The sequence below is a fragment of the Mesoplodon bidens genome (genome assembly GCF_964165515.1).
Source record: "Mesoplodon bidens genome assembly, chromosome: 7".
NCBI classification, from domain to species: domain Eukaryota; kingdom Metazoa; phylum Chordata; class Mammalia; order Artiodactyla; family Ziphiidae; genus Mesoplodon; species Mesoplodon bidens.
Genome location: NC_138164.1, coordinates 77,218,620 through 78,177,254, shown reverse-complemented (window position 1 = coordinate 78,177,254; position 958,635 = coordinate 77,218,620). Strand labels below are relative to the sequence as shown.

The 958,635-nt window shown below is 40.7% G+C and overlaps 2 protein-coding genes and 2 pseudogenes across 5 annotated transcripts; 1 reads left to right on the top strand and 3 right to left on the bottom strand.

Moving 5' to 3' along the window:
- Window positions 1-55,525: 55,525 nt before the first annotated feature.
- MTNR1B (melatonin receptor 1B) lies at window positions 55,526-101,346 on the bottom strand (the record flags this gene model as incomplete). Its single annotated transcript, XM_081240704.1, is given in 9 exon segments — window positions 55,526-55,576; window positions 63,659-63,698; window positions 65,820-65,947; window positions 88,581-88,694; window positions 88,698-88,799; window positions 88,803-88,883; window positions 88,887-88,915; window positions 88,918-89,313; window positions 100,881-101,346. Coding segments are annotated over 9 exon segments (1,164 nt in total). The 5' UTR covers window positions 101,104-101,346.
- A 47,473-nt stretch (window positions 101,347-148,819) lies between these two features.
- On the top strand, window positions 148,820-151,553 carry LOC308620228 (elongation factor 1-alpha, oocyte form-like; annotated as a pseudogene). The gene is made up of 7 exons: window positions 148,820-148,963; window positions 149,158-149,318; window positions 149,827-150,097; window positions 150,233-150,374; window positions 150,666-150,929; window positions 151,093-151,306; window positions 151,435-151,553. The product of its transcript is annotated as an elongation factor 1-alpha, oocyte form-like (transcript).
- Window positions 151,554-175,112: 23,559 nt separating this feature from the next.
- On the bottom strand, window positions 175,113-886,993 carry FAT3 (FAT atypical cadherin 3; the record flags this gene model as incomplete). 2 transcript variants are annotated; one of them, XM_081241325.1, is made up of 30 exons in its annotated part: window positions 886,769-886,829; window positions 881,340-881,414; window positions 746,605-749,910; window positions 562,691-563,005; window positions 385,941-386,002; window positions 324,435-324,749; window positions 321,905-322,115; window positions 321,423-321,491; window positions 312,940-313,079; window positions 285,633-285,908; window positions 282,971-283,181; window positions 273,858-277,931; window positions 269,491-269,687; window positions 268,320-268,473; window positions 265,799-266,032; window positions 233,956-234,349; window positions 231,203-231,413; window positions 229,828-229,965; window positions 228,542-228,685; window positions 225,325-225,522; window positions 221,408-222,206; window positions 209,956-210,090; window positions 207,819-207,976; window positions 199,028-199,496; window positions 186,050-186,203; window positions 183,082-183,737; window positions 179,317-179,430; window positions 177,151-177,210; window positions 176,366-176,401; window positions 175,113-175,738 (listed from the first exon to the last, which is right to left on the bottom strand). In XM_081241325.1, the coding sequence occupies exons 3-30, from the start codon at window positions 749,891-749,893 to the stop codon at window positions 175,113-175,115; spliced, it is 13,839 nt and encodes a 4,612-aa protein (XP_081097451.1). In that variant the 5' UTR covers window positions 749,894-749,910; window positions 881,340-881,414; window positions 886,769-886,829. The 2 variants fall into 2 exon arrangements, with proteins under 2 accessions (XP_081097451.1, XP_081097452.1); XM_081241326.1 differs by lacking the exons at window positions 175,113-175,738; window positions 176,366-176,401; window positions 177,151-177,210; ... (22 more) ...; window positions 385,941-386,002; window positions 886,769-886,829 and adding exons at window positions 475,214-475,298; window positions 886,872-886,993.
- Window positions 566,698-567,853, bottom strand: LOC308621134 (cytochrome c-like; annotated as a pseudogene). The gene has a single exon. The product of its transcript is annotated as a cytochrome c-like (transcript).
- Window positions 886,994-958,635: the final 71,642 nt, after the last annotated feature.

Below are 958,635 nucleotides of genomic sequence, written 5' to 3'. Positions count from 1 at the left end.
AGTCCCTTCTGAACACTGCAAGGTGTCAATAAACATTTGATGAATTGAGGAAGAGGTAAAGAATTGGATTGCAGTACTGACAGCTCCTGAGTATAGCAACCAGTCATTTTTCATTAAAAAGGTAAAGTCAACCATTAAACTTGCTGTTTTGAGAATTAATTGCTTGGAATTTCAATAGCATTAAACATGTAATCATTACATGACTTCAAGTAGTTACTGTAAGTTTCATGTTGTTAAGTAAAAAGCATAATTTAATACAGTTAGAATAAATACATCTGGAGATAACAGGTAAACATGAAAGTAACCAAACCTTTACAATGAGTGCAGACCCTACCAAATCACAGATTAACCCTATGTGGTTTGCAAATATTTTCTCCCAGAGTGTAGGTTGCCTTTTCATCCTTTTCACAGGGTATTTTTTAAGGCAAAGATTTTAATTTTGATAAAGCCCAATTTATAAAGTTTTCATTTTATAGCTCATGCTTTTGGTTTCAAGTCTAAGAACTCTTCGCCTAGACCTAGATCCTAAGGATTTTCTCTTACTTTCAAAACGAGTTTTACATTTTTACCTTTTATATTTAAGTCCATCATCCATTTTGAGTGAATTTTTGTTTAAGGTATGACTCTTAGGTCAAGATTCATTTTCCCCTGTCGATGTCCAATTGCTCCAGCACCATGCAATGAAAAGGCTATCGTTCCTCCGTTGAACTGTTTTTGCACCTTTGTTAAAAATCATTTGGGGTTATTTGTGGGTCTATTTCTGGGTTTTTTATTCTGTTCCACTAATCTATGAATTTATTCCTCCCCCAATATCACACTGTCCTGATTATTGTAGCTATAGAATAAATCTTGAGATTTGGTAGACTTTATTCTTCATTTTCAAAATTGTTTTAGCTCTTCTAGTTCATTTGCTTTTCCACATAAATTTTAGGATAATTTTCCCTGTATCCACTAAAAACCTTTTAGTAGGTTTTTTAAATAGCATAGTTATTTGCTTACAACTTTAAAAACAAAATATGTGAGAAGTCATTGTGTAATCATTTTCTGTTCACATCAATTGTGTTCCCTTCTTTCTGGAGGATTCCAGTTTCAGCCTGAGGTCTTCAAGCCTGGTAGTTGTCCATCTATGTGGGAGCACAGAATGGCTCCCATCAGAAAGAGATGGAGGTCCTCATGCTCCCTTCCACCAGCTTCTCACCCCCAAGAATCTGCCTCACTTGGCATCCTGAGTATAGTGCTGTCTAAGCCCTTGGTTTGGCATCTTGCTCCTTACTTCTAACCTGCTGCTTTGTGTCTCTATTAGACTCCGTTAATGGAAGTCCAATGCAGAGAATAAAATAACCTAGGAATTATTTCAGCTATTTCTGATAGTCACTTTGCCAGTGGTAGCTGAGAGTTGCCACCCAAGCACTTCATCTAAAGGTTTTTCACAATAGGGCTCGGCAAGGCTTAGGGGCACTTGACTTCATAAATGGCACTTAGACCATTTATGTAAGAGGTTTGAGCATCCCCAGATTTTGGTATTGGGGTTGGGGGAGACCTGGAACAAATCTCCCATGGATAAGGAGGGACAGCTCTGTATATCATATTTTATCACTTCTTTGTGGAGGACAATGACACTGAACAGTTAAGGGATCAAATTAATTATCATCCTCTGACATTATTCAGCTTTAATGGTAATAACTCTTGGCATTTTTCAAAAGTCAGACAATGAAGTAGTAACTTCTTTCGGTGATTATACGAATGCTGCCAGGTTGTTTTACTCTCCTTAAAAATGTAAGGAGACAAAAAAAAGGAGACAAGCTCAAATTAGAGCAGGTCAGATGTGAAAAAGAAGTCCCCAAAAGTGTGATAAGCATGGAAATGTTTTACTGAAAGATGGAGTGTGTTATCTTGAGATGTCTGCAAAAGGTTTAAAGATTGCAGCTTGGAGCAAGAGGAATCGATTAAATTAATTCAGAAAGTCTTTACAGTCTTTAAAGTCTTTTCATTATTAAGGAAATTCTGAACCAAAATTCAGATCCTTGAAAACACATGTCTAAAACCTCTTTGGTTATAATAAGGCAAGACCAAACAATCCCAAATCTCTCTGAATTTGAGGATTATTCAGACAATTAAGATTTTGGTATGAATTTAGTAAATTAACTTGGATTAATGTTGACAATTAGGATTTTATTGCTGATTAAGACCTCCAAAGAAGAGTTGGCTTTGCAGTGCAAATTGCAATGTTAATTCAATATGGCTGAAATATCTTGGACACACACACTCATATACCATACATAAGTGTGTTGCAGATGAATGTGTGTATACTGCTATGTCATTAAAATTCTTCTAAAGTATTTATATAATTAAATGAAAACTTCTAAAAATATATTTTTTATTTCAGTTACATGTTTAGAGATATAAAAGCAAAACATCTGACACCCAAATGTTGTAAATAAAAAAAAAATTGAAAGCTGTGCTATAAACAACACATAACTGCTGAAATCCCAACACTATGGATTTAACTGAATTCAATTTCATGAACATTGAGGGAACATCTTCTAAGTATTGATCTCTATGTTGAGTACAAGATTTTCATCTCATGATGGTGGACTCAGCACATATTGGGCTGTCCTCGGTCATCAGACTCCTCTGAAATAACAGCGAAGACATACAAAGGGAATAAAGGCATTATAGCAAAGAGAATCGCAGGAGAGTTATCAACAAATGAAGGAGACTTGAACTCCAGGACGTTGCTTCAGATGTGTAAGCTCCCCCATCCATTAAACCAGGGGTCCCCAACCCCCGGGCGGAGGACCTGTTAGGCACTGGGCTGCACAGCAAGAGGTGAGTGGCAGGCAAGTGAGAGAAGCTTCATCTGCCACTCCCCATCGCTCCCCATCACTCGCATTATTGACTGAACCATCTCTCCCCAACCCCGTCCATGGAAAAATTGTCTTCCACGAAACAAGTCTCTAGTGCCAAAAAGGTTGGGGACCGCTGCATCAAACCATTGATGTCTCTGTTGCTGACTCTGGGCTCTTTCTTCGGTCTTGAAGCTGCGCAAGGACAGGCCTGTAGGCCTGCGGGGTGTAGGGGGGAAATGAACAAGGCGGGTGATGTGGTGCTAGTTGGCACTCTTGATCCCTCATTCCTTGCCCCCATCAAGGAAGCCCAGACGGAGCAGAACTTATACCCTCACTCCAGGGCAATGAGACTGTGAATAAATGCTCCCGTTTCACCAGGATGTATCAATGGGGTCAAACTGGGAGCTGAACTTCCACTGTCACCTAGACCGGTACACTACACCTAAACTGCGTGACTGCCTGCAAAAAAGAAGAGAAATAGGGTCCAGTACTGATCTTGGGTGGCCTTGGCCTGCAGCAGCTTGAAGCAAGATTTCACTTCTGCTCCCAGAGATTGAAATCAGGCCAAGGCAATAAGAGTGCTGAATCCTAGCCACTAGACCAGTGACCAGTGACAAGGCCCTGGCCTGTTGGCTTTGTAGAAATGAATTCCCACAAAGAGACAAGTAAAGTGAAAGTAGTGAAACAAGTAAAGTGTTTATTAGGAGGGAAAAGGGTACTTGTGGATAGACACACGGGCGGGCTCAGAGAGAGAGTCGTGCCCTCATGGTAGTTTGAATCACTTCTATGGGACATTTCTTCTGGGTTTCCGTTGGCCCATCATCTTGCTTTGCCTGGTTCTGAGTCCGTATTTGGTTTATCTCAGGGTCCTCCCATGTGTGCGTGCACATTTATTAGCAAAGATGGATACTAGCGAAGAGGTCTACGGGTAGGTTGACATCACTTACTGTGGAGTGGCGTCCCCTCCCTTTTTGACCACCAAGGAGCCTTTCTGCGCATGTGTAGTTGGGAAGGTCTCCTTGACTTCGAGAATGAGGAATATGTGGTCTTTTATCTCTTATGTGGGCAGGGCCAAGCCTCCTCTCTTGCTCCTGCTATCTTAGAGTATCTGTCTACAGGGGACAGACTTCGGCTGTTCAGACTGGGGCCCATCTATTTCCTGCCTCAAAAGGAGTCTGAGAAGCAATTTCCTTAAACTATGGGCATTTGGTTGACTTATTTGATTTAAGATTAATTTATTCTTTTGTCTACAAGTTCAATGCATTTTAATTTTCAAACAGTAGTTTGTTCAGCAAGCACTGTTTATATATCCTTACTAAGTGCCTAAAACCATACTAACTAGTTTTGTCCTCTATCATTCAATACTATAAAAAATGTTATTATTAAATCAAATTGTAATCAGACCTTCCTTAGACTTCAACCATAAGTGGAAGCTAAGGTCAAGGCAAAATCTTTGAACTCAGCTGGTAGGAAAGCTAAGTGGTTAAGGCAGCACTGGAAAATGCTCACTTCTTTGACTTGGATTTCCAAAAGACATTAAGAGCTAAGCAGTATGTTTCTCCTGCAGCTCCCCCCCACAACCCCATACAAATTCACAGACCTCACAGAATTCTTTGTAGAGTTCAGACAAATACATGCTCATTCACTTTTCCATAATTGTACCAAAACAGAATTCCACACCTTGTCATGTTAATTTCCACTACCAGAATCCCACCCCTATCTCCTTCCATACTAGACTGAGTTCTTTCTAGGGCAAGATTTGTGTCTTGTACTTATGTAGGCACCATACGCATGTTCTTAGCACCTAGAGTGCCTAGCGTATAATAGGTTTTTTTTTTGAGTAAAAAGTTTGTTAACAGGTTAAAAGAAAGAAGAAAGAACAAGTTGATAAAAAATGAACAACTAGAGATTTTTCTGAGTTATCAAACATCCTCTATAAAAATTCAAACTTCTCCTGAAGGATTACGGGATCACCAATAAATGACACCTAGCTGATTACTTTCTAATACCCAGCTGAAAACAAAAAGGTATTGGAAGTTCTGATGAAAGAGCCTGGGGAAGGATGGAGATGTTGTTTCTGAGCTTGGGGCAGGAAGGAAAAGACAGTGCCAGGAATTGGGAGAGAGAGCAAGAGATGGGAGAGGTTTGAGAAATAATCTCCTTTCCTTCATAGCTCTGCCCCTTACCTACTTACCTGGGAACTGCTAGGGAACCACTTCTTTTTTTAGAGACCTGTGCACAGCAGTAATAAAAGTTGATTGGGTTGATGAATGCTCACCATCACACATCAACCTCATCATCCCACCTTGGAGGGCCAAGGAGGCCAGTGCAAAAACCAGGGTTCTTGTAGCCTGGGTGAGGAATGGATTCTCCGGACCCTTCTTCTTCCTATGATTTCTGTTTCCTGGGTAAGGGAATGTCATCCACTGGGAAGAGCAGGGATCAGCCCTGCAGGAAAGGGCCTCTATTTTCTGTGAGGAGAACTGAACTAGATTGCCAACTTGCATCTCACAGGCAGCCTTGCTTCTAACATCACTGAAGGCGTGGTGACACCACATGGGAACTCCCTCAAGTTCCCTCTCCTCCTTTCCTAACACCTCTCACAGCAGCACCACCTGCATTTCTTTCTCTTTTGGATGGGCAGGTAGAGTTATAGACATGAAAAATGCTGAATCTCACAAACAAGATGTCCTCTAGTAGGTGGATAAATAGACTGTGGTACATCCAGACAATGGAATATTATTCAGTGCTAGAAAGAAATGATCTCTCAGGCCATGAAAAGACATAGAGGAATTTTAAATGCATATTACTAAGTGAAAGAAACCAATCTGTAAAGGCTACATACTGTCTGATTCCAACTGTATGACATTCTGTAAAAGGCAAAACTATGGAGCAGATATCCTAGTTAATGGTTTTAGCGCTGTAAGAAGTTTTGGTCAGGAAAGAGCTCTTTGCAGGAAAGAGCTCTCTACAGGAGGCCCCTTTTGTCTTGTCACTAAACTTAAACCAGACACCCCCATGCTCTATTAGGAAGTTTTCTAATGGTTACTGCTGAAGGATGTCTTGCAATCATAAGAACCACGAGGGCCGGTCCAGTGGTAACATTGGTTTGGAAAGGGGAGAAGTGTGTGTGGACCTCATTAGGGCCCAGGTGGGTGCCCCAGGCATTTCTAGCTGATAATGTTACTATCCATGGGCTGAGACCAGCACAAAGCAGTCGGGGCACCATGGACACACACTAACAATGTTGGAATGGCCACTTCTCACTACGCACTAGAATACTGGCTAGAACATTCACCTGTCTTGAGTGGCACATAATAGAAAATGCAATCCAAACTGGGATAAACGAGAAAGAAGATTTGTTGGTCGGGGTGCCTGGAAAGTCTGGCAGAAGAGCAGGCATTAGACTTCCTGATCCAGCAGCTTAACAATGTCATTGTCATGGGTGCAGTTTGCTCGCACGTCTTTTGCTCTGCTACCCAGAATGTTAGTTCCATTTACAAGCACATCCCAGTAAGTTGGAAGCCGCCTGACTTCCAAATGAAGACTTGCAGGAGAAAAGGTACATCTTCTGCCCCAGAATTCCAGGCGGAATCCTGATTGGACTAGATTAGATCATGTGCCAAGTCTCAAGAAGATGACCATGGAGCAGACAGTCTCATGGTCACAAGTGCTGTACAGCCCTCATTATCAGGGCTCACTGCAGGCTGGAGGGGAGGCTAGTATCCCCAAGTACAGGGTCTGCAAGGGGCCGAGATGGAAACCTGAGTACTGTAAGCAAGAGAGAAGGGGTGACCAGTGCTGGGTAGACCCCCATAAATGTCCACTAAGTCACCCGAGGACACTGTATGGGAACCATGAGTTTAAGTGCGATCAATCACTGGGAGTGATTGAATGAAACCAGGAGTAGAAATAGAATAATGCTGGCTGTGAATTTTGTGAGTACTTCTTTTTAAAAAAATTTTTAATTGAAATATAGTTGATTGACAATGTTCTGTTAGTTTCAGGGGTACAGCAAAGTGATTCAGTTATATATATATATATAACTGAATATATGCATATATATATATAAATTTTCAGATTCTTTTCCATTATAGGTTATTACAAGATATTGTGTATAGTTCTCTGGGCTATACAGTAGGTCCTTGTCGGTCTTGTTGGTTGTCTACTTTACATATAGTAATGTGTATATTTTAATCCCAAACTTCTAATTTATCCCTCCCCACCCTTTCCCCTTTTGTAACCATAAGTTTGTTTTCTATGTCCGTGAGTCTATTTCTGTTTTGTAAATAAGTTCATTTGTATGAATTTTTTTTTAGATTCCACATATAAGTGACATTATATGTTATTTGTCTTTCTCCATCTGACTTATTTCACTTAATATGAAAAATTTGGGGTACATCCATGTTGCTGCAAATGGCATTATTTCGTTCTTTTTTATGGTGGAGTAGTATTCTATTTTATATATATATACTACATCTTCCTTACCCATTCCTCTGTTGATGGACATTTAGTTTGCTTCCATGTCTTGGCTATTGTAAATAGTGTTGCTATGGGAGTGCATGTATCTTTTTGAATTATAGTTTCTACAATATATACTCAGGAGTGTGATCACTGGATCAGGAAAAAGGTATTCCATGCAAATAGAAGTCAAAAGAAAGCTGGAGTGAGCATTTCTTTCTAGAGTTAAGGGCAGTCACTAAGTGTGAGGACCTGTTTGTTTTCAGTTTGAGAAAGAAATCCTTATTTTGGGGAGTCAGATCAGAAATGGTGCCCAGGCTGAGTATGAGCTCTTCCTTTGGCTGAGTAGTTTTCTCCTGGGCTTTAAGTAACTTGGCCGAGAGTGAGGATGAAAAAATCATTGGGCTTCCTGGAGGTCAGCACAGCCTGTGATGCTCTCTGTGTTGGCTGATTTGCTTTCTCAGCACACAGAGAAAATAACAACTTGAGATTCTGCTTCTTTGTAACAAGGAAGCTCATAAGGAGATCTCAGAAGTCAAAAAAAAGAGCTTAAGCCAAGTGTCTGGCAATACTCTGACCTGGGAAGGGAAGCCCGGACCATGGGGAAAGTGTCACTTACAGAGGCTTGACCTCTATTGCCTGGCACACACCTCTCTGCTTTGGGCCACTTTGTGCCCTGAGAAGGATTTGACATATCATGAATCCTGGGTTTCTTCATTGCTTTTCAACAATATTTAAGGAGGAGCCAGAGAGTAGGGATGATAATGAACATGGTGGAAAGGAGAGGAAAGAATGGCTGACGAGTGTGGGGGCATGTGCACATGTGTGTATGAGATGTGACTGGACAAGCAGAGGTGGATTGGTCCTTAGGGGTTACCTCTAGACATAACCCAGAAAGTTCCCTGACTCTGTGTGTGTCCTCTTAGTTTTCTTCTGTCTGTCTGAAGAATCTGGCCTGTAGGTCTGAGTCGCCTGGGCATTAAATTGCTAGAAGGGTGAGCAGGAAGGGAGCAGATAGAGCAAACCACACAGTACCCACATGGCACCCACATGGACACAGTGCCACTGCACAAAGCCAGGGAGGAGCCAGCCTTTCAGACCCAGCCAGAAAGATGGACCATGCTGCTACCAGCCATGAACTCCCACCAATACAGAGGAGGAGGTTCAGTCAGGACTCAGGTGACAAAGAACAGAAACTCTCTCAAGTTAGTGCAGATAAAGGGGAATTTTCTGGACCCCAGGGTAGCATGTACGACCGTGCCTAGTGGGGTCTGGGAGGTTGCTGGGCAGCTGCCCTCTCCACCTCATTTTTCTTGACCACATAGCCCTTACCTTGGGTTCTTTCCATGCTTCTGCTCTGGTCTCCTCTCAGCAAACAGCTTTCTCTACCTTCCCATAAATTCAACTTGTACGTGGCTTGGTGTACCATGGTGCTGATTGATCCCAGCTTGACAAGAGTTTATAGCTCCAATACTCAGAACCCGTGACCACCCTTCCTGTGCCAGTTGGTTAGTTAGTTAGTTAGTGAGAGCCAGCTGCTTTGTGGTCAGGGTGGAGTCCCTTGGCATAAATGTGGCCACTTAGTATGGGCTGTGGGGATGAGGTGGTCATGCATATTGGGGGCATGTTTATATTAAAAACTAATTTCTTATTTACCAGAAATTCAAATTTAACTGGGTGACCTGTATTTTTATTTGCTAAATCTGGCAACCCTATAGGGGGCACTCTGAGGGAGTCTACCATAAGGGCCAAGGAAGCAATAATCTTTCAAGAGCACCTTTTTGTCTTTCAGTCAAGGGCAAATATCAGCTTTGCTGTTTGTAGCAAGTTTGAATCACGTAATTTTCTGAATGTAAGTTATGAAATGGGAATAATTATCTTATTAAATAAAAATAATTAGATAAGATAATTATTTACATTGTTCTGAAATAAAATATGAAATAGAATAAAAAATAAAGCTAATGTGAGTGGGTGGAAGATTTGACCCTATGTGTTCCAGGGACCAGGCTGAAGAATCACCAGGTAAAGTAAGTTAGGCTCCTAACAAACTGTGGAGACTCAGTAATTTTTGGTTCCACTGCAGCTTTCACCTTTCCCCTGCTTTAATCTACTCTTTTATAATGAACAATTCTCATGACTGTCCCATGAACATCCAGAGTTTCTTCTGGGGGCTTCTAATCAGTAACTTGAGAAATACTAATTAGTTGTAAAATACATTTAATAATGTATCTATGGAATGATGGCAACCATGTTTATTTTTTTAGTAAGTGTAAGAATGACAAAGAAAATGCAAGAATTGTTAAGGTAATGGGACGGTGAGGGGTTTCTTTTCTTTACAATTTCATTTACAGTCGAGGTGCTGAGGTAAGGAATACAACTTTATTTGGAAAGCCGGCAGACCGAGAAGATGGCAGACTAGGGTCCTCCAAAAACCATCTTATTGGGTCTGGATGCCAATTTCTTTTATAGAACAGAGAGGAGGAGGAGGTGAGGAAGTAAAATAAAAAGGCCATTTATCTTGCAAAACATCTCCTTGCATGGCCTGCACGGGGGAGGGGATGTGTTAATTTCTTCTTTTCTTCAGCCATTCACACACAGGTGGGCACGGTCAGATTGTCACCCTGTGAGCTGAACAAAGGCACTTTGGTTTAACATTCAGGCAGAGGGGCAAGGTTCTCTGAGGCAGGCCATAATGTATGATTTTAATAACAAAAGCAATGAAAAGCAAAGGTTAAAGTCAAAGAAACAGATACAACATGGAGTCAAAATTGGCTCTTCCCTGTTACAACTGGATTAAAATGATAAAGGGCCACTCTACCCAGTGGAGGAGTAAATTCTTTCTAGAGGAAGGTTAGCTCTTCTGGAGCTTAAACACGGTTTTGTACACAATGCCTGGCAATAAATAAGCATTATTCGGCATGCCAAAGACAGGACACTATGACTAAAACCATGAGAAAAATAGTTATAGAAGACCCACAGGTGATCCAAAGATTAGAGTTAGCTAACAAGGATTTAAAAAGAAACATGATTAATATATTTTTTAAATAGAGGAGGAAATAGGTAAAATAGATGCAAAGATGTAAACTTTCATTAGAGTTTTGGAATATAAAATAATTAAATTAAAATTCTAGAACTGAAAAAATATTATAAAAGAACTAAATAAAAATTTGAACTTTAAAATACAATAACAAAATTTAATAATTCAGGGGTTGTGATTGACAACGGATTAGACACAGCTGAATAGAAAACTAAAGAACAGGAAGGTAGGTCAGAAGAAATTATACAGAATGAAACATGGGGAAAGAAGAGGATGAAAAATACAAAAAGAGGGTATGAGACATAAAGGAGGTAGTGAGAAGGTGTACTATATGCTTAAATGGATTTCCAGAAGGAAAGGAGAGAAAGAAAAGGACAGACACCATGTGTGAGGTGATAACGGTTGAGAATTTCCCAAACATATGAATGATCTTCAATTCACAGATAAAAGAAAAATTTCTGCAAACCCCAAGTATGATAAGTAAAAACAAATCCACACCTAGACACCTCAAAATAAAACTGGTGAAAATCAAAGACAAAAAGAAAATCAAAAAAGTAGGCAGAAAAGATTACCTTTTCTAAAAGATTAAAAATCAAAGTATAGAATTTTGTAGAAAGAGAATAGCTATCAGTCTAAAATCCGATACCTAGCAAAAAGTTCCTTCAAGAATGAAATTGCAATAAAGACATTTCAGATATACAAAACTGAAAGAATTAATTACTAGCAGGCTCTGAAGGCAAAAAGGATATTATTCCTGAATGAAGTTTACCAATATTGGAATAAATAATGAACAATGGAAGAAGGCAAACATACCAGTAAATTTAAATGAATATTGTTTCTATAAGCTAATAATAATAATAAATTGTGACTTATCCATATGTTAGAAAGAGAGGGACACAGAAAGGGAAAGAAGGAAACAGAAAGAGAACAAAGAAAAAAGTAAGAGAGAGAGACAGAGGTTAGGGGAAATTTAAATATATAACAGCATATACATCAGCAAAAGTGTAAAAATTGAGAGAGGGTGAATAAAGTTAAATTATTTGAAGCTCCTTGCTTTATTGGGGAAGTGGGTAAAAAATTAATATTTGTTTTCAACAATTCTAGAATTAGTATTATAGTTCCTAAGAGACTAGTAGAAGAACATATTACTTCTACATGAGCATAGGAAAACAAAAGGAATCATCAAAAAGAATGCAAAAAAAGACTAAAAAGGAAAGGAAAAGGAACATAGAATAGGCAAGACAAATAGAAAGTACATACAAATGTATGTACAAATATATAACAGATAGATATAAATTCAAATACATCAGTAAGTGCATTTAATGTAAGTAGCTTTATATCATAAAAAGGTAAAATAATTCAGACATTAAAAGCAAACAGGGCTTCCCTGGTGGCGCAGTGGTTGAGAGTCTGCCTGCCGATGCAGGGGACACGGGTTCGTGCCCCGGTCCAGGAAGATCCCACATGCCGCGGAGAGGCTGGGCCCGTGAGCCATGGCCGCTAAGCCTGCGCATCGGGAGCCTGTGCTCCGCAACAGGAGAGGCCACGACAGTGAGAGGCCCGGGTACTGCAAAAAAAAAAAAAAAAAAAAAAGCAAACAAAATCTAAACACAAGCTGCTTATAAGTGACATGCCTTAAATAAATAGATACAGACCGTTGACTGCAAAAGGACAGAAAAAAATGCAACTATACCAATATCAGACAAGATAGGTTTTAAGTCTGAAAGCATTACTAGAGATGAAAGGTGCTTCATAATTACAGAAGGTTCAATTCAACAGGATAATATAGCAATTCTGAGTTTGTACGAATGAAATAACATTGACTTAAGATATATAAAGCAAACACTGACGGAACGACAAGGAGAAATCAACAAATTAACAATTATAATGGGAGATTTAACATCTCTCTGTCAGTAACAGCTAGAATAAAGACACTAACTCATTAAAGCTATAGAAGATTTGAACATGATAAACTTGATTTAATGGACGTATCTAGAACATTGCACATGACAGCCACAAATAGACCTTCTAGTGGGTCATAAAGCAAGATGTGAAACAAACTTCAAAAAGTGGAAATCATACATTATATTTTCTGTCCACAATAAAATTAAGCTAGGAATCAATAATAAAATATAACTATAAAACCCTCTTATGTTCAGAAATGAATAAATATATTTCTAAATTTTTAAGATGTCAAGTGGTAAGTTAGAAATGTAGTATCTTGGACTATAGCTCAAAGCAACACTTAAAGAAAAATATTTGTTCTTAAATGAACATATTTGAAAAGAAGTAAAGCTGAAGATTAATGAGCTCAGGATTCATCTAAAAATTTGAAAAAAAAACCCTGCAAATTAAATCTAAAGAAAGTAGAAAAAAAGAAATAATGACAAGAACAGAAATTAATGAAATAGAACAAAAGTGGACTAAATCAGCAAAGCCAACATGGTTTACAACAACCCAGGGGAAAGGAATTAAAATTTACTGCATGCCTTTTCTGTGCTTTACAGTCTGCTAGGACCCTTAAAAATGCTATTTAATTCCTTTTAATAGCTTTATTGAGATATAATTTACATACAATAAAGTTAATCTATTTATAGCATACAGTTCAGTGGGTTTAGTATATTCACAGGTTGTGCAACCATAATCACAATCTAATTTTAGAATATTTTGGTCCCCACACAAAGAATCCCCACACTCCCAGGCAGTGACTCCCCATTCCTTTCCAGTCTCCCTTCTCCTTTCAAGCCCCTAACAACCACTATTCTACTTTCTCTATATAAGTTTGCTTTTTTCTGACATTTCATATAAATGACCTCTTAAAATATACTGTCTTTCATGACTAGCTTCTTTCACATAGCATAATGTTTTCAAGATTCATTCATGCTGTGGTATGGATTAGTACTTCATTCCCTTTTAGAGGTGAATAATATTCCCTTATATGAATTACCACATTTTGTTTATCCATTCATCAGTTGAATGACACTTGGCTGGTTCCCACTTTTTGGCTATCATAAATAATGTTGATGTGAACATGTATGTACCAGTTTTTTGTGGATGCATGTTGGATTTCTTGAGTTGCAGGAGTTCTTTTTGTATCCTGGATACAAGTTCCTCATTAGATACATGATTTGCAAAATTTGTTCCCATTCTATGGGTTGCCTTCTCACTTTCTTGACAGTACTATTTGCAAAACAAAAGTTTTAAATTTTGATAGAGTCTTAACAGTTTGGTAGTTTTAGCAGTTACATTTAGGTTTATGATCCATTTTTTGTTTATTTTTGTGTATAATTTAATGTTTACAACAGCTCTGTAAGATGAGTACTATTCTATTCATTTTATATGAAAAATAACTGTGACTCAGAGTCTAAAGTAGCTCCCCAAGATGAAACCAGCATGCACTGAAACTGGGACTCAGACTCAAATTTCAAATCAAATCCAGATACAAAGTTCACGATACCAAAAAGCCTGACTGGCATTTCTAGCATATGAAATCTCAGTCATTTTTGAAGTTGGCATTTTATTCAAGGGTATACTCATTTCATAAAATGCTGTTTCATTTAGTGTTCAAATTGAAAAAAAATTAAAGCAGTTTGGCAAACATCTTCTGGGGCTAAAGTTCATTAAAAGGACATGTACTATAAGATGAAAATACATACCAGAAGACCAACTAGGCTCTCCAGAGCATGGTTAATGAGTCTCCTAAACCACACCCCATTACAGTTTATTTCTTAATTAAATGCTACATAAACTATTAAAATGCACCATTTCTACTGTAACAGCACTACTATCAAAGGACAGTAAAGAGGTGTCTTAAACCAGATGCTTCATGGCATCAAATAGCTGATGTTTTATTTGGGTGAAGAAAACTCAGATGATGCATAAATGAAAAATAGTTACCAGGAGAAAGAAGAAAAATAAGTCAGGAAGGAGGGAGCCATCACTTATTTTTGAAGGCAAATGATCTAAACAATGTTTGTTTATGAAACTGTCAGTCTAAAATGAGTCTAATGAGCTGGCCATTTAGGAATATGTTTTGCTGGAAAGCTTCAAAACCTTGTACAAAGTGCAGAGAGAGAAAGAAGAGAGGAAGAGGGAGAGACAGAAAGATACACACAAGTGATGAATGCTTTCTTCTGTATAGAAAATCTGATGACTAAACACTTGCTCCCTGATTTGGAGGTGGCCTAGAACTCAACTCTCTTATGGATCTCCCAAGAGACAAATTAAAGTACTTGAAACTACTTCACTGGAAGAAGAGATTGGTAGCAATGGAAAAAGTGAGCCATGCAGGATGTACTGACATTACTAGTGTATTAGCAAGAACTTTAAGGAGAATTTTGCTTTTGGCTTACTGTCTTAGTCCATTTGGGCTGCTCTAACAAAATACCATAGACTCGGTGTCTTAAACAATAAACATTTACTTCTCACAGTCCTGAAGGCTGTGAAGTCCAAGATCAAGTCACTGGCAGCACTGATTCCTGGTGAGAGCTCTCTTCCTGGTTTGCAGAATGGATATCTTCTTGCTGTATCCCTACATGGCCAAGAGAGAAATTATCTTTCTGCAGTCTCTTTTTAAAAGGGCACTAATCTCATTCATAAGGGCTCCATCCTTTTGACCTATCACCTCCAAAGGCCCCGTCTCCAAATACCATCACACCGGAAATTAGGGCTTCATCATATGAATTTAGAGGAGACACAAACATTCGATCTATAGCACTTACTAATACATGAACCACATACTATAATTAGAAATGTAAGACAAATTACCAAGAAGAATTTAGTGAACTTCATACAAGTACCCTAGAGCATAGGCAGTCAAGAAGTGTGTTGTTGTTGTTTTAGTAACAAACAACCTGATTTTCGAATAAAATCTTCTAATCCCTCTCAGAGCTCCCAGTATGTGAAATAAATAAATACAGAGCCTGTCTTCTCTTGGTGGAGGAAATAGTCCAGAACCCCAAATGGTTCTGTCTCCTCCACTTTCATCTAAGATAGCTTTTGTAAAACATCGGGAAAACTACAGCTGCTCCAGCGCAATAAACTTTCTTTATTTTTTTACAGCATTAAAAATATTTTAAATGAAATGGTGGAAATAATAGATGGCAGGTATTTTGTTTTTAAGGCTTTAAGATTTGTCTTGGCAAAAACAAAGCAAAAAAACTGGCAACTATACATCAGCAACTCAACTTAAAAAAAAAAAAGCAATTAAACTGTTATGCATTGAGTTGTGTCCTAGCAAAAAGATGTTGAAGTCTTAACCTCCAGTACCCCAGAATGTGACTTTATTTGGAATTCAGGCTTTTACATAAGTTTCATTTCAAACTAAATTTCATTTCAAACTAAAATGAAATTATTAAGGTGGGCACTAATCCAATATAACTGTGTCCTTATTAAAAAAAGAAAAAGGGAAATTTGGCCACAGAGGCATACATGTGTAGAAGGAAGACAGTGTAAAGACACAGGAAGAAGACCATCTACAAGGCAGGGAACACTGAAGCTACCAGAAGCTGGGAGAAAGGCACAGAACAGACTCTTCCCTCACAGACCTCAGAAGGAACCAGAATGCTGAAACCTCGATTTCAGACTTCTAACCTCCAGAACTGTGAGACAATAAATGTCTGCTGTTTAAGTAAGTCCCCTAGTTTCTGGCACTTCACTATGGCAGCCTAGGAAGCTAATGCACAAACAAAACTTGAAATCTCAGAGTCTGGGGAACCCTGGATAATCAGACTCAAAAGAAAAATAAGACACTGTCTTTTCCCAGAGAAGGAAGACAATCAACCTCAAGGGAGTCCCTCCCCATGTCCCAGGCATTGGGAAAGGTTTGATTTTACTCATTATCACATCTAAATTCTCGTAGCAGCATTAAGACATTGGTTATTAATCCAGTTCTATGGATGAGGAAATTGAAACTCAGAATAATCTGATCTTGTCCAAGATCATACTACCCATAAGTGGTGAGGCTGAGTCCAAAAACATGATAGGTAATATTACTGGACATTTCCTATGTCTAGGAGCTATTATAAGGGCTTTACATGTATTAACTCATTCAATTTTTGTAACAACCCTGTGAAGCAACAATACAATTATCTTCAAGGGATTTTCCACATAGATATCTTGTAATTCTTTCTTAGATTAATTCCTCTAAAATATAGGTTTGTTGCAGTTATAAATTTTTCAGTTGTTTATTGATAGTAGAAATAAGTGTTATTAATTGTTGTGAGTTATAGAACACCATGGTTAGTATCTAGGCTCTAGATCCACACCATCTGCAGTTTCACCCCTTGCTCTGTGACCTTGGGCAAGGTATTTAATCTCAGCTTTGTGCCTTTGTTACTTTATCTGTATAATGGGGATAATAATAACACATAGAGCTGTGTGAATTAAATGAATTAACATATTTAAATTATAAAACTGGTTTATAATAAGTATTATCTCTCAGCATCATTATTTATTGTTATTATCCCATTTTATCTGTAAAATGTAGTTTTTGCCTGTTTGGCCAGAAAAACAGGTTTTCAGGTCAGGCTGACCTGGGTTTGAAATGCAATTCTGTCATCTACTAGCTGTGTGACTTTCACAAAGGTCTTCTCCAGAAGATGGGGAAAAGACAGTCTCTCTAATAAGTGGTGCTGGGAAAAGTGGACAGCTACATGTAAAAGAATGAATTTAGAACATTTTCTCATATCATATACAAAAATAAACTCAAAATGGATTAAAGACCTTAATGTAAGACTGGAAAACATAAAACTCCTAGAAGAAAACATGGGCAGTACACTCTTTGACATAGCCCTTAGTGATATTTTTCTGGATCTGTCTCCTCAGGCAAGGGAAACAAAAGCAAAAACAGACAAGTGGGACTTAATTAAACTTAACAGGTTTTGCACAGGGAAGGAAACCATGAACAAAATGAAAAAACCTACTGAATAGGAGAAAATATTTGCAAATGATATGTCTGATAAGGAGCTAATATCCAAAATATATAAACAGCTCATACAACTCAATATTTTAAAAATCTGATTAAAAAATGGGTAGAGGAACTGAATATACATTTTTCCAAAGAAGACATACAGATGGACAACAGGCACGTGAAAAGATGCTCAGCATCACTAATCATCAGGGAAATGTAAATCCAAACCACAGTGAGATATCACCTCACACCTGTCAGAATGGCTATTGTCAAAAAGACAACAAATAACAAATGTTGGCAAGGACCGGAGAAAAGGGAACCCTAGTCAGTACTAGTAGGATTGTAAATTGGTGCAGTCTCTGTGGAAAACAGTATGGTGGTTCCTCAAAAAACTAAAAATAGAACTATCATATTATCCAGCAATTCCACTCCTGGGTATATAACCCCCAAAAAACAAAACCTAAAACTAATTCGGAAAGATAATGCACCGAAATGTTCACAGCAGCATAATTTACAATAGCAAAGATATGAAAGCAACCCAAGTGCCCATCAACAGATGAATGGATAAAGAATATGTGGTATGTATATATATATATATATATATATATATATATATATATATAATGCAATATTAGGCATAAAAAAGAATAAAAGTTTGCTATTTGCAACAACATGTATGGAGCTGGAAGGCATCATGTTGAGTGAAATAAGTCAGACAGAGAAAGACAATTACTGTATGTTTTCACTCATATGTGGAGTCTAAAGTATAAAAAGAATGAGTATAGCAAAAGAGAAACAGACACAGAGAACCAGTGGTTACCAGTGGGGAGAGGTGTAGGGGGGTAGGGCAAGATAGGGGAAGGGGATTAGACAAATAAGATACAAGGATATATTGTACAGCACAAGGGATATAGCCAATGTCTTATAATAACTTTATTTTTTTAATTTTAATTTTAATTTTTGGCTGCATTGGATCTTTGTTGCTGCGTGTAGGGGCTACTCTACATTGCAGTGCATGGACTTCTCCTTGCAGTGGCTTCTCTTGTTGTGGAGCACGGGCTCTAGGTAGGGGGGCTTCAGTAGTTTTGGTGCATGGCTTAGTTGCTCCTCGGCATGTGGGATCTTCCCGGACCAGGGATTGAACCCATTTCCCCTGCATGGGCAGGCGGATCCTTAACCACTGTGCCACCAGGGAAGTCCCTATAATAACTCTAAATGGAGTATAATCTATAAAAATTATGAATCACTATGTTGTACACATGAAAGTATTATATTTTAAACAACCATACTTTAAAATAAAAAAGAATTAAAAGAATTGCACTGCTTATTTTCTTAAGATTGCCAGAGCATATCTATTTTGAACCAGTGCAGACAGAAGATAACAAAATGACTATTATCTAAAATACCAGAATTAATTTTTTATGGTGTTAAAGAATAAGTTTAGCTTTAGGTAGGAAATGAAAGAGAGAAAGAGAGAGAGAAATAAAAGAAAGTCCAATAAGTTCATTTTAAGTTCAGTTAAATCTAAAGTACTTCATGATGTATACAACTTATTAAAGACTTCCTACAGTTATTAAAACATGCTTTATAAATCTTCACGTTTAGTCACGTATAGGTAAAAGCAGATTTTCTTAAAACAATTTAACATTGTGAGAGTTTGCAGGGACCAGGAGGAGAGCATTGCAGTGAAGTGTCAGTCTGACAGAAGAGGTGACACAACCAATTTTGTCCTACTCTGGATCAACAGGTGGGTTCTGGATTTCTAGTTTTGATTCAGCTACTTTGTCAGCACTGAGTAAGACCTTTGGAGCATAACATCTCTATAAACTAAATACTTTCAGGAGTATTTTCCTTTTCATTTTTCCTTTAATTAAAGCCAGTGCCCTTCTTAAAGGGACATTCCTTTTTAGATTGTGTATTTTCCTTCCTCAAAGAGAGGACTTATTTTACTGTCTTTTATACTTCATGGACTTGTTATAGAAATTAAATGAGATGAGTGTTTGCAAAGTTCTTAGCATAATGGCTGGCAATGAGAAAACAACAGATCTTATTATAATTCCCTGGAAACCAGACATTAACTTTCTGTGAGAAGGAACATAAAGATGATTCCATACTAGCAGCCAGTACCTTTTGGTTTCTTGGGGAAATGTGTCCTTAACTTCTCTACCTTTCTAACTATGAGCTTTAAAGCTTCTTCTCTTTCTTGAAGCCATTCAGCTATGTCAAAGACCTTAGATATTTTCAAAATTGAATTTTCATATTCTTATTTTCAAAGAGCAAACAGTGAATAGAAAAAAACATAGAAGAAAATCAAAAGATATTTGAAACAGTTTGTGACAGTTTGGTCATTGAAAACAGCAACATTTTTGATTCATTCCTGAGTTGGGAAAAGAAATACCATTTATTGACATTGGTGTACATTTGTTTTCTAGAAAAATCACATAAAAATCTTGGAGCTCAACTCCGTAGGGAGTAATCCAACCATCTCACTTCATCACTTCTGGAGAAGTTTGCAATGCTGTCTCCTGAATGACAAACATGAAAGAACAGATGGCATAAAAAAGAAGTTCCACAGAGTAGTAAGAATAATTCCTATTATTTTGAATCAGTCCTTCAAAAAGAAGTGCGGTCACCTCAAATTACTGTGTAATCTTAACCAAACTATGTATGTATGAAAATCTGTATTTATACTCCATCTATTTCTTCCCCCAATTTTAAAGTATCTTAGAATAAAGAACTTTCAAAAAGAATAAAACTTGAATAGAAAAAAAAAGATAATGACATAGGAAAAAGACTACTGCTGATTATCAGGAAATAGAACAGTTAATGTAATTAGCATAACATTTTTAATAAACTTCCTGGAAGCCTAGGCAAAAAAAGCGGTCTCCTTATCAGAAAAAAGGCACATTGCAAGGCTGTTAAAATTGAAAAATGGAAGAAACATGGAGCCACTTATGGCTCCATAGAAAGCATGGTGCTTTCTATGGGAACTTCTCATCCACTAGAAGGTCAAATAAAGCCTTCTGGATGTTAACTCCCAAGTAATCCCATTCAGTATGGTCAAAGATTGAAATAAAAAAGTATATGTCCTGGCTATTGTAAATAGTGCTGCAATGAACATTGGGTTGCATGTTATCTTTTTGAATTATAGTTTTCTCCGTATATATGCCCAGAAGTGGGATTGCTGGATCATATGGCAGCTCTATTTTTAGTTTTTTAAGGAACCTCCATATTGTTCTCTGTAGTGGCTGTATCAATTTACATTCCCACCAACAGTGCAAGAGGGTTTCCTTTTCTCTACACCCTCTGCAGTATTTATTATTTGTAGATTTTTTGATGATGGCCATTCTGATCAGTGTGAGGTAATATCTTATTGTAGTTTTGATTTGCATTTTTCTACTAATAAGTAGTGATGTTGAGCATATTTTCATGTGCTTTTTAACCATCTGTATGTCTACTTCAGAGAAATGTCCATTTAGATCTTCTACCCATTTTTTGATTGGGTTGTTTGGGGTTTTTTTTATATTGAGTTGCATGAGCTGTTTGTATATTTTGGAGATTAATCCCTTGTTGGTTGCTTCATTTGCAAATATTTTCTCCCATTCTGAGGGTTGTCTTTTAGTTTTGTTTATGGTTTCCTTTGCTGTGCAAAAGCTCTTTGAAACACTGTTTACAATAGCCAGGACATGGAAGGAACCTAAATGCCCATCAACAGAGGAAAGGATAAAGAAGATGTGATCCATATATACAATGGAATATTACTCAGCCCTAAAAAAGAATGAAATAATGCCATTTGCAGCAACATGGATGGACCTAGACAACGTCATACTGAGTGCAGTAAGTCAGACAGAGAAAGACAAATATCACATGATATCGCTTATATGTGGAATCTAAAAAAAGGCTACAAATGCACTTATCTACAAAACAGAAATAGAGTTACAGATGTAGAAAATAAACTTATGGTTACTGGCGGGCTGGGTAAGGGGGTGAGGGATAAATTGGAAGATTGGGATTGACACACACACTACTATATATAAAATAGATAACTAATAAGAACCTACTATATAGCACAGGGAACTCTACTCAATACTCTGTAATGACCTATATGGGAAAAGAATCTAAAAATGAGTGGATATGTGTATATTCACTTTGCTGTACACCTGAAACTAATATAACATTGTAAATCAACTATACCCCAATAAAAATTATTTTTAAAAAAGTGTATGTAGCTGCTCAATGCAATTGCTGACACAACAAATTTGATTCGTTGACTTAGTTGACAGGTGTTTTTGTTTCATTGGCTGAAGTGAATTGACCAATGAATTTGATATGATCAGAACCAGCTGCCATGATTTCGGCTGATACATCTGGTTGCATGTAACAGGAACACTACTTATCCGAATAGTCTTATTCCCTACCATGTAAAGAAAAAGATTTATTTTTTTTTCACATGAAAAGGAATCTGGAGCTGGGCAGAATATGGGTTTGGCAGCTTCATGATGACAACAGGAATCCAGGCTCTTTCCCATTTTCCATTCCACCATCCTTAGTGTGTGGTTCGTTTCCTCCTCTTTTCCTCTCTAGGTATATGTCTATGCTCCAGGCAGGAAGAATTGGGGGAGAACAAAGGATTGAGGATAAAAGGCAAAGATGCACGAACTTTTTAACAAGATTTCCAAGAGTCTCACATTCACATGCATCTCATTAGCCAGAACTTGGTCACATGGCTACTTCTAGAGATAATGGGGCCTGGAGAAGTGAATATTTTTAACTGGACATCTTGACATCCCAAACAAAATCGGGTGTTTATTGATAAAAAGGAAAGAAGAATGGACATTGGGTGCACAATTAACAATAGTTGCCATATGGCTTTGACTTCCTTACCTTTAAAAAAACATAAAGTAAGGCATATAAATTTCCTTATTCTCACATCTTCCCTGAATTTCAGGAGGGGAGTGTGTGTGTGTGTGTGTGTGTGTGTGTGTGTGTGCAGGTGATTTCAGAATCTTTCATATTTTTAAAAATAGACAATTTTTAAGCAGTTTTAGATTTATATAAGAAGTGAGAAGATAGTACAGAGAATTCCTACATACTTCCTTACCCAATTTCCCCTAACGTCTTAACAGTATGACACAGTTGTTGCAATTAATGAAATAATATTGATACCTTTTGATTAATGAAAGTTAATAGTTTATTCATATTTCCTTAATTTTACTTAATGTCTTTTCCTATTCTAATAGTCCACTCAGGACACCAAATTACATTTAGTTGTCATGTCTTCTAGGTTCCTCTTGGCTATGACAGTTGCTCAAAGTTTCCTTGATTTTAATGACTCTGAGAGTTTGGGGGAATATTACCCAGTTTTAGGATGCCCCTCTGCTGGAATTTGTCTGATATTTTTCTCATGATTAGACTAGGGTTATTCACTCTTGGGAGGATTATGGCCAGGGTAAAGTGCCATTTTGATCACATAATATCAAAGGTACATAGCTATCAACATGATTTATCACAGTTGATACTGACCTTGATCACCTGACGGAGGTAGTGTTTGTCAGGTTTTCCACTATGAAGTTACTCTTTTAAAATTTTTCTCCCTAGAGATTACTACAAGAAACTCTATGCCAATAAAATGGACAACCTGGAAGAAATGGACAAATTCTTAGAAATGTACAACCTGCCAAGACTGAATCAGTAAGAAATAGAAAATATGAATAGACCAATCACAAGCACTGAAATTGAAACTGTGATTAAAAATCTTCCAACAAACAAAAGCCCAGGACCAGATGGCTTCACAGGCGAATTCTATCAAACATTTAGAGAAGAGCTAACACCCATCCTTCTCAAACTCTTCCAAAAAATTTCAGAGGAAGGAACACTCCCAAACTCATTCTACGAGGCCACCATCACCTTGATACCAAAACCAGGCAAGGATGTCACAAAGAAAGAACACTACAGGCCAATATCACTGATGAACATAGATGCAAAAATCCTCAACAAAATACTAGCAAACAGAATCCAACAGCACATTAAAAGGATCATACACCATGATCAAGTGGGGTTTATTCCAGGAATGCAAGGATTCTTCAATATACGCAAATCAATCAATGTGATACACCATATTAACAAGTTGAAGGAGAAAAACCATATAATCATCTCAATAGATGCAGAGAAAGCTTTCAGCAAAATTCAACACCCATTTATGATAAAACCCCTGCAGAAAGTAGGCATAGAGGGAACTTTCCTCAACATAATAAAGGCCATATATGACAAACCCACAACCAACATTGTCCTCAATGGTGAAAAACTGAAACCATTTCCACTAAGATCAGGAACAAGACAAGGCTGCCCACTCTCACCACTCTTATTCAACCTAGTTTTGGAAGTTTTAGCCACAGCAATCAGAGAAGAAAAGGAAATAAAAGGAGTCCAAATTGGAAAAGAAGAAGTAAAGCTGTCACTGTTTGCAGATGACATGATACTCTACATAGAGAATCCTAAAGATGCTACCAGAAAACTACTAGAGCTAATCAATGCATTTGGTAAAGTAGCAGGATACAAAATTAATGCACAGAAATCTCTAGCATTCCTGTACACTAATGATGAAAAATCTGAAAATGAAATCAAGAAAACACTCCCATTTACCATTGCAACAAAAAGAATAAAATATCTAGGAATAAACCTACCTAAGGAGACAAAAGACCTGTATGCAGAAAATTATAAGATACTGATGAAAGAAATTAAAGATGAAACAAATAGATGGAGAGATATACCATGCTCCTGGATTGGAAGAATCAATATTGTGAAAATGACTCTACTACCCAAAGCAATCTACAGATTCAATGCAATCCCTATCAAACTACCACTGGCATTTTTCACAGAACTAGAACAAAAAATTTCAAAATTTGTTTGGAAAAACAAAAGATCCCGAATAGCCAAAACAATCTTGAGAATGAAAAACAGAGCTGGAGGACTCAGGCTCCCTGACTTCAGACTATACTACAAAGCTACAGTAATTAAGGCAGTGTGGTACTGGCACAAAAACAGAAAGATAGATCAATGGAACAGGATAGAAAACCCAGAGATAAACCCACACACATATGGTCAACTTATCTTTGATAAAGGAGGCAGGAATGTACAGTGGAGAAAGGACAGCCTCTTCAATAAGTGGTGCTGGGAAAACTGGACAGGGACATGTAAAAGTATGAGATTAGATCATTCCCTAACACCATACACAAAAATAAACTCAAAATGGATTAAAGACCTAAATGTAAGGCCAGAAACTATCAAACTCTTAGAGGAAAACATAGGCAGAACACTCTATGGCATAAATCACAGCAAGATCCTTTTGGACCCACCTCCTAGAGAAATGGAAATAAAAACAAAGATAAACAAATGGAACCTAATGAAATTTCAAAGCTTTTGTACAGCAAAGGAAACCATAAACAAGACCAAAAGACAACCCTCAGAATGGGAGAAAATATTTGCAAATGAAGCAACTGACAAAGGATTAATCTCCAAAATTTATAAACAGCTCATGCAGCTCAATAGCAAAAAAACAAACAACCCAATCCAAAAATGGGCAGAAGACTTAAATAGGCATTTCTCCAAAGAAGATATACAGACTGCCAACAAACACATGAAAGAATGCTCAACATCATTAATCATTAGAGAAATGCAAATCAAAACTACAATGAGATATCATCTCACACCAGTCAGAATGGCCACCATCAAGAAATCTAGAAACAATAAATGCTGGAGAGGGTGTGGAGAAAAGGGAACACTCTTGCACTGCTGGTGGGAATGTGAATTGGTACAGCCACTATGGAGAACAGTATGGAGGTTCCTTAAAAAACTACAAATAGAACTACCATATGACCCAGCAATCCCACTACTAGGCATATACCCTGAGAAAACCATAATTCCAAAAGAGACATGTACCAAAATGTTCATTGCAGCTCTATTCACAATAGCCCGGAGCTGGAAACAACCTAAGTGTCCATCATCGGATGAATGGATAAAGAAGATGTGGCACATATATACAATGGAATATTACTCAGCCATAAAAAGAAACGAAACTGAGCTATTTGTAATGAGGTGGATAGACCTAGAGTCTGTCATACAGAGTGAAGTAAGTCAGAAAGAGAAAGACAAATACCGTATGCTAACACATATATATGGAATTAAAAAAAAATGTCATGAAGAACCTAGGGGTAAAACGGGAATAAAGACACAGACCTACTTGAGAATGGACTTGAGGATATGGGGAGGTGGAAGGGTAAGCTGTGACAAAGTGAAAGAGAGGCATGGACATATATACACTACCAAACGTAAGGTAGATAGATAGTGGGAAGCAGCTGCAGAGCACAGGGAGATCAGCTCGGTGCTTTGTGACCGCCTGGAGGGGTGGGATGGGGAGGGTGGGAGGGAGGGAGATGCATGAGGGAAGGGATGTGGGAACAGATGTATATGTATGACTGATTCACTTTGTTATAAAGCAGAAACTAATAAAAAAATAAAAAAATAAAATAAAATAAAATAAAACAAAAGAAACAAAAACAATAAATCTTTGTTGAATCCAAAAAGAAAATTTTTTTTTCTCCCTTTTCAACTCTGCTCCTCAGAAGGAAGACACATTACATGACCCACACTTAAGAAGTAGGAAGTTATGCTCCCTCTCCCAAGGGTAGAATATCTGCAGACATTATTTGGAATTCTTATGCAAGGGAGACATCTATTATCCCTTATTTATTTATTCAATCATTTATTTATATCAGTATGGACTCATGGATATTTTTCATATACTTTGGGTTTATAATTCAATAATACTTTCTTTATTTATTTTGCTCAAATTGTTCCAGGTTTGGTCATTAGAAATTTTTTTTCAGTTGGTTCCTAGGTCCCGTTGATGTCTCCCCATCAATCTAGGTTTTTTGTTTGGTTTTGAGTACTTTCTTATTTTCTGCTACAAAATGCTATAGGATCACCCTATTTGCTGCCCCAGAGCTACAATCAGCCACTTCTCCAATGATAAGGGCAGGATTTTTAAGATATTATTTTTCCCACTTTACAACTGAGATAATTGTGGCAGATCAGGCAACTTATTTAAGTTTCCAGAGCTTACTGTTAATAGAATTAGTATAAGAATCCTAGGATCTTTCCACTAGACCATAATTTTTATCTGCTCATTAATAAATCTTATTAGGATCTATGTAGAAATTTCTAGTAAGCACGAACTTCCAAAAGTCCTTAGTATAAAAACCCCAGATATATCCCTGAGAATTGTGAAGTCATAAACATTGAAACCTAGTGAATATCATACTCTAAAGGAAGAGAAGACATATTATGGGAATACTGAGAAGACTTTCAGGGAAACCTTGGCTAATCCACAAAAAAGCTGTCATTTTTCACAGCATCAAGATTTCTGTGGGAGTCTCAGTAGCTGTTGGAGCAGTGAAGTGCCCCTGTTGGGAATGTAGTCACTGCCAGGGCTGCAGAGATCCTGTGGCTCAAGTCAGAGGGGCTGGGATAAACCTGCAGGAAGCTGCTGTCTATGTAAATCTCAGGTTCCCCTGCACTTGATTCCTAGTCCTCCAGATAGCTTATGGAAACCCTTGGGAGTAGGTAACACAGAAATGGCTCAAAATAATTTAGGATGTTTTAGGCATAAGTCTAGCCTTTTGAATCAAGTTGGGGATTATTATAGAAACAGTGTGATTGAAGCCCTCAGACAGTTTGGAGGCACAGCACAGTACCTGGAAAAGATATTAAAACTGGCACATGGGTATATAAGCATGAAGTATGCTTCTTCTATGATTAAAACTCATTAATGTTCATATCCTGTCACTTGAGGGAAAAAGCATTTGTTAATCAAAATGGACCAGTGGGATCTATCATCCCAGCCTCGGTTCCCCATTGATTTCTTTCCTTGAAGAAATCCCCTAGTGTGCTGATCCAAAAGTCCCACAAGGAAATCCCATTCTCCCATTTCAGTTTAATTTCCTACTGATAGCTTATCGCTGTATTAAATGTACCTTTTTAAAAAAGTTCATTTCATAGAGATTGTGTTGCCCTCTCCAGTGGTTTTGCTTATTACCTTTATGTTCAGAGACCCCACATGAAACATAGGCTAAACATAGGATAAAAGAAGGACACTACATAATGACCAAGGGATCAATCCAAGAAGAAGATATAAAATTATAAATATATATGCACCCAACATAGGAGCACCTCAATACATAAGGCAACTGCTAACAGCTGTAAAAGAGGAAATCGACAGTAACAAAATAATAGTGAGGGACTTTGACACCTCACTTACACCAATAGACAGATCACCCAAAATGAAAATAAATAAGGAAACAGAAGCTTTAAATGACACAATAGACCAGGTAGATTTAATTGATATTTATAGGACATTCCAAGTGAAAATAGCAGATTACACTTTCTTCTCAAGTGCACATGGGACATTCTCCAGGATAGATCACATCTTGGGTCACAAATCAAGCCTCAGTAAATTTAAGAAAATTGAAATCATATCAAGCATCTTTTCTGACCACAACACTATGAGATTAGAAATGAGTTACAGGGGAAAAAATGTAAAAAACACAAAGACATGGAGGTTAAACACTACGTTACTAAATAACCAAGAGATCACTGAAGAAATCAGAGAGAAATCAAAAAATACCTAGAGACAAATAACAATGAAAACAAGACAATCCAAAACCTATGGGATGCAGCAAAAGCAGTTCTAAGAGGGAAGTTTATAGCTATACAGGCCTACCACAAGAAACAAGAAAAATCTCAAATAAATAATCTAACCTTACACCTAAGGAACTAGAGAAAAGAACAAACAAAACCCAAAGTTAGCAGAAGGAAAGAAATCATAAAGATCAGAGCAGAAACAAAGAAAACAATAGCAAAGATCAATAAAACTAAAAGCTGGTTCTTTGAGAAGATAAACAAAATTGATAAACCATTAGCCAGACTTATCAAGAAAAAGAGGGAGAGGACTCAAATCAATAAAGTTAGAAATGAAAAAGAAGAAGTTACAACTGACACCGCAAAAATACAAAGCACCCTAAGAGACTACTACAAGCAACTCTATGCCAATAAAATGGACAACCTGGAAGAAATGGACAAATTCTTAGAAATGTATAACCTTCTGAACCAGGAAGAAACAGAAAATATGAACAGAGCAATCACAAGTAATGAAATTGAAACTGTGATTAAAAATCTTACAACAAACAAAAGTCCAGGACCAGATGGCTTCACAGGCGAATTCTATCAAACATTTAGAGAAGAGCTAACACCCATCCTTCTCAAACTCCTCCAAAAAATTGCAGAGGAAAGAATACATCCAAACTCATTCTATGAGGCCACCATCACCCTGATACCAAAACCAGACAAAGATACTACAAAAAAAGAAAATTGCAGACCAATATCACTGATGAATATAGATGCAAAAATCCTCAACAGAATACTAGCAAACAGAATCCAACAACACATTAAAAGGATCATACACCATGATCAAGTGGGATTTATCCCAGGGATGCAAGGATTCTTCAATACATGCAAATCAATCAATGTGATACACCATATTAACAAACTGAAGAAGAAAAACCATATGATCATCTCAATAGATGCAAAAAAAGCTTTCAACAAAATTCAACACCATTTATGATAAAAACTCTCCAGAAAGTGGGCATAGAGGGAACCTACCTCAACATAATAAAGGCCATATACGACAAACCCACAGCAAACATCATTCTCAATGGTGAAAAACTGAAAGCATTTCCTTGAAGATCAGGAATAAGACAAGGATGTCCACTCTCACTGCTATTATTCAACATAGTTTTGGAAGTTCTAGCCATGGCAATCAAAGAAGAAAAAGAAATAAAAGGAACACAAATTGGAAAACAAGACATAAAACTGTCACTGTTTGCAGATGACATGATACTATACATAGAGAATCCTAAAGATGCCACCAGAAAACTACTAGAGCTAATCAATGAATTTGGTAAAGGTGGAGGATAACAAATTAATACACAGAAATCTCTTCCATTCCTATGCACTAATGATGAAAATCTGAAAGAGAAATTATGGAAACACTCTCATTTACCGTTGCAACAAAAATAATAAAATACCTAGGAACAAACCTACCTAGGGAAACAAAAGACCTGTATGCAGAAAACTATAAGACACTGATGAAAGAAATTAAAGATGATACCAACAGATGGAGAGATATACCATGTTCTTGGATTGGAAGAATCAATGTTGTGAAAATTAATATATAAGCCAAAGCAATCTACAGATTCAGTGCAATCCTTATCAAACTACCAATGGCATTTTTTATGGAACTAGAACAAAAAATCTTAAAATTTGTATGGAGACACAAAAGACCCTGAATAGCCAAAGCAGTCTTTAGGGAAAAAAACGGAGCTGGAGGAATCAGAATCCCCGACTACTACAAAGCTACAGTAATCGAGACAATAGGGTACTAGCACAAAAACAGAAACATAGATCAATGGAACAAGAGAGAAAGCTCAGAGGTAAACCCACGCACCTATGGTCAACTAATCTATATCAAAGGAGGCAAGGATATACAATGGAGAAAAGACAGTCTCTTCAATAAGTGGTACTGGGAAAACTGGACAGCTACATGTAGAAGAATGAAATTAGAACACTCCTTAACACCATACACAAAAATAAACTCAAAATGTGTTAGAGACCTAAATGTAAGACCGGACACCATAAAACTCTTAGAGGAATACATAGGAAGAACACTCTTTGACATAAATCACAGAAAGATCTTTTCTGATCCACCTCCTAGAGTAGTGGAAATAAAAACAAAAATAACAAATGGGACCTAATGAAACTTAAAAGCTTTTGCACAACAAAGGAAACCATAAACAACACGAAAAGGCAACCCTCAGAATGGGAGAAAATATTTTCAAATGAATCAATGGACAGATGATTAATCTCCAAAATATATAAACAGCTCATGTAGCTCAATATTAAAAAAACAAACAACCCAATCCAAAAATGGGCAGAAGACCTAAATAGACATTTCTCCAAAGAAGACATACAGATGGCCAAGAAGCACATGAAAAGCTGCTCAACATCACTAATTATTAGAGAAATGCAAATCAAAACTACAATGAGGTATCACCTCACACCAGTTAGAATGGGCATCATCAGAAACTCTACAAACAATAAATGCTGGAGAGGGTGTGGAGAAAAGGGAACCCTCTTGCACTGTTGGTGGGAATGTAAATTGATACAGCTACTATGGAGAACAGTATGGAGGTTCCTTAAAAACTAAAAATAGAATTACCATATGATTCAGCAATCCCACTACTGGGCATATACTCAGAGAAAACCAGAATTCAAAAAGACACATGCACCCCAATGTTCATTGCAGCACTATTTACAATAGCCAGGTAATGGAAGCACCCTAAATGCCCATGGACAGACAAATGGATAAAGAAGATGTGGTACATATATACAATGGAATATTACTCAGCCATAAAAAGGAACGAAATTGGGTCATTTGTTGAGACCTAGATGGATCTAGAGACTGTCATGCAGAGTGAAGTAAGTCAGAAAGAGAGAAACAAATATCATATATTAATGCTAGTGGAACCTAGAAAAGTGGTACAGATGACCCGGTTTGCAGGGCAGAAACTGAGACACAGATGTAGAGAAAAAACATATGGACACCAAGGGGGGAAAGCCATGGGGGGGTGGTGTGATGAATTGGGAGATTGGGATTGACATGTATACACTGATGTGTATAAAATTGATGACTAATGAGAACCTTCTGTATTAAAAAAAATATGATCAAATGTATTCTATTGGAAAGAAGCAAAAATAGACCATGTTTACTGTCTAAATTATATAATAATTTAATTATATTTAGCATCTATTGCAGAGGTATTTATTATGCAGATTGAATTTGCTTTATCAATGTCTTTGCTTTGGTAATCAAAATAAAATAATAAAATAAAATAAAATCTGGAAAAAAAATCAGATGATAAAACATCTCAATCATTGCTTGTACGAGAGTCTCTGTTTTATTTCTCTCCATGATTTCATGATAAATAAAAGATTAAATATGTTAACATTCTTGATGAATATCACAATTCCCAGGAGTCACATTCCAAGCTCTGAATATATATGATAAATCACCTGAGTTACATAAAATAAATTTGCTCAGTTCTGCCCTTTGCCTCGGGGGTATTTAGCAATGAACCTTGGTAAGTACTGTCTTGGTCAGGGTCCAGTCAAGACGCAGAAAACACACCAGTTATTTCACAACAGAGATAATTTAGTATAAGGGAATGTTAGCTAGGTATCAATAATTGTTAACTAGGTAACTAAAAAGTCAGAAAGAGAATAAGAAAGTATCACAGTGGTAGCAAATGCAGAAGCAGCTACTACCTTGGACTAGGGGTACTAAGGGAAGAGGTTGAGATTATTAAAATTTAGAAGCTTAAAGATGAGCCCCTGCCAAGGTGTAACTTAGATCTCTGAGGAGGGGGCACTGCTTAGCTGGTTCAGGCATTTCTGGGCTTAGCAGAGGGGCCCCAAGGACCTGAGACCCACATATCTGAGGAGGGGGCACCAGCTGACTGGTCCTGGCGTCTCTCAGATGGTACAATAAGTCTGGCTCTGTGAGTGTTGGAAAAACTGCTGCTTCTGAAAAGGAATGCCAGTGCCAGGGGAAAAAAAGACATGTGGGAGTGGGGATTCTGGAACAGAGCCCAGGCTGGGCAGAATGGTGGTTACAAGTATCTGCTCTGGGGTCAGAAGGACTACTTTTGCATTTCAACTCCATCATCTTCTAGCTCTGTGATCTTGGGCAAGTTAGACTCAGTTTTCCCATACATAAAACGGGGCTAGTATACTTTATGTGCTATTCCTTATCTGAGGATCAAGTGTGATGGTCTATGTAAAGTGCTTGGCAAAGTACCAGTACATAAACTCCAATGCACTACTGCTGCAATTGTTATTAATAAATGCATGAGAGTTGAAATTAATGCTTGTCAATCCAGGGTGACTTTGTTCCCCTAAGGACGTTCAGCAGTGCCTGGAAATATTTTTGATTGTCATGACTTGGGAGCAGTGCTCTGGCATGTAGTGAATAGAGGCCAAAGATGCTGCTTAACATCCTACAATGCACAGGACAACAAAAAATCATCTGGGCTGATATGTCAACAATGCTGAGGTTAAGAAACCCTGGTTTAAATAAAAACAAAAACTGTGTTTGAAGAACTATGAAGGAACAGTACTTCAGAGGGAGGAGAGCTCAGCAGAGACTAGAGTAGTCCGGGAACACTGTGGGTAAGGAAGGCCCAGAAGATGAATGGATTTGGCTCAATGAATGGAGTAAGGAGGGCCACTCCAGGCTGGGCAATAACATGAGCAAAGGTGTGAAGGTAGGACCTTTTCTTCTCTACCTTTATTACCAAGTGGCACATCCAAACTCTCACAAAGGTGGTGTAAATCACTGACTCAGAAACAAAGTGTCAAATATGAGTTCTCCATTCAGGTTGCTTTTCTAACAGAAATCTCACATAACCACTTCATCATATGCAGCAGAAGACGGCCTTGCAGGCTAGATCCCTGACCTAGCTGTCTTGCTGATCAGCATTTCACACAACCAACACCACAGGCAGAAATACCTCAGATGAGAGGAGATGGGAGGAGACTCAGTAAACGCAGCTACCTTTTCAGAGTCCTGCCTTCTAAAATCATTTCACCTCTAGCAACTTGGTGACCCTCCTGAGCAATGGCCTTCGCAGAAAGCTGATCATTCTGGCTAAACTGTGGCTTGACAAATCAGCAGGGCTTTGGACCCCATACTTGACCTCATGCAAATAACCTTACACAATTACTATGAAAAAGACACTGATTTAGTCTCACTTGTTAATTTTTGCTTTTGTTGACTTTGCTTTTTGTGTCAAATCCAAAAATCATTGCTGAGACCTATCTCACTGGGCTTACCCCCTATGTTTTCTTCTAGGAGTTTCACTGTTTCAGGTCTTACATTCAAGTCTTTCATTCATTTTGAGTTGATTTTATCTGTATCCCCATGCTCATTGCAGCATAATTCACAATAACCAAGATATGAAAACAATCTAAGTGTCCATCAATGAATGAATGGATAAAGATGTGGTATGTATATATGTGTGTGTGTGTGTGTGTGTGTGTGTGTGTGTATATATATATATATATATATATATATATATATATATATATAGTATGTATATGTATATACATGCAATGGGAATATGACTCAGCCATGAGAAAGAAGGTAATCCTGCTGTTTGTGACAACATGGATGGAACTTGAGGGCATTATACTAAGTGAAATAAGTCAGATACAGAAAGACAAATACTGTAGGTTATCACTTAAATGTGGAATCTAAAAAAGCCAAACTCAGGGACACAGAGTCTAGAATGGTGGTTACCATAAGCTGGGGGTTGGGGAAAATGGTGAGACATTGGACAAAAAATACAAATTTCCGGCTATAAGATGAATAAGTTCTGGGGATCTAATGTACAGCATGGTGATGATAGTTTATAGTCTTGTATTATATACTTGAAAGTTCCTAAGAGAGTAGATCTTAAATGTTCTCACCACAAAAAAGAAATGGTGATAATGTGATGGGCTGGAGGTGTTAGCTAATCATTTTACATATATAAGTAATATATAATAATTTTGCAATAGACAAGCATATCAATCAACACATTTTACACATTAAACATACACGATGTTATATGTCAGTTATATAAAGCTGGAGGAGGGAAAGACCCTGATTACAGTCAAGGTTGTGCCATAAATGGGTTGCCTGAGAATTGTCAGATTTTAGAAGAATGAAGACAACACTCAAGGAAGAAATGGGGTTGAGGATGCAGCTCTGCTACCGATAAACCACGTGACTCTCCTTGACTAAGTCCATGCACATCTCTTTGCCTTAGATTTCCTCACACTGAGAACAAGGTCACCGGGAAGAGGCTTGCTTGGGTTAATTCAGGGTGTACTTTTCTAAGGCTTTATCTTGCTGTTTTTCAGAATCTAAAATTCCCAGGTCTTCTTTACCAAAGTTAGGAAACACAGTGTAGTATTTAGTTTGTTTGTTTGAACCTGCTTTTCCTGCTGGGGTGGAAACTCCACAAGGACATGAGTTCATGGCTGCATCCTCAGCATTTAGAGTAGTTCCTGCCTCGCTCACTGAATATTTGCTGAATGTTGAAAGATCTCAAGTCTGCCATGATTAGGGATAGAGCTAGAAAAAAACAGGGAGAAGAAGAGAGAGAACAGCAGGTGTTTTCCTAGAAAGAGGGTAGAATAAGGAAAAGCATAATGAGATGTTACTGGAGCTGAGTCTTGTAGTACGTGTAGGAGTTTGCATGGGAAGAAGTGAGGGAGAAGGTTTGCCGAACAGAGTATTAGATATGCAAGGGCTCGGAGAGCATGAAAGATCAAAGTTCTTTTCAAAAACTGTAAGTTTGGGGCTTCCCTGGTGGCTGATGCAGGGGACACGGGTTTGTGCCCTGGTCCAGGAAGATCCCACACACCGTGGAGTGGCTGGGCCGATGAACCATGGCCGCTGAGCCTGTGCTCCGCAACAGGAGAGGCCACAACAGTGAGAGGCCCGTGTACCGCAAAAAAAAAAAACAAAAAAAAAACCCCAAAAAACTGCAAGTTTGCCATAGCTTAGGTCTGGGCATAAGATGCAGCAGAGCAGACATCAGGAGTCAATCTGAGAGGAGTGGCAAATAAGAGAGAGACGTGTGCCTGCTGACTCGTCTTCAAGGATGGGGAGAACCAAAGATCTATGACATGACAGACTGGGATGTGATCAAGCTTTTACTGACAGCAGTGGGGAAAACAATTACGGGGCTGAACAAGAGGCGGGGAGTGTGGTCAGGCATGATGTCTGCCTGTGGCCAAGAGGGAGATGGTAGAGAGCAGGTCAAGATCTCTCTAACCCATCCTATCTTCTGCATTAGGTGAGGTAGGTTAAACTAACCATTCACCAGGGGTTTCTCTGCTTTTCAAGACAATATATAAAGTTCTCATAACCTTTGAGACTCAAACACCTTGTAGATTAATTATTTGGTACATTCTGCTAAACTCAAGTGAAATATTGGTTGTATTTCCATTACAAAATTTTCCTCTCTGTAATGTGTTGACTGCTTTTGAATGCGTCTTAAAACAAGTGGGTTGGGCTTCCCTGGTGGCACAGTGGTTGAGAGTCCGCCTGCCGATGCAGGGGACACGGGTTCGTGCCCTGGTCCGGGAGGATCCCACATGCCAAGGAGCGGCTGGGCCCGTGAGCCATGGCCGCTGAGCCTGCGCGTCCGGAGCCTGTGCTCCGCCATGGGAGAGGCCACGGCAGTGAGAGAGGCCCGCGTACCACAAAACAAACAAACAAACCAAAAAACAGGTGGGTTTCTGTATTTAGGTCATATTATATACATTTCTGTGGAAATTTCAGTAAGACATCCTCTTCATCCTCCTCCTCCTCCTCATCAAATTGTCTGGCAGGTTATTACATAAGTGTATATGTTGTTTCGAACTTCAACTTGATGGTGCAAATTTCTCTACTAAACTCCTCATTTCTGGAAAAATAGTATTTGCAATATAATCATTTCTTATTAGGCATTATCAATATTACTAAAGGGGCTCAAGTAAGAACAATGAAGAAAACTTTCTCTGTTTCTCACTGAGATTGACAATGTCCTTTCAGACAAAGGGATACATGTCGCTTATTAAACTTTTATGTTTTCCTTGTCCTTTTGCAAACACTCTCACATCATTTTTAAGTTCTTTTCTCCCTTTACCATTAAGTTGTTTTTCTCTTTCCATATACACCTGTCTTCATATCAAGAGGGGAAGATGAGCCATTAGAGTCCAGATACCCCTCACATTCTTGGATTTATCTTACAGTTTATGTCAAGGGAGATGTAGAAGGTTGACCTTCTTCTTCTTCCAGGGTTTTCTTTCTGTGTGCATAATTGTAGTGTTTTTATATAGTAGAGATGACAAGACCCCTTTGTATTTAGAACTCATGCTCTTCCCCCAATCACAGGTAAGACACAAAGAGTACCACTGAATGGATAACAATGAGTATCATATCATTAGTAATTAGCTACCTCATTACTCTGTTTTAAATAGCCTGTAATTACTTTCAGCTGCTACTAATGAGCTTCAACTGTGGGGAAAAACACATCCTTAAGTAAACATCTGGAAAACTACATTTGCTCACCTTTTCAAGTCAGTGGAGAGAGTATATTGGCAGGTTTATTGGCAGTAAAAGTCAGGATGATTTCTTTTCTGTGGACAATCATGTTGAACTTTCATCAGATTGATCATCTTCACTCCACATTTTGGCTTTTATTTTTCCATGAGATTTTTCTATTCAGGGATCAATCTCTGTTAAGCATCTGTTTAATTTCATTCCGTTCACTAAAATCTGGAGAAGTTTTAGCTGAAGGAATAATTTTTTTTCCCTGGTGAACATCTTCAGCTCACATGTTCAGAATGATTAGTGTAGACTCTTAACAACCTTGGTAAAGCATATAAAGAATTATGAATAATGTTTACTCCCCCAAAAGCACCCTCCTTCATTCCATTCCTCAGGAATTCACTGAGCATTTACTATACGTGTTTTTGCATCACTGGGCTGCTGAAAAAATTTCACTGGTGTTCCATTGCTTACAGAATAAAATCCAAGCCCCTTAGCCTAGTATTGTGGATGCTGCTAGGGTGATTCCACTCCCCATCTTCCCCCAGTTCCTACCAACACACACACACACACACACACACACATACAAACACACATACATGGCCCTCCAAGCATGAATACTATTCCTACTTTTGGACCTTTGCTTATGCTCTGGCTACTGCCTAGACTCCTCCTCTCATCCCTATAGACACAGATCCTCACAATCCTTCAAGGATATCTATTATAAGGAAGCTGTAGTGTGCTGGTAAACATTTCACAATCAGCTCTCCAGAAAACAAAACAAAACAAAACAAAAAAACCCCACCCAACCTAACAAACAAAAAGCCAAAAGCATTTACTGATTTCCATAGAGTAAATATTTCCACTCTCGCCAATTTCAATCTACCCATGTGATGTCACTGAATGCAGAGTTGGGAAGAGATGAGCAGAAGCACATCTTTATAAAGTATTTCTATCATCAGATACAATAAAATAAAATAATCTGAAACATACAGATAATAATAAAAGAAAGTAAAATAATTAAGAAGTAAGGAGTTGAGTATCACTTTTATTTGTAATATATTGAATTGTAACTTTAACTTAATTTTTAATAATGGCTGTATTTAACAACTGAAAACTTGACACTTGTCTCTTGCAAGCTGGCTAAAGCCAGCTCCAGCACACCCCTGCATGGACCCTACCATACTTCTCAAGCCCACAGATATCCCCCTCTGTACACATGTGCCATCTGTATAACTATTTTCATAATTTATTCAAGCAATTGTTTATTGAATGGCTACATGAATCAGACATTCTAGTTCAGGAATTCAGGCAAAAAGCAGATAAAGAAATAAAAACACAATTTCAGGTGTAATCAGTTCCACCAAGAGGACAGTGACTGGGGGGTGAGAGGTACCATTTATAGGGAAGAGAGAGACTAGTGGATGAGCAGAAGTAGGGAGCTGAGGAGAGGAGTAGGGCTTGGTTTTAGAATATGTTAGGTTTCGGATGACTTTAGACACCCAAGGAGGAGACGCAATTGGACAATTTCTATGTAGATTCTACAGCTCAGAGCGGAACCAAGGCTGAGGTTATAGTTAAGGGTATCATAAGCATAAATGGTATTTAAAGTCACAGGAGGTGATGAAATCATACACAGAGTAAAGATGGAGAAGAAAAAAAAGACAGAACCCTGATACGCCAACATTTGGAAACCAGATGTTATAGGATGAACTTTGTCCCCCTAGAATTCTTATGTTGAAGTCCTAATCCTCAGTACCTCAGAGTGTGACTATATTTCTGTTAGCGCAAGTTCGTGTGCCCGATGCACAGTGAAGCCAAACAAACCAAAGCATCAGGGTTTGGAGCAAAGAAATGTTTGTTGCAGGGCCCTGTGAGGGACGAGGCGGGTGGCTCATGCCCTAAAAAGCCCGAGCTCCCCAAAGGGTTTCGGCAAAGCATTTTTAAAAACCATGTGATGGAGGGAGGTCGCAATGTATGTGATCAGCTCATGCACAATTCTCTGACAGGCTGATGGCGAGGGAACAGTGTGGTGTCACAGGGGTTAACATTATCAGTCCTTAAGCTCTAGAAGGCCTGGACCTATGTGCTCATGGCCAAGTAGTTAACACCTTCTATTTGGTGGGGGGTTTTCACATCTGTAAAAGAACTCAGGAAATGTGCATCAAATACTGTTATCTTGGTATTTCAGAGAGGAGTTAAAGCAGAGGATATGGGGGAAGGCCTGTCCCAGAAAGGCCCCCTAGGGGTCTGCTCGGTTACATTTGGAGACAGGGTCTTTAAAGAGGTAATTAAATTAAAATGAGACCATGTGGGTGGGTCCTAATCCAATGGGCCTGTGTTCTTATAAGAAGAGACTTTAAGACACAGACAAGTAGAGAGGGAAACCACGAGAAGACACAGGGAGAAGATGGCGACCTACAGGTTAAGGAGAGGGGCCTCAGAAGTAACTGATCTTGTTGACACCTTTATCTCAGACTTCTACTCTCCAGACTTGGAGTCTGTTGTTTAAATCACCCAGTTTGTGGTACTTTGTTATGGCAGCCCTAGTAAACTAATACACCAGGCAAAGAAATGAAATATATTTTGCCTTCCATCCACTTTTCAAATAGGTATTTCTTCTTTCCTCAGCTAAACTATAAGCTCCTTGAAGACAGGAACCTTGTATCTGCCCAGTGTCTATCACACAGTAGTGGCTCTTATAATTCTTGCCTGTGTGAGGGTTTAATTGGGTCCAATGGCAGCAGAAGAGTGGCTGGAGCCCTTTATAGAAAGCAGAAAAACTGCTGAGAACATCAAGATCTTTTCCATGCAAAACAGCTCTCAGGCATTCACATCATCCCCTGCCAGTGTGCTTGTGTTATAGGAATACTGGAACGTCTTATATGTGCACTGAATTTCTTTCACACATCATCTTTTCCCCCAGTCACCCACCTGCAAGACAGGCAGAGTGTGTATTTTTACCACCATTCTACAGCAGAGAAAGCCGGCCCAGACAGGGACAGAGACTAGCTTAACACAGGTCTGGGGCAAGGTAAGGGATTTAATTCAGGTTTCCTATATCCCTGCTTGATCAGAGTCCTAAGGAGTTCTTGGTAAAAAGGCTGATCCCTCAAGGGAACTCCAGGATCCAAGAAAGTATCAAATTAAAAGTGTCTTCAAGAGTATAGGACAAAGAATTCCCCAGAGAACAAATAGCACATAAACCAAGGAAGGAAGAAACAATCTTTCTACCAAAGTCAGAAGTAAACAAGTTTGTATTATGCGTTATTCAGAAAAGACATTCCCTATCATGACCCAGAGTGTCATTTCACTTTATTAGGCTGGGAATTGATCATTTTAATAATAGACTCAGGGGTTCCAGAGGCAGGAATACTTCCTGCGTTTGTAAATACAACCTAATTTCCTTTCTTTTAGAAATGACCAAAATGCAGGCTTTGGGTACCAACAAGAAAATTAATATAATTTGCTCATAGTATGTTTATCCAAGGACAAACCTAGAATACATATTCTGACACTCCTTCTAACTCATAGTCTCTCCAGACTCTTCAAAGACTGGAGGCAGACTGATCTGTAGCACAATTATCTACCATAAGTTGCTTTTTCATCTTTGTCTTTGCACAGGGTGTAATCCTTACACAGCTGAAAAGCTTGCAAGTGCATATTTGCCCTGCCAACTAGTCCTCCAAGTGTCAGTGGTCCATTTCACAGGAAAGAACACCTAGCAACATGCAAGCCACAGTTGGAAATTTTCTGCACATAAAACTGGTTGGACCATTTTAGAAAGAACTGACTGGTGCATTTACCTTTTTGCTTAGTGTTGTTTTTATTTTTATTTATTTATTAAAAAGCCACATTAAGTTTAGTTTCATTTACTTGCAGCCAGATGCATCCCAAGAACAAACATAATTTGTAAATGTCTTCAGTCTTCTAGTCTATTATTTACGTCTGTAACATGCTATTTTTTTCCATTTTTTCCATTTTGTATTGTGATAAAATAGATATAACGTAAAATTTACTGTCTTAATCATTTTTAAGTGTACAGTTCGGTGGTATTAAGTACATTCATATTGTTGTGCAGCCATCACCATCCATTTTATACATTGTGTATTTTTATATTTTAAAAATATATTTATATATTTTTATATTTCTAAAAATCATCAAATCAATCTCTTAATCAGAAAGTTACATCTGTGATCCACATAACAATCTATATACATCACAGACACAAGAAGGCAGGAAGAAGAAGCGGTCAGAGGGGAGCTGTTGGAGGGGGAGAAAGTGGACTAGTGAAGGAGTTAGAGTTCCCTGGGAGGCTTAAGAATGTTTTGAGGAGGGAGATAAAAAGAGAATGAGAAGGTCATAAATTGTGTTCAATTAGGAAGAGAATGTAGTTTGAGACAACACAGAGGGAAGATTTCAGGAGAAAGTGGAGGTGTGGCCTGAGAGGAAGTAGAAATAGAACAGAGGTGAAAAGTCATGGAACTGAGGAAGTTAGGCAGCAAGTTGAAAAGATAGAAAAATGCTGTCCTGTCTGCTTTGGGTGAGTCATGGAGATGCCCCCCCTCCCCAACCTTGTAGAGAAGCCCTTCCTAGGGTCCAGACTCAAAGCTCTATCAACTGGCCTGTTGCATCCATTCACTTGTGGTGATTAAAGGGCCAGTTGCATCCATTGACTTGTAGCCTTAAATCAGCAAACAATGCTCAGATTGCTAGTCCCACCAAGTGGTACCTCAGCTGTCCTTTTGGCTGAGCTCTGCTGTGAGTCACCAGGAAGATGCAAGGTCTGGTGGAATCTTGATAAAAATGGCTCAAAGCTGTAAATAATTCATGTTTACATGCAATCAAAACACATGCTGCATCACGTAGTGATTCCTGTAACAGTAGCAAGTACACCTAGTCTGAGGAGTCGGGGATCTTCCTCTGAGGAAATGACACTTAAGCTGATATCTGAAGGAAGAGTAGGTACTGAGTGCACTTGATGATGAAAATTTGTACCCTTTTCACTTTGGGGAAATATGAGAGTTCCAGTTGCTTTATAGTCTCACCAACACTTGGGACTTTCAGGCTTTTTAGTTTTAGTTATTGTGGTGAATGTGTTGTTGTACCTCATCACGTTTAATTTGCATTTCTCAGAAAAGTCATGAGGCTGAGTCTCTTTTCATGTTTATCAGTCATTTGGATATCCTCTTCTTTGAAGAGCTTATGTCTTTGCCCTTTTTTTTATATTGCGTTCTTTGTCTTTTCCTTATTGACTTGTAGGAGTTCTTTCTGTATTCTTGTTGAGACTTTTGTTGGATATTATTATTGCAAATATCTTCTCCAATAAATGGCTTGCCTTTTCACTTTAATGGTATTTTTTTTTTTTTTGAGTTACGTGGGCCTCTCACTGTTGTGGCCTCTCCCGTTGTGGAGCACAGGCTCTGGACACGCAGGCCCAGCGGCCATGGCTCACAGGCCCAGCCGCTCCGCGGCATGTGGGATCTTCCCGGACCGGGGCACGAACCCGTGTCCCCTGCATCGGCAGGCGGACTCTCAACCACTGCGCCACCAGGGAAGCCCTAATGGTATTTTTTTTAAAGAATAGAAGTTCTTAATTTTAATGAAGTTCTGTAAATAAACCTTCTTTTTTTATGCTTAGTACTCTGAAGTATTATTTAAGAAAAATTCTTCTACCCCAAGGTCATGAAGATATTTACTTTCAAATTTTTCATTGTTTTACCTTTAGTATTTAGGACTATGATCCATATGAAATTAATTTTTATGTATAGTGTGAAGCATGGATCAAATTTTTTTTAAAAAAATATATGAATATGCAATTGCTCCAAAAACATTTATTTAAAAGACCATTCTTTCTCCTGAATTGTAGTAGTGCCTTTATTATAAAGTGACTAAGTATAGATTTGTTTTTGAAGTCTCTATTCTATTTCATTGGTCTATTTGTCTACCCTTACAACAATACAAATTGTTTTGATTTTTATAGCTTTAAAATAAGTTTTGAAACCTGGTAGTTCAGTCCTTTATCTTTGTTTTTCTTTAAAGAATTCTTGGCAACTCTACATCCTTGAATTTCCATAAATATTTAAAAATCAACGTTTAAATTTCCAACAAAAAACCTGCTGGGATTTTGATTGAGACTGTATTGATTGAGACTGTATAGATCAATTTGAAGGTAACTTGACATCTTAAAAATATTGAATTATCCAACCCCTTAATACAGTTTATCTCTCCACTATTTAGAAATGTAGATTTCTCTCAGTATTGTTCAATAGTTTTTAGTACAGTGGTATTGCATATCTTTTGTTAGATTTACTTAATTATTTGGTGGTGTTTGACACTATTGTAAATTGCATTTTCATTTTCCAATTGCTCATTGCTAGTACATAGAAAAACAATTCATTTTTATATACTGTCCTATGTTCAATGATCATGCTAAAATCAGTATTTAATTTTAATCATTCATCTAATTAGATATTAATTTTGGATTTTTAATAAACAATTATTCCATCTGTGAATATGAAAGTTTTACTTTCTCCTTTCTGATATTTACACCTTTTATTTATTTTCCTTGCCTTATCCCACTGGCTGGGACTCCCAGGTAAATGCTGAATGGACAAACTTGTCTTTTTCTCATTTTCATTGTTTAGATGCACCTGTACCTCCTGAGACATGGGAATACTTAGGAGAAACAAATGGTTTTTTAAAAAGAGGACAAGAATTGGAAGCTGTAGCAAAGTTAAAGAGGACTTGTGTTGACTTGGGATGACTTCATGAAACTTCAGTGATGACTGGAACAAGGAAGGAGATGAAGCTTCCTAGGCTTATTTTGAAAGGCTGTATCTCTTTTGAAAGAAATGTTGATATTTTTAGGCCTTACATGAGGACAGTTATGAAGTATGACTGTGAGTGTGTTGAGGAATGTTAAAAGACTGTTCAGAAAAAATATGGTCAAAAAGTGGATGAGACTTCTACAGAATGTAAGAGGAAACTTAGAAGAGAACTTTCTAAAAAGTAAAAACTCAAACAACAATGCATCTGTGGAAGGAAAAGGTGACAGTAAGAATTCCCACGGAGAACCATACCATCACTCCATAGATTTTTCTCAGAATGTTTTACACACACACACACACACACAATAGTGACAATGGCTTTTAAATACATATTAAACACAGTAAATACATAACTCAATGAATGAACCAAGTCACAGGGACCTTTTTGAGACAGCACACACATATATATACTATGAAAAACACTTCGGTGACAAGGTACACCTCCAGGGATATCTGATTCCCCCTGCTTGAACTATATATAACTAGTAATGATGAAGGTTTATCTGCAATGAATATCTGTTCTTCCTGTCCTGTAAAATTAGAATAGAGGAGCTTCTGTGGACTAGTCAATAACCCTATCTCTTAATTAAATGTGAGTCTGATAGATCAGCCAAAGCAATTTGTTATCCTTAAGAGACCTTTATTGAGTTGTCACTTAATAATAGTGATCATATATGACCAGGTCTGTTGAAGCACTGCTGGGGAGAGTGATACAAATGTCAATTTCTTCTATTTTTAATTTGTTAAGACTCTTGAAGTATTGAGATTTCATACAGCAGTTAAAACTTTAAGGTTAGTCCTTTTAAAAAAGTAAAACTTTAAGTTAACTTAAAAGATAAAATGAACAAGTGAAATTAATTTTAATAAGTTTCATTTAACCCATTTCCAAAATAGTATCACTTAACATGTAATCAATATGAGATATTTTGCACTCTATCATCTCAATGAAGTCTTCAAAATTCAGTATATTACATTATAGCACATCTCAATTCAGACTAGCCTCATTTCAGCTGCTCAATAGCCACATGTGCCTAATATTGGATACTATAGTTCTAGGCTTGATTGGATATAAATATTTTGGCAAGAATACTTCATAGACAATGTTGTACACTTCATATCAGGAGGCCTAGGATGTCATGGTGTCTCACGATTAGTGATGTAAATTTTATCATTTGATTAAGGGGATGATCATCAGATTCCTTCATTACAAAGGTATACTTTCATTCGTACATCAGTGAGAAATCTGTAGGCTGATACTTTGGCACTATGTAAATATCCTGTTCCCCAATCAAATTTCACCTACAGATTTTAGCAACCAGTGCTGATGTTTGCCTTACCATAACAGAGGCTGGAGTCTACTGATTTTAGTTCCATTGTTCTTTTATATTCATTAACTTTACATTTGTAAAGAAGAGCTTTATCTCATCCTTTCCCCCCTTTTTGAGGATCACTATGGCTTGTGGATTTTTATTTACTTGGTATGTTATGATTAAATCAGTTTTTAAAATATTCAAATTATTGTAAATTTTGGTGCCTTAAAGCTTATTTCTGTGAAGCAACTGGTAAATTTGTCTTTACTTAGACATTTGACTAAATAGTAGTTTTCCAAAAAACTTTATAATCTACTTTAAGGTAAAGTACTGATAACATTTCAGAAGAGGAATATTCCATAGTCTGTAACATGTGGCTATAAAACAAAGTTGTTTTTAAAGGTTCATTTCTTATACTAACAGTGGCAGGGATTATCTGTTAGCCAGAATGTAAAAATATATTCCACCGTACTCTGTCTAAACAATGGGGTTATTTATTTTATAAATAAAACAACTGGTGTGAGGCAATCATAGACTGCTACTGCTAATCTTTCACTCTCCACAGACGTGTATCTCCCGACAGGTGTTCCATCAATCGTGGAGATAAAGAAGATTATGATGTCATTCATAAGCTGACTCATGGTATTTTGTTTATTTTGTGTTACCTTATGGGTGATTTTTCACTCTTTCCCCAAACTCATACCTTCCCCCATACTAATAAACTAAGAAATTTATTTCACATCATTTTAAAAGAAGAAAAGCAGGAATCATAAAAACTCTCTTTCCTTTTATAAAGTAAGCCAGGCTTTTTCTGTATGAGCAACTATCCTCATTCAACATCAGGATCATCTGTAGTTCCCCAGATTCACCAGACAAGCATGTTTGGGAAGCTGTACATCCTTCTATGCCTTCATGTTTCTTCAAGATAAACAGTGGAATTTGTCATACGTTTAAGCGGTGATGGAAACATCCCTCCCTTGGACTGGTGCATCCCTGTGCCAGGTTGCATGGCAAAGTAGTCCAGGTTCGTAATAATACACAAAACATTACTCACTTACTTTTACTCCTATAGCCCTCTTCTGACCTCACGGCTACTTGCTTATGTTACTTCATCTTATTCAGCAGAAGTGCTGGATTTTCTCTGAAGCATCAATTCGCATTGTCCAATATTTCTGCACATGGAATATGAGTTTGGTGCAGGGATGGTCCACTGACCCTCAGGAAAGACATGTCTAAGCATCTCTTCTTTTTGAACACACTCTTAGACCAGAACTGGTATAGAGCACAGCTGCAGACTTTGTCTTCCCCAGTCTATTTAATCAGAGCGGGATGAAATTTTGTCATTAGTATTGTCCAGTAAAAATATAACAAATGCAAGCAAACTATGTGATTTAAAATTTGCTGAGGGGCTTCCCTGGTGGCGCAGTGGTTGAGAGTCCGCCTGCCGATTCAGGGGACACGGGTTCGTGCCCCGGTCCGGGAAGATCCCACATGCCGCGGAGCGGCTTGGCCCGTGAGCCATGGCCACTGATCCTGTGCATCTGGAGCCTGTGCTCTGCAACAGGAGAGGCCACAACAGTGAGAGGCCCGCGTACCGCAAAATAATAATAATAATAATAATAATAATAATAAATAATAAAAAATAAAAAGAAATAAAATTTGCTGAGAGCCATATATTAAAGGTATAATGAATAGGTGAACTTAAGTGCAATGATATAGTTTAATAATACATGCACGAAAAAATCATTTGAAGAGATAATAAATATACAAAAATCATTAATGGGATATTTTACACTTTTCAGAAATGATATCTTTGAAATTTGGTGTGTATTTTATACTTACATCACATCTCACTTTGGACCAGTCACACCTCAAGGGCTCAGTGACACTGTGTGGCTAATGACTGCATTAAACAGCACAGGTCTAACCATATTTTCCTCTGAAAAGGAAGTAAAAGCATATTCTTCATTTGTTCCATCTGATGACAGCTCACCAGATAAAACTTCTTGTTATATTCTGCTAACAACTGGTTAGAAGTCTCAGAACCAGATAGATTACAACATGCTAGCATTTGAGGAATTTGACTGTCTCAACTACACTTTGCAGTACAGATCTGGTTTGGGTGGATTAGAGGGATTTTACCCTTAAGGGTATCAAGGGCAATTTCCGTGATGATAAGAAATAGATTGTAGTTTTGCTGTGTTTGGAGAATGCTCACATAAGTAATTCCAATAGGCTCAGATTCCTTAGCCTGCCGTCAGACACTGCCAAGTCTGCATGGTGCAGAAGCATGCGGCTGGATTGCTGGAGGATTACCCTCCTTTCAGCCTCCCAGAATGAGCATTTCCTTGAGACACTCAGAAGCAGCTCACTGGGTGCAAAGACACCTGCTTTCAGTGGGAGTATTCAAGGAGCAAAAACGTTGAGGAGCCTCCAGTGCATTTAATTTGCCCAGAGGTCTCTGCAGGGACAACTAGGTGGCACTGGGGAGGGCTTCCAGGAGGAAGCACACATGGATGGAGTACATCTTTCTAGCCTATGTAGTTATTTGTAATTTGCCTTAGGCGGGTGATAAAAATTTTGTGATTATATTGGCAGCATGGTTTCCCTTGCCCTGGTCAGAACATATTTAGAATAAGGTTAAGGACCGTGATGGTAGCATGACATGCTTGGTGAGGCATTTATTGACTTTCCCTATTGTCCGTACCAACAAGCTTACAGAGCTACCACCCTGCAGCACTCAGTATTGCAGGAAGTTTCCATAGATCAGATGTGTGGGAGACAGTGCTCTTCCTCACTGTGTAAAGACTGCCAGCACTGGACAATTTTCTGAGAAACTTCTGATAACATCTTATCTCCATTTCCCACTAGTTTTGTCCCCTCTCGTCCCACCCCCCATCCCGACACACCCTCACATGTGTACACAAGTTTTTCCCAGAATTAAAGGGCCTGGCTCCTATCACTGTCTGTCAAAGGATTCAGCAGCCATAAAGGTATGCTTTAAAGTCATTAATAATCACACACATAGGGTCCCCTTGCAGAGTTTCTTTTCCACATTTTCTTTATTCTTCACAGTCCTCCTTACAAATGATGGCCTACTGCTGCTTGACGACACTCGAGGGTTCATTTTCCCTTTTGGCAATAATCAAACCTGGGGTCCTTCAACCCATCAAAATTAACTTTGGCCACTCTACCCAGAATTCAGTGTGGTATCATTATTTTGAACACCATCGTGTTTTAGAGCTATAATACTTGGGGTCTGCAGAAATAAATCCTCAGTGTGATACCCAAGTGGTAATTCACTAGAATGTTCACCTAGATAATTACCTAGAGATGGGTCCCAGTCCTCCTCTGTGATGCTGAAAATCTCAAGGTCACACATGACAAAGACACCTGCTCTGTAATGCATGCTGTAGTAAAGTAGCCTCTGATGATGTCTGCTCTAGTCCACGTGGGGCCTTTGGCATCCTTCCAACAAAACAAAGCCATATCAGCACCTCTGAGTTTTCAAGAGGACATATCCGAAGAAGATGAAAACTGATGGTTGCAAGCTCCCATGCTTCTCACTAAAGTGGTATTGGAGAGATTGGACCATACTTCAAATTTATTCCTCCAGCAGCAATCTTATTAATATGCTGGGGTTTCAAAGTAAACACTCTCTAAAGCAATGTCCTCAATACAGGACCGCTGATAACCTCACCCCAGCTGGGAAAATAATGCTTCCTGCTTATGGCAAAGGGGATGAACATAATCACCAAAAGGACTTTAAAATGCCAAGCTTCAGAAATCTCAGGAACATTATCTGTCACGTCCAGCACTGCATTTACTCCTACAGTACCCTACAGAATACCAAATCACTGCTGTGGCTTTATATGCCTAGAGGGATGGGTTAGCTGATCTCAGCCTGGGTGCAGTAGAGCACAAATATTAGCTTTCCATCCATCCTGAGAACAGAGCAGAAAAACATGCCCATTAGAATGAATACAATTTGGCCCTTTTCCAGATCAAAATGATGGTTTTCAGTATCTCAAAGTGATCATAATTAATCTGTGGGTGTATTTCATCTTACTCTGAAAGTAATATAAACTTATGCTATCAGAATGGCAGAATGGGGTGCTATCTCACCCATCTTTGCTCAGTGGTGTAAGCAGATAGCATTCATTCAAACTCCTCTCCCCCAAAGGAATCCCTGGGTTGCAGAGGCAGGGGTCAACGGTGCAGCTTTTGAAAGCCCATCCTGAAGAAAAACTCTCTAGAGAATGTAGTTGACCAGGGACCTAGAGGATATCACCTCACAGGTTGCTCTAATCACAGCACTGCACTCACTCCTCTGAAGCAGGTGAGGCATCCATAGAAGAAAACAAGCACTAAATTCACTGGACACAGACTCCAATGATCTCTGCTCCCATCGCAGCAGGAAGGCCACGTGGAGATGTTCTACAGTACACTGGAAACCCTAGCACTTGACAACTAACCAGGATGGAATGACCCTCCCATCCAGAGGTGGCCATCGGGGAGTCACCAAGTCAGCACACGTGTATTGACAGTTGAGGCTGCTCAGCCATGCACACAGAATAGAGAGCGTCATGTCCACTGCATACATATTTGAAAAGATAGACTTGTCTGAGTACTATCTTTGCAGAATACCAGCCGTAATCAGAAGCTGTCCATTCTTACAGCAATGTCATCACTCTCTCTATGGATCAAACAACTTCTCTTCGTTCCACTGTAAAAGCTCTTCTCTGTCAACTGGCATCATCTGGCCGACCTCTAATATTTCAGAAATCTCATGGACCTACATATTTTTGATTCGGAAGCATTTTCATAAAATGGGGGCGTTGTCCCATATTCCCCAGGAAGCCCAAGGCTCAGAGTGGTCTCTTCCCACGTGATCGTCTGCTGTAATGCACTCACGCTGTCTTGAATTGTGGGTGATAAACAGTCTCAAAGATCAGCACTGATAAATCTGTTTAAATATTATTAAAATTGGTTCTCAAGTTCCTCCTTTAACTTATTCTGAACATGTGTGCTACATAATTTAATATGAGGTGTGTAGCCTGGGTTCTTATATATATTCTAAGTATTTTGGGGATCCAAAAACACATAGATATTTACCCTTCATAAAAGTCCTCCACTTATGCCATAGCAAAGCCTCACATTCATATTTCTCTGAGGAAATACATCAAAACTCTGACCATTCAGTGTCTTTCTTGAAAACTAATCTGTGTGGTATTGTCTTTCCATTGTGCCATTCTGAAAGCTGAGGAGGAGCGGAGATTGTGATGTGGAACAATTCTCATGATGGACAGCTGTGAGAAAAATCTGTGTGCAATTGCGTTGGTGTTTATTCTTATAAGTTACATGGCATTGGCCACAGATGTGAGTCAACCCAGAAACATCCTCATATTTGTCATTCTGTTATAACAATCAGAGTACAAATGTATAAAAATAAATTGGGGGTATCACTGACCCCCCAGAAACAAGGTGTTCCCATTCACTATGGTCACATATTAGCCACATCTAAATGTTCCTCAAACAATTCCCCACCTCTCTGCTGTGTCATTTTTTGAAAGGAAGACCCCCCAGGCCTTGTGAAACACCCCTACCTGGGGCACCAGCAGCATCTTGCTTTTCTCTGGGAATTGCATCAGAGCAGCAGCAAAAAGGAGTGAGCCTCCAAGGGATTAAAACTCACAAGGTGCTGAACATTATAATGAATCACTTGAGTACAAAGAACAGATTTTAAATTTCTATGTGCCCTTCCCTCTGATTATTTACCACCATCATGTTATCCTCCTCAATCTATCATCAATAAGCTTGCTTTACTCTGCAACAAGGAAGCCCACAGCCTGCTGGACTCACATGAGGCCCAGGGCTGTTCACACTTCTCTTGATTATTGGAGATTATTGTTATTAACCTCGAGGTCCACCTCTGCCAATGAGTCTCTGCAAACTCTTGATGGCTTCTATAAATTATAGTGACTGGTTTCCATTCCCAAAATGGAATTTGTGGTCATAGTCAGTACTATGAAAATTTCACATAGAAATTCTCAGTTTCTTTTAAAAAAATCTTTTCGACCTCCCCATCAGCACTCTTGGCTACTTTGGACCCCCTAACATAGCTACTGCATGTTCTCAGAGTCCCAGTGTTTCAGATGTTTTGTTCTGGGGGGATTGCATAGCACATGTCCCCACTATATCTCAAGAAGGCTGGCCAACCCGTTGGCACTTTGGTGCCACTACAGGTGATATCACAGGCTAAAGAATGATCTATGTGGTTCAGAGATGCTCTCTCTGCCCTAGGACTAAGGACTGTATGGTAGCAAGAAATAAAATAAGCTAGCAGCAGGTTTGCCTTAACTGGACCTCTGGGCTGTTGGACATGTGCTCCTTAAAATGACCCTTTAACACCATCTGCCATATTCTTTTTTTTTTTTTTTTTGTGGTATGCGGGCCTCTCACTGTCGTGGCGTCTCCCATTGCAGAGCACAGGCTCCGGTCGCGCAGGCTCAGCAGCCATGGCTCAGCAGCCCAGCTGCTCCATGGCATGTGGGATGTTCCCGGACCCGGGCACGAACCCGTGTCCCCTGCATCGGCAGACAGACTCTCAACCACTGCGCCACCAGGGAAGCTCCTACCATATTCTTAATAATCTGTGTTTCTAACTTCAATTCTGTTATTGTAAGCAGCTAAGCATTTCCATCAAGATGGATGAGAGCTTGCTATTTTAACCCCACAGTGGTTTATTTGCTTTCAGCCATACTACATAATATTATAATCTACATACATACAAAATATATGTATATATTATATATACATATTTGTAATATTAAAATATTCAATAGCACACACCTGTATCACGACTTCCAACTATTAGTAGGCTTATCACTGGCACGTTTTTGTGCATCCAGGGGAGGGCTAGGGGTGGTATTTGAAACTGTTTTCAAATACCACCATTTTTATTGCAGCTTCTCTCATATTCATATAACAGAAGCCATTACCATTATATAGAAGATGGAATATGTGTCAAAAAAACCCCACACATTTCCTTTAAAAAAAAGTTATATACAACCAATTTTAAACATACTTTCCTACCAGCCCTCAAAAAGGAAATGTTTTCGCTTACCTTGTGCTGTAGGTATAATTGGACACATGGGGTGGAAAGGTATCAATACAACAAACCAGCCTCCCATCATTTCCCACCATAATTTATTCAAATGGGTAAGAACTGCCCCATATTCCCTCCCAAAATGTTTGCTTCAGATTACTGGCAGGTGAGATTCAGGGATCAATCAAAGTGACCTGGTGGGATTAGCAGGTGGGCACGCAGCCTCTAACATGGAGAGAAAAAAGTGGGCTCAGATTACCCCTTTATTTTTGTTCATGAAGGCAAAAATAAAGCACAAATTGAGAGGCACATCTTTCCTTCCAAAAACCAGGTTAGTTACTATGCAGACCGTCTATATTTTTGAGTCTTTTCTAGGTTGTCAGGAAAGGACTCTTACCACAAACTGAGGAATAAGGAGGCATTTGAGCCATTTCAAGTCAACAAAGTGTCCTTTATTCTAATGTCCCCAAATAAGATCACCATCCCCACCCCAGGGATTTGTTTGCTTCAGATATCTTTCTGGAGACTTGAATCCTCTTGGAGTTACATGGTTGGTCCAGAGATAGCCCACTCACAAAGCTTCTTTCTTAAATACTGCAGGGGAGATCAACATTATACCATCTGACTGTTAGGAAAATTTATGATCCTGATGACAAGATCACGCCCTTTTTAAGTGGTTACTGGGACATACTTTTGGAACTACTCCATCCATGTTGGTGCTGGCAAACCTTTATCCATTATTTTTCAAATGAAAGGATGCTATGCTCATATGCAGACAAGATACCTCTACATATCATTGACAAAATGTGTTAATAAGATTACTACTCATTCCTACAAAAAGTTATAAAAATACTACTTAGAGTAGCAGAAATGAGTCTCTTGGGAATTATTTTAACCCCTCCCACAGTAACCTTGGGAGTTGATGGAGTGCCAGGATCTATAGATCCAAGTCCTTTCATTCCAAAGTCATGTCTAAAATGAGTGATATGCATGCCAATGGAATGTTTTGTTTTGTTTTAGGTCTCATTGTCTATTTTTTGGAAAAATTTAATTTTTCAGTGGTATAGGAATAGGGGAGGTGTGTTTTTGTATTGCTAACAATTGCCAGAATCATCAAAGGTCAATGGTGAGAATTTTTGAGTCTGACTTTGTAAGAATTTTATACTTTTAGAAAATATGGTCTATTTTCTATATAGTAATTTGTTTAAAAATACTTTAGTAGTAAAAGTGTGGTATAAATCCCTGTTCAGGTTAACCTTATATTATTCAGAAAGATTTGTTTAACTGACAGTGTCACTCCCCGGGAGAACATTTTCAGAAACCCTAGCCAAAGAGTGAAGTTGATTCCCTCTCTCAGACACACAGCATCGCTGGTTGCTGGTTTACATGTCTTCTGGTGTTTGAAGGCAGCTGTTCTCATTAGTACTCACTAGCTGTGAATGGGAGTTAGAGATCACCACTTCACCTGTTTGCTCACGCCCCGGGAATAAGAGAGGAGTGGCTTCATGTTTCCAAAGGAGAGAGGTACTTTCCAGTATGGTTCATAGGGCAACAAGAAGCATTTTTCAGAATAGGTCACTCTTTCACCATTAAATAGGACTGGAACAGCACAGGTGGGCTGTGCACATGGACTCTGTGCCTAGAGAGAAGAGAAACGTTCAGCTGTTTTGTGGCCCTTTCCATTCACCAAGGGCTATAATTACCTTTAGAATAATGGCAACTCCAGATCTATTCTCTCCAGCCAGGAATTCTCACCTGAGCTCCAGACAGACAGATCCATCCAGCTGTCCACTGGCTCTAGTGTCCCACACATGATCATTATTCTCTCCCCAAAACCTGTCCCTTGTTGCTGTTCCTCTTCTGTATCTATACCACCCAGTGTGTCCTCATATCACCCGCCATCTAGAACCCTGTGTGTGTGTCCATACTTCTGAAAGGTGAACAGCTTAATTCAATAGAATTTTGCTTTTCATTCACGGTGAGGGAGTCTGTCTCCTTTCTGTCCAGCTGAAAGATGCCATTTTCACAGGTGGCTCCCAAGGTCTGTCTGGACAAGGACACCCAGGCTTATGACAAGGGCAGAGAGAGTACATTTGGCCTGCAGCCTGTAGTTTGCTGACTCTTGGTTGAGAATGTCAGCTCCATAGAACCAGGAGCCTTACCTGTCTCATTTATATTTCCCGTGTGCTCAAACATATTTGACCTTCTTGGGGAAGAATCTTCATATTGTGTTTGAACTGAGATCTGCTAGGGGTGCTCTTTAGTTCAAGCAGGATGCAGAAGGAAAAATCTTTACTAGACTCTGATGTTTTCTTGCTGATGAAAGAAAGCACTCAGCATATATAAAATAATGTGTTAATTAAGAGTAGACTTGATTTGTGCATTTAAGGCTTGTGAGCAAAATCAGTTTCCTTTAACAAGTATATTTGACCATCTCAATGAACAAATAAAGTTTCCTAGAATAAATGTTAAACAAGTTTTGTGGTTCTAACAAATGTATGGCTAAAATTTACAGTGCTGTGAAAATAAATGAAATTTTTGTAGTTAAATAACTGAATATCTTGGAGAACCGTCAACTTGCTTTTCAACACCCTGCAATTATTGGTGGGAGAGAGAGAAATTTTAATCAAGAGAGAGATGTGTAACTAAGATTCATTGGATATCAGTAGGCATTGAAAAAGGGAACATAATACAGACAGGGATTACTTGGGCCAACTTTCCTCCTAAAAACAACTGCAAATACTATATTTAAAAAATACCTCCTCTGTCTGACTTATTTCACTTTGTATGATAATCTCTAGGTCCATCCATGTTTCTGTAAATGGCGTTATTTCATTCTTTTTTTTATGACTGAGTAATATTCTATTGTGTATATATACCACATCTTCTTTATCATATAAAATATTATATGATATCACTTATATGTGGAATTTATTGATTTAAAATGATACAAATGAACTTATTTACAAAACAGAAATAGACTCAGACATAGACTACAAATTTATGGTGTTCAAAGGCGAAAGAGGCAGGAATAAATTAGGAGTTTGGGATTAACAGATACACACTGCTATATATAAAATAGATAACCAACAAGGACCTACTGTATAGCACAAGGAACTATATGTAATATCTTTTAATAACCTATAATGGAAAAGAACCTGAAAAAGCTGAATCACTCTGCTGACACCTGAAATTGACACAACATTGTAAATCAACTATACTTCAATTAAAAAAAAAAACCTCCTTAAAAACATTGAAGAGTTGACAAGTATGCTAGTTATCAGCGATGTTTAGCACTATTTCAAGTTCTCTTTCTGAGCCCATAGTAGCTTTGCACTTCCCTACCCTCTTGAAGCTGATGCAGCCTTGTGACTTGCTTTGGACATTAAAATATGAGCAGAGGTAAAAGATTTGTACTCTTCTTGGCAGACCTTCAAGATCAATGTGTGATTCACCATGATACCTTCCTCCCACCATGACAGCCAACAACATTGCAGACGATCATGCCTCTGTCAGCCCGCATGGATCCGTGACAAAGGAAAGTGTGGAACACACCACTGCAAACTTGACACAGAGATGTAATCAAGAATACATCTGTGTTGTTTTAAGTCACTGATATTAGGGGGCTTTGTACTGCAGCATGCATTAGTTTATTCTGACTTATGTATTAAGATTGTAAGAAATTACGAGACTAAATTGTAAGGGAAAATGTGAATCCAGATGGCTTAAGCAGGAATAGAGCACGTAGAAGCTGCTTTTACCTTGGAGTCACTTGCTGATCTCGTAAAATTTGAACTTGGTTTTGATGGTCTTGTGGTGCTGGGGATAGAGATCAAAGTCCAGTGACTGTCAAAGGAGACCCCTATCATTTTATCCTCGAATCCTAAAGGAACTACACATTAGGGTAAGGTTGAGTCAGAAGGAAACTCACTCTCTGCACAAGAGACTTCAAAGAAAGTTACCTTAGCATAAAATACAGCCAGGAAGGGATTTAAAACAAAACCCCAAACTCATCCTTGCAAAATTGAAACCAAAATCTAGCCCTGTAATGGATTTATAGTCTAAATTCTCATCACATCACCTAGTGGCACTAGCCTGGAAATGCCTCCTTAGATGTTTTACAGAAGGAAACACAAATTCTTCCTACAGGAAGGATCTTTTATCCTAGACCTAAAAGAACACCACAAGTAATATTTCCAGGACAGTGATAGGTAGTATACAGTAAGATCAACTTTACTAAGTACACAAGGAAGCAAAGCACTATAAGTGAGAGCCAGCAAAAAACAAGAGTTAACAGACAGAGAATTATGAGGACTTCAGATATTAGAATCATCAGAGGCATTTTTGTTTTTGCTTTTAAAGAGGCTTATTTTGTTTAAATAGAGACAAATGTGAAAATAACTGCAGGGAAGAATGCAATGATGTAGAAGATTACAAAATGAATCAAATAGAACTTCTAAAACTGAAAAATGCAGTTCCCTATTGCAGAATATTAATGACCTACCAGACAGGTTTAAAAGCCAATTAGACAATAGATGAAAAGAGAGAGCTAAAAGAGAGGCCAGCAAAAAAGTCATATGCAGCACAGACAGGTAAAATAATAGAAAACATGGAAGTGAGGTTAAGAGATTGAAGGACAGAGTGAGACGTTCTAATATATGTTTAATCTGAGTGCTAGAAGGAAGAAGGAATGGATGGGGCAGAGGCAATATTTGGTTAGATAATGGTTGAGAGTCTTCCAGAACTGATGGAAAAATACCAATTCACAGATCTGAAATTATGATTCCCAAGTAGGATAAGCATAAAGAAATCCCATCCAATACACCATAGTGAAAGTGCATACAGTTTTGCATGCAAAGAATAAATCTTAAAAGCAGGGTCTTCCCTGGTGGCGCAGTGGTTGAGAGTCCACCTGCCGATGCAGGGCACACGGGTTCGTGCCCCGGTCCGGGAAGATCCCACATGCTGCAGAGCAGCTGGGCCCATGAGCCATGGCTGCTGAGCCTGCGTGTCCGGAGCCTGTGCTCTGCACGGGAGAGGCCACAACAGTGAGAGGCCCGCGTACCGCAAAAAAAAAAAAAAAAAAGCAGCAAGTGAAAAAAAGTAGTTTCCTTTCAAAGGAGCAATTTAATTAGATCACCAGCTGACTGCTGAAGATCTTCTGTGGGAGTGTCAGGAGGCAGGAAAGCGTTATCTTCAATGTGCTGAGAGAATGTAAACTTCCCTTCTCAAACCTATAAAAATAATTTTTAAAATGAGATTAAAATTGACATTTTCTCCAAACAAACCGACACTGAGAGAGTTCACCAAAATCTGATTAGAATGAAATTCTATGGATGTACTTTAAGTACAGGTGGAAGTCTGAGGTACCAGATGGAAGGAAGAACTAAGAAATGGTAGATCTGTGGGTAATTCGAAATGGACGTGGACTGTATAAAACAATATCAATGGTTTGTAGGATTTTAAAAATAGAATGAAACCAATAATCTAGGAATTATTAGAGGTGTAAATGAAGTAAGTGCTCTAATGTCCCTGTGTGATCCAGAAGGAGGGTATAAAATTTGATTAACTCCATAGGTCTGTTAAATATGCATGTTTAATTTCTAGGGTCACCACTAAAAGAAAAGAAGCTTCCAAACTATTGGAATTAAAAGGAAATTACCAAAAAAAAAAAAAGAGCAACCCCCAATTAAAACCAGCAAGAAAGAAGAGACAAGGAATATAGAATAAGCGGGACAAATAGAAAGTACTGAATGTATACTGGTAGACTTAAACCCGAGTAAGTCAGTAATCATATTAAATATAAATGTATTAAATGTCTCAGCTAAACAATTAAAAATTGAGAAACCAGGGGATTGACCTTGCTTAAATGAGGACAGAAAAAGGTTGAAATTAAGGAAATAGAAAGATACACAATGCAAATATTAACCAAAAGAAATATAACTACGTTAATATCAGTTAAAATAGCTTTAGAGCAAAAAGCCTTATTAATGATAAAAAGATCATTTTTAATGATAAAGCATTAATTTACCAGGAAATATAACAATTATAAAATCCTATTCACCAATAATGTCACCTCAAAATGTATAAATCAAAAATTTATAATACAAGGATAAATAAATCCAAAATATGGGAACAGATTGTAACATAATTCTGTTAGTAATTTGTAGAAGCAAAAAAATGATTTCTAGCCATATACAAAATTTTAACAAGTTAACAATCCTGACCTAATAGATGTATACATGCTCTATCTGACAAATGCAGAATACATACTATTTTCAAGACTACATAGAATGTTTTTATAAATTGACCAAAATAGGTCCATAGTGTATGACCAATATATTTCAGAGGTTTGCACTCATTCAGAGCATATTCCCTGACCACAATGAAATAAAGCTAAAAATATAACTAGAACATATCTATATTTTGGAAATCATAAACACTTTACATAACTCATGAGTCAAGGAAGAAATTATAAGAGAACTTAGAAAACATTTTACACTAAAAATTAACAAACTATAGCATATCAAATTTGAGATGCAGCTAAAGAAAGACTCAAAGGAAAATTTATCTTTTCAGTGTGCATAATAGAAAAGAAGGGAAGTTAAAAAATTAAAGAGCTAAACATTCAAACAGCAAAATGAATGCAATGAAATTTTTAAATGAGACAATAAAAATTAAAAAATAAGAAAACAAACATACAACAGAAACGTTCTTTGTAAAATTAAGAAAACTAACAAATTCTTAGCAAGATTCGTAAAGTAAAAGAGAGAATTTTACAAAAGAGAGAAATCTCTCATTTGCAGCAACACAAATGTACCTTGAGGACATTATGCTAAGTGAAATAAGTCAGACAGAGAAAGACAAAAACATATGATTTCATTTATATGTGTAACCTAAAAAAAAAAAAAACTGAACCCTTAGATGCAGAGAACAGATTGGTGATTGTGGGGGCAGGGGGCGGGGCATGGGATAAATGGGAAAGAGGGTTCAAAGGTACAAACTTCCAGTTCTAAAATAAATGTGTCATGGAGATATAATGTACAGCTTGGTGACTATAGTTAATAATATTGTATTACATATTTGAAAGTTGTTAAGAGAGTAGATCTTAAAAGTTCTCATCACAAGGAAAAAAAATTGTAACTGTGTGGTGTGGTGTGGTGATGAATGTTGACTAGAATTATTGTGGTGATAATTTCACAGTCTATATAAATATTGAGTTATTATGTAGTACGCCTAAACTAATATGTCAATTATATTCAATTAAGAAAGAGAGAGAAGGTACAAATAATCAATGAGAGAAATATAAAGAAATACTACTACAGATTTTGCAGATATTAAAATATAGTATTATTATAAACAATTTTAGGGCAAAAACTTTAAAAATTTATATGAAATAGACAAATTTATAGAGAAATGCAATTTATCAAAACTGACAAGGAGAAATAAAAACTTTGAATCAGGTGAAAATCATCTAAAAAATTGAAATCAGGTAGTAAAGAACTTCCCACACAGAATACAAGCCCAGCTTATTCCAAATGCAAATTCTATATATTTTTTAAAGAAAAAGGAGAAAAGGGAGGAAGGGAAGAGAAAGGAAGAAGATGAGAGGAAGGAGAGAGAGAGTATAAATATTGGAAAGGAAGGAACAAACTTATCATTATATGAAGATAATGCATATATTTATTTAAAATCTAAAAGAAATCTACTGAAATTGATAAAAAAATTTATCAGGGTTGCCACATTTAAAAAAGTCAATATATAAGAGTGAGCTATATTTCTACATATTAACAAGAAAATTCTAGAAATGACATTTAAAAAAATATTCCGTTTACAATAGGATCAGCATCGTTAGTTGCAAACAATGGAACTGACTCCAGCAATTGGGTAGCTCATGTTGATGCTAAGCTTCTAGGAACAATGGTTTAAAATCATGCAGCAGAAATGCCCTGAAAAGGAGAGGAATTCAACCACTGCTGCCCCAACTGATGCCTTCTCTGCTCTGGAACTCAACCTTGTGACTGCCCTTCAAAGCTGAATAATTCTGTCAGAGTCCTAACCCGTGAAGGGTTTCCCACAGGGGGCCGCCTTCCTCAAGTTGCTCACTTCTAAACTGAAATCTCATGTGGGTGAACCTGGTTGGTGGAGCATAGGTCACGTAAATCTGTCCCAGGTGCAAAGGACACTGGGGAACAGAACTTTCTGTGTTCACTTACTTAAAAAATATGAAGTATCTTGAAAAAAATCTAATAAAATGTGTTCAAGAACTTACAGAGAAATTTATTGGGCTTCCCTGGTGGTGCAGTGGTTAAGAATCTTCCTGTCAATGCAGAGACATGGGTTCAAGCCCTGGTCCAAGAAGATCCCATATGCCGTGGAGCAGCTAAGCCCGTGCGCCACAACTACTGAGCCTGCACTCTAGGTCCCGTGAGCCACAGCTACTGAGCCCACACACCACAACTACTGAAGCCTGCGCACCTAGAGCCCATGCTCTGCAACAAGAGAAGCCACCATGTTAAGAAGCCTGTCGACACAACTAGAGAAAACCCACATGCAGCAACGAAGACACAACACAGCCAAAAAAATAATAATAATAATAAATAAATAAATAAAAAGAACTTACAGAGAAATTTATAAATGTTACTGAAATAAATTAAAACAGGCCTAGATAAATTGAGTAGCATATTACGATCATAGAATCAAAGACTCAATATTGTTAAAATGTAAATTTTTCCCCAAATTTATGTACAGATTTTTATAATTCCAATCAAAATCCTAACTTTTCTGTGGATTCAACAAGATGGTTCTAAGATTTTTTTATAGAAATTGCAAGAATGGGGTAGACATTTTGGTCTACAAGAAATCAAGTCTCATTTTAAAGTTACAGTAATTAAGAAAATGTGGCTTAGTTCAGGGATAGATAAATAGATCAACGAAACAAAGTAAAGAGCCCTGGAATAAATCTATTAATATATAGGCCGAGACACATGATAGAAGTGGCACTGCAGAATAACGGAGCAAGGTCAGTCTTTATGTAACAGGGAAGAACAAATCTGACTCCATATTAGATTTTTTTTCCTGTACTTTAACCTTTGCATTCTATTGCTTTTGCTACCAGTTAATCACTAAAGTGATGTTGCCTACAGTTTAAAATATACATAATGGCCTATCCCCTGGAACCCTGCCTCCCATGCCTGAGTTGAAGCTAAAATACCTTTGTTTAGCTCACAGGAAACATCCTGACCAGGCCCACCTGTGAATGGCTGCAGGAAAGAAGAAATTAACACATCTCTTCAGGAGTCTGGCTGGAACCAGGAAACATTTGCAACAACTTATCAGCTTTTTTACTTTACTTCCACACTCCCTCTCTTTGCTCTGTAAAAGAAACCAGCATCCAAACCTGAGCAAGATGACTCTGCGACATTAGTCTACCATCTTCTTTGTCTGCTGGATTTCTGAAAAAAGTCGCTATTCCTTGCCCCAATAACTTGTTTCTTGGTTGATTAGGCTGTTGTGTGGTGAGCAGTATGAGCTTGGACTCCGTGAATATGGATATGGATAAAAATGGAATTGCATTCCTACCTTATACCATACACAAAGTCAAGTCCATGTGGAAAGCCAGGTTATAAAGGATAGAGGATGATTCTTTCAAATGGTAAAAGGTTAATAAAAAAAGAAGAAAAAGAGTAGTAACAGAGGAAAAGCTTGATATGTTGGACTACACCAAAATAATTATAAAGAGAATAAAAAGGTAAGGCACAGAGAGGGAAAAGGTATTCATATCACATAAATCCAACAAAATACTAGAATCCAGAATACATAGCAAACTCCTACAAGTCAATAAGATAGAGATTAACCCAGTAGAAAAATAGACAAAATTCTTGAACGTGTACTTCACAAAAGAAGAGATCCAAATGCACAATAAGCATATGAAATAGTGCTCAACTTACCAGTCATCAAGGAAATGCAAATTAAGGAGATAACATTGCTTGTCCTCCTGACTGGCAAAATTTAAAACATCTTGCACTATTGAACGGTGGCCAGGAGAGGGAGTCTTAATAGACACCATCATTCTGAAAAACAATTGGGTGTGTTAGTAAATTTGAAGATGCCACACTCCTAGGAATATTCTCTAGCAAGACATGTGCACCAGGATACATGGCTGTTCATGGCATAAAAGAACACACACTGTATGATTCCTTTATATCAAATTCAAAAACAGGCAAAACTGATGTTATTTAGGTCATAAAGTGATAAAGAAAAGCAAGGAAATGATTATGACTCAATTCAGGGCAGTGATTAACTCTTTGGATGGAGAGGTTTGTGATGGGGAAGGGGTACCAGGGGGCTTCTGGGGTGTTGACAATATTATCTTGCTTGACTATAGTGGTAGATATGTTGGTATTTGCTTTATAATTATCACTAAATCATCCTTACATACTATACTTTATGCACTATTTGCATGTGTTACATTTCACAATGAGAAAAGAAGCAGTGTTTTATTTTTATTATTTGTTTGCTTTTAATTATCCTGTATTGGTTTATAACATTATAAAGTTTCATGCATATGATATGATATTCTGACTTCTGTATACTCTACAGCCTGCTCACCACCAAAAGTTTAATTTCCATCCATCACCATTCTGTTCGTCCCCTTTACCCATTTTGTTCTCCCCCCACTCCCTTCCCCTCTGGTTACCACTACTCTGTTCTCTGTATCTATGTGTTTTTGTTTGGTTTGTTCGTATATATTTTTTTGTTTTTATTTATATTCCAAATATGAGTGAAATTATATGGTATTTTTTTAAAGTAAGACCTTTGTTTTACTTGCCTAATCCCCTGATGGTGCTCCTTTTTTCATATCACAAGAGTGCAGATATTCCCTGACTTTCTCTTTCTCATTTGCTGAGAATCCAACACTTGGATTCTCCAAATACTTCCTTCAACAAAATTATTTTCTCTATGAAATATAGTAACATCGCTTCTTTTAATACTTGCAAAGTCTGATTTAAGTTTAAGCTTATCCTTGAATTCCACGTACAGTAGGTGCTTAAATTTGTCAAATGAATGCATATCCCATCCATACAATCCTTTTCAGTATAAAGAGTCTATCTCTTTTTTTCTCCTAGGAAATATCCCTTGATTTTAATTAAGTTGCACTGGAAGCCTCTGTGGGGACTTGTAAGCTTGTTGAAAGTACTAGAAACCAGAGTTGAATTAATTCCATTTTTTGTAAAGAGGGAGAAAGCGGATTTTGCAAGTCTCTGACAGGTCAGGATGAGGTCAATTCAAAGCAAGATTCTGGGAAGGGTTGATTGTGATCATATAGATTTGATTTTAGCACTCTTAATAAAACAGGATGTGAACATTTTCTTGTAGAACTAAATAGTAGACAAAGCTTTTTTCCTGCTAGTAACCAGCGTGAATGTTTTTTCAATTTCGATAAGAATTATGTAGTGTACTGTCTCAAATTTTACTGTAAGCTCCTAGGAAATAGCTTTAGGCTCTACATGTCAACTATGAAAACCTTTACAGTCTGCACAATTGCATTCTATTTTCTGCCTTTGGTCAGTCTTTCTATTCTGATTTAGAACTCCTTGGTCCTGCTTTATCTTGCTTATTTGTGCTCTATCGTTACAATGTATGTTTTCTGTATAAGACACTTTCAAATCCTTAGTAAAACAAGATAAAGGCAGCAGGAAGAGAGAGGAGGTGAGAAAGGAGGCCAGGGAATGTAAACCTGGTAGAGAAAACCATGACCCTAGGTTCCAGCGTGGTTTCTTTGAGCAACAAGTCATGGTGGACAAATCTAATTTCCTTCTTTAATAATAAAGAATTAGATGGGAGAAATAGATAAGGAAGGTAGGTAGCATAGGTACCTCTGTTTGGGCAAGGCCTTACCGGAAGTGCCATGATACCCTTCTTGTCGGCATGGAGAAATCTATAACAGAAAAACACCAGGGAAATTTAGAACATTTGCCCTTAAGTCAAGAAGGTGACCCAGAGGGAGTTTCTGAGTGGCAAGGCTTGTGCTTGGACCCAGGCCCTGGCCATAGGCTCATTATCTTCACTAGTGACTTGGGTAAAGACCTAAATAGCATCCTCATCAAAGTTGCTAACATAGTAGATCACAATCAGGACCATGCATGGGATGCAGTATATCAAAACCGAACGAGGCATGGAGTAGGAGTGAAAAGATGCTGGTTTCAAATTCTACCTCTGCCCACCTATTAAGGTGTCATCTTGGGCAAGTCATTGATGAGCCTTTCTTTCATAACCTTTAAAATGGGAATGTTAATAATATTTACCTTGAGGCTTGTTATGAAAATTAAAGGCAATATATACAGCACCTGGCATAGAGTAGCTACTCAATAAATGTCGAATATATTTGATTGCATAATTAGGATCAGAAAATATTCGGCAGGCTGGAGGGATGAATCAAATCTAATGAAATAACATGAGATGGTTTTATTTTGTAATTCAGATTTGGTTAAAAACAAACAAACAAGCAAATACATCAAAACAGCTTGCAAAAGTTCAGGAAGAGAAAGCTGTGGGCATAGCTCTCTCTACAAAACTGTGCACTGGACTCTGACCGGGTCGCTTTGTGCAAACCTTTTAGCCAAAGCAGATCTTGTAAAGAAACTGGGAGCTTTTACTCAAAAAGCAAAATCCCCATATGTCAGTTGTGTGATCTGGCACCACTCCGACAACAAAAGCTGGTGGTTATTCTGCCCTAGGAGTCTGCATGGCAACCTTCCAATGATGGAGACCATAGATCCCACCACAGTCATTTACAGCCCCCAGGGCAGCACATGGAAAGCATTTGCGAAATTGCATCTCCCTCACTCTGCTTTTCCTAAATCCATCTCATAACTGCTTCGAGCACATTCCAGGAAAGCTCTGGCCCTCCTTAGAATTCAGAGGTAGAACTTATTCTTGGTGAGGACCAGAGATATATTGGATTAATATTTTATCTAGACAGATTCATGACAGCTTCCAGTTCATAGAGAATAAAAGTAATCTCTTGAACTTCTTTATGCCTGAAGAGACCAGGAGGCTTAAGAGTTTCGCACAAATCCCCTTCACCGGGTCTGAGGAGAAATGTAAAGCTGGCCTTTATTTTTTGACCCCATTTATTCAACAGAATTTGGTGTGTAGCCACCATGTGTCAGGAATCACATTAGAAACATAAAAATTGTCCACCAAAATAATCAATACCAATTTATGATAGAAATAGAAGAGTTTTATTTGAGCCAAACTGAGGAATATAGCCTGGGAGACTCAGATTCAAGAAGCACTTGAACTGTGTTCTGCCAGACTACAAAATGGGGAAGACTTATAAAGGTAAAACCTACAAAATTATCAATACCTAAGTTGCTTGTCAAGAATTATAATTGGAGGGGCAAGAAGTAAGGGTGCTTGTTAAGCAAGGATTGATTGGGGTCTGAAATGTTCACATAGTTACAAGGGGAGACCTTGAGACCATAAGGTTGCAGTTGGCATCTTCTAACAGATACTGTTTTGAGAACGGCTGGTGGCATCTTTGAATCTGATACAGTTCAGAAAGTTCAAGTTCTCAGTGATACAGGAACGTGCCTGAAACCATGTCCACAATGGCCTCTCAACTCTATATTAAATGAACCACAGTTACTCCATTTTTATTTTTTAAATGCATTCTTTTCTTTAATGGGTAAAGCAGATGTATAATGCAGGCTTAATAGGCCATAAACAGGCTGTTCTGGTTGGCCTAAAGTTCAAGTTAAATCATGTGTAAGCCAGAATGACTTCCCCATAACTCAATATGTGAAAATTTTTTTCAGTCAAAAAGAATAACACTGTCTCATGTTGGTCCCTTAACTGGCCATGCCCAATCATGCCAGTGGTCACAGACACCCCGTGGAAAAGCAGTAAGCTCATCCCTCAATTCTGGCTCAACTCCTCCAAGCTCATATACCCTCCACCCACTGTGACAGTCAGTTCTCTGAAATCCCCAACCTGCTTGCTTGTTTAACGCCTCATCTATTCTCATTTGACTTACACACTGGACTCAGACTCTTACCTTGGCTCTGGCCCAAAGTCCACCCCAGGCTGCATCCAGTGACAGCCTCCACATCCCACGCCCTGTGCCACAGGCAAGTCGAGCCCAGGCCTGGGTCGCTGCAGGTTCGCCGGCAGCCTCCCCTGCTCCTTCACCACCCAGGAAGGGAGAAACAGCAAACCTCAGCAGATCTGTCAACTCCCAAGGCCCTCCAGACCTGCCTGCCCATCCTACGGCCAGCACAGCTTGAAGGCTTCCTCACAGACCCTCCTGGGCCCCCAAGTGCAGACCAGGTGGGCTCTCTGTATTCTCCTTGGGAAATAATCCATGCAAATGCACAGATATTTATTTATTTATTTTATTTTAAAAATATTTATATATTTATTTATTTTTGCGGTATGTGGGCCTCTCACTGTTGTGGCCTCTCCTGCTGCGGAGCACAGGCTCCGGACGCGCAGGCTCAGCGGCCATGGCTCACGGGCCCAGCCACTCCGCGGCATGTGGGATCTTCCTGGACCGGGGCACGAACCCGTGTCCCCTGCATCGGCAGGTGGACTCTCAACCACTGAGCCACCAGGGAATCCCGCACAGATAATTAATACTGGTATTCACGGGGCTCCCAGGACCTGTAAGGGATAGCCAACCTGTTGGATCTCTGCTTGCGTTTCGCTGTTGCCTCACAGATGACAAGCCTGCACCTGCTTCAAAGCCAGCCGAGCCTCTGCTCTGGACATCCCACAGCTGAGCTGCACAGCTAACTAATGGTCCACACAGCTGGGTGCCTGGCTTCCAGGTGACTTCTGCCATGAGCAAGTCTCAGCAGCATATGCTCATGCTAGAATCAAGGAGCCTTTCATAGGAACTCAAACTGTGGCTGCATTTCACAGGCAGGAACTCTTCTTTTCTGCCATTAACCTATCTCATCAAAAATGAGAGTGTTATTCCCCAGGCTTGAAGGAGCTGAAGTGTTTCTATTAAGAGAAATTGCACAGTGTAGCCAGAAGAAATCTGGACTAAGCAGAGAAAACTAAAATTTATTAAGCACCTACTACTTTCCAATACTTTAATCTTCATCACAATTCAACTTGCTAAATATTTTTACCTCCACTCTACCGATAAGGAAACTTTGAGACTCAGGAAACTTCGAGACTTTGGAAAACGTGCCCAGTACCATGTGGTTGGTAAGTGGCAAGGTCAGGATTTGCACCTAGGTCTACCTGGAAAGCTTATCCACCTGCTCCACCACCAGCCTCCTTCAAGCCAGGAGCACTGGGGGGCCATCTTGGATGGTGGCTGTCACACACCACATGGACCAGCCTCTTTTAGTCACTTGTCTTTAGTCACAGCCCACTGTCTCCTGTCTCAAAGGGGAATGGCCGACTTCACAGTACTTGTGATAATCAAATGTGAAGGCATTTTAACAACTCTGAAGCCCTGAGGCCTGAACTATATCCTTGAGGTAAGAGCTGTTGACACCAGGGAATCTGCATGTGCCCTCAGTGGCTGGGACCTTAGGCCACAATTTAGAATGGAAAGGCAAGTTCCCCTAGGGTAGGCAAAGTGAGGGACACAGTCAGAAGATTCAGGTGCCCCACTTCACTCGTCCTTGGATGTATCTCTACATGGGGACTGGAAGGCTGTGACTTAAGAGTCCATCTTGTCTCAGCTCCTGGGCTAAAAACCTGGGTGATACCTAGTGCGATCCAGGTATAAGTATGAGTCTTAGGGAAAATGTGGGGTTTCTTCTTTCTGAGTAAGGGGGGAAAGAGGATCCTGTAATCACTGAGAGAGAGGAGTAGCAGCAGGGAAACCTGGTGGTACTAACAAGGCCAATGGGCAAGACCCAGAGGAGCCTCCTGCCTTCATGAGTGGGGATTACAGTCATTCAAGAGAGGCAACGCCGGGATGAGGGCCTTCCAGGAGCAGCTACAGAGAGTGTGAGAGTAGGGGAAACCAAGGAATCCTCATAGGGACTCTCAGAAGGGGACCTTTGCCTCAGGCGTCTGGGGCAAAGGCACAGGATGGATTATAGGGTCACCTTTGTATTGGACTGTCCAAATTAACCACAGAAAAGAAATTCAACTCCTTACGGTTGGTTAGGATACATCTGTATGTTAAGTTGTTGGGGAAATAGTGGATCTTTCCAACCTGACCAAGATTCATATCATCTCTACAATTCATGCCTTCTACATGAAAGAGGTTAAGCTGATTTTTCTTGTGAGGGTACCAGCCAATTTGCATATAAGTGTATGACACCAAAATGAAGCAGTATCTCCATCATTTTAAATCAGTGATAACATTTTCTCCCCCTTCTATTCATGGAAGAAAATTAAAAGATGCAGACAAGTGAAAAGAAGGAAAAAATACCCATTCTCCTGTGACACAGAGATGGCCCCTTGGGGGAATCTCTTGAGGGATTACCCTTCCACATGTATTTTTACACAAATATTTTCTAGAAGTAAGGTCACGCTATCCTTGCTGATTTATGTGCCTTTTATTCACTCAACAATACGTTTTTATAATATCAATAACTATTCATCTTCAACATCATTTTTGATGATGGCATACTATTCTACAGCATTGATATAACTTGATGATTTTTCTACTGGTTGAATATGTAGAGAGTTGACAATTGAAGTTTTAAATTTTGGGTGGCATATTTATTTATTTATTTATTTATTTATTTTTAAACATCTTTATTGGAGTATAATTGCTTTACAATGTTGTGTTAGTTTCTGCTGTATAACAAAGTGAATCAGCTACATGTATACATATATCCCCATATCCCCTCCATCTTGCGTCTCCCTCCCAACCTCCCTATCCCACTGCTCTAGGTGGTCACAAAGCACCGAGCTGATCTCCCTGTGCTATGCAGCTGCTTCCCACTAGATATCTATTTTACATTTGGTAGTGTATATATGTCAATACTACTCTCTCACTTTGTCCCAGCTTCCCCTTCCCCTTCCCTGTGTCCTCAAGTCTATTCTCTATGTCTGCATCTATATTCCTGTCCTACCCCTAGGCTCATCAGAACCATTTTTTTTTTAGATTCTATATATATGTGTTAGTATATGGTATTTGTTTTTCTCTTTCTGACTTACTTCACTCTGTATGACAGACTCTAGGTCCATCCACCTCACTACAAATAGCTCAACTACATTTTTTATGGATGAGTAATATTCCGTTGTATATATGTGCCATATCTTCTTTATCCATTCATCTGTCATTGGGCACTTAGGTTGCTTCCATGTTCTGGCTATTGTAAACAGTGCTGCAGTGAACATTGTGGTACATGACTCTTTTTGAATTCTGGTTTTCTCAGGGTATAGGCCCAGTAGTGGGATTGTTGGGTCATATGGTAGTTCTATTTTTAAATTTTTAAGGAACCTCCATACTGTTCTCCATAGTGGCTGTATCAGTTTACATCCCCACCAACAGTGCAAGAGGGTTCCTTTTTCTCCACACCCTCTCCAGAGTTTATTGTTTGTAGATTTTTTGATGATGGCCAGTCTGACCAGTGTGAGATGATATCTCATTGTAGTTTTGATTTACATTTCTCTAATGATTAGTGACTTTGAGCATTCTTTCATGAGTTTGTTGGCAATCTGTATAACTTCTTTAGAGAAATGTCTATTTAGGTCTTCTGCCCATTTTTGGATTGTGTTGTTTGTTTTATTGATATTGAGCTGGATGAGCTACTTATATATTTTGGAGATTAACCCTTTGTCAGTTGCTTCATTTGCAAATATTTTCTCCCATTCGGAGGGCTGTCTTTTCTTCTCATTTGTGGTTCCCATTGCTGTGCAAAAGTTTTTAAGTTTCATTAGGTCCCATTTGTTTATTTTTGTTTTTATTTCCATTTCTCTAGGAAGTAGGTCAAAAAGGATCTTGCTGTGATTCACAGCATAGGGTGTTCTGCCTGTTTTCCTCTAAGAGTTTTATAGTGTCTGGCCTTACATTTAGGTATTTAATCCATTTTGAGTTTATTTTTGTGTATGGTGTTAGGGAGTGTTCTAATTTCATTCTTTTACATATAACTGTCCAGTTTTCCCAGCACCACTTATTGAAGAGGCTGTCTTTTCTCCACTGTATATTCTTGCCTCCTTTATCAAAGATAAGGTGACCATATGTGCGTGGATTTTTCTCTGGGCTTTCTCTCCTGTTCCATGGATCTATATTTCTGTTTCTGTGCCAGTACCATATTGTCTTGCTTACTGTAGCTTTGTAGTATAGTCTTAAGTCAGGGAGCCTGATTCCTCGAGCTCTGTTTTTCTATCTCAAGATTGTTTTAGCTGTTCGAGGTCTTTTGTGTTTCCATACAAATTGTGAAATTTTTTGTTTTGGTTCTGTGAAAAATGCCATTAGTAGTTTGATAGGGATTGCATTGAATCTGTAGATTGTTTTGGGTAGTAGAGTCATTTTCACAATGTTGATTCTTCCAGTCTAAGAACATGGTATATCTCTCCATCTGTTTGTATCGTCTTTAATTTCTTTCATCAGTGTCATAATTTTCTGCATACAGGTTTTTTGTCTCCTTAGGTAGGTTTATTCCTAGGTATTTTATTCTTTTTGTTGCAGTGGTAAAAGGGAGTGTTTCCTTAATTTCTCTTTCAGATATTTCATCATCAGTGTATAGGAATGCAAGAGATTTCTGTGCATTAATTTTGTATCCTGCTACTTTACCAAATTCATTGATTAGCTCTAGTAGTTTTCTGGTAGCATCTTTAGGATTCTCTATGTATAATATCATGTCATTTGCAAACAGTGACAGTTTTTCTTCTTCTTTTCTGATTTGGATTTCTTTTATTTCTTTTTCTTCTCTGATTGCCATGGCTAAAACTTCCAAAACTATGTTAAATAATAGTGGTGAGAGTGGGCAACCTTGTCTTTTTCCTGATTTTAGAGGAAATGGTTTCAGTTTTTCATCATTGAGAACAATGTTGACTGTGAGTTTGTCATATATGGCCTTTATTATGTTGAGGTAGGTTCCCTCTATGCCCACTTTCTGGAGAGTTTTTATCATAAATGGGTGTTGAATTTTGTTGAAAGCTTTTTCTGCATGTATTGAGATGATCATATGGTTTTTATCCTTCAGTTTGTCAATATGGTGTATCACATTGATTGATTTGTGTATATTGATGAATCCTTGCATTCCTGGAATAAACCACACTTGATCATGGTGTATGATCCTTTTAATGTGCTATTGGATGCTGTTTGCTAGTATTTTGTTGAGGATTTTTGTATCTACATTAATCAGTGATATTAGCCTGTTGTTTTCTTTTTTTATGACATCTTTGTCTGGTTTTGGTATCAGGCTGACAGTGGCTTCGTAGAATGAGCTTGGGAGTGTGCCTCCCTCTGCTATATTTTGGAAGAGTTTGAGAAGGATAGGTGTTAGCTCTTTTCTAAATATTTTATAGAATTCGCCTGTGAAGCCATCTGGTCTGGGCTTTTGTTTGTTGGAAGACTTTTTGTTTTAATATATTTATTCATTTATATATTTATTTTTGGCGGTGTTGGGTCTTTGTTGTTGCACACGGGTTTTCTCTAGTTGTGACGAGTGGGGACTACTTGTTGTGGTGTGCAGTCTTCTCATTGCAGTGGCTTATCTTGTTTTGGAGCACAGGCTCTAGGCACACGGGCTTCAGTACTTGTGGCATGTAGGCTCAGTAGTTGTGGCTCACAGGCTCTAGAGCGTAGGCCCAGTAGTTGTGGCACATGGGCTTAGTTGCTCTGCAGCATGTGGGATCTTTCCAGACCAGGGATCAAAGCTGTGTCCACTGCATTGGCTGGTGGATCCTTAACCACTGTGCGACCAGGGAAGTCCCTGTTGGAAGATTTTAAGTCATAGTTTCAATTTCAGTGCTTGTGATTGGTCTCTTTAAATTTTCTATTTCTTCCTCGTTCAGTCTTGGAAGGTTGTGCTTTTCTACGAATTTGTCCATTTCTTCCAGGCTGTCCATTTTATTGGCATATAGTTGCTCCTAACAATCTCTCATGATCCTTTGTATTTCTGCAGCATCAGTTGTTACTTCTCCTTTTCCATTTCTAATTCTGTTAATTTGAGTTCTTCTCCCTTTTTTTCTTGATGTGCCTGACTAATGGTTCAATTTTGTTTATCTTCTCAAAGAACCAACTTTTAGTTTTATTGATCTTTGCTATTGTTTCCTTCATTTCTTTTTCATTTATTTCTGATCTGATCTTTATGATTTCTTTCCTTCTGCTAACTTGGGGTTTTTTTTGCTCTTTTTTCTCTAATTGCTTTAGGTGTAAGGTTAGATTGTTTATTGGAACTTTTTCTTGTTTCTTTAGTTAGGATTGTTTTGTTATAAACTTCCCTCTTAGAACATCCGTTAGGATGTTCTAAGCATCCCTTAGGTTTTAGGTTGTCGTGTTTTCATTGTCGTGTGTTTCTAGGTATATTTTGATTTCCTCTTTGATTTCTTCATTATTCTCTTAGTTATTTAGTAGTGTATTGTTTAGCCTACATGTGGTTGTATCTTTCAGAGTTTTTTTTCCTTTAATTGATATCTATCTAGTCTCATAGCATTGTGGTTGGAAAAAATACTTGATATGCTTTCAATCTTCTTAAATTTACCAGGGCTTGATTTGTGATCCAAGATATGATCTATCCTGGAAAATGTTCCATGAGCACTTGAGAAGAAAATGTATTCCTTTGTTTTTGGATGGAATGTCCTATAAATATCAATTAAGTCTATCTTGTCTAATGTGTCATTTAAAGCTTGTGTTTCTTTACTTATTTTCATTTTCGATGATCTGTCCATTGGTGAAAGTGGAGTGTTAAAGTCCCCTACTATTATTGTGTTACTGTCAATTTCCCCTTTTATAGCTGTTAGCATTTGCCTTATGTATTGAGGTGCTCCTATGTTGGGTGCATAAATATTTACAATTGTTATATCTTCTTCTTGGATTGATCCATTGATCACTATGTAGTGTCCTTCTTTTCTCCTGTAATAGTCTTTATTTTAAAGTCTATTTTGTCTGATATGAGAATTGCTACTCCAGCTTTCTTTTGATTTCCATTTGCATGGAATATCTTTTTCCATCCCCTCACTTTCAGCCTGTATGTATCCCTAGGTCGGAAGTGTGTCTCTTGTAGACAGCATATATATGGGTCTTATTTTTGTGTCCTTCAGGCAGTCTATGTCTTTTGGTTGGAACATTTACATTTAAGGTAATTATCGGTGTTTATGTTCCTATTACCAGTTTCTTAATTGTTTTGGGTTTGTTTTTGTAGGTCTTTTCCTTTTCTTGTGTTTCCTGCCTAGAGAAGTTCCTTTAGCATTTGTTGTAAAGCTGGTTTGGTGGTGCTGGATTCTCTTAACTTTTGCTTGTCTGTAAAAGTTTTAATTTCTCTGTCGAATCTGAATGAGATCCTTGCTGGGTAGAGTAATCTTGGTTGTAGGTTTTCCCCTTTCATCACTTTAAGTATGTACTGTCACTCCCTTCTGGCTTGCAGGTTTTCTGCTGAAGTTCACCTGTTAACCTTATGGGGATTCCCTTGTATGTTATTTGTTGTTTTCCCCTTGCTGCTTTTAATATTTGTTCTTTGAATTTAATTTTTGATAGTTTGATTAATATGTGTCTTGCCATGTTTCTCCTTGGATTTATCCTGTATGGGACTCCCTGTGCTTCCTGGACTTGATTTACTATTTCCTTTCCCATATTAGGGAATTTTTCAACTATAATCTCTTCAAGTACTTTCTCAGACCCTTTCTTTTTCTCTTCTTCTTCTGGGACCCCTATAATTCGAATGTTTGTGCATTTAATGTTGTCCCAGAGGTGTCTGAGACTGTCCTCAATTCTTTTCATTCTTTTTTCTTTATTGTGTGGTAGTTATTTCCACTATTTTATCTTCCGGGTCACTTATCCATTCTTCTGCCTCAGTCATTCTGCTATTGATTCCTTCTAGAGAGTTTTTAATTTCATTTATTGTGTTGTTCATCATTGTTTGTTTAGTCTTTAGTTCTTCTAGGTCCTTGTTAAAATTTTCTTTTATTTTCTCTATTCTATTTCCAAGATTTTGGATCATCTTCACTATATTACTCTGAATTCTTTTTCAGGAGACTGCCTATTTCCTCTTCATTTGTTTGGTCTGGTGTGTTTTTACCTTGCTCCTTCATCTGCTGCTTATTTCTCTGTCTTCTCATTTTGTTTAACTTACGTTGTTTGGGGTCTCTTTTTCACAGGCTGAAGATTCATAGTTTCCGTTGTTTTTCATGTCTGCCCCTAATGGGTGAGGCTGGTTCAATGACTTGTGTAGGCTTCCTGGTAGAGGGGACTGGTGCCTGTGTTCTGGTAGGTAGGGCTGGATCTTGTCTTTCTGGTGGGCAGAGTCACATCTGGTGGTGTGTTTTGGGCTGTCTGTGAACTTAGTATGATTTTAGGCAGCCTCTCTGCTAATGGGTGAGGCTATGTTCCTGTCTTGCTAGTTTTTTGGCATGGGGTGTCCATTGCTGGAGCTTGCTGGCCATTGGGTGGAGCTGGGTTTTAGTGTTGAGATGGAGGTCTCTGGGAGAGCTCTCGCCAATTGATATTACGTGGTTTTGGGAGGTCTCTGGCGGTCCAATGTCCTGAACTTGGCTCTCCCACCTTAGAGGTTCAGGCCTGACACCAGGCAGGAGCACAAAGACCCTGTCAGCCACAAAGCTCAGAAGAAAAGGAAGAAAAAAAAAAGAAAAATGTTATTAAAATAAAAAAAATAATTAAAAAAAGAAGAGAGCAACCAAACCAATAAACAAATCCATCATTGATAACAAGCACTAAAAACAGCACTAAGATAAACATAAGTATCAGAAACTCTTCTGTCGCACACAGCAAACCCCAACTCTACAGTTGCTCCCAAAATCCACTGCCTCAATTTTGGGATGATTCGTTGTCTATTCAGGTATTCCACAGATGCAGGGTACATCAAGTTGGTTGTGGAAATTTAATCCACTGCTCCTGAGGCTGTACAGAGAAATTTCCCTTTCTCTTCTTTATTCGCACAGCTCCTGCAGTTCAGCTTTGGTTTGGGCCCCGCCTCTGCATGTAGGTTGCCCACAGGCATCTGTTTCCTGCACAGACAGGAGGGGGTTAAAGCAGCACCTGATTAGTGTTCTCTTGCTCCCTAATGCCAGGGAGAGGGAGGGGTACAGTAGTCATAATTGGAACACGGGGCAAGCCTGTGGTGGCAGAGGCCAGCATGATGTTCCAACAGCCTCAGGCATGCCGTGCGTTCTCCCAGGGAAGTTGTCCCTGGATCACAGTACCCTGGCAGTGGCAGGCTGCACAGGCTCCCAGGGGTGTGTGGATAGTGACCTGCGCTTGCACACAGGATTCTTGGTGGCAGTGGCCACAGCGTTAGCATTTCATGCCCGTTTCTGGGGTCCAAGCTGATAGTTGCGGCTCTTGCCAATCTCTGGAGCTTGCTTAGGTGGTGCTCTGCTTTCTGTGGGCATACAGTGAAGGAATCTCCTCTCCTTGCGCACCCCGAAACAATGGTCTCTTGCCTCTTCGGCAGTTCCAGACTTTTTCCCGGACTCCCTCCCAGCTGGCCTTGGTTCACTAGCCCCCTTCAGGCTGTGTTCACGCCGCCAACCCCAGTCCTCTCCCTGGGATCTCACCTCCAAAGCCCGAGCCTCAGCTCCCAGTCCCCACCTGCCCTGGCGGGTGAGCAGACAAGCCTCTCAGGCTGGTGAGTGCTGGTCGGCACTGATCGTCTGTGCAGGAATCTCTCCGCTTTGCCCTCTGCACTCCTGTTGCTGCGCTCTCCTCCATGGCTCCAAAGCTTACCGCCTACACCCCCGTCTCCGCCACTGAAGGGGTTTCCTAGTGTGTGGAAACTTTTCCTATTTCACAGCTCCCTCCCAGAGGTGCAGGTCCTGTCCCTATTCTTTTGTCTCTGTTTTTCTCTTTTTTCTTTTACCCTAGCCAGGTACATGGGGAGTTTTTTGCCTTTTGGGAAATCTGAGGTCTTCTGCCAGCATTCAGTAGGTGTTCTGTAGGAGCTGTTCCACATGTAGATGTATTTTTGATGTATTTGTGGGGAGGAAGGTGATCTCTACATCTTACTCCTCCATTATCTTGAAGGTCCCCCTGAAGCATATTTAAAATAGACTAAAAATATTTTAAAAATTGCACAAAAATATCCAGGTGAAAATTGCATTTTGACTACTATAAAATAGATCAAAATTCTTGTAGTTAAATCTTTGTGCTTATCTTTAATTACATTACTAATATAAATTCTTGGAAGTTAACTACTGTTTCAAGTTGTGTGCACATTTTCTCCCAAATTTTTATTTTTAAAATATTCAAATGTAGAGAAAAAACAAAAGAATAGGACAATAAACATATAACTTTCACCAAATTCATTTCACCACATTTGCTTTATCTCTCCCTATAATTTTATTTTGGAAAGTATTAAATACTACAAACATGATGTTTCACCCTTGTCTACTCCAGTTCACATCTCCTACGGACAAAAGTCACTAACCCTTTAACCACAACACTAGTAGCATGCCCCAACTTTTGACATTGATTCAGAAATGTTACCCAAATTTCCACAATTATCCTCCAAATTCCTGTTAGCTGTCACCCGCATTTCCAGGATTCAATGACAAGTTATGCATTACATTTGGTTGCCATGTTCTTTTTGTCTCCTTTAATTTGGAATAATCCCTTTGCTTTTTATTTTCTTTCACAATGTATTTTTTATCTACTGCTATATAATAAATTACCCCAAACTTAGTGATTTAACTCCAAACACTTGTTAACTCACATTTTCTGTGTGTTAAGAATTTGAGAATGGCTTAAACATGCAGTTCTGGTTTGGGGTTGGTCATGAGACTGCAGTCATAAGTCACTTGAGGATGCAGTCATCTGAAGGCTTGAGGCTGAGGGCTCACTTCCAAGGTGGCTTATTCACATGGTGGACATGATGCTCTGGCTGTTGGCAAGAGGTCTCAGTTCCTCACTACATGGACCTCTCCACAGGACTATTTATGTGTCTTTCACATGACATGGTGATTACCTTCCTCCAGAACAACTAAGAATATACAAGGCAGAAGCCACAATGTCTTTTATGACTTGGCTTTGGAAGCCATACATAGTCAATTCTGCAATACCCTATTATTTACACAAGTCAGCCCTAGTCAGTGTGAGAGGGGACTATACAAGGGCATGGATACCAAAAAGCTAGGATCACTGTGTGTGGGGGGCATCTTAGATGGTGGCTATCACACATGACATTGACATTTTGAAAAGTCCATGCCAACTGTCTTATAGGATACGACACGTTCTAGAGTTGTCTGATTGTTTTCTTCTAACTAGATTCAGATAATGTGTATTTCCCATTGTATTATATTTGGAGATGCATAATGCCGTTTGTTCTCTTACTGGGTCATGTTAAGTTTGGCTACATAGTTGAGATATGCACACTAAGTTTTTGACTCACTATTACCTTCTTGACCATCTCTCTTGGCAAGGCATCAAAATCACACATGCCAATGTCTGGGCTGATTTCTCCACCAAAAAATGGAAAGTTTCCTTGTATTTTGGTTACTGAACCAAACTTTGGTCTTCTTACCCAAGCAGCACAGAAAAGCCAATCTATTGACACTGGGTTGTGGTGAAGGAAAGTAAAGCATTTATTACAAGGTACCAAGCAAGGAGCATGGGCAGCAAATGCTCCAAAGGCCTGAGCTCCCAAATGGCTTTTGGGGAAGGGTTTTTAAAGGCAAGGTGAGGGAGAGGGTTGCAAGGTGCCTGATCAGCTCATGGATATTGATTCTTCTAATTGGTTGGTGGTGAGGTCACTAGATGGCATTTGGGGAATCTTAATTATCAACCTTCTAAACTGGTCTGGGATCTATGTGCTGGTGGGCAACAGTTAAGTCCTTCCACCTGGTGGGGCTTTTTAGTATATGCAACACAACTCAAGGATATGGCTCAGGATTTTACCCATAGCTCATAAGGAGGAACTAAATGTCCTTGACTTTGTTTTATGGCTAAACAATTATTATTTTGTCTTGACTGTTTTCCTTTGTTTCTGCATTTTCTCACTTCTCTGATTAAATTTGTCTTTGGAACTTGGGGGAGGCCTAGGAGGCTAAAGTTTTTCTACAAAGAAGAAGCAGGGGAAAGGGGTGGGGAAGGGAATGTCTGTCCCCAGGAAGTTCCCACAGGGTCGTGCTCGGTTTCATTTTTACACTACTAATCTTTTAGTTAGCAACAACCAGCTCTGTGTGTGTGTGTGTGTGTGTGTGTGTGCTGTGGGGAGTGGGGTGTTTGATGTTGATATCGATGGACATTCTGAACTGAAGAATGCCATTTCAGTAGGGAAGAGGTGAAGGGACACACCAAGGAGTGAACTCTGTTTTATTTTTCTTTGTATTCTGATTACCTTATACAATGTTAGACAAATACGGAAATAGGCACTTAATAAACATGTGTTGAATAAATGCAAAAACAAACAGGAAAGGAAAGAAACCAGGAGAAGTAGAAAGGCACTTTCTAATTTATAAAAATGTAGAAACCAAAATATTACTTTCCACCAAAATAAATGATTAAGTCCCTCGGAAGTGCAGCCCCTCCCATTCCCATCTCAGGGTAGTTTAAGTCTTCCATCCCTCCTGTCCTCAGGCCCTGCCACCATGAGGGCTCTGACTTCTGACAGTCCAAGTCTACAGTCTCCATGCTTCTTTAGAAAGCACACTACATTCTAAACCCACTTTTCCTTTTCTGTACCATGATGATAAACTGCTCGCATTGCATCTTGAGTCTTGCTTGACCACTTAGTCACCCCAGGAAGGAAGTAAAGTATTGAGTAATGATATTTTCTTAATGGTGAGAGCCACGGTAAATGGAATTGCCTGAGCTAATCTGAATGCACTTCTGTGTTCAGAATTACCCTCTCACATTCAATTCCATTTTCAATTCATTTTCTCTGTGCCATATTGATTCATGAGACCTCCCTGTTAGTTGCATAAAACTGTAGTAATGTGTCCCATGGTGAACAAAATAATTAAAATGGAAGGTCTCAGTTTGTAACAACCTTTTCTATTAGAGAAAAAGAATGTGGAAAAGCACCAGGTACCATGGAGTTAAATGCCCCCTCTTCAAGCCTACCTCAGTCAACACCCTATTACCAAGCTAAGCTGAGTCAGTGGAGGATGACCCTCTTAAACATTTTCTTTCTCTGATCCATTCATATAAATGCAAGAACTGAGAAGCCAGAACAGAGCAGAAAGAAGAAATGAAAGGAAGGAAGGAGGGATTTACCAAGACTACTGTGTCCAGGCACCATCACACAAGGTATTAATACCTCACTTGAGAGATGTGGGTGGAAGGGCATTAATAACTTGCTCAAGGCCTCAGGTAGTCAGGAAGTGTCAGGTGGAATTCCAAAGCTAGGTTCTCTCTGCTGCCAAAGCCAGTGCCCTGAATATCACACCATCACACTATTATGCCTTTTTTCACAAATTGGGATAAAAAGCCCTACACCTCCAACTTTTGGGGGCTTATCTCCCATACCTCCACCTGCCCAACACAGTCATACACACCCTGAACTTCAGTCATAGTAGACGATTCTCTAAATACACGATACACTTTAAAGTTATCGAAGGGTGTATATGTACAATGGAAATGAAATGAGGATCTCAAAGAGATATCTGTGTCCCCATGTTCATCACAGCATTATTCACAGTAGTCAAGATATGGAAACAACCTACCTGTCTGTTGACAGGTGAATGGATAAAGAAAATGTGGTGTATGTGCACAATGGAATATTATCTAGCATTTAAAAAGAAGGAAGCCTTGCCATTTGCAACAACAAGGGCGAACCTGGAAAGCATTATGCTAAGTGAAATAAGCCAGGCATAGAAAGACAATACTGCATATCTCACTTATATGTAACTAACCTAAATGTCAAATTCATAGTAGCAGAGAATAGAATAGTGATTACCAGGGCTTGTGGGGAAGAAGGAATGGGGAAATGTTGGTCAAAGGGTATAAAGTTTCAGTTATGCAAGACAACTATGTTCTGGAGATTTAGTGTACAGCAAGGTGACTACAGTAAACAACACTGTAATTTATATTTGAAATTTGCCAAGAGGGTACATCATAAGTGTTCTTGCTACAAAAATAAAAATGGCAACTATGTGAGATGACAGATATGCTATTTAGTTTGATTGTGGTGATTACTTATTACACTATATATACCTATGTCAAAATATCAAATTGTATACCTAATTGTATGCAATTTTATCTGTCAATTACAGTTCATTAAAACTGGGGAAAATTTATCTGACAATGTTTGACAGGTAATATGGTTACATTCAAAAAGTATATCAAGAACATCCTCCTGTCCACTTCTGCACCCCACCTCCCAGTTTCCCTCTTCTGAGTCTACACATTTTGTTTCTTGTTCCTTTTCAGAGACATCTTATGAATACATTGCTGCATATTTCTGTTTATTCTTTATTCTATTTTGTCCACTTTATTTACATAAATAGTGGTCTTCCCTACCTGCTGTTCTGCACCTTGTGCTTTTCCTTTATACTATATCTTGGAGATCATTCTATATCAAATTATAAGGAGACTTGTCATTCTTTTATGGTGCCATACTGTTGCATCGTAGGACAACACTGATGTTTCTTTTCACAGTCCCCTGTGACATACATTAAATTGTTTCCAATCTTTTGCTACTACAAACAATGTTGCAATAATTAACCTAGTATGTTTTGCACACGGATGAGTTTTCTCTAGGACAACTCTCTAGAAGAGGAATTGCTAGATGACACGTCGGTGCCTTTGTAATCATGAGAGATCTGCCAAACTGTCCTCAGTAGGGCTCAGCCAACCTTACACTACAACCAGCAACACACAAGAGGGTTTGTTTCCAGCACTGCTGCCCGCATGGTAGCATATACATTTTTTAATCATTGGCAATCTGATAGGTAAAGAAATCAGACTATACATCTCAGGCATCTGTGCCATTGATTTCGCAGATTCCTCTGCCTCTCACACCCAGCTCCCTCTGACTGGTGGCCTATCTACTCTGAGCAAGCAGAGGACATGTTCCCACAGCACGTTGTCCTTTCTGTTATTACATGCTCTACATTATTTGTTTAGGTGTCTATCTTCCTGACTATTAATTTCTCTAAGACAGGAGCCTTAATCACCTTGGGGTCCTCAGCACCCAACACCAGGCCTAGCCCATATGTACTTGTTTAATGAACACTAAAAATATTTTGGTTGCATATGAGTCGGTGACAAAATTAGCACACTAGATTTTCGTAGTTTGAAGTACTTTCTCCTCTCTGATATATTTGGGTGATGTCCTGCCATACTGGAGCCTCTCTGCATCAGGAGCCTCCCCTGCTTTGCCTCTTAGTACCCATTCTGTGCAGACAACATGGAGATGGTGACTGGGAAAGAACTGTAGAGTCCATCATCAGACCTGACTCCATGCTTCCTGGAAATGGTCTGGTTTTGACTTCTGAATGCATGTGAGCAAACTGGAAAAATACTAAATCCTTTCTGCTGTCATGACTGCCAGGCTTCAAGGGAACTCACCCCATCCAAGACTTAACTAGAAAGGTGTTATAGCTTTAATATTTCAGCCATTGCAAATTTCTCCCAATTTTCCTTGCAAATGTTCATCGCTTAAATAAAAGGATATATTATTGTCTGATAGAACAAGGCAGATTGCTTTTAACTGCAACCATGGAGCTAGTTTGTACAATAAATATGAATTTTAGGTTCATGAGAACCACTCCTGACTACCCTGAAAAGGAAATGAATGTGACTTTATCACCAACTCTGTCCATTTTTCTTATTATGCGATGTGTCTTCCTCCTAGCCTACTTCTAAGCTAGGTTAAATGAAGAGAAATGATGATGTATCACATCTATTTACCTTAATTTCATTGTTTCTCATCATAAGCCATTTATATGAGAATGGACATTAATTAATTCCACCTTCATCTATCATGTAGCTCAACATTTAATCTAGTCTCATGTATCAGATAAAAATATAGTATTCTAAATTCTGGAGTTTTTATCTTGAGTGAAAAAGGAGGTCATAAATCTAAGACAGCACTTGTGTCTCTTCCTTTTGCCTGCCACTCCATCAACTGTAAGTAGCTACTGGCTTCAGGAAAGTTCAGGAGACAGAGCCATCAAGATTGATGGACTTAATGTGGAGGTGTGTGTTACTGTGACCAGACTCTCGGTTCCTAATGACTCTCAAAATATGAAGTCTATTCTGAGGAATATTATCAGAAATTCTAGAAGCCTTCACTTTGAGTCAATACTATTTCTAATATTTCTTTATTATTGTGGATTCCTTTTTTTGAGCCGCAATCCAGACCAAGCACATCCTGACTCTACAGCTTTGGAGAGCCAACCAAGAGGTTAAGGTCTGTAGCACTTTCTCAATTACCTGGAATGGCACCAACGTCTACCTGTGTTCCCTCCCTACAGCCTTCTTACCCAGAGCTCAGAACACTTGACCCTCAAGTGTAGGCTTGGACCTACCCCTCACACTGCTCAGTGGTCATGTTATAAGTGAGTGGATCTCTTATCTCTGTTCTAAAACTGGGCTCTGCCTTTTCCTTTACAGGTCCATGGCTGTGGCCCTGTCATTCTCCCTGACTCAAGTTTATGTGTCCTCTGAAGGTTCTCATTTGCTCTTGTCACCTCCCTCTGCTCCACCCTAAGGGCTGAGACCCTTCCCTTGCACTTGAGGCTTTGGCTAGGCCTCTGATTGCTGCTGCCAAGCACATTCCAGCCTACACTCCTAGCCAGCCACCCGGGGGTAAGCATATCCTGTACATCTCTGGGACCACAGACACTGGCGGTTTGCCTCAACCTGTTACCTCTCACCATTGTCCTTGAATACCTGATTCTAGGTGTTGGATGTACTTCTTCCCAGTCCTATCAATGCAACAACATCTCCCTCACCCCATCGCTCTGTTAGTACATGCAGATCCAAAGAGTTCATCCAGACCCTGCTCTGTCTGTTCTCTTTTGCTGTGGTTAAGCCATCTTTGCCCAGTGATATCATGATAGATGACAAGTCCTAGCCATGTAGTAGACTTAAAAACATTTTTGGGAAATTTCCTGGTGGTCCAGTGGTTAGGACTCTGTGCTTCCACTGCAGCGGGCACTGGTTTGATCCCTGGTCAGGGAACTAAGATCCTGCATGACGTGCAGCATGGCCCTCCCTCAAAAAAATTTTTAAATCTTTAATTGTTATTAAATAAGACATCCTCACATTGAAAAAACCAATAAAGAAGTAAAGTGTAAACTGAGGGTCTCTCTCCTTCAACCACAGTCCATCCTTTTCTCCAAAGGTAAAAATTTGGTAAATATATCTCGAGACTTTTTATTGTGTGAAACACATTATAAGCAGATGAACACACATAAAGAAGATATATTTGGGGGGGGGAATGATACCATACTATACATGATTATCTTCAATTTGTTGTTGTTTTTCATAATGGACAGAATTCCATGTTGGTATGTAAATCTATCCTTGAACACCTACATAATATCCCACAGTTTGTATGTACTATTTTCTAGTTAGCCATAATTCTGTTGATATAGAATCCAATTTTTCAGCACTACAAATAATGAGGTGATATACATTCTCATACCAATGGTACAAATCGTCCCACAAGTTAAATTGTTAGGTACGTACATTTAAAAGAGAAAGAGACAATGGAGCAGCTGATCATGCAGTTGGAGAGAAAGGCAAGGAAAAAATCATGAAGAGCTTGTGAAATTCATAAATGTGAAGACATACAAGAATGATTTTCATAGGAGGATGAAATAACCATTTGTACATTTTGGAAAAATCACTTTGGCTGGATTATGAAAAAGAGATTAGAAGGGAGTGAGATTAGAGCCACAGCAATATTAAAAGATTGTTGCCACATAACATCCAGGCTATTGTGATATGTATATATGTGGAGGGGGGGTTGTTCACACATCATGCAATAGGTTAAATAGCCCTTCAAGCTACATTAATAATGATTCATCATTTTAAAAGGCAAAATAATTAATTCACAAATACATTGCTAGTGTATTGATTTTTATCGGTAATGAGGTAAAGCAGTCAACAAAGTATGTACATAAATAGGAAATTGGGCAATAAAAGTTGCCTATAAATAAACTCCTAGAAAGATTTTTCTGAGTCACCAAAATAAAGGATACTTAATCTCAGGCTACATTTTAAATTCCATCCAACCTAATCTTCTCCCTGGATGAAATTTTGAGAGGGGACATCGATAATTTTGAGGTCTAAAACACGACTTTAGATCCAATCAGTTCTAAACAATGATTCTGGCTATGGTATTGGGATAACTGGTGAGGCAGGCAGTGCCCTTCAAGGGCTCTTGAAAGGGGCTCCAATCAGATTGGGGTAGGGGGTGTTCCCCACTTAAGCAGCAGGGATCTGAAAGCCAATATGCTTAGAAAATAGTTCATCTCCACTTGGCCCTCAGGATACAACCCATTTTCCCTCTGCATTTTCTTACAGACTAAGAAAGAACACGGGCATTTCCTTTTGTGCTAGAAATGTTCACCATTGTCTTTACGCAAATTTTTATTTTATATTCATTTAATATCAATTGATCAGTTAATATTTGGCGAGAATCAAAGAAACACCCCTGAACTGGTTCTAACCTCCAGCTGGAAAATTTTCAGTAATTCATGAGCAGATATCGTCTATCTCAAGATACTAAAATCTCAAGGGAAGAGAATTAGACGGGAAATCTGAGGCTAAATCAAATGGGAGTCATTGGGCAGGTTTGCATCGTCTACCTTTCCTGATAATGGTTCTGCTACTTGTCACAGGATGTGGTTGTTATAGTGACAGCATAGAGGATTGGGGGGAGTAGAGAGGGCAAACTTGGACAGCAGAGTGAAATGTAGCAAGGTAAAAGAGCTGTGGGCATATGTGCTTCTTCTCATTTAACCTTGCTCAAGTCTTAAGACATCCATAGCCTGCTGCCATGATGAGGCTAAGAAGACCTTGGATTGGCTCCTTTATCCTCCCTGTCACTGACATGCAGGCATTCATGCGGGTTGTGTCCCACTGCGCCTGACGCCTTCCACTCACTTTTGATGATGTTTCTGTCATTTCCCCCAGCCATGCTATCTTGCTTCCATCACAACCACTTCAGCAGTACATCAACCCTTGTCTGTTTATGCTTAAGCTTTCATTAGAAACAAGGTGTCTAGATACTGTGTAGTGTGCTGTCACCTGTTTTCCCCCAGCAGCATATCCAACTAAACCTGAGCTCCATTCAGGCAGGATCACCACTACATAAGGCACCCAGCACAGTGCCTGGGACACATTTCAAGGGGGATTTATAATAAAGGGAGGAAGTAGATAAATGTTTCAACACACTAAACCAGAGTTACAAAAGATAGAAAAGAGAAAGACAGCTATAACAACAGGACAGGACTATCCCAGGATACCTAACCTGATGAGCTTTGGTGTGTGGATTTTGTGTGTGTGTGTGTGTGTGTGTGTGTGTAAAGAATACAAAACAGACTAAAAAAGAATCACCAAAGACTTTGAAAAGAACTAGAAGTAGCCAATTTGGTAAAGCCAAATGCAATTCTGAATTTTAATGGAGGTCTAACTTTTATACTTTTTGCCTAAAAGGAAAAAAAATAAGGATTTTACATTCCCTTTGACTTGTTCTCCTTAAACATTTTGGAAATCTTTAAAAGCACTTTTAGAATGAGCTTGTTGTGCCCTGGTCATGTGCAAGGCCCAATGTTGGCATCTTCAATTGAAATATAGGAGGCACTGAAGACAGTGACAAAATAAATATATAAACAGCTCTAATATGAGGCAAAGTAAAGGAGGTAACAGGAAGAATGTGTGTATCCAGGGGGATGGCATTTCAGAGAAGGGAGAGGCCTCAGAGCTTGAGGGAAACATGCATAACCATGTGTGATCATGGTCTCTGAGAAAGATAGGATTCAAGCAGGCAGTGCAGGCAAAACACAGGGAATCCTGTCTAGTGGTGGACCTCAGATGGTTGGGTTTGGCTTGATGCTTGTCAGCTCTGCAGAAGATCACCAGAAGGCCTCTTGGTCAAAGCTAAGTTCATGCAGCCGGCTGCAGGAAGGGAGAACACCACATTGACAGACTTAGTAGTATCTCAGAAGGGGGAGGTCAGGGAGGGCATTTGTAAGGTTTGGGGGGTCTGCGTTTAAGTGGTTTAAGGTGAGTCTTTCACGATGGATAATTAATTCGAGGTAACAAGTTTTGTGACATAATAGTTTAGGAATAGCAAGTCTTGATAAGTAAACGGTTGCCTATTAGGAAGCTTTCTAAGGTGCTCAATATATTAAAAAATAATACTCTAGTTTCAGGAAAAGGTTTGTAAAGCACATGAGTTTTCTCTCACTCTTGCTTACCATCGTTTCTCCTGCATTATATATGAAGTTCTAGGGATGGGACAACTACTTTGCTGAACAAACTTGTGCCAGGCCCTTGACTACCTGCAGTCATCAATTCTCCCCGTGAGCATTGCAGGTGGTTATTATCCTCCACATTTCACAGATTAGGAGCCTGAGGACCCTCTGATGCGGGTCAGAGAATTTAGACAATGAGTAAGTTCTCACTGCTGGTAAGTGGCAGGTCAGTATTGAATTCCAGATCTGTTTGATCGCCAGCCCATGCTGCCTTTCAGAGGCTCAGTGCACAAACCCAAAGTGCAAAGGGTCCCTCGGCATCTCCACCTCCATAGCAGCGTGCCTTCATCCTTCTGATCCTTCCTCAAGGGACAGGCTGCTCCTGGTGACCAGCTAAGTGTCCCCCTTGGAGAGGCCTTCTACCCACACCTCTCCTCTTGCAGCACAGCGATCCTGTTGTTTATTGCTGCTACTGTCACAACCCCTGACACTCTCCACCCACGCTCCACCACCACCTTTGGCTACATTCACGAGCACTTTCTCTGGATGAGGCTTGTCTAAGTGCTCTGCAAACCGTGTTACGTTGGGTTCTCACAGAAAGCCTTGCAGGGGGATGGGGAGTGAGGCATTTGAAGGACTATTTCAATGTAAACCTTTAATGGGTTGAATTCTTCCATTTCTCTTGCAAGCATTTGACTTCAGGTGGACAGAAGCCAGCATGACTGGTTCTGACAGATCCACCGTATCATTTTCTTGCAGTTTTCCCTTGTATCAGTGGATTTTCTCTAAACCTAGAGACCATAGTTTTCACATTACCCGGGATAGTCTGATTTGGACATATTGTCTTTACAGAATCATTAACAGTTCCTCTCTCATTTCCAAAAGCATATGGTCATCCTACCTAAATCTGCCTTTGCAGCTAAGGAGCAAGGCTGTAGGGCTCACCGCAGTCTGTAAGTTCGCGCTGGTCTCAGAAAGCCTTGCCCAGTGGCAGCATCTTTGCAACCAGCAGGTGCATCCCAGCTGTTTTCTTCTCCTGGCCCAGGACAGGCTTTGTTCAGATGAGTGATGCTAACTGTGTGTGTGCACAGTGGCTATCTCCGCACCTGATGGGTCAGGCTAGCCCAGGAGTGGGCTAGAATTCCTCTTCGTATGATGAAGATGAAAATGACGTGATTTGCAATCCATGCTAAGGAAAACAGATGGCCAAAGGAACACGAGGGCTGGGGAATTTTCATGCCCCGCATCAAGACGAATTTCCCTGTTTCTTTAAAATGCATTCATCATCAACAGCAGTGTACGGGCTCAGGCTGTGGGCTGTTGGCGGTACAGAACCTGATTTGGAAATTGCAACTTGGTCCAACGTTAAGAAAGTTCTGCTTTTTTTTTTTTTTTTTTTTTTTTTGCGGTACGCGGGCCTCTCACTGCTGTGGCCTCTCCCGTTGCGGAGCACAGGCTCCGGACGCGCAGGCTCAGCGACCATGGCTCACGGGCCCAGCCGCTCCACGGCATGTGGCATCTTCCCGGACTGGGGCACGAACCCGTGTCCCCTGAATCGGCAGGTGGACTGTCAACCACTGCGCCACCAGGGAAGCCCAGTTCTGCTCTTTTAAACTCCCATACACAATTAGAAAAATGTGCTACCATAGCTATTAAAGAGAATTTAGCCCCTGAGAAGGGGATTATTGGGAACAAAGAGCCCACTCAGAGATACTCTGGATAATGAAGCAAAGTTAAGAGTACTTTGAAGAAAAAAAGATGCTTGCATAGAGATAATCTAAATTGATACCCATGTCAGTATGCCTGCCAAACAAATAGGTATCTTATGAGATATTTACACAGAGGAGCTTTCCATGATACGGACCTTATTTTCAGCAGTCACATGACGTGTCTAACTAGTCTAGTCTTACATTACTCCTGTGGTGGTGGGCAGATGTGATTGTTCGATTTTATAGATGGGGAGACTAAGGCTTGGAGCGTGCCCTGGATTCTTCCATGTGAACTGACACCTCCTGCTGGGGGCCAGCTCCTCCATCCCCCCCCTTCACTGCCCCTCTCTACCACAGAGGTGTGGAGACCAAAATAGTCAGGGGTTTAGAAGGAAAGCCTAGAAGAGTTTTCTCCTTGCTTTTTTTTTTTTTTTTTGCGGTACACGAGCCTCTCACTGTTGTGGCCTCTCCCTTTGCGGAGCACAAGCTCCAGACGTGCAGGCTCAGCGGCCATGGCTCACGGGCCCAGCTGCTCCGCAGCATGTGGGATCTTCCCGGACCGGGGCACGAACCCATGTCCCCTGTATCGGCAGATGGACTCTCAACCACTGTGCCACCAGGGAAGCCCCAGAGACGATCTTCTTGTATTCCCTGTAGAAGTTCTGGTCCAGGATCCCATAGACGATGGCATTAAAGCAGCTGTTGAAATAAGCCAGGAAGTAGCTAGTGACAAAGAGGCCCTCTGGGACCTAGGGAGCCACTTCTGAGTCGATGGCCACAGCAAAGCTGATGTAGTTCAGCGGTGCCCAGCAGATGGCAAAGATCACAAACACCACGAACGTGGTCAGAAAGCTTCAGATGTTACTGGACCACAGGCATGGATTGTTCTCCGACTTGACCTTCCTGCAGGCCTGGAGCACCAGCACCCAGATGCGCAGTTAACAGAAGCACACAACAGCGATGGGGAGAGGAAGTGGACGACCACCACTGCCACCGGGTACCAGGCACTGGCCGTCTGGATGAAGGTGCAGGAGTAGATGTGTGGGTCATACTCCAGGAACCCCACGAAGAAGCTGGGTACCAGGGCCAGCAGGGTGAGGAGACAGACAAGGCAGATGTAGAGGGGGGTGTGCCAGTGGCAGTAGATGCGGTGGTAGGTCACGCCGTGGCAGACGTAGCAGTAGCAGTTAATGGCGATGGCGATGATGTCGAAGATGGAGACGATGATGCTCAGGCCTATCACAAAGGCGCTGGCCTTGCAGCGCGCCTCCCCCAGGGCCCAGCCGTCGTGGAAGATGGCCAAGAGGATTAACAGGTAGGGGTACAAGGCCAGGTCAGCCAATGCCAGACTCACCAAGAACAAATTACCTGGAGCGGGAAACAGGAAGCAAGAGTCAGGACAAAACCCCACGATGTCTATTCTGTAGAACATTATAGCCTTTGTCCCTCATAGGAGGGACTCTCCCAGGACACTGATGCGCCACAGCCACCATACGTCTGTGGGTACTCTGCGGAGGCTGCTGTGACTACCTCTGGGGTCCAAAGCATGAGGCAGAGGGAAAGGATCCAGAAGGCACAGCAACCAGAAAAGTCAGGCTGTGGTCTGGCTTCAAGGGGGTTTGGAAAAAGGGAGCTTCAGAGCCACTCAGCGGGGAGTTCCCCTGAATCAGACCCTCAGGTGAAGCAGACTCTGTACTTGCAGCTACATGCAAACCCACAAGGTAGAGGAAGGGCGTTCCCAGCCCTCCCTGTCCTGACACACAGTCTCAACCCATCTCAGGGAAGACTCCATAGGACGTGCCCCTGGGAAGCTGGGAGACCCACAAGCAGCCTTCGTGAAGTGCCTATTTTCGCCTCAAATGCTTGGGGTGACTCCACTTAGAACTGACCAAAAAGACATCTGCTAGCTCCCTGGGAGTTCTCAGGACCCAACTGCTCCTGAGTCCAGAGCTAGGTTAGGGCCCGAGGGAGACAGGATGTAACTGAATAGAAAGGAGATGATTTGGATACTTAAAGTGCTTTCCAGGTAGTGAGCTTCCGTGTCTCTCGAGGTATTCAAGTACAAGTTGGATGGTAAAGGAGAAGCCTGCCTCAGATTGAACTGCAAGATTCCTTCCTATTCTACTATCTCAGGGATCTATTTACTTAATGGGAGAAAAGCCCCCTCAAATTCTGTATGGTTGGCACTACAAGGCAAGAAACATACATCTTAGTACCTGCTTGGGATGCGGGGGAGTCTCCTTCTTGTTCATTTAATTCTCAGCCTGTTCCCTGTCTCCACTGGTGGATTTCAGGTTTTGACTCCACTACTGAGAACTTACTTGGTCTCAAGAAAGAGAGGGACTTCCTCTCTCGAATTTCTTGTTTTCACCTGAATCAGGAGCCCTTGTCTCTTTCTAGAATTTTAAGTGTTCTTTTTGGTTAATTAAAGTATAGCTGATTTACAATATTGTATTAGTTTCAGGTGTACAACATAGTGATTCAGTATTATTTTTTTCATTCAACAAACCTTTATTGATTAACTGGGAGGAAAGTGATACAGACACAAGACATAATTCCTGCCTTCAAAAAGCTGCAGAGACAGATAAAGCAGATGAAAAATCAGATAGTATTAATGAAAGTACAGAGGTAACTCAGTATTTTTATAGATTATACTCCATTTAAGGTTATTATAAAATATTGGCTATATTTCCTGTGCAGTACTTGTAGTTTATTTATTTTGTACATAGTATTTTGTCTCTCTAAATTCCTTATCACTATGTTGCCCCTCCGCCTCCCCTCTCCCCACTGATAACCGCTAGTTTGTTCTCTATACCTGTGAATCTGCTACTTTTTTGTTATATTCAATAGTTTGTTGTATTTTTTAGATTTCATATATAAGTGATAACATACAGTATTTGTCTTTCTCTGTCTGACTTATTCTACCAGGCATAATACCCTTCAGGTCCATCCATGTTGTTGCAAATGGCAAAATTTCATTCTTTGTTACGGCTGAGTAATATTCCAGTGTGTGTGTGTGTGTACACCACATCTTTTTTATCCTTTCATCTGTTGATAGACACATAGGTTGCTTCCATACCTTGGTAACTGTAAATAATGCTGCTATGAACACCGGGGTGCATGTATCTTTTTAAATTAGTGTTTTATTTTTTGGGGGATATATATGCAGCAGTGGAACTGCTGGATTTTACGGGCAGCCTACTGAATGGGAGAAAATTATTTGCAAATGATATGACTGATAAGGGGTTACTATCCAAAATATAAATAACTCATGCAACTCAATATCAAAAAAACAAACAACCTGATCAAAAAATGGGCAGAAGACCTGAATAGACGTTTTTCCAAAGAAGACATCCAAATGGCCAACAGGCACATGAAAAGATGCTCAACATCACTAATCATCAGGGAAATGCAAATCAAAACCACAATGAGATATCACCTGACACTTGTCAGAATGGCTATGATTTAAAAGAACACAAATAGCAAATTCTGGCGAGGGTGTGGAGAAAAGGGAACTCGTACACTGTTGGTGGGAATGTAAACTGAAGCAGTCATTGTGGAAAACAGTATGGAGACTTCTCAAAAAAAAAAATTAAATGTTGTTTTGACATTGGGAAGTGGCGCTGGAAGTTGGAGTGATCTGGGGTAATCTCAGTCCTGCCACTTTGAACTTGACCTAGTCACTGAACTTCTTTTCTCTGTGAGTATTGTTTCTTCCGTTCCCTTCTTTTCTTTTGGAGCCCTCCTTCCCTCTCCTCACACACACTCCACATGATTATTTCTGTGAAGAAAATCCCTTCTTTCCCATGTGGGAATACTCGTCTCTGCAGCGCCCACTGGCTTCCTGGCTGAGTGGCAAAGAACCTTTTGGCCCTTGCAAGCACATGTGGAGAAACTCAAGAGTGGCTGGGTGTGGGTGCCAGATCAGCCAGCTGTTCCCGGGAAAGCAAGTCAAGCTCTGCCGTGTTAATGTGGCTCATCCCCTAATAATGCCCCAGAAGCTGGCAAACAGCTTGTAAATAGTGGGAAGAACACATTCAACTCCATGTGGAAAGTGTTTCAATTACTCTCCCCCATTACTCCTGGGGTTTCTATAAGGCTGAAATCAAACAGTTTCTGCTGTAGATCCATCTGCCCTCAGACGTCATACCATCTCCCGACTTTCTTGACACAATTCCAAGTTAGACAAATAAAATTCTTGCTTTGTCTCCCATCTGTAAGAAGCCAGACCCTGTCTAGATGACAGTCAAAGGGAGAGCGAGTTCTCTATTCATGTTTTCCCCAGACAGGTGAGAAATCAACCAGGACACAAAGCACTGCTTATCATCCGGTGCACAGGCTTCTAATGAATATTTATATCACGAGTCTTGGCATGACTTATTTCCATCTGCCTCTATCAGACAGGGCGTATTAGTGGAGACAGACCTCAACAACAAGGTTTTGTACTAATATGGAACTCCCTTCCCTTTGCATTCATATACAAATCACATCCCTCCACACATACAGCCACCACAATCCCCTCCCCACTGGCCTATTTTCTCCTTCTTTTTGGGAAATCTAGTCCTTAATGGGAATCTGGAAATCTGAGAAGGAGCCAGCAGATGTTCAGCTGTCTAGTTTTCATCAGATAGGAGAATTCTGGAAGGTAAAGCTACCTTTATCTTGCTCTTCCCTGTACCCACCCTATTTTCCTAGAGGAATTTCTTGGTTTTAAATTGTCTCTGGTCATTGAGCTAAAATTGGCAATGTAGAAATAGATAGTCATTGAGTCATTTGCTCAACAAATATTGCTGAGTATTTACTAGGTATTGGCTCTGGCTTATGCTGGGGCATGGTGAGCAAGAGAGACACATCCCCTCCTCTTACAAAGCTCGTGGTCTCATAGAAGAGACAATTCAATAAAATCAAGATGTGATGAGGGTTATGATAGGGAAGTAAACAGATGATCTATCATTTCTAACAGGGTTAAACTTTCCATGCCTTGAGGTCTTCTTCCATCCTCCACTTGCTCAAACGTGTAATATATTTACTGAGCACCTATCACACTTGGGTAGGGCGCAGTGATGGGTGAAAGACACGCCCCTGCCACTGAGATGCTAACAGTGCTGTTGGGGAAAGAGTCACAGAAACAGTGGCTCTTCAGTGTGGTGAGAGCTGGGTTGGAGGCTAGCACAAGGTGGTGGGAATAGTGGGGAAGAACTAAGTCGTCTTGGGGCTGAGGGCAGTACTGGAGGATGGGGCTGGTCAAGCAGGACAATTCAGTAAGGGGTCGGACAAAACCACAAAGGCCCTTGTCACAGGCCTGCCTCCATCCCGGGATGGCTGTTCACCTCAAATAGGATCCTGCATGGGGAAAAATTTAAGACATAATAACAGTCTCCAAATGAATGTGAGATATACTTGTTAGTTATATTCTGGGATAGGCATTTGAAGTAACTGAACAGATAATTTATTAAAAATGTGTTTCCTCACAAATAGTATTTCCTCACTAGTATTTCCTCACAAATACTAAAACAATGCACTTTTATATTAACATAAGCTCCTAATTAGATTCCCAAATTCTTTGAGGGTGGAGATTGTTTTCTTCCCAGATCACATTGTTTGTGAAAACCCTGGAGTGTGTGGATGAATCATACAAGGGCTGAGTTGAAATCAAATATCACGTTAATTTAAAAAGAAAAGGATTACTAAGCAAGCTAATAGTATAAAAAAATATGATGGGGGTATTTTAACCACTTAAAAGAATAAAATATATTTAAGAGCATAAGCATCCATTTAAATAATTAACTGAGATGCTTATTACAAAATCATATTCCATAACCATCAAGGCATTGCTTGGAAACTGTTATGGAATCATTTTATTACTTTAATTATAACAACCCCCACACACAATTGGTATAGTACCTTGACATTTATAATGTGCATTCACGTAAACTGACTCAGTTGTTTCTCACAAGAATCCTTTAAGGTTGATTGCATGATTTCCATTTTACAGATCAAGAAACCAACACCCAGAATATGTGAACAGAGAAAGAGGGAAAAAAAGCAAAAAGAAAAACAAGAGGAAACCAGGAAAAAGAAATGTCAAAGGGATTAAGGGTGTAGAGATTTTGGTTATCCACAAGAATGAGAAAGAGCAGAAAAGTGCCCATGTCACCTGCCAGTTAGGAGGTCAGCAGTGATGTTAGCAAGGGCGAATTCTGTTGAGTGTTGGAGGATAAACTTTTGCACTGGAGGCTGCCCTCCCACCCAGCTTTGCCTTCAAAAGAAACGGAGAGAAATGGACTGGTACTTGGAAAGGGCTATCCTTTGATGGAGAGATTGTGTAAGATATTTTGTTTTCTTTTCTCTTTCTCTCTCTTTTAAGTGAGAGAGGCTTGTATCTGACACATAATAAGCACATAGCAATCTTTTTCTCATTGGAGTATAGTTGATTTACAATGTTGTGTTAATGTTTGCTATACAGCAAAGCGATTCGGTTATACGTATATATACGTCCCTTTTTATATTCTTTTCTATTATGGTTTAATCACAGGATATTGAATATAGTTCCCTGTGCTATACAGTAGGACCTTGTTGTTGATCCATTCTATATATAATAGTTTGCATCTGATAACCCTACACATAACAATCTTAGCTATTATTTATTATTGTAATTTTTATGTTATCAGCTGCATTATTATTTATATTATTATTAGTTTTTATATTATTATAATTATATACAATAACAGTTTTATATTATTATTACAAAGAACAAGAAAGAGGATCATAAGTTTGGACTAAGCTCCCTGGGAGATAAGACGTGAGAAGTCCTATAGGGTGAGGACGATGAAGAAATTAGGACATTGCATCTAGAGTGTAAACACCCTCAGAACTGCAACTTTACTTCCCAATTCCCTAACTTTTCCTCTTTCAGCCATAAGTATTTTAAACTGTAAGACCTAACAGCAGCATCAGGATCTTCTGAGTTTTGCTGCATATCATGCTAAATACAGACTCCGACTTTGTGCAGGGGAAGAAAAAGACAGTCTAACATGAAAGTGTTCACACACAGGGCTGCTAAGGACTCTATGGGAGGAATTAACAAGGATTATGCGCTTTCCTGATTATTTGGCTAAAGACATAATTAAGAGATTTAAAATGCTTTCCTTTTTGCCTGGTAAAGAGAAAAGAAGTATTCAGAGCCAAAATGTGAAGTTGGAAAGTTCAGGCAATATCAGGGAAGGAGTCCAATGTAGCCCAGTTTGGTTTTCAGTTGATAAGAAGCCCTCCGAAGCCTGAAAGCTAAGCAGGTTAAAAGACGCCTGTCACCAAGGTGCATCTCCAGGAGTACTCGGCGGTAGGATAGAGCCTGGATGAAGTGGGCTCGACCTTACCTTGTAACACCTGAAGGGCAGGGGCTGTGGGTCTATTAAATATTTCCTCCAGGCCTTTCAAGAGCTTTTGCCTAGGGCCAGCCTGCTTATTCAATCATCATTTACCTCCTCGATCAACAAGTGGGAGGAAAAGGGGCCGCGTGGCGGGCTCTGCTCTAATGTAACTGGGGATGCCAACACGTGCCAGGCTGAAAATCCCCATCAGGAAGTCTGCAATGCAGTCATCGGTTCTGGATAAGAGATGATGCAGACTCCACGCATCACTGGGCATCCAGAGGACAGAGTGGATTCCGGACGAGGACCTGGGTGCTCAGCAAGCAAATCCTCCATGTTTTCCTGTCAAATAGTCCACATCCTTTTTCCTTACAAATCACAGGGATGTCCTAGGTATGGATATGCATCTGCTCACTAATAACACCTCTCCGACAGCCTCTGAATCCATCTGCAGTACAAACATCCATTGTCAGACGATGGCTCTTGATCGTCACCAGGGAAATTAGGGTCCCTGTGCTGATGGGCCAAGAATCATGAATGCTGTTGTGCTTTCCCCTTGCTGATGGAGTCTATCTCGATGTTACAGTAAGGACACGTTTCTCTCAGCTCTCTTCTGTGTGGCTGACAGTCAGGATGGTGCAGGTAAGGGCAGGAGGCTCAATTTTACAGGCAGTTTAAAGTGGGCAGCCTCCAGCCAGACTGGCAAGAGGCATATACACACTACTATATATAAAATAGATAACTAGTAAGAACCTGCTGTATAGCACAGGGAACTTTACTCAATACTCTGTAATAACCTATATGGGAAAAAATTTAAAAAAAAATGAGTGGACATATATATATGTATAACTAATGCACTTTGCTGTATACCTGAAACTAACACAACATTGTAAATCAACTATACTGCAATAAAAATTTTAAAAAAAAGACAAACTCCCGAAGGAGTCACTGGGGCACAATTTTAGGGAGCCCACGGGCCACACAGGAACAGCAGGGATCAAGATACACCCTAGTGCAGGTGCCAGTCAGTGTCTGAGGACAAGAGTCAGGTGTACTTTGGGCTTTCAGTGCTCCAAGCAATTCAGTTCCATGAGAATTGTACTGATGGCGTGAGCGGTGCTGAGTAGCGGTGCATGAAGCAAAATTAATACTTTCTGTCTCACTGCTTTCCTGGTATCTTGTCCACTTCAATTTGTTTCAGTAAATCTATATTCAGTTTTACAAATGGAATAAAAGTCTCTGCTTTCAAGGATCTCACAGTCCAGTGGGGAGAGAAAAAAAACTAAGAGCAATACAGTGAGGGAGGTGTTGTATGGGGAGGGCATGCGGGAGCCTGGGCTGGGCCTGGGAGGGGGGGAAGACAGTAACCACACCTTTTATACTATTAATGATAAAAATCAACCACCAGCAGGGGAGCTGAGGAAGGGGTTTGAAAGAGATATTCAATAGCCGAAAAGAGGCAGGGAGCTTCCCAAGATGAGGATAGAGCATCGACCTAGATGGATGGGATGGCGGGGGGCAGGGAGGTCCAAGAGGGAGGGGATATGTGCATAAATATAGCTGATTCACTTCATTGTACAGCAGAAACTGACACAACATTGTAAAACTATGCCCCAATTAAAAAAAAAAGAACACAGACCGTGTGGGAGCGACAGCAGCTCGTGTCACATTGAGGGGGAGAAGTGAGACAAGTCTGTGACATTGAGGGGGTTAGGCAGGTCCCGGAGGCTTGTTCCAGCCGTGCTCTGGAGCTGGACACCGTTCTGTAGATGGAGGGTGGTCCCTGGAGGCAGGGGTGACCCTGGCCGTGGTAACAGGGTGGGTAGAGTAGTGGGGAAAGCTGTCTGGTGACTATGGACATGGTTTGCTCAAGGGAGGATGAGGGTGTAAATTGGGGCAGTAGGAGTAGGGGGCAGGAAAGGGGGAAATGGAGAGACACTATGAGACAAAAATCAGGAGGGCTTGAGGAATGAAGGAACCAAAGAGGACTCCCAGGGATCAGGTGTCTGAGAGAGGAAGAGAGGAAGGAGGTCCAAAAACTAGCATCAGATAAGCCGAGGGAATGGAAGGTCTCAAGGAGGGAGTGGCCCTCAGTGTCACACACAGCATAGAGGGGCATTTCCCATGAGGGCAGACCCCAGGGGGCTGAGGAAGAAATGGGAAGCAATGAGCTGATTAATGGATGTAAACTGTTATATTAAGATGTCTGGCTGAAAAGAGAAGGAGAAAGATAGCCCTGAAGTTGGAAATATTTTTTTCTTTTAAACAAAGGAGCCCTGTGTGTGTGTGTGTGAGCTAAAGGGACAGAGACAGAAATTGAAAATACAGAAGAGAGAGAAGGAACTTGATGGAGGAAAGTTCTGTGAGAGCAGGAGAGGAAGAGAGAGAAAATACAGGGATGAACATTGGTGAGGTCCGGGGTGGGGATGAGTGACAGGGGCGGGCACAAGGAAAAGTCCTCAGACGCTGTCAGGAGAGCCTGGAGTGTGGCAGGCCTCAGAAAGCACACACTGAGAAATATGAAATGCCACCAGTGCCACGCAATGTGTAAGGCTCTGGAAACATAGCAAAGAGTGTAACACACACCTGGCCTTACCTTCTAAGTTGGGGCAGTGCGCTGAATCTGCCCCCATCTTCCCTCCATCCCTTCCTGTCTGCCTTGCTCTAGTGCCATTTCTGAAAAAGTCAACCCAAACCATGAGCAACAGAACCTGAAGACAGGGGAGTTCCTCCCTCAAAAAGGACAGTTAATCTAATCACCTACCCCGCTATCAGGAACATCCCTGTTATGAATGATGAGAGTCTGCTGCACGGAGAAACTGGGTTTGTAATAGTCAAGTAGAGGATACTGACACCTGCTAAGAATGCTGCTGTGACTTCAGTATGGGCTGTGTGCCTTAGTCATTGGAAATACACATGTTCTCATTGTCACAGCCCTATTTTCTTTTTCTTTTTTTTTTTTTTTTTTGTGGTATGTGGGCCTCTCCCTGTTGTGGCCTCTCCCATTGCGGATCACAGGCCCCAGATGCGCAGGCTCAGCGGCCATGGCTCACGGGCCAGGCGCTCCGCGGCATGTGGGATCCTCCCGGACCGGGGCATGAACCCGTGTCCCCTGCATCAGCAGGTGGACTCTCAACCACTGCGCCACCAGGGAAGCCCCCTATTTTCTTAATAGCAATGAATTAAGGAACCAGACTCAATTACAGAAAGCTCTAAGATAAATGTTTCTTAAAGTAAGTCCATACTCTTCAGTAAGAGAAGACATGATTAATAGTGGAATGGGTGCTAACTATTCAAACTGCTGTAGGTTTTCAGGCATCTTTTGAAATCTCAATCTGCCAAAGTTATTTAGTTTACATTAATACGATGATTTTTCATAGTATGTATGACTATCATCAATAAAGCCATGGGTCAAATAAAAATTGGTTGTGTGACCGGAACAGCCTTTAATGAATGTGTCAGGAATTAATATCATTTAGATAAAGTGTTAAAATTTTTTCTGGTGCTGGGCTGTAGCAGACTCAAAGGGAGTTAGGAAGGATAGGACATACGGTGTGCCAGCAATTTAACATGCTCATTACCCACCCGGGCCAAATCAATAAGGTTTCCATGAACTTCGCTAGGAGAGCAGAAGAGGCCAGCCCTTCTCGGGACGGAGGAGGGGAGAATAAGCTTGTCTCCTTCAGGCAAAAGGAAGAAGCACCCTCCACCTTCAGCCACCCTGCCCGTGGTAGGCAGCCCACCGGGTCTCCTCTAAACACCCTGCTAGTCAGGAAGAGAGGCCCTGCCTCCTCCTTGCCTCCCTGGGCAGGAAATGAATTCTTGTGGCTGCTACAAAAGGGCGATAGGATGGAAATACTAAGCACAGCTTTCTGATAGTAACCTGCTCTTTCCTAGTAGATAAGCCTCTACTCAAAGGACACAGTAATATCTTGAAAAAGTTACTGTAGATAATACCAGCATCCACTACTGAAATGACTGAGTTAGAAAGCTTACTTTTTTCTTCCAGTTTTATTGAGATATAATTGACATCCAGCTCTGTATAAGATTAAGGTATACAGCATGATGATTTGACTTATATACACCATGAAATGATTACCGCAATAAGTTTAGTGAACATCCGTCATCTCATATAGATACAAAAAGAAATAGAAAAAAAAGACATTTTTCCTTGTGGTGAGAACTAGGATCTACTCTCTTAACAACTTTCATATGTAACACACAGCAGAGTTAGTTATATGTAGCCTGTTGTACATTACAACCCTAGTATTTATTTATCTTGTAACTGGAAGTTTGCGCCTTTTGACTGCCTTCTCCCAGTTCCCTCTCCCCTCAGCTCCTGCCTCTGGTAACCACAAATCCACTCTTTGTCTGTGAGTTTGTTTGTTTGTTTTTGAAGTATAATTAACCTATAACAATATGTTAGTTCCTAGGGCACAATACAGGGATTCGATGCTTCTTAACATTTCAAAATGATCACTGTGATAAGTCTAGCTACCATCTGTCACCATACAGTTACTTCTTCTTAATAATATGAAGTTTCCAATAGTATGCACAGAAGCTCACATTTTTATTTTTTGTTTGTTCTTTAGATAAAAATCATGGAGTCACAGGGCCACATAAAATATATATAACAATTTGTTAAAAATAGCCTTTCTGAATGGTCAGCCTCCTTAGAAAAGCATGCTTAAGCTATATAGTTGGCTTTCTGCTATCTTTTCATTTTAATTCACTCTAATATTTGAGTTGCCCCTAAGACCCAAACTGGGAAATAACAAATTGACAAACAGGTCATTGAGCTTCTCCCCAAGCAGGAATGGTCAGTGTGCTCCAGTGACCCTCAGGGCGAGAGTTTAGAGGCTCCCTCCCTCTGGTTTTGTTCCCTGGTACACCTGAGTATGGGAAAGTTGAAATGAGAGTGGATTGAAAGCGGAAAAATATTCTCAGGATTGCAACACTAAACCCCCAAATATTCTCAGGATTGACCACGGTTATCGCAAAACAATTTAGTTCCATCCAAGCAGAGGCTGCAGATGTCTGCTTTTGGCACTCTCTTGTTCGGAACCAAGATGAGGAGATACGTCTAGGATGAAAATTCACTGGAGCGTTTCCATTAATTCACTCATTGTCTCAGCAAATATTTCCTAAGCACCTACTGCGTGAACCACAGTGCTTGGCAGGCGAGGGAGGGGTTGAAGATGGTGAGATTTCTGTGGCCAGGGAGGGGCACCATGGGGACCTGCACACATTGGAGCGCCTTGGAGAGCTATGGCTTCCAGCTGCTTGGATTTCCACAGCGCCCCGGTCTGCCGAAAAGTGCACAAGAAAAACTTCTCCCGATTCACGCTGGCACTGATGCGCCAAGTGCTTCCTGGCCCATTGGCTACAGCCGCAAGTCGGGGAAAGGCAGCAACTCACCCTAACTTTTGAGTTCAAGACCAAACTCGGGGACTGGTGAGAGAGAAGGGAACGCGGTGCGGGGCCCTGACGAGGGACAGGATCAGGGTCAGGGGCAAGACCAGACACCAGAGAGGGGCCCGACGCAGCAGCGGGCGTGGCGCTCACCTGCGTTCCGGAGCTTGCGGTTCCCGAACACCGAGAGGATGACCAGGAGGTTGCCCACGACGGCCACCGTGGTGGTGACGATGAGCACGGCGGACAGCGCGGGTGCCACCCAGGGCGGCCTGGGGGTCCCGGAGGGCCGCGCGCCTCTTGCCCCAGTCCAGACCCGGCTCTCCGCTCGGCCGCCCTCCTCGCAGCAGTTGGCGAAGGAGCCGTTCTCAGGCATCGTGGACCCTCCCGCACAGCGCCAGCCACCACGCACCCTGTCTCTCCGCAGGCTGGGCGTGCAGTGCTGAGTCCGGCGCTCCTGCCACCCCCTTCCCTACCCAGGTTGGGGGGCCAGGGAGGAGGCCAGTGGAGAGGGGCCTGGAAGAGATAAACATGGGCAAGGGAAGGAGAAAAAACGTAGGAAAGGGAGGAGGATTTGGGGTGCAGGCGTTGCCCAAGGAGCACGTCCCCCCCTCGCTAGCTCAGGAGCAGCTGCGATGGCGCCTGGAGCCCAGCACGTGCCTGGCCCAGTTCGGGCCTCAGTGCCTGAGCGCACTGTCAGAGAAGCTGTGTCTAGGGACACCCAGATTTTCGGACTAGAAAAGGTGCAGTTTGTCGGGGACCTGCTGATTGGTTGTCAGAAGGAAACCATAAACAAGACCAAAAGACAACCCTCAGAATGGGAGAAAATATTTGCAAATGAAGCAACTGACAAAGGATTAATCTCCAAAATTTACAAGCAGCACATGCGGCTCAATAACAAAAACAAACAAACAAACAACCCAATCCAAAAATGGGCAGAAGACCTAAATAGACATTTCTCCAAAGAAGATATACAGATTGCCAAGAAACACATGAAAGAATGCTCAACATCATTAATCATTAGAGGAATGCAAATCAAAACTACAATGAGATACCATCTCACACCAGTCAGAATGGCCATCATCAAAAAGTCTAGAAACAGTAAATGCTGGAGAGGGTGTGGAGAAAAGGGAACCCTCTTGCACTGCTGGTGGGAATGTAAATTGATACAGCCACTATGGAAAACAGTATGGAGGTTCCTTAAAACACTACAAATAGAATTACCATATGACCCAGCAATCCCACTACTAGGCATATACACTGAGAAAACCATAATTCAAAAAGAGTCATGTACCAAAATGTTCATTGCAGCTCTGTTTACAATAGCCAGGACATGGAAACAACCTAAGAGTCCATCGACAGATAAATGCATAAAGAAGATGTGGCACATATATGCAATGGAACATTACTCAGCCATAAAAAGAAACGAAATTGAGTTATTTGTAGTGAGGTGGATGGACTTAGAGTCTGTCATACAGAGTGAAGTAAGTCAGAAAGAGAAAAACAAATACCGTATGCTAACACATATATATGGAATCTAAGGAAAAAACAAACAAAAAAAGGTCATGAAGAACCTAGGGGTAAGATGGGAATAAAGACACAGACCTACTAGAGAATGGACTTGAGGATATGGGGAGGGGGAAGGGTGAGCTGTGACAGTGAGAGAGTGGCATGGACATATATACACTAACAAACGTAAAATAGATAGCTAGTGGGAAGCAGCCGCATGGCACAGGGAGATCAGCTCGGTGCTTTGTGACCACCTAGAGGGGTGGGATAGGGAGGGTGGGAGGGAGAGAGATGCAAGAGGGAAGAGATATGGGAACATATGTATATGTATAACTGATTCACTTTGTTATAAAGCAGAAACTAACACACCATTGTGAAGCAATTATACTCCAATAAAGATGTTAAAAAAAAAAGGGGCAGGGTTTGAGGTCCCCATGGGGCTGTACAGCCCCAAAGAGGTGGTGACATCAGGGTATGGGGACAGATCCCAGAGCAAATAAGGTAGAGGGTTACACTCTAGGCAGCTGCAGGAGAAAGATGAACCTGTGCTATTTATTGAGCACTTGCTGTTTATGTGGGAAGCATTGGTGATGTCTCTGCCCTGTCCTCCTTAAAAAGCCATGACAGTAGTTAAATAGATTTAAGAACATCTATTTAAACATGATAATACTTAAATAGATGTATGGTCAATACTGGGGGTTATTATGATGTGGTTTTTGGAGGGTTAGAACAAGAAGAATAGTGCACTATGGTTATAGGAAAGAAGGAACTTAGATGCCCTTCCTTTAAAATGTCTGAGCACTTTTACTCTGATAATAACAACTGCTCATCCCTCTTGAGGGTAAATTTATGCCAAGCACTGTCTTAAGCTCTGTTTGCATCACTAGAATCAAAATGACTGATTATCTATCTGGTGAAGAAGTAAAGTACCTGGAACTCTCATACATCACTTTTATGAGAATGCAAAATGGTACAGCCACTTTAAAGTGCTTGGTAGTTTGGTAGTTTCTTACAGAATTAAACACATACCATCCTATGGCCAGAAATGCAAAGAAAATGAAACATATGCCCACAGAAAGACCTGTGCACAAATTATCCAGAACAGCCTTATTTATAATAACCCAGACATGGAAACAGCCCAAAGGTCCCTCGAGAGATGAACGGGTAAACAAATTGTGGTAATTGTGAATACCACCCAGCAATAAAAACTACTGATATACACAACAACATGGATTAATCTAAAAAAAAACATTATATTGAGCAAAAGAAGCCAGATACAAAAGGGTACATTCTATACAATTCCAATTATAGAATGGCCAAAAGCAGGAAAATATCATCTATGGTCATAGTAATCAGAGCAATGGTTGCCCATGGGGGTGAGGATTGACTGGAACAGAACATGAAATGAATTTCTGGGATGTTATTTGTATGTATGTTGTTATATGTAAATTATACTCTCCCACCACCCCCTCCCCCAAATAAAAACAAAAACAAAAATGAATGCAGTGGAGAGGAGGGACTCTAATGGCGTGATGATGCAGGAGAAGATAATAATTAAAGCAATAAACTCCTTGAGAGGTGAGCCCATCCAGAGCCCAAGGAAGGTAGATTATTGTTAGGAGAGAGAGGCTTTCTTCTCTACAGTAGAAATGAAGCAGAAGCCAGTACAAATTCAGAAGTGTTTCTAGATTGGCATGAGATGAGGGAGTTCCCCTCTGGCTGCTGTATTCTCAGGGTGCTTGACGCTACCTCATTAGCCAGGATTCAGGGGGAAAGAGTGTGGAAGATTTGAAGACAGGAGAAGGTCTGAAATGTCATTACAGAAAAGAGAAACTTTAACTAGGAAAGCATGGCAGGTGTGTCAGGAGAACATGCGCCACTGTACAGCTTAAGATGATGGTTTGAAATGGAGCCAATCAGCCATGTTGGTGGTTATTAAGCAGCAACTTGGAGCCGCTCAGGATAGACACAGAGAAGGCAGAGTGAAATTCGCTCAGGATTTCGATTTGCCGGTGAGGAGTAATTAACAAAAGGAAGTGTGAGGGTGTGATGGGAAGATGGACCCTAGGAGGACATTAAAAGAGAGAAGTTGAGAAAACGGGGATGGGGGGGCGCTGGTGGGTCATGGGAAAGAGGCGGGATCAAGGGATGGGAGGGGTTGAATTCAAAGAGTTGTGGTGGATGAATCGGAAAACATAAATTGTGGTATTGAAAGAGTAACTTGTTTGAAACTGAGATTTCTGAGGAGTGTGGATTTTATTGATATGAGGGCTCTGAGGTGATGATGGGAGTGGGTTGCTGGACGAAGCTTGTTGGAAATGAGAAGGTCGAGGACCTGAGAAGTCACGGGCTGAATATTATGGTGGTGAGAGAAAAGGAAACCCATGATTTGGGGGAGAATCCCCAATGAACAAGGAGGAATGAGCAGCTAGTCGGTAGGAGAGCAACAGGAATGAGAAAGAGACACAGCTGGATGGTGTCTAGGGGCATTTTCAAAGAAGGGACACCCATGCTTGCCCTGTTCATACAAGTGCACATGTAGCAAACATAGAGTTGCACTTCTCTGGCTCTCAGTGGCCCTCAGAGCAATAGGTAAGTTAAATACAATATATGTTGCCTCAGTTCAGACACACCAATAACACACAATTGGTTAATTGTGTATGAAACACAGGGTATTTGCCCTGTGCTGCCCTGGTCTGGGATCATGCACATAGACACAACAGATAGCTCAAGATCTTTGGACATTGGAATTGGGGTACTTGCTGCCAAGAAGTCCATGCTGTCTCCTGGCACAGCTGACCAGGCTGTGCCTTAAAAGGTCAGAAGAATGGTATAGCCAATTTGAAAGACAGTTTGGGACTTCTCTGGTGGCGCAGTGGTTAAGAATCTGCCTACCAATGCAGGGGACACGGGTTTGATCCCTGGTCTGGGAAGATCCCACATGCCGTGGAGCAGCTAAGCCTGTGTGCCACAACTACTGAGTCTGCACTCTAGAGCCCAAGAGCCACAACTACTGAAGCCTGTGTGACTAGAGCCCATGCTCCGCAACAAGAGAAGCCACTGCAATGAGAAGCTGGCACACCGCAACCAAGAGTAGGCCCCACTTGACGCAACTAGAGAAAGCCCGCGCACAGCAACGAAGACCCAACGCAGGCAAAAAATAAATAAATAATAAATAAATTTTAAAAAAAGACAGTTTGGCCGTTTCTAACAAAACTAAACACACTCTTATCACATGATCCATAAATTGTACTCCTTGACATTTCTCCAAAGAAGTTGAAAACTCATCTCCACACAAAAGCCTCCACATGGATGTTTATAGCAGCTTTATTCATAATTTCCCAGAACTGGAAACTACCAAGATGTCATTCAATAGGTAAATGGATAAATAAACTGTGGTACATTCATACAATGAAATATTTTCCAGCACTAACAAGAAATGAGATATTAAGTCATGAAAGGACATGGAAGAACCTTAAATGCATATTACTAAGTGAAAGAAGCCAATCTGAAAAGGCTAGTATGATTCCAAATATATGACATTCTAGAAAAGGCAAAAATATGCAGACACTAAGAAGATCAGTGGTTGCCAAGGGTTAGGGGAGAACGAGAGATGAATAAACAGAGTACAGAGGATTTTTAGGGCAGTGAAACTACTCTGTGTGATACCACAATGGTGTATAAATGTTATTACATTTGTCCAAACCCATAGAAAGTACAACACCAAAAGTGAGCTCTAATGTAAACTATGGACTTTGGGTGATTCATACATCTTCACGCGAAACAGAATCCACCCTACTATCAACAAGACAAACTAAAGCAAATCTAGGGAGAGAAGTCATGATGATGGGGAGATTGGAGCTATGACATCCAAGGTGATGGAGAGGAGTGCCCAGATTTAAGAGAGAGGGTATCGCATTCAAGGAACTGAGAAGACATCCCGAAAGAAGTAAGTTCAGGCCTGAGAATCAGGCTAGACAATAGGGCAGGAACTGGTCCAGGGAGGCCTCAAGTTCACCTTGAGGACTCTGGACTTGATCCCAAGCACAGTAGAATCTGTTGAAGGGTTTGTCAGGCATCTGCAACCTGCCCCACTCTGGCAGGTTTCCCTTCCAATGCAGAGAGGATGTCTGCCACAGAAAGTAATTTCCATGTTGACGTCCAAGTGTAGAACAGTGGTGATTGCTTCCAGTGTTCCAGGCTCATGGCCTCTTAACATAAGAGGATTCTTTTCATAATAGGTGAAACCAATAGTGGCTGCCAACAGTGAAATTAAATTATATGGGAAGAAAATTCAAACCCTAGAGAAGGGAAAGGAGAGAGCCAAAGGAGAGAGGTTCAAGATTCCTAGCTGGTTTCTTTAAAAAGTAAATCAACATTTTGAACACCTATGGAGTGTCCTAGGGCTACAAAAATGAGCAGGACTGGCATTCTTTATGCCTGCCCCCAAGTTCAAATGCAAATCAAAATATGCTCACAGAAGCTCAGCTTCCCACATCCCAACAATAATATCTTTCACTCTGGATAGTACTTGAAACCTTTTCCAAACCACTTTTACCCAGGCCATCTTGTGTCTCCTTTCAACAGCTCTGTGAGGCCTGGTGGGCAGGTATGATTGGCCCAGCTGGAAAAGAAAGGAACAGACTCTTGGAGATAAATAATGTGCCAAGGTTGGTGGCTGATGAATGGCCAAGGTGAGTCTGTAACCCAGCTGTCTAACAGAATCCAATTCTTCTTTTTTTAATAATTAATTAATTAGGTTGCACCAGGTCTTAGTTGCAGCAGGTGGGCTCCTGAGTTGCAGCTCACGGGCTGCTGAGTTGCAGCTTGCTGGCTTCTTAGTTGTGGCATGTGAACTCATAGTTGCAGCATGCATGCTGGCCCCATGCATTGGGAGCACAGAGTCTTAACCACTGAGCCACCAGGGAAGTCCCAGAATCCAATTCTTTGATTGAATGTCTAATGGCTTATATTCCCCCATATGAAATATACAAAGCATATAATCAAAACTTTCTTTAGGTAATCAGTTTGCCACATGGTTGAAAGGGCCACTTGCCCTTTTAGTAATACCAGAAGAAATAATCATAGTAGCCACAGCTAACACTGAATGTTTTCTATGTGCTAGGAGACATATGGATACTTTCATTTAACCCTCCCATCTCAGTGGGATGGGTAGGATTACTGTCTACTGTGAAGAAACTGAGATTCAGCTGGTAGGTCTCAGAGCTAGGATGACTCCAAAACCTGGTCCAGTTTTTCCCTTGCATCGGGGAAAATTAAAACCTCTGGGCTCTTTTTCACCTCAAGAGAAGGGGAGCTCGATGATGTTGGGCAGGTAGAACCCTGGAAGAAAAAGCTTGTGTGAGTTTTGAAAAAGATGGCTTTTATTTAGATAACTTAGAAGATATACCACTGCTTAGCATTGAGAAGCTGCCTAATCTTTTCCTGAAGTGTAACCTGGAAAGGGGGATATTGTACAAGAAAGGGGTGAAAACAAGACAAAACAACAAAAACAACAAAAACCCCACCCCTGGACAGTCTCCCTCCTGTTACCCAGCACAGGCTCATGGAAGAGACCAATAGAGTGATCCAGGGACCCAGCTGGGCCAGGCAAGGTCAGAGCAGCAAATTCTCTCTGCTGCTGGTTGCATGATCTTTACCTTTTCTGACTTTTCTTTCCCTTCAGGGGAAGCATCAGTCTAAGAGTTACTGTCCTGGTTACTTCAGATTTGAATCAAATCTAACAGCTCAATGTTCAAGTAGAAGGGGTTGACCCTTGCCTTGGAATCCAGTGAACTCCAGATCAGTGTTTATTATCCCACACTATCTAGAATGAATTATTTAGCATATATATATCATTTATGTATTTATATAAATAATTTAAATTGTTTAATTCTTGCTTTATTGGAAGATTTTTTTGTTTATAGTTTACATTGAACCAGAACAGTATATTTTCCTAGTAAAAATAAATTGAAGCAGAAAATCATAAGCATTCCAATGAAAGATTCCAATGAAAGGGCTACACCAAATTTGGGATGGTTTTGACTTCTACAGAAGGAAATTTATCTTGGAATCTTAATGCTTTCTTTTAAAACCTGGGGACAAGGAGACCCAGCCACAGGGAAATTCATTCAAGGGACAAGCTGTTAAGGAAGAGAGGTCTCCGAGATATTAGGGAAGTATGGTCCAAAGGCCAATGTGGATTCCATTTCAGGGGACAGAGGGTGCTGGTGTACCCTCCTGGAGCCTCAGCTGGGTGGGGTGTGTAACCACTCTCCTGTCTCAGGGGGGCGTGTTTATTTTAGGAGAATACCCCTGTGTTCCTGAAGAGATGCTGTTAGCAGACCAGGCCTCTTCCCCAGAAACTGGCTGTTATCAGCCCCCAAGGGCCTCAGTCAGTAATGTCGTACCTTTGCCTCCAAGGCCAGTGAATGGGACACTCAGCCTGGGGCAGAATTTTAAACATGAGTGACTTGCTCTATGTTCTCCCTGTGATTGCTTAATTAGTGCTATAATTTTCCAGCCAAGTAAATTTGCCAAGGCCTGGCCTCATCCCCAAACTAATATCCACAGCCAGCTGAAGCCTTCTTGATTATAGAGAGTTGAGTCTGTTCCTGTACTTGGAGAAGCAGCCCTCCATAATGCATGGCAGTGTCTGTATCTTTGGCCTAAAAGTCACCTAGACCAGACAAGCCTGGTTATCATTAAAGAACATATGGATTAAACATGGAAAACCAGCTTGTTTGGAAGGGCCTGTCATCACCTGCGCTACCAGGCAGGGGGCAGAGTACTGCCAGCCACCACTTGATTAGTTGACTTCCTGTGATCTGTTGTTGAGGACATGAATGATTTGATCTGGAAAGTGGACTGTCCTAAGATGAGACTGGATTCTTCATCCTGTGCCCAGGAACATCATGGGAATAGATGGGCACTTGACTGAAGTTCCTGAGAATTCACTGTCCACTGTTCCACCCAGCACACACCTATCCCCACTTTTGGTCCCCGCCTCCACTCCCTATACACAGGATCCTCTGGCATTCAGGACATACCTTCATCAATAGGAGAAAGCAAAATAAGGTTGGTCCTCTTGTGGAGTCTATATCCCCAGGCCTCTCATTGTCACCCTTTACTCCTACATCTCTTCTTTTTATTTCTGCACCTACATTCCCTAGCCATGGCTGCATCTAGTAATAATAGTTGTTTATTGAGCATATTTAGATAATGTGTTATGACTTCCTGTGCATTACTAAACAATAACTCTCTGATATAGATAAGTTTATTATCCATGTTTTACAGATGAGGAAACTGAGGCACAGAGACATTAACTAATTTTCCCAAGGCCATGGAGCTAAGAACTGGCAGGCCCAGGTTTGTCTGATTCCAAAGCCTCTTGTCTTCTTGGTTAATAATATCTCTGAGATATATAGCATAGTAGTTAACCCTAGAGCCAGACCACTAGCTGTGTGACGCTGGACAAGCTGTTTAACCTCTCTGTGCTTTAGTTTCCTCATGTAAAATATATAAAATGTAAAATCTTCACATGCAGATCCAGAAATGTCCTCATTTGACATTGAGGTCCTGCAGGTTAGTTGGCCTGCCCAGGATTTTGCGTCTGGTGAGGAAGCCAGTCCAGAGGCAACTTCTGGACCCCTGCAATGGACCTCTCCTCTCTCACTCTGTAAGTATACTGAGACAGGTGGCCCAACCCGGGTTCAAAGACATCTCCTCAGGAGCCAACCTCGTGAGTTTGCTGTGTGCAGGCTCACACAGACAACTGACTCAGCAGAACTGGCTAGTTCTGAATGTCTAGAACCAGATTCTACAGGCAGGAAAAAATATAACCAGTGAAGTCACAAATGCCCATTGCACGCCTACAAATGTTTCTAAGATCCGAACCTTGGAGTGACTATGTCTGACAGCCTGGTCTCTAAGGATGTGATGTTGAGGGTCTTACCCACAGTCCTTCGACACTCTTAGGGTAAGGGAGCAAAGCCTGGAGCCTTGACTAAATTAAAGCTAACCTACAGCTGATGATGACTCAGGCCCCACCCTCCTAACATGAAAATGAGACATATTCTGGGCATAAAGCTTCTGCTTACCCCCATCCTCAGGATGCACCAGGCACCTCTTCACCTCCCCTGCCCTCTGCTTTCATATCTTCCCTTTTTAATGAGCCTTCTTTTTTGGTTACCATAACCAATCCTAGAACCTCGACTCTTTATGACATTCCTTTATGGTCAAATATCTCATTCTGTTGTCAGACCTTGGGTTCCTCCCATTCTTGGTTGGAAAATGCAGGCAGCACACCTTTGTCACCTTTAGCCATTACCACTCTTTGTGGCACAGGCTTAGGTAACCCTGGCTGTGTTTCATCCTCATCTCGGAGAAAACACAAATAGGACTACAAACGCATTGAAGAGGACTGTAGATTATTTTTTAAATGTCTTGGGTGTACAGGGGATTATGTACATAACACACGGCAAAATATGTTGAGGTCCCTTTAAGTTTTGCCTTCTCTTTTCCTAAAGTTGTTTTTCCTTCATCAACTGAATCTCTTTGCTGCTGCTTATTGTCCCCCTTTGCCCAAGCCTTTCTCTTCCTCTCCAGATTCTCTGGCCCTGAGTCCATTCTAGAGAAATATAGGTCTCTACTAACCTCCTTAACTGGTCACCCTCATTAGCAAAACAAACTCTCAGTGTTTCTTTTCTTGCCCACTTTCTTTCTCCAACTGGAGGAAGGGATTTCACCCTTCTTAGATAGGAGTAGGAAAGATATGGAAAAATATTGTTTCATAATGAGAAAGAGGAAGAGGTTGAACATATATCATACAACCATTATATGCCAGAGATATTCTCATTTCCTGCCCAAGTTAGTATGTGTTATATTCATCCAGGGATACGGCAACTTGCTTAAGGACAGGGCCCATTTCTTCAGGGAATGAAACCAGGTTGGCTTGGCCACAGAATTATGGCTCCAAAGGTGTTTTATATTTTAAGTAGATGCCACCATTACAAATAAGATCTGACCCCAAAAAATTGACATCTGGCTTTGCTTGAAAAATTGGAGTTTTGGCATGCCTGGCCTGACTATAGTCAGAGCTTAGTTGGAGCTGCCACTCCCACCTTCCTTAGATGGGGCCTGCATGCCACAGGGAACCACCACTCTCTATTGTGCTCTTCATACCAAAGGAGAATCAATTGCCATCTATCAACATGCTTGTACTATTTCCTTATGATAAATAGAAAATTAAATTTAAACATAGGTAAATAAGAGATCTCGGGGGTTGTGCCCCTTACTCCTACCCACTAGTTCATTGATCTCACCTGCCTGGCCCCTGTAAGCGCTCAAGGTTGTGAGCCTACATAACTGAATGCTTCTTTCCTAGCTTCTCATGGTTCTGGTGCCGATGTGTGGCAGACATCCCACAATTCCTGATGGATTGAATGACCAAATTAAATCCCACAGGCCAGGGGACAGCCTTGCTGTCTAATGTCTGCTCTCCTGCATTCTCCCTCCCTCTTTCCTGCTGCTGCCCAAGAGAAGTAGCCCCTTCTTGGTCCTTCGACAAAACTTGGAGTGCCCTTTTGGGCCAGCTAGTCCAAAATCTTCTGAAATACCTGTGACTATGTAAGCAGGAGAAATATTTCAAAAATATCTTAGCAGCACGATATCAATAAACCACGGTAGAGAGTTCCCAATTGCTGGGTTGTTATAAGCCAAGTCTAAGTTAGATATAAATAGCTAACAGTTTTGTGAATCAGCCAATTTAGTCCAGAGATTGATTTATAATCTTTTAAATCACTCAGCTTAGGCCCCCTTTCTCAAAGAGAATTGGCCAAGTAGGGGTGGGGTGGGCAGGAGAGGCACTGACAAAGCAACAAATAATATTATAAGGCATCTGTTCTAGATTTTCCAGTACACATAATTATGCCTTTTTAAATATGGCTAATTTATTAATTGGGCAATCAAATGTGATCTAATTCTTATGCCTTTATAAATATTTTCATATAAATAATTTTAAGAATTAGGGAGAAAAATTCATTGTCACACTATCTGTCTAGATTTTTTATGATAGTTAAACTATACAGCTCCTTTCCCAATAAAATTGGTACTTGCTGGGGAAACACAAAGAATCCTGAGGCTAAGGTGACTGGGTGATGTTAGGGTTGGCGAAATAAGATATGTATTCCTCAAGTATCCTTGGAAAAATGATGATTTTATTTCTTATTTGTGCCTACCTCTCTCTCTAGTCTACTTCACCTTTATTTTATACCCCATTTAATTCCCTACTGGTTTCTAATAAATGTACCCTCTCCCTCTCATTAGACCAGAACAGTTTGAGGATGGAGTGTACCTTCTTTTCCTTTTTTAGCCCCATTAGTTCCTCACGTAGTACCCAACATGCAATAAGCTGAAAATTGCTCTGCGAATGAATGAAAATATTTTTCTGCTGAGTAGAAACTCTCACACCTTCCATCACTGTCCCCTCTCACAGCTATTCCTCACTGCTCCCTCCTCATGTGGAGGGAGACCCTGAGTGGCCTGAGGACACTGGAAGAAAGAAGCCAGAACCAAACCCACCTACAGTTATTCCCACTTCTGAAGGAAGTGGGGTATGCAGGAGCATCATTGCATCATGACTGTGATGCTGGTGTGAGCTAGGGGTGTGGGGTCACAGGAAAGGGTGGCCAGCTGGACACCTGGTCCCTCACTGCTGTGCACCCACTGTAAAGACTAACCCAGCTATTTTAATGGATGCCCTCAAATAGCCTCATGCCCTCCTCAAACTAGTCCACTGGAATCTTATCCTTAATGCTTTAAAAATGAAGTTACCACAGCCATCCCCAAACCTGCAGGTTCTCTTTCATCTCCTTGTAAGAAGACCTCCCATATTGATCCAATGCTTTCCATTCGCTGCCACCATCCTACAGGTGTTACTGAACTCAGGTTCCGCTGCTCAACAATCTAATACTGAGAGACAAGTGTTGCATAAAAGGAAAGATAGCTTTATTGAGGAAACCAGCAATCTTGGGAAGAAGGTGGACTCCTGTCCCAAAGAACCAACTCCCCACTGCACAGGTTTTGTTCAGAGATAATAGAGTAAGTCCTCTACATACAAATGATTTCTGTTGTGAGAGCACGTTCATAAGTCCAATTTGTCTGTGAGTCCAACAAAGTTAGCCTAGGTACCCAACTAACACAATCAGCTATATAGTACTGTACTGTAATAGGTTTATAATACTTTTCACACAAATAATACATAAAAAACAAACAAACACAAAAAGTAAAGAAAACATTTTTAATTGTACAGTACATTACCTTGAAAAGTATAGTAGTACAGTACAACAGCTGGCATACAGGGGCTGGCATCGAGTGAACAGGCAAGAAGAGTTACTGACTGGAGGAGGGAGAGGAGGTGGGAGATGGTAGAGCTGAAGGACCATCAGCAATAGGAGACAGAGGGCAAGCTGCAATTTCACTCACACCTTACGTCGACAGCACAGGTTCTGGTTCCTTGCTGGATTCAATTCTATCTCCCCTCTTGGAAAAGCGATCCAGTGATGTCTGGGTAGTAGCTCTTCCTTCCTCGTCATAGATGACACGGTAGCACTGGATTGCTTCTGAACGGCTGCTGCAAACTTTGTGTACCATTCTATGTTTGGGTCCTGTGCCTCAAGAACTAACAATGTCTCCTCAAATAAAGAAAATCCCCTAGCCATTTCCTGTGTTGTGAATCTCTTCAGTTCTTCCCAGTACCAGCTACATCACTGCTGCTTTTACTCTTGCTTCCAGACATCCTGGGCTTGAAATAAAGTTACTGTACTACTGTACTCTCTACAGTACTGTACAGTACAGTACACAAAAGCACAACCACTTGTAGAGGAGGCACGCACATGACAATGTACGGCAGACACGTGAACTAACTTATGTGATTAGACATGTGAACGCATGTTCGCATCTTTGAAAGTTGGAAACTTGAAGGTTCATATGTAGGGGACTTACTGTATAGGGAAAAGAGGAAGAAAAGGACTACTCACTGAGGAGAGGGTTGAGGGGTGAGTGATTGGCTTGAGGACATTCTTCTGATTGCTTGGTTGTGAGGTAACCGGGAGTCAACATCATCAACCTTTTGGTTCTAACTAGTCTGGGGTCTACGTTCATATAGTAGACTTGGTGGGAGTTTCAGTATCTGAAAAACAGCTCAAAGGATGTAGCTCAGAATATTATCTAGAGGAGGAACCAAAGGTCCTTGACTTTGTTTAATGGCTAAACTATTATTATTTTGTCTTGTCTGACTATTTTCCCATGTTTTTGCATTTTCTCACTTACTGATTAAATTTATTCTTTGGAACTCAGGAAAGGCCTAGGAGGCTAAAGTTTTTCTATAAACAAGAGGCAGGCAGAAGACATGGAGGGGATCTGTCCAGGGGAGGATCCTGCTCGGTGACAATAAGGATAGGGTGACAATTCAAGAGCCCCAGATTAGTCAGTCTCCCTACTCCTACCTTGCCTGTCTCCAACCCTTTTTCCATTTAGTAGGCAGGACTATTTTTTTTTTAATGTAAATCAGCTAATTCCCCAGCTCAGTACCCTTCAATGGTTTCCTTTCACACTTAGAATGAAAACTCCAGGCTCCTTCCCCTGGTTGCATGATTTGACCTCATTTGCTACCAGTGCCCCCTTCTCCCCATCATTCTAGCCTCCTGGCCTGCTCATGGGCAGGGTCTCTGTTCTCTCTGCACTTTCTCTCTGAAATGATTCCCTTTCACCCTGTCTTTGGAGGCTCCTTCCTAAGAGAGGAAGCCCCCTTGCCACCCCCAAGCACCACCACACTGCCCTGCTTCATTTTCCTCCTGGCACTTAGTATTAACTGCAATTATCTATTCCACTTATTTCTTTACTTGTTTATTACCCACCTCCTCCATGTTGCAAGATGTAAACAGCACACAGATTTCCAAGTACATTGTTTGGGGTCTTTCCTTGCCTTTGGTGAGAGGATTCCTGAAACTGTAGTTGCATACATAAACTCTTTAAAGATGAAATCAGCAACCTCAGAATAGTTCATTTTAGTCAGCAAAAAGATTAAAGAATTATTGTTAACTTTTTCAAGGAATGACAATGGTATTGTGATCATATATCTAAAAAGTCTTGATCTTTTAGAAATATATATTAAAATATTTAATACTTATATATTGACATGAGACAATGTCTGAGAATTGCTTTAAAATAAATCAGAACAGGGCAATGGGGGATGGAAACGGATAGGAGTGTTTATGAATTGGCTGTAAATTGATAATTATGAAAGTTGAGTAATATATGCATGGGAGTTCATTACACTAGTCTTTCTACTTTTGTATATGTTTGAAATGTTTTAAAATAAAAAGTAAGAAAGAAAAAAATTCTTACAACATTTTCTGAAACCTGTCATAGACGTAAAGGCTCTTTCATTTAGACAGAGACACACTGTCTGCACTTCAGATCATGCCAACTCAGCTTCATCCTTGGATTGGGTTATGCACATCTCATTTTAACAGCTGGCAGAGGTCCACGGTGCACTTCCAGAACGTAAACCCTGAGAACAGGGAACTTACGTGGTGCTCCTGGATGTACTCCAACCTCCAGACCGGTGCTTGGAAAAAACCAGGCACTCAGTAAACATTGTTAAACACATACATAAAGTACCCATTTCAGTTCATGTCATCCTTATCTTCCCAGTCACTCAGACTACAACTTCGAAATCACCACTGCCTTCCTTCTCTGGACCGCCTCTCTCACATGGGGCCCGTTGGTACATCCCAGTGTCAATGTCCTTCATCACCACTCATCTCCACCATTGCAACAGTCCAAACTGGTCTCTTTATTCTAGCCCTTCCCCTCGCTACAGCATGCTTTGAATGTTACCAGAGAGTTCTTTCTGAAGCACATTGAAAAATCTACTTGAAAACTCCCTGGTTCCCCAATCTCGCCCCTTATTAGTAATAAACATATTTTATATTTTCACAATGTCTTATAGATGGCAAAGCTCTCTCACATGTCTTTTGATTTAATCCTCATGGTCCTCTGAGGCAGAAATCTCTCTCCCCATTTTACAGATGAAGAAACTGAGACTCAAAGACTCAAAATTAAACAGTGATGGAGTATAGACAGGAATTCAGTGCTCTACAGAATAAGGAGTTAATGGGAAGGAATGTGACTTGGTTGTGGGTTGGAGTAGGATGTAGATAGGGTGTATTGTTAGGTTGTTCACATCTTTTGTGGATTCTTGTATTGTGTGTGTGTGTGTGTTTTATTATAATGAAGTAGAAATTTTCACTTGAGTTCACTTGACTCTCAGGAGGGCTTGTTCTTTTAGCAAAGCTGCCAGGTAGGAGGTGAAGCACACACTTTCCTACAGGTGGGCTTTTTTTTTTTTTTCATGGCTCCAGGAAGAGCTGTCAAATTTATTTAGATTAACAAACAATTACAAGGAGATCAGATAAAAGATAACCATTTCAAGTCAACTTGACTTCTCCTGAGAAATAGGAGTAATTTAAACTAATTTTGTTTTTTTCTTTAAGCAATTAGAAAAAGTCTCCAAGCAATTTCCGCTTTGCATAACCCATCCCAAGGGTTATGCAAAGAGGCTGGGAGGGAGAGCTTTCTAGCAGTGGCTGAGCGTGGACCTCTCAGCCGGGAGTTGTGTCTACACAGGCCCTCCAGAGTCTTGCTGTGTGGTGTGCTAAGCTAAGGTAGTTCTCTCACGGCTCCTTCAAAGAGCCTGCAGTGAAGACTAGCAGGTCACAAACTGGAGGCTGTGAGCCAAGTGCTATTGGCAGCTGTGATTTTTTAGAAGTGTAAAAAAATTTCTGAGCCAAGATTTACAAATGTCTAGAGTCTACGTGGTTTAAAAATCGGAAGATCTGGTGTCCAAGGCTCGTCTTCCAGCACACCCGCCCTGGGCTGAGCCACGTGACAGCTGCCTTCTGAGAAAGGGCTGAGTCTCAAGCCCAGACTAAGCTGATCAAATTCTCCATCATGCCTTCTGGTTCCTGCAAGCATCTGAGTTTGGGACCCTAAAGCTTCATTAGCTTTAAGACGTTTGGAGCAAATGCTACCTTCACATTAGGTGGGGCCAGAAGGTTGCAGAGGTCTTTGGGTTATTGAATCTTTTCAATGAGAGTATATTATCTGTATGTAGAATCCATGTGGATAAAGAGAGAAATAATCATTGTGTGCTCTTCCTGCCAGTCCACAGCTGCCTAACTCATACTTCTACCTTATGATCCAGCACACTTCCCTGTGACTCAGGCATTCGGGGTGTGCCCATCTACCCGGGTCCCTGTCTCTGAGCTCATGCTATCAACAGGAACATCCTTCCTGCGCACTGGAAGCCCATGTCAGATTCATCTTTATTGCAAACATATCCATATATGATTCTTTTTAACCTAAAAGAGGTCATACTTTAAACACTGATCTTCAACTAGAATGCAAACTCTTGAGGACAGGAATTTTGCCTGAATTGTTCATTGTTAATATCTCATGTACCTATACCACTGCTTGACATATAAGTGCTAAATAAATATTTGTTCCATGAGTGAAGTGAAAAAGTAAACTTGTTTTCTTGCTCATAATGTCTGAGAGACCTTTCCATGCCAGTAGATATACAGATCTATTGAATTCTTCTGAATGGCTGCATACCGGTCCATGTTATCAGTTACTGTAAATAAACACCTTGGTGGCATTTATATTCTTTCTGAATTTTCATTATTTTAAGCAGCATTGGGAATGATTGTTTCTCCTTATGCATAATGTGACTTGTGCAAGTAATTTTTGTAGAAATAATTCTTGGAAGTGAACTTTTGGGGTCAAATTGTAAACTTTTGGGGTCAAAATTTAAAAATTTTGAAATATAGCCACTTGGTGCTCTTAAAAGGCCAGGCCAACCTATGGTTGCAACAGCAGAGTATGAAAAATGTCTTCTTCTCTATTGCCTTGCTAACCCTAAACATTACCTATCTGTTTTATTTGGCCAAATGGATTTTAGCACATTTATTTTCCAGGGGAAGAAAAGGAGGGAAGACAGAAGGAATGTGGGAAAAGAGGAAATGAGGCGGATGCATGTGAAGGAAGTGAAAATGTGCCTTGTTGAAGTCCATGGGGAAAAATTGACAAGAGGTATTTCATTTTGATTCTATAAATTTTATAAGATTAATGCTAAATCTGGAATATATTATTGGCCATTGGTGCTTATCTCTGAAATACTTCTGGGAAAGTTGTCAGAACATAGGAAATTGTTGCCAAGAAAAAAAAAAAGAAGGAAAATTGTAATTAGATCTCTATAAACATTGCAAGATTATCACCATACACTTGAGGAACAAAATTGTTTTCAAGGAAATTTTAGCTACTTTGTTGTATATGATATTCACAAGAACCTGTAGGTGTGTTTCTCCATTTTTATTGATTATCTAAAGCACAGAAAATCCAAGCGATTAGCCTAGCATCACTCAGTCAAAGGCAAAGACAAGACTTAGAATCCTGCTTCTGACTCTCAGCCCAGTTCTCTTTCCTCTGTGGTCTGCACAGTTATTAAACCACCTTTCAGTCAAATGTGGCCCACAGAAGCACATCAGAGATTTTTTTCAGCTATTGCAACATGACACCTTCAACATATTGTTTAGAGCTGGTCAGTGCTGACATGATATGGTGGCTCTGAGAAGGAGAAAATGGTGAGTTACTAAGAGCTTCTGTGTGTGTGCTTAACTCAAATCTATTATATCTCAAATGGTGTAGAGCCTCTGGAATGATCATTGTGCTCCATAAAATTAATACACGTAGCTTTCAGATGCAAGTACTCCTCAACTTGGGGTCCAGTTTTAAAACAAAAAATTTAAATAAACAAACAAACAAAATACTTGACTAGATGATGTTCTTGAGGGCAAAAATGATTTTATTCACCTTTGTCTTGCCAAGCATGTGCTTGGCATACAGAAGGAGTACAAATGTCTGTTGAATAGTTACAATAATAGCATGCTCATATTTAAAAACATGAAAAGCAATAACTTCTCTGGAGTTGCTGAAGAGGAAGACAAACAGTTGCATAAAGATTCTTGCATACGTGCAGAGTCTCTGCATTCTCTGAGATGTGTGGATATATTGATATAATAATTAAGAGCAGTGGCTTTCAAGCCCAGATTTCTACAAAAAGTCTGTTCAAGGCAATTTAGGATTTCTCTAACCCTCTCCTCAAAATCTTCCCAGCCTCCTTCCACTGCCTGCACTCCTACATTTTTAGATATTTATTTCAGCCACACTTCGTTTCCAGGTACCAAAGTCTATATTCGTTACCTGTTGCTGCCTTAAAACTTATCATAAAATTAGCATCTTAAAATAACAAATGTTTACTGTCTCACAGTTTCTGTGTGTCTGGAAACTGGTGTGATGAGCTGGGTGTCTCACACTCAGGGTTTCTCACAAGGATGCAGTCAAGATGTTGGTTGGAGCTGCAGTCGTGAAGGCTCACAGGGATGACCCGCTTCCAAGCTCACTCACTTGACTGTTGGCAGAAATCAGGTCTTCTCAAGTTGTTGACCAGACATCAAGACCTTGCCACACCATCCTCTTGATGGAGCAGCTCACAACTTGGAAGCTGGCTTCCCTCAGAGCAAGAGTCAGAGAGCAAGAAGGATGCTCAAGACAGAAGTTACAGCCTTTTTGTTACCTAATCTTGGCAGTGACACGTTACCACACTTGCCATATTCTGTTCATTAGAAGTGAGTCACTAGGACCAGCCCACACTCAGGGGAGGGTCACACAAGGGCACGGATACTGGAAGATGGAGTCACTGGGGGCCATCTGCCACTTACACCAGCTTAACATATGTACCGTCCATTCTTTCCTCCTTCCTTTTCCCATCCTCCCTCATTTCGTCTCTACTTTCTTCCAGCACTTACTGTGAGTCTACCGCCACTAAGGAGCTACATCAGGCTCTGGGAACACAAAGCCTGAGAACACGGAGGTGCCCAGCCTAGAAAGAGCCAACAAAAATAACCATTTCCCAAGCTCAGTCCCTCACTCATTTGGCCATACACATGGACGTCCTAAACCTTTTCTTGCTTGCTTTCTTTTTTTCAAATTGAAGTATAGTTGAGTCACAATATTGTGTTAGTTTCAGATGTACAGCAAAGTTTTTCAGTTACATAATACATATTTTTTTCAGATTATTTTCCATTATAGGTTATTACAAGATATTGGATATAGTTCCCTGTGTTATACAGTAAGTGCTTGTTGCTTATCTGTTTTACATATAGTAGTTTTTATCTGTTAATCCCATACTCCTAATTTATCCCTCCCCTCCTTCTCTTTCCCCTTTGTGGAATCTAAAAAGTATTACAAATGAATCCATGTACAAAACAGAAACAGACTCACAGACATAGAAAACACACTTAGGGTTACCTGAACATTTTCTTATTCAATGTTTTCTTTAAGCTGATTCGCCTCTAAACTCTGACCTCATCTTAAGCCAGCTCTTAACACCGGCTGTCCTTTAGCAGCGCTTCAGGAGGTTCTTTAGCCTATGGGTGAAGGAGATGTGGTCCACATGGGGCAGTTCCTCCCATCACCCCACAGTTGCTTTACCACCCACTTACTCCCACCTCTCCCCGAGGGGTCACCAGCAGGGAGGTGGCGGCTTCCCTGGGAGGAGCCCGCTCTCCTGCCCTGCAGCTCCAAGCTCCGCCCCCTCTTATTGCCCCTCCTCACCCGCGCTGTCCCCGCACTTGCCCCTTTCATCAGCGAAGGGGCAAAAGGACCTTGCTGCAGCCACACACAGCTCTCATTTACGAAAAAGAAACTCCTTTGCTTTCTTAGAAAGAGATGGAGCATTACTGTGGGCGCTTGTGCCCCCCGGTGGTAGAGAAGGGAAAATACAAGCAGTGGAGTCTAGGAGGCTGGAAGGTAGCGTCTGTCACCTATGCCCTGGAGTCTCCACTGACACTGTGCACAACGGTGCCCACAGAGGGTGAAAGCAACACACACACAACGATGAAACACCCTGCCTTTCACCTCGTGTTAAGCAGCTTTATTCACTTCTAAGCAATCAGCACCTCCACTAGTACAAAAACGTCCAGAAGATACAAATGCCCCTATTGTATCTGCATTTTTGTCCCCAGTATTTTGGAGTAAGATGTTGGAGGAGCTTCTCAAACTTCCCAGGTACCCTACTGGCCAGGAGGACTAATCTATATCTCTGGGGGCCTGGGAGGATAGTCCTAAGCTGCAGTAGCCAAAACAAAATTGTTTTGAAGTTTCATGATTTATTATAAAAAACTCATGTGAATGCTGCATTCCAATGCACTAATATATCACTATATGTAACATAAAATGATATTTTACCCAACTCTCTGAATAAAAACAACTCTACAGAAGGATTCATCATCTTTATGCAAAGCACCTTACCCATGACCCCTGGGCCTAAGGGTCTCCAGTGTGAAGGGCATAGAGATCATGGTCCTCAAGGAGCCAGGCTCCTCTGGGTCCAATCCCAGCTCTCCTGTTTCCTGTCCATGTCACGCTGGCAAAGTAACTCCCTGCTCTGAAACACAGTTTTCTTATCTGTAAGAGCAATGTGAAGCTCTGAGCTCTGGAGAGAGCCAGAACTGCTGAGAATGGTGATACCATTATCCATACAGGGTTTTACAAGTTACCAAGCATTTCCGTGTGTTACCTTATTTGGATCAGGCACCTCGATGTGTAAGGAAGCCAGAAACCCAGGCTTGTGCCCAGAGGGACTCTGTGCTCCCCGGCAAGTGATTTCACCTTTGAGAGCATCTATAGCCTCACGCATGAATGACCTGTGATAATGATGTTGCAGGTTATTGGGATAATTAAGCATAATTTCCCCCCTACCCTTCATGAGTTCTTTTGGCTGGCCTAATGATTAAACTGACACAAGACAGCTTAACAGGAGAAAAGAAAAAAAAAACAAATTTAATTCATATGCACAGAGGTCTTATAGAAATAGGACAATAGGAAATGACCAAAGTATCATTTTTGGACAAAGAAGCTATTTGTGAAGATTTGACAAAACAAAGGGGCTTGTGCTTGGGGCAGCAGACTAATGAAGAAGTAACAAAGTCTGTCTATACAGCTTTCTTAGCCTTGAATTCCCTGACTCTGGTGGTAAGGATGCTTTTTGTCTTCCTGGTGTGGGCAGGACACCTTTACACGGGAGATTTTATTTCCTGCATTTGGGGGAAAGAGAGGGGTCAGGTGTTTTGGGTTTTGTTTTTTTAATCTCATTTTTTCCCCCACAGCCTCCTTCTCAAGTAACTTTAGTTCGAAATAATCGATATGACATTGAGGCATATTTGGGGGCAGCCTGCCCTGGGACCCAACAACATCTGTAACGTGGGCAAATCTCAGTAAGCAGTCAGTTTCCCAGGTGCCTGGAAGCAGCTGCAGAGTGTGGGTAAGCACACCAGCTCTGCAGCCAGAATGGCTCAGCTCCTACTAGCTGGGTGACCTTGGGCAAGTTACTTAACATCTTTCTGCCTCAGTTTCCTCATCTGTCAGAGAAGTATGAAAACAGCATCCTCTCGAGGGTTGCGAAGATAAAAGACGCACTCACAATAGTGGCTGGCCCATAGAATGTTAAGGATTCCAGTAGGTATTTGTGTGTAGTTGATTGGCCATAGGGAAACAGAAGCTCAGAGAGGTTCCCCTCAAAATCAACACGCCTTCCTTTCCCCAAGTGGAAGATCCAGGATTTGAATCCGGATAAAGATTCCAGATCTAGTCATATTTTCACTGTTCTCTAGCAGGGTCTCCTGGGAGTAGGGGCTGTGCACTCTACATTAATTTATCCTCCACTGGAAGCCTCAACTCCCTGGAGTGGGCCCATGGAGGACAGGGTTCACACAGTATTCCCTAATATAAACAGCAAATCGTCTCAGGCTAATTACTTCTAGTTCATGAAATAATGCATTATTGCCTCCTGGAGAGGTTGGAAGATAGACAAAAGCCCTGTGTTTAATGGAATTTCTTTCTGAGACTAAGCAGCCCTCTCAGTTACCTTAATATACTATAGGGAGCCAACACCATTGTTCTGATACCTAATACCTGCCTGGGCTCAAAAGAGTTATAAAATGTAAAAGTAGAAAGAGATTGTAGGTCATTTCCTCCAAACATAGAAGGGGATTGAGGTCCACCGCACTTAGAGCCCTGACCCACACTCTTATATCTGTTTTGATCTATTCTATGTAATAACCAGAGACTTCCTCATCTGGGATCCACCAAACACTTTCCCCCACTTATTAACACTGCCTACACCCACCCTCTGTCATTCTGTGTCCAAATGTCTTCTCATATCCTTGAAAGACTCCAAATCTCCCTCTGCTCTTGCTCTCTCCATGACCTTCCTCCTACTTACTACAGAGAGAAAGTAGAAGCCATGAAGGGAAATGCCTGTAACTTCCACGGATGCACAAGCCTCTCCTTGCCTGTCCCTGGAGAAGAGGGGTCTCTTCCAGTGCAGTGTCTGGGTACCATGCCATCCTGCCTTCTTAAGGAACTTATACCATATTGGTTTCCTCGCTTTCTCATAAATCTCCCACATCGCCCTCTGCTGGTTCCTTCTACAGTAAGTCCCCTATATACGAACGAGTTCTGTTCCAAGAGCGCGTTTGTAAACCCAATTTGTTCGTTAAGTCCAACAAAGTTAACCTAGGTACCCAACTAACACAATCGGCTATATAGTACTGTACTGTAATAGGTTTATAATGCTTTTCACGCAAATAATACATAAAAACAAACAAACACAAAAAACAAAGAAAATGTTTTTAATCTTACAGTACAGTATCTTGAAAAATACGATAGTGCAGTACAACAGCTGTCATACAGGGTCTGGCATCCAACGAACAGGCAAGAAGAGTTGCTGACTGGAGGAGGGAGAGGAAGTGGGAGATGGTAGAGCTGAAGGATCGTCAGCAACAGGAGGCGGAGGGCAAGCTGCAATTTCAGTCACGCCTGACGTTGTTGACACAGGTTCCGGTTCCTTGCTGGATTCAATTCTATCTCCCCTCTTGAAAAAGTGATCCAGTGATGTCTGGGTAGTAGCTCTTTTTTTCCTCATCATAGATGACACAGTAACACCTGATTGCATTCTGAATGGCTGCTGCAACCTTCGTGTACTAACTGATGTGATTGGACATGCAAACACGTTCGCATCTTTGGAAGTTCACAACTTGAATTCATATGTAGGGGACTTACTGTAATCAAAATTCACACATGGTTCTGCCTCTCCCATCTTTAAGAACCAATGAAAATCTTCATTGATCTCACACCTCCCTCCAGCCACTTCCTCATCTTTCTCTTCTCCAGGTTTCAGCCAGTTTTCTCCAGGTTGTCCAAGCTCATGGCACTCCATTTCTTCATCTCTCATCCTTCACAACCCCTTCAGTCAGCCTCACACCCTCATTGCACAGCCAACAGGGCCGTCACCAAGGTCACCAACAGATGACCGCTATGTCAATTTATTCATGAATTCAAGGTATGTATTGGAATATCTGCTGTGCTGTGGACACTGTCCCAGGCACTGAGAATACACTGTAAACAAATAGCAAAGATCCCTGTCCTCATGTGGCTCACCAGCTGGTCATGTAGGAGTGCGAAGATCACATTTCCGTCTTCATTTTCTTACCAAAACTCAGGTCTGGCTGCTCACCACTCGAAAGCCCATACTCGAGAGGCAAGTATTGGTAGAAAGGAAAGTCTACTTTATTTTGGAGGCCGGCAACAGTGGGAGAGGCAGACTCATGTCCAGAAGCCAACTCCCCACTGCTGATCAGTGGGCAAGAGCTTTTAAAAGAGAGTTTCAGGAGCGTATAGGAAGAGGGAGGGGGCTACATGCAGAAACAGTAGAGTCAGCTCCGACAGTCATCTTGAAGTTAATCATACAGTGGTCTGGTCAGTGTCGTCTTGATTGTTTTAAGTACAGTTAATCTTCTGTTCCATTTCTTTGAGGCCAGTTCTCAGAATAATGTCAGCTTATGTAACGGTTACAATCTGGTCATCATGTAGTTAACTTCCACCTGGTGGGGGTTTCAGTATCTACAAAACAGTTCAAAGGATATGGCTCAGAATATTATCTGTAGCGCTTGAGAGGAACTAAAGGTCGTTGACTTTGTTTAATGACTAAACTATTATTATTTTGTCCTGCTTGACTGCTTTTCTTTTGTTTCTGCATTTTCTCACTTCTCTGATTAAATTTATTCTTTGACTAAAGTTTTTCTACAGGCAAAAGGCAGGCAGAGGACATGCAGGGGTGGTTCTGCTCTGGGAAGGCCCCATAGGGTCCTGCTCTGTTTCAATTTTACTTCATCTTCAGTGGAATCTAATCACTCACTTATTTTTTTTTTAATGTCTTGTGCTGGGCATCACTTCTCTTAAATGGCTGATATAGCTCAGATTCCTTATCATCCTATCTGCTTTTAAATTTTTTCATTCAACAAATTTTTATTGACTACCAAGTATGTGCCAAGCACCCTTTCTGGTGCTAAGAAAGAGCAATGAAAAATCGAAAGACAAAAATCTCAGCCTTCATGAGGCTTATGGTTTAGTGGGAAGGTAGATGGAGAGTGCCAGGTGCAAGTGGGGTTAAATAGGGTGATCAGTGTCACTTCACTGATAAAGTGACATGGAACTAAGGAGGCAAACTATGCAGCATCTGAGGGAAAAGCATTCCAGGCAGAGGGAGCAGCCAGTACAAATGCCCTAGTGCAGAGTAAGAGAGTGAATAGTTGACAATAAGGTCAGAGAGGAAATCAGGTGGGGGAGTGTGTGTTAAATTGTGCAGGGCCTTGTGGTCCACCACCCTGAGTGAGCTGAAGGCTATTGGAGATTTTTGTGCCAAGGAGAGAAATGATCTGACATGTGTTCTAAAAGGAACACCCTGACTGCCTTGTGGGGAACAGGGATGATGGTGGCTTGGACCAGAGTGATAGTGGTATAAGGATGAGAAGTTATGGAATCCAACAGGGCACTGTGGAGCTCCGCAGGACTAATCTCCCTGCTGAGAAGAACCCTGACATCTCTTTCCCAAGGAGAAGAACTCTGACCTCTTCTCCCTGAGGAGAATCGTGACCTCTTCTCCCTGAGGATAGGAATCACGACTTCTTCTCCCTGAGGAGAACCCTGACCTCTTCTCCCTGAGGAGAAGAACCATGACTGCTTCTCCCTGAAGAGAAGAACCATGACATTTTCTCCCTGAGGATAAGAACCATGACTTCTTTTCCCTGAGGAGAACCATGACCTCTTCTTCCTGAGGAGAGAGCCCTGTAGTGAGATGCCACTTGGGTGACCCCATCTCCTTCCACAGCTCCAATTGCCTTCTGCTCAATGACAGGTCCTACCCAGGCATCTTCTCTGAGCTTCTTCTTGGTGTTTCTATCTGGTTCTTAAAGTCACCTCCAAGTCTGCATGTCTTGCCCCTCTTAGACATGCTACCACCCACCCAGTTGCTAAGCCAGACATCTGGAAATTCACCTTTGATACCTCCCCCTGCTTCACCTCCACATTCACTTAACTCCATGCCTTGGAGTCACCACTTCTCTCCACATCTTCTCTAGTCCACCATTGTGTTGGCACTAGCCTCCCAACTGGACTCACAATGTCCACGCCTGTGCCTCCAATCCCCACCCCTTTCCTAAGCTGAAGCAAAGGGAACTTTTAAAAATAAAGATTTCAACAGATCATAAACCTGCTTAAAATCCTTAAATGCCTTCCCATGGCTCCTAGATAAATCCTTACTAAACAAAATCCTCACAAAACAAAATTCCAATCATACCCTGAAGCACCTCACCCCTTCCTGCGTCTCCAATCTTTCCCCATACCCTCTCCATCTTTCTCTCTACTCCAGATGTGTTAACCTTCTTTGGTTGCTTCCCACTTTAGGGCCTTTGCATGTGATGTTTCTTCTGCCTGGAAGACTCTCTGTCACTCTCTTTACTTTCTATATCCTCTAGGTCTCAGCTCATGTAGCTTTCCCAGGAAGACCTCCCACAAACCCTAGATGATGTCAGAGCTCTCTCTCCATATACTCACAACATCTTGGATTTCTCTTTCACAGCATCATCACAATTGGAGGAAATTATTTAAGTAGCTGTTTAATGCTTATTCATATGCTATGCTCTGTATCCTGTCTGTCTTCTCATCATGGTATCTCCCATGTCGAGGACAGTGTGGGCAACAAAGAAAGGGCCCTTAGACATAAGCAAGAAGGTCCCTGCCTGGCTCATGCTCCTGCCCTGCTCCAGTGATACCTCTTCTCATGGCTCAAGGAGTCTACAGGACCAAGGGGATTGTCTATTCAAGGCTCTGTCCTCCTTCTGGATGCCCAGGACCCTGGAATTATTTACCTCAAAGACCTGGGATCCACTTAGATTGCCCCTGTAAACACCTCTTACCTGAGTTTCCTTTCACAAGGGTAGATGATGCCATCAGGGTGAGCCCCCCCTAGGCCTGGGGTGGGTGAAGCTGCACAGTGCAGTTGGGATATGAAAGCTAGAGCATCCATATGTCTGTGTGCAAGGACACAGTGTGCAGACTGACCTGGGATGGGAAGAGAAGGTGTCAGGCCATGGGCGGGGTCAAGGTCAGCAGTCCTGCCACATTTGGGCACAGAACTCTGAGAATTCCAAGAATTCTAAATTCAAACCAGGCTTTCCAGATCAGCTTGAAAGCAAATAAACCATTTTACGTAATGACTTGTTACCTTGATTTAGAATTGTTGAATGGACACATGCTATGTGGATCTCTATTTGTATTCTAGCCCAGAGCCTGATAATAAGTTTTGTTAAATGAATAGATTTTATCCCTGGATCTCAGCTCAACTCATGGAGTGACTAAATGAAAAACGTATGGACAGTTCATGCAAATCAATCCCCTCAATAGCAAATGCATTTTATTTATTTAAAGTGAAGATCCGAGTATAATCTGAGCTGCCGAGTATAATCTGTCTACAGTGGGTGAGATACTTTTCTCGGGGCAGCTCTGACTTGGATGTGTCCTTTCCATGATTCAGTGACAAGCATAATTAATCACAATAGCTAACATTTATTGGGCCCTTATGTTCAGGCACTGTTTTAAGCTCTTTACATGAACTGATTCATTTAATAGTCACAATCCTATGAAATAGGTACTGTTATCATCCTCTTTTTACAGATGAAAAATTGAGATTCAGAAATGTTAAGTGACTTGCCTAAGGTCACACAGCTAGTAAGTAGCAAAGCTAGAGTTAAATTCCCAGCAGCCTGGGCTACGTATGTGCAGAAGCCCAAGTCTCCCTGTGCCTCTCCCTTGTTATCAATCCCTGGGAGCTCTTGGAGTCTAAGTCCGAATCTAAAGGTGTTAGGGTCGCACTCCCTAATGCTGAGTTGCCTTTGCAATGCGTGAGAAATAATAAGGGATGAAATATGGAGTTTAATTAGCCAGGTGACTAATACCACCCCCACAAGGGAAGCATTCCACCCAATCTCTACATTCAGTCTCCTCTTGTAGCCTTATAGGAATGCAGAGATAGGACAAAGAGCATCTCATTTCTTTTCAATAAAGTTATTGGATTTTCATTTAATAATCGTGACATCAAGGGGCCTGGATGGGGGAAAAAATCATAGTTCCTTAAAGGTGAATTTTTTACAGGCTGTAAATTTTAATTAGCGAATATACTGACTCCTTGAAAATGCTCTAGTCTCACCTGAGTAGATATTTATTGTTAGGCTGGGAAAACCCAAATCCCAAAGTGAAAACAGAGAAGCCCCTTCCTGTTCTCAGGCAATAGGATCACTGGTAGTAGCTCCAAGGACCCCCAGGGGGAGTCTAAGCTTCAGGGCTGGAGTAAGAGAACTAGGATGGGGGAAAGAGAAGGGACGCAGGACATAGACTCAGAGCTGTGGATCCTTCAGAGAATTATGTCCCCAGCTGCATATTTTCAAAAGATGCTCACAATCTCTCCTGTGTGTTGTGGGGAGTAGGGGAGAATGAGGCCATGACCAAGGTCAGGCTCAGGATCAGACTGATATGCGCCCTGCCCTCAGGGATATTAAGAAACCCCTAGAGGAATATGGGGTAGCTTCAGACAATGTCAATATTAATCAACAATTTAGAGATTTTGTATGACAAAAATGTTTTTATTTTAATGTTATTCTCTGCAACAATATTCATAACAGCAAAAAATGAGAACACCTTTTGAACTCTGTGATTGGTGCTCAGCGAATATCAATTCTCTTTTCCTCCTCACCTCTCATCCTGACCTTCCACTTCCAATTTTACAAACCTGTGTTTCACAGAGTCATTCGTTATGAGCATAAAATGAAACAAAGCCTTGCTCCGCTCAACACAATTGCCATTTACTAGTAACCATGATTTGTTGAAATGATGTAATGTAAAATTTCCTAACACATGGTAAACATTTAACACATTTGCTAAACAAAACAAAAATGGTTAGAAAATGGCTAAACATAAAAAGACAATGCTCTCCCCTTCCAAGCTTCTGTGGATATGTCCCAAACCAGAGTGATGGAAATAAACCAGACTACAAGCTTGGGATAATCCCAGTGATTTCAAAGCAGGTAACAAAATCCAGGCTTTGGCAGCAGTGTTCCTGAAATAAACTGCACACAGTTCTCAGAGGAGAGTTACCTCTGGTCCAGAAATTGGCTACTTTCTCAAATGTTATTCAGAAGGTACATTTCTCCTGCACCAGCAAGCACTGGCTGTCTCCATGGCTGTATCTGATCTACTCCTTGACATAGTCACCTCGTCTTCCCCTCTCTTTGGTCTCCCACCCTGCTACACAGATGGTTCTTCCCTTGTTGTCACACAGCCTACTTTGGTAGGTAGATCGCATGGGCCTGGACTTGGGAAGCCTGGAAGTAGATTCTGGCCTTGTCCTGACCCTGTTTTAGCAATTGACCCTCAGCTAGCTGTTGGCCTCTCTGTGCTTCAGTACCTACATCTGCAAAATAGTAATGGTCTGGGACTTCCCTGACGGTCCAGGGCTTAAGACTCCACACTTCCACTGCAGGGAGCGCAGGTTCTATCTCTGGTCTGGGAACTAAGATCCCACCTGCCACATGCCATGCACAGCGCATCCAAGAAAAGAGTAACAGTCTGGTCACTGTGTGACTTTCATGTTTGAGAATCTCTTTCCTGAAACGTTTACTGAACCCTCCCACTCTCTCGCCTCCAGTTTGCACTACCCTAGCTGTGTATTACCTCTCAATTAAAGCACTATGGATGCTTTGGTTTCATCTTTCTTTTTCTGCATCCCTGGATCTCAGTCTCCTTAGTGCCTGGACAGAGCGATGCTCAAGAACGTTTGATGAATGGATGAATGAATGAATGGGAAAACACTAAAAAGCACAATGCTCTAAATCAGGCAAACTTATCTATAAAAGTCCAGAGTTGGGCTTCCCTGGTGGCACAGTGGTTGAGAGTCCACCTGCCGATGCAGGGGATGCGGGTTCATGCCCCGGTCCGGGCAGATCCCACGTGCCACAGAGCGGCTGGGCCCGTGAGCCATGGCTGCTGAGCCTGCGTGTCCGGAGCCTGTGTTCCACAATGGGAGAGGCCACAACAGTGAGAGGCCCGCGTACCGCAAAAAAAAAAAAAAAAAAAAAAATGTCCAGAGTTCAGGCTCTGTGGGTCTGTTGCAACTACTCAGTCGGCTGGTGTGTCCCAAAGCAGGCATTGACGTAGGTAAATGAATGGATGTGACTGTGCTCCAATTAAATTTTATTTATGGACACTGAAATTGGAATGTCTGTCATCTGATTTTCACATACCATAAATCATCCTTTTTTTCTTTGATTTTACTCAGTCATTTTAAAATGTAAAAGTCATTCTTTACACACGGGCCACACAAAAGCTGGTGCAGGCCAGATTTGATCCACGGGTCATAGTTGGTCAAGTTCTGCTCTAAAGTAATAGTAGATATTGTTTTTATTATGGGTGATGCTGAGACTGCCCATGGGTCCCTTTCCTTTCATGTGGATAGGCACGGAGATCTGCCGAGTGTGTGACATCAGGCCTGTGTCTCCCCACCATCAGTAGGGAGGATCCTCCTGTCACCTGCTGCCTTTTCATCCTGAGGGTCTGACCAGCCACCTTTCTCCCTTCACTCTGTCCCTTCAAAGGATCTGTGACTTTCCTACCCCTGGGGTGCCTGGGCTGGTTTTCAGCACACAAGTCATCTTCCCAGCAGTGCGTCATATGTGAGCAGAACGAGGGTTATGGGGGTTCTGACATTCTTTGGACATGTAATTTGGTTAAGAATTGGGGTGAATTTGCCTCTATCCTTTCTTATTCATTGTGCAATTATAAATAATGATTCATATTACAATTATAATGATTCATATTACTTTCTTATTCATTGTGCAATTATAAATAATGATTCATATTACAACACCTTTTATTTATTGAGCATTTACTATGTGCTCAATCAACGCTGTGCTAAGGGATTTTTCACGTCATACCTCACTTATAAAATGATTTCAAAGTAGAATTGGTTTCTTCATCATCATGATGGGCTTCTCTCTCTTTGAAGACCTATTTAACAGAGGAAGGTTGGTAGGAACCAGCTTTGGAAGTGTAACAGATTTGTTGAGAAGGAAGGCATAATAAAACCATCAGTTACTGAGAGTTTAATATATACCAGGCACCATTCTACAGATCCTCCCATGAGAGGATCAAAGCAAATGTAAGAGGGTAGATAATATCATTATTTCAATTTTATGGTGTGAAGCAAGGCTTATGAAGGTTTAACTGTTTGACAGTCATTTATCTATAGGAAGTAGTAGAGTGAGGTTTGGCCCAAGTGGTCTGACTCCAGATCCTCCTAACTTCTAACAATTCTGCCCACAACCTTAAAGTCGTAAGTGTATTTCATCATTTTCCACCATCAGCATAAAGTATTGGCAAATTCCCCTCCTTCCTTTATGTTATTTTTATATCATTCCATATTCTTTAAAAAATTCCTGTTTCTTCCACCATTACCATTGTTTTTCCTATCTCTTGTTATGACCTTGAACTTGAAATCATTCTATCAATTCGGTGCCACAACTTGAAAAAAGTATTGGAGGAGAGAGGACCCTTCAGAAGTTTTCAAAAGATGACCTAGTGACCTTTATTTCAAGCTCAAAGGATCATTTAAATCTCCTTTTGGTTAGGGTCCCAGCCTATTCATTATGATTGAAAATATCCAGTGTGCTCTCATAGGCCTACATGAAATGCCACTTCTACCATAAAAACCTGAGAATAACAAAATATACTTGCATTATATCAGGAAAGCAATATTCCAACGGGTTTTCTGTATCTCAGCAGCTGCAGCTGTAAAACAGGATTGTAACAGTGTCCAACTCATAGGGTTATAGTGAGGATGAGATGACGCAATGCATGAAGAGTGCTCAAAACTGTGTCAGAAGGTCAATACATACTCTTTTTAAAAAATATATATATTTATTTTATTTATTTATTTTTGGCTGTGTTGGGTCTTCCTTGCAGTGCGTGGGCTTCTCACTGCGGTGGCTTCTCTTGTTGCAGAGCACGGCCTCTAGGCACGTGGCCTTCAGTAGTTGTGGCTCACGGGCTCTAGAGCGCAGGCTCAGTAGCTGTGGCACACAGGCTTAGTTGCTACGCGACATGTGGGATCTGCCCGGACCAGAGATTGAACCCATGTCCCCTGCATTGGCAGGTGGATTCCCAACCACTGCACCACTAGGAAGGCCAGTACATACTCTTTTTTTTAATTTTTTTTTTCTTTTTGCGGTATGCGGGCCTCTCACTGTTGTGGCCTCTCCCGTTGCGGAGCACAGGCTCCGGACGCGCAGGCCCAGCGGCCATGGCTCACGGGCCCAGCCGCTCCGCGGCATATGGGATCCTCCCAGACCGGGGCACGAACCCGTATCCCCTGCATCGGCAGGCGGACTCCCAACCACTGCGCCACCAGGGAGGCCCCCAGTACATACTCTTAATGATTCTTGTTATTTTATGGGTAACCCAGTCTTTGGGGTGACAAGTCTAGTGGTGATCTTTGCAGTTTACAGTCAGGCTCTTGCTTTGTTCAACAATCATCAGAACAGGCTGAAGGTATGAGTCTTTTATCTTCCCAGTCCAGACCCAAGATGGGGATCTACATGGATCCAATGGTCAGAGACAGGGCACTGTTTTGTGTTTTAATGGTGTGAAAAAAGGACAGCAATAGCTTACATTAAAAAAAAAAAACTTTATTCTCACGTTTACAGAGTCAATAGGGTTTGAAGGGGTCATTTCAATGTCCCAGTTATATTCATACTATATTACAGAGAGGAAATGATAAGCATATATCCTATACGTACATACATTATATGTAGTATTCAGAAGTCTGGGGATTCAAGGTTTGGGGACATCTCTTGTGATTGTTAAGTGCCAAAGATGAACAGGAATGTGACTTGTTTCTTTATGTAAGAAATATGACCTCCATGGGGACTGCTCTTCTGTACTATTTTTCTAGGCTCTAAACCATTATTTTCCAAACTGTATTCCTTAGTACATTAGTTCCATGAGTGGTTAATTGTGTACCTCTAAAAAAGGGTTCCCCAATCAAATACATGGAGTGAACTCTAAGATGAGTCTTCTTTCTATGAAACAGGGTTCCTATAGAATCTAAAGCATGGATTGTTCTGTTCTCATCACTGATGAGGCTGCTGATCTACCCTGTGCTAATGAAGACAAGTTCTCCCGCGACTACATTTTTATTGGCTTCTCAGGTATTTAAATTGTATAGATTTTTTTTTTTTGGCGGTACACGGGCCTCTCACTGTTGTGGCCTCTCCCGTTGTGGAGCACAGGCTCTGGACGCGCAGGCTCAGCGGCCATGGCTCATGGGCCCAGCCGCTCCGCGGCATGTGGGATCTTCCCGGACTGGGGCATGAACCCGTGTCCCCTAGCATTGGCAGGCAGACTCTCAACCACTGCGCCACCAGGGAAGCCCTGTACGGATTATTGTTCAGCTGGGGCACTTCTCCAGAACATTAACTGCACCAATTACTAATGAATTTTCTCATTGTTTCTTCTTTTTCAGTTTCATTTTCTGAGGGTTAGAAAAATAGGTTTCCTCCATATGCTGACAATAGCCTCAGCTCACCTGCCTAACCTCACCCTCATTCTTTCTGTTTTCATTCCTTCTGTTCTTGCCAAGTCTTTTGACTACTTCAGTGCTTCACCAAAGGTGGCGACCTTGACCTTTTCTACTTCATGACATCCCCCTCTGCACCCTCATTCTTTGCATGAAGGCTACAAATGTTTATGGCCTTGTTAAAGTAACTTCTCATTCATTCGTTCACTTGTTAAACATTAAGGACCTACTATGGGCTGGGCACTGTTGTAGGATCTGATTGAAAGGATCAATAAATGAATGGATTTCCTCCTGCTGGAATTTGGGAAGTTCTATTAAGTAATGCATGGCTAGGTATGTTTATCTTTTTGGGAGAAAAGTGCTCTATAAATCAGGGAACTATTATAACATTTGCATATTGGTCCCATGAAAAATGATTTAAGCAGTTTCCCTATAATACAAATCCTGATAATTTGCATTTATATAGCACATTATTGGCAAAACAACAACTTTGTCCCTCTGAGTAGCTCCACTTAAAGTGGCTTTCCTTTAATTATCTCTCACAGCAACTATAAAATTATTGTAAAGCAATTTGCAAGTATGAGTGTTATCCATAAATGCTAAATAACAGTTACATTATAAACACTACGCAGTGAATCTGACATTCCTCAGGATAATATTTTAGATGTTCACCTGATGTACTGTCAACTCCGGAGCATTAACATCTGGATCAGGACATATGTGCATCTGGGGAGGTAAGGAAGAGAGTGTGTTTGCCTCAGGAGCAACCCAGAGGAAGGAGAACCTTGCTTTACCCTCTAATTGTTTTGTCTGTATCTTACTGTCTCTCAGTAGACCAAATGAAATGATTTCCAAAGGAGACCAAGGTAGTCATAAAACATGTATGTGTTCAAGGGCTAACAGCATGATTTCAGATTTATAATATGCTTTAAATATTAACTAACGGGGCTTCCCTGGTGGTGCAGTGGTTGAGAGTCCGCCTGCCGATGCAGGGGACGCGGGTTCGTGCCCCGGTCTGGGAAGATCCCACATGCCGCAGAGCGGCTGGGCCCGTGACCCATGGCCACTGAGCCTGCGCATCCGGAGCCTGTGCTCCGCAACGGGAGAGGCCACGACAGTGAGAGGTCCACGTACCGCAAAAAAAAAAAAAAAAAAAAAAAATATATATATATATATATATGTAAACTAACGAATCGACACAATAGATACCTGAGTACTTCCTTTGATCCTTCATTAGTGGACTCTATGCAAATCACTGTGAATGGCATCTTGGAGACAGCAGTGAATAAGTTCATCATGATCCATGAGCATCCATCAAAAAAAGGAAACTCCTGATGATATTTACATAATCACTTTTCTCCTCCAGTGCTCTGGAGGTAACATCTATTTTTGCCAGCATTGCAGAGTTAAGTTTAAAGTTCTCAGTCTCTACTCACTTTGAGTACAGTTGCTCTGTGGATCCCTCATGGACCCTACAGTTTCACTACCAACCCATTGGCTGATTCTCTTAAGGACTGGTGGAGGGAAAAGCAGGAATGTTTATCAGTCCTATTCTACAGGTGAAGAGCCTGCGATTCAGAGTGTCAATAGCTTATGCAAATTCACACTGATAAATGAGAGAAAGAACCTGAACGTAGATTTCTAGAATCAAGGGAGGGAAGGGTGCTCACATATATGGGATATCCACAAAATGATTTTCCCTATAGCATATGCTTCACAATGAAAAAAGTTACAATTGGAAACATGTACTTTCACATTGCTACATGAATGGATGAAAGAAGGAACGAATGGGCAGTTCTATGCTGACATCCTCCACCGACTTCTCAGATTCTTGCTGGCTTCAAAAGGAAATCCCCCGGGGACATTAACTTTACCTGTGTCTGTAGCACCTCTCTTCTAGCCATGCCACCATCACCCCTACCTCATCCTGTTTCCTTCTCCATCCCTGTTGAACCACAGATGAAAGGAGCCCCTCCTTTGTCCCAGTTCTTCCTCTGGGACACTTCTCTGAGCAGGGTGTGGGGCTGGAGAAGGGGAAGCCTTGAACAGTTTCAGTCTCCATCCTGTGCTGCCTCTGGGCTGAAGTTCAGAATTCACTTGCTTTTGGATTTATACTTCTATCTGGCTTATGATCCAAAGTGAGTAGAGATTGGGAGACTCCAAATTAACTGCAGTCTTGGCAGAGAGATGTCACCCCTAGAACACTGGGGAAGAAAAGCAATTATTTAAATAAATATGACTGGGAGCTTCCTTTGTTGGATGAATGCTCAATAGAGGCACCTGTGATCAAGTCTGTCAGCAGGGTCTACCGAAGGCTTCTGTTCCCACTGCCTGTGTACAGACCTCTGTATTGTGATAGCCTACTGTGTGTGGGTGTGAGTGTGTCACCGTAGCTGCCTGGGACTGTGAATGTGTCACATTAGCTGGCCTGGGAATTCCTAGAGGTGCGGATCCTTCTTGAACCATGCCTGACATGTAAATGTTTATGTATTCAAATCAGATTGAATAGGACTTGCCTGAGACTCAGTTTTTAAATCTAGGATGAGGTGCTGCACTAGAATGATGCCTAGGGGACTTCCAGAAGGTAGCATGTCCTGGCTGTGGTAAGTATGTTGTTTTTAGAAAGGAACATGTCTTGATTAAAATTCCACCCCTACTCCTGCCTGTATGCTGGTTGTGTGGTCTGGACAACTCATTTTACTTTTCTGAGCCATATGTGAAATGGAGGTTAGGCAAAAACAGCTTTGGGATGGGGATGCAGTAACACAAAGTGCTCTGGAAATATTTGTTGAATGACTAATGCTCAGAGAGTTCATAGGAAAAGCTTTCCATTTTAATAGGGCTTGACCAGATCTTCCCACACTGCCCTTCCCCTTAAAGTCGTCAAGCTCTGGAACTTGAAGGAAAGGGCCCTCTCCCTTTGTCTCTGTGCAAGGAGTTGTTTGAGTAGAAAATCACTAATTTAGAGTCACTCCAATATCCAGTTCTTTGTCTTCTCCGGTGCTTGAACTCCAGCTCCTGGGGTGTGGCTGGATGAGCCTGGTCTTGCTTCCTCCTAGCGTTGTTGAATCAGGGAGAGCAGATATCCTAGTCCGCCTCATGCTTCAAGAACACCATGGGAAAGATGCTCTGTAAGTATTTGTGCAAAGAAATAACTCCTTCTTTCTTAGCATTTGATTTCCTATTTTTGCAGGTCTGCAAACTGGATATCTCCATATTCAGGTGATCAGACCCTGGGAAAGTCAGCTTTCCCTTCTTTTCATGCACACACTTGAAATTGGACTGAACTAAGTCAAAACAATTCTTTTTTTAAATTAATTAATTTTTTAATTAAAATATAATTTGTTTACAATGTTGTATTAACTTCTGCTGTACAGCAAAGCGATTTCAGTTATATATGTATATACATTCTTTTTCATAGTCTTTTCCACTATAGTTTATCACAGGATATTGAATATTGTTCCCTGCGCTATATAGTGGGATCTTGTTCTTTATCCATTCTATATATAATAGTTTGCATCTGCTAACCCCAAACTCCCACTCCATCCCTCCCCCACCTCTTCTCCCCGTTGGCAACCCTCAATTCTGTTCTCTATGTCTGTGCATCTGTTTCTGTTTCATAGATAAGTTTACTTGTGTTGTATTTTAAATTCCACATATAAGTTTCAGGTGTACAGCACAGTGATTCAGATATATATATATATATATATATATATATATATATATATATATATGACTGAAATATACATATTCTTTTTCAGATTCTTTTCCCTTTTAGGTTATTACAAAATGTTGAGTTCAGTTCCCTGTGCTATACAGTAGGTCCTTGTTGTTTATTTTATATATAGTTGTGTGTATCTGTTAATCTCAAACTTGTAATTTACCCCCCCTTTCCCCTTTAGTAACCATAAGTTTGCTTTCTATGTCTGTGAGTCTATTCCTGTTTCGTAAATAAGATCATTTGTATCTTTTTTTTTCAGATTCCACAATAAGAGATATCATATAATATTTGTCTTTTGGCTGGCTTATGTCACTTAGTATGATAATCTCTAGGTCCATCTATGTTGTTGAAAATGGCAGACTTCCGGGTAAGATGGCGGAAGAGTAAGACGCGGAGATCACCTTCCTCCCCACGGATACACCAGAAATACAGCTACACGTGGAACAACTCCTACAGAACACCTACTGAATGCTGGCAGAAGACCCCAGACCTCCCAAAAGGCAAGAAACTCCCCACATACCTGGGTAGGGCAAAGCGGAGAGATTCCCGCACAGAGGATCGGTGCCGAGCGGCACTCACCCGCCCGAGAGGCTTGTCTGCTCGCCCGCCAGGGCGGGCGGCGCTGGAAGCTGAGGCTCGGGCTTCGGTCAGAGCGCAGGGAAAGGACTGGGGCTGGCGGCGAGAACTCAGCCTGAAGGGGGCTAATGTGCCACAGCTAGCCGGCAGGGAGTCAGGGAAAACTCTGGAGCTGCCGAAGAGGCAAGAGACTTTTTCTTCCCTCTTGGTTTCCTGGTGCGCGAGGAGAGGGGATTAAGAGCGCCGCTTAAAGGGGCTCCACAGACGGGCGCGAGTCACGACTGAAAGCGCAGAGCCCAGTGACGGGCGTGGGACGCTGGGGCTGCTGCTGCCGCCGCCAAGAAGCCTGTGTGCGAGCGCAGGTCACTGTCCACACCGCCCTTCCGGGAGCCTGTGCAGCCCGCCACTGCCGGGGTCCCGGGATCCAGGGGCGGCTTCCCTGGGAGAACGCACGGCGCGCCTCGGGCTGGTGCAACGTCACGCCGAACTCTGCCGCTGCAGGCTCGCCCCGCACTCCGTGCCCCTCCCTCCCGCCCGGCCTGAGTGAGCCAGAGTCCCCGAAGAGCCTGCTCCTTTAACCCTGTCCTGTCTGAGCGAAGAACAGACGCCCTCCGGTGACCTACACGCAGAGGCGGGGCCAAATCCAAAGCTGAGACCCAGGAGCTGTGAGAACAAAGAAGAGAAAGGGAAACCTCTCCCAGCAGCCTCAGAAGCAGCGGATTAAAGCTCCACAATCAACTTGATGTACCCTGCATCTGTGGAATACATGAATAGACAACACATCATCCCAAATTGAGGAGCCAGGAGTCAGTGCTGTGCCTCTGAGGTGGGAGAGCCAACTTCAGGACACTGGTCCACAAGAGACCTCCCAGCTCCACATAATATCAAGCGGCGAAAATCTTCCAGAGATCTCCATCTCAACACCAGCACCCAGCTTCACTCAACGACCAGCAAGCTACAGTGCTGGACACCCTATGCCAAACAACTAGCAAGACAGGAACACAACGCCACCCATTAGCAGAGAGGTGGCCTAAAATCATAAAAAGTCTGCAGACACCCCAAAACACACCACCAGACGTGGACCTGCCCACCAGAAAGACAAGATCCAGCTTCATCCATCACAACACAGGCACTAGTACCTTCCACCAGGAAGCCTACACAACCCACTAAACCAACCTTAGCCACTGGGGACAGACACCAAAAACAACGGGAACTACGAACCTGCAACCTGCAAAAAGGAGACCCCAAACACAGTAACATAAGCAAAATGAGAAGACAGAAAAACACACAGCAGGAGAAGGAACAAGATAAAAACCCACCAGACCTAACAAATGAAGAGGTAATAGGCAGTCTACCTGAAAAAGAATTCAGAATAATGATGGTAAAGATGATCCAAGATTCTATTTCCCAGATCCAAAATCTTGGAAATAGAATAGACAAAATGCAAGAAACAGTTAACAAGGACCTAGAAGAACTAAAGATGAATCAAGCATCGATTAAAAACACAATACATGAAATAAAAAATACTCTAGATGGGATCAATAGCAGAATAACTGAGGCAGAAGAACGGATAAGTGAGGTGGAAGATAAAATAGTGGAAATAACTGCTGCAGAGCAAAATAAAGAAAAAAGAATGAAAAGAACAGAGGACAGTCTCAGAGACCTCTGGGACAACATTAAACGCACCAACATTCGAATTATAGGGGTTCCAGAAGAAGAAGAGAAAAAGAAAGGGACAGAGAAAATATTTGAAGAGATTATAGTTGAAAACTTCCCTAATATGGGAAAGGAAATAGTTAATCAAGTCCAGGAGGCACAGAGAGTCCCATACAGAATAAATCCAAGGAGAAATACGCCAAGACACATATTAATCAAACTGTCAAAAATTAAACACAAAGAAATCATATTAAAAGCAGCAAGGCAAAAACAACAAATAACACACAAGGGAATCCCCATCAGGATAACAGCTGATCTCTCAGCAGAAACTCTACAAGCCAGAAGGGAGTGGCAGGACATAATTAAAGTGATGAAGGAGAAAAACCTGCAACCAAGATTACTCTACCCAGCAAGGATCTCATTCAGATTTGATGGAGAAATTAAAACCTTTACAGACAAGCAAAAGCTGAGAGAGTTCAGCACCACCAAACCAGCTTTACAACAAATGCTAAAGGAACTTCTCTAGGCAAGAAACACAACAGAAGGAAAAGAACTACAATAACGAACCCAAAACAATTAAGAAAATGGGAATAGGAACATACATATCGATAATTACCTTAAATGTAAATGGACTAAATGCTCCCACCAAAAGACACAGATTGGCTGAATGGATACAAAAACAAGACCCATATATATGCTGTCTACAAGAGACCCACTTCAGACCTAGAGATGCATACAGACTGAAAGTAAGGGGATGGAAAAAGATATTCCATGCAAATGGAAACCAAAAGAAAGCTGGAGTAGCAATTCTCATATCAGACAAAATAGACTTTAAAATAAAGACTACTAGAAGAGACAAAGAAGGACACTACATAATGATCAAGGGATCGATCCAAGAAGAAGATATAACAATTGTAAATATTTATGCACCCAACATAGGAGCACCTCAATACATAAGGCAAATACTAACAGCCATAAAAGGAGAAATCGACAGTAACACAATCATAGTAGGGGACTTTAACACCCCACTTTCACCAATGGACAGATCTTCCAAAATGAAAATAAATAAGGAAACACAAGCTTTAAATGATACATTAAACAAGATGGACTTAATTGATATTTATAGGACATTCCATCCAAAAACAACAGAATACACATTTTTCTCAAGTGCTCATGGAACATTCTCCAGGATAGATCATATCTTGGGTCACAAATCAAGCCTTGGTAAATTTAAGAAAATTGAAATTGTATCAAGTATCTTTTCCGACCACAATGCTATGAGACTAGATATAAATTACAGGAAAAGAGCTGTAAAAAATACAAACACATGGAGGCTAAACAATACACTACTTAATAACGAAGTGATCACTGAAGAAATAAAAGAGGAAATTAAAAAATACCTAGAAACAAATGACAATGGAGACACGACGACCCAAAACCTATGGGATGCAGCAAAAGCAGTTCTAAGAGGGAAGTTTATAGCAATACAATCCCACCTTAAGAAACAGGAAACATCTCGAATAAACAACCTAACCTTGCACCTAAAGCAATTAGAGAAAGAAGAACAAAAACACCCCAAAGTTAGCAGAAGGAAAGAAATCATAAAAATCAGATCAGAAATAAATGAAAAAGAAATGAAGGAAACGATAGCAAAGATCAATAAAACTAAAAGCTGGTTCTTTGAGAAGATAAACAAAATTGATAAACCATTAGCCAGACTCATCAAGAAAAGAAGGGAGAAGACTCAAATCAATAGAATTAGAAATGAAAAAGGAGAAGTAACAACTGACACTGCAGAAATACAAAAGATCATGAGAGATTACTACAAGCAACTCTATGCCCATAAAATGGACAACCTGGAAGAGATGGACAAATTCTTAGAAATGCACAACCTGCCAAGACTGACTCAGGAAGAAATAGAAAATATGAATAGACCTGTCACAAGCACTGAAATTGAAACTGTGATTAAAAATCTTCCATCAAACAAAAGCCCAGGACCAGATGGCTTCACAGGCGAATTCTATCAAACATTTAGAGAAGAGCTAACACCCATCCTTCTCAAACTCTTCCAAACAATATCAGAGGAAGGAACACTCCCAAACTCATTCTACGAGGCCACCATCACCTTGATACCAAAACCAGGCAAGGATGTCACAAAGAAAGAAAACTACAGGCCAATATCACTGATGAACATAGATGCAAAAATCCTCCACAAAATACTAGCAAACAGAATCCAACAGCACATTAAAAGGATCATACACCATGATCAAGTGGGGTTTATTCCAGGAATGCAAGGATTCTTCAATATACGCAAATCAATCAATGTGATACACCATATTAACAAGTTGAAGGAGAAAAACCATATGATCATCTCAATAGATGCAGAGAAAGCTTTCGACAAAATTCAACACCCATTTATGATAAAAACCCTGCAGAAAGTAGGCATAGAGGGAACTTTCCTCAACATCATAAAGGCCATATATGACAAACCCACAGCCAACATTGTCCTCAATGGTGAAAAACTGAAACCATTTCCACTAAGATCAGGAACAAGACAAGGCTGCCCACTCTCACCACTCTTATTCAACATAGTTTTGGAAGTTTTAGCCACAGCAATCAGAGAAGAAAAGGAAATAAAAGGAATCCAAATTGGAAAAGAAGAAGTAAAGCTGTCACTGTTTGCAGATGACATGATACTATACATAGAGAATCCTAAAGATGCTACCGAAAAACTACTAGAACTAATCAATGAATTTGGTAAAGTAGCAGGATACAAAATTAATGTACAGAAATCTCTGGCATTCCTGTACACTAATGAAGAAAAATCTGAAAATGAAATCAAGAAAACACTCCCATTTACCATTGCAACAAAAAGAATAAAATATCTAGGAATAAACCTACCTAAGGAGACAAAAGACCTGTATGCAGAAAATTATAAGACACTGATGAAAGAAATTAAAGATGATACAAATAGATGGAGAGATATACCATGCTCCTGGATTGGAAGAATCAATATTGTGAAAATGACTCTACTACCCAAAGCAATCTACAGATTCAATGCAATCCCTATCAAACTACCACTGGCATTTTTCACAGAACTAGAACAAAAAATTTCAAAATTTGTTTGGAAAAACAAAAGACCCCGAATAGCCAAAGCAATCTTGAGAACGAAAAACGGAGCTGGAGGAATCAGGCTCCCTGACTTCAGACTATACTACAAAGCTACAGTAATTAAGACAGTCTGGTACTGGCATAAAAACAGAAAGATAGATCAGTGGATCAGGATAGAAAGCCCAGAGATAAACCCACGCACATATGGCCAACTTATCTTTGATAAAGGAGGCAGGAATGTACAGTGGAGAAAGGACAGCCTCTTCAATAAGTGGTGCTGGGAAAACTGGACAGGGACATGTAAAAGTTTGAGATTAGATCATTCCCTAGCACCATACACAAAAATAAGCTCAAAATGGATTAAAGACTTAAATGTAAGGCCAGAAACTATCAAACTCTTAGAGGAAAACATAGGTAGAACACTCTATGACATAAATCACAGCAAGATCCTTTTGGACCCACCTCCTAGAGAAATGGAAATAAAAACAAAGATAAACAAATGGGACCTAATGAAACTTCAAAGCTTTTGCACAGCAAAGGAAACCATAAACAAGACCAAAAGACAACCCTCAGAATGGGAGAAAATATTTGCAAATGAAGCAACTGACAAAGGATTAATCTCCAAAATTTATAAACAGCTCATGCAGCTCAATAGCAAAAAAACAAACAACCCAATCCAAAAATGGGCAGAAGACTTAAATAGGCATTTCTCCAAAGAAGATATACAGACTGCCAACAAACACATGAAAGAATGCTCAACATCATTAATCATTAGAGAAATGCAAATCAAAACTACAATGAGATATCATCTCACACCAGTCAGAATGGCCATCATCAAGAAATCTAGAAACAATAAATGCTGGAGAGGGTGTGGAGAAAAGGGAACACTCTTGCACTGCTGGTGGGAATGTGAATTGGTACAGCCACTATGGAGAACAGTATGGAGGTTCCTTAAAAAACTAAAAATAGAACTACCATATGACCCAGCAATCCCACTACTAGGCATATACCCTGAGAAAACCATAATTCCAAAAGAGACATGTACCAAAATGTTCATTGCAGCTCTATTCACAATAGCCCGGAGCTGGAAACAACCTAAGTGTCCATCATCGGATGAATGGATAAAGAAGATGTGGCACATATATACAATGGAATATTACTCAGCCATAAAAAGAAACGAAACTGAGCTATTTGTAATGAGGTGGATAGACCTAGAGTCTGTCATACAGAGTGAAGTAAGTCAGAAAGAGAAAGACAAATACCGTATGCTAACACATATATACGGAATTTAAAAAAAAAAAAAAGTCATGAAGGACCTAGGGGCAAAACGGGAATAAAGACACAGACCTACTTGAGAATGGACTTGAGGATATGGGGAGGGAGAAGGGTAAGCTGTGACAAAGCGAAAGAGAGGCATGGACATATATACACTACCAAACGTAAGGTAGATAGATAGTGGGAAGCAGCCACAGAGCACAGGGAGATTAGCTCAGTGCTTTGTGACCACCTGGAGGGGTGGGATGGGGAGGGTGGGAGGGAGGGAGATGCATGAGGGAAGGGATGTGGGAACAGATGTATATGTATGACTGATTCACTTTGTTATAAAGCAGAAACTAATTAAAAAATTAAAAAAAAAAAATACATTACTGAAAAAAAAAAAAAAAAAAAAAAAGAAAATGGCATTATTTCATTCTTTTTTATGGCTGAGTAATATTCCATTGTATATATATACCACATCTTCTTTATCCATTCCTCTGTCGATGGACATTTAGGTTGCTTCCATGTCCTGGCTATTGTATTAGTATTAGGTGTTGAACCTTTACCTTTAAAGTTCCCCATGACAAACTCCAGTTTGTTTCACTTTGTGGGTTTCTTCTAAAATTTACTGGTACTGTTGTGCAGACTTAGTCTATGTCTGCAATGGGTTCTGTCTCTAGTAAACCTGAATAAACTTGGGAGATCTCATAGCTACACCTCTGCTCACTAACTCTAAAGACCAATGGGCTTTGGTTAATAGTTACATAGATAAATTAATTAATAGGTGTATTTAGTTCATATGCCAATATTGGTCACATTGTCTAGTTTTTTATGAATCAACCCTCTCTGGAGTAACTTTTCACTACAAAGTCACCTCTTCTTGTATTTATGCAGTTGCCCAACAAGCACATCTTGATCATATAACTTCATTTGTCTCCGTGAATTCTCATTGCATTGTGCTTGTCATTCTAAATGATTTTATTTCATCCCAACTCCTCTGAAGCCTGCATTACAGTCACTATAGATTCACTTCTAATTCTTAACTGTCCCAGTCCAGAAACCCTGATGACTTTATGCTTATACATTGTAAATACTATTTCTAATAAAATGATAATGAATTGCCAGGGTCCTTCGAATTTGTAAACAATGGGAATATTTCCCTAGTGACAGCCAATTACACTAGGCTGGGAAAGTCATTCTATCAGGAGCACTTACCCTTCAGCTGATTTCAATGTCAGAAAACCTCTTCATTCTGATTATTCTTTCAGTTCTGAGTCAGCCAAGCCACAGAGATACTATGTAAATGGCTTAAATGGAAGAAGTATAATAATAATAATTCTTAATGAGGAGACAGTCTGGCTCAGCAGAAGCCTGGAAACCCAGAGACTAAGGGGTATCCTCCTGTTTCTTCATTTATGTGTTCCGTGACCTTGGGCAAATTGTTTGGTCTGTATGTGAGTACTTCACCTCTTAGTGAGTGGAGTCTGGCAACACAAGACAGGGAGAGGAAGACAGGACCATAGTAGATACTGGTTATGGATCACTTGCCACGTGCCAGGCACTGTGCAGGACGATAAAGTTCAACCTCAAGCAAAGCAGGAGGTAAATATTATCCCCATTTTACAGATGAGGAAACGGAAGCTCAGAGATAGAAAATTCACATAACTGGGAAGTAGAAGAGGCAGGATTTAGACTCAGGTCTACCTGAATCTGAAATGCAATTGTCTTGCATTCTTAATTTGCCTTTGTGCTATTTCAAAGAGGCCAAAACGAGATGGTACTATAGTCTCATTGTAAGACTAGGGAATTTCAGATCCAGACCAGGGAGTGATCAGCTCAACTGCACCAGGTGGAAGGGCTGCAGAGTCAGGAAAGAGTCTAGACTCTGACCCTTTAGAATTCACTGCAGGGTCCTCTGGGTACTCTTTCAGGGGCTTGAGCTTACTTTGGGAGGAGGGAGAAGATGTTGACAAAGTCATGTGTTCATCTTGATGGCAAGTGGTCCCCCCTCTCTTTTCTGACCCCCCCTCTATTTATGTGGCATACACATCAGTTGCACCCCTTGGCTGAGGCCCCATTCCCCACTGCCAGGACTCCTGTGGTGGCTTCCTAAGGGGCTCCCTGCCTAGAGCCTCAGTCTCTCGGAGCTTCTCATCACTGAAGGAACAGTTTTTCCCCCAAGGGCAATAAAGGGTAATCAAGAGATTGAAGCAGAGGGATTACATAATTAGACTTACAGTCTAGGAAAACTAAACTCTGAGGAATTAATGCATAATGATATTCCCCCTTCATCTCTTTAGCCATTGTTTTCTCCCATCCACTTCCTGTCCTCTAGGCAAATGGAGTACAGAATTGTGTTCAACTGATTATTCTGCCTGACCAGCCCCTCCCTCCTCTATGGGCCTTGAGATGCCATGGTCTTGAAGACCTGTTAAAACTTCTTTGTGAAGAGGTTCTCGTCACCCCACACACTTGGGAACTCTCCAAAAGAGCCTCATTCTCAGCCCTCGGGACACACTCATTACATGGAAATAGTTTCTTTGTGGTCTGTCTCCCTTACTAAAGTGTGAACCCCTCAAAGACAGGGGCTGCATCACTCACATTGAATCCACAGCTCCCAGGGCAGAGCTAAGCAGTGGTCCCTCTTACGTGTTAGTGGAATGAATCAGTGGGCTCCATAGCTCTGCTTCTTCTCTTGTAAAAAGCGACTGGGTGAGGGAAAGTTGTTAATAGTGGGGGACCAAGGAGTTGCAGAACCTTTGGACAATCCTTTGAATATCTTAGACCTTGATTCTTCTATAAAATTGGGGAAGGGAAGGGAAAGGACAGATGTCTCCTGAGGACCCCGCTTCTCTGACATTCTAGCTTTTTGGTCCTTTAGGGGTAAAGGTGGGAATGATGATTTAAGAATGAGAAATGGGCAATGCTCAAGGAGGTGGCCTTCAATGGGATGGGGAACACTGAAAGTCTAGAGTATTGGCCTCTTGCCATCCTGGGTCCAAGCTTGGGCTGGGGAGAGGGGCTGGAGAAAGTCAGCATTGACCGTGTGTGAGTGATTGAGCTCTGCTGAGAACTTTCCCCGGGAGTGATGAGGACATGCTCAGGCTCGAAGAAAACCCCAAATAGCCACAGCCAGCCTCAAGGCAGTCCCACAAGCTCTCCCTCAGCAATCCCAGACTGCTGACTTGACGGAGCCCCAGCTGGGATTGCTGTGCATCATGGAGCCTGAGAGCTTTCCCGAAGTCAGGCCATGACTGCTTCCTAATTTGTAAGCCTCAGCCTCCGGCACAGTGTTGAGCACTATACTTCTCAATAAACTGCTCAATGAATGAATGAATGGCCACAACCTTTCAGCACCTTAGTCTTGGGAAGTCGCATGCAAAGTTTGGCACCATGCAGCATTCATTCCCGTCAAAATTATTTATTTCTCTCTCTTTCTGTTTTTTTCCTATTTCCAAAATCTTCCCTTCCCCCACTCCACCCACACACTTTCTCACTCACCCTCTCTTCACCCATATATTCAATCAGTCTGAGAAGTAGTCTGTGCAGCTGGGCTTGGTGGTAGGGAGAGGCATTACTTAACCAGTTCCAGCGCTGGTATCAGATTTGGGTGGAACCAGAGGAAGGTCCAGTGCTAGGTTTATAAAAGCAGGAGGCACAGCTGCTGCAGCTCTTGCTGGATTAACTTTGTTTCTTTTTCTCTGGAGGTAGGGGCTTGCATGGGGCAGGAGAGAAGCTGCAAACTATGGCTTGTTGGGGTTTCTTGTACAGGAAGTGTGCTGGGGGTGAGGGTTGGATGGGGGGATTGGAAGGATGGGAGGAAGTGTGGGGGGAAGGCCCACACAGGAGAAAGGATGGATGGGCCAGGACTGCTTGGAAGTACCAGCTATGGCCCTGGGATCGTGACCCCTGCCAGGGCGTGAGCCTGGCAAGTCTTTTACTTTTCAGTTGATGCTACCATGTCCCCGGCTCCGGGCTAGGCTGTGAAGTGGGGATGGGGGTGCTGGGCAGGAGCAGAGTGGAGGGGAGGAGAGGAGAGAGGCAGGCCTGGAACGCTGTGGCCTCACCCGCCCCGTGCTCCCCTCTAGCAGTGACTGAAGGAAGGAACCCGCCGCCATGGGCAAAGAGAAGACCCATATCAATATCATTGTCATTGGCCACGTGGACTCTGGCAAGTCCACCACCACCGGGCATCTCATCTACGAGTGTTGGGGGATCGATAAGAGGACCATCGAGAAGTCTGAGAAGGAGGCAGCCGAGGTAAGGCACCCACGCGCGGTGTTGGTGTCTAGCAGAGGGGGCGGGGAGGATTGGAGGATGGATGTCCCTCTTCTGGGTGGGTCTGGTGGCAGAGCGTGGACAGTAGGGTGCGCTGTAGGGTGCCACTGAATTCTCTGGGATAGATCCCTCTGCTTGCTGTCAATGCACACTACTCACTCCCCACCCCTCCAGAGATGGGTAAGGGCTCCTTCAAGTATGCCCGGGTGTTGGACAAACTGAAGGCAGAGAGAGAGTGTGGCATCACCATCCACATCTCCCTGTGGAAGTTTGAAACCAGTAAGTACTACATCACCATCATCGATGCCCCACGAACATGATCACGGGCACCTCCCAGGTAAAGCAGCCCTTGTTCCCAGGGCTCTCCCTTTCAGATGGGGGCGGGGCAGGCGCAGAGGAAGGGAGGAAACTCAGGCTTTATTTCCGGGGCTCTGGGAAGGAGGATATCATAAGCCTTAGAAGGTTTTCCTCATCCATGCCAATCATCAATTCTCAAAGAACCAGAGGAAGACAGACTCGGTGAGGCTCAGATACGGTCCCCCTTTCAGGCTGGAGCAGGGTCCAGGTTTTCTGATGCCCAGACAAGTAGATCACTTGGGGTCCGTCTGGGAGGAAGGAACTAAAAGTTCATTTATGGGACTAGGTGAGAGTTTAACTGGGAGGCAGGACCTCTGTGCACAGCAGTAACCAAGGGACCCATGAACTTATCAACTTCTGGGGAGCATCCCGTCCCCGAGCTTTCCAAAGGGACCCGGGACTGCCCGAAACTCTAGCAGGCTTCCCAGCCCGGCCAGCGCCCCCTCCCCTAACTAAGCCCTTGACCCCGTGGTGTCTGTGTCCTGAAGGCCGACTATGCAGTGCTTATCGTGGCCAGCGGCATGGGCGAGTTCGAGGCGGGCATCTCCAAGAACGGTCAGACCCGCGAGCACACGCTTCTGGCCTTCACCTTGGGCGTGAAGCAGCTGATCGTGGCCATCAACAAGATGGACTCGACCGAGCCCGCCTTCCAGGAGATCACGGAGGAAGTGAGCGCCTACATCAAGAAGATCAGCCTGCGTGGCCTTCGTGCCCATCTCGGGCTGGCACAGCGACAACATGCTAGAGCCCAGCAGCAACGTGAGTGCGGACCGGGTCAGCAGGTGTGCGTCGTGGGTCTTGGTCCCGGTCCCGGTCCTGTTACTGGGGTGGGCGCACCGGGAGCCGTGACCCAGGCTCACCTCCGCTCCACATCCCCATCCCCCTTCCCTGTACGTGCCCTGGTTCAAGGGCTGGAAGGTTGAGCGACGCACCACTGGGGTGACTCTGCTGGAAGCTGTGGACTCCATCCTCCCGCCCATTCGCCCCGCCAACAAGCCCCTGAGGCTGCTTCTGCAAGACGCGTACAAGATTGGAGGTGAGGTGACAGGGCTTCTTAAGGAATAAAGGAGTTGAGAATGAGGTCTGGTGTCTGACTTGCCAGGGTTCAGATCCTGACTTTTAAGGTAGGATAAAGTGCCAAAGCCCCCAGCGTTTCCAGTTTATCTGATAGATACATAGCATAAATAAGCCAGTCATGGGTCCTGGCGCTTCCTACTAGTCCCGTAGGTGGCCTTGGTCCTTGCGCCCCAGGACAAGGGACTTCCCCAGAAGCCAGTTCTCACTGGGTGGCTCTAGAATCTTTCTGAGTGCCCTTCCCATTGCACAGGCATTGACACTGTGCCCTTGGGCCGTGTGGAGACGGGCCTCCTGAAACCTGGCATGGTGGTCACCTTTGTCCCTTGCAGCATCACCACTGAGGTCAAGTCTGTGGAGATGCACCACGAGGCCCTGCCCGAGGCCCTGCCTGGTGACAATGTGGGCTTCAACGTGAAGAAAGTGTCTGTGGAGGACATCCGTTGTGGCAATATGGCCGGAGACAGCAAGAACGACCCCCCTGCCTCCCATGGAGGCTGGCAGCTTTGTGGTACAGGTAAGCTGCGTGGGAGGCCACAGGCCTTGGAGCTTGGTGGTGATGGAAATGCTTCTTAGAAATTAACCTTGACTTCTACAGAAGGCACAGGTTGGCCGAGAGTTGGCCCCAGATCACAGGTGCCATCCGATCTCTTCTAATTCCATCCTCCTCGCCTCACCAGGGGATCATCTTGAATCACTCGGGACAGATCCATGCTGGTGCTGGACTACCACATGGCCCATGTCTCCTGCAAGCTTGCTGAACTGAGGGAAAAGATTGACTGGCGCTCAGGCAAGAAGCTGGAGGACAACACCAAGGCCCTGATGCAGCCATAGTGCAGATGGTCCCCAGCGAGGCCATGTGTGTGGAGACCTTCTCTGAGTACCCACCTTTAGGTGAACCAGGGACTGATGGCTGCTGAGTCCTGGGAAGGAAAGCACCTCTGGCTGAGGCCAAGGAGCCTTTCCTTCTATGCTTCTTTCTAGAAATTTCACTCTTGCTTCTTCCTTCCTTCCTCCTCCAGGCTGTTTTGCTGTGCATGACATGAGGCAAACATTGGCCACTGGCGTCATCAAGGCCACGGAGAAGACAGCATCTGTGGCCAGGGTCACTAAGTCAGCAGTGAAGGCCAGCAAGAAATGAAGCATGTCCTTCTTCTCCCTGCAATTTAGTTTCCTCAGCAACCTCCACTATGTAGATTAGATACTTCTGTGTATTGACTGAAAAAAATTAATAATAAAATTTAGACTAGCTGTCATGGTTTCTTCCAAGGAAGAAAGCGTGAGGTCAATGACGAACCTCTGGGTAGATGAACAACTAACTTAAGGCTCATAAGCTTCAAAGCAGTTTTATGCTCTGGTTGGTGAACACACCATTCAGGTCCTAACAGCCTTCTCCTACCCAGGGCTCTATCCTATCCTTCTCCTGTTTCCCGTAAGGAAGTATTGTTTGCGGATGTGATAAAGTATAATCACAATGGCATAGGGTGGGATCTCAGTGCCAATAGGTTAGTCAACACTACCATGTCCTCGATTCTTGGTGCTAGGTGCTTTAGCATTCAGAATCCTGAAAGAGTCAATGTGAATTTCTCTTAGGCAGAAGGGAGGCACTATATATGGATGTTTGGGCTCAACCTGCTGCCCACCATGTTCATTTAGGTTAGGTTACTATGCCTAGAGGGTGAGGAATGAATGGAGCTCTGTAACCTTTTGTTCCCTAATTTCTGTTTTCCATTTTTCAGATGCAGCAGAGTATCGCCTCATGGCACTTAATAAGCTAAATTACATGCTCATTCATCATACACTGGGAATCAGGCCCCCAAGGTCTGCCTGTGGTGTATTCATCCATCCATCAACTATTGGCAGAATTTGTGCTAGATGTTAGTCTGACCCCTTAGACTTACTTAGTGTGTAGAGACAAGTAAATATCAGGTGGTGATAAATGCATAAAGCAAGGGAGCAGTGAGAATGGTAGAGGTGGAAAGTAGACCATGAAAGATGCAAGGCAGTGAAGATTTCTAACCACCCAAGCAAGATGGCAACTTGGACCAGGAGGATAGTCATGATGGAGATAAGCAGTGAGAAGTTCTGACTATATTTAGAAACTGACAAATATCTAAAAATTGGATGTGGGATATAAGGAAAGGGGGTTAAAGGTGACATTTACATTCTTGGCCTGAGGAATTAGAAGGGTGGAGCTTCTATGATGAGAGGTGGGGGTGGATCGCTAACTAAAAGAGATGCTGTTCTGGAGAGGGGAGAGGTCCAGGCTGAGATAATCAGGGGCGTAATTAAAACATGGAAGTTTGATCCCTTGCCCAGAAGCATCTGCTAGGAGGTGCTAGGACATGCACATACACTCAGCCTTCCTGGAAGTAAATTAATCAGCTGCATGATAATTGCAATCAGTTCTCTATTGGAAAAGTCATTAATCTTCAAACATTGAGAATGCTATTAAAAAGTATCAAGGTCTAAGGGGGCTGTTGGAGTCCTTTCTGTAGCCGTGTTGGAGATGGGCAGGAAGTGATATTCCTAATCACTTTGGGACTTTGATGTCCAAGATTTAGACCAAGTATGCAGTGATCTATTTTTTTTTCACTGATCAATAACATTACCTGTTCCTGCCTATCAAGTTGGCTTCCTTTCATGTGCAAATCCCCCAGGGAAACCCCACACCCAGCACAAACCTAGAAATAATAGTGGGATGACACATCAGAGCTGTCACTGTGTCAGGTATCAAAAAGCTCACCTGTCTCCAGTGCTGGGAAGCCTGTCAAATTCCAGCTGCTGTCAGCATGACTCTGCCTAATGGAACCTGGACCAGCTTTGGAGCACCTCAAGCTTGTCAATGTCAAAGGCTACCCAGACCCAGGCCAGTGCAGGAGCTGTGGCTGGGATAGAGTGCAAATTACTCACCTGTTGGATTCCTCATGCCTCCTGGGGTCTGTGGAAAATGGCTAGTCCTTTTTGTCCTCAGAACCCTTTATTTAAAATGCTCAAAATCATAACCATAGCTTTGCTTAAAATGATTGAGGAACTAAACTTCCAACTTAGATGTGTCCTTAATATGTACTTGGAAAACATTGGTTGATTCGTGAGTGAATGTCAACCTACTTTTGTTGAAATAAGTGAATGTTTGAGTGTAAATTTATTCAATTTTCAAGAACACTCGCCGTCTTGACCTCGTTTCTTAAAGATTTCTTAAATTCAATTTGAAAAGAAAATTAAAAAGTGTCACAGTTAATCCTCTAAGTACCATATTCTCTACTGAGTAATTCCACCCTGGGTGGGAGTAATTCCACTGCTGGTAAGTGAGAGAATCTCATCTCATTAGAAACTCCAAGAGCCTATCTATGCAGCACTGCAAAGAGCCAACAGAATTGGCTGAGCCACCAGAATTGGCTGAGCCACCAGAGTTTGGCACCAAACTATGGCTATGGCAGTTCAGGCTTGTAGTGAGAGCTCTGGCATTTTACCTGAGAAGTCATTTCTGCTGGCCCAGGCCCCCTCCTTTAGTCCTTAACATGATGTTGCAAATGGACCTAAGGCACCCTGTTCGTTCACAGTGATTAGGTTCTTGGTTGGCAGGTATTGGAGGCCTCTACTTGTTAGATATCACACCCACCCCTGAGACCAGTTGGTACAATGAACCAAGTCTCAGACAATTCCTTCACATATGCTTCTATTAGCAGGCATAAAACAATCACATGTCTGTTGTAGAGTTTGATGAAGTCTCTGAGCCACCAGAGACCTTTCAGTCTCTGATGAGCACCTGGTATGCAGGTGGATGACATCCCAGCAGTAGGTTTCACCTAGCCTTCTAGTGGGGAAGAGAACCCCCTGAAAATGACTCAACACAGGATAGAATCCTTAGGCTCTGGCTGCCACTTGAAAGGGTCAAGGACCCTGGGTTCACCTGCTCATCCAGGAAGATGCCCGTACAATAGTTCTAGTCAACCCATGTGTCAACTCTGCTCACTTCACCAGTGAACACTCTTTATTAATACCCATTACAACAAACAACACACCCTCTGGTGCTGATTGGAGATAAATACTGTTGAGACTTGTGATTATGCTGTCCCCTACACCTCTGAGGTCAGAGGGGCTTCTGATTACTCTTTCAAATGCTAAATAACCATCTCTAGAGTCTGTTGTCCCACTTAGGGGACTTCAAATATTAAACAACCACCCCTACTGTACAGACTAAAACTACCCTACCCCATCACAACACTCCACCTTGGGCCCACGCTTTCCTGAGAGGTCACGTTGCCCCAACCCAGCCTCCTCTCTCCCTTCCCGGGAGCCTTGACTCACTTTCCTGGCAGCTGCTTCCCTTCCAATCATGGATGGATGCTGGGGGAGATTCCCTGCTGTCACTGGATCACCCAAAAGCTTCAGACCCAAAAGGAAGCACCCTGGCTCTGAAATTTCAGTCTGTGCCTGTGTCAGACTCCAGGGCTCTAAAAAGCTTCCTGTCAGGTCATCTGTCAGCCCATCTCCTCAGGCCAAATAAGGAGGCTCAGCAGCTCCCAACTCACTCCTTGGGGAGGTCTGTGCTTTCGTGAAGGGAGCTCTTTCTGCGCTGACACACAGCTCTCACCGGGTCCCAGCCACTCAGCACACCAGGCTGCGGCTGATAGCCCCCGATTCTGAAGACTCACTGTGGATGCCCTGCTTCCTCCACCTGGGTGAGGCCAGGAAGACACAGAGTCACTTATTCTTTCATTCATTCATCCCCTCTTTCACCAGATGTTCATTGAGGGCAAGTGGGGTTGAACTGGATTGTACACTTCATCCTGCTCACTTAGATCCCACCATCTGGCAAGGGAGACAGACAAGTGAATAGAAAAGTATGACATGATGTAAGAAAAGCGGTGACAGGGCTAACTTCAGGACGCTATGGAGAACACAGGAGGAGCAACAACAAAGCTTGAGGAATCAGAGAAAACTTGTTGGAAATACTGACCTCTTAAAAAAATACATATACAAAGGCCCAGAGGGAGCTGAAGCCCGGAGGGCAGGATCGTGGGCTTGTGAATTGGAAATATCAAGAATGGGCAGGTCTTTGAAGGGATGTGATGTCAAGCTGGGGCATCTGGACTTGGTGGTGAGGGCAGTGAGAAGCCCAGCTCAGGTGAATAGTCTTTCTCTGCATGAGAAGTGTAGGCTTTGAGCTGCCTCGGAAACTTATCTTGGGCTCTAATGCAAAGAGAACATGGTGACTAGATCTAATTTGATACTCCCCTCCTCTGCTAGGTGGTCAGGGTACACCTCTGCCCACTTTCATCAAGACTGAGAGGGCCTCGTAGTGAGGGCATCCATGTCATTGGCATGGAAATAAAGGAGCAAGTCTACCAGACTGACAGGGTCCCTTCCCAGGGTAGAAGCTAAATTGGAATTCTAAAATGACTCTCTTGTCATTTGTCTGAATACAATGGATTTCTTCTTGTTACACTAAACCAAGTCCCAGACTCCAGACACACAAATCCAAGCTGCCATTGCCCATTCATATAAACAATTGGTATTTTGGCCATGTAGGGTGATGCACCAGCTCATGTTTACAGAGTTGTTTGCATTTAATGATGACAATGTAACACAACTGAGAAAAGCCACCCTATGGAAAATCTGTTTTCTTTCTGTTCTGAAAAGAAAAATCCCACCACATCAGACAGAACAAACATGTCCAGCATTCACAGATAGCAGTAGAAAAATCTGCCCCCCTCGTCTTTACTTATAGGTCAAATTGAAGTTGGAAATATTTCCAGAGAAAAACTTCATACCTTACTCACTCACATTCCCATAATTAACCAAGCCCTAATTATTCTCTGTATTGTCTTTGGCGCACTCCTTTTATGAGACAATGGCGTGTAAGACAATGGTTCATAACTCAAACACAGGGCCAATCTAAATGAGAAACTGGGGGAGGGCTCATGGGACGATTACATTATTCATGAAAAGACATCAGAACAATTGGAGGATAACATTAGATTTTAAATCACAGCGGCAATTACAAGACAATTATCCAAAATGGTGTAATTGCCACAGCTACAGGGTGTGTGGCAGAACCTACACAGTGTTTGTGCCACTTTCGTTTAGTACCATGATTAAAACTGGTCTGTTTATTGTAAGAGGAAATTCTACAGAAGAAAATATTTGTATTCCCTCCTTCTATGCCCCATAGAGCTGGCAACCTGAGCCTAAGTGAAAAATGGAACCAGAGGCCACGCTCAAGTCTTTCAGGACCCCTGCTTTGCTTACTCCAAAATGTGCCGCTCTCAGTTACTCTACCTTGTCCTTGAATTTCAGTCCAAGTATAGAACCTGAATTCCACTTTTTCTAGATGATTTCCCTCAGCCAAGGACACCCCATGTTGGGCAGTGGGAAGTCACTTGCTTAGCAGGCAGCAAACTGGGGTGTACTCACTCTTCCAATACTTACTGACAACCCAATTTAGTATCTGCTATTATAAAGGCAACTACCATGTACTGAGTGCATACAACATGCAATATGCTTTTCATATCTTTTTATTTATTTATTTATTTATTTATATTGAGTTATAGTTGATTTACAATGTTGTGTTGGCTTCAGTTATACAGCAAAGTGATTCACTTATATATACATACACCCCCCACACATATATATATATATATTTTTTTTCAGATTCTTTTACATTATATGTTCTTATAAGATGTTGAATAGAGTTTTCTGTGCTATACAGTAGGTTCTTGTTTATTATCTATAGCAGCATTATTTACAATAGCCAAGACATGGATGCTACCTAAGTGTCCATCAACAGATGAATGGATAAAGATGTGAGATATATGTATACACACACACACACACACACACACACATGCACGCACAATGGAATATTACTCAGCCATATAAAAGGATGAAATAATGTCATTTGCAGCAACATGGATGGACCTAGAGATTATCATACTAATTGATGTAAGACAGACAGAGAAAGATAAATATATGACATCACTTATATGTGGAATTTAAAAAAAATACACATGAACTTATTTACAAAACAGAAACAGACTCACAGATGTAGAAAACAAACTTATGGTTACCAAGTGGGGAAGGGATGGGATAAATTAGGAGTTTGGGATTAACAGACACACTACTACATATCTTTTCTTATTTAACTTAACCTCTTGGTTTTCTTTGTATTATTTATTCAACAAATATTTCTCTATCTAGCCTCTTCTTTTTAATCAGGCTCTGTTTGAACAGCTTGGGTTGCATCAATGACAAAACAAAGCCCTGCCTTATTAGAGCTTACCTCATGGGAGTCATTGTGCACAACCTCATGGTTACTAAGTAATGTCTACAGCATGGGCAGAGCCAAATTCTGATTGGTTGCCAAACATTGTCCACCTCCTTCCTAATCTCCCTCTTTCCTTCCCTTTCCTTTTCTCTCTCCTTTCCTTCCAGGCTGAATTTGCTTCAGAACTCTGTGTCTTTTCAGATCAACTCAACAAACACTCCTTAAGCACCTATTAATTTGATAAGGAAGGTCTAGCAATATTTAAATTGAATATATCTTTGATCTTATAATTTTGCTATTAGATCTTTATTGTACAATATTCTTGCACAGGATTGCTAAAATGTGTTCAATGTCCCAAACTGGAAACAAAAATATCCATCAATAAGGGAACTGTTAAATAAATTAGGGTGCATCCATGCAGCAGGATATTATGCAGCTGCTGAAAGAATGTACTGATTATAGGAAGATGTCCAGGGACTCCCACAAAGTGAAAAGGGCATGTTTCAGAACAGTGTGTATCATTGGGTCCCATATTTGTAAAACAAATTTCACACATTTTCATTTCATTATTTTAAAAAGACCAGAGAATATGAATCAAATTATTATATGGAGGTGACTTTGGGGAGTAAGTTGAAGATAGGAAAGATTTTAGCTTTCTTCTCTACTTGTCTTCTGATTTTAAATGTGTGTAGATAACTTTTATAGTTAAAATAAAAACATATGAAGAATTCAGAGATGACTAAGAGGGCATGGCTTTCTGCCCTGGAGGAAGTTAACATTATGTGTCAATTTGGCTGGTCTATGGTGCCCAGATATTTGGTCAAACATTATTTATAGTGTTTGGTTAAACACTATTTTTGTCAAGCAGTATTCTCTGAAGGTGTTTTTTTGGATGAGATTAACATTTAAATCAGTGGACTTCAAGTCAAGCAGATTATCCTCCATTATATGGGTGGGTCTCACTTAATCAGTTGAAGGCCTTAACAGAGCAAAGACTGATCTCTCCAGAGCAAGAAGAAATTCTGTCAGCAGACTGCCTTTGGACTTGAACTATAACTCTTCCCTGAGTCTCCACACTGCTCGCCTACCCTATCAGATTTTGGACCCACTAAATCATCACAATCACATGAGCCAATTCCTTAAAATAAATCTCTCTCTCTATGCCTCCTGTTGGTTCTGTTTTTCTGGATAACCCTGACTAATACGAGGAGCATATGGTTTAGTGGACTAATGACTCTCCCAGGGGAGGGGTGGATCCTCCAGGCAGTCATTGAGGCTAAACATGTGATCAGTGAGAACACCAACATGGTGGCTTGGGGGGTGTTTAGAGCTCCATAATTTTCATCCACCCCAAATAAATGTGAAACCTAGGAGTGTGCTTGGCCTGCAAAAATAGCTTCAAGAAAGTCTTCATAGGACCTTGTGGAGATTGCCTCTGAAAAACAAGGCATGGAGTTTTAGAAAGCACCCATACCCATTCCTCATGACCAGCAAGGCCCTGGGCTTTGGTCTCTAGGTCTCCCAAGGCCTCATGGAAGCATCCATGTCTCCAAGGGGGCTCATTCTCAAACACAAGACCCTCCCAACCCAGTGGACAGGCTCACGATCCTGGAATGTCCAGAGAGAAGGAGCCCTCCTTCTTTCTGATACCAGCCTCAGAAGATTCAAGATTCTTCTCATTCTCCCCTCCTCTCAGCTTTCCCAGCTTGGAAGCTTTGTTTGCCATGAATTCATCCATGACCCTCAAATATAAAGAAGGTAAATTATTAACACTTAATTATGATGCCTTTGTAGAAGCAAGAAAAATATTTAAATATAACGGAGTGAAAAAATAGAAGATGAAATGATGTCTATACTGTGATTACAATTATGAAACATTATGCAAATGAATGAAAGACTGTAAAGTAATCATAGAAAATGAAAACAGAAATTGTTAGGGTAGTAGTAGTGTGGTGAGTTCTCTCCTGCAACAAAAGCTTATTTCATATTGCTCTTGCTGCTTGTCAATCAAAAATTTCCAATCAGAATGAAAGAACAGTCATTTCGCCTGACGAGGACAGGGTTGGTTTTCTCTACTGGGTTTGTTTCTTACCTCTAGGCCTCCTGCAACTAGAAACTAGAATCTTAGCGTGTGCCAAGCACCTATCATGTTTGTACCTGTAAGCAGCATCTCATCCCAATTTTGTAAGGTAGATATGGTTTTTTAACACCAGATTTCAAAATCCATGTGTCAGCTGGGTTCGTTCCTTCTGGAATTTCTGAGGGCAAATCTGTTCTGAGTCTCTCTCCTAGTTTCTGGTGGTTGACAAAAATCCTTGGTGTCCCCTGGCTTGTAGTCATGCCACTTCAGTCTCTGTCTCCGTCCTCATATGACATTCTCCTTGTGTGTGTGTTCTCTTCTTATAAGGAAAATAGCCATACTGGCTTAGGGGCCACCCTAACCCAGTATGACCTCATTTTAACTTGCTTACATCTGCAATAACCCTATTTCCAAATGAGGTCACATTCACAGGCACTGGGACTAGGACTTCAACATCTTTTCAGGGGACAAAATTCTGAGTGGGACCTTCTGAAATCTTGATAGTACAGTTAGAGATTTTATAGGTACAAAATGAGGTAACAGATATTGGAACGTCATTGTAACTCTCTTGAAAACGCATGTCGGATAATTGATGTTATTAAAAAGCATCTCAAGTACCCTTGGAAATATTTAAATAAGCAATGCCTGAAAGAATGTGAAAAATGGGTAATTTAAGTACAGTAGATTGTAGCACATCTTCTGTGAATGCTGGGTTCATCAAAAAGTGAATTTTTTAAAAAGTGAATTTAATTTAAAAATTTTAACTCTATGAGTACTAATTGGGGTCTAAAAAACTGTTGATAGCCTCTTCCTGTCAAGGAAAGAGGGTTTAATTTGGTGGTAACTCAATATAACCTCTATTATATTCAGAATAATTTATTCATCCCCTTTGTCCCAGGGCAAGTAATGAAATAGATTCACACACACACACACATGCACATAGTAATTACAAAGAGAGCAACATGGGCAACTTAGTGTTAGAGAAAATGAGAGTCAATTGTAATTTGTACATTTTTCTCTCAAGTATTTTTCAGCTCTAACAATCATTTCCATGATTTAGATTCAATCATTTGATCCTAATTTTTGCTGGAAAATCAAAATCAAAAGAAATAATTTAATTTGCTCACTGCACTGTCTGAACATTGCTCTTTACATTATCCAAATTCAAACTCTATGCCACATGACAGGAAAATTAAACTTTCTCATTGTTAAAAATGATCAGAATAATTCAGAAGCATGCCTCCAGGTTACGGTTTCTCTAATTACCTTGTATCTTGAATTCTTAATTAATTATATTCTGAGACATGGAAAAGTCCCTTTGTGCTCAGAGCCCATCCTAAGCTTTTTTCTGTGCTAGGTGAATTATTTACACAGTAAATCTTATCAGTGCATTTCAGTTTTGTCCCTGAAGTTGCTGCCCTTTTGGTCATTTTAATCTCATTCCTCTCAGAGTCAATTTCCTACCATTTAGAACAAGCATCCAGACCGTTAACCTCCCCACGTACCAAGATCTCGTCACCTGTCACTGAATTCCTTTGTGACCTAGTTAAATGACATTTTTGTTGTGGGGGGCGTCACAGTAATGATACAGCCTTAAAAATCTCTGCCTGCGGCTTCCCTGGTGGCGCAGTGGTTGAGAGTCCGCCTGCCGATGCAGGGGACGCGGGTTCGTGCCCTGGTCCGGGAAGATCCCACATGCCGCAGAGCGGCTGGACCCGTAAGCCATGGCCGCTGAGCCTGCGCGTCCGGAGCCTGTGCTCTGCAACGGGAGAGGCCACAACAGTGAGAGCCCCGCGTACAGCAAAAAAAAAAAAAAAAAAAAAATCTCTGCCTGGAGAAGGAGCTCCTGAAATTGATCAGGGGCTCTGCTTCACTAGAAAATAACTGGGTGAGAGAAAGGATGAACCTCAACATGGATGTGCATCAAGGCCCCATACCTCTTATCTGTGCAAAACACATTTATTTAAATAAGAGGCTGGATAATGCTCCAAAGAGTTTTCCGGCAAAGCATGACTCCAGAGAACACCGGAGCATTAGCTCAAAGGATTTGTCTTTTTTATTAATAGCTTTAATCTTTATGAACTGAACTGTTCCTCCAGCAGCCAGACTAGTTGGGGCTCTTGGAAATGATGAAAGCTGCTTCTATACAGGAGGACCAGGATGAAAATCAGGAAAAATCATATGTGGCTACGATGTGAGTGTTTCTTATTTGTCAGACACTCTGTATGCATTGCATCATTGTCTTCCTGTAACCTGCCTGTCTTGCAGATGAAGCAACTGAAGTACATATAGAGTGATTAAGTAACTCACCCAAGTTCACACAGCTGGTATGTATCAGAGTCCAAGTCAAAAGTCCAGCCGTGCTTCCCAGACATTCATGTACATACATACGTATCACCTGGAGAACTTCTTAACGTGCAGATTCTGATTCAGTGGGGCTGGGATTCTGTACTTCTAGCAAGCTCCCTGCTGAGGTTGACGCTGCTGGTCCATGGACCACTGTTTGAGAAGCAGGATGGTAGAGCTTAACTCCACAGCCTCTAAAGCAATACATTATAGTTCCTGTCGATGGTCCTTTTTTGTTTTCAACTGACAAAAGCTCATATGGAAATTCATGTTTTAAGGCTTCCTTTGAGTTTTTCTACATCACACAGATAAACAATCTTCAGGTTCAAGGTTGTGGAATAACGATGGCTCAGACACGGACTGATGTTATGAGAACCTCAGCGTTCAAGCTCTGTAGAATCTGCTTACATTTTTCTTGCCAAAATCTGTCTTGCCTGGACCCTCCTGTTCAAAGGTACAGCCTGAAACCCAGGCATTTAGTGCTTCAGTGAGAATGAGTTCTTGGTGGTTCTGCCAGTCAGCTGTCTGGCCTCCCTCTGTGAGCACTGCCTTGCACAGGCAGAGAAGAGTGGCACATGTGACAATATTTATAGAAGATGAGACTTAATGGGTCATTTCTCATGGTGGCAGCAAGTTTCCATAGCAGTCCCCAACCTAGGAGCTCCTAAGAATCTAGAGCAGCAGTATGGCCTCTGGAACATGAGGCCAGCTCCATGTACTTGGTGGAGAGAGTGAGTTATATGTTGCTACATACTGTGTGTAACTATTGGTGGGATTATTATTTGATGAAACAATTTCAAAAGCAATTAAGGTGGGAGAAACACTCAGACTTAAAAATGGACATATTCTTTGACCAAAAAATTCTGCTTCCAGAATCCATCCTTCAGAAATCCTAACGCATGTGCACATTTACATAAGAATGTTCGTGGGAGCCTTGTCTGTAATACCCAAACATTAAAGCAGTCCATCTAGGAGAGCATTATTAACTTGTATGTGGAATCTAAAAAGTAAAACCAACGAATGAATGTAACAAAATAGAAACACATTCACAGATATAGAGAAGAAACTAGTGGTTACCAGTGGGGAGAGGGAAGGGGGAGAGGGACAAAATGGGGGTGTGGAATTAAGAGATACAAACTACTATGTATAAAGTAGGTAAGCAACAAGGATATATTGTACAGTGCAGAGAGATATAGCCATCATCTTGTAATAACTTTAAATGGAGTCTAATTCATAAAAGTATTGAATCACTATGTTGCACACCTGAAACTAATATAATATTATAAATCAACTATATTTCAATAAGAAAAGAAGGGCATGATTACATAAAATTAAGGATAATCATGTTGTGGAAAACAATGCAGCCATTAAGCACAAGACAGCACTGACCTGTGAAGGTATCTAAAACAGGGTGTTATGCGAACACAGCAAGTTTCAGGACAACATATAAAATAGGATCCTATCTTGTAACTCCTTCCCATCTACATATGTGTATTTGTACATATACAAGAAGTCTTCATTATCTGAACCTCTCACTGTTAGGAGGTCGAGTGGGGAAGCAAAGGTGTTTACACTAAGGAAACATTCACCAATGAACTGAAAACCTGTAGAAATCGTTTCTACTTCAACATCTCTCCCTGCTTAGCCCTGGAATCAGGTTCTGTGACACTCTGGCTCTAGCTGATCATGGGTTCTGTATACTTAGTGTCAGTTCAATGCAACTGACTGCCAAATGAAAGGGCACAACTCAAAAACGATGCAGGATTTCAAGAAGCTTGAGAAAGGGACATGGGAGGAGAGCTATTTGAATCTTGGGGAATGTGGTAGACAAACGAGGGGCTTGCAGATCAGAAAACATATAAAAAGGAAAGATCACAAAAAACACTTGATAGAGAATAATTTGAATAAAAGGTTTTAAAAAATGCCCCCTACATTTCTAAAGAAATGATCCTGTTTGTTTTGGAGGTAGAGGTCGGAGGGTGGAACATCAGTTGAAAGTGAGGGGGACCATTCATGATTTGCTTTGGATGGCTTCGTACTGTTTCTGTCTTTGCGTAAGAAAGCAGTCATCTATTACTTGGAGCAATATTCTTTAAAATTCCAAAAAGTATATTCATAAAGATTCTCCTTTTAAAAAAATGTTAATATATGTCTATATAGACAAAGTCATAAAATAATATACTCTGATATACAAGCGATCATTTTTAGAGATATATGTAAGGGTTATTTAAGACCTTCCTTTGCCTGTCTTCATTTTTCTCAGTTTTGTAATGAAACTGCACTGGTTTGGAAGTAAGAAAAAGTAAAGATGAAGAAAGGAAGGAAGGAGGAAGAAAGAAAGAAAAAAAAGAAAGGAAGGAAGGGAGCAAGGGAGGGAGGAAGGAAAGGAGAAAGGAGAAAGGGTAGTACAAGAAATTAAAGGGATATTTTAAAAACTGTTTTAGAATTTTCTATTTCTAATCCACTTCTTCCTGCTTGGTTTGTTAGGCTGTTTTAATTTGGAGGCCAGTTTGTTCCAAGTTATCATTTATTGTTAGATACTTACATTGTTCCAAAACTTCTTTATTAAAAACAGTACAGGGCTTCCCTGGTGGCGCAGTGGTTGAGAGTCCGCCTGCCGATGCAGGGGATGCGGGTTCGTGCCCCCGTACGGGAAGATCCCACATGCCGTGGAGCGGCTGGGCCCGTGAGCCATGGCCGCTGAGCCTGCGCGTCCGGAGCCTGTGCTCCACAATGGGAGAGGCCACAACAGTGAGAGGCCTGCGTACCGCAAAAAAAAAAAAAAAAAAAAAAAACAGTACAGAGCAGGCATAATTGGCTGAAAATTAATTGGAATTTATTTAGTTAATTTATTTATTTTGAGTTTCAAGGTATTAAGTTTTGGAATTTATATTCTCCATACTCCCTGCTCTTTCACAATGCAGTGAGCAGGGGAACGAAATGCAAGAGTTTATAATATGTGTTCTATTTTTATTTACTTAAATAAATCCTTTAAATCTTACTATGCTTCAATTATCTTGTCTACAATGTAGGTTTATTAATTTTAATTCTAATAGCATACAACAGGATTAGTGTCTCTGACACTTAAAAATATAATGCTGTGAAAATAGGAAATGCTAAATATGAAAGGTAGGAAACCGACCTAAGCGCAATGGCTGCTCAGTATCCTGGAATTGCCTTGATTACTGTATTTTCTATCTTTCTTTCTTTCTTTCTTCTTTCTTTCTTCTTTCTTTCTTCCCCTTTCTTTCTTTCTTTCTTTCCCTTTCTTTCTTTCTTTTTTTTTAAACATCTTTATTGAGTATAATTGCTTTATAATCGTGTGTTAGTTTCTGCTGTATAACAAAGTGAATCAGCTATATGTATACATATATCCCTATATCCCCTCCCTCTTGTATCTCCCTCCCATCTTCCCCTATCCCATCCCTCGGGGTGGTCACAAAGCACTGAGCTGATCTCCCTGTGCTATGTAGCTGTTTCCCACTAGCTCTCTATTTTACATTTGGTAGTGTGTATATGTCAATGCTACCTTCTCACTTAGTCCCAGCTTACCCTTCCTCCTTCCCATGTCCTCAAGTCCATTCTCTACATCTGCCATCTGCATCTTTATTCCTGTCCTGCCCCTAGGTTCATCAGAACCTTTTTTTTTTTTAGATTCCATGTATATGTGTTAGCATATGCTATTTGTTTTTCTCTTTCTGACTTACTTCACTATGTATGACAGACTCTAGGTCCATCCACCTCACTACAAATAACTCAATTTCGTTTCTTTTGATGGCTGAGTAATATTCCATTGTATATATGTGCCACATCTTCTTTATCCATTCATCCAATGATGGACACTTAGGTTGCTTCCATGTCCTGGTTATTGTAAATAGTGCTGCAATGAACATTGTGGTACATGACTCTTTTTGAATTGTGGTTTTCTCAGGGTATATGCCCAGTAGTGGGATTGCTGGGTCGTATGGTAGTTCTAATTTTAGTATTTTAAGGAACCTCCATACTGTTCTCCATAGTGGCTGTATCAAATGACATTCCCACCCACAGTGCAAGAGTGTTCCCTTTTCTCCACACCCTCTCCAGCATTTACTGTTTGTAGATATTTTGATGATGGCCATTCCGACCAGTGTGAGGTGATACCTCATTGTAGTTTTGATTTGCATTTCTCTAATGATTAGTGATGTTGAGCATCCTTTCATGTGTTTGTTGGCAATCTGTATATCTTCTTTGGAGAAATGTCTATTTAGATCTTCTGCCCATTTTTGGATTGGGTTGTTTGTTTTTTTGATATTGAGCTGCATGAGCTGCTTGTAAATTTTGGAGATTAATCCTTTGTCAGTTGCTTTGTTGGTAAATATTTTCTCCCATTCTGAGAGTGTCTTTTCATCTTGTTTATGGTTTCCTTTGCTGTGCAAAAGCTTTTAAGTTTCATTATGTCCCATTTGTTTATTTTTGTTTTTATTTCCATTTCTCTAGGAGGTGGGTCAAAAAGGATCTTGCTGTGATTTATATCAAGAAGTGTTCTTCCTATGTTTTCCTCTATAACTGGAATTTAAAAAGCAAAAGAATGGAGACAAAAATGGAAGAATTTTGAGAAATAGTGCAAAGTGCTTCAAGATGAATATCTAAGTTGGAAAACTGCCCTGTTGTGCACCAAAACCAGCAGTTATATAAAACTAGTGACCGGAGATGACAATTTTTGCTGAAATCACTACTGCATAGCATCATCTATTGATTGGGTTGCTTTCACCCAGTTGTTTTGGCAGAATTGCGTTGGTTGGATCTTTTGCTTCCACAGAGAAGGGCAGGTAAAGATTTGAAGAGCCCCAGGCCACACGGAGTGTCCCATGAAAAATAGAGGTTGTTAATTGCTAAGAGTTTGGATAATCAGGGGAAGCAACAATTTAGCAGAAATTTTGGAGGGTCTTTGTGGGAACTAGCAGGGCTGATGCTGTTCTCTGAAAGCCCTGCTCACAGGTGGGCCCTTGGTTTGTGTTTGGGAAAGTGAATTTCAGGAGGGGTTCCCACCATTTCATTTATGCTGAACACCTGTATTCCTTCTGGGAGTCTGGAATTTTGGTACAACCCAGGTGAAGGCTGCTGACAAGACCAGCCTTCAATGATACCCTGAATGATGAATGTCTAATGAACTCCCCTGGTTGACAGTATTTCATAGCTATGAGTAGAACTCTATGTTGAGTCCTGAATTGTCCTAGGGAATCACTGAACCTTGGCACCTCTGACCCAGGCACAGAAAAAGAAAATTACCTTTCCATAGAGACCAGTTTCCAAGCTAAAACCAGCCCCTTTATTTCAAAGAACCAGCAGAGAATGGAGATCGACATAAAAAATCCTTTCCTTTTCCTCTTTCCCTAGCTGGACCAATGTTATTTCTTAATTGACATCTCTGGGTGGCCTTACCATTTTGGAGGTACAGATGGAGATTGAAACAAATTCTCTTTCTGCTAAGGGTGGTCATGGGAGAGACATGGACATGAATATTTTCCTGCTGCTCAATTTACAAACACATCACTGTGCTGTTGGGTTGAAAGTCAGGAGAGTTCAAGCATTCTCAACACTTGTGTCTCTTGAAATCTTTCTCACTGCAGTTACTAAGTTCACCAAAATGAGGAAGGATTTATAAGATCAAGGGGATTTAGCTGGAGACATCACTGATTAATTTTTCAATCAAAAATGTCTAGTAAGGGCCTGTATTATACTGGGAACCTGGGAAACAAAGACAGTGAAGGCTCAACTCTGCCTTCTGGTCTAATGGGGAGCCAGTGGTCTGCTGGTGTTGGCTTATACTGATTTTCTAGAGCCCAATGTTAGAGTCTCAGGAATCTGTGAGCCAGTTCACGTTACCTTGGTAGTTTGGAACCAGCCATGATACAAGTGTTTATACTGAAACCCAGCAGGACGCTGTGGGGTTCCTGGGCATGGAAGCCTTTCTGTGTCCCCCGCTTCTTGTTTGTAGGGAATAGGCTTCAGCCTCCATGACCTTTCCTGAGTTCCAAAGGGTAGGTTCAAGCAGTTGCTAATCAGGGAAGGGAGGGGATGCAGAGACAAGGGAGAAGCCACCAAGAAACAATAGTTCAGCCTTGGGACAGGATCCTGGTTCTGCCTCAAGGGATACACATAACAGTATCTTTGAGTTCTTCTGCAGAACTCAAAGCCCCCAAAAATGGAAGATGTTAACTACTTGATGAAGTATTCTTCATTCCAGAGAGAAGGTCACAGTTTGAAAACCTCAGGAGAACCACAGAAGCTCATCAGGAGACCACCTGAGACCAGATTAAAGGATTACACGCCCTGATTCTCATCGGCAACCCCACCCTTGAACCATTGCTATAAAACTCTTAAGCAAATTCCCCCGGGTTGGGACACATAGTTTTGAAGGGCATGAGCCCACTGTATCCCCCTTTGCCTGGCAAACAATAAAGCTCTTCTTTTCTACTTCACCCAAAACTCTGTCTCCAAGATTCAATCTGGCACTGGTGCACAGAGGCTGAGTTTTCAGCATCGATACCACGGAAGTTGGCAAATGCAACAAATTGGTGCACTCTCTCTTTTATCCAGTTCTTAAGCATTTATGTGCCTACCGATACGTGGATGGACAAGTAACCAGAGGATGAAGCACACCTAACTCTGCCTACATGGTAAAGATTTCCAGTAAGAAGAGACTGAATGCCTAGTCAGAGGAGAGTGGCTCCAGGGCTCCAAGATCCTGGTCAGGGGCAGGTAGGTGGAGTTTGCTGCTGGTGCAGGCAGGGCCAACTCCAGGGGTGGCCCAGGGCCTGAGGAGGGGCTTTTATGCTGCTGGTGCTCAGACAGTGTGGTTCTCACAGGAGGACCTTGCCTTCCCTCACCAAGGCTGGGAGGAAGGTGCCCCTCCCCTTCTGGAGTCCTTCCTGGTCTCAAGCTAACCTCTTGTAATGTCACTTCTTTGAAAGGTCATCTTTGAAAGGTCAGTTTGTCCCTCCTCCCCAACTTGTCCTGTATATATTTTGACTTTCACTCTGTATAAAAAATTTCTAGGGCTTTCCTAGTGGCGCAGTGGTTGAGAGTCCGCCTGCCGATGCAGAGGACACGGGTTCGTGCCCCGGTCTGGGAAGATCCCACATGCCGCGGAGCGGCTGGGCCCATGAGCCATGGCTGCCGGGCCTGCACGTCTGGAGCCTGTGCTCCGCTCTGCAACGGGAGAGGCCACAACAGTGAGAGGCCCGCATACCGCAAAAAAAAAAAAAAAAAAAAAAAAAATTTCTAGAGCTCTGGTCTTTGGAGGAAAACTCAAGTGCTAACTGTGCCCCAAACTTTTGGATTTATTTTATTTTATTTTTTTGAGGGGGATGAGGCTTGTTGGAAAAAGCTGCCTAGAATGCGTGGGGATGTGTTTACGAATGACTTCTGCAGAAATGTGGCTCGATGACCCTTATTTGCTCAAATCTCGAGCACTGTTTTCGTTCTCATCAGGAGAAAACCCTACAGGGTGTGTGCCCAGTAAGAAGCTACATAAAGTTCCAGCACAGGTTCACCAGAGCCAAAGGAAATCTTTCTGGAGGTAAGAAGTTTCTGAGAAAACTACCATCCCTACAAATATAAGTGCCATGGGAGCAATTAGCTGAAGACAAATAAAAGGCAACACTTAAAAAGAGTCAACACAGGGCCTCCCTGGTGGCGCAGTGGTTGAGGGTCCGCCTGCCGATGCAGGGGACGCGGGTTCGTGCCCCGGTCTGGGAGGATCCCACATGCCGCGAAGCGGCTGGGCCTGTGAGCCATGGCCGCTGAGCCTGAGCGTCCGGAGCCTGTGCTCCGCAACGGGAGAGGCCACAACAGTGAGAGGCCCGCATAACACTAAATAAATAAATAAAAATTAAAAAAAAAAAAAAGAGTCAACACAATTGCTAGTTTCATTTTTTTCTTTTTACTTGAAAACTTGTTTTAACCATCAAATTTTGGCAGTTACAAACCTGTACACTGTTGGTTTTTTTTTTTTTGGCTGTCTTTTTTTGTTCGTTTTTTGTTTTTCTTTCATTTTTTAGAAAAAGAACATAAGACTGAATACTGCCAACAGCATTAAATGCACAAAAAATCTATTTCCATAAGGGACAAGACTCACTTTAAGTGTTAGCTTTCCCTTTGCATAACGTTTGGTGTGTGATGTGTGTGCAAGTTTAGGTGAGTGCACGTGTGTGTGAAGAAATGATGTACTTCATTCTGAATCTGAAAAGGCATAAGAATCAGGTATTTAGTAACTGGGCAAAACACACTTATTTTCTAAAATGTCAATGAAAGCATTTTCTTGGAAACAGAGAGAGTTAAATGAAAATAGTAGAACCAAAGAAAGGTTATAGTACTTTTGGAAATGTTTAAAAAACATCATTTTCAAATCTAAAATGCTTTGTGTGTGTGTATAGTTACCTCAGAAGTTTGCAGATCAACAGCATGGATGACTTAGAATTATATTCGACCCCCCAAATTAAAGCATCCTGATAGGCATCAAATACAGTATATCTACAAAAGCCTGGAAAATTGAAACCATTATATACAATTTTATAAACATTTTAAACACCAAAACATACATCTTTTACAAACCAGGCTGTTTGTAACAGGTAAATTTACAAGACAATCTCTCTGATACAGTGCTTAAAAAGAACTGCTTCCATTTCCAAACACATTTGAACACGTTTGTCACTTCCCGAAATGCAGTATTATGGGCTCATAAAATTGTTAAATAGTAGCAATTCAGGTATTTGTTTGCCAGAAGGGTACTACAGTACATACTAATGGGTCCAAACACGCTCCAAATGACTCTATGATTCTCGAGTGCATTCTAAACACTGGAAGAGACTAATTATGGCCTTTGTGTAATATTACATACTTGTAATTATTGCTTTTCATTATTACATAAGGAAAGAAAATCTTATTCTTTTCCTATCTCTTAGCTAGCTGGCTAAATGTTAACTGGTGCCAAATCCACACATGGAGACTTTAAACCCTAGAATTATACAACCAGAAGCTTAAAGACATCGTGGATTTCCACCAGAATACTGTGCAGTTGAACATTGCAGGACAAAACCCAACACAAACACAGAACCCGCCTTCTCACAGACCACACAAAATGATGACGTTAAAGAAATGTCTCTTCAAATCTCCATTTCTCATGGTTTGAAGCTAAAAACATAAAACATAAAAGCCTAACCACTTTAGCAATATCTGTGCACTGGGGGGGGGGCAGCAGAGTGGAGAGCCCAGACAATTATCTGGGCAACCCATGCAAAATGAACACCAGATCTTCCTGAATTATTTCCCATGAAAGTGCTTTCTGGGTCCTAAGTGATTTATTTTGCTAATGTCTATTCCCCGACGTTGATTATGTAGACTCAGCATTAGTGGGGGCAGTGGGCGGGGTGAGGGTGGGAAGTAAACAGGAGTTGGCCAATAGTGTTTTCCTTGCTTTTTTCCCCAGATCTGCTAGTGATTCCCTAGGGTGGTTCCAGGTAAGTTCCAGGAATGCATCATCAATTCCCTTTCTAGGTCTTCACCCTGATTGTCTGATAGGGTAAACCTCAGATGCATAGACTTGACCTATTTATATCACTAAGTCTTCCTCAATGGCATTTCATGAATTGGCAGGATATGAGTACATGGAAAGCTGGCATGGAATGAAATTCAGCAGAAAAATACTCATAGAAGAGAGCAAATAAATTCAACACCTATTTTATTTATCTTTTACAGCCCTATAGCTTCTGCTTATTATATGACAAACATCACTAGTCCAGCTATTCTCAACCTAATCAGAATGTGTGCAATACAAGTAAAATGCCTACAATAGTCTATGGAAAATGGCTTCCAGAGGTAGAACATACATGTTAGAAAAATATGTATGGGAAAGATACTAATTGGCTTAAATCTTTCCCATGTGGTTCAGCATGGTGAATGGGTTAGGAATAAACACCAGGGAGGGGAGAGGGGAAAAAGGAGAAAAATAAATGCACCTAATAGGTAATATAATCAAAGTTTTACTGAATTTGCTGACTGGTCTTAGTTCCATCCTGTGATTATCATTCCATCCTCATTTTAGTAAACATTCATTTGGCGAAAGCAGTTTTGATAGATGCCCAAAGAAATGTGTGAATTCTGTAACTGCACCTTTCCTATGGGAGCTGCAAGGAAACCTAGGATCATGAGGCTTCAAGAAAAATACTCTCCATGAGGTTTCTCTTCTAGTATATTCCAAAGCAGGAATGGTGAGAAATCAGAAGGTCTAGCAGAAGCAGGCAGATACCATGCCCCAGGAAGTTTAGTGGTGAACAATGTTAATAGAAAGAATATTGGCCAAATGGATGGGTTCTAGTTCTTGCTCAGCTACTTACCTTCCTGTGTGAGCTTGGGGAAGTCCCTTCCCCTCTCTGGGTATGTTTACTCTTTTATAAAATAAGGGGATTGGACAAGCAGACCTTAAGGACCCTTCCAGCACTTGAATCAGTGGTCACCCCACCTAGTTCCATCTTGGCCTGACTGCAAACCATTTCAGAATCTACTGGGAAAGCTAATTATCCAAAAAGTGAAAAGATATCACGTGTTTAAAGATAATGAATCAAAGTATGACACAAGGTTATCTGGGATACATTTAGCTACAGAGCTACTCTGCAGAAAATCAGGGGAAGATATCCTGAAGAAAGAGGTATTTTATATAGGTCAGAGCCAAGAGTGGGCACAATTTTCATGGGTGACTTCACAACCGCATTAGGATGTATTTATTCCTTCATTACTGTGTTGGTCAGGCAGTCTGCCTGGAGGGGATGCTGTGTAAGCAGGACTGACTCATGGGCATTAATCTCCTTCTAATATTTCCTGGGGGCAAGAAATGAATTGTTGGTTTTACTTTGATTGTTTTTATGTCATTGCATTATCGAAAGTGTAGCAGCAGTTCTATTCTAGACCATTAGTTCCTCATTTTCTCCATGATTCTTGCAAATGGTTTCTTACATAAGAGAAATATCAAAGACTTTATTCTCCCAAGCAGCCTTAGTGAAATTCATTTATTTCAAGACCACAGTGCGGATAATGCTTCCATGAGTAGGTCTGACTAAGAGATAGGAAGAGGAGAAAAGCTGAAAAATCTGTGAAGTTTATGCATATACTCAGGAAGCTTGGGAATGAAAATGAGTTTTTCTTTTTTTTCTTAACCACGAACTTTCAGAAACACTGACTCCTGCAGAGAAGTGGATTGAACACAACTGAAGCAATTAAAAATATGTCTGAGTGGATAACACACAGATCAGGACAGTACGGTGGACACACCAATGCCATATGTCATCAGAAACTGTGGACACACAGATTTGCTCATATGCAGAGAGTGCAAATATGCATTTATTTAACCATGGCCACTGCGCCCGTGGCCACGATCTGATTGAAGCAAAAGAGGAAAGTCACTCAACTCGTCAACTTTAAGCTTCGACTACCGGGTTATTATATTTCCAGTGGGCTGATTCTCCTGTCAAATTTGGAAACTCAAGGCTGAAGCCCACAGGTCAGGTGAGAGGAGAACCCCAGGGTGTAATGAGACTTTACACATTTTTCAAATGAGAGTTTAGTTCTGGAAAATTATAACAAAATAGTTTTTGTTTTTTTGTTTCCTAAGAAAGCACAGTTTTGCTTCAAGTTAATATAAATGGCAGTACCAAAATAAAGTTAACTGAACCAGAATAAAATACAGCATTTGGTGTTTCTCTAATATCATCAAGATCAGAGAAATTGGAAGGTTGGCCTCATTGGCAGGATTTTTAATATAGTCCATATCCTAAAACCTTCCCGTCAGCTTTCCTCAAGAGCAGCCTTATTGAGTGCAAGCACATATTTGTACATAGGACCAGAAACACACAGTATTATAATTTACACACAAGGACTATCTACTTTCTTCTCCTTTTTAAAAAACATAATTGCATTTATAGTGATGATGCTAACAGTTTAAAACAACATGTACCTTTTATCTGCATTATCAAGAATTGTGATTATCTAGCTGAAAACTTTGAAAGTATTATATTGTCTTTTTTTCCCTGAATTTGTGAATTCGGCTTAAACCTCTCAATATCTCTCATTCTAGAGAACAATGTACCAAAATATTCCTTTATTTGTCTTTTTATTTCCTGATTCTCAGAACAAAGGCCAATTTCTGCAGCAATGTTAAAATTAAAGTTACAGCCAAGAATATTTACTGGAAAACACAAAGACAGATAATCACATTCTTTCTAATGTTTGCACAACCTACAAAATGGTACCCAAATATCCTCACGTATTCCTCTTCATTGATATCTTTCTCAAAGATCATAAAATCCAACTATATTATATTGGATGCTTAACACAAACAAACAAACAAAAATAACTGAGCATACTAAACATGTTACCCAAACCTAATTTTATAGCTGAAAATTGGGCAGCTTATTAAAAAAAACAAAAAAAGAGAGTTGATTTGAAAGCCTTCATCCCATTTTCTTATTTAATAATATTTATTCCTCTTTTCTTTTGCCTAAGAGACTAACTTTTCCAACAATCATAACTACTATTTTCATTCCCCCCTCCCCATTGGCTCAAAATTACATGCAACAATGCCTCTTGGCTTGTTGCCAGTTATTAATACTGCAAGGACCGATGCTGTAACACTTTCCAGGGCACAGTACTGCACAAAGCCATACAGATGGACTGTATAACAATGGGTGAAATTGTTTCCCCCTTTAAAAACTAGGTGCATCTTGTCGGTCATGAGCGCAGGGACGCACTGCCAGGGTGATGGGTCACCTCTCAGAAACAATTTCTGAACCTTTCCTTTTCAGCCAGCTAGAGTCGAGCTTGCTTATGACAGTATGGCTCGGGAAGAAGTTCCCAGAAGAAAATACCACATTTCCTGCTCGCTCAACGCAGGACCCTTCGTGGAGATGTGAGCCCAGCCAGTCTCCCTCCGCGTTTCTGTAACAAACCACGCGCATCACCGGGCGCATCCTCTACACTTGGGTCTGGTGCTGGGTCTCCATAAAGGGAATGTGAAGGCTGGCGAGGCTGAGCTCCCCGACGCTCTCATAGTCACTCATGGCTACTTCGGAGTCGTCGAAGCCGCAGCTGGCTGACACATCCGAGGACGAGGTGCCTCTGGAATTGTGCAAGGAGAGAGACACTCTGTCTGCTGGGCCCGCTGCTGTCTCTGTGCCCTGGTTCACGCTCACGGCAAAAGTACTGAATTCACAGGTGGCGGGAGGGCCCACCAAATCCGTTTCGTTGGGGAAGGGGTGGGGAGGGAGGTACTGGCTGGGATGGAACTGGGGCCTTCTCCTGCAGTCTGGGCTCAGCGTGCTGGCCAGTGAGACCGGCTGGGAGGGCGGCAGGGCCTCGTACTGGTCCGGGAAGTCCTCTGGCAGGGGTGGGGGCAGCTGGTCCTGACTCAAGAACTCCTCTTCGTGGGGGGGTGGGTACTCGCTGTCGATGTCATAGCCGCCCAGGTAGTAATCGCTCTCCAACTCCCGCGTGCTGCCCTGGTGCGCCGAGCCTCCCTCCTGGTTCTCGTAGTTGGGTACCTCTTCTATGTCCGACAGGCGGGCCCCCGGCATCCAGTCAGAGGTGTCCCAGTGATAGGCTGTGAGAGAGAAGCCGTGTCAGTTAGTTTCCTCCAGAATGGAGCTGGAGTCAGGGCTCAGAAAGGAGCAGGCAAGGAACCTGACATGCAATTCTTAACATCCAGGAGACCCTAAGAAGCCAGGGTCACCCACATGCTTTTTACAAGGGTCTCTCAGGACCAGCCATGCTCTGGCCCGGGAAGTACTAGGCAATGGCAACTCTGAGGATGACACCTGGTTGCTGCAGCATCTCCCACTCAGCCATGACGGAAGCAATGGCCAGCGAGGGCATGCCGAGCAAACAACAGTTCTAGAACCCTCTCTCCTCTTCCTAGCCATAGGCTAAGTGCACATCCAGGCTGGCAACATGCTCGAAGAGGGAGATGCATCAGCCGTCCTGTGGACCACGGGAGGCAGGGAGATGTGCGTGCAAACGAATGAGTTGCTGGAGCAGGGGAGAAGCTGGGGGAGGGAGGATGCTGGGCTGGGGCTTTCACCTCCAGTACCAAGCACACAAGACACCTGGAACATGCAAAATTCAGATCAAAGAAACTCAGAAGAGATGGAAGGAGGTGACAGGGTAAGAACAAACTCAGCAATTCCAAACGCATAAGTAACATGTTATGCTGGGGGCATGGCAGAATCACCTCGGTTGTAGTTCTGTCCTTGATCCGTGACAGACACTGTTTAAATACAAAGTGAGAAGTAAAACTGACAGTCCAAGTCATGTGAAGAAGGTGCAATAGAACATTCTAGATGATGTAAAAAATGTTCCTATTTCTCCTTGTTGTTATTTGCGAAATGAAAAGATATGTCGCATCTGTACCAGGCCCTAACAGTATTAAATCACTAATAAAAGTTACCCGATTGAAATCAATTCCCATAATATTGTAGTTCTGAGTGATTTCTTAAATATCCCCAGCTCACAGTAGGTGCTCAATCAATGCATGTTGAATGTAAGAGTGAATTTAGTATTAATCTGGATTTTGAATAAGTGGGTACTCTTCTCTCGGAAGGGATTTTATAAAAAGAGTACCTCACACATTAAAAGAATTATGACCTGGATTTTTTTTCGAAATTGTAAAATTCACTCCAATCCAGAGAGAGACATTCAGCATCTCATTGAAACCACCTGTACCGCCCCCTCTGCTGCCGACTGATTAAAATCACCTTTAGTTCATAAAATAAATAAGCTACAAAGCTATATTGTACAGCACAGGAAATATAGACAATATTTTACAATAACTATAAATGGAGTATAACCTTCAAATATTGTGAATCGCTATGTTGTACACGTGAAACTTATATAACATTGTACTATACTATACTTCAATAAAAAAAAAGTCACCCCTAGTTCAAAGTAACAAGGAAGTGATACTTCCGAAAGGTTAACTCTGCACAAAGAAATGCTATTGAAGAAAACAGTAAATACCTTCATTCTCTATAGTGTCAACTACATTGTTGACAAGCTGAATGACAGTCACTATGGATGCTTGTGGCCAGGAAAAGAAGACAGGAGGGAGGAGAAGGACAGCTTCAGGTTAGTTATGTATTTTAAACATACATTCACTTGTCTTAACAACAACAATGGTAACAACAAAGGCACAGCATGCAAACACCCAAAGCTTCCCATAGTCCATCCATTGGACTCCAGTGGACACTTTCATCCCCCTGGCTTCTTGGAGGAAGGGAAACAGCAGCAAATCCAGGGCCAGTTCTCCTGAAAGGCATGATCGGCAGGAATTGCTGGGTCATAAATTCACACCTTGTGGCCCAGTGAAATCAATCTAGGAAGGCAAAGGCCATAAGCTTATGCTAATTTCTCATTAGTGACTCCCAAAGGCTCCAAGGAAGATCTCACTATTCCCAGGGATAATTACTTGCTGGTCAGCCATGCTGCTCCAAGCCAAATGCCAGTGATGAAGGATAACCTTTGCAGTACTGATGGTTTCACACTCACATGACGCCACCGATAGCCTAGAACGACCCGAGGCCCAGATCCCACCCGTAAAGTGTAGATGGGAGTCAGCATTTGGCCTCTGAAATAGTCAGAAACTGGGAAGGAGATTTCTGTGCTCATATGGGTTGCCTTAGCACCTGATACCAGTAGCTTCTGGAGAGGTGATCAGGCACTTTAGGAAGCCTGCTTTAGTCAGGACCAACCTAGAATGCTAAGCCTGAAAGCCCAAGTGTGTGATGAAGAAGAGCCTGTGAGAATAGTCAACCAGGCATCATCGCTGGAGCTGCTGCCTGGAGTTTGGAAACACTACGTTCTTGGCTGCTTCTACATAAAATGCAAACCAGCGACAACTTTTCTTCTGGCTGGGGATGAGGAAGGGAGTAAACACCAAGGCAAAGAAATCTGGAGGCCTGCCTCTGACCTTCTGAGACTGCTCAGAAGAAATCCACTGTTACATGGTTTGTTACCCCAGTGGTCAGATGCACTGAAGTTTCCACACCTCTCAGGAGTGCCAGGGACTTGGGATGGAGATGGAAGAGATTTGGGGGTGGTGATGGGGAAAGTAGACTATTTTACTTCCATGACTGCTTCTATGGCCTTGGGGCTCCTTTGTTCCTATCTTTACCTGGGGCGGGCCGGGGGCGAGTGGTGGTTGGCAAAGACTATGTCATTTTCATTTTGTTCTTCAGGGTACAAAATGTCCAGCACAGGATTCAACATTCAGGAGAAACTCAGCAAGGGTTTATGGGGTGAATGATTACATAAATTATAAATATTCAATTTTGCCAATTGTTGATAAATGGGAAAATAGCATAACGTATAGACTAAGGTAAGCCTGCCTGTCATCGTCAATGGCTCTTTGAAATTATCCTTTGTTCACCACCATGTGGTAAATTCTCACTGTTTTATGACTATTTCTGTACCCTTTCCCTGCCCTGGGGAGACCAACCCATCCTCCAAAGCTGGTTCCTCAAGCTCAGAAAACCCAGTTCTTCATTAACGCCCTCTCCATAAACATGGGTTCACAAGAGGTAGAGGCTGCAGCTTTGGAGTGTCAGTGAGGTTCATGAACCCCACGGAATTGTATGCAACATTTTGGATGTATGTGCATTTTTCTAAGGAGCTGATCCATCGTATCTAAGATAAGATTCTCCAAAGGCCCATGATCTCAAATGATTGAAGAAGAATGAAGATACCACCTCTCTGGGAAGGAGGTTCTACGAGAAGGAGGTCTTGCCTCTGAACTAATTTCTAATGATGGGGAGGTTGGATGGATAGTGAAGTGTGAAGAGATCATCATGAGCTAGAATAAAAAAGGAAACAAATCACACTTTGCTAGAGAGTATCCTTTGGGATGAGGTAGTTCCATCATGAACCAAGTCAAAGAGGACGCATTACTGGAGGTCTGCGGGAACTTCCTCTACTTCTGTGCCTGCTCCCAGCTGTGGCTCAATGAGTGCTTGCTTTTTCAGCGGACACGCAACAGTGGAGCCCAGCGAAAGCTGTGAGCTTGAGCAAAAGCCCACGCCTGGGCCAGGAAACAGAATGGGTCCCAAAACCTTCCTCTCAACCAGTGATCGCCAGCACAGGAAACAGAGCCCACCGGTGTCGGGGGGGACAAATCCCATGACTTCTTACCATTGTCGTCGCCAGAATCTGACTGGAAGGAGCTCAGGGACTGAACTTCTGAGTTGCTGCCTTTATTACTGCCTGCAAAGCAGGTCACTTCTCCTGGGTCATCAACCCCTTTGTCTTCGTGGACAGCCAGAGAGAAAGCAGAAATGACACTGGTTACCTTGTGCATATTTCCAGTCCTGCCCCCTGCCAGAGTTCACTTCTTGGGGCACTTTCATTTGCTTAGAGAAAATAATTTAGTGCACAATAGAAAATTGATTGTACCATCAGGGGCAAAGGTCTGTCAATCAAGAAATTTACATTATGGATTCGAAACCCTTAACCTGTGGTAAGTGAGCTTCCAAATAGCTGACAGCCAAAAAGTCGCTGTTCCATCCTCAAAGGGAAGCGACTAAGTGAAGAGGGAAGCTAGGATGAAGTGGCTGAGTTGCTCTTTGCCATTCAGAGTTAATTTAGATCATTTACATGAACTGATGTGGTGTCAACACCAGGTTAAATGAGACTACTTTAAAAATAGGGGTATAAATATTTTATAGGCAAGAATGCCATTACACTTATCCAAACTTCCCTCTCTGGGGAGCGGGTGGAGTTCTCAGCTTTGCCTTCTAGAGGGCAGCGCCACATCATTTTTGGGAAAGACAGCATCGGGCACTCCGGAGGACAGCAGTCAGCGGTGTGGATGTGCTCTTAGCCACACACTTCTCCTTCTTTGCCATACAAAGAGAGCCTGCACACACACACACACACACACACACACACACACACACACACTACAGGGCTACTTTCTTATTTGATGGACTAAAAGAAGCAATAAAAACCCATTATCTTGAAGTTGTCAAGTGAAAAATGAATTAGTCACCCAGAGACTGTCTTGCCAGCTAGCTCTGCCTTGCTTAACAAAGGGGGAAATGTAGTCGATAAAAGCTCAACAATACTTTGGGGGCACACGTGAGTTTTGGCCTGAGGTGGATTCTGGAAATAAAGCTGTCACATTACGAAGTGGGTGGAGGGAACTGATCACCAGGAAAAGCTTCAAATCATCACAGAATGTGACGGTATGAAGAGACGGGGACTCGTGATTAAGGGAACAGTTGTTCTTTTTCATGACTAGAGAAATCGCTGTTTCTTCCACAAAGCGTGCAGGCACTGCAGCTCTGCATCTGCCATCAGATGCTGAAGCCACAGCAAAACGACGAGTTGGATAAGCAACCGATACAAGTGGACAGAGATGCCAGGGAGATATTCACCTCCCAACAGCCATGTGGCAGAAAACATGTGCCTTGGAAAAGCACAAGGTGGGCACCAGGCTTAGCCCTGAACACAAGGAAGGAAATGCCAAATGATCCACCCTGGTGAGTATAGTGCTGTGCACAAAACTCCTTTCTCCACTCTTCCATTTATTCAAAATCTTCATTGCTAAATAAAAGGAGGCTTTCTACTAACCAGGGGATTGGCAAGGCTGCAGTGAAGTCTAACTCTACCAATAATTCGAGAGGGAATATATTTATGGTTAAAATCCAAGGGGAAGGACTTGAAGTATAAGTGTGTCTACTCAAAGCTGGAGTCAGCAGGGAGCACAGTTGGAGTGGTACTAGAATAGAGGCTCTGACCTCCATCATCAGAAGACCCTCTCCCTCTCTTGTCCCTCTCCCTCCTCCCTGGTAAAGCTCCCAAGAGCGGTCTGGGTAAAAGCACAGGCTGTGGACCCTGATGCAACAGATGCTAATCCTCATCCCTCCCTTTCCTAGTTACTGCTCTAAGGCAAGTCATTTCACTTATCCACTCCTCCAATTGGCACCCATGTGGGGCAGCTGTGGGGATTTAAGGAGATGATCCAGCACACGGCAGTGGTGGTTTTTCATGTTCATCTGCTGCCTCTGTTTTCTCACCAAATCTCTTCGTCCTTAACCCTTGCATGCTGAACTGTCTTGAGGACTCATTGGGATATTCTTGAGATCACTAAGAAACTTCTAGGTGGCAAGTGCAGTATTTTTTTAAGACTGTGTCTTCCTTGATGGTTTTAAGGTGCTCAACCCTGCTGACCGTATTGGTTGGCTTCTGCTTGGCTGCCCTTTCCGCTTTCCTTGCTCTCTTTTTGTTGACATGTGTTTGTTTCCCTTCCTGGCCCCAACTCCCTGCCCACCTCCCTCATGTAGGCATCTCTAAGATTCTTTCTGAGGCCCAGATTGACCATCCTCTCTCTGTTCCTGCTCCCTCGGTGAGCTCACACTCTCAGAGATTCAATCATTTTTCATGTAGTCGGTGTCCAAACTTTCACCTCTGGCTGCCTTCCTCCTGAACAACAGAGCCAGACACCCTCAGGTAACCCCTCACGTGTCCCCTGCATTAACTGAGCTGCTTCCTGTTCCCATTAGGCCCTCTCCAATAGTTTCCTACTCAAATCTTACTCATGCTTAAAGACGCCAGTAGGAATGCCTCCTTCCTTCATAGAGACGTCCTGTATCTCTTGGATGCATGTGCTTTCTAGCTCCATTTGAAACAGCCTCCCCCCTCCCCCTTTACCCTGACATACATCATAGTACTGTAATCCTAGCCTTTGGAAACTCCTGCTACCCAGAGTGTCACTGCTACTCAAATATAAAGCCATTAGGCCTGATGAAAAGTCATAGGATACAATGGAGCTTGCCTTAGTTTCATTCTGACTGATGTTAGGACAGAGAAAACGATCACCACCTCTCCCCAGATGTTCATATAGGACAACGAAATGGTCTCTGCTCCCTTCCCTCTTTGGTCCTATTTAGTCTCTTCTCCATGGATCAGTCAGAGCCATCTTTTAAAAATGTAAATTAGATCAAGCTACTTACCTGATTAAAAACTGCGTTACTGTTGCTGTTAAAATGTATCCACTCTCCCCACTGCTCACCAAGCTCCAACTACATTGACCTTGTCTATGTTCTTCAATACACTAAAGTCTTTCCCACCCCAGAGCCTTTGCACTTGTGGCTCTTCTCTTTGCCTAGAATTCTGCTATATGAGGCCAAAAGGAGAGGGAAACACTAGCATCTGGCCTGGACCACTTTTCCTGCTTGTGGTTCACTTTCTTGTTTCCTGAACCCTGCATTCCAGCCAAACAGAAGGACTTGCTTTTCTTCTGATCATGTGGGTGCCTCTATGTGGAGGAATGCCCTCCTTTTTCTGGACCTCTGATCCACCATGGTCCAACTCAAATGTCCCTCTGCTCCCCTCAGGTCTTCACCCTAAGACTAGAAATACTCTCTTCTGACCTTCCATAGCACACTTCCTGTATATCACATAAGTGGCTACGCTGCTTGTTTTATTGCCAATGGTGTGCTATTGTGAGAAGAGCATGCGTTCTACCTAAATGGGAAAAGAATTTGAAAAAAATAGATAGATGTATATGTACAACTGAATCACTTTGCTGTACACCTGAAACTATCACAACATTGTTAATCAACTATACTCCAATATAAAATAAAAAGTTTTTTTAATTAAAAAAAAAAGAAGAAGAGCATGGGTTTTAGAGGCTGGCAGCCCTGTATTGGAGTACCAGCTTCCTCTTACTAGCTGTGTGACCTTGGGCACCTTATGTATGTTCTCTGAGCCTCATTTTCCTCATCTGTAAATGGGGATAAGAACCAAGGCAATATTTCAGCGCTGGTGTGAACATTTAGGGTCAGAACATGTCCTACTGAGAGCTCTGTGCCTCCGGGGCGCTCTCCCTTCCCGAATTTCCTTCCAGCAAACAAGAGCGGAAGAAATAATGATGCATTACTACTTCCGACTCACTTTCAGTTCCGGCATCCCAGCCATTCTTCCGGATGGAATCGCAGTCAGAACGGCAGGGGGACACGGCAGGGAGGTTGGGGGCCACACTGCAAACGACCACACCCCGCCTGGTCGTCAGGATGCGCGGTGACTCGGGGTGAAATGTAGTCATCTCCTGGTGCTCGCCGCCCAGCCCGTCCACGATCTTGTCCAGGTTGCTCCTGGAGTCGCTCTGGAAGCACGGGGTGTAGGCCATGGGGCGCACGGGGACCTGTGGGGGCCCCACCTCCTGGTAGACGTTGCGGCTGTCCCCGCCGCCCCGCAGGTTCCGGAATGGAATGCCGTTGCTCTTGTTGAGCAGGGCGGCCGTAGCAGGGTCCTGCACCAGTGTGATGTTGTTGCGGGAGTAGTTCTTGCGGAAGACCTTCTTGCGGAAGATGATGAAGAGGACGATGAGGACGAAGATGACGCAGAGGACCACGGCGATGCCGATGAGCTCCTCCTTCCCCACGTAGGAGTGGCCGGCCTGGATGTTGGGTACCACGACGGGGCGCAGGCCGCAGTACTGCCCCACGTAGCCTGGTGTGCAGTTGCAGAGGAAGGAGCCAAACACGTTCACACAGGCACCGCCGTTCTCACACTCCTCCCGCTCGCACTCGTTGACGTCCTCCTCGCACCTTCGCGACAGAACACACAAAACCCCCCTCAAACATCAGGACCTGTGGACGTTCCATGTGAAACCGACATCTTTAAAAGAGAAGAAGCGGGCTTCCCTGGTGGTGCAGTGGTTGAGAGTCCGCCTGCCGATGCAGGGGACGCAGGTTCATGCCCCGGTCCGGGAAGATCCCACATGCCGCAGAGCGGCTGGGCCCGTGAGCCATGGCCACTGAGCCTGCGCGTCCGGAGCCTGTGCTCCGCAACGGGAGAGGCCACGACAGTGAGAGGCCCGCGTACCGCAAAAAAAAAGTAAATAAATAAAAGAGAGAAAGCACCTAAAGGGTACCTGAAGCAAGACAAAAATGACGTGATGCAGTGTATATGGGAGGTGGGTGAGCATTTATGTGCCCACCGTAGACCCCGGTGATCATCATGCATTAAGAGATTTCTCCCAGTGCAATCTCTCCCATATTCTGACCCTAGCGGGTCAGAGGAAGAAAACGGCTGCCATGGGAGAGAAGAGAAGGAGCAGAAAAAGAAACCACAGATGCTGTTGAAGACGCACTGGTCTCCAAAATGCTCAGGGCCAGATGCATCTCAGAATGTAAAATTTTGCAATTTTAGAAATGACATACAGTACATATCTTTCATATTATGTAGAATACCCAGTCCATCCCAGGAACTGGTGCTGACATAGGACCCATAATCAAATATGCCAGTGTTTCTACAGTAAAACATATGTATATTCACACTAAATGAGGGAAATAAAGACTAGAAGTAGCCTCAGAATGGGTTTGGCTGATTTTGCCACCAAATTAGTTTGCCACGAATTTATCCTCAGTCCTTTTAGTTCTCAGAGCTTCTGGGATTGAGAGCTACACTTAAAGAGCTGTGAAGCTAGATACCCTATAATAGAGTTTCCAGTGAGGAGAATGTTTTTGGTTCTGACATTTCTCTCTAATGGATACAGTCATTTTTGGTCTCTCTGGGAAGCAGGGGTAATAGGGTGTATGTAGGTAGTGGGTGGAGGGTTACATAGCATCGTATCTTCTGGATTGTATGCTTATGTTAAAGGCTAATGCTAACGCAGATTATCAGGAAAAATGATTAAAGCATTCTAATGAAAAATAAATCAATTTTATTCTCTTTAAAGCAATCCGTGACTTGTTTTGAGTATAATTATAAGGCAAACATGTAAGTCTTACTCTTTCTTAGTTTAACATTATTTAAGGACATAGATCTTTCTTCTTCCTGTCCCCTACTTCCCAAGTTGTTCTGATATGTTCATTTTAAAAGGCCCGATCACTTATATCTTTGGTAGTCCACCTTTCAAAATGTAGTCAAATGTCCCTAATTTGAACAGATTGAGGCCAGGTCAGCTGGAAATTAGTCAGAATCACGAAGTATTTAAAAATAAATGCAGCTTTATTACTTTAAATTACATCCAACAATTCAAAGCCAGCTAAGTATTTCCTGGTAAAGTCCTCAGGAGATTTACTTTAATGAATATGTAAGACTGATCTGTAATTAGAATATCACTTTGCTTGAGATTACATATATATATACTTCTAAAACCATCAAGGATGGTTGAAAGCGTTGTTTTACTAAGAACTTAAAACATTCCCTTTCCATTCGGCTCACACTTTAATTTCCCTCTTCCTTGGGGGAAAAAAGATTTGCAAAGGAAACATAAGTTTTCAGTTTCTCAGAATGATCATAAAACGCTAGAAAGTAGAGCCCAGTTTATGAGTTCTGGGGAGATGGATAGTATATCTGCCTCAGAGCTATACTGGAAATATTAGGGGTCAGAGAAGACTTTCTTTAAAAGGATTATTTTTCTGATTACAGAACACATAGTAATTGTATAAATTTTTGAAAATATAGAGAAGTATAAAGTAAAAATATAATTAACCCATAACCCCACTACCCAGAGATAATCCCAGATAACATTTTAGTCACTTGTAAGCATGCTTTATATTAAGATATTAACCCTTTGCCCATCCTATTAGTGCTGAATATTTTATGCCAGTTAGGTGTTTTTTTTAAAAAAAATATTTATTTATTTGGCTGCGCCGGGTCTTAGTTGCAGCATGTGGGATCTTCATCGCCGGTGCGGGGTCTCTAGTTGCAGCGTGCAGGATCTTTTTTAGTTGTGGCATGCAGGATCTAGTTCCCTGACCAGGGATTGAACCTGGGCCCCCTGCATTGGGAACGTGGAGTTTTAACCGCTGGGCCACCAGGGAAGTCCCAATCTCAGTTAGTTTTTTACTGTTTGGTTTTCTTAGCAACAAGAAGCAGCGTAGAGAAAGACTAATTGCACAATCTCACTTACGTGACTCCAGTGAGCCCAGCTTTGCAATTGCAGATGAAAGTGTTTCCTATGGGGTCACAGGAGCCTCCATTCCGGCAGGGGTTTGGGAAGCAGGCTGTGATCTCCGATTCACAGTTTCTCCCGGTGAACTGGGAGAGACAGGTACACTGATAACCTGGAGAAACAGAGGAACTCATGAGCCATGGATGCCACTGATAATGCTCAGAGTGCACGGACTCGGCCATACATGGCCTAATTCCTCTGAATCAAATCTTAGGCAGGGCCCAAATTCCCAAGATGATTAGCAAATTGGTTATTTTGAACTTGGAACCCATCTTGCCACAAAAATGCCAAGTAATGGTTTGGAGCTTGTGCTAGTCCACAAAAATTCCCCTAATTAACCACATACATGAATGCTAGTGAGAATGGTAAGCGACACCCAGAGAACAGATCCCAAGAACAGAAACCAGGATAGGGCGGAAGATGCTTTCCCCACCAGGCTGCTACTGTAAAAGGCAGGATGTCTCCATGAAGGAGTTTACCATAGGTACCATACTCATTTCATTAGAACTCATTCTACAGTAGCTTCCTGAGAAGGGGTTTATAAGAAGTCAATGTTGTGAGACCTTGCACATGTTTTTACTCCACCCTTACACTTCTTTGATAATTAAGTTATGTACGGAATTCTAAGCAATTCCCTCTATGTTACTTTTGAGAAATCCAAAGTTGTTTTGGTTCCTGAACATTGTGTGTGACCTAGTTTCTTTGTGTCGCTAAGAGTTTGGAGGGGTTTCTCCTGCCCCCAACAATTTTCTGAGCTTTCACAATGATGTACACTTAACTTGAACCAGTACTGGGCTCTCACAATCTGGAAATTGTGAAACTTTGGGAAATTTTCTTTATTGCATTGATGATTTCCTTTGTTTTCTCTATTCTGTTTTTATGGAAGTTTTATGGTTTGGATCTTAGATCATTTGGATCTTCCTTTAATTTTATCTTTCTCTCACATTACACTTCTGTGGGGTTTTGCTTTACTTTCCGAGAGAGTTTCTCATCTTTTGAAACTTTTATTGAGATTTTCATTTATGTTGTCATAAATAGTTTCTTCCAAGTTGCTTTTCTCTGTTTCTGTGATTTGGTCTCTGTGAAGGTAGATTTTATGTATCAAGCTGATTAGGCTATGGTGCCCAGTTATTGGTCAAACACTAGTCTAGATGTTGCTGTGAGGGTATTTGTGGATGTGATTAACGTTTACAATCAGTTGACTTTAAGTAAAGCAGATTACTCTACATAATGTGGGTGGATTCTATCCATTCGAAAGAAGGCCTTAAGAAGAAGGAATTCTGCCTCAAGACTGCAACACAGAAATCTTGGCTGAATTTCCAGCTATGAGGATTTCAAAGTAAAGACTGAAAAATCTACTCTTCATGAATTTCCAGCCTGCTGTCCTGCCCTATAAATTTCAGACTTGCCAGCCCCACAATCTTGTGAGCAAATTTCTTAAAAATCAATCAATCAATCAATCAGTCTATCTCCCTCTCTCTACCTACCTATCTATAATCTATCTATCTATCTTTCCATCAATCAACTATCTATCTCTCTATCGTATTGTTTCTGTTTCTCTGGAGAACCTTAATACAGTCCATATCTTTCACATGAGAGGATTTCCTTTTTCTGGTAATCCTGGCTTATCAGCTCATATTGAAGAGTGGGGTTGAAGAAAACTAGAAATCGAAATCTGATAGGAAGCTCTAAGCACATCAGTGGGGCTTGTCAACAACAATACTGTGTCAGTACCCTTGGGTTGGTCAAGGTTGGTTAATTTCCACATTAATGGCTCTATCATCTGCCCAGAGGGAGGGTAAAGGCCTGGTTTCTAATGTTTGGGTGAGTGGGTGGTAGTAGAGGAAGAGTATTTGTGGGTCTCCGCATCCAACAAGCATATCATATTTACTTTGGTTTGCAAATAACCATCCTCACTCTTATTTGAAGGGCTCTTGGGCTAACCTCTGCTCCCCAAGTGGTCAGTGACTGATGCTGGGATATTGTAGATTGATCTCTATAGGTATAAGATAGCTAATAATCTATAGATTGAAATACAGCATGCTCTCATGGACATTTTACTGAATCCACACTCCAGAGAACTCTCACATACAGGAGGACATTATGACTGTGTGTGGGTGTTCATAGGTTGGGAGAGAGAAGGACTCATCTTCAGGAGGCAAGTGGAAGAGGCAAGAGAGAAATCTTTACATTCCTAAGAGGAAGGAACTGGGTAGCCCCAGTCTCCCTGGCACTAAGAACCCAGAGGGCCAGAGGTTGAGGCTCTGAGAGAGAGACATAATACTCTTGAATGCAACACCAATGAAACACCAGGGAACTAATGTATAAGGAAAGACCACTGTTGATGCAAACTGTGTCCAGAGATGGGCAGCCTGAAGTCTATGGGCAGGATGCAATATTCTGAGGTCTGCTTGCTTCAAATTATGCTGCTGACTTGGGGTAATTTTTTTTCCAATTTGGGCAGTTGCTCACCTAAATGGAAGTGGGGATTGCTGAAAGCAGTTGGAACTGGGAAAAATGATTCTTTATGTCACCTGGCTAGTCTTTGGTGAGGATGGCATGCCATTTAGAGGGAGAGTGACTTGTGAGAATGAATTCAATTCCTTTTAAGACTAAAGGGCGGGGCGGAACAACCATAGTACAGGAATCTGCAAAGCAGGGCAGTGATGAGGAGGGAGGGCAGTCAGGAGGGGGAACCTAAGGTGAGGTGGGTCAGCTCAGGTACAATTCCTCCCTCTCCAGCTCCTATTTGACAAGCCCTGGCCTTTTCTCACATAACACCATAGCAGCAGTAGTAGGGGGCCAGGGAGGGGCAAGGAGGAACTGTCTGGAAATAAGGGACATTTGAATCACTATCATGGAAACTGGATTCTAACGAGGGTCATGGATTTGATTACTTTGATTGGGTGTCTTTTTGCCTTGGAAAATCAGAATTTAAAATGAGGCACTCTCTCTAGTGCACTATTTTACTCTCACACATTTCCTTCTGCATTTTGTCATTTTCATTATCTTCTGTGGGATATCTAGTGCTACCTGATGCAGCCACCAGCCTGACTGATTAAACTATTCACTGAGTGTCTAAGCCATTGGCAGTGGTGTGCTGGAGCCAGCTCATCTAGGGTTGAGGGTACTGAATTTTAAGTATTCAGGAATTTGGCAGACAGTTATTAAACCACTGGTAGCCTGATGCCAGCAAGGCTGAGAATATTTACACCACAGAAATCAGCAAACATTGCAGATCAGGGCTTTTGTTTTTAGAGACTTGGTTTTCCAGCACACTCCTGAAATAGGGACTGGGGATACAAAGACAGAAAAACACCATCGACGAGCACAGAGAGCACTACAATCTTTGCACGAGGGAGAAGCCCTGTTCTACCTCTGAGAAAACTAGCTGTCCATTTTGAAGAAGATGATGATGATGATAGCTAACAGTTAGTGACATTTATTATGGACCAAGAACAGTTCTAAGCACTTTACATGTATTAACTCATTTAAATCTTAAAACAAGCCTGCAATGAAGGTACTATTATTATTCCAATTTTATAGATGAGGAAACCAGGGTACAGAGAAGTAGATTACTTATTTGCAGTCATGAAACTAGTGTAGACTTGAACCCCTGTAGTCTGGCTCCGGAGTCCTGAGTTGTTCAGTATTATCCTGAATTGTAAGTTTAACAATCATACTTTATTACACTCTCTATCTGGATTTCTCTGTTTATTAAAAAGAGAAGCAAACTTTCTAGAATCTGTTCTCATGATGTCAAACCCATGGGACAAGGGAAGCAGAGACACTTTTGAAGAAATCTTGCCTAAAAGCAAGAAAAAACTTTAAATTTTGAGGTATTTTTATGTCAACATGATGAAAGGGAAAAGCAATTGGATTTTAAAAAGTGGTCAGATTTTCTTTTTTAAATGAAAGAAAAGTTATATTTGCTATTTAGCCTTTGTGAAAGAGGCTTGTTGATAAAATTAACCTGTTCTAATGAAGCATTATTTATGACCTCATTATCCTGGCCTGGGCCTTATTATTAATAATTTTTAAAATGTCAACAAGTCTGCCATAATGATAATAAGTGATGTAATGTCTAAAATCACTTTGTCATTCTATGAAGGATCACAATAATCCCGTGAAAGGAAAATAAGAGGCCCCATTAACATCCCTACTCCACGGGGGTGTTGGAGAGAATAGTGGCTTAGTTCAAGTATGTATAGCTAGTAAATGATGAGTTTGAACTTGAATCCAGGCTTTCAGATTCTCAAATCTTTCTACAAGACTGTATTGGCATTGGAACTTGTCAGTAAGCCAGAACTCACAACTTACTAGGAATCAGGAGGGGCTTGTAGTTACTCCCCACAACTCTCCAGGGAGCCAATGAGATGCAATGAGATGGACAGCATCAGACATCCTTCTGGGAGCCAAATAATCATCAAATAATAAAGATAATAGCATAATAAAGCTTCTGCTCTCCCAAAGCATTACCATATGTTGATATAAAACACAAATAGAGGGAATCGAATTCCCAAAGATAGTCAGGCATTATTTGATCACAAATAATATTTTAACACTTTTGTGAATGTAAAAGAAAAATATAATTCAGTGGATAATCTCAAAGTCTTATGAAAAAGAGTAGATTTTTTTGTCTTGGGTTGGGGGAGAATGTCAAATAAGTAAACTATCACCAAGAACAGCAGCTTATTATGCACCAGGAAAAATGCTAAGAACTTTCCATGCATTATCTCACTTAATACTTGATAACAACCCTCTGCTGAAAGTACTATTATTTTACAAAAGGGGAACTGAAGCTTACATAAGATTGTTTGCCCAAAGTTACACAGTTAGTAAGTGGCAGATGCTACTTCATACCAGTTTCCAGATTTAAAAAAGATAACTGTCACACTAGCACTGAAATACATATTAAAAACAAACAAATAAACAATGCCATAGCTTCTCTCCTCTCAAACCCTTGTGAAATGAAAAGTGTATTTTATTTTATGTAAAAAAAATTTTAACATCTTTATTGGAGTATAATTGCTTTACAATGCCATGTTAATTTCTGCTTTATAACAAAGTGAATCAGCTATATGTATACATATAGCCCCACATCTCCTCCCTCTTGTGTCTCCCTCCCACCCTCCCTATCCCACCCCTCTAGGTGGTCACAAAGCACCAAGGTGATCACCCTGTGCTATGTGGCTGCTTCCCACTAGCTATCTATTTCACGTTTGGTAGTGTATATATGTCCATGCCACTCTCTCACTTCATCCCAGCTTACCCTTCCCCCTCCCCATGTCCTCAAGTCCATTCTCTACATCTGCATCTTTATTCCTGTCCTGCCCCTAGGTTCTTCATAACCATTTTTTTTTAGATTCCATATATATGTGTTAGCATATGGTATTTGTTTTTCTCTTTCTGACTTACTTCACTCTGTATGACAGACTCTAGGTCCATCCACCTCACTACAAATAGCTCAATTTCGTTTCTTTTTATGGTTGAGTAATATTCCATTGTATACATGTGCCACATCAAGAAGTGTATTTTAAAGCCTTGCCTCAAAGCTGTGCTCTTGTTTACAATCCTTCTAGTTACAGCTGATACAGATGGTTTTGAAATCTGCACCCAGATGAACTTAAAATGCCCTCTCCTTTCCTTGCTCAAAGAAGAACATTGCAAAACCTATTAAATGCAAAAAGAGAAATGGTTTGAGCAATTATAGAATGACTTTGGGCTGTGTAGGCAAATAATCAAGATAATTCCTATCTTACTCCCTTGACTTAGTTAAGTTATTTTCCGACCTGATTCACCTAAGTAATAGCGTCCACCTTTGGCCCTGTTCACCTGGCGTAGGTGAACATCATTCTGATCCAGTTTGGCTGCCTTGATAAGGAAACATCTACCTTCCGCACAAAGGTGGAAATAATGACAGATGTGCAACTAGCACTTGGGATCTGAAGTCAGCGTCAACCACTATGCTTGCTGAATTATGACTGCATTTAGACACTCCAGGAACTTTACAATTTGGGGAGGCAGCTGTGATGTGGTGGGTACACGTCTAAGTTCTGGCTGTTCCTCACCAGCTGGGTGTCATCACGGCCGAGCCGCCTGACCTCTAGGGACCTCCCTGTTTTTATCTGATAATTAAGCCTCACTAATGCCTACTTCATAGGGGATAATAAGGTTTCTGGATTCATCAACCACAATGCAGCCCACAAACATTAGGTGCTTTATTGTTGTAATTACTGTAATTACTATGGATTCTAAAATCAGCTTCATTTCTGGGTTGCTCATAAACCAAACAAAAGAAAGCCATGGGAGTTTTTTCACTCTGACTTTTAGGCTGAATGTTGGGAAATACTGAAACTTCTAGTCCACGTGAATCTCAATGAGTTTGAGAAAACTGGTGGCCACATTATCACGTGAGATGCTAATCATAAGTGGAGTGAGCTTAGCTGAGGACTATGACCTCTGTCATTACTTCACCCTCTCAACTTGTAGTCACTGTGACTTTTCTCTTTCACTAAGCAGGGTCCATGCAATACCTTTAGACCTTGTAAGATGAAAACCTTTGCAGGTGAGACCTCTAATTTCCCCTAGGAAAGCTGGCTCACATTTCACATATTGTATATTGGGCCGAACCTCTAATACTTTCCTTGAGGACCCGGAAACATTTAATGTGTTAACATTAAGCACAAAGTAAATTTTCACCTTCTGGCATGTTCTTTTGTGTCTGCACATAACCTGGCTGCTTTAGGGTTTTGGGTTTTTCTATTAATATCAATATTATATTATTAATGCTGTTACCATGAGGCTTTTCTAAAGTACCAAAAAAAGTTACCTCAGTATTTAGAAGAAAGTCACCCAGAAAAAAAAAATGTTTTCCCCATAAGCTGCAAAGCTCAGTCAAATTTGTCCATAGTATATTATCTGGGAGCCTGGTTTTTCCTTTCTCTGTCTCCCTGTGCTCAGTAGGCCAGTGGGCTGAGCACATACAGGGAACCTGTCTAATTCCCTTAAGCCAGCTGTGAAGGGAGGGAGGCCACATAAGTGGATCCACTGGTCACAGAGACAGCAACACAGAGAATTTAACACAGAGCTCGACACAAATCAGTCACTTGATTAAAGTCTGATAGACTGAATTAGTCTAGACACTTACAAGTTAGGGGCCCAAAATACTCAGCAAAATTATGTGCTATTCAAAGTAGCACAGGTCACTCTGTAGCTGAAGATGCTTCTATGCCCAACTATTAACAAAATCTGGGAACTTGTTGTTTTATGCACCTTGCTTAGAGGGAGTAGGTATGCACTATTACTTTTATCTTTTTTTTTTTTTTTTGCGGTACGCGGGCCTCTCACTGTTGTGGCCTCTCCCGTTGCGGAGCACAGGCTCCGGACGCGCAGGCTCAGCGGCCATGGCTCACGGGCCCAGCCGCTCCGCGGCATGTGGGATCTTCCCAGACCCGGGCACGAACCCGTGTCCCCTGCATCGGCAGGCGGATTCTCAACCACTGCGCCACCAGGGAAGCCCTACTTTTATCTTTGAAAGGGGGCTCAGGTGACCTCAAACTTCTGACTGTCTGGGGAACAAAGCTCAATCTTTACACTAAATCAATTATTAAAAATGCAGGCTGTGCATCTGACATTCAATTTCTGAATGTCCTATGTCTCCTGTAATTCACTGATTCACATTCTGGCAAATACAGAGTTTACTGGGATTCCCAAATGTCAGTGGTTCTCAAACTCAGAATTGCATAGAACTATCTTGGAGGCTTGTTAAAAACAGAGATGCCCGAATTCCACTCTTGCAGATTCTGAGATTCTGATTTGTAGGTTTGGGTCTTTTTCTTCCTCCAAAGTTTTCACTGAGACATTTTTTTTTGGTGGTAAATTCAGGAACTTGCAAATACAACTCAGTGACCTAGGAGAAGGTTCCTCGGATGTGGACAGCGGATGACAGAGGCAAGTCAATAGATTCTCCTTTTCCCTTAACAACCAAGAGACTCTTCTATAACAAGGTCTTGTTTTAATCAGGTCCTCGGATGGTGCAGAGGCACCTTGGAATTTGAGAACCACTATATACAACACAAGAAAACAGAAAATAACTCATTTCTTTTTGGGGTTTCAGGGCAGTTCAGAGACAGAGAGAGAAATCAGCGTATCACCTAGGGATATTGTTAAAGTACAGATTCTGATTCATTCTGAGATGCTGCATTTTTAACATTTCCGGTGATGTGGCTTCTGCTGGTCCCTGGAACACACTTTGAGTAACAAGGGTCAAGAGCATAGGCTGGGGGGCTGGGCAGGGGGGAGGAGTTCCACAAACCTGGATCACATCCTGCTTCTTCACTTTACTAACTGTGTGATGTTGGGCTGGTTACTTAACCTCTCTGGCCTGTTTCTTTATCTGAAAAATGGGGGTTGAAGGGAGCAAAGAATAGTACCGATCCAGAGTACTGGGGTGAGAACTGTGTCACAGCACTGGTAACACAGTACCAAGCACATAGTAACAAAATGACAAACTAACAAATGGAACTCTACCATCGAAAAAGTTATCAACTTCTCATTTTAAGAGTTAAGCTTGCAGGCTCATGAAAGCCATCTGAATGACTATTTCTGGCCTGGTAGTCATCAGTTGCTGCCTTGCTTCGCCAAATTATAGTTTAGCCTCAACTTGGCTTTCCGGTCATGGGCTTGAGCTGAGCAGGATAAGGCACGGAGGACTGGGGCCTCCTTTTCAGATCGTGGGTGCTCACTGGGCTGCTGCCCACCCACTGGGTCTGGAAGCGCAGGGGTCACGATGGGACTAGGCCATTTCTTTTCCATGGCGGTTGCTATTTCCAGTCCATGTTTATGAGATACACATAATTTTAAGACTTTACCAAGAGAGAGCCTTCCCTCTGTGGTTGATTTACAGAGTCATATTTACCCTCTTATTACAAGTCAGCGTTCTGGGCTTTGACTCCCCTGGGGTTCCCGTGGCTTGCTCCTGGGACAGTCAGGGGGATAACCCTGGTCAAATCTGCTGACCATGCCATTCCAAGCTAGTAGACTTGGCTTCCTTGCCCCTTATGCCAAGCGTTTGGTTGGGTTTGGAAGTGGCTGGAGCAGAATCCTGCTTCTCTGAAAGAAATCTGCTTCTTGCTGTGGGTTGCCTGCTTTTAAAACTCTGAATGCTCTGGAACAAGGGCCTGGTGCTAGGGTTGTCACAATTAGAGAGTGGAGTCTGTCACCAGGAGAGCCAATGACCAATACCCCAGCATTCTTGAAGGGCCAAGAGAATGATTATGCTAAAATATGTCTCATGGAATTTTAGAGCAACACATAACTCAGGGTTCCAACAACAGTAAGATGTTCAAACCATTAGCTTGTGTTATCAACATTCTCACATGGAGTCATTTTAAGCACCTCACTCTACTTTCTCCAGCTCACATTTCCTATCTGAATACTCCATGCATCCTAGCCTTCGATCTGGGGAAGCAAGACTCTTTTCCTGTGATTAGGTACCCTGGTAGCCAGAGGGAATTCTTCCAGGCATGGATATTCTTTCATGAATGACTCAGTATTATTGTTCTTTTTAAACCATCACTCACAACTAAGATGACTTTTCCTTTATTTATTTATTTATTTATTTATTTATTTTGTGGTACGCGGGCCTCTCCCTGTTGTGGCCTCTCCCGTTGCGGAGCACAGGCTCCAGACGCGCAGGCTCAGTGGCCATGGCTCATGGGACCAGCTGCTCCGTGTTATGTGGGATCTTCCCGGACCGGGGCACAAACCCGTGTCCCCTGCATCGGCAGGCGGACTCTCAACCACTGTGCCACCAGGGAAGCTCTCCTTTATTTTAAATAAGCTTATAATTAGCTAAATACTTTCATAGATATGAGGTAAAGGGAAAATTGTTGGTTCTTCCTTTTCTTGTCCTCCCATCCCTCCCTACTATTTGGCACCAGTTTAGGGAATTTGCAGATAGGATACGGAGACCTTCCAAGAATTCCACTGATAATGGGGGCAAGAAAATGGATTCTCTCTCCTCTTTTCTTAGAAGCCAAAACCCCAATCCTGACAGCCAGGAAGCAGGTAGGTACCTCCTCACACATCAGAAGAGGGCTCCTGGACTCCCCTGGTGGTGCAATGGTTAAGAATCTGCCTGCCAATGCAGGGGACATGGGTTGTGATCCCTGGTCCAGGAAGATCCCACATGCCACGGAGCAATGAAGCCCATGCGCCACAACTACTGAGCCTGCATACTGTAACTACTGAAGCCCTAGCACCTAGAGCCCGTGCTCCGCCACGAGAGAAGCCACCGCAATGAGAAGCCCGCGCATCTCAACGAAGAGTAGCCCTCACTTGACGCAACTAGAGAAAGCCTGCACAAAGCAGTGAAGACCCAACACAGCCAAAAAACAAAAAACAAACAAACAAACAAAAAAAAACCAGAAGGCTCCTGTGCCTTTGATTCCCCAGGGAAGCAACAGAAACACTCTTCCTGGATTTCCTGGTAAGTGGCTAGGAGTTTGGTGGCCCTGGGCTCAGTACTGCTGTGCATGAGAGCACAGTACTTCCCCATCTGGACCACACCTGGGGGCTCCTGAAATAAGGACCACTGGGCCCTCTCAACTAAACAGGTAGTAGGCTTGAGAGAAGGGAGTTGTATAGATGGAGGTGAGGAAGGACACCTTCTTTGTCTAAGGAAAACATTAGCCTCCTGGTACAAAGGGGATACTTGAGCTGATAAAAGGCTTTATTCCCTTGCAAGAAAGAGTACCTTCTGTAGAATCCCAAGCGCAATCACAGGGGAAAGTGAGGAACAGGGAGCAAAGAGGAATCTGAGAGAGGAGGCAACCCATGGGTAAAGTTGGGTCCCTGGGGAGGGGAAAACAGGTTCTTTAGACCATGTGAAAAAGTATATGGCAGGTGGGTTCTCAGTCCTGAAATTTGGTTAAACCAAACGAGATTAACAAAAATAGAGGAAGGGCTTCCCTGGTGGTGCAGTGGTTGGGAGTCCGCCTGCCGATGCAGGGGACACGGGTTCGTGCCCCGGTCCGGGAAGATCTCACATGCCGCGGAGCAGCTGGGCCCGTGAGCCATGGCCGCTGAGCCTGCGCGTCCGGAGCCTGTGCTCCGCAACGGGAGAGGCCACAACAGTGAGAGGCCCGCGTACCGCAAAAAAATAAATAAATAAATAAAGAGGAAAACTGCTGTTTCTGATGTGGGTCATAGGGGTCATAGTCATTTAATGAACATACCTGCACTGAATATTTAGCTCAGGGATTCCATGGCAATTAAAAAAATTAAAATGTACACTGAAGAAAAAGCAAGATTCCTCAGTCTTTTCCCTTAATACAGTGATTATTATTATTTTAAAGCAAACCCATTGTGGAAGCCCATAGCTTTGCCAGCAAAAACAACGTCCTGCTATCGTTAAAAGTATGTTACAATTTGTGGCTATGTACCCAGCATTTGACATGGAGTGGTGTTCTATTTCAACCCAAATTTAATTACATGCTCCTTTTATATATTGTGGATGGCTCACAGTAGCAGAATTATTTTGCCTGGTGAAAAACTGGCCATGACTTGTCATAATGGGCTGGTTTATAGAACCACTGAAGTATAGTTACTGCCCATCATTCAGGAATTATGGCACCATAACAACCCTTTATTTACATATACTGCTGAGACAGTAAAAACAGCAAATAGATTTCTTAAATCGAGACAGCGGAAATTTCCCCCCAGGGCACTTGGCCCTCATTGTGGCAGTAACATATGCAAGTCTAAGTAACTTCGTTGTCTGTGTTTCGGCACTGCATCATTTCACGGGCAGTTTATAACATTCTAATAATAAAATCGACTCTACATTTGGAGTTGGGCTTCACGAACATTAGATGGTATTGCACACAGCAGAACCTCTAAGTGATTTGTGGGGAAGGTTTAAATTTGGTAATCACACTCCCACTGAGAGGCTCTGCAGAGGGGCTAAAGTGGAATCAGTAGTTAGGCTGTTGCGGTGGCAAAGCCTTCAGCCAGGAGAGCGCCTGACCTAGTTTACATCAACACAGATCCTGCATCTGGGTAAAGTCAGGGATGCTTTCATCGTCAGACTCCTAGGACTTAAATAACCTTGACTTTTCCCTCAAACAATAGAAACCCTCTATAAATCTACACCACTCCTCCCCTCTTTTTTGGCCTACCCTGTTCTTTCTTTCCTCTTCACGATGTATCTCTGGGGGGAATTTTATAGGGGTAAAGTATCATTGCCCTCACTGACTGGTTTGTCCTGATATTTCATGTAAATTGCCCTCTCCTTATTCTTGACTTTCTAATCCTTCATAGAGCTGTCCCTAGACTTATTTGTAATACACACGTTTTAAAAGCATGCTCTAAAACTATACTTCTATTTTAAAACCATGCTCTAAAACTATACTTCTATTTCTGGGGTGGTGGGTTCACCCCACACACCGTTTAGCTTCTAGTAAAGATATATGGCTACTTGTGAAAGGATAGTGCATGGATGTCATAACTCAGACTGCTACCCATTGTTCTGCAGTGACTTGCAAGTGGTCCAAAGGAGCAGATACTTAAAAGGAGATCCTATTCCTCCAGGCTGCTGAGGCCTGGAAGGGTGTGGAGTGGGCAGGTAAGGGGGCAGCCGTGCCAGCATCTTCTGGGCTCCTGCAGCCAGCTCACTGCGCCTGTGGGATGCTGCAAACGGATTGGCTAAACTGGACGTTCCTGTAATTGTCAAGCTTTGTGACTTCCTTAAAGGGGATTAAGAAGCTGGGCCAGCATCATGGGTGCATACACCCCTCTGGGAGAGCACTTGGGTTGGTCATGCTTGTGAGAGCGAGTCCCCCTTCAGGTCTGCCCCCCATCCCCCCACCCCCCTACCTCCCCCCCGACCCCCGCCCGGCAGGGGCAGGGTGCCCAGGGCGCAGGTGCACTCACCCCCGGAGGGCAGTCCAGCGCAGCTGCCTCCGTGCTGGCAGGGGCTGCGCTCGCAGGCGTCAGGGTAAAGCACGCAGCCCAGCTTCAGCTCGGTCAGGCCCACCACCTCGGCGAAGCTGCTGCGCTTGTTCTGCAGCGGCAGTTCGTTGTTATTCAGCACCACGGAGTCCAGGCAGCCCTGGAAGCCGCTCAGCACCTGCGTGACCCGCGTGTCGGTCAGGCTGCGGATGTTATCCGCCTGCACCAGGGCCCCGAAGTAGATGGTACTCTCGGTGCTCAGCGTCTGGAAGTAGAGGGGCGCCCTGCGCCGCTCCACGTAGCTGTCGTCCAGGGACAGGCTCGTGAAATTGCGGTTGAGCTCCAGGAAGACCGAGTGCCAGCTCCCGTCGTTGACAGCGCGGCCCGAGATGCCCAAGATTCCGGGGCCGCTGCCGCAGTCCAGCTGGAACCACAGCTTGCCGTCCACGATCTGTGCGGGAACGAACACCGCAGCGCTTTTTAATATGCATCTGGCAATAAGTTCCTGGACACCCTGTTCCCAACCAGCCTGGGCTTTAGAATGGACAACAATTTTGATCCAGCCATAAATCTGCTGTGGTTTGATTTTTTTTTTTCGGAGGGGTGGGTTACGCGGGCCCCTCACCGCTGTGGCCTCTCCCGCTGCGGAGCACTGGATCCGGACGCGCAGGCTCAGCGGCCATGGCTCACGGGCTCAGCCGCTCCGCGGCATGTGGGATCTTCCCGGACTGGGGCATGAACCCGTGTCTCCTGCATCGGCAGGCGGACCCTCAACCACTGCGCCACCAGGGAAGCCCATGTGGTTTGATTTTTAATAATCACTCTCCCTCCTCATTATATGCCGTGCAAATGCATGCCTGATATTTCACAAATCTTCTCGTAATTAGCAATATGAGCACAGGTTCAGAAAGCCACACTTACATATTTAAGAATGCTCCTATTCTTTCCGTCTTCATCCTTTAAATATTCACAGCTATTTCTTGTTTAGGGAGTCTGTTTATTCTCTGCGCCCTTCCTAGTTACTACCAGCACAGGAATGATTTCTGTGGACTCATTACTATTAATTACGAATATTTATTGAACATCTACCATGTGCTAAGCAATGTGCTAGGTGCTATGGGGACCACTGTTAGCAAAAGGAGTTACCACCTCTGCCCTCGTGGGGCTTATATTTGAGTGGGGGAGATGGCTATTAATCAGATCAGCACAGAAATACACATATACTCCCCAGGTAAGTTTGTGTGACTGTGCTGTAGGGGAGAGAAAGAGGCCAGGTAGATTTCTTACTTCCCAGCTTCATACATATTTAAGATGTAAAAACCCTCCTATTAAACACTAGCCATCTTCTTAAAACAGTTCTTCAGGACTGCTGCTCATCATTTAGGTTAAGATTATCTCACAAAGTGCTCAGGGCTTGGCCATCTGCTAAGAAGGTATGTATATTTGATGACCTCTGGAACTCCAGAAGGATCTGGTTAACTGTTTACACCTTGGAGATACTTCCAGCCCCTGGTCTGGGGTCAGCTACAACAGAGACTTGCCTGCTTTTTTTTTATTGCACTGGTGCAGGGAGGGCATCCAAGTCCCCCCACCCTCAGCAGCCTGACCCCAGAGGGACACCAAAGTCAGGAAAGCGTGCTACTGAAGGATGCTGGCGAATTGAAAGCTGTTGGGCAGGTACAGGTCCTTCATGGAGACCCAGGTTCAACTGTTGCCGAGGAGACAGGCTGGCCTCTGAATCCTCTGCCGTCCACCTTCATCTGCATCTCTCAGAAATGCAAGATGGTTTGAGGATCCAGGGATTGAGGGCTGGGCCCATGTCTAGTCAACAAATTGTTATTGGTTCATGAAGGAATTCACAGCTAGAAAACTGTGAAACAGAAGCTACTTTTCTGGTCTTTGTCCATGACCCAGCAAAAGGATCTTGTGGAGGCCAGTGTCTCAGTCATGCCAGGGCAGCTGGCCTTTGCTTAGGATCTATGTATAGTCTTATGTGAAAACCTGGGCAGAGAACATGAACTTGTGGATAAAGAGAAGGGAAGGGACAGAAGCGGAGGGAAGACAGACCTCCCAGGCACTAAGTGCCAAGGAGGTACAAATGTCAAGTGAATTCGTAGAAATAAACTGAGCCAGTCTTTCCAAAATGCGTTTGGCTACTGATAGATCTGTTAGGAATGATCACAACATCACCCACCCTCACAAATGGGGTGTTTTTCTATGCTTCAGTATCTTCTGCAGACAGCTAATTCTTTTTTTTTTTTTTTTTTTTTGGCGGTACGCGGGCCTCTCACCGTTGTGGCCTCTCCTGTTGCGGAGCACAGGCTCCGGACGCGCAGGCTCAGCGGCCATGGCTCACGGGCCCAGCTGCTCTGCGGCATGTGGGATCTTCCCGGACCGGGGCACGAACCCGTGTCTCCTGCATCGGCAGGTGGACTCTCAACCACTGCGCCACCAGGGAAGCCCAGGCAACTAATTCTTAGGGACTCTCATTACTGCCCCTATGGCTCCATGAATTTGTTGTCACCCTCTCTTCCTGCATGTAAAGTTTATGCCACATAAATGTGTGTATATGAAAGGCAGGGGGCTCTGTGAACCAGGCAGAGCCTTGGGAATTTAGAAATGAGAAATCTAATTCTGGCTTTGTCATGTATCATCCAGGTCCCTTGGAGAGCATTGGTTGGCCCCTCTGGGTTTGAGACCCCTTCTATGGAAAGCAGAGATAACTGCTGTGACTTATTTTACAAGGAGACTGACTGTGTCCACTGCAGAACGGTCAGCCTCCTCATTCACAGTTAGTACATACATCCTGCGCTCTGTAATGCAAATGTACGAATGTGCAAAGACTGGAGACAAATTTTAATTTTCTTTTCAGAGACCTTTCATGTGTAATCTTTGCTGTTGCCTTTGTCATTTTTTCTGTTGTTGTTCTACAAAATGGACTGAATGAATATTGTAAATCATGCCAGAATACTTGCTCAGGGACAACTCCTGGGTAATATCCATATCTTTATTTCAGTGTAAGTAATCAAATGGTCAAATGTGACTTTAGGGACTACCTGCCTCTGGCACAGTCCATCTGCTGTTCTGCTCAGTGGCTACAGAGTGGGGTCCCCAGTCTATCAAGGAAAATCTTGTGGTGAGGGTGCAGTTCATCTAAGGTTTGGAAAAGGATGTATTCAATTAATGTATTACTTGGTCCATTCCCCTCCCTAACGCCCTACCTCTTGGGATAATAACCAAGTTACAAACTCATCCAGGAGAACTGATGTGGCTCTGACAGCCTCACATACATCGACGTTCTATCACTAAGGAACATAAAATTCTCCCATGGTAACACCGAGCATGGTTAAGTTTCCCTTTATCTTTCCTGTTGAAAAAAATAAGAGCGGCAACACCGCTGAATGAATAGAAAGCCAGATGCCTACATGAGCCTCAGGCTTTTGAAAACAAAAATGATTCGTACCTTCAAAATTCTAGGAGTTTGGAGTTATAAGCCTTGTCTAGATGACAAACAAGAATGTTGATGCCAAAAGCTACCTTGCAAAAAGTTAATATTTGGCCATTTCACAAGTATATTATGCCAGGGAGAGGAAAGAACACTTTCATATCTGAGTCCTCTCATCTTGGAAAATTATGCGCTGATCATATTTAGTTTTTCTGTCTTCAGAATAGGGTTTAGCCAGTTTTAAAGGATCTCTGTTTTAAGAGGACAAAGCTTTCTCAAAGCAGAGGGCAAGTTATTTTAATAGAAACTGAGGTGTGCATGAAACTGTAAGAAAAGTCTACAGGGCTTCCCTGGTGGCGCAGTGGTTGAGAGTCCGCCTGCCGATGCAGGGGACACGGGTTCGTGCCCCGGTCCGGGAAGATCCCACGTGCCACGGAGCGGCTGGCCCCGTGAGCCATGGCCGTTGGGCCTGTGTGTCCGGAGCCTGTGCTCTGCAACGGGAGAGGCCACAACAGTGAGAGGCCCGCATACCGCAAAAAAAAAAAAAAAAAAAAAAGAAAAAAAGAAAAGTCTACAGCAAGGATCTGAATGATGTGCGGGGGACGGGGGAGGGGCAGAGGCACGTAAGCAATGTGTTCAATGAAATGCATAATTCAGAGTGTGGCCCTACTGTTATGAAATACGCAGGTGTTCAGGGTTGTCTGAAATCAGTGATGTGCTTTAACCTGGAACTTCTGTGGCCTGGAGCTTGGGAGACAAGCTATCAGAGCTGTAAGAAGTCATCTTGTAGGAAAGTAGGATTTTGAGTAAAAAGTATGAATTATGGCATAAAGTCTTACTGCTTCACATTGTTCATGTGTGGCTCTAGCAAATGCACCATCATGATAAAACTTTTAAGAGGGTTATTAAATATTCTTTGAAAAGCGAACTTCTTGAAAACCTATTTTTAAGGCAGCCATGAATAGCTATCTGGCATACAGTAGATGCTCAAAAAATACACTTTGAATGAATACATGAGTGAATAAATCTCAGTCCTTCAAATCTCTTCTTTTGATAAACACTGTTGTACTCCTGACCTGCTTACCACCGCCAGAGGGCCAGGTCCACTACTGATTAGTTTAGGCAAGTCAATGATTCTCTCTGAATCTCAGGTTCCTCACAGGCGAAAAAGTAGGCACTCACATCTATGCACAGGAGAGTGAGAATAAAAATATATGTACGTGAAAGTGCTTCATAAACTCTTAGGTATTTCATTATTACTATAATGTGTAATTATAAGTTAGCTCACTTCTCAGTGATATGCTTTCATATATCCTTGAAACTCTGGAATCTTGTGAGGTCTTCCGTGTTACTCTTCTAATCCGTGTTGCAAGGAGCTGGCTCTTCCAAGTGGACTGTTTTATAAACCAAATGAGCTTTCCTTGACTATCTTCCTCTTAGTCCTGGGGTCTTAACTAGCCATGTCTGAGAATCATCAAAATGAAGCCATGTTTCATCTATAACTTTCCCCAAAGATCAAATGTGATATTTCTAGATTAACAAGCAAGTACTTCTTGTGCTTCTGCTATAATATTGCACCTGAGAGACTAACATAGGGAAAAAGTTACTTGTGTCTCTCCTGGTGATCTGACATGTTTCTTTTATAGGTTCGAGGACAGCCACAGAATCTATCCCACCATTTTCATCCTGACTTTGGCTGCCAGGGAATTCAGAGTTATAGTTTGTGTTCAACTAACCCCTGGTATAGATTTTTCAATGATGATATTCTGTCCGTCCCTATTTCATTGGTTGAGTCTTAACCTTTCGTTTTCATCTTTTTTAAAATTCAAGTATAATTGACTTATTATATTAGGTTCAGGTGTGCCACATGATTCAATATTTTTATACATTACAAAATGATCATCAGCGATAAGTCTGGTTACCATCTGTTGCCATACAAAGTTACTACAATATTAATGACTACATTCCCTACACTGTACATTACATCCTCATGACTTATAACTGGAAGTTGGTACCTCCTAATCCCCTTCCCCTATTTTACCTATCCTTGCTTTCAGCTTAATGGTGCTTTGATTTTATTGCATTTGCGTATTTATGGTAAGCCTGGAATCTCTTTTGGAAGAAGACAGGGTATCAATGGTGAACAGAAGAATGAGCGCCTTTACTGCTGCTAAAAGACAGTGGTGCTCCTTGTCCATGAGAATGTTCACTTCCCGAGGTCTCCATGCAGTTCTTCAACTGTCTTGAAGGGGTGCCCTTCACCCCACAGATCATCTTAAGTACTTTTTAGGGAATGTGCTTTAACCGGGAAAATATAAACAACCAAGAGGTGCAGTTTAAACAAAGCATTTCAGCGTAGTCATTGAACCAAAGTGCAAAGCACATACTGTACCTAAAGCCAATGAAATTAAATCTTGCATGAGGCTGAAAATGTTAAGCAAACAGATTCAAATCCCCTAAGTGGATATTCCTGGCAACTGTAGGAAAGTATCTGCAGTAGGTCAGTACAGCTCTGTCCGGCTTTGGGCAAAGCCAACATATGAAAAGCAAACTTACAGAACAGACAGTTTCAGCGTGATTATTCACAACACAAAGGCACTAATGGAACGGTTCCTTCAAATAGCAACCATCCCTAGTTTATTAGAATTCCATTTATAGAGATTCAATTTACACAACTTTCAGAAACACGCTTGTTTCACGAAATACAATATACCTTAGGAGCTAGCGCGGACTAAAAGGTTTAATTATTCTTCTTTCCCATCTCCAGGGTTCTGAACATTTTAGACACTTGCCAGTGAAGTGTCGAATGGCAAGCTCCATTTTAGGATCAAGTCATTCACGTCCAGTGTTTTTGTTCTCTTTCAAATTTAATGCCATTTAAGAGAATTGCTAATAGAAAGTATTTGCCTCCTAAGGATGCTCAGCAACAAGCTTTACTAAAGCTTGAAGGGAAGAGGTGGAAGGTCAGCGACACCCAGGCAGAGCCCCTGGGAGCTGGTACGTCTGAATGGGCAGAGCACCTTCCCAGTAATTATACAAACCCCACTGCTCAGGGCTAGTTGGGGAGTGAGCTAAGGACCCTAGGCAGGTTGCTTCACAGGCTAGGAGGTTAAAAAGACAGCACTTAGGTTTTTGAATTTATATTCTTCCACCATGAAGATCTGGTTTGAATTCATTGTTTTCTAAAACTGTGCGTCCAGAGTGTTTATCTTGTTTGCTTTTGAAAACACTGCTTTCCTAACAGAGCTGAAATGATTCTCTGAGTTGAATGAGTCAGGGTATTGGGAGATTGCCCATGAAAATGGCCAACTTTAAACTCCAGCTCTGTGCTCACTCCCTCTGGACACCAAGTAATACCTGGCAGTACCAGAAGCAGGTACATAAAGGTCTATGTGGTAGGAGGAGCCACTGGCATTTAATGTTCTACATACTTTCCTCCCTCCAGGATTAAAGCCTGGGGCATCTCATCAACTTGGATGTGACCTAGAAATCAAAGAACAGAAGCTAAAAAGGCCCACCATGATCCCAGTTAAGCTTAGTGGCAGAACAGTAGGAAGGAGAAAATCGCCAGCCATTTCCACTTGGATGGGCATCTCCTACTGGACTGACTTCACCCATCTCTGAACACACTTACGGTGGGCTGGCATAGCAGCCTGGTGAGAATAACATTCAATTAAACACGTCTTTCTCCTACTTTTCCCTTCTCCTCTAATCCTAGAAGGCTTAATCTGGTCTACAGATGCCCAGATGTGATTCTGGATAAAATGAGTTATAGTTACAAAACTGAGAACTGGGGAGAGCATGGAGATGAAGAGCGTGGTGTGAGAGACACTGGAAGGCAGGTCCAGACCTGCCACTTATTAGCTGTACAACTCTGGGTAAATAACTTAACCTCTCTGAACCTCTATATGCTCCTTGATCAAATGGGGCTGATCATATATAGATAACACATTTATTATATTAGCTTTATGATACAAATCAAATGAGGCACGTCACACTCTTAGTATTATTGTTGTTTTTATGAAGGGACCAGAAGCTCTGACCTGACTACAAATGCCAGACTTGCTCTAAAGCAGTGGTCCCCAGCCTTTTTGGCACCAGGGACCAGTTTTGTGGAAGACAATTTTTCTGCAGACGGGCTGGGGTAGGGTTCGGGTTGGGGAGATGGTTCAGGAGGTAATGCGAGCGATTGGGGGGAAGGTTCAGGTGGTAATTGGAGCTATGGGGGGGATGGTTCAGGCAGTAATTGGAGCGATGGGTGGGATGGTTCAGGAGGTAATGCGAGCGATGGGGGGGATGGTTCAGGCGGTAATGTGAGCGATGGGGGGGATGGTTCAGGCGGTAATTGGGCGATGGGGGAATGGTTCAGGCGGTAATTGGAGTGATGGGGGGGATGGTTCAGGAGGTAATGCGAGCGATGGGGGGGATGGTTCAGGCGGTAATTGGGCGATGGGGGGGATGGTTCAGGCGGTAATGTGAGCGATGGGGGGGATGGTTCAGGCGGTAATTGGAGTGATGGGGGGAATGGTTCAGGCGGTAATTGGAGCGATGGGGGGGATGGTTCAGGAGGTAATGCGAGCGATGGGGGGGATGGTTCAGGCGGTAATTGGAGCGATGGGGGGGATGATTCAGGCGGTAATTGGAGCGATGGGGGGGATGGTTCAGGCGGTAATTGGAGCGATGGGGAGCGATGGGGAGTGCCAGATAAAGTTTAGCTCACCCGCCTGCCACTCACCTCCTGCTGTGCAGCCTGGTTCCTAACAGGCCGCAGACTGGTACCCGTCCACGGCCCAGGGTTTGGGGACCCCTGCTCTAAAGGAAATCTGGTGCCTTTGGAGGGTTTCTGAGACTGGGCATGTTTTAAAAATTGGGCTACTTGGGCCATAAGAGGGCATATGGAATCATCTGCAGCCCAGATATCCAGCTTCTTCGCTGAGCAAGAACACAAGTGACCTTCAGGGGTCATTGGGGATAGACCCGTGTGGTAGAAGAGGATACAGTCAGTGTTTTGAAAGGACCACCCTGCCGTGGAATTGATTAGGAAACACATTCTAATCAACTGTTGAGTGATTACAACTCAGAGGAGGCCGGGTCTTGAACCTACTCTAGAGATAGGTGCCCCAGTCTCCGAAGAGCTAATTTTGAAGCTGAATGTACAAAAGGAAATGGGGTGTTGGAATACTTCCCAGTTCTGCTGCTGCTCCCCTGGCCCTAAAGTCGGCTTCTGGTTTCTGAATTTAAAAGACAAAATGATTTCAGACCCCAATCCAAGAGCCAAAATACTAACATGAGAACTGACTGCAGGAAAAGATAACCTATTTTAATTACCTTTAGAATGATGCAGGGATTTGCTCTGGTGTACATTATAATCCCATTGCTTTGCAGTGTTCGCAGACGCAGGGCCAGTTTAAAGTCCTCTTCTTTGCTATTTTCAGAAAGCCGGTATTTGATGTAACTGTTTCCAGCAAAGCTGAGAGAAGTGTGCCCTGAAAAGACCATGATGAGGAGATACAGATACTTTTAACATCCAGAAACGAGCAGGGACACATGAAATCACCCAACAACTACCAAGCAAGTGGATGAAAGACCATGGGAAGTTAGGGAAGGCACTGAGGAGAAACCATTTTGGATTAAAAACTGTTTCTCCATTTCAGGTCACACTCTAATTTCAAAGTGAAAAAAAAAAATCTTAGTTCTCTCATGTCAAGGGCAACTTAATATGTTCTCTAACCTGAATTTTCTTAGTGTCACTAAATTCCCAATTCCTATTTTCTAAAAATAGCACTATTAAAAGATATCCCTTTATGCCCACCCTCATCACTTAGATATTTAAGAATTTTCAGTTCTGTGAAACAAGGGAAAGACAAAACCATTCTCAAAGAATATCCAGGGCTTCCTGGGGGCACAGTGGTTGAGAGTCCTCCTGCCAATGCAGGGGACACGGGTTCGTGCCCTGGTCCAGGAGGATCCCACATGCCGCGGAGCGGCTGGGCCTGTGAGCCATGGCTGCTGAGCCTGTGTGTCCGGAGCCTGTGCTCCGCGAAGGGAGAGGCCACAACAGTGAGAGGCCCGTGTACTGAAAAAAAACAAAAAAAGAAAAAAAGAATATCCATATTCCCCAAGTATCCTAATGCAAAACAGACAACTTAGGTCATTTGCACAAATGTTGATAAGGATAATGATATAAAGGAAGTTCATGTCTTGTGCAGTCACAGCTCTGCCTTTTGACCATTAATTTCAAGGCTCCCCTTCCTAGAATCTTTAGTTGCACCCACGTCACCTAGTTCTGAGTTAACCCTCTCTTTTTTTATTGTCTCCAGCTTTATGTTTTAACAAGCAAAGTAGCAGCTGAAAAGCCCTCTCACTGGGGGGGGGAAGGGTGGAAAGTGTGGAAATATACCAAATGGATGATAATCGTGGACGATGAAGAATTTTCCATATGGAAAGGAGAAGGGAGATGGGCAGAAAGGGACATCTGAAGTTAGGATACTTGGCCTTAGTGTCACCCTGCAGACCCACCTGCTGTGTACACAGCAGGTGTGTTGGGGTGAGGTCAGCATAAATATCTTTTAAGTCTAAGCCTTAGAAGCCTTCAAAGGCAAGTATGCAGGTGATCCCTTCAGTTCAGGGGCAGCTCCATTCTCGAAGTCAACTCTAAAAGAGCTTTGGCTTCCATTTTTAAGAACAGTGCTTGTCTTTGCAAAGGCTGAGTTTCTAGAACCCAGTTCTTAACAAGTGCCTTGCAAATACTAGGCATATTTATTCCCATTATAATGGCTATTATAATCATCACTCAATAAATATTTCTTGGATTCCAAAATTGGTATCGGCATGCCTATATTTGAAATACATCTTCTACCAAAAAAGGGTTTTATTGGTACCAAAAATGAACAGGACTCTTTTTAGAGGAAAAAAGTGGTAGAGCATATGTGAATCAAAAGAAGTATTGAAGTTGAGTGATAATCAGGAATGGAGGATCATTTGGATTGAAATAACACAAATACTGATTTTTTTTCTTTCTTTAAGAAACAGAGGTGAGCACCTCCCTCTCCTTTGGGAACATGCAGTTAGTTGTACATGTGCAGTGGAGAGTCTTCTTGATCTAGGCTGGACTTACCCTACAGAAGGTCAACTGACCTGGCTCAGCTTTATCTCTGTTGAAAGGTGGAGGCTCTGAACATCAAAGCCATGCCACAGATACTCCGACTCCTCTGCTTAACCAACAACCTTCTATTTTCCATAATTTCACACCCCTAACATCCATGTGACATGATTGAAACACATGCTGTGACCTCCCATTATATAAGGAGCCCACAGGCATTGCATGTTTCCTGAGCACAGGCTGTAGCTGTCATAAATCTCAAGTATTTGAGTGGGGAGGCTAGCTGGGGTCCATGCAGAAGGAAAACATTGCATGTAGACAGAATATGAATTTAGACCCTCATCATCTGGCCCCGCTCTGCACCTGAGCACTCTCCGAGCTTCCCTGGTGGACACTGGCAGAGGAACGGTCTCCTGCTGGCTTCGTAACCGACACACTGCATGTCCCCTGGACACGGCTTCTCCACGCAAGGATCGTTGGACCCTGGGCACAGTCCTCCTGTAACAGAGGGGAACACGCATGATCAGTAGAAAGGCAATCACTGTACACTCCAGGAAGTCCAGGAAGCACAGGAATGGTTCAGGAGCTGGGCTCTATAGGCTCTGAGCTGAGAGATAAAATGGCCGCCCAGAAGCAGGAATGCCTGTGTGAGCTCCACCTGGTGTGGGTGCCCATCAAACATCCCTGCATCTGCCAAAAGCTCACTGCCAGAGTGAAGTACGTTGGGGGCAAAGAGTCAACGGAGCTCCTCTGTTTAGGCTAAAATATGCTAAGGTTGTGACAGGGCCAACTTCTGGTGAAGAAAGACCATACCACGTGAGCTCTGGTAGTCTTTATTGGATGGGGCTCCTGCATACTGGGGACCATTTGAATGCATCACTTGAGTTTAGACTTCTTCTATGCTCCTATGCTACCTATGCTTAGGTAGACATCACAAGATGTTAGCTGTTGTTTTCAGATTGAGGGAAAAAAGACTTTTCTAAAGAAAAGTATGACTCATTCTAAATTGTGAAAGCAGAACTCGCATTGTTTCCTAATCCCTTCTGCCCCCTGGTATTGTATTGATTAGCTGTAAATGTGCCCTGCTGGCTATCAAACATAGCAGAATTTTCCTTGGCAAAGGAAGGCTTCCTTTTCACCTGTTCAATGTGCATAGCACAGTGAGATGAAAGGTTAATTCCTCAGAAAGGAAATTCTGGAAGGCAGATTATCTGATTAAGGTAGAATTCAGGACCCAAGGGAGTTTTTCAGAACTGTGGTGAGGGCAACTATAGGTCCACTGAAGAAAATGCACTTTCCAAAGGTCTTGGATATTTCAAATGTAATTAGGCGAGAGTTGAGGTGGTAAAAGGACTGTAGGAAAGAAGACACAAATTGAAAACAACTCACAGCTGGCTTAGCAGTGGGCTAAAGAAACACCTTTTCTCTGTGAACCAAGAACACACTGGGCCTTAGCAGCATCTTTCCTCAGCAAGATCTGGCTCACTCCCATCTTCCTTTCTATACCAACTCATTCCTCCTCATTAAGCATATTATTCCATTATACAGTCATTTCTGTGTCCAGGAGAAAGCAGACATTTAATGCTAACTACACATAAACATTTTAGGAACTGTAATCCTGGAGGGGAGAGATGTAAGTAGCACTAGCAAACTCAGAGTTCATAAATCCTATTTCCCACTGGTTGAGAGCTGAGCCATAAAAGATACTCTTGGCAATGATCCAGCTTGCAAAGTCTTAGAAGATGAAGGGATTTTTAACTGAAAATTTGGAATGATCTTCACAAATGGTTCTAAAAGACCTAAGTGCCCTGAAATACATCTTCCTCATTTCATTCCAAGAAATCTTTATTCCTGCCATGTATTTATCAATATTTATGGAAGCTAAAACAGCTGTTCAGCCACCTTATGATCTCAAGTGGCTTTTGATACCAGATTTTTTTTAAATTTTTAACTTTTTAATTTTTTTGGTCACAGCATGTGGCATGTGGGATCTTAGTTCCCTGACAAGGGATCAAACCCATGCCCCCTGCAGTGGAAGCGCAGTCTTAACACTGGACCACCACAGAAGTCCCTTCAAGAGGCTTTTGATAACCAGTTTTGGAATTTTTGATGCATTCATCCAACAAAAAAAGTTTTTTAGGGCCAGCGAGGTAATAGGCCTGGACATATAAAGATGAAAAAAAAGTCCCATCTCTTCCTCCCCACAGGAAACAACACACACAAACACATGATTACAGTACAATAAAGTAACTGCTTGGCTAGAGGTATGTGAGTGCAAGGGAAGCCCTAGAGAAGGAACAATTGTGTTTCCTGGGAGAATGTCAGAAGTCCTTGCAGAGGAAGAAAGCATTTTAAAAACTCTGGCTTAAAGGATTAGCTCTTTTGAGTAGCAGGGAACTGTGTTTCTTGGGAATGAATCTACCATCCTTAGTGGCTTGACCACATGCACGTGTTAATGTTTACTTAGGGTAAGTTCACAACTCTCCCAGCCTACTCTGTGCTGTCTCCATGATTGGATTCATTTCCATTTCTGAGGCCTGCAAACTCCTAGGTGGCTCCTACCTGTTGACTAGTTAGCATGGGCTCAAAAATGGAACCACGCCACAGGGAGGTAGCAATGAGCATAAATGAATCACAGAATTCATCCCATCAAATGGATGTAACTCTAAATTACCTTTGCATTAACTTCCAGTTAGACATGGGAACAGTAATTTATGTATTTAAGAAGTCTGTTCCTTTCCATTCTGTGGACGTGCCTCTTCCCATGTCCTATTTTAGCCGGCCAAAAGATGTCCTTTCTATAAATGTCTGTGTTTGTTTCTGAGATACAGCTACATATACTACATTCAGAGTCTTTTTTGCCCTAATGCAATGGCTACATTGCTTAGAAAACTTGCATTATCAATAATGCAGTTTCAAAGCCTCTGTTTTAAAGGCGAAAAGAGGACTAGATAATTTCAAACCCATGATAGCAAAGCTATTTTCTCCTGCCAGAAGTTATGGTTAAAAAAATAATAGTAATAATAATTTAAGAAAAAAATTTTAAAAAGCTGTAAGTGCGTATAATAAAGGCTAATCACTGTATTTCAGAATAAACACAGCATTTGAGTACTTCTCCCTTTTATTCACATGTTTTGGCCTTTTCCTTTACCACCAGTCCTGCCCTGGTAGTTAGCATTGGGCTTCTCACTTTATCACCCATATCGCTTACATTGGGTTAAAGCACAGAGTCACTTAGATCAGTAACTGGAGTTCAAATTCACAGCTCTTTTTCTTCTTCTTTCCTTATGTCATAACCGTAGAACCCATATAGTTAAATTCATTAAATTAATGAATTGCATTAGATCCAGTCCCCTTTATAAAAACTCTAGCTGGAAGACAGATCGAAAATATATTAATATATTATAATAAGTGCATTCTAAATTAATATTAGTATAAATATTAAACATATAATAATGTATATTTCTATTCATTCCAGCAGTCATTGACTTTGATAGGTTATTTTTCCTTCCTTTTCTTTTTAATAGGTTTCCTAAGGCAGAAGGGACGGTTCTGGCAAGCGATCTGTCTCTCGATGCTTTAAAAAATCCTAGGGGCCCTCCTCCCTGCCTCCCAGCCAGGGACGGGAGTAGCCATAAACGTTCTGGCTCCAGCTGCTGCTGTCAGTTTGCTCTGTTCACTGTCTGCTCTCTTGTGGCTCAAGGAAGTCTGAAGGCAGATTAGAGTCTGGAGGTCAGTGTAAATGTAACACGCTCCTTAGCTGGGGACAGATGTGAGCATGTGCACGACATGCAGTCTTTTCCAAGTAGAGAAAGACTTCTGGTTACTGAAAAACAGGTTTCCCCAAACCAAATACTCCCCATATGCGATAGTGTAGTTCTTCCCTCTCTTCAGCTATGATAAGAAATTAGGTCCTTTCTGAAATATTTATCGTGAGAGGGACTTGACCCTCATACGCCAACCCTGAACAATGCCATGTGTGCTTTGACCTCCAATGTGCCCAGGTCTGGGTTTTGGGGACACTTTCCTGGGGATAACAACCCTCTTCCCAGCCAAAGCCGTAAAGTTTCCAGCAACATAGAATCCAGTATGCTTTCAATGGCTGTTGAGGGGTTAACTTGTTTTTAGAAAACATATGCTCACATCATCCCCTTTGCAGAGAAGCACTCATACCTACTATCGTTGGAAGTCTTAAAGACGCTCTCTCTGGTGGAAGAAAGTGCCTCATCCACTTCCTTACAACCGTTAAGGGACAACAGTGTCTGCTCCCATTGGCTTCTGGGAGGAAGTTTATCTTATTAACTGTCGTTAAATAATCCAGGTTTAATTAACTTGTTCTGTGATCAGTGACAGCTTGGGGGGAATGCAGGCTCTAGATTTTCATGATCTGCATCTCCAGGCATCCATCAGTTTGGCGCCAGAGTGAGCATGAAGGGAGAAGGGTCCCACTTTATCAAACCAGCTGACACCATTTGTGGTGCGTCAGGGCACGGCAGAAGGATCAGATGTTTTTAGCAATTGTCAGAGCACAAAGCAGGCAGAGGAATCTCTGTTTCCCATCCCTAGGTCCCCTCTGGAAGGTGGGGCAGTGTAATAGGAAAGGGTGCAGCCTTGACAAGCAGCAGCCCTGGATTTTGGCCCTGACTAATTATTCAACGTATTTCCTGTATGGTTCTGAACAAGTCACTTGACTTCTCTGGGTCTTGCTTTTCTTTTGTGAAAAATGAGGATAATGATTCTTCATAGAGTTGTGAGCATTAGATGGGCTAATGTACGTGAAAGCAACTTGTAAAGAAAAAAATTTAGAGTAAAAACAAATGACTACAAGGTCCCCAAACTGGAGACACTAGCCTGACAATATGGTAGAGATCTAAACTCCAGTGTAATCCTTTTCTTGCTGTTCTTTCTGGGTCAGATTCACGATCTGTAAACTGACAGATGATATGAAATACTGTGTGCATGGGAGGAGCTTTTTATTAATCAGCGTCACAGGCCATGTGCAGCTGGGTTAGCCCCTTCACAAGCTTATCTCGGGCAGAGGTATTCTTTTCACAAAGTCTCTCTACCAGGAGAAATGTGCACATGATGTGGCCATTCATCACAAGGTTTCCCACCCCTGAAACTTCACTCGGGTGGAAATTTAGGTCACTTTCTACAGAGCTGACAATATACAATTCACTTGAGCAGAAGCTCAGAGCTTTGGAACCTGCAGGGAGGAGGAAGGTGATCCTCCCGTGGTTTTAAAAGGGTCTTATTTCCCTATGTATGACTCTCCTCTCCTTATCTCCCCAGAATTCCCACAGCTCCCAGCGTTAAGTCTATGCCTTTAGCTAATACATCAGTATTTAGCTGTGGTTATTATTGCTGCCACTTTGAGCTTATTCAACCTCTTTATTTATATCACTGCCTCATTATACTGAGGATCTAATGACTGATGGTAAATATCCTACACCCTGAGTTCACATGCTTTGCCAAGATGCCATATCTCAGCCAATGCCACATAAGTCAATAAGCTTCCTTCTTAATTCCTGGCCTGCATGAAGTTTTAAAACACATTCTCCTAAGGTCCCTTGGCTTTGAAGTGGTTCCTTGTGGTTCTCCCAGAAGCACAGAATCATGTTGATTGGTGTTTGCTTGGCTCCGCCATATTTTCTGGATGATTCTGCTAAAGGCTGAGTACAATTTCATTCAAGATATCCTCTCTGGGGCAGCTGTGTGTGGATGGAATATATAAGGGATTATCCACATGGTGAGAAGCTGGTATCACCTCCACAGTGGGCACCTCCAAACCTCTCCTGGCACTTCAGGACCCATGCATGCTGGAGATCAGGGATCTGCAGAGACATATCTGTTGTGAATGAGAAATAAAATCTTCCCAGTTTTTAGGGGGAATCTGGTTAAGATTCGGAGATAACACTAAATTATTCAGAATCCCTGGGTTTGGGACAATGGGCTCTGTCCTTTGAGAATTAGCATTAACAATCCCCAGCCCAAGTGCAAACTCAATCTCAGGTTGTTTTATGTTTTTTAAAAACTTGTCAAGGCTAAGTTTTAAGTGTCTTACTGCCTTACAGAAGCGTTCATCATTTTATTTTATTTTATTGTGCTTATGAGAAGTACATCACGGTGGCTGCCTCTCACAGGCTCCATTTACCTGTCCTACCATATTTTTCCAGGACTGTCCAGACTCCCCACCATCCAACTCAATCCAACTGAGCTCCCTGTTGTTCGCTCAGTACATGATGCTGGTTCTTGGTCCATGAGAATGGGGACCATGTTAGCCTCACTCACCACTGTATCTCCAGCAGCCTGCCTAAGGCTTGGAAAAGTATTTAATTCACTGTTGAGTGAGTGAGCAAATGAAAGGGTGGGCTTTTCTCTTCAATTCTCTCTCTGCTCAAAATGCCTTCCCAGGACTATTCATTGTTTCCAACGTCTTTCATGGACTCCTTCAAGTAGAACAGAGGATTCCTTCCTTTATGTTTATTCTGTGCCCCAACTACAGGAATTACAACTCTTTCTAGCTCCTATTTTTCACAGCCAAGGAGCAAAGGAACTTCTGTTGTTTGTCTAGAAAAAGAGATTCAAGGGGTCCTAAAAACTATCCTTAGATGACTGGAGGGCAACTTGTACAGGAGGGGTTAGACAGGTCAGGTTCTGTGTAGCTCTAAATGGTGGAGCTGGGTGACATCACAAGGAGGTGGATTTTGGTGCCCTAGAAGAGAGAAGTTGTCTTAGGTCCATCTTGTGAGGTAGTGAGTGCCCAGACTGGGGTTCAAACCTTGGCTGAATGATTGTGCCAGGAGTACAGTAAACAGGATGTCTGTAGTGGGTGGGAGGCTGGACTGGGTGAATTTCAAGTTCCTTTCAAATCTGTGCAGAGGTGATAGGGTACGGTGGTTAGGACAGCCAGGTGTGAATCCTAGCTTGACCCTTACTAAGTTTGTGACCTTGAGCAAGTCAACTGATCTTTCCAAGTCCAAGTTTCCTGAGCTTTTGAGGAAAGATCATGATACCTACCCTTTGGGGTTATGATGAGGGTTAAATGCAATGACACATGTGTGAAAAACAGCACAGTATCAGGTCACTGCTCACTAAATGTTAGTTGGATGTTTGTCCCTGCCTTCATCTGTGCCCCGCACTGCACACGGTTTCTCACCTCTATTCCTTGGCTCTAATGCTCCTCAGCCTGGAGGACTCCCTCCCCATCACCTACCTAATTCTAGGCATCCTTTCAGACCTAGTGCAGGTGGCATCACCCTCAGTGTTCTTCTCCCTGCCCTGCAAACCCTTACAGTGGCATCATACACCACTGGCTGAGGGCACGGCTGCTGTCACCCTCACCCCTGCCAGCACAGGGCTCACCCACGGCAGACGCTCCACGCATTTTACTGGAGCTTCAGTTTCTAGTCTGGGTTCCGTATCTGAACCAGGACTAGACAAATCAGGCATCCACTTCCACTAATATTCTCATAAACACATTGGTCTTAAACTCTGATGGTCTCATGGCGAGTCCATTCTCTTGGACAAGCGTCTCCTTTTTGATATATTTCTAGATTAGACTTTTGAAAAATCAATGAAAATTTTCCAAAATGGACAATCACCACTGCCCCACGGGCTGCCCCCATGCTCTGTCCTCTGGCTTCCGCATAGGAGCTCAAGGGCCTTTATCATTCCCCATCGTTTAGGTAGGTTGGTGTCGGGCTTTCTTACCGAAGTGCCAAAGTGCACTGAACATCTAAAGTTTACCAGGAGCCACCGCACGACCTCAGAACTCTGTAGCTCTCAAACTTTTGTTCAAACGTGATGCTTCATGGGGACTGGAATATAATGAGGCTCTTTGGCACTAAATTTCAAGCCTGTTTGCATTTTGTCAAAGCAACTCAGCATTTTGGTTTAAGATGTAAATGGTGTTAATTTGACCCCAAAAAAGTCTGCATGAGAGAAAGGTGGGTTGGAAGTTGGGAGGAGGGTAGGATATTGAGGCCAAATCTGTATAAATATTACTACACAGCCCAGAATGGGCAGCTACCTCTATTTATCATCCTAATTATTCCACCAGGTGGTGGGAAAGTCCATTTATTGTATCTGCCAGCCTTCTAGGGTAAACAGACAAGCAGCAATACTGGGTGTGCGTGTGTGTGTGTGTGTGTGTGTATGTGTGTGTGTCTGGGGGCCTGGGGGCATTTACTGACTTCAATTACCTCTCCTTTCCAATAAATGAGAAAATGTCTAAAATGATTAATGCTTTCCTTAACAGTTCTTCACTGTATTTTTATTTAAGAGGATACTTCAGAAAAACTGAGAGAGCTATTACTATTATAATTAAGAGTTTGCCCTCTGAACCCACAGGAAATTTTTTCTATTTTATGTTGATGTGAGATTTCTTAGAGTTTGGTTCCCTCAGCAAACTCGCCAGAATTAGAATCACCCAGGCTACATAAATAGTGACTCCCAGGCTCCACCCAAAACCTCCTGCTATATTTGAGTGTGGGTCTCAGTAGTGGGCATTTCTAGTAAGCCACAGGCATACTGGAGTCTGAGATCCTCTGCTATTCTGCCATGGGTCTGTGAGGTTGGTGATCAGTCAGGAAAAATGGGGTTATTTGAATATTCTTATAGAGTACATAGCACTGGGGTTATGAATCATATAAAAAATGGAAGAGTTCCTATTCTTAAGATGCAGGTAATAAAACAGGGGCCCAAGATGAACCTTTATTGAATCAGCATGACCTTCTCACCAGCCGTATGGCCCTGGGCAAGGCAGGGAGCTACCACATTTATAAAAGGGAGATTATCGTATATCAGCTGCTGAAGATGGGGATTGGGCCAGATGATGTTTTGAGGTCCTTTTACCACTAAAATCCAGTATTTTATCTTGCAGCTTAATTACAAGAGTGACTTAAAGGTGAAAAGGGGCTGAGAAGTGGGGCTGAGTCTGCACAGAGTTCTTGTTCAGGAAATGCTCGCTTTTTAAACCAAGAAAACCTCCTCTTGGGAGGTCTGGGGGCTGAATCACAAAAACTTCCAGCATTCTGGGTTTCCCGGGAGTGGAAAGATTTATGGGGACTCGAGGACAGGAGTCCTGGGCCAGGATAGCACCTTGAAACTCACTGCATTGAAAACATCAGTGTCTCATGCAAAATGCAGAGAAAGACCCCTCTCTCCAACAAAATCTAAATCCCTGCTTTGAAGAAAACTGCTAAGCCTGCCCTCCCCTTGTCTCTTCTTGAAGAACTCATACTCATCCCTCAAAACTTAGAATATAGGTGGTCTCTGGTGCCTAAGTGTCACAGAAAGCTTTCCTCTGGCCACAATAGGGAGGCTGTCCTTTTTCCTCCTCAGCATTCCTTAGAACACTATTAATGCAAACAGGTACTTGCAACAGCTGAGTTCACAATAGCCAGCTCCTAAGAGCAGGGACTGTGTCTTTTTTCACTTTGAATCTGCAGTGCCTAGGACATTGCCGGTACCACAGTTTTTTACTGAATGAAATGAGTTCTCAGAGCACAAGGATTAATTAGCTGGTTTAGTTTCTCCTGCAGAGTCTGCCCTGTCCTGTCTCGAACCTCTTTTGAGCCCTGCTGTGAATCACTGCAGGAAGGCTCTAGCAGAGCTTTGGTGCATAAATCAATTTGCCTACAAAGGAAATATAGGTAGGGTCTGGAGGACTGGCATTTATAAATCCTGCACGTTGGTGGCTTCTGCCAGAAATGCATTTCACCTAGCACACATGCTTGGAGTTACTTTGGAGCTACTTTGGAGCTAATTTACATATTCAACAGTTTGGACATCACTGCATCTACCTGATGAAAACACAAACAGAATTCACTGGGGACCACAGAGTGAGTGGCCGGCACTCTTCTAGGCTGCTTGGAGGTCATCAAAAGGTCTCTCGAGGGAGCTGTGATCTCTGGGACCTTTCTCTGATGAACTCATTCTCTAAAGTGCAACACAAAACTTTCTACAAGGGAAGAGGGCAGGGGCCCTGCCTGTCCTCAATCACCTAAAGGATGTTTTATAAATGGCTTCTCTTCTGGCCACAGTACCTTTAGGCCAAGTTTTCACTGGCTAGAAAAACTCCAGGTGCAATTTTCTTCGAAGAGGGCAGTGAATTTATGGCGCCACATGTCAGAGAGAGAAAAAGAGAGAGAGAGCAAGGTTTCTTGCTGACCACTGTGGTCATGCGACTCTGTGCAGCTATGGCCTCTGACCAGGGAAGGTCAAGGTTCAGTGACCCTAGTTACGTCGACAAATACAAACCATTCCATCTCTGCCGCTCTGAGGGCTGAATCCACCCCTTGACTGTGCTCCAGAATATCTGGCCCCTGTTTTTCACTGAAGCAAATCCAGCTGCCTTTACCCTCTGCGATAGCTTCTGAACTTGTTTCCCTGCCTCTGGCCCGGCCCCGTCTAACCCATTCACCTCTGCAGCCAGCAGGCTCTTCATGAAATACAGACCTGATTCTGTCACTTCTCCCCCTCAAATGAGCCAATGGCTCCCACTGCTTTGAGATAATTTCTAGAACTTCACCCTGGCTAATGGCTCTTCTGTGATCACTGGGCTGACTCAAAGGTCTCCTTTGTCATCACTGGAAATCTCTTTCAATCCCCTCAGTGTAGGTTACTGTCTTGCCCCTAAGCCTCATACAAACAGCCCCTCCACTGGAATGCTGTTCCTCCCCTACCTGTTTTCACACGTCTAATTCCTACTTTTTTTTTTAACATTGAAATATAGTTGATTTACAATGATGTGTTAGCTTCAGGTGTACAGCAAAGTTATTCAGTTCTACATATATATATAAGTATATTCTTTTTCAGATTCTTTTCCATTATAGGTTATTACAAGATATTGAATATAGCTCCCTGTGCTATACAGTAGGTGCTTGTTGTTTATTTTACATATAGTACTGTTGTCTGTTAATCCCATACTCTTAATTTATACCCTCCACCTTGCCCCTTTGATAACCATAAGTTTGTTTTCTATGACTGAGGGTCAATTTCTGTTTTGTAAATAAGTTCGCTCATATAATTTTTTTTTAGATTCCACATGTAGGTGATATCATATGATATTTGGTGCAGCCACTGTGGAGAACAGTATGGAGGTTCCTTAAAAAACTAAAAATAGAGTCACCATATGATCCAGCAATCCCACTCCTGGCCATATATCCAGAAAAGACAAAAACTCTAATCTGAAAAGACACATGCACCCCAATGTTCATCACAGCACTATTTACAATATGCAAGACATGGAAGCAACCTAATGCCCAGTGACAGATGAATGGATAAAGAAGATGTGGTATATATCTCTATATATCTATAGATACACACACACACACACGTACAATGGAATATTACTCAGCCATAAAAAAAGAATGAAATAACGCCATTTGCAGCAACACAGATGGACCTAGAAATTATCAGACTAAGTGAAGTAAGTCAGACAGAGAGAGACTAATTCCTACTTATCTTTTATCTCAACCTAGAGGATAGTCCCTTCAGGAAAATTTCCCTCTTGATAGGGTCCTCCCACAGGACTTTGTACTTCCCCTAATGATACTCATCATGTGGAGTATGACAGCCTATTTGTATGTCTGTGCCGCCCATAAGCTACATGCTCCACCGGAGAAGGGGCGGAGCTTGTTTTGTTCACCCTGCAGCCTCAGCATCCCTCATGGTGATGAGGCACATCGCTGGCGGTCAGTAAATATTTTGTCCAGTGAGTGAATGAACGAATGCATGCATGCCAGGATGGTAATCCAGGCCACCTCTGAAAGCTCAGGACTGGGGAGGGAAATCTCCAAACTGCACTCACCATTACAGGTGCAGCGCACATTCCTGTAGAAACGCGGGCACACAAAGCTAATGCGAGCTGTGCTGTAGGTCATGAGCGCGTGGGAATCCAGTGACAAGCCTTGCTCGCAATGCTGCTCCTGGCAATCCAGCCCGGAGCAGTTCTTCTCCAGGATGGCTGAGATGCGCATGACATTCTCCAGATGTCTCCTGGCATTGGACAGCTTCTGGATCAGGTAGGCCGGCTTGTAGAACTCACTGTTGGGCGTCTCCACCGCGAACAGCATGTCCAGCTCATGGGTGCCCGCCACGGGCTGGATGCTGATGATATGCAGGCTGTCCTGCTTCTGGGTGAGGACCGCGTTCCGCAGGGTGCGCCGGAACCCGTGCATGTGCAGCCCCACAAAGTCCTCAGGGGATACGTTCTCGAAGCGGATGGTGACGGTGTTCTGCAGCATCTCGTGCACCAGCTGCTCCACATGCACAACCACGTCGATGGGCACCTGGAAACGGCCATCACTCACTGACACGTTCAGGATGTACTTCCCGCTGTCCAGGCCTCCTAGGGCGATGATTTTCCCATCATGATTGTTCACCTTGAACAAGCTTTTCTGCTCCGATTTCAGGGCAAATGTGAGGACATCATACACGTCTTGATCTGTGGCATGGATCTTCCCAATGACCCCACCAGGAAAGTCGTCCTCCATGGTGACAATGAAAATTTCCAGGGGGATGGCTGTGGGCTTGTGGATGCTTTCCTCAATGACCCGCATGCGGATGTAGGAGTGAGAAACTTGCTGAGGTTTGCCTGAGTCTTTTGCCTAAAACAACCAAGAGGGAGAAAGCCAAGGAAGTAAGAAAAGAACCATAATAATTAAAAAAAAATCAACAAAACTCTGAAGATGTCTGTTCCTTTAACCACGTTTGCTTCTTCCTCCATCCCCTGCCACTATTCTGCAAAATGTTGAGGATGTGCATTTAAGTAAGAGGAGTGATTTATCACCTGGGGTCCCCATATGTACACTCTGTTATGGACAATAAAATGTGTCAACACAATAAAGCCATGGGGGGTGAATTGGGAGGGAGAACAGAGGGTGTTCTAGGATCCAGCATGCCCACAACAGGCTGGCCTTGTTTTAATTTTGGGCAGAAGACACAGGGGAACCCCATAAAGTGGCATTCCCACTTGTAGGAGAAATCTTTGTTCTCTTTGGCTTCTTTGCTTTTGATTGGACCAGACAGCACTTTTCTGGACATTTAAGAAACAATGTTATTTAAAGTGAGAAGTACACAATATCAAGGTTTAGAATAAAAGATGGTACACTGAAGGGCAAAATAGGTAGCCTGAAAAAACCCATTTTGACTTCCTTCTTTACATAAGAATGGACAGAACCACTACCCTGAAACAGATCTTTACTGAGTACCTGCCGTGTGCAATGTGAAGGTAGTCAGTGCTGTAGGACTTCTGAGAAGGGCAGATTCTCAGGGGCTGGGTCCCCAGGGAGGGTATCTCAGGATGTGGGGCTGCAAAGGACCTTGCAGGCCAGGTACCATCTGGGGAGACGTGTCCTTGTATGTAGAAGGCAGTATAAAAGCACAGGCTTGGTCATCACAGAGACCTGAGTTTGAATCTTGGCTCTGCCTCTATGTGTCTGGCCTGGAGTAAGTCACTTAACTTCTTCAAGCTTCAATTTCTGTATCTTTAATTTGAATAAAATAGTCATATCTACCTCACAGGATTCTTGTACTGTGGGGATTAACAGACACAGTGATTGCAACGTACTTAGCACAGGCTTGATTCAGAGAAGTACTTAGTATGTGAGAGTTAATGTAATGTTGTTATTTTTATTATTACCATCATCATATGCGTTTAAAAATGAATTATATGAACCAGAGATGCTGAAATGGAAAATTCATGTAAGAAGAGATAAATTTAGCAAATTAGGTTGAACTTGAAGTGAAACTGTGTATGGCCTCAAAAGACAGTGATGGGGCTTCCCTGGTGGTGCAGTGGTTGAGAGTCCGCCTGCCGATGCAGGGGACATGGGTTCGTGCCCCGGTCCGGGAAGATGCCACATGCTGTGGAGTGGCTGGGCCCGTGAGCCATGGCCGCTGAGCCTGGGCGTCTGGAGCTTGTGCTCCGCAATGGGAGAGGCCACAACAGTGAGAGGCCCGTGTACCGCAAAAAAAAAAAAAAAAAAAAAAAGACAGTGATGAGTTTGGACTCTATAGGCCAGAGGTTGCCCACTCAGATGTTGAAAACCAGAAAGGTGACAGAAAGGCATGAAGCCACTGGGTGTAAGGTGGCAGACTCATGGGCTTGTGGCCTGAGAAGGACTGGACGGTCATGTCTGCCTAAAGTCTGAAAGAGCCAGAATTCACAAGTTTTCAGGCACTAGGGAGCTCAGATGGATTTAGTTTAGGGGTTGGCACACTTTTTCTGTAAAGGGCTAGATAAGAAATAGTTTAGGCTTTGGGGTTATATGATCTCTATCAACTACTCAACTATCATTCCAGCAGAGAAGAAGCCCAGAGCATATGTAAATGAATTGGTGAGGCTGTGTTCTAATAAAACTTTACTTATAAAAACAGGCTGAGGACAGGATGTGGTTCAGGGACTATTATAGTCTGTTGACCTCTGGTTTAGTGGAATGACATAATCAAAGTGGGCTGATATAATCAAAGTGGAATGATTAACCTGTAGGGGTGTAGGGATAGATCAGAAAAGAATGAGGCTGAAGCCAGAGGAACACCCAGGAGGCTTCTGCAATAGTATGAGTATTGGGCGATATAGAATAAAGTGGGGTGATGGCAAAGGGAACATACCTGACGCACACGGGGACCTTATGAAGGCAGAAACGTGTGACTTGGTGGTAGTTTAATATAAGGGACTAGTAGGTGGAAGCTCTTCATGGTGTTTACAAAGTCTGAGTTGTCAAATATGCTAACAACCAGAGAAGGTATGCAAAGAACTGTACTAGCTTCTGTGAGAAGGCACTAAAACTCTCTCTTCGCCCTTGAGGGCCTATACTGTGATATAAAATCATTCACATAATATTGTTGGACGCGTGGGTGGCAACTGAAGAGTTTATCAATGTGCTTGGAGCCAGAAGTCATTAATTTGGAAGGTTTCGTGGAGTAGAGTAAGCCATAATTTATCCAAAGAAACAAGGTACACAATTAAATGCTATATAAAGAATGACCATTGTTATTATTGCCACCATTAGTAATGAGTATAGGTTGCCCTCTGTGCCAATTGCGGGTAAAAAAAGTCACTCAGTTTCACTGACGGGACCCACATCTTGGTACTGGCAAAATGTGCACCCAGTGAATTTTTGGTGTTCTCTCTTTCCTGCTCTTATCCACACCCTTCCCATAACTGCCACTTTTGCCTCTTTGTCTCACTTCATTTTACACCATGACCTTGAAGAAGCTGAAATGTTGGGAGGCCATTGCCATCTGAGTCCCTGTTCCCCTCCCTCCTCACTGGGGAAACTTACCAAGCAGAGGTCTCTTCAAAAGCAGAGGCCATGAAATAGCTCAATCACATTAGGACAAGGATTGGTTGCTTCCCCACTTGGGTTGACCTGGGAAATACTTCTCAGTACTAAGCAGCAAGCCTTGACAAATGAGTTGTCTTTGGGGCTCAACTAGAACCCCAGGAATTTTCAGAATGCAGATTTAAGCCCAGTGACCGTCAGCCTGGAACACCCTACAGGAACGTCCCGCTTGAACCATGATGCTTCCTTTCCTTCCTGTTCAATTTCACATACAGAGGCCACTTTTACTGGTGTGAAACTGAATTTGAGATTAAAAGGGGAACATTCCCACACAGTAATGAATTATGTTGACTTGTTCAACAAAGAAAACCCAACCAATGGGCCCAGCAACCAGCACGAGAGAAAGCTGGCCTGATGTGGCCAGAGGATGAGGCTGTACCTGGACACACAGCACATACTCTGGAGACTCCATGTGCCGGAAGACCACGGCTGAGCGCAGGATCCCATCCGAGTCCAACACGAACGCCTCCTCTTCGTTTCCCGACAAAATAGAGAAGGAGAAGGGAGGCCCATTGTGAAAGGAGTCTCTGTCTGTCACCACGAGCTGCAAAATGCTGGTGCCTACTGGCTTATTTTCCTGCATAACAGAGTATATTAAAAGGGAAGATAAAATTACCCCTCTCTTCACATTAAAAAAAACACAAAAAACCCATCATTACCGGCTGAGAGTGCTGTGATAAAAACAGGGCTTTTTGCAGAAGGGATTCCCTGTGATGTTATCTTGTCTTCTGAAAATGTGCTGGCCTCTGTAAGGGTCATGTTTCCCATCCTTGGCTGCCACTCCACAGCTTCCCTGATAGACAGTGAGCTGCAGGTGAAAACATGAGGACTTGGCTTTGAATGGGTTTGCAGGTTCCAAGGATGCTGCTGGTTATACCTTGTCCTCGAAAGGCTGGAATGGCCCTGAGTTCACCCGAACGGCTCCAGAGATACACAGTGCTCATCAGCCTTCATGACGATGTCAGAAATCCTCTCGGGCCAAGAAAACATCAACCTTTCAGGATGGGAAAGCACTTTGTCACACTTACCACAGCACGGTTACGTGGAGGCCCAACATGGTGACACAAAGTCCCAATACCAGACTCTTTAGGGGGACATCCTGGCAACTTCCCAGGAAAAATACAAAGGCAGGTGTCAGGTGAAAAACAGGGCTTTTCACCCCAGCCATCAGAACACAGTTTTGCTGTTTCTTAAGGGAAGGGAAAGGGGATGGGATGGATATTCCTCAGTTAGCGAAGGAAGAGAAAAGGAATCTGTAACTTCATCAGAAGTTTCGGAAGTCCGGATGTCCTTATGCCAACATGATTTCGCAGAAACTCTGCCTTCTACCCCAGATGGAAACACAAAGGCTCCGAGTTACTCCTTCTTGGGCCCAAGGTTGTCCTTACTTTGAAAACACCAAATTAAACTCCTCGGTGGCTCAGGCACTGGTTTCCTTGCTCTGCTGTGTTTAGACTTCAGCATTCCCACGGCTCGGGCCTCAAGTCATTTTCATTAGTTCAGGCCTTCTGATGACATTGACTTTGGACTAAGTGAGTTTGGGTCACAGAGATGGAGACAATGATACCCTGCATGACAGCAGTCACGGGCGGGGCGGGCGCACTCATGTTTTAGGCGCTGAATTAGTCTTATGAGAACCATGTGTTGGAAAAAGAAAATTATTGGGGGGTGAACAATGGGAGGAGCATTTTTTTTGCAGGAGAAAAAGAGGAGAAAAGAACCTCAGAGACTTCTCATGTTGTTTCTCCTCTCAAGTGGTCTTTTGGTTATCGGGAACTAGACATCGTCTCCCTCTGGAATAAGTTGTGGAAACGTCCCAGCCCAGTGTAGATTTATTGGTGCACACTGACAGTACCCTCAGCTCTACACAAAATAGAAGATTTATTGATTTGTTTGCTCTCTCTATAAAAGCCATTTCCTCCATACAAGAGAGAGGGTAAGAGGATGTGTGCCTGAGGGGTCGCATCCGAGGAAGGAGGGTGAAATAGAACACATGGTGTTGCAGACAAGAAGCCACGGTCACCGCTCATGGGCTCAGAGTCTCTGTTCTTTCCCTGCTGACTTCCTGGAGTGCGTGTGAGAACAGTCTGTCAAGCTGATCAACGCGTGTCATAAAACTGAACGTTGAGTAGGCAGAGCCCATTGGGCGCTGGGCTAGTGAGCGGAGGCGGGGGAGGGGGGGCAGAGAGCAGCATCGTGGGGACAGGTGGGGAGCAGAGCCATGGAGGGAAACGGCAGTAGGGGGAGGGGCAGAGCCTGGGGGGAGCTCTGTGGAAGCTGGAGAGGGGTAGGAATGCACAGCTGCTGGAAAGAGCGAAACCAAAATACCGCTGGGGAAGGAATCAGGTTTCGCTGAGAAAGGGGTAGGAAGGGAGCAGAGAGCCGCTCAGCCTGATTCTGGGGGGGCTCAGTGGTGTGGGGAGCTGGGGGCCTATAGATGGCCAGACGCAGAGTCTTGAATGTTGTTCCAAAGGCGCCCCTCAAGACTGGCTCACTCTCATCTCACCTTCGACCCACAGAGCCCTGGGACGCCGTGGTGGGTGATTCTGAGGCTGATTTCCTAAAATATCTGTGGTCCCCACAAGACACATATATCCATCCCTGTCTCCTGTAAGTCCTCCATGCTGACAGTATTCCTGGATTTCCTGATCCTCTTGAAGTCGGACTTTCAGCTTCTAGAAATACTGGGAAATGGAAGTAGCTTGGCATTTAGTACCGTGCTCACGAGATATCTTTTGAATAAAAAAAAAAAAATAGTTGGGAAGAAAAGTTCTCTCTGAGAGCAGAACACCAGCAGTAAGTCACTCTCTCCTGCAGGCTAATTTCAGAGAGCAAGTGGGTTTAAACTGCTAAACAAACTGCTTATGGAAGACTGATTTTTTTTTTTTTTTTTTGCATTACGTGGGCCTCTCACTGCTGTGGCCTCCCCCGTTGCGGAGCACAGGCTCCAGACGCGCAGGCTCAGCAGCCATGGCTCACGGGCCCAGCCACTCTGCAGCATGTGGGATCCTCCCAGACTGGGGCACGAACCCGTGTCCCCTGCATCTGCAGGCGGACTCTCAACCACTGCGCCACCAGGGAAGCCCTGGAAGACTGATTTTAATGAGGAGCAGCTCTAGCCTGATGGCCAATCTCCCTTTGACAAACAAGATGGTTCATATCAACCTCCCTCCCCTGCTAGAACAGCACAAAGTGGCTTAAAGGCAACCTGTCAATCTGGGAAGAGAATAGTCTTTTCAGAAGACAGACCCGAGTTCAAATGCTGACTCTATCACTTAACAGTTTCATGATCTTGGTTGAGCTACTTAACCTCTCAGATCCTTATCTCCTTCACTATAAAGTGAGGGCGGTCGTGAGGACAGACCGTGTACGGAAAGCACCTGACACTTGAAAGAACCCCATTGGCCATAGCGCCTGTCGACGTTTTATTAATCAGTTGCAGTAGAAGAATCAGGCTCTTTTCACACTAGCCCTATGATGGGATGAGTTGATATTAGGTAAAAAAAAAAAAAGAGTAAACCATGATGAGTAATTAACAGCAGAGGAAGGAGGATGAGTGCATAAGGACAAGAGCCTGGGAGGCCAGATTTGCTCACCTGAATCACAGCGGTATAGTTAGCAGGTGTAAACACTGGGCTGTTGTCGTTTACATCAGAAATATCGATGTTGACAGTGGCAGTTGAAGACATTGCAGGAATGCCGCTGTCTACTGCCTGGACGAGCAGGGAGTATCCAGACACCTGCCAAAGCACAAAGGGCCAACAGTAAAGAATCACAGCGCTTGCTTCCTTCTGGGCCCACTCAGGCACTGCAGGCTCACAATGCTTTGCTGAAGATGAGCCATCTTCACGTTGAGTCTTTAGACCGGGGTTTTTCAACCTCGGCACCAACTGGCATTTGGGGCCAGATAATTCTTAGTTGTCAGGGGCGGACCTGTGCGTTGCAGGATGTTTAGCAGCATCCCTGGCCTCTACTCACTAGTAGTCAATATTGCCTCTGCCTGCTTGTCACAATCAAAAATGTCTCCAAATATTGCCAGATGTCCCCTGGGGGTAAAATCAGCCCGGGTTAGAACCACAGCTCTTGGCCGTTGTTCAAACTATAACAGTTGTCACAACTGATCTGTCCTAAGTATTAGTTTTGATACTTTGGGAGTATATTACGGGCTTCTATTACCCAGTGAAGTCTTTCTAATTTTAAGCGTCATGCCTATGGCATCTTTTTCCATATGTAAATTTCACTTTGAAGGCATATTTTTGGTCAAAAAAGGCAGTGTTTAGGAACTTAGTTTAACCTCGGACAGAGGAATCTGCTGGATCATTCTTTCTGACCTAGATACCTTCAGGTTATCCTTTTGTATCTGCTCACTTAGGGTCAATGCTGTTCATGAAACCAGGACCACAGGATCCCGATGCTGAATATACTTTTCTGCCTTCTTGCTTTGGAAGGACCAAAATTCAAACCATCTAGAAAGTCAGTTTTTTTGCTTTTTCTTTAAAGCCTCCAAAAATAAGAAAATACCAGCATCTACTGGCAACAAATTCTTTCTAAGGTCTAATGAAAATACTTCCTGCTGCATTTTAGTCCATCCCTATTTACTCCCATTATTCAATGTGTGTTTTTTTTTGTTGTTGTTTGTTTGTTTGTTTCTTTTTCTTTTGGCTGCACCTCGAGGCTGATGGGATCTTAGTTCACTGATCAGGGATCGAACCCAGGCTACGGCAGTGAAAACGCAGAGTCCTAACTACTGAACCACCGGGGAATTCCCACTCTTGTTACTTAGAATGGAGAACCTTCCTACTTTTATACTCATGGAGTCTGTGCCTGATTTTAGTGAAGGGGTGGGTGTGGATGGGAAGGGAGCAGGCGTAAACTAGCTTACCCGTTCCCGGTCCAATTTCTTTTTAACCTTCACAAGTCCCAAGACAGGATCCACAGCAAATTCACTGTCTCGATCTCCATTCACAATGGAAAATCGAATCTGTCCATTGGGCTGGCTGTCTGCATCTTCTGCTATTAGCTTCATGGGACACAAGCAAAACAAAGCAAAGACATGACACGACAGACAGAGAAAAGGTTTATTCTTAGGGTCCCAGGTCTGTACAAATGGGCACAACTCTGATAGTTTTCCTAGGCGTTCTACTCACCAATGCCAGTGATCACGCACCAGGGGAAGAGATTTGGGGTTGGCCGAAGGAGGAAAGCACCATTACTAGAGCTGCCATTTTATTTATGTTCCTTTTAATCTGCCTATAACCTGATGATTGTTAGGCCTGATTATCCTCAGGCCTTGAGCCAGTAAGGATAGACCCAAAACTAACTGATAGGGATACTTCGGTGATTCTTTCCCAATTCGGCAAAACAATGGTCTCTGTCACTGAGTCAGGTATTTTCTAAACTTATGCATTCCCATGTTAAGGAAGTCCAAGAAAATTCCCTTTCCCGCATGGCAAACACACAGCCCCACTGTCTGCTGCTCCACATTGGTGATGTTGGGATTTATATGTATGGAAATAGTCTTGTAATAGTTTCAGGCCCCAGGAGAAATGGCCTGGGAAGTCTACCTTGGATGTGTAAAGAATGAACACCTGGTGCTGCAGAAGCCAGATATGAGGGTGGATGGAAGGGACCTCTCCCACCTAGGGGTGATGAGGATGCTGAGGACGGGACTGACTCACTGTTCCCAAATGTAATTTCTATGTCTAAGAGAACCTGTGTCCTCCTAATACATAGCTTGCTCTTACTGGTATAGAAAAAAAAATTTCTTCCAGAAAGAGCTCCTTTAAGAGTAACCAGTCAGTCTTAAGCTTGATCCCATTTGTAGCTGCCCTTCTGTATGTGTGTGTGTGTGTGTGTGTGTGTGTGTGTGTGTGTATGTGTGTGTTTGGGGGGGGTGGGAAGGATCTTTTATTCTGTCCTTAGTCATCTACTAACTTGTCATCCAAGGTCACAAACTAGTAGGAGCTATCATCAGAAATTCATTCCACAGTCTGTTTTGTTTCTCAAAAAAATACATTCCTGGGAGGAAAGTGATGAGTGATCACTTACACCTTGATATAAGTGAACTTTATCAGACCCTTTCTAACAGAATGTGGAGAAGGAGTAGTTGAAAGGCTGGTGTCTGACTAAAGTTCTTGGGGACCAAAGGACACTGAAAAGAGAAAGTGCAAAGAGAATCCAAGATAGACTCTGCTCACTTTTTCACTCTCTTGAGGATTATTAGTCCCAGATATCTGGACCACCCCACTGGCACCTACCAAAATGACAGAGTCCCCGACCAAGGCGTCTTCACTTATGACAGCACTGTAGACATCTTGGCTGAACTCGGGAGGGTTGTCATTCACATCCGTGAGGTTGATGTTGACAGTGGCCATGGCACTGAGGGAGGGGGTGCCCCCGTCTTTTGCTTCCACCACCAGGTAAAACTTTCTGCATAGTTCATAGTCCAGGACCTCAGACACAGAGATACTCCCTTTGAAGAAAAATGGGGAGCTTTAGATTTGATTAGGAAAAACTCTGGTCAGCAGTCCCACAATCATGGTAATATTTGTAACATCATCTCCTGCCAAGAGTTTGAGATATTCAGGAATTTGTTTACTTAATGCCCAGCTGAAAGCAACCCAGAGTCTGATTAATGCTGTCAGTTAAAACATTGCAATCCATCAGACACAATGCTGAAGAAGTCAGGTCTTTGCATGTTTCTGCAATAGCTTCTGAAGTTCCCTCAAGCAGCCTGAAAATCTCTGGCATTATTCACCCTCAGGCACTTTGGGAGGAGGGACTGGAGCAAGCATCCCCTATGAGCATCTCCCCAGGATTCCTCAAGTGGACCCAGGCAGACTGAGAATGAACCAAGATGTGTGGATGTGATTGTATGACCCCGTCCCTCATCAGTAAGTATATACTTGCAGACTTAACCTAACTCTTAAACTGAATTAACCACTAAGGTGCCTCCCCTACTAATAAGGTGCTTTTCTAAAACTTTTATGGCACAAAGAGGACAAAGGCCTCAGAAAGTTCAGGATATGGTGATGTGACGGAAAAGGAAACACTTGGGAATCCATTGCCAAATAGCAAGTGTGAGTTTAGTGTCTACAACTACAGAGCAGGGCTAATACCCATGGCACAGAGTTACTTAAATTAAGCAAGTAGAACAGGTGAAAGCAGCTAGGTGGGGGCACCTCCACGAGGGGCTCCTTGAGTGCTCTTTCCCTCCCATCCTAGCCCTTTCTGGTGGGCGACCCAGTCCTGCCTTCTGCCCTTGGTAGCTGGTCATTGTACCGTCTGCAGAGCAGTTCTCAAGGGCATTTACCTCTCTCTCCCACCTGGAAAACAGTCACTAGGACCAAGGTGAGTACATCACATCTGTTCTCTTTCCAGACAGGCAGCTTCTCAGGGAGCTAAGCCTGCCCTTCTACTTAAGGTGAGAAATAGAAGTCGTACCTAAAGCAAGAGCCTCTTTCTCTCCATAATTATGTTTTCTTAGCAATTACCACCCCTAGCGCTTTATTTTGCATCCCAGCCTCGTTATCCAGAGCCAGATTTAAACAGTACTCAACCATTTCCCCATGGTATTCATATACAATGGCCATAACTAGACATGCTAAGGCTAACACATATTTAAATGAGGAAAATCCCCATACATTTTAATTTGAAGTAATGCACTTAATAAACAGGGTTACTGCTGGGAGAAGCTGCTGCTGCCATCCTTCCATTAATGTTTCCACCCTCCTATACTAAGGCAGGGACTCATGCCCTGCAATTTTTGCACCCCCATGGCATAGCAGTGCTATATAGAGGTTAGAATATGTATTCCAGAGTCAGGGAGATCTGACTTCAAATCCAGGATCCCTGCACCACCCACAACTTACTCACATTGGAAAAATTAACCTCTCTGAAGCTGATTTTCTCATACAGAAAATGGGAGAAATAACCAATGACTTAATAGGAATCTGGTGTATCTGCCATGTTAAATGAACATTGCTAATTGCGATAGTTTCTTGCTCATATTGCTTGGATTATCCAACAGGAAACAGACCTCCTTTGCCCTCTTGCTCAACAAGTACGTATTCCTTGAGTGATGACGGAATTATGTCCAGTGGCCAGAAGGTATGAGGGACTCACCTTTCTTATCTGTGAAATGGGTCTGCCTTGCTTATTCATAGGGGGATAGGTAAACAAATAAGAATATCCATGAAAGAGCTTTGAAAATATTAATATAAACACTTTGAAAACGCAAGGGTGAGTATGTTTACTTTTCAAAGAATAGCCAAACTTTTTTCTGAATTATCCTCTTCATTTACTCAAAACAGCCCTAATAGTTATTAACACCCTGAGGAAGAGAAAGCCCTAGGGTTCTCTTTGTTCTCTTGGCTTCTTTCTAGACATCTCTTCCCCAGGAGATGCCACACCCTCCCACAGAGTTTGAAAAGGGCGTGGTGAGAAATGGCAGTGTTCTGACTAAAAGCAGTGAGCAGGAATCAAATTCAATGCCCATTCCAGCTGGCCGGGTGCTGGGTTTAGAAGGCCTGAAGGTCACCGTGCAGATCACTCATTAACGTCTGCCTTGGTAGGTGACCAGAGAGAGGCAACTTGAGTGTGGACAGTGGCAACTGGAGGCTAATCCCCAGGAGCTGTTCCAACACAGAAATATAGGACCCAAGTAACAAAAACAAGCAAACAGAAAAGAGAGAGAAACAAGCAGACCCTGAGGCTCCATCTGCAAATACTATCTCCCCATCTTGAACCACATGACTGTTCCCGAGCTTGCCAATCTGAAAAATCCTGGAGCCAACCTAGGGGCCAAGTATTTGCCCAGTGAGCCCACAGCAAGGAGCTGAAACTTAGCAGGGGGCATCCTTGGAACAGAGTGTCAGAGGGCACTCGGGGGTCGGCATGCAGGTCCTGCTCTGAGAAGACTTGTTTCCACCAAGAAGGGCAGTTGATTAGAGGGTTAGGAGGAGAACCAGGGTATAGTGAAGCCTTAGATTCTAAGTTGGTTGCTGTTTACCCACCTGTCTTTGGGTTGATCCTAAATTTCCCTTGCTCATTTCCAGACCGGATGAGGTATGTAATCTCGGCATTTGTGCCTATATCTTTGCTGGTGGCAAAAACAACAAGGACTTGGGTGCCAGGGGAGGTGTCCTCAGGCACCGTCACCAGGTAGTCCCTCCTCTCAAACACGGGGGGGTTGTCGTTAATGTCCAGGACGGTGATGGTGACAGTGGCCAGAGAGGACAGGGCCTGGCCGGGGCTCTGGTCGGTGGCCTGCACGCTGATGCTATAGGAGGACTGTTGTTCTCGGTCCAGCGGCTGCTCCAGGGCGATGATGCCAGACGAGCTGTCGATGGAGAAGAACCCATTGGCCGAGTCGGCCAGGGAGTACACGACCTTCCTGTTGGAGCCTGTGGGAGACACGAGAGCGTGAGCGGAGAGGGACGCAGCCGGATGCTCTCTGCACTAGAAGACTGTGGCTTTGATGACTGTCTAAGGGCAACACAAAGAAAAACGGTAACTGTGGAAACCAATGGCTTTGGTCCTACGAAGACTTCAGTTTATAACAAATATACAACTGAACCAAATGGTAAAGAAATGGAAAATATTTGTAACAAATATCAGAAATAGTTGGATCTAAAGCAAAATGTTTTGCATGCATGTGTCACGTTGTTATGAGTCCTTACTTCAATGTTTTCAAATAACTGACCAACTGTCTTGATCATGTTAGAGAAACTGACTTCAATTCTTCTGGCTCGTGTGGCTTGGACAAGTTACAGTCTTTCTTACCTGCCTAGGCCTCAAGTAAGATGAAAAATGTTTTGAAAACAGTGAAGAACATATAACCTATTATTATTCAAGCCCTCAAGCAATTTCTTCATATCTTTATAACCTCCATCTGAAACTGTTATCCTGAGGATTACTATGCATCTCCTAATAAACAATCCAGCAACTTAATAAAAAAAGAAATAGTTGGATCTTCTTATTAAAGAACCCCATGCATCCTTAAGAAAAACTCTAAGATGCCAATAGGTATAAGGGTCAAGATGTGCCACAGAAAGAGAAAGACAAATTAATTAATTAATTCGACAAAGTTTTATCTAGACTCTATCAGGCACTATTCCAAAGGCTAGAGATTCTCATAATGGACAAAAGACAAACATTTCCTGAGGGAAATTTTTACTTTCTGGTGAGAGTAAATAAGAAATGAACAAGAACAAAGAATCAGTAAAATACATTGTATGTTAGGGAGTAAAAAGGGAGAAAAATGAAGCCATAATGGGGGGAATCGTGAGTGCTGGGGGGAGAGGGAGTTTGGGAGCTGGGGAGAAGGGTGGTGCTTTTAATACAGGTGGTTGGAAGTTTGGCATTTGAGTGAAGACCTGAAGGAGGGGAGGGAGTGAGCAGTGCAGAAATCTGAGGAAGAACGCTGCAGGCAGAGGGACCCAGGCAAGCCTGGGGTGGGAGTCGAGTTCGTGTTTGAGGAGCACGGGGGAGAGGACCAGTGTGAGCAGAGTGAAGAAGAGAGATGCAGGAGATGAGAGCAGGGTGGTGACGCATTGGGGAGCAGATCGCCCAGAGGGGTAGTGGTTGGTGGTAGTTGGGAAGTGCTGGAGGGCTCTGAGGAAGGGAGTCACACGGTATGAATTAGATATTAACAGGATCGCTCAGGCAGCTGGTTATGAACAGAACAGCAAGACAGGAAGCAGAGACCCACTGGCAGTCTCCTGCAGGAAGACAGGTGTGCAATAAGGGCAGCTGGAATGGACGGTGGTGTTGGAAGGGGTGAGAGGTGGTCGGGTTCCAGATGTACTCTGAACACGTAGGTGTGAGAAGTGAGGGGCCCTAAATGTATTCTGAACTGGGAGGTGGTGAGAATAGATCGATTTCTCACCGTGGAGCTGGCAGGATGTGGGATGTGAACGAAAGAGAAGATCCCAGAATGACTCTTAGGTTTGGGCCCGAGTGACTGAAAAGAGGGAGTTATCATCAGCTGCCATGGAGAGGACTGACTACGGGAAGACTATAGGATTTGGACGAAGATCACGGGCCCTGTTTTGCATCGATTAAGTGTGAGATGGACATTTTATATTTAAGTGGAGATTCAAGTAGGAAGTTAGCAGAGGAGGCTGGAGATCAGAGGAGACGTCCAAACTGGAGTTACATTTTTGAGGGTCTTCAGCATTCAGAGAGCCAGCAGAGCCATAAGAATGGATGCGGTCATAAGGGAATATAAAGGGAAAAAAGAAATACAGTGGCCAGTAAGCCTAGAGCACCCCATCAAAGGAGGGAGAGGATCTAGTCAGAGGGTGGTCTCCAGTTCCATGACTTAAAGAAATGCATGTAGTTACCAAAATACCATTTTACCTTAACATATACTAAAGCTAAAACCTACCAACCAGGAAATGTTCATTAACAACCAACAAATCAGTGAATGATGATTGGACCAACTTCTGATTCTGAAGATTGATTTAACTGTTTTCATCCAAGGAGTTCAGCACTTCAAAATGGTTTATAAACCTCAAATTCACTAGGAGTTACAGTTTATAAGAAAGAAAACATAACAACTTCATAGGCTGAAAAAGCATCATGTTGATCCTAAACACTCTTAATGAAGACAGTCATTAGTCATGACTTTAGCTATGACAACTACCTGAAAATGTCTTTTGCGAATCATGGACCCCTAGAATATAAGCTCTTACAGGGAGGGCCTACACACTGTCGTTTTCTACTATACCATCTCACCATGGGGACAGGCCTTTGGCAGTAATAAGAGTTAAACATTTTACTCCCTCAATGTACAGTTTCCCTTAAGCCAAAATTCCAAGCAAACCAATAATCATGTATCTGGAGGGAATGACAGAAATTGCATTATGTGACTTTAACCAGAAGGTCAACATTGAGAGTTTGTTCATGGTTCCATTCCAGAGAGTCCATTTTTTCCAAAGTTTCATCATTTACTTCTATTTCTCTTTCAAAACAACCACCCCGTGATGTATAAACATCAACCTCTGATTTTATTGGTGCTGGGATGAAAAACAAGAAGTCTTTGCTCTTTCCTTGCTGCCCCTTGAAATAAGGCCCCAAAGCAGGTGTTTTTTTGTGTGTGTGTGTGGTACGCGGGCCTCTCACTGTTGTGGTCTCTCCTGTTGCGGAGCACAGGCTCCGGACGTGCAGACTCAGCGGCCATGGCTCACGGGCCTAACCGCCCCGCGGCATGTGGGATCTTCCCAGACCAGGGCTCGAACCCGTGTCCCCTGCATCGTCAGGCGGACTCTCAACCACTGCGCCACCAGGGAAGCCCAAAGCAGGCGTTTTAGGGTTACTTTCTGGCTACTTTTACAGGTGGCTGCAAGATTAAACTTTTCAACGTAAATTCCTGGGGTGAATACACGGAGGATCGCAGAGGTGATCAAGCTTGCACCTGAAAAACAATAACCCTGCCTGGGTGTTGGAGCTGACTGTGTGCCCTGGAAACTGCCTTGACTGACCGCATAGTGTCAGGACACCTCTCAAAGGCACAAAAATGCATTTATGGAAACACATCAGTGATTGACATAAATACACCACATGGGTTTTCAAATCACACACACACACACACACACACACACACACACACACACACACACACACACACACACACACACACACACACACACATATTCCCTGGGGATTGACTCCCAGCCCCGGCATATGGAAGAGCACTCTTACCAGCAATAAGATGGGCCAGGAGGTTCATGCAGGATCTTTCATCTGAGCATCTGCTGACAACACCCACTTCACTGATGCATAAACCAAGGGCTGAGGGATTTCCCTAGTGCCACTAGCCTATGTAGGTAAGCAGGAGGGACAAAGTCCTATTTTCAGGAGATGTGCTCCTGGATAAGCTTCCTCTTCAGGCTTGAAGATCATGTAGGAAGAAGGCCATTTCTGACCCTGTTCTGAAAGCCATAGTGCTCCAACCCGCTGAGTTAGGAGAGGTAGGGGCTGGGTTTACACACTGCCGCTCTCTGTGGCAGCAAGGCCTGAAGGGAAGGTGCTTTTCATGACTGCCTGTGTTTCCTTCACTGGGACAGATAGCTGAAATCTAATTAAAAATATTGCCTGTGTTCCCAGTCTGCAGATTTCTCTCCCAGCCCTATTCAGAGGCCCTTGGCTTTGCTCAGACCCCCAAGCAGGAGAGACCGTATTTTTCCGAGCTTCCAGCTCAGCTGGGCTAGCCCTGTTGTTGGAACCCTGCATTTACAAGGCTGACATTGATCAGCCACACAAAGACCACGGCTCCCCTCCAGGTCGGTTGTGTTCCTTTAAAGCTTAGGGACAGGGTTTTCTGCTTTATCACAGCATAAAACCATCCCCAACAAGTTGCTGGCCCAAACTGCCCCCACTCCCCGTATATTTTGCTTCTGACAGTATCTTGCGCATTCACACTAGGAGGAACAGGGAGATTTACTGTTTACCTCTCCTTTCTGTTACCAGTCAGACCTTATATGAAAGTAAGACTAGAAAAGGTTGGGGCAGGGTGGGCACCCAAACCAACAAACCTGCTAAGTGGTATCTTTTGTGATTTGGTAGTTCTGAAGAAAAGAGCAGGATATATTTTTGGAATGTATCTAAACGCCAATTTAGACACAATTGCAACAGATTTCAGTGGTTTCTAGAAATCAAATCAGATGCATAAATGCCAACGTGCAGGCAATACTTTTAGTGGAGCACTCGGGTCTTTTGCTGTATTACCAGGCAATGGGGGCTGTCTTTGTTAAATGAATGCGGGTCCCGTCACTAAAGTGGAAACTTTCTATCCAAGGGCGTTTGATAAATGCCATCCTTCAAATCACCAGCTTTTCGCTACGTACCCGGCAGGAAAGATGAACCCGAGCAGAAGACTTGCTTGCTAATTGGTCTAATGCTTTCACTGCATGTCACGACGTGTTATATTAAGGTATAACATTAATCCATCATTTTGCGTCTGTGTTTTTAAGTACGTAATTCTCTTCTCCAATTTGCACTTAATTTAATGAGGATGGAGCTACTTAGCTTCTTAAGATGCTGAAATGCCAGACTACCAAGAGAAGTATGATTTTCATTGCATGTGAAGCTTCTGCTCATTAACTGTGGCACATGGAGCAGGCAGGCCTTCAGAGGATTAAAATCAAGGAAACAGAGAATGCTTAAAATCCCGATTTGCTCAAAGGAAGTAACAGGTAGTGGCATTTTGTGGAGTGGGGTGAGAGGAAAGAAATAGCATGTACAAATTCCCAGAGAGAAGGCTATGAAATCCTGGGGTGGGTGGGTTGCCAGGGGCATCTATATTCCCTCCTTTGGAAGATTTCTAAATGGAGGCTAGGTTCCTCTCAACTGGACCAAATGAAAAGAGGGACTATTTGGGGAGCATGGACTGTACAGAAAAGTCAAAGTTTTAAATGCTTAGGAATGAAGGCAGTGTGGTGCAGTCTTGGAAGACAGGAGATCTTGCTTGTAGCCCATGGGTTTCCCAAGTATACTCATGTAGCTTAACCTCATTGGGTCTCAGGTGTCTTCATTTTTAAAATGATAGAACCTAGTCCATTGAAGTGTAAGATGATCTTCCAGCAGTGTGATTCATTTGCAAGTTAATTAATGGAGTTGGTTTCATTTTTATTTTCAAAGGGCTGACCCTCTCCTCCAACTGGCCATTAAGTTGCTGGACCTGGGCATAAATGGGCTGAGTCACCAAAGGAAAAGTCACGTTCAACCCAGTGATGATGAGCTATTGGACTCTTCTGGATGGGATGAAAACTTAACACAGTAGTTTCATACCATTCAGTTACATGTTGAGAGTTCACACACATAGTTTACAGCAAGGTTTTTATACCTCAGCGAGAAATAACACCCACTGCTAGGATCATCCCCAAGGATCTCACCTAGTGTCAGAAGAACTCAGCTTGATACTTGAGATTGTTAGAGGTGTTAGATTCAGCACCAAAACCAAATGGCCAGAGCAGCCAACACTGCAAGTACACTGAGACTTTTTTTTACCTGGTCTTTAAAAATGTTTTCTCCCCTCCTTCTGAGATCAAGCTCCCTGGGCTTAAGGAACCTACAGGAGCTCTGCTCTTACTCAGGGGGCCTCATGTTGGCTGTTGCTTTGACTCTGTCAGGACAGGGCCGTGTCTGTGACCTTCACACTCTACCCTCCAGTGCCTGCACAGGATCTGGCCTGTAGGCAGCACACAGAAAATGGGGGTTGTACTAAATTGCTGTAAACTGGCTTTTCTAAAGGGACTTGAATTTATACAGAATAGATATCTGGGGAAAAAGTAATCTGAAACAGTCTCAACAATCATACTCTAGAAATACTTTTAATTTTGGTTTTAATCATTTGCTTTCATATCAGCTTTACTGATATACTGAGGTGTCATAATTTATGTACAATAACCTGAACTTATTTTAAGTGTCTAGCTCATAAATTCTGAGAAATGTACATCTCCGTGGAACCACTATCCGCATTAAGATACAGAGCATTGCAATTGTCGCTTACAGTTCCTTCATGTCCCATCGCTGTCAGTCCCCCAATCCCATGACCTAGGCAATCTAATAAGTTGTTCTGAACCAACACTTTCTCCTGCCTTCATGAATGTCTATTTATCAGTGCTTGAAATCCCACAAGTACGTTTAGATTTCAGTCTTTAGGACCCAGGCGTGGTGATTAAGACACATTCTTATTTAAGCTATAAGGATTACCTTTTGAAGAAAAATGTTAAACAAAGCTTTGCTTCTTGAATATGTCATTGCATTCTTTGCAATAGCCTTATCCTTAAAATATAGTGCTTTTGAGAAGCACAAGGGTTCTGTCTTTCTCACCAGAGACCCTGGCTATGACCCTCCCATTTGATAAGGATTTGTCAAGTGCCACTTGTTTGACTATTCCAGGCACCATGCTGAGGTGAAGTGGAGCCCAAAAGATGCTTCCCTAATTCTAGGAGCTTAGCAACCTGACAAGGAATTACATAAACTATTAACTATGTATTAAAGTAGTATCTTAGCTATCAGATAGTTTAGGGTTTCCTTCATGTCTTCCAATCCTACCTGAACTGGAATGTTGAGTTCTTTTGATTCTACCTCTGAGAGACCTCTTGAATGTCTGTGGCGGGGACTCACAGTCAGGCAAGCCTCCACCTTCTCTCACCTACACTGTTGCAAGAGACCCCTAATTGCAAACTCGGACTCCATCCCTTCCTGGTTAAATTTAACCAGAGTTAAGTTCCTAAAACGCTGGGTCCAGTCCTGCCCCACCTGCTCAAGATAGTTACCGACTTCTCACTTCTTACAGCAAGAAGTAAAAATGATTGAGAATGGCTTTCCAGTCCTTTCCAGTCTGGTCCCAGCCCACACTCTCCAGGTCATTTCCTGCTCCACTTCCCTGTTGGGTGGTCTACTGCAGTCACTCCTGAAGACACACGCAGGCCTCTGCTCATGCTTTCCCTTCTACTCAGAACATCCTCTTCCCCGCCTTCACTTGTCAAAATCCTACATATTCTTTGCAGGGTCTCCTCTGGGACAGCATCCTTAACTTCCCCAGTTGCTCCCTTCCCTTTGCTTCCTTAACATCATTATTGCATTCTCATTAGTTATATTTATATCCTTTCTCCCACTAGATTAATGTATCATTTAGGCAGAAGGACCGTGTTTTTTTTTTTCCTTTCCACTTTACTTTTTCCCCCAGTTTTATTGAGGTATAACTGACATATAGTCCTGTATAAGTTTAAGGTGTACATAATGATGTGACTTACATATATTATGAAATGATTACCACAGTAACTTTAGTGAATAGTCATCCTCTCAGGTAGATACAAAATTTTTTTAAAAAAGAAAAAAAATCTTTTCTTCGTGATGAGAACTCACATAGGATTTGCTCTCTTAACAACTTTCATATATCACATACAGCAGTGTTCATTATACTTATCATGTTGCACCTTACATCCCTAATACTTATTTATCTTATAACTATAACGGGAAGTTTGTACCTTTTGACTGCCTCCATCTGATACTCCCCACTCCCACCCCCTGCTAAGGGACTGTGTCTTATTATCTTTGTATCCTGGTTCTGAGTCCAGACCCTGGCACACAACAGGAGAGAATGAATGTTGAACTGCAGAAGGAACATCCAGGGGACCACAGCAAGCGTATGATGAGCCTGCTAACAGGATGAAGGTAGGGGTGGTGTGCACACTGGTGTTACATGCCCACCGCAAATGCATAGGCCAAAGAACTGAAGAGGCTCCAAACAGTGAGAAGTGGAGAAGTCAGAAATATTTAATACTAAAAATGTACATAAAACATTCATAGATTATATACAAAGCTATTGCTAAATAGATGTTCTCATTTGTGAAATAAACTAGCAACTACACAATTTTCCAAGAATAAGGACTGGCTGAATAAAGCACAGTACATTCATATCACAGAATACTATATATATCATTACGTAAAAGTATAAAAGAGTATATAGTGACACAGAAATATGTTTGCAAGCCAGTGAAAAAAGCAGGTTACAAAACAATATCTAGTTTAGCAGCCCATTTTTGTAAAGAACAAGGTGGAAGGGACTTCTATCAAAATGGTAACATTGGTTAGAATTGACTGTTTTTTTCTTTTTGTCTGTCCTTCCAGATTTTACACAGTGGACACAGATCATGTTTGTAATAAGTAAAAGAACTATTATAAAACTCATGCACATAGAAAATAATTCTTTAGTATCCATCTTAGAGAGTAGTCAAATTTTCGGGTTATTTTCCAGGCCAGTTTATTTCTCAATATACATACTAGAAATAATTGTAGAAAAAGGTATTTTTATAAGATTCTTTTTCTGGATCTTTCCATTTCTCATTTTAGTTTCTGCTCAGAAAGGCACTGACTTTACTTAGAAAATCACTTTTTTTGGGTCAAAGTTCTTATTATAAAGTTATTTCAAGGGATACATTCTTAAAACTATTTAAGCAGTAGAAGAAAGTTGCAAGCCTCAAATTCTTCTCTCATTGTCTGTGGGAGGCAAATAAAATTCTATCACAGTGAAAGAGCTCAAACTGAACGTTCTTTTCTGTCTTTAAAATATGCCTTCAGATGATAGGAAATAAAGCAGAAAGTTGCCCTGAGGAGTTCCATGGAATTGCAATTACTTCTGAAGTCAGAAATGACTTTTAAATAGACTCTCTAATTATGTCTGCTTTAAGTGCCTTTTAAAAGTTTTTCATTGGGTGATAACTAATCCTGGCACACTCCCACATGCAAAATACCAACTCTGGGGGTCAGTAGTCCCTTTTGACTCTTTTTGAATAGTCAAAAAAAAAAAAAAAAAAAAAAAGAAAGAAGGTAGCACCAGCCACAGAGTAAGGGAGATCCTGAGTGTACCATAAACTTCTTGGGGACTTGTCAGTTGGGCTGGCACCGGCTCTGGCCACAAGATGTGAGTTCTCACAGAACATAAAAATGCAGGGGTCCTTGTGCGTGTGTGTCTGTGTGTGTGTTTCTGTTTATCCTTCATAAATTCATTTATTTATTTTTTTATTGGGGTATGGTTGTTTTACAATGTTGTGTTAGTTTCTGCTGTACAGCGAAGTGAATCAGCTATATGTATACATATATTCCCTCTTTATTGGATTACTCAGCCATTAAAAGGAATGAAATTGGGTCATTTGTAGAGACGTGGATGGACCTAGAGTCTGTCATACAGAGTGAAGTAAGTCAGAAAGAGAAAAACAAATATCTTATATTAACACATATATGTGGAATCTAGAGACACTTGTTTAAAAAATGTTAACAAATGACTTATTTACAAAACAGAAACAGACTCACAGAGAAAACAAACTTATGGTTACCAAAGGAGGAGGCATTAACACGTACACACTACTATATATAAAATAAACAACAAGGACCTACTGTATAGCACAGAGAACTATATTCAATATTTTGTAATAACCTGTAATGGAAAAGAATATATATATATGTATAGACATATACATACATATACATATATATATATGTATATATCTGAGTCACTTTGCTGTACACACCTGAAACAAACATAATATTGTAAATCAACTATACTTCAATTACAAAAAGAGTGAAGAAGTTCAATGCAGCCACAGCAGAACATTAAACCAAAATGGGGCCCTTCTAAACACGGGGCCCTGTACAGTTGCAAAGGCTGCACACCGATAAAGCTGGCCCCATTGCTGAGACTGCCTTCTGTGATCTCTCAAAAGTTGCAGCTCGGGCTTCCCTGGTGGCGCAGTGGTTGCGAGTCCGCCTGCCGATGCAGGAGACACGGGTTCGTGCCCCGGTCCGGGAAGATCGCACATGCCAAGGAGCGGCTGGGCCCGTGAGCCATGGCCGCTGAGCCTGTGCATCCGGAGCCTGTGCTCCGCAACGGGAGAGGCCACAACAGTGAGAGGCCTGCGTACCGCAAAAAAAAAAAAAAAAGTTGCATTTCATCAGGGTATAACTCTTTCAAGCATCTATGGCTTGGCCCTTTGCTAACTGGGATAGTCAATAGATAATAAATTTATTAATTTATTTTATAAATAAATCAATCCATCAACCATGTACTCAAAACTCCATCTCTATTGGGGCACAGAACTTCTATGCTGAACTGCTACTCAGCAGTAAAACTAAAAATGTTTCCTGGGTGGGTTGTTGACTCTGACCATTGGATCAATTCATTCATCCATCCAATAAATATTCACAGGACTTCTGCCGTATGGTAGGCACTGGGGATACAAAGAAGAGGGTCACAGCATCTCTACCCTCAAATGTCTCCTATTTCTCAGGAGACAAACATGTATATAGCTGATTGTTGGAGAGAGGTGGCCAGGGGAAGTTTCCCAGAGACGGAAACAACTGAATTGAACCATGAAGGAAAGACAGGAGTTGTCAGGAGTACCAAAGTGGGAAAGTGACAAGAAGAAAGGGCATTTTGGGCGATGGGAACATATGTGAAGTTAAGAAAGATGAAATTGCAAGGGGCACTCAGAGAAGGGTTAAGGGGTCAGTATTGCAAAATTACACATTTAGAAGGGCAGGTGCTGGAGCTGTCTGTTTTCGGGGCTGCTAGCAAATTACCAGAGCTGTTATAAACAATTATAGCTATAGTAAATGAAAAACTGGGCAGAAGTTAATGGATAAATTAGCAGAGAGAGAAGAAGGAAGATCAGAAGGGGTGAGATGGAGAGGGTGTGTGGGTGGGAAGTGCTATGTAATACGGGAGAAGTTATTCCAAGAGCTCCCCACTGATGATGGACAACATAATTGCCCCCATCAAGGAGTCTTCACAAGGTGAAATGATAGCATGTATCCTGAAGCAGAGCTGATAAGACACACTCCACTGACCTTAACATACCCTGCAGAGGCACCAAGCCAGAGCTGGGGTCCCTGGATTCCGCACAAAACGCTCAGGGGTGACTGGAAACTCCTCCAGACATCTAGCGCTCCCTTAAACCCATCCTGTGTACTGCTGTGTGTTGGATCAGGATTGATTCAAAGGAGCAGCTCAGAAGGCTGTGACCAACCTGTGGCATCTATGGATGAGACAGCGTGTGTACGTGTGAATTCACGGCAATGAGTCACAGAGATTAACTCTTAGAAATCAGAACTCCCTGCCTACAGGTGGCTGCTGAAACAGTTCACTAAGATACTCCTTTCTGAAAGGAATGTGCTGTTTTATTTGATAACTATTGTTTTGACCTCCCCCTGCTTGGAAGATTTTAAAAAGAGTAATAATAATAACTTATATGTGTCCAATGCAAAGACTCCTAAACCAGGCAAGACATCACCGTCAACTACAGAAAAAAAAATGTACGTCCAGACCCATCTCAGACATCCTGAATCAGATTTTGGAGATGGAGCCCTGGCCTGTATGTTTATTTTTAAAAACTCCCAAGGGGATTCTGGTGTACAGCCACGGTTGACAACCAGTTTGTCTGATTTTTGTGTGTTATTTTATCTCTGCTGCTGCATTCTGGATTTGGGAGGGGGTAGTTCCTAGGGCCCTAATCAACTGAAGGCATCCTATTTTCTTGGGCATAGGGGAGGTCAGTCCATTCCCAAATTAAGCCCCGTGTGACAGAAATATTATCTCCAATGACTGGAGAGGGGAATTTCCAGCCTCTGAGATTTCTACACAAGGGAGCCCAGGCTCTGTGTGTAAAAACACCTGAGGAAGGAATCCACATATGTTCTAGACATGACGTTAGGGAATTTAGGTGGAATGTCTATTTAGTTCTCCCAACAACTTGGCAGTTCAGCAGATATGTATCGAGCATGTACTGGGTGGCTGGTGCCTTGCCTGCACTCGTGACTGGGCTGGTATGCCAGCCCTCCAGGAGCTCTGGAGAGAAAACAAGGAATTAATACCTCATTTTTCCAGGGAGGAAGAGGAGTTCAGAGGGGCTGGGAAACTTATTTAAAGCCAGACAGTTAGTAAGGGTCGGAACTGGGATATTTAATCTGGTCTCATCCCAAAGCCCCTTTGTGATTCCCAAAGTGACAGGACAACGTGACCCAGAGGTGATGGGGTGTCACAGTCTGCCACGTAGCTGCATGTATTGCAGCAGACGTCCTGATGCTGGTGGAAGGTAAAGAAGTCAGGAAGGGTTTTATGGCACCCTGGAGCTCTTTACTCAGGACTATTACCCATTTTACAAACGCCTTGGGAGGGGGCACCAAGCCTTTTTGAACTTCAGTTTCTCCATCTGTCAGTGGGAGTACGAAGGTCTGTCCTAGCTGTAGCAAGATTACATGTGTAAGGGCTTGGGGCTCTTTGGAGAAAGGCTTCAAGCATGAGATTATCTTTTTTGATATCTACAACAGACAAAGGGCTTTGGCTACAATGTGCTCCAGAGAACGGCTCATGTCTCTGTCTTTAGGGGGATTATTTAGTTTTTACAAACATTTTAACAGTTTCTCAGCTGCCTTCAAAGATTTAATACTTCAGAAAAGAGCAGGGCTTGAAAGTTAAGGGAATAAATCATAAGAGTTCTTAAAAAAAAAGAAAATAGCAGGGCTTTGGGGAAGGAAAAAAAAACATATTAAATCACTGATTTATGCAGCTTAGAGGTAATAATTTCTAAGGCGTTAAGGAAAGACATAGAATACATGATATTTAAGAGCACACAGGCTGACATCAGAATTGAATCCTTCTCAAAACATCTTCTGGAATATGTATATTTATATATGTATAACTGAACCACTTTGCTGTACACCTGAAACTAACATAACATTGTAAATCAACTATATTTCAATATTTTTTTTTAATTTTGAAAATAAAATAAAATGTTCATCTCTGTCAGAAGAATTGATGAAGCTATTAAAAGCTATTAAAATATATTTAAAAAACCCCACAACATCTGGTAGAAATGACTAGAGAATAGAAAAGAGCATTGCACTGAGGTATCAGGGTACCCTCCTTTTAGATCCAGCTCTGCCACTAACGAAGTCATCTTTGGTAAGTCTCTTTATCTCTGAGCCCCAGTTCCCTTCTCAGAAAAAGAAGGGTTTTGACTGGATTTAGTCTCAGGTCCTTCCCAGCATAACATTCCAAGATCTATAAGGACTATGATTCACAGAAGGAGTAGGCCTAGTGCCCCAGGGAGAATCCATGAATCCAGGAGAACAGCAGCAAAGAGCAGCCAACAGCTGTTACGTCATCACTCACCCTGCCCACGTCATGGCAGCCATGTTCCCAGCTTGGCTGAGCCGCTTCTCCTGGAGGGAAGGCCCTGTTCTGATTGCCCCTGACCCACTTGAGCCCTTCTTCCCTCTGGGTAAAGCCTGTGAAAGGATAATGGCTATGATGGGGAATTCTTAAGGATTTGCGGGTAGAATTCAGGAGGTCCATGAACTTGCACTAGTGTATTAGTTCTCTATTGCTCCAGGCCAAACTACCCCAGAACTTAGCAGCATGAAACAACAAATATTAATACCTCGTCATCTCTGTGGGGCAGGAATGGCTTAGCTGGCTCTCTGTGGCTCAAGGTTTCTCATGAGGCTTCAGTCAAGCTGTTGGGCAGGGCTGCAGTTTCATCTGAAGGTTCCAGTGGATGCGGACGTGGGGTCCACTTTCAAGCTCACTCATGCAATCGTTGGTGGTCCCGAGTCCCTTGACATGTGGGCCCCTCACAGGGCTGCCTCACCATATCCTCGCTCTCTTCCCCAGAGTGAGTGATGCAAGAGAGAGTGAGAGGGAGTGCTTTGCCCAGAATTGTGTCCCCCACCAAATCCGAATGTTGAAGAGCTAACCCTTAATGTGACTGTATTTAGAGATAGGGCTTTTAGGAGATATTAAGGTTCAAGAGGTCATAAGGGTGGGGTCCTAACCCAACAAGATGGGTGGCCTATAAGAAGAGGAAGGCAGAGAGAGCTCTTTCCCTCTCTGCACACACCAAGGAAAGGTCATGTGAGCACCCAGTGAGAAGGCAGCCACCTGTGAGCCAGGAACTGACCATGCTGGCACCCTGAGCTGACATCCAGCCTCCAGAACTGAGAACATTAGTTTCTGCTGTTTAAGCCCCTCAGTCTATGGTATTTTGTTATGGCAGCCCAGGCAGACTAATACAGAGAGCATGCCCAAGAGGGAAGTCACAGTCTTTCTGTAAGCTAATCTCAGAAGTGATATCAGCCATCACTTCTACCATATTCTATTAATTAGAAGTGAATCAGGAGTCAGTACGTCCAGTGGACTCTCGAGGAGAGAGATGGGAAGACCAAGAGGTAGGGGGGTGGTCGTTGGGGGTCATCTTAGAAGCTGCCTACCACCGAGGGAAAAATTTACATCTTTATTTTCATTAACCTCTAACTGGATTTAGCATAACATTCAATGGTAAATGTTGGCAACCGATCACTGTAGTATGAGCAGCAGCTGTGCTTTTGTGACCAACAGAAATCACAACTATTTTCATAATTTATAGTTGTGGCACATACCCCCCCTGCTTACCACTACTCCAAAATATAAAAGTTATGAGATCTACTGTGCTAGATCTTATTTAATGTATTAAGGCAGAACTTCATATTACTATATAACAAGTTTAAAAAATATTTGGACCCCATTTCTTCTGTCACTTTTTGTATTTTATTTTATGAATTGTAAAACATTATCCTGAGACGCAATCTGTAGGTATCACCAAACTGTCAAAGTACGGGTGGCACAAAAAGTTTAGGAATCCCTAAGCAAGTGGCTCTTCAAGTGCAGTCCTGGGACAGCAGCATTAATATCCCCTGGGAATTAGTCCAATTTCCAACAAGCTCTCAGGTGATACTCTTGGTCCAGGGACCACTTTTTGAGAACCACTGCCCTTGACTAAAATATAACTATTGATATCTATTAACCAAGCCTCCTTTGGTGCCACTAACTAGTTTTTCTTTCAGGGCAAGTTCACCCTTCAGAGTTTATTCATATGTTAAGTAGAACAATAACAAAAATATCTGCCAACCTTCAGAAGTTGTTGTGAGAAGAGGAAATAATGTATCTGCAGTACTTGGCACGGTGCCTGGTATGTAGTAGAAGCTCACAAAGTAAATGTTGTTAGTCATATTATGATTATTTTCATTTAAAATTCTTACCAATCCCCAGTCTTGCCTTTCGGGGCTTAAGAGTAGGAGAGAAGAGATATGCAAGCAGTTCCATGTAAGGAAAATCTTGAGATGCTGCTGGAGATTAGAGCAGGATATCCAGCTGCAAAGAGGGCAGATGTGGCTCAATGTAGTTCCCTCCTTTCTAGTCACTCTTGGGTGAGCCTCTCACTCACCCTTCAAGCTTGGCAAACCAAGCACTACTCCTGTCCTTCTAACATTATACTGATAGAAGAGGAAACAGTCTGAGGGAGACCAGTTACTAGCCGAAGGTCATGAAGCTTGCACACAGCACAGGGCACTAATCATCCAGGGCTTTCTACACACCCATGTGGCCTCTTGATCTCTGGTTACTAGGACATGTGTCCCTTAAGGACATGGGATTAACCCCATGATATGCAGGGTCCAGAGGAGGCCAGGGGTGCTGGCTCAGCTGAGGTATGAGGCTGCCAAGAAGCTACCTACTTGGGAAGTCCTAAAAGAGAAAAATGGCAGGCCACCTGCATGCCTCCATTGTGGGATACATGGGTACCTCCAACTTCCTTCACAGACTCCACAGACTGACACTTCTCTCTGCCCCACACAGCCGGGTGCCAAAGGCTATGGAAAAGGAATGCTTCAGAATTTACCTCTTTTGTCAGGTGTGACATTTTTCTTTAGCTTTTGGGGCCCAGTGTAAAGGTAGCATATTCAGCTAAGTCCTTCCAAGAGTACATACTGAATGGATATTTGTTTTCCTCCATGAGACTAGAAGGTGATGATGAAAGACTTAAAATCAAACTCCATTACAGGGACCTCTATGAGACCAGAAGGGTGACGAGGGAATATTTAAAATCTAACACCATCCCAGGAGTTGAAGCTTTGGCCATCATATCTGAAGGTAAGGGAGAGCTCCAGTAGACAAATGTTTCTGACTCTGACAGACTGGTCTGAATGACCCTCCCTCAGACTTCATCCCAGGACGATGCAGGAAACAGCCAGCCCAGAGCACTCGACCCACATGCTTTTCTATCATCCTTCCAGCACTTTGTGGTGCACTTGCACTTAACTCATCTCTTAGCTGTTCTTCCTGAGTCTTTTTTCACGGCTCAACAAGTGGCAGCCACACAAGGCTAGGAATGTGTCAGAAGAGGCAAGAAACAATTGGAGAGATTCATTTAAAGTGGTTTGGTCAGAAAGATCTCTATTTAATAACCCTCAGTGGTTATTTTCGTGAACATTCCTCTCAGGTAAATAATTTCCTGCTCCTTCATGAGGAGCTACACGCTCAGAGCAAATGATGCTCTGAGATATTGGGCCAGCCCTTCATTCTGACAAGATCCATTCTCTGGAAAACCAAGTTCATTCCAGCTTCTGTCCCACGAGAGCACGCTTGGAGTCATGATGCCATCTATCTCCCTCGTGAAATATGCAGAAAATGAATCCCCAACATGGACTGCAAGCTTACATTACTACAGTGAATGACAGTGCAAAATTAAGGATGCTGAGGGCTGCTGGAAAACAAACACTTGGGTAAAAATGGAAAAATTCTGGGAATTCCCTGGTGGTCCAGAGGTTGGGACTCTGCACTTCCTGGTTGGGGAGCTAGGATCCCACAGGCTACGTGACGCAGTCAGAAAAAAAAATGGAAAATTTCTGTCAAGAGATACGTGTTCTCTGTTTCTTTCCTGTTCTCTGTTAATATGAGGATCTAACTATTAACTTTAGAGGGAAAAGCATCATTCTGGAAGACTGAGACAGAACTTCTCATCTTTTCTATTTATGTAATTCACTCTACTGGTTGGGTCTGTTCATTTCTATAATCCAGCACCTACAGAGCCCTCAGTGGGTGAGGAATTTCTCTTCCCCACTTCTTGGTGACTCCCTCTCATGTTGCCTTTAGCCCCTGAAACCAGCTCCCTTCCCTCACCTCACAGCGCCCAGCCCAGTTGCCGCCATGTTAGTCTCCTCTTACCACATGGAGATGTCTGAGGGTGGATGTGTGCCTCCTAACTGGGTTATCCTCAGCATCTCCCTCTTAGTTTCTTCCTTTGAGTGTCAGGGTTTTTTTTTTTTTTTTTTTTTTTCCCCCTCTCCTTCCTTTGATTTCTAAGGTCAGGTGGTCTCTCGAAACTGCTGAGGCTCACCCTCCCTACTCATATGAGTAATGCTACCCACTCCAGTCTAATTGGGACCCGCTGGGGCAGTTGTCCTTTCCTGCTTTCATCATTGTGGCAGAGACAACGAGTGCTCACCAAATACCCCATGGCCTCTCCTACATTCCCCAGCCTCTTCTGCCTACTTCTGGGCAAGGGAAAGTGACAGAGTGATGTGGGTCTCTCCCAGGCTGAGTTAGATAAAAGCCTGGGTGCCTCCTTCATCTCTCTCCTCTCCTGCTGCAGTGACCTTGGGCACCAAAGGTCAAGAAGATGCTGTTGACAGGATGGAGGGACCAGATCTCCACATCACTGAATGGACTCATGCTAACCTGCACTTTGGGGCAAGAATTAAACTTTTGCTGGACTAAGCCACTGATATTTTTAAAAAGTTACCTCAGTCTCGTCAAACCTATCTTGGCTAATAAAATCCTCACCTCTTTCTTTCTCTTTTGTTACTGGATCATTCCCCTCTTCTTGACCCAAGTTCAAGCCCCCACCCTTTTTTGTTTTTTAACGTCTTTATTGGAGTATAATTGCTTTACAATGGTCTGTTAGTTTCTGCTATATAACAAAGTGAATCAGCTATACATATACATATATCCCCATATCTCCTGCCTCTTGCATCTCCCTCCCTCACACCATCCCTATCTCACCCCTCTAGGTGGTCACAAAGCACCAAGCTAATCTCCCTGTGCTATGTGGCTGCTTCCCACTAGCTATCTATTTTACATTTGGTAGTGTATATATGTTCATGCCACTCTCTCACTTCGTCCCAGCTTACCCTTCCCCCTCCCCGTATTCTCAAGTCCATTCTCTAGTAGGTCTGCGTCTTTATTCCCATCCTACCCCTAGGTTCTTCATGAAGATATATATATATATATATATATATATATATATATATATATATATATATATTTAGATTCCATATATATGTGTTAACATATGGTATTTGTTTTTCTCTTTCTGACTTACTTCACTCTGTGTGACAGTCTCTAGGTCCATCCACCTCACTACAAATAACTCAATTTCGTTCCTTTTTATGGCTGAGTAATATTCCATTGTATATATGTGCCACATCTTCTTTATCCATTCATCTGTCAATGGACACTTAGGTTGCTTCCATGTCCTGGCTATTGTAAATAGAGCTGCAATGAACATTTTGGTACATGACTCTTTTTTGAATTGTGGTTTTCTCAGGGTATATGCCCAGTAGTGGGATTGCTGTGTTGTACGGTAGTTCTATTTTTAGTTTTTTAAGGAACGTCCATACTGTTCTCCATAGTGTCCGTATCAAATGACATTCCCACCCACAGTGCAACAGGGTTCCCTTTTCTCCACACGCCCTCCAGCATTTATTGTTTGTAGATTTTTTGATGATGGCCATTTGGACCAGTGTGAGGTGATACCTCTTTGTAGTTTTGATTTGCATTTCTCTGATGATTAGTGATGTTGAACATTCTTTCATGTCTTTGTTGGCAATCTGTGTATCTTCTTTGGAGAAATATCTATTTAGGTCTTCTGCCCATTTTTGTATTGGGCTGTTTTTTTGATATTGAGCTGCATGAGCTCCTTGTATATTTTGGAGATTAATCCTTTGTCAGTTGCTTCATTAGCAAATATTTTCTCCCATTCTAGGGGTTGTCTTTTCGTCTTGTCTATGGTTTCCTTTGCTGTGCAAAAGCTATTAAGTTTCAGTAGGTCCCATTTGTTTATTATTGTTTTTATGTTCATTTCTCTAGGAATTGGGTCAAAAAGGATCTTGCTGTGATTTATATTGTAGAGTGTTTTGTCTATGTTTTCCTCTAAGAGTTTTATAGTGCCTGGCCTTACCTTTAGGTCTTTAATCCATTTTGAGTTTATTTTTGTGTATGGTGTTAGGGAGTGTTCTAATTTCATTCTTTTACATGTAGCTGTCCAGTTTCCTCAACAACAATTATTGAAGAGGCTGTCTTTTCTCCACTGTATATTCTTGCCTCCTTTATCAAAAATAAGGTGACCATATGAGCATGGTTTTATCTCTGGGCTTTCTATCCTGTTCCGTTGATCTATATTTCTGTTTTTGTGCCAGTACCATACTGTCTTAATTACTGTAGCTTTGTAGTATAGTCTGAAGTCAGGGAGCCTGATTCCTCCAGCTCCATTTTTCTTTCTCAAGATTGCTTTGGCTATTGGGGGTCTTTTGTGTTTCCATACAAATTGTGAAATTTCTTGTTCTACTTCTTTGAAAAATTCCATTGGTAGTTTGATAGGGATTGCATTGAATCTGTAGATTGCTTTGGGTAGTAGAGTCATTTTCACAATGTTGATCCTTCCAATCCAAGAACATGGTATATCTCACCATCTGTTTGTATCATCTTTAATTTCTTTCATCAGTGTCTTATAGTTTTCTGCATACAGGTCTTTTGTCTCCCTAGGTAGGTTTATTCCTAGGTATTTTATTTTTTTTTGTTGCAGTGGTAAATGGGAGTGTTTCCTTAATTTCTCTTTCAGATTTTTCATCATTAGTGTATAGGAGATTTCTGTGCATTAATTTTGTATCCTGCTACTTTACCAAATTCATTGATTAGTTCTAGTAGTTTTCTGGCAGCATCTTTAGGATTCTCTATATATAGACAGTGTCATGTCCTCTGCAAACACTGACAGTTTTACTTCTTCTCTTCTGATTTGGATTCCTTTTATTTCTTTTTCTTCTCTGATGGCTGTGGCTAAAACTTGAAATACTATATTGAATAATAGTGGTGACAGTGGGCAACCTTGTCTTGTTCCTAATCTTAGTGGAAATGGTTTCAGTTTTTCACCATGGAGAATGATGTTAGCTGTGGGTTTGTCATATATGGCCTTTATTATGTTGAGGTAAGTTCCCTCTATGCCTACTTTCTGGCGGGTTTTTATCATAAATGGGTGTTGAATTTTGTTGAAAGCTTTTTCTGCATCTGTTGAGATGATCATATGGTTTTTATCCTTCAATTTGTTAATATGGTATATCACATTGATTGATTTGCGTGTATTGGAAAATCCTTTCTGGGATTATTCCTGGGACAAACCACACTTGATCATGGTGTATGATCCTTTAAATGTGCTGTTGGATTCTATTTGCTAGTATTTTGTTGAGGATTTTTGCATCTATGTTCATCAGTGATATTGGCCTGTAGTTTTCTTTTTTTGTGACATCTTTGTCTGGTTTTGGTATCAGGGTGATTGTGGCCTCGTAGAATGAGTTTGGGAGTGTTCCTTTCTCTGCTATATTTTGGAAGAGTTTGAGAAGGATAGGTGTTAGCTCTTCTCTAAATGTTTGATAGAATTCGTCTGTGAAGCCATCTGGTCCTGTGCTTGTGTTTGTGGGAATATTTTAAATCTCAGTCTCAATTTCAGTGTTTGTGATTGGTCTGTTTATATTTTCTATTTCTTCCTGGTTCAGTCTTGGAAGGTTGTGCTTTTCTAAGAACTTGTCAGTTTCTTCCAGATTGTCCATTTTATTGGCATATAGTTGCTTGTAGTAAACTCTCATGATCCTTTGTATTTCAGCAATGTCAGTTATTACTTCTCCTTTTCCATTTCTAATTCTATTGATTTCAGTCTTCTTTTTTTCTTGATGAGTGTGGCTAATTGTTATCAATTTTGTTTATCTTCTCAAAGAACCAGGTTTTAGGTTTATTGATCTTTGCTATTGTTTCCTTCATTCCTTCTTCATTTATTTCTGATCTGATCTTTATGATTTCTTTCCTTCTGCTAACTTTGGTGTCTTTTTGTTCTTCTTTCTCTAATTGCTTTAGGTGTAAGGTTAGGTTGTTTATTTGAGATGTTTCTTGTTTCTTGAGGTAGGATTATATTGCTATAAACTTCCTGCTTAGAAATGCTTTTGCTGCATCCCATAGGTTTTGGGTCATCGTGTTTTCATTGTCATTTGTTTCTATGAATTTTTTGATTTCCTCTTTGATTTCTTTAGTTATCTCTTGGTTATTTAGTAGTATACTGTTTAGCCTCCATGTGTTTGTAATTTTTACAGATTTTTTTCCTGTAATTGATATCTAGTCTCAAAGCATTGGGGTCGGAAAAGATACTTGATACAATTTCAATTTTCTTACATTTACCACCGCTTGATTTGTGACCCAAGATATGATCTATCCTGGAGAATGTTCCATGAGTACTTGAGAAGAAAGTGTATTCTGTTGTTTTCCGATGGAATGTCCTATAAATATCAATTAAGTCCATCTTGTTTAATGTATCATTTAAAGCTTGTGTTTCCCTATTTATTTTCATTTTGGATGGTCTGTCCATTGGTGAAAGTGGAGTGTTAAAGTCCCCTACTATGAGTGTATTACTGTCAATTTCCGGTTTTATGGCTGTTAGCATTTGCCTATGTATTGAGGTGCTCCTATGTTGGGTGCATAAATATTTACAATTGTTATATCTTCTTCTCAAATTGTCCATTGATCATTATGTTGTGTCCTTCTTTGTCTCTTGTAATAGTCTTTGTCTTAAAGTCTGTTTTGTCGATATGAGAATTGCTACTCCAGTTTTCTTTTGAGTTCCATTTGCATGGAATATCTTTTACATCCCCTCACTTTCAGTCTGTATGTGTCCCTGTGTCTGACGTGGGTCTCTTGTAGACAGCATATATATGGGTCTGGTTTTTGTATCCATTCAGCCAGTCTATGTCTTTTGGTTGGAGCATTTAACCCATTTAAATTTAAGGTTATTATCAATATTTATGTTCGTATTATCATTTTCTTAATTGTCTTGGGTTTTTTATTGTAGGCCTTCTCCTTCTCTTGTGTTTCCTGCCTAGAGAAGTTCCTTTAGCATTCGTTGTAAAGCTGGTTTTGTGGTGCTGAATTCTGTTAGGTTTTGCTTGTCTGTAAAGGTTTTAATTTCTCCATCGAATCTTAATGAGATCCTTGCTGGGTAGAGTAATCTTGGTAGTAGATTTTTCCCTTTCATCATTTTAAATATGTCCTGCCACTCCCTTCTGGCTTGCAGAGTTTCTGCTGAAAGATCAGCTGTTAACCTTATGGGGATCTCTTTTTATGTTATTTGTTGCTTTTCCCTTGCTGCTTTTTTTTTTTTTTTTTGCGGTACGCGGGCCTCTCACTGTTGTGGCCTCTCCTGTTGCAGAGCACAGGTTCTGGATGCACAGGCTCAGCGGCCATGGCTCACAGGCCCAGCCTCTCTGTGGCATGTGGGGTCCTCCCGGACCGGGGCACAAATCCGCGTCCCGTGCATCAGCAGGTGGACTCTCAAACACTGTGCCACCAGGGAAGCCCTCCCTTGCTGCTTTTAATATTTGTTCTTTGTCTTTAATTTTTGATAGTTTGATTAATATGTGTCTTGGTATGTTTCACTTGGATTTATCCTGCATGGGACTCTCAGCACTTTCTCGACTTGATTGACTATTTGCTTTCCCATATTAGGGAAGTTTTCGACTATAATCTCTTCAAATATTTTCTCAGCCCCTTTCTTTTTCTCTTCTTCTTCTGGGTCCCCTATAATTCAAATATTGGTGTGTTTCATGTTGTCCCAGAGGTCTTTGAGACTGTCCTCACTTCTTTTCATTGTTTTTTTCTTTTTTCTGCTCTGCAGTAGTTATTTCTACTATTTTATCTTCCAGGTCACTTATCCGTTTTTCTGCCTCAGTTATTCTGCTATTGATCCCTTTAGAGAATTTTTAATTTCATTTATTGTGTTATTCACCATTGTTTGTTTGCTCTTTAGCTCTTCTAGGTCCTTTTTAAACGTTTCTTGTATATTCTCCATTCTATTTCCAAGATTTTGGATCGTCTTTACTATTATTGTTCTGGTTCTTTTTCAGGTAGACTGCCTATTTCCTCTTCATTTGTTTGGTCTGGTGGGTTTTTACTTTGCTACTTCATCTTCTGTATGTTTCTCTGAATTCTCATTTTGCTTAATTTACTGTGTTTGGGGTCTCCTTTTCACAGGCTGCAGGTTCATAGTTCCCATTGTTTTTGGTGTCTTTCCCCAGTGGCTAAGGTTGGTTCAGTGGGTTGTGTAGGCTTCTTAGTGGAGGGGACTAGTGCCTATTTTCTGGTGGATGAGGCTGCATATTGTGTTTCTGGTGGGCAGGACTGTGTCCAGTGGTGTATTTTGGGGTGTCTGTCACCTTATTATGATTTTAGGCAGCCTCTCTGCCAGTGGGTGGGGTTGTGTTCCTGTCTTGCTAGTTGTTTGGCATAGGGTGTCCAGCACTGTAGCTTGCTCATGGTTGACTGGAGCTGGGTCTTAGCGTTGAGATGGAGATCTTGATATTACACAGAGCTGGGAGGTCTTTGGTGGACCAATGTCCTGAACTTTGCTCTCCAACCTCAGAAGCACAGACCTGACACCCAGCCAGAGCACCAAGACCCTGTCAGCCACATGGCTCAGAAGAAAAGGGAGAAAGAAAGAAAGAAAGAAAGAAAACAATAAAATAAAATAAAATAAAATAATTAAAATAAAGGAAAATATTAAAAATTAAAATGTAATAAAAAAAAGAAAAGAAAGAAAAGTGCAACCAAATGAAAAAACAAATCCACCAATGATAACAAGTGCTAAAAACTATACTTAAAAAAATAAAAATAAAAGTAAACAGACAGAGAGAACTCTAGGACAAATTGTAAAAGCAAAGTTGTACAGACAAAATCACTCACATACACATACACATACACACTCACAAAAAGAGAAAAAGGAAAAAAATATATATATGTAGATCATTGCTCCCAAGGTCCAGCACCTCAATTTTGGGATGATTCATTGTCTATTCAGGTATTCCAGAGATGCAGGGTACATCAAGTTGATTGTGGAGATTCAATCTACTGCTCCTGAGGCTGCTGGGAGAGATTTCCCTTTCTCTTCTTTGTTCGCACAGCTCCTGGGGTTCAGCTTTAGATTGGCCCCATGTCTGCATGTAGGTCGCCTGAGGGTGTCTGTTCTTCGCTCAGGCAGGACAGGGTTAAAGTAGCAGCTGATTCGGGGGCTCTGGCTCACTCAGGCCAGGGGGAGGGAGGGGTAGGGATGAGGGGCAAGCCTATGGTGGTAGAGGCCCGCGTGATGTTGCACCAGCCTGAGGTGCGTCATGTGTTCTCCCGGGGAAGTTGTCCCTGGATCACGGGACCCTGGCAGTGATGGGCTGCACAGGCTCCCGGGAGGGTAGGTGTGGAGAGTGACCTGTGCTTGCACACAGGCTTCTTGGTGGTTGCAGCAGCAGCCTTAACATTTCATGCCCGTCTCTGGTGTCTGCCCTGGCAGCCACGGCTCACACCTGTCTCTGGAGCTCGTTTAGGTGGTGCTCTGAATCACCTCTCCTCAGGCACCCCAAAACAATGGTCTCTTGCCTCTTAGGCAGTTCCAGACCTTTTCCCGGACTCCCTCCCGGCTAGCTGTGGTGCACTAGCCCCCTTCAGGCTGTGTTTATGCAGCCAACCCCAGTCCTCTCCCTGGGATCTGACCTCCGAAGTCCAAGCCTCAGCTCCCAGCCCCCGTCCATCCCAGCAGGTGAGCAGACAAGCTTCTCGGGCTGGTAAGTGCTGGTCAGCACTGATCCTCTGTGCAGGAATCTCTCCGCTTTGCCCTCTGCACCCCTGTTGCTGTGCTCTCCTCCGTGGCTCCGAAGCTTCCCCCCTGTCAACCCCCGTCTCTGCCAGTGAAGGGGCTTCCTAGTGTGTGGAAACCATTCCTCCTTCACAGCTCCCTCCCACTGGTGCAGGTCCCGTCCCTATTCTTTTGTCTGTTTTTTTCTTTTGCCCTACCCAGGTACGTGTGGAATTTCTTGCCTTTTGGGAGGTCTGAGGTCTTCTGTCAGCGTTCAGTAGGTTTTCTGTAGGAGTTGTTCCACATGTAGATGTATTTCTGATGTATTTGTGGGGAGGAAGGTGATCTCCACGCCTTACTCTTCTGACATCTTGAAGGTCTCTGAAAAGCCCCAACCCTTAAAACCCAACTTAAATCCTAATACCACTTTGTGAATTCTTCCTGAATTGTCCCACTTGAAAATTCATTGCTCATGTTTTCATGTTCCCACAGGGACCTGTGCTATCATTTTACATGTATTGACTAATCGTTACAAAATCCCTATTTTTTCCAGAGAAAATCATAATCCCAAAAGATAAATGCACCCCAATGTTAATTGCAGCACTAGTTACAAAGCCAAGACATGGAAGCAACCTAAATGTCCATTGAAAGAGGAATGGACAAAAAGATGTGGTACATATATATACAACGGAATATTACTTAGCCACAAATAAGAATGAAATAATGTTGTTAGCAGCAACATGGATGGACCTAGAAATTATCATACTAAGTGAAGTAAGTCAGACAGAGAAAGACAAATATCATATGATATTGCTTATATGTGGAATATAAAAGAATGGTACAAATGAACTTATTTACAAAACAGAAACAGACTCACAGACTTTGAAAACAAACTTATGATTACCAAAGGGAAGGGATAAATTAGGAGTCTGGGATTAACATATACACACTACTATATATAAAACAGATAATCAACAAAGACCTACTATATAGTGTAGGGAACTCTACTCAATATTCTGTAATAACCTATATGGGAAAAAATCTGCAAAAGAATGAATATAGGCATATGTATAACTGAATCACTTTGCTGTACACCTGAAACTAACACAACATTGTAGATCAACTGTAGTCCAATATAAAATAGAAATTAAATTAAAAAATAAGCAAAATTCCTACTTTTACAGATGCAACTCTATTATAACATTGATTCCATTTTTCTTTGAATGTTCTTTTGTGCTTGCCTGTTTCCCACTATGACTGTAAACCCCTCGAAGGCAAAGCCTCCTTACTCTGTCATGATTAACAAACTTGTTATCTTTATTCCTGACATTTTCCTGAAGGAGTACTTTAATTCCCAATGTGTCTCCAGTTTTTCATCTTTCTACATCAGGTCCTGCTTCAGGCCACCTAAGCTATTTCTGTGCAAGCAGCACCTGCACCTGGTGCACGAGTTTGAGTTCTTGTCTAGCCTGTCCATTGTGCCTTCAATCCAGTCAGCACCAAAATAGACAGATTTCACATGTAAAATCTCTCTCTCCTCTGCTCCTTCCTTTTATTTATTTATTTGCCTGTGCCGGGTGTTAGTTGCGGTACGCGGTATCTTTGTTGCCGTGTGTAGGATCTTCATTGCAGCATGCGGGATCTTTAGTTACAGCATGTGAACTCTTAGTTATGGCATGGGGGATCTAGTTCCCTGACCAGGGATCAATTCTGGGCCCCCTGCATTGGGAGCATGGAGTCTTAGCCACTGGACCACCAGGGAAGTCCCTGCTCCTTCCTTTTAAATCCCAAAGCTACTACTCGAATTTTGGCCCCTGTGATCTCTCTTGATACTCTCCTAGAAGATTTCCTAACGCCCATATTAGATGTTCCTATCAGATTAGCATTTCCCCAAACCAGAACTGATGAATTTCTTTTCTCCAAAGTGCTCGGTGGTTCTTTTCTATCTATTGGTTTAAGCACACAATTCCTGGTCTTTGTGAACCACCACAATCAGGCCCAGATGCCTTCTCTCATCTCACTGCCTTCTCTCTGTCCTTGACCATGTGATGATCTCCCAACTATTTAACTGGGTCCAGAGTTTCCCAGCTTTGCAACTTCATCCTCCTGGTTCCTCTCTTCCTGAAGGCCTTTCTCCCTCTGCCTGTTGAATCCCATTCATTCTGTGAGCTCTTCCTTTTATTCAAGGTCTATGTGTTGCTGATTCATGCCCTTCACTACTGCATAGAACCTGGGCCTGTCACTGCACGTTCCTTGTATAGTTACTTCTAGAATGCCTGCTACATAGCTACTCATTAAATATCAGTTATATTGAATGGAAAATAAATGTAATGCATGTTACAAGCTTCCAAGTTTCTCCAAAATCCCTGAAAGAAGTTCTAAACTTTGTAGGAAATATTTTACAGGAAAGGAGTGAGTTGCTCATTGGAACATTTCCTTGCTTTATGTCCCTGATCCATAAGAGGAAAAATATGTCCTCTTGAATCTCAAATATCTGGACATTAGCCTCTCAATAAATCATGGTCTCTGGCATATTTTCCAGTGCAAGTTTACATTTTATTTCCATGTCACTTTGCCTAAAATGGTCACAGATTTTGGCTCCGATTTTCACCTCTGCATATGCCCTTTGCTAGCTTAAAAAACCCTCAAAATTGAGAACCTGGACACAATTCCTACCTTAAGAGGTATGGTAAATAGTAAAATATTAACCCCGAAGAGGTGGTGCAACAAAAGGTCTCCTAATCTTTACTGAAATGATTAAATTTTTATAAATGTTAGGTCATAAAGTCGTGTCATTAGTTCATGGGATTGAGGATGTTTCCACTTTACAGGAAAACTAAGAATTTAATGCTGAAATCTAGACAGTTGCCGTGCTATTTCTTAGAACTCATAAATTGGGTGCTAAAATGGTCTTGTCTTTCTCTGTTTTTATTTTATTCCTGACCCAGGCAGTTGGTTCATTATGAATAATGAATTTGGCATAGGAAAAGAGTTGCTTGGCTAAAAGCAATAATATTTTTTAAAATTAGGAAACCAGGATATGAAAAGTTAGCAAGTCACTGTAAGCGTTTTGAATTTATGAGGCAATGGAATTGGATTTCAGATTAATATATCTTTGTCTTTCTTCTGCAGTTTATAGTGACTTAGTATATACTGCAGCCAAATGCTGTTGAAATCGTTTGTAACTTTAGGTAAAGGAATATGCTTAACAAAAGAAGTTTCATGAACCAAATAGCACTGTCATTTTTACAAATGGAACCAATGTTCTTCGCTAGGGTCAGAAACGAATTAGACCACTTGGATGGATCTCAAAGGAATGATGTGGAGTGAAAAAGCCCATTTTCAAAAGGTGACAAACTACACGATTCCATTTAAATAACATTTGTGAAATAACAAAATTATAGAGACGGAGATTAGTGGTTGCCAGGGGTTAGAGACTGGGAAGGAAGTGTGCAGAGGAGGTGGGTGTGGTGGTTACATGAAGCTGCACAGGTGATAAAACTGCATAGAACCACACACACACACAACCACACACACAACCACACACACACACACACCACACACAACCACACACACAACCACACACACACAACCACACACACACAACTACACACAACCACACACACACGCACCTGCGCCAAAATCTGAGTGTACTACAGTTATGCAAGATGGTATCATTGGGAGAAAGGGTTGGGTGAAAAGTACATGCCACCTCCCGTACATTTTTGTTTTTGGCAACTTCCTGTGAACCTATGATTATTTCAAAATTAAAAGTTCTTTAAAAATCAGACATTTCCTTGTCACTTTAGAGAGGGGCCTATGAAGTCAGGTGGTAACATAAGTAAGTGAGATGGTTGGGGATTGGGAGGGTGAGAACTGGCTGGTATCAAGGAGGAAGCTGCTATTAGGCTCCTACCATGGTGGGACTGTGCACCTGGAATTGCTGAGTCGTCTGAGTGCTGTTTTTAGAAAATGCCAGAAATTGAAAATTTAAATAAATATCTCTTGACTTTTATTGACAATTAATTCAAACTTTTTGGAACACTGTATGTAAGCCAAACTAAAGATATTGGAGGGCTGGATTCAGTCTTAACGATTCATGTGCAAACTCAGCTTCAGGCCAGAGGCTGAGTTTGGCCACCAGATGATTCGCCCACTCCGCAAACTGGTCATCTCAGTATGCGGCTCAACGCTCCTCTGTGCTGCCTTACAGAAGATGGAGAAATGGGGAATCAGGCTGCTAATGAAAATGGCATGAGCCCCCAGTCACTGACACCTGGGACTCTGGAGAATGTGGGTTTGACTCTGGAATCCCCCTGCAGGCTCTGAACAAGACCTTCACACCCACCTCCTCAGCATGGTGCCTGGAAATAGCAGGTGCTCAGCTTGCCTTTTTAGAGGTGTTCATTTGTTCTTTCCCTACTGTCTTAGTTTTTATTTTTTTTAAGCTAAATGAATTCTACAAAAACTGAGAATATGACCCAGAATCTGGTTTCCTATGCTCTGGTTTTCCGGAAGCAAATACAATAGCCTGGTGAACACATCTTATATGAGCAGCACTCATAACCTCCGTGTCTGTTTGAAGCTCTGAGCGTAAGCTAACTTTTTGCTAATTAGTGCAAATGAGCAGAGGGAGGTGCTGATAAGGTCGTTATTCTGGGTTTGGTCTTTGAAAGGCTTTATCATCTCTGTCCTGCTAATGCCCAGAGTCTGGTCAACCCTTCTTCCCCAACTGCCAACCCGGACAGCTGACTCAGAAGAAGTGAGAAGGATGGAGCTAACTGCATACCCTCCAGCACAACCATATCTGTGAGTCAGTAACTTCTCCCCACCTCCACTGTCTGAAACATCATGTGCACTGATCAGACTCCCTCTGTGTTCTGTACAGTCTCTAGTACATAGAGCATACCCAGTTCCTTTAGGAAGGAGGTGAGTAGAAAAACTCCAATTTTTTAAAATCGAAATTTTAATTTAAATTAAAAAATTTTTAGATCTTAAAATTTCATCTCTGGCCCAATTACACATTCTCAGAGTCAAATTTAAATTATTAATGATTCATTTGCATGATTTCTGTCCTCTTTTCCCCAAAAGTCTGCTATCAAGAGTCCACAGAATGTTTTCCAATCCTCATTTAAAAAAGAGTATTTGTAAGTATTACATAATTATAAATAAATAAAAGGGTCTTTTCCGGAATTCCCTGGTGGTCTAGTGGTTAGGACTCAGCGCTTTCACTGCCAAGGGCCCGGGTTTGATCCCTGGTTGGGGAGCTAAGATCCCATAAGCCACGTGGCACAGCCAAAAATAAGAGTCTTTTCCTGTTTATCATTTTTTTTTAACCAAGCTTTACAATATGCAGATTTTAAAGTGTTGGTTCTCAGCCTCAAAAATTATGCTAATGATGTAAGAACAATAATTCATAGTGTAGCCACTAATTTCTCTAAGGGGAAATATGCAGGGACCCTGGGCTCTACATTTGTTTTCAACTAATTATCATGTATTTACTTTTCCATTAGTCCAATAATTTTTCTTTCAATTCAGAATTAAACAATAACACCCTGAATTATATAAAGGCCTGTTTAGCATAACAGACACACCCCATCATTCCCCAGTCCCCTGATTTACAGCTCTTAAAATGCACAACCAAGAGGCTGTCTATATGCCCTTTCGTATTTAGATTCCATCATGCAGTCACCTCAATAACTTATGCATTCTCAGAAGGACTACCTAGCAATTAACTCTGATCTTTTCTAACTCACCATCTCATTATGTAAAGTGTATTGGAACACAAACTTTATTAACAACTTTCAGTTCTAATTCCTTCTTATCGCCCACACCCACACGCCTCCTAGTAATGTCAGTTTATATGAGCAAAATACTCTGGAAAACGGCAGTTAAAAAAAATCCACATTGGACTGGCAGCACATTTCGTAATTGGTCTTTGCACTATGGGTACCACCATAAATCGAGATTGCCATATTTCAGCTAAAGCATGGGATGCAATTCTTTATAGAAATGGAAATGAATTCTCCCTGCCACACAACACAGCATTTTTTTTTTTTTTTTTTGCAGTATGCGGGCCTCTCACTGTTGTGGCCTCTCCCGTTGTGGAGCACAGGCTCCGGATGCGCAGGCCCAGCGGGCATGGCTCATGGGCCTAGCTGCTCCGTGGCATGTGGGATCTTCCCAGACCAGGGCACGAACCCATGTCCCCTGCATCGGCAGGCGGACTCTCAACCACTGTGCCACCAGGGAAGCCCACAACACAGCATTTTAACTATGTTCAGGAGGAATGGGCAAGTAAGAAAGCTATTATTTTTATGCTAAAGGTTAAAAAAAATGCAAACCCCAAGCTCTTTGTTAAAAGGTAAAGGAATTCATAGTATCACTTCTTCAAATCCTAGAAAGAGGCGGGAAGATGCCTTGTAGAGTTCTCTTGTGCATATGAAGTGTGTCAGTGGTAGAGCTGAAATGTGGTTTAATGTACTTGTTTTCATGGTAAGGAGCCAAGGTGGGCTGATGAAACTAAAGGACAGGTAGCACCTGAAGATGTGTCAAATGTACAAATAGGGAGACATCCCATCAGTGCAGCTGACTTACCGACATCGGGATCTACTGCTTGAACTCTGGTCAACAGAGCCTTGGTGGCTGTGTTCTCATAGACACAGGCGTTATAGTGGTCAGACGAAAACACTGGGGGGTTATCGTTCACATCCTCCAGGATCAGACGGACGTCAGACTGGCAGAACCTGCCACCCCCGTCGGTGGCCCTGGCGATGAGGCTGTATGCAGGGACCCTCTCCCGGTCCAACAGAGCCAAAGTTTTTAACTCACCTGTGAAAATAAATGGCCTAGCTTTTCAAAAACTGTCTTTCTTTGAAGAGCAGAGAATCAATTATTGTGCATACAGAATCCCCAGTACAGGAAGGATTGCTGACATTTGGCTCCAGTGCCTCATGCTTTGGAAAATCGAGCAAGTTCAATTTTTTTAAGCATCAGGGAAAAAGTGATGGGATTCTGGATGCAACAAAAAAAACAACTGTACGACCTTCAGATGAATTAATCCCACTGTGAAGCCTCTTGTTTCAGGGATTCCTTCTCTTGGCAGAATGGAGAAGCTCCATACCTCTTTAAACATCTTAAGAACTGCTCTGGAGATTGGCCTTGTTTCTGGATTTTCTCCAGAAAAAGCATGAAGAATGGACCAGTATCCTCAGTTCTCTGACCGTCAATCAGGTCAATGATTTGTAAATTCAGAAGGGGCAGTCTGTCTGCTTCCAGATATTTAACATTTTTTTTACCCCATCTTTTAGAGAAAAACAGTCAAAACAGGCTGGCTTTAGCAGAAAGAGGTCATGAAGGAGTCCTACTGTGCCAGACGAACCCCACTTGCTGGATAGTGGTAGGGCCTGTGGCTGTTGGGGGAGGATTCCAGTGGGGGGTTATCTGAGAACCTTAAAGCAGCAGCTCTTTGGCAACCAACATGGAGGGAGGTTATGTCTGTATTTTAATCACTCGGATAGCTGTACTGGTCCTGAGTGTCAGCCCCTGTGGGGATTTTGTTATTCTTGTTAACCTAAATTTCAATGGATAATGGCAATAAGCACAGTGACAGACCTGAATAAATACTGTTTGGTGAAAAGTAGGACTCATGAAATATTATTATGTACTCTTAACAAAATTAGTAGAAGTCATTGGGACGAAGCCATCTATACTTATAAAGCTGTTCCTCCTATGGTTTCCTGACTGCAGCCAGTTCTCAAATCTAGCCTGGATCATTTTCCCCTTCTCCAAAACACCCAGTGTTTTTTCAGTTGGGCATTCAAGACCCTCCAAAATCTGACCTAAAGTTATTTTTCCACCACTTTTCTCATGAGCCATTCTGTGGCTCCTCTGACCAGTGACAATGTGGTACACAGCTTTCCCTGGATGTGCCGTGCTCTCTGCCCTCACTGCCCCCATGACCGGCAGTGTCCTGCTTTAGCTCCTAGAATCCTGGCTCATTTCAAATGCCAGCTCTGCTTTAAAAGTTTCTCCTTCCCTCTTATCAGAATATTAGCTACTTCTTCCTCTGTGCCCAGATATATCTCTCCTGATATCTCTCCCGGGCACTCATTCTGTCTTTCACTATTATTGTTGTTTATCCTGTTATTATTAGTATTGACTTACAGCTCTGTCTTCTCCACTGGGATACAATATTCCTTGGGGATGCTTTGTTTGGTTCATCTTGGAATCGAACACAAATATCCCATAAAGTACTTTTAGGTCTAGTAGTTAATAAATGTTACCTATTCAATAAAAAATTGCCAGGCCTCTTTAGCCAAGTAGCATATTGTTATGTAGCTAAGTCCTTCCCAGTAAGATGCACCAGACATGGGAGAGAGCTAGGGAGGAGCTAATACCTTCTGGAGACTCAGAAATTAGTTATTGTTCATTATGATGAACACAACACTGGAAATATGTAAATTATTCAATCTTTACCCTTCATTTAAAAATTGTCAATGGATGGGCCATCCAATACACAACACTGAGATAATTTACCTCCATAGAAAATGCCTTTTCCATTATCTATGGCCTTCAATGTAGGCATCTGCCTTTAGGGTACATAACCTTTCACCTTATAAATTTTACCTCAATATGTAAGCAAGTCTGATGACTCATAGCTTTGGAGAAACTAGAGAGGAATGATGAATAAAAACCAGACAAGTATGTTAATAAGCATAGGGACCCAGAAGGGATTTCAACAGGGCAAAACTCTCCTTACTATGCACTACTGTCTGGTTTGCATGGAAACTTGCATTTGTGATAGAATTCTATTTATGCTATTTATAGGTCAGCTGCTTTAACCCGTGGATATGAGAAAGAGGAGAAGCAAACAGACACATCTGATTACTTGGTGCTGCTAAATGTAGGTAAAGTCAGGGCAAGTTTTATAGGCCAAATGAGGTTTCTGTCCTCCAAACACCATGTGCTACTGGTATTTCTTAAGAGTCCAAGATAGCAGGGCATCATATCAAGGCTCTTGTATACTAACTACACCCTAGTGATAAGACCATGTGAGAGTTTAACTTCTTTCATGGATTAACAATGGCATTTACCCAAAGAATAAATTTCGCCTTACCACTTTGTGGATCTAGAAAAAATTCATTGTTTCCAGATCCATAGAGTGAGTATCGTATATCTCCATTGGATCCAATATCAGCATCCTTGGCACTGACCTTCAGAATGATTTTGTTTGATGGAATGTCTTCGGGAAATAATGCTGTATATGCAACCTAGGCAAAGGTAAAGAAAAGTAATTGAATCATTAGTATTTGTGGGGCAGTTGTCATATTTAGCATTATAAATGATTTCTTTAAAAATGCATTTGCATAATTTATCTTCAGCTACGTTTTTCCTTTACCACAGAATCATCTTATGCCATATGATGAAACAGAGAATATCTCTTGCTCTGCCCCTCCTATGCTCATCATCAACAACTACTGATTGGGCACCTACTATGTGCTAGGTACCACTGAGACGCTAGAAGTACAATGGAGAAGAAAACAGACAAAAATCCCCACCCCTGTGGAACCATGACCCACATCACATATTGATCATGCCCCTCTTAGTCCTTGGGACCCTTCAACTCTTTAAAGAGCCACTACTAACATCTGGCATTAGTATGAGAGACTAAATCTATTTGCAACACTTTTCTAAGCTAAAGAGCACCAATACTGTCTCTCAATCCACATGTAAGGAAAAGGTAAATGAAGGGTGATTTAATTTTGGTAAGAAAGGAAATAAAATCAATTACTGGCACCTTGCATTCACTGTCACGTTTTGAACTGTGGTGGAAAGGCCACCATAAGGGGTCTGGAAACCCAGCTTCATTATCAACATTGCTACCAACAAGCTGTGTAAACTTATACAAAAAATGTAATTCATACTTTTGAGTGGTCCATTCTTCTTTTATGAAATAGGTGATTCAGACAGAAAAATTCATAGTGTCCTTTATGAGTCCTTAAAAATTATTTAATTTTGAGACTCCTGGTTTCATTTTTTTGTTTGTTTGATTTTTTTGGTGGGCAGAATTAGGTACTGATCGTGCTAACTATACTCTTTTCATGTTTATAATATTTCATCCTAGAGTCCACCTCTTACCCTCTTATATCCATTTGGAGCTCATTAATTAAGAAGATAAGATGAGAAAGCAGCCTGGCCTTAAGGAGAAAAGTGAAATGGGTTTTGACTTAATTTTAGATAAGCAGAGTAAAAAGCAGTGATATATCCGACACAGCCGCAAATCTCACCTGATCACACACTGGGCTGTTGTCATTCACATCACTGACAGTCACTTCCACCATGGCCTGAGTGACAAAGAGTCCATCAGTGGCGGTGATATTGAGGAAGTAAATGTCTTGTTCTTCTCTATCTAGAGGTCTCTTCACGTAGACCTTCCATTCGCTCTGCACGAGGCCCAGGGCAAACCTTCCTCGGGGGTTCCCTCCTGTGGTGAAAAAAGAGTTTTTGAAGATGTGAAATGAAAAGCTTTGATCTCCACCTACAGCAAGAGGCCTGTGCGGGGTCATCCAGGTGCCTCTCAAACTGCATCCTTTACGATGCTGAAAAAGAATTGACACTCACTTCCTTTTGACTCTCCTGCAACAAAGCATGATATTTATATGCTTGGCTTGTGTGGAAAGTAAAACAGTAACTTTCCAAGAGAAGAAAATGCACTTAGAGAAGCTAGAGATGATCTCTTGTTTAGTTCCCCTTAAGGACAATCAAATTCAAACTGTGAACAATCAATCTTCTTATCTGGCTGATACAACTGTCTTTCCACTTCGTCTCAAGAGAGGATGTAATACACTATAGCTCTTGTTACCAAGACAATTTCATTAGCCATTGATTATGCAATCAAGGAAAGGCAGTCAGTTCTATTAAGGAATCTTAATGAAGCCTTTATCATACAGCAGCTCTTCTTATAAGGACTGAAGTTTGGGGAAGAAAAGTTTGTGTGACAGAGGAAGACCCATTAGGATTAAATAGCCCCAATGCAGGGTCACTGAAGGAGCCGTTCAAAGATAAGCACTGCAATTAGATCAAATTTAACACAGTGAAGCTGGTGAAAATGGAAGAAATGTAGAAAAGCTGGAGTGGAACCGCTCTTGATGAGGCTGAAACAATGAATGTAGTCCCAGCAATATTACTTTCCCATATCACTGAATTACAGGGAGACAAAAGCAGCTTGGAGGAAGGAAGAAGAAAACCACCTTGACCTTCCAAACCTGAAGGGGGAAATAATGTCACTTCAAACACGGAGGAAGACTGGACGAGACAACTGGCAAGAAGTCTGGAATCCAGTTAGGTCATCGCTGTCTCGTTTGTTTGGGCATTCACACGTATTTGTCACCTGCTCTGGGCCAGGCACTGTGCCAGGCAGTGGGGCTACAGCAGTGGACAAAAGTGACAAAAATCCCTGCTCTCTTGGTGGAGCTCACTTTCTGATGGGAAAGACTGACAATAAACAAATAAATAAGGAAAGCCTACTGCCTGCTGGCTGCTGCTTCACTGAAAAAGTGGAGCCATCTCATCTTCTTACAATGAATCTTTAAAAGAACAGAGGGCAAACCCACAGTCCTGCTGGAGGAACTGAGTGAGAAGTAGTGGGACTTTGAGCGTCCGACTGAACTCTGGATATAAGGTATGGGGGGCGGGGGCAACGGGCATCCAGGGGCTCAGCAGTGTGGAACAACTGTAACCAAGCAGGACACTATGAGGCCTTCCCACAATAGACCTCCACCTGCCTTTTGTCTGTAGGAAAACTTTAATCAAAGAATAAATTCAATCAAAGAAGTGAGAAAATGCAGAAAGAAAGGAAAACAGTCAAGCAAGACAAAATAATAATACTTTAGCCATTAAACAAAGTCAAGGCCTTTATTCTTCCTCAAGGGCTATAGGTAATATTCTGAGCCATGTCCTTTGAGCTGTTTTGCAGATACTGAATCCTCCACCAGGTAGAAGAATGTAACTGTGTGCTGCCCACAAGCACGTAGACGCCAGACTGGTTGGAACCAGGAGGTTTATGAAGCTGACTCTCCATTACCTCACCACCAGCCAATCAGAATGTCCACGAGCTGATCACGCCCTGCTCCTTGAACACTAGACAACTCTTCAGTACCCTCTCCAGGGTGGGACACACAGTCTTGAGGGTAATAGCCCACTGTGGCCCCCTTTGCCTGGCAAAGCAATAAAGCAAATTCTTTCTACTGTACCCAAAACTGTCTCCAAGATTTAATCTGGCACCAGTGCACAGAGGCCACACTTTGGTAACACAACAACAGGATAAATGGATCATACTGGGCAGACAGTGCAGAGAAGGTGAGGGCTGCACATTCCTCTAGGGCAGTGGTTCTCAACTCAACTGACAGTGGCTGTGTGCAAACCCCCGGGACATTTGTCAGCATCTAGAGACATTTCTGAATGTCACATCAGGGGTGATGCTGGTGGTGGTGCTACTGGAATCTAGTGGATAGAAACCAGAGGTGCTGGTAATCATCCTACAGTGCCACAAGAGAGACTTATCCAGCCCTCAATGCCAATAATGTTGAGGCTGAGAAACATGCTCTGGTAAGGCACGGGGTCCTCCCTGGAAAATCACTTTCCTCTACCACTGGCTAGGATGCAATTTTACTTCAGTTGAATATGATTTCAGCATGCACAAATGTAACCTCTCTATTAAATGCTTCTGGTGCAGGCCCACACTGCTCTTTTGCGAAATAAAATGATTAATCGTCCTTTGTTCATCAGTGGCAGCACAGCCAAGTTGTGTGACATCAAGAGCAAAAGTTAAATCTAATAAAAATCAGTTGGTGGTTGGCACGGCTAATAGTAACAGTAGCTTGAAGCTACTCTGTTCTCATTACTTTGGTAAAGTCAGTGGGATGGTCCCTTAAACCATCCACTGAGAATTCAGAGACGATGTGTAAATAATTAAAGCTGAGTATTTAACCATTCTTCCAAATAGAAAAGTATCTTCAGAATGCCTAAGAAGGGCATCCCTGGTGGCACAATGGTTAAGAATTTGCCTGCCAATGCAGGGGACACGGGTTCGAGCCCTGGTCCGGGAAGATCCCACATGCTGCAGAAACTAAGCCCGCATGCCACAACTACTGAGCCTGTGCTCTAGAGCCCACGAGCCACAACTACTGGAGCCCGCATGCCTAGAGCCCGTGCTCCACAACAAGAGAAGCCACTGCAATGAGAAACGCACAGTCTGCAATGAAGAGTAGCCCCCGCTCGCCACAACTAGAGAAAGCCCGTGTGCAGCCAAAAATAAATAAATAAAATTTTTTTAAAAACTTAAAAAAAAGAATGCCTAAGAAGATTTTTGTCTGAAACCGAATGCAAATAAATCAAAGTTTTTGCTTTACTCACCTTTCTTTCCTTACCACTATCACGCATGTCTTTACTGCAGAAATATACATTTCAATGAAAAAAAACCACCACAATGAACGGTATCAGACAAAGCACAAATGCATTAAGACCTTTAAACAGAAAACAGCACCAAGAAAACAGTTCCATAAAGAAAAAGAGTAGTGCTGTGGAGTGGAGGTGTGGTGGTCCCGAGTAATGACACATATGCTCTTCAGTGGGTCTTATTCTGCAGTGATTAATTAACTTTCCCACTAACATACTTAAGCAGATTCTGTGCCCTGAGGGCACTCTAATTAATTCATTTTTCACTTTGAATAATGTAGTTTTTCTAAAGGGAGGCCACCTGACTACAAGTATGGATGGATTCTTTAAAATCTTTTGGCACTTTGCTTATGTTCTGCCTTTGAATGTCATGACATCAAAATGTTAGCTTTAAAACCCCCAAATAGTTTTTAGGAAGACTACTCCCACACCACCAACACTCTCCTCTTCGCAGTTTAAGGCCAGTCACCCCCAGAAAGCTATTCCTGATCAGTGACACCCCTTCTTCACTCTGACATGAGATCCTCTGCCGCTTAGAGTAATGGTGACTTTTTTTGTGCACTCTGGGTGACCTCATTTGTCTATCTTGGCTTTCCTATTGAACTCCTATTTACTATCTGGAAAGACAGAAAAGGGATCCAAGAAAATTGTGATGTTAGAAGACATACCCTTTGACTTGGAGTTATAATTTAACATTTTTCAGCAAAAGGTCAAACCATGCCCTTTGATTTGTATATGTGTGTGTTGTGTGTGTGCACGCATCTGAGCTTTTACTACCTGGAAAGACTTGTAAGTAAAGCTATTTATTTTTCTTACTGCTACAAAAAGTAGGAGAAAGGAATATACTTAAAAAAACATACATTCCCCCGCCCCCAATCAAAAAGAGCTGTTATTTTCATTTCTTCCACTGAGATATTTGGCTGGACTCTTTTTTAGATGACAAAAATTGACTCAAGGACTGGGTACCAATCTGGGTAATCTGTCATAGGCAAAACAATGAACTCCAAACTAAGGCTGAGTTAGTAACAACTAAAAAACTGACGCTACTCAGATATTTTCCTCAGCCCCAGAGAGGTAAGATAACTTCTCAAACCCTCATCTCATCTTCCTTATTCTCTCCTACTCTTACCCCTCTGCCACCTTCCATCTTTCTTTAGAAAGCAGAGCACATAGTGAAAACCAAGGGTGACAGACTTACCTGTAATATGATAGCTCACTTGTCGATTGATGTCAGAAGAGTCTCTGTCCCATGTGCTGAGGACAGCTACCACCTCGCCTGGAGGGTCGCTCTCCTTCACGTTCCCTCGGTACACCTCATGGGCAAAGACCGGAGCGTTGTCATTTATATCCGTCACCCTGACAGAGACCAATGCTGTGGAAGAAAGAGAGAAGGCCTCCCCGAGGTCGGAGGCCACCACGGAGAAGGTGAACGTGGGGTCTGTCTCGTGATCCAGGTCTCTCAAGGTACTGATCCAGCCTGTGTTGCTGTCAATGTTGAACGCTTCCATCACCTTTTCAGGTTGGGAATCTGAGTAGAGGGAGTAGGTGACCTGCCCATTGGCTCCCCAGTCCATATCGATGGCCCTCACCTGCGTGAGCTTGGTGCCCACAGGCATCCCTTCCATGATGATCGTCTCATAGCTTGAAGTTTCAAAGACTGGCTTGTTGTCATTCAGATCCAGTACCTTGATGTCTACATCCACCGTGAACACAAGGTCTACCTTGTCCAGGGGTATAGTGGCTGCTACTTTGAAGTGGAAAGCTGGGCTGATCTCATGGTCAAGACGTTTGTCCAGCTTGATCGTGCCTGTTTCCTGTTCTATGATGAAGACATCTCCTTTGTTATTTTCCAGCCGCTCCCCATTAACTGTACTGAACTTGACTTTCTGTGTGGGCAAAATCCTCAGGGTGTCCACCGTGCTCCCAATGGCTGTATCTTCTGAAATGGTGAAGGAATACTGAGACTGGGTGAAGGATGGCAAGAATGTTTCAGGGGGTAAGACGTGGATGTAGACGGGGATGAGGGAGTGCTTCACTGGAATGCCCCCATCCACTGCTTTGACAAAGAAGGACAGCACTGTGTTTTTCAGCTGGTTAAAATGGCCCTTTGTGACCATCCAGCCATTGTCAGGATCGATTTCCAGGAGGTCAGCCACCGAGACCGAGGCCTCGCTATAGAGGGAATAAGTAATCCTTGCATTTGCTCCATCGTCTGGATCCATGGCTTGAACCTGAGTGACCAGGTGACCCCGTCCGACATCTGCCCTGACGCTGGCTCTGTATTCCACTGTCGTGAACTGGGGGGCATTGTCATTTTCATCCACCACAATCACCCTCACGGTGCAGAAAGTTGTTCTCCCTCCGCCATCAAGGGCCCTCAAAAAAATACTGATGTCTCCTTCCAGAGGGTTTTCCCGGTCGAGCTTTTCTGTTGTGATTACCTGTCCATTGCCATCTATGAGGAATCGATCCTTAGCAAAGTCATTGATGATGGCGTAGCTGACCTGCCCATATGTCCCTGGATCCCCATCCGTGGCTCGAACGTGAATTACCTTTGTCCCAGCGGCTGTGTTCTCTCTCACCTCAGCTACGTAGGTGCTTTGAGAAAAGGCAGGGCTGTACAGGTTGGCCCCGAGGACCCTGATATGCACCTGGGCAGTGCAAGTGAACAGTCCATCAGAGACGGACACATTGAGACTGTACAGAGGCTCCATCCGCTGCTTCCGGTGGTTGGAGAGTGTGATGACGCCACTCTTGCTGTCCATCAGAAAGCTCGTCCGGTCATTCCCAGATAAAATGCTATATTCCAACCTGTCAAAATCAGAGCTGTCTGCATCGGAGGCTTGCACACAAGTTACAAAATGGCCCCGGGGGGCTAATTCACTCACATATGACTCATAAATGAGCTGATTAAAGACTGGAGGGTTGTCATTTACGTCCGAGATGTAGATATGAACCAGGACCTCGCTGCTCAGTGATGGGAAGCCATTATCTGTGGCTCTGACTTTCAAAGTGCAGTGTTGCACTAACTCATGGTCCAGCATCCGCGCTGTCAGGATTAAGCCACTTGCGCTGTCTATGTGAAAATAATCCGTGCTGTTGTAAGTATCCTGGACAATCTGATAATGGACCATTTTATTGTTTTCTGAGTCTGCATCCGTAGAGACAACTTGTAAAACAGGTGTCCCAATGAGAGAAGCTTCTGATAATGTTGTATTGTACGTGGGTTGATCAAAAATAGGGGGGTTGTCATTTATATCATTAAGTAGCAAGTCAACGGTGACTTCAGCCCTGGCCCCGGTAAGGGCATCACTGGCTCTTACTGTCAACTTGTAAACAGATGTAATTTCATAATCCAAAGGGCTAACGACTTTCAGGACCCCAGTGTCAAAGTCAATGTTAAATTGTTTATAAAGATCCCCATCAATAATGATGTATATGATGCCTTGGCCTTCTGGGCTGGTGGCGTTGATGCTTAGAATGGGGGTGTTGACGCTGATGTCTTCGTTGATGGATGCTGTATAAAAAGGCTTATCAAACACAGGCATTGCTTTGTTGACAATAGTGATGGGAAGTTCCACGGATGTGGACAAAGAGGGTTTTCCACCATCTTTGGCTAGGATGGTGACTCCATACTCAATGTTGGACAAGTCAGAGTTGAAAGCTTCTTTTAAAATAACTTTCCCTGAATTAGGGTTGATTTCAAAGTGGCCATAGTCATCCTGTAAGAGGTAGGTCACTTCTCCATTTGCACCTTTGTCTTTGTCAATGGCTGTCACTTGGTAAATCAGGGTGCCAGGCTCAGCATCAACTTGCACAGCAGCGTAGTAGGGGAGGCCCACAAAGACTGGAGAATTGTCATTTATGTCTTCGATGTTAACCCTGACCACTACCCTTGCCACCCGCAGATGGTCTAGCTCTCGGCTGGCTTCCACAACCAGTTCATATAACTCTTGTTCTTCACGGTCAAAGGGGACTCCGGTGGTCTGAATGACACCTGAGGTAGATTTTATCTTGAACTTATTTCCTGGGTTTAAGATGCTGTATTTTAAGGGCTCATTAAGGCGATTTCCCACTGCATTGACAATAGCAACTTTGGTTATGTTCGTGTTGTTCTCTGAGATGGAGGTGGAGTAAAAGCTTTGTGTAAAGTGGAGGCCGCTGTCCATGGCTTCTTTAACCAAGATGGTGACCATGGAAGTACTATAGAACTTTCCATCAGACACCTTAACTATCAGCATGTAGTGATCTTTGGACAGGTTGTTGTTTTTAATGGTGAGCACTCCACTATTTGAGTCAATTAAAAAATGATCCAAGCTACCTTCCATTAGGCTGTACATCAGTTCTGGGGGCACCTCGGAGTCAGGATCCATGGCACTAACTTTCAGAACCTCCACTCCGACATAGGTAGGTAGAAGTAAGACAGTCTCAAACACAGCCTGAGTGAACACAGGTGGGTTGTCATTCACATCTGTCACTTCTATGTTGACTTCAACGGGACTCTCTGCTGTCAGCTGGGGGCTACCACTGTCTCTCACATGCACATGAAAATGGAAATGGGCGATGGTTTCATGGTCCAGGTTCGCGATTGTTCTGATTGCACCTGTGCTGGAGTCCACTGTGAAGAACTTCTTGGCCGTGGACTCAACAATCTGATACACAAGCAGAGCATTCCGATTGCTGTCGGCATCGGTGGCTCGAATCACCAGCGGGCTGTTGTTCAAGCTCCTGACGATGCTATTGATGGGGGCTGCCTCGCTTAGGCTACCCGAATATTGAGAAAAGAGAAAAACTGGCGCATTATCATTTTCATCAACAACCTGAATATTGACTGTGATGTTGGAAGCCATTCCTGCCATGTTCGTGGCCTGGACAATGAGCTGATAAGAGGAGGTATGCTCGTAATCCAGTGCCTTGCGTGTGGTGATGACTCCAGAATAGGGATTTATGGTGAAAATCCCATCAACGTTTCCATCTTTTACTTCATAAATGAGGGTGGATTGACTGATGGCAGAGATTAGAATGACTGATGTTCCAATATCAACATTTTCATTTACTTCTGCTTGGTAGTCTTTGTGAGTGAACTTGGGGTGAGAATTATCAGACATGGTGACAGAAATTCGCACAATCGCGGTGGCAGACATTGGCGGGGAACCCTGATCCGTGACTTTGACTGACAGGACAAACTGACCCATTGTTGTCATGTCTGGCTCTTTAGAAACAGTGATGATGCCCAAGACTGGTTCTATCTTAAATGTGTTCCCAGTGTTCCCTACAATAGAAAAATCAACAGGGAAATGAGTTTAAGTGGGTCATTTTTTTTTTTTTTTTTTTTTTTGCGGTATACGGGCCTCTCACTGTTGTGGCCTCTCCCATTGCGGAGCACAGGCTCCGGACACGCAGGCTCAGTGGCCATGGCTCACGGGCCCAGCCGCTCCACGGCATGTAGGAACTTCCCAAACCAGGGCACAAACCCGTATTCCCTGCATCGGCAGGCGGACTCTCAACCACTGCGCCACCAGGGAAACCCCTAACTCTTCATCTTAAGGCTACTTTACACAACATGGCAAACAGCAATTATTCATTTTCACTTCACCTCATTCTGAAATAAAATGAGAGACTTCCCTTTTAGGGGTATTCAAAAAAGCAACTGAAATGAGTTTTCCAGTAAATTGTGAATTTCAGATCAGTATCTTCTTAATCCAGGTTAACAAAAACAACAACACAGCTCTGTGTACATTCAAACTGGGAAACAGGAGAGTTTGTAGGAAAGACTTTTCTGCTTAGGGTTTTCTTATTCCCAGACTGGGCTAGCACATGCCAATGACACTGATAAAAAGGCATTTATCCTGAAACCAGTGCCATAATTCTGTGTTCTACATTATAAGAAAGAGGGTTGTAGGGATTTCCCTGGTGGTTCAATGGTTAAGAATCCGTCTGCCAATGCAGGGGACACAGGTTCAATCCCTGGTCCGGGAAGATCCCACATGCTGCAGAGCAACTAAGTCCATGCGCCACAACTACTGAGCTTGTGCTCTAGAGCCCGCGAGCCACAACTACTGAGCCCACGTGCCACAACTACTGAAGCCTATGCACCTAGAGCCCATGCTCTGAAACAAGAGAAGCCACTGCAATGAGAAGCCCACACACCACAGCAAAGAGTAGCCCCTGCTCGCCACAACTAGACAAAGCCCACATGCAGCAACGAAGAACCAACGCAGCCAAAAATAAATAAATAATTAAAAAAAAATAAAAAAGGAAGAGGGTTGTAGGAATCACTTCAGAACATTATCATATAGTCATTTGGTTTAAGACTCTCCTAAAGGTAAGCTTTGCTATGTGGAATTGGTATAGTTTCATACATATCATCAAAACCAACTTCATCCCAAACACTGCTTGGTGACGGGGGTTTGTTCAGGTATGGAGGATTCTTCTCAAGTCACCATTTGCTTTGTAAGCTGTGAGAATTTCTTCTCACTCTCCTTCTATTCTTCACTCCCCTACACCCCAACACACACAGACATAAAAGTAGACACAAAATGTATAAGGCAGTTGTTCCATCTGTAACCATTCTATTTGCTCAATTTTTGAGACATTTCTGATGAAATAAGAAAGTGTTAAAAATCTGAAGCAGCACAGAAACCAAGAACTTGAGCATAATCCTTATGAAACTAAGAAACTGGCACCCCACTTTGACAAATCTGAAATGGGAAGAGCTGTGAACCATGACACTGCGGAAAAGAGGAGGAGAGAATGGGGAACACAAAACTTGAAAAATGTAAAGAATGTGTCTCACAGGTAGTGAACACTGGGAAGCAGTATCCTTCACCATGTTATTTTTTGCTTCTCTCATGAGGCTTTCCCATGCTTCTCAAAGAACACATGCTTGTGTGTCTAGATTTTTTTACATCACAAGTTAAAAGTTTGGTTATTCAATTGTATCTGAATTTTTCTTTCTTTTTGAAGTGCTATAGTATGGCAACATACAGAGAGTTTAAATGTCTTATCATTAAGATAGGCTCCAGGATTGAGATTGCAGTTAGATAATGTGTTTATTGAAATATACAACACATACAGCTATTTGCACACTTCTTACTACATACTTATTAACTAAACTTTTCCATGTCTGAAAACAAAAATGTGATGTTCATATAAAATCTATTTCTATAAGATGCTTGCTTATTTCTCAAGAGGGAGCAAGTCCAACAAAGAAATAAAGAATTTGATTCTAGACCCCAAATATGAATATTAAACAAAATTATCTTTGACATCAGCATGATTTTTTACTTTGTCACCTGAACATGACCATTTTGTGGTGACAACAAGAAGGTCAATGAACTCATGAACAAACTTGCAAATTTTCTATGAATAGTACCGTGGAATTACGTGTGATTCCAATATTTGATTCATAGACCCTCACAAGGAGGCAGGAATCATTTCACTTTAGCATCTCAGGGGAGGAAAATATAGAGATACCTGAGTAATGGTCACCTTCTAGCAGTGGCAACAACATGCAACCCTGAATGATGAATGCCAGATCCTTATTATGGTGTCCCATGTGGAGTTTCGAGGTGAGCCCTTTCTTACTCCAGGCTCGTACATACACAGCAAGATATATATGGCAGGGATGAAGGAAGGTCAGCTTCTGACCTTGAGTAGAGCTTCCCCACCCTGCTGTTCCATGGCTGCTGACCTGCTTGTTACCCCCTTCCTGGATGCTGTGCTCATACATCAGGTCCAAATGGGCTCTTTGCCTCTTTCCCTCTTCAATGCACTGTCCCATTTTCTTAGAATCCACTTCCTGCTTATTCTCTTCTTCTGTACTTAAATCTTTGGAAGTTAATCTCTGCTTGCTTTCTTGGAATCTATGACTTCTTATAGACTTTTGGCAACTGGGCAAAAGCTGTGCTGACCTTACTTATCATTATTAATCTGGTATACAGCACAGTGCCTGGCACAAATAAAAGGTGATCAATAAATCTTTGTTGAATGATTGAGAGAGGTAGATCAAAAAAGATGTTTTTAAGTCTCTATCTGTATATATCTTGGGGTCCAATATGCCCCCATCCTAACTCAACACTTTCTTAGTCCTGGTCTCTCCTGTACTGCCCTGTCTCTGAGCCACTCATGAGCCACTGTTGGCACCAAACATCAAACCTGAACTAAATATAAGACTCGAAGTTCTGCACTTGAATTCCACCTCAGTCTTTTGGGTCAAAATGAAAAGGTTCAGTAGTTACTTTAGGCCAGACAGGGGATAGGAAATGTATGGACCACCGGTAAACAGAGTAAAATCTTGCTTCTCTGAGGTTTTTGAGAGCACTTAAATAAAACATATACTTTACACCAACCTCTTGTTATTTGACTCAAAGTCCTGAACTATCTGGGATCTGCTTCTATCCTACCATGATCCGTGAAGAAAGTTGACTTAACTAAAACCAGTCCAGGTCAAGTGTAGGTCTGTCTGTCCTGTAATTCTCATTAGCTTTTTACACATCCAATCAAAGGTTATTTTTTGAGATACCAAGCATTCCTGTGGGTTTTCTGGAAACTCGAGTTTTCTATATAAAAGATGTTTTAAGGAAATAACTTTTCCCTCTGGTTTTAGCCAACTGTTGAAGAAATGATTGAGTTCTTTCTCTATGTTCAGCACCCGGCTATAGTCTGTGGAAGCTGAAAGATAAGCAAGGCAGAATTTTCAGCTGGATGGTAAATTACTCTTAAATTACTCTGAGAACCTCCAAACTGGTTTCAAAATGTCTGGCTATCTGAGAGGAGTATATGTAGTAGCCTTCATGACAAATATAAAAAGCAAGTACACATGCAGACAAATGCTTAGAAGATGTTAAGAAAAGTAGAAATAAAACCCTATATCAAAATGATTACAATGTCATGAAACAATGTATATGCATGAATGAATTACGAGAAAAGAAAAAATACGTAAGATTAGGGGAAAACTATAGAACGGACATAAAGAGTTCTTGGGTTAGGTGACATTTCCTGTGGCATTATTTAAATATATGTATTTTAAAGTTTCCCTATATTATTTGTGAAACTAAAAGAACAAGGACTGTGTAATGAAATAATTAAAATATCCTCTGATAAACAAGAGATGAAAAATAGCATTTAAAAAAAGAGTACTGTCAGGCTTTAGGCTAAAAGGAAATTCCATGGAAATCTGGAAAAGAAAGGGGTGAACTCTCTTGGGGTATCTGGCTGTTCTGAACCAACATCTTTTCTTCTTTCTTGGTATAGAGTTTAGCACAGACTCATGTAAAATGTAGGTGCCTAGTAAAGGAAATAGATTTAGATTGTCAGTAAATACAGGGGCTATTTTTAAAGAAAGTCATTGGCTTTTTTTTTCTAATATTTTTTAGTCCAGAACTGTCATTCTAGCATTCATATTTTAATTCAACCACTCACAAAAATGCTCCATATTTACATCAAGGGAAAGAAGCCTTTCCAGTGCTGGCATGAAAGGAAACAGCATTTGGCATTATGCACGACAGACATAATGTTGCAGAATGTTTTGGGAATATGAGGCTTGAATATTCAAAAATGACAGAACAGGGGAAGGGAAAACAGAGCAGATAAAGGATATTTGTAATTTTTAGGCACACAGTCCTGCCTTTGCTTGGACATTCATCTCTTCTGTCATAAATGTTTTCTAACTGTCCAACTGCAAACCATCAGGAAACTACGGTCTTGCTTTCTAGATACTAAAATTGATTTTTAAAAAAAATCTCAAATTTGACAACACGAGAATCTGCAGTTATTTATCTGTCAGGTTAAGCAAGCAGTTCAGTACCTACCAACTACTCTGCTACTCAGATCACTTCCAATGAAGTGAGTTTGTACTAAACCTAACCCTAACCCTAGGAATTTCTGAAGCCCACAGCCCACAGCTCACCTACTGACAAGTAAGCATTAACCTTTAAGATTCAATTCACCAAACTCTCTGGCAGCCCTCAAATGATGGGAGGCTTTGGTTATTTTAGTCTGAGGCCAAGGCTTGTTGACCCATCAGTAAAAGCCACCGACTTTATTACACATTCCTCTCTCTTCTCCATTCCAGAAAAATCTGAGATTGAACACAGTAAAAGGAAACTCCTTCTTCACTGTCAATGATGGAAAACATATTACTGAAATGCCAAGAACTTGATACACCATCGTTGTGCAAATAGGGCAGTTGCTTGGCCAAAAAATTCATCTGGAGACATTCCAGTGGTAACTATGTGAATTTTACATGGTGATAAATACTACTGAGGGTCCAATGCCATGCATGACACTGCAATCTGCACCAGCTCTCACCTGCTTCTATTGTATATATGAGTTCTGCATTTTCCCCTTTGTCTTTGTCCAGAGCCGTCACTTGCAGTACAGCTGATCCCAGAGCAGCCGATTCGAACACAGATGCTTCATACAGCGGGTTGGTAAAATAAGGGCTGTGATCATTAGCATCTTCCACGTTCACAATGACTCGGGCCAAGTTTCTTCGATAAGGAAACTCCTGATCTCTGACCTTTAAGCAAAATACAAGAAGCAGTAGGACTAAAATCTTTAAGTTGCAAAGAATTCACCTGGCTGTGCCTAAAGTGAAGTCAAAATGAAATAATGCACAAAAACTGCTTGACCCTGTCCCAGGCCCAGAGTAGGTATTCAATAAGCAGTGCTATTATAAAGTGAGGACACTGATTGTGAACACAGTGAGAGCTGGGGCCACGCTGTCTTTATTGCTCAGCATTACGCCTGGCCTCTGGTCTGTGTTCAGTCTGTGCTTGTAGAACTGATGTCAGGATATCACAAACACAGCACTTTCCTCTGCCCCCCCCACCCTCCATGCCCCGGAATTTGTGTATACAGTTGCTAATGGAATGGTGGATGGAGGCCCTTGTAAAGGGGAAACTAAAATGTGGAATTAATGAATGCAATGTAGCCATTGTCATTCATTCATTCATTCATTCAACAAACATTTATTATCATCTATTATCTACCAAGTCCTGGGATTGATTCTTGTGGTTCAACGGTGGATTAGATACAGTTTCTGACCTTAAGAACCTTATAGTTGAGTGGGGAATCCAAACAAGTAAGTAGAAAGGTACAAGGCCCAGAGGTAAGTGCCAGAATATGAGTAATTAGTAAGGATGTTAGCCTGGCTTGGAAGAGGTAACAAAACCAAGTAGAAGTAGTAAAGTGCTGGGCAGGGGGGGAGTGCGTGGCATCTATTTCAGGCAAGAAGAACCAACATAAATAAAGTCCCAGAACTAAGAGAGAACACTGACCACTGGGGAGATGAACCAAATCTTAATTTTTGAAATGTGAGACCCCAGCACTGTGAAATCACCAAAGAACCTTGCCTGACTGCTTTAAAGTTTTCCCTGGTTTGCATGTGGCAGAAACTTGCAACTAATCAATTCTTTAACTCTAACACATGATTTTGCTATAATTGTATGTAGCATTAATCCAATGTGTGCTTTTTGCTTGTTCAATTTTAGATCCCCTAACTTCAGAGAGATTTGAAGAAATTAGAATATATACCAAGAAAAGCTATCAAAGGGAAAGGGGTTTTCAGAAATATTACCTAAAAGGAATTGAGCAAAATGACTAAAAGGGCTTAGCTTGGAGAAAGGCAGCATAAAGGAGTCGTTTGCTCTAAATATTCAATTACATAAATGATAAATGATACAGGGTAAGTGCACTGAATTCTAAGTTTATTAAGGAAAGAATGAACAGAAATGGCTTGAAGAAATCATGAGAATAGAGTTAGTCACTGGCAGTAGATTTCTGCTCCTGAAAAGATATATGCAAAAGCTAGCCGGTGAGCATGATGAGTTTCCCTGTCTGTAGACTGGCCTGCCCCACCCAAGGACCAAACTTGACTCTGTACTTTGGGATTATTGAAATCTAGTTCTGTTCCAATCGAATGTCCAAAGGTGCAGGGACTTTGTCTCTTTTATATCCTCGGTGCCTAGAACAGAATTTAGTATACAGTAGGTGCTTGAGAAATATCTGCTGAATGAATGAATGAATGGCCAGAGGGATGGATCTGATGAACCCTGTGTCCCTCTTCTGTTCCCTGGAGTCTCATCTGGAAACCATAGCCAAAGGCATGGAACTCTAGTTTCTTCTTGCCCAAAGACTTGGAAAGGAAGAGTAGTACTTAGTGGAACAGTACTTCAGCTGCTTGGGAATTGGTAGCATCTTAGTGTATTTTAAAGCCAATCAGTACAAAGATTACATCTCTGCCATCCTACGTGGTCTTAAGGAACTCAGGGGGGCCCTGTTAGGCAGTGGCTGTACAATTGCCCATAGGGTTCTTGGATAGTTAAAGGGACAGGTTTTAGGTCTTAAACAAGGGTGTTTATTACTAATCTTTACTTCCCAATTATGTAAACTAGCCAAACTTTGTTTTAAAATGAAAGCATCTTCTACATAATTTGGAGACCCCATGAACCCAAATTCAACATTCTCTGTAGGCTTTGGTGAGTTTTGAGATCTCTTTTGTGGGCTATTTACCACTAGGTCCAATGCCAGTGCAATAAGTAATCAATCAGTTCTCTAAATGCTTCCAAGGACTGAGCATTGTACAGGTTGAATAAATGATTACCCTTGTAATTAACTTCTCAAGGAACTTCTTTTAAACGTTTGCACAAAATCTTCTGTATGCGAACCAGTACAGAAACACGGCCTGTTCCTTCTCTCTCAAATCAGTCTGTCAGCAGCCTTTACTGAGCGGCCACTGTCTGTAGAGCTCATCTAATATTTCAGTTTGGCAAACATATGGAGTCACTATCTAACAATAGTAATTCCTCACTGAACTAAAAATGCAAGAATGAATGCAACCCTGCGGTTGAAAAGACCAAATTTACTACTACTTACAAAATTCAAGGGCCTGTACATCTGAAGGCTAAGGCATGTACCTTGGATGGTCAGTGATTCTGCTAGGAGAGCATATTAAGCAGTTTGGTCCTACCATTATGTTGAGTATGTGCTTGTCCTGGGCTTCGTGGTCCAGCCTCTCGGCTGTGTAGAGCACGCCAGTGCTTGGGTCAATCCGGAACTTCCTCATGCTGACAGAATCTATGCTGCTGTGGACAGTATAGCTTAGCTTGTGCTTCTCATCTCTGTCTGTGGCTTCAATCTGCAGTATCTCGGTATCTGGAAGCACATCCTCAGAAATTGTCACATCGTAATTTGGCTGAGAGAATTCTGGGCCATTATCATTATTATCCAGCACTTTGATAAATACCTATAGTTAAAAGGAGACAAGAGTGATGACTAATGCCAATTTACTAATTTCTAGTAAAAGAAGCTCCCTCCTTCTCTCCTCCCTCTGTGATCCCAGCTTCTAGCAACTACTTTAATATGTAGGAAGATTCTTATGAAAGCACTCTGTAATTAGAGGTTGACGATAAACCTGTAGTTCACATTAGCAGGAACATAAACTATGAGGATCAATATTCTCACGATTAAGTGAACAGATGAGACAGCCCCTGGGGTGGGGGGTGATAATTCTAGGAGATTATTTGAGGCACAATGTAAGAGATCACAAGGTGACCTTAGTTTGTTAAGTTTCTATTATCTTACATTCTTGTTATGTGCTTCTTATAGTAGACCTAATGTGGAGGCAGTGACAAGATAAGTAACAAAGAGGCAGAGGAAAGGGAGGCGTGAATACAGAGGTGGCTCTCCTTCAGATGGGAGGTGTCTAGCAAAGAACATGGTACTAATGATAGTTAAAATATGAAGTTCCCAAGTTGTTTCAAAAAATTTCAGGCAGATTTTACAAAAGTAATAGCTTAATGAACCCTGAATATTCATCACTCAGCTTTGACAATGATCAATTCATGGCTAACCTTGTTTCATCTTTATGCCCATTCATCTCCACCTGCTCCCTCATATTATTTTGAAGCAAGTCCCAGCCATCATATAATTTCAGTGTACATCTCTAACAGATAGGGACTCAAAATAAACACACACATACACACAACACCACTACTGCATCTAAACAGAGAAAACAGGAATTCCTTAATGTCTTTAAATATTCAGTTGGTGCTCATACTTCTGTAATTGTTTTGTAATGAGTTATATATATTCTATATATATTCTTGTGTACATGTGCATATATATTTTCAGTTTCTTTTAACCAGGATATGCAAATAAGGCACAGACATTGCATTTGATTGACATTTCTTTTAATTATCTTTTAATTTGTAGGTTCTCTCTCTATCTTCATTGATTTCCTTGCAACTTTTATGTTGTTTTTGTTGGCAATCAAAAAATTGAGCCATTTCCTCTTTAGTTCCCACAGTCTGAATTTTGCTTATTGTATCCCCATGGTTTTGTTCTACATGTTCCTCTGTCCCATGTATTTCTTATAACTTGGTAGTTTTATGTAGGAGACAATAAAATTCACATTCAATTTCCTTCTTTTTTTTTTTTTGACAAGAATCTTTCATGGGTGATATAGTATATTTCCATCTGGAGAAACATAATATCTAGTTCTCTATCTTGTTCCATGATATTAGCAGCCATTGATGATCATGATATAGATAACATTCAAAACAGTAGTGTTTTAACTCTATGATTTCTTCCTCACTTATTAGCTAGAATAGTTCTAAAAAGAAAATTCTCTTCAATTATTTGGTTACTCTGAAGTACACTTCATGTTGAAAAGAAAGGAGAATTCTTTTCCTTGATCATTTCAAAATAATGAGTTGGTTCTTCAGCTCCTCCCAAAGTGATCAATAAGGTATTTTTTTTTCAAGCATCACTATGAGCTCATGAATTTAATCACATCTGATGTGTTTCTGTCCACTGCAGTTACTATATTTATTGATGAACAAATGGTCCTTCCTTGGCCATGGGGAGCCTCTTCAAGTTGGTTTTTGCAATGTTCTGACACAACCCAAGTAGTCTTTGATAGCTTCCTTGCTTTCCAATAATTGCTGCTGGTAATTTTTTCAGGGTCATCTTGTACATTTTTTCTGCCCCAGTCTTGAATTATCCATTTCTCCAAGAAGTGTTGGTTTCTTTTTAGTTAGAAGTGGCATTTAGAGACCACAGTCTGGTACTAGGAATGCTTATTCCTGCTAGCTTTGCTATTTTTTCAGTGGACAGAGTCAGGAAAGTGTTTTGTTTTAAACAATTATTTCATGAGTTCATATTGATACTACTAATTCAAAATTAAGTCGTCAACAACCCTGTCTATCAGTGGCCTGGCACCAGCCCTGGGACCCCCCGAATCATGTGGCCAGCTGCACTGGGATCCAACCCCATCCACTGTGGGACAGCAGCCACTGCATGTGGCAGGGCCTGGCAGCCAAGTGAGCTGAGAGCCTACCAGCACATCAACAGTAGTTGACCTTGCCACAACAAAAGACCCCATGCAGCCCACATAGGATGCACCACTAGAACATATAGCCCTGGTGACAAGAGGGTAGTGTGCAGCTGGGCTGTACGGGATGTCTCCTACACAAGGCTATTTCTCCAAGACCAGGAAACATAACTGAACTACCTAATACATAAAACAAACACAGAAAATAAGGTAAAATGAGGAGACAGAGTAATATGTCCTAAATGAAAGAACAAGACCAAACCCCAGAAGAAGAACTAAGCATAGGGCAGATGTGCAATCTACCCCCATAGAATTTAAGAGGATGATCATAAAGATGCTTAACAAGCTTGGGGAAAGAATGGATGAGCAGAGTCATAAGTTTTAACAAAGAGTTAGAAAATATAAAGAAAAACCAAACAGAGCTGAGGAACATGATAACTGAAGTAAAAAAATACTCTAGAAGAAGTCAACGGTAGATTAGATGATACAGAGTAAAGGATCAGTGAACTAGAAGACAGAGTAGTGGAAATCCCAAGCTAAACAGAAAAAAAAAAAAGAATTAAAAAAAATGAGAATAATTTAAGAGACCTCTAGGCCAACATCAAGCACACTAACAAGCACACTAAAGGTCCCAGAAGGAGAATAGAGAGAGAAAGGGGCAGAGAGCATACTTGAAGATATACTAGCTGAAAAGTTTCCTAACCTGGGAAAGGAAACAGATATCCAGGCCCAGGAAGTAAAGAGAGTCCACACCAAGACAAATAATAATAAAAATGTCAAAAATTAAAGATACTGATCCTTTTTTTATAATTTTTATTTTTTTAAATTTATTTTGTAAATATTTATTTATTTGGTTGCACGAGTCTTAGTTGCAGCATGCAGGATCTTTCATTGTGGTGTATGGGCTCCAGAGCACTCAGGCTTAGTTGCCCTGTGGCATGTGGGATGTTAGATCCCTGACCAGGGATTGAACTCACATCCCCTGCATTGGAAGGCAGATTCTTAACCACTGGACCACCAGGGAAGTCCCAAGAGAGATCCTTAAAAGCAGCGAGAGAAAAGCAACTAGTTATAAACAAGGGAACTCCCATAAGACTATCAGCTGACTTTTCAGCAGACTATTTGCAGGTCAGAAGGAAATGGAATAATATATCCAAGTGCTGAAAGGGAAAAAAGCCTACATCCAAAAATAATCTATCTGGTAAGGATATCATTCAGAACTGAAGGAGAGATAAAGAGTTTTAAAGACAAGCAAAAGCTAAAGGAGTTCATCACCACTAAAACAACCTTACAGGAAATATTAAAGGGATTCTTCTAAGTGGAAAAGAAAAGCCCACAAATAGAAATTTAAAAAGTTATGATGGGAAAAATCTCACTGGTAAAGGCAAAATATAGTAAAGGTAGTGGACCAAGCATTTATAAAGCTAGTAGGAAGGTGAAAAGACAAAAACAGTAAAATCATCTTTATCTACAATAAGTAGATAAGGAATACACAGAATAAAAAGATGTAAAATATGTTGTCAGAAACATAAAATGTGGGGGGAAAGGAGTAAAAATGTGGGCCTGTTAGAATGCATTTAAACTTAAGAAATCATCAACTTAAAATACATACCCATACATATTAGATGTTATATATGAATCTCATGGTAACCACAAATCAAAAACCTTTAATAGACACAAAAAAATATACAGAAAATAATCCAAACAAACACTAAAGATAGTCATCAAATCACAAGGGAAGATTGCAAGAGAATAAAAGGAACAAAGGAGAACTACAAAAACAATCAGAAAACAATTAACAAAATGACAATAAGTACATATCCATCAATAATTACTTTAAATGGAAATGGACTAAATGTTCCAACAAAAGACATAGAGTGACTGAATAGATAAAAAAGAAAACAAGACCTACATACATGCTGCCTACAAGAGATTCATTTCAGATCTAGAGACACATACAGACTGAAAGTGAGAGAATGGGAAAAGGTACTCCATGCAAATGGAAATCAAAAGAAAGCTGGAGTAGCAATACTTAGACAAAATAGACTTTAAAACAAAGACTGTAACAAGGGACAAAGAAGGGTGTTACATAATGTTAAAGGGATCAATCCAACAAGAAGATATAACAATTGTAAATATGTATTTACTCAACATAGGTGCACATAAATACATATAGCAAATATTAACAACATAAAGGGAGAAAATAACAGTAATACAATAATTGTAGGGAACTTTAACACTCCACTTATGCCAACGGACAGATCATCTAGACAGAAAATCAATAAGGAAACTTTGGCCATAAATGACACATTAACCACATGGACTTAATTTATATATATATATATATATATATATATATAGAACATTACATTCAAAAACAGCAGAATACACATTCTTTTCAGACACACATGGAACATTCTCCAGGAGAGATCACATGCTAGGCCACAAAACAAATCTCAATAACTTTAAGAATATTGAAATCATATCAAGCATCTTTTCCAACTACCACATTATGAGACTAGAAATCAACCACAAGAAAAAAACTGCAAAAATCACAGATGTAGAAGCTAAACAATATGCTACTAAACAACCAATGGGTCACTGAGGAAATTAAAGAAGAAATAAAAAAAAAATACCTGGAGACAAATGAAAATGGAAACACAATGACCCAAAATTTATGGGACGCAGCCAAAGCAATTCTAAGAGGGAAATATAATGATGTAAGCCTACCTCAGGAAACAAGAAAAACCTTTAGCCAGACTCATCAGGAAGAAAAGGGAGAGGGCCCCAAATAAATAAAATTAAAAATGAAATAGATGTTACAACCGATACCACAGAAATACAAAGGATCATAAGATATTACTATGACAAATTTTATGTCAATAAAATGGAAAACCTAGAGGAAATGGGTAAATTCCTAGAAACTTATAATCTCCCAAGACTGTATCAGGAAGGTAGAAAATATGAACAGATCAATTACCAGTACTGAAACTGAATCAGTAATCAAAAAATTCCCAACAAACAAAAGTCCAGGACCAGATGGCATCACAGGTGAATTCTACAAAACATTTCAAGAGTCAGTATCTATTCTTCTCAAAATATTCCAGAAAATTGAAGAGGAAGGAATGCTACTGAACTCATTCTACGAGGTCAGTGGAACCCTGATACCAAAACCAGACAAAGATACCTGCCAAAAAGAAAATTAGAGGCCAATATCACTGATGAACATAGATGCAAAAATCCTCAACAAAATATTAACAAACTGAATTCAACAATACATTAAAAGGATCATACACCATAATCAAGTGGGATTTATCCCAGGGATGGAAGGATGGATGGTTCAATATCCACAAATCAGTCAGTGTGATACACCATATTAACAAATTGAAGAATAAAAATCATATGATAATCTCAGTAGATGCAGAAAAGGCTTCTGACAAAATTCAACATCGATTTATGATAAAAACTCTCAACATAGTGGGTATAGAAGGAACACACCTCAACATAATAAAGCCCATATAAGACAAACCCACAGCCAACATCATACTTAATGGTGAAAAACTGAAAGCATTTCCTCTAAGAAAGGAACAAGACAAGGATGTCCACTCTCACCATTTTCATGCAATTGGAAATCCTTTTACGTATTGGAAATCCTAGTCACAGAAATCAGACAAATTTAAAAATTCAAATTGGAAAAGAAGAAGTACAACTGTCACTGTTTGCAGACGACATGATACTATATATAGAAAATGCTAACACCACCACCAAAAAACTATTGGAACTGATAAATAAATTCAGTAAAGTTGCAGGATACAAAATTAATATACAGAAATCTGCTGCATTTTTATACATTAATGATGAACTATCAGAAAGAGAAATTAAGAAAACAATCCAACTTACAATTGTATCAAAAAGAATAAAATACCTAGGAATAAATCTAACGAAGGAGGTAAAAGACCTGTACTCAAAACTATAAGACAATGGTGAAAGAAACTGACAATGACACAAACAGATGGAAAGATATACCATCTTCTTAGATTGAAAGAATTAATACTGTTAAAATGACCATACTACCTAAGGCAATCTACAAATTCAATGCAATCCCTATCAAAAAAATTGGCATTTTTCACAGAACTAGAACAAATAATTCTAAAATTTGTATGGAAGCACAAAAGACCCCAATCTTGAGAAAGAAGAAAAAAGCTGGAGGTATCATGCTACCTGAACTATCCTACCAGCCTACATTAATCAATGAAATATGGTACTGGCACCAAAACAGAGACATAGATCAATGGAACAGAACACATAGCCCAGAAATAAACCTATGCTTATATGGTCCATTAATCTATGACAAAGGAGGCAAGAATATACAATGGTGAAAAGCCAGCCTCTTCAGTAAATTGTGTTGGAAAACCTGGACAGTTATATGCAAAAGATCAAACTGAACTACTTTCTTACACCATATGCAAAAATAACCCAAAATGGATTAAAGACTTAACTGTAAGAGCTGAAATCATAAAACCCTTAGAAGAAAACATAGGCTTAACACTCTTTGATGTTGTGTTAGCAATATATTTTTTGAATATGTCTCTCCAGGCTATGGAAATAAAAGCCAACAAAGCCAAAAACAAAACCAAATGAAAAACTGAAAAACATTTGCATAGTGAAGGAAACTATCAATAAAACAAAAAGGCAACCTGCTGAATGGGAGAAGATATTTGCAAATGATATATCTGAAAAGGGGTTAATATGCAAAATATACGAAGAACTCATACAACTCAACATCAAAACCCCAACCTGAATAAAAAATGGGCAGAGGACCTGAATGGACATTTATCCAGAGAAGAAATACAGATGGCCAAGAGACACATGAAAAGATGCTCAACACCACTAATCATCAGGGAAATGCAAATAAAAACCACAATGAGATATCACTTCACACCTGTCAGAATGGTCAAAAAGACCACAAATAACCAACGTTGATGAAGAGGCTGAGAAAAGGAAACACTCATGCACTGTTAGTAGGAATGTAAATTGATACTGCTGCTATGGAAAACAGTATGGAGGTTCCTAAAAAATTTTAAATTGAACTATCACATGATCCAGAAATCCCACTTCTGGGTATTTTTCTGAAGAAAAAAAGCACTAATTTGAAAAGACATATGTACCCTTATGTTCATGGCAGCATTATTTACTATAGCCAACATATGGAAGCAACCTAAGTGTCCATCAATAGATGAATGGATAAAGAAGGTGGTGTGTGTGTGTGTGTGTGTATACATACACACAGAAACACACACACAAACAATGGAATATTACTCAGCTATAAAAAAGAATGAAACCTTGCCATTTGCAACAATATGGATGGACATAGAGAGTATTATGCTAAGTGAAATAACTCAGAAAAGGACAAATACTCTATGATTTCATTTATATGTGGAATCTAAAAAACAAAGCAAATGTAACAAAACAGAAACAGACTCATAGATACAGAGAACAAATTGGTGGTTTCCAGAAGGGAGAGAAGTGGGGAAATAAGTGAAATAAGTTAAGGGGATTAAGAGGTACAACTGCCAGTTACAAAGTAAATAAGTCACAGGGATGTAATGTACAGCAAAGGGAATACAGTAGAATTGATAATATTATAGTAACTTTTTATGGTGACAAATAGTAAGTAGACTTATCATGGTGATCATTTTGTAATGTATAAAAATATCGAGGCATTATGTTGCACACCTGAAACTAATATGATATTGTAAGTCAATTACACTTCAATAAAAAACAAAACAAAAGACAATATTAAGGTACCCATCAAGGTTTTTGCTTAATCTCATTCTTTTTACCTATCTTCTTTCTCCCATGATGACATTTCTCATGCTCAAGAACATCACCATAATTATTCACCTATCTGAATGTTCACATATCTGAAATACATGCCCAAGTCTCCGAATAACACCAACATTGTTATTATAATCACTTACAATTATGGTCATTCAAACTAATTTGATATTATTTTGTCTTTTTGTCCTTTGGATTTATCCCACTAGGCATATACAGTCAAATTAGTATATGTAGAGTCACTTAGAATAGTTCTTCCCTGTGCATACATGCTCCCAACTGGATACACATATATGTTCATCTGCTACCATTTACTTTCAAATTTTAGACTTGCTTTTTTAAATTTACAAAAAGTTATAGTCAAGCTTAGCTTCTGTATCTTTCTCTTTCATGTATTCCCTTCTTCTTCAGGTAACCGTTTTTTTTTTTTTTTTAGTAATGTTACATTTTATCCATCTATTTTATTAATATTAACATACTGTATACACTCCCCTCAACAGGCTATTTCACTTAACATTATATCCGGGGTCCCCAACCCCTGGGCGGTGGACTGGTAGCAGTCCGTGGCCTGTTAGGAACCAGGGCTGCACAGTGGGAGGTGAGCGGCAGGCAAGCAAGTGAAGCTTCATCTGTTGCTCCCCGTTGCTTCCCATCACTCACATTTCCACCTGAACCATTCCCCTCCTCTCCTCGTGGAAAAAGTGTTTTCCATGAAACAGCTCCCTGGTGCCAAAAAGGTTGGGGACTGCTGCATTATATCAATAGTTCTCAACTGAGGATGACTTTGTCTCCTGGGGTCATTTCACAATATCGGTAGACATTTTTGGTTGTCACAGCTCGGGGGAGGGATTTTCCTAGAACCTAGTGGATAGAAGGCAGGGGAGTTGCTAAACATCCTAAAATGCACAGGATAACCCCCTGCAACAAAGAGCTATCTGACTCAAAAGGTCAATAATGTTGCTGCTTTATATCATGAAGACCATGCTACAGCAGTACAGAAATACTTTTCCATGGATAAATGTATCATAGTTAATTCAATCAGTCCTCTATTGACGTGCATTCCTATTTTTGCTCTTCGAATGACCATGCAATGAAGAGCCTTGTGCTTGTGTCTTTTCACATTTTTGCTAACATATATTTCTGTCCCTAGAATTGGGATCGCTGAATCAAAGGAGAAGTGCTTATATGGTTTTGTGAGATACTTTCCATATTCCCCTACCTATAAGTTTGATCACTTTGCCTTTCTATAGCAGTATTTAAGAATGACTGTCTTCCCACAGCCTTGCCAACAGAGCATGCTGTAAAACTTTTGGGTTTTTGGCCAAGCTGAGGGATGAGAAATGTCATCTCAATGTATTTTAAATTTTCCTTTCTCTTGTTATAAGTGAGGTTGAGCATCTTTTCATATGTTTAAGAACCATCTGCATTTCTTTTTCTGTTAAAACTATATCAGTTCATTCTTCTATGGGTTAGATGGTACTTTTTCCCTTTATTTTGGGAGCATGATGATACACATTGCAAATGTTTTCAGTTTTGTCATTTATCTTTATTTTGTTTATGGTATTTTTTTTTTTGCCATGCAAAAGATTTTATTTTTATTTTCATGTAGTTGAATGCATCAGTCTTTTCCCTTATTGTTTCTGGATGTTAAGTCATAGTGTAGAATATTTTCTACATTTCCAGATTTTGGTGATCACACTTATTTTATCAAAATTGAATTTAAATGCTTCTTTTCCTTACATTTACATCTCTAATCCATTTGGAATTTTTCCTAGTATATTATGTGAAGAATGGGTCCTATTTTATTTTATTCCACATGGCTCTCTATTTATTTCAATGCTACTTTTTAGCAGACCATCACTTCCTTACTGATTTGAGAAGTCACTTTTACTGTATACTAACTCTACCAATACAGATAGTATATTTCTGGCTTTTCTATTTTGTTCCATTGGTTTATCTGTCTTTTCATGCAACAACATCAAAATGTATTAATTACAGAGGCTTTATAGTATTTTTTTCCTTCCAGTTTTCTTGAGACATAATTGACATAAAGCACTGTGTAAGTTTAAGGTGTACGGCATAATGATTTGACTTACATACATCATGAAGTGATTATCATAATGAGTTTAGTCAACATCTATCATCTCATATAGATACAAAATTAAAGAAATGAAAAAACTTTTTTCTTTGTGATGAGAACTCTTAGGATTTACTCTCTTAACAAATTTCACATATAACATACAGCAGTGTTGTTATGTACATTACATCCCTAGTACTTATTTATCTTATAACTGGAAGTTTGTACCTTTTTACTGCCCTTCATCCAGTTCCCCCTCTCCCTCTCACCTGCCTTTGGTAACCACAAATCTGACCTCTTTTTCTATGAGTTTGTTTATTTGTTTGCTTTTGCAGTATAGTTGACCCACAATACTATGTTAGTTCCTGGTGCACAAATAGTGATTCCATATTTCCATTATATATATTTTAATTGTTTGGAAAAGCTAGGTCTTCTCTTTGTTGTCTTCAGGATTTTCATGGCTATTCTTTTTTTGCGGTATGCGAGCCTCTCACTGTTGTGGCCTCTCCCGTGGCGGAGCACAGGCTCCGGACGCATAGGCTCAGCGGCCATGGCTCACGGGCCTAGCCGCTTTGCAGCATGTGGGATCTTCCCGGACCGGGACACGAACCAGTGTCCCCTGCATCGGCAGGCGGACTCTCAACCACTGCACCACCAGGGAAGCCCTTCATAGCTATTCTTGACTGTTGTTCTTTTTTGTGTGTGTGTCTTTATTGAATTTGTTACAATATTGCTTATGTTCTATCTTTTGTTTTTTTGGCCATGAGGCATGTGGGATCATAGATTCCCGACCAGGGATCAAACCCGCACCCCCTGCATTGGAAGGTGAAGATTTAACCACTGGACCTCCAGGGAAGTCCCAATTGTTGTTCTTCTAAATTAACTTTGTAATCAACTTCTATAGCACCTGACAAAATGATAGCATTTTAAACTGGGGTTATGTTAAAAGTACAGGATAATTAAGGAAGAACTAATTTCTTCATGATGGAGTCTTCCTATCCAAGAACATAGTTTGTCTTTTTTCATTTGTTCATATCTACTATTTTGTTTTTCAAGAGTGCTTTAGTTTTCCTCAAATAGGTTTTGAACACTTTTAAAGTTTATATATGTGCTAACCTAAATGGGTTCTGTTTCATTACACTTTTTCACTGGCTTTTTTTTGGGGGGGGGTGAGCTATATATGGAGGCCATTAATTTTTGTATGTTAAATTTATAACCTGTTATTTACTAATTTTCCTATCATTTGAAGTAGTGTTTCCATTCCCTCCTTGGAGCTTTGCAGATATATAATTACACTACATGCAAATAGAGATCAGTCTACCTTTTCCCTTATAATTCTTATAACACAAATTGCTTTATCTTAGCTAGTTATATTGGCTAATACAGCACAATGTTAAATAGTAGTGGAAACAGTGATATTCTCTTCTTATTCCTGACTAATAAGAAAGCCTTTAGTGGTTCTCCATTAAATAATATGCAAGCATTTGGCTGCATTCTAGAAAATTATTTACTTTTAGAAATAAATTTAGTCAGACCATAGTTGTTCTTATAAATAACTGTACTATCCATCACTTTGGTGGAGATGTGCTTTTTTGAGTGAGAGGAGAAGGGCCGTGCTATGACTTCTGTGCCAGGACAACTTGCCATGGGAGTGAGCGTGACGCGGGGACAAGCTTTGCTTGTAGTTTATGGTAGAAAAAGTTTAGAGAAGTGTGCCTATAGCATTTTGGGTATTGTTTTATCTCCACTGTATTTGGGAAGCCATACTAGATTCTTTGAATGCCAATTCTTTCCTTTAAAAAGTTCCAGTTAACTTAGTCAAGATGCTAAAATATTTGTGTTCACAGAAACAGTCATATTAATGGGATAAAAGAGCCTTTCCGGCCAGCAAGCCTGCCCTGACCTTCCTGAGGTTTCAAAGTTGATGTGCTCTTGAAAAGCTTGCCTCTTTCTGCTTGCTTTGTCCTGAGCCTAATCTACAGTCTGAACAAGTGTTTCTCTATAAAAGACTTCCCTTTCCTCATTTGCTTTTTATTTCCCACAGTTGGGGCCATTTGTGAGCTCCTGAACCACCAAACAAAGCAAAGTAACTCTCAAAGATGTTGTGTTCAAAATGGTAATTGAAATGCCTAAAGAAGTACAATGGATTCAAAGCAGGAGGAAACCTGAGTGTGGGAAGCCTCTTCAGAGCTGGTTTCAATGCTGCTCACCACAAACACTTTGGGTTTTGCAGGCTCGTCTAAGCTAAGTCTGGGTAGATGCCAACTCCAGCTTTACAAAGGCTCATGGCATGAAGTGTCCATGGGGTGAGTTGGAGGGTAAGGCCTCTGTCTTTTATTAGAACCAATTAAATCCTGAATTACTGAAAATTCTGTCCTGCCTCTGTTTGCATTTCAAAACCATACTTAAAACATTCTACAGTTGTGATTTCAAGGATGATGCCTCTTGTATTCTCTCCAAGCTTACAAGTTTTGTTTTTGAATGCCTAAGGAGAAAAATTGTGTGCTTGTTTTCCAGTTCATAAATCTGTACCATATTCATTTCTTAAACTGTATTATCTCTTGTTTCTCAATGAGGAAAATGAGAATCAGAGAAGTTAAGGGATGTGCCCAAGTCACAAGGGCAAGGCCACACTCAAACCTAGGTCTTACGGAGCCAAATTCTGTATGCATTCCATTATACAGTTTCCATGTGCACTTAAATTATATACGCATTAACTATAAATGTACAAAACATACATGTGAACAATCATGTGTGCAAATATTATGTACCTTGCTCTACAGAAATCCTAATTTACCAAACACATAGCTGACACGACCATTCTCATTTCAGGAACGTTAATCATGGGATTATTCTGAACAGAAAGTCCCCTGTTGGGCTTCCCTGGTGGCGCAGTGGTTAAGAATCTGCCTGCCAATGCAGGGGACACGGGTTCGAGCCCTGGTCCGGGAAGATCCCACATGCCGCGGAGCAACTAAGTCCATGCACCACAACTACTGAGCCTCTGCTCTAGAGCCCGCGTGCCACAACTACTGAAGCCCGCGTACCTAGAGTCCGTGCTCTGCAACAAAAGAAACCACTGCAATGAGAAGCCTGTGCACTGCAATGAAGAGTAGCCCCCACTCACCGCAACTAGAGAAAGCCCGTGCACAGCAACGAAGACCCAATGCAGCCAAAAATAAATAAATAAAATACATACATTTATATATTAAAAATAAAGAAAGTTCCCTGCTGCCTTTAAAATTGGAATCCGTTATTAAGAATTGATTTATTCATAAGTTGTCAGGCATGGATCTATTACATTCAGTGAGATTTTATCATTATTATTTTTTTAAGAGAAAGTCTCACAGTAGAGTTGGTTTGCTGCCTTATTTCATCTATATAATTGCACTTGTTACAGCATTGTCTTAGCCTAAATATACAAGGAAGCTTTGGGCCACTGCCTTTTTCACCTGCTAAGAGGGAGATGATGTTAAAGGAAACAAAAGAAAACCCTCGATGAGGGTGTCCCTTGAAAGCCCCTGGATCCAGGGATCATGGAGCAGCATTAGCAAAAGTGATTTGTTTCTACCCTCCACCTCCTTTTAAGCAGGTGCAAAGTGGAGGAAAAGAGTAAGACAAAATCCAAATCTTCAAGGTAAAGTCTGCTTTTTAAGGAAGGAGGCCAGTTAGGAACTCCCAACATCACCTAGAGATAAGAGAGGAATGGAATCCCCATGGCCGTCAAGGGCAAGGCTAACCCAGGAACACACATCACAGACCTCCCAGCCCCAGAGAATAGGGACCCGCTGGCTGGAAGACTTAGTGGCCCATCTAAATTAACTGCCTTGTGGGGCTTAAGAAATGTGGAAATGATCTGAAAGAGAGTTTTAATCTCAGGTTTGGCTGTGGAGCATACAAATACAAGCTGATATTTATATCTTTATAAATCAAAGCAGGACTTGAATAAGAAAAGCATACGAAAATCACAAAAGCATGTATCATAAGTCCCTGAATAAAATCGATGTAATTTTTAGATTATTATTTGGGCATGAATATCTCTGCTGCCTTTCATGAATAACAGTAAAATCCACACACATAATATTTTATAGTTAGTAGGTATATTATTACAGTTTTAAGTTGAGAAAAGACTACAATAATAAAACCTACATGTGTCTGACACGTCACAGCTCTCATATCGCATAATATCTTATTTATTCTTACAATAACCCATGAGGTATGTAAGATTTTACTCGCATTATGTTGTAGAAACTGAGTCTCACAGAGATAGAGCTTCCTTCTGTGGTAACACAGTCAACCATTGGTTAAGTGCTGACTTTGAACCTGGGTCACCTGATTCAGGGTCAGTGCTCCTTCCACTAGACTAAATACTTCCCCTAATGAATTAAGCTGTATATTTTATATACATAGACATGTAAGGGAAAGTTCCTAAGATGGCTTCTGATTTTTTTTTTTTTTTTTTTTGCAGTACGCAGGCCTCTCACTGTTGTGGCCTCTCCCGTTGCAGAGCACAGGCTCCGGACGCGCAGACTCAGCGGCCACTGTTCACAGGCCTAGCCACTCTGCGGCATGTGGGATCTTCCTGGACCGCGGCACGAACCCGCATCCCCTGCATCGGCAGGCGGACTCTCAACCACTGTGCCACCAGGGAAGCCCGAGATGGTATCTGATTTTGAGAAGGAAGAACTGGGTTTGTATATCGACCTGTGTACACCTAGGGTGGCCACCTAACCTGTCTGTGCCTCAGTTTTTCACTGGAAAAATGAATGTAATGATAAAACTTGATTTAACTACTCCCTGAGTGTCAGGGAAATGAAGCTTAGAACGAGGCTTGTTAAGTGTTATTATGCAAATAACAGGTGTTATATATTAATTTTCATCTCTTGGTCTTTTGGATGAGCCAGGCTCTAGATTTATTTAAATTTGCAATGAAGATGCAGCAGCTCATATGGGTTTGGTAGATACATGGGGAAAGTTGTTAAAATTTGTCATTTCTCATCCTTGGTAGTGTGTGTCTCTGTAGCTCATAAGCTCAGTGGGTGGAAGGGAGGGCTATAAAGAGGTTGGGGTATTTTTCTCTCTTCCTAGCATGTATGACCAGCTATGAAACATTCTAAGGGCCATAGGTGGTGCCATGTTTATGGGGCAACCACTTAAAAGAGTGTCCCCCTCATAACTAGTAGAGCCAGATGAGTGTCTCTTCCTGCCTTAGAATAGGTAGCAAAGATTTAATCTTACTTTTGCGAGGTAGCACAGTGTAGTGGTTGAGAGTGCAGAGCAGTCTCTAGAATCCAACTGACTACATCTAAACCCTGATCTACTCAAGTTACTTAACCTCACTTTGCTTCAATTTACTTATGTGTAAAATGGGGATGCCAACAGGGGATTCTTTTCCTATTTCCAACGTAATAAACTATCACAGATTTAGCAGTTTAAAATAGCACCCATTTATTATCTCCTAGTTCTACAGGTCAGAAGTTTGAGCATAGTGTGGCTTAGAGTCTCATAAGCCTGAAATCAAGGGGCCATCAGAGATGTGTTCCCTTCTGGAAGGTCTGGGGATGAATCAGTTCTAAGGTCACTCAGGTTGTTGGCTGCATTTAGTTTCTTGAGGTTAAAGGCCCGAGGTCCCTGCATTTTTGCTGGCTGTCAGCAGGATCCTCTCTCAGATCCTTAAGGCTGCCTACATTCCTTGCTGTGTTACATCTTCCATATTCAAACTAGCAAAGATGTTTCAAATTCTCTCATATTTGGAATCTCTGACTTCCCCTTTGCTGCATCTCTTCCAACTCCAGCTGGACAAAATCATCTGCTTAAGGGCTCATGTGATGAGACTGGGTCCACCTAAATAATCTAGGAGAGTCTCACTATCCTAAGATCTGCATCCTTAATTACATCTGCAGTGCCCCTTTTGCCATGTAACATATTTACAAATTCTGATGACTAGGAGAACATAGACATCTTGGGTGTGGGACAGGGGCGCATTCTGCCCACCACAAATAGTACCTGCCTCATGGAGTAATTGTAAGAGTTAAGTGAGTTTGTTTGTTTTTGAATATAATATAAACACTTGGGTTTTTAATCTATTTTAAGTGTTTCAGTCCATTATAATAATTATTCTTTCCGATGCTCAAATTATCCCATCTTTGACCAGTGGAAGGCAGTTCAAGTTGTCTCTTGTCACCTTCTAACAAGATTCCACTAGCCTTTTCTGGCAGGATAAGATGCCCAGGCTCCTGTCCCAGACCTGGAATCAGCTATTTCTACGAGGAATCCTGGTTCCTTTCCATGGGAAATGGTATGTAGAGACCACAGTTTGGGTGCTAAGAGTAGAATCCCTCTTCAAATGGATTTGTAGTGCTCTTGTATGTTTGGACAATAACTTCATCCTTCTCAGCATCTCATTATTCCTGTCCCTTATGAACCTCTGGTCTCACCTGGATGTTCCCACTTGCCCTCTTATTTATAACAGCCAGTGTTCCTGTGATTCCTCACTTTTCCACCAACCAGACTGTCCCACTTCTCTTCATTCTTTTATTCTCCTCATCTAAGCCAGACACCCTTGCTCATCTCTGACCTTCTATGACATCAAGTGGGGAATACTTCCATAATGCTGAAGAATAGTGGTACCCTTTTTCACAGATTATTTCTACTTTTAAAAAATTTCTTGAAGGGAGCTAACTTCCTATTTGCTATCCAGGGCTTTGGTAGGCAAACTTAACTCTTTCTTAACCCAGAACAACAGTGCTTTGAAACACCATGGCAGCAGCCAGCCCAGTCACCAGAGCAGGGAGGCATCAGAAAACCAACAACCCCTCAGGTATGTATGTTTCCTAGGAAGCCTGGGTGGCTGCATGTTGAAATTTTTAACTAGAGTTTCTGAGTAATGAAAATATTGAGGAGTTAGTTTACCTTAACCATTTTTGAGCCACTTACCCATTTAAAAACATGATAAGTACTAAGGGACTACTCTCTAAAAAAATATACATGCACACCAAAATATATCAACAATTTCATAAGCTTCAAGGATCTGCCAGGGACTCAAACTACCTTGGAGAGTCTAATTTGTTTGCACAACTAGGTTCTGATTTGCCCCAGCTTGTTGGAAGCAGCTGGATGTGGAGGTTGGGAGGGGGTGTGGACAGAAAGGAACATAGCATGGAACCAGGGTGTTGGTTTTAAATTTCTCCACTCAACATTATTCATGCTCTGGTCTAGACCAATGAATGTTATTTCTGGTGCCAGTCATGAATTATTTGCTACCACTCCACAATATGATATATGTAGAAATTGGAAGTCAGCTCTTAATAACTTGGGATAATTCTTGGAATACAGAAAGCACTCAAAAATGTTGGCTGGTTTTAGGCAAAGAAAAGACTGTCAAAGAGCTGTCAAATGTGGCCAACCCTGGAGGGACCATCAGGAACCAGGAAAAGCCCACTAACATACTCTGGGTCTTGTGTGCTTACAGAGCCCTTGAAAATTTCTATATGGTTCATCAGCATTGACAGTGCTTTAATGGATCATCTCTCACTTTCTACCCCAAGACTAGTCAGATGGTTTCCAAGATGGTTCTCCACTAAAGGTTTGGGATGCCGCACTGGATAATCCCTTTTTCAGAGCACTGTCTCAGGCACTCACTTATTTCTCACAACAACCTGTGGGGCAGTCCCCATGATACAAATGCTCAGAGAGGTTAAGTGATAATAGTAATAATAATAGCAGTAGTAGCTAATATTTATTGAGCACTCATTACATTTCAACCTCTTGCTATTATTTATTTAATTTATTTAATTTATTATTTTATTAAGCAGGTTCTTATTAGTCATCGATTTTATATATATCAGTGTATACATGTCAATCCCAATCTCCCAATTCATCACACCCCTACCCCCACCCCCCTCTGCTTTCCCCCCTTGGTGTCCATAGGTTTGTTCTCTACATCTGTGTCTCAATTTCTGCCCTGCAAACCGGTTCATCTGTACCATTTTTCTAGGTTCCACATGTATGCATTAATATGCGATATTTGTTTTTCTCTTTCTGACGTATTTCACTCTGTATGACAGTCTCTAGACTCACCCATGTCTCTACAAATGACCCAATTTCGTTCCTTTTCATGGCTGAGTAATATTCCATTGTATATATGTATCACATCTTCTTTATCCATTTGTGTGTTGATGGGCATTTAGGTTGCTTCCATGACCTACCTATTGTAAATAGTGCTGCAATGAACATTGGGGTGCATGTGTCTTTTTGAATTATGGTTTTCTCTGGGTATATGCCCAGTAGTGGGATTGCAGTGTCAGATGGTAATTCTATTTTTAGTTTTTTAAGGAACCTCCATACTGTTCTCCATAGTGGCTGTATCAATTTACATTCCCACCAGCAGTGCAAGAGGGTTCCATTTTCTCCACACCTTCTCCAGCATTTGTTGTTTGTAGATTTTCTGATGATTCCCATTCTAACTGGTGTGAGGTGATACCTCATTGTAGTTTTCATCTGCATTTCTCTAATAATTAGTGATGTTGAGCAGCTTTTCATGTGCTTCTTGGCCATCTGTGTCTATTTAGGTCTTCTGCGCATTTTTTGATTGGTTTGTTTGTTTTTTTTAATATTGACTGCATGAGCTGTTTATATATTGTGGAGATTAATCCTTTGTCCATTGATTCATTTGCAAATAGTTTTTCCTATTCTGAGGGTTGTCTTTTCATATTGATTGTAGTTTCCTTTGCTTTGCAAAAGCTTTTAAGTTTCATTAGGTCCCATTTGTTTATTTTTGTTTTTATTTCCATTACTCTAGGAGGTGGATCAAAAAGATCTTGCTGTGATTTATGTCAAAGGGTGTTCTTCCTATGTATTCCTCTAAGAGTTTTATGGTGTCCGGTCTTACATTTAGGTCTCTAATACATCTTGAGTTTATTTTTGTGTATGGTGTTAGGGAGTGTTCTAACTTCATTCTTTTGCATGTAGCTGTCCAGGTTTCCCAGCACCACTTATTGAAGACACTGTCCCTTCTCCATTGTATATCCTTGCCTCCTTTGTCATAGATTAGGTACTATAGGTGCATGCATTTACCTCTGGGCTTTATATCCTGTTCCATTGATCTATATATCTTTTCTTGTGCCAGTACCATATTGTCTTGATTACTGTAGCTTTGTAGTGTAGTCTGAAGTCAGGGAGTCTGATTCCTCCAGCTCCATTTTTTTCCCTCAAGACTGCTTTGGCTATTCGGGGCCTTTTGTGTCTCCATACAAATTTTAAGATTTTTTGTTTTAGTTCTGTAAAAATTGCCATTGGTAATTTGATAGGGATTGCATTGACTCTGTAGATTGTATTGGGTAGTATAGTCATTTTCACAATACTGATTCTTCCAATCTAATAACATGGTATATCTCTCCATCTGTTGGTATCATCCTTAATTTCTTTCAACAGTGTCTTAATAGTTTTCTGCATACAGGTCTTTTGTCTCCCTAGGTAGGTTTATCCCTAGGTATTTTATTCTTTTTGTTGCAGTGGTATATGGGAGTGTTTCCTTAATTTCTCTTTCAGATTTTTCATCATTAGTGTATAAGAATGCAAGAGATTTCTGTGCATTAGTTTTGTATCCTGCAACTTTACTAAATTCGTTGATTAGCTCTAGCAGTTTTCTGACAGCATCTTTAGGATTCTCTATGTATAGTATCATGTCATCTGCAAACAGTGACAGTTTTACTTCTTTTCCAATTTGTGTTCCTTTTATTTCTTTTTCTTCTCTGATTGCCATGGCTAGAACTTCCAAAACTATGTTGAATAATAGTGGCGAGAGTGGACATCCTTCTGTTGTTCCTGATCTTAGAGGAAATGCTTTCAGTTTTTCACCATTGAGAATGATGTTTGCTGTGGGTTTGTTGTATATGGCCTTTATTATGTTGAGGTAGGTTCCCTCTATGCCCACTTTCTGGAGAGTTTTTATCATAAATCAGTGTTGAATTTTGTCAAAAGCTTTTTCTACATCTATTGAGAAGATCATATGGTTTTTATTCTTCAATTTTTTAATATGGTGTATCACATTGATTGATTTGTGTATATTGAAGAATCCTTGCATCCCTGGGATAAATCCCACATGATCATGGTGTACGATCCTTTTAACATGTTGATGGATTCTGTTTGCTAGTATTTTGTTGAGGATTTTTGCATCTATATTCATCAGTGAGATTGGTCTGTAATTTTATTTTTTTTGTCTTATCTTTGTCTGGTTTTGGTATCATGGTGATGGTGGCCTCATAGAATGAGTTTGGGAGTGTTCCTTCATCTGCAATTTTTTGGAAGACTTTGAGAATGATGGGTGTTAGCTCTTTTCTAAATGTTTGATGTAATTCACCTGTGAAGCCATCTGGTCCTGGACATCTGTTTGTTGTAAGATTTTTAATCACAGTTTCAATTTCATTACTTGTGATTGGTCTGTTCATATTTTCTATTTCTTCCTGTTTCAGTCTTGGAATGTTATACCTTTCTAAGATTTTGTCCATTTATTCCAGATTGAACATTTTATTGGCATAGAGTTGCTTGTGGTAGTCTCTTAGGATGCTTTGTATTTCTGTGGTGTCTGTTGTAACTTCTCCTTTTTCATTTCTAATTTTATTGATTTGAGTCCTCTCCCTCTTTTTCTTGATGAGTGCCTAATAGTTTATCAATTTTATTTATCTTCTCAAAGAACCAGCTTTTAGTTTTATTGATCTTGCCTATTGTTGTCTTTGTTTCTATTTCCTTTATTTCTGCTCTGATCTTTATGATTTCTCTCCTTCTGCTAACTTTAGGCCTTTTTTGTTCTTCTTTATCTAGTTCCTTTAGGTGTAAGGTTAGATTGTTTATTTGAGATTCTTCTTGTTTCTTGAGGTAGGCTTGTATAGCTATAAACTTCCCTTTTAGAACTGCTTTTGCTGCAAACCATAGGTTTTGGATCATCGTGTTTTCATTATCATTTGTCTCTAGGTATTTTTTGATTTCTTCTTTGATTTCTTCAGTGATCTCTTGGTTATTTAGTAACGTATTATTTAGCCTCCATGTGTTTGTGTGTTTTTCCTTGTAATTGATTGCTAATCTCATAGTGTTGTGGTCAGAAAAGATGCTTAATATGATTTCAATTTTCTTCAATTTAATGAGGCTTGATTTGTGACCCAAGATGTGATCTATCCTGGAGAATGTTCCATGCAAACTTGAGAAAAAAGTGTAATCTGCTGTTTTTGGATGGAATGTCCTATAAATATCAATTATATCTATCTTGTCTATTGTGTCATTTAAAGCTTGTGTTTCCTTATTAATTTTCTGTTTGGATGATCTGTCCATTGGTGTAAGTGAGGTGTTAATGTCCCTCAGTATTACTGTGTTACTGTCAATTTCCTCTTTTATAGCTGTTAGCAGTTGCCTTATGTATTGAGGTGCTCCTATGTTGGGTGCATATATATTCATAATTGTTAAATCTTCTTCTTGGATTGATCCCTTGATCATTACATAGTGTCCTTCCTTGTCTCTTGTAACATTCTTTATTTTAAAGTCTATTTCATCTGATATGAGTATTGCTACTCTAGCTTTCTTTTGATTTCCATTTACATGGAATATCTTTTTCCATCCCCTAACTTTCAGTCTGAATGTGTCCCTAGGTCTGAAGTGGGTCTCTTGTAGACAGCGTATATATGGTGCTTGTTTTTGTATCCATTCAGCAAGCCTGTGTCTTTTGGTTGGAGCATTAATCCATTTACATTTATGGTAATTATCAATATGTATGTTCCTATTACCATTTTCTTAGTTATTTTAGCTTTCTTTTTGTAGGTCCTTTTCTTCTTTTGTGTTTCTCACTTAGAGAAGTTCCTTTAGCATTTGTTGTAGGGCTGTTTTGGTGGTGCTGAATTCTCTTAGCTTTTGCTTATCTGTAAAGCTTTTGATTTCTCTGTTGAGTGTGAATTATATCCTTGCCGGGTAGAGTAATTTTGTTTGTAGGTACTTCCCTTTTGTCACTTTAAGTATATCATGCCACTCCATTCTGGCTTGTAGAGTTTCTGCTAAGAAATCAGCTGTTAACCTTATGGGAGTTCCCTTGTATGTTATTTGTCATTTTTCCCTTGCTGCTTTCAATAATTTTTCTTTGTCTTTAATTTTTGCCAATTTGATTACTATGTGTCATGGCATGTTTCTCCTTGGGTTTATCCTGTATGGGACTCTCTGCACTTCCTGGACTTGGGTGGCTATTTCCTTTTCCATGTTAGGGAAGTTTTCGACTATAATCTCTTCAAATATTTTCTCGGGTCCTTTCTCTCTCTCTTGCCTTTCTGGGACCCCTATAATGTGAATGTTGTTGCATGTAATGTTGTCCCAGAGGTCTCTTAGGCTGTCTTCATTTCTTTTTATTCTTTTTTCTTTAGTCTGTTCTGCAGCAGTGAATTCCACCATTCTGTCTTCCAGGTCACTTATCCGTTCTTCTGCCTCAGTTATTCTGCTATTGATTTCTTCTAGCATGTTTTTCATTTCAATTTTGTGTTGTTAATCTCTGCTTGTTCTTTAATTCTTCTAGATCTTTGTTTAACATTTCTTGCATCTTCTCTACCTTTGCCTCCATTCTTTTTCCGAGATCCTGAATCATCTTCATTATCATTATTCTGAGTTCTTTTTCTGGAAGGTTTCCTATATCCACTTCATTTACTTTCTTTTCTGGGGTCTTATCTTGTTCCTTCATCTGGTACATAGCCCTCTGCCTTTTCATCTTGTCTATTTTTCTGTGAATGTGGTTTTTGTTCCACAGGCTTCAGGATTATAGTTCTTCTTGATTCTGCTGTCTTTTCTCTGGTGGATGAGGCTAAGAGGCTTGTGCAAGTTTCCTGATGGGCGGGACTGGTGGTGGGTAGAGCTGGCTGTTGCTTTGGTAGGCAGAGCTCAGGAAAACTTCAATCCACTTGTCTGCTGGTGGGTGGGGCTGGGTTCCCTCCCTGTTGGTTGTTTGGCCTGAGGCGACCCAGCACTGGAGCCTACCCAGGCTCTTTGGTTGGGCTAATGGCAGACTCTGGGATGGCTCACGCCAAGGAGTACTTCCCAGAACTTCTGCTGCCAGTGTCCTTGTCCTCATGGTGAGACACAGCCATCCCCTGCCTCTGCAGAAGACCCTCCAACACTAGCAGGTAGGTCTGGTTCAGTATCCTATGGGATCACTGCTCCTTCCCCTGGGTCTTGATGTGCACACTACTTTGTGTGTTCCCTCCAAGAGTGGAGTCTCTGTTTCCACCTGTCCTGTCAAAGTCTTGCGATAGAATCCTCCTAGCCTTCAATGTCTGATTCTCTAGGAATTCCTCCTCCTGTTGCCAGACCCCCAGATTGGGAAGCCTGACATGGGGCTCAGAACCTTCACTCCAGTGGGTGGACTTCTGTGGTATAAGTGTTCTCCAGTTGGTGAGTCACCCACCCAGCAGTTATGGGATTTGATTTTATTGTTTTTGCGCCCCTCCTACCGTCTCACTGTGGCTTCTCCTGTGTCTTTGGATAAGGGGTATCTTTTTTGGTGAGTTCCAGTGTCTTCTTGTCAATTATTGTTCAGCAATTAGTTGTGAATCTGGTGTTCTTGCAAGAGGGAGTGAGAGCACATCCTTCTACTGTGCCATTTTAAACCAATCTCCCTTGCTATTATTCTGTATATGTAAACTCATGTAATCCTCACAGCACCTCTAATGATGTAGGTACTGGCACCCCCATTTCATAGATGAAGGGACTAGGGTGCAGAGAAATTAAGTGACCTGCACCAGCTGGAGGTGACAGTTAGTAAATAGCAGAGTTGGGATTAGGACATGGATTTATTCCCTACAAAGCCCAGTTTGTCAAACACTATGCTATTTATATAAAGCACAATAATATCCTACATAAAATCAACAACGCTTTTATACTGAGGCCCTTGTCCAGGAGGTTTTTGTAAAGAGGATGCTTTGTTCTTGTTTAGTACGTCTGCATCCTTATAACTTGAAGTCCACCAAACCCTTTTACATTCTGTACTCATGCTTGAATCTCAGAGAGGAAAAGGATGTTTATTCATCACCAGATATTGTAGCTCTGAGGCACAAGAATTCTGGGAGAACAGGCCAAAACTGAAGGTGAAGGAATGGTTTTCTTGTAGACACAGAGGTCCCTGAGGCTGTGATTTATTTGACATTTGTGAAGTGAAATTCAACAGGTTGTTTATGGCTGATTTGAAGCCCATGTCATACCATAATTTATGGTTCCAAATGAACAAAGTAGAGAAAAGTTCCCCAAAGAAAACTGAACAGGTGTTTTGGGGGCTACAGGACATTTCAGTTATATGGTGAAGAATCTCCACTTGATGGTAAATCATTAAGTTGCCTCAGGTCATGGGTTGGAGTGTGCTTTAGTGGTTTCTAAAAGAAGCCTAGAATGCCTTTCCTTTCCCCAAATATCCTTTTTGTAAAAATGTCCTTGACACTGAGGGCTTTGACTAATTCAGAAATTGCTCCTGTCAGCACTGCCAGAGGAGCCGTGGCAAATGTTAGCAGAAGCCTGGGCTGGCAGAGGCTGGTGGGTCTTCAGGCTCAAATACAGCCAGATAGACAGAATATTGGTTTTCTGATGGTAATAACGATGGTACACAAATTTATGCTTTGGAAACTGTTCTCACTTCTTGAGAAGGTCATAGCCCTAGAGACACAGGGTAACTTGGAAGCTTTTGACAAGAAAATCTCTTGATATCCTAATTTATTAACCTATTGAGCTTGGGCTTGCCAAAGGGAACCTCCAAGTTCACCCCAATTCTCTAATTCCTGAATGGCTCTAGAGACAAGTCTAACTTTACACTAGTCTGAAGTAAGATCAGCAAAAGCAGGATGTGAACAACGTGTACATTCAAAGTCTTGTAATACATGCTTCCATATTAATTTTTTTAAAGTGGGTGCACATCAGTTATCTGGGTCTAAAACTCTGAACCACTGTGACTTCAGGCATGTAGTACAGTTCCCTGCACATGGTATGAACTCAAGAAATGTTTGTAGAAAAGATGCTGTTGAATGATTTATCATCTGGTCCTAATGAAGTTCTGAAATAAAAGTTTCATAGATAATTTTTTTTGGTTAACATTTATCAGTTGTGTGCTTTGGAGATCCAGCATACCTGCCATTCAGACCCTATTGAAAATGTAATATCTACTATCCATTAATTCATTCTAAAATATTTAATATGTATCTATAACATTCTGGGCACAATGAATCACCATTTAATCCCACTGTTATGAAATGCTGGAGAAAAGTCAGTAATGAATAGGGTTCCATGCGTTTATTTGTATTTTATTCAAATACATCTTATGTTTCTAGGTGGTGCTAAAAAGTTGAAGTTGGATATGTTAAGACATGGCTAATTTAAAAAGTCTAATTTAAATTCCCATTTAAAGTGAATTAGCACTAAAGACTTAGCAATGCTACAAGTGGGTTGTTTTGTATTAGTCTTTAGATTGTGTGATTCATGCAGGATCTCAATCCTGGGGTCCTTTCCAGGTATCTCTATCTTTTGAAGATACTCTGAAGCAGTCTGGATTTAGGTAGGGTGACCATACAATTTACTGTCTCAACTGGGGCAACTTTGAGCGTGATAATTACACCAGTATAAATGGGATTCTCTCAGGCAAATAGGGTCGCATATTCATCCTAGGAAAGGACATGGGTTGAAAGATCAGGAGTTGATACTCACGGGCTGGCTTATCAAGTACATGTCACGTCCCCTTTCTGGGTTTCAGTTTATTTGAATGAAAAGTAAAAGGGTTGTACTAAAAACAACGCTACGGTTTCCTTCAAACTCTGCCACTTTATGCTTACAAACAGTCTCAAAGAAAAGAGTCTCATCATGTTTTTGAAACAGCTTCAAACTGACAGCTGGATAGACAAACACATAAAACCCTCCTCCTCTCCCCTTTTAAAAACCACACTGTTACAAAAGCTTACATCATATTTGAAATAAATCAACACTTGTTTCCTTTAGGGTTGGTAAACATTTCGTCTTCAATACCTGAAGCATTGTGTTGAGAAGGATTCTGAGGCCACATCTGTGCTCAGCAGGAAAAAAACCAAAACAAACAAACAAAGACCCTTGATCGATTAGTGATGGTTTCTGGGGTCATGGGAACAGAAGAGAGAGGCAGGGAGGGTGGGAGGGGTTAGAGGCTATGTGTGTGTGCCAGTCCTCTGCCATAACTGGCTTAAGGTCTCTGGTGCTAAAATACAAAACAAACAAACACAAATCTCATATGTAGGGTAAATCTGCTCCATATTGATATCTAAAACTGTATTAGTCTCACCCAGAGATTTTTTCTCCTTTTCTTTGTTCTCAGCGCCCTTCCATGAACACTCAAGTAGAAGAGTAGAAGTGATGGTCCTCAACCCTGGCTGCATGTTAGAATCACATAGGACCTCTGGGGATGGAGCTAAAGCTTTATTGGTTTTAACACCCTCCACAACCAGGGGATTTTACTGTGCAGCCAGGATGAAGAACCACTGGCATAGGGTCTGGAATGGGAGATGGAAGTCAGGACACCCAGCTCTCTTGTTCTTTGTTAAGGCTGTGTGACCTTGGATATATTACTTAGATTATCTTAGTTTGTAAAATGAATTTGGACTCAGGCATTCTCTAGCTTTAACTTTCTGTGATTAAAGCATGAGGAGGTGAAGAATATCATGGTGTGTTAGCTCAGACACTACAGATGTCCTTCTCTTTGTAAATTCAAGGAAAGCTGACTTTGTTGTCAAAGAGATAAATGTTACAGGAAATGATTGGGAAACAAATACACATCACTCTTCCATGCATGAACAATCATAATTTCTTGAAAGAGGCAGCTAAGTTATGTAATATTGTTGATAGAATCCTTTGTCTAAACTGTTCTTGCAAATGCTTTTTTTTAAATGCTAAAAATCCATGGACATAATTTACTACTTTCAACACATATTTTAATTGCTTGTACCTCTGACTTTAGCAGACTTCTCAGCATTCCCACTGTTTAGTAATCTGACATCTTACCTGAGTGACAGCAACATTTGTCCCATCGGTGACTTCCACACTCATATTATAGATGGACCTCTGTTCTGCATCCAAAGGTTTTGCAATGACAATGGTCCCAACGCCCTTCTCTGCATCAAAAGAGCTGTCAAAATTGCCCCCTGACAAGTTCACAAAAACAACATGAAATTAGCATATCTGAAAAGTTATTACACATATTGAAGCATACAGTTTTAAAGGGAGATCTTACATAGAAACGTTTTTTGACAGGCATCCCTATTGCTCAATTTTGTACATCTTAAATGGGACCCTTTGTTTTATAACTTAATTCATATTTCAAAGTACAGCCTCTACAATGCATAACAAATGTCACAAAAAAGAATGTATTGCAAAAATCCCCTCAGCACTAATGTTATAGCAGTGAAGCATAAACTGACTCCATAAAATATTTAGAAAGCTAAAGTCCCTTCAACCCCTTGTGGCTTCTGGGCTAGGAATTTGTAGATCCTTTGCTTTTCCAAAGTATTGATAGATAAATTCTAGGTAAACAAACAGTCCAATTATTATTAACAAAAATTAGTAGACACTCTGAAATCCATTCCAGGATTGATGGTAAACATATGGTTGGTAGAGTTCAGATTCCCTCAATTAGATGTCAGAAATAAAGTTATAAATACTAGAAAATAAGAAAAAGCAATAAAATTGAATTTCTTATTAAAAGTTCTCTCTCTGTAAGTTGGGATATTTATAGAAATATATTTTTGCCATCTTGACAGTGTGAATTATCTTTCTCGCCCCAAAATAGAAAATGTATGGGAGATTTACAAAATGAAATCTGGAAAGGAGATGAAAACATCAGCTATGGAACATCAACTGATAAAATAATCCATAGAAAAGTTTAGAAAACTTTACTTTTCTCCCCCTGGACTAGGTGTAATCCATAATCTGTAACTAATGTGCCTAAGACAGCATAGACTTTGTGGAAATTACTGTAGGTGTTTCCATCTATGTGAACCAAAGTGTAGTTTATGATCTTTTTCAAAATGAAAGATTTTTTTTAAGGGGAGGGAAGATATTGGTATAAGTTCTGGAACGATTTTAATTAAGTATCAGTATATGTTCACAAGCTCTATTCACTTTAGCCTGAAATTTCATCATGTCCACAAATTTTGTTCTTGGACAGTAATTTTATTTAACTACAGCACATAGGGCAATGCATTTACTGAATTTCATATTTTAGAAAAGAAATCTTGGCTTCTCTTTTTTGCATTTAATTTTGATGATCAGTCAACAATATTATATACAGTTTCTATGATATTAGAATTAGAAATGGGCAGATGAGTTAAAGGAAAAGAGAATTTTACCTGAATTGCTAGAATCTGATGTATAATTACACGAAATAAATAATATGGTGTACTTAAAAAAAACCTAGTCATACATATGACCAGGTTTTTCAGATACTTATTGCATGTAGCTGTCATATACACTTGAGATTATTTAATTGCTAGAGAGAACATAATTGCCCTTGACATTTAATTAAAGTTATGGAGATATCTGTGTACCAGAGAATTGCTTGGAGATGATATATTTTTCAAAAATTTCATCTCAAAAAGAGACTCATCTTCCACTTAATATCTTTAATTGATTTACTGAGAAATACTAAATGTTAACTGCAAAAAATGTCTTTTGAAGAACAGGATAAAGAGAAAGGGGAGGAAATCTAGGCTGAAAGGGAAGTAAGCCTTAGGTCACCATGCTTATTTCAAAGGGAATGTTTCATCTCGATAACCACATGAAATGAAATGTGTGACTGATTCAAGTGTCTTGAATAACCGTCCTAATGAGCAAAGAAAAATCATTTGCTATCAAGTGGTATATTATGAAAAAAAAAAACACTCTGCCATGGAAACTTTCAAAGAAAAGACATAAAATTGCCTCAGACTGTGTAGAAGGAAAGATGGGAAAGCAACTTCTCAAGCCATTTCTAGTGGGTATTAAATCATATTTTAAATCACATTTAAAATCATCTTTAGAATGTCTTCCTAACCAAGATTTTTACTTTCTTAAATTTGAGTACTATGATTTTTTTCAGGGGGTGGAGGAGGGTCAATTATTTTGGAAGGTGAAAATTTGTAGGTCAAAGTAAAATAGAAACTACACAAACTATAAGCCTTTGATTTGCTCCAGTTTTAAGACAAATAAAAATGAAATTTAGAGATTTCCAGCAAAGATTTCTTTCCAAGCAAAGATTTCCAGTTTCAGTTACTGTTTCAGTGGGGCAATTCTATTTCCTCTCCTTCACTGCCCTAGAGTCACATTTTCCTCGGGGCCTTCCCTATACAGAAATACATCATCATTTCATGTGCTTAGTGGCATAAAATTTACATATTTTACATATGGCATATAGATTGTGCACCTTCTTATTAGCCATTTTTTGTATCAAAAAATATTTTTGGCTACTTTTATGGTGGTGTTTTTTTATTTTTATTTTATTTTGGAGCATAGTTGATTAACAGTGTTGTGTTAGTTTCAGGTGTACAGCAAAGTGATTCAGTTATACATATATATGTACCTATTCTTTTTCAAATTCTTTTCCCATTTAGGTTATTGGAGAATACTGGGCAGAACACAGGGAACTCTCCTCAATATGGTAGTGATTTTTTACAGTTTTCTCTCCTCCTGCATATGTGTGTGTGTGTGTGTATCTCCCCCATTCACCTTTATTGTTTCAAATACTCTAGAACAGAAAAGTTGAAAGGGGCAGGGGAGATAGACAAAGAGAAAGCAGATCAAGGTGAGCTTGACAAAGAAGGCCTGTGAGTGTCTTTCCATCCATCAATAAGGCTAGCAGCCTCTGATACTCACTTCTAGGGCTTTAGCTCCTAGTTAAACCAAGATTTTATGTAAAACCAGGTTCCCCAAATCTTCCCTGAGTTTTAAAATGAATTTCTGACAAGGGATACAGAATCTAGACCAGTAGTTCACCATCAACCCTCCCGCAATTTCATAATCTACCACTTAAGCCTCCCATTTCATGAATGACTCCGTCTCTCTCCCCCAGGCCTCATTTTTCAGGCTCCCTTTTAGCCTGAAAGGTGATTTCATTTTGTAGGAACCCATGTCCAATTCATCTGGGGTGAGAATATTAAATGCAAGGAGTCTGCTTTCACTAGCAGCATTCTGTTTAAAGAAGATGTGCTTCTTCAGAGCCAGTAACAACATGCAAAGCCAGAGTGTGCTGGGGCAGCAGCGCTGGGCTAAACAAAGGGTGGGGAGGAGGGAGGACACTGCAGAGCTGGTCTGATTTCAACAAAGTGGGGAATTAAGAGAAGTCACAGCCTGAGCGTTGCTGCAGGGGTGTGAGGCAGAGATGGTTAAAAGCGAGATTGTGAACAGCCCACATAACAGAGAATTCATGTCAGGGACATTTCTCTTTGACCATTTTCGGTCAACACGGGTGTTAAGGAGTAAACAAAGAGCACGAGAGGCGTGTTGGATTTCTATTGGATTCTAAAGTTAAACATTGCAAGTCGGAGTGTCCCAAAAAGCTTTAAAAATGGGACAGGAATGAAAATACTTTGAGCCAGCAGCTACTGCTGGAATGTACTGGGCAGCAGGGTGTTGGGCCATGATTTAGTTAAGTTTTTCTTTAAAGAATCACCATCTCTCCATAATGAGATCCAATGCTGACTATCTCACAACTTTCCTTTTGAGAGAAGCTTCCGGGTCCCTCCCCTAGCTATGATTCCAATCCACTCTACGTGCGATGGTAAAAATACCAACCAAAATCTAGTAGTCACCAAGGGAGACGAGCTATGGGAGAAGCTTCCAAAACACTGAGCCGCTGAATCTCAATGAATTAAGGGAGTTGTTCGCAAGCTTTTCATTCAAGTTCAGCATGTACACCTAACTTAAGGAAAAATGTTAAGCACCATTTCTATGGTTTGATCATGAATAATTTTATGCCTTGGAATGAAGCAAGCACAGTACGGGGCTAAAACGGATATTTACATGGAAGGCAGGAGATGCAGGCTGGAGGTGGGAAACAGTGGTAGGAAGGAAAATCCTGTCTAGAATCTGGTTTGAAATTCATTTTCTTACAAACGATAATATCCGAAGCTGTTTTAGGCTTTTTGTTATTTTCCTAAAGTCTCTTCAGGTGTGTTCCTATGGACCACATTGTTGCTATGAAGAAAAGAGGGGCATGTTTGGGATCCAATTAGAAGAAATGATGTCAACTGATGACTCTGAGCAAGCGTCATCCTGATGGAGGAAGAGTTGTATTAAAAATGGGACACAGACATGGCTTCTCTTGGGAGGGGTGGGGGGGAGTTTTGTGATAAAGAAATCTGGCCACGAGGTTAGAGAAGACCCAGAGAGATTAAGTGCTAGTCAAGGTACCATCAAAGACTTTACCTTGCCTATTTGATGGAACCCTATTAAGGGATGGCTCCATTAGGGACAAGGTTCTCTAAGGACAGGTATAAGCTTATGAGACAGAAGCAGTCAAGAACCCAAATTCTGCAGGAACCTATGACAAACTAAGGGCTCAGGTAGTACTTCTGTACCTGCAACACAGAAATGTATTTCTGCTAGAGCTGGACCCATGTGTTCCTTTGTACCATCAGAGGATTATTTTCAAAGAACAGCCTTTCTCTTCTCTACATATTGGGTGAGGCAAATAAACAGAGATATTTTAAGTGCTTACTGTCTACAAGGAAAACAGTTTTTCTAGTCTAAGTCAGGGGAAAAGCTAGAAAAGTGGGTGGTAGCATGCCCCATCAAACTGGAGGTAAAGAGGAATTGTTTGAAGTGTGTAATAATGGTGATCTTTACAATACAAATATTTGCCCATGGGATAAGGATACAGGGACCAGATTGCATGCACATTAGAGAGTATGTAAATCAAGATGCTGCTGAGTTGAAATCATAGTCTCCTGAGAAGTGTGAAGATATGTGATAAAGCCACAAAGGATTGTGGGTTAGTTTTGTTTCCTTCATTTTCTTTCCCTTTTAACACAGGGAAGGAACATGCTGTGCAATGGGCTGTTTAACCACAGAACAGCTGAACTTTATAATGTTTCTTTTTAATTATAGCTTTCTTAACTCAGTTACAAGTGGGCTTCTGTTTCTAGAAGCTGAGGAGAGTCCAGCTCCATAACATTGTAAGCAGTGGTCTCTTTGGAGGCGCAAGAAAGTATCTGGCAGGTCCTTGTTGGCGGGGTTTGCACTTGGGAACGAAATATTGCTCTCGACATGGTTTTTGTGAATTCATATCACGGTGGGAGGAAAAGAAATGCAGTTAAACAAGATTCGGGCAGATTTCAAAATATGGAAATGAGGAGAAAATACTCTCAGGGGAAAAGGCATGCTGGAACACTATTTCTGCTGATTTAATGAGGATTCATTAGTTATAGCATTTGTAAGCTATAACTGTTAGGCCGGGAGGTGGTATTGTCTGTAACCATAAGTGTCCATAGCAGTACACTGCTATGTTTCTTAAGTACTGAGAAGCACTTTCCCTCTCTCTCCTGTATGTTAGCCTGGCCAGGGAATATGTTTAGGTAAGGAGGAAGGGAAGAGACAGAGGAGAGTTTCAGTGGCCGAGGATAAACAAGCAAGAAAGTTTGAAAGTAAGAATGAAACATCTGAATATGATAAAGGAAACAATAGGTTTTTAAAAAGGGGAAAGTTGTTGTCAGCAGGTTGAAAAAAATATGACTCTCTTAGATCAGAAAGGATTTTCAGGAGGGGGATTTGGTGGAAGGAGGACCATATCCATTCTGAGTGCAGCCAGCACCTGGGGAAAAGTTTGTAGTTTTGCCGTGAAATAAAGAGTTGACATTTTAATATGTTGGCTGGATGCAGGGATGGAAATAAAATCATGTTCTGTTTGAGCATCTGGCCCAGTAAGTTCAATTTTCAGGAGATGCTTGACTAGATGTTATGAGATATACAGTGAAATCTGTGATGGAAGTATCTAGACTAGAGGAACAACTCAGTAGGTCTTCATTAAGAGAAGTACTTGTGTACTAAAACTGAGAGGATTCTATAAAAAGAGTATAGATTTAGGAATAAAGATGGAGAAACATGAAAATGGATGCCATGTTTTTGATCATGATTCCTGGATATGGATTTGAAGCAGCCTAAAGGGATTCGTTCCAGTGAGGACTCTCATCTGTCAACTGCCCGTCTCTTCTTGGACCAGTCCTCATTTGGTCAAAGGTGCTGTGTTGGGCTTCCCTGGTGGCGCAGTGGTTGAGAGTCCGCCTGCCAATGCAGGGGACACGGGTTCGTGCCCCAGTCCGGGAAGATTCCACATGCCGCGGAGCGGCTGGTCCCGTGAGCCATGGCTGCTGAGCCTGTGCGTTCGGAGCCTGTGCTCCACAACGGGAGAGGACACAACAGTGCGAGGCCAGCGTACCACAAAAAAAAAAAAAAAAGGTGCTGTGTTGCTCAGGCTGGGAATACAGTGGAAGGTCACACTGACTCTGGATGGGTCTCAGGAGGTATCAGTAGTGTTAAGACATGGGCTACCTGGGGCATCTCCATCGGTCACCATTGTTTATTCCACTTACCGTGGATGGACATCAAAAGAAGCATTGGCAGGAGGAAGGAATCAGGAGGAAAAGACCTTGACCTTAAGGGTTAACATTGAAGCTAGGATAAACACAAATGAAAATGTACACTAGCACTAATAATGCTGGCATGGAATCCATGCAAGTAAGGTTACACGTAGCACCACTAGGCATGCTTACCTATACACACCATACACACCCATGCAGGGATGCTGAGGAATTGCAAAAGTGACTGGATAACTGGGGTCAGGTGGTTGGTTAGACTGAGCATCACCGAAAGCTGTGCTTGCAAGATTTCTGACAAGAAGTGCAAGCAAGGGCATCCTGGAGTGGGTGGGATGTGCTGCATGTCAGGAGGTTGCATGCATGCATCACACAAGGGAGAGAAGTGGTGCTGTCAGGCTGTAGAGGTGCTTGCAAACTGGAGTGTCAGGGGAGGAGGGAGATGAACTGGTGGCTGATGACAGAGGGCAACTCCTCTCAGATCTCGGGACAGCAAGGCAGGAGCCCTGCAGCCTGTTGGCTTTCCACTGTACTCTTCCTCGAGTTATTTAAAAGAAGTCATGATTGCACCGGGGACACATTGAGACTGAGATGCATCTTCTGTTACTGACTGAGGGTGGTTCTGAAGGGATCACCAAAGGTGACAGCACAGACAACCAGGCGATGCATAGGTGTGACCCTCTGTTTCACCAAGAAAGAAGACACTGCACTGGATAATAACTTAATGACCTGAAAACGACTGAGAAGATACAGAAGCAGAGACATCTTTCATGGAACAGAAGAGGTTCCATTTCAAATGTGTTAAGTGGAAATGAAGACGGAGTTGAAAGCTTGGGAATGAGGATGGTCATGTACAGGGATGGTGTGATGAATGCCCATTAAGTAAAACACAGACGTTCTACTGGCATTCCATAAAATGAAATAGGTAGAAAACAAGCCCTTTCTTTTGGGGAGTTCAGAGGACCCTCTACTGAAGTTTGATTGGGGGCCATGGGGCATTCTTTTTCTGTGCTTCATTGAAACAGATGTGGAATGTTCTAAATGCTTTCCCCAGACCCAGCCATTCCTGGGAAGAGAGGCAGGTCCCTACCCATCCTATCCAAGCAGTGACATGTGGAAGGAAATGATTCCCCCAGACCAGCTCTCTAGATTTGCTGCCTTCCACAGAGAACCATGGGAAGTCAGCTCCAGCTCGACGCAGTGTCAGATCCAGGGCTGGCACACACTCTCTCCCCTCATTTTGTTTCCTGGCCCTCAGCACTTATTTCCTCTCCACTGCCTCTCGCTGCCTGGTTGTGGAGGGCAGTGGTGCTGTTTTGCCCTCTTTTTTTGTAGCCTTGCGTGCTTGCTTGCTTTCTTTCAAGGAATTTAAAGGTTGGCTTCCAAGGTCTATCCTGCCTGCATCCATCTGCTTTCTGTATTCAGCTCTCACGGGAAGCTCTCCCTGGCTATATATCTAGGCTGCATTTCCTGCCCTTCCTATTGTGGACAGCAGCCAGGGACTCTCCTGGTGGGGCTTTCTGGTCTACGAATGGCACTCCTGCTGCAAAACCGAGGGGTTGGGATCTATTTGAATTTACTTTTCAGTTGGAAAAGGCCCAGTTAAACCAACCTACAAAAAGATCAAAACAAAACAACAAAAAGCCCACATACCTCAAAAGCAAAGAAAAAAAAATTTTTTTAAGAAATCAAAACAACCCCCCACCCCTGCCCCAAATCCAAACCCGTCAAACCTCAAACAAAGGAGTCACTGGATACGAGTAATGCAATAGCTGTTAGAGGCATGTATGAAATTTGTGGGCTGCACTTCAGCCTGTCACAGGCAGTTATGAAAGATGTAATTTAATTTGCTTAAAAAAAAAAAACCCGTAAAAGGCAGATTGGATAGCTGTATTTTAGCAAATGTGTTTGCACTAAGGGTACCTTCTGTTGAACAGTTCTGCCCACAAGCTGTCTGTAGAATATAGAACATCTCTCGAGCATGCTTGCCACCTTGAAGCAGGGCAGTCGGGAGCAGAAAAAAAAAAAAAGAACAGAATGCAGAAAAAGGTGAAGAAAAAGAGAGAAATGAAGGACAGCAAGTCCAGTACCATCAATACATTTAGAAATGAGATTAGCCAAGTGTGACAATAGAATTTAAATGACACACAGAAAGACATTAAGATTGCAGTAAATAACGTACTATGGAATATCCAGCCAGAGAGCACTTTCTGTTCAGCTTAGCTACAGAGTCAGAATGAAAGCACAGGTCGATTATTCATTTTACTGGCTCTTTTGCATTCCAGCACTATATATCTTTTAATCTTAGCGCTAATCGTTGTGTTTTTTGTTTGTTTGTTTTGTTAGTTGCTCTGAACAGTCAATGATTACATTGCCCAGTACTGCTCTGGAGGACTCGAACTTACCAACGATGTCAAACCACAGAGGGGTGTTAGCTGGCTGCACAGACACCACCCCTACAATCTCGGTGACTCTATCGCTTTCCATGACTGTAAAGTTATAAAATGGCTCATCGAAGGTCAATGGTACAGGTGAAGGAGGTGGTTTCTTAATCCATTCAATGTGGAGGCGGGCCGTGGAGGACTTCTGAGGGCGCCCATTGTCCACTGCCTTTATCTACTCACACACGGAGAGAACAGAAAGCTGTCTTAGAGCCCGGATCCTGGTGGAAGTCTCGATCTGTCACTCATATGTTGTTGGGCTGAGAGTCCATCCTCATCACAGGGTCAGCAAGGGGAAGAAGACAGTGGAGATCTGGAGAGAATGGGCTCAGGAATTGGGGAAAACAACTTGGTCACGTGGGGGGCCCACAGCACATTTGCCAGAAGGTGATTTGAATCACTGCCAACTTTGCAGATGTGGAAAACTTGAAAAATAAATGGTGTACTTACAAATTTTAGTGTTTTACGGACACAAATGATAGTTACTTGAGTAACAAGAGCTAATTTGATTCCTTATACCTCTGGTGGTAGTGTTGGAAAGGGAACAAAGTGCATCACATAGACACAAGAATTGTCACATAGGATTCCAGGAGGATAATGGGAGGGGTTCTGGGAAAGGCATCAGCCTTGCAAAATTCGTCTCAGAGGCCCTTCAGTTATTCTAACTCTGAAGGGGTGAAAGAGACCTCTCTTGGTGGAAACATGGGCTCTTCGAGCCAGTGGGGAAAGGAAGAGGGTGTTAATGACTCTTCTTTATGGTCTGATATAAGGACTGAGAAAAGCATGCTTCCTTGACCAGATATGCAGGGTTAACAGCTGTGGTGTCCTGGATTTAAATGTGTGTGTTGGGGGGGGGGGAATGCAGTTAAGTCCAACAAGCAGACATCAATGACAGAAATTTAAAAATCTAAATAAAAAACGGATCTAAAAATATTACATCAATAAAAACATTTTTAGGTGCATAGCTAATAGTTACAGCCTTTAAAACAGTGACAACTCATAGCTCCCTAATGCTATGTTCATGGATGATCGCTCTGCCCCAGAAAATTCCTGTGAGATGAAGGACGTTTGAAGGTAGATGTCTTAAGTAGGGTTTCCTAGGAGCAGAGTCTGAGATAGGGATTTGTGTACAAATGGTTTCAGGAGGAAGTGTTCCCAGGAGAAAGGGAGTGAAGAAAGCAGGATGGACGGGGAAGATGCTAAGCAAGGGTGTGGTCTCAGTTGAAGTCTAACCTCAGTCTGATCCCAAAGGGAGCTCTGAATAATTGTATCAAAGTGTTGGATCCACCTGGAGGCAAGGAGGTTGGACCTTTATATCTGGTGTCAGTTAGTAGTTATTGGCTGTGGGCTGTTGGGCTGGGGTAGGAGTGTGGAACCTCTTGGGCCAAAAAGTTCAGCCAAAGATGACCCTCTGGAGAAGGGGGCAGCTGTGAGCCCTTAGCAGCCAACACTCACAACAGTTGGGGGATGTCTGCACCAGCCTGATAAAGGGGATCTGGACAGGGTACCAACAGTATCCACTGCAATCCACCCAGTCCTCAAAGATTCCCATTGGCAAGTCTCACACAACTGTAACAGCACATATTACATGAGAGCTGCTAATGGTAGAAACAGGGCTGTTTATTATTATTATTATTATTTTATTTTCTCTGCCCACTCTTCTGGATACATTACTGAGCAGGGAAAGGAATCCAAGTCCAGACCATAGTAGTACAAAGATAAATAAATGCACTCTGACTATCCTTTAAAATAATAAAGGATTGACCATACACAATGGAGAAGGCTGAAGACTAAGAGAAGGATGGCAGATGGTGCTAACTCTTGACAGTTGTTGAGACCCTGGGAAGTGCCCATCACCTGTGAGGCCAAGCAGTCCCCCTTTGGGAATAGGCATTACAAGTCTAAAGTGGTTAGGGGTGGGGAGTTCAGGCTGGCACCTTAGGTATGGGAGTTTAAGCCTCTATTTGAGATGGTGCTCATGTTTGTTTTTTTTTTTTTAATTTTCTAACAATGAAAAATTAAGTCATTTTTTACTTAAGTTTTTTCACTTTTTACAGAATGAGCCTAGCTATGATTTGTGTCTCACAATTTATACAGCTAAATTCATGTTCTAACCCATTGTCAACAATTACAAGAGTTGTTTTCTTTGGGATATTTTCAGGACATAATGAGCGGTGGGAAGGTTATGTCACTCTGCTATTCCCCTCCCCTCAGTTTACATCTATGCTCAGTATCTTGAATTGATCTGGGGCAACAGGAAGTGTAATTGAGTAAATGATGGAGCAGGCTGTGTACTGGGAATGGGGAGTTTGGCTGATAGGACACAACCCAAGGAAATGGTCTCATTAAGAATATCACTGAAAAAGAAAGTAGCCTTCCACTGCTGTGTGGCTGCACTTTTTACCCCAGAGATTTTTTGCTTAAAAAATATACATGACTAAGAAAATAACTTCCTCCCCCGCATTAATGTTATTGAGGTTCAGAAAAATCTTACCGTTAGAATGTCATAACTCCCTGCTGTAAATTGCTTTCTGGAAGAAACCATGCCAGTTTTAGGGTCAATGAAGAACTTTCCATCATCATTCCCATCCACGATACTGTAGGAAATTTCTGCGTTGGGGCCCTCATCTCTATCAAATGCAAAAGCCCTATAAATGGGTTCTCCCCTCTTCTTCCGGTCACGTTCTGGCAGCTTGATCTGGTAGACCTTCTCTGGGAACTGGGGCTTGTTGTCATTTTCATCCAAAACCTGAACCACCACCCAAATGGTTGACTGTTTTGGAGAGAAACCACCATCTGTCACAGTCACCTGAGTTTTGAAAGAGAAAGCATTTTACAATTAGAAAAGAGAAAAACATTTTTTGCCACTCTTTCCCCTGCCACCCCATGAAAGGTCTATTCTGTGCCTTAGGGTATCTCAACTTCTCTTATTCCTGTAGTTCATGTCAAATGCATAACTCTTCATAGTTCATCCATAAAAGCAGGGAAGGCCCTAAATCCAGTAATGGAAATCATTGCTGAAAGGGTAGGAAGGAGGCAAGGCTCTTATTGTGGTGTGGGGTGGAGAGGGAGAAGAAATAGGATTGACTTTATGAAATGTGTCAGGTTATATAGCTGTAGTAGACTTAAAATATGCTCCCCTCAACAGACAAAAAAAACAATATAACCTTTATTATATGTTAACCCATGGGTATTTCATCTAATTCTTGGGAACTGCTATCGGCATCCGAATTCCTTCAGTATTCATGTTCCTTTCTTTCTTTTCCATCTTCCTGTAAAATTTGTGATTTTTACATTGTCACCGAACAAAAGGAAAACTCTGAAGTATACTTCACAATTTTGATGGCTGGTTGTAAGCACCTTTGACAGTTAAAATATGTTTTTAACGGTCACAAAATAATTTTTTCCTATTTGGGAAGTGGACGGGGATGGCCAACCCCTTTTCACATCTGAGATGCTACTCTTATGCGTGTCTGTGAAAACTGAGAGAAGAGAGAAAAGAATAATATGTAGATAAGGAATTTGCATGGCAGATGTAAAATGTATTTGAGTCTTAGTGTGAATAATCTTCTTCTTGGTCATAGTGATGATAATTATTATCATATTAATACTTAATATGCAGATGGTGCCATATAAGCACTCTTCCATATATTATCTCATTCATTTTCCAAAAACACTCTCCTCAGTAAGTGGAGCGGTTTTGTTTACTTGCATTTTGCAGGTGAGAAAACGGAGGCTTGAGGTCTCATTGTTATTAAGCCTAAAATCAGGTATTGAACTTTTGGCAATTCTTGATATTGTGTTTAACCACAAAACCTAGAGGAACCTCTACTCAATCTTTAAATCATTACCTTGAATAAGACAGCTTATTACCTCAAAATACATATTTGGAGGCTGGAAGAAACATAAAGATGCACTCAACATCAATAGGAGAAAAATTACAGTAAATTACAGCCCCTGGTCATCCAGTTTTCCACCTAATGAAGCAACCTGACAGGAAAAATGAGGGGAAAAAAGGCCCAAAATGTGGAAAAACAAATTTATGGCTTTTTACAAAATGGAACTGCAATCTAGTTAGGTTTCTCTTACAAGCGGCTTAGGAGGATGGATTTAATAGACTTCCGAAAAATTTTCGTAGGAGTTCTTGCTTTCTTTGAAAAATCCATCACCCTGATACCAAAACCAGACAAAGATACCAAAACCAGACAAAGATACTACAAAAAATAAAATTACAGACCGATCTCACTGATGAATATAGATGCAAAAATGCTCAACAAAATACTAGCAAACAGAATCCAACAACACATTAAAGGATCATACACCATGATCAAGTGGCATTTATCCCAGGGATGCAAGGATTCTTCAATATACGCAAATTAATCAATGTGATACACCATATTAACAAACTGAAGAATAAAAACCATATGATCTTCTCAATAGATGCAGAAAAAGCTTTTGACAAAACTCAACACTGATTTATGATAAAAACTCTCCAGAAAGTGGGCATAGAGGGAACCTACCTCAACATAATAAAGGCCATATACAACAAACCCACAGCAAACATCATGCTCAATGGTGAAAAACTGAAAGCGTTTCCTCTAAGATCAGGAACAAGACAAGGATGTCCACTCTCACCACTATTATTCAACATAGTTTTGGAAGTCCTAGCCATGGCAATCAGAGAAGAAAAAGAAATAAAAGGAACACAAATTGGAAAAGAAGAAGTAAAACTGTCACTGTTAGCAGATGACATGATACTATACATAGAGAATCCTAAAGATGCCACCAGAAAACTACTAGAGCTAATCAATGAATTTGGTAAAGCCGCAGGATACAAAATTAATGCACAGAAATCTCTTGCCTTCCTATACACGAATGACAAAAGATCAGAAAAAGAAATTAAGGAAACAATCCCATTCACCACTGCAACAAAAATAATTAAATACCTAGGAATAAACCTACCTAAGGAGACAAAAGACCTGTACTCAGAAAACTGTAAGACACTGATGAAAGAAATCAAAGATGACACAAACAGATGGAGAGATAAACCATGTTCTTGGATTGGAAGAATCAATATTGTGAAAATGACTATACGACCCAAAGCAATCTACAGATTCAGTGCAATCCCTATCAAATTACCAATGGCAATTTTTACAGAACTAGAACAAAAAGTCTTAAAATTTGTATGGAGACACAAAAGACCCTGAATAGCCAAAGCAATCTTGAGGGAAAAAAAACAGAGCTGGAGGAATCAGACTCCCTGACTTTAGACTATACTACAAAGCTACGATAATCAAGACAATATGATACTGGCACAGAAAACAGAAATATAGATCAATGGGTCAGGAGAGAAAGCCCAGAGATAAACCCACACACCTATGGTCAACTAATCTATGATAAAGGAGGCAAGGATACACAGTGGAGAGAAGACAGTCTCTTCAATAAGTAGTGCTGGGAAAACTGGACAGCTACATGTTAAAGAATTAAATTAGAACACTCCCTAACACCGTATACAAAAATAAACTCAAAATGGATTAAAGACCTAAATGTAAGACTGGACACTATAGAACTCTTAGAGGAAAACATAGGAAGAACACTCTCTGACATAAATCACAACAAGACCTTTTTTGACCCACCTCCTATAGTAATGGAAATAAAAACAAAAATAAACAAATGGGACCTAATGAAACTTAAAAGCTTTTGCACAGCAAAGGAAACTATAAATGAGATGTAAAGACAACCCTCAGAATGGGAGAAAATACTTGCAAACAAATCAACGGACAAAGGATTAATCTCCAAAATATATAAACAGCTCATGTAGCTCAATATTAAAAAACAAACAACCCAATCAAAAAATGGGCAGAAGACCTAAATAGACATTTCTCCAAAGAAGACATACAGATGGCCAAGAAGCACATGAAAAGCTGCTCAACATCACTAATTATTAGAAAAATGCAAATCAAAACTACCATGAGGTATCACCTCACATAGGTTAGAATGGGCATCATAAGAAAATCTGCAAACAACAAATGCTGGAGAGGGTGTGGAGAAAAGGGAACCCTCTTGCACTGTTGGTGGGAATGTAAATTGATACAGCCACTATGGAGAACAGTATGGAGGTTCCTTAAAAAACTAAAAGTAGAATTACCATATGAATCAGCAATTCCATTACTGGGCATATACTCTGAGAAAACGATAGTTCAAGAAGACACATGCGGGCTTCCCTGGTGGCACAGTGGTTGAGAGTCCGCCTGCCGATGCAGGGGACACGGGTTCATGCCCCAGTCCGGGAAGATCCCACATGCCACGGAGCGGCTGGGCCCATGAGCCATGGCCACTGAGCCTGTGCGTCCGGAGCCTGTGCTCTGCAATGGGAGAGGCCACAACAGTGAGAGGCCCGTGTACAGCAAAAAAAAAAAAAAAAAAGACACATGCACCCCAGTGTTCATTTCAGCACTACTTACAATAGCAAGGTCATGGAAGCAACCTAAGTGTCCATCGACAGACAAATGGGTAAAGAAGATGTGGTACATAAATAGAATGGAACATTACTCAACCATAAAAAGGAATGAAATTGGGTCATTTGTAGAGACATGGATGGACCCAGACTGTCACACAGAGTGAAGTAAATCAGAAAGAGAAAAACAAATATCGTCTATTAACGCATATATGTGGATTCTAGAAAAATGGTACAGATGAACCAGTTTGCAGGGCAGAATATAGAGACAGATGTAGAGAACAAATGCGTGGACACCAAGGGGGGAAAGTGTGTGTGTGTGGGGGGATGAATTGGGAGATTGGGATTGACATATATACACTAATATGTATGAAATAGATAACTAATAAGAACCTTCTGTGTAAAAAAAAGAAAAATCTATCCAGTTTCCTTCCAAGGTTATTTTCCCAATTGGTTTGTTATGTTTTACAAAAGAAACACGTCAGGCCATTAGGTGCCAAGGCTGGATTTTGACTCTTGAGCTTATTCCTGGACATGGTAAGTTCTGGAGAGGCATGTTTTACTGCTGCTGCTGAACTAAAATGTTATACTCCCAGGTGAGCTGTGTTGACAAAAACATGTTGATTTCTTGGCTGCTCAACTCCTCTGCCTCTCTTTACTGCTTGAACGGCCCCATTTCCAAATCCAGACAACTCTCACTGTCTCTACCGTGCACAAAATCACCTCCTCATTGCTTGTCAACAAACTCCCTGCAGTGGGCTCCGAGGTGGAGCTCTGGGGCTGCCTCAGGGCCAGGTGGTTGCCAAGGAACAGAGAGGCCCTCCTGGCTGCAGTTCACTGCTCACTTGAGGATCCTGCTGCTATAAAGATGCTTCCTTTCGGAGTTGACCTGGATTTAAAAACCCACATCTTCGAGGTATCTGCTTATAGGCAGGAAAGGGTGGCAGCTGCACAGGCTCATGGAGCAGCCTCCACGCACATGATGGGAAGCAGGCACACCTACATCACCGCCTCACCCTGGGTACCAGCTCTCATGCTCCCTCAGGCCATGCGGGCATCCTTCAGGTGCTCCAACACAGTGTCTTCCATCTCAGGTAATTTGCACATGCCGTCCTCTCCCCCTCCCTTCACTGGATCTTGCCTACTCATCCTTCGGATCTAGCTGAAATGCCATTTCCTCAGAGACGCCTCCTTGACCTCACAGACCAAGTGCCAGCCTCGCACTCTCTCCGCCTCCTGAATTATGTACTCTTAATTCACCCTATAATTTTCTTTTGCAACACTTACGGTTGTGGGAATTAATTAAATACATGGTTCTCCACCAAGCTGATAGGATACATAAGGGCAAAAACAGATTTTGCGTTTTTGTTCACTGCTCTCACCTTTGTGTCAAGCCATGCTCCATGTTTACTTATTTAATAAATTAGACTCTAACTCAGGTCCTATTTGGACAAGATCTTTAGCCAAAGCTGTCTCACCTTGTAAAGCCTTCATAGATCATTCAAGGCCCTTTATGAAGTCACCCCAAGCTGCCTCTCCACCCATAACACCTCCATTTCCTTACCCAAGGCTTTAACCACCACCTGTTTGCTGATCATTCCCCGATATGCACTCTTGTGTCTAAACCACGTTCCCTACCTCCAAGCCAATGCGTTCAACTATTTCCTAGGAATCTTCTCTCTGGACCCTCACATGCACCCCAACCCCCCAAAAGTCACAGACAAATCATTATCCTCAAAGCTCCTCCTTCTCCCATTTGTGTTGTCTCAGTGATGACCACCCCCCACCCCCACATTCACTCACACACTGGTCTGCACCAGAATCCTGGGCATCCATCTAGTGTCCCTGTTCTAACTATCCACATCCAAGCAAATGTGGAAGCTAGCAGGCATCTCTCATGTGCACCCCTCACACCAATCTCTTCTGCCATACTGCCCTGGGACAGGCCTCATTTACATCTTGCTTGGACTCCCGCAGAGGCCTCCTGGTCTCCCTGCCTCTAGCCTTCACCTTTGTTGTAAGGCGTTATTTCTTCCTCAAAAATCTGATCATGTCACTGACCTGCATAGCATTTTTTCAGGGGCTCCTTGAGGCTGAGGATCTGGCCTGCCTTGATTATCAACACGTGCTACCTGCCCCTTTCCACTCTCCATGCTCAGCTACATGGTGAGCCTGGGGGGTCCTGAGTATGCCATGTTCTTACACCTTCATTCCTCTGCATAGCTGTTTGTCTCCATAGAAGGCCTTCTTTTGAGAATACTCCTGACTCATTCCAGAAGCTTCAATTCAAACACTCCTTCTGCGAAGCCATTCCTGCCTCCTGCAGACCGCCGTAGACACCCTCACCTTGTTCCCACTCCACTATGTGCATAGTTCCAGGACGCTAATTATCATCTTACAACTTTATGTGTCTGTTTGCTTGTTGGTCTGCGCTCAATCCTTCCAGACCATGAGCAACTTGAGGTCAGGGACCATCTCATTCCTTGTTCTGTTCTGACACCTGGGACAGTTCTAAGTGCCAAATACATGTTGTTGAGTGAAATTGAGAATTAATCTACCCCAAACTCTTCCCTATGATAATAAATGGAGAGAACATTCAGACAGTGAAGGGTCTCTGCTTCTTTACCTATAGGAAATGAAGAGACTGATAACGTAAGATCTCCCAAGTGCTTTATGATTCTCTGAATGGGGGTCAGGTAGAGGTAGACACAATTTTAACTGTGCACTCTGGGGTTCATACCCATCTTGTGTCACTGAGAACATTGCCGATCCCATGATTACTCATAACGATTTCTAGCTACTTCTAAAACTGTGCTTGCCACTGTGGACAATTGTCTACAGTTTACTCAACTGATCTATTTGTGTGTTGGCTCCTTCAGGACACTGTGAGCCACTCGAAGGTAGGAAGCTTGTTTTCTTCATCTCTTTCCTGGAAACTAGTGTACTCTTTTTTTTTTTTTTTTTGCGGTACACGGGCCTCTCACCATTGTGGCCTCTCCCATTGCAGAGCACAGGCTCCGGACATGCAGGCTCAGCAGCCATGGCTCACGGGCCTAGCCGCTCCACGGCATGTGGGATCTTTCCCGGACTGGGGCACGAACCCGTGTCCCCCGCACCTGCAGGCGGACTCCCAATCACTGCGCCACCAGGGAAGCCCTAGTGTACTCTTGATAAACGTTTGCTGAACTGAACTAACTCAAAGTCTTAACGTCCGTTATCACTCCTCTAGACCCACTCATGTCTCCAGCCATGTTGGTACCTGGAATATTAATTGTTGACAATTCCATCAGCTCCTCAGACTTCACACTTCATGCTGTGCTAGACCTCAGCCCATCACGTGGAATTATCCTATATGGAAGGAGGAATAGCACTGGAGACCTAAGCCAAACTGAGATGAATCCCTATTATATCTCCTCCTCTGCATCATTTTTCATTAATGATGCAAGTAATTAGCCATTGTTTAGAAACTATCCATGTGTCCTCTCACTCTGACACCCTAACCTAGATTTTCTGCTCTCATCATTGATCAATAGTCAGTGGTTTGGCAATTAATCAAAGTTCTGAAAGATTAATTTCTTTAGTTATTTACAGCTAACAAAAGGAACCAGAAATAACACAGTACCCCTGAAAGGACAGTACAGCCCATTTCAATTTTCTATGATACCCTTGTGGTCTGTGAATACCAGGCAGAGCCAGAAGGCAATCAGCATGGCCCAATGCATTATGATGACAAAATTACAATGAGGAACCTGTTGTTAAGTCTATCCATGGAAGATGCAAGAGCTTTATAGGACCAAAAATGCGTGAATGTTGAGAATTCTGGAGTTATGGCAGCTGGTGGAAGGCCATGTTTCTCAATCATTGACACTGCCTGATGTATTTATTTTAGTTTTACCTCTCCATGTAGTAGAATATAAGTACATAAGCTGCTTGAGAGCCGAGACCTTGTGTTTTGTCCACTATCTTGTCCCCAGTGATTACAAGAGTGTCTGAGAATATATTCAATATTTCTAAGATGAAGAGTTCAATTCTGTCATTCTCTTCAACTCTTAATTTACCAAAAATGGCTATTTCCAGGCCACTAACCACTGGACTGCCAGGGAATTCCCCTATATTTAAAATTGTAAACCTCTCTTCAGGGATTACATATCTCCCCCCTGCTCCACTTTATATTTGCCTTTGACACTTTATATCATCTGATATATTATATACATTTCACATATAAGCTTGTTTATTGCATGTCTCCCTCTTTAAGAATATGAGCTCCGTATATGCATGGATTTTCATCTCTTTTGTTCACAGATATTTCCTGAGTATCTACAACAGTGGATGTAATAAGCATTCAATAAATATTTGTTAAATGAATTAATAAAATATTCATCCAGTGCCTTCTAGGTAGAAAACTCTTTTCTAGGCAAATTGGGACATCAACCAACCAACCAACCAACCAACCAACCAACCAGCGAGCATGGATTCCTATCAAATTCACCCCTCCCCCATGCCCCAATCCTCTGCAATGTTCCCGACCTGCAGTCATCTGGCCTTAATTTAGATATTTTCAATAAGAAGAACTAATCCCTTATGAAGCAGCCCACTTGTTGTTTGATAGGTTCAATCTTCCCAAAGTTCTTCTTCTTATTAAACCTGTTTCTATCTACCTATTCTTAGCCTAGACTGACTGTAGCTTCCTATAGACTACTTTTACTCTTTGTAACTCTACAGAAAAACTCAAATTCCTCTCCCACATTGTCCCAGTTATCTACTGCTGAGTAACACCAAATTAGGTGGCTTAAGATAACCATTATCTTTTTATTAACTCTCCTTGTTCTAGGGGTTGAATGGAGCAGTTCTTGTGTGGAATCTTTCATGCAATTCAAGTCATAGGTATTTGGGCCTGTGGTCATCAAACAAGTCTTTTGGTTGATGGTAGCCACTGGCTGGGACCTCAGCTGGGGCTGAGGTCAATGGGCCCAATATGTACAAGTAGCCTCTTTGTGTGGCGTGTGCTTCCTCACAGCATGGTGGCTGGGTTCTGATCAAAAGCCCTAAAGGACAGGAAGTGGCAGGTGCGTTTCTTAAGGCTTGAACTCAGAAACTGGCACATAATCACTTGATCCATATTCTGTTGGCCAGCAGTCCCAGAGTCCAGATTCAAGAGGTGGGGTCATAAACCCCACCTCTAGATGAGAAGAGGGTCAAGTAATTTGGGAGTTATATTTTAAAACTACCATACTCATAAATCCTTAAGGATATTTGAGAATCCTCACCCCAGACTGAAAAAAAATTCTAATTCATATAATCATCTCTCAGGTCATTCATTATGTATAATGAATTGCTATTCATTATACTGGTTGCCTCTGTCAGGATGTTTTCTTATCTACCAGCTTCCTTCTTAAAATACGATGGCCAGGACAAAACAATAGCATGTCAAACTTACTCAGACTTGTGTAAATTGCTGTAGTCTTAGAGACAATCTCATGTCCCTTTATTCAGCTCATGACTCTACTTATATTGAGTGGCAGTCCTGTCACACAGCTCTGTGACATGATTGAATTAAATCATTTAGGTCTTTTTCTTATGAGGAGCAATAAACTATAAGTGTGTGGTTTCCTTTTGAAGGCCAAAGTACAGGATTTTACATTCATTCCTATTCAATTTCATCTTACTGGAGGTTTTGGCTCCCTATTCTAGGCTACCGGGATAATCCTACCAATGACAGGAGGCAGGTATCAAAAGCTTACTAGGCATCGAGGACTCACTGTGAGAGGCACAGCCCAAGCTCCTTTAATTGTTCCTTTTGTTGTTCAAACAATCTCATGAGACAGGTACTACAATTACAACCCATTTGATAGACAAAGCAACTCAATTTATGGACTTGTCCAAGGTCACACTGCTCATAGTGGCAAGGCCTTGTTTTACTCCTGGCTGCTTGATTTTAAACCACGGATCAGCACACTACAGCCAAATCTGGACACTTGTTTTTGTAAATAAAGTTTTATTGGGTTGCAGTCACACCCATTCATACCATCTATGAACATGTTATCTATGACTGTTTTCCTGCTTTAAAGGTGTAGTTGAGTACTTGAAGTAGAGATTGTATGGGCCACAGAGCCTAAAATATTTGTCATTTGGTTCTTTACAGAAAAGTTTGCTACAATCTCTCTTCTAAACCTTGTGTTCCGCTGCCTCTTTGGTTACACAGATATCACTGACTGCATGTCTGCTTTGCTCAGTCCTCTGTGTGGTCGTTTACATTATCACGATTTTTCACAGGAACCCTGGAGACACTGCCATTTCTATTCTACAGCTGGAGACAATAAGACCCAGAAGCGATGTAACTTTTGCAAGGCCATTCAGCCAGTAAGTGACGGGACGTGGGTTTGCACCCCAGTCAGCTTGGCGTCCCAGCTCCTGCTCTTTTCCCTATCCTGAGCAGCCCGTCCCGTGTAGAAGCATCTGTTAACCATCTGTTTAAAATTCCCTCCCTAAGTGTGGCTTTGGATCAGCATCAAGCTCGTAGCTGTGCTTCTAGAGTCAAGCTTTTCCCTCCTTTGATAATTCTGATCATCTTCGTCTCCAGCCTTGTGGCACCCTTCCTGTTCTCCTCAATTGCTGAAAGACTGCCACCAGGTCATGGGTCGTGGCTACAACTTCTTTCAGCTCTCCAAGACTTATTTAGTGCAGCTACCTCTTCTCTTACTATTTTGTTACACATCTACATCTTCAGCTCCCTCTTACAGAATTCGCCATGCCCTTCGCCCTGATAAAGGCAATGGGAGGAAGAAGGGTGAAACTGAGTGGTCCCCAGTGGCCATTTCTGTTATCTCTTACTCATCAGGCACTTAGTGTTTACTCTGTGCACATACTCTTCTAAGTCTTTAATAAATATTAACTCATTTATCCTTATATCAATCCCAGGGGGAAGGTGGGATAATTATTCCCACACGGCAGATTAGAAGGAGGCTTAGTGGGACTTCCTTGGTAGTCCAGTGGTTAAGACTTCGCCTTGCAATGCAGGGGGTGCGGGTTCGGTCCCTGATCGGGAAGCTAAGATCCCACACGCCTCGCAGCCAAAATGACAAAATATAAAACAGAAGCAACACTGTAACAAATTCAATAAAGACTTTAAAAATGGTCCACATCAAAAAAAAAAAAAAGAAGAAAAAAAAGAGGCTTAGAAAGTAAAGTGGATTCCACCTGGGCCAGGGTCTGTGCCCCTAACCACCACCCCACGCTGTCTCTCATCTAAATGCTCGTCCCAACTCTTTCCTGTGAACACGGTTAGAACATGTCCTTTCATTGGCCTCGGTACCATCATTTCAGCTTTGAGCAAAGCTGGCAAGTCTATGGCACGCGGGCCTTGGCTGCTCCAATCTGGCAGCTGCACCCTGAGGCCACAGTAGGCATCAACAGTTCACTCTTCACACCGCAGGTGGGATGTGGCCTCACACGTCTAGGATGAAATCATCCAGAGTGCTGTTACTACCAACCCATCTGCCACTGTCTAGGCTGAACACGCCCCAAATCCCAAATATCTCAGCCTCCCGACTTGGCTGCCGCATACCTTCTGCCCATCTGGCAATACCCCTTCTTCTTCCGAAGTACTCTGTGCCCTTTTTCTGAGTCTCCTGATTGGTCTGAGCTATTTCAGCACCTGATACTCTTCTAAAGCAGAAGACAAAGCTTAAAAGAGATTTATTTTTACCTCCCCCTCATTTCATTATCAAAAGTCTAAAGACCTGGCTAATAGATTCTGTGCAAGGAAGAAATCTAAAGATAAAGCCATTTAAACTAAGGCAGAGCTTCCAACCACATGAGGCAAGTCAGTGTCAGATGTGCTGCAATATTTGATCCACCTAACTCTTGAGTAGAAGCCTGTGACCTCTTACAGCTGGATCTCTAACTGGGGCTGGCCTTTCCCTTTACCTAAAGGTATCATACAAATGTTATCATCTTCTATGTGTGCCATAAAGGCAAAATGGTTAGGAAGCCCTGTAATAAATTACAAATAATGTCACCCTTCTCTTGGATCTGATTGTATTCTAATACAATATGCCTGGAGGTCACTGGATTCAAAGAACACTCTCTCCATGGGTAGGATTTTAGATGCTGGTGCTGCTGATGGTTAATTCTGGTGAGGATGCCTATGTATTTTCACCAAGGACCAGTTGTGGATAGCACAGTTTTTACCACTTACCTGTGCTTGGGTGTCTCCATTTATGGTCACCACACAGGTAGGCAAATGGATGAAAGGACCACTGTTGAGTATTTTCTTATCCCTGCCATGTTGCCATATGTATTGCAGAAACTCAGGGTAGGAGAAACTCTCTTTCCTTACCTCTATTATATTCAGGAAAACACAATCACTAGACTTTAAGAGAAATCAAGAGTACATGGAGTTTAGACCCCATTCTGCTTCAATCTGCTCACTTTACAGATGAGGAAATGGGTGTAGACCAATGAGCTTCTTAACCCAACATGATATTACTGGCAATAACCTCAATCTTTCCAAGAGATTAGTTCCACAATTTCAAACTGCCCTTTGAGTTTCAAATGAGGCATACATTCATAAATTCTCAGATATAGATATCTGTGTGATTTCAATATGGCAGAGGCTTTAATTTAGGTATTTTTCAAAATGCTAGACTCTTGAAACAATAAAAGAAATGTGTTTAGAGTAGATGTTATGTTTACTTTTCATGTTTACTTTTTATCTTCAAAATGCTTCCCAAACATTAAATCCTTAATCCACCCAAGATAGCAGAGGAGAGGTTAAAACAACTTTATCTCCTCTTCACAAGTGAAGCAACAGAGAATGACCTTCTCAAAGAATACTCAGGGGCTGATACCAAGGCAGGGGGTGGAATTCAGACCTGTCTGCCTATGGGTTCAGACTCCTGCATTGCTGGGAAGACAAGTGCTTCCTGACATTTCTAGAAAGGAAACTATGAACAAACAGTAAATAAGAGGGTAGGTTTCAAACGAGGAGCCACTCTTGAAGATAAACTTTCTGAAACCCCCAGTATCACTCATATATTCCATGGAGGAGGAAAAGAAATAAAAAATCAGCCTTAAACTAACTGCCTTTATATTTATTACATGTAATTCCTCTTATTTGACCTATAATTTGGCATTAAGAAACCAAGTGGGGATGGGAAGGTATCCTGGTCCCTTCCCACCCTGCATTCCCTATCCCATGTTGCTATGTATTGGGTACAGTTGAGGGACATATTCTCAGGTATTTCAGGAGATGTATTTACTAGGTTGAATACATTTAGAGAATGGTTTGTTTTATAAGGGAAGAGTCTCTATTTGAAATTTTTAAAAAGGAAGGGATGAGGAATGAAAGGAAAGAAAGGAGGGAGGGGAGGAAGAGATAAGAGGAAGGAAAAGAAAAGGAGGAAGAAAACATTAAAGTATGTGGTGAAGTAGGGAAGGAAAGAAGGGGAGGAAGGAAATAAGGAAGGCAGGTAGGTAGGTAAGATTTAAGAAGAGGTGAATCTGGATGGAATAGAGCAGTTTTCTGAAGAGAATAGGGTGTATTACCTTCCATACAGAGAAAGCCATTGACAAAGTCATGGAAACAAGAAAATCCATTCACTTGGATAAAGAAGATACAGTGTATATATACAAAATGGAATATTACTCAGCCATAAAAAAGAATGAAATGTTGCCATTTGCAGCAACATGGATGGACCTAGAGATTATCACACTAAGTGAAGTTAGTCAAAGACAAATTGATATCATATGATATCACTTATATGTGGAATCTAAAAAAATAATACAAATGAATTTATTCACAAAACAGAAACAGACTCATAGACATAGAAAACAAACTTATGGTTACCAAAGGGGAAAGGAGGGGTGAAAGGGATAAATTAGGAGTATGGGATTAACAGATACACATGACTATATGTAAAATAGATAAGCAACAAGGATTTACTGTGTAGCACAGGGAACTATCTTCAGTATCTTGTAACAACCTATAATGGAAAAGAATCTGAAAAAAATATAAATATATAACTGAATCACTTTGCTGTATACCTGAAACTAACACAATATTGTAAATCAACTACACTTCAATTGAAAAAAAAACATTCACTAAATGCTAGGATTGCCAATCTTTGGGGAACAGATTAGAAAAATCTAATGAGAGTTTGCTCTGAACTGTCTTTCAGAAAGTTTGTTTTTCCTAAGAAGTTGTTTTTGAAAAGGTACAAACCAGAGGGGCTCCGTGACCCATGGAACCATGGAACCATGGAAGTTAAGTCTTCAGGCCATTGAATCATACTCTTCATTTTTGTGATCTTTCTCCTTGCCCAAAGATACCACATTACTGGGGAGCCCCAGGACAAAATCTGCTCACAATCCATCCAGAGACAGTGCACCTGTGGTCTGTCTTATGCAGGGCATTGTTTCCCACAAGTCTGTGAGCCACTCCCAGGGCTAGTACAGTGCTAGTGCAGAGTTGGTGGTCAGTAAGTATTTGTTGGTTGAATGCATGTTTGAACCTTGTATCTCAGGACAATGAAGGCATCTTTTCCTTGTCATGTGTAGACCCAGCAACTGCTAAATGGCAGCTTTTTTAGAAAGATCCTTGACCGATTCACTTTGGCAGTAGCTGCTAATATTACATCTTTGTCCAAATCTCTTCTTCGCACTTCAGGAAATAAAGTATTTCCCAGCCTGACATCTCTTAAAGCTTTTCTTTCCCTGCAGAGAGGTATACATCAGCTACTAATCTCATCACATTTCCATTTCCTTCCAGGCTCATCCGCTCATCATTTTCTATTCATAAAACTTGCTTGATTCTAATCTTCCCTATCAGCAGGAACTAAACACCTCCTCAAAGTTTATTTAGAACGATGATGATTACCACACATGTGCTAACTCCCCCTTTCAAACAGATGGGTCCAATCTGTGTGCTCACATGTGGACCATTAAGAAAGTTCTGCCATGAACCAAGATGTGACATCACATTAGCCCTGGGACTAAATCCCCCTGCACTATTTCACAATTCCCCTGACACCAAGGCCTTAGTCAATCAGTACACTATTCCACGCTCCCCTCTCTGTGAAACAGAATCCACCAGGTATGAATTATAATGGGAAGTGTATATTAGTAGCTTTCCCCTCTATTTCACAGCACCAGACCTCACACTTTAGGTTACTTTTATCCTGGCAGACTCTCATGCCTTAGCTCCATTGATGATGTGATTTGGTTGTAAGCTCTAACACTCTCCAGGCACCAGATTTTTGGTCTCTCTTTCCACAGTAAAGGCTTAATGTAAAAATAAGGACACTGCTCTACTTATCAGCTCAGGAAACACAGCTTTTCTCCTCTCAGCAATTCAACCTAGGTTTGCAGGGCAACTTAGTGGGTTTTTAATACTTTGTCTACCTAAAAATATGAATTTTAAAGCTATTAACTTAGAAAATTGAGGCCCATGTGTATGTATGATAGCACATATGGACTAAGGGAGGGATCATGAACTGGGGGCCGAGAGATATACTTTTATTTGGCCCATACAGTTTATTGAAAAATTTCTGTCTCCATTGAAAACTAGAGAGATATCACATAAAAATTCAAATGCCCAGTGTCTCCTGAAAAAATCACAATAACTGGCCCACCCCTCTCTTTTGTGTTCCTAACTGCTGCCATGTCAGGTGTCATTCATCATCAATACTGGGTAGACATTTTTCTTGGAGTAGAGAAATATTTCTCACTATCCACATTCCTATCAAAAATGGCTATAAAAGATAGATGGAGAAGACTGCATATTCAAAGGCAAAAATGGAAGACAGCATATTTCTTTTGGTAAGTGAAGTACATTCTCATAAGTTTAATATGCAAACACTCAGCCTGCTACATACTTCACTCATGATGCCCGAGTGGGCTCCGTAGACGTTTGAGTTTGTAGCCCTTGGTTCAAGGTCTTGGTAAAAATCTCTCCCTAATGACAGGATGTATTTATATTTGCATGTGTGGTAGAGAGAAAAGCATAGCTCTTGGCAGAGTCTGTTAAGAGCAATATAGATGCACCTTCATCATCATTCCTTCTCCAGGTATTGTGATTGCAGATACTATGGTTTTAGAATAATTAAAAGTTTGCAAAAAAAAAAATAAGGCATCTTTGGCCATGCGATCATTTAAACAAGAAACATGAGTCATCTTGAACACTTCTCTTGCTTTCCTCCCACATCTCACCAGTCATTAATTAGGGATCCTGAAGCTGTGAAATAGAAACAGGTGTCCTTCCTCAGGATGGATGCAGCCCTGCATCTGGAGGCACAGCTTGGTGACAAAGAGTGCAGGCCAGATTCATGCCCAGGGACCACCTTGACCAGGAGTCCCTGAGCAGGGCACAACCTGTGTCACTCCAATGACAGCCCTGAGGAGTTCTACCTCTGAAATGTCAGTTGTAGCTCTTGGTTCTTTCTTCTCTCTTCTTGGGGTCCAGCTTTCATTATCTTCTACCTAAACCAATGCACCTGTCATCAACCTGGTCTCCCTGCCTCTGGTCTTGCCTCTCCTGAGTCCATTCTTTTGAAGGCCAGAGAATCTTCTAAAATGAAATTCAGATGATGTCAATCTCCTGCTGAAAGGTCTTTAATGTCTCTCCATTGCTTAGGACAGATTCCCATAAAATGTGTCATGGAGAACACCAATCCTGCAAGGTGAAGAGGGTCCAGGATCCGAGAAGTTTGAAGAACGCTATAGATCTTTCTTGGAACTTCATGATGCACATAAGCAGAGTGATGGCTCGGAGAAAATCTAAGCAAAGAAGTTGCCTTAACGTTATTTAAACCAGCATTTCCCAAGCTTATTTGACAACAGAATGCTTTTGTTGAGTGATGTTTATTAACATCCTTCATATTTGACATTTCAAGGAACATACTTTGGAAAGTGCTGAATTACAGGATAAAGTCCATACTCTTATTATTTATTTATTTTTGGCTGCATTGGCTCTTCGTTTCTGTGCGAGGGCTTTCTCTAGTTGCGGCAAGCAGGGGCCACTCTTCATCACGGTGCGCGGGCCTCTCGCTATTGCGGCCTCTCTTGTTGTGGAGCACAGGCTCCAGACGCGCAGGCTCAGTAGTTGTGGCTCATGGGCCCAGTTGCTCCGCGGCATGTGGGATCTTCCCAGACCAGGGCTCGAACCCGTGTCCCCTGCATTGGCAGGCGGATTCTTAACCACTGCGCCACCAGGGAAGCCCCATATTCTTCATATTAACCTACAAGATTCTTGAGTATTGATACAGCCTGTCCACTGGGCTATTCTCAACCTCTAGTTTCCACCCACTCTATACCTAAAGTTTTAATCACATAATCAGATCACTTATTCAACAAATATATACAGTGCTTACAATGTGCAGGGTTTTAGACATGGGGTATACAGTGGTCAGCAAGATGGGCTCCTTCCGGGACCTCAAGGTCTACCTGTTCTTCTAACATGAAGCGTATACTTCAACACCCTCGCAGCTTTGCTGGGGTTCCCACTGCATAGAATTCCCTTTACTTCCCTGTTCTTGCAGTTCTTTCAAAATCCTCCAAGGCCCCATGCAATGTCTGTCCTTTTATGATGTCTTCTCAAGAGATCATGTTCAGATAGGATTACTCCTTTTCATTTCTCACTTGACTTGATTTCATGTACTAATACAAAGTTGATCACACATCTAATTATTACATATCTGTCCTCTTTAACACCATTGCATTGAACTAGCCTGTAAGCTCCCTGGGGATGAAGGCAATTCCACACCAATCACTATATTGACAGCATCCTGCATGATATCCCAATACATAATAAATGCTAAACTAACATCAGTTTCTTTTGATATTCATAAGAGGCATCAGGGAAAAAAGCCCTCCCTTGGTGAAGGAATTATTTATCCTGCTTTATTTTCTTATTCTAGTGGCATGTTATCTTAATTTTGAATCATAGCAGAGATTGTTAATAAATTAGGATAAATTAGGTAGATATCCTATGGGTTAGAAACAAACATTATTCATTATCCCATTAACACAGCCATTAAGAAGCCTGTTTTCTCTTGTATTCAACACAGAACAGGTTTGTTCTTTATACATGATAAAATAAAAATCCCCGGGGAAACATGGCTCAGGATACAGCTACTAAAAGAGAAAGATGGTTCCTCCTAGATATTTAAAGCATCTTAATTACTTTCACAAGACAAAAGGGAGCATATGCAAGTTTTAAATAAAGATCAATTCAGTAGACTTAAATAGATTCACAAAGATAAATTCAAGGGTGAATATAATGATCAATATGCAATATTTAGGAAGTATTTATCACGTATCTGAATTCAGCAAATTTGTTAGATATGTATTTACATTCATCCAGTTTTTGCCTTCCAGGGGAATATAAGACACATACCCAGTCCGAGGTCTAAACTATGTCTCTTCTTCTGGAAGCCTTCAGAATTTATGCTTATTTCTATCAAACCATCTGTAAGTCTGTATTAAAACTGTCTGTGAGTTCCTTGAGGGCAGGAACTGTGTCTTTCATTTTTCCATTCTCAGTACCTAGAGCAGGATGAATGAAAGCAATGCATGGAAAAGTAAACTGCCAAAGCTATGAAAACTCAGCCATGAAAAATATTAGCAATAAAATAATTCCATGCTGTATCCAGAAAATGAAAACAATCACAAATAAAAAATATAAAACCTATCCATCAAAGAGCCTAGAAATGTTCATATTGTAGTAAAGAATGTGAAAGAAAAAAATTACAGATGCTCTAGTATCCCTTTTATTATAAATTCTTGAAAATATGACTGTTGCAAAATCAAGAAGGCAACAATTTTCTTTTTAAGCATTTATATATATATATATATATATATTTTTTAAATCCCTTCTTCCAGAGATAAAGAAAAGAAAAAAGCCAAATTATCTTTTGACCATGGAATCAAATAGATTTCACAAATCCAATAACTTAAGAAAATAAATAATAATCTGAAAGAATTTTTAAAAAATGCCAAAAACTTCCACTTTGTTCCTCGTCAACACTACCTATTGAAATCCCACTTAAAGCCTAATTCTTCACTTTTCACTCTTCAGCAGTAGAGGCAGAGGGCTAAGTAAAAACATTCTCATCATTATGCCCCAGGCAGCCCTTATCACCAGGCCTAAGTAATGAAAAACAGTGGCTGGTGAACTTTCTGCCCATGTCAAAAGCAAAATAGATTAAATGCGTTAAATCATCGAAGATAAATGAGTCACACTGCCCAGGAGGCAATTAAAAATGTATAACTCAGTTGTGCATCTATAAACTCTAGAAATAGTCTTTTTGCCCAGCCAAAACTATTGAAAAGGCATTTGAAACAAAAGACCTCCAAGAAGTACTCAGTTTCTCTGCTGGGTGGAGATATAATACAGTAGTTTCCACAGATGATACTTTACAATCTTGAATTTTATTCTTGGAGTGAGATTATGATGATCAGATATGACTCCCTTTGATGTACCATATTCACACGGGCCACCATTGTCCCCGTGCTTAACAGATACACCTTCCCCATTCATTTTGTGAACCGGGGCTTGCCACTGCCAGGGCAGTTCTACTTTCTCTATTTCCTCCCCAAACTTTCTTCTCAGAAAATCATGTCCACAAGTACCTACGAGTGAAACCTGAGATCCCTGGTGGGCAGCGCTGGAGAAAAGTGAATAATGCATAATGAATGTCTCTTTGCAAGAACTCTACTTAGCAGGGAGCTGAAACTATTTTTACTTTATGGCAAAAGCACTCTGAGAGAAATATTCCCAAACCACATTTCAAAATGTGTGAGAGGCAGCAGAGGTTGCCAAGCACTGGGTGAGATTTAACACCACTGCACACTCAGGGAAAGTTGAGGTGTTTTGCTCCAATTGTCCTGAAAAATCTCATTCCAGACATAAACATGGAACTTTGTGAAGGTGAAAAGTTCCTTTTCCTTCTGGCTTTGTCTAAGGAGTGTTTCAGGGATCCCAATATTTGACCAACGTAAGAAAAAAGAATTCACTAAAATATATGGAAAATGTCCTAGGAAGCATTATAATTTGACAGTAAGAGGAACTGGCTTATGAAGCTCCCAAGCAGGTTAGATTTTTACTAGAATAAAAAACTAACAGAAACAGACTCCCAGACATAGAGAACAGACTTGTGCTTGCCAAGAGGCAGGGGGATGGACTGGGAGTTTGGGGTTACTAGATGCAAACTATTACATTTAGAATGAATAAACAACAAGGTCTTACTGTAGAGCACAGTAAACTATATTCAATATTCTGGGATAAACCAGAATGGAAAAGAATATAAAAAAGAATGTATATATGTGTAACTGAGTCACTTTGCTGTACAGCAGAAATTAACACGACGCTATAAATCAGCTATTCTTGAATTTAAAAAAAAACTCAGCAGAGAGCTTATGATAAAACTGACTCTTGAATAGACTTAAAGTGGGTGGGAATATATATTGATCATAAAAAGTTATCAGTTTCCGTGCTCCAATGAATAGGCCCACAGCCTTTCTTGGAAATCTCCAGAAATTATTCAAACAGAAAGATCACACAAGGCATCAGGACGTTGTGTCAGCAGCAGCTGAAGGCTACCTGACAATGAACGATGTATGGCTGTTATCCAGGTTCTGGTCCTTTTGGTTTTGAAATCTGATGGTCAGGGGCCCAGGACACATTGCTGCAGCCCAGGGCAGGCTGAGCGTGAGATGACCTGTGCTCTCACAAAGCTGTCCCCCTCTGTTGTTTTGGGTCCCTGAGCCAGATCAAGTCTCAGGGCTCTTTCTCAGTGCTTTTGAGTTTAGTGGGTCTGTCGCCAGGGTGATTTATTATTGAAAACCACAGGGTGACAGGGACTCTTTATATTCTGGATCCCTAAGCCACTACAATAACATCATTGATGCCACCTCATTCATGCCACCCTTTTGGAGCACTTTCACATCTGTGATCTCATTTGTTCTCCCAATGAATTGACTAGGGAAGTTGGTCAAGCAATATTAATCCCATTTGACAGCAGATGGAAGACCCAGCACAGCACAGGGTCCAGTCCAGGCTGATGCTATGACACCCTCGCAGACTCACAGGACACCAGCTTGAATTCACATACACTCCTAGGGAAAATCAGCTAAAAGTGAGGAAGTATCATATCTTGATATACGCAAGTGTATCGTTTATATTAGAATACATTGAATTCACTATTATCAATCTGAAATATGCATTGTGTTCAATAATTACTTCTTGGGGACCTGCAATGAGAAAGCACTCTTGGGGGGAGAGATTATGAAGATAAATAAGAACCCAGTCTCTGCCTTATGTGAACTTACCGTCTGGAAGAGACAACAGATATGTTTACAAATAATGAAGGGGTGATGGAAGAGAGAAAAAGCTCTATATGTGGGCTGTGTATGGAAGTAGTCTGTCTAAAACTTCTTAATGTGTCGTCAATGCAATGGCACCTGGGGTGTCCCAGGGAACCCGGTGTTTTAAAGGAATGCTCTTTACTTTTGGAAAATCAAAGTCCCAGAAAAGAAATCTGTATTATTGATTTCTCTTTTTCTAAGGCGATTATGGAATTCTTCCTCATAAAGTGAGATGTTTTTAAGTGTATCTGGAGTGATGTAGTTGTGTTGTTTTGGAGGGCTGCCCAGAGGATTTCTCAAGGTTCTGTTTGTCCTTAAGACCTGTACTTCTCACAAAAAATGCTATAGAAGAAAAGATCATAGCCTTACACATCTTTTTTTTAATGGGTTTATAGGCTATCAAGGTTATTTACCACTGATTCTCAGCTCCCCCGCCTCCCCTGCCCCTCTAGTCCTGTGTCAATGTGAACAAGGAAATAAGTAGTCCTAGTTGTTTCATAGCCTTCTTAGAACCAAGAGGGTCAAGAGGGATGCTAGCTTCTGGATGACCTGACATCAAGGACAGCAGGGCGGAAGAACTAGGTTTCTTAGCATCTTTACACAACTGAGCAACTCCTAGCACTGCATGGCTTCTGGACTCTTGTTATGTGAGTTATGTGAGTAATACATTTTCTGACTTAAAGTTTATTCTTCCCAAATTTCAGTAACTAATTCCACTGAATTAAATAAACAAAAAGTTAAAATAATTAAATAAATATTTGAATTTTTATTTTTATATTTCATTGAAATATACTGAGATTTCTGACTGTTCATTTTTAGAAATTCTGTGTCAAAATTGAACTACCCAGGTAAATTCTTATCTAATGGCTGGGTCATCAATTTTAGTTATTCACATGGCTTTATCATGTGCTCCTTTATGAATAAACTTTCCTACACACACATGCAGGCGCACACATATACACAGTGATGCAGACATACACACTCTGTGGTTTAGGAAGATGCTTTGGGTGAGGTCCTTAACCTGCCTTTAGATGCTGTAGGTAGGGATTAGGATCAAATTACTTGCATCTGACATCACCACATCATAATAGAACAAAATGCTCTTTGCTGTTCTTTAGACTATAAGTACTGTGGCTAGCCAGAGAGAAACCCTGCTCATAATGAAAGGACCCCAGATAAATGGAAATCAGAGACTAAAATCAGGGCTGGTATATCCTCTTTGTTACAGAGCGTACTCAGTAGACCAGGCAGATTACTCAAAATTCCAATTTCTTCTCCCTCTGCTGACAGTACACTTCATCTTGTGCTTTTCCAAACATTTTGAATTGTGACTGAGAATTCTGTGAGGTATTACTGCTTCAGTCTTCTGAAAGTTGCAATTAAGTATGCTCTATGTAGATGTCACCTCGCCACCTTTTTGGAAAGGTATAAGAGAAAAAAATTAGCCTTCAGAGGAAATGAATTCATAGTTAAGACTCTTTCTTCTTCCTTAACCACATTCTGTTGTCTCTTTGTGGCAACAAAGGTCTGTAATCAGAGTCTGGTTCCAGCTTTCTAAAGGCATCAATGAGATGAGCAGGAGTGGAGTGGGAGGGTCGTATCTCCCTTTACACGTATGAAAGGAGGAAAAAAAAAAAAGACCACCCTGGAAGTGACTGAAATTGCATCTGAGTGACAGATCTTTTAAATGAATGGATCAGATTCTGACCAGATAGCTCAAATACTAGGAATCGTTCTTTTTCAAAAGGGTACAGGTGTTGTTATATTTATGACTTTCTTCCCAAAGACAAACTTTCTACGATCTCAGTAGCTAAATGAGGGCTGGGGACTTTCTGGAGCTTTTGGTTGGACAATGCTAATGGCCTCTGGCAGCAGGGGTTCAGAGAGAAGGCATAGGTATAGCCTTAAAATGGATTTGTTGTTTTAGCAGTCTCATGTGGGTCTGACCAAACACCTACAGGGTCAATTGGCATTCTTTATTTTCTATTACTTAACAACAGTTCTGCCTCCACATGCCATTCTTCTACTCCATTTCATTCTTTTGCAGTGTAATTGGGTTCTACTGAATCAATGGGAATCGTTTTCATGGTTACCTGAATGCAGTCTGGTGGCCTGTGGGTGAGGAAATTACAGTGTGCTCTGTGGAGGGTGAACATCTGGGCCTGGGGAGCATCCTGCAAGGCTGGGGTCATAAAAGTCATTATCTTGTTCATTTCAAAAAGCTGGTGGACTGGGGACACCTCAGCTCAGGCTCTCTGCTGGTGTTTCTGAAATGGCAGCTCCAGATGGAGCTGTGAAATGTCTGTCAGTGCAAACAAGTCGGCTGCCAAGAGTGGGACTTCTCCACGACCTGGAAGAATAACTCGGTTCCCAATCAGGGCACTGTTCAGAAGCTCGAGGAGGATCACACTATACCTACAAAGAGCCATCTCCAAGATGGTGGAAAGCAAGAGAAAACCAATACTTCTGGATCACAGAGGTTTGTGTTTGATTCCAGTTTTTCCACTGCTTCCAAGCTGATCCAACCTTTTGGAAAGTTATGTAAATTATGCCTCAATGCCCATGTCTGTTATATGGGAATAGTGATATATAACTCATAGAGATTTTACTAGAATTAAATGAAATGTTCTGTTAGTTATTCAGCAAGCATGTTTAGAGCACCAACTACCTGCCCTGGGAATAAAAAGATAATAGATCCTCCACCTCTGTCTTCCAAGAGCTTTCTTTTCCCCCATTGCAAAATGATTACCACTATAGCTGACCACCCCCATTGCATCACATAATTACCATTTCTTTCTTGTGGTAAGAACATTTAAGATTTACTCTCTCAGCAACTTTCAAGTATATAACACAGTATTTCCCAAGAAGGTATACAAATATCCAACAGGTACATGAAAAGGTGCTCACTAATCATCAGAATCAAAACCACAATGAGCTATCACTATATACTTGTTAGAATGGCTACCATCAAAAGGACAAGAGATAAGAATTGTTGGTGATGATGTGGAGAAAAGGGAATCTTTGTGCACAGTTGATGGGGATGTAAAGTGTTACGACCAAGAGCTTTGAGTCTAGTAGTGCACATAAGTGTCCAAAACAGTACCTTGCATGTAGCTGATGTTTAATAAATATGTTTGCTTTTTACTAAATGATTTTCTTTTAAAATGTAAAAAAACTTATTTTAAAATTTTTATTATTTTTATAATTTTCCTTTAAAATTGTTAACATGCTCATGGAAGCAGAGTAACTGCTATCATTAATTTCTTTTTTTTTTACATCTTTACTGGAGTATAATTGCTTTACAATGGTGTGTTAGTCTCTGCTTTATAACAAAGTGAATCAGTTATACATATACATATGTTCCCATATCTCTTCCCTCTTGCATCTCCCTCCCTCCCACCCTCCCTATCCCACCTCTCTAGGTGGTCACGAATCACCGAGCTTATCTCCCTGTGCTATGCAGCTGCTTCCCACTAGCTATTTATTTTACGTTTGGTAGTGTATATATGTCCATGCCACTCTCTCACTTTATTGCAGCTTACCCTTCCCCCTCCCCGTATCGTCAAGTCCATTCTCTAGTAGGTCTGTGTCTTTATTCCCGTCTTGCCTGTAGGTTCTTCATGACCATTTTTTTGTTTTTAGATTCTATATATATATATATATATATGTGTTAGCATATGGTATTTGTTTTTCTCTTTCTGACTTACTTCACTCTGTATGACAGACTCTAGGTCAATCCACCTCACTAGAAATAACTCAATTTCGTTTCTTTTTATGGCTGAATAATATTCTGTTGTATATATGTGCCACATCTTCCTTATCCATTCATCTGTTGATGGATAGGTTGTTTCCATGTCCTGGCTATTGTAAATAGAGCTGCAATGAACATTGTGGTACATGACTTTTGGAATTATGGTTTTCTCAGGGTATATGCCCAGTAGTGGGATTGCTGGGTTGTATGGTAATTGTATTTGTAGTTTTTTAAGGAACCTCCATACTGTTCTCCATAGTGGCTGTATCAATTTACATTCCCACCAACAGTGCAAGAGGCTTCCCTTTTCTCCACACCCTCTCCAGCATTTATTGTTTGTAGATTTTTTGATGATGGCCATCTGACCAGTGTGAGATGATATCTCATTGTAGTTTTGATTTGCATTTCTCTAATGATTAATGATGTTGAGCATTCTTGGATGTGTTTGTTGGCAATCTGTATATCTTCTTTGGAGAAATGTCTATTTAGGTCTTCTGCCCATTTTTGGATTGGGTTGTTTGTTTTTTTGATATGGAGCTGCATGAGCTGCTTATATATTTTGGAGATTAATCCTTTGTCAGTTGCTTCATTTGCAAATTTTCTCCCATTCTGAGGGCTGTGTTTTCATCTTGTTAATGGTTTCCTTTGCTGTGCAAAAGCTTCTAAGTTTCATTAGGTCCCATTTGTTTATTTTTGTTTTTATTTCCATTTCTCTAGGAGGTGGGTCAAAAAGGATCTTGCTGTGATTTATGTCATGGAGTGTTCTGCCTATGTTTTTCTCTAAGAGTTTTATATAGTGTCTGGCCTTAAATTTAGGTCTTTAATCCATTTTGAGTTTATTTTTGTGTATGGTGTTAGGAAGTGTTCTAATTTCATTCTTTTACATGTACCTGTAACAGTTTTCCCAGCACCACTTATTGAAGAGGTTGTCTTTTCTCCACTGTATATTCCTGCCTCCTTTATCAAAGATAACGTGATCATATGTGGGTGGGTTTATCTCTGGGCTTTCTATCCTGCTCCATTGATCTATATTTCTGTTCTTGTGCCAGTACCATACTGTCTTGATTACTGTAGCTTTGCAGTATAGTCCGAAGTCGGGGAGCCTGATTCCTACAGCTCCGTTTTTCTTTCTCAAGATTGCTTTGGCTATTTGGGGTCTTTTGTGTTTCCATACAAATTGTGAAATATTTTGTTCTAGTTCTGTGAAAAATGCCAATGGTAGTTTGATAAGGATTGCATTGAATCTGTAGATTGCTTTGGGTAGTAGAGTCATTTTCACAATGTTGATACTTCCAGTCCTAGAACATGATATATTTCTCCATCTATTTGTATCATCTTTAATTTCTTTCATCAGTGTCTTATAATTTTCTGCATACAAGTCTTTTGTCTCCTTAGGTAGGTTTATTCCTAGATATTTAATTCTTTTTGTTGCAATTGTAAATGGGAATGTTTTCTTAATTTCACTTTCAGATTTTTCATCATTAGTGTATAGGAATGCTAGAGATTTCTGTGCATTAATTTTGTATCCTGCTACTTTACCATATCATTAATTTCTATTTGCTTGTCTATCTATCTACATCCATCCATTCATCCTTCTAATCATTCATTCATGTACAGTCTGTGTCCATCAGTTTAACACACACACACATCTGGAGAACAAAGGATTTAGTGTTCACTGGACTTCTGGGGTGCCTGAAAATTTGAGGGCAAAAGCTGTGTAAATAATGACTTTCATGACACTATCTTCATGGCGTGGTCTTAAGCAAATGACTTTGTCCTAAGATAGTGAAATCTTCTTCCAGGAAAGACCCCTGTGTGAACTGTGATGATTACTCTCTCTGAACTGCAATTCAGTTTTACAATCATGAAAATGGCTATGATTAGCCCCCTAGTGACCTGAAAGTGTTAATGCTACTTCCCAAGGTGTCAAACAAACAATCAAGGAGAAGAGAATTGGCGCTGGAAAAATCAAGCTCATCATTCAGCACAAGGTGGGGTCAGATCTACATGCTCCAAGTCAGACATGACTTGCCCGGGCTCTACTGAGAGTTCCATATGGTGGCTTTTGAGAACCCTTTCCTGTTCGATCAGCCACCAAGTTCCTTTAATTTTATCAGCCAAATCTATTTAAAATCCGTCTTCTCTTCTCAATCCTTACCTTAGTTCAGATCGTATCCATTCTCCTCTAGACCGGGACAATAGCCTCCTGACTTGTCTCTTTTATTCTGGTCCTGTTCCAACTATAACCATCCTCCCTGTTGCAGGCTCAGGGATCATTTTGTACAGCAAATCTGATCATTTGCTTGACAGCATTTTCAGTACAACCTCCCAACACATCTTCATACCATGCCTACTCTTCCTCTCTCTGTATTTGTACACACACCTCATTCCTTCTTTCTGGAAATAAACATACCTTCTTCTTCTTCTCACCTATCTGGCAAACATTTCTTTTTTCGTTTTTGAGCACTTATAATGTTCCAAGGAAACAAGTGCATTGCTTTAAAAAAAAAATTAATAGACTTTTTTTTTTAGAGAAGTGTTAGGTCTTCAGAAAAGTACAGTTTTCACATGCCCCCTCTTCCCAGTTTCCCCTATTGTTTATATCTTGTATTACTGTGGTGCCTTTGTTATAACTGGTGGACCAATATGGATATATTATTATTAACTAACGTCCCTGGTTTACAGTAGTGTTCATTCTTTGTCTTGTACATTCTTTGGGTTGACAAATGAATAATGACATATGTCCATCATTACAGTATCATATACATTAGTTTCACTGCCCTAAAAATCCCCTGTGCCCTACCTATTCATCCCTCTCTCACTCCCTGAAAACTCCTGGCAAGCACTGAACTTTTTACTATCTCCAAAGTTTGCCTTTTTCTAGAATGTCATATAATTGGAATCATACATAGCCTTTTCAGACTGGCTTCTTTCACTTAGCAATGTGCTTTCAAGATTCCTCCATGTCTTTTGGAGGCTTGACAGCTCATTTCTTTTTATCATTGAGTAATACTCCATTGTATGAATATACTATAGTGTGTTTATCCACTTACCTATTGAAGGATATAATAATTGCTTCAACGTTTTAGCAATTATGAATAAAGCTGCTATAAACATCTGTGTGCAGATTTAAAATATATATATATATATATATATATATATATATATATATATATATATATATATATATATTTATTTATTTATTTGGCTGTGTCGGGTCTTGGTTGCCGCACATGGGATCTTCGTTGCAGCATGCAGGATATTTAGTTGCTGTGGCATGCGGGATCTTTTAGTTGTAGCATGCAGAATCTTTAGTTGCAGCATGCGGGATCTATTTCGCTGACCAGGGATCGAACCGGTGCCCCCGGCATGGGGAGCACGGAGTCTTAGCCACTGGACCACCAGGTAAGTCCCTGTGTGCAGATTTTTGTGTGAACACAAATTTTCAACTCATTTGGGTAAACACTAAGGTGCCTGATTGCTGGGTCCTATGTTTAATTTTGTAAGAAACATCCAAACTATCTTCCAAAGTGATTGTACAATTTCACATTCCCAGCAATGAATTAGAGTTCCTATTGCTCCACATCCTCATCAGCAAATACTATTGTGTTTTGAATTTTAGTCATTCCAATAGGTGTGTAGCATGTATTTCATTGTTGTTTACCTCCACTTTTTTTTTGAAAGCCAGCTCAAGTGGTTCTACTAACTTTGTAATGAACTCAATGCTTATAAGAACTCTCTTATATCAGGTGTTGACATTCTTGAACTGGAGCCTCTATGACTACTATGATTTTCAGATATCTGCATGCAATGCAAGTACCATTTATGTGCTTAATGAATATTTTGTTAGTCATAACATTGTTTGTCAACTAAGTCAGATAAACAAGCTTATGATACAAACTTAGCTATAGCTAGATATGACATATAACAAATGTGCCCTGGATTTGACATCACCAATAACTGCAAGAGCTCTGAATCTCTCAATTTCAAACATAACCCTCTGTGACAACACCTCCTACCCTCCCAGCCTGCCTCCCCCAGCACTCCTGCTCAAATGCCACTATTACTTGTGAGACCCCATATCCACTGGCCTTTTCACAGATTCACTATCCACCATGTCCTTCATTCATCCCCTCCTTACTCAGCTTGGATTCTACTCTAGCCCACTCAAGGGCTTTGCTCTTGCAATTTTCACTGCTTTTCCCTGTACCACCATTTTTAAAAACATTTATTTTATTGAAGTATAGTTGATTTACTATGCTGTGTTAATTTCTGCTGCACAGCAAAGGGATTCAGCTATACACATATATACAATCTTTTTCATATTCTTTTCCATTATGGCTTATCACAGGATATTGAATATGGTTCAATATGAACCATTGAATATTGGTTCAATTGTGAAGCACAATCTTCTCTGAGCTTCCAAGGCACCCTTGCTTGCCTGCTTCCCTCCTGCCTTCACTGTCTCCCCCTCTGCCGTCTCACTAAGATGCTGGACTGCCCAAAGCTTTCAGCACTTTCATCTAGTCTATCTACATTCTCTGTCTCATGGCTTCAAAAACTATCCATATGCTGATGACTCCCAGGTGTAGATCTCCAGACTTGGATCTTTTCCTAGAGCTCTAATTCCCTTTAATGAATTAGAGTGTAAAATCTTTTAATGGCTTCCCATTACATTTGGAGTAAAATACAGAGGGTTTTTTTGTTTGTTTGTTTGTTTGTTTAAACACAGTGTTTTCTTAACCACGTCTAAGTGCTTCCTCTTACTGCTTCCCCGACTCCATCCCTTGCTGCTAACTTACCCACTTAATTGGTTCCAGCCACTCACAGTGCACTTCTTTCTGCCCCTGAGACGTTCATTCCTGACTGGGGCCTTTGTACTTGCTGTGGCTTCAGTAAATCTTATCCCCTACCTTCCTTCTTCTTTTCATTTAGGTCTTAACTCAAATAGGATCTCCTCAGAGAGGTCATTTGCTGACCATATTTGCTAAAGCAACTCCCCCACTCACTCAACTATATTATTTTACTGGTTAATATATTTCTTGTCCATTTCATCCCACTTCAACACCAGCTAAATGAGGATAGACACTGTGACTGTCACATCTCTGCTTTATCCTCAGTACCCGAACAGTGCCTGGCACAGACTAGATGCTCAATATATACATTTGGTGACAGCTGACATGACCTCATTTAACTGCAAATGTGCCTTAGCCTTCAGAGTTCAATTCAAATGATTGATTTTTCTACCCTACTTCCCTGAGCAAGGAGACCTCTTCTTCCTCTAGAGCTTTATAGCTTTTGGTACAGACCTGTATTTGAGCCCTTGTCCGCATTCACTGTGATTGTTCCCTTGACTTGCCCCAAGAAGAATTTGCTGTGTCCCCAGTATTTGATCCACTGCCCAATACATAGTAGGCACTCAAATATGTGGGATTCTTACTGACATCACTGACACCAAACTGAACTTCAGCTTGCTTCTTTATCCCCACCAGAGATTTTTTATTTTATTTTTTCCAGAAGAAGTAGGTAGAGTCCCATACACAGGATCTGGTTATTAAGAACTCTCACCATAATTAAAGTAGTGATGTTCCCCTAAGTATTAAAACATCAGACACTCAGAGAGTGTTTCGGAGTCTGGAAAATTTAATGTAGCTTCCAAAAGTGCCAATTTATCACAAGGGAGTTACTGAGGACCCTGAACATGCTGGCTTATTAAGTAGAAGCACTTATTAACCAGATGCTTTCCAGCAAAGAAAAGTATACTTATAAGCGCCTCTCTGTTAATAAAATGTCAGACTGAAGCAACTAATTAACACTAGAAAACTTCTTTAAAAAAATGGAAATCAAGAACGTGAAGAATCATTTACTTACTCTTGAACAATCATCTATGCTTTGATGATCCCCAGATCTGTACCTCCAGCTTCAATTTTTTTTGTTTCTCCCACATATACCCAAGGTCCAATTGGGAAGTTTCACTTTTTTGACTCCCTTGCATCTAAAACATAATGTGCCAAACTCAACTCACTATTCTCTCTCAAAACACATCTGCCTATTTCATCCTGGAACCACCATGCCCTCATTTATCTCAGCTTATAGACTTAATAGGCTCTCCCCTCCCCTTTTCATACTGTTGATTCTTCTTTCCTGAAGACTTCTATCCATCTCTTCATTTCTGCTTCTGTTGCTTTCCCCAACACCTGGTCTGTAGTTTCATAACTAACAATTACATATCTGGTATCAAGCCTCAAGTCTCTTCCTCATCTAGGACACTGTACACATGGTGCTAAAGCACCATGTTTGGTATATCACTTTGCAGATAAGAGACCACCATGATGACCAAATTCCATTATAGTCTTGCCTCATGATACTTATTCAAATTGGTTTCTTGAACTTTCAAACATGAGCCTTGGACTAGTAACCCCAGAATATGCAAAGTTTACTTGAGTCTTCACCCCAAGCCCTTCCAGAACACAAGACTATTTTAGTCATCCATTATATGGTCACCAAGCACTCTGTCTCCCAGTGGCTCCCAGTTGTATCCAAACTGTCTAATAAGACCCCTAAAGCCTGTTGACATCCAGCTTTGCTCCTCAATGTTTGCTACTCTGGTGTTCCCACTGTTCCTGTCCCTTTCCTCTCTCTCTGTCTCCTGTGTCCCCTAGATTTCAGTCAGCTACCTACCTCTCAACAAACCTGCCATCTTTATGTCTGGAACACCCTGTTCAGTTTCTTCCTGGGATGAACTTCAACTGTTTTTAACATCAAATTCAGTGGTTTTCCCTCAGGAAGCTGTCCTTTGTCACTTTCCCAGCAAACCTGCTCTGTGATTGCTTGCACGGCACTTACCAAACTATCCTAGAAGGTTTGTTTACTGTCCATTTTTTTCCTCACCAAATCATGGCCTCTTTGAGGGAAGAAACAATATCTTACTGATCTTTGTAATCTCTAGAAACATAGAAGGCACTCAAAATATGCTTATTGAGTGAGTGAGTGATGGACAAAAGAATACCTGTCCAAATCTCATCCTATTTTCAGGAGTGTAGATTGGGCCAATTCACTTTCACAGGCTTCTCTATGGTTCAATTCTATTTTGATCTTTCTATGCATGGATTCCTATAGCATCCAGCTATTCTCTGTATTATAATTAAATTCTATATTGCCATATTGTCTTTACTCCAGTCTTGCTCTCTCATTCCTGAAAGACAGGTCTCTTACGCGTTTCTGGCAATGCTGTGAGCACCTAGCATAAGAAATAATTAGTAAATTGATGAATGAATTAACTGGGTGAAAAGTAGATCCCCAGATGGCAAAAATAAAACCAATGGAAAAAGTAAAACTGAAGTTAGAAGGCAGAGTCATTCTGCGGAAGTTGATGGGAAACCACAGGCAACTGAAATTTATGATCTATAACTTGAATACGAAACTCTAAATACAATTAACAAACATTTATTATGCGGTTTTTATGTGCTGCCATTACCCTAGATACTGGCATTATGCCATAATTTAATTTAATGAGCTGACCAAAAAAAAAAAATCACCCTGAAATTATAACAAAAAACCCCCAAACCTATTCTATTAGAGATACAAAGAGAGAACACAGATGAAGGAGCAACCAACTGTACTCTTGAGGGTCTTCTTACTGTCCTGAATTCTTTTATCCCCCCAAAGTGAATCTAAGGTCTCACAGAAATCATTAAGCCACCAGAGAGCAAAACACTTTCATTACCCTAGATTTGAGATGTTATGGGAGCCATTTGCTATGCAAAAGTTACAGTGAAGAAGTAAGAGTGAATCTGGATCTCTTAAATGATGCTGGACCCTTTGTTTTAAATGCATGTTTTGTAAAGCCTGCATCTCTGTGCCTTTCAGTGGGAAAAGAGCTGGGAACTCCTGTGAGATGGAGCTGAAAGATGGGTGCTGTTGTTCTATCCCAGTATTTCTTTTCTTTCTTTCTTTCTTTTTTTTTTTTTTTTTTTGGTACGCGGGCCTGTCATTGTTGTGGCCTCTCCTGTTGCGGAGCACAGGCTCCGGATGCGCAGGCTCAGCGGCCATGGCTCATGGGCCCAGCAGCTCCGCGGCATGTGGGATCTTCCCGGACCGGGGCATGAACCCGTGTCCCCTGCATCGGCAGGCGGACTCTCAACCACTGCTCCACCAGGGAAGCCCCCCAGTATTTCTTAACATGTGCAGTATTGATATTTGGGGCCATATAGTTCTTTGCTGTGAGGGTTACCCTGTGCACTTGGGGTGTTTAGCAGCATCCCTGGCCTCAACCCACTAGATGTCGCCTTCCCTTGTGACCACCACCAAAAAAAAAAAAAAAAGTCTCCAAACATTACTAAATGTCTCCTGGGGGCAAAATTGTGCCTTGTTGAGAACGAGTGATCTATGTCGTGCTTTGGAAGAACTTCTGGGTTTGAGAACTGAAAAGCAAACCATCAGTTAGTTTCTTTATATGCATTTCCGTATGCACTAAAAACACTTCTCCTCTCTTAATGACTTTTACTATGACTTTACTTTTTTGACATAGCTATCTACATATTATATATGGATAGGTATGTCTTAGTCACATTGTACGTACAGTTTCATCTATGGTCTTTCATTTATCTTGGTTAAGAAACTCTAAATATTCAAGACCTCTCTTAATAATAAGGATAACCTGTCTTCTAGAATTAGTTACAAACCTAGTGATCTCAAATCTAGTCTCTGACAATCCTTAAAGTTCTAAATAAAGACTTCCCAGGAATATAAGTTCTAAAACACTACAACAGCGTAAAAATACCCCCTAGCAAGTGTCAGAGACCCAAAGGCCACATCTAATGAATTTCAGGTGTTCAACCCTGCTGTGTAGAGGCCTAGGAATGCTGTGACCAGCCAATATGTTCTCTCAAAGGCTGAGAACTCTGAGAAGGGCAGAAGGTGACAGAGAATTACAAGAATAAAAATGAAGAAAATGAAAGGGAACCGGTGAGATCAGCCCCAGTGAGGGCAATGGGAAGCAGTTATAGAACAGCATGCAACAGGCAGAGGGAAGCCAGGAGCTTACAGGTGAGTGAGACAAAATACAGAAACATGTAGGAAGCTTAGGATGTCACCTTAAGGACAAAGATCATCTTTAGGGCATTTGAGGAAACAGAAAGGGCCCCTACACAAGAGGAACATGAGAGACTTTATAAGAAAGCCAGCCCCTGCTCCTCCGTCAGTGCCCACTTGGCCCTCGGTCTGCACCTGCTCCGGCAGCCCCACTGCATCACCCATGACAACAGATGTGGTGATGCTCAACTCTACTCTTGTAGTCTGTTTCGGCAGGCAGGCACTGCATTTTCTATTTTTATTCAATTAAAAATAAAAAGCTCTGGCTAACCGGTCCTCCTCTCAGACTCTCTCATTTCACACCATGCTTTTATTTTTTTAAAAGCACTTATTACAACTCAAGCTAAATAACTATTTGTGTAACTTTTATTTAATGTTTGTCTTCCCTGTTACAGACTGTAACTCCCATGAGTTCAGGGGCAACATCTGTCTTAGTCACCTCTGTACACCTACTTTCCTAGCCCATAACTTGTGGTACTTGATATTTATTTTAAAAGAATAAGTCTTTGGGGCTTCCCTGGTGGCACAGTGGTTGAGAGTCCGCCTGCCGATGCAGGGGACACGGGTTCGTGCCCCGGTCCGGGAAGATCCCACATGCCAAAGAGCGGCTGGGTCCATGAGCCATGGCCGCTGAGCCTGCATGTCGGGAGCCTATGCTCTGCAGTGGGAGAGGCCACAACAGTGAGAGGCCCACGAACCGTAAAAAAAAAAAAAAAAAAAAAAAAAAAAAAGAATAAGTCTTTGATTATCTAGTTTGTTCCCTGAGGGCACCAGATATCAGAAGAAAGCCAAATTGCTAAAACTCGATAGGCTGAAATAAACAATATACAGAATGACAAGTTTGCCAAAGCCAATTTGCCAAAAATCAACGTGCTAAATTTACCAAAACATCTTATTTCTTGTAACTGTTTACAAAGTTAATGAAAATTCATATTACATTGAGTGGTCCTAATAGCTTTTGACGATTTTAAGGAAACATTAGATGACTGTTTTTTCTTTTATTTTAAGAGCAGCATTTTACTGAATGTTCATTTTATTGAGGAAGTTAAGAATCAGAGTGATTTAGATTTCTACTGAATAGATTTAATATTAAGATAAATTTAATAGTTTCTCAATCTTTTGAGTAGTCCCATCCTATTTCCTTTCTACTGCTTTGGACAGTTCTCATTTTTCATGTTAAATCTGCCTGCCCACTGCTACCATGGTGACATATCCCATTTCTCAGATATCCCAGTGGCTACATAATAACAAACGAGCTTATCATTTGAGACGGAAAGGCTTTAGACATTCCAGATTTCTTTAGTTGTTTTTGAATGTCATTTTCTGTTATGCTAGAGTTTGACCTTTTTCATACTTTCAACCAGAATGACTTATCAGACTTAATTTGGTGTTTTTGGCACTTGTTGAATTTTATCATACCAAGTGTGAAAGGGTGGTTTTGGCATCTATCTTCCATCCTTTGCCATTAAAAATATTTCAAATTTTATCACTTAATCATTCTTTGACCAATGACACAAAGCGTGTTTCAACTTAAGATTTGTATTCTTTTGTTTTAATTAATTAATTAATTTATTTATTTATTTATTTTTGGCTGTGTTGCGTCTTTGTTGCTGCACGCGGGCTTTCTCTAGTTGCAGTAAGCGGGGGCTACTCTTCGTTGCGGTGGCTTCTCTCTTGTTGCAGAGCACAGGCTCTAGGCATGCGGGCTTCAGTAGTTGTGGCACGTGAGCTCAGTAGTTGTGGCACATGGGCTTAGTTGCTCCACGGCATGTGGGGTCTTCCCAGACCGGGGATCAAACCCGTGTCCCCTGCATTGGAAGGCAAATTCTTAACCACTGTGCCACCAGGGAAGTCCCTTAAGATTTGTATTCTAACAATGAGTAACCATATTCACCGTATCTTATTGATACAGTTGTTCTGGGTCTTTCCTTAGCAAATTCATGTTTATGATGAATATATAGGAAACTAGTGTCATCCTGAAATTGTGGTTGTTGGCAATAAAATATAGGTTTTTTAAAGATTAAACATATTGACAAGAAAATTAAACTATCTGTGACCCTTAGTTTTTGAGAAATTAGATCTTTTTAAAGTGCTGGATATAGAAAAGAAAAACTTGAACTTTGTAGAAACTGTAGAACTTTGTAGAAAAGCTGTTAAAGCAATTCAACCCAATGTGAAGTTGTGTAAACTTTATAGTTGGTATTTTAATACATTTGATGAAGTGGCTTAAAGCTCTAGACAAGAGAGGTTTTTTGTAATTGATTAATTATAAGTTTTAAAAATTAAACAATTTTTAAAATTGAAAAAATAAACTGTCTACTTGCAGAGAGATAATGGAGAGTTGTAAAATCTCTCCAGTGCGGCACCCTGACAAGATTTTTGCCACTATTCCACCCTTGACTTGATAGACAGAAATGTTGAGAAAGAGCCTCTATATAACTGTAAACCTGAGGATTACAGCAAAGAAAAAGGATCTTGTTTTGAAGAAAAGAATAAAAGCTCTTTATAATCCTAAATTAACATGCTATTAAGAAATTTGCCTAGTACTTTTATTAGAAAAATCTCAACTGTATCTGAGGCAACAGATTATAGAAAGAAAATGGCCATTTAAAATACCATTTAAGATGCTAGATTTCTCTACAGAATTAGATTTTAAAAGGTCTAAAGGAAGAAGGTCTTTTTTTTTTTTTCTCTTCTTCTTCTATCAGGTATCTTGGAAGCAGGGATTTAATATGATACCATCATTTGGGGAGCTGTGTTTACAGAAAACAAATGCCTAGGGATAGGAAATCAAACTGAACACTCCACTTTGATTAGGTAGCTGGGCGATAGATTTTTCTACTTGAGACCCAAGCTTGAACCTCAAGAGGATTTTCAAAGTTGGCTTGTAAAATTTTTAATGACTATGCACAAAGGTCTTTGTTCTCTTAACTAATGTCAAATGCTGTGGAGCTGAGTGTTTTTTCTGGCTCGACCCCGGCCGTCTGCTTTTCACCTATAAGGTGAGTGCCCCTTTCTTAGGGACAACTGGCAGTAAGATGATGGTGTCACAGATTTAACAAGGTTGTGAGATCATATTTGGCAAATTCTGACTAGTTGCTATTGATTTTCCTTTTGATAAATAGCTGAAACAAGATTGTGGATATTATCAATTTCTTTTCTAACATTAGTCAATAGGATATAGAGTGTTATTTCCCCCTCTTGTCTTGATGTGTTCCTTGTTGTTTTCATGTGAATGCTTTGGTCTACTCCTGAAATTTTCCCATTGCTGCGAGAGAAGTTCTAGCTGGTAAGTAACCAGAATCAGAACAAAAAATAAAATGAAGTTGATTCTCAATTACACAATGTGTACTAATTACAGCATCATTTTAATCCCATCCTGGGTTCTCCCTGCTCCTCTAGCTTTGGGTTTCTATTTAATGCTGTTCACTTTAGGAACACAAAGAAATCTGTATACTAGGTAAATCTGTGGCAAAACTCAAAAGCAAAATTTAAACAATTTTAGCCATAGCTGCTGTTATCCCTGTCACTTTCAATGGGGTGATTAATATAAAATCAAATGCATGTGTAAATATTATGACTGTACATTTAACAACACCCAGGGCCAAATCATCTTCATCATGAACCTTACTTTATTGAAATTGTAAGGGGTAAACTGAATAGCACCAGTTAGATTCAGCTAGATTGTTTGTCATGGTGGATTGTAAAAATGGCCACAAAATTTTGTAGCTCCTCATAGGAAGAGGTGAATTCTATTTCCCTACATTTTGAATCTGGGCTGCTTGGTGTTCTGGACTGCATGTTTGTCCCCCAGCCCCCACCCCACTGTGATGGCATTAGGAGGTGAGGCCTTTGGGAGGTCATTAGGTTGTGAGAGTGGAGTCCTCACGAGTGGATTAGTGTCCTTATAAGAAGAGCCCAGAAAGCTAGCTTGCTCTATTTTCTTCATGTGAGGGTACGACATGAAGTTGTCAGTCTGCAACCTGGAAGATGGCTCTCACCAGCCCCTGTCCATGCCATGCTGGCACCCTGATCATGGACAATATAAACAGTCTATGGCAATTTTTTATAGCAGCTCAAACTGAGTAAGACATTTGGTGACTTGCTTTGACCAATAAAATGTAGTGGGAGTGGCCCCCTGTGCAAGTTCCAATCCTAAGTCTGAAGCTAGAGGATAAGTGGCCACATGGAGGAAAAGTGAGCACCTTGGATGCCAGCCTGCCAACTGCCAGACAGGTGAGTGAGTCTGTCCCAGATCAACTGGCCTTCATGTCAACTGAATACAATCTCTTGAAAAAGTCCAGCGGAGATCAGCCAAACCAGCCCAGATAAGAACAACCTAACAACCAACAGCATTGTGAGCTAAATAGAATGATGGTTGTTTTAAGTCACTAAGTTTTGTTACATGGCAATAGGTAACTGATGCAGATGTTTCATCTTTTATACATTTGACTCTATGGGAGCAACCCCATCACAGTGGGACTCAATAAACACCTGCCAATTGGCATGAGCATCAAGGATGCAGCATTTGTATCTCTTAAGATGCAGCCATGGCCACAGACAAGACACAACTTTCAGGAAATTTCCTAGGAAGTTGATGTTTTCACCTTTAATGTTGCAGTTACTCTTCGTTTCAACTGAAGGTTTTTTAGGATCACTGATGCCTTTATAAGTATATATAAATTAAACCATTATTTCATTCCTGCACCAGGACACAGCTTTCAAAAAAATCAGCTTTATCAAGATATACTCTACATACCATAAAGTTTCCCTGTTTAAAGTGTGCAATTAAATGGGTTTTAGTATATTTACAGAGTCATGCAGTCATCACCAAAATCTAATTTTAGAACATTTCATCACCCCAAAAGGCACACAGCTTTTTGTTTCATATTTTCTAATACCGATAGCTAATAAGGACCTTTAACATCCCATTTAATTTGTGATAACATATTTCCAGCATCAGCCCAATTATCCTATATTGCAACACATGCAGTGTGCCTTGTTACTAAAAAACATGCTATGGCATTTAGAATCCTGGACCATCACACAGAAATCTGAAGAGCAAAACAACCACTGAGTTCAAATATTATTTGCATTAAAGGAGCTTATTTAGCAGATTTTGAATTTGAAGCCCTATGGTAGTTTAGTAATTTATTTTTAATGCATAAAAATTAAGTAAATTTAGATGGCTACCAAGACACTTCAAATTGCTATTAATAAGATGAAGAAGAGTTAAGTTCCAGAAGCTGGAGTGTGGAATCTAGAAATGGGAATGTGGAATAGAGTTGAGATATGTTGCACACTTCCAGAAGTGTTAGAAAGAATGTCGGCCACTCCATCATCCAGTGTGCAATACTGTCCAATTAAGGGTGTTCCTTCACCAAATATTTCACAGTTCAGTATTTCAAGACACGTTTTTAATGAAAACATATCTCTATTTGTATGGTTAAAAAACAAAATGGCAGGGAAATAGATTCATTTTATAGAAACTAACTCCATAGCTCACCTTAGGTGTACCTATCTATCTCCTAAAGAAAGGTTAACAAGATTACATTTTTAAAGCATTTTAAATTATAGATTAAAACAGCTATACTGGCAATGACTTCTTGATTCATTTGCAGTGTATCAAGCTCTAGGTAAAAGAAGATAATCAACCCCAGAGTTTCAAAGATATTAAAGTGCTCCTGAAGATCAATTAGTAATTATTCCGCAACAGGTTTTAGTGCCTAAGAGTTAGATGCTATGATAAGCAGTGGGAGGATACAGATGACAATCAATCTCTTATTCTACTTAAGAGATATCCCCTGGGATCTCTCTGTAAAGTGGATGGATTTCAAATTCTAGATCCCTGTATTCTACACGTTCTGGTCATAAATAAGGACATAAATTAAGCCCCGATGGCATGGAAAACACCTCAAGGGAGAGTCATGCAACAAACATTTATTAACCACTTCAAATGTGCTATGGGAGACACAAGGTGAAAAACAATCTGTCCCCCATGGAGTAACCTGAAGGCATGACTCTCAGCTTTTCCCCCAAGGCCAGGTTTCCCTTAAACAAAGGAAGGACAACGGAAAGTAAAGTCTTCCTTGGACTTTTCTGTGTGTCTCAGGAGTGAGCATCCATTTATTAATTACTAATATCAAACCTACTTCCAGATAAGGTTTGAGAACACTTAATAGGAAAAGCGTACGTATACATTTAATCATTAAAATTATGTATATACGTAACATATGATCCAGCAATCCCACTTCTGGGCATATATCCAGAAAAGACAAAAGCTCTAATTTGAAAAGATACATGCACCCCAATGTTCATTGCAGCACTATTTACCATAGCCAAGATATGGAAGCAACCCAAGTGTCCTTTGACAGATGAATGGATAAAGAAGATGTGGAATATATATATATATGTATATATATGTATATATATATATATTTATATAAATAAAATGGAATATTACTTAGCCATACAAAAGAGTGAAATAATGCCATTTGCAGCAACATGGATGGGCCTAGAGATTATCATACTGAGTGAAGTAAGTCAGAGAGAGAAAGACAAGTATCATATGATATCACTTATATGCGGAATCTTAAAAAATGATACAAATGAACTCATTTACAAAACAGAAACAAACTCACGGACATAGAAAACAAACTTCTGGTTACCAGAGGGGAAAGGAGGGGGAGGGATAAATTAGGAGTTTGGGATTAACAGATACATACTACTATATATGAAATAAACCATAAGGGCCTACTGTACAGCACAGGGAACTATATTTAATATTTTGTAATAAACTATAATGGAAAAGAATCTGAAAAAGAATATATGTATGTATATATATAAGAATCACTTTGTTGTACACCTGAAACACAATATTGTAAATCAACTATACTTCAATTAAAAATGCTTTAATGAAAAATTAAAAAAAATAAATTATATATACATATTTAAAAGAAAGGTAAAAAGAAAAGGGTTGGGGGATAATAATATGAAAAAACCTAGGATAAGGGAAGCTACTACTGTTTAGCACAACAGTTCATTCCATAACAGAGGGCTGAACTCTTCATCTCAGAGAGGAGGAAATGCCCCTTAGCCCCACCTCTAAACTCTGAGATCCTGCTGCAAGGGTCCTCCCTGGGAAACAGTGAATAACATAGATAACAGTATTCTGAGAGGCACTTTTAAAAAATATTCAGAGATAGCTGGATATGGCTCTGTAGCATAAGAACTTCAATAAAAATCAAGAACATAATGCTGTAAAAATATTTCCATGAGAAGCCAGAGTAACCCAATCCAGGTAGATGGTGTTCTGGCAATCTGACTTGATACAAGGATATAGTTCAAAGCATAGAGCACCAAAGGCTAACATTTCTCAGCCATTCCTTTGGGGGCATCATCTTACAGGAGATGCAGAGCAGGTCACTCAAACTTAAGATCATAAGAATTACCTGCAGTGCAATTGCTCTCTGATGGGACTCTAAGCATCAGGACTGGATACAGAGAAATGAATGTTCACTAGTAGAAGTTCATTCATATACACATATTTACTGAGCACCTACTATGTACCAGCACTAATCTAGAGGCTGAGATTCAGGGGAGAACATACAGACTTGGTCCCAGCCATTACTGAGTTTACAATCCACAGAGGGCAGAGAAGGTACAGAAATAAAATAATATACATGTAAATTTTTTTAAAAGATAATTTCAGGTGCTAAAGGTGCTATGAAGACCCTTGCAATAAAGAGTAACAAAGAGTCTGACTCCATTTTTCAGTTTGCTGATGGCTTTCAGGCCTCACCACATTCTCTTCCCCTTACACTCCACATCTGGGCAAGCTGATAAGAAAGCTCAGGTGCACCTTTGGCGTTGGCAAGAAATTCAAGCCATGTCAGCCCCAGCTCGAGGGCAGGAACCCTCACCCCAGCCTCACCCCAACTGCCATATATATAACCCCAAGCCCATCTCCCTTCCCTGCTCTCTCAAACAATTTTTTGGACCAGCTTAGGTGTTCACCCTGCTCACCCCAGAAAGCACATTACTCAAATAATAGACACTTTCATACCCTCCTGGTGAATGTGTGGCAACATGAGTCTTGACATTTGAACCAAAGTTTGGATGGAGGGGCCATATGGCCTCTGAGAAGTGATCACATCACAAAACAGGGCAAAGTCTCAGGATTACATGCACAATAAGAAAAGCAGCAAGGTCTCTTGGGGCTCAGAAACTGAAAACTGAACAACGTCACTTTTGATGAATGCTATTGGCCACAGCAAGTCACCAAGCCAGGTCTTCACTTCTTGATAGGAGGAGCTGCGAAAATTTGTGGCCATTTTTACAATCCACCACGACCATATAGTTGAGTGCAGTTGGGCAACACCCAGTATACCCATTTCGTTGTAATGTGAATAAAATTCTTTTGATGAATATCACAATGGATAATTTTGTCCTGATGAAGGGCTTCTCCACTCTGCAAGAGGTCGGGGCTGGGGTCCCAGGGGGCCAAGTCTTATCACCTTATGTCCCTGTGAAGCTGAGTATAAAACCTGCATACCCTAGGCACTGAAGAAATTATTATAGACGTGAACTAAAGTGAATTTTAAGCTAAGAACAGTGTCATAGCTAAAGCATAGGAGTAAAAGGGAAAAATGTCTGTCATAAAACATTTTGAAAAATCTTCCATATATGTTCATACATCATCTCATACATCATTCACATTTTTCAGTCATTTTGAACTCAGCAGTGTCAAACTGAGGCCTCTTGTTAGATGGATGACAAAGCCATTGGAGATCATTCTGACACTCTAATAACATAATTAGGCACCTGATCTGTAGGAGGGTGAGTCATCATGAGCCTCCCGACAGACCTGTGGGATGGGATAGAATGGCTCACCTTGGGAAGTGTGATGCACACACCCACTATTCTATGGATGCATGCTAGCTGAAGTGCTGGATTAACTTCCCCCATTGGAAGGCAAACGTGTGTATTTGATTATGGATGCTGCTGCCTTCCCTAGTTCTCAAAATGCCCTTCTGATTTTGCATCCATTGGGCAAAATACTTACTGACTTTCCTAGGACTGAGCTAAGCCTTAGGAACAATGAAACATACAGGGGGTTTTGCCTTGAAGAAGAAGGAAACTAACGATAGTTGATATATTGCTCTATGCTAGTCTCTTGGCATATGGTTTCTACGCAGCACTTAACAGCCCAGTGAGGTTTTAATATTATAGATTATGAATTTGTTCTAAGTCTTTCACCAAATATATGGCAGAATCTTAATTCAACCCCTGGTCAACTTCAACCTACACACCCAGGCTTTTTCCAGGCTATAACAACAGGTTTCGTCCAGATATGCAAATATTCCAACAGTTTCAATTCTTTGTTAGAATATTAGACCACTACTACAGTTATTAAAGGAAAACCTCCCTTCCCCCAATGAATCTCTCTTTAGATTCTACCTCGACACAATTGCGATTCCATGGGATGATGGGTTCATCAGACAACGTGGCCCTGGTGAATGAACTGCCTGCTCTTCAGGGTCAAGTCCCAAGTACATGCAGTAAAGAAGGAAATTAAAATACATAGACGCTAAGTCAAACTCACCTCTGCTAGAAACAGTGCAGTTTCCAGATTAAGTTCTCCCTGATAAATCCAGCTCTTGACTCTTGTAGGACATAAAAATTGTTTCTCACAATTGGGGGCATAATTTTATTACGTACTGTTCTGCAGTTAATTATTGATTCACTTGTGTTATTTTGGTGACCTCCAACTGTTTTAGGGTAAACTTGAGTGTAATTACCATGTTTTATGTGTTGCAAGTACTCACATGTATGTGTGTATATGTGTGTGTACACAAATCTGTGTATCTGTAGTTATTTATTTATTGTATTAACCATGGGCTGTTCACCAAATTTCACACCAAATATTTGCATATTCTCATGATAATTTACATAGATTTAAAGTCAAGATAAATATGCCCAGAGCATTTTATTACACTTATTGATAAAATAGATTGTTAAGAAGTAGGCTAGTTGCCCGACAAACCTCAAATGAGATACAAGAAAAGTTAAGGATATTTTTAGGTAACCCCAACAGTTTTCTCCTTTTAAATGAGGTTCTAGAACAGATGGGGATTTCCCTTCATAGATCATTCATTCATACAACTATATAGTTCCAGAATGCTTACTGGATGCCAGATACTATGTCAGGTATCAAGGACATTACTGGTATCAGAGCTCTCTATGGGTAGTTTCTATTAAGCTAAAAGGAAAATGCAATTTCATAGGAGAAAATATGTGGAAACTATCAAGATATTCCAAAGTCTAACGATAGCTGAATTAGGCTGACGCACAAACTTGGTTGTCCTGATTAAAAAAACTTGTTCCAGCTCCATCTGATTTCTATTTCAACCTCTTCCATGGACACAGATTGATTGAGGTTGGTCAGAGCTATTTAACTGTCACAGATCTATTAGAATTTTCTCTGTTTCTCTCCTTTTTTTTTGTGTTAGGGGATTATGATGTAGATGGCTTGGAGGATAGAGACTGGAAAAGCCAGGATATTGAGCCTCTAAATTTTAGTGTGGGAAGTAAAGTTCCTCTGCGTTTAAATGAATTCTTGGACAACTCAATGGCTGTGCTCCAAAAATGGCCTGCTGGAGTGGAGGATAATCTCACATGGGTCATTACACTTCCAAGCGTTAAGCCTCAGAATGAACATTAAATTAAAATTCCCTGCACCTAGTAGGCAGAACATTGTGATACTCAAAAGATGTGGAAGTGCTAAATGAATTCTGAGCAATAATATTATTACCACTGCATATTTATTGAGTTCAACAGGGTGCTAAGTACTGTACAGACAGATAATACAAGCAGCCTATACAGAAAAAAGCAACAGCAGTAGTCTTATAAGTCTCCCATTCATGTGCTTTAGGAATAGACAGTGTAACTAGACTTGTTAGAAATAATCTCCTCTTTTCAAAAGTATCCTCAAGGTTTTCTATGCTTTTGTTTGATTGGAAAGTGGCTGATTTTCCACAGTTACCATTTATGAATGTGGCCAAGTCTCCCAATTTCAAAATTACCACAAGAATGCTGCAGGCATTAAAATGAAGAACTTCATCCCCTTGCAACTGGAAATTACGAATGGAGTTTTCTGGGAAATCTTAAATCAGCTGTAAAATATGATATTATGTACCACTATGTTTTTTATTTGACTGGGGAAATATGCATTTTCAAAATTAATAATCTTGCTCTTTTTAACTAGCCTTCAATTTTCTGAAAAAAATGCATACATTTGAATGCCAAAAGAATCTAAAATTGATGAGTGAAAATATTCAAAGTTGAAGCATGAAGCAAATTAATTTCCTTTTTTAACATATCTAGACACAAATAGAGGAAAAGTTCAAGTACAGTATACTCAATATGTACATGCAAGAAGCAATATGCATGTGGATGAGCCTCAAGAATAACTTGGCATACACAGAAACTAACTGAATTTCAGAATCTTAACTTTCTTTATTTAAATGCCAGCCCATCAGGGTTAGAAGAAGAAAAAATTAAGCACTTTAGAGAAAATGGGTTATAAACTGTCACTGTTGAGTTTAGTGTTCTGACAACTTTGAAAGTAACTATAATGTAATTTCTCAAGTTGGTAGCTAAAATAATGGAACATCTGGATGCCAATGAAATGTATGACAATCAAGGAGAGAACAGAAAAGCAGCGGGAAAAATGCTTTTCCTCTGCTTATAATTCTTTGTGGTTTTGAACTCTTACTCCAAACCTTGGCTATGGCAGTCAAAGGCAGCTCTCTTCTCAGTGATTCACCTATCATTCCTGATCATATGAGCCTATGTCTGGGCCTATTTATCATTTCCAGTAGCTGTCCTTTCCACCAGCTTGCCTCCTCAATGTGCTATCAGGCTTCATGCTTGAACACCTGTGTGAAGTGGTAAGAAGTGTGTATAATGTCTGACATAAATGGGTCAGATTTCAACCTTGTAGGCTGGGTCTGGCCTTTGGAAATGGTGTCTCCAGATAAAACCTTTATTAAACAAACACAGAATCCAGTGCATGCTGTCCTGGGGTTAAGTGACCCTAATGTGGACAATATAATGAAGCTGAACTGTAGAGAAACATGATCCAGATACACTTGTCTTACCAGCAGGCAACCTCATAGATGCTGCTTCCTTCTATGGTTTCTGAACTGGCCTTGCCACTTGTCAAATGACTAAAGTTACATATTTATGTCATTGGAAATATCTGGGCACAGGCCTATGCAGCTTAAGCTCCTCACGGATAAGAACTAATTGTAACTGAGTTGAGATTCATTTTCTCCTTCCTCTGTCTAACCACAATAAAGAGGATAGAGAAAGAACATTTTTTTTTTCAATTCAATTCAACCCATACTTACTTGAGGTCTAATAAGTGTAACCTCAGTGCTAGGAGTAAAATTGAAATTGTCATTAAGGACTTTGTAATCTATGGTCTCATAACAGAGACATACTCATGAATGATATATTTCTTTCCATTTTTACCTTAAGAAGGGATATTTCATAGAAGCATATTATTTTTCCTGCCCTCCCTCACTAAAAACCACACTTCAAGGTTGTCTGAAAGTGGAGTCTCTCTGGGTGCAAAGATGACTTATTCTTGGCATGCACACCAGTCTTTCCAGAGTCCCTTTTACTTACCAGCGCCAAGTGGAGACTGATGTGACATGTATAGGGAGTCAGGGCTGCCCTTTTTCCTACTAGTTCTCCTTGCATCATTTGAGGGGATTTTGTTTTGAAGCACGGGAAGGCGTATGTACCCTCTCAAAGACATGTCAAGCTTCAGATACAGCTTGGTTTGGATCCTTTCCCTCTTTTGACACCACAGTTTGTCACCAGTAGAGAATGCAGACAGTCATGCCAAATGTGAATGTCGCCTGCATGCCCACATTTGGCAAATGTTTACCCAGATCTTTAATTTGGGATTTAAACAGTTCATCGTCTAGTAGACGATATCTAAGGCCTGCTTAGCACCGAAATTTTATGATTCTGTGGGATTTCTTTGCACTTTTGTGAAAAGATGCTGACAATGCATCATTTTGCCTTCACTGAGAAAATGTTATAAAGGAAAATATTAATCTACAGTGGGAGAGATGGGGATAGTTCATGTTCGTGGAAAAAACGTTCAGAAGTATAACGTTACCTCTTTACGTGTTCAGGTTTCTGATATAATTTTACAAATGACATGAGTGAATATGCAGTAGTCCCTTTTTTTTCAAGTGTTTTGGAGTTATTTATGTACAAATTTTCTTACGCTGTGTACTTTTGCCTTCAGTAAGTGAATTCTATAAGGTAGGGTCTCACAACTTCAGCCAAGGGAAGGATTTTTGCTTATATTTGTGTGCAGGCTGGTCAAGTGCCTGAAACAATCTGCTAAGTGATATTAGATCATGTCCAGGGTCTTTCTTTCAGTTGATCTACAAGCAGGAGGTTAAGGAAATGCCTGCTTGCAAGTGGGCTCCAAACCCACACTACAGAAGTGTTAATAGGAGAGCTAGGAGGTTAGGCTGTATCCATGCAGTCTTCCAGAATAAGTGATGATGGTCCATTACTTAAGGTCATTAAAAACCCTACCACAGACTGCTATTTAATGAGATCTCATGCAACCAAAAAAAAAAAGCCATACTGAATCTGAATTTTTTAACATAAAAAATTTCTCACAATAAACTGATAAATGCAAAAAGGAGGTTCTAAAACTACAGGTATAGTATGATTTCAATCTTTTTGACAAATTTTATGCAGGGTTATATGTAATATATGAGCTTATACACATAAATGCAAAATAAAAGTTCCTGAAGTTTATTCTCCAAAATCTAAAAAGTAAACATCATTTCATGGGGAAATTATGAGTGTTACATTTTTCTTCTTTTTTGCTTATCTTTATCTCTCTTTTTTTTAAACAATGAATGTGTATTATATATAACATGCTTCTGGTACATCATAGTTACATGTTTCTACTTATTCTGTAATTTGAAATGACTGTATTTAAAAAAAGAAAATCCTACCATAGGCACTAAGTAATTTCTAAAAGAAGAGTTTTGAAATAAACTCTAATTTTCTCCCTTTCAATGAAGTGTATAGACACATGCTTTAAACCATTAGAAACTGAGATCAATCTTCCTTACATATAGATGTCCTTGTGATATGACAGGAATTGTAAATGAGTTGCTCCTGGAAGCATCATTTTTGAAGACGGGTAAATGGTTTTGTGCATGTATCTAAGCACATATCATGAGTCTGTCACAGTCTTGCACAGAGATTTGTAATTCTTCATCCTGAGGTGGAGCAAGCATGCCCTGCTATCACTGACAGACAGAACAATGTCTCCTGTTGTAAAAATGCTAAATAAAAACCCCATCGTGTTCTCTAGCTGAAAGCACCTCTCTAATTCCTGGACACCACAAGAGTTCTGTCTGCCATAGCCCTGTCTCCCTGCTGCCAATGCTATAATGTGCTTTAAACTTAATTTCAGCCTTTCTGACTTGATGGTAGTGATGGTAAAGGTGAGACTTTGCCAAACTTATTCACAATGGCAAAGAGGCTGCCCCACATTGTAAAGAGAAAAATTCAGTCATCTGGTATCTGTGGGATACCAAAAGTTGCTTTCACAACACTCAATTTAAAGGCAACACAAGAGAAAATCAGTTCTCTCTATGTGGAGAAAGAAGACATTCTGCTTTTTCAGAACACAGGGCTTGATTGGTCAGAGGCCCCCTGCCCCATGGGTACTAGTTTCTTAGTTTACAAATGTCTTTGTGGAGCTTCTTAAGAGGGCTATTAATGAGTACTTATACATTTAAAAAAATATTGAGCTTTTCCTATTTCATTTGAAATAGTATCCTAAAAGTAGATTTTATTTCAATTACATATTAGCAAAGTATACCTTAGCATGGAACTTAGCCCCATGTCCAATTTAAAGATTTATTAGCATCTTTAAAAATGTACAATGGCATGCCAAGAGTTATAACAGGGTACCTCATGAAAAGTCTTCCTTCTGAATTATGTATGACCTCCTGAGGATGACAGATTTCAGGGAGGTAAATGTGATGTAAGAACAGCTTTTAGGCTCCAAACATGCACTGGGGTTTGCAAGAGGCCTCTGTACTGACTGGGATGCAGTGGGGTGAAGGCTTTTCCCTTCCTGCATGGCAGTTGGCACCACAGGAGACCTGCCAACCTCTTGCCTAGGCACCTACTTTTGTGGGTTTCTGGGCAGTACAGATCACTGTAGCCTGGGAAGCATGCGTTATTTGGTTTGTAGATTTCCTGGAGCCCTAAACTTAAAGTTCAATCAATGTCCATTGGGTGCCCATGATGTTCCAGGTATTGTTCTAGGTGCTGGGAGTACAAAGAGGGGCACTCCTTAGCTTGGCCCCCCCATCCTACTGCTGGCCTTCGCCAAAGACAGGGCCAGGAAGGGAGACATTGCTGAATCTCTAGGGAGCCCATCCTGCAGCTTGCTAACAGAGCTGAGATGGCCTGAACGAGAGGCCAAACTTGAATCTACTAAAGGCAACAAATTTTGAATTACAGTATCTGTCACTGGGTATTAACCATGGTGTGGAAGACCTCTACTGAGAATCTCTTGCCTATTCATGATTAGTTTATTATTTCCACTCAATTGAATGTTGACATCTGAATGAAATAGGAAAAATTCCCATTATGTGTTTAAATATTAACAACTAAACACAATTTAAGGCCTTAAAGTCACTATAATTCTGGGGAAAGCTTGGGAGTTAGTGATGAAGCTGGGTAGGCCTAGAGATGGCAAACCTGGAGAAATTAACTATCTGGGAATGCTACAGCTCTGCCATTTGAGCTAGGATGCCTTAGTCTCCCATCTCAGAGTTTGGCTTAGAAAGCCAGGGGAACTGCACATCATCCAGCAGAGCCCCAGTGACCTTCCTCAGAGCCAGGCTAGATCCATGGTGGACTCCTTATCCTGCCTATCTTTGTAGAATGAGCTGTTCCAACTTAGATGGTCATAGTCCATTTAAATGGATGCTGGCAAATGGAAGATGATAAATCTGTGAAACTCTGGGCTTGTCTCCAGAAAAAGAAGGAAGAAATTAGTACTCTTTTGAGTGCACACCATATGCCAGGATCTAGGTACATTCATAGATGCTATCTTGCTAAAGTACTATAAATATATTCAACAACCATGAGGCAAACTATATATGCCATGTAATATAATGCACTAAGTGTTCTGAATTCTGCCACAAGAAGACTGCTTCAGGAATCAAAAGGGAAAATGTTAAGCTTCTAATCATAATAGCTGACACATATTAAACTCTTAATATGTGCAATGTACATCCACCATGCCAATCCTAACAAAATCCTATGAAAAAAATATTATTATTGGGGGCTTCCCTGGTGGCGCAGTGGTTGAGAGTCCGCCTGCCGATGCAGGGGACACGGGTCCGTGCCCTGGTCCGGGAAGATCCCACGTGCCGTGGAGCGGCTGGGCCTGTGAGCCATGGCTGCTGAGCCTGCGTGTCCGGAGCCTGTGCTCCTCAACGGGAGAGGCCACAACAGTGAGAGGCCCACATACCGCAAAAAAAAAAAAAAAAAAAAAAAAAAAAAAAATTATTATTATTATCCCAGTTTTACAGGTGGGGAAACTGAGGCTAGGTACATTAAGAAAGGTTACGTGGCTAGTGAGTGGCTAGGCTTCTCTGTCTCCAAATCTATGCTTTAACCATCTCTGTCTACATTTGTTGTACATGATTGGTTTGATGTAAACTTTAAGAGGACTACTATAATTAAGACATTGTTATGAGAGATGCCTTATTTCTCACTAAGTCAGATTAAATAATTGCACAAAATACATCCAGAAAGATGAAATAACCAAATTTATTACAGGTTTTCTCAATTTTAGAGGAACTGTATTTGCTCCAACATAATGACCTATTTTCCTGGGCTCTGAAATCTGGGACTCTCTTGACTTACCTTCCTTACAGTCATCTGTATCCTGCTTACAACCCTCTCAGCATTTCACTAAGCCAGTCCTGCTGCAAAATAGATGAGGTTGGTAGCCCCTGATCTGCCATGAAAGCAAGTCACTTGAAAGGTCCCAAAACAACAGCTCATTTGAATAAAGCTGTCTGCAGCATGCAGGAAGCAAGCCAAAGTAGTTTTCCTTTTTATTAATGGAGGCAATTGAGTTGAAATCTCAAGTTCTGAACCTGCTGACACTTCATTTTTTATTTTCCCACAGACAGACTTAAAGTGCTCAGCTGGATCATATATGGTGTTAGGCATGGGTGTGGGTGGTTTCTGCAGCGCCCCAATGAAATCAGACTGGACGGATCATTCTGTAGCTCACAGAGTGTGTTGTACAAATAAACTAGGAAAGCAACGCAGTGGGAGAAGAGGGAAAAGGAGCTAGGGAAGCAAACGGCAGAGGGTCAATTTACCATCTCGGCCCTGCAGAGAAGCCAGTCTGGGTTTCCGGGCCATATGGTTTGTTGGGAGTTCTCATGATTGTTCAGAGCCAGGCAGGAAATCTGAACCTCTTCTCTGAAATGGGATAAGCCATTTGTGTGATACCAGGCTTGCAGGGTAAGGGGTCCCCCCACCGGCCCACAGGACCCAACCATCGCTTGCCCCCGAGGCTTGAAGGAAACAGCAGCATGGCACTGCATCAGGAAACCATTCCTAAGTGAAAACAAAAGCAGAGCCTTGGCTCCCTGTAGCCTGTGTGTGCAACTCAACAAGCTGTGATCCCACTGGAGCAATTATCTATCTGCCCGCACATCCCCGGTGAGCAGAGCACAAAAGCCCGCTCATTTCCAGACTAAGCCACTGGCTGGAAGGACCATCCCAGGTCCAAGGGAACAGGTTTCATTCACTGTTACTCTACTAATCAGAGTTCAGATTTAAGGGGAAACGAAACAAATGCAACCTTTTGCAAACAGGTAAATTAGAGGGTGGTTATTTACGGAATCAAAGATTTATTTCAGACAACTCTCCTAGCATATATAAGTGTTTGCAGGTTATGAACTTGGAGGCTAACCAGGGGCACAGACAAGCAAGGTTAAGAGGTGGAGAACTGCCAGGGGCAGACAAAGCAGACATGATGCCCAAGCAACTCTCTGTCACTCAAGGACCCAAAGCAACCGCTCCCTCCTTCCCTCAGTTCACATGGAGGCTGAGTGGGAAGACGGCCCTCAGCTGAGATCCTAACCAACTCCCTACACTCTATCATTTCCAACCTTAGCAGGCTCTCTTAAGACTTAGCCCTGAGCTCACCTCTTATTTTTTTATGGGCCCAAAGGGGCATGCTGTGAAAAAATGGGTGAAAAGATGACAAGAAATTAATTGCATTCTACAATACATGTGAATTACTTCCCCTGTGAGATGATTACATATTATGAGGCAAGTAAGAAATCACCCTTTATATCAAATGTTGCAAAACAGGGCCTCACTGGCTTACAAAGTGTTACAAAAAAATGGAGGTGCCAAATTTGGTATGCAGATCTGATTTTGTTTTTGTTTTTGGAAAAAATAAGACTTTCTGGTAAAACTGGCTGCTTCATCTGCCACTGGCTGAACTTCTTTAGAAGGGGCAGGTGAGACCCACAGTACTTCTCCCTTCCACCCTCACCAGCACACATGCTGCTCCTCTGAATTACCTGCCCAGCCCTGTGGGCATCTGGCAAACTCTGTTGTTGTTGTTTTTTTTTTTGCAGTACGCGGGCCTCTCACTGTTGTGGCCCCTCCCCTTGCGGAGCACAGGCTCCAGACGCGCAGGCTCAGCGGCCATGGCTCACGGGCCCAGCCGCTCCGTGGCATGTGGGATCTTCCCAGACCGGGGCACGAACCCGTGTCCCCTGCATTGGCAGGCAGACTCTCAACCACTGCGCCACCAGGGAAGCCTCAAACTCTGTTTTGAACAAACTATCTTAGAATTAATTTTTGCTTTGAAAAATTTACTTGTGTGTCTGATTCAATATTTACTCTTCAGTCAATTGGGAAAATCAAGTGGTCCGTCTGCAATTCACACTGCTGGGGATGCTCTCACAAAAGATCATTCTTAAGGACCCACATGAACCTAGACTGCTCTGCAGGAATTAGAACGGCAACCCTTGCTCTTACCTCATATGCATGTGCGCACACACACACACAGACACATACACCACCACCACTCCTTTTTAACTAGACTGGAGTGCCCAAGGCCATCCCTGCCTAGCTTGCTGGGACACTGATAAGGCATAAAAATGACACTGATTTAGGAAACTCTACTGATGGGGAAGGGTTTGTTCCTGAGCAAGAATAATTCCTGTGGGCAAAGAGACAAGATTTCTGGGAAAGATGAGCTGGAAATGCTCCCTGAGGAGAGTGGAGGAAGCAGGCAGTCAGAAAGGCAGTTGCTTGAGCCTAGGGAAGCAGGAGAGGCCTTCTGTGAAGAATTTTCACTTGCAGTTTCTCCCCCCCCCTTGTAGTATGGAGTGTGGAACATGGAGATAATCATATTTAGATGGAGGTTTTAGCCTCCCACACTGTAAGTGTAGTTGCCCTGGTCCCTTAGTAAAGTCTAATGCATGTACGTAGCCTTGTAAGGTGGTGGTGTGAGAAGAGAGGGGCAGGGACAGGCAGTGAATGGTCTGGCCTGCTGTATGAGTTACTAGAGCTGCCATTACAATGGACTACAGACTGGGTGGCTTGAACAACAGAAATTTATTTTCTTACGATGCTGGAGGCTTAGGAGTGTTACCAAACCAAACTTGGGTCCTCTCGCCTGTGCACAGTAAAGCCAATCTACTGACACCGGGTTGTGGTGAAGGAAAATACAGCATTTATTGTAGGGCACTGAGCAAGGAGAACAGGCAGCTCATTCTCAAAAGACCCGGAACTCCTCAATGGCTTTCAGGGAAGAGATTTAAAGGCAGTGTGAAGGAGGGGTCTGCAGGGTGTGTGATCAGCTTGTGTACAATTTCAGATTGGTTGGCATCAAGGTGAAGTTTCAAGCATCATCAACTTTCTGGTTTCAACCAGTCTGGGGTCTACGTTCTTGAGGTCAGTGGTTTTCATTTGGTAGGGGTCTGTTTCCTGTAAAAACAACTTAGAAGTGAGTGTCAGGCCTTCATCTATATCTTTCAGGGAACTGGGAGTTTGGTGATTCTGCGGTGTGGCGGATTTATAGTCTAAATTGTTACCAGTTCCCCAGCCCAACAGCTCTTCTTTGTTTCTACCTCTTCGCCTTTTCTAATCATTAGTGATTGAGTCAGCCTTTAGAGACTCAAGGGAGGCCTGGGAGACTAAAGCAAAAGCCTTTTCCTTCAAAGGACACAGGGACTTGCATAGTTTCAATTTCCCCTTTTCTTTGATACTCCTCAATCTTGAGGGGGACAGGTTCAGGAAAAGAAAGGGAGTAAAGATTTGGATAGAGAGGTTAATCATAAACCCAGCATAGGAACTCAGTTTTAGGAGGACTCAGTCTCAGGAGTCTGAGGTGAAGGTATTAGCAGGGTTGGTTTCTTCTGAGGCCTCTCTCCTTGGCTTGTAGATGGCCGTCTTCTCCCTGTGTCTGCACATGGTCTTCCCTCTGGATGTGTCTGTGTCCAAATTTCCTCTTCTTGTAAAGACACCAGTCATATACTGGATCAGAGCTTACCCTAATGGCTTCATTTTAATTTAACTACTTCTTTAAAGACTCCAAATACAGTCACATTCTGGGGTACCAGGGGTTAGGGCTTCAACATATGAATTTTAAGGGGAACCTTAAGAGGATACAGTTCAGCCCATAACACCTGGTATACAGTCACTCTTCTGCTGGAGTCCACACTGGCACTCACAACACAGGCACAGCCTCCTCTCAGATGGACTTTGTCCTGGAGCCTGGGCTGGGGCCCAGCAGCAGAGAGAGCCCCTGTCCAACGCTGGGCCTACTACTCTGAAGAGCAAACAGCTGAGGGGGTGGTAAAAGAACAGCCAAAGAGTGTAAGAGAAAACCTCCTCTTTCCCTACATGTGTATGCTGATCCTTGAGGGGGGTACTGAGCTGAGCCTTGGGTAAATCTGTTATAAAACGAGAGTGGGAAAAGATGATTCCGTTTGCCACACTTTAACACACTGATGGACATATAGGTCTATATATGTTCTATAAGAAGAGTAAGACCTATACTGGACACTACTATGAAGTGATTGTGTGACCTTGGACCTGTCTCTTCTCTTTTCTAGGTCTCAGTTTCTGCATCTATATAATGGGAGAGAAGGAGTTTGGATGACCTGAATGAAAAACAGCCCCCTGATTCCAAGACAGCAGCTAACTGTAGTAGCTCATAAATAATCAGCAATGTAATCTCTGTGAATAGACCTCAGCACGAAAGGCAAAGAAACAAACATCCAGTGGGAAAAACATACTAACTCCAAAAACAGAACCTTGGTGCCTAGCCCAATACCAGGCTCAGAATAAGCCTTGAAGAAAGGAAGGAAAAAAAGAGTGAGTTGCCATTAACTTCATCGAAGTTGATACAGCACAAACGCGAACAACTAAGACTAGAGAAGGTACAGTCCTAGAAGTAAAGAACGGTGAGAGAGGGTTCTGGGGCTCTCCTGGGAGCTCTGGAAAACAGAAGTCACGATCACTCTCCTTTCGAGGCCCTTGCCTGCTACAAGTACTCTTTTTGTGCATGGATACACATCTTTTCTTGAAGGCCTACTGGTACTTTCTGTGAAGTTTTTTGAGGGTGGCAGAAAAAAGAGCCTAATGAGAGAAGCTGCCATTTCACTTGGAGATAAATTATCAAAATATGGATGGCTTAATGGGTTGAGATAGGCCTGCAACTCTTCACCACCAGAAATTACCATCACCTCAAAAGCAGCTGCTTACTAAAGTAAGAAACCACTAAGGATGTGCACTCACTAAAGAAATCAATTTGCATCCCAAGGCAAGAGGAAATGTTATAAAAACTTACCAAAGAGAAATATTTTTTTTCCCCTCAGAAAATAAAACTATAAAAAGGGATGAGAATTTCAGACAGGAAGAAAAAATAGTCACAGGAGATGCACCTTAGAGAGGACGATGGATGAGTATTCTAAAGAGACAGATACTAAATAATTTACATTCCTATAGATCTAGCATATTCCTCTGTAATGTGTTTTGCTATTTATACCGACTGCACTATAAAATCTCACCACCTTCTCTGGGCTACTTCAAGATATACCCACACAGGCAACATAATTTCTCATCCTCTGTCTTTATACTGGGCCTTGTCATCTTTTTTGATTTTCAAATAAAATACTCTCTCTGTTTTCTTCGGGAGACTTTTACCAGAACCATCTACCCCTGAACAGAGAAGAATTTCAAGATCAAAAGAGAGGCAAAATCATACTCTTTTAGCAAACAAGATAAAGATTCACACATAATTAGGCTGGGACTATAGCATTATTTAAATGGATATAACTTTTAGGAATAATCAAACTGCTGTAAGCTATTCAAACACTGGGGCCAGCTCTGAAAAAGAAATGGAACTGACCAGGTGTTTATTGAGGACAAGGACAGCAGGGAGGGGAAAGAGGGTGGGGCAAACAACGGGTTAATAGAATAGTGTCCCTACGTGCCAGACCCTCTGTGTAGTTCATTGATGAAGTAGGGATTAGTAGCCCCATTTTACGGATGAGCAAATGGAGGATCAGAGATAATTTAATTTGGCAAAGCAGATGGAGAGAGGCAGAACAGTCCATTCTTTCTGTCTCCAAGCCTAAGCATTTTCCTGTGTGCTAATACCCACCTCTGTGATCTCATCTAGGAGTAAAATAAAGGTTTCTTAGAGTAATCATTCATTCACACATCCTTTATTGAGTGCCCCCTGCTTTCCAGGTACTTAACTAGATGATCTAAATAGAGAGGTAAGACAGTTGGTGCTGACAACACCCGTCACTGTCCCTGGAACACATTGTCTAACAGAGGTCATCCTGGGGATGTTTCACCTTTCATTTTTCTTTTTTTTTTTTCACGTTGAAATCTTTTATTTTGCTAAAATTTATGTATTTTGTAAAATGTATTTGCTAAAATAGAATGTAACAGTCCACATTCTCTGGCTTCTAAACATTTAACCGCTGATGACTTTCATAAGATGTTGTTCTTCATAGTTCAGATGCCTGATCCGAACAAATGTGACTCCATATTGGATCAGTTTATTTTACTTTAACCTTTGTACTCTATTGCTTCTGCTACAAGTTTAGAATGTTGCCTTATAGACTGAAATATACAGGATAGCCCATTCTAAAGCCTCTGCCCTTTAAAGGTATAACACTTCTCCATTCACATAGAGATAAAGTTGCAGAACAGAGAATAACATTTGTCTTGTTGGAGGAACATCATGTTTCTTGATTCATTAGCCTGTCATGCAGTGAGCAGTATGAGCTTGGACTCGGTAACAATTTCATATGCTCTTTACACCAACCCCATGTTAGAAACCATTATCCGCTCTTTGTAGATGAAGGAAAGGGGGTTCAGAGAGTTGAGAGCCTAAGTTCTGTGAGCAGTGCCCACATATAATCTCAGGCCTGCTTGAATGGAACATCCATGCTTTCCCACACCACTTCCATTCACTATCTTGATAAATCAAGTTTCATGCTCGTAAGAAGATTAAATCTAGTAGGTGAGGAAACAATCTATACAAGTGATTATAATATAAGAAAGAGTTAGTGCATTTATTCCCTTATTTCACAGCTGCCTTCTCTGCTAATGAGGTAATTAGGGCTAAAGTCACAACCACTAAGCGAAAATGTTAATTCACTGTTTAGTTTATGCATCATTTTCAACTTTGTGCATCTGTTTGCTAGAATTAGCCTTCTACCTCCACTGCGATCATAACTGGCTATCAAGGAATGTGTATGACTTTGAATAAATGAGCTGAAAATTCCATATTTTTGCACTTCATGGTAGGGAGAAAAGATCAGGCCAATATTTTCACATAACAGATTTCCAAATTAGGCAAGAAGTAACACTTAGAATTCACCAGAGAAATATAAGCTGTACTTGTGAAGTTTTCTGTAGTCCTTTGCTGCTCTTGCTTCTTTAGCAAGCTCCTTAGATTCTGATAATGACAATCCCTTCTTATAGTCACAGATTTGAGATGAATGTTCTACAGACTCCAAAACCCTTACAGCGCATACACAGTCAAGTTAAATATCTGAAATTAATGCACAGGCAGAGTACCTGCAGTATACAATTGAAGTGCTTTCCATCATGGGGACAGCAAACTATAAACAAATCATTTATGTCCTCCTGGCTACCTATGCAGAAGTGTACCTGCCAGGTCAGCTTCTAAATGGATCCTTTCAAGAAGAGTCCATCTTATTTGATTGGGAAGGAGAGATATGCAATAGAACCAGAAGGTTAATATGAGTTTAAAAGGAGCATAGGAGGCTTCCCTGGTGGCGCAGTGGCTGAGAGTCCGCCTGCCGATGCAGGGGAGACGGGTTCGTGCCCCGGTCCGGGAAGATCCCACATGCCGCGGAGCGGCTGGGCCCGTGAGCCATGGCCGCTGAGCCTGCGCGTCCGGAGCCTGTGCTCCACAACGGGAGAGGCCACGACAGTGAGAGGCCCGTGTACCACAAAAAAAAAAAAAAAAAAAAAGGAGCATAGGGTTATCTTGGCAATTAAAGGCTTTTCAGGAGGTTAATTACCCACACCCAGTGCTTACAACTCACAAAATGTGTCAGCAGTTACAGAAATTTGTGTACAGCAGAGAACTGTCTTCTGCACTCTGAATGATATTATTTTACTTACTTTTTTTGCAGGGCTGAGTTAAAGCAATATTCTGTCCATGATCCATTCAGAAAAAAGAAATGAATGCCATTCAAGTGCTCACGGCAATGTTATATAGAAAAAAAAATGTGGCTAAGAACTGCACAATTTAGAAAGTGAGAGCAAGACTGTACGTGAGAGAGAGAGAGAAGAGGAGGAGAGACAGACAGGGTAGGAGACAGAGATTCAAGTGGTTTTTGAAAACCTTAGCAGGGTAGTTTACCAAATGAAAGAGCACCTGTGATGGGGAATCCTGGCATGTGGGCAGAGCTGGGGGGCGAGTTAGTGTAATTCAGATGACCTGTAGGTTTTAAAATCTCTACCCTGGAAACTTCAGAAAACCCACATCTGCTTGCTAGCTAGAATCATGATGGGATTTGTATTAGACCCTCATCCAAGTCACCGTCATCTTTCACCTGGGTCCCTCTCAAAGCACCCCCATCCCAGTCTTCCTGCTACAGAAGCCCTGTCCCAGCCTGATTCTGCTCAGAAGAACGGCCAGTGATCTCTCACTCTGCAATCTTATCACGCCCCGACCCACCCTGCTTACTGGCTTTCCACTGCACTTGGGAGAAAATTCAGAATCCTTACTACAGCCCTATTTGCTTTTTCCAACTTATTTCCTACCACCTCTACGGCCCTCTAACTTTATACTCAATCACACTGGTCTGGGTTCTGTTTCTCCTACAGAACTTTGGCTTCATGTCACCAAATGTCACCTCCTCAAAGAGGCCCTCCTAACCGCCCCATTGAATGTTGCCTATCACCCCCTCATTTTCAAGCACTATTATGGAACCTTCTTTGAGTGGTCTCAGAGAGCTTGTGTCTGAAGTGATACTTGGAGTGTGGAGATGAAGCTGAATCTGTAGGAGAGTTCAGGTATTGTGACACCATATGATAATAAAACCACAACGATTCTAATTACATTTTACTGAGCACCTGTGTTGTCCAAAGGACCAAAGTGTTGAGTGAGTATTCATGTAAGTCTGTAAAGGATGTGAAACTGTTAAGGATTCTTCTGGGAAGTGTATTCAAATGCCTGGAAAACACTTTTGCCTCTTTTCCCTAGAGTCACACTCTGCATGCCCCCAAACACCCCCAGAACACCACCTTTCCAGGGACAAGGCAGTAAGTGATCTCAGGCAGATCCCCCAGCTAATGAGACACCCTCCCTTTTCCCTGCTGGGAGGTAATAGGTTCAACTACCCAAGAACATAGCCTCTCCAGGAGGCCTGGACACTGCTGCAAAGGAAAGAAGCCCATGAATATAACATAAGGCGTTTTTATTCTGGCAAACTGACTCTAATTCTGGACCAGGTAGGTATGTAGCCCATTAGGATGATTTTGAAAAAGAATTAAAGTAATTATTTTTCGGCAGCCTGGAGTCTTTCATCTTTATGTGATGGTAGCAATGTTTTAAAAGGCTTATCACAGGGCTGCATAATAATAATAATCCTTTATTATGTGTAATGTTTTAGGAGTTTTAAAAATACTTTGATATAAAATATCAGGTTTGATCCTAACAGAGATCCTTTGAGGTATATGGAGTAGCAATTATTTGCCACACTGAAGTCCAGGGCAATGAAACAGCTTCCAAGGCTCCAACCTAATCATGACAGGGAAGCCCTAGGACCCAAGGCACTGATTTCTAGTCCAGTGTTCTTTAAATAAATCATTACTGGTGAACTGACTTAAAGGGGAATATCAGAAGAGATTTGAGGTCTGTGTGAGTGTTTATAGGACCTGTGGATTCCAGTGAGTCGTTCTTGGGACTGACATCATTTTAGCAGCATGGACACAATGAAACAAAGCTCTACCTTCTAAGAATTGTCATCTGTTTGGTATCAGACTGTCGCACTTAAATCACCACGTCATACATACTACCCAGGCTTCAAGCTTCCCAATAAAGATACTCGATATGTATGGAAAAAATGTTCCACAAGACTCTTTCATATCTATTTTCTCATCCCTGGTCTTTTTCCTCCAGAAATAATGCTCTTACAGTTTTTATTGCTATTGTTTCTGTCTTCATGAATTATAGGAGCACATTTTATGGTTTCAGAAACAGTCTTCTCAGGCAGTGAATCAACTGGCAGCTTTCTCTTTCTCAATCCTCTCCCGAGAAAAGAAATGAGGGGCTGAGCAGCGCACTTCTTCACAAAGGACATACTTCACTTTAACTGCGGCACTTAGGCCCACTCTCTTTTTACCTCTGAGGCCATGATGGCTTCCAGGGCTCTGCTCCTGAACTTTCTTTTCCAGTTATTGACAAAGGGGCACAAAGTTGATACATCTGCTTGCTTCCAGGAAACGCAAAGTCCCCACCCTGCCATCTACTCTCTGCACACAGGAGTGCATTAAGAGGAATGCACCAGAAATCTCCAACTTCAGAACCAACCAGCCCAAGAGAAACAGCTGCATTTTGCAACCCGCTGTTCACACACATTCAAGTTCCAGTTCCGGTGGAAGGTTAAAGCAGTTGAAGAAAAGTCACTTTTAATGAATACCGGCTCCCTCTAGGCACTTACCTCCAGAAAATGTTCTGCCTGCTGTTCTCGATCCAATTTCCTTGACGTTGTTGTAATCAGACCTGTGTAGAAATGAGAATATTTGACTTTTAAATATCTGGGGCAAGCAGCTTACTGGGTGTGGGAAGCAAGTCCAGTTAAAGGAAAAGCAAAAGCAATGCGGAACAGTATAACTGGCCAGTCCTTAGTGACAGTCAGATGGTCTCAGAATTATTCTTCAAACAAAATAAAATTTACAAAGAAAAACTTGAAAAATTTGTTTCTCGGTTCTGCTTACCACCGACGAGGTATTTTCATCACTTTGGGGATATGAAACCTCACAAAAGAACCATTGTTTTTCTGGAATTCAATGATTCATTTGCATATGACTGATATTCTACCATAGGAACCTTATTAAAGATTTTAAGAGCTCTTGAACAATTAATAGGTTGTTGAAGCTGATTAGATTCAGGCTATAAAATAGAACTTTCCTTATTTAACATTTTTCTGCTTATATAATCTTTTTGATTATACTTGACAAAGAAGGTTATTTCTGTAATAACTACTTGTACACATAATTATTTCAAATATAATATCTCATATACAGAAGATCTCATACTATAGTTTTATCACTTTGTATTATTTGTTTAAATCTTTACACAAAATAAGTTCCACATGGGAAATATCTATCTTTCCTAGGAATGGCATTTCCCATAAATGAATCACCCCATTTGAGTATAAAGGCAAAGAAAAGGGAAGGAGAAGACAAAACTGTCAAGGACACCCAATTTGTCTATTGCAAGTTTTATTATGATTATTGTCAAATGGCAATTAGGAGGTCAAATTTACATTCTATTTCTTGATTCTTCAATGCCCCTGAAGATAAGAGACTATGGATTGGGCTGCTTTCATGGCATATGCTGATTGACATGAGATAACAGAGAAATCATGAAAAGCTCACTCCCAGTGCTGGTGAGGTACATGAAATATAGAAAAGGTATTTTATCAAAATCTGCTGAGGTGCTCACGTTTTTGTTTTCAGGTAGCAGGTGGGAGTAAGACTACCAGAGGTTAGATGGCTCCACATGGCCTTCAAAATAAAATCCCACTGCAGGTAGCATGGCTGTTTACAAGCTGACCCTGAGACAGGAGGGAAGGGTGCAGGGCACAACCTTTAAAAGAATGACATAGCCGTTGAGGATATAACAAAACTGGTTAGAACCGATTAGGCCCAAGATGGTGGAGGATTAGACTTCCAGTAGACCTTGAGCCTCATTATATGCTCATTGTAATACATTAGTATTAGCTAAATGACACACCCACAGGCACCATGACAGCTCTGAGGTTAACCTTAAAAGGCCAAATAGTAAGTGGTGCCCAGTTCCTGGAAATCCCCGCCCCTTCTCTGTAAGAGTTGGAATAATCCTCCCACTTGTTAGCCTATGAAATTACTCAGCCTGTAAAAATTAACCACCCCATATTTTGGGCCACTCTTACTTTTTCAAATGTACCACATTCTGTCTATGGAATGTGTATCTCCCTAAATACACCTTCTTTCCCACTTAGTTCTTGGGGCAGAGCCTCCTTGATGACCCACTTGTATCCCTCAAACGCACCCTATATTAATAAACCTACTTCTTACCTATCACTTAGCCTCTCGCTGAATTCCTTCTTTGCAGAGACATAAACAGCCTGAGTTTTAGTAAGTCCTGACCCCAGGTGAGTGATTTTAACTAAAAGACAGTGGGTTCGAGTCCCAGCCCATGGGTTTGAGTCCCAGCCCGTGGGTTTGAGTCCCAGTCTGAGTTTTGGCTGGGTTCGAATCCCATCTGAAGTGCGATTGGGTTCCAGCCCCAATCTGATGTTGTGTGGTTTCAAACCCACTCCTCTCCACTCTCATCTGTCCACACTCCCCATGGGAGGGAAACCCATATTCCCATTGCATAAATGATCTGCCTCTCCATGAATGCTTTCTGGAATGTGCCCCACTCATCCACAGATTTTTCGAATTTAGCTCAGGTGTTAGCTCAGGTGTTGGAGAGGTGACCCTCTCTCCCAGGGTTAAGGGTCCACCTGATACATACTAACAGAATGAGTATACTCCACCACAGTATCATTCTTGGCCTTTTACTGCAATCCTTTGCTCATACATCTGTATTTTACTGCCAGACAGGTTGACAGAGTGACTTCATGGGAAAGACCTGCCTTCCGATTTAGAAGCCCTGTGGTCCACCTAAGCCCCTGGCCTAAAACAAAACAGGAAATTTATTAAGGATCAGTTGACAAAAGTTGTTGTAGAAAAGATGGATTTTTCATATTCTAATCTTCAGTTTTGCTACAGACAGACTTAGAATGTGTTTGCTTAGGAGGGTATTATTTTGTGTGTGGGGAGGGTATCTGTGGATGGGGAGGGAGTGTGTGCCTTTAGTATTCATTTAAACCACTTCCTAAATTCCTCTATGTGAATGGCACAGTGCTAGGCACCTCTGAACTATTGTCAGAGATGACAGAGAGAAGACCGTTCTCAAGAGTTTCAGGGGAGAGAATCGGTAACTTCCCTTCCCTAGCTACCCATTAGAACCTCCCGGGGAAACTCAAAAAAACAGAGATCCTGTGCCCCACTCCATCCCTCATTTACTGTGTGTAAATCTCCTGGGATGATGCCTTGAGATGGTCCTCTGATTCTAAGAGGAGGCTTTCTGCAATTCCACTATCCTTTATTGAATCTCACTAAGACTTTTAATTTAATTTTAATTAATTAATTAATTAATTAATTAATTTGCAGTATGCGGGCCTTTCACTGTTGTGGCCTCTCCCGTTGCGGAGCACAGGCTCTGGACGCACAGGCTCAGTGGCCATGGCTCACGGGCCCAGCCGCTCCGCGGCATGTGGGATCTTCCCGGACCGGGGCACGAACCCGTGTCCCCTGCATCGGCAGGCGGACTCTCAACCACTGCGCCACCAGGGAAGCCCTATGACTTTTTATTGACATGAATTTTTCTGCCCATCCAAGAATGAAATATACCTGAGAAGCTTTAGCATCTGGATCAGACCTTAGGCTCAGTGTGTGTTGTGTGTGTGTGTGTGTGTGTGTATGTGTGTGTGTTGGGAGGGTGAGCAGCGGGGGGATGGAGATGTGTGAATGCACTGGTGGGTGAGGTGATAAAGGAGGAATAAAGGGGAACCTGCTCTCTGAGTCATACTGACTAAAGGTCAGCTTGGTTACACCAGGGAGCATCTAAAGCAAAAATCTGACGCCTTCATTTTCAGGCCACGCTATCCCAGAAGATCATATGTCACGGTGGCTCTCTCCAAGTGAGATGTAAGTGTGTTCTCGAAAGGGGGTGGGAGGCTTTCACAGACCTCACCACTTCTTCAGGGGGCATCCTCTGTTAGAGGTCACAATGGGAATGAGAAATACTTGTTATATGGAGGCTATAAATGGGTGAAAGGGCTGTCAGCCTCTGCTCTTGTTCGCCTGCTGCTCTTCCAGGAACAAAAGACCAGGAACCCTTTTGCCCTCTGTCTGCACTCCTCCCCACCCCTCCGTAGGATCTTGTGTCATTTCAGGTCCTCCTTGCCCAGGTCATGCAGTCACAGCCCATTGTGGTATGACGGTGCTCAGGAAGGAGGTCAGCTTCCTCTCCCGATTATCCTGAGGGTAATTCTTTAGGAAAGCCACTTCTTTTCACAATGCCCAGGTATAAGTGGGAGAACAGTGTGGCTCCCTTCCATCTGCCTACCTCCCCCAGGATGTACTTTTCACCTATTTATCAGCCAACAGGGAAGAAGACAGGCTTCCTGAAAAGTCTGAAACAACATACACAACAGTGAACCTGGAGCTGTGAGAAAGCCAAGGAGTTTCTGTTTGTGAAGGAAAGGCAAGGAAACCTCTGCAGGTCTCAGTTCTCTGGGTTTCTATCACCTTTATTTTCACAGATCTAAAGTAAAAGGCAGGGGAAAAAATCTAAGTCAAAAGTGAAAATCAGTAGGAAATGGGACAAGTTGGGGCAAGGGACAGAGAGTGACTTCTAAGGGGTACAAGGTTTCTTCTGGGGCTGATGAAAATGCTCTAAAATTACAGATTATGGTGATGGTTGCATAGTTCCATAAGTATTCTGAAAACCATTGAAATGTATGCTTTAAACAGGTGATTGTTATTGTACATAAATTATGTTATTGTACGTAAATTATGTATCAGTAAAGCCATTTAAAAATCAGTAGGAGAGCATGCCACAACTACTGAAGCCTGCACACCTACAGCCCGTGCTCTGCAACAAAGAGAAGCCACCACAATGAGAAGCCTGAGCACCGCGACGAAGAGTAGACCCGCTCGCCACTAGAGAAAGCCCGCTGCAGCAACGAAGACCCAACGCAGCCAAAAATAAATAAATAAAATAAATTTATTTTAAAATAAATAAATTAATTTTAAAAAATCAGTAGGAGATCACAAACTCTGCCGTTTAGATTTGAACACGTCTTTCATGTTTGGAGGAGACAGATCTTTTTTTTTTTAATTCAACCTGCTTTTTTAAAATTTATTTATTTATTTTAAATTTTTGGCTGCGTTGGGTCTTTGTTGCTGCGCACAGGCTTTCTCTAGTTGCGGCGAGCGGGGGCTACTCTTCGTTGTGGTGCGTGGGCTTCTCATTGCGGTGGCTTCTCTTGTTGCGGAGCACGGGCTCTAGGTACCAGGGCTTCAGTTGTTGTGGCATGTGGGCTCAGTAGTTGTGGCTCACAGGCTTTAGAGCACAGGCTCAGTAGTTATGGTGCACGGGCTTGGTTGCTCTGCGGCATGTGGGATCTTCCCAGACCAGGGCTCGAACCCGTGTCCCCTGCATCGGCAGGCGGATTCTTAACCACTGCACCACCAGGGAAGTCCCTAGAGGAGACAGATCTTTAAAAATACTTAAACGGTTGAATGACTAAGTGAAATAAGCCAGGCAAAGAAAGACAAACACTGTATGATATCTCTTACATGTGGAATCTAAAAAATACAACGAACTAGTGAATATAACAAAAAAGAAGCAGACTCGTAGGTATAGAGAACAAACTAGTGGTTACCAGTGGGGAGAGGGGAGCGGGGAGGGGCAATATAGGGGTAGGGGATTAAGAGGTACAAACTATTAGGTAAAAAGTAAGCTACAAAGATATATTATACAACACGGGGAATATAGCCAATATTTTATAATAACTATAACTGGAGTATAACCTTTAAAAAGTGAGAATCACTATATTGTACACCTGTAACATATAATATTGAACATCAACTACACTTCAAATAAAAAATAAATTAAAAAATACTTAAATGATTGAATGAATGAATGAATGAGTTAGTTTAGGAATCTGGTAGGAAGAGGGGCTGGAATGAATAGAGCCATCAGGTTTGTCCATGGGGCATCTAGAACATAAAAATAATGAAAAGTACATTTTGGGTTAAAGTCACAACTGGTAGTTATTTGCACTGAAAATAAACCTTGTTGTCAAGACAGGGCCAGCTAAACTAAGAAGGGGCAAAAGCTTTCTTCCTTCTGAAGTTGTGTACTTAGGATGAGCTATGGAGCTTCAGCTGCACGGTGTGTTTCACAGTCAGACAGCAATGAAGTGAGCCATCCCTCCTGGTCCAGAGGAATTAGTCAAAATTGCCAAAGCTGCATTTTCCTTTCTAAACAACTTTGTTGTAGCTGAATGCAGTTGGGTCTTAGAACAGGGCAGAAACTGTAACAGAGCAATCTCCCTCTTCAACTGCTCTGATTCATCACTGTGGAAGGCACCCTCATCCTGTAATCTCTGCAAGAGAGAGGCATATACATCACACATGTAACTGTAGACCCACTGGGCACAGTAAGTTGGGGACTGACATGATGAAATTGAATTTCAAAGATAAATCATAGGCAAGCTTTTGAATGTGGTTTGGAGATATAAACAAACACATCATTTGATATAATTACATATGCAAGCCTCCAATTTAGGCGGGGAATTATGCCAGTCCTAAGTGAATGATACTCAGTAAAGAGGACGGGAGAACATATGGCTGGAACTGTGCAATTACTTTAAAAAGGACTGTTTTTGATTTTTTTTTGTTGTGGAAATGGGAGAATCTAATGACTTTTCTGATAAACAGTCTGAGCATGAAAATATGGCTGCCTTTTCAAGAAAGAACTCAAAATGTTCTATGTAGTTATGGTCAGAGAAGCGATACTTGTAAGGATGACATCTTTCCCCTGCTTTTCCGGCCTGTGGGTGTCCTGGGTCTCAGCTGTGTAATCTATTGCCATGACATTGACATTTCCTTTAAGTACTGCTTGAAGCAGTGTAGGTCTTAGCTGTTTCAGCATAATTTTTCAGGACTGTTGGAAACTGAGTTTGGTATTACAAATACAAATGGAGTATCAGCCCTGTGAGCTACAATTAGTGCTTACTCTCTGTCTTTTTTCATATTCAGTTTCGTCTGCTTACCATTTCTCCATGCCTACCCTGGCTATCTGGTAAACCCTCTCACCATCCTTCCAGATAGTTCAAATGTCACCTATCTGCAAAGGCTTCTCTGACCTTTCCTCCTCTAGCATGTGGTAAGTAACTCATCTATTGTTTGGATCTCTTTCTAGACCACAGTTTCAGGAAGGCTTGGGGTGGTTCACCAGTTGAGCTCAGGAACCTCAATCAGCGCCTATTATGTTTGTTGAATACAACAGTACTACTAGTACAGCACCCACTATTTGGCTCTAATTATTTGTTAAGGAGTCAATTTTCCCTAACAGGATATAAGTAAAGGTAGTTAATAGATCTTATTCATCTCATGTCCCTGGCATTTAATATAGAACCTGGTACATGAGGGTATCAAGCAAAACTTGTTTGAATGAGGGTGACATGGATGCAGTCTCTCAGAACTCTCAATATTGTTTTGTTTTCTTCTTCTTTTTTAAATAAATGTATTTATTTATTTATCTATGGCTGTGTTGGGTCTTTGTTGTGGTGCACGGGCTTCTCACTGCGGTGGCTTCTCTTGTTGCAGAGCATGGGCTCTAGGCATGTGTGACAAGTGGGCTCAGTAGTTGTGGATCCCAGGCTCTAGAGCGCAGGCTCAGTAGTTGTGGTGCACAGTCTTAGTTGCTCCAAGGCATGTGGGATCATCCCAGACCAGGGCTTGAACCCATGTTCCCTGCATTGGCAGGTAGATTCTTTTTTTTTTTTTTAACATCTTTATTGGAGTATAATTGCTTTACAATGTTGTGTTAGTTTCTGCTGTATAAAAAAGTGAATCAGCTATATGTATACATATATCCCCATATCCCCTCACTCTTGCATTTCCCTCCCACCCTCCCTATTCCACCCAACTATGTGGTCACAAAGGAACTAGCTGATCTCCCTGTGTTATGCAGCTGCTGCCCACTAGCTATCTATTTTACATTTGGTAGTGTATATATGTCAATGCTACTCTCTCACTTCGTCCCAGCTTACACTTCCCCCTCCCCATGTCCTCAAGTCCATTCTCTACATCCACATCTTTATTCCTGTCCTGCTCCTAGGTTCATCAGAACCATCTTTTTTTTTTTTTTTTTAGATTCCATATATATGTGTTAATGTATGGTATTTGTTTTTCTCTTTCTGACTTCACTCTGTATGACAGACTCTAGGTCCATCCACCTCACAACAAATAGTTCAATTTCATTTCTTTTTATGGCTGAGTAATATTCCATTGTATATATGTGCCACATCTTCTTTATCCATTCATCTGTTGATGGACACTTAGGTTGCTTCCATGTCGTGGCTATTGTAAATAGAGCTGCAATGAACATTGTGGTACATGACTCTTTTTGAATTATGGCTTTCTCAGGGTATATGCCCAGTAGTGGGACTGCTGGGTCATATGGTAGTTCTATTTTTAGATTTTTAAGGAACCTCCATACTGTTCTCCATAGTGGCTGTATCAATTTACATTCCCATCAACATTGCAAGAGGATTCCCTTTTCTCCACACCCTCTCAAGCATTTATTGTTTGTAGATATTTGATGATGGCCATTCTGACCGGTGTGAGGTGATACCTCATTGTAGTTTTGATTTGCACTCCTCTAATGATTAGTGATGTTGAGCATCCTTTCATGTGTTTGTTGGCAGTCTGTATATCTTCTTTGGAGAAATGTATATTTAGGTCTTCTGCCCATTTTTGGATTGGGTTGTTCGTTGTTTTGATATTGAGCTGCATGAGCTGCTTGTATATTTTGGAGATTAATCCTTCGTCAGTTGCTACATTTGCAAATATTTTCTCCCATTCTGAGGGTTGTCTTTTCATCTTGTTTATGGTTTCCTTTGCTGTGCAAAAGCTTTGAAGTTTCCTTAGGTCCTGTATGTTTATTTTTGTTTTTATTTCCATTTCTCTAGGAGGTGGGTAAAAAAGGATCTTGCTGTGATTTATGTCATAGAGTGTTCTGCATATGTTTTCCTCTAGGAGTTTGATAGTTTCTGGCCTTAAATTTAGGTCTTTAATCCATTTTGAGTTTATTTTTGTATACGGTGTTAGGAAGTGTTCTAATTTCATTCTTTTACATGTAGTTGTCCAGTTTTCCCAGCACCAATTATTGAAGAGGCTGTCTTTTCTCCACTGTATATTCTTGCCTCCTTTATCAAAGATAAGATTACCATATGTGCATGGTTTTATCTCTGGGCTTTCCATCCTGTTCCATTGATCTATATTTCTATTTGGGGCCAGTACCATACTGTCTTGATTACTGTAGCTTTGTAGTCTAGTCTGAAGTCAGGGAGTCTGATTTCTCCAGCTCCGTTTTCCTTTCTCAAGATTGCTTTGGCTATTCAGGGTCTTTTGTGTTTCCATACAAATTGTGAATTTTTTTGTTCTAGTTCTGTGAAAAATGCCACTGGTATTTTGATAGGGATTGCACTGAATCTGTAGATTGCTTTTGGTATTATAGTCATTTTCAGTGTTGATTCTTCCAATCCAAGAACGTGGTATACCTCTCCATCTGTTTGTATCATCTTTTTTTTTTTTTTTTTTTTTTTTTTTTTTTTTTTTTTGCGGTACGTGGGCCTCTCACTGCTGTGGCCTCTCCCGTTGTGGAGCACAGGCTCTGGACGCGCAGGCTCAGCGGCCATGGCTCACGGGCCCAGCTGCTCCGCGGCATGTGGGATCTTCCCGGACCGGGGCACGAACCCGTGTCCCCTGCATCTGCAGGCGGACTCTCAACCACTGCGCCACCAGGGAAGCCCTGTTTGTATCATCTTTAATTTCTTTCATCAGTGTCTTATAGTTTTCTGCATACAGGTATTTTGTTTCCTTCAGCAAGTTTGTTGCAATGGTAAATGGGAGTGTTTCCTTAATTTCTCTTTCAGATTTTTCATCATTATTGTATAGGAATGCAAGAGATTTCTGTGCATTAATTTTGTATCAGCAGGTGGATTCTTAAACACTGTGCCACCAGGGAAGTCCAATATTGTTTTATACAGAATGGCCACAATGGCCCCAAAGCATGGGAGTTAAAGTTATCTGAATGCTTTCATCCATTCTTTGAATAATTTTAATGTTTTCCCAATTTTTGGACAACCTCTTCTGTCCTCATAGTTGGAGATCATTAGAACAGTTCCTGATAGTCTTTTATTTTTTAATATTTCTGTGGATTTTTAAAGATTTTAATCTTTAATGTTAGACGCAGGGGCTACTTGCCCATTCTAGAGTTCTCCAACATCCTGGTTTCTATCTGATTTATGGGGAAAGGTGGGCAAAAAATAATACAGTAGTATACAACATTTATTGAGTACTATGTGCCAAACACTATACTAAACAGTTTGCATATGTGACCTCATTTAATCTCACAAGAGTTCAGAGACATGGCAACTATTTTGACTGTCCAGAGTAGGAAACTGAGGGAAATAACTTGCTCAAGGTCAGCTATGACTGAGCTATGATTCAAACTCAGGGACTCTAACTCTGAAACTTCTCCACTGTGTTCCTAGCAGACAAGGATACAGAGCCATGGCAAAGCCACCTGCATAGGAGCCAGGAGACCTGCATCTCAGTTTCACCTTGGTCAGTAACTGGCTCTGAGATTTGAGCCATCACATCTTTTTTTTTCTAGACCTGTTTCCTCATCTAGGAATGTCCTGAAGTCTCTTTTCAGTGTGAAGAGTCTATAGTAATATAGAAACATTAAAAGGTGATCATTCTTCTTCCTTTCCTGCTGCCTCATCGGACCCCACTTTCTGTTATGGACCTGAGTCCAGCTGTGCAGGACATGGGCGGGTCACCCAGGCAGGAACAAGAGGGGCTGTGCTCTCATTTTTATTTATCCACAAAATCAACACTTAAGCACTCGTATGCATATTTCTAAAAGGAGCAAAATAAAAACATCAGTTAACTATGAATGTATGTTTTTAAGTAGGAAAAAAAATAAAACAACACTGTAGTTATTCTCAGGTTTATTGTCTCTTCCACAAGATTCTAACTTCTAGAAATGTCACAGAGAACAACAAACCTGACTCCATATTGGATCTATTCCTTTAGCTCTAGGGCTCTGCATCTGGGTAAAAGGATGTTGCCTATAACCGGAAATATACATGATAGCCCATTCTCAAGGCTCTTTAAAGGCATAACACTTTTCCATTCATATAGAGATTAAAAAGTTGCAGAAAAGAAAATAACAATTGTCTCATTGGAGGTTTATAGGAATATTGTGACTAGATGTGGACAGCTGAAAGAACAAAGGATTCCTGCACCAAGTAGTTTGCAACAACCAGCCACACCCCTTCCCCTTTTTGAATAAAAGAAGCCTGATCAGGTAAGTTGGTTCTTTGGGACACTAGTCCACCATCTTTTCGGTCTGCTGACTATCCAAATAAAGTCACTATTCCTTGACCCAACAATTCATCTCTCGATTTATTGGCCTATCATGTGGCAAGCAGTAAGAGCTTGGACTCTGTAAGAGAAAGTCTTTTTCTGCCTCATTTACGCCTATTAAGAAGGCTTAAAATATTCCCTATAGTATTTACACATGGACATCAGACTGTGCACTGAATTAATTCAAAGAGAAGGAAATGGACACAGTACCTGAAAGTTTCAGGTTGCAGAAAAAAATTAAAGTTGAGGTGAAGACACATATCAGGTTTGCTTAAAAAAAGACTAAATAATGTTTGTTTGGACTACATGATGTTTCTTTCAAAAGAAAAACCAGAAAGGAAAAACATATATATATGAGGGGGGTTAAAAAAGGATTCTGAGAACTGGCCCTATCAGGCATTCTTCTTAAGTAAGGGCTGTTTCATCGGATGTAAAGATTTGGGGTTGCTCAATTGGGCACACGGTGCTGCTAGTAAATTTCCTTCAGAAAATCTGGGGACTTCCTTGGTGGTCCACTGGTAAAGAATCTGCCTTCCAATGTAGGGGATGCAGGTGTGATCCCTGGTCAGGGAACTAAGATCCCACATGAAGCGGGACAACTAAGCCCTCGCACCACAGCTACTGAGCTCGTGTGCCTCAACAAGAGAGAGAAAACCCACATGCCACAACTAGAGAGAAACCCATGCTGCGCTGCAACGAAAGATCCCGCATGCCTTAACAAAGATCTCACGTGCTGCAACTAAGACCCGATGCAGCGAAAAAATAAAATAAAATAAATAAATATTTAAAAAAAGAAAATCTGACAGGGGAAATCATCGATGGAATTCTAAGCCTGAAACTTGGAATTTTCTTTATAAATAGTGATTTCCAAGATGCTGATAGAAGTTTTAAAGCTGTATAAATGAGAATGCATCTTAAATTGAAGTATGAAAGACCTTGTGGGTCAAACATGATTCATAGTTGTTGGTTTTCTGTCACAGGTAACTTTCACTTGTTTTTCTTTGCAAGCCAATGGGTAGAATTTCCCAATTCTGCCTTAGCAGTAGGGAAATCGCAGGCAGTTCTCTCCTGCCAGAAACACTTTCCCCTTTGGATACAGTATTCTGTAGGTACTACAGGTAGCAAAGGGGAAAAGCCAGCTTGTAAAGGAAAAGTGTTGATGCTGGCACATACCTTGCACCTTCCCTTCAGGCCTGGATGACAGATGGACTTGCCTGCTGCCTGGAGGGAGAGTTCTGAGGTTCAGGCAAATCCCGCTCCCTCACTGTGCTACTCATTACAGATGAAATCGATTGGGGGATCTGGGTCAAGGCAACCTGTCATTAGAGTGAAGGATAAGATAGTGGCTAACAAGGGAGGGGTAATGCTGAGGATGTAGGGTGGAGAATATTTCCAAAAGCCATCTCCTCTGAATAATTCTCTCTCATACAAGGTGATCCTGCCACACGCGCCCACACATACACACACACACACACACACACATATACATGTACACACACATACACTTAGGACCGGAGATGCTGTGTACGAGTCTCATTTTGCCAGAATACCTGGATACTTACCAGTCCCACCTGTTCTTCCCTCTATTCCTCGCCTCATCACCAATCCTCGTGGCTCTCTCCCTCCCAGTCTCACACAGCCCTCTGGCTCTGCCTTCTAATTCAGCCTAGATGAAGAAGTATTTGTGCACCTGAAGAAGTCTCTAGGCGATTTAGCTAAACCTTGAATGCCATATTGGATTTCTTCAGAGAAATTAAGCTACAGATGGTAAACCAATATTAGGGATGTCGCAAGAAATGATGCCATTTTAGGTGCCATTAACATACCACTGATGTGTGTGCTCAGATGTGCAATATGGTGCACGTCTCCCCCTTTCTCTTTCTGCCAAGATATTTTTTTTTTACAGAATTCTGAATATTGGATGATCAAAATAAGGAAGAAGTGGCTGGCAACCTAAATTATACTATATGGATGGGTTTTAAAGATTATCTAGCCTGAGAGGCACCATGAACCACCATCATGTACCATCAAGTAAACAGTACTTAGGCTCTGACATCAGACTGCCTGACTTCACATCCCCGTTACCAGCCCTAGGCAACTGCCTGTTCTTTGGTGAGTTATTTAGCTTCTTTAAGTAAAATGAGGCTTATTAAATTAAATAATCAATTTAAAATGCTTGGCTTGGTTCCTGGGACATAGTAAATGCTCAAAAATGTTACTCTTCTTATTAGTTCCAAGAATAATGCCTGAAGTATCATATGTGTTCGATGGTCTAATCTTGCTTCCTTCCCACCTTGAGATTCCCCTCACGTGGGTCTGAACATTGGGGCAACAAAAATTGTAAAATTTCTACTTCTTACCCTGTCACCTGACAGATAAGGAAACCAATGCTCACAGTTTAAATAACTTGTCCAAAGATATATTCGTAAGAAATCCTTCATCCATGCATTGTTAAATTTTATTGAGAGGTGAGCGTATATTCTTATTTCTCAAAGTGTGACATGGCTTAGCAGCATCAGAATCACCTGGGAGCTAAGTTAGAAATGCAGAACTGCAGGCTTCTCCCATACCTTGGTGATTTGTACCCATGCTAAATTTTGAGAAGCCTGACTCTAGACCGTTGCTGTGCAAACTTGGCTGTGCACTGGAATCACCTCGGTAGCTTTAAAAAATACTGATGCCAGGGTCCCACATCCAGACATTCTGAATTATTTGGTATGGATGGGGGCCCAGGTACAGGGATTTTTAAAAAGCTCTGGATGGTTGTAATAGTCAGCCAGGGGTGAAAATCACTGTATATGCAGTCATTACCAATAGGTGCTGGGGTTATGGTAATTAGTTTTTCTGGCTTATTCAAATGGTCTAGTTTCTCCACAATGAACAACACTCAATTTTATAATATAAGATAATTTAAAGGCCAGTAAAATGAGACACCTGGTGCATGGACCCCTGCATATCTTCCTATGAATTCTGCAAGGTTCTATGCTGAACCCTCCCAGAAAAGGATTAAACTATGGTTGCCAGATCTGTTCTGGCTTCATATCTGCTACAGCCCTGGTGTCTTCCCCTAATACACTGGATTACCTCAGCTACAGTTTTCCATCTTCACCCTGGCACACTTTCTTATATTGTGTTACACGTTTCCTAGCATCTTCTGGCCCTCAGGATCCTCATAGCAGAGGTTAAACCCCACCTCCGTGGTGATGCTACCTTTTTCCCACAAAAGCATATTTTTACTTGAGACACCGTGGGAAGAGCCAAGAGGATACAAGAGTAAATCCCCATATTTTCCCTCATGAAACTAACAATCCAGTAAGGGAAACACACATGTATGCAAATAACTATGATACTAGGTGTGAGCGAAACACCCTGGACAACTTGGGCGCCCTGAAGAAGGATTATTGCAGAATTGTGCAACTAGAAAAGATGAGGGAATAAGTTGAATTTGTCCTGGTTTTTAATGGTGAATAAGATTCTAACAGAGAAGTTGGAAGAAGTTAAAATGTCAAATCTGTAGCTAAGAATCATGAGACAGAAGGTTAATGAATAAGGTAAATCTAGGTTTAAATCTTGGCTCTGCTGTTTCTTAGCTATGTGACCAAGGACAAGTTACATCACTTCTCTGATCTCAGTCTTGTCATGTCTGACGTGGGGATAGTAATAACTCCCCCATAGGCTTTTGGTTAAAAATGATCCAGATGAAGTGCTTAGCATGGTGCCTTGCACTTAGCAGATGCTGTTTTGAAAAATAGAAACAGCATCTATAAAAGGCAGTGCATTATCTTTAATTTTTATGAAAAACCTGAAGAGCACTGGGATGCTATTTCTGATTACATTTTAAAGGAAAACCTTATTGTCTCTAGATTTTTCACCTCTGACAATGTCTAAAAATGTAATAACCAAACAACTAAAAGTTGAAGTTTGCTTCTGCTCATTCAAATGAACACTGCAAAGTTCATTAATTCCTGCCACACTCCAGAGGTGTGAAAGTCACCACTGCACTCCCCTTAGAAATGATTTCAATGCAAATAATTTGTCTCTACATCTGTTTTCACATGACAGATAAAATCAGGAGGATGGTTAAAGTGCAAATTACTCAGAGGATGTGCAGAGTCTTGAAAACACACACATGCTTTGTAGGTGTGCAATCCTTTAAGATCATCTCTGCTCTGTGAGGTCTTAGGTAAGAGCCATGTTTTGAAACCCAATTTAAAAAATCTGGGAAAAAATATCACTTGTTATGGAGAGCTTTGAAAGTTATCAGAAGACTGACAACACTCTTTCTTTTTTTAATATCACACATTTTTCCAGTTAATTTTCACATAATTCAATCCTTTCCTTTTGTCCTAAATTTTTATATACACTGTTAAACTTTATTACTTTTCATTCTACCTATCTGAGAATTTGTAATAGGTCTGTGGCTGGTTGAAGTTCACCTTTGTACTACCTAGGCAAATTAATAGTGTAGAAAGTTCTCAGGGGAATATTTAATGTACTCCAGACAAACCACTTGCAAAGCACTTTAAGAACCCCCATTTTGATGTTCTAATTGCAAATGGCCCAGGTAACTATTCATTAGAGTCCATCCAAGCAGGTCTTTTGTTTGGCAACATTTTGTTAACACTAACATTAACCTTATGTGTTTATCTGAAAGCAGGAAACGTGTGCTCCCTGAAATATTCTAGAATCTGCATTTTCAACTTCTATAAAATCCTCCTCAATAAGAGTCTGAATTAATGGAATTTCATGGTCCTTCTCTTCTTTGGGAAGACGTACCATCTCTTGCAAGAATGATGAAATTTGTGCTTAATCATTCATCAATGAATGCAGCAACTTTGTCAAGCTTTTTAGAATGTTGTGTGCCTTTAAAAATGTTGTGTGCCTCAGTTTCTTCCTCTGCAACATAGTAATGATTTAATGGGGAAGCAATTAACTTCATCCTTACTATGATTAACATATGCTATTTTTTCCTTTATAAATATGAGTGGAAATAAAGGCAGAATTAGAATCCTTTCTAATTCCTTGAGAAAAATGCTTTATCAATCCAGGGAGGAGTTGTATACTCCCTCTACTCTTTTGTAGAAAAATTTATGAACAATTCCATTATAGCTTTATCACTTTGTATTTTGTTTGTGTGTTTGTCTTCTTCAGTAGACTGTGGCTTCTCCAGGCCATTACATTTTTACTCATTTAATGTTTGTTAAAGGAATATCTTTTAAGAGCCTAGGCTAATCTGTATATCTTTCAAAGTTCCTGGCATATGGATGGTGATCAATAAATATTAGCCTATTGGATGAATAACCTATCCTACTGAAAATGTGTATGGAAGTGTGTGTGAACATAGGTATGTGTAGCACCACCCAAAGCAGGTAATGGTCCACATTCATGGGAATGATCACTCAGCATTTATATTGTGGCTTGCAAAGCTTCCATGCCTTTTGGAAAAAGCTTCCAAATAAATTCTAAATGGAATTATATGCTGTATTTTGGATTTTTAACATACAATGTTACAAGTTCATAAAGCCATGTTTTTTGGTATCTATGTCAGAGTCTGCAGTCTGTGTGGCTAATTGAGGTTAAGGGGGGGAAATGGCAGATTGCCAATGCTAATGAGTTTTTCATTACTCTTTCTAACATGCATTTTATTCCTCTTTTGTCTTTACTTTTTTTTTTTTTTTTTTTTTGCGGTACACGGGGGTCTCACTGTTGTGGCCTCTCCCGATGCAGAGCACAGGCTCCGGACGTGCAGGCTAAGCAGCCATGGCTCACGGGCCCAGCCGCTCCGCAGCATGTGGGATCTTCCCAGACCGGGGCATGAACCCGCGTCCCCTGCATCGGCAGGCAGACTCTCAACCACTGCGCCACCAGGGAAGCCCTGCCTTTACTTTTTGTTTAACTAAGTTATGTTATTTATCCAAGAATCTGTCACATATAAACAGAGATTGCCAACCTGTCAGAGAGGGTTCAGACCTTGTTTCACTTCCCAAAAAACATTAAAACAGTGGTAGGAAGGGTGCAAAAAACAGAAAGAGGGAGCTTGCAAAAAGCAGCCAACCTCTGATTCCTCCAGGTCCACCAGGTATTCTATGGTGAATATCAAAATGGAAGATGAGTCAAAGGGCCTTGTAGGATCACACTCCCGGGTGGCTCTAATGTATTAATCCTTCCAAAATGCCACCAACAATCTAGTAAAAGGACTGTGCTAATGGGGTACCTCAGCCATGTCTTACTGAAGGGGTGACTTAGGTGCCATTTCAGTTTCTTGTTCAGAAAATGAAAACAAAACTAAAAGAACTGGCAAGTAAGTGAGTGAATTGTTGACAGAGTGAAAGCTGGGGCAAAATCAGAAAGCAGCAAATACTGGCTCTGTAGCAGTAGGGCTGGTGTGGGGAGCTGGGGGGAGATGGGCAGCCTCGAAGACCACCATAGCATCTGTGTCTAGATCTTGATTATTCCATATCAATAGAAAACATCAACATAAATGTATGTCATTTGTTACATTACTATTAGCTAGCTCTGTGTGCCTTCTAAACTTGTGCCCTGGTGCCCTTTGCTTGGCTTTCCTTTTACGGGTTCCCTTGGTAGAGGTGGCAGAAGCTTGTTTAGGTTTTCCCCCCATTTCAGGGATGAGAACAGTGATGGCAGACATGAAATGGGGTAAATTGGAAATTCAGGGCTGCCTCTGGTGTTGGGTCAGCTGGGCACCCATGTTCAGGTTTCTCTGTCTTTCTTACTCCTTTTCTTGTCATCCCAATGTTGACCTCCATCCCCTCCCATCCAATCCAGCAAAGGGGCCAGAAGCAGAATTACAAAATGTTTCTTCTACATTTTTAGAAATTTAGCATCCCCTCTTTGGGGCTAACAGTTTGTACTGGGTGAGTACACAAGAGGTACCTATTTAGAAAACCAGCAAGCCAAATAAAAACACCAACCATGTTAAAGTATCATCATCTTTGCTGGCATTCTGAGTAATTCAGTATTTTCCAAAAAAATGGCTGTGCATACAGAGTCTGAGAGTGGATTTTTAAACCATTCAAAACAGTGTCAGTCCTTCTTTCACAGTGAAAATGAGCTCAATTCTGCTGTGGTTGTAATTAGTGGATAATTAGTACTTGTACATGTCGATGCTACATGTCATGGAACTGGCGCCCAGTTTAGCACCCATTCAACAAGATTATTTAATTTTGCTGCAATTTTCATTCTTGTGAGTCACATTGGTGTCCTGTCACTAGAAGACCTGGAACTCAAGCTAGATAGACTAAGGTTTGAAATTATATTAATGGGTTTCATTTTTCCCATGGAAAAGAAAATTGCTGGAAGGTTCTGCATTAAAAAACCGGAGCAGCAGACAAGACAGAGGGCAGGACGCACTGCACTGTCTCATCAGCCATTCTAGGCTCTGAATTTTTAATATAACATGGACTACAGTTCGAGCCTGAGTGTTGGCTTGGCACCACCGGGGTATTTGCCTTCAGAGAACGCTGACAGTACTGGAGGTGGAGAGATAATTATAGCTAAACTGTTGAAGAAAGGTAACACAGGGGCACAGAGGAGTCAGCCCTAATCTCCACCTGAGAGTGCAAGGGAAGCCTTCTCTTGGTTGAAACAGCAGTTTGTCAGCTAGGCAAGGAAGAGAGGACCTTTCACGGTATTCTGATGGGACAGGGAAAGTGCAGTAGGGAAGAACAAATCTGACTCCATATTGCATCTGTTTACTTTAACCTTTGTATTCTATTGCTTTTGCTACAAGGTAAGAATGTTGTCTATAGCCTGAACTATACAGGATAGCCCATTCTCAAGGCTCTGATCTTTAAAGGCATAACACTTTTCCATTCATATAGAGGTAAAAAGTTGCAGAATGGAGAACAACATTTGTCTTGTTGGAGGTTTATAGGAAAGTTGTGACCTGACCTACTTGCACAGATGCACAAACAAAGGATTCTGACACCAAGAAGTTTGCAGCAATCAACCACACCCCCTCCCCGTTTAGTATTAAAGAAGCCTGACTTCTAACGTTGGTAAGATGGTTCTTTGGGACACTAGTCCACCATCTTCTTGGTCTGCTGGCTTTCTGAATAAAGTTGCTATTCCTTGCCCCAACACATTGTCTCTCAATTTATTCGCCTGTTGTGTGGTGAGCAGTACAAGTTTGGACTCGGTAACAAAAGCACACAGACAAGAAGGACCCCAGTCCTGTTTCAAAGTTACTTCAGGACACCTTAGGGGAAACCTTGGAATTTTGTATTATTCATTGTTGGAAATGGAAAGAAAATAATACCTTTTTTCTTACAAGCATTCAATCAGTCAGCTCTGCAAGGTGCTCTTTTAACTTTTAACATGGAAGTGTTTTTACAGCATTGTAGGTGACAATGGGAAAAGTTATCTCTCTACTCCTGTCAGGCTCAGAGAAAAGGGACCAGGACCAAGTTGCAAGCAAGTATCTGAGCCTAACAAAGTGACAGGTCAGGAATGCTAGGAGAACGTCGGTGAGTTACCATTTAAACAGAGCTTCCTCCCCACTCCCTTTGCCTCCTCTTGGAAGCAACACTTTTGGAAGGTGGGCAACCATCTGCCCAAGACTATCCTGGTTTTAGCATCAAAAGTCCCAGTTCTGCATCCCAAGAAACCCCTCAGTCTTGGGCAAATCAGGACAGTTGGTCGCCATAGTTTTAGATCACAACCAAATGCCAGGTTTCTGCAATGAACTTATTCAAACAGTAAATTTTCAAGGCCAGACACATCTGAAGAGTGTTTACTACTTGGCCTGGCATCCCCCTTGGGTTTGCAGATGAGGAAACTAGGGCCCAGAGAGTGGCAGCACCTTGTCAGATTCCACAGTGCTTAGCTCCAATTAGATGATGGCCCTGCTCAAAACCACTCAGAACTGTTTTATGACTTCTTTTTGTCTTCCTTCCATGATCACACATTTTCCTAATAGAGCTAACAACTGGCACCATTTTCTAATTATTCTCCATGTTGCCAGTGGTGTGCTGAGCACTTTACATGCAACATCTCATTTAATCCTCCTAACAGTTCTAAATTACTCTTCCTAAATTGTAAACACTATTATCATCCCCATCCCCATTTTGCCGATGAAGAGATGGACTCTCAGCAAAACCAAGCAACTTGCAGAAGTTACACAATTAGTGAGAGATCTGAAACTTGATCAAGTTGTCTGACTCCAGAATTCTTGTTCTTAATCACAAGGACACAAGACTTCTCTTCTGATTCAATTTTATCTTCCACTATTTCATGTAAAATGACTCCACCATTTAACCAAAATATTTGAAAAAGCATAGGAATGATTTTGTTTATTCTGTCTTTTATTTTGTCTCTCATTCATTATTCCATTCACTGGAAAAGCATTTTCAGATAAGTGTCTATACTTGCTTTTCAATTCCCAGTGGGTTCGGGGCCACATCAAATCTTTCCATTACAATACTGCTTCAGAAAAGTGCAAATTTAGTGTGTGGACAGTGTTTTTGTCTTAAGCCATTGAGCTGTTGTATGATCAATTCAATTAAGTGTCACTGGGACCCCTGCCCCCCACAATTAACCGAAGGATACCCTACAGGGATCCAAACACCATGCTTCTCTTAAGAACTCTGCCAAGACCAGACCCATATAATTTGGATTCTGCTGGATCTTCTCTGAGGGTTTCTCTCCTTAGGTTCTGTCCTCTTCCATGTCTCCTTGCTATTCTCTTTCTTTTGAAAGAAAGTCTTCACACTTAACAAATTCAACTCAATTCATCAAAACATTGATAATTTATCACTAGATTCCAGCTACTCAGCAATTCTTCCTTCACATTGAACATGTAAAGCTTATTTCTGCTTTAAGCCTTTGCCCTTGCCCTACCCTGGGCTAGGACCCATCTCCCTACACCCCCTCCACTCCCCATAGCTGCAGGGCTGATTCTTTCTTCATCACACAGACTTCAGTTCAAATATCATCAATAGAGAGAACACTTCCCTTCTCTGATCACCACATCTAAAATCTCCCCCTCCTTGTTTTATTTTCTTCCAACCTTATTGTCTGAAATTATCCTGTTTGCCTACTTGTTTACTTATCTATTGTCTATCTCCTTCTCTAGAATGTAAGCCTTGCAAAGGCGGGAGCTTCGAGTTCTTCTTATGCACTGTCATATCTGCAGCACCTAGAAGACTGCCTGGCACATAGTAGTCCCTCAGTAAATGACTGTTGAATGAAAGGAGAAATGCCTCTATGAAAAAATACTTGTAAACATTGCTGAAGCTCTCCTGTCCTTGCCTTTAACTATTTTGCATGCTTTACATTCTACTTGCATTTTCCCAGTGAACGTTTTCAGTATGGATTTTGATTACATGACTAAAAGTTTCTGGATGCTCTCCATTTGGGAACTAGCCTGAAGGACAGTGGATGGGAGTGAAGAAAGATCCAGGTTTGGTTCCAAGCTTCCCCACTTCCCAGCTCAATGATCTTGAGCAAGTGACTCAAACTCCTTGAGCTTCAGGAGCTCAAGGCTCCTGAAAGCACCTATAATGCAACAAGGAAGGACTTGATGTGCTCCTTACTCTCTCCTTATATAGTTATTAAGTATATTTAACTTTTATAATTTTACCTAACTATCTGTCCATACTGAACAAGTAAATGATGAATTTGAAAAGAGGAAGAATATATGGAAGTTCAGGAAAATCTTAGAATTCTCTATTCTCTTTCAAAAACCCAGGAGCTTGGAGTGTCAACTGTCAGGGAAGGTCGGTTACAAGTTTGGCTCCATAGCAATGTCTGGAGGTCAGCACCCTGCTGGTAGGAAATTCCAGGGAGAGGATGTAACTTCTACCACAGACCAAAGAGGCTAGTGTGAGGGTTAAGTGATCTAATCTCATTTGAGTCAATGGACTGAATTCAAATCTCAGAGTTGATGTTAATCTCCTGCAAATGAGATCATCAGAACAGCTCTCTGCTCCTCTGGGTAAGCACCTCTTACTTCCATATCCTTTCTGCTCAGTTGAATTTTTTTCTTTTTTTTTTTGGCCGCTCTGTGCAGCTTGTGGGATCTTAGTTCCCCGACCAGGGATTGAACCCAGGCTCCGGCAGTGCATCAAGTCCTCACCACTGGAGTTGAACCCAGGCCCTGGCAGTGAAAGCACCAAGTCCTAACTACCACTGCCAGGGAATTCCCTCAGTTGTAATCTTCTACCTGAGTAAATGGGCTCCTCTGTGGCAAGCCCACAGGTAGAAGTTTTCAGCTCTCTCTTTTTTTGACCCTGCCCCTGTTGTTTCGCTAAGGGCGTTAGTGGTCTTTGGTAAGAAAGACAGCAGCAGAGGATAGTGGAGAAAACTCAGGGCCCAGAGAACAAGGCTAAACCCCAGTTTCTCCCCTTATATACTCTATAATCTTATGCAAGTCACATAGCCACTCTGATTCAGTGTCTGCATTCTCACAGGGATAATAACAACGTCTAACCATGTAGCTCATCCATTTATCATCATCCATTACTTCCCTGCCACCATATCTTTGTAGCCTATTGAGTACAAAGTCTCAGCCCCACCTGATGTTCAGCCCCTTTTGTGATCAGCTCCCAGGCTTCCTTTCTAGCCCTAAATCTCCTCTACATGGTGTCCAGACATAGGTTTTAATAAATGCCAGTTGAGAGAATGAATGAAAATGAGAGGCTCAAGTAAGACAACTTTAAAAGAGCTATTTCAAATAAAAAGTGTTACTTTAACAAAAATAGGACAGTGATTAAAGTCTCTTGGTTTTCATATATAGAGATATGAATAAAAAAGGTTATATAATAATAGACTCTACAGCCATTCTGTAATTAAACAGTCATGCTTTGACTAAGATCCACTTCTCCTTAACCTTACCTATTTCAAAACCCAGTCTAACTTTCATCTCATTTATGGAGTCAACAAAAACGTATTGAATGCATTTGGGCTATGCACCAGGGGTCCTTAACTCCTTCGGGAAATTTCCAGATATGACCATTTGGGTCCAATGCCTGCCACTTCATATGCCTGAGCGGGAAGTGTCTTTGTGGCAATGATGCCGACCTCAGCCAAATCTAGGTTAAGATGACCAGAATCAAACAGACTAGATTCCAGTCCAAGCCTTGCTATTTACTTCCCATGTGCCATTGGGCAGACTCTCTTTCCTCATCTGTTAGGTGGGGAATAATACCAACCTTTTATGTCTTCCTGTAAATATAAATTACAATCATACACATAAAAGCATGAAGCATGAGGGTTGAAGCATAGCAGGTGATGAGCCCATGTGAATACTTGCCTTAGCCTGGCCTTGGCTGGACCAAACTAAACCACGCATTGGTAGTGGAGCCTTTATATTGGTGCAATGCATCGTATTACAGCAAAGGTAACAACACTGATCATAAGCCAGAACAGATAGCTGAGCTCAGTGCTTTACAGGCATTCCCTGTTTCTTTTTTTCTGATGCTTGTAACCTCCACCTCTACACTTATTGCCTGCTCTCCTGTTATTACATCCCGGAAGAGATGTCACAAAAGGCTGCTCCTGTCAAGTGGTCTCAGGATGAAAACAGAAAAGACATGGGTATCCAGGCAGCATCATCCTCTTATAGCTTTCTCACCTGTGAAAGCGAGAGGCTGGAGGCATCACCCCAAATCACCCAATTGACCTAAAAGGGGAGAGCATTTGTTTTTCTCCTGCGAAAACTTTTAACAAGCAATAATATGACAGAAATCAATCTGTGTTTAACTCCTCTAGGAAGGATTCTTAGCGGAGAATACAATCAAGTGAAATTTAAGTTCAGTTTGACCCAAGTTCTCATAAGATAAACACTCCTCAAATGGAGGATGATGGGAACCTCATTACTTAGAATTGGACAAATAACCTAAGGCAGTATGATTATAACCTGGCAGCAGCTACGGTTTGCTCAGCAAACTGCCTGAACCTCTACTGGGAACATTTAACACCACATGTATTTTGAAATCACAGGGTACATCTACAGGCAATAAAGACTGTTTGTTATCTCTCCGATTCATTGCAGTTGCACAAACACCCAGTTAATTCAGCTATAACACATCTGCCCAGAGAAATATTTACTTTTGGAGCCTCCAGGGTGTGCTTTAATTTTTTCCTAATTGCTATCGATTGAGTTCTAAGTTTAAGTGCTGTTGAGATGGACTTAGGTCCTATTTCTATCCTGAGAAGTTCACTGCTATCAAACGCAAAGAGCAGATTCTCAAATGACCTTAGCCGTACTCTTAGGAACTGTTTTCTTCCTGCAGTCGTGCAGGTGAGATTCTCCCTGAACCTAAGAAGATGAGTTTTTCTTGCTGTTCATTCGGCTTCTCAGTAGAGCAAATGGACAATAAATGTTTCTCAAGGATGACAAAGAGAGTAACACTCATGCTTCTGGCTAGAGAATTAGATTTCTCAACCACTCAAGCCATAGGAAGCGAATTTCAGGACACGTCTTTAAATTGTGAGGTTAACAAGCATTTATATCCCATTAAAATGATAAAAAAATTGAGTCAGAGGAAGATCAGTTTCAGAGGAGGAACAGGAATAAAGCCTAGCACATCTTGTTCTCAGAGGGGGTACTAATTATGAAAACATTTTAATAAACATCACTTATTTATCTTGCTCCTTCCAAATCTCTAATTATGCACATTTTTTTCTAGATCATTATGTGCCTTTAAGAAGCAAAGTGAAGGAACACAATTCAGAGCCAAGAGGCAGGTTGGAGTGGGTAGGGGAGGAAAAGGGAGGAGTAACATATCGACCCCAGGTTCTCAATGTTTTTGCACTCAGATCCACACCTCTCTGTGCGCTAGAGCACATGTCCAGAAACCTCTTCCTTTCTCTCCTTGCCCAAGACCTCAGGAGCTCCCAGTCCTCGGAGGCACCAATGACACAGTACTTTGTCCTCTACATCTCCAAATTCCTCATTGCTTCCCACATCACATCCAGCACCTTGTCTGGACCACACAAGGAGGGCTCCTCACTCACCTGGGTTTCATACCAATCTTCAGATTTGGGACCGTCTCCATTCCAGACTCCTAAGGCTTTTTTATTGCAGAATTAGAGTCCAGACTAGGTGGAAAAGTAATATATAATGATCACATTGTAGTGAAGGAAATAATAGCCCAATACATAATGAACTAACATAGCACCTTGTGAACATTTAGGCATCTCCTAGACACCAAAATACCAACTGAATTGCAAACTTTTGGAGGAGAGAAATCATGTATCATCCTGTTTTGCATCTGGGTGCCTACCAGTTAACCGCCTCCTGGAGGCCTCCCCAATCCCTTATTCTCCCCCAGGATGTCTTATACAGTCTTCTTTGCACTCACACGGTGCCACATGCTAACACCTATCATGGCACGTACCACCGGGATTGTTATTGCTGATGTACTGATACTTGTCTGAACTTGACCATGAGTTCCTCATGACAAAGTCTATGTCCTCAGTGTCTAATACTGTCTGACCCACAGTAAATATGGAATAAAGGCTTGTTGGATGAATACACACAATACGTGTTCCTTAGTGTTTGTTGAATTGAACATAGTTGGATATTTAACAGTCAAAGGTAAAACTAAAATGACACTTGGAAAAAGCTTGATAGTTTATGACTTCTTTGCTGAGTACTGAATATGAGTTGGTCATGTGAAAATGAGGAAATAATCTAATTTCAATTGAATTCCCCTTTTAAATCACTTTAGAAAATTAGCCTGACCTTCTGATCCCAAGGCCTGAAGTAAAGTAGCCTAAATCAAAAGCGAAATCAAACTAATGAATGGTTTTTAAGAATAACCCCATGCAGAATAAGAATAACTAACACCCAGAGTTGGAAAGAGCTTTAAAGTCCATTTCAGAGCCAGTACATGAATACTTTTTGCAATATTCCTACCAGAGAGTCAACCAACCTCTATCTGAATTCTACTCACAGCGTCATGACAGATCATCCTTCACTTTTGAATCTAAAAGGGGATCATAAGCTCCTCCTTCTAGGGATAAAAATGTATATCCCTATAATGCTCACCTCAGCCCTCCAGCAAAACACAGGAAAATCTTGTCCTGTTCTACATGGCACCTATTTGAATACTTAATGACAAACACTAGATTTCTCCTTTGTTTTTCAAGAATAATCATTATGTCCCAGTTTCTCCCTCTGATTCAAGGATTTCAGATCATGTTCAGTCATGGTCACCCTCCTCAAAACAAGCTACCCAAATCTGTATATCTGGTTAGATCATAAAGAGATAAAAACAATATGGTTGCCAGAGACTTCCCACCGTAAATTGTGACCATTTAAAACAAAGGGCAGAGTAGAGTCTTCAGCAGTATTTACTTCAAGGTTTCCAACGTTTGGAAATGCTGCAAAACCCATTTCTGCTCTAAAGATGCATCTGTTAGATTTTCCTGCCCATCCAGCAATGGGCAGCCTGCAGACCACATGGATGGAGGGCCTGAGGGTCCTGAAAGGGTCTTTCAAATGGGATAATGATGCCAGGGTGCTGGGTCAAGTGAAGCATGATTATACTGATGGAGAGTCTGGGGATGAGAGGGTACCCACTGCATATTTTGTCCTTTTTGCTTAGCGTTTAGCCCTGCCAAAGGCCTCAATCATTCATTAATTCATTCCAGAAATTATCTAATAAGCCTCTATTATTGCCTAAGCACTTTACTCAGATATAAAAAGAATATAACAAAGAGCAAAACGGATACAATCCCTGCCCTCATAGAATTTACAGTCCAGTAAGAAAGATGCACATTAAACAAATAACACACACACATAGGACAGGTTGCTATAGTAAGTGCTTTGAAGGAGAATCAGTGGATGCAATGAAATGGATAAAAGGGGAACAAATTTACACTGGAGGGTACAGAGAAGGCCAGTTTAAGCAAGAGATCTTAAAGGTGAGTCCTGGAGAATAGGCACAATTTAGTTGGCCTGAGAAGGGGAGAAACATTCTGGGCAGTAACCAGTATGTAGTACCAACGTGAGGTGGAAAAAAACTAGGTGAATTAGTGAAAATGAAAGGAGGTCAGGGGACTTCCCTGGTGGTCCAGTGGCAAAGAATCCGCCTTACAATGCTGGGGATGTGGGTTCGATCCCTGGTCAGGGAACTAAGATCCCACGTGCCTCGGGGCAACTAAGCCTGTGTGCCACAACTACTGAGCTCGCACACCTCAACTAGGGAGCCTGCGAGCCACAAACTACAGAGCCCGCACGCCACAACTAGAGAGAGAAAACCTGTACACCACTAGAGAGAAGCCCGTGCGCCCCAAAGAGGAGCCCACATGCCGCAATGAAAGATCCCGCATGCCTCAACGATGATCCCGCGAGCCGCAACTAAGACCCAACACGGCCAAAAAATAAATAAATAAAATAAATAAATAAAAAAGAAATCTTAAAAAAAAAAAGAAAGAAAGAAAGGAGGTCAGTGTGACTGCAGAAGAGCGAGCCAAGGAGTAATGGGGTGGGCTGAGGCTAGAGGACCAGGCAAGGGTTCTGTATGTTGGATTTCGAATATTTTTAAATTTATTTTTACAGCAATGGAAAGCTACTTAAGGGTTTTGAGGAAGAGAGTGACATGAGTGATTATCAGCTCGGGAACTGGAGGCTTCCGGAGCCTTCCTCTTGTCCTGTGAGTAAGCTCCGGCTAGACATGGAGTGGTTTTGTGTCCAATTTGTCTACCCTAACCTGTCTCAGTTTCCCACTACAGGTGTGACCGATTTATAAAATGCTTTTTCTCTTTTGCAATTCAAGCCATTTCTTCTGCAGATGTGATCACGGTGTAAATAATCTAGCACCCACTTCGTTGCAAAAAAATTTCAGGCAATGGAATTCAGGAAACTGTCATGAAACACTGTTTGGCCCCAATTCCCAAGCACTCGGGCTGCTGGCTCAAAAGGACATCTGATATGTCAACACAACTCATCCCCTAAATGAGGCTGTTCAGCTCATTAACAAAGTACTTCCTTCCAGAGGTAATTCGAGTATCCTCCAAAAGGGTGCGATTTGCTGTTTCATTAATAAAGAAACATGTAATACGGTTGCTGATCTGTATCTAGAAAAGGCTGCACAGTGGTTTTGTCGAATTGGGCAGGGAGAGGCACTGGTTTTAGTGCTGATCAGTATCTGGTCAAGTGAAATTTGTGAACAGGAAGTCTGCTTTTAAGGAATACTCCAGAATGGAAAGCAGTTATCTCAACCCAAAGGAATAAAACACCCCTATTACAAACACATTCATTGAAGATAAACTAGAGGTTGCCCATGCTTTAAAAGCATGTCTAGAAAGCAGATGCCCGATCATCAGGAATGAAAGCCATCTCTGGGCAGCACCAAGAGGAAGCGTTAGAACATTAATAAAAATAAGGATACAACTTCTGTTTTTTTCCTTTTAGCCAGAAAGCATCACTGTGGTATCCATATGAGAAGACTTATCATGCCTTTTGACAGCTAAGAAAACAGACTCAGAGGAGTTAAATGGCTCCTCTGTAGTCACATGGCCAGTTGTTGATGAAACTAGGTCTTTGGCTTCTGATCCATTTCCTGTTTACAGCCCATGCTGCCTGTTTGGAAAGGCAGCAGTACTAGCTAGCTCTCATGTAATCTCTACCATCACACTGCAAGGCTGGCATGATTATTCCCATTTTATGGATGGGAATTTTACTCTGTAAAATGATTTGCCCTAGGGCCTGTAGCTAGTAAGTGATGGGGCTGGAGTTGGAAACCAGGGGTGCCTGTTTGCAAAGTATATGCTCTTACCATTTTTGTATTGCCACCAGCTTCTGGATAAGAAGTCCAGCCAACTTTTCCTAATTCAGATAGGAAAAATGGGCTGTTTGCTCATACGGGCCATAACAGGGACAGGCAAAGTACTAAGGAACTGGTAATTGACATGTCCAAAGTGTGGATTCTGTGTAGGACAGACCAGGTCTAGGAAGAACAGACAAGAGAAGGGTTAGGATCAAAATCTGTATATTCACAAAGCCATGGACATAGTGAACATGGGCTTGCCAGTGAAATTCAGAAGGGGGTTGTCGGCAGGGAGTGAATTATTTCATTTAATTAGCACAACTGCACAGCATAGATTTTGTGATCACTGCTCTACAGACTCAGGAGCACTGAGTGACTATGTGAAATCACAAAGCTAGAAAGCTTTGGAGCGAAGGTCTGTCTGTCTGAAACCAAACCCAAACCCTGAAGGGTGAAAGAATCAGTGTACAGCAAGTGAGAGAAAGGATTACTTGAGATGGCAAGCGTCAACTTCGATCCTTTATCTTAGGGCATAGAATAGTGTGAAACCATCAAAAAGCTGAAAGAAGAGCTAGATAAATCATGGTCGAAAGTACCATAAAAGATGTCTCGGAAAGCCAGGGATGGTTTACAGGCCCCCTTGTAATCCTGTAAATTAAAGTCACTAAAGACAGCTACGTCCTCACTAGACAGCCTTGGGAGCTGTTGTTCAAGTACCCTGCTTGGTTTATGACGTCTGTACTTCAGCTCAGTCAAGGGGCTCCTTCCCTGGTTGGGGACATTTTCATGCTGCTTGGACACAACCCACTCTGCAAGTGGACCCCAATGCCAAAGTAGCACTGGAATATTAAAGTAGCGTGGAATATTAAAGCTTAGAAGATGCTTAGATGTCATCTAGTCAAACTCTCACATTTTACAGATAAGAGATTGAAGAAACTGAGACCCGTTTACTAAGCAATTTACTTGGTGTCAGGCACTGTGCTAGGAGCTTGACACACATTCATTCTAAACCTCACAATGATCCTAGAGAAAAGTATTGTTTCCCTCATTTTACAGATTATTGGAGAGCCAGGTTCAGGAAATTGAGGACTTGATCAAGGTCACACAGATTTCAGGTAGTAGAATCCAGATTCAAACCCACATTGTGTGAGCCTACAGCCCATGTTATTTCTCCCTCTCTAGTTCAATCTCTTTCTACACTGGAGATCCTGACCATTGCCTGAGGCCAGAGTGTTTCAGAACAGCCTGGATCACTTTAAAAACAGAGATTCCCGGACCCGCTCTGACAGACCTAATGAACTTCCTGTAGGCAAGGATCACATCTTCTTCCTTTTTTTAACTTTTTATTTTATACTGGAGTATAGCCAATTAACAACGTTGTGATAGTTTCAGGTACACAGCAAAGTGACTCAGCCATACATATACATGTATCCATTCTCTCCCAGACTCCCTTCCCATCCAGCCTGCCACGCATAACATTGAGCAGAGTTCCCTGTGCTATACAGTAGGTCCTTGTTCGTTATCCTTTTTAAATATAGCAGTGTGTACATGTCAATCCCAAACTCCATAACTATCCCTTCCTCCCACCCTTCCCCCCTCCGGTAACCATAAGTTCATTCTCTAAGTCTGGGATCATGTCTTCTTCTTTGTGTTTTCCACTTTCTGTGTTGAGTTCCTGAGAGGAACTGAGGATGTGCATTTGTAAAAGGCTCCCTTCCTGGGTAACAGGATGGAGAGTGATGGATTGAGGTCACATTCAGCCAACCTCAGTCCTGGGACAGGTGACTATGGGAAGGTCCACTGAACAGCTTTTGTAAGATCTCCTAGTGAGTTCTGACAACTTTGTTGTCCTGCCACCCAGTCCTGAAGACACACTGTACTCCCAAACCAGAGGAGATAAAAAAGGCAAAATACCAACCCAAAAGCCAGGGCAGGTTTCATGCTTCTCTGATGATCTTCCCTAATAGGGAGCCCAAGGCAGTCTCTCGTCCCTCCACCCTTCCCTGAGATAGGTTCTATTTGCACAAGGAAAGCACACACATCACTAGCTGCTCTTTAAAGGGCCTTGGTGGCGAAAGTCGCTCACGATCCACTTTTATATGAGAGTCTGACATTTGGGAAACAGAAAAAAAGAAATCAGTTCAAGCCAGTAACATTTCTATGGGAAAGGCCCCTGATCCACAAAAGAGTGAGTGAAAGTGGCCGTTAACCCTGTGGTGGCCTTATTGTTCCTCATTCAAGCTTGGGAACACTAGGACCTCCGAGAGGAGGGCTCAGAGAAAGAGGGCTGCCACCTGTTGCTAGGGATGACATCACCACCCCAGCAAGAGCCAACATTCTTTGGGCAGCTTGTGTGTAAGTCGTTAATCAGCACTGGCTCCTCTGCAGCCCCATTCACTAAGGTCTCAACTGTCAGCACTCTGGCTTCAAAATTCCAAAGGGATCTGCCAAAATGCCTGGCCTCTATCCTAAAGGGACTTGGCTGGCATTCAAAATTACCTTGGAGGGGAGGGGTGAGGGTGGTGTGGGTATATTCTCTCAGTTTTTTGTCTCTGTTGTGTTTGTTTACAAGCCTGAGGGGGTTAAGTAGGAGAGAGGAAAGGGTATAAAGGGCTGGAGAGAAGAACAAGAAAAACCTACCTCATCCAATGTAATAGGAATAGGAAAGAGTGTAATAGGGAAGAACAAATCTGACTCCATATTAGATCTGTTCCTTTTCCTTTAACCGTTGTGCTTTGTTGCCTGTGTTTAGTTATGCCAGCTCTGCACCTTTTGTAAAAGAATGCTGCCTATAGCCTGAAATATACAGGATAGCCTATTCTCAGGGCTCTGACCTTAAAGAGTATAACATGTTTCCATTTCTTTGGGCAAGAGCCGCCCATCTCCTTGCTTGGCCTGCAGTAAACCTTTCTTTGCCCCAAACTCCCATGTTTCGGTTTGTCTGGCCTCACTGTGCTTTGGGCACACGAACTTGCATTCGGTAACAAGAAGTGCGATGAAACACTTTCTTTTAACATAAGTGCCAAAGCCCACTTCTCACTAGGTTTTTGTTTGTTTGTTTGTTTAATTGCTGGAAATTTTCTTTAAGAATTAACTGCAAATGGATACAAACTACTATATATAAAATAGACAACAAGGTCCTACTGTATAGCACAGGGAACTATATTCAATATCTTGTAATAACTTATAACTTATAATGGAAAAGAATCTGAAAAAGGATATATATAAAACTGAATCACTTTGCTGCACACCGGAAACTAACACAACATTGTAAATCAACTATACTTCAATTAAAGTAATAAAAATAGAATTAACTGCAAGTGGTGTGGCAGTCATATAAGAGATCTGCTGTCCATTTGGAATCATAGACGTTACAGATACAAGTGGAATCTTCGGCATCACCCCTTCAGGTTACAAGTAAGTAGTAAACTCAGGCTCAGAGATGCTGTGTCTTGGCCCTGGTCCTCTGTTGCCATTAGCCAGCTGCTCACCAGAGCTTGTTTCCTCTTCTTCCTGGGCACACAGCTGGACTAGACTGCCCAGCTTCTCTTGAAGCTGGACACAACCATGTGACTGACTCCAGCCAATGGAATATGGGATGGAGATGGGATGTATGTCACTTTCAGGTTTCCAGAGGATAACCTTCCATGCCCTGCCTTCATGCTCTTTCCCCTTCTGCTGGCTTACTGCACTCAACATTAAGGCTGGAGTATAGTTCAGTTCTCCTACCTTCCCCTCGTCCCCTCAGAGCAATTTACATCAGCAACCTGTCCCTTAAGGATATATTTTAAATACCTTCAAATTCATCCTTAACTATGGATTAGAAATAAAATCTGGATATGCAGGCCATTATACATAGGATGGATAACCAACAAGGTCTTACTGTATAGCACAGGGAACTATATCCAATATCCTGTTATAAACCATAGTGGAAAAGAATATGAAAACGATATATATATATATATATATATATATATATATATATATATGTATAACTGAATCACTTTGTTATACAGGAGTAATTGACACAACATTGTAAAGCAACCACACTTCAGTAAAATTTAAAAAGAAGAAATAAAATCTGGATAAATTAATCTATCAAGTATTATCTATTTCCCTGCCAAATTAACATCTTGATCAATTAAACCATCAAACACAAATGTTTCACCCAGACTCCTCTCAAGCTTGATGTTCCTAGTTCACCGCTTTTACTACATTCATAACTCAACCCTTTTCTAAGCCTCTTTTTAGCAGCAAGTTGCCAACAGGCAATGTCATAAAATTTGCATCAAATGAGGCAGAGAAGGCGTTTCAGAATAGAGTGCTAAAAGAGAAAAGATAAGCTTGGAGTGCAAGCGAATTTTTGAAGTGGAAGAAAGGGAAGACCCAATTAGAGCATTTTCCCTCACAGAAAATTTCAGCATCCTTGGAAGACCCTGGCTATACAGGTAGACATGGAATGTTTCTCAAGGTGGCTGGTGGAGAAGAACAGAGAAGGCGAGGACCACAATGAGTCAAAAAGGAGAATATGCTTACATAGCTCATTTCCCTTGAAGCTGAGACCAGGAAATGAAAACACTGAGTTCCTGCTTGACTGATCTGTGCTTATTCCCTTAAGTTTTAAGGGTTCAGGGACCAGCCACTGAGGTGACACCACTTCTTCCACAATTCAGTTGAGGAAAGTGATAGAAACCCTAGGAGAACTCTCTTGGGGACTCGTTGGGAACTATATATATTGCTATCACCAGTCTTCCCTATCTTGAGTATTTTCTTCTTCTTCTTCTTTTTTTTTTTTTTTTTTACTAATTAGAAAGAGAAACCTTGCTGTCAGTAGAACCAGATGAACATAACTACAGTTGGTACTTGTTACATTTTCAAAAGTCTGTTATTTTTACTGGAGTCGTTCTTCCGTACTTGACAACATCACGTCGTGAGATGCATCTGGACAAACATTCCTCTCTGGCAAGAGCACAGGAAAAGATAACTGGAGGTCAGGTATGGCAGGGCCGTGGCATTCAAACCAACTGCCAACATGCATTTGTGGGAGGTTCTCGAGGAATCTTAATTTATTTTTGAGGCAAACAGGGACTCTTCTAACCTCTTCTGTCTCACAGTATTAAAATGATTTTGGCTGTAGAACATAATTGGATAAAAATGACCTAACAAGCTCTTGGAGGAGTCTGAGCACAAATCAGTACTGCAACTGTCATCAATGACAAATGGGACAAATATGACTCCTTGCTGAGGATTTTAGGATATGAATTTCAGACCAAACATACAACCAAAGAAAACTGTTCCTTCTTCATTAAATCTAATGCTGCAAACAAAATCCCAAACAAATAACCAGTCCACTCTTGTTGGGAGTGAAAGTGGGTGTGGATGGGAAGGAAACACTAAACGGGGGAAGAAGAATTTATAAAAGCATTCAAATGGCAAACAGATAAATAAACAATATAATATTTGAATATTTTATATAAGGAAGATGTTTTCCTACAGGATCAGAAGTTAGTCTAACAACTAAAATTCTGGGACAAAAGTATACATTAATGCATTACCTATTTCACGTTCTCATCCATAAGCTATATTGGTAATTATTATTCTCTAAAGAGATATAAAATTTCTCTTAAAAAGTATATGTGGGGCTTCCCTGGTGGCACAGTGGTTGAGAGTCCGCCTGCCAATGCAGGGGACATGGGTTCGTGCCCCGGTCTGGGAAGATCCCACATGCCGCGGAGCGGCTGGGTCCGTGAGCCATGGCCGCTGAGCCTGCGTGTCCGGAGCCTGTGCTCCGCAACGGGAGAGGCCACAGCAGTGAGAGGCCCGCGTACCGAAAAAAAAAAAAAAAGTGTATGTGTGTGCGTGTGCATGTGCGTGTGCGTGTGTTGTGTGTGTGTTGGTAGGAATGACACATTTGCCAAGTGCAGACAATGTGTTAGATGTTTTATCTCTACTAACTCATTTTACAGAAGAATACAAAAGTAAATTTAAAGGAGATTTGAGAGCCGGGTTAAGAAATGGCATATCAATAATCCATCATACACCGTGATTCTGATTGTAGTCATCTCTGTCCTTCATTCATTTCACAGACATGGATTAGAGTCTCCTGCATATCAGGCAGCAGAAGGAGAACTAATGTCAATCAGACTATGTCACTACCTTCAAGCAGCTTACAGCCTGGTGGGAGAGGCAGATATGGGAAAAGAGCTTGTTAAAATGCAACATATTAAAAGTGCTAAACTACTCTATGAACTAGCACTACAGGAGCACAGAGTAATGAATGGATTGATCATTTTGAAGAGGAAACAAAGGGAAGAATCCAGTGGGGTTTCAAAGGATGAGTAGGAGATTGCCAAGCAGGGAAAGGACACGCCATGCCGAATGTGCATTTTGTGTAGAAGCATGTAGATGAGAACAAGCATGTATATCCGGAAAACACAAGCCCAGACGTGGTGTGTGATGTGTTGAGGGTAGAGGTGTTAAAATAGGCCAAAGGTAGAAAAGGCCAAATTGTGATGGCTCTTTTATTATGTTGTAAGAAGCATGGTTTTAGACTTTGGTAACAGAGAGCCAGTGGTGATTTTAGAATCTCCAAGTCATACGAGCTTATCTGTTTTCAAACAATAACCAGTGGCCACATGGAGGCTGACTGGGGAGGAAAAAAAATAGAATTGAATCAGCTGATGTAGGATGGCAATGGGTAAGAGGAAACAATCAGGTTCATGAAGTAGGGGTGAGAATCTATCAGATGTGGTGACTGGTGTGCTGTGGGAAGTGAGAGATGGGGCATGTAAGGAGGATTGGTTTGATCAACTAAGTGGGTGGGTGTGCTGCTTCTCATAAAAGAGGAAAGAGTTTAGACTGGTAGAACTTTTGGACATGCCGAACGCAAGATTCTACATGAGACATCCCGCTAGAGGGACACCAGAGGCAGTTAGATAATTAGGTCTCCAGCTCAGGAGAGAAGGCAGGGGCAGTGATGGTGTATCTGGGTGTCAGTCAGCAACTACCCTCCTCCTGAACTGTAGGTCTGTCACTTTCGTGCAATAACTTCCTCTAGCTCCCCCACTGCCCATGGAATTGGGCGCAGATTCCTTATTCTGGCTTTCAAAGACTGTCCTGAACTAGTCCCAACCTCTTTTCAGCCTTCTCTCCCTCAACCTGGATACTCAAGCCAAGCAAACCACCTGCCTGCTTCCTAAACACATCCTTAGGTATTTGCTGTTTCCCCAGCTCAGCATTCCCTTCCTGCCCGCGTTCACTTCACTGGTTGAAATCTGACACATTTCAGGTTTCATCCCAAATCCCATCTCAACCATCAAATGTTCCCCCAATGGTACCTCTCGGTGATAAACAACCTCCTCTTCCTCTGGCCTCCCAGAACATGCAGTTCACACCTCTGATGCATGGTCTTACCTCCTCCACCTGGCCCATCACTGTCTCCATAAGTCACATTGTAATGGAAGTTTACCAGAGCAGGGCCATCCCCATAGGACGTGCTAAATAAAGGAGTGCAGGCTCCTTGGGCTTCCAGCATCGAACGTCCTTTGCTCTGCTCCTGGGAACACAGGGTCTCGTTATCACATCAGAAGCTAAAAGCTTCAGGGCTGATCACTTGGGCCCCAGTGGGGAACAGACCATTCAGGATGATGTGATGAAACATGACAAATGACTTAGTGAACTGACAAAATTGCAAAGATTAGACCTTCTCTCTTTTCTGGTGTTCATCTGGCTTCTCTACTTGTCATGACCCTTCCTGCCATGCCTGAGCATTAAGACTTCCATGTGCAGAGCCCAAGAAGAGGCAAAAATGTGTTTTCTTTGGCAATTTAAGCGTGAGGTTTTCATGTTTATATACTCATTAGATTAAAAAAATTATTATTGCCACTTGTGTGAAAACATAAGCATCTGTGACCCCGACGATGGCTAAATTCAGGCTGTAACCTCAGCTGTCAACAGTTTAAGATCTTTCCAGGAAAACAACACAACTCAACCTCTAATTATAAAGGAATTATTCTGGAAAGGAATCAGGTTAATGAGGGGTGGACCTCGGAGCAGAGGCAGCCTCTCCTTCTTTGTAAATTCTCTCATCACCTAAGAGTTAAGAGATGCAGAAACAAGTAGAAAGATGCTCTCCATGCCCCAGCTGCTGCCTCTAGTTTCTGCTGTTTGCCAGGCTGATACCACACTGATAATGGCTCCTGGCATAAGATGCCCTATTCTCACTCTACATTAGTTGACAAGACACTAGCAACTTAGATTCTGAGTGCCAACATGATGGATATGTCATTAGATTCTGCTCATAAAATATAGCTCCTTCTATATTTATACTGGTCAGGCATGTTAATGTTATTCTAATAATTACAGTAACTGTAGTAATAATGTTAATACAGAGGTAGAAGAAACACAGATCATCTGCTTGGCTACCAAGAAAGCCAAATTCTTTGTATAATAATCATCACCCATATTCACAGATGTGTAAGGCATGCATCTTACATCTGCTTGAAGATCTTCTGGCTGTTAAACAAAATACAAAGATTCTTTGTATCTCCCATCTTATAATTCCTTTCTCACAATCTCCGCCTGGACTATATAAATAGCCAGTTCTTATTTTAGTAAAAAAATTAGATGCTAATTTATTGATCATTTGTAAAACGCCTCTTCCCCCTCTCCAGTTCTTTCTGAAACACTCACTTTTTCAATTTCTAAAGACAACTGAGTTTTTCCCCTATGTGAATTTCTTGATGCTTCCAAACAGGTCAGTGGAGATGGGAACACTTATTTATGTAAGAGGACATGTGTCAACATGCTCTAAAACAAGAAAGATAAAAGGACACCAGTGCTTCATAGGAGCACTGCCAGCCACATACTTTAATGCCCATCCCTTATGCCTTGGAATCCATGTGTGAAACTGTCTTCATGACTCTAGGGGGTCCTTGGAGGCAGGATGTGGATCTTGGAATTGAATTCATTTCAGGGCTTCACCACATATGGTGATGGCATCTCCTCGTCAGAATGGTGGGGAAGCTCTGGACACATCATGGACCGTGGCCAGGGTTCAAAAGACCACATAACTTTCTGTCCCCTCGATGTGATCACATTTTATCAAGTTTAGCCCATGAATATTTTTTGCGTACCCTTGACTCAGATATAACTGTGTGTTGTTTGTGGAATCTGACAATTTGTGTCTGATTAGTTTATTACCACACAGGCACTTCCTGGAAAGACCCTCTCGCCCCGCCCCCTCTCGTCCCACCCCCCCTTTCATCCCCACTCCCCACCCCGCCCTAACATCCCAACTCCACCCGCTCCTCTTGGGTTTGGAGCCATTTCCAATACCACTCAACATATTTCTTTGGCTCAATCCCACAACTATTTTTACTTCATTATCAAGTACTTACAAAATGAAGTGGCCAGATTAGAAAAAATATATATGTGTAGATAGAGAAGTAGAATAATATTTTTTTAAAGATTACGTTTTACTAGGTCTTTTGATACTACTCTTTTTGCCATGGGAACTAAATGTTGAAGAATCCCCACTGTGAAGACAGCTGTTGCTGTTTAAGACATAACCTAGAACATGATATATTTTGTGTGCTTCTGATTTTGGAGAAAAATTTAGGTGAAAGCTATATGATGAAAGACTTCCAGCCCATGATGTCAGTGGCAGGCTGACACTGTTATTTCCCTTTGTCTCAAAGCTGTGAAACCCAGAACATGGAAAGCTAATTCCACAGTTTAGGACCACAATTTAAATCACTGCAAGAGACCCAGACTTCTCATCCCCTGCTTTCTTCTTAGCGTAACACTGACTCTCACAATGATTACAGTCGCTCTCAAAAAGTAACGGCCTTGGGGGCTTCCCTGGTGGCGCAGTGGTTGAGGGTCCGCCTGCCGATGCAGGGGACGCAGGTTCGTGCCCCGGGCTGGGAAGATCCCACGTGCCGTGGAGCGGCTGGGCCTGTGAGCCATGGCCACTGAGCCTGCGCGTCCGGAGCCTGTGCTCCGCAATGGGAGAGGCCCCAGCAGTGAGAGGCCCGCGTACTGCAAAAAAAAAAAAAAAAAAAGGAACAGCCTTGGGACACCTCTCCACCATGTTGAAAACGAGATTTCATTAGCAAGTGGGTTGCAGTCTGGGGTGAGCAGGACTGGTCATCACTTTTGGACATTTTAGTGGACCTCTACTCTGAACCTCAGAAGAATAATACCTACTTATCCACCCAGCACCTGCCCCCACCACTTGGTAAGATGGCAAAGAAAATGAAATGCTCTTGAGATTTTTATTCAGTCGGGACTCTAGTGTTAATTTAGGAAATCATCTCTTTCATGAACTTAAAGATATAAACCCTGTTCCCCCCGACCCACAGCACAAATATTCTTGTATTTCAAAGCATCAATTTATTCTTAGCTTAGACGCTAAAATACTATATGTTATCATTTACATGTGGAATTTAAAAAATAACGAAAGGATGAATATAACAAAATAGAAACAGACCCCCACCCAGATATAGAGAACAAACTAATGGTTACCAGTGGGAAGAGGGAAGGGGGAGGGGCAAGATAGGAGTAGGGGAGTAAGAGGTACAAACTAGTATGTTTAAAATGAATAAACCACAGATATATTGTACAGTACAGGCAATATTGGCAATATTTTATAATAACTTTAAATGGGGTATAATCTATAAAAATTTTGAATCACTTTGTTGTACACCTAAAACTACTATGATATTGTAAATCAACTATACCTCAATAAAAAAGATAGGTTATTGTACAGCACAGGGAATACTGCCAATATTTTATAATAACTTTAAATGGAGTATAATCTATAAAAATTTTGAATCACTCTGCTGTACACCTGAAGCTAACACAATATTGTAAATCAACTATATTTCAATAAAAAAAACACTTTGAAATAAATAAATAAATGGCGGTAGAAATCCAATGAGTTATTTGGGTTTTTATTATACTATACTCATACTTAAGTGGAGCACCCTACAGTTTATTAGACTGTGAAAAAAAAAAACCCTAAGTGGTGCACATAATTGGTACACTGTATTCCTTAATTTTCCTTTCATGTTTTCCATATGCTGCCTGGGAAGTACAACCATATTCTCGACAGGTGGCTCTGTGAGAGTCCCAAGAAAGCTCTAAATCTTGGCTGCTGCTCCTGCTTTTTTTTTTTCCCCAGTACCTTTCCAACATTCCTCAGAGAGCTACTATGTAACAGCGGTGTTCCCATAGGGTTGGTGTCCACACAAACCGGGGGTCCAGTCTGAGAGCCCTGAGATGCTCTTGGCAGGAGCTCCATCACCCCTCCCGCTTAGATACTCCCTGCAGTGTGTCTTCCTCACTGTCAATCATCACTCATCCCTCACATTTTGGGAACAAGGTCATCTACTACCATCAGCTTCACACCTTTGTTTTTTTCTTTTATGCTCCAGGCTTTACAGTAGGGGTCCGACCAAGGCGGCAGCCCTCCTAAGATATTATTTCTCTAGAAACCAATGTTCCTACACTAACACTTGACTGTTTCTCCTCTCAGACTTTTTCACTGGCAAAATGGGGATAATGATGGGGAAACTGTGAGGGAAATTGTAAGACAGCACTTGTGAGCATTCTTAGAAAGAGAAAGTGAAAGAAGAATCCTTCTTTGATGTTCATGGACACGGCTTTATAACAAATGGGTAGCAATGTAGTTTTCCTATCAGCTCTCTGGTGTAACAACTGCACCCTCATTTGGGAGTAGACACTTCAACGTACAACACAATTGTGTTACACTGAGGACTTGCTGTGTTATTACATTCCCTGTGTTCTGTCCTCCAATAAGGATGATCAGCAGAAATAGCATGGAGTTGGGAGTCAGATCCCCTTGGATTTACATCTGAGTTCTGCTGCTTGATCCTGGACAAGTGAATTCACCTCCGTGAATTTTAGTATTCCCAACTGTTGTAAAGAGGGAGGGACAGCTAGCCAGGCTTCCCTCAGTGAGGGTTATGTAAGAATGCCTAGCATATTTTAGTTTCTTTACTCTCTTCCATAAACTTCTAGTTTGATACATAGCATGAGAATCTAGGTTCCCCATCCCCAAACAGGAGCTTCAGTTGGATAGTGAGGGTTTGATAGACTGAAAGGGGGAAAGGGATGATGACAACACTGATGATGATGATGACAATGGCCAAGATCATGAGGACAAGGACTCATTTTTAGACCCCTTACCCCTAAGGCACTTACAACTCATTCAACAAGCCTTAGGCTAAGCTGATGGAGCAGGTTGAGCCAGCTGTCTCCTCAAAAGAGCATTTACCTACTCAGAAAACACAGTGGGTCCTTGAAGAGCTATAAGCATGTCTAATTGTAGAGAAGAACTTGAGAAAACAGGTGGCATAACTTCACAAAGACTAAAAATGCTTGGGCCTTGTGTTTTACATAATCACTGAGTCAACAGCCTCTGGGAAGGCAGCCAGGCAAAATGGCAAGATCAGTGGACTGGGGCTTTGCAAAACTGGATGAACTCAGAGGAAGTCAGAGGCCATTCAGTCCAGCTTCCTCCCACCATATCACTGATGGATGCCAAGCAAGTCCTTCATCTCTGCCCCTTGTTCCTGACTGAGACCCTGCCTCATCCTAATGCCCACACGCAGAATCATTCTGAATCTAGCCCCATGCTACCCAATACACTCGCCACCATCCTCATGTGGCTACTGACCACATGAAATGTGGCCAGTGCAACTCAGGGTCGGACTTTTAAATTTCACTTAATTTTAAGTAGTTCAAATTAAAATTTAGAAACCAATACTCTTTTTGGAAAACTCTTAAATAGGTTTGGAACCACTTGGATATGTGAATCTACTTTTTCGGCTGTCAATTTTATGAAATCTAAATACAGATGAAGAATTTATGATGAAAACAGCATTCAAATTGAGATGTGCCATTAGTGTAAAATGCACATTGGATTTTGAAGATTTGGTGTGAAAAATAATGTAAAATATGTCATTCATATTTCTATATTCATTACATATCAAAATTATGTTTTGTACATAGTAAGTTAAATAAAATATATGATTAACATTAATTTTCTCTGTTTATTTTCACCTTTTTAATGTGGCTAGTAGAAAATTTTTAATTACATATGTATATCATATTATATTTCTATTTAACAGCACTGGCCTATACATTCCAGAAATGGAGATAAAATTTTTGATATTATCGACTGTTAAAAATGTGCTGGGAATATCTTTTGTAATGGATTTGTTGGGTCTAACAGGGCATAAGCTTTGGAGCCTAGAGCTGAATTTGAATCTGGCTTCTACTAATTTAGATATCATCAGCGTCTTATTGCCTGAGGTCTCCCTGAACTCTGATACAATATTCAAAAGAATTTTCTTTCCCTTTTATCTCTAGGTCCTCTGAAAATTTGATAAATATGCCTTCCACTATTCGGTTGAATGATAAAATGCTGTGGAATTCATCTGAGAGGACTTCAAAGAAGACACGTGAATTCCACAGCACACTCCAACTTCCCACCATCATTTGTAACAGTCAAGGCATCTCCTTCCACAGCCCCATGGAAGGGCCTCTTCTATACCCTACATGTTGACTTCATAGCCCTCACCAAGAACCTGGCTAACTCAGACTCCAGGGCCACACCCACTATTTGCTTTCTGTGTGCCCACAGTGCAAATAATAATCAAATGGTGCCTTCTGCCATCAGAATTATTACCTAAGAAACATTAAATGCATATTTTTACCTTTTCACGATTATCTTTATTGAGCAAAATTGACTCACTTTAAGTTATTGGGCACATGACTGGATACACTACAGGATGTGTATTTTGCAGATGACCAACCACTCAGTGTAATAGGGGATCAGCCCAATCCCTATTCTGGGGGTGGAGGGTGCGGCTTTGGTGATGCCACTAAAAAACAGACATGCTCTAAACAAAGAGATCTGAAAAATGCTTAACGGTGTTATTTTCCAGTGGAAATATAAGCTTTCGATTGAAACCCACCCTCTCCTCTCCTAGGGCAGAGTCTTCTCTAGCTTAATTCTTGGTGGTGGTAATCAAGTTTTCTTCTGTGCCACAGATATTCCCTACCTTTCCTCCCTGTCCTGTACACACACACACACACACACACACACACACACACGCAGAGCAATCTGTAAGGCAGGTGTTTAGGGGGAGGAAATGTGGTAAAATGAGCAGCAGAGGACGGGGCAGAGAAATAAATAGAAATAAATAGGAAAAGGCAGAGCTCCAAGGGGCACGTCTCAACTGTTTCAGTTCCTCCATCTATAAAATGGAATCCGGGCTGATAAAGTCTTCCACCCAGGGATGCTGTATTAATTGGCTAATTAATGACTGTAATTCACTCTTAAAAATTCAAAGAATGCCATTAATGCTAAGTATTTGCTAGGTATTTTTTTACACAGAAACCACTTAAAGTAATTAGAAAAACTATGGTTGCTCTGAATTAGAAAGTAAAATTAAACTTGAGGACTCATTATTGGGATGGCAAAAAAAGCAGAACTAATGGTGGTCTAAGTCATCGTTGTGAGCATTTTATGTCAGTATCTGGTGGTTTGGTTGTGTCATTACATCAAGAAGATGGGCTATATGGGATAAGCAGATGGTTTGGGTTATAAAAACAAGTATGTAGCAAAAAAAGGCATGCGTGCAGGTGCAAAGAATAAAGTAAAAAAGAAGGCATCTATATGTTGGAAGCTGAGGACCTAGCCCAAGGCAAGAAATCACTTCCGAGACCCCAGGTCCCTAGACTAGAGCTATAGAGTGGATTTTAATGGAGCGAAGCAAATTCATCACCAGTTGGCTATCTATAGTCTATAGTTGAGATGAAGGGAAATTTAACAACCAAGCCCCATCTTCTTACCACTGAACATTACATAATTTTGTTTCTATACCCAAGATGACCTAGCACTCATAGTTCCCAGCAGAAACATTTGTCAAAGGGAGCAGAGGCAATGGTTTGAATTAAATGTAAGGTCAAGGAACACAATTCCATGGACTCATAAACCCAAAATTCAGAGGTCTGTGAGCCTTTGCCAGCGTGTGGGCAAAGATTTCAAGCATTTTGCAGCCCAATCCATCTTGTGCCCCCCAAGAAATGCAGTGATGGACAGGATGGAATGGATTTAGTGCATCTAGGAGCTTAAGATTTAGTTAGGGTAACTCAGTCACTCAACACATTCATTCATTCATTCAGTATATATGCAATGAGGACTAAATGCAAGGTGTACTGCTGGACAATGTGAGGTTACAAAGCTGAACACGACACAGAACTGCTCTCAAGGAGCCTCCTGCCAAACTTCAGAAATCAACCAATAACAAACTACAAAAATAAACACACTTGCACCCAGCACAAAGCTCAGTACCTTGTGGGTACTTAAAGAAAGTTGAATAGCTGAACACGAGGCAGAGGCGGCAGATGCCATGTTCAAAGCAAACACTCTGGCAGGTCACAGTCAGGAGAGGGCACTTCTCACCAAGGAAGGTTGCTGGAGCACCTTAAGTGAGAGCTGAGCCTGAATGATCTGGAGCAGACAGATGGGACAATGAGACAAACATGTACCGAAAAATAACAACAGTGATAACAAGCATTTATTATTGTTTATTTTGTTAAGAGGCTTATATAACTATCACGTTTTGTCCTGACAACAAACCCGTTTATAGATAAAGAAACAAATGCAGAAGAATTAAGCAATATATCCACAGACACAAAGTGACAGAGCCAGTATCCCTTCATTCATCTACTATTCATTGTCTACAAAGTGCCAGAAATTGTTCTAGGTGCTGGGGATACAGAGCTTTACAAAACTGATACTGTTGCTGCCCTCCCAGGGGGTTGGAATTCTGAAGGAAATGTATAAAGTATTCATTACTTACTAATTTAACCCCTGAACACTGCCGAGGATGCAATATGTAAAGTCCCTTAAGTAAGTGGATTTCTGCCATCACTGACCAAGAAAAAGAGTCAAACTAATTTGAAAAACTGCCACAAGAAAATAAAGGAACAATAGCTTAAAATGGAGTGATTTAGTAATTTATAAGCAAATTTTAAGACAAAATATTAAAAGGTTTAGAAATATTACAACATCTCCATGAGACTTCCAGAGAGCTTTGAGAAGTGGTGGGTAATGTGCATAGGTGTCATTTTTCTAGAACCACGAGAGACCTTGTTTTAGAGGCAGTACAACTAATCTATTCTAGTAAAAAATAAAAAAGGAAAGTGTGTGTATTTAAAATTCACTGAAATATTAATGCTAATTAGAGTCATACTTTGGCGGCCAAGAAGAGAAGATGTAATTTCTTAGGTTCACATCAGGAAGGCATAACAAGGAACTGGACTTTCCAACTACAATTTATGAAACAGTGAAGAACGCAATGTTTTAAGATTGATCGTGAACCAGACTCCATCGTTTCTTAATACTGCTAGAGCAACCAATTGCTTTAGGAAAGAGAGTTCTGGATGCTCCCCAACACACTTATAATTTAATACCTTTTTGGAAAGCAGAGATCTGGTTTTGATAGCCTTTGTCGGGTGCTAATACATACAAAGCATCATACTGGTGGGGAGGTGGGCTACAGAGATGATTTGGGGCTCCCATTTCCAAGAAGCTTACCTAGAGTGAGGTTTGGAAAGTCCACTACACCCCAATTTGTAACACCATCTGCTGTAACGTCAGACAGCAGATGAGGGCCACTGGAATGGTAGAAAGGGCCACTGGGACACAGAAGCAGTTTCAATGAATTCTGGCTTGGGGATTAAAATAGGCTTCATGGAGAAGGAATATTTTAGTTGGTTATTGGAAGATGTGCACACACAAATACTTCATGACAAGCAGAGAAGGGGATTTTAAGCATCCTGTGAGCCCAAATGCAAGATATAAGCAAAGGAAATGAGGTAGGAGCCAGGGCCAGAAGAGGTTGTAATACTTCAGGAAGCATCTCCCCAACTCCTATACTTAAATGGGAGATGCAAAATTGTTGCTGTAATACACACAAAACGATGGCTATCATTTCCCAGCCAAGTGCCTTCAGACTCTTTTTTTCCCTCTGTTTCTGAGGTGCAATTAAAACAAAGGGAAACATTCATCTGAAGAAGACAGTCTTTTGGGTAAGTGGGAGAGAATAGGAGAAGCATGGCATTCCGCGGCTCTTTATCCCATGTAAGCTACTGGTTTCTGATTTTAATCAAAGCCCTGTTCGCAGCTCTGAGGAACACAGGAACAGTTTTATTGGAAAATGTGGGCCAGAGTTTTGCATAAGTTTATCTCTTCAAAGTGGCCTAGTAAATTCTTGAAAGCAAAATCAGTTTGATGGCCTTAAAAGTGGTATTGGAATTAAAAATTTAAAAATTATGTCAACTTGAATATCTGACCTCCTTAACGCGACAGGCATATGTCTGGATATGGCTTACAGCTTTGATGAGAACCAAGCTCCTTTCAGGCTGGACTGGAGGGGCCTTGCTGTCAGTGGCAAAGAGTGGGAGGTGATCAGAGCACCAGCCTTGCGAGCAGGGCTTTGGAGTTAGCTGCCCCAGTTTCACCAAGGAAAAACTGTGGAGTTTTGGGGTGGTTAGAAACCCTGTATTTCAATAGGTATGTAAAAGGCATCATAATGGCACCTCCCTCACAGGTTTACTGGGATGACTACAGTGAGGCTATGTGTTCAGTAATGTCAGGGCATATATGAGTGAGTCCCTTACTCTCAAAGTGTTTACAGTCCAGACAGGAAGACGGACAATTTAAAACGAATATATTATGCAAATTATCAAATCAATTTCCATTTCTTTAAACCAAAGCATCCCTTAGACGTCACCCTTCAAAATCTCAGGAATTCAGGAGTTGGATAGGAAAGATTTGACAAGGAGGGCTTTGGCACTGCTTACAGGAGACAAATGCTGACCTGTTAGATGCTCATTCCCGCACCGTCCAGAAGAGGTAAATAGCAATAGATTGGAGGAAAAACTGGGAAACTGGGAAGTGTGCAGTGGGTCACCCACTCTTTTGGCAGGGGCATCTGTTCTCATCATCAGTTTCATTTCCAGATACTGAGTGTGCCCCTCTTAACTCTGGCCAAGATGGAACTCTGTGGAGTAGGGGCTAGGTGGCTGTATTCTGAGAACGAAAAAATTATGTCTTAACTCATATTAAAAGACCCAGATTTCCCCCACTAAGACTCTAGTCTAAAGCAATACACAGTCCCAGATGGGATTAAAAGAGTGATGGGCATTTTTGTATTCCATACTGAGACTGAGTTCACACAGCAGGAAAGCTTGTTCCACGTTTTACCTGTCCCTGAAGCTGGGTGTGTTGATCAAGCCCAGCAGTCCTCTTGGGAGCAATCAGCCTGCAGCACCAATAGTGCTGCCCTGACTTACCTCAGCCCAGCTGGCTCCAAAATTCTGTGTTCCTTGTGCACATCTGTCTCCCTCCACTGAACAGTAAGTTGCTAAGTGAGGTCTAGACCCGCTCAGGTATCTCTCCCCACTGTATCTCTTTTGAGAACAGCTGCCATTTAATAACCAATAATTGGTTATCAAATAAATAGGATGATGGAGCTACAGGAGATGATCAGGGCTGCCAGCCCCACTTTGCTTCTCAAGTGAGTCCCCTAAGCCAAAGGAGGACAGTACCTTTCCATAACTGAAACCAACATCATGAGCTGGGTTGGTTCATACGTAGAAAGTTCACCAGAAATAATGCTATTGCAGAGAGAGGGCTGGATTACTGATGAGATAAGGGTGCCTAGTACTCCTAGCTAACTAGGTATCCCTCACTGAATGGTTACCATGTTCCTCGTGCTTAGCTAAGCTCTATGTATGAAATATCATTGAATCCTCACAATTACCCTTTGGAGCAATTATTTTCATTTCAAACACATTTCACATGCAAGGAAGCTGGGACTTGGAGAAGGTAAGTAATGCTCCCAGGGCTGAAAAGGACTGGATCATGGGCTCAGTCCTAGGGTCGTTGGTGTCTGGTACCAGCACATGAGAACCAACTGTGCTCTCATCTTTTGCTAACTGTATTTAGCGATTTCACTTGGGTAGGTTGAACTTGGCCGTGGTGGGAGTATATCACCATGGAAATCAGCAAGCACTATAAATCAGGTCTTTGTGTGTGTGTGTGTGTGTGTGTGTGTGTGTGTGTGTGTGTGTGAGCCAATTCTTACCAGCACATCCACTGACTAGGGCTGTCTGAGTCCAAAGTCTCTCTGCTAATGAACCACTACCCCATATGTAATCAATAAACAATACTACATGGACTTGGCAATGCCTGCATGTTGGCATGACAAGGGCCGTGTGTAATGATGACTGCAGACAGAAGGACAGACGTATGTGGGGAGACCAGAAAACGAACACTGAGTATTAAGATTTGTCAGGAAGCCCCCCACACAGCAGGTGAACACTGTGTCTGAAAGACCCAAGCCACCAGAAAGTTATGTTCTTGTAAAGCAGAAGGAATAGTTCATTAGTTTCCACCACAAGCTGGAACAAATATCTCTCAAGATCAGCTGGTGCCCCTTCTCTGATTCCTAGCAGACTTCTGATACTTGGAAGGAAGAGAAGACACCAGCATTCTGGTTGTTAGAAAGTTATACACTCAATTGTAATGAAAGAAAATGACACTTTTGTAGGTTCCTTGTGGACCTGGTCCCTCATTCTCTAATGCTTGACCCCCCCTAGGTGGTCCGATGAAAGCACTCGTCTCTATACACAAAGATAAGAACCCAGCAGTCTCCTCAGAGGAACCTGACTTCCTCTTCATTTATTTGTTCTAGAAATTAAGTAACACGGGAGAAAGAAAAAGGCAAGAATGGGAAAGGAAGTCATATACACAATGGTACAAAGTGGGTGTTCAATCAATGCTTGACGAACAAAGGAGAAAAGGTAGTGAAAAAAAAATCATGGTTTCAATTTGATCCTAAGTATCTCATATCTAGATCTCTGATATCAAAACTTATCTAAGACAGCTCAATCTGGCTTCATGGGGATACAAGGCCCATTTTCCTTCATTTGGTATCCTTTGCACTACATGACAAATCTATGAAGCTCTCTGAGATTAGAGTCTGACCAACAAAAGCACTCAGCCAAGATGCCGATGCCTGCTCTGTACCTTTGGAGAGGATCCTTCTAAAACATGGTGGATGGATGCCAGAATAGGGACCTGCTGGCAATATGACAAGGAGATAAGTCCTCAACAACAGGTACAAGAAATGGGGAGTGAAGAAAGAACACAGCCAATTTCAGAAGAGTTCTAGAGCTCGGTATTCAACTCAGGTGTAGCCTCTGCCTCAGTCAGGCCACTATTCCCAAGGATGACTGGGAGGCATTTGCAGATAAAACACAAGCAATTTTTTAAGTCATAAACCCCCAGACGAGCATCAGAGGCTGATTTTTATGGTACTCCCTAGAGTCTTGCTTGCTATAAAACACCATCCTAAGGTATCTGTATCTGTGGACTTCCATTTTGAGGTTCATAACTTTCTACAAGTTAACAGAAATCAATAGACCCAGTGATCCTATATTCTTCATAATTAGTAAGAAATGCCAGTCTTCATCACAATTCAGGGTGAGACCTGTTTCATCACATGCCTGGACACTTTTCCACACACTAGTTATGAAAGACAAATATCACCTTTTTTGCCTCACTGGGCAGGTATATGAAGCTGAATTATAAAGCCAAATAGAGGCAAAGGGACTCAGAACAGGACTGTGGAGAGAAGGGATGGGAAACAGAAGGAAAGGAGAGTCAACTGCAAGGTTACCCAGGGATAGTTTGCAGCATTCCTGGGTGATCCCTGTTGTTTCTTTTTTTTTAAATATAAATTTATTTATTTATTTTTGACTGCATTGGGTCTTCATTGCTGAGCACAGGCTTTCTCTAGTTGTGGTGAGCAGGGGCTACTCTTTGTTGCAGTATGCGGGCTTCTCATTGCAGTGGCTTCTCTTGTTGTGGAGCACGGACTCTAGGTGTGTGGGCTTCAGTAGTTGTGGCATTCAGGCTCTGTAGTTGTGGCGCACGAGCTTAGTTGCTCCATGGCATGTGGGATCTTCCTGGACCAGGGCTCGAACCCGTGTCCCCTGCATTGGCAGGCAGATTCTTAACCACCCTGCACCACAAGGGAAGTCCCAATCCTTGTCGTTTCTTGACAGCTTCAGACTGTGGGGTCACCATAGGCCTTACTTAAACGTGCATCTTCATGCCTTCTATGAGTCCCTGGTCAAAAGTTTGTGCTTCCAATTGTTTGTTGGATCCTGGTCTTAGGACACAATTTTGAAGATGGCCTGTGTTTTGGGGTCAGGTCCCCCAGGAAGTAGACTGAGATGAAGATTTGTGTTTAGGCAGTTTACTGGGGAGCTTCTTGGGGTCAGCAGTCATGGAGCTGTGAGAACTGAAATGCAACAAAAGCCTCAGCTGATCCAAGGACAGCTCTGGAGCCAGGATGACCCTACACAGTTGTTCTACCTTGAGCAAAGTAGGCATTGGTATATCCCTGATGTAAACTGTGTCTAGAGAAGGCATGTTGGTTCTCTTCAGCTAAGACTATTCCCAGAGATGGAATCAACAGAGGGTCATCAGCTGCCAGCACTCCCAGAAGCAGGAGGGATGGTGTCTCAGCCCTAAGGAGCCTGCACAGCACACCACAGCAACCGCTATAGTTAAAAGTAGTCAGAGAGGCCACAGGCATACAGTGCTATCAGAGTGTCTTGTCTGATTTTCAGGGCTGTCAATGACTGTAATCACCTTTCAACTCACCATTTTCACCTTTGCAGAAAGTCTCATTCCTCCCAACAAAAATAGGGCAACTTGATTCATCTGCTATTTACTCTACAACCCAGAAAGAATTTTATCATTTCCCTACCCCACTCACCCCTCCACTCACCAGAACAGCTATGGCAGTCATCAGAATGAAGACAAAAATGCCTTCTCCACTTCCAATAACCCTGGTCTCTTAACCACTTTCCTCTTCCTGGGACATTACCAGGTGAATTTCTACTGAAATCTCCGTTCAGCCTGTTCTCCCTGGGAGGTGACAGTAATCTACTGAAATCCAGGCAATACCGGTGAGATGAGACTAGGTTTACTTTTCATAGGGTGAATGTACAGCATGGAAAACAAGCACACTCTCATTTCATTGAGCGATTTCCTGTTCTGTACATATGACATTTATTAAAAAACACTGCTCATGCTGGAATGGTCTATTTGTCCCATCAAACACGAGACAAATGTCTATCTGCTATTTCCTGTGTTCCTTGTTTAGAAAGCCAGAAAAATTAAGATCCAGAAATATGATATGGGAAACAGAGCCTATTTGATAGGCTGCTCGTTGGCAATAAAACATAGTGTTGTCTTTCCACCTCTACTCTAAACTTGCTGGAAGTGCAAAATGTTATCTTACTGGTTCTGACACCTCTCAGACCCCCCAGCAGAGGTTGCTGCTCAGTGCAGAGGAACTGAACAATGTTATAAGAATTTTGAGTTATTCTCTGAATGAGGAAATAATTTAGAAGAAAATACCCATGAAAAACTCAATTCCTTGAGAAATATATAGGCTGTATCAGCTTGAAATACTTTGTCATACTGATGTCAGACTTTTCCAATTTTCCAGTTAAGGCAGGCTCCTTTATTCTAGCATTCAAGGATTCAATCGGGTGATCACAACTCACCTTGTTCATTTTATTTCTAGCAATTACCTCATTTGAAGTCCATGGCTCACATTTGCTATTGTTCTTAACTTCCTCCTGTACCTGGATCCTAACCTAACTATATATTCTCTTTAAATAAGGATCTATGTTATTTGTTCTTAATGATTTCTATATCTTTTTTCAACTCTAACAATTTGCATAAGCACTCAGTTCCTGTTTGCTCAATTTATTTTGTGGATTTTTTTTTTTTTTTTTTTTACACAGTACGCGGGCCTCCCACTGTTGTGGCCTCTCCCGTTGCAGAGCACAGGCTCCGGACGCGCAGGCTCAGAGGCGATGGATCACGGGCCCAGCCGCTCTGCGGCATGTGGGATCTTCCCGGACCAGGGCACGAACCTGTGTCCCCTGCATCTGCAGGCGGACTCTCAACCACTGCATCACCAGGGAAGCCCCTTGTAGATGGTTTTGAGGTAGATTAAAGCAAAAGCTCATACAATGAGCTAGCAAAACGGAAAGGGAATTAAAACATTTGGATTAAAGAAAAGGAGATGTTTCAGAAATGCCAGACAGAAGGCTCAACATAATTGCCAGAGGTTCAATTTTGGTTCTGAGCCTCCAGAAGCTAATGGGACAAAGAAAATAGGAATTGTCCTAGTTCTTATCAGAAAGAAGAAAGCAGAACAGATCTAACAAAGCCTATTCTTAGCACGATTCTGAAAGATAACTCTCTACAAGGTATTCTCTTAAGGAGGGACGCAGTCAGTATTTCACAGGAAATGCAGTAGAAAATTATATATGTTGTTTCCTACAGTGCCCTTCCAAAAATGGTGATGGTCATGTCATTTTATCTCCAATTTACTGCCAACTAACAACTTTTAATTAAAGAAATGCTGTTAATGCTGTCAATCCTTCTTCTACACCAATATTTAAGCAGAAGTTCCTTCTTTGGGAATACCCTCCTTCAACATCTTTCAGGTTTTGAAATCTTATCTTTTCTTCCAGGCTCAGGCCAAAGCTCACACATGGCTTCCATGAAGCCTTCCTTCAAACTGCTGATTTCTTACTCTGCATTCATGTGATGGCCACCTATATAGCACATACCATTCTTGTCTAAATATTGCTTTCTGGTTGTTTGGTAAATTTGCTTTTCAGTTAGATGGTGTGGTAGATTCAAGACGGCTGCAATTATTTCTGTTACTAGAGGGGGAGTCACTTACCCTCCCTTTGAATCTGGGCTGAACTTAGGGACTCACTTAAATAATTAAATATGGTAGAAGTGGTGTTATGCCTATTCCAGGCTTATCCTCTCAGATAACTGGCATCTTCTGTTTTGCCCTCATGAAACCTGACATTGCCACCCTGTTGGAAGCCCAAGCCATGTGGAAAGGCCACGTAGATGCTACAATCAAGAGTCCCAGTTGAGCCCAGCCTTCCATCCATCCCTGTCAAGGACTAGATACGATGAAGCTGAGCACCACCAAATGACCTCCATCCACACCATGCAGAACAAAAGAACTCCCAGTGGAATACAGCCCAAATCCTTAGCCAATGAAATCTTGAGAGCTAATGAAATGTTACTTGTTTTAAGCCACTTAATTTTGGGGGTGGTTTATTATGTAATATTTGATAGCAAATCATAAACATCCTGAGGCTGAAATCATGCATTTCTACTTCGTTTCTTAATTCACTTCAACAAATAACCATGGAGTATCCACCATGTACCAGGCACTATTATAAAAGCTAAGATATACAACCAAAGAAATACAACAAAATCTCTGCCCTTTTTAAGCTGACATTCTAGTGAGGGAGGTAGACAATGAACATGAAAACAAATAATGTTACTTTTGTAATATCCAAATTGCCAGGTACAGAGCTAACTATAGAAAGTGACTAAGGGATGCTGTACTTCTGTGCCCTCAACACAGTTCAATGTGTCACTCTCCATTGTACTGAAAAACAACAACCAAAAGAATGTAACTGAAACTGAATCCAAGTATTTGAAGACTAAGTTATTAACAAGTCAGATAAGCCAGAGAAGTTGATAAACAACACGTTTCTGGAACGATAGGTATAATGAAAGGATGTCTACCTATTTCTCAAAAGCAGTGTCTCTTTTACCTGTAGAACCCTAAAACTTTTATTAGGAAAATGAGGGCAAACCTCCAGGTCTTCAGAAATGTAGGTTATTCCCTAACCAGCGTAGAGCGTATCACTCCATAAAATATCAACATCAAAACAATATAGAAAAAATAATTACAGACAGTGTTAGTCTTGTAAGCTGATAAGGACCAGATGGTCTTTTGTATTTATGGTTTTCGTTGTGCATACAAATGCTTTGGGGATCTAATTAGCCTTCTACAAAACTCAAACTGGGTAATTACTATCATTATCCCCTTTTCAAATAAATCTGAAGTCTAAACTGCAATTATGTTTTTTATCTTACATTTGGTATTCACATATTTTAAGAATTGTTCTTTGCCATCTACTCAGAAAACTTCTTAACATGAACTGAAGTAAATAAAGTGCAGGACGATGATAAAAAAATATTTTTTAAAAAAGATGCATCACTCTGTTAGAGGAAAGTGCTGACAACCACCGAAGCACTTTCTCAACCAGAGTCCTGTTTCTGTCATGTTTTCACTCCAATCGAGAATAAAGTCCCTGTTCTCTGAGACTTTATTTTTCCACTTACGCTTTGCACAGCAGAAGAGAAGACTTCCTACATGGAGACAAAACCAGTCATGCATGTTAGAGAAAGGATTCTCTGCAAGATACAATGTGTCAGCCATTTAAATTAACTCCTGACTCTGCCCCCAAAATGCAATACCTGGGCAGGCGATGAGCTATGGAAAAGGAGCAGCACACATAACAAGGCTGGCGTGTCATCTTTATTGGATTTTTGGCCTCGGGACAGTCAAGTCACGTGACAACTACATCTCTGGACTGCAAGGCGAGGGGAGACACGGATCATGTGCGCCAGTGAACTCATAATAGAGAATTCATCAAAATCTATCTCCAGTGAGAAGTACGTGGGCGTGGGGGGGTGGGTGTGAGGAAGCAATTGTTTCATTTCAGGCGCAAGGCCAAGGATTAGAGGTGATCAGGGGCACATGTGTCTTCCTTGACAGGACAAAACATGGACACTGACAAGTGATGAAGAACCGGCACCTCTCCTGCGACAGCTCCCAGGGAAGAGGGTCAACAATACTCAGAATGTCTGGCTGACATCTCAAAATTTGGCATCATGATGACTGGTCCAGAGGGCAACATCCAAAAATAGATGACAGAGGGAAAAAGCCAGGTGATGAACCGGAACTGAGGGGGATGCCTGGCCCTGGGGAGGTACTTCTACTAAAGAGGGCTGCTGTATGTCAATGCAGGTTTCAGAGGTGGCCCCCCTGACCTAAGGATGGCTCTGGGGCTGCCACCTGGACCCTCCACCCTGGAGACTGCCCTGGGCTGCCCTGGCAGGCAGCAGTGCAGGCGCCCAGGCACTGACAAGGATGACTGCTAGTTAAGACTTTATATTCCCTGATAGGATTGCAGTAACCCTGCAGTTCACTGAAAAGAATCTCCAAGGCATGCATTCACTCTTCCATTTAATAAACAAATATTTACCAGGCATCTTCTTAGGGTTATGCATGGTGTGAGGTGATTTATGCAAGTTCAGGTGTCAATGAAGACATTGGCCTTACAAATACTGCCATCATAAAAGGCGTTAGAGACGAAGCCCAACACCGTGGCAGAGTCGAAGTGCCTGGAGAAGTGCTGATGGCCTGGCATGTGTGTGCACAAGCAGTGGTGGAGTCTTTGTGTTGGGGGATTTGTCATGCATGGGACTGTCTGACTATCTCTGAGTTCACGCATCTTCTTGTAATCTCATCTTAACATTTGTACAGCAATTTTTACAGTATCTCTTGACTATCGTCATTCCTCTTGTTGGAAGCAGGACAGGTGATATTGTTCCAATTTTACAGATGCACAAGATGGATCAGAGACATGAAAGGACTTGCCCGAAGCTAGACAGCAAGGAGGAAGCCTAAGCAGGACTCACACCCAGGTCTTTTCATGATAAATGCAGACCTTCCAGACACTTCCCTGTCTCATGGGGCTTTTGCTGAAGCCTCCAAATGGAAGTGTGGGTGCGAGAGCTGCTGGCATCATGAATGTCCCTCTTGCTTCTGAGGTTGCAATTCCAGGGTCCCAGGGAATCTGAATCAGGGCAGGACCAGGGTATCTGCTTTAATTAACATGCAATCTGATACAGCAGAAAGAGCAAAGATTTACAGTCAGCAAGAATAAGTGGCCTGGATGAGCTTCATCAAATAACTTAACTTCTTTAGGAGTCTGCTTCCTCACAGGTAATCATACCTGTGGGTATGTAGCAATTAATAGTGAACCAAAAGCATCCTGGTGCTGACATCATGTATACTACTTCATTTATTCATTCATACCACCTCACAAGGTCACAATGTACATGGAATGAGATAATGGGAATAATGCACAGGTGCAAAGCCTGGCACAGGGTAAGGATTAGTTCTGCTCCTCTTTCCATCAGACTCCCCTGTGGGTTTCATCTATTCTGAAAAGGTGAGGGAAGGGTTTTTAAGAGTTCACACCATGGGAATGCCCCAGAACTCTAGGCATCTAGGGAGAGCCTTGCTCTGACTAAATGTCAGGGAGGAAGCCAGAGGGAAGTGCCAGGCATGACATAGTCTGCTGTCTCCCCAGGAGGTCGGGGGTAGAAGCCATGTCCCAGTGCTCTCCAGGTATGCTTGGCCGATCCTCAAATAGCCAGCAGTGCTTCAGAGTGTGCCCTTGTTCATGGATGCATACTAAGGGGAAAAGATAATAGCAACCATCTTTGCAATATCATAAGCATTTCTTGCTGATTTAAATATATTATCAAACCTCCGGTTAGGATAAAATCCAAATCACCTTCTAACAACCGTCTAGCAGAGTGGGCTTCCTGCCAGTCGGAGTTTTGTAGGGCCTGGAACATTATTGAGATGACAGTCCAGATTGTATCAGCTCTGTGTCCTGATGGTGAGGCACCCTTTCAACTTGCTCTGCTGATGGGGCAGGCGGGCCATGGACCTGCATGAAGCCATCTTTGAGTCATGGTACTCGAGGACACAAAGACAATCATGGCGCAGGGTGAAGGTGGGAAAGAGGATGAAGCTTAAGTCCAAGGCATTTCTGGCAGGTACTTTTTCTCTACCTATATCCATGGCTGCCTTGGATCATTTCCCCCACTTTCACAAAGGCAAATCACAAAGGAAGATTCACAGACCCCTGTTTCAGATACAGGCATCTCACAACTTACCACAGCTGCTCCCATTTGCAGGGTACAGACATGTGGTCCAGGTTAAACCATGCCTTTCACAGGAATTCAGTCTTCCTCAAAGGACTCCAACAGTGTGATTTGTGATCTCCTTCAACCTCATGTTCCATAGATCTCAGTATCTTAGTAGTAATTGGTATGTTGAAATAATTTTTCAGCTAACTTAACAGCTAATTTTTGTCTGTTTTAAAGTTATAGTGATAAACTTCACTTCCAAACTTAACACAAATGATAGAATAATAGGATGGTTATAACAGGTAGGCACAATAGTTTATAGGTGTGTGTAGTGGGTTGAATGGTGGCACCCCAAAAGATAGGTCCATGTCCTCCTAACCCTCAGAACTTGTCCATGTAAATTCACTTGCAAAAAGAACCTTTGCAGATGTAATTAAGGATGTTGAAATGAGATCATCCTGGATTATCTGGGTAGACCCTAAATCCAAAGACAGGTGTCTTTAAAAGAAAAAGGCAGAGAGAAATTTGAAACACGGAAGTGAAGGCCATATGAAGATGTAGGCAGAAGCAGAGTTATGCAGCCACAAGCCAAGGAAGGCCTGGAGCCACAGAAACTGGAGGAAGCAAGAAAGGATTCTCTCCTAGAGCCTTCAGCAAGAACATGGCTCTGTCATACATTGATTTTGGACTTATGGCCTCTAGAATGGTGAGAGAATATGTTTTTGATATTTTAAGTTATCGAGTTTGTAGTAATTTGTTACAGCAGCCCTAGGAAACTAGTATAGTATGTTTATAACATGTACATATGTGCTCTCTATATCTATGTATTTATATCTATATCTGTGTTTCTCTCTCTCTCTCTCTCTCTCTCTCTCTTTCTCTCTCCACTGTGTATGTGAATTATATGGTGAATTTATTGTTTTATCAGTTAGGATCTAAAGTCCTTCATCATCCCAGGTTGCATGATGGGACAAAAAACAAGAGAGATTGTCATCCATTGACCAACTGCATTCAACACCTGTGGTTTATGTGGGGAAAATAAATAATTACACTGGGGCTCTTAAAATGGGAATTGAGTAGAAATAAATCCATACAGGGCTATCTCTTACTCAGAAAGAATCATTAAATACTAAACAAAGTTAGTGTACCTGAAAGAATTTGAGCTAACTGCATTAATACAAAATATATTCAAATGGAAAGGTAGGGTATGCTCAATATTCAAAGGGATATACAGCATGAAACTTAGAGTAACGGTTCACATAAAGTATTTTGTAATTCCATGTCCTTGTTTTTATGTGGATGAATTTAGGAAAACTTCCTGATATGTTTCTAACCTGTTCTACAAATAATAATAGTTACAATGGTTAATTAATGTAACCATTGTAATGTAATGTATTAATTAATAATTAATGATTACTGAGCATTTACTTTGATTCAGGCACCAGGCCAAACTATTTACATGCATTATCTGGTTTAATGAATCCCTATAGTAGTCCAGTGAGGAATGGATCATTACATCTGTTTTTCAGGTAAAGAAGTAAAAACATCATGTTCATCAAGATGAAGTGACTCACCCAAGCTGGAGGTCATTATAACAAAAAGGACTGATAGGCCTCTGCCCCTCTGCTGTCCAGAGTTCCTGACCTAACAAGTACATAGTGGGCCTGGGGCAGGTGGAACCTAAAATCTGTTGTGGGATCGTCTCATATACTTATAACTAGTGACAAGACCCTGATGTGGCCTCTCCAAACTCCCTGCCCCAATTTAGTTGAAGACAGAAAAAACTAAACAAACAAACAAAACTCCACAGTACTGAAATGAAGACTTCCAGGAACTAGGAGGTATTAAAAAGATGAATAGAGTTTGGACAGGGAGAGTGGGGAAAAGGGCATTCCAAGGAGGAAGAATTAGGAGGTGGAATGCGAAGGCTCATTTGGAAATCTGTCCTGGCATTGACCATGGACGCCTCCAATGCCAAACTCATGCACCTGAGTACAGCCCAAGCCCTTTCCTATAAGGTGATTAAATAAATTTACAATCTAGAAAACACACTTGTAAAGAGGTTAAGAGTCAGTAAAAGCCATGTAGTTCATAAGATAAAGTGGTGATTCTCAGTGGCAATGGAGACTACCTGTAAATAAACCCCACAGCTGGCTGGTAAAGGACTGAAAAGCACAGTATATTCAGAAGCAAAGACCCCAGAGGCACTCAAACTCATGCTCCTCACTGGTTGAGGAGATTCACACAACTCTTAGACATTTCTGCTGTAGGGGTATTACTCGGCTCAGGTATATTACCAAGTACCATGATGAAACAGTAAATGGCTCCCAGCAGAAGTGGCAGGCTAATGGTAGGCTAGAGACATGACAGGGAGAGAGAGGAGAGAGAGAGGAGAGAGGTGTGATACCAAATTTTTCACAACTGCATTGCAGTGCTATTTGCTGAGAACTACAGGATGCTGTGATTCTACCCGAATTGCAGGAAAAGGCACCCAGCTCTCTGTGTATGCATGATCCTTAGAGTTTCATTTATTAGACTAGAGGAATCAGGTTTTGTTTACTCCCCAACGTAAGCAGAATGGGGGGAACATTAAAGACAGTGTCAGAAAATCTTGCTCTAGAGTGGCAGATATTAAATCTGAAGCCCCTGAGATCTCCCTATGGCACTGTCCTTATTTCTCTCCCCTCACATGCATATGCTGATTCACATAGAAGGGAAGGCCTAGAAGGTTGATTCCAGGATAAGAGGAGATTTGGTCTGCAACGCAGCCCAACTTATTTCATCAATGTCTGTGCCTCGGGCTATTAGCATCAATATACTTACCATACTATAATACTAATTAATGTATTAATATGGAGAAATGTAGGCACATAGGGAATGACATACATTGACTGTGTTTGGGAATATGGAATCTGTACCTTCTCAGTTAGACAGGGCTAACGTCAGACTAGTAGAGGCTCTAAGAGGTTAACCATGAATCAGTGAACAAGTACCATAACATTCTGAAACATGACTAATATCATTACCAGACCAATCATCATCGAGTTCCTTTATTGTATCAGGTTGAACTTTTGAAAGAAGGGATTGATGAGCATTGGAAACCAGGTCTGCAGCCCACAATGGGCCCAGTTTCACCTCTTGCTTCATGTATGTATACAATTCAGAAAAGCAAAATTCACATCAGAATGTCTTCCTGACTTCTGAAAACTATTACTGACACTGATATTTGCTGTGATGCATACTAGTAAGTTTCTAATACAATTGTAAGATCCACAGTGCGTCCAAATGGTTTCTGGAAGAAACCACATTTCAGAACTCCTATTCATTTAGACTTAAATCCCACAGTGCCAAATATGGTTTTCCTCATTTATAAAATCTGGACTCCATAAAGCCCAAATTTATGATACAACAGAGCGTACTCAATTCACTCAGAGGTAAAGGGAGAATCAGAGAGGTTTTATCAAGATGGACAGTCATGATGGGATATACTTGAGATCTTAAACCAACTGATGCAGAAACAAGAGTCAAGAATGCTCAAGAAAAAAGTCTTAAAGTAGGATTCTGACTAGTATATTGCACTTGGGTCAAGATCATGTTCAGTAGATCATGAAAAGGCATAGGAGTTCAAGGTTATGTATATACTTGCATACACATGCTTATTTGCTTTCCATATTATTTGATGTAGCTTAAATTTAATATGGAAATGGTTGCCCTATCACCCAGTCCAATGAGTCCATCTCAACCTTTTTAAAAAGCATTTTAGTGAGCGCTGTATATTGCAAATTGAAGTCAATAAAATCCATGTGATGAGATTCATGTTTTCACATGATCCATGCCAGCGGATGCACCACACACAACATGGAGTACATGGGATCTCCGAACCTCAATAGTACAAGTTACCTGAAGGAGGGGTATGCACTGTATTAAGGTAAAAAAAGAATATTCGAATGACATGCAGCTTTTGCTAAGAGTCAATTTTATTTCCAGCTGCCTCCTATGCCTGACATGCTGATTCATTTATTTTAAAAACAAAAGCCCATGTACAATGTATACTGAGAAGATATCATTATCCAGAGACATGACAGAGTCAGTATTATTTCCACAGTACAGAAAGTATTCAGAAGCTCAGCAAGGCAAGATAAACCCTCTTATTCACAGTTACCTTGCTCTTGTTTTCTTGGGAGATTTTCATAAACTACATGGAAGTGAACACTCACAAAGTTCCTACAGCTCTTTCAGCTCTTAACAATGTATGTTGATGCCTGATCATAAGTTACTTGCCTATGCAGTCAGTGAAAATGAACATTGTGTAGCTATTTATCAAGCCCTGCTGTGAAGAAGGCATTGGTGACTTCAGTGCCATTAATGATGGAGGTACTGTATAGTGATTACTAGTCTTTGCAATGACGCACTGCAAAAGTGAGAGGACATAACAACGTTTTCAGCAAGATAGGTAGCAGGTTACACTGTCTTAATTTTGTTATTAAGTGAAACAAAAGGTGTAGAAATGGGACTCATCCTTCTGGACCACACCTCCCCTGCTCCATTAGCCATTCTCTTTTCCAAGATAACAGCATGGGGTTCTAAGAAGTACAAGAAGTTTGGTACTTTTTATTAAACCAATATTTGATGGAACATTGGTCTTTCAATCATTCATTCTATGCCTTACACCACCTCCTCAACAGACTGTCAGCTTCGTGAAGGCAGGGGCTGTCTTTTCCTTTTCATATGTCTTTGGACCCCGCCCCCTTTCTCCCAACAGAACTCCTGGCACTGAATTTTTACCCAGTAAAGGTTTGCTGTAGTTGAATGAGGGATCCTTTGAACGTTGACAGAAATGGGCAAGTTGGAGGATGGTGGAGAAACCACTCTGAGAAGAAAATGTGAATGGTAGAAATAAGACGTTGTTGAGTTTGCAGTGACAGCAAGATGACCAGTTAGAAAGGATGTACAGGACCAGTACTGAAGTCCTGGGTGATACTGATATTTGGAGCCAAGATAACTTAATTTTACTTAGGATTGGTCATTAGTCATTTGAAGAATGAACTAGCTGAGGCTAACAGTGAAAAGGACACAGCTGGATTGTCACCATGGTTCTTTTGCCAGAAACGGGCTTACTGATCAATCTAGCTTGCACCTTCACCTAAGCAAAAGGAAGATGTCTGAAGCCTGGAGTCCAGTTCGAGCAAGTCTTCAGTGAATTCCAAATTGTGCTGTCAACAGAAAGCCCAAGAGCTGTTATGAATCTTGCTGACTTTATTATTTTTTTAATAACACATTGATTTCTCCTTTACTGTTGGATCTTTGTTTCTCAGAAACTAGTAGGTGCCCAGGGATGCTTTTGAGAGCTGCTAAAACTCACTGCCCAATAGTTAGGAAGATCTAATTTGTCTAAATTCTATCTAAACCTCTCAAGCCATACTCGTCTTTGCTGCATTAAGTCCTTTAAGAAGCTGTAATGACTGAAAGGAATTGTAATTCACAAAGAACTCTGACAGGAATAGGGATTATGGATAAGGTAATGATAAGTCTCTGATTTATAGAAAGAAGAGTCTATGGTATAACTTACCCTCACCAGAATCTTCTGCTCAGTCATATATCATGACCAAAGTCAACGGATGTCTTTGCATCTTTTAAGAATAAAGACTCCTGTAGGAACCACTTACATCTCTCTCTTAGGCTGTGCTACTGAACACCTGGTATGCTTTTCCTAAAGAAATTATAGCCACTTCATATTGAAATATTTATTTTGAGTTGTAAGACAGAACACTTTTCTCCTCTGCTTTAATCTTCCCTTAACACAAAAGACTGTAAGTATTTAAGTCACTCCAGTTACATCAAAAGAGAATAATCAGTTTCTGTTCAGTATTAGCTGAGTTAAATAGCAGCTCTGTTTCCAGAAAGATAATAATGTCAAAAACTTAGCAAGAAAACAGCAGGCATTCTGGGGAATTTAACCATTCAACAAATGACTGGAAGGTGCTTCAAAGTCAATTTAAATAATTTTTAAAAAATTACACGCTGACTTGAAGCCTAAGAACTCTTTTTCTCTATATATAATTAAAACATAATGCTGAAGACCTCATCAGGCAATGATTCCTGATATTTTAATAATAAAGTAGAATATCCTCATGATATACTTTATTATTAAATAGATTTTAACATACTACAGATTAAATCAATTCTAGTGGAAAGACTAACTACAGCATCCAGGAAAAGCCTGGTTCAACCAACTCTTCTTCATAATGGTTTGTTTCCTCAATATCAGTAACAGGAAAATGCCCTTCTGAAAATGTTGTCTTAAATATTCTGCTAGAGAAATAGATCAGAATGACAGGGGGAAGAAATCTCAGCATCCTAGAAGGCTCATGCAGGAATAAACCTTGTGAGAATCCAGGCACCGAGGAGCAGTGTAAGATTGCCCAAGAAACAGCTTGAATTTGTCTGCTCAGGCTGCCATAATGAAAGACCAGAGACTGGGTGGCTTAAACAGAGTTTCATTTTCTCACAGTTCTAGAGGCTGGAAGTCCAAGGTCAATGTGAGGGCTTGGTCAGTTTCTGGTGAGGACTCTCTCCCTGGCTTGCAGATAGTCGTCTTCTGGCTATGTCCTTGCATGGCCTTTCCTCAGTGCATGTATGTGGAGGACAGAGCAAGCTCTCTGGTGTTTCTTCTTATGAGGTCATTAATCCTATCAGACCAGGCCCCAGCCTTATGAGCTCCTTTAACCTTAATTACCCCCTTAGAGGCCTCACCTCCATATACAGTCACATTGGAGATTAGGGCTTCAACACAGTACTTTTGGGAGGATACAAACACACAGTCCATAACACTCTTCATCTCATTCCAGTGCTCATTTCTTTCCTGTCCTTTGTGGAGTTCCAGGTCCTTGGAGTGTGCATGACTGTCCCTAGCTGAGGAGAGCCTGGAGAGGATCTCACCACCTCTCTGCTTTCTGAGGCTCTACAAAAAACCCCATACTCTACACCCTGAAGGACATGAGAAGTGCATGATTCAGGGATTAGAAAATGAAATTCTTGGAAAAAGGTCAAAGGACCAAGAATTGCATAGCTGAGAGAAGAGAAGATGGAGGGGACTTAACAATCTTTAATATAGGAGGAGATAGTATGCACAGAATTCTGACCAGCTGCTCCATCTTGCTACTGGGGGCCAATCAGGAGAAAAGAGAATTCAGCTACAACACTGGGAGAGATTTAAATGAGATATAATGGATAGACTGTTGGACAGTACAAATTTGTCACCTGACCATGAGGACTGAGAGATAGGAAAATAGATTACAAAGCGAGGACTTGGGTTTCCAGGAGCTGTAAGAAATAGGGGTCCAATTTATTCAAAGAAGACACATAGGTGGCCAATAGGTACATGAAAAGATGTTCAACATTGCTAATTATCAGAGAAATGTAAATCAAAACCACAATGAAGTATCTCCTTACTCCTGTCAGAATGGCCATCATCAAAACGTCTATAAATAATAAAGGCTGGAGAGGGTGTGAAGGAAAGGCTACCTTCTACACTGTTGGTGGGAATGTAAATCGGTGCAGCCAGTATGGATGTTCTTTTAAAACACTAAAAATAGAACTACCATATGATCCAGCAATCCCACTCCTGAGCATATATCTGGAGAAACTCTAATTTGAAAGATACATGCACCCCAATGTTCATTACAGCACTATTTACAACAGCCAAGACATGGAAGCAACCTAAATGTCCATCGACAGAGGAATGGATAAAGAAGATGTGGTATATATATATATATTCAATGGAATATTAGTCATAAAAAAATGAAATAATGCCATTTGCAGCAACATGGATGGACCTAGAGATGATCATACTAAGTGAAGTAAGTCAGAGAGAGGAAGACAAATATCATATGATATTACTTATATGTGGAATCTAAAATATGATACAAATGAACTTATTTACAAAACAGAAACAGACTCACAGACATAGAAAACAAACTTATGGTTAGCAAAGGGGAAAGAGGGTAAGGGAGGGATAAATTTGAAGTTTGGGATTAACAGATACACACTACTATATATAAAATAGATAAACAACAAGGGCCTACTGTATAGCACAGGGAACTATATTCAATATCTGGTAATAAGCCACAATGGAAAAGAATCTGAAAAAGAATATATATATAACTGAATCACTTTGCTATACACCAGAAACTAACACGATATTGTAAAACAACTGTATTCCAATAAAAAGCAAAAAAAGAAAGAAACAGGGGTCTAAAATGGCAGGAAGAAGTAGTGGTAGATCAGAAACAGAGTTCTGTTGTGTGAAATGCTATCCATTTAAGACTTTACTGTTGGAATCTCTGCATTTCCAAATCTGTCCTGGCCTGTGAAGGGCTGCCATAGTCAAGGAGAGGACTGTTTATAACACAATATTCTATCAAGCAGAGGACAGAGGGTCTCAATTCCTCGGCATAAGGAATGAAAAGTTATGTTATACCATGATCATTATATTATGCTCCTGTACCCATCTCTGCTTTAGTCCAAGCCCCCTGAGAGAAGAAACAGTTCATTTAATGCCTATATCCACAGCACTTATTAGCACAGTACTCAGTACATACAGGTAAGGACAAATAAATCTTTCCTTCCTGGAGTAAAAATAATGACACCTACAGGCAGATAAGGAACCCAACTGAACACTGACACGTTCAATTTTCCTGTATCTTTAACCTCATCTATTGAAGGTCTCTCTTGAAGAACACCATTGGAATGGAGATCAACAGTGATCAGACTCAGATTTATCAAGTGATCTATTGCCTTCCGTCCTTCACCTCCAAGACGAATAAGTAGCAAGATGAATAAGGGCCCGATAGAACATGCTTTGCTGACCAATCTATTGTTTAAAAATGGGAGTTCATTGTCTTTCACTCTTAGGCTTGAACCTTTTGTTCTCCTTTCTGAAACCAAGTCAGTCTCCTGAATTTGAGGACAGAGAATGAATAACACACCATGGAATTATTCAGAGGTCTGTTGCACTATGCTGAGTCCCTACTCAATTGTCGACATTGTAGAGTTCACAGGGCCATTATCCTGACTTTTAGGACGCTGGCAACAAACAAGGCTTTTAAAGTTACTCTCTGATGACATATTTGGCTTATTTTGGTCTGGAAAATGTAACCATCAAATCCACTGTTCTCTAGGAACACCCATCAGACAAGAAATGGCTCTCGGAGGCTACGTGGAGCCAGGACTCGCTTACATCAAACCTGGGAAAGCTCTCTCTTTCAGATTAAAAGCTATTGACCCACGAGGGATTAAAACCCCTTCAACTGTAGTCCTCTTGTGAGTGAGAAGCATCTTATGTTTGTGAACCTACCTATGCACAGTTGGTTATATTTAGTCAATCCCCCAATGTGTCATAAAGTATCAGAGAATGAAGGAAAATAACCAGGAATGCACAATTAATTTATCAAATAAATATAGTCAATTACACCACCAACATTTCAGGGAATTAGTATAAGTAAAGGTAGCAGGTACAAAATAAGGAAAAGCATGTAGAAAATAACCATAGGTGGCAATGTCCCCTCAAATACGAGACACTTTTTCAGAGGCAGTGAAAATAACTGTACCTACGTCCCAGCCCACTGTGCCCACGTGGTCTAAAACCTATGTTTCTCCAAAGACCCGAGAAATGAAGAGAAGCACTTCCTTTCTGACCTTATGCCCAGAATAGAAATTAACCTCTGATTACACATCCACAGTGAAATTTGGAAGAATAAATTTACAGGCCAGGAGGTGAAACCGTGTCAATGCTTCTCTGTCTCCTGCCTCTGACCCTGCAGCACATGGAATTTCCCTGATGACACAGATTGGGGCTGTGTTCTATTATAGGAATTAGTGTACAGCCATGTCTTGTTTACCTTCTTGACATTTTTGCAGCCCTCTGAACAGAAGCTGGTCCTAAGGAGGCCTCGGTTAACACCTGCAGAAGAGAAGTGACTGCCTCGCCTTCAGGAGCAGTCCAGACGAGTCGAATAATGCTTTTTGAAACCATTTTTCAGGAGCTGATTATCCAGCTGTTGCCTCAGCTCATCCTTGAGCTACAGCTCCTTCCCCAGTAACCTGCCTACCTCTTGGCCGTTTTGCCTCTCATTAGCGCCTTTCATGAAAGCAAACTGGGAAGGAAAAAATGTGAAATTCGAATGACTGCCGGTTTGACAGCAGGAGAAGATAGATAATACAGAGTGACTCAAGATTCTTATATTATCTGTAGATTTAAATTATCCATACCATGCCTTGTCCTCATTAGCATGGATAGTCAAGGTCTTGCTAGAATGGCTATGTTTACTATATGGCAGGTTATGCAACAAATGAGCCTACAAGTCTTCGTAGGTATTCTATGTGGATGGTTTTCCATAAAGAGTGGCTGAAGCCAAGAAAAATACTGCAGATATAATCCTAAAAACAGTAACTGGAAACATGGGCTCTCAAATGTCAACTATCACCCATGGCTACACTAATAACCACTTATTTAAGCTGACATATTTCCTGCAAGAAACTACAAACGCAGTTATCATGCAAAGGGCCAGAAAACCCAGCAGGTCTTACAGAGAGAGGTGTAGGGTCAGGAGGAAGTTTCCATAATAATCAAAGGAAAAGATGGAACTTTCATTTCTCCCAAGTCATCATCTGATTGGACAAAGGCTTGCTGCCCCGAGCTATGCTTTCTGCTTGTCCCCAGGGGAAAAGAATGACAGGTTTTAATTTTTCAATGATATTTTGTTACAGATCCAACAGGGAAATCAGAGATTCAGTGAGGAGACTGTCATAGTGATCCTTTGTGACAGAGAAGACCCAAGCCACACTGACCATGCCTGTAATTCCCTGCTAATTGGAGTAGGTCTGGAGAGAAGATACAAGGGTGAGTACCTCATTGTCAAGTTGTGATTCATAGCAATGAAACTAGAGAAAGGTCAGTTTTAAACAAAATAGCTGGCTCTTGCAGTGTGTGGGAAAGATTCCAGCTGACCTGATTTGGTGCTGGGGACCTGAAGGAGGGAAATAAATTGAAAAATTCTCGACTTAATACCAATACTAATCTGGTGGCTGGCAATTCGGGTTTTAAACACGCTAGCCCTGAAAGCTCATTGCTTTGTGTGTTTGATCTGTAAGTAAGAATTCCCAAAGAAGCTGTGTGCTGGATGGCTCACGCTTTCATTTATCTAATTCTATTGATCACCTGCCAGGCATTCAGCTAGATGCTGAGAATATAGCATGAAGCAGCCATATTTTCTAACTTCACGGCTCTAACCATCCAACAGGGGTGGTGAGAGCATGAATTACTGTTAGATACCTGGCAGAACTGTTCAAATTCTGTCACAAAGGGTAATAAAGGCCTGAAGCTGGGAGAAGAGAAAATACAATCAAGAAATATTCAGGAGAAAAATTGGAAGGATTTGGCAATGTTTAATGTTAAGGGTAAGAAAAATTAGACGAAGATGACTTCAAGTTTTGGCTTCATTGAGAGTGGGATCTCTCCAGGGAGAAAACAGGCTGTGGACAATTTAGGGAGGAAGACAAGCTTTGGACAAGCTGAGCCTAAGGCACTTACAGGGTATCTGGGCACATGCGTCCAGCACACGGAGATTTTCATGAGAATCTGTAGCTTAATTAAGAGATGGTCAGGGCTGTAGGGACATTTGGGTGTCATCAACATATCTGAGGTAGTTAAACCATAAGAGGGTATGAAATTGTCTGAGCAATTTCGTAGGGAAATACGATTAGAAGGTTGAGCATGGTATCCTGGGGAAAACCAACAGCTGAGGATAAGGATGAGAAATTAGAATCCACAAAGGATACCAAGAAGGAACCATCAAAGGGGCAGGAGGGATGCTTGGGAGAGTACAGTGTCACAGGTGCCAAGTGGGGAGAGAGTTCCAAAGCGGGTGTGACCCACAATGTCCAGGGCTCAACTACAGGGCCAATGTGCTGCTGTACCCAGCAGTTAGTAAGGACCACAGTGACCCTGGCAAGAGCACTTTCACTGGCATGAGAAGGATGAAAGTCAGATGGAGGAGGTCTGGTGAGTGGGCAGGAAGAGAGGAAATAAGAGGCAATGAGTATAGATTAGTGTCCCAATACTTGACAGGGTCACCCAGGGAGCATGCTAAAAACAGACCTCTGAGCCACATTCTGAATCTTCTGAATCAAATCTCTCCTGAATCAAGAGGAACCTAGGAATCTGTATTTTATCAGGCTGCCCTTGTGATTCTGATATACAGGTTGGTTGGGAACAGTAGACTATTCTTTCAAAACACTTGGCACAAAATAGAATGAGAGAGACGGGTGGGAGTCTAATTTAGATGGGAGGGGGAAGGAGGGATCAGCACAGGAGAGACTTGAACATACTTATTGGTTGGTGTCGGGGGAGAGGAGTGAGAGGACAGCAGAGAAGAGGCAGAAAGGAGATCCTGGTGATGTTAACTGCTTATCACATAGGAAGAACTCAACAAAATATTAGTCCTCTCTTTTTTCATTTTCCCTTTAGCAGAATGAAATGTCTAGCATAGTTATGAGTCATTGAATTCTCTCCCTGCTACTATACCTTGATTCATTTCCAGTTACACTGATTAATAAAGAATGATCAGGGCACTTCCCTGGTGGCACAGTGGTTGAGAGTCTGCCTGCCAATGCAGGGGACACAGGTTCGAGCCCTGGTCTGGGAAGATCCCACATGCCGCAGAGCAACTGGGCCTGTGAGCCACAACTGCTGAGCCTGCGCATCTGGAGCCCATGCTCCACAACAAGAGAGGCCACGATAGTGAGAGGCCCGCCCACCGCGATGAAGAGTGGCCCCCACTTGCCACAACTAGAGAAAGCCCTCGCACAGAAACTAAGACCAACACAGCATAAATAAATAAATAAATTAATTAATTTAAAAAAAAAGAAACTTAGGTGATCAATGAATGTTATAAAAATAAATAACTAAAGAATGATTAGCTTGTAGGAGAAGATCTGGGTGCATGCTACACATTAATTGGCTCTGCTAGCGAGTGCTACAGTTTTAGGTAGTATCTTACGTAAGAAAAGTTGTACATCCTTCTTTCTCTTGTCGCTATTTTAATCCTGAATGTCCAAGAAGCCAGGCTGTTTGAGAGCAGAATAGAAGTTCGACTAAATTATGAAAAGAAAATTTGATGCAGTTTTTCCTTCAAAAAGTCTGTGATAGGATGATTTCAAGAATTCCTGCAGTGCAGTGTGTTTGTGTGTGTGTGTGCCCGCAGGCGTGTGCATGGGCCCTTCTTGTTTCAGGAGATCAGGCTAAGTCACCACTTTAAATAATAGCTCCACACACATGACATCATAATAGTCTCCACAGCAACTGTGAATGATATTACAAACCTGTCTGGGACTAAATAGGAAAGATACGCAAGAAGACAGGAGTGGGCGATCTCCTAAGCAACAAATGTGCTTTTTCCATGGAAACACCACCTCGTGGAAGAGAAAAGGAAACAGATAATAGACATAGGTACACAATGGTTCCTAAATATAGCATTTCACTAAGCACTCTGTCAATTGCAATTTAAAGACCATTCAACCTATGAGAATAATCGCTGGAAGAAAAGCTTCCCCTAGTTTAATGCTTCAAGAGAAGGAGGGCAGAGGCATTTTTCTTGAAGTCGGTCATCACATATCATCACAGCTGCTCACAAAAGAGCGAAAATGGGAATGGAGCAAGATATCAGTTCAGGTTTGCTCCCGCTTTAAGACAACACCAAAGAACAGAAGCCTAACTTAAGAAGCCAGATAAATTATGAGTAGGTAATGAGCATTATAAAAATCCCGTTATGAAGAGAGTCAAGATAGATTCTTTTGAAATAGGAAGCTCCCTCGTGAATGGATGATAAAATGTACATTCTGAGAGTTTTTAAAACAATTTTAGGGAATCATTTGCTCAACTGCTAACGACAGTGCGCATATGCATTACTCAGAAGTAAAGATCAGATTGCTAATCGCCCACTATGTGCAGTCACCTGCTATACACCCTGGGCATCCGTATCTGAACTATCCCATTCAATGACCAGATGAAGAAGACTGTATCGTCCCGAGTGTCACATGAGAAGCGGGAGCAAACATTCTCTAGGACACACGGTAGGTGTCTGGCTATGATTCAGACCTGTTTCCTGACTCCAAAGCCCCTGACTCTGCTCTCTGGGCTCAGTAGCCTCCCTGCCCAGGCTGCTTACTTACAAAGCTGTTCACACCGTACTTTTTCCTGTAATCCTTTCATGATTAATGTCAACTCATTCTTATAATGCCATCAACCTATTTATCAACAGCACACACATTTTGCTCTCTACATTATAATCATCCACTGTTAGAGGAAAGGGAGACTTCAGGAGAGCCTGTCCGAGTTATCTTTTTTATTGCTCAGGAAACCAAAGTCCAAAGAGAGTAAATTCCTTCCACAGAAGTGAGACTTGAGTCACAGTATTGCTTGGCTCTCGAACCCCAGCTTCTCCCCAACCCACATTCCTATGACCTAATCCTTGTTATTTACTGTTGATAAATTATTTTCCTAAGTGGGCTTCTCTATCCCCTCTTCCTTTCTCTTGCTTTGTCTCTACCAACTATAAATTCCTGGAGATTTAGGAGACATTTTATATGATAAAAGTTTAAACCCTGGGGACTTATGTCACAAGGGACTCCCTTTCACTCTGTTAACTGCTTTAAAGGAGACTTTCAGAGGACCTGGCTGCCTTTTTCCATCCCTCCCCAGCGCATCATAAAGTTGTACAACTTTAGGTTGTATTTCTCTTCTCTGATGTAATAGAACCTTCACCTATGAATCCAGCCATCGAGCTTATTTGCTCACAGAGGGCCACTGAAATCATTGCCTCTGTCCTCCTTGCTAACCCTTATATAAAGAGGTCTCTTTCCTTAATCTGCCGGAACATTGATTAATGTTAACATGAGTTACGTGCATATCAAAGAAGACCCCTATGCTTTCACAACATTCAATTTCCTTTGAAGACCTTTAAAAAGTAAGATGTCTAGACTACCCATCACTAATAAATGGGGATTTGCAGGCTGATTAAAATTCACAGGGAGAGGAAGTCTATGTCTATTTCAACAATATTGCAGCTTCATTAGTAAAATTCGCTCATTTTTTTCTTAACTGTATGTCACTGGGTGAGTTAAAAGTGTAGTTACAGCAAATGGCTCTTACTGGGATGAAGAGCCTTAGTGGTTGAGTTCCCTCCATATCAGAACAAGTACCATGCATAGTTCATGAGAAGTAAAATAAGCAACCTTAATAGCTGGCAGAACCAATGGAGTGAAGGATATCTGCCTTGACAGCCCTGTGCCAGCCATCCGATTTACCCACACTCTCCTTAACTCTTTGTTGGGTTGGGGAGAAAAGTCAAACCTCTTCACGATTGTCCCAGTTCCTCATGAAAGCTCACGTCACTTTTCCATCAAGACGAAGTTCTAGAACTACTCCTCATTCATTCTGGAGCTGGCATGTATGAGAAACTTTAGAGTCTTCTGGGCTATAATATTTGGCCTCAAAAGGACCCAAGCAACTGTCAGAAACAGAAGCCACCGAGTCATTTGCTTAATTTCATTTCCTTAAATGAAATTAAGGAAAGCATCAGGTTCATGTTTGGAAAGAACCCCCAAAATTGGATGTGCCATGACAATGTCAAACTCCCTTTTCCTTGATCTAAAATATCTTTCAGCTTAGCCAACAAAATGATGCACATAAATTCTTTTTTTGTAACTCTCTAACCTAAAAAGACCCAGCATGTTATTTCTTCAAATTCCCTGATTAAATCAAGGGAATTAAATCAGGTTACCGAATGAAATCTTAACTTTTGAAACTATTATCTCAATTGTCTTTCTTTAAAAGGAACTTTCGGTAAGAATAATCTAGGCAAATAAAATACCAATGTCTTTCTTCAGTTGGGGAGAAAAACAACCTTGGATAAATCCAAAGTCAGTCTTTGGGGCTGCTCCAGGGGCTATAATAAAAGGAGCTTTCCAGAGTAACATTTGGTCATTTTCCAAACCTCAGGCCTCTTCCAGCTAATCCTCCATTAGGATGTCATTCGTTTGGTTCACTTCAAAGCTCTGGCTACTTTCTTGTATTTTTCTGACAACAAGGAGTTATCTGTGGAAATGATTTTGTCAGGTGATTTGGCAAGTCACTTACAATACTCATCAATGTGAGTACTTTAATTAAACCCAGGAAGTGCTGCTGCCTGATGTGATTCTCCTCTCTGGGTCGTAATTTATCTCTGCCTTCAGCAGGACACAATGTTTCAAAGCGACAAAGGTGTGGAATCTCAGGCCTGGGGTTTTAGCTACATATGTCTCAGGATTTGGGCAAAACTGACTAATCTGCTTTAAAAAAAAAAAAGTGAAGGACAGATACTTGGTTTACTGACTTAGAGGCTGACAATGTACTCACCCTACCTCATGCCACAGAGCATGAAATGACCATAGCCAATGACAACTTGGGGGAAAATAAAGAGTCAGTATGGTGTCTGAGTATATTTAACTGCTAAATTTGACATCTTTGCTCTCTGGGCTATCCGTCTGAGTTTTGTTGGGGGCTCCAGCTGACAATATGATTGTGGAGAGCTTAGAGAGGCTGTTTTCGCTGGCCTCAGGTGTCATTCCCGGGGATGACAGCCGCTATCTTGAGGAGGAGGGAGTTGAAGCACGGATTAATGTCATCCGAGAGAATATCTTCAATGCCATAGAATCTGACAGCCCTTGAATAAGCTGGACAGCTCATGGTTTCTCCACAGGACCACTCCTTTAGGCACTGTCAGGTGACTAAACCAGTAAAGTAAGATGAACACAGAAACAAAGGTGCTGCATAGGCATAAAATGAAAGTCACAAAGGCAAGCAGCTTATGTGACCATAATACTATAATATATTTAAGCAAAACATGGCACGGGCAGCATAGCATGAAACCAGTCTCATTCTCCTACCCCCACATCTACCAAATCTCCTTCTCTTTTGCTCTCAGTGAATGGCTCCATACCCACTGTTACAGGTTGAGTTGTATTCCCCCAAAAAAGATATGTTGGATTCCTACCTCCTCAGTACCTTAGAATGTGATCTGACTTGAAGAGAGGGTCTTTGCAGAGGTTATCAAGTTAAAACAAGATCATTAGAGTGAGCCCTAACCCAGTGAGACTGGTGTCCTTAAAAAATGGGGGTGACATTTGGATACAGGGACAGACACACATAGAGGGACAATGATGTGAATAAACAAAGGTAGAAGATGGCCATCTGCAAGCCAAGGAGAGAGGCTCTGAACAGATTCTGCCCTAACAGCTCTGCTGACTCCTTGATTTTAGACTTCTAGCCTCCACAACTCCTAGAAAATAAGTTTCTGTTTAAGTCATCCAGTTTATGGTATTTTTAACAGCAGCCCTAGAAAAGGAAAACTCCCACCAAGCCAGACATTGATATTTCCTCTGTCTCTGTCTCTGGACCTATAGCCAAGCAGTGTTTGGTCCCACTAATTCTACCTACCTAATATTTTCAGAATCCATTCACTTTTCTCCACCTATTGTTAGACTTTAGTTCAGACCACCATCGTCTTTCACGTGGGTCCCCACTAGAGGCTTCCAGCTGGTTGGCTGGTCTCAGATCTCATCATCCTCCAATTCCTACTGTTGCCAAGGTGGTCTTTCTACATTGCAAATCTGTTTCTAAATCTTCACCGCATACCTCTTGGCATCAGGGTAGAGAAAGTGTGCTTAGCCTATACATGCCAGACCCTTCAGGATCTGACCCAGCCAGCTTCTCCTAGACTTTTATCTTGTTAATTTTCCCTCCCTCAAAATCATGCTTCCAGCCTTACCTGGTTTCCTACACCTGACAGGCTCACCCATCTACATGCATTTGTTGATGTTATTCTCTCTGCAGGGAACATCCTTCCCCTTGCTCTTTACCTGGCAAAATACTGTCCTACCACAGCCAGGTGTTATCACTTCTGGGGGCTTCTCTGGGAAGATTTCTCTCATCCCAGGTAGGCTAAGCTCCTTTCCTGAACTTCTTCCATAGTTTCTGTGCATGGCGCTATCAAAAGTCTTGCTACATTGCGCATCAATAGCATCTGGCCTGTGAACAACTTGGGAGCAGAGGCTATGTCTTGTGTGCTCTTGTATCCTTGTTTGTTTTGTATCTAGCCTAGTGCTGGACACATATTAAGAACTTCATACACATCTGTTGCATGGGATAAAAGTCTTAATATTTAAAAGTAGGTGATACTAATTCTATAACACTCTAAATGCTACAATTTAAGAAAACATCATAGTATCTTTCCTCTCTCCCCCCCCAATTTACTGATAGTATCCTTTATACAGCAGTGAGCAAGAGATAGATTATCTTGCCCTCATACAACATTGATATAGCATATTCCCAATCTCTTTTTGGTGCACATAACCAAAAACATGAGTTCACATATACTCTGCTCATCCACCTGATTTAGGACTAATTAATACCAATCTGATTTAAGTCAATTCAGTGCAATTCTAACAAACACATATGCACGGTGAGTACTGCTGTATATGTTGCACGTTAAGTAAGGGACTGAAAGGGATGGGAGTAAGGAGGGCAGGTGGCATGGGAAAGATCAGAAATACTAAAGTGAACAACAAGGTCCCTGTGTTCTGTGTAAGCTCACCAATCATCGGGGGGAGGCATACCTCCTTCTCTGCAATATTCAATTAAGCTGCTACATGGAACGATGTAGGGTAGACATGACAGAAATGGCTTGTGTTCACGTTCTTTTCTAAGTTTCTAAGATGATGTCATGGCTGAACACTAAGGCTTTCAAGAGCAGACAGTGAAAGGCACTCAAAGACATCCCTGGGGTCAGCCTCGTTACAGGAGGTGTCTTGAATCCAAACTTGCTGGGAGGCCACCCTGGGGGAGCTTTCAGTCAGTGACTGATATATCCTCATGGAACCACCCAGGAACACAGCTGTAATTCTTTAAGAGGAAGCTTGTTCACACATCAGAGGCAGACATGAGGCTGCTTTTGCAGTCAAGTTTCTTATAGAGAGTCTCAGGGAAGAAGAGCATCATTTCAGGCAGAAGATTTAAACTCCTTTTAATTAACCTCTGTGGCTTCACTATGAAACTAGTAGGGCTCAAAGGAGAACTCCACATGACCCTGCACTTGAGAGGCCCTCCTTTCCTCTCTTTTCAGTTGATTTTTCACGTCTTCTTCCTAAAACCTCATGAAAACAGGTCACGCATGACTTGTGATGTGTGATGCTTCCGCTCCAAGGTTGATATATAAATACACACAACATGTCTGTTTCTTATCACAAGGGAAAACCTTGCATGCTCCCCAGAAGTCAAGGCTGAGGAAGCAGCAACGATGGATTCACAATCAAAATCACTCAACAATGATCTCACCCTCTATCTCTCTATTTGCTTGTGTAAACATTTGCTGTTGTACGTCCTCCACTGCCTCCAAAGAATTGCTCAGCAAAGGATTATTGTGAATACTGTCTAGGATCAATAAATAACATATATAATAGTATGAAAATAACTGCACTAATAACAGGGACCAATCTCAGGAACTCTTTCATAATTACATTCTACAAAAATTTTAAGGTGCTGGATGCTAAAGGTGAGGGCAGAATTCTTACCTACAATGGGGTATCTACACAATAAGCCCCTAAGTGTGGATCTAAAACTTGAATATATAAGAATTATGTGGTTTGCTAAAATGCAGATTCTTGGGCCTCTACTCATAGTACCATGCCAAAATCTGATTTTTAAACAGGAATCCCAGGAGTTTCTGATAGAGGGTTACTGCTGATCAAGTCATAAGAAACAACACTGTGACTATTTATTCAGGATGGCTTTCGTTATAGGCCCATACAACTTTCATGTCATTCTTATATGAACTCAAGCAATTCAAAGAACAGACTTTAAAAATCACAAACATTCAAAGAACAGCATGGATTACAAGTATAAGCCTTTAAAGTAAAAGAACAAGTAGAAGAACCATCCTGATCATTAATGGTAAAGGAAACAAGATGGTCATGAGCTATATGTGCTGTGGAAATTAATGATGTGGAGGACCAAGTCACATCACACAGTGAAGCTTTTGTCAAGTGTCTGTGAGTGATTCTCTCCATCTCTCCCAAAGAACTGATCTGGTTAAATGAGGTTCAGCATTTCAAGAGGAGGATTAGGGAATGAAATATAAACCTTAAGGATAAGCAAGAAGTGCTGGTGATTTAATCCATTGGGAAATAGTTCATCTTAAAACTAATTTTTCTTTTCTCCCAACTTCTTCCACAAGACAAAGAATTCTTCTGCTACCTCCATTTGTTTGGATATTCTTGATTCCCTGATGAACCTAGAGCTCATGTAAATACATTCCCTGGTTGACTGGGAAGAGATATTCTGGGATAAAAGGCAGAGCTAAATTTTGTAGTCAAATTAGGAAGTAGTTTTCAAGGTCAAGCCTTGATTTAGGATGGTACATGCTATGGACTACATGATTGTGATCCTCCCTAAATTCATATGTTGAAACCCTAATGGCTAATGTGATATTTGGAGATGAGGTCTTTGGGAGGCAATTAGGTCATGAGGGTGGAGCCCTCATGATGGGATTAGTGTCCTTATAAAAAAAGCCTCCTTCCTCTTTCTGCTCTCCATCATGTGAGGGTATAATGAGAGGACGGCTGTCTGCAAACTAAGAAGAGAGCTCTCACCAGACACTGGATCAGTTAGCACCTTGATCTTGGACTTCCCAGCCTCTAGAACTGTAAGAAATAAATGTTTGTTGTTTCAGCCATCAAGTTTATGGTATTTTGTTACAGCAGCCTAAAAAGACTAAGGCAGTGACAGAGGGAACAAAAAACAATACAAAAAATCAAATAAAAATGTCTTTTAAAGAAATAAACACAATGGACTCAAACTTCAATTAAAAATGTGCACTGCAAGAAGAATTTAAAAAAATAATGCAATGTTGAGAGTGTAGTAAATAAAAGAAAGAAACCAACTAACATTTTCCCTCGTTAGCTGAGGAGATAGTATGATTAAAATTTGGTTTAAAAAAATAAAGCTAAGCTAAGATTTTTGTTACAGGAAGCTACTGAAGAGAAAGGTAAAAAAATTAAACATGTAGCTTAAGTCAATATAAAATTTATACTATTGAGATTTCTGTGTCAAAGCACAGACTGCATAGAACAACTAGGCAAAAGATTGAGAAGGAAATAGAAGACTTGAACAATACTATAAACTAACTAGGCCAAAGAGACATCTATATATCACTCAGCAACAAATTACATTTTCTCAAGAACACATGGAACAGGATAGATTGTGGATAGGCCATAATACAAGACTCAATAAATTTTAAAAGATTAGAATCATGCAAAATACATTCGCTGACCACAATGAAATGAAATTAGAAACCAATAATAAAAGGAAGTTGTGGGACTCCTCATGTATGTAGAAATTAAACACACTTCTAAATAACCCATGAGTCAATGTAGAAATCACAAGGGAAATGAAAAATACTTTGAGATAAATGAAACCAAAAGTATGACATACCAAAACGTATGAGATGCAGCTAAATCAGTGCTTAAAGGGAAATTTATAGCTGTGCATGACTGTATTTAAAAAGAGTAAAAATTTCAAATCAATAACCTACACTTCCACTTTAAGGAGCTGGAAAAAGAAGGGAAAAGTAAACCTAAAGCAAGTAGAAAGAAAGAAATAATAAAGAAGATAGTGGGAATACCAAAATAAAAAATATAGACCTGGGGCTTCCCTGGGCAGTGGTTAAGAATCCACCTGCCAATGCAGGGGACACGGGTTCGAGCTCTGGTCCAGGACGATCTCACGTGCCACGGAGCAACTAAGTCAGTGTGCCACAACTACAGAGCCTGTACTCTAGAGCTCACAAGCCACAGCTACTGAGCCTGTGTGCCACAACTACTGAAGCCCGTGGGCCTAGAGCCCGTGCTCCACAACAAGAGAAGCCACTCCAATGAATGAGAAGCCCACGCATCACAATGAAGAGTAGCCCCCACTTGCCACAACTGGAGAAAGCCCACGTGCAGCAACAAAGACCCAATGCAGCAAAAATAAATAAACAAAAATAAATAAATAAATAAAAAAATAAAAAGCAGGAGTCTTAAAAAAATATATAGACCTATAATAAGTAGAGAGACTGAATTAATAATAATTATTTAAAAAAATCTTCCCCTAGGGCTTCCCTGGTGGCACAGTGGTTGAGAGTCCGCCTGCCAATGCAGGGGACATGGGTTCGTGCCCCAGTCCAGGAAGATCCCACATGCCACGGAGCGGCTAAGCACGTGAGCTATGACCGCTGAGACTGTGCGTCCGGAGCCTGTGCTCTGCAACGGGAGAGGACACAACAGTGAGAGGCCCATGTACCGCAAAAAAAAAAAAAAAAGAAACAAGAATCTTCCCCAAAATAAAAGCCCAATTTCAGATGGTTTCATTGGTGAATTCTACCAAACATTTAAACATGAATTAATTTCAAATCTTCACAAACTCTTCCAAAAAATATGGGAGAAGGGAACACTTCCCAACTCATTATACAGCATTATCTTGATGCCAAAACTATCATAAGAAAACTACAGACCCATATCTCTTATAAATATATATGCAAAAATTCTCAACAAAATATTAGCAAACTGAATCAAGCAATGTCTAAAAGGGATTATACAACATGTTGGGCTGGGATTTATCCCAGAAATAGAAGGTTGGTTTGACATCTGATAATTAATATAATATTCTATTTCAATAGACTAAAGAACAAAAACTACATGACTATACTAATAGATTCAGAAAAAGTGTTTGACAAATCCAACACCCCTTTCATGAGTAAAACACTAAACAAATTAGGAATATAAGGGGACTTCCTCAATTGATAAAAGGCATCTGAAAAATCCCCACAGCTAACATAATATGTAATGGTGAAAGACTGGATGCTTTCTCTCTAAGTTCAGGAATAAGACAAGGATGTATGTTCTTGCCACTTCAATTCAATATTGTACTGAAGGCTCTAGCCAGGGCAATTAACCAAAAAAAAAGAAATAACAGACATCAAGTTTGGAACAGAAGAAACAAAACTACCTCTATTTGTAGATGACATGATCTTGTATATAGAAAACCCTGAGAAATACAAAAAGAAACATTAGAGCTAATGAGTTCAGCAAGGCTGTAGGGTACAAGATGAATACACAAAAATATCAATTGAATTTATATGCACTAACAATGAACAATCCAAAATGAAATTAAGAAAGTAATTCTATAGGAGCCCATAGCATCAAAAAGAATGAAATCCTTGGAAATTAATATAACAAATAATTAAGTCATACATACAAGTGTGTGACTTGTACTCTGAAAACTACAGTGTTGTTGAAGGAAATTAAGACAAATAAATGTAAAGATATCCCTTGTTCATAGATCACAAAACTAAATACAGTTAAGATGGCAATACTCCCCAAATTGACCTAGAGATTCACACAATACCCACAAAATCTCAGTTGGCTTTTTCTTAAGAAATTAACAAGCTAATAATAAAAATTCACATGGAAATGCAAGGGACAAAATAGCCAAAACAATCTTGAAAAAGAAGAAAATATTTGGATGAGTCAGTCTTGCTGATTTCAAGGCTTACTATATAGCTACAGTAATCAAAACAGTGTGGTACTAGCCTTAAGATAGATGTATAGTTCTATGGACTACAATTGAGGGTATAGAAATAAACACTTCCACTTACGATCAACTGATTTTCAATAAAGATGCCAAGACAATTCAAAGGAACAAAATAATCTATACAACAGATCCCTCTGGGACAACTGAATATCTACATGCAAATGAATAAAGTTGGATCTCTGCTCACATCACACCAAAAAAAAAAAGACTCAAAATGAATCATAGACCTAAATGCAAGAGCTAACACTATGTAACTCTTGGAAGAAAATACAGGATTAAATATTCATGACCTTGGCTTAGGCAAAGCCTTCTTAGATATGACATTAAAAGCATATGTGACAAAAGAAAAGAGATAAATTTAAGTTCATAAAATTTTAAAACTTTTGTTGTTCAAAAACCATCATCAAGGAGGTGAAAAGATAATCCACTGATTAGGAGAAAACATTTGTAAAGCATTTATCTGATAAAGAACTTGTATCCAGAATATCTAAAGAACAGTTAAAACTCAATAGTAAAACAACAAACAATGGCAAAGAATCTAAATGGGCATTTCTCCAAGAAAGAAATACATATCCTCAATAAGCACATGGAAAGATAGTTAACATCATTAGCCATAGGGAAAGGCAAATAAAAACCACAATGAGACACTGCTTCAAACTCAGTAGAATGGTTAGAATCAAAATAAACAGATAAAGACAAGTGTTGGTGAGGAGGTAAAGAAATTGCTCATATATTGCTTATAGGAATGTAAAATGGCATAGCACCTTTAGAAAAAAATCTAGCAGTTACTCAAAATGATAAACATAAAGTAACCATATGACCACATCCACTCCTATGTATATTCCTAAAAGAAGTGACAATATATATTCACATAAAAACTTGTACATGGATTATTCATAATAACCAAAAAGTAAAAAAATCCAAATGTCCATTAACTGATGAATGGACATACAAAATATTCCATACAATGCAGTATTATTCTGCAATAAAAAAATGAAAAACTGATACATGCTACAACACAGATAATCCTTGAAAACATTATGCTAAGTGAAAAAAGCTACTCATAAAAAACCGTATATTATATGATTTTATTTATATGAAATGTCCAGAGTAGGCAAATGTATAAAGACAGAAAGTAGATCTGTGGTTGTCAGAATCTAGGAGGATTTGAGGGAGGTAGGGAATGATTGACAATAGGTACAGGGTTTCATTTTGGGGTGATGAAAATGTTTTAAAATTGGTTGTGGTGATGGGTGTACAACTCTGTCAATGCACTAAAAATGATCGAATTGTACAATTTAAAAATAAACAAACAAGGCACATATTTCATCACTCATTTTATTACTATCAGCTTCTCAGTTAAGCTGTCTGATACATTGATGAAGGAAGTTCTTAGGGAGTCAGCTGCCTCATTTTCCTTGGCCAGTTCCCAAGTAGAGGCTGAAAGGTTGGGTTTGGAGAGTAACCCCAAAGGATTAATGAGAGAGGAGAGTTGATGGGTCCTTAAATATGAGTATTGTGTGTATGTGTGTATATATGTGTGTGTGATGTGCTCATGGGATTTTCAAAAATGAGTACTGAAAAATAGTGATTAAAAGAGGAGTTAGAACCATTTTTTCTTCTCATTGCTTTTTAAATCAATCTAAAGTTGGTTTAGAATTTAATTGTGTTATTTTAAAACAGTTCATTTTTTACACTTAATTACTTTCAAACTTGATTATTTTCACCTTCAATAAAGTTGTTTTAAAATGAACTCTCTGGTTTTCTTGTTTTTTAGATTTTAAATTTATTTACTCATTTATTTATTTATTTATTATTTATTTTTGGCTGCATTGGGTCTTCGTTGCTGTGCACAGTCTTTCTCTAGTTGTGGCACGTGGGGGCTACTCTTTGTTGTGGTGTGCGGGCTTCTCATTGCGGTGGCTCCTGCTGTTGTGGAGCATGGGCTCTAGGCACGTGGGCTTCAGCAGTTGTGGCACATGGGCTCCGTAGTTGTGGTGCACAGGCTTAGTTGCTCCACAGCATGTGGGATCTTCCTGGACCAGGGCTCGAACCCGTGTCCCCTGCATCGGCAGGCATATTCTTAACCACTGTACCACCAGAGAAGTCCCTCTGATTTTCTTAAGTCCTAAATAGAATAGCTAGAAAATTCCACAAGTGAGGAAAAGGGAAGAGGTTAAGAAGTAACAACTGTGAATGACCTAGTCTGGTGACTTCCAAAGTCTTCCTGACCGAAGAAGGCCAAGAGACATTATTCTAGAAAAACATTAAGACCAACAAAACAGAAATGCTGCACATATAGACCCTATTATATACTCCACATGAGCTGCAGGAAACTTTTACCTTAGAATCCAAGAAGGTGATCCTTGAGTTTGATAATAGGCTATGATTTTCATTTAAAGAACTTTAGTGACTCTAAATATAGGAGATACTTTCAGTAGGTAAGTAAAGTTTACTCCATGACCCCATCCTACTTTTTAGCTTTGTTACTCAGTCTCTTCCTCCCAACACCTGCATAATACACATTCATGCTTAACGGAAACGTCACTATTTCTCACACATCTACCCACCTATGTGCCTTAGCTTATACTCTTCCCTCTGCCTATAGTGCCTCTTCAGGGTTTTATCTTCACCTATCAAAACTGCACCATCCACCAATGAACCTATCTACGCAGCAGAAACAGACTCACAGACATAGAGAACAGACTTGTGGTTACCAATGGGGAGGGGGCTTGGGAGAGGGATGGATTGGGAATTTGGGGTTGGTAGATGCAAACTACTACATATAGAATGGATAAACAACAAGGTTCTACTCTATAGCACAGGGAACTATATTCAATATCCTGGGATAAAGCATAATGGAAAAGAACATAAAAAAGAATGTATATATTTGTATAACTGAGTCACTTTGCTCTACAGCAGAAATTAACAGCTACACTTCAATAAAATATAAATTGAAAAAAAAAAGACTTCAGCCATCGTTCAAGTTCTGTCTTCAATGCCACTGTCTTTTAGGAAGCATCTTCTGATTTCTCCAATCAGTGCCATCTCTCCCACCTGTGAACTTTACATAGCACTTCCTTTGAACATATCTTATTTAATTTTTTTTCTTATTTAATTTTTTTTTTTTTGCGGTACACGGGCCTCTCACTGTTGTGGCCTCTCCCATTGCAGAGCACAGGCTCTGGATGCACAGGCTCAGCAGCCTTGGCTCACAGGCCCAGCCGCTCCATGGCATGTGGGATCTTCCTGGACCGGGGCAGTAACCCGTGTCCCCTGCATCGGCAGGCGGACTCTCAACCACTGCGCCACCAGGGAAGCCCTTCTTATTTAATTTTATGTCACAGAAAGTATGTACTTAAATTGTCCCTACACTAGAATTTAAGTTAGCAATGGATTTGGTTCAGAACAGGCTCTCAAATATTTGTGAAATGAGAAAGAACGCCATCGCTTCTCTCTGACATGATCGATGTCATTTCTCTTCAGTCAATCTTTACCAATTCAATTCCCCACATCAAGACAAGCCTTCTGACAGACCTGCATATAAATCCTGGCTTAATTCAGGTAAGAGAAGTCCCTGCACTTATTTCTTACAGTTTTTCTTATCCTGCTGTGTCTATGAATATTCCCTAATTAACCAGCACTCCAAGCCCTGTTATAGTCTCCAACTTTCTCCCATTCCTCTAATTAAGAAAAAAAAAAATCCACTGGTAAAACTGATAAAACAGATTCATATCATTCTCATTATCAGGTATGGATTCAGAGTCAATGTGCAAAATGGGGGGTTTTTGTGGCGGTGGGATGGAGAGGTAAGTAACCAGTTGTCATTTTTATGGTTATTCTGAGACAAAGAGAAAACAATGGTTTAGTATAAAATTGAAATGTTTTTGTACGGAACACCTTAACAAGTAAGACAAGGGAAGAAAAATGTGGAGACATTTTCACTCTGGGTTAACTCTAAACATAGGAAAACAATAAAATAGCTAACGGTGAGTGTCTCTAATGTGCCTAGTACTGTGTGAATTAACCACTTTTCATGTATTATCTCTTTCAATCTTCAAGCTGTGCTATGAAGTAGGTCCTATCTTTCTCCCCCATTTTGAAGAGGAGGAAACTAAGACATAAAAAGTTAAGAACCTTGTTAGAGGTCACATAGTGAGAGCAAATGTGCAAGTCAAGTCCTTATGTAGTCTCAACTCTTCTATTCTTCTTTCTTCTGAGGTGTAGAGATGTTTGGTCCTTTGCAATATTTCCTGAATGACCTCTGTTGAGGCCACTGCAATTTGATCTCTTCCCTCCCCCAATTATTCCTACACCACCGAAGTATATCAAGAAACAGAAAGAAGACAGTCATTCAATAATCTTCTTATTTGGCCATTTACTAATTCTTCCTTGAATTCAGAAAAAAAAACCTCTTTGAAGATCAGAAGCCAAATAGGACATATTAGAGATCCAAAGTCAAAGAAAGAAACTAAACTGGCTTTAATCTCTCCTAATCCTGGATTTTGAAATACTCTCCAATTAAGTGTGTTCAGACAAGAACATCTCACATGAAGGATGCCAAGGACTGAGACCAGTAATAGTCTTTGCACATTTGCTCTTTTACTCCGGGGGTGAGTATCTGTGAAGTGCCTACTGTGTGTGAGGCATTGTCTTCAAGTCAGACAGACATGGTCTTTATCCAGTGAAGCTTTTAGGATGGAAGAGGGAAGCACTAAAGCAATGTCTTTAATGATATGATTTCAATTATGTTAAGTGCTCTCAAGAAATGTAGGGTGCTTTGAGATCTTAAAGAGGGGAACCTCACCTGATCTGAGATGCCAAAGACAGACTCCTCTGAGGACAAGACACTTAAACCAAGATTTCACAGGTAAAGAGAGGAATATCAGAAGCCTGTAACTTAAAAGGGAAAAGGTTTAAGAGACACTAAAAGTCTAAAAAAGAGAAATTGGGCCTAAATAGTGAACTGAAATATACAAATGATTGAACTTTAGAACATCTTTAAAAGTGTCGGTTTATTCTTTTCGAATATGTAATGTAGCATAAATAAGTGCTATTAGAGTTAGAATTACTCATTAGAATTACTCTGCAGAGTCCCATTAGTATCTTTAAAAAAATTCAAAAGATAATGTCCTTAAGAAGAATCTGTCTGACAAAAACCCATGCATAGACTAGATGCTCAGTAAATACCTCCTGTAAGAGTGACTGAAATACTCCTTCTAATATAGATTTTACAGCTATATATATGTATATATGTACATATATATATATTCTTTTTCATATTTGTTTCCATTATGGTTTATTACAGCATATTGAATATAATTCTCTGTGCTATATAGTAGGACCTTGTTGTTTTTCTATTTTATATATAGTAGTTTGTATCTGCTAATCCCAAACTCCTAATTTATCCCTCCCACCAGTTCCCCTTTGGTAACCATAAGTTTATTTAAGACGAACAAACTTTTATTTGCAGCTCTCATAACTGCTGGTTTTCACTTTTGTATCTGATCTCTAGTTTTGTTTTGTTTTTTATTCCCCAAACAAGCTTTGATACCAAAATATATTGTTTTGCCCACCATGTCACTCAGCTTAGACAGTACCTGAGCTAGAATGAGCTTTTGGCACACTTGTTTTTCATGAATGCACAAAGCAAATCCACATTCAGAATCTATCAGGGATCATGTGCTTCACTCCAAATATACACACACTCTCACACGCACAAAGCAAATACACAGAACAACCTGCAAATTCCAAACAAGTTTTAACCTACATTTACAATAATTATGAACTAGAAACTCTCCAACCCCCATTTTATGCCGCTGTAAGTGCTTTGCTATTATCAAGGAATTACTTAAAAGTTCATTTCTGCTATGGGACTTGCAGAGACACACCGTGGAACAAGGGCTGTACATAGTACATTTGAGTTCTGAAAACCAAATGAACCACAGTTAATTATTCAGTGATCACGAATAAATATCATTGGGAAAGCAAGGATGTTTTTGCTCAGTAAGTGCTCAAGGATACCTTGCTCAAAATGTATGCAAAACAAAACAGCTATGTTATAAGCAGCCACATTCATAAACATCAGACACAAAAATAAAAAATTAGGAGATATCTCTGGGGAAAGGTTTCCATTTATCTTAATGCTTTGCCTTCCTTGCTCTGTGCCACAAAGCTGTAGCCTCCGGAAGCCTGGCAACAATTTGCTTCCAGGATTTCAAAAGCTCCTGCAAAGGCAGGTTCTGAGTGTTCCCTGGCTGGCTGACTCTCTGTGGTTACTTCCACCTTCCCTGGCTGAGATGCTGTTCCCTAGGCACTGAGAACACTGCTGAGTTAGATAGGAGTTTTTGTTTTGTTTTGTTTTGTTTTGTTTTGTTTTTAATGCTGAACTCAGGACTGTATTTTCACAAAGAACATTATCTCACTATCAGGTTCTTTTTAATTCCCTGATTCTTACAAGCATAATTACCCAGGAAGGCTCCTATGCAATCAGCTAGCCCATTCGAAAAGCTATATCCTGTTTCATGATGCTGTGGGGAGAGAAGAGGTAGGCTGGAGAAGTTTTGAGGTAGGATGCAAAAGGAAGACACAGGCAGAAAATATGTAACCTGAAAATTCACATATTTCACACCCCAGCAGGATTTCTCCATTTCGTTTTCCATTAAAAGCTGAGTAATTGCAATATGAAAGCGTGAATACAGATTGAAAAGTAACAACTAACAGCATATCATTCTGTGAGGAGTTGAAAATGAAAAGTAAATTAACTGAGTGTTGGCAAGTATCAATATCTCGGTAATATAAAACCCATCAGAACTCATGTGTGTAATACTGACTCAAACAACTCACTGGAAATGGAAATAAAATGCATTAACTTAATGTCTGAAGATTTTTAAGGTCAGGGAATTGGTATTTGTTCACAGCAAAAAGGCAGTGATGACTCAGCTCCTTCAGATATATGTGAAATTTGTTACACTTATTATCCAGGTATCATTATCTTATGGTTCCTGCAGGGATCCCAGCTTTTAATTTCCTGAACACACTTAAAACCTCAATGACAATGTTAGATGTCATGGTATTTCATTTTAAGGTGAAAAAGATAAGTGTTCCAAAATGGAAGGCACTCCTTGTTTACTTGACCACATTTCTAAGGAAATTTAGGTAGATATGAGAGATGTTGGTCCAAAGCCTTATCAGGATAAAGGAAATTGGACAGGGCTATGGTAAGTGGAAACCAGTAATATTAAGGGTGACCAAATACATACTAATGTTTATCACAGATATATAGAGAACTTGCCTCACAAATGAATCAGCAAGAAAAGTAAATTACCTTTAAAATGGAAAATTGAGAAATGAGAAAATGTAAATGAGAAATTAATAATAATTTTTTGACCAATGTGACTCATGTGCCAGGAGAAGTTTATAGTAATACATGAAATATGGGGGCAATTTTAACCACATGGTATTCAAGAGGATGCTCAGCACTTGAATTGTTTATTTTAAATACATGTTTAAAATATAGTTCTGCTTGGTTAATTAGTTTAAAGACTGAACAGCAAAATAATCATTATCCCTTCATATATGCAAGAAATTCCTAAACATTTGCTTCTAAGCTAGTTTGAAAACAGTGTGGGAAGAACAGATAAAGTTCCCCAAGGAGACATAATACCCTGTTACTAACCAATTGTTATATTCAAATGTCTCTAGAAGTTAGTTTTAAAAATCAGTGTAATTGCTACCATGTTTCTTTGATCAGTGATGACAGATTAAGGCAGCTAGCTGCACTAGAGCAAGTCATTTTCCCCCTCTCTTAGTTTCTTCTGTCAGCAGCCACCCTACCCTGCTTCCAGGCTGGTGAGGAAGAGGTGAGAGAGTGTAAGAGAAATGATGGGTCTCCATGGGAAAATCTCATGAAGTAACTTTCAGCGAGTACTTTCACTGATCACCAACAAAAATTTCTAAGCATCACAGAAAATTCACATCCACCAAAAATACTAAGTGGGCTCCAAACCAAGAGATAGAAACATTACAATAGACTACTCAAGTGAAAACTAAGGTCACCAATGGGATGTGATGGTTAGATTACACATCTTCATTGCTAATGGTTGGTGGCTTGGAACAGAGAGGATGAAGATGCAGGAAGTTGCCAGGCTGCTCTGTAATCTAACAATGTGTTAGGGTCACTGTTCTACCCTCCATTTTCCCATGTCACTGTCTTAGTTGGGAAGGGGTCCCCATGGCAAACCAAATGAAATTGAAGAGAGGTATGGGTACTTCCCACCCCCACCTGCTCACAGGAACTGATTAAGAACCAGACTGGGATTGAGACAGAGCCAGGTTTGAGTCATGAGCAAATCAGTTTCCTCAACTTTAAAATGTGATTTAGGGCTTCCCTGGTGGCACAGTGATTAAGAATCTGCCTGCCAATATGGGGGACACGGGTTCGAGCCCTGGTCCAGGAAGATCTCACATGCCGCAGAGCAACTAAACCCGTGTGCCACAACTACTAAGACTGCACTCTAAAGCCCAGAAGCCACAACTACTGAAGCCCACGCACCTAGAGCCCGCGCTCCGCAACAAGAGAAACCACCACAATGAGAAGCTCGCACACCACAATGAAGAGTAGTCCCCGCTCGCCCCAACTAGAGAAAGCCCGCGCCCAGCAATGAAGACCCAATGTAGCTAAAAATAAATAGAAAAAATATATTAAAAATAAATAAAATAAAATGTGATTTAATAATGGTGACCTCAAGATTAAATTAAACCATGCATATAAAGAAGTTAGAACAACAGGCACAGAGTGCTTTACTTAACAAATGAAAAGTGCTTTTATTACTGCTATTATCATCTTCAGCAAATGGAGATGTTTGCTCACTGGTGAGCTGGAAAGAGGAGGTGGGAGGACAGAAGCAGTCCAAAGCAGTCCACCTCTCCTGTAGGCTGGAGTTCCAGGCAATGCCCAGGGACTGGGTCTATGGGGTGCCAGGTCCTTGACCTAGAGAAGTGTCCATTCTCGGGCAAGGACATGAAGACTGCACTCTTGCCTTGGCAGGAGGAGGGATAACTGCAAACTGGGTGAGCCTGGAAAGGATGAAGAGGCTTCACCCTGAATGGGAACAGAATTTTCTGGTTAGTAATTTAAAAAAATAAAATAAAACCTTATTAGGAAACTCTTAGGACGGAATTATGAGGCTCGAACACTGCAGTAACAGAAACCTCATAACTCGTTGGACTGAGAAAACACTGAAGCTTTCTTGACTTTACGGAAATAAGTAGAAAGCTGGAAGGAGCTGAGGACTGGGAATCAGTCACCAGTTGTTGATGGCCTAATGAGGGAAAAAGCAGACGCTTTATCACACGACTAACTCATTCAGCTTGTAAATGAGGAGAGAACATGAGTTTTCGGTTAAAGGATGACATTCTTTGTTCACTGAATTTACTCTCTGCCCCCTCTAGCATGCTTCCCTGGCTCGTCACCCATTCCAAAAACTGATGCTTGCAGGCGATGTGGTGAAGGGGCCCTGGCAAAGACTATTACATACTGATCACTGGACTATGGGCCCAGGACTGTGGACACTCCTGGCGGCAGTCTAGGCTCTGGCTTTCATGAGTTGACTTGGGTAAGAATGACCCTCCCTGAGTTTCAGTTTTCTCATTTGTAAAATGGGGATAATAGTAGCTATTTTACTGCATTATTTTGAAATTTAATTTTTGTAAGGTTTAATTTTTGTGATTTGTATAAAGCATACAAAGTAGTAACCTGTAAGTTGTTTCATTTATTATTATGTCATTTGGACATTCAGAGGGGATTTCTCTGAATTTCCAGAGAGGGCTTTCTCTTTATACTTTATTCTTTCTCATAGCACTCTCTTCTGTCCCTCAATATTTACTAATGTGTGTTTATTGAAGCGTCTTTTCCCACAGATGATACTTGTCTAAGGGCAGAGATCATGCTTGTTTTGTTCATCACTGCTCTGCAGTGCCGTGCCCATTGCTGGGTAAGAGTCAGCACCTGGTAAATACTGTGGGATGAGGGCCCACCAACCCCAGTCACTGCCCAGCCCACTCTAGACGGCAGAGAAGTGTGGTCCCAGGTGCTACAGGATACCCTCCTTTGACACACATGCTGCTGATCTAAACCCTTGGCCGGAGGAGGTGGTTGGCTCGATTTTGTCACTTAGACAGGAGTCAATAGGTATTTGTCAAGCTCTTCTTGTCTGTGACTATGTGGATGTGAGAATTCAAAGGAAGACACAATTCAGGCTTCTGCCTTGCAGGAATTCTGATTGCGAGTGCAGCAGGAAGTTGGAAGGGGATATATACATGATGCTGGAGGCACTGGGGCAAATTTCATAGGATGCGGCTGGCCCCGTTAGAGCTCCACGTCCTGAATGCAGACTGTGGGCTGAGCACTATGTTTGGTGCTTTGCATACTTACCTCATTTCCATCTCCATAAACATCTCGCAGGAGGCATTACATGTACAGATGAGGAAGTACAAGTTCAAAATGTTTAAAATAACTTGCTCACGGGCACTCAGCTAGTAGATATCAGAGCCCAAATTTGAACCCAGGCCGGTCTGACCCTGAATCCTCTGCTTGAAGCATTACTGCATGTCCCTACTGCCCTGGCTTTTCTGAGGAGTAGGGGCACTGTGCCAGTGAGGGATGCAGGGGACCAGAGACCAGCCCTTCTGGAATTCAACACTGCTGCTAGGAACAGAGTAAGATGATGTAGGATGGGCATATACACTGGGGTTAATTGGGGTCAATGACAAAATCTCTAAGTTTAAGTAGTGAAAGGAAATCCTCCTCTTGGAACAGTGATTGGTCGTGAGGTAGAGCAGGGTTTGGCTTGGGGGAAAGACTATGGGATTGGAGACCACCTAGGGAGGATTATAAACTAATCACCTGCAAAAGAGGACAATTCTTGTGTCATTTATTCCTTTGTGATTCCCAGCCTGGTGGTGGAGATGTAGAAGATATTAAAGTATAATTAAATATAATTAAGTTTATAAGGTTATTCTGCATTCCTCAAGCACAGATTCATAATAAAAAAGAAGAAAATAATCCTTACCAGCAAATTGGCCCATACATATTAACACTTAACTTTTTTACAACATATTTTTTGAATATTTTCCTATTTGTTTAGCAAGGTTACCCTGGGAAATATACGCTCAGGGATCTACCCCTCTGGGTGGGGATACTGAAAACTTGTCAGCACAGCTGATGGGCACATTCACAGAACAAAACACATATAAATACTGAGAGGACCCTCAAGGAAATATATATGTGACATCCATTTCACTGTAAATGAAACCTGTGTTGACCTCTTCTACATAGGGAAATTCTGATGCATATCACAGCATTTCATATATAAGCAGCTGGAGGGTATTTTAGACTGAGCGTTAAGTGTAAGATAAAAATACATATCTTAGTTTGTTATCAGGATGCAGAATATAAGAATCCAGTACATGTGAAAACAGAGATCTTAGAATGTCTAAAAGTCAGGAAGAAAAATATATCATAAAAGGATAAATTATGCTTTTTTCTGGTACTGTATGTTCAATGCTTGTTATTTAAGTGCAATCTGGTGAACTGTTCAGAGCTGTTCAATTTCACAAACATATAGTAGACTCGTATTACGTACAAAGCTTGGTGTTAGGTGTTGTGACGATCCAAAGATAGGGCAAGACCTTGGGGGTACAGAAATCAATGGGATAGAAGCAGACCCCAGTAAGGGCTCTGAGAGGAAAAATAAAAAAAAACATGCAATCTAAATATCTAATGATTTAAATGGACTCTATCCCTTTATGAGAAATGTAAAACTTCTGAAATTCCAACTCCTTTTTGAAATTGAGGTGCAGTTTTATTTCATGGGGCTCTAATAAAAAGCAAACTCCTTTTATCGAAATGGCCAAGCGATTACCCTTGAGAGTTGCAAATGAACAAACACAGTTCATTATTCTCCCATCATTGAGACTTTGGTGAGTTGAAGCCTCTAGGCCTAACTCATTCATACACAATCTAGTCCTTTGGAAGGAAAGCAGAAGTCACTATTGAACTGCGGGATCCTGGAAATGCTTTTCCCAAAACAGCACGTGACAAGCATAGCTACCACGAGGGTAGACGGGGCAGCAGCAGAGAGCTGGAGAGAGCCTGCAATTCTCACTAATGACTTGGAAGCCCAGTGAAGCTTACCAAAGTCTGAGAGTTACTGAGAAAACTTATAAGCCATCACAACAAGACTTCTGTACATTAATTCTGATTAGTAAAGTTTGGGTTAAATGATTTATCACCCTGTCTCACAGTATGCATACTGAAAGTAATGAAGTCTTTGCAATATGAACTTTCCTTATAGCACAGGGCTAGTAAATCTTTGTTGAAAAGCATGTCGAAGCTGCCTGGATGATTATTATTTTTTATTTTTTGGCTGACACCTGGCAGAGCCAACAAATAAATGAAATGAAAATTTGCCACCGACCCTGAGTCCACTGAATCTTTTGTTCAAGGGCTCAGAAACCTTGCACTATGTTCTTCTTCTTCTTCTTCCTTTTTTTTTATTTTTAACAAATCAAGCAGTAAATATCTACCATCCCTTCTATCAAGGAAGAGGCTGCTTTGGGGTTGGAGTAGATTCCAATAGCTGTTTACTAATGAGGAAAACAAGCGTTGAGGGTGGAGCTGAATAGCAAGCCAGGAGTACCAAGTGGCAGCTCATCTGTGCCTCTCGGATTTACCACATGCTTCATGTGCACTTGTATCCCTAAGTATTCTTGCAGAAACATAAAGCATGGGGGAGGCAGAGTGGTGAAGAGCAGGGACTCAGAAGTCAAGCAGTCTGGGTTCAAATCCTGACGCCATCTCTCATTATCTGTCACCTTGAACAAACTAATTGGTCTATTGTGTCTGTCTCCCCATCTGCCAAATTGAGATAAAAAGGGATGAGCATCTTAAGTAAGGTAATACACATAAGCACGGAGGACTGTGCCTTGCACATGGTAGAAACTTAATAAATGTCAGCTATGATTACTCTTACTGAGGGAGAAGCAGAACCAAGTGTGTTCTAAACACCTGGCTGGAATCGGCCCAGTTTCGTCTTCCAAAGCCCTAGATTCACAGAGTACACATGCTAGCAGAGTTTAAGGACGAGCTATTTTGGAATGAGAAACTGGGTGCAGTGTAACTTCTTCTATGTGAACCCTCAGAGGCAATCAAGTCTTGGCACTGATGGTGTGAATACCAACTCTAAGCTGTTTTGCAGAAGGATAAACAGAGAAATCTAGCCTTGTCAGCTACAGAAGTTTATTCCATATGTAACAGATTCCATTGGAAGATTCCACGTGTCCCTCCCTCCAACTTTATATCCTTCACTGCCATTCTTCTCAGACTATCTTCCCACACCGCCCCCCTCACATAAACACACGCGCGCGCACACACACACACACACACACACCCCTTGCATACTATGCTTTTTCCTTCGAAGATGCCTGCTTGGAATGGCTTCACCTGTCTATGCACTCATCTCCACTCCTGCCCTACCTCCACCTTCTTCTCCTCACAGCATCCAGGCGACCTTTCAAAAAACAGTTGGTTCACATCACTCTCCACTTAAAACCTTCTCCTGGCCTCTTGTTGCCCTTATAACAAAATCTAAACTCCTATGTGCCCCTGCCCTCCTCCCTCTCTGATAACATCTCCCACCCACCCCCTGGCTGCTGCCTCAGCATCTTTTCCTTTGGTCCTTGACATTGCTAAGTTGGCTCCAGCCTCAGGGCCTTTGCATTTCTGTTTCCTTTACTGGAACTCTGTTCCTCTGCTATTCCCATGGCCAGATCTGTCTCGCCATTCAAGCTCCAGCCAGAAGCTCACCTCTCTTGTGGCCTTTCCCAGCCACCTTCTCTAAAGCAGCCCCTGATGGCCGCACCCCATCAGTCTCCATCATTATCTTTGCTATTTTTCTATCTTATTTGTTTCCAGAAGTTATTACCCTCTGATGCACTCTATATTTTTTCCTTACTTGTCCTATTGTCTTTCTACTCTCACAGACATGTTCCATGAGAACAGAAAACTTGCTTGGCTTGTATACTGTATCTTCTGCACCTACAGTACAACCTTGCCCATAATCTTACTCCATAAATATTTATTGAACAAGTACATGAAGGAGGGAGTGAGGGAGGGGATCTACAACTCTAAGTAGTTCTTTGAGGTTCTACTCAAGAATAAGCAGAATAAGAGTTCTCTTTTTCTACAAAGCCTTCTCTAATGGCTTCACCTAATGTGAACTCCGAATGCACCTACTCTCACAATTAGGCATTTTCTCATGAGCATACTTGTCCTGTTTTTGTTTTTGTTTTTGTTTTTTTCCGGTACGCGGACCTCTCACTGTTGTGGCCTCTCCCGTTGCGGAGCATAGGCTCCGGACGCGCAGGCTCAGCGGCCATGGCTCATGGGCCCAGCCGCTCTGTGGCACGTGGGATCTTCCCAGACCGGGGCACGAACCCGTGTCCCCTGCATCGGCAGGCGGATTCTCAACCACTGCGCCACCAGTGAAGCCCTTGTCCTGTTTTATCTGAAGAAATGTGCATCTTCTCTCCCCCACTCACCTAACTTCCCTGAGAGCAGCAACCTTGACCATCTCAGAGACAGCTGCAACTCAGGAGTAATCAGAAGTTCATGTACTCAGCTAGGGGAGAGGCTGCTTGGGTCTCACTAAGGGTCTATATACTCTTATTTTAGGCACAGTTTCAGCATCCAAGCAGATTCTGACAATGAGAAATGATAGTTAAGAATAAGCGGTAAATGGGCTTCCCTGGTGGCGCAGTGGTTGAGAGTCCGCCTGCCGATGCAGGGGACACGGGTTCGTGTCCCGCTTCGGGAAGATCCCACATGCCGCGGAGCGGCTGGGGCCCGTGAGCCACAGTTGGGCCTGTGAGCCATGGCCGCTGAGCCTGCGTGACCGGAGCCTGTGCTCCGCAACAGGAGAGGCCACAACAGTGAGAGGCCCGCATACCGCAAAAAAAAAAAAAAAAAAAAGAATAAGAGGTAAAAAAGACAACTATAAAGGAAAAAAGTAGGTATAAGAGGTCAAAAGGCATGTGTGGGAGGGGGATGGCATTACATGGTGAGGGCCAACACTCTGCCTACCTCAACAATGTCATGAAAGCGGCTTCATTACAGCCCATGGGATCATGGATGTGCTGGGGATCACAACCAGTATTTTTTTTAATTGGGGTATAATTGCTTTACAACGTTGTGTTAGTTTCTGCTGCACAATGAAGTGAATCAGCTATATGCATACATATATCCCCTCCCTCTTGGACCTCCCCCCCCAATCCCACCCATCTAGGTCACCACAGAGCACCAAGCTGAGCTCCCTGCACTATACAGCAGGTTCCTGCTAGCTATCTATTTTAAACATGGTAGTGTATATATGTGAATCCCAATCTCCCAATTCATCCCCCCGCCCCACTCCCTGTGTCCACACGTCTGTTCTCTATGTCTGTGTCTCTATTCCTGCTCTGCAAATAGGTTCATCTGTACGATTTTTCTAGATTCCACATATATGCGTTAATATACGATATTTTTTTTCTATTTCTGACTTATTTCACTCTGTATGACAGACTCTAGGCCCATCCATGGTTGGACAAACTCTAGGTCCATTGTCTTCTCAGGGTATATGCCCAGTAGTGGGATTGCTAGATCATATGGTAGCTCTATTTTTAGTTTTTTAAGGAGTCTCCATACTGTTCTCCATAGTGGCCACACCAAGAAAATCATAATTTGAAAACATACATGCAGTCCAATGTTCATAGCAGCACTACTTCAATGGCCAACACATGGAAACAACCTAAATGTCTATCAACAGGTGAATGGATAAAGAAGATGTGGTACATATATACAATGGAATACTAGTCAGCCATAAAAAAGAATGAAATAATGCCATTTGCAGCAACATGGATGGGTCCAGAAATTATCATACTAAATGAAGAAAGTCAGACAAAGACAAATATCATATGATATCACTTATACATGGAATCCTAAAAAAATGATGCAAATAAACTTAATTACAAATCGGAAATGGACTCACAGACATAGAAAACAAATTTCTGGTTATCAAAGGGGAAAGGAGGGGGAGGGATAAATAAGGAGTTTGGGATTAACATATACACACTACTATATATAAAACAGATAAGCAACAAAGACTTACTGTACAGCACAGGGAGCTATATTCAATAACTTGTAATAACTTATAATGGAAAAGAATCTGGAAAACAGTATATATATATAACACTTTGCTATAAAAGAAAGTGTACACCAGAAACTAACACAACATCGTAAATCAACTATACTTCAATTTAAAAAAAGATATTATTGGGATAAATAAAAAAGGAGTCCTTTGAGGTATAAGCACTTAAAAGTATAGGTTTCAGTTGTAAGAATTCTCCCCTTTGGGTGGGACACCTTTTTCCAATGAGGTCAAATAAATAAGGCATTCTTGTTGTAAGCTTAGCACAGCCCTGGGCACATACTTTTTACTGATGGAACTGTTTCCTTGGGGAACCAGCAGCCTATTATGTGAAATTTAATCTCCACAATCCCTAATTCACTTTGCTAAGGGACAACCATTTGATCTGATATTTTCTGGGATAGTGATGGGGTTTGGTGATTGGCACTTCTGAGCTTTCTACTAAAGTTTCTTCCTGGGATGTTGAGACCATGCCCTTAGGAAAGAAATGAACTCCCTGGATAGTAACACTAAACAAAGGGGTGAGAAGAAGCAGTGGAATATTCTCATCTCCAGATGTGAAGCAGTCCAGAGGGGATGTCCTCTTCTCAGAAGCTTATTCTATGGCCAGCAGGTGCAGGATGGTAAGGAGGAAAGAGCACAGAGCTAGGAGGCAAAAATCATTGCAAGAGAAACTGACACTTATTATTTCTTTTGTACTAGGAACTGTGCTGAGTACTTTTTAACCATTAACTCACAGCATATTAAGAATAGTTCTATTAGGTCTTTTCTATCACCACCACCACCATCATCATCATCATCATCACCACCACCACCATCACCATCATCATCATCAGCAGCAGCAGCAGCATCATCATCATCACACTGAAGAAGAAACTGAGGAATAGAGAGCTTAGTAACTAAGATTAGCCAGGTAGTAAACAGAGGATCCAGGCCTCAAATCCAGACTTGGTCTCACCACTTTCTAGTTGGATGTCTTATGCATCACCTAAAATTTCTGGGCTTCAGTTTTCTCATCTATAAAATGGGAATGATCCCCACTATCTTCCTCACAGAGTTGTGTGAAGTTCCAGTGATGCCCTCAAATCCCTGTGGAAACTTTTACATGACATACAAAAGTAAGCTCTATATATCTGATTACACAGATGATTTCTATGTGAACACCCATATAGCACAAAAAACATGTTTTCCTCAAGGCTAAGAAACCCATTTAAAAAAGGAAAATGTACCTAGACTTTATACAAGTTCATATGCTTTTTTTCCCCTCATCAGAGTCTTCAATATGGATTTCAAAATTGTTCTCCAACTATGAGCTTCTAAGAAAAAGTTACCCTGAGGAGACTGTTCTCTTAGGAAATTCCAAATAAAATACAGATCTTTTAAATGAATGAAGCTATTTGTATTCTCATGGGTTACTGATGCATTTTGCTTCTATATTTCAAATATTTTCCTAAAGGCTTTTTCTTCTTTTGATTCATATAGGTCTGGCACGTTGAACTTAGTTATAAACTTGAGACTAGTCATGCATCCCTGGGTCATTTGTTTTGCATCCTGTTCTCAATAATATATAATAGGACCTACTTCAGAAGAAAAGTCTACATTTCTCAGAACATACTTGAATCAACATTTTTGGCAATCTCCAAGGAAGGCAAGAAATATGCCAAACCTTTTACTCCTACTCTCTATGCAAATACACAGCTAAGGAAGAATTGCTTAAGAAATGGTCAAAGGGGCTTCCCCAAACCAAGAACTCTCCATCCATGAAGGGGCCTCCATAATGGAAATGGTAGGGCTTGGCTAAAACCATAGAGATCAGAGTTTAAATCATGGCTCTATCCCTTCACCAGCAATGTGAGTCTAGGGAAAAGATTTAAACTCTGACTCTCAGTTTCATTAGCTATAAAATGGGAATAATGATATCCTATAAATTGCCTGTCACTTGTAGGTGCTCAATAAAATGTTAGCCAAAAAAGAGGATGTATTCATTTACTTTGAAAAGATTTGATGGATCACTATGTAAAGGCTACCAGTTAAGTTATAGCTTAATGCAGGTGTAAGAGAAGACCTCCATAGAGTCATTTCTAACCAGAACATCTACCCATAAATGACACAGTTAAATGTGACATCAGACAAATTCTTAGCAATTGAGCTAATTTATGAAAACACTCTGTAAACCATAAGCACATCCAAGAGGATGCAATGAGATAGGTTTAATGAGAAAGAATACTGGAGTGGGGGAGGTGTTAAAAGGAACAGAGTGAAGTAAGAAACAGGCACAGAGAAGAAAAGAAGAGGTTAAACTAAAAAGTGAAGGGAACAAAATCCACACAAATTCAATATTGGTCATTCAAGTGATAAAGGGGAGGAACATGGGGAAAGAAAATCACTAAATCTCAGTACTACAGGGTGGGCACACTAGGAAAGAACTACTCAGTAACTGCGATAAAACTCATGAGAACTCAGGTGGCCTTATTGGGGGAACTGGGCACCAGCAGCTGGTGGTACTAAGAAAGGAGGGATGTCTGACAGTATCGAAGCCTGATATAGGTTGTTTAGTCAAAACTTTTTGATAGGGACTTCCCTGGCGGTCCAGTGGTTAAGACTTCGCCTTCCAGTGCAGGGGTTGCAGGTTCGATCCCTGGTCAGGGAGCTAAGATCCCACATGACTTGTGGCCAAAAAACCAAAACATAAAAAACAAAGCAATATTGTGAAAAATTCAATAAAGACTTAAAAAAAAATTTTTTTGATAATCATGGCCACTAGGAAGTTGGAAGGAAAGCGAGTTTGTTGTTCTTATAATTAGATACCAGAGAGCATGGTATCTGACTCAGCAGAATAGAGAAGGAAGCCCATTCTCACTGTACCCATGTCTCACTTCCTTGCACTGTGCATGAGAGGGTCAATAGCAAGATGGTTATGTCTCTCATCATACATCATCGTGCACTAAACACGGTCTGCTGGCCACCCAATTCAGAAGAGCATATCACCAAAGCATGGCACCCAAAACCACCATCAGCCCCTTGGGTCGTCTGGAACATACGTGTAATCTGAACAAAAAATTGTGTTGGTTCTGAAAATGTGGCCCAAGGCAAGTTCCTGAAGTCCCCACTGATCTGACTACACCCCTGTCCTATACAGAAAATTACAGAGCTGTTGCTGGTGTGTCTTAGAAAGTGAGATTTGGAGGGTGCGAGTGGTGGGCGGTTCAGGGGAGAAGGTGGTAGAGCTGGGTTCCACAGTGGCGAAGGCCTCACAAACCGTGTACTGGCCCAAGAAGGCTAGGCTCTCCCAATGAATTATTTTAAAAAGAATATATATCCTGGCTATTGTAAATAGTGCTGCAAGAGGGCATGGGGAGGGGGAAGGGTAAGCTGGGATGAAGTGAGAGAGTAACACTGGCATATATACACTACCAAATGTCAAATAGATAGCTAGTGGGAAGCAGCTGCATAGCACAGGGAGATCAGCTTGGTGCTCTGTGACCACCTAGAGGGGTGGGATAAGAAGGGTGGGAGGGAGACGCAAGAGGGAGGGGATATGGGGATATATGTATACATATAACTGACTCATTTTGTTATACAGCAGAAACTAACACACCAGTGTAAAGCAATTATACTCCAATAAAGATGTTAAAAAATAAAGAATATATGTTAAAATGTAGTATATTTCTTAGCCAAATAGGGGTTACCCTGTGGGAGTTGTGTATTGATAAGGATGACCTGGAAAACATCACTCTCAGAAGCCTTCTTACACTAATGAGCTCTCTCTCCATCACCTCAATCCCCCCAATATTTCCTGGACCACACACACAAACATTACCCAATGCTCTCTCTTGTTTTAGGCTAATCAATAAAAAATGGGTATCGATTACCCCTCCAGAACCCAGGAACCTGGATGTCAAGCATGAAAACATGATAGTTGAGGGTGGGGAGGTGGTCTAGGACTCTAACCAACACCGTTACTGTCTAACAGTAATAGCATTTGAGAAGGTGCCCGTAAGCACGTGAGGTGTCAGTCTCAGGGGTGAAGCTCCATATGAATGAGGTCATATTTATTTATTCCATCTAATGCCTGATACACTACCAATGAGTACTTACAATGCTTCCTAATGAGAAAGTATGCCTTGTACCTTGGAATAAGATGTGGGAATAAGCTTGCCTTTATAAAGGACTTAATTATTACCCCGTTATTTGGGTTACAAAGGTCTTGTTCTTTTCTTTCTTAGTTCACAAACCAACAAAAGAGAGACCAAATTCAACAACCATGGAAATCCTGGGCCAGGAAGTACCACCATGATGTTGGGGAAGAAAAGCAATTTGTGTTGTGGACAGAATGCATTTCTCTACCATTATAACCACAGCCTGTTAAAAGCCTGTCAGGAAATAAATAAAACACTTTTTGTTCCGTTGCCCACATCCCTGTACTCAATTCAACAGATTCCAGCCTTCTCAGAAATGCAATCGAAGGTGAAGCCAAAGAGGACACACAGCTGGGGAGGGGAAGTGCCCCAGAGGAGGCTCGACAGGGACACGGGCCCCTCAATACTTGCTTCACCAGACACTCTGCCTCCACCACCCTCTTCTGAACTCACATGCTGTTAAAATCAGATTCAACCAAGAGGTTCACATCCCTGACAAGTCCTATCCTTCCTGCCAAAAAGAAGCATTCATCTTCCCAAGGAAAAGAGGAGTGAAATTAAGGAACTCACATGGTTTATGCAGAGTACACGCAGGCATCAAGATGATCCTTATTCCTGGCTCCAAAGGAATACTATATGTATGAATGAGTACTTTAAGATGTATACTTTTTCTACCCTTATATCTTATTTTAAGCGAACCCTATTACATATATCTATTTTTTCCTGCAAGCAATCCACCTCACACTCATTCAGAAGCACTACCAAAATAGAAAGCGTTCTGAAGCATACTGTGGATTCTGGCAGCAAACATCAAGGGTGGGGAAGGGGGCTGGGTTTTACTGTAAAGCAATCTGGGGTATCGTTGCAAAATGTATAGGCAATCTTTCCACTAAGAGCCTCTGCCTTATGAGTAATCCATAAATACCAACAGACCCTAAGTGCCATCCATAAGTTCAGGAACTAAGTTATCTTTCTCACCACCATATCCCCATGCCCAGCACAGTGCCTGACCCACGAGGCATTGAAAGTATGTGTTCAACACAAATGTGGCCCACTAAGTGAAGAATGACAAAGGTACAAGGGGAATTAGTACACAGAAGTGGCAAACGGTCTGGGTTTCGTAGTTCTGAACACCTAGGGAGCAAGGAAGACTATTCAATCATTCTCTTATTCTCTTATTCAGATGTGCAAGTTAAATTACTGGGATCCAAAAGTCCCTGCAGTTCACACCCACCCCCAGCTCCCTGAATCCTGCCTCTGATTCTTTCTGGTTCTAATGCTGTGCCCTCACTGTGACACACGCCACTGCTTACCAATGGGTGAAAAGAAGATTGGGGAGGAGGGGCCCCTGTTCCTCCTATTTTTGTTCAGGCTGTGGATGCAGTGCAGAGTAACGATCTGTATCTCTGAAATCACAACCTGGAAGTGGGAACATATGTAACTGAGATAATGCTTTAAAATAAAACTTATCATACCTGGTTATTACTTTTTGCTTCAATAGTCTTTCCTGACCTAGCTCAGGAATCAAATCCTATATTATAATGGTATGTGTTCCAATAAGACATTAGTAAATACATTTGAAATATAATCTGCTCATAATCCTAGGATTCCTTTCATGTGAAGTCTTGAGACAGGGTGCTACACCTTGCAACAGGGTCAGTGTTGCCCACTCTTCACCTGTTGTTAGTTACCCCTCCAGAATGTGGACGGGACAGAATACATCTGATTGTTAGCTGAGGTCACCAGGTAACTTTTGATCAGTAAACTGACTACAAGAGAAACACTCTCAGAGCTCAGTACAACCCAGCCCAGGGTCTTTCACCAGCAGGCGCTCCATAAACATTTGCTAATTGGCTAATTAAAACCAAATTAGACCACCTCACACCCATTAGGATGGCTACTATCAAAAAAAACCCAGAAAATAACAACTGTTGGCAAGGTTGTGGAAAAACTGGAATCGTTATGTACTGTTAGTGTGAATGTACAACAGTGAGGCTGATATACAAACAGTATCGTGGTCCTCAAAAAATTGAAAATAGAATTACCATATGATTCAGAAGTCCCACTTCTGGGTATATACCTAAAATAACTGAAAGCAGGTTCTCGAAGAGTTACTTGCACACCTGTGTTCATAGCAGCATTATTCACAAGAGCCAAAAGATGGGAGCAGCCCAGGTGCCCATCCACAATGAATGGATAAACAAAATGTGGTGTATACATACAATGGAATATTATTCAGCCTTAAAAGTGAGGGAAACTCTGACACATGCTACAACATAGATGAATTTTGGGGACATTATGCGTGTGAAATAAGCAAGTCACAAAGAGACAAATAGCACATAATTCCACTTACATGAGGTACTTAGAGTAGTCAAAGTCACAGAGACAGAATAGTGGTTGCCAAGAGCCTGTTGGAGAGGGGAAGGGAGAGTTGTTTAATGTGTACTGTGTTTCACTTTTTCAAGATGAAAAGAGTTCTGGGATTGGCTGCCAGACAATGTGAATGTACTTAATGCTACTGAACTGTACCCTAAAAAATGTTAGGACGGTAACATTTATGTTATTGTATTTTGCCACAGTTAAAAAAATATAAATCCACAGAAACAAACAAAAAAGATATCCACAATACCCAAAGAGAGATAATTATTTAATATCATCAAATACCCATCAGCAGTCAAATGTCCAATTGTCCCATAAATGTAATATATACTTTAAATATAGCTTGTTTTAATCAGTACCAAAAAAATGGTTCAGGGCTTCCCTGGTGACGCAGTGGTTGAGAGTCTGCCTGCTGATGCAGGGGACGCGGGTTCGTGCCCCGGGCTGGGAAGATCCCACATGCCGCGGAGCGGCTGGGCCCGTGAGCCATGGCCACTGAGCCTGCGTGTCCAGAGCCTGTGCTCTGCAATGGGAGAGGCCACAACAGTGAGAGGCCCGCCTACCGCCAAAAAAAAAAAAAAAAAAAAAAGGTTCATATTCTTTAAAAAAAGAATTAGAAGATTTAGAAGATTCCTGATCTATTGTTGGGCCATATGATTGTCTACAAAAGAGTTAGTGTCTAGACAAGTTTAAAAACGACACGTTCCTTGATCATAAGACTAAGAAGGACTTGAAGGCAGGGGCTGTGTCTTATTTACTCTGTATCCCCAAAGCCTAAGAGGAGCACTGAATAAATGGACAGAGAGTGCATTCCTTCATTTTAACTACTGCTGAAACAAGACAGGTCCAAAGAAACAGAAAATGTTCATTTTCCTTTGTAACAATTCATATGTCAGAAGCTGGATGCTTGCTATTCTGCCTGCAGCTAAGATGATAAAATTGCATGCCTTTTAAGGAGTAAAAATATTTTAAGTTCCTGTCATGAGCTTTGTAAATCAACTGGTATGCTTATAGCTTAGGAAAAATTGACTTGATATTCCTACTAGTCTCTGCAATAGTGAAACTGCATTAGACATTAAAAAAACTCTGAGATGATAACATTATAGGTGGAATAAGGCAATTAAGAATGACGTAATTCTTGGGCTTCCCTGGTGGCGCAGTGGTTGAGGGTCCGCCTGCCGATGCAGGGGGCGCGGGTTCGTGTCCCGGTCCGGGAGGATCCCACGTGCCGCGGAGCGGCTGGGCCCGTGGGCCGTGGCCGCTGAGCCTGAGCGTCCGGAGCCTGTGCTCCGCAATGGGAGAGGCCACAACAGTGAGAGGCCCGCGTACCGCAAACAAACAAACAAAAAACAAAGAGTGATGTAATTCTCTACATGCCACACTCCAACATGCCATCCGATGGCTTAAACCATGCCCGCATACCCCCACCCAGGGCCTTACCTCGTAACTCCGAGGCCCCCCTCTGGCCCCTCCTCCAGCCATGCTGCCTTTCCCGGCTGCTGCGGGTCCTGATCCCAGGCCCCACCCCACGCCTGTCACCCCCACCTAGGACTTACCCCCAAGGTCTTTTCCCCCCAAGCAGGGTCCTGAGCCTAGGCCCCGCCCCCACTCTAAACCTCGTCCCCACTTAAACTCCGCCCGCCCAGCCAAGGCCTTTTCTGGCCTTGTTTTAGGTTGTGGTTCTGTTTTACCCTGTTGTTGACTTCTTAATATTTTTATTTTTTCTAATATTCTTTTTTCCAATTTTATTTTATTCTTTATACTTTGTTATTGTTCTCCTCCTTTTGGATGTTCCCCCCACCCCCCTTCTTTTTTCCTTTTTCTGTTATGGTTCTGTTTCACCTTGTTGCAGTTGCTTCACTTACATATTTATGTTTCCTAGCATGTTTTTTATTTTTCTAATTTTATTTTACTTTTTATTCTTTGTTATTATACTGCTCCTTTTTTTTTCTTTGCTTCTGCCACATTGTGTGGCTTGTGGAATCTTCATTCGCAGACCGGGGGTTGAGCCTGAGTCTTGTGGTGGGAGAGCCAAGTACAAACCGCTGGACTAACAGAGAACCTCAGACACCTGGGAATACTGATCGGAGTGCGGTCTCCTGGAGGTCCTCATTTTGATACCAAGACCCAGCTCTGCCCAGCTGCCTGCAAACTCCAGTGCTGGACGCCTCAGGCCAAACAACCGATAAGACAGGAATACAGCCCCACCCATCAAATAAATGAGACAACAAAAAAATATGTTACAGACAAAGGAGCAAGGTAGAAACTTACAAGACAAAATAAATGAAGAGGAAGTAGGTAACCTACCTGAAAAACAATTCAGAGTAATGATAGTAAAGATGATCCAAAATCTTGGAAATAGAATGGAGCCACAGATTGAGAAAATACAAGAAATATTTAACAAAGACCTAGAAGAACTAAAGAACAAACAAACAGTAGTGAACAACACAATAACTGAAATGAAAAATACACTAGAAAGAATCAATAGTAGACTAACTGAGGCAGAAGAAGAAATAAGTGAACTGGAACATAGAATGGTGGAAATAACTGCCAAGGAGCAGAATAAAGAAAAAAGAATGAAAAGAATTGAGGACAGTCTCAGAGACCACTGGGACAATATTAAATGCACCAACATTCGGATTATAGCAGGCCCAGAAGAAGAAGAGAAAGAGAAAGTGTCTGAGAAAATATTTGAAGAGATGAGAGTCGAAAACTTCCATAACATGGGAAAGGAAATAGGGACCCAAGTCCAGGAAGTGCAAAGAGTCCCATACAGGATGAACACGAGGAGAAACACAAGAACACACATATTAATCAAACTAACAAAAATCAAATTCAAAGAAAAAATATAAAAAGCAGCAAGGGAAAAGTGACAAATAACATACAAGGGGATCCCCATAAGGTTATCATGTGATTTTTCAGCACAAACTCTACAGGCCAAAAGGGAGTGACAGGATGTATCTAAAGTGATGAAAGGCAAAAGCCTACAAACAAGATTACTCTACCCAGCAAGGATCTCATTCACATTCTACAGAGAAATCAAAAGCTTTACAGACAAGCAAAAGCTAAGAGAATTCAGCACCACCAAACCTGCTCTACAACAAATGCTAAAGGAACTTCTCTAGGCGGGAAACACAAGAGAAGAAAAAGACCCACAAAAGCAAACCCAAATCAGTTAAGAAAATGGTAATAGGAACGTACGTATCAATAATCACCTTGAATGTAAATGGATTAAATGTTCCAACCAAAAGACACAGACTGACTGAACGGATACAAAAACAAGACCCATACATATGCTATCCACAAGAGACCCACTTCAGACCTAGGGACACATAAGACTGAAAGTGAGCAGATGAAAAAAGATATTCCATGCAAATGGAAATCACAAGAAAGCTGGAGTAGCAATACTCATATCAGATAAAATGGACTTTAAAGTAGACTGTTACAAGAGATAAGGAAGGACACTACATAATGATCAAGGGAGCAATCCAAGAAAAAACATAACAATTATAAATATTTATGCACCCAACATAGCAGCACCTCAATACATAAGGCAAATGCTAACAGCCATAAAAGAGGATATCGACAGTAACACAATAATAGCGGGGGATTTTAACACCCCACTACACCAATGGACAGATCATCCAGATGGAAAATAAATAAGGAAACGCAAGTTTTAAATGACACAATAGACCAGATAGATTTAATCAGTATTTATAGGTCATTCCACCCAAAAGCAGAAGAAAACACTTTCTTCTCAAGAATATTCTCACAGAATATTCTCCAGGATAGATCACATTTTGGGTCACAGATCAAGCCTCAGAAAAGTTAAGAAATTTGAAATCATATCAAGCATCATTTCTAACCACAACGCTAAGTGATTAGGGATCAGTTACAGGAAAAAAACTGTAAAAAAGACAAACACATGGAGGCTAAACAGTGTGCTGCTAAATAACCAAGGGATCACTGAAGAAATCAGAGAAGAAATAAAAAAATACCTAGAAACAAATGACAACAAAAACATGAAGATCCAAAACCTATAGGAGAAAGCAAAAGCAGTTCTAAGAGGGAAGTTTAAAGTAATTCAATCTCACCTCAATAAACAAGAAAAAAACTCAAACAATCTAACCTTACACCTAAAGCAACTAGAAAAAGAAGAAAAAAGAAAACCCAAAGTTAGCAGAAGGAAAGAAATCATAAAGATCAAACCAGAAATAAATGAAAAAGAAATGAAGGAAACAATAGCAAAGATCAACAAAACTAAAAGCTGGTTCTTTGAGAAGATAAATGAAATTGATAAACCATTAGACAGACTCATCAAGAAAAAAAAGGAGGAGACTCAAGTCAACAGAATTAAAAATGAAAAAGGAGTAGTAACAACTGTCACCACAGAAATACAAAGTATCATGAGAGATTACTACAAGCAATATATGTCAATAAAATGGACAACCTGGAAGAAATGGACAAATTCTTAGAAAAGCACAACCTTCCAAGACTCAGCCAGGAAGAAATAGAAAATATAAAGAGACTAATCACAAGTACTGAAACTGAAACTGTGATTAAAAATCTTCCAACAAAGAAAGCCCAGGACCAGATGGCTTCACAGGAGAATTCTATCAAGCATTTATAGAAGAGCTAACACCTATCCTTCTCAAACTCTTCCAAAATATAGCAGAGGGAGGAACAATCCCAAACTCATTCTACAAGACCACCATCACCATGATACCAAAACCAGACAATGATACTACAAAAAAAGAGAACTACAGGCCAATATCACTGATGAACATAGATGCAAAAATCCTCAACAAAGTACTAGCAAACAGAATCCAACAGCACATTAAAAGGATCATACACCATGATCAAGTGGGGTTTATTCCAGGAATACAAGGATTCTTCAATATAAGCAAATCAAGCAATGTGATGAACCATATTAAAAAAATGAAGGATAAAAACCATATGATCATCACAATAGATGCAGAAAAAGCTTTTGACAAAATTCAACACCAATTTATGATAAAAACTCTACAGAAAGTAGGCATAGAGGGAACCTACCTCAACATAATAAAGGCCATATATGACAAACCCACAGCCAACATCATTCTCAGGGGTGAAAAACTGAAACTATTTCCACTAAGAACAGGAACAAGACAAGGTTGCCCACTCTCACCGCTATTATTCAACATAGTTTTGGAAGTTTTAGCCACAGTAATCAGATAAGAAAAAGAAATAAAAGGAATCCAAACTGGAAAAGAAGAAGTAGAGCTGTCACTGTTTGCAGAGGACATGACACTATACACAGAGAACCCTAAAGATGCTACCAGAAAACTACGAGAGCTAATCAATGAATTTGGTAAAGTAGCAGGATGCAAAATTAATGCACAGAAATCTCTTGCATTCCTATACACTAATGATGAAAAATCTGAAAGAGAAATTAAGGAAACATTCCCATTTACCATTGCAACAAAAAGAATAAAATACCTAGGAACAAACCTACCTAGGGAGACAAAAGAACTGTATGCAGAAAACTATAAGACACTGATGAAAGAAATTAAAGATGATACAAACAGATGAAGAGGTATACCCTTTTCTTGGATTGGAAGAATCAACATTGTGAAAATGACTATACTACCTACAGCAATCTACAGATTCCATGCATTTCGTATCAAACTACCAATGGGATTTTTCACAGAACTAGAACAAAAAGTTTCATAATTTGTATGGAAACCCAAAAGACCCCGAATAGCCAAAGCAATCTTGAGAAAGAAAAATGGAGTTGGAGGAATCAGGCTCCCTGACTTCAGACTATACTACAAAGCTACAGTAATCAAGACAGTATGGTACTGGCACAATAACAGAAATATAGATCAATGGAACAGCATAGAAAGCCCAGAGATAAACCCACATACATATGGTCACCTTATCTTTGACAAAGGAGGCAAGAATATACAATGGAGAAAAGACAGCCTCTTCAATAAGTGGTGCTGGGAAAACAGGACAGCTCCATGTAAAAGAATGAAATTAGAACACTCCCTAACACCATACACAAAAATAAACTCAAAATGGATTAAAGACCTAAATGTAAGGCCAGGCACTATAAAACTCTTAGAGGAAAACACAGGCAGAACATTCTATGATATAAATCACAGTAAGATCCTTTTTGACCCACCTCCTAGAGCAAAGGAGATAAAAACAAAAATAAACAAATGGGACCTAATGAAACTTCAAAGCTTTTGCACAGCAAAGGAAACCATAAACAAGATGAAAAGACCACTTCAGAATGGGAGAAAATATTTGCAAATGAAGCAACTGACAAAGGATTAATCTCCAAAATATACAAGCAGCTCAAGGAGCCCAATACCAAAAAAACAAATAACCCAATCCAAAAATGGGCAGAAGACCTAAATAGATATTTTTCCAAAGATACACAGATTGCCAACAAACACACGAAAGGATGCTCAACATCACTAATCATAGAGGAATGCAAATCAAAATTACAATGAGGTATCACCTCACACCGGCTAGAATGGCCATCATCAAAAAGTCTACAAACAATAAATGCTGGAAAGGGTGTGGAGAAAAGGGAACCCTCTTGCACTGTTGGTGGGAATGTAAATTGATAGAGCCACTAAGGAGAACAGTATGAAGGTTCCTTAAAAAACTAAAAATAGAACTACCATACGACCCAGCAATCCCACTACTGGGCATATACCCTGAGAAAACCATAATTCAAAAAGAGTCGTGTACCACAATGTTCACTGCAACTCTATTTACAATAGCCAGGGCATGGAACCAACCTAAATGTCCATGAATGAATGGATAAAGAAGATGTGGCACATATTTACAATCGACTGTTACTCAGCCATACAAAGAAATGAAACGGAACTATTTGTAGTGAGGTGGATGGACCTAGAGTCTGTCATACAGAGTGAAGTATGTCATAAAGAGAAGTACATATATCGTATGCTAAGACATAGATATGGAATCTAAAAAAAAAAGGTTCTGAGGAACCTAGGGGCAGGACACGAATAAAGATGCAGACATGGAGAATGGACTTGAGGACACGTGGTTGGGGGAAGGGTAAGCTGGGACAGCTGCTAAGCAGCTGCATAGCACAGGGAGATCAGCTTGGTGCTCTGTGACCACCTAGAGAGGCGGATAGGGAGGGTGGGAGGGAGAATCTAGAGGGAGGGCATATGGGGATATAAGTATACATATAGCTGATTCACTCTGTTATACAGCAGAAACTAACACAACATTGTAAAGCAATTATACTCTAATAAAGGTGTTAAAAAAAAAAAAAACACATGTACTCCAATGTTCACTGCAGCACTATTTACAATAGCCAGGACATGGAAACAACCTAAATGTCCATCAACAGATGAATGGATAAAGAAGATGTGGTACATATATATTAAGGAATATTACTCAGCCATAAAAAGAAATGCAATTGAGTCATTTGTAGAGATGTGGATGGACCTAGAGTCTGTCATACAGAGTGAAGTAAGTCAGAAGGAGAAAAAAACAAATACTGTATATTAATGCATATATGTGGGATCTAGAAAAAATGGTACAGATGAAGCTATTTGCAGGGCAGGAATAGAAACGCAGAGGTAGAGAATGGATGTGTGGACACAGTGCGGGGGAAGGGAAGGGTGGGATGAACTGGGAGATTAGGTTTGATATAAATAAATTACCATGTGTAAAGTATATAGATAGTGGGAACCTACTGTATAGCACAGAGAGCTCAGTTCGGTGCTCTGTGATGACTTAGATGGGTGAGATGGGGGCGGTCAGGCAGGTCCAAGAGGGAAGAGATATATGTATACATATAGCTGATTCACTTCATTGTACAGCAGAAACTGATACAACATTGTAAAGCAATTATACTCCAGTAAAAAAAAATAAAAATTAATAAAAATAAAAATTAGAAAGAAAAGAGTGACATGATTAACACACTGAATCCTAGCTGCTATGCTTCTATTGCTGTGATCTGGTTGTTTACATCAAATGAATGCATTCTTGGGACTCACAGAAATACATGAATACATTCCACAGTGTTCCAGAATCCTTCCAAAATCCTCTCCCAGAATATTCCTCTTTTACAGGGCTCCTTACATATAAGACCTGTACTATGGACACACCCAATGCAGAAGCCCATTTGTGGGAAGCACTGGGGCCCATTAGGAACCATAAGCTATTCCGGCACTTACTTCAGAAATGAGGGATATTAAACTTCAGCCTTAGAGGATATGAGGTCACCAAAACCACATCTCAAAGCCAGAGGCCGTCCTAAGTACTTTAAAGTGAGTTTTATTGTTTTGTTCCTAGGCCAGGTAAATTTACATTTGGCTTGGTTATAGAATTCTTTCAAAGGGTCCTGAACTTGAAAACGCCCAGGCCATTAGCTTCCTCTCTTTTGTATTTGATTTAAACACCCACAGAGGTCAGCCTCCTTGGGCTGATGGTTGAATTTTAAGTCCAGCAGTAGAAATGGGTTGGGCTGGCTGCTTTCCAATTTCTACCCCTTTCTCCCTTGTAATCAACTCAGCCTCTGTGTCAAAATCCTAGCTCCTCTAACCAAATAAAAGCATAGAGGGATTGTTATTAAAAGATGAAGGAAAAGAAAGGATGTAGGAAAAAAGCAACAAATATCTCCTTTGCTTTTTATGTCTACATCAGCATGCTATGCCCAACACATAGTGAATGCTAATAAGCTGTTACAGTGAAGGCTCAATAAGCAAATGCTTTGGAAGCATTTGTACCTGATCAAATGAGATGATTACTGTAAAACAGAGGACTATTCTATGGATAAATAAATGTTAGTTTTCGAGCACTCTTCCTTCAGTCTTTTTATATAAAGTCAGCTATTTTCAAGGTATAACAGAAGCAGTGATAACTAGCTTAAAATCTGACTTTGGTCTTATGATGATAAATTGTACTTTGTGAGCCTGACAACCTTCTGTCACACAACTTCTCAGATGCGTATCCATCCACGACTTGGCCTCTACCTACTCATGTGGTTTTTCTCCCTTACCCTCCATACCCCCTCCAAACACACTAGTGTGCTCTCTTTCTGAACTTTTCCATCTTGTAGCTCAGCTCTTCCTCTTGACAGGCAAAGCCTTCCTACCATGTGTGCCCACCTAAATTTTAAAGGCCAAGTTCAAATCTTCCTTCTCCCAAGAAGCCTCTGCCACATTTTCTCATTTTGATTTACTCTGTTGCTCCCCTCCTCAACCTCCTACAGTATATTGCTGAAACCTTGATTATATCACTTATGAGTAAGTTCCCTGAACTAAAAATAAATCTCTATGTGTTGGCCTCCATGTACCAAGCGCTTGAATCACATACACAGCACTTGAATCATATACACAGCACTTGAATCATAGCAGCTGCTTAAAGAATATTTATAGAAATGATACCAAAAGAAAACAATGAGAAAAAAGGTGAGATTCAACAGGGAGAGAAATTTGTTCCAACTTAGAATTCTACTGAAATTTTATTTGGGGTAAATGTGAGCACCTAGGCACCTATTTGTATTGGTCTGATGTAGCAGACTGGTATTCCGTGGGCTTGCTGATGGTACAAGATTTATTTCCTGTATTTAAGCATCCTTTTATGACAAACAGTGTTTGATATGGAAGGAGACAGCAGCCTCACAATATGAATAGCCTCAATTAGGCCTCAGTTAGACGTGTCACATCTTTGTTATTGAGATCGGAGGGGAAGAAATGTCCTTTGTGTGGCCACAGAGAGAGAGACAATCAGAAGTCATTCCAAAAGATAAGCTTGCTCAAGTAAAGCAAATATGATTGATATATCCACTTCGCTGAACAAGTGAGCAAGTTTAAGTTTAAATAAGCAGCACAACTTAATTAGGAGGAGAAAATTGTGCTTAGGTGTCATTAGGGGTGAGAGGGTCAGGATTTGGGATCTATAGATTGAAACCTGCTATACTTCTTCATACTTGAATTAACTCATTCAGTGAAAATATATTGAGTACCCATAAGTGCTAGTTATATGCTCTTTGACAAAACTTTCACTAGGAAAGGGGAAGTGCTTCAGAAAATAAATCTGTGGTGGAAACTGTCACTTGCCCACCACTATCTGTTCTCTTTCTTCACAGTAATGGAAAATCATGGCCACTCAGCTGGAAACCACATTCATTCCTTACCCCTCTTTACGGCTGGGTATGGATAGTTCTGGTCAATGGAATGCAACTCCTAGGTCATCTCCAATGTAGAGGTCAAGCCATATGCCCTGGACTTCCTTCCTTTCCTTTTCTCGTGAGCTAAAACATGGATGTGCCTAGGACTCAGATTCAACCATAGAGGTCAAGGTAATAGCCAAGGAAATGGTGAGGTCATGAGATGGAAAATTTCTAGTCCTTGATTGATCACATGGAACAGAGCCGCCCCATCTACGTGGACTGTCACCTCATACCTGTCACATTCAAGAGAAATAAACTGTCTTCATTATGCCACTGTACTTTGGATGTTTCTTCATTATGGCAGCTTAATTTTTATCCTAACTAATAAAATTCCTCATTATTCCCTAATATAAATTGCCCCAGAACTATTGGAAGGTGGCTGCATTTAGCCTTTTCTAGAGTCAGAATGGGGACCAGGCTATGATAATCATATTTTGTGGGAAATGTGTCACATACTATTTGCTCTTCTGTGGATCTTTGTCTACTTTTGCTCCATCCAAACTCATCTATCTGGCTGACGTCTGAAAAAAGACTGGCTGATTTCTTTCTCATGTGTTCTGATGGATACCAGTGAGTTGCTGAATGGTCTGGAAGAAGCTTCTTAATGCTTTTCATATGCGACAGCATAAATACCCATTTTCCTCTGTGGAGTATTCTGTTAATTAACGTCAGTAGAGCAGAGAGTGTTCCAAAGCAGGACTATTACTAAGCCTCCTTTACTGCAACTGCATAAGCAACATTGCAGCTAATCACTCAGGAAGTAAAATCAGTAGGAAGTTGTCAAGAGGGTCAGCCTGTAATTAATCAATGAGGTCCCTGCCGATAACAATAGTACATTCTGGTACCTGTGTAACTGAATTTAATGGATGTACCATACTGGCAAGTTACTGGAAAAGGAAAACATTCCATCTTTGCCCTGGAACAGCACCTTATCGCAAAAAACAAATGAAAAATCTGTGCATCATGCCAAATAACATCAAAAGGAAGAATAACAGAGGCCATAGCTAGAAACACTGTTACTCTACAAATGGACTCAAGGTGAATGACAGAAATGGGACATCACTGATGAAAACATGCATGTTCCCCAAGTCTTGAGCACAGATCTATTGGAAAAGATCCTTAGACCTTGTATGGTCATCCTTTTGATAGTAAAGCAAAGTAGGAGACCTAAAGTCTTGGATTTTTTTTTTGTTTTTTGCGGTACACGGGCCTCTCACCATTGCGGCCTCTCCCGTTGTGGAGCACAGGCTCCGGATGAGCAGGCTCAGGGGCCATGGCTCACGGGCCCAGCCGCTCCACGGCATGTGGGATCTTCCCGGGCCGGGGCACGAATCCATGTCCCCTGCATTGGCAGGCGGACTCTCAACCACTGCGCCACCAGGGAAGCCCTTGGATGTTTTTAAGTGACTCAGATGTGGTGAGGGATTTTACAGCAGACTTTGAATAAATGGAGAATTGTTAGTTCATGTTGCTGGCCAACCTTGCTCCAAGTCCACTGCTGAGGAAAAATGAACAAGTTTGTTCCTTGCTGAGATTCAGCATTACGCAAAGCTTGCAATCTCGTCTTCTCTGAGCCTCCCTAGGAATGAGAAGTTCTATGTTCTAGTACCATGATGTGGTCTGAGTCAACAGACTCACCATTCTAAGAACACGATGCAACATTCAGGATCAATATTTCATTTTGCTAAGTTTAATATGCTGTACTTTAGCATTTTTAATTATTAAAAAAAGCTTAAGTAGTTAAAGTGAGGGGGGCATTTTAGTTTGTGTGACTGCAAGTATTTTGGCAACACATCAAAAGTCTCAAAAATATGCATTTCTTTGACCTGCAAGTGTGTTTCTAGGAATTTTTTTTCTAAAGGGGAAATAAAAACAGATCCATTTACAAAGATGTTGACCAAAGCACCTTTTTAAAAAAAATTTTTTTTAGTTTATATTGGAGTATAGCCAATTAACAATGTTGTGACAGTTTCAGGTGCACAGCAAAGGGACTCAGCCATACATATGCATGTATCCATTCTCCCCCAAAATCCCCTCTCATCCGGGGTGCCACATAACATTGAGCAGAGTTCCGTGTGCTATACAGTAGGTACTTGTTGGTTATCCATTTTAAATATAGCATTGTGTACATGTCAATCCCAAACTCCCTGACTATCCCTCCCCCCATCCTTCCCCGCCCCTTACCCAAAAGTTCGTTCTCTAAATCTGTGAGTCTGTTTCTGTTCTGTAAATTGGTTCATTTGTATCATTTTCTTCTTAGATTCCTCATATAAGGGATACCATACATACGAGTCAAGTAAGTCAGACAGACAAAGCACCTTTTTAATAATAGTAAAAAATTAAAAACAGCCCCACCCTGGATATTGGAGACAAAAGAAAAGGGGATACATGGGATCTGCTGAAATGAAATAACACTAATAACCAAGTCAGTATACTTAAATATTCCACTTTCCACAGATCAAGGTTCTTTTCTTGAGGATCATGAATATAATTTAATGAATTCTTTTGAATTTAAGAGGATTATAAAAGTGGGCCCACTTTAGCATCAAGTTAAAAATCCTTAGAAAATATCACATTGATATTTTCCTATGTCTAGAAGAAAGTGAAGTAAAGAGAAGAACATCAGCTGTAAAGATTCTCATCACTACCACTGCAGGTAAATGTATACTAACCGGAAATCAGTTGTGTAGCTTTGTACATTTCGTTTCTGCCATGCCTCTCACATTTGAAATTATTCCAAGACAAGGAAAACCTCTTTCCCTTAATTTCCTGGAACCAATGTTCTAAAAGACTCTCCAGTTAGTATCATTCAGAAACATGCTTTTCACAAAAGCAATTTAGGAAAAGAGGTTGCTGAAATGTAGCCCATTTCTTAAAAGCATGGTATTTCAGTGAATCAGAGTATGTTCTCAAAAGAAAGCATATAAAAATATTGTCATTATTCAGACTCATTATTTGCAATTAACAGAAACTCTTTTTAATCCACAATTAGTGGAGTTTAATAATCCCTGATTCTGGGGACTTGGTTAAATTCCAATATTTTAAATTTACTGACAAAAAAAACTAGAAAGTAACAAGACAACTGTTACTGCCCAATATTATTTCTTTCTTTTAATAGTATTCTTAATATTTAATATTATTATTTAATATCATTATTATTAATAATTAATAATATTTAATATTATTCTTTCTTTAAATTTTTGTTTCAAAATAATTTCAAATTTACAGAAAAGCTGCAAGTAGAGTATAAAGAACTCTCATACATCCTTCATTCACAGACCCCACTCAAATTTGACTAGTGGTCCTAATAATTTCCTTTACAGTCAAAGGATCCAATCCAGGATCACATGTGGCACTTAATGGTCATGAGTCTTTAGTCTTTTTCAATCAGGAAGACATTCTTTAGTCCCTCTTGACCGCCATGACCTTATCATTTTTGATGATGCAGGCTGGGCTCAGGTGTGATTATTGATACTGAAGTGTCCCTACTGAACAGAGCTAAGAACTATCTGTATATAAACACACACACACATGTCCTTACATCTATATTTATTTCTACAGTACCTATATATCTTGAAAACATACCAATGCCTCTAATTCCAATCGGATATCACAGAGTCAGTCTAGCCTTCCTCTTCTCCTATTTGCAACATCATTCTCCTCTGACAGTAAGAAAACTGGCTTCCATTATCCACTTATTTATTTGCTCAATACCCAATATGTCACTAGTCTCATCTACTGACATGACCCAGCCATTGATCTTCTCAGCACTTTCCTCTCTCCAGCTTTGACCTCAGTGGGTCTAACTCCAACCAGCCATCCCCCTTCACTTGGGCTTTTTTCCCTTTCTTCTGAAATAGAAAGGAGGGAGAAAGAAGAAGAAAGGAAGGGACGGAGGGAAGGAGGGAGGGAGGGAGGGAAGGAGGGAGGGAGGGAGGGAAGAAGAAAAAAAATTTTGGGTAGCAATAGGTATGGTACATTTCAGGGACCAAAAATTAAAAAAAAATAAAAAAAGAGTAAGAGCATGGGCTCTGGAATCAAACTTGGGTTGGAATCTTGAATCTGCTACTGAGTAGCTATGAAAATTTGGGGAATTTACTTTACCAATTTGTGCCTGGGTTCCCCATCTTTAAAACAGAAATCATGTGCCTATCTTATAGGACTAATGTGTTCACATATGTAAAGCATTTGGAACTTTGTAAGAATGATTGAATGCTAGCTATTTTATTACCTATCTCTAGAAGTGCATAATTTCTCTCTTCAAGGTAATACTATAAGAAATGTAACTGTGAGACAATCATTTTAATGCATTCAGCCAAGCTTTCTACCTTAAAATGTTCCTGGCAAGTGTGCTGATGATGGAAACTATAGAAAAACAGTGCAAAATTAAATTTATAGTCACCAGAATTAGAAACAATGAAAATGAAACTCATTATAATATCCAGCCCTAACTATTCTTCCATCCCTCAGGTCTATAGAATGTCCACATCATAAGAACAGAGACTGGGTTATCTTGATTATCACATTTTAAGAACAGAGACTGCATTATCTTGATTATCAAAGACTTGCAAATATTAATTACTGTCCCAATAACTTCATTGTCAATAACTGCTGTTATCATTTCCATAATTTTTCTTCCCACAGGATGTTAAATTAGGTATTTTTTCAGCAGTTAGCATTTCTAAAATGAAGGTCTCTACATGAATACAAAAGGGTATCATTTTAAATTATAAATCTCTAGCTCAAATAATCTAAGTAATTCCACAGGCTATTCAAAACACAGCTCAAGGCAAAATACTGCCCTCCAGCTGAGATAATGACTTAATTTTCCAATCAGGTTTTTTTTTTTTTGGCTTTTTTCCAATCTACTGAAAACGTTCCTCTGCATGTTTAGAAAATGAGGTGGAAATATTCTAATTTATAAATAGTTACCACACACATCTCCATGAGGATCACAAACTATCAAAGAATTAAAGTATATGCATTCCCACTCTTTTGTAACACTTTCCTTTTTACTATCATGCTCACTGTATCAGTAGCCTGCCTAAGACTGGTTTCCACCTCTACTTCATATTCCTGGGCATTAACGATCTCACAAGTCTCATGGCACTAATATGGCCACAAAGTGAAACATTAACTCAGCCTATGCTCTCACCTTTGACTCTACAAATGGGTTCAGGAACTGCTATTTACTGAATGTTTGTGTCCCCCCAAATCCATATGTTGAAACCTAATCCTCAGTGTGATGGTGTTTAGAGGTGGGCCCTTTGGTAGGTGATTAGGTCATGAGCGCAGAGATGTCATGAATGGGATTAGTGACCTACTAAGAAGAGCCAGGAGAGGGATCCCTTGCCCTTCCCACCACGTGAGATTACAGTGAGAAGACAACTGTCTAAAAGGAAGCGGGCCCTCACAAGACACTGAATCTGCGGGCACCATGATCTTGGACTTTCCATATTTATTTTCTCCAAACTTTGAGAAATAAATATCTGTTGCTTATAAGTCACCCAGTCTATGCTATTTTGTTATAGCAGCCAGAACAGACTAAGACAAGCACATATGAGCAACAAGGCAAAAAGCTCCCCCAAATGTATTGCTTAGCCTTCAGGAACAGGCTTAGCTAAATGTCAAGTAGCAAAAAAGGCTTTCTGCACCATAAAAGCCACTTCAATAAACTCCGTGAATCACAGTTAAATCAATTTTTTTTAATGACTGAAAATACAAAGACTGGGTCTTTGCAGAATCCAGGGCCTACCGCTTTGATCACCAACGTCCTTGTGAAAGTGAAGTCTCTGTGCCCTGGGAGGGAGGTGAGGAAGCTGTGGGCAAGTGGCTGCTGAGCAAAGGGCACACCTAATCCCAACCATCCATCATAGATAACAAGCACGACAATAAGTGCCATTGTTTACAGAGAGTCAAAACTAGCCAAGCCATATAATGTCCTTTAATAGTCTCAGAAATACAGAGAGGCAGCTATATTTTAACACAATTTTTTTAGACAAGGAAAGGGAGAATTAAAGAGTTTCTGAAACTTGCCTGAGGTCACCCAGATAGCAAGGGGCAGAGCTGGAAATTAAACCCTTTTCTATCTAAGGGTGATCCTTGCCTTGCCACAAGCATTTGCACTTTGCTTAGTACCCATAAGAATTTTGTCTAACCTTGATGACTCAATTAAAATGCTTCATCTACTGTCTCTCTGGCTTTCAGTATGCTGTTTGAAATCATTTTCTGTAGGCAAGTAGAGTCAGACAACCTCAATTCTAAAATTCTTTTCAATTAAAAGTGAAAGAAGGAAGGAAGAATGGAAGGGAGGGAGGGAGGAAGGAAGACTCTTCAGTTGCTGAGGTGCCTGGGAGCTGCATAAAATTAAAATTTTAGGGCTTCCCTGGTGGCGCAGTGGTTGAGAGTCCACCTGCCGATGCAGGGGACACGGGTTCGTGCCCCGGTCCGGAAGATCCCACATGCTGCGGAGCGGCTGGGCCCGTGAGCCATGGCCGCTGAGCCTGCACGTCTGGAGCCTGTGCTCCGCAACGGGAGAGGCCACAACAGTGAGAGGCCCACATACCGCAAAAAAAAAAAAAAAAATTTAGACAAAAATAAGCAGAACATCAACTTCAGATATAGCTGATAACAATGACAACGGAGTTGTGGCCTGTGGTCAAAGGGTACAGGAGGTCTTCTTGGAGTTTTAGAGACACGACTGGGAAAGTTGTGTAACTTTCCAGACCAAGGGCCATCAACAGAACTGTTGGCAAAAAGAGGCGCAGAGAAGGAAGAAAGACTCAGAATAGGAGGCAAGAAGGCCCAAAAGACGTACCATTTACACTTTGCAGTCTCAAAGGTCCTAAAGGCAGACTATGTGTCAGATGAACTTTATCCTAGGGTGGTCACAACCTTTATCCTAGGTTGGTTGAGCTTTTCTTTTTTTTTTTTAATTTATGTATTTATATTTGGCTGCATTGGGTCTTCGTTGCTGCGCAGGCTTTCTCTAGTTTTGGTGAGCGGGGGCTACTCTTCGTTTTGGTGCACAGGCTTCTCATTGCAGTGGCTTCTCTTGTTGCCGAGCATGGGCTCCAGACACGCGGGCTTCAGTAGCTGTGGCTCGCGGGCTCAGTAGTTGTGGCACACGGGCTTAGTTGCTCCACGGCATGTGGGATCTTCCTGGACCAGGGCTCCAACCCGTGTCCCCTGCATTGGCAGGCAGATTCCCAACCACTGCGTCACCAGGGAAGTCCCTGGTTGAGCTTTATTAGTACTTTAGTTTGAGAGGTTACAGACTTCCATCCATTTTCCTCTAAGTCTAGTTTCCACAGACCAGCCCACAGCAAAGCTTTCCAGCAAATCCCTGCTTTACCCAACAGAAAAGAGGGAAATACAAAGGAAGGGGAAAGCTATCTTGCAAAGCTTCCTACACTTTTCCCCTGTTTTTCTTCATTAATAGAGAAAAGAGTTTCTCTATTCAAGGGGAATATTCCAAGGCACCCTCCCTAATGGGAAAATTCTATGTAATGTTAATTAGATTCACTAAATGCAAAGATATTTTCTTTTAGACAAGGGAGCCTGAATTAAATTTGATTTAACATAATTGTAGGAGATGGGTGGTTTAAAAAAAATACTCTGCAAAGTGCTAATGTGATTTCACTGTAATAACAGTCTAATAAAGGAAACCAATATTTACAGGGAAGTATATTAAGTGTAACAAAATTGCTAAAGAGTATTTAATAGGTGCCTTATCATGCTCAATATATTTCATCTCCACTGGTTTCCACAGTACCTACTGCGGCTAAGTTTTGCACCTAGGTTTTGATTCTATGCTCAGAAGAGGTCCATTCCCATGTTAAAATTAGAGAAATGCATTTTCCAACTATTGAACAGCCCTTTTACCTTCACAACAGAAGATCTGAAGATGAGCTGGAGTTTATATGATTCACCCCTTTAAGACAAAGTGAAATTAGGTTATCTTGAACTGGAGTTAATATGATTCACTCCTTTAAGACAAAGTGAATTACGTTATCTTGAAAGGTGTCATGCCATTCTGTGTGCCATCACATTATTTCACACTTACTAAGCTAAGTATAGTGCTTAAAGAACGTTTCCAGCCAACAGATTTCATCTGAAATCTAGCTCTGGGCAAATGACTGAATGTCACTGAGCCTCAGTTTCCTCATTTATAAAATAACAGATGTAATAAATGCTTATCTCTTAGGGATGTTGTGTAAAAGGTTGCTAGATTTAGAAAATTAAAATACAGGCCTCTCAGTTAAATTTGAATATCAGATACACAAAAAATAACATTTAGGATCATTCTTTAGTGTATTACAGGACTTAATATTTGCATCCTCTATTTTATCTGGCAACCCTACTTGTGTATATTAAGTTAAATAAGCCATGTAGAGGTACATACTGTGTGTGTGTGTGTGTGTGTGTGTGTGTACCCACATACATACATATACACCAGTACAATCATATTTTCTGAGGGAGGTGCAATGGCAAAAGAGAAGTCTGTGGAATCATCGACACTGGAAGACTTTATAAGCTAGCTGGTAAGATGAGGTGCCCATTCCTGGGACAATCATAAAATGACAATTCAGCCAAGGCCAAAATCATAAATGCAACGTATGGGTGAGGATGGAGAAAAAATCAGATGGTCTGAATTTAGGACAAAAAAAATCATAAAGAATATATCTTGAATTGGGTTCTAAAGCAATTGTTATGAAAAAAAATAAGACTAAAGAAGAGGGTGTTCAACACGAGGGGTCATCCCAGTACAAGCAAATTCCCCCTAAGAGGCATGAGCCTGTGGTCCTCAAGGGTCACCAAGAGATGGGACTATTTGACGGGACAGGGCAAAGAAGTTTGCCTAGAGAGGGTGAGGGCAGATTACACAAGGTTTTGGATGCTGGTGTAAGAAGTTGATTTGTTAGCTCCATAACAACTATAATTCCCTTTCCTACAAGAGGACAGCAAACCTCTGTGTCCCTGCTAGGATCTGGGGGATGCTGGATTGTGACTTGCATTTGGGCTGAAACAAATATAGGGAAAGTAGAGCCAAGAGCCAGTTCCTCTGCAGAATTGAAATGGAAAACCAAACCAAGAGATGTCCAGTGAGGGCTGTGACATCATGGAATGATTCAGAGAGGCCAAACTCAAGCACGTGGAAACAAGTTAGAAACTAGGAACCTCAAAGCAAACATGGGAAGATGGAATCGAATGAAAAAGGCAATGGTTGGAAAAGTTCCCTGAGCTACTAAACTGTACCTGTGGGGTTTTTATGGGTTCTCAAAGCTTAGCAGGAGAGGGCAAGACTGCCAAGGGATCCAAACAGGCTCTGATGAGGTAGCCAGGGCAGGAATTCAGCTATAAAGCACCAAGAGAAGCCCAGAACAAGATGCCAAAAGGAAGAATGACCAGAAGACACTCAATCCAAAGGCATAAAAAGCAAGACAATGGATGGTGCATAAAGAGGAGGCAGGAGGGGAAGCAGATTCAACAGATATTTAGTTAATATCCAATATGTGCAAGATGACATTCTAGGCTTTGCAAAGAAGAGAAGGATAAGTAAAACATCAATGCCTTCAAAATGCTCCTGATCAAGGGGGAAAAGATTAAGATAGAGAACAATAAATAGCCAGATTCTGATAAGGTCAAGAGAGGGCATGAGCTATGTACCATGGATGTGCCCAAGACAGGAAACTGTCTTACCAAATTGGGGGTGAGGAGGGAATCGGAGAAATGTTTTTTGAGTTGAATCTTAAAGAATGAGTAGGATTTTAACAGGTGCAGCTAGTGTTGGGGAAAGAGCATTTCCAACAAAGGTGACATCAAACAATCATGGTAGCATCACCAGATGAAATAGAACTATGGGTCCAGGACATATTGAGGCATCTAAGTAAGGTTGCTCTGGAATTGGGTGGAAAAACAAAACTACAGTTAGGGTGAAAATGAGAACCACAACAGCAGATATGAGTCATTATCCTTCCTGACCTAATCTTCTACTTAACAGAAATAAAAAGCTTATATTTAATTTTTTTCCATGTTAACTTAACAAAAACAAGATTACGATGGAGGCTGCTTTACATGCCTTAAGCAATTCAAACAACTATTGGGCACATAATGTACCCTGAATAACTAGGCTTATGTAATATTCTAGTCTATGCCAAATTATTTGTTTACCTTAACTACTGGAGTTTTTTTAAAGCATATTAATTATATTGAAATATTCAGAGATTACATAATTACTGCTTTTTATAAACTTTTAATAATTTTCAAAGAAGGCATCCCATTTTCTTTGCCATCTGGGTACAAAGATGTTTCATAAGGTAATGGAGTGTGGCTAGTCCCCTAACTTCCAAAATCTTTCCATAACAGGTACTGACTATGGGGCAGCTTTTCTGATGCCATTGCCAAGGTAGTGAAACTTCTGTAGCTATGAGAAGGAGTAATGGTATTATTTCTTCTCGAAAATGGAACAGAGGTCTTTACTTAATACGCCAAGCAGCATTTGATTGGGGTCCTGCAATGCTGCAGCTCTTCTAGTGAGAGATTCCACATACTAAAGCACTCTGTCCCCAAATTTAATTATCTTAGGGCATGACCACACGATATGATAGAATGTACCCTTTTATCCACAGCCTCTAGCAATCTGCTGAGATGGAAAGGTGGCCTATTATTAAATATATCTCCAGAAAAAAAAGAGAGATTCTATAAATTCAATCAGTACTGCATTCCAGTAGCTTACAACCTTCAGACGCATCAGGGTTTCCCTTGGGCACTGCTTAGAGTCCTCTGGTCATAATTTAAACCAATTTCTTTTCATTCTATCCTCCAGTCACCATCCATCTCTCGTATTTCCCTCATCCTGCAGCCTTGTCTTCTATTTTATTCTCTCCTTTCAACCTTTCCCTAACAAGTTCTGCTTCCTAATTCTGAGTCATTTTCACTGATCCATTCCTGACCTTTTCCAAATATTTCATTTGTCATAGGGTCCTGACATAGCAATTTAATAAGAACAGACCACTGATCTTTATGTTACAAATTTTACTCCCAGATTAGTCTGGATTTTAGCTTACAACACATTTAATGGGGCTATAGATATTCATCTGGTTTTGAATAAAGAACTGTCTTAGTAGAACCACTGGCTCAGAAATGCCCTTATAAGGTAATACCATCCAGTCACCAAGATAACCGACTATTTTTATTTTCATCAGTTTTTCATTCCTTTCAACTCCTCTGTCAAAGCCACATACTTAATTATTTTTCCAGCATTGGTTTTTTTATGACATATTAGACGATTATGGTGAAAAATGTTACTTTGCCATGTGCTTTTCTTCGAAAGAACATAAAGCTTCTCTCATAAGTGATCTAATGTGTCCTTAAAACACTCATCTCTGAGAGATGGAAGGTTTTATTACTCCTTATTTTATAAACAGGCAAAGTGAGGCCTCAGAAGAGGACATGATTAAGGTCTGACAGACGGGTAAAACAGGGGTGAGAATTGGGGTGGACATCCCCGGCTCTCTGCTGCCTAATGCAGCTGTAAGATTGCACTGGGTAATGACTCTCTCAAATTTGCAGTCCATTATCAAAATAGGAAAAATTTCCAACCCCGTGTAATGGTGCTGCAGGGAACAACATCACCTGGTGGAAAGCCCATGTGGTATGCGGTCTGAAGTCTTCTTAAAGGTGTGACTTCCAGTAGGTCACTCACGCAATCTGGGTTTTTGCTTTGTAAAGTGGTCTTGATAACAAGGTAAATGTTATCAAGGGTAAATCAGAGAGTATACAACAGGACTTCCAAACTAGCTACAGAAGTTTTCACTGCAAATGAGCAAACCATCCTCAAATCCTCTAATCTTCAATGCATTGTATAATTATTTAAAATGACTTAGCACAAGCACAATCTGTTAATAAAGAGAACCAAGTAACCCTGTGAACACTATTAGTCAGTGTTGGTAAAATAATCCTGCAAACACTAATAGTGAGTGCTGGTCAAATTACTATTTTTTTTCTTTTTTTCTTATCCTTAATATTTAATATTCAAATAGTACTCTTCTTGCAACTAGTTCAGTATCACTTTGAGTCCATAATTGTTTAGCCTGCACGTAATTTTTAAACATGAAGCTCAGAGTTTACATAAAAGCTATGTGTCCCTTTATGCCGTGCAGACTATAGGTATTCCATAAGGATCTGCTAGATTATTCCTAATGTATTGGTTACTTGCAAATGATTTACTTTTCAGTGTATGCACTCTCTTTTCTCAGTTCTCTCCTTATCTCTTTTCTCTCTTTCTATCTAAATCTCAATTCTTTTCTCTCCCACTTTTTCCACATGATACACTCGAAGGAAATAATACAATAAAAAATTATACCACAAAAATTTTTTAAATCACAAATAGATCTGTGTTTTTCTTTGGAAATGGCCATTATCTGCCAACATTCTGATGCCCTGTGAATTTCTTTGTTGAGTTCCAGGAAGTCTACCTGCAGTCATCTCAGTGCCACAGTATTAATTGTTTTCTAAAGCATCTTTTCTTTCTTGAGGAGGTTAAAATTTTATTGTAATGAATGTACTGCTTAATGTCTTCTTGGAGGTTATCAAAAGTAAAATCTAAGTTAGAGAAGGAAGGGTTTTTTGTTGTTGTTGTTCTTGCTGTTTAAGCTGTTTTTTTTATCACTTGCAGGAAAGGTATAAATAGTTCTCCCTATGTTTCTCCCTCCTCTATGTGACAAAGGCTCCACTGGTTGGAACTTTTGCCTGGAAGTTAATGCCAACTTTCAGAGGAGGTATTCCTCAGAGGATGACAACTTAGTGTGCTTTGCCCAAATCTGCCATTTTTAGCATTTCATCGCAGAGGCTAGAATTTGAATGGATTATTCCTATGGCATAAAAATATTTCACGAACTGTACTCACTGAAATAAGAACAGCTTACACATCCTGCTTGGGAATGAACATGTGGTCTAAAATACGGAAATATTAAATCTCCTCCTTTATAAATTTGCTTGTGATACAATCCACCTGTTTGTCAAAATGTCCCAAAGACCTCACCACAAGATGCTATTCAATGACATAGGTAAGGTCATGTTAAGGTTGGGACCAACAAGTAACTGAAACCAAAGCAAGTAACTAAATATTCTCTAGGAATTAATTTTAGGGGGCTGTCAACCACCAGAGAAATGGAAGGCTGTGTTGCTTCTTCAGTTTCACCCCTTAAGGACCTGAGGTCCTTCCTTAAAAAACTACTCTGATCATTTGCATATGCTGCAGAATCACATCCCAGGTTGAAGCAATTACCTACATTGGCAAAGATGATACTGAGGATCAGTGCACATTTTATTTATTTATTTATTTATTTAATTTATTTATTTTTGGCTGTGTTGGGTCTTTGTTGCTGCTACACGTAGGCTTTCTCTAGTTGCAGTGAGGGGGTGGCTACTCTTCTTTGCAGTGTGGGGCTTCTCATTGTGGTGGCTTCTCTTGTTGTGGAACACAGGCTCTAGGCGCATGGGCTTCAGTAGTTGTGGCTTGCGGGCTCTAGGGCGCAGGCTCAGTAGTTGTGGTGCACGGTCTTAGTTCCTCCACAGCATGCGAGATCCCCCCGGACCAGGGCTCGAGCCCGTGTCCCCTGCATTGGCAGGTGGATTCCCAACCACTGCACCACCAGAGAAGCCCAGTGCACAGTTTTACACTCTCAATTTATAATTCATTTTTATGACAGCTCATTATTAAACTAAAGTAATTCGTATGTAAACCTCAAACTAAGTGTGGCAGATTTTACTACAACCTAAAAGGCTAGGTATCTCTGCTTTATCACAAATTCTGACTTTCCATTTCTAGTCTCAAAAAACTGAAAACAGTCCTGAAGAAAAGTCTTCTGTATTCTGCCTACTAACATTTCTGCATTAAAAAAAAAAATTAACATAATTATAAGAAGAAGACTCTCTCAGGGAAGAAGAGAGGGAGAGAAGAGTTTCAGTTTATTGCTGAAACTGTACCATTTAGAAGTACATGGTACTTCTAAGTACATGGAGTCAGCATGTGCCCTTATCACTAAATTATAATTACAATTCGGTAAAGTAACTATTATCAACCCCGTTTTACGGATAAAGTCCGTAAAAACCCCGTTTTACGGATAAGGTCCATTAAGTCTTAATGAAGAGAAGTGTTAATATTATCAAAAAGAGAACCCCCCTCTACCCACTTTCCCCAAAATACCAGAAAACAAAAACAAAGAAACAAATGAAAAACCTCAACCAATTCGTTTACAAGATCTTTAGAAGGGATAATTATATACTTGGATAATTAAGTTGAGAATATGAGAGACAAAATATAGAAATAGTGTTTAAATGCAAATTTGATTCATTTCAGGACATCTCATTACAGACTTGCACACAGTGTATTAATATTATTATTACTACTGTTTCTTCTGATCATTTGCAGTCAATTTATGGTGTTGCCTGAGAAGTGGAAAGAAGTAGAAGAAACCGGACTGAGGGTTATGCTGGTATCAGGCACTGAATGGGAAGCCAGAGGGATAAGTGTTTATTTCGTGCCTTTAGTGTGTCAGAAACTGGGTTAGAGTTTACCTAAATTCTTTCAGGTAACCCTTACATCACCTGTACTAGTCTTATATATTGTTCCTCAAAATTCATGAAGTAGCTAAACGATATCCATGGCAAACAACAGTATAAATAATTAATAAATGAGAAAATCAGGGTAAACAGAGAACAATGATAGGACAGTTTTTAAAAACAAGTCATAGCGCAGGAGGGAAGAGATATGGGAACATGTGTATACGTATAACTGATTCACTTTGTTATAAAGCAGAAACTAACACACCATTGTAAAGCAATTATACTCCAAAAAAGATGTTAAAAAAATAAAAAATAAAAAAGCAAGTCATAGGCATCATAATAATAATCTGTTTTGTGTGGTTGAGAGCTTGGTCTCTGAAGACACCAGATCCGAATCTGAGTGCAGGCCAGCCGTCAACCCCACTCCTTAACAGTGGTGGATCCTTGAGTCAATGACAGACACAACTCAAAGCCTCAGTCTCCTCTGCAAAGTGGAGAATGATAATGGGAGCATCACTACTCCCACCCAGGGCTGGGATAAGACATAAAGTCAAGAACATAAATACCTAGCACAGTGACTAAAATGAAGCAATGCTCCACACACATTAGCCATTGATATTTAAAATAGTGCACACTACATAGTGTACAAAGAGGTGTGCCAAAGACCCAGTACATTTACTAGAAGCTCACCAGGATTTGGCTCAATCTCCAACACACTGAAATAAGAAGAAAAGAGATCTCCTTCCAGATTTACAGCTTGTATTAGCAGAAAACAAATCAACTGCTAAAGAGAAGTATAGCTGCTTCCCCTCTGGTTAAGGAGGCTGGGGACAACACTTCCTGTGGTGGCATTATTATCCCCATTTTACTGACAAAGAAACAAAGCCCTGCAAAGTTAAACTCCAGGCTCAGAAGCACAAATGAGAGGCTGAGGAGTGCACAGGGCTCATTCTACTTGAGTCTACTGCCAGGTGAAGGTGTTTGGAGTCCACTGAGGAATTTGGGGCACACCATCATGGGAGCAGACACTTCTGTCACCTCTGACATGCACCATGAACACATTTCAAATTCTAAGTTAGATGTCAGAATGGGGAGTTTGGGGAGGGATTTTTATTTCCTGTTGCTCTGTTGATACAGTATTATCTCAGACACGTGTGTCTAACTTTGGCCGCCAGAGACCATAACACATAAAACAGGTGTAGCACTGCTCTGTGGCAAACAGCCTCACCCACTGCTACACTATTTTCAACTAGCAGGGAGACATAAATCAAATTTCTCTTTCCTCTGAAGGCCCTTGGAATGTTTGGAGGCATGTCAGCCTTGTGAAAACAAATGTTTGCTCTTTTATTAAACGTGCCTTGAATGGAATCTGTCAGTTATATATCGTGGCTGGATGGAGACCTTTCATTGTAGGTGATTTCAATTTTCTTTATTGTTTTTTTTAATTGACCAGTACGTTAGTTTCCTAAGGCTGCTGGAACATAGTACCACAAGCTGAGTGGCTTAAAGCAACAGAAATTTATTCTTTTATAGTTCTGGAGGCTACAATTCCAAAATCGAGGTGTCAGCAGGGTTGGTTTCCTTTGGAGGCTCTGGGGGAGAATTTGTCCTGTGCCTCTCTTCCAGCTTCTGCTGGCTGCTGGCAACCCTTGGCTTTCATTGTCTTGGAGCTGAATTAACTCCGTAAGTTCGATCTCTGTCTCTGTCTTCACGTGGCCTTCTTCTCCCTGTGTGTCTCTGTGTCTTCTTTCCTCTGTCTTTTTTTTTTTTTTTTTTTTTTGTTGCGGTACGCGGCCTCTCACTGTTGTGGCCTCTCCCGCTGCGGAGCACAGGCTCCGGACACGCAGGTTCAGCGGCCATGGCTCACGGGCCCAGCCGCTCTGTGGCATGTGGGATCCTCCCGGACCGGGGCACGAACCCGTGTCCCCTGCATGAGCAGGTGGACTCTCAACCACTGCGCCACCAGGGAAGCCCTCCTGTGTCTTTTAAGAACACTCACTATTAGACTTAGATCCCACTTTATTTTTTTCAAGTTATTCCAATGAGAACTTTATTTTATTTTTTTTTAATTGAAGTATAGTTAATTTACAATGTGTTAGTTTCAAGTGTATAGCAAAGTGAGTCAGTTATAGATATATTCATATTCTTTTTCAGATTCTTTTCCCTTATAGGTTATTACAAGATACTGAGTATAGTTCCTTGTGCTATACAGCAGGTCCTTGTTGTTTACCTATTTTACATATAGTGTGCATATGTTAATCCCAAACTCCTAATTTGAGAGCCTACTTTAAATCCAGGATGATCTCATCTCAAAACCCTTAACTTAATTACATTTATTCCCAAGAAAAGGTCATGTTCACAGGTACTGGGGTTAGGACTTGGACATATCTTTAAGGAGGGAGTATAACCCAGTGTAACCAGTAAAGGCTGTGGTTGTCTGTGTTCACTTCCAACAAAATTGAAAGTGCAGAGATGTTTCTAGGAGTCGTGGAGAGACTTCCTGTTGCGGTAAAGTTTGATCTTTTGGGGAAATTTCTTCTATTCCCTACCGGCATAGTCACCCTTAGGGGGTCAGGGAGCAGAGGCTGAATTAGCCACTTCTTCTGGATCTTCCCACAGCACATTTATTTAAGCATTTATGACCCAAGATAGTAATTTAGCTGATGTTTCCCTACTAGTTTGTTGTCTTATGAGAGACAAGAACATCCCTTTTCATCTTTGTGCCTGAGCACCTGCACAGGTCCCAGAACATAACAATTAACAGTTAAGCTACAGGGAAGGTGGGGAAAAATTAAAGAAACTGGAATAGAAGATAGAAGATAAAATAGCATCAGTTTTGTACGACTCATCACTGTTGCCTAAACCAGGCCATGGCATTTCTCAGTTTTGACATGAATCTATTTCTAACAATCCACCTTCTTTTCACTTGCATTCCAGGCACCATCTTCATATGACATGTTTCTTAATTAGGTTAGCAAGATACTGCATGATTATCAGTTAACTCATGAGGAAATCAAATGCTTAGATTGTAAGTAGTGAAAATTCAATGTATATCACAGAAGATGAAGGGTTCTGTTGTCATGGTAACCGAACAGGCTGAACAACTCACCCATTCGGCAATTAGCTACTTCAATGACTGGTTAACTAGTTAAAAACACCTCAACGTACACAGTCATTTTAATTCTTTTACTCCTGGAAGAGACTTCAGTTTTATAGCTCTCCTGACATGTGAGTGGTCCTAATGATTCATTGCCATATGCTGCCTTTCATCTAACTATGTTATTAAGATTGCAATATTGACAGATTTTTTAAAAAGCATGGTCAGTTGTTAATACTCTGCTCGAATAGCACAGAGAGAGACATTTAAAAAAAAAATATCCCTTGACATTTAGGGCATGGATGAGAAAATGCTGAACTACCTGTAGTGCTTATTTCGTTTTCTTTTTCTTTTTTTTTTGCAGTACGTGGGCCTCTCACTGTTGTGGCCTCTCCCGCTACGGAGTACAGGCTCCGGACGCGCATGCTCAGCGGCCATGGCTCATGGGCCCAGCCGCTCCGCGGCATGTGGGATCCTCCCGGACCGGGGCACGAACCCGTGTCCACTGCATCGGCAAGTGGACTCCCAACCACTGCACCACCAGGAAGCCCTTTCATTTTATTTTTGTCGTCAGATGCTCAGGGTTATCATTTCAACCTGGCTGGCTTCAGGCTGAGTCTCATTTAAGAATCTGTAGGCTTTTGAGCATAAAGATTACCCATGAAATTTGTTGGTAGAATAATACAGTAACTTAAGTAAGTTATACCTTTAAAACAGTAGACCTCTAATAAGATCTTTCAATTTAAATTGGACAATGAAGGATGTCTTTCCCCATGTTTTACCATAAATCACAATGGGTGGTGAGCCCCATGAAGACAGGAGCTGTGTCTCCTTAATGCCCATGTGAATTTCCAGTGCCAGGGACATAGGTGACACTCAGCCAACACTGTCTGAATGAAAAAGGGGATTTATGGTCAGGTACCTATGAGGGCTGTAAAAGCCAAATGTCATTTTGAGGTTGAGACTCCAAGCATTCCTTCCATTCTCAAGTATGTGACAGGCAATGCTGTAGTTCAGATGTTTTCAGACATACAAAAATGATACATCCCTGAAAACTCTCACATAGTTACCCAAGAGTAAAGCCAGGAGAAAACAGGAAGAAGGATGGTGAGAGAAAAGGGAGAAATCAAATGTGGAAGGGAATCAAAATGGGGAAGAAGCAACAAAAGAGAAGCAAGATTTAGACAGAGAAAGAAAACCAAGGACCAGAAAAAAGAGCTAAGTACTGGAGGAGAAGGGGAGAGAAAAATAGGAGATAGAAAGCAAAAGTGACAGCATCTGTCCTGGTCTTAATGGCTTTGTGCAGAAGACACGTTAGTGTCTGTTGTTAGCTGACAACAGTATCAAATGTTCAAATTCCAGGGAAGAGTAACATTTTGCAAAACTTGTCTTAAGTCATGGTAAAACCTGCAAAGAGAAGCGAGCTGCCCCTGCACGGTGAGGACAGTGGTGACAATCATTCCATGAATGAGCAACCTTTAAGTTGGGGTGACGTGGCTTAACTGAGCTCATGACAGTAGGAAGGAGCCTGCCAACAGCTCAGTTTGGGGTACAGGTCCTGTGGTTGGTGGCTACTCCTTGTCACTGACTCTCAGAGCCCAAGAGGGAGCTACTGGCCGTCCTCCCCTCTGGCCCCTGGCTGCCTGTGCCCCAGCACCCAAGCAGCACAGACCTGGAGCAGGACCTCTGTCCCTAAGGAGAGGGGAAGGACACTTCAAGAGCCTCCCTCCCTTGGCACTTAGCCTGTTCATCCAGGTCCCTTGTCGATGCCCTGGTCTTCCCCTCTTTCCCCTTCTTTCATTCTGCATTTCTAGGCTCTTTTGAAAAAATCTAAAAGATCCCAATGTTTTTAGCTAGAGAGTTTTAGAAACGGCTAAGAAGTTTGCTCTTTATTTTTAATCTGAGCACCCAACACAGTCCCTGGAATAGAACAAAATATAATGGTAGTCAACAGCCTTTACTGAATACTGGATAGAGGACAGGAATTTCATCCTCAGAGGATAAATGCACCAACAAATTAAGAAGCTTCTGACACTGCAATTACACCTTGCTGGTAGTTCAGTTCCACCAGCTATTAAACAATGAGAATCTTGAGAAACCCTGGAGAAGACTGTTTCTGTGTGATTAGAACAGGGTCCAAATAGATAGGGACTGTGCCTCTTTTAATCAGTGGCATTAAAATGCCAAGTAGAGCTTGTTCTTTGCAAATATCCCTTGAAGGCAGACAATGCAAAGTAAGTTGTGTATTTACTTAATTTACTGAATTTTCTGCACATCAGTATCAAAATCTTTCCTATATGTTTTCTTCAAAATAGTCTGATGGGTGAAAGGAATGCTAGAGGTATAGATGAAACAAGATTAGCCAAGTGTTGATGGCTATTCAAGCTGGAAAATGGGTGTACAGGAGTTTGTTATACTCTTCTCTTTCTTTTGGTGTATCTTTAACAATTTTCATAATCAAAACATTGCGAAAATTTCCCAAGGTAACATCACTAATGATTATCCAACATCATGCTTAGATTCTCACTCACGCAGTCCTTAATCAGACATGTACTGAGAAGTAATATATGCTGAAGCTGCTTTATACACAAGCACAGGATGACCAAGGCTGTCTTAGGGAGCTTACCCTTTAGAGGAGAGATACAACATGTGCATCTATCATCATTATTACATGGCAGAGGCTGAAAAGTGCTGCCAGTGAATATAGGGCTAAAGAGTGAATTCAACTTAATTATAATTTTTCATCCTAGCCAACTACTGCATGCTCATTTTACCCTTTGCTCAACAGCCAAAATCCAGTTTTACTACATGGTGCCCACACAACCGTGTTAAGGACACACTGATCACAATGCTCATCACCAAGTGAAATTGTGAATTTCAGACACCTTGCTGTCAGAGACATTAAAGGAACATACATAGTCAGACAAAAGCGAGCAATAACACATCACAGGCTGACAAGGAGGCCTGCGGTGAGATGAAGCCCTCAGTCGTAGCTCCAGATAGCTTGAGCTGTTGGAAATCACTTTTCCAACCAATTATTGCGATGAGCCACTGAGATGGTAAAAGCTTGCAATTCCCACAGCAGACACCAGTCTCCTAACGAGGAAGAGAGCATGCTAGCTTTATTAAATATGCAAAATGATCAAATTAAAGGGGGGAACTTTAATTGAGTGGGGATGTGTCCACTCCACTTCTTATGAATGCAATAGGACATGTAATGCAGTTTCTGTTAGGGAAAACAACAATAAGAACCATGACAACAAAAATTACACGAGCAGCAGTGTTTCTGCTCAATTTCCCTCCAGTACAGCAGGAAATCTACCAAACTTACCAATTGGGAAAATAGGGGTAATAGTATTTTTAGTGTCCCAGTCTCATCTTTCCTTACCCTTCTTCTCGTGGTTAATATTCCCTCCCTCCATCCACCACATCAAATATTCAAAACAAGCAAGAACTTAATGACATAAGTGATAATGTCATTTAAACTTTGACTGAAAGCTATGAATACTTATGTGGACTTTCATAGAGTTTGAATTTTGACCACAGTAGCTACATTGATTCAATGTTCTAGGAGCTGTGCCTTTAGAAGCACATTCCCCCTACCTCAGAACAATGATGTAAATAAGTATGCTTGTTATCTTCACTTTACAGAAAAGGAAACTGAGGCACTAAGGTTAAGCAACATAAGATCACAGAGCTAGTATGCAGGGGAGCAGCAATTGCTCCTAGGTTGGCTGGTACCCAGCTTAGCCACTGGGCCAAATACAGACCCACTAGAAGCTTCGATCTTATGTGTAAACAGAGGGCTTGGCTACCTGCTCAATGAACTTCAGTCCCATGACACCTGATGGGGTAGACACAATGGGGGAAAAGAAGACCTTTTAACTCCGGAAAGTCAAGCTATACCCAGAATGTCCTCGGAAGCAAAACCAATGGTTTTCTTTCTTTCTTTTTTTTTAATTGGAGTATAGTTGATTTACAATAGTGTGTTAGTTTCAGGTGTACAGCAAAGTGGTTTGGTTATACATATACATATATATATATATATATATGTATATACCTGTATTCTTTTTTATTTGATTTTTCCATTATAATTTATCACAGGATATTGAATATAGTTCTCTGTGCTATGTGTGTATCTGTTAATCCCATATTTCCAATTTATCTCTCCACTTTGGTAACCATAAGTTTGTTTTCTTCGTCTGTGAGTCTGATTCTGTTTGGTAAATAAGTTCATTTGTATCATTTTTAGATTCCATATATAAGTGATATCATACGATATTTGCCTTTGTCTGTCTGACATGTCACTTAGTATGATAATCTTTATGTCCATCCATGTTGCTGCAAATGGCACTGTTTCATTCTTTTTTATGGCTGAGTAATATTTCATTTATATATCAGTATATATCACGTCTTCTTTATCCATTCATGTGTCCATGGACATTTAGGTTGCTTCCATATCTTGGCTATTGTAAATAGTGCTGCTATGAACACTGGAGTGCATGTATCTTTTTGAAGTAGAGTTTTCGTCTTTTCTGAATATATGCTCAGGAATGGGATTGCTGGATCATATGGTAACTCTGTTTTTAGTTTTTTAAGGAACCTCCATACTGTTTTCCATAGTGGCTGCACCAGTTTACATTCCCACCAACAGTGTAGGAGGATTTCCTTTTCTTTACACCTGCTCCAGCATTTATTATTTGTAGACTTTTGGATGATGGCCATTCTGACCGTTGTGAGGTGGTACCTCATTGTAGTTTTGATTTGCATTTCTCTAATAATTAGCAATGTTGAGCATTTTTCATGTGCCTGTTGGCCAAAACCACTGGTTTTCATGAGGACCGGGTGGTGATACGAGTTCACAGTTTTAGTCAGTGAAAGAGACAAGTAAAGATAATTAAAATACAGTGAGCTGAGGGTTGACAGGCATCCAGGTGGAGGAGCCACCAGAGGTCAGAGCACCATGTGAGTAACTGTTTGGAAACACCCAGGATGACTTCACAAAGGGCATCTTTCAGCAGAGTTTTGAAGGACAAGTTGAAAACCATCAGGTAAAGAGAATGAGGATGACATTCGAGGCATGTACAAATGTAAAAAGAAGACTTAACAAGACTAAAAAGCAAACAGCAGCCAGAGAGTGAAGGTGCCTGTATGCCAGGCTAAGGAGTATGGACTTCATCCTGTCATCAATTGGGAGATATTCAAGGGTTTTAAGGGCTGATAACTAGTCTAGCCACGGTGATCTAATGGTTGCCTGAGGATCTGTTATACTTTTGTGTATCTGAGCCTAATAGGAACACGTTTTCTGTTCTTTGCATTGCTGGCATTAATCACAACAAAGCATCATCACCTACAATTTTTGGCCCACTCTAAAGCATACGCACAATATAAAAATGGCTTAATTGTCTGCTTTTCCAGTATCTGATGATGCCTGCAGGATACTGTGAATACTACAAGTGGCAGGTCGCCACCTAACTCATGGATAAGGGTCAGTGTCAATATTAACCTGAATATTAAATATCAGTAAAATTTAAATTCTTCTGATCTTGGAAGAGAGGTTAAAGTAAATGTATTTAGAAATTACAAAATGCTTTTTGCTTGTGCTCACTCTGCTGCTCCATTTGTCTATGGACACATGCTGTATGTATTTTTTCCTCGCTATATTCTCAGTGCCTAGAACAGTGCCAGGTGGCAGAGTAGAGATTCAATAATAATTTTTAAAAATTATTTATTGATTGATTTTTGGCTGTGTTGGGTCTTTGTTGCTGTGCATGGGCTTTCTCTAGCTGCGGCGAGCTCTCTTCGTTGTGGTGTGCGGGCTACTCATTGCGGCGGCTTCTCTTGTTGTGGAGCACAGGCTCTAGGCATGCGGGCTTCAGTAGTTGTGGCTCGCGGGCTCTAGAGCGCAGGCTCAGTAGTTGTGGTGCATGGGCTTTGCTGCTCCGCGGCATGTGGGATCTTCCCGGACCAGGGCTCGAACCCGTGTCCCCTGAATTGGCAGGCGGATTCACTGGCAGGTGGCACTGCACCGATAGGGAAGTCCCTTCAGTAATATTTTGTATTGACTGAAAGGGGTGAATTTGTTGTATTTCTAATTAAAAATTTTTTATACAATTTTTAAAAGTTACTTTTTATTTTCAGTTATTACAAAATATTGGCTGTATTTCCCATGTTTTACAATACATCCTTGAGCCTATCTTACACCTAATAGTTTGTACCTCCCACTCCCCCATCCCTATAATTCCCCTCCTCCTGCCCCACCCCCATGAAAGGGGTGAATTTTAAATTGGGTTTTAAAGCAGGTTGGTGGAGGGAAAGTCAGTCTCAAGAATTTATTGATTTTTTCAGGTAAAATGAGTCATTTATTGTAATGTCGATCCTTGGTTCATATCTCTTGGCTGAAAGTTAAAGAACGCTGAGACTTTTTTTTATTATTGTTAATAATAATGGCAATATATTTTGGATAACCCTTTAGTTTTTGAAGTTGGTTGACATAAATATGTTTTCCAATCAATCACAAGATATTGAGATGACTGCTCAAAAATGTTTTACTGATAGGAGTACATGATCAAAAAGTTGGGAGACCACTGTGTTACTTAGTAAACCCCCATGATTACTTACAGTCCCTCCCTCTTCCTCACATATTTTCTGCTGCTTCCATAGAGCCAATATTAGGAACAGAGAATTCCTTTTATACTCAAAGAATAAAGTAGTTACCCAGAAACCATTTTGAAAACGTTTTCTGAGCAATTACTCCACAGATGACATTGGGCTTGGGGGAGAAGAATCTATGGGCAGAAGACAGCAGAGAAAGAAGAGACAGAAGACCCCTGCTCCAGCTCTTCCCAAATACAGTCCAAAAATCAAAGCTGCTCATAAAAATTATCTCCATGCCTACTCTCTGAAGCAGTGTTAAATGTTATATCCATTATACAGGTAAGATGATTGAGGCTCAGCAAAGTTAAGTACTCATTTATACCAGAGTAACTGGGAGAATATGAATTAACATCATAAATATATATCTCAGCTTTCTATATGCAAGGGGTTATTCTAGAGAATATGTAAAATACAGAAAGAGGAGAGAGAGAGACAGACAGACAGGATAGTTGCCATTAAAAAATTCTGTTTTGTACAGTTTATGTGGTTACCTAGTATAGGAGGCAGCCACATGTACACATCATATATAAACAAATATCCAGGTACTGAATCATATATGAAAAAACTTCATGCTAAATGGTGAAAGGCTGAAAAGTGATAATCAGAGTTAAACACAGAACCAGGTAAGGGATCAGTTGACACTGCTGTTGAGAAGTGAAAGCATCCAGATAACAGGGCAGAGGGGTAAAGGGAAAAATTGCCTTGGGCATAAACTTTAATTACTCAACTTAGTGAATGAATATAGATGCTATTAAGACCAACATCTCCAAATACTCCTTTTTCATGGCCAAGAGCCATTTAAAATTATCAAATGGTTGATGCCAATCAGAAACAAATTTACTATTCCCTCTGAGAAAACAAAAGAAGAAAGTCATGGTAGCTATGGAAGACAAGGTTTTTATGGAGTTGGATAAATTCCTACCTGTAAAAAAAAATATATAGCTCAACACTATAAAGTACTTTTAACTGCATGGATTTTGGTGGACATTTTATGAAAATTAAACAAATAAATAGTTTAATTTTCTCTGTATAAATGCTATACTTTCCTTAAAAGAGCTCTCAGAACATTATTAAAACATAAAGCAGATAGCATTCATGTATGAGGCAGATAAAAATGTCACAATGGAATCATTTAGGGTAAACACACAAACACACCCTCACACACACACAGCAGAAGAATCTGAAAGACTGTCAATACTGAAGGAGAAGACCTAGAAAAGTGTCAGCCACACTGTATACACTAGGGTACTGTAGTGACAAAAACATCCGTGAAATTTGGAGAATTTTCCTTGCAGGTGCCTCAGATAGGCTATTAAGTAACTGAAAGAGACATTTTCTTTCCTGCTGATAAGTGCTGCCTAACCAGTCTTAAATCACCTTTTAAATATTCTGTCAAAAAAGTTGATAATATAAGAGGGTAGTGCATTGACAGGCATTCTTCCTTTTCTAAAAGCTTCTCTCAGAATTTCTAAAGCATGAAAAGTTTTTGCAGTAAATACTCCAGTATTTCTGAAGGAATGTTTAGAAGGCCAATTGGTGAGAGCAATAGAATAATGACAACAAAAAAATAAGCAAAAGGTAAATCACAGGAGCTGAAATATATAACTCAATCAAAAATTGGCCAATAAACAATATCAGAACTCCAACCAGAGGTAGCCCAGCACCTATAATGACCAAAAATGATGTTTGATTGTAGGGACAGAAATCTTTAGAAAACCTAAGGATAAAATTAGATGACAGAAGTTTCTATGATCATGCACAGTAGAAACAGTATTTTTCAACAAATCCCAGTATTCTCAAACCAAGGAATATACCCATAAAAAGGAAACTATGCCTTAGGACAATAAAAGTAAGTAGGAAAGCATAGGGGTAAAATTTTGTGACTCTGGATTTGGCGACGTGTTCTTAGATGTGACAGCAAGAGCACAAGAAACAGAAGAAATGAGCAGATAAATTGGACTTCATCAAAATGAAAAACTCTCATTCATTCTTCGAAGGACACTATCAAAAAAGTGAAAGACAATCCACAGAATGGGAGAAAATATTTGCACATCATATATATCTGATAAGAGACTTGTACCTAGAATATATAAAGAAGTCTTACAAATCAATGATAAAAAGAAAAATATCTCAATTAAAAAGTGGGCAAAGGACTTGAATAGACACTTCTAGAAAGAACAGATATATCTATAAAGAAGGTATAAAAATAGGCAAGAAGTACATGAGAAGATACTCCACATTATTAGCCATTAGGCAAATGTAAATCAAAACCACCATGTGACATGGAAGCAGCCCAAATGTCCATCAACAGATGAATGGATAAAGAAGATGCGGTATATACATACAATGGAATACAACTCGGCCATGTAAAAGAATGAAATTATGCCATTTGCAGCAACGTGGGTGGACCTAGAGATGACCATACTAAGTGAAGTAAGTCAGACAGAGAAAGACAAATATCATATATCACTTATATGTGGAATCTAAAATATGACACAAATGAACTTGTTTATGAAATAGAAACAGACCAGACATAGAGAACAGACTTGTGGTTGCCAAGGTGGAGGGGTGTGGGGGAGGGATGGATTGGGAGTTTGGGGTTAGCAGATGCAAACTACTATACGTAGAATGAATAAACAACAAGGTCCTATGTATAGCACAGGGAACTATAGTCAATATCCTTTCATGAACCATAATGGAAGAATATGGAAAAGAATATATATATATATATATATATATATATATATATATATATATATATATATACACAAAAAAATATATATATATTCAGTTTATATATATATGTATACATAACTGAATCACTCTGCTGTACACCAGAAACTAACACAAATTGCAAATCAATTATACTTCAATAAAAAATAAATAAAAATCAAACAAACCAACAAAATCCCACCATGTGATACCACTTAACACCCTGTTGGGTGGCTAAAAACAAAAAGTCAGATAATACGTGTTAGAGGAGATATGGAGAAGTTGGAACCTTCAAACTCTGCTGGTAAGAATATGAAATGGGATAGCCACTTTGAAGAATGGTAGGGAATGCCTCAAAACTTTAAACATAGAATAACCATATCACCTAGCAATTCTACTCCTAGGTATTTTCCTAAGAGAGTGAAAGCATATATCCACATAAAAATGTGTACATGGATATTCATAGTAGCATTGTTCATAATAGTCACTACAACCCAAATGTCCATCTGCTGATGAATGGGTAAACAAAATGTGCTATATGCAGATAATATTCAGCCATAAAAAGAAATTAAGTGCTGATATACATAACAACATTAATAACCTTGAAAACACTATGCTTGGTGAAAGAAGTCAGTCACAAAAGACCACACACTATATGATTCAATTTACATGAAATGTCTAGAATAAGCAAAAAAATAGAGACAGAAAACGTTAGTTGCTACTTAGGGCTGGGGCACAAGGGGAAAGGAGAGAGACAGCTATAAGGTCCAGGTGTGTACAAGTTCTGAAACTGATCATGGTGATGGTTGTACAACTCTGTGAATATATTAAAAAAACACCGATTGTACATAAATAGGTGAATTGTGTGGTATGTAAATTATATCTCAATAAAGCTCTTACCAAAAAAAAGTTACTTGGAGGTTGCCAGGGGCTGAGGCTGAGGGTGAAAATATACACGGTATCACGGAAATATAGTACATAATGGGGTTTTGAGGTTGACAAACATAGGTATGAATTCCAATTACAATACTTATTAACTGAATGATTTGGGGACAGTCACTTATTCTCTCAAACCTCAATTTACTGCTTCTGAAAAGAAAGTAACAATTACACCAAACTTACAGAATTATAATGACGAGCACCATATTTCCAGTTTGCACTGAAAACTCAGAATTACCTGGTTTCAGTGGCCCACAAACCCCTACAGCTACCAGCAAGTGCAAAATACAAACAGCGTCCTTAAGAGGAGCAAGTGCTCGCCATGTAGCTACATCCCCATCCCCAGCCTACAGGTCTGGGCCCTCTAGACCACTGAGTTTGCCACTCCTGGAATAGTAATTGAGATCTTAGGGTTGAAGAAGAAGAGTTACTCTTAAAATGCAAAAGCAACTTCAACTTTTAAATACTATGTTGCTAAGCCTCAAGTCCCTCACCTCTGGTGTGGAGGGACTTCACTGGTTGTTATGAAGATGAAATAAGATTCATGGAAAGAATTGAGCACACAGAACACCTAGCGTGTTAGAGCATTCTGAATGATTTCTCTGAACCATTGGCAGAAGCCAGAAAATTGTGCCGAACAATGAAGGCTCTGGCTCAGTGTTACTTTCACTGATCTGTGTTTTAATACCCTCTGAAGTTCTCCTTGACCCACACTAAATGGGGCTTGGAGGCATGTGAAGGTGAAGGGATAGACCCTGGAAGTTCTCCCCAAATTAGCTCTTTGCCATCGAGGAAAGCAATTCTCCAGCCAGGTGCTGAGCAGCTATTTGGAAAAGCTCCTGAAAAATTCTTCTCTGGGTAATCAAAAATATAAAAACACCACACAAACAATTTTGCCCCTGTATTATTAATTACCTTTCAGGACAGAAATAAAACAAAACAAATTATCCCCGCTGAGTAGCATGATAACCAGAGATAGCACCAGATGAGCTAAGCCTGTTTCATGCCAGAGACAAATAGGGCTTACTCGGTGCCAGAGATAAATTGGACAGACTCGTCTCCTACTAGAAATAACCCTCAAAATACAAAAGCAGGTTTAAGCACTCAGCAGGTTAAACACACACACACGCACACACACGCACACATACACACACCAGTAGTACATACAAATACACCATGCTCTGCACTCACGCTTTGGCTTCTGAGAGACCTTTTGAAATGTAATGTAGTGCTGGTTAGGCAAGAGCTTATCTTCAGGAAAGGAAAATTCCCTCTTACCTAAACAAATATTTTCTGGAGTTATTCAAATAAATTCCTATCAGCGGTTAGTAATTATGCTTCCTGGAATAAGCCCCCTGACAACCAGTACCTCTCAGAGGACAGAAAATGTCCCCTTCTCTTCCAGAGATCCAAGTCTTTTGCACGCCCAGACCCATCCTAGAGAATGATGGCCCTTTATGGGATGCTTCATATCTCAAAGCATTTCTCACGAGCCAGAAGCTGGCGGCAAATGCCTGATATGATAGTATGAACCATCTACCTTGGCCAAATAAAAAGAGCCATTCCAAAATCAGGCCCATAAAAAAGCCTCCAGGCTTACAAAACTTGCACATTTTGTCAAAGGCAATCCTGGTGAATCTTTACCCCAAAATAAGTCACCCCTCAGGAATAGAGGATGAACTCTTTTATTTTCCTTATTAAATTCAGAACATTTCTAGGTTCTTAGCACATAAGAGGCCAAGATTTCAAGACATATTAAGGCATCCTATGATTCTATTTTCCTCCCTTCCAAACCAGGACAGCCTTACTAAAGCATAAGTTTTATCACTCCCTCTACTGCTCGTGGATTTACAAAGGCTCCCTGCAGTCTGACTGGGACAGAGAGCTGCAGGCTGTCCCCAGACCATGGCTGGATTCAGGGTAGGCCCTGCATCAACACCGGAGTTTATCAAGAATGGAGCAATCCCATCTTGGCAAGATCAGGGCTGCAGAGATAAGGGGGCTGGGGTTAAGCAGGAGGGGGAGTCGGGGCTGACTTCTGGCTTATTGGTTGGTCACAGACCACAAGGCCCAAAGCGGGCAGTGAAGGTGGACCCACAGTGCCAAGAACTTTAATTGGTTTAAGGTCACTACTCTGAACAGCTTTTTGGGAAGGAATTTAATTTAACAGCTTTTTGGGAAGGAATGTAATAGTTAAATTTAAACTTCCTTTGAGCCTGTGATATTTTGCAGGTTATCAACCTAATCACAGTGGAAAACACAGGTGGAGGAGAGTCCTAGGAGGCAGAGGGATCCCACAATCCATCCCACTGCTTTCCATAACGTGGTAGCGGGGTGCACTGAAGGTAGAAGCAACGGAACGGGAAGCCAAGGGGACTCACATAAGGCAGTGTCAACACCCTTGATAAAATACGAGCCAGATTCTTCTGTAGAAAGTGAAGATGGAAGAGTGAAGGGTTCAGTGGGAATACTTGAAAGAGAAACTGGGAGGAATGGGACAGAGAGTAAAAGAAAGATAAAAAATAGGAAAAATGGGTTTGCCAACCGGCAGTTGGAGACTATTTAAAAAGTTGAAAGTGATAAATGCATTAATTGACAAGAATTCAAATTTTAATTGAATCCCTACTATAAGCCAAGTTTGGATCGGGGCATGGAGATGTATGAAACAGTGTATGGAGCTCAGAGTTCTGTTGGGAGACAGGTAAGTAAATAGGAAGTCACAGTTCAGTGTGTGGTTAGTGCTGTGATTGTGTGGTTAGCGTGTGATTGGGCATTTGCGAATAATAATCTGTATTGGAGCTGTGATTTTTTTTTTCTTCCTCTAGTGGGGCTTGGCAGCCTAAAATTAACAGAGCTGAGGACTTTAGTGACCCAGAGGTATGGACTGGTAAATTGGGTGTGGAAGCAGTGTGTTCATTATTGTGTTTCAGCACCTTGGAGAGTACCAGGATCAGTGAAGAGCTTTGATTCCCCCCCCCCTTTTTGGTGGGGGAATTAGAACACAATTACATGAATTAAGTAATAAATCACCATGGCTTTTCACTGAGTAGGGAGGCATATGAGCAGAGAAAGAAGACAAAGGGATTGTGAGAATTCAGTTTCAGGGGTAGGACTCAATGAAAACATACTGGCTTTGCCTTGTTAATGACCTGAAGAGTAGAGAAGTTGATTTTGTTTGAAACAATGAATTTTTGATAATCATCATGAAGTCATTATATGCCCTGAGGATAACAGTGAAGGCAAGGATAGAGAAGATGTTGGTACGGAACACACAATTCATGGGAAAACATCTGGGAGGCTGGTAGACAACAGCGAAAAGAAAGGAGAGAATTCCATGAACATGTTCTTCAACCCTCCTTCTCCATGTTATGCAGAATAAGAGAATAGCCTCTATTTGAGAAGGTTTCCAGAAAAGTGAAATCCTCTACAGTGAGGTGGCTATGGGTAAACTCATAAAAACAACAATAGTCATAGCCAACATCTGTTTAGTGCTAATGATTACATCCAGGTGCCGATTTAATCACGGTGCATGCCATTGCCCCACGTAATCCTCGCCATAACCCAGCATGGACAGCACTATTAGTCTCATTTGAAAAATGAGCAGGGTGAGGCTTTACGGATTCTTGTTGAACTTGCCTGATCATAAGCCCATAGTAGCAGAGCCGGGATGTCAACACAAAGTGTACTCTTAACCAATAGGCTACAGAAAATGATGACAAGTGTAAGATTTGGGGTGAGCAGGATAATTTATGTGTGTTTGTATGTTTTTGATTAAAAACATAAAATGGCATAAACTTCCCAAAATGAATCTGTGAGTACTGCTGATTCTGTGAATGACTGAGCCAAGTCTCGCTCTGGACCAGCCGTGAGGAGGGTGGGTGGCTGCCAGGATTAGCCAACCCAGGCCACCGCTCTCCCTTTCTGCTCAGAACACCAGGCACAAAGGGGCAGTGATAAGAGCAGCTTCCCTGCTTGGCTGGGCTGTGGGCGTTAGCTCAGAACGAACTGACCAGAAGGTGGCCTAGACACGCCTGAATGGACAAAGCAATACAAACCTTAAAGAAAAAACAAATTTGTCCCAGGAGTTAAAGTATACAAACTGTTATCCCAGAAGGCACTTGGCTTAATAACAAAGGAAAACATCTTCAAACAACCACAACTTCCCATTTCCATTTAAAACTAATTTTATGGCATGCAGTTCAAGTTATTTCCAATGTAAAGTTACATAAGAATATTATTCCTAACCACAACCAAAGGAAACACTTTTTTTTTGCACTCAGCTCCTTAAATCGTTAACACTGCAGTACCATCCCTAGTACACCATAGCAGTGATAATCGCAGAAACTCAGAATCATCACATCGAGCCATCATGTTTTCCAGGAAGAGAAAAACGTATCTGGGCTTATGGTATCTCTGCAAATTTTCACTTTAAAGCACCAACTAGTTCTAGATATCATAGGAAAAAATTGGAATGAGGTTTTTTTTTTGGTCTCAAAGCTTTTGTTATGACCAAAGGATTGAAAAACATGCCTCTGTAATATTAGGTATTCTCTTTCTAAGATGCTAATGAATTAGCACAGTCAGACGAATGAATAAAAAGCGCTACCAGCTCTTTAATCCCCAGTGGCATCACTACCCCAAATCACATAAGCTTCTGTGCAACAGACACATCAGAATCAGAAGGTGTGGGGAGGATGTTTCATACTTTCTCCAATGCCAGCCACGGAAGTGCTCGCAGCCAGCAAAGAAACTGGCAACAACACATCAGGACACAGATCACATATGGTTCCTCTTAAGGAAAGGGGACTCTTCTGCCTTATAATCAGCACCCATGGGTCATAGGAAACGTAAGGCCTGGAACAAAAGCAGGGCGCAGGAGGACATCCTTCTTGACTTTTATATTATGTTAGGAGGAAGTGAGATCAAAGATTGGGGTTAGAGTTAGGTTGTAGATGTTACAAGCATTAATATCATCCACCAAGTCACCTACTTCTGCTATATCTTCTCTAGTTATGGGTTTGAAATACACAACCAATGCTACCAAGTCCTCCATTTTCTTTCTCTCCTGAACTAAATCCTATCTCACCCTTCCTCTCACAATGATAAAGAAACAATGAATTCTAGAATTTCTGTCCTCGATTTCCCCATCAGTGCCCCTCTAGGGCTTAGATTTGCTCCTAGTGTGGCAAAAAAAAACCCAGCTTCATTCTCTGTTTTGCACGTAAATTTCTGGTTTTCATGAATAATATCAACCTCCCACATTTGAAAGCTAAACAGGTGCCTGGTAACTCCAGGGTCAGAGTATTCCCAGCATGAATTCCTTCTTTCTGGAAGAAACAACCTCCCTAAACTCTAAGTTCTTTTAAGCCAATACTTGTGTCTCGTTATCTTGACACAAAGTAGAAACTCCACAAACATTATTATTACTTCAAAAGGAAAATATCTGTTATTTGGACAAGATCTAGCCTTTGACCTAAGTATAAAGAGGTGATTCTTATACTTGCAAAAATACAATTGGACTGTTTATTTTTAGCCATAATATTATCAAATGCCATAAGGGAGTAATATTATTCCTTGAAAACTGGGGATTTCTTTCTTTTTCTGTTTCTATTTTCTTTTATGCCCCCCTCCCATTTCTAATTTCTTTTTTCTTTTCTTTCTTCAGTAAATTTTTTATTAAGACTTTATCAAGGACGGGACTTCCCTGGTGGCACAGTTAAGAATCCACCTGCCAATGCAGGGGACACGAGTTCGAGACCTGCTATACAGCAAAAATACCAATAAGTCCTGAGACTTTAAGAAACTTCAAGTTATTTATCTTATAAATAGCAGACCAAGGACTTGAATCCAGAATTCATTAATCTAAAACCAGAATTCATTTCACCATAAGAGTCTGCCTCTCCCCCTCTCTCAATAGTCAATGAAGTACATTCCTTATATTTATTGACAGCAGTAAATATGAGTGCTGTCCTTCATTTTAAAAGCAGACTATTTTGTTTTCCTCTCTGTAAAAATCAAGTGAGCTGGAATTTACTAATATGATTCTTAAACATGACTTTTTCCATTTGATTGTGTGACTTGCTATAAAAAGACACTCAAAACTAAATAATTTCAAATTTAATTATTCAAGTGATAATTAGTTACAAACACATCACTATATATATATATATTTTTTGTGTGTGTGTGTGTGTGGTACGCGGGCCTCTCACTGTTGTGGCCTCTCCCGTTGTGGAGCACAGGCTCCGGACGCGCAGGCTCAGCGGCCATGGCTCACGGGCCCAGCCACTCCACGGCATGTGGGATCCTCCTGGACCGGGGCACGAACCCGTGTTTCCTGCATCGGCAGACGGACTCTCAACCACTGCGCCACCAGGGAAGCCCCAACACATCATATTTTTATGTTAAAGAAAGAGTGTCCCTTTAAGTGATTTTGCCATGGTTTTCTACTGTCATTCAATGACTGCTTGGCGCTGAGAAGGCTGAAATTTTCATTTGAATTCTTATATTTAAATTTTTACATCACTGGCTGCCACTTCAGGGTATGAACAATTTGTAATGTTAGCAATTCTTTGGAAGCTGAATATTAAAATCTACTTTTATATTTCAAGGATTATTTCTAATTACATGCACAATTGCTGATCCATCTGCCTACTACATAGATGTCTGTGGTTATATATGCTTGAATAATTATTGAAAATTAAGTAACATCGTAAACAGTCAAATTAATTTCTTTGAGCATACTAAAGGCAAGAAGGCTGTGCTAAGACAAAATATGATTTGCCCTAAGAAACATAAAGACAGGTTTATCTTATACCTCACTGAATTTGTCACATTCTATCCTTACCTGATAGAATCTTTTTAAAAAAATTCTGAAATTTGAAACAAGTAACACTTGAGAATTATTACTGAACATCAACCAACCTTAGCTGGATGAGTAATTTAAAATTTTAGTCTAAAGATGTTTCACATTCAAAACAAGTCCACAGCGTGTTTCCTGTAATAACATGACCAAGTGTAGCAGTTTCAATAAGAAATGATTTCATTGCATGTTCTAATGTAATAGAGAATTGTAAAAGACTAAAAATTCCTGGCCTGTCTTCTGTTTCTACAATAACAGGCATTCATTGTAAAATATGAAAAAAATATGAAAGGCTAGATTTCAAAGTCCATGAAAATGATATTTTTCCAAATATTAGTAGAGAAGTTGAGGAAAAATGGCTGAGAAAACACACAAGCACACACACACACACACACACACACACACACACCTACCACACGGGAAAAAGACAAAGATCACCTAAGCAAGTTGCAATAGTGAAACAGGTCAGGTGGGAGGAAGCCTAAGGAATAGGTCTCCTTGTTTTAAATGCAAAAGGTGAGAGAAAATTAGATCCTCTGTTTTAAAGTTGGCTGAGAGCGCTGGTATTGACATAATAGTTTTCTTAGAGTAGAGAGATTTAGAAAGTCCCAAGAAAGGCAAATTTGAACCATATATTTCCACTACAGGTTCTTTCAGAGAATGACCCCCAGGCTGAACCCAGACATCTGATGAAGTTGAGGATATTTTCTGGCCGCCAATTGGTCTACAGAAACTACTGGGGCTTAGCCCTGCCCCAGAGGGATCGGATCGAAGATACAGATAGAGGATGATGGGTAGAAAAGAAAACGTACTTCGAGGTTCAGACTCATCTGGGCCTTAGAATTTGGGAATCTGGAGGCTGGGCCACAGTCAAAGACTGAGGCTAGTGAGGGACCTGAGGTCAGATCCAAGTGGTAGCTCAGGTACCAGGAGAAGAGCAGAAAACAAGTGCTGGTTCATGGAGCTAGTGACAAGCAGCAAGTGAGGTGGGTAGAGACCTCAGAGCCAAAGAGGCAGCTTAGCTGGAATGCTGCTGAGGGCGGTCAGAGGGGCAAGCAAGGGGCCTGCTGAACACAAAGAAACCCATAATGAGCTGCCAGAAGACCAAGGGTATACTCCAGTTGGGCCCAAAAGGCAAGTGTCTCCTGGATCATCCAGGGTCCAAGATACCCCAAAGACCAATGTATGTCAACACAGCATCATATCAAACCATGTTTAAAACCACGTTTTAAATGTTAACTAAAATCCTTTTCCATAAGTGGTTTCTTAAGAGTACAGCTCTCCGTGATGCAGACCTAAGTTAGAACACTGCTTCTCTATCTGCTGGCTATGTGACTTTGGGCAAGTCACTTGACCTCAGTTAATAATATACACACCACTTAACATTGTGAGAATTAACGTTGTGAGAACTAGAAAAGATACTGTATGGAAAGTGTTAAGCACAGTGCCCAGCACAGGGCTCTTCCCCAGGCAATTCATGTTCTCATCCTCTTTATGCTGGCTCCTTCCCAGAATGCCCTCCATCACACCTCCACCTATGGGTTTATACACAACCCATCCCAAGACTCCTGGAATCTGGGTTTAGTGTCCCCCAACCCTGAATTTCCACAGCATCCTGTCTCTTCAGAAGACTCATCACTGTGCTACTCCTCCCCGTCTATCTCTCTGAACTCTATGATGGCAGCAACCACATGCACCTTATTTGCTGGGCCATCTCCACACTCTAGGAAGTGCTTGGCAAATAGTAAGCAAAGCATTAACTTTGCTGAGTTAATAAATGAGTGAACGAGTTTAGGGTCTGGATCCTCTGTAATCTCTTAAACAATGTTGAGCTCTCCTTTCCTCAATTAAGGTAGCTATTACCCATGATAATACTTTTTCTTAATTACACAGATTTATACTGTGGCTTATGTCCTGCATATCTGTAGGTATACCCCTAAGAATATATTTTAAATTTTCTTATTGCCACCCTCTTCCACATTTAGCAGGGGGTCCACAAACATCCAATGAATTAAATTAGGTTCATGACTTTTGGCAAATCAATTAAACTTTGTGTATCTCAGTTTCCTTCTCGGTAAAATGGTTACATAAGCTCCGGACACCTTTGATTCTATGTTTGTACTAAAAAAAAAATCAGGTGTGAATTACCACTCAACACATTGATATACAGCACAGACCCACATACACAATCTGTCTTCTTATAATTTTCAATTAAGGTGCCATAGGATATCAAGAAGCAGAGGACTCCCAAATCAAATCCTGTATCCAAGGAAAGAACTGCATTTCCATATGGAAGGGCACTCATTTTGCTAAGCACCTGTAAAGACCCAAATCCGCTCATGCCAAGGACAGTTTTAGCATGAAGGCTATCAAATAACATACTTGCACACACAAAGCCTGTTTTTCTAAAAGAGAGAAATGTAGCAACCAGGTGGAAGGAACAAGGTAATTTCAAAAGTCCTAGCTTTCTCTTGGCAGGGGATTTGGGTAATAGCTTGCCAATTGCTGGTTACTGCTGCCAAGGACCAAGACTGCTGTGTTCAAATTGCTGGCAATGGCCACCTATTGTTTGTGAATTTCTATCTTAGCAGGGACTCTACAGAGAGGCTACTCAGGACAGCAGGGAAGTGGATTTGGTCAATGCTCGCAGGGGTCATCACTGCCTAATGTAGAGAAGTCGCAAGAGAGCAACTTGAGAAAGAGGACACATATGAAAATCTCCCTGAAAAATTTCCTGAATCTTTAGCCAAACATAAATATATACATATACATATATATGCATATATATGTATATACATACAGATGGATTATGTCTTCTGCAAAATAAATCAAAATAATATTAACAATTATCCACTCTAATCACTGAACATGTACAAAACCACAGCTTGCAGCCTGCTGGCTCTTCTCGCTTGGCTGGTAGTCTATTCATTTAAGCTGGGTGGTGATACACCACACAGTAGCTCACACAACCGGATGAAGGAATCCACTGGGAAATTTTTTGTTTGGTGAACTCAAATATAGACACTTGGGCATCTCTTTATGGCTTAATTCCCTAGTGTTGTCTGCTAAATACCATAGAAAATGATTTAAAACAAAAGTTGGCTTTTAATTCTTGAAGGTTTCTCCCCTTTCTGGTCAAAAGGCCCAGCATTCTAGAGGCCCTGGAGTAAATCCCAACTGTTGTATTTACAAGCTGTGTGATTTGGGCACATTTATAAAAACTCTCCGGGCTTCAGTGTCCTCATCTATAAAATGCAGCTAATCATAATGCCCTTCTCTGGCTTGCTGAAATGAAATGGAGTGAGGGCATATTGTAAGGCAGCTCCTATTACTAAAAAATGTTGGCTATCATTTCTGTCTCTGTATCCACAGTGTACTGGACAAAAACACAGGCTCTTGAGTCACTGGCTCTGACCTTGAGTCCTTATCCTGCTACTTACTAGTTGAGTGACCCCAGCAAGTTCGATTACTGAATTTCATTTTTTTCAATGATGAACTGGGAACAATCATACTGATCATTAAGTATGCTTGGCAGATACACCAAAGTATGAGTCATCATCATCATCAACCTATACCTTCACTAAATGCCAAAATCACAATATTCTCATATATCTTCTTCTACTATTATTTGGGATCCACTACTTAATCTGTGTTCCAGCTCACTGGGTCATGGAAACCATGAGGAGAGAAAGGAACTTCAATAATAGGCTGATGGCAGGTGAACAATAACAACCTTAATCTCCAACATAATAAAACTGTGTTATGACTAAAGGAGCAGAAAACATTTTGAATGGGCTTATTGGTTTGAAATATTCTTATATACAACTAGATCTGCTTGTACTAAAATATGGGTTATTGCTTGTCCTAAAGGAAAATGTCCTCATAGTGGGGGACAATGCCTAAGGCAAGAAAAATGTGAATGAGTCTGTGAGGAAGTGTGTATCCAATAATATCTATTGCCTTTCCAAGATGAAGAGGCAATTATGACATTTTCAGGCATTAGGGACTATTCTGCACATAAAAGAAGTATTCCATAATGGGGTTTTCAGGCTCATATAGCCTTAGAACCAGATAGTATTATGATCTTGGCAGGCTAATTAGCCAGACTTTCTTTTTTTAAACAACTGACTTAATATATTAAATAAAAGAGAATATGAGCCCGATGCCAACACTCAATGGTCATTGCTGGTGGCCAATGAAACCTGCAAATGCCAACTTCTCTCACTTCAGTAGTACATTCTGAATTCCACACCAAATAACTAGTCTTATAATTTAGGAAAAGCTTTGATTTAAACTGTGTTTAAAATAATTTCCTCTTAGTAAGGAAACTGTCTCTCCCTCTTTTCTCTCCTGTCTTCCTAAAACAAAAACATAAACAAAAGTCTGTCTTTGAAAAGATCATTTACTAGGGGCCTCCCTGGTGGCGCAGTGGTTGAGAGTCCGCCTGCCGATGCAGGGGACGCGGGTTCGTGCCCCGGTCTGGGAGGATCCCACATGCCGCGGAGCGGCTGGGCCCGTGAGCCATGGCCGCTGGGCCTGCGCGTCCGGAGCCTGTGCTCCGCAATGGGAGAGGCCACAGCAGTGAGAGGCCCACATACCGCAAAAAGAAAAAAAAAAAAAAAAAAAAAAAAAAAAAAAGATCATTTACTAATACATAAAAGCTACATGGGTATAAGTTTCCAGGGAAACTTAAGCAAGAATCTAAGTACCAAGTCCTTTGAACAAATTAATTTTAGAAATTACACATAGCTTTGAAAATGGTTACAAGGGCCCTAAAAATTGAAAACTTATCACCATCAGATTCAGAGGAAAGACATGAACTTTTTCATATTTTCACATCATCAAGCTAATTTCCTTATGCTGTTCTTTTCTCATGGAAAAGTGAAAGATAACTCAAGTACTAGAAAGGCAGCCACAGACTGTCCTTGTGTTTAACCAGAAGAGCCTAAAGCAAACAACTGCGGCTGAGAGAGAGTTCCATGGAATAGACATTCCCTAGGGAGGAGGTTCTGCTAGGATGAACCAGTAACAAAAGGTCTCAACCATAACTGGTTAGAAGAGCCCTTGATAGGCCAGAAAAAAGTTTATTTCATCTCCATTTTCCAGAGGAGGAAACCAAGGCTCAAGGAAGCTAGGTAACATGTCACTGATCTGGCATATGACTGGACTAAGGATTAGGTTCAAATACGTCCGATACAGTTGACTAAAAAGCCTTTGATTCTACATGAATGGACACTGCCTCTCATTAGCCAGGATCCTCCTTAGTAAACTGAGGTCTTGGACTAATAAGATGATCTCTAAGATCTCACTGGGAACAAATATTCTATAAATCAAGGGCCTAAGCACTGCCCTAAGATTCCAGCCACCAAAGTCCCTGCTCCTATAATGCAGAAGGCACCCCCTGGCCCTCCTTCAGCCATGCATCCCCCAACAAAACCAAGAGTCTGAGGACCAAGGAGATGTGCCCACTTGGTGTCACTGCATGACCCTCCACACACATTCTAAAGTCTAGATTCTGGACCAAGCTCTGGTTTTAGAGATTCTGGAATTCTCTGCCTCAGTGACCACCTATAGCCTGTTTCCAGGCCTGAGTGGGTCTTTTCACTGGATCCATTCTCCCTGGGGTAGGCCATGCCTCCGCATTGCCCAGGACAGAGGGTTGGTTAAGAGGCAGCTGTTTATAGGAGGCAAGTGTTGGAGCGTGAGAGAGCAGTGCTTAGCCACGTGGACTGAGGTGTCCACACACATGCACCCCACACACGTGCACCTGGAACAGAGCTGGGGGTGAGAAGAGAAGCTGGGTAGGAGTAGGGGCTTGCAGGCCTGCTCTTTCCACTCCACTTTGTCTGGTGCTCGTAGGATGCAGAGAACTCTGGTTTCAAATATGGCCTTTCAGATTTGAATATTTGTCAAAGTCTGAGAATGGAACATATTTTATTAACAGTTTTGCTAGCTTGATTTATTACTTTTAAATATTTATACTTGTGGCATGTGGGTCTCTATTTGTTCTCATTTTGATCTTGGACCTGCGAAAGTTAAGGCCATAGGCACGTTTTGTTAGGTTGGTGCCTATGACTGCTTCTTTTAGATTTAACTAACATTATATAAAAATCGAGGGATTTTGCATGAAAACCGTGATTTATTGCATCCCTTGAAGAAAGAGCTGGCCACTTCAATGCAACATTCTGTACTCAGTCATCCTTTGAGATTAAAAAGTGGCAACCCTCTTTTATGGGTTGGCCAAAAAGTTCGTTCGTATTTTTCTGTACGGTAGCTCTAGTAGCGCTTAGCTGTCTTTAACTTCATTTGAAACAATTTTGTTAGTTGTATTGTGACAGCTGTCATAACAGCACGCATTTAAAAAAAACTTACCAAAATTGGTGAATTTTTGTGTAGCCATTTTAGTATTGAAGATGGAAGAAAAAAAGCAACATTTTCAGTATATTATACTTTATTATTTCAAGAAAGGTAAGAACGCAAAGGAAATGCAAAAAAAAAAAAAACAGATTTGCGCAGTGTATGGAGAAGGTGCTGTGACTGATCAAACTTGTCAAAAGTGGTTTGCGATGTTTCGTGCTGGAGATTTCTCACTGGATGATGAGCCACAGTTGGGTAGACCAGTTGTAGTTGATAGTAATCAAATCGAGACATTAAGTGAGAACGATCAATGTTATACCACGCAGGAGATAGCTGACATACTCAAATATCCAAATCAAGTGTTGAAAATCATTTGCACCATCTGGTTATGTTCATCACTTTGATGTTTGGGTTCCACATAAGTTAAGTGAAAAAAACCTTCTTGACCGTATTTCTGCATGCGATTCTCTACTGAAACTTAACCAAAATGTTCTGTTTTTAAAACAAATTGTGACAGGCAATGACAAGTGGATACTGTACAATAATGTGGAATAGAAGAGATGGTGGGGCAAGTGAAATGAACGACCACCAACCACACCAAAGGCCGGTCTTCATCCAAAGGTGATGTTGTGTATATGGTGGGATTGGAAGGGAGTCCTCTACTATGAGCTCCTTCCGGAAAAGCAAATGATTAATTCCAACAAGTACTGCTCCTAATTAGACCAACTGAAAGCAGCACTCGATGAAAACCATCCAGAATTAGTCAACAGAAAACACATCATCTTCCATCAGGATAACACAAGACTGCATGTTTCTTTGATGACCAGGCAAAAACTGTTACAGCTTGGCTGGGAAATTCTGATTCATCCTCCATATTCCCCAGACATTGTACCTTTGGATTTCCATTTATTTCGGTCTTTACAAAATTCCCTTAATGGAAAAAATTTCAATTCCCTGGAAGACTGTAAAAGGCACCTGGAACAGTTCTTTGCTCACAAAGATAAAATGTTTTGGGAAGATGGAATTATGAAATTGCCTGAAAAATGGCAGAGGGTAGTGGAACAAAAAGGTGAATACGTTGTTCAATAAAATTCTTGGTGAAAATGAAAAATGTGCCTTTTATTTTTACTTAAAAACCGAAGGAAATTTTTGGCCAACCCAAATAGATGGGGGCTGGGGGATGGGGGGCAGGATTGTCTGTTTGGCCACCTTCAGTGGTTTAAGGTAAAGCTGCCAGCTAGACCTGTGTAGCCAATGTCCTGTTTTCTGTGCAGCCATTTGACCAGGCTCTTACTGCTCCCTTATGTTACCACCTACCTGTCCTGGCAGGCATCTGAGCACAAGACACCTGAGTTGAAGAAACCTTAAGGTATTAGCTGAATCACCGCACATAAAATTAATCTAACTGAGCTTGTGTTGTGAACAAATAAGTGTGATTTGATGTGATTGAAGATATAACCCCTGGCCTCACAACTCTCTCACTTAAGACAAGAACATGCTGTAATCACTTGAATTGAGAGAGAAGTCTCTTTAACTCTCCATCTTTCTCCGGTTCAGGGCACACTGGATGAGCAGTTAGTTAAAGAGGTCCTTCCTGACTGTGCTCACAAAAAGAAAATTACCCCCTTAAAAAGCTTTGTTGAAAAATAATGAATTCGAACAATGAGAGTATCACTTGTATCCTCATGTCGGAATCTGTCTTTAAAAGAAGGGCAATGTTGTTTGTGCTTCCATGTGACAATAATATTTTTCTCTGGATGTTGAAAACTCTAGGGTGACTCTAATTTCAGTTCAGATCAGAAAGCACCAAGGTATGGTTTATGAAAGCAAAATTAATGATGGCCTCAACATCCCTTCCTGGTTTTTTTCTCCTCATCATGTATTAATCTGCTGGGGATTGTTTTACATGTTAAAATACGAAGTATGAATTGCTGTTAATACGCTGTTGCCAGGTTAAAGTACTAGAGAATGTTAAGATGTCAGAAAACAAATCCCAGAGAGAAATGAAACACTGTTTTCCTTAGCTTACAATTACCATACAAATAGACTCCTTCTGAATTTAAATTACAATGACAAAAAAATCCTTTACGTTCACTTAAACGCACTGACAAGAATGGAAGGGCAGAGGAGCTGCACACTGCAGTTCTGGGGCTATTATCACCATTTCTACAGCTTCACACGCAAAAACACAATCAGACAACACACTCTCACTTTGAAACTTGGAAAGTATCATGTTGCAAAACATTACAGCAGACGACATTTCTTGAATTAAAAGCAAAAATCTGCTATCTTCAACCACAGGGAAAAGTTATTATAAACAACGTATGGAAAATCTAACAAGCACGCAGAGAGAGAAGTGGAAAAAAATGACAATTTCTCTAAGTGCAGTTGTAAATGTTTCCAGGATCAGAAGCTTAACTTTAGAAATGCCCTGTCACATCCTACTATCAGTTATCATCTCAGGATGGGAAGGCTATTTGCTAAGCAACAACACGTCCAGAGGTGGCTCAGAAATGGCTTTGGTATAGAGCACAAAACACCCATGACTGCACAGGGGGAATGCTGTCTTTAAATAGATGCTTGGCAAGGCAAATTCCCATACAAACCCAGGACAGTGGGGAAAGGATGTGTAACAGGGAAGAACCAAATCTGACTACATGTTGGATCTGTTTCTTTTACTTTAACCTTTGCTTCCTGTTGCTTTTGTTCACTAAAAGGACGCTGTCTATACACAATGGCCTGCCTCAGGGAACCCTGCCCCTCTGCCTGAATGTTAAACCAAAGTGCCTTTGTTCAGGGAAACACCCTGGCCCTGTCCACCTGTGAATGGCTGCAAGAAAGAAGAAATTAACACATCCCCACGCAGAGGCTGGCCATTCCAGGGGACAATTGCAAATCATACGGCCTTTTTACTTTACTTCACTTGCTCATCTCCTCTCCCTCTCTGTGCTATAAAAGAAACTGACATCCACACCCCAATAAGATGGTTTTTCAAGAGACACTGGTCTGCCATCTTCTTGGTCTGCCAGCTTTCCGAGAATAAAGTATTCCTTGCCTCAGCACCTCGTCTCCAGATTCACTGGCCTGTCGTGCGGGGAGCAGAGTGAGCTTGGTCTCGGTAACAGATGTACCTGACCGCCTCCACTTCCACACCTTCATGTAGAGGTCTCTTCTCTCCTTGACACCTGTACATTTTAAAAATCAAGTTCACATCATCCCTACTCCCTAGCCTTTTGGTTTGGAAGGTATAATGCATGGCCTCTCGACAGAGAGAGTACAAATTTGGACCCCCTTGTTTGTAACCTCTCAGAGTAAGAATTCTGGCAAATGTATTCTCTCACTAATTTATCCAATCATTCATTTATTCATTCAACAAATAATTTACTAAACATCTACTACCTGCCAGTCACTGTTCAAGACAGAATATACAGGGGTCAACAAACAGACAAAAGCCCTGTCTTCATGGAGCCTCCATTCCAGTGGGGAAATAAAGAAGAAGCAAAATAAACAGGTTACAGATATACTCTGTTAGATAGTGGTAAGTGTTTATGAGAGAAATAAAGCAGGGAGGGGCATAGGAAGAATTGGGAATTGCAGTACTAGATGGGGTGGGCAAGGAAGGCTGCTTTAGAGGGTGGCACTGGAGGAAGGAACTAGTGAGCCAGTCATGTGGGGGATCAAGGGGAAAAGCATTCCAGGCAGCAGGACCAGAGGGGGCCACAGTCCCAGGGCGAGAGTGTGCCCAAGTGCACAGGTGACAGAAGGCAGGCAGTGAGGAGTGGGGCGTGGAGGGGCAGAGAGGGGCAACCATCAGAACCGTCCTTAGAGGCCAAGGGAAGAACTCGTGCTTTGACCTAGTAAGACCGAAATTTTTTGAGCATCTGTGGTACAGTGAACGTTAATTACAGCACATGCCTCTGACAGTTCAATAAGACATGGGCACAGTGTCTGGCTCACCTCATCTCAAAACCTGTCGGAAGGGAGTTAGTTGCTTCACTGCCATAAGATCCAACCACAAGAATGACCATTCCCGCTCAAACAGGAGCTCCCTGAGGGCTGAGGTGGCCGGCTAACCCTTCCTGCCCCCAGAGGAGGGCGCTGCCCATCGAAAGCACCAGGAGTCTTTGTCAATTCTGAGAGCTTTCCTGGTTGGGGACAGGACTCTGGGAACCTCTACTAAGGGTGATGACTCTGCTAAAGGTCCAGGTTTCACAGTGTGATTTACTTCCTGGGTTGGAGGAGACAGGTCAGGTGATGACAGTCCGTCTGTACTAGGGCATGTTTGATTTGTGGTTAAAACAAGATCCATGGCTCTACATTTACTTTTTTTAAAAATTTTTACTGAAGTATAGTTGATTTACAATGTTGTGTTAATTTCTGCTGTACAGCAAATGGATTCAGTTATATATATATATATATATATACACATTCTTTTTCATATTCCTTTCCATTATGGTTTATCACAGGATACCGAACATAGTTCCCTGAGCTATACAGTAGGATCTCGTTGTTCATCCATCCTATATATAATAGTTTGCATCTGCTAATCCCAAACTCCCACTCCATCCCTCCCCCACCCCCTCCCCCTTGACAACCACAAGTCTGTTCTCTGAGTCTGTTTCTGTTTCAGCTCTACATTTAGTTTTGAAAGGATACCAGCTTCTCCTCACCAACATCCTTTTAGAAATGTATTCACTTTAATGTTTAGCTGAGGACTGTATACCCCAAACAGAACCATCTGAGATTCTTCTTTCCACAAGAGGCCTGACACCAGGGTTCAGGCATGTTCCTCCAGTGCATGGAAGTATTGGTTTACAGTCATTCTTGTCTTAACAAAGAACCCAGGATGCAGGGGAAATTAAAGCTATTTATGGGTAAGGAGCCATTTGTTCAGTAGGGATCAATAAAAATGACATGAAGTACTGCAAAAATTGTAACAGAAGTCTGAAGACCCTGCCTATCTTAAGGGATGACGTGTTATTCCTTTTGCACTCCCAGGGCCTAGCACAGCACCTAACACGGAGAAGGTTTTCCATATGTGTTTGCTGAATTAATTAATTCATAATTATTACATAAGTCAAGGCACAACAATATCATCAACTCATGGAAGGCCAGAAAATACTGAGTTTAGTTACGATGAATTTATGATACAGACCAAACCCACAGGTACACAACACGCTGCTTCCAATATTTTGTTTCTAATGAGGTTTATAGACATCTGGCCATATTTTTATCACAACCCCTTTCTTTATTTTAACTCTCAGGGCAATGGTTGGCCTTCCTCAAAAATAAAGGATCTAAGTAAGATTGCTTAGTAACCGAGATTTGTCTGCTGCTTTTGATTCTCAGGTATAAAATTCTAATTCTAGAGAACTTTTCTATAGGTGGCCTAGGGAGACTTTCATCTTGCAAAAGAGGTTATTCTAAACCTATCTTAGATAAAATTTGTGAGGGTTTTAATACTGTGAAGCATCATATAAATTACAATTATGATTGCAATTATTATTATATCTATTAGCAAAGACCAACTCCCAGTTTCCTCCTGTTTATAAAAGTAAAAGGCATTTCCCAAATAATTACCTGCTTTCCCCGCTCCACATGTCAAATCACATTAAAATCCAACATATTAGAAGGACAGCATCACTGAGGTAGAAGGTCACTGTGACATTGTTTTAACCATGCCCACACCTTTAACCATTTTAGTTAATGTTAAGACCTGGCACAAAATTGATGCTGCAATTCCCAAAGCACTTTGATAACCTAGGATTAACTGATTTTAAAAAAGACTAAGGACCACTTAATTTTCTTTTGTGAACGCTTATGAAATTTCCAGGACTGTGTACATTCTGATGACTTGTAGACTGTGTCAATATAAACTTTCTTTCAATTCCTCAGAGGCAACTGAATCCAGAGATGACATTTTGAAAATAGTTCAAATGTCAAATGGAAGTTTAAACAAAAGCAATTAGTCAGAATTTCAACCATGGTTGGACTTCAGAAAGGTGTAAGCGCTTTTTGCTACAAAAGGAGTTCAGAAATCCCTGAGCAATGTTAATAAATGACACATATTATCCAAAGCATGTATTTCCTTCCCCCCTCCCTCCCTCCCTTCCTTCCTTCCATGTTTCCTTAGAGCATCTGCTGTGTGTAAAGCACTGTTATTGGAATGGAAAACAACTCCCTATTTCCCACTGTACCCTGGTGCCTACTTCAGTGTCTGGCACACAGTAAGGGCTCAACAAACAACACTGAATGTTGAATAAATGAACAAGTAAACAAATGATAAGTAAGAAACACCCCTTTCTACTCTGAAGACTCTTGTTTTCTTATAATACAAATGCCAGCACATTTCTTATACTATGAACAGCCTAAAAAAAACAACAGAACATTTACTTGGCTTTACTTGCTTTTGCCACAGATAGCTTGGATGTTGGAAACCAGAAAACCATACCAGAAGAAAACTAGAAATCACCTCAGAGATTAGCTAATAGGAATCCAAGAAGACAGTGAAAAATGAAGTTGCATAATTGTAGGGAAAGCCTAGTAACTATGACCTATGTCAAAAGAAAAAAAAAGAAAGAAAAGAAAAAAAGAAAATCATCCAGAATACTGTGATATACAAAGGTACTTATATTTAAAAAAAAAAAGTATAGCATGGTTTCCTTTAGGACAAGAGAACATCAGGCAAGAACAATGCTTTGAAGGTACATGAAAAGTTTGAAGGGACAGAAATTACTGGAATAAAAACGTTCTCCCTCAGTCAACAGGGAAAGCTTCAGAGCTCATGAGGTTTATGTGACAGGAGTTTCATGAAAAGAAACCTCCCTCACCATCTTACCATCTATGATTAATTTTTAAAATAAAGTGGGCTTTGAAAATAATTTGTTTCCAACAATTTTCTTTTACTGGAAATGGACCAGAATTGTACCATCCCACATGGTGTTTATACAGAGGCAGACTCTTCACCAAAGCAGTCAGTCCAGAAGAGGAGCAAAAATGGCCCTGTGATCACTGAAATTAATGCCACAAAGCCTGGTTACTGACGCTGTGCACTTTTACTCTGTGGGAGGGGTCTTCAAAGTCACCCTTCAGAGCCTGGTGATTCTCAACCTACTTACTATTCAAATCCCTTATTTATATGATGTCTCAGCAGATGAGAAGCATCAGATTGGAAGACAGAGCCCTGGGAGAGAGAGGCATGCTGATAACAGAAGCCAGTGCTGTCAAGCTGAGCTTAAGTGAGGAAACCCAAACAGTAGTACATTTGATGGCCCCAGACAACCATTAAGATTCCAGAGGGAAATCCTGTATCCATGACAGACTACGTAATTTGCAGGGCCCAGTGCAAAATGAAAGCACCAAGCCTCGTGTTCAAAAATTATTAAGCATTTCCAGATAGTGACAGAAGAGCATTAAACCATACAAGTGGCCCTTCTGAACATGGGCCCTAGGTAACTGTCTGGGTTGTAGGCCCATGAAACCAGAACTGCTGGTATCGTCATGTTCAGCATACTATGCTTGCTGAGTTGCAAGACACATTTAATACACTTTAGAAAGGGATGCAGAAACACAGGGGTTTTATTGTAGTTTGGGCACTTAAAGGTTTTTTTTTTTTTAACTGAAGTATAGTTAATTTATAATGTGTTAGTTTCAGGTGTACAGCAAAGTGATTCAGTTATATATATATATATATATACACACATATATATATATATATATATACATATATATATACATATATATATGTATATTCTTTTTGAGATTCTTTTCCATTATAGGTTATTACAAGAAATTGAGTATAGTTTCCTGTGCCCAGTAGGTCCTTGTTGTTTACCTATTTTATATACAGTAGTGTGTATATGTTAATCCCAAACTCCTAATTTATCTCCCCGCCCCGCCCCATCGCTATGCCCTTTGGTAACCATAAGTTTGTTTTCTATGTCTGTGAGTCTATTTCTGTTTTGTAGATAAGTTAAAGGGTTAAACTTCAGTTACGTGGGAAAACCACTTACGTGTAATTCCTCTATCTTGGGAGGTACTAGATATGACTAAAATTCCAACATGTAACTTCAATAATAAGCTCCAGATTCAGCCTCAAACACAGGTTTTCCCTTTGTTATAAAGTGGTTTCTTGTCTTGTAAAAATAGCCTGTTTGTTTTTTTAGGGCTGAGAAGTTTCCTATTTCTTTGTGTTCCTCCCACACCTATGTACAGAGTCCCAAATCCACAAAGGCATATTCAATCAGAGAGGAATGAAAACACAAAATAACTTAAGCCATCTACTAATTATGATGACCCAGCAAAGCATTGATAGAGGTCTATTGAAACCATCTCTGGTATTTCTAAACATATGCACGTAAATATAAATCCACCAGGTATATTTGATTAACTATAGAAGTGAGACTTCGGAGACTGATTATCAAAGCCCACTTTACATTGAAAATCATTTCATTGGACACTAAAAACACTTAAATACAAAATTATAGAAATATGTCTAAATCTAATTTCATAATAAACCATTTTAATAAATAACCCTATTTCCCGTGCATGAACATCATTTCTTCAGAGAAAAGCATTTCTCACTGTGACAGAAAACAATTTAACTAAGTAAAAAAATGAACAATTTAGTATGTACATCGCCAAGGTAAAGTATGTCTTTATAAAATAGGAAATTTTACAGAGAAGAGAAATTAACTTAAGTGGTAGGAGGTAAAATTGGATGTCTTCCTTAACTGAAGTATCTGTAATGGCAATATATTTAAAAACGGTGCACTGGCAAAGGCTCAGCACTTTCTACCTGTAATAGTAAGTTTCTAAAATGATGGATTTATTATTTTACATCTCCTCACTCATGATCTCAGATGTTTTCCGTCCGAAAATAGCCTATAAATATTATAACATTTATTATTGCCGGAAAAATGTCCCGTATAAGCCCTTAATATTATTTACTTAATCTATTCATTTTAAAGCTGTGTGACAGCAGCAGTGAATGACAGCTGATGGTGAAATAATTCTGCACTATGAGATCTTAAAGAGTAGGGTTCTTGTTTTATCATCCTTGGACCCTCTATGCCTAGCACAGTATACTAGTGTACAGTAAGCACTCGTAAACAAATGAACATTTAGTATATATCTGATACCTTCAAGGCATTTAATCAGACTGATTCTTCATCAACTTTTAAGAAAGTATTCTTTATGAAGCACATTTTGATGAAAGTCAAGAATGTTGGATGCATTTAATAATAACTATGATAGCTAACATTTGTTGAGCGCTTCATATGTACAAGGCTTAGCTAAGTGCTTGATAAAATACATTGATCTGTTAAATCTTAGCAACAACTGGGTTAGTATCCCCATTTTCCTGATGGACAACCTGATCCATAAGAGGTTAAGAAACTTGTCTATCACCATAAGGTTAGTATGTGAACGAGACGGGGCGCCAATCCAGGAAGAATCCATGCTTCTCATGGGTGTACTTGGCGAATTTCACAGAGTGAAACTCAGAGAAAACAGGTGGTTGTCATGCACATCTTGTTCAAAAGATTAAGGATAAATGGGGTTGTCTAAAACAGGATAATTTGCTTTTAACAGAATTGTTGGCAAATTTTCCTATGGAACACTACAGATAAAATTTAAACCAGCAAATATCTAAGAACTAGTAATAAAGAGAGACAGGGCTTAATCCAAGCACACACTGGAGACCACAGATATTTTAGGTCATGACCCACAGAATTTCACAAATAAAAGATGAAAGGTGATGGTCAACATTCAAGCTAATGTAGATGAAAAATCCCAGCAATAATGTGACTTATAAGGACAAACGCCTTTCACTGATTTCTCCCCTAATTACTAAATCTAAAGGCTTCTTTTAGGCTTTAACCTTTGTGCACAACTGACATTAGAGAACACTTCTTTTTTCTTGAGCCTCTCTCCTGACATGGTTTCCACAGCAAGTCTTTTATGGTCCTTTTATTTACGAAAGAGACACCTATACCAAACTTTAATGGAAAAAAGTATGTATTATTACTGCAGGGTACATTAGAGAATCTAAGGGCAAAGAGTACAGCTGAGTGTCACTAACACCTGGACCAGCCATTGGAAAGCCTTCAGGGTCAAGCCTATCAGAGCCTGTCTGTCTCTCCCTCAGCTGTTTCATGCCCACAGCCTCTGTCTTAGTCCGTTTGGATGGCTCTAACAAAATATCATCAGCTCACTGTTTTATAAACAACAGAGATTTATTTCTCACAGTTCTGGATGATGGAAGTCCAAGATCAAGATGTGGTAGATTCGGTGTCTAGTGAAGTCCCACTTCCTGAATCTTCTAGCTGCATCCTCACATGGCAGAAGGGGAGAGGGATCTCCCTGAAGTTTCTCTTATATGACACTAATCCTATTCATAAGGGCTCCACCATCATGAAGTAATTACTACCCAAAGGCCCCACCTTCAAATACTACCACAACAGTGATTATTTCAGCATATGAATTTTAGGGAGACACAAACATTCAGCCACAGTTGTCAGGTTTACAACTCTTCAATTCTACCCCCACTAGAGATTATCTCTGAATCCCAGCAATAAATTCCTGGGAGAGAGAATCTTTGTCCCAGTGTCAAGGAGGGAAGGATTGGGGGTCAGTACTCAGAGAAAAGGGATGATGTTGTGGGCTACACAGATATCTCTAACGTTATTTATAACAAGGTATCTTCTCTGTGAGATTTCAAGCCTGATGCTCCTTTTCACTACACCCTGAAGACTGTCTTCACCTCTTGTGTTCACCCCTTCTCAGAGTTACCAAGTTCCAGTTAACTGTATTTCTAGTCTGTCTGTCCTATCAGTCCCCTCCTTTTCTTCCCTTCAATGTCACTGTCAAAGACTCAAAGACTTAATCATACAATATGGATGCCAAATTAGCTAAAATAAACTCCATACATATGAAGACAATATCACTTTACATTTACTGAGAATTTACTACATGCTAAATGCTTATTAAAGTACTTTACATATATTAACTCATCTAATCTTGGTGGCGAGCCAATTCATTAGTTAATGAACTTATCCCCATTTTCACAGTGGAGTAAACTGAAGCTCAGAGAGGTTAAGTAATGTGCCCAACATCACACAGCTAAGAAGTGGTAGAGCTGGGATTCAAATGCAAAGACATCTGATTTCAGTGTCCAATCTCTTGGACACTACTCCTTGTGGCTTCTTTCCTCCCAGTGTTATTATGAAGCCCGACCATGATAATGAATGGCAAAGTGCTAAACAGACATTTGTCCTTGTGCTATTAAGTCACGAGACTACTATCAGTAACTCACCCCAGGTTGGTTTTGTAATTTTATTGTTAGATTTCCATATGCTTTCCTAGAATAATCTACCTCAACGTGAATAAAATTTATGGATTTTTAAAACACTTGTTCATTTTTATAAGAATGTCGAGAAACTAGGAACAAAGTCATTTAAAAATGACAGCAAATACCAAGGCCAGACTATAAAGTAGCAACAATACTAAAACTGGACTTTGGGTTCTCAAGGTCAATGGTGAAACTACACTTCATCCTGTATTTACTTTTCAGGCAGAAACTTCCAGTGTTTTGAAAGAAAAGTGCTTCCAGAGAATCCACTTTAAATGATTGAAAAGTGACAAAATAAATGAGACTCTGATGAGATTCTGATTTATGAAGCACACCAATGACACTGAATAGTAACTTACACATGGCCTTGTGAGTTACATAAAAATACTCCCACAATTGGCCGCGTGGGGCATGAGAGCACCACCCACGGATGATCTTTCAGGGGTCCTGAAATGATTATAGCAACTCAATGCCACACAAATCACTCAGCAAATCCCCTATCCCTTTTATTTATTTATTTTTAAATTTTTCATTGTAGTATAGTTGCTTTACAATATTGTGTTAGTTTCTACTGTACAGCAAAGTGAATCAGCTATACATATATCCCCTCTTTTTTGGATTTCCTTCCCATTTAGGTCACCACAGAGCATTGAGTAGAGTTCCCTGAGCTATACAGTAGGTTCTCTCATTAGTTATCTATTTTATACATAGTATCAATAGTGTATATACTATCCCTTTTAGAATTCCCCAAATCATTCAACTTAACCAGATCATAAGAACTGCAAAACAAACAAAAACGATCTATCTAACTAAAGCCTGGATTGACTAATGCAAAAACTGCTAAAATTCTTAGGTTCCATCATAAGCGACATCATATGATGTTTGTCTTTCTCTGCCTGGCTTACTTCCCTTAGTATGATAATCTCTAGGTCCATCAGTGTAACACTTATATACGGAATCTAAAAAACAAATGATACGAATGAATTTATATACAAAACAGAAATAGACCCACAGACATAGAGAAAACTTATGGTTACCAGAGGCAAAGGCAAGGGAGGGATAAATGAGGAGTTTGCGATTAACATATACACACTACTGTATATAAAATAGATAAACAACAAGGACCTACTGTAGAGCACAGGGACCTCTACTCAGTATTTTGTAATAACCGAGAAGGGAAAAGAATCTGAAAAAACATATATATGTATGTATAACTGAATCACTTTGCTGTACACCTGAAACTAACACAACATTGTAAATCAAGTATACTTCAATAGGAAAAAAATCTGAACAATATATTAAAAAAAACCCTGGAAAATAAACCCTGCTAAATTTTTAACATTTGGTGTAGTAAGAAGAGCACCACATACTATGAGTCCTTGGTTATACCAACCACCTTTACTCCCTCAGGAGAACTCAAGCTTCCCACCTGTACCCTTGGACTGCCCCTTGCATAGTTTCCAGGGCCTGCTGTAAAGAAGTACCACAAACTTGGTGGCTGAACACAACAGAAACTTCTTCTCATAGAGTTCTGGAGGCTAGAGGGTGAAAATCAGGGTGTCAGCTGGGCCACACTCCCTCTGAAGGGAGCCAGTCCTTTCCTGGCTTCTGGTGGATGCTGGGAATCCTTGGCATTCCTTGGCCCATGGCAGCATACCTTCAATCTCTGCCTCTATCTCCAGCTTCCCACGGCCATCTTCCCTCTGTGTCTGTGTCTATGTATCCAGCAGTCCTTCAATTAGGGTCCACCTTAATGCAATGGACCTCATTTTAACTTGATTACATTTACAAAGACCTTATTTCCAAATAGGGTCACATTCATGGGTACAGGGGGATTAGGACATCAACATGTCTTTTGGGGGGACCGAGTTCAATCCCTAAATACCTGCAAAACAAAGAGTACAATCATCGAAAATAATTCCCTGAGCACCAGAGTCCTCAGATCATTAATGCATTCATTGAGTTGCTCACGTTTTCACTTTCAATGGCATATGTCTTTAGCATTGGGGACCATTAATCAGAGCAATCCTAGTTCTGTATGACCAGCTGGGTGACTTTGGGCAGGTCACCAAGGTGCCCAGAGGCCCAGTTTCTTCCCAGGACTGTGGTGAGAGCTAAATTAGATAATATGTGAAAACATAGGTCTGGCTCGGGCACAGAGCAGACCTGCACTCTGGCTTCCCTGGCTTAAGGTTCCTCTTCTCACCTTTCCATCACCCCTGGGAGGGAGGGGCACACACCAGGGAGTATCCAGGAGTCCCCCTAACAATGTCGGGGAAGAATGAAGAGAGGCAGGCAGTGGTTTCAATTAAAATTCACTGTTTCTCTCAGAACAGAAGAAAGTAATAAACCAATGCAGTAAATTACTGCTGTGGAATTAATGCCCAGATAAAAGAAATAAAAGGGAAATTTATGACATTAATCAATCCTTTTTTTCATATATACATATAACTCCATCGTCTGCTTTATTTACATGACTCTAACACCCTCCCAAATAATTCTCAGTAATTTCCAGCAGCAGCTACACCTGCCGCTGAGCCCCAGGAGCAGGCTGGGTATCTACCGGAGATCTAGGAACACTGCCCCTCCCTCCCACCCCTCCTCAGTGGGCTAGAGGACATTAAAGAGCATGGAGGCCCAAGCAGTACCACCAGCCACACAGAATGAGCAGCATTCATCGACTTGGGGAGGCACCTCTGAGCTACCTGCATGCCCAGGGGCGGTTCCCAGCCAGGCATCTCTTCGCTCCAGCTCCTGTCTGTTCAGTCTTCCCTCCCTTTTACCCAAGTTCCTCATACCTGCCTGGAATTCAATTTTATAAAAGTCAAGACCTGAAGCTCTTTTTTTCCAAGTAACAGTCATATTAATTCAAAGATCCGAATCTGTTTCTCATGAATGCTGTTACCTAATTAGAAGAGCTGTCCATCGAAACGTGACTCAATTTGGGGGTCAAAGTCTTCTTTCCTATTACTGATGGTGGCACCAGTTAGAAAAGTCTTCACAACCTATGGTGTATCCAAGGACGGTGATCTGAGACACTGGTCTAAGTCCCCACAATCTACCAGTTCCCTGAGGCTTGTAAATGAACACTGCATATTTACAAGGGATGCCAAAGACCTCAGAGAGCCTTAATCTAGATACAGGACTGCAGACTCCCCAACTGAGGGCAAAAGGTTTTTTTTTTTTTTTCCCACTCCCTTTTATTCCAGGGAAGTAACAATCCTCATATTTATCTGTCAGAAGGCTGACATTAAGCAGGAACAGGATTTGGAGCTACTTAAGTATTTCAAGGGAATAAACTCTGGGACCCTCAAAATAACCCCTTGATGCTGTTTTCTGAAGAACGCTGTGCAAAACTGACTTTGATGAGATTCTGTCCAAACACTCAGATTTGAGAAAACAATAACTTCCTCCACTTTCATTCTGTTGGAAGTTTTGTTATTGTTTTGTTCTTTTTTTGCTAATGGATTTGATTTCAAATATTCATAAAGCCTTTAAAATACAAAGAACCCGGAGTGAGAGGGAAGTGAGAGGGGAGTGAGAGGCAGCTTTGGATTTCTTCCTTTTTTATTTTATATCATTTTATTATTGTTAATAATATACATTTGCACCTGTTTCTATATATAGATATATGCACACAAGCACTTTTTGAAAATGTTAACAATACCACCACACCTCCCTAATTAGTTACTCATTTTGTAGGGTGTTTTGTTAAGGGCAAGTGAAATAGAGTCTTGGAAAATATTCCACATTAGTTCGGTGGTTTTCAACAGGGGCATTTTTTACCCCAGGGGATGCTTGACAATGTCTGGAGGTATTTTGGCTGTCACAACTAGGGGAAGGGGCACGACTGGCATCTCGTAGGGGCCCAGAAATGTTGCTAAACATCGTATAATGCCTAGCACAGCTCCCCAAACAAAGACTGATCCAGTCCAAAATGTCGAAAGTACTGAAGTTGAGAAACTCTGAAATCGGTACTTACAGTCACAAGCAGCATCCAAAAAACAAAAAAAAACCAAAATCAAGCCACAGGAAGGCAGAACCTGAGTCCACTCTAGGTGAAAGCACACTCTCCTTTGCAATGTCCCCCTCTGCACCCTCAGAACCCCCCACCCCCAGTCCACACTTACGAGTTGATCAAATGGGGAAATGCAGAGTCTCCCCAGTGATACAATGACAGTGCAGAAAAGTTCCCTTTGTCCTTGTTCACGTGAAGCACATTCACAGGGATGCAAAGGTCACTGCTGAATTTAAATAACCTCCTGTGATCAATCTGCATGAGGCCGATTTGTTCTACTGGACTCGTTGGATTAAATGAACACAATTTAATGTTCTATAGGACAAGGCCTCCTTTCATGGCTGAAAGAAGGAGCAAGGGTGATTTACAGTTTCATACGTACTTATTCGCTACATTATCTGCTTTGTGCCTGGACTTATGAATATCAACTCATCATCCCGCAGTCATTTCTACCCATTCAGGAGAATTTAGCTTTCCATTAGGAAGAAACAAGGAACAAGAGACTGTAACAAGGGATTTCTGCAATGTTCACTTGAAAGAAAAATCATCAATATTTGTCGCCTTGTCCTTCACCTTGTGTGTTTTCTTCTTTTTAATCTCTGATGTTATAACATAAAGCCAGGTCTCCTTCTGTTTTCCAGGAAAAGGTGGTTTGTTAAGCAGATTATCCCCAAATACAGCTGGGCATCAACAGAAGGCTTAGCTTACTTACGATACCAGATTATTTTTAAGCACCACTCTTTTATGAGTCATCACTCTTTTTATGATAAACTAATATCAAATGTTTGCTGATTCATTAAAGTATTTCTGAATTCTATTTAGCAACAGTTTCTTCTTAATGTTATATATTTGGAAACAAGAGAAGTGTATCCAAACATTAATATAACCCAGAATTTTTATTAACCACAAGTCTTAGGTATCACAGTGTTTTTGCTCATGGACCATTAAAGAGACAGAATTTTCATTTTTCTCTACTCCATAAAACAGAACGTATAAGCAAGGGTATGAAAGTTGATTCTGGGGGTGGGTACAGAGAGCACTTTGCATTCATGGTCAAATTTCAAAACCCCAGCACTGTAAGTCAAGAGTATACACCTGAAACTAACACAACGTTGTAAATCAACTACACTCCAGTAAAATTTAAAATAAAAGAGTGTACGGATAAATTACAAAGTTGGCTACCTTGTCCTCAGGTCATCTCTCAGAACTGTTACCTCCCTCTTTCATTTCTCTTTGGATACTGAAGTCTAGAGTCTTGCTAACCTAGTTTTCAGGGGAGCAATGCCAGCATCACATAAGAGCTTGTTAGAAATGCAAATGATCGAGCTCCACCCCAGGAATCCATAGTCTAACAAGCCTGCCAGTCGATCATCATCATGCTGAAATATGATCTAGATTTTTCTCTCTCTGTTACTCCTCCAGGTAACACTTACCAGCTTCATCTTATACTGTACACTGAAAGGCAAGCTGATACTATTTATTTATTTGTTTGTTTGTTTTTGGCCACGCAGTGCAGCAGGCTGGATCTTAGTTCCCCAACCAGGGATGGAACCCATGCATGCCCCCTGCAGTGGAACCAGAAAGCATGGAGTCTTAACCACTGGGCCGCCAGGGAAGTCCCAAGCTGCTATTATTTAGAGTTGGTTAAAAAACTAATGACGTCCAATATTATAATAAGTTATCCCTCCTCTTTGTATAGGGAAAAATGTCTAAGCCCGAGGGAATCAGTCGTTAAGGTTAGGCTTTGAGGTATTCCTACAGCACACATGCTTTTGAAAGGTTCACTTTCTGTCAGCTCCCCTGAGAAGAGGAGAGGGCAGCAAGTCTTCCTACACATAAGTATGCTTTGGTCAGGTTAATCCCAAGAGACTCACACAAAGTGAAAGCAAGCTGAGCTTCACCTCCGCTCAAATTTAGGTGGCAATGCCAGCGGCCAGAGCATGGACCAAAGGGAGACATCCCAACTGAAGGAAGGAATTTAGAAAGCCCATGCCCTGGCTAGTGAACCATCAAAAGGTCTGGATTAAATAAGGCTCACTTTCAGAGATACAGGCTCTTAATACAGCATACCCTAATCCTGGATCTATGTTTAACAGAGGCAAAGAAAATAATAAAGGGCTCTATCTTAGGTATGTTTTTTCCCTCTAAAAGGTTATTTTATTAGGCCTCTCAGAAGGAAGATATAAGACCCAGGGCTTTTAAAAATCTAAATATCATCAAACAAGAATAAAAGAGATGTGCATAGTTGCTACTTCTAATGTCTTCCAACACTCCAGACATTTATGAGTCTTTTAAAATTCCTTTTCTAATGATATAAAGCCTCTCCAACTAGCTCAAGTAGCAACGAATGGGTTTTCAAGGTCAGCTTAACTTGTTCATAGTCCCTGGGTAATTTTCTCGCTTCTCTCTTTGCAGACTGATCCATTCTTCAGGGTCCATTTCAGGGGTCTGCAAAGTCCTCACACCATCCTCTCCTACTCCAGCTGGCACTGAGCTCTGCCCCACCCAGACATGTTATCCTGTTCACAGCTTATATTCCACAGAGTTTGACCATTTATTTTTTATAAACTGCCTTACATTCTTACTAAAGTGCGTAGTATGTGTGATGGTCCTATTTTTCCCATGAGAATAAATTCCCTGAATGCAGTAATGTCTTATACTTCTGTTCTATCACCCATCCCACCAATACCTGGGGTCTAGAACAGCAGTGGCACACAGTAGTGCATAATACACTTTATAAAACCCCGTGGAAGGTTCCAGTGCTACACACTGATTAGGAAGGAAAGATATCACCGCCTTTCAAGTATGTCTCCTTTGCAGCAACATGGCTATACCTAGAGATTATCATACTAAGTGAAATAAGCCAGAGAAAGACAAATATCATATATCACTTATATGTGGAATCTTAAAAAAATGATACAAATGAACTTATTTACAGAATAGAAACAGACGCATAAACATAGAAAACACACTTATGTTTATGAAAGGGGAAAGGGGGTGATAAATTAGGAGTTTGAGATTAACAGATACACATTACTATATATAAAACAGATAAACAACAGGGTCCTACTGTATAGCCCAGGGAACTATATTCAATATCTTGTAATAACTTATGATGGAAAAGAATCTGAAAAGAATATATATATATGTATGTATAACTGAATCACTTTGCTGTACACCTGAAACTAAGACAACAATTTAAATCAACTATACTTCAAAAAAAAGACAGGGGGGTTCGGGAGAAGTATGCTTGCAACTCACACAAACTTGACTCTAGTGGGGAAAACAGGATGATTAATAATAATAAAAACAACAATATTTATTGAGTGCTCCACTAAATGCTGGCATGCTGGCACTGTGCCAAATGGTTCCCATACTGCAGACACAACTACAATAAACATTCTGAAATCCTAGAGGAACTTCCCACACCTGTTCCCCAATTCAGCCTGGATGACCACTCAGCAGCCAGCTTGGATTTCGTTACAAGTGCTGGAAGGAAGCATTTAAGTTCCTGCTCACCCAGAGAGACAGGTGAGCACCAGCCTGCTGGGTGTCTCCCGCTCAGAACACGTGGGTAGGACTCCCGTTACTGACTAGTTAAGGCAGGCACATGCAGGAAGCTGCCTTTGATTAAAATCACCTGTTCAGCCTGGAATTAATCAAGGGTTCTCTGTACAGGCCAGAAAGGACCTCAGAGCATTACAGCTTTTGTTTTTCTTCTTAAGCCACAGGAATTACTAGAGAAAGTCCACAGACTACTGACTCTACGTGATTTTAGGTCTGGTAGGAAACCAAAAAAACAGTTCTTTAGGTAGAGAACAGAGTGTTCATTAGAGAAATCTCTCTCCCTTTCTGGGTCCCGGACGCCTGTTAGCTGCTGCAAGCTGTGGACCCTAAGTATTGACATTATTCGAGTTCACATTAATCATGTTAATCTTTATTTATTATGTAGCACATTGCCAAAGCAAAATGGAACTCTATAAATTTCAGCTCTACCACAGAGGAAGGAATGAAAGGTCAGTTTATCGGAGCCCACACCAGTTGAAAAAATCTAAAGCATAAATATTACCTAAATATACCAGTTAGGTACACCTCTCCCTTCATTCCTGAAAAATGTTACATTTACGTAACTATTGCAGACAAAGGACTTTAGAGAGACAGGAAGTATGCCAAAAATTAAGCCATCTCTTTGGAGAGCTTGTTGAATCGGATGGAAATTGCTGCATAGGCAGCATTATATTTAGAGCAACAAGCTTAACAAGGGTTACACCAGGCTCATGGTTCTGCGAATCTCAATAGAAATAAGAAGAGTAATAACATGACTCTTCTAGAACTTTGTAGTTCACCAATGGCCTTCAAACACATCATGAATTCAGACTTCTTGAGCAACTCGTATGAAGTAAGCAAGGTCATTTTCATTTTCTAGATAAGAATCTGAGGTCCGAGGAGAATAACTGATGTGCCTGTAATCAGAGTTACAGCAATCAGGATTGGGTATCAACTCTCTTTGCAGTTTCACTGTGCCAGGCACTGTGGTAAGCATTTTACTTGAGGACCACTTTGTGCCTTGCAATTATCCTTTCTCACTAAAAACCGAAGTTCAGAGAGGTTCAGGAACCTGCCCAAGCTCACAGAGCCCAGAGTGTCTGATTTAGTCTATGTTTTCCCTGCTGTGGTTCGTGATGTTTCCCAGTTAGAAGTGCAGAGCAAGGGTTTGAAAACCAGTACTTCTAATCCCAAATGCTACCCTCCTCCATGAAACACTCCCTAACTACCACTCTTGCCCACCCCATATTGAGTGAAACTCCTCTACCATAATCAGTTATTGCAAACTTTCACTCTACTTTCACTCTATCATAAATATTGGTCAGTTAGTAATTTCACGTACCTTGGGTCACTGATAGGCTTGGGCCATCTCTTAAGTTTATAACTCTCTCTATAAGATCCTGTTTGGAAACTAGTAGGCACAATAAATGCTTGGTGAATGACTAAACGGATAAACAAAATCCAGTGTTTTCTTATCGTGTGTCTGAGAATTACAAAGTGTGCTATATGTTCCTTTTAGACTATTAGAAAAGTTGGTCTAAAATGTCATTCCTGGCACAAATCCTTTTTAAAAATCTATAGCTAGGACAGAGAAATTATAAATATGATTAAGGCTCTTATGTAATACAGTCCAAATTTCGATAATACAGGAATTTCTGAAAATCCAAGGGCAAACTTTTCAAAGCTAGATAAAAGACAGCTTTAGTTACATGAGTCTCCATGTTCTTCTCTGCAAATAGTGCGTGGTCTATGGTCTTCACTTCCAGTCCAAATTATTCCCTGTGACGTTTATTCTTTCTTTAATTTCAGCCATGAGTGGAGGAAGAGACCAGTTGACATTGCCCTTGTGCAGTGTCTTTTATAAAAGAGGGTGCTGGGTTCACTCTTACTGACTCAAGTGCCAATGGAATCAAGAGGGAGGATTCGGAATATGACTGGGGTGTTTCAGGCTCCACAGGGGCTGTGAAGTGTGAAGACATATATGTCCTCAACTTCTTTCCTGTGATTTTTTTTGTCTTTGTTCTTTTTCCCTCTTGATCTTCTCAAGTATCTGAATTCATTTCTCTGTCACCATATTATACAGAGCTCTTGGCTACAGTGAGAAAGTGAATCAGGAGGGTGGGGGTCCTCACGTGCATGGGAGGCTCCCCGTACTTAAGAGGGTGTTGAAAAGATGGGCGTGGCTCCGGTTCTCTGAGTCTTCTACTTTAAGTTCAAGGACGCCTGAATTAGACACTGATAGCTGATGACCACTCTCTGTCTTCTAATGAAATTAAAGTCAGATCCTGATTCAACACTATTCAAATGCTAAACTCTGATTAACAAAATGACTGACCCACTCATAATTAGAAAAAAATCAATAGTTTCAAAAAAAAACCCTTGGCATTCTCTTTAAATTATGTTAATGGGAACCTGGCATTTATAAAATGCTTGGCATCAGTTATATGTTTCTACTTGAACAAACATGAGCAGGAGAAATAACTATCAACTCAATCAGTACTTTGTTAGGAAAGTGAGGCATGTCCCAACCAACAAACATCAATCACCTAGCCTAACTTTTGACCAATATCAACTCACCCAGAGTGAGATAGCTATAGTATCTTCTAATTCTTCTAAATTTCATTTAATTAAAACTCTATCCATCACAACTCTCACTGAGTGTTTTACCTGCTTGTTCAGATCTAAAAGAGGAAAATCACAAGAAAGCAACAAACTTCTGAGATTTACTCTGCAAAGCACTTTTTTCCAGTATATGTACTTGTCTCAGAATGCATTCAACCAAACTCCACACCTGCCCTTTCTGGTCCTTAGTCAACAAGTTAAGTTTTCGGTGCACTCTCTAGAAACTTTTTGAGCAAAAACCAAGAACACTAAAATGTGTATGTTTTATGTAAAGATTTAGATACTGGAAGTTCTACTAAACACTGACATTTCATTGATGGGTAGTACAGAAATCACAAAACATCTGGGGCTTAAAGTTAAGGCTTTAAGGAGATTATTTATGGCATGCTGGACTAAGGCCAAGCAAGGGAGAAGTTCCTAGAAAGAGAGGTGTGACAAAGCCAGCTACCCATAGAACCCAGCATGGCCCAGGTTACTCTCTCCCAAGATAGAGAAAGGGGGCAGCTGGCTCTCTGAATGGCTTAGGAACCACGTTTTACAATTATGAGTAAAGCAAATCTAAGGCTTCCTGTGAAAGCCTACGATTTCTCTTAGATCACTTCACCTCAATGTCAGTTGGAATTAAAACATACCAAACCAGACAGGTAAAACGCTCACCTTTTCAAGCAGTTCCCAGAAAGGAGAATGCTGTTCTCCACACAATAAAATAAATAAGAGGGTATAGCAAGTGTCAGACTCATGAATTTAAAAGTTGTGGACTAACAACTAAAAACAGTCATACGAGCATTCCCTTACCTGTTTTGATGTTGATGGCAAAAAAGTTCTGAGGATTCCCACTTGTAATCCTGTATGTCAGTTTTTCACTGGAACTAGAGTCAGGGTCCTCAGCCTGGATCTGAATGACAGATATATCCTTCGGAGAGTTTTCCATGACAACAGGATAATAAATAGGTTCAGAGGTCAGCGGGGCATTGTCATTCACATCTTCAATTTCAATGTAGACCTCAATCGTGGAATAGAGTGGAACAACGCCCCGATCTGTGGCGTACACAGTCAGCCAGTATGACCCTGTTGTCTCTCGATCAAGAATGTCTGCCGTAGAGATGACTCCTAAGAGAAAGCAGGGAAAGTGTAACTGCTATAGCAAAACAGGAAGACATTGTCAATCACCCCAAACTGAAAACGGCTGTGCTAAGTGATCTTGGCATATGAAAAAAAAAAAAATCCATCACACAAAATTAAATGAAGATGTTTCTCTTTACATCAGAAAACTATTTTCTGCAAAACTGTACTAACCAGTCCTTCTACCATTTGAGAAGTATAATTATATTCACAAATACTTTATTTCAATTTCGGGGATAGACGTATCTATACATACACACACACACACACACACACACACGAGACAGCTGGGAGCAATGGGAAGAGAGTAGGCTAGAGGTCAAAACACTTCCCATGGGGCTTCCCTGGTGGCGCAGTGGTTGAGAGTCTGCCTGCCAGTGCAGGGGATGCAGGTTCGTGCCCCGGTCCGGGAAGATCCCACATGCCGCGGAGCGGCTGGGCCCGTGAGCCATGGCCGCTGAGCCTGCGCGTCCGGAGCCTGTGCTCCGCAACGGGAGAGGCCACAACAGTGAGAGGCCCGCGTACCGCAAAAAAAAAAAAAACACCACTTCCCATAATGCATGGGGAATCAGTGCACTATCACATCAAAATTTCCATCTGACCTGACGTCGAATTGATTTCCTATACAACAAAGAGCTTTCCCGGGATACATTATTTTGTCTGTTCATTCACAAAAATGAAAAAGACCTTTAAAATATTCTTTTGCCTGTTAGGATAGAAACTACTTTGCATGCAAAAGTACAAAACTCCTTGATACTATTTCTGTACAAATCTAATGTCACATTTGTTCCAAAAGAATCAGAGAAGAAGCCGTAAGCCATACTAACATACTTTCTGAATGAGCTCTAGCCCCCTCAAGAACTCTACAGAGGGCACTAAATAAACTCTAAGCCACTTTGAGGGATACTCAGGGACAGTCATTTTAAATTAGGATCAGAAAAATGCCCAGTCTGCTCCCTTCCACCTTTCCCATTTCATGGTTGAAACAAGCACCAACCAGGAAATCAAACATCTGACAGAAAAGCTAAAGAGAAAATGCTGTGCTCTTGAATATCTTTACAGCCCTCATGCAAACCACCAAGGCTATAGAAAGTTACTACAGGAACTCTTAAGTACTTTCCACTGTGATGGGAAAACTCTGGGATTCAGCTTATAAAATCTCTAAAAGTAGTCAGGATACACCTGGAAGGCGTGTAATTCATGTAAACCTTTATACCCTAAAAAAGATCCATGGAAGAAGCCAAGAAACACTTCTCCAGTTCTGACCTGAATCTTATATCCTCTGTACTCCTGTTGGATTAGGCACATAATTTGGCCTGTAGATCTTGCATAAGCAAACTGCCAAGTATAGCACCTGGGAGGGAGGAGGGCATCTTTCCAAAAACAGGCCAGAAAAGTGAAGGTTGCCTGTAATTCAGAACAGCTATACGATTCAAAGGGAGATCGCCCAACTGATGTTGAAGTTTCAGTTCTAAAGTTATCCACCAAAGAACTCTGTAAGCTTTATAATTCTCTCTTATAATGAGGGCATCAAGTCTCAAATGTGAGTACGGAACTTGTCCAAGGTCACATAGCTAGCTGCAGAAGAACCCGGATCTGTCTGCCTCGAATGACCCAGTTTCAACCCACACTCCATGACTTACTACATCTTTGACCCTGTACAAGGTGTTTGAACCAAGCAAGCCTAGTTCTATCACCCATATCTCAGTGCTGTGGTGGCAATCATGTAATTAAATGTATGCCGAGAGTTTGGCAAAATGCTTGCAACACAGTAGAGGCTGAGTATATGTTAAATCAATATGAATCAAAAGCAATACCCAGACTTCCGGGAAAGATGGCGGAAGAGTAGGACGCGGAGATCACCTTCCTCCCCACAGACACACCAGAAATACATCTACACCTGGAACAACGCCTACAGAACACCTACTGGACGCTGGCAGAAGACCTCAGACCTCCCAAAAGGCAAGAAACCCCCCATGTACCTCGGTAGGGCAAAAGAAAAAAGAATAAACAGACAAAAGGATAGGGACAGGACCTGTGGGAGGGAGCTGTGAAGGAGGAAAGGTTTCCACACAGTAGAAGCCCCTTCGCGGGCGGAGACTGCGGGTGGCGGAGGGGGAAGCTTCGCAGTCGCTGAGGAGAGCGCAGCCACAGGGGTGCGGAGGGCAAAGCGGAGAGATTCCCGCACAGAGGATTGGTGCTGAACGGCACTCACCAGCCCGAGAGGCTTGTCTGCTCGCCCGCCGGGGTGGGCGGGGCTAGGAGCTGAGTCTCGGGCTTCGGTCGGAGTGCAGGGAGAGGACTGGGGTTGGCGGCGTGAACACAGCCTGAAGGGGTTAGTGCGCCACGGCTGGCCGGGAGGGAGTCCGGGAAAAAGTCTGGACCTGCCGAAGAGGCAAGAGACTTTTTCTTCCCTCTTTGTTTCCTGGTGCACGAGGAGAGGGGATTAAGAGGTCTGCTTAAAGGAGCTCCAGAGACAGGCGCGAGCCGCGGCTAAAACAGTACGGACCCCAGAGACGGGCGTGGGACGCTGGGGCTGCTGCTGCCGCTGCCAAGAGGCCTGTGTGAGAGCGCAGGTCACTGGCCACGCCCCCCTTCCGGGAGCCTGTGCAGCCCGCCACTGCCAGGGTCCTGTGATCCAGGGACAACTTCCCCGGGAGAACACACAGCGCGCCTCAGGCTGGTGCAACGTCACGCCGGCCTCTGCCACCGCAGGCTCACCCCGCACTGCGTACCCCTCTCTCCCCCTGGCCTGAGTGAGCCAGAGTCCCCGAAGCGGCTGTTCCTTTAACCCCGTCCTGTCTGAGTGAAGAACAGACGCCCTCTGGCGACTGACACGCAGAGGCGGGGCCAAATCCAAAGCTGAGACCCGGGAGCTGTGAGAACAAAGAAGAGAAAGAGAAATCTCTCCCAGCAGCCTCAGGAGTAGCGGATTAAAGCTCCACAATCAACTTGATGTACCCTGCATCTGTGGAGTACCTGAATAGACAACAAATCATCCCAAATTGAGGAGGCGGACTTTGAGAGCAAGATTTATGATTTTTCCCCTTTTCCTCTTTTTTTTTTTTTGATCTGTGACTTTTTATTAATTCTCAAGCCTTATGATCAGATAACTTACAAATCTGTGCTAATGATAGAGCTCCTCTACCGTAACCCTTCTGAGTTGGCAAAAGCATCATTACCAATCACACATCTACAGTAGTTCTACAGTTGTGTTTCTGAATACCTCTTTAAAAGACAATCCTGAATTATAATTAATCTGACTTTGTAAAGAATTCACAAGCAAGTTTCCCAACCTATCATGTCACAGTGAATTTTAAAAGCATCTGATCTTAAAGATCACCTATAAAATGTGAGAAGTACTAAATATTCTTTATCTGATGCTATACATAAACCACACTAAAATGCCCTTCATTAAGTAAAATGCAATATTTTAGATGGAGAATTTTAATTAATTTGGCATATTTAAGACCAAAAATATAAAGTGGACATTGTCAGTGTATCTTCAGCCCTTGCCTTAACAGGTGAATGAACACAACTTGATACACAGGTGAATCTTGCTGGTCTATGAGACAGTGAAGGGAGCTTCTCAATATTTTAATATAACCAGTTATAGAAATCTAAATATATAACCAATCTCCTATAGGGTTTGAGAAGGCATTCACCATATCCCTGAAAAGTTTAACATTCCTTATTCAAGTTTAATCATCTCTTTAGAAGGGGAAAACAGGGATAGTACTTGCTGAACCAGAATTACTATCAAAATTCAAAAAGCTGACCATATTCATTTAGCCACAAGCCAATCTTATTTAAATCAGGACAGAAATATTGCATCAGCTATTCATGATCTGAATTCTAGTGTATGAGATCAATTTAAATATGGTACACATAAAAAGTCATGAGACATTTGTTTCATAATAAATAAGGCAGTGGCCAACTATTACTCATTAGTAGCTTTTTTGAGATAAGCTATCAAGTCTGCCCTTTCTCCCTTCTTCTTAATGCCAGTGAAGATCATTTTTGTTCCAGGGATGTACTTCTTGGGATTCTCCAAATACTCCATCAGCGTCTCCTCTCCCCAGGTGATGCCTTTGTTCTTGTTGGCCTCTGTGTAAGTGAATCCGACAGCCTGACCTGTCTTTCGCCCAAACAGACCATGGAGATGTGGCCCAGTCTTGTGCTTGCCTCCCTTTTCCACAGTATGGCACTGGCACACTTCTGAACAAAAATCTTCTTGCCCTTCTCAACATCACCCATTTTTAAATCGTTCTTTCTCCGTGTACGACTAAGCCGTTCCCGCTCCCAAGCCAAACGTCCCGCTTTCTAATCCCCTTTTCGTCTTTTTGTGAGTGCGTATGTGTATGCTTCTGTGTGAGATTTTGTCTGTATAGCTTTGCTTCCACCACTTGTCCTAGGGTTCTATCTGTCCGTTTTTCTTAAAAATTCTTTTTTCTTAATAATTATTTTTTATTTTAATAACTTTTATTTTATCTTACTTTATTTTATTTTACGTTATCTCCTTTCCTTCCTTCCTTCCTTCCTTCCCTCCTGTGGACAACAAATTATCCCAAATTGAGGAGGTGGACTTTGAGAGCAAGATTTATGATTTTTTCCCCTTTTCCTCTTTTTGTTAGTGTGTATGTGTATACTTCTGTGTGAGATTTTGTCTGTACAGCTTTGCCTCCACCATTTGTCTTAGAGTTCTATCCGTCCATTTTTTTCTTAATAATTATTTTTTATTTTAATAATTTTATTTTACTTAATCTTCTATCTTTCTTTCTTTCTTTCTTTCTTTCTTCCCTCCCTCCCTTCCTTCCTTCCTTCCTTCCTTCCTTCCCTCCTGTGGACAACAAATTATCCCAAATTGAGGAGGTGGACTTTGAGAGCAAGATTTATGATTTTTTCCCCTTTTCCTCTTTTTGTTAGTGTGTATGTGTATACTTCTGTGTGAGATTTTGTCTGTACAGCTTTGCTTCCACCATTTGTCTTAGAGTTCTATCCGTCCATTTTTTTCTTAATAATTATTTTTTATTTTAATAATTTTATTTTACTTAATCTTCTATCTTTCTTTCTTTCTTTCTTTCTTTCTTTCTTTCTTCCCTCCCTCCCTCCCTTCCTTCCTTCCTTCCTTCCTTCCTTCCTTTAGACAATGAATCATCCCAAATTGAGGAGGTGGACTTTGAGAGCAAGATTTATGATTTTTTTCCCCTTTTCCTATTTTTGTGAGTGTGTATGTGTATGCTTCTGTGTGAGATTTTATCTGTATAGCTTTGCTTCCACCATTTGTCCCAGGGTTCTATCCACGCTTTTTTTAAAATTTTATTTTCTTAACAATTATTTTTTATTTGAATAACTTTATTATATATTATCATACTTTATTCTATTATACTTTTTCCTTTCTTTTTTTCCTTCCTTCCCTCCATCCTCCCTCCCTCCCTCCTTTCTTTCTTTCTTTCTTTCTTTCTACTTCTACAAATTCTTTCTTTCTACTTTTTCTCCTTTTTCTTCTGAGCCGTGTGGATGAAAGGCTCTTGGTGCTGCAGCCAGGAGTCAGTGCTGTGCCTCAGAGGTGGGAGAGTCAACTTCAGGACACTGGTCCACAAGAGGCCTCCCAGCTCCACATAATATCAAACAGTGAAAATTTCCCAGAGATCTCCATCTCAACACCAACACCCAGCTTCACTGAACGACCAGCAAGCTACAGTGCTGGACACCCTATGCCAAACAACTAGCAAGACAGGAACACAACCCCACCCATTAGCACAGAGGCTGCCTAAAATCATAATAAGGCAACAGACACCCAAAAAAACACCACCAGACCTGGACCTGCCCACCAGAAAGACAAGCTCCAGCCTCATCCACCAGCACGCAGGCACAAGTCCCCTCCACCAGGAAGCCTACACAACCCACTGAACCAACCTTAGCCACTGGGGATAGACACCAAAAACAACAGGAACTACGAACCTGCAGCCTGCAAAAAGGAGACGCAAAACACAGTAAGATAAGCAAAATGAGAAGACAGAAAAACACACAGCAGGTGAAGGAGCAAGATAAAAACCCAACAGACGTAGCAAATGAAGAGGAAATAAGCAGTTTACCTGAAAAAGAATTCAGAATAATGATAGTAAAGATGATCCAAAATCTTGGAAATACAAAAGACAAAATGCAAGAAACTAGAAGAACTAAAGGTGAAACAAGCAATGATGAACAACACAATAAATAAAATTAAAAATACTCTAGATGGGATCAATAGCAGAATAACTGAGGCAGAAGAATGGATAAGTGACGTGGAAGATAAAATAGTGGAAATAACTACTGCAGAGCAGAATAAAGAAAAAAGAATGAAAAGAACTGAGGACAGTCTCAGAGACCTCTGGGACAACATTAAACACACCAACATTCGAATTATAGGGGTTCCAGAAGAAGAAGAGAAAAAGAAAGGGACTGAGAAAATATTTGAAGAGATTATAGTTGAAAACTTCCCTAATATGGGAAAGGAAATAGTTAATCAAGTCCAGGAGGCAAGAGAGTCCCATACAGAATAAATCCAAGGAAAAATATGCCAAGACACATATTAATCAAACAGTCAAAAATTAAATACAAAGAAAACATATTAAAAGCAGTAAGGGAAAAACAACAAATAACACACAAAAGAATCCCCATAAGGTTAACAGCTGATCTTTCAGCAGAAACTCTGCAAGCCAGAAGGGACTGGCAGGACATATTTAAAGTGATGAAGGAGAAAAACCTGCAACCAAGATTATCAACCCAGCAAGCATCTCATTCAGATTTCATGGAGAAATTAAAAGCTTTATAGGCAAACAAAAGCTGAGAGAGTTCAGCACCACCAAACCAGCTTTACAACAAATGCTAAAGGAACTTTTCTAGGCAAGAAACACAACAGAAGGAAAAGACCTACAATAACGAACCCAAAACAATTAAGAAAATGGGAATAGGAACATACATATCGATAATTACCTTAAATGTAAATGCACTAAATGCTCCCACCAAAAGACACAAATTGGCTGAATGCATACAAAAACAAGACCCATATATATGCTGTCTACAAGAGACCCACTTCAGACCTAGAGACACATACAGACTAAAAGTAAGGGGATGGAAAAAGATATTCCATGCAAATGGAAATCAAAAGAAAGCTGGAGTAGCAATTCTTATATCAGACAAAATAGACTTTAAAATAAAGACAATTAGAAGAGACAAAGAAGGACACTTCATAATGATCAAGGTATTAATTCAAGAAGAAGATATAACAATTGTAAATATTTATGCACCCAACATAGGAGCACCTCAATACATAAGGCAAATACTAACAACCATAAAAGGGGAAATCAACAGTAACACATTCATAGTAGGGGACTTTAACACCCCACTTTCACCAATGGACAGATCATCCAAAATGAAAATAAAGAAGGAAACACAAGCTTTAAATGATACATTAAACAAGATGGACTTAATTGATATTTATAGGACATCCCATCCAAAAACAACAGAATACACATTTTTCTCAAGTGCTCATGGAACATTCTCCAGGATAGATCATATCTTGGGTCACAAATCAAGCCTTGGTAAATTTAAGAAAATTGAAACTGTATCAAGTATCTTTTCCGACCACGATGCTATGAGACTAGATATCAATTACAGGAAAAGAGCTGTAAAAAATACAAACACATGGAGGCTAAACAATACACTACTTAATAACGAAGTGATCACTGAAGAAATCAAAGAGGAAATGAAAAAATACCTAGAAACAAATGACAATGGAGACATGACAACCCAAGATCAATGGGATGCAGCAAAAGCAGTTCTAAGAGGGAAGTTTATAGCAATACAATCCCACCTTAAGAAACAGGAAACATCTTGAATAAACAACCTGACATTGCACCTAAAGCAATTAGAGAAAGAAGAAAAAAAAAACCCTAATGTTAGCAGAAAGAAAGAAATCATAAAAATCAGATCAGAAATAAATGAAAAAGAAATGAAGGAAACAATAGCAAAGATCAATAAAACTAAAAGCTGGTTCTTTGAGAACACAAACAAAATTGATAAACCATTAGCCAGACTCATCAAGAAAAAAAGGGAGAAGACTCAAATCAGTAGAATTAGAAATGAAAAAGGAGAAGTAACAACTGACACTGCAGAAATACAAAAGATCATGAGAGATTACTACAAGCAACTCAATGCCAATAAATGAACAACCTGGAAGAAATGGACAAATTCTCAGAAATGCACAACCTGCCAAGACTGAATCAGGAAGAAATAGAAAATATGAACAGACCAATCACAAGCACTGAAATTGAAACTGTGATTAAAAATCTTCCAACAAACAAAAGCACAGGACTACATGGCTTCACAGGCAAATTCTACCAAACATTTAGAGAACAGCTAACACCTATCCTTCTCAAACTCTTCCAAAATATAGCAGAAGGAGCAACACTCCCAAACTCTTTCTACGAGGTCACTATCACCCTGATACCAAAACCAAACAAGGATATCACAAAGAAAGAAAACTACAGGCCAATATCACTGATGAACATAGATGCAAAAATCCTCAACAAAATACTAGCAAACAGAATCCAACAGCACATTAAAAGGATCATACACCATGATCAAGTGGGGTTTATTCCAGGAATGCAAGGATTCTTCAATATACACAAATCAATCAATGTGATACACCATATTAACAAATTAAAGGAGAAAAACCATATGATCATCTCATTGGATGCAGAGAAAGCTTTCGACAAAATTCAACACTGGTTTATGATAAAAACCCTGCAGAATATAGGCATAGAGGGAACGTTCCTCAATATAATAAAGGCCAAATATGACAAACACACAGCCATCATCATCCTCAATTGTGAAAAACTGAAACCATTTCCACTAAGGTCAGGAACAAGACAAGGTTGCCCACTCCTACCACTCTTATTCAACATAGTTTTGAAAGATTTAGCCACAGCAATCAGAGGAGAAAAGGAAATAAAAGGAATCCAAATTGGAAAAGCAGAAGTAAATCTGTCACTGTTTGCAGATGACATGAAACTATACATAGAGAATCCTAAAGATGCTACCAGAAAACTACTAGAGCTAATAAATGAATTTGGTAAAGTAGCAGGATACAAAATTAATGCACAGAAATCTCTGGCATTCCTGTACACTAATGATGAAAAATCTGAAAATGAAATCAAGAAAACACTCCCATTTACCATTGCAACAAAAAGAATAAAATATCTAGGAATAAACCTACCTAAGGAGACAAAAGACCTGTATGCAGAAAATTGTAAGACACTGATGAAAGAAATTAAAGATGATACAAATAGATGGAGAGATATACCGCATTCTTGGATTGGAAGAATCAACATTGTGAATATGACTCTACTACCCAAAGCAATCTACAGATTCAATGCAATCCCTATCAAACTACCACTGGCATTTTTCACAGAACTAGAACAAAAAATCCACAATTTGTATGGAAACACAAAAGACCCTGAGTGGCTAAAGCAATCTTGAAAACGAAAAACGGAGCTGGAGGAATCAGGCTCCCTGACTTCAGACTGTACTACAAAGCTACACTAATCCAGACAGTATGGTACTGGCACAAAAACTGAAAGATAGATCAATGGAACAGGATAGAAAGACCAGAGATAAACCCACACACATATGTTCACCTTATCTTTGATAAAGGAGGCAGGAATGTACAGTGGAGAAAGGACAGCCTCTTTAATAAGTGGTGCTGGGAAAACTGGACAGGTAGATGTAAAAGTATGAGATTAGATTACTCCCTAACACCATACACAAAAATAAGCTCAAAATGGATCAAAGGGGCTTCCCTGGTGGCGCAGTGGTTCAGAGTCCGCCTGCCGATGCAGAGGACACGGGTTCGTGCCCCGGTCCGGGAAGATCCCACATGCCGCGGAGCGGCTGGGCTTGTGAGCCATGGCCGCTCAGCCTGCACATCTGGAGCCTGTGCTCCACAACGGGAGAGGCCACAACAGTGAGAGGCCCGTGTACCACAAAAAAAAAAAAAAAAAAAGATTATCAAAGACCTAGATGTAAGTCCAGACACTATCAAACTCTTAGAGGAAAACATAGGCAGAATACTCTATGACATAAATCACAGCAAGATCCTTTTTGACCCACCTCCTAGAGAAATGGAAATAAAAACAAAAATAAACAAATGGGACCTAATGAAACTTCAAAGCTTTTGTACAGCAAAGGAAACCGTAAACAAGACCAAAAGACAACCCTCAGAATGGGAGGAAATATTTGCAAATGAAACAATTGACAAAGGATTAATCTCCAAAACTTATAAGCAGCTCATGCAGCTAAATAACAAAAAAACAAACAACCCAATCCAAAAATGGGCAGAAGACCTAAAGAGACATTTCTCCAAAGAAGATATACAGACTGCCAACAAACACATGAACATCATTAATCATTAGAGAAATGCAAATCAGAACTACAGTGAGATATCATCTCACACCGGTCAGAATGGCCATTATCAAAAAATCTAGAAACAATAAATGCTGGAGAGGGTGTGGAGAAAAGGGAACCCTGTTGCACTGCTGGTGGGAATGTGAATTGGTACAGCTACTACGGAGAACAGTATGGAGGTTCCTTAAAAAACTACAAATAGAACTACCATATGACCCAGAAATCCCACTACTGGGCATATACCCTGAGAAAAGCATAATTCAAAAAGAGCCATGTACCAAAATGTTCATTGCAGCTCTATTTACAATAGCCCGGAGATGGAAACAACCTAAGTGTCCATCATCGGATGAATGGATAAAGAAGATGTGGCACATATATACAATGGAATATTACTCAGTCATAAAAAGAAACGAAATTGAGCTATTTGTAATGAGGTGGATAGACCTAGAGTCTGTCATACAGAGTGAAGTAATTCAGAAAGAGAAAGACAAATACCGTATGCTAACACATATATATGGAATTTAAGAAAAAAAAATGTCATGAAGAACCTAGGGGTAAAACAGGAATAAAGGCACAGACCTACTTGAGAATGGACTTGAGGATATGGGGAGGGGGAAGGGTAAGCTGTGACAAAGCGAAAGAGAGGCATGGACATATATACACTACCAAATGTAAGGTAGATAGCTAGTGGGAAGCAGCCGCATAGCACAGGGAGATCAGCTCGGTGCTTTGTGACTCCCTAGAGGGGTGGGATAGGGAGGGTGGGAGGGAGGGAGACGCAAGAGGGAAGGGATATGGGAACAGATGTATATGTATAAGTGATTCACTTCGTTATAAAGCAGAAACTAACACACCATTGTGAAGCAATTATACTCTAATAAAGTTGAAAAATTAAATAAATAAAAATAAATAAAGGTGGGGAATAATTTAAAAAAAAAAAAAGAAAAAAAAAGCAATACCCAAAGCCTTGTAAATAGTATCCACCCCCCAAAGCAAGGAATAATCTTGAGAGGAGAGAAGTTTGCGATGGACAGTCTTGTTAGGTATTTTTTTCTCCTCTGGTCATGCGGCGTATTGTTGCTTGATCTTTGTGACTTGCCCATGATACCTTTTCATGAAAATATCTGGCCTGTTTGGAGAACAGCAAAGTCAGTCCATTAAAAAGAGAACTTAAGAAGGAAGAAAATCACAGAAGTTAGGTCAGCTTTGTCTGTACCTTGCCTGACCACCTACCATGCACACAAGCACTTGTGCACATGGGCACACACACACACACACACACACACAGATTTGTATTTACAGAATTGCTCTGGGATCCCTGGAAGTCACTTAAATCCCTTTTCTTGGACCTGTCAAACTGGGACAGTCTTTGAACCTTACAGGCTTTGGACATTAAATGATTTTGAGAAGTCCTTAGATGAAAGGCATCCACTAATGCAAATTAAAATATATGGGTGGAATTTTACTCTATTTTTTAATGCAACATCAGATATGTCCTCTAGAAATTAAAATTCTCTCTCATTAAGATAAAATATGTCTATGGCTATATTTACTCATTAAGTAGAAGTGCAAATGAGTATCTTGGAACATAAGTGTTCAGGCTTTGCTCTCCTGATCCAAAAATTTGAGGACAAAATGAAAAGAAGGACTATGAAATGTGTTGACAATTATTATAAGATTCATCCAAGGCTCCATATTAACTATATTAAACAACCAATGCCCAGTGATAGCATTTTCTCACTTTCTTCAGTGCTTCACAGCTAATTATGATCCACGTGGTCACAATTAAAAATGTAAATCCACATGAGCTTTTCTATCAAGCAAAAACTCACTTCTGAGGTTGCCCAAAGACTGCCAAAATCATGTCATAAGCCCATAGCTTTGTAACAACTACCATACGTTCTTTATTACTTTTTTTTCAATTAAGGCATAACTGACATACAATAAACTATACACATTTAAAGTAAACAATCGGTGTGACTTCCCTGGTGGTCCAGTGGGTAAGACTCCATGCTCCCAATATAGGGGGCCAGGTTCAGCCCCTGGTCAGGGAACTAGACCCGCATGCATGCCACAAGAAAGAGTTAGCATGCTGCAACTGAAAGATCCCATGTGCCACACTGAAGATATGGCATGCCACAACTAAGACCCGGTGCAGCCAAAATAAATAAATAAATTTTTAAAAATCCTCTACAATTTCTCTAAAAGAATTTAAAAATAAACAATTTGTAAGTTTTGACACCCATGAAAACATCACCACCAAGATAAAAAATGTGACCATGACCTCTGAAAGTATTCACCTTCCCGTTTTTAGTCTAATTAAAATGCTCTCAAATTTTCCCTACCCACAGACAACCAGATTAGCTTTGTCACTACAGACTAATTAGCATTTTCTAGAATTTTACAGAAACGGAATGGTACAGTATGTGCTCTTTTTGTCTGGCTTCTTTCATCCAGAATAATTATTTCTGATTCATCCATGTTGTTGTACATTTAAAAATACAACAGACCTTCTAATTTCTGAGTAGTATTCCATTGCACGCGTATAGCAAATTTTTTTTTAACCATTGACTTGTTGGACATTTAGGTTGCTTTCAGTTTTTAGATATTATCTAAGTATCTAAGAAATCTTTCCCTATCCAAGGTCACAAAGATTTTTCTCCTATGTTTTCTTCCAGAAGTTTAAAGTCTTAGGTTTTACATTTATACCTATGATGAATTTTGAGTTAATGTTTGTATATGGTACAAGCTATGGACCTAAGCTCATTTTTTCATATGTAGTTGTTCATTGTGCCAGCCCCATTTGTTGAAAAAAACTATCATTTCTCCACTGAATTGCCTTTGCATCTTTGTTGAAAGTCAATTGACCATATATGTATAGGTCTACATTTGGACTCCCCATTCTGTTTCATTGATCTATTTGTCTATTTTTATATCAATATCACACTTTCTTAATAATGCTTCATAATTAGTCTTGAAGTCAGGAAGTGTAAGTCTTGCAATTTTGCTCTTCTTTTTCAAAGTTGTTTGGGTTATTCCAAATCCTTTGTGTTTCCATATGAAGTATAGAATCAGCTTTAGAATCCATATGAAATTTAGAAAAACCTATTTGGATTTTTACTGGGATTATAATGACTCTATAAATCATTTTGGAAAGAACTGACATCTTAACAACTTTGAGTCTACTGATCCATGAAAATGGTATATCTCTCTATTAATTTATGTTTTCTTTTATTTCTCTAAGCAATGCTGTATAGTTTCAGAACACAGATCTAGCACATCTTTTGTCAAATTTATCCCTAAGCATTTCATATTTTGATATTATTAGAAATGGCATTATTATTTTAATTTCAATCTTAATTGTTTGTTGTTAGTATATAAAATACAACTGACTTGGGGCTTCCCTGGTGGTGCAGTGGTTGAGAGTCCGCCTGCCGATGCAGGGGATATGGGTTCATGCCCCGGTCCGGGAAGATCCCACATGCCGTGGAGCAGCTGGGCCCATGAGCCATGGCCGCTGAGCCTGTGCGTCTGGAGCCTGTGCTCCACAACGGGAGAGGCCACAACAGTGAGAGGCCCGCATACCACAAAAAAATAAATAAATAAAAAATACAACTGATTTTTGTATATTGATCTTGTATGTTGCAACCTTATTATACTCACTTTTTAGTTACTACAGGGTTTTTACAAATTCCATAGGGTTTTCTACATAGATGATCATATTATCTCCAAATAGGGACAGTTTTACAACCACTATCATCACCTACACATTCATGACTATTTAATCATTGTGTGCTGGGATTATGATAGGTGCAATAAATGCATTCATCATTAAATTTTCTAAACCTATCATTCATTCAGCAAATATTTCTTAGTGCCAAGTACTCATGAGGTAGTTACTATTTTTATTGCCATATTACAGGTAAGGAAAGAGATTTAAGTAAAGTAACTTATGAATGATCACTCAGCCAGTAAACAGAAGACCCCATTCTCAAACACTGGTCTGTCAAACTTGAGGACGGTTGTTCACCAAAACAACGTTATTTTCTTTTTCTTTTAACATCTTACAATGGTGTGTTAGTTTCTGCTTTATAACAAAGTGAATCAGCTATACATATACATATATCCCCATATCTCATTATTGTCTTTTTAATCTATATAGACATCAGACTCACATAGAAATTCTTTTTTCCCCTCTGTTAGAGAAGTGTCATTAATTGGGCAAACAATGTTGAATTAATATGATACTTTCCTATTTGACTTCTCCAAATTGACTGTAGAAATCATAAATCATAAAAAGGTACTTCTTAGTATTTCTTTGTAAAATATAAAAACACAATCACAGCAGTACTGATTCTCTGCAAAGAGAGTCTTTTTTGATTTATCAAAATATGCAGAACATAAATGTTTGTGACATATTCGTAGTCCGTTACCTAACACAGTCCTGGAGTGTTTATCCCCAGAAAAGAGTCTCCTTCCATCTGCCTGTTAGAGAAAGTACATTCTACAAGGAGAGTATCTGGCTGCTTAATCACTGTGGTCTCACTGCATACAACAGTGCCTGGCATGTAGCAGACACTCAAAAAATATTCATGTATGAATTTAAATCCTCACACTGAATCAGCAGTAGGTTAGTTTACATCACCGATGAGATAAGTCAGCCTCACTAAATCAGATCTGGAAGGGACTTCGAAGATCAATAGGTATAACCAAACCCCTAACAATCAGTAGGTATATGCTCCCACATGATTCCTGACCCAGCACCCAGCCTCTGCTGAGTTTGGTGACAGGGTCCGCATCATTTACTAGGGAGTTTCAGCTAATGCAGAGTTCTTCACACTGAGGCAAAACCTCAGTCTCTCTAATTTAAATGTTTTCCTAACTCACATCCTAGAATAAAATAGAACAAGTCTGCAAACCACCATTCACCTGTGATAGCTCTTCAAATATCAAAAAATGACCCTCTCCATGGTTTTTCTTCTCCAGTCTAAGAATTTCTTCCTCATGTACCACATAGGCTTCTATTCTCTTCTTCCTTGTCTCTGCTCTGAACCAAGAATGAGCAATTAATAAATCTTATTTAAAAAATAAACCAGCCACAGTGAGCTTCTAACAAATTTCAGGGAGCGCTGCTCAGTAGAAAGAACTCAGGTGGAATATCCCAGATGGAGATACATCCTTACCCTCTTTGCCTTTTCACCTATCACAGAAATGCTCAATGTGGATTCAGTTGAGATGCCAAATTTATGCTGATATTCATGAAAATAAAAAAGAATCTTTAGAAATAAAGTTGGGATTTTTTATTTTTGAGATAAGCTTCTGTTTATAAAATTTTTCTTTTCCTGTTTCTTCTTTACTTGCTGTATAATTCTAGTAGCAGACTAGAATTATTTGAGAAACCTAATATTTAATTGTATAAGCAGATACACAAACAGTATTTATTTATTTATTTATTAGAACTGTGCACAGCTTGAAATGGAATTAGTTGATCCCAGCATGAAGCACATGTTAGCTGTAATTGTTCTTTCTTATTCACAAATATTAGAAAAACTATATGCACCTTGTTCTCATAGAATAAACCCTACATATTGGAGATGAAAGGAAAAAAATGTATGGAGCTGCTCAAATCAGATGACCATCACACACTGGGTTATTCAATTTACCTTTTCTCCAGCCATATCCCCGTATGTGGTACCCAAAGTCTCAAATGACATCTTGCCCCCAAAGAATGACAACCAAATACCCACAACAGCTCTAAAATGACCTATCAACAAATGGTTCAGGGAGTGCTTTGGATGGAGGCTATGGGCCCATAACATGATGAAAATCCCTCTGCCAGGATAAGTACTATAGATTCTGAGGCAGTTAAAAAAAAAGACGACAAAATTTTAAAAACACCCTGGTTGCATATTCTTTGTAGATACCTCTAATAGACGTTTACTTGTGCATATATATTTAATTCTTACTCTCAATCAGTCAAAATATTAACTCCCAATTCTCAGTGCATTTAAAATTTGTATTGACTTTTTATTTTGAAATAATTATAGACTAACAGGAAGGTGCAAAGAAATGGACAGGAGTCCCTGGGGAACCTTCACCCAGCTTCCACCAATGTTAACATCTACATGCATTTTTTAAATTGCTTATTTCTTCAAGAATCAAACACTTAATTACATTTATTTCTGAAAGAATATGAATTCTTTCATGGGCTCCATAACCCTCTTTAGCCAACCCTTGCTTGCCTTTATTTAGGAGGATCACACAGATACTATTTTTCTTTCTTTTCCTATTCATCCCCAGACTTGTATAAAGCTCTTATTGCCTTAGGAAGGATCACTGTTCTTAGCAGAGTGTGGTGATAATTAAGGGAAGAATGGGGATTTTATCCTCATAGGCCTAACCCAGGGTCAGTCCACACACACCCATGGTCATACCTATAACTGTTACCACTCTGAAATATACTGAAATCAACTGAAATCAGCTAAAATGGGCTGAACCAAAATGCATAGAGCAATTGCGGGTGGAGAAAATCTTAACTTAGATGTTTAAAATGTTTCAAATACATTTTAGCATACACATATTATATATGCATATGCTTTTATATACTTTATATATCACATATTTGACACATAGTATATTTAAATATATAATTTAAGGCACTTTTTAAATCGGAAATTTTAAGTGAATCACCCAGCTAATCAAGTGGCAAAGTCAGGCCTGGAATCTGGAGCTGTGAATCAGAGTATGCACTCTTTTCATTACTGGAGTTGCCCGTTGATTTATCCACATGTGTCCATTATCATGAAAAAGAAGGCAATTCCATGCTCCTGCGCTCCTCTCAGTGGGTTGGTATCAGCTCTTTAGTAATAGGAAATCCAATAGTTTCATTACTTTCCCCCATTTCTAAAAGTTGCTGCAAGATATTATTCTGAATCCATTTTTGTATCTTCTCAGAAGATCCTCAGTTGTTGGAATGGTTTGAGACCAGGAGAATTAGAAGACCGAGTCTTCCTTAAACATTCAGTCTGCACGTACTGCTCCTTCAGCCTGTCTCCCCAAACCAAACCTCCTTCTCTGTTCTTCAAAGAGGTTTCAGATTCAGAGAACACCCCTCACCCATCCAGCCAGGGGTCTGGGGTGTCCCCCATCTGCCTTTATCTTAGCACTTTATTTTTGTCCCTTTCCCAATCTACGACAAGCTCCCTATGGGTAGAGACCATTCTATCTTGTTTTTCTCTATTCTAGGATGGTGGCTAGAAATTTGGAACACTCTAAATGTTGAATAAATGAATGAAGGATAACATCATAATATTTGGTAAATGCAGGCAAGTTGGGATGTCTGGCTCTTTTACAGACAAGCACTCTGATGCATAAGCTACATTAGGAAAAACAAAATGAGTCATCTAGCTATCCTGTTTGCCTGTGATCACTAGCCAAAATAAAATGGGATAGACTGAGCTTGTCATTGATTTTAGGCTTCTCTAGCGTATATGCAGAACTGATAGTTAAGTGGCTCTGAAAGTCAACTCTCCATCTGTGAAGTATCCTATGTGATAAGACACTTTTCTTAAAAACCATGTCCAGTTTTGAGTTGTCCCTTTACTACCAAGAATAAGGATGGTGTTATGGTAACATCTTCAAGGCTTAAAGCCAAGATGCAGCTTGATGAAGACATCAGTTGATTTTATCATGCACTTAAATGCTGCACTGCCACAGGCACACACCATAGGCAGCCAGAATTAAAGCCCTGGGCCTCCAGATAGAGAACCAGCAAGGTGCTCTCACTCTGGCCTCTCATCCACTGATTCTCACCAGACAATTTTGTTCTACTCTGTTCCCTCCTCTTCATGCCAGCTCCTACTGCTTAGCTATCTTTCATCTTTGCAGAAGGAGAAGAAAACACCCACAGCACAGTCGTGGGGAACAATTATGTCCTGAAATGCAAGCCGCCTTCATTCTGTGTTATTTCACAAGGCTCAAAGCTGGCGATCTGCACATTAGATTAAGGTGAAAGGCTGCAGGCTGAATTCAAGCTTTTATTTGGAGTTAATGAAAATGGACAGCTCTCCTTGTCTGTTTGGGACCCAGAAATTCTAAAACTTAGCTGCGTGCTCAAAAGCTTCACGTGAAGTTCCGTGTGCTCAGTAAACATACACTCGGTATTTGATTTTTTCTTAAAGACAAACTTTTCGGGACCTGTTTTCAATGGACTCAAAATGTACACCTGTGCTCTCTCTTCAGTAATTCTGGTCTTTGTAGCTGGCACCAGGTGCCAACAGCCTAAAAACAGGAAATGGACAGAGGACCAGGCTGTGAGCAACACATCCAGCTTGCATTATTGTTTATTTTTTTTCCTTCTTTTCTGTAACCCAGATTATTCCCAGCCTCAGATTCTTTCTGTGGTCTGTGCTAATTTGCATACCCCCATACCCAGCAAAATGGTCTGGATCCTCACAGCCGAATAGAACGGAAGATTGAAATTTAAAGCAATGGAGAAAATGATCTCAATATACGCAATAAAGTCAAGAAGTAATTTTGTTAAGTTTCTAGAAACATGGAGGTTATTTCACGAAGGGCAGTGATTAGCTGGATTCTGTTTCTTTAGAAGACCTGAGCATAAACTTTAGCACAAAGCATTTTGGTTAGATACCTAGAAATATTTTCTGATAGTAATGGAGAGGAACAAAGGGCTAGCTCTCTGAGGGAAGCTGAAGTTTCTGTCTATTCCTATGTTTCAGTGATAGGAGAGAGAGAGAGTGTGTGTGTGTGTGTGTGTGTGTGTGTGTGTGAGAGAGAGAGAGAGAGAGAAGAGAGAAAGAATGAAAGGAAGGAAGGAAGAACGGGAGAAAGAAAGGGGAAGAAGAAAAATAAAGAGGCACTTTTTTGCCTAGCAGAAGCTTTTGGAGCATTCAAATTGGTTACTTAGGTAAATCTGTGTTGAAAAAAAAATAAAACTTCATTGTAGAAGAAAATATGCAAAATGAATATGTTTTTGAAACACTCATTATTTCATGACCCAGAGATAATGACTGTTAATATCCTGGATGTATTGCCTTTGTCCTATATTATTTTCACCCCAAAGCAGCATATTTCTCTGTAATTGTGGATCCTCACATACCATCGTCTACTGAACAGCTTTCCATATTGATGACTGTAATTCTATACGTTTTGTTTTTGATGCCTGTGTAGTAATGCCCACTTGCCCACTAGTCCACTAATAATAAAATGTAAGCTCCCTACACACAAGAGTTTTCTATGTTGCATCTCTGTTGTATACCCCAGAGGAGTGGCTAGTACACACTAGATGCTCAATAAATACTTGTTGAAATACACAGTGTTTATCATTTATATAATGAAGGCCCTCTTGCTAAGTCATTTATTAGGTCGTATTTTATTTTTCGCTATTATAACTCATGCTTAGATGAATAACCTTGCATCTATATCTTTTTTCAATTATTTCTTAGGATAAATTCCTAGAAGCAGAAACGATGAGTCAAAAGGCCTGTACATTTTAAAGTGTATTTGAATCAACTGTCTTCCAGAAAGGCTACACTAATTATAATCTTACCAGCAGTTTCTGTTCACATTTTTGACTAAATCTTTATAAGATCTGTATTATTGTTGGTGAAACAAAAACCCAAAATAGGGACTTCCCTGGTGGCACAGTGGTTGGGAATCCACCTGCCAATGCAGGGGACATGGGTTTGATTCCTGGTCCGGGAAGATACCACATGCCGGGGAGCAACTAAGCCTTTGCACCATAACTACTGAGCCTGCGCTCTAGAGCCCGTGAGCCACAACTACTGAGGCCGTGTGCCATAACTACTGAAGCCCACGTGCCTAGAGCCTGTACTCTGCAACAAAAGAAGCCACCACAATAAGAAGCCTGGGCACCACAATGAAGAGTAGCCCCTGCTCGCCGCAACTAGAGAAAGCCCGCCTGCAGCAACAAAGACCCAATGCAGCCAAAAATAAAAATTAATTAATTAATTAAAAATAAACCCAAAATAAAAAAAAATCTGTAATTTACCATGTATAGAGGTAACAGCCGACCTTATAAAAACCTTTAATCAATTCCTCACTGTATTTTAACCATTGGACTCAACGACAAAATGCCATGTTTTTGTGGTGAGATAAAATATTGACAGAGAGATGGTGTTAAAATTTTTATTGAAAAGAAAGACTTTACATGAGGCACAACTTTAATTAAATTAAAATCTGTCCACAAAACCAAATTCTTCAGCCTTGAAAAGTGCTGTGGGGTTTTTTAAATGAAATGTCAGAGCACAACCTTTAGCTCTTCGAGTAACATTAGATATTACATATTAGTCATACTTTAATCCAATATTTAGACTTATTTACTACCAAATTTCATTCAGCATAAAGGACACCTGGATCCTCTGAGCAGACTAGCTCTATAAGAGTCTTCATTTGGACTGGGAATTTTTTTATTTTTTCCCCCATTTTTATTGAGATACAATTGATGTACATCCCAGGATAAGTTTAAGGTGTATAGCATAACGGTTTGACTTACATATATTGTTAAATGTTTACCACAATATATTTAGTTAGCATCCATGATCTTATGTAGATACAATTTAAAAAAAAATCTGAGACTGGGAATTTGAGTTTTGCTTAGAAAAGGCTTTTCACTTTCAAGAAGTTAGACTTGAAGAAAGACCCCCTGAACCAAAATGACTGGGTAAATGCTTTGGAGTGTGTGCACATACAGGCTTATTCTCAAAAGATCCTGTGTTTACTCTGCAAGCAATTCAGGATGGTACAAAGTCCACTCTTAAAAATGGGACTTCTCCACTTGAACTTTCTGGAAATTTTCCCTTTTGCGAAACTTTTTCTCCAAGTTAAAGGGAACACTTTTTCCTTCTTTTTGATTTCTCCTATTATCAGAATATGGAAACTATAAGTCAAGCTGCATCCACCCAGATACAAAGCTCTTATCTACCACCCCATAGGGAGCAATAGCCTTCAGTAACTTCCTAATAAAATAATGAAAGCATACAGCTCACTTATTCTTTTCTCAAGTGAATACACTCTGACTTTCACAGCTGAGTGGATATTTACCAAGAAAATATTTTTACTGAGGTTGCACAGATAACTGCATATTTGATACCCAAATAGCTGAATTGATTCCCTTGGCAAAAACACAATCTAGGTGATGGAAGTGAAACACAGAGCAAAGAAAGAAAGCTGGATCAGGGTCTAAGTTTAGTATTGTGGTTGCTTTTTCCTATATGTGGCCAAAAACTTAATAACTACGTTTATTAGGATACGTTTATAAAAGCTTACCTAGGAGAAAAGTACCCTACAGAACTTCTGTCTTCTTTCATCCTTTCAGGTTAAATCTCACTAAATTGTCTTTTCCTTTGATCAATGTTGTGGAAATCACACAGACAATGCCATACTTAAGTAATTAAGTTAGGTTGATTAGGTTATAGGGACTATACATGCCCATTAGAGCACATGAATAAAATCCTTGAAACCACCTTACCTTTCTTCACAATGGAAACAATAAACTCTTTGTTTTCCTATTTATAACCAAATAAGCACCTACAATAGCCCAAAGAAACCAGGGCCCAGAAGGAGGTAAGTGTCTGGTTTTCGCTAATTGAGTCTCCCCCATTCTCATCTTCGATAGATTCCTTGGATTGTTTTCCAATTTTCATTCGCATTTCATCCCATTAAATGGTTCTAACCTCTAACAAGTGCACACCACCCCAGATTCATCTTCTATTCATAACTGAGATGAAATGTGCCCACTTGCTCTGTCGACAGTACCAGAGGCATTGACAGGACACAGATAAATACTCATTCTGTCTCATCAGCCTTGGAGGAGAAAACAAATGCACACTCCTCATCTAGCTATAGTTCTTAAAAGCAGTGTGCACATCACAAGGCATTTTTGGTAAATATGTAGCTGTTGACGTGCAGTGAGAAGTGAAAAGAAGAGGGAAAAAATGCTGCTATTAAGACTAGTTTGTTGTTACCATGCTGATTTTATGCTGCAGATAGGAAAGCTTTTTCAAAATTTCTATATTTAAAAGTGCTTAGCAATTCTAAGCTGTGTAAATAGCACTACAGGTAAATGTTACATTTAGGACAAATTATTGAGATTTGTGAACAAATCACTCTGCACTTTTCTCAACATGGAGATGAAAAATCATGTTGATTTGTCTCCCCTTTGTAAGAACATTAATTTAGATACTGCCCATAATGTGGCTCAAGTAATATGCATGGGATAAGAAACAACTATATTACAAACTCTGAAAACAAAGCAGTAATAATGTGATCGCTGTATTACTGTGAAAATTCAAGATAATATGAAAATTATTTTATCATATTATATTCCATTAACATACTGATTAAAACATGTATGTGAATGGCTCCCACGAAGGGTTCTGATGCTAGTATAGACAGCGTATGGACATTACTGATAAATTTCCAATATCCAAATGAAAGTTTAGCCACTGAAATTAAAATGCATAAGACTGGTATTTGGGAGGTGTCACTCAACAAATGTGGCTCTAAGTTAAACTTAGGATAGCTCCTTGTCAGACAATATGGACAAAATAATATCAAAGAGAAAAGAGAGGAGGTGTTCAGAAAGGAGGCCTCTGGGTTCTCATGGGCATTGCTACACCCACCATTCCTCCTTTCCTGCATCTACACTTCAGATTCCAACAGGGGTGAAATCCCAGGTACCTATGGAAGGTTGCAACAGCAAAGAACAACATGAGAAATGTGGCATTAAAGAGAATGCAGGGAGAAAGACAAATACCATATGATATCACTTATATGTGGAATCTAAAATATGAAACAAGTGAACTTATCTACGAAACAGAAACAGACTCACAGACATAGAAAACAGACTTGTGGTTGCCAAGGGGGAGATGGGGGAAGGCTGGAGTGGGAGTTTGGGATTAGCAGATGCAAACTATTATATATAGAATGGATAAACAACAAGGTCCTACTGTATAGTGCAGGGAACCATATTCAATATCCTGTGATAAAATATAAAGGAAAAGAATATGAAAAAGAATGCAAATATATGTAGAACTGAATCACTATGCTGTAAAACAGACATTAACACAATATTGTAAATCAACTATACTTCAATAAAATAAATTTTGAAAAACTAAAATAAAGAGAACACAAGAATAACCTTGGATTTTCAGGAGATCATCCTGGATTGTACATTGCATAGGGAATTTTTCTGTTGGGGTCCATTCTGACCAGCTATGTGCTCAAAGCCTTAGGGATGCTTTATAGGCACAGAGGTATTGCCTTGCCTTTCCGAGGAACAGGTTTCATTGCATGTGACCTTAATTATGGGCTTAGTGTCTATCTCCCCACTAGATTGTAATATCCCCCAGGGCAGAGAGGATCATGCCTGTCTTACTCAACACAGACCCAGCACCTATCTCAAAGAGCCCCTAACAGTTTGTGCACAAAATACTTGAACATTAAATATTTATTGAATGAGTGAATGGTGTTTCTACTTCCAATGGAGCTTTGATGGCTGTGCAGGAAGAGCCCAGCCAAGAATTATTATAAATCCATTAACAGTGTCCAACATATGGCAATGAGTTAAAAAGCAAGAAAAAAGAAAAGCACCTAGTTAACCCCAGCAGACTGGAAACAGGAAGAGCTTCTAAAAGCAAAGTTTAATTAAAATAGCAGGAGGCCCAGCTGAGAAAGTCTAAGCTTCTCACCAGGTGTCACGGTCTTCACATAACCCATGTAAAGCTGCAGTAGAGGTGGATCAGTAACCTCACCCCACTGCAGAGACAGTCCCAGAGAGGGCAGCGACACATACCAGCACCACACTGGAACTTTCAGCTTCAGCTCCTCCAACGTGCATCTGGTGCATAACCGGAAGGTGCGACCAGAGATGTAAACAAACAGCCAAAGTCATGAGTCAAGTGTAACATCTGCTCAGTCTCCAACAGAAAGTCTTAGCAAGTTCAAGAACAGTTGCAGAGGGAGAGTCAGCCAGAGCCATTCTCTCCAGCAGGGACCTGAGAGCCGTTGCTCAGAAAAACTTGGTTTGTACATGAGCAGGTGAACCCCAGAATCCAGAGTTGGTTCAAAGGAGAGAGCAAGTCGACCTTGGCAATCTCTAGTAGGCACATATGGCCATCTCAAAGACCTTTCCACTCCTCTCTCCAGTCTCATCTCCTGCCACCCCCTGCCCCATCCACCTGGACACTCCAGACACCCTAGAATGCTCATGTTGTCCCTTCTGTCTGGAAGAACCACCCTCCTACACCTTTAAGACACAAATTCAGCACTTCCTGCTTTGTGAAGCCATTAACCCCTAAAACAGACTTGGCCACTTATTCTACCACTATATTTACAGCTGCCTTTACTATGGTACTGAATACACTCTTTTGCAGTTTTCTTTGTATGTCTGACACCTCAATGAGTGTCTTAAAGGGGGCCAATGTCCTATTCATCTTCTGTGCGCTTGGTCCCTGACACACATAATCACTTAGCCAGTGTGAAATGGATGAAAAGGAAACCCGTTCCTGATCCGCAGCCATTCACAGAAATGTCCTGCTGGGGAACGTGCCAACAGGTAAATCTTGTTGGGAAGATCGTAAAGTCCAGGATAACAGGATAACTGTTCTTGTGAAAAGAGAAACTATAGCAAGGAAAAGGAGGCAAATGTGTAATATATTCATTCATAACCATTTCAAGAAATGCTTCAAAGACATGGCTGAATCAGGATTTTTAAATCAGCTATAAAAATGTTTTATTTTTAGTGGGTAGAACTGATCTGTCCTTTGCATGATTTCTTGCAGAGAACCAGTATTAAACTCCTAAGTCACAATTGTTCACAACCAGCGGACCTCTGGAATACCTTACTTCTGTTTCTGCTATCAAATCCGAGCCCTGAGCAGAGACCAGAAAGGTTTCAAATGCCCATCAAACAAACAGTCATATTCTCTGGGCAACATCCAAAAGAGATGGGTAGAAAAAAGTCACTAAAATAAGTTAGACCTGCTCCCTCCATGCCCGAGTCTGAGCACCGACCTCCCAAGAAGTCTGGCTCGTTCATGGAATCTGTGCGGTCTTCTGGCTATTACATTGTATTTTTCATGGCACAACTAGCTTTTGTGTATGATCTGGACCTGACAGCTATGGCTGCTCTAAAATGAAAAACTACAACTATTTAGCTTCCATTACATAATAATTCACAATCTCTGATGTAAATGTTCAAGTCACTTAGGACTCTGATTTGGAACAATGTATCTGTTTTAATTCAGATGACAGCAGTAATTCATTTGGACAACATGATTCATATAATGTGCTTCTCCTACTGTAACCTCTGCCATTATGAAACGACACTGTTTCATGAGACCACCTCGAAAGAGTAAGAAGCAAATCCGTTTACATATATGAGCCCTATAATTTATCCAACGTATAGAACTTTTTATTCCTACAGGAAGAGAAAGAACAAGGGTGCATTATTTTTTAAATTATAATTAGTAATGATCACTTAGTAAGATATGAAATCAATTTAATAGGTTCAACCTGCATATTTTTTTGAATGAAATATAATAGGATGGGAAAATCAGAGTGTGTTCTGCGTGATAAGGATAAATAGTGTTTTGTAATACTTGTACGTGTGAGAATGAGAGAAAGAGTAAGTACAGTGGGTTGTGATACAAAGTGTATTTAAATGTATTTTTTACTCAGGCTGATAGCCAAATAAGGTAGAAAACCACGGATAAACCAACTGTAAATGACTCCAATTCTGAAGTCAGGAAGCACGGTGAAAATGCAGGCGAAAAATCCTAATTTTATCTCTGTGATTTATTGGTGATGTGCCCTTGTGCAAGAAACAACTTCTCTGCCTGTTTCCTTATCTATAAAATAGGGATGGCACCTCATAAAGTTACTTGAGGTTTAAATAATATAATGTGCTTAATTCACCTATTAAGATAACGGTAGGGAATACTGTTTACTATTTAAAATGCCTAGTACAGTGCCTGGTATATAATAAACACTCTTTAAACGCTAGCAATTAATTGTTTTGTATATTATTATTTTTTAAGTATTACTATTGTTATGTAAGGTAATATGTGTATTATGATCAGGTATTGCCTAAAATGTAAGAATCAAATATTACTCTCCATGTTCACTGGACGTCACTAAGCAAAGTAGACTGGCACTCTTTTTTTTGTCGTTGCCACCCTTTCTCATTCAAATCGCTTGATGTTCAGCTGTAAATTAAACCCTGGCTAAAAATACCAAGGAACTGTGAACTGAGCACTGTATTAGCATTTCATCAGCTGACCTTAAACTCACTTCCCAGACTAAAGCAAAGAAGAAGATAGGTATATAAGGTTAGAGCGATAGCTACCTTTTATTGAGTGCTTACAGGCACTGTATTAAACCCATTTTATAGATGAGAAAACAGGTTTGAAAGTTTCAATAATGTTTTCCAGGCCATATTATTAGTAAGTGAGAGAATCAGGCTTTGCTCCCATGTCCATCTGGCACATCTTGAGACCCTCAACAGGGTAAGTTACATCACAATCATCAAATCCAAACATCTACCTGTGGCAGGCCTCAACTTGTAGCATCCTTTTGGTCTGGGTTTGAAGGCCCGATATATTCATGAGCTTCCTACTCCCCAAACCCTTCTGCTCCATCAATAGCCAGTTGTGACTGTTAGAAAGCTGTTTCTCATATCTGGCCCACATATTTGCCTGCCTACACTTTCCACCCATTGAAACAGTACAGAGTATATATTCAGTCTCTTCTACTTCACATAATTTAATATGATGAATGACTCTCTCCTCTCTGTCTTTTCTTCTCTGGAGTCAACATTCTTAGTTGTCTTTGGACTTCACTCTTATGAGATGCCTCTTACACATTTTTCACATGCTGTTCATCTTCTTTTAGATGATATTCAATCTGAAAACGTCCCTTAATGCAATACTCCTGATGTGTGTGGCCTGTCCAGGTTACTGGAGAACTGGTTTGTTTAAAACCACACTTGTGTATCCCTATCCTTGGAAACTGTGTTAAGATCCTTGGAAACAAACTACCTCACACTCTGCTTCATCTCCAGGTTTTGGTCACCAAAAGTATCAAAGTAATTTTCAAATGAACTGCCAGGACATCTTTCCACCCTGCATTTCTACAACCACACTTTTGAACCTCAATGAAAGTTTTATTTGTATCCCTACAATATTTCCTTGCCTTGCTTTTGGCTTAGCTTTCCAGCCTAGAGAGATCACTTCGATTCTTAATTCTGTCTTTCATAAAATTAACTCTTATTCTCAGGAGCATATCACATACAAATGTAAAAAGCATGCAGTTACATTAAACCGTTATAAGTTGACAGACTATTTGAGCAGATGGAAATATATATGTACACCCACAAAAGCATCCATTTTTGCTTCTCTCATGAAACTGTAAACTCCACGAGTTCATGAGCACTGCATCCCTCTCCTTTTACTACATCGTGTGGGCACAAAGGTCACCATATTCATTTTCACTGAATGATTATTAATTTTCATGTGTCAAAATCCACTGCTAGAATTGATGATAAGCCAAGAGGCAGGAGAGGAAATAAAACGCCACACATGTGAAGTACGGGTGCAAAGGCAAGGACTGGCACATGTTGCTTCCCTGAACCCAATCAATCATAGGGTTGACAGAAAATGGAAATTCTTATTAGAAAAGAGCCCGACAGAAAGACAAAGAAAAGAGAAAGAGACAGGAAGAAAACATGTACATGCACATGCCTACACACACACACACACACACACACACACACACACAGTTGACTGGTGAAATCTAGTTACTAGAAGGCTTTCACACATGAATACCACCATTTAATGGCATTAGATCCTTGACTTTGTGTTACTATTAATAGACAGCCTATTAGGGCCTTGCTATTAACGGGTTCCACAAGGCAACATGATTTCCCAGTAGTATATTACCATTAATTGGTAAAAGGCACTCTAGGAATACCAGTCTAAGACAATAGCTCAGCCACAATTAAAACAGAATTGCATTTGCTGACCTAAACGACAAAGCAAAGTGTGCCTGGGAAATTCTCTGCAATATTTTACAACCTGAACTAATTAAAGATCACATTCTCCATACAGCCAAAGAGCAAACAGAGAAATACCCCCAGCTGAAGACTTTCTAGTTTGATGGTTACTATAATGAGTTCAGTCCCAAAGGTACGGGACAATAGGAAGCAGCTTCTATCTGAAGGCTGTGAAATGAAACTCTGACATCCCTTAATTTTGGAGCAATTCTTTCTTGTGTAGTATCAACTCCATCCAAAGGCCACAGTCCAACTTTTCTACAATGAACATAGGGAATGTAGGGGGGAAATTGATCTCATTGTAGCCTGCTAAATTTCTTATACAGATTTAATGTTGACAAAGATTAAGAATAGCATATCATCATTGCCAGACTGTGTGCTGGATGAATTTCATTTATTAACTTAGGGGAGTCTTCCTGCATCTAAAGCAGGCAGCAGACTAAAAATGTTTTTACTATATGATTGAAGTATCTTTACACAGGCAGCCCTAGGTACCCCAAGTTATTGCTCTATTGCCTGGAGGTAAATTAAGGTGATACTTTTCCTTTTCCCCAACTCTAATAGGATTGTACATTCTGCTTCTGGCAAAACCGATTACACTATTACCTACTGCCAAAACCTCATTCCTGAATGCTGATGTGTGTTCTGTCACATTTGGCTTGAAAAAATTACCTCTTACTACTTTGTTCTGATAAGGGGGAATCTTGCAAGGAGGCTGTTTTCTGGGAGAGAAAGAGAAACACAAAGGAAAAATGCACATTAGACACTTAACATGAGTTATCAGATGTCATTATTTGAAAACACTTCATCTTGTTTTTCCTTCTTCAAATTCCTTTTACAATCAAATCATGTTGGCCAGCAGTTTACAGCATCAATGCTGTCCCAATGCTGAGCCTTTTTAATTCCAGTCAACAAATATTTATCGAGCATCTACTACATTGCATGCACTTTCTCAGTCTATGGGTACAGTGTGGAATGTGAAAGCCCAAGGAGACTTAAAAACATTTTCAATTTTACATTATTTAAGCTTCTTCTAGCATATTGCATAGGCCTCAGTACAATCTCAATCTGAGTATGAAAAATTTCTACATCTATCAGACCCCTGACATTTGTAAAGGGAATGGATATTCTGTATTAATACTCCAAGTCTCAGATGTTGTTATAGGTTCTTCAACTTCTATGCTATCACTTTTTTTTTGTTTGTTTGTTTTTTTGTGAATTTTATTTAATTTATTTTTTATACAGCAGGTTCTTATTAGTCATCCATTTTATACACATCAGTGTATACATGTCAATCCCAATCACCCAGTTCATCCCACCACCACCACCACACCCACCCCCCACTGCTTTCCCCGCTTGGTGTCTGTACATTTGTTCTCTACATCTGTGTCTCAATTTCTGCCCTGAAAACTGGTTCATCTGTACCATTTTTCTAGGTTCCACATTGATGCATTAATATATGATATTTGTTTTTCTCTTTCTGACTTCACTCTGAATGACAGTCTCTAGATCCATCCATGTCTCTACAAATGTCCCAATTTCATTCCTTTTTATGGCTGAGTAATGTTCCATTGTATATATGTACCACATCTTCTTTATCCAGTCATCTGTCGATGGGCATTTAGGTTGCTTCCATGACCTAGCTATTGTAAATAGTGCTGCAATGAACATTGGGGTGCATGTGTCTTTTTGGATTAGGGTTTTCTCTGGGTATATGCTCAGTAAGGGGATTGCTGGGTCATATGGTAGTTCTATTTTTAGTTTTTAAGGCACTTCCATACAGTTCTCCATAGTGGCTGTATCAATTTACATTCCCACCAACAGTGCAAGAGGGTTCCCTTTTCTCTACACCCTCTCCGGCATTTAGTGTTTGTAGATTTTCTGATGATGCCCATTCTAACTGGTGTGAAGTGATACCTCACTGCAGTTTTGATTTACATTTCGCTAATGATTAGTGATGTTGAGCAGCTTTTCATGTGCTTCCTGGTCATCTGTAGGTCTTCTTTGGAGAAATGTCTATTTAGGTTTTTTGCCCATTTTTGGATTGGATTGTTTGTTTTTTTAATATTGAGCTGCATGAGCTGTTTATATATTTTGGAGATCAATCCTTTGTCTGTTGATTCATTTGCAAATATTTTCTCCCATTCTGAGGGTTGTCTTTTCGTTTTGTTTATGGTTTCCTTTGCTGTGCAAATGCTTTTAAGTTTCATTAGGTCCTATTTATTTATTTTTGTTTTTATTTCCATTACTCTAGGAAGTGGATCAAAAAAGATCTTGCTGTGATTTATGTCAAAGGGTGTTCTTCCTATGTCTTCCTCTAAGACTTTTATAGTGTCTGGCCTTACATTTAGGCCTCTAATCCATTTTGAGTTCATTTTTGTGTATGGTGTTAGGGAGTGTTCTATTTTCATTCCTTTACATATAGCTGTCCAGTTTTCCCAACACCACTTATTGAAGAGACTGTCTTTTCTCCATTGTACATCCTTGCCTCCTTTGTCATAGACTAGTTGACCATAGGTGTGTGGGTTTATCTCTGGGCTTTCTATCTTGTTCCATTGATGTACATTTCAGTTTTTGTGCCAGTACCATATTGTCTTGATGACTGTAGCTTTGTAGTATTGTCTGAAGTCAGGGAGTCTGATTCCTCCAGCTCCACTTTTTTCTCTCAAGACTGCTTTGGCTATTCAGGGTGTTTTGTGTCTCCATACAAACTTTAAGATTTTTTTGTTCTAGTTCTGTAAAAAATGCCATTGGTAATTTAATAGGGATTGCATTAATCTGTAGATTGCTTTGGGTAGTATAGTCATTTTCACAATGTTGATTCTTCCAATCCAAGAACATGGTATATCTCTCTATCTGTTGGTATCATCTTTAATTTCTTTCATCAGTGTCTTATAATTTTCTGCCTACAGGTCTTTTGTCTCCCTAGATAGGTTTATTCCTAGGTATTTAACTGTTTTTCTTGCAGTGGTATATGGGAGTGTTTCCTTAATTTCTCTTTCAGATTTTTCATCATTGGTATATAGGAATGCAAGAGATTTCTGTGCATTAATTTTGGATCCTGCAACTTTACCAAATTCTTTGATTAGCTCTAGTAGTTTTCTGGTGGCATCTTTAGGATTCTCTATGTATAGTATCATGTCATCTGCAAAGAGTGACAGTTTTACTTCTTCCTTTCCAATTTGTATTCCTTTTATTTCTTTTTCTTCTCTGATTGCTATGTCTAGAACTTCCAAAACTATGTTGAATAATAGTGGTGAGAGTGGACATCCGTGTCTTCTTCCTGATCTTAGAGGAAATGTTTGCAGTTTTTCACCATTGAGAATGAGGTTTGCTGTGGGTTTGTCGTATATGGTCTTTATTATGGTGAAGTATGTTCCCTCTATGTCCACTTTCTGGAGAGTTTTTGTCACGTCAGTGTTGAATTTTGTCAAAACTTTTTCTGCATATACTGAGATGATCATATGGTTTTTCTTCTTCAATTTGTTAATATGGTGTATCACATTGCTTGATTTTCGTATATTGAAGAATCCTTGCACCCCTGGGATAAATCCCCATTGATCATGGTGTATGATCCTTTTAATGTGATGTTGGATTCTGTTTGCTAGTATTTTGTTGAGGGTTTTTGCATGTATATTCATCAGTGATATCGGTCTGTAATTTTCTTTTTTATAGTATCTTTGTCTGGTTTTGGTATCAGGCTGATGGTGGCCTCATAGAATGAGTTTGGGAGTGTTCCTTCCTCTGCACTTTTATGGAAGAGTTTGAGAAGAATGGGTGTTAGCTCTTCTCTAAATGTTTGATAGAATTCACATGTGAAGCCATCTGGTCCTGGACTTTTGTTTGTTGGAAGATTTTTAATCACACTTTGAATTTCATTACTTGTGATTGGTCTGTTCATATTTTCTCTTTCTTCCTGGTTCAATCTTGGAAAATTATACCTTTCTAAGAATTTGTCCATTTCTTCCAGGTTGTGCATTTTATTGGCATAGAGTTGTTTGTAGTAGTCTCTTAGGATGCTTTGTATTTCTGCGGTGTCTGTTGTAACTTCTCCTTTTTCATTTCTAATTTTATTGATTTGAGTCCTCTCTTTTTCTTGATGAGTCTGGCTAATGGTTTATCAATTTTGTTTATCTTCTTAAAGAACCAGCTTTTAGTTTTATTGATCTTTGCTTTTGTTTTCTTTGTTTCTATTTCATTTATTTCTGCTCTGATCTTTATGATTTCTTTCCTTCTGATAACTTTGGGTTTTGTTTGTTCTTCTTTCTCTAGTTCCTTTAAGGTTTAAGGATAGATTGTTTATTTGAGATTTTTCTTTTTTTTGGATCTAAGAGGGAGGTTATAATTTTTTTTTTTAATATTATTATTTTTTATTAGTTTCTGCTTTATAACAAAGTGAATCAGTCATACATATACATCTGTTCCCACATCCCTTCCCTCATTATGCTATCACTTTTTTGACAAGTCACATTTTTTGTGCATTCCCTTCCAGCACAAGTTAATAACTGGTTTTCCAAGTTTTTCAAGATATAATATTTCAAATGACGGTCATTTGCAACAAAGCAATCAAAGCTTTGCTCATGTACAAGGTGACTCAAGGTGCCATGGAGAACAACAAAGCCAAGTTCAGATGTGACTGCTGGGAAGTCAGCCAGGCTCACTCACTCTGCGAATCCTTTGCTTCCATGCAGCATTCCAAAGCCAGGAGATTACAACTGGATTCTCAGCAAAATTAGGAAGTGCTCATATCAGGTACCCTCAGAACAGTTCTTATTCAAGAACCATTGGTGTTAAATCCCTGATTACTAAAGGTATACCCTGCTGGGTACGATTTAGCAAGATTTCACTTGGTTATCAATTATAGTTAACATTTGGATAGTAGATGACAGTTGCCCTTTATAAATTGTGATAAAATACATGGTCCCGAGCTACCACTCAGAAAATCATCTCAAATGATTAGATCAGCTCACACCACGTGGAGACTTTCCCAAATCCTTTCCTGCCTCCCCCCAGCAGAATTAGTCACTCCATCCACAAGATTTCCATAATAAATTCTCTGTACCGCTAATAAAGCACTCACATGCTATACAGCAATTATCCCTTTTAACATATCTATTCAAGGTCATAGGACATATAGCAGTCACTTCTGTATCAAAAAGATAGTAGGTCTTCAACAAATGTTTACTATATGAATGACATCAAAATAGCCTTTATAAGTACACCTGCACTAAACATTACAAGTCATGCAAAGTTGCATCGAATTGCAGAGCAGTGGAGAAAGAGGAAACTCTGAGAAGCCCTTTAGTCCACCTTTGCTTTTAAGCAAGACCTTAAAAAAAGCCCCAAAACTGCATTCCTTTATACAGTATTCTTGCCCTATTGATCGATGGTATCTGACCAATTTAAGCTGTCACCTTAATCATTACCAGATGATGTCATATCAGAAAGTCTTGGAGACAGACCTGGGTCAAGGTCTGACTCTGTCATGAACCAGCTGTGTGACCTTCAGCCAACAATTAAACTTCTCAAGGGCTTCGGTTTCCTCCTTCATAAAAATCGAGCTGAGAATGGCACCTACCTCACCGGGGAGTTAAGCGAGAAATGTTGTGCCAGAGCTGCATCGAATTTAGTTTCTATTTGTATCGAATTTTCCAGGCTAAAATGATATTTTCCCAACCCAAAGATCTGCACTAGGCACCTGCTGGTGGTATTTAAAATGCACAGACATTAACTTTGAGTTGAATCCTTTCACTAAAAATAAACCTCCCGACAGAGATTCACTTATCAAACAAAAATGGCTCAGACCTCAATTAAGTGCCAGGCAGCAGAGAAACAGCTGTGGTCCCTTCTCTGATGCAGTGAAAAGACTAAGAGGGGATGGAAACCAAACCCACCACAGTGGAGAAGTAAGATGAAGTGTGTCACTGGATACACATCAAGTTCATAAGGAAGGTGAATCCCAGGGACCTAAGGAAACAGGTAATAGAGATGCAAACTGGGCTATAGAATTCCAGATAAACTCTAGACAAATGCAGCTGAACTCCATCACCAAAGTCAGATTCAGTGCAAAACATGCTCTACTCAAGTGAGGAAGCTAAACAGAGGCCATCCTGTGGCATGTTAAGTGTTTAAGCAATCACAGTGAAGGGGTGGAGGACGGAGTGCAAGTGTGTGAAATCACCTTATGATTATCACCTACCACTGTGAATGCTGGGCATATGATAGCACTTCCCAGCTCTGGAGTGTTGCCTTCAGGCTCCCTGTGGCTCTCTCCAACAGCACGGAAGGGTCTCTTCAAACCCTATCCTCAGAAAGTAAAACATAACCTCCTCCCTCTTTTCCTAAAGTGGTTTGCAAGACTAATACCTTTGGGCTAGGTGCTGAATTCCTTCCTTCCTTCCTTCAATCCAACAAGTAATTGGCAAGTGTCTGCCGCGTGCCCATCACTGCCCTAGAGACAGAACCACCAGTGTGACTAGAGCAGAGGTCCTGCACTTGGGGTACAGCTCAGGGGGACTTTGACATATGGCCATGGGGTGTGAAAGATATGGCCACGGAAGAGTGTGCAGGGGAAAGAGAGGCACAGATGGGGATGCTGTGAACTCCGCCTTGGAAAGGTGTCATAGAAGGTCCCACAGAGGAAAAGCATGTGATCTGGGCTCACAGGATGAATAAGATCGCTAGGCAGGAGAGGAGTTATAGGAGAAGAGGTTTTCCAAGAGGCAGTAGAAAGTCTGGTGCTTGTAACGGAGGGTGCCAGGGTTAGAAGTGGGGAGGCAGGGGGAGCAGATGGCAAAGGTCCATGACATGACATTCATACAACACTTACCGACTGCTATGGGCCAGGCACTGGGGATAGAATCGTGAGCAAAATCTCAATTCAGCTGGAATATTCTTTAAGTGAAAGGTTACATATGCTGTAAAATCCATTGGCATTTATTAAATGTCCATTCAGTAGGTGGGGCAGCTGACAGGGTTGTTATTTGATGGTAGCGATCCTAATCCAGGCCTTCACCCAATACCCTGCACAAGAGGTTTAATCAATCCACAGCCCCCCAGTTTTTTGCACTGAAAATGGTCAGTGCTCATCTTTTGGATGGATCTGCACCGGGAAAATGCACTTATAAGGAAGATTTTCCAGATTAGCAAAATTAATAGCTAAAACTTGGAAATGGCTCTTCAACTCTGATTTAAACCAGCTGATTTGGATTCAAATAGCTAAGAGCTCAGGACCAAAATCTTCCCCATCCCACATGGCTCGCACTACAAAGAACTCTATTAAACTACTCTGTCAAGGGTCTGAAAAAAATAGTGTACTGTGTACATAGTTCTATTACTCTCTCAGGACCTTCCAGTGGATGTTATGTCTCAGAAGTCGCTGGAGTTGGTTGGACGACCTCTCCAATATGGACTCCATTTACTAGCTGCAAGGAGATTATTCCCAGTGATGACTAAAGAGAGGAGAGCGTGTGTTAGCCATTGACTCAAACAGCAAACTCCCTTGCTCTGAAAAGTTGTAGGTGCCTGAGAAAAAGACTTTCAAAACTGATCAGTGGTTTGATTTCTGCTTCTTTCCTGCATATGGGAAAACTGGAGATAAAGTGCCTCTAAACTACTTTAGGAGAAACAATGGAAATCACAGTGACAAGTATCTTCAGTTGTTTTGAGCCAAATCAGCCAGTCAATATTTGCTGAAGATTTCATTGTGTACAAATTGTTGCAGCTGTCTAGTGCCATCCCATTAAAATAAGCATTTGGGAGAAGTTGCAAGCTGAGGCAAGAAACCTGTCACTAATCACTTGTGTGACCTTGGATAACTCACCCTTGTTAAAAGCCTCAGCCATTTCACCTGTTCACAAAGAAGGATGTCCTTTGCCCTGCCTATCTCGCTGGGTTGCTATGAGTAGCAAATGAGATGAGTTTACAAACGTACTTTGGAAAGCATGATTTGTTAGACAAATACAATGATTCGTCATTCAACAGAAGACATTCTCCTATCCTTGAGGAGGTTATGGACCAGCAGGGAAGAAAAATCATACTAGACCGCTGTAGATTTCTATTTACCTGACAGCTTTAAAAAAAAAAATCCTTTAAATTCCATCTCCCAAATCAGTTTTCATGCTGCCCCTAAATTATGCTTAGTGGTCTCATGATTTAAGCTTATAATTTATGTATTAGGATTATTAACGTGTTAGGATTATTTGATCCTTTGGTCCATTCCTGGGTAGAATTAGGAACTTGAAATACAGTGTTTTTTAAGGTAGAAATCGCATTTTCCACACATTCTGTTAAGGCTCCCACATTACCCAGGACAACTTCCCCTAGTTGTTTCCTGACAACACCAGCAGTAACATATAGGGTGGTCAGGGGGGAGTGCAGTTTCCACAGTAGGACTGGTTGGCTTTAAATCCCAATTACTTATTATGGAAAATATTGGGCAAGTCACCTACATTCTCTAATCCCCAGTTTCCTCATCTGTGTGGTATGTATGACAATACAACCTCTTATCTTACAGGGTTATTGGGGACAAATTAAAGAAGAAAATGTACAGAAAATGCCCACCACAGTGCCTGGCACATTAATGTTTATTAATGATCATGATGATGGCAACCAGAGGGTAGGTGCAATAAACTCAGACCATGGAACAGATGTATGCAAGGGATACCCTAAAGTCACTCACACATTGGGTATGTTAACCATAAAGACTTCTCAATTAGTGTCAAATACGGGTCAAATGCATTATCTCTAAGTAGATGATACTAACCACCTTTTTACCAAAAATACAAGTAAGCATCAGAGACCTTAAACAATTTGCATGATATCACAGAGCTACTAAGTGATGGAATGAAGACTCTCCTCCAGGTCTGTTAGGCTCCTGCTGATTCCAGCAGGCCATTCTCCCAGCCCACTGCTGATTCCAGCTAAGTCTCTGAAACTCTTATATTTCATATATGGTCAGTTCCCAGTGGCACCAAGACAATGAAGTTTGAAGGATCTACTCATAGTTCCATTCCTGTCATTATCCTTCAGCATGTCTGTAAATCCTTTTTGCTTCCTTCCCTGTCTCCTTCTTCATATGCATTGGGGCACAGGTATCAGGGCTGTGAATTCAATGAAGATTCATTTTTCATAGCCCGTTGGCCCTGAGAACTCAAAGTCTTGTTGGGGACACACAGGAAACTAACAAGCATTGTAAGTATTTTAATAAAGATGATCACACATGCTATGTGATTACAGGAGGGAGAAAAGTACTATGGGTTGAGCCTTGGAAATGACAGCCATGCCCATCCTTGAGGGTGGAAGGGCAATTCAACCAGAGTGAAAGGAACATCAGCATATTCAAGGAACAGCAAGCAGAGGAAGGTGTCTGAAGAAATAACAGAAGACTGGGGCAAAGCTTACTTAAGATACCTGAACTCCAGGTGGAGTTCAATCTGGACCAGGGGAACTCTAAGGGCTTGAGACAGGAAACTACACACCATCAGTAAAGTGCCAGGGCAGTAGCTACAGCTCAGAGTAAGGCCAGGAGCCAAAGGGCAGGAGCTGTGAGTGTAAATAGGAAAATGCTGTCCACCTCCTGGGGGTCTAGTGCAAGCAGACCCCCAGAAGCCATGGCAGAAGTGACTGAGCCAGAGAAGAAATTCTGGGAGTCCAAGCTAGGCCTGGAGGGGGTACAACCAGGAGATTGGTGCAGACAAGGTTGAGGCCTCCATCCAAGGTGAAAATCATCCATGAGAAATGTCTAGAGTCGTCTAGAGATCAATGGTGAAAATTTTCACCTTGGAGAATGATAAGACATCAAATTCACTGAAGTTTGGAGGAGAGAAGACTCTCTGCATCTTATGCAAAGAAAATGAAAGAAAACAAAGCCAAAGAAAACAAAAACTCTGTAATTCCCCTTATTTTCATCCCTGACTTTTATTTAACCTTATTTGTTTTTGCCAGCAGTAAAATCCAGAGAACATCTTGATGATAACTGCCTCAGGGAGAAAGGAACCAGCATTTGTTCAGCATCTACCATGTGCCAATAATTTTAAATGTTTTATTTAATTTAGTTCTTGCAAATCAGCCGGTGAGACTCCAAGAAGTGAAATAACTTATCCAAGGTAACAAAGCTCTGATTTACCGCTGCTGCTGCAGGGTTAGCACCAGATTGGGATGGCAGGACTATTGTCATGGTGGGCTCTCAGTGTGAGCTCCAAAAGATAGGAATGCATCTTATCAACCTTCATTTCCTCCAAAGCACCAATCAAAATGCTGTGCACACTGTCATAATCCTTGTCATAATAGCAGTAAAAATAAAGCTAACATTTATGTAGCATATCTGCTACCAGTGTTTTAGATTCTTTGCATACTATCTCTAATGCTGAATACAATATTGCTCATTAAGTGTTATGAGCTCCATTTTAGAGATGTAGAAACTGAAACTTAGAGAGGGGAAAGCATTTGTCCTAAGTCACACAGCAAGCAAAAGCCCAAACCAGGATGCAAACCCAGATTTGTCAGTGCACACATATGTATAGGGTTGATGAATATATTAAATAGAATGGATTTTCACCAAGTTGAAGCTGTGGTATAATACAAAGGAGGGAAATCTTCCGTGATATGAGTACATACATAGTTATAAACAGGTTCAGAAGCACATAGGGCTGGCAAATTTCATTGGCTGGAGATCCACAGCCCTGCATTACTGTAGAAGAGCACACTGGGTACCACTTCCACATCCTGGCCCATCAAAATTCTCTGCAGTATAGACTGTGCAGGGGACATTGTACCAGGGGCCATGGATACAAAGCTAGGAAAGACATGTTTGGCTCATGTGTTCAAATGTTCACCTACATGTGGTTCAATTCTTAGAAACACCCACAGAGGGGAAAGAAGCCCAGGTCTGTGAAGCCCTGAGGCTGGGCTTGACTATCTGCCTGTATCATCACTGCAGCATAGTCTCTGCATGAGCATCTTAAGAATTGGTGATATTCACAGGCTGTCTGGCAGAAAGACTTATTTATTCTCAGGAACAAAGTGAATTTACAATCCAACTCTTAATGTGAATTACTGCTGGAAAAAAGGGAACTTAACACATCGTTCTAGTGTCATCCCACTACTTCTCCTCCCAGAAACACTGCAACAGTGCCAAAGAGCTCAGGATTTCTTACACATGAGGCACAATTTCAGGCCTCTTTACTTTTGCAAACATCACATTCTTTGTCAGGAATGCCCTTTCCTTTCCTTGTCTGCCTGGAGAACTTTTAGTTATTTTTAAAAACACAGTTCTGGTGTCACCTCCCCCAGGAAGCCTTCCCTGACTCCTCCAGCTTGAGTAAAGTTTCTTAGCCTTGGCACTATTAACATTTTGGGCTATATAATTCTTTGTTGTGAGAGGTAGGGCTGTCCTGCACGTTGTAGGATGTTTGGAAGTATCCCTGGTCTCTAACCATTTAAATGTCCATAGCACCCGGCCAGTTGCAACAATAACAGATGTCTCCAGATATAGTTAAATGTGGGGTTGGGGTAGGAGGGATTGCCACCAGTTGAGAACCACTGAGCTAGAGTATTTTGGTGCTAGGTCTGTACCTTGGTCATACTGGCTGAGCCTTAATCTAAGCAGAGGAATACATCATTGGAAGTCCCTTCTGGTTCCATGTTTCTATGCTAAGTGAGGTTGAGATTTAAAAAGAAGAATTTGCCAAGTGGTCCACTCTGGCAAACACAAGATCCCTTCCTATATTTTTAAAATTTCTTCACAGAAGAGAACTATCCCAGTGAGGACAAGAGAACGATAAATTCAAGCTGTATGGACCTTGGACCCTGTCCTAAGTTTATGTATCCTAAAAGTGGAACTAATTTTTGCTTCCTCATAACGTTTCTGGGAAAAGTGTAATACTTACATCAAGCTGCCTAGCAAGACCACATCCCCCCTTGCACCAGAAGGTTAGGAATGGGTTAATGTGTGAGAAAATGCTTTATAAATTATAAGTGCTAAACAATGGAGAGGTGTTACTATCTGGTTTTTAAAAATCAGTAATAAAATTTGAGCTTTCTTTTCTCAATGTAGCGTTCAAACAAATTTTTTAAAATCCCTGTTATAGGGCTTGCCTGGTGGCGCAGTGGTTGAGAGTCCGCCTGCCGATGCAGGGGACACGGGTTCGTGCCCCGGTCCAGGAAGATCCCACATGGCGCGGAGCGGCTGGGTCCCTGAGCCATGGCCGCTGAGCCTGCGCGTCCGGAGCCTGTGCTCCACAATGGGAGAGGCCACAACAGTGAGAGGCCCGTGTACCGCAAAAAAAAAAAAAAAAAAAAAAAAAAATCCCTGTTATATGAATTAGCAATAATAATGACCTCCTTTCACACACATGGTCTCTTTCAATGGTCTCTTTGCTCGGGCTGGTGTTATCTGGAAAGTGAGGAGACAACCTGAAAGAACTAAAGAATCGCCCCATGTTCCCAGAGCCAGAAAGCAGACACTCAGATCCAGTTTGTGAGAACAGCCCTCTTTCCAGTGAGCACTGAAGTAATATTTTAAATACAGAACAAAGAGCCATTCAGCTCAGCCTTTCTGAAATTTGAATTATATCCCTATATGCAAAACTAGGTAGACAGTGGAGACCATTAGAACTGATTATGTCGGTGGCTATCATCATTAGTTGCACATAAGCCAGGATTAAGGATTTGCAGACATAAAAAAGACCTATTTCTTTTGTCAAAAGCAATTATAATTAATTCTCAAAATATGTATATGTTCAACCCAAATCAGATGAAGGAATAAACCAAGGGGAGAGATGGGCTCCTGCCATAACTCCATGCAAGAACTCTTAATTAAACCCAGACATTCAAAAGTATTTTCAGAAGAAAGGTTAATGAAATGGGGTAGGGAGGGAAAACATCTCCAGAGAACCTTGCAGACTCTAGTTTTCTGGGCCAGTTCTTTTGTTGCTCTCAGGATAAGTAAAAAAGCTACAAAATGCATTTCTCTTTTTGGAATCAAGGCTGGAACTAAGCTCCTCTCCAGCACACTGCAAAGAGAGCTATGTTGTAATGTATTTTCCAGCACTCTAACCAGCCCTGGCGAAGAGTAGCTGAGTTCTGGACACATAGTACTTGATCTCAGAGAGTAGCCAATATAGTTTGGTTTAGATCAATAATGCCTATTAGCATCTGGTAGATGTTACAACTTTGGAAATACCTTAAAGGAAGAAGGAAAATCTTAGGAAGCAAAGATGCTCACGTGTTTGACCTCATACAATTACTCAACACTACCTTTCCTCTGTGCTCCATGGCAACAACAAATCAACAAATTACAGCTGATGGTACAGAGTTCACTGGAACCCATGATCAAGAACGAACCTAACAGACTCTCCATATGATCTCAACACAACCCAGCGGGTGAAAAGTGGAGCTTAAGGACCAGTACAGTTAGAGATTGAAATACAGAGGAAACTGCATTCCATCCAAGTGGAGAGAATACACATGGATCTGGGAATAGGCCTCCTGGTAATAAGTCCTGGCCCTGTTACTGATCATTCACTCATCTCCTATGCACTGTAGCTTTTGACTGTCCATGTCATGCCAGGTACTGCAGGAAGTACAGGAGCTGAGATGAGAAACAAAAATGGTCACGGTTCCTACTCTCATGCAGCTTATAATCTAAAAGGGGAGATGGGCATGTGCATTAACAAATTAAAATTTCATGCAGTGAGGTAAAGGAATATGTGTCTATGGGAGATCACAACAGTCACAACACCAAAAGCAGCACCCTCATCATTTACTGAGAGCATACCAGGTACCAGGAATAGCCCTCTGCATTTAACTCATTTGATTTTTCTAACTTGATGACGTAACCCCACTTTACCATCACCCCCTTTTACTGCAGAAGATGTTAATTTTCCTAACTTGATGAAGGAACCTGAACTCATTGCTTTAGTATTGAAGAAATGGAGGCACGGAAAGGTTAACAAGTTTTGTCCAAGATTCCGCAGAGAGTAAATGGTGGAACTGAGACTGAAACCTGGAGAGATGGATTTCAGCAGCCATACTTGTAACCTCCAAGTGGGTGTGTAACAAGGAATCCTTGTCCAGACTGAAGTCAGAGAAGGCTTTGCTGAGGAGGTGACCCTTGAGTTGGAAGGCAGTTATGGGTTCATCTAAAGAGAGATCAGAAGTGAATCTGGGGGGATGGAGGTTCTAGGCAGAGGAGGGAAAGCAGGGAGTGGGGCTTGAGTGGCTGAAACAGCAGAACATGTGAGACAGGCTGGGACCTGGGACCTGGGACCCTTTACTGCAGTGCTTGTACCTGGTCAAACATCTCCAGTAACACAATACAGAGAAGCTATAAGGGACTAAAAATAATTGCGTGCATGCACAGTTGGGGCAAATTATGAACAACAAGTTAAAAAAGGCTAAAACCCAACTTCCACTTCTGAGATGTCAGGAGTAAAACAGGGTACTGTGCATGGTCCCTGCACACAGCACCACCAAGGGGATGGGCAGGTCACCTAAGCCCCTTCTTTGGCCCGATCCCTGGACCCACCCCTACTCTCACCCCATATAAGGGATCAGCTCACCACCGGCCTCAGGGAGCGAGCAAGGCAACCTGGTACTTGTTTCCGCTCTCTCTTGCTGCAGCACGAGCCCCAGTAAAGTCTTGCTTGAACTTCTTGTCTGGCCTCTTATCAATTTCTATTGATTAGAGAATCCAAGAACCCTGGTCGGTAACACATGCACCTTGCAGGCCAAGGTAAGAATTTGCATCTTTATCCTAAAGCAGTGGCAAGTTGCTGAAAGGCTTTTAGGAAGCAGTAATATGATTTGTGTTTGAAGAAATTCTCTGGCTGCAGTGTGGACAATGCAGCAGAGAGGTTCAGAGGATGTATGGAGAGAACAAGTAGGATATAATGCAACTGTCTAGGGTCCAGGCCAGTGATTCTCAAAGTGCAGTCTCTGGATGAGCAGCATTACTGTCCCCAGGGACGGTTTTATAAATTGAAATTCTTGGGACCCACCCCAGACCTATTGAATCAGAAGCTCTGGGGATGCATTAGTCATCCACAGCTGGGTAAAAAAATTACCACAAACTTAGCAGCTTAAAACAGCTTATACTTATTATTTTGTAGGTCTGGGGGGCCACTGCTTAGGTGGGTCCTCTGCTCAGTGCCTCATAAGGTGGCAGTCAAGGGATTGGAGGGGCTGTGTTTTCATCTGCAGGTTCAACTAGGGAAAATCGGTTTCCAAGCTTATTCAGGTTGTTGGCAGAATTAATTCCTTGTGATTGTAGAGCTGAGGGCACTGGCAGCTTCCTGCTAGCTGTCATCTGGAGGCTGTCAGCTGGAGGCTGCATCTGGTGGCTTCCTGCTAGCTGTCATCTGGAGGCTGCCCACAGTTCCTTGCCTCATGAGCTTGCTCAAAGTGGCTGATTACTTCATCAAGCCAGCAATGTCTCTAGAACAAATCCATTAGCAAGACAGAGTCTTCTATAATGTACCATAATCATGGGAGTGACACTCATTACCTTTGCCAAATGCTATTGGTTAGAAGCATGTCACAGATCCCTTGCACAAAGGGAGAGGATTATATCAATGTATGAACGCCAGGAGGCTGAAATTGTGGAGGACCACCTCAGAGTCTGTCCACCATACTCTGTATTTTAAGAAGTCTTCCAGATAACTGTGATGCATGCTCAAAGTTAAGAACTACTAGTCCAGACTATGGATTTAAGGGGCATGTAGAAGGTATAATCAAAAGAACTAGATGCTGTAGTAGCTCTATTAGATTATGTAGTTTAGCACTGTGGTCATGAGCATGGCCTTTGGAGCCATGAAGATCTAGATTCAAGTTTCTGCCACTTTCTGGATGTGTGACCTTGGACAAGTTACTTAACCTCAGGCAGCTTCAGGTTCTTTACCTATATCATGGCAGTCCCATGGAATCTACTTCTTAGAGTTTAGGGTTGTGGTGAGAGATAACTGATGATCAGTGTAAACTATGTCTGGATGTCTGACACAGAGACATGCTCAATAAATGCAGGCTACTATTAAAAACATCTGTGGGATTCAGCTTCCTCTGTAAAAATATTAGATCACATAATATATAAGGCTCCTGATTCTAGAATTCAAATATTATAGATGAAAAATCTTGCTTTACAGAAGGGAGGTTTTATTTTTTTTTCTTTCCTCTGCTACCTATAATGGTAATAGCAACACCCAGACTATGAGGTTTTTGTGTTGGTTTTTTGTTTTGTAAATCTACTGTGTTACTGGAAGGAAGCCCCACCAGCCTCCTTTTGTTTGCTAGAGAAACATCTTTTGTGTAGACCTCCTGAAAGCTCTGTATACCCTCCAGGGACCCAGTTCCTGCACTTGCCTCCTCTGAAAGAAATAATCCGAAACCGATTAAAACAAGTCATACAGACACCCTCAAGGATGTATCTAAACAATTATTAAGTGAGGATCCCATTCTATGGGAACGTGTGCTTTAGGCACTCACCATGAAATGTTGTCATTGTGGATTTACTTTTCTATCTCCCTTACTTGACTAAAAACTTGTTGGAGGTAGGAACCACATCATACTGCCCTGGATAAGGGGGAGGAGAAGATTCTTCCCGAAAGAGGTGATGACTTTTATACGCCACCTTTCTTTCTCCTCTATTCTGTCATGTCCCCTCCCTCTTCCCCAATCAAGGTTATAATTCCCAATATTTGGGAAAAGATTTGCACTAAGAATGCCTGCGTGTAGGGATCAGAAGAGAGTTGGACATTGTAAGATCTTGGTAGAATATAAAGGAAAACTAATTTCAAACCCTCCTCTAGTTCTCTGTGTCCATAAAGGTAAAGATCAGAGTTCATTGTTGTGTAAAGAAAGCTGTTTTGTTAAGGAAAACCACCTGAATGGGCTTTTAGCCTTGCAAAGGTGAAACGAAGACTCAGAGAATAGAGATGAGGATGCAATAGAGGAGGACATAAAGAAACTTCTGGATGATACCAAACTTATAGCTATTGGTTGTAGAGTTCTGGGTAATGTTCTTTGGGAAGGCAAAGAGGAAAGATAGACTATCTGGGATTTTTAGATTGCACTTGATCGCAGTATCTTGCACAAAGAAAGTGCTTAAAAATGCTTACAGATTAAACTAAAGAATGAATGAATTAATGAAATCAAATGCCATATTCTTCTCCCTGTACATTGTAATTTGACCTCTCTTCACTGACTGCTGAAATAAGAGATGGACATGGCCCCAATAAAGAGCAGACTCATGTGTAAAAGAAGCACCAAAAGATGCCCATCTAAAATAGGCACCACCCTCTGCCTAAGTTGCAAAGTACAATTTAGTAAAGAAACAGACAGAACACGTAGTTCAGAGAATGTTAATCCACAGTCAATAAAGTAACTAACCAATCCGTAGTAACAGCCCCCCAAAGGACAATTCTGGAGTGTCTTATTCCGAGAGCAAATTAAAGCAAAACAAAGAGGAGTCTACCAAAAAACCAGCAGACTCTCCTCTATTTCACATATGAGTCCTTAGAGGAACTCATGGAAATTATCCATATCTTACCCATATCTCCTACCTGCAGTGTACAGTGTCAACCTAAAATCCCCTTTGTTCAAGTGCAGCTGCACTGGATGAAATCTGAGCTGAGGGTTCTACCCTTTCTATTCCCTGCATGCAGACTATGTTCAGAATTAACTCTTCATGAGCAGTATTGATCTAGGAACAGAGTCAGAGTCTTGATAAAGTTACAATGAGCCAGTTACCCAGTCAGAAGTCCTTCCATCAAATCTTTAAAGATTACTTTAAAACAGTAAAATTCTTAGGGTACATAAAAGCTGGTATTTTATTCTTTGCAATTGAGAAGTGTTTCCATGCTTTTCTGGTGTGCTCCAGCAGCTGGCAAGCATTCCCATGGGACCTGTGGTTGTTTAGCACATACAAATTTGTGTGCTTGTGTTGGTGGGGAGGGCAGGATGGGGACAAATGTTTTCATTCACATCATATATACATGACCATAGCATTTGCTTTTCAGACACTACTTTGGGGTTTTGGGCTTTTCATTTCTGTGCAATCTATTGGATTTGGTGCTCTTATCAAGATTATTGAAATAAGCCAGTCTATCAATAGATGGTCCAATTATTTCAATGGTCTAAACACAGCTTTAGTCTGGTCCTTTTCTGTATCAAGAGAAGCATGACTTAAGAGATCACTCTTCTGGGCTTTTCTATACACTTGGGACACTCCAAGCTCCCATATGTCTTCCAAAATGAAATCAGCACGGAGAAGAGATGAACAACATATATTTCAGTCTTCAACATATATTTACTATAAACGATATGCCACAGTTTCCAGAGAGTAAGTAATGAACACACATACAACCCAATACTAGGATTCCAAGCAGTTAAAATGGCCTGTTTTCATTACATTATTGGCTGTCATGATGCAGGCAAGCTTCTCTTTAATTTGAAGAATTGTTCTATTTGCAGTCAATTGAGATTAAATACGACCTATCTTTCCCTTAGAGGAGCCACCTATGGGCTTACTTCTTTGTACTTTAAACTGTGAATCTTGTTCTCCAAAAATTGTACACTGAGTAAACTGTTAGGCTTATAAATATACACGTGAACACTCCCTCGTTCACTTTCATCACACACACATTTTCAAAGACGTTTCTCAAGAATTACTTGTCTAATTAACTTCTTTATGAACAAATTCTCTTCACCTACAGATGAGCTACAGTTGCAGTAGAGCAACTGAGTGTTGTATTTCAGAATATTATTAATAGTGGTTATTAGCTGAAGATACAAAGTAGAGGTGAACATAGAGAGTGAAATTTGCAGTTACTGCTCTGCGGAGAGATGGGAAGAATCACTCAGTCCCTCTAATCTAATTTACATACAATAAACTGGGTTTTAGATTAAATGATTTGTTTTTTTTTTCTGTAGTTCACATAATTTACATAAGATAAAATTAATGCATCGTTATTATCATCCTCCAACATTTTAAATCTTTGTTTTTCTTTCCCGGAGGAGGCCTAAGGAAGGAAATATTCCATTGTTCTAAAGTGATTTTCATTTTCTCCCTTTTCCAGGTAGATTTCATCTTGAGTGGAAAACTATACCTGTATCTATCCACCTGGTACAAAGAGGCACTCTTATTAACAGTCTTTAAGAAGTATCTTCCAGAGGTTTCTTTCTTTATGATACTACTCAAACACGAGTGAAAATTCTAACATGGGTAAAATTCGTCCGACCTCAGAATCTACTTTATGGTAATAGTTCTAGAATAAGAAAATAAATAAAATATAAAAGAACAACAACAAAAAATAAAACTGCTAAGGGGGGGAATACCACAGTGGAACTGGTAAAGTAACGAGAATTTATTTTTATAATTTATGTAGCAGGCATAGGGTCCAAGTTTCTATGCCAAGAAGACAGACCTTCGGACAGAAGATTGATCTCTTAGAAAATTTGTGCAATGGTCACATTGAAAAAGTGAAGGAATGACAGCCCTTGACCACCTGTCTGTCCCACATGTTATTCTTAGGATCATTAACATAGATTATGACACATGATATACCACTCTCACCTTAGTGTGTAACAGCAATAAAAACTACCTTAACTGGGCAGGCTAGTTGGGAATTACGTCACGGCAACAGGCAATCAAAACTTGCATTCTGTGAGAGAGCGGGCAAGTCAGTTAATAATCTTGAAAATCAGTTTCCTTATTATCTGTAAGAATTTGAAAGATAAATGTAACAAGTACTTACAGAGTGCCTTTCTGTGTCAGATACTATGAAAGAGTCTAGGTTATTCAATACTTTGTGTTAGATTACGAGCCTAGTGACAGAAAAGGATGTATCTTCTGCACACATCATTGTAACCTCTAGGGGTATGATGTGCTTGGCAGTGCTTGACATAGCAGAGATGCTTAATACACTTGCATGGAAGAAAGGGAGCAAAATAAGGGTAGAGGAAAATATAGATGAGAATAAAAGGGAAATGGGATCGGATTCATACCCACACAGTCTCACGGTCTAATAGAGCTGCATACATAAATATTAGAAAACAACTTTGTTTAGAAACAACAAAAGACAATAAAAGGGAAAAAAGTGTTTTGTAGGGGAAGTGGGGAAACATTAAGAAAGGAGTTGGATTATGATGGACATGCCGAAAATTTCCAGAAAAATGTACTCCTCCCACACAATACTCAGAAGTCGTTCAAATACTGTGTTATCTGTGCACTGTAGTTCATGTAGCTCGTCTAAGAATCAGCACCGGCTGGTGGCTATTTTTGCAATATGAGTTTTACCAAAAGACACACCAACATCTCCCAGTTCATTTACTTGGCTACTCCCAATACCTGGTTGTGCCAGTGTAATTCAAAGCACCAAAGAGCATTTATGACTCTTTCCGTACTGTATATGCAGTCATTTTTCTTTATTTTTTCTACCTTGATTTATGATGACAGCTACTCTTTGTGACTGCTCCTGAGATTGCTGGTCAGCTGAAATCTGTTGGATGACAGCAAAGGCATTATAAATCCAGGAAAGCTAAAGGGAACTCTCCCTCTCCTCTCACACCTAGGGAGGCTGTGCTTTCTACCAGGAACGCAGTCTCAGCAACGGAGGAGGCCGATATGGAGCTGGGGAAGGGTCAGGTGCAAAAGAGGAGAGAGGAACTAGATGCCCAGGCCAGTCTCCAGATGTGAGGTGGAAAGCAGAGGTCTTGGGGGTTTCTACAGCAAGCTGGCAGCACCGCAAGGTGGAGAAGAAGCTCAAGCAGAGATAAAAAGATGCACTGGGATGAAGCAACTGAAGTACAGATGCAGACCTGGCAATGGGGCCAGAGGACAGTGATGGGTTGTAAAATCAGAAACAACAGGGTTTAAATCCTGATGCTGTTTCTTCTTTGCTAGGTGACTTTGGGGGAAGCTTTTAAATTTCTTTAAAACGTAGTTTCCGGGCTTCACTGGTGGCGCAGTGGTTGAGAGTCCGCCTGCCGATGCAGGGGACATGGATTCGTGCCCCGGTCCGGGAAGATCCCACATGGCGCGGAGCGACTGGGCCCGTGAGCCATAGCCGCTGAGCCTGTGCGTCCGGAGCCTGTGCTCCGCAACGGGACAGGCCACAGCAGTGAGAGGCCCGCGTACCGCAAAAACAAAAACAAAAACAAAAACGTGGTTTCCTCGGCTATAAAATGGGGAAACATAAAAGAACATGCCCACTAAGGCTGTTCTAAGGATTAGAAGGGAATACTGCACATTCTCAGCAGAAGACCTGGCACATAGTAAGGACCTCAAAGTTACCAACGGCTACTGCTGTTATGATTAAATCTATGATCCCCACTATACGAATTTTAATTCGAAGAAATACTCTCATAAGTGCAAAAGACTACCCATTGTAATAATGTTGGAAATGATGAAAAATGGAACACGATCCAAGTGTTCACTAACAGAATCAGGGTTTATGGTGTAGTACATCCTTACTGTATTAAAATGAATGAGATCTACTTATGTGCACTGACATGGCAGGTGCCCAAATGTATAATTAAGTAAAAACCACATTCAACAATACATATAGTATCAGCCAATTTCTCTAAGTAAAATTCATTTTTAAAAATTTGAAAAATATAAGCATCGTTATTAGAAATGGTTATCTCTGTGGAGTGAAATTAAAGGAGACTTTAATTTTCTAAATTATACTTTGCATAGTGTGGTTTAACAAAAATGTATCCATTTTGTAATCATATTTTTTACTATTATTTTCAAGAAGCAGATTTTGAGATGGCTGAGCTTTTTCTTAATAGTCTTTTCTCAATGGTCTGTTTGCTACATGGTGTCCTTATGGGCACCAGAATCACATATCTCGTATTTTTCTACTTCCTAATCAGAAATTTAAAGCCACCCCTGATCTGATAACTCACAAAAGAGAGAAATCAAAAAGTACAGTAATTGACAGGACAAGAGCTACAAGCATGAAACACTTATATTTTAGATGTTGACTCAATTAATTTCATTAGTCAATTTTTTTCTTAAAATCCTGAGAAATTATCAGAACTAATTCAACATTACTCTGTAGTTTTCCTTGCATAATACTAAGTGAACAAATCCAAGTCCACCTTCAATTAAAAACACTCTTCAAAAAAATTTTGCAACAAAATAAACTGGATTAATGCACTAAAATAGGTAATATACTATTCCCTTGAATTTAGAAGTTTCCTCTAACCTCATAGCTTATGCTTTGATTGTTTTTTTCCCAGAGCTTTAGAATTTAATTTCTGAAGCAATAATGCAAAGCTAAAAATATCACCAGGATCCCAATATATAATACAAAGAGGTAAATATACCAGACAAACATAATTTTTCAAACTATATATAATTGGGATATCATCATTGCCCAGGGAATTTTACTAAGTTGAGCAAGGGTAGGAACAGCATGATTCCAGTTTAACTGACTGGAATAATTGAGTATTTTCCTTGAAATGCATACTCATATATGAGAGAGCAAGTCAACAAACGCTAAAATGAATCAAAGATCACACTGACGATCCAAGTCTTCCTGATCACCAGTTTAGGTTCTTATAAATGAAGCCCTCTTAGTCATCTTTAAGGAAGAAACTCTTAAGTTTGCAACAGTATTTTGTCACATATGAATGAACAAAAGGATTGGACAATAACAGCAGCTTAGTCGCTTCCCTAAGCTTCTTTCACACAACACATGTTTGCAGGAACTCCCTTTAGCATCTTCTCTTATGGCCTCATCCACAAAGCTCGTTTCACTCCACATGATTTATGCATTTCTTTACTTGGCTATGCAGAATTCAATGAAAGGATTTTATTAAACTCACAATCAGCAACTGGCTGACTCCCCTTGTGCTTATAACAAAGCATTTACATTTACTTATGGTCAGAATAAAATGGGCACTGCTTCCATTTATATGATCCTGGAGCCTTTCTGATCTCCCTGGAAAATCCACATACATCATATAATGCTATGGAAAGGGGACCTATGGAGGATTAGCTACCTTTTGCTCATAATCTTTGAGGACACTGGAAAATTTGTTTCGTGTAAACTTACCAGGGAAGCAGAACACCAAGTCAGTTGTTCCTCTTGCCTTTCACCCTGTGGGTTGCATTCCCAAAACACACTCACCAGTACAATTTTGGTATAGGGAGCCCTTTGATGCAAATGCTTTCCTTAATTTCATAGTAAAAGTTCTAGTATTAGTTTGCTTCATAATTCAAATATGCAGAGACAGCCAACTCCAAAATACATCAACTCTTTGAACTTCCTCCACTTAAAATGTGTGTTTCTGGCACTGTTTTAATGGCCTCCTATTCACCCTGTTATTAAGGGAAGGGTTCCTGTCCTATGGTCATGGGGATGGCTGGACACAGGACATTCAACACTGGACAGATGAGATCAACTGAAGTTTAATAGTCCCAAGCACTCACAGGCCAGGGAAGGGGAATGCATGCCAGGCAGGACCACACAGGGGCTGCACTTGGGAAAAAAGTGAACCCACAGGGGCTATGGGAGACAGGCTTTAATACCAAGACCGTAGCGTGGCCCCTGTCTCTCACCAGACAACGTGATTGGCTTGTTTGAATAATTCTGCAGGCTGGCAGGAGCCGGGACTGGTCCCTTTGATAAGGGAGAGTATTTGACCAGGGAGCCGAGTGGGGAGAGGAACTTGCAGTCGGGCCATGTAAGGCCTTCCTGAGTTGACCAGATGCTATTAGGGCAGCACATAATCCTGAGCCCCAATTTTAGGACTTACCCCAGAGGCACATATAAATACTCATAAATATTTGCTAAACAAGTGAGCAAATGAGTGTTGAAAGAGGGACCTTGGGCTAGACACTGAACGTCTTAGCTGCACTGCAGCCGTTTATAAAGTCTATAAAATGGAAATTGTAGTATCTTTTCTGTTTATCTCAGGAGGCTGTTTGTGGGAATAAAATCATTAACATATGTGGACAACATCACAAAGCCTTTAAAAGGCCTGAAGGGTCCTCCACAGATGACCTGTCACCCTTCACATCTATCTCCCTCATATTCCAGGCACACTGGCCTTTTTCCATAGATGGCTCCACAGCCTTCATGCAAGAGCAATGGAAGGTAAAGATATTCCCTTAACATGCTTTCAAAGCACCCCAAATTTCATCTACAACTCAAGTTGAAATTGTCTGTTTGATGTATGTCTCCTGAATGACTGGCACACAGTAAGTGCTCAAAAAAATGTCTGCGGGTGGAATAAATTAATAGAATGTGATACAACTGTAAAAGCATGCTTAGAAGCTATAAGCATGACACACGATTAAAAGGGCAAAATTATCATGACTTCAACTGTGGGTAGAGTCCACTTACACCCTCGTCCACCTTGCCTCCCTGTCCCGAGCCTCGTAGCTGTGCTGCTGTCTGCCTTGAAGAAAAGGGACACTTGGTCTGGGCTCGTGGGTCAGATCACTCAGGTCTTTCTACCTTTCCCAGCCCAAGAGCTGGCTTCTGCCAGAGCAACCATATCAACCATCTACGAAGCAAGAGGAGAATTTGCAGGAGAATTAATAGACGTCCATTTTTTTTACAGTGTAAGTGGAGTTTGACACAACCAGAAAAGTCTGTAAGAAACCAGTTCTCCCAACTGGTATAGGTAACAGATTATCATGGAAAATTCTCAATATTTTAGAGAGTTCTACACAAACTGAACAATTTTATTGGTGGAAGAAGCTGTGGACAGCATCTGATCTCATCATTTGGTCTATAAGATGAAGAAATGGAGGCCCAGAAGTGACTTGCCCAAAGTTACACTAGCAGCCAGTAACTAAGCTGGAGTAAAATCCAGGTCTCTAGCCATATATGTTCTTTTCTGCATTTTCTGCAGTGTTCTTTTCTTTTGTGTGTGTGTGTGTGTGTGTGTGTGTGTATGTGTGTGTCACAATATAGAAGATGGTGGGTTCCCATACTGACATGCAAGAGAGTGAACAGAAGCAAAGCAACGTAATTTTTCCAAACTCAACAGAAATGAGTTAAAATACACATACATACTTATAAATGTTTGCAGGTATTTTTGCCACCAAAGGGGGTAAAACCTTTTCTTCAAGGGAAGTTCTTTCCCCTGAAAGTAAATGAGTGGGAAAGATTTAAAACATAATAGTTTTTATTATCAATCAAGCACTGGCATACTGGTTGTCTATAATTAAGTTGAATCTTCAAACAGCCATTTTTGGAGGTCAAAAATAATCTAATATTGTCATCGTCAACTGGTTCATGCACTACACATAAACAGAAGTAGAACATCAAGTTTCTGCCCTCAAGAAGTTTACATCTTCTTGGAAAGAAAATTCAAAAAGCTATAAAAAAGAAAACTAATAACCCAGAGCAGTAGAAGGGGTTGGGGGGTGCAGCATCGTCATGTAACTACTGTCATGTGTTTACATTGTAATGGGGTATAAATACAAATAGTTTATTCTTTGAACAACTGTTTTCAACCATGCCCTATCAAATCACCATTTCCTGACCCTTAATGACAGGCTTGGTTGTAGTGACTTTTAGTTATTAAACTTGGGCCAATCCTGTTTCAATTGCTTTCCCAACATTACCTCAATTAATACTCCCCAAATTTCCAAGAGTTAGCTACTATTATTGACCTTATTTTCCATTGGGAAAAAATCTGACGTTCAGAGAAGTTAGTTGACATCCCCATGAGCCGTGAGCTAGTATACGGGCAAGTTCCAGATTTACATGCTACCGCTTAAGCAAGGAGGCAGGGATTCATGGGGGGGGGCAGTCACAGGTAGTCACTTAATGAGCTGAAGGACAATGCTGGTGAAACTGGAAGAAACACAAGTACACCAAGCATCGTGCTGAAGTTAAACCTACAGAATCTGGCTCGTGACTCAATAAGCAAGTCCAAAAAGAAACTTAAAGAAGAGGAAAAAAATGGCCTTCAGGATATCAAGTCGGGGTGACTGGGAAAATGCTGTTGTCATCTGTAGAAATTTTAAACTAGTCTGAGAGAGAGCCAAGGTGATGAATTACCAGCTCATGATGTTCTCTGTGAAATAAATATCTTGAATACTGAAATTAGTATTTTCCAGGCCTAGAAAAGCATTTTATCTTGAAAATGTTTGGCCTCACATAGCCAGTTCTTAACTAATAAGAACACAGAGGTTCTTAACTGCCTTAAATAACTTTTCTACACTAATTTTTCCCTTAAGAACACTTCAGAGAAGTAACACTTCACTGTGCTAGCCAACTCAGTCTACCAGGCCTTCTGGTTTCTACTCTGAAGGCTATTACCAGGGATAGAGTTACTGACTGTTAATGAGCCACCTGGTTTCACAGACCCACACCATCCTGCCATTTTGACAGACCTCCCAGAGCATGCTCTTGTAAGTTAACCAAGGTCAAGGCTGATTATGACTTGCATACCCAAAGCTGTCTAACCGATCTCATGTTCTAATACAGACATAGAAAAATTCAGTGAACCCTGAACAGATGCAACCCTGTACATTTCCTGGGCCTCTGCTCTGGGGTCAGGCACCAGCTGTGTTAAGTGTAAGAGCTTCAAAGCTGAATAACATGTTTTCTGCCTTCAAGAAGCTCACATCCAAGGCTGCACATGGACAATAGAATAAATAAGTACACTAACACAAATTAAGTACTAGAGGAGATGTAGATATAAAAGGTGAGAGAGTAATTGATTCCAGTGAGATAATAAATAAGGTCAGGGAAAGAACATGATGGACTATCTAAAGTGAAGACATGTCTATAAGAACAAGTGCTCACAAAAGCATAGGTATATGAATTATCCAGAAAAGAGAGGAGAGGCACACTTAATTTGGGGGGTTAGGCTGCATATCTCATTTTGTACCAATTTATTCACTTCCCTAAAGTAGGAGTCTGACAGTTTGTATTTTTAGAATGCTGCATTCACCACCTACATAAAGCATGAGGCCATGGACAACAAAAATACACTTCACATCAGAAACCCCCAAATAATGAAATCTACATTGTCATCTGCTATACAGAATAGTCTTATGTTACCATAGAAACCCCACTCTCTTTGTGGGAAAGTATTTTAAATAAAGCTGTCAGATTAAAGCTGTCTCTATTAAGAATAATAAACAAAAGACCAACCATGGTCCCTTTGGATTTACCAAGAAAGTTCATCAATGAACTTCCCATCAGGTATTAAGAAACAAAAATGGTAGTATATGGAGGAATTTTCAACACAATTAAAGTACACTATTAACATTTTACATTACTACCTTTGGCTGCTGACAGTCTGAACAGAATTAAATAACTGGTTACACAAAGCAAGGCTTCACATGATGGTCAAGGTGGTGGAAGAAATAAACAAGTAGAGGAGAAAGTCACAGCAAATATACTTGATATGGGTAATTTTCTACCATTTTCCAGAATAAATTTAATTAGTGTTTAGCTCCTCTGTACCACTTTCTTCAACTCCAAATGCAGGGCACTCATAATAACAGGCTTATTTTAGTAAATGTACATTACCCTCTTCCATCCATGTTCCCCTCACCAAGCTCTTTGGGTGTCCTAGTTTACAAAGCTTATGGGTTTCATGAGGGCAAGGATTAGCTTCTTATTCTCACAGAGCTCACTCAGTACCTAACACATAGCCCACTCAATTTATTTTGATCAATTCAATGCAATCAAATGTCTTATATGCCGCTCCAAGTGAACTGCTAAATCATTCACTCTCCACTTTCTGCACTATCATGCTGTTGACTCATTTTGTGCATGCTGCATGTTTCTGGGCATATAGTGCATGGTGTGTGTGCTGCTCTGCTGCTGAGTCTCATAAAATTCCAAACTTTCTTTCTGCTTCCACAATAAGAGATAGTAGACTTTGATGTAATTTTATGACCCAAATATATTTAGATGGCTTCTAAGAATGGTTTTGAAAGTGGGTTACACAAATTAGAGAGATCCTCACTCTAACACGGCCATTTGGTCAACTGATTTGAGCTGACCTGGCTCCAACAAAAAGATAGTGGTGATCTAGCCAAAGCTGAAACAAAACAAAAGGCTGCCCTCTTTTTTTTTTTAATTAATTAATTAATTAATGGCTGTGTTGGGTCTTCGTTGCTGCATGCCGGCTTTCTCTAGCTGCAGCAAGTGGGAGCTTCTCTTTGTCGCAGTGCGCGGGCTTCTCATTGTGGTGGCTTCTCTTGTTGTGGAACACAGGCTCTAGACAAGCAGGCTTCAGTAGTTGTGGCACGCAGGCTCAGTAGTTGTGGCTCGCGGGCTCTAGAGCGCAGGCTCAGTAGTTGTGGCGCATGGGCTTAGTTGCTCTGTGGCATGTGGGATCTTCCCGGACCAGGGATCGAACCTGTGTCCCCTGCATTGGCAGGAGGATTCTTAACCACTGCACCACCAGGGAAGTCCCAAGGCTGCTCTCTTGACATGAGTCCTCCAGTCATATTCTGTGCTTCGTAAATGCCTCTTTACCTCCCACTAACCCAGTCCTGGAATCCCCCCGCCCCACACATGCTCACCCACACTTGTGCACACACAGGCTCACTAACTCACTGCTGGCCAGCCTGGTACCTCCATTAGATATGTGAACCTAGAAAGGGAGTTGATCTCTCAGTTGAGTTGTCTCATAAATCACTTAATCTCTTCCTTTGCTCCACATTAACCTTAGGTCTTTAGTTTCTTCCTTTTCACTTGATTTTATGACCTGTTCTCTCAATAAAGCCTTTTTATAAAGATTTGTATGGAGGTGACTCCCTAAAAATAAATTTCAATTGATATATGACTATGATGATTCTAGTCTGTAAAGGTAGATTTAAAATATCACGCTCCAAACACATACTCATAAATAAGTGAACGAAGGATAATCAAAACTCTTAACTATTTGAAATATTCTCATATATTTCTTGTTCTGCTGAGGTTCTCTCTTTGTTTCTTTGTTTCACCTTCCTCTCGTCAATAAGTAAGTGCTAAAAAACTAACAAGGAATTTAGTATTTTGCAAAGTTAGGAACTGAAAAATTCCACCCCTAAGAGTGAGAATTGTAAGGCTTTGTCTTTGTGGGGAACATGCAGCCAGTTTTCACATGTATATGTGGGTACTTTCTGAACTGTTTCACCTTTTCCCTGACCCTGGGCTCCCCACATGTATAGCAGTTCAGAGCAGCATCCCAGGGTACATCCATAGCCCCTGTTCATCAGTGACCCAAAGACAATAAGCAGACAGCCTGGAACAGAATAGCCAGCAGAGTGCTACTGGTACATGGAGTTCTCTGCCAGGAGAGGAGCAATGCAGCTTGGGAGAGGTCACTAAAAATAGCACAAGGATTAAAAATAAATAAATAATAAATAAATAAAGATGCAGAGAATCTTAGAATCTCCAAAGAGACAGGAGAACTAAGGAAGAGTGGTATCCCAGAAACTAGAGGAGAGATACAATCTCTACATTCAAGGACCATGCCATGAAAATGGTGAGATACTCAAATAAAAAACAGCCTTTAATCAAGACCCACAATGGTAAGACCTACAACAGCCATCCATATCCAGGTAAGGTATGGAGAAGGGAAAATTATTGAAGACCAGTGGACAACTAAGAAGGGTGATGTTCCCATGGGGCCCTCCATGTGTCGTCGTCATGATGACATTACTGCTTATAATAGAATCAGTGAGGAACAACAGATTATAAAGACAGCAAAGCACATTTTTAGGCATCTCCAGTATTATCCCCACCTTCCAGGCTTTGTAACTCCTTTTTGTCACCAGCCTAGGAGCAACCTGATATCAGTCTTTACCTTGGCATCACCTAAATGGAAAGAAACACTCTACTCTTTCCCTCTTCACTTGATAACTTCAGGTTTTAGCTTTGATTTCTGATTTTTGTCTCAGGAGGCCTTTCGAGGGCCCCTAGCTTACATCAGTCACCCCTAGGAGTCCAGCATCTCCTCTTCTGAGACACCCCGACCCTCTGATCCCTTGTCTCAGGCTTCTTGCCTCTGCCACATTACATTCTAAGCACCTGGAGGGTAGAGATGGCACCATGGCATCTATCCCTTCACCCCTGTATTCCCAGCACATAGAACACACTCAGTCTGTGAGTTCTGACCAATAAAGGTAGAATCTGTGCCCACCTCACTAGTCTCAAACCCAGAATTAGTTTGGCTGTAGTGGCTCGGGGCTGTCATAGGACTTAACCTATCCTTCACTATTCTTTATATTTTGTGTATGCTCTTTTGAGGGAACATATTGGTCTATCTATTATATCTCCTCTTGGTAATAAATTTCTGATAAAGAAACGTATCACTGGCACAACCATCCTTCATTAGAAGAGAAATTATGATAGCCTATTAGCTGGCCTAGGAGCCCCTGATACAAAATGACCTGCACTTGTGCTGGGAACAGCCAGAGTAGTGAGCCTCAATACAGGGTTTATTGGAGATCACTGGGGTGGTCCAGGAGAGCCTTTCGTCCCAAAGGAAAAGAAGGCGGCTCCCTTATCTCCTGATAATCAAGCATCATACCTTCCAGTTGGAGTTAACATCACCTAATAACAAAGTATCCATGCAATGTTTGTGATTCCCAGCTTCACAAGCATGCTGGCAGCAGAAGTGTCCTGACAAGAGCCTTAAGTGACAGCAACAGGTACAAAAAAATCCTATGGATGCCTGAGGAGGTCACTTCTTTAACAGTCTTTCTACACAAAAGGCCAATGAAGAACCCAAATCTTTCTGGACTAGGACTGCAGGAATGGCATATTTTTTTGAACCTATGTGAAAAAAACATTCTGAGCTTCTAGCCAGTTCCGAGGTTCACACAGTGTTTTCTCTGTGAAGGGACTTGCTGACTTGCATGAGGCATAAAATATATGATTCATGGGACACCCAGCTTTAGGAGTTAGTTTTTAACTTCAGTGAAAAAACAAGAAAAACAAGTGTCTCATAAGCACTTGGAGAGATCTACCAAATTTTGTCACAGGAATAAATCCTAAAATGCAATCTATTTCTGTCCATATTGATGCCTAAGATGAAGGAATCAAAGATGTGCTTACTAAATTTGCAGGTAAAGTTAAGCCAGGTGACATTCCAATACTATAAATGACTGGATAACATTTCAAAATAATTGCAATCAACTAAAAAAGGATCCCAGTGGAAAAGGATGAAATGCTAAAGATGGATAGAAGATGTGAAAAGATAAGATGGTGGCTGACTGATTTGATCTTTCTCTTTTCTTTCTCTCCACCCCACTCCCTGAACAGCCTCCTTCTCACACACACGACTGAGATTATTGTTAATTGCAATTAAGTTAACAAACATTTACTGAGTACCTGCTGTATGGTAAGTACTGCACCAATTAAGTGTACAAACATGAAGGACATAGTGTCTGACTCTAAGAAGTTTATAAGCCTAATTAGGGAAATAGATACACACACCAAGAGTCACAAGTGAGGACCAAAGCCTGCGGAAGTTGATATTCACAGGGACCCAGGAGTACTCAGGAGAGACTGAGGATCAGGGAAGAGTTTCCCCAGCTATTTCCATTTAAGCTAAATTTTAAAGCGTAAGTGGGGTTTACCAAGCAGATAAAGGACAAAGAAAATTTCAAACCTGCAGAAAGAACAATCTGGAAGTCACCGATGAAGGGAAGAGTGAGCAGCCTTCTCAGGACCATGATCTGGCCTGTAGAGTGAGAGCTGGTTAGGAGAGTGCAGAGCTCAGATGATTAAAGGCCTCCACTGCCAGGCTAAGGGGCTGAACATCATCTAGCATCTTCAGAAGCGTTTAACTGCAGGGCAAGATAAGAACTTTACAAAGACTCTTCTGGCCACTGGATAAAGGAGAAGCAAAGTGGGGATGGCAGGCAGTCTGGAGGCCATGACAGTTATGTTGTGTTTACACTGAAGAGTAGATTCAAACTCTGAAAGGGTGTTAGTAGTTCAGTTTTTATGTAGAAAATTCAGTTGCAAGGGAGGCTCACAGCACTGTAGGTTGTACATCGTAGACACTCAAAAACGTGTGTTGACTTGAATTATTAACTTAGCTGGAAACAACTTGGGAGTCTAACCAAGGGCCAGGTAGTTTTCTTTACAGAGAAAAATTTGTAATGCTGCATTCAAAAATACCTGTGACTCTTGTCAGTGTCTTCAATCACTTGTTGGTTATCACAAGACAGGCTAGAGAGTGTGGGTTCAAACCTATCACGAGTGGTAGAAAAAGTTTTCAAAATTAAGCTACAGAGACCAGATTACCGAGCTGCCATCAGAAATGGTGTTGGCCAGTGTTGGAAAAGGCCGGAGGAATGGATAATCACTTATAGTACTCGTGGAAGTAAAAATCATTCATTTATATTCCAGAACACTAAAAAGTGTAGTGGAATAATATAATATATACACTATGTACTGCTTATTTAGCTTAAGAGCTAAAATTCACAGATATAAATAAAACCCCACCCCATTTCCCTCCATACATCACTACTGTGAATTTCTCATTTTCATGCACACTTTTTAATATATTTACTCCATGTGAATATCTCCAAAGATAATATATGATGTTTTGTTTGTTTTAAATATTATTTAAATGATATATATAAAACACAAAAAGCTGGCTTTTTTGATTCCTCTTTTTTCTCTCAGTATGTTTTTTGAGATTTATTTGTACTGATAAATGTAGCTCTGGTTTATTCATTTCGCATCTATATAGTATTCCACTGCATGAATCCACTGCCCTATGTTAGATCCATTCTTCCAGAAATGGACTTTTTAGATGTTCCCAGTTTCTTATTATTAGAAGAAACCCTGTCGTAAACTTCATGCTCTTTTAGGAGAGTTTTCTCCAATATTGATTAGTGTCAGTGCATTTTCAACTCTTCTAGATATTGTCAAATTGTTGTCCAAAGTTGTTGAAACAATTTACACCTTTCCCAGCAGTGCATGAGTTTCTATTGCTTCACAGCCTCAAAGTCACTCAGTTAGAGCCAAATTTAATTTTTGTCAGGCTGATAGGTGTGAAATGGTTCTTGTCATTTTAATTTGTTTTCTTGATTACCAGTGAAGGTGAGCATCTTTTCATGTTCACTGACCATTTGGCTTTCTTTTCTGTATACTAATCATTCATTTAAAAATTTTATAGAAAACAAATTATTGTTATATATTAATTTTAAGGCCTTTAAAATGCTTTCATACCCTTTAACCCAATAATTACACTTAATTAATTAAAACTAAGAAAGTAATAAAAGTCTGTTAAAAGATTTAGGCTTCAAAGATGCTCATCAAAACATTGTTTATAATAACAAAACTTACAAGCAATATACTTAAGTAATAGCCAGAAACATATGAAATTCTCCAACAACAAGAAAAGGAATTGGCATATCCATAAATAGACTGCTATATAGACATTAAAACTGACATTTATAGAAGAATGTTTAATGTGTAGAAGAATGTTAAAAATATATTAAATGGGAGAAGCAGGTTGCAAAAAATATGACAGTGCGATCATTGTTAGTTTATGGGATTATAAGTATATCTTCTTTTTATTCTTATCTTTTCTCAAAAATTTCTATAAAGGATATAAAATTTTTTTTAAGCTATGCTTATAAATATAATGGGGAGACTCTTTCAGAATTTGATTATCAGGAGAAAAATTAATCTAAGAGACAATTTTGAAAAGCACCAGATTGCAAAGAGCATTGAAAACTACAAATAAGACCAGTGTGTACATGTATGCAAGACTTCTGTTCCCAAGACCAGATATTTCAGCCAAACCCACTGAAAATGATCACCCCTGGATCACTGCTGTCTCACTTAATGGAGAATAATAGCCCGAGAAGTTCTGTGGGCTCCATATACAGCAGGACTCAGTGTTTCCCAAAGGATTTACAATCTAAGTAAGACAGATGACACAATTAAGACAAACAGACACAGGATGGAAAAGGCAATTTGTACCTCAGTCAAGGAGTGGGCATATGGTTTCTATGTCTAGGCATGCATTTGAGGACAGATTAAGGAGAGTCAAGCGAGATCTAAGTAAAAAATATAGCTAAAACTGGATTCTGAGGGTTATAAGAAGTACATTTTATGCAGTTGATGGTAAAAGACATCATCAACAGAATGCAAAGACTGATTTTTAAAACACCTTGACCAGAAGGCTAATGGTTTGAACCACTGGCATAACTGTCTTTCGTTTATGAAACACTTGCTTATAATTATCCCAATTTTTGAAAGAATCAAGGTCAAGTGTAGAAAAGAAGAGAGAGAACAGCCTTCAGAGTTGAACTCAGGTCAGCCTTGGGCATGTTTCTCAACCTCTTTAGACTCAGTTTCTTCATCATAAGAATGGGATAATAACACAGTATCGACCTTGCATGGCTATTGGACATTTAGAAATAATGGGAATAAATACTATGTGCAGCATGTTGGAAGCACTCAAAAAGGGGAAAAGGTGTGGCTTCCCTGGTGGCGCAGCGGTTGACAGTCCGCCTGCCGATGCAGGGGACACGGGTTCATGGTGAATGGAAAGGTGAATCCCGGGAATACGGCGGTTTCTTCCACAAATGGAATTGGAGCATCATTGGGTAATATACCCCAGATATTTAACTGCTGCACTATGTAAACTACATGAAACTCTAAAAGCTGTGATTAAAAGCTTACTAGCAACACCAGTTGGTTTCAAGCTTTATTTTTTCTATTTAGATTATATTTATTTTTCAGCTTAAATGATCACAATGTAGAACAATTTAAAAGATACTTTATAAAAAGGAGTCATCCACTGTCAAAGGCAAACCCTAGCTCCCCTGGTTTCTTGCTCCTGTAAAATATACAATTAATATTTTAATCTAGCTCCTAAAATAGATCCAACCATTTGTCCTTTGTTTTGCCAAGAAGACACAGATGGTGAATCAGCTTATAAATCAGCTCCCAAAAGTCTTGAAGGCAAATAAGTGCTTTATAAATCAGGGTTTTAAAAAGGTCTCATTTTTATAACAGTTATTACTTTGAAGAAATCTTTCCCTAATTATCTTCATTAAACAGGGCTAATTTATGAGTTCCTGAACAATTTTGGGTTTTTGAATGAAACAATCAAGATCCCACATGCCTGCCTTTTCTCTTTTAATTATCACTAACATATACACTGACCTTGATCAGCCTTATGATAGGTTCATTAAGCTATGACCCTAACAGACAGTGAAACCATGCTGAGAAATTATTATTCAGCATTCAAACTCAGAATACATTTGAAAACGACTTTGGGATGATGAGACACCTTGGTAGTTTGGCTATGGCCTCACATCCAAGAAAAAGAAATGATCAGGATTGACACAAGCCTCTAAAACTATGCAAGCTCTCCACACGTTGTGTGTTGTTTGTCTTTGTGCTGATCTTATCTCAGTTTCTCAGAGGGAAGAAAGCAGACATTATGTTACACCTCTCTTCTGAATATATTGAGAGCTAATGCATTATAGATGCTATAAGAAAGGGTATATATGACAAGAGGACTTCCTAAGGCTTCTATCAAGTTTATAAACCACCACATTAGGTCAACCATATTCTAATCTGGTGTATTTTATTATAAGAAAATGTTTACTGTTGTCTAATTGAAGAAAAGAAATTTCTTCAAATTTCTATAAAAAGGCATGTGGCATGGAGAGTTACTTTATACAGTGATTCCTCTGTAAGTACAGGGCTACAATCCCTGATCTATCCATAATTCTAAAATCCCAAAAGCTCTGAAAACTCATTTAACTGCAAAACCTGATTTAACCAGAAACGATTTAATGATTAAACACAACCTGGCCCAATGTGAGACTCTTATACTCAACCCACCAGTGTGAGTCTCCATATGTTTTGCCACTGAAATATTAAAGTATTTGATTACAAGCTACTGCCCTAGACCCAGCTGAGGATGTCATGTAAATGTTACAGTATATGCCCCCTCCCCATTGCCTTTCAAAAATTCTGGAGAGGGCTTCCCTGGTGGCGCAGTGGTTGAGAGTCCGCCTGCCGATGCAGGGGATACGGGTTCGTGCCCCGGTTCGGGAAGATCTCACATGCCGCGGAGCGGCTGGGCCCGTGAGCCATGGCCGCTGAGCCTGCGCGTCCGGAGCCTGTGCTCCGTAACGGGAGAGGCCACAACCGTGAGAGGCCCGCGTACCGCAAAAAAAAAAAAAAAAAAGAAGGAAAAATTTTGGAGAATTCTGAATTCTGAAACACATCTTGTCCCAAGGGTTTGGATATGGGATAATGGACCTGTGTTAACATTTGTATTTTTCTTTCTTCTAATGGGAAGAAGGAGGAAGTTAATGCTGTAGCCCTAGGGTTGGAGAAACACTGAAACCTCAGCGAATGTTCAGAGATGGTGATGTTCTTGCTTCCAGATTAGAGGGCACCGCGGTCAGGTCAGCCTTCAACAACATTCATCATCAAGTGTGAAGTTCATTCTGGGCACAGGATGCAGGCACAGCCTGAAGGAACTGACAATGAGCGACAGACCAACAAAAAGGAACAAATGTATGACTACAGAGCCCTGGACGTACGCAGACGTGATTAACTAAATTATATAGAGGCCAAGGGATAAGGGCATGGAGGACTGGTGAGCGAGGTCACCATGGGTTTGCTTCTTTACACAGAGTAGGAATTGAAGCTGGGATCATGACTCTTCTCATTAACCCAAGGAAGGGAAGGATTAATGGAAAAAGCAAGATAATAACTAAAGGGTCCCCAAGGTGCGTGCATGTCTCTGTGTGTGTGTGTTCACAAAAGAGAAGAGGATAGTTATGTCAAAAGACATTAGGAAACGAGTCACAGATGTGGCAACTTGGCCACGCCAAGTGGACAGCACGATGGGGACAAGGTGAGGGACGCTGAGTGCAGAAGTGATAGATTTTGAATCATGGTTTCAGAACCTAGAGATAAAATTCTAATAACTCAACATCCAGGAATGATTTTCTTCTTCTTTATATATAAGCATACCTCATTCTATTGCACTTTGCTTTATTGCACTTTTTTACAAATTGAAGTTTTGTGGCAAACCTGCTTTGTCAGATGGCGGTTAGCATTTTTTAGCAATGAAGTTTTGTTTTTTTTTTTGCGGTACGCGGGCCTCTCACTGTTGTGGCCTCTCCCGTTGCGGAGCACAGGCTCCGGACACGCAGGCTCAGCGGCCATGGCTCACGGGCCCAGCCGCTCCACGGCATGTGGGATCCTCCCGGACCGGGGCACGAACCCGTGTCCCCTGCATCAGCAGGCGGACTCCCAACCACTGCGTCACCAGGGAAGCCCTGAAGTATTTTTTAATTAGGGTATGTACATTGTGTTTTAGACATAATGTTATTGCACACTGAATAGACTACAGTATAGTGTGAACATAAATTTTATATGCACTGGGACACCAAAAAATTTGTGTGACTCACTTTACTACAACACTCGCTTTATGGTGGTGGTCTGGAACTGAACCCACAATACCTATGAGGTGTGCCTGTACACCCCTCAATTTTAGGTTTTCGATTGCTTGTTGTCCATTTGATGTTCCCACCTTCTTGTTTAACTGTATAATTGATAACAGTAATAATCATCCTATCATCCTATATCTACAGAGATAGTACTCCATAATTTAATAAATACATTCAAAGCATGATTTGTTGAGACAGCAATGTTCCAAGAACAGGTATTATTATCTCTAAAAATGACACTGAGGTTCAGAGAGTCAGAGTTCAAATCACCGTTTGAGCATTCCTACCTTGGATAAATACATTAAGCTATTAAAGCCTCAGTTTCCTCATCTGGAAGATGAGAACAATAGTACCTACTGTACAGAATTATTAGCAGAATTAAATGAGGTTATATACATGAATGTGCTTTTCAACACTTATTAACACTAAAGCCCGATAACTGTGCTCCGCAACGGGAGAGGCCACAACCGTGAGAGGCCCGCGTACCGCAAAAAAAAAAAAAAAAAAAGAAGGAAAAATTTTGGAGAATTCTGAATTCTGAAACACATCTTGTCCCAAGGGTTTGGATATGGGATAATGGACCTGTGTTAACATTTGTATTTTTCTTTCTTCTAATGGGAAGAAGGAGTGCCTGTAACTGTGGCAATTACATGTGTGACTTTGTTTGTGTTTTAGTCTTAGGACTCATCCCCAATCCTTGCTCTTCTCTTCCGCCAAGCCACTATTTATTTTTGAAGGCAGAGCTTTATAACATAGCCAAAGTCAGTACTGGGAAGCCTCAATTCAATTTTCACTTTAAAAATATTCTGATAATTATAGTGGCTTAATACAAACTTTCTGGCATAAAGCAAATCATAGTTTAGCAAGATACTCAACATTTAAAATGCAATTCCATTAGCTTGCAATTAGTAGTTTTCACACGTACAGGAAAATTAAATTGATTTAGCACCTTTCTCCTGTCCACAGTAATACTGAGGATTTTTTCCCTTGCCGTTATTGTACCCTGGCTGCGAATATTAGTTACCCTAGCCGCGTATCACATAAGTCAAATAAATGCTTCCTCCTCCCACCCCTCCCCCCATAATCATGTCTGCAGCTGCTCCAGCATGTTTCAATGGCCATCCACTGGAACTCATTAAGAAAGCATTATGTATAGTAAATTAAAATGCAAGGTCTATGATCTGCAGACAAGACAAAAAGATGACAAAGCTTATCAAATGTATGCTTTGGCCTTCTCATTAGCTCTCAGAGTTTAAATGGCATTGTCCTCTCAAACAGGTCCGAGTGCATTTTTATTTGTTAGGAGCACAGCAAAGTCAGGCAAGCTTTATGTGTTACAGATATTTCAACATTTCAAAGAAATAACTTTAAACAAAAATTGGAGCCTGCGATTAAGGTTTGGGATAGTCTAAGAAATATTCAGAAGTACTTATTTTCGTATTCATCCTTTCAATGTTCTTTCACAATAACCAAATCCATCTGCTTCAGCATTACTGGTCAATCCATGATTATGAAATGCAATGGTATTATTTCATATGAGAAATAGTTCCCACATAGGCCTTTTAAGGGGCTTTACATGCACCTCTACTGAGGCATTCATGGCATGGTAGCTGTCCCCTGAGCTTCCCTCATGGTTGAAGATATCCCTGCTAATGGGAGCCCAATGGAGTGATGGGGGGGAGCCCCAAATCATCCTGTATGAGAAACAACTGAAGTCGTTGGGGATGCTGACTTGGAAAATCAATGCCAGGGGGTATATGACATCTGCCCTCAGATATTTCAATATGGCAACTTCCACCAAGGATGAGACTTATTCTGCAGGAAGAGAGAGGGGCAGATATGCCAGAGCCAATAATTAGACTGCATCAGGAGGCAGGCCCACTTGTGATAGAGTTGTGTTCCATTTAGATGACCATCACTTCTGAGGAATGTTAAAGGAGTAACCATCCCTCCACCAGATGGGACTAGGTGATCTCTAAATGCCCTTCTTACTACTGGGAGCTATTCTTCATTAAAGCCCTACTCAGCCTTTACACTGCTGACTGCAAACTTAAAGATGACTATGGTCTTGTATCCCCAGCATCTAGCACAGTGGGTAGCACACACTCTTGAGACCAGCAGCCATGCTTTACTGAGCGTTTACTATGTGCTAAGTATTCCACATTCACTGTGTCACCATATTCATGGACTTTCATGAGATACTCAGAAGGTCTTATCTCTGTTTTACAAGTTAGGAAACAGAGGGTCAGAGAACTTAATCATCCAGAGTCACACAGACAGAAAGGGGTTGAGAACTGCAGTTCAGGCTCATGCTTTTCTAACTGTAAAGTCCAGACATTGATCCTTTGCAGTCCTGTAATTGACAAGCCTCAGCACAGATATGGGTACCAGAGTGCCTATGTAAGAATAACCTGGGGTGAAAACACAGATTCTGAAAATAACCTAGAAAAGCTGACTGAGTGAGTTTCAGAGGGAACCAAGAGCTGGCATTTTTAACAAACTCCCAAAGTCAAATCTGATGCTAATAAAAATGGCTACCATTTACTGAACACTTATTAATTGCAGGTTACTACACTAAGTGCTTTACATGGACCATTTCATTAATTCTCCCAGGAACTCTAGGAGGGAGCTGCAGTATTGTACCCATTTTACAGATAAGGAAACTGATCTTTGGAGGGGTTCAGAGTCCTCCCCAAGGTTACACATGCTGTCAACTTGCAGAGCTGGAAGTTGTCCATGGGCCATTTTGTTTTGGAACTAGTACTCTTAACCATCGTACTATACTATCTCCCAATAAACACAAATGATTCAATAATTTGTTAAAGAATATCAACCACTCATTTGTTGAGAAAAGGGTGATATAAACTAAATGCATCCCAGAGACTATATTTAGAAAACAGTATATAAATTTGTATACATTTGTTAGGCATCTTTTTGTTTGCTTTGTTTTGTTTTGTTTTTGCAGTACGCTGGCCTCTCACTGTTGTGGCCTCTCCCGTTGCAGAGCACAGGCTCCAGACGCACAGGATCAGCAGCCATGGCTCACGGGTCCAGCTGCTCCGCCGCATGTGGGATCTTCCCGGACCAGGGCACGAACCCATGTCCCCTGCATCGGCAGGCGGACTCTCAATCACTGCGCCACCAGGGAAGCCCCTGTTAGGCATCTTTTAAGTGCTGGCACAAATACTTGTTCCTCGATGAAACTTATACCCCTTAAAAATAAACTTCTCACTCTACGGTTGCTTCCAAAGCCCATGAAACTACCCTCTGTCCTCACCCCCCACCTCCCCCCTATTCTTGCAGGGCCTCTCCAGAGGCCACAGGCCTTGTAGATCTGGGTGCTTAGTTAGCACTGTTCTCAGCAGACACCAGCGTGTGTTTATGGGAGGAAAAAAATAAAGGGCATAAAAGGTGCCAAACGGACAACAGATTTGGTTGCAGGAAAGCTGTATTTCTTTCTGAGATAAAAGAGAGCATGAGGTGTTGGAAGTTTTGTTGGCTAGGGAATAAGACAAACATTCTTTTAACCTTTTACATTTTACTGGAATTCCGATTCCTAAAACAATTCTCCCCGCCCCCAGCTTTACTGAGTTTCTATTGGAATATAACAAATCTAAGTTGAAGATGATTTGATATGTTTATATTGTGAAATGGTTACCACAATAGGGTTAGTTAACAAATCCATCACTTCACATAGTTACATTGTGTGTGTGTACAAATAGAACTTTTAAGAACTACACTCTTAGCAATTTTCAAGAATACCACACAGTACTGTTAACTATAATCCCATGCTGTACATTAGAGCCTCAGAACTTATTCATTTTATAATTGGAAGTTTGTACCCTTTGACCAATATCTCCCCATTTCCTCCACCGTCCAGCCCATGGCAACCATCACTCTACTGTCTGCTTTTATAAATTTGACTTTTAAAAAAATTCCACATGTAAGTGAGATCATACAGTATTTGTCTTTCTCTGACTCATTTTACTTAGCATAATGCTCTCAAGTTTCATCCACGTTGTTGTAAATGGCAGGATTTCCTTCTTATTTTATGGATGAATAATATCCCATTATATTACATATAGGAATAACATTCACATATATATAATATATTACACTTTCTTTATCCATCATTCTTTGCCCTTTGTCGACAGACACTTAGGCTGTTTCCACATCTTGGCTATAAAACACAATTCTTAATGAAAAACATTATCAAAGGAGAATCAGTCACTGCATCAGGATATTCAAACTTGAAAGCTCATTAATAATATAGATTTGGAACTCTCCAACATGAACTGAACGACTCTGGGTAAAATATGCACAAAGCATCCTAGATTTTCTCTGAGAATAAAAAGGGAGGAGACTGCACTTTGTGGAACTTCACGATGTGTTCCTCCACGCTCCCCTGGGTTCTCTCCCGTCCTTCATGTTTTCTCAACTGGCTTTGCCTTCTTCTGCCATTTCTAAACACAGAAGGATGATGAATCTGCCTTAACACCCCAAATAAAATCTTAAAGCTAAGATGAGCGGGCATTTGCTTTATAAGCCAAGGCAAAGAGAATGAACTAAAGACAACATAAACAATATAAAAACACTCACGGATTCGGAGTATAGGATTCTGGTCCTAAGAATATCCATGGATACAGCAAATTGCTTTCCTGAGTCCCAAATCGTTTTTTTTTCTGGCAGATTGTTACCCACAGTCCCAAAGGGAGAATATCAAGGCACTCCCTGCTTTTTTTCTCAGCTAGGTTGATCTCTGGCTACCAGCGTGTCTTCCTGAACAGTAAGGATTAGTTATGTCACAATGCTTGTTGAGCCCCGTGGTGGACATAAGAAATACCAGTTAAGTCACATTCCTTGTTTCAGTCTAGAAGAGGAGACACCACCTGTAAAAGCACTTACTACACCATGATAAGCATCGTGACTGGGAAGCTGTGGGCGCACCAAGATGAGGCAGAGGGAGAGAGGAGTTTCTCAGATGAGATAGACTTCTGACCTTAACCTTCAAAGGCTTCTCCCATCTGGCCTCTGCCTCTAACTCCAGGCCCTTCTCCTGCTACTTCACTACACCTCTGCCCCATCTGCCAGTTATTTACTGAAAAGATCACCTTTTTTTCGCTGAAGTCAGCCCTTCACCCAGTGTCCTCTGCCTTGAAGTCCTCTCCCCCAGCTCGTCATCGTCTCCTCAGGTGTTGATCTGAATGCCAGCTCCTTCTCCGTGTGTGGCTGTTTCTAACTCTGCTCTAAGGATTCTCCAGCATCACAATTCCCATTCTTCTTCATATCCCAGTGTTCTCTTTTTAAAACAGTGCTTTGCATTTTGTAAACAAACAAACTATAAATGTGTTTACTCTAATTTTTATAAACATGTTTACTCTGATTTTATAAATGTGTTCAATCTGATTTTGTCTATCATTTCTTCCAGACCATTAACTCCATGAACGTGAGGACTACGCCTGATGCAGTTACTATATCACACAACCAGGCCTACTGGGGAAAGAGGAGAAAGTACCAGGCAGCCGAGCCAGCATGAGAAAGGCTCCTATCTCTGTGCTCTCATCTTCTAGAAAAATGCAAAGGACCCTCCAAGGGACCAGGATTAGAGTGAGAAAAGCCAGGTACCTGTCCCAAGTGCAAAACTTAAGAGGGCGCCCCCCCAAAACACCATAATCTAGACAGAAAATATCTTAATACAACATTAAAAAAAACATTAATGCAATCCTTGATTAAAAAGTATCAACACTTTAAATAAAGACAGGATCAGTATTACTGATTTTTCCTTTAACAACAGGCTCGAAGATGGTAAGGCATGGCACAGCCCTTCAAACACTTCCTTGGTCCTTACAGCTCAGAACAAAAAGCATCTCCTATTTGGTTTCTGGATGATTTCACAATATATCTGTACGTCAGTGGTGATGGCTTCTCAGGAGAGGCGTCCCCTCCCCTGTTCACAGAGAAGCATTCTAAATCATAAAGCTTCCCACTATATGTCTATAACATAATTACACTTTAGCTATACAACATCCGTAACATACATCTAATGAGAGAAGAGATACTGGGTGCATGTGTCCTTCGTGTGAATGAGCATGTTCCTGCAAGGTATAAAGGTCACTGACTCACAGCATGATTCTAAATTTCATCTATTTGTCTTACTAGCAGTGGTGACTTTGGACTGGTAGCAAGCACGCTCTATATCATGGGACCCCAAGCACAGACAGATATACTTTCTAATACTGTTTTCAGAAAGTTTTCAATTCCACACGAGTGCTTTCTGATCACTTTTTAACAGATCACTGTTAAAAAAGTAAGGGCTTCCCTGGTGGCGCAGTGGTTGAGAGTCCACCTGCCGATGCAGGGGACATGGGTTCGTGCCCCGGTCCGGGAAGATCACGCATGCCGCGGAGCAGCTGGGCCCGTGAGCCATGGCCGCTGAGCCTGCGCGTCCGGAGCCTGTGCTCCGCAACGGGAGAGGCCACAGCAGTGAGAGGCCCGCGTACCGCAAAAAAAAAAAAAAAAGTGAAATCCAAACCCACAAACACTGTCACAAATAAGGCAGCAGCACTCCCAGTCCATTCATTTGTGTGATTCTGACAGCTGCGTAGTTAGTCCAGCCCTGCCGCCTGCCTGTGGGTTAGAGCCGGACCCGTGCAGAACACGATGCACGGTGTGCATCAATGCAGGGATCACTGCTATGCTTCAGCAGAGATCTGATTTCCCAACTGGCACCTCCCTTTGAAAAACATCACTCATTCACTGGAAAATAAAAACACATCAACAAGCTGCCGGGGAACATACAAGAGCTTAATTACCTACCCTCTCTTTAATATGTGGATCCAATATTTATACTTCCATTTCTCTAACCTCTGAAAGAGATACAAAATCCATTTTCCAGGACTCACTTTACAGAGCACTGTTAAAATTAAGCTGTGCCCAAATATCCAAGTTAGGCATCATTGGAGGCAAAACGAAGACAGAGAACAGCTGCTTTTTAAAGCTGGCTAATAAATAGGTCTCTGGCAGCAATAAACTCTGAGCTAAAGACAAAACAAAGGAAAACATATTTTTTTCTTTGGCTTGCACTAACCATAGCTCTTTTTGTTTAATATTACACTTTGAAGGAGCTCCAGGCTTGCCAACAAGGCATGCAAAGTTCAAGATTAACTAGCATTTGAAGCAATGGCAAAAACACATCATGTCCTGCAACAGCTAGCTTCCCATTCTTGATCCCCAGGGAAACGTGGTTTTGATGTTTGGCCAGAGAGATGTGTGGTGACCTCAAACCAGTGTTGGCTGCTCCCCCAATTAAGCAAGTGGGGTCCTTGCTCTACCCTCAAATGAGCAGGAAGAGAATGAGACCCCATCTGCTTGAATTTGAAAATTCGAATTTGACCAGAATGATCCATGTAGTGCTTTCAATTCATTCCATCAGCAAATACTTCCAAGCCCCTCCTCTGCTCCAGGCGTAGACAGGGAAGTTGGAGAGCATTTCCAAGAACGTGAGGAGCTTATTTAATGGAACCTGACCACAGCTTGGAAGGTAAGCACACATGGTGTATTATGGCTATAATGTGGAAGAGGACCCAGGCTTAGAGATGCGCTGAGATTTACCCAAGCTGCGAAGCTGGCCAGGAGCGGAGCCAGGCACCCAAAGTCCCTCCTTCAGTTTCCCTCATTCCATGCTCTTTTGCCTCCTGAGCACTACAGGAGCAGCTGTCAGGACCAACTGGAAGGCCCTATGGGCAAGGGGATGCCCTGCGGTTTCTGAAGTCACAGGCTCTGACGGCTGAGCATCCACCCTGCTGCGCTCCATGCTCCAACGCCACCTCATTCAGGAAGCCGTCCTTCCTGGGCTGTGCTCTAACAGGGTCCTTGCACTGCTAAAGCACAGATGGTCCCACACCTTAGGAGACCTGCTGCAGTGAGGGTCACAGGACTGTAACAAAGGACAATCTGCATTTCAAGGTTGTCAACCAATGTCTTCTTAATATGGAGAGATGTAATCAACGGTCTCAACACATTATGATAAACAGGTGTAAAGGTTGCTTAAATTCAAATTTAGCAAATCATTATCAAGTGCCTGTGCTTGGCCCCCAGAAGGCATACACAATGTTGGTTGATGAATTTCGCTGAATGAAGGCAATGGGCTAAATGCTGATGGAATCACAGTGCAAGGACTCCCGTGTTCTCCTTAGGACTAGGCTCAGCTCTGCCTGGCAGCCTGCTCGGATCCCAGACCATGCAAAACCGTGCTGCCTCTTGTCAGTTTTCCCAACAGTACATCACACCATATAAATGCTCATCACGTAAAACATCTTCGGGAAGGCCAGTGAAAAACCATCTATCTTTCAAATGACATTCACAATGTCTCGTACCACTTAGGAAACTGAAAAGTCCCTCTGCTGTGGCTGGAAAGCGGAATGGCAGAAATAAGGGGGGTGCAGAGAGCAGTGTTGGGTTTCTCAAAATTTCATGGCAAAATACGGAAAACAAGTTCGACCTCACTCTCAAACGAACAAGTAGTGGACAAAAATATATGTTACGGGCCCTAGAAATTTAAAGAAAATGATTCCGTGGAAAATGCAGCTAATGTAAACCTACATAGTCAGGGGCAAAGTGTACAAGTAAATGTGAGAACCTGGAAAGAGCAACAGAAACACTGCTTCCAAATATAGATTAATGGGCATTGTGGCATTTATTATTTATCGGTTAGCCCTGTATAGTTCTACCTACTGCTTCAAGTCCCCAGGGCAAAAAATACAATAAAATTCCATTAGTTAAAATATTTAGAACAATGGAACTGGAATACCACAGTCTCATTATAGCGCTCTTCACCATAGAAGAAAAAATTTGGACACCACCTGATAAAAGGTGGTGTTTTGGGGAAAACTAGAGATTTTCTTCTGGTCATAAGTAGGAGGCTTTGAGGAGGAAGGTAATGTTTTTTTTTTCTTACCTGTTTCTCTGTGAGAGATAAGTAAACTGCTGGCTTAATTCTGACCCAATGCCTTAAGATGTTTCAGTTTGTTTGTTTTAATGTATAATTATATTAAATAGAATCTTATTCTGAGAGGTCAGACTGATTTGGATGAGGTCATTTTTGATGATTATTTTAAGGCAAGGATATCCACTCATATTCATCAGTTAGCTCTTCTCCATTTCTCTGGACATGCAAGGTGGGCCAGGGTCCTTTTTGCAAATCAACTCACATGCAACTACCAGAAGCTCTGCAGAGTGATTACAACCACAAAATCCCACTGCTAGCTTCTCAAAGCTCACAAGTCCAAGCCACACCAGACCATACGTGCTATTCTCCCATCTGAAACACTCTTATGATTTTTCTGGACCTATTTGTACTTATCTTGTATTTATCACCCACAATATCTACTTCAAGAAGGTTTTCCAGCTGCCCTCTCTCACAGAGCTTTTGGCCTTTCTCTGACCTCTTGGGGCAGAGGGTCATAGCCTCAAATAGCAAGGGGCTCAGGCGACTGGCAATGCAGAGAAGGGTTAGTTCTTTCTAGTCCTCATCTACAGGACCTCCAGGCTCTCTTTTTCTTGCCTTGGAAAACACATTCTATACTCCATCTGCCCTTACTCTTAGATTTACTGCTTGGGATCATCTTGCTCCTGTGTCCTCTTCTACCCAGGAAATGGATGACAGTTCCACCTTGGCCCTTACCTCCTAGCTATAGACCCATGACCATCCTCTTTACTCGTAAGTTTAGGTCAAGCAAAACACTGGAATGAGCTGCATGCCATTTAAGCATAAGATAGTTTCATCATAGTGCTGTTCGCCATGGCACACACACACAGAGGAAAGCACCAGAAGTGGAGGTTGGTTGAAAGAATTACAGTGCATTCATACAATGAAATAGTCTTCAGCCACTAAAAAACATCTGTTGTTGATAAGCATTTATTAACAGATAAAAATATTCACCATTAAGGATAAAAATAGGTTGTAAACAGTATGGATAGTATAATTCCATTTTCAGAAAAGTTATATATACACACACTAAGACAGGGATATGAAGAGCTATACATCAAGGTATTAACCACATGTATCTCTGAGTAGTGTGATTATGGATTTCAATGTTATTCCTCACTTTGCATATTTATATTTTATAATTTGTCTATGATGTCCAATTTATTGCTTTTACAATAAGAAAAAATTAAAGTTTTTGTGTTATTGTTTTGTTTTTGTAACAGTCATTAGAGAAGGTAATAATGAGGTACTTGGGGTGAAAAAGTTGGAAATTACTGTTCTTGATTACAAGTTATACCACATATGTGGCAATGAATCATAGGTTGCTTATAATTTCATATGCTAGGTCTGCCTCCCCAGGGAAACTATAAACTACAGAAGTAATAATATTATTATAGGACTTCCCTGGTGGTGCAGTGGTTAAGAATCCACCTGTCAATTCAGGGGACATGGGTTGGAGCCCTGGTCCTGGAAGATCCCACATGCTGCAGAGCAAACTATGCCTGTGTGCCGCAACTACTGAGCCTGCACTCTAGAGCCTGTGAGCCACGACTACTAAGCCCCCGTGCCACAACTACTGAAGCCCGTGAACCTAGAGCCTGTGCTCCACAACAAGAGAAGCCACCACAATGAGAAACCTGCGCACCACAACTAAGAGTGGCCCCCACTTGCCGCAACTACAGAAAGCCCACATGAAGCAACAAAGACCCAACACAGCCATAAATAAATAAATAAATAAATATTTTTAAAAATAATATTATTATATGCAATAGCTAATTGTTCCTGAGTATGTACCAGGAGATAGGTACAGCTTTAGGTGCTTGATATGCTTTACTTATTTAATACTCATAGAGACCCTATGAAGTAGGTATTATTTCTGCATCTTTTTAGATGAAGGAACCAAGTCATGGAGAAACTTGCCCAGGGTCACTCAGTTAAGGAGTAGTAGAGGCAAGATTCTAGTCCAAGTCCTTCAAAATCACAACATCACATAGAACTGAAAGGTAAAAATCCCGTTGCAGATTCTCAGAGCCCAAGGATCCAAACCACACCAGACCACACAAAGCCTTGCTCCCCCATCTGTAATGCTCTTCTATCTTATCTCTACTTATTTATAAATGGCTGAACTAGAATATTATATTCTTCAAGAAGCTTTTTCATGTTGCTAATTAATAGTAGCCATTGATATATATTTGCTAAATAATAATAATAATAGAAGTTAACATATATTGAGTGTTTATTGGGTTAAGAGTTTGCATCTTATAACACTAGCTCTATTGTCATTCTATCATACAAGAAAAGACTCTGAGATGTTAAGTAACTTCAAGATCCCAGATTAAGGAATAGAGCTAGGATTTAGGTCCTAGCTCCATTTAGGTCATCTCACTCAAGAATTCATGTTTTATCCCACCATTCAATTAACAGTATTTCTGCTGTGGCCAAATGAAAAAGACCATATTCACCAAAAGGCATTCTTTCCACCCAAAGTCATGCCATTCAAGCTGGCAGAAGCAGACAATTGTCAATGTTTTCCTTGCTTCCTTGATTTGATTTCCCAGATCACTGCCTACAGGAAGCCATGCTTCAGCCTGGAAAACATCAGCCCATGAATTAACAACATAATTACTGCATGATATCAGCCAACACTGCACAGTAGTGAACAGGTGTCCTGGTAGAGTAAGATTAATGAAGTGACTGCAGCAGGAGCTTGTCAGAGCCACAGTTTCTGGGAACAGAGTCATCATGTTGAAATTGCAAGGCTTGGATAAACTGAAACTATACTTAGAGAATTATCTTGATTCTCCCAGACTAGGTTCAAACTATCCCCTGATTTTTAAAATAGAAATGTTATCATCTTCACATTCACAGAAAGGAAGAAAGTATTTAAACATCCTAGTGTCAAGGATATTCAGAGATGTTCCCTGAAGCATATTCTCATGCAGTTGTTGGTCTACAGCCATCCTACCATGACTGCCCAAACTCGGCTTCCATTCAGATACTAGAAGATTGTCAATTCTTGAATGGAGGGCACATGGGAATTCCCTGTTCTGTAAGAGCATGGGCTCCAGCACTGAATAGAGCTGACAACAGGGGAAGCTCAGTCAAAATTTCCTAACCTGCCTAAGCCTTATTTTCCTCATCTATACAATGAGGCAATTAATAGAATTGTAAGGATTAAAAGAGATGATGCATATTAATAGGGCTTGGCCCATGGAAAACACTAAGGAAAAGTTAACTATTACTATTATCATCTATATCCTAATAAATGCATGCACGCATTCCTACGTAAATTACACTGTAGTTGAAATTTCTCTCGCCCTCAAAGACCATACCAATGTTCTAGTGAAATACCTTGTTTTAAAAATCCACATCCACTTGTCTATCAGGGTTCCAAGACACAGAAAGTCAACTTAAGGGCCTACCTAAATAAAATTAAATGTTATCCTGACAAGGTTAAATGAGGTTTCTGGATGCCTTCCTGCTGATTTTCATTAAATAATAAAGGCTTCCCCCATTTGTGTTCCCTCCCCATTGGGGAAACTTGACACTGGAGCTGAATGAAACAGCAATATCAAAGAATTAGAAATGTGTGTCTACAGATATTCACCATCTGATCTGCATTCCAGATGGTGTTGTTGTGAGTAAAGGAGAACTGGATGCACTGCACTCCTGGAAGGAAAGGCAGGGAAGACTTTCCCACAGGGACCATCTTGGAATGGACCCGCATCATCCAGAAGAGTAGCCACTGGTCACATGTGGCTACTGAGCTCTTAAAATGAAGCTGTGGGAACTGAGGAATGTTTAAGTGCCAAATACACCCTGAATTTTGAAGACTTAATAGGAAAAATGGGGGAAAATGTAAAATATCTTTAATAAGATACTTTAATATAAACTTTCTATTTTTATTTATTTATTTTTGGCTACATTGGGTCTTTGTTGCTGCACACAGTCTTTTTCTAGTTGTGGCAATGGGGGTTACTCTTCATTGCAATGCACGGAGTTCTCATTGCGGTGGCTTCTCTTGTTGAGGAGCATGGGTTCTAGGCATGCGGGCATCAGTAGTTGTGGCACATGGGCCAGGCTCATTATCTGTGGCACACAGGCTTAGCTGCTCTGGGGCATGTGGGATCTTCCTGGACCAGGGCTCAAACCTGTGTCCCCTGCATTGGCAGGTGGATTCTTAGACACTGTGCCACCAGGGACGTCCTCTATTTTTAATATTAATATAACTTTTATATTTTGGATCTAGTGGGTTCATAGAATATATTATTAAAATTATTTTCAACTGGGCTTTTTGGTCCATTTCACTAGAAAATTTAAAATCACATATGTGGTTAGCATTATCCATCTATTGGATAGTGCTGATTTAGACCATGAGGTACTCAAATCATACTTGTGTGTACAACATTTTGCTTCCCTTAAATGGAAAATCATTTGATGGTTTATTAGACAGTTAATAGGTGTTACATTAAAACAAAACTGGGATAGGCAATAAAATAATGCCTTGGACAATACAGTCCCCCTCAATAAATGTTAGTCATTTATATACATAGTTTTATCATGTTGAATCCAGTGAGTCAAAGCATAGGTTTAAATAAAGCAAATTTCTTTGGTTCAGGACTTCTCAGAGCTACTACACTACTTTATACGTAATCTATATATCAAAAAGATATGTGAAGCTTTAAATGATACATTAAGCAAGATGGACTTAATTGATATTTATAGGACATTCTGTCCAAAAACAACAGAATACACTTTCTTCTCAAGTGCTCATGGAACATCCTCCAGGATAGATCATATCTTACATCACAAATCAAGCCTTGGTAAATTTAAGAAAATTGAAATCGTATGAAGTATCTTTTCTGACCACAGCACTATGAGACTAGATATCTATTACAGGAAAACGTCTGTAAAAAACAGAAACACATGGAGGCTAAATAATACACTACTTAATAACCAAGAGATCACTGAAGAAAACAAAGAGGAAGTCAAAAAATACCTAGAAAAAAATGATGATGAAAACACAATGACCCAAAACCTATGGGATGCAACAAAAGCAGTTCTAAGAGGGAAGTTTATAACAATACAATCCTACCACAAGAAACAAGAGGAGGAACCAAGATGGTGGAGTAGAAGAACATGCTCTCACTCCCTCTTGCGAGAACACCAGAATCACAACTAGCTGCTGGACAATCATCGTCAGGAAGACACTGGAACTCACCAAAAAAGATACCCCACATCCAAAGACAAAGGAGAAGCCATAATGAGACAGTAGGAGGGGCGCAATCACAGTAAAATCAAATCCCGTAACTGGTGGGTGGGTGACTCACAGATGGGAGAACACTTATACCACAGAAGTCCACCCACTGGAGTGAAGGTTCTGAGTCTCACATCAGGCTTCCCAACCTGGGGGTCCAGCAACAGGAGGAGGAATTCCTAGAGAATCAGACTTTGAAGCCTAGTGGGAATTGATTGCAGGACTTCGACAGGACTGGGGGAAACAGAGACTCCACGCTTGGAGGCCACACACAAAATAGTGTGTGCATCGGGACCCAGGGGAAGGAGCAGTGAGCCCAGGGGAGACTGAACCAGACCTACCTGCTAGTGTTGGAGGGTCTCCTGCAGAGGCGGGGGTGGGGGCGGCGGCTGTGGCTCACCGTGGGGACAAAGACACTGGCAACAGAAGTTCTGGGAAGTACTCCTTGGCATGAGCTCTCCCAGAGTCTGTCATTAAACCCACCAAAGAGCCCAGGTAGGCTCCAGTGTTGGGTTGCCTCAGGCCAAACAACCAACAGGGAGGGAACACAGCCCCACCACAGCAGTCAAGTGCATTAAAGTTATACTGAGCTCTGCCTGCCAGAACAACAGTCAGATCTACCCATCAACAGTCCCTCCCATCAAGGCTCTTAGATAGCCTCATCCACCAGAGGGCAGACAGCAGAAGCAAGAAGAACTACAATCCTGCAGCGTGTGGAACAAAAACCACATTCACAGAAAGACAGACAAGATGAAAAGGCAGAGGGCTATGTACCAGATGAAGGAACAAGATAAAACCCCAGAAAAACAACTAAATGAAGTGGAGATAGGCAACCTTCCAGAAAAAGAATTCAGAATAATGATAGTGAAGATGATCCAGGATATCGGAAAAAGAATGGAGGAAAAGATCAAGAAGATGAAAGAAACGTTTAACAAAGACCTAGAAGAATTAAATAACAAACAAACAGAGATGAACAATACAATAACTGAAATGAAAACTACACTAGAAGGAATCAATAGCAGAATAACTGAGGCAGAAGAACGGATAAGTGACCTGGAAGACAGAAAGGTGCAATTCACTGCTGCGTAACAGACTAAAGAAAAAAGAATGAAAAGAAATGAAGACAGCCTAAGAGACCTCTGGGACAATATTAAACGCAACAACATTCACATTATAGGGGTCCCAGAAGGAGAAGAGAGAGAGAAAGGACTCGAGAAAATAATTGAAGAGATTATAGTTGAAAACTTCCCTAACATGGGAAAGGAAATAGCCACCCAAGTCCAGGAAGCAGAAAGAGACCCATACAGGAGAAACACAAGGAGAAACATGCCGAGACACATAATAATCAAATTGGCAAAAATTAAAGACAAAGAAAAATTATTGAAAGCAGCAAGGGAAAGACGATAAATAACATACAAGGGAACTCCCATAAGGTTAACAGCTGATTTCTCAGCAGAAACTCCACAAGGATTGGCATGATATACTTAAAGTGATGAAAGGGAAGAACCTACAACCAAGATTACTCTACCCAGCAAGGATCTCATTCAGATTCGATGGAGAAATCAAAAGCTTTACAGACAAGCAACAGCTAAGAGAATTCAGTACCACCAAACAAACTCTACAACAAATGCTAAAGGAACTTCTCTAAACACAAGAGAAGAAAAGGACCTACAAAAACAAACCCCAAACAATTAAGAAAATGGTCATAGGAACATACATATCGATAATTACCTTAAACATGAATGGATTAAATACTCCAACCAAAAGACACAGCTTTGCTGAATGGATACAAAAACATGACCCATTTATATGCTGTCTACAAGAGACCCACTTCAGACCTAGGGACACATACAGACTGAAAATGAGGGGATGGAAAATGATAGTCCATGCAAATGGAAATCAAAAGAAAGCTGGAGTAGCTATATTCATATCAGATAAAATAGACTTTAAAATAAAGAATGTTACAAGAGACAAGGAAGGACACTACATAATGATCAAGGGATCAATCCAAGAAGAAGATATAACAATTATAAATATATACGCACCCAACATAGGAGCACCTCAATACATAAGGCAACTGCTAACAGCTATAAAAGAGGAAATCGACAGTGAAACAATAATAGTGGGAGACTTTAACACCTCACTTACACCAATGGACAGATCATCCAAAATGAAAATAAATAAGGAAACAGAAACTTTAAATGACACAATAGACTAGATAGATTTAATTGATAATTATAGGACATTCCACCCAAAAACAGCAGATTACACTTTCTTCTCAAGTGTGCACGGAACGTTCTCCAGGATAGATCACATCTTGGGTCACAAATCAAGCCTCAGTAAATTTAAGAAAATTGAAATCATATCAAGCATCTTTTCTGACCACAACACTATGAGATTAGAAATGAATTAAAGGAAAAAAAAAGGTAAAAAATAAAAACACATGGAGGCTAAACAATATGTTACTAAATAACCAACAGATCACTGAAGAAATCAAAGAGGAAATCAGAAAATACCTAGAGACAAATGACAATGAAAACACGATGATCCAAAACCTATGGGATGCAGCAAAAGCAGTTCTAAGAGGGAAGTTTATAGCTATACAAACCTACCTCAAGGAACAAGAAAAATCTCAAGAAAACAATCCAACCTTACACCTAAAGGAACTAGAGAAAGAAGAACAAACAAAACCCAAAGTTAGCAGAAGGAAAGAAATCATAGAGATCAGAGCAGAAATAAATGAAATAGAAACAAAGAAAACAATAGCAAAGAACAATAAAACTAAAAGCTGGTTTTTTGAGAAGATAAACGAAATTGATAAACCATTAGCCAGACTCATCAGGAAAAAGAGGAAGAGGACTAAAATCAATAAAATTAGAAAAGAAAAAGGAGAAGTTACAACAGACACCGCAGAAATAAAAGGCATCCTAAGAGACTACTACAAGCAACTCTATGCCAATAAAACGGACAACCTGGAAGAAACGGACAAATTCTTAGAAAGCTATACCCTTCCAAGACTGAACCAGGAAGCAACAGAAAATATGAACATACCAATCACAAGAAATGAAATTGAAACTGTGATTAAAAATCTTTCAACAAACAAAAGTCCAGGACCAGATGGCTTCACAGGTGAATTCTATCAAACATTTAGAGAAGAGATAAAACCCATCCTTCTGAACCCATTCCAAAAAATTGCAGAGGAGGGAACACTCCCAAACTCATTCTATGAGGCCACCATCACCCTGATACCAAAACCAGACAAATATACTACAAAAAAAGAAAATTACAGACCAATATCACTGATGAATATAGATGCAAAGATCCTCAACAAAATAGTAGCAAACAGAATCCAACAACACATTAAAAGGAGCATACACCATGATCAGGTGGGATTTATCCCAGGGATTCAAGGATTCTTCAATATATGCAAATCAATCAATGTGATACACCATATTAATAAATTGAAGAATAAAAACCATATGATCATCTCAATAGATGCTGAAAAAGCTTCTGACAAAATTTAACACCATTTATGATAAAAACTCTCCAGAAAGTGGGCATAGAGGGAACCTACCTCAACATAATAAAGGTCATATATGACAAACCCACAGCAAACATCATTGCCAATGGTGAAAAACTGAAAGCATTTCCTCTAAGATCAGGAACAAGAAAAGGATGTCCACTCTCGCCACTATTATTCAACATAGTTTTGCAAGTCCTAGTCACAGCAATGGGAGAAGAAATAGAAATAAAAGGAATACAAATTGGAAAAGAAGAAGTAAAACTGTCTCTGTTGGCAGATGACATGATACTATACATAGAGAATCCTAAAGATGCTACCAGAAAACTACTAGAGCTAATCAATGAATTTGGTAAAGTTGCAGGATACAAAATTAATGCACAGAAATCTTGCATTCCTATACACTAGTGATGAAAAATCTGAAAGAGAAATTATGGAAATACTCCCATTTACCATTGCAACAGAAAGAATAAAATACCTAGGAACAAACCTACCTAGGGAGACAAAAGACCTGTATGCAGAAAACTATAAGACACTGATGAAAGAAATTAAAGATGATACCAACAGATGGAGAGATATACCACATTCTTGGATTGGAAGAATCAACATTGTGAAAATGACTATACTACCCAAAGCAATCTACAGATTCAATGCAATGCCTATCAAATTACCAATGGCATTTTTTATGGAACTAGAACAAATCATCTTAAAATTTGTATGGAGACACAGAAGATCCAGAATAGCCAAAGCAGTATTGAGGGTAAAAAAAGGAGCTGGAGGAATCAGACTCCCTGACTTCAGATATACTACAGAGCTACAGTAATCAAGACAGTATGGTACTGGCACAAAAACAGAAACATAGATCAATGGAACAAGAAAGAAAGCCCAGAGGCAAACCCACGCACTTATGGTCACCTTATTTTTGATAAAGGAGACAGGAATATACAATGGAGAAAAGACAGCCTCTTCAATAAGTCGTGCTGGGAAAACTGGACAGCTACATGTAAAAGAATGAAATTAGAACACTCCCTAACACCATGCACAAAAGTAAACTCAAAATGGATTAAAGACCTAAATATAAGTCCAGACAGTATAAAACTCTTAGAGGAAAACATAGGCAGAACACTCTATCACATAAATCACAGCAAGATCCTGTTTGACCCACCTCCTACAGAAATGAAAATAAAAACAAAAATAAACAAATGGGACCTAATGAAACTTAAAACATTTTGCACAGAAATGGAAACCATAAACAAGATGAAAAGACAACCCTCAGAGTGGGAGAAAATATATGCAAATGAAGCAACTGATAAACAATTAATATCCTCAATTTACAAGCAGCTCATGCAGCTCAATATCATAAAACAAACAACCCAATCCAAAAATGGGAAGAAGACCTAAATAGACATTTCTCTAAAGAAGATATACAGATTGTCAACAAACACATGCAAGAATGCTCAACATCATTAATCATTAGAGAAATGCAAGTCAAAACTACAATGAGGGGCCTCCCTGGTGGCGCAGTGGTTGAGAGTCCGCCTGCCGATGCAGGGGATACGGGTTCGTGCCCCGGTCTGGGAGGATCCCATATGCCGCGGAGCAGCTGGGCCCGTGAGCCATGGCCGCTGGGCCTGCGCATACGGAGCCTGTGCTCCGCAACGGGAGAGGCCACAACAGTGGGAGGCCCGCATACCGCAAAAAGAAAAAAAAAAAAAAAAAAAAAAAAACTACAATGAGGTATCAGCTCACACCAGTCAGAATGGCCATCATCAAAAACTCTACAAACAATAAATGCTGGAGAGGGTGTGGAGAAAAGGGAACCTCCTTGTACTGTTGGTGGGAATGTAAATTGATACTGCCACTATGGAGAACAGTATGGAAAAGTCCCGAAAAAAAACTAAAAATAGAATTGCCATATGACCCTGTAATCCCACTACTGGGCATATACCCTGAGAAAAGCATAATTCAAAAAGAGTCATGTACCACAAAGTTCATTGCAGCTCTATTTACAATAGCTAGGACATGGAAGCAACCTATGTGTCCATCGACAGATGAATGGATAAAGAAGATGTGGCACGTATATACAATGGAATATTACTCAGCCATAAAAAGAAACAAAATTGAGTTATTTGTAGTGAGGTGGATGGACCTAGAGTCTGTCATACAGAGTGAAGTAAGTCAGCAAGGAAAAACAAATTCCATATATTAACACATACATATGGCATCTAAAAAAAAATGGTCGTGAAGAACTTAGGGGCAGGACGGGAATAAAAACACAGAACTACTAAAGAATGGACTTGAGGATATGGGGAGGGGGAAGGGTGAGCTGGGACAAAGTGAAAGAGTGGCTTGTACATATATACACTACCAAATGTAAAATAGATAGCTAGTGGGAAGCAGCTGCATAGCACAGGGAGATCAGCTTGGTGCTTTGTGACCACCTAGAGGGGTGGGATAGGGAGGGTGGGAGGGAGGGAGACAGAAGAGGGAAGAGATATGGGGATATATGTATATGTATAGCCGATTCACTTTGTTATACAGCAGGAACTCACACACCATTGTAAGGCAATTATACTCCAATAAAGATGTTAAAAAATAAAAAAGATATGTGGCCCATGTTTCTCATACTCATTTGATACACATCATTTTTATTCTTTTTTTCTTTTTGAGCACCTTAAGGGACTATTTTTTTTTTTTTTCAGAAAATGTTTTGGGAAATGGCTCTAGTCCTTACTTGGAACGTGAAGAGGTAAAAAAATGAGTCTTCTATTTAGGACCAGAGAACTTAGAATTTGATTAGCACAATACAAAGACCCAAAGAAAGGGGAAATGCCCATTTGGACTGGCCTAATGTATACAGTACATAGTACATAGTAGTAAGTGATAAATACTTAACTTATAGCATTTGGTTTTATTGGTGAACAGTATGTAAAGCAGCATTTGAGCAATATTTTGCCTTACTATGACCTATTCACTGAACCCACGCTCTAAGAATATCTTTTGATTAATTTCTTAACGTTCAAATTGCCTCAAAGCTGATTTATTCTGGGCGAGAAGTAGAGAGCTATTCAGCAGTGGTGTGAGTGGTAGTGGGTAGAAATCAGTAACAAAAACAGGGATATCAATTTAGGGTTGCCACAGTGGATGTTTATAGGGCAGTTATCCCCCTGCCCTCTTTCTAGACATTTCTATCAAAGAACTAATATGTGCTTGTTCCATTTAGCATTAACTGAATTACAATGCACAGGTCATTACAGCACTGTCCCTATGGATACATGTTCCCATCACAGTACTTTAGTGATCCTTCCATGCTTTTCAGAAAATCTCTTCTCTGCCATATTCTTATTTATTTATTTATTTATTTATTTATTTATGGCTGAGTTGGGTCTTTGTTGCTGCATGCGGGCCCTCTCTAGTTGTGGCGAGCGGGGGCCATTGTTCACTGCAGTGCGTGGGCTTCTCATTGCAGTGGCTTCTCTTGTTGCGGAGCATGGGCTCTAGGACATGGGCTTCAGTAGTTGTGGCACATGGGCTTCAGCAGTTGTGGTGTGCGGCCTTCAGTAGTTGTGGCACATGGGCTGTAGAGCGCAGGCTCAGTAGTTTTGGATCATGGGCTTAGTTGCTACACGGCATGTTGGATCTTCCTGGACCAGGGCTTGAACCCGTGTCCCCTGCATTGGCAGGCAGATTCTTAACCACTGCGCCACCAGGGAAGCCCCTCTGCCATATTCTTTATCAACTACCACTCCTAAGTAATTGATCAAACCCTCCTCAGTGGTAAAGATGTTTATGACGCTCTTCACAATGACAAAGGATTTCCATTAATCTCTAATTGCTTCTTGGTAAATACTACTAGATGTCTGGATCATTTCCTTGAAGGTGTGTGACATCTCTGCAAAAATCCATGTTTTGGGACTTCCTTGGTGGTCCAGTGGGTAAGCCTCTGCACTCCCAATGCAGGGGGCCCAGGTTCGATCCCTGGTCAGGGAACTAGATCCCGCATGCATGTCACAACTAACAGTCCACATGCTGCAGCTAAGAGTTCACATGTCAGAGACTAATATCCTGCATGTTGCAAGTAAGACTTGGCACAGCCTAAATGAATAAATAAATAAATGTTTAAAAAAAGAATCTATGTTCTTACAGCTAGAAGGATACTCTACGGACACTCAGATACTATCACTTGCATACTTTTGGCATTAGTTCCAAATGAAATAAAGGCCATAATGAGTCCAGAGGAAGAACACACCCTTTACCAGAGCTCACCAGCAGAGAGTATGTACAGATGGAATGCTAATGCTCATTGGCTGAGAGCATATCTACAGTCTGCTCTTTTAACTCCCATTGGCTGAAGGCAAACACCCATATTCAAAGCAGTCATTAGGTAGATAGATAGAATTCTATCCTAATGGACTGTTCTCTCTCTCTCTCATTTGTCCATCAGTCTCTCTATCTATGTACATTTAAAGAAAATTTCAGAGAAAACAGGGCTATAAAGAATCACAGTTTTTTGGAGAAATGTTTAAAAAGACATACACTCAAACACATTCCTTGCACATTTTTTAGGCAGGTACTTGTGACCAATTCACGCTAGGCACTCTCAGAACTTAAGAAAAGAAAATGCACATACACAATTATTGTGTTCTAAAAGTTGTTTTTGTTGCAAAAACGTTAATGTAACCTGCAACTAGTTTTTTTCTCCCCTATGAGGAAGTTGTTTAGTTCTCTCCCACGTTCATTAATTTGGTTGCCACTTGTTCATGTCCCTCTGTTTCACATGATAGGTGCTACCAAGAAAAATAAAGGGAAAATGCATTATTAAATTTCACAGAAGTATCTACATGCTTATGATAAGGAACATCCAAATACTGCCACACTCACATAACTAATGTTCACTTCCCTTTATTCAAAAAGGTTTGCTTCTTTCCTCCTTTAATGTCTTTCATAAATTTGTTCTCCAGGGACTGCTGGCTGCTGTTAATTATGCATATCAACTCCTGCTGTGCCAGAGGAAACTTAATTATTCTAATTTTCAAGGTCATAGAAATATCAAAAGGTGCCAGTTTGACAGTCCAAAGAATAACCCTAGCTCAAGGGAATCAGAGGCAGGACTTGTTATGGAAGGCTGGTTACAACCTTATCCACAGAGCTGTGCTGAAGGTTCACTAGCTTCCCAACCTGAATTAAATTGTTGAGGACAAGCTCCCCAGAGTGATCGGCCAATGAACCTGTCCATAAATAGGAAACACTTCCTCGCCACATGCAGGGAGCGCAGTTTTCTTTCCAGGGCCCCTCAAAGCTGCAAATTCTTACGGACAGGCAAGTGCTTACTATTGCATCACCACTTAAACCTTCCTGCTTATCTTCTGAGGTTTCAGCCGTGAGGACAGAAAAGAGAGAAAGGAAGAAAGGAAGTGTTCTGTAGAATTTTAAATAAAAGCTGCTCTACAGTTGGTGGGAAAAGTAACTCAAGAGAAAATTTCCATAGACGGACCAGCAAGAATCAGGATCCTGTTTTACATCATCTTGATTTCTCAAGGAACACTTATCTGGAAGCTTTCAGTATGGAAACAGGCTATACTGAAAGATGAGTTTCTAAACAATGCAAATCTATCTGGATAATAATATTTCAAGGGAACATAACTTACAAAATGTCCATACTATCAGTTTAGCATAGCCATGAAGGCAAAGGGTATTTTAGCCTCCTTAAAATTACTAAGAGGTAAGTAGGCTTTGGGATTTCATGGCTTCTGGGCTATAACTTCTGATTCACTGGAAGGAGATTCCAAATTCCCATGTCCAACTCTGGGTACAAGATACAAGATTTACCTTTTTCTTCCTACTTCCCAAATCTTGCTGCTGCTCCTAATTGTTTCCAGCCCTGTGTACTTCATAAAGCCTTTCAGGAACCAGAGGCTGTGATACCATATCTCCTTCAGGACATTTATCTAGCTTATTCATAAAGATCTTCCAGGAAGCCTCCTAGTGGAAACGGCACCCATAAATCCCTCCATCATCACTCCACACTTCCCCCACGGAGCCACAAGGAAGCTGAGCTCTGAACATGAACACATTTGAGAGCAAGGTCCCACCCCTGCAGGAAACTGTGTAAGCTGTCCTTAAAGATGATGCCATTCAGCCATCTAATGCCAAAAATTTAAAAACGCAATTAAAAATTTAAATATTAAGCATCATGATAATCACATGTGAAAGAAAGGGATTTAAAAAAAACAACAACAACAGCAAGGCTCCAAGGCAGTTAATGGGTCCTCAGCTGGCCTGCTAATGCTGAGAACATAAGGTCAGGCAGGAGGTATACAGATGGTTGTCACAGTCCATTGGTGCTGAGGCAGCATTCCTCTATGGTTAAGGAGGTGGCATGGCTGTGCAAGAGATGTCACGGGGAAGGAAGCTGATTTGCAAATCACCTGTGGTCTAAAAGCAAGTTTCTCAGACGTGGGCTTTGGTGTACAGGGTGAGAGTCAGTTTTGAGAGGCAGAAGTCCCGTGGTCAAGATAACTTCATAAGGAAGTGACCTATATTATGGAAAACAAGGCCACTAGAATTTTCAACAGCCAGTTAACAGCAAAAGCAGAAGTAGCAAGCTCAAAGAAGAAAATACCTGCCTATGCTTCTTGGATAGTTTATGTAAAATCTTGTTTTGGATTCTAGAGGATGAATGACCTTTTACATTTCTTTCCTATGTCAAGATTCCAGTCATTCAATTTGGAGAAAAGCTCTACCTCAGCCTCGGTGGAAGAGTGGAAAGATTGTGTTGAAATTTCAGCTCCTCTGCTAAGGAACTGTTGAAGCCTTTTGCAAGTTACTGAGTTTCTCTGTGCCTCAGTTTTCTCATCTGAACTTTACACTACACTGTTTTCATGAGAGCACATATTCCTTAACCATGCTTCTATGTCCCTTCTCCAGCACTTGACTCATTCCATTCATCTCTAGTTGGAGTGACTCATTGGTTTAGCATATTTGGGAAGAAAACTAGGTGCACTCCACTCAGCTCCACAGTTTCTCCTCTTGGGGTTGAGCTGCCCTTAGGGGAGCGCAATTCATCTGCCTAATTCTGGGATTCATTCTTTGCAAGCTCATTTGGCTCTGGCACTAACTTACATCTGCCAATTTAGCATCTCTACAATAAAGATGATATTCTGGCCTCCATCTTTGCTCTTTTGTTTTATTTCTCAAATTATTCAGAACTCAGGCTGAGAGGAGTGATACTCTTTCTCAGTCTCCCTCAGGTGCCCCCATCACTCTGCAGACTAGGTATCAGGATGTTGTGAGGAGTAAATGTGGAGGCATCTGAAACCATCTACCACTGAGCTCCATTCAGAGTCGGATTTCACAAAAATTTGGCTGAATCAGAATCTTGCATTCTTTTGCTGATCTGGTGACCCAAGTGGGCCTCATACCAATAGGCCAGCCAGCCACAAGCATCTCCAGACTCAAGACAGAGGTTGGCACCTGAGTAGCCACACACTGCCCTTGGGAACTACCTGGGCAGCAAAATCTGTAATCCTTGTAATACATTTTGGAGCAACAGCACAAAAAACTTAATGGCAGAATTCAGAGATCAGTGGCTCTAAAGTGGGCTTAGTGACAGTAGTCTAATCCCAGAGACTCTGAATGCAAGAAAGCTGGGAGGAGGAAGCCTGAAATCACAGTCTTATTTCCCGAGCACACTTTCAACAGGCAACAAGGGCAATAAATTAATGAAGGGGGAGGGAGTCCAGCCCAACGAAAAGCTCCAGCTGTGGTTAAAGGAATTTATCCCAGAGAATGAGAAAAGAAATTGGAACCCTGAGCAAACACGTTTGCTAAAAACTAATTCATGTTCTAACCTCAGAAGTGTGTGGATGTACAGTTTTTGTTCTGCCTGCAAATGCGTCCTGTGCTACCCAGGCCTGTCAGAGTGCAAATTTTGCATCTTGAAGATTAGGAAAGATGATGAACCATTCTTAATATATAAAGTAACCGTCTCCATGACTTTAATAACAGAACAGGCTCAAGACTTATCATTCATAATGCTATACATTTTTCTGCCCCCAGAAAATAAGAAACCTTCAAGAGTCACCTCTTAAGTGGAAATGCACATAAATCCAGGTACAATCATGGAAAAAAAGAGGGGAAAAAAACTTGGCAAGAGCAAAATTGACCATTCAGCTCTCTAGGGGTAGATAGATTATGATGGCTAACATTTACTGAATGCTCACTTTTCACCATATATTGTCCCAAGCACTTTCATAAATTAATTTCCTTAATCTTCACAACAAACTTTGAAGGTAGGTGATATTTTTACCCCCATTTTACAATCAACGGAATTGGCCACAATAAAGCAAAAAGACTTGTCCAAGGTCCTACAACTAGTAAATAGCTGAGCCAGGAGCCAAACCCAGGCCATCTGGTTCCAGAATGAGTTCATCCAGCCATCTCCCACAAGCCCTCCCTCTGGCTCTAGAATGAGCTTTTACAACCCCAGGTCGATTTGAACCTCATTCTGGATCCTGCCTACCTGCCTCTGTGTTTGCAAGATTTATTCAGCATCCACCTTCTACAAAGGTACAAGCACTCTAGGCAGGCCCGACCATCTTCCTTTCCTACTGCTCAAGGGATTAGCTTTGGATAAAAGGAGCCACTCTGGTTCTTTCCTTTCCACTTCTCCTTCCAGAAACGTTTCCACATACCTGATTATTGGTCCTGGCTCACAGCAGTGGATGGACATGTTTATATGAAGACATTTGTTTTGGCAACGTACATAGGGAAACCTTGCCCATATTCAGCAAAAGAAGTGTGTTATTTCCAAATAAGACCAGGGAAACTTCACTCTGTGCCTTACTCTCATAGTACTTATATATAAAAGTTTACCTTGCTTTGTACAATTACTGTATTTCAGTTTGGGGTCACAGGAATTTTCATTGTAATACTGTTTAGCTGTTACTGGGCATTTAGTGGGCCAGGCTTGCACATCTTGAAGAGCTCCACCTTTATTTTGTCATTTAATCTCCACCTACAAGTAGATATTACTGTCTTCACTTTACAGAAAAGAAAACTGAGATTTGAAGAGTTCAAATACTTCCCCAAAGTGACTCAGGGAGAGAATAGTAGAAAAAGGGTATTAGTCCAAGTCAGCCTAAGTCTGAAATATGTGCTCTAAACCACTGTATATATATACACATACACATATATATTGTTATGTATATTATATATATAAATATGTATTATGTGTGTATAGCATTTCTAGTTAGAGAATATGTGAATAATAATTATTAGGCTACATTCAATCAACATTTATTTGCTACAAATTTGTTCTGCAGTATGCCAAACTGTAAATTTAGAGTTGGGTTTTAGACAGGATAGTCAATCTCAAAAAGCTTACAATCTAGGTGATTTTAAGAGATAGGAAGTGCTGAAAATGCTATGACATAAGACTGCAAATCCAGATGTATCAACTCCAAGAACTATTTGCAAATATTTACTTTGATGACTGCCTGGAACAATTTGAAACTACACAAAATGTCTTTACATAAGTGAAAAACTGAATATGAAAAAATAAGTGTTCCATTTGCAATGATAAAAAACACCAGCAGGTCAAAGACTGAAAGATAGTAGGCAAAACACAAATAATTTTCGTATCAGGATGGGATTATGGATATAGCCTATGGATGTATGGATATCTTTGCAATTTAATACATGAGAAGATTATTATAGAAACATTATATTTAAGAAAATCATAGTATATTACTTTTTTACAAGTGAAAATAAGAGAATTGTGTAAAGGGACCACTCACTCTAAAAATATCTATTGCATCCTTTCTGGTCGTTGATTGGGAAGCTTGTTTTAAACCTGATATTGGTTAGGAAACCTGAAATCCAAAATTAGTTAAAATTAGATATAAAAGAGACTAAAAGAGACTGAGAAAAAGGCTCATGGAGGAGTTAACTGGTAAGTTTAGGGTGAGTAGAGGTATAACTGTTAAGAGCATACAGAAACTGCCTCTGCCACTTCCTAGCGGCAGGACTTTGGGTGAGTTACCCAACACCTCTCTCCTGGCGTCAATGTCCACATCTGTAAAATGGGTATAGTAGCACATCACACGAGGTTGTTTTGAGATTATGAATATAAACATTTATATCATTTATGACACATATCAGTTACTATTCTGAACTGACTTTCACTTTCCATAGACTTCTTTTTCCCTCCAACTAGATTTTAACTTGTTTGGCTGGGGATCAATGACTTTGGGTCAATGAAATGTTGCATGAATATATGACTATACATGACAGATAATTTCCCCAAAGAGGCTGATTAGTGTATTCATAAGGAGGCAAACAAATGGATTCGGAGTTCAATTTCTACTTCAACTGTGAAGGACATAATTTGTTAGCATCAGACCTTTTGCCCTAACAGCAGGTTTTATAAAGAGAAAATACTGATTAACCTGAGGTCATTACTACAAAACACCAAACTGTCCCACATCTACTTGTGAAAATCCCTCCCAATGTCCTTAACACTTTCATCATTGAACTAATGATGGAAAAAGACATGGGGAAACAATCACAGATCAGAAACGTGAGTAGGCTCCCTTGTTGGTGGAATTATAGGTAATTTTTCCTTGCTGAAGACAATACATACATAATACATATATACACACATACATAAAAATAAATGTTCAGCCATTCTTAATCTAAAATATCATCAGAATCACTCACAGACCATCTTAAACATTCAAACTCCTGCCCCCTATCCCAGAACTCCAAAGATTCACAAGTTAGAATCTCTGTGAATAAGTATTTTTTTTTTTTTTTTTTTTTTTTTTTTTGCGGTACGCAGGCCTCTCACTGTTGTGGCCTCTCCCGTTGCGGAGCACAGGCTCTGGAAGCGCAGGCCCAGCGGCCACGGCCCACGGGCCCACGGACCCAGCCGCTCCGCGGCATGTGGGATCTTCCCGGACCCAGGCACGAACCCGCGTCCCCTGCATCGGCAGGCGGACCCTCAACCACTGCGCCACCAGGGAAGCCCCTGTGAATAAGTATTTTTAAACAGACATTCAAATGATTGAAAGGATCAGCAAGGATGGACTATCACTGGATCCATGTGGGATGTCTTCCTTTGCTCTGAGTAACGAGCTCCAACAACCCAGACCTGGATGAAAGATTTGTTTTCCCTCCCCAAAAGGAACCAGTTGGGAACTCATCTGGGAATGAAATGCAAATCAGTGATTTTCAACCTAAACTGTATCAGAATCTTTGGGGAAGTCTTTGCAAAACACAGTCACCCAGGTCCTATCTCCTGCAATTCTGACTCCATTGTTCTGAGATGGTACCCTGAGCATTAATTGAAAAAAAAATTCGTATGTGATTCTAAAACACAGCTGGGTTTGAGAGCTACTGATTTTAAAAAGTATTAGTTCCTAGGGCTGCTATAGCAAAGTACCATAGACTGGGTGGATTAAACAACAGATTTTGTGTTCTCACACTTCTGGAGGCTGGGAAGTACAAAATTAAGGTGTCAGCAGGGTTGGTTTCTTTGGAAGTCTCTCTCCTTGGCTTGTAGATGGCCATCTTTTCCTTGCATCTTCACATTGTCTCCCCGCTGTGTGTGTCTGTGTCTAAATTTCTTGTTTTTATAAAGACTCCAGTCAGATTGCATTAGGGGCCATCCTACTGGCCTTATTTTAATTTAATCAGCCCTTTAAAGACAATCTCCAAATGCAGTCACATTCTGAGACACTGGAAGTTATGACTTCAACATACAAATTGGGGAGTGGGGCACAATTCAGAGCATAATAAACAGTTTTGAATTTTATTGTGTATTATCAAAATGACAGAACCTTTTCCTTCTAAGACAGAAGCCATTGAAAGGGAATAGTCATTACATTTCAATTTCGTGGTGTCTGCTAATTTCCTCACAACGTATCTTTGAGAAAGGAAAGGGCATGTTCATTGACAGCTGCCACAATCAAGTATCCTGAGCATTGTTATCTGACTTCCGTGAAACTGAGCCATTCATTCATAAACATGTGTGCTTCTAAGAGAGTAATATAACCTATATTCTGCATTATTTTCCCAATAATATTCATTAGCATCCTTAAAGTATTTTTCTTCTTGGGAACCTGGTGGACATTTCCCCCTTTGTCTGAGATAAACTCTAACAATTATCTATGTTTCATTCTTTCTTCTAATGACAATTTTTATTATATTTCTTTATCAAATTTTCAGTGTAACACTCACTCTATGGAGGGTCCTAGTTCAAGTCTTTTTACAAATAGATTAGCTCACATTGTAAACTCCACACTGTACATGCAGAGTTAGGAATGAAAATATGGAATCAACTGTTTGGTAGAAAAAAAAAGTCAGCCTTTGAATCAGAAGTTTAAGCTGTAGCTCTGTCACTTAAGCTATATGACACACAGAAAATAATGTCACACCAAAAAGTCAGTTTCCTCACTAACTCACTTTGTAAATTACAAAAGAATAAACGACTTGAAGGACATTGTTATGACCTCTTCCTCTTCTTCTTCCTCATCTTCCCATTCTTCCTAATTTCTTTTTCTTCTCCTTATTATTCTTTCTTTCTTCTTGTTATTATTATAACCCCACCACCAACAGCTTGACACTTTGGAACAAGGAATTGAAAGAGAAGAACACATTAAGAAATAGTTATCTTCCTACATACAATGAACTGTTTTCTTGCAAAAGCCCTTCAGGAAATAGCTCAAAAGAGAAATGTTTTAGAACAAAAATAAAATGCATGCTTCCTGCTAGACCAGCCTTGGCGACTTGAAATATTAACAGGATAATTCTCATGTGTAAGAGACCACATGACTGTTCATCTTTGGTTTTCAACTTCTGTTTGTAGGACCAAGTCAAGGGCTTACATCACATACTGGCAACAGTTCAGAAGATTCCAGGAGAACCTGAACATTTCTATAAAAGCAAAATTAAAAAAAAAAAAAACCAACATGTTGTGTTAAGTTGTTAGAACGAAACTCATATGCCAGGAATTTTTTCAGTAGCTCTGTAAGCATTTGACAATACAGCACGGCATGCACTTGGGGAATTAAGGCTACTGACATCCCATCCCTGCTCCCAAACAGCCATGCTAAATTTGGAAAGCTTATTTTTAGAAACAATGAACTAGGGAGAGCCTCTCCTCTCTCAAAAGACTGGTTTGCTGAGTTGATTTTTCTCTCACTTATTTAGGAGATTTCAGAATTATATTTCCAGGTTTGAAAACATATAAGCTCGTATAAATGTACAAGACCTGAAAATATTCCTTGACAAAACCTCTTAAATAGTTATGTTTACAATTACAATAGAATCAAAACAGCAATATAAGAGGAATCAACTTTTGGCAGGCCTATCAACTTGTGTTTGACCATCACCGTAGAGTTTTCAAAGCACTTATGTATACCACACACTATTTCATTTGTGCTTAGAAACGTTTCTTGGAAATAGAAAGAAGGGAAGCCTTACTTTAGTTTTAGAGGATGCTGAAGCTCCAGCACCTCAGCTCAAATATCTCAGCTACTAGGTAGCATGGAAAAAATCGGACACTATAAAGATGTACTTTGGGGTTCATGATAATTACCTGCCAAGCTTCATCAGAGAAGGAGGACACATCCTGCTTTTTGGTTCAGTAGTGTGAAAATATGGCCTCTCTGGGTACCAGAGCAGCAGGCAGATATAAACACATTAAATGCAGGCAGTTGCATACAGTGCAAGAGCTTGACCAGGGTCATGTCTTGATTCCCTTTGCCATCCATCAGCTTTGCAGGAAACTTTCTGTGTCTGTGCCTGACCGCTGCTTTGTAAAGTGCATTAAGTCTACATTTGCCAAGTAATGTTTAAGTTTCTTCATTGCAGAGACAGTATGGATACATCTGTTTTATGTATGTATGTATGCATGTATTATTGGTGGTGTTGCACATAGCAATCTGAATGCCACAGGTGCTCAAATATACTTCCTAAGTGTTGCATCTCAAAAGAAAGCCAACCATTTACTTCAGGGCTTCAATACCTCACAGAACGTCTCATGAAAGAGATGCACTATTTTTCAAAACATATCAGGTCTGAAGTAAGCCCTGGCTCATGAATGTGCCAGCAGAAGGTGGGCAGCTGAAAGTAAAATTAAGTCTCTGAGGGATCTTTCTAGAGTTTACTGAAGTAGCTTTCATGCACAGGAAATTGATGAGGTCCTGGATAAAATACATTCCTAGGAGTTTCCGGGTCTACAGTAGCTGGATCTAGGATTATTCAGTTGTTACTATTTACATTTTAAATCCTAATGGAGCTCCGCTTGGGTCTGTACGTTAGTTAAGAGACAGAAAGAGAAAACTGTTTTATGGTGGTTTAAAAACAGACTCCCCTAATGGGCACTTGAGATGTCCTTTTGAGTTTTAAATCAGCAGGTCAGACAGCAGATCCTCTGGGTTCTGATAGGGAACAATGAAATCAATCAAGCAGCTAAACACTGATATTAAAGGCCGGTGGCACCCACTGTGGAGTTTCCATTGGTCATATTCATCTTTCCCGATTTGGGGGTCGGCTATAATTCACAGTCAGTGCTAAAATGCTTGAAGAAGTATTTATTATCTTCCAGACACAATTTATTGCTTTTGATTATTCATTTTTCATTACTATGGGAAAGCAAGATTAAATTGTTTCAGAAGTGACTGCTTATATTAATCTTTCAAACACATGCTCCACGTAAAACTCTCTGTCAGGGAAACAGATATAATTCCTGCTGCCAAAACAGCCATAGATAAAAGTAAACAAACATGAAATAAAAATAATTCTGGAGTCCATTTGGAGGCTGGAGAACAGAAGCAGACAGAGAAGATAGAGGGTGACGGGTTCAGAGAATGGGGGGGGAGGGAAAAATGCTTGAGAGTGCATTTATTAGACCTAGCAAATTTATTCTATGGACATTTTAATTTCAACAGTCATTTAAATTAGCTCTTTATTTAACTGTGAAATTAGATTACTCCTCCCTCTCATGTGCAGTACACTTATGAACTTAATAGACGACAAGGAGTGAGGCGGGAGTCACACGACATCTTTGAATCCAAATAAATTGCCTCTTGGCACTTGGAGAGATTGGAAACAACCAGCTCACTTTACACAACAGGAACCTGAGACCCAGAAAGGTTAAGGGACATTCCTGAGGTCACACAGCTAGAGAACAGCAAAACCAGAACTACAGCCAACTTTCAGAGCAAGCCTATTCCATTAGACCACTCAGTTAACACATAATCGGCTAGTTTGGGGGTTTGAAAGCACAATTATGACCATGCTTTTGGTAAAATATTACTTTCCTTTCGACTTTCCCTCCTTATGGAAGCTCTCCTTTGACACTGCATGGCATTCCGCTCCATCTCTAATTTCAGTTTCTTCAGTTGACACCCGTCCACCATGACCACTCATGCAATGGATGTACCTTAACACTCTAGTCTTTTTTCTTTATATGCTGAAGACTCTAATTACAAACACCTCTGAGCATCACTGCCCGAGAGCTTTTTATTCCAGCCACAGAAGTGCAAACCACCTGTGCAGGACAATCTGGAAGGGCCAGCATCCATGTCCCTGGGAGCAGTCCTCAAGCAGCAATGGTCCTAGAGCTGTGGATAGGGGCTGCCTTGGCCTCAGCTGGGATAAATCTAAGGCGTATGACACATCGTTTCCCAGAGCTTTCCAGCAGGGCTGAGCTCCACTGGCCCAAAGTGCTCACTGGCTCCATGACACACCCTTTACTGGCTTCCTTCCCTTCCTGGCCTCACTTCCTTACCCCTTACTAACGTTGCCCAGGATCCCCCCTAATTAAGGGCTTAAATTCAAATCCTTGCCTCCAATTCTGCTTCTGGGGAAACCCATTATCCAAACACTATGCTAGACATCTCTAATTCTGCACTTCGACTTAGGCTGTTCTTTCCGTCAAGAGACACCTCCTGTGCATAACCACCTTTTCTGAGTTACCCATCCTCAAGGCTCTGGGCCAGGCTCTGCCCTCCCAAACCTCCTGAGCCAATCAGCCAGGGAGACCGCCACCATCCAGAGAACTGTGCACCTCTCAGTAGCACAGGTCCCCTATGAAGATGTTTACATGTGTATTTACTTTGACTACAATCCACAGACTAAATCATGAGCTCCTGGGAGGCCAACACCCTGTCATGTTCATTCTCACCTCCACCAGAGCAACTGTGGTTCCATGTGGTAGGCTTTGCTCCACGTCTGCTGAAAAAAGGTGAACTTTTTAGAAATGTCCCTAAATAAAACCATGTGTTTCTTCTTGAAGGATGCTTCCTTATGGAGTTATTTTTCTATCTTATGGGGAGATCTGGCTTTCACATTGTATAATAAGCATACCTAATAAGACACAATATATGAAAGAAAAGTGCTAAAATACTCTCAATTCTGTTTTAGATCAGAGGTACTGGAGCCTGGAGCCTGCGTGTTGCAGAAAAAAAATTTTAAATAGTCTTCTGTTTTGTTACTTTGAGACCATTTGTTAATGCTGATGAAACAAACGTTCCTGTAAGTGAAGGAATTTGGGCATCAGAGAATCTAATTATATGCAACATGAAATTGACGTGGAGATTCTTGATGCTATAACACAGAAGGCTCTCCCACAAGCAGCCATAGGCCAAAGTAAGGATTTGTGCCTCCATCAAAGTTTTTCCTCATATATGCAACCTGAACCAGATCTGGGTCCCTTGGTTTCCTGAAGTTGGTATGACAGCTTGATCTTGGATCTGGTGGCTTAGCTGCCTTACAATATATTATGCACACCAGAAGCCTGCAAGTCCCCAGCAGCTCCTAAGTCCATTTCCCATAAACTTGGTGCCCCAAATTTATCTTGGGGGAAAAAGCACCATCTAATCCAGGGGGATCAAACATTATAGGCAAAAACACGAGGACAACTTGGCCTTCTCTCAATCCCTGCACTTCCTCTCCACTCCATTGGTCATGATCTTGAGCCAGGACGTGATTTCCCTCATCCCAGCAATAATAGCCCAGCGAGCCTCAAAACCTCGCTTTGTATTTTTTAACTCAAATTTTGTTTTGGTTATAAAATTTAAAAATTCAAACAGTAGATAAAAGCATGAAGAATAAAGAAAAAAATCACCTATATTCTAGAGATGGAGAATGCAGATGACTGCAGAACAATGGTGAATGTATTTAATATGACAGAGCTGTGCTCTTAAAGATGGTTAAATAGTAAATTTTATCTTATGTATATTTTAATTCAATTAAAAAGTCACCCAAAGGTAACCACTATTAATATTTCAGTTTAAATCCCTTCCGGACTTTTATGAATGAAGGTATAGGCCATCATATACCCACATATATTTTTTATGAGATCATACCAACATAACATTTCATACATTCTAAATAATTTTAGCATTATTTTGGTAATCTTTGTTGATAAATAACATCATTTTTAATGACTAGATAACATTAAATTATATAGATTTTCCATTCTTTAACCAAGACCCCATTATTAGATATTTAGATTGTCAGTTTTTTGTTTAATAAATGTATTTTATTTATTTATTTTTGGCTGCATTGGATCTTCATTGCTGCGAGTGGGCTTCCTCTAGTTGCAGTGAGCGGGGCTACTCTTCATTGTGGTGGCTTCTCATGTTGCAGAGCACGGGCTCTAGAGAGCAGGCTCAGTAGTTGTGGCGCATGGGCTTAGTTGCTCCGAGGCACATGGGATCTTCCTGAACCAGCACTCGAACCCGTGTCCCCTGCATTGGCCTGTGGATTCTTAACCACTGCACCACCAGGGAAGTCCTAGGTTATTAGTTTTAAACCGTCATCTCTGCATACTTTTCTAAAATCAGAATTGCCAGGCCAGAGGGAGACACATTTGTAAGTTTTCAACATACACTATCAGAATACAAGCTATAATTCCACTTTATCTAAAGAAAGCCTCCCTTCCTATCCGTCCTCACCCAATTACTCTCCCTTAGCCCAGGTCTAATCATATCTCGGTCTCTCTTTCTTTCTTACTGTCTGTCTGTCCATTTCTCTCTCTCTCTCTTACACACACACACACACACACACACACACACACACACACAGACATACACATACTAATGATTGAACTTTAAATTCCATGTTGGCATCCAAGACAGCTGTGATCAGGTTTCAACTACTTTTTTAGAGTTTGCATCTCGCTCTTGCACTCATGCATTACACAGCAGAGCCAAGCTGGATTACTCCCAATGTTCCTACTAAGACCCTCAATTCCCTGTCTCTGTGTCCTTCCTTCCTGGAATATCCTCACCCACCACGAACACCTGTTGAAAATGTAATTTCGCAGTCCAGCTCAGTGTGGATTTGTTCCTGCCTTTCTCCATGCTCCATCATAATAATAGCTAATGTTTACTGAAATACACTAACCAGGGGCTTATTTCATTTAACTTACACCAGCCCTGTGAGCTATATTGAAAAAATTTCCCCTTTCATGCAGATAAGGACACTGAAGCTTGGAGAAGTTAAATAACTTGCTCAAGGTCGCATAACTAATAAGAGGAAGAGCTGGATCCAAACCCAGTTTCTCTGCCTACAATTAATCACTGTGTAATTAACATAGGCAAAAACCATAATTCAAAAAAGAGTCCTGTACCACAATGTTCATTGCAGCTCTATTTACGATAGCCAGAACATGGAAGCAACCTAAGTGTCCATCGACAGATGAATGGATAAAGATGTGGCACATACATACAATGGAATATTACTCAGCCATAAAAAGAAACAAGTTATTTGTAGTGAGGTGGATGGACCTAGAGACTGTCATACAGATAAGTCAGAAAGAGAAAAACAAATACCGTATGCTAACACATATATATATGGACTCTGAAAAAAAAAAGGTTCTGAAGGACCTAGGGGCAGGACAGGAATAAAGACACAGATGTAGAGAATGGACTTGAGGACACGGGGAGGGGGAAAGATAAGCTGTGACATGGCATGGACATATATACACTACCAAACGTAAAATAGATAGCTAGTGGGAAGCAGCCGCATAGCACAGGGAGATCAGCTCAGTGTTTTGTGTCCTCCTAGAGGGGTGGGAGAGGGAGGGTAGGAGGGAGACTCAAGACAGAAGAGATATGGGGACATATGTATATGTATAACTGATTCACTTTGTTATACAGCAGAAACTAACACACCATTATAAAGCAATTGTACTCCAATAAAGATGTTAAAAAAAAAAAAGAAAGAAAGAAACTGGAAACTCAGAGGCCAAAATGGAACCAATGGACCTCAAAGGCCAGAGCCATGTCTTGTTGGGTCCTTGCTCCAGGATCTGAGAAGCAAATTTTCATCTCTGTCCATAGGATAGCTAGTTCCTGATAGAACTAGGAACTGGGTTAGGAAGCGCCAGGTACCCGAAGTTATGCTAAGCTGGCAGACAGTGTCTTAACTCTGACAGGTGGGAACCCATTCCTTCCAGAAAAGATTCCTGTCAAAGTAGAGTTAACTTTGGGTATCAAACTACAGGGAAGGGCTTCCCTGGTGGCGCAGTGGTTGAGAGTCCGCCTGACGATGCAGGGGACATGGGTTCGTGCCCCGGTCCGGGATGATTCCACATGACGTGGAGCGGCTGGGCCCGTGAGCTGTGGCCGCTGGGCCTGTGCATCCAGAGCCTGTGCTCCGCAACGGGAGAGGCCACAACAGTTAGAGGCCCGCGTACCGCAAAAAACAAAACAAAACAAAAAAAACGACTACAGGGAAGATAAAGAGTCCTTCACATCTGAGAATCCTCAGGGTATGTCACAAATGAATGAAAGCATCATCAGAGGTACTTTATGCATTTACAAGTTAGAAATCTGGGAACTACTAGACCACAAAGATGATGTGAGGTCAGAAATGGTGTTTCATTCAACTTAAAATCCCCAGCACTTACCAGAGTACTGGACACAGAGCAGATAATGAAAATACAAAGAAAACAGGAAGGCAGAGAGAATCCCAGAGAATAACATCCTTAGGAGCTGTGTTATCACCTTTGGCTGTTTCTTGTGATTCTAACGCCAGTTACTATCAGTCACAGTAGAGACACCGGGGAAGAGCTACCCACTGGGGCACCGAAATTTCATACATGAGAACAAAAATTTAGAGATTATTTGGGACAGCCATTAAAAAAAATAAAAACAGCTTCATTTAATGAACGCTGGCATACATATATCAATACTAAGTAATGTGTACACTGCTAGAATTACATTATGTTTATCCAATTGCCAGAACAATTCTGAGAAGCAGATGTGACATATTCATGCTACAGAGGATCAGAGGCACAGAAGGTCACGCAGCTTGTGTCACATGGCTAGTGAGTACGGGAGACTGATTTTAGGTCAAGATCTACCTGGCTCGAGAACCAGTGCTATGAACCAACATCAAAGACTCTAGAATGAGGCAAAGGTTCTACATCGGCAGAGGCAGGAGAGATTCCAGGTCCCTAAATCCTACTTGGGTTTTCTCCACATTGTATCATGATCTCGAGCTTCTAAAGTGATGACCTCAGGCTTGCCTGATCATGTTTTCCATAGAAATAAGGCAGTCTGAGGGGTGTTCAGACTAACTACTGATGACGATTCTATTCAACACAGATTTATTTTCAAGAGTGAAAAGAAGTACTTGGGCAGGAGCCCGTATTCTGTTGGCTGTCAGCAGACATGATGTAAATAAACCAGAACATGAGATTCTAAGAGAGCGAGAGTCTCCCTTCATCCTCTTTCCTAAAAATCACGTGTGATGCACTGCCAGGGAGGAACGTGAGCATCCCCAACAAGAATTTCCATTGCAGCCCCACCTTGCTTTCCTGGCTTATGAGTTCTTCAAGTCCTGGACTCACCAGGTTCCCTTAATCCCTTGTGAGGTGAAACACTCCGAGACTGATAGCACCTCTCACCTGATCAGTATCCTCTGAAGCTTATCACTCTCAACCAGAGTTAATGGCTCCCTTGAGAAAGTAGCTTTTTGTTGCCATTTAGCAAGCAGCTCAGCCCTCCATGAAGGTATCCAAGGATGCTGAGGGTTGGTTCAGCCCTGGCCAACCTCAGGACCCAGAGCACGCAGGGCCCAATAGGAAGGCTCTAATCCTATATTCAAAAGCAACTAGGAAGCTATCTTTTAAAGAAATCCAAACAAGAGAAAAGTTTCATTCACAAAGCAGTTCACTGCAGCATTATTTACAATCATAAAAAAGAATTGGCAAGTATCTTGAAAGTCCAACAGGGAAGAATGCTAAATGACTTAAATATGATGTGTTCACATGATGAAAGATTATGCCGACTACAAACATAATGCTTATAAAGGTACTTATTGTCATTGGAAAGTGTTCCCTTATTAAGTCACCTGACAAAAACACAAGACATAGAAGTATGTAAGCCATGCAATCTTACAATTTTTTAAAAGTTTACAGAAAACAAGGTGGAAGGAAAATACTCAAACATTAATGATCCTACTACACTATGATCAGAGTTATCATTTTTCATTTCTGCTCCTTCTTTGTACTTCTTCAATAGCTTCCAAATGTTCTATAATTGGCAAACAATCCTTCTAAAACTAGGGAAAATGCAAAACTTAAGTTATTCAGCACTAAGTTGACTATCGGGTCAGCAAAGATGAAGGACAAGAGTTTCACTTGGATCTTTTTCAATATGAAAATTTGCAGAATTCTCTCTCCTTCTTCAAAGATCCTAGCAAGGCCAGCTTTCTGCTCAGGGTTTAACAGTTACTCTGTTGTAGCCAACTATAGGGCAAAGCTGCCTAATGGTTAGTTCCTGCCACTTGATGAGAATTAAAGTTTTCACAAATTCTCTGGCACTTCAGAGTCCTCACAGTTTATCTTGGAGCAAGAGAAGTGGTAAGCTGTTGACTACTTATAAAGAAATTTTTGTAGCAGTTTCTATAGGATAAACAGTGTGTCCCAAGCAGCCAAGCTATTCAGGAATATTCTTCTCCAAACATTTCATAAAAACATTTGGTAAGATATAAAACAGCTTTAAATACGAAGTTACATATAATTCACATTTAGGTAAAAGGTGATCTAAACCACGAAAGTGAGATGTTAAACCTTTTTAAAAAAATTCCAAAGTGAAAGAGCGGCATGGACATATATACACTACCAAACGTAAGGTAGATAGCTAGTGGGAAGCAGCTGCATAGCACAGGGAGATCAGCTCGATGCTTTGTGACCGCCTGGAGGGGTGGGATAGGGAGGGTGGGAGGGAGACGCAAAAGGGAGGGGATATGGGAACATATGTATATGTATAACTGATTAAATTTGTTATAAAGCAAAATAAATAAATAAATAAATAAATAAATAAATAAAAATTATTTTAAGAAGTCACAAGGTCAAATTGGAAATACTCAATAACTTCATTGCCAATAACTATGAATAAAAGTAAACAGCACAACAAAAATCCTGATAAATTGTCCAGCCTCAGCAGAGCCTTGGGGCACTAAAGAAAGCTTTGTAGCTATGTTCATCCACCATCTGTCCTTCTTAAGTAAGTGGGGTGTGCTGGATAATTTTCCATGACAACTCGGCTAGACTATGATGCCTAGTTGTGTGGTCAAACACCAGTCTAGATGTTGCTGTGTAGGTATTTTTTATGTGATAAACAGTTAAGTCAAGAAACTGTGAGTCAAGCAGATTACCCTCCAGAATGTGTGTGGGTCCCATCCAATCAGCTGAAGATCTTACAAGCAAAGACTGAGGTTTCCCAAGGAAGAAGGAATTCTCCTCAAGTCTGCACCATGAAAACCCTGCCTGAGTTCCCAGCCTGATGTCCTGCAGCAGCATTTGGACTCAAGACTGAAGCATCAGCTTTTAGCTGAGTAGCCAGCCTGCTGCTGGCCTGCCTTACGCATTTCCAATGTGCCAGTCCCCATAAGCATGTAAGCCAATTCCTTAAAATAAATCTCAATATCCTCCCCATCCTCTTTCCCTCTCTCTGTCTCTCCCCCTCTATACAGAGATAGATGGATCTAGATGTATATAGATCTATATATCCCATTGGTTCTGTTCCTCTGGAGAACTCTAATACAGGCAGAGTGACAATATTTCTTAATTAGCTTGAGTCCCGGTTTACACCTGTTGTGGTCTAATTAAGAGCTACCCCTTTCCCTCTGAAATGTGTCCTGGCTGGGATGAGAAATCATATGATCTCTTTACACAAAGAGCTAAAGATAGATATATGATATTCCTAAGTAATAAGCTCTTTTCACTTACAATGTTGTGTTTCAAATTTCTCGGTGACCCACAGTAAGAAATATATTTTCTGTCACAAAACAGAACTGACCCTTATGATGTGCAATGCAATGGGCTATTTTATATTTTATAAGGTGTCATTTCAAATGCTCTCTGCCACCCACTAACTTCACTGCATGATCCATGGATGGGATCATACCTCAGTTTGAAAAGCACTGACTTGGACGAATTCAGGGCTCGCTGGCATGCAGTGTTCCTAATTGCCTCAGGATACTGGGGACAGGGAAGGAGGAAGAGAGAGGCCCGTGTATCAGAGATTTTACTTTGTCTGTACTCCATCCAGTCTTCAGTATCACTTCTCCTAAATATAAATGAAGCAATAGTAAATATAAACCCATCAACCAGGAATATGATTCTGGAGTGTTTTTCTTGAGTGCATCCCTAGTTTCTTGTGACTCCTACACACAGAGAACAGGAAAAATGAATCCATTCTACTGGGTTATGCTGCCTCTCATTTCACTCTCCTCCAACTCAGTTAATTTCCCTTGCAGGAGGACCCATAATGTCCAGATCCCATCTGTGGCCGTTCAGTAAATATCCACTGACTGCCTGCCAGGCACAGGGCAGGCAGGGTTTCCTCTGCCACCAAGTTCCAGCAGCTCTCAGCGGCCATAATCCCAGGTGTGTTTCAGGCTCTATGGCCTAGCTTCAGCCTCCTTTCAGCCTTTTGTCTCCCTCATCACACACCTTTCCATGCCCAATGCAAACACACTTATCCATACATGTACCCTGGCCCCAGCATCCTGCCCAAGCCTCTCTGGTCAAGCACGCTTCTTCCCCACCCCATGGGCCCTACCAAGTTTCTTCTTTTCAAAGCCATTCAGACTCCATCCCTTCTTTTTAAAACTATTACTGTTTGCAGATGACATGATGCTACACATAAAAATTCCTAACAATGTTACCAGAAAACTACTAGAGCTCATCAACGAATTCAGTAAAGTTACTGGATACAAAATTAATATACAGAAATCTCTCACATTCTTATACAGTAACAATGAAATATCAGAATGAGAAATTAAGGAAACAATCTCATTTACCGTCTTGTCAAAAAGAAAAAAAAATACCTAGGAATAAACCTACCTAAGGAGTCAAAAGACCTTACTCCAAAAACTGTAAGACACTGATGAAAGAAACTGATGACAACACAAATGGAAAGATATACTGTGTTCTTGGATTGAAAGAATCAATATTGTTAGAACGACCATACCCAAGGCAATGTACAGAGTCAATGCAATTCCTATCAAATGGCATTTGTTACAGAACTAGAACAAAAAATTATAAAATGTGTATGGAAACACAGACTCCACCCCCTTGACATGGCCTTCCAGCTTCTGCCAGGGACTGAACATGCCCCACAGGTTCAAGATGGAATTTGTCTCAAGCTAGAGGGGCCCAAGTTTAACACAAGCACTTTCCCAGAAAAAACTGCCCTCGGGAACTGAAAAAGTGAAGGGGGATCAGAGAAGCACAAGCCAGAGATCAGGGTAGGAATGGGATTGGAAGAGTCAGGCAAAAGGGGCAGGACGGCACGGTCCAGTTCAAGAATGAATGGGTCAGGACTCAAACAAAGGAGGAAACATTATGGAAGCAGCTAAAAAAGAGAACTAGGTATCTCTCTTTTATTTATATATTTATTTTGTTGCTCCGGGTCTCTTAGCTGCGGCAGCCAGGCTCCTTAGTTGCAGGAGGTGAGCTCCTTAGTTGTGGCATGTGTACTCTTAGTTGTGGCATGCAAGTGGGATCTAGTTCCCTGAGCAGGGACCGAACCCAGAATCCCCTGCATTGGGAGCATGGGGTCTTAACCACTGCTCCACCAGGGAAGTCCCACTAGGTGTCTCTCTTGATGGCAGAATCAATCACATTTGCCAAGGAACAGGTGACAGAAAGGTGGCAAAGACACAAAGCAGAGCTCAAAACTTTGTTCTGCTACATTGACTGGTGGACCCAGACGAAGGTCACCTCACTATCTCAAACTGCATTTGTCAGTATCTGCATTTGTCAGTATCTGCATTTGTCAAAAAAGGGAGGAAAGAACAGCAGTTTATGGACAAGAGAGGCTACGATGAAGCATGTGAAGGCTTAGCTTGCTGACCTCGGTCTACCTGGGGCTCAGTGAATATTTGTCCCCTTTCCTGGCAGTCAGTACCCCCTCATAAATGAAAAGTTGCCTCTGGCTCCAGTCTCCAAGATTACAAAGGCACAAGAAGATATGGCCAAGAGAAAAGGGAAATATGTCTTTAATGTTTTGAGACTGACTGTCACTCAATAAAATGAAACATTTTTAAGCAGAAGACAGTATTTCAGAAAGTTTCCTCTTCAAGTCTGTTTAGAGACAAAAATTTAAGATCTCCAAAAGTTGCTGAGGCAAATTCCATAAACCCATGTAAGCACACAATTTCTCAATTACCATACACAAGGTCACTTGCCAATAAAACATGAGGAAGATAAAAAAATAATGCAGATGCCTTATGCAGATCTAGATGGCTTCAGCAACAGACTAAAAGAGACTCAACAGAGAATAAAACACTAAACTGAAACTTATTAATATAAGACCAGACATCTTTTTAAATAATTTTGCAGACAAGAGCTGAATGAATGAAAACTGAATCATATCTTCTTATCTAAAATGCATAAAATGATTTTTTTTTAATGCCTAGGTTCTCAGCAATAAGAAACTACTAAATAGCAAGGCAGAAAAATTAATGTAATTAAATTCAAAGTGATATTCAGATTACATTAAAAGTGAAATTTGACTAAAACAAAAACCAAAGAATTATTCTTCAAGATATATTCAGATAAAATCATCTTATCCAAACCTCAAAGAATGCTCCGTTCGTTCTTTTGAAAGACACATTTCTATTGAGTTATGCAATATCAACGGGCAGGAATATTATCTGAGACAGGAAAACATTAGTTAATGGAAAAACGAGAAAGTTAATAAACAAAATCAAACTGGGTATTTTATGAGCGCTGCTGAAAATACAATTCATAGAAGTAAAATACCATTGTTATGATGGAGTATAATAAACCGATTACTTGTCTTAAAAGTTATGTGTGATAGACATCATTTAAATCAATTGAATTACTGTTTCTTAGCAATTTGATAAAAAGGGAAAATAGTGTAACAGGGAATCAAGTGCTCCTTTGGGAGCTTAAAAACAAGTCAGCTGGGTTTCTAAGTGCACTTTAATCTGTTTATTTTTCCCTTGCTTTAAAAAAAAGAAAGACAGGAAAGATTTACTGAGACAAGCTGCAAAACTCCTGGAATTTGTAGAATTTAAATAATTAGTAAGCCTTTAGTTATGATGGGTATTCTCTCTGCCCTCCAAACCCCATCAGAGTGGAGAGGTTGATCAGCACTTACGCTAGGCAGGTCTTCTAAAACTGTTGAATCCTTTAGGACCAGAACTTGGATGTGAAATCCCACTCAATATAAAACTGGTTGGGATATGAGAACGGGGGCTCTAGGATGTCTCCGTGAATGAACGCTGAGTGAAGCTATCTACGTGCAATCTTGGTTCAGCCCTTCCACCCCTGCATCCTTTATGAGTGGTCAAAAAAATGTTCACTTTTGGGAAAGCAGAAACCATAATGTAATGACTTATTAAAAAGACCTCTTCCTATTTTTACTGGAGTATAGTTGATTTACAATGTTGTGGTAGTTTCAGGTGTACAGCCAAGTGATTCACTTATACATATGTATATATCCTTATTCAGATTCTTTTCCCTTATAGGTTATTACAAGATACTGAGTATAGTTCCCTGTGTTATAGAGTAGATCCTTGTTGGTTATCTATTTTATATATAGTAGTGCATATGTTAACCTAAGACCCCTCCATTTTACAAATTATAATTATCAGATAAATTGTCCTAATAAATATTAAGCATCAATAATACCCCCAAGGCAGGGTTCTACAAATTTGCTCTGTAAAGTGTCAAATAGTAAATATTTTAAGCTTTGTAGATTTGGACGGTTTCTGTGGCAAGTATTCAACTCTGCCATTGTATGGCAAAAGCTGTATCCCATTAAAACGTTACAAAATCAGGCGGCCAGCCTGCAGGCTAGGCTTTTCTGATCCCTGCTCCTACAATCAACTATAAAAATCACAATGGGCTTAAAATCTAAATGGGGGAGACCTTCAAGATGGCAGAGGAGTAAGACGTGGAGATCACCTTCCTCCCCACAAATACATTTACATGTGGAAAAATTCCTACAGAACACCTACTGAACCCTGGCAGGAGACCTCATACTTTCCAACAGGCAAGAAACTCTCCACGTACCTGGCCGTGTGGCTGACAGGTCTTGGTACTCTCACACCTAAGCCTCTGAGGTGGGGGAGCCAAGTTCAGGGCATTGGTACACCAGAGACTTCCCGGCTCCACGTGATATCAATCAGCAAGAGTTGTCCCAAAGACCTATCTCTAAACGCTAAGACCCAGCTGCACTCAATGACAGGCAAGTTACAGTGCTGGACACCCCATGCCAACCAACTAACAAGACAGGAACACAACCCCACCCATACCAAACAGGCTGCCTAAAATCATAATAAGTTCACATACACCACAAAACCCACACTGGAGGTGGTCCTACCCACCAGAGAGACAAGATGCAGCCTCATCCCCTAGAACACAGGCACCAGTCCCCTCCACCAAGAAGCCTACACAACCCACTGAACCAACCTAAGCCATTGCAGGCAGTCACCAAAAACAAACGGGAACTACGAACATGCAAACTGTGAAAAGGAGATGCAAACACAGTAAGTTAAGCAAAATAAGAAGACAGAGAAATACACAGCAGATGAAGGATCAAGGTAAAAACCCAGCAGACCAAATGAAGAGGAAATAGGCACACTACCTGAAAAAGAATTCAGATTAATAAGAGTAAGAATGATCCAAAATATTAGAAACAGAATGGAGAAAATACAAGAAACGTTTAACAAGGACCTAGAAGAAGTAAAGAGCAAACAAACAATGGTGAACAAAATAAATGAAACAAAAAATTCTCTAGAAGGAATCAATAGCAGAATAACTGAGGCAGAAGAAGGGATAAGTGACATGGAAGATAAAATAGTGGAAATAACTACAACAGAGCAGAATAAAGAAAAAATAATGAAAAGAATTGAGGACAGTCTCAGAGACCTCTGGGACAACATTAAACACACCAACATTCGAATTTTAGGGGTTCCTGAAGAAGAAGAGAAAATGAAAGGGACTGAGAAAATATCTGAAGAGATTATAGTTGAAAACTTCCCTAAAAGAAGTTTAGGGAAAGGAAATAGTAAATCAAGTCCAGAAAGTGAAGAGTCAGATACAGGATAAATCCAAGGAGAAAAACGCCAAGATACATAATAATCAAACTATCAAAAACTAAATAAAAAGAAAAAATATTAAAAGCAGCAAGGGAAAAGCAAAAAATAACATACAAGGGAATCCGCATAAGGTTAACAGTTGATCTTTCAGCAAAAAATCTCAAAGCCAGAAGGGAGTGGCAGGACATATTTAAAGTGATGAAAGGCAAAAACATACAACCAAGATTATTCTATGCAGAAATTATCTCATTCAGATCAGTGGAGAAATTAAAATCTTTACATACAAGGAAAAGTAAGAGAATTCAGCACCACCAAACCAGCTTTACAACAAATGCTAAAGGAACCTCTCTAGGCAGGAAACACAAGAGAAGGAAAAGAGCTAAAAAAACAAACCCACCAAAATTAAGAAACTGGTAATAGAAACATACATATCAATAATTACCTTAAAAGTAAATGGATTAAATGCTCCAAACAAAAGAAACAGACTGGCTGAATGGATATAAAAACAAGACCCATATATATGCTGTCTACAAGAGACCCACTTCAGACCTAGGGACACATACAGACTGAAAGTAAGGGGATGGAAAAAGATATTCCATGCAAATGGAAATCAAAGGAAAGCTGGAGTAGCAATTCTCATATCAGACAAAATAGACTTTAAAATAAAGACTATTACAAGAGACAAAGAAGGACACTACATAATGATCAAGGGATCAATCCAAGAAGAAGATGTATCAATTATAAATATTTATGCACCCAACATAGGAACACCTCAATACATAAGGCAATTGCTAACAGCCACAAAAGGGGAAATTGCAGTAACACAGTAATAGCAGGGACTTTAACACCTCACTTTCACCAATGGACAGATAATCCAAATGAAAAAAAAATAAGGAAATACAAGATTGAAATGATACATGAAACAAGAGAGACTCTTGATATTTATAGGACATTCCACCCCAAAACAACAGAATACACTTTCTTCTCAAGTGCTCATGGAACAATCTCCAGGATAGATCATATCCTGGGTCACTAAACAAGCCTTGGTAAATTTAAGCAAACTGAAAACATAACAAGTATCTTTCTCGACCACAATGCTGTGAGACTAGATATCAATTACAGGAAAAAAAATTTAAAAATACAAACACATGGAGGCTAAATAATACACTACTAAATAACCAAGAGATCACTGAAGAAATCAAAGAGAAAATCAAAAAATACCTAGAAACAAATGACAATGAAAACATGATGACCCAAAACCTATGGGATGCAGCAAAAGCAGTTCTAAGAGGGAAGTTTAGAGCAATACAATACTACATCAAGAAACAAGAAATATCTCAAATAAACGACCTAAACTTACATCTAAAGCAATTAGAGAAAGATGAACAAAACAAACCCCAAATTGATAAACCATTAGCAAGACTCATCACGACAAAAAGGGAGAAGACTCAAATCAAAGGAATTAGAAATGAAAAAGAAGTAACAACTGACACTGCAGAAATACAAAGGATCATGAGAGATTACTGTAAGCAACTATATGCCACTAAAAAGGACAACCTGGAAGAAATGGACAAATTCTTAGAAAATCACAACCTTCCGAGACTGAACCAGGAAAAAATAGAAAATATAAACAAACCAAACACAAGCCATGAAATTGAACCTGTGATTAAAAATCTTCGAATAAACAAAAGCCCAGACCACATGGCTTCACAGGCGAATTCTATCAAACATTTAGACAAGAGTTAACACCTATACTTCTCAAACTCTTCCAAAATATAGCAGAGGGAGGAACACTACCACACTCATTCTACAAGGCCACCATCACCCTGATACCAAAAGGAGACAACAATGTCACAAAAAGGAAACTACAGGCCAATATCACTGATGAACATAGATGCAAAAATCCTCAACAAAATACTAGCAAACAGAATCCAACAGCACATTAAAAGTATCATACACCATGATCGAATGGGATTTAGCCCAGGGATGCAAGGATTCTTCAATATACACTAATAATGTGATACACCATATTAACAAATTGAAGGATAAAAACCATATGATAATCTCAATAGATGCAGAGAAACCTTTCAGCAAAATTCAGCACCGATTTATGAAAAAAACACTCTAGAATGTAGGCATAGAGGGAACTTACCTCAACATAATAAAGGCTATATATGAGAAATCCACAGCTAACATCCCCCAGTGGTGAAAAACTGAAACAATTTCCACTAAAATCAGGAACAAGACAAGGTTGCCCACTTTCAGAACTATCATTCAACATAATTTTGGAAGTCGTAGCCACAGCAATTAGAGAAGAAAAAGAAAAGGAATCCAAATCGGAAAAGAAGTAAAAGTGTCACTGTTTGCAGATGACATGATACTATACATAGAGAATCCTAAAGATGCTACCAGAAAACTACTAGAGCTAATCAATGAATTTGGTAAAGTAGCATGATATAAAATTAATGCACAGAAATCTCTTGCATTCCTATACACTAATGATGAAAAATCTGAAAGAGAAATTAAGAAAACACTCCCATTTACCACTGCAACAAAAAGAATAAAATACCTAGGAATAAACCTACCTAAAGGGACAAAAGACCTGTATGCAGAAAGTTATAAGAAGGTGATGAAAGTTATTAAAGATGATACAAACAGATGGAGAGATATAGCATGTTCTTAGATTGAAAGAATCAACATTGTGAAAATGACTATACTGCCCAAAGCAATCTACAGATTCACTGCAATCCCTATCAAGCTACAAATGCCATTTTTCACAGAACTAGAAACAAAAATTTCACAATTCATATGGAAACACAAAAGACCCCAAATAGCCAAGGCTGTCTTGAGAAAGGAACATGGAGCTGGAAGAATCAGGCTCCCTGACTTCAAACTATACTACAAAGCTACAGTAATCAGGACAGTATGGTACTGGCACAATAACAGAAACACAGATTAACAGAACAGCATAGAAAGCCCAGAGATAAACCCACACACATATGGTTAACTTATCTTTGATAAAGGAGCCAAGAATAGACAATGGAGAAAAGACAATCTCTTCAATAAGTAGTGCTGGGAAAACTGGACAGCTACACATAAAAGAATGAATTAGAACACTCCCTAACACCGTATACAAAAATAAACTCAAAATGGATTAAAGATCTAAATGTAAGACCAGACACTATAAAACTCTTAGAGGAAAACACAGGCAGAACACCCTGTGACATAAATCACAGCAAGATCCTGTTTGACCCACCTCCTACAGAAATGGAAATAAAAACAAAAATAAGCAAATGGGACCTAATGAAACTTAAAACCTTTTTCACAGCAAAGGAAACCATAAACAGGATGAAAAGACAACCCTCAGAATGGGAGAAAATATTTGCAAATGAAGCAACTGACAAAGGATTAATCTCCAAAATATACAAGCAGCTCATACAGCTCAGTATCAAAAAAACAAACAACCCAATCCAAAAATGGGCAGAAGACCTAACTAGACATTTCTCCAAAGAAGATACACAGATTGCCAACAAACATATGAAGGATGCTCAATATGACTAATCATTAGAGAAATGCAAATCAAAACTACAATGAGGTATCACCTCACACTGGTCAGAATGGCCATCACCAAAAAATCTGCAAACAATAAATGCTGGAGAGGGTGTGGAAAAAAGGGAACCCTCTTGCACTGTTGGTAGGAATGTAAATTGATAGAGCCACTATGGAGGACAGTATGGAGGTTCCTTAAAAAACTAAAAATAGAAGTACCATATGACCGAGCAATCCCACTACTGGGCATATACCCTGTGATAACCATAATTCAAAAAGAGTCATGTACCGCAATGTTCACTGCAGCTCTATTTACAAAAGCCAGGCCATGGAAGCAACCTAAGTGTCCATCAACAGATGAATGGATAAAGAAGATGTGGCACATATGTACAATGGAATATTACTCAGCCATAAAAAGAAATGAAATTAAGTTATTTGTAGTGAGTTGGATGGACCTAGAGACTGTCAAACAGAGTGAAGTAAGTCAAAGAGAAAAACAAATACCATATGCTAACACATATATATGGGATCTAAAAACAAAAATAAATGGTTCTGAAGAATCTCGGGCCAGGACAGGAATAAAGACACAGATGTAGAGAATGGACTTGAGGACACAGGGAGTGGGAAGGGTAAGCTGGGACAACGTGAGAGAGTGGCACTGACATACATACACTAACAAATGTAAAATAGATACTTAGTGGAAGTAGCCACATAGCACAGGGAGATCAGCTCGGTGTTTTGTGTCCACCTAGAAGGGTGGGATAGGGAGGGTGGGAGGGAGACGCAAGAGGGAGGAGATATGGAGCTATATATATATATATATATATATATATATATATATATATATACATACACGTACAGCTGGTTCACTTTGTTATAAAGTAGAAACTAACACACCATTGTAAAGCAATTATACTCCAATAAAGAATTTTTAAAAAAGTCATGTACCACAATGTTCATTGTAGCACTATTTACAATAGCCAGGACGTGGAAGCAACCTAAGTGTCCTTCGACAGATGAATGGATAAAAATGTGGCACATATATACAATGGAATATTACTCAGCCATAAAATGAAACAAAATTTTGTTATTTGTTGTGAGATGGATGGACCTAGAGTCTGTCATACAGAGTGAAGTAAGTCAGAAAGAGAAAAACCAAATACTGTATGCTAACATATATATATATATATGGAATCTAAAAATTAAAAAAAAAATGGTTCTGAAGAACCTAGGGGCAGGACAGGAATAAAAATGCAGATGTAGAGCATGGACTTGAGGACACAGGGAGGGGGAAGGGTAAGCTGGGACGAAGTGAGCGAGTGGCATGGACATATATATGCTACCAAACGTAAAATAGGTAGCTAGTGGGAAGCAGCCACATAGCACAGGGAGATCAGCTCGGTGCTTTGTGACCACCTAGAGAGGTGGGATAGGGAGGGTGGGAGGGAGATGCAAGAGGGAGGGGATATATGTATAGGTATAGCTGATTCACTTTGCTATACAGCAGAACTAACACACCATTGTAAAGCAGTTATACTCAAATAAAGATGTTTAAAAAAAATCTAAATTAACTTTCCAAGTTTCTCCTGCCTGAGACATCCTTAAAGGAATGATCTTTATATTAAACAAGTTTCCCACATTCCTTAAAGACTGTAAGAGTTTATCCTTGAAAGATGGCAAGTATCCCTTCAGTCAACTTGTGATTTTGTTATATAGCCAGAGGGATGGCATGAAGTCTTTCAAATAAATTACAAAGAGTACACCTGAAATTGACTTGCTGGCTCCAGATTGTCACTTATCTCATTTAAGACCGGTCAGCGGTCCTGGCTTTAGTGACGGGTACACAGTTGAAATGAACAAATATACAACAGTAACACCAGTCATAAATATAAAGCATTAGAAAGGTAGAAAGTGAAATTCAAAACTCCTCAGTTACCTTGCTAATTCAGTCATGAAGGTAAGCACTATCCCAACACACCTAGGGATTAAAGAAATCCAAGGTCCTAAAGAAATGTAATATAATCCTCCTATCTCTGCTGTATATTGTATTATTTATCTTCATGGGGATCTTCAGTTTTTTCAAGCCCTAAACTTTCTGTTTCAGACACCCTTTATAATGGGATTAACAAAAACTAGGGCCCCATGAATTTCCTGGATCTTTGTAGGTCAATATAAATACCCATCACCTGCAACCTGTACAAGGTTTTCCTGGACATCAGCTCAATTTAGAAATGTGGAAGTCCCTTAAACCACTTTTAGGAAGCTACATAGGGCTTCCCTGGTGGCGCAGTGGTTGAGAGTCCGCCTGGTGATGCAGGGGACACGGGTTCGTGCCCCGGTCTGGGAAGATCCCACATGCCGCGGAGTGGCTGGGCCCGTGAGCCATGGCCGCTGAGCCTGCGCATCCGGAGCCTGTGCTCTGCAACGGGAGAGGCCACAACAGTGAGAGGCCCGTGTACTGCAAACAAACAAACAAAAAGAATGCTACATAGAAATGAACATAGCATACCACCATGAAACGTAAAATTTGATAGCAACAGAAATGTTGTGTTCATGAAATCTGTTTTATCATTAAATGCTTACCTAAAGAAAATAAAATCCAGAGGTCATAATAATGGTTCTGGAGAGTTTCTATAGAGACCACTAATATATTTAATATAGAATATGAATTGGGGGTAGGGGAGCAGGAAGCCTGCACTAAAGGTTTTTCACATCCAGTAAGTCAGAAGCCTGGTGGGGAGGCAGACAGGGAAAGGTCAAAGCCTCTTCTGAACACTCCTTTGCTTTGCTGGTAATTTCTAAAAGCTAGATTGATGTTTGACCAGGAGGTCCAGATATTATAAAAATGTTTTCTTCTCCAGGCCTAGTGATTTCCTAAAAGCTACAATAGGTACATCTATGTTTTCCAAAGACTGAAAGCACTCTGAGGGCAGTGGTTCTAATATCTCTCTTAGTATCATGTACTACAAAGACAATTTCCAGCAAAGTTATATCAATTAAAAAACAAAAACAGGGCCTCCCTGGTGGCGCAGTGGTTGAGAGTCCGCCTGCGGATGCAGGGGATACGGGTTCGTGCCCCGGTCTGGGAGGATCCCATATGCCGCGGAGTGGCTGGGCCCGTGAGCCATGGCCACTGGGCCTGCGCGTCCGGAGCCTGTGCTCCGCAACGGGAGAGGCCACGACAGTGAGAGGCCCGCATACCGCAAAAAGAAAAAAAAAAAAAAAAAAAAAAAAAAAAATAGAATTTTGATTTGATAAAGAACTCAAACAAATTCGCTAAGCAAACTACATTTTGCATCTGTTACTGCGGGCATGGATGAGCCCTCTTGGCTGGAGTGGTCCCCAGAGAGCAGGGTCAATAAGGCCTTCAAATGCTTCCTGGGGACCTGCAGGCACAGCTAGGCAGACGTGCTCTAAGTTGCATCTTTACCAAAGGTGCTCACCGCCTTCTAATGACGCCTGGAGGGTGACAGCGAGGATCTCAGCAAGGCACCAAATCTGACAGCTGCCTGGTGGTGCTGTAATGGAAAAGTTATTCTCTTATGGAGAGAGGAAGGTTGTTTAACACTTTCACGGAAGTTTGTTGTTGTTATAATTATTCCTAAATATTATTTTTTAAAATAATTTCTTCTGTAGCCTAGTAAAAGCTGGCTTCTTCAGGGTATGAGGTTATCACTACATAAAATACATTTACTAAGTGAAAGATTTACTAAGTATAGCCGCAGAAATGCTAAGGTAAAAACTGAGCATGGTATTAGCATTAGCATTTACTAATACTACCTCGGTTACCCACTATGAGAGAATTGTCGAGACGTGTGAATTATTCTCCTTCGTGTGTCAAAATGTATTAAAAGGTATTTTGATAGGTGATGGAATCAGAGCTGGAAGGAGAATTTAGATATCAGACACAGAAACAGCTCATTTTGACCAAGATATAAGTGAGATTCCACTAAGTAATAAGCCCGAAGTGACACCCCCCCCCATCGGTGACTGCAGAAAGGAGGCTAGAATTCCCACCTCAGAGTCCCCTTCCAGCACCCACTCAACAGGTATGTGCAGGGGACCTGCTGGTTTAAGGGAAAAGCACCTTCTGAACCTACTACTATTATTTCCTCTCCTAAATTTAAGGAAGATGTTTCTCACGTAAGTTTAAGAACAGCTATTGCTTAAATATCCACAGGGAGCACCAATGATACTGTATGATATGATTAGTAAAGTCGGAATCTATTACTTCTTTGTTTTTTTTTAATTTTATTTTTGAAGATTCTGTAAGTCAATTCTTTCCCATCAAGAGTGGTTTAAGACTAGTACATAAATCTCCCATCTATGTGACTCAGCCCATGCTGTGTGGCTCTTCCCGGTAACTTTTCACTGTATCTTTTCCCTTTCTGATAAATATCTATCCATCTGACAAATCGATTCAGGTATCATTTCCTCTCTGAAATCTTTCCTGACTCACACACTCCTGGAAAGTTGACCATGACCTCTTCCATGCTCAGTTTTTACCTTAACATTTCTGTGGCTACACTCACCCATCACACCACTTGGTAGTTACTGTTTATACATCTGTCTTCCTACTATATGATACCTTCTAGGAGAACAAAGTCCATTCTTCTCATTTTGCTATTTCCAGAATCCAGCAAAGTACCTAAGAAGTATTCAATATGTATTTTTTAATGTTGAATTTGAGAGTGTACAATTCAAAATCGAGACCTTGGAATGGGTTTAATTATATAATGAGAAACACAGCCCTGTTACCAGGTGACAGCAAACTCTTCCCCACAGCTGTGATTTAGAAATAACCTTCATCATAGGTTAGCATTTTTAAAAGTAGGAACTAAACAACCATAAAATCACCACAAATTCCTAAGAACTATCAAAACAGCAGGTTATATCAAGGCAATGATGACTAGGAATTGATTTCTAAACCTGAAAAGGGAGCTCAGACAATCAAACAATTGCTTAAATACCCTCTTTTAGCTTCTGTTCCCTTGCTCCAGCTCCTGGATCATTCTGCATGGCTGGTATTTTCCAAGGCACACATCCAAGCTGGCTTGGCCAAATTCCCCAGGCCACTGCCTAACCTCCAGCATCTGTCCTGGCAACCATCCTCTCCAACCAAAAGTCAGACACATCCATCTTTCTCGGCAGGATGTGGACAGACCTGCACCTGTGAAGGATGTAGAGGAGCCTTTGGGAAAGGGTCTCATCAGTTTCTGTGTGCTTGCCTCTGAACTGGGACTCACAAAGCAAGGGTATCTCATAGGTGACCTTATGCCTCACAAAAAATCTCATCCATCAGGCAAAGTTTCTGGCGTGGGTTGCTAAAATGTTAATTCCTTTCAAGGGACTGGTGACAACTTTTTATGTGAGCTCTTTATGTCACAAGTCAAGTCAGTGTTGTGTAATGGATAAAGCACAGACAAAATTTAGAAATAATCTGACCCAGATGGCTCTGCCAATGGTTTCTTACATATCCTTAACAAAACACAGCATATCCATTTTCCCAATGAAAGAAAAATGTATAAGAAACACTAATTTGAATGTCATATAAATTAATTATCATTAATGTTAACATGAAAAGTTAAACAAATAGGTTTCAAGGAGTTCTGCCTGTGTGAAGATGGTTTGCTCTTAATTGTAAGCAATAGGGTTTAAAACACCACACAAAAAAAATCTTATACTGGAAAATGAGTACATTTACCCACATGATTATTCACACTCTTTCTCACCTTCCAAGTGATAGGGGCTAAAACAAAGCATATTTCAGGGGCCAACTTGGACCTTGCAAAGCCAATGGCACCAGGGAAACCCCCAAAGTTAGTCCTACACTTCAGTTGCTTTGAACCATCTGCCTTGTGACTGGTGGTATTTTTGTTCTGACATTCTAGATGTTCTTTCGTTCAACCATGATAATACAGGGTCTTCTGAAAGTATAGCCATTGATATATGAAGCACGGAGGCACAGTATGGTCTACTGAGACCCCACTCTTCTGAAACTGTGGCCAACATGAGGGGAATAAGTTGCAATTCTGTTGCTCCAGTGATGCAGGAGGACAGGTTAGCTAATAGCCTGGGGCATCTGTCCCCAATCCAAGGCTTCTGATTCTATGCCCATCCTGGTTCAGACATGCAAAGAAACACAAACATCCAGGAATGCAGTATCCAAGGCATGAAACAAAATGAGAGGCTGATCAATCTGTGGAACACCATCAGCATGCATTGCTAAGTAAACCTGATCAAATGAGAACATATTTTAAAACTTGGGAAATGGCAGAATTATTCTAGGCTTATAATTTACAAAGAGAACACGTTAAACAGGCACCATGATTATTCAAGCTGAAACTGGCAGGAGAATCCATTTTTTCCCCAGCACATCTGTAAAAGAGAGTTTCATATTTTTTCAACTGGGAATGTTCTGAAGCAAAGACACCACTTCAAAAATATGAAAACACAACCTAAATTGATCTAAGTAAGTGTATTCTTTAGATTTTTTTTAAAGCTCAGTTGCAAAAGGGTAGTGTGTTGTGCTCTCCTGATGAGAAAATTATGCTATTATTATACGCAGCTTTGTCAAACACATTTCCAAGGAAGAAAATCATCTAGCCCATGTGATGTATTTCTTGTAGGCAAAGAGGAAGTGGAGAAATACAAAACTGATACAATGGTTTATAAAGGCAAAATAAGAAAAGACAGGCTAAAGTTAAAATTCTATGAACGTCACTACTTTTTGTTTTGCAATGGAAAACCACAAGTGCCAGAGAAATCACCTAGAAGGTTTAACTTTCTAATCAATGTCAGGTATCCTGTATTGGCCAGAACACCAACACATGGAGCATTTTCGTATTCTCTCTACAAACATCAGTCTCTCACTTGTTCACTAGTTTCTGGGGCAGTTCACATTTCATAAGAGCTCCTAGTTCCTTGCCCATGACTTGGGGGCCTGGGGCATGATGATCTCTCCCAGCTTGTTTTTGGATGAGTGAATTTTGGTGTAAACAAAATGACTCAAAACAAAGCCTAAGGTAGAGAGACCTTCAAGATGGTGGAGAGTTAAGACGTGGAGATCGCCTTCCTCCCCACAGATACAGCAGAAATACATCTACATGTGGAACAACTCCTCCAGACACCTACTGAACACTGGCAGAAGACCTCAGACTTCCCAAAAGGCAAGAAACACCCCACGTACCTGGGTAGGGCAAAAGAAAAGAGAAAAAACAGAGACAAAAGAATAGGGACAGGACCTGCACCAGTGGGAGGGAGCTGTGAAGGAGGAACAGTTTCCACACACTAGGAAGCCCCTTTACTAGTGGAGATGGGGGGTGGGCAGGGGGAAGCTTCAGAGCCACGGAGGAGAGTGCAGCAACAGGGTGCAGAGGGCAAAGCGGAGAGATTCCTGCACAGAGGATCAGTGCCGACCAGCATTCATCAGCCCAACAGGCTTGTCTGCTCACCCTCCAAGATGGTCGGGGGCTGGGAGCTGAGGCTCAGGCTTCCGAGGTCACATCCCAGGGATGGGACTGGGGTTGGCTGCGTGAACACAGCCTGAAGGGGGCTAGCGCACCACAGCTAGCTGGGAGAGAGTCTGGGAAAAAGTCTGGACCTGCCGAAGAGGCAAGACACCACTGTCTCGGGATGCGCAAGGAGAGGGGATTCAGACCACTGCCTAAACGAGCTCCAGAGATGGGTGCGAGCTGCAGCTATCAGTGTGGATACCAGAGATGAGCATAAAACGTGAAGGCTGCTGCTGCAGCCACCAAAAAGCCTGTGTGCAAGCACAGGTCACTATCCACACCTCCACTCCCGGGAGCCTGTGCAGCCTGCCACTGCCAGGCCTGAGAAAAGGAGACCCCAAACACAGTAAGCTAAGCAAAATGAGAAGACAGAGAAATATGCAGCAGATGAAGGAGCAAATGTGGGTAAAAACCCAGCAGACCAAACAAATGAAGAGGAAATAGGCACTCTAGCTGAAAAAGAATTCAGAGTAATGATAGTAAAGATGATCCAAAATCTTGGAAATAGAATGGAGAAAATACAAGAAACGTTTAACAAGGACCTAGGAGAACTAAAGAACAAACAATGATGAATAACACAATAAATGAAATTAAAATTTCTCTACAAGGATTCAATAGCAGAATAACTGTGGCACAAGAATGGATAAAGTGACCTGGAAGATAAAATAGTGGAGATAACTACTGCAGAGCAGAATAAAGAAAAAAGAATGAAAAGAATTGAGGACAGTCTCAGAGACCTCTGGGACAACATTAAATGCCCCAACATTCGAATTATAGGGGTCCCAGAAGAAGGAAATGAAAGGGACTGAGAAAATATTTGGAGAGATTATAGTTGAAAACTTCCCTAACATGGGAAAGGAACTAGTAAATCAAGTCCAGGAAGTGCAGAGAGTCCCATACAGTATAAATCCAAGGAAAAACACACCAAGACATATTAATCAAACTATCAAAAATTAAATACAAAGGAAAAATATTAAAAGCAGCAAGGGAAGAGCAACAAATAACATACAAGGGAATCCCCATAAGGTTAACAGCTGATCCTTCAGAAGAAACTATGCAAGCCAGAAAGAAGTGGGAGCACATATTTAAAGTGTTGAAAGGGAAAAAACCTACAACCAAGATTACTCCACCCAGCAAGGATCTGATTCAGATTTGATGGAGAAACTAAAACCTTTACTGACAAGCAAATGTTAAAAGAATTCAGCACCACCAAATCAGTTTTACAACAAATGGTAAAGGAACTTCTCTAGGCAGGAAACACAAGAGAAGTAAAAGTAATTCAAAAAGAAACCCCAAAACAATGAAGAAAATGGTAATAGGAACATACATATCAATAACTACCTTAAATGTATATGGATTAAACGAGCCAAACAAAAGACATAGACTGGCTGAATGGATACAAAAGCAAGACCTGTATATATGCTGTCTTCCAGAGAACTACTTCAGACCAAGGGACACATATGGACTGAAAGTTAGGGGATGAAAAAAGATATTCCATGCAAATGGAAATCAAAGGAAAGTTGGAGTAGCAATTCTCATATCAGACAAAATAGACTTTAAAATAAAGACTATTACAAGAGACAAAGAAGGACACTACATAATGATCAAGGGATCAATCCAAGAAGAAGATGTAACAATCAGAAATATTTATGCACCCAACATAGGAGCACCTCAATACATAAGGCAATTTTTAACAGCCATAAAAGGGGAAATTGCAGTAACAAGGTAAGAGCAGGGATTTTAACACTACAGTTTCACCAATGGACAGATCATCCAAAATGAAAATAAATAAGGAAACACAAGCTTTAAATGATACATTAAACAAGAAGGACTTAATTGATATTTATAGGACATTCCATCCAAAAACAACAGAATACACAGCTTCCCAAGTGCTCATGGAACATTCTCCAGGATAGATCATATCTTGGGTCACAAATCAAGCCTTGGTCAATTTAAGGAAATTGAAACCATATCAAGTATCTTTTCCGACCAGAATGCTTTGAGACTAGATATCAATTACAGGAAAAAATCTGTAAAAAATACAAACAAATGGAGGTTAAACAATATACTACTAAATAACAGAGAGATCATTGAAGAAAACAAAGAGGAAATCAAAAAATACATAGAAACAAATGACAATGAAAACACGATGACCCAAAACCTACGAGATGCAACAAAAGCAGTTCTAAGAGGGAAGTTTATAGTGATACAATCCTACCTCAAGAAGCAAGAAACATCTCAAATAAACAACCTAACCTTACACATAAAGCAATTACAGAAAGAAGAACAAGAAATCCCCAAAGTTAGCAGAAGGAAAGAAATCATAAAGATCACATCAGAAATAAATTTAAAAAATGAAGAAAACAATAGCAAAGATCAATAAAACTAAAAACTGGTTCTTTCAGAAGATAAAAAAAATCGATAAACCATTACCCAGACTCATCAAGAAAAAGAGGAAGGAGACTCAAATCAATGGAATTAGAACTCAAAAAGGAGAAGTAACAACTGACACTGCAGAAATATAAAGATCATGAGAGATCTACAAGCAACTATATGCCAATAAAATGGACAAATTCTTAGAAATGCACAACCTTCCAAGAATGAACCAGGAAGAAATAGAAAATTCAAACAGACCACTCACAAGCACTGAAATTGAGACTGTGATTAAATCTCTTACAACAAACAAAAGCCCAGGAACACATGCCTTCACAGGTGAATTCTACCAAACATTTAGAGAAGAGCTAATATCTATCCTTCTCAAACTCTTCCAAAATATATCAGAGGGAGGAACAATCCCAAACTCAGTCTATGAGGCCACCATTGCCTTGATACCAAAACAACACAAAGATGTCACAAAGAAAGAAAATTGCTGGTCAATATCACGGATGAACATAGATGCAAAAATCCTCAACAAAATACTAGGAAACAGAATCCAACAGCATATTTAAAGGATCATACAACATGATAAAGGGGGGTTTATCCCAGGAATGCAAGGATTCTGCAATATATGCAAATTAATCAATGTGATATACCATATTAACAATTCAAGGGGAAAAACCATATGGTCACCTCAATAGATGAAGAAAAAGCTTTTGACAAAACTCAACACCCATTTATGATAAAAAACCCTTCAGAAAGTCGGCATAGAGGGAACTTACCTCAACATAATAAAGGCCATATACGACAAACCCACAGCCAACATCATTCTCAATGGTGAAAAACTGAAACCATTTCCTCTAAGTTCAGGAACAAGGCAAGGTTGTCCAGTCTCACCACTATTATTTGACATAGTTTTGGAAGCTTTAGCCACAGCAATCAGAGAAGAAAAAGAAATAAAAGGAATCCAAATCGGAAAGGAAGAAGTAAAGCTGTCACTGTTTGCAGATGACAAGATACTATACATAGAGAATCCTGAAGATGCTACCAGAAAACTACTAGAGCTAATCAACGAATTTGGTAAAGTAGCAGGATACAAAATTAATGCACAGAAATCTCTTGCATTCCTATACACTAATGATGAAAAATCTGAAAGAGAAATTAAGAAAACACTCCTATTTACCACTGCAACAAAAAGAATAAGATACCTAGGAATAAACCTACCTAAGGAGACAAAAGACCTGTATGCAGAAAACTAAGACACTGGTGAAAGAATTAAAGATGATACCAACAGATGGTGAGATATACCATGTTCTGGGATTGGAAGAATCAACATTGTGAAAATGACTATACTACCCAAAGCAATCTACAGATTCAATGCAATCCCTATTCAAACTACCAGTGCCATTTTTCACAGAACTAGAACACAAAATATCACAATTTGTATGGAAACACAAAAGACCCCAAATAGCCAAAGCAATGTTGAGAAAAAAAGAACGGAGCTGGACGAATCAGGCTCCCTGACTTCAGACTATACTACAAACCTACAGTAAACAAGACATATGGTACTGGCCCAAAAAGAGAAATACAGATCAATGGAACAGGATAGAAAGCTCAGAGATAACCCAACAAACATATGGTTACCTTATCTTTGATAAAGGAGCCAAGAATACACAATGGAGAAAAGACAGCCTCTTCAATAAGTGCTGCTGGGATAACTGGACAGCCACATGTAAAAGAATAAAATTAGGACACTCCCTAACAGCATACACAAAAATAAACTCAAAATGGATTAAAGACCTAAATGTAAAGCCAGACAATATAAAACTCTTAGAGGAAAACATAGGCAGGACACTCTATGATGTAAATCACAGCAAAATCCTGTTTGACCCACCTCCTAGAGAAATGCAAATAAAGACAAAAATAAACAAATGGGACCTAATGAAACTTAAAATCTTTTGCACAGAAAAGGAAACCATAAACAAGATGAAAAGAGAACCCTAAGAATGGAGAAAATATTTGCAAACAAAGGAACTGACAAAGGATTAAGCTCCAAAAGGTACAAGCAGCTCATGCAGCTCAATATCAAAAAAAGAAACAATTCAATCCAAAAATGGGCAGAACACCTCAATAGACATTTCTCCAAGGAAGATATACAGATTGCCAACAAACACATGAAAGGATGCTCCACATCCCTAATCATTAGAGAAATGCAAAACACTACTACAAAGCAGTATCACCTCACACCAGTCAGAATGGTCATCATCAAAAAATCTACAAATATTAAATGCTGGAGGGGGTGTGGAGAAAAGGGAACCCTCTTGCACTGTTGGTGGGAATGTAAATTGATACAGCCGCTATGGAGAACAGTATGGAGGTTCCGTAAAAAACTAAAAATAGAAGTACCATATGACCCAGCAATCCTACTACTGGGCATATACTTTGAGGAAACTGTAATTCAAAAAGAGTCATGTACCACAATGTTCCTTGCAGCTCTATTTACAAGAGCCAGGACATGGAAGCAACCTAAGTGTCCATTGACAGATGAATGGATAAAGAAGATGTGGCACATATATACAATGGAATATTACTCAGCCATAAAAAGAAATGAAATTGAGTTATTTGTAGTGAGGTGGATGGACTTAGAGTCTGTCATACAGAGTGAAGTACGTCAGAAAGAGAAAAACAAATACCATATGCTAACACATATATTTGGAATCTAAAAAAAAAATGGTTCTGAAGAACCTAGGGGCAGGGCAGGAATAAAGACGCAGACATAGAGAATGGACTTGAGGACATGGGGAGGGGGAAGGGTAAGCTGGAACGAAGTGAGAGAGTGGCATGGACATATATACACTACCAAATATAAAATAGATAGCTAGTGGGAAGCAGCCACATAGCACAAGGTGATCAGCTCGGTGCTTTGTGAGCACCTAGAGGGGTGGGATATGGAGGGTGGGAGGGAGACTCAAGAGGGAGGAGATATGGGGATATATGTATATGTATAGCTGATTCACTTTGTTGTAAAGCAGAAACTAACAAAAAAACTTTGGAGACTTGGAATAATTATATATATGTATTTGAAATTTAAATAATAAATAAATAAATAAATAAATAAACAAATAAATAAATAAATAAAAATAACGGTACAACATCCTTAGAGGAGAAAAAAGAAACAAAGCCTAAGAATAGAAGACAAATAGAAATGACAAAGATAGGAAATGATACTCCAGCATGCAGCACAACAATAAATTATAAGAACTGTGCATTACTAACGGAGCAGTGATCCATCAAAGAAGCATGTGTACCAGGGCCCTCTCAGACCTCCTCACATAAAATGCAAAGCAGACAGAGAAGGTAGGTGTGGCATCACCTGTTTCCATTGCAACAGAGAAAAGGACAACCTATGCCAACATCACCAAGGTAAACACACAGATCCAGGAGTTGGAAAGAGATTGAGCCATGAAAATTGCATCTCTTTCATGAAAGGCTCCATTGAGACCAGCCACACCTTCATCTCAGGTCTGCTAAGAACATTTATTTAGTCTTCAACACTTTACAGACTCCTGGGTCAGAAATTTTCCTCTCCTGCCTGTCAACATATATGGAAATAACGTTCTTGGTGAAAACTCAAATGACTATATAGAAAAGTGTCTTAAATTTTCAACTTTGTGCCGTTCAGCAAACCCACCCACACTATTTCCTCTTTTATTGCTTTTAGTTCAAGCAGGAAATGCTGAAATTCTAGACATCCAGTAGAGTATGAAGGGGCCTCTCATGGCAAGATACAGCACAGCGAAGCCCAACTCAGACTAAGGACACTCCCCAAAAGGAATCTTTCCCCGATCCCCTACCCACAGAAACTTAAACACAAGAAAGTGAAAAGAACAGAGGTGTAAATGGAGAAAAGTGTGGCACCATTTGACAGATGCCATCTAAATATTCTAGGGCTAGATGAGCAAATGATCATGGTGGCTTAAAAGCCACGTATGGTACACAAGAGTCAGTACACATAAATAATAACTCCCATTTGTTAAACACCTACTATGTTCTTTTACATACAGTAACCACCTTTCGACACATGGTTCATGATGATTATCATGAAAGGTAGATCCTTTTCTTCCTATTGTACAGACGAAGACAGGGCACCATGCTCACTGTCTGGCGTATTGCTTTCAAACCAAGAAGGGCTCCTTTGTTGACTTTAAAAATTCCATAGATTCCCACCATGGTAGTTGGATTTTACTGTGTTAAGAAAGCATAAGAAGTTAAAATAATATTTTGCTAATCCCTATTACAGCTAAATAAGTGAGGAAAAAAAGAAATGCATTTAGGTGGAAATCATGATAGTTACTGAGTCTGCAGACAATGGCCAGTACTTACATGGATCTAAGATACCATGTGAACAGTCCCCAGTTCCCCATGAATCCAAGGACAACGTGTTGAAAAATACACTCTCTTACTTCTGTAGGTAAATTCCCACAAAGAAAAATAATATGTGGGGCTCAAGATGTTCATCCACTTGCCTGTAAAGGCAAAGACCTCAACCAGCTCCAGGTATAATTTGGGTCTTTGTAACTTTGAAGAAATATGGAAGATTTGGGGAAAGCCCAGACAAGGGCAATGAAAATTATAAAAGGGTTGGAAGGTAGGAGAAAAAGCTGATGAATGAAGATTAATTAGCCTGGGGAAGAAAAGACAGTAGGGAACTTAATATTCTGCTTGAAATACAGCAAAGGCTGTTACACAAAATATGATCACCATGTTCACAATTCCACTGAGAATGAAAACAGAGGAAACAGCCTTATGGAAAAGCATGATGAATTTACATTAAGTCTAAAATAAATCTTTCATTCTAAGAGTCGGAGGCACTAAAATAGATGGTGGCTTAAGGACTTTGCAAATTTTGCTTTCCTGCAGTGCCTACTCATGTTCTGTCTGCTTCTCTTGCCCCACTTAAATACCACCTCCCCCATGAAACCCCAAGCCTCTCTTTATACACTGAATATTTCTCCAATTTTAGCAAGCACCAGTATCACCTGGAAGGCTCATTAAAATACAGATTCCTGGGCCCCAGCCCCAGCATAGGTTCAGGTGGGGCCAATGAAATTGCATTTCCAACAAGCAGCGGGCCTGCAGACACACTTTCAGAAGCAATGAAATAGATGCAATCTCTCCTTACTCTATGTCTCCTAAAAATACATTTGTATGTCTTTGGGCATCTGTCATTGTTCTTATACAATGTTCTTATGGCATTTTATGTACTTTCCTACTAGACTTTGGTCTGATTCAGCTTTGAAATTTCTACAGTTCCTAGCACAATGGGAGTAGCATGCAGAGACTAAGTAACACATCTTTAACTTGTTCCCTTAAAAGTAGGTCATTCTGTGAAATAATGCCATTGGCAGCAACATGGATGGACCTAGAGATGATCGTACCAAGTGAATTAAGTCTGGCAGAGAAAGACAAATATTATATGCTATCAATTATACGTGGAATCTAAAATCAGAATACAAATCAACTTATTTACAAAACAGAAACAAACTCACAGACATAGAAAACAAACTTATGGTTACCAAAGGAGAAGTGGGAGAAGGAGGGATAAATTAAGAGTTTGGGATTAACATACACACGCTACTGTATATAAAACAGATAAATAACAAGGATTTACTGTATAGCACATGGAACTATATTCAATATCCTGTAATAACCTATTATGGAAAAGAATCTGAAGTTATACACCTGAAACTAACACAATATTGTAAATCAACAATAGTTAAACAAATTTGTTCAAAAAGTGGGTCATTCTGGGCTTCCCTGGTGGCGCAGTGGTTGAGAGTCCACCTGCCGATGCAGGGGACACGGGTTCGTGCCCCGGTCCGGGAAGATCCCACATGCCGTGGAGCGGCTGGGCCTGTGAGCCATGGTCCCTGAGCCTGAGCGTCCGGAGCCTGTGCTCCACAACAGGAGAGGCCACAACAGTGAGAGGCCCGCATACCGCAAAAAAAAGAAAAAAAGAAAAAGAAGTGGGTCATTCTGACTTTGTAACTTGCCTAGAGGGTCTCCTGGCTTTATCATTCCTCATGTATTTCTTTATCCTGTTTCTTTGCCTAAGTGACTCTACAGTTTCAGGACCTTCCAATTTATGCATAGGAAATAGTCACATATACCAACTGTACCTAACATTCAATAGTAAGAAAAAAAAAATCTAGGGTGATATATGAAAATTTCCTTCCAGTAAGGTTTCTTTTTCCTCATTAGAGTTTTGGCTTATGTCCCCAAGACTATATTCCAAGAAAACGGCAGGAAAGGAGCCACATTTTTAATTTATTTTTTATTTTGCCTGGTTCTGGCAGGAAGACCAAGGAGGTCAATGAGGAAATGAGGACCTGGCATGTCTGAAATCATGCTGGTTGCAGCTGAAGTCTGGGCCACAAACTGATCTGGAAAGTTATTCAATAAACTCACCCTCCTTCCCATCAGCTACTCAGCTTACTTATTGGCTGAGAACTAAAGGCAAAAAATGACACAAGAATTTACACACCAGCAAAAATATGGACCCCCTAATGGAAGAACTGGGGAAATACTCTTGGGCTTCAAGTTAACTCAAATTGACTCAACGAAGGTGTTTATCAGATTGTACGCCCGTATCATAATCTCTCAGATGTCTCAAAAGCATGGTTCAAGCTCCACTCTCCCCCCCTGATTAGTCCCAGAGTGATTATTCACAAACACACACACACACCATAAAAGAAATTCAAGTACAGTGAAATTTTAAATGGCCATATTATGCATTTAGTATACAGGTGAAGAAGCCAGGACAGAAAATGGTACAAAGGATTTCTGGATTTGTGGAATCTCAAAGCTGCAGTACATCTGATGATAACAAAAAGACAACAAAAAAATCACGGACCGCCTTACAAAGAGCATATAGAGTCATAATCCTAAAAAGATCCTCAGGTAAAAGAAATCTAAAAAGTGGACTTGTTTTCATTCCTTACATTTTGGCCCTTGTTTATTCCGTGCAATGTTTTTTTTTTTTTTTTTTCCGAAAACCAAACAGTGCATGCTCTGTGTTACTTCTTACAAATGAGTGGATAAACAAATGCACCAGCACAATTTAGCAGTCAGAAAGATGATGTCCATTCCACCCTACTTCATTCAATAAAATTCAAGGTCTGTTATCCCAACTGCCAGTACAGAACGCTGTCTGAGGCTGGGAAAACACAAAAGAAAATAAAAAATACGAGTCCACTTCATCGAGGAACCACAACAAGAAGTGACTCTAAGCTGTAAGTGCTACCCTGAAATCACACCAGCTCAAACTGTGAAATACGGTCATTATCTTATGGAACTGATCTAATTTTGTACTCAATGCCTTAAAATAAAGGGTTTCTTCTGTATACCAAATACAAGGACTGGGACCAAAAAAAAAAAAAAGATAATAATTTGACAGCACTTTCAAGCACAACTATTTTCCTTCCTCTGTCACACTAAATAGCACCAACTGACAACGACTCCACAGGCTCAATGAATGAATGAAGAAGATGTATTTGCTGAGCCGCGGAAATGCCACCAATAAACTATAGCAGCGGACTGATACTAGCTCATTAGAGGGCTTAATACACAAGCACAAACAATATATTTAACAAAAATCTGCAAAGGTATTGGAATGCAGCTGGCATAACACTTGATGACATTTTTTTCTTCAGTACAAAGAAAGGGGGGGAAAATATACTTATCTCTTTAAAAATATCAAGGTTCAGGCTGCACAGATGTGTTTATATATATTTACATTTATATAAATATAAATAAATAAATAAATAAATAAATAAATAAATAAATATATATATATATATATATATATATATATATAAGAAAACTTTGTTAATTCAGGTTAATAAAGAAAGCAAATATACTGGGGTGACATTTATTAACATCTGTGCTAAAATCAGGAATAAGAATTATATATATAATACTTGGCCAGAGGAATTTAATTTCAAATACCATGAGAAGAAAGCCCAGAGAAGATGTAGAATCTTTTCTTAGGAGATTTATCTGCAGAGCAGGAAGTAAAAACAACACATCTATACATAATGTTTACTTCATTAACAGTTGACAGGATTATTAAAGAACAATATTTAAAGATGGGCATACTTTTAAAACGGAATTCTGCTGAAAAATGATTCCATTTTATTTTCTCATCAAAGAAAGGCCTTAGCCTAATCCCATAATTTGATAGAATAGAATTAAAGTCACTCTCTCGTTTACTCAAGTCATTAAAAATGCCTTCCTTAGCTTCACTGTTCCATAATTTCCATTGGCATTAATGTGCTTGCTAATCCTCTCATTTTCTCAAAATCACCACTTAGGCAGATTGTCACACATTCCACATTTAATCCCTGCTTCTGAAGATTTTTCTGCCCTCCTAGACTATGATCCACTGATCACTGAAAGGGGTATCCACACCAAAAATGTGCCTGAGAACCTGGATCCCAGCCTGGCCAGGCAAAGAAGGATGAAGTCTGAGTGGGCACAATGGGTAAGGGAGGAGCTTGAGGGCTGGCCTTTGTGAGTGCCTGCTATGTGCCCCGCCTGGGTGAGGGCTCTCAAACACATTTAATTCATTGCAATCTCGTGACTCAGGCTGTGATTCTTACCCCCATGGTATATGGAGTTAGAGGAATGAGACTCAGAGAGCCTAAGCAACCAGCCAGGGTCGAAACAGCTAAGCAGAAAAAGGGCTGGAATTCAAACCTCAGGCTATCCCACCGCTATGGACTGAACTGTGTCCCCCAAATTCATACGCTGAAGCCCCAGCACACCAATGTGTTTGTATTTGGAGACAGGGCCTATAGGAGGTAATTAAGATTCAATGAGGTCATGAGCATGGGGCCTTGATCTGATAGGACTGGTGTCCTTATGAGACACCAGAGAGCATCGCTCCCTCTCTCTGTCCCCTCCATCTCGTCCTCTCTCCGGCTCTCTCTCTCGGCATGCACTCAGAGGGAAAGTCCACATGAGGACGGGCAGCCATCGAATAAGCCAGGAAGAGAGCTCTCACCAGAAACTGAATCTTGCTCGAAACTTGATCTTGAAATTCCCAGTCTCCAGAGCTCTGAGAAGATAAATTTCTATTGTTTAAGGCCCCCAGTCTGTGGTGTTTTGTTACCATAGTTGGAGCTAACTACTCTTCCTTGCCTCTTTGCCTCACGGGAGGCAAAGGTTCATTCCCTCTCAATTTCTGCAGCAAAAGCCTCCTTCTGTTCCCCTTGGTCTTTCACTGTCTCCTTATTAGCTGCATCTATATGAATGAAATGGATGACTCTGAAGGAGGCTCATCACAATTTAACAGGAATTAATGTCCTCTTATTATAAGGGACTCTACAAGCCGCTGCTTAACAGTCAGCAACAACTGGAATTAATTCATGTCAGATGAACATCAAGCAAAATCCATTTATGACCCCGAAGTCATGAAATTTAGCATAATTACACATGCTCTTGTTTGGGTAATTTTTTCTCTCCTCATTAAATTAGGGGTCTACATTAGATTTCAATCTGATCAGTCCTGACTAGTTACATGTCTGGAATCAAGGGCACTTCCTCTCAAATCAACCCAGCGTTTCACAGGCAAACTACACTACATGCATGAATCAAAGCCAAGGTACGAGCACTGAAAAACTTAGAAAATAACAGTTCGATGATAGCAGAGAAATTCACTGAATATTTATTCATCCTTTCCCTCAACAAACATTTACTGAGTACCTACTATGTGCTAGAGAGTGTTCTAGGTGTTTGGGATATATATATGAAGCAATAACATGTAAGCATCATTCTAAGAAGCTCTGGAGCACCATGCCTGCCTTTCTTTTCACCACTGTAATCCCAACTCCTCAACAGCACCCGGCACTTGGTAGTGCTCCATCACCAAATGAATGAATAAACACATTTTCTCAAAAAGGATCCCTTACATGTTACTAATCAATCTCCATCTCTCAATCTTTCTCTCTTAAACATACTCTACCCCTCCTACACTCTTGCAGTATCTCCTAAATAATTTTTCTAGCAAATAAAATTATCTGGCTTAAGCCTGAACAGACAGATTCCCTTGAGTCTGGTCTCTGGCAATTAGAATAATTGTCATTTTCAAAAAAGTTCAGCCTTCCAGAGTACCTTTCTCTAATTGTCTCCAGGAGTCTAGCCTTCTAAGATATAAGAGAAAATTTCTTAAATCATTAACTTGACAACATTATGAAGAAACAGAGGCCTCTCCGGGATCTGTAGGGTGGATTCCTCGGCTGGTCAGGAAAAGGGCACAATCCTGGAGAATCTGCTGTTGCCTAGAAGGATGTGTCTATCTAATCCATGTTGGCAGCCTCAGTCACCTGGGTCCTAGAGGCACCTGGTATCTGCCCACTGGCGAGCTACTAGGATGTGCTGTTACTGGTTCCCGGAAAGGGACTGAAATCAGTGTTCCTCCAGGCGAGGCTCACATGGGGCCCATGATAGGAAGGATTCCACGTGAGTTATCTTTCCCTTTGGAAACAATTCTGGAAGTCCATGCAGTCTGTACAACTTTCAGGCCAGCAAACTAAGCATGTGCATGAAGGAAAGAAATCAGATTATGTTTGGGAAAATGAGATGCTGTTCCCTTGGTTACTCTGATTTAGGAAGCACTAAGGTATTTATTTAAGAAAGGGAACAATTAGTTACAAGGCAACTTTTAAGTATCCATTATGTGTTAAATATACAATAGAAAGGAGCTGTATAAACTACTAAAATATGGTTTTATCGGGGACTGGGGTAACACAAGGAACAAGAAACAAAACAGCACCAATTCTGGAGACTATTAACTCCTAAAACAGTTTCTCAAAGAACAAGACAATCTCCATAGAAACATTAAGACAAAGTCATAGAATGTATGGCTCAAACGCTAAAAAAGAATCCTTTTTAAAATTCTGCTGTTGCCACACTAAAAAGAGAAAATTGAACTCTTAGTGGAGCCTGAGAAGGATATATGAGCAGCCATATATAAATCAAGCAACATGTACGCATGAACCAAGGAATGAAGCGGGTTTTTTGGGGGGCTTTAACAATAACAAGGCATATTTCAAGGGTCAAGATTATGTCCTGAAAGAGTCAAAGTTTCAGAATATTCATGGGTTTAACTAGGAAACTCGGAAAAGTCCAAAACGATTTTGCTAAAAGAAAGCAAAATATGACTGGTCATAGAAAATTTTAAATTTTTGCAAATTGACTAAGGATATAAAATTTCTAGCCACTCCCACTCGTTACTTTCTCTACACCACCAAATACTTACTTTTTCTAAAAGTTCTCCAGTTGGTCAAGGATCTTAATGTATAAATGGGAGCCTCATTCTCATGCCATCCTTTGATACCACTCAAAAGAGGACTTGATGAGATCACTTTATATAGCAAATTTTTGCCAAATAATAAAACCTCTTTGAACAGGGCTTGAGAGGCTGTGCCACCATGAATGTCACATACAGCCCCCGGATGTACCCCAATGCTACCTTTGCTTCTCTAAAGCATCACGGGAAGGCATTAGGATGGAATCTTCCATGATAAGAGTGATATATGTAAACTTGGGGAAAGTAGAAGCAAACTCTACAGCTGGAAGTGAAGTATCTCTCAAACGGAAGAGTTCTGCTTGGGAAGAAATGGCCATGAAGAACACAGGAAGAAGCCGTAAATAAGGGGTGTTTTAGGAAAACTGCCAGTAAGTCAGCTTCATCCACTGGTCATACTGGGCTCTGAGGCCATGACCCACACACTACGGGGTCAGGCCATGACCAAACACAGATGGAAAACCTCCGAAGTCCACAGATGCTCAGTGAGGTATAATGCTGAGGATCTGACAAAGATGGATCATCTACTCGAAGTTATTCAGGATAGTTTACTTGGAATTAGATTCTTCCAGCTCTTTGTTATTCTTTCTCCTGCCTGACACAATTAATCACTCCTTATTCTGGGCCTCCCACACCCAGTCATACATTCCACCAGTACGGCACCTGTTACAGTGCATTTTAGTTACAGACACATCTTTCTTTTTAGTTGCAAAGCTCCTTGAAAGCAGGAATCATTCCCTTTTGACCTTTGTACTCTGAATGGTGGCAGAGAGACTGGTATAGAATAGATGCTTGATATTTGTTAAATGGAGGAACAAATGAATAAGTTCACAGATGAAAGTTCCAAAACTTTTATTTGTTTTCCTTCAAAGGATAAAATCCATACCTCATACTTATCTTCTACCACTCCTCAATATAAACTTTTTCTTCCCACTGGAGCAGAATGACCTACATTGACCTACACATTCCCACCTCTAGGACTTTAACAATGCTGAAGCCCTGGACTAGAGCATGCTTATAAACCCATTCTACCTCTGCAAATGGCAACCCCAAATTTTAAGGCCTAGTTCAAATCTAACTCCTTTATTTTGACCTCCTAAACGTTATCCCCAGCTTTCATCTCTAAACTCCTACTATACTTGTGATCTGTAATATCTACATGACACTTAACCACATGTTGCAATGAATTGTATTTAACTTGCTTTTTCTGGGAGCCTATGTGCCAAAGGGCAACCCTTCTTTTTATGGAATAAGTGGGAGTAAGAGGGGCTCAAGGAAACACAGCTAGTCAGTGAGAAACCTAGGAATGGAAAAATTTAAGAAGACACTGAGGGTAGGGACTTAGAAGATTGGGTAAAATAGCAAAGAAACAAAAACCCTAATAAGAGATCAGTGTAATGAGACATCTTGCTCAGCCACTGCAGTCTGTTTCTACTCGTTGCCATTACAGTTTTCTTTTTGCCTCCATCCTCATCCTTTTTTGTCTTTGTTCAGAGACAGAATAGTAGATGAGAGCTTAGGCTCTGAACTATGCAAGTTGAAATCTTACTCGCCCATTAATAGCTATATGAGTAAGCAATTGCTTAACTAACCCCTTTAATCTGTTAATCAGTTCTCTTAGTTGACAAATGTCTTAATGTTGAACTATCTCCTAGGAGAATCCTTCTCAGACATAATGTATTTCTGTAGGTTACGCTGTTGGGTTCAGTTGCTAATATTTTGCTTAGGATTTTCACGTTTATATTTGCAAGTGAGAATTGCCTACATTTTTCTTATCCTGGGCTTGTCCAGTTTTGATAAAAAAAAAAGGTTAGCCTTATAAAACAAATTGTGCCATCTGCTTCACTCCCCATCCCCACTTTTTAAAATTTCCTGGAAGACTTTGTATAAAATAGAGATTATGGGCTCCTTGAAAGTTAGGTAAACTTGATGTAAAAATATGGATCAGTATCTTGGTGATGGAGGCCAGGCTGGGTAGAAGTGGGAAGAGAGTGGAAAAGTTTTGATTTCTGATTCTACTGTCTCACGTTCACCTCACACTTCCCCCACTTCCTTTAAGATCTTCTCTTTGTCTTTGGTTTCCTGCAGTTGGAATATGACATGTGTAGGTATGGGTTTTTGGTATTTGTTTGTTTGTTTGGTTGGTTGGTTATATGGTATTTAACCTGCTTGGATTTCCCTGAACTTCTTGGATCTATGATTTTGTGTCTGTCATTAATTTTGGAAAGTTCTCAACCGTTATTACTTTAAATATTTCTTCTGCCCTGTTCTCTCTCTCTCTTCTGCTGCTCATAAAAGAAACACTGCATCTTTTATACTGTCCCACAGTTCTTGGATGTTCTGCTTGCCTTTTTCCCATTCTTTTTTCTCTTTACATTTCAGTTTTGGAAGTTTTATTGACTTACCTTCAAGTCCACCTATTCTTTCCTTTGGGCTATGTTAAATCTACCTATGAATCTATCAAAGGCATTCTTTGTTTATATTACTGTTTTTTTTTTTAATTTCTGTCATTTCCTTTTGATCCTTTCTTAGAGTTTCCACCTCTCTGCTGACATTAACCATATGGGCTTGTATCTTATCTATTTTTTTCACTAGAGCCTTTAACATATTAACCATACTTATTTTAAAATCTCTGATCATGACAAAATCCATGTCATATCTGGATCTGGTTCTGATGATTGTTTTGTCTTTTCAGACTGTGCATATGTGTGTGTGTATGAGTGAGAGAATTTTTTCTTGCCTTTTGGTATGACTAGTAATTTCTTACTGAAAGCAAGACATGTCCTATAGGATAGTTACTGAAATAAATAGGACTTTAGTGTGAGAATTTATATTACTCAGGCTAGGAGATAAGCTGTGTTTAATGTTTGGTGTAGTTGTTGGTACCCAAGGCTTCAAATCCCTATAGTGGGCTTCTGTGTTCCCCCTCTCTTAGCTTTTGGGCTTCCCTTTTTATTGCTTCTCAGAAAGAACCTGTGTTTTGCAGCCTCTTCAGCTCTACCCCACTGTTATTATTACTGGAAGCTTGTGAGTGTAATGGTAGGATGTGGGGGAGAGGAGTGTTCTCAAATCCTCACTTAAGTCTCAAGACTTAGTGAGCTTGTGTCTCAGGGGTGTGGCTTTCAGAAGTGTTTTGTCCCTTTCCAGGAGAAGAGCCTTATTTCTCAGCTCTCAGGCTATAACATTCCCAGTCTATTTCCTTAAAGTTCCCTCCCCTGTTGACTATGGCTTTTATTTATTTATATTTCCCTTAAGTGAGAGGAAAGGCTTAGAGGCAGCTGTGGTGGAGCCAGTTCCCTTCCCTCAGTTGGGATAAGGTTTTAGAATTGCCCTCTAGAGAAGTCCTTCCCCCTTGAGAGTAGACCGTTGTTAGGGAGAAGAGTCTCAGAGGGTTTCCTTTATTTCATCCCATCTCCTTTCCCAGAGCCAGGATGGGAGCTTTCTTGGACCCTCCTCCTGAACACTGGGCAGGTTCCAAAGGTAAAGCTTGTGAAAATGTGGTGACCTACACATTCTCCTGGGTCTATTTCAGCTCCCAGGAGCTTCTCAATCTCCCACTTGTCTACACTCAGCCACTAGGAATTCGTCAAAATTTGTATCAAAATGTTCCTACCAGTTTATAGCACTTACTGGTTGGTTTCTGTTCCAGGTAACCAAATTCCAAGAAAAGTCAATTTCCAGTTTGATCAGGTTTGTTGTTGTTGATGTGTATAAGAATGCTGCCTGTCATGTCAGTAAACAAAGGAAACTGCAGCTATCAGCCACTACAGCTGCCCCCGAAGGTAAGCCCTGAGGGAACTCAGGATGGAAACAGAATGCCTGCCATCAGGCCATCAGACACTGCAGCCACTCCCCCATGGTTCACCCTGAGGATACTCAGGATGAGAAAGCACAGGACACTGGCCCCAGATATCTGAGATGCATATCAAAGGAATGATTTCAGTGAGCCCAGACTCTTGCATCTTCCCATATGTAGAAAAGTGCTAAATACCTTAACTTCAGATATCTGGTTTTCTTTCATTAGCAGTAATCTTTTGATGTTCCAACTACCTGGTATTTGTTGCAAAAACTCCTATATATCCTGGCTCCCCCTTTACCTCTTCCGAGCAGTCCCTCAGAACTATCTAAGATGCTATGTCCTGGGCTTAAGTCCTCAGTTTTGCCCGCAGAATAAAATATAACTCTCAACTTTTAGCTTGTGCATATTTTTTCAATCGACATTGTAATGTTGGGAGTAACAATATCCAAGCTCTTTGCATGTCAGAGCTGGAGCTAGAAGTCCCCTTTTTATGGTTTCAATCTTTTCGGGTTTTCTATTTCTTTTTGGGTCAGTTTCAGTAATCTATATATTTTCCGGAATTTTGTGCATTTGATTTAGATTTTTAAAAGTACTGGCACATAGTTGTTCATATCATTCTCTTTGTGAGTGTATGCACATACACAAATTTTTAAATTTCTAATAACCCTGTAAATAAGCATTCTTTTGAATATTACCAATTTATGTTTCCTCTCATTTGTTGATCATATCAATTTTCATTGTTTTATCATATATTATACTCAATTTCTACTTTTATCTTCCCTCTATTTGGGTGTTTCATCCTATTGTTATTTATCTGGCATTTAAATGTCCAAGTCTCAGTCTCTTTGGGAAGAAAACTACATGGAGAGTACTTTTCTCATAGAGATGCTTGTAAGAAAATGCACATCTGACAAAGAATAAGTAATGCACAAATGTAAGATGATATGACCATTGACTGCCAAGCCACAATACTTTTAATTTCAGACATCTTTATTTTAAATTCTTCCATATTCTGGTTCATGTACAGTGCTTACCATTTCTTACCAACCTTATCCTGAGCATTAGACCTGCTTGTTGAGCACTATGCTCTGCAGACAGAACACTTAAAAAAGCACAATCAAAGTCAAAGCATATTCCTTGTGTGGATAAGCGATCCAAGGCTAAGACAGTTACAAAGAAAACGTCTCTTAGTTGTTTCAAGCCGGGCTGCAGATCTCCTGTGTATTTCTTTGGCTTTATCTCACTGAGTTAATAAAAACACCACTTGACATTTCCTAGTAAATGCCTAGTGAAGATACATATCTGCCTTTTTTAAAGTTCAGCTTAAACCCATTTTGCTAGATAAAAATACTGACACAAGCAAAAAGTCACCTACATCAGTAGAGAAAACTCTTTCACTGTGAGGTGTGCATTCTCTTCCTTACAATCTCAGAGGTGTTAAGGAAGAGCTAAGAGAAGCCAATAATCCCTGCACTGAGATAAGAGCATACATCCCAAGTCCATCCTAAGAGCATCCTTGAAGCAGAGCAGGCACAAAGAAACACGTCTATCAAGCTCATTTCCTTCTCCATATTGTTTCACTTTTAATGTATCTCCTATTGGCTGGTATATGGTCAGGCCACTCACAGTGGCTGTTCTCTTGCTCTCTGTACATCCCCTGTTTGACCAGTGCCTGCTTCACCTACACCCTACTCACCTGCCTACATACTTGCCCCCGTCCCAGGTAGTGACTGTTCTTATCAAAGGGGCAGTGAGGGGCCTGCACCCTCTGCTAGTTTCCCTGGTAACCAATGAGCCAACTGGATGTCAATTCCCCCTATAACTGACCATCCCTCCTTCCCCTGGGGGTGAAGACTGTAGCCACATCCTGCCCACCATCCACAGCAGACAGTGGGGTGTCGCTTCAGACATGTAAGCTCCCCACTGTCCAGTAAACCACTGATGTCTCTATTGCTGACTCCCTGCTTTTCCTTTGGTCTTAAAGCTGGGCAAGTGCAGGCCTTGTAGGCCTGTGGGGCGCAGCCCAACTGCTGGGTTCTGCTTTCCCAGCCACATGTCCTGTATCTGTGGTAGAGGTACAGATGGGGAGGGCTGCAGAAGATTTAGACAAGAGTCCCCTGAATGGAGAACTGATTCATGTAAGTGGTCATCAAAATGTAAAAGCCCCCTAATCTACCACCACTTAACCAACTCACCAAATCAACCACTTCTCTAGATTCCTTCGGAAAAATATGAACCCGCACTCATGGCTAGACTGAAGGGTTTTAGCCAGTAGGCCCTTCTCCGTGAAATCTTGTCTTCTACCCCCACCAACTGGGTTGTTAGGCTGAAAATCAGCTGGGTTTGTGCCCTAAACAATATATGCCAGCTTTACTTGTTAACAACATTGTATAATTTAAGCAAATATTGCATAAGCTAATAAAATATGAGTGTGAACAAAAACAAAATTAAGTTGAATGAGAATTGATTTTTGTTAAATTAGCCATCAAATTAGACGTGAGCAAGACCACTGTGAAACTTTCCAGGAAAATAGTTAACTATTTTCTACATCAGTAGAGAAAGCTTTACTCAGAATTCTACACTCAGATTGCTCTGTGTTTTAAATTCTCACTTCATTATTTTGAAAAAAACCCTCCAAAAGGAAACTATTAGTGATATGGGCTTTACACAAGAAAAATGATGTGAAACATCAACCATGGGACTCTTAAGACAACAACAGCAGCAGTAACAAACACAAATCTTGGTCCAACATTAAAAGACTGGAGAATAAATGAATAATTTATATCTTGTATGGTATGTGTATATAATTGTTAATAGTCTGATTTTTTGATTAACAACTATAGATCCTGATCACGTCAGACATAATGGATTCTGTGTAGTTTCACCGAGCAGATTAAAAGGTAATGTTCCTAATTTCCCTCTCATTTTCACTTTGTTTTTTATTACATTTAACTTACCAAGTATCTCATTATATTTTCTTCTTAATTTTCACTGCAATCCTGTAATGTAGGGATTATAATCTCTATTTTTTATAGGAGGGAACTGAAGATCAGAGAAGCCAGGTTGAAACTCAGAACCACTGTCCCAAACAGTGTTTCAAACTTACATGAAATTAATTTTGTGAGAAATAAGCAACATTTTTAATAAAAGAAGAGAATATAAGACATTATTTAAGGGTTGGTGTTTATGATAGGTTGAATTGTGTCCCCCCCAAAAAAGATACGGTGACATCCTAATTGGGGGTATCTCCCACTCCAGTTCCTCAGAAAGTGACCTTATTTGGATATAAGGTCTTTACAGAGGTAGCCAAGTTAAAATGAAATTATTAAGGTGAGTCAAACCAATACGACTGGTGTCCTAATGAAAAAGGGAAATCTCACCAGGGACAGAACACACACAGAAGGAAGACGATGCAAAGACACACAGGGAGAAGAGAGCCAAGTGACTGCAGTGATGCATCTACAAGCCAAGGACACCAAAAATTGCCACAAAACCCCAGAAGTCAGGAAGAGGCAAGGAAGGATTCTCCCTTAGAGTCATCAGAGAGAACACGGCCCAAGCCAAACTTGATCTCAGACTCTGGCTTCCAGAAGTAAGACAATAAATTCCTGTTAATTTAAGCTACCCAGTTTGGGGTACACTGTTACAGCAGCCCTAGGAAACTAACACAATACTGGTTTGAGAAAGTCTTTGTAGAGTCCCTTTGGAGCGTGTGCTTATGTGCATATGGATGTATATTCTGGTTCACAATGTAAAATTTAATTCTTACTGTGGATTGTGGCCAAAAAAAGTTTGTGAAACAGTGTTCCATAACACAGGCAAATATACTATCACTGAAATCTATCTGGGCAATCTCCTTAAGACAGGAGGCAGGGAAAAAAGAAAAAAAAGAAAGATGGAGCGTTTGCAGGGTGGGGAATGGAAGGAGGTTCCAGCTTTTCTGGGAAGATAGGCAGGGAGAGCAGTATAATTAAATAGAGTAGCTGTTGGTCGGGGTAATATACTGTATGAAACTGGCCATGCATCACTTGCAAGAGAAGACAAAAATAGCTGTTTTTGGCAGGTATTTAGGGAAAAGGTTTTTGCCAATCCACTTTGCATAAGTAAAAATGATTTAACCCAGCCCAAGCTTCAAAAGAAACTGTGAGGCATGTTAATGATGTTGGGAACTCCATCCAGACAGGGAGAAAATCAGAGTAATGGAAAAGCAGACCTTCAGGGACCCATGCGCTGTTGACAGCAGACGGCAGAAGATTGCTTAATATTCTTACACAATTAAACTAATTCCCTTTAAGCTTCCTTCACATACCATAAACAAGATCTCCTGATCCCTTAGAAGTTAACTTTTCACATCTGGGCAAATGTATTGCTTAATGCCCAAATCCCCAAAATTCCAAGTCCTTTTTTTTTTTTTTAACAGAGTGCAAAACAAAAACCACTTTGTAAACAGTTTTAGGCTTGCTATTGTAATGCACATTGTAACACAAATTATGTGGCACAAAATCCCTATAACATACCATCATATTATCATTAACAGAGAAAAACTGCATTATTACCAAATCTCATGTATGTATAAATGTATGCAGTCAATTAGGGTGTCAAAGGGACAACAAAAGGAAACCCAATGACTTATTCTGTTACCAGAACAGGAGGGTGAGGTGGGGTAGCCTAGCATGATTTACTCGTGAGCTGCAGTTACTCATCTGATCACTGTATTTGCGTAGCATACTGGGCTGGGGGAAGCCGCCGATTCATACACACCTCAGTACCCATTACCCACCGGCATCAAACCATCCTACGATGCTATCCCTCCATGTAAACCAGATCTCCCACTCCCTGGTCAGATTCAAACAGGCTGGGACCTGGGACCTGGGACCTTGGACCCTTTGCTGCAATGCTTACAACATTGAGCAACAAAATACAAAGAAACTATGAGAGATTAAAAACACGCATGCGCGGCTGGGGCAAATTATGGACAAGATACAAAGAGACCAAGAATCCAACTGCCACTTCTGAAGAGCTGGGAGCAAAAACAGGGTGTTGGGAGCAAAAGCAGGGTACTGTGCATGCCTCCTGCACACAGCACCACCAAAGGGGTGGGCAAGACACCCAAGCCACCCCTCTGGCCTGACCCCTGGACACACCCCTACCCTCACCCCATAGATGGAAACAGGTCACCCCCTCTTCTTGGGGAGCCAGCAAGGGAAACTTTTACTTGTTTTTGCTCCCCCCTGCTGCAGCAGGAGCCCCAGTAAAGCCTTGCTTGAATTTCTTGTCTGGCCTCTTATCAATTTCTATTGATTAAGCGAAGGTCAAGAACCATGATCAGTATCAAGATGAGAACAAGCAGATGGACCTTTAAATTCTGCCTTTCTGGCCCCTATAAAATACCTGCATATGAGATAGCAGGGCAGCAGAGCAAGTAGGGACACAAAGGTTTAGATAAGGAAACAAATCACTCACAGTGTAACACTCTACTCAGTAGCTCCCCATCTCTGGTTCCTCAGGAATAAGCTGGATTTACGATCATACTCATCTCACAGAGTTTTTGAGAATTAAATGAGATGGTAACTGTAAAATGCCTGGCTCACAGATGGGCTCAGATTTATCATATGAATCTTTGATTTAAACTTACCCTTCTATGTGAGGGAAGCTATCAACCAGTCCTTCTATAAACATTTCAGTGTCCTGAATGGGCAGGGGACTGAGCAGGCATCAGGGTGGGATGGCTGTTAGGGAAGGGAGAGGGGGAAGGATACAAGGGTGAAAAAGCTAGTTTCCCTGAGCTAGACAGACTCAACACCTACAGAGAGAGACACCGAGACAAGTGTACACCACAGCACCAGTTGGTTAAATATTACTTGGGGTCCGGGATGCCCAAGACCAGAGAAGGTGACACTGAACCCGGGTGACAGGGATGCAAAGTAAGGAGAAAAAAGAAGGCATGAAAAAAAAAAGTGTGTCTTTATAAAACGGCAAGAAATGTGGTGAAATGTGGTGAAACTGGAATGCAGGACTCTTAGACAATGGTAAGAGAGAAAACTAGTAAGAAAGACCTGGGCGTACAGTCTCATTTTGTAAATACAAATGAGCAAAAAGTGCCCATATATAGAAGGGGACTGAGCGTCAATCAGATGGGCTGCAATATTTCAACAAATATTTATTGAGCACCCAGTAAGTGATCGGTGTGACCCAAATGCTGAATAATGTCAAAACTGTCAAACAATTCAAGTGTCTAGTTCAACACTGGCTTTTTATTTTACAGAAAGACAGAACAAGAATGAGTAAAGGACAAAAGGAGGACATATCTAGGGAAACTGTAGAGAAAAAGTATTTAGAACTACTGAAAATATTTAATTAATAGTCTTAAACTGAAAAAAAAAAGGTTATTTATAGCACTCTTAACTGGGTTAGAAAGGATTTGGGGTTCAGGTATTCATTCAGCAAATACTCAATACCTGCTATGTGTCAGGCATTCTTCCAGCCAATGGGCGAGGCAGAAAAACAAAACAGACAAACATCCCTGCCCTAAAGGACACTGAATTCTAGGGATATAGTTATGGTGTTCTAATTTGAAAAGTTAGAGAGAAGTAGGAAAATATTAAAAACTTTTAACCTCTTTTAAAGATTCCAATAGCCTCCAACTGTGTGTAGATAGATTCAAATGCTTTATGGCATGTATATTAAGGAAAAATATTAATTTCCTATTAATTGTGGAAACTCAGGAAAGACTGTGAATCTAATTTGGGATAAAAGAGTTTTCTGCTTTAATTCTTGTATATAGATCATTCGATAAAAGTTTAAATTTTTATAATCTGCTGGTGACTTAACCATACTGTAATGCCTCCTAAATAAATCTTATTTGTCAGAATTATTCTTTCTCTGAGTGATTTATTGAGTACCTCCTCAGGGCTCAACGTCGTAGTGGGCTCCTAGTAGTAGAAAAGAAAAACATGAGTAGCCCTATTTTTAACAGGCTCATCACTTCTTTAGGAGGAAGAGGGGGTAGAAAATAAAACATATACTTTGTTGGGCTTCCCTGGTGGTGCAGTGGTTGAGAGTCCGCCTGCCGATGCAGGGGACATGGGTTCGTGCCCTGGTCCGGAAAGATCCCACATGCCATGGAGCAGCTGGGCCCGTGGGCCATGGCCACTGAGCCTGCACGTCCGGAGCCTGTGCTCCGCAATGGGAGAGGCCACAACAGTGAGAGGCCCGCGTATCGCAAAAAACAAAAAACAAACATATACTTTGAAACAACTAGAAAGCAATCAGTTCTTGAGATATTGCAAGGTAGCACATCAATAGCATATAAAATTCATGTGTTAGTGCCAACAGAAAGTGGGATACTCCCCAACCAGAAGTTAAGACACTCTTTCCTGCCACTTAGGAAAACAACTGCTTCATGCTATTCTGTTTAATGATGCTTCTCACTAACAACAAGCCAGCAGATTAGGCCTTGGAAAAACACTCCGCTCTTTGTAATTAATTAATCCATTCATTACACTGTCAATTACTGTGGATCAGAAGTAAATTCAACATTATTTTTAATACCTATTGTTTCTGAAATCAAAATTACAAAGTATCCCACCACTTCCCTTCAGCTATCAAAGCCAAGCACAAGCTGTGCTTATCCCAACCGAGATGCCGGTCGTTGATCTATGATGCCTCACCCCTAAAAGACTTGGGGATGCAGGTCTTACTGCTGATGAGAACATATGGTTTGGGTAGTTTGGCAGGAGAAATCCTGGCAGAAGAGTCTCAGAGCATCAGCAGATGCTGCCATAGCACAGGCATCCAAATGGTGGCATAATTGCCGCTGCTGCTTTGATGCCACATGTTTCACTGTGATGACAGCAATGCCTTCCTCGAGAAGCTGGAGGCAAAACAGAACCCCTCCCCAATCCCCACAGGCAGAGACACAGGAGTGTGAACAAACACACTCATGCCCCACATGCATATACGTGCACACAAAATCAGGTGAAGTTGGCCTTCCATGGGTCTTTTTCATCTGTCTCTAATGGTGTAAAGCCAGCTGGAAAGGGAATGGCAACTAGAGAACTATTTTGTTCTTTGCTTATGTAACTCTGACATTTAGGTTCCATTCAGAAAACAGGGAGTCACCACCAGCTTTCCACCCAACTCACAGTCAAGGAAAAGATGGCCTGTTAGCAACTCAGAGATGGGATCAGAGTCCCCTGGTCTCCCTGGCAGTCTGAGGCACTGCCAGGTCCCGAAAGCTGTCACAAATTGCTCAGATTTGTCTTCATCAGACTCATTCAATTGGTCAACAAATCCTTATTGATCACTGCTATGGGCTTGAAGGGGAGGGGACTTCAAGAGTCACAACCACAAAATAGCTGAGGGGTGCTACGCAGCATCCTCCTTCCATACCTGTTCATCACTTTCTGCCATTCATTCCACCTTGACCGAGCAGGGACAGTCTAGCACTACAGTCAGTCTGGAAACAGTTCCAAAGAAGACAGATGCAGTGGTCCCTGACTCTAGTAGAGGAGTGAGCCAGACACACTGGCCAATACAGTGCAGCATGCATCCTGCTGCAATACGGTATCAGCTGGTGTAGAGACACTGCGGGCGGGCAGCACACTGAGTCCCGAAGAGAAAGCACCATCAGCCAAGTGGCTAGGGAGGAGCACAGCTGAGGCAGAGGGAGCAGTTCTAGAGCCGGGCAGAAATTTGTTCTTGTGCGTCAAATACTCCAAGCTCTTCCTCTTCATCCGTTAAATAAGAGAATGTGAGGAAAGAACCTGGGGCTCAATAATTCATAGCCATCACTGTCATTACTATAGTTGTATTAATCATAACAATAACAGCAACATTTGCCGATGCTTAGAGGTAAGAAAACATATGGAACATTCTGGAAAATTCACATGGTTCAATTTGGCTGAAATATAACGTGTATTTGTGTACACGTGTGTGAGAGAAAAAGAGAGGAAGACGTGAGGAGAGAGAAGGAGAAAGAGAGAATAGATGGATTATCTGATAGTAATGGTCAAAGTTACTTCCAATTGAGCATGATGCTAACCTGCTGAATTCCAATGGAATGGACACAACTGAGCATTCCAGGCAACCATCACCACTCCACTGGACAGCAGAATAACTTGTGGGCACTATGAACAGAACCCTAGGACACATATCCTATCTATCTCAAAGAACTGTTGATGTTAATGAATCCCATCCCTAACTCTGAGGTGCCAAGAAAAACTCCAGAAAGGACAGTAGAAGTAAGTGCATGGAAAGACGGCCACTGTCATGCTAATTTAGATAAATCTCCAAGTTGGAGGGAGTAAGTGATCTAAAAGCACAAAACTGCCGAGCTGTCTATTTTGAATGTCAAACATTTGTGTAGTGTCCATTTGTCACTAACTGAATGAAAAGCAGACAAATTAATGAGGTGACAGAACACAGAGCTAAACCACATATAAATAAGAACTCAGAGTAAAGCATACAGATTGTCCTCCCTCGACACCGGAACAAAGTTACTCTGAAGGAGCGAGGGGAAGAAAAACATTATGCACAGGATCTTGTACAAAGCACAGATCCAGGGGCTGAGATGTCAACATAAAGAACCATTTGCCTACAGCCTTGGGGCCTAAGCTTATAGGTGATTGACACTGATTTCACTTTTCAGTCAGAATAAAAATTAGGAGAATGAGGGGCCACACAGCTTGGGAATGACTAGGCTAGAAAACCTTTTGGGGGACAGGGGTGTTACACTCATTGGCAAGGCTGCAGGAACACTTCAGGATCTTCAACTGTCTGACTCCAGACTCCAAGCATTATCAAGGATGCTAGCCCCAACCTGCACCTACAGGCTGAAGGACGGCTTGGAACAGTTGGAAGAACATGAGATTTTTGTCTCTGCCAGACAAACCCAGAGTTCACTTCTGCTGGGTTCTACCTCTTTCCAGTTATGTAGCCTCAGGCCAATTTATTTAGCCTCTCTGGAGCTGTTCTTGAATATTAAGTGGGTCATTCGTACGTCCGTGAAAAATGCTTAGTAGAGCCTTTCATCAAGCCACTATGAAGATCAATAAACAAACACACAAAAGATAGCCTCAGTGACTCCCCAGTGTCCACAGGCTGAAGTCTGAACTCTAATCTTGCATTCAAGGCCCCCGATGCCAGATTCTAGCCCTAACCTGTAACTACAGGATTTAAGTACATCCACAACACTTATGGTTTTCCAAGCTATGCACTCTGATCCCCTCCTTGAAGGCTTCTCCCACCCTCTCACTTCCCGGATCCTACTCATCCTCAAGGTCCAGCTTTGGTCCCACCTGCTCCTGGAAACCATCATAGAGTGTCTTCACTTCTTTCAAAATACCGTCAGTCCTACCCAGGTCAGAGATTGGTTTCCTTTGCAAGGCTTTGAGTATCCTGGGTCATGAAAAGGGGAATGCCTAAACTGGGCAGTTCACATCAAGGCTCAGTGGGTGGTCCACCAGTAGCATGCAGACAGCGATCAATGAAGGCCTGATAAGCAGTGGTAAGCAACCACCGTGGTTCCTTGAGGTGACATACGGTGCCCATTCCAAGGGTGAAGGAGAGTAGGTTTTGGCTGAGCTCCCAGACATAGCCATGGCCAGCATATGGCACACTCTCCACACTTGGTTTTGCTTGTCTCCTTGACCAGCCCAGGTCTGGTCCCATCACTGCAAGTCTAAGACCCCTCCGCCCTGCTCAAGTCCTAACTAACTCTCCTTCTCTATGAACACAAGGATACTCAGCTAGTCTTGGGAGAATCAAGTGGGGAGAGGGAAGCTTCTAAATCTTCCTCTAGTCTCTTTCCAATCTGTGATTATGGCATAAAGTCTAGGGTCAGTTTCTTCAGGGACCTTCATTTTTTATTCTCAGGAGGCTTTTCTTCTCCCAACAAAACTTAGCTCTTAAGATCAAAATCTGTGCTTTTAAAACTGTTATTTTTGATGTGGACTTCAAAAGCCTATTTTGGAAGTAAAAAATATATATATATAGCTTTTTTGTCTTTTGCTTTCTTTGCTTTTCTATGGGCATGCCTCCTGCTTATTCTGCTCCCTGCCTAGAATGCCCCTAATTCTCCACAAGGCAATGTGAAGACCACCAGCTGATTAGAAAGATCGAATGTAAGCCAGTGTGGAAAAGAACAACTCAAAGTTTAATATGTCAGGGTGTTACACTGCTGTGATTGCACATTTAAGAGAATAAGTGCTGGAAACAAACAGATCTGACATTTACTCTGATACTTACTAATATGTGATCATTAACTTTTCTGCGCTGATTTCATCCTCAGTAAAAGTGAAAAGTAATAGTACGTGCTTCTAACTGCTACTGAGAAGATTATTATAAAGCACTTCACCAAGATGGTCACAGCCATGCCACTCAATAAATGAGAGTTTTTATTGTGTACCATTCATTTGACAATTGATTATGTTTTACCTTAAGGTATACCTAATATCATTAGTCTTTATTATTTAAATCTATTTTTATTTCATTATCCTTGCACGTGAGCCTTCTCTCCCCAACTAGATTTTAAGTTTGCCTACTGTTTTCTCACCTGTAAAACAAGAATAAGAATAACGTGCCTTGTGAAGTTATAATCATTAACAGGAGTGGTTATGAGTATTTAGTTTGATTCCAGGACAGAGAACACTAGTCATTACTGTTATATCCCTGAAAGGCAAAAAACAAGTGCTCAGGAAACTCATCTATGAGCTTGAATCCATGCAGGGAAGGCAGGAGGCTTGGGAGACACTGTCAGGGCCCCCACTGATATCCTAATGCCTTTGCCATTTCAGGGTGCTTTGTATGATTTCCCTCCACATCTCTGTGTCTGAGAGTTTTTCCTGAAACTAATTAACGCTATTTTGCCTATCTCATAGCAGGCTGAATGTGCCAGGGAATTAATTGCCCCCATCCCCCAGCAGTCCCCAACCAATGACCGAATGAACATGGCACCTCAATACTTCAGCTCCCTCACCCCTTGAACAGAATAATTTCAAATTGTGTTTTACACCATTTCCCAGAGTTTCTCCTTGGAATCAGCCCCAGTTATTCTCTGTGGTAAATGTCCTTCATTGGCTGCCTTCCATTCTTGAATTTCTTCCTCTCTCCCTGTACTAACACTCTTTGCTCCCTGCTAATAATCTCCCTAAATTCAAATTATGGGAAACCCAAGCTAAGAGAGGGGCTCCTGTACCTGTGCATCGTTCACAGAGCTTCCACAGAGATGTAGTACCCCTCCACCTGCCTTCAGGTACGGTGATGCTAGTGAATAGGGTGGTTTAGTGAAAGGAGCCTAAGTCAAAAGTTCTAGATTTGGTCTTGGCTTTCACCCAACTAGCTGTGTGACCCTTTGCTATGGATTGAATGATTCTGTCCTCCCAAAATTTCTACGTTGACATAGTCCCTAAAATGAGGTATTTGGAGATGGGGCCTTTGGGAGGTAATTAATTAAGTCATGAGGGTGGGGCCCTTATGATGGGATTAGGTGCCTTTATAAGAGACGGGAGAAACTTCTAATTTCTCACCCTGTTCATCCATTCTTCTCCCGAGTTCTTGGATCATCTTTACAATCATTACTCTGGACTCTTTCTTGGGTAGATTGCTGGGCATATATCAGGAGAAAACGCTAATGCAAAAAGATACGTGCACCTCAATGTTCATTGCAGCACACTGACAACAGCCAAGACATGGAAGCTACCTAAGTGTCCATCAATAGCTGAATGGATAAAGAAGATGTGGTATATATACACAATGGAATACTACTCAGCCATAAAAAAGAATGAAATAATGCCATTTGCAGCAACATGGATGGACCTATCAAATTTTCATACTAAGTGAAGCCAAGTCAGACAAAGAAAGACAAACATCATATGATGTCACTTATATGTGGAATCTAGAAAAAATGATACAAATGAACTTATTTACAAAACAGAAATAGACTCACATACATAGAAAAGAAACTTATGGTTACCAAAGGTGAAGGGAACAAGGAATAAATTAGGAGTTGGAAATTAAAATATACATACTAGATAAACAACAAGGCCCTACTGGATAGCACAGGGAACTATAATCAATATCTTGTGATAACCTATAATGGAGAAGAATCTAAAAAAGAGTACATATACATATATGTGTATATATATGTGTGTGTGTGTGTGTGTGTGTGTATACATATCTGAATCACTTTGCTGTACACCTGAAACTAACACAACATTGTAAATCAACTATATTTCAAATAAAAATTAAATAAAGAGGAGAGAGCTTGCTTCCTCTCTCTCTCCCACTCCCCCTGCCATATGAGGATGCAGAGAGAAGGCAGCTGTCTCCAAATCAGGAAGAGGGTTCTCACCAGAACCTGACCATGCTGGCACCCTAATCTTGGACTCCCAGCTTCCAGAACTGTCAGAGAATAAATTTCTATTGTTTAAGCCACCCAGCCTATGGAATTTTGTTAAAGTGGCCGGAATTGTCTAAAACACCTTGAAAACAGTTTTCAATGCTCTGACTTTTAATTTTCTTATCTTCAAAAATGGGGCTAACAATAACATCTGTGCCATGGTGCTATTTTGAGAGTGAAATGATAAATTTTGTGTGTTACTATGGTACTTGCTGAGCCCAGCAGGGAATAGGAAAGTTGAACAGACAGTGGCCTTGCCCTGACGATGCTCCAGGATAGTGGAGGAGAGAAGACTCAGACCGAAAAAACTGCAATACAAAGAAGCACAGATAGAATGTAAAGAAAGTCCAGTGCAGGGAAAAGGACACGGGTCTGCAGTCTATTTTAAACAAGGTAAACAAGCAAGCAGACTGGCCAGATAGCATTCCTATGTAAAGAATTCCTTAGCACTCCCCAGGCAATTATGCTCTGAGCCCCCCCGCCGTACTATTTTGGATATACTTCTATTACAACACTTTACTCGTTGTTTTGCATTTATTTGTTTGGAAATCCATCTTCGCCAGGAAGTTAGTAACCTTCTTCAGGTCAGGACTACCAGGCCCTGTTGTTTTATACATGCAACCCCTTCATCACGCCACCAGGAAACTTACTACAATATCTGATACACAATAGTAAGTCCTAAATAAATTCTGTTGAAACATGAACCCAATTTGTTATCCTACCTCTATATGTAACCTGAGAACAATTAAGAAGTAAATTATAGCCACAGGTTCCTGTTTCTGAATATTTCTTTTCTTTAGGTTTTTTTTTTTTTGTATTGAAGTATAGTTGATTTACAATGTTGTGTTAGTTGCTGGTATACAGCAAAGTGATACAATTATATATATAATTTTTTCCCTAGATTCTTTTCCCTTATTGGTTATTACAGGATATTCAGTAGAGTTCCCTGTGCTATACAGTAGGTCCTTATGGTTATCTATTTTATATATAGTAGTGTGTTTATGTTAATCCCAGACTCCTAATTTTTCTTTCCCACCATTTCTCTTCCAGGAACGCTCTTGACCTGAGGCACTGAGCACTATAAAACAAATGGGCAAGAAATATTACCTTCCACCCCCTAGGTGACGGTCAGAAGATCAGGAGGCCTCTCTCTCAAAGAGCATATTAAAATGACCTGGCCCAGTGCTGGTGGGGAAAGGGCAGTGCCAGATCTAGACTCGGCCACAAGGTGAGGGCACATTTCCCTCTTAGAACCGGTTTTTCCTTCACTTTCAAACACATAAATAATTATGACCCATCCACAAAACCATGTTGAAATCATAAAACTTTCATTACTTTATCAGCTTGGAGCCAAAGCATCAAAAATGAGTCAGTGCTAATCTCCATCTCCCTGCTTCTAAGTGCTGCCTCCCACAAGCCTGGCAGAAAGCCCCAAAATGGAAATGAGTTGTCCAGAGTAGTTCCCTTCACCAGAAAAGATCCTTGTCCTGTATTCAGAACAAGCACAGCAGACCTCAGTTCTTTATGGACGGGACAGTTACGCTAAGAAGACAGAACTTAACGTAAGCCGGTAACTCCCAAACTACTTAGTGAGGAAAAACCAAGAGATATATATTGATGCAAGCAGAAGGTCATCTGCATTAAAAAAGCCATGCTTTCCAGCATTACCTCTACAGCAGTGCTTTCTCTGGGCCACTCCCTTAGGAAACTGATGTGTCAGAGGCTCATCAAAATCCACTGGTATGTTTGGCATCTTCCCACCTGAACAATGACCTTTCCCCTGTATATTTAATCTAGATAAAAGGTCTTGGGCTTCCCTTGTGGCACAGTGGTTAAGAATCTGCCTGCCAATGCAGGGGACACAGGTTGGAGCCCTGGTCCGGGAAGGTCCCACATGCCACGGAGCAACTAAGCTTGTGCGCCACAACTACTGAGACTGCACTCTAGAGCCCGTGAGCCACAACTACTGAAGCCTGTGCTCTAGAGCCCGTGCGCCACAACTACTGAGCCCACGCGCCACAACTACGGAAGCCCGTGCACCCAGAGCCCATGCTCTGCAACAAGAGAAGCCACTACAGTGAGAAGCCAGCACACCACAACGAAGGGTAGCCCCTGCTTGCCGCAACTAGAGGAAGCCCGCATGCAACCACAAAGACCCAACATAAACAAAAATAAATAAATAAATTTATATTTAAAAAAAAGTTCTCACCATCCCATGCACCTCATGATGAGCCAGAAACTTGAGGACCATCATTAATTCACCCCACCAACACCCATCCTTCCAACGCAGACACATTCACGGGTTGCCAAATTTGATGAATTCTGCCTCCTTAATATCTCGCGAATCAGTTCCTTCGCTCATCTTTGCTGCCCCACCCTTACTCCATCCACTTACTTCTGGATTTTCCACGACTAGTCTTCCTGATGCCAGTCCACGCACCCCCGCTGCCACTCCACGTACATGTGGCTACTGACTAGCTTTCCAAAAGTCTGCTCTGATCATGTCACTCTCTGCTTAAAAATCATTCAATGGCAACCAGCCCCATTCAGCCTTAAACTTAAAGACCCATGACCCTCCTCACTCTAGACCTCTAGCCATGCTGAACTAAGGATGATTTTTCACCTTCCCAGCTTTCTTACTCTCCTCAATGTTTGCAAATGCCACTCTTGTGTCCTTGGTTTATAATGAGCCGCACCCACTGCATGAAGCTAATACCTAGTCTTTATTGGGATGTAGTTCCAACTGGGCCTCCTTGGGGAAAGGATGCTCTGATACCCTCTCCCTCCAACGCACATAAGCACACACACACCAGCTCCCACAGCCCCTGGGCATTGCTGGCTTTCACCATATATCACCGTACATTATAATTCCCCTTTGAGTCAGAGGTCTCTCTGTGTCCCCTGCAAATGTCTTTGGAGCTACAGAATTTGACAGAGCTCCTGCCACTCAGTGAGGACTCAGGAAATGTTTGTTGGAACAAAAAAGTGAAAAAGATGAATGCATGAAGCCACAGCATATTTCTTATTCTGTGATGGAATGACCTGGCCCTAGATCCACTACCCAGTAACAATCAGGCTGTAGTGGGAGCGTTTTAATCAACTGAACACACCAAAGAAACCTCCGAAATAAAACAGCCCCCAGGGAGCTCTCCCCTCAAATGGGTACCAAGTGGCTCACAACTTATTTATTATTTCATGAATCTTCTCTTGCCTTCTCTCTCAAGTTTAAATGACCCAAGGGCAGTGACTGACATCCATTCATTCAAGAAATATCTAACAAATACTAGTGTGCCAGGCAATAATCATAACTGACACTTACACAGCACTTACGGTACACACACTGGGCTAAGCAGGCTCCATTATGTTTTTGTGTTGCTCTAGGTACTGGACTAGGGACCAGATACATAACTTTGTACCGCATGGGAAACATTCCACCTAAGCATTCATTCAGTGTCTTTTCCAACAAACATTTATTGAATGTTTACTATGTTCAAAGTCTTTTAATTAGATCAAGGAATTTTCTTGAAGTAGGTACCCTTATTTTATCAAAGATGAAACTGAGATACAGAGAGATCAATTAATTTCCCCAAATCTCACAGCTGAGAAGTGGCAGAGCTGGGATTTCAATCCAGGTAGCTGGTTCCAAAGCTCCTTTTTTTAAAATCCTCTAAACAAAACCACCTCTTGCTCATGTCTTCAAAAGAATAAGAATGGTTATCTCTGAGTGGTAGCAGTAAGAGTTTTCTTATCTCCCTTTCTAATCACCCCCTCTTTTTTTTTTTTTTTTTGCTTATTCGTGTTTTCTAGTTTTTCTACATTGAACCATGTCATCTTGAGCATAATTTATAACAACAACAACAAAAAAATGATTTGGCTGACCATGAGATGAAAACAGTTGCTGTTACATTATAAAGAAAATATGCAGAGAGATAATAAAACGCTAATTTGATGAGCTGTCTAAAATCAGCATGAGTCCACTTCCAGACTCTCCACTGATGGACACTCGGGGACCCCAGCCCAATTCCTGTGCTGCCAGCTATCCCAGACAGAGCCACAGCCAAGGAAGATGTTGCCGTAATTTCAATGCTTAAAAGCAAATTTAAGAAAGAGACGTGATAAAAAACAAAAACAAAAAACAGGAAGACCTGGTGGTTGGTGCTGTTTTCTTAGGAGAAAACTACAACCTGATTTCTAAGTGAAAGCATTCAAGTTCAAGCTCTGTTGTCAGCGCACGGGAGTAGGCGCTAGGTGTGCCCATGCTGTGCTGTGCAGCCTGAGCTGGCAGATCCTCTCTCTGCTCTGTCTTCTGGGTGTCTGCAGAAATCTGGGTCACTCAATCACATGGCTGACCCACATTTACAGAAACCCAGCCTTCCCATCCTATTAGAAAAACAGCAGCTTTGTGGAAGCAAGCTTTATGAATGACTAAATTTACAGATAAGCCCATTTTAATTAGCTAGAGAAGAAGAACCCCACTCCTTCTTCCAGACAAAGCCAACGCTGATTTTTCTACATCACACATCTGTAAACATCTCCCTATCTCGTCCACTGCCCTGATTAGTCTACTTTAAATTCTTTTTGAATATCATTAATTTGCTTCCCTCACTTTTTAAATTTGTACATCAGAAGGGCAGTGCTTTTGAACCATCAATTTTCGAGGGATGATGGTAGTGCGTAATCCCCCAGATGCGTGGTAGTCTAGCTTCTGCATGTGCTTAAATTCAGTTTGCTTCAGATTTCCACAATGAATCACCACATTGTGAGAGTGGGGGTGGAGGGGGGCGCTGAGGGAGGGATTAGCTTAAGTGAGTTGTGAGTCAAATTCTTTTCTGCGGTTTCATGGTCAGAATTCTGAGACACACACATATTCCAACTACTCTCTTTCCTTTTTCTAGGAATAAACCCTCTAAAAAATACAGTTTTGTCATTCAAATGTGCTACAGGAATTTCCCTTTCTCTTTGAGCAGCAACCCTTTGCCTATTTCCTCCCTGATACACAAGACAAACAGAGAAAGGATCAGGGCCACTTAGCAAGAATGGGAGGATCAGGTATGCAGATGAGAAAGTGAGGGATGACCAGTGTGAAACCTTCAGAGATTTTTACAGGAAAATGCCCATCTCTATACCCTTCCCCAAAAATCACTGCTTCAGAGTTAAAAGATGCCCCCCTGCTTCCCATCACATAAAGAGGGAGGCTGGTATTAATGACTTACCACATTTATGTCTGCACATGTTCCTGTGGGGAGGCAAAACCTCCTGTAAAATGCATGTAGATTTCTTTGTTAGGCTCTAGTGACTCCTGGGAAGTATACCTTACAATCTGAGCGTTCCAGATGAAATAACCAAAGAAATTTGTGGGTTCAAATTTATATGTTTGGATCAGCAGGAAAAGGGACAGCATGCCAAATTAAGCTCAATTTTCTTTTCCTTTTAAAAATTTTATTTGCCCATCTCTCTTCTTCTTTCCTGTCTAAAAATGTGTTTGCTAAACTGTGGATCAGGGAAATTCTATAGATATAGCATAGCTGGATGTCAGCAAGGCATTTGACAAAAATCTCTCATGAAATCCCAGAGGACATGACAGGGAAAATGTGGGCCAAATGACAAGCCAGGGAAAGGGGTATAAAACTGATTGAATTTCAGTACACACAAGGCAGTGTCAACTTAGAAAAGAGTCTCCAGCGGCTTGCCTCGGGACTCTGAATCCAGTCTTGCATCCGTCAACATTTTTCCTAATGACCGCGATTAGATCATGAATATCTCACCAAATTTTCTCATGACTCAAAAAGGAGGGACAACAAATATGCTGGATAACAAAGCAAGGCCCCCATTGGCTTCAATAGGCTAGGATGGTGGTCCTCCAAGTATGGTCTGCACATCACCTATCTCAGAATCATCTGATTTAATATGAATCATCCAGTTTGAAATGCAGATGCTTGGCCCACTCCATACCTGCTGACTCGTGGCAGACACTCTTTAAGAAACACATGTACCCCAATGTTCATAGCAGCATTATTTACAGTCTCCTAGATATGAAAGCAACCTAAGCATCCATCGACAGATGGATGGATGAAGATGTGGTGTATATATATATATATATATATATATATATATATATATATATATGATATATATATGATATATCATATATGATATATATATATATATCATATATATATATACATACACTTATATACGGTACACACACACACACACACACACAATGGAATACTACTCAGACATAAAAAAGAATGAAATAATGCCATTTGCAGCAACATGGATGGACTTGGAGGGCCTTATGCTAAGTGAAATAAATCAGACAGAGAAAGACAAATACTATATGATATCACTTATATGTGTAATCTAAAAGGTATAACAAACTGGTGAATAAAACAAAAAAGAAGCAGACTCACAAATATAGGAAACAAACTAGTGGTTACCAGTGTGGAGAGGGAAGGGAGGAAGGGCAATACAGGGGTAGGTGATTTTTTTAAAAGGGTTATTGTGGGATTATATGAAACCACATGTGTGAAACTTTTGAAAATTGTAAAGCACTGTAGAATTTAAAGAATCTTTCATTCAGTTAAAAAATAAATTAAAAAAAAAAACAACACTGAACAAGAACACAGTCACCTGAAACATTAGGTCCTGACCTATAGTTGGTGGGTCCGTGAACATCTTTCCTGATACACACTTGAAAAAAGCCATCAAACTATGGCTATCTCAAAATTAGTAAAACCTGAAGGAAGAAAAACCCTCCAGAGTGTTGGTTGTTTTATTGTTGTGTTTAATTCAAGGAAAGACCAAGGAGTATTTTAAAATGAATTTAAGCTGGAGGCTGACAGGCATCTAGGTGGTGGCAGAAGGATTAAAGCCAAAGGACACTCAGGTAGAATGAAGGAATGTTCCAGTGTAACCCTCAGGGGTCCCTCTTGTGAGGCAGGACCTCATAAGAATCTTCCCTCAGTAAATGGAAGGTTTTGTTCCAGGTGCCTTCCTGGGACAGTACCTCAGCAGGTAATTCCATTAGCTTTGGCACTTTAATAACAACCAGATTTACCAAATGAAAACTGCAGAAAATATTGAACAAAGGACAAAATACATATTGCTTGTTCCTGAAAATGACACTCTAGCTGACCCCCCCACACACAAAAGTCTCTGTGATTCTTTTATTTTAAATAGCAACTCTGAAATCCACTTCCAAGGGTCAGTGTAAGACTCATGCAACTTTCAAACTTGAGGAAATTAAAAATACATGTGAAGCCATGTCTTTTTACTATTAAATCCTACAGATCTGGATTCAGATCCTATTCAGATCCTCCTCCTAACAGGAGGCGTTTTCATGAAGTCTGCAGTCTTCTAAGGTAATATGCAATTGATCTGAGCCCAAGGGTTCAATTTTCTCCTGGATCTTCTGGCATTTTATGAGATCTGGCCCTCTGAAAGTAACTAATACTGCAATGAAGAAGCAACAAAAACTCATGAAGCAAAAATCCTGCCGAAAGTATACAAACTACCCTCAATGTTTGAGAAAAAGACAGCATCTCATATTTCTTTTATTTTCTTTTTAATGCCTGGCACACTCGTCTTCCCATAATGAATATTCGGTGTTCAAAAATATTTCCTTTAAGAAAAAAAAAAACAGAATCGGGTACTTAAAATGGGAAATTAATCCATACATTTCCAGAGTGTTACTAGGATTCTCCAAAAAATACAATTCTAAAATGAAAAAAAAAAATAGTTCAATTATCTTTCAGCTATCTCGCTGTCTGCCTGAACAAAAATATATGGGTTTACTCCTTAAAAGTCAGATCAAAGCTGCTTCAGAAAATTAACATCTTTCTTTTATCACTAAAGGGAAGATAAAGCAAGATGTGGTTTTATTCCTGAAACTCACCTCTTGGATTTATGATAACATAAAAGAAATCCCAGTCCCTAAGATCCCACCTTCTCTTTTAACAATGGGGTAATTGAATCACATGGCATCTCATTCTTTCATATGGCTATACTTTATGCTTATGAAAAACCAAAATAGAAGATAGAAAACAGACTGGTGGTCTCCAGGTGCAGGGGAGAGATGGGTGCTTAATGGGTACCCAGTTTGGAACTAGATAGAGGTGGTGGTTGTACCAATGCCATGGAACTGAACACTTTAATATGGTTAATTTCATGTTATATGAATTTCACCTCAATCAAACAAAAACCAAAAATAAAATCAGGAAAATGCCAAGGTTTCCCTAAGGACATAATCCCATGAGCAGCTCATTGACAGAGAGAGGTCAGTTGTGGGTATGGGGCCTAGAGTGGGAGTCTATATTCTGGTACTCACTCACGGAAATGTGACCCTGTATCTCTCCCAACCTATGAAAGAATTCTAGCTGCTAAATAAAAGACTGACGTGTTACCAGGTTATCTACTAAAAGGGAATTGGCTTAAGGATGAAGGGATCTGGGTTTCACCTTGACTCTATGAAGAGAGCTAAATTATGCTGTGTATCTCTGAAGTCTGGATAATCATGCCTCAGAGGGTGGCTGCGAAGGTCACATGGGCACCTCCTCACATGACAAAGCACCGTCCACATGGTTTCTTTTGGGGTGCTCAAAAAAGAAGAAAAGAAACAGCTGTATAACTACAGTTGACAGATCAAGCAGATGGCCAAGACTGGAAAAGGATGACGGGGGCATGCAGAACCGATTAAGAACCACGAAACGCTGAGGGCCACAGAGCAAGTGGAATGTTCATGTACCAGGTCCACACTGTTCACTCCAGACATTAGCAAGAGGCACAGTAAGTGTCAAAGGTCAACCACAAAAGGGAATTTTGAAGGTATAAGAGACACACTCTATGTGACAGGCGTATTCACCTTTGTTTTCAAACTGCACCTTCCCCACATAAAATCCCTGTTATAAAATTTAACACCAGTTATCTTGAGAACAGACCCCCACCTGTACCATTTTGTTCCTGGCTTGCTTGAATACACACACACACACACACACACACACACACAGGAATCTGATTACATGATTGTCAGGCTGTTTTGTCATCTATAATCCAGCTAAGTGATTTTGGTGGAGGCAAAGACAGAATAATCTGCCTTGGTCTGGGTTACCACCAAATAGTGTTAGAACTGCCTGGTATGTACAAAACAGATGATTTCCTGCTCGTGGAGACCATTTTCCTGGCCCCATGAAACAGGGTAACCCCATCAAAAGTGGCATACACTACTTGTCAGAAGAAGAAAGAAGCTATGGCTTGGTAAATACAGAAATGTTTGATAATTGAATGCCTTATGTTTCAAATTTATGAATGTCTGGGTCTGTGGGGACAGGTACTACTGAGCACCAGTGATGCCCATTACATTCCTTTCAGAATGAGAGAGGCTAAAATAAATATACAAGGAATCCTGACCATGTTTGGTATATAAAGTAACTCATTTAGTATAAAATCATTTGTGGAACAAGCTTAAAACTATGTTATCCCAAGAAGAAAAATAGAATATTTCCTACCTAAGAAGAAGATGGAATGAAGGGGAAGACAGAAGATTTTTAAAGAAGTCAGAAAAGTGTTGCTGACAGAAAGCACATGGATGGGAGGGTGGTAGGCAGGGTGACAAGGCCAAAGATCTAACTTGGAAAACCAGTAAAGTACTTTTGCAAAGAAATACCAAAAGAAGTCAATGCATATAAAGTAGAAATTAAGGATGAAGATAACCTTTAAGAGAGTGGTGAAACTGGAGGCCCTTGGCACAGTGGAAATAGTATGGAAAGTCTTATATAAAAACTGCTGGCTGAAATGAACTCAAAGTTCCAGCCAGGGTATGAGGTAGCACCTACTCAAAGAGACAAGGATGTAGAAGGGCTTAGTGAGCTGAAGTGACCAATAATAGGTTTATGGGGTCTTACTGACAAATAGCAGGGAGAGAAGAAAGAGAATAAAAGAATTATGTGGAGGATAAAGTCCTTCCAATAACAGAAGTAGAAAGAGTCAGCCTAAGAACTGGCCACAGGAGCATTAAACACATTACAAGAGAAGAAGAAGCCAGGAAACAAGAAAGCACTGGAAGTCTGAGAGGATGAAATTTATAAGGAAGCGATGGGCAGCTCTGTGGACATTGTGTTGGTTGTGTTCAGGTAGGGAGAAAGAAAGCTTATGTAGAAGCTAAAAACCCTATGGTGGTCAATGAGACATAGTGAAAATCATTAAAAAGTCAAATTATTTTCAAATGTAAGCTTTTATCATTATTTTTGTCTCTACCTTCAATGGCTGGGAAAATATAAGCCAGTATTTGCAGGGAAGCTTTTCCATAGATAATCCACGTCTCAATTTTCTTTATCTACGTATTGGTTATTCAAAGCTTTGAATCACAGAAGAAGAAAAAGGTACTGGAACAAACCCTCCTGTACTCAAGAGGTGAAGCTGATGGCCAGAAAACATGTCTCCTTCATCTAATCCAACCTCTCGAGAGGAATGAGACAGAGACATAGAGCTGCTATTGGATATATACAGCCAGCCCCTTCTTCTCTTCCTTTCCTTCCAAAAATTTCTACTCAGCATTGATTATATGCCAAGCTCTGACTAGGCAAGACATAGGACACAATCGTGCATAAGAAATAAATCTTTGGAATTTTGAGATTGACATGTACACACTGCTATATTTAAAATGGCTAACCAACAAGGACCTACTGTAGAGCACAGGGAACTCTGCTCAATATTCTATAACAACCAAAATGGGAAAAGAATTTGAAAAAGAATAGATGCATGTATACGTATAACTGAATCACTTCGCTGTACACCTGAAACTATCACAACATGGTTAATCAAATACACTCCAATATAAAATAAAAAGTTTAAAAAAACCCAAATCTTTGGAAATCCTTTGTAGTGTATATATCTCACATCTTCTTAAATCAGTCATCTGTTGATGGGCATTTAGGTTGCTTCCATGTCTTGGCTATTGTAAATAATGCTGTTATGAACACTGGGGTGCATGTGTCTTTTTGAAATAGAGATTTTGGCTTTTCTGGATATATGCCCAGGAGTGGGGTTGCTGGGTTGTATGGTAGTTCTATTTTTAGTTTTTTAAGGAACCTCCATACTGTTCTCCATGGTGGTTGCACCAACTTACATTCCCATCAACAGTGTAGGAGTGTTCCCTTTTCTCCATACCCTCTCCAGCATTTATTATTTATAGACTTTTTGATGATAGCCATTCTGACTGGTGTGAAGCATGGCTCATTGTGGTTCTGATTTTCATTTCTCTAATAATTAGTGACACTGAGAATCTTTTCATGTGCCCGTTGGCCATCTGAAGATGTGGTATATATATACAATGGAACATTACTCAACTATAAAAAAGAATGAAATATTGCCATTTGCAGCAACATGGATGGACCTAGAGAATATCATTCTAAGTGAAGTAAGTCAGGCAGAGAAAGACAAATATTATATGATATCACTTATATGTGGAATCTAAAAAAATAGTACAAATGAATCTACATACAAAACAGAAACAGACTCACAAACATAGAAAACAAACTTATGGTTACCAAAAGGAAAAGGAGGGGAGGAGGGATAAATTAGGAGTATGGGATTAACAGATACAAACTACTATATACAAAAAAATAGATAAGCAACAAGGATTTACTGTATAATACAGGAAATTACATTCAGTATCTTATAATAATCTATAATGGAAAATCTGAAAAAAACATGTATATTATATGTATATATACACATATAACTGAACCACTTTACTGTACACCTGAAACTAACACAATATTATAAATCAACTATACTTCAATTTTAAAAAGAAGGAAAAAAAGAGAAATAAATCCTGCCTTCAAGGAGCTTACAATCAAGCAGAAAGAATAAGACAAATGTACAACTGATGCTGAACCAAGATGATGGGTGTAGTTCAATCTGGGCCTCTACACCCAAATCTTCTGTGTGCTCGGCTATTCCAACAAAACCAGCTGATCCCAGAGAGTTAGCTGGAAACAGCCAGTTCAATACCTTGGTAGTATGACTATAAAAAAGTTCTAAAAAAGTTCTGAAAAAGTTTTGTCACCTGCCCTCTGGGCAGCTAAACAGAATCTTAATACAGACAGAATACAGGTTACAGAGTCTAGATATGATTTTACATGACTAGACAACAGTTTTTATTTCCTAGGTAAATGTGGAGCACAGCTGGATTTTTTACAATTATCATGTATAAGCTATTAAGTTTATCCACCAGCAATAACTCCTATTTCTGGTTGAGTGTTCCTGGAAGAAAAATATAATTAAACTTTGAAGATGGATTGTTCAAATTGTTAGTCCTAAAATTACATATTCATAGACACAAGAAGAGTCAATATAATACACTCGAAATATGAAGTATTTGGGTAAGTCACCAAATCTCCTTGTGCCTCATTTTTCTCATTTGTGAAATGGAGAGGATAATAACTCACAGAATGCTATAACAATAAAATGAGATGCCACATGCAACAATAACTTGAAAACTTGTTATCATTATACATTATATGTTCTCGTTCAAGTCGCTGTATTCAACTACAGATGGTGGTCAGAAACATTTGTTCCTATGCACAAACTCTTGTTGGGCTTCATTCATTTCTTTATAACCATATGTGTACAGAATGCACAGGTTTGAAAATTTGTACCTCAGAATTCTTAAACCTTTAAAGCTGCTTACAACTGAAGGTTTTTAATGTCCACTGAAGGGAATTTACACTGTATTTACGACCTGCACATAATCATTACCTTCCAATAAAAATGACTCATTAAATAAAAAGCTATTTTCACCCATGAGCTCTTAGGATATATTTGCTTACTAAAGGAAATCCAATAACCTCCTGCTCAGTATGTTCTGCATTTCTTACTACAGTTATTTGGGGTTCATATGTCTATTCAAGGTTTGCCAAATCTGAGTGACTCACAAACACTAAAAGACAGAAAACAATAACAAGAAACACACAAGCTAACAAAACCACACTCATTTTCCGAAGTGAGAGATGCTAGGATCCATTTGAGAGGGACAGAGAACTTCTGATATTTATTTGGCTTCTGGTGAGAAGCCAAAACATAGCAGGGCTGCTGTTTCCAACATCTTTATTAAGAATCCCATGTGCCAACTAGGAAAGATTCCCCTGCAACAGAGAGAAATCTTCTTTTTTTTTTTAATTTTTTAAATTAGTTTCTGCTTTATAACAAAGTGAATCAGTCATACATATACATCTGTTCCCACATCCCTTCCCTCATGCATCTCCCTCCCTCCCACCCTCCCCATCCCACCCCTCCAGGCGGTCACAAAGCACCGAGCTGATCTCCCTGTGCTCTGCTGTGCTCTGCGGCTGCTTCCCACTATCTATCTACCTTACGTTTGGTAGTGTATATATGTCCATGCCTCTCTTTCGCTTTGTCACAGCTTACCCTTCCCCCTCCCCATATCCTCAAGTCCATTCTCAAGTAGGTCTGTGTGAGAGAAATCTTCTTGAACGTGACAGGCCATCTACTCAAACCTGGGTACCAAGCTCTGTATGTTAATTGAGTATCTAAGGTCCCCAGAATGATAAACTATTTGCCCCAAAGCCAACACTACCTCTGTGTTACCCACACGGTTGCTTTCCCACTATAGCTCTGTCTGCCTGAAATCAGAACTGGTACTAGACAAAGCAGATGATTTAATTTTACTAAGCACTGGAAATTCGACCTCACAGCTGGAGAAACTGCATTGGGTTTGATCAGAACAAAAGAAGGCAGAAACCTCTCCCTCCCACCTACCCCCACTAGTGGCCTGGCCAGCCAGTTCCAGCAGAGAATATTCAACAGCCCAGTGTTCACCCAGGGAAGCCAGAGGACCAGGACTGGGGTCAGCCATCACTGTGTTTAACAGACCCTGCCAGGAGCCACAGGGGGATCTTTGTGTTTGTTTGTGTTTTCATAGCTCCCTAATATTTTATAATGACAATGTTGCTGTTTCTCATTTTAATATGTAGTGTTTTCATGTTGGGCTTATTTATCTTACCCCAAACAACATAATAATTGCAGAGTAAAAAACCAATTTGGGAAAAAGAGTGTTTCCATATGCTAATGATTTCATTTCAAGAGTTCCATGACTAAAAACTGAGCATGTGTGATTTAAAAAAAAAAAAAGTGTGCTTTCATCTTTGCTTCAAATGCTAGGTATGATGTTTTTAGGGCAGTATACAACAGAATGTAAAATAAGTTGTAAAATACCATAGAGGATGGTCACCCCAAATCTTCACAAGTGTAAAGTGAACATACAGTCAACTCCAGCATAAGCCATTCTGCTAAAAGTTGATGTCTGCTTATGGCAAAGTCGGTAACTCCACACCTCAGTAATAAATATGGTTAATGATGACAACCTAAGACATCAAAAGCATTTTCTGAATCGTGGAGACAGCTCTGAGCAAAACAGTGTGCATGCTTACAAGTCCTCAGTTCAAGGCTCAGTGGTACCACTGGCCAGCTCTGGGGCTGTGGAAAAGTCACTTTATCTCAGTAAGTCTCATCTTCCTCAAATGTCAAAGCAGGGCACTGGGCGAAATGTGCTCCAAAGAATCATCAAAGAGTTTTTAAAAATCCAGTTCAATTATAATTTTAGCAGAAAGTGTATTAAATTACTCCAATTCTTTGAAAATTAGTAATTTAGGTACAGGGTGTGTACATGTTTATTTTATTAAACAGGACAGAACACTTCCACTCTGCCTGCACACATGCCTTATCTTCCCAACTAGAAGTCCTCCAAGCAAGGAGCCAAGATCCACTCCCAGCAGTTAAGACATTACACCTGCTCAGTTGGACATGTTTTAATACAATACATTTGATAAAAATGAAAGTACAGTTGCTGTGAAACAGTATCAGAAAAATAGACTCTAGAAGGAAGATGGGAAATAGTTATATAATTAACAAGGGAAATAGTTTTTCCTCTTATGACGTAGGCACGTTGAAGTTAAAGGAAATTTGAGATGGGATACATTTACATCAAGACTTTTGAGTCACTGGAAAATACTTTAAAACAGGATACTTTTGTGTTGAACAAATCTGCATTTACAACTGTGTCTTTTAAATTATATCCTTCCTACAGTTCATAGTGATTTTGTTAATCACAAAGAGTAGTTAGAGAGTTTGTCTGTGGCAATCAACTGAGTTTGTGCCCCATCTTTCTTGCCTTCCTCCAAGCTGAAATAATAATTTTCCACATCTAAAATCCCTTCAGGACTTAATCCAGAGGCCATCTTCTTAGTGAGGCCTTCTTTGGAACACTCCACCACCTGATTTTTCTGCGTGATTTTTCTGCCTAGCACTTAAACCCATCTAACATATTACATGTTATACTTATCTTGATTATTATCTCCTTCTCCATTAGAATGTTAAAAGGATAAGGATTTCTGTCCATTTGATTCGCTGGCCTAGCTTGCTGCCTAGCACAATGCTTGGCACATAGTAGGTGCTCAATATATATAATATATAATAACATACCATATATGAAAATACCAAATACATAACATATTATAACTTGTATAACATGTAATACTATATGACGTATGTATTATAAATTATGTTGTTTTATATTATATATTTTATATTATAATTATATTTATATTATATACTGTATTATATATTATTATATTTAGTACATATTCTATTTTGCTTATATATGTTCATTATATTATATATTGCATGCTATAATATACAATGCCTATTTTAATGAATTGTTGAATATTGTAGATAGTCCCTTTAAGCTCCTAGCAACAAAGGCACATAAGAAAATCAATGCACAGGGCAGCGGCAGGGGTGGGGACAGGCATTTTTCTAAGAGGACCCAAACATGTGGGTTCCAGGAACAGTGTGTGGTCAGGACAAGAGCAAGGGCTGGGAGTCAGATGATCTGAGTTGAAACCTTGGCTCTGCTACTTCCTAGCTTTGTGAAATTTAGCAAGTTATTCAACCACTCTAAACTTCAGTTCCCACTCCCATAAATCTGGGGTCATAACAGTCCTTGGCCCATAAGTTTCGTGTGAGGACTGCATGAGTTCCCGTACATAAAACATCCTGCAGGGCATCTAGCAGATAACAAGCTCTCCAATAAAGTGCTAGATGATGATGGTGATGATACCAATGAGGAGGATAACAAAGATGATTGTATTGTGACAAGGAATGATAATGGGAAAGTAAGTTCAGCAGACAAAATTCTCACAAAATCCTCAGCTTCTAGTCTCTCTTCTACCTCCCCCTGCATTTCTAGCACATGAATTCATGCACAAACATTTGATAAAATAGCACTCAGATGTCAAGAAAGGAGAGGTGTTAAAAAGAGGTTTTGCCCACATCAGTGAAAGAATATGCGGTGCTGGCACGTCTTCCCATGCAGTTCTTAGCAGTCCAGGGCCCAGAGAAACAGGAATCACAACACCCTGACAAATCAGAGCTATGGGGAAATGTGTCATTTTGTGTAACTGAGATTTGTAAGTAGCTTAGCGTCTGCTCAGGTAGGCATCACAATTTTATGGGTTGTGTTTCATGTTGTTTAGATTTTATTTGTTTGTTTCAACGAAAAATCTTTCCCAAATACATTGCAATTCTCTGCCCAGACCCTGTTTGTGCATTGCCAAGATCCACTCAATTCCGTCTGCTCCACTACTCTCCCACAGCCTCAATTGTTCACCAGCTTCCCATGAGGAACCCCCAGTGCAACAGCAGGAAAAGGAGCTTACTCACAGTAATGCAGGAATGCTGACCAGGCTGTACCCACAAAGTATTGGCTTTCCCAGCAGCAGCCCAAGCATATCCAACGCAACCCAGAAGAGTTGGGGTGTTGATGCCCCCACCTGGTGGCAGATCTGACCAATAAGAGGTCAAAAATGGGAGTCAAAAGAAAAATTGCCTGCTCTTCCCTCCAACTCCAGGCCAAATGGCCCAAGATGCAGAGGTTCTAAGTGGCCTCCCTGGAGACGGCAGGGTGACTGAGAAACAGGCTGGTTTTTGTTGTAAAGCTGTGACTAATTTAATATACCAATTAATATTTGGACTCCCTTCCTTCAGGCCTGGCTTCCTTCTTTCCCTCGCTCTTGTTCTCCTGGGATTGCACCCTTAATAAAACATTAGCATGTACTGTAATTTTTGCCTTGGGCTCTGTTTTCTAGGGAATCTGGGCCTCTACAATGGTTGGGACTCTTCATGATAATGATCATCTCTTATACTGTGTGGTAATGAAGTGATGGGCTCCCTTTGGGTCAGCCCTTAAGGAGATACTTAGGGCTGTTCATCCAGAAAGTGTCTGAGGTATAGTGATTAAGAGCTCAGACTGGTGCTGGCCTGCCTCATTCAAGTCCCTGCTCTACCACAAGCTGTGAAACCCTGGACAAGTAATTTAAAATCAAGCTTTTGTTTCCTCATCCATAGATGTCGATAATTGGAGTACCTACCTTACAGAATCCTTGTGAAAAGTAAATGAGTTAATACTTTTCCATGCCTGGCACATAATAAATACCAGTGGCAATAGGGGGTTAGCCACTGATTTCTCTCCCTGTCTGATGAACAGGGTTATTCCTCGTTGTTGTTAGTATGCCTGTCTACAGCAATCTCTCTGCTGTGCAGTTTCTAAAATACTGTAGGATTATACATCAAGAAGTCTAGCTTAGGGCTTCCCTGGTGGTGCAGTGGTTGAGAGTCTGCCTGCTGATGCAGGGGACGCGGGTTCGTGCCCCGGTCCGGGAAGATCCCACATGCCGCGGAGCGGCTGGGCCCGTGAGCCATGGCCGCTGAGCCTGCGCGTCCGGAGCCTGTGCTCCGCAACAGGAGAGGCCACAACAGTGAGAGGCCTGCGTACTGCAAAAAAAAAAAAAAGTCTAGCTTACTAGAACTGTGTGCATAGTAAAATTAAAAAGCTCTAGGTAAAGGGCTTCCCTGGTGGTGCAGTGCAGGAAAGAAGAATCTGCCTGCCAGTGCAGAGGACACAGGTTTGAGCCCTGATCCGGGAAGATCTCACATGCCGTAGAGCAACTAGGCCCGTGCACCACAACTACTGAGCCTGCACTCTAGAGACCGCGAGTCAGAACTACTGACACCCGCACGCCTAAAGCCCGTGCTCCGCAACAAGAGAAGCCACCGCAATGAGAAGCCCACGCACCGCAATGAAGGGTAGCGCCTGCTCATCGCAACTAGAGAAAGCCCGTGTGCAGCAACAAAGACCCAACGCAGCCAAAAATAAATAAAATAAAATAAATTAATGAGAAAAAGAAAAGGTCTAGGTTAAAACCCAAGAGTTCGTGTATAGCAGAACAAATTCATTCTAAAGATTATTTAGAAGGCTCCCAATAGCAATTTTTGCTTACACTCTGGTTCTTGAACATATTCTACCAAATTATCAAGTTCCAGTTTAGCTAATTATACATTTTTGAGTCATGTGGTATGACTGTGGAATATAGAATTCTGACTTAGCATTAACACCATTGGTTGTCTACGCTATCCTAGCTGTGAAACACAGGAATTTAGTGACCATAAATGAAACTCTTACTCATTCCAATTCTGATGATTTGCCTTCTAGGATAAAACTACCTGACAGACAGATGGACGACGCCTGCACTTTTATTTATTTATTTATTCATTTATTTTAATAAATTTATTTATTTTATTTATTTATTTTTGGCTGCTTTGGGTCTTCGTTGCTGCGTGCGGACTTTCTCTAGTTGCGACGAGCGGGGGATCCTCTTCTTTGTGGTGTGTGGGCTTCTCATTGCGGTGGCTTCTCATTGCAGAGCATGGGCCCTAGGTGCACAGGCTTCAGCAATTGTGGCATGCAGGCTCAGTAATTGTGGCTTGCGGGCTCTAGAGCACAGGCTCAGTAGTTGCGGTGCACAGGCTTAGCTGTTCCACGGCATGTGGGATCTTCCCGGACCAGGGCTCGAACCCGTGCCCCCTGCATTGGCAGGCAGATTCTTAACCATGGCGCCACCAGGGACACCCCGATGCTTGCACTTTTAGCAATCAGGACAATGTTTTATGAAATTGTCATCTAAAAGTTAATCACCGTGTTTTCAATTCAAGGCTCATTCAGTCTAATCATGTGGCAAATATTTCTTTAGAAGTATACTCAAGGTGTGAGAAAGATATGTATAACTCTACCCAGGTTCAGGGAAAGATGCTGATATGCATGGGAACAGGGGATAGACAAACATGGAAGAAAACCTTAACCCTGCTTGGTATCACCACAGCCTCATTCAAGATCTCAGGGCCTCATGCTGGCTCAATATGATGTGATATCTATTGAATAGAATTCCCTGTTAAAGCTGACCTCAAGTCAATGTTTATTTTTAAAAATAACAGGGCGTTATCAAGGTTCCATAAACATCTTACCAATGCCAGCAGCCCATGGGGATGGAAATTACCGATTGTGAGATGTGCTACTGATATGTACGATATAATAGCAATAATTAGATTACCAAAAAACACTTTCATAATAATGTTGAAATTCTGATTAAGTGAAACCCCTAATACTTTAGGGGAAACCTCAAAATCATGCTTTTAGGATACAGATAATGAGTCAAAGCAAAAGAACTCTGTGACTGTCATTAGGACAGCTCTCAAAGACCCTTTTTCCTTGGCTGCCAGATCCTAGTGTATACTTCCTAGTGAATTTCCAAATAGGTGTTATAAAAGAGAGTGGGCCCAAGGAACAATGCATTTCTATCACCAGCCAACCACTCAGAAAAGGCAGTGAGCTCAAAACTCTGTATTTTTTGAACTTGCAGACTTCTTACTCTTCAAGGGCTGCTTTGGCTACACACTTCCAGGGCACCTCCTTGAGATACTTGGAGATATCAGGGAGCCAGATCCACTCACATGTAACCGTGATTTTATGTCCTTTGTACAGTTTTGTCTGTTGGTTCAATAATACATGAGAGTGACAAAAACCATAAACCTGGTCTAGGGGTCGGCAGTCTACAAATCAGGACTAGCCTTTGTGGCCTGGCCCAGCTCAGTCCCTCCCTCCAATGATCTTGAAGACTTAACTTCTTTCAGAAAAATGTTCATTTACCAACACTCCTAGGCAGATGCACATTTAATATGAAGCTATCAAAGTCAAAGCTTCCAAGCCCCATAGAGGACCCTAGCAATGATTCACAGGGTTACACATTTCTATAAATTTTGCAAAAGTAATATACCTAAACCACAATCATTTAAAACTTCTCTTTCCCCTCAACTTCTCCTCTATTATACTCTGCATCACCAGATAAAGTAGTTGTAAGCATCTGAAGGATCTAACGGAGAATGAGTTGAAGATACATTAGGTTTGCATTTAGTGGCATATATTTATGTGGTTCACCATCAATTCCATGTATAGACAAATTGTTGTTAGCTGTCCAGTGTAGGAATGGCTTCCCAAAACCCTTCTACTACCCATTGCACCGAGACACCCAGCATTGTAACATGGAAGTGAAGGGAAAGAACTTGTATCACCACATGACCATATCTTGGGGTGGCCAGCACTCGAATTACAGCCATTGGGAAGGAGAGACTAGGTACAAAATGTACAGAGCCAGGAGCTAGTCTGTGGAAAATTCCCCAATCATTAGACATGTAAACTTGTAATTAGAAGATTTGGTTCTTGCCTATAGAGTCAAAATCAAAGTTTTGCAGCAAAGTTTTCTCCTGAAATTCAGCATAAGTGCACCATGAGTTCTTTCCTTTGGTGGATTAGATTCTCAGACATGGAAATTACTATACGATTTTTGTTTACAGAGCACAGACCTGTAGCAGTTATTATTAAGAGCAAGTAGATCTGCCACAGCTCATATAAGAAATAAACTTGATAAAGATGTTTTCAACTTTGACACCAATAGAGAGAATACACATAGCACTACTAATAAAGAGCTGTGACTCTAGAGAAACATTTCTAAACTCTCAGTGAAAAAACAAACTTCAATCAACCACATTGGAGGAAAAATAATCTTTCTGCACTTTTTATAGAAACAATTACAAGATTATTATCTTATAAGAGGCAATCAAAGAAAAAAGACAACCAAAAAATGCAGGGGAAAAAAGTATTAGAAAGGTATGTTAGACAATCAATCAACAAAATATTATATTTTTCCTGAGCTTTGTGTTATTTGTGTTTGTTGGCTTTCAAACTCATGAGTTACTGTGATTTCTTTCCTCATTCTAAACAAATACAAAGATTTTGTAGTCATACTTTTTATAATTTTTCTCAAAGCAGGCACACCAAATTGCACGAGCTTTAAGTCTCACAAAACCTGGATCCATTTCTCGGGTTATGCGTTCCTTGACAATTAAGCCTTGCTTATATATCATCATCAACTGACTTTAATGCCCTGGTTATCTCTCAGACTGTCTTGTCTCTAACTGGAATTTGTAAAAATCATCCGACAGTGCCAAAGGGTGATGCTAAGGCCACAGTGAACATGATGAATGGCTAGCACAAGGCACTCACTTACGTTGTGTCACTTATGTATCCCACGGTTTGCAATTACATGCTTTTCTGTCTCTACTACCCATCCGTGACTTAATCATCTATGCATCTTCTTCAGTGCAAAGCACTGTGCCTGAATAGAATCTGTGCACTATAACTGTGGCAAGTAGAGAAGGAAGAGGTGGAGGATGAGGAAAAAAGGGAGCAGAGAAGCCACAAGAGCCAAGAGGCAGACTTTTAAGAATGTGGAGAAAAACCGAAAATGGTTTAAGCTCTATTTTATAGATCTTGGGGCTAAACCACAAAGCCTTTATGTTTTTACCATAACATGTGTGTGTTTGTGTGTGTGTGCGTGTGTGTGTATGCTGGTGTGTGTGTACCTCAAATTCTTATCTTAATTCCTTCAACATTTATTCACTTTTTGACTCAAGACATTTCCTATTCAATATATTATTTTTACTTGGTACTATTCTCACTAGCATGCTGCTTTTTAAAAGCAACTCGAATATTAACTATGCTATGTAAATGAAAATTGGTGAATTTAATCACAAAGAGTGTGGCCCTAGAGAGCTACTAAGTCCTCCAATGTCCAATGGGAAAATTTGGAGAGTCCTATTATATTCAATCATTGTATACCAGTGCCCAGAATTTAATATAAGTTGAATTGAATCCCACACACAACTCTTTGTAGATTCTGTCTGTCGATAAGACATGCGTTCATAAAAACTGGCAAGCTAAAACTACAGGCTGCAGCCCATTTTCATTTTCATTTTCTTTTCAATGAAACACTGTGAATGTAGCGGCATCACATAAATATTTATCAAACTCTATAAACCTTCCAAATGTAATGATAAATGAAAGTATCCTTCAACATGCATATAAAACACCTGCCAAAAAAACATTTTTAGAAGACTGAAATGAGACGCAAGCTATCTGAAGTCACAGAAGGCAATAAATTGATCCCACTACCTTCTGGAGAGCCACTAATACATGATGCAAGCCTTTGATTTTTTTTGTAACCTCTGCTTACTAGGCCTCTGAAATTTCATTCTTTGTTAACTGAAGAAGTAAATATAATTCATTATCACTTGGCACTGAGGAAATCATGACCTTGGCATGACGGGCCAGGTAAGCCATGGGAAACTTCTATTATTAAAATATAAAAGGAAGACTGATTTCAGAGAAAAGACCACACAAGTTTCTAGGTTGTTGGCTTGCCACCCTATTTGGATTTCGTCTTTATGTTGGTCACTAGTTTTACCATTTACTAGTTACCTAGGGACAACAGCAGCTCAAAGTTGATATACAAGGCAGGCATAATTACAGATTTGAACCAACAGTCTTCTATTAAAACCTAAACTGCCTTCAGCCAACAGTTAAGAAAAAAAGGTCAAGAAGAAGGCACGTGCTGAAAAGAGTAATAAAAACATGCTCTTCATTATTTTCCAGAAGCTTCTAATCCTCTCTCTGGCCTGATTTACATGACAACTACTACGTTCATTTGAATGTTATGGAGTGTTCAGGGCTCCTCCGGGAACATTATATTTCTCTCAAATAATTATGATCAAGAAGTCTAGAGCTAAGGTTAAAAATCCAGAGCTGAGAAAAGTTTCTGCTATCACTTGATCATAACTTCATTCCTCTCCTTTACTTGCTCTGGTCCCAGGGGCAATTTTGAGCCAAAATTCAGTGCTTCTCTTTTAACCTAGACGGGTAGAGACAAAATATCACCTTGAAAAAAGAATGAGGATGGAGAACACCATTTAGTTTGGAATTATCATGAATTGCACCAAAGCCGCCGAGTAGCATCTGCCTTACACCTCAAATTGTCAAAAAGGAGTTTAACAGGAAAGTTTGGGGAGAATAAACTGAAAAGATTAACAACCAACCATAAGATAAAATATGGCTTCTGGTGCCTCTGAATATCAGAAAAGGGAAGCTTATATTTTATGACATTATGCAAGAAACATGATCCTATGGATATTACCCACCTTTTAAAATATCTGTGTTGAGACATCCGATTTCTGCAATGATAAAAGCTTCTCAAATTTCTAACAATACAAATATTCCTGTTCTTGGTTTTCATCCACCCACTCTTGACTCTCTAATGATTAGTCTGCAGATAAAAGAGTATTAGACTCAGCACTGTCAGCCAGTAAACATTCTTCAGTTGAACTAAATAAATAAAAGCTCTATGTATTTATTCTTTCCCTGGCCACCAGTTGAAGTGAATCCTTCTCCCTATAGAAGATCAAGTACAGCATCTCAACACTGGAGAGCTTGAAAGATCCTGGTCCCACTATAGAAGGCCCAGGTCTGATACCTGTAGCTCTCTGTGTCACCACTGCCTGTCCCAGTGCGTTCCACAAAGGTAGTGTCCAACTAACGTTAAGTTATGAAGACAATAGTGAGAGCTGTCACATGGTATGTTAGGCTGAATTATTATTCAGTACTTATGATTATTAATTATTCAGCAATTATTCATTCCTCTTCCTCCCTCCCTCTGTAAGAGAGGTACTACTCTTTACCCCACATCGATATTGAACTTGGCCCCAAGACCTTCTTTGGCCAATGGAATGTGGGCCAGTCTTGAGCAGATGCTTTAAGAGGCACCACAAACTTCCATCAGCCTCTTGCACTCCTGATCTGACTTTGAGAACACTACATCCCAGACAGTGAGTACTCCCTTCAGCCTGGGTCCTGAAGAAGGAAACACATGTAGAACAGATCGTAACTCATTCTACTGCCTTCAACAACTTCAACTGTCTTCCCAGACTTAAGAGCAAGAAGAAAAAAATGCCTGCTTTTATAAGCCACTGAAATTTTGTGATTGTTTGTTATACAGTAATAATACAGAAAAAATCTGACTAATACATATGCTTAGCAAGGTTATTATGGCACACTGCAGTGGAAAAGAGGGGAACTGACATGAGATTTGGAGTCCATTGCACTAGAGCATCCAGTTCTAACAACTTCCAGATGCCTGACCCTGTTTGGGCAAACCTCACTGAACCTCACCGTGCTGGATTACTGTGACAACTAGAAAGTACCCACAAAGCACCTAGCATAGTGCTTAGCACACAATAGGTACTTGATAAATGGAAGCAATAATATAATTAGTAATAACGGATGGTAAAATATCTTCCTAATCACCCATGATTAATATGCTAAACTGGAAATTGTTTATCTAGATTAAATACTTCTTTAACACCAGGTAAATAAAACAGTGAAGTCATTGCTCAAGTTTGCAGTTTACAAAAGAATCTAATAGAAAATCACTGTTTAAAATGTACAGTGTGCTCTGTATAAACCTTCTAAAACTTCTGAGTAGTCAAGAATATGCATTCCTATTATGTCAAAGAATAAGAATGCATTCTTTGTGAAGGAATAAAAGAAGATTAAATTGCATCTTCCAGACTGGTTATTTAAATTGTCATCAAATCCACTGTAGTTGGGGGCCCCTCAGTTAATCCATTTACTGTGAACATTATTAAACATTTATTAAATGCTCGTGCATGGTAAAGAATTTCAAAGGTATGGTTTTGTTCACTGAGCTCCAAAAAGGTCAAGAACATAAAACTACTAAATGGATCAACTAATTCCAGCATAATCTGTCTCACAAAACAGGAGCACTGCAATTACTGAAGCACAGAAATAGATTTTGATCCATTGGGAAGGCATTCAGAAAACTATCACCACTAATGAATAACAGAAAATTTATTTGGATTGGAAAACTTGACCAGGAAAGAAATTTATCTAAAATATGAGCTCAATTCCTTGGCTTTCCAAAGAATAAGGAACAGGATTTTACAGAAAAGATATAATCTGATAGACACACTCTAAGGAGCCCAGGTAAATTTAGGGTAGTGTTTCTGAACCACACACAGAAGGACCGCTTGGAGTGCTTGAATGAAGATCCCTCAGCTCCTACCCCAGACCAACTGAATCAGAATCTTTGGGAATCAGGCCTGGGGATCTGCATTGCTGACAAACTCTCCAGCTGATTCATGTGCATGCATAAGTTTAGACCCATTAAACAAGGCAAGCCATGACAGAACCTTTGCCGGATGACTTAAGGTTCTTGAAAGACGAAAACCCCAACAATTTTAGGCCATTTTATTATGTCCAAGGGGTCATATGAAACAACAGAGTCCGAACTTAAGACCCAGTAGCAGCTGTAGGGCTAAACAACCACTCATTCTACCAGCAGCTCAAGCCATGATTTTTAGAGCTGGGAGGCAAAGAGCTGATTGATCACTCAACAGTAGCGCAAACCCAATAGCGCCATGGTGATGGCTTCTCTTGTTGGACATACATTTGCCAAACTTCTCCCTAACCCTAGCATCCCCGTGGCACAAGTCCACACAATCATTCCTCATCATCTTTTTGGGCTGGGATGTTAAAATCTGCAAGAAGTGAGATAGAAGGAAGATGGTTAAGAATATTACCATATGGAAATTCTAATCTTCATAAAAATTTCAACATTAAGTTGAAAGTTTTTTCCTATAACCTAGAAAAAAAGATAGTTTTGCTTCCTAAAAGGGGGAAACAAAATGAAATAAAAAGGAGGAAAAGATTGGGACTGACATATATACACTAATATGTATAAAACAGATAACTAATAAGAACCTGCTGTATAAAAAATAAAATAAAATAAAATTCAAAAAAAAGAGGAAAAGAAATAGTCACTATGGTTTTAAAAATGAATAATTCTCTAGGAAAGTAAATCAGAAACATGGGTAATGAATGAAAAGAAAAGAGCACTGAGTTAGGACTGAGGAGAGTTGGTTCTAGATCTAAATCCTCTAATGGGTATGTGGGTTTGCACAACGCACTTAGCTATTTGTTACCCCAAGGGAGTTGATGTCATAAGAAAAGAGATTTTTAAGTCACAAAGCAATGTCAAAATGAAAGTGGAATTATTATCACTCATGGCAAAACTTATTTTATACAATCCAGAATATAAGGGAACAATGCAAAGTAGGAAGTTGTTTTTACAACAGAGGCAAAAGACATCAAACTCTTGGAGTCAAAAACACTAATTTGAAAACATAGATGCACCCCAATGCTCATAGCAGCACTATTTACAATAGCCAAAACATGGAAGCAATGTAAATGTCCATAGACAGATGAACGGGTAAAGAAGATGTGGGGTATATATATATATATGTATACACACACACACACACACACACACAACGGAATATCACTCAGCCATAAAATAGAATGAAATAATGCCATTTGCAGCAACATGGATGGACCTAGAGATTATCATACTAAGTGAAGTAAGTAAGACAAAGATAAATATCATATTATATCACGTATATGTGAAATCTAAAGAAAAACACAAATCAACTTATTTACAAAACAGAAACAGACTCATAGACATAGGAAACAAACTTATGGTTCCCAAAGGGGAAAGGGAGTAGGGATAAATTAGGAGTTTGGGATTAACAGATACACACTATTATATATAAAGTAGATAAACAACGATGACCTACTGTATAGAACAGGGAACTATACTCAATATCTTCAAATAACCTATAATGCAAAAGGATCTGGAAAGGAATATGTATATATATGTACACACATATATACATACACACACACACACACACACATATATATATATATAACTGAATTGCTTTGCTGTACACCTGAAACTAGTACAACATTGTAAATCAACTATACTTCAATAAAAATAATTTCTATTTATGTAAAGAATTATAAAAGCAGCTACATCATCAGATGACTATACACACATTTTCTGAAATAACACCCAAGATGAGAACAAAATAGCATGGTACAAACATGGAAAATCTAGGCCACTCTCACCAAATTGCTCGTGCTCTTCTCTGCATCAAGCTACACCAAGATGAAACTAATGAACACAACTCATTGTGGCCTGATGTAGTCATGAAGGTTGCAGTTGTTAATGATTCAGCCTGACACCTTCCTGTTGACCTACCTACCTACATCCACCTGAGTCCCAAAGGTAAGCTTCTCACACTGAAGAGCCACACAAACAATGGGACTGTGAGGAAGAAGGAAGATGATTAATGGCTGGTGCCATCAGCCAACAAGCCCAGGATTGTAAGGACTTTGAAACCCATTTAACACTTTATTGCCTTACAGATTTTAGATCAACATCAAATTCATGTGTACCTAGGAACATGCAAGGAAGCACATACTTGTCTTTAGATGGGAGACAGCAGTGTATACTGCAGTTACTCAGAGCTAAACTTGAAACCAGGCTCCAAGTTATGTATCTTCTCTGAACATCAGTTCATGAGTATTAGTTTTGGAGGAGCTGTTGGGAGAATTAAATAAGACCCAACTCTAAAACACTTCATATGGTGTGTTGCCTATTGCAAGTACTCAATGAAGTCATTATTATTAATAGTAAAGTATTAGCATAGAATAGACACGCAGTAAAGGTTACTACTTTTTCTTTCTCATTTTGTACTTCAAAGGTAAAAATATATTCTAATCAAATGACAAGTTATATATAATAAGATAGAGTATAGGGCTACATCAGAACCCAGTTTTCTTGACATTTACCTTTTCCTTCATTATGGCTATGGAGATCAATTTTATAATTTATACTAGCCAAAATGAGAAACCATTTATACAAAAAATTTACAGTCTAAATTTTTGACAGTATACACAGTTTTGTAACTCCTATCCAGTATTTAATACTTTCTCAAACCCTTTTTCTAGTATAATTAATGTACAACTAGTATCCCTATGATGACAACTTCCCACTATCTGTTTTCTTCATCATCATCATCATCATCATTACTGGGAACAAAACACCCTGTGAGTGTTGTAGAAAATGATTTACTGGATACAAATGTGCCCCCAAACTGTAAAGTACTAGTAGTACCATTCACACAGGAATAGAGAAGACACAGTCCCTGTCTTGAGATGTGTACAATCTAGAGAAGACTAGAAAAAGGCACTGTGTTGATCAAGGAACACACACACACACACACACACACACACACAAGCAGGTGTCCAAGCACCTGTACATTTAAAGGCAAATAATGACAATAATAAGAATAGAAATAAAATCTATACCTGTATCTATGACAGTGTATAAATAAACAGGTAGAGGACAATGAAAATATTGGGACTATTTTGTCCCATATTTTAAAGTGTTTCTGTAAAAGGTAAAACCTTACAGATAAAATCTTAAAACCATTTTTTAAATAAATAAAAGCCACAACATGCCTCCTCTAGTCTATCATGAAAACATTTGTAGAAGGTTGCCTCCATGCATTAATGGGGCCGATACAGTGCAAATGCCTGTCATTCAAGTGCCAGATGTGCCTGGGAAACACAAGAGACCAAGCAACTAATGCAATATCACTTTAGAAAAGCCTTACTATAAAGGGAAACACTGGTATATAAGATCCATTTGAAAATCCATTTCACACTTCTAATTTAAAGCCAATTCAAATGTAATTTACTTTATCAGGGCCCTTAATTTAGTGAAGGTCAGAAGTGCACTCAACAGAGGTGACAATTATTTACACTTATTGAAAGATAACCTGGTGATGGCAATGCTGAACAAGAAAAACAAAAACCAGGGACTCCCACTGAAAACCACTGGCTATCACTGTATAAACGGGTCTTCTTACAAGTCAATGCATTCTACGGAAAAGCTTTTACTTGCATCACCTCTGCACCAAATGCAACCTCATTTGTCATTCCGTTTGAGTGCAAGAATAGCCATTCATTTTTCCAATGTTGACAATTCATGAGAAGAGAAACAATAATTCTGGCACAAAATATGAAACTTACCACTCTCATCATCTATGTTGAACCTTCCAAGACCACTGCCATCCCTGATGGAGTACTGGATCTCTCCATCCCTCCCGGAGTCCTCATCATGGGCAGTAACCTGCAGCACACTTGTTCCAATCCGTGAGTTTTCTTTTACAGTTCCAACAACAGCAAAGTCTGGGAAATAGGGAGTATGGAGGTTTTCATTGACGTCCACCACTTCCACCTCAACAAAGGAAACGGATGACAGAGAGACAGGCCGCCCTTTGTCTTTGGCCCGAACGGTGAGGTTATAGAACTGTTGCTTTTCATAGTCGAGCTCTTTGCTCAGGCGGATGGTGCCACTTGCTTTATCTATTTCAAATCTCCCATTATAATCATTGACCAAAGAATAGCGCACTTGACCCCCCAGTCCCAGGTCTGGGTCATGGGTCTCCAGCCAAGCAATGACAGTGCCAATGGGGAGATCTTCAAGAACCTTCACACTATAGCTACTGGGAATGAAAGCCGGGGAGCAGTCATTGACATCATCCAAGAAAACCTTCAGGGTGACAACCGAAAACAGCTGCTGGCCACTTTCTGCCTTGTCTCTGGCTTCTATTTTTAAAGAGTAGTTTGCTTTGGATTCCCGGTCCAACTGATCGGCTACATACACGATTCCAGTGGAGCTATTGATGGCAAACTGCTGTGTATCTGTCAAGACTGAGTAAGTCACTTCACCGTTAGAACCCAAGTCTTTGTCTCTGGCTTCCACTTGAATAATCTCAGTGCCAATACTTGAACTTTCAAGAATGTTAACTGAGTAACTGTCTTGAAGAAAAATTGGGCTATTGTCATTAGCATCCTCCACATTGATGGTGAGCAACCTCCACGAGGACTTTTGTGGATTACCTAAGTCATAGATAGTGATATTAAGGAGATAGAAGTCTCTGTGTTCTCGATCCATGGGCATAAGGACTTGAAGCTGCCCGGTCTCCATATCAATATTAAAACAACTATCCGTATTCCCATCGGATATTGTAAATAGCACCTTTCCATTGAAGCCAGAGTCGGCATCATAGGCTTTAATCTTCAGGATGTTAGCACCAACTGGCAGATTCTCCTTCACGGCCACATCAGAAGGAAATGACTTGTCAAAATGTGGCCCCTGCCTATTAATTGAATAAAAGTCAAGAAATCCATCTTCCAGATTCAGCTTCCCATTTGCTTTGGCCTTAATGAGTAGTTTCTCTGCCAGCTTCTGAGCCACGCGAGTTTCTCGGCAACTGAAGTTCTTTGAAGACACCTTCCCATGCAGGACTGAAATGTTAACAGACATAGGATCCGCAAAATTCTCCCCATCGGTGGCTGTAATCCTAAGGGCAAAATTTCCATTTTTGATTCCAGGATTCATCAGTGACTTTTTAAGCTGCAAAACACCAGAGTCTGGGTTTAAATAAAAGAAACCAAGTTCATTTCCAGAGATGATTTTGTACTTTACAAGTTCCAGTTCATCGATATCGATTGCTGAGACAGCTGTGATATGGCCCCCAACTGGAAAGTCATAGGAAATAATTCCCTGGCAAGCCACTTTTTCAAAGAGAGGGCTGTTGTCATTGACATTTCCTATTCGAATAGTCACATTGACCTCACTTTCATGGCGGTATGGCGAACCCCAGTCAGAGGCTCTGACGATGAACCTGTATGTTTCTGGCGAGGATTCAAAATCCAATTCTTCAGTTGTGCTAATAACACCTGTAAACTGGTTAATGGCAAATGGTAACAAATTCAAGCTGGCAATACTATAGGTGATGTACCCATTTTCTCCTTTATCCTTATCAGAAGCTGAAACTGTCAAAACACTTGTTCCCGCTGGAACACTTTCATTCACAAAAGCATCATACAGTGGCTGCTGAAATTCTGGGGTGTGATCATTCGCATCTTCTATGCTGATGGTGACTTGTGCTTTTAAATCTCCTTCTTTATTTGTCACCCCTAGTTTATAAACCTCCTTCTTAATGGTATTCAGTGGCTGTGCTGTGACGATCAGACCTGACCGAGGATTAATTTTGAAGTACTGTGCATCCTCTCCAGGGGATAATTTGTATTCCACATCTAGAGGTTCAGGACTTAATTTTACTATAGCAACCACGACACCAGGAGGGGAAAATTCACTAATGCTCACATCGTACATTTCTTTTTCAAACCTAACTGGGACAGTGTCTCTTTTGGGGTTGGCAATGTGGACTATCTTTACTGCTGAAAATTTCTGAGGTGACCCCTTGTCTTTGGCTTGAAGAGTGAGATTGTAGCCATAGGGAAAGCTCTCCCAGTCAACCTGCTTCTTCTCCTTAATCCTGTACTCATTCATCCACTTTCCTTCCTTAGTCAGGAAGAACTGATCTAAAGGATCCCCAGCCACAATGGAAACAGACTCAATCTCTCCATTGGCTCCTTCATCTAGGTCATCCACTGTCACCAGTGCATATATGGGCTCTTTGTCCAGTGAGAAAGGAATGTGAGTGACCACATGGAGAGTCGGAGCGTGCTCATTTATTCGTTCAACGTGAACGTAAAGCTTTGCAGTACTGCTCACTCCATTGTTTCCATAGAGCTTCATCCCCCGGTCCACAGCCAAAATTTCCAGATCATACCTATTCTTTTCATCATAATTTAATCGTCCACTTAAAGAGATGACACCACTTGTGGGGTGAACTGAAAAGAGATCAACTTTGTTCTTAAAGTAGTAGTAGAATTCTCCATTGGAACCAATATCTGCATCTGTTGCTGTCACCTGGGCAACACTAGTCCTTAAAGGTGTGCTTTCTGTGATTGTAACAGAGTAGGTTGTGGGTGAAAATAAGGGTCTCAGATCATTCATATCTAAAACCTGTATGCTCACTTTAGTCCATGCTTCCAAATCTTCTCCTCGAACAGAACCTTTTACTATCAATAAATAATTGTCCTGAATTTCCCTATTCAATATGGCAGAATTGCCACCTTTAGTTCTTATTCTGAGAAAACAGAAATCTGCAATGATGACTTCCTCTGCTTTGAAGAAGCCTTCTTCATCTCCAGACACTATTCTGTATTTGATATCCCAGGACAGATCTATTAAGGTGATGCCCATTCTACTCTGGCTGTTGACGTAGGTCCTTGCTGCTGAGTTCTCATACACGGTAGCATTATAAATGGAATGTGTGAAGTGGAAACCAAGGGGCCCGGTCCCCGGCAGCCCCTGAGAGACAGTGGCTAAAAGCTTGAGAAGCAGGAGGATGAGGCAAGAGGGAGGCCGTGTACCTACACAGTATCCCATAGTTATATCCATCACATCATACTTCCATCCTGGAGGGGGAAAAAGAGAGAGAGAAAAGATACATTAACCTAGAGGAACATGGGAGAAGGAACAGGAAATAATTGTTATGAAAGAGTGTTTTTAAAAACTTTATTATAAAATATTTTTACTAAAACATCAATATGAGAAAAAAATTAGACTCCTTACCACTACTAGATGACAAGGAATTCAAAACAACTAGGATTTAAATTTACCTTATTTGATTTTTTTAAATGACACTTTTACACTGCTGATAGCATTGTTCATTGGTAGATTTCTTGCATTCTGAAGGTCAATTTAGAAATATGTTCTGGAAGCCTTAAAAAGTGCATTTACCTCTGACATAAAATTACCTTCTAGGCAATTATACTATGGAAATAATTAGACAATTGTACATTTAGAGCACAGTTTAAAATACAAAATATTGAAACGATATTAACTGCTTATCAATAGAAGCAATTAATTTGTGGCACATTTCATAAAACAAAATACTATGAAGCCATTAAAAAGAATGATAAAAAAATAAATAAATAATGATAAAAAGATGTATATTTTCTGATGAAGTAAGATGTAATGCTAAATAAAAAAATCATAAAACAGTATGTATATGTGATATCATTCTATTATTATTTAAACATTTATATATACAACTGCATTTTTACATTTAAAATGAATTAACTGTGTTGTGGGTTTGGGGACATCTTTGCATTTTCTAATATTTCTTCAGTTAACATTGCTCATCTATGGTTGTGTAATTACTTTTATAACTATGATCTTTAAAGAAATGTTTTCAAGGTATCACCATCTTCTGTTGTGTTGACTTTTAAACTGATCAAAATTAAGGCATAATCTACTACCATGAGGATGAACAAAACATCATGTAACAAACAAAGCAGGAAGGACCATCCCTAAGGAGTTGCATGAGCTAAGTGATATTCACAAGTGGACCGTGCCACTAAGGACAAGGGAGGTAAGAAAGATTTTGTGCAAGAAAAATTTAAAGAATGACAAGAGATTTATTTTCTTAAGAGTAACTGAAGGAATTGCTTCCAATTATTTTTATCAGCTACTATTAAATTTCCAAGTCACCACAGCTCTGACTATGTAGATTATCAAAACATTTTCCTATTTTAACTCTAAAATCTGTCAAGTGCTTTAAAAATAGAGAGGGGAAATGCTATTTAACAGGGAAGAGCTAAGCCTATTTATACCATGATGACTCAGATTTTTAGAACAACCAAATGTATTAGTTCTTCCACCAAGACATATTCACCAGAACCTCCCATTTCCTCTCTCCGCCTCTTCTATAGGAAACAGAATGGGAGAGAAGAGGAGATAGGAAATGAATCCTTTAGCCGGCACACTGTGACTTAGCCCTTTTGTTACATTTAATCCTCACAACACCCTAAGTACAATTTCACCCAACTCCATGTTAGAAAACTGAAAGTTAGAAAAGTTAACCCACTTGGTTGGAACACTGGCCCAACCAATGTCTCCCAGCTGGTAAGTAGCAGAGCAGGATCTCGAACACTGGTCTTTCTTGCTCTAAAAGCCATGCTTTTTCCTATCACACCACCATTCTTCCTAAATTATCTATAAGCAAGAATGAAATAATCAGGTTCCCTAGAAGCACATATGACATAATTTCATTCTGTTGAACTAGTCAGTATTTATCATTGATGGAAAAGCATAAAACCCACACATCCTCTCTATTTGATGATCTCCATTCTGGGTTTAAACTAATTGCAATCACTGGCTGCAAGCTAAAAAATCCCATATGGAAGTTTAGCATCTACAAAGATATCTTTGTAGTTTATACAAATATTCAAGGTTGGCAACGCACATGCTATTATACCTTTTTTATTTTTTTAATTTTTATTTATTTATTTATTTTTTTGTGGTACGCGGGCCTCTCACTGTTGTGGCCTCTCCCGTTGCGGAGCACAGGCTCCGGACGCGCAGGCTCAGCCACCATGGCTCACGGGCCTAGCTGCTCTGCGGCATGTGGGATCTTCCCAGACCAGGGCACGAACCTGTGTCCCCTGCATCGGCAGGCGGATTCTCAACCACTGCGCCACCAGGGAAGCCCTATTATACCTTTTTTAGATGAGAACATCAAACCTCATTTTCCTAGTAGCAGACTCTCTCCACACCCCATGCACTTTCTCATTCACCGCCCCCCCCCCCCAACTCTGCCTTACAGGAGACTCTCATAAGTGAAATTCCGAGCCTGCATTTGCTTGGTTCCAACTGAGGAGGAAATATGCCTTGCTGCTGTCACCTGGTGAAGTACCAAGGAAACACTGAGTAGTAGATGGGTAGAAAGAGTACAGTTTACTATACGGATTTTGTAAGCAGAATAGACAATAAAAATGAAAAGCAGAAAGATGGTATGACTTTTTATAAAAGAAGTTAATTTCACATGCAGTTCCTCTGGCTGGCTGTCCTTTGGAAATGTCCCGTGTGCTAAGTTCTGTGCAAAGCAGCAGCTTGGATACAGAAGGTTCAGGAGAGTGAACCCCAGGGGACCAGAGTGACTGGAGGTGACTCTCCGTGGAGGACACTCAGCTGAAAGGTGGGAGTGACAGAGCCTCTGTAGAGACCACAGATAGAAACCAGCAGAAGCTTTGATAAGAACCTGTATGACTCATAAGATTCTTTTATTTCATCATCTGAGAATGCTCCAAAGCAGAAGAGGTATTTTTAGGTGCACTATGAACACAGTGGAAGGAGACAAGGTTTTTACAAGGGGATGACTGAAGGCATGTGCACTCTCTTAAGGTAGCAAACAGGTTACTCCCAGCATCTCCAGGGAAATACAAAGCAAGTTTCTGCCTCATTTCCCACTCACTAGTCTACACCCAGGGCACTCCTGGGGTTTCACCAATACTTAGCCCAAGGAGTCTGGACTCTTTGATCACCAGAGAAGAAACCCATTTCAATGGTAAATTTAGTTCAGTTGAAGTTTTCTTAGTCTGTCCCCCATCCCCACCCTAAGCCCAGATTGAAGGAAACCTGATGGGATGAGCCGAACTTGGGCACCACTCTATGCCCAGCATGCAGTCCAGCATGTACCACCAACCACATACCACGTAGGAGGCATACAATACTGGTTTGCTGAACAGAATATTAAGGTACAGAAGTAAACAGAGGCCCAGAAGCCTTTAACATGCTCAGTTTCCAAATCCCCAAAATAAGCATATCTTACTTCAGGAAACAGAATCAAGAAATTATACTGATTCAAAGGAGCCTTAAAGAACATCTGTTTCAATCACTTGAGTTTACAGATGAGGAAACTGAGGCCCATAAAGAGGACGAGATTCCCTAACATGAGGTCTCAGATCTCCCAGGTTCGAGCTGATACCAAATGGAAATGTGTGTCAATTGAATTAGTTCTCCTTTGAGTTATATTACAATTTTAGAGCTGTGGTTTATCAACATTTTGCAGCCATCTTTGTTTTCTGACATCTTATTAGTCTCCCCGGTGTTACTGCCTCCTCTAAGTAGTTAACTGTTTATAAGTAAACATTGAAGTGCCCTGGGGAACAGTTACTTTTACAAATCCTTCTGGTGAATCCTTCAAAACACAGAATGCTGTCATAATATGAAAAACATCATTCATGTTAACTATTTGAAAATCAGTACTTTTGCATACTGAGTTTTTCTTTCAGCAAGATGCACTGCGGGAATACTTTTCTTATAAAGCAGAATCAATGGTCTTAAATGCAAATGAAAAGACTTCAAACCACGCTGAAATGGAATTGTATTATTGTGCTCTGAAATTTGGATTTAACCCCAAAAAACCTGAGCAGGACTGAGCTTGTAGGCTTCAGTTGTTAAAACCAAAAAATATCTCATGAGGTTTTGGTATATTTATTTTTGAAAAAAAAAAGTCTTATATGGCACAAATTATTTCAAAACCTTGAAGTTTTCTCCATCAATTTAGAAAATAAACAAGTGCTAGAAGTGAGATATCCTTTAAAATTCTGCAAAGTAAGTACTAGAATTAGTTTTTGGCTTCCTTTTTTTTAGTATGCCAAGATGACTGTTAAGATGTTTTCTTAAAAAAAGAGTCCTGCTTTTTCCACATTGAAGCCAAGCTATTTGTGAAGCCAATATGATAGTTGATGGTGTTTGAGAAGCTCTGCACATTGATTTATTTTACTGCTTCTGGATTATTTTAAAGAAAGCACTTAGCTCCCAACCTCAGAGCCTATTTTCTACGACTTAGTAACATAATCAATAATTTTTGATATAATCTCCAAAGAGATCATCAAGTCATCAATCTTCGAGACATTTATTTTCCAGAAGCAGTCCAGCATGCCTCACCATCCGGCCCTGCCCACTCAGATAGAGGGGCTCTTAGCCTGGGATGTAGAAGGGCATGCGGATTTTCTTTCCAGGGATGAAAAAATACCACAGACCTCAGGGTAATGAACACCTCTTACAAAGCCCACCGCTCTGGGAGTGCCTTGACTCAGTGGAGTCCCGGAGTGCCTCTACTTGCTTAGGTAACCTGGGGAAGCTGTATTTTGCCATCAGTAAGCTGGCCTCTTTAAACAGCTGGGATATCTGAACAGTAGAAACAGCATCTTAGAAAAGCATTCTATTTTTACTCCATCTCTTCGTATCTTACAGATTTTCAAAGGGTTTTGTAAGCCAGAGATGATGCTTGGGGAATGTGCTATGACAGCCTGTGAAACAAAGAACAAAGTCAGTCTCTGAAGGGCCGCCCCTTTACAGGCATCCTTCACGAAGATGCCTTATGTTCGAACTGCAAAGGGAAGGTCAGTCACGGCTCAGGTGTGCTGTGACTGTGTCTGAAACCTACACAAACGCTCCGTGCACACTGGTTCTAGAACACACACTCTGGTGCATGACTGCCTGGGTTTGAATCCCAGCACTGCTCTTTATTTTTTTTTAATAAATGTATGTATGTATGTATGTATATATGTATGTATTTATGGTTGTGTTGGGTCTTCGTTGCTACACACAGGCTTTCTCTAGTTGCGGAGAGTGGGGGGCTATTCTTCATTGCGGTGCGCAGGCTTCTCATTGCAGTGGCTTCTCTTGTTGCAGAGCATGGGCTTTAGGCACGCGGGCTTCAGTAGTTGTGGCTCACGGGCTCAGTAGTTGTAGCTCATGGGCTCTAGAGCGCAGGCTCAGTAGTTGTGGCGCACGGGCTTAGTTGCTCCACAGCATGTGGGATCTTCCTAGACCAGGGCTCGAACCCATGTTCCCTGCATTGGCAGGTGGATTCTTAACCACTGCGCCACCAGGGATGTCCCTAGCACTGCTCTTTAGTAGCTGTGTGACCTTGGGCAAGCTATTTAACCTGTCTGTGCCTTAGTTTCTTCGACTACACAATGAGAATGATACTGCCTACCAAATCGGATTTGAGTTAATAAATGTAAAGCACTTAAAATAGTCCATGGCACTTGGTAAGTATACAACTGCTGGCTATTAATATCATTAACTAAGGCAGTTTTTAGAAACAGCAAAATCTGTGAGTCACAAGAGAGGGATAATGGACGAAATTTACAACCTACGCTGACATTTTTTTTTTCCAACAAAAGAAGCCACATTGAAGGGAAAAGAAAGGATGTCCTCTTTATGAAAAGCAAAGGATCACTCCATGAGACCCAAAGGTCAGAGATATCTGACTTGAATAGAAGTTTGCTACTTACTGGCTGGGTGACCTTGGGGTAACACATAAAGCTTTTTAAGTCTCAGTTTCCTTATCTTTAAAACAGGGATTATACCAGTTCCCACTCTCATGAAACGGGCTTACAACTGTGTCTGGCACACAGTAAATGTTTCACAAATATGTACTGGTGCTATAATTATTACAGTGTTCAGAAGAACTGAGACAAAGTAGAAAATAACTGAAAACTGGGCTGAGGATAAGGGGTCAAGAGGAAGACAATCCATGGGGTAGTCCATCCCTAATAGGAAAGATAACCTTTCCACAGACCCAGGCTCCTGCCATGGGTTGGGGTCAGAGTCAGGGAGGGGTCTTTTGCATGGTAACATAGGCTAAGGGTTCTTGCCAAGGCTCTGTAACTCATTCCCAAATCCTGAGTGTACACTTTCAAACTTAGGAACCTATAGCTGCATTAGGGACCTACTCCTCAGATTTGGCCTTTAATTCCTGACAAGTTCTAGCAGGATTTCTCCTTGCAATGATGAGCTCCAGCACAGCCAGATACTGCTAAGCCCTATCTTCCAGAGCAGCATATTTCAATATGGCTTAAATTACCATCCTCATGGCACTACTTTATGTTCTGGGTTCTTGCTCCTGAAATCAGTTATAGACTGGCTGTATGACACACTTGGGAATAAAGTTTTACTCTCTGGCTGATGCTAATGGCTGCCTGAAAAGTAGAAAAAATGTTTACTGTGTAGTTTTCTTAATACAAATCATTGTAGCTAGAGAGTGTACAGGATAATATACTAAGCATTTGCGTCACAAATAATTCATGTCATGCCATTACTCAGATGACATTATGATATACTAAACCAGAGGCATGGAGACCCAATGAGTTTTACAGACACAAGGATCATAAAATTGTCTCATCCAACAACCCAGTTTTAGAGTTGAGGAAACACACCGAGAGAGGTTATGTAATTTGGACAAGGTCACACAGCTCACCAGTAAAAAAGCTAAAATTAGACCTCAGATCTCTACTGTGAATTTGTCTCGTTGCTATTGCTTCCTTTATAATACAGGTCTCTACTTGTTCGTGCCTATAATTCTTTTCCATCTTCTTAGATTTAGCTAAAATGCCACATACCTTTTGAAGCAATCCTGGAGATACCCACCCCCATCCAAAAGTGAGCTCTACCTCTAAAGCTGAGATTCTTAAACTTTAGCAAATGTCGGAAACAAGGTAGGACTTGCTAAAGCTCACATTGCAGGGCCCCACCATAGAGATTCTGGATCCGTTGGTCTGGGGTAGGGGCTGAGAATTTCTTTTCTAACAAGTTCGCAGGAGATGCTCATCTTGGGACGACCAGGACTCTGAGAACCACTGCCTTAAACTGTCTGTAGCTTATCCATATGCACCTCCTGATAGCACTGCCTTCCTTGTATCAAAGTTACTTATGTGGGGGCTTCCCTGGTGGCTCAGTGGTTGAGAATCTGCCTGCCAATGCAGGGGACATGGGTTCGAACCCTGGTCTGGGAAGATCCCACATGCCGTGGAGCAACTAGGCCCGTGAGCCACAACTACTGAGCCTGCGTGTATGGAGCCTGTGCTCCGCAACAAGAGAGGCCACGACAGTGAGAGGCCCACACACTGCGATGAAGAGTGGCCCCCGCTTGCCACAACTAGAGAAAGCCCTTGCACAGAAACGAAGACCCAACACAGCCAAAAATAAAAATAAATTAATTAACAGAAGCCTCAACATTAAAAAAAAAGTTACTTATGTGTGTTTGTAAATTACATACTGGACAGTAAGCTCCCTTGTTTCTTCTTTTTTACAGTATCTAACTTGAAAAGGCAAAACTTCAATCAATTTTTGTCGAGTGAAACTTGTCTTGCCAATGTACACTGTCTAGACAGTGTACTTCACAACATGCTCCAGGGAGAGGATGAAAATGAGCATTGGACAAATCAGGAATTATAGTCATTAAACCTAGACACCTTGGAGAAATAGTACACCATTTCCCAAACTGTGTCCTATGACACATCATTCTATTATATGAAAATAGGTATGCAACTAAAAAACATTTTAGGAAATGCTGGTTGAACAAAGCTAAATGGATTTCTTAATTTAGAACTTCTTGGAGCCTTTACTATGCTCCAAAATAAACTTTCCCCATCTCCCTTCCTTAGTCACCTCTAATAATTTGTCCTGCTTTGTTAACTCCCTGGGAAAGGACAATCTGTATTTATTGTCTACTTACACTAGGAGAAATAAAGTTCCTTGGTACTTGGTCAGGATTCAGAAATTCTCATTGCATGCACAGACATACTATGTAAATTGTGATCCCAAGGGATAGTATATGCGCTATTTCTAAAATGTATTTGATCATGAATTTCCTCCCCATTCCTACCCCCTCCCATACCACCACCAGCAGGAGAAGAAACAATATTTTGTTGGGGAAACACTGGTTGTGTCCAAGCTAGATATTGTGGCTCAGACAGGTCAAACAGCTGCCTGGAAAGCTTTGGAGGTGAGGGCTAATCCCAAGATTCTTGAGACTGGTTCATTATTCATCACCATATCACAGGGTATGTTTTCTCATTTCAACTAAGCTGAGACTTATCCCTGAAGAAACTGCTTCAATATTTGTCATATAAACACATCTCCATGCTCCAACTGAAGAAAAAGCTGAATGTTCTATAGTGTGCTGTATATTTTCTTTTCTCATTAAAAAAAAAAAGGCAAATAGAGAATTTTCACAGTCCTATGAGCTACATAGACTGGTATGAGGGGAAGAACCTTATTAATGTTAAATGATCATCCTTATATTTCCATAGTTTTTATATCTGTTTTTACTTAGTCAATGATCAAAAGCAGTTTGCCAAATCAAAAATATTCTGAGGTGCAAAACCTAAAACCAAGTTCATATTTCACACCTCTCTGGAAAATTCTGCTTGTCTCCTTGAGCCCCAAGCCTAAGCAGGGTTTTACAAGCAAAAGAGTATTTCATTGACAAGGATATGATATCAACTTCTGTCATTCTGAACAAGGACCAAGTCCCAAACCAAAGCCTCCAGTTGGCTCTGCCAACCAGCCAAGCAGAATGTTACCCAAACCCAATATTTTTCTTTATAATAATACTGTAAATTCTCAATTTTTCCAGTTGTGCACATCTTTCTGTTGTCCAAGAGTGGTCTCTCAGGAGAAAAGTCAGTCAGCATGGAGCAAGTGTAATTCAAGTTGGTCCTGAGAAAAATGGAAGATTCAGGCCACACAGCAGCAGTGTTATGAACACCCTCCTTTATTTTCTCCCCAGGTGCTAGAAATATTTCCATACAACAGTGGTTAATGTCAAGTATTATTTCATCAGTAAATGCTTCAAATTCAGGGGTAATTCAACCAGGGGCTATAAGAAGGAAGATTAGCATGTTGTTCAAGTCTTTTAAAAATCACTTTTCCCTCTGGAGAAAGAAATTCATCATGGGGTAAGAGAAAAAAAAATGTATGGAGTGGATATAATTTGCTTCTATGCTTGGCTGTCTGGGAAAATGTTCCAGAAAAATGCATGATTTCAATTTTTCTCTGGTGGGCCTCGCTGACAGAAACCAAAGAGTAAATACATTAGTGTTCACTTATGCTCAAGATTTTTTAAAAATGAAGAAAGAAAAAGCAAAAAAGAGCCTTTTCCAAGTAATGGCATTTACTCTTGCATAACTGCCTAAAAGAAAAAAGAACTCAAATAGTTTCAGATGGAACAATTCTTTTTAACAGTGTTCATTCCAATAGTTAGGGGGTAAAATGCAGTTGAAGGGAATTGTGTTCTCTGAGCCCTTAGCTTAGTGCGTTCTGAAACAACCCATATTTACTGCTGTGTTAAGTCCCTGTGGTCTGTCCTATTTCCAAAAGTTAACATCCTTTCAGCCATCCCAATTGCTGTACCCCTTTAAAAGTGGGTCTCCTTCAAGAAAAAGAGTATTCTGCATAGTAAAATCAGGCATCAGGAAAGCAGAATATGGGGGAGCATCCCTCAGTACCTCCCTTCCCCACTGTGATAAGTGTTGGTAATGTTAGGAAGTGCATCCTTGGGAGAGCCGAGGAAGGGTGAGGTACACAGAGCTCTGGGACCAAAACAAGGTAACGGGGGTATCAGGTTTCCCTCCTCCCAAAGAACCTAATCACCAAAGAAAGATGTGAAAATGATAAAACATCCTAAAGACTATTGGAGGACTTCTGGGAGAATTTATTCAACTCCAAATTTTTCCAAAATTACACATGGGATCTGGTCTTATTCTGGACAAAGCAGGTCATGAGTTCCAGAAGACAGTTCTGGAAAGGCCTATGTGTTTGGCTAAATGCCCCCCCGCCTCCAATGTAAGAAGGCAGCAGCACTGATCCCTAACTATTATGCACGGTACAGCATTGCTAAATGAATCTAATAAGAAAAGAGATACACGCTTAACTCTCTCCAACGGCGTGATACTATATGTGTCACCGCATGAAAGCTGGGGAATGGGCAGATGAAGATGGGGAAGGGAATACGTGGGCAAGAAATGAAGAAAAAATACATCTGGGAATGGGTGAGAGACTCTTTAAAAAAAGGTATTCTAGGCAGCAATCCTAGAAGAGATGAAAAAGCAGGTTAACTTATGGAAGATGAACACACTATGGTGAGAGGTAAATAATACAGGAGAAGGCAAAGAAGATGATTTGGGAATAAGCAACAAAAAAAATTGGCCAGGATTTAAAACAGCTCACATGTAGGTCAAGAAATGCAGTCTCGAAGTTTGCTGACAATCCAGAAATCTTGTCAGTCACGTCTCCTCACATTGTCATCACTGACAACTGTGCCTTAGCAAACAAGGCATAAATGCAAATTGGCTTCCTTCAGCTCTCCCATACTCTCCATTAAGGTTATTTGTTACTGATTCATGGGTTTATACCGACATTGCTTGGATTAGTACCCAGTGCTAATGAGACCAAGGTCACAGGTTCAATCCCCACACGGGACTACCCAGAGTCTTCCTAAGAACAGGTCATCAAGGACAGCTGAGCATCAACTTCCCTCCATCTCAACTGAGAAGCCCAAGGATGCAGAATCATGTGTCAGTGGGGTCTTCACGTTCACTAAAGAAAACATATTTCCTGAGAAGAATGAGATATTTGTAACATTTCTGTAGATCCACATGGAAGGAGTTGTCAAAGAACCTCAGAGCACCTAGATAGTAATTTTCAGTATAACCAACCTTAGCCTAACATATTAGGTCCAGGGCAGGGTTACTATCCCAAAGCACTTGTAAAAGGACTAGGTGCGAACACTCAGTGCCTCAGAGATGGCTTGACAAGAACTCTGCTACCTAGAATGGAGCCAAAAGGCCAAGGGTAGGTCCTATCTTTGGAGAAGAGCTACTAAGCACACATGGACAAGGCTGGTCAGTGGAGTCACCCTGAGAAATGCTAAACTGCTACTTTCTTCATCTCTGTCAATACTGCTGCACATCACAATTTTGGAAGAATTAGGACCCAAAGTGGTGGGCGTGGCTAATGAAATGGTTTCCTGGGACATCCCCTCACCCCGCTTCTTGGGACCCTCGTATCATTTTGGAACCTGAGAGCCAGAAGTGGGAAAGCAGTCAAATGTAGTAGGTTCAAAAAGACAGTGAAAATAAAAAAAAGAAAAAAGAAAGAAAGAATGTGAATGTTATAAGAATGCAGCAAATTCAAATCCAGGACTTTGGAGCTGGAACAGATTAAAGTTCACTCACAGCTGATGAGAATGAGGGTGCCACTGAGGGCACATTTCCTGTGCTTTCAGGATAATAAAGACCAAAACTGTTAACATGCCTGAGAAGGTTCTGCTGAATCTGGCCCTCGCTTCTTTTCTGGACTCATCTCTAACCACTCTGCATTTAGCCACACTGGCCTTTTTCTTGTTCCTGGCAGATCACCTCCTGCCCCAGGCACTTTGTACATACTGTTGCCCCTGAGTTTAACTCTTCCCAGCCCCATCTCCATCAGGAAACACGTTCACAGTCACCACAGCTTCTGTATCCCTCCAGGCACATTTCTCCGATCCCCAAGACTAGCTGTGGCTTCTTGTTATTGGTCCTCAGAGTACCCAGAACATTCTTTCATCACAGTTATTACCATTTTAATTATATTTTAGTAAGGCCATTTGATTAATATCTGCTCTCCCAGCTGGACTATAAACTATATGAAGGAAGGGACTATATCTTAGGGTCATCATTCTTGTCCCACACCAAACCTAGTGTTTGGCATGTAACAGGTGCCCAATATTTGCTGTTGGATAAACTATAAATGTCTTATGAAACCATGGGATTAAAGCAGTGGTTCTCAACTGGGGACAATTTTGTCCCCAGGGTACATTTGGCAGTGTCTGCAGACATTTTTCATTGTCACAATGAGGAGAGAGTTGCCACTAGCATTTGGTGGGCTTGGGCCAGGGATGCTGCTAAACATCCTACAAGACACAGGACAGGCTCCCAAACAAAGAATTAGCATCAGGAGTAAGATGTCAATTAATGCTGAGGTTGCAACTGGACTAGGGCAACAAGGGCAATTATATTGAGAAGGGTAGTAGCATATAAAATAAAAAGACCCCCAAGAAGAATGGTTCATGGAAGAGACACTTCACAGAGCCCTTCTGCTGCCCTTGAGATGTTCCCAGGATATTGACCCAGGGAGAACAGCTCTGAGTATCTGGTACTAAGAATTGAGCTCCCCTCTGTTAGGGATGGGATGACCTCCATCCCCACAGGATGAACCTGGCTGGGTTCTCAGTTACCTGCCCCCAAGACAGAATGAAGAAACCTTCACCTCTTGGTGGTGGAACCATTTGACCTGATTTCTCCAGGAAGTATTCACGTGTGGCAAGACCATCAGTCACACTGACAGCTAGACTCCCTCTTTGCTCCCAAGGACTAATGTTCACCAGTTTTCCAACAACCTGACTTGGATCTCACTCTTTACAGAAGCATTTATTCTGCCAACAGAGTCAAGACCCTGGAAGATTGATCTTTCCAGGTCAATGGAGGGCCACCTCTCTCAAGGGTCACATAATTTGCTCTGCATGACTACTATGACCACAGCCTCCCCAGGCTTTGAGCTGCCTCACTTTTCCATGGCTTCAAAAGAGTCATTTTCTTCAGCAGCGTGGTCTACCGGGCAGTGTTCTCAAACCCAGTCCTGGATTGAGAGGCCAAGCACAACTCCCCAAATTACCCCAAGCTACAAGAACCTAAATAGATTTTTAAACACCCCTTTACATCAACAGTTGCTGGAAAATAAATGGGGTTGCAAATCTAACAAGCCTTAAGCCAACTACTCCCATTCCATGAAGTTAAATAGAGCTTTCTTCCAGTCCACCCTGAGTCGATGTAGTTAAAAACCAAGTCTACAGTTTTCCACCAATTATGTATTACAAATAAATAGTTTACACAAGCATGTGTAAACTGTGAAAGGGGGAAGCTGCCATACCGAGCAGCCATGGCAGATGTTTAGGGACAGCTGTACAGGGAAGCTGACAAGAATTTAGATGAAATTTACTTTAAAGTCCCACAAGAGTGAGAGAAGGTTTGTTTAACCTTTATCAAACCATTCCACCTAAGGGGTTCAGATCTGAATTTTCCTTTAGAACAGATTTCTGTTGTGTTTAACATGCCTTTCCCACTTCCTTTTTTTAACTAAGGAAAGAAGCCCTAGTGGTTTGACCATTATGAGCAAATTTCATCCAACCGTTACAAACGTTAAGCCCAGAAGTAAGCTTTTCAATGTCCATGTGTTATTAGTAAATGCGAGCAGACAAGAGTAAATATTATTAATAAAGAATGTAGCAACAGAAAAATCTGTATACCAAACACTTTAAGTTCTGAGCTTCACGAATCCACTAGGCTATACTATAGTTTGCAAAAACCTCTATTTCCACATCCCAAAGAGAAGTGCTAGCTCTCAGCCTCACAAAGGTAACAATACCATCCTTCCACTACTTATGTGCTTTTAGGAGAAAGAACAAATGATATTAGTGAAAAATTACTTAGATTAAATGTCCCTAACTAGAATTGTAGGCATCACTACTCTTGGCCTCCCATATTTTCTGCAAGATCAAATACCAGTCATTCAATAAATATTCGTTGACTTGGGAAATGGTAATAACAGCTAACACAGAATGAGTGCTTACCACATGGCCAGACCTTGTGCACTGTTTTGTTATCTAAGATAACTTGAACACTGGTACTTCCAGAGTTAGGGAGGTTAAGGAGGAAGGAATTTCAGAGGTAGTTTTGTAATAGGGAAGAACAAATCTGACTCCATATTAGATGTTTCTTTTACTTTAACCTTTGTACTCTGTTACCTGTGCTTAGTCATGCTAGCTATGCACCTTTTGTAAAAGAATGTCGCCTATAGCCTGAAATATACAGGATAGCCCATTCTCAAGGCTCTGACTTTTAAATGTATAACATTTTTCCTTTCATGTAGAGATAAAAAGTTGCAGAACAGAGAATAACATTTGTCTTGTTGGAGGTTTACAGGAACATCATGACCTGACCGACTTGGACAGCTGCAAGAACAGCTGGAAAAGGATTCCAATACCAAGAAGTTTGCAACAACTAACCATGCCCCTCCCTCACCTTGCCTTTCAAAATGCTTTGCTGAAACCCTTTGGGGGGAATTCCAGGTTTTTTGAGCATGAGCCACCTGTCACTTTGCATGGCCCTGTAATAAACCTTTCTCTGCTCCAAACTCTGACTTTTCAGTGTTGTTTGGCCTCACTGTGCACTGAGCACGTGAACCTGTGCTCAGTAAGTTTGGTGCATCAACCTTGCCATGGAGGTCGAAAGATGATGCTCAGAACTCAATACTCATCACATGGGCTTGCTGATGGCAGGGCCAGGATAAGAACTCAAGCTCTAAACCAAAAATAAACAGTTATAAAACTATTACCTTTTAAAATAATTTCTAGAAGTACAAAGAGAATGTTTATTTACCATACTCTCACAGAATTGCAAATGGAAGCCATATGGTCTGCAACCCTACTTCTACCACTCCAGAGTTTATTTGGATTCAACATGTCACTAAGAAAGAGTCAAGAAACATTATTTGGCAGTTTAAGGTTATCTGGTTTTACAATCGAATAGTTACTGGTGATTTGGTTTTATTAAAAAACGGCCCCCAAAAGTCAGTTCTGTTCCAGATTATCATAATGTTGATCTCCCCACTAAGTAAAAGTGAAGCCAACAAATAAATGATTTGTATATTTTTGCCCTTCACAATTCAGACACAGATTATATAGAATATATACTCATGTGATTCAATACATATCAATCTTCCTTTGAAACTTTGGACTTTGATTTTGGGGACAATTTTGGAATGTCCTTTTTTTTTTTTTTTTTTGTTTTTGGTACACGGGCCTCTCACTGTTGTGGCCTCTCTCGTTGCAGAGCACAGGCTCCGGACGCACAGGCTCAGCGGCCATGGCTCACGGGCCCAGCCGCTCAGCGGCATGTGGGATCTTCCCGGACCGGGGCATGAACCCGTATCCTCTGCATCGGCAGGCGGACTCTCAACCACTGCGCCACCAGGGAAGCCCTTGGAATGTCCTTCTTGCTCTAGCTTCTTCCTTTTCCACTGATTTAATTTTAGTTTCAGTTCCAGAATCTTTTTTTTTTTTTAACAACATGTTCACAATCTCTTGTCACATTGTATGCAGCTATTTCTAGACTAGGACCTCCTCAATACCATTAGCCTATAGTGAGAAAACAATGTGAAAACACTTAACACTACTGAACACTATATTTAAAAATTGATAAGATGGTAGATATTGTGTTATATGTTTTTTATCACAATTTAAAATAAAGTATAAAAAACATTAGCCTTCCTCAAAGCCATGCTCTTACATTTTTTTACATCAGATTTATATACTGATATACTATGCAAAGCCTCTGAGATTTTTGGAAAAGCCACAGTTTTTTTGGAAAGCGGGTGTGATTGTTGTAGATTACATAATGGCAAACAATCACCTCACTCAAAGGCACGGAAGTACCCAATAACTCTAATACATCACCTCTGTCCATCATCCATCCGATCAATCAATTGCAAAACCCCCCTGCCTGACAAGAAAACCATAATCAACCACTTAACCTAAATAAAAAGTCAAAGGAGTGAAATCTTCCGTTTCAAGTCATTTGGGAATTTTGCATACATTCAGTGTCTGAGTCAGGGGAAAGACAGTTGGGGAATGTTTGCCTTTTTTTTTTTTTTTTTTTTTTTGAACAAAAACAAGTATGTAGGTTTTCCTATGTAGATCAACAGAAGAAGGATCCAACACTGAGGAGGGGAGGAAATGGGCTAAATGTAACTCCCGAGATTCTCAAAGTGAGCAGATGACAGTGATGGTGTCCCGTCTCGTGTTCCCTGTGCAGCATCATCAGACATTTAACGCAGTCAGCGCTTCTCCTTTCTAATACATTCAGAGTTCCTCAGGATCCTGGCCTAGAGTGCCTTCAGGATAAGAATTTCCACCGGTCTAATCAATGGTGAACATAAAGGGCAGTCCCTCCAGCCCGACATTCCCTCACAGAAGCCTAATTTAACTGTGATCAGTTCTTATCTGAGTCAGCTCTTCACTGGCAGAAGAGAGCATCTCTGAACAGGTTTCACAAATGCTGGCCCAGGGCTGTTTCAAAGGCTTCCCATAATTGCAGCAGCTATCTTTTCTCCTCAAGGTGGTGTTTTCGCATACTACCAAGGAGAGAATTATAAGCTTGATATGAATGGCATTATTTGCACATAAGATGCACCCTCCTAACTCATGGAAAGAATCACTCCTTTATCAATGACACTCTCTGGAATCCCTCTATAGATGACTGAAATTTAAAAATGGAGAAAGAAAGAAAATCATCAGCTACAGATTAGCCTCTTAGGTGGGAGTATAAAATGAATCCTGACAAAAGTCATAAGGCATTAGTAAGATATTTTGCACAGTCTACCAAAGATAATGATGTTACTTTCTTTAAGTTATGACTCTCACTTCCTTCATGAAGTCACTCTAAAAGAGAAGAAAGGCAATATGGAAATACTGGAATACTGGTCAGTTCCTTTGCTTAGCAATTCCATTTTCACCCTCAGTCCTTTACCAATTGTAATCTACTTAACTGGGAGCAAAATGAAAAAAGGTTTACTCCCCTTTTGATTTTGTGGAGGGGCGGAGGTGGGAATCAGGGGAGGGTCATGATTAAAGAGATGCTTTAGGAAGAGTACTAATGCTTCTTCACAGCTCAAGAGTGTGGGATATAACTGGAGAGAGCCCTAATATCTTGTCCTTTCTTCAAAAAATGTCTCACTGCTGCCTTAATGGAGAAATAAAAAATACTTTCAAATTAAAACCTACATTTATGAGGCAGATGTAGGGAGGATGATAATTTGAACATGATTTAAGGTTGGAAAAAAACTTTCACAGTTTTTCTTGTCTTGAATACTTCAAGATAAGAATCTGGAGAATTCTGAATACGTTCCAGGACTTGCAGCTCCAAATTCCCCACCAGATAAGGAAATTCAGAGAAAAAGAGCAGCTGTATAGAGAAGAGGAGGAGGAGAGGTGTAGAGGGACAGCCAAACAGTGAGTGCTGACTATACTTTCCTCCCGGTCACAGGTTGGGGAGCAAGTTGCTACTTCACTTGACTGCCTGACTCCCTTACACCAGAATTTTGGTGATTCATGTAAGTCAGTTAAAATTATTAGAAAGCTAGCATTGCTAGTATGATTTAATGAGAATCTGAAACACAGAGAAATCACCATTACAATAAATATTTGTAACTTTACAAAGAGTGCAGATCAAATCACTGGTGGCCATGTCCAAATACCTGGTTATGATTCCATGTTGAATGACCTTGCATCAGCTATTTGACCTCTTTGGTCCTCCCCAGCTATTTATAATTTAAGTATCTGGCTTTCAGGGCTGCTTATTTTCAGCTCGATTTTAGTTATTACACTATAAAAATGATGCTTGGGTTTTGGCATGACCTAGGAACCATTAATTATCTAAAATTCCCATTTATTTTATGATGAAATCATATAAACCCCACTGTTATTAAGCCCTGGTTCAGCAACCTAACTTAATTCAACCAACATTCATGAAACATCTAGCAGAGATAAACTTCAAGGAGCTTAAGGGAAGGAAAATGCTAACAGAACACGGCAATACTATAAAGATGCAAAGTGTTCTAAGAATTCAAATAGGCTAATTGTTTTGTAGGATGGAAAATAGAGAAACTCCATGAAGAAGGAAGCGTTGAATAATATTTTACTGAGTGCCTACTAAATGCCAGGCATTGTGATCATATACGCCTTACCTATATCATTTTATTTCATTCTCACGATAAATTCATGAGGTATCACTACCTCTGTTTCACACATGATGAAACTGAGGTTTGGAGAGTTTAAGGTTCTTGCCCACATTCTCATTCACATGATAGAACTACAATTCCAGCTTGGTGTGTCTGACTGCAATGCCCAGGCTCTCGCCCACTACGGTATTACACTCTCATGTGAGGTGGGTCACAAAGGGCAGAAAGAATTCTAATGATTGATTGGAATCTTTTTGGTCCCAAGTCCAAGAAAGTGAAAACACAGATGTGGGAAAGCACAAGGCCATGAAAGAACCAGTGACCCAGTGTAGTTGGACTAGAGGAAGCAAGAGGACACGATAGGGAAAGAGGTAAATAAAGCTCAAGAGGTTGGCGTCGGGCTTCCCTGGCGGCGCAGTGGTTGAGAGTCCGCCGGCCAATGCAGGGGACACGGGTTCGTGCCCGGTCCAGGAAGACCTCACACGCCGCGGAGCGGCTGGGCCCGTGAGCCATGGCCGCTGGGCTTGCGTGTCCGGAGCCTGTGCTCCGCAACGGGGGAGGCCACGACAGTGAGAGGCCCTCGTACAGCAAAAAAAAAAAAAAAAAAAAAAGAGGTTGGCCTTCAAGCCTTAAATATCAAACTGAAGATCATGAACTTTAGCTTGGAGGCAATTTTGGAACCCTCTCCCTAGCTATTTTTGTTGATTAAGGAAGCATCAAGATGGAAGAGCTGCTTCAGGAAAATTATAGCTCTGTAGCTGATATTTGTAGGATGCAATTAAAAGAAGAGATAAGAACCAGGGAAGTCTGATAAGAAACACTAAGCTAAGAGAAGGCGATCTTAAGAAACATAATATAATAGCCTTTAGTCAAGTTAATTCATCTCAGCTTTAGTGTTTTGTATACGCACTCTTGTCTAATATATTATTTCTCCTCTTATAAATCCCCCTTGTTACATATCAATACTACCTTTATTCAACAAAGTAAAAAATGATTTTTTGGAAGGAAAAAAATCACAAGAATATAGTAGAGAAAACTCTTTTTTAAAAGCAAAGTTCCAATTCTGTTTTCATTCACCTTAGGTTTCATTGTATTATGAATTTCACAAGCTAAAGACAAGAATGTTAGTATCGCACTACTGGAGTATCTCAGTCCATGATCAGGGCAAAGAAGTGAGGAAGCAATGTTATGGCCACTTTGATTCAAAAGGACATCAACTTCTCCTGAAGCCCTGTGGCAGAGACTTTCATAAGGAGGGGTTCACTGCTAAAAGTACAGCCTGCACCTGCCCTGGGGGGCTTTATCCAGTGCTATTTTACTATGATCTGCATTTCATGTGCCTCTGCCATAAGCCTTTATTTGGTCAAACTATAATATATGATCTGCCTGAAGAGAAAATATTTATTCAGATCAGAGAAGGACTTTTAATATCGTAGAGAGGTTTCGATGAAACCCACATTTAGAAAAAAATGGAAGAAAGAAAACATACCTTATGCGCACTGCATTTCATGATCCATTCAACCATAGATAATGTTTAACTGTGCAACAGGAGTGCTAAACAATGTTAAATGACTCTTGATCTATTACATCCAGAGATAGGCTGAAAACTTATCTCAAACGGTACTCCTAAGTATACATTTTATTTGACGTGATAAAGTATTTTATTACAGGTTTTATTTTCTTAACATTTATTTATTCAACTCTGTACAGATTCAATAACAGAATCTGAAAAGCTGTAAATGTGGTTGTAGATGTTTCTTTCTCCCTCTCTCTCCCTCTCTCTCTCTCTTTCTCTCTCTCTCTCTCTCTCTCACACACACACACACATACACAGTGTCCTCCTGTCAGTTTCACTAACAAGAAATCCCTTCCTTTACTCCATTACCATAATTTGCAAACTAAAGTCAATGGAAACTCATTAAAATGCCTCACCTTATTCAATATTTTCTGTTTATCAGATATTTAAAGCCTTTCCTTCCAAAGTGATAATGCTCCCAACAATAAAACAATTACACATTTTGAGACATAATAGCAACATGTAAATGAATAGTTACTCAAATAAATAACAATGAAGCAATAAAGTACTCCATTTATTTGCATAGTTTTTTGTCCATTACCCAATGTCAGGTCCTAACAATTTATAATAAACCCTAGCCAAGCAGTGGAGCTGAAGAAACTGGATTTGGAAAGTGAGTAGGAGGTGAAACTCCTGCTTGCTTACGACCCTGGGCAAAACATTTCAACTTTCTGAACTTGTTCCACCTCTCCTATCACACAGAGCTACTATGAAGCTATGTATTTGAAAGTAACCAGAAGTGTAACATATGAACTGTTTCTCAGTATACTGAGGAGGAAGCCAAGGACAAGAGAGAGGAGATGTCTTGCAGAGTCAAAATCCAGTGGGCAACAGAGCCAAGACAGCAGGGCTAGATTCCCCCATAGGCTGACTCACAATTTGGGGGGCATCAGCAAAGCAGAAAGGGGAAGAGTGTAGCTTCCATAAATTTATGCCAAATTCTGCAGTCATACAGTCAAGAAATATATTATTTTAATTTCAATATACATGGAGCCTTGTGACATTTCCCCCAAAAGAACATTTTATTTTGCTTTACATATGGTCTCTAGGATAATAATTCAGCTCTTCTGCTATCTCCTTCAGTTTTCTTTCCACTACCCTACCACTGCTTTGGGGTTTGTCTGTTAGTTTTCTTCTTATGCTAAGGATTTACGACCCTTGCTTTAAAACATTAAAAGTACAAAACCATTAATGTTTGAGTTTAAGAACATGCCCGGTTTCTAGTGACTATGAAAAATACATTCAAATGAGGCTGAAGTTTATTAAGCCCAGGTAAGAACTTCCTATGATGTCACCAAGTGTACAAGTTTCAATCCTACCCCTCAGCTTATTACTGAAGAAACGGTTAAGGTACTGACTCACTAACAGGTAAGGCTCAAGAAGGCTTGGAAAAGGGTAACAAGCTAGAAAGGAAGAGGTTTGGGGGGTTTTGTGTGTCTGTGTGTGTTTTGGGGTTTGTCTTTTGTTTCTTGTGTGTGTGTGTGTGTGTGTGTGTGTTTCTTTTTCATTCAGCAACAGCCTCCGTTTTGCAACCTGTTCAGACCTCCTTGCATGAAGCTCCCAGGCTATCACAAAAGAACTGGATGCTTGTGCAACCATTACCCTCTGTTTACTGTCTGAGACAAGAAACAAAGAAAGATAGGTGCCCAGCAACGGAAGCGCAGCAGGAAGAATTTGAGTTGGCCCCCATCTTTCAGAAGCTGAAGTTAAAACAAGTTAGCAAACAGAGGCAGTTTTCCCCCAGCAACTCCCTGAATCCTCAGGGCTCAGCTGGCTTGAGGTTTTAACTGACAAGATTGTGTTAGGTGCAAACAACTCCTAAGGATCTATGAAAGCAGAAAGACTAGTGCCTGTTCAGAAATTGCCTGCCAAAATCCAATTCCCATAGAGTTCTCCAAGGTCTAGTTTTGGAAATGTCAGCTCTGGAGAAAATGAAGAGTCATGGGGTTTTGTAGCAGGTAAATGAGAATGCAGCCAAAGGGTGGATGGATGCTCTAGTGCCTGTCTCTAAACAGCCCTTCATCGCCCCAAAATGAGAGGTGGGGGACTTTTTGACACTCCAGCTGGAATTCCAGCATTTTCATTTGAGCTGGTGCAGAAACAATACAGAAGCACTATGAGATTCTAAGAGGGACACAGACATGCCCCAGCTCTCAGCATTGCAGGTGAATTTGGAGCAGAGTTCAGTGATGATCTGTGAGCATCACCAAACCTCTGTTTAGCATCTTCTATGTGCACAGCACTGTACTAGCTGGACACTGGGGGAGAAACAAAAGTAGACAATGTGACCTTCACTTCAGAAAGCTTAACTCATCACCCCTATATTTACAGTGTGGAAAAGACAATTCAAATTTCCCTTTTAATGTCATAGTTCTTTAAAATGTATCTATAAGGGCTTCCCTGGTGGCGCAGTGGTTGAGAGTCTGCCTGCGGATGCAGGGGATATGGATGCCTGCCCCAGTCTGGGAAGATCCCACATGCCACGGAGCGGCTGGGCCCGTGAGCCATGGCCATTGAGCCTGTGCGTCCGGAGCCTGTGCTCCACAATGGGAGAGGTCACAACAGTGAGAGGCCCACGTACCGCAAAAAAAAAAAAAAAAAAAAAAAAAAAAAAAAAATATATATATATATATATATATATATATATATATAAAATGTCAGATGTTTCAGGGTACAATGAGTCAAGATACAACCTTCAACGGCATCAGAGGAAACTTAACCTATATCAGAAAGAAGGCCAAAAAAGGTTCATGATCATTTATAGCACTAGTACACCTTATGATCTCACCCTCTGCACAGAATTTTCCAAATTATTCAGGTAATTTTTATATGGACCAGCTAGCTTTTTCTTCATGACAACTCTCTGAAGCAGGCATTATTTCTCATCTTACAGGTGGGGAAGCTGAGGCTCAGAGAGTTAAGTGACTTGGAAAAATTAGTCAGCTCCTAAGGCCCACAGCAAGGACAAACATCCCAGGGTCTTGGTTCACAGAGGTCTCGATTATTATGGACCCCAAGCAAAATTATTTCATCTATGCTTCAAATCAGATGAGACAAGCATTAATTCATAAGGACGGCTTGTTTCTCTTCAGTAGATTTTAGTTTAAGGATTTTAGTTTAAGTTATAATTGGTTTAGTGAAAATCTAATCTTCAGAGATTTCTCTTGAAAAAAATTTTGAATGCCCTTTTGTGATGTGGCGTGCATCTATGTGTGTCTGTTCCATCCTGACAGAGACACGGTAAGGTTCAGGGTCTTGTTCCCTCCCTGCTCTCACCTCTGACCTTGGGGTGACCACATCCTTCACATTCCGATATCCTTTTCTGCTCCCTTTCGTGAATCTAAAGGTATCTTCAGAGAAAAGGGGACTCAAAATAGATCAACATTTCACAAGTGATCTTCAACTGCCTTGCCCACCATCTTCCTAAGATCTGGTTTCTGTTTTTCTAAGAAAGACATGCTGAGGATAAATCCATTCTGCATGCATTTTTGTCCTGACATCATTTCCTCTATAAGCAATTCTCTAAGCCAGTTACTTATATATGTTCCCTAAGTCATTCATGCACTTGTGTGACTTGAAGATATTTTTCATGAATTCCGCTATTTTCTCATTCTTCACTGACAACAATGCACCTGCTTTATGAGTGGGATTCTCTTCCAGAAGAAATATACTAAGTTCTGTAATCCAGCATAAATGCAGGTCTTTGCCAGACTCCACTAAATTTTCCCCTTCATCTCAAGATGCTTCCCCTAGAAAATATCTTCTTGGTCATCACACCTGTTCTTTTGCACTGTCTACTAAGGAACAAATTCAAATGACTAACTTATTATCTTTCATTAGTCACTAAACCCAGGTGGACTGGTCCTGAAACACATCATGATGGGCTTAAAAGCAGGGGAATGTGATAGTTCACAGCTTCTAAGATCTTGGTGGAGAAATTGCTTCAAGGGACCCCAACACCCTGTAAGTGATTTGGATCACCAACCTTACCCCGAATGGCCTTCCAGATCCTGGATAACTAGGAGTTCATTTTATTTTTGGTGCAATTTTATATCTTATTTTCTTTCCTAAATAACTGTTAATTTTTAGTGCTTCATAGTAAAATGAGAAGTCTACCTACAGTCATACATGAATCAGGAATCTATACCGTAAAACAAACAAACAAAAGAAAAGAAAAAAACTTTAAAAGGACTAGAAAAAAAATTTATAATATTTCCAAAATCTTAGCAGGGTGAAGTCCTCCCTAAAGATGGCACAATGCTTAGAAAGCCATAAAGAAAAAGGCTAACAGATTTGACCACATATAAATTAAAAACATCTGAGTAGTAGAAGATACCATAAACAAAAGGCTAATGACAGACCAGAGAGAGCTCTTACAGAGGAAAACAAATACAGTCAGCCTTCCATATCCACGGGTTCTGTATCTGTGCATTCAACCAACCATGGATCAAAAACGTTCGAAAAAAAATTGCAGAAAGTTCCAAAAAGCAAAACTTGAATTTGCTGCTTGCTATTTACATGCATTTACATTGTATTTACAACTATTTACATAGCATTTCCAATGTATTAGGCATTACAGGTAATCTAGAGGTGATTTAAAATATAAGGGAGGATTGCCTAGATTATATGCAAAGACTATGCCATTTTATGTGAAGGTTTTAAGCATCCGATGATTTTGGCTTCCAAGGGGAGGAGTGGGGTGCTGGAACCAATCCCCCATGGATACAGAGAGAGAGAGAGAGAGAGAGAGAGAGGACTCTACTGATAAAGAAATTTGGAACAAGGACAGGAACTAGCACTTCACAGCAAAAGACATACAAATAGCAAAAAAAACCTATGAAAAAGATGTACAACCTTCACATGACCAGGGAAATATAAATAAAATGAGAGCCTGTTTTGTTTATCAAATTGGCAAACCAGAGTCATATTCCCCAATGTTGGTGAATATGCGGGGAATCGGGCACACTCAGACACTGCTACTATCAGAGTAATTGGGGATGATAGCTCTGGAGGACAATGGGCAACCCTTATTAAAATTTTAATATGGCACATTCTTTGACTCTGCAATTTCACTTCTTTGAATCTATCTACAGAAATACTGGCATAATATGATTTACGAGGTTGTTTTTAGTAGTGATGTACTAAAGAAAGACTAAATGCCCTTCAGTAAGGAAGGGTAAATACCTCTGGTGACTCCATCCAGTAGAATATCAGGCACCCGTTAAGAAAAATCAAGTTTTTTTTACTAACAGGGAAAGATTTTCTTAAAACAACTACAATTCATTTTTTAAAAATATGTATACAGATACATACACTGTATGGTGTAGAAAAAGGTCTGGAAGATTACACACTCAAAAATCACCCGAAAGAGGGATTTGAATGGGGTAGGAGATTTTACATTTTATTTTACATTCTTCTTTATTGTTTGAAGAATGAAGAGCTGTTTAAAGCATACTATTTGGAGAATAAAGAACTGTGATTTTTTATTTGGTGGTTTAAACACAATCTTCTAAAGCATCAAAGCAGACGGCAGCCCTGTGCCACAACTCCCCTCCCTGTGTCACAGGAAGTACTGTCACCAGGTAGATAACATCCCATGTCATGGTATAAAATTGCCCCACTTCTTATACCACACAATCCAACACTGGTCTTCACTGAGTTCACTTTTAAAAGATGGGGAAGGGCTTCCCTGGTGGCGCAGTGGTTTAGAGTCCGCCTGCCGATGCAGGGGACACGGGTTCGTGCCCCTATCCCGGAAGATCCCACATGCCGCGGAGCGGCTGGGCCCGCGAGCCATGGCCGCGGAGCCTGTGTGTCCGGAGCCTGTGCTCCGCAACGGGAGAGGCCACAGCAGTGAGAGGCCCGCGTACAGCAAAAAAAAAAAAAAAAAAGATGGGGAAAGCTAAAAAAGCCCATAGTGGTAGATGTTTTAAGGCTGCAAAGCTGATCCTACATACAGTTGAACACCCTCTGATTTATAAGTCATCTTCTAAAGTCAGCATGCCCCTTAAATATGTGGTGGCCCTTTGCCCAATGTACTTGATTCAACAGGGAAAAGGAAGATGAGGAAAAGGAAGTGGCACTTGTGAAGAGGTGCTTCTTACAGAAGCCAGAGCCCAGGATGGGAAGACTTAGGTGCAAGGTCTTGGTTTTTCACTTTTTAGCCAGCTGGCCTTGAGCATTATCTGCTCAACCCGTCTCAGCTGCTCAAATGAAATAAATAAAGTCCCGGAGGGATATCCCTATTTAGTTCATTTTCCTGGTGTGACTAAACATGATGATTAATGTGAAAGCCTTTTGAAGTGGATAAAACATTACACATAGTGTTATTATTATCTTCTCCACATATTCCACAAACTAGAGATCTTTTTCAGGACGATGTTCTTTAAAAATGCATATACCCTTGCTAAAGTTCAGCATCATTTAACAACCTGACGTCCATCAATGTCATCAAATAATCTGGCAGCTAGCTGAGTCTGGCTTTATGTTCAGAGAATGGAAAAGCTAACTGGAGATGGGAGTGGCATTCTGAAGCAGGAGGGCATGTCTGGGTGACGTACAAGAATCCAAAGCACTTAATCTCTGGGCAGAACTGAGAAGAAAGGGAGAGGGGTAATGTCCCTAAATCCCAGATGAAGGGGCAGCAAGAACAAGACAGAAACCAGAGCCCATGCAACACTCAGAGTTAGTCTGCAAAATTAAAAATCACAGCCTTTCTGGGTATTACCCTGTCTCTTATGGGAAGAGGAAAACAAAGATAGTGATAGGGACCCATGGAAGCTTCCACCTCTTCTTTATCCATTTTTATATCTGTTTAGACTCAGAGCAATAACCCAAGAATCCCCAGATTACCTTATAACTGCACACCACAAAGTGAGAGCAACACCCTGATTTTAGAAGCTGAAGAGGCCAAACAGAGCCATTGTTTTATTGGTAAGAACACCCTCAGATTAGGTGACTTCCTCAAAGTCATTGCCAAATGATCTTTACTGGCAAAACCAGTGGCTGGGACCTAGGGATCTCAGCTAAGGGGTCGGCTACTGTCTCCATTACCCAGCCATGTGGGGAGCTGGTGATGTCCAAAGATCATTCAAGGGCTACATGCAACAGAAAAGACACATTCAACCCATCTTCTAATTATCTTGGGAAAAGCCACTTGTCTCTTCTTGACAAATGATTAAAGAATATTGCCAAATTCCTTTTACTAGGAAAAAACACACAGACTAATAAACATTTTTTCAATGTTTTACTGGCTGCCATACTATAAATTCTTGGCTTCTGACTTTCCTGAAACACTCTGCCCCCAAATGAGAATCCATCAGATTCTGAGCACTCCAAGAAAACCCTCATTGTGCTGGACTTTCAAACACAATGTGACCTATTTCTATCCATTCCCTGCCTCACTCTGCTTGAACTATAAAGAAACTTGAATTCTCTGATTCCATGGTTCTGACTCCTGGCTTTGCAAGTAGAAAAAAATAACAATAATAAAAGGAAATCTTCCATTCAGCCTAGGTGCCTTTGAATAGGAAGCCTACAGAGGTATTTATTTTTCTTTTTATGCAGAAAAGAAAAAGTCAGTAAGAAGCTGCATGATAAGCAAAAGCGACTCCATGTCTTTTCATAAATATAATTGAGAAGCATTTGGACTGTATAAGGAATACCTTAAAGTTCTGGTTATGCCTGTTTCACCTTGAGAAAATGATAGACGAAAGGAAAGGGAACTTCAAGGTTGTTTCTCAGATGCAATACTAGGATAAGCAAGTAGCTACTTTGTATTGGGCCAGTGAGTGCTGATTTTAGGAATGGTTTAGTCCCTAGAACTATTGCAGAATTATTCAACTTTGACTCACTAATCTAGATAATGAAATTGAGTCAATATACTTTCCTATTTCTAAGTGAGTCTTGGGAGTTCATAAGACAATAGGAAATTAGCCTCCAGTTTCTGATAAAGTAGGAGTGAGGGTGGGGGTGGGGAAGGGTGGGCTCCCACCTAGATGAATTCAGACTGTGCAAGGAGAACACACCAGGGGGCTGCCCAGAGTCCCAAGAGGGTGAGTCGGGAGCAGCAGGCTTCATGCTTGTTTGGATGTTTTTTGGTGGAGAACTAGTAATGGTCAAAGATGGTCCAACATCACATCCATTATATCCATCATAAACTACAACCATCCTGATGGACGTAACCAAGGGAAGGGAAGCCATCCTGAAGCAAAGGATGGAGACTGGGGCAGGCAACTGGTTGGTTCAAATGCTTCCTTCTTTGTCCATTGCACCTAATAAATAATACAGACATTAACCGTGTTCAGTTCACATGGAGGAGGGTTAGAGGGATTAGGATTAACTGTTTTCCCCCTGGCATTTAATTCCTCTAGTGCAGAAGGCAGCTGGTATAGAAACTAAGCTGAGGTCTGCAATACTGCAGAAGACCATTTTTGTCTACTTAATATTCATCATCCTGATGTTACCTAACTAACACCATATTTATTTAGAGAGCAAATATGTCCAACTCCAGGTGATGATCACAGTTGATCTCCTTTGCAGGTAGGATGTGATTCAGTTTAGGCCAATGAGACTAGCAGAAATAAGGGATGATACTGGGTGACAGGCAGCATGCCCCTTCCTTCTTCTTTCTTTCTTCCTACCTGAATGGGGATGTGATATCTGGAATTCAGTAGCCATTTTGCAACCATGTGGGAAAAAAAGGAGGGAAATCTTCGAGAATCAGAGAAGCACTGACCCTAACATTGCTGAGGTCCTTAACCAAAGCTAGCAATCACCCACCTCAGTACTACTTGCTATATTAGCATGATAAATTATTTGTTTAAGCTGTTGTAGTTGGGTTTTCTATTACTTGCTATCTAATGCATTTCTAAAGAATACAAACATTTTCTATCTTCTTCAAAATGAAGCATTAGATAAAATACATTTACATATAACTAAGGGGGAAACTCTAAACACAACCAAAGTAATAAAGAGAAGTTAAGGAACACCTTAAGACTTAAGGAAGACCAAAGACAGCCACCAACATAAGATAATTTCCTGAGAGCAGACATGTATTAATTCAGAAATTCTATTCCAGGTTCATATCCATATCATTTATCACTTAGTCTTTCAAGGAAAAGAGATAAAAAATACATTAATTTTATGTTAGTGAAATTGACTGCAAACAATAATTATAGTACCACTTATAAAGTACTTACTATGTACCTCACACTGTGTTTTAAATGCACTCTCATTTCACCTTAAGATGACCCTAGGAGGTAGTTTTAAGGAGCTGCTTTTCACAGATGGGCAGCTGGGAAAACTGAGGCTTAGAAACTAAATTACTTGTGCTAAATCACATAGCTAGTACTGGATGGACCCTGGGTGACCCCGATGCTCAGAGTTCTTAGTAAGATTATGTTGCCTACTCAAGAAGTACTTGTTTTTTTTTTTTTTTTATCCTACTATTAATTTTTTTTAAGATATTGGGGGTAGGAGTTTATTAATTTTATTTATTTTATTTTTGCTGTGTTGGTCTTCGTTTCTGTGCAAGGGCTTTCTCTAGTTGTGGGAAGTGGGGGCCACTCTTCATCGCGGTGCGCGGGCCTCTCACTATTGCGGCCTCTCTTGTTGCAGAGCACAGGCTCCAGACGCGCAGGCTCAGTAGCCATGGCTCAAGGGCCCAGCCGCTCCACGGCATATGGGATCCTCCCAGACCAGGGCTCGAACCCGTGTCCCCTGCATTAGCAGGCAGATTCTCAACCACTGCGCCACCAGGGAAGCCCAAGAAGTACTTGTTTTAAACTACTTTGCCAACATGAATATGGCTTGGGAGCCAGGCCCTAAATTACAAGGGCTTAGGCATGCATGAAAGAAATGCACACATCCCCACAAATAAAAAGAATGACCCTTAATCTATGTCACTCAAGCTGCTGTAGACATGCCACCGTCCTGCATTCCAAAAGCACAGACACCATTTTAGCCAGATGTCAAATGAGAGTTAAGGTAAGGAGTTATCTGACAGAATAAAGAAATGTCAGCCTCCAATTAAAGCACAAGTAAAACCAGAAAAAAAAGAAGAGGAATTATACCCATTCTGTACACCTAGGGAATCATCAATAATAGGCCCAAGGTTTCTAACTTAATAGCAACCGTCAACAGAGGGCCTTCTACCTTTTCTCAGCAAAAATTTCTTTCATGCAGCTCTAGCCACGGGGAGCAGAATATTTTCACTGTGCTACAAGGAACCAAGAAGAGGTGTCTTCGGGTCCCCACCAACTGTTCGGAGCTGTCAAGTCTGGCAGGCACATCAGAAAGGATCAAGTCTAGCTGGTCATAATTGTACCTTAATGACTTCACAAGCTATAGGACTCTCACCTGCTCTAAATGTCAAACAGCAATCCCCAGAGAATGTTCAGATTCCGGAGATATCTCCCCAGAGCCTTGACATAATTTACCTAACATCTTGAAACGGGTTTTAAATGTGATCAGATTAAAGGTCCTGGTTCCTGAAGTATCTCTGCCAGAATCATCTTCAAATTCCTGGTAACAGTCTTCAGTCAGGGCCTCTGTCTAACCCACAGGGAGTTCCAGCTTGCAGAATGTCAGTGATAATTGGTCTTTTCTTCAGAGAGTCTTTAGATCAATTATTATCATCATGAAATGGGTTAGAGGTCACCACGTGTGTACTGCTATTGGTGCTTTGTTAGCATATTGTACATGCACGTGGCTTCACTGGACCCTAAGACAAGGTCTACAGTGAACCTGAGTCTGCACTTCAGCAATTAAGGTTTTCGATGACTGAACAAAAATTTTCAAAGCCCTTTCATCTACCTATGATCTCAAAGGTCCATGGTACTGTACCTCAGCAACAGTCGCTTGAACAGAAATGGTGATCTGGTTTGCAGTGTCTTAATAAGTGAGCGGAGACTCAAATGTGAGTTTATGAGAAAGAGCTTTCTACACAGAAGGATATTCAAAATGAAAAGAAGGTTGTATTTACATTTCACCTGATTCTAATGGCTGTGAAGGGAGTTACCGTTAGAGTGTTTCATCTCTCAAAATACAGCTGCACCCCAAACGTCTTCATGGATGTCCACACAGAACCCTAAGTCTGCAGTGAATTGCCTCAGTTCCACAGCTCAGCTCTGAGGCTCTCAAATGTGGCATCAGAACACATATGAAGAGAAAGTTAAACCTCTTTGGAGGGGTTTTCCCAATTTTTTTCCCCTCAGAAAAATCATCTTCTTTTCAGGACCAGTATTTTCTGTATTGTATTTGTCTAATTACATCATTTTAATTAAGTCACTGTCATAACCCCCTTCAGCATAATAAATTAATAATCTAGAGTCCAGTACTAGAAACAATCAAGATTTTTTAAAAAATGAGATCCTTCACTCTTTCCTCTCTTGGAAGACTTATTTATTTTATGCCAAGAGTTTATAAAACTCACTTTAATTACAAAATTCCCTATCTCTAGAGATTTGAGTTTTAGAAATCAAATAAGTTTAAGCATTATTCCCTAACAAAGTGAGAGAACATAACAGTTTACTACATATTACGTTCAACATCTTGGGAAAGTCTGCTGCAAAAAAAGAAAAAAAAAGTCTAAGGATAATATAAATGAAATAAACACCACTATAAAAAATAATAAATAACACATCACTGGGGGCTCAAAAAAATGCACATGATCTTTAATGCTATCTGAACCACCACCACACACAAAATACACAACTCAAAGGAAAGTCCCAAACCAATACTTGTTGATGGTCGTATTTTTCTTTAAGCCTTTAGTAAGAGAATGCATTGACCAGCATTTTCTAAACTGTTAGTTCCATAAATGTCGACATGCATTTCTCAGACAAAAGGAGTTTGGCAGTTAAATAAATTGGGGCGGGAGGGCTGCAGTCTGGCTGACAGTGGTGCCTTGGACCCCTGCTGAAATAGATGAACTCACTGCCTAAAGGTGGTCTCCCAAAGGTGTTTTCAATGGAAGTCCCCAGTTCCCACCTCCCACAGTTTTGATGCAGTGAGTCTTTGGAGCCCAGGAATTTGTGATTATGATTTCAGATTTGGGAACTACCTCTATAACCCATGCTGGAGATTTACAATGCACATCAGCAGGTTAAAGATTACAAAAAAAGCATGTGTAAGGAAAACCTGCTTACTTCCTTTAGCCCAATGTTTGCTAACCTGCTTTGACCAGGGAAACTCCTCTGTCCTCCCCCTTCCCCTCCCCCATAACTATTAACATTTTTCCATTAAATAAAGTTCAGTAAACACTAATACAAGCCAATGCACTGTTTTCATAACCTTCATATTCTCAGAATCTCATAATAGATATATGATATATATATATATATATATCATGAGATATATATATCTATGATATAGATATATATATCTCATAGATATATATATATATAAATTTTTTTAATGACTTTCAGAAGAAGATTCCCATAATACTTCCAAATCCGAGTTGGGATATCAAGGCTGCCACACCACCTGTCTGTATCTCAGTTTGCCCATTTCTAGAAATCCATGCCCAAATGGTGTTTTCTCTATCTCATGGGATGTTATGTGATTTGGACTTTGCAAAGTACTTTACAAAACATTTTCAAGGTAAAGGCAGATAATTTCTGTTAAAGAATAACTCTATCCCTCCAGTCAGTTTGGGCCAACTTCAATCACAGGCAGGAGCTTTCATATTAAATAAATGCAAACAGAAAAATAAAGACTATTAGAGTCAAGGTACCATATTTTAAAGCTGGATAAGGCTGAGGCCATGTAGGTAAAAGGAACTGCTCAAAAGCAGTCGGTTAAGAGTTGTGACTGCATTCCTGACCCCAGCCAGAATACTTTCTTCCACCATGTCTCCTGTAGCCTGTAATTCTAGGAGTCTGAAGACATGAAAAGCCTTCAGAAAAGTTGTGAGCACTAAAACAGTATAGACCACTTTAGTTAGCCTCAAGTATATACTTACTGACAACAAGGAAGAAGCCACAGTCAACTTCAATAAGGCTTTACCCAGCCCAGCAAAGAGAACTTGATATTCAGCAATACCTGTGAGCAGGGCTTTACTGATTGCCCAACAAAGCCACTCCAGCTCTCTCTTAATTCCAAGGAACAATCTCTTTCCCCACCACCAGTTCAGCCTCTTTCTACAAGGCTACCTTAGCCAGCGCACCAGGCAACTTGCCTTTCTGATGCTAATGCAATTCGAACAACCAAATCCTTGGATTTCCCAGCAAAATTACCTACCTGAGGTCATTCAGCTATAAAAAGGCAAAACGGGGCTTCCCTGGTGGCACAGTGGTTGAGAGTCCGCCTGCCGATGCAGGGAACACGGGTTCGTGCCCCGGTCGGGGAAGATCCCACATGCCGCGGAGCGGCTGGGCCCGTGAGCCATGGCCGCTGGGCCTGCGCGTCCGGAACCTGTGCGCCGCAAGGGGAGGGGCCACAACAGTGAGAGGCACACGCACCGCAAAAAAAAAAAAAAAAAAAAAAAGGCAAAACGGAAAGGACTTCCTCTAAAAAATTTAAACATTATATTACACAAACAAAAGAATACAACTAAAGTTGAGGAAGAATATATGTGAATCTACATGTCCACCATGTTTGGAGGGAGAGGACAAAAACATTTTTAAAGTACATGTTGCTGGTTTTCTTCATCCTTCATTTTTCCTCAATTTTTCCTTCCACCCACCTACCTTCCTTCCACCTTCCTTCCTTCTTTCCTACCTTCCACCTTCCTTCCTTTCTTCCTTCCACCTTCCTTCCTTCCTACCTTCCTTCCACTTTCCTTCCTACCTTCCACCTTCCTTCCTTCCTCTTTCCTTCCTTCCTACCTTCCACCTTCCTTCCTTCCTCCTACCTTCCTTCCTACCTTCCACCTTCCTTCCTTCCTCCTACCTTCCTTCCTACCTTCCACCTTCCTTCCTTCCTCCTACCTTCCTTCCACCTTCTTTCCTTACTCCTTCCTTCCTTCCTACCTTCTACCTTCCTTCCTTCCTTCTACCTTCCTCCCTTCCTCCTTCCCTTCAGTGCCATCTGTCCTGAGGTCCCAGTTCCTCCTCTGCCAACTCCTTAGTGGCACAGCCAGTATGCTCTGTATGTCCTAGGATTGGAAAGGCAACTGGTTAATTCCTTCTTTGTTCAAATTAAGCTATGGCTTTCCCTTTTCCCAAGGCACCTGGCTCCAGAGTGGAGAAGGAGAGGAATGTGGGAAATCATTGCCTAAAAGCTACCATGAGGCTATTAAATAGTGTACTCAGCTCAACACACAGCAGCACAGAGGTCCCATGGACCTTCCCTAACCTAGACCTATGATCATAAGTAGAGTTGATGTGAAATCGAATGAATCTTATGTGTGATCTAATCATTATTTTTTCTTCTTCAACACAAAGAGAAGGTGGGTGCACTGCAATTCCTGCTGTAATTTACCCTGTATGCATTTTTTCAGCTTAATTTTACAGAGATATTAGAAAATAGATCAACAATTGGGTTCTGTCATTTGCCAAGACTAACCGAATCAGTTAATTATGAAGTAGTCAAGAGGTAAACCAATTCAACTTGTTAAGCATGGATAGCTAGGGGCTTATTTTTGGCATGATATTAAAAGGACCATTGTAAACACAAAAACAGATTTTTTTAAAAATCAAAGCAACTAAGAAATATGTATTTTGTATATATTTTTTCAACAACCAATAGTTATACTGCTGCCAACAATCATGTTATCTTAGGGTGCAGCCTGTGTCTGAGAACTGAAGCGTCTCTTTTTCAGCTCAATGAAACCTTCTACACTTAACGGAGCTCCAAGTGGAGTGTCTTCTTTATACTTCCTAAGGAATCGCTTCTTTCTTTCCACCTTTGTATTCCTAATTCTGCTTTGTTCCAGGCATATCAGAGAACTATAGACTCTACAGAGGCCTTGGGGATCTTTCAGCCTAGCACTGTCTATTCGCTTTTCACTTGGGACCCCTTTTTTTCACTCTAATGCATCACCACTGGAAACCCCTTAGGAAAACTTTTAATCATTTCATCCTTTCTGCATGGTAGATGATAAGGGATTTAAAATAAAGCATTTCACTTGAGATCAATATATTATTAAAGATTTTATCATAAAGTTCATTTAATAAAATTTTAATAACATTCATTATGTATGAAGACAAATTCCATTTTTTCCCATTTAATAAGTAAGAAATGCTATTTCATTTACCTTAAGTTTGTAAGAAAACTAATCATTTGTCTACAACTTAAATTTAAAATAACATTATATAAGGTTTCATCTTAGGCTCGAGCACATATTAACATGTACATTGAGGCTTAACTGCACCATATTGTGTCAAAAATTACAAAAAACAAACTTCGTGATCTGATAGTTGAAATGTTTGCATCATAGGCTTAACCCACTTTTTTGGGTAATTTTGATGGTTTCAGGTTTCTATTTGCACAGACATCTCAATAAATAACCATAGAGTGGATATGAATAATTGTTTTTTTTTTTTTTTTTGGGCTGTGTTGTGTCTTCCTTGCTGCACGCGGACTTTCTCTAGTTGCGGAGAGCAGGGGCTACTCTTTGTTGCAGTGCGTGGGCTTCTCATTGCTGTGGCTTCTCTTGTTGCAGAGCATGGGCTCTAGGCACATGGGCTCAGTAGTTGTGGTGCAAAGGCTCAGTAGTTGTGGTGCACGGGCTTAGTTGCTCCGTAGCATGTGGGATCTTCCCGGACCAGGGCTCGAACCTGTGTCCCCTGCATTGGTAGGCAGATTCTTAACCACTGTGCCACCAGGGAAGCCCCTGTGAATAATTTTTAATCTCGGTAAATGAAGAGCCATAGTGGATGGAGCAGGTACTGTGTCTTCTATTTTTAGCACCTGATATGCTATATAAGAACACTGTTCAACTCAGCTTGAAGATCTGCTCAGGTCAATCTCAAGGTTATTAATAGGATTATTAGTTTTATACTTCTTGGCAACTTATTTGTATTTCAACATCAATTTTCTTGTTTCCTCTCTTCAACCAGAAATTCATTAAAGTGATGAATTAAACTGTGTGTGTGTTTTAGTCAGCTTTGGCAACAATAACAAAATACCACAGGCTGGGCAGCTTAAACCACAGAAATTTATTTCTCACAGTTCTGGAGGCCGACAAGGCCAAGATTGAAGTGAAGGCTGTTTCAATTCCTGGTGAGAACTCTCTTTCTGGCTTTCAGACTGCTACCACCTTCTCACTGTGTCCCCACGTAGGGAAAGAGAGAACTCTGGTGTCTTCTCTTCTTACAAGGGCACCAGCCCTATTGGATTAGGGCCCTATTCTTATGACCCTCATCTCTTCATAGGCCCCATCTCCACAAACAGTCACATTGGGGTTAGGGCTTCAACATATAAATTTGAGGCGGGTACACAAATGTTCAGTCCCTAACAGGATATTTAATAAGAGTAAAAACGGGTTAAGCATATATAATGATCAAGGCACCAGCCCTCTAGTCAAGTGAGTAAGTTCTGAGCATGGTCATCTGACCTAAGGACTGTGGATGTGCCTGGGAAGCTTTTAAATGGCTACTGTTCAAAGGGAAAAGTTCTCATGAAGGAGCTGGAGAGAAGCTCCATTTTACAAGTCAGGACGAAAGAGCCTGCCCATGTGGCCTGACAGGCACTACAGCTAGAAAACAGAGGAGACCCTAGGACAACACAAGGGCTCCATCTGTGGCTCCAAACTCTGGCTGTCATGTTCAATTCCCTGGAGAAGTTCTGCAAAGGTCTGGAGGGCAAGTTCGGTGGTGAAAGAAATATTAACAGAGTAGGTAGTGGCAAGAGGATACCCTGAGCAGTATATGGTATAACTGTTTGTGGCCAAAAGTCAGAACCCTGAGGAGCATCAGAAACAAAAACACAGACTCCAATTCCCAGGCTCACAGTAAGCAGACACTGAAAACAAACCAACAACCCTACAGTATAGATTACCTCTCTACCACCTCTGAAGATGACAATCCCCTTTCCCTTCTACCAAACCAGGCCAGCTTTCTTCCTTGTTTCATATGATGAAGAGTCCAGCTTTTTTTTTTTTTTTGGTAAATGTAAAAAGGATCCAATTTGGATTCATTTGATCAAGCTTTATACTGCAAAATATAACATCTACATGTTTTAAAATCTGAACTTTAGAATCGGTTAAAATTATATCACCCAATGACCTTAAATATTAATTAGCCAAGACCAGAAAACTCTCCTTATTCCTAAGCTTGGACCAAGTATATAATCATCTTTCAATGGTCTTCACTTTTGGGAATGTCATACAACTTTCTCTGAAGTTTGCAGTTTTGGAAAATGATTATTCTGAAGCAAACCTATAAAGGCACTGGAAGAAAAAATGCAGGTAGGAAAAAGCATGCCAAGTTGTCCACACTCAGAAAACAATGCTAGGACATGCTAAATGTCCTCATCACTAGCCTCTAAGAATTTTATCACACCAAGATCCATTACAGTCAGTTCTGCTATAACAAAACATAGCCTCTAAGAATTTTATCACACCAAGATCCATTACAGTCAGTTCTGCTATAACAAAACATGTGTTCCCAAAAATCATGATACAATGCAAATCATGCAATAAAAACCATAGGACTTAGGGGGAGCATGGGGTTAGGGGTAAGCACTCAAAAAGGATATCAGTAACATTTTTAAAATGCAGGACTTTAATATCAAAGTTTTATTTGTGTTAAACGGTTAAGAAACACATAAGAACTACAATAAATATGACACTTTACCTCATTAAAAAAAAAGCTACAGTTTGTTTTGGACTTGGGTGCAGAAAGAGATGCGTTTATTGTGAAGTGTGGTAGAAAAGCGATCTGAAATGAGACAGAAAGTTGTTTCACACCAAATGTGGATGGATGAGGCTCATAATTCATAAGTAAAATGAGTATGTAGATAACTGGGTGTTGTACACACTTTGGGGTAATTCTATGTGGCGTTAAGCTTGGCTGAAGTTTTCTGCCTTCACCTAGTGTCTCTCTAGGAGGAAACTGAACATAAGCAAATACATTTCTTTTATGTCTGTTCTCTAATACATCAATTGCTTTGCAACAAGTCTGCATTTTCAAAACAAGTGTTACAGCAGAAATGACTACTGAGAATTGATTAAACTTATAAAAGAAAGACTAAAATTCAGAGATTAGAAACCTGGGAATGACTTAAGGCTCATCTCTTCTAATCCAAGTCTTCAAATCACAGATAATATTAACATATTAGTATCTCTGAACTTTTTTAAGGGTCTTGCCCCTATTGTCTAGATACTTTCATAATTTTTCAAGACTCAGTCTAAAGTAGAAAAGACACTGGAGGAGAGAAGCTTTGATATGAAAAACAAATGTTTAGGTCACATACTAATTCCAGGTCTATGGAGATAGAGCCTCATCTGATATGTAATGTCTACCTAGGTGCCTTCAGAATTGTTTGAGAAATACATAATAATTATTGGGTTGGCACAAAAGTCATTCAGGTTTTTCTGAAAAAGCCCAAAGAAATTTTGGCCAACCCAGTATTATTCAAGAGGCACACTTCTACTGGTTCAAGTGAGAAGATACACACATAACCCAAAAATACACATGTGGAAAGAGAATGTTTTCAGTTGGCTGGGTTCTCTCCATTGTATCATTTTGAGGTTCATGAGAGAGTCCTGGGACTGGAGTGCACAGTAATTTCTAAGAGGTGTGTTAGTATCATTGCTATAGAAGTCACTTTTTTTGTGTGCTAGAAAATGATTAAAGGGCCCTTATTCATCTATTTTCAGAGGTTTGAAAAAGTCTGCAAAAGAAGTCCAGCCTTTCAAAAGAAGCCCTATTATTTCTCAACTTACATGTAGGAAGCATAGAAGTTGGGACATGCCCTTCTCTAAATTCAACTAAAGAGGAAGAGGAACAGATTTTGCAATGAGTTTTATCCAATGTGGCCTATTAGAATCCACTCTGAAAACATTTCAGTATTTAACATTCATTGGGTATTACTGAACACCTACCATGTACCAGGCATGGATGTAGAGTTCCAGAACAAACTCCCTGACGGTGGCATCACTCAATCACTTTACAGGTGAGTCCTAAAGACACGCCCAGGCTAACAGTCACTGATTTAGTACATAAAATAGTATCCAATTTTATATAAGGGACAAATCCAGTTTAAATTTTAGAAAATAAAGTATGAAACACTTGGAAGAGAAAAGATTTTTCATATGAAGAAGTATCTGGTTTCTTTTTTTTCCTCCTTGTTTATTTTTTCTTTGTATTAAGAAGGAGATGTTTGGAATAAAACATGGGAGGAAAGATTTATTTTTTATATTTATATATATATATATATATATATATATATTTTTTTTTTTTTTGCGGTATGTGGGCCTCTCACTGCTGTGGCCTCTCCCGTCGCGGAGCACAGGCTCCAGACGCGCAGGCTCAGCGGCCATGGCTCACGGGCCCAGCCACTCCGCGGCATGTGGAATCCCCCTGGACCGGGGCACAAACCCGCGTTCCCTGCATCAGCAGGCAGACTCCCAACCACTGCACCACCAGGGAAGCCTGAGGAAAGATTTTTAAGGTCTCCAGGAGTATGTGCTGATCTGAGCCATCTCCTGTTGATTTCAAATGGAAGGTCAATCTTAGTTTTGGACTTCCCTGGTGGTCCAGTGGTTAAGACTCTGTGCTTCCAATGCAGGGGGCGCAGGTTTGATCCCTGGTTGGGGAACTAAGACGAGCATGCCATGCACGGCCTAGATAAATAGATAGATAAATAAATAAATAAATAAATAAATAAATAAATAAATGGAAGGTAAAGCCATCCTGCTGACACATTAAAGAAACCAGAGGGACTTAATGACAAGACACTGGACAGTGAGGGTTGGGGTGAGGGGTAGCTGTGGGAGAGAAACAGCCTCTAAAATCTGGGCCCTACTCTGTAGACTCAATCTCTATTAGTCCCACTAGGAATACGTGAGTCAGGGTTAAGGAAATAAAACTTTCCCCCTTTACAGACAGCATCATCCCTTCAGTATCCACGTTACTTCTTGTTTCTTCTCAAAGTCTAATCACTAAAGAAATCCAGTTCGTTTTGCTAATATCACTAGGTTTTTAAGTAGATGCATCAATATGTTGGTGGAATATGCATCAATATTGGAAGAAACATTTCCCACAGGCTCTTTGGCCCAAATTTTATAAAGTAATACATAAAATAAGTTGACTTAAATTGGGTGTCCAAACATACACCTTTCCTTCATTTATGGCTCATGAGACAGATTGATAAATAGACCCAGATTGCAACACACATCACACGCCCCAAGTAGCAACCATAAAAGAAAATATATTTAAAGGGACCTCCATCTCCAATAAAATACATCCTACACTCCTACCAAAGAGTCTCCATAAATCACCAGTGCTTACGAAAATAAGATGTAATCATTTTTTTCAATAAAACTCAGTTGGTTTCCAACTGTACAAATTCCATAGCGATGGGCAATCTGTTTTTGAAATTATGTTTCTTTAACCAAAGGTAAGCTTTTTTCCCCAGGGATAACAGGCATCTGATATTCTAGTTTCAATTACTTTAAGTAGGTAAGTTTGAGAAACATAAGTTTAAGGTCTCTATAATTTTATAATAGTTCCATTGTTAAGATTTTTTTGCCTATATTTCAGTTCATATCTGAATTCTAATCAGAAATGGAAAATTTCCTCTAAACACACATAAAACAAGAGGTATAATTGGTGATTTCTATTTATCAATATATATTTACACATGCTAGAGTAACTGACCAATCAGTTATGCTACTTCTTTTTTAAATGCTACTTGTAAATGCTATTTCTTGTTTAAATAGTCTCTAATTTTCCTCATTCTGACTACTCAAATGCACTATAGTTCTTAATTGGTAAAAATGCAATCTGCTGAATGAAAATATTATTAGCTTGGGATAAAACTACAAGTCCTATTCCCAAAGTTTACAGAAATCACTGAAAATAGTGACTACATGTTCCCAAAGTTTACAGAAATAACTGAAAATAGTGACTACATGTACCTCATCCCTCTTCACTGGTAAATAAAAAGTTTTAGATGAAAAGAAAGAAACATCATGGAATCAAAAGTTTTTGCATTTTTTTCCCCTGGAAGACATGTAAATAGACCTTCCATTAATGGCCATAACATTAGCCAAGATTATATTTTCTTCAGATATTTAAAAAAAAAATCAGAGAGATCTAACAGGATAGGCCACAGAAGTCAAGCAAAAACTCTCATTCCAATCTTCCCTCAAGAGCCAATTATTTGAAGGCCTTAGAAATAGAACAATGCACCAATTCTTTGCAGCAGCAAATTACAGAAGCCCTTACCTTTTAGTCAGAGTAAGTGACAGATAACCAGCAGACTAAACTCAGCATGCATGCCTGCCACACACATTTCTCAGCGGACTCCTTCTGCAGCTCCCAAAGAACTGCACATAAAAACTCCAGCCTGCCTGCTCCATCCTTCACTGTCTGAGATACCCACCCGCTACCACGGTAACAAGAAAGGGCCAAACTAAGAAGCAATCTTAGTTTCTTAAAGACCTTTGTCCTGGAAAAAGAGAAGGGAAAAGAGCAAGGGGTAGGAAGAGGGAAAAAGGGAGAGGAACAGAATAATGACTTTCATGAAGGTGAAGTGGTGTTTGCCATAAACTAAATGCACAGCTACCAGCTTAGTAAGTTTGAATGGCTCTGCCTGCAAGCTCCTAAAAGAATCTGCTCTTTCCCTCTGCCTCATAAGGGGAAAAAAATGTGTGTGTGTGTGAGTAAGAGAGAGAGAGAGAGAACTAGCAAGTGCGTGCCAATGCCTGGATGCCTGGACAGGGAAGGGGAGACTACTGAAGGGATTGGGGGGAGGGGTGGAGGAGAGAGCTAGGATGTGACCCACATATGGAATGAGCCTTAGAACAATGAGGACAGGACAGCCAAACCAGTGTACTCTGGGGAAGCAGTTTTCAAAACAAGTCTTCACAGCTTTGCAGGAAAGGGGGGGTGTGGGGAAACATAACACAAAACAAGCTAATTGAAATAAGCAACTGGATACAAAATGAGCTGGCCAAATCACCAGCAACTGGGACACTGTGGGCTCCTGGATTTCATTTTTATGCAGCCTGTGGGTTATTTCCCCTCCTCACTAGAAAGCTTTCAGTCCCGAGGGCTTAGAATTCCAAAGGACCCAATTAACACCATACTTGGCTAGCTCCCTGGTATGATCAATATGAAATAAACTGGCTTTTAGCATCTCCATAAGTCCAGAAACTGGGTCTACTGCTTCTTTATTTCCTCTGTAGAGTGACAGCCAAAATCGGGGTGGCAGGGGGTGGGTGTAAGCCACACACATACCAGACATTATGTAAGGATAGAAGAGCATGATGACTTGGTTGAACATCTTTAAGAAGCTTAACTCCAATAGAGTTTTTTTGTTTTGTTTTGTTTTATTTTTTGGCTGCGTTGTGTCTTTGTTGCTGCACGCAGGCTTTGTCTAGTTGCGGTGAGTGGGGGCTACTCTTCGTTGTGGTGAGAAGGGCTTCTCATTGCGGTGGCTTCTCTTGTTGTGGAGCATGGGCTCTAGGCGCGCGGGCTTCAGTAGTTGTGGCACACAGGCTCAGTAGCTGTGGCTCGTGGGCTCTAGAGCACAGGCTCAGTAGTTGTGGCACATGGGCTTGGCTGCTCCATGGCATGTGGGATCTTCCCGGACCAGGGCTCGAACCCGTGTCCCCTGCATTGGCAGGCGGATTCTCAACCTCTGTGCCACCAGGGAAGTCCCTCTAATAGAGTTTTGAAGCCAATGAAATAATCTCTGCTGTATCCTCAGGTCTCTGATGGCCAGCAGGCTGCTTCACATGTGAGGTTTCCTGAGCTTTAATTCATAAGGGACTCCGGTGATTGCTGGGTTCTTCATAGCCAAATTCTGGTGTTTTGGCAAATGATTCACTCATATACGTTTTAGAGAACCTGACTTGGTTCCCTCAATATACTTCATAGCAAGTCTTCCTTAAAAATGGTATTCTCTCTGTCTCTGATTCATTTGATTATCAAACAATTGATTTTTTTCAAAGACCAAAGATAAAACATCAAAAACAACATTGCTAGGGGGAACCCTCCTACACTGCTGGTGGGAATGTACATTGGTGCAGCCACCATGGAGAACAGTAAGGAGATTCCTTTAAAAACTAAAAATAGAGTTACCAGGTGATCCAGATTTCTCTGCATATATGTCCAGCAATCCCAAACCTGGGCGTATATCCAGAGAAAACCATAATTCGAAAAGATACATGCACCCTGAATAGATACATTGCAGCACTATTTACAATAGCCAAGACATGGAAGCAACCTAAATGTCCAACGACATGGATAAAGAAGATGTGGTACATATATACAATGCAATATTACTCAGCCATAAAAAAGAAATAAATAATGCGATTTGCAGCAACATGGCTGGACCTAGAGATTATCATACTAAGTGAAGTAAGTCAGAAAGAGAAAGACACATATCACATAATATCACGTACATGAGAATCTAAAATAGGACACAAATGAGCTTATTTAAGAAACAGAAACAGTTTCACAGTCATAGAAAACAAACTAATGGTTACCAAAGGGGAAAGGGGGTAGGGGAGGGATAAATTAGGAGTATGGGATTAGCAGATACAAAGCACCAGATATAAAATAGATAATCAACAAGGTACTACCATATAGAATGGGGAACTATATTCAATATCCTGTAATAAACCATAATGGAAAAGAATATGAAAAATAGTTATATATAGGGCTTCCCTGGTGGCGCAGTGGTTGAGAGTCCACCTGCCGATGCAGGGGACACGGGTTCATGCCCCGGTCCGGGAAGATTCCACATGCCGCAGAGCGGCTGGGCCTGTAAGCCATGGCCACTGAGACTGCGCGTCTGGAGCCTGTACTCCGCAACAGGAGAGGCCACAACAGTGAGAGGCCCGCGTACCCCAAAAAAAAAAAAAAAAAAAAAAAAAGAGTTATATATAAAACTGAATCACTTTGCTGTACACCAGAAATTAATACAACACTGTAAATCAACTAGACTTCAATTAAAATATTGCTAGATGTATTTCATTAAAAACAGGAACCATTGTCAAGTGAGGGTTCCAAACCAGCAGCCTCTTCATTTAACAATATTTTATTGATATTTCTAGCATAACTAGTTTAATTTGTGATTTCAAATCACTTCTACATTCTGTCCCCTGCTTACTCTGGAAACATAGATATGGAAATAAAAATTTCTGAACACACACACACACAACACAAACAGACTGTAAAAGTCAGAGAGAGAAGGCAACTTCAGAATGAATGCCTTGTGTCTTGTAATTCTGATCTTCGATTCCAAAAGTGTGTGGCCAGAAAAAGAAAATGTCCTTGGTAAATTCAGGGTTAGAACAGCTAGGCTTTAAAAACAATCACTTTGATAAAATTATTAAAGATCAAATTTCCCTAAGAATAAACTCGATCTAAAATGTTCATAGAGAAAGAGGTCATTAGTTCCCATGTGTTACAAAAGGTCTTCAACAGTTAAATCACAGAATATGAAAACCTATGTTTAAATAATTTTTAGGCAATGACACAAGCTGAGGAGGGAAATAAAATTAATAAGTGACAGGAATGAGGGGCTGTCAACACCAGAGCCAAATTTCATGCTCCTTGGCTTGATCCTATATTTTATTTAACACAGATTTCTACATATGGATAATTGGCCTCTTCTTGTGAGGTCTGGTACTTGAAAATCTGGGCTGTGAGCTTATCTGACAGATAGATGAACTGGGATGAGCTTGTGGCTGGGCTGGGGGTTGAATTTTCAAGTATCAGCTGCAACTCCAAGTCAGTCCAAGCCATGTTGCTTCTAAGTGTCCAAAGTGTGCTCCTCTGGGCAGTGACCTTTTGGATGCAGCAAAGCTGATCTTCTGACCAAATGTGCTCAGGTTCTGACTGCTGACATGGATGCTTTTCATTTGCATTCACCTTTATTTGATTCTAATTTTGCCTAGCTGAGTAGTGAACCAAATCCAGCAAAGGAAAACTTTTTGTTTTTATTTTATTTTATTTATTTATTTATTTAAATCTATTTTTTGGATGCATTGGGTCTTTGTTGCTGCACACGGGCTTTCTCTAGTCATGGCAAGTGGGGGCTACTCTTTGTTGCAGTGCACGGGCTTCTCATTACGGTGGCTTCTCTTGTTGCCAAGCACGGGCTCTAGGCACACGGGCTTCAGTAGCTGCAGCATGCTGGCTCAGTAGTTGTGGCCGTAGGCTCTAGAGTACGGGCTCAGTAGTTGTGGTGCATGGGCTTAGTTGCTCTGCAGCATGTGGGATCTTCCCAGACCAGGGCTTGAACCTATGTCCCCTGCATTGAAAGGCAGATTCTTAACCACTGCGCCACCAGGGAAGTCCCAAAGGAAAACTTTTGAAATATTTGATTGCGGCATCCGCTTGATGTTGTTTTCTTCTCTGCTGTTTTGAACTGGTGAGCCAGAATGGAAAGAGACTGCATGACCTTGTATGGGGCTACCTCAGGCAAAATATTCCCAAGAAGCAGGAGCATTCCAGGTATTGTGGGGCCTGAAGCTTATACATGTGGAGGGCCCCCTTTAAGAAACAAGTATAAAATTTTCAATTCAAAATTAAGTCAGAAGTCTTTGGAAGAGACCCCTGAGCGAGAAGCGTTCTGAAGCCGAAGCTTCAATAACTTCACAATAAATATGGCCTATTATCAATGGGGTCTCCCTTCAGAGCAACTCAAGGGTAGAAAGACTCAGGTAACTGGGTGGGAAAAGCTGGACCATCCCTGCCCCCTTCGGTAGAACTTTGAGTATCTTCTCTTATTGGTGATGATGAGAGGAGAGTGCAACCTTGAGACGCTAAAAAATTTAGTCTGATATTCAAGTAAAATGATAACATCAAAGGAGAGTCTCCATGCGCTTTAATTTTCTTAGAAGAGCGACTAGGTATATGCAGAGACAGGATATGTGGGAGTTAATGAAACCATTAGTTCAATGAAGCTTAATATCTCCTAAAGAAAAGAGAGTTTTACTTCTTTTTTTATTTCAAAATTACAAAACAGTTGAAAAACTAACACAAAGAGTTCCCATATATCTGTCACTCAGCTTTCCCAAATGCTCATATCTTATACAACCATATAACAATTGTAGGAAATTAACACTGATGCTACACTCTTAACTAATCAACAGATTACACAATTTTTGCTGACTGTCACAGGTATGTCCCTTTGCTGGTCCAGAATCCAATTCAGGAACCCTCACTGCATTTAGTTGTCCTGGGTCCTTACTCTCCTTAAAACTGTGACATTTCCACAACAGCCATCACTTTTACATTTGAAAAGTACTAGGTAGTTATTTTGTAGAATGTCTCTCAATTTGCGTTTACCTCATGTCTACTCATGATTAACTCAGGGTGTGTATTTTTGGAAAGAATACCATAGAAGTGATGTTCTCCTTTCTCTTGCATCAGACCAAGGGTTACATGATAGTGATATGCCGTGTAAAAATAACTTTGATCATTTGGTTAAGGTGGTGGTTGCTAGCTTTCTCCACTGTAGAATCTAGACCTAGGAGGAACCCTGATTCATTAGGCAGGAATATAGGTAGAGGCCATCAAAAAAGCTACCAAGCCCCCTTCCAAGCACCCACGGAGAGCCATCCTGAGGCTCACTCCTCAAGCTGGCATGCCTCGGAGAACCAGAAAACCACCAGGAGAGGATTAAGGAAGGAAAAGTCTTATGAGGAAAAGGTTAGAGAGTGGCTTGAAGACCACATCACATAGCTCCCCTACTTTCCAGGTACATACTCTGCAAACGCCCTTTAAAATCACTAGACCATGAAACAGAATATGTCATCAAACCCCATGAGCTCTGCGTCAAAATCTTTACATAACCATATGACTGCTAAAACAGGCTTCTATATTTATTATATTACTAGAATCGAAAACTCTCTAAATTACATTTTAATAGGCTGTCAAAACTTTCTCTAGGTTTTCAATACCAGGTGCTAAATTTTCATCCAAAATGAAATGATTATGTGATGAGGTGAAGCCAGCCCACTCTCTGCTATGATACCATGGTTTCTCTGACTATCCATCCCAAGCTACAAATGTTTTTTAAGGGAAAAAAATTAAAAAGCTAGTTCAGCACCTAAGCTCTGCTACTGAAACTCTGAGCTAAACAATACATTTATTGTTCTTAAACTCATCTTTAGGGCCAGAATTTCAAAGACCATCTAGACTCTATAAGAGCAATATACTGAAGAAATGCCTACCACTTGGTTCAAAGTGCAAGACTCAATTCTTCAAATCCTAAGGTGATCAAAACTGTGTTAGCCCCTTTAACCAACTATGTTAGTAAAACACTAACATGTTTTAAGAGCTGGAAAACTAAATACTCTGAGAGGTGAACCTTTGGAAGATACTCACGAGATACAACCATGTGAGCTGGTGTAAGAGACAGAGATCTCTAGTCTGACAAACGGGTTAATAACCCCATCACCATGCAATTAAGAGAGGGAAAATGGAAGAGAAAACAACACAACAGAATTTTAAAACTAGCACTAATCCTAATTTTAAAATAAATTTTACCTACAAATTTGTAAATAAATTCCTCGCAAAACTGATTTCCACTTAATGGGAAATCTGTGCATTAAGAATCAGCACAAACTTAAAACTATACAGGGGATCTCAACCCTCCTCATTAATTGGCATCGACCAAGCATCCATAGACACATCACAGTCTGGTAGAAGATAACCATCTCTGATCCAAACTGCAAACACTCAAATGAGGTCGAGTGCCCCTGTGACTCACAACCTATTTTTCCATAAGCACCTGCTCCATTCATTAGCCATGCACTAAAATAGAAGGTGACAAATTCTGAATCTGCGCTTATTTCCATCATTGTTATTAATTAAATACCATTTTGGTGAATAAAATTAAACTAAACCCACATACATGAAATTACTTCCTCCCTTTCCTCGAAATCTTGTTAACATAACACCGCCAGAAAATTAATCAACACCACACAATTGTTAAATGATTAATAAAATGAGTGATTATAATAATAAATTCCAACTTGAGACTAGTTCTCATTCAAAATAGATCTATGAGTTCTGTTTGGACTGAGAAAAAATTGTTCATAAATGTAGAGACTGTTTGTAAATGCAGTGCCTTTTATGCTTCTATGCTACTATGGAAGTTAGATAATATTCCACAAAGGGATGATTTCTACCGATTGGTATTACCAATTTTTTTCTTCTTTTCCCTTAATCAAATTCAATATACATATAAATGGTGCTGAGCCTGAAAGAAAAAAAAAAAAAACTTAGGAGATAAAACAACCTTTTCAACAACAAGCTTAACATGAGAAAATGTTAGGTAGATAATTACAATTTACATCCACACAATAAACTGCCAGAGTTTTTAAGCTAACTAAATGTACTCTAGTTCATTATGTAGCCATGCTACAAAGGCCATTTTTTTCCCTTAGAATTTCAGTTTCGGCAACATGAAACCACCAAGAGGATTGAATATTATCCAATAGTATTTTAAAACTGCATAGAGAAATACTTCCATCTTTTGCTAATGATCACCAAAGAGAAACAAGGTAACAATACTCTCATGGTGGAGACGGTTATATGTACAATTGAGCACGGGTTTGAACTATGTGGGGCCACTTATACACGAAGTTTTTTCAGGAAGGCCAGTGTCCCTAATCCCCACCTTGTTCAAGGGTCAACTGTATGTATGTGTGTGTGTGTGTGTGTGTGTGTGTGTGTGTCTGCATTTCCATCCCTAAAGCAGAGACTACAGAAGTTAACACCCTGACATTTCATTAGGATGTGTCAGTGGGATTCTAGGAGGTTCTGCAGAGTTAGCCTGTACCCTGAATGATTCAGGGCTTCTATGGGCCCCTTAGAAAGAGGTGGGGGATTTTGTGGATACTTGTGCTTACAGCTTAACCTAAAACATACACGTGCGCACACACACACACACACACACACACTAGACCTAGTATAAGGCATACAAAGATGATCCAGTTATGACATCTGACACTTCAAGCATTCTGATCCTCATGCTCCCTGGTAATAACTGCAGCAAATTATAAGCTCCTTTAGAACAGAGGAACAATAATAACAGCTTAACTGGCTGTTCTGAGTCCCAAGGCTGAGAACAGTAGGTATAACTGTCCCCACTGGAGAGGGGTGATGGACTTGCCATCCAGCAAAGCTAGTTCCACACCCCTTATCCCACTGCCCACCTCCAGACTATGTAGAAGAGGGTGGTTAAAGTAAGGGTGACTGGTTGGCAGAGAGCTGCAGGCCCAGAATTGGGGTATTTTATGCCTATGGAAGGAGAAGCAGATTCTACAGGGGGAGGGAGAGGGGTGCTCATGCAGCCACCTCCACCCAAGTGGGCAGGGCCTCCTGCACTCAGGACTCTCAAGTGGTTGCAACCTCAGGACTTCCCAGTCACGGGCTTATCCATTGTATCTCTCTCTCCTTTGTCATCCTATCCTCTTCCTTCAACTCCATGCCCTTATTCCCTTTGGAACAGTCAGCAGTCATTAAGGAAAGAAGACAGAAACCTCCGTGCTGTCCCTCTCAAACGTAACTCATATATCAGGGTGGGCCAGCTGACTTGATGGAGACAAACAGCTGAAAAAGACAAAGTGGGTCAGAAGCCAAACTCTGACCCTGGGATGCCAGTTCCCAAAAGCACAAGAGTGGAGGGTCCAGGCCTCCATGATTCAGAAAAAACTCTGTGAAACACCTGCTGAAGACCACTCATGAAAGGCCAGCAGCCCGGAGCCAAATGTGGCAAAAGAAAACATGCCATCCTGCCGCCCTTATCTTCCAGGTGCCAGGAAAACTCAAACCAGCCCAGAGAGAGAGAAGAAAACACTGGAAATGTGAGAAGAACTCAGTTTTAAATAATCAAAATGTATGTTAGATGAGAAATACAAATCAGGTTAAAAGGGAACCAAACGCCTTTCATGGATTAGACAAATACATACTGAAGGCTTTCTACCGGTCAGGCACTGTTCTAGGTGCAAGTAATCCATCAGTGAACAAGATACACAAGATCCCCACTCTTAGAGAGCTGTCTAAGCTGTCTTAACAGACAAAAGCAGTTAAGAACAAGGACCTACTGTATAACACAGGGTATTCAATATCTTATAATAACTTATGATGGAAAAGAATCTGAAAAATTAAATATATATATAATATATATATATTAAATGGAATCACTTTGCTGTACACCTGAAACTAGCACAATATGGTAAATCAACTATTCTTCAATTAAATAAAAGCAATTAAGAAGTAATTTCCCACAGTGATGTGTGCTACGAAGACAAAACACCTTGACAAAGTGATGAAGAGAAACCTGGATGAAAGGAAGCGTCTGTTTTAGAGAAGGTGGTCAGGGAAGGCCTCTCTGAGACTAAGTCATCAATTCAGCGGTCTGGGACAAACATATTCTGGACAGAGGGAACAGCAATGACAAAGGCCCTGTCATAACAGCCGGCCTGCATGCCTGTAAACTTTCGTTAAGCTCCTATTCTTCCCAAAGGTGAACTAGACAAATCCCTTGCCTTTGAAGGCCCCATGGTATAGTGGGGAACACAGACCCAGTGACATAATAAGTGTACCCCAAACTCCCACCCAAACCCCAATGGGAAGAGTCCATGAACATTTCTAAAATGTGACCTTCGACCATGACCTCGACTGAAGAGTTGGATTTTGCCACCAGACTTGTTAAAAACATTCTGGGCCCAGGAAATATAATGAGGTAAGGAACAGTGGCATGAGAGTGTATGACATGTCTATAAATGACATTTGTACCCTGTAGAAGTTACTCTTATGGCATTTAAGCACTGAATTGTATGAATGTGTTCCATGTCTTTTCCCCTTGTTAGAATGTACATTCTTTAACAATAGCAAACTTACTCATTTTGAATCGTAATAATCTAGCACAATGAGTTGGGTGAAGAGTAAAAAGACAGGTTCACAGCAGTTAGTGAAGGTTGAAAGATGAAAGTTGGAGAGAGCTGGACTTTTTTCTGTAGGTACGGGGGCCATTAAAGGTTTTGCAATTCACAAGAAAACCTCAAGGATGACAACAGTGACCTACCAATGAACCTGGATGCCTGCCCTTAGAAAGCCTATACTGGTAGTGCTAACAGCTACTGCTGATGTGGTTTAAATGAAGATTTGGCTTTTTGTGTCCTTCACTGTAGAGACATATATTCATTGCAGTGCTTTTTCAGACATGAAACATGGTTTTTAAAGCTTGATAATCTCATCTACTAAAGGTTTCCTGCTGTGATTGTCAAATATATAAGTCTTCACTTCTTCCCTGTGATCCACCACTCTGCCATTACCTGGCTCCACACTGAATCAGTCAACCCATGTGTATGTATCATCTTCTTCTGTGCACAGCACGGATCATCGTGTGAGGTAACATATGCTTCACACATCAGAATCATAAAATAGCCTTAATGGCCTTTGAATAGAGGAAGAAAGTTTATAGCATTTTTGTTCCTACTGTACATGATTATCAGTCCAACCCTTTCATTTCATCTTAAAGACCTAGTCCAAACCAGGTAACCTATTTGGCTCCTGGAAGAGCTCAGATGATAACCTGGGTTTCCTGGCTTCAGGTCACCAAGGGACCACACCTAGTCCTTCTTGAGTACTTTGAAGGATGCCTAACACAATGGCTCAGCGCTTCCAAAGCTCAATGCATTCCCTCAGATTAATCCACCCACCCTGTGCCCCACCATTATAACTATTGTCATGTCTATCTCTGTACCCCAGCGTACCTCTCCAATTTCTACTCCCTTCTCAGACCTCAGCCAGATGTCAGGGCATTAGACTCATGGAAGCCCTGAAGCCATAGAGAGCTGGCCCCCTATGGCATAACACTGTTCACCAGCAGGAACTCTGGCATGGCAACAGATGCAACATTTGGTCAGCCAGAAATAACACAGATGTGGCCACACATCTTCAGGCGTACGAGGCACTAAGATTAGATAAGTGTCTGAATTGCAACGAAAATGAAGCAGAGATGGAAGAAGCCCAGTTGATAAAATAGATCCCATCCTTCAAGGGACCCATCCCAATTATGGAAAGGTACCAGGGAGCTCCACTGATCAGGTTCAGATGCAAACTGGACACTCCGAGTTTCCCAATCTCACTCATACCCTGACAAGTCCAAAACTGTGTTGGGATGAAAATTTTTAGTTATTTAGTCTGTATGGGGTTGTGTGGCTTAGAGATAAAAATTAGAAGTAACTTAATGATTATCTTTAATAGTATGATGGATTATCATGAGAAAGATAATGGCAGGTAGTTGTCCAGGTCAAAAATATTGAACCCAAAATCAGATCATCAGAGAAAGCATGAGACTTCAACAAGTATGATGAATGTCCCCTTTGCTATGCTAGTATTTGTAATTCAAGTTACTTGCTAATGCTCTAATACCACCTCATTTTACAAAACACCAATTTGGAAACGAGAAAGGTAAGGCACATAAAGGAGACATCACTATATACAGAGAATCCAGAAACCCATCGAGAGAGGGAAACAATTGTTCTCTAAATGAATGAGACCCATGGGAAAGGACTATGTATTCAAAGTCAACTAACAAACTGAACAACTTTTCTTCAACAGTTCTGCACATTTCCATTTACTATGCACAGAAACATTTCCTTTAGCTGAATGTATTTATCTCTCCAAGACAGAAAACCGTAATTTAATTAAAGTTAAAATGAAGAACTTAAAGATTTGCTACATTATTAGATCTCTTTGAAAGAGTTAAATGTTCCCCTGCTCAGATCTCCTCTCTTCCTGTGCTTCAAGATAAGTACTGGGAGATTTATGTGCCATGAATTTCCAATTACCCATTTCCACCAGCTGGGCTGTCAATCACCACTTGTCTTATCCTGGATGTCTTCACCACCCCCATTTCCTTGTTGTGCACACAGAAACAAGCTTATTCTTCCCCAAAGAGCTTACCACCAGGCAGGAAAATGCTGTTTTTTTATGTCCAGCTCCTACTGGACAGAATTTCTGACTCTAGTTACTGCCACCCCATCATTCCAACATATTCAAATAAAGCCAGAGTTGCCACAGATTGTGAACAATTCAAGATTTCAAAAGGGAATTCACATCGTGCACCTTCCCAGTGTCCACTGAAGCAGAATTGATGAGCTCTCAAGAGCAATCCCTCCCCCACCTTTGACATCTGGAAGCAGGTGGGAGAATTCTAAATGATAACTACACTCACTTAGACACCAGCAGAACACACAAAACAGTACGTTTGCAAATGTGTGCTTACATAATAGTTGTGAATTTGGAGGAAAAAATATTAACGGTGAAAGCTCTTCATTGCTTTTGGCCATGGGGTTTGTCTGGAGGATGGACATCAAAACTAAGATATCAAAAAATTCTTAAAAGGACTCTACAAGGCCTGGATATCAGTGTTTCAATTAAACACCTGAAAAGTAAATGACAGCTGTCATTCAATTGTCAGGATTACAGTGGTGAGCCTTGATGGTACAGATTCATTTCTTATAATTGTGCCCAAAACATACATCTATTCAGTTGACGGTCACTGAGTACTTACTTTGTAAAAAGGCTTAGATGTTAAGGGAGATACAAAAATAACTAATACAAGTCCTTTCCCACAAGAAGCTCATAGAAATATGGGCATAAATAATTTTAATAAAAGAAAGCCTGTCATTAAAAAGTCACTGAAACACTACAAGAATTCAGAAGAGGCAACACCTTGCATCTGGTTGAACGAGGACAAGAATTCGAGGACAGCTTCATGAAGAAGAAGGACTTTACCAGTGATGAACTAAGTGCAGTCAACTACAGTTATTCCAGTGCTGTGGCCCATCTAGTCTTTGGGCTGCTCCTTTCCTCCTGTCATACTTTGGTTTGCTTGTTTCTAGAAGACAGGACAGAAGCAAGATAACTAAAATCAAGCTCTAATGCTGCTGCTTATTTGAAGTGTGGGTAATGTTGATGCCTACAGAGGTTTACATTACTAAAATGAAATCTAGGGATCACTTAATACTCACTGCTCTGGGTCACTGAGTGGTCTAAATAACACAGGAGGCACATTCAAATCCAGGAAAGAAGTCAGTCCTTTCTAAGTTCTGAGCCTGGAGAGTGCTAAGGCATCGGGACTGCCATGATTCTGGCCAGCAGGTGCAATGGAGTCATCCTTCACGTCCCATCCTGACAAATAGGGAGGTCAGTGGTGAGGTGGAAAAGGCAGGCTAACTGCTAGCTCAGCTCCATTTCATTCTGGGTTTCAAAACATCTATTAAATATTTCATCAGATTATTCTACTGATTGTCAAAAACCCATCGAACAGACAGGCCATGACAAGTTGGACCTGATATGGAGTTGGCCACTAGTAGCTTCCTGAACTTGCTTTCCATCCCTAGGTCATCATTTAGATGGTGATAACCAGCATTGCTAGTGCTAGGACTGGCACTCAGAGCCCAGGATCTCTGGTTGACCCTCGTACTAGATACACAGCTACCCTGAGAGTCAATGTCTAGTGAGCCTCCCTCTGTAGCCGATAGAATGAAGTGCTTACTCTTTGTGCACAGTCTGTTTTAACCATTAAAAATCCTGAAATGCATGTATGATTCTACCATTTTCCAGAGGTGGAACTGAGCCATGAAAACATAAAGTAGCTGCTTCAGACACACACATGATAAGTGTAAAATCCAGGATTTGCATTCCTTTCTTTCCAACTTCAAAGCCTGTGACCTTGACCATGTGCTCTTAGCCACAACTCTGTAATGCTTCCCAGAAACTGTATGGAAATTAGAGGTGGATTTCTGAGTTTCTAACCTAGGGAAGCTGTCAAGAATGTGGGTCTATGTCTGTCAGACTTATTTCAAAAAACATAATACCCTCCAAGTCCAAGAGAAAGACAAATACTGTATGATATCACTTATACATGGAATCTAAAAATACAACAAACTAGTGAATATAACAAAAAAGAAACAGGCTAACTGATATAGAGAACAATTAGTGGTTACCAGTGGGGAAAGGGAAGAACAAAGGGGCAAGATAGGGGTTGGGGATTAAAAGATACAAGCTACTAATGTAAAATAAATAAGCTACAAGGATATATTTTACAGCACAAGGAATATAGCCATATTTCATAATAACCATAAATGGAGTATAACCTTTAAAATTGTGAATCACTATGTTGTACCTCTGAAATTTATGTGATATTATAAATCAACGATACCTCAATTTTTTTGAAAAAAAATGTGGGTCTAGACCTGGAAAATCGATCTCAACTATATTTGGACACTCTGAGTCTGGCCCTGACCACTGAACCAGGAGAAACCACTAAGTGTCTTTCTTCATCTGCTCCCCACGTCCTATCCCCACTATTTACCAGGAGCAGTGGTACTTGATCAATCACCCAACTAACGGAAACCTGGTGAAAGCTGAACTCAACCTGGTAAGATGGCGGTTCTCCACCTTGCTGCACACTGGATCCTCAGGCCTGGGAACCCCCCAGAGACTCTACTGGTCTGGAGCAGGACCTGGGTGTCCAAAACCTCCAAGGTGATTTGATTGTGCATCTGAGAATGAGAATTATTGGGTTAAAAGAAAAATGTCAAGAGTTTGAGGCCCCTTCTTTCCACAGTCAACAGAACAGCTGGTTTCATCTCAGGTTTTTGTGGAAGCACATGGAGATGTATATATATCTTGATGACACTACAAGGATCAGAGAACCTCTGAACAATTATAAAGAGCTTCATGAGCGCACGGCTGTGCAGCATTATTACTACAAACAGAGCTGAGGTCCTTTCCTGGGTGCTCTGACTCAGTCTCCAGTGGCCGTGAGCACTGGAAGGCCTCAGGATCCTCTCCTGGAGGCCTCTCTCCACCCACGCCACAATTATTTTCTAATTGCTCAATTAAGAAAGCCAGTGGCTAATAGATGAACTAAAAAGGTATGTACTGTATATTCCAATTGGATAAGGAAAAAATTACAGAATATCTGAGGCTCCACTTCAAAATGGTAACTGGTTATATCAGGGTCAGGTGGTTACGGGCATGATTATAATTTTCTTCTTTATATTCATGTACATTCTCTAAATCTTCAACAAATAATTAAATTACTTTTAAATGAAGAGAAAGAAAAAAAACCACACGGGGTGAAGGCTGTGGACTCCTCTAAGGAAAAGACTGACCTCCTTCCCAGCAACCTCACCACTGCCCCTCCCTCTGCAGGGAAGAGAGGAGCTGTGGAGCTGGTAGAAGACCTCACACCTCCTCCAGGGTCTCACCCTCCTCTCTGCTCTCCATTGTCACCCTCTCCCTGGAGATCAGAGAGGTCCTGGGAGAGTACCCACCACAGTTGCCAAATTGCTCTTCTCCATCGGCTCGGGTCACTGAGAGCTGATTTTATTCAGAAATGCTCAGGATGTCCAGCCCCACTACCCGGCCCTTCTTAAAACACCCTCGCTTTCAGAGTTCAGTAGGAAATGCCAGCTCGTGCCCAAAGCATGCATATAGCCCACTGCCAGGCACACAGAAGGCTCTCAATAAATGTCAGTTCCCTTCCTTCCTACTGGGCTCCACACTGAAACCCCCCTTTTAGATAAAAGTGGCATTTCAGGTGCACAGAAATTTGCTATACACAGTACAGTCTAAAAGTTTTTGTACATAGTCACAGAGCTATGCAGGGGCATAAACTGGTTCTGCTTAATAAACACAGCAGCATGTCCATTCTGTGGTTTAAAATGACACATGCTAATTTTCTGGAAGACAGAAGGTGAGTGTCACACAAATTAAGTTTCCTCACAGACAAAAGCAGCTGTCTTACCTCACTTCCCATCCCCATGGTCATGTTCAACAGCTCCAGCTTTGAAACTTTGGCTGGAAGTATGTTTAAATTTGAGGGGAAATACAGTTCTGGACATCTGGATTCATTAAAAAATAACCTAGCCCCTTGTCTCCCTAAGGATAATAATGATAAACCCACACTTAATGTGGTCACAAACTTATGCACTTAGCATATTTTTTAAAAAATATATTATTCTGTTTATCATTAATCTGAGACTATGTTTAACCAACAGGCCGTGCCTTGATTTTACAGGCCATTGATATCCATTAATTAATACACTTGTTTGGGTTTCACATCCATGGTTAAATTTTGCCTTGTGATAGATAAGAGGGATTAAAAGATTGACCAAACTTTCAGATGCTAGCATCTGCATATGCAAATCAATATTTTTTTCAGAGAATAAACTGCAAACATGAAAGCAAATCATGATGCTGCTAACCGTCCTTCATTTGTATTAAAAACAATAATTGCAAATCTTCAGTTGTGTTCTCCATACTAGGCTAAATCCTAAAGTATTTGCCAGAGAGACAGGGAGAGAACGTTTCACAGGAGAGGGAACAGAGCAAGCCAAGGGCCAGGGTGAGGAGAGAAGGGTGTGTGGGAGCACTTGTGTATTCTTCCAGAAGGATGGAGCACACAAAATAAGGAAGTACTGCAGGATCTTTAAAATCCATTCCAGCTCTGAAATCCTCCTATTTGGGTGATCAGAGTAGATAAGGGCTTTTTCTGTGGCTCAGACCTAGGAAAGCAGAAATAACTTTTGGCCCCCAGAGCAAGACATCCCATTTAGACTAAATTGCTTTGTCGAGAGAGAGGTAGGAGGCCGGCACGAAATCTACATCCAGCAAAGTTAGAGACTAGGCTTCTCTTCCCGACTGAGTTTCTGACGAGCTAACACTCCTCCCTCCGCAGCCTGAAGCACGGAGCTGGGTCCCAAAGCTGAGGGTACGGGCTGGATAGCAGCCCAGCCCTTGAGCAAGGGATCCATACTGTTCTCACTCTGCCCTCTCTCTCCTCTCCCACTGGACCTGATGTCATGACTGAGTGTCAGGCTCCCACCAAGGGCAGAAGCACCTGCCTGGTGAGAAAGGAAGGACTCACCCAGTGAATCTCTGAGGAGTCAGTCCTTCCAACCGAGCAGAGGAGTTAAGACATCTCCTGACTTGGCCACTTCCTCACCTTTGAACTTGACAAGTTACTTAAGCCCTTTAAACCTTAGGGTCCTCATTTGCAAAATGAAAAAAATGCCCACCTACCTCACAGAATGTGTGTGTGTGTGTATGTGTGTGAGTGATAACAAAAAGTATTTAGCAGAGTGTAACCCAGAGTAAAGGCTCAACAAGTGTTAGTTATTTCTGTTATGGTTGGTCTCTTTAGAGCACACTTGGGGGGCATCTGGATTCTCATATATCTTAGCAAGTCCAAGCCTTTCAATTTAGTATTTATAATATCACCATTATAATTATGCAAAAATTCCCTGATTAGTTAGACAAGTCACACTGGTGTTCTAAGGTGGCCGGTGTGCAGCTGAAGAAAGCATTATATAAATTAAATCCATTGCTTCTGCTGGTGAGCTTGGAATATCTCTTATTAAATATTAACACCACAGGGCTTCCCTGGTGGCGCAGTGGTTGAGAGTCTGCCTGCTGATGCAGGGGACATGGGCTTGTGCCCCGGTCCAGGAAGATCCCACATGCCGCGGAGCGGCTGGGCCCATGAGCCATGGCCGCTGAGCCTGCACATCCGGAGCCTGTGCTCCGCAACAGGAGAGGCCACAACAGTGAGAGGCCTGCGTACCGCAAAAAAAAAAAAAAAAAAAAAAAAAAAAATTAACACCACAGAAAACAGAATCTTTGAGCCATGAAAAGGCAGATTTTGCTGGAAAGCATTCATTTATTCAAGACACTGATCACTGATGGCTTATTACGAATCAGGCCCCATTAAGGAGCTAGTGATACAGGCCCAGACAAAAGCAGATGATATCATCTTTGCCCCAGAGAGGTTTACATTCTGGTGGAGGGAGAAGGAAAATAAATGAAGAGAATAACTAAAACATATGATGATAGGGACTGTGGAGAGAAAGAAGGCAGGAAAAGGAGATAGGCAGCGCTGCAGGCAGGTAACAGTTTTCAACAGGGCATTCAGGGAAGGTGTCACCAAGAAAGTGAGGCTTGAATAAGGGAAGGAGGTAAGGGAGTGAGCTATGTAGGTGTGTAGGGGAGAGGATGCCAGGCTGAAGATGCAGCACAAGTAAAGGCCCTCAGATGGGAAGAGGCCTGCTCTGCTGGAGGAACAGGAATGAGAGCACTGTGGCAAGAGTCAATGAGGTAGAGAATGGGAAAGATAAAGTCGGAGAGAAACAGGGTCCAAATTCCATACAGTCTTTGCTAAGTTGACTCGGATTCAGATAGGAAGCCAACAGTGTTGTGAGCAGGGGAGTGAGATAATCTGATGAAGGTTTAGCAATATTACTGAGCTGAGGTGTTGAAAAAAACCACAGCACAGGGCTTCCCTGGTGGCGCAGTGGTTGGGAGTCCACCTGCTGATGCGGGGGACATGGGTTCGTGCCCTGGTCCGGGAGGATCCCGCGTGCCGTGGAGCAGCTGGGCCCATGAGCCATGGCCACTGAGCCTGCGTGTCCAGAGCCTGTGCTCTGCAACGGGAGAGGCCACGGCAGTGAGAGGCCCCTGTACCGCAAAAAAACAAAACAAAACAAAAAACAGCACAGAGGAGTAGAAGTAAGGAGACCAGCTAAGAGGCTATTACAATAATCCAAAAGAGAGACAATGGTGACTTGAACTGAGGTGGGAGCAATGAAAAGTGGTCAGATTCTGGAACTATTTAATTTTTAAAATATATAATAAATATATTTAATACGGAAATACATAATTCATAAATACAATTTATAAGTTTATATTATAGTTTATTATTAATTATATGTATATGGGAGACACCAACCTGGAAGGATGATGGAGCTGTCATTATTCAGGAAGATGGCAGAAGAAGCAAGTGTATGGGGTAAAGACTTGCAGATCCATATTGGCCATGTGAAGTTTCACATGCCCTCTGAAGGTCCCATTTGGATGTAGAATAAAACACTGAATATACGAGTCTGGAGTATGAGGGAGTGTCAGGCTAGAGCTCTACATTTAGGATGTATAGATGGTATTAAAAGCCACGAGACTGGAGATGATTAAAGAATGAATCTTGTTTCAGAAGAGAAGGGAACTGATCCCAGGACACCCCAATATTTTGCGACAAGGAAGACCAGGAGACATCAGCAAGGGAGACTGAGAAGGAATGGGCAGGATAGTAGGAGGAAAGCCAGTGTTTCCTTCCATGAAGAATGAGTCTCAAGGAAGAGGGAAGAAATGATGGATTGTATCCAATGCTGCTGATGGGTCAACTAAGAAGAGGGCTGAGTACTGACCACTGGTTATAGTGACCACCGGGCCACTGATGACACTGACAAGAACTGTTTCAGTGGAGTGATGAGGAGGAAATGGAAAGGAAGTGAAAGAAACAAGAATAAGCAACTTTTTAAGGAGTTTTACTGAAAGGGGAGCAGAAAACGGGGCAGTGTATGGAGGGAGATGTGAAATCAAATGAAGGATTTTTTTTTTAAGATGAACGGAATGCCAACATATATGCATGCCATTAGAAAGTAACAGAAAGCAGAGGATGACACAGGAGAAAGAGACAGTGCAATAGGAATTTCCATTTAGAATCAAGGGACCCAGAAATAGGTCCCCAAACCTGAGCCTGGAACTAAAACACAGATAAGAAGCAAGGAAAACTGTCCCCACCTCGACAGGCACTGGAGTCAGACCTGGGGGATTAACCCTTCCAACACTGGAAGTTTCCAAACTGCCAGCCAACGTGTGTGACTAAAACTATCAAAGAGGTCATTTAGAGAATACCTGCTCTTAGATGGGCCCCAGAAGAGTTATCTATGATTGTGTTTACAGCCCTGCACCTCTCTGCCTCAAGGTCTGACCTAGCGCCCTGACTCCTGAACCCTGCAAGAAGGGCCTGGAGCTCACAACAGATAATTTTCAGGCTCCAGCAGTTCTGAGGTGGAGTTGTCAGCACATTGACAAGGAATAGAAAGGGAAGCAGTGACATGGGAAAACTTGCTTTTCCTAGATCAGGTTTAACAACTACCCTTCACCAAAGAGCTAACCAAGTGTGGTCCCAGCAAACCAGGAAGATTTTAAAAATTGCAAATATTTAATTCATGAGGCTCATTCCCTAGCAACATGTTTTGAATAGTCAAGGAACATGATGGAATTTTAGATGCTATAGGTTTGTTTTTGTTTCAACAAGGTCCTTACCTTCCTGCGACTCCAATTTGAGGGGTGGAAGAGGGGAGGAAAGCAAGATAGACAATCACTTGCAGATTTACAATATGGATAAACAGACAGATGATAAGAATGAACATGTTAAAACACAGAAGGCATAAATTAATTCAGTTATTAATGTGCTGCCCTGCTCCAGGAAAGATTTGAAATAAGGAAATGCGTAAATAGCCAGCTTACAGAGCTAAAGGACAGGAGAGGCAAGAAGCAGACTCAGGTAGTGTTTGGCTCTAAGGCTCCAAAGCTGTCCTTTCATAGCTCTGAGCCACAGTTTCCTCATCTCTAAAGCAGGGGATAGAACCAGAAGATGGCAGGGCCTCCTCTACCCCAATGCTTTTCAGACCTCATGATTCATCTTATTTCCCAAAAGGTATTTCTCAGCCCAGCAGTGACTTCCCTTTGACAAATGCACGCCTCCATACACACACCTAGATCAGAGACAACTCATTTGCTCTGCAACTTTTCTGCGCCTGCCAAATGGCTTCAAACTCAGGTCACTTTAACAAATGCCCTCGGTTCTGTGGCCATTCCAACGTGTTCAGTTCACAGCAGACCCATTCTGGAAGAGCTGCCCCCTGGCACGTGGGCATTCTGGAGCAGACTGGCTCTTCCAAGCCAGCACCACAATGTTGAAGAGGCTGGGAGGGCTCAGGGCAGTGATCACAAAAATCAGCAGCTTAGAAATCCAACTCCACAAAACAACTCATAGAGAGCACAGCTGGCTTCTTCAAGAAATATTATGGCTGCTACTTGAAGACAAAAGGGGAAAACAGAGGGGGATCACTTAGAGGGGAGCACAGGCATTTAGAATGGTGAGGGGAGATCTTAACCAAGGAGGAAAAATGTGAAATAGAAGATTTGGGATTTGCTTATTATTTCTGCACAAAATTCTACTTCTTGACAGTGGCATTTCTGATTCAAATGGCAAGATAGGAAACCCAGGTCCAAAATAAGAGCTAACTATGACTACAGTACAAAATATTATACTGTACACCAGGTAGAAGAAGAACATTTGTAAAGGACTCATGGTGTTTCTGAATAAGTTTCTCAACCACCCTGCCCATTTACTACCTTAGATATCACAGCAAGTTCTCACTTCAAACCATCTAAGTATGTAGATTTTTAAACACCACTTAAACGATCTTCTCCCAAAGAATTAAATTACCATGTACAGCCTATTCCTCTATTAAAAATTAATAAATTTACTAACTCCTAGGAGGGAGGCCTTCATTTGTTTTATAATAAGAAAAGCTTTGATCTGCAATTCTCCAAGGCTGTGATTATTTTTATTCTTCAGCTCTTCTCATTAAAAATAAATACCTCCATTCTCTAAGATACACCTGCAAAGCACTTAGAACACCCATTTAAACAACAGGAAACCTATTTTCGTTTCCCTGCAAAAGAATCTACTGTTTCAAGTGCTTCTGCAGTGAGAAAAGCACTTTTCTTCAGTACCCAGGCACCAGTCTGGGTGGTGAAGGACCAAAATTGAAGGTTTGACACTAATCAGTATTTACAGAGCAAGCTCAAAGGGCAACTTCTTAAAGCTGAAGATCTGAGCTATAATCAGAATTCTTCACATATTGTCTTTTGCTCAAGAGGGAGTAATGAGCCAACGTGAAGTCACAGATTGAGTCATTGAATACTTCAGGCTACACCCCTAACGCAGTCCAAACCTCCAGGAGCAGCTTTTCTTTTTTTTTTTTTTTTGCGGTACGCGGGCCTCTCACTGCTGTGGCCTCTCCCGTTGCGGAGCACAGGCTTCGGACGCGCAGGCTCAGCGGCCATGGCTCACGGGCCCAGCCGAGGAGCAGCTTTTCTTAAACCGATGCCATAAGCCTTAACAGGAAAAGGCAAATGAGGGCTTCCTTGGTGGCGCAGTGGTTGAGAGTCCGCCTGCCGAAGCAGGGATCATGGGTTCGTGCCCCGGTCCAGGAAAATCCCACATGCTGCGGAGCGGCTAGGTCTGTGAACCATGGCCGCTGAGCCTGCGTGTCCAGGGCCTGTGCTCCGCAACTGGAGAGGCCACAACAGTGAGAGGCCCGCGTACCGCCAAAAAAAAAAAAAAAAAAAGCAAATGAGCTCTTAGTGTATAACCTAAAAAATGGCTGGCACCAGCTAGAGTTTTTTCTCCCTTGCTATCACTATAGTAAAATGCTCAAAATCAGGCCCCTAAGTGTTTAATGTATTATTAAGATGAGGGAATTGTGAGGCTTTTCTAAACAAACTAGTTATCAGAGAGTATTGCCACTTCACATATGGTCATTCAGGAAAACAGCTACACCAAAACCATGTTCTATATTTAAATAACAGGAGCCATTCCACTCCAGTAACTATTTGTTGATTACATAAAGAACAAACAGAGTAAGTTCCCTCCCATGTATGTAAGGGAAGGTTTCTCAAAGCTATTTCCAGAATCTGGGCATTCGCATCCTTTACTCACCACTAGATTATCCAGGCTTCTGGGACATGAAATTTAGAATAATCAAAAACCCTGGACTGATCCTGTCACTGGCAGTGATTGCCAGCCTAGAAGTCGATAAAAGAGACTTGACCCCTGAATTTTTCCAATCCACAGACACCGCATACTGAACGCCTGCAACAAATCAGCTGCTGGAATGACAAAGCATCACCAGCAATGTGTATCCCCGTTGCCAAAACTGGGGAGAGTTTCCCATTAGGAGGCATCTCTGATCTAAAGCCTGGAGCCAACAGTGAAGGGAGGCAGTCGGTCTCCAGGGAGAGGAGGGGAGTCACGCTGCTGACTAGGAGCAGGTGTTGCCAACACTCTTATCTTGGGGAAGAGCATTAGCCGTGGTACCCAAGAGTGCACACACTGCCTGCCATCCTGTGCACGGACCCCACCACCATCCACCGCGGAGGGGCAGGGGAGCAAAGTGGAACATTCTAGAAAACAAAACACAGAATCCCCCAATACGCTGCCATTTCCACCCTCTGCTGCCTCAATTCAACACACATACACATAAGTGACTAAAGAGAATTTTGCTTAATTTTGGCATTGACTTAAAAATATACGAATGCCTCCTCTTAGGAGACAAAACACTGACCTGCACAACAGAACCAGACAGAAGATTCTTCTGCCAAGATACTGGTTTTCCCTAAGTATAAAGGAAATAATTCCAAATTTGGCTAAGATACATGATTTCATGAAAACAGAGGAGACCTAACTGCCTGTCCCCAGATATCACATGGATGATCAAATAGCCACTTGAGTAAACTCCTCAAATGAGCTGCAAGAAAGGGATGACGCTCTGAGCAAAACACATCAGCACTTCACAAGCTGTACTATTACTTCTGCCCAGTATCCTAACTCTTTCCCATTCCTGCACATAGTCAAGTTACTCCCATTCTAGAAAGCCTTACCATTTGGCAAAACAATGGTAATAATAAAAATACCATGTTAATAGATAACAGCTTGCTCCTAGTAAAAACTGGATGTGCATACCAGTGTGTATCTAATTGGAAAAACAAACAGACTGGGTAGGTTTTCAGAAAACCCAGTTGCATGTGTAGCTGTGCACATGCAACTCATAAGCAGAGCCTGCAGAGCTATGTTAAATACTCTACTCTCTCTCACTCCTCCCCTATGAAAAAGGGGAGGAGTCTCTGACTTCACCATGCAGCCTCAACTTTCCTGAATCACCTCCTCACTCGTGTCCTAGGGAGAGCCACTGATTTGATGACAGTTCGCTGCCTTCCTCTTTTTGCTCCCTCCCAATCCCCATGGCATAAGGAAACCAGGAAGATAATACCTGTAGTGTCATTTTCCTAGGGGTAAATTCTATCACCAATAAGTGAAGAGCACCTAACTCCGACCTAGATGGAAACTTCTGCTTCTGATGTCCCCGGGGTGAGTAATACTATCTTTGGCTATACTTCAGCAATTCGATTCCACTCAGATGATATTTACAGAGGATCTTCCATGTGCCAGCACTGCACTCAGTCTGGGGAAAGAAAGCAGCCTCAGCCAGTTGCAGCCATCTCTGGAGACGACTGACCTGCAAACATCCCTAGGACAATACAGTAAGTCCACTACATATGAACGAGTTCTGTTCTGAGAGTGCGTTCTTAAGTCCAGTTTGTTTGTAAACTCAACAAAGTTAGCTTAGGTACCCAACTAACACAAACGGCATAAGTTTATAATATTTTTCACACAAATAATACATAAAAAACAAACACAAAAAAACTAAAGAAAACATTTTAAATCTTACAGTACAGTACCTTGAAAAGTACAGTAGTACAGTACAACAGCTGGCATACAGGGGCTGGCATCGAGTGAACAGGCAAGATGAGTTACTGACTGGAGGAGGGAGAGGAGGTGGGAGATGGTAGAGCTGAAGGACCATCAGCAACAGGAGACGGAGGGCAAGCAGCAATTTCACTCACACCTGACATTGATGGTACAGGTTCTGGTTCCTTGCTGGATTCAATTCTATCTCCCCTCCTGAATAAACAATTCAGTGATGTCTGGGTAGTAGCTCTTTTTTTTCTCCTCATAGGTGACACAGTAGCACTGGATTTGCATTCTGAGCAGCTGCTGCAATCTTCGTGTACCATTCTACATTCAGACTCTATGCCTCAAAAACTAACAGTGCCTCCTCAAGTAAAGAAAATTCCCTTGCCATTTCCTGCATCGTGAATCTCTTCGGTTCTTCAGTTACTTCTTTTTCCTCTTGTCTCTCTTAGTCTTTTGCCTGGGTCCCCAATTCCATCAGGTCTTCATCAGTAAGCTCCTCGTGTTGCACAGCAAGGAGTTCAGTGAAGTCGTCCTCTTGCAGATCTAGCTCCAGCTTCTCGCTGAGGGTCACTAAGTTGCTGGAGATCTCTTTGGACTCCTCATCCACCTTCTCAAATCCACGAAAATCATGAACAAACTGTGGGCAAAGATTCTTCCAAACCCTTTTCATGGTGTCAGCCGTAACCTCACTCCAAGCAAAGTCAATGTTTTTTATGGCCTTGTAGATGTCAAAGTCCTTCCAAAATTGTCACAAGGTTGTTCCTGATTCATCATTCACCTTTACTGCCTGACAAAAAGTGTGACATAAATAATATTTCTTTAAAGTTGCTATAACTTCCTCGTTCATAGGTTGGATGAGCGACATAGTATTTGGTGGCAGATGCACTACTTTGATGTTACGATGAAAGTCATCCATGAATGGGGGGTGGTCTGGAGCATTGTCAAGCAGCAAAAAAATGTTGAATGGGATGTCCTTCTCCCAGCAATATTTCTCTACTTCTGGGATAAAGTGGTGGAAAAACTAGTCCTAGAAAATGGTCTGTGTAACCCAGGCTTTGTCATTACTCTTCCACACAACAGGAAGAGAGCACTTGGCTATGTTTTTAAGGGCTCTTGGGTTCTCTGAGTGACAAACTAACAGAGGCTTCAGCTTCATATCACTGGAAGCATTGCCACAAAACAACAAAGTTAGCCTATCCTTTTCTGCTTTATAGTCTGGCATTAACTTTTCCTCCTTACTGATGCAACTTCAGTCTGGCATCCTCTTCCAGTACAGTCCCGGCTCATCCATATTAAAAACCTGCTCAGGTAAATACATGCCTTCATCAATAATTTCTTGAAGTATTTCAGGAAATTCCTGGGCAGCTACCATATCTGCACTCTCTGACTTACCACTTAATTTTACGATGTTAACGTTGGTTCTAGCCTTGAACTGATGAAAGCAGTCATGGCTGGCATTATAAGACGCACCCTCTGACTCCTTGCAGTGTTCTTCAAATCTTCATAAAGGCTTTTAGCTTTCTCTTGAATCAGCATTAAGCTGAGTGGGACTCAACCCTGATGCTGATCTTGCATCCACACACTGAGAAGTTTCTCCATCTCCTCCATCGCTTTTCCACACTTCTTCAATATTACTGTCAACATCATGGCACAGCAGACTTCACGTTCCATGATCTTGTTCTTGTTCTTTAGAATCATGCTGATAGTTGAACGATTCGTGTTATAAGAATGAGCAACGTCTACCATCTTTTCTCCTCGCTCCACTCTGAACTATATTCATTTTTGTTTCCATCGTTTTCGCTTGACACTTCTTAGCAATACCAGCTACATCACTGCTGCTTTTACGTTTGCTTCCGGACATCCTGGCCTTGAAATAAAGACAGTGTACAACTGTACTCTATACAGTACTGTAAAGTACACAAAAGCACAACCACCTGTAGAGGATGCACACATGTGACAATGTATGCCAGACACGTGAACTAACTTACGTGATTGGACATGCGAGCACATGTTCGTATCTTTGAAAGTTCACAACTTGAAGTTTCGTATGTAGGGGACTTACCGTATTTTAGGTACTATGTTGGCAGCACGTACAAAGAGCTAAGGGGCAGAGCAACAAAGTCCTCTGAGCACTCAGCCTCTGCAAAGTTCATCTAAAAAAATCCAGCACCGGTGTTTTGAAACACATCATGGCCCAAGACTGACAAATGGAAACAACACTCAAGTACCCTAGGGTGGGATGGGCCCATTCCAAGGGCCCTGGCTTCTTTCCCATCCTAGTCCTACTCAGTCCTGAGCTCCTTGAAGGACTGCCCAGGCTTTGATTCTCATAACATAATATTCCCATTCTCACCCCTCACCTTCCTTTTCCTTAAAACCTAAGAGGTGGAGTCTTTAGAACTGATGTAAAGGCCAGTGAGCTGCAACATTATTGGCTATTTGTTGCCTCCTCTGCAAAACCCATATCGGACCCCAAAGGACCAAAGCTCCTTTTCCAACATGATTTCCATTTTCGTACCTTGGTGAACCCCACACTCCATTCAAAAGGAATCACTCCTGGAATCACAGAAGCTTTAATTCTTTCCCATTTCCGTATCTTTAATATGCTGCTTCCAATGCTGTAATGCCTTCTCTCCTTTTCCTTCATGTCCATCCTTCAAAGCCAGCTCAGATGCCAATGCCTCTATCATCTTCCCAATGGAACTGTACATCATTCTGCACCTAACTTTCTTACGTGTTTATATACTCACCACACATTTATTCAAAACCTATCCTGTGCTATGTCTGGTACTAGAGAGGTAGAAGTGAATGAACAGAATTTCTGCAAGCCCTCACAAAATTCACAGAGACCTGGACATACAGAAATGCAGTATAATAGGATACAAGACTTAATAAAGTCCCAAGAAAACTTTTGTGTCCCAAGACACAAAAGGAAGAATATCACTTGCTTCAGTGGGTCAGCAAAGGCTTGAAGGGAGAGGTCTTATCACCCTTTCTAGATGTTAAGTTACTTTAGGGCAAGGTCAGCACCTGGTTCGTTCTCTCAAAGTGCACTAGCCCAATAAACAGTCTGTGAAATAAAGGAGTAAATGCATGGATAAATGAATGACATAGCCAATGCACCCGGTGGCTCTCACTTTGTGCAAGGCCACTTTAACGAAGACTTCCAGAAAGCACCAGGATTCCAATTGTACTGAGAAGTACATCACTAGCTCTTCCTGAATTGAAGGTGAGACCAGAAGCTTATTCAGGTGAACAGGCCATCATTAACTGTAAAAGTTGCAAAAGAAACTGGATTCAACTCTTTAGGGCATTCACTGAACTGCTAGCTAAAAAGTCTCCAGAACCCAAACGAGGAAAACTAATGAGTAGAGAATCTAGGAGGTGTTACAGAGCCAGTATCTTGATAGAACCAGGCTTATCTGACTGTCACAGTATCTAAGATGCTTCAGAAAATGATCTAAGGTTTAATTCTTGATGTGGCGGTTTGCTGTCAAAAATTTTGTCTGATAAACATTATAATACTCCAACCTACACACCAAGTAAAAAATCCTAATGCCTCTCAACTCAGGAGCAAAGCTTGTCACAGATAAGTCTCAGATTTGATTTTGCTTTAATAGGAATAAAATGGTTAGTGGTATGATCTTTTCTGAGGACATAACACCAAGATGAGACAAGAAGATTTTCCAGAGAGTTGGTCTGGGCTGTAGACAGATCACTGAACTAGAATTTGCACAGGAGTAGAATTCTGAAGGTTATGTTCCAGTACCAGCCCCATAACTTAATTGTAACTATGGAGAAATCATTCAAACTCTATACCCTAGTTTTCTTGTGTATAAAACAAGGATGAGCATGCTTATTTCAGAGGCTTATTTTATAAAAATTAAATCAGATTGTAAATTTCAGGTAAAAGCAATGGATAAAAGATAGACTGATGATTAATAAAGTTCCATCCAGTGCTGAAATTACCTGCGTTCACAGGAAAGTTAATGTTCAACGAAAATTAATGTATACTTCTTAAACAGCTTCTTTAGAGGAGGCCAAAGCGAATCACTATTCTTGTTCTATAAATGAGGCAACAGAGTAAGAAGTTGAGTTCTACTGTTTCCATCTTCCAAATTTCACTTTACACTGTAAACTCTCAAGCTCCATGGATACAATACCTCCTGCCACCCAAATCCAGCCTCTTATCAACTCATATTAGGTGGATTTCAGTAGACTCCCAACTGATCTATCTTCTTTCTGTACCTCTCCCTGACTCCAGGTTTTCCTCACTACAAACCACCTTTCCAAAGACTTTACAACATGGCCTTGCTCAACACTTGTGGGAACGTTCATGTTTTTAAGTAAAATTCCAAACTGCTTCCTCTGCCATGCCCTCCCATCCCCTTCATTTAAACTAAGACAAATGAGCTCTTAATTGCCCTCAGAATTCATTTTTTCATCTCCCACTTTTGTTTTTCCCTCCAGCTATCCGCCACTGTCTACTGTTTTCTACACCACTCTCCAGATCTTACCCGTGTTTCAAAATTCAGCTCATATTTTACTTCTTCCAAGAAGCCCTCATAGATAAACCTAGTGGAAATCAAATCTTCTATTCCTCAAATTCCCCCTGAACACTGTCAGTATTTTTATCATTGCACTTATCAAAGTTCATGTTGTATCGTGTCTGTATATTGTATCTCTTATGAGACTGGGAAATAATTCTGTGGACCGGAAGCCATCCTTTCTCATATTTATCTACAGTTCTTTTCATAGTGCTTTACAAATAGTAAGCATTTTGTACCTGCTTATTGAAGTGAATGGAACTGAATATATTTATCCTTCACTGTGTATTCCATGAATATGGACTGAACACCATCTATTATACATACCACACACAGTCATAGGCTCTGGGGATATAGCTGTGAACAAAACTACTATTCAGGGCTTCCCTGGTGGCGCAGTGGTTGAGAGTCCACCTGCCGATGCAGGGGACACAGGTTTGTGCCCCGGTCCGGGAAGATCCCACATGCTGTGGAGTGGCTGGGCCCGTGAGCCGTAGCCATTGAGCCTGTGCCTCTGGAGCCTGTGCTCTGCAACTGGAGAGGCCACAACAGTAAGAGTCCCACATACCGCAAAAAAAAAAAAAAAAAAAAAACTACTATTCATCTCTACCATCTATTGGATGTTACAGATAAATAAATGAGTAAATTATATGTTTGGTGGTGACGATGAATCTACAGCAAAATAAAATAAAATAAAAACCAGATAGGAGACATGTGAAGTTCCAGGGCAAAGAAAATTTTCAATTTTAGATTGACAGGTGTTAGGGAAGAATTCCTAAGGCAGAATTGGTGATACAAGGACACAGTCATTTACAAAGCACAAACTGTGTACAAAAATATCATCAGGCACTCACTGTTAAGGACTGAAATCTAAACAAGATATGCTTCCTTAAAACCTCAGGGAGCTGATGGTATTTGAAACAGACCTGAAAGAAGGGGCACAGTTTGTAGAGGTCAGATGGCGGGGATGGGGATTTGAATAGTAGGACCCTTGAATATGAGGACTCAATCAGGTTAAGTTCTAAGAAAAGGAGTATTCCAAACCTACAGTCATTTCTCCCAGCTCTCAATGCTCTCCAGGTCTTCTGTTACCACACAGTGGACCAGTGAGTGATTAGAGTGGCTGCCTAACACCAGAAGAGGCGTCATTGCTAGTTTATGGATTCATGACCTTTGACTAAGCACTCATCATAGGGCAGTTACCATGCTGGAGAAAAGTCATTTAAGTCTCCTGCCTGCCCTGAAGAATATCACAGTCTAAGATTGGAGAGAGATGAATAAATCAGTGACTAGCATCCAGTACCACAGATGCACAAGTGAAGTTGAGCACAGGGCCTGCAGAAATGTGGGAGAATCCCACGTAGAGAACTCCCCTACCTGCGGAGGATCCTGATGGGTAGGGGAGTTCCTGGAAGGCTTCCCAGGTAGATGGATCCTTGAACTCATTTGTATGTGTTTAATTAGAATTGTTTTCTTGATTATAAAATACACATACACTTGTGGAAACTTGGAAGACATAATAAATTAATATAAAGAATGTTATATAATATACATTTTACATATTACATAAATATAAAGAAAAATTAAAATCACCTACAATTCTATCACCCAAAAGTTTCTATCAATTTTATGATATTTCCTTCTGGTGATATTTTCCAGTCTCTCTCGTCCACTCCTCATTAAATAAAGGAACAGACACTAAAAGAAATAAATGAGAATAAATATACATGTGTTTGTGTTTCATACATTTAATATTATCTTATAGATGTTCTCTCATGTTATCAAAAACCTATGAAAATCTAATGTAATGTAAATGCAATATTGCATAGTATTTACTAAATCATTTCCCTACCACTGGATATTTAAGTTTTTTCAAATACAGTACTTCTGCCATTATAAACAGTAACAATAAACATATTTGCACATAAAATTTATTTCATTAAAGTAAGTTCTTAGAAGTAGAGTTATTAGGTTAAAGAGAATATACATATTTTAAATAAGCTTGAGTTTTGAAGAAGAAATAGAAGTGAAGTACAAGGAATAGTATGTATGACGGTATATGGGCATGAAACAGTATGACAACGTTCAGGGACTTCAGGTAATTCGGTAAGGCTAGATCAAAGGGGTGTGTATGTTGAGATGAGGGAGTGGCTGAATGGAGCTGAAGAGATGGCCAAGAACTAACTCATAAAGACAAACAGTCTTGGGAGCTGAGCTACTGGGATTTAACTCCATCACAGAGTTAGTTATGAGAAACTGAAATATTTTAAGGAAAAGAGGACATGATCATATTCATGATTTAGAGGCCACACTTGTGGCAATGACAGATGGGGGTACACTGGAGGAGAAAAGACACCCTGGAGACCTACTTTAATAATCCGGGAGCAAACAAAGAATGGCCTGAAGCTAGGCAACAGTGATGCACAAAAAGGGGTATGTACAAAGAATATTAAGCTGACTGAATCTACAAGATTTGGTGACTGATTTCAAAGACAGTTAAAGCACCCCTATCAAGAAGACCTGTAGGTTACCCTTCCCATTTAAGAGGGAGACAGTGGTATGGACTGATGACGTTCTAGAGGGAATCTCCACATCCCTCTAGTCAAATTTCACTGTTGAGGTTCTTTCCAGAACCTTCGTTTTGTCAACATTTATTCAATGTTTCTCCTTATTCCTGACAGATGATATGTCCTCATTAACTTAGAGCTGTGCCTCCCAATTGACCTACCCTTGCCCTTTGTACCTATGGAGGAGATGAAGACATCAGCAGTAGTCAGTGAAGGGGAGGTTGAGCCATAGGTTGGGGTGGGTCACACCAAAAATGGGAGACAGGTGGGACCAATGGGTATTTAGACAAATCTGCATACCCTAAGGTCATCTTATACATGGTATAAAAGGCTTAAAAAGTCTTACATAGGGCTTCCCTGGTGGCGCAGTGGTTGGGAGTCCGCCTGCCGATGCAGGGGATGTGGGTTCGTGCCCCGGTCTGGGAGGATCCCACGTGCCGCGGAGCGGCTGGGCCCGTGGGCCATGGCTGCTGGGCCTGTGCGTCCGGAGCCTGTGCTCCGCAACGGGAGAGGCCACAGCAGTGAGAGGCCCGCGTACCGAAAAAAAAAAAAAAAAAAAAAAAAAGTCTTACATAAAACGTACAGCAGTGTGATTGTAAATGATATCACTTTTATTTGGACCCATCTTTACAGTGCTTAGGCTAGAATTCCATCCACTTGGGAGGGGCACTTCCTAATTCAGAGCTATTGTTTCCCTTTCCTCTTCTCTTGATATTCCTGTGGTCCTCAAAATCCAGTAGTGCCCACCACAGAGGACTGGAAGCCACCCACGATGTAAACAGGCAAGAGTAAACAGGCCACACAATCAACAAACACTCTGTTTATCATCCTCGAGATAGACTGTCTCCTGGGATGGGCTGGTCTCCAGAAAAACGTCCCTTATTCTATCACCATATCTTTTCTAATTGGCACTCATGGCAAGGGGAACTAACATGAATCATTGCATGTTGCTGATTAACTTTGTGCAAATAGGATTCAAGACTAAAGAGTTGAATCACAACTTGTTTTTGTTCGTCCATTTATTTTGACAGTTGCTTATAATTTGTTTATATAGGAGTAGTATATATACATAAAATTTTATGAAGTATATGAAGTATGTGTGTATATGTATGTACTTCATAAAGAATACATACACAAAATATTTATATATAAAACTGTTCACTCACCTCAGCTTCCAGTTTCCATTAGTATATATTCTCTAAAATTATTTCTAGATTTAATAACCCTGAAAATTGTGACCCTTAAAATTGTACGTGAAAAATCCAAAGAGGCCCAGCAAATTCTAAATGTGTAGAACATCCAAATATATGCCTACCTATAAGAAGAAATATTATAATAAAGAAAAAACATGAAGGAATGTTTACTCCAATAGTCCAAACTTCATAAATGTCCCAACAATTTACTACAAGGGGGCAAACCCCAATGAAATATCCCTAACAAAGCTGCTTTCCAACCAAATAGTTGGTCAGTTAATCAAAAGAGATGATTAAAGTAGGAAATCATGCCTTAAACATGTAATTTTAACATAAAATACATAGATATGAGTTCATTCACCCATCATTTGAGATGGCCAAGTCCTCTCTCAGCTCTATCCTATGTGAATGGCACACACAGGTTTGCCTATGATTTCCAGTTAGGCATTCTTTAAAGTAAAGTAATAACTCAGGGAGACTTCCATAGCAACCTTCTAGAGCTTACACTTTTTCCATTCTTATACAATTACCTCACTTGCCCTATTTGACAGAAACTTTTTGGAAACTAGCTTTTTCCCAGCATTTAATGTGGTTTCCCAGAAGCAACTATCTTTAAACAGATGTGTTTCACTAATATTTAATTGAAACATAGAAGTACAACTGGTATCAGCAAGTTTGAGCACAACTAAAATTTATTCTTGTAAGCACCTAACAATTGTTGGGGGCAGAAGCATATGAGCACTTTAACGAGTAAGCTACCAGCTGTCAGTGATCAGTGAGTCACGGGCATCAGTCAGACTGTTTTATCAGAGTGTGAAGGGAGTGTCTGTGAACCCAAAAAGGAACTCAGTAAACCAGTTAGTTAGGAAAGTTTCTACCAGAAATGGAAATGATTTAAAAACAAATATGGCTGTCCTATGCTACTATATCAATTAGCGATTGCCACAATAATGTTACATAACAAACTACCCCAAATTCAATGGCATAAAATCAATCATAAGCATTTTATTCTCATGCTTATGGGTCCCCAAGTCTGCTGGGATCTAGGCTGGTCAGCATCTCTGCTTCAAGTTTTGGGTCAGCTGAGCTTGATTCCTCACTGTGGAGGAGGCTGGGTCTGCTCAACACACATGCGTTCAGGTACCTAGGCTACCTGGGGGAAGTTCTTCTCACAGCAATGGCAAAGCACAAGACACCTTTCAAACCTCTTTTTGTGTCATGAATGCTAATATTCCATTGGCCAAAGGGAGCCACCTGGCCACACCAGTCATCAAAGGACAGGTAGCAGACTCCACCAACCTTGAGGGCAAATCAAGTCATAAGGCCAAGTGCAAGATCCCAGAGTGAGAAAATATATTTCTCCCATGGAGACAGGGAAGGTAGTGAACATTTTCAACAATAATCTAAGCTACCATACAGACCAAAGTAAAAGGCTTCCTTGTGGTCTTGTATAGGTCAAAATTCTGGTTAAAATTGATTGTCAAAGTCACTTTTAGCTCTATCATTTTATGATGTTACAATTTTGTGACTACTTTGATAAAAATGTATTACTGGACTGATTGATAATGTTAATAGAAATAAAAAGATTTAGTGTTTTAGGCATTGTTTTGTTAAATAGTTTGAGCTAAAGAAAACAGTTTTATTCAGATCTAGTTACCCATGCAGATTCAAGCACAGAGAACTGCAATTTAGCAGAAAAAATGTTCCATCATACGACAACTAAGCAGCCTCCTTTTCACATTCAAAGCTTGATGTAGTGAGTTATCAGTTTCTTTTAAAAACTATTCTTACTCTATATGTATCACATACATATGACATCATAAGCATATGACAAACTATGCACTCTTAAATTTGACTGAAATTTTAATGGTGAAAATATTCTAAAAATGAGACACTTAACTCCATTTTATAGGTTAGGAAAGTTGCTGGAAAACTGGAATTATTGAAAATAAAAGGTTGTGATTAATAAGCATAAATGTACACAAGTCTCCACCTTGGGAATTATTATCATCAAAATGAACATTTAAAAGGTGTTCCTTATTTTCCACAGTGCATGTGCTCCTGAAAAGTAACCATTCAATTGGTAGTTCAGTGTTAAATTAGTGGCAGAAACAAGCGCTGTCTTCCAAATGAGGAAGAGCAGTGATTTGTGTACATGATGAAGGTAAAAATCAAGATGCACTTTACAGGATAGATAAGTACTGACAAAATGAAGGAGACTTAGGAAATACAGTCCAGAAAACCTGGGGGAAGGGAGTCATAACTGATGTAATGGAAATAAGAAGAAGCGTGGTATGTTTGCCAATGAATGGAACCAAAGATGAACAGAGGGGTCTCTCAGCATTTAGAGAAAAATAAGGTAGAATACAGAGACTGAGACCAATTATGGCAGCTTTTGAAACCCAGACACAGGCGTTTGAATTTAATATGGTGAGGGAGTTAATGCTGAAAGTGTCTGAAAGTGGGAAGTCACTCTGGCAATATGGATGGACAGCTAGGGAGAAAGTAAAAAGGCAGAGAAGTCTTGCAGATGTCTATGACCCTAATTCAGCATGAGATAAGGAAATGAGGGTCTGGCCCAGGATTATAGCACCCTTCAGGGAGAGATGGAGAGATGGAGAAGGCTCCTGATTTCAGTGTGGTGTCTGGGAAGACTGAAGAATCAAGGGCTTAGAATTCATGGTTCATCTTGCTGCAGAAGTTCCCTGTTATTGTTGCTATGTTGATTCACATTGCATTAAATATCTGACATACACAATTAAAATGTGGAAGTGACCAACGTGTATGTGCGCAAATGGGTCCTTATATATGAAAAATGTTTCCTAGTAATCCTCATTTAAAAGTCACCGTTCTTTCTTTCACAACTATGAGAAGCTCTTTATATTAACATTCATAAAAGCAAACAGCACAGCAAAATAAACATATAGGAAAGGTTAGACAAATGTGGGCGCCCACAGAGTCATAGGAAAGGTCAAGAACTTAGTGTTTTATTTTCCTGAATTAAAAAAAAATGGGTAAAATGAGACTATTAATATGATAGTAAGGTCAATATACTATACTTCTGACCCTAAACTGATAAAGAAAGTGAAGAAATATACTGAAATAACATAAAGCTTTTCACTAAGTGTAAAATACTTTTAAAGATTTAAAAGTGTATGTACACCCTTGGCCAAAAAATCTTCTAGAAGAAGAAGTCCTATAGAGTTTAATTATTTAAAAATGCTTTATAACTGACATCACATTCACAGAAGATGAGATTTGAAAATAAACCAGAAGTGGTCCAACAAATTTATGCATATAAAGTGCTCAAATTCTGGGACTCTAAATTTAAACCTAACATTTACAAGCTATTTAATTGCAATACTATTTAATTTTTTAGAAAACCTTCTTTTTATCAATAATTCTAAATCAAACAATAGTGACCACCCAAGTAATCAGAAATTTTTAATTGAAGACCAAGTCAAGAAAACTTGCAGTATGATTACAGTAACAAAAATAATACCTACTTTGTGAAATAATAGAAAAAAGAACTTATCTATGTACTGATCTCTGCTTCCAGTTGCTGGCACAGAGTTCTTAACACGCTTCTAATTTCCTAAGTGATAACAGCACAAGGAGCATCATTTTGTTCTAATATTTGGTGTTTGGTTCCTGACAAAAAGGTCCTAAATCCTTTGGAATTTCCTGAACAATGGAGGTGTCTTTTGTGCAACGAGGTGACTCTTGGTAAGCTCCTGTATAGCTTCAGGATGGGGGGTTGGTCACCAGAAAGACCAAGCCATGATTAGAAGCTTGAAACTCTCAAGACTAAGCCATGATTAGAAGCTTGGAACTTTCCACCCCACCCTCATCCTTTGGGAAGAGAAGATGGACGGGAGACTGAGTTAATGATTGAGCATGCCCATGTGATTAAGCCTCCATACAAATCCCCAAAGTACGGGTTTCAGGCAGCTTCCAGGCTGGAACACGTGGAGGTGCTGGGACAGTAGTGTGCCCGGAGAGGGGATGGAAGCCCCGCACCTCTTCCCACATGCATTGACATGTGTACCTATTCCATCTGGCTGTTTATCGGCATCCTTGATTATATAATAAACTGGTAAACGTAAGTGTCTCCCTGACTTATATGAGCTGTTCTAGCAAATTATGGAACACTAGCAGGGGGTCATGGGAACCCAGATTTATAGCCTAGTCCGTCAGAAGTACAGGTGGCAACGTGAGACGTGCCACTGGTGCCTAAGTGAAGGCAGTCTTGTGAAACTGAATCCTCAACTTGAGGGATGTGATGCTACCTCCAGGTAGATAGTGTCAGAACTGAGTTGAACTGTAGGACACCCAACTGGTGTTGCAGAAATGCCTGCTGTGTGGAAAACCCACACATCCAGTGTCAGACAGGAAGTAAAGTGTGGTAGTAATATGAGAGTAAAGGAAAACACAGGAGCGTGATTTTCCAACTTATGCTTATTTTCCAAAAAAAAAAGAAAGAGAAATCTCCCTTAATTATGCTCCACCGTTCCTCTATAATCATGTTCTAGATTATGCATGTGAAGAAAACAGTGACAAAACAATACCGACAAAAATGTGAAACTTCAAGAATTTTAGTGCCCAAGAAAGACAATGAGAGTACAAACTGATTAAAGTAATAATGAAAGTTTTAGAAATATCAAGACCTGATTTTTTAATAAGGACACTGAGAGATACCATCATAATTTTCATTAAATTTTTGATAACAGCAGACATTTCATTATGGGCTATAAAAACCAATGGGTTGAGCTATGCACTAAACATGCAACCTGCTGATAGCAGGCCCCTCATAAAGTCAGTTTATTATGCCAGAAATGTTCTAGTAAACTTAATCACAGTCTACAAATCAAGCAACTTTGCATGCTAACTTACATCAGCTCAGAAGAATAATAATGGTTAAAACAAAAGAGGGGATGAGAGCATCATTTTTTACTCTCTGTAGAATAACAGAGCCCAGAGACTCAGAGTCCCATGTCAACATGAACTTGACTTTGAGAAATCTATTCTGGCTACAGAGCTTTATAGTTCTCCTCTAATTTGGTCCTGTAGGACTGAATATAGTCTGTTCTTCCTCCTTCACCAACTTCTAGACCCTCTGACTTTTGTTTCATTTTACACAGAGGCTCCATAACAACTTCATTTGCCAGCTTTTAAATTACTTTGATAAAGTGTATGATATTATACAGTTATTACACCTAGGACCGTAGGAAACATTACCAGATTGATATCACCATCTCCCATTTAATGGCGACTCAGTGTGTCAGTAATTTCCTTTCATTGAACTTCAAATCCTAAAATACCCAAGATCTTTTTTATTATGTCCTCCATGATCCCTGCAGGCTTAGAATGTTACAGAATCTGGAAGGGCAGGGCAAAGATGACGGCAGGGGGAGGGGGTAGAGATGAAGGGGAAGGGCTTAATAGGACTGCTACAAAGATGGTGAAGAAGTAATTTTATTTTTTCCCCAAAGCTGAAATGATTTTAAAGGCAGAAGACATAAGTTCCGAACAAACAAATTCGGCATCTCAGCATCACTTATATAAAACACACGAGATGAATGGTAGGTGGTTTATAATTTATGTAAACACATGGTACATCAGACTTATGATTTCCAGATACTATTTAGGATGAGATTCTATTTACTTAAGTAAAACAGGGGACTGATTTAAAGGAAAATATGACGTAAGTAGGGGTACAGGGGGTACTCATCAGTGGCATGTCAGTAGAAGGTGATACATGAAAATCTGACTTAGGGAAACCATGCACACTGCTGACCTCTGTTTTCAGAAGTGTGTTTAAATTATTTAATGTTAATAATCATGCTTTTCTGCATTAATGTTTGTTCAGAAAAGGAAAGCACAGTCACAGCAGTAGAAAGTTCTCCATCATCCAGCCAAAGCAAAACACTGTTTCCCCAACCATGGCTTGAAGGATGTGCCAGTTCCATTGTGTTTCCAGATCCCCCTGCTATGGTAAGACAGGTTCATGGAGAACACTTCTGATTAATTTCCTTTTTGTTTCCTTCATAATTTACTAAAATAAAGCATCTACTAGTGTCAGATCCAAGAATGTAAAGTGATTCTGTACTAATGTAAATAAGATTATCTACTGAAAAAAAAGTGGACCTCAGAGTACATGGCTGAGGCTTCCCCCAGTTTCCCTGCTGACAAATACAATACTGACAAGGTGTAGGGTCAGATCTCCATCTGAAGCTAGATAGGAGGTTTGCAGATCAATACTTTATTGGGCTCAACAGATCTTACTTTTTCAAAAGGTCTAGCAGGCTTCCTTGGCAATCCTTTCTTTAACAAGTTTGTCCAAGGTCATTGACAATGACAGAAGTGAAGGATGCCTGAGGATTACCCTTCCTTAAAGCTTCAGTCATTTGAGGCACATCTTCCCTGGCTGCCCCACCCCCATAGCACATGAGCTCCTCAAATGGCCCCTCTTCACTGCAGCTTTCCCTCTTCATTCTCCCCCATCCTCCTCCAGCCTACATGTAATCTCCCCCCTTTCAAACACCCACCACATTTTGCTTCTTTCTTTCCTCTGGCTTAAATCATATTATGCCCTTTATGTTGATTATTCCCATATTTATTAATGAAGAGCTTCCTGAGCACATGATCCATGTCTCAGTTATCTTCCCAACCACTGTCACCATGACTACTCAGTAACTCACAAAATGTCACACATTTACAAGGAACTCAGAAAGTAGTCTAATTGTGCCATGTGAATGCAAACTTTATGCTGGAACAGAGAGTCATTAGCCAGAAAGATGGTAAAGGCCACTCAGCCTTACATGCTAGACTTCTATCCTGCTTGGTCATCTGCAACCAGGTGAGACTCCCATGGAAGTAGGGTACAGTGAACAATGGTACCCACACTCAATTTCCCCTCTAATACCTTTCAGTGGCTTCACTGTTCCTTTGCATAATCACCACTACATCTGATGTGAGCAGGAATTTACAATGACATCAATAAAAGAGCTCTCTTTGATGAATAAACCAGGGATTTTTCCTTCTACAACACAAGAGAAGTAAGGTGGAGGAGGATGACTGCTTGAGAGAATTGATCTAAATTCTTACACAGCTATATAATAAAAAAGATGCAATCTTAAGGCAAGCCACTCCTGATCCAGGAGAGGAGGGAGAGAGATTAGTAGAGTCTGCTTCCAAGAGTTGCCACACACAGGTTAAAAATGGGACAATGATATTGAGACATAAAATAAATCCACTTCCAAATGGGTACAAGAAGACAGAAAAAGGCAAGTTACATAAAAAAGATAAATAGGGGAGGATTGGTTCAAGATGGCAGAGTAGAAGGACATGTGCTCACTCCCTCTTGTAAGAGCACAGGAATCACAACTAACAACTGAACAATCAATGACAGGAAGACACTGGAACTCACCAAAAAAGATACCTCACATCCAAAGACAAAGGAGATGCCGCAATGGGACGGTAGTAGTGGCACAATCACAATAAAATTAAATCCCATAACTGCTGGGTGGGTGGCTCACAAACTGGAGAACACTTATACCACAGAAGACCACCCACTGGAGTGAAGATTCTGAGCCCCACATCAGGCTTCCCAACCTGGGGATCCAGCAATGGGAGGAGCAATTCCCAGAGAATCAGACTTTGAAGGCTAGGGGCATATGATTGTAGGATTTTGACAGGACTGGAGAAACAGAAACTCCATTCTGTGCATATCAGGACCCAGGCAGAAGGAGCAGTGACCCCATAGGAGACTGAACCAGACCTACCTGCTAGTGTTGGAGGGTATCCTGCAGAGGTGGGGGGTGGCTGTGGCTCACTGTGAGGACAAGGACACTGGCAGCAGAAGTTCTGGGAAGTACCCCTTGGCATGAGTCCTCCCAGAGTTCACTATTAGCTCCACTAAAGAGCCCATAGCAACAACTGCTGGGACACCTCAGGCCAAATAACCAACAGGGAGGAAACTCAGCCCCACCCATCAGCAGACAAGCTGATTAAAGTTTTACTGAGCACTGCCCACCAGAGCAACACCCAGCTCTACCCTCCACCAGTCCTTCCATCAGGAAGCACGCACAAGCCTCTACATAGCCTAATCAACCAGAAGGCAGACAGCAGAAGCAAGAAGAACTACAATCCTGCAGCCTGTGGAACAAAAACCACACTCACAGAAAGAGAGACAAGATGAAAAGGCAGAAGGCTAAGTACCACATGAAGAAACAAGATAAAAACCCTAGAAAAACAACTGAATGAAGTGGAGATAGGCAACCTTCCAGAAAAAGAATTCAGAATAATGATAGTGAAGATGATCCAGGACCTCAGAAAAAGAATGGAGGCAAAGATCGAGAAGATGCAAGAAAAGTTTAATAAAGACCTAGAAGAATTAAAAACAAACACCTAGAAGAATTAAAGAACAAACAAACAGAGATGAACAATACAATAACTGAAATGAAAAATATACTAGAAGGAAACAATAGCAGAATAACTGAAGCAGAAGAACAGATAAGTGACCTGGAAGACAGAATGGTGGAATTCACTGCCACAGAACAGAAAAAAGAAAAAAGAATGAAAGGAAATTAAGACAACCTAAGAGACCTCTGGGACAACATTAAACACAACAACATTCACATTATAGGGGTCCCAGAAGGAGAAGAGAGAGAGAAAGTACACAAGAAAATATTTCAAAAGATTATAGTCAAAACCTTCCCTAACATGGGAAAAGAAAGAGCTATCCAAGTCCAGGAAGCACAGATTCCCAGGCAGGATAAGCCCAAGGAAAAACACACCAAGACACATAGTAATCAAATTGAAAAAAATTAAAGACAAAGAAAACTTATTAAAAGCAACAAGCAAAAAATGACAAATAACATACAAGGGAACTCCCATAAGGTTAACAGCTGATTTCTCAGCAGAAACTCTACAAGCCAGAAGGGAGTGGCATGATATATTTAAAGTAACGAAAGGGAAGAACCTACAACCAAGATTATTCTACCTGGCAAGGATCTCATTCAGATTCTATGGAGAAATCAAAAGCTTTACAGACAAACAAAAGCTAAGAGAATTCAGCACCACCAAACCAGTTCTACAACAAATGTTAAAGGAACTTCTCTAAGTGGGAAACACAAAAGAAGAAAAGGACCTAAAAAACAAACCCAAAACAATTAAGAAAATGGTCATAGGAACATACAAATTGATAATTACCTTAAATGTGAATGGATTAAATGATCCAACCAAAAGACACAGGCTCACTGAATGGACACAAAAACAAGACCCAGGTCCTTTCCTGGTGGGGCAGTGGTTAAGAACCTGCCTGCCAATTCAGGGGACACGGGTTCAATCCCTGGTAAAGGAAGATCTCACATGCCATAGAGCAACTAAGCCCGAGCACCAAAAATTTTGAGTCTGTGTCCTAGAGCCCACGAGACACAACTATTGAGCCTGTGTGCTGCAACTACTGAAGCCCATGTGCCTAGAGCCCATGCTCTGCAACAAGAGAAGCCACCACAAATGAGAAGTCCCCACAACACAACGAAGAGCAGCCCCTGCTCACCACAACTAGAGAAAGCCCGTGTGCAGCAACAAAGACACAATGTAGCCAAAAAAATTTAAAAATTAAAAAAAAAAAACAAGACCGTATATACGCTGTCTACAAAAGACCCACTTCAGACCTAGGGCCACATACAAACTGAAAGTGAAGGGATAGAAAAAGATATTTCAGGCAAAAGGAAATCAAAAGAAAGCTGGAGTAACAATACTCATATCAGATAAAATAGACTTTAAAATTAAAAATGTTACAAGAGACAAAGAAAGACACTACATAATGATCAAGGGATGAATCCAAGAAGAAGATATAACAATTATAAACTTATATGCATCCAACATAAGAGCACCTCAATATATAAGGCAAATTCTAACAGCTATAAAAGAGGAAATCAACAGTAACATAATAGTGGGGGACTTTAACATCTCACTTACACCAATGGACAGATCATCCAGACAGAAAGTTAATAAGGATAAACAAACTTTAAATGACACATTAGACCAGATAGATTTAATTGATATTTACAGGACATTTCATCTGAAAACAGCAGATTACGTTTTCTTCTCAAGTGCACATGGAACATTCTCCAGGATGGATCATATCTTGGGTCACAAATCAAGCCTCAGTAAATTTAAGAAAACTTAAATCATATCAAGCATCTTTTCTGACCACAACACTATGGGATTAGAAATAAAGTACAGGGGGAAAAAATGTAAAAAAACACAAACACATGGAGGCTAAACAATACGTTGCTAAATAACCAAGACATCACTGAAGAAATCAAAGAGGACATCAAAAAATACCTAGAGACAAATGAGAATGAAAACACAACAATCCAAAATCTATGGGATGCAGCAAAAGCAGTTCTAAGAGGAAAGTTTATAGCAATAAAATCCTAACTCAAGAAACAAGAAAAATCTCAAATAAACAATCTAAACTTACACATAAAGGAACTAGAGAAGAAGAAGAGCAACAAAAAACCCCCCACAAAGTTAGCAAAAGGAAAGAAATCATAAAGATTAGAGCAGAAATCAATGAAATAGAAACAAAGAAAACAATAGCAAAGATCAATAAAACTAAAAGCTGATTCTTTGAGAAGATAAAATAAATTGATAAACCATTAGCCAGACTCATAATGAAGAAGAGGACTCAAATCAATAAAATTAGAAATGAAGGGGGAGAAGTTACAAAAGACACCACAGAAATACAAAGAATCATAAGAAACTACTATAAGCAACTCTATGCCAATAAAATGAACAACCTGGAAGAAATGGACAAGTTCTTAGAAAGGTATAATGTTCTGAGACTGAAGCAGGATGAAATAGAAAATACGAACAGACCAATCACAAGTAATGAAATTGAAACTGTGATTAAAAATCTTCCAACAATCAAAAGTCCAGGACCAGATGGCTTCACAGGTGAATTCTAGCAAACATTTAGAGAAGAGCTAACACCTATCCTCCTCAAACCCTTCCAAAAAATTGCAGGGGGAGGAATGCTCCCAAACTCATTCTATGAGGCCACCATCACCCTGATACCAAAACCAGAAAAAGATACTACAAAAAAAGAAAATTACAGACCAATATCACTGATGAATATAGATGCAAAAATCCTCAACAAAATACCAGCAACACAGAATCCAACAACACATTAAAAGGATCATACACCATGATCAAGTGGGATTTATCCCAGGGATGCAAGGATTCTTCAATATATGCAAATCAATCAGTGTGATTAACCATATTAACAAATTGAAGAATAAAAACCATATGATCATCTCAATAGATGCAGAAAGAGCTTTTGTCAAAATTCAACACCCATTTATGATAAAAACTCTCCAGAAAGTGGGCTTATAGGGAAACTACCTCAACATAATGAAGGCCATATATGAAAAACCCACAGGAAACATCATTCTCAATGGTGAAACACTGAAAGCATTTCCTCTAAGATCAGGAACAAGACAAGGATGTCCACTCTTCCCACTACTATTCAACATAGTTTTGGAAGCCCTAGCCATGACATTCAGAGAAGAAAAAGATATAAAAGGAATCTAAATTGGAAAAGAAGAAAACTGTCACTGTTTGCAGATGACATGATATTATACATAGAAAATTCTAAGGATGCCACCAGAAAACTACTAGAGCTAATCAAAGAATTTGGTAGAGTTACAGGACACAAAATTAATGCACAGAAATCTCTTGCTTTCCTATACACTATAAATGAAAGATCAGAAAGAGAAATTAAGGAAACAATCCCATTCACCATTGCAACAAAAAGAATAAAATACCTAGGAATAAACCTACCTAAGGAGATAAAAAACCTGTACTCAGAAAACTATGACACTGATTAAAGAAATCAAAGATGACACAAACAGATGGAGAGATATACCATGTCTTGGATTGGAAGAATCAACATTTTGAAAAGGACTACACTACTCAAAGCAATCTACAGATTCAATGTAATCCCTACCAAATTACCAATGGCATTTTTTACAGAACCAAATAAAAAAATCTTAAAATTTGTGTGTTCAAAAGACCCCAAATAACCAAAGCAATCTTGAGAAAGAAAAAACGGAGCTGGAGGAATCAGACTCCCTGACTTCAGACTATACTACAAAGCTAGAGTAATCAAGACAATATGGCACCTGCAAAAAAACAGAAATACAGATCTATGGAACAGAAGAGAAAGCCCAGAGATAGACCCATGCACCTATGGTCAATGAATCTATGACAAAGGGAGCAAGAATAAACAATGGAGAAAAGACAGTCTCTTCAATTAGTGGTGCTGGGCAATCTGGACAGCTACATGTAAAAGAATGAAATTAGAACACTCCCTAACACCATACACAAAAATAAACTCAAAATGGATTAAAGACCTAAATGTAAGAATGGACACTATCAAACTCTTTGGGGAAAACATAGGAAGAACACTCTTTGACATAAACCACAGCAAGATTTTTTTTGACCCACCTCTTAGAGTAATGCAAATAAAAACAGAAATAAACAAATGGGACCTAATGAAACTTAAAAGCTTTTGCACAGCAAAGGAAACTATAAAGAAGACGAAAAGACAACCCTCAGAATGGGAGAAAATATTTGCAAACGAATCGATGGACAAAGGGTTAGTCTCCAAAATAGATAAACAGGTCAATTTTGAAAAAACAAACAATCAAAAAAACAAACAACCCAATGGAAAAATGGGCAGAAGACCTAAATAGACATTTCTCCAAAGAAGATATACAGATTGCCAACAAACACAGGAAAAGATGCTCAACATCACTAATCATTAGAGAAATGCAAATCAAAGCTACAATGAGGTGTCACCTCACACTGGTCAGAATGGTCATCATCAAAAAATCTACAAACAATAAATGCTGGAGAGGGTGTGGAGAAAAGGGAACCCTCTTGCACTGTTGGTGGGAATGTAAATTGATACAGCCATTATGGAGAACAGTATGGATGTTCCTTAAAACACTAAAAATAGAACTACCATATGACCCAGCAATCTCACTACTGGGCATATACCCTGAGAAAACCATAATTCAAAAAGACACATGCACCCCAATGTTCACTGCAGCACTATTTACAATAGCCAGGTCACGGAAGCAACCTAAATGCCCATCAACGGACAAATGGATAAAGAAGATGTGGTACATATACACAATGGAATATTACTCAGCCATAAAAAGGAATGGAATTGGGTCATTTGTAGAGACGTGGATGGACCTAGAGACTGTCATACAGAGTGAAGTAAGTCAGAAAGAGAAAAGCAAATATCGTATATTAACGCATATATGTGGAGTCTAGAAAAATGGTACAGATGAACCAGTTTGCAAGGCAGAAATAGAGAAACAGACATAGAGAAAAAAACATATGTACAGCAAGGGGGGAAAGGGACATGGAGAGTGGGATGAACTGGGAGATTGGGATTGACATATATACACTAATATGTATAAAATAGATAACTAATAAGAACCTCCTGTATATAAAATAAAATAAAATTCAAAAATGAAAAAACAATTAATAGGCTCTGGCAGGATAATTTCTTTAGATGAATGGGGCAAATCTAATTTACTCAGTCCAGCATATCAAAGGGAATTGTTACCTCTCTTTTTAAAGGAAAAATCAAAAGAGCTATAGAAACCAAGAGGCAAATATAATCGACCAGTGTTTACTGAGCAGCTACTATGTACCAAGCACTGTTGTTCTGGGCATTGAGGAAACAGCAGTGAACACCACAGACAGGCCCCCAAGGACCAGAAATTCTTGTGGTGGAAGACAGAGAGTAAACTATATAAACATAATCATTTCAAGTACTAAAATGTGCTGTGAAGAAGATGAAATAGGATCTTTTGAAGAGAGAAGTTTGAAGAGGGATCACTTCCACTAGAACAGTCAGGCGTGGCTGCTTGGAGGGGGTGAGTCAAGACATAAATGATAAAAAGCAGAAGATGAAAGACTTGGAGGAAAAGGAAGCAGAAGGAGCAGCAGAGACAAAGGTGATGGGGCAGGACATTTTGGAGGTTTACGTTACAGACAAAAGGCCTATGTGCCATGATAACCAGAAAGACAGTGAAGGGAGAGGAAATCAGAGAGACAGACAGGAGCCAGGTCACAAAGAACCTTGAGGCTAGGGTAAGGAGTCTAAATTTTATACCTATATCAATGGGAAGCCACTGGAAGGCTATAAGCCAGACAGTGATGTGGCCTGATCAACACTCTGGCTCAGCGTGGAGGATGAATTTTAAGAGTGGGAGACTGGAGGCAGGGAGTCCGGTCCTGGATGGGAGCCGCTGCAGTGGTCCAGGGAAGAGATGTCGATCCCCTGAACAAGGGCTGGAACAATGGAAACGGTGAGAAGTGGTCAGGTTCAGGATATATTCTGGAAGTAAAACAGACAGGATTGGATAATGGTGTGGATGTGGGCAATGAGGGAAAGAGAGGGCTTGAGGATGATTCCTAGGTTTTTAGCCTGAGAAAATGGGTGGATGATGGTGCCATTTATGGAGGTTGAAAAGACAGGGGTAAAAGCAGCTTTCAGGGTGGGGACTGGGAGAACATTAGTTCTTTTTAGCCACATATGTATACATCCCTCAGACATCCAAGTGGGAGTTCAGTCGGATATATAAATTTAAGAGTAGCCTATAGATGGTATTAAAAGCAATGTTAAATGATATCACTAGAGGTAAGGAAGGGGACTGCAGATAAAGAGAGAAGAGGGTCCAAGTTCAAGCCCTGAAACACTCAATATTTAGAAGTTGGTAGGAGCATCAATAAAGGAGACCAAGAATGAATGGCCAGTGAGGTGGGAGGAAAACCAGGGCAGGGTAATATTACTGAAGACCAAAAATGAAAGTGTTTCAAGACAAAGGAAGTGGTCACCTATACCAAAAGCTGCTGAGAAATCTCACCACCTTTGGCAGCTTAGGGTCTTAAAACACAGATCAACAAGACATCATCAATCACCTGGAAAGAAAGAGCCATAATGGAGAGGAGAGTGGCTACAGCCAAAGTAGTAAAGGAACATCTTATTCTTCAGATGGCTTCACCATCAATTATTTCTTTAGTGTCCAAACTAGTAAATTAATGCATGTTAAAACAAGTGAGTTTCAACCGACAGCAAGACAATGAAATCGTGGGTAGCACCAGAAGGTGTAAGGTAGAACTCTTCCCAAAGCCCAACTTTCCAAATTCCCAAGTTGCCAAATGGGAAGGTGAAGTGGATCATAGTGGGCAGACTGGTGACAAGAGAACAGTGTTCTTGGTTTGATTCTGCAAATCGTCTTACCCATTTCTAAAATGGTGATACTCAACACTAAGTACCCTCTGTATACACATGAATAAGGAAGAAGGCAGGTAAATATTTTATTGCCCATGAACACTTGGTACTCGGTATATGCACAGTATTGCTATATTACCCTTTCTTTTGCCATCCTTCTAATGAGAAATCTGCTCAATACAGTTTCCATCTTATGACTTCAAGCCATACGCTCTTTCAACAAATAACTGAAAGATGAATTGAAGAGCAGAAAGTTCTGTTTGTTCCAATTATACGACCCAGTATGAACCAGATTCATTTTTTCATGGGATGTGGATAAACCAGGAAAATGAAAATAAATCAGTAGAACAATTTCCAGTCTCATGTAAATATCTTGTGAAAAGAACCAGTGGGAGTATTATCCAGTACACACTTGCCTACAGATCTAACACAGACCTAAGTGATTTGAATTCAGGGTACTTCTGAGTGGTCGAGGGGCTAAATGGCCAGGCAAAAGAGTGTTTTTAGCTCATTAAGACCACACATCTCTAAGCTCATGAGGCCATTCTGGAATCTGTCAACATTGTGAATCATATCATAACTATAAGGAAGTGTTTTAAACTTAACTTTTCACCTTCGGTCTAATGAATCCTCTAATTCTACCAGTTCAAACTGCTGAATAATTCAACAAACAGTGTTCGGACCCAAAGCCATTTAAGATATGGTGATATTTTTGCTAGAGATGAAGAGGAAAAAAGAGGTGATTCTGCATTCCATTCCAGCTCATCATGTTAAAAACACCTAAATACATCTATTTTTTAACTTTTCCTATGCTGAGGAAAAGGCTGAAATGGAAAAAATAATGGTTTCAAATCAGTGTCTTTTCTGTAACCAAAATCTCCCTGGAAAATGTCTCTTTCTCTCCCCCCTTCCTTAAAAGGAAGAAGATTGCAAGTTGGAACACTGCTTACCAAGGGGTATATTTTGTGCGTGTTTCTAAATGCCAGAAGTTTTCTGAAGCCAAGGGTAACTTATATTTTAGTCAACTCTGTATGAATGCCTGGGGAAATATGTAAAACATTAATCAGGGTAACCACAATTGCATACTCATCATCTGAACGGAAAAGAAATATATACAGAAGAGCAACCAGAGATTAAAATTAAGTTAGTGAAGTGTCTGAAAGCTCAATTAGCTTCTATGCAAAAAACAAAGCTTTAAAAAAAAGGGGGGGAGGGAGGATTGTGAAATTACAGTCTCAAGGAAAATTATTTTTACTTTTGAAAAAATTAAGAAAGTGGAATTCTATATTACTCTTTTTTACAATTGGCATACATGTTCAAATTTTTCCAAGTTAAGCAGTATAATATATTAGAAAGATCACTGTTTAGGGGAGTAAGATACCTGGGTTCTAGTCCATTCTCTTTAATACTAACTAGTTGAATGGCCTTAGCTTGGGGTAGTAGAAAGAGTATGGACACTGACACTAGAGAGATCTAAATTTAAAACTCATCTCTGCCTTGTGCTATGTTTCCCCAGGCAAGCTCCTTAACCTTTCTGAGTATCAGTTTCCCAATATGTGAAATGGGGATAATAGTTATCACACAAGGTTAAGATTAAATAAGTTAGTGATCTGAAATGATTAGCCCAGAGCTGGTACTAGGGTTTGTTCTCTGTCCTTTTTTTCCCTCTGAACAGATTAGTTGTTTTTGTTTTTGTTTCCTTAATGAGGAACTTAGGGCAGATAACTAAATTCCCTTTATACTCTAAAAGGCTATAATGTTAGTGAAGTATACTGAAAGAAGAAGAGCCTCAATTTTCAGTAATTTAAGCAGGTTCATGAGGAATTGCTACCTTACTCAATCTGAAGAACCAGCTCCCCAAATCCTAACAAATCAGGGCTCACATATGTCATTATGCAAACGACATACTCTTACACAGTCCCATAAAAAGATTTTCACAGACTCGATTACTTAAGAATTTCAGGACACCTTTATTAGATTGAGGTATGTTCCCTCTATGCCAACCTTCTGGAGAGTTTTTATCATAAAGGGATGTTGAATTTTATCAAAAGCCTTTTCTGCAACTATTAAGATGATCATATGTTTTTTATTCTTCAAATTGCTAATGTGGTGTATCACATTGATTGATTTGAGGATACTGAAAAATCCGTGCATCCCTGGGATAAATCCCACTTGATCGTGGTGTATGATCCTTGTAATGTATTGTTGGATTTGATTCCCTTGAACAACGAGGGGGTTAGGGCACCTCTGCACAGTCCAAAACCCACACATAACTTACAGTCGGCCCTCCTTATATGAGGTTCCACCATATTCGTGGTTCTGCTCTGGTGAATTCAACCCTCTATGGACCATGTATTACTGTAGTATTTACGACTGACAAAAAATCCACATATAAGTGGACCCTCATGGTTCAAACCGGTGTTGCTCAAGAGACAACGGTATCTCCAAATAAATAATGGTAACCAAGAGCTTCTGTTGAGAACTGTCAGAATTAAACATTCCATTTTTACTTCGCTTTAATACTTTCAGATAAAACTACATTTTAGCCACTTAATCAGAGGATATAAAAAAATGGACAGGATGTGAGTAGTCTAATTGGTAGCTGTATTTAGGGGGGGTCATTTCCCATCACCATCACTGCTTTTTTCCATACTTCCAAACCCTTTAGTTATTCCTTCCTAAAAGCAATTGTTCCCAAACTGCCAATCTTGGCCCAAAGATCCTCCCCAAGTTCTATGCACCTTCAGGCTGCTAAGGGGACCTCTAGCTTCTATGCACTCTTTCCCCTGACCCCAGCAAAACATATCCATCATATTCTTCTTATACTAAAGGTTGACTAATTAGAACGAATTAGTATTAGATTTCTGGTATGAAGTTTCAGCATTTATTTAGAAATTCTTTACAAACATGAAAGAATGTACCTACAATGAACAATCTCTACACTGTTTTCATCTTTGAGGAGTGTAGGTGCATACAAAAAGAATTTGCTTTCTGTCCCACTGTTTCTGTCCTGAATAACAAGTAATATGATAAACTCATGGAGGCCAAGTACATTTATTTTCCAGTAAATGTTGCCAATAAATGAGTTGGTACAAAGCATCAGCATTGTGCAAATTTAGGGCGCTATGGCTGGTGACATGTAAGGCACTCACTGTCAGGCAGGCAGCCTTCCAACGCCTTTCCACACTAGAGTGGAGCAGCGGCTCAGTCCAAGTTTCTTCCAGAGGATTTCTATCAGCACAGGGCAGCATGCAGACACATGCTAATGGGCCCTTTGCTTATGGGATGTTACTCTGTGGGTGATATGCCAGAATTAACTGACAACCTTGGGGCATGAATCACAGAGAATGAAAATCATCAGATGAAATCAGGAAAAGGCACCCAAAAAGCATACCCAGATTTTCAGGCGGTGTTTCCATAAAATTTCCGGCAAATAGTCACCCTGCAAATAGAAGATACACTCTCTCTGCGAAACAGAATTGCAAATGAGGTGAATCTCTGAGAACCATCCCTGCTACCCTTCAGCAGAGGACTTTCAACCAGAGGGTGGGCGAAAAGGCTTTTCAGTCACAACCCTCCAGACAGAGCAGGCTGAGGCTGTCAGAGTGGAAAGGGACATGCATTTCTCCAAGGCAAAATGTGGTACTAAATTCCCTAATATAAAATACACCCACTAGAGTTAACAAAGGAATGAAAGTACCCTAGATTACACTTAATTTTCTGTCACAGACAGTGATAAAAGCTGAAAAATACCTATCAACGGAGGCCACACAGCTCAATATGCCTCCCTAATGACATTTTACCAAAGAGGATTTGTACGTGTCAAACACGGAATAAACAGCATTTTGGATCTGAAGACACTTTAGCTCCTGCCTATACTAAAGAGAAAATACAGTTTCAAGGATGTTTGGACATAACTTTTCATTGTGAGGCCAGGTTCTCAAACTACAGAATGAAATGAACAGCATGAATTGCTCAGAGAGCTACGCTGATGAATTTTGAAAAGAAATGTAGCTTATTTAATATCCTCTTTCTCTTAATGAAAAACTAGTCAGTATTTCTTTAAAAGCAGCATTTAGCACCTGAGATAAATCTCCTTCCAAGTTAAAGACTTGGAGGAAAATATTACAAATCGTGCCTTATGTTTAATAATAAAAAAGTAGTTATTGAAGACATAGTTTCAGTTCGGACAAATATTCAAGATAATCTGAGAAAACAGGAAGAAATGATGGAAGGAAAGGGGAAGGAAGAAGTCAGGAAAAGAGAAAAGAAGGCTGGAGCCTGCTGCCTTTGCCCCACTCAGGAAGTCTTACCAGCACCAGAGGGCTTGGTATTCCCCTTGCCCTCTCAGGGAATGTTGAGTACCATGTTGTAATCTCCTATCTACCTATCTGTCTTCCCCCTGAGACTGGGGCTCTATGAAGATAGAAAAAGAGGTCTGCCCCAGGCATCATTTTACCTGCATCTCCTAACACAGTGCCTGGCACTCAGTCAATATTGAAGGGTACAGAAAGAAGGAGAAAAAAGAGAATGGAGGGGTGGATGGAGAGAATATGGGGAGGCCCAAGGCTGCAGAGTTGTACTTTTTAAAATCTCCTGGAGATGGTTTGCAAATAGCCTGGACCGTGAGGCTAAGAGCCATGAGAAATTATGGCTATTTGCTGGTATTTGTAGATGCCTTCACAGGACTCACCAAATTTTGTACTTATTGTCTGTCTCATATATTTAATAGGCCTCCCCACTCACACGATGATGGTCTAAGACTTAAGAGTTCAAGGTGGGACTTGTGAATATTTACAATTAAGTGCAAAACAATTTTGTTCCTCTTATAAAAAACCATGCTCCTAATCAGCAAGAAGCACCCTATTTCCCTCAAGATTGAGGAATGTATAAAGAAATAAGGGGAAATTGAAATAGCACATAACACATTGACCAGCAAAAACTCCCTTTGCTTCCTTAAAACAGGTTGTTGAGTATTCAAATCTGTAGTTATTTCACAGAGACGGTACTATGTATGTGCAAGACAGGAACCCATGGCTCCAGGATGACCCTGGAACCAAAAATCTTGAGTCTACAGAACTCAAAGAATAGAAACGTTGCCACTGGAGCCCTTTACAAAGTGAGAAGTCCTTCAATAAGGAAAAATGGCTTCCAGATGGATGAGTTCAGACTAGCCAATCAGCTTTTGCCAAGTTCGCCCTTAAATTTTGCCCTGAACTCTGGACGGGAAAGACAGATTTGAGTCCTGCCTCCTGTCCTCTTGCCCATCAGCCTCGCAATAAAGCTCTTCCTTTCCTCCAAAGCCAGCGCCATAGTATTGGCTTCTGTACACACCAGGCAGCCAGCTGGGTAACAATCCTTCCTCGAATCTCTCCAACCTCTGGTTCCGTCATGACATCTCCTTCTCTGACCCCGACTGTTGTAAGGACCCTGTGATGACATTGCCCACTCAAATATTCCAGGATAAACTCCCCATCTCAAGATCCTTAACTTAATCACATCTACAAAGTCTATTTTGCCACGTGCAATACTGTGATTTATAAGAAACATGTATATTTGGTGAGGCGGCCAAAATATTTTTTTCATATATATTTAGTCTTCATCCACAGTTCCTGGCTCACAGTTTCCCAAACCCTGGGAACTTCCCGGGCAATAGGAGCATCTTTTGTCATAGTATTTGGTCTCTATCCTTAGTTCCTGAAAGTATTTCAGAGCCATAAATGTGTCCTGTTATTCATAACAAGCCCTTTTTCACCACAACTAAGTTTTTGTTAATGAGATGACATTTGGAAAGCACCTAAGGATGGGGTCTGGCTGTCGGGGAACCAACCTTGAAGAGAGAGTTGGAATTTTCAGTTCCACCCTTGACCTCTGGGAAAGGGAGAGATGCTGGAGGTCCAATGGCCAATGATTTCATCAACCATTCCTATGCAGTGAAGCCTCCATAAAAACAACAACAAAAAAGGAGGTTCAGAGAGCTTCTGGGTTGGTGAACGCATGGAGATTTGGGGAATGTGTTGCACTCGGAGAGGGCATAGAGGCTCCGCACCCTTTCCCCATACCTTGCCCTCTGCATCTCTTCAGTCTGGCTGTTGCTGAGTTATATGCTTTTATAATAAACCAGTGATCTAGTAAGCAAAAAAAAAAAAAAAATACTCCTGGGAATTCCCTGGCAGTCCAGTGGCTAGGACCCCACACTTTCACTTCCGAGGGCCCAGGTTCAGTCCCTGGTCAGGGAAATAGGATCCCACAAGCCTTGCCGTGCAGCCAAATAAATATATAAACAAAAAAACCCCAAACCAAACCAAACAAAATAAAATAAAATCTCCTTAACAATGTTCATTGTTAGCCTTGTGGAGCAGAAGCCAGTATGTCTGCTACCCTTCAAATAAATATAGGGTTTCAGCACCTAGCTGGCTCAAAAATTGCTGAACCATCTATAGCTATTTGATTCTTTAGTGATCCTCTTAACTCACACTGTGGGTCCCAAAGAAGGGACCTCAAGAGATAAAGCCCCAGGGAGCCTGGGGTAATTTCTAGACTCTTGGCTTAGCAACGGTTTTGTTTTTTCCTCCTCTCTTCTACCTTTTTCTTCTTTCCTGAATGCCAAGAACGCCCCCCACAGAATATTCACAGAATGAAGTCCTTGCCATCTATAAAGGGGGGATACTGTGTATCTCTGATCCTGAATCCTCTTTACCCAAGGAGATTTAGATTTCAAATCCAAGTTGAAATAAATATGTGTTAATCTTTAAACGAGAACAGTAATGAAAGCTGTCTAATCTCTCCTCATCATTGCCCTTAAGAAGAGATGTCAGCATAGTCTAGCGACAGCCATGCTGAATTCCAGGAACTCCACTAGGAGATGGGAGTGAAAAGGAGAAACAATTGTATAACTGAAGAAATATGGTTAGTGTCTTCCTCACTTCTTTGTCATTGTAACCTGAAGTCAGAAAAGATAAATATGAAATGTGAACTTAAGCAATATTCCAGCTTTGTGTGTTTATACTCTAAAAAGGAGAAACTGAAAATATTTCCGTTGTCATAGCAACCTGGATTCACCCACAGTAAGTGTATGGTATGTGACAGTGGTCATCCTGAATTACTGGTTAAGTTCTCTCTAAATGCATAGTATGTTCTACAGGACAAGGGGCAGAGATGACTTTAATGTCCTTAAAACAACCCATGATTGGTTTCTACAATTTAACCATTTCAATACACATGTCACTTACACTACAGATAACCATTTTCATGTTCTGTTCTTCAGATGTGGAAAACAATGCAATAAGACCCACTATCCTGAAATGGGTACAACATGAAAACAAGGCTCAAAATTCAAGTCTCAAGTCATTCCAGATTCAAATCTGAAATACATATTAGCATTACGGTAACGTCCCTTGGCTTGTCATGAGACAAGGAAAATGTCGTGTTACCCTGGTTTCTATTATTTATTATTTCTATACTTAAATTAGCTGAAGTCAACAAAATGACACCTTAGAATACACAGGGTAGAAGAGGCATAATGGTAAAATAGAAATGAAACAGTGGGCTTGACAGTGCTTGGTCAGTAGATCAAATATAACTATGGGCCTATAATACTTAACTACTCTGCACCTAAGTTTCTCAATAGAGGTAATAATACCTACCTCGTAGCACTTCTCTGAACACTGCCTCTCTAGCACAATGCCTAGAACACAGTGGTTGCTCAGGATATGTCAGCTTTCTTTCCTCCTAAGAACTGATACCAAATGTAGATCCCTACTCTTAGGGGCCTTAGAAAAGTAACTCAAGATGAAAAAAAAGAGAGAAGGTTAAAAGCAATACCAAGTAGGATATGATCAATGCTAACAGATAATAAATTGGGGAAATATTTCATCATTTGTTCATGGGGAAGCATTTAGAATTCAAAATTAAAATTATAACACACATGTATACTTATATTCAAATGCCACACTTACCATACCACATTTTAGAAAAAGTGGCATTTTACCTAACAGATCCAATCTTCACAACTTGTGCAGACACAAGGAAGGAAATTTTAGACAAAGGATAAAGTGTTTCGCAAACCCTTAAAATCTTTATAAAGCAGCAATATAGTTATTACTCCCACAGTATTGATGAAATGAAATCTTTCTCAAGGAATCAATTTTCTATTTACAACTGTCTAATGTGACATATGGCAAATACTATATATATATATATATATATATACATATATACATATATACACACACTATAGTTTATATATCTATAATATATATTTGCTTTTTTCTTTGCTTTTTAAAAAAATGCTTTACTCGAGTAAAGATATATATATATATATATATATCCACACACACACTATATTTTATATGTATATAATATATATATATTTGCTTTTTTCTTTACTTTTTAAAAAAATGCTTTAATCTTTAGTAAAGATATATATGTGTGTGTGTGGATATATATATATATATATATATATATATATATATATATATATACATATATATATATGTAATTCCAGACTGTGATATGACACAGAAAACCTGAGGAAAACCAGGTTAAAAAATTGAAAAAGAGGGGCTTCCCTGGTGGCGCAGTGGTTGAGAGTCTGCCTGCTAATGCAGGGGACGCGGGTTCGAGCCCTGGTCTGGGAGGATCCCACATGCCGCGGAGCAACTAAGCCTGTGAGCCACAACTACTGAGCCTGTGCGTCTGGAGTCTGTGCTCCGCAACGGGAGAGGCCGCAATAGTGAGAGGCCCGCGCACTATGATGAAGAGTGGCCCCCACTTGCCACAACTAGAGAAAGCCCTCGCACAGAAATGAAGACCCAACACGGCCCAAAATAAATAAATAAATAAATTTAAAAACACCTACTTTACTGAGATATAATTCACATATCATACAATTCACCCATCTACAGTGTACAAGCCAATGTTTTAAAAAAAAAATTGAAAAAGAAAATGCTGGACAGAACCTTGAGAAGTGTGAAGCCCACAGAAGGTTGGCAGGGTTAACACTAAGATGCCCCACCACACACAAACCGTTATCTCTTCAGCACTGCACTGTGAATACTGGGAACAAAACTACCAAGGATTCCCAGTTGGATGTGATAAATATTCCATTTATTAGAAACAACGTGAGGTACAGCAACCAGCTACAAAGTGAAAAGGAATAAAGAAGGAAAAGAGGATAAAAGACATCATCGTAGGGGCACCACAGGCCCAAAGAGGAGTACCTGCATTTCAGTAGCTATTTTGACCAGAATAACTGTCTCTATTTCTCTATGCTTCTATTATTCTCTTCTTTATGGAAAAGAACTGACAATCATCCTTCGGAAGTATTTACAATCACTTGCTTTGGGGCCAGGTGTTACAGATTCAGAAGCAGGGATACTGACACCTCACTCTTTCTTCTGGGAATGTTTCCTAACCCTGGTCTTAACTCAGTCCCACATGGAATCTTCTCATTTTCTCAAGAAGGGTATGTATATATTCCCAAATAGTTATCAAAGTAAAACTTGTTTCAATTCTTTCATTAAATTATTTGAAATATATCATGCTCTTCCCATTCACAAAGGACCAGCGAAAATTCTATTTGATGGAGAAATGGACTTGTTTAATTTCCTGAGATGGTGAAGGTGTCATTAAAGGGTCTGATGATCTTTTCTGAGTTCCAACAAGAAGGAACAGGCCAAGGATGCCTTAAAAGTGTCTCATAATGGTTAAGGGATTGATGTCTCCAAATTCTGAGGTAAGATTTCTTCAGCTGATGGAAAGAGCTTAATATGTTAAGTGACTCCTCTGAATTCAATAAAAGTGGAGCAAATTCAAAAATTTGCTCCTTCTATCCAGTCCTCAAAAGAGTTACCGAAACTATTTCTTGACACCTATTTACAAGAAAATATAGAGAAGGAAAGATGAGGAATTCTGAAGGATATTAAAACTACCCATGAGCAGTTATTACCAGTTAAGGGCAGCTAAAGAGGGCTCCTTCTATTTTGTGATCTGTTCAAGAGTGGAATTTCCAGTTAAATGTTCCTTCTCTGGATATTCTTGTCATAATTCTGCCATTTCAGATGCCTCTGGTAAGCAAAAGCTATATCTAATATGGTAGCCTTTGGGCAAGTTTCCTTAGGTCACATGGAAGCAAAATAATGCTTAAGTCCATTTACTCTTCTAAAGACTAAAGCATTTTTTTTAAAAAGTAAAGAAAAAAGCAAATATATAATAAAGGAAAGCAATACAGGAGTAAGAAAATCTGGAACTCAGGAGAAAGAGGACAACATAATTTAACTGAATAATTAATTAGAAGGCATTAATTTGGGGAATCCTTAATGAAAGGAATGACTAAAATGCCTTTGCATCCAGCCAGCATGAGTAGGTCAAAGAGCCAGGGCTTCAGAAACTCAAAGTACATTGCCCTTACCTCTTAGTTGTGGTATTATTCTGCTTTTAGAAGGAAATCTTTTGAGAAATCAAGTACTAATATATAAGGTATGTAACTACTAAGGAGTTGGAATAATACAAAGATTTGTAAGATACAAGACCCTTAGATTGAATATTGTACTAAACTGGGTCCAGCTGGTGACTGCAATTTTGCTGTTCTATTCTGAGCTGGGCTAAAATGTCCATAAATAAGAAAATAGCCAAATTAAAAGACAAAGAGAGAGAGAGAGCAAACTAAGGTTTGTACCTCACCTTAAAGCACACTTCTCAACACTTGTGAGTACGAGGCCCTTTTAATACCACTCCCAAAACAGAAAGGAATTCAGTTTTTATTCATTAAGTCTATAGGCAATGCAGGTCTGACACACACTGCAATCGCCTAGAGGTCTGAGGCCCCAGGTTGGGGAGAGTTGTTTTAAGATATCTTTAAACTCGGCATATTCCTCCTTACCTTTCCTATTTAATGATATGAACTCAGTAAATGGCTTTCTTGTTTGGAGGAACTCCTCCTTGCATTCTAAAATTTCTCCCATGAAGAAACTGAAATAATTTTGTCTCTGAAAATACTATCTTTTCACAAATCCCCTGAGTACAGGGATTTGGGATGATTTATGGGAGCAACACTCATCTGAAGTAGTACATTGTCACAGCATTTTTTAATATGAATAATGATACATCTCTTTCTTTTTCAGTAACTCTACCCTATAATAAACTATCACCACACCACCCATGGCTAATGATATAACAATTTTTCCCCAGCTATTCATACTGCTTAATATCTACAGACAAAAAGTGAATAGGATACCCACTACTTAAGTTATTTTGCTGTCTATCCAATGTCCTATGTGTTGGCATACTCAGCCTGCAATTCTCAAAATCTCCTCAACCCTTCTATTAAAGGATGTTCTAATGTCCACTTTAACTTATCAAAGACAGGCTGTCCACTACACGTACCCCCTCAGGTACAACCTAAGATGGTAACTACACTGTCTCAACTTCAGGATGACAGAACAGGTGATATATTAACTTTAGGATCTATTTATTAGAGATATGTAAAATAGGCTTCATGGTCTAGATCTTGGGTCCTGAATTAGTTTACAGCTTCCTTCCTGTAACATACCTGGATGGGAGCTTATTACACTGATGCATTTACCCACAGGGCCTTGAAAGACCTAAAAGAACTGTTGAAAGTGGGAGTTTACAAAGATTTTAAAGAAACTGTCAGCAAAATTCAACTAAAGGAGATCAGTCTAGCTATTTCTATGCCATCTGTTCCAATTTCATGCCTTACCACTTTTATAAGCAAATAAGAAAGCTGATAAGGATTTCTGCTCTTCCTTTTTCCTGTAGGACAAAATTTTCAGAGCCCTGAGTCAAGGTTTTAGTTTTTTGGGGGTTTTTTTGTATATGACTCCTTGAAGACAAACAGGAGTCTGAGTTCCAGCACACAAATGAAGACTCTTAAAACATACACACACAACCTGCTTATAAGCTGCTAAATCTGGAACATTCCTAACAGGAAACAAAAACAAAACTGATGAAAGAAGAGGGCTAGCAGGGAAAGAGGCTACAGCCGAAGGCTGCATCTGCCCGAGAAACCAGGTCATACTGACAGGTTTGTAAAATGGGTGCTTAGAATTCTGCATGACAGCTGTACAAAGCTCTTCAGCCTCACTTTCCTACCTCAAAAACAACAGCTGCTCAGGGTGTAATAGATCCTATCCCTGGTAAGTAAAACTGTCTTATCCTTGAAAGACTGGAGGGCAAACTCCAGTCTCACCTTAAAAACACCCCAACTGTGGCTTCTGTTCCCCATCCCTTACATGAAAAATACCCAGAGGAAGAGGAGATGAAAGCAGGTTGAAAACTTTCTTCTCTAAAACCTGGGGAGGTCATTTAGGTGCCTTTCAGTATTTAAGAAAGCTCAATCCGTTAGTTTTCAATGACAGGTCTGGTCCCTTTCCAATTCATTTCAACTCAACAAAATTTCAAGTAGCTTAGAAGCCATACGGTTATTTACAAGTTGTTAAATGTAGAGAAAGATTTCACTTCCTTCTGAAGTGCTGAGTTTTGAGCACTAAATATACCCACCTATACCACCAATCCAAAGCGGACCTCTTCTCTTGTCATCTACCATATATAAAGGCAAGACAGGAGCTTGAAGGTTCTCTTTTTTTTTCAGCTTGTAATATCCATATTTGTGTCGGTCTCTTTGGAAATTTCAACCCATTTCTTATTTATCACTCAATGCACAATTAGCCTTGAGTATAAACGTGGCCAGGGTAAGTGCCACCCCAAATTATGGCCATCTGAAGTGTCAAAGGGGGAAACTTCCTATTTACTAACTAATTAACATACCCTCCATCATTCATTAAATTGTACTTTTCTGCTGTAAATGTCAAGAGTCTAAATCTTATGCAGCAGCAGAAAGTTCAAAAGATTTCCATATTGCATTTCCTGTTCCTCTCTTTTACTTTCTGAGAACTGATGGAACCATTCCATTCTCTATTTTTCTTAAACAAATAATATTTGGAATAATAAGTCATGAGAATTAAAGACGTATTTTACAGATGTAGAATGCTTAGATGCTTAGGGGGGTAAGCTGCTTGCTCAAGATTACACGGCTAAGGAAGTATCAGATCAAGTTCTGAAAGAACGCCAGCCTGGCCACAACTCCCTCCTGCCCAACAACCACACACACACACACACACACACTCCTCCCTCCTCAACTAATTATGTTAATGTCACCACCTGTCTCTTTGTCATCCAAAAACCCTGCAGAAAGTAGGCATAGAGGGATCTTTCCTCAACATAATAAAGGCCATATATGACAAACCCAAAGCCAACATTGTCCTCAATGGTGAAAAACTGAAACCATTTCCACTAAGATCAGGAACAAGACAAGGCTGCCCACTCTCACCACTCTTATTCAACATAGTTTTGGAAGTTTTAGCCACAGCAATCAGAGAACAAAAGGAAATAAAAGGAATCCAAATTGGAAAAGAAGAAGTAAAGCTGTCACTGTTTGCAGATGACATGATACTATACATAGAGAATCCTAAAGATGCTACCGAAAAACTACTAGAGCTAATCAATGAATTTGGTAAAGTAGCAGCATCCAAACTCTAATCCTTCAGCTTCTCGCCACAGCCTTCACACACTACTGGTTCAATCGCTGGTTCTCCTTCCCCAGCGACCTTGGTTTCTGGTCTCCATCTGCATCCCACCTGCTCTAGGTCCGTCGCCTATTATCCTCATTCTAACTCACCTGATTCTTTTCTGTCTGTCTGTGCCCCCATATTCCTACAATCCACTGTGCACACCACACTGCTTCCAGGTAACTCCACAGTAATCATGGTTCTCATAATGATGCCAAGATGCTCACATCTTTGCAGCAAAACCTGACCACCTAATGAATAAAGCCCAAGCTCCCTCCTTGATGTCCACTACTATTCAAAATCTGGCTCCAACTTTCTCTGCCACTACCATCCTCCACACAACCAATATGCCAGTCAAATGAAACCATGCACAGTCCCATGCCAGTCACCTCTGCTCCCCAGTCCTGGGCCTCTGCTGGTGCTGCTGTACCCAGCCGGACCCTCCTTTCTTGGCACAGGCAAGACTGCAGCTAATTCAAATGATCTCTCCCATGATCCCTCAAGCCAAGGTGAAGTCTCCTTTGTCTGAACTTCGTAGCACTTGGATCCCTTAAAGCTCTCGCCATAGTATACCTGGTATTTTTCTTTCTTATGTAAATGAGTTACTTCCCCAATCACGAAAGCAGCAAGTCAGTGTTTGCTCCATGTGTGGGTCCATCACAGCTGTAACACAACATTGGGCACACAGCAAGCACTCACATTTATCGGTCCAATGAACGTATGTGGGATCACAGAGGCTGGCTCCCTCTATTGGAGCGTATTTATTCCCAAAGCCAAGCACAGTCTTACACACATCGGCCAATAAGAAATGTTAGAGGGGTAGAAGAGCAACAGACACTTTATCTTCCTGGGCAATCTGAATAATAACCGAACACGTTAAAATAGAACAGTTTTGGGGACGCATCCAGTGGGGGTGGGGTGGGGGACTGAGTTTAATGTTCCTGGTTCCAGATACAATTTCCAAGCAAGATGGAGGTGGGAGGTGGGCAGTGTTCTAGGTGAAAACTAAGTGCATAATAGGTCCCTTTGAGCAGGAAACCCTGGTATGCAAACAGCTAAGCCACTCAACAAATACCTTTATATTCCATGGAAAAACAAAATGCTCCATAATAATTAGGATATACAGGTCATTAAAATATAGTCCCAGCTGCACCCAAAGCCATATTGAATGGAGCTGAATCTCAGCATTCAGCAGTGATTCAGAGGGGGAAATAAGGTTATGGAATTTGTGAGTTTCAATCACTTCAATCCGTTTCTCCTGCACGTGTCTCCTCTGGCCTGTCTCTGTCCCAGAACACACCCATTCTTCAAAGGCTAGACAGGAGGGCAGGAGTTTATAGTCCTGAAGAGAAATCAAGGAGGTTCTGGTTTCACATTTTTGTTGTTATTTTTTAATGCAATTTTTTCCTTCCTAAAATTTTGAGAGATGGAAAATCCATTAGGTAATTATGGCCAACCCAAGAGACCAAGTCAAGCTTGTTCCCTACAGTTCACTCTGTAGCAATTTTCCAGACCACTTCCCTGTGGAAATGCTGAAGTTGTCTTCCCCAGAGCTCCTTTCAAATTTAGCCTGAACCTGGTACCACTGTAAAGCTTTAAATGTAAACTATAACAAGACTTGAGCTGAAACTGCAAACAGCTATGAAAACCAGGACCTCTGCTCTTCACAAGGGAGCAAAACAATCCTAGGCACAAATGAAAAAGACCATGTCAGGTTTTTATGCATTTCTGAGTTACTTTCACCACCGTAGCTGTTCTCCGCAGCAAGCCTCCACACATAGAAATTTATTTTTCGGTGTTGTCATTCTCAGAAGAAGTGACAACAATCTGAGCTAAGGCATGAGGTTTTCATTTGGATTCTTGTAAGTAAACACCAGAATGGTCAATAGCAGGCTGTAGACTTCTAGAACTCAAAAAAAAAAAAAAAAAAAAAAAAACCTAGTAAAAGAAAGGAGCAAGATTTGCTCATCAAGCTAAGACCTGTTGCTAGTGTTACCAAAAATCCAAGTTTCCCAAGGGCTGAGATTGTATGATTTGCAGTCTCATTATGGTCAAGAGTAAAGCACTGGTATCAGGGCAGGTCTGGGTTCTAATCCAGGCTCCACAATTGATTAAGTATATAATCTCAGACAAATTAAGTGACGCCCCAAACCTCTGTTTCTCAATGGGCATAATAATACCAACCTCAGACAACTGTGATGATCTTGACACAGCACAAGTAAAATGTTAAACACAAAACATCCTGTGGCCCAGAGTAAATCCAAAGCAAATGCAAATGGTAATAAAACACTTAAATGACTATTAAACTCAAAAGAACCACAGCACTAAGTGTAAGCAACCTTACACTTAGAAAAGCCTTGATCATAAAAAAGAATGAAATATTTGCAACAACATGGATGGACCTAGAGATTATTATACTTAGTGAAGTAAGGCAGACAAAGAAAGACAAATATTATACGATATCACTTATATGTGGAATGTAAAAAATAATACAAATGAATCTATATATAAAACAGAAACAGGCTCACAGACAGAAAACAAACTTAGAGTTACCAAAGGGGAAAGGGAGGAGAAGGAGGATATATTAGGTGCATGGGATTAACAGATATATAAGCAACAAGGATTTACTGTATAGTACAGGGAACTATATTCAGTATCTTGTAATAACCTGTAATGGAAAATAATCTGAAAAATATAAATAAATAAATAAATAAATAAATATATATATATATATATATATATATATATATATATATAACTGAATCACTTTGCTGTATACTTGAAACTAACACAATATTGTAAATCAAGTATACTTCAATTAAAAGAAAGAAAGGAAGGAAGGAAGGAAGGAAGGAAGAAAGAAAGAAAGATAAAGAAAGAAAAAGAAAAGGCTTGATTCACACATGCCAAATGACGCCTGGATTTTCTTTTGGTTTTGTACTTTGGTTTTCTAATTCTCTATCTCCTTTTTATTTAGTTATCCCCTTGTTTGTTTATAATATTAACAATATTAAATTTGGAGGGCATCTTTTATCTTATGACCAACGGTGTTTTATAACCTTTACAAATGAGTCATGTACAGCCTTGCTCACTTGGAAACTCCTTGACTATAAATTCCAAACATTTAAAGCATTCCTCTGTCACTAAGGGAAACCGTGAACGTTTTAACAGTGTGTGTGAACTGAGTGTGCACTCTTCCCAGGGGTCTCCTCTGGACCCCCATCTTCTTCCTGGAGCAACACACCCTGCTCCATGAAAGACCTATCTGCTGTGCCAACAGACAGATGCCAAATCCTTTCAAGGTGAAACTGGGAAATAACGAAACAAAACAGCGAAAAATACTCAGCGTCATTTAGGCTCAGGATAATGGGTAATGTATCCACTATCACACTTCAATATCCAGATAAGAACGATGGGTTTTTGTAATTTGTAGATCAGTTTTTCACAAAAGTTAAGGGTATTTGCATCAGAGCTCAACACTCTAGTTTTACAGTTGACCCTTGAACAACAAACACGGGTTTGAACTGCATGGCTCCACTTACTTATTTTTTTCAACAGTAAATACTACAGTACTCCATGATCTGCAGTTGGTTGAATCCACAGATGCAGAACCTCGAATATAGAGGAACTGCTTATACAGAGGGATAAGTTATACATGGATTTCCCACTGCTCCCCTGACCCCCATGTTGTTCAGTGGTCAACTGTACTTGATTTTCTCTGCTGTAATGGGGTAGCTGTCACCTCCATATTTCAATTACTTGGGCCTTCTCTGGTTTCATCCACTCCTGACATCCTTGTCCCAGTAAAGGCCCTGTTTCTAATTAGTAACAGTCTGAAATACATACGGCAGAGGAGTTTCTCCCTACTTAGTCAAGAGCCCGTTCATTCACCTTTACCCCACTCCTCTTGGGCACTCACTTTGTGTCAGGTCCCCCTTCAAATATTCATAAAACTCTACAGGTTATGTGCTATTATTATCACCTTTTACAGAGAAGAACATTAAGGCACAGAAAGGTTAAGTCAATTCCCAGCATCCTAAAAGCTGGGGAGTGGCAGAGCCAGACTCATTTCAGAGCACCATGTCTGTATCTACTCCAGTAGGCTGCCTTCTTGGTATCCAAAATGCCCACAACAGTTCCTTTTCCCTGATAAAAATGTAGAAATCTGATTGCTTCAGCATTCATTTATTCATTCACTCAGTATGTTCTTTTAATTGTTTCTTTTATATGGCAGGGACTGTTCAAGATAGCAGGGTTCCAGTAATGAAGAAGACATGCATTGTATCTGCCTTCAAGGCAGCTACTGAGAAATTTTTATTCGAAAAAACCTAATATTAAAACGTACCCAAATAATTAAATAAAACTCACCAAAGAAAGCCCTACAATTAAAAAAAATATGTAAGTAATTAATTAATTAAAGTCAGGATCATTGCTACAAGCCGGGGAGGACCCTGTGAAAGGATGGATATAGCAGAGGGCCCCATCCTGGTCTGGAGGACCAGGGAACACAGATCTCTGATGTTGCTGATGGGGCCCTTAGCTAGGGCTAATTTTAGCCATAGCATCTACAAAGGCGAAGTGGCCACTGGACTTGTTTCTATAACATCTGGATTCCTGATTCCAGCCCAGTGGAATTGTTCAGCCAATTGCTATTTTTTGTTTTCTAATAATACGAGATATCTGCCAACAAAGCTTCAAAATGCCAACTTTCCTTTCACCTCTCCCTGGCTGTCTATGTATGCCCAGGTATTGGGTAAGTTCCTATAAAAGTTTGATAAAGTAACATGTCATAAAATGCTTTCTCCAGCCCTAAAATCTCAAGTAGTTCTCTACCATCTAACCTGGCATCCACCACCAGTTTGAAGTTTACCTAAAGCTCCTCCCTACCTAAGGATTTGAAAGTTTTAATATATAAATTCTTTAACATGTTGTAATGCCCTGTTTTTCTCCAATGCTTTGTGAACAGCATTAATATTTCTAGCCATCAAGATCTTAACTCTCTGAAACTTCCTTTTTACACTTTGTCCTTAAAAATCTTTCTAAAATGCGTTAATACAATGTTTTATCTTAGTAACAGTCTGGTGACTAAAATAAAACTGATCTCTGATTAACTCAGGATCTTGGATCCTTCTGCAAGATTTCTCAGGATATCAACATTTCTTAGATCTTGCCTCATTGCCTACATTTGGATGTGCAGATTAGGGCCCTTGGTGTGGAAAAGATAGTACAGTTTTAATAGATGACAGTGAGCAGACAGATTTGCTGGATTTCTACTTTTCCTCCACCTTCCATCTCTCAGCAAGAAGAACTAGGTAGAAAGGACCAGGGGATATGTAAGAATCCCTATTTCAGAGCCCTCTTCCTCTGCAATCAGAGAACTCTGCTTTCATCTATTTCAAATCTAGAACTTCCATGGAGAATTTCAATGTCAAGAAAGGTTGCCAGTACTTTCAGAGGTTAGAAAACTACCAATACCTGATTGGAATTAGTTCAAGTATCTGATCTCAAATAAATTAAATCTTGGAGTGATCTAGGAATTTGCAATGTGATCTTTTCAGTCCAGAAGTCATCAATAGTAGACGACTAACAATCTTTCCTAAATCCCGTCCAACTTGAGATTCTATGACTCAATGAATCTGTTGTCAGCCTGGACCACTTACCTTGACGTTTCTGCAGTTAAAAAAAAAATCCCCACAAAGGCTGACTTTCTTAAAAGTTGTCCCTTCTAAAAATACTGGGAAGAAAAAAATATGGCTAGCTCACAGGTGCAATTTAGCGGTACTTACGGTCTAAAACCAGTGTTGCTTCACATTAAAGAAACCCGAGTTACTATAAAGAGATGCTCTCTATAAATTCCAAGTACTGAATAATTATCCTCAAGCTTTCCAGTTGGTTTACTTTCTAAAGAGCCAATAAATATGTCCTAGGAGTCCTTGGCAAGCAAAAAGCACCAGCTCCTATCACATGGAAGAAAAACTCAGAGCAGAAACCAAGGAAATAAGCAGGAAAAACTAGCAAGACTGGAGGGCAATGCTGTTAAGTATGAAGTTGGTGATTTACACGATAGGTTTAAATCTACCAACGAGAGGACAGATCAACTGAAGAGAGCTCCCCCCAAAAAGAGGAGGAACCAAATCCGAAGTGCATTAGTGGGAAATAGAGAAGCGGAAGCTGTCCAGGATGTGGAGGGGAGAGGAAGAGAAGGTACAGCCCTTTTACGGTGGGATGGACCAATCTTCTTCCCTCTGAGTGGATGTATTACCCAGATCCACTCAGCAACACTGGACAGGGAGAATCCACTTCACCATTACAGTGAGAAGCTTGGGCAAACGTGTGAAGGTCGTTTGCTGCTCCCGGGACAGTGGGGGAGGGGTGACTGAGTTTATGCAACAGGCCCAAGTACCTGCAAAATACTGCTTGATTCGGGCAAAAAGGCACTAGCAGAAGGAAAATATGTAATAATTTTAGAAAGAGCAGGAGGTACCTGGGCTTGAGTGCTGCTCTCAGAGTGACAGTCAAATCCCCTGGGAAAAACAACATAGAATATTTGTGACTCATTCCTCCCCACAACTTACTCCACACCCAGCATTCTATAGGGCAGGAGGTGGGGGAGGGAGGTGATGAGAAGATGCCCTTCCAGCAAATTTTCAGTAGGGGTTCAGAGAGAGAGAATTACTTATTGCTGTTGGAAGATTACTTGCACTTACTTGCTTATTCTTTGCCAAGGAAATGACCTGAAACAGTTGGACCTGGGAATCTAAATTGTAGAGCTCCCGATTCTAATGCACAGCAAGGTTTGGGAACTACAGCTTAGGAAACAGCTTTGACACTGGCACATGACTGTTAGGGACCCAAGTGGATGGGGCCAAGAAACAGTGAAAGGAAAGGAAATGATGCACACTTCCAATGCTGTGCTTGCAGCCAAGTAAATTCTTTGCGATGTTCAGCGACATGATTTAGAGGAAGACTGTTCTCTCCTTGATGTCACCTCAAAGAAGAACCATAGCACAGGATTCATGAGAAATGGTCATAAAGTTCTAGACTTAGCCCTGCAGCTGTGTAACTGCATCACTTTGGGGCAATCCAGTTGACAGGGTCACAGAGGGCAGCTGAACCTAAAGGATTTCACTCCATTTGATTCCATGTCTCTCCAGCACTGACACAGATACACAACTTAGGAGAAAGAGCTCTCAATTCCAAGGATTGCTCATAAAGCTGGTCTTTGGCAAAGTTGCTAAATTTATTTTCTGCATTCTTCCCTCTGGCACTTCATTCCTTTCATCAGGTATGTGGTTCCTGACTCCCCAAGGGCCTTCTAGAAGTGCCACCTGGCCCACTGGCTTCTAATGCCTTTACACATTTATGATCAACCCTCAAAGCCTTGATAATTCATCAGGTAATAATTGTTGAAAGGGGGGAGGAATAAATTAGGAGTTTGGGATTAACATATACACACTACTATATATCAAATAGATAACCAACAAGGACCTACTGTAGAGCACAGGGACCTCTACTCAATATTCTGTAATAACCTATAAGGGAAAAACATCTGAAAAAGAATGTGTGTGTATGTGTGTGTGTGTGTGTGTGTATCACTGAATCACTTTGCTGTATACCTGAAACTAACACAGCATTGTAAATCAACTATATTTCAATTAAAAAAATGGAGTACTATACAACCCCAGATTATCTAATCACATTTAAAAAAGTAACCAGTGAATTACTTATGTGGAACTTCCAAGTTTGTTAAAGCAAAATAGGAGGGAAGGTTTTCCTAAGTAAACTAATAGTACTTTTCAACACATCCGTTTGTTTGTTCCTAGGATCTTTCCAGATGATAGCTAATTCAAAATGGATAAAAGCAAATCAGATCTTAGTTATTAGCTATCTTTCCCCTCAAAAACCTGGAAGTTTCATGAAAGCAGGACTTTGCCTGTCTTGTCCTCCATGTATCCCTGGCAAAGTAGGCACTCCAATTTCCTATTTCTTCAATGAATTAATGAAAAGGTAATTTTTAACTATGAAATATAATTTGTGGGCTTTTATTCACAGATTCATCTTTTTAAAATTAGATTTCTACTTTGATTAATACTAAAAGAAATATGAATTCCTTAAGCACATTACTGGAGACGTAACAGATAAGGAAACCAGGGTAGAAAAAATATCTGGTTGTGGAAAATCATGAGGTCATTACACTTCAGTAACATCATCAATTCTTTTTCATTGTTTTAACAATTAAGTACCTGCTTTTTTGTCTAAATGCTAACATTCTAGAGGTTCCTAAAAAAATTAAGATGAATAGTTAAATGAATTCAATTAGTATAACCTGATATATTCTACAGGTTTTAAAGAAAAACTATGATAGCCAACATACTTGGTTTCCATTATTCATCATGTGTGGAACCATCAACTCGTTAGCCTCCCTCAAGCTCAGTTTTCTCATCTATAAAGATGAAGGACAGTATTTCCCTCAGAGGCCAGAGGTAAGGAAGCTTACATGAGACTGTCTATATGGTATTTAACACAGTACTGCCTTTCAATTAATAATGATGCTTATTTGTTCTAAAGTACTTGAAATGTATTTTATTTCAGTTTTTCAGATTCTGGTTTCAAGGGAATTTCTCTGGATCTGTTTATTTACTAAAACTGTCTCAAGAAAATATCACATGTACTGTAGACACTGACTGATCCACAGTAAATATGGCTATCTTCTATCACCTCATTTCGGAGATATGACTCTCTGTAGCAACATGGTGAGACTTCATGTCATTTTACTAAACTAGTGCAAAAGACACACTTCTGCCTGTAAATTCTGTTTGCAAACTCTGTGAAGAAAAGACAGCTATTCCCAGAACATTTCCCGTCCTCCTTCTGCTTCCTCCTCACAGAGAAAAATAGAAGCAATGGCTCTGAATCACCAAAGTGAAGACTGGTTCACAGCCTCCCTTCTCAAGCCTCAATTGTTTTGCTCTTTCAAAGCGCCATCCCTTCAGAATAAGCCACTTCTCACATGTGAGGGCTTAGAAGTCTGGAGTGCTTCAGAAGTCAGCTCTATTAATTACAGTCAACCTCAGTGGCAGTTTTTGCTTTCTTTTTCCCTTTTGATGTATTAAACTGGCTGTCAGAAATTAAATTAATGCAGAAAGGAATGGCTGAATATCTCCAAATTAAATCAGCTGTTAAAGAATGCCTGGAATATGATTTTTTTTTGTTGCTAATGCTGGACTACAAACCCACAAAGTAGACTCCCTTGTTATTTAAGAGGACAACAGACATTAATATTATACAACTGCATAGGCCTTTCCATAAAAGTCCCACGTGACTTTTTAAGAAAAAATGCATAGATGCCAAAAATAGGAAACTATCCCATTCAGTGTTAACATACCAGTTTGTATCATTAAATAAGAAAAAAAATGAGTATTTTAGAATTCATCTGTAAAATAAGAATTTTAAATGTCATGTAACTGCTTTATATTAAAATAAAAAACAGGTACTAAAAATAGGAAAAAAAATTCTTACAGAGTTTAAATATCAGTTTGTATCCAGAAACAGTAAGAAGTGGATGTTTTAGGATTCATTCATAAAACAGGAATTTAAAATGTCCATAGTGGAAAGAACAATGACCTTTTTTTCATGAAAAGGATAATAACAAAGTTCAATTCCTAAGATTTATAAATTTGAAAAACTTTTAGGAGCAGAAGAGATCATAGGTATCCATTCTTTTATTATTCTACTGCAGGCACATAAAATGTAGCCCTCCAAGACAGACAAAAATCTATTCTATCCTGTACCAGGATTATGGATTTGCAATCAGGTAGGAATATCTGTTGTTATTTGCAAAGGTGACATTTCATTACATAATTAATACTGAATTTATTTATTTATTTATTTACTGAATAATACTTCTAATATTTTAAAATAATAATTTATTTACTGAATAATACTTTTCTTGATTGTGAAGTCTCTCCAGCTCTCTCCAATCCTTCCATGTGTGTAAGATGAGAGTTTCCATTAAACCCAAGAGGGCTGGCTATTAGCGCTCCAGGTTTCTATAAGGTGTTTCCACTGCTTTTAAATCTGTTTCATCACAATGACACTGTCTTTTGATGTCACTCTTGCATATGAAACTGAAGGAGGGAAGATGAAGTTCTTCATTACTGTGATTCAAGTATCAATCTTTTCCAGTAGTCTCAGTCTACACACACAAAAGCCAAGAAGCCTATTAAAAGAATGTGATTTATGAACTTGTAAAACCCAAGAAGTCAATCAATATGTAATGAAGTAAAGAGAAAGAGAAAGAAAAGCAGGCAGGTGTGACAGAACGCTCGGTCGATGGCAATTACTGGCATGTCTGGATTGAAAGCATTCAGTTCGCTTACGAAGACCTCCAGTTCTGATAAACACTGATTGATGAGTGAGAGGCACATTTCGTATTACACGTGCTTCTGCGTTTTCACTTCTCCTCAAAGTCACAGGTGGTGGCCCCTGTACTTACAAACACACGCTGCCTTGTTACAGTCTCCCATTCCCCCTTCCGATCAATCATTTTCATCTCAGTTATTCCCTGCAAGTTCATTTGACTTTGTTTCCAGAATGACGTAGTTGTCAAAACGTTCCCATATTTTGTGACATAAATGCAGGTACTTTAACTTACTTTTAAATCACAAATAAGCCTTCTAAAATGCCTATCACACCTTCAAATTCAGTCTGAAAATGGTAAAGTGCTTAAATCTAGATGACCAATTAGTGATGGGGCACAGAATTCGGATTTTAGAATATTCGAGTCTAGCCCCTCACTAAGTCCCTAATTAGTTCCATGTTCCTGGGCAATTTATTAGCCCTCTCGGAACCTCGGTCCATTTGTAAAGAAAGAAGATTAAATCAGATTCACTCTAAAGTTTCTTCCAGCCCCTAAGACTCCATGGTTTTTACATCTTTCCAGGATCACTAATGGAGCTATGGTGTTACAATTTATTCTATCTCTTAGGAATTGTCTATCTAGTACAGGGTTTTTATTCAAACACCAAACTCTATACCTCACTAAAATATATGTGGAAATGTCATTGTCATGTAGTCAGTTTTGAGATTGGGTGTTGGTCTGCCAAAGTACAATCACCATCAGTGGTTCTTCTTTCTCTTTTTTCCAATATATATTATTTCCCCCAATGACAACAGACGTAAAATTGGGATAGAGTTTTTGAAAGAAAATTTTATATTTCTTTTTCATGTTTCAGTTCTGAAAATACTGATGGATATCAAGTGCAGGGTAACATTTTCTGCACAGATTTAGTCAAAGGGAAAACTTTTATACGTTCCAGCAAAACAGATAGGGTACTCATAACATCTGACAGCTATTCTAATAATCTTTCTCCAACATTCATTTACCTTTCATATTCATACCTTTCCTTTGGCAATTCCAAAATGGGGGGAAAATATGCAAAGGGTAATGCCATCTGTATGAGATATGAAATCTAGTGTGAGATGTTATGATTCAAATATTAAAAAATGATACACTCTTTCAGTTCATTTTCTCAGATTTTTCAACTGATACATGAGAGCATGAGATATAAATCAAGCCATTCCTGTAAAAAAAAAATCAAAAACAAAGACAAATTCAAAACATAGTCCTCTTTTCTGTAGGTGAAAGAAAATGGTTGTATAGAAAAAGAAAGAGAGGACAAAGGAAGGATTGGGGCAATGGGGAAATACTCCTTTTGAAGCGTGAATCCTCTGTGGTGACACCATTTAACCATTTCTTTTAAGCCCTTCTTAAATGCTCATTTAAATGTTATTTTTCTTAGTTCATTAAAGTTATCATACATGAGCTTGCATTTTTTAGTAGAAAGGATCCAGTTCCTTTTTAGAAGATAATTTGCAACCAAAAGCTGGAAAATAAAAGACAAGTGAGCCCAAATATTTTACAACAGACAGACTTCCTCAAAGAAGTCAGCAACAATACAGACTCGAAGGTACCAGCAAATGTTCAATGATGCCCAACAACTAGTAAGGCTTAGTAGAGAGAAAAACTTGCTCTCTCTTTTATAGTGGGAATTGGAAAATAGCTTCCTTCCGAGTTGCAAGGAACAGTCACAGAAGTTCAAGTTACCAACAAGAGGTACCCTACTTGTCTATAATCTTTCTTCATGCTTCTGCCAGGGGAGAAAAATGAGGAAAGAAAGAAGGAAAATGTGTGGTGAGTTGCTTCAATGGTCACAGAAGAGATACGTCATGCCAGGCAATGGCAGAAGCAGACCAAAAGAGCAAGAACTGGGGAGCCCCACAAAAAGCAAAACAAGACAGTTTCGAGGCTCCTCCAGGTAGAAGAAGAGGCAGGTCCCCTGCTGTGCCAAGAGCTTCCTCCTCTCCTGCCATGACTTACATAACTTCAGGGTCTACCTTGCTAACCTACCCAAACTACTCCCCTCAATTCCTGAACACACCCCCTCAACTCGACTTCAGAGCCTAATTCTGCAGCCACAGCCCAGGCCCTTGGAATTGCCACATCTCTGAAATCACTAAGAAATCCCAACATCTCTAATCATTTCCAATCCTCCTCAACCCCCTTACATCTTCCTCTAAACCTGCTCTTCTTCATCTTTACCAAGACTTCAACCTATGACACGGGTACCACTCTTGGTTTCCTTTGCTTCTCCACTTCGTTCTCCTTCATACTCCCATTCACAGGCATCTCCAATTCTATCGCCTCATGTCTTTCTGACCAACACCTCTTGACAACCTGCAATTCTGAATAACCCTCCATCTGTTACATGTTCTACATTTTCCAGGCAGCTACAGACTACAGGAAAGTTCCATCTATCAGGGTGACATATGGATGCTCATAAATGAGCTTAAACTCCAGCAGAGTCCTCAGTGCTACCTGGTATGCATAGTACTTACCTTTGGTATACTCTCTGCCTCACTGCCTACTCCAAACTATCACCACTTTCCTTAAAATCCCTACTTTTCCCACAATCTCTTCACTCTAGCCTAGCTTTCAACCTTTCCAAGGAAACAAAGGCGATGGGTTGGGAAGTCTCTTACCTTCCTTCCTCGAAATGGAGTGATGCTCACCCGCTCTTGTCTTACAGGAAGTATTATCCTTCTCCGGACCAAGGGCAATTTCTGCAGGCTCTCTTAATCCCCCTTCCCTCACTGTTTCTTTTGAGAACTTTCCTCCATTAATGATCTCTTCTCTCTTGTATCTTCTTCTGTTTCCTATTCACGACCTGCTGCACAACCTGTGGGGAACCATCTTCTTAGGAGACCATGTGTTTGCAGCCCAGGCTCCTGCTTCTACTGGACCTTTCTTCTCTGCCTATAAACATACTTGTTTTCCTCTTATCCTCATAAGAACCTTCTCGGACCCAATTTTCTCCTTAAGCGTTAGCCTCGAACCCCTCCTTTCTTTCACTGCCAAATTTCCTGAAAGAAGATTCAAAATTTGTTGCCTCCACCTCTTCCTTCACTTCAGCCCACTGCCATCTGGCAGGCATCCCTCCCCACCACTCTATTCATACGACTCAGTCAACAGTGGTCATTACATCCTAACTGCCAAATCCAATGGCCTCTTTCAGCATTCATCCCCTCCCACATCCTTAATTGCTCTGAGACAATAGATGAGGGTGATTGCTTGGCTTTGGGGATACTCCCCTGGGTCTTCTACCATGGCTCAGATCACTTTTCCTCTGTTTCCTTTTCTTCTGCCCAATTTTTAAACCTGGATGTCTTCAACAGTCACCTTTCTTTTTTCACCCTAGAGCAGGGCCTGCAAACTGAAGCTGACCCAGGAGCCCAATCAGGCCAGTATCCTGGTTTTGTAAATAAAGTTTGATTGAAACATAGCCACACCCCATTTATTTACATACTGCCTGTGGCTGCTTTCAAGCTGCAAAGGCAGAGTTGAGTAATCATAATAGAGACAGTACAGCCTACAAAGCCTAAAATATTTACTATCTAGTCTTCTACAAAAAAGGTTTGCAGATCCATCTCTAGAGAGTCTACGCTGTAGCTCCCAAAGCGTGGTCCCAGAAGAGCAGCACTGACATAAACTGGAAACCTGTAGGATAAGCAGTCCTTGAGCCCCACCTCAAGTTTACAAAATCATAAATTATGGAGTGAGGCACAGGAATCTATGTGTTACAAACCCTCCCAGTGATTCTGATGCTCACTGCAGTTTAAGAACCTTAGGTCAACACAATGACCCTGGACAATCTCCAGGGCCTCAAGTACCACCCGTGCATGTGATAGAGACTCTTGAATCAAGCTCTGCTATGTTCTAAGTTCGTATTTTCAACTAACTCCTGGATATTTCCCCTTGGAGGCTCATTCAGTCATTCAACAAACCTTTCCTCAATACCCTGTATAGGATGAGCTGTGATCTGTGCAGGAGTTGGGTGGACAGACAAAAATACATCTCATGCAATATTGGAGATATGCTAAAGAATTGTTGGTTGTTCAAATTCAAATTTAACTTGAGATCTGTATTTTTATTTACTCTACCTAGCAATCCTATGCGGGAGCTATAAAGTGAACATAAAAGAGCTTTTACTCAAGAGTAGTGCGGAGTTCAATCAGGGAGCCGATGATATAAACAAAGTGCAAAACAATATGATTACCTCAAAATCTCACATTTCAAAAATCTCCTCCCCTCTTCCTATGTCAGTTAATAGCTGCAAGGTCTTTGGGGGCTGCGCTACTTCAAAGACCTCTTCTAAATACCCCAAAAAGAGATTCTGACCCTAGAGTTGAGGGAAAAGTTGTAAGGCAGAGAGGAACATTCTAATCAAGTGTGTGTATTAGAAAAGGGTTGCCATATGAATCACAATGGAATGATAAGAAAGGCATTAAATTTATTTGGGTGCTCATTTCTTTAAACTCTGACCTTAATCCATTGTTACATATAATGTACAGTAACAGAGTTGATATTTACTATTTTAAGGCATTTTAATAAAGATTGGATCCATAGTTTAAAAAATCATGCCCAGTGAAAAGTTCATGGTTTGGAATCTGGATCTAAAATTGAAGTCCTTGGCTTATGGTTCAGATCACAAACCAAAGCCTTGTGGCTCACCTGGTAGCATTTTACCCTATTAGCAGGCCAAGGACCCAGGAAGACCTCTTTAACGTTGGGTTTGCAAACACTGATGACAACAGTGATATAGAGCAGTCTATAAACCAGCATCTTTTGCAATAAGGAAGTCGATTTCTAAAACAATGTATGGGGGAGGATGCAAAATGTTTGACCTACTAATTTTCAATTTTCTGACAGTTTTCTACTGAGAAAAAAAAGACAATTTCCTAAAACAGAGAGCAAGGTAATTTTTAAAAAAAAATCAGGGCTTCCAGCCAAGAACATTTCCATCTAACTCTGAGCAAACTCATTTTTAAAACTTTCCTCAAAAGCCCCAGAAGAAAACTTACCACTGTGATAATTCACCCACACCTGAAAGCATTCCACTGAATCATCTGTGTTATTGGACACAATGACAGCAGAGACAAACAATATTCAGACTTTATCTCATTTTATCTTCTACATTCTCTAACTTTGTCTCCTCTTTTCATTTTAATCAATATTGGTTGATTTCAATTCAACAGGTCACACACTCAACATCTGGTTTAGGTGGAAAACTAAAGACCATAGAGAAGGGGCAACTGCCTGCCAGGCCCCAAGATAATCTGCAAACCAAATACAATTATTACCAGCTTTTAATATTTCTAACATCACTTCAGTAAATTCAAATTTACAACTCATAAATTATATGTCTCTTCACAAAAGAATAACTTGGAGGGCTTCTTTACATGAAAAGATTTCACAACAATTAAAAAAAAATCCTCTGAAGATGACATATTCTGTTTCCTAGGATGCACCTACTAAATAAGATTTCCTTCTAATTGTTCATTGAATAAAGAAGAATTGCCAGGATAGATTAGGAGCATCGAGTTGAGAAATTTGACTCTTCAAGTGTTAGTTATTGGGTAACCGGCCACCCTCGGTTCCTGTATCAGGATGCTCCAGCACTGAACAGGGAATCCGGCTTTCAGAGGTGTCCATAAGAGACAGATCAGAAATCAATTCCCACATGAGTTCAGAGAAAACACTTCTGTGCCCAAACTAGCAGAGCACAGCCACTGCAGCAATACCACGTCTTATTCCTTGATGGTTACTGGTAGGCCTTATCTCACCCCCATACCTTAGATTCCTCAAAGTCAAGAAAAGTTAAATTTATCTCCCTGGCCCTCCCAGCACCCAGCAAGATGCAGAGTATAACAGGGTCACCATGAATGTTTATGATCCAATAAAGACGAGGATAGGAGGTGGGAAACCACAGAGAAGTGTGATTCTAAGCTTTCACTCTAATGTTGCACTTAACTGGCCCTTGAACTATTGTTCCAATTTTAACTACTAGTAGTTTTCTACTGCCCTTGATCAAAATCATGAAGGCGTAATGCCGCTCTCAGCAGAATTCAAGATAACCTGTCATTATCAGATGTCTGAGCGGTCCTTCACACCAGTAGGCAGTCAGATATGACACTCTGAAAGGTACTGGTCTATAAAAGGCCAAAGAAGCTTTAAAAACTTTTTTTTTTTGGATTTGATTAAATACCTTAATCCAGAGATGCCTATTTAATACATGAAAAGGGTCAAATCCTCATTCTGTAATTCTCCATGTGAAACACAGAGTTGTTCAAATCACCCCTCTCATCAATGTCAACAATTCTTAATGTGTATGGGACCATGGTGTAAGATGAATGTTCTTCTCCAGAGTGCCTGAGCCTTCTTACACCAAGTACAAGGCGTGCTTTCTTTGTGTTAGCAGTTATTTTACCCAAATTCTCAGAACTAACTCAGTGTTTACACAGCTCTGTATCTGCTTGTGTGTAAAGAAAATCCACTACACTGAAATAATCACTAAGAGAATAATTACATAATGAATCAACCATTTAAAATATGGCCAGTTGCTCAAACTGCAAAATGCTCATTCAAAACTGGAATTATAAGACAAGTGGATCTTACTTTTATAATCATGCTATAAACGAATCATACTAGCAAATTAAAAACACCCTTTAACCAAGCAAATGGAACACCAGCAATAATCTGTACTCATTAAAGGTAGTTGGTTCTTAGTGAATTAAAACCAGATTCCACCACTTACAGTAACTACTTACTATTAACACATCTGCTAAATCAGATGAAATCAAGTTTGAACTGTGGGCAATTAATTTTAAAGTAAGTATTACGTGAACATTTACCAGCCCAGACACACATTTTTCTATGGAATATTTGTAAGAACTTGTCACAGATGCAAGTGAATAAAACATCTATCTAAATGTATAGTATTTAGTAATGATAAAAATACTTGAGACAGCAAAGGAAACATCACAAATGAGCTTTCCCAATACTGTCTTGGCATACAAACAAGTGTATCTTGCAAATAGGAGTGCTGGGTTTCCTGAGGTACCCACAGTCTGAGAAGCGCAGAGCAGAGATGCAAAGAGGTCCCTAAAATGCAAACATCCACTAAAGAAGGAGCTGTTGAACTCAGCAGACTCAAATAGCAGGTTCAAAGCCAACAAAGAGTTAAACACCTAGGCCAGCTCAGTAATGAATGCTTAGTAAGTTGGGCCAACGAATATCAAGTAGATACCGGGGGCTAGAGCAACTGCTAAAGGGATGACCTCCTTGAATCTCATTTGCATAGCAATGAGATGTCACAAAGGCATTAAGTCTGCAACTGCAATGCTGTTTCTAATCCATGCTTTATTTTGTTGTGACATTTAGCAAAGTGCTTTTTAAAGTAAAACAGAAAAGATTCCAGCAATGCAAGGCTGGGTGTGGGGGGAACATGTATGGATTATAAAACAGACTGGAAAACAGCTATGCAAAGAGCTACTGAGCAAAACCAGCTGAAAAGAACACTAAAGTAAGAACTTTCAAGGATATTTCCAAAGTGAGACCAGGTAAGTAAGTTGCTGGCTTTTGTCAACTGATATATGTTACTTGGGCCAAGAATAATGCATGTCTACTCACAACAGACAAAACAATGTCAATAAAATGAGCCAAACTCTCTCCAAGTGTATCTGTTACAGCCTTATGAGGCTGTTGCCTGTAATGATGCAAAAACCTTCAATTACAGTTTGGGTTTTGTTTTGTTTTGTTTTGTCTTTGTTTTAAAGAATTGTGCTTGCAAGTATTATTATCATTAACTACTACTAAGGGAGATTGAGGGCTTTTTGCTCTACTATTGAGGAACTCAACTTCTTTTTAATACACTGGATTAAATTACACATACAGCCAAGGCTGCAAAAGAGCAATGGAAAAAAAAAAGCATTGAAGTCAAGCTTTTGTGTGAAAGCAGTTACAAACTGAAAAGGTATTCAACAAAATCTTGAATATTCAAGCTCTACCTATACTAAAAAAAAAAAAAAAAAAACTTCCAAACTTCAAATGTCACAAGTTCATTTCTCTCTCAGAATCTTATGCATCAAATCCAAACCCAGTCACAGTGCAATTAAAGGAAAACAAAACAAAACAAAATCTCCTCCATGATGACTTAAACATGCAACTTACCCAGTTACAGTTGTTTCACTGCAGTAATTACCAAAGAACATAAAGAGTTGTACTCACTTCTGTCATAAACACAGGCAAAATGAGAGTGAAGTTTTAGCTGCCTGTTACTAAAATTCCTGAACCACATTTCCAAAGGCATAAAAAATAACTCTCTCACTTTGTGATTTTGACAGAACCTCAAGTTATTCACCAGACCATATGAATCTACTTTGGGCAATGAAATTAATATTTCAGTAAGTCTTCGTCCAAGAAACAGGAAGCCTTTTAGTAACGACCTTGGACCGGATAATAAGAAAGGCAAGGGTGGGGGGTGGGTCCAAAGCCAGAGGGAAATTGTGATTCAAAGAGTTTTATGCAAATAAAGCCCCTAATCAAGCTAATGCATTTTTCTCCATTTTTATCTTCCATTTTTTTATTTACATTCAGCTGAGATATCAAAATCAGAAAACAGATTTTCCGCTTCTTGATCCAACCTGTCCTGTACAAGCACAGCCATGGATAACTGTAGGACAGTCACTTGGAACCTAACAGCCCAACTCGCAGAAGTAAGATGAACTCAGACCAGCCCAACAATTCTGAAGTTAGTTCCAGCAAGGTTGCAACAACCCACATTTATGGGCATTGGTTAACTTTTCCATTTCGTTTTGTGTTGTTATGTTATCCCAGAAGGGAAAAGTAATTTCCAAGAGGGAACATCTGTACTCTTCCCATGACCCTCTGGAGGGACTCAGTTTGCTTCCTGCTGACCTGGGTTGCATACTCAAGTTTTAGAAAATCAAACCAGATTTGCCATGCACTGGCAGGTGTTTTAAGGGATACTGCAGTCTGGAGAAGGATGCCTCTGCAGGATTACTAGAGGGTCGCTATAACTATGAGTGAGGCTGAGGACAGGCCAGGAACTGAGAACTTCACCAAGGAGAAAAACAACTGGTAGCCCAGCAGAGGGGTAAAGAGCAAAGGTTGCAAAGTTAGATAAGGCAGAATTTGAATCCTGACCTCCGAAAGTATGTCACCTCGGGCAAGTCACTTGTCAAGTGGCCTCAAGTTCTTCATCTGTAGAGAAAATAATAGTACCTGTCTCATAGAGTTGTTGGTGGGTAAATGAGATAATATGTGTAAATCTCTCATCAATGTTAGTTGTTGTAAAAAAAATGTAAAAATGAATGACAAATTATAAATGGTAAAGTTCTAAACAAATGCAAGTTTTTATTGATATTGTCAGGAATTACTTTCTAATAGTCTCCTACCAATAAGTGCCTGCTGACCAGCAGAAGTTTGGGAATATTCTGTTTTTCAAGGGTTCTTAATCCACATTCTTTTCTCAAGTATCTCCTTTAAGTTTTATCATCCATACAGTAAAACTAGGATAAAACGCCATTTATGACTAACCAATTAATCATATGCACAGTAATTGTTATTGGCATCATTATTATTTTTCAAATAATACAGCGAAGTATGTTTCTGTGCGTACTTCTCAAACTTGGATTAACAGCAGTTACATCAGGGTACTTAAAGCTCCTGATAAACAAGACGAAATCATGGGGAGTTTTGGCACCTTCCTCATCTCTAATAGCCCCATGCCGCTGCAAATAAGCATCCAATCTAAGTAAAAAACTACACTTGAAATGGGAACAAAATTTCAAGACAGGTTCCCCAGTCCCTCCTCCAACAAAATTGCCACCTCTGATTCTCTCTTCATGGAATTCCCAGAAAAGTCCCAGAGGATACACTTGGAGCAACTTTAGGTGGGTCCATTGTAATGAAAGACTTGGGGCAGAAAAATTAAGCACTTTGATAATCAAGTAATTTAAAATATTATTTCACATTCAACCAAACACATTATGGAACAGACTGTAAAATTCCCATAAGTGTTTGTAGAAAAATACTCAGCCTTCAAAGAAATCTGACTGATGCTTACGGCCTATCTTTGGGCTTCACCATCAAGCTCTGACAGTATGAGACCAACCTCCTCTTCTGGTATGGGGATTTGTGTGGCTACATTTGAGAAGTCCTGGTTGTAGACAAGAGCTGTAGGTTCAAATCCCTATCCTGCCAACTAAGGTCTGTGACTTTGGTTCAATTCCTAACCATTATTTGTCACCTATGAAATGATAATGCTAACAAACAACTCCCAGAACATAGTTGATGCTGAAACAAAAGCACATATGCAAAGAGCCTGATGTAGTAAATGCTCAATAAATTTTAGCCATTTTCTTCTTCCATCCCCTATTCCCCTTTTTCTCTTTGTTATTCAGGATCTCAGATCTTAATGATGCTTGGAACTCCACCAAACATCATCTATAACTTCTCTCAAAAATGCTAAATCCTTCCAGCATCCAAACCTATACAACATCCCATTCATTCATCCATCCAGCAGATATTCATTGTGCATCTATTTTGTGGCAGACACTGCCTATGAGTGAAAGGGCTAGGAGGCAAGAAAGGGTGTGCAAATATACTACTCAGGTCATCATTTCAGAAATGAAGTGTTTTCCGTGACATCAAATGACTACGAAGCCTTCTCAGTTGGGGGAAGGAGGGAAGCAAGGACAAAACATGCTGAAATTCCAGGTAATTCCAGTGAAGTTTAATGTTCTCTCCAGTGTTCTCTAGGATACTTGGGTCCCAATCCAGTTCTCATCAGGGATATTAATAAGAACCAAAAGCTATCAGTAGGGCCAAGAAAAAGAAATGAAAAACCCCCAGACCCAAATAAAGAAGAAGGCTTCCTGCAGCAAAGAGCTACCAAGAAGAAACTGCTGGAACTTGGTCACCTGTGCTTCATCTACACAGCCTGCCCATTTACTGCTGAGGGCAGCAGTAACAGCCATCACACCATTCAGACTCAGTGCTCACAGACTGCTCCAGCCTGCCCAGAAATCTGCATGGAAGCAAAGGATCAAAATGCCTTTTCATCTAAAGAACTGTGAATTAACTCTCTGCCTTTTAAATTACTCTCAATTACTTTCCCACTATTTATAAAGATTTTTTTTTTTTTTTGCACAACAAAATCCAACTCTAATCAATATATGCAGTATATCCCAGCTGATTAGGGTAATTCTTATTCCACCATGATGCTGGAGTTGTGCCAGCCTTACCTAGCACACAATTAAATGTCTGCTAGTGCCTGCTGCTACCCAGCAGGCCTCATGAGTTAATAGGGAAAAAGCAGGATTCACATTTGCCTCTACCAGCCCCGAAGTGCCCTCGCTCCCTCTCATCTGCTTGTAGACATGTACAAAGCGTGCCTGGAGAAATAAAGGCCTTACACAATTCACACAAACCTAAAAGGCACGAGAGCATCAGAAAAGGATCTCTGAAGTCTAACTCATCATCTTCTCATTACAGAGAATGAAATGAAATGAAATCCTTCCAGAAATAAGCTATCCTTCTTCCCACCCCCTATTCCAATACACGCTTGTAAGCACATTCTAAGTACAGAAAAGACATGGCTATCTAGACTCCCTTAAATCCAATATTATGAATTATGTTCAGTGTACCTTCAAGCCAATTTTCAATAAACACAAATCACTTAATAAGAAATTAAGAGCATTACACATTTCTCATGCTCCCATGCATTCAGCATTAATGAGATTTTGTTTGTTAAGCTCACAGAACGACAAAGTGTCTAAAAGACAGACCCGGCCTTTTCCAATTTCCATTCATTCAAGAAATAGTTATTGAACATTTTTTGTAATATGACATTCCCAAGACACACACCTGTTCACATGCTGATTTCACTGGCCTTCCCCTCAAATAATGCTTTAGTGCAGTGTAATTGAAAAAAAAAAAAAAAAAAAAACAAGGTACTTGGAATTTTACAAGATTTGCTTTTAATTTATGCTATTACTAACTGCCAGGTAACTCTGTGCATTCATTTATACACACAAGCTTTACTACATGCCAGATACTGTAAATTCGGCCCTTAAAGCAGGATTCACTTGCCCACAATGGTCAGAACTGGGTAAGTAATACCCTTGGGAACCTTTGTGTCTTCATACCCACTGGAATGGTACATTGATTGTAATTTAGTGTAACAAGAGTTACAGCAAAGGTGTTTACAAATAATTCAATTTCTAAATATAAATTTAAAAGGCTTCAAATTTTCTTATAATAACAACATTCTTACATATGCATTTTATGCTTTCCTGAGAAGAAAAGACTCAGTACTGAGATGTGCTCCCCACTCTCAGTAAATCTGACCTTTGACTGTGAACATTCATCCAACGTGCATGTGTATGTACCCTTAGGTTAATAATTCCTCTATCAGAACCTCCTGGAAAACAAAGTGGTGCTACTGAAAGCTAACAAATATTTGGATGTACCCAACATGCCTTCTTGGTGTCTTCACCGCACTGGCTGAGAACTTATTGGAAAGATCCACAGCTTTGACAGACCAGCCAATCAAGAACCTGGGTGTACATGCCTGGAGGGTCTTTTGTTCAACTAGAAAATGAGGACTTCGAATATACTACAGTCGTCCTTCAGTATCCATGGAGGATTGGTTCCAGGGTCCCCCTTGGGAACCAAAATCTACGGATGCTCAAATCCCTTATATAAAGTGGCATAGTATTTGCATATAACCTACACACCATCCTCCCAAATACTTTAAATCATCTCTAGATTACTTATAATACCTAATACAATGTAAATGCTATGTAAATAATTATAAATTCAACGTAAATGCTACATAAATAGTTGCTAGCGTGGCAAAATCAAATTTTGCCCTTTGAAACCACTTGGAAATTTTTTTTTAATATTTTCAATCTGTGGTTGGTTGAATCCACAGACACAAAACCCGTGGATATAGAGGGTCAATTGTATATCCCACCAGTACCAGTATCATAAGAAGTCCTAATATCTCAGGCATATTTTTCAATGTTTAGTCTTAGATGTTCCATTGTGAAAGTCAATAATATACTATTCAAGTTAAACATCAACAAATATGGTCATTCAGTTTTAAATATTAAACACTGGTAAGATCCAGCAGTAATAAGAATGAGGGATCAAAGATTTATGTTATTTCACTGAACCCAGGAATGAATGGTCTATAGGAAGGAAGAGACACCAACAAAGGTAAGTTCATTACAAGATGGAATTAGGTGCCATGGTAGTAACACAAACTGTAGTGGGCAACCGCGTGTAGAAATATCAACAAACAAAGGATGTCGCAGCTATCAGCCACTACAGCTGCCCCCAAAGGTGAGCCTTGATGGAACTCAGGATGGAAAGAGAATGCCTGCCATCAGGCCATCAGACACTGCAGCCACCCCCCATGGTGCACCCTGAGAAAACTCAGGATGAGAAGCAGAGGACACTGGCCCCAGATAGCTGAGGTGCATATCAAAGGAATGATTTCAGTGAGCCCAGACTCTGGCACCTTCCCCTTCGCAGAAAAGCGTTAAATTCCTTTACTTGAGATGTCTGGTTTTCTTTTATTAACAGTAATCTTGTGACGTTCCTACTACCTGGTCTTTGTTGCAAAAACTCCTATATATCCTGGCTCTTCCTTTGCCTCTTCAGAGCAGTCCCTCAGAACTATCTAAGATGCTGTGTCCTGGGCTTAAGTCCTCACTTTTGTCCACCAAATAAAACAACTCTCAACTTTTAGGTTGTGTACTTCTTTCAGTCGACATCACAAAGGAGCGGGTATCATCAGAGGTGTAATTCTGGGTTGCACTGGGCTGGCCCTACTGCCCAGAAATTCTCAAGCTTTATAACATTTCCTCAGTCTCCACAAATGACATGGACATTCCCATCCTCTCTAACTCCAGGCGTGTCTTCCCCATTGAGCTTCCCCTCTGATGCTTCTCTTGAAAGCAGTTCAGAGGGAGAAGGACAAACTAACTTTCAGTTCATCACATATTTAAAAGAAAATATACTTTCCATAGGTATACACTCTTGCTTCTTTTTAAGAAAGTTGATATGCAAACATTGAAAGTTGAAAAACAGGTAACTTAAGGAGAAACAAAATATTCTTTACTTTATAAAAGAATGTGCCACAGGATCTGCTGAAATAGTGAGTTTTCCCTAACTGAATGCAGTTAAAATGTGATTTGCTTGGAAAAATGGAACTTACACTCACATTTAAAAACATATCTATTGTATAAAAGCAATCTAGGCTTATTCACTTTGATTATTATAATAACCACTGATGAGCTGTATTGTATGAAAGTGGCAAATGTTATAAAAATACCTGTATTTCCCTCTCTCTCTTTGGAGAGGAAGTATAATATGTTATTAATTCTACCTACTTAACAGAAATAGAGAGAGTATAAATTGAACAGACTGTATGTACTGCTGAATACAACTTGGGAATAAAGTCATTAACGCAAATAATTACACATACAAAATCTGCACTTCCAAAGTAAAAGAAGATTATATAATGATTGGATAATTCAAGGAGATCTAGGAAATTGATTTGGCAAGGTAGTATGTTTTTGTCTTACATTTCCCAATCAATTGCCTAGACTGCATAATTTCCTCACTGTAGTGATTGTCTTCTGAATATAAATGGAAGACATATTGTCCCCTTGTTAATGCAGGTACTTCCAAGTAGATGATGTCACTTCATCTCAATAAAAGATGCTGGTGCCATCTTTCTAACTTTGTGTCCCGCAGTCATTTTGCCCTTTTCTGAGCCTATCTAGGTAAACAAGAGTCAATTGACAAAGCTAACTTTTGAAGGGTCAGGCACCACATTTGTTTAATATGCTGCATGCAAAATCAGTACAAGGTAGGGCTTCCCTGGTGCTGCAGTGGTTGAGAGTCTGCCTGCCGATGCAGGGGACACGGGTTCGTGCCCCGGTCCGGGAAGATCCCACATGCTGCAGAGCGGCTGGGCCCGTGAGTCATGGCCGCTGAGCCTGCGTGTCCGGAGCCTGTGCTCCGCAACGGGAGAGGCCACAACAGTGAGAGGCCCGCGTACCGCCAAAAAAAAAAAAAAAAAAAAAAAAATCAGTACAAGGTAATAAGAGCACTCAATACATTTTTGCCAACAATGACACACAGATTTGAAGAACCCAGCACAGGCCCTCAGAAAGGTTAACAATGTAATGTGTACTTAGTTCTCCCAGACTGTGAATGATCTGCTATGTCTACAGGAAAGATGAAATGCCAGATTACATTAAACTGCTGCTAGTTACAGAACATACCTATGAAGACAAGGAATTAAGAATTCATATAAAACTAGCTGTTCACATTAATACAAGTACAGGAGTCAGCTAAAAACTGTAATCAGGTAGTGACAAATCCTCAAGGATTAGGTGAACTGTGTTTCTCCCTCTTCCTCACTTGTTGTCAACATTCCCAAGTTATCTCTTTATTAATTACAGTATTTTCAAGGCTTTATAACCATCAAATGCAGTTCAAAAAGAAATACATCCCACAACAAGGATATTTAAGAAAGAAAAGAATTTCCCAATCTCCTGTTTAACTGGGAACTTTTCCATAGCCACAATCTGGAGTAAAAAGGATTGATACCACTAACTGATCAACAATAAAACTGAAAAGGATGCAGAGAAATGTGGATTTCAATATCAGATAAATATAATATAGAGGGTGAAACGTGCCATGAGAAAGAGACTTTTTGTCAATAAATGCAAGTCCTCGTTCACTAATTAAACCATGGAATACAGTGTCTGAATATGTAGACACCAGACTTCAGCATTTCTTAATTATATTCAATTCCAGGCATATTTTTCCATTTAATTGACGTTCTGAAATGCCTTTACAGTCCTATCAGATAGGTACCAAATTCTCAAGGGAGATTACTACATACTTTTGAATTCTGGTTCATCTGACTGAAATGGTTATTATGAAACCTTTTTTGAAATGTGGGAAAGATTCACATTTTCTCCCTAAATCCAGCAATGCTAAAGTTGTCTGCATTTGGCCTACTTTCGTGTGTGCATTTCTTTACTGTGAGGCTCTCTACAGCCAGGCCAATCTGATGAAACCGTAGCTACACACTCCAGCCTGGCACAGGTCCACGCCACATGTATCACACAGTGCATTTCTCAACCAATCACAGCACCAACGGCCATCATTTAGCCACCACTTAGAGCCAAACAGAGACCACACCACATGTATCACACAATGCATTTCTCAACCAATCATGGCACCAACAGCCATCATTTAGCCACCACTTAGAGCCAAACAGAGAATTTCAAACCAGTCTTAAAAACAGACTTCAGATGCCCAAAATATTAATCACATACTCAGATGTTTAAAAATCAGCAAAACGTCATTTGTAACAGATGCTCTAGGTTGCAAAAAAGACCAAGCTACCCCTTCTCCCAAGATATAGCCTCCTTCTGCTTTTGAAGAGAACACACACACTCACTGTTTATCTGATAGAAAAAAAATGATATTTATACTGTCATTAAGCACAGTTGTCACTAGATGTAATCTGTATTATCTGGCATGCTTTCAGATGTTTATGAGTGTTAAGTAATGTTCAATGATATGGATATTTAGTAGCACTAATAATTTGGAGTTTATTTCAAAATGTGAAATGTAATAGCCTCTCCAGTGTGCTCACTTTTTAACCTTCTCTGGTATGGTAAAGGCTATAATTTTTATCAGATTGTTGGGGATTTAATTTACTTGAAGTCCTAAAGTTACAATTAAACTTCCGGTTAACCTTTTCTATCTGTGCGTCACTCAACATCTAGGCTTGTCTCTGACATCTCAAAAAAGAAAAGAAAAGAAATAAAGAATAACTGAAACAGTATTTGCAACTGCTTTGCAAAGTGCAAGTTTCAGCAACTCATGCTGAACATCCAAGGTAAAAGTTCTGGCCTTTTCACCCACATTGTGAAAGCTAGCATTACTAGGCTTACCATTTACTTGACATTTTTTTTGAATGTTAAAAAGCCAGCAACAGACCTGAATGCTGAATTCCTAAATGACAGAACACCTCAAAGTTCTCTGTGCTAAAGCTAATTCTGAGATTACTAACTAAGCGTCAGAGGAAAATGGAACTAAGAAGACGCCAATTACATCAGTATATGGGAATGAAGTTTCTTCCTAACATGTGCCAGAAGCATGCCTGCCAAACTTCATAGATTCCTTCACCTCCAACATTAAACAGTGCTGTGATTTTTTTCCTTAAGTGTACACATCTTGAGGCACAACTAGACTGTAAGCTTCCTGAAGACCTGATTCATTTTTTTGTGCAATGCATTTCTTGTAATCCCTACAAATAGAAAGAAAATTGAGCATATATTGATGGACTACATTGAATTCATTCCCCAAATTCAGAATTACATTAAAAAAAAAAAGACTCTAGATAGAGTGAGAATCCAGTGTGAAAAAGGAAGGAATTTCTGTTCCTGAAGATGTTTGAAACTTTCCAAATATCATTTACCAGCTCCTAGACAGCACCATGATTACTATCTGGAGAAGGCACCATGGCAAACTAGAGTCAAACAGGCTAAATCCACATTAGGCAACTGGAAGAATGTTAAGCACCGGCAAAACTGAGTACCAAAAAAACCACAGGAGGATGGAAGCCAGGACCTTCCTAGCCACCTCCGTCAGGGCCAGTCCAGCTTAACTTCAACACAGTACAGAGTCCCAGGGGTTACATTCATAGCAGGAGAATGCAGAGCATGCGTTTTTGATTTCCATTCAAATTCCCTGGGGTCTGGGGGCTTCGGACAGGAGTGAACTCTAACTCCCAGATGGAGGCACAGCCTTTGTAGCAGTGGTCCTTGGCCTTGGCTAACCAATGAAATCCCCTGGGAGGCTTTAAAAAATACTGATGCCTGGGTGCTACCTCCAGAGAGTCTGATTTCAGTGCTCTGGATGCAACTTGTGAGTCAGCTGTTTTAAAAGCCTTTGGGTGATTCCAAAAGTGCAGTCAAGGTTGAGGACTCCTACTTTAGGATCACTTTGGGGCACTTTGGGTGGTGTGAGAAGTCTCCCAGAGTTCCCTGTTGAATAATAATAAGTAGTGCCATAAAAGGCCCATTAAATTTTATGCAAAACAGCAAAAATGAATGATTCTTTAAAGAATCAGTAGTTGCCTCCCTAAAAGGCAACTTATTTGCGCCCATACTTTGCGGTATGTGGGCCTCTCATTGTCGTGGCCTCTCCCGTTGCAGAGCACAGGCTCCGGACGCACAGGCTCAGCGGCCATGGCTCACGGGCCCAGCCACTCCGCAGCATGCAGGATCTTCCCGGACCAGGGCATGAACCCGTGTCCCCTGCATCGGCAGGAGGACTCTCAACCACTGTGCCACCAGGGAAGCCCACGCACCCATACTTTTTAAATACTACAAACAGGAAAAAAAAATCTCAAAAAACCCAGAATTAGTGATGGAACCACTAGGAAGCCAGAGTGTGTGAATACATAGTGGAGGAAATGGGGACAGGCAGGTGCACCTGCATGCAGGCTCCCAGACACACTTAAAACGCCTAAAAGTTCCTCTTTGAAGCTGGGGATGGGGAGATGGGGAGCCACAAAAGCATAATGGAGAAAAGGGCCTGAATAAATTCTGGTGTCTTACCAAAATACTGAATAACATTCCAACAGCCTATTTGGCCTGTTCCATGAGTGTGTTCTTCCAAAAAGGAGCACTGTCCTAAAGAAATGAAAGAATTGATTAATTTTGTACTGTCTTGCTTACATTACAGTTTCACTAAGAATTATGAAATTGGATTATATTCACTTTTATACTCCCCCTAAAAGTTTGCTCAAGCTCATATTAATCTCTCCCTCCTCCTCCAGGACCCTGCTCAGTGACACTTTTGTCGATTAACAAATATGTCATGTGTTGATTTCTAGTTTGCACACATGGGTATCCTCCCATCTTCCCAACAACACAGTAAGCATACAGAAGCAAAGGATACATTTTACTTTGACAAAGGGCAGATCTGAATCCTGCGTAGGGTCGTAAATATTACTGAAAAGAAATTTAAGTGAAATAAATTTCTTCAAGGGATAAAAGAAACAAAAATATAAGTTTAAAAAAGTAAAGCTTTGTTTTAAAAGGAAAAAAAACCAAAATGACTTTAAATTCAGTGTGACTTAACAGAATAAAAATAAAAAGATAAATTTAAGACACACAAGGGCAAGAATTAATTAAACAAATTTCCTTTATCAAATAGAGGTTGCATTCCACAATCCTGGAACCCTGGAAGATCGGAAAGGTGAAATACTAAAATCTCCTCAAGGATTCCTCTCAGGGTCCCATGTATAACCTTTCTCTCCAGGCAAGGCAATACTCTCATAAAACATTTTCTAAAGAAGGACAATCTCACAACCCTCTCCCGACCTCCTCCCAGGCCTCCACATTCATATATATCTATCCAGCAAAGGAAGTAACACACTTTGATTATATAAAGAGTTTGCTCATTAAGTTTTGAAATCTGTTCTCTATTTTCTGCAACCACCATCATGCCAGGAAATCCATTCTCAAATTTTCAATCCTTCTACTTTAATACAAAAATATCTCAATCCTAGAACTGGCTAAAATTAAGACTAACCAGGGAGTGCCATTCCAATCCAGAACTACTAGAATGGTCATTTGTCACTGTTACATGTAACTGATAGCCTATTTTGGTAGACCAGAAACTGGCTCGAAGCCACCAGACAAGTGTCAAATATGTTCTCAATAAATTCAATCTGTGGCATTAAACTGAGCCTTTTTGTTTTTATTTCTTTAAGGAAAGGTAAGCTTTCCTAAAGTTATTCTTGGAAAGAAATTTGGGGAAAAGAAACAGTGTAAACAAAGAAAGAAAAAAGCCAGTTAAAGAAGTAGATACTCTTCAACTGACAGAAAAATCAGTAAGTTTGAGAAGCCTGTAGAATAAAATTGAGTGAAACACAGAAAAGAAATGTACCATCAGGGTCTTCACAGAGGAAGTCACCTAAGCCACAAATATTTATTTAGTGTCTATTAGGCAGTAGGCATGGTATCCTCAAAGGACAGACTATAAAAATAGAGCCAACCCTCACAATGGTGTAGAAAGAAGCTCATAAATCATATTCAACAATTAGAGTTTGAAACGTATTTCAGAAAATTGCATCAATAAGCAAAGCAATCTACACTGGGGTGTGTTTCTTCCTTTAATTTTTTAAGACTCTGCACATCTGTGGAAATCAGGGGCTCTCTTATCTTCAGGAAGGAATTTGGCAGCAGACATGTCCTCCCCACTAGGTCTGTCAGATCTCTTTTAGATTATCATTCCTTCCTGGTGTTTGTCACAATCAGCAAAGGCAACAACTCATCAATAGTCCTTCCCCAGCAATCAAAGGAAATCAATCCAAATGTATGGTCCCACCTGATCCCATCAGACGATTCCCCACTCAGTGCCCTTGCAGAAGGAAAGAACCAAGGAATGACTCACAATTCAAGTAACCAAACATCACCAATATTATCCTTTCCCTCTTGCTCAGCAGGAAAAAGTCAACCTACCAGTCAACCGGACAGAAGTGGGGTGTCAAGGAAAGCCACACCCAACTCCACAAACAGGAAAATAAAGCCACCATGGTCCTCTTTGCCTCATGAGCTATTAATAAAGCATAACAACACAAGAGCCACTCCTCACACCAGCTGCTATGACTAAATATCCACTCCTCACTGGTAACTGCCTACTTCTATTTAACATTATTCATTAGCCAGATTACAGTGGGTCGTTCTGCAGCATATGAAGAAAGCAAGGCTGATAACATAACCTGACACATCAAAAATGTGTCATCAAAGTTATGTCATCAAAAAATTCTTCTGTGAGCAGCGTGAAGAGCTGTTGCTTTACAAAACGCTGTGAGCTGGCAAAATAACCATACAGCATACAGGTCAGTGGGCAGCCACTCTGTTTATTGCTACTCATTTCAATTTTGAGTACCTCAGCACAACTGTAATTGCTAGTTAACAGATAGACGGGGTCCTATTTTTTTTAAATCCCCCAAATGACTCTGCCATGAACCAGAACAAATAAATTTGAAAAAAAATAGGGGGAGGGGGGCTTGATAGCCAGTCCCTGGTCAACAAACACTGGCTGTGAAAATCCTACAGCTCCAAGACATGGAGCCAGCCCAGCAGCTGACTGATTTCTGATCTCTGAGCCAGCTGCCTTTCATGTGAAGGTCTCTGTGTGGCTCTGATATGAAGACATTATAACTGGACAGTTCTGGGAACTTTCTCATCCCAGCTCACTGTGCACAGAAACTGGCCCCACCACCCTTCATTGTCCAAGTTCCAAAAAAGGCAACAACAAGGATTCACGATTAAATATCAGCATACCGCTTAATTCTAAGAGACAACTTTTCTCCTTGTAAAACGTTAAATACCCTTCCCCCACTCCACCCTATGAGGAAAAAAAGCACATCAAAGCGCTAAAGTTATTATGCATTTTTTTTGTCTTTGTCTCTTGGCGCCCTGGTTTTCTTGTCTGTCCTTTATTCTCTCACTGCTCAACTGCTCCAATTTAGGAATACGAACTCAAAAAAAAAAAAAAAAAAAAAGGAGCAGTTGGCTCGGTGCAGTTTCCAGGATTCTGCAGAATCTCAATCTCTCCATCTCTCTCCCTCCTTCTCTCTCCTCCATCCCCTCCCTTCCTTTCCTTCTCAGATTCAAATTTCCACGTCACAAACCAGAACATCATTCAGGCTTTCGATAAACGTTAAGAGAAGTTGCGTGCCTGCCGGTGGAAGCGAAATCCCGGCTCTCTTTGATTGATACTGAGAAGGGAGCACCTCAGTTCTCGATTCCTAGATGGCGGGCTTCCCCATTCCACCACCTGGACCTGCCGCCTGGATGCGGGCAAAGTCGTCTACAGTCCTTCTGGTCGGCTCTCAGTCTTTCTGCATGTATTTTAACCCAGCCCGGGCGGAATCAGAGAATCTAATCCTAGCAACAAAGCCGGGAGCACAAATCCACCGTGATGAACTGGTCGGCCCGCTCCCCCGCCCACAGCCTCCCACCGCCCCTGACTCGCCTTTAAGAAGACAGGCGTTGGGGCCAGAAAATTAAAACGTCCGAGGCGAGGAGGAGAAAAGCGGCGGAATACAAGTGGCCAGAGCGGTTTGGGTTTCGTGGTTTGTTTACGTGTCTCTTTTTTAAACATCAAGGACCCACAAATGTGAACCCAAGCTAGTCCAGCCCCCCCGTGGGAGCGTCGCACAGCCCTAGGCGCTGCCCAGACAGCTCGCCCCCGGCCCCTCCCGCGTCTGGCTGGGGCCAGGGTGAATGGGGGAGGTTCGCGCGGGTTTGTCTGACACTTGTAAATGGAAGTGGGATCCAACTTGGAAAACAAACGCGCCGGAGTCTGGGGGCGGGGAGGAGCGGGAGGCTGGGGGGAGAGGAGGAGAAAAGACTCTTCAAGCAGCAGCGCGCTCCGCGCTTCCCTCCCAGCCTCCCACCGCGGCTGCTGCAGGTCCGCCCCAACCAGAAGCCAGAGTCCCGCTCGGCGCGCGGTGGCGATGAGACGGAGCCCGGGGCCGAGGAAGGTTGAACCGGCCAGACGCCGCGAGCCCAGGCCACCGAGCGGCCACGCTCCAGGCCGCAGGCGCCTCTCCCTCCCGGGGGCCTCTCCAACCCGGCCCGCCCCTCCACGGTGACCTCGCCAGGTCCCTGCAGGCTCCCTCCCTCTTCACATCCTTTCTGGGATCCCCTTCCACTGCCAGGTTTGCCCCCATTATCACGCGGAGCTGCAGCCGCTGGATGCCACCACCATCACCACACACACATCCCAGGAGCGCCCTCCTCTCCTCTTGTCGCAGGCTACCCAAGAGGCTCCCTTAGTTCACAGCCAACCTCCCGCCACCCCCGCATCCTTGCCCCCTGCTCGCCCCCGCCCACGAGAGCCGAGCAGGGAAAGGCGAACAATGAAAGCTGCTTTCCGCGAAGCCTAATCGCGGTCAATGTTTAACCGTCTCGGAAAGCACACGCGACAGAAGTCAGCGGGAGAGTGGAGGGAGGAGTACGGACCACAGTGCTGCTAAAAATTCCCCGGGCCCGCCACCTCGCGCAAGCCGGGGGGCCAGATGCACTTTAGCTCAGCGACCCCCACTGGCGGAATCCTGGTGCTCAGCGCGCCGCGAGAAGACTGCCCCGGCCACCTCAGCTGCTTCCCCGCCTGAGCGCCTCAAACCCCCGCCCGGACCTCGCACCCACACTGGTCCCCACCGGGGAGTCTACCCGGCACCGCCCAGGAGGGGGCCCTGAGAGTGGAGCTGGCGCGCCCTCGCGTTCGCCCCCACTCCCCAACACAGGGAGGGCCGCAACGCACCCCCAGGACACTCAAACCCGCGCGGCTTTCTTTTCAAAGACAAGCAACCTTCACGCACGCCCGCCAAAATCCATGCATTCTCAAGGCACTCCGTTTCCCTCCTCCTGTCAAGATAGCAGGGAAAGTCCCACCTCCCCGCCACTCCGTAAAAGACTGTCGCCCCAGTCCGAAAGCCTCTGCCATTCAGCACATCTCACCCTGCCCATGACCCCCGCAAACCGGAGTCAAGCATGGAGTGGACCCGCAGAATGTCTAGTAACCCCTTCCCCTCCCTGGCCAAAGTGGAGTCTGGGCTCCCTGCTCCACCCGGCGCCTCGCCAAGCGACGACCCAACTTGAGCCTCCGGGTCCCTCAAGTGCATCCATTGGCATCTGAACGTCCCCACAGCGCCCGACAGGCAACGGCTACCAAGCAGGTTCGCCGCCTGGACCCTCTCATCCACCTGCAGCGGGCGGCCGGGGCTCGGGGGGTCGGGGGATGGGTGCACTGATCTGAAAGCCCCCTCGGGTCCCCTCTCCAAGTCCTCAGCCCCAAACTTAACCAACTCTCCATGCCAACCTCCCGGCTACCGCCACGAGACCTAGTCTCCTTCCCCTCTTTCTTGCAGCGGCAAAGACTGCTCGGAGCTGTGCTGAGGCAGGAACTTTACAAGGTGAAAAGTTTCCCCCACGCGCTCCGCCGGCTCTCGCCTACCCGAGCCCACCTCGCAGCCAGTTTGCACCCGGCAGCTGGAGCTGTGCTCCGGAAGGCGCGCTCCAGCCGGTGCACCGGGCAGCCAAATAATCACGTTAAAAATGCCCACGCACCCTTGCCTCCGCCGGCGATCCTCCGCTACACCAGGCGCTTCCCCCGCTGTTCTTCCTCTCCCGGCGCTCGTGCCCGGGGCGAGCCGGCCACCCGGCCGCTGCCGCCGCAGTGCCTGTAGCGCGCTAGCGGGGACTGGGGCCACGAGCAGAGGCGCTCAGCGCTTGGGACGCCGCCGCCACTGCCGCCGCCGGGGCTCGCAGGCGGAGGAGCGGAGCTGGGAGGAGGAGAACGGCAGCGGGAGGAGGGGGACGGTGGCGCGAGATCCCAATCCGCAGCGCAGATCACAGCGCAGCCTGCCGGGAGGAGCGCCGGCTCTCGTGTGTGCTCCGAGCTGCCGCCGCCGCCGCTACTGCTCGGCGCCTGGCTGCTCCCAGCTCCCCATCACAGCCGACGCCGACGCACGGCCAAGCCCCTCTCTCTCATCTCCCCCTCTCCCTTCTCTGTCGCTGTCTCCTCCTCCCAAACCGCGAGCGCAAAGGGCGAGGGGGAGAGAAGCACCGGCGTCCGGGATGACTAGCGATCTCGGAGCGCCGCGCTGGGGAGAGGGGGCGGGTGGAAAGGGGGGTGATGGGGGAGGCGCGGCGTGCTGGAGGGCGCTCCGGGCGCCGGGCCTGGAAGCTGGACTAATTTTAGAGCTCGAGTCTTCCCCCACCGTGTCCCTGGGGCTCCAGGATAACACCAACGTTCCTTGGCGGCGCGGGCGGAACGTGGTGCCGGCTTCAGAGAGCTCACCCACACCGCTCTCAGTCTCATCCCTACCACAGCCCCGAGCAGAGGTCCAGCACGTGTTACTCTCGGAGGACAGATGAGGAAACTGAGGCACATGGAGATTAAAATGGCTAATCTAAGATCCCGAGGTTACTTTGTAGCTTGAAGATGAAACCACCCAAAGTGACTTTTGATTTTATTACGTGCTTCCCAGAAAGGGTTCCTGCTGCTTTCCCACACATTTCTGGATCGTGGGGTCATCTCATTCCCCTGTGGAGGAGAGAGTATTAAACTAAAGGGGTAACCGTGGCACATTTTCTTCCCTCCTTCCCTGCCCCCAGATCGTTTTAAACATTTTTATGTCCAAATGGAGGAGAGGTACTTCTAAATGGAATGAGTGATTGATTTGGGGCTTGATGATTTGCAACTGCAACCTGTCTGTCCGTCTGTTCCAGTAACTTGTGCGCCCCCATCCCTCCTACGCTTCCCAGACCACACCCCGACTCCACCCCCGACGCACACTCTGCTGCCGCGGAGCCTGCACTCGTCCCGCTCTCCGTGTATCCTCGCACTTCCGCCTTTCTTCTCCTCAGAACTGAGAAGCGTCTTAACACCACCCCCACCCCCGTCCCCCATCCCCACTCTCCACACACAGCAACGCGCATCTGTCCTTTTAGCAGGCACACGAGCTGGCATGTTGCCCCGGATGCTCTCTCCCAGGCGGTTTGTCCCCAACTCTACCGTTGGCACCAGAGGAGAGGTGAGCTAGGCCTGCAGATCTCTTCTCCAAAAGAAATCCTTACTTTTTTTCAACCACGAAATTCTCCTTGGGGAATGAGGTAGGGGTGGCTACCGGGGGCTTTGTGCTCAGTCACTAGAGCGAGTCCTTTGAAGAGCCAACGGAGTTTACCTTTCTGTCCTTCCAGTTCTCAGCCTGGGGCCGCTGCCCTGCTGCAGCTACACAATGGCCCCGCCGCTCCCCACAGGTGGAAGTTTCCCCTTGAAAGCCTCCAGCAGCCTGGCTGCCTTGACTGCCCCATAAAGCACAGGCATGCTCTGGTCACTCTGCCCTGAGAGTTTAATGTGAATACTAAATAACAGTGACAGCTCCCCATACATCAGCTAATTCGGAGGTAATCAGCATGATGTTACCTAGGGCTTCACTGTCACAGAAGGCCAGAAGATGGGTCTGGAGTGAGGGAAAGCACCAACAGGGCTAGGAAGACTCTCCTGTCCTCCAAAATGTTATCATTTGAATAATTTAAATCTGATTTTATTTTTATTTCAGTAGCTTTCTAAGGCACTGGAAAGTTTATTATGGGGTGTGTGTGTGTGTGTGTGTGTGTGTGTGTGTGTGTGTGTATAACCCTGGCAGGGCATTTTGCTTGTGACCAACAGAATTCAGCCAACTGTGCATCAAAGGTTGTAAGGAATCGATATTTCCCACCCAGGGAAGTGCTGAAACGAGTTGGCTCCCGAAACCAGGCGCTTTGGGTAGAGTCAGCGAGTGGTTGTTTGGCCACTAGGATGCTCAAGGAAGGAGTGCTGGCAAGGAGACAGGGCATCTTCCACCTTCCGCCTGGGAAGACTGCCAGGTGAGTGTAGGTGTGGTTGCTGCTACAGCTGCTACTGCTCCTGGATTTCAGCTCCTCCGAATGTTCTCTTATGCCTCGGAGGCACGTTACAGATAAGTACAGAAATCTGTCTAAATTTCAGCCTCCCCTATCCCTAGGCAGTACATAGATAATAAAGTAAATAGTCTTTACTCCCTTGGCAGACATAAGCCATTTACAGCAGGGGGTGAGAGACTTCCAACAAGAATGATTAGGTGGTTTATCTAGTAGGACACCCCTCTGGTCATTTAAGATTTGCATAGTACTTAATACTCATTCTCAGAAGGCCATTTTATTCTTTAAAAAGTGCCTACTGTGTGCTAGTACTGTAGTAAGCTCAGTGTGGATAACATAGTAAGCTTTATGACAGCAGGGAGTCATGTGAGTTTATATTTCTACCCCCAGTTCCCTACACAGGTCTAATACATTCCATGAATATCAGTAAATACCCAATAAATATTCAAAGAATGAACAGAAAATGAAAGCTTGAGAATCTTCCATTAAACCCAATGAATATGATATGTAGGACATTCCTTATAGGAAAGTAGGCCAAGGAATGAAAAACTGTGAATTGAATAATAAAATAATTTGATTAAAATAATAATAAAATAATGTTACTTGTTATATTACACCTCCCATGTACCACCTTCTATCCTCTGGGCCTGTCTCTTTTAGCCACTGCAGGAGCCAAGTTCTAAATGGGCTCCAACTGGCTTCACACAGGTCCAATCTGACAGTGTCTCACCCGAGGCCTCTCTTACATCTCTTGTCCCACCCAGAGGCTTGTTGGTTGAAGTTTTGGTTTAGAGGAAAGCCCAGAAAGAAATGTGACAGCTTAAACACCCTGTGGTAAATCTTTGCCCAGTGGGAGTCCATGGATATCTGTTCCCTTTTCCATCCTCCAACAAAGGGTCCTGAAATGTGTTACATAGAGCTCCTCAGGTGGTCTTCCTGAGGAGCCAGTCAGCTGAAGCAGTGGCCAGCTTGATAACACATCCTCGTCCTGGCTCTCCATCCTTAGCTGGGTCCCCTAGGGTCACACTCCCCAGTAAAGTATTTTCAGTAAGTCTTTGTTAGCAGTCTCTACTTTCTGGCAAAATGCCAAGCAAACACCCACCATCAACTCTACATATTTACATTAAAGAGCAAATTATTTTTCAAAATGTGCTATAGCACACACACACACGCACACGCACACACACACACACACACACACACACTGGCTCTTCTTTGTGATCAATTATATCCCACCCGGATCTCTTCTTATTAATCCCGTTCACTGTGTTTCTGTGCTCAGAAAATCAATGATCAGAGAGGAACTTGTCTAGTGTGACATTTGAGACAGGGCCTACCTCAAGGTTAGCCTTCCATAAACATTCCAGAACAATTTCCTTTAAAGAAGAATTCGTTACCACAATGGACAATTGAGAAAAGTGCTGGAATTTCCTCCCTGGAAGTATTTAATCAAAGGACAGGTGTTTATCAACTTGGGCTAGGAGTGGATCTGTCAAGAAACTGTGGTATTAGGATGTTTTGGAAACAGATAAAGTCAAGTTATATCATGGCAGGGAGTCGATTTAGGGTGGTGGTGAAGTGAGCAGGCCCTGGAGGGAGACAGAATGACAGTTAGAATTCTCACTTTCCACCTTCGAGTTGTATTATCCTGGATAAGTTACCTAGTTTCCCTAGATTTTAGTTCCTTCATATGTAATATAGGACCTGTATAATGATAAGTATATTGTAAGAATAAATGAGATAATTCACAAAAGCATGTGCTCAACATATAATAAGCACCCAACAAATTTTAACTATTACTATTCTTTTAGATCCAAATCTTTAGGCAATTATTTTATATCATCTGAGCTTAAAGTCAGTGCTAGCAGCCGGAACGAAGTTCAGACTTACTACTATCCCTCCCATGCTAAAATTCTGTAATTCTCAGCAATTAAAGGCCAAACTTTTATCCAAATACAGCAAAATGATATTCCAGATATTCAATATCATGCAATCCATAAAATGTTTATATTCAATATATAAGGGGATCACTTGTGGATGGAAACATCTATTTATATCCTTTTTTGCTCTTTAATAAATAAACCTCCTTAGATTTCAAATTCACCTTTTGCAAAATTATTATATATAATATTAATATATATTATATTATAATTAACAACATGTCATATACTACATATATGACTATAATTATAATTCACATATCTTCATAGAAAAATGTTTCCTCATTTGACTCTGTGTATTATAAAACATCAAAGAATATAGAAGAGGGACTTCCCTGGTGGTACAGTGGTTAAGAATCCGCCTGCCAATGCAGGGGACACGGGTTTGAGCCCTGGTCCGGGAAGATCCCACATGCCTCAGAGCAATTAAGCTTGTGTGCCGCAACTACTGAGCCTGCACTCTAGAGTCCACGAGCCACAGCTACTGAGCCCGTGTGCCACAACTACTGAAGCCTGTGCGCCTAGAACCCATGCTCTCAACAAGAGATGCCACTGCAAGGAGAAGCCTGTGCACCGCAACAAAGAGCAGCCCCCGCTCACTGCAACTAAAGAAAGCCCGCACACAGCAACGAAGATCCAATGCAGCCAAAAATATTAAAAAATTAAAAATTTGTTTTTAGAAAGGATATTATAATAGGGACTTCCCTGGCAGTCCAGTGGTTAGGACTCCACTTTCTCACTGTGGAGGGCCCAAGTTCAATCCCTGGTCGGGGAAATAAGATCCCACAAGCTGCACAGCACAGCCAAAAAAAAAAAAAAATGAATATAGAAGAGACGTTGGGTACACTTTATGTTTTTTGGGTCACAGACCTCTTTGGTTAAACTTATAGAACATCTTCTTAAAAATACACATATACACACATACACATTCTGCATTCTATTTCAGTAGTTTCTGTGTCCCTCTAAAGTCCCTCCACAGAACCCAGATTAAGGAAAATGTTGCACATGAAAAAATTTAGTCCAAAACTCACGTTCTGGTTCTTCCAGTTTTTAGTTACTTTAGTTGCTTTTTCAAACCTCCTATAAGGGATACGTAGTATCTCAGGTGTTGTAGGCACAAACTGTACCTGAAATGAACTTGGATTATTCCAAACTCTTAATAACTTACTCTTAAGATAAACATGTATAGCCAAGACCTCCTGTGTTGGGGGACCCACTATGCAACTAGAAGTTCTCTGAATTAACTTCCACTTAGACTACAAAGCTTAGTAAAAAGATAAGGAATTAAAATATGCTAATTTGGAGTTTACAAACTCCAGATGAAAACTCAATAGTAACTAAATTAAAGCAAGAGTAACTGCGGGATTTTTTTAGAATTTAGACCAAAAGAGATCTTGTTACAGAGGAATATTTTATCACTGACGTTTTTACAGTTGCAGGTATATAGTAATACTAAAGAGCAGACTGACTTCTCTTTTTAAATTTCCTTTTAAAATTTTCTACATACAGAGAGCGCTTCTATCCATCCAATGTCTGCACACGGGGCAGAACTCTCCTACTGTCCCACCTTTTGTACACAAGCCTCTGATGATTCTTGCAGGGGTCCTTCTTTGCCACTGAACTATCCTAAAGCTGATCAATCCCAAACTCCCTTATTTTGAAACAACAACCAAAGAAAACTTGGACAGACCTAACTGCTTGGCTTTCACCAAGAAAACTGTATTACCAACTGTCCTTATCCTTGGGGAAATTTCTCTTTATACGTCTGTCTTTGGCTACAACTCTCCCCTCTTTGGCTACACAGAGACTAATAATAAATGTAATATCAGACACTCATTTTTAACGCATCTGCAATTCTATATTCTTTAGACCATTCCTCTTTTTCTTTTTTAGTCATTCAAGCAATACTTCCAAGCAGCTACATACTTGGCTCTCTGCTAAGTGCTGAGGATATAATGGTTAGCAAAAACTGATATCTGCCCTCTTGGATCTTTGGGCCAGTGGAGAAGTCACTATTTATCAAGTGATTATATAAAGACATGTAACAGTAAGAAGGACTACAAAAGAATGCTTCAAGTTGTTTGTTTAAAGATCACTACCACCCCATCCTTCTTTTTTTATAAACTAAAGTTCAACATTAACCATGGCTAATAAGTAAACAGGATATTTGGGGTTACACCTGATATGTGTTTTGACATAATACTATAAATTATAAATGTCATCAAATACTAAGGTATTAATAGTTTCAGGATCCCACTTCATCATCTTCACCAAAAGTTTTCATCTACCCTATTGACCTTTACCTAAACCTTCTTTTCTTCGAGTATCTTGAGGTGAAATTTTAGTTCTTTATTCAAAATCACTGCTTTTAAAATTATTCATAAAGTATTGATATTTATTGTCTGCCCCTATATTTCAATACAATAGATAAGTTGTATGAGAAATAAAACATGCTTATGCGGGCTAATCTAGTCAGACCACAATTTATAACATATTTCTGTGGGAAAAACTTTCCAAGTTTAAAACAACTGGCTTACAAACTTTGGGAACACAGCTTATTTGTAAATTAAGACGTTCCTTTACCAATCAAAGGGAAAGTTGCTATGTAACATAAAAGTGAGGTCACCATTTATTATAAGTTCCATAAAATCTTAGACTGGAAAAGTAGTTAGAATTTATCTCCTGTCTTTTAATTTGCCTAAGTGTCTTAGCTACTTATTGCTTCAGGCTTTAGTGCATATCCAAAAAAATAGTCCAGGCACAGAACAAAGACTTTTGTCTACTTGCTAAAAGGAAGAAGTATGTGACCTTCTACCTTATTCATTGACTAATCCAAAAAAGGAATGTTAAAAAAATCCATCTAAACTCAGGAGCCCCCGAACCAAAGAAAAGGAAAAAGTCTTTCCAAGAGGTTGGTGAACAAATTATAGCAATTGATTTTATTACATGATTTTAATTGAATCAGCAAAGTATTATTAAAAATAAATGTTGGCATATTGCCTTAAATTAAGGAACATAAACCCCCTTTTCATTTTGAATTCATGAAAAGGTCTACTTACCCTTATTTTTAGAATACTTTAGCTCAAACATTAATACCTATTTCATTTCACCGGGCCAAATGTTAGCCATGAATGTCAGCATAATTTTTCAAAAGTGAACTGCATCAAACTATTTGCATAACAAAAACGTCACTGTGAACCAGCACCTTGCTGCCTGTGGCTGTTGTCAAAGAATGCTGGCAGAACATCATCTATTTTTGTACCTGATAACTTTGTTCATCCAAAACTAACTACTTGCCAAATACAGTTGATTTTCAGTAAAGTGAAAACAAACAAATAAACAAACAAACCCTACTGATTATGAGGAAGTAGCAGTTTCAAGGAGTTGATCATAGGATTCAGGTTTTTTTGTGTTTTTTGTTTTCATTTCAAAATCTGCCAGTCCAAATTCAAACCAGATTTGTAGTGATTAAATGTTCTTTTCCTCTGACTCTGATTCAGGAGTCAATTTGAAAAAAGCTACTTCTCTCCATACATTTTCCATTGGGCAAATTGTGTCACTAGACAGCATTTATGAAGCATTGACAGCAACTCATTCATACACTAAAAACCTACTGTGTGCAGAGGGGCAGATGGAGATCTTTGTGGCATAAATGCTCCCTGAAATCAGGAAGCTTGCCCATGACAGCCCTTGGATTCATAAGGCTGACTTTTATGGGTGCAGCCCTTGGATTCAGTAAGGCTGACTTTTATGGATGTTAACAGACCTCTCAACCTTAACACCTTTATTCTCATTTCTTTGCTACCCCACCAAGCCCAGAACTGATAAACCTCCAGTCCCAGTGGAGTCCCAGTGGCATCCAGATTTTAACTCTGTGATATCACTTCTCACACTGCCTCATCCTCATCTTCATCTGGTTTCGTGTCTGTCTTTCCACCAGAATGGGAGCCTCTTGAGGATAAAGGCTGGTAATTATCTCTGTATCACCAAGGTGAGCATCACATGGTGGGTGCGCAACAAACTCTTTGCAGGTTGAATGAATAAATACATCTCAGCCTCGTTTGAGTTTCCAAGAGGTGGCAGAGCATGGAGTTGCCATAGGAAGCCTTGTACTGTTTTCATTTTCTTGAGAGAGAGAGCCCTAGATCAGTAGTTCTCAAAATGTGGTCCCTGGACCGGCAGCATTCATGTCAATTTGGACTTGTTAGAAATGCACTTTCCCAGGCCTCACTCCAGACTTAGTGAACCAGAAATTCTGGAGGTGGAGCCCACAGATTTGAGTTTTAACAAACTCTCCTGGTGATTCTCTCCTCTGATGCTTGTTAAAACTTGAAAACCACTACTCTTCACATACACACATGTGTTCAGAGTTCAGAGTAAGCCCATGTGATTCCTGATCTGTGTCCTCAAGGATGGAAGTGCCACACCCCTTTAACTCAACCTATAAATCTATGCACAGGCTGCAGTCAGGTAGTCTAACTAATTTGTCAAAAACTCCACATTATTCTCTTTCCTCCTGACGATGGGGTGGTGTTTGGGCTTGAATTGCCAGGTAATTGCTTCAATTAACCAATTCATTTAGCTTAGGCAGGCACAGCTGGTGGGAAAACCATCCACAGTATCCAAAAGGTGTTCTAACCTATTCCCCTCAGGTTGGAACCAACTACAGACCTGCTGGGGAGGGGAAATGAACCATCTGGGGACAGAACAGAGGCTATGTCTGCATTTATTTGGCCCTGTTTACAACTTTCTTTCCTTTACACCCTGGTTCATATGATTTTATGCTACCAGGGACTGGCACTTGAGTGATAGAAGGAAGTGCTTCTCTGTATCAAGTACACTTTGGGTGCATCTCCCCCATCATTAGAATCAAAATAGGGGAAGTGGAGGAGACTGGGGAAATTCCTGCTGCCTCAGCAGCTTTGATCTCCTGACAATGTTAAGTGCTCTTTTGCATGGGTGTGAACCTGAACTTGTCTGTGCACTTTATGAATGTTGTTGCCATCATAGTCACAGGGGCACACAATTTCTGAAACCTTGAGATGGGAATTTTGAGGCAGGTAATTACAAGCAATCCTGGTTGGTTGTAAGAAGCAATTGGAAAGATGGCAGAGGAGTAAGACGTGGAGATCACCTTCCTCTCCACAAATACATCAGAAATACATCTACGTGTGGAACAACTCCTATAGAACGCCTACTGAATACTGGCAGAAGACCTCAGACATCCCAAAAGGCAAGAAACTCCCCACGTACCTGGGTAGGGCAAAAGAAAAAAGAAAAAACAGAGACAAAGAATAGGGACGGGACCTGCACCAGTGGGAGGGAGCTGTGAAGGAGGAAAGGTTTCCACACACTAGGAAGCCCCTTCACTGGTGTAGATGGGGGTGGGGTGGGGAGGAAGCTTTGGAGCCAAGGAGGAGAGCGCAGCAACAGGGGTGCAGAGGGCAAAGTGGAGAGATTCCCGCACAGAGGATCGGTGCTGACCAGCACCCACCAGCCCGAGAGGCTCGTCTGCTCACCTGCCGGGGTGGGCAGGGGCTGGGAGCTGAGGCTCCGGCTTCGGAGGTCAAATCCCAGGTAGAGGACTGGGGTTGGCTGCGTCAACACAGCTTCAAGGGGGCTAGTGTGCCACAGCTAGCTGGGAGGGACTCCGGGAAAAAGTCTGGAACTGCCTAAGAGGCAAGAGACCATTGTTTCAGTGTGCGTGAGGAGAGATGATTCAGAGCACTGCCTAAACGAGCTCTAGAGACAGGCGCGAGCAGCAGCTATCAGCATGGACACCAGAGACTAGCATGAAACGCAAAGGCTGCTGCTGCAGCCACCAAGAAGCCTGTGTGCAAGCACAGGTCACTGTTCACACCTCCCCTCCCGGGAGCCTGTGCAGCCCACACTGTCAGGGTCCCGTGATCCAGGGACAACTTCCCCGGGGGGAACACACGGCATGCCTCAGGCTGGTGCAAAGTCACACTGGCCTCTGCCGCCGCAGGCTCACCCCACATCCGTACCCTTCCCTCTCCCCAGCCTGAGTGATCCAGAGCCCCCTAATCAGCTGCTCCTTTAACCCCGTCCTGTCTGCGCAAAAACAGACGCCAGAGGGTGACCTACATGCAGAGGTAGGGCCAAATCCAAAGCTGAACCCAGGAGCTGTGCAAACAAAGAGAAAGGGAAATCTCTCCCAGCAGCCTCAGGAGCAGCAGAATAAATCTCCACAATCAACTTTATGTACCCTGCATCTCTGGAATACCTGAATAGACAACGAATCATCCCAAAATTGAGGCGGTGGACTTTGGGAGCAACTGTAGACTTGGGGTTTGCTTTCTGCATCTAATTTGTTTCTAGTTTTATGTTTATCTTAGTTTATTATTTAGACCTTATTATCATTGGTAGGTTGGTATATTGATTTCCTTGCTCTCTTCCTTTTGTATATATATATATATTTTTTTTTTTTTTCCTTTTTCGCTTTTTGTGAATGTGTATGTGAGTGATTCTTTGTGTGATTTTGTCTGTATAGGTTTGCTTTTACCATTTGTCCCAGGGTTCTTTCTGTCCATTTTTTTTAGTATAATTTTTAGTGCTTGTTATACTCGGTGCATTTCTTTATTGGTTTGGTTGCTCTCTTCTCTTTTTTTTATTACTTTTTAAATTTTAATAATGTGCTTTTAACTTTTTTATTTTAATAACAATTTATTTTATTTCTTTCTTTTATTTTTTCTTTCCTCCCTTTTCTCCTGAGCTGTGTAGCTAACAGAGTCTTGGTGCTCTGGCCAGGTGTCAGGACTGAGCCTCTGAGGTGGGAGAGCCAAGTGCAGGACATCAGCCCACCAGAGACCTCCCGGCTCCTCATAATATCAATCAGTGAGAGCTCTCCCAGAGATCTCTGTCTCAATGCTAACACCCAGCTCCACTCAACGACCAGCAAGCTCCAGTGCTGGACACCCCATGCCAAACAAATAGCAAGACAAGAACACAACCCCACCCACTGGCAGAGAGGATGCCTAAAATCATAATAAGGTCACAGACACCCCAAAACACTCCACCAGATGCAGTCCTGCCCACCAGAAAGACAAGATCCAGCATCATCCATCAGAACACAGTCATTGGTTGCCTCCACCAGGAAGCCAACACAACCCACTGAACAAAACTGACCCACGGGGGCAGACACCAAAAACGATTGAAACTACGAACCTGAAGCCTGTGAAAAGGAGACCCCAAACACAGTAAGTTAAGCAAAATGAGAAGACAGAGAAACACACAGCATATGAAGGAGCAAGGTAAAAACCCAACAGCTCAAACAAATGAAGAGGAAATAGGCAGTCTACCTGAAAAAGAATTCCGAGTACCGATAGTAAAGATGATCCAACATTTTGGAAATAGAATGGAGAAAATACAAGAAACGTTTATCAAGGACCTAGAAGAAATAAAGAGCAAAGAACAATGATGATCAACACAAGAAATGAAATTAAAAATTCTCTAGAAGAGATCAATAGCAGAATAACTGAGACAGAAGAACGGATAAGTGACCTGGAAGATAAAATAGTGCAAATAACTACTGCAAAGCAGAATAAAGAAAAAAGGATGAAAAGAATTGAGGACAGCCTCAGAGACTTCTGGGACAACATTAAACACAGCAACATTCAAATTATAGGGATCCCAGAAGAAGAGAAAAAGAAAGGGACTGAGAAAATATTTGAAGAGATTATAGATGAAAACTCCCGGGCTTCCCTGGTGGCGTAGTTGTTGAGAGTCCGCCCGCCGATGCAGCGGACATGGGTTTGTGCCCCGGTCTGGGAAGATCCCACATGCTGTGGAGCGGCTGGGCCCATGAGCCATGGCCGCTGAGCCTGTGTGACTGGAGCCTGTGCTCCGCAACAGGAGAGGCCACAACAGTGAGAGGCCCGCGTACCGCAAAAAAAAAAAAAAAAAAAAAAAAAAAGAAAAAGAAAACTCCCCTAATATGGGAAAGCAAATAGTCAATCAATCAAGTCCAAGAAGTGCAGAGAGTCCCATACAGGATAAATCGAAGGAGAAACACACCAAGACACATATTTATCAAACTATCAAAAATTAAATACAAAGAAAACATATTAAAAGCAGCAAGGGAAAAACAACAAATAACATACAAGGGAATCCCCATAAGGTTAACAGCTGATCTATCAGCAGAAACTCTGCAAGCCAGAAGGGAGTGGCAGGACATATTTAAAATGATGAAAGGGAAAACCTACAACTAAGATTACTTTACCCAGCAAGGATCTCATTCAGATTCGATGGAGAAATTAAAACCTTTACAAACAAGCAAAAGCTAAGAGAATTCAGCACCACCAAACCAGCTTTACAACAAATGCTAAAGGAACTTCTCTAGGCAGGAAACACAAGAGAAAGAAAAGACCTACAATAACAAACTCAAAATAATTAAGAAAATGGTAATAGGAACATACATATCGATAGTTACCTTAAATGCAAATGGATTAAATGCTCCAACCAAAACCCATAGACTGCCTGAATGGATACAAAAACAAGACCCATATATATGCTGCCTACAAGACACCCACTTCAGACGTAGGGGCACATACAGACTGAAAGTGAGGGGATGGAAAAAGATATTCCATGCAAATGGAAATCAAAACAAAGCTGGAGTGGCAATTCTCACATCAGACAAAATAGAGTTTAAAATAAAGACTATTACAAGAGACAAAGAAGGACACTACATATTGATCAAAGGATCAATCCAAAATGAAGCTATAATAATTGTAGATAATTATGCACCCAACATAGGAGCACCACAATACATAAGGCAAATGTTAACAGCCATAAAAGGGGAAATCGACAGTAACACACTTATAGTAGGGGACTTTAACACCCCACTTTCACCAATGGACAGGTCATCCAAAATGAAAATAAATAAGGAAACACAAGCTTTAAATGATACATTAAACAAGATGTACTTAGTTGATATTTATAGGACATTCCATCCAAAAACAACAGAATACACTTTCTTCTCAAATGCACGTGGAACATTCTCCAGAATTCATCACATATTAGGTCACAAATGAAGCCTCAGTAAATTTAAGAAAATTGAAATCATATCAAATATCTTTTCCAACAACAGTGCTATGAGATTAGAAATCAATTATAGAGAAAAAAACATAAAAGGCACAAACAGTGGAGGCTAAACTATACAGTACTAAATAACCAAGAGATCACCAAAGAAATGAAAGAGGAAATCAAAAAATTCCTAGAAACAAATGACAATGAAAATACGATGACCCAAAACCTATGGGATGCAGCAAAAGCAGTTCTAAACGGGAAGATTATAGCAATACAATCCTACCTCAAGAAGCAAGAAACATCTCAAATAAACAATGTAACCTTACACCTAAAGCATTTAGAGAAAGAAGAACAAAAAGACACCAAAGTTAGCAGACGGAGAGAAATCATAAAGATCAAATCAGAAATAAATGAAAAATAAACGAAGGAAATGATAGCAAAGATCAATAAAAATAAAAACTGGTTCTTTGTGAAGATAAACAAAAGTGATAAACCATTAGCCAGACTCATCACGAAAAACAGGGAAAAGACTCAAATCAATAGAATTAGAAATGAAAAAGGTGAAGTTACAACTGGCACTGCAGAAATACAAATGATCGTGAAAGTTTACTACAAGCAACTATATGCCGATAAAATGGACAACCTGGAAGAAATGGACAAATTCTTAGAAAAGCACAACATTCCGAGACTGAACCAGGAAGAAATAGAAAATATAAACAGACAAATCACAAGCACTGAAATTGAAACTGTGATTAAAAATCTTCCAACAAACAAAAGCCCAGGACCAGGTGGCTTCACAGGAGAATTCTATCAAACGTTTAGAGAAGAGCTAACACCTATCCTCAAACTCTTCCAAAATATAACAGAGGGAGGAACACTCCCAGACTCATTCTACGAGCCCACCATTACCCTGATACCAAAACCAGACAAAGATGTCACAAAGAAAGAAAACTACAGGCCAATATCACTGATGAACACTGATGCCAAAATCCTCAACAAAATACTAGCAAACAGAATCCAACAGCACATTAAAAGAATCATACACCATGATCAAGTGGAGTTTATCCCAGGAATGCAAGGATTCTTCAATATATGCAAATCAATCAATGTGACACACCATATTAAAAAATTGAAGGATAAAAACTATATGATCATCTCAATAGATGCAGAAAAAGCTTTTGACAAAATTCAACACCCATTTATAATAAAACCCTCCAGAAAGTAGGCATAGAGGGAACTTACCTCAACATAATAAAGGCCATATATGACAAACCCACAGGCAACATCATTCTCAATGCTGAAAACCTGAAACCATTTCCTCTAAGATCAGGAAGAAGACAACATTGCCCACTCTCACCACTCTTATTCAACATAGTTTTGGAAGTTTTAGCCACGGAAATCACAGAAGAAAAAGAAATAAAAGGAATCCAAATTGGAAAAGAAGAAGTAAAACTGTCACTGTTTGCAGATGACATGATACTATACATAGACAATACTAAAGATGCTACTAGAAAACTACTAGAGCGAATCAATGAATTTGGTAAAGTAGCAGGATACAAAATTCATGCACGGAAATCTCTTGCATTCCTATACACTAATGATGAAAAATCTGAAAGAGAAATTACAGAAACAATCCCATTTACAATTGCAAAAAAAAGAATAAATTACCCAGGAATAAGCCTATCTAAGGAGACAAAAGACCTGTATGCAGAAAATTATAAGACACTGATGAAAGAAATTAAAAATGATACAAACAGATGGAGAGATATACCATGTGCTTGGATAGGAAGAATCAACATTGTGAAAGTGACTATATGACCCAAAGCAATCTGCGATTTCAATGTAATCCTTATCAAACTACCAATGGCAGTTTTCACAGAACTAGAACAAAAATTTTCACAATTTGTATGGAAACACAAAAGACCCTGAATAGCCAAAGCAATCTTGAGAAAGAAAAATGGAATTGGAGGAATCAGGCTCCCTGACTTCAGTGTATACTACAAAGCTAAAGTAATCAAGATAGTATGGTACTGGCACAGAAACAGAAATACAGATCAATGGAACAGGATAGAAAACCCAGAGATAAACCCATGCATATATGGTCACCTTATCTTTGATAAAGGAAGCAGGAATATACAGTGGAGAAAATATAGCCTCTTTAGTAAGTGGTGCTGGGAAAACTGGACAGCTACATGTAAAAGAATGAAATTAGAACACTCCCTAACGCCATACACAAAAATAAACTCAAAATGAATTAAAGACCTAAAGGTAAGGCCAGACACTATAAAACTCTTAGAGGAAAACATAGGCAGAACACTCTATGACATAAATCACTGCAAGATCCTATTTGACCCACCTTCTAAAGAAAAGGAAATAAAAACCAAAATAAACAAATGGGACCTAATGAAAGTTAAAAGCTTTTGCACAGCAAAGGAAACCATAAACAAGATGAAAAGACAACCCTCAGAATGGCAGAAAATATTTGCAAACAACAAAAGATTAATCTCCAAAATATACAAGCAACTGATGCAGCTCAATATCAAAAAAGCAAACAACCCAATCCAAAAATGGGCAGAAGAACTTAATAGATATTTCTACACACAAGATATACAGGTTGTCAACAAATACATGAAAGGATGCTCAACATCACTAATCATTAGAGAAATGCAAATCAAAATTGCAATGAGGTATCACCTCACACCCGTCAGGATGGCCATCACCAAAAAATCTACAAACAATAAATGCTGGAGGGCGTGTGGAGAACAGGGAACCCTCTTGCACTGTTGGTGGGAATGTAAATTGGTACAGCCACTATGGAGAACAGTATGGAGGTTCCTTAGAAAACTAAAAATAGAACTACCATATGATCCAGCAATCCCACTACTGGGCATATACCCTGAGAAAACCATAATTACAGAAGAGTCATGTACCACAGTGTTCATTGCAGCACTATTTACAACAGCCAGGACATGGAAGCAACCTAAGTGTCCATCGAGAGATGAATGGATAAGGAAGATGTGGCCCATATATACAATGGAATATTACTCAACCATAAAAAGAAATGAAATTGAGTAATTTCTAGTGAGGTGGATTGACCTAGAGTCTGTCACACAGAGTGGAGTAAGTCAGAAAGAGAAAAACAAATACCATATGCTAACACATATATATGGAATCTAAAAAAAAAAAAGGTTCTAAAGAACCTAGGGGCAGGACAGGAATAAGGACGTTGACATAGATAATGGTCTTGAGGACACGGGTAGGGGGAAGGCTAAGTTGGCACAAAATGAGAGAGTGGCATGGACATATATACACTCAAATGTAAAATAGATAGTGAGAAGCAGCTGCATAGCACAGGGTGAACAGTTCGGTGTTTTGTGACCACCTAGAGGGGTGGGTTAAGGAGGGTGGGAGGGAGATGCAAGAGGGAGGCTATATGGGTATATATGTATACGTACAGCTGATTCACTTTGTGATACAGCTGAAAGTAACACACCATTGTAAAGCAATTATACTCCAATAAAGATTTTTTTAAAAATGAAACACTCATATTATTTACATGGACTAGGCACCTGAAAAAAATGAAAGACTTTTTAAGGAGTTACGCGGAAAATATTTTCATTTTCTTCAATTTGTACCTAAAATCAGTGAGTTTTGTTTTAGCCATGCTGCAAGTATTACTTTCCCTGAGATATTAGAAACCTGGTGCCAGTAACTTTTTATTTGCCTTTAAGACAAAATTTACTGGAGCCTTCTATCTTTCCGAGTTGGAAGGCTTAGGTAAAGAAATGTCTGAAGAAAATTTCATTTCTCAGAACATATTTCTGAACTTGTTTGAGAGTGAAAGTAGTGGTGTTACAAGGTATTGAAGCACTGCTCCCAGAAGCTAGTGGAGAGGCCAGAGTTGTGTGAAAATCTCTGGCAAACCCGTCAAGCATCCTCCAGTTCATGAGGGTAACACAGAGTGTTTTTAACAGTGGTCCCAGTCAAGGAAGCTGGCCCCGTCTTCATATTGACAAATACCATTTAGAGATCACATCATATTTTTGCTTAGTGTTTTTTAAAATGGGGGCAGAGTATATATATATTTTAAACTCTGAAAAAACGTGCATGCTTTATCCCATTTTGGTTAGAATATTTGGAAGCTCTAGAGAATTCAGGAAACACCAGGTTTTAATTTCTAGAAATCTGAGTGTTACTTGTGGGAGAGGATTTATAATAATATTCTGATAAGGTTAAGTTTGGACTAATAGACTTCATAAGAATCAAGATGGAAAAAGACTTTGTTCATTTATTAGCCCTTATACCTACTTGGGCAAGCATAAATGCATTCTATACACACCCCTGAGTGTCTATTATGTTCCAGTAGCAGAGGGTCTAGAGGTTAATATGACACAGTTCCTGCCTCAAGAAGCTTGCATCCTACTCTCGCTGTATCTACTCACCTTTTCTGTGCCTTAGAACACAAGTTAGCAGCAATTTTAATTCAGTGTAATACTTATACTTGCTTCCTTTGCAGGGTCCCTGTCCCTTTCAGAGTATCTCTAAGTCCCCAACTTGCTTTTATTGTACAGAGAAAAGGAAGCTCTTTTTTTTTTTTAAGTGAACAACTATTTTGAAAACATTTCCAGAGCAGCTACTAGGATCTCAGATGCATATCTCTACTTCATATGATGTAGAGGACCCTCGACTGGTTCCAAAACAGTCCCCAGGGGATGGTTTCCAGAAGTGTTTTCTCTTGGAGCAACCGGATTCCTCTGGGAATAGGAACTGCTGCTGATGGGAGATTGCTCAGCACAAATCATTCTCTTGCCCCCAAAAGGGTTAGAAACAGCCCTTCTGAGAACAGACTTGGAAGCTGCTTCTTTACTGTGGTGGCACATGCCAGTGCAGGAAGGAGACGGCTTCTCCCTACTTGCACTACAACATGCTACATCCTTGGTCAGTTTCATTAGCATTTCCCTAACAATTGATTAACTTGGAAGGAACAGTAGAGTTTATTTAGTCTGAATGATCCTTTCATCCTAAGTATAAGCAGAATATCATAGTGGTTTGAGTCTGTTGCTAAATAACAGTCTTTCCCTAACAGTGTCATTCCCTAACTTGCCCCAGCATCTTGGGTGGTCCTCCCTCATGTCCCTGGTAAAGACACTGAGAAACTGCATCAGCAGTGATCTCACAGCAAAGTCTGCCACACACAAGTCCATAGCTCTTGAATGGAGCCAGTTTGAAATCTTGGCCAGGATCATCGAACTCTAATCAAGCCTCCAGGCTGACATGACCCTGCATTTGTCTCACAATGGCTGTCTCCCAGCATTGGCAGTCTCTGCCCTGCAGCAGAGACACACAAGGACCTTGCCAACCTAAAAGAGCAAAGAGGCAGAGAAAGAGGGAAGGGTAGGGACATTTTACTGTCCTTTTTTGTTCTAAATCAATAACCTCAGATATATTTTTAATATATGCCACCTAGCTAGCTTAACCAAAAATATGTAGTTGCATTAACTATTCAACAAGTTATTCTTAGATGCCAGATATAGTGTTTGTTTTGTTTGCTTCTGGACATATTCCTTGCTCTCAATATGCTTATACTCATGTTTTAGACTCCTAACAAAGACCAACAATCATAAGGAACATTTCGGGCCTCTCACTGTTGTGGCCTCTCCCGTTGCGGAGCACAGGCTCCGGACGCGCAGGCTCAGCAGCCATGGCTCACGGACCCAGCCACTCTGTGGCATGTGGGATCTTCCCGGACCGGGGCACGAACCCACGTCCCCTGCATCGGCAGGCGGACTCCCAACCACTGCGCCACCAGGGAAGCCCATAAGGAACATTTTTAACTGCCTAGACATGTAATGAGAGATTTGTCGTTTCTCGGACATGAGAAATTTTTGCTTGCTGAGATAGTCAGGAACTTTGTTGAAGAGGTGCAACATGAGCGAATCCTAAAGGATGGGAGGGGATTCAGAGAGGGTGGCAGAATGAATTGGTAATTTCAAATGACGTATATAAAGGGATCACTGTGGTGGGCAGAAATGCATAAGACCTAGGGACAGTGAGAGCACTGGGCTAGAGATTTTCTGTGGGAGTTTTAGCAGAAAATACTAACGTGAAGTCCAGATTTTAAAGATCCTGGAAAGCTAGGCAGGGGAGTCTAAGTGTCATCTTAAGGCAGCTGAGAGACACTGAGGATTTTCAGCTGAGAAATGACAAGATGAAGACAGTGTTTTAGGGTACTAATGGTGGTTTGTGTGCTCTGCTTTGAAGAGGGGAGAGCCTAGAATTAGAGAAACCAGTAAGAGTGAGGAGGGCAGTGGCCGAGAGGGTGGGATTTGGAATTTGACAGATCTGTGTTCCAGTCTTAGCTGCTTCATTTCCTAGATTGTGCAAGTCACTTCACCCTTCTGAGTTTCAGGTTTGGATAATAACCTTTATCCTCTTAATACATTCAGCAAAAACTCCTGAGAACCTACTCTGCCAGGCTCTGTTTTGGGCACTGGGGATATCGTGGTGGGCAAAATGAACAAATCCCCTACCCTGAGCTCCAATTCTCCATGGCTATAGGAGAATTGGGAGGATGAAATGAGGTAATGTACAGTAAATGGTGTCCATGGTGTAGAACACATGCTCAGTAAATGGTGACTAGAAAGTCTCTGGTAGTTGTACTCAGGTAATGAAATAGAAAAATTCCAGCAACATGCTTTTCTAGAATAATTGGTTGCCAGAGAACAAACACAGGTACACATTTCAGGATATGGATTCCATGCCACTGGCTCTTTCTCAAGGAAGCCTCTATCCTTTTGTTCCAATTGGGCTGGACTTCAATAACTTGAAATTTTCACACTTGCGTGGACTTATCTTGCCTGTCACAGACCCATTGAGTCAGACGCCAGTGATCCAGGAGGGGTTTCCCCCTCTCTGGATGTCTGGGCCGTGCAGTCTGCCACAGGCCTTTCCTCAGGCCAAAGCAAAATGCCTTTCCTTCCCTCGGTCAGTCCTATACCCTCCTGCTTTCCACCTGACAAGAGGATGAGGACTGGGATTATCTCTTCAACATCCCTGTGGTCAGGCAAACTCTGCTAAAGCAAAATGTATCCTTAAAGGATTTGTTCATGATCTGAGCACCTATGGTTTTACTCACCAGCTGGTGGACCAAAAGAACAAACTATGTTTGTTCAAACTATCTTTAATATCTTCCAAAGCAATGCCAAGAAGAAGCACTGAAACACATTTTATTTTTATTCTGCATTTGCAACTCTATAATTTGACTTGGAGTCTGCTGCCAGTGAGTTATTCAGCAGTATTTCCTGACTATCCATTACAGGTGGAATATTGTGCTGGACATTAGGGTTGAAAGTCTGGAAAAGTCCGTATTCCTCATTGTTATACTTCAAAGGAAGTATCACTAGACTGGGGAGACAGAAAACAAGGGTTCTAGCCCTGGCTGTGGCATAGGATCGTAAACAATGCATTTAAATTCACTGTGAAATCTGAACAATATTAAAACTGTTAACATTCACTGAATTACTATATGCTCGATGTACTAAGTGCTTTACATATATTATCTTATTCTCACAGCAACCAGACGAAGTGCATATTATCATTATTCTTTTTTTATACACGAGTGAGGTGAGGCTTGGAATGCCCACTGCCCCCTGACCACACTGCCACTAATGGCAAAACCAAAGTTGAAACTACATCTCTCTAAATCCAGAGCCCTGAGGCTTAACCTTCATTCCCCAGGGTCATTATAAACATCTAACTAGTTAATATATATAAGAGTATACTTTGAGCTTGTAACAAATGTAGAAAATGCTCTTTTGTCAACTGTAAGACCTTTGAAATAAAGGGTTTTCGTGTATATCTTACTCATACTTGGTGTGAATGAGTGGGTGATCAAGGCGTATTGGATGGACAAAACATTTGTATACTGTGCTACCTTATTTCCAGCCGCACTGCCATATCGAATTAATGTCCACTGAACTGCCCCAAATGACGCTGTTTACAGAATGGGGATTGGATATCATTTATGTATTGAAATGAAGTGCCCCTAGCTCTGAAATTCTATTTTCAATTACTACACAATTTTGAGGACATGCATATCTATAATAGGGTAAACTGTCATTCTTAGGAATTTCTACCTTGTTAAGCTGAGAGTCCGTCCTATGAGATTGTCATGACTGCAGTATGAAGAGAGCACGAAAATGCCAGGGGAGAATCAAGCAAGCAATGTTCATTCAGGTGGAATAAATAATGAAAGGCATCCCAGAGCGATTATTTTTAGGAGGGTTTTGAAGGAATGGCAGGCGGTTGTGACTGTCCTACTAGGATGTGACACACCAACCCCTGTCCCTTGGTTTTCTTCCCTCATACCTTTCTTGGCCTCCTAACATTGTAAGACTATAAAATTAGTAGTTCTTTTAAATGACATTTACTGTTTTTTGGTCTTGTGTTTTAAATAGTCATGTAGTCACAGACAGGGTAGACAAGGCATTAGATCAGACACCACTTCTGCACCACTTCCCTGTCTCTTTTCGGCTCAGCACCAGCTTCCCAGACCTCATGTGGTCATGTGGCCCCAGCTGACCATGCCTTGCCTCTGGCTGATGACCAGGGATCCACCTGGTATCCATGCGTGTGCAAACCCAAAGTGCAGAATTAAAGCTCCGTGGACTGAATCTAAGTCCAATGGGAGATGGGTGCATGTGGATAAAGGCTCTTCCTTCTGTCCTCCTATGGATGACCTTGAGATTCTGGTTATACAGCTTCCTGAACATTCCTGTGGCCGCCAGCTTGATAATGCATCCTTGTATTGGCTCGCCTTCCTTCCCCACTTCTCTCTCTTCTCCCCCACTTTTCCCTCCAGTAAATTAAGAGCATACATACCCTCAGCCACAGGCTCTGCTTTCTGGGAGACTCAGTTTGTGACAAACGTTAAGAATGGGAGGTCAATATCTTAGCCATGAATATCCTTAAAACAAGGTCTTTATTTTTTGATTCATGGATATCAAATGTGACCATGAGAAATGTAGAAGTGAAAAGGTATCAGTGGATTTGTTGAACTACCCTAAAAGCATAAAAATCATGTCCTTCAAGAATATTTAGTGAAAATGATCTGGGTTAATGACCACAATATTAAAGATGAATAAAAGTAAGCCATCTATTCTCTGTGTTCTAATTTTAAGTAAAATATGTATTTATGTATATGCAAGAGTAACATGAAAGAAAAGCACTAACGTGTTAGCTATGGTTATCTCTGGGTGATGGTATAAGGGCCGATGATTTATTTAGTCTTTTTATAATTTTCCTTATTGTTTATGACCATACTCTACTTTTAAAACTAGAGGGAAAAAAATGTAGTTATTAGAAGTGAGCCTAATGAGTCATTTATTCCTTCTTTAAAGTTTTGTTCTCCATAAAAGCAAATGTGTGTTTCTGCCTGAGGAAGCATCCCAGCGCCTTCTCTTTTTCACAGATCAAGAGTTGATATGGTTTATGCTATAATTCAGTTGCCAGTAGAAGCCTAGAGATGGCTTTACACTTCAGGTGTGTGGGAGCTGCCACGGCAGTGAGGCAGACGACACATTTATGGGTAGGAGGATGATGTTAATGACAGTAATGATGGGGGAAAAGCACTGACTGAGTACTGACAGAGTAAAGATGTCAGAGCACACAGGTGAATACAGTCCCAAAGTCTAGATTTAATCTGCATTTCTATAAGGCATCCCGACAGCCAGCCCTGAGCATCACCCTCAATTGGTGATGATTGATAAGGAGAACTAGTACAGAGACTTTTCTGGGCCTTTAGCATCATAATTGCTCTACATACGGGTAAAATAGGTGACTGCCTATGTAGCGTAGTTGGAGGATTCTGCCTAACCTCAACATCCTTCATAGGTGCCTGAAATTCCTCCATTATTACCTCTTTGTGATAGATGAAGCAATATCCACCCCCAGGTTAGGCAGAATCCCTCAATGTATTCCTGGGAAGACATTATATTATACCATTATCAGTACTTATCATTTTATATTATTAGATTTTTCCATCTTTGAAAACAAACTAAGAGCAGATTAAAAGAACAAGGAGTAAAAAACAGGAGAGTCTGACTTCAGATATTCTGTAGGAGCAAGCTATTGTCTACTGATAAGAGAGCCAGAGGATTGTGTATTATCAAAATAATAATTTTACATATTTCTCTCTCTCTCCCTCTCTCTCTCTCTCTCTCTCTCTGTCTCTCTATCTATCTGTCATAGATCTATCACACATAACCTCAGGCCTATTGGACTGCAAGGTCCAATTTTTTTAATTAATTTATTTATTTTTGGCTGCACTCTGTCCTCGTTTGCTGTGCATGGGCTTTCTCTAGTTGTGGAGAGTGGGGGCTACTCTTCATTGTGGTGCGTGGGCTTCTCATCATGGTGGCTTCTCTTGTTGTGGAGCACGGGCTGTAGGCATCCAGGCTTCAGTAGCTGTGGTGCTTGGGCTCAGTAGTTGTGGTTCTCAGGCTCTAGAGTGCAGGCTCAGTAGTTGTGACGCACGGGCTTAGTTGCTCCGCAGCATGTGGGATCTTCCCGGACTAGGGCTCGAACCTGTGTCCCCCGCATTGGTAAGTGGATTCTTAACCACTGCACCACCAGGGGAGCCCTGCAAGGTCCAATTTGACTGCAAAATCCATAGGGTAGTTTGCCCCCAATTCTTCAACCTTTCTATATTTGCTCCCTTTGCCATGTGACTTTACAATGGCTCCCTCTAAACTTTGAACTGAGCTATAAATCTTGCTTTGACCAATGATCTATGAAGAGAAATGGCAGCCCTTGCTTGTTTCCACTTGCCCTCCTCCTCCTCCTCTACCATTGTTATGATAAGAACATGCCCCAACCAGCCCACTGATACAAGATGATAGATATTTGAAGCAGAACCTCCTCACAGAAGCACAGACTAGATCAGCTGGCCCCCAGCTGGCCCACAGATGTGTGATCAGTAATTCATGATTATTATTTTAAGCCAACAAGTATGGAGTGATTAATTACAGAGCAATAGCTGAGTGATACAATGTTCTTTCTGTTCTTACAACCTAAATTCATTGGATCATAGCTCAAAAAACTTTGAGCATCCGTGTGGGCATTTTTTTCTCCAGCACAATGTTTGGCACTTGATATGTGATTGATAAATGTTTGTTAAATGAATGAATCTTCACAATAGTCTCCAACTGATCTTTTCAGCCTTAACTTTATGTTAAAGGTAAATTGGGTCCCCCACAAAAAGATACATTGAAGTTCTAACCCCCAGTACCTCAAAATGTAAACTTATTTGGAAATAGGGCCTTTACAGTAGTAATCAAGTTAAGATGAGATCAGTAGGGTGGACCTTAACCTGATATGACTGATGTTCTATAAAAAGAGGACATTTGGATACAGAGGCAGACACACCCACACACAGAGAAAAGACAATATGAAAACACCAGGGAGAAGATGGTCAGGTGACTTGATTGAAGCATCTACAAGCCAAGGGATACCAAGAATTGCCAGCAGCCACCAGCAGCTAGGAGAACACAAGGAAGGATTCTCTCCTAGAGCTGCGAGAGAGAGTGTGGCCCTGGTAACACCTTGAGTTCAGACTTTTAACCTCCAGAACTGTGAAACAATACATTTCTGTTGTTTTATTTCAAAAACAAACTTATAGTTACCAAAAGGGAAACGTGAGGGGGAGGGATAAATTAGGAGCCTGGGATTAACATACATGCACTACTATGTATAAAATAGATAACCAACAAAGACCTACTGTATAGCACAGGGAACTCTACTCAATGTGCAGTAATGGTCTACTTGGGAAAATAATCTGAAAAAGAATGAATAAATGTATATGTATAACTGAATCACTATTCTGTACACCTGAAACTAATACAACATTGTAAATCAACTATACTCCAGTAAAGTTAAAAAAAAAAAAAGAGACCCACTGTTTGGTACTTTCTTAGGGCAGCCACAGGAAACCAGTGGACTCCACTGCTTTCTCTCTACTTCAGTCACATCTAGCCACTGCCTTGTCCATGTACTCCTCTCTGCCCTTATATGTAAAATTCCCCTCTTTTGGAATTCTCCTCTTTTTCTTCCTCAGCTGTTTAACTTCCTATGCAACATTGTGAAGCAATTATACTGCAATAAAAATGTGAAAAAAAACCCAACAGAAAGCTCACCTCCTCCAAGAAGTGTGATCCAAGTACCACAAGGAGAGTTCATTTCTCACTCTACTGTGTTCTTATTTTTCTTGCTTCATAACTGCCCTGTAGTATGTGTCACGTTGTGGTTCTTTACCTGTTTGGATGCATTTTTTTCCCCTTGTGGACTGTAAACTCCTGGAGGGTAGGACCTGTGTATTATTTACCTCTCCTTACATCTTCCACTTCTGCTATAGTTTCTGGCTGTTAGAGGTCCTTGTTCCGTACCTGCTGACTGACCACAAAGGCTTAATGAATGAGGCTTCCTTTGGGAGTATAGGCTTGAGAGGTGGCCAGGGGACACCTGGATGGTGGCTGGAGGGCACTGGTATCTGTGGGGGAGAGGGCATTGTGTGGGGCTGGAGAGGCAGACAGAAAGGAAGATATAAGCTGGCTACTTAAGCTCTTTCTCAAAGGAGAGTCCAACTCTCCCCACAGGAAAGGTGTGAGTAAAAGTGCACTTCTGGTTCTAGTCCATACACTTAGCACCTGATTATTATTGTTGGAAGTTTATAACTGAAGAGAAAAAAATGAAGAGGGCCAGAAGCCTCCATGTAACCAACTTTCTCAGAGCCCTGATATTAGAGAATAAAGATCTTGTGGAAGAATGCGTTAATGGGCAGGGCCTTTGAAGTCAGGAAGACTGGGATTGGAATTTCCCTTGTATCATTTGTCCCCTGTGTGACCTTGACTAAGTTCTTTAACCTCTCTGAGCCTCTGTTTCCTCATTTATAAAAATGGAGATGTCTCTTTCTGCTTCATAAAGCTGCTGTAAGGATCAAAGGATACATGCAATCTGAAAGAGATAGGAGCACGGATGGTGTTCTTAAACACCAGCTTCCCTGCTTTAGGCCTAATCAATTAATAACTCAATCCAGAACAAGGATGCGGCCTCTTTGGCAACATGAGCAAGCAATTAGAACATTCTGATCTTTAGATCACACTGCTTTATCCTGCGCTAATCACAGTAAAATACACGAAAGTGATTAGAGGGTAGAAAAAATTGGGGCAAACCATACAATTCTGAAGAATTTACATCAAGTTCAACGCTTTATACAGTTTTATAGATGAAAATCTTACAGAAATCAAGGTTGAGATGAAAATGGACAGACTCTTAACTCAAGCAATAAAAGGGGTCTCTTTTTGTAATGATATAAGTACAATAACTCTTGGTTGAATTTTATCAGGGTTCACAGGTTTTTCACTGTTGGATAGAAATTGCAGTATGGTACCTGCATTCAGGAAAGAATATAAATAATATATTCATAAATGCCAACAATTTTGTGGTCTTATTTCATACCTGTCACCTCACATTAGGAAATACATCTTTCTGTGGTTATTCAAACACGCCAACCTTCCTTTCGTCTTTAGAACTGTTTCCATTTCCATTATTAAAGCCTGTTCAGAGGCAAATTCTTATTCTTGAAAATTGCAGTTCATGAAAAACATTTTCAAACTGAGCAAAATGATGTCCATAGCATCTGGTTCCTTCATGCATGCATTTATTTTTATTTACTAGAAGAGATTTTCTGGCAGCCAAATATAGATTCAGCAACAGGTTGGGAGGTATGCCAGGTGCTTGACTGTCCTTATAGCCGTGGGTCAACCTCTACTCAGAAGGGCCACCCCAAATGTACCTTCCAAATGAGGATTCTTCTCCGCCTCAAAGCATGCATAGAGACAAAGCTTTGCTTTATGGTGAGTACAAATATAGTTAAAATATATTTCCCCTTTGAGGTTTAAGTTTTACTGTGTGTAAAAAAGAGAATGTGAGTTTTAGTGCCTTTCCTAACCAAGATCTCCTATTAAATTCTTTAAATTACATGTGTGAAAAATAAAATTAAAGAAAAGCAATATAAATAACAGAATTGTAGAGCATGTATAATAAACACCTCTAAATCAAAAGGGCTCATAAAAGTAATATCTTGAAGCTTTTACTAATAACATTAATCTAAAAACACTTGAAAATTAATATACCTACACAGTGCTGCCCTTTCTCCTCTAGGAAGCTGAAAGTGTTTCACTGATACTCTTTGCCTACCTTTAACACATGCTACAGGTTGTGGAAAGCACAGAATTTATTTCTCTTGATTTGTGTATGAGAAGACCTGACCACAGAGAGGTCAAGTAGGTCTCCTGCTTGCTAAACCTCACGTTACAAATTTAAGATTACACTTTTTCAAATTCTTTCACACAGCACATCTCATTTTATTCTAGCCCAGAAGATCTGGCTTTAGTCATCCCACACTGCCTTCTCCCAGCCCAGAGCCAAGCAGCTTCCTTCATAAATCTGGTGTTCACACCTCCCTTCCATTTATGCAGTTGCTTGATTCCTCTCCCCAAATTGGCCATCAGGCAGAAACCAGCTCAGATTAGGAGAGTTTTGTGCAACCTTCTTCCTCCCACGAACTCCTGTCCAACAATCAGACATTCCTCGGTGTACTAACTCAGATGGAATAAAACTAGCTGAAAAATTAAAACACTAAAGACAAGAGTCAGACCTGACTACTTTAAGCCTCAAGATAGTCCTGTAAGGTAGCCTTTGCTTTCTCCTTGCAGGGAGTCATGAGTGCCTGCATTGACTCTTCAATCGTTCATGGATAAGCTGTGCTCATTACTGGGAATACAAAGATAAGAGACCTTATATTGAGATAATGTTGTGAATTGTGCATTTAAGTACCATCCTCTCCCCCAGATAGGAAAAAAAACAAACAAACAGAAAACCATAGAATGAGAAATTTTTAAAGAGATTTTTGTGCTTTAAAACAAGACAAGGGGGCTCCCCTGGTGGCGCAGTGGTTGAGAATCCGCCTGCCGATGCAGGGGAGACGGGTTCGTGCCCCGGTCAGGGAAGATCCCACATGCCGCGGAGTGGCTGGGCCTGTGAGCCATGGCCGCTGGGCCTGCGTGTCTGGAGCCTGTGCTCCGCAACGGGAGAGGCCACAACAGTGAGAGACCCGTGTATCACAAAAAAAAAAAAAAAAAAAAAACAAGACAAGTATCTCCATGGACCAGAAATGAAATTTAAATGATAAGTAAGGACAAGGCTGAAGGACTGTCCTGTTGGCCTCCTGGTTTCCTGTTCCCAAATAAGCAGAGCCAATCAGGAGACCAGTTTATGCAGGACAACTGGACTGAAAGTGCTTCTCAAAGAGGTGGGAACCTGAACCAGGCTCAGTGCTTGGAAGCAGGGACCAGGGTGCATCTCCCACTGCTGAAATGATGTGGAAAAGGTATTGTCAACTGCTTTCTAGGCTGGAGTCCATTTGTAGCTATAGAACTATGGAAACTGGAGGACACATTACTGCATTAGGAGGTAAAATCAGTGTCAAACCAAATTAGATCAGTTGAGAAGTCACATAAAAATATAAAATCAAGATGACTTTTGAAATACTGATTTTTTTAATTCTCTTAATGATCAACCCTAAGTATACATTGTGTCCTAAACAATTTACAATACGGTAGTTTGAAGCCAGTATCATTATCAAGATATTGAGAACACTGTTTAAGTTTTTATATTAAATTTTTTGTATTATATGTCGATTTACAATATACATTCTATATCAGAAGAATAGTACTGCAAGTGACATAAATACATATACATAAATTGGATTGCTACCTCAAACATGGTTCACTGATAGGATGCTGGTATCAAATAAATGTGGAGACCGTGCAATGGAAGAGATGCTTCTGGTGCTCAGGTGATGAAGCACTTGTCAGTGCAGAGTCATATGGGAAACATTTGAGGAGGAGATAATCCAGCCTAGAGGAAATTAGGGCTGAAGGCTGAAGGGCAGATATCATTAGCTAAGCACGGAGTGGGTAGGAGGGCATTCCAGGCAGAAGAAGCAAAATCAGCAAGGGTCTGGCAGACTTGGAGAATAGCAAGTCATACTGATGTAAAATTTCTAGTGTTTTCCTTGGGAAGCAATAAAATGTACAGGTTCAACAAAGAAAAAAAAAAAAAAAAAGCACAGGCTTTAGAATCAGACAGACTGAAGTTTGAGTCCAAGCTGTGCCACTAGCTCTGTGAACTTAAGTTGCTTTTCTTTGAAGAGCATGGATGCCTCATCTGCAAATGATAATAATCATACCTATCTCATAGGATCACTTTGAGCGTCACCAGAGATGGTGTGCTCTACTGAGCACCGTGGCTCACCTAAGTCCAATGTTCAGTGATTGCTGTAGGTGGTAAGGATTTTCTAGGAAAGATTAGTGCAGGTAGGAAGCAGTGGTCCAGATCCACCAGGGGCAGCCTGCAGACTGCATTGTGAGCGAGGACACTTTGGACTCATACATCCTACCCTGAACCTTGCACAGCAGTAGCCTTCAATACTCTGAGGAAACCAATTAAGAAAATGAGGGTCAAGGAAGAGACCTTTCGAATGAGTCATGATGGAATGGAACAAAGTATTGAAAGAGGTAAGGAACCACTTAGAGAAACTCCCTGTGGAAAGCACTTATTTATTATTATTATTATTATTTTGCGGTACGCAGGCCTCTCACTGTTGGAGGCTCTCCCGCTGCGGAGCGCAGGCTTCGGACGCGCAGGTTCAGCGGCCTATGGCTCACGGGCCCAGCCGCTCCACGGCATGTGGGATCCTCCTGGACCAGGGCACGAACCCGTGTCCCCTGCATCGGCAGGCGGACTCTCAACCACTGTGCTACCAGGGAAGCCCTGGAGAGCACTTTTAAAAGAGCATTCTGAACTGGGGGAAAAATGACCCTTCTCCCTTTTCTTTGGCAGGAAAATCTGGCATACGATGCTGCCATGCTCCATAGTCAGGACTTGTCTGAGGGCTGCGGATGGGGACAGGGCAAAGGCTTCCATTTGTTTCTTCCAGCTGTGTGTCTTCAGCAATGCTCCAAGGAAGGTAGGGAAGAACAGTAAGTGGAATGTTAGACAAAGCAATGTCTGGGAAGAATTTCTATCACCACCAAGAAAAGAACGGGGAACGCAAGACAGGAGAAATAGAGTTGGGGTGTGTGTGTGTGTGTGTGTGTGTGTTTCAAGGGAAGGATGTTTTGTTTTTCTATGTTGAAGGACTCACTGGAAGAGAATTCAGTTATTCTATGTTGGAAAAATTAACTCAAAAGAATGACATTAGAAATCAGAATAGGAGGCAGAGTTCTTCTCAGCTTCATGGGAAACCCCACAGCATGTTATCACTTAATCATAGCATTGGTGACAGTTTGCTAGGGTTGTTGTTGTTTTTAATCCGCATGACTGTCTTGACCTCTGTCTGAATCGGCAGCTACTAGAAGGCACAGGCTGAAAGACACAGGGAATACCCACCAGCCTGAATTTGCTTTAAATCCTTGTCTGCAACATTCAGTCTCTCTTTCCCCTGCGTGTGTGTCTGGTGACATAGCCTAGTAATTAGACAGTGGCACCTCTCACCACAGCCATGCAGTAGGTGCATTTCAGAGGAGTATGTCTCATCTAGGTAGTGATAGGGCTAGACTGGGCTTCTCCCCAACTCGGCTCTCTACACAGGAACACCCACCTTTTCTGTTGGCAAAAAGAAGATTGGGTGTAGCCACTGGACAGTTTTCACTTCCATGGAGATGGTTTATCCCTATGTGGTGTGATGGAAAGAGCTCTTTTCATCCCTGCTCTGCCAAGTACTGAGGATTTGGTTTGGGGCAAGCTACCTGATTTCTCTGAGCCTTAAATTTCTCATTTGCAAGTGGGAAAACCGTATCCACCTAAAAAATTTGTTACAAAGACTGAATAAAATAATATGTTTCAAGTACCAGGCACAGTGCCTGGCATATACTATGAATGCTACAAGTGCTAATTACTTCATTTAATTAGAAGTTACTGAATTCTCTGGAAAGGCTTTCTCCACTTGGTGAGGAAGATGACTCTAGACTTGAACTGTCCTCACTGCTAGTGATCCCATAGACAATAGAGTGACCCCTCTCTTGGTATCAATATCAATCTTCAAAGACACCAATCAGCCCTGTTTTTTTCACATGTCCCCCCTCAGACCATGACAGTGACCAGAGTGATGAGATACTTTGAGCAGCCTACGTCACTTGACCACTTCTATGGTGGGAAGGGTAGACAGATAAAAACTGCTGCTTATTCAAGTGTAAATGATGTAAAGTGGTGAAGAGACAGGAGAGATACAGGATGGAAAGTTGCAAGGTTACACCCAATTTTCGATGAGAGCTTTGACCTCCTAATCTTTAAGGTTCTTCCCATTCCTTTAATTCCATCATTCTAAAACAACTGGTCATTTGTTCTAAAAATACACCAAGTAGAAATAGTATTGGGTATTTAGTATTAAGAAGAATGAATAAAGAAACACAATAAGGAAAAATAAATTATCTGGAATAACAGGACCATGAGACAAGAGCCTGAGAAAATATAACAATCTATCTTTGGGGCTTTATAAAAATCTAACTGCACAAAATCGTAGGAGATCTGCTACCTGGATACCTTTAGTGGAGCTGAATATCTATCTCTAATTTCTATAAGGTGGTCAGAGAATCATGGAGAAATCTGGATGAAGCAATAAGAAAGAAGTCAGAGATGTGAACATGGCTCAGGCAGATGGCGAGACAGGTGGCTATGAGATAGTGAAAATGTACCGTGGGAATACGCCTCCAGTCAGGTACAAAGCTGAAGTCACATTTTCATGTATATTATAATAACAATAAAAAATAGCTACATGTCTATAGCGTGTATTGTGTGCCTGTACTGAGCATTGCATATATACTGTAATCCTTACAAGAGTCCTCTCAAGAGGTAAGGATGGGATATTGATCTCATTTTGACACCAATTAGAGGGAAGGAAAACAACGAGAGGGTAAAAGCCTACTTATTAAAGGAAATAACATTTTCCCCTGATGAATTGCAACCTTCTTTTACCTATAGGAATGTCGATTTGACACTATCTTCATCTAGCAAAGCAATTACCTTTAAATATTACCATTGATTTATTTTATGTAAAATTGTATGTGAGAAATCATATCATTACAATACAAGAGATCTTCCAGGTTTATTGGGGGATGTCTTAGGACCCCTATCACCTGGTGGCATTTCTGGAAATTTTGCTTGTTACTTTTGGACTTGTAAAAATAACAATTGTGCTTCTCTGTTCCTATAGAGGGAAAAACATTTAATTTATAAGGATACCAAGTTAGGAAATAAAGCACTGTCTATAATTAACAGTCTCATTAGAATGTATTTTTCACATTTCCTAGTTAATGGCAGTATAATTCTCATATACTTAAGAGAATTAATGAAGGAATGTCCAAAGACAGATCATAGATATTTCAAAACATCAGATTCGATAACGGATGTCAGCTGACCACCAAGGAAGTGTAATCTATTTAAGCGTGGTTAGCTTTATCTTTAGTATTTCTATAATACAGTCTGTCCTTTGATCCATCTATCATTCTTTTAAGAAACTATGGTGAAAAAGCTACTGAATTGCTTATTCCTTATGGGTACCTGGTGATCCAGGTTTCTATTTCACTCCTTGGAGATGAGAAACAGAATTAGTGAGGCCAAACTATTTCACCCATGCTAGTACAAGTTGAGAGCTAGGCATAAAATCTAAATTTGCATATTTCTCATTTTTGAGCCAACAGCTTCTCTCTACAATCATGTATTTTTATGTTTTATATGTTTTCAAGATAATAAAATCATTAATATACAGGAAAAAAATGACTCATAAACCCATTGCTGTCTATTTCATGACAGTTATCACTCCCTAGTCCTTGTCTATATGAATAAATATTTTACGTATGTGTATCTGACAGTCCAGGTTTTAGGAACTACTCTCATTTTTAATTCCCAAATACTAATAGCTGGAGTTCTCATCCTTTTATATTGCAGGAAGAGCAGTCGCTTTTTAGGTTCTCCTTCCCCAAAGTTTCTACATATCTGAAAGAAAGCTTAGTGTTCCACAAATTCCATTCTGCTACATAAGTGGTCCAGACCCAGTGATGTGCTGGTTCAACAACTGGCTTGATGGAAAAAAAATGTGTGCATGCATATGTACATAAGTTTATTATTAATTTTACTGATATGAAGGATGTAACACAATTTACAATAATAATAAAATATGCAATATTTTATAGTAAATTCCTTATCAATTGATTGATATGGAATTGATTCTCATGGAGTGATTTCATCGATTTTTGCCGAACTGTTGTGCCCTAGACAACATATGGTTGCAACTGACAAGTGTAGTTCTGACATAAATGCTGGTTGATATTTTAGTTTATATTAAGGAATACAGCAAAAGTGAAACAATGAAAACATAGGCCAAGTTTCAATAATTTTGTTTTTGGCAATGTTTTGTGCTATTCACAATGTAATGGTTACAGACATGACACAATTTAAAGGTTAATCTGGATTTTAAAAATATTTTCTGTATCACTTCAGTCTGGAAAGTCAACAAAACAATAAATCAAACCCTATTTTATAGAAGTTGCCAATTTCCGTGGTATAAATGGAGCCACCATGGCTGATTTCAAGCTATCAACATGACTCCATCAAACACGGAGCTGGGGAGAGTTGTGCAGTAGCATTCCATTATATCAATGCAATATTTCCACCATACAGATACAGGACACATAAGCAACTTCCAGATCAGAGGTGATAGTAAAATGTAATGAAATAGGAATTGATGAGTTTTGAGTATTTAACTTTCTTTTCTTTTTCTTTCTTTTTTTTTGACCACACTGTGCGGCTTGCGGGATCTTAGTTCCCTGACCAGGGATTGAACCCGGGCCCTCAGCAGTGAAAGTGAGGAGTCCTAACCAGTGGACTGCCAGGGAATTCCCTAACTTTATTTTAAATAAAATTTATATAATTGTAAGATTATAATAATGAATTTTTAATAATGTCTGCTTTTAACAGTGATCTCACAAAACTCCTGAGAATTTAACAATTGGGTCTTTGGAGACGTCATGAGATGGCTTCAGTGCATTATTCCCTAACCCATGCTTCTACAGAGGTTAAGTTCCAGCCTCTTTGAAAGACCCTCTCCACCACTGCTACCCAAAAGGGAGGAAGGGATGGGAGGCTCAGGAGGTTATTCAAAAAGGAAGCAAAATCTACAGAGATGCACCTCTACCTTCATTGAAGACAAAATCATTATTACACAGAGCAGTTAAGCTCCACACACCTTCCATGTCAGAGAAGGATTTTTGCTTCACTCTCTGTAACTAAAAGGTCCACCAAAACATTGCTTTATAGACAAAGGAATCATCTGCTCCAAAGCCAAATTCTACTTGCCACCTCAGAAGGCAGACCTTGCTTATAACTTTTTAAATAGATCTCCCTTTCTTTATAACAAGGACTGGTTTAAAAAAATATGCAAGACAACTTTATGTTCTAATGTGCTCAATTGTATTGCAGATGCTCTGTATATCTATAACATATACACACTGTAAGTATTATGTTAATCATATTGTAAATGTTATATACAACTGTATTTTACATAACATTTCCTATTTTTCTTTCCTCACATAATATATTGTATACATTTCCCTGTTGTTTGTAATTCCCATTTTACTAGCTGCATATAATATAGAATATTTCCTGCTGATTATAGTAACATGTTCATTTAATAAAAATTTATGGAGAACCTATGTGCCAGGTATTGTGGTGCAAGCAAATCATGAATGATGCATAAAACTCTCATGGTCCCCCTTCCTGCAACTCACAGTCCAGGGGAGGAGAGAAACATTACACCAAATACACAAATACTTAGACATTGGTATAAAAGATGAGTGGAAAGCATACGCTTGGAAGGAATAGCAGAGACAAGACCATATAAGGTTTTGTAGACCATTTTCAGAAGATTAAATTTTATTTATTCTGAGTGTAATAGGAAGCCTTTGAAGGTTTTTAATAGGGGTGTGATAGAATGCAGTTTACATTTTTCAAAGCTCTCAGTGGCTGTTATTTGGAGATCATTTGAGCTGGGAGCAAGAACATAAGTGAAAGGATCACTTGGGAGGTTGGGAAGATGCTAGTAGTTTGGAGCAAGGTGGTTTCTGGGATGCTAGAAGGACGTGGAGTTTCCTGACATGTCCTCTGGGATTAGCATTGACAGGATGTGGAAGTGATTTGATGGAGGAGTTTGAGCAGCTAGGTGGATGGAGCCATTCACAGTTCAGAGAGGAGAAGAGGGTAGAAACAGGCTTCAGGGGTTTGGGATTACTTGGCAGTGGAGGGTCAAGGATTCAGGGAATTTGTATGTTTTTTGTTTGTTTGTTTGTTTGTTTTGTGGTACGCGGGCCTCTCACTGTTGTGGCCTCTCCCGTTGCGGAGCACAGGCTCCGGATGCGCAGGCTCAGTGGCCATGGCTCACAGGCCCAGCCGCTCCACGGCATGTGGGATCCTCCCAGACTGGGACACGAACCTGTGTTCCCTGCATCGGCAGGTGGACTCTCAACCACTGCGCCACCAGGGAAGCCCAAGTTTGTATGTTTTTAATTTAAACATATTCGGTACTTCAAATTTTGGTAAGATGAGGATAATCTACCTACTTATTTTCTCTTCTGAGGACAAACATAAAAAGTAAATTTAAAGTTTCAGAGCAAATTAAAGAATACATCTTATAGGCAACAAGATACACAAGAAACAAAAGAAGTCTTGGAAACTACTAGAGAGAAGAAAGAAGAAAAAGTTTTAAAATTTTCTGTCAAATCACAAAGAACCATTGGAATTATACCTTGTTATGAAATTCTGCAAGAACTAGCTGGTTATTGGCATACAGTGATTGGAAGCTTATAAGTTTCATGCATGTAATTTTTTCCTACTTATTAAAATCGGCTTTTGCTTAAACCACAAAAGAGGCTAGGGGTTAAATAGTGTAATAAAAGGAAAAGAAACTCCTTATAAGTGATTTAGCTTATATTGAGGCTATATCTTAGCTGATCCGAGTTATAAGGACTTTGAATAAATTGCAAAGACACTTTCAGTTTCTTTTCTAAAAACTAGAGTCCTTCTGCAATGTGATGCCACAAAAAGAATAGACCAGATTTAGTTACTCTCTGGTTACTGGTGGTTCTAACCTATGTACTCTGGGCTCCAGAACCTTGGTTGTGATTGTTATTTTGGTCCCACAAATTCCAAGTCTTCCCTCTTACAATATCTTAAAGTGTTCTTTATGGGAAACCTCAAAAGGACATTTAATACATATAATTAAATATATAGGTATTCAGGAAATTACACATAATATCATAGAATCATATTCTTGGAAAAGTTGCTTGGCTTCTCTCAGACTTGGTTTCCTTATATGAATTGTATGGATAGTAATACTTAATTCATAGGGTTACTTGAGGATTAAAGGAGATCCTGTTTATAAAGTTCTTTTCACTATGCTTGGCAAAGAGAAAGCCCTAATAACTAGCAACTATTATTATTTTATTTACTAAGGTCAATGTTGTCCTTCTGATAGTGTTCTCCTATCTCAAGTTTTCCCCAATAAGGATTTGTTGAAACCTTATTTCTGTGCTTTACTAGAGTTTGATCTTTTTGTCACTTTATTCCATAATACCTGCTTATCTTTCATTGGAAATTTCTCTTGCACAAATTGCTGTCCGACTATCACTTATTGAGTTGCTACTATGGGTAACAGGATGTTTCAAAAGGATTCTTCTTGCCTCAGTTTGGGCTGAGGCCCCAAACCAGTAGGTGCAAGTGTTACTGAGTCCAAGCCCATACTGCCCACTGGATGATAGGCCAATAAGTTGAGAGGTGAGTTGTTGGGGCAAGGAATAGCAGCATTATTTGGAAAGCCAGAAGACTGAGAAGATGGTGGACTAGTTTCCCAAAGAACCATTCTACTCAAGTTAGAATTCAGGCTTCTTTTATACTAAAAGGGGAGGGGGTATGATTGGTTGTTGCAAACATCTTGGTGTCGGAATCCTTTGTTTTTGCATCTGTCCATGACGGTTAGGCCATGATGTTCATGTTCCTGTAAACCTCCAACAAGTCAAATGTTGTTCTCTGTTCTGCAACCTATCTCTATGTGAATGGAAAAGTGTTACACCTTTAAAGGTCAGAGCCTTGAGAAAGGGCTGTCCTGTATACTTCAGGCTGTAGGCAACATTCTTAGCTTGCAGCAAAAACAACAGAATACAAAGGTCAAGGCAAAAGAAACAGATCCAATATGGAGTCAGATTTGTACTTTCTTATTACCCAAGTGCTCTTCTACAATGGAGTGAGGTACCAGGCCACCTATGCAGGATTTGCAGAAAAGCTTTCAAAATTCAGTTTTGTAGCCCTTGAATAACTATCCATTTTTGAAAGAATCATGAAGTGACAAGTAGAGAATGTGTGTGGAAGTTTTTGGAGTGCTGAGGCATTTTCTCTCATATTACCCCCACTCTATCCACACTCACCCCAAGTTGAGTGAGAGGTGCATTGAGGAAACCATTTGACAGATTGACCTATGTCTTCTGTAGGACCTAGGTCAAGCCTAGAACAGCCTAAAGTTACAAGGTTATTGTTGGTTAGATGTGTCCATAGCATAGCTGGAAGTGTTAGGGAAGCCTGAACAAAGGATGGGTGAGCTTGAGCAAAAGATGGGTGAGGGTTGCTGGATGAGCAGATGGGGGATAATATGAGACAAAAATCTGCCCAAAGCTGTGTTACAATGACTGTCTCCAATAAGGAGAAGTGATGGGTCCCCAAAAGGGAGAGTCTGTTCAGATTAGACCACTCAAATGGGGGGATTTTAAGGGATCAGTAGTTATGGGAACTCAGGCAGAGATCCCAGTAATGACACTGTCTACAAAGAACTAAAAAAAAAAAAAAAAAAGAGTCTAAACTTCTGCCAAGCCCAAAGAGACTTAGTTTTAAACTTCCACATAGCCTAAAGGAAACTAAGGGTAGATTATTGACGTCAGGTAAGCAGTAACTTTCCTGCTCCCTTACCTCTTTTCTCTTCCTTGGCTTCTCCCCTAGAAGAGTATGTGAAGCCTAGGGCTGGTAGAAAAGAGGTGGGAAAGGAAGCAGTAGCTCACCCCATCGTTGGAGGAAGTCACTGAGAAGATGTGATCACTGGTTGACCTGCAAGCTGGACCTGGGCAATCAGAGGCTCCTCACCTCTCCCTCCCCATCCTTGGAAAGTGGGTTCTGCTCACCATTCCTATAGTGGGAGTCATTTTCAAGGATGCAACCTTGAGAGAGCAATGTGTTACTGAGAACCTCTGGATGGTATATGTGACTGATTGTCCACATTAAGGACTCTGTGTAAACTTTTAAGAATCTGGTAGGTGGGTGCCAAAGATCTACACATCTTGCGGCTGCCCAAGACAAGCCATGTATGTAAGTTCCCTTGCTTATTACCTAGCACCTACCAACCTGGAGTACAGTAAGTTCCCTACATATTAACCTTCAAGTTGCGAACTTTCAAAGATGCAAACATGTGTTTGCATGTCCAACCATATAAGTTAGTTCACGTGTCTGGAGTACATTGTCACGTGTGTGCATCCTCTACAAGTGGTTGTGCTTTTGTGTACTTTACTGTAAGTACTGTATAGAGTACAGTAGTACAGTATCTTTATTTCAGGCCCAGGATGTAGGAAACAAGATTAAAAGCAGCGGTGGTATAGCTGGTACTGTTAAGAAGCAGCAGGAATTGGAGGCCCAGAGAAAGGAAGGAGAGAGACAAGAGGAAGAAGTAACTGAAGACCTGAAGAGATTCACGATGCAGGAAATGGCAAGGGGATTTTCTTTATTTGAGGAGGCACTGTTAGTTTTTGAGGCACAGGGCCCAAACGTAGAATGGTACACGAAGGTTGCAGCAATTGTTCAGAAGCAATCCAGTGCTACCGTGTCATCTATGAAGAGAAAAAAAGAGCTACTACCCAGACATCACTGGATCATTTTTTTCAAGAGGGTAGATAGAATCGAATCCAGCAAGGAACCAGAACCTGTGCCATCAACCTCAGGTGTGAGTGAAATTGCAGCCTGGCCTCCATCTCCTACTGCTGATGATCCTTCAGCTCTATTATCTCCCACCTCCTCTCCCTCCTCCAGTCAGTAACTCTCCTTGTCTGTTCACCTGATGCCAGCCCCTGTATGCCAGCTGTTGTACTGCACTACCGTACTTTTCAAGGAATTCTACTGTAAGATTAAAAATGGTTTCTTTATTTTTTTGTTTGTTTTCTATGTATTATTTGTGTGAAAAGTATTATAAACTTATTACAGTACAGTACTATATAGCCGACTGTGTTAGTTGGGTACCTAGGCTAACTTTGTTAGACTCACAAACAAACTGTACTCAGAATGGAACTCGTTCTTATGTAGGGACTTACTGTAGTGTGCGCCTCTGTTTTCAGTCTCTTTTTGCCCTCTGTGTATGGGGGCCAGCTTCAGGTTTCACCCAGGAAGCTCCTGAGGTTTTGAACCAACACCCATCCTTCTGATAGAGGAGAGAAGGAGATTTAATTTTGGATACGTTTATCATGCTGAAGTGAACATATACATTCCTGAAACAAGACTGTTGTTTGGACTGCTAGTAACCCATGTATGTATGCCTTACTCATGTGTACGCATCCTCCAAGCAGGACTAGCCAAGGTATGGAGACTACCTGAGATTTCACTTAATGACAGAGGAAGAACACATCCCACAGAATGAGACTGAATGCACAGGTGGAGGGCAGGGGCAACTTCATTGCCTCTGCAAGTCCCACTTAGTCAATCTGCTAACTACATTTGTGCCTGGCTTTGTACCAAGTGTTTGAGTAATATTGGCTACCATTTTTGAGCACTAACCACATGGTAGATGCACTGTGTTCTGTCTGCCTCCAGCACACTTTTCCCGACCTGACCTAATCTACTTGCTGTATTTATTATCATACATCCGCCCCCTCATCAAAATAAAAGGCCCTTATTTTCTACCCCAAAGATCCCTGAAACTCCCTAATCTAGCACTAACAAGAGATATTTTTTTTTCTTTTTGGTTTAAACAATTCCTTGTTTAATTGTCCATCTTCTCCAATAAACTGTAAAAAGTGTGAGGACAGGTCTTCCTGGGCTGGTGACTGATATTCAGTAAGGTATTGTCAGAATTTTCTCAGTTAATTATCATAACAATCTAAGATGTTATTGTGCAGGTGAGAAATGTGAAGTTCAGAGGTCATAATGTGCCTAAATTCAATCACTTCTGGTGGGTGATGGAATCAGAATGCACACCTTGGATTGGGGTTGGTCTCCTTCCTGCCAAAGAATGTGAGAGTTTATATGGTCCACTCTCCTCTGACAAAAATGACTTGGTTGCTGTCTAAACATCTCTTGGCATTGAAAAACTGAAGATTCTAAGAACAACACAAGTAACCGTAAAAGATTCTATCCATTGAATGTATCATGTTACCTTAAATCATAACGCAGAATCCCACTAGCTCTTTTTAAAAATGCCAGGGTATTAAAAATTAAATGTAAATTCAATAATTTGTTGGTCATTACTGTCTGTTTAACTCTTTTTTATTAAAGAGCTAAATGTTTTCATGTTTTGTACATTTTAAGTCAAAATAGAATACACATTCATTCCTCATCCTAATTCAAAAATTTAACAAAATTCCTTGGTTTTTTTTTTCTGTATCAATGTGAATATCAAAGCAAAACTGCACAGTAAAAGAAAAGTAAATGCTTCTGAAAGCCTTTCTCTCCCAAGTTCTCATGACTTAAACATTGTACAACACTGACACTTAAAGTGAACATTTTTTAGACTGAATTCAATTTAGAACTCATTTTCTTATACCATTCATGCTCAGGACACTGTGCCAGGTACTGCAGGAGACAAAAAAGTATATAATCTGTGGATTCTCTCCCCTCAAGAAGTTTATGATTTGGTGAAGCCAACAAAAAGTGAAGTGTTGCAGAAAGAGAAAATGAAGAGTTCAGGAAGCAAGGGGAAAAACAAGGAGAGGAAGAAGTTGTAAAAGAAACAATAGAACAAAACTTCTTGGAGTTGAGTCAGGACAAGACTTTTGATTGAAAGCCCATTCAGTACAGAAGAAGAGAAAAGAAAAGCATCATACTTGGTTACTGGCTACCTTTTCTTTGTCTCGCTATATTCACTCTCCACCATTTACCACTTTCTAACACGATAGATGATACCATCTGGTCCCCAGCCCTCGGGCTTTTGGGTGGGTTTTGCCACTGGGAATCCTAGTTAGAGATGGGAGGGAGGAAGAAGGGTAGGCTCAGGGTGTTTGTCTGTGGGTCCCTCTATGTAGAGTCTCTTCAAACACAAGTCACTGTTGCTGTCAGGTCAGTTTTCTGTATGTGACTCCCTGGCCATCCCATATTTCCTTGTCCCTTTGAGTTTAGGAGTGGTAACAGCTCTGTAATGACTGATCTTGAGTCATGGCAGCATCCCTTGAGACTCTTCTATATCTCCCATACCCAATACCTTTGTAAATATCCTCCAGATTAAATCCTCCTCAACATTTTTTATTAACTTGAGTGGGCCACTGTTGGAAGAGGTTGTTGAGAGGACATGACTGCAGGTTGACTGGAGAGCTGGACCCAGGCAATTGAAGGTTCCTCATCCCCACACCTCCCCCACCCTTGGAATGTATGTTCTGCCCACCATCCGCATCACTGGAGTCATTTCAAGGACAAGGATGCAGCCTTGAGAGAGCAATGTGTTGTTGAGACCATCTGGATAGTATACATGACTGAACCCAGTTAAGGACTCTAAATAAACTTTTAAGATTTTGGGGGGTGGATGGGGAAATCTACATGTCTTATGGCTGCCAAGACAAGCCTTGTATGTAAGTTCCCTTATCAAACCTGCCACTTACCAGTCTGGAGTGGTCTGCCTCTTTCTTTTGTCTCTTCTTTCTCACTGTGTACAGAGGCCAGTTTCAGATTTAACCTGGGGAATTCCTCTGGTTACACACAACAGCCATCTATTCTTATGGGGATCCTGACTGACAAACTGAGATCAATCATCATGAAATTTCAAAATATCAAGGAAAAAGAGAAGGACTTTAAAGTTTCTGGAAAGGAAAAAAAAACCTACAGTAGGTATCTACAAAGGAATGAAAGACGAATTGGCAAGAATTCTCTTCAACAACACTTGCTGAGAGATGACAACAGAAAGATGCCTAAGTATTAGTCTAAGGGAAAACTATTTTAAATCTGGGATTCCATTCCCAGTCAAGTTACTTTGAGGGCAAAAGAAAAACATTTCGTACATTCAAAGATTATACCCTTCCTATCACATCTCTATGCACCCTTTCTAAGAATGAGACTCAAGGGAAATTTTGGTGAAAACCAAGAAAGAAGATAAAAAATTCAAGACACTGTGGGACTAAACTAAGAGTATGATTAAAATTTATCCTGTAATGATAATTTGTGTAGAGGCCTAAAAGAAAAATGTTGTAAATTTCAAAAGAAAGTCAGAAGATTCCATGAAGAAGGTCCTCATAAAAAAAAATGGAGTGGATTATAAGCAGGAGAAAGAATAATCAGAGGGCTGAAAACTGGCAATATTAGTGAATTTAGTGAATTAATTTGTCAGTAAGAAAATGAAAGACAATTAGAAACGTATGGGAAAGTCAAATAGAAAGTTGTGTCAGAAGTCATGGTCCAAATATGAAGGAAATAAGAGACATTACATGAATTAACAACATATGAGATAAAACATTAGTGAATCAGTTTGGTCTGGATAGTAGAAACATTCTGCTCGGAAGGGAAGTGAGGTGGCATCAGAGGTAAGAGCACTAATAGTTTCACTGTACATAACTGAGAGTCAAGGTGTACTTTTGAAAGTTGATTAAAAAGATTATAGAAATCAAAGAATTGGGAGGGGGATAAGAATATGGAAAACAAGGTAAATAAGTTAAAATTTAGTCTTTCATGGCAGGAACCAAGATATAATATCTTAAGTTTATAGCTCAAAAAACAAAATAACTAATATCTAGAAGGGCTAGTATACAAATATTAAAAAGCTGTTACCTTTAGGCATTAGGATGGTTGCAGGAGGGTGGTGCCTAGCAAGATAAGGAGGGGCAAAGACTGTTGCTTTTCATGAAGACTTCTTTTGTATGATTTTTAAATCATTATCATATGTTCATATTGTACGGTTATATTACCTTGACACAAAATGAAATAAAAACCTTTGAAAAGTGCACACAAAGAAATACAATAAGACACATGATGTTATAAAGTGAAAGACAAATGATAAAGTATATTTGAGGACTACAAGAGGGAGAGGTCATTCTGGGCTAAGAGAACTAGAGAAACCTTCATAAAAGAGGTAGTTTTAAATCAAGGTATATTTTTGAGAAGAAAAATTTAGGATCAAGCCATTTTAATTGTGTGTGTGTGTGTGTATATTGTGAGTTGTGCATGTATTAATCACACTAACAAAAACTATTGCCTTGAGAAAGAAATCAACAATGTGCTTTCCTTTGGTCAGAGATAGCTGTAAAAACCAAATGAAATTAAATTCTAGTGAAATAATTATAAATAATCAGTTTTGCACCTCTAACACCTAGCAAGTTGAGTGACATAGAGTGGATGCTTGGTAAATACAGGTGAGGCTACTAGCTAATAAATGAGTGAATGAATCACAAGTGATTAAGGAATTACTTTAGGAGAGTGTGAACATCTGCAGCAGGAAAGTCATGGCCTGATATATAAAATACATCAACATACGATATGACAAGTGTGTCGTAGAGTGGAAAAAGCCCCCACGATGAATGCCAAAGCTATAGGACAAGGCCATTATCAGGTTCGTGTTCTATAAATCATCGAGTGTACATGAGGCTCAGTAAAAACAGAGGTATGTGATGAACTGCTTATTTCTGGTCTTCCTACTCACATCATTTCAGATACTAATTGGAGAGAGGTTTAAGGTAAGGCAACAAGCAACCATGCTGAGGAAGTCCAGATTTAGTATCCAAGATACAAAAGCAAAAAAAAACAAGAACAGAACTGAATTGTAGGCATAGGCAGTCAAGTAGAATTTGGCTGTCTTCTCATGATCATGGCTGCCTGAGGGTTTCCCGGACATAATTAAGTAAAATAAGTCAGGAAGTATTGCTCTCTGCATTTCTCCCGTTTCAACTACAGGTTTTGCAGTTTAGAGGAAAGAACGCTTAACTTGATAACTTTAACCAGGTCTTTCCCAGGCTGGAAACACAGTACCTGTTCACTAGTATATTTCCAGACTATATAGTTCTTGGCCCAGAGCAGGTGCATTACTGATAACTTTTTAAGAGGAAAAAAAAAAAACAAATGTTGAAATTCTGACTTATTAATTCACTTCAAAATTGATCTCAGTGTTTTCAGTGTTCTCTGAACAACTTCGATGATGGTGAATTCACACTGGCTGGACAAAAGGAGATTCTATTAGTAGATAGTGATACATGGGTCATATCCCTCTTATATCCTGGCCCCAGATTCAAATTATTGCCCCAGTTGTGACCTCAGTAGTACAAAATAACGGGGCACTACTCCCTGCCTTTTTTTTTGAACTCTGTGTATCTACTGAGTGAATTGACTTTTTGGCCAGTCATGCCAAGGGGTTTATTCATATTGAATTTATAATTATTTCTCATACTTTTACATGTATGCATATTAAATCATATTTTTCTCATTTTGTATTTATGAATTTTGAAAACCAAATAAAATAGTTTATGGTTATCTATGTTATATTTCTGGAGGGGGATATTTTCCATTTAAAAAATGTTGGTATATCTTGCATACAGTAAAATTTGCTTTCTTTACTGTACAGTTCTTTGAGTTTTGAAAAATTTATAGAGCCATGTAACCACTACCACAATTCAGATAAAGAACAGTTTTATTGCTCCAAAATACTCCCTAGTGCAGTTTTGTAGTCAACCATTCTCCCACTCTCATGTCTGGCAATCACTGATCTGTTTTCTGTTCCTATTATTTTGCCTTTGCAAGAATGTCATTTTGATGAAATCATACAGTATGTAGTCTTTTGACTATGGCTTCTTTCATTCAGTAGAATTCATTGGAGATGCAATTATATTGTTGTGTGTCTCAAGTGCGTTTGTTTCTTTTTACTGTTGAGTAGTATTCCATCTTACAGATATACTGGGGGTTTATCTATTCCCCAGCTGAGAGACACTTGAATTGTTTCTGGTTTTTGGCAATTAACAGATAAAGCTGTTCTAAACATCTGTGTTCATCTTTTTGTTTAAACATAGGTTTTCATTCACTTGGGTTAATATTTGGTAATGGAATTTCTAAGTTGTATGGTAAGTGTATGTTGAACTTTATAAGGAACTGTCAAAATATTTCCCAAAAGTGACTGTATTTTTTGCATTTCTCTGAGAAATGTTTGAGAGTCCCACTTACTCTACATCCTCATCAGTACTTGATGTTGTCAGATTTTTTAAAATTAGATTTGATTCTAATAGTTATATAGTTGTATTTTATTGTGGTTTTAATTTGCACTTCTCTAGTGACTATTGATGTTGAGCATCTTTTCATGTACTTGGTTGCAATATGAAGTGTCTGCTCAAATATCTCCCCATTTTCAATTTGTTTGTTTTATTATTGAATTTTGAGAGTTCTTTATATAATCTATTTACAAATTCTTTATTAGAAATACAATTTGCAAATGTTTTCTCCCTCTCTATGGCTTGTCTCTTTTCATTCTGACATTGTATTTCAAAGAATAGATGTTCTTAATTTTGATGAAGTCCAATTTATCAAATATTTTCTTTATGGATTTTGCTTTGGGTGTTTTATCTAAAAAAATCATTGTTTACCTCAAGAACACAACAATTTTTTTTTTACACTTTCTTTTAGAAGTTTTATAGTTTGAGATTTTACATTTAGGTCTCTGATCCATTTTGAGTTAATTTTTGTATAGACTGAGAGGTATGGATTGAGGTTCATTAAAAAAAAATTTCCCCATTGTTATCTGATTGTCTCAGCACCATTTGTTGAACTGACTTTCCTTTCTCTATTGAATTGTCTTTACACCTTCATAAAAAACTAATTGATAATATATGTGTGCATCTATTTCTGGACTCTCCATTCTGTTCCATTTATTTATATGTATTTCTTCTCACCAACATTGGACTGTCTTGACTTCTCTAGTTTTATAGTAGGTTTGGATATCAGGTAATGTGAAACTTCCAACTTTACAATTTTTTTCCAAAAAGTTTTTGACTACTCTAGTTTCTTTGCCTGTCTACATAAATTTTAGAATGTTTGTTGATTTCTTTAAAAAAAATCTTCTTGGGATTCTGATTAGGATTCCATTAACTCTGTAGACCAGTTTGGAGAGAACTTATATAACAATTTTGAATATTCCATTCTTTGAACTGGTATATCACTCCATTTAATTTAGATCCTCTTTGATTTCATTCATCAATATTTTATAGCTTTTAGCATACAGATCTTACACTTACTTTGTAATATTTGTACACATATATTTCATTTTTTGGTCCTATTGAAAATGGTACTTCAAAAAATTTAAACTTCTGATTATTCACTACTAGTATATAGAAATATTATTAAATTTTTATATTGACATTGTATTCTTCTACTTTGATACTCACTAATTAGTTTTAATAGCTTTTAAAAGGTCTGAAATTTTCTATATCATGCCTATACAATCATGTCATTTGCAAGTAGAGACGATTGTATGTCTTTCCAATGTGTATACCTTATTTTTTCTTGCATCTCTACTACATATATTTTTATTTACCCCATTGTTCTAGCCTGTGAAGAACTTTGGAATCATGAAAGTGTCATCTATGTTTTTCACCATTGATCAGAAAGTTCACCAATTCCTCATCCTAGTTTTTATTTAAAAGTACTGTACCGGATAATTTTTGTAAACAAAACAAAACAAACCCACTTTTTGTTAGGAGAAATTTAAAGCATCTAGAAATGTGTAAAAATAGTATAATGAACACCTCGCTCCCATCACAAAACTTCAAAAGTTATCAACACATGGCCAATCTTGCTCCTTCGGTACCTCCACTGATTCCCTCTTTGTGTCCTTACCTTCCGGTTATTTTAAACAACATATTATTTTCAGATAGAGATTTGATAGTGAACTCCTCCACTTTGGTATAAGCTATACAGAGTAGGGAATGATGTCTTATTTATAATTTTACATTCACTGTAAATCTCAGCACATGGAATATACGTTCAAGATATTTTTGTTGAACTAAACTTTTATGGAATCTCTCACTTCAGTGTAGTTCTAGATGCCCTTTCTCCCTTTGCTGTTTGAAAATCCGTCTAGTTTACTTTGAGGTCCTTTTCTATATTTAGTTATTTATATAATCTTCTTTTCAAAGTATTTTATTTGACACTTATGACAAAATATAAGTAATGCATATGTATCAAAACATAGTAATGCATTGTGTACTTAACACCCAACTCAAGAACCAGAATTTCACAAAATCACTGGACTGCTATGCTCCCCATCTTTTCTAGAGATAATCTCTATTGTGAATTTTATCGTTCATATTTTAAATAGTTACATACCTATGTAGATGTACATCTTTAACAAGCATATTTTTTTTAGTTTTGCTCATTTTTGAGGCTTGTAAAAATGCTATCATGTAGTTAAGTGTCTGCAAATTATAATTTTTAAAATAACAGCATTCAGACAATTTATATTTTATATAATTATTGGTATGGTTTGATTTAAATATACCATCTTGCTCTCTATTTGATCTGTTTTTGTTCCTTTTTTGGCTTTTCTTGACTTCTTTTGAATTAATAGAATATATTTAGGATTCTTTTTCTTCTCCATTTGTTTTTTTCTAGTTAAATTTCCTTTACAATTTTTGGGTTATTGCTCTAAGGTTTACAATATATGTCTTTAACTTATTATAGTCTATCTTCACATTATATTACATTACTTCATACAGGTTGTGTGAACCTTGCAACAGAATTCTTCCATTTCTTCCCTCCCATCCTTTGTACTATTGTTGTTATTTTACTTCTCATATATTATAAACCTTGTAATACATTGTTACTACTTATGCTTTAGACAACATATTTTCTTTTAATATTATTAAAAATAAGAAAAAAATCCTCTACCCACCCCCCTTTCCCCTTCAATAACCATAAGTTTTTTTCTTTGTCTGTGAGTCTCTTTCTGTTTTGGAAGTAAGTTCATTTGTCTCTTTTTTTCTTTTGGATTCCACATATAAGCGATATCATATATTTGTCTTTCTCTGTCTGGCTTACTTAACTTAGTATGAAAATCTCTAGGTCCATCCATGTTGCTGCAAAATCCATGTTCCATTCTTTTTTTTATGGCTGAGTAATATTCCATTGAGTGTGTGTGTGTGTGTGTGTGTGTGTATACCACATATACACACTATTTTGTATAAAATAGATAACTAACAAAGACTTACTGTATAGCACAGGAACTAAACTCAATATTATGTAATAACCTATAAGGGAAAAGATTCTGAAAAATCTTATATATATATATATATATATATATATATATATATATATATAGCTGAGTCACTGTGCTATACACCTTACAAGCTATTGTAAATCAACAATACTTCAATAAAAATTTAAAAAATAAAATAAAATAAAATAAAATAAATGGAACAAGATAACCAAGAAAAAAATAAGAAGAAAATCATCTCAATTTTAGCCAGCCCCTATGCACCTGGGCCTTGGGGATAGGGCATTCTTAGTGTTTCTGTCAGTTCCACCTGTGTCAACCAAACCCTGCCTTGTATCTGTGGCAGGTATTGGGAAGAAGAGTTTCCTGACCATCCCCTAGGGTAGCAGATTTCTTCTTTGTGTTGGTTCAGATCACTGGGACTTAAAGATTTTCCTTTGTCTCTCCTGGGGAAGACTTCTTTGTTCTTATCATTCCCTAAGAAGATTTCTGGTGACAGGAAGGGGAGCGTCATACTCTTCCTCCAGAGGCTGATGGGTTTTGCATTACCTCTTCCTCAGTGACCATGGACACATAGAGGATTTTCTATTCTTCCCAAAGTGGCTTTTGTTTTTGATGAAAGATGGGTCCAGGGAAGTGGATAATGTTTTTGTGTCTGAATCTAAGCAGAAGGTATTCTCCATCTGCATACACCACTGAAGGGACATCTAGCTGGTCTCCTGTCCTGCCCCTAATCTTTCTTGAGAGCATTATTGGAGCCCCATGGAGAAGAGCTGGTGTGGGAATAAGAATTATCCTGAGTCCGGGGCTCCTAGTTATTCTAAACTTACATGCTAGCCCACATTTGACCTTCAGGTATTTGTTACAAGTTTAGCTGATGTCTCACCTTCTTCTTGAGTGGCCTCCTATGTCTCTTGATCTCTGGTAAAGGTAAAATAATGTTCATGTCTCTCTTTAGAGGGGCTTGTCTGTTTTTTTTTTTTTTTTTTTTACATCTTTATTGGAGTATAATTGCTGGCTTGTCTGGTTTTGAAATTCAGTTCTTATGGCTGCCTTATGACCTCAGCTCCCTGATGGGTTCAAGATAAGTTATAATTTTGTATATTATATTTTATATAGTATATTATTTTGTATATTGTTTTTGTTGTTGTTATTAGGCTGGGAGCAACATTCTCTCTCAGCTTCCTATAGCTTAAGTGGAAGTGGAGTTTATAAGGATTATTTTTTTTCACTCAGCATTAAATTTTCAAGATTTATGTTATTGTATATAGTTGTAGTTCATTTATTCCCCCTGATGTGTAATATTCTAGTATGTGTATATATTACAATTTATCCATTCTCCTGTAAATAGGCATTTGGGTTATTTCGGGTAATTTACTTTTATAAACAACATCATTTCGAACACTCTTAGTCACATCTGTTGGTCCATTTTTGTAAGTTTCTCTAACTTGTATATCTATAAGGGGAGCTACTGGATTATAAGGTATGTATGCTAATGCTCAACCTTACAAAATAATGCTTTTGATTTTTAATTTATGCCACCACACCTTCTGAACAATAAAGAAAACTGCACACATCACTTATATTTATCCTTTTTTTTTTTTTTTGGTCATAACCTTTGTCTACCCTTCCTTTCCTTATGATCTTTTGAGTTCTAATTCATTCTGTTTTTATATTTGGATCATGTGGTTTATGATCCAGCTCTTGCTTTCATCTTAACCCTATTACTTCATTTTCTTGATTTTTGACTCAGTGTTTCCCAAAATATTTTGGCTTGGACTTGCTACTGTAGCTTGCATTGTGTTGATCTATAGACTATAATAGCTCTCATCTTATTCAGCCACTTAATCCCCCATCTCCACCTCTGGCTAACTGAGCCAGCATGCTGAGTATTTACTTCTTGGCCTACTGTGTGTGTGTGTGTGTGTTGGGAGCAGGGGGCATGTGTGAGAGCATGTGAACGTGTGTGTATTACTAACTTGAGGTTATTACAGCTTGAAGTACTGCAAACATTTGAGGTTGAAATAACTCTACCTATCATTATCCTTTAGGTAGACTCAATTTCATCAACTAGTCACAACTCCAAGCCACATTTCTCTGCTTAGTCTTTAAGGATATTAAGAAAGATAAAATCGAGATTTAGATAAACAGTGATTTTCTTTTTTTTTTTTTTTTTTGCCCTCAAACTGTAGGTGGCTCAGAGAACTTGCTTCATAAGGCACAAATTGAGATTATTCTTTCTGCTTTGGGTTCCTTGTAATGACTCTTTGGCCAGAATTAGAGTGCTCATGGGAAGGCATTAATACTTGGGCAATAATATATATGAGGACAAATTTAGTGAGAGATTCAATGTTATGCTGGTGATGTCAGTTGTCTGGGAATATACTTTATGCTAACAGAAATATACATAAAGAACAAGAGAGAAGTTATGGGAGGACATAAATAAAGAAACCCAAATTTTCTATATGCTATGAGTTTTATTTTCTACAGGGAAATATTGATTCAAAGCAGCTATGAAGTGCATAGAATACTCTTACATTTATAGTTGTAAAGTTAGGAGAAAACATGGTCTGTGCTCCCAAGGATTCTAGAATTTAACAAAAATTAGTATCCAACCAATACCAATGAGTGCATAAATAAACACATGGAAGATAACACATATAAATAAATATAGATACTCAGAAGGATATAATTCAGTGTTATGAAATAGCTGGATCAGAAAAAGACAGGAAAAGACAGTTCAAGAATGAGTAGCCTCATTGAAAATATGGCATGAGTAAACATTTCCTCATCCAAAGGTATATTTTAAAATATCTGTATCTTTCCATTCTGCAAACATTGAGGTATTGTACTGGGTGCTGCTGATGACCTGCTGAGATACCCCTTAAAAGGCCAGAACATCTAGCTGCCTTGAGTGTTGGCTGCAAAGGGCTCACCGCTGCCCCACTTCCAGAGAGCTGTCTGAACTCAGCGATCTCAAAGAGTGGTTCCCAAAAGGCAGTGTTAACTTCACCTGGAAACGTACTAAAAATGCAAATTCTCAACCCCCACCCCAGATCTACGGAATCAGACTTTCCAGGGGTGGTACCCAATAATCTGTGTTTCATGGAATTCCACATGACTCTGATTCACAGCAAAGTTTGAGAACTACCATACTAGCTGATGGAAACCGCTTGGTCTTGGAGGTAAGGCACCACGGCCACCCAGCTCCACAGTGTCTGACTGACTGATACAGGGGACAAAAGGCCAAACTCCTTGCCTCTGAAGTGGGGAGAAGACAGCAACTGTGTGATGTGATTTATACTCTAGAGAAAGAGTCAGCAAACCATGACCCCTGGGCCAAATCTGGCCCACAGGTTGTATTTGTAAATAAAGTTTTATTGGAACAAAGCCAGGCTCATTTATTTTATTGCCTATGGCTGCTTATATGCTACAATGGCAGAGCTGAAAAATTGTGAGAGAGCTAATGAAGCTGCTGACTCTGTTCTAGAGTTTCACTTATTCCTAGCATATGAGGCCAACCCCAGACTACACGTGACACCCATGTCCTTGCTTGGTTCTCTCTCCTTTTCTATTCTGCTTCCTTCCCTCCCTTACAGATTGCATCCAAATCTCTTCCTCAGGCTCTGCTTCTTAACAAGGGAAACTGACAGTATACTCACATGTTTCTTAATTTTCCTGCTGTTTTTTCTGTGTTTCCATTGGCTCTAAGGGAGCTGTGAAGTGCCCCAGACTGATGTACCAACAGTGCTCAATAATTAGTTCCATCCCAGTTGGTCTTTTAGATCTGTGATGCTCCTCTCAGAAAAGGAAGGTGTTCATCATCTCTGCAACTTTTCTTTCTACTGCTTCTCTAATGGAGTGACAGTGATTGCCCAGAACGGTCTTTGTCACCTTAGTTCCAAGGGTCAAAGGTTATTATTATTTCATCTGCATTTATAATATTTTTTTAGAGCACCAGAGGCTTCCAAGGCATTTATCACCATATGATGCATGATGTAGCCAATGTCCAAAGACCTCTGGGAATATAAAAATGCTCACCCCATCCACCAGTGATGATAAAGTATGGGTAAGAATGAGGTGAGGATATTGCTGCAATTCATTATATTAAAAATAAGAGGGCTTCCCTGGTGGCGCAGTGGTTGAGAGTCTGCCTGCCGATGCAGGGGACATGGGTTCGTGCCCCGGTCTGGGAAGATCCCACATGCCGCGGAGCAGCTGGGCCCGTGAGCCATGGCCACTGAGCCTGCGTGTCCGGAGCCTGTGCTCTGCAACGGGAGAGGCCACAACAGTGAGAGGCCCACGTACCACAAAAAAAAAAAAAAAAAAAAATAAGAAAGAGAAAATATTGTGTCTACAGTTTGCTAAATGTCCTACAGAAAGAATGAAGCTGTGTTTAAATAGCACCCAGTCCTGCAATCTCCTGAATTTTCTACCTTTATAATAATGAAGCAGCACTGAAACCTTTCCATGATAATAATCTTCCTTGTGCAATTACTTGCGGTTGATGCTTAGAAAAATATTCATGGTTTCTAATGCAGTATGTTTAATTTTTTTTTCTTACTGAGAAAATAAAGGACGTAGTAGGGCTAACACACAAAATGAAAAATATAATTAGTATCAAGAGTTGAAATAGCCAAAGTCATTTTCTGGAAGGATAAAGAGGGGACTGAGAAGAAAGTGAGAAACTTATTAATGAAGTAGGATCAAGCGTGCTGAGGTTGCACTTTAATATTGGCTGAGGACTTGGACTGGGATGAGCAGTGAAGGGACTATTCTTGTCTGTGAGTAGAGGCAATGGATCATTTCATAAAGTCTGAAGAGGTTTCTCAGGACATAGGAGAGGTATAGTTTCTCTCTCTCTTCTCTGAAATAGCTGTTTGCAGGTCGGCGGCCCACTGTAGGATTTTCAAATGGATGGTTTCATACAGCTTGCAGGAAGATGCTATATATGTATGGCATAAGAAGAATTTCTTTACCGGAACAGGAATTTTATGAGCTGAAGTTTAATTTAAAATGTCATTTGTTGATGAACTTCAGTAGAATATTTTACATCTGAGGGACATTTACCAAAACCCTTTTCAGCTTTCCAGCTGATTAAAAATCATTGCTGAGTACTAATAAGTGAATCGTGGGGCACTCAAGATTCAGAATTACATACTCACAGAGAACCATTAGATTTATATATATATATATATGTATATATATATATATATATATATATATATATATATTTGTTACATACACAGTATTCTTCTTACCTCTGGTGCAAGTTGAGTAATATATTCTTTTTTATCTTTATGGAACTTTTTTTTTTTTATGTGGTACGTGGGCCTCTCACTGTTGTGGCCTCTCCTATTGCGGAGCACAGGCTCTGGACACGCAGGCTCAGTGGCCGTGGCCATGGCTCACGGGCCCAGCCGCTCTGCGGCATGTGGGACCTTCCCGGACCAGGGCACGAACCCATGTCCCCTGCAACGGCAGGCGGACTCTCAACCACTGCGCCACCAGGGAAGCCCTGGAACTTTATTTTTAAACATCTTTATTAGAGTATAATTGCTTTACAATGCCGTGTTAGTTTCTGCTTTATAACAAAGTGAATCAGCTATACATATACGTATATCCCCATATCCCCTCCCTCTTGCGTCTCCCTCCCTCCCACCATCCTTATCCTACTCCTCTAGGTGGTCACAAAGCACCGAGCTGATCTCCCTGTGCTATGCAGCTGGAACCTGAAAAAAAAAAAAGTTTCTGAAGAACCTAGGGGCAGGACAGGAGCCATTAGATTTTAATATAGTGATTCAAACCTGACAATGATCAACATGAAGGGGTAGCAGATGATAAAACACTTCACATTTGTACATCACTTTAAAATTCAAAGTACTTTCATGTGTTTAATTTTATTTTATCCTCACAACAATACTGCAAAGGGGAATAGGTATTTAATTCATTAATGAACTTAATAATCAAGCTCAAAATAAGCTTGTTATAAAAATAAATATATATGAATTATATATATATATAATTAATGTTGTTAAATAGATATATAGTAGAGTCACAAATATGAGAATGTGCTTTGGACAAAACTAGAAAAAAAATCTGGGTTCCAACACTGACCCTGATTCCTACTAGTTTTGTAACATTGATGATGTTATTTGACACACCTGAACCTCGACTTTAAAACAGAATATGGTATTATTGAATAACACCTAAGGTTGTAAATGTGAACTACCCGACACACAGTAAATGTTTAGAGAATTCTGTTTACTTTTATACTTACCTTCAGCTGTATGCTTCCCAAATTTAAAAAGATAAAAAGCAGCTTCCAAGATAAATATCATGTAAAATAGATAGTTCATGACTGAAACAGAAGAAACACTATCTAAAAAAACACAACCAAAAATAGATAGTGCTATAAACCGAAAGTGAGTTAATTTCTAAGGTATGTGTGAATTTAGCTCTGAATTTCCTGACATCTAAAAGGAAACCTCTTTAGTTACCTAAAGTTCTCTACAGACAAAAGAAAGCATACTTTTACTGACAAGAAACAAAACTTCCCTTGGAATTATGTTAAATGAGGTGAATTTCTGTGGGTCTTTTAAAAAACTTATATTTACAAACATAGTGGACACAGATTGGCTCCAGCTTTACAAAAACAACAGAAATACTGATGAGACAGCTTTTCTATCGACCCTCTATAACACTCAGGGCAAAACCTTGTATCATCAATCAGTGAAGGTAGTTCTATGGAGAACTGAGATAATTTGGTCCAAGTACATTGCTTCTTGATGATCTAACTTAAAATGAAGTAGGCTTGCAGAGTCTAGGAGAAAGGGTATGTAGCATGCCCATTACACTATCTTTTTCAAATATCAGATGCCTTAAGCCAACCTCTGGTGGGTGCTGGCTCACAGACAATTCCTGACTGAGCAACAACTGATGACATGGCTACTCTACACTCTTGGCTAATGTGAAAGTTGCATGCTTTAGACACCAGACATGAGGAAGGCAGTGTTATCATTATGTTATGAACATTAAGAGCTTTACTTATTTTCTTGCCAAGTCAGAGGACCAACCCATTTGAGTAGAGGTTTGAGAAGCAGGAGTACATGTAGGTTAAATTTGCTCTTTCCCTTACAGAAGAGTTCTGACTTTTCCCTAGGGCTTGCATTCCTCAAGTTCTGTGCCTTACAATGCACAAAGGACAAGTAAGTATCATTTTCATATTCCAAAGGAGAAGTGTCTTTCCGAAGGCTGCAGTCAGCAGCATAGGTGTCACTAGAACTTTCCTTCTCTGATTCCCTGGACCAGAGTGGTTTACAGTCGTAGGCACTGCCTAAAGCTACGGAAACAATCTGATCACGATTCTACTTTAGCTTATTGCTTCTGCCATTCCTTCTGTTTCAATCCATTTTAGGTCAAATTCTCAATAATCTTGTTTCATGTCCTAAAATTCTGCTTGGGATGTGTGTTTCCACAGATGAGATTTTTTCATACTTAGCTGGTTGCCCTGGTGTCAATATATGTTTTCAAGGGCTTTGGCTCAGTCATGTACAGTGGACCCAATTTTTCAGAAAATCCATTTCTGTGGCTCTTACAAATAGTTCCATCTATTTTTATGATTCCTCTTTCAAGAGATGGTAATTCCAAGATTTGGAGGACAGAATGTGCTTTGGAAGTTTAAAGGCAGCCATCTCATTCACATATTTGACACACAAGTGGAATTACATCAATGCAGATAGCATTTGTTTGAGAGATTAAACTGTTGTTTGTACACTACCTGCTCACTTATTTGTAAGATTCTTTTACTGATGATGCTGCAATTTCCACATCCTATACCTCTGATATCCACAGCAAAGGGGGATTATGGCAATAATACATGAGCTTAATTCTATCCAATGTTGCACCTGGATTCCTAGTTAATGAAGTTTTTCTTTATTGTTATCTGTCTTTTGTAATTGGAAATTTTCCAGGCATGGGAAATATATCATATCCTCTTGAGTCTCATCACAGAATTAAAATTTGGCAGTTTTGCCTCCATCTTTATTGCTTTTTTAATTACAAAAAAGAAAGTCCAAGGTCTGAAATGTTCAAAGTGAAACATGGAGCTAGTTCTTACCCCCATTCCATCCCTTTGGGGGTAATCCAAGAAAATACTTTGATATGAATCATTTTTGAAAAATTTTGATTTATGTTTAGTCCCAATTCAAGGGTTGATCACAAAAAAGAATATGTTCATAAATATATTGTCTCAATAGATTACATAAGATTTTGTGCTGGGAACAATGATAACTGTTTAGTGAGGTATTTTTAAATGTGCATGTCTGATTTTTAAGCTGTGATTAAAAACCAATAAATCCAATAAAAATAGCATGAAAACCTTCTTATAGCAATACATGAATTATCGCCATTCCAACAACTCTCCATTCCAGAGCCAATCAATAAAGTTATTGAGAAAGAATTTTATTCTTCGTTGTTCGGGGTTCACTCAATCAGGCACAAATAGATGCAGATTTCCAGGGCTGAAACAAAACCTTTTGTGCCTCAGAGGTTAGGAGAATAGGTTTATGCTGTTTGTGAAGAATATCTTCATTAATAAGCCTAAGTAAATGAATCATTTGCCTATTTTTATCTACTCTGTAAACACTTCAACCGGGACTGGTGTTCTTTTAGCAAGACTGAGTCACACACATGAGCTAACTACATCTAGCTCTGCACTGTGCCTTTGCAACACATCTCTGATTATCTCAGGAGAGGATAGGCAGGACCCCTGCAGCACAGAATGAATGCACAGAGATGTGCAAAGAAGGTCTGGATTATTCAAGGCAAATGCAAGGTAGGGTCTCTAAATCCTTTTCTAATTCCTTCAAGATTCAGTGTAGAAATTAGATTGCCTTGACTGAGAAGTTTTCCATGATCCCTTAGGCCTGGGTTAACTGCATCTCTGAGTTTCTGTGCACATAGAACACTCTATTATCATCACAGTTTACTTGAATTTCTAAATGGTAAGCCTTTTGAGGGTAAGAATTATGTCTTATTAATGATTGTCTCCGCATCTCTTAGCACATTTCTTGACACACAGTAGTCTCTCCATAAGTGTCTATCAAATAAATAAATACATAAACACATGAATAAATGTTTATTAAGTTTTCCAAACCCATCAGTGGCTTCCAAGCTCCAGCCTCAGGGTTTCAGGGTTTTGTTAACTGTCAACACTAGTCACTAAACATGCTTAAGAAGGCTAGCTTGCTCTTTTCTGAGATATGGCTCAGTTGTCACCACTTTCATGATTCTTAGATAGGGGAGATATTATTCTGAGCTATGTACTGAGTTGACACCCTTCTAAACAGGCACATGTAGGAGAATTTGAGAGGGTGCCTCCCATTTACATCACCTAAAATTCTATCTCAAGAACTAAATACGCTCTTAACAGGCAATCCTGTTAAGGAAGTGCCAGCACCTAGCTTATTTTGCTTTGTGGTTGAAGAGCTAAAACACACCTGTAGATCACTGCCAGGGTACCTGTGGGCATTCCCTATATTGGACAAAATAGAACACAACATTTGAGTGGTAGGGATGTTGCTTCCAGGGTGGGGAGATAAGCAGGTCTCCTGCACTTCAGCTGCCTGTCCTTGGGATCTCCACTCAAAAAATAACTTTCTGGTGAGAGTTATAACATTTTTCGCAACTGAATTATAATTGTCCAGTTTCTTGTCTTATTTCTTCACAAATATACAAATTCATTGAACCATGATTATATCCTGTCCATTGTTGTGATTTAGCTCCTCATACGTTAAAGTAATACAAGAAGTAATGTAGGTAATTATTTCTGCTCAGTGGGGAAGATTTCTCAAGTAGTATTAAATTTGGAAGTTATAACAGGAAGGACCAAGAATGTGTTTCTGGTCCTTTTCCTTCCATAACTAAGCAGAGACAGAAAATTAAAGCAGGCAGTTTCACTCTGTATGTGTTGGAGAACTGGGCTTAGGTTCTTGCATTGAACAGACATATCCAGTAGATAATTAAAAACAACCATGTATAGAGCTATAGAAATAGAGATAACAGAGACCCTCTTGAAATTGTTAATTTCTGGAGTTAGTTTTAAAAAACATAAAGAAAAGGGAGGGAAAAGTTTTCATTATGGGAATTGGTAAAAGTAAGTGAACAGTGCAGAAAAGAATGAAGCAAGATCAGGTCAGAGAACTTTAGCTCACAAAGTTATTCCTGAGAATTGAACACATTTGTTTCTTAAGAGAAATTAAAGTGAACAATAATGTCTTCATTCATTCATTCAACAACTATTTTCTAGGCAAAATGTTAGGTTTGGAGGATTAAAAAAAATAGTGGTACATATATATACAATGGAATATTACTCAGCTGTTAAAAAGAATGAAACAATACCATTTGCAGCAACATGGATGGACCTGGAGATTTTCATACTAAGTAAGTCAGACAGAGAAGGACAAATATCATATAGTATCACTTATATGTGCAATCTTTAAAAATGATACAAATGAACTTATTACAAAACAGAAACAGACTCAAAGACTTAGAGAATGAATTTATGGTTACCAGAGGGGAAAGGTGGTGGAGGAGAGATAAATTGGGAGTTTGGGATTGACATGTACACACTGCTATATTTAAAATAGATAACCAACAAGGACCTACTGTATAGCACAGGGAACTCTGCTTAATACTCTGTAATAACCTAAATGGGAAAAGAATTTGAAAAAGAACAGATACATGTATATGAATAACTGAATCACTTTGCTGTACACCTGAAACTAGCACAACATTGTTAATCAACTATACTCCAATATAAAATAAAATAAAAAAATTAGTTCAAGCCTTCGTGGAGTGCATTATCTAGTAAGAAACAGACAAAACCAGAATAAAATAAAAAACCAAATAATAAAGCAGCAAGAAAAGTAACACTTTTTACCCTAAGTATGAAAGTGTACATGGAAGGGAAACTTGGCTGTATCTTGAGAGATGAGAGAGTAGAGAAGGTGATGTCTGAGCTTGGTCTTGAATTCTTGAAGACTAAGGTGAGGAATACAGGTAAAGTCCCCAGATATTTGAAAACAAGCCCCAAACAATGCAAACAAATAAAAATCATCATGCTCTATGTAAAGGAGTAGAAATACTTAGGTGTTTTGGAATGTAAGAAGCAAGACATGGAGTTATTGGAAGAGATTGAAAGGTAAGCAGGGCCACTTCTTTATTACTGTGTTAGGAGCTTGAACCTACAGTATAAGTCATGGGGAGTCACTGAAGGGTTTTAAACCATGGAAACATATTTGGATGTTAGATAAACCACGGTGGTAACTGGTTGGAGGATGGATTCCAGAGAGAAAATAATGAAGGTAAGGAGGTGTTCAAGTGGTCCAGAAGAGAAATGATGAGTGTTTAAACCATGGAAGTAATTGTAGGAATGGAACAAAAGGATATCTTCTGGGAAATATTTAGGAGGTCAAGTTGGAGTTATTTAGTAATTCATTGTTATGTGGGGATGAGGGAGAAAGGTAGAGGTATGGATGACTTTTCCTGGTTCAGTGGGTAGATGTTGACATGAACAGGGAGAGGGTTATAGGAGGAGGACAAAGAAGATGATAAGTGCGGTTTTGTGGCTGTTGATAAGTTTGAAGTTCCAGCTGAACACATGGGTGTAATACTAACAGGTGAGAAATAAAATGCAGATATGAATTTGCATATGCCATCAGTATACAGTTTGAAATCACCAAAAGAACATCATTGTACATTGTTTTATATATGTATATATTAAGTATTTCTATATTATAAATATTTATATATATGTATAATATGTAATTCAATATATTTATACAATGAATAAATATTAATATATAACGTTTTATCAATAATAAATGAATACATTTTAATGCAATATGGCTTTATGGACTGTATAAATATTCATATATTAAACTTATGTATATAATATTTGCATATTTATATTTATACTTAAGCTACTTTGCTGATGCAGCATATTTTAGAAGGTAATTACTCTATATTCCAAAAAATAGTAATGCAATGTTGTCCTTGGCACTATGCTTTACTTCTGATACTTCTTTGGTCAAGAGTGAATGCTTGGGTTCAATGACTTTGGGCCCAGTGATTATTAAATTTTCCTCTAGTATAGACCCTCAAATTTTTAGGAATGAGGGGTTGTCTGTAAAATTCCAAGCCTCCCGTTCTGTTGTTTTCTGCATACAACAAAGAAAGATGTTCTGTTTGAAAATTAGAATTGTTTTTGTTTTTTTTTTGTTTGTTTTTTTGTGGTACGTGGGCCTCTTACTGTTGTGGCCTCTCCCATTGCGGAGCACAGGCTCCGTACGTGCAGGCTCAGCAGCCATGGCTCACGGGCCCAGCCACTCCGCGGCATGTGGGATCTTCCCAGACCGGGGCACGAACCCGTGTCCCCTGCATCGGCAAGTGGACTCTAAACCACTGAGCCACCAGAGAAGCCCAAGAATCAGTAATCTTAACAGGAACTTTAGCTCTATAACATAAACAGGATTTAACATCCATGCAATCCTATTTTCACACTATTAACCAAGAAGTATGCAAATCAACAGTGTTCTGGTCTGTGCAGACATTTCGTTAATACTTCATTAAGAAGAGTCAGCTCTTGGTACTTGAGGTTGTGCCAGAGATGGAATATTTATTTTCCTTGAAATCCACATATTTTTCCCCAAAGTTCCAGAGCTTCTTGGAATATCTATTAATATTTATATATATTTCAGCTGTAGTTCAAAAAAAAAAAACCAAATGGCTTCTGCTAACATCTCTATACCTCACAGAGGGCCAGAAGTTCTGAGCATCCAAGGATTCACTTTAGATCCAAAGTGGTTTACTTGAGAATAGTTGTCCTTACAGGTAACCCTGGTGGTGGTGAGGTTATGGAATAATCTAGAATGGGGTAAGTTTGTTCCATTCAACAAAGTTTTTATTCATTCAGTATTTATTAAGCACTTACTGTGTTCTAAGCACCCTGTGAGGTTTTGTAGATAAAATATAAAGAGGTTTCAATCCCCATCCTTGAGGAATCCATTGAGTAGTTGGGGAACATAACTATATATATTTTATAATGTAATAAATATAAATATATATCTTACAATGTAGTGTATTAAATTTCAAAATCGGATTATGAACAGTGTGCTATAGGAGCCCTACCTAGGGCATTGACACAGAAAAATTGATATTTAGTCTGAGCATTTGAGGATAATTAAAATTTTTCCATATGAAGAAAAGAGTGTGTGTGTGTATGTGTGTGTGTGTGTGTGTGTGTGTATTCCTGGGGTTGAGAATGGGATGGGGTTTGATAAACCCCAACTGTTTTCTGCAATACAAGAGGGAATGATAGATGAGACTATAAATGCTATTGAAGCCTAGAGTATTGGGCCAGAGAAAGAGGTCCACCCTAGGTAATTTTAACTGAACAGCTGGACCTCAACCAATTTCAGTGCCTGGAGCCCTATTGGAAGCTCTAAGAAATTTCCAATACATAAAGTTGTAACTTATTGAGCAATAACTTCAAGATAATAAACATCTGAGTCTCAAACATCTGGGTCCTAAGACTATTGAGGTCCTGCACTGAAATACCAACTGAGGCCCCAAGTTTTTACTTAAGTAACTTTGAGTCCTGGGATTAATGTAGGAGATAGATGATCAACTGCTTATTACTTTCAGGTTTATGTCTGTCCACATTGCAACACAGACTTCTTTGTTTCTCCTTGTCTGTGGGGTTCTAATGCCACCCTGAAAGAACAAGAAAAATAAATGTCATCCCCTGCATCCTCAGCATGCTGAGCGGTGCATGTCTACCCTTTCAAGAGGGTACCTGTGTGCACCTTGCATCTAACGTGCTGAGACAAAGTGTCACTTTTGTAAGAAGGAAAAATGTTGGGCCACATTCAAATAGTAGCATTTCTAGAGTACTGTGTCAGTTTCACAAAGGACTGATTATTCTTCATCATCAGCTGAGCTCCTACGATGGGATTAACACTGGTTGAGATGGATTTTCCTTGTAGAAAGAATTCGGGTTGGCAAAATCTTTTAGTTCTTTCAAGATCCTGGGGATAGACTATTAGCTCTTTGAGGGCAGTGGCTGTGTCCATCTTGTTCAGTGTTATTTCCCTGGCACTTACAAAAGTGTTCATTATTTTTGAGTAAACAAATATTTCCTGGATAGTGTTATCTAAAACTTTTCTTAGGTGTCTTTAAAGTTCTGTTTGAAAGTATTTAAACTTGGTGGATGACAAAAAGCAATGTAGGTATCAGTCTGTATATTGGGAATTTTCTTATAAAGTATTCTTATGATCTTCCCTTGGAAACAAACAGTAACAGAAGTCATAAAGACTATATTTAGGGTTTAGATAGTGAATGTATCTTGATTTAAAATAAATAGAACAAAAAATAATCCCACAGATTTATTCATATTGGTCGACATGACCTCAGCAGAAAAAATGTTTTAGTTACTATAGTTCTCTAGCTACGACAGAGCAGTTAAGCCAGTAGTAGTAAGATCCTAACCTTTTGCCCTTGGTTTCAGAGGAGACAACAGGAAGGGGAAAGAAAGCACCCATGTTTGAGGTAATAGCCTTGGGGGAGCTAGGTCAGAAGGTGGGAAGTTAAGTCAGGAGGTGGGAAGAAGGTGGTCACTGAGCACTCTAAGAGGCTCTAAGTCCTTCTCAGGGCTTGGGACTGACATCCACAATTGTCATCCCATTCATTCAAATGGTCCCTTGAGACCCAACACTACATCTCCATTTCTCTCCAGGTCAGGAAAAGCCAGACAGCACAACCGAACTCTAGTCCAGAAGGAGTCAACACAACTGTATCTGCTTTAAGCTGTTTCTACACTGAGGATCTCAGGCTTGATAGGGAGGGTTTATAGGGTTACCACCTGCCAAGCTTCCAGGAAGGGCCATTCCCTTTGCTGACCATTGGAGGGTTCCTTGGAGGTGTGCAGTGAGTAGTGTGGCCATGGGTGGTCCTGATCTTCTATCCTGGGAATAGGACTAGAAACATGGAGACCATGGAGGTGGTACAACTCTCCTTTTTGTCCCAACTTCAAATAATAAGCCCATTTTCCCCCCTTTTAAAATATATGCTTGATACATTGCTTACATTGTTTGAAACAGACAGATAAATTAGAGTCAACAGAAACAGATTGTCTGCAAATAGCTCAATTTGATACAGTAGCCTTTCTGTGATTCCAGCTAGAAATAACCACTTACAGGGCAAAAAAAATAAATGCCTATCTCATTTACATCAGCCAAATGCCGGTCAGAGAAGGGATTCATTGTCCTTTTCATCTTAATTTTAATTATCTGTCAATTATTTATCACTGTCTGTAAGCCAAAGACTCTCTTAGATGTTTAACACAGTCTTGCTGGAGGAAGGTGCTCACCATCTTTGCAGGAGAGATCCAAAACAAAGCTTACTTCCCTTCTTTTCCTCTCTTTCTTGTTTAAGGAAATAAGAGCTGATATATGAAAGAGGGGAAAATAACTCAGTAGTTCTGCTCTTAGCACTGGGGGCTTCATTAGGAATAGGCAATTGACAAGTATCCTAGTTTGACAATTGCACGTTATGTATTGCTGACCTGCTGTCTGTGGCTGGTGGCTGTATTTTGGTGATGCATTGGCAAGACAGTTGGTTTTACAGCTAGAATGCTCCCTCGTTCTTAGTAAAGCAAGGTTTCTGTCACACATGACTTCAGATATCATAATTCTTAGAACAAGAACCAGCATTTCCAAGGAAGATTTTTGGCAGTTGCTTGGAGCAGGTTAAATTAAGGCTGAGTGTAAGGTTAATATGTTTCCTTTGATCAAATTGCAAAGAAAATAAAGTTGCAGACTCACAGGACTACCTTTGAGGATTTGCAGAATAATCATGATCCCCATGATTGGTAGGCATTTTTGGTGATTTTATCTACATAGTGTTTCAGATTGTGATGTGTGATAAAAATTATACATTCTGGTTTCTGTTAAGTAAAAGAATTTCAGAAGGAATGGGTTACTTATTTACTTGAGATCTTTGTTTTACTGTTAATAAAATCAGTATACAACTGGTTTACCTCATGCAGGGGTTAAAGAGCAGCTTAGAGAGAGAATAACTGTATGCTGTCCTGTGAATAGTTTAGTGGCACAGAAATGTTTATTATCAATAGTAATAGTAATAAGCAGTGAGGGATTCAGCTGAAGAAGTCTAAGGCAAGACATTGTCACATTGTTTTCTTAGAATTAAAAAAAAACTTTGGCTTTCTTGTGCATGTGACACTTTCAATTGTATTGGAGAGAATAAAAGCTCTAAATGTAGTGCTTTGTTGTCTAAGGAATTCTTGATGGAGACAGACTTCATAGGAAGTCTAAATTGTGTCACTCACTGTCTGAGTTTTAGCATTAAGATCTTTGGAAGATAATTTGTTTATTCTTCATGTAACTGCGGGCTGAATTCTCTCAGGTTATCATCATAGAAGAAATGTCACCCCAAAGCAGAAAATATCCCTGAGATTGCTTCAGGCATGAGCAAAAATTTTCCTGTCAAAAAATTAAGTGCAGTCCTGAAGGTTATCAGTATTTGCATATATACCCCTATTCTTTTTGCTTCCCTGGGACTAAAGGGCAAAGTGAGTAGAAGCAGGAGGAAAGATTATTCTCACACTGAAAAATACTAAAAATCGGTTGATAGCATTTTCCAAGGCTGAGTACATGAAAGATCTCTGTGTACCTGCTTGGTGTATCCTTGAGTTACTGCAAAGAAATGTTGTGAGCCTTAACTTTGTAGACAGGACCCCAGTCAATTGCTTATATTCAAGTACTTTTATCACTTCCTCCCCAAATATCAGTTTATTTTAAAGAATAGATACTTTTTAAGTATATATGAAATTACACATAAATTACTTTTAAAGTAATATGACATTGCAAAGGGCAAATTAACAATATTTTCACTGTATGGCATGGGTTTTTTCTTGTGTGTTTTCTATGTGGAAAATAGAAAGGCAGCATTCACAGTAGATTCATTTGATTTAGCAATGTTCTTTCACTCATGGAAAGCAACCTTGGTACAGAAGAGTAGATATTTTGGAAAACTAGACAGAAAGGGGCAAGGGAACAGAGGCTGGCGAGCTGCTGGGAGGGTGTGTGACTCAAAGCCCACCCTTTACCTCCTAAACAGAGGGAAAATGTTAGGGTCTCATTCTATAATTACAGTGTGGGACTCACTAGTGATCTGATGCATTATGGAGTCCAAGATATTTCTTGATGAATTTCAGACATCAAGTTATCCTAGAGGAATTTTGTTTTTGTTTTTAAGCAGATGTTCGCAGGGCTACAATCTTTGTTAAACACCAGCACTAGGGAAACGTTACAGACAGGAATGCTCCCTGTCCATCACATAGATTGGTTTGGCAAAGAATTACCAATGATTTGGAAAATTCCAGAAAGAGTTTGATGTCAAGGTGTTAGGAACACTTTATGCTGAGGCTAGAAAGGTGACTTTCAACCTCTGGGGGTAGCCAATAACCTAACCAAACCACAGATGTTTTATTCAAGACACTACCCTAGGCCTTTAGAGGGGCACATAAAGAATTATAAGACAGTCTCTGTAGCCAAAGAGCTGGATTTGGTTGTGGAAAAATTCAAAAGTGGATGAAAAATTAATGGGATGAGTCAGTATATGGAAAGTGCTCAGTGAAAGGTAGGGAAAGTAAAGGTTAAAGGGAAGAATGCGTAAGTGTTAGTGTTCTTTGATTCAAATCAACAGTAATGCTCTCTACTTGAGCAAAAGCGAATTTACTTGAAGAATTTTAGGAACTCACGGACTTGCCAGGAAGTTTTCCTGACGCGCAGGCTCAGTGGCCATGGCTCACGGGCCCAGCCGCTCCGCGGCATGTGGGATCTTCCCTGACCGGGGCACGAACCCGTGTCCCCTGCATCGGCAGGCAGACTCTCAACCACTACACCACCAGGGAAGCCCCGCCAGAAAGTTTTGAGGTTCTGGCTTGGAGGCCCAGGGACACCAAGCTTGGGAGGGCTAAGAAGGCAGGCTTGCAGGAGCAAGCCAGAAATCTGGGGGTGCCCTCAATCCTGGGACTTGAAGAAATTCTGTGTTAGATCACTCCAAGTGGTGGAAATGATTTGACACTTTTTTATATTCCACCATAGATGTGGAAATGATATTTATTGCATACTTGGGTTGATGCATAGTTCCTTCTGCTTGGAATGGTGGGTAAATGCATGAGGAAAGAGATCAAGCTGGTAAAGTAAGTGGGAGCCAGATTATGGAGTGCCTTGCTAAAATTATCTTACTGACAGTGAGAAGCTATTTGGCATGTTTAGCAAGAGTGTATCATGGTAATAATACCAATATTTTTAACTCTCTCTTTTGCAGTGGTGTTTTCAAAGAAAATAGCTACTCCCTTCCTTATTCCTGATGTGTTTGATTTCAGCCTGTGGATAGTCTCTTCCTGAACTGCTCGCCTTCCTTGTAGCAGTCTCCCTCTCATCTTCCCTAGGGCAGTGTTTCTGAAAAGAGCATCACAAGGCTACTTGCATCAGAAGTAACTGGGGAGATTTGTTAACATGCAGCTTCTGAGGGCTCTACTGAATTAGAATTTTTGGGAGTGGGGGCAGGAATCTGCATTTTAACAAGTTCCCTAAGTGACTATTTTGTGCACCAATGTTCAAAAACCACTGCCTCGAGGAGAGCTTAAATAGAGCAGACGGACGCAGAGCAGAGGGAAGGTGCTTCCTGCCTGCCTTTCCTTCTTCTTCTTTTTTTTTTTTTTTTTTGAGGTACGCGGGCCTCTCACTGTTGTGGCCTCTCCCGTTGCGGAGCACAGCCTCCGGACGCGCAGGCTCAGCGGCCATGGCTCACGGGCCCAGCTGCTCTGCAGCATGTGGGATCTTCCCGAACCGGGGCACGAACCCGTGTCCCCTGCATCGGCAGGCGGACTCTCAACCACTGCGCCACCAGGGAAGCCCCTGCCTTTCCTTCTTGATCGTCTCTTCCTCTTCCTTACATTCTCCAAATTTTGCTCCTCTTCCTCTGTCTTCTCTGACTCACTTAATAAACACCACATTCATCGAGCACTATTGTGTGCAGAACACTGCCAAATGCTTTTATGGACACTGGAGACTTAAAGGCATACCTGAGGAGCTTAAAATATAAGTCTGTTCCAAATAAGCATTGGCAGAAAATCAGTGCTATTTCAGGGTGAGCCTTTTATGGAAAAGATGTTTAGCATTTGCTTTGAGTAAGGCTGCCTTTGATTTGCAAGCTTAGTAAGGCTTGAGTCAGGAAGATCTAAAAATTTTTGGCTGTTGATAAAGGGACAGCAGCTGGTGAAATCAAATGGCAGCAATCAGGAAAAGAGAGTCTCCTTCATGTCAACTCAGAACCTCAGTGAGAGGGTAGAGCCAGTTAGCAATGCTTGGATTGATTCTCTTTTCCCGTATTCACTGTTTTGTGTGAGATATCATAAAGAGAAACAACACTTATTTAGCATACTTCATACTTTATAGGTATCATCTTATTACTAGAATAATACTTAGCACATAGTAAGCTTTGAACCAGTATTATTGTTCATGGACTCACTCATCTATTCATTCAATAAATGCTAGCAATGGTCTTGGCACAGGAAATGCAGCAATGAAAAACAAAATATGAATCCTTGCCCTCATGTAACTTACCTTCTAGTGCTGCATGTTATTTTCCGTCAACCCTAGGTAGATAATATAATTCCCATTCTACAGATGAGAAACTGGAGCTTGGAAAACTTAGCTTGCTAGAGGTCAGACAGCTGCGAATTTGGGAAGTCTATAGGAAACAGATAGCCACATCTGTTTGGCTGCCAAACTCATATATTTTCTATGACATCATTACTGCTTCAGGCAGATTTTTAAATAAAAAGCTATCTTCTTTCCTCTGGATATGTTGGTCACCCTTTGGAATCGAAGTGAATTTCTTAGAAAACAGCTTTTATGCATAAGAAGCAAAGAAGAACTGAGAAGACACCAAACAATCCATCACCCCATCTCTTGCACCCTGTGCAGAAATCAAAAGACTCCAGTTAATCTCCAGTAAACTGAGTCGAATTGAAAACTTACATGCTGTTTGGAAACGTCCTGTCTCGTATCTAAAATATACTCCTGGCTGTGACATTTCTGCCCATTGCTTTTGGGAAGAGCTTTGTGCTCCTTCCGATAAAGCAGCCAACTTAGGCTGCGTTAATAGTCTTGCATGTTGTTCACCTGGTTGAAAGGTTATCCTCCAAGCCTCTCACCCATGTGCTACTTCCTGTTTCCTTTCCATCCTTCTGTCTCTTTTCTCTGACAAGCCAGTGTGCTGACATTCCCAGGGCCTGTCAGACACTGCTGAAAATGATCTTAAAAATGACCATGTAAGAGATGTGATACCTTCCTTTTCCAGTGTTTGCATTTTAGAAGAGGGCAAGTCTGAGCCCAAAAGAATGACACCTGTCAAGGATGGCTTAGAGACGGTACTGTCTCTTAGGTTCACTCCAGTACCCCTTCCACTCTGCAGATTTCCCCTTCCTCCCAAGCAGAATTAATTACTTTTTCATTTGAGTCCATAACATTTTGCAAATACTCAGACTTATCACAGTCTCACCCGTTTGATAATTAGCCGTGATTGTGACCTTGTTATAGGGCAGGACTGGACCCGCATCTTGAAAATAATTGTATACCTGCAGTGCCTAGAACAGTCTTTGCACTCTGCAGGAGCTCCACAATGGTTTAGTGCATTGAGTGGAATTGAAGGAGTTATTCTGGGAAAGGGCAAATTAAGAGAGTGTGTACTTGACTTTGTGTCCATTCAGAATAACTTGCCAGCGATGTAAATAGGTGTAGGGAGATGAGATGGGCTTTTCAAGTCATTCTCTAAAGAGATCAACTAAATGCATTTTTTTTGTCTCGACTATACACTTAAACACTACAAATTTGGATACTGTCTGTCCCTTATTAACTGCATAGTGACCTTGGACAAGTTACTTTCTCTCTCAGTGACTCAGTTTCTTCATCTGTAAAATGATACGTTTATTGTTAAGATTCAATGAGATAAAGCCGTGAGCACATTCCCCAGCACATAGTAACTCCTCACTAAACGTTCCTTATTTTTACTTCTATTCTCACGACACTTTGAGAGTCATTACACCTTCACTTTACAGATAAAAAATACCAGCCACTATCATTTATTGGGTGCAATCTTTTGTTCAATTTTTACAGCAAGCTTGTGGGGAGGCATCATTATCATCCCCACTTTCACAAAGAGAAACTAGGCTGTATTCGCGATCACCCAGCTGGGTAAGCAGTGGAGCTGGAATTCAGACTTAACTGATGAACTCCTGAAGTTTCATTCTCGCCACTATGACAAGCTGCCTGTAAGGAATGATTGCCACTTCAAAATTGCACTCAGCCTTCTTAAAATACTTCTGTTCTTCAAATGAAATCCCTCATGTCAGTTCTAAATCTGTAATACTTGGGGAATTCGAGCTTCATCTCATGTAATGCTGCAGTGTGCTCTCTGCACTGCTAAAACCTCAGACACGAGGGATTTTGCCCCTGAGGCATCTGAATTTCACGAGTGAGTGGCTGATCTTTACCCCATCTATGAGGTGCTGTGAGAGCCCTCTGGATGAAGGACAGTTGCAAATATAAGTCAGTATTTCTGCACAAGACAAATTTGTTGCCACTACTGAATATATTAGTTCATTATACTTCCCCCAAATACTGAGAGCGCATGTGCAACAAACGTTATAGAATGCATCCATTTCAAACCCTGAGCTGGCATTTTACAAGCAGTAGTTATTAACATATGAATTTGAACTCTTGTCCCCTGCCAGAGGTAACTGATGGCAGAATAAAAATCGTTGAATATAACTTCAGCATTCAAATGCGAATGGATAGGTCCAGAGCAAAATCTTCTGATTGGAAACTGGCGCCTTGCCAGCTCTTGAGTTCTGAGAGAGATCTGAGACCTGGGGGAAAAATAGCCAAGATTTAAAATATGATTTCCGTTTGCTTTCACTTTGTTTCTTCAAATGTAACATTCTCATGTAGTTCTCAGTTATGTTTGATCACATCAAAGCTAACTTAGATACATCTTCTGAAATCCTCAAAACATTTTGCTGAATAACCTAGAGAGGTCATTTATTTTAGTGTGAATAAAATCCAGATCTATTAGAAGTGATTGCCAAGATTTTTTTTCAAGATTGGTACCAGTCCTTGACAAAATTTTCACAAATCTTTGGCAAAATGAAAAAAAAAAATGAAGGGCAAAGTGACGTATTTTCCATAAAGCTAAATACATTCAATGATAAGTGCTGATCCTCTATTTTGAGATTTGATTTTGCAAAATGTTCTGTGTTGAAATGTCCCTTTTATTATAAAATGGTGGTATTAGTAGATTGAAGTTTTTACGTTTAATGTTTTTGACAGTATCCAAAGTTGCTATCTCTATTTCTGTTTGCCAATTTTTTTGTTTGTTCTTAATTTACTGGACTGTATAATGTAAATCTGGGAACCACTGGTGTGGAAGAAAAAGCATAGGCTTTGAAAGCAGAAGCCCCTGTGTTCCCCTCCTTGTTGGATTTGCTATGACCAGATGAGCTGAACCCTTACTGGTTCTATGAGAATTCCAGTTTCTCCATTGGTAATGTAAAGGCAATAGCGCTGTTGAGAGAATTGAATATGATCACATATGCAAAATGTCTAGCTCACAATACTACCTAATAAACAATAATCTCTCCTCTTTATTTTTCCTGTTATAAGCTCAATTCATGAGGAGAAGAAGAATATGATCATTGGTTGAGATTTGGGGG